This window comes from Mobula hypostoma, chromosome 1, assembly GCF_963921235.1.
Source record: "Mobula hypostoma chromosome 1, sMobHyp1.1, whole genome shotgun sequence".
NCBI lineage: Eukaryota > Metazoa > Chordata > Chondrichthyes > Myliobatiformes > Myliobatidae > Mobula > Mobula hypostoma.
In genome coordinates, this window is record NC_086097.1 from 76,585,795 (window position 1) to 77,739,227 (window position 1,153,433).

At 40.9% G+C, this 1,153,433-nt stretch overlaps 6 protein-coding genes and 3 long non-coding RNA genes across 20 annotated transcripts; 3 read left to right on the forward strand and 6 right to left on the reverse strand.

The window, feature by feature from the left end:
• The first annotated feature begins 45,085 nt into the window (after nt 1-45,085).
• Nucleotides 45,086-52,278, forward strand: LOC134357739 (uncharacterized). Its single transcript, XR_010020725.1, has 4 exons — nt 45,086-45,099; nt 47,871-48,066; nt 48,226-48,320; nt 52,241-52,278. It is a non-coding gene; the product is annotated as an uncharacterized LOC134357739 (long non-coding RNA).
• An 11,234-nt stretch (nt 52,279-63,512) lies between these two features.
• ryr3 (ryanodine receptor 3) lies at nt 63,513-444,352 on the forward strand. Of its 9 annotated transcripts, none has more exons than XM_063051027.1 (105): nt 63,513-63,616; nt 102,129-102,248; nt 119,273-119,380; nt 133,172-133,222; nt 142,457-142,531; nt 144,361-144,439; nt 144,741-144,853; nt 144,957-145,056; nt 145,303-145,396; nt 147,947-148,021; nt 151,615-151,771; nt 152,688-152,852; nt 154,758-154,879; nt 156,879-157,053; nt 163,896-164,031; nt 165,902-165,997; nt 168,000-168,118; nt 173,375-173,508; nt 174,347-174,588; nt 179,116-179,308; nt 180,444-180,660; nt 182,673-182,777; nt 188,198-188,301; nt 188,421-188,504; nt 195,380-195,539; nt 196,603-196,750; nt 210,623-210,828; nt 213,921-214,095; nt 215,350-215,558; nt 222,096-222,310; nt 223,326-223,395; nt 225,371-225,531; nt 228,530-228,695; nt 229,644-229,730; nt 232,851-233,077; nt 234,720-235,527; nt 240,793-240,993; nt 244,862-244,964; nt 254,257-254,394; nt 260,128-260,401; nt 267,471-267,585; nt 271,499-271,631; nt 272,357-272,460; nt 273,797-273,932; nt 276,908-277,088; nt 278,984-279,086; nt 279,261-279,381; nt 281,449-281,618; nt 282,168-282,388; nt 284,411-284,501; nt 285,264-285,404; nt 286,785-286,948; nt 287,800-287,878; nt 291,231-291,320; nt 294,542-294,679; nt 296,059-296,124; nt 300,665-300,740; nt 303,863-303,986; nt 304,924-305,039; nt 306,482-306,546; nt 312,756-312,877; nt 313,626-313,675; nt 314,777-314,837; nt 314,980-315,218; nt 323,346-323,427; nt 336,932-337,062; nt 342,006-342,320; nt 343,397-343,637; nt 344,581-344,668; nt 345,834-345,926; nt 350,595-350,678; nt 354,495-354,665; nt 355,056-355,115; nt 357,103-357,234; nt 359,079-359,191; nt 359,857-359,956; nt 370,768-370,874; nt 376,485-376,536; nt 377,098-377,148; nt 379,556-379,655; nt 379,860-379,939; nt 380,256-380,332; nt 382,458-382,531; nt 382,794-382,811; nt 383,559-383,639; nt 393,466-393,554; nt 394,218-394,346; nt 398,289-398,393; nt 405,937-406,018; nt 406,536-407,839; nt 407,946-407,995; nt 408,101-408,269; nt 413,976-414,062; nt 416,068-416,244; nt 418,931-419,061; nt 419,972-420,014; nt 421,046-421,173; nt 423,190-423,250; nt 424,170-424,316; nt 427,040-427,174; nt 430,859-431,015; nt 431,817-431,881; nt 432,299-432,399; nt 436,212-436,263; nt 444,218-444,352. In XM_063051027.1, exons 1-105 carry the CDS (start codon nt 63,569-63,571, stop codon nt 444,311-444,313), a joined length of 14,724 nt encoding a protein of 4,907 aa, XP_062907097.1. In that variant the 5' UTR covers nt 63,513-63,568; the 3' UTR covers nt 444,314-444,352. The 9 variants fall into 9 exon arrangements, with proteins under 9 accessions (XP_062907097.1, XP_062907106.1, XP_062907114.1 ...); XM_063051036.1 differs by lacking the exon at nt 359,857-359,956 and adding an exon at nt 361,377-361,473; XM_063051044.1 differs by having other exon boundaries at nt 285,288-285,404.
• A 56-nt stretch (nt 444,353-444,408) lies between these two features.
• aven (apoptosis, caspase activation inhibitor) lies at nt 444,409-540,262 on the reverse strand. Its single transcript, XM_063051140.1, has 6 exons — nt 539,627-540,262; nt 525,552-525,717; nt 464,052-464,122; nt 456,198-456,293; nt 446,375-446,699; nt 444,409-445,652 (listed from the first exon to the last, which is right to left on the reverse strand). Exons 1-6 carry the CDS (start codon nt 539,831-539,833, stop codon nt 445,540-445,542), a joined length of 978 nt encoding a protein of 325 aa, XP_062907210.1. The 5' UTR covers nt 539,834-540,262; the 3' UTR covers nt 444,409-445,539.
• chrm5b (cholinergic receptor, muscarinic 5b) lies at nt 518,167-580,292 on the forward strand. 3 transcript variants are annotated; one of them, XM_063051110.1, is made up of 10 exons: nt 518,167-518,698; nt 521,525-521,764; nt 535,412-535,535; nt 548,609-548,725; nt 566,075-566,196; nt 567,248-567,353; nt 570,422-570,701; nt 571,725-571,823; nt 572,249-572,363; nt 575,875-580,292. In XM_063051110.1, the coding sequence occupies exon 10, from the start codon at nt 576,269-576,271 to the stop codon at nt 577,802-577,804; it is 1,536 nt and encodes a 511-aa protein (XP_062907180.1). In that variant the 5' UTR covers nt 518,167-518,698; nt 521,525-521,764; nt 535,412-535,535; nt 548,609-548,725; nt 566,075-566,196; nt 567,248-567,353; nt 570,422-570,701; nt 571,725-571,823; nt 572,249-572,363; nt 575,875-576,268; the 3' UTR covers nt 577,805-580,292. The 3 variants fall into 3 exon arrangements, with proteins under 3 accessions (XP_062907180.1, XP_062907197.1, XP_062907189.1); XM_063051127.1 differs by lacking the exon at nt 521,525-521,764; XM_063051119.1 differs by lacking the exons at nt 521,525-521,764; nt 535,412-535,535.
• A 323-nt stretch (nt 580,293-580,615) lies between these two features.
• On the reverse strand, nt 580,616-583,979 carry zgc:194887 (uncharacterized protein LOC571819 homolog). Its single transcript, XM_063069484.1, has 3 exons — nt 583,845-583,979; nt 582,936-583,107; nt 580,616-582,588 (listed from the first exon to the last, which is right to left on the reverse strand). The coding sequence occupies exons 2-3, from the start codon at nt 583,093-583,095 to the stop codon at nt 581,894-581,896; spliced, it is 855 nt and encodes a 284-aa protein (XP_062925554.1). The 5' UTR covers nt 583,096-583,107; nt 583,845-583,979; the 3' UTR covers nt 580,616-581,893.
• A 14,549-nt stretch (nt 583,980-598,528) lies between these two features.
• emc7b (ER membrane protein complex subunit 7b) lies at nt 598,529-618,564 on the reverse strand. The gene is made up of 5 exons (XM_063051155.1): nt 618,330-618,564; nt 612,507-612,626; nt 612,035-612,173; nt 609,979-610,059; nt 598,529-599,125 (listed from the first exon to the last, which is right to left on the reverse strand). Exons 1-5 carry the CDS (start codon nt 618,539-618,541, stop codon nt 598,979-598,981), a joined length of 699 nt encoding a protein of 232 aa, XP_062907225.1. The 5' UTR covers nt 618,542-618,564; the 3' UTR covers nt 598,529-598,978.
• Nucleotides 618,565-631,767: 13,203 nt separating this feature from the next.
• Nucleotides 631,768-667,094, reverse strand: katnbl1 (katanin p80 subunit B-like 1). Its single transcript, XM_063051168.1, has 10 exons — nt 666,928-667,094; nt 658,846-658,979; nt 645,138-645,181; nt 642,175-642,454; nt 637,581-637,696; nt 637,307-637,357; nt 637,129-637,218; nt 636,089-636,193; nt 635,497-635,590; nt 631,768-633,689 (listed from the first exon to the last, which is right to left on the reverse strand). The coding sequence occupies exons 2-10, from the start codon at nt 658,963-658,965 to the stop codon at nt 633,657-633,659; spliced, it is 933 nt and encodes a 310-aa protein (XP_062907238.1). The 5' UTR covers nt 658,966-658,979; nt 666,928-667,094; the 3' UTR covers nt 631,768-633,656.
• Nucleotides 667,095-933,244: 266,150 nt separating this feature from the next.
• On the reverse strand, nt 933,245-944,217 carry LOC134357853 (uncharacterized). Its single transcript, XR_010020745.1, has 4 exons — nt 944,192-944,217; nt 943,941-943,994; nt 938,616-938,698; nt 933,245-933,353 (listed from the first exon to the last, which is right to left on the reverse strand). It is a non-coding gene; the product is annotated as an uncharacterized LOC134357853 (long non-coding RNA).
• A 5,669-nt stretch (nt 944,218-949,886) lies between these two features.
• Nucleotides 949,887-1,032,242, reverse strand: LOC134357894 (uncharacterized). 2 transcript variants are annotated; one of them, XR_010020760.1, is made up of 3 exons: nt 1,032,167-1,032,242; nt 967,312-967,753; nt 949,887-949,993 (listed from the first exon to the last, which is right to left on the reverse strand). It is a non-coding gene; the product is annotated as an uncharacterized LOC134357894 (long non-coding RNA). The 2 variants fall into 2 exon arrangements; XR_010020756.1 differs by lacking the exon at nt 1,032,167-1,032,242 and adding an exon at nt 979,583-979,707.
• Nucleotides 1,032,243-1,153,433: the final 121,191 nt, after the last annotated feature.

Here is a 1,153,433-nt window from a genome sequence, read left to right on the forward strand (position 1 = left end):
ATGTAGGGTTCTCAGTAATATTAACTGTAATGTTAACTGTTAACTGCTAATTATAAAATGGCTTCTCTAAAGTGTTATAATGAAATGGCTTCTTTGTAATGTTAACTATGAGGTAATGTTCTCTGTAGCTGGAATGTTTAGGTTATAGTTATAGATAACGGAGGAGCTAACCAATGGAAGCTATGTTATTCTATCTGTACGTGTGGGAACCTGGGTCAGTGCGTGGGCTTTTTGAGAGGAGAACTGAAGAGGAAGGATGTGTTCTGGTCGACCACCGTGGTTGGCCCCAGGCGACGAGTCGATGAGGTCGGAGGAGATCGGATGGTGGAAAGAAGACCCCATTAATTGAGCTCCAACGGTTGTGCACGAAGTGGTTGAACTCTGATAAGTTTGGCGCCTTTTACTTTCCGTTTATATTACATCTCTATTAATTACATAGTTCCAGTAAGATTTATAAAGTGTAATCTGTAAATCATACCTTGTGTGCTGTCTGATATTTTATGGGTGAGTTTGTACCAGGGTGTTTTACACAGCAACTACGCAAACGTGAGACACGGTTTGGCTGGCGGACGGGGTTTCCCCTAGACAAACACGAGCCAATAGCTCTGAGCCTTACATTTGTGGGTCGCTTGTCCGGGATTGAATTCTGTGGATGCTGTGTGACCACTCTGTTTAAAGTACAGTGGTGATGGCGACAGCTGCATTTCGGCGATGGTGTGCAGCTGCAAGCAATGCGTGTGTGTTGAGGGTGTTGGAGACTAGTGTACCGGATGATGTATTACTTCGAGGTTTGAGTACAGTTAAAGCTGTTGGCAAAGTGGAAAGTGTATCGCAAAACTTTGATTTTGAGGCAGGTACAGACAGTGTTGGTGCAGACAAGTGAGGACATAGGAGGGGCAGAGTTGCCAGAGGAGATTGGCGTCCCAGGGGAGGCGGGACCATGGCGTCTGCAAATTATCAGGGAGGGAGGGGTCGAAGCTCAGCGAGCTGAGTCGCCAGCAGAGTGGGGAGGAAATCTTAGGGAACGAATTCTTTCAGAACTGGAGGATGAAGGGAATGATTGGTCAGATTTGGGAAAATTGGCTAGTTCCCACCCCTTAGCGAAAGGCGAGGGTTCCGAGTTGGCATCTGCCATTACCTCCTTGGTGAGAAAGGCAGAGGGGTCCCGCCAAAGGATAAGAACTTTCTCTGGGATAACACCTGGAACGTCGTCTCCACACCCCACTGCCCACGGGAGGACTGCAGTGAGGAGGAGTCTGTGACCCACCTCTTTGCACACTGCCAGTTCGCAAAGAGGGTGTGGAGGAGGATGGACGGGCTAGTGTCACGTTTTATCTCCAGCAGCTGCGTAACAGAGGACTCTCTGATCTACGGGCTGTTCCCGGGGACGTACACGGAGACCAACATCCGGTGCTGCTGGCAGATCATCAACTCGGTGAAAGACGCTCTTTGGTCAGCCCGAAACTTGATGATCTACCAGCACATGGAGATGTCCGTGAGAGAATGCTGCCGACTGGCACATTCTCGGCTGCAGGAGTACGTGCTGAGGGACACACTGAAACTTGGTGCAGCCACCGCAAGGGCCCGGTGGGGAAGGACCACAGTATAGGTTTCTCCACCCGTGGGAGTGGGAGGGGTCGGTGGGCAGGGAGTATACCCCTCAACAATGATATGCTGAGCTGAACTACTGGAGTGCCACGTGGGTGGCTATAAATATGGATATGTACTGAGTATAATGGAAACGTATGTAAAGGATGAAAAGTTATTGAATGGTTTATTGTATATATTTATTTTTGAATAAAGTATATTTTGAAATAAAAAAAAACACCCACCCCTGAAGGGGAAGAAGATTATGAAATGTGGATAGAGTAAACGACACAATTGTTAAGTGACTAGCAGTGCTTGGATGAGGCAAAACGACAGCGATTAGTTGAAAGTTTGCGGGGAGTGGCAGCTGGGGTAGTGCGCGGGGTGAGGGATAACCAGCCTGCTGTCACTCTGAAGGATTATCTGGAGGCCTTGGAAAGTGCTTTTGGGTTGAACGGGAACTCCTGGGAGCTTCTCAGGGATTTTCAAAACATTCGTCAGGAGCAGGGTGAGAAGCTCTCCATGTACCTCTTTCGGCTAGAGAGACGGCTTAGTAGGCTGTGGTGCCAGGGGGTCATTCGGGTTGATGGGGTGGATCAGTTAAGGATGGATCAGGTAACTAGGGGTGCCCAGGCTGACGACAAGATTGCTTGGAGTGTCCGGCAGTCCTATAAAACTCACCTTTCTCCGACGTTCGTTCGGTTGATCAGAGATGTGAGGGGGGATGAAAACGTGTTGAAGCCGTGGGAGGACTCTGTCAGTGGGGTGAAATCCTCAGGTGTAGCCCCTGGTGGTGAAGTGAGCGGAACCGGCTCCACCCGGGAATTGATAAAGGAGGTGGTGGCCGAGCTGAGAACTGAGGGGTCGGTAGGGAGGGACCCCCACCCCTCCCCACCCCCAGGGGATGGACAGCACAGAGTGCTGTGAGTGGTGGGGGGTCTGCGAGAAGAGGGGTGACTGGTAGCGTGTGCTATAACTGCGGGAACGAGGGACATTTTTGGAGAGAATGTGAGTGGCAGGGGGTGTGCTATAACTGTGGGGAAGAGGGCCACTTCCAGCGGGAACGTGAGCAGCAGGAAGCCCCTCGGAGGGGGAGTCCCCGGACATCCAAGCAGGGAGAGGTGTCGGGAAACTTAGAGGATTCCCAGTGAGGGAACAGCCTTGTGTCTCTAGGGGAACACATTCCCAGCGATGTACCAAGGAACCCCTGAAAGTGGAAGGGCAGATTCCGAAAGGATTAGTGGGACCCAAGATAGAGGAAATCTATGCTAAGGCCGTACTCGACACTGGGTTGCAGGTCACGTTACTGTACTGTTCGGTTTACAACCAGTATTTAAAGCATTTGCCCATGACCCCATTCAGTGCACTGGAGACTTGGGGCGTCAGTGCTGGTGATTATCTGTATGACGGGTATTTGTCAGTGAGACTGGAGTTTTCAGAAGCCGATGTGGGAGTGTGCAAAGTTCTGGAGACAGGGGGGGGGGGGGGGGGGGGTGGGGGGGTTGGGGGGGGGGAGGGTGGGTGCTTCAATTCTGATGGGGACCAACACCCCCGTGGTGTTCATGGGGGCCTGCCAGGAGAGGGTGTGTGAGAACTTTCTGGAGACACGGGCTGTGCACCCAATGTTTCAAGCTGCTTTTGAGCAGTGCAGAGCCACCCTGGGCCGGATACTGAATGTAAGCGAGGGACTGTGTAGTGCACCCAGTCGAAGTCTAAGGTAGTAAGGCCCAGGTAAGTAGCGAGAGCGATGGGAACCTCCAGATTTCCCGGCATGCTTGGTGCCCTTTCAGTGGACGCCCCAGAAGATCTTGAGGGGGAGTCACGATTTCCGGCTGGGGTGCTGGTGAGGCCCGAAGTGCAGAGGCCCTCGGTGGTACAGGCGAACAGGATGGCGGTGGTTGTCAGGAACACCACGAAGAGAGATATTACCTTTAAGAGAGGGATGCCCCTGGCTCATTTGTTCCTGGTGACTGTAATGTTGCGGCTGCTGGGGGGGTGGGGGGGACACGATTGAAAAACAGAGGGAAGCTGACAGCTGAGGCCTTTAACTTTGGGGACTCGCCAGTGCTGCCCGGTTAGAAGAAGAGGCTGGTGGAGAAGATGTTGAAGCTGGAAGATGTTTTTCCCTTGGCGAGTTCCATGTGGGTTGCTCCAAGAGCACTCGCCACACCATCGGGGTGACTGAGGATACCCCGTTCAGACAGAGGTCGCGGCGACTGGTCCCTGCAGATGTGGAAGATGTGTGCCAGCACCTGCGCAAGTTAAAGGAGGCTGGGATCATCTCTGAATCCCGAAGCCCTTATGCGTCTCCAATAGTAGTGGCCCGGAAGAAGAACAGAAAGGTACGTATGTGTGTGGACTATGGGACTCTAAACCGGCGCGTTGTCCCTGACCAGGATACAGTCCCGAGGGTTGGAGACGTGCTGGCCTGTCTGAGTGGGGCAAAGTGGTTTAGTGTGCTGGACCTGAGGAGTGGGTACTACCAGATTCTGATGAGTGATGCCGATAGAGAGAAGATGGCATTTATATGCCCTCTGGGATTTTTCCAGTTCGAAAGGATGCGCCAGGGCATATCGGGAGCCCCTGCCATCTTCCAGAGGGCCATGGAGAAGACGGTGGGGGATATGAATTTGCTTGAAGTGTTGGTGTATTTGGATGACTTGATAGTATTTGGATCCACCTTGGAAGAGCACGAAGCGAGGCTACTGAAGGTGCTAAACAGACTGAAGGAGGAAGGGTTAAAACTCTCCCTGGACAAATGCCAGTTCTGCAAGATGTCTGTTAGCTATGTTGGGCACATAATTTCGTGGGATGGAGTAGTTACGACCCGGCTAAGATAGAAGTGGTGACCACGTGGCCGAGGCCCCAGACTGTGAGCGCTCTACACTCATTCTTGGGGTTCTGTGGTTATTAACGGCGATTCCTGAAGGGCTACGCCATAATGAGTCATCCCTTGAACCAGCTTCTGCGTGGTTACCCCCCCCACCAACCGAGGCAGAAAAGTAAAAGGGGACAGGAGACTGGAGACTATCTATACCCATCGAAGCCCTTTGGGCAGAGGTGGAATGCAAAATGTGAGGAGGCTTTTAAATCTCTGAAAGAGTTGCTGACCCAGGTACCGGTGTTGGCTTTTGTGGACCCCCAGTTACCCTATGTACTACACACCGATGCCAGCCGAGAGGGATTAGGGGCCGTCTTGTATCAAGATCAGGGTGCCGGGTTGAGACCTGTAGCGTTTGTCAGCCAGAGTTTGTCGCCCTCCCAGAGAAACTATACAACTATACCACCCACAAGTAGGAGTTCCTGGTGTTGAAATGGGCGGTGGTGGATAAATTAAGTGACCACCTCTACGGGGCCAAGTTTGAGGTGAGGACGGACAACAACCGGTTTACTTATATCGTGACATTGGCGAAACTGAATGTTACAGGCCATTGTTGGTTGGCGGCCTTGTCGTTGTATGATTTCAGCCTGAAGTACCGGCCGGGGAGCCGGAACATCGATGCGGACGCTTTGTCCCAACAGGCGCATGAGGAATTGGAGAGGGACCAGGAATGGGAGAGTGTTCCTGCCTCTGGGGTGAAGGCCTTGTGTCAGTTTGCTATCACTGTGAAGACTGAGGGAAAGGAGATGCCGTATGGTGCAGTGGACCCATTGAGGGCTTCTGACGACACCCTACCCCCAGTTTACTGTGACTTGACTGCTCTGAAGACAAACCAGCTGCTAGGATTGAGTCCAGGGTAAGTAGCAGCTGCTCAGCGAGATGACCCGAGCATTGGCACCATTTGGTACGCGGTGGAAAAGGGGGATATGGCGTGGGCAGAGAAGACAAAACATGCCGAGCATTGGCACCATTTGGTACGCGGTGGAAAAGGGGGATATGGCGTGGGCAGAGAAGACAAAACATAATTCGGTGCCTCCATTACTGAGGGAATGGCCTTGGTTGAAGTTGAGGAAACAAATTTTATACCGGGTCACGTCACCCCTGCACCGACCACGGTGTTGGCAGTTGGTCCTGCCTGAGAAGTATCGGAAGATTGCGCTGAAGTCACTGCACAATGAGTCTGGACATCTGGGGGTGGAGAAGACCGATGGATTGCTCAAAGACTGGTTTTACTGGCCTCGAATGAAGTCGGAGGTTGAAGAATACTGCAAGTCGTGCATTCGCTGCATACGGCGGAAGACACTGCCTGTGCAGGCCGCTCCTTTGTCACACCTTCAGAGTGCAGGGCCCCTGGACTTGGTGTGTATGGATTTTCTGTCCATAGAACCCGATGCCAGCAACATGGCAAATGTCTTTGCCATCAAGGACCACTACACTAGGTATGCTCAGGCTTTTCCAACCAAGGACCAGAGGGCGACTATGGTGCAAAAGTGTTATGGGAGAAGTATTTCATGCATTATGGCCTTCCCCGGCAGATACATAATGATCAGGGATGGGACTTTGAGAGTAAGCTCATCTATGAATTACTGGGCATTCTGGGAGTTGAGAAATCGAGGACACGCCCTATCATCCGCAGGGCGATCCCCAGCCAGAGAGGTTTAATCGGACCTTGTTAGGCATGCTCGGAACAATAGAGATCATCAAAAAGAGCAGATGGAGCCAACATACTGGGCATCTGGTTCACTGTTACAACTGTACACGAAATGAAGCTACTGGGTATTCACCCTATTACCTGATGTTTGGGCACGAGGCGAGTTTGCCCATTGACCTCTGTTTCGGTACTGACGAGGGTGACGTACAGCCGAAGCCTTATCTGAAGAATGTGTCTGATATGAGGAGAGAGCTGAAAAGGGCTTACGAATTGGTTGGGGTGGTGGCCACCAAGCAAAATCAGGGAAATAAGAGGAGGTATGACCAGAAAGTGAAGTTCTCCCAACTCCTGCTGGGAGACCGAGTCCTCATACGGAATTTGGGATTACCTGGAAAGCACAAGTTGGCTGATCGCTGGGCGGCCATACACTATGTGGTGGAAAGTCAGATGCCAAACCTGCCGGTTTTCCGGGTGAGGCCAGAGGACGGGACGGGGCCTGTCAAGATACTCCACTGGAACCACCTATTGACCCTGGGCCAAGAGGTGCAGGCAGACCAAGAGCCCGAATTGGAATTTACGCCTAGTACGAGGACTCTGCGGAGGCGCGGGGCGAGGGAAGAGCCCACCGCAAAAGAGACGGGGCCGGGCCCAGCCCCGGAAAGGGATACTGATTCGGAGGATGAGGATTCGGATTCGGATTCGGATTCGGATGTATGGTACATGCTGCCGTTCGCTAACTCCCCTGTGACGGAGGAAGAGACTCCAGGCTCTTCTCCCACTGCATCAGGGGAAGTGAGGGGAGCTATTGGTGTGCTACAGGGAGTGCAGCCGGACTCTGGAGGAGAGGGAGGGAGGCCCGAACCCGAGGCAGGGGGCCCCGAGTTGCAGAGGGGTTTGAGTGACAGATCGTGGGAGGTTTTGCCAGGTAGCCCCAAAGCGTTCCCAGTAGTGGCTGTGCTGGAGGAGCTAAAAGAGGGGGTACGGAGGTCTCAGAGGATTAGGACCCCCCCCTCCCGGGAGAGGTTAGCCTATGTAGCACCTGGGGAACAGGGTGTGATCTCTACTGTTTTGAGGAGTTATGTCACTGCTTTCTGCACTTGGATTGGGCTGTGGTGTTCTGCAGGAAAGGGTTGCCGAATTATCTGAATGTCATGAGGGTATGACTTAATTCGCTGGGGGGAGAATGTAGGGTTCTCAGTAATATTAACTGTAATGTTAACTGTTAACCGCTAATTATAAAATGGCTCCTCCGAAGTGTAATAATGAAATGGCTTCTTTGTAATGTTAACTATGAGGTAATGTTCTCTGTAGCTGAAATGTTTGGGTTATAGTTATAGATAACGGAGAAACTAACCAATGGAAGCTATGTTATTCTATCTGTATGTGTGGGAACCTGGGTCAGTGCGCGGACTTTTTGGGAGGAGAACCGAACAGAAAGGACGTGCTGCACGCGCTCTGGTCAACCACCGTGGTTGGCCCCGGGCGGCGGGTCGAGGAGGTTGGAGGAGATCGGATGGTAGAAAGAAGACCCTGTTAATTGAGCTCCAACGGTTGTGCACGAAGTGGTTGAACCCTGATAAGCTTGGCACCTTTTACTTTCCGTTTATATTGTATCTCTATTAATTACATAGTTCCAGTAAGATTTATGAAGTGTAATCTGTAAATCATACCTTGTGTGCTGTTTGATATTTTATGGGTGAGTTTGTACCAGGGTGTATTACACAGCAACTACGCAAACGTGAGACACGGTTTGGCGGGCGGATGGGGTTTCCCCTAGACAAACATGAGCCAATAGCTCTGAGCCTTACATTTGTAATTAAATGAAATACAGAACAAATTAGAACACTACTAATACTACTATATTACTATAAAACTGTATTAGTTTCCAATGGTTATCGACAGATATGCTGCCATGTTCTTTTGATTGAGCGTAAATGAACAAAATCAGCTCAGATATCTAGTGTAGATAGTGGACTGCCTTCATATGATGTTTTCAACAATTTCATCCTCCAAATCTTCATTTTCATTGTAACAATCAAGATTATTGTGGATACCTTCAAATTCTTCATAGTTTCTAAGTTGAAGTAGTGAAACTGTTTTATTTTCACTCCCGGCCATTTCTATCATCTCCAAGCCTGAATGCTTGAAACCACAGTGAGTAAAACAATTCTGAATTGTCTTACTGCTTATTTCTCACTAACTATCAGTGACAAAATTCACTGCTTCTTGAACACAGCTACTCACACTATTTGAAAACTGTTTGCTCAAAGCACAGTGTAGAACCTAATGGCCACACAAGTACATACAACCAGCTCTAGTTAGAAACTGTTTGGCAACAGTCTCCTGTCCCAGGTAAGTGGCATAATGTCCCAAATAAAGGAAGGGGATCCCAGTTATTTGCTTGATTAGTTTGTGTTCTTTAAAAGTTATCCAAAATAAGCTGCCCCAATTAACCGATGGCCCAATTAAACGGAATCCATTGTATTTTGTAAATGCTTCTATTTGATTTATTGGGCAATTAAATTTTTAAAACATTTTTCTTTTAGTAATTATTCACTTGTTTGAAAGAAAAGAGGTGAAGAGAAAGATACAGAAGAACTGCAAATGAATTTAACTTGAAGTCTTGAAGAGAAACAGAGGTCTGGAAGATGGGACAAAGGGAGGCCAGTGGGGGGTGTTGGTGTACAAGTCAATGCTCAGTTAGGCAGAGCTCAACAAAAGGGTTTAAACAGCAGAAGGATTAGCCAAAAGATTTAAAATGAAGGAATCAAATATTAAAAGCATCTGACAGATGAAGTGGACTCAAAAGAAATTTAATGAAACAATGAACAAAATGGGGCCCATTCAACATGCTTTGGTACTAATTAGGTAGGTTACAGTGGGATAGTTAAATATAATGATAAGAATATTTATTATGAAGGGACGTGCATTTACTTAAGGAAATTACATGAATTATTTTCTAATTGAATTACTATATTTGAGAAATGCATTGATAGGATTTCATCCATGAAAAATAAAGCCTGATAATTACTTAAAGAGGGAGGCAAATACTTAAGCATTAGTACATTGTCACATTTTCTACACATTTTTTCATGTGCCTTAACATGGTTATCCATAGACTCCAACTACAAATTTGTAACACTTGTCTCATCTCTCCCTCCCACCCTCCCCATCACCTCTGTTAAACTATCCACAACTTAAGTAATGTCACACTGCCACAGCCTTTTGGTGAGCGATAGCTGATCCCTAACTAAATAATGGGAAGACTCATGCATAATCAAGAATGTCAGATCCTATATCCCTTCATTCAAAGATAGCCTTAAAACCAATTCTGCAAAAATATCTTCCTTATCTCCTCAGATGATCTGAACTGACTCACAAATGCTGCTGCATCCTCTGCCACAATTATTCAACTCTATCAACAATGTAATTTCACCCAAAACTATTCACCTTATACCTTGTATTGAAAGATGTCCTTTTTCCATCTGTCCTGGTTTTTCTGACTTGCATTTGTTCTTAAGTTTCAAAAAGCCATTAAAGTTGAAGTTCACATCTGTGAGTTGACATTTTTCTAGGTCCCTCTCCAGCTATCCAATATTTTTCAGCTCAACAACCCTCAACAGCTACTTTAACTCCTCTGCCCCTAGCTGATTACCGTTTCCCTTCATTCTGCAGTCAATATGTATCCAAATAGTCAGTATTTCTGCCATATTGCTCTTATCATAAAAGCACTCCTTCTGCTAAACTTCTATTTATCCCATCTATTCTTTCTATCTTTTTATCAATCCCTGTGGTGACACCACAACCTTTTATTTTGAAATTCAGGCCAGATGTTTCTTGTTCAATTTGCTGGAGGAAGAGTTCTTGGACTTCCAGTGTGCACATCTGCATTTTTGTGATTGTGACCCTGTTCTTGAGAACCCCAACAGGGAAGCAACACCATTTATTCTTCTAAACGGTGAGACGTACAGGTCCTGCTTGCTAAATCTTTCCTCATACAAAACAAAACACGAGTCCTGGTGAACATTTGCTGCAATAGCAGGTGTGCATGAGCACACTTTGCGTGTTGAAATACATATATTTCAATACGCAAAGGAGATTGTTTACAATATTCTAGACTAGGGTTTCTCAACCGGGGTTCCGCGGAAGGTTGCTAGGGGTTTCGCGAGAGATGGTGATTTAAAAAAATAAACATAGTTATTTTAACTTTGCGCTCGCCGTGATGGGCACTGGCTGAGCAGATCTGTTAACAATCTTGTTAGAGATCGCTCAGCCCAGTATGGCAGTGCACAGCAGGGCTGTGTTTATATCCTAGAATCCATCCTCAGTTTTTAAATGCAAGATAGGGTAGTAGAATATTGGAAAGAAATTTTCATTCTAAAGACGGTCCAGTGTGGCGATTTTTGAAGAGGAAGTGTGAGATGGATGAGGAGGATTCTTAGGCCTACAGACAATTCTGATAGGGTTAATGATGAAAAATTACAATCTTCCAAGTCACTTCACAGAACTAGTGCAACAATGGACACTAGTGCATAAAAGAAGTCAATATTGTTTTTAAACAAAACTATAAAAGTTTATTTACTCAAAGTACAAACATAAAAGTATTTACAAGACAGTGAATAAAGTCAAATTATTATTATTTTCTATAAAACAGTCAATTCCCTGGGGGGCCTATCCCTCCCAGAAATCCCCCACTGTACCAATTGTGACCGCATGCTCCTTCTCCAAGGACAACCATGCACGAATGTACCCTCGGAAGAGGTGCAGGCAGTCGGCCCTGGCAGAGCCCTCGACTTTCTGCCACCTGGACCTGTGGGTAGCCATCTTGGCCAGACCCAAGAGCAATCCCACTGCTAGATCCTGCTCGCAACCTGTCCCTACCTATACTACCTGCCTGTATAAAAGGAGCACAGGGCTGAAGTGCAGCTAGAGCCTGAGCAGCAGCCCCTTCACATACTCAACATGGGCTGCAACTGCTCCCACTCCAGATAACTGTGGTGCACTGACCCCTCTCGGTCACAGAATGGACAGGTGGATAGGGGGTCAGTGAACCTGCTTAAAGACCTATTGTACGGTACTGCCCTATGTCACACCTTTCACCCCAGGTCCCTAAGGTACAGGGGAAAGACCCCTGCATAAAAGAGATTTGCACTGGGGACCTTCTCCGCTGCCAGATGGTAACACAGACCACCAAGGTGAGTCTGGTTGGCAAGGAAGTGAAAGGTGTGCAAGAGCAGCCTGTACAAAATAATGCTTTGGAGCATCATGGAAGGCACGGCGGGCATGTCCACAAGATGGCTCATGTTATGCAGGACTCTCTCTCTTGCATGGTATCCTGAGGCCTGGGTCCGGCGAACACTTCCGGTCCATCAGGTGGTGGTGCAATCAGAACCTCTCCACTTCCCCAAGCCCCCTCGACACTTACTGTGATAGGATGGGGACCAGTCCCCCTCTCAGCTGGAGCACCGGCCCCCATCAGCGCAGGAGCACCCTGTCTGGATGAGATTAGACTCCATACCCTTGAACAGCTCTCAGTAAAAGCGAACAAGTTCCCTCAATGTGGCACGGCTGATGCTGTCCGCTAGAAGCCTCATGCCCTCCCGCAGGCAGTGTCTTCAGCAGAGAAAATGTGTCACCAGCGCCTGAAAACTTGGAGGGTGGTTGCTATACAAGACCCTGTATAGCTGCAGGGTCCTGAGGCAGAGACCCGCCAGCCGACCGCCCTCCATGATCAGAAGGCTCAAGACTGCAGCAGAGACTCAATGCTTCCTGTTTTCCCAGAAGAAGTCCACCAGCCTCTCTGGGTCCTAAAGACAAAAGCAGTGGGTGGAACTAAAGTAATCAGCTGGTATCATATCTATACAATGAAAGCTATTTACCAATGGGTTTTACATGGACTGGTGATCCAAGTTGTCTTATTCCATTGTGCCCAGTCTGTGGCAAACAACTTACAAATGCAGCAATGGCTCCAACACAATTGAAATAACACAACTACAAATCACAGCCACACGACATACAGAAGTGCTGATTATTTTAGACGACTATTGGAATCTCAAAACAAACATTAAAACTTTTAAAATAAAGTCACAGTCGGTAAAAAGCTTCAGGAATCAAGTTATTTAGTATCTTTAATGCCAGTTCACTTGAGAATCTTTAAAAAGCTGTGAAAACCTGGACAAAGAATACACCAACTTCCTACTACATACAGAAACCCAGTGGCCTAGCAGAAGAAGAGTGCTCAACAGGGTGTTTGAACTGAAAAGTGATTTGCAGGAGTAGTTTCAAGAAAATAGTAGGCCAGATTTTGCTGAGTGCCTTGAAGATGAAGAATGGCTGTAGAAACTAGCCTACTGATCAGAGACTTTTCATCATATGAACCAGGTGAACAAGTCTTTGTAAGGCCCTGGAGAATATGTTTTGACTTCACTTGACAAGATTCTTGGATTTAAAAAGGAAACTGAATCTTTGGAAAAATCATGCTACAAAAAGAAATCTTGAAATGTTTCTACTGCTGCTTGGGCTTGAGAGTGAGGAAGGATATCAGAAAGTCTCGAGTCTTATTGAAAACTACCTGGAAGAACTGCAGAACAAAACTGAACAACAGTTTTCCTCCTTTTTAACGCAAGTATATGACTGGGTGAGGGACCCCTTCTCTGAATTTTCTGCTCAGCCTGAGAACTTGACTTTGAGAGAAGAGGAAGAACTTAGTGAGCTGCATTCTGATCATGTGCTCGAGATGAGATTTACTGACCTGCCCCTGGACAAGTTCTGGATTTCTGAAAAAGAGTATCCTGCCATTTGTTTTGCTTTCCTATGAATGGCGGTTTTCAACTTCTTACATGTGTGAACAAGCTTTTTCTTGTTTAACAATCATCAAGAGCAAGGATAGAAAGTTTCATTTTAGTTGAAGGTGAAATCCATGTGCAAGTTCAACCCAGAATTGAGAAATTTATTATGTTTGCCTTGAGTTTTTATAAATTTATCAAAGAGAAAGAAAGTAAGCTAAGCTTAACTATCTGTCCCTCCCCCCCAAGAAAGCTTGGCTAAAAATTTATTCTCTATTCAAAAGAGCATTGACAATTATTTTTGGATTATGAAATCTACAACTTACTGATCACGCTAACATACTGTGAACTATAGGTATAATACTATTTATGCATGGGTTCCCTGAGATCTGAAAAGGGTTCCTTCAAGGATGAAAAGATTAAGAACGGCTGTTCTAGACACACATTCATTCAGACTTTATATAATTGGCGCACAACATCTCCATTTTATATAGAATGCTAACATATGTTCAAATGATTGAAACTCTCAAAACTTCAATAAAGATGTCTTTACAAATTTTCAAGCACAATGCATGACATTGCATTTTTCTATATTCAATCTACATGCTATCACTCATTCACTTATATCATCTGTACCCTTCTGATACCTCTTTGCAATCCATTTGGTTAATACACAGCCCCACCTAGCTTTGATTCATGAGAGCATTGGCACAAAAGGATAGAAAATTCTGTTCTGCTTTCATAGAGCTTCAAGATTGAAATTTGTCCAAGATTACAGTTTCTGAATGCCTCAAAAATGAATCAGGAATCACAAGGCAGCACAATATGAATAAGTGCCTGTTGTGATTTAGTTTTTAAAAAATAGGTCTATTTGAACCATAATTCTAAATGTGGGATGACTGCTTATTGCTAGAGGCAAAACTCACTGAAAAAAAAAGAGATAAACACATTATTTAAAAAAATAAGCTGATACCTTCATTTCAATTTTGAAAGCAGTGGGTTAAAATCAGGGCCCAAATTATTAGAACATAATGCAGTCTAATATTTGGACATCATACTTTTTGCAATACACCACTGACAAACATGATAGATTTCAGAAGAGAAAACTAAGCCGCTGAAGAGCTTCTTTGGAGGGAAATATCCTCCTTTTACTAAAAGGCAACACAACAAAAAAAAAAGTGGGTTTGATCATTTATTTCGAAGTTATGTTTTGGACAAATTGCATTTGCAAATTGACTTCCATGCTCCTTACATAACAAAACTTCACTAAGTGCAATATTTGGGGAGTTCTCAAAGTCAAGTAGCTGCTGTTGAAATCTAAATGCATCTTTCTGAATAACCCAGAAAATAGCATTCAAATAAATGTGCATTATCATTAGATAGCAAATTAAAATGCATAAATTAGGTTCTTTTGCAATTAAAAGACTTCTCTTTGCAATCTGATTCTGACATCCAAATAGTTATAATGTCAAACCAGGTTCATGGAGGATCTGGTATTTCTGCTGCACCTTCCAGCCATTTTGAGTTGCCACACTGTGGGGTCTTTTCTGATTTCCCTTTGGAACATCTTTGACGTTTAAGGGAGATTTTCAAAGATTCAAAATACATTTAATATCAAAGTATGTATGCAGTATACAACCCCAAGATATGTCTTACCACAGGCAGCCACAAAACAAAGAAACACCATGGAACCCGTTTGAAGAAAACATCAAACACCCAATGCGCAAAAGATGAACAAATTGCACAAACAACAAAAAACAACCAAATAACACACATAATATTCAACATCAATCTGCAGAGTCCTTGAAATAGTCTAGGAATGTTCAGTGCAGCTCAGTTTAGTTCAGTTTAGCACTGTGTTATCCATTGACTGTAGAACCAGTCTGTGTCGAAGTTCCCCGATCAAAAAAACAATAAAAAGTACGTAACCAGAAACACTTATAACATGACCTGCAGAGTTCTCTAAAAATGAGTCCAATCCATAAACTACACCAATCAAACCTTACAATAGGGAGAATGCATCAAGAGGAGTGTCCTCTTTTGTAAATTTTTCAGATATTTCCTTTACCAAAGGTAAACAAGACAATCTATCAGCATTTCCATGATTAGTCATCCTCTTGAATTCAATCTTGTAATTGTGTCCGCCAAGAAACAGAGCCCATCTCTGCACTGGTGCTGCTGCTGTTAGTGGATTCAAAATGGACACCAGTGGCTGATGATCAGTAATGAGGGTGGACCCTCTCCATACTGTTTGAAACGTTTTACACCCAAACCAGAATTAAGACCACTCTGTCAATCTGTGCGTACTTTTTCTCTGCAGTGGCAAGGGAACGTGATGCAAAGGCTATGGGTCGTCCACTAACATCACTCATAACATGTGACGTGACTGTACCTATACCACAAGGTGAGGCGTCACAGGCAAGCTTCACTGGGTGATATAGGTCAAAATGGGCGAGTACAGTGTCTGATGTCACTATTTCCTTAACCTTTCTGAAAGCCACCTCACACTCCTTTGATCTTTGCAATTTCTTCCCAATCTGTAATAATGAGTTCAAAGGGTGCAGCCCAGTAGAAAGGTCTGGCAGAAATCTGTTACAATAATTGACAAATCCTACAAAGGACCACAACTGTGACATGTCCTTGGGCCTTGGGGTAGCTACCACTGTTTGAATTTTCTCAGCACACTAGCGTAATTCTGGTGCGTCAATGCTGTGCGTCAAGTAAGTGATGCTTGGTTTAAAGAATTCACATTTGTTGCATCATGCTCTGAGCCAATAATCTTCTAATCTTTTTAAAAACTGTCTTGAGATTTTTGGAGATGTTCCTTGTCATCTTCACCGGTAACAGTGATGTTATCCAGGTAACACTGAGCACCTGGGCAGGCTGGTAGCACCTGGTCCATAGCTTTCTGCGAGGATGCAGATGCTGCTCCAAAGGTAAGCATATTATAAAGATAAAGTCCCTTCAAAGATTCAAAACACATTTCTTATCAAAGAACGTATAAACTATACACCTTGAGATTTGTCTGCTTATAGGCAGCCACAAAGCAAGAAACTCAAATAACCCAATTTACAAAAAAAGAGCAAAAACCACTGCGCAAAGAGAGAAAAAGGAAAGAAAACAAATAGAAGCAAGCCAACAGCATTCTAAACCAGATTGAGTCCACATATCTGCTCCTGAAGCGGTTGGATTAGGCCCAAGCCTTGGTGTCAGATCATCACACCAGCTGGGAAAAAAAACAGATCAGTTCACAGCCTCGGCACCACAGAGAAAGGAAAGAAGATTCATGGGAGAACGAGCAAAATCAGCCCAACTCTCACCTCCATTCCCAACACTCAGGCTGCCAGTCTATCTGTGCCGACATTTAAATTGTCCAAGCACTGGATAGTGCCTCCCTCCAGGACCTGGACACCAGTGCCATGATACACTTGGGTCACCCAGCCCAAAGTTGTTCTCGATCTCACCGTATTGGCTTGGCATGTGGAGCAATCCGACCTTGCACCCAGGCTCAGTGGACTGTCATAGAAATTCTCCCGCATCGACTCCTCTCTAAATCATTCATTCCAACAGCAAAACGAACTCTGCTGGCAACCCCAGCTCAAACACGTTGTGTCTTGCAATGCCCCAGCACAGTTTAACTCCCAAACCAGCCTTGCCTCTGCCTGCCTCCTCACTGGCTGTAGTGATAGATCCCCATAATTTGTTTCAAAAAAAAGTATTACAAGTTATGTTTTTAGTCGAATCTTTTGCCTTCTGATCTACCAGTAGGCTGTCAAATGCCTTTGGTAGCATTACCTTAAACCGGAAACTTAGTGAGTGTTTATGGTGAGAAATACTTTGGACTCTTCTTCCATCTCCATCTGTACGTAGGCCTCAGCTAAGTTCACTTTGCTGAAGTGTTTACCTCCAGATTGGTCTAGCCAGGGCAGAGGGTATTGATCTACTTTCAGAACTGGGTTGTCAGTGGCATTAAAATCACTACACGTCCTGACAGATGCATCTTTCTTGGCTACTGTGATCACTGGCATTGCCTATAAGTTTCAATCAACCTTGCAAAAAAGTCTTTCAGCACCCATTCAATCTAACTAACTGGATAATTTAGCAAGGATGATACAAGGAACTAGTTGGGCTTTGTAAAAATAGGGTGTGACATCTGTATTTAACACTATTTTACCCTTGATATTCAAGTTTTCCAATGCCATCCTTGAACACTGCTGTGGCATCATCCAGTACCTTTCCTAATTCACTTTCAGTTGACTCTATTGCAGGGGATGTGGCATGCAAATGGTAGATGGATCTCCAATCAGCTTGCAGTTATCTCAGCCAATCATGGCCCCAGAATGCTGGCACTCCTGTTTTTAACCACATACAAGCCCAATGTGGCTTGTTGGTTGTTGTATTTCATTGTTACGAATGTCATTCCCATAGAAGTTGTATTTCTCCCATTGGATATTTGCAGGTGTCAGTTCAGTACAAGACCATAATATTTAGGAGCCGAAGTGGCCCCGAGTCTGCTCCGCCATTTCATTATGGTTGATCCATTTCCCTCTCTGCCCCAATCTCCTGCCTTCTCCCTGTATTACTTCATCAACCTCTGCTTTAAGTATACCCAATGACTTCGCCTCCACAGCTACCTGTAGCAATGAATTTTACAGATTCACCACTCTCTGGCTAAAGAAATTGCTCCTCATCTCCATTCTAAATCGATGTCCCTCTATTCTGAGATTGTTTCATCTGCTCTTAGATTATCCCACCATAGGAAACATCCTCTCCACATCCACTGGTTTGTTTGGAGCAGTTAAACTTCTAAGTAAACTGTATACTTTCCCACCCATTGCACACAGCAACACTAACACTCGTTTTTCATCGGCTATTTCATTTACTTCAAAATACTGTTCAATTAGTTCAGTACATATCATCCAATTATCTGTTGTGCAGTCTAACACTTTTATGTTTCTGATGTAGCTAGCTATATCAGCTTTCTCTTAAATTTATTATTATCACCCACTACTCACTGTTTATAAACCCTTGGCTGCACGTGTTGTTTGCTAATTTTGTCTGTATCCTGCCTTTTTTAAAAAAACTCAAATGTCTCTGTCCTCTTCCGAAGAAAAATGTGCTGCACTTCCACAGGTAGATAGTCATCTTGGGTTCATTTAAAAACTTCCTCATCACCATTATTATGTTGTGTAACTCTAGAAACTAATCGAAGGAAAAACTCAGGAGCTAAGATTTATTTAGTTTATTTTCTTTTTTTTTGGTGAGGCACACAGCTATGATGTGGTGGCATAATGACATATGCCATTCAAATTCATCTTTCATATAACCCATAATAAAGTATGTAAACTAAGAATGCTTAATCAAACAATATATTTAATATATTACTTGAATATTACTAAAATGTTGAATATACTACATGAAACTGTTTACACATTAATTGTCAAATACACAGATTCTCCACCATCTGGCTAACGAAAATTTTCCTCATCTCTGTTCTAAGTAGATATCCTTTTATTCCGAGACCATGCCCTCTGACCTTACACTCCCTCATCCTCTCCACATCCACTTTATCCAGACCTTTCAATATCTGATAGGTTGCAATGAGATTTCCCACCCCCTCCCTTCATTCTTCTAAACTCCAGCAAGTAAAGGCCCAGAACCATCATATATTAAACCTTGCATTCCTGGGATCATTCTTACGAACCTCCTCTGAACCCTCTTGAATGCCATCACATTCTTTCTCTGATAAGTGGCCCAAAACTGCTCACATTACTCCAAAGTACGGACTAACCAATGCCTTATAAGGCCTCAGCGTTACATCACAGCTTTTGTATACCAGTCCTCTTGAAATGAACGGTAACATTTCATTTGCCTTCCTTATCATTGAGTCAAACTATGAGTTAATCTTTAGGGAATCCTGCACTAGGACTCTCAAATCCCTCTACACTCCTGATTTTTAAATTTTGTATTGATGCAGAAATACAAGTTTTGTTATTACCAGTATAACTTTCTTCTCACAAAATTATAGTTGGTGATGACTAACAATCAGATTTCATTGCCAAGAAAGTAATTAAAAGTGAGGAATCTAAGGCTTTGGTGAGTGATGTGTTTTACACAATTTTTAAATATTACTTTTTTTTAAACTTTTCCTTGTTTCTTAAACTTTCTTTTCATTCGACTTTTTTTTTGAGTCCAACCACTTACTTTCCTCCTTATTCTAGTGCACTTGTTTCAAAAATTCCTCTGTTCAGATCATTTAAATTACCAGATTTCCAGTTCCCTCATGTTGCCATAATCAATTCACAATTCTAGGAACATATATGGACAAGTACATTTAAAACTAAATGTACTTTTGTGACTTTAGCAAACTACTAGGATACACAAAGTCCTGCTCCAGTAATGCCGACCCATTCTGTCTCAAAATTGTACAAATTCAATATTTGTGCAAAATACTAATATATTAAATATTAATTAATGTGTTCATTAGAAAATTCAAAATTTGTCATTTCTGAACAATTTAGCTTTAAGCATTTTCCACCATCTCCCCTTTTTAAGAGTGACCCCAAAATCAAAAACATGGAATCAATTTATACAGTCAATAATTAAACCTGTTCCAAAGATATCAAGAACAATTTTGCAATTCCTGAAGCTTTATTTTACTTAATAAGCCTTGGAAAAATATAGCCAGATAAACAAAACTACTATCTACCATATTCTAAAAATACCCAACCCTAAAACGCATAATTCATGGACAATTAATAGTCAGATTTTTAGATTCGAATCACTTACCCGATCAATGACCAATTCTTAAAATAAGGTTCAAATTAATAGCATAAGAAGCATTCATTTTAAACAGTGACAACCAACATATTAAAAAGATTCCACAGGAATCTGTACTAATTGCTTAACAGATATGTTTCCATAGAGTAATCAAATATACACTTCTTTCATTGCGTCAAATACATTAATCAGAGTTAATCCAGAATTTCCGCAGCAATATTGTAGGAAAATTGAAGCTCATTTATGTCACATAAAATGCCTGTTTATTGTGTCTTTTAAACATCTCCTCTTAACAAGTTATTATTGACAATCTATTTACCTGGCGTATAGTGGATGAGATGTGATAATCTGCAGAGGCTTACTTTGGATGGCGTGTGATGTTGTTGCCCGTCAACAGTGTTTCTTCCCCCTCGCAGTCAGTTTCGTAGAGGCAGCAGCTGAGCTGGGAACCGGGCGAATGATTGACACGACGCACAGCCACACGGACAGAACTTCGCAGTTGCATCAGACCTATCACGTTAGCAATCGGAGCTGAGACTCGGCGAGACGATCCCCGGCAAGCAGTCAACGCGCGTGAGTTGATCTCACTTGGTTATTTATAGATCAGGGAGCAGAGCCGAAGGGGAAAAAAACATTGCAATCAGGCGAAATATACCTTTGTGAAGTGGTTTCCTCAACCCATCTGTCAGTGTAGCTTCCAGTAGCGCATGCGTCAAAGTAGAGTTGATGGGGTTCTTCAAAAAATTTTTATTGGGACATAAACATTTTGCAGTCCTGAGGTAATTTCAAAATTTAGAGCGTCTTTGGTAATGAGGATAGTTTTAATTATTTTTCATCAACAAAATAAACGGGAATTCGTAATGTGATGTTCAGAGACTCGACAGTGAAGTATGCGTACATTTTTTTAAATTAGAGTTTAAATAGCGCCTCGGATAAAGTAAAGCAGCTTATTTCACTGACACAATATCGCAAGTTGTTAAACTGGATGCTCAAAGCTCTTTGTAATGAAACATAATCACGTGTGGTATAATCAACCTTCCCATCCTTTGTTAAATAATAATAATTTGGTTCTTATGCAAACGAGAAATCTTTACCAAACTAATCACCGATGAACCAGAAATATTTGCAGAGGTTATTAACCACTGATGTTTGACAACCGAATTTATTTATAGTAAATGAATTGATAGTTTTTATTGTTTTACTTATCTAAGTTATTTTATTGACCACGGAATTTGCTAGTTGCGGTTATTTCCATTGCTTGCCGACTCGGTAAAAGGTTCAAATTCTTGGTAATTGATGAGAGGTGAGGGTCAATAAAACTTTTACGTGGTGGAGAACGTCGCGACCAAGAGCTTACCTTTCCCATTCAATTGGGATGAAAGAAAATTAGGGAAATTATTTAATACAGTACACCAAATCAAGATACAGGAAAGCAAATATTTATTTTACCTGTAAAAAGTAATAATTTAATAACTATTTGCTATCTTTGAGTGTTCGTTTCCACCATTTGATTTGCGGGAAAATTGAGCTCCAATTCACAATAGTTAAATGGCCGCCCACACTTTCTACAGTTAAATAATGTGCAAGTTTATGGATCTGAGGTTATAGCTCAGCGTTAGCTGATTTAAATTGTTTGGGCATTGCTTTCTCAGAAACTTCTGAGCAATTTGTAAAATAATAATGTTGAGCACAATCAGGCATTCATATTTTAGCTGCTAGGAGAGGCCAGTAAAGCCATGGAGTGCAGGGCGTGAGATCTGTCATAAGGGTGGGGAGGGAAAGGTGAAGGGGTGACAGAAATAAGGGAAAACAAAAGGTGAGGGTTTTGGTTACCAGAAGCTAGAGAAGCCAATGTTAATTCTGTCAGGTTGGAAACTACCAAAGCAGGTGGTGTTCCTCTAATCAGTGTCCAGCCTCAATTTGGTGGTATAGGAGACTATGGACAGACATGTCAGTGTGGGAGTAAGAAGAGGAATTAAAATAACTGGCCTCTGGGAGATCCTGATTGCTATGGTGGGTGGAGTGAGGGTGCTTCAGGAAGTGATACCCCATCCTGCATCTTGTCTCCTTGATGGAGAGGAGACCACAGCAAGAGCACTGGATGCAATAAACAACATCAAATGATTCACATGTGAATTGCTGCCTCACCTGGAAGGTCTTGGGGGGAGGAGGTGTAGGGGCCAGTGTAACATTTAGCACAGTTACAGGGATAAATGGTGGCTTTGGTTGGTAGGGATGAGCAGACAAGGCAGTTGCAGAGAGAGTGATTGCTGTAGAAAGCTGAGAGGAAAAACTGTTTCATTGTTCTGGCTCAGCATGTAATTAAAGGTGTTGGATTTCCAATACTTGTTCTTAGGTAGGGAGAATGCTCAGAGATATAAGTATGCCATTTTGAATGTAAGTGTTAGTTTGGACAGGAAATTGAAAGTTATATTCCCCCTTTTGGACTAGATTATATTTACACTTTTACTTACATTTGGCTACTAAGAAGATGTACAGTGCCTTGAAAAATTATTCAGCCCCTAACCGTTCGTTCACATACAGTAAATACCACAACCAGGGATTTTGATCAATTTAGGTGAGAATTTTTATTTGTGAATCACATGCTTCTTTATTCACAGTTGAGCCCCAAAAAACAGGTAAACCATTAAAACCCAAAAATTCAAAAATTGAAATATCAATGTCCAATAGTATCCATTCCGCTTTACTCAGTAGTTAGTTGAACCAACTCTTGAAGCTATTACAGCCAGTAGTCTTTTTAGATAAGTCTCTTATTAGCTTTAAACAATGTGATGGAGCAAGATTTGCCCATTCCTCCTTGCAAAACTGCTCAAGTTGTGACAGGTTAGTTGGGGAGTGAAGGTGGACAGCAATCCTGAGGTCTTGCCAGACATGTTCGATCAGATAAGTTCAGGACTCTGACTGCACCACTCAAGGACATCAATTTTCTTCATTCGAAGGCCTTCCTTGGTTGCCCCGGCAGTGTGCTTTGGGTCATTGTCCTGCTGAAAGATAAACTTCCTCCCCAGTTTAAGTTTTCTGGCACAGGCCAACAGTTTTTATCCTGCTTCTCTCTGTATTTAGCAGCATTCACCTTCACATCAACCCTGACCAGATTTCCAATCCCTGCTGCTGAGAAGCATCCCCATAGCATGATGCTACCTCCAGCGTACTTTACAGTAAAGATAGTTCTACATGGCTGATGCACAGTATTAGATTTATGCCACATGTACTGCTTAGGGTTTGAGGTAAAAAAAAGTTCCACTTTAGGCTCATCTGACCATAAGACCTACTTCCACGTCTTTACATTATCGTCTAAGTGATGATTTTGGAAGTCTTTATGAGCGAAGATATATTTTTTTAACCAGGGCTTCTTCCTTGCTACTCTTTCATAAATACCCTTTTCTGTGCAAGGCCTGAGAGGTTGTAGAGCCAGAAGACCATAAGACATAGGAGCAGAATTAGGCCACCTGGCCCATCAAGTCTGCTCCACCAGTCAATCATGGCTGATCATTTTTTTCTATCTCCTCCTCAACCCCAGTTCCCAGCCTTCTCCCTGTAACCTTTGATGCCATGTCCAATCAAGAACCTATTAATCTCTACCTTAAATACACCAAATGACCTGGCTTCCACAGCTGCATGTGGCAATAAATTCCACAAATTCACCCCCCTTGGCTAAAGAAATTTCTCCGCACCTCTGTTTTGAAAGGGTGCCCCTCTATCCTGAGGCTGTGCCCTCTTGTCCTAGACTCTCCCACCATGGGAAAAATTCTTTCCACATCTACTTTGTCTAAGCATTTCAATATTCGAAAGGTTTCAATGAGATCCCCCCTCATCCTTCTGAATTCCAGCGAGTACAGACCCAGAGCTATCAAACGTTCCTTGCATGATAACCCTTTCATTCCTGGAATCATCTTTGTGAACCTCCTCTGGATCCTCTCCAATGCCAGCACACCTCTTCTAAGATGAGGGGCCCAAAACTGTTCACAATACTCAAATGAGGCCTCACCAGTACCTTATAAAGCTTCAGCATCACATCCTTGCTCTTGTATTCTAGACCTCTTGAAATGAATGCTAACATGGTATTTGCCTTCCTCACCACCGATTCAACCTGCAAGTTAACTTTCAGGGTGTCCTACACAAGGACACCCGAGTTCCTTTGCATCTCAGAGTTTTGGATTTTCTCCCCTTTCAGATAAGAGTCTACACATTTATTTCTACTACCAAAGTACATGACCTTGCACTTACCAACATTGTATTTCAATTGCCACTTTTTTTAACCCATTCTCCTAATCTACGTCCTTCTGCATCCTTCCTGTTTCCTCAACACAACCTGCCCCTCCACCAAACTTTGTATCATCTGCAAACTTGGCAACAAAGCCATGTATTCCATCATTTAAATCATTTATATACAGCATAAAAAGAAGTGGTCCTAACACCGACCCCTGTGGAACACCACTAGTCACTGGCAGCCAACTGGAAAAGGATCCTTTTATTGCCACTCACTGCCTCCTACCAATCAGCCATGTAGTAACTTTCCTGTAATACCATGGGCTCTTAACTCAGTTGACAGCTTTATGTGTGGCAGCTTGTCAAAGGCCTTCTGAAAGTCCAAATATACAACATCCACTGCATCCCCTTTATCTATCCTACTTGTAATCTCCTCAAAGAATTCCAACAGGCTTGTCAGGCAGGATTTTCCCTGAAGGAAACCATGCTGACTTTGTGCTATCTTGTTCATGAACTTCATCTCCAGTTGCAGTCACTGACTTCTGCAGTTCACTTAGTGACTGTTGGTGTCACAGTAACCTCTCTTACAAGTGCCATTCCTCTCCAGTGACTAAGTTTAGAGGGGCAGTCTGACCTAGGCGGTGTAGCTGTGGTTTCATACTTTTTCACGATGGACTGCATTGAGCTCCGCGGTATGTTCTCTGCCTTTGAGATGGTCTTGTACCTTTCCCCAGTTTTGTACTTCTCTATTATGATTTCCCTGATTTGTCTTGAATGTTCTTTTGTCTTTATTCTAATCAACAAGCTCCAAAACTCTGTACCTCCCTTTGACTTTCTCTTTGGGTAGCTGCAGTCAGTGCGGATCAGAAATAATATTTCCACCTTGCTGACGGTCAACACTAGCACAGCTCAGGAGTGCATGCTTTGCCCACTGCTTTACTCTGTCTATTCTCTCTACACCCACGACTATGTGGCTAGGCACAGCTTAAACAAAATCTATAAATTTACAATTGCTGTTGGCCGAATTTCTGATGGTGACAAGGAGATGTAAAATAGTGAGATAGATCAGCTGGTTGAGTAGTGTTGCCACAACAACCTTGCACACAATGCCACTCAATGAGGAATTGATTCTGGACTTCAGGAAGGGTAAGTCGAGAGAACACACACCATTCCTCATCGATGGATCAACAATGGAAAGGGTGAGTAGTTTCAAGTTCCTGGGTGTCAACATCTCTGTCTCTGAAGATCTATCATGGGCCCAACATATTGATGCAATTAAAAAGTAGGAGTTTCAGAAAACTTGGTATGTCACTAAAGACTCTCGCAAATTTCTACAGCTTGCAAAACTGTCTGGTACGGAAAAGCCATCGGGGGGGAAAAAGGCTGCATAAGGTTGTAAACTCAGCCTGATTCTGATTCTGATCCTCCTCATGTTGAAATTCCTTGTATTTTGTCAACTCCACATTTCATTTACATTGGGAAATAATGACATATAGCATACTGTCGGCATGCAAGACACTCACTCTTTATGCAGTATGTCACAAGATCTATACAGTTCGTTATTGAGCATTACCACTATTGTCCCTACACAATGATCTTTGGTTGATCCTCATATCCACTAGTACAGTTCAGTTCTCCTTTGTCGTTTAAAGAAAGGGGCTTCCCTTCCTCCACCGTCAACTCTGCTCTCAAATGCACCTCTCCCATTTCACACACATCTGCTCTCATCTCATCCTCCTGCCACCCCACTAGGAATAAGGTTCCCCTTATCCTCACCTACCACCCCACCAGCCTCCGGGTCCAACATATAATTCTCTGTAACTTCTGCCACCTCCAACAGGATCCCACCACTAAGCACATCTCTCCCCCCCCCCCCCACCGGCTTTCTGCAGGGATCGCTCCCTGCGCGACTCCCTTGTCCATTCGTCCCCCCCATCCCTCCCCACTGATCTTCCTCCTGGCACTTATCCTTGTAAGCGGAACAAGTGCTACACATGCCCTTACACTTCCTCCCTTAACACCATTCAGGGCCCCAGACAGTTCTTCCTGGTGAGGCAACACTTCACCTGTGAGTCAGCTGGGGTGATATACTGTGTCCGGTGCTTCCGATGCGGCCTTCTATATATTGGAGAGACCCGACGCAGACTGAGAGACCATTTCGCTGAACACCTACACTCTGTCTGCCAGAGAAAGCAGGATCGCCCAGTGGCCACACATTTTAATTCCACATCCCATTCCCATTCTGATATGTCTATCCACGGCCTCCTCTACTGTAAAGATGAAGCCACACTCAGGTTGGAGGAACAACACCTTATATTCTGTCTGGGTAGCCTCCAACCTGATAGCATGAACATTGACTTCTCTAACTTCCGTTAATGCCCCACCTCCCCCTCGTACCCCATCCATTATTGCCCATACTCTGGGCTTCCCTCCCCTTTCTTTCTCCCTAGTCCTCCAGTCCCATGATCCTCTCATATCCCTTTTGCCAATCAACTGTGCAACTCTTGGCTCCATCCCTCCCCCTCCTGTCTTCTCCTATCAGTTCGGATCTCCCCCTCCCCCTCTCACTTTCAAATCTCTTACTAGCTCTTCTGTCAGTTAGTCCTGACGAAAGGTCTCCGCCCGAAACGTTGACTGTATCTCTTCCTATAGATGCTGCCTGGCCTGCTGCGTTCACCAGCAACTTTTATGTGTGTTGCTTGAAATTCCAGCATCTGCAGATTTCCTCGTGTGAAGCTGAACTCATGGTTGTTATAGAACTATTGTCCTTTCCTACAGACACCAGGTTTACTACTTCTGCAGAGGAGGAAAGAGTGATTGGTGGACTTCTGCAAAATGCAAGATTGTTAGCAGGGCAGCATCCACAGAGCTATGTGGTGTGCTGCTAGTTACTCATGAAGGGTATGGGTTAGTTTAAGTCACCTTTGAAGGGTGTGCATGTGATCAATGATGAGAAATCATTAATCTATTCAAGCTCTAAAATAACTTATATTTGCTCTAGGTTGCTTATTGGAAAAAAATGATAAACTTGTTTTCTATGAAATAAACATGATGTGAGTCATTTCTTAATACACATAAATTGCAAACTAACTTGTATTATTAGTACACCTCAGACAGTCTGGAAGAAATCTGTATCTCAGCACCGGAATAGCCACACAATGTGTCAGACCTACCCATCAATAGATCAATGGGAGGCTGGTATGATTTTAACCTTAAGTTCACTTTCCTAATCAAACCTTAAGCAAAATTTGGGGAAAAGATTAGGGCAACACACATAAAATGCTGGAGGAACTCAGCAGACCAGGCAACATCTATGGGGAAAAAAGTACAATTGACATTTTGGCCCGAAACATTGACTGTACTTTTTTCCATAGTGTGTTGTGTGTTCTATTGTGTGTTGTGCTTGAATTTTCAGCATCAGCAGACTTTTGTCTGTGAAAAGATTAGGGAATGGTTTTAATGGTTTCCTCTGGCTGCTCCAATTTCCTCCCACAGTCTAAAGACATACCAGTCTGTAGGTTAGTTGGTCATTGTAAATTGTCCCGTGATTAGGCCATGGTTAAATTGGGAGATTGTTGAGTGGGGTGGCTCAAAGGATCTATTCTGCACTGTATCTAAATAAACACATGAATGAAGGAATGAATAAATAAATAAATAGTGGTAAAAGTCTCTGATGCCTTGTCTATGATTTAGAAAATATTCAGGAGGCCTCTTGCACATAAATCAAGTTCTCTTCAAAGGATCACTCCGTGAACAAGTCATGGTAAATTGTCATTTCTGTTCTCTATTTTAGTTGCTTCCCTGAATCATTCCGCATCCTAAGTTAAAAGGTAATGAGGTGAAAATTCCTCCTTGCTGAGATTAACATTGTATTTGACCAATGGCTACATCTGCACTTACCGAGGCAGAAACAAAATCTTTTGGAGCAGAACAGGGAGAAACAGAAAGATGAAAAATTAAATTATACAACTGTTATTTTTAAGATGGCAGTATATCATTCTTCTGTGTAACTCATGCTATCAATTATAAAACAAATGGGTTTTGTTCCTTCCAGAAAATTGTCAAAAATACATTAAAATTAAGTGCAGATAAAAATAGAAAATACGGGAAACACGCAGCATATAAAGCATAAGCAGAGCTAATGTTTCAGATCAAGGACCTTGCCAATCATTCAGAACATCATTCTTCAATCTGAAATGCTAATCCTGTTTTTCTTTCCATGGCTGCTGTCTGACCTGAGTGTTTCCAATATTTTGTTTGAGATATCCAGCAGTTATTTTCATTTTCAAGAACATGCTGCACAACGGGGATTGTAAACCACAAGAACATTATGTTAGCTTTATTTTTATTAAGTCAGCTGACGATGAATAATCCTTATATTCGGCTTCTTCAAATGCATCATTGTGATTTCATTTCTTCCAGTGATAGAAAATTGAAGCTGTAATGTTCCATAAATACCATTTTGTTTTTTTTTGTGGTGTCTGGAGTCTACAGTGCTGTCTCAACAGCAAAGCTTTTCCAATATTACCAATTTGTTCATAGTGACTAGAAATAGTGGAAAATTAGCAAAAATGAAAATTCTGTAGTTTCTGTTTGCCATGAATGTATTTGAATTTCTTTATACAGTATATTCTCATGGTTTAGGCAAAAATCTGACAAAATTATAGAAAAGATCACGCTGTCCCTTTTACAAACAAGAAAATCTGCAGATATTGAATATCCAAGCAACACACAAAATGCTGGAGGAACTCAGCAGGCCAGGCAGGATCTATAGAAAAGAGCAAACAATCAATGTTTCGGTCAGAAACTCTTCATCAGGACTGGACAGAAAAGATGAGAAGTCAGAGTAAGAATGTAGAGGAGGGGAGGAAGAAATACAAGGTGAAAGGTGAAACCAGGGAGGGATGAAGTAAAGAGCTGGGAAGTCGATTGGTGAATGAGATAAAGAGCTGGAGAAGGGGGAATCTGATAGGAGAGGATAGAGGGCCGTGGAAGAAAGGGAAGGTTGAGGAGCATCAGAGGGAGGTGACGGGTAGGTGAGAAAATAAGAGAGGGAAATGGGAATGGTGAAGGAATGGCGGTTGGCATTACCGGAAATTCACAAAATTTATGTTCGTGCCATCAGGTAGGAGGCTACCCAGATGGAATATAAGGCATTGTTCCTCCAACATGAGTGTGGTTTCCTCATGACAGTAGAGGAGACCATGGACTGACATCTCAGAATGGGAATGGTAAATGGAATTAAAATGAGTGGCCACTGGGAGATCCCACTTTTTCTGGTGGATGGAGCATGGGTGCTCGGTGAAGTGGTCTCCCAATCTACGTCAGATCTTACCAATATACAGGACACCGCACTGCGTACAGTAGATGACACTAATGGACTCACAGGTGAAGTGTCGCTTCACTTGGAAGGACTGTTTGAGGGTCTGAATGGTATTGAGGGAGGAGGTGTAGGGCCAGGTGTAGCACTTGTTCCGCTTGCTGGGTGCGAGATCAGTGGGGAGGGACGAATGGACAAGGGAGTTGTGTATGGGGTGATCCCTGTGGAAAGCAGAAAGTGAGGGGAGGGAAAGATGTGCTTGATGGTGGTACTCCATTGGAGATGGCGGAAGTTACAGAGTATTATGTGCTGGACGCGGAGGCTGGTGGGATGGTAGGCGAGGACAAGAGGTACCCTCTCCCTGGTGGGGTGCAGGGAGGATGGGGTAAGGGCAGACATGAAATAGGATAGATGTGGGTGACGGCAGCGTTGATGGTGGAGGTAGGAAAGCCTCTTTGAAGAAGGAGGACATCTCCACAGTTCTGAAATGAAAAGCCTCATCCTGAGAGCAGATGTGGCAGAGATGGAAGAATTGAGAGAAGGGGATGGCATTTTTACAAGTAACAGGGTGAGAAGAGGTATAGTCATTAACTTAATAAAGCTCATCTTCAAAAATCTAAAAAGGAAGGTGGTATGGCCTTGCCTAATTTTCATTTATATTATTGGGCAGCCAATATTTGTTGTGTTATTTTTTGGTCTTTCTTCCATGATAAGTCTGATTGCCCAAAATGGGTGGCAATGGAGTTGAACTCTACTAAGAATCTTTCAATTTCTACACTTCTTGGTTCCTCACTTCCTTGTCATTTGCCTAGACTTACTGTTAATCCTCTTATCAGGCATACTTTAAGAATATGGGTTCAGTTCAGAAAATGTAATGGTCTTCATGGTTTTTCTCTCTCTAGCCCTATTTTACACAATCATCTTTTCCTACCTTCTATGCGGGATTCAACATTTTACAATTGGTATAGAAAGGGTATTAGGGGCTTGAAGATCTTTTTATAGGTAATCATTTTGCAACTTTTCAACAACTGTCTGTAAAGTTTACCTAATACTCATTTCTTTAGATACCTTCAAATTAGACGTTTCATTAACCCTTTGATATCAAACTTCGCTGAGATGCCTGAGGAAAAATGTTCTGGACTTGTTTCTTTGTATCAATCCATTGGGTAAAGGTTTAATATCTGCTATTCGGGATAAGTTAGTGATTTTGAGGCATGCCCCTTTCGATAAATTCAGAACTGCCTGGGAACAAGATCTAAATATCTCCTTATCTGATGCAGTTTGGGATTTAATTTTTAAGTCAGCCAACTCAACCTTTCTGTGTGCTCACCACGGCCTTTTGCAGTTTAAGGTTGTACACAGGACTCACATGTCTAAAACTAAATTATCGCAGTTTTACCCTGACATTCGTCCTGTCTGTGATAAGTGTAAAGGGGCTGAGGCTTCCCTTATTCATATGTATTGGACCTGTCCTAGTCTAGAGAAATTCTAGAGAGGAGTTTTTTTCAACCCTATCTCATATTCTTAATTGCCATTTAGAACAGAACACTCTGGTTGCTCTTTTTGGCACCTTGGGTGAAGTAAATATGCACTTGAGTCCGACTAAATGCCGAACATTATCTTTTGCCTCTCTCTCGGCTAGACGGTTGGTTCTTCTTAGGTGGAAAGATGCTGCCCCACCTACCCACTCTCAATGGCTTAGTGATATTATGGTCTGTTTAGACCTCAAAGATTAATTATTCACTTCTTAATTCGGACATTCATAAGGTGTGGGGACCTTTTCTTGGATATTTTCATAATTCTTCTTTAGGGTAAGTTTATCCTTTTTTTGCATGCTACAATCCCTTACTTTCAGCTTTTTTTTGTAAGTTATACGTTTTTTTTGTTGTGAATTACATTATACTTTTGGTAGTCGGCATTATAATTTTTTCCTATATACATTTGCAGTTCTCTGGGGTTGAATGCTCTGATTAATTTTTTTCCCTTTTATATGCAGAAATGGTTGGCCTGGGATTTTTCTTTTTCAGTGGGAGGTTGGGGTGGATACTAATTTTACATAATTCTCTTTTGGGTGCTTTTTCTTATTGTTATGAATTGCCCATTGGATTTGTTTATTTTGCACTGTATAAATCTCCATTTTGTTGTTGGGTTTTCTCTCTGTAGTTTTCACTGTAGAAATGCATAAAAAATTAATTTTAAAAAATGGGAAAAAAAAGAGGTATAGTCCAGGTAGCTGTTACAAGTAACAGGATGGGAAGAGATATTGTTCAGGTAGCTGTTAAAAGTAACAGGTGGCAAGAGGTATGGCCCAGATAGATGTTACAAGTAACAACGTGGGAAGTGGGAGGTCTGTTGGAGTCATCTACGCTATCCAGCGCTCCCAGTGTGACTTCCTGTATATTGGTGAGACCTGATTTAGATTGGGAGACCACTCCGTAGAGTACCTATGCTCAATCTGCCAGAAAAAGCTGGATCTCCCAGTGGCCACCCATTTTAAGTCTACTTTCTATTCCCATTCTGACATCAGTCCATGGCTTCCCCTCGTGCTGCAATGAGGCCACACTCAGGCTAGCGGAATAACACTTTATATTCCATCTGGGTAACCTGTAACCTGCTGACATGAACATTGATTTCTCAAACTTCTGGTAATGGCTGGTACCCCCACTCTCTTCCACCATTCCCCATTCCCATTTTCTTCTCTCACCCTATCACCTTACTTGCCCATCACTTCCCCTTCCCTTTCTTCCATAGCCTTCTGTCCTCTCCTATCAGATTCCTCCTTCTACAGCCCTTTATCTCTTCCACCTATTCACTTCGCAGCTCTTTACTTCATCCCTCCCCCCTCCCTGTTTTACCTATCACCTACTATCTTGCAATACCTCCTCCTCTCTCCCCATCTTCTTACTCTGATGAATCATCTTTCTGTTCAGTCCTGATGAGGTGTCTTAGCTCTAAATGCTGACTGTACTCTTTTCCATAGATGCTGCCTGACCTGCTGAGCTCCTCCAGCATCTTGTGTGTGTTCCCTGTCCCTCTACTGTGTTTCTGTGACTATCACAAAAGGGGGAAGAAATCCCTCATGAATTAATTGAAACTTCACTGGCATTTAAAATTTTAAGTTTTGAGATGTGATATACAAGCGGTGATTGCTAAGTTCGTGGCCCAAGCTAGAAGGAGCCAATTTTAGAAAACCTAGCACATTTATTTTTCAACATAGTCCCCTCCTACATGTACACACTTAGTCCAGCGGTCGTGGAGCATACGGATCCCTTCTTTGTAGAAGTGGTCCACAGCAGGGGTGATGGATAAGTTTGTGGCCTAAGTCAGAAGGAGATGAGTTATTAACTTCAAATTTCCTGCAGTATCACTCAGAGTTGAACTGCACGTGCGTGTAATGAGAGCGTCTTGGACCTCCAGATGGTCCACAGCAGGAGTGATTGATAAGTTTGTGGCCTAAGGTAGAAGGAGGAGTTATACAGCTCTCGTTACATGCACGTGCAATTCAACTCTTTGAGTGAAAATGCAGAAAGTTTGAAGTTTCTCCTCATCTCCTTCAGGCCACAAACTTATCAATCACCCCTGCTGTGGACCACTTCTGGAGATCCAAGACACCGACCTCTACAAAGAAGGGATCCGTATGCTGTTTACAATATATTAATGATTTAGATGAGGGAATTAAAAGTAACATTAGCAAATTTGCCGATGACACAAAGCTGGGTGGCAGTGTGAAATGTGAGGAGGATGTTATGAGAATGCAGGGTGACTTGGACAGGCTGGGTGAGTGGGCAGATGCATGGCAGATGCAGTTTAATGTGGATAAATGTGAGGTTATCCACTTTGGTGGTAAGAACAGGAAGGCAGATTATTATCTAAATGGAGTCAAGTTAGGAAAAGAAGAAGTACAACAAGATCTAAGTGTTCTTGTACATCAGTCACTGAAAGCAAGCATGCAAGTACAGCAGGCTGTGAAGAAAGCTAATGGCATGCTGGCCTTCATAACAAGAGGAATTGAGTATAAGAGCAAAGACGTCCTTCTGCAGCTGTACAGGGCCCTGGTGAGACCACACCTGGAGTACTGTGTGCAATTTTAGTCTCCAAATTTGAGGAAGGGCATTCTTGCTATTGAGGGAGTGCAGCGTAGGTTCACAAGGTTAATTCCCGGGATGGCGAGACTGTCATATGTTGAAAGATTGGAGCGACTGGGCTTGTATACTCTGGAATTTAGAAGACTGAGAGGGGATCTTATTGAAACATGTAAGATTATTAAGGGATTGGACACGCTGGAGGCAGGAAGCATGTTTCCACTGATGGGTGAGTCCAGAACCAGAGGCTACAGTTTAAGAATAAGAGGTAGACCATTTAGAACGGAGTTGGGGAAAAACTTTTTCACCCAGAGAGTGGTGGATGTATGGAATGCTCTGCCCCAGAAGGCTGTGGAGGCCAAGTCTCTGGATGCTTTTAAGAAAGAGATGGATAGAGCTCTTAAAAATAGCGGAATCAAAGGTTATGTGGATAAGGCAGGAACTGGATACTGATTGTGGATGATCAGCCATGATCACAGTGAATGGTGGTGCTGGCTCGAAGGGCCGAATGGCCTACTCCTGCACCTATTGTCTATTGTCCACGACCACTGGACTAAATGTGTAAATATAGGAAAAATAAATGTGCTATGTTTTCTAAAATTGACTTCTTCTACCTTAGGCCATGAACTTATCAATCACCCCTCGTATTGCAAATACATGATTCTGATCAAACTTCAGATAAATTTAAATATAAGGAGCATCAAAAATGACAACCCCTATAAGGCAGTGGGGGGTGGGAAGCTAGCGTCAGAGGCAACGTAAAAGTTTGAACAGAAAATCTACTTCCCATTATCAAGATTTTTTTTACTCCTTGCCCATTATTCATGACACAGAGTTGCCATTGCTGAATTTACTAGTGAGAACATTTAGATAGAAGAGTATGGAAAGTGAAAGCAGCTGTGCCAGTTTGAACAATCAACCACTACATCAGGTGCTAATTCAGTTTTCTAAAAAATGAAACCTATTTCAGTGTGCTTCTAGAAAAACTTCAGCCACAATGTCCTTTATTGAACACTAGCATTTATGTTCATGTACTGAAATGATTAGTTCTGCTTGAACTGATTGAATGAGCTCTGTTCACATACACAGAAAATCTCCCAATGCAGGAGATCCAAAGCAATGCACACAAAATGCTGGATGAGCTCAGCAGGCCAGGCAGCATCTATGGAAAAGAGTAAACTGTGGACGTTTTGGGCCGAAACCCTTCATCAGACCATGATGAAAGCGGTTCAGCATTTCCGAATGAGCTCTGTTTGGTTCAGTGGTGAAGGAGGAGGTTATTGAAGTTCTCCAGCATTTATGTTGGGAATCTGCTTTCTAATCTGCTCTGTTGATCCTGCACCAGGTGACATCTGATGTAGGTGAAGCCTGAAACAGCTCTGCTTAGCTCTGTCACAGTCTCAGCCAGTTAGCCAACTTCCCTGAAAATGGACATGGTTAATGTGTGGCATCAAAGTATTTTAGTGATGAATGTAGCCAAAGCCTGTACTCAGCAAAATCTGAGACAGTGTGTTTCCTTTCCTAATTACCTGGATTTACAACATGTGAAGAAGTCAAACAGTGTGTACGTTATAATCAGCTGAAGTGTTGAGATACAACACAACCTTATCAGATCCACGAGAAAGTCACAAAATGCTTCACTTTATGATCTATGCTCAGAGCAAGCAAAACTTATTTCATTTTTAAATCTTTTTTATTAATTATTATTGAAGATCAACAAAAAATACGTAAAAGTAAGTCAACATGTCAATATGTACAATGAGAAATTAAATTATCACATAACTGATTAACAAAGTTAAACAATATATCAATAATAATAAGAAAAAATGAAATGTTAAAACTTTTTTTGGGGAAAAAAGAACCCCTACTAACTAAAACAAAAAAACCCTACTAACAAAAAAAAACACCATTGGGAGCACAACCCCGGAGCTATATGCCATACAAGCTTCCATAAAAGAAAAACATCAATCCACCAACTCAAATCCATTTAAACAAGAATCAGAAGAGAACCATCTTAATTAACTCAAATCAAATGATAGTAGCTGGCAAAAGAACCCCACCTTTTCTCAAAGTCAAATCGAGGATCAAAAGTTCGACTTCTGATTTTCTCCAAACTAAGACATAACATCACCTGAGAGAACCATTGTATCAAAGTGGGAGCAGAGGCATCTTTCCATTTCAATAAAATAGCCCTTCTGGCCAATAATGTAACAAATGCAATTACATGTTAGTCTGATATAGAAATACTGGGAATATATTGAGGGATTATACCGAACAAAACTATCAATTTATTAGGTTGTAAATTAATTTTTAAAGCTTTAGAAACTGTAGAGAAAATAGATTTCCAAAATTGTTTCAATACAGAACACGAACAAAACATATGTGTCAGTATAGCTGTCTCAGTTTTACATCTATCACACTGACTATCAACATTAGAAAATATTTTAGACAGTCTCTCTTTTGTCGAATGGTAACGATGTACAATTTTAAATTGAATTAAAGAGTGACTGGCACAAATCGAAGAAGAGTTAACCAACTTCAAAATTCGCAAACAATCCTTTGTTATCATGGTCATGTTAAGCTCTCTTTCTCAATCTTGCTTAATCTTAAGTAAAGGATAACTGTACTGTTGTAATAGTAAATTATAAATTTAAACTAAGAAGGTTAAATTTTTTGAGATTAAAAGAAATTATGAAACTGGTACCAGATTCGTAATGACTGCTTAATCATAGGATATAAATTTAAATTAGAAATTTTGGCTCGTTATACAAGTAAAGAAGCTTCTAAGAATGAAGTGAAGTTGTTTCACAGCTTTCACAGCTTTCAATTCTAAATCAACCCAAGGTGGTCGTTCATTTTTATCAGTCCAATATAACCAAGAACACACGTAACGTATATTAACAGCCCAATAATACATTCTTAAATTGGGCAGAGCAAGACCTCCATCCTTTTTTTTAATTTTTGTAAATGATATTTTCCAATTCTTGGTCTTTTATTATTCCAAACAAAAGATAAAATAATAGAATCAACCTGATCAAAAAACTTCTTAGTTTATAAAAAAAAGGAATATTTTGAAATACATATAAAAAAAATGTCGGTAAAATCACCATTTTAACTGCACGAATTCGGCCAGCTAACGAAAGTGTAAGTGGATTCCATTTACAAAATAATTGCTTCATAAAATCCACTAAAGGAACCAAATTAGTTCTATAAAGGTCTCTGTAATTTTTAGTGATGATAATACCCAAATATTTAAAAGAGTCCGTAACTTTAAATGGAATGTCATCATATATGGATTATTCATGGTGTGCCTTTTCAATTTTCACCCTTGGTTTCGTTGTTCAACTTCAAATACAACCTTCGATTGCAGGAACAAGGTCATTGCTGAGGAAGTTAGGGTAATAGATTGAAGTTGAAAATGTAAATGAAAGATGCATATGTTGTAGAGATGTGTGTTTTTAGTTATGCTCCACTTCTTGCAAGTTTCTTACCCATCAATATCAAGTCATGTTTGAAATTGAATTCATTGTTATTATTTAAGTAGCAACCAGAACAAAAATAAGGAAGGATGGGAGAGTATGTTCTGATCAGTGCTATTACTGAGTCTTTCCATAGGAAAATCTAGCTGGAAAAATAAATGGCAAGAGTTTAACAAAGCAAATGTCTATAGTCGTATTCCAAGGTGATAGGTTAAACCTTAAATAGTTAACCTTAAACTGCACCGTCATTTATCATTTAGCTTGCATTTACATATCATTCTCCTTGTTTTAGATGGGTGAAGACCCGTGCTCTAAAGGTAGTTGAATTTATTGTTATATGAACAAATACATTACATGTGTAGGCCAATGAAAAACTTACTTGCAGCAGCATCACAGGCTCAAACATGTAAGCAGCATTCACAAGAAAAACATAAATTAAACAATGTAGTTATACTCTGTTTTTGCAAGCACGAACAAGGTGATTCAGGAAGGGATACAACTCTTTGACTAATGTTATTAAGCACATGTACATAGTGGCATAAATTCTATCTATCTTTCCACAATTTTATTTCCACATCTGGAGACCTAAATTCAATAGAAGTGACCAACTCTGCAAAGCTTAATGGTTGCAATTGAAGTCAAATGCCAATAGGGAGCCAAAGCTTTTCAATTCAGTGTACCTTGAAATTTGGTAAGCCTGCCATATCTATAAATGTTTATTAGAGAACTACAGCACAGAAGCAGGCTCATCTTTCTAAGACCATCTATTATTCTACCTAGTCCCATTGACCTGCAGTAGGATCATAGCCCTCCAAATCTCTCCCACCCATGTACATACCTAAGCTTGTCTTAAACAATGAAATTGAACTTGCATTCACGGCTTCCAGTGGCAGTTTGCTCCACATTCTCAATGTCTTCTACGTGAAACATTTCACCTTTAAACCTTAACCCACAACCTCTAGTTCTAGTCTCACCCAACTTCAGTGAGGAAAAAGCCTGCTTGCATTAACCACAACCGTGATGTAGTGGTTGGAACAACATTATTACAGCTCAAGGCGGTGGTGTTCAGAGATTAATTCCGATGTCATCTGTAATGAATGTGTATGTCCACCCTGTGAACAGATGGATTTCCTCTGGGTGCTTCGGTTTCTTCCCACAGTCCAAAGATGTACTAGTTAGTAGATTAATAGGTCATTGTAAATTGTCCCATGATTAGGCTGGGGTTAAATCGGTGGGCTGCTGGTGGCATGGCTCGAAGAGCCAAAAATACCTATGTCGTGCTGTATCTCTAAATGAAATAAAATAAAAATAAAGTATACCCTTATCAAATCTACCCTCATTCTCCTACCTGTCAGGGAATTAAGTCCTAATATTTTCAACCATTTCCAATAATTCAGATCCTCAAGACCTGTTTAATGTTAGGCCCCCATTAGTATAACCCTTGATGTGTATTGTATCCAACAATGCCTACTTATCCAACTACTTTGCTGTCATTGAGGAAAATGAGGAAAATAATTTGCAAATTTAACTTTAGCACTGGGAAATTGGATACAGGTTCCCAAAAATTCAGTGATCTTACAGTCAAGATTGAGGTACAGCTGGCGAAATCTCTACATATACCTTTTATATTAGCATGGCTCCTCTATATGACTTCCTAAAATTGTTGTTCTCCAACTCTGTAGCGATTTATCACACACAATTATTATTTCTAGGTGGCATGCACTAGAAAATGCTACGGGAACTGAGCAGCATTCTAATGAACCTAGGACATGGACTATTTCAATTCCAGACAATATCTGGAGAGACCAGATATATTAGGGACATTATATAACAACCACCACTTTACTGGCACTGTAGAGCTAGAACCTTAGAAGGCTCTGTTTTGGTTTTCGGCAACCTCGCTTGCTGGGACTTACAGAATATCACATTACCCCTGAACTCTGTTGCAGTAGTCCAGTGCCAAAGGGAGGCTGGAGCACAGCCCTGAGGGAGTAGTCTGGACTTTAAGGGTGATGATATTTCATTCTTCATCACCCAGTCTCCAGTGCAAGTTGGATTGACCTGGCTCTGACTAATCTGCTGCAATTTGCAGCCAGGACCTCAAGGCACACAGCTCCATGAGCTTGGAAATAGAAATTGCTGCAAACGCTCAGCACGTTTTGCAACATCTGTGCAAAGAGAAACATTTCAAGTGGAAGGTCCTTCATCAGTAGCCTTTTGAAGTTGCTCACCATGGCCAACTAATGCAGGCACTTTCAATCTCAGAAAATGTAGCCACTGGAAATACAGCACATCGGAACAATAAGATAAGTAAATAAGCACAGAGATAAGGGCTTCCACGTTACGGGTTTAACTTTTGTATTGCAGTCATTTGAAAAACCTGTTTCTGTCCTGGATTTGGTGCTATGTTTATTTATATTTGTATTCATCACTGGAAAAGCCAACATTTAATTACCATAATTTATTGCCCTTGAGTTGGTGCTGGTAAGCCTCATTACACCACTGTGCTTCTTCCGGTAAAGGCATTCCCACAATTTTGGGGTAGGAGTTTCACAATTCAGACCCACTGATGATGAAGAACCAGTGACTTGTTTCTAGATCAGGTTAGTCTGCAATTATAATACGCATCTGAAATTTGGTGCTCCCTGTTACCTACACCCTTTAACAATGAGGTAGTAGACATTAACAATTTGTGAGATGCTGTTGGAGTAGTCTGTGGGAGTGACCATTGTGCATCTTAGAGGTCAATTGTTGTGTTGTTTTATTGTTGTCACAGGTACCAAGGCAATGTGATGAACGTTGTTTTGCATGCCATTCATACAAGTCATTTCGTTACAACGGTGCATTGAGTAGGATGAGGGAAAGCAATAACAGAATGCAGAATAAAGTGCCACAGTTACAGAGAAAGTGCAGCACGGGTAGACAATAAGATGCAAGGCCTTAACAAGATAGATTTTGAGGTCAAGAGTTGATCTTATTTTACTAGAGTACATTTCAATAATCTTATAACAACAGAATCTATCCTTGATAGTGTTGATAGATGTTTTCAGGCTTTTGTATCTTCTAGAAAGAAGAGAGAGAATGCCCAGGGTAGGTGGGGGGTCTTTGATTATGTTTGCTGCTTTATCAAGGCAATGAGAAGTATAGAAAGAATCAATAGGAGGAGGCTGGTTTCCATGATGTGCTGAGCTGTATTGGCAAAGGTTTTGCTTCAACTGCAAGAAACTGCAGAGAGTTGTTAATATAGCTCGCACATCACAGAAACCAACCTCCCCTCATGGACTCCCTCTTGTTTCTTGTGGTTGCAGTTAGAGAAAGTTGTAATGTATCTGGACTGGAAGCTTTCTGTGGTGCATCAATTAAAAATTGGTGAGATTCAAAGGCGGCATGCCAACATTCTTTAGCCGACTGAGAAAGTAGAGGTGCTGGCTATGTTGTCTATGTGGTAGGACCAGGTCAGACTGTATGTGGCACTCATTCCTGAGGACTTGAAGCTTTCAATCCTCTCAACCTCAGAATTGTTGATATAAACTGGAGCGTGTGTCAATGACCAGCTCTTTTGTTTGGCTGACATTGAGGGAAAGGTTGTTGTCATGCTGCCATGTCACTACATCTCCTTCCTGTACTCCAACTCATTGTTATTTGTGATTCTGCCCAGTATGGTGGTGTCATCTGCAAAACTGTATTTGGAGTTGAAACTGAAACTAGCCACACATTCATGGGTATATAGGGAGCAGAGAATGGGCCCGAGGTCACAGCTTTGTGAGACAGTGTTGAAAATAATTGTATGGAGGTGTTGCTGCTTACCCTTACTGATTGTGGTCTATAGATCAGGAAGTTAACACTCCTGCTGCAAAGGGAAGAGTGCCTGGTCTCAGTACTATAGCCTGACTCACTCTCTCTATACTCTTCCACACCCCACTGGTTCTACATGCACAGGAGACTGTGGTGGGTTCCAGTGCTGCAGGCAACTTTCTGGATAGACCCTGTATGTGCAGCTTTGACTTCCTGATGAGCCTATCTCTTATCCCTTCCTGCATCACGGCCATTGATGGATGTCCCTGGAGGTCTGCGATGGTCAATAGCGTGTATGTGGCCTGTGCACATAAGCATCAGAGAGCTCTGTGAATCCATCCAATTACTCCTGGTGCCTAACCCAACATTCTGCTCACCTTGGCTCTCCACTCACGATCCTCACTTTGCCTGCTCATCCGGTTCACTGCTGAGTTTGGGACTCACCTGCCATACCACGTGCCAGCAGCCTCGGTTGACTTAACCATGTAAATCTCTCTGAAGATGGAGGAAACCCTTGATCTGAAGATGGAGGAAACCCTTGACATCACCAAACTCCCACAGGAATACCACAACCTTGCCATCATACTGATGGCAAGAGGAACCTCTCTGACCACATGACTGGGTGATTGACCCCCTCCTGGACATCACCCCTCTCCGACATCATCTGTTCCCCCTCTTCCCTCATGAGACTAAAGCCATGAATGACTACATCATTGAAGCACTACAGCATAGCTTCATTTAACCGTTCCAGTCCCCAGCTAGTGCAGGATTCTTCCTTGATGTTCTTCGTCCCTGCATTGACACCATGGACTCAACAAGATCACTGTTAACAACCACTACCCCCTCCCCATTGATTGATTGATGCTGCATTTGGAGCACTCCGTGGGGCCCTGATCTGCATCTTCTGCGGGGGGGGGGCGGGGGGAGTGAGTGGAAGATGGCGTTTATAACACCCACTCTGCACTAAGAATGCCTGGTGATGCCATTCGGACGTTTCAACAGTCCAGCCATTTTCCAAGCCTTCATTAATGAAATACTCCAAGGCATATGTGCTTGTCTACTTCGTTGACATCCTCATCTTCTCTAAGGATCCCTAAAACCATGTCTGTCATGTCCATTCAGTCCTTCAGTGTCTCCTCAAAAACCATCTTTGCTCCAAATTAGAAAATTGCCAGTTCTACACCCCAGTTATTTCCAGAGATGTCCCCGACTGCGCTCCCTCAAACAGTTACAGTGTTTCTTGTGCTTCTCCAGCTTCTACTGCTGGTTCATCAGAAACTATAGCCAAATCACTGCTCCTCTTGCCTCCCTCTCCAAGCCACCTACTTCACAGATAATATGCTCTGATGACGTATACAGTGTTCTTGAGGAGCTCAAGAAATGCTTCACCACTGCTCCCATTCACCACTATCCAAAATGCTCTGTACCTTTTGTGATAGAGGCAGACACATCTGTCGTGGGCAACGGGGCCATCCTCTCTCAGCAAGGAGCGGATGGGAAGACACACCCTTGTGCCACTTTCTCATGCAAGTTCAACTCAACACAGCGGCATTAGGGAGTAGGAGGCAGGGAGTAGCTGGACTTTGGAGGAATGGAGACATTGGCTAAGGGGAAGCATTGAGCCCTTTATGATCTGGACTGACCAGCAGAACCTCATATCCATACAACAGAACCACCAAATCAACCCAAATCAGACTTGCTGCGCCCTCTTCTTTGACCAATTCAAATTCACCATCTCCTATTGGCCCAGCTCGAATAACACTAAAGCAGACACCTTTCTCAATCCAGCTGGAATGGAATTCGACCCTCAGCCATCATTCTATCCTCCCGGATCCTCATCCCAGTCACCTGGGACTTTGAGAACCAGATCTACCAGGCACTATAGTACAAGCCTGCTTTGGCTAATGCCCCTGACAACCGCTGGTGACCATACGCTCTGATGCACTCCAGTGAGCCACTTTGGCCATCCAGGTGCACAACAGACTCTGGATTTTCTATGATACCAGTTCTGGTGGCCCACCGTGATCGCAGATGTACGTCAGTTCATTGCTGTCTGTCCTCAATGTCCCCTGTCCAATTCCTCCAACGAATGGCTCTCTGGACTCCTGTGGCCCATACCAGTCCTTCGACCCCCCATAGTCATGCTTCATCATAGATTTTATCATGGGTTTGCTACCTTTCCAAGGGTGGGGGGGGGGGCACGATGATCATGACAGTGGTGGTCCGGTTGTCCAAGGTGACCTACTTCATTGCCCTCCTCAAACTTCCCTCAGCCGCTGAGATGGCAGGCCTAGTACTCCAACATGTAGTTTGCCAGCCCAGCTTTCTTCAAGGCATTGTATCAGACTAGAGCCCACAATCTGCCTCCTGCTTCTGGTGAGCCTCTGTTCCCTCCTGCATATTTTAGTGAGTTTATCCACTAGCTATCATCTGCAGACCGGTGGGCAGTCAGAAAGAGCCAATCAGCAAGTGGAGAAGTTTCTGTGATGTTTTGCTGCCTCTAACCCTTCCAAATGGAAGAAGTATCTGCTTTGGGTTGAGCTGAACCACAATTTACACACCTCCTCTGCCATGGGAATGTCACACTTTTGAAGTGCTTCATAGCTACCAACCCTCATTGTTCCCCTTGGAGAAGCCAACCGTGGAGGTCCTGTCTGCAAGAGCCCTGGTTTGCTGCTGCTGGAATGCTTGGAAGAGGGCATGGTGGGCCATCCTAGCTGGCAACTGTGCCTACTGCTGCCAGGCTAACCAGCTGCAGTGTCCACATAGACTAATCTAGTCTCAGAATCATGTTCAGCTGTCCACCCGAGATCTGCCCCTGAGCACTAACTCCCACAAGCTCTCACCCCAGTTCATCAGTCCCTTAAAAATTACCCATCGCAACAATCCAGTCACTTAGTCTCCAGTTGCCATTGTCCCTCAGGATCACACCTACCTTCTACATGTCCTGTTTCAAGGCCATTGGTCATGGACCACTTAACCTACAAGAGCCTGCACCTCTGAAACCTAGGATAATGGAAGGTGGTCCAGTGCACGCAATTCACCGGTTGATGGATTCATGCCATCGTAGATGGGGTGTGCAATACCTCCTCGATTGAGAAGGGTACAGCCCGAGAAGATTTCTTGGATCCATCACTCTTTGAAGAGTTCCACCAGACTCGTCCAGATTACCTGGGCGGATGGGTACCAGTTGTAAGTGGAGGGTGGGGAAGAGGGTTCCTGTCAGGCCTACACAGGCAGGCACTTCCCAGTCTCATGAAGCTAACAGGAATCACCTGCCACTCACTTTCAACTTATTACCTGCAGCCTATTTAAACCCAGCTCACACAGCAAACCAGCCGAACTCAAGCAGTTGCTCCTAGCTTTCAGTTACCTTGTTGCCTGCTGTGCTTTGTATCTGTTTTCTCTTGTTCTGTGGCCCTTTGTGGTTGTTATTCTGCAGTAAATTATTAATAATATCGTTTGTGGCTGAATCGTCTCCACTGCTCTGCTTTAGAGTCAACCATTCTCTACATTTTCTGACGTCCTGGTCCCATAAACCTTCAGTGCTGTCAGCCATTTCTTGACAACACATGAAATGAAGTGGCTTGAGACTGACCTCTGTGATGCTAAGGTTTTCAGGAGAAAACTGAGATGCATCAGCTGTTTGCTATTTTTAGCTGAACATGGTTTAGCCTTTTTCCTTAGTACTTGCATGCTGGGCTGTACCATTGTTGATTTGGCTCGTTGGGTGCAAAATAAGACCCCAAGGCCATAAGAGCAGAATGAGTTCCGCTGGTCCAAAATCCACTCTCACTTCTCTTTTACTCTTTATATATCTGAAAATCTTTTTGTATCCTCTTGTATATTACTGACTAGCTTACCTTCATTTTTCATCTTTTCTCTCCTTATGTTTTGTTTAGTTGCCTTCTATTGGTTTTCTAAAGCTTCCCAATCCTCTAACTTACCAATAATTTTTGCTATTTTTACATGCCCACTGTTTTCCTTTAAAGCTGTTTTTGGCTTCCCTTCTCAGCCACGGTTGCCTCATCCTCCCTGTTATGGGAAAGCAGATTTGTGGATTCGGTGAGTGGGACAGAAGACACTGATTGTGAGTAAGTATACTAACTATTTATTCACAAGACAAACAGTGAAGCACTCAGCCAAGCATCAAACAAGTACTTAGCTAAGCCACTAAATGTTCAAAAACCATTCAAGCTAAACTCTTTTACAGATCCTTAGCTAAACTGAGCACCCAAAGTGGCAGGACAAAACAGACACTAAACATGCACACAGTGGCAAGCACTTAACTAGAGCACACCCCCACTGTTTACTGTTTCCGCAGGACCCTCTTCTACCTGGTGCATGGTATCGGACAGGAAGAAAGAGACCGCATGGTTAATGCGCACTGGACTTGAACCCCACTGGAGCTGTGACATCATCAGCTAAGCAGAAGCCGCTGGGAGGGATTGCAATGCTCCTCACGCAAGTCAGTTCTTGCCTCCAATGGACAGGGCTTTTATTGAGCAGGTAAGTTAAGACAGTTACTATAATGTTCCACCCCTCAAAAGCTACAACACTGTGACACTCAACCCAAGGCTAGTATAACCCCTTGGATGCCTCACAATACTACACATAAAACATAACACAATAATACGCAGAATTATCAGCTCACCAGTTACTACGGTAGTCCGCCAACCTCCGAATGCCCCAAAAGACCAACCACTCCCTACTTATGGAGCTATCCCCCTATTTTCCTAATCTTGTATGGATATGATCACGCGGGTGAGTAATGTTCCCAGACAAGTTGGGGATGTAGGAGCAGCACTCTTGACCAGCACTCTCAGTACAGCTGCCACCTTTCTTCGGGAGCAGATAGACTGAGGCCATCTGATTGTGCTAGGCCACCATCCGAATTACCATCAACACTTGGATCAGCCCATCCTCCACGTGCTTGAAAACTCTGGCCATCTCATTAGCCAGTGCCGCCATCACAGAGGAAGGCATATCAGTTCCCGGGACAACCTAGATGTACCACACGGCTATCATACAGAATCTTTCTGCCCCTGTGATACGCCTCTTACTGCATGACCTTCATGGGCAGCATGCTCATTCAGGCTATTAGGGCTATTAATACTGTACCACGTACCCCAGATGGCAGCAGTCACACCATCCTGTGAAAGTCACAGGTAGGCCCGGGAGCTGCAAATCCAGTATGTATCACTTAGCATCCAGGGTGTGCCCACCTTCACAGCACCAATTGGTGTTGACACAGTTGTCCCAGGATACTGCTCCCATCCACGCTCGCTGTGTCCCACTGACTGATTGGACCTTTGCTCATCATATTGCCTGTACCAACGCCTTTTCCCCTTCCCTGTATTACTCTGCTGTTCAGGACCTTGAAATTAGATAAATTGTATGTGGGGAAGTACTGAGGGTTACTGAGGATCAAGGCATTTCCAATGGTATGGAGGGAGATTGGCTGGAATGGACTATTCTTTCCAGGCTTTCCCAAGACAGAATGCCAAAATATGATAAGCTGGACAAGTTCTTCCAGCGGTCCTGTTCTTTGTTATTAAAGGGGATTGGTGTCAGTTGCAACCCTTCTTTAACACGTGATGGCCCCTCATGCAGCCCAAACAGTCTGAAGCTTTGATGTGGTTCGCATACTCATATGCCATCCGCAGGAATGTATTGTTGGATCACACTCTCACACACTGTCACACAAACTTATGTGTGGCCACATGTTGTGCAACATTTTTCAAACTCACTATTCACACTTCACTATGAGACAGGGCAAATGACCTCCCTGCAGGGGTTGGGTAGGAAGGCACGACTCAACACCCAACCCCTGCTGCCACTGAAGGTCAGACAGTGTCTTTTGTACAGGCTCCAGCGAGGGCTATCAGAGGAATCCTGCCAAGGGCTTGGGGAATGACCTTCTTGTCTTAACGGCCTCCTGAACACTCTGCCCTGGCTGTACTCTGACCACATAATATAGAGGGTGGGAGTGCCCCAGCCCCGAGCACTGCTAAGAACACCTTACAGATCATGCGGGATCCCCAGCTCCCTGTTTGCTTAGCCAGCTTCTGAACATGGCTACACGTACCTTTTCCCAAATACTCCCACCCTTCCAGCAACTGAATGACTGCAACTGGGGCAGCACTGCAGCCTAGTCGCTAGCAGCATGCTTGACAGTACCAGCAACTCGGGTTCAATTCCAGCCGCTGTCTCCAAGGAGTTTGTACCTTCTCCCCATGACTGTGTGGGTTTCCTCTGGGTGCTCCAGTTTCCTTCCACGGTACAAAGATATACTGGTTGGTAGGTTAATTGGTCATTGTAAGTTACTGTGTGATTAGGCTAGAATTAAATTGGGGGTTGTTTGGCGGTGAAGCTGAAAGCCGAGAAGGGCTTAATCCATGCTGTATTTCAATAAATAAATTTTTTAAAATTCTGGTAACTCTGATTGCCAGTTCTATTAAAGGCAGCACCACCCCTTTCAAGTGGTGAACCACTGTCATAACCAAATGCCCTACCACTGCAGGGGTCAGTTCAGAATCCTCTGGTGGGCTATCACTATCACTGTATAAATCTGTAATTAGAGCACACTGGTGAGGAGCTCTGGTCCTTTCCTCTACTGTGCTCCACTCCGCCTGGGGCTTCAAATCCCACTCAAGGAGGGAAGGGTACCTGACCTTGACCACTGCTGCCCTCCGATCCCTTAAGGATTTATTACTCTCACGGGAAGTGAGCAGCATTGTCAAAGTGTTATTGACCACGTGTTGGGACATTAGCTGCCCCCTAAGGTATCCATCTCTCAATTAGATACTCACTCCAGCATGCACCCCACCCCACTATATCCTCAACAACCATGTGGCCAAAAGCTTTTCTGTCTTCTTCATCTGTACCTATCTCGCAATCTTGGTGGAGAACTCCCTGATTTCTGTTGTCACGGAGGGGCCTACTGCACTACTTCTCCCCCCCCCCCGCACGTTCTTGTCTTCCTGTCCAATGAAAGTCCAAGAAACACTGTCCAAAGCCCTTTATGCTGGGTATGGAACTGCGTGATCACTGGTCTGGCCTGTACTGTCTTGGCTCCACAAGGGGAAAGGGAGAACATCGTGAGGTAGAATATCCCCATCACCATCCCTTCAGATATCCCAATCCCCCATTCACATGTTGGAATCATCTCCCCGCGGCATCAAGGTTCAAACTTTAAAGGGACCTGGTTGACATTGGTCAACCTTGAATTGCTGCACCTTCACTAGCCAACAGGCTATCTGTGTACCATTGTCTTCTAGGTTTTTGGCCAGACTGTGTGCCAAACAGACAGCTTCTCCCGTTGTACAGTGCTGGCGCAGCTCCTCCACCTTGTTGTTGAGACTTACTAGCTCCTGCTCTCTCTCTACGATCTTCTCATGCTGGTACATTATGATGGCTGCCAGCAGTCAGAAAACATCCCTCTAGTTCCCCTTTTACTTGGGGAACCATGTCTTAGTAAGTATGAGCATGGTGTGATGTCCAATTTTTCACCCCGTGGGAGTCCGACTTGTCTGACCAGTTTACGGACTCCCAAGTCCTGCTCTGTTGTTGGTGCACCCCAGGTCTCAGCACTCCTCATACAGTGGGTTCTCTCTCTCATTTTTCCTTCTAAAGATACTCATCGTCTGTACAAACAGAATCCTGCTGACCACAACAAATGCCAAGGGAAAACATTTGCAGATTTGATGCATGGAACAGAAGACACTGCAGTAAGCATGTTAACTATTTATTTACAAGACAAACAGTGAAACACTCAACCAAATATCAAAGTCAAAAAAGTACTTATCCAAGTCCCTTATGTTACAAGACTATGATACTGGACCTTCATAGAACACAGAACATAGAATAGTACAGCACAGTACAGGCCCTTCAGCCCACAATGTTGTGCCGACTCTTAAACCCTGCCTCCTATATAACCCCCCCCCACCTTAAATTCCTCCATATACCTGTCTAGTAGTCTCTTAAATTTCACTGGTGTATCTGCCTCCACCACTGACTCAGGCAGTGCATTCCACGCACCAACCACTCTCTGAGTAAAAAAACCTTCCTCTAATATCCCCCTTGAACTTCCCACCCCTTACCTTAAAGCCATGTCCTCTTGTATTGAGCAGTGGTGCCCTGGGGAAGAGGCGCTGGCTGTCCACTCTATCTATTCCTCTTAATATCTTGTCTACCTCTATCATGTCTCCTCTCACTTCCTTCTCTTCAAAGAGTAAAGCCCGAGCTCCCGTAATCTCTGATTATAATGCATATTCTCTAAACTAGGTAGCATCATGGTAAATCTCCTCTGTACCCTTTCCAGTGCTTCCACACCCTTCCTATAGTGAGATGACCAGAACTGGACACAGTACTCCAAATGTGGCCTGACCAGAGTTTTATAGAGCTACATTATTACATCGCGACTCTTAAACTCTATCCCTCGACTTATGAAAGCTAACACCCCATAAGCTTTCTTAACTACCCTATCTACCTGTGAGGTAACTTTAGGGAATCTGTGGACATGTACCCCCTGATCCCTCTGCTCCTCCACACTACCAAGTATCCTGCCATTTACTTTGTACTCTGCCTTGGAGTTTTTCCTTCCAAGGTGTACCACCTCACACTTCTCTGGGTTGAACTCCATCTGCCACTTCTCAGCCCACTTCTGCATCCTATCAATGTCTCTCTGCAATCTTTGACATTCCTCTACACTATCTACAACACCACCAACCTTTGTGTCGTCTGCAAACTTGCCAACCCACCCTTCTACCCCCACATCCAGGTCGTTAATAAAAATCACGAAAAGTAGAGGTCCCAGAACAGATCTTTGTGGGACACCACTAGTCACAATCCTCCAATCTGAATGTACTCCCTCCACCACCACCCTCTGCCTTCTGCAGGCAAACCAATTCTGAATCCACCTGGCTAAATTTCCCTGGATCCCATGCCTTCTGACTTTCTGAACAATCCTACCATGTGGAACCTTGTCAAATGCCTTACTAAAATCCATGTAGATCACATCCACTGCACTACCCTCATCTATATGCCTGGTGACCTCCTCAAAGAACTCTATCAGGCTTGTTAGACATGATCTGCCCTTCACAAAGCTATACTGACTGTCCCTGATCAGACCATGATTCTCTAAATGCCCATAAATCCTATTTCTAAGAATCTTTTCCAACAGCTTTCCCACCACAGACGTAAGGCTCACTGGTCTATAATTACCCAGACTATCCCTACTACCTTTTCTGAACAAAGGGACAACATTTGCCTCCCTCCAATCCTCTGGTACCATTCCCATAGACAACGAGGACATAAAGATTCTAGCCAGAGGCTCAGCAGTCTCTTTCCTCGCCTCGTGGAGCAGCCTGGGGAATATTCCATCAGGCCCCGGGTACTTATCTGTCCTAATGTATTTTAACAAATCTAATACCTCCTCTCCCTTAATAACAACATGCTCCAGAACATCAACCTGACTCATATTGTCCTCACCATCATCAAGTTCCCTCTCATTGGTGAATACCAATGAGAAGTATTCATTGAGGACCTCGCTCACTTCCACAGCCTCCAGGCACATCTACCCACCTTTATCTCTAATCGGTCCTACCTTCACTCCTGTCATCCTTTTGTTCTTCATATAATTGAAGAATGCTTTGGGGTTTTCCTTTACCCTACTCGCCAAGGCCTTCTCATGCCTCCTTCTTGCTCTCCTCAGCCCCTTCTTAAGCTTCTTTCTTGCTACCCTATATTCCTCAATAGACCCATCTCATCCTTGCTTCCTAAACCTCATGTATGCTGCCTTCTTCCACCTGACTAGATTCTCCACCTCACTTGTCACCCATGGTTCCTTCACCCTACCATTCTTTATCTTCCTCACTGGGACAAATTTATCCCTAACACCCTGCAAGAGATCTCTAAACATCGACCACATGTCCATAGTACATTTCCCTGCAAAAACATCATCCCAATTCACACCTGCAAGTTCTAGCCTTATAACCTCATAATTTGCCCTTCCCCAATTAAAAATTTTCCTGTCCTCTCTGATTCTATCCTTTTCCATGATAATGCTAAAGGCCAGGGGGTGGTGGTCACTGTCCCCCAGTTGCTCACCCACTGAGAGATCTGTGACCTGACCCGATTTGTTACCTAATACTAGATCTAGTATGGCATTCCCCCTAGTCGGCCTGTCAACATACTGTGACAGGAATCCATCCCGGACACACTTAACAAACTCTGCCCTGTCCAAACCCTTGGAACTAATCAGGTGCCAATCAATATTAGGGAAGTTAAAGTCACCCATGATAACAACCCTGTTATTTTTGCACCTTTCCAAAATCTGCCTTCCAATCTGCTCCTTGGTATCTCTGCTGCTACCAGGGGGCCTATAGAATACTCCCAATAGAGTAACTGCTCCCTTCCTGTTCCTGACTTCTACCCATACTGACTGAAAAGAGGATCCTGCTACATTACCCACCCTATCTGTAGCTGTAATAGTATCCCTGACCAGTAATGCCACTCCTCCTCCTCATTAACCCTTAAAGCTAAACACTGTTGCAGATCCTTGGCTGAACTGAATGCCTGAAGTGGCAAGACAAAGCAGACACTAAACATACACATACTGTAGTGGCAAATACCTAAAGTGTGCTCCTGGGTCTACAGCATTGTTTACCATTTTGACAGTACCCTCATCTACTTGGTCCACAGTGACACAAAAGGAAAAAGAGACTGCATGGTTACTGCGTGCTGGATTTAAACCACATTGCTTCCAGCAACTCCAGACATTGCTGTCCTGCTGTCATCCCTGATAGGGTACCCCTTCCAATCAACTTTGGCTAGTTCCTCTCTCATACCTCAGTAATTCACTGCTCCACTGTATTATTAATACATCTGACTTTATCTTCGTCATATCAAACTGCAGGATAATTTCCTGCATATTTAGATCACTTCTTCCTAGGGGTTCCTTTACCTTAAGCTCCCTAATGAAAACTGGTTCATTACTCAACAGCCATCCAGCATTGTGTTGATCATTCATTAACAAAACTAGGTTAGGAAACTCACTACATAACTCTTAATTAATCAAAGTTTGCACTTTAATGTCTCTGCACAAACAACAATTTAACTTTGTTGACCTCAGGTCATCAACTTAAAACATAAATTCTACTGTCTCCTCTGTACCAATACTCACCCAGACCACTTTTCCCATTGATATCACTGAAATAGAGGATCGCCCATGGCTAGATGATCAACTTTCCTCTCCCAGCCCCTGGCATGGGGTTTCTTCCTTGTGATGGTGAATCTCTGAAGCCTCTGCTTTTATATTCATCCCCTACCAGTTCACATGTTGCATTTCAGTGTTATTGGCTATAGGGTCATCTGACTGATCTATAACACCTTCTTATTAGCTCTGGTCTAAGCCAGCATCCATTTAGTGCTCCCTTCTGAAAGTGACAACTGGTAATTTATGGCTTTTTGTTTTAAATCTGTTACCAAACCAGGACCAGGTTGAATCACTCAGGGCAGACGCAGACCCAACCATTTACAAGCCTGCATGTTATATCTAACAAAAAAAACACCTCACAAATAATTTCTTATTTGAAGATGATTCCTAGTTCAGCAGATTACCTGACATATCATTGTGTCTACTTTAAAGCACTGTCTGAGCCAGACAACGCCAGTTCAGAAAAAGAAGGATGCAGAGCAGATTCGCAAGATGGCAGCCTCCATTCCTTCGACCTTCTGGCAAGAACAAAGACAATCTGTTTTGTCTGCTTCCACTGTCCTTGACCCTTTCGAGTTTGACGTTTTCAACCATATTTTAATTCCTCCATGGCCAGCAATTATCTTTCCCTTAGCGGGCTCAACTACAAGCTGCTCTAAAAAGCCTTCACGTAGGCATTCTACAAAACCTCCCTCTTGGGATCTAGACCTGATTTTCCTAATCTACCTGTATATTGAAATCCTGCTTGACTATCATAATGTTTCCCTTTTTACATGCCTTTTCTATCTCCCAGTGTAATTTGTAGCTCACACCCTGGGGACCTGTATATTAATCGCATCAGGGTCTTTTTATACTTGCAGTTTCTTAACACTATGCACAAGGATTCTACATTTTCCAGTCCTATGTCACCTCTTTCTAAGGATATGGTTTCATTTTTTACTAACAGAGCCATCTTACCCTGGGATCAAGCAGCATCTGGGGAAGTGAATAGACAGTCGACATTTCATGCTGATACACTTCTTCAGGACTGAGAAGGAAGGGAGAAGATGCCAGAATAAAAAGCCAGGGGAGGGGAAGGAAGCTGCTAGGTGAAGCCAGGTGGATTGGAAAGGTAAAGGGCTGGAGAAGAAGGAATCGGATAGGAGAGGAGAGTGGACCATCGGAGAAAGGGAAGGAGGAGGGGACCCAAAGGGATATAATAGACAGAATAGACAGGTGAGAAGAGGTAAAATGTCAGAGTTGGGAATAGAGGAAGTGTGGGGGGGGGGGTGAAATTTGTTAACTGGAAGGAGAAACCGATATTCATGTCTTCAGGTTTGAGGCAACTTAGACAGAGTATAAGGTGTTGCTCCTCCACTCTGAGGATGGCTTCATCTTGGCACAAAAAGAGGCCATGGACCAACATTTTGGAATAGGAATGGGAAATGAAATGTTTGGCAACTGGAAGTCCCACTTGTGGCGGAAGGGGTGTGGGTGTTTGATAAAGTGGTTCCTCCAGTTTATGAAAGGTCTCACCAAGGTAGAGGAGGCTGCATTAGGAGCACCAGACACAATAGACGACCCCAGCAGATTTGCAGGTGGAGTGTTGCCTCACCAGGAAGAACTGCCTGGGGCCCTGAATGGAATTGAGGGTGGAGGTCTATGGACAGGCGTAGCACTTAGGCCACTCACAAGGCTGAGTCCTGGGAGGAAGGTTAGTGTGGAGGGATGAATAGACAAAGGAATTGCAGAGGGAGCAATCACTGCAGAAAGCAGAAGTGGGGAGGGTGGTGGAGATAAAGGTATGTTTCGTGGTAAGATTCCTTTGGAAATGGCATAGGTTGCAGAGGATAATGTGATGCAGAGGCTGATGGGTTGGTAGTTAAGGACAAGAGGAACTCTCTCACTGTTAAGACAGTGAGAAGGTTGGGGGAGCACAGATGCTAGGGAATGGAGTTTATGTGGGTGGGGGCAGCATCAATAGTGCAACCCCATTCTTTATAGAAGGAGAAAATCTCTGATGTCCTGGAAAGGAAAGCTGTGCCATGGAAACATGCAGTAGAGGTGAATAAACTGAGAAAAGGGAATAGCATTTTTACAGGAGGTAGTGTGAGTAGGGGTATAGTCGAGTTAACTGTGGGAATCAGTAGGCTTATAAAAGATGTTGCTTGACAGTTTGTCTCCAGAGATGGAAACAGAGAGATTGAGAAGGGGGAGGGATGTGTCAGGGATGGACCAAAGGAAGTTAAGGGGAGGGTGGAAGTTAGAGGCAATGTTGATAAAATTGATGAGCTCAGCATGGGTGCATGAAGCAGCACTGATGCAAAGGTCAATGTAGTGGAGGAAGATTTGGGGAGTATAACCGGGGAAGGCCTTGAGCACGGACTGTTCTACGTAGCCACTGAAGAGGCAGGCATAGCTGTGGCCCATGTGAGTCCCCATGGCAACCCCTCAAGTTTGGAGAATGTTGGAGGAGCAAAGGAAAAAAAAATTGGTCAGGGTGAGGACCAATTCTACCAGATGGAGGAGGATTTTGGTGGAGGGAAATTTGTTGGTTCTTTTGTCAAGAAAGAAATGTACAGCTTTGAGTCCTTCTTGATACAGAATAGAAGTGTATAGGGACTGAACAACAGGGTGAAAATGAGGTGGTCAGGGCCAAGGAATTGAAAGTTACTGAGGAGATCGAAGGCATGAAAAATGTTGGCGATATAGGTGGGAAGGTACTAAACCAAGGGGGACAGACTGGAATCGAGATATGAGGACACGAGTTCAGTGGGGCATGAGCAGGCAGAGACGAAAGGCCTAACTGGACAATTAGGATTGTAGGAGGTAGAAGCGAGCAGTGCGGGATAAGGAAACTATGAGTTTGGTGGCAGTGGAAGGGAGGGAGTTCTCCAGAGTAGATGAGGTCAGTGATGGTGTCAAAGACATTTTTCTGATGGTCTAGAGTGGGGCCCTCTTCGAGGGGTAAGTATGAAGCGGTGTCTGAGAGTTGCTGCCTGGCCTTGGCAAAGTAGAGGTCAGTGTGCCACTTTGCAACAACACCCTTTTTGTCTGTGGGCTTGATGGTAAGGTTGTGTATTGCAGGCTGTTTTCACTGTTTAGCATGCAAGCATTCCTGTTTTGCAGTTTTGTAGTTCAAGAGAAGTGAGAGGATTGCTACATGGCTGTACTGAAGGAAAGCAATAATAATTTTGTAAGGATGGTGATAAGGATTATGCAAATGTTAGTGCATTGGGAATGGGAAGAATGTGAAGCACCCTTCAATGAAATGTAATTAGAGAATACTGACAGCTAAGGACACTTATGATTGTTGTTACTTCCACTCTTCCCCTTTGTACTAGTTCTCTTCTTTGTGGGCTCCAATTCAGTAGTAATGCTAACTCTTCAGGTGGTTGATACGACCTAATGCAAAGTTACAAAGCATGAGACAGGTAACCAAATCCAAATTCCAGCTGAGGTGGGAACATGCAAAAGAATGTGAATTTAGCTCAAGTTATTTTCGAACAAGGGGAAGTTAGCAATGCATGCACAGCCTCATTCTCTCTTTGCCTTCTGCTCTTTTCATTTGTGAGAGAGATTTATCTATTTCTTCTAGTGTAGATAGCTCCATTGACATCCTTACACAAATGAAATCTATCAAACAAGAGGTGTTGATGTAACTTTCTACAGCTCTGGTAAGAGCCAATAGCATAAATGCTAATGCCCACGGTGACTTTGTGTTTAGCCAGACAGTGTAGGACTGTTGTGCAGATGATAGTGCTGTTTCTCAGCACTATCATTCAAAGATCTGGGTTCACTTCATTCATCTAGACTCCACTTTTTTGGAAGAAGAAACACACTACATAAAAACATCCAACAATATTGAACCCAGTTGTTACAGGATGTGCCCTTACTTTTATGCAAGCTCATTCATCATTGAAATTTTATTTAAATACTAATTAGTAACTCAAATGGCTTCGGACCCTAATCTGTGCAATAGCTTCTTTGAATGTGGTTAGTACATTCTTAGACTAAAATGAGCCCTTTGAATGACGAGACCCCTGTTTTGAAACTGTTTTGAAGCCATAGTACGACCAAATTTCAATGACATAGTTCCTGTTTTGGTTGTTGATTGCCAGTTTGAAAGCAAGTAAATAATCTGCTAATAATGATTGGGACATGTTCCAGAATTACATCAACTATCATTGAGTTTTGCCCAACTATCCTGCTTGTGAGCAAAATCATGAGTTAATAACACCATTAATTTGTACCATAAACAAAATTCTTTGACCTAGTTCATTTAAAAAGCGATATCAATTGGGGGCAAAAAAGCTTTGTGTTGGCTGCATTATGGGATAAAGTATCCTCAGTGTTTTTGAGGAAGCAGTTTACAGAGTAATACTTAAAGGAAATCTTAACCTAAAATATAGTAGCATGTAAGTATTGATTGCATGCATCATGGTTCCATAATTAAAACTTTGTTAATAGAAGCAGAATGCCGCTTTTTCTTCCTATTATTTTAATCCAAAACCCCTCATAAAAATTCAAGGAAAACATTACAGCAAACACAACTTCAAATGTTTTATCCCCAATAGATACAATATGTTCACAAAAAATCCATTATTTTACTTAGAACATAAGCTTCTTCTGAGACCCAGGTAGAAATATATCTTGGATTTTACTTTACTGTTCTATATAATCTTAAACTGAGCCCAAAAACAGATTAAAGTCTTTTTCCACTCTGTCCCATGAACTGTCTCCTCAACTTTAGCAATACAAATTGTGAAAGCTGGAAGCCTGATGGCTAAAGAGAAAGTAATTGAAACACTCTATATTGGTTAACATCATCCAGAGGACCACAACTTTGTCATAGTTTGAATGCTTGCATGCCTGAATGACCTGGAGAGCTATGTTGGCTGGAGTCAGGACTTTATGCTTTGGCTCTTAGTAGGGTCACCCTTGCCAAACAGGTCAAAGGATATAGGACAAGCTAAGAGTACCCCACTGGTCCTCCAGATTCTTGGGGTTCAGCTTGGGCTAACAATTCTGACTGGTAAAACAAAATTGTTATGGAAACGGCAATGAAGAATCCTTATACATCTGAGTGCAACAGTATTCCTGTGTCTCCACTCGGGACTTGTATGACTGACAGTAGTGAAAAATCGAGAGGAAGCTACCATCATGATGAGGAATCCCTGAACACCACCAGAGATGGAGGACCTTCATTGCTGCCCTAAATGCCAGTGATGTAACAGGCAGTAAGTATATTAGTTAATATGGAAAGAGCAGAAATTTTGTAATTCTGGTTGCAGAGGATGTCTGCGTGTCCTGTTAGTTTATCTATTTTCTCCACAGATGCTGTTTGACTGGGTGAGCCTTTCTCAAGGAAAATAAATCAGACGCCACAGTAATGAACTTCCTTTATCATTTATCAATAATGTGATGTTTATGGGAGAAGTTTAGTTTGTATTTTAAAGCATTTTGATATTCCTCCCCATTCTGACTTCACACCACCTTTGCAACACTGGAATCTTCTATATTTGGTCATAGGTATGTGAAGCAACTTTGCATGACACTGCAGCTATGCAACATATGCAGCACTATTAATTGGAGCTTACACATTTTTAAAGTAGTTTCTGATCTGAACAGAAAATTATCCTGACTACTTCCTTACCCTCAATGTTTTCACTTCTTAATAAATTTAGCCAACTTTCTGGTTGTAAACTTAATTTACATAAGAGTGAACTCTTTCCAATCAACAGAGAAGCACAAGCTTTAGTATTCCATGACCTCCCTTTTAAATTAGTTAACAATCAATTCACTTATCTTGGTATTACGGTAACAAGGAAATTTATAAATCTTTTCTGAGGAAATTTTACCAATCTTCTAAACTCTGCAAAACAGAGTTTGACACAGTGGTCACCCTTGTCTATGTCTCTTGTAGGTCGTATTAATGTTATTAAAATGTATATCCTTCCTAAATTTTTGTATCTGTTTCAGTCTTTACCAATTTTTATTTCTAAGGCTTTTTTCCAGGGGTTAGATTCTATTATTTCATCTTATCTATGGAAGGGTAAACGTCCTAGACTTAATAAAGCTCATCTTCAAAAATCTAAAAAGGAAGGTGGTATGGCCTTGCCTAATTTTCATTTATATTATTGGGCAGCCAATATTCATTGTCTTATTTTCTGGTCTTTCTTCCATCATAAGTCTGACTGCCCAAAATGGGCTGCAATGGAGTTGAACTCTACTAAGGATCTTTCAATTTCTGCACTTCTTGAATCCGCACTTCCTTGTCATTTGCCTAGACTTATTGTTAATCCTTTTATTAGTCATACTTTAAGAATATGGGCTCAGTTCAGAAAATGTAATGGTCTTCATGGTTTTTCCCTCTGTAGCCCTATTTTACACAATCATCTTTTCCTACTTTCTATGCGGGATTCAACATTTTATGACTGGCATAGAAAAGGTATTAGGCGCTTCGAAGATCTTTTCATAGATAATCGTTTTGCAACTCTTCAACAATTGTCTGTAAAGTTTAATCTACCTAATACTCATTTTTTTAGATATCTTCAAATTAGACATTTTATTAACCCTTTGATACCAAACTTTCCTGAGATGCCTGAGGAAAAATGTTCTGGATTTGTTTCTTTGTATCAATCCATTGGGTAAAGGTTTAATATCTGCTATTCAGGATAAGTTAGTGATTTTGAGGCATGCCCCTTTCGATAAATTCAGAACTGCCTGGGAACAAGATCTAAATATCTCCTTATCTGATGCGGTTTGGGATTTAATTTTTAAGTCAGTCAACTCAACCTCTCTATGTGCTCGCCACAGCCTTTTGCAGTTTAAGGTTGTACACAGGACTCACATGTCTAAAACTAAATTATCGCAGTTTTACCCTGACATTCGTCCTGTCTGTGATAAGTGTAAAGGGGCTGAGGCTTCCCTTATTCATATGTATTGGACCTGTCCTAGTCTAGAGAAATTCTGGAAAGAGGATTTTTCAACCCTATCTCCATATTCTTAATTGCCATTTAGAACCTAACTCCCTGGTTGCTCTTTTTGGCACCTTGGGTGATGTAAATTTGCACTTGAGTCCGACTAAATGCCGAACATTATCTTTTGTCTCTCTCTTGGCTAGACGGTTGGTTCTTCTTAGGTGGAAAGATGCTGCCCCACCTACCCACGCTCAATGGCTTAGTGATATTATGGTCTGTTTAGACCTCAAAGATTAATTATTCACTTTTCAATTTGGACATAAAGTTTCATAAGGTGTAGGTACCTTTTCTTGAATATTTTCATAATTCTTCTTTGGGTGGAGTTTATCATTTTTGTACGCTACAATCCCTTACTTTCCGCTTTTTTTTGTAAGTTATACATTTTTTTTTGTTGTGAATTACATTATACTTTTGGTAGTCGGCATTATACTTTCTTTTTTCCTATATATATTTACATTTCTCTGGGGTTGTATGCTCCAATTGATTATTCTTTCTTTTATATGCAAAATGGTTGGTCTGTTTTTTTTTCAGTGGGAGGTTGGGGTGGATACTAATTTTACATAATTCTCTTTTGGGTGCTTTTCTTATTGTTAAAAATTACATATTGGATTTGTTTGATTCGCACTGTATAAATCTCCATTTTGTTGTTGGGTTTTCTCTTTGTAGTTTCTTGTAAAAATGCATAAAAAATTATTTGCACTTCTTTGATTTTTAATTGAGTTTCAGCAGCTGACAGATCTAACAATATGCATCACTTATTGCCAATGTTACACATCAACGCAAAAAGCTTATGCTCAGTTTGTAAGATAACTTAAACTTCATTGGGGTTAAAGATAAAGCAGACACCATACTGAGACCCGTTTGTAGCAAGAGGTCTGCCTGACCCAATGCTACATGACATTTTGTGTGCTAAAGGTCAAAGGACAATTACATATTTACAATGAATCCGCAGTACTTTCTATAAACTACACACAAACTTCACAACTCCCACTTCGCACCCACACCACAGACATCTAAATGAATTTTAATCAGCATTTTCTGTGATACGTGGTTTTCAGGAACCCATTGTTCGGAGCTGCACTTTAATCTTAATCTAAAATCTATATTCAGATTTGAAAATTTGTGGCTGAAGTTATTTACTCTGTTCTAACCCCAAATATGCCCTAACAATACCTAAGATAGTAAGCTGTATTGCACAGTCTACAGCACAACAACTAGTTATTCAGTCCAGTTGGTCTTTACTGACATTGATGTTTCATATGATCCTTGTCCCACCCTACTACATTCAAGCACATAATTGTATTTTTTTTTAAAGTGTATAAGATAATAAGAGACATTGATCATGTGGATAGTCAGATGCTTTCCCCCAGGACCGAAATGGCTAGCACGAGAAGGCACAGTTTTAAAGTGCTTAGAAGTAGGTACAGAGGAGATGTCAGGGGTAAGCTTTTTTTATGCAGAGAGGGGTGAGTGCCTGGAATGGGCTGCCAGCAATGGTGGTGGAGGCAGATATAGTAGAATTTTTTAAGAGACTGCTGGATAGGTACATGGAGCTTAGAAAAATAGAGGGCTATGGGTAACCCTCAGTAATTTCTAAAATACATGTTTGACACAGCATTGTGGGCCAAAGGACCTGTATTCTGCTGTAGATTTTCTGTGTTTCTATTTTTCTAAACACAAGATTCTTTGGAGGCTGGAAATCCTTTGTAACACCTGAAAAGTGCTGGAGAAACTCAGCAGGTCAGGAAACTTCTATGGACATAAATAAAGATTTGACATTTTGGGCTGTAACCCTTCTTCAGGACTGAAAAGGAAAGGGGAAGATCCCAGAATATGAAGGTGGAGGGAGAGGAAGGAGGGCTAGCTAGAAGATGATAGGTGAAGCCAGCTGGGTGGAAAAAGTAAAAAACTGAAGAAGGAGGACTCTGATAGAGTGGAATAGGACATGGGAGAAAGGAGAGAAGGAGGGGCACCAGGAGCAGGTGATGGGCAAGTGAGGAGAAGAGGTAAGCCAGAGTGGAAAAATAAGAGGAGGAAATTGAGGGAAAAATTACTGGAAGGAGAAATCAATGTTCATGCCATCAGGTTAAAGTCTACCTTGACAGAATATGAGGAGTTGCTCCTTCACCCTCAGAGTGGCCTTGTCATATCAAAAGAGGAGGCCATAGACTGACATGTTGCAACAGGAATGCAGATTGGAATTAAAATATAAATTGGCCACCAGGAAATTCTGCTTTTGGCAGATAGAGGTACTTGACAAGGTGAACCCCCAATTTACGTCAGGTCTTACCAATGTAGAGGAGGTTGAATCTGGAGTATCGGATACAATAGATGACCACAACAGAATCACAGGTGAAGTGTTGCTGTTTGGAGTCCTGAATGGAGATGAGGAAGGAAGTGAATGGGCAGGTGTAACACTTCTATCGCTGGCAGCGATATGTGCGCTACTTTTTCTTTTGTGTATTTATCATGCAAGAGAAGGCCACTCGGCCTTTCTGCTCTGCACCAGCATAGAATTCAATCATGACTGAACTGATCACTAATCTCAATTCTACACTCCATTTTCTCTGTCCATATCTCGATGTTTTTGTGGCATGAAACATATCCATCTTCTTTAAATTATCCATCACAGGTTCATTACTGTCTGAGTGAAGAACTTTCTTCTCAGTCCTGTGTTTCTGGCCCTGCTCCTGAAACTGGAGACTGTGACACTTGGTTTTAGTCACCACGGGTAGGGGAAAACACCCTTCCCATGTTCAGTTCGACTTGCTTTGTCAGAATTCTCAAAGTTTCAATTAAGTTCCCTTTAATTCCTCTAAGTTCTAGTAAATATAGTCTACTCTCAGGCTGTGTTTCCACCATCCCAGGAATCAGGCTGTGCTAATCCCCTCAAATGCTTCATCGGGTAGCAAGTTCCATGTTCTTAGTACTGTAGTTTCTCCTGAATTACTTATTGGATTTTGGAGACCTGACTACGGTTATAGCTTTTGTCTGTGCAGGAAATAGTTAAAAGTTTAACTTTTCTGGAGTCTCAGTCTCTTCCGTATTTTCTAATGAGTGCTTCCTTTGAATTTTCAGTAATCTGGCCCCGAAGATTCAGGGAGAGGGCATGGAAGATATAAAAGTGCCACAGTGGTGGTATTGTAAGGAACGGGGTGAACCCAAACGCAGGACACTGTGATGGAGATAGGGTTAGGATGCAGATGAGGGCGTGAGTGTAGCTGGAACCTGACCCGAAGCATTGCTGGAGTTGAACGGCAAACAGAAAGGCAGGCGGCAGGCAACCCTTATCTTAACACGGAGCGTAGAAAGGCAAGCGGTAGACAATGCTTTTCTTGACACGGAGAGACACAGTTACCCAGGTAAACCTTGGTACTGAAGTAAAACTTAGAATACACAATCCTAAACGGCGTTTAAGAAACGTTAATTGCTACACCGGCTAAACAACGATCTGGCAATGAAGCCGGGGGTTTTATGCTGCAGGTCTTGATGAGAACCACGTGTGCTGCCATCAAAGGGAATTAGGAGAAAATGGGGAATTAACGGTCGGGACCGTGACAGGTGGAGTCCCGGGGGTATTTTGTTTAGGACGTCATTCAAATGCATTATTAGAACAAGACGACAACTTTTATTATGCTGTGTGTACAGTATATGTACACTGAATATGTTTGTATTCAGACCCTGCAATAGAACCGGTTGGTCATTTATAGGCACATACTTTTATGAGAACTATAACTCTATTCTTAAAAATAAACTATTTGCCCTAGTGTATTTTTTATTACTTCGGATGTTTTTAACCATAAAATTCAATTTGTCAACAGCCTGAGTTACGTAATTTTGAAAACGTAAACATAATTAAATTCTGACAAATGTTGAGTGAAGTGATTTCAGATCATATGTGAGTTAGAAGGGGTCCATTTCTGGGATTCCCGCATTTTAGAAGCACTGGAAAAACAATATTGCTGCCTGGCCCCGAAAGATGCCTGAAAAGATTCAGTTTTAGCAGAGATCCCCTTCACCGCAGCGCGCACTTTTCTAGAATACTAACCAAATTAGATTATGGAATGTTAACGCACACTGTGCATGGTTTGATTTCTGGTTATCTTGTATTAACATCTGGCAATTAAGCACATTCATCAAGGCGTTTCGCATATGATGAGAAATTTTAAAAATATCCTTCCAACTCATAATGCAGCGGTTGTTGAAGCCTCAATGCGGTGTTCTTATAAACGCAGAATTAAACTGGAGCGCAGAGCTGTGTGAGGATTCCCTACCATCTTTCACCTGAACGCAGCTGATTATTTCAATATGCGCAAGTGGAAAACTATTATGTCCACAGCTAACCTCGGTGAAATTGTTCTTGGCTCTGCGGTGGTTAAAACGCTCGTACGCGAATCAGGCAGGCTTCTGGATAGTTTCTTTTTCACCATTCAGTCCCACAAAGTGATCTACGCTGAGCAGATCGTGAAGAGAAACTAAGGGTTGCATTAATCACACTTTTATGTTTCTTGCTCAGTACATAAGGGAAACAAATGTGGGGTTTTGTTTGGATGGACGGCAAATTCCCCTTGATGAGAAAAAGCACAAAGACAAATGTTTTGCTGGTTTCGGAATTTCCCGTGGAAGGGCAGATGCAATGAAAGTGAGGGCTGATTGACAGTCGTCGCTTACGGCGTGCCCAAGCTCCCCTATATGGATGTATGGATCCGTCTTATGCTAATACCGAGAGATCAACGGTTTACTGACAGTAGAGGGACGAAGGGTCCAGCGGGTGAGCGCAGCCGGCTCTTCAACAACCATGGCTGAAGGGGGTGAAGGGGAAGATGAAATTCAGTTCCTCAGAACTGTGAGTATCGTTATAGAAATAACCCTTTTCTACACAAACAAGAGAACGCGACTCAACCTATATTTTAAGTCAGCAATTCTGTGCGATCACGTAGCGTGGGTCCCGAGTTCATGGCATTCACGGTGGTGTAGTTTGCACAGTGTGAAAATCAACTGGGAAAGTGATCGATACTAAACTAGATTATCTTTATTTTGCTATTCCCTTTGGTTAATGTGCCCTAGTGAATTATATTTGGAGTGCCATATACAATGCAACGACGCTTAATGTCACGCTGCAAGGATAAGAGACCAAAATTCCACGGTGGTAGTGATGATCTTGTATCTAGTTTAATGAGTGTACGTAGAACAGTATTTAAAAACATGCATCCCCCAACGATGGGTTTCTAAGAGATTATTTTAGCAACATTCCTCGGCTATCCGGGAACCGTGGTAACGCATTAACACCGGCTTGAAGTTTGCCGCTTATTTAATTAAAAAAAAGACGGTGCATTTTTAAAAGAATACAAGTTACAAGTACTATTACGTGCTTAATAGAGTAAGTAGTTGATGATAGCATGTGCGAAATGTAGATCTTTCCTAAAGCTGAGCTGTCAAGACTAATTCAAACTAACTCTTACACAAACTGGATTTCCTTGGACACTGGGCTTTCCCAAGAGAAGAGCGGCACGCAGCTCAACTTCATTACATGGTGGTTCTGCCTATTTTTAGTGGGATGACTGCGGTGTATGTAGGGAATGTGCTGCCCGGTATTGTACTGTAAACGATACGAGCTGGCGGCCCACACGCGCGCAACAGGTGCCTTGTGGCATGTTGCTCCCTCCGGGACCATCCGGCCGGCCACTGCCCAGGCAAGCGCTTGCAGTGGGGTTGGGGCTGGGGCTGGGGAGTGAGCCGAGACACGGCGTTAGTGTGAGATGAATGCTGAGGAGAGCAACTTCTAATTTCACCCAAGAGCAGAAGTAACTAGGAACAGATTATTATCACTTGACAAAGGAAAGGCGTTGGAGGAGGTGTTAACTGGATAACATTTTATCCTCCAGCCTTTTATTAAGTATTTGACACTTGAAGCTACATTACCACCACAGCGATAAACTTGGACACCTAAATCAAAGTTGTATTGTCCGAAAACCGATTAATCCAAGTCAATTCAAATCCACAAAATATTGGAAAGCAATTTCAAGAATCAGGCACCTATGTCCTGTGTAGTTGAGCAACTAGGAGGGAGTCTGGAGCCATACACATCAAAGTTGCTGGTGAACGCAGCAGGCCAGGCAGCATCTCTCGGCCCGAAACGTCGACTGCACCTCTTCCTAGAGATGCTGCCTGGCCTGCTGCGTTCACCAGCAAGTTTGTATGTGGCTTGAATTTCCAGCATCTGCAGATTTCCTCGTGAGGGAGTCTGGAGAGAGATTTTGTATCCTCGCCATTATATTCATAGCAAAATTTAACAGACTGGAATATTTTAGCTCATTCGGAGTTTATTCCCCGCCCCCGGTTGCAAGGACGTGGCTGGGGACGAACCCAAGAACAGGACACATGCACGGAGACAGGGTCGTGAGGCGTTAGCGTAGCCGTGAATCGTGGAACAGGTATTCAGGAGAATCTTTACACGGAGACAAGGTTTACCAGCTTAGAATTGACAGTCCTAAGGGATCAGGAAACGAGATTTACCCACCCTAGAATAGACCAACGGACTGGCGAGGTATGATAGTGACGCCAGGGTTCTTATCCTCAGTTCGCTGATGGAAAGTAGGTGTGCTGTAATTAATGAAAACTGGGAACAATTGGAAATCAGACGAGGAGGTTAAGACCTAATCAAGGAGATAATAGCAAGATGGTCATTGTGGAGTGGAGGGTAATGAAAAGGTGGATAGTACAGCTAAACAATGGCTCAAATCGTCTGTAATAGAGGTCCAGATCCCTCTTAGCAAAGCGGAAGTCAGGAGCATTATAAAAACACGTATTGAGACATGGCAGAAACATTGGGATGAGAGTGAAACAGGGAGACAACTGTACAAATACAGAGGCAAGTCAGATACAAAAGATTGTCAAGTGGATATAGAAAGACAGAAGTGATCATCAGTCGTTTGAGAATTGGACACACTAGTCTTAATTACACATTACACAAAATAGGGAAGCATCCAACTGGGTTGTGTGAATACTGTAATCAACCAGAAACAGTTGAACGTGTATTGATAAAATGTAAGAAATATCAAAAAGAAAGAGTGAAGATGATAGGAGTGCTTAAGATAAACAAAAAAAAACTGATGTGGGTATAGAAGACATTTTAAGTGGGAATTCAAGAGAAATACAGATCCATATCATGAAGTATCTGAAAGACTCAGGTTTATTATATAGAATTTAGGGAATGCAATTCTTTTCCCTTCTCTTTATCCAATGATCCACACTCCAGTCTAGTAGGTGGTGGTAATGCACCTTAAAGCTGGTTTGCCAACTGCCATAAAACAGCACAAGAAGAAGAAGTATAGCAAGATGGGGCATTGCCGGACTGGAACATGACACCCCCAAGTCATCCTCAAAGTGTAGACATTGCCTGCAGTACGTTGCTCATCTCCAGTTCTGCTAAGGTGGTAGTAATTGTCTAGCTTCTTCCTCCTATCTCATGTAGGACCATTTTGATGCAGAGTTTAAATTAAGTGAAAAAAATGCAACACATATGCCATCAGATTGGGTTTATCAATTCATTGTCAATTATCAGTTCAACGTGAATGCAGCCAACCTTTCTTTCCAGGTGAAAAAAACAACTTCAAGCTTGCATGATTCTGGTGATGCTTTTTCTGTGGTAATTATTCAGTACCATGATAAATATATAAAGAGCAATTACAGTAATTTCAGAGCCCACACTTATTATGATGGCAAAACTCTCAGTTACTGTATATTTATTATCTCGCTATAAAGCTGGCAGCAAATGTAGGGGTGGGTATGTTAAACCTGTACCACATAGTTGAAGTACTGCATGCATGCAGGGAGCACTAGGAGAGAAGATCTACAAGGATGATGGCAGAAATGCAAACACATCAGGAAAGGACTAATGGTCTGCATCCTTTTTCACAAGAAAGGAAAAGGGAGCTTGCTAAAATCATGAGGTGTTTTGGTTGAATCGTTATAGAAGAAAATGAGGCTTGAAAGGGGTGCACACACTGATGTGGACATGTTGAGCCAAATGGCCTTTTATGTCATACAGTATAGGCCTTAAAATCTCTTTGGAGCTTTTGTAGTTAGTGCGTACATTTAGGTCAATACAGAGATCTGGGAGTTTAAATTGACACTTCCTGGCTTCTTTGCAGGATGTGTTGCTAAATAGAAATTAAAATTTACAAATGCAAGTCTTCTTGTAGTCACTGAATTGATAACTCAAAGTCAATGGCCCTCTCTTTCAAGCCCTTGGAAATGGCGAACTCCCAACCGAATGAAGTGTATAAAAGTTTTTAATGGCACTTACAAAATTTTTGTTGAAAACCTTATTGGCTGTGAGAAATAGATGTTACTTGCACCAGTATAATTCATTCACAATAATTATTCCAAAGTTATTTGTTTTAATATTAAGATGTTTGAAACTTTATCTTTTACATGAATCATATGTTTATGCCACAGGCTTAATTTTTCTTCCTGTAAACAATAAAAAATAAGTTTGTTAAACATAACAGCAATTTTTTTTTGATTTAGTAACAAGTCCTTAGTGTGATTGGCTGATGTAAGTTTATTACTATTGGAGAACTCAATAAAGGGTAATATTTGAAATGGCCATGGATCTGCACATTTATACAGAAGGCAGTTCAAACTAAAGTGTGGATTATCATAATCCTGTGGTAGGTATTCATGACAGCACAACTGCTGTGTATTACTTTTTAGCAATCCAGTCATTATGTAGTGAGCTTTCATATTGTTTGTTGTTTCTTTTGTTATACTGGCATATACCGATAAGCTTTCAATCCATTTGTCAAATAAAATGTGTAATTGGTTCCAAAAATCATCAGCAACTTGTGAAAGGAAGGAAGGAGAAAGCCAGAGTAACCTCTTACTCCAAAAAACTGAAGCATTTTAATATGTAGCACGAAGTTGAAATGTAAAGTCTCAGGTTATCAAATTCAATACTGAATTGGCTACAGAAACTGAGATTAGGCATAGAGAAGAAAAAATGCATGAAGGAGAGGTACAGGAGACAGGGGAGGGGAAGCTTTTTTGAATGGCTGGCCAAAATAAGTTAAAGTACTAAAACAGTATAGTTGCCAATGTTATTTCTCAGTACCAGAGTGACAAGTTGGCAGTAATTAACATTTGACTGCTACAGAGAATATGATTTCACAAGATTTGGCAAACTGCCGCTTTTCTGGTGTGTTTAATACTTCTGTATCAGAGAAAGCTAGAAGTGCACACGCTTTAATGCATTAATGCACAGGTGAGTTTCTCAGAGTTACCATTATTACTTAGCTTCTGAAGAAGCAGGGCATCATCCTGATTTATAGATTTAATTATCCATGTGCAAACATTTGAAGTTGCTGATGATTAGTAACAATCAACAATGTGGTCTATTGTTATTGCTACAAAATACAGCCCAAAATATCAAGATAATGAAAAGATGTGATGTTGTGGTCAGGGAACTGCAAATACTGTATTGTGGAATATGTTACTTTGAAAAACAAAGCTTTAGAAAGGCACATGACCTTTTGCCTTATTTTCAAAGACCCACATGGGGAAATAGTAGCCACATCTCGGGGATTATTGGATGCTTCAATTAAAACTAGCTTGAGCTCACATTTACTGTACCATTCCACATTATATTAGCCTTTATGCAACCAGCCATGGTTTGATGGGATTTGTGCACAACAGAGTGAATAAGCTAATTTATTCTTGCCAAAACATTACCAGTCAGACAGCAAATAATAATTGGATATTTCCTCATTAGCCCAAATCATCTTAATTACTAGTATTTCAGTATTGTATGCTGAAATACACAAGATTATAATTAGACCCATGTAATTAAGTGATGCAACAAAGAGGCAGATTATAAGCTAGTTTATGCATATCACAGTAACCCCATATCAACAAGGTTTGACTAAGTCGAGTGTTAGCCTGGATTTTGTTCAGAAGAACAACTGAAAGCAATGTTTTTTTTAAACTTGTACTTGCCACAAGCATTGTGTATATTTCTATACATTGCTGTGAAGCAACTATCCAAATATCAGGGCAAACAAGCAAGTGACCATTAACCTAACTGAAGACTTGTTGAAGGGCAATACTGAGTGTGATCAAAGAAGTGTTAATGTCAAATCAAACCAGAAAGAAACAAAATGAAAGATAGAGCATGCTAGGAGAGATTAAAAAAAAAAGATTTTTTTAAAAAAAAACCTTGCTGAAGAATGGGTATAGCACTTGTACAAGTTAATTTCCAGAGCTATTGTGGTTGTTTGCTAATAATTAAAATATAATTTGTTGTTGAAGGGTGTACTTACTGAGTCAGAGCCTAATACAGTGAGGTAATCACAGCAGTGCAGCTTGACTCTGTCCAATGTACTTGAATGTGAGTTGATAGTATATGCCCATTTTGGGAAGAGCAGTGATTTTCCAAAGCTAAATCTAGCCAGATATTAAATATACTGTCCAAGATTGAAAAAAACTACAGAATACAATTTATGTTTGGACTCATTATACTGTTAATGTTACAAACTTTGAGTAACAGATTTATGAAATGTATTACTTTAATTATCTTTCTGGATTGGAATAGTACAATAGATTAAATTCTAGGGTATATCTTTTGGTCAATAGCACATTACTCCAGTAGATGGCTGCATATGAAGCATTTGCCTGAGCCTGCATAGCATTCTGCTAATTTTTCATTCAGTCAGTCTTTAATCCACTTTGCTCTTAGAGACATTTTCTAAGCCAAGTATCTCTAAAATGTGCCCAGGAAGCTTTTATTTTCTCAGTTCTGAATGCTAATTAACAGGTCTTTTGAATATTGCACACCCAATACTATTTCTTGTCAAACAGCAAAAAAAAACTCAGAAGCTAGAAATCTGAATTAAAACAAAAAAAAAATACTGTAAATTCTTAGCATGAAAAATATCTTCTGTGGAAGAAAAAATGGAATTAATGTTAATTCTATTTCTCCCTCCATAGATGAAACTAGAATTGCTGAATATTTCCATAATTTTCTATTTTATGTTTCTATTTACTATTTCCATTAAAATGTATGTAAGGTATAGTGTAAAGGTTCAATTTCTTTTGATATCAGTCTTCGTGAACATCGATTTCTCCTTCCAGTATTTTTTTTTCTTTTCTCCTCCCTTCCCTCTTCTATTCCCCACTCTGGCCTCTTACCTCTTCTCCTCACCTGCCAATTACACCCCCCACCCCCAGTGCCCCTCCTTCTTCCCTTTCTCCCATAGTTCACTCTCCTCTCCTATTGGATTAATTCTTTTCCAGCCCTTTACCTTTCCCACCCACCTGGCTTCACCTATCATCTTCTAGCTAGTCCTCCTTCCCCTCAACCCACCTTTTATTCTGGCATTTTACCCATTTCCTTTCCAGTCCTGAAGATGGGTCTCAGCCCAAAGTGTTTACTGTTTATTAATTTCCATAGATGCTGCCTGACCTGCTGAGTCCCTCCAGCATTTTGTGTGTGTTGCTCCAAAAGTGTGACTTTGTTAGGCCAGAGCAAGTCTTCTTCAGGAAACTCTTCTGGAACTCTTGACAGCTGGCAAGCCCCTGCCATCTAACTTTGCCATTTATGAAAACTGTCAGCATTTTCAAATGTTTCTAAACACATAAAATATTTAAAATGAAATAAATCATTAAGCAATCTGAAATGATTGAAGCATTTTTAAAAGTTAGTGAATAATATCAACAAATTCTTTTCAAAAATTACTGTAGTTATCAGTTGAGAGGCTACACAGAAGGATCAATCAGAGAGTCTGAGAGTGTTTTCTCTGAAGTAAAGCCTGGGGAGAGATGTGGTTCAGAATATAAAGTGATGAGTGATTGTGGCTGGCTGTTCCCTTTGGTGGATTAGACATCACAGGTATAAATTAACAAAAATGAAAATTAAGAGTGATAAGCAAAAAGATCTTTTCAATACAGCCTATGGATGTGTGGAGACAGGTTCTGTTGTGGCCTTCAGGAGGGAAGTGGACAAATACTGAATATTAACATATAATGTAGTTTGAATTCATACTGCAATTTGAAAGGGAGAAGCATAAGTCACATGTATCAATATTGCAATGGAATTAAAGGAAATTACAGAGGCATGAGAGAGGAGCTTGCCTAGGTGGATTGGAGGAGGATACTGGCAGGGATGACGGCAGAGCAGAGATGGTTGAAGTTTCTGAGAATAGTTCACAATGCGCAGGATAGACATGTCCCACAGAAAAAGAAGTTCTCAAATGGCAAGGGTGGACAACCGTGGCTGACTAGGGAAATTAAGGACAGCATAAAAGCCAAGGAAAGAGCATATAAGGTAGCAAAAGGGAGTGGGAAGTTGGATGATCGGGATGTTTTAAAATCAAACAAAAGGCAACTAAGAAAGCTCTAAGAAGGGAAAAGATGAAATATGAGGGCAAACTGGCTAATAATATAAAGCAGGATACCAAAAGATTATATAAAATGGAGGTGAAAGTTGATATTGTACCATTGGAAAATGATGCTGGTGAGGTAGTAATGGGGGACAAAAAATGGCAGATGACTTAATGGGTACATTGCATCAGTCTTCACTGTGGAAGGCACTAGCAGTATGCCAGAGGTTTGCGAGTGTCAGGGAGCGGCAGTGACTGCCATTGCTATTACAAAGGAAAAAGTGAGAGGCAAAGTCAAAGGTCTTAAGGTGGATAAGTCACCTGGACCAGATGAATTACATCCCAGAGTCCTGAGAGAGGTTGCAGAAGAGATAATGGATACATTGGTCATGATCTTTCAAGAATCACTCGATTCTGGTATGGTCCCATAGGAATGGAGGATTGAAAATGTCACTCCACTCTTTAAGAAAGAAGGAAGACAAAAGAAAGGAAACTGTAGGCCAGTTAGCCTAACCTCAGTAGTTGGGAAAGTGTTGGAATCTATTATTGATGATGATGTTTCCGGGTACTTGGAGACTAATGATAAAATAAGTCAAAGTCAGTATGGTTTCTGTGAAGGGAAATCTTGCCTGACAAATCTGTTAGAGTTCTTCCAGCAAGTAACAAGCAGAGTGGACAAAGGAGAGGCAGTGGATGTCATTTACTTGGATTTTTAGAAGGGATTTGATAGGTGCCTCATGTGAAGCTGCTTAACAAGATAAAATCCTCTGGCATTACAGGAAAGATATTGGCATGGATAGAAGAATGACTGACAGGCAGGAGACAGTGAGTGGGAATGAAAGGGGCCTTTTCTGGTTGGCTGCCAGTGACTAGAGGTGTTCCTCAGGGGTCTGTATTGGGACCGCTACTTTTCACATTGTCTGTCAATGATTTTGATATTGGAGTTGATGGCTTTGTGGTGAAGTTTGTAGATGATAAAAAGATAGGTGGAGAGGTAGGCAGTGCTGAGGAAGCAATGCGATTGCAGCAGGACTTAGACAAATTAGAAGAATGGGCAGGTGTATGGGGTTGAGCAGGATCCGGGATCAGCCATGATGGAATGGTGGAGCAGGCTCGATGGGCTGAATAGCCTAATTCTGCTCCCGTGTCTTATGGTCTTATATATAGTGAACTAAAAATTTGCAGAGCTACGGAGAAAAGTTTGCAATGTGAAAATAGCACGTAGCTGATCTAGATATTAAGGGCTGAATGGCTGACTCTAGTGCTGTAGCTATTCTGTATTTTTATGATATGACATGAAAGTAAACAAAAATGAATTTAGAAAAGGGTATGTCCTTCCTTTCAGCTCCAGAAGCTCAATTAAAATCCGTAGGTTTGTGGATCCAAGAATCTATTTCTCCACTACTTTTCCCATACTACACTCCCTGACACACACAATAATATCAGCTATCCCTGCTGCCCCCTTGCTAGGATTAGTTCTGTTTAGAACCACCAGTATATCCAGCAAAATCTAGGTCGTGAATTATTTCTTATGTTATGAACTTTTCAGTTGCATAAGTTGTTGAAATGTTCATCTTCAGCTCCTCTGTCTCAAGAAATCTTAAAAGATCTAAGATATAAAAGAAAGGAAAACCTGATTTTGAATGGTGCCTGCCTCAATCATAAAACACCTCATTGTATTTATAGTATTTTGATTTCTCTCACTACGGCAATATAGAAAACAACAACAGGCAAGCTTGCATTGAGAATATTCCACAAATAAAAACATTGCAAGTGACCAGATGTTTGTTTACATGATATTAGTTTGGGGATAAATGTCGGCATTGGGACTGTATAATTCAACTGCTTTCTTCAAGGAACCTATTGATAGCAAGTTAAAGCTCTTTGAAGAATCAGTCAGATGCACTGCGTTTTTTACATGATATAAACTATAGAACAGATTTTTGCTGGCAATGTATATGTGAAAACTGAAATGATTAATATAAATTATTTTCTATTAAGGTGATCCTTAAATTTATCTCGATCATTTTAATTGAAATGAGTTAGACAAAAAAGTGATCATTGGCAAATTTCCAATACTTCTTTAAAACTATGTTGCTTTGATTGCATTTGCAGTCCTTAACAGCAAAACTCCTGATCAGCAACAATCCACATTATAATTAATGGGCCATTACTTTGCCTAGTAAGAGATGCGTGAAAGAAAATAGGGTGCCGTATTTTTAAACGTTCAGAAGAAAAACATTGAGAAGATAACATGAATGCATCAGACATTTATGAATGCATTGTAATTTACATATTGATGCAATACTTTTGGTTCATCTCTGATATTGTGAATGTTATTTTATTTGTCGCCATTTCAGATTTTCTCGTGAGGTTCTTTAAACTGCTGATTTGCTTTGACTAAGTAATAATGTATGTCATTTTCTAAAATGAGAATTAATAATGTAGATAGGGAGCTTTTGTCAAGCGGATTGATGATGAAAGATGCAAAGTCCTGTGGATAGATTAGCTTTATCAATCAGCTGATTTATGGCTAGATTAATAGACCTTTGAGGCATGTTAATTAAATGAGTTGTTAGCTACCTCAGAAACACTGAAGAATATTTATTATTGAAACTTTGTAGTGGTCGCTTTCTCCGCTCTCACTAACAAAATTTGATACTAATAAGATTTAAAATATGGATCTGCAAGAAATTGAGAAAAATTACCTTTGTTACACTTTCCTAGACAGGAAACACACTGCCACACCTTATTTTACAGCAAGGGACCTCTAAGTAAGCTATCATATATATTTTTAAAAAACGGGAGCTATAAAAAGTCAGAATAAAAGTTGTATTTATTTGATTTATTTTTTGCCTGTAGTGCTTCATTCATTAAAATGTTGGGCTCAATTTACCAAATTAAAGTCAAACAACTTTAGAGCAGGCAATCAATACACAACTCTTCAGAATATTACATAATAATTAAATCATTAAATATCTAATTCCAGTAAAAACTACTAGCAATTCTCTTAGTAGTTTTTATGTGCCATAAATTTGTAAACATTGTTGAAAATTTTAAGGTATTTGTGGTTTTGACAGTTGACTATGAACATTTAAAAAAAATATTTGGAAGGAGAAATGGATCTGATATGATAGTTTGTCTTTCCTTGATGAGATCATTGTAGGAAATTGTTTACTGTTAAACTTGCAGGTATCTGAAAGATTAAGTGACAATCATAGTAAAAAAAAATGCTAAAATTTCTCAATAGGCAGGACAATATCCCTGAATAGAAAGAGAGAGAGAGTCTCACATTTCAGATTGAAGTCTCTATATCAGAATTGAAAAAGAATAATTTTCCCATCAGAATCCACTTTTCCTCACAGAGACATATTTGCTATTCTTTGTCGTCAGTATTTTTTCTTGCGTTCATTCCGCTCCACATATTTTCTTGTGCTTCACTTTCTATTGCCCCATCATTTGCTTCTGATGTGTGAAATTAGTAAAATATTTAATAACTGTAGCTTTTTCCTGTTCTTGTGAAAGGTCATCATCCTGGAACATTAACTAGTACACTTTCTACAGATGCTGCCTGACCTGCTGAATAATTCAAGCATTATCAATTTTTCATTTCAGATTTCCAGGATCTGTAATATTTTGCTTTTGTTTAATGAGTCAATTAGTTCAGCTTTCTCAGCTGTTCATGTAAGCAATATAATGAAATGAGATATCACCTATCTTTTAACATAACATAGAACATGCTGTGTGCTAAGGCAATAAGACATTTTAGATGTCAAATGATAAGTAGGACTTAACTAGTTGTTGACATAATTTCATATGTGAGATTCAACTGATTGTTTTTTTTAATGTGACTGCCTTAATGATCTGGAGAGCTATGTTGGCTGGAGTCAGGACTTCATGCTTTGGCTCTTGGTAGCATCACCCATATCAAACTGGTCAAAGAGTAGAGGCTACACTAAGAGTGGATGCTAGTCCACTGATCCTCTAGATTCAGGGGTTCAGCCCAGGGCTACTCCTTCCAATGACTTTGTCTCCTTCTTAATAAAATAGAGAAAAATAAAGATAACTTATAATTTTTAAACTTATTGATCTGTTAGGATTTCAGTTATTTGTTATTTTATTATTTTATGGACAGTATCTTAGAAAATAATCCCAATGCCATAGTCTGTTATGCCACTGGCATTTCGGGTACCAATGAAGATTCTCCATCCCTGGTGGTGTCCAGGGCTTCCTTCATCATGTCAGTAGCTTCCTCTCGGTTTTCACTACTGTCTGTCATGCAAGTCCTGGATGGAGACGTAGGAATACCATCGCACTCAGATGTGGAAGGATTCTTCATTGCTGTTTGCATAGCAATTTTGTTTTACCAGTCAGGATTGTTAACCCTGAACAAAGCCCTCGAACCTGGAGGACTAAAGGGCCAGTAGACCACTCTTAGACTGGCTTCTACCCTTTGACCTGCTTGACGTGGGTGACCCCACCAAGAGCCAAAGCATAAAGTCCTGACTCCAGCCAATATAGCTCTCCATTTCCTTGAGGTAGCCATGCCTCCAAACCATGACAAGGTTGTCGTCCTTTTGGAGGTTAGACAACATTGGCACCTACCTATATTTTGCCAGTTGAAAAATATTGCAAATTCTATCTGTTAACATAAATTGATGGTACATGTTCTTTATGTGATTGTGCACTAAAGGATAATGTCAAGAATTATCAAGAAATATGGAACTAAGTTTGCAAGCTGTTCTATCATGATCAAATGATGTTGTTGCAATACTAACTGTTTTCCAAATTTTTTGACTGTGTTTTGGAGGAAAATCTTAAATCAACTCACTGCACTGGCAGATAATGTACATGTAGATCTAATTATAGCTCTGGTAAACTAACTGCATTTTAGCAGTGTGTAACGCAGCTTAGTTCAATCTGAATTGAGGTCAATATTAACTCTACCTTATGAGCACTTGGCCCTTCACTCATCTGTGCTACATATATTTTAAAGACATAGTTAGAATTCCATTTTATTTTGGAGCACAATACAGGTAATAAGCAACGGAAGTGTGTTTGGTAGTGTAAAATGGGCTATTTAGTGTTTCACTGTGTTGTATTCAGGGGAATTCATTAAAAAGTCAATAGAGTATGAAGATTTTTGGTGCTGCTGACTTGGAATGAAATCTGGGGGAATTGATTTCCATGCTTGTTTATTTCTCAATAGAGTTCTTTGAAAGCAGCTGTGTTGATAAATGATACTGGGTCTGATATATCTGTAGCTATTGCATTAGTCAGTCTGTGAAATAACGATACAAAACTTGTGCATGAGAATGCATAGCTACAGTTTGTGAAGCAATTCCATGCAATTCTATGTAATGCATTATCCTGCAATGAAGTTTTTAAATATTTTTAATAAGCTATAGTTAAAAAAAGTTATTCAGAGACCACATATAAATATTACAATAGAAATGCTGAAATGACAACCAAAGTAAATACCATTTCATTTTCTTTTGAAAGGTGAAAGTTAAAGGTTAGTTCTGTGAGAACATGTTCTGCTGTCTCTTATTTGGAGAAAAAATTCTTCTGGAACCATACTGCCTTCTGGTTCAGTTCTCCCTGGTATAAATTTAGATGTAGAAAAGCTGATGTTGCCAAGATGAATGTGGTTGGTGCACTCGTCTGCCTTCTGAGACCATTGAACTAGCTCTACCACATTAGCAAAGTGATGACACATGCTAACTGCCTGCAGCATAGAATTTCTACAAAAGTAGCTATTTCAGAAATATAATTGGATCATGATACTGTTAATTTATTCTGTGTGAACTATCTTTAGGCCTATAGGATTATAACTCTCACATAGTAATAATTTGTCTAAAGGATTACAATGAAACTTTGCAAGATAAAGCATTGTACTGTTGATAATTTTCTTATAAATTATGAAATTGTATGCAGTAATCTGAAATGGCAGGTATGTTTTTATATATTTGCTGTCTGGAAGACTGAAATTTTACTGATAAGCCATATCTTGCTGCAAAAGGGTGGTGGTTCTAAACAGACAGAGTCTAGAATCTGAGTGTACAACTAGTGTAGGAATAAAGTGATGCACTTTTGGAACAGAGATGAGGATGAATTTATTCAGGCAAATCTGTGAAATTCATTATCAAGAAAGGCTGTGGAGGCCAAGTTATTGGGTGTAATTAAGGCAGAGATTGCTAGGTTTTTGATTGGTAAAGGGTTAAGCATTATAGCGGGAGGGTGGGCGAATATGGTTGAGGAAAATAAATCAGTCATGATTAATTGATGGAGTGGACTCGATGAGCCAAATAGCTTAATTTTGCCCCTAACTCCATTAGTCTTAATTAGCCTTTGAAAAGGTGGGAAGCTTTGTACTTCAGTGCATTCACTGTAACACTCCTGCCTTGATCTGTGTATGTGGCATATAGTTTGCTTCTATCAATGCACTCCACAGGGATTCCTGTGGCCATGTTACTGAAGTCCACAGCATTTATTTTGGGAGACTTTCACCAGGTTAGCTTGAGCCCAACCTCAAGCCCACTGATTTCAATGGGAATTTGGAGGACTGCACATACTACACAAAGGGGCAGTTAAGTTCCTTTTTATGTTGATTTTAATGTTTTTAGTTAAGTCGTTATTGAAGTTTTAACAGCTCATAAAAATCTGTTTAAAATTACATCTTGCGTTTTGCAGCTCTGTAAAACTGAGAACAGTGCCTGGCTCTTGTCTGCAACTCAGAGTGAGGTTATTATGTTGGAGATGGAAGACTGAATCAAAAAGTTCTGGAGGCTTAGTCCCTTCAGAATACTGCACGCAGAGGGCAGGGAAAGATGTGTTTGTGGTGGTTGGAATTGAAGGAAGTTGAATGTGGACACTAATGGTGTGAAACATGAGGAAAAGAGGTATCCTGTTCTTGTTCTGGATAGAGCAGAAGGGGAGAAAAAAAACAGGAAATCAATCAGAAAGAATTGAGAGCCCCAAGGTGAAAAGCATGGGTGAGGAAAAATGAAATTCAAAGTCCACCTCTCCACCTCCAATGAGGACTGGCTCATGGATCTCAATCTCCCTCCTATATGCTGATTGAGCACTATCTTTGATTTGGCTTAGTCAGCAAACTTCAACATGGCATTGGAGAATGAGTAGAGTACTTGGAGGAAGCACTGTGGAAAGGAATGAAGTCATGGTAGCTGTGTGTACCAGTGGACTTGTGGTTGAATACTGTCTATTAACCTATCTATGGAAATGGTGCAAAAGTTAAAGACTGGCCATTGAAAGTGAGAGCATTGTGGATATTGACAGTGAAGGTAATGAAACATTCTGGTTCCATATGAGAATAAAAAAGAGCACTGGACTATCATCATAGAACTGGGGAAACCCAAACAGGAAGTCCAACATTGTGTCCACTCAGACAAGTTCCCATGGTTACACCTCTGAAGTAAGTGAATGAAGTTAAAGAAAATTTTGCTCAATGGATGGACATTCAGTCAGTATTGGAGATAGAGGGGAATTGGTTAGGATTCTATTTAAAAAAAAAAGTGAAAGATGCAGGAGTGAGGAATTAGCCATCTGTGGTAAATTTGAGCCAGTTGGGCTCAGAAAATCATAAATTGGGCCAAATTGTCAGAAATGTCACATATGCAGGTAGAAATTAATTGAGCAAGAGGAGAACAAATAGACTCAAGCTAGGGAGAAATGAGTTCTGTGAAGTGGGAATAGTATGAAATTAAGTGTCTATCAGAAATCGTGTTTTGTGGTTTGTGGGAATGGTACAGAAGTGTGCTGTACATGGTTGGGGGTCTATAATGTTAGAGGCTATGGAGGAAAGATCTCTAGAGGAAGTGAGGTAAGTTACTGTCTCCCTGACCTCGTTCCATTGCGGACATTCCATTTTAATCTTTTATCCCATTCTGCTTTTTTTGCACTCAAAATTGTTTTGTCCTCTGACAGTTGCATGTTCATCTGAAAGTCACCATCCTAAATTCTGTTATTTTCACAGGTGTACTCTAAGTACATCCACCTTTTTTTATTTCACAAAGTTACTGTAGTTTTAAACATCTTGTATGATGTTCAGTTTTATGACAAAAGTTCAATTTGAACATTTTATGAGGTGAAACATATCATTTGAATTGTGAACATTACAGTTTGTAATCATGTGATTTGCTCATCAAACTTGTAATTCCATTTCTTCATCATATTGGAACAGATTTTTCTGGTCTGGAAAGATCTGCTCCAATATGATGCAGCAAATCTTCTTTCATCGACCACCCTGAAATAGAGGCAACTGTTCCATTATGTCCATATGGACTTTGTGGTGGACAGGGAAATTCCTTTTGGCCCAAAGTATCCCCGAATCCAGCAGTGACAGTGCTTCCATGGTAATATTGAGGAAGGCCAACTTCTGAAGCCTCCCTGTAAACTATGTCAGCAACAAAACCGTATTCTCATCTGCCAAGGTTGTTTATATCCCTTGTATGTGGAGACATTTTAATGTTGTTAAAATTGATGAAGCAGATTTTAAAAAAAAACAAAATATAAATAATTAAAGATATTAAAGTAATGTGAAATAATTTTTTTAAAAGTGATCTTTCCACACTTTTGTCTCCTAGTCTACAGCCTTCAAATCTCTTTTGAAATCAATAGGATCTTGTATCTTGCACCCTTGGACCTGGTGCCAGATCTAAGATACGGGACCCCAGTGTAAAAGAAGGACATCACAGCAAACTGAACTGCACAGCTAGGACTCTTGTATTTTACCGTGCCTGTACAGGCAACATTTTATTTAAACTGCAGAAGCCTTGTAGTTTGATTATCTAACATGCTCCATGCACAGATCAAGTTTACTTTTGACTTCCTTTGATACATTTTTATCTTTTTTGTGTGTCTGATTCTTCAGGTAAATACTTCTGTTCATGTTAATATACTCTCTGTTTTGTGTAATTTGACCAATAATTTTCTCAAAATGGGCATGGAACATTATCTCCCCCTTTTGCAGCCATACTTAAGATCAATGATGACATTTTAACTGAACAACAACTTACTAAAGCAGATCTGATTAAAAATATACATCAAAGTTGCTGGTGAACGCAGCAGGCCAAGCAGCATCTATAGGAAGAGGTGCAGTCGACGTTTCAGGCCGAGACCCTTCGTCAGGACTAACTGAAGGAAGAGTGAGTAAGGGATCCCTTACTCACTCTTCCTTCAGTTAGTCCTGATGAAGGGTCTCGGCCTGAAACGTCGACTGCACCTCTTCCTATAGATGCTGCTTGGCCTGCTGCGTTCACCAGCAACTTTGATGTATGTTGTTTGAATTTCCAGCAGCTGCAGAATTCCTGTTGTTTTCTGATTAAAAATATTTGAAGTCTTCAATAAGGTATTTGAAGCCTCAGGGGTTTAAGTTTGAAATGCTAGCGTAGTGGATTTTGGTTAATTGGGACACATCGAGACCAGTACACTTTGGCCCAATTAAACGGCTGCCCCAATTAGCCGATGTTTCATGGCAATAGTTTAACAAAGACGAACAACCATTTAACTGAGTAACAAGTTACCTGTATGTATTTAAATAAAATACAGAACAAATTATAACACTACCAATATTACTATAGTACTATAAAACTGTATTAGTTCCTAATAGTTTTGATGGAGGAATTCATCCAGTGTATGCTGCTATGGTCTTTTGATCGACTGTAAAAGAACAAAATCAGCGCTGACACCTAGTGCAGATAATGGGCTTCCTGCATGAAGTACTGTCAAATATCACTTTTTCAATTTAGCATTGATTGGCCCAAATAAATAACATAGCACAAGCATCTGTAACTGATGCTATTTAAAAACTGTTCACTCTAAACACGGTGTTGTGTCTAACCGCTACACAATTGCATGCGACTGGCACTAGTTAGAAACTATTGCATCCTTCAAATCTTCGTGTCTGACGGCCAGATAACTGCATGTAACTGGTGCTAGTTAGAAACCGTTTAGCTTCAACAGTTTCTTGTCCCTATTACTTAGAATAGTGTAACAAATAAACAAAGGAAATCCTGTTTATTTTCTCAATTAGTTTCTGTTTTTTTAAGAGTTGTCCCAAATAAGTGGCTGCCCAATTAACTGGAATCCACTGTGCTACCCTGAAATATGAATTAGGTTGTGTTCTCCAGCTTAAACAAGTGTAGGACATCAATGATTAAATAAATACATTTAAACTCTTTCCAATGTTCATCAAACATGTTTTATAACAAGATTATTGCACTCATTTATCTTCTGAAAATAATCGTAAACTTGCTGCATTGCAATTATACTTTCTTGTTGGAGAAGGTCACTGGTGCCACAATTGGATCTATGGTTTAACTGAAGAAGAACAATTTATATTTGTATTGAACTTCTTTCAACTGTAGAACATTCCAGACTACTGTACTGACGATTATTTTGAATTGCTGATGCAAGTTAGCTAATTTGAGCACATCAATCTTCTAGTGACGTTAACTGTAAGATAAAATTATGCTAATGTTCTTCGGATGACTCCCAATTCCTTCAAAAATTTGTGATGTAATCTTTCATGTCCACCTAGAGAGCAGCCAGAAACTCATTTTAAAGTTGCATCTAAAAGATGGATCACTACAAATAAACAAAACTCTCCCACTACAGAACTAGAGTGTCAAACTAGACTTTGTGCTAAGGAGTTGGATCTGCAACCTTCTGTCTTGGAGATGAATGTGGTATTATTGACATCTCTGAAATCTTGCATGGAAATGCCACATGTGCATAATTGCCAATAGGACCTCAAAACTTTGGATTTTTCATTCTGTATATACAAATGTGTAAGTTCTGAACTTGATAGCACTTATTAGCAAGTGTTTTCCCCGTACGTTCCATTGCTCCCTCCTCCTCATGCTCTGTCTCCCTTTTTATTATATATAACATAACTGTCTGTTACACCTGGCACTTAGGGCAGCAGTAAAGGTCCTCGATCCCTGGCAAGCACAAGGCTTCCTTCATCATACTTCTAGCTTCCTCTCAGTTTTCTCTCAGTCATGCAAGACCTGGGTGGAGACAGGACTACCATTGCACTCAGATGTCGAAGGATTCTTCATTGCTATTTCTGTAACAATTTTGTTTTACCAGACAGGGTTGCTAGAGCTGTTAAACCCATGAACCTGGAGGATCAGTAGACCATTCTTGGTCTGTCCTCTACCCTTTGACCTGTTAGGCATGGGTGACCCTACCAAGAGCGAAGGCATAAAGCCCTGATTCCAGACAACGTAGCTCTCCAGGTCATTGGGGCATGCAAACCTCCAAACCCAGTAACAAGGTTGTGGTCCTCTTGGAGGTTCCTACCACAGCATGGCATTTAAATTCAGGAATATGCTAATGAGGATACAATTGGCTTTGTATACAAGTCAATATTGGGAAATCTACACAAGGTAAATATGCCTTCTTTTGTAAGTCAGCAGCTGACCATGAAATCCAGGCTACTCATTTTACCAAAGCAGACTCTTATTAAAGTAAACAAGGTCATTTGTAATGGGCATATAAAAGTAAGGACAGAGTGTACAGATTTTTGCCATAAGTGCAAATACTGGTTGTGCATCCTAATATAGCTATTCCTCATACTTAATCCCCAATTCATCTTAAAGCCACATTTCATCTTGACTTCCCATGTATAATGCCATCGAAGATCAACTAATACATAATGTGTGTAAACATAAAGATCATATTTCCTGAACAATTTGTGCTATTCCAAAATGATTACTCGATTTACAAGTATGAATTTCTGGCTTGCAAACTATTTAGTTACTTGATTGCCCTTGAGCCATAGGCACAAAAATAATGTAGGCTTTAAAGAATGCTGGTATACCTCAACAACTACGGATATATGAAAAGGAAAGTATCTTTTCTCTGTCATCAGTGGGATCATCCTTGCTATATTACAATATTGAATACGTTGTTGAATTATATTTAACAATGCCAAAGTTGCACAAATACCTTCTCTTGCCAACAGTGATAAACAAGCACCTTAAGTGACTGAACAAAGTCAATTGGTGGGAAGTATAAGCCACTGCTAATATGGATGAATAATTATCCAGTAAGTTTGAAAGATGTAAGATTAAAGAATCATCAAAAGCCTCGCAGTGATGTTATTAAAAGTAAAATGAAATGGATAAAGGGAGGATAAAATTTGCTTTGTGTTGAAGTAGAAGGTAAATATAAGAGACAGCCAGTTAAAGTTTTAAGTAGTTAGATGAGGCAATGCTACTGAGATTTTGTAGCTAGAGATGGGAGCCAGATTTGCAATGCTTTGTCTTGTGATGGCTTGGATCAGAAAGAAAGGACTGTTACCAACATTGCCAAATCTAGATTTGGTCATCCACGAAAGAGATTTCATTATGAGCGGTCAAAACCATTTTGAGACTGAAGCAAATGCATGAGTTGCTATACACAAGGAGTTATTAAGCAAAAGTTTCTCTTCTTTTCTCCTAGTTCTGTGTTCTGATTATATGATTAACGATCAGTCTCATGATTACACTTTGTACTGCCTGCAAAGTTCACACCATTTCCTTTGCATCACATCATTGTTAATAAATATAGTGGCTTAGAGTTTGGACTAACTATAGTACAAGGCAGTTGATGCATTATTGCCTGAAATTGCACTCTACTGTTAGAAGCTCTGAACTCAATATTTTATTTGCTTTCGTGCTTGCTCCTCCATGGAGATTCTGCACGGTGAATTCTGTTTCAATAATTCGTTGATCACAGCATGCTGATTACTGGCTGCAGTGTCAACATCCTAACTGAAATCAAGTGTGAATAATCACAGGATTTTTGTAAATTTACAAAACAGGTGAAGATCCACTGTTATTTAGCCCTTTTCTCATCTTTAATTGCTGTAAAATGGACCTGACAGTTTTTACCCTTTATCATCTTTGTTATATCATCATTTTAGATTTAGTCTTAAATGATAACCTTTCCAGCTTCAAATTCGGCTTGGAAGTTTTAGCATAAAACACCACTGGAGTTTTCTTCCTGCAATGTGCTTAAATAGTATGTTAGATAAGCAACATTATTTCTTTTTTGAAAGAAAAGGATCAGGGGATGTTAGCATTGAACCTTCTTCCTTCTCTGGTTTCCAGTATCATATTTCAAGTTAGCTGAAGACATTTCACTATGAAGAAGATGGAATATTATATTGATGTACAGCAGAACGTTTTGCCTAAATGCAGAGTATGGGAGTATGACTTTTTGTTTCTGGTTCTTCACAGTTCTTTGAGAAAATTCACAGGACTATTTTCCTTCATGCATGTATATTACCTATAAAATGCAATCTTTCATGATACTTGCTTCCAGAACCTTTGAAGGCAAGCTGTTCATATGGTTGCTTTGAACAATGAGGTCTATTAAAGGCTACCTTCAATGTTATAGTTTACAAATCAGCTACCTATCATAAGTCAGCTTCATCATTCAAGCTCCAAAAGCTAGACTTTATGGCTGTCAGTATTCTGATCATTTTTTCCCCCACAAGCTCATTTCATAAAATAAACAATGCATTCCTTTTAAAATGCTTCCAAGCTATCCAGTTTATCTTAAAAAATCTATTGCTCCAAAATAAAGAAACATTCTATCCCTAACTTGCAAAATCTACCTCAAGAAAGCTGTTAGGGGATTGATTATTCCCCTAGTATGCCTAGACACACGGAGACTTGGACGAACCTTTGGAGGTTAATATGTACTTGGAGAGATCAGTTACTGGCTTCTGTATAACATTGTATGTTTGATTGTCAATCACTTTTGATAATATGACCAAACTTTTCAGAGAGGTCTTCTGTCTCATTTGACCAATGTATTCAAGGAAGTCAGAAGTGTTTGTCAGACGGGATTTGCCCCTGCCAAGTACAGGCTGAAATTCCCCATCTCATCTTGAGAAACAGTTCCTGTTAATCCACAGAGCTTTAGGTTTGTAGATTTGTGGCTAAACTAGTTCATAAATTTTAAAAGTCCACTTTCATGATGTAACATTGGTGTAAATTTTTATTAAATATCACTCATCCTTAGTTGTTGCAGGACGCATAGTGGAGGCCTTTCTACAATTGATATAATTTAAATTTCCACAGTTCTGTTATGTAGAAAATCTTCTACTTTTGCTTCAACGGCCAATTTCTGATTGATGCTTTTATTTCAAATATTTGCTGTTAATGTAGAAAACATGTTGAAAATGTGAGTGCTTTATTCAGTTATTGCTGTATTGGCAATGTATGACATATTATAGGCTGCAAGAAAAATGTTAACTTGGCCTGATTGCCTTTAAATTTTCAACGTGGTCCTATTTTGTCCAACATTGTCCTTATGACAGATGTTAAGAGAAAAAGTAAAGTAAGTTGAGAGGAAGATTGAAAGGAAAAATATAGATTGGTCAAGTGAGCCAGGTATCTCCTATGCTTAATAAAGTGGCCACTGAGTGTATGGTTGTGGTCTTCTGCTGCTGAAGCTCATCCACTTCAAAGTTTGATGTGTTGTCTGTTCAGAGATGTTCTTCTGCACACCACTGTTGTAATGCGTTACTGCTGCCATCCTGTCAGATTAAATCAGTCTGATCTCTCTCATTAACAAATAAAGGGAAACCACTTCCCTTTATTTACCCTGATCAATTCAGTTATCTCCTTCTACCCTTCCACTAAATTATCTTTGCACCACGAAGCTCCGGTTAACACTAAAAGACAATTTTTGATGACATTCAGAATTAAAATAGTTGGATAATCATTCAGCTTTTTCTGTGAAATGTTTTTGTAATCTTTTTGATCTTAAGCTGATAACTAATGACCTTGAAATTACCCTGTAGTGCAAAAAGACATATTTTTGAATTTCCCCTGTGCATTATTTTATTGGAAGCACTTACCCAGAAAAATACATTAAAGGTCATTCATACTACAATTTCACACCATATAACTTCAAAGCAAGTGCAATATAACATTGAATTATATAGATTCTCTCTCACATAAATAATCTGTTTGGACCAGCTGATTTCTACTCTACTAGAGCATTTCTCATCCTTCCTCATTTAATTCCATCTGTACAAACCTCCACTCAGTTCTTCATCACGTGTTTATTGAGTTTGTCATAGATTTTTCCATACTATTCCATACGATTTTGCTACAGCAACTTCATTCTTATTATTCACTGGCTATAGAAGCTTTCTAGGACCCATTTTGACTTCTTGATAACTTTTTTGCTCTTCCTCACAACTGGAAATACAGTCCATAAGACCAGAAGACATAGGAGTAGAATTGGGCCATTCGGCTCATTGATTCTGCTCTGCCATTCTATCATGGCTGATCCTGGATCTCACTCACCCCATACACCTGCTTCCTCACCATATTGTTTGATGCCCTGACCGATCAGGAAACAATTAACTTCTGCCTTAAATATACTCACAGACTTGGTCTCCACTGCAATCTGTAGCAGAGCATTCCACAGATTCACTACTATTTGGCTTGAAAAGTTCCTCCTTACCCCTGTTCCAAAAGGTGACTCCTCAATTTTGAGGTGGTGCCCTCTAGTTCTGGATACCCCCACCATAGGGAGCATCCTCTCCACATCGACACTATCTAGTCCTTTCAACATAGGGTAGGTTTCAATGAGATCCCCATGCATTCTTCTAAATTCCAGTGAGTACAGGCCCAAAGCTGCCAAATGCTCCTCATATGCCCTTTCATTCCTAGAATCATCCTTGTGAACCTCCTGTGGACTCTCTCCAATGACAACTTTCTCCTTTCTGAGGTACGGGGCCCAAAACTGTTGACAATACTCCAAGTGCGGGCCTGACTAGTGTCTTATAAAGGCTCAGTATTATCTTCTTGCTTTTATATTCGATTCTCCTTGAAATAAATGCCAACATTGCATTTGGTTTCTTTATCACAGAGTCAACCTGTAAATTAACCTTCTGGGAGTATTGCACGAGGACTCTCAAGTCCCTCTGCACCTCTCATGTTTGTACCTGCTCCCTGTTTAGATAATAGTCTGCAATATTGTTCCTTTTACCAAAATGCAAAATCATACATTTCCCAACACTATTCCATCTGTCACTTTTTTGCCCTTTCTTCCAATTTGTCTAAGTCCTACTGCAATTGCATTGCTTTCTCAGCACTACCTACCCCTCCACCTATCATCGTATCATTTACAAACTTTGCCTCAAAGCCATCAATTCCATTATCCAAATAATTGGCAAACAATGTGAAAACTAAGTTCCCTGAGGAACACCACTAGACACTGGCAGCCAACCAGAAAAGGCCCCTTATATTTGAACTCGCTGCATTCTGTTTTTCAGCCATCCATGGCAGTATCTTCCCTGTAACACCATAAGATTTTATCTTGTTTAGCAGCCTCGTGTGACACCTTACCAAACACCTTCTGAAAATCCAAATAAGTGACATCCACTGCTTCTCCTTTGTCCACCCTACTTCTTTTTACCCCAAAGAACTCTAACAGATTTGTCAGGCAAGATTTCCCTTCCCAGAAACCATGCTGACTTTGACTTATTTTATCATTAGTCTCCTAGTATCCTGAATCTTCATCTTTAATAATAGACTCCTGTGTTGGCACGTGGCCAAGTGATTAACTCGTTCATCTAGTGATTTGAAGGTTGCCAGTTCGAGCCTTAGCTGAGGCAGCATGTGTGTCCTTGAGCAAGGCACTTAACCACACATTGCTCTGCGACAACACCGGTGCCAAGCTGTATGTGCCCTAGTGCCCTTCCCTTTGACAACATCGGTGGCGTGGAGAGGGGAGACTTGCAGCATGGGCAACTGTTGGTCTTCCATACAACCTTGCCCAGGCCTGGGCCCTGGAAACCTTCCAAGGCACAAATCCATGGTCTCATGAGACTAACGGATGCCTAAGAAATAATAGACTCCAATGCTTTGCAATCTTCCAGTCCTCTAGGAATCAAGTGATTCTTGAAAGATCATGACCAATGTATCCGTTATCTCTTCAGCAACCTCTCACAGGACTTTGGGATGTAGTCGATCTGGTCCAGGTGACTATCCACCTTAAGATATTGGAGTTTGCCTAGCATTTTTTTCTTTTGTAATAGCAATGGTACTCACTCCTACTCCCTGACACTAACTAACCTGTGGCATAATGCTAGTCACTTCCATAGTGAAGGCTGATACAAAGTACCCATTAAGTTAATCTGCCATTTCTTTGTCCCCCGTTACTACTTCACCAGCAGCATCATTTTACCAGTGGTCCAATATCAACTCTCACTTCCCTCTTTACCCTTTCTATAACGGAAAAAATGTTTGGTTTCCTGCTTTGTATTATTGGCTATTCTGCCCTTATATTCAATCTATTCCCTTCTTGTAGCTGTTTTAGTTGCCTTTTGTTGGATTTTAAAAGCTTCCCAATCATTCAACTTCCCACTCACTTTTGTTACCTTATGTGCCCTTTCCTTGGCTTTTATGCAGTCCTTAACTTCCCTTGTCAGCCATGGTTGCCTACCCCTGCCATTTGAGAACTTCTTCCTCTGTAGGACATATCTAACTCTGCTTTGTGAACTATTCCCAGAAACTTCAGCCACCTCTGCTCTGCCATCATCCCCGCCAGTATCCTCCTCCAATCCACCTGGGCAAGCTCCTCTCTCATGCCTCTGTTATTCCCTTTATTCCATTGTGATACTGACATATGTGAGTTATGCTTCTCCCTCTCAAACTGCAGTATGAATTCAATCATATTATGGTCACTGCCTCCTAAGGGTTCCTTTATGTTAAGCTCCCTAATAAGGTCTAGGTTATTACACAACACTGAATCTTATATAGCCTTTCCCCGAATAGGCTCAAGCACTCTCTGCTCTAAAAAGCCATCTTGTAGGCACTCAACAAATTCCCTCTCTTGCAATCCAACACCAACCTGATTTTCTCAATCCCCTTGCATATTGAAGTCCTCTCTTACAACTGTGTCATTACCCTTATTTCATGCCTTTTCCAGCTCTCTTTGCAAACTCAAGCCCACATCTTGGCTACTACTTGGAGGCCTATATATTACTTTCATAATGGTTCTTTACCCTTGCAATTTCTTAACTCCACCCAAAAAGATTCAACATTCTCTGAACCTATGTCACCTCCTTCTAAAGATTTAATTCCATCTCTTACCAACAGAGCCACAGCACTGCCTATGCCTTCCTACCTGTCTTTGATGCAAAATATATCCTTTGATGTTAAGCTCCCAACTATGACCTTCGTTCAGTCATGACTCAGTGATGCCCACAACACCATACTGACCAATCTCTAATTGTGCCACGAGTTCGTCCACCTTATTCCGAATGCTACATGTATTTAAATACAGCACCTTCAATCCTGCATTCTTTGCCCTTTTGATTTTGGCCTCTGTGGTACAATTTAACTCTTTGCTCTGTCTGCATTTGTACCCAATCATTGGCTTCTCCTTCCTTACGTTCATGTTACACCCATCATCTACCAGTACTTGCAAACATGCTGGCTGATCCTCAGGTTCCCATTTTCTTGCCATATTAATTTAGACCAGTCTTTTTCTATTCTTTCATAACTTTAAAGACCTCTGTGATCACCCATTCGGATCCCTTTGAGAAAACTAATTCATATTTGAGGAAAATGACATGACCTCACAGTATCCTTGTAAATCTGTTTGCATGCTCTAACCTTGCTATGTTATGGTGATCAGAAGTGCAAAATTAAGATGCAATATTAGATTGGGCACTGCAGTCACTGGGTGTAAATGCAACAGCAATAACCTGTGCCTGAATAGTTTTGATATGTTAGAACATCCCTTGATATTTAACAGCAGCATATTGAAGGTGGAGAAATAATCTAGAACTGTGGAATGTAGAGAACAATCTTAAAGAGTGGTGTGTACAATTAAATTGTAAGCTTCAAATAAGAAATGGTGTGAAGTAACATTGGTGGGTAGGTTTGTAAAGCAATTAAACCACAGCGAGGGAAGGGAAGGATACGCCTGTGTTTTCAAAATCTTTGCTATCAGATGTAATAATCAAATAACATGAGAAAAATTATTAACTATGAGGATATAGTAGAGTAGAGCTACTAGGACTTGATGTTTCAATCCCTATGATAAGTTGGCACTCTCGATGTTGGCAGTGGGCTTGAAGTGGTGACAAGGAGGGTAGGTACCTCTCTGAGTTGTCAGGTGGGCACCCTCTTTCTTTGACATTTCATTGATAAGCCCACGACATCTCCAGAGGGCTCAACGGTGCTACCTGGCATTCCAGATACACCCCCCTCAGTTCTATACCCTCCTGTCTTCATCTTGCAGCCCAGTTGTCTTTCCTTTTAATCCAAATCCAATTGCTGCTTTCTTCTGCTGCATTTGACAAGGACTTGATTGCTTGTTGGAGGGAGTGACCCTCATCCGCATCTTCTTCAACAGACTGGTTGTAGATGTAGCAATGAATCCCCTGCATCCCACTTCTACAGGGAAAATCTTGGTCTTCCAGCCGTTCTGGGCAGCTTCATTCCTAAGAAACCATCTTTGTGAGTTGTAGTGAAATTTGTCCTCAATCCATCACAGAATTAGCATAAAGGAAGTGGTTTAACTTAGGACTGGAATCTCTATTTCTCATTTGGTACATAAGGGATTATTTCCCAGCTATATGTTCTACATATGGTAAAGTTAGGTTATAGTTATCTTTAGGTACAATTTTATCTTCAGGTATTCTATTGGATCATTACGTCTGTTGCATGTTGGACTGAATCATGATGACAGCTGACCCACATGGCCATGGAGAATGGATGGCACTTTGAGATGACTTCACTTGCGTACAGAAAAATATGGCTGTTGTCCTGCAAATCTCAAAAGAGTGCTGAAATTATAAGTTGAAGCAAGATCAATTCTGAAACCATTTTGGTAATGTAGAAACTTGATAACACTGAACAAACTCTCTCGTGTATTACATAGGAGCAGAAATAGGTGCATTGCTCCTTCCCTTTGAGACTAATCCACCATTATATATGATTTAACGCTTCCCTTAAGCCAGGCACTTCTGATATTTTATCTTAATTTAACTTGATGTTGCACAAAAACTATTTAAATCAACCATCTGAAACAGTGAAACAACTATAGTCACTAAAATACTATTAATAGTAATTGAGATTGTTGCGGTACAATTATACACTTCTCAAATATTGCAAAACTTCTACCTGGCTTCTGCTAGAAAGAAGTATCAACAATGCCTCAGCTTTTTTGATTATTTCCTCTACCCACCCATGATAGTTCATTGAATTCTGCATATGCTCACCCATGTCACTGTGGACCTTCACTGCTTCTGCCTTTCAATGGGAAAGTAATAGAAGAAACTGAATAGCTCCAAACAATTAGTAAATCAAAAGGTGCTAGTTTGGTTGGCATTACAGTTAGCTACTGTGGTGATCAGATTTGACACTTCCTAAAATTCTGGAGTAAATCCTGACTCTTACACAATTGTGATCCTTAAATCAATTATGGGTCCTTTTTATTTTCATTTTGATCTCTGCATTTTAATCATCTCTCACTGCATAGGACATGATTGTTTATATCAAAATATTCATATCTTTGAAAACGCGGTTGCTGGTTTGCTTACAAAGGTGGCACAGTGGTTAGTATGCTTGCTGTACAACTGCAGCAACTCAAGTTTGATCCTAGGTTCCAGCGCTGTCTGTGTGGAGTTTGCATGTTCTGTCAGTGACCATGTGGCTTCTTCCCAGATACTCTGGCTTTGACCATTGTACTGAATATCTGCTGGCAGATCAGTTGGCTCCTAACATAGAGGATGATGAGAGGATTAGGGTAGTTGATGATGTGATAGAGAATGGATCACTGGGAAATAAGTAAGGGAATGCTGGGATTGCTTTGAGAGCTGTCCTCATGAAGAGAACTGGCTGTTTCCTGCATTCCCCTTCCGGGGTGAACTTTTCTCTCACTGTGCAAGGGCATTGTACGGTAATCATTGCATTCCACAGCCATCTCATTGGAGCTACAGCCTGTAACTCTGATCCATCTTGTTTACTGTTTCATGACCTCTTGCTACCTATCTAGTACAGCGGTCTACTGATCTGTCTGAGCAGGGCCAGCTTTCCCCAATGTGTGAACACATTCTGATCTTTTGATCTCTCCATCTGATCTTTTCAAAAACATGGTTTCTCAATCTAAGTGGCTTGATCTGATCTATGACCATGTCCACTGGTGCATTCTCAAGACCCATAGTTATAATGGGCAAATGGGCCCAATTCTCTTCTAGGGAACCAGCAGTTCACTTCCCTCACACTCAAACAATTCTTTTTCTACATAAGGCCAACAGCATTTTCTTCTGGAGACATGAGCCACAGCAGATGCTGGAATCTAGAGCAACAAAAGACCTGCTGAAGGAACTCTGTGGGTCGAGTGAGGAAAGGAATTGTTGACATTTCAGGTCAAAAACTGATGCAGGGTTTTGAACCAAAATGTTGATAATTCCTTTCCTCCCACAGATGCTGATTAACCAGCAGAGTTCCTCCATCAAATCAATTGTTGCACTATTTTCTTCTGTCTTAATGGAAAATCATTGAGGTATTTCAGTTTCACCAACAGGCTTAGAACAGATTGACTTTGTCACTGTATCTCTGCATACATATACAGATACTTTCTCAATTCATAGGTAGCCTTAAATCTATTCAATAACCTCAGATATGTGATAGATGCCATTAAGCACTCCTGATTCTACTTCCTCCTGACCTTCTATACAGTACTCATAACCTCATGTCTCTGTTTTTGAGCTGTACAGGGGCCAACAACTTTATCGGCAGTTGCTTTCTTCAGGGACTTGCACCTCCGCATGCTGTATGCCCTACCCCCTGAAGACAGGTACACCGTGCCAGTTAGAATGGGTATTCTGAGACTGGTGGTTCCCACAACATACTTGCCAAAGCCTCTGGGATTTTGAATCCAAGTGATTCTCAATCTTCCCACTTGTGTTCATGTTTTTTTTTACCAGATCTATCTGGAGTACCATGTGACTTGTTGCACCGAAGAACACTATATTTCTGTTACCATCTTTGCCAGCTTGTTTCCTGCCTATACCTCACAAAAAGTATCCAGAAAAACTGTCCTCACATTTTTAAGTGTCATTTCCATCCTGGTGCCTGCATTATATGTTTTCTTAAAAGTGAAGTCCATCATATTAAGCTGTTTGCTTATATTCACCCATTCACCATTCTGCATGCCAAGTGATCCAGCAGTATCAATATTAACTATGAGGATTACACCTTTTTTCTGGTGCCTTTCCTCTGCCCATTTAATTCTTTTATTTTTCCGGATGCACGTTGTAAACAGAGCTCCTAGAAATCTCCAGCATTTGATTAAATTATTTTTGTCAAGGTTTCACTATTTTCTCCTGAGGCCTGATAGCTGGTTTGTGACACCACTTTGTTTCTGATCCTACTACCATCAACAATATTGCCTTTTATTTTCTCATACTTGTGTATTTGTTTCTATTATGTGTCCTCTCCAAGGACGTCGACAGAATAGTTCACCCACAGGATTGCTCGTCCACTGGCTCTCCCAGAAAGAGTGAATAGCTGAGCACGCATGTATCCTTTGAGCCTGCCATTATATCTGACATATTCACTGCTGCTGTTCTGCTATTATTACTGGCATAGTCCTGCCTGCTGTTCAGCTACTCTATCTGACACATCCACTGCCTGCTGTCATCACTGCTGCACCCTGCCTTCTACTTCCTGCACACTCAGTCACTCTTCTGTGATCTCTTCAAGCTGCAGCATCTTCTTGTGATGCTTGTTGGCTCTTTTATGTTGTCACTTGCATAATCAAATAAACAGGAAGATATATCAAAAGAACATGATTTTCAACGAGCATGACTTTCAAATAAGCAGCAAATTGTCATGCAATGACCAACATCATACCATGTGATGTACTAGCATTTTAAAGATACACGTCTGTTGAGATGAAATTATCTTGAAAGTGGAATTGCAAAAAGGCATCTTTTGTACATGATTATGCAGTGTAATGAACTTCAGGTCTGGGGACGGACTCTTTGTGGAATTCATCACTGAATGCTATTTGCCTGCATTTATTGTTTGCATGATTTTTTCGCTCTGCACTTTGAGTGTTTGATGGTCTTTTTTTAATGGGTTCTTTTGGGTTTCTTTGTTTTGTGGCTGCCTGTTAGGAGACAAATCTCAAGGCTGTATAATGTATACATACTTTGATTGTAAATATACTTCGAACTTTAATTACTTTAATAAGTTTCATTCAGGAATGCAACAGATTTATTTTCAATTTTCCAGATTGAAATAAAGATACTTTGAGGCGATATTCTGATCCAGAAGAAAGTTGGAATTATTTTCTGTGCCAAGATATAATCTTAACAGTTGAGATCATAACATATTTAGATCTCTCGAGTTACTGTCAAAGTAACTCTCAGATCACCAATGTATCACTGTCTCACTGCACCTGTTTTTAATAGCTAAAGTCATTTGTCAATGTAAGGAATGTTTACGGTAAAGGTGGCTAATTTCTAAGAATTCTGGGTTCTTAAAAGAGCATGGGTTTTAAAAAAAAACTTGCATTTTTTGCATAAAAATGAGGAATTTGTTGTTTTGCTTTGTGCCACATAAATGATAGATGGAGCATAACTTTAATTTTCCAGGAGACTGTTTAGGCCTGCAGTTTAGATTGGCTCAACATGTGAAAGCAAGTAAATGGATGCAGCAAACCCTTAGCTCTAAACATAGCCTGTATTAAGAATCGTCAACTGTTGGTGTTCATGTTTCAGTAAAAGAAAGTGCCAACGATTAACAAGATCAGCTTACAGCAAAATTTATGGCATCCAGAATTTGAACTTACTGTATCTCGGATCTGTTATTTTAATACATTTATGCAAATATACACCTTTGGAAATGTAGCCTTTTTCACCAGGGCTTGGGTGACTATTGGCTTTCTCTGCACATTGTTGGTGAGTAGAGTAGCACAGTGGCAGAGTCAGGAATGCAGCTGACTCTGGATTCCAGATTTGTAACTCGGCTAAATATTTTAGGCCATGTGTTATGGCCTAAACTGGAGAAAATCCACGCATTGATGAGTTATTAACTTCAAACTTTCTGCATGATCCTCAAAGAGTTGAACTGCATGTGCATGTAGCGAGAGCTGTATAACTCATCTCCTTCTACCTTAGGCCACAAACTTATCAATCACCCCTGCTGTGGACCACTTTCTGGAGGTCCAAGACGCTGACTTCTACAAAGAAGGGATCCGTATGCTCCACGACCGCTGGACTAATTGTGTAAATGTAGGAGGGGACTGTGTTGAAAAATAAATGTGCTAGGTTTTCTAAAACTGACTCATTCTACCTTAGGTCACAAACTTATCAATCACCCCTCGTATAATGTGGAGAAGTATAAAGTTTCCACCTTGGAAATGGAAAGGTGGTTATAATTTTTCTCTTCAAATATGATAACAGTGTAACAGTAGATAGAGAAATCTGGGTAAATCAAAGAAAATTGACATGCCTACATAAAAATATAACATCAATATGTTAGCTTTTATTGCGATGAGCTGGCTATTTCCCTTGAGTCCAGGACCTAGATCCAAGGGTCATGTCACAGGATATAAGATCAGCCACTTACAAATAAGAGGAGGAAGTATTTCTTAACTCAATGATTGGGAACTGTTGAAATTTTCTGACAATGATTTGGATGTTGGAATAATGTGCAATATAAGGACTGTGATTGACGTGCATTTGGCCATTAAGGGAAGGAGACAGTGTGGGATATCGGGATTATTCTGCAGTGATCTTATGAAATGATGAAGTAGCCTCAAGTGGCGTATTAATGCTCATATTTCTTATGCATCTGTCATTGGTAAGGTTATTAATTTAAAAATATTGCTTTAATGTGTGCTTTAGCTATGAGTTTTATGTTACTTTATAAAAACTTAAGTACTGTTGCTGCTTAGATTCTGAAATAGGAAACAAATAATAGTTGTTTGGAAATAGCTATTATACCTCGAGAGAAAAGAATTTAAGGTCAACAGCCTTTCATTGGAACTAGAAAGATTAGAGATATAATAGATTTTAAAGAAGTACAGTGGAGGAAAGAGGAAGCAAGTTGGAAAGAGTGAATCAGAAGATCTGTGGTAGGGTAATATCCAATGTCTGCCATCTGCAATTGCAAGATCCAGTACTCGAGCAGAACCTTTGTTTAAGTCATCAGTAAGTTTACTTGCTAAGAAGGTTAATGATGTTTGGCTTGTCACTGAACACTCCAGCAAACTTCTATAGATTGTACTGTTGAAAGTATACTGACTGGCTGTGTCATAATCTGGTATGGAAATTTGGATGCACAGGAACACAAGAAGCTGCAGAGAGTAATGGACTCTACCCAATACATCAAGGGCAAATCCCTTCCCACCATTGGCAGTATTTATAGGAGACACTTCTTCAAGAAGGCAATATTCATAATCAGAGATCCCAACCATTTGGGCCAAACCGTCTTTCTGCAGCTACCATCTGGAAGGAGGTACAGAATCCTGAAGTCCCACAAGTTTCAAGAACAGCTACTTCCCTTCAAACAATCAGTTCTTGAACAAGTGGCAAAACTAACAACACTATGGTCATGTTACACTAAAATGGCCTTTGTTTTTATTTGATATAATTGTGTCTTTTCTCAATAAAATTATGTATAATTTATGTTAATTATGCACCAGGGTACCATAATGGTTAGCATGACGCTATTTCAGGTCTGGGCGTTGGAGTTCAGAGTTCACTCTGACTGCCTCTGTAAGAAGTCTGTACATTCTCCCCATAGAATGCGTGGATTTTCGCTGGGTGCTCTGGTTTCCTCCCATAGTCCAAAGATGTACCGGCTCAATAGAATAACTGGTCATTGTAAGTTGTCCCATGATTAAGTCAGAGTTAAACTGGGGGTTGTTGAGAGCTGCTGTACTCTGTGACACGAGGGGCTGGACGGCCTATTCCATGCTGCATCTCTGAATCAATTATTTGTATTTCTCTTGTTAAAGCTGCTTATAAGAAGCTATGTGTTTGCACCTGTATGTACATGCACTTGTGCATTTAACATAAATTCAACTTTAACTTTGTAAAGAAATAATGAGAAATGTACTTGCACTGATAACTTTCTGAGATTAGCTGCTGTGGTGAAAACTGACTCAGAAGTCTTTCCGATCCTGATATATAGTTCAAAGTAAGTTTATTATGAAAGTACATATATATCACCATGTACAACTGAGAAATTCAGTTTCTTATAGGCACGCTCAGTAAATCCTAGAAACATACTAGAATCAGTGAAGGACTGCATCCAACAGGATGGACAAACAGCTAATGTGCAAAAGACAACAAACTGTGCAAATACAAAAAAAAGTAATAAATATCAAGAACATGAGACCAAGAGTCCTTGAATGTGAGTCCATAGGTTGTGGGAGCAGCTCAGTGATGCAGGGGAGGGGGCAGGGCGTGAGTGAAGTTGAATGAAATTATCCCCACAAGTTCAAGAGCCTGATGGTTGAGGGGTAATAACTGCTCCTGAACCTGGCAGTGTGGGTCCTGAGGCTCTTGTACCTTCTGAAGGCACCAGTGAGAAGAGGGTATGGTCTGGATGATGGGGGTCCCTGATGATCAGTGTTGCTTTCCTGCGACAGTGCTCCGTGTAGATGTGCTGAATGATGGAGAGGGCTTTACCCGTGACGGATTGGGCCAAATCCACACTTTTTGTAGGATTTTTCGTTCAAGGGCATTGGTGTTTCTAAACCAGGCTGTGATGCAACCAGTCAATACACTCTCCACCACACATCTATAGACATATGTCAAAGTTTTAGATGTCGTGCTGAACATTCAGAAACTTCTAAGGAAGTCGAGGTGGTGCCGTATTTATTATTATTGTGGCACTTACATGCTGGGCCCAGGATAGGTCCTCTGAAATGATAACACTGAGGAATTTAATGTTGCTGACCCTCTTCACCTCTGATCTCATGATGAGGACTGGCTACTGGTGACTTTCACTTCAACACTAAATGTGCTTTTGCTAGAGGTACTCCAATGCACATAGAGCATTGGAATTTATCAGTGTGCACTATCGTCTCCATATGAACCATAACGACATGCTGGGGGTTGCTTACAAAACTTCTAAGTGCATATACAGTATCTCTTTTGAATTACTCACTGCATTCTGCAGTATGTAATTTCCCTTTAAGTAATGCACTACTTTGGAACTGTCTTAATGAATTGGTGATTTCACAATAAGGTTAATTCCCAGGATGGCGGGACTGTCATATGTTGAAAGGTTGGAGTATACACTGTATACACTGGAATTTAGAAGGATGAGAGGGGATCTGATTGAAACATATAAGATTATTAAGGGATTGGACACGCTGGAGGCAGGAAGCATGTTCCCGCTAGTAGGTGAGTCCAGAACCAGAGGCTACAGTTTAAGAATAAGGGGTAGGCCATTTAGAACGGAGCTGAGGAAAAAATTTCACCCAGAGAGTGGTGGATATATGGAATGCTCTGCCCCAGAAGGCAGTGGAGGCCAAGTCTCTGGATGTTTTCAAGAAAGAGATGGACAGAGCTCTTAAAGATAGCGGAATCAAAGGTTATGGGGATAAGGCAGGAACTGGATACTGATTGTGGATGATCAGCCATGATCACAGTGAATGGTGGTGCTGGCTTGAAGGGCCGAATGGCCTATCCTGCACCTATTGTCTATTGTCTTCTGAAGGACTAGATGGAATTAACTCTCAGGCATGCAGGTATGGCACCTTTAAATGGATAAAGGGTCATTGCCATAGCCATAAGAGAGCGAAGGGGAGTGGACTCCAGGCCAGGCTGAAATGCAGAGGGATGAGCCAATCTCAACCCAGCATCTTGTTAGTAAATGTGCAGTGGCTGGAGAACAAGACTGTGGATCTAAGGGCAAGACTGCTGTATTGGAAGGAAATGAGGAATTGCTGCCTTCTGTGTACTTTGATAATAAATTTACTTTTTAGGTGTGATATTGACATATTCTTTAGTCTTTATTTTATTCAGTGCATTCAGCCATTGCTTGATGTCAACTTGAAGATTATCTTCTGTGATACTTGGTTTCCCTACTACTTGGTACTTCTGGCTCAAGATGGTTGTAAAACTTTCAGTTTGAATATTCTCATTTCTGTACTGGTCACTGCCAAAAAGTTGAAAATATGGATCTTCATGGAGCCTTTACCCCTTATGAATGCTTTAACTATCCATCCAAATTCATAACTGAATGAATGCCAAGTCTTGTGGTTGGGGGAGTGCTAACTTCTATTTATAGTTTATCATATCAACTGAGAATTATTTCCCCAGCTGTAGCAATAGCTTGTCTTGCTGCAGCCTTTGATCTTTACAGTCAGTTCCTATGCTGAGTAACCCAGCCTGAAAGAGTAAATTGACTTGGGAAAAACTGGTGTGAATAGGCAAGCCTGAGAAATTTGTGGACACTCCCTATCTGAAATATGCAAAAACTAATTTCTATGCAAGATGCACTGTTCAGCTGCAAGATCATAATTAAGATGATTTCAGTTATTAGTTATAAGACTAAGTTAAGCTAAGACATTTATCACTCTCTGATTTGAACATACTTGAAATACTATAATATTTTAATTGCCAAACTGCAAAGAAAATAAACATATTGAGGAAAACACGGAGAAGAAACATGATGTCAGGTGTAATGAGAAGCTAAGGTTTTAGGGAAAAATCACATGAACAATTCAAAATAGCATTAATAAAGTATATCAGAATATTATGAAAGGGATTTTGTTTAGAGGTATGCTTGAAGGCTATCTCGTCAAAATGAAGGCAGTATCACAAATGATACAATATTCACATTGACACAGAACAGGAGAAAGTAGCAAGACCAGCATTATTATCAATCCATAATTGCTCTTCAGAAAGTGGTAGTATGCAGCTGGTCTGAACTACCGTCATCCAATACATGAAAAAGCTCCCCCAGCTTTGCTGGCTGAGGAGTTTCAGGTTGTGAACTTGGCTACAATAAGATAGATTTCTAGTTCAAAATGGTGTGTAACTCAATTTGGAGGGGTCCTTGCAGCTGCTGTCCTTAATATTCCAGGTAGCAGAGCTAAGATCATAGAGTTGCATGTTATTGCAATAGACCTCAGCGACTGTATAAACTGAAGCCATGGTGCACTGGTGTGGAGGGGACATCAGATAGATTGGCTGCTCTGTCCTGGATAGTGTCCAACTTCTTGAAATTCGTAGGAGCTGGATAGACCTACACATTTTACACTCTGATGACATCCATCTGAGTGAGCCTTTTGTGTCACATGGCTGCCTGAGGAAAGTGGGGAGTATTTCATTACATCCCTAATTTGTGGCGCCTGGAATGATACTGAGGATGTTCTACGAGTCTGTGGTGACCAGTGCTATCATGTTTGCTGTTGTGTGCTGGGGCAGCAGGCTGAGGGTGGCAGACACCAACAGAATCAACAAACTCATTTGTAAGGCCAGTGATGTTGTGGGGATGGAACTGGACTCTCTGACGGTGGTGTCTGAAAAAAGGATGCTGTCTAAGTTGCATGCCATCTTGGTCAATGTCTCCCGTCCACTACATAATGTACTGGGTGGGCACAGGAGTACATTCAGCCAGAGACTCATTCCACCGAGGTGCAGCACTGAGCGTCATAGGAAGTCATTCCTGCCTGTGGCCATCAAACTTTACAACTCCTCCCTTGGAGGGTCAGACATCCTGAGCCAATAGGCTGGTCCTAGACTTATTTCATAATTTACTGGCATAATTTACATATTACTATTTAACTATTTATGGTTCTATTACTATTTATTATTTATGGAGCAACTGTAACGAAAACCAATTTCCCCCGGGATTAATAAAGTATGACTATGACTATGACTGTGACTATGTTGCAAAGGTTTTGGGAAGGGTTTGGAAAGTGAGCCGCTTGCCACAAAATATACGGGGTGAGAGAGGTCAATGTCATGAGGTTACAATTTGTTATGAAGTGTAATTCTGATTCTGGTCCACAGAGCCTCATGGATGGCCATTTTTCAGCAGGTAAAACTGCTGTCATCTGCCATACTTATAGTATATAATACAGAGGTCTTAGTGTGAAGAAGGAACTTTACACAACAAATACTGCACAGTGTGAATGCTGCTAATACATCAGCAATAAGTAGTTTGATAAACTTGAGGATAGAAAGTTAAAGCCATGGGTTGGTTGACACCACCTGTCACAAACTCAATCTTGACATCGATGTCCATCAGAAATGCAGCTGAGATAGTAGTAGTGATAATGCCAAATCAGTCTTGGTGCTGGACATTAAAATTCCACACCCAATGTGCATTCTGGGGTGGTGGTTGGTAGGTAGTAATCAGCAGAAGGTTTGCTTGCTGGCCTGATGCTATCAAACTCCATGCTATGCTTTGCCAATTCTGAGGACTCTGGGATCTATTTCCTTTCGATTGTGGATATGTTCTCCCAGTGTGACAGAACTTTATGATTAAATCAAGGCAATTGGACTTGCTGTGTTGTCTAGAAGCCATTTCATCACTCATCCAAGAGGTTTCTTCAGTCTGATCCATGGTGGGTAGTTTTCCAGTTGATAAACTCTGTGAGTTGTTTATAGGTATAGCAATCATATGAGGGTCGTTAAGAGTCATAGAGGTAATGAGAGCGTTATTAGTCTTATCTTTGCATGAATGGAGGCGTGAACTGTTGTGGAAACGCTGGGGTAGAGATGTTAGGACTGTATTCTAAATAGCTGATAGGTCATGTCGTACCCCAACCCCTCTATTCAGGGACAGAGGTGGCTTCTTTAACCATATATAATGACCTGGATGACTAAGAAACTTCATGGACATTATGATTAAAGTGTCTGGGACACTGTTGGTTGATATTTTCTGGTCAGTCATTAAGCATTTTAGAAGCATATAAACCTGTTCTCACCAGACCCATTTTTCTTTCTTATAGGATGATGAAGTTGTACTTCAGTCCGTTGCCACCATCAATAAAGAACAACGTAAATTTTGCCTGGCAGCTGAAGGATTTGGTAATCGTTTGTGCTTTCTCGAGCCTACTTCAGAAGCTAAGGTATTCAGGTCGTCTTTTTCATGTTTTTGGCGGAATATTTATCCTCACTGATGACATGGCCTTTAAAATCCAGTACTCGGGGGGAGGGGAGGGAATGTTAAATGTGTTCAAGTGCATTTGTGTACAATGAACAATTTAATCAGATGGAAATCAATTGATGAATTATTAAAATAAAATTCCAATCTAATTTTAAGTTTGAACCTTATTTTCTTTGTCTTGCCTTTTTTTTTATTGTGGAGCAGAGTTGATTGGCCAAGTGGCCTAATTCTGTTCCTACATATGTCTTGTGGTCTTCTATTCAGGAAAATGAACATTTAGACAACTTATTCCTCAGCAGTTGCTAGTGTCTAGTGAATGAATTGATCAGTGCTGCATGGAAATAAGATGAATAGATAAATTGTATTTTTCATTGCCGTGCCCAGTTTCAGTGTACTTTACTCTCTACATTTTTGTTTGCTTTGTAATTTTTTGCAACTTTTTCATATTTACTGTAACTTGATGTAATGATAGAGATTTGTCACATAACTCTTGATAAATTGCAGAGATGAACTTTTCAGGCAAGTCCTTCCATCCCCACCCTCTCAACACCATCCAGACCCTCAACTTTTCTCTTTGTATTCAGTGATCAGTTACTTCACCTCTACACAGAGAACATCTAGTTTTCAAATTTCCATGTCAACCTTAGGTTGTCACAAATTTTCAGACGCATGATGGTGCATGCACAACTATCCAATGTAGACACATGAGAATCTCCATGTGCTGGGAATCTTGAGCAGCAGAGATAAAATATTGAAAGAACTCAGCAGGTCAGGCAGCATCTATGGAGGGAAATGAGCTATTGATGTTTCGAGTTGAGATCTTTCAGTAGGGCTGGTCCTATCTACCTAGTAATGTAATACTGTATATCAAGACCTAGAAATTAGATTGAATAGCAAAATATTTTTGTGTACAATGTGATACAATTACTTTAAAAATACTTTGGAAAGTAATGCTATTGTGGCATCTGTGATAATAATTCCCTACCACACTATTAGTCAGATGCATGCTGTGGTACCTAGCACCATGCAGGTCCAGCATAGGCTTACTGTGGGCAACAATTTACTTCTGTGTGGCTTCCCAGCACACGCTCCGCCTAGCTTTGCTGATGTTTAAAAAGAACTTGAGTAAGAAGGAACTAATGTGTGGAATTCTGGTGCTTGGAATTTGCTTTGGACGGTCTTTAAGTTAGATCATTGCAACATCCTTGAGTGAGGACCATTTCCCCCAAAACAAAATGGTCGCTGAGTCCTCTCCTTAATCATGTTCCTCATGGACTCCTCACACAGTCATTGCTATTGTCCCTCCTGGGTCTCTCCTCTCCTCCCACCATTTCATCCACTCTACAACCTAATCTCCACCTTCCAATGCAAGCCTATAATCTACCTATTTGCTTTCATATTTTTTCACATGATCGAAACAACTGGAGGAAAGTTACTCATTTTAAGCTCATACAACTGACTTAAGATACAATATCAGTCACCAAAGAATTTCAGGATAAATTCTTTAAAACAGGAGTGCATTTAGTTCTTTCTTTTAGTTCTTACAGGATCAACCCAGGTAAAACTGCAGGGCCTAATAACATACCTGTTCAGGTGCTGAGAGACTGTGCAGCCTAGTTAACAGAGATTCTAGCAGATGTCTTCAACGTCTCTTGGGAACAGTCCAGCGTCCCCTCAGGCTTCAAGGTGACCACCATCATCCCAGTGCCCAAGAGGGCAACAGTAACCTGCCTCAATGACTACCATCCAGTAGCACTGACCTCAACAATAATGAAGTGCTTTGAGCAGCAGATAATGGATCATGTTAAGTCCAATCTTCCCACTATATTGAACCCTTTCCAGTTAATTTATTGCTGAAAGTGGTTCATTGATGATGCCATACTCTCTGCACTCCACTTTGTCCTGTCCCATCTGGAAAGTGGTGCCTCATATTCCAGGATTCTGTTTATCGATTTCATCTCGGCATTTAATATGATCATCCCTCAGAAGCTGGTGGGTAAATTGTCAGTGCCTCGCTCTGGAATAGATCCGAGACTTTTACACAGAAAGGCCGCAACCGGTCCATATTGGCAGAAACATCTCTGGCTCCAACATGTTGAGCACTGGTGCTCCAGAGGGCTGCATGCTCGGCCCACTGCTGCTCACATTGCTGACACATGACTGCACTGCTAGATCCAGTTCAAACTGAATCATCAAATTCATTGATGGCACAACAGTGGTTTGGCCTCAGCAACAACGACAGCGAGATGGCATGCAGTGAGGAAGTAGAACGGCTGATATAATGGTGTGACAACAAGTTGAGTCGAACACAGACAAGACCTAAGGGATGATTGTAGACTTTAGGAAGATGCAGCTAACAGTACATGCCCAGCTCCTTCATGGAGAAAATTAGGAGCACCAAGTCTCTAGGGTACACATAATGGACAATCTCACATGGTCCCTCAACAATACCTCTTTGGTCAACAAAGCACAGCAGCATCTCCACTTCCTGAGGAGATTGAGGTGAGTGAGGACTCCGCCACCTCCTGCCTCAGCCCCGTCCCCAATTCTAACCAATTTTTACAGGCACAAAGGTGTCTTGACCAGCTGCATCACCATCTGGTTCAGGAATCACAAGGCATGCACCTCAAGTCCCTATAAAGGATTGCAAAGATTTCTGAATGGATCATCTTCCACCCATCAGAGGTAGTTATCAGGAGCGCTGTGTACACAGGGAATTTAACATTGCCAGTGATCCCTCCCATCCATGCAACAATCTCTTTCATCCCCTACCATCAGTCAGGAGGTACTGTAACATTTGGATGTGACTATTGGGATGGGAAACTACTGTCTATTGTTTGCATTGACTTTGACTGGGTATTATGTTGATAACCCCAAGGACAGTAGTGCTAATGAACTGTTCTGCATCCTAGACAATTATGGACTGGCACAGCATGTGACAGGGCCCACACACAGCAAGGGCCACGTTCTTGACCTAGTCATTTCCAAAGGTCTAAACACTTCTGAGGTTGTGGTAATCGATATTGCTCTTTCTGATCATCTCAGTGTTTTCTTCCAACTAAAGAATTTTTAAAAATTATTACCCAGCTTCTTGAACACTTGTAATCCACAGCAACACACACAAAATGCTTGAGGAACTCAACAGGTCAGACAGCATCTATGGAAGAGTAAACAGTCAACATTTCGGGCCGAGACACTTGTGCTGGGTCCAGAACAGATTCTCTGAAGTTATAGGAATTTAAAGTAGGTGACACTCTCCACCTCTGATCACCCAATGAGAACTGGCTTTTCGACCTCTGGTTCCCTTTTTTTGAGTTTTGCCGGGATGATGATATTGAATGCTGAACTTTAGTCAATGAAGAACATCATGATGCATGTATCTATGTTGTCCAGATTTTGTGGAGTTGAACGAAGAGCCACTGAGATGTGGATCTGTGGACCATTCTGTCTTGGTCTCGTTCTTTGCTATCATCATGACTGCAGTCTACATCTCACCTGAGGCAGACATCAACTGCCGTGATCAACAAGAATGAAAATAATCTGTCCTGATTAAGAGTGTCAGCCCGAAGTATCAACTGTTTCCTCTTTTCCATAGATGCTGCCTGATCTGCTGAGTTCCTCTAGCATTTTGTGCACATTGCTTTGGTTTTCCAGCAACTTCAATTTTCTTGTGTTTGTGAGACTTCTAATCCATATCCAGCAATTAAATGATAGAAGCAAAGCAAAATTCAGATTAGTACTTTACTTTTGTTAGTTTCTCAATAAGTTGCACTAATGGCAATAAAACCAGAAAGTAAGCAACTCTCACAAGTAATTCAACTACCTAGGAGATCTTTTGTACCCAAGTTATTCCTTTTGATGTATCTTTCACAAAAGGTACCAATAATTCTTTCTCCCAACAGAGGGATTTTGTACAGTTGTCATGGGGGTCTAAGTAGAGTTATACCATAATAGCATTGAAGTTCAAGTTCAGTTTATTGTCAGTCAACCATGTACATGCGTACCACCAAACAAAATAAAATCCCTCCGGACCAAGGTACACAACACAGTACGTACAGCTCACGCACATAACAAATATAGTAATATTACCACAAATAAATTAACCATAGGAACTACAGCACAGAAACAGGCCTTTTGGCCCTTCTTGGCTGTGCCGAACCATTTTCTGCCTAGTCCCACTGACCTGCACACAGACCATATCCCTCCATACACCTCCCATCCATGTATCTGTCCAATTTATTCTTAAATATTAAAAAAGAACCCGCATTTACCACCTCGTCTGGCAGCTCATTCCATACTCCCACCACTCTCTGTGTGACTCCCACCACTCTCTGTGTGAAGAAGCCCCCCTAATGTTCCCTTTAAACTTTTCCCCCCTCACCCTTAACCCATGTCCTCTGGTTTTTTTCTCCCCTTGCCTCAGTGGAAAAAGCCTGCTTGCATTCACTCTATCGACACCCATCATAATTTTATATACCTCTATCAAATCTCCCCTTATTCTTCTACGCTTTAGGGAATAAAGTCCTAATCTATTCAACCTTTCTCTGTAACAGAGTTTCTCAAGTCCCGGCAACAACCTTGTAAACTTTCTCTGTACTCTTTCAACCTTATTTATATCCTTCCTGTATTTTGGTGACCAAAACTGAACACAATACTCCAGATTCGGCCTCACCAATGCCTTATACAACGTCATCATAACATTCCAGCTCTTATACTCAATACTTCGATTAATAAAGGCCAATGTACCAAAAGCTCTCTTTATGACCCTATCTACCTGTGACGCCACTTTTAGGGAATTTTGTATCTGTATTCCCAGATCCCTTTGTTCCACTGCACTCCTCAGTGCCTTACCATTAACCCTGTAAGTTCTACCATGGTTTGTCCTTCCAACATGCAATACCTCACACTTGTCTGCATTAAACTCCATCTGTCATTTTTCAGCCCATTTTTCCAGCTGGTCCAAGTCCCTCTGCAGGCTCTGAAAACCTTCCTCGCTGTCTACTACACCTCCAATCTTTGTATCATCAGCAAATTTGCTGATCCAATTTACCACATTATCATCCAGATCATTGATATAGATGACAAATAACAATGGACCCAGCACTGATCCCTGTGGCACACCACTAGTCACAGGCCTCCACTCGGAGAAGCAATTCTCTACTACCACTCTTTGGCTTCTTCCATTGAACCAATGCCTGATCCAATTTACCACCTCTCCATGTATACCTAGCAACTGAATTTTCCTAACTAACCTCTCATGCGGGACCTTGTCAAAGGCCTTACTGAAGTCCATGTAGACAATATCCACTGCCTTCCCTTCATCCACTTTCCTGGTAACCTCCTCGAAAAACTCCAATAGATTGGTCAAACATGACCTGCCACGCACAAAGCTATGTTGACTCTCCCTAATAAGTCCCTGTCTATCCAAATGTTTGTAGATTCTGTCTCTTAGTACTCCCTCCAATAACTTACCTATTACCGACGTTAAACTTACCGGCCTATAATTTCCCGGATTACTTTTCGATCCTTTTTTAAACAACGGAACAACATGAGCCACTCTCCAATCCTCCAGCACCTCACCTGTAGACAGCGACATTTTAAATATTTCTGCCAGGGCCCCTGCAATTTCAACACCAGTCTCCTTCAAGGTCCGAGGGAACACCCTGTCAGGTCCCAGGGATTTATGCACTTTAATTTTCCTCAAGACAACAAGGACCTCCTCCTTTTCGATCTGTACAGTTTCCATGATCTCACTACTTGTTTCCCGAATTCCATAGACTTCATGCCAGTTTCCTTAGTAAATACAGACGCAAAAAACCTATTTAAGATCTCTCCCATTTCCTTTGGTTCCACACATAGGTGACCACTCTGATCTTCAAGAGGACCAATTTTATTCCTTACAATCTTTTTGCTCTTAATATACCTGTAAAAGCTCTTTGGATTATCCTTCACTTTGACTGCCAATGCAACCTCATGTCTTCTTTTAGCAATCCTGATTTCTTTCTTAAGTATTTTCTTGCACTTCTTATACTCCTCAAGGACGTTATTTACTCCAGTGCTCAGGCAGGACAGATTAGAGGGCTTCCTATACATGTCATACAACCCCCTTTTCTTCTTTATCAGAATTGCAATATCCCTTGAGAACCAAGGTTCCTTATTCCTATTCACTTTGCCTTTAATCCTGACAGGAACATACAAATTCTGCACTCTCAAAATTTCTCCTTTGAAGGCTTCCCACCTACCGATCACATCCTTGCCTGAGAACAACCTGTCCCAATCCACGCTTTTTAGATCCTTCCTCATTTCTTCAAATTTGGCCTTCTTCCAGTTAAGAACCTCAACCCTAGGACCAGATCTATCCTTGTCCATGATCAAGTTGAAACTAATGGTGTTATGATCACTGGAACCAAAGTGCTCCCCTACACAGACTTCCATCACTTGTCCTAACTCGTTTCCTAACAGGCGATCCAATATTGCATCCCCTCTAGTTGGTCCCTCTATATATTGATTTAGAAAACTTTCCTGAACACATTTTACAAACTCTAAACCATCTAGACCCCTAACAGTATGGGAGTCCCAATCAATATATGGAAAATTAAAATCCCCTACCACCACAACTTTATGTTTCCTGCAGTTGCTTGCTATTTCCCTGCAGATTTGCTCTTCCAATTCTTGTTGACTACTGGGTGGTCTGTAATACAATCCCACTAATATGGCCATACCTTTCCTGTTTCTCAGTTCCACCCATAAGGACTCAGTAGACAAGCCCTCTAATCTGTCCTGCCTGAGCACTGCTGTAATATTTTCCCTAACAAGCAATGCTACTCCCCCACCTTTCATTCCTCTGCCTCGATCACATCTGAAACATCGGAACCCTGGAATATTAAGCTGCCAGTCCTGCCCCTCCTGTAGCCAAGTTTCACTAATTGCTATAACGTCATAATTCCACATGTCAATCTACGCCCTCAACTCATCTGCCTTCCCCGCAATACTCCTAGCATTGAAATATATACACCTCAGAAGATTTTTACCACCATTCACAACATTTCTATTAGCGGATTTGCTTGAACTTTTAACAACATTTATTTTCACCCCAGCCACACTGTCAGCTCTGGCACTCTGGTTCCCATCCCCCTGCAAATCTAGTTTAAAGCCTCCCCAATAGCACTAACAAACTTCCCTGAAAGGATATTGGTCCCCCTGTAGTTCAAGTGTAACCCGTCTCTCTTGTACAGGTCCCACCTGCCCCAGAAGAGGTCCCAATTATCCTGAAATCTGAAACCCTGCCCCCTACAGCAGTTCCTCAGCCACTTGTTCATCCTCCAGAGCATCCTATTCCTACCCTCACTGGCACCTAGCACAGGTAGCAATCCTGAGATTACCACCCTCATGGTCCTGCTTTTCAACTTCCTACCAAGCTCTCTATACTCACTGTCCAGGACCTCTTCACTCTTCCTTGCTATGTCATTGGTACGGATGTGCACCACAACATCTGGCTGGTCACCCTCCCACTTCAGAATGTCATGTAATCGATCAGAGACATCCTTGAACCTGGCACCCTGGAGGCAACAAACCATCCTGGATTCTCTGTCACGACCACAGAACCTCCTATCTGCACCTCTAACTATTGAGTCCCCTATCACTACCGCTCTCCTCTTTTCCCCCCTCCCTTCTGCACTGCAGAGCCAGACTCATTGCCAGAGATCCGGCTACTGCAGCTTGTCCCAGGTAAGTCATCCCCCACAACAGTATCCAATGCAGTATACTTGTTGTTGAGGGGAATGGCCACAGGGGATCCCTGCTCTGCCTGCCCTTTCCTCTTCCCTCGCCTGACAGTGACCCAATTTCCAGTGCTCTGCTCCTTTGGCGTAACTACCTCCCTGTAGCTACTATCTATAATCTCCTCATTCTCCCGAATGATCCGCAGGTCATCCAGCTCCTGCTCCAGTTCCCTAACGCGTTTTGTTAGGAGCTGCAGCTGGATGCACTTCTTGCAGGTGTCATTGTCAGGGACACCGGAGGGCTCCCTGACTTCCCACATCCTGCAAGAGGAGCATTCCAACATCCTGCCTGGCATCCTCTCTACTCTAAACTATCTGAACAAAAAAAAAGCTTACCGGAACCTACCCTGGCCTCTGCCTGTTCTCACCGAAGCCTGTTGAGCCAAAGCCGTCCCACTCTGACTCAGTCCACAAATTAACAAATAATAAGGTGCTTTTACATCACAAGTTAAAATGTAAGGAGTATAATGCTACTGGTACTTCTTCGGTGATGAGACCTGGGTTGTGCCAGGGTGTTCAGTAGTCCTACAGTCTCGGGGAACAATGCAAGGCAAGACAGGCAAGTTTATTTGTATAGCACTCTTCAAACACAAGGCAGTTCAAAGTGCTTTACATAGAACACGATAAAAATGAAACTTCAAATTTCAGACAATTTAAAGAGAGTAATATCACACATAAAAATAAAGAAATAAAAGTTACAATGAAGGAGATCCTAATTAAAGACAGTGAAAAGAGAAGTTTTAAGTGTCGATTTAAAAGAGCTTAAAGCTGGGGCAGACTTCAGATCCTCTAGAAGGTTATTCCAGATACATGGAGCATAGTAACTAAAAGCTGCTTCACCATGTTTAGTTTTGACCCTGGGGACGCTAAGCAGACCCACCCCAGATGACCTGAGAGCTCAGGAAGGTTCCTAATGCAGCAAGAGATCGGAGATGTATTTTGGCCCTAGACCATTCAGTGCTTTATAAACCAGTAGTAATACTTTAAAGTCAACCCTCTGATGGACAGGAAGCCAGTGTAGTGATCTGAGACTGGGGTGATGTGTTCTACTTTCTTGGTCTTATTGTGGACTCTAACAGCAGTGTTCTGAATGAGCTGCAGTTGTCTAAGGGATTTTTTTACAGAGACCTATGAAAACGCCATTACAGTAGTCAAGTCTATTAAAAATAAATGTATGGACAAGTTTTTCTAGACCTTGCTGAGACATAAGCCCTTTAACTCCCACTATATTTTTAAGATGGTTGTAGGCTGACTTTGTAATTGTTTTAATGTGGTAGTTGAAATTTAAGTTGGAGTCCAAGGTTTCTGGCTTGGTTTGTGGTCAGTAACAACTGGGATTCTAAGTGAGAACTGACTTTTAATCATTTTTTTTAACACCAAAAACAATTATTTCAGTTTCTCTTTGCTTAACTGGAAGAAATGTTGGCTCATCCATCAGTGATTTGTTCAGTACAGATTTTTAGTGATTGTAAAGTTAAAAGCTTATGTCAAAAAGCCAAAGAAAAATGGTTAAACCAGGAATGTGAGTAAGTAGAAAAAATCCCTATTACTGATCCAAAAAGGTTACATCAACAAATCAAGAATATCACTGGTAAAAAAAGCTCCTCTGTTCTTCAGGTGGATGTTTGAAAGCAAAGGACGGTACCATTATCATGGAAAAAGATGAGATTATGAACAGATAAACTGTGTATATTCAGGAATTGTTTGAAGACGATCGAGGTGAAAAACCAGAAATTAAGAACATTGAAGGTCCAAGTATTTTAAAATCTGAAGTTCGTAATGCAATGAAAAAAATGAAAAAGGAAAGGCAGCAGGTCCTGATGAATTAGTAATAGAACAAATTATTGCCCTTGAAGATTATGGAATTGAAAAACTTACTGATTTAATTAATGATATTTATGAGACTGGAATAATACCAGAAGAGATGAAAAAATCAGTATTTATCACTCTTCCTAAGAAACTGGAGCAATAGAATATGAACTACATAGGACCATAAGTTTAATGAGTCATTTCACCAAGATGCTTCTAAGAATTTTGATGACAAGAGCTAAAAGTAAGGTACAAGCTGAAATAGGTAAGGAACAATGTGGTTTTGTGAAAGACAAAGGTACAAAAAACACAATATTGATGTTAAGGATACTACCAGAACGAGCTATTCAAGTGCAAAAAGATTTGTTTGTTTTATCGACTACACAAAAGCATTTGATAAAGTGAAGCACAATAAGTTATTTGAAATATTACAGGAAACTCTAGATCTAGATTTGAAAGACCTCCACCTAATCAGAAATCTGTACTGGAAACAAACTGCTGCTGTAAGAATAGATGGAGAAGTGAGTCAGTTTATGAAAATCAAGAGTAGTGTTGGACAAGGGTATGTTTTCTCTCCTGATTTGTTTAATGTGTACAGTGGAACAATATTACAAAAAATAAGAGACATCTTGGGAATCAAAGTTGGGGGTGAAAACATCAAAAATTTCAGATATGCCGATGACACTATTAATTGCAAGTACGGAGGAAGAACTACAAAACTTAATTGATATAGTTGTTAAAGAAAGTGCAGAAATGGGTCTAGCTATTAGTTGCAAAAAGACAATGTATGGTGATATCCAAAAAGAAGGAGAATCCTATCTGAATAAACGGGGGAAGACATATAACAAGTACAGAAATTTTGCTACTTAGGAAGCTGGGTAACATCTGATGGCAGGTGCAACTTGGACATCAAAAGAAGAATAGGGATGGCAAAAGACACCCTTATGAGAATGAAGAGTATACTGACCAATACTAAACTAGACACGACAACCCGCGTCAGAGTACTGAAATGTTACATTTATCCAGTTATGTTATATGGATCAGAATATTGGACAATATCTAGTAATATGAGGAAACCAATTGAAGCAGCAGAGATGTGGTTTTTGAGGAGGATGCAAAGAATATCATGGATGAAATTAATATCTAACGAGGATGTCATGAACAGAGCAAGCACAAAAAGAGAAATAATATATGAGATCATGAAAAGGCAATGTAACTTCATTGGACGTGATTAGGAAAGGAGGAGTTAGAATGCACGGTAATTATGGGAAAAGCTGAAGGGAAGAAAGCAAGAGGAAGACAAAGACAAATGATGATGGAGACAGCAGCCAGAGAACTGGAAACGAATACCAATGAGTTGATCCACTTGACCCGAAACAGGAGTGTGTGGGCCATGGCAGTCAAGGCTCAAATTGGGCATGGCACCTGATGATGATGATGATGATGGCAACACAGTCACTTGAGGACACTGTTATATAAATCTGAGTGGTATCTGCATAACTAAGATAAGAAATTTTGTTGCATACCATGATTTGAGCTAGAGGGAGCACGTAGGTTAAACAAGAAGAGGCCCTTAGCATATCATTTTTGTTTGATCAGATATGTAGCTACAAATTGATACAGAATAGTTCCTACCCTGTAAATAAAATTTAAACCACTTTAGAACAGTACTGGAAAATCCCTCCCAGTTTTCCAGTCTGTCCATTAATGTGCCATGACCTACTGTGTCAAAAGCAGCACTAAGATCCAGTAAAACCAAAACTGAAATGTTATCCTCATCATCATCATGGGTTAAGCAGATACCATTTAAAGCCTTGACCAGAAGAGTCTCAGTGTTATGGTGTTGTCGAAATCTAGACTGGAAACGGTCCAGACAGTTGCTTAGTACCAAAAAGCTACTGAGTTGCAGATAAACAACATTTTCAATGGTTTTTCTTAAACATGGTAAGTTTGATATAGGCCTGTAGTCTTTAATTACTGAGGCATCCTGGTTGTTCCTTTTTAAAAGAGGCTGAATAACTGCTGTTTTCAGGGCTTTTGGGAAGCAGGGCGTTTGAGCACTAGTGAATAAAGACATAGATATTCATTATGGATTTTCATCCATCTTTCAGGACAGAAGTGTTAACTATTTGCAGAATGTCTGGCGCCATGCAGCTAAAAACATTTTTATACAAGGTTGTAGGTAAAATGTCAAGGGAACAGGAGGAGGATTTCAGGAGTAGTACAATTTCTTGTAGAGTTTTATAGTCAATGGGTTTTGAATTGTGTCACCTTAACTAAATTAGTTCTAAGTTAATGAAAGGATGACTGGCCTCTGCCTGATGCAGAGACAATAACAGTATGTCTAATCTTCTGAATTTTGACAGTAAAAAAGAATGCGAGGTCATTACATGATTTTATAGACAGAAATTTAGGTTCTCCTGATAAAGGAGAATGCGTGAGCCTCTCAGCTGTAGCAAATAAAGCACGCACGCTATTGCTGCTTTTGTTTATAATATCAGAGAAGAAGGACTGTCTTGCATGTCTCAACTCTAAATTATAGATGCGAAGAGTTTTTCTTTATACAAGTTTGTAAATGTTGCGATGGAGCTGGAGTTTTGTTTTCCGCCACCTGTGTTCAGCTTCTTGGCACTGTCTCTTTTGGAGTTTAACCAGCAAGGTGTTTCTCCATGGTGCATTTTTTCTTTCCAGAAACTATTTTTATTGTACCTCTCGCTTCGGCTAGCGACTTAATATAGGGGGTGATAGTCCCTGGTCTGGCCAAACTTAAGAAATCTCGTTTGGGTGGATGCTGCACGGTGTCCCCTGTTACAAATCAGTACCCCGAAATAACAAACAGTACACAATATGCGATTAGACGATTAAGCTTTATAATTCTTACTTTGAATTATAGTTTTCAGTTATGGTTAGTAAAGAAATAAAAAAAAGAAAAAAAGGGCCCAATCTTATTAAACAGTCTGTTGCGCAATGTCGGAGCTCACTGATAAGCCGATCGTCCACCATCGACTTCCTCCAATCGTCGTTGCCCTTCAGACCCTCGCTTCGAGTCCACCCTGTCTGGCGGTCTACCAACTCTCTCCATTCGTGTCTTCTCTCCTCATCTCTCCCCGGCAAAAATGTGAAAGCCTTTCTTCCAGACTCACAGGAAAGAACAGCAGCATTCCAAACCCCATTATCTCTAGTCATAACTCAAACATTGCTGCTACAGAGAAACCATTACATTATCAGTGAAACCTTACAGCATGTTACATTACTTTTGTGGGGGTGATTGTATCAGTGACATCTGTAACTTTAGAGCTGAGATCGTGTGCAAAGTTATTGACAGAGGCCGGAGAGATGGTAGGCATGAACAATACCTTCATGTTTTCCGTGATATACCGTTTTGTTATTGGCTCTGTTTGAGCACTAGTGAATAAAGACATGGATATTCACTATGGATTTTCATCCATCTTTCAGGTAGTGGGTGTCAGACTCCTTCCAACCTTTGGCTGAATTATTTTTCCTAAAATGCCTTTTAATTCTCCTAAAAATTACCTTAAATATACAGTATGCTGTTAGTTATAGAACATAGAATAGTACAGCACTGTACAGGCCCTTTGGCCCACAATGTTGTGCCGACCCTCAAACCCTGCCTCCCATATAAGCCCCCACCTTAGATTCCTCCATATACTTGTCTAGTAGTCTCTTAAAGAATAATATGTTGGACCCGGAGGCTGGTGGTTATTCTCCGTAACTTCCGCCACCTCCAACGGGATCCCACCACTAAGCACATCTTTCCCTCCCCCCCTCTCTCTGCATTCCGCAGGGATCGCTGCCTACGCGACTCCCTTGTCCATTCGTCCGCTCTATCCCCTCTGGTCTCCCTCCTGGCACTTATCCTTGTAAGCGGAACAAGTGCTACACATGCCCATACACTTCCTCCCTTACCACCATTCAGGGCCCCAGACAGTCCTTCCAGGTGAGGCGACACTTCGCCTGTGAGTCGGCTGGGGTGATATACTGCTTCTGGTGCTCCTGATGTGGCCTTCTATATATTGGCGAGACCCGACGCAGACTGGACACCTACGCTCTGTCCGCCAGAGAAAGCAGGATCTTCCAGTGGCCACACATTTTAATTCCACATCCTATTCCCATTCTGATATGTCTATCCACGGCCTCCTCTACTGTAAAGATGAAGCCACACTCAGGTTGGAGGAACAACACCTTATATTCCGTCTGGGTAGCCTCCAACCTGATGGCATGAACATTGTCTTTTCAAACTTCCGCTAATGCCCCACCTCCCCCTCATACCCCATCTGTTACTTATTCATATACACACATTCTTTCTCTCTCTCTCTCTCTCTCCTTTTTCTCCCTCTGTCCCTCTGACTATACCCTTTGCCCATCCTCTGGGTTTTTCCCCCCTCCCCCTTGTCTTTCTCCCTGGGCCTCCTGTCCCATGATCCTCTCATATCCCTTTGCCAATCACCTGTCCAGCTCTCGGCTCCATCCCTCCCCCTCCTGTCTTCTCCTATCATTTTGGATCTTCCCCTCCCCCTCCCACTTTCAAATCCCTTACTAGCTCTTCCTTCAGTTAGTCCTGACGAAGGGTCTTGGCCTGAAACGTCGACTGCACCTCTTCCTAGAGATGCTACCCGGCCTGCTGCGTTCACCAGCAACTTTGATGTGTGTTGCTTGAATTTCTAGCATCTGCAGAATTCCTCTTGTTTGATTCCAGTCTAATTCGGTTAGGCAGGTCAATGCTTGTGTTGCTGGGCATGCTCACGTGAAGTCTGTTTATTCCCATTCTTAGATGCTGCCTGACTTGCTGAGTTCCTCCAATATTTAGAGTGTGTTGTTCAAGATTTCCAGCATCTGTAGAATCTATTGTGTTTTTGAAGAGCCTTACTCCTTTTTGCTCTTACATTATTTAATTGATAACTGATTAACATAATATGTATTGCCCAGGTGCAGCTTGAAGCTGATAAGTCCTGGTCAGCCTGAGTCCTCAGTACACACTAAATTGTTTCATCCAATATTACAGCCCGTTTTTGTGTTGCTGTGAGTCCACTGCACAGTTTGAGTGGAATACAAGATATATTTAAGTTGGCAGCCTTCTTCAGAGAGCAAGATAGAGTAACAGGCACAGAAAATGAGCACATCATACACGTGCACAAAGGTACACTTCTTTAGCAAGTGTGCCGTGTGGTCGGCAACCTTCTAAACAGCCATGCAGTCTCGTCGTGGATTCTTTGTGTAGACCAAGTTGTGTAAATGTGGTTAAAATTCTGTGATAGTACCTTGAATTAGAATGAGAAATGAGGAAATCACATAAAATGTCTTGGTGGGTGAAAGGGTGAATAAAATGACCTGAGTAGTCCTGGTGGAACTGCACTGATCAATGACTCAAACTGAAGTCAGCCTTGGAGTTTGATCATGATTTATGAAATGTGGCTGCCCAGGGGAGCCAAACTGATCAGTTTGTCACATCACTGGACCATTCAAGCTGGGCTGCAACAATGGCAGACTTGCTGATAATCCACAGTATTACTTTATGATTTTGATGAGCTTTGTAGGCCAGGGACTCGGAAGACAAAGGGAAAATTAATTATTAAAGTTACTTTAATTTAGTTTAATTCCTCCAATATTTGTTTTTGTTTTTAATAGATTTTTTTCAATGTTTACATTCGTTTTTTAAATATTCATTTTAATTTTAATAGTTTTCAAATGTGCCCATGTCGGAGCCATTTCAGCAATGAAAATAACTTGCGTGATTTCAGGGCAGGTGAAGTTCTACTCCAACCTGCCATATCCCCCAAACATTTTCCAGAGGGAAGTCCTCTAGCCCATGCCAGCAATGGTAAACTCACCATCTGGACCATACCACAAGCATCACAGAAGTTCGCCACAATGGCCTAGGTAAGTCTGGGCATGCGAAGATCACGGCCAGATGTTCCATGAAACGAGCCTGCTCTTGCATGGTTCACCCATTGATATTTCTGGCCTAGTAGTGCTTAGTTTAATTTAAACCATGGAATGTGTGAAAAAAACATTTCATCAATATAAAAATAAATAGAAAAGCTAACCATGTTAAATAATATTCTGCACCAAATTTATATTTGCTTTCAGAATACTAGAATTATTTTAGAAATGGTATATAAGTTAATTTGAAAGAGTATACATACAGTGTGTTTTACATTACAGGTAAGATTTTAATTTCAGAAACTGAAGGGTCATCGCAGTGTATGAAAAGCTGCATTAACCATTCTAATGTTTTATGACCACAACACGCTGGCAGAGCAGTTACATAATATGTGGTTTTGTTACTAGTATCAGACCTCATGAAGTATTACTGTATATAAAGATTCAGTAACGACTGCAGTTATTGAATGTTAACATTTGTCTACGTATTTATTCAAAGGAAGGGAAAATTTAAGTACAAAGTGGAAGATTTCCCGTGTCTCGATGAATAATCCCATACGTTGCATTACTAATAACATCTTTATATTTGATAATTCCACTTCCTTAATGGTCAGCTAGTTCATCTTCATATTAACTTTCTTATGTACTGTCTGGTTCCTGACCAAACATACGCAATTGTACTTATCTGCAGTTACCTAATTGTGGTGGAGTTTTAAGAGTTCACTTGAAATTTAAATACAATTCAATGGAAAAGAATCTTTTAGGAAAATATGTTCTTCCTATATGGAAGACAGTTGAAGGTACAGTAATAATGATCTTAACTTGCAAGTTTACTTCCTGGTCAGAACTGATCTCAGTCAGAATATTAATTTTGTATTATTTGGAGGAAATCAGGGATATAAACCACTGCTGGGAGTGCATTTATATTTGTATTCAGGGTGGAGTTTGGCTGGGGTGTTCTCGTGTCTCTTTTATCTTTGTTAATCACTAAAGATCAACCCGGAACCCAGAGAAAGTGGGATAGAGAGAAAATTCAAGAAATTGCCATTTGGCCTTTAATTCTTTGTCAGAAGTATAAAATCCCCCATGGCACTCATCATTTGTGTTATATGTAAGGAGCCAGCATTCTCCTACTACAGTTTAGAGCAGTGGCATCACGAAGTGGCCAATTTGAACAGCATGAATAATCGAACAACACAGAAGCTGATCAAACGCCAATGTCCCAGAAAGGTGTATTAGCTTTTGCATAGTTCCATGGATTTTTACAAGTTGTACCATATTACCTATCCTGTTGTTACAAATTCAAGCACATGGTTGAGTAACTTGGCAACGGACTTGATACCAGATAAACAAAACAGACAAAAGTAAAAGATGGATCTTAATTCTTCACGTCATCTCTTTTCTTTTACTATCTAGTTTTGTCATTGTGCAATTCAAAGTACAGATGTCCATTACTGTGATGACTAACATGTTTTTTTTTGTTCTTTATTTGCAGTATGTTCCTCCAGACCTTTCCATCTGTGTTTTTGTGCTGGAGCAGTCATTGTCTGTCAGAGCCTTGCAGGAGATGTTAACCAGTACAAGTGAAATGAGCAATGAAGGGGTAACTATCAAACATTTAAGTATTTGATTTTTCCACTCCATTATGCTCTAGAGTGAATGCTATTTCCAGGCCATAGGATTTTTCTTTGTTTAAAGTATTTACACTAGTCTGCTCATCATTGCTGTTTAGAAAATACCTATTTACAGACTCGTATCAAGTTGATTTGAATAGAATTGGCACCACAAATCAACATCCAAATTGTACACTGTTGCAAAGACTATTACCCTAAAGCATGGTGGAACAAAGAATGTACTGTGTGTTAAAATTTATATACTGATTAGATCACACTGGAGTATATCAGTCAGGCCTCCTCGTTACAAAGCCAATGTGTGGGCACTAGAGAAAGAATATTCTTAAATATATATTGAGTACAGCACCAAAATTGAGAAAGTAGAGCTATTGGAGAAGTCTGAGTAGGCTGGGAGGTTTATCTCATTGCAAACAAAAGGATTGGTCTGATAGAGATCTTCATAATGATTCATGGGTTTGACAGAGTAGAATGCAAAGTGGCTTGGATTTTGCAGATATTGCATCAACAAAAAAAAGTGGTGCCTTCATTACACTGTAAAATGAACATCAACCAGGATTTCCACATAGAATAGGTTAACGCGAAATCCAGATATTGTGATCAGTGATTCAACATTTGCAGTCAGGGTGTAGGGCTCCTTAATCTTCTCTTAACAGGTGATGCACTATCAATTACTCCAAAAGACTGGAAGTAGAGTAAATACTGAAAGGCTTTAATTAGCAGTAAATGGTCCATGTCCCTGCTGAGTATCTGCCCCGGACTGAGGGAGGAGCAGTGGCACAATCGCCTTTATTCAGGGTTCTGTGGGAGGAGCCACAGGAGCAGTCAGCAGAGGGTCGTGTCCAGACAGGTAACCCAGTTACAACATTTATATATATATATGGTTTACCACCACAGGCTCATGGAGAATCAAATTTTGCTTTGTTTTGTGCAGTCTAGTCGATTTGAAGGAAATTTATAAGAAATCTTCAGAAGTATTCCATATCAAACTTACTGGCCCTAGAGAGAAATATATATGCGTAGATTTTATTTCCCTTCGATAAATTATTTCAAAACATAATTGATTTTAAATTTAAAATAAATGATTTATGGTATTTCAGCTTTTTCCTAAACTACTTCTGTAGCTATGATGGCTCATTTGTTATATTACTCAAAGTCTTAAAGTCTTATCAGTGGATATGAAGACATTACCATAACTGCTGGAGGAGGTGTTGATTCTGTTAAATAATTAGAAAATAAAAACATCAATTACATCGACTAACCTGCCAGATATCCATAATTGAAAACAAAAAGTAACCAAAATACTCAGCAGGTCCGCTTGAGTGTCTGGAGAGAGGGACAGGCTTGATGTAAATGCCCATCTGGTTCACTAATTTCTTCGAGGCAAGCAAATCTGTCGTCCTTATACTGCCTGTCCTATGTGGTTGACTTGTGACGGCCCCTTCCAACACAAAAGTGGCAGTCAGCCAGCTCTAGGATTATTGAGAAAGGATCATTAGAATGAACAAGCTGGCCCTGCTAATTGTGTACTTAACTTGTCAGTGATGAAAAAGAGATTCTTATCTGTAATGAGAGTTCTGTAAAATGTTTGAAACCTCATCAAAGAAACTCTTGGTTTCTAGTTCATGAGAATTCCTTCATGGGATTGTTCACTCAGTTAGCTTACCGACACCAAAGCATCAGAGATCCCTCCTTAAAGGGACATTGATAAAGGAGAAGTCCTCATCATGCAGAATGATAGATTTTTATTGACAGTTTTCTTGAGGGTCATGTTCATGGTTCACCCTGAATGTAAAATTAGTCCTAAGATGCTTTCATGTGTAAATGAAGTCAAAAGAACACATCATCACTATTAGATGCTGCATAATAAATCTAAATGATATGTTCCGTATTGAAGGAGTGGTGAGGATTTGGGACTTACTACCATGTGAGTTAGTTAAGGTGCACACCCATGGAGGCATTTAAGGGGAACCCAGATGACTGAAGGCATAAAGAAATGAAATATCATCTTTGTTGGGTTGAAATAAGGTCAGAAAAACCTTGTGCAAATCCTGGACCAGCAAATTCTATTTAAATTGGCTTCTTTGGTGTAGGTTCTCATTGTTTCAGAATCAAGAAGATTCAGTACATGTTCCCACCTGCAATGTTCTCTTTATTTAAAATAAAATCATCTCAGATCTTTTCTTTAATGGTGCATAATACTCCAGTTTCAGATTTTAAGTTCCACTCTATTTTTTGAGGTGCTTAAAACTCTCCTTACTCAGAATGGTACAGACTAATGTCGTGCTAAGATATATCATGTTATTTGAAAATCACTTATTTTGTTGAATTCATTATTAATAATAAATCATTGATATTATTTTGGCAAGTGTGTTGTCAAGTTCATGCATTTTCTTTGCTGAATTTTGCATATTTGTGTGACTTTGCAAATTAATTTAACTGTTGGATTTATTTGCAGCTCTTAAAATCTATTCCCCGTGTATGTTGATAGCTGGATTATTTGGTGTACTGTTCTCATCAGGAATGTACAGCTAACTGAAGAAGGTGATTCAGCCCACTACACAGCAGATGTTTTATGTCAATTTTTGTTTTCTGCAGCTGCAGTAAACTCCAATTGGTTCCTTCTGGGAAGAAAATTGGCAAAGTCCAAACTTTCCGGCCTAAACCAGACCCTGCAGTGTGGTGTTCTCTGAACAGCCTTCTTTGTTCAAATGTAATTAGGATGGGCAATCAGTTTGGCAACGTCCATATCCCATGAACAATAAATAAAAGAGTTTTCCAACGTGCAAAGTCAAAGGATTTATCTGGATAAGATAGAGAAATGTACTTGTAATTTATTCTCTCTTTGCTGTTTCTTTTTTAACATGCTAGCCAATTGATTTCACCAAATGGGTATGTTTATTTCATTGGTTTTTCACCCTTCTTCTTACAAGCATGCAGTCAAAGTGTTGAACTCTAAACTTGCTTTCATAGGGCAAATTCCTTAAATTTGTTGTGTAATTGTATAATTATTTTTTAAAATTTACTCCTTTTAGTGATGGGATGAAAAGCAGTTTATTCAACTGTTTTCACTTCAACTGAAAGGGAAATGCGATTTTTGTTTATTATTTTGTATCTCTTTATTGATTAATTTGTTCTTAGGGAAAATATTCAATCATAAATTAGTGATCAGGTATGGTGAATTTTGCAACAATATCTGGTAATGCCTAAAGTGAGATGGCAGCAGTATCCAAACTTTAGCTGAACTGCCTTTCAAAGTTCAAAATTTATTATCAAAGTAAATATATATTACCATATTCTACACTGAGATTTGTCTTCCTGCAGGCATTCATAGGAAAAAAGAAATACCATAGATTTTACAAAAAAAACTTTGCTGACAAAGTTTTTTTCTATTATAGGAAACATTTATTCAGTGACATGGGTAGGTAGTTTCTTTTCTCATCTTGCTTTGCTTATTGATGAATCAGATTCAGATTTAATATCATTGGCATATGTCATGAATTTTGTTCCTTTATGGCAGGAGTACAATATAATAAATATAGAGAAAAAAAACTGAGTTAGATTAATTAAGTATATATATGTATATCAAAATAACAGAAATAAAAATAAAAGTAGTGAGGTAGAGTTCATGGGTTCATGTTCATTTAGAAATCAGATGGCAGAGGGGAAGAATCTGTTCCTGAACCACTGAGTGTGTGCTTTCAGACTTCTGTACCTCCTTCCTGATGGTTTTATGATGCAATATTGTGGTGCTTCCTGACTGACAAACATAAGATTTAAGGACTCTGATGTAATAAGTAAACAGATTCATCCTATGAAAACTTATCAAAGTCAACCTTTGTTTCTAGTCTATGAGAACTCTTTCAGCTGATAAAATCATCATAAATATTTGCTGATTACATATACCGTGGTTGAAGAAATCATGGAACCAGATAGAGGTGGACATGGCCCAGCTCTCACATTCCGGAAACCCACAATCATACTGAGAGATTGTGAATGTGCAGATCCATACCCATTGCTATTGCTGTTGATTGAATTGGATTGGACCACAAGTCTGGACATAGAAACTGTCTTCATGCTTACAAATTGCCTGATAACAGTTTGAAAGCTCATGCCATCAAAGGACTTTTCCATAGCTTCCGAATCTCTCCGATAATCAGTCACTTCAGAGCTAAAAATTGTTTACAAAATTCAAAAACATTCTAAATTTACTTCAAATCACATTCATCTTAAAGTAACTGAACCATTAATATTAAAAGTAAAAATTTGGAAAATTTCATCGAAGATCTATTTGAATGAATAGGGGCAGCTGTGGCTAGTATAAAGCATGTTAGGCCAAATGCAAAGTATATTCAGCCCCTCAACTCCATAGATTATAGAACTGCTGCTGAATATGATGCCAAGTGCAGCAGTGAAGCAAAAGATTGAATCTGTTGCCAGGTGATGTTTCCACCTTTACATTCTTCTGCTCTGCTATCTATCCAAAGGCATAATTCAATGTTGTGAATAGGATTATGGAAATCGGTTGGATTTTTTTTGAGTGGTTAATCACAATTTTATGTCTATGAAGATGTAATATTAGCAGGAGATGAAAGGGTCCCCATTTTTCCCAGGGTTGGATTCTTCAGTAGTCTGATTCTCAGACTTCACCTTAACGCTAAGCTGTTTGCTGCCTTGAGCTTAATGAAGGTAAAGGGGAGGTGACCTTCACTGCCAAGTAGAAGGAAACTGACCATTTTGAAGAGGGCTATTTGCTGCAATGCCATTTAGGAGGCAGAGCAGTGGGTGGGCACACATCTTGCATTAAAACACCCAAACTAAACCAGCCTGTAACAGTTTCATGAGATGATGAGGTTAAAAAAAAACAGACATGGGAATTTTGTGAGATAATCCGGACTGACAATATTTTTACCCTGTAGCATTTGCAAACATTTTTTATGTGAAAAACCCCATTAAATGATTTTACTCAATTGATGCTGAATCTGCAGGTAATTGTGTCTTGACTATCAAAGGGAGAATATTTCCTGTGTTGCCTTGGATGATGGCCAAAAAGACATTAAATTAATAATACAATTTTACTCATCAGCAATTTAATTTGCTGACAATGACATGAAATTTTTTGAATATATTTTTATTTAAAGTGTTAATTGGAAAGTGCAAGCTCACAGAATATTTTTTAAATTTGATTTTTAAATATAGAAATGAACAGTTAAAATGAAATAAACTCAAAGGGTTCACAAAGTACTGAGGTTGTTGATTTATTTTCTTGAGAAATCTTAGTAAGCACATACTTAATAACATGCTTTACTTGTATTAGCTCAAAGAGAATAATCCTTCTCTTTTGAATCAGAAATATTAGTAGCTACTAAATGTGCCTCTTTAAAATTGAAGGCAAACCTTTACATCACCTTGACTAGTCCCATCCCCATCCTGAACTTGAACAAAAGAAATATAAGAAAATTAAAATAAAAAATCTGGAACTCTGAAATGAAAGGAAGTGCTATAAATGCTCAGTTAGACAGTGTCTGTGGAAAGAGAAACAGGGTTAACATTTCAAGTTGGAAATCCTTTGTTTAGACTTGAAGAGTGAGTAAACAAGTTTTACGTTGCAGCCAAGTTGGAGGAGGGGTGATTCAGACCAAGTAGTGTTTAGCTGTAGATGTAATCATGTGGTTAGTAGATTATGTGAAGGACAATTCATTGAGTGCAAAGGATGGTGACTTGGAAAGTGAGAGCAAAGAGAACTCTACTACTGCTGTGTTCTGCAGAAGAGGGAGTGAGAGCAGAGAAGTAGGACACAGATCATTAGAAAAGACATGTCAGGAGATATCAATCAAGAGACTCCACCAAAATCTTAACACTGCAGCAAGCCATGCCTCACCTGTCAGAGATAAACCCTTTGTTCCATGCAGCCTAATTCCAACCTCTCTGCAATATAAAGCTAATTATTATCCCCTTCCCAGAAAGTCTGCCTCACCCCAAGAACAGGCTCAAGTTGTCATTTAACCATATACTGCCAAAGGAAACAATGTTCCTCCAGACCAAGGTGCACAACACAGTGCATGCAACTCGCATACACAACACATAAAGTAAAATTACCATGAATAAATTAACAAATAAAAAGGTGCATTTATGACTCAAGTTAAAAAGTAAACATATGACACTACTGATGCTTCATATGTGATGAGACCTGGGTGGTGGAATCGAATTCAGTGATCTTATAGCCTGGGGGAAGCTGTTTTCCCATCTTAACAGTTCTTGTCTTAATGCTATGGTACCAGCTGCCACATGTGTGCCACAGCTCCTGAGGTGATGCTGGATTGTGTAGCAAGAGAGAGAGTTCAAAAGTAGCGAGCGGAGGCAGTCAGGACATTCTGTGTGCCTCGGTTCCCAAGGAGACATTGGATTGTGCATAATTAGGAACTTGGCAAGGGCCAATAAAAAGTAGTTTAAGTGGAGCAACCAATGCAGAAGTGGACATTGTCAGAGTGGAGAACTCTGGCTTTGGCTCATAGAGGCTTCAGTGAGGAGAGACAAAGACTGTAGGTAGATTTTTTACTGTTTAATTTTTATTTCTATCTTTCTTATTTCAAGTTAGAACACTGGAGATGCCAGGCAGGATAATGGAATTCTCCTCTTGCAGGATGTGGGAAGGCAGGGAGATCCCTAGTGTTCCTGATGACGACACCTGCAAGATGTGGTTGGGCAGAAAGAACTACAGTCTGCAGATCAGTGGATTCGAATGAAATAAGGACAGTGGAAGCAGGCAGGCTAATTGTCTTGGTAGTTACCATGTGTTTGAAGGAAATGGAGGTGGCCATTTTGAGAGGCTGTCCTTGCAGACCCCCATTTTGTGTACTCTGAACTGATTCTTGCTCTGGGACACTCTATTCAGAACAATTAAATGTGGGCACAAGGAGTTTCTGTTGTTGACTTGTTAAGCCTGAGAGAATTCTCAGATAAGCTGTGTATTGTGTAGAATGGCAGATTTGCAGAAGTAATCTTGTTAGATTTAGGGTCTGGGAGAACCATAAATTACCAGTAGCCAATAACACTGCAAGGTACAGCTATACAGCTTTGGATACTGTTGGGGGGAGGATCAAGCAGAAAAAAAAACACAGCAGTCAAGTCTCTGGAATTGAGCCTGATTCTGTGGCTCAGAAGGGAAGGGGTAAGAAGAGGAGTGCAGTAGTGATAGGGGATTCCGTAGTTAGCAGAGCAGACAGGAGATTCTGTGGACATGAAAGACACACTCAGATGGTATGTTGCCTCCCAATTGCCAGGATCAAGGATGTCTTGGATCAGGTCCACCATGTTCTAAAAGGGAAGAGTGAGCAGCTGTAAGTCATGGTACCTATTGGTACCGATGATATAGATAGGAAAAGGGAAGAGGTCATAAGAGAAAATATAGGGGGTTCGGTAGAAAGCTGAAAAGCAGGACCTCCAGGGAAGTAATTTCTGCATTGTTGCCTCTGCCGCGTGCCAGTGAGAGTAAGAATTGGATGATTTTGCAGCTGAATGCATGTCTGAATAATTGATGTAGGGGCCAAGGTTTATGAGTTCTGTAACATTCTGTAACTTCTGGGGAAAGAGGTGACATAGGATTGGAAGATGTAGAATCCTTAAAGAACTGCAAAAGTAAAAAGATCATGATGGGAGTTATATGCAGGCCTCTGAACAGTAGCCAGCATGTGGGGTACAAATTACAGCAGGGCATAAAAAAGGATTGTAAAAAGGTTAATGTTACGAAAGTCTTAGGAGTTTTCAATATGTAGGTAGGTTGGAAAAATCAGGTTGTTGCTGGATCCTAAGGGATGGAATTTATAGAATGCCTACAAGATGACTTTTTAGAGCAGTTTGTGGTTGAGCCCACTAGGGGAAAGGCAATTCTAGGATTAGGTGTTGTGTAATGAACCAGATTTGATTAGGAAGCTTCAGGTAAAGGAACCATTAGTAGACAGTGATCATAATATGATAGAATTCACCCTGCAGTTTGAGAGGGAGAAGCTAAAGTCAGCTATGTCAGTATTGCAGTAGAGTAAAGGGAATTGCAGATGCATGAGAGAAGAACTGGCCAAAGTTGATTGGAAGGGGACACTATCAGGAATGACAGCAGAACAGTATTGGCTGGAGTTTCTTGGAGCATTTTCAGAAGGTGCAGGATCCCAAAGAAGAAGTATTCTAAAGGGAGGATGAGGTAACCATGGCTGACAAGGGAAGTCAAAGATTGCATAAAAGGAAAAGAAAGAGCCTGTAATATAACAAAAATAAATGGGAAGTTAGATGATTGGGCAGCTTTTAAAAACAAACAGAAGACAACTAAAAAATCTATAAGGAGAGAAAAGATGAAATGTGAAGGTAAGCTAGCCAATAATATAAAAGAGGATTCCATTTTTTTTCAGATTTATAAAGAGTAAAAGAGGAGAGGGTGGTTATTGGACTGCTGGAAAATGACGCTGGAGGAGGGGTAGTAATGGAGGACAAAGAAATAGCAGATGAACTTAAGTTTTTATGTTAGTCTTCACTCTGGAAGACACTAGCAGTAGTATGCCCGAAATTTGAGCATGTCAGGCAGCAGAAATGAATGCAGTTGCCATTACTGAGGAGAAGGTGCTTGGGAAGCTGAAAGGTCTGAAGGTGGATAAGTAATCTGGACCAAATGAATTACACCCCAGGGCTTTGAAAGAGGTAGCTGAAGAGATGTGAGGGCATTAGTAATGAAGTAATTAGTAATCTTTTTAGAATCACTAGATTCCGAATGGTTCCAAAGGACTGGAAAATTACAAGTGTCACTCCACTCTTTAAAAAGGGAGGGAGGCTGAAGAAAGGAAATTAAAGACTAGTTAGCTTGGCTTCAATGGTTGGGAAGATATGGAGTCCATCATTAAGGATGAGGTTTTGGGGTTCTTAGAGGCGCATGATAAAGTAGGCCAATGTCAGTATGGTTTTCTTCAAAGGAAATCTTACCTGATAAATATCTTAGAATTCTTTGAGGAAATAACAAACAATATAGACAAAGAAGAGTCAGTGGATGTTGTTTGCTTGGATTTTCAGAAAACCTTTGACAAGTTGTTGCACATAGGACTGCTTAATAAGATAAGAGACCATGGTATCACAGGAAAGATATAGCATGGATAGAAGTTGCAGTTGCTTTACCAGCAGGAGAGAAAGAGGGAAATAAAGAGATCCTTTTCTGGTTGGCTGCCAGTGACTAGCTGTGTTCCACAGGGATCTGTGTTGGGACTGTTACTTCTCATGTTATATGTTAATGATTTGGATGGTAAAATTGATGGATTTGGGGCCAGTTTGCAGAGAATATGATGACAGATGGAGGAACCGGTATTGTTGAGGAAGTAGGGATAGTGCAGAAGGACGTAGACAGATTGAGAGAATTGGTAAGGAAGTAGCAGATAGAATACAGTGTTGGGAAGTGTATGGTCATGCACTTTGGTAGAAGGAACAAAGGTGTAGACTATTTTCTAAATGGGGAGAACATTCAAAAATCATAGGTGGAAAGTGACTTGGGAGTCCTTGTTCAGGATTCCCTAAAGGTTAATTTGCAGGTTGAGTGGTGACAGAGAAGGCAAATGCAATGTTAGCATTGCATGTCTCAGAGGACTAGAAAGTAAAATCACGGATGTAATGCTGAGACTTTATAAGGCATTGGTCAGACCACACTTGGAGTATTGTGAGCAGTTGTGGGCCCCTTATCTAAGAAAGGTGCTGGCATTGAAGAGGGTCCAGAGGAAGTTCACAAGAAAGATTCTGGGAACAAAAGGGTTAATATATGAAGAGTGTTTGATGGCTGTGGACCTGTACTCATTGGAGTTTAGAAGAATGTGTGGGATCTCATTGAAACCTGTTGAATATTGAAAGGCCTAGACAGAGTGGATGTGGTGAGGATGCTTCCTACAGTAGATGAGTCTAGGAGCAGAGGGCACAAACTCAGAATAGAGGAACGCCCTTTTAAAACCAATGAGAACTGTATTCAGCCAGAGGGTGGTAAATCCGTGGAGGCCAAGAAATTTGGTATATTTAAAGCAGAGGTTGATAGGTTCTTGATTATAGGTTATCAGGAGAAGGGGGTTGAGAGGGATTAACAAATTGGCCATGATAGAATGGCAGAGCCGGCTCAGTGGGCTGAAGGGTTTAATTCTGCACTGACGTGTTATGGTCTTATGGTAGGGGGTCAAAAAGATTGTTCAACGGATGGGAGGGATCTTTGTCAATTCTAAGAACGCTGTATATGCAGCGCTCCTGAACTATCAATAATGGGTGGAAGAGAGACTCTGAAGCAGTCGTCTCAATCCTTTGTGGGGACTTGCGGTCAGATGCGTTGCAATTCCCGTATCAGAGGACCTGTCCTGGGTCCAACGCATAAGTGCAATTATGAAGAGTGCACTGCAGGATCTCTACGTCCTTAGGAGTTTGTGGAGATTTGGCTTGACGTCAAAACTTGACAAACTTTTAGAGGTGTGTAATGAAGAGTATATTGATGGGCTGCATCACAGCGTTGTATGGAAGCACCAATGCCCTTGAATGGAAAATTCTATAAAACGTAACGGATACGGCCCAGTCCATCACGGATAAAGCCCTCCCGACCATTGAACATGTTTCCATGAAACGCTGTCGCAGGAAAGCAGTATCCATCATCGGGGATTCCCACCACCCAGGACACATTCATTTCTCATTTCTCAAGAGCCTTAGGACTTGTACCACCAGGTTTAGGAACAGTTATTGCCCCTCAGCCATCAGGCTCTTGAACAAACAGGATAAATTCACTCAACTTGACTTGCCCATCGTTGAAATGTTCCCACAACCAATGGACTCATTTTCAAAGACTTTTCATCTCATGTTTTCAATGTTTGTTGCTTATTTATTTATATTATTGTTTCTTCTTTTTGCATTTGCACAGTTTGCTGTTTTCTGCAATCTGGTTGAAAGCCATTTTGGCAGTCGTTCATTGATTCTGTTATAATTACTTTTCTATAGAAATGTTGAGTATGCCCACAAAAAAATGAATCTTAGGGTTGTATATGGTGACATATATATACTTTGATAATGAAATTTACTTTATATTTTGATGCAGCCAGTCAGGACTTTCTTGATGGTGCTCCTGTAAAAATTGGTTAGAATGATGGTGGGGTGGGGGGACTCCTCACTTGCTTCAAGCTCCTCAGGGAGTGGAGACACTGCTGTGCTCTCTTGACCAAAGAGGCCATTACGTGCACTTCTAGAAAGCTGGTACTCCTAACTCTCTCCATGGAGGAGCCACTTATGTGCATTGAGTGGTCAGCCTGCACCTTCCTAAGATACTCCTAAAGCACCTCCTGAGAATGTCCAGTCTTCACCTAAAACTAACCAACTCGTTCCAGTTTTGTGTGACACTAAGTTTTAAAAGTGATTTTGCGATCTAATGTGCGTAAGATATAGATTGCATTATCTGTTCCCACTTCCATACTGGATTGTGTAAATGTTTGCAAAAGTACAGAGCAGCCACTGGAGAAAATGTTGATTTACTTGTCTTCTGATCTCAGTTTATTTTACATCTAGGAGCTGCTGCAGCTGATTCAAGCCCCTTCTGCTTGCGGGCTGAAAATGCATTTCTGCTGATGCAGATATGGTCCTTGGTTCATTTTTGGTTGGTCAGATATGTTTAAAACAATCTATCCATAGCAGTAATTCTGTTCTAGGAACAAGACACTATCTAATTTGATTTTGGTTAGCGAATACATTTTTGGAAGCTTTTACTGTGGCGTAATGGAATTGATCTTCTAGCCAACTTACTTACTGAGCCTACTTATCATTACTTTAATTTAATTGAACCCAGCAGTGTGACTTTAGTAAATGATTTAAGAACTGCTTATCTTCAAGTCCAAAGGAAGTTGGTAAAAAGTTAATCATAAATTTTATCATGGAAGCCTTTTTGTCTGTTTGTAAGTGAACTAAAAATATTAGTTTTCCAAAATGTTTTTTATTTCATCTTGTTATTACAAAATACCTAAATTGTTAATCTTGTTATACTCCATTTTTAAAGATGCACTGTTTCAGATTAAGTGTATCAACTTTGCAATTTCTTACCTTTCTTGGGGATTTTAAGGTTACATGTCCTCTGTATGAAAATGAAAACTGGAAGTCCTGCTCTTGTGGCTCTACGTACAAGTGGTCACTTCCATCATAATCCACCTTGTATATATTTATTAAATATTGACAGTCCTGTTAATTTTCACTGGGATTATCCTGAGTTTATGTTTAACTGTGCATTATGGGAATGCAGTTTCTGATGTTGTCATTCATTGACTGCAAAGACAAATATGTAAATGTTTTATAAATAAGTATTTCTTGTTCACTGGTGGGTACAAATTATATGAAATGCAACCTTCTGCAGTGAGAGTTGCGGAACGTTAGCGGATTATTTCAAGGCAAACCCTCACAAGTTGCCTCTCTTAAATAGTTGATTTTTAAAATTTAAAGCCATTAATGGTACATAATCTAATGTGACATTTGCATTTGTCATTGGGACTTGGCAATGTGAATGGCAGTTAAAAATGTGCTTCAATAACTTCCAAGATCTAATGGTTTAGTTGAATTTTAAATGCGACATGACAAATGACTTTTATTGAGTAATTTCTCTGGAACATCATATACTTCCTTGACATTGTGTGGTATGGTAATTGAACTACAATGAATTCTGATACACTGCCCCTAAATAATAAAGCTTTTCTCAGAAGTTTGTGGACAAAAGCTATAGTTTATGGTTGGATTTTGCAACATTATGTTAGGTATATCGATCTCCTTTCAAGAAGTCTAAATTCTGAAGAATTTTGTGTTCAAGTCAGGTTATAACCAACCAGTACATCTGCACACCAACCTTTGTCTTTAACAAACACCTTCAATTATCATTTTTATATACTGAGTCAACCTAACCAAAATCATAATGCAAAGAGAAAACCTGTCTAATTACAGTACTTTAGATGCATAACTTTATTTATTTTATTGTGTGGAATAGTCACCATGAATTTGAAATGATGTGCATGGTAGTGGTAAAATGCTGTTGCAGAAAGTAAAATGTAGAATAAATGCCAACGGGATCCATGCATGGGAACATAAACATAAATCATATTGAACCCATCGCCTGGCTTCAGTAGAGCAATTAAGGTGGCACAGCCTTGGAAGCGTGTTAATTCTGCCTACATTCCTGACCAATACAGTATAGATAACCACATCTAGAAAGACCAGAGGGCTAGAATAAAGACTGTGAATGGTAGAAGTTCATCAGAATGTTAAAGAAGCACATTATGGGTCTAAGGCCAGATCTCAAAAAAGATAATTAGATCAAACTATATCATGATACAACAATCATATTTTTTTCCTTTTGATTTCTAGGGAGGGAGTAGTGCTTACAAGATCTGCTCATAATTTAGAATATCTTGTAGGGTTCTCCATTTTACATTTGCAGATTGATTTAATTTGTAGAGAGTAAGAATTCATTCTTAAAGAACAATATTGATTTTATTTTATTATTACACTATTACATAATACTATCATGTACTTGGCTTAGTTACAATTTACATCAGAAACAAAAATCACAATTTCTACTTACAACATATAAAAAGGACTCTTTTAATTACACAGTTTACACTAATTTTTTTTATACCTGGTACATAATGCCATCGTCGACTGTAGTTCCTTATGGTAAAAACATTGACCAGCAGGACATAGCTAAAGATTTCTTTGTTTTGTTTTGTTTTTATTGCATTAAGGGCTCTATCAAAAGAAGTTCCATCAGTGCCAAGAAGAAAAAATCTCTGAGGGTAACTATCGTTGCTCTGATATTTCTATAAAGAGGAAAAATACAGTTTAGGTTAAGTAGTACCATTAAGTGGTAATGGCTACTAACAAAAACCACTAAAATCGTTATTTATCATGTGCATTCAATAATTTTCCAATTGGGAGAAAAATTTGCTGAATTTAACAAAAAGAGCTGCAGGTAGTCACTATAGCCGTATCTGACTGAGCTGTGTACGACTCTCAATGAATAAACCAGACTGTTTTGTGCAACAGAGTCTACTAGTGATAAATAGGGGTAAGAAGATTTTGTTAGTTTACAGCAGCTACCAGATCAAATTAGTGAACAAATATAAATAATAGCTTTTAATATTATTGGATGTTTGTGACTTTATTAACATTCTACATTATTTTAACAGTTATCAGTATAGATAATTATTTCACATGGAATGATTAGACTTGTGTCATTCCTTGTCACGTGCTTGGTGCATCTCCAAGTACAAATCCATGACAAATTGCTTTCATGTTACTATGTAAGCAAAGACAGCAGACAATTTGAAGATGCCATTTAAAATAAATGACAAGGTACTAAGTTTGGTGATTATGGTTAGGTAAGCAAGTTGATTTGAAAAATCCTGATTTTTGAATGGACACTTGGATTTTTTACATCTGTCTCAGTAGGAATCTAGCTTGACTTTTTATTCAAAGCTTAATACATTTGGCCATTATCATGCTAAATTTGTGCCTCGCGTTTGTGTTTGCAAGTGAAAACACCATCTAAAAGATAGTTATACAGTTAACAGTTCATGAAAAACTACTTTACTAATGTATTGTAGAATATTCACCCATAATTTAAACATTAAAACTTACACATTAGCATTGTTCAGCAAGAAAATTAATGCAAAGTTTGAACTATATATAAAGCAATTCTTAAAAGTTTGATTTTGATGGCATCCCATTAAAATGATTGTAAATTGAAATAAAAAAGGTTACTTGTACTATTTTCCTAAACTGTGGTGTTATTTTTCCAAAATAGATATGGTAAATCGAGAAATTCCCTTTGTCATTCAATTACTCTTGGAATTTTATACTTTGTTCCTATACCTTAAAAAATCTCGGTTATATTTCACTTTAAAATTGCCTGTATAATCTTATCAGGCTGTATTTAAAATTACCCACCAGTGATGCTGCTATAGTGTCTTAGTTTTTTGTCATTTAGCTCTTCAACTTGTGATAGAGTAGTCCAATCATTCCAACCACACTTGGTTCCTAAATTTAACTACACAATAATGTAACATAAATATGTTCTGCTTTTCTAACTTTAAATCAGAGGATAATTTTAATTGCAGAACTATGAAGATTGATTATGGAACAAATGTATAAGGTTTGTTCTTAATAATTCTCAGTAAACTATTAGAAGATCAATGTGACACTATTATGTTCCCACTAGGATTTTCTGATGAAATCTCAATTCAATTTACATTTAGATTAAAATTTTGCTTTCAAGGAGATGACTATACTTATAAGACAAGGTGTACAAGTTTGACTCACAATATAAAATGATATATTGATATTTAATACAAGTTGGAAGGCAGAATCCAGATTCAAATGTACCTATAATAGCTATCTTGGCAATTTTTACACTTAAATAATCCATCTTGTTTTAAAATTACATACACTTCAATATTAAAGTCTCCATGTAATGGGTGAGCTATTTGAAATGCCTACACATCTTTCACACAGTTGATTTGATGCAGAATGCAAAAACAGGCATAATAATCTTAATCCATGTTATTTGCTTTCATCTTTTCTGCTTTCCAGAGATTTATGATAAAGGTAAGTTAATTTGCTTTTTCAGCTCATGGTCCATTGAAAAATAATACTAGTTACCTGACTGCTGTGTTAGCACTTAGTGCAAAATTCCTGTACTTTTGCCAAATGGTACTATCCTGATTGAAACCCATTTATAATGTTAGCAAACATCGGCAGTGATTATTGTTCTTAAAAACACAGAAGTTCTAAACCTTCCTCTATCTTTTCAGTAAACATGCTATGCATAACTTGCATAGATATAATCAATTATATAGATTGCAATTGGAAACAAAATAAAAACATCACTTCAAAACTGCAGTCAATATAGATTAATATTGAGGTAAAACAAATTTATCGTGCAGTACAAAGGACATGTAGACAGAAACCTAAATTTATTAGGGAGTAAAATGTTAAAAATAAGTGAGAACTAATAGTTCAATTTACTCAAATCTGATGTTGGGCTACAAATGAAAGGGGAACTATCAGGACCAGTGCCAATCTTACTCTGATATATCATCCACTTGTTTCTTAGTGCAAACTGTGGATGTTCCCATTTCTCCAATCATAGTGCCTGCTGTACTCAATATTCCACTTCCTTGAAATGCAGTAACATCCTTATTGATGCATTATACTCATTGATTACATAACATTATACTTCTCATCATTTCATTGAGAATTGGAAAAAGGTGTAATGCCAGAGAATTCATGGAAATCTAATAATTATTCACCATAATGAAATTAAAACACTCTCAAGGAATTATGGTCAACTAGGTTTTCTAATATAAAGTTAATGAAATCCCTACTAGCGTCATAGAACTATAGAACAGTACAGCACAGAAACAAGCCCTTTGACCCTGCTGGTAAAGAATGGCATCAAATCAGTAGAAAGATGTGGAAGGCTTAGAAGATGTAGAATCCTTGTGGGTTGAGTTAAGAAACTGCAAGAGTAAAAGGACCCTGATGGAAGTTATTTCCAGGCCTCCCAACAGTAGTTAGATGTGGAGAACAGATTACAATGGGAATTAGAAAAGGCATATCTAATGGGCAATGTTACGATAGTTATGGGAGATTTCAACATGCAGGTGAATTGGGGAAAATCAGGTTGGCAATGGATTTCAAGAGTGAGATTGTTGAATGTCTTTTGTGACGGCTTTTTGAGAGCGGTTTATTGTGGAGCCAACTAAAGGGATCAGTTATACTGGATTGGGTGTTATGAATGAACCAGAGGCGATTAGGGCGCTTAAGGTAAAAGAACCTTTAGGAGGCAGTGATCACGATATGATTGAGTTCAACTTGAAATCTGATAGGGAGAAAGTAAAGTCTTAAGTAGCAGTATTTCAGTGGAGTAGAGGAAATTACAGTGGGATGAGAGACGAGTAGGCCTAAGTAAATTGGAAGGAGATAGGGATGACAAGAGAGCAGCAAAGGCGTGAGTTTCTGGGAACAATGAGAAATGTACAGGATAGATGTATTCCAAAAATTAAGAAATACTCAAATGGCAAAATAGTACAACCGTGGCTGAGAAGAGAAGTCAAAGCTAATGTATAAGCAAAAGAGAGGGCATACAACAAAACAAAAATTAGTGGAAGGTAGAGGATTGGGAAGCTTTTAAAAACCTACAGAGAGCAACTAAAAGAATCATTAGGAGAGAAAAGATGAAATATGAAAGCAAGCTAGCAAACAATATTAACGTGGGTAGTTAAAGCTTTTTCAAGTATATATAAAAAAAAGAGAAATGAGAATGGATATAGAACCCCTAGAAACTGAGGCTGGAACAATAAATGGGGACAAGGAGATGGCAGATGAACTAAATGAGTATTTTGCATCGGTCTTCACTGTGGAAGACACCAGCAGTGTACCAGATGTTGAAGGGTGTGAGGGAGAGAAGTGAGTGCAGTTACTATTACAAGGGAGAAGGTGCTCAAAAAGCTGGAAGACCCAAGGGTACATAAGTCGTCCATCCAGATGAACTGCACCCTAGAGTTCTGAAAGAGGCAGCAGTAGAGATTGTGGCGGCATTAGTAGCAATCTTTCAAAAATCATTGGACTCTGGCATGGTACCAGGAGACTGGAAAATTGCAAATGTCACTCTACTCTTTAACAAAGGAGGAAAGCTGCAGAAAGGAAACTATAGACCAATTAGCCTGAACTTAGTGGTTGTGAAGTGGGTAGTGGCTCCATATGTCACTACTACAGGGCGTGACGACCCTGCCTTACATGAGTCCCGCTCAGCTGGCTCTGGTTGACAGTACCTGGTATGGTCCCCTATCCCAGGGTTGTGGATCCTACTGCCTTGTGGGTAACTTCAGGAGATGAGAAAGTTAAGGAGTAAACCCTACGCAAATCCAGAGTGGAGCCCCTAAGGTGGTTGGGTGACGTATCACATCACCTCCCGGCAGCTCCTGCAGCCAAGCTGATGCCAAATATACTGCTTTGCATTCCTTTGGACCACATCTGCAAGGCCGAGAGGGGGATCTTGATGTCTGGGCAGCCCAGGATCTCCATATTTATTGCCCAGGTCTGCGCCACGGAACGGGTGCATCATTGTCTACTTAGACGGAGCCATGAAGTGGTTGGGAAAATGTTGGAGTCAACTGCTAAGGATGAAGTTATGGAGTACTTGGTAACACAGGACAAGCTGGGACAAAATCAGCATGGTTTCCTTAAGGGGAAAATCTTGCTTGACAAATCTGTTGAGATTCTTTGAGGATAATGCAAGTAGAATAGATAAAAGGGGATGCAGTGGATGTTGTATATTTGGACTTTCAGAAGGCCTTTGACAGGGTGCCACATGTGGTGTTGTTTACCGAGTTAAGAGCCCATAGTATGACAGAAAAGTTACTGGCATGGTTAGAGCATTGGCTGCTTGGTAGGAGGCAGTAAGTAGGAATAAAAGGATCCTTTTCTGCTTGGCTGCCAATGACCAGTAGTGTTTTGCAAGGGTCAGTGTTGGGCTTACTTTTTATGATAAACTTCAATGATTTAGATGATGGAATAGATGTCTTTTGTTGCCAAGTTTGCAGATGATACGAAGATTGATGGAGGGACAGGTCATGTTGAGGAAACAGGTAGGCTGCAGAAGAACTTAGACAGATTAGGAGAATGGGCAAGAAAGTGGCAAATGAAATACAATGTTGTAAAATGCATGGTCATGCACTTTGGTAATAGATATAAATGTGCAGACTATTTTCTAAATGGGGAGAAAATCCAAAAGTCGGAGGTGCAAAGGCACTTGGGCGTCCTTGTGCAGAACACCCTAAAGGTTAACTTGCAGGTTCAATCAGTGGTGAAGAAGACAAATGCAATGTGAGTATTCGTTTCAAGAGGTCTATAATAAGAGAGCAGGGATGTGATGCTGAAGCTTTATAAGGTACTGGTGAGGCCTCGCCTTGAGTATTGTGAACAGTTTTGGTCCCCTCATCAAGGAAAGATGTGCTGGTATTGGAGAAGATTCAGAGGAAGTTCACAAGGATGATTCTGGGAATTAAAAGGTTATCATACAAGGAATGTATGATGGCACTGGGCCTGTTCTTGCTGGAATTTAGAAGGATGGGGGTGATCTCATTGAAACCTTTTGTTGAAGGACAGAATAGATATGAAAAGGACGTTTCCCATGGTAGGGGAGTCTAGGACAAGGGGGCACAGCCTAAGGATAGAGGGGCATCCATTTAAGACAGATGCAGAGTAATTTATCTAGCAAGAGGGTGATGAATTTGTGGAATGTGTACTACAGGAAGTTTGATTGGATACGGCATCAAAGATTACGGGGAGAAGGCCAGGGAATGGATCTGACGCGAAATAAGGATCAGCTATGATTGAATGGTGGAGCCGACATGCTGGGGCAAATGACCTAATTCTGCTCCTGTGCCTTATGGTCTTATGGACCCATCTAGTCCATGCCAAACCATTAATTTGCCTAGTCTCATCGATCTGTACCCGGAGCATGGCTTTCCATACCCCTTCCATCTATGTACCAATCCAAATTTATCTTGAAGCCTGAAATCGAACCCCCCTTCACCACTTATGCTGGCAGCTCCAGACTCTCTGCTCCCTCTGAGTGAAGAAAGTCTCCCTCATATTCCGCTTAAATATTTCACCCTTCATCCTTAACCCATGACTTCCAATTGTAGTCTCACGCAACCTCAATGGAAAAAGCCTGCTTGCGTTTACCTTATCTATACCCAACATAAATACGTACACCTCTATCAAATCTCCCCTCAATCTTCTGCATCCTAGAGAATAAATCATAACCCATTCGCAATAACTCAGGTCCTCAAGTCTCGGCAACACTCTTATAATATTTTTCTGCACTCTTTCAGATTACTTACATCTTTCCTATAGGTAGGTGACCAAAACTGCATACATACCTCAAATTATGCCTCACCAATGTTTTGTACACCTTATATTTGTCTGCATTAAATCCTATCTGCCATTTTTCAGCGCATTTTTCCCAGCTGATCCATATCCCACTGCAAGATTTAATAGTCTTCTTCGCTGTTTACTGCACCCCCAATCTTGGAGTCATTTGCTAACTTGCTGATCCAGTTTGTCACATTAGCAGTCAGATTGTTGATACAGTCAAGAAATAACAATGGTCCCAGCGCCGATCCCTGTGGCACTCCACTAGACACAGTCCTGCAGTCGAGAGGCGACCATCTACTATCACTCTCTGGCTTCTCCCACGAAGCCAATACCTCATCCATTTTACTGCCTCATCTTGAATGTCAAGCGAATAAACCTTCTTGACCAACCTCCCATGTGGGACCTTGTCAAAGGCCTTGCTAAAGTCCATGTAGACAACATCCACTGCATTGCCTTCATCAACTTTCCTGGTAACACTCTCAAAAATCTCTATAAGGTTGGTTAGACATGAGCTACCAAGTACAAAGCCATGTTGACGATCCCTAATCGGTCTCTTGTCTATCCAAATGCTTATATATCCATTTCAAAGAGTACCTTCCAATAACCTTCCCATTACTGACATCAGGTTCACTGGCCTCTAATTTCCTGGCTTACCCTTAGAGCATTTCTGAAACAGCGGAACAACATTAGTTAACCTCCAATTAAGATGTGGGCTACAAATTACAATGTGAGATGGAAAATACATGTTGAAAGGCCAATGTTACAATAGTCATGTGAGATTACAATTTGCAGGTAGATTGGGAAAATCAGGTTGGTCCTGGATGCCAAGAGGGGGAATTTGTAGAAAGCCCACAAAATGGCTTTTTATGGCAGTTCATGGTGGAGCCCACTAGGGGATCCGCTGTTCTGGATTGGGTGTTGTGCAATGAACTGGAATTAACTAGAAGAACTTAAGGGAAAGGCACTCTTAGGGGCCAGTGATCATAATGATGGAATTCAGCCTGCAATTTGAGAGGGAGAAGATAATGTCAGATGTATCGGTAATACAGTGGAGTAAAGGGAATTACAGTGGCATAAGAGAGGAGCTGGTGAAAGTTCATTGGAAAGAGACACTAGCAGGGATGATGGCTTGAGTTTCTGGGAGTAAATCAGAAGGCACAGCATAGAAACATCCCGAAGAAGAGGAAGTATTCTAAAGGCAGGATGATGCAACTGTGGCTGACAAGGGAAGTCAAAGCCGACATGAAAGCCAAACGGAGGGCATATAATAAAGCAAAAATGAGTGGAAAGTGGGAGGATTGGGAAGCTTTTAAAAACCAACAGAAGGCAACTAAAAGGCCATAAAGAAGGAAAAGATGAAGTATGAAGGTAAGCTAGCCAATTATATTAAAAAAAGATACTAAAAGTTTCTTAAAGTGGGGGGGGTTGGGTTCAAAATTAAGGAGTGTAGATTTAGCATGAGAGGGAAAAGGCTTAAAGAAGATTTGAAGAGCAGCTGTTTTCTTGCAGGGGGAGTGGAATACATGGAATGAGCTGCAAGAGAAAGTGGCTGAGGCAGATACAATAGTATCATTAAATATGCACTTGGGTAGGTACATGCAGGGGCAGGGTATAGATATGGACCAAATGCAGGAAATTGGGACGTTGAGCGGGTACATGGACTTGTTGGGCCATATTCATGCTGTATTGTTCCATGACTATTGCTCTAACAAGGTCAGTACATACAGAGATAGCGGCAGGTACCACAAAGGATCTTTAGAAAACAGAGAGCAGAGTTAAATAGGATCATGGAAAAATTATAAAGAGAAGGAGGCCATTTGGTTCATTTTGTTAGATGAGAAAGAGCTGCTGCTTGGAAGTGAAGGGTGCACGATCAGCAATCTGTTTGCTCCAACCTATTCCCACCTTCCAATACTTGGTTAATCACCTGCTGGCCATAGCTCAAACAAATCTAAACATTCGGCAGCTAATTAATTTGTGCCTTTCTAAATTAGGTTTATGTCATTCTCTTAAAATGGATTCAAGTAATTTGCCTACAATGGAAGTTATGCCAGTTGGCCTGAAATTGCTTGGTTCATACATTTTTAAGCACTTAGGCTTAACACTTATCTCATCAGTTGAAATTAATTTACTGAATGTGCCATAGGAATCCTCTGTGCATTATGCATTTACAATAACTCTAAGTTAAATTGGGTCAATTAATATCTCCTTCTGTTGCTGTCTCAGTGCTTTTGCACTTATCAGAAATGTTTATAAATTTGCCCTTCACTCTCCCATGAGGAGAAGGGTAACTTCCATCAATCTACTTGCCTGATTTTTGTTACTTATTTCAATTTATGCAGCCCCTCTTTATGATCCTCATGTAATATCGTTCCTTCACACATCACTTACATTTTTGATCAATATTGCTATTAACCTCTCTCTATTTTGATCAGCTTCTATATTTCATCTAAAAGCAAGGTTACCATAAATCCATCTATCAGTGCCTATCAATATCCTCTAGTCACCTTCCATATTTTCAAATCTAATACTGAAACATTAATAAAATCACAGAATACTGCCTTACAATAAATCATGACAGCCTCTAAGTCTGAGAAAACACATTACAAATACTATGCATTGGCAGAGAAATTACTCTTTTACTTGGTGTATTTGCACAAAAATTAAGTCTGAATTAGAAAAATGGTGTGGTTTTGCTCTATTATGATGAGCTTCCATTTTGGTAACTAGTATTGTTTTTGTTGGATTGTTAGTTGAAAATTAACAATTTTGAGCATTAATAGTTTGTGATTTTTAACGTTGATTTTTGTCACTGTTGTTTCATTCTACTGCAGTTCCTGAGGTTTTGTTTTTAACAACTGACTAAATTTGTTGAGTTCCTTTTAACACCATCATTTACAGCAGATTACCCTACTGTTTGCTGCACCTGGAATGGTTGTTCAAAATGTGAATTTATGACCTGACCTAATGTTTTCATGGAATTCAAAGCAGGTTTTTTTTTTAGCTGAGGTGGCTTACACTTAATGGTTTAAATCTCTGGCAACGTTAATATTTCTTGAAAAGTAATATTCGCTCATTATTTTTAGGCAGCTCAAGGGGGTGGACACCGAACCCTTCTTTATGGTCATGCTATTCTTCTCCGGCATGCATATAGTGGAATGGTGAGTATGGCGATTAAATGTCGTAGTTGGGGTTAAGAGGAATAATATTGTTGAATCAGAGCAATGCCTTGCAAGTTGGAATGGGTATGTGTCACCATCCCTGCAAATGAATTAGAGTCACATTCAAGTTCCTTTTCTGACTAATGAGAAAATAAAAATGAGATATGAGAAATAGAAGTCCAGATAGCATCTTATCAACTGTGAACTGAGACAGGAAGGGAAGGCGTACCAGAAGTTGGATTAAATTAAACAAGTTCAACGATGTTAAAATTCAGGACTGAGAATGTGAATCATTGGAGTAAAAGAATACAGCAAAGAAAATGAGACACTTTCCTTTGTGTACTTTGAAATTGCCTATTTCAAAATGGTTCTGAAACTTGTTAAAAATACAAGTGCATGTAATATGGAATGATTTAGTATATAAAATCACATATGCAAAATCTGAGCCATTGTGTGAGTTTATATACTGTCATGTCATATTGCATGCACTTGGTGAAATTACTGTGATGAAACTATCAGTGTTATCTGCCATTATGCTATTACACTATCAGGAATTTCTATCAGTGCTGCTTCATAAGGAATACTGTTTTACATACGTCTATACAATATTTTGAAGTAGCTAATACACTTACAGGAACCTTTTATAATTTTCCAATGTTCTCAATTTAAAATATCCTAAAAATTTCAATTTTGTGGCTGCATTTCACTCAGATAAATATTTTCAAACTACAGAAGATTTCTTAATAAAACTGTTTTAGATTTGTGATATTTCAGCTTTAAAGTTAATCTTGTCTATGCTGTTATGTTTATTTGAAGTTATATAGACTGTTTTAAAATGTTAAACTCAAAAATGTTTTTTTCCTAGTTTGCTGTCTGTGGAAAGTGATCAATAAAACCAACTTACTGAGATCACGGAAAGCTCTGAACCTTATCCCTGACAACACCCAAAAGTGTATGTCACATAGGTCATTTATTTTCTGTGAGGAATTTTCCTCAACATCAGCAATGTAAACTGCCATCCTGTCTCTGGATGAAATACACAACCATTAGATTTACAAAGGCCTTATAAGAATGGGTAACAAGAAGCATTCAATAGTATCTGGTTTGGTTCCTGTATCCAGGTCTGGAAAACTGCAACATATAACACTGTTTGTGGTATAACTGTCCATTTTCTTCATCCAATATTGTTTTCTCTATATCTGAAACTGCATCCTCAAGTGTTGGACTTAGCAAACAAGGATGAGTACCTTAATGTTATCCTACATTACTCATGAGGGAAGTTAGAAAGCATTTTTTTTCATGCAAAGGAAGGTCAAAATCTTCTCCCATGCCTCCCACAAATCTATCACCTTAAAAAGCCAGGTCCATAGAAGGTTTTAAATCCAGAAGAGAAGTGTTTTCCTGTGTAAGGATATTAAGGAACATGAAAGAAAAGATGGAGTGTAAGTGGGGTTAATTTTTAGAACAACAATATTCTCATTGAATACAAGGGATTAAATAGTCTGCTCTAATTCTCTCAGCATCTGCAAAGTATCTTGGTAATATTTCAATGCAAAGTATGCTTTCAACTGCATTATGTTGACTGGAATGTAAAACGCTTCAGAGTTTGAAAATCATGAAATATCAAAAATAATACAAGCATGAACCATTCCGGTTAGACTTTTCACAAGATTATTACTTTATGTTATATTTTAGGAACATAAGTAAATTAAATATTATATTTACAGCATAAAACCATCAGGCTGTGTCAGCCATTTATTCAGTTATTGTTAATGATGGCATGAAGGCACATGATTTTTTAAAACTTATTTTAAATTGTTTCTTCATAGTATTTGACTTGTTTGACAACAACAAGGTCGTTGACGGACAAATTAGCTTTTGATGTTGGTCTGCAGGAAGATTCATCTGGTAAGGGAACATGCTCTTTTATTTTTTCTGACAGTACATTTTTTTCCTTTCTCACTAATCTATGGTGAGTCATACATACTGAATTTTCACTTGTAATGATTTTGTGCAATGAAAAATTATATAAATTATTTCCTCTGTTACCAATTGCAAAAACAGGTAAGCCCTTTTTCCATTGCTTGATAAGACACCTGTTTCCCTGAAACTAATTTTTTCTGTTCAACTGGTATAAAGTTGAGTAAAACCTTTTTGGAATTTGTTTTAATAGTGAGAATCTTCCTAATCAAACACACCATTTGTTTAGGTGAAGCATGTTGGTGGACTATACATCCTGCTTCCAAACAGCGATCTGAAGGAGAGAAGGTACGAATTGGTGATGACCTTATTCTGGTCAGTGTTTCATCAGAGCGATATTTGGTGAGTATACAACACGTAAGTATGTTACTGACGATGCCACATTGCTGTGTACTTTTTTTGTTCTGGTAACTGTCCACTTGATTGTAGCTATGTTCTATTGTAGCATACTTCCATCTCCAATGGCAACATACAAGTAGACGCTTCCTTCATACAGACACTGTGGAATGTCCACCCTATATGTTCAAGCAGTGACGTAGTAGAAGGTGAGTCCTTTACCAGTTAGTTTGTAAAGTAAAGATTATGATTATGTTCCTTAATTTCAGTGTACCGAATTATTTTACATTTATTTTATCTCTCTAAGCTATGTATATTTGCATTCCATATTCTTATTTAAAAATTTATGTTTTATTTTTGATTTGCTCTAAAGAACCTACTGAGGGCTTAAAATGGCAGCAAATAAAGCACAAGGTAACGTTTGTTAACATGTACTCCATTTTCTTCTCCGTAAGGGTTTCTGAATGGTGGGCATGTGCTACGACTTTTCCACGGCCATGATGAATGTTTGACTGTCCCATCTACAAACCAGAGAGAGGACGAGTATGTGTAAGTGTCAGCACATCCGTTTCAAACACATTTTCAAAATGTTCCCGTTTGCATTCTTGCTGTTCATGTTACTTTGCTACATTTGTATTCATTTTTATTGTAAAACACCTGAATGAAAAGCAGTATTATGAAGAAAATGTTCATTCATATTGTTATTTTCCTGAGAGGTTAATTCTGAAATGCAATTATGTTAAATTAATTTTAAATATTTGAATAGAGCATCTGGTTCTAAGTTTTATACATCGAGAATAAACTTGATAAGCCGAGCTGAAGTACAAACATGCATAATGGTCTTCTATGCAGATATCTCTGTGGTGTCTTGAGCAGATACTGTATAGAAGGCATATAGTGTCGCCAGAAAGGAACAACCCTTTGTGTTCAGGTCCCAAGGCAATTATCAAATATTGCCATTTGCTCCAGTTTTCAACTACTACATCTGAAATTTTCAGCCACAGACACTGCAGAGAGTAACATCTTTTCAAACCATTTAAAATAGCTAGTGATCTTCAGTCCTGGCAGAGTTGGGCCTCCACACCACCCAGTGAGTGCGTGCAGCAGCTGGAAGCTCAGGGAGTGTTTCTGTTGTCTCAGGAAGCAGGGCTGCTTGGTAAGGCTGCAGGTAAAGCTGAAACGCAGGGTCCTAACAACACACACAAAATGCTGGAGGAACTCAGAGGGCCCACCAGCATTTTGTGTGTGTTGCTTGGATTTCCAGCATCTGTTGATTTTTCTCTTGTTTGTGATTGGTTACTATACAAGGCCCTAAGGCCACTCTTCCATACCATTCTCCTGACTTTTATACAGTGTCTGGAATATAAAATTGACAACCTCGGAGCAAGACTGCAATACTAGAGGGACATCAGGGACTGTTACGTACTGCACTTTACAGACTATCATTATAGGGGCACCTCAGGGAGGCATGCTTAGCCAATTGCTCTACTCTCTCCACCTTCATAATTGTATGGTTAGGCACAGCTCAAGCGCCATCTATAAAATTCACCCATGACACCACTGTTGTTGGCAAAATCTCAGGTGGTGACGAGGTGATTAGAAGAGCAATATAGATTGGCTGATTGAGCAATGCCTCAACTACAACCTTGCAGTCAGTGTCAGGAAGACTAAGGGACAGATTGTAGACTTTGGGAAGGGGAAGTTGGGAGGAGAGATTCCAATTCCCACTGATTGTGCAATGATGGAAATGGTGAGCAGCTTCAAGTTCCTGAGCGTCAATATCTCAGACATCTTTCCTGGACCCAACAGATTGACGTAATCATGAAAAAGGCAGTGGGCAGCTTGACTTAAATGAGAGTTTGAGGAGATTTGGTATACCTTGCAAATTTCTACTAATGTACGGTGGAAAGCATTCTGACTGGTTGCCCCACTGCCTGGTATGAAATAGGTTTCAGAGGGCTGTAGAGTCGGCCAGCTCCATCACAGGCCCAACTCTCCCCACCATTGAGGACACCTTCAGGAGGTGGTGCCTCATTAAAGACCCTCACCATCCGGGACATTCCCTCTTCTCATTATTCTCATTGAGGAGGGGATACAGGAGCCTGAAAATCCACACTCAACATTTCAGGAACAGCTCCTTTCCTTCCACCATCAGATTTCTGAACAGTCCATAAACCCAGAAACACAATCTCATTATTCCATTTGCACTATTTATTTATTGTAACTTATAATGATTTTTATGTTTTCCTCTACACTGCTGCCACAAAACAACAAATTTCACAACATATATAAGTGATAATAAACCTGATTCTAAAATTCTGGTCTTGATGTTGCCATACAACAGTATGCAATGCATATCAGTTCACCGTTTACATAGTTTTTAGTGGCAGATGCATGGAATTATCATTTGTGTGTGACACTTATGCAAATACAGGTTTTAATACACCTGCTTCTGCCTGCCTTAAAGAGCATCACCTTGAATAGGTCTATGGCTGGTACTGCAAACCCAACTCAGATAGGATCCTTTGAAGTAATTTAATCACACATCCTTTCTGGTTCTTTCCGTACTTCAGAGAGTGACCCTACCCTTCCTCCAGCTCTTAATTCACACTCAATTTTTGCCTTAATAATACTGTATGCTACATTTAATTTTATGTCATTACTATGTTAATAGAACAAGTAAAACAAATGAACTTTCTGTTTTTATTGGCATAAAATATTATAATTTGACAATATTAAGAGTTGTCGTCATTATCAATGTTGTTGTATTCATTAGGAGACTGGCACCAATTAGGCTGAACATATGAAGTTATATCTGTATCTGCAAATTTATTTCAATCTTCACAATAATCAATGAAATAATAAATTGCAAGCTAACTAGGCACTGCCACACTACAAAATGTTAGCTTTTATTTGGTAGGATTTTTAAGAACAAAAATGTTGTAAACTTGTGTGGAGTCTGTTGATTTCCTACCCATCTGCAGCAGAATGAGGCTATGATGCAGATTGCTGGTAGCCTTTGTTCAATCAGGAAAGGAGAAATCTTAATAAAAATTGCCTGATACCTTTGACAAACATTAGTTTGTAATCTGTTTGCAGAACAGTTAACTACGAAAGTGGGGAAGCAGGATCCTTTGCCAGATCATTATGGCGTGTAGAACCTCTTCGAATCAGGTAACATTAAGACATTTAAGCTTTAGAGCACAGTAAAAGTTTTAAGGTTTTCTGTCTAACACTGAGATTTGAGGTGTAAATATTCTTTTCAACTGTTGCTTACGCAAATAGCTCAGAAGTCCTTGCATAGTGTGGTAGAAATTCATTCTGCTCATTGTAGACCAAGCGTTGAGTAAGGAGATTGTTTTGAGGCCTTGTGATGAAATGAATCAATATATTGAGACCACAGCAAGATCTTCATTAACAGGAATAAAGGACGTACCTTCTTCCTTCTGCTCCTGAGGAAGGATGAGGTGTAAACATGCAGAAAAAAAATAGTTGGCCATTGGACTGCTCCACCTTTCATTTTCCTGCCTCATCCCTTAAAAATATTCTATTTTGACCTTGACAATACTTAATGATGCAGATGCCATAGCTCCCTAGGGTAGAGACTGTTGTGTATATTTAATATTTAAATATATTTGAGTAATTTTGTATATATATTTGTCAATTAAGCATTCTTGTCCATTTAAGTAATTCATTGCGAGTTATATCTATAAATATATGAAACGCATACGTCATCACGCTATACCACGTGGTACATGTGGATCTCACGTAAACTAAACACAAGGTTCGACTCACATTTTGGACTCCTGTATCTTCCTTTGAATTAGTTTGATATTTCAGAGTTATAAAACATAACAGAGACCCCTGAGATTCACAACATTTTGAACGAAGAAGTTGCTCTTGATTTCAGCTTCAGGATTCCCTTTGGAAGTCTCAGACTAAGCTGTTCAAATCAAGTAACCTGACCTTCACAAGAAATCAGGATATGACCTCTTTAAAGTCATCAGGGATGCCAAGACACAATACCAATCCCAAGGAGAGTACCAGATTAGCTCTCAGTTGTAGCAGGGCTAGCATGGGCTACAAACCAAAAGCAGGTGGCATTGCTGACAACAGCATGTCCCTTCCTGATGAGTTTTCAGCAGAGGGGGTTTAGAATATCACCACCTGTCCTGACAGCTTCCAAAACACCTGAACCCACAGTCACCACTGCGGATATAAAATTAGTCTGTCAAAGCCTGAACCCGCAGAGAGCAGCTAGTCCGGATGGTATCCTAGCCATATCCTTGGATCCTGTCCAGATCAGTTTGTGGGAATACTTACAGATATTTTAACCTCTCCCTGCTTCAATGTAAGCTTCCCACCCGCTTCAAGGAGACTATTATCATCCCGGTACCTAAGAAAAACAAGGTAACATGTCTAAATGACTAATGCCTGGTGGCTCTGATATTTCCCATTATTAAATGTTTCAAGCATCTGGTCATGGCACGCATTGACTGCAGCCTTTCTGACAACCTTAACCCACTGCGATTCAACTAGCACTGCAACGGATCCACGTCGGATGCCATCACCCTAGCCCTACACTCATCTCTGGAATATTTAATCAGTAAAGATATCTACTTTAGAATACTTATTGACCACAACTTTGCCTTCAGTACTAGAGTTCTGAGCAAACGCATCTACAAACTTCTAAGCCTGAAACTCAACAATTCTCTTTGCAACTGGATGTTTGACTTCCTGACCAACAGGCCACGTCCCACCAGGCTGTGTAATCAGCCCCCTGCTCTACTCTCTGTACACTCGACACTGCATGGCCAGGTTCTAATCTAACTCCATCCACAATTTTCCAGATACAGTCCATTGTAGTGGACTGTATCTCAAGTAATAATGAGTTGAAGTATAGGAAGGAGATGAGGAGCCTAGTAATATAGTGCCATGACAACAACCTTTCCCTTAATATCGGCAAATAAAAGAGCTGGTCATTGACATCAGATGGTGGGGGGTGGGGGTAATGGTGGAACGGTGAATGGTACACATCCTGTTTACAGTAATGGTGTGTTGCACGGAGCGACTGGGAGCAGACCCAAGGACAGGACACAGACACAGGGGTAGAATTAACAGAGGTGTATTTATTGATAGTTACTAAGAAGGCCAGGGAGCAAGGATAAAAAGCCAACATGGACATGAACGTTAGATAACAAACGGGTAAAACCTGGACTTGGACTCGGAGCCTTGGGACTTGGACTGGACCGGACTGCAACACCGAGCCTAGACTTAGACTTGGACTCGTACGTGGAACCTGGACTATGAGTTGGACTCGGACACGGAATGACAAAGCAACGATAGTCCATTCGAGTAGCGGCAAACGGCGTGCCTACTCAGCTGGATACGAGATGACGAAATCCGAACCACGACAGTCCATTCGAATCTCGTCTCGGAGAAGCGGCCACTGGCCAGCATATCTCAGCTGGCCATGGAAACGGCAGAATTCGTACCTTTGTCTCAGAGTGGCGACAAACGGCCGGCAACTCAGCTGGACACGAAAACAAACGAATCCACAAAGCAACCCCGGGCACTGGAGCCGCTTAGAGTTCACAATGAACGGGGATGTGAATCGGGCACAACTGCACTTGCTCAGGTGACAGTCCAGCACCAAGGAGCTGTAAGCCGGAGGTGTAAGCCATTAAGATCTCCTCCCATTCTTCCAAACTCCAGGGGCATAGATCCAGTCCATTTAATCTTTCCACATATTATAACCTCATCATAAGAGCAAAGTTCAATGGAAGAAGTAAAGGGGAAAAGGTAAAAATATAGGCATATGAGATTAAGAGTGCCTATTCAGTCCCTGGAGTTTCTCTGCCACATTGGGACGAGATGATAGCGTATTTATTATAGGGTCATAGAGAGAAACAGCATGGAAACAAACTTTTCAACCCATCAAGTCCACACTAACCGTTAACAGCTTATTTACACAAATGCCATATTATTCTTTTTCTCCCTATGTTCTCATAAACTCCCCCAGATTTTATCACTTACCTACATAGGAGGGGTAATTTACAGTGGCCAATTAACCTCTAAATTAATTAACCTGACACATGTTGCTGGGATGTGCAAAGAAACCAGATTACTCAGAGGAAACCCACATGATCCACAGAGAGAATGTGCAAACTCTACACAGACAGCACCGGAAGGCAGGTTTGAATTTGAGTCTCTGGCTTAATGTGGCAACTGTTCTACTAGCTGCACCACTGTATTCAACTCCTCCTCTCAGGCTGCATTCCATACCTGTGACATTAAAATTGGAACTAGCACAACACCCATTGTGCTTCAGGCTAAGAACTTCACATTCCCTGACCATTGTTTTGGGGGAAACATATTTCAGTTATCACTTGACCTTTGTATTCTAAAACTATGCTGTGTTGTTCCCAAATCCTTCACCAGAGAAAACGTATCAAAAAGACTGTCTGCAGAACTGAAAACAAACCAAGTTCAGAAAGCTAACTCTCAGAATTTAACATTTTATGCCAGGTATTATTCTAGTAAACTTGCACCATACTCAAGGCTAAGACATGCACCTCAAGTTAATCATACCAGCTTTCTGCCATTTGACCAAGTAAATTCCTTCATTTTTCCACAGCTTCTGTAACTGTGATAGGGATAAAAGGAAATTAATTCTCTCAAGGCACAATATTTCAAAATATTGTTGCTTATTAAAAGTGTGCTGCTATAACTATATTCCTGCCTGCTTTTCTCTTTCCCTCAATTAGTTGGAGTGGCAGTCATATTAAGTGGGGCCAGTCATTTCGCCTACGACACCTTACCACGGGCCTGTATCTGGGCTTAGTTCAAGACCAGGGCCTGGTGTTACTGGATCCCATTTATTCAGACACCAAAGCAACATCATTCTGTTTTAGATTGTCAAAGGTATGTTGATAGAAAAGACTTTCTGTTACATAGCATTGAATATAATCATTGAGAAGTAAAGAAACTGTTACTGGTTTTATTCTCATGGATTTTTCATTATTGTTTCTCATATTAGGTGCCAATTTTATCTCCAGGCCTTTTTTTTTTGGTGAATGGATGATTGAGATGAGATAGAAATCCACTCTTCATTCCCCAAGTCTAATGCAGGGTATTTTAATTCCTTTTTTAAAATGAACCTGCCCTGAAACCTGCAGAAAGTGGCCACTAACCTTACGCAAATCAGGTGGCCTGCAGCAAAGGGCAGGGAGTAGCTTGGATTGGGAAATTTATCCAAACTTTTCATTTGGAAGTACGGGGTACAGGACCTCCTCCATTCACTGCCTACCTCAGCTAAGCGGTGAATCTACAGTGGTTCCTGCTCAGGCTACAGTTAGTTTTGCATTTGAAGCCCTGCAATGTCATTGTGCTTGTTTAGAGTAATGAGAACCAAATGGCCTTTGGGTGAGTAGCTTAGCTTTTCATAAAGATGCTGAAGTAGAATTCAAGGCAGCATATCGAAATGTTTCTCCGTTATGCATGTCCCCCAACCCATCCAAATTCCATTTTCAGCCAAGTACACGAGGTTACAATATTCCCATTTTTTTACCATTATCTATGAAAAAGGTCAGGAAGAGTGAAGGTCTGAAGATGCAGCAGACTGACCTTGCTCAAATTTGTAGAGCTATTGTTTTTTCAGATAAGCAGAAATAATGAAAAGAAGCTTAAAATTAAGCTTTGTGAGGGTAAGTTTAATTGGCACTTAAGCTTAGTGCTTGCATAGTATATTTGTGACATCTTGGATTTCGTGCCATGCATTAAAAGAATTGCATAAAACAATATTGAATATCTTTCTTTTCATTCTATGTAAATATCAAAGGACAAGTTGGATTTGCACCCAAAGCGAGATATAGAAGGTATGGGAGTCCCAGAAATCAAGTACGGTGATTCAGTTTGTATTATTCAGCATGTAGCCACTGGCCTCTGGTTAACATATCATGCTCCAGATGCTAAATCAGCACGTCTGGGACCTCTGAAGCGAAAGGTGAGTACACAGCTAGTATGACAGTAGTAATTTATAATGTAGTTCTCGTGTAGTTCATAAGGAATAGCCTAATACATGATGCATAACTTGTTAAAGCAATAAACATGATTCAAAGATAAATATCCACTCTTTGCTAGTGCTGATGATAGAGATAAACAATAGTAGTGGTTCCACGTTTTCAGCAAAGCACTCTTCCATTGTTTAAATCTGAATTAGTAATACTCCAACTTTCACCCTGCCCTCAAGTTCACCTGGTCCATTTGAAACACTTCCCTTCCCTTTCTCGATCTCACTGTCTTTATCTCCAGTGTCAGCTTATCCGCCGATGTCTATTATAAATCAACGGACTCTCACAGCTACCTGGACTATACCTCATCCCACTCTGCTGCTTGTAAAAACACCATCCCCTTCTCACAATTCCTCCGTCTCTGCCGCATCTGCTCTCAGGATGAGGCTTTTCATTCTAAACCGAAGGAGATGTCCTCCTTTTTCAAAGAAAGGGGCTTCCCTTCCTCCACCATCAACGCCGCCCTGAATCGTATCTCTTCCATTTCATGTACGTCTGCTCTTACCCCATCCTCCCACCTCGCTACCAGGGATAGGGTTCCTCCAGTCCTCACCTACCACCCCACCAGCCTGCAGATCCAGCACATAATTCTCTGAAACTTCCACCACCTCCAACTGGATCCCACCACCATACACATCTTTCCCTCCCTTTCTCTTTCTGCTTCCCACAGGGATTGCTCCCTACATGACTCCCTTGTTCATTTGTCCTTCCCCACTGATCTCCATCAAGGCAGGTGGAGCAAGTGCTACGCCTGCCCCTACACCTCCTCCCTCACTACCATTCAGGGCTCCAAACAGTCCTTCAGGTGAGACAGCACTTCACCTGTGAGTCTGTTGGGGTCATATACTGTGGTTGGTGCTCCCGGTGTGGCCTCCTGTATATCGGCGAGACCCAACGTAGATTAGGAAACCGCTTCGCTGAGCATCTATGCTCCGTCTGCCAGAAGAAGTGGGATCTCCCAGTGGCCACACATTTTAATTCCACTTCCCATTCCCATTCCGATATGTCCATCCATGGCCTCCTCCACTGTTGTAATAAGGCCACACTTAGGTTGGAGGAACACACCTTGTATTCTGTTTAGGCAGACTCCAACCTGATGGCATGAACATCGATCTCTCAGACTAACAGTAATATCTCCCATCCCCCCTCTTCACCACTTCCCATCCCCTTTTCCCTCTCTTATGTTATCTCCCTGCCTGCCCATCGCCTCCCTCTGGTGCTCCTCCTGCCCCCCTTTTTTCTTTCTTCCATGGCCTTCTGTCTCTTTCACCAATCAACTTCCTAGCTCTTTGCTTCATTCCTCCCCCTCCCAGTTTCACCTATCGCCTGGTGGTTCTCTGTCCCTTCCCCCCACCTTTCAAATCTACTGCTCAGCTTTCTTTCTCCGGTCCTGCCGAGGGGTTTCGGCCCGAAATGTCAACTGTGCTTTTTTCTATAGATGCAGCCTGGCCTGTTAAGTTCTTCCAGCATTTTGTGTGTTGCTCAGATTTCCAGCATCTGCAGATTTTCTCTTGTTAGTAATACATTTTTCCACTAAGTGTACAATTCATTCATTGTCATTGGTATCTTCTTGCAAGCTGATTTAAAAAGAAATAAGTGTGCAGATGATGCTTTCTGACTTGATAGGGAGTTCTCTTTAAAATTATACCAATTATGTGGACCAGAGAAACTCAGGAAAAACACACTCCCTTTCTTCAGCTTGGCATGGATCTCAGTGCCAGTTGGTCTGTTAATTTCTGAGTTCGTTTCCAGGAATTTGTATTGTATTCATGTTTTCATTTACTCACATGGAAAAATGTTGGCCAAGCTTGTATTCAGAGAAAGTTTCTTGGTTTCAGGTAATACTACACCAAGAAGGACATATGGATGATGGTCTAATTTTGCAACGTTGTCAAAGTGAAGAGTCACGAGCAGCTCGAATTATCCGAAAAACAACCATCTTATTTAATCAATTTATCAGGTACTTCGGAGATAATATATCTTCTATGCTATATTTTCGCTTGCTGAAATAGATTATTTATTACTCTCCACCTTTCAAAATGCTTACATCTCAAAACTGAACTTATATTTCTATCCCTGAGTCATCAAGTTAGCAAGGTAACTCATATTCAATATCTTCTATTGTTGCCATGGTTTTCACATAACTATAAATGTCTGTGAAAGTGGGTGCCAATCAATGGTTTAAATGGACATTAACTACTACTTTTTGTCAACCAAAGCTGATTTTATTCTCCTCTACTTTGACTTGTTATCAGTTAGATACCAGTGCAGTTTGTTTTATTACAATTAAAGCAATGCGTCTTCATATGTTGCTCTGTTGGTTAAATATTTATGGTCAGCAGCAAAGGAGTGGTGTTTGTTTTTGTTGTCCCAGAGAAAAATGTTCTCTACAAACTTCCAGAGGACTATAGAATGGATGTTTCCTTTATTCTACACCAGTTTGATTTTGGTGAGTAACAGGCGGTCTTTGGCATCCAGCAACAGGCAATGGATTCTGCAAGGCAAATAGAAAAGCTTTGGATAAGGAAGAAATGTGAATATCACACCAAAAGATCTCAAAACAAAAACAACCAAGTTATGAATGTCCTTCTGAGGAAATGGAACCTTCATTTTTAAGATTGTTTATTTCAGGATCAGAGAGGTTATTCTGCAGTAATTAAAGTTTGGTATGTGGTTTAATTTCAGTCACTCCTGACTGAGCAAGACATAATTTCTTCATTGTTCCTTATCGTGCGAATTTACTTGAAGTTCTTGAAAAATTCATTTTTTGTTTTGATCGTCTGTGCAAGGAGGGACAGAATATCACCAACAGTAACTTTTTGCGTTTGCACATATAACTTTGCTGTTGCAGACATCAAGATTTCTATATAAAATGCTATCCTTCTTAGCTGCATGCAGCATCTTTTTGGGATAATTTGCAGAAATATGATCAGTTTCTGTGTATTCGCTGATGTTGACTGGCTCCATCTCTCCGAAGCTTTCCAACACCCATTCACTATAGACTTTTGGGCTGACTGATATTCTGCCATAAATTTGTGAAAATTTCCAGTTGATTATTAGGAAGACTAATCACAAACTACATTTGTTATTAATCGTTTCCATTTATCTTTTCAAGCTAATGATAAGAACACAATCAACTCATATTAAATCCATTTATTTCTTTTAACCTAACATACTGTAGCTCCATTGTCAGGATTAACTGTTCTACTTGCACGACATATTCCACCTCATTAGTATTCCCACCATAATACTGCTAGAATGCTTAGCCCTAATTTTTGCCGTTTCTAAGTATGTCTTCCATAGTTTTCTCCTGGTCTCTTTTCCCATAAACTTCAATCTGAAATGTGCAATTAAATATTATTTATTTGATTTATTTGTACTTCCTTTAAGGGTTCATCTTTCTTGTGATCTTTCCCTGTGGCATGTCCCTTTCCACATTTTGCAGTCTCCAACAGCCTTGTAATTTTTGTCAACCCTTCCTCTCTGATTCCCCCTCACTTGCTCCTTTCTTCCCCTTTGATGGCACAAATACTTTGCATTCTTTGACTCTCCTTTGATCCTCTGGACAGCCATTAAAGCCTCCATCTCACTCAAACCCTTCATTGCTCCTCACAACTGTCCATGCTAGCTGGACTTCATTTTTTCACTTTGCAGATGCTTTGTGATGTTTTAAGTTGCTTTGTTGAATGAAGTAAGTTATTTACACAAAAGTGAAAATGCTGGATATACTCATCAGGGAGCATCTATGGAAAGAGAATATGATGAAAAGTAATTAACTTGAGACAGTAATTGACTGTTTCTGTCTTCGTGCACTATCATGTTGAGTATTTCTGGCATTTTTATTTCAGATTTGCAGCAACTGCAGTATCTTGCTTTAGCATTTTATGTTATTTTATGTCATCCATTGGATGGACTGTGTTTTAAATCACTTAAGAAATGACTCACAGACATTTCTGCAGGGGTCTTGATTGTCTTGGAAAAAGTGGACCTGTCAAATTACCAATAAAAGAAGTTCAGGAAGCCTTGCAAGACCTTATCATTTACTTCCATCCGCCAGAGGAGGAATTAAAACACGAAGACAAACAGTACAAATTACGTTCTCTCAGAAACAGGCAGAACTTATTTAAAGAAGAGGTAAGAAATAGTAACAATGTTGTATTATTCTTCCACATTTTTGGTCTACATTTGCCATTCCAAATTTTTTTTAAAGTCAAAACATTGGCATCTAAATCTTTGTGCATCAGATATTACATAGTACAAATGTTAGCCAGCTTGGTCTGCCTAACAGAAGGTTGTTTGAATATGAGCCTGTTACAAACAGTGTTTCATTGGATAATTACAACAAGGTGGAATACTTCTCTATATAGACAGATGTATTTGAATGACAGTCAAATGATGTAACTGCACTGTATATAGTCAGACCAGTCTTTCATAGAAGCTGGAACTCTCCATTTATAGATAGTGTGAGTGCTTGGCCTTTGTAAGTGAACTTTTCCATTTTGATATTTGTCACTGAGCCCAAATGTTTTTGTTGCATCACCACAGATTGGTGACTTATTTAAGGTCCAAGGACCTATATGGGGAGCAAGAAAAATGTTTCACACTTTATACGCACGTCAGGAGGCAGGTCTGCATGAATTTCAGAAGAGAGATACCGATTGAGACTTCAGTAGACAGACGGAGGCAGTAGCCATCACCATATTTGTGAGCCTCTGTGAACAGCCACATGATAATGACAATGGTGTGACCTGTGGAGAGCACACCAGCAGCATTGCAGCAGGTAATCTTGCAGACATGAGCACAGAGTGAATTCTGACCAAACTCCAAACAAAGGATCTGAATAGAGGCTTCGCCGTTCTCAGAGAAGTAAAGGGCAACTATAATGGAAGTAATGAGATAAGAAAGCTTCAGACAATGGGAACTCTGCTTCAGACAAAGGAAACACACAAAATGCTGGAGGAATTCCACAGGTCAGGCAGAATCTATGGAAATGAATAAACAGTCAACATTTCGGGCTGAGACTGGAAATGAAGGGGGAAGGCACCAGAATAAAAAGGTGGGGTGAGGGGAAGGAGGAGGCTAGAAGGTGATAGATGAAGCCACGAGGGTAAGAAAAGTAAAGGGTTGGAGAGAAAGGAATCTGATAGAAGAGGAGAATGGACCAATGGAGAAAGGAAGGAGGAGGGGACTCAGGGGGAGCTGACAAACAGGTGAGAAGAGTGGGGAAAAGAAGAAAAAGGAAGAGGGGAGGAACTTTTTTTATCACAAGGAGAAATCGATATTCACGCCAGCAGGTTGGATGCTACCGAAATGGAATATGAGGTGTTGCTCCTCCACCCTGAGGGTGGCCTCATCATGGCACAAGAGGATGCCATGGATTGACATGACGAAAATGGGAATGGGAATTAAAATGTTTGGCCACCAGGAAATTCCACTTGTGGTGGATGAAGAAGAGGTGCCTGACAATTTATAACAGGTCTCACCAACGTAGAGGAGGCTGTGTTGAGAGCACCAGACATAATAGATGACCCCAGTAAATTTGCAGGTTAAGTGTTGCCTCATCTGGAAGGATTGTTTAGGGCCCTGAATGGAGGTGGGGGAGGAGGTGAATGGGCAGGTGTAGCACTTTAGCTGCTTGCAGGGATAAATGCCAGGAGGGAGATTAGTGGGGAGGGACAAAAAGAAAGATTAAGAAATGGGAAGGAAGTGTCTTAAATGAATCAGGTGAATTTAAGGACAGGGTGGAAACCGAAGACAAAGTTGATGAAATTGACGAGCTGAGCATGGGTGTATGGAGCAGCACCAATGCAATTGTCAATATAGTGGAGGAAGAGTTGGGGAGCATTACTAGGATAGGCTTGGAACATGGACTGTTCTTCATACTCAACAAAAAGGTTAGCATCGCTGGGGCAGATGCAAGTGGCCATGTCTACCCCTTGAGTCTGGAGAAAGTGGGCAGAGCCAGAGGAATAATTGTTGATCATGAGGGCCAGTTCTCCCAGATAGAGGAGGGTGGTGGTGGAGGAGAACTGCTTGGTTCTTTTATTTAGAAAGAAGTCGGGGGCGGGGTTTAAGAACTTCTTGATGGGGGAATGGAAGGGTATAGGGACAGGACATCCATGGAGAAAATGAGGCATTCAGGGTCAGGGATTTGAAACTTAGTGAGGAGATTGAGTCCGTGAGAAGTGTCATGGATGTAGGTGGAAAGGGACTGAACCAAGGGGGATAGAATGGAGTTGAGGTATGAGGTATGAGTTTAGTGGGCAGTAGCAGGCAGAGAGAATGGGCCTGAGTTGGAGACTGCAATCACTTAACTAAACAGGCACCTAAATGGAGGGCAAATATCTTAAAGGTGACATCATCAGTTTGGTGAGAATGGGATTTGGAGAAGGTGTCAAATTAGCTACTTCATCTCCTTGCACTGGATTTTCAACAGAGATTTTGTGTCCTAAGCTTCATACATGAAACAAATAGAGAAACTACTTCAGATCAATAGCATCATAGAAGCAGAAATAAATGAAGACAGCACAGAAAAACTCAAGATTATTCAAGAGAAAAGTGATCTTGTCAGTTGAACTTGACACAATACTATAATCTTGGGAAGTATACTCCATGTCCTTTGTCCTTTATAGAGATGCCAAAGAAAGAAGCACTTTAATCCTCCAATCTTAGAGATAATTAAAAGCTACCAACTTGGAATGTGATTTCAAATACTTAATACATCCTTAAGGATGAGATTGTAGCATTCAAGAACTTTAATTTCATTAGAAATCTGGAGGATTTCTTAACTGAGCTACTAAAGAAATTTTTGTATGAGGATTAGTTGATTACTCTGTGTGCCAGGGAAAGCCTGCCAAATACTGCCTTCAATGAGATGCCGGTGTTAAATACAACTGAGTTACAAATAATTCTATTTGAATGGAAATGGGTGAATTAGAAAAGGAAATCATCATGGTGCACAGACATGGCGGTTCCACCTCAGATCTGCTCCCCCAAGCTGGAACATCTAATAATTGATTGTCTTCTATTTTATCTGCCAAGGAAGATTTCCACCGTCATCATGGTAGTGGTGTATATTCCACCCCTGGTCAACATGATGCAAGCATTGGAGGAGCTGAGCACTGTGAACAGTAGTCAAAAAACAGTGCCCTCTGATGTCTTCCCTATCACTGTGAGGGATTTCAACCAGGCCAGATTGAAGAAGTCTCTGAGCAGCTGCCACCAGCATTTCACCCATGGAACCAGAGGAGCCTACACACTTGACCATTGCTGCATCACTATCAAGTATGTTTACCATGCCACCCCACACCCAAAGTCTGGCAAGTCTGATCACCTGTCTGTACTCCTCCTCCCAGCATATAGGCGGCGACTGAGGACCTCACCTCAGACCAATGGCGAGGACCGCGAAAGCATGGTCAAAGGAGGTGGAGTAGCACTTGCAGGACTGCTTTGAATCAGTACACTGGACACTATTCAGGGACTCATCTTCGAATCTGAATGAATATGCAACAATTGTCACTGACTTCAAGACCTAGGTATGTGCCTTCGAGAACGCACTGAACATACCCAAGCCAGAAGCCGTGGATGAACCAGCAGTCTTTGGAGGGCTAGATCCGTGGTATTCATGACCTTTCGAATGACGAAACAATTCTGATTGAAGTTAGAGATGGAATCAGATGCACAACCACATCTGTATGAATCCCTGCAGCATCTGGCAACACTGTGATCTGTCTCGGAGGCTGATGTCAAATATCTTTCAAGAGGGTAAGGCATCAAGTTACGATGTTGTACCTGGTAGGGTACTCAAAAGTTGTGCAAACCAACACATCTTCAAACTCTCACTGTTCTGGCTGGAGCTTAAAATACATTAAAACTTTATGTATCCTGAAGGAGATTATTGTTGCGAGCTTGCTTAGTCAGATATATATCCTTCGAAATACCAAATGTAAACATTGAGTATGAAAAAAATACAAGGTGTGCATTAAAATGTAATATTGCAAAATACAGATATGCAATGAAACCATATACTTATATATTTAAGGAGGAGTTGTAAAGTCTTATAGTCACAGCGCGAAAGTGATGTATCTTGGTGGAATCAGTCTATTACTTAAGGTGCCCCTCTGTTTGCCCAGTATGTCATGGAGGTGGTGAGAGGGATTGTCCATAATGCTTCGTAGCTTCCGTGGAATAGAATGCTAGCCTCCACTGAGTCAAAGAACATCTGCAGCTTAGTACTACAGACGTTGAATGACCTGAGCCTCCTCAGGAAGTACAGTCAGTTTTGTCTCTTCTTGTACAGAGCCTCTTTATTTTCAGTCCAGTCCAGTCCAGTCCAGGTGATTTCCCAGGTGTTTGTAGTCCTGGACAGCTTCCACATCCATTCCCTTGATGGTTCCCACTTGCTTCAAAAGGACAACAATCATACAGGTGCCCAAGAAAAGCAGAGTGAGTTTCCTCAAAGACCATCACCCAGCTGCACTCACATCTGCTGTGCTGAAGTGCTTTGAGAGATTGGTCATAGCTAGAATTAATTCCTGCCTAAGCAAGAACATGAACCCACTACAATTTGCCTATCGGTCTACAGAGGGTGCTATCTCAATGTCTCTCCACTTGCCCTTAGATCACGGGGTCAATAGTAATACCTATGTCAGGCTGCTGTTTATTGTTCAGTATTCAACACTACCATCCCTTTACTACTACTCAATAAGCTTCAAAACCTGGGCCTCTGTACCTCCCTTGGCAAATGGATCCTTAACTTCCTCACCAGGACACCACAGTCAGTGCACATCAGAAATACGTCTCCTCCTCCTCCTCCTCCTTGCTGACAGTCAACACCAGTTGTGTGCTTAGCTCACTGCTCAACTTTCTCTACAACCACTCCTGTGCAGCTAGGCACAGCTCAAACAGCATCCATAAATTTGCCGATGGCATAGCTGTTGTTGTCAGGATCTCAAATATTGATGAGGAGGTGTACGGGAGTAAGATAAATCAGTTGGTTGAGTGGTATTGCAACAACAACCTTGCACTCAACGTCAATAAGATTGTGAAACACGGGAAGGGGTTGTCAAGGAAACAATCACCAGTCCTCATTGAGGGATCAGCAGTGAAAAGATTGAGAAGTTTAAGGTCCTGTGTGTCAACATTGCTGAAGACCTATCCTCGGCCCAACATATTGATGCAATTACAAAGGGAGCGCAATGGTTATATTTCATCATGAGTTTGAGGAGACTTGGTAAGTCGCCAAAGGCTATAAAATTTCTATAGACGTACTGTGAAGAGCATTCCAATTGGTTGCATCACTGTCTGGAGTGAAGGCACCACTGCACAGTGTCAGAAAAAGTTGCAAAGCATTGCAGACTCAGCCAACTTCATCATCGATACTATTCTCCCCAGCATCGAGGACACCTTCAAACAAAAGCAGCTTCCATCATTAAAGGGCTGCCTTCATCCAGGACGTGCTCTCTTCTTATTACTACCATCAGAGAAAAGCTACTGGAACCTGAAACCACACGTTCAACATTTGAAGAACAGCTCCATCCCATTCTGAACCAAAAATGAACCAGCCCATGAAAGCTACCTCATTACTTTTGGTCTCTTTTGCATTACTTATTTAATATAATTTTTAAATGTTTTTACTATAATTTATTGTATTGTTATGTGTTGTACTATACTGCCACAAAACAACAAATTTCATGACATAGGTCAATGGTATTAACCTGACATACTGGTTCAGAGAATAGACGTTGTGGTCAAGAGGAATGAAAGGAATTGGACCACAGTGATTACGATACCAAAAGGAGATAAAAGAGTAATGATTACAAGATCATAGTAAATTAAGCTGTTCAGTACCAACATTGCAAGATCTAACTGGGACAAATATGTTCACACACTTGGAATGTTCTCATATATATGCTCACTCAAAATTAACCAGGATAGTCAAAACTATTAAGGGACTGTATTCTTACATTAAGCTCGTTTATGATCTGTCATCTCAAAGTTTTCCAAGGCACTATGAATCAAATTTTACTCAGAATAAACCATTGACCTATAATCAGTATGGCATTTTGATGGCTATGCTTACTAAAGAGGGAAATTGTCAATTTTTACGAGGTGTGCTGGAGTGATCACATCAAAGTTGAAATGAAGCCGAAGTACTTTTGTGTAACATGAAGAGGTATATGTGGGTTGAAGAGTGCAAGCACATGGTTTTATAGAGAAGTAACAAGACACTATTAAGGCTCCAAGAACTCAGAATGATGCAACATTGCACACATTTTCTAATAAAGGTGACAAAATAGTGTTACTACCACCTGCTCATTTATTGAAGAAAGACGTGTAGTAGATGTGATATAAAAAGCAACAACATTTCTATTATACATGAAAGACACAACTAGATGGTGGAATTCTGCTTGTTCAAAATTGTACTTTTAAGTTGGTCTGTAATGCTTCAGGCTATGACACAGAGGCAGGCAGGCAGGCAAATGTGTCCTTTGTTGATACAAAGGACACATTTTGCTCTATGTTTCAATATTTTGACGTACACGTGACAGATAAAGCTAATCATTCCATTTTTCTTTCTTTGTACATAGGCAAAGAGAGTCTTTTAGTGAGTGCATATAATTACTATGGAAAGGGAAATAACAATATTTCCCCTTATTGTAATCACTTCCAATGTGTAGAGTTTTCAAGATCAGTTGCACAACATACTTAAACTGCAGAAAATATCTGAAAAGATGCTCCCTCTACAATAGAATTATAATAGTCTTAAATATTGACATTAGTGGTATAATTATTCCCCTCTTGAGTGGCAATATGTTATTGATCAACTATTTTGCGGAAAGAATGTAATTATTATGCATAATGTCGTGTGGATTTTACTCAGATATTAGAAATAGCTTTCACAATGTGAGAAAAATAATCACACATTCACTTCTGTTATTTCTTGGTTGTCTTCTTCCATCTTTCAATTACATCAGACAATGCTGAAATTGGTCCTGAATTGCATTGACCGGCTAAACGCGTACCACAGTGCAGCACATTTTTCGGAGCTTGCTGGTGAAGAGGTTGGAGCAGCATGGAAAGATATTTTGAATTTGCTTTATGAACTACTAGGTAAAGTTTCATGATTGCATGTTTCTGGTATATGAGGCCTGTGGATGAAGGATGAATGGGAGTTGTGAATTTGTTTCATTAGTCTCAGAAGAAATGAAAACTTGCCTTTAATAGTCTTTCAGGAATGCCAACGGCCCTTAGTGGGGAGATAGGTTCCATTAATTTTGTACACCTTTTCTCAAAAATACTTAATATAACTGGGATTCAAAATTCATGAACTTAAATCTGCAAAAAAGGACAGTACTGTGCTTTTGAAGACTGGCTTAATCTGGAGTAGAACCATCTTGACCTATCTCCTTCAGAGTCTGTACCAGTTGGAAAATTCATTTCCTCATTTCTCAAGACAGACTTTCATTGCTGATGTAAAACTTCCCCCAAGTAGCATCTTGAGTAGTACAACACACAATATTTGTCTGCACTAAGGTTTTCAACCTTATGTTTTTCAATAGTTTTTTAAATATATATTCTCAGAGAAAAGACAAACTTTGTTTCTTCTGAAACCACTTAAAGTACCAACACTCAAGTTGCATTGCTTGTCTTCACTGAAATCTGTGATCAGCCTCAATCTCAAGTGCAGTTTGACCGATTTTTCTATACGGCTCAGGTTATGGGAGCTCTCAGCTTCCTGTTCTGAGGATTATTTCAGGCTTCTTCTCCTAAGGTCTGCTCACCTCTGCATTCAGGAGGTAATGCTAATTCCATACTCTTCAACGTGGGAGAGTTGGTAGCTTACAGTGTGGATTGCCTCTGCTGTAAGCTTTCCGAAGGAGTCAACGTTTATGTCCTTGCAACAACATCTTTTGAACCTCTTACTAGACATATGGCTGTAGGGTCTCTGCGACTTAGCAAATAAAGATCTTATTCCCTAAGGGCAGTGTTCCTTACAGACCTATCCAGATCCTACTGACTCCTTGGGAGGACTCACCATTTTTATCACCCATACCTGCAAATTATTGCAGTGTCTATGCACTCAATGGCAAAAAGCCTCTGTGTCTGAAGGAAAGCTGTTGGTATTGGTGTATGCCCCTTTAAGAACTGGCTGCAATAATTGAACCTGCTAAGCCACATGCTGACGACTGTAGGAATTTGAACACTTTCTTTTTCTCCCATGGAGTTTAGAATTGGGAACAACTTGGCACCCCAGAATAGCTTACTGAGAGCATTCAGGGTATCTAAATGCCTGGAAGAGGATGTTGGAAAATCCTTACAAGAGGTTGTACCCAGTGAGGGACTAAACATGTCGGGTCTAACTTTTCTAGAAGTCAAAAGGGCAAAGACCTGATATGTATGGCCGTAAATATAAACTGGAGAATGGAGATGCAGATATTAAGATATCCGATTGGGGACTTGTGTGAAATGTCTTTATGGAGCAGACAAACAAAATTTAGAACTCACTGCTTGAAATGTACTTCAGGTACAGAAGTCTAAATAGAAAAGGGAACATTGAGCAGAAGTTATGCTAGAAGAGGGCTAGATGAATTAGAATGAAAGAAAATGGGATGTGATCACCAGAATAAGTCAGGAGCAGCGACCTCTTTTTAAAGGGGGCAATGGTATAGGATGGTCAGTGGCAGTTGGGAAGCTACCAGCTGCAGGATGTTGCATCAGAACAAAAGGGACTAGTCCTTAGAAGAATATTGCTACTAAATAATTCTCAGTACAGCTATTACAAAAATTGTTGAAATGAAAGGTACCCATGCTATTATTTAAAATATAATTATAATACAATCATATTTTGCCTTGCAGTGCATGAAGCAAATGGGTGGAATGAATGTTTATCTCCTGTATAATTTATTGTTGTTGTTTAAGAGGAAGTTTCTTTTGAGGATTTGAAGCTTTTGGATCCAATTCTTTATCTTCCTCCCTCCAGCTGCTCTCATACGTGGTAACCGAAGTAACTGTGCCATGTTTTCGAAAAACTTAGACTGGTTGATCAGTAAATTAGACAGACTGGAATCTTCATCAGGTAATGAAGCTTTCTGTTTGGGTGTAAATTCAAAACCTATTGTATTCTGATAAAATGAATGAAAATGTTGGTAACTCTTTTAAAAAAATAGAAAAAAATTGGAATCTCACCAACCTTGTACCTTTATACACAACACCAAAAATATGAATAAATACATTTCATCTTAACCAAGACATACACTCACTTTGGTAGACACGTGCTTAACTTCCAAACACATTTAAGCTACACCCTGAAACGAGTTTTCATCGCTCATGCTATGTGAACAGAGATTAATACATTCTCATTCACATTCAGTCATGAAACAAAAAAGAAAGACAAAAATAAACTTTTACAATATATTGCCTTGTAGTTGAATTACTAATAAAAGACTAACCTAGTAGGCTGATAAGGAAATTTGCACATCCACGACATTCCAGAGTTGATCAATTTCAGCCAAGAAAATCTAAAGCATCCATGTGTAAAACATGTCAAATTACTGATACAGTATTCTAGATTTACGAACAAATATAAATGAATTTACATGGATATTATCAAATATTATTCACCTTTCCTCACCAAACCTGGGAAGGGCACTCGAACGTTGTTTCCGTAGAACATGGCAACTCTTTGCTCTGTTCTACCCGTGCATAATGACATCACCGGTTTCTCTTAAAGGCACAGGTAGCTATTTTGGCATTACCAGAGCATATACATAAGTGCACTTTAACAATAAAAAAAATGATATTCAATGGTCACCTGGTTACATCCAGAACAGTTATTTTAATGATAAATAAACTCTATTATCTTACTCCAGCTTTTTCCGGTAAGGTTGTGAGAAAAAGAGCCTTAACAGATCTTACTCCATCCCTGCTCCCCCCACCCCACTTCACCAGAGCACGTCGGTGGTTCAGGTATTGGCATTGCACTTTCATCCTCTACATCTTTCTCAGTGGAAGTTAGAAGAGGTTGCCAATTATAGTTGAAGGCATTCCCAGAATATTGATCATTTCATGTTCTGACCTTGTGATGCCTAATCACGTGGCCCCTGATTAGGCTTCCATTCCTTACTTCTTTTCTCCCCCAGTTATTTGCCTTGATAGCCCACAATCCTCATTATCCTTATTCACAAAGGTTCCAATTTACTTTTCTCCATTTTCTCTTTCCTATTTATGATTTCTGTCACATTCCTGGTAAAGTTCTGATGTGGAAAGTTTTCTTACACTCCCTAAGAATTCATTCTTTGCACCTAATTATCCCAGAGCTTTCATTCCATAGTCTCCAACTCTCCTCATCATTATTCATCAGTCTCTATCTCCCTTCAGCTTTGCATTTCCTCAGTTTACACCCCATTCTGACATTCCTCTGGTTCTCTAATGTTGTGGAAACTTGATCTGTTTGCCTTGAGCTTCATCATCATATGACACTGACATGGGAGCATGACAAGTGGGCTACAGGTTTGATTGAGTTGAGATTTGAGTCTTCCCAAGGTAATATGAACTTCTGTGCATCTCTATATCTGCACTGCTGGATCTAAACGTTCAAAGTCCCCACTTGGTAAACAGTGTACTCTAAAATGACTAGAGATACTTGTATTCCTAGCCCAATGCATGCCATATAAATGGTGATGAAATCATTCAAATACTGTGTGCATAGGATAAACTACTTGGGGTCCTGCAGATATTGTGTGGTTCCTGCAAGTGTAAAACTTGTTTCTCTGCATGTCAGATAGTCAGTCCTCTGGATCTTCAGGGGATGCAGTTATTTTGGAGATACCATCTGAAGTACAGCATCATCTGAGAAAAACCTGGTCTATTTCAGCTGATGGTTCAGTTGAATATTTGTAAATACATGAAAAAGCATTACAATTTGTTTGAACTTTTTTCCTCAGATAGCAAATCCCAATGAATAGACATTTAGCACTGTTATTTAATAAATAGCTTTCACAATTCAAAAATGGTATTTATTTAATTCAGATATTTGTATCTGATCATCTTGTACATTTTCAACTCAATACTTTGACCAGGTATCCTGGAAGTGCTGCATTGCATCTTGATTGAAAGCCCAGAAGCACTCAATGTAATCAAAGAATGCCACATCAAATCCATCATTTCATTACTGGATAAACATGGACGCAACCACAAGGTGTGTACAAATCAGTTCAATTAACAATGGATAAACGCAATTATTTTCTACTAGTTCGAGTTGATTGAAGATTGTGTCACTATTTCACTCAGAAACCTATATGGAATCTCAGTAGAAAATGGCAAATTACATTATAAATAATTAATTTAAAAAACTGAAGTAATTTGAAAATTAAATTGAAATGCAAGAGTCTGTGATGGAGTTGGCTTCATCTGCCAAGGACATAGAGTTATAGAACAATCAGGCACTCAGCCTAATAAATCCATGCTGAGGCATGGTGCACATCCATCTAGTCCCAATTTCCTGTGTTCAGCCTCTAATCCTCCAAGCCCAGCCTCTGCAAATACCTGTCCAAGTATTTCTTATATTATACTATTATAATACAACTTCCCTGGCAGCTTGTTCCATATACCCACCACCTTCTGTGTGAAAAACATACCCCTCAGATCCCTTTTAAATCTTACCCCATCACCCAGTTTTGATTTCCTCTACCCTGCAGAAAAGACAGCTAATATCTACTTTATCTATGGCCCACATGATTTTATAATCTATGAAACTATGAAAATGGACAAGGGAGAGCCAGTGGATGTAGTGTACCTGGACTTCCAGAAAGCCTTTGATAAAGTCCCACATAGGAGATTAGTGGGCAAAATTAGGGCACATAGTATTGGGGGCAGAGTACTGACAGGGATTGAAAATTGGCTGGCTGACAGGAAACAAAGAGTAGGGATTAATGGGTCCTTCTCGGAATGGCAGGCAGTGATTAGTGGGGTACTGCAAAGCTCGGTGCTGGGACCGCAGCTATTTAATGATTTAGATGAAGGGATTAAAAGTAACATTAGCAAATTTGCAGATGACACAAAGCTGGGTGGCAGTGTGAAATGTGAGGAGGATGTTATGAGAATGCAGGGTAACTTGGACAGGCTGGGTAAGTGGGCGGATGCATGACAGTTGCAGTTTAATGTGGATAAATGTGAGGTTATCCACTTTGGTGGTAAGAACAGGAAGGCAGATTATTATCTAAATGGAGTCACGTTAGGAAAAGGGGAAGCTCAACAAGATCAATCACTGAAAGCAAGCATGCAGGTACAGCAGGCAGCGAAGAAAGCTAATGGCATGCTGGCATTCATAACAAGGGGAATTGTGTATAAGAGCAAGGAGGTCCTTCTGCAGCTGTACAAGGCCCTGGTGAGACCACACCTGGAGTATTGTGTGCAGTTTTGGTCTCCAAATTTGAGGAAGGACATTCTTGCTATTGAAGGAGTGCAGCGTAGGTTCACAAGGTTAATTCCCGGGATGGCGGGACTGTCATATGTTGAAAGATTGGAATGACTGGGCTTGCATACACTGGAATTTAGAAGGATGAGAGGGGATCTGATTAAAACATATAAGATTATTAAGGGATTGGACACAGTGGAGGCAGGAAGCATGTTCCCGCTGATGGGTGAGTCCAGAACCAGAAGCCACAGTTTAAGAATAAGGGGTAGGCCATTTAGAATGGAGTTGAGGAAAAACTTTTTCATCCAGAGAGTGGTGGATATGTGGAATGCTCTGCCCCAGAAGGCAGTGGAGGCCAAGTCGCTGGATGTTTAAAAGAAAGAGATGGATAGAGCTCTTAAAGATAGCGGAATCAAAGGTTTTGGGGATAAGGCAGGAACTGGATACTGATTGTGGATGATCAGCCATGATCACAGTGAATGGCGGTGCTGGCTCAAAGGGCCAAATGGCCTACTCCTGCACCTATTTTCTATTGTCTATTATAATCCTCTGTAAAGTCATCTTTTGTTCTCCTGGTCAACCTCTCCCGGTATCTCGGGCTCCCTAGCCCTGGCAACAACCTCGTTGATCTTTTCTACAATTTCTTTCAATTTAACCATGTCTTTCCTATAACAGGATGGCCAAAGTGCCAATAAAACACCAAGTGTGGCCTCACCAATGACTTATGTGATTGCAACATCGTGTTCCAACTACTATACTCAGTGCCCTGTCTGATGAAGGCCGCATGTTAAATGTCTTTTATACTACCCTGTCTAACCTGTATTGATGCATTCAATGAACTATGTACTTGTACTCTTAAGTCCTTCTGTTCCATTATACTCCCCAGTGCCCTATCATTCATAGTCTATTCTTCAACGGATTGTCTCTCCAAAATGCATCATCACATACTGATCGTTAATGAAATACATTTTCCACTCTTTGGCTCACTTCCCAAAAGCATAAGATCTCTCTGTATTCTGTAATAATCTTCTCTGCAATCACAAGCTGCTGCCAGGAAATGATACCACAGCATTAAAGCCAGGACCAACAGACTCCAGGACAGCTTCTTCCACCAGGCCACCAGACTGATAAATTCACACGGACACAATTGTATTGCTAAGCTATATCGATTGTTCTGTTTTATATCTTACTGTACATACTATTTATTACAAATTATTATAATTTGCACATTGCACACTCAAATGGAGATGTAATGTAAAGATTTTTACTCCTTGTGTATGTGAAGGATGTAAGAAATAAAGTCAATTCAGTTCAATTCAAAAAGACCTGCTAATTTCACACCATCTGAAAATTTTCTGATCAAACCTTGTGGATTTGCAACCAAATTATTTATACAAATAATGAATAACAAGGGTCCCAACACTGACTCCTGTGGCACTCCACTATTCACTGGCCTTGATTCTATGAAAAACCTCCCACCACCACCCTCTATTTCCTGCCTCAGAGCCAATTTAGAATCCACATCACTAGTTCTCCCCAGGTTCCATGAAGCTCAACCACCAGATCAGTCTACCATGAGGGACCTTCTTGAAGTCCTTCTTGAAGTTATTTAGGAACTTCACTAGTAACTAACAATAATGCAAGTATCTTCTCAAGGGCATCTGCAATTTCTCCTCCAGCCTCCCATAAAGTCTGAAGATGCATTCGCTCAGGCCCTGAATATTTACCTACCTTAATGTGCTGTACGGTTTCAAATACTTCCTGCCTGGGAATACGAATGTTCTCCAAAACATTACCGCTTGTTTCCCTTTGAACATCCATGATTTTGCTCTGAGTAAATGTCAAAGAGAACTATTCATTAAAAAGTCCCAACCACCTCATGCAGCGCAAGACATACTGTAGGTAGCCCTGCTGATCTCCAACGAGACCTGCTCTCTCCCTATCCATCCTTTTATTCTTAACATAAATACACAACTTATCAGTATTTTGCTTAAACTTGCCCACCACTATCCTGATGAACGGTCTCACCCCGAAACATTGACTGTTTACTCTTTTCCACAGATGCTGCCCGGACTGCAGAGTTCCCCTAGCATTTTGTGTGTGTTGCTTGGATTTCCAGCATCTGCAGATCTTCTCATTTCTAAACTTAATGTATTCTTTCTTCTTTTCCTCAATATCTCGTGCAAGGTTCACTAAACCTACCAAGTTTACCCTTCACCTAACAGGAACGTGCTGCTCCTGGACACTTGGTATCACATTCTTGAAAGCCTCCCACCGGCTATTTATTCCTTTCTCTTCAAACAGGCTCATCCAATTGACCACAAATTTAGCCCCATTGCAGTTTAGGACCCTAACCTGTAGACCTGATCTATCCTTTTCCATCAATATCTTAAAAATAATGGAATTATGGTCACTAAGGCCAAAGTGCTCCCTAACCGTCACTTCAGTCACCTCATTCTCCAAGAGAAGGTTCAGTATTACACTGTCCCGACTGGTCCCTATATATATTGACACAGGAAACTTCCCTGAACATAAATTCCACTCCATTTGGGTCATTAATACTCTGGGTGGCCCAGTTAATATCGGGGAACTTAAAATATTCCAGTAGTACAACTTCATTCTTAAAACTACGAGCAATTTCTCTACACTCCTGCTCTTTAAGTTTCTGCTATTTATTAGGGGTATCTGTAATATAGCCCCACTTAGTTCTAGGTCTACCCATATGGCCTTACCCTAAGAATGTCATCTCTAAATACTGCTACAGGTCCACCTTCACTAATCCAACTACCTGTAATCCGGTTCCTTCGATAATCCGGCACTGATTACGCTTAATGTGATCCTTCTGTGATTCGGCATTTTCACTAATCCGGCACTCCTCAGGTCCCAGTGGTGCCGGATTAGTGAGGGTCCAGCACCATCGCGGTTTCCAGAGCCAGTCTATACTTTACCTGTTAAATCTTGTGCATTGAAATAAATGCAGTTTAATCAAGTATTCCTTTCCCTGTCTACACTGTGTTTCTGACTATCTTGGTTTTTAAACTATTCCCCGGATTTGTTTCTGCTCAAAATCCTCCCTCAGCCCAGCCAGTGTAAACTTTCCCATGTACACTAGCAAATTCCCTGCAAGGATATTGGTCCCTCTCTGGTTCAAGTGCAACCTGTCCCTCTTGTACAGGTTGCCTCTACCCCAGAAGTGATCACAGTGGTTCCAGAACTTGAATCTCAGCCCGCTACACCAGCTCCTCAGCCACCAATTTTCTGGCCTATCTTTCTATTTCTGACCCTACTAGCACATGACACTAGGATTAATATGAAGATCATTACCCTTGAGATCCTTCTTACCTAATACCCTATACTCACTCTGTAGAACTTGTACCACCAATGTTGTTCACCCCTTGTTATCAGGGAAAGTGAATCTTCCAGGCAGGCAATCGCTTTTCTGTAATTGTATAGAACAATCAACATGTCTGACTCTATAGAGATCCTGGGTTTTGATGTGATAGATGTAGCCACAGCTGTGAGTCTGACCTTGAATCCTAGACTGCACTCATAATGCAATCACTTTGAAACTACTGCATTTTTACTTGTAGCCTAAATTTTGACTATCCTAGCAAAGCATTGCAGTAGAATGAACAGTGTTTGAGGCAGATTCATTAAAGCAGATGATACAACTTGACGAAAATGCTCTGCTAGAACCATTAATTGGAAATATGCATGGCTCAAGGCCTTCTCTGCTTACTAAGGTAATGTAACCCAAATGCATTTCCCTAATGAAATGCAAGTCAAGCCCTTGATATTCAGCGCGGTGGAGTGGAGAGAAGTTAGATACAGAGGATGCTGATGCTGGTTGGTGCCTCACGTTACAAGAGAAACCCAAGGCATATTTGAATCTTAAACCTGAAAACCCACCACCTCACTTCCTGGGGCAAGTTGGAAATTGCTCATCCGGAACAATACGGTGATAGTTATTTGGAATGTGTAACTCTTCTACGTTCTATTCCATACTATTCAGATCATGTCATGCATTGCTCTGCCTAGGTGCTGGACGTGCTGTGCTCTCTTTGTGTGTGCAATGGTGTTGCTATACGAGCTAATCAGAATCTGATATGTGACAATCTGCTCCCTCATCGTGATTTACTTCTGCAAACTCGCATAGTTAACAGGGTAACAAGGTAATGTAGACATTTCTATTTTAAAAAAGGAAATAATGCATATAATTTTGTTTGTACTTTTCCACTTACCAGGAGCATTCAACTTCATAGATGAGTTTGAATAATAACAGACCTAGAATTTTTCACAATGTTGTTTTCACTCCATGGTGTGTACCAATGCAAAATAGACATTTTATGCATATTCAATCTGTTTGCCTTATGGCTTGGATATTTGGCTTTAGTGAGGACTAGTGAATCCTATCATGTTTGTGTCAATTTTTGCAACATCTTTCTGAATCTACCACTGGATTGCTTGTTTTCAATCTATATTTCTCTGCAGTAAGTGTCATATTTCAGTGATTTGAGCTAAGGAAAAAATGAAGAACCTAAATTTTAAATAAATGAAAAAAAGGTACAGTATTTTCCCAGAATTAATTCAGATGACATAACTGAGACAGATATTAACTTAGATCATACTAGTTTTTCTTCTGATTGGAGAATAGTCAGACTGTGAACAGATCTCCTTCCTTTCTGCATTAAAAGGGAAGATCAAGGTGAAATTCCAAGGTTGTACCATTTCCAGAACTCTGTGGAGCTCTTAGTTGCTGAGAGGAATATGTATCCAATCACCAGGCCACCCTATTTCCATTGGACATACTAGGTTAACATTTCCCCATGATAATTCAGAAATAAGTCAGAGATAAACGCTGGCCTTTTTGAAATGTGCCTTAAATAAAATCTTGGACAGAAGATCAAATTTGTAGTTTAAATTTGCATATTCTACATCAGATTGTAAAAATCCTTTAACCAAATGCAGTACTGTTTGTCATTCTAAAGTGCCTGTTTATATGTTTTGCAGCATAAGGCCCAACATATTCTTGGGAACGAGTGAAGGATCAGCACAGTACAAGAAATGGTATTATGAGCTGGTTGTCGATCAGATCAATCACTTTTTAACTCCAGATCCTATTCACCTGCGTGTTGGCTGGGCATCTGCGAAGGGTTACGCTCCCTATCCTGGAGGTGGAGAAGGATGGGGAGGAAATGGAGTGGGAGATGATCTTTATTCTTATGGATTTGACGGACTTCATTTATGGTCAGGTTGGTAGCTGCACAGTGATATCGAGCTAAATAATAATTTAATTATCATAATTTCTATTATTTCATTCTATTTTGCATTTTAGTAAAAATTATTAATTCATAATTCAGTTGTGATCATTGTATTCAGATTTTTTAATAAACATTAATGTCTTTGATACCTTTCTTCTGTACTTTGTGTTTGATAAATTCTTTGTACATAAGTGTAATTTGCAACATGTTTGGAAATTATGCAAAGGAATATTGGTCCCTTATTTACAAAGCCAGAGGGAATCACAAACTTCATCTTGTCCAGGAGGTGGCTGAAATCTAGAAAAGGAATGTCGTAGAATTCTTCCCTTTTCAAAATTGCCCATCACAGGGAATTTTATTATTTTGACTTTGGATGAGTCACATGGGGACCAGAGCTACACATGCAATTGGTTTTCATTTAGAACAAAAAGCAAACATGCAGAGGTGATATGGTAGGATAATCTCCCAGAACACGAAGTATATTGATGTTTTATGAATTTTAAGCACAAACGTAACGGCAGATGATTAAATACAGCGCAAAAGTTATACTAGAGTTAACTTCAGTAGTTTAGTTTGTAGAAAAGTGGTTCAATTGAATTACGTATTTTTGCAAGGGGACCACATCTTAAATGATAAGAGTATCACTAAATATTCAAATATCTGTATTAGACAACCAAAACAAACCCTCTTTAAACAATATACTGAGGCATGAATATTCTGAATATTGACTGACAGAAAAGTATGCCTTTGATCATGTTTGTTGTGCTAAATGGCAAACGAGCTAGTCCAGAACTTTCTGCTGTTGAGTGTTTCCATGTCGGCCAATTAACATGGTTCTGTTGTTCGTACAAATGACTAATGCATCCAAAAATGTTTCATGATAATCTAAACCACAAAGATTTTGCAGATGCTGGAAATCCACAGTAACACACACACAATACTGGAAGAACTCACCAAGTCAGGCTATAGGCAGCATCAGTGGAGGGGAATAAACTGTTGACATTTTGGCTAACATCCCTCACCAAGTCTGGAAATGCCAGAATAAGAAGGAGGAGGGAGTGTACAAGTACAAGCTGGCAGGTGATAGGTAAGACCAGGAGAGTGGGGTGCAAAGTAAGAAGCTTGGAGGTGATAGTTGGAAGAGGTAAAGGGGTGAAGAAGAAATCTAGTAGGAGGTGACATTTGACCATGAAAAAAGAGAAGGAGGTGGGTAATCAGAGGGAGATGATGGGCAGGTGAGGAGAAGGGGTGAAAGGGTAACCAGAATGGGGAATGGGGAGTGGGCAAAGAGAAGCATCAGTAATGGCTGAAAGTTAAGGGAATTGATGTTTATACCATAATTTTGGAGGCTACCCAGACAGATTATGAGGCAGTTAGTCCTGACGAAGGGTCTAGGCCTGAAACGTCGACTGCGCTTCTTCCTATAGATGCTGCCTGGCCTGCTGCGTTCACCAGCAACTTTGATGTATGTTGCCAGATTATGAAGTGTTCGTCCTCGGCTGGTTTTGGTTGGAGGAGCAACACCTCCTTCTTCTTTAGCCCTTTACCTTTTCTGCCTATCACCTCCCAGTTTCTTACTTTATACCCGTCCCCACCCACCATGCTCCTCACTTAGTGTCACCTATCATTTTCCAGCTTATACTGCTTCACCACCCCCCCCCCCCCACCACCTTACTCAGGCTATTGGCCCCCAATGAAGGGTCTTGGCTTGAAACATCGACTGTTTGTTCCCCTTCATACGATGCTGCCTGGCCTGCTGAGTTCCCCCAGCAATTTGTGTGTTTCATGTAATGTTTGTTTCCAAGTCTTATTCCTTAGAATGCTCCTTGCTGTAAGCATTTAGCCTGTGGTCTTTGCAGGTGATATTGTCTGTTTGATTACTGCTGGTAATTCCATATGAAATAGTTCATGAGGAGTGATTGTCACTTGTGTTAATAACTACTATATCTCACACTTTTATATTTACTTGATTACTGCTGTTTCTTCCAAATAATTATTATTGCTCTTCCTAAATCAGAGGGGCATACGCAGAAGAGGTTGTTGACTTGCACACTCTCCTTAGAATTCAGTGGAGTAAGTGCAAGATGAGAAACAAGTTTCAAATGGCCTGAGAGCTCTGCTAAGAAATGTTAATGGTTGCCAGAGAGCATTGGTTTGTTGCTCTCAAAAGACATGTGCAGTGAAACACTATTGGAAGTCTGGCTGACACATGAGCTGTATTATTCTGCTTTGACAACATGAAAACAATTTAGAACAACTGGCTTAAATAAAATTACAGATACTGGAAATCTGAGATAACAGAAAATGCTGGAAACACTCATCAGGCTGCACCTGTGGAAGGGAAAGACATTCAATATTTTATCCTCATGACTTTTCCTCAGAGCAGGTGTTCTTTGGGGGGGGGGAGAGAGAGAGACAGAGACTGACTCTGACTCTGACTCTTTGGCCCAGAGAGTCCATTTTGACAATAAGCACCCATTTAACTGATACTACACTAACTCTGTTTTATTTCTCACACATTCCCATCAGCTTTCCCCTACTCAACTGCCTTTCTGAGACAGCATCACTTGTAGATACTACTGATGGTGGGGAGGGATGTGGGCAGACTCCACTACTCTCTGAAGTCTTTTGCATTCCTGTGCTTCCAAATTGCCCTACCAAACCATGATGCAACCATTCAAGGTACTTCCAACAATACACTTATGGAAGTTTGTTAGAGTGTCCAGTGACAAGCCAAACCCCCTCAACCTCCTGAGAAACAAAGACGCTGGCATGCCATCCAGATTGCACCTATGTGTTAGGCCAAGGACAGGTTATCTGATAAGTTAACACCCATGAATTTAAAGGTGCTGACCCTCCCCATTGTTGGTCCCCAGTGTACACTGGCACACCGTCACCCTCTTAACCCTTGCTGAATTCAACAACCACCTCCTTAGTTGAATGAGAGGTTGTTGTTGAAGCACCACTTAGCCAGGTGTCCTACATGTAGACCCCTTGTCTAGGGGGAGCAGCCTTCGGCCCCGCCAAACTGGGTAATCAAGTTTGTGTGGATGCTGTGCGATGTACCCCACCCTGCCAAATCGCAGACAATACACCATATGCGATTAAATGATTACACTTTATAGATCTTACTGGAACTATGTAATTAATAGAGATAAAATATAAAAGGTGCCAAACTTATCAAAGTTCAACCATTTCGTGCACAACCGTTGGAGCTCAAGTGACGGGGTCCTCTTTCCACCATTCGATCCCCTCCGACCCCCTCGACCCGCCGCCTGGGACCAACTACGGTGGTCAACCAGACGCTCCACATGAGTCTGTCTTCGTCTCCTCTCCTCGACGAAGACCCTGGGCCTCGGGCTCCCGCTTGGTGTCCGTCCTATCACCCAGCTTAAGGCATTGCAACTCCTCACTCAGTCCCCATCCGCCTTCTGCACCAAAACCCCGTGAAACAATAGCTTACAGACACACAAGAAAGAATAACATCTATCCCAATTGATTCGTTTGCTCTCTTATCAATAATATAACCCAAACAAGCAGAGTGAGAGAGAGGACTCCTTACATCGCAGTTATTATTACAGAAAAACCATTTTAATTATAACATAACAAAGAAGCCATTTTGTTAGCCTTTGCAGTAACATAAAAGAAGAAACCCCTTACATATATATCTCGATAAGCTGACTCACAACCACCTGAGACTTATAGAACATAGAGGAGTACAACACAGCAACTGACCTTTCAACCCACAATGTTGTGCCGAACCAATTAAATGAGTAATCAAATTAACAACTAATCCCTTCTGCCTGCATAATGTACATATTCTTCCATTTCCCTCACATCCATTTGCCTATCTAAATGGCACTCAGAAATCACTAATGGATCCACTTCTACCACCAATCCAAGCAGTGCATTCCAGCACCCACCACTCTCTTGAGTTCTGCAGCCCCTTAGGGAAACAGTTCGATTAAGTTCACGTGGGGGAGGGCGAGAATCTGTTTGCCTTTCTAAATTGGAGTGGATCAGTTACAAGCAGCGGTTGGACAACTAACTTTGGAATGTTTTTTCCAGAGTTTAAATGAGATATGGGAGGGGGGATTTTTTACAGAGAGAGAGAGCGAGAGAGAGAGAGAGAGCGACAGATAGACAGACAGACAGAAAGGTGCCCAGAATGCACTGCCAGGGGAATTGGTCGAACAAGGTACAAAAGCAATGTTTAAGAAGCATTTAGACAGAACAGACTGGGAATGCCAGGATATACACCATGTGCAGGCAAATGGGATTTGTTAGAATGGCATTATGACTGGTGCAGAAATGAAAGACTGAAGGACCTATTCGTATGTTGTACTGTTCTTTGTCTTATAAATGTAAATAGTACAAGACTGCACTTAATCTTCCTTAATCCATTGCTCTCAGCCCAACTCTAATGAAAATTACATGTTCATGTCGACAAGATAAAAGTTGCTGATACTCCATTCTCAATACTTTGACATGAGCGTTGTTTATTTTCCCATCTGATAGGTCGAGTGGCCAGGGCTGTAGCATCACCAAATCAACACATACTGAACTCCGATGACGTAGTTAGTTGTTGCCTGGATTTAGGTGTACCTAGCATTTCCTTCCGCATCAATGGACAACCAGTACAAGGAATGTTTGAGAGTTTCAACACCGATGGCCTGTTCTTCCCGGTGGTCAGCTTTTCTGCAGGTGCCAAGTAAGTTTATTGTCTCTTCCACGCCATGATATTTCATTTTGACTCTGATATTGCTCTGTTTTAGTCAATCCTTTGAAACTTAAGGATATAAAGTAAATTGTTTGTAAGTAGATAAATTGTGCAATGTCCAGGCCCAGCAAATATCCACTTCAAAGTTTATACTTATACAATTTTCAAACTGAGTGTTATGTGGTAGAATTGGAGAAATGTTTAAGTTAGTACAGAGTATCCTGATTTCTTCATGTAGCACCACTAAAAATACATTCAAAAATCATTTATGTATCACATTCCTGATTCTCTCAGATTGAAGATGTTTATCTTCTTACTTTAAAATTAAGTGAACAATATGACTGCAGTTTTTAATAGTCTCTATGTACTGTAAAACAATGTCAGTGGATACACAATTTTAAAGGCAAGTTGCATTTGAACTGCTTACTGTCATGTATATATACAGGTATTTTCTTTTGGTGGCATGTGGGGAAGTATGCAGTTCAAGAGAAAGTAAGATGCTATCTTATTGCATCTCCTCTAATTTCCGTGGCACGTACAGATGGCACATGCAGTACTGAATTACTGTACAGACTGTCCCACTTTACTGGAGGAGAGGTTAAGGAAAATCATTGGGCATGAGCCCTAATCCAAAATGCCGTGTTGATTGCAAGGTCAATGAGAATCAGGGGATGGTCAAAAAGGCACCATGGCAGCAGTTGAAAAACTGATATTCTCTCAGTCCAGCAGTTCTACTCTTCACAAAGAGAAAGCAAAGAATCAATTTGTTATGTTCTGTCACTTTCACAACCTTCTTCAGGCCATAGCGATTACCCTGATTCTGCTTCAATCGCACGCAGTGCAGGGTTCTACCAGGAAGGGCCTGTGTTAGCTAGGTAGCCAGACCATGTATGTAGTTATGGAGGGAATAATGGCGCCAACAGCAAGCATACTGCACACTTATAGTGACTCTACGTACCTGTGACCAAAATGAGAGGGCAGAAAGGATGATGAGATGGGAAGAAGAAAGCATTGGGCCAGACCCCAGCATGATTTTTTTCTTTAGCACCGATGAAAGGAATTACATATGGCTGGTTAAATTTGAGAGACTGCATTGCAGTTTAACTTACTTTCTTTTTCTTTCAAGAGTACGTTTTTTGATTGGTGGTCAGCATGGAGATTTTAGATTTTTGCCTCCTCCTGGATATGCACCCTGCTATGAAGCACTACTGCCAAAGGAAAAGATGAGATTAGAGCCAATTAAAGAATACAAAAGAGATCATAATGGTGTTCGAGATTTAATAGGAACTCCAGGTCATCTTTCCCAGGCCTCCTTCATCCCCAAGCCAGTAGATACCAGCCAGGTACTTTTAAATCTCTTGAAATGCAATACGGTAAATAAATTTTTACAATGTTATGTAGTTCAGCAAGTGTGTGTGTGTGTGTTTGTGTGTGATTTATACAAACGTTTGTAAAATAATGATAACAATGTGACAGTTTTATTCATACTTGGGATGTAAATTTCAGTGGCAATAGCAGCATTAACTGTTCATTCCAAATTGCTCTTGATTTAAAGAGCCGTAAAAAGACAACCACACTGGTGAGCCTAGAATCCACACATACAGTAAGTTAATTAGAACAGAGACTGCCACTCCTGATAGCTGTACACAAACCAGATAGGGCTTTTTTTTACAATAAAGTATTTTCATGGCTATTATTACTGTTGAGCAATTTTATAACTATAGGTAAACTATATTCACATTCCAGATTTATCCTGCAGCAACAAGGATGCTCTGCAATTTTTCCCTAATGTGGAACATGTTTACAAAACAATTTTATTACCAAAGCTGCAGATTGCAGTATATCCAGATCTCCATAATGGATAACACATGATCCATTCATTGTTCACATAAAAAATAATTGCACAAATAAAGAACCAGAGTCTTTTCTGACTTCTTATGAAAAATCTGAACAACTTTTTGATAGGTAACAATAACAGAAATGATTTTTAATTATCTCTTCATCATTAACTTCCCTAAATGTTGGATAGGATTTGAATTAATAGGTAGAGATCAGTGATCTAGAACTCTAGAAATCAGTGCAGCAATAACTACTGTATTGTGATTCAGTTAAAAACGTAATGTGAACATGATAAAACTATGTAAACCTTTTCCATTTTAGTCTGCCACATATTTGTTTTGCGAATCTCTCAGCAAACATTTATGATGTATGTTGAATAATTTATTACTTCTTAAAGAATAATTTCTGGTGGTACAGCTTCAATTGTAACTTCTATTTTTTTTTATCATTTTTAAATCATAATTTAGTGATCCTACTGGAGTTTAGTAAACACTTAAGGTGAGAAGTTAATTTTGAAGCACTGACCATTAACCTTTATAAATTTATTTTAGCTGCACTTTTTTTTTCAGAACTCTTTAATTTCCACCTCCTCCTCAAATATTAATTAATGCTGAAGTTATATTCTTAAAGAAAAATTTGAATTAAATTGAATTGTGAAATTAAATTGACTTCTTACATCCTTCACATACATGAGAAGTAAAAAAATCTTTACGTTACATCTCCGTCTGAATGTGCAATGTGCAATTTATAGTAATTTGTAATAAATAGTATGGACAGCAGAACAGTCAATATAGCATAGAAATACAATTGTGTCAGTGTGAATTAATCAGTCTGATAGCCTGGTGGAAGAAGCTCTCCCGGAACCTGTTGGTCCTGGCTATTATGCTGCAGTACCGTTTCCCGGATGCTAGCAGCTGGAAGAGTATGTAGTTGGGGTGACTTGGGTCTCCAATGATCTTTCGGGCCCTTTTTACACACCTGTCACTGTAAGTATCCTGAATAGTGGGAATTTCACACCCACAGATGTGCTGGGCTGTCCGCACCACTCTCTGCAGAGTCCTATGATAAAGAGAAGTACAGTTTCCTTACCAGGCAGTGATACAGCCAGACAGGATGTTCTCAATTGTGCCCCTGTAAAAGTCCTTAAGATTTGGGGATTCATGCCAAACTTCTTCAACCATCTGGGGTGAAAAAGGCGCTGTTGTGCTGTTTTCACCACACAGCCAGTATGTACAGACCACCAGGTCCACGGTGATGTGTATACCGAGTAACTGAAAGCTATTCTTCTTCTCAACCCCAGATCCATTGATGCAATAGAGGTCAGCCTGTCTCCATTCCTCCTGTAGTGTAAACCAGCTCCTTTGTTTTTGCGACATTGAGGGAGAGGTTGTTTCCTTGACACCACTGTGTCAGGGTGATGACTTCTTCTCTGTAGGTTGCCTCGTTATTATTTGTTGTGATAGTTCATGTTTATTATTTTTAAATGACATTGCAATCAATTACTTCTTAAATTCAGATTGTTTTACCTTCACACCTTGAGAAAGTCCAGAACAAGCTAGCTGAAAACATTCATGAACTTTGGGCGACAAACAAAATTGAACTTGGTTGGACATATGGGAAGGTAAGGAAGTGACGCGACTGGGATAACTTGATGCATTAATCCTCCGACGAGATATCTGTCAGAATGATATGTTGCTGGATAGTAAAGGAATTAAGGAATATGGGGACGATGCTGGAAAATGGTGCTGAAGTAGAAGAACAAATAATAATTTTATTGAATTCCATTAGCCAGAAGGCTTTCTCTTACTTTTGTGTCCCATGTTGAATGTTCTAAATCATCCCTTTCCCTTCCCATAGTATCTAACAGTATTTATGATTAACTTTACTATTGCTTAAAATAAATAAATCAATTATTAGCTGCTGGGGAAATACAGTATCCCAAAATGTTTTCCTGGCCAACACAAGTAACAGAGGATGCTACCAATGTAATATTAGTGAGCTTTCTCAATCACAGGGACTTCACATGATCTGTTAATATAGTGAGTTAACTGCTTACTGTGTATGCCTGAGTTGCTGTCAGTGAAGTATATTGTAAACAATATGGAGAAATTGGCTTTTGAGAAGGTAGATTGCCAAAGGCATGTTTGTTTTTTTCTCTCTCTCTCTCTCTGGCACTACTTTCAGGAAAAAAAAAGGTGTTGTGAAAAGTTACTTTCAAAGTCAGTTTTAATGAAAATGCTGGAAATGTTTAGTAACTGACCCTGCAGCCAGAATTGAAGATTTTCACTATAAACTAGAGCAGAGGTGCTGCCTCACAACCCCTATGACTCTAGTTTCAGTGAACCATGTAGTTGTATCCAAGATTCCACTGTTATACAACACTTCCCAGGGCATTGCCATTTGCTCTGAAATTCCCACCTGGATTTGACATTGAAACATGCGTCATTTGCATCAGTTCAAATCAGCAAGGATTATGCTGCGTTGCTTGTAGGCGTTGTCACGCTTCCAGCACCAACATAGCATGCTAACCCTCTCTAACCTTAAACCGTATGCCTTTGAAATGTGGGAAGAAACCAGAGCATCCGGAGGAAATCCACGCGGTTTATAGGGGGAAACGTACAAACTCCTTACAGTGGTGGGAATCAAACCCCAATCTTACAGCTGACTGCTGTAAAGTGTTTCACTAGCTGCTACTTTACCATGTTGCCAAAATTGTTGACATGGATGACAAATAACGATGGCCTCAGTACCAACCTCTAGTCAGAAGCAGACCATTAGTCATGGGCCTCCACTCTCTTCACTCCAGTCCTTATTTATCATATTACAACCTTCACATTTCCTCACCACAATTGCAACATTTCAGCCTAGCTCCTGCCTCACATTTCCCATATTCAAGTTCCCCAGTGCATCTTCCATATCTTTGTTTTCTCCTTCAGACTGCCGCAATATGCCCGAATTTCTGACATTTAAAGCATCTTAAAGGTGGTGGTATATATATTCTGACCTCATAACACGTATACCCTAAGTAAACTTTAGTCGGCAATCTCTCTTCATCAAAGTTGATCATAACCGATAAACTATCACACTTTTTCCCATTTCTTGTAACTTTCAAACATTTGGCCTCAATAATTTTTGCTCCTTTTATGTTCTGTTTAATCTCATCCATAGTAACTTTTGTTGGCATTCCAAAATAACTCCTCTAGTCCACTTCCTATTGTTGGGTATTGAGCATTGTGCTTTTTTGCCATCTATTTTATTTAATCTAATCACTTTGCCTTGTTGAGCACTATCCCAACAAATCACTAATTGCGATCCATTTAGCAAAGTCTTTGCTCTTTTGACTTCGCCTATAAGTTTGTTGATTATCTTCGTCAAATGAATCAGGTTCCATTCACCAAAAGACACTACATCTTCGCACAGTGTTATAATTGCTTTAATCTCATCTTCTTTCCGTTGTTTTGCTATCCTGTTTTATTTGTCTCCTGACTCCTGAGAGTTTGACATCTCATACCTCTGTTTCCTTTCCTCACTCTCTTCACTCCATTCCTCCATCTCAAACTCACTTTCACTATCCGTCGACCTGTTCATCCTACAGGACATTTTCTTCATCATCTCAGCAGTTGCAACCTCCATGCTCTTTTCCAACTCCACATTTCTGTCCTAACCACCAGCCAGCCACTCAACTCAACCTCCCAGCCTGGCCCAGTTCAGCACAGCAGTTCGACTCACTCAGCCCACCAGTTCTGGCACATTCTTCCACAGCCCCTTTGGGGTTTGTTCCCAACAACCTACCTCAATCAATCTTTGAAAGCTCCTGAATACATTTAATTTCAGCACCATCTAAGTACTTAACAGTATTGTAGTGCTAATTTATGGTAAGAAAGTTAAAATCACCTACTATGGCAACTCAATTATTTTTGCAACTCTCCACAATCTTCTCGAATTCCTGTTGACTATTAGGGAACCTTTAGTTTCAGCTCAAAACCAATGTGATCGACCCCTTCTTATTTCTCTTTTCTATCCTTAAAGCCTCATTAGATGATCCTACAGTAATTTTATCTCTGTCTACTGTCTACTGTTCCTTTAATCAAACATGCATCTCTCCCTCCTCTCTTTCCTTTACCTCTATCCCACCTGGTGTTGTCAGTGTAGAGTTTGCACTTTCTCCCTGTGACCACATAGGTGCTCTAGTTCCAACCTATTGTACATCCTCTAGACATGCTGATTGGTCAGTTAATTGACCAGTGTAAACTCAGTCGAGTGAGATGGATGGTAGAATTTGGAGAGAGTTGCCGGGAATGTGGGGAGAATAAACGGAGATTGGCGTTGACTTGTGTTTGATGGTCTGTGTGGACTCTATACGCTGAAAGTCCTGTTTCTCTGCTTTACAATTCCATGACTGTGATATCTGCAATGGTGTATTCTGTCTCAAAATTATTTTGTAGTCTAATTTCTAACTGGGAAAGAGAAAACAAAAAGCTAATTTCTTTCCTGCTGTTTAAAAAAAGAACAAATCTGGGTTTAAAATTAATTCAATTCATCAGGGCCCATACATTTAGCAGCAATAGAAGAACACATCAATTAAAGCAACATAATCTACCTCCTATCATGTTGCATTAAATGACAACGTATTGTTTACTAGCCTTTAAGTGATAGTAAAAATAGGTGGACATTAAATATCATTGGCATATCATACCCAAGTCCAAAGTAACAGAGGTCAGCTACACCACAGCCATTTTATTTTATTTTCTAATCTAATATATGCAGTATTATTTCTGTCTGAAACTCAACCATAGCAAGATTAAGTATAAAGTAAGGCCTGTTCATTGAAATTGGAAAGGGGCTTGCTCTTGATCTATCCCAGCCATGAAGTTTCTAATGAAGCATACTCTTGTGAAAACCTTGTGGAGGAGTTTTATAATTGATGTGAAAAGCAGTCTGGTAATTCATTAATGCCAGAGGTTACAATTTGTGCATGACGCATTGGGGATTGAACCGATGTCGGAACTGATCCCCGTTTCATCACTCTGAACCATCTCATTTGTGGTATTTTAATGAAAATTAAATATTTTAATTACTCTTTTATATTTCATGGTAGCACTCACATGTAATAACATTGCCAAGTATACACAGTTATAAAAAAATAAATTATTGGCAGGGAAATATTTAAGGTTGGAAGCTACCCAGATAGAATATGAAGTGTTGTTCCTCCAACCTGAGCTTTGCCTCATGGTGGTAGCAGACATGTTGGTATGGGAATGTTCAGTCGAACTGAAGTAGGGGGCCACTGTGAGATCCTGCCTGACACTTATTGTTGTTTGTGTCCAAGTACATCAGCTTCAGGTGATGGCAAACACAGAACTAATTTTAAAAATTATCCACACCACTCAACCGTTGCCTTTGTGAGCATGATATCTCACTAGCTATCTATTTTTGATGTAAAGTTGTTGTACTACTTGCATGACTAGATTCAAACAAAATCTTCACAAAAATAGCATTAAGATGTGCAGCATCTATGTAAAAGAGTAAACAGTCAATGTTTCAGGCTAAGACCCTTCATTGGGACTGGAGAAAAACCATGAGAAGTCAGAGTAAGAAGGTGGGGGAGGGGAGGAAGAAATACAAGGTAGTAGGTGATAGGTGAAACTGGAAGGGAGGAGGGGTGAAATAAAGAGATGGCAAGTCGTTTGGTGAAAGAGATAAAGGGCTGGAGAAGGGGGAATCTGATACAGGAAGACAGAAAGCCATGGAGGAAATGAAAGGTGGAGGAGCTCCAGAGGGAGGTGATAGGTAGGTAGGGAGATGAGGTGAGAGAGAGAAGTGGGAATGTGGAACAGTGAAGGAGGAGGCTGGCACTACCGGAAGTTCAATAAATCAATGTTCATGCCATCAGGTTGGAGGCTACCCAAATAGAATATAAGGTGTTGCTCCTCCAACCTGAGTGTGACCTCATTGCAGCCGTAGAGGAGGTCATGGGCTGACATGTCGGAATGGGAATGGGAAGTAGAATTAAAATGAGTGGCCACTGGGAGATCCTGCTTTTTCTGGCGAGTGAAGCATAGGCTAAGTGGTCTCTAGATCTATGTTGGGTCTCACTGATATACAAGAGGCCATACCAGGAGCACTGGATACAGTAGATGACCCAACAGACACACAGGTGAAGTGTCGCCTCATTTGGAAGGACTGTCTGGAGCTTGAAACAAATGGACAAGGGAGTCGCATAGAGAGATTCTTGTGGAAAGCAGAAAGTTGGGGGTGGGGTGGGAATGATGTGCTTCATTGTGGGGTCCCATTGGAAACTTTTTCTCCAGTCCTGATGAAGGGTCTCGGCCCAAAACGTCGACTCTTTACTCTTTTCCATAGATGCTGCCTGGCCTGCTGAGTTCCTCCAGCATTTTATGTGTGTTGCTTGGATTTCCAGCATCTGCAGATTTTCTCTTGTTAATAAATTAACTAATCCCATTTTGAACTTTTTTTTACCTAATCTTCCCCTTAACCGATTCTAACTTTACCCTTGAACTAAGGGACAGCATGCTAACGTATTAGTTAGTATAACTCTATTACAGCACCAGTGATGCAGCTTCAGTTCCACTGCTGTCTGTAAGGAGTTTGTATCTTCTCCCTGTGACCGCTTCCTCTGAGTGTTCCAGTCTCCCCCTACCTTCCAAAGATGTATGGTTTGGTAGGTTAATTGTAATTGGGCAGTGGGGACTTGCTGGGCCAGAAGGGGCTGGTACTGTGCTGAGTCTCGAAATAAAATATCCCTTCTTTTCCTTACTTGATACCTGGCCTATACTGGCTTTGTTAGTGGTTGCACTATACATTGTGTGCATTTATCAGAATATGATTACTTAAGAAAGTACAAAGTTGATTTATCTATACATTCACATCCCAGATCCATTCACTCCATTGCTGCAAGCTTCTCACATTTCCAGCAACTTGCCAATCAAGAAAAATGTGACCATTATCAAAGAAGGATTCATTGGAACAACTAATAATTCATTAATTTATTCACCAATGACTGCCTTGTTTCTTCTTCAGGTACGTGATGACAATAAGAGACAGCACCCTTGTTTGGTGGATTTTGATAAGCTACCCGAACAAGAGAGAAACTATAATTTACAAATGTCCCTTGAAACCTTAAAGTAAGTTTAAAATGTTGTTCAATATGTAAGATAAAAAGCTATTAATTACTGTATATCAATTTGCCTTGTGTTTGCATTTAGTTGATGAATTTACAGTGTTTATTGCAATGCCTTTACAGGACCCTCCTGGCTTTAGGTTGTCATGTTGTTCATATTAAACCAAAAGCAGAAGAATATTTACAAAGAATGAAACTTCCCAAAAAGTAAGTTTATTACAGTCATGAGAATGTTACCGAGAGGTGTTTTGTTTTAAAGAGACTAGCACAGGTTTTTCAACATCTACTTTTTATTTTTCATAAAACTATTCATGTTTACCATCTGGACTAAAAAATGCATGTGAATTGTGCTAGCTTTCAGGATCACAGAAGTTTTGTTAAGGATTTCAAGTTAATCTGAATGAATGTTTTTGCAAAATATGACTAGGTGGAGATGTGTAAGACAAGTTGCAGGTTCTAATTATTTTTGAAGTCACGTGATCATAATTGTTTTCTGTTGAGTTTATAGTCTTTGCTGAGAAGTAAATAGATCTAGAGGTGCAATGCATTGAAGCTAATGTAGTCTTTTCCCATTGTATTTTCATGGAAATATCAGCTTTGGGTTATATAGCATGTATGCTTCTTTATCTCCACCTCAAATACCACGGAGGTTGAAATTCCTGAGCTCCAGCTGGGGTTGGGGATGCTGGGAGTTACTAGAAAACAAGATCACTGTAACCTTAGTCCTGGAATATTGGACAGAGCCTAATTGCATATTGCTCCTTAAACTGTCAGGCTTTGCATCCCAGTCAAAAAGGAGCTATCAAAGTTGTCAGCTCTCTTCCTCTTTCCCTTCGTCCTCAATGTAGCAGGTTGCCTTTCTCTGAGTGGTCTCTGCTCATTTTCCCAGCCGTGCTGTATTCCAGAAATAGTCTACTTGTGCACCCTTATCTAGCATCTACTGGTTTATGCAAAAACATTGCTTGAAATCAGCAAACCATTCATGAGCGTGTCACACCACTTGCTGTCAGCTTTTGCAAGTTAAAAATCATAGTGGAAAGCTAACAATAGAAATCATCCCATCAGCTGGAGCAAGTCATGCATTAGTTAGCATTGGTGAGGATTCTGTTGCTGTTACAATGTGTGTTTAGTATTGTAAAGTTAAAATTATCAGGTGGTTCAATGGAATCCACAGTGGCAGTGCTGGGATCAGATCAGTACCACAGACTAAGGATGCCTTGATCTGCTTGCTCTGCAATCACCCAGGCAACAATGTTCACTGTGTGTACACTGCTGTCTTTACTAACATAGCCTCCAGTGAAGTTTGCTGTGGAGGTGTGCACGTGTGTGGACATTTGCCACGGATGACACTTTGGTTTCTGGAATGCCTGAGTAATGATCACTGGTAAGCCCAATTCCAGGCACAGAAATTTTTCAGAGAATATTCTTTTTTAGATTTCCTTTAAGTCCAGAAGGGTCTGGTGAGTAACACTGAATCAGGGCCATTGAGGTGCTCTGGCAGTAGGACACTCCTGTCTCAGCCCAGCAAGTGACCAAATATTCTGCACTTTGGGACAGAGTCAGTGCTACTGTGAAAATGTGTACATGAGTCTGGTTTGTGCCCTGGTATTGTATCCTGTAAGAATTTCAGAGTCATTGTCTCCTTGAGATGATTACTTTTGGGAGAGATTACTCTGAAATGATATTGATGGTGAGATACATCCTAGGATGCGCTGGGACACATCATCAGTGATGTACCCTGGGGGTCATTAGGTGTTTCAGGTCTTCCAACGTCAGACACCCTCGCCCAGGTGACCCAACCAAGGTTGATCAGGCCCTGGCTTGAGTCCCAGCAGTATTGGTCCACAGGTGGCATCTCTTGATCCATAGTTATCTGGAGGCTCGCTCAGCACCCTCTGTAACGGTCCTGATGGCTCTTTTCTTTGCAGCCCCCAAAATGCCAGGGAGAGAGCAGGTTCTGCAGAATGAGTAGACAGAAAAACCTCTACACCTTACCTCCATAGGCTCACTTTGTACCCTCCACCCCTGTCTCTGGCACTGCCCTACCAGCTTCTGGTATTTGGCTTTCTTACATTCAATCACCTCCTCAATCTGGTCTTCCCAAGGCGCTGTCAGTTCTACCATGACCACCTGCTCGTTGAACTGATGATGATGGAATGAAGTCAGGGAACTTCAATGCTTGCCAAGATTGACTTTCAATTGCCAGTCAGATGCTGTGGCGAGCAAGCCTTCTGGTGGTGTGGGTTGAAGTGGTGTTTGGTCTCCAGCTTTGACAAAGGCAGTGGGCTTTCTTGGTTGGAGGAGGTGCCCCCTGTTGTTAATGGCTGAGGAGATACTTTCTGCCACTGCCTTCAGCTCCTGGTCATGGTGTCCTCCAAGCCACCTTATACTATATTGAATTGAAAAGCGGGCTCCATTTCATTATGCACCACAGTAAGACAGTACAGTATGGATACGGGCTCTTTATCCCCATGAATCCATGTCAAATATGATACCACCCACCTAGTCCAAATCGACCCATATCCCTCTGAACCCTGCCTCTGTGACTACCTAACTAAATGCTTCTTAAATTTGTATCTTCCTCAGTCATTCCTCTGGCAGCTCATTCCGTGCATTCACCATCCTCTGTGTGGAAAATCTTGCCCCTCAAATCCCTTTCAAACTTTTCCCTCTCATCCTGAAATGATGCCCCTAGATTTGGGCTCACCTACCATGGATAAAAGAATGTTTTCATCTGCCTTTTCCATGCCCCTGGATGATTTTATAAACCTCTATAACATCACCCCCCACTCTGCTGTGCTCCAAGCAATGCAGATCTGGCTTGGACAACCTCTCCCTATAATTCAGACCCTCTAATCCAGGTAGCATTCTCGTAAATCTTTTCTACACTCATTAAAATTTAACCACATATTTGTATAACAGGAAGAATAAAACTGCACACGGTTCTCTAAGTAGGGCCTCACCAATGATTTGTACAACCACAATATGCAGTAATATCCCAACTCTTCTCTGTGCCCTGATTGTTGAAAGCCAGCATGCTAAACACCTTTTTTAACCACTTTATCTATGTGATGCTACTTTCAATGAATTCTGCACCTGTACTTCCAAGGTCTCGTTATTCCATTACATTCCCTAGTGCCCTACCATTCACAGTATAATTCTGCCTATGGTTTGACTTCCCAAAATGCATTGTCTCCCACTTATAGAGTTATAGAATCATAGAAAAATACAGTACAGAAACATCAGACCATCTACTCCATGCCAAACCATTTAAATGGCCGACTCCTAATGACCTGCACCGGACCATAGCCCTCCATATCCCTACCATCTATGTACCTATCCAAACTTATTTTAGACTTTGAAATCGAGCTTGCGCACACCACCTGTGCTGGCAGCTCGTTTCACACTTTCACAACCCTCTGAGTGAAGAAGTTTCCCTTTGTGTTCCTCTTAATCTTTTCACCTTTCACCCTTAACCCATGACCTCCCACCCAACCTCAGTGGAAATACCTGCTCGCATTTATCATTAATGAATTCCATTTGCCACTCCTCGGCTCACTTCCTTAACTAAGCAAGATCCCGCTTTAATCTGCAATAACCTTCTTCACAAACAACACCTCTAACTTCATGTCATCCACAAACTTACTGATCAAGCCTTGTGCACCTGCATTCAAATAATTTATATAAGTAATGAATAACAAGGATCCCAAAATCATCCGCTATAGCACACCACCAGTTGTAGGCTTCTGTTCCAACAAACAACCTTCAACCACCATCTGCTGCTTTCTATCTCCAAGTCAGTTTTGAATCCACCTTACTAGCTCTCCCTGGACACCATGGGATCTAACCCTCTAGACAAGCCTACCATGTTGAAAGCCTTGCTGAAATTAAATAGACAGCATCCACAGCCTTACCCACATCTACTTCTTTGGTTACTTATCCATAATTCTCTATAAGATTTATCAGACACAACTTTCCACACACAAAGCCATGCTGATTTCTCCCCATCAGACCCTGGTTATCCTAATTCCCTTAGAATTCCTTCCAGTAACTTCCCCTCTACTGACGTCAGACTAGCAATTCTGTTGCTTGTTTTTGGTACCCTTCTTAAACAGTGGAACAACATTAGCTACCTTCCAGTGTTTGAGAACTTCACCAGTAATAATGATGAAGCAAGTATAGAGGGCAATGGAAAATAGAAAAATGAAGGGCTATGGGTAACCCTAGGTAATTTCTAGAGTAAGTATATGTTTGGCACAGCATTGTGGGCCGAAAGGCCTGTATTGTGCTGTAGGTTTTCTATGTTTCTACGCTCTATAACTCCACAAGGGTCTCTACAATTTCCTCTCTTGCCTCTAGTAAGGATGCAGCTGCTCAAGTCCAGAGAATGTATCCACTTTAATGCAGTGCAAGGCTGAAAATATCTCCCTGGGAATGTGATTGTTCTTCAAAACATCTCTACCTGTTTCCCTTATCCCTTGAGCGACCACGCTTTTCTCCTCAGTAAACAGCAAGGAGAAATATTTGTTATAAGTCCCACCCATCTCCAGCAGCTCAAGATATAGGCAGCACTGCTGATCTTAAGGGAATCTACTCTTCGCTTTGTCACTCTTTTACTCTTAATAAACTCGTGTTCTAGAACCGCCTGGGATTTTCCTTAAAACTACCTGCCAGATCTTCTCTTTGCCGTCTCTTTTTCCTCTTAAGAGTATTCTTTATTTTCATAGTTATCAAGGCATTCACTCATCCCAACCTCCTGCACCCAATGTATGCTTACTTCTTTTTCTTGATCAGAGCCTCAGTGTCTCATTTCAGCCAAGGTTCCCTAGACCTGCCAGGTTTACCCTTCCACCTAACAGGAAAAGCTATTCCTGGACTCTCGATATCACACTCGTAAAAGCCCCCAATTGTCATTCGTTCCTTTCACTTCAAACAGGCTCACCCAATTGATCTTGCTAGATGCTGACTAATTTCACCAAAATAAGCCCTGCTCCAGTTTAGTACTCTAAGCTTTGAACCTGTCCTACCATTTTCCATCACTATCTTAAAACTAATAGAATTGTGGTCACAAGAGCAAAAGTGCTCCCTGACTGTCTCATTTGTTATCTGGCCTGGCCTGTCTTATTGCTGTTTATTTACAGTATATTTGCATTTGCCCAGTTTGTTGTTCATCAGTTCTGTTTACAGTTACTGTTCCATAGATTTCCTAAGTATGCCCACAGGAAAAAAAATCTCAGAGTTGTATGTGGTGACGTATATGCATCTGATAATAAATTTTATTTGAACTTTGAACTTTTTGTTCCTTAAGAGAAGGTCCATCACTGCAGCCTCCAGTGTACGGCCCTCTGTATATTGACTCAGGAAACTTCCCCAAATACATTTCAGAGATTGTACCCCATCCTGATCCCTAACACTTTGGATAGTCCAGTCAAAACTGGGAAAATTATAATCTCCCATTAATACAACCCTATTATTGTTGCAACTATGAACAACTTTTCTTTACACCTGCAGGTTAAATTCCCACTGTCTATAATACAGACAAACTAGAGTGACTATCCCCTTGTTTCTAAGTTCTACCCATATGATCTCACTGATATGATATGATCCCATATGATATAATCCTCAAGAATGTCATGTCTAGGTACTGCTATTACTTCCTCCCTTATCAAAAAGGAAACACCCACTTCTCGGTTACCTGTACCTCTGTCATGCCTGTAGCATCTGTATCCTGGAATACTGAGTTGCCAGCCCTGCCCTTCTCTTAGCCATGCTTACATTATGTCTATAACATCAGTCATTTGAGCTAATCCGAGCTCTGAGTTCATCTGCCGTACCTGTTCAACCCCATGTATTGAAATAAATGCAGTTTGACTGTATATTCCTTTCCCTGCTTTCACTGTTCACTGGCTATCCTGATCACTAAACTTGCTTTCACTGGGTACTGCTTTATCTCATGATGTGTCCCTGTCCCTTTCTATGCTCTCTCCCACCAACTAGTTTAAATCCTCCCATGCAGACTAAAAAAATTCCCTACCAAGGTATTGGTCACTCTCTGGTTCAGTTGTAAGCTGTCCCTTTTGTACAGGTCGCTGCTACCCCAGAAGAAATGCTAATGGTCATAGAACCTGAATCACCACTCCCTGCACTGTTTTTTGAGCTGTGAATTCATCTGGCTTACATTTCCATTTCTGACCTCACTAGCTTGTGGCATTGAATAGAATCCAGAGATCACTATCTTTGAAGTATTGCTTCTTAACTTCTTTATCTAACTCCCTAAACTCATCCTGCAGAACCTCATCCCTTGATATCTGCCTATGTCATCTGTACGAAGACATATTGCCCTCCCATTCGAAAACTTTCTGCAGTCACTCAAAGATATCCTTAATCCTAGCACCCAGGGAACAACACTCTATCATGTCATCCCTTCTGCATCCACAGAATATCCTGTCTGTCCTCACTCACTATCAAGCCTCCTATCACTATTACTGTGAGCCACAGACCTGGTCTCAATGCCAGAGACTGAGCTATGCTATTAGCCTCTGAAAGAACAACCCCATCAACAATATTCAGAAAGGTAGTTTTGGATACCAAAGATGTGTCTTTTGAACGAAATCTTAGACTTAAACTGCCTTGGACTGAATCTGCCTGAGCTTAAAGGAATCTTTATGGAACAGCAAGTATATCTTTTCCACTTTGGGTAGGAGTTTGTGGACTTTTGACTGATTAAGATCAATTAGTTAGCTTCTGCTTGCTTATGATGTTGTTCATAGTAAGTATTCCTTGATGCTTAAAACTAGAGGAAACAGCAAAGGATTTGTATTGTCTTTTTAAAAAATAAATCAACATGTAATTAATTTGGAACTGTAATTACTCCAACATGTTTCAACTGTAAAATAGAGAGATTAACAAGTTTCCACTTTTCTTTTGACAATGAGTATGTTTACATTTATGGAAAATTTGACTTTTAAACTTCTATGTTTTTCTTTTAGAGACTAATTGATTCAACGCTGATGATTTTAAAGTATTGTATTTTGCATTTCAACCTGTGATCTTATTCATCATTTATTTTAATTGCATTTTAGTTACATGATGTCAAACGGCTACAAGCCTGCCCCACTGGACCTTTCGGATGTCAAACTACACACAGCCCAGGAAGTATTGGTTGACAAGCTGGCAGAAAATGCACATAATGTCTGGGCTAAAGACAGAATCAGGCAAGGGTGGACTTACGGCATCCAACAGGTGACTGAGATTTGTAATAATTGGAATTATGGACATATGTTCCATGGCCACATAATAGCAAACTATGCTATAAAATCATTTTGAAAAGCAGACAACTTTATTTCACATCAATTACTTATTCCCCTTGTGGAATATGTTTATGCTGGCAAATGCAAGGCGTAAAGCTGAACTGAGAACAGATAATACAGGGAGTGGTTTGGACCTAATATTCATCCTGTGCTTTTACTTTAAATTCTGGACAATATTTTAAACTTCTTTAAAGTATTCTGATATGTTGCAGGTTAGTTATATTGTGTATTTAGTGTATATTAGTGTAATACAATAAAGCTTCTTTGTTGTAACTTGTATTGCCTGAAAATGTTTTAAATGGCCATCTTGATGTTCAGCTAAGTTTACAGTTGATTAGCCCACCTGAAGTTCAGCTAACCTTTCATTTCATCAGCCTTTTGGAAGCTCTCCTGACCTTGCATTTGATTCAAAGCGAAAAACAAGAGCTGGAGAAATTCAGCAGGTCATTCAGCATCTGTGGAGGAAAATAGACAGTCAGCATTCATTTCGGATGGAGACCTTTCATTTGGATTGAAAGAGTAGAGAAAGATAGCAGTTTTGGTCTTGGCTAATTATTGTCACAGTTGTAACAAGATACAATGAAAAGATTATCTTACATTTTGTTTATACAGATCAAAATCATTACACAGTGCATTAAGGCAAAACAACAACAATACAGAATAAAATGTAAAAGCTACAGAGAAAGTATAGTGCTGGTAAACAATAAAGTGCAAGAACATAACGAGGTAGATTCTGAGGTCAGGGGTTCATTTAATTGTACAAGAGGTCCGTTTAAAAGTCTGCTAACAGTGGAATAGTAGCTGTCCTTGAGCCTGATGGTACATGCTTTCAGGCTTTCAAAAGTGTTTCCAGCACTTTCTGTTTTTATTGACTTCAGTCATTAGCTTTGTGTGAACACATGCATTCTCGTTGAATTTAAACTGCAAATGCAGGGCAAACACCTAAAATTAGAACCCAGAGCATATATGATGACATTAACTGTCACGTTCTACAGGATATCAAGAACAAAAGAAACCCTCGACTGGTGCCGTATAGTCTTCTTGATGAACGAACTAAAAAATCAAATAGAGACAGTTTACGTGAAGCAATTCGCACTTTAATTGGTTATGGTTACAACATTGAGCCGTCCGACCAGGAAGTTGGTGAGTACAGCAATTACTAATCAATTCATTCATTTGCTAAGATCAAATTAAAATACTGTGAAAGCATAAGGTATGACAGTCACGGAAAAAACAGCTAATAAAGTCGCTCCATTGATGTATGTGGTAAGGCATGCCTGGAGAAGGTAATTGTTGTCTCTGTTGGATAAAGTCTATCGAAATCAATACACAATGCATTGAGATAGATGCAAACACGAGGAAATCTGCAGATGCTGGAATTTCAAGCAACACACATACAAGTTGCTGGTGAACGCAGCAGGCCAGGCAGCATCTATAGGAAGAAATACAGTCGACGTTTCGGGCTGAGACCCTTCGTCAGGACTAACTGAAAGAAGAGCTAGTAAGAGATTTGAAAGTGGGAGGGGGAGGGGGAGATCCAAAATGATAGGAGAAGACAGGAGGGGGAGGGATGGAGCCAAGAGCTGGACAGTTGATTGGCAAAATAACGGATGAGGTACGAGGGGGAGGTGGGGCATTAGCAGAAGTTTGAGAAGTCAATGTTCATACCATCAGGTTGGAGGCTACCCAGACGGAATATAAGGTGTTGTTCCTCCAATCCTGTCTGCCAGAGTAAGCAGGATCTCCCAGTGGCCACACATTTTAATTCCACATCCCATTCCCGTTCTGATATGTCTATCCATGGCCTCCTCTACTGTAAAGATGAAGCCACATGATGAAAGATGAAAGGTTGGAGGAACAACACCTTATATTCCATCTGAGTAGCCTCCAACCTGATGGCATGAACGTTGACTTCTCAAACTTCCGCTAATGCCCCACCTCCCCCTCGTACCCCATCCGTTATTTCTTTATATACACACTTTCTTTTTCTCTCTCTCTCCTTCATCTCCCTCTGTCCCTCTCACTATATCCCTTGCCCGACCTCTGGGCTTCCCCCCTCCCCCTTTTCTTTCTCCCTAGGCCTCCTGTCCCATGATCCTCTCATCTCTTTTGCCAATCATCTGTCCAGCCCTTGGCTCCATCTCTCCCCCTCCTGTCTTCTCCTATCATTTCGGATCTCCCCCTCCCACTTTCAAATCTCTTACGAGCTCTTCTTTCAGTTAGTCCTGACAAAAGGTCTCGGCTGGAAACATTGACTCTACCTCTTCCTAGGGATGCTGCCTGGCCTGCTGCGTTCACCAGCAACTCTTATGTATGTTGCATTGAAATAGGACAAGGTAAAAGAAGAACAATGCGGAACACCATGTAAAAGCTACAGAGAAAGTTCCCTGGGATGTTGTGTTGAAGTTGTCTCAGACGCTGGTGAGGCCTAATTTGGAGTATCGTGTGCAGATTTGCTCACCTACCTATAGGAAAGATGTAAATAAGATTGGAAGAGTGCTGAGAAAATTTACAAGGATGTTGTCAGGACTGAAGGACGTGAGTTATAGGGAAAGATTGAATAAGGTTGGGACTTCATTCCTTGGAACATAGAAGATTGAATGGAGATTTGACAGAGGTATACAACATTATGAGGGGTATAGATAGGGCAAATACAAACAGGCTTCTTCCACTGAGGTTGGGTAGAGATCATGGGTTAAGGGTGAAAGGTGAAATGTTTAAGGGGAACATGAGGGGAAACTTCTTCTCTCAGAGTTTGTGAGAGTGTGGAACGAGCCGCCAGCACAGGTGTTGCATGTAAGCTCGATTTCAATGTTTAGGAGAAGTTTGGATAGGTACATGGATGCCTGGGGTACTGAGGGCTGTGGTCTGGGTGTAGGTTGATGAAACTAAGAAGGTTAATGATTCAGTATGGACTAGATGGGCTGAAGGACCTGTTTCTGTGCTGTGGTGTTTATTAATTATATGACTATGAAATCCATTTCTCTTGATGTTCCACTTTGCTCATTGTTTGGCAGAAGTCATGGTCAGTTGTTTCTTTGGGTAATTTTTTCTGTACCTGCAGCAGCAAATTTATACAGGAAGTTTGCCAGCCAACATGCACAACGGATTTTTCATTTTTCTCAAGTAAGTAGATGAATGGAAACATACAGAATAACATTCATTTCCAGAAAACAATCAAGTTAAATGTTATTTTGGGAGGTGCGAGTTGTAACTTCTTTTCTGTTTTATATTTGTTTTGATGTTTTTTTTTACTTATGATGCATTTTCTGCGGCTTTTTATTCAAGCTAAATATAAATAGCACATAATAACCATTATTCTGACAAGCCATGATGAAATGTACCATCTTAACTGTTGACATTGCAATTAAAACATCAGAAATGACCGAGAAAATTACTATCACTGATTTACTTGATGATAGTGTAAGACCTTGAACTAGTGCTGCATCTATAAAGATATTTTACAGATCCTGCTGGAAATCCAGAGCAACCCAAAATGCTGAAGGAACTCAGCAAATCAGGTAGCATCCATGGAAATGAATAAACAGTCGACGGTTCCGGCTGAGACTTTGCATTGGGACTAGAAAGGAAGGGAAAGAAGCCAGAATAAGAAAGTGGGGGAGAGGAACGAAGACAAGCTAGAAGGTGACAGGTGAAGCCAGGTGGTGTTGTGGGAAGGGGAATGAAATAAGAAGCCAGATGATAGGTGGAAAAGGTAAAGGACTGGAGAAGAAGGAATCCTACAGGAGAGGAGAGTAGACCATGGGAGAAAGGGAAGGAGGAGGGGCACCAGGAGGTGGTGATAGGCATTTGAGGAGAAGAGAAGATGTAGGAGGGGGGCTAAAGTGGGGAATTGAAGGAGAGGGAAGCAGGAGGTGGACAAGTTACTGGAATTTGGAGAAATTGATGTTTATGCCTTCAGGTTGGATGCTACCCAGATGGAATATGAAGTGTTGTTACTCCAACACCTGATGAGAGTGGCCTCATCGTGGCAGTAGATGAGGCCATGGGCTGACATGTCAGAATGCGAATGGGGATTGGGATTAAAATGATTGGCTACTGGGAAATCCTGCCTTTAGAAGACTGAGTGTAGATGTTCAACAAACGAACTTTCTCACACTCATTCTACCTCATAAATTAAAATGTGAATTAGAGTGCCCATTGTTTATTCAATTATTATTACTAAACAAAGGTGTCGGACTATTGAGTTTATGTACTATAGTTGTTATACAGAGCACAAACTCAACCTGGATTGCAAAAATCTGGCACTGCTTACTTATCTATGAATTCTCCAAAGGCCTATGTGACATGCTGCTCTCATAGTTGTGAAGTTGCTCGTACAGTCCATCACTGCTTCTCTGCCGGTCATACCGTTATGAATGTTATTGCAATAACCAGGCAGCTTTCCAAATCATAATATGTACAACTTGGCTGATACTTCACTGTCACTGAACTTTATTCCAATGCAACAATGAATTATAATCAATAAAATATAGTGTCAGTCATTATCAATTCTCAGTTCTATTTCTTTGAAGTTATGAGGATCAGAATCAGTTCTAGAATGTTAAACATACCAGCAATAAAGAGATTCTGATTTCACTAACAGATTTTATATTGTTTTATGATCATATTCCATGTATTCTTAAGAGGAGCTAACCAATTGGAAAGCCTGTCATCTTGATTGTTTGTGCTTGCTGTTGTACTACTTCTGATGTAAGGTAGCTAGATGTAAGTTACTGCTCAGATCTTGGTGACTTGATCTTCCCACTCAGAGATGCTCCTGGTAGTCTCCCTGTGCTCAGACTTGCATGGTCCAGATTGGATGGGCAGTCATGTGGGACTGAAATAACCCAGCCTCAAGTGGCACAAACTTGGCACTGGCAGCATAGTAAGAATGTGCTACTCTTGAAACTCCTTGAGAGTCTTTGACAATTAGATATGTGTTGGCCCTGTCTCTACCAGCTACCTGAATCACAATGAGTAAGATATAAGTAAAGATAAATAAAATTGAAGCTGTTTTCTTTTCATTTGTAATTATAAACAAATAATGTCTGCAATACTTGTAAATAAAAATATTAAATGAATACAAATATTATTATGGCAATTACAGAATGGTGGGCTGGAAGTACTCAATGAATATTTTACTTCAGTATTCAGTATGGAAAAGGGTCTTGGTGATTGCAGTGATAACTTGCAGCGGACTAAAAAGCTTGAGCATGTAGATATTAAGAAAGAGGATGTGCTGGAGATTTTGGAAAGCATCAAGTTGGATAAGTTGCTGGGACAGGATGAGATGTACCCCAGACTACTGTGGGAAGTGGGGAGGAGATTGCTGAGCCTCTAGTGATGATCTTTGCATCATCAATGGGGATGGGAGAGGTTCCGGAGGATTGGAGGGTTGAGGATGTTGTTCCCTTATTCAAGAAAGGGAGTAGAGATAGCCCAGGAAATTATAGACAAGTGAGTTTTCTTCAGTGGTTGGTAAGTTGATGGAGAAGATCCTGAGAGGCAGGATTTATGAATATTTGGAGAGGTATAATATGATTAGGAATAGTCAGCATGGCTTTGTTAAGGGCAGGTCATGCCTTACGAGCCTGATTGAATTTTTTGAGGATATGACTAAACACATTGATGAAGGAAGAGCAGTAGATGTAGTGTATATGGATTTCAGCAAGGCATTTGATAAGGTACCCCATGCAAGGCTTATTGAGTAAGTAAAAAGGTATGGGATCCAAGGAGACATTGCTTTGTCGATCCAGAACTGGCTTGCCCACAGAAGGCAAGGAGTGGTTGTAGATGGGTCATATTCTGCATGGATGTCGTTGACCAGTGGTGTGCCTCAGGGATCTGTTCTGAGACCCTTATTCTTTGCGATTTTTATAGATGACCTGGATGAGAAAGTGGAGGGATGGGTTAGTAAGTTTGCTGATGACATCAAGGTTGGGGGTGTTGTGGATAGTGTTGAGGGCTGTCAGAAGTTTACAGTGGGACATTGATAGGATGCAAAACTGGGATGAGAAGTGGCAGATGGAGTTCAACCAAGGGAAGTGTGAAGTGGTTCCTTTTGGTAGGTCAAATATGATGACAGAATGTAGTATTAATGGTAAGACTCTTGGCAGTGTGGAGGATCAGGGGGATCTTGGGGTCCAAGTCCATAGGACGCTCAAAGCAGCTGCACAGGTTGACTCTGTGGTTAAGAAGACCTACGGTGTATTGGCCTTCATCAATCGTGGAATTGTATTTAGGAGCCGAGAAGTAATATTGCAGCTATATAGGACCCTGGTCAGACCCCACCTGGAGTACTGTGTACAGTTCTGGTCGCCTCACTACAGAAAGGATATGGAAACCATAGAAAGGGTGCAGAGGAGATTTACGAGGATGTTGCCTGGATTGGGGAGCATGCCTTATGAAAACAGGTTGAGTGAACTCGGCCTTTTCTCCTTGGAACAACGGAGGATGAGAGGTGACCTGATAGAGATGTATAAGATGATGAGAGGCATTGATTGTGTGGATAGTCAGAGGCTTATTTCCAGGGCTGAAATGGCTGCCACAAGAGGGCACAGGTTCAAGGTGCTTGGGAGTAGGTACAGAGGAGATGTCAGGGGTAAGTTTTTTACTCAGACAGTGGTGAGTGCGTGGAATGGGCTGCCGGCAAAGGTAGTGGAGGTGGATACGATAGGGTCTTTTAAAAGACTTTTGGATAGGTACATGGAGCTTAGAAAAATAGAGGGCTCTAGGTAAGCCTAGTAATTTCCATGGTAAGGACATGTTTGGCACAACTTTGTGGGCCAAAGGTCCTATATTGTGCTGTAGGTTTTCTATGTTTCTATATCAATGGTCAAGAAATTATTGGAGAAATTTCTTAGCAATAAGATTTACTCACATTTAGAAAACCATCTCCTTTCAGGGATAGTTAATATGGCTAATAGTTAATAGTTAATATGAGAAAACACACCCTTGTCTAACGCCTCTCTTGATTTTTGTAAACTGACTCACTTCTCCATCTATTCTTACAAGGGCAGTTTGTTCCCAGTACAGATTTCTGATTAGGCGGAGGTCTTTCGAATCTAGATCTAGAATTTTCTGGAATATTTCAAATAACTTATTGTGCTTCACTTTATCAAATACTTTTGTGTAGTCGATAAAACAAACAAATCTTTTTGCACTTGAATAGCTCGTTCTGATAGTATCCTTAACATCAATATTGTGTTTCTTGTACCTTTGTCTTTCACAAAACCACATTGTTCTTTCCCTATTTCAGCTTGTATCTTACATTTAGCTCTTGTCATCAAAATTCTTAGAAGTACCTTGGTGATATGACTCATTAAACTTATGGTCCTATGTAATTCACATTCTATTGCTCCAGGTTTCTTAGGAAGAGTGATAAATACTGAATTTTTTTTTTCAACTCTTCTGGTATTATTCCAGTCTCATAAATGTCATTGATTAAATCAGTAAGTTTTTCAATTCCATAATCTTCAAGGGTGATAATTTGTTCTATTACTAATTCATCAGGACCTGCTGCCTTTCCTTTCTTCATCCTATTTATTGCATTATGAACTTCAGATTTTAAAATACTTGGACCTTCAACGTTTTTCTTCATTTCTAGTTTTTTGCCTCGATCGTCTTCAAACAATTCCTGAATAATCTCATCTTTTTCCATGATAATGGTACCGTCTCTTGCTTTCAAACATCCACCTGAAGAACAGAGGAGCTTTTTACTAGTGATATTCTTGATTTGTTGATGTAACCTTTTTGGATCAGAATGTATGGTGATATCCAAAAAGGAGGAGAATCCTAGCTGCAGGCTGAGAATAAACGGGGAAGACATAAAACAAGTACACAACTTTTGCTACTTCGGATTCATATATTGACTTCAATCATCATCGGGGTAAAAAGGCAGATTATCTTCCCTGGAGGTTATTAGTGAAGAAAGTTGTTTTATTATAGCAACCTGGTAATTTTACGCTTATTCTTACTGAGACTAGGTTACTGACTAAAATTCCAAGTTTACTTCATGACTTGAATTTAAGTTCACCAGCAGCTGCGGTAAGATTTGAGCTCATGTTTTCATCAAAGGTCCGGAACTTTGATTTTTAATCCGTTGACATTACCACCATTACCATTCTACCTCAATTTTCGAAGAACATCATTTTCCTTTGCCTTCTAATCTTTTGCCCGACAATCTGCTTGGAAATCATTGAGTATCAGATCATGTTCTGGATCTAGCTTCCACGAGAAGGTCAGCAGCCAAGCAACCTGGCCAAAACAGCCTTCTGAATTTATCAGTAAGCTTGGAGTTTTAACTCTAATGATATCAGCAGCTAAGTCTCTTGCCAACTGTGACTAAATGGCAAAGTACTGGCATTTCCAATCACTATCCAGCCTATTGTGCCTCTCTAAACCAAGACTCTGGCTACTTTGAAGCCCTAGGAAATCCAGGCCAGTGCAAATATCCCACTCTTCACTTCCTGTCTGCTGTATGTAAGCAGAAATATTCTTGGGATTTTAAGGCAGCAGAAAATGAAGATGATATGAGACTGTATAAAATGGTCAAAACAAGCACTGAAGCCAACTATTTTAGTCACTGTGAAAATCACTTCCCTGGCACTAATTCACAGCTGTTTGTAAAATTATCTTAAAATCACTTCTTCCACAAATAATTGGGACAAACAAAGAATGGTAAAGAATAGATTAAATTATTTGGAGGCTCTATTGCCATTTATCATTAAAGAGAAAAGAAGAATAGAAATAGCCAAATATAAACTTCAAAGTTCATACTAAATTTATTATCAAAAAACATATTGTATCTGTCACCATATACTACCCTGAGATCCATTTTCTTGTGGGCATTCACAGTAGATACAAAGAAACACAAATGAATCAATGAAAGACCACACACAAAATGGTCAAAACCAATGTGCAAAAGACAACAAACGGTGTAAATAAATAAATAAATAAATAAACAAGCAATAAATATTGAGAACGTGAGATGAGGAGCCCTTGAAAATGAGTCCATAGGTTGTGGTAACAGTTCAATGATGGGGTGAGTGAAGTTGAGAGAAGTTAGTCCCTTTGGATCAAGAGCCTGATGGTTAGGGGTAATAACTGTTCCTGAACCTGGTGGTGTGGTTCCTGAGGCTTCAGTACCTCCTTCATGATGGCAGCAGTGAGGATGGTGAGAGTCCTTGATGATGGATGCTGCTTTCCTGTGACAGAGCTCCATACAGATATGCTCATTGGTGGGGAGGAGTTTACCCATGATAGATTGGGCTGTACCTACTACTTTTGTAGGTTTTTCTGTTCAAGGATATTGGTATTTCCATACCAGGGTGTGATGCAACTAGTCAATAAATTCTTCACCACATATCTATAGAAGTATGTCAAAGTTTTAGATGACATGCTGAATCTACACAAACCACTAAGAAAGTAGGGGTGCTGCCATGTCGCCTTTGTAATGGCACTTACATGCTGGTCCCAGGATAGAACCCCTGAAATTATAACAGCAAAGAACTTAAAGTTGCTGACCCTCTCCACTTCTGATCCCCTGATAAGGACTGGCTCATGGGCCTCCAGTTTCCTCTCCTGTAGTCAATAATTAGCTCCTTGGTCTTTCTGAAATTGAGTGAGAGTTTATTGTTGTGGCACCACTCAGCCAGATTTTCGATCTCCCTCCTATAAGCTGTCTTGTCACCACCTTTGATTTAGCCAATGACAGTGATGTCACCGGCAACTTAAATATACAGCATTGGAGCTGTACTTAGCCTCACGGTCATGAGTATAAATCTATTAGGGCAGGGGGCTAGGCACCCAGCCTTGTGGTGCACCTGTGCTAATGCTGATTATGGAGGAGATGTCGTTGCCAATTTAAATTGACTGAGGCCTGCAAGTGAGGAAATCAAGGACTGAGTTGCACAAGGAGGTATTGAAGCCAGGTCTTGAAGCTTATTGATTAGTTTTGAGGGGATGATGGTATTGAATACTGAGCTGTAGTCAATGAAGAGCATCCTGATATATGTATCTTTGCTGTCCAGATGCCCAGAGTTGATTTAAGAGATGACACCTACTGTTGACCTGTTGTTCCAGTAGGCAAATTGGAGTGGATCCAAATTGCTTTATCAGGCAGGAGTTGATATGTTTCATTACCATCCTCTCAAAGCACTCCATCACAGTGGATGTAAGTGCCACTGGATGATAGTTATAGAAGTGGGATAACACATTCTTCTTGTGTACTGGTATAACTAAAGCCTGCTTGAAGCAGGTGGGTACCTCAGACTGTCAAAGTGAGAGGTTTAAGATTTCAATGAACACTTCAGCGAGTAGATCAGCACAGGATTTTAGTACTCGGCTAGCAACCTGTCTGGGCCAGATGCTTTCTGTGGGTTCACCCTCCTGATAGATGCTCCCACATCGGCCTCAGAGGCTGAAATCACAGGGTCCATGTGGCTGTGGAAGGTCATGAAGGTGCCTCCATGTTTTGACAGTCAAGCGAGCATAAAAGGCATTGAGCTCATCTAGGTGCGAAAACTTGTTGTCACCTACATATCTTGGTTTAACTTGATAACATTTAAGCCCTGCTACAGCTGACGAATATCCTTCAATGATTCAAATTTGGTCTGGGATTGCCACTTCGCATGTGAGATGACTTTCTGGATGTCATTCCTGGATCGCTTGTATTTTACTAGGTTGCTAGAGCTGAACTCTACTGATCTGGCCCTCAACGGATTGTGAATCTCATGGATCATCCAGGGCTCCTGGTTGGAGAAGACTGAATGATTTTGAGGGGAACACACTTACCTACAGCTATTTTATAAAGTCCGTGACAACTGTGGCAAATTTGTTTAGATCCTTTGAAGAGTCCTTGAACACAGCCTGGTCCACTGAATCGATACAATGCAATAGCTGCTTCTTGGGCTCTGCAATCACTTCTTTGTTGTCCTTACCTCTGGTGTCTTCCTCTTTAGCCTCCACCTGAATGCAGGTAGAAGGACAACCAGATGATTAGGTTTCCCACAATATAGTCTAGGGATGGAAAAGTAAGCACTTCTAATTGTAGTATAACAGTGGTCGAGTGTGTTGGGACCCCTGGTGCTGCAGGTGACATGTTGATGATTATCGGGGAGAGATTTCTTCAAGCAAGCCTGACTGAAGTTCCTGCCAATCATTTGGAAGGCATCTGGGTAGGCTGCTTCTTGTTTGCTGATCATGTTATTCAATACATCAAGTGCCTGCTTAACATCAGCCTTTGGTGGAATGTAAACTGTGGTTAGGATCATGGAGGAGAAATCTTTAGGTAGGTAGAATGATATGCACTTAATCATCAGATGTTTCAGGTTGGGGAAACAAGGGTCTGGCAAGCTCACTGTTCGAGCACTATGAAGAGTTTATCATGAAACACAGACCACCTCCTTTTGCCTTCTCCGAATCAGCAGTCAGGTCCATCCAGTGTATCAAGAAGCCCTTGGGTCTTACTGATGTATATGGTGTGTGTGGGGTGAGCTATGTGTCCGTAAATACAGCAATCCCTCATTTCCCTCCGATGAAGCAATCTTGCCCTAGGTCCTCAATCTTGTTCTCCAGCAACTGTACATGTGCTAACAAGGTACTCTGTAGAGGAAGTTTCATACCCTGGTGTTTTAGTTTGGCTGTGAATCCTCCCCTCCTCTCCTCTTCCAGCCATGGTGATGTACCTTTGTCTGCTTAAAGGTTCCATACCTGCATTTCTTAGAGTTAAATCCGTTGAGTCCTTCAGAAGATCGTGAAATTTCTAGTTCATTAAGACAGTTCAAAAGTACATTACTTAAAGGGAAATTACAGGCTTCAGATTGCAGTGAGAGTAGTTTAGAAGTTTTGTAAGCTGCCTGTAAAGCATCATAGTGTTTCATCAGTGCCATCTTGAAAAATAAATATTCTGTAAAAAAGAAAATGCAGCCCATCGTTAAAGTTTTTTAACATATTTGAAGAAAGTGAACCTGAAGTACAAAGAATAAAACTGTAAAATATTTTAAACCAATATAGTGAAGATGCTGGAAAATAAGTGACAAGAGCAGCAAAATGAGGTGAGGAAAAAGATTCTTTTTCATTGCAGTGAGTGGGTTTTGGATGCACTTTCAAAGGTGGTAGTGGAGGTAGATTCAAGTACAGTATTTGTATGGGAGTTGGATAAACATCCTAAAAGAAAGAATTTGCAGGTCTCTGAGGAACATATTAGATTAGATTAGATTAGATTAAATTAGGTTATGAGGACACTCAGTCCTCGCTTATTGTCATTTAGAAATGGATGCATTAAAAAATGATACAACATTCCTCCAGAATGATATCACAAGAAAACACAGGACAAACTAAGACTAAAACTTACAAAATCACATAATTATAACATATAGTTACAACAGTGCAAAGCAATACTATAATTTGATATAGAGCAGACCATGGGCATGGTAAAAAAATGTCTCAAAGTCTTGATAGCCTCATCATCTCATGCAGGCGGCAGAAGGGAGAAACTCTCCCTGCCATGAACCTCCAAGCGCCGCAAACTTGCTGATGCAGCACCATTGGAAGCACCCGACCGCAGCAGACTCTGAGTCCGTCCGAAAACTTCGAGCCTCCGACAAAGCCTCTCTGAGCACCATCCTCTGTCGAGCGCTTCGACCCCACCCCAGCCGCCGAGCAACAAGCAAAGCCGAGGACTTGGGGCTTTCCCCCTCCGGAGATTCTGAACCACACAGTAGCAGCAGCAGTGAAGCAGGCATTTCAGAAGTTTCACCAGATGTTCCTCCATGCTCTTACGTCCATCTCCATCAAATCAGGATTGTGCACAGCACCCTACTTGACAAATAACAGACATCCACCACAGGAGTGGCCGCTGCGAGCTGCGTCACGCTGCCATCTTCTCCTCCCTCCCATATGGGGGATGAAATGAGATGTACTCCTTATACTTGAACCCAATGTGGATTTGACATACTGAGTGGTGGCCCTGCCTGCTGTAAATGCTCTGATGTTGTGAAAAGAGAAATGCTGGAAACAATAAGCATCTAAATAACTAGTATGTCGCTCTAAACCAATATAATCCCTGAAGTCAGAAGAATGGCCCACCCACAGCAAAGAGCAGACATTAAATAGTAAGCAAGAGAAAATCTGCAGATGCTCGAAATTCAAGCAACACACACAAAATGCTGGAGGAACTCAGCAGGCCAGGCATTGCCTATGGGAAAGAGTACAGTCGATATGTTGGGCTGAGACCCTTCAGCAGGACTGGAGAAAATAAGATGAGTTATTAAATAGTATGTTTGTTTAAAGGAACAGGGTCATCAACAGAGAGTATTCTGGAGGACTGGGACAATTTCAGAGCCTTTTAAAATAGTGGAGAGTAAAGGCTGATTTATACTTGTGCGTCAATTTGACGCCGTAGGTACAGCATCGCTGCGAACCCTACGCAGATCCCTACGCCGTAGCCTGACGTGCACCTCTCCCAAAATGTAACTATGTGTCACAGCAACGCAGACCGCAACAACTGTGATTGGTCCGCTTGGTAGCATCGCATTTCCTCCTACGCTGCAATAGCTTCCCACTGGCCGACTTAAGGGCAAGGAAGGAACTCTGGCTGCAGTGCTTTCCATAAAGCTTTACAGACCTCCGAAATTATGGAGGACACATTTCGCTTTTATGAAAAAAGATGCTCACTTTAAACTTGTTTACCCTGAGAAAGACTACCATGACCATGAAGCCTTTCACGGGCAGGTGTGTGCACATACACGACATGCCCGAATTGCAGAGCGACGCAGACACACCAACGCGCAAGAATAAATGCTCGCAACTTGCATAGATTACTGCGTCGAGTTGACACACAAGTATAAATCAGCCTTAACAGTTTGTGAATCAGAGATGTCTTCAGATGTACAAAATGGTCTTCAATCTGAAATGTTAACATCTTTCCACTGAAGCTGTCTGAACCATTGAATTCTTCCAGCATTCTCTGTTTTTGTTTTTCCATCAATGGGAAGCTGAGAGAAATGAGCAAGAGTTAAAAATAGTGCCAGAGATACCAATGAGACTGAAAGCCAATTAATGCCAAGGATCTGATAACACGCTGTACAGCCAAAAGTTTTGAAAGAGCTATCTGTACTGATGGTGGATACATTTGTTATCAAATTACAGAATTCCATAGACTCTTGAATAGTTCTCATAGAATGGAAGTATCAAATATTATCCCAGTGTTTAAGAAAAGAGGGAGAGCAAATCATTGAACTGAAGACCAGTTAGAGGACGAATATTAGTATCAGGGAAAATGCTAGAATTTACTATTTGCCAACTGGATACAGGGCATGGTAAAAAATAATAATTGGGCAGACTCAACATAGGCTCTTGGCATTGTACCTGGCAGGATAAGTAGGTGGAGCCAGTGGATGTAGTGTAAGTACAGCAGCAATGAGGAAGGCAAAAGTCGCAAGAGGATTTGAGAGCAAGTGTAAAGACATCTTATTGCAATTTTATTGGTTTCTGATAAGACCCCCGGAAAATTGTGTGGCAGGTTTTATCTTGCTGCAGAAAAGATGAACATGAAATAGAGAGTGTACAACAATAGTTCACCATATTGCTTCACAGAAGCGGTTTTCCCCAATGTTGAGAAAGTAAGAAGGCTGAGCATAAACTGTAAATTCAAGGATTTGTGGATGTTGGAAATCTGAAGTAAGGACATAAACTGCCTGAAATACTCAACAGTCAGATAACATCTGTGGAAAGAAGTACAGAATTAAAGTTTGAGATTAATGATCTTTCAGCAGAATTCAGATATTTTCCTGAGTTTAGAAGAATGAAATGTGATCTCATTAATAATACACAGAATTCCTACAGGATCGACAGAGTGAAAGCATTGATGAAGTATGACTACTGGTTATACTTTGTCCCATTGGGTCTAAATACCCTTCACTGAATATTTCCTTAAAATGTTTATTTACTTGAAATTTTGTTCTTGCCAGCTACTTAATGTGAAATATTTTGGTATTTTTATATTTTAAGCTGGTGCAACTGTGGAAAAAGTTACCGTCGATAGACTCCGTTTCTTTCGAGTGGAGGAGACCTTTGCAGTCAAGACGGGAAAGTGGTACTTTGAATTTGAGGTGGTGACAGCAGGAGAAATGCGTGTTGGATGGGCAAGACCAGCATGCAGACCTGATGTAGAGCTGGGTGCTGACAGAAATGCCTTTGCTTTTAATGGCTGTAAGGTTGGTATATCTCCTGATATTACCTATGTTATATTACCTATCAACTTGTTTAAGATCTAAGTTTTGGTTTAGTTTTCAGATAAATAATGTTTGGAGCAGAATATTCTTCAGCTTAATTCATTTATTGAAGCAGGTTTAAGAATTATTCCCCAGGCATACCCATGCTCTCACAAACTATTTACTTACAGTTGTTAGGTTCCATTTTAGAGGCCCAAATTCCAATTCAAACTCTAGTTAAAGTGTTATCCTCCTATCTTCCTTACGGTATTATTGTTTTTATTAATGATTGTCGAGGAGTAAATATTCAATTTCCTATTAAAAGGCTTGGATATTAAAGCATAGGTATTTAGCAAGATAAAATTTTGACCTGAAGTACATCAAATATTGCCTGTTCAAAGGTTAGATATTGAATCCTAAGTTTTCAGCAAGATAAAATACAAAGACCTAAATTCTCATACAATAAAATAATCTGATGTTTTACGAGGGGTGATTGATAAGTTCGTGGCCTAAGGTAGAAGGAGATGAGATATTAACTTCAAACTTACTGCATAATCACTCAAAGAGTTGAACTGCATGAACATGTAACGAGAGCTGTATCACTCATCTCCTTCTACCTTAGGCCAGAAACATCAATCACCCCTGCTGTGGACCACTTCTAGAGGTCCAAGACGCCGACTTCTACAAAGAAGGGATCCGTATGCTCCACGACCGCTGGAATAAGTGTGTAAATGTAGGAGGGGACTATGTTGAAAAATAAATGTGCTAGGTTTTCTAAAATTGACTACTTTTACCTTAGGCCACGAACTTATCAATCACCCCACGTACTTTAGGGATTGACACTGATTGTCAAGAAGTAACTGTTCAGTTGGCAATTTAATGATATACAGATTAAAAAACAGGTTTTCAGCAAGATAAAATCCTGTACTGGAGTACACTGATCTGCAGTTGGCGCTTGCCTGATGAAAAACGTGCTAATGTTAGCATAATCAAGGGCAATTCCTAGATAGAATTTTAGCAGGCTACTGCTGAGTAATTTAAAATTCATCAGCAAATTTAAAGAGAAAACCTTTCACCAAAACTAATTTGCATCTAATCTGAAAAGCCTGGTTAGTAAGTGGTGGCTGAGAGATTTTCATAGAAAGCTTCCAAGAAAACGTTGGTATTTGTTGGGATTTACACAGCAAAATTAAGGTTTACTTGAGAAGTAAAAACTTTGCAGTCTGTCCCAGGCACGGCTGCATCATGAGGTGTATATCTATGCAGGTGAGCGCATGCAGCCAATAATTACAATTAATCATTCTTTAGATGTGGGGAATTACTGCCACTCTGCATGCTTTAAAGCCTTTTCATATTGCACCGTGTGCTCATGCCAGAGCTGACGCAATTGCTGTCAACTGTTGCACAGCTGACTAACAGATGTTAATAATATCATCAGTACAGACTGGAATGCCCTGTGACATAAAAGTTAAAGGTATTCATGCACAGAATACCCTTTGGCAGAGAAATGCTTCTAATTTAAATGAATTATAAATTATTTGGGCCAAATTCTACACTCTTCCTTTTTAAGAGAAGCTCCTCCTGAGTCATGTGTAAATCAGGTTCTCTGTGAGTATTGATAGATCGAAACTGTGTGCTTTGGTTTCTTCCTCATTAACACTGAATCCCTTCATTACCTTTTTGTCAAGAACGACAAGAAGAGTGGAACCTCCTTGGGGAAAAAAAAATTAGCAACATCCATGAGACGAAAAAGCACAAGAAAAATTCCTGAGAAAAATTATTTTATCTGTACTCTTTGACATTGTCCAAAGTCTCTCAGCATTCTACTCTTTATCATGGAACATAGCAACCATGGATATCGTATGCAATGATGGTGAATATTAAAGAATGTAGTTTTTATCATTTAGAAGAACAAGAGATCCCATTGAACATTACAAAATTCTTGCAGGGTTCAACAAGAAAAATATTTCCTTTGGTTGAATAGACCAGAGCCAGAGTTCACAGTGACAGAATAGAGAACAAACCACTTAGGACTGAGCTGAGGAGAGACTGCTTCACACAGGGTGGTGACTCTTTAGAACTGTCCACCTTGGAGAGCTGTTGGGCTCAATTATTTAGTTCTTTCAAAACGAGATTAATCTATTTTTGGAAATTGAGAGAAATGGTGCCCAGGTGGAGGATCTACCTTGAATTTGATCAATGGCAGAGCAAGTTTTAAAGGGCCAAATCGCCACCTCCTGCTCCTTTTCCTTCATCTCTAGCCTAAATGTATTTAAATGAATGTGGGTTCTACAATATTGGTACTGTTCTCCGAACCTGCGGCCAGAAAGACCTGGGTATTCCCACTGGCTGGGTGAAAACTTGTTTATCATTGGGGCAGCATTTGTCTACTTCTTCATCAAAATGATTATTGAACTATTACTATAATTGTTTTTCCTCCCTGTTGGCATAGTCATGTGCAACCTGTTCTGTGAGACTCTGGTGCAATTCTGATTTAATCCTCATTCTGCTTTTTTAATAATGCATCATCAAGTTTGCAATGACAAAAGATGTTGGCTAAAAATCCCAAAGTTAATCATTTTATTACATCAGACTTTTTATTTCCAACAGTAATTAATGAAATGTGGTGCATAAATTTTAAGGTATTATTCAATACACACGTTTTTCTTAGACTGTTGCCTGGGGTTGAGGGACAATCTGAGAAGAAGATGTTACAGTATGTTACCAGAGTTGATGATTTGCTTCTACTCCCATTTTATGGGTTCTGAGGAGGCAAATAAAGCAAGAGGGCACACACCAACACTTTTGTAGTTGAGGCAGGGGATGGTAATGGGCCAGGAGAGTGAATAATTTATGAGTGATCAGTTTCTTTTGCCGAGTACACAGGGCCTTGGTGTACATCCAACATTCCCAGCATTAATGCTCTCATTACACTTAGTTATCTGTATTGGGTAGGCTACATCATTTGCATAATAGGCCCCTCATTCCTGAAACAGATGTGCAAATCTGATTACCAGATTGATGGAAGAAGGGTGAGAGTCATGACTGTGCAGTGATAAACTAAAATTCTTGAGGGTACTGCTTATCTTTTCCAGGCTCAGTTCTGGCACCGAGGCAGTGTTTATTTTGGCCGTACTTGGCAGCCTGGTGATGTGGTCGGATGCATGATTGATATGAATGACAAATCAATGATATTCACTCTAAATGGAGAACTTCTCATCACTAACAGTGGCTCAGAACTCGCTTTCACAGATTTTGATGTTGAAGAGGGTAAGTTAACATTTACGCTTGGCAATTTCAATTACATGGTAATGAATTCTTCTGTAGCCAACAGGTTGATGGAAATACCTTATGGTTACATATGAGAGATTAAGCAGAATCAGATACAAAGAGACTTCAGAAGTACATACTGTATGTATGATCGTTGCTGCCATATGTGAAATATGTTATAAAAATAAAAATCATTATAATTAATGTTGAATTTCCATCGCACGTGGCCAAGTGGTTAAGGCATTCATCTAGTGATCTGAAGGTCGCTGGTTTGAGCCTCAGCTGCGGCAGCGTGTTTGTGTCCTTGAGCAAGGCACTTAACCACACACTGCTCTAGTGTCTGTGTGAGGAGTGGCGTCCCACACAAACTTCCAACCTGCGCCTTGTAAGGCATGAAAATGCCCGACGCAGGCCTTTCATGGTCTGAGTCAACGTTGCCTCCCTTGTATGCCTGCAAGGGTTTTATTTTAAACCAGAAGTATACCTGTTTCCTGTATTTTTGATAAAATTTGATTCTCATTGTTAGCAACTCAAATACACCAGAAAATTATTTTCTGGAAAATGACAGTAAGACAATTAAACAAGCCAGAAAATTGAGGCCATTTTTTCCCTGAATCCACATGACTGAGTGGCTTCATCCTCTTTCTATTCATTCCTCAAAAACCTTCCATAATTTATTAAAATTAATGGCTCTAATCACAGAATTTAAGTTTGCGAGCCTGCTCGTAGTTATCTCTGCTGAGTGCTCCAGTGAGAATTACTGAATATGTCCTCCTTGTGTGTCGGCTTGTCTCTGACTTCTGTGTTGGTGCTTCTAATCTCCTGGTCTAATACCAGTCTTGCCACTGAGTACAGCAATGGAGCACTGGTGTAATAGCCTAGGCCCTTATCTCGACACCAGCAGTGGCAGTGTATGTAGTGGAACCCCACTAATTCAAAAGGATTCGCCAGCCCTGAGTAAACATTATTGCTATGTAACTGCTTGTTTTTCTTTATCACTTTAAGTATATTACAATAAAAATAATAGTTCATACACTTCCAGCTATTTTTAAACATCACTGATGATTAGAGTCCATGTCCTGAGACCTGGCCTTCACTCATCTTACACTCTGCCTCAAAGAAGGCCCTTGGATAAGAAGGATCAGCTTGATTGATCCTCCATATCCAAATCAGTTAATGCAGGAGAATTAAGAATATTTTTAAAAACAAATGTAAAATAAGTATCATTCATTTTTCCCTTCCATCTTTTTCTAGGTTTAATCCCAATTTGTTGTCTGGGCTTGTCTCAGATAGGTCGAATGAATTTTGGAAAGGATGCAACCACTTTCAAGTATTATACAATGTGTGGTTTACAGGAGGGTTTTGAACCTTTCTCAGTGAACATGAACCGTGATGTAGCCATGTGGTTCAGTAAACGTCTACCTCAGTTTGTCCCTGTGCCAAAAGATCACAACCATATTGAGGTAAGGTACAGGGTATTGTTTCTCATGAAATCGTATTCTGATTATATTATCTATCTATATATATATATATTCCAAGATCCATCACAATAATCTTGTTTTAAATAAAAAAACATTGGTCACCATAAACAAATGCACAGTTCTAAATAAAAATTGCACAATCCTTCTGCATTATTCCAATAACCACCAAGGTTTCATGAATTTAAATTGCTCCTTTACCTCAATGCCTGACTATATGGCCTTCCTGTAACAACTGCAGTGGTAATTAATCGAACAGTATCTTTTGAAGTGAACAGAACATTATGGAGTCAATTGACTAGAATAATTCAAATATTGCAGATGTTTTGCTTTTCGTGTTTCAAAATGTTAATTTATGACTACAACTCTTTTTAAATTTCTGAAACCTGAACAGCCTGCAGTATGTTAAGTGGATTTAATGATAATAATAATAATAACTTTAGTGATCCCAAATGGGAAATTCTTTCATTACAGCATCAACATTTAAAAACACACTTAGCAGTGTGCAGATTTAACTATTAATAAAGTACAGAACAATAATACACCTCATAATAATGTACCAATGTGCAAGAATAATGTATAAAATAATAAAGCAGCGACTGTTGTACTGTGATGTGTTCTCCTGTTGCACAGAGATGAACTGTTGGATATGCTTATTGCATTTTGTAGGAAAGATTTTCTGTAATGGTCCTTGTAACAGTGGGGCTGAATGAGTCTGTTCGAAAAGGAGCTCTGCTGTTTATTCGGTAGGTCATGGAGAGGTTGTCCATAATGGATAACTGTTTAATGACCTCTCCATCACTAACTCAAAAGAGCCTGGGTTGTAGCCAAGGACGAATCTAGCCTTTTTGATGAGTTTATTTAGTTTTTTTTCATCACCAGCACCGATACTGCTCCCCCAACATAAAGCAGCAAAGAAGACTGCACTCGCTACAATATTTTCATAACATTTTTCAATTTTTTGGCTTTTAAGTGCAATTTTAAAAATAGGTAAAATGACATAAATGGTATTATCTATTTCCATTTGTGGTGCAGTGTTAAGTAATCTGGTAATTGAGAACTTTATAAAGGATTTTAGAATTACCGGTCTGCAGTTTTAATCTATTGTAATAAGGGCAATCAAATTCACAGGTGCATTATGAGGGGTTTTGTTGCTAGAAATCAGTCCTTATCATGGTTTTCCATTAAAAAATGCAAGTTGAAAAACATATATCTTGTACTTACACTATTTATGTAAATCCCATGAGAGCAAATTTTATTCCATAGCTTAAATTTTTGGCAAGTGATTTGTGAGCCCTGTAAAGGCAAATTTCTGTTACCTGAAAATCAGTCAGTGATGTGGGAATCACCTGTATTATGGGTAAAGGTCAATATAAGGAAATTATCATTTAAGAAAGGTGCAATTTCCTTGAACCTTTTACCTACTGTGGCATTGTTTACCTAAATATTAGCTCCTTCCAATTAAATTCCCTAAAAACACAAGAGAATGCTGTAAACTAAAGTAAAAAGAACAAACTGCAGGAGAAACTCATCAGGTCATACAGCACCTATGAAGGCAAGAAGAAGAAGAAAGCCCTTATCTCTGAGTGGAATCATCGGGACACCGTTGTGATGGCGTTTTTTTAGCAGGCTTTCTTATTTTTACGAGGCTGAGTTGCTAGCTCGACACTCAACCCAGCATGGGTGAAAAGCGTGCAAGGAACTCGGGAGCCTTCACTCCGAAGTCCGGCGCTGATGCCACTACTCCACCAGCCAGCCATGAAAGCAAAGGGACAATCAAAATTTCAATTTGAGAACCTGTACCTGCTGTTGGGTAGGAAGGTTAACAGGTGTACGCAGTAACAGTGGAGAATCTTTGGCCTTTAGGGAGAGCTGGGATATTTCATTAACATCCCCTCTTCCAAATTCTATGACTGACGCCACTTTCTCTTAAGCCCAGTGGTCCCTTCTCCATACTGCCCTCTAGCCACTTTCCACTTCAAAAACCAGCCGTTCTCCTCTGTCTTCCCTCCCACCAATTTGCTGGAACTTGTGTTTGTGTCTCAGGCTGCAACCACCCCACCACCCTTGAATTTTTTTTTGTCAAGCAGTCAGCGATGCTGGTTGCTGTCTGTGAATTGCAACAAAAGGGTCATGAGTCCAGCAGGACATCTGCTTTCAGGGTCCTGCTGAGCTGTTCACCTTTCTAGCCTGCCCATAATCTCTCCGCAACCTCTACTCCGGCAGCACATTGGTACCTCCAGAAAGCCAAGTTCAATTCTGTCCTTGGATGTTGTTGAGTGGCATTAGCACATTCTCCCTGTGACCACTTGGGTTTTCCCTGCGAGCTCTTATTTCTTCCCAAAGACATGCAGAATGGTAGATTAATAAGTGTGTCGGGAGGAATACAAGGTGGGGCAGCTGATGAGAATGTGGGGAGATTGAAATGGTGAGTGCATAATAGTTTCTACAGACTCACTGAGCCAAGGATCCTGTTTCTCTACATGATGCTGTCAGAACTCAGGAGATAATATATGGCTCGGTTTATATTTCCTGACGCCACTGGTATTTGTGTTAATGCAATTCCGAATCTCATTGCATGCCATAAAGTATACAATCTAGTTAATTTATATTAGACTCCTATTAGGTTCCTCCTCCTTCAGCCCCTTCCTTTTCTAAAGTTCAAAGTAAACTTATTTTTCAAAGGTCTAGCTTATGGACCTCTGGTTTCCTTCCCCTGAAGCTAATGATCAGCTCCTTGGTCTTGTTGACATAAAGTAAGAGTTTGTTGTTATGGCACCACTCAGCCAGATTTTCAATCTCCCTCCTATATGCTGATTCATCAACCGTGTCATCAGCAAACTTGAATATGGCATTGGAGCTGTGCTTAGCATCACAGTCATGAGAGTAAAGTGAGTAGAGCAGGGGGCTAAGCACACAGCCTTGTGGTGCCCCCGTGGCTGTTGGAGATTGTGGAGGAGACGTGGTTGCCAATTCGAACTGGCTGGGGTCTGCAAGTAAGGAAATCGAGGATCCAACTGCACAAGGATGTATTGAGGCCAAAGTCCTGAAGCTTATTAATTAGATTTAAGGGGATGATGGTATCAAATTCCAAGCTGTAGTCGATAAAGATCAATCTAATATATGTATTTTTGCTGTCCAGATGTTCCAGGGTTGAGTGAAGAGCCAGTGAGATGGCATCCACTATTGACCTGTTATTCCTATGGGCAAATTGGAGTCAATCCAAAAAATCACTTAGCTGGCAGGAGTTGATATGTTTCATCTCCAATCTCTGAAAACACTTCATCACTATGTATGTAAGTGCTACTGATGACGTCCTTTTTAGGCTCTGGTGTAGTTAAAGCCTGCTTAAAGCAGGTGGGTACCTCAGACTGCTGAAACAAGAGTTTAAAGAGTCATGGAGATTCCAGCTGGTTGATCGGCACAGATTTTAAGGACTCGGGCAGGTATCCCATCTGGGCCGGATGCTTTTCATGGATTCACTCTCCTGAAGGCTGCTCACACATTGGCCTCAGAGACTGAAATCACAGGGTCATCGGGGGCTGTGGGAGTTTGTAATGGCTCCTCCATGTTCTCATGGTCGAAGTGAGCCCAGAATGCATTTTGCTCATCTGGAAGTGAATCCCTGTAGTCGCCTATGTCTCTTGATTTAACTTTATAAGAAGAGGTGATGGTATTCAAGCCCTGCCACAGCTGGTGAGCATCCTTTGTTGATCCAGTTTTGCCACTTCACCGGTGATATGGCTTTCTGGAGATTGTACGTGGACCTCTTGTAACTGTTCTGGTCACTGGACCTGAATGCCTGTGATTTGGCCCTCACAGATTGGAGATCTCATGGTTCATCCGGGGCTTCTAATTGGGAAAGACCATGAATCATTTTGAAGGGACACAGTCATCCATAACAACCATGGTGTATTTATTCAGATCCACAGATGAAGCCTTGAACATGGCCCAGTCCACTATCTCGAAGCCATCCCTTAGCCGATTATCTGCCTCCTGTGACCACGTCTTTGTTGTCCTAACATCTGGAGCTTTGCTCTGTAGTATCTGCTTGTACGCAGGTAGAAGGACAGCCAAGAGATCTGATTTACTGAAATGTGGTCTGGGCATGGAACAATGGCATTCCTAATCTCAGTATAACAGTGGTCTAGTGTGTTCAGACCTCTGGTACTATAGGTTATATGCTAGTGGTACTTGGGCAGGGTTTTCTTCAAACAAGCCTGGTTGAAGTCCCCAACTAATATTTGAAATGTGTCCGGGTGAACTGTTTCTTGTTTGGAGACGGCATTATGCAGTATCTCAAGGGCTTGATTATAGTTGGCCTCTGGAGATATACAAACTGCAGTTGGATGATCGAGGAGAACTCCTTTGGGAAATAGAATGGCTGACATCTGGCCATTAGGTATTCAAGGTTGGAGGAATATGGATTCAACGAAATTGCCACAACAGAACACCACTGAGAGCTTATCACTAAACACAAACCTCCACCTTTTGCCTTTTCCAAATGAAGAGTTCAATGTATTCTGTAAACTGAGAAGCCCTCGGGTCTGACTGATGTGTCTGGTGTGCTAGGATAAAGCCATGTCTTGCTCAGACATAGAACACAACAATCTCTTATTTCTCTTTGATACAGCAATCTTGCCCTCAGGTCCTCAATTTTTGGCTCCAGCAACTGCACATTTGCTAACAAGATGCTGAGTACAGGGGGCTTCATCCCTTTGCTTTTCAGAGTCATCCCCTCCTGCCTCACTTCTGGACATTGAGATGAACTTTCATCCACCTAGTGGTGCCGTGCCTGCTTGGTTGATATCGAATTCTTCAGAAAATCGTGAAATCTGTTGATCATTATGTTGATTTAAAAGTACATTGCTTGAAGAAAAATTACATACTGCAGATTGCAGTGAGAGTAATCCAAAAGAGCTATATTTAGAAGTATTGTACATAGCCTGCAGAACGTCACTGTGGTTCACCACTGCCAGCTTCTTAAATCATCCATTTCCAGAATTTTAGTTCATCCTCCTCCCCCACCCACCCACCCACCCACAACCTTCCTCCTCATCTAGTCCTACCTATCACCTGCCAGCTTGTACTCCTTCCCCCCTTCCCTCCGCCCTCCATCTTATTCTGACCTGCCCAATTCCTTTCTAAACCTGAAAGGTCTCTACCAAAACATCGACTGTTTATTTCCCTCTATAGATGTTGTCTGACTTGCTGAGTTCCTTCAATATTTATGTGTGTTACCCAAGATTTTCAGCATCTACAGAATCTCTTCTGTTTATAATTTATATCAATGATCACATTCTGTGTTAGCGTTATAGCCATTATCTTTTAATTGTGAATATACTGACTATGCCCAGTGGATTCCGGTTAATTGGGACACATTGGGACCAGTACATTTTGGCCCAATTAAGCAGCTGCCCCAATTAGACAAAGTTTCATGGAAATAGTTTGAAAGATATAAAAATTACAAATTACAGCTCAACTGAGTAGCAAATTATGTTCTTAAATGAAATATAGAACAAATTAGAGCACTACCAATACTGTGGTGGTGGTTATCTGTCATATCAGATGATGGCAGTAAATCTGTGTGGGAACGGTTTAAAATGGAAAAGCCATTGCACTGGGACAGTTCCACTCTCTCAGCTTCAGTCGTCACACTGGGATCTTCCTTGGTTGCAGTGGATGACCATGACTACTTCAGTACCTCGTCATGCCTTTCACTCTCCATGGAGCATTGCAGAACCACCTTCCTGGCTGTTGGATCTCAGCATGGTATTTCATCTCCCCAATATGCCAGAGCCAACTTCGAAATACTACTACAGTACTTTAAAACTATCTACTAGTTCCAAATAGTTATCAATGGAGGAATTCATCCAGTGTATGCTGCTGTGTTCTTTTGATTGACTGTAAATTAGCAAAATAGGTGTTTTGATACAATGCTTTTGATGACTGCATCCTCCAAATCTTCATTTTCGATGTAATTTTCAAGATGATTGTCAATACCTCCAAATTCTTCATAATTTCCTCACATGTTGAAGTAGTGAAATATTTTCATTTTTAGACCCAGCAGTTTCTGGCATCTCCAAGACTGAATACTTGAAACCACTATGAGCAGGGCAGTTCTGAATTGTCTTCCTGCTTATTTGTTGCCAACTATCAGTGACAAAAATCACTGCTTTTTGAACACAAACACATGCAACTGACCACAGCATAGTATCTAATGGCTACATAAGTGCACATGACCGATGCTAGTTAGAAATTGTTCGACAACAGTCCCCTAACCCATTTAAGTGGCATAGTGTCCCAAATAAAGGAATCCCGGCTATTTTCTTGATCAGTTTTTGTTTTTTAAGAGTTGTCCCAAATAAGCAGCTGCCCCAATGAACTGATGGCCCAATTAACTGGAATTCAGTGCACTGTATTTTTATAAACTTCTGAAATGCTGAATACCAATAAAACTTGTGGAGCTTTACAAAGTGCGAAAAATAAATGTCCAACTAAAATTAGAATCTTATTTTCTAGGTAACAAGAATAGATGGAACTGTAGACAGTCCACCCTGTTTAAAAGTTACCCATAAAACGTTTGGCACTCAGAATTGCATAACTGAAATGACATACTACCGTTTGAGTATGCCTCTTGAGTTTTATTCAACGTTTAAACATGATAGTATTCCTCATACAACTGATGACAATGGACCTCATACTGCGGATACTTTGTTAGGAAAGACTAAATTAAGGTCAGTTTCCTTCATTTATTTGATTATGTTATTTGCTACATGAACAAGTAGGCTTTTGAGTGTATATAAAATGTGTATGCACAGATAATCACAATATAGAGCTTGATTGTCAGAGCTTTTAAAGGAAACTTAACTTGTAAAGAAAAGCATGTGTATTCATATTTCATCTTCAGCAGATTTCAAAATATCAACAGTCAGTGGACTACTTTTAACTCAGATAACCGAAGAGTCTATCAATTTTGCACACACAATAAAATTTCAAAACGCATGAATATATGATCAGATTAACTTCTTGAAAAAGAAATGTTGTCCAGATTCTTAGAAGGCACATTTATTCTTCTTTTATTAATCCTCCTTAACTTCTATTTAAGTCACTTGAGGAAATCTGCAGTGCATACTTTGCACACCAGCACTAAAATTGAATTTTATCTTAGTCTCCATTCATGCAAATCACCGTCAGGAAACACATTTCAAATTTCAGAAAATACACTTTAAAAATGCTATCCATGTTTTTGGACTTTCTGTAATGGGATTTGTGCCTGTCATTATCTGGCTTAGAAGCAAAATTCAAGCTGCTGAGTCAAGCTGGCAATCACAAATGACCAGTATTGCTCAGGATGCATTTACCTAGTTCTCAGTTTCACTGTAAAGGAATTCCTTAGAAATTAACGTTCAGACTTTCAAATGCATTTTAGAAGTTAAGGAGCTATTTTTGGGGAATTAAATCAATGGAAGTTTTAATCAAGAGTTTCAGTACACCCATGTTCTTAGATTAACAAATTTTCTGTTCTTTTTGTTTAGAATTATAATATTACCTCAATTTACTTAACATTGCTAATTTATTTATATTGAAGCACCAATTGTTGCATTTTCTTACAATTTTTTTTTAATTTATGCACAAATGATTAAGGTGTTCTTTTGAAATAGACACTTGTGCCTTTAATTCTCAGTGGGGAAAATTTTCTACTATTGAAGGACTACTCTCAATTAAAAATATTTACTTCTTTACACATAGGGGTGCAAGATTGAGCCGTGATGTATCTGGAGACAGAGCTGACCAAGAAATTATTAAAAAATCCTCAATGGTAATGTGCAATCAGCAATGACAAAACTCTGCTTATTCCCATACGTGATTAAAAGCCTCTTAACAAATGTTCAGATAGCGCTTACGGAGACATGAAGTATCTTATCTATGTATATATTATTACCTGTACTCAGGTCAAAATACGGTCCACTTTTTAATTTTAAGGTCCTGAGAAAGATATTTGGATCATGACTTTTTAAAAAGATAGACTTGCTTTTAGAATGAATCTTTTGTGACCTTGGCACTTCATAGAAAGGATGCAGCCTTTAAGCACTTTGTGCTGTTGACACTGTTGCCTTGAATGAAAGGCATTGCACACAACAGACATCCACAAAGAGAAATATGACACTAACCAAATCACCTGCTTCATGATGGTGAGGTGAGGGGCTGCAATACCTTTGTAGAAAACTGACATGGAATAATTTACATCACCTTGGAAGAAGATGGGGTCTCAGTTTATTCTCTTAAATAAAACAATAATGGCTCAATAATGTAGCTTAATTTCTGAGCCAAAGATTGGATGAAGTCACATGTGAATCAGAATCAGCTTTATTATCACGAGCATGTGACGTGAAATTTGTTAATTTGTTGACTAACTGGTGTTGAAAGAATACCCAAGCATCCAGTACGGGGATAGCCCATAAGACAATAAGATACAGGAGCAGAATTCTGCCATTCGGCTCATTGAGTCTGCTCTGCCTTTCTGATTTATTTCTCCCTCTTAACCCCATTCTCCAATCTTTTACACCCTTACCAATCAATAAATTATCAGCTTATGCTTTAAATATACCCAATGACTTGGCCTCCACAGACAAGTTTGTGGCAATAAATTCCCCCAGTTCACCATCCTCTGGCTAAAGAAATTACTCCTCATCTCTTTTGTAAAGAAGTGTTTTTTTTATACTGAGGCTGTGCCCTCTGGACCTAGACACTCCCATTACTGGAAACATCCTCTCCACATACATCCTATCCAGACTTTTCAATATTTGGTAGGTTTCAGTGAGATCCCCCTCATCCTTCTAACTCCAGTGAATATAGGCCAGAGTCATAAAATGCTCCTTATATTTTAACTCATACATCCCCAGGAGAATTCTTGCAAACCTCCTCTGGACCCTTTCCAATGGCAGCACATCCTTAGATTTGGGGCCTGAAACTGCTTACAATACTCTTAATGTGGTTTAATATTCTGGTCCTCTCAAATTAAAGCTAACATTGCATTTGCCATCTTTATTTCTGAGTCAATCTGGAAGTTAACCTTTAGGGAATCTTGCATAAAGACTCCTGTACCATACGTAAACTTGGCCATGTCATCCAAAATATTAACATAAACCTGAACAGTAGCAGACCCAACGCCGGCCCCTGAGGAACACCACTAGCCACTAGCTACCAACCAGAAAAGGCTCCCTTTATTCTCACTCTTTGCCTCCTGTCAGTTAGCAAACTTCTGACCATGCTAGTTAGTACCTATCCTGTCTTGTTTAGCAGTCCTATGTGTGGCACCTTGTCAAAGGCCTTCTTAAAAATCCAGGTAAACATTATCCACTGATTCTCCTTTGTCTATTCTGTTCGTCATTTTCTCGAGAAATTCCAGCAGATTTGTCAGTCAAGATCTCCCCTTAAAGCCCTATCCACAGCCCTGATTATGTGATTCTCCGGGATCCTGGACCCAGCATGGTTCAGGTGGAGACCGTGTTGTCAGAACAACTCTCTCTAGCTGTCAATGTCTTCCAAATTCAAACTATTTTGTTTTGATTAAGCATATGTATAAAAATTTTACAAACAATTCTATATTGAAAAAAATCTAGTGTTTTGCCATTGAGAATAATCACTTCATTGATAAAATCTGTAAGTAATTTTAGGCTATTGTAACCTCAGAAACAATGTTCACACATGCGGTATTACACAAAAAATGATTCTTACAATGACTGTTCTTTATAATCATAATAAGGTGTTGCTGTTATCTTTTTGCTGCACAGTATTATTATGCAGTGAGAATATTTGCAGGCCAAGATCCATCTTTGGTGTGGATTGGCTGGGTAACTCCTGACTACCATTACCACAGCAAGTCGTTTGACTTGAATAAACATCGGACTGTCACTGTTACTCTTGGAGATGAGAAAGGCAGAATTCATGAAAGGTATGCTCTATAGTTTGACAGCTTCATGCAATATATTATGATTATGTTCTTTAATGAAATAAATGATCTGTGATAACTTATAGCCTTATCTGCTGTATATGCTGGAAGGTAGAATCTTTAAAACAGAAAATATAAATCCTAAGAAACAGAAGATTTTTCTTTATACTTAAAAAGCAATGAAAGTGAATTGTACTGTGTTTAAGAAATATTAGATAGCATTGTTTTGGAGCTTTCAGCATCAAAATTGCCTTCCCTGGAGTGGCAATGTGACCGGTCCCCACCCATTTAAATTTGCTATTTTATTTGACCATGTATTCATCAATTTCTCTGGTCACTGACTGTCTGCTGAGGGAAATTCCCCTTTTTTTCTCTATTCCCTGTTGATCTCTTACAATTTTTATGCAACAATTTAACCACCCTTCAGCCAAAAATAAAAGCAATCTATCCCTTACCTGGACGTTCTTTCCTCATGGATACAGTTCTCTTCTCTCTGGTACAATCACATCATCAGTTGAGTAGAATTTTATGTAGGACTTCATCCTTGGTCAAACCTGTGCTTTACGTTCTGACATCAACCTTCCTGCTGCTGTATTCTGTTCCTCAGCTATTAAAATCAAGTTTCTTGTGTGTTTATAACCACTTTACTTCTTTGTTCTACAGCCTTCAGTGGTCTGTGCTGCTTGCCCTTTGTTCCTTCATTCAACAACATCCCAGAAGTTTGTGCATCTTGTCCAACATCAAATGGATTCACAGATTCAAAGAATAATCATGGAATAGTCAATTCAACCTGTCCATATGCACCAAGATGTCCATTTAAACTAAACCCATTTGTCTGCATTTGATCAATATCCATCCCCATCTAAACCTTGCCCATCCATCTACCTATCCCAGTGTCTTTTAAACATTGTAATTATATCTGCCTCTTCCACCTCCTCTGACAGCTCATTCCAAATATCCATACCTTCTTTCTGTGTGGAAAAACTTCCCCCTCAAATACCCATTCAGTCTTTCCCCTCACAGCTTAAACCTGTACTTTCTAGTTTTAGATTCTCCTTTCCTCAGAAAAGGATTATGACTTTCTACCCTAACTATGCCCTAATTTTAGAAACCTCTATAACGTCCTCAGCCTTCTTTGCTCCAAGGAAAACAGCCCCAGCCTGTTCAATGTCTCCATGTAACTCAAGCCCTCCACTCTAGGCAATACCATTGTGAATTGTTTTCTGCACCATTTCCGGCTTAATCCCATCCTTCCTATAATGCAATGACTAGAAGTGTGCGTGCTACTCTGAGTGCAGTCTGACCAAAGTTTTGTAGAACATGCCAACTCTTACTCAATGCCATAACCCATGAAGGCAAGCATAACAACCCTATGTTCATAACCCTATTTGTGTTACTATTTTGTTCAATCAGAATCTGTCACCTTGAAAATCTCCATTAGTCTGCATTCTTTCCTTAATTATCCATTTCCTTTGAATGTATTTGTAAAACAGCTTCAGGCTTTCCTTAATTTTACTTTGCCAATTTTATTTACACACTTTCTTTGCTACTGAAATGTACTTTTCCTTTGCTGAATCATTACTTGAATGTTTTTCTGCTTGTCAAATATTGTCTTTACAATTTCATTAGCTGTGAATAATAGGAGCAAGTACTTCCATTGTTTCCATCCCTTTCCAATATATCCCATTTGCTCCATTACTGGGACCTTCTCTTGAGCTAGGTATCATTTCTACTCATTTACCTACCTGGGAACAGATCATCAAGTGAAGCATAAAAGTTATCACTGTCATGCAAGTGAAGCCACAAACACTGAGTAACAATGTCACAATCTACATGGTATGTCCCTTAAAGCCATAGCAGCTCCCCAAACCTCAGGAAGCAATTGTGATAACTACACCAAAGAAATTCACCAAAACTGGAATGTTTTATTTACTTATTTGAGATACAATACAGAATATGCCCTTCTGGCCCAACCATCAACCTGACTTATACGCTGGATAATTTACAATGACTAGTTCACCGACTGGTAGGTCTTTGGACTGTGGGAGGAAACAAAAACTCCTGAAGAAAACCAAAGAAGCACCATGCGTTCCACAGGGAGGCTGTACAGACTCCTTACAGATGTCGTCAGAACTGAACTCTGAACATTACATAGCATTAACCAATGAGCTAACATCTGGTGACTGCAATTCCATATTGTGCAACATTAATAGTGAATAAGAATTGTAACAACCCATGAGCTATGTATGATGTATTCAAGGGTATTCATCTTTGAAATTCCAATGATTCCTGAGGCAAAAAAAATTAAAATAACTGAGAGATCATTCTTTTGTATCAACTTCATCCCAGCCTTTTCTACTGAAATACCTTCAGTGGAACTTTATTAGGTACGGGAGGTACCTAATAGGTGGCCACTTCGTGTATGTTCATGGTCTTCTGCTGCTGTAGCCCATCCACTTCAAGTTTTGATGTGTTGTACATTGAGAGATACTCTTCTGCACACCACTGTTGTAACACGTAGTTATTTGTGTTACTGTCGCCTTCCTGTCAGCTTGAACCGGTCTGGCCATTCTCCTCTGACCTCTCTCAATAACAAGGCATTTTTGCTCACAGAACTGCCCTTCTTCTCACACCATTCTCTGTAAACTCTATGGACTGGTGTGTGTGAAAATCCCAGGATATGAGCAGTTTCTGAGATGCTCAAACCAGCCCATCTGGCATCAACAATCTGTCCAGTCAAGTCACATTTCTTCCCCCATTTGGTCTGAACAGTGATTGACCATCTTGACCATGTCTGCATGCTTTTATGCATTGAGTTGCTGCCACAACTGATTAGATATTTGCATTAATGATTAGGTGCATCTAATAAAGTTTCCACTGAGTTTAATTGCATGAAAAGTGGCAGTTGCTTAGAGCTCTGTTACTTGACGTGCCTGCTTGCTGGATGATCTTTGTTTTGACTAAGTGCTAATTTTGCTTGGCTTGTTTGTTTCCTTTGCAGTGTCAAGCGCAGCAATTGTTATATGGTTTGGGGAGGAGATCTTCTCAGCAGCTCAAAGGGATCAAGCAGTAGCAGTGCTGACTTAGTAGTTGGTTGCTTGGTTGATCTCGCAAGCGGCTGGTTAACCTTCACAGCAAATGGAAAGGATCTTAGTATCCGTTACCAGGTAAATGACTTGTCCAATGCTGTTTTGGGTATGTTGGTTAGCTTACAAAGCTGCAAATGTGTACAGATCTCTATATTCTGCAAACTAAATATATCATACTTAAAGTTTTCTAAATGTATTTAGGCTTATTAAATTTAATCCCCATAGAAAAAATTATAGGTTGGCATTTAAGAGCAAGAAAGTTTTACTTTGCTCATTTGCATTTAAGCATATGAACATTCTGGCCACGTCAGCTTCATCTCTCTCTCCTAATAGGAGAGCCTGTTGAGAAGTAATGTCAATTTTAAATGCAATTTTAAAAATTGAAATGCACAATACTATATATATATATTCAGAAATACTGAACAGCTACAACACTCGAAGAGACCATGCAATCCACTGAGTCCCTGTGGTCCACATTACCTGTGGTCCTGCAGAGTATTCTCCTGCAATTCTATCCAATTCCCTTACAGAAGTTCAGTTTTTGCTCCCACTACTTAGGCAGAATGGGAGTATCAGGGCTGCATGGTTGGTGCTTGGTTCTGTTAAAATAACCTGTATCATAATAAAGGTTAAGAGGAAAGCCAAAGGTGTGAATGCCCATAATCACATTAATGCTGTCTATGAAGCACAAACCAGACGGTTGAAAAGCTGTTGCTAATTCTGTCCAAATTAATCCTGCTGTAACTCCTTGGTGCACTTCATCCAGTCAGTTTGAGGGTCTAATTATATTTCGATAGCCAGGCTGATTAACTATAATCAATCTGAAATGGAACTGGGCTGAGATTATCAAATTACTTTTCACTCCCTAAATTCCACAACTATTTGGTAAAAGACATTTGCTTACCCTGGGACAGATGAGATATCAGTCAAATGCCCTTGTTGTTTATTTTGAGGATTTCTTTTTGTAAGACCTGAGTGTTAAGAATTCCAAATAAAACTTTTAAATTGGATGTTTTTGTTTCCTAGGTTGAGCCAGGCACAAAGTTGTTTCCTGCTGTTTTCATGCAAGCCACAAGCCCAAATCTATTCCAGTTTGAACTTGGAAAATTGAAGGTGGGTGTTGTAATGTCAATTATTCTGCTTTATAAATAGGTTGTGAAAGATTGGCTGTTGCAATGCATATTGGAAGGAAAATCCTGAGAATGTTGGTATGGTAAAGTGACTGTTGGAACAATCACTGCCTTCAGCTCAGGGACAGTGCAGTGCCTACCCTTAAACTACAGAGCTCTGTACTGCTTCTCAATTCAACAGAGAAGTAATGTTGGGCCTACTTTTATTGAATGCATCCCGCTGGGTTTCAAAGGTTCAAAGTGCATTTCTTGTCAAGGTATGTATGCAGAATACCACTGGCTGAAGTGGTGTACAGTGAAAGTATACTTTGCCAGAGAGATATGCAAGTGCAAGTGCAGATTTGGCTGTATCGCCTTTCTTTGGCAAGTTCCAGTACATCTAACTTCGACAATGATTAAAAGCAGCTTCATTTTGGGCTTGGGAGGCATTTTACACAAATGCACCATCTGTTCCAAAGTGTTCTACAGTGAAACCCCCACCATAGGGCCAGGATGCTTTGTAATTTACCAGATACATACTGAGCACTTTTGTAAAGAGTCGCTATGTTCACCTTCTCCTGGGATACCGAGGAAGCCATGATGTCATGTTACAGATTCCCTGAGATGTTGGAAATCCCAAAGCATCAGGGGGCCCTAATAGCAGCCACACAGCTTCTGGAAGTTCTTGTGGCATAACTGCTTCTCTTCCCTTGCATCGTCTAACTCATCCAGTGGATCCTACTTAAAGACTTCGCTTCTATATATGTATTTGCACTTTTGCTTGCTCACAATGAAAGTGGCTTCTTCAGGCCAGCTAGTTAGCAACCATACATTGTAAAGAGAGGAACTTTTGTTGGAATGACAGATCCAAGAACTAACTCTAAAAGAGTCAAGCAACACACATAAAAAATGCTGGCGAACGCAGCAGGCCAGGCAGCATCTCTAGGAAGAGGTACAGTCGACGTTTCAGGCTGAGACCCTTTGTCAGGACTAACTGAAGGAAGAGCTAGTAAGAGACTTGAAAGTGGGAGGGGAAGGGGGAGATCCAAAATGATAGGAGAAGACAGGAGGGGGAGGGATGGAGCCAAGAGCTGGACAGTTGATTGGCAAAAGGGATATGAGAGGATCATGGGACAGGAGGCCTAGGGAGAAGGAAAGGGAGAGAGGAGCCCAGAGGATGGGCAAGGAGTATAGTGAGAGGGACAGAGGGAGAAAAAAAAGAGAGAGAAATAAATAAATACATACATACATACATAAATACATACATACATACATACATAAATAAGGGATGGGGTACGAAGGGGAGGTGGGGCATTAGCGGAATTTAGAGAAGACAAAATATGAGGTGTTGTTCCTCCAACCTGAGTGTGGCTTCATCTTGACAGTAGAGGAGGCCGTGGATAGACATATCAGAATGGGAATGGGACGTGGAATTAAAATCGTACATCTGAAAGAGTCATATGTGATAATGTTTCATGTCTTATCAAGCACACGAAGTAGTATTTCGTGTTTTGAGTTCACAGAATGCATGAATGACAACACAATTACATATCATGAAGATCCTTAAGTTTTGACTATCGATTACATGGTTATGTTCATACATTGATTTATTGTGAGAGGCCTATTCATACTTCAGTATCAGAGTCAATTCAGAGTCACTGACTTAAGTCATGACATTTGTCATTTTGGCAAAGTGTAAGCATAACAAGCTATTATAAATAAATAAATAATGCAGCAGAGGAATAGTGAGGGAGCATTCATGTACCATTCAGAAATCTGATAGCAGAGGGGAAGACATTGGTCCGAAAATGTAGAGTGGGTTTCAGGCCTGATGGGAGTAATGAGAAGATGGCATGTCTCTCAGATAGTGAGGGTCCTTCCTGATGGATGCTGCCTTCTTGGGGCACTGGGTTTTGAAAACGTGGTCAATGGTGGGGAAGCTCGTACCCATGATGGTGCTGGCTGAGTACACAGCCCTCTGAAGCCCCCTTATGATCCTGTGCATTGGCATCTCCATACCAGGCAGTGATGCAACCAGTCAGAATGCTCCCCACAGTATTTTCTAAATGCTTCCCACTATACTTTGTCACCAGATCGTTTGATGACGCTCTTGAGACAGGCAGTGGTTACTTGGTGAAATACTGTAAGTGCAGAACAAAGTCTGACCAAAGCCTGGTAAAAGTTTGGGTAATTCTGATTTATTTATGTGAGGTGGTCAAATTTATTTAAAATCCTGATGGTTCAGCATCTGGCTCACTTGTTAACCTAAAACATGCAATTGGAGATTTCCAAATTTTAGGAATACCAACTCTTCAACACGTGCCCAATTATCTGACAGCTGGAGCTGGAAGGTGTTTATTTGTTCAGTGTCAGACTACTGTTAAACTGATAATCCAGCATCCGACAGAAAGAGATTTCCAGTATCTGGCTCACTCATTCGTCCAGATTGTGAACAGAGGGTCTAAGTGTGTGAACTGGGTGTGCTGCTGGAGTGCAGCCAGAATTCAGGTCTGAACTGTGAGCTTGCTGTGCATCCTGAATCTGAGTTTGCAGTCTGGAATATCAGAATTCAGGTATGTCGATCGGTTTGCAGCCAGAGCCAGGGTCCAGAGTACATGTATATTTCCTGCTCTCTTTAAACTTACTGGGCTCACTGGAAAATTATTAGACTCTTGTTTAACATATTATAACTGGAATAGGATCAAATAGTTTGAAACCTCTCCTAATCCATCCCCAGCCAAGTCCCAAAGATGTTTTAGTATCAGAATTTTACTGTTTTATGAATCTTGCTAGTCCAAGTGAATCATATGCTGAGGTCCTTTTGGTGACTTAAAAATGTCTTGATTAGGAGAGAGACAAACACACTATTAACTTAAAAGCTGCGTGACCATGGTGTTTAAGAGACTTTTATAATTAGCACAAGAACTTCAGCTTAGAAATATACCAATTGTAATTAACATGTAAACATTTTAAATGTTGGAAGGTTTATTTAGAAATGTTCTGTTTCTGGGGCTAGTTCATTCTCCTACTTTTTACTTATGAAATGAAAATTAAATAATGGTGGCAGTTTAATTCCATTCGTATTGCTGTACATTAACAAAACCATTAATATCTTTTGCTAAAGAATGCAATGCCTCTGTCTGCGGCTATATTTAAAAGTGAAGAGAAGAATCCCATTCCACAGTGCCCTCCTCGACTTGACATACAGATGATCACTCCTGTTCTGTGGAGCAGAATGCCCATTGATTTTCTCACTGTGGAGACAGCAAGGATTAGTGATCACCATGGTTGGGTTGTGCAGTGTCTTCAACCGTTGCAGATGATGGTATTGCATATTCCAGAGGAGAATCGGTAGGTATACTTTAAACTGTTAAAGTCCCATCATACGTGCAGTGCAAATCACAGCTTATTTACATTAACCATTTGTTAGTACCTTGGGAAAGAAGTGCAAAATATTCTATTTGAATACTATTAAGCATTCTTACATACAGCTCAATTCCTACTGATTCAAAGATACCTTCTTTAAACAGCTACATCCGTTCAACATTCATTTTGCAATAGAAACAAGACAGCACAAATATAACCCAACACACACAAAATGCTGGTGGAATGCAGCAGGCCAGGCAGCGTCTATAGGAAGAAGTACAGTCGATGTCTCGGGTTGAGCCTGGCCTGCTGCATTCCACCAGCATTTTGTGTGTGTTGCTTGAATTTCCAGCATCTGCAGATTTTCTCGTGTTTGCACAAATATAATCCATTCACTTAATCTCTCTAATCTAATCTCTCTGAAATTCATCAGCTGATTGAAACTGCCCAAAGATCCTATTTTTTTTACTGTCCCATATTTGTTCACAATTAACTGTTTATCTTGGCTATTCACACTATTAACAGCAATCAGAGGCAGTCGGTAATCAATTTGATACACTTTTAATATGATATCAGGAGGTCCACGGCTGCAACATCTTGGTTTGTTCAGATCAATAAGGGAGTTATTTCTTAAAGTGGGCAAGTAGTTCTGTAGGGAGGGACTTCTGGATCTTTGTGCTGTGCACAATGGTTTTGACAGTGTTCACCAGCATCTTCTTTAAACCAAGATGAGAGCTGTAATAGTGTTTTCAGTTTGCTGCATCTTAACGTCCAATTGGATGCAATTTTTCAAAAATGCCACCTTTAAGTATATTTTGCTAAAAACACAATACATTTAACGCTGCACTCACTGATAAATTGAGAAATAGTTAAATATCCAAAGGTATTTCATGAAAAGGGTTTTAGATTTGGTCAATAATTATAAGATGTTTATAAAAACATCTTATAATTAAAAACATTTTATAAAGTGCAATTGAATTAAAAACATTTTATAAAGTGCAATTGAGCTGTGATTAGAAATGACTATTTTCAGAATTTGACATATAACATAACTGATTTATTTGTGGTCACAGTCTTATTTGCTAGTTACAGACAATGAATTGATAAGAGATGTTCATTGAATTGATTAAATAATATAGTTACTAATTTGAAGCATTCAAATGAGCTGTTTTGCAAGGAAATTCTTCTATTTTAATTGTTGAATATTTGGGTAATTTTCACATTTCATTACCTTTGTGCACTAGACGTCAAAGTGAAAATTAGTAAACTTTACAAAATTAAACTTTACTAAACATTGCATTGTTTAAATTCCAGTGACTTGGGTAATTCCTTGCTAATTTAATTAATATGATACACAGAGACCCCATAATACCTAGATTTTCATTTAATCCTCAATAGAAGAAGAAGGCCCAAAATCACATGTATGTAGGTTTATCCATCTGTAATATAATGTTATAATTATGTATGTTTAGATGTCGTGATTATCTATTGATTTGTAAACTAGGAAAGTCCTTTACAACCATCTGGAATATTGCACTATTGTCATATTTCTTTAACTCTCATTATTGCCATGCATTTTAGTTTTGCCTGATGAGCCATAATGAGGTATATTTATCATATTTTTCAGGTCAATAGACATTCTTGAGCTAATTGAAAATCAAGACCTCATGAAGTTCCATTACCATACACTGAAACTGTACTGTGCCTTGTGTGCCGTGGGCAACAACCGCGTAGCCCATGCACTTTGTAGCCACATCGATCAATCTCAACTATTGTATACAATTGATAATAAATATCTGCCAGGGCTTCTACGCAGTGGATTCTATGACCTCTTCTTAAGTATGCACCTTGAATCAGCTAAAGAAGCTAGATTAATTATGAACAACGAATTCATTATTCCTGTAACTGATGAAACCAGGAGTATAACACTGTTTCCAAAAAATAATCGGACTTATGGACTTCCCGGTGTTGGACTCAGCACCTGTTTGAGACCTCGATTAAACTTTTCATTGCCATGTTTTGTTAGCACCAGTGACGATAGACGTCAATACAGCCCGAAGTTGCCATTTAATATTCTTAAGGTCAAAGCAATCGAAATGCTCACAGAGGCTGTAACGGGTGGTGGACCACACATTCGAGACCCAGTGGGGGGAAGTGTGGAATTTCAGTTAGTTCCTATTCTCAAGCTGATTAAAACCATGCTGATCATAGGCATATTTGATGATAATGATGTCCAAAAAATTCTGCTACTGATTGATTCTGACTTGTTTGGCGAACACCAAGAGGAGAGAGTGGATGAAGATAAAACAGAGAAAGAGATTGTCACTAAAAATGAAGAGAAGGCTATAGAGGCTGGAGAAGCAGTAACGCAAGTGACTCAACCCGCTTTCAAAGGACTGCTGGAGAAAAGTTTGCCAGAGTCTGTTAAACTTCAGGTACAATACACCAGTACAATTTCTGCACTGTGTGGCAAACTAATGCATATTTTGTGCTTATTTTTGTTTTAGAGGACCTGAAAGATTAATGGAAAGCTTAGGGAACAGTGCATTACCCAGGAAATTATAGTGTATGGAGGAACTTACTGTAGAAGTTTGCCCAGAAAATTTGTTTTACAAATGGAAGAGCTAAATGAACAGATTGAAAACAAATTAATGGCTGTGATCTGCAGCAGTAATGCCAACAGCAACTGTGAAAGTTAGGGAAACACCAATGTGTGAGGGACTTCCACACTACTCATTCAGGCATCTGCTGGAAGCCTAAAGGTTTGCACATCTGGTCTTGGCACTCCTAATTTTGACTCCTTGTGATCTTCCTGTCAAGTCCAAAGCCAGAGTGCCCCTTTCTACAACATGCCCTGCATATTTGCTGGGAAATCCTTCAGTGTCACGTATGCACTTGTAGGAGGCTGGAAATTCAGAGGGTCACCTGATTGGAAAAGTTTCCACATAAAGGGTTAGGAAAACGAATAGTTGTGAGCAGAGAGCAGAATTTGAGAGGCTACACCAGCTAGACACTAAGGCAGCCAAAGAAGCAGGCAAAATCTAAATAAAGCTCTGAAGATGTTTGGTATGCATAGTGTCTATTAGCTGGACCTAATTACTGCTGGAAGAGCAATGACACCATAGTGCCACCTATTGGGCAAAACCCAAAACTGCAGTGCTGGCATTGATGTCATTTGCATAAACTTCAGGTTGCAGGAAGTGGGGATGGGAGTTTTTCCATTATAAGTATGGATATTGATGGGTGTCAAAGTTTATTCAGGTCACTACATATTAATATCATGCTGAACTTTAACAGTCAGTGATCTTTGAAATTGACTGCAATGCTCATCTGAGTGAATAACTTGCTGATAGCTGAAGAATAATCACTTGAAATTAGTTGGGGTTTTGCAGACATCCCACCCTGCAAAAACTCATTTCAGGGAGGTAGCACCACCACTCTGCCCCCTGCAACCCCATATCACTCCCCCCCCCACCCTCGGTCGACCTCCAAGGGTGTATGTATACACGACATTTGATTATGAAAGAACACAACAATTTGTTTGATCACATATTGAAACTATTTGCACAGAAATAGAGGGAGAGGAAATTATGAAACAAACAATGCCCTAAAGTAGATATATTTATCTAAAAGAAACATGCTGGTTTAACTTGGTGAGTTTTAAACTGGAAAGAAACTGATCAAACACAATCCCCAATAGAGCACAGTAAAATCATACTGATTTTGTTTATAGAGAAAAATATTTTCCAATGATTCAGCTGCTCAGGCCAGTGAACATTTACACAGGCCGTTCCCAACCCCAGCCCCTCTTCCCATTTATATTGCACTATTTGACTTTATTTTCAAATGTTTTCTCAAGATGCGGGTGTCAGTGACAAGCCGAGTGTTAATTGGCGACTACTTCATTGCTACATCTAAATTCTGGGCCTACTTAGCCAGTAGCATTATGTGAACACTTTTACCAGAAGATGGCTCACTGCTATGACCCGGAGGCAGCTGGGAGTGAGGAATAAATGCTGACAGTCCAGCACGGATCCTGAAAAATGAATAAATATCAACAAGGGACTCAACAATATATTTTGTACTTGAATATCTAGTCAGATTAATAGGATCCGTTTGGGTAAGATTATGGAACATGGTAATTTGAAGAGCCTCTTTACAAATATAATTTAAGCTATAATTACTCAGACTTTACACACTACAGAATGCTGACTGTCAGTTCATTGCTTAACTGTTCCTGCAGCAAACTGCATTTCATTTTACAAAACCAAAGTGTTGATCCTGACCAGTTTATGATTTGTTTAATTTTGAACTGGCATTTATTTCCATCTACAGTAGAGGGACAAACACTGAATAGGAGAGCAAAATGTCTAAACTATTGGATTAGATTTTAGATTTTGGACAATTGAATTGGGACAACCCCGTAATTTTGGTAAATAAGAATCTGGTATTTATGATGGCACTCAGATTGCCATGGAAACCAATTAGGAAGGAAATCTTCTGTTCTCTCCCGGTCAATACAGGACTTCTGATTCAAAGTAATGTGATTAAAATTGTTTAATAAGCCAATCAATTCAAGGAATATTTAGAGAAATAATAAGAAGAAGAATAACAATAATAGCTTATTTACAGAGGTGCTTTACTATGGGATAAAATGCAAACATGAAAATTAAGGACAGAAGGATATTAGTTAAAAGCAAAGTTAAATAAATATGTTTTGAGCTTGTGGAGTTCTGTATAGGTACGTTCCAATGAGACAGGGAAGTTATGGCAGGGTACAGGAACCGTGGTATACAAAGGCTGTAATAAATCTAGTCAAGAAGAAAAGAAAAGCTTACAACAGGTTCAGAGAGCTAGGTAATGTTAGAGATCTAGAAGATTATAAGGCTAATAGGAAGGAGCTTAAGAAGGAAATTAGGAGAGCCAGAAGGGGCCATGAGAAGGCCTTGGCGGGCAGGATTAAGGAAAACCCCAAGGCATTCTAGAAGTATGTGAAGAACAAGAGGATAAGACGTGAAAGAATAGGAACTATCAAGTGTCACAGTGGAAAAGTGTGTATGGAACTGGAGGAAACAACAGAGGTACTTAATGCAACTCACAAAAAAAGTGCTGGTGAACGCAGCAGGCCAGGCAGCATCTATAGGAAGAGGTACATTCGACGTTTCGGGCCGAGACTCTTTGTCAGGACTTAATGAATACTTTACTTCAGTATTCACTATGGAAAAGGATCTTGGTGATTATAGTGATGACTTGCAGCAGACTGAAAAGCTTGAGCATGTAGATATTAAGAAAGAGGATGTGCTGGATTTTTTGGAAAGCATCAAGTTGGATAGGTCACCTGGACCAGATGAGATGTACCCCAGGCTACTGTGGGAGGAGAGGGAGGAGATTGCTGAGCCTCTGGCGATGATCTTTGCATCATCAATGGGGATGGGAGAGGTTCTGGAGGACTGGAGGGTTGCGAATGTTGTTCAATTATTCAAGAAAGGGAGTAGAGATAGTCCAGGAAATTATAGACCAGTGAGTCTTACTTCAGTGGTTGGTAAGTTGATGGAGAAGATCCTGAGAGAAAGGATTTATGAACATTTAGAGAGGTATAATATGATTAGAAGTGATCAACATGGCTTTGTCAAGGGCAGGTCATGCCTTACCAGCCTGATTGAATTTTTTGAGGATGTTACTAAACACATTGATGAAGGAAGAGCAGTAGATGTATTGTATATGCAAGGTATTTGATAAGGCACCCCATATAAGGCTTATTGAGAAAGTAAAGAGACATGGGATCCAAGGGGACATTGTTTTGTGGATCCAGAACTGGCTTGCCCACAGAAGGCAAAGAGTGGTTGTAGATGAGTCATATTCTGCATGGAGGTCGGTCACCAGTGGGGTGCCTTAGGGATCTGTTCTGGGACCCTTGATCTTTGTGATTTTTATAAATGACCTGGATGAAGAATTGGAGGGATGGGTTAGTAAGTTTGCTGATGACACAAAGGTTGGAGGTGTTGTGGATAGTGTGGAGTGCTGTCAGAGGTTACAACGGGACATTGATAGGATGCAAAACTGACAGAATATAGTATTAATGGTAAGACGCTTGGCAGTGTGGAAGATCAGAGGGATCTTGGGGTCCGAGTTCATAGGACATTCAAAGCAGCTGCGCAGGTTGACTCTGTGGTTAAGAAGGTGTACGGTGGATTGGACTTCATCAATCATGGAATTGAATTTAGAAGCCAAGAGGTAATGTTACAGCTATATAGGACCCTGGTCAGACCCCACTTGGAGTATTGTGCTCAGTTCTGGTTGTCTCACTACAGGAAGAATGTGAAAGCCATAGAAAGGGTGCAGAGGAGATTTACAAGGATGTTGCCTGGATTGGGGAGCATGCCTTATGAGGATAGGTTGAGTGAACTCGGCCTTTTCTCCTTAGAGCGACGGAGGATGAGAGGTGAACTGATAGAGGTTTATAAAATGATGAGAGGCATTGATCGTGTGTATAGTCAGAGGCTTTATCCCAGGGCTGAAATGGTTGCCACAAGAAGACACAGGTTAAAGGTGCTGGGGAGTAGGTACAGAGGAGATGTCAGGGGTAAGTTTTTTACTTAGAGTGGTGAGTGCGTGTAATGGGCTGCTGGCGATGGTGGTGGAGGCGGATACGATAGGGTCTCTTAAGAGATATTTAGATAGGTACATGGAAAATAGAGGGCTATAGTTAAGCCTAGTAATTTATAAGGTAGGGACATGTTCGGCACAACTTTGTGGGCCGAAGGGCCTGTATTGTGCTGTAGATTTTCTATGTTTCTATGTTTCTAAAGATACAGGAAGCCAATGCAGAGTAGCTAGGACAAGAGTGATACCCTCTCTCATCCTGGTTTTCTTTCACATCTAGCAGTGCCGTTCTGAATGAGTTGAAGCCTGTCAATGGATTGCTTTGGAAGGCGATTAAAAAGTGCATTGCAGTAATATGATCTATTTTATATAAGGAGCGTGTCAGTTTTTCAGTATCATTACATGACAGAAATAGGTGTACCTTTGCAATGTTTCTTAAGTGTAGACATGCTGCTTTGGTCACTGTCTTTATAAGGGATTTAAAATTCAAATCAATATTTGCTGTATTGGGTACAGCTAATACTTGCCAGACTTAAAAGTGATGTTCACAAGACATGAATGAACTAAAAGGTGTAATTTTAGTTAAACAGATTGTTTGGAGACAATTGGGCACTGTGGTAGAAATGGTTAAAACTAGTGTCTGATGGGATATTTGACCATTCTGGAGCAGCTGATGTGTGTCGAGAATAACCTTGGATGATAAGTGCAGTACCAGGAACTCCAATAAACAAGATGCTAGGCCCTTGGAACCAGGAGGGAGGGTGCCTCTGGGGTAAAACATGAGTGCTGATAACAGGAAGCAGGAAGAACTGTTAGTCTGGTGCTGAGAGATAATTGACATGTCTTTTAAACAATTGATCATGTACTGACCATGGGATGCCAAACAAAGTTATATGAAGTCGTTTGTCTTGCTGTTTAAATATGAGCTCGGTATAACCTAAAAATCAGAGTTCTGGTGGTAGTGGAGACTGCTGCAGGCTCTCCATAATATCATGTTAATAAACTCTTAAAATGAAACTCAAAGTCACTCTGGTGTTCTTAGTTAGGTTTCCACGACAGTCACTTACGTATGAAAAGCAATTTGTTCTCTTTTCTAGATGTGCGAACTGCTTCACTACTTCTGTGACTGTGAACTCCGACATCGAGTGGAAGCCATTGCATCTTTTGCTGACAAGTTTGTTGTAAAGCTGCAAAGGAACCAAAAGTTCCGGTATGAAGAACTTATGCTGGCCTTCGATATGTCGGCAGCCTTGACGGCCAGGAAGTCAAAAGAATTCCGTTCACCTCCTCAGGAGCAGGTAATGTCCAACATTTCTGTGAATGGGTTAATTTCATATAATTAACAGCATACCTGTCTTTGCTTTTGGGTATTTTAGAGACTGCACTGTAAAGGAAAGCTGCTGCTTCCAAAGAATCTAAAGTGGATTTCTTCAGGTGGCATGAGATAGTTTTTCATTCTAATCTTTTTGAATGCAATTGTAATTCCACTTTTACATCAATGCAGAGTGGTTCTGAGTGGGCATTGTTGCAAATCCAGCAATTTATTCATTGCTCCTAGAAAATATAGTAAGCCATTTACTGGAAAGTTCCCCTCAGGAGATTACTATGTAATGATTTCAATATAGACCCTGTGTTTAGGATTTTCCTGCATAGGCAGTTTTCACAAGCAGTGTCCATGATGTCTACCAATGGTAACATCCTCCAGGGCAATATCTTCGGCATTCAAATTTCCCATTCAATTACATCTAAGCAGGTGCAAGTTTAGATGTGAGGTGGGGCCAGGACAGAGGGAGTCCAATTGCTGCCGGGATCATAACAAGGTAAGTGCAAATACTTCACAGATCATTGAAGTAAGGTTTTATTGGTAGTAGGGGAAAATTTTTATTTTGATAATTTTTGATGAGTAGTGGTAAGATTAAAATAAATGATTTTGTAAGGACAGTAGACAATTTAAGTGGTCACTGTTTACTCATGGCCTTCTGTTGTTGAGTCTGTAAATGTTCATGACTTCTCCAGATTGAGTAATCACTGATCAAGGATTCCCAGAAATTGTTAGGGACGTTACACTTTTTCACAGAGAAGTGCCTTACTTCTGTCTTCCAGTGAATCTGCCATTACTGAGCTCAGAGTGGGATGCTCCCTCCCAGAGCAAGCGGACAATGTGGTCTGCCCATCAGAACTGGTTGAGCATGACCACAGCTTCACTCTTGGGAATTGTGGTCAGGGAGAGGACACTGACATTGAGTGCCAATCCTGTCAAAGGATTTGTATTATTTTGTAGAGACTGTGATGGTGATATTTCTCCTGTGCTGTGAGGAGCTGCTCTAGGTTGTCTACAGTTAGTTGACCACAAGCTTGATACCAGAGCACTTGGAGTTTTCTACTTCCATGAATTTAGTGGAATTGTACAGAATTATTAACAATAAAAATTAGCACAGTGGTTTAAAGCGTTGAGTAAGTATACACATGACATTGTGATCAATGGGTTGAATCATTCATTTGAGCATCTGCCAGCAACTCACCAATAGTTTGAGATAACAACATGCATCACTTGCTGCTCTGGATGAATGGCCAACTCAATTTATCAGGAGTACCTTGGGGAGATCACATGATAGTGCATTGACCTTGGAGATTCAGCAGCTTGGAGCTTTTCCCATTGGTTACCTTCTTTTAGGCTGAAGAGGAGCTTGCTGGCCATACCACACCAAACAAGGGACCAACTGAGGAATATTAGGGTTTTGTGGGGCAATTATTTGGGAGGAAGGGCATACTTTGAAAATATGTTTTTTAATTAACCTAGAAGCTGACTTTAAAGTACATACTGTATGTCTTAAGTAGTCTCTCAGGATTGAGGGTGGTTTTCTTCCACTCTGGTGGTGTGGGTTCACTGAGACAAATGCAGGAACAACAGACTCTTCTATAGATGATGAGTGGATCCGAAGTTTCCAGTAACATCTCTGTTTTGAATGGCTACGTGCCTGGGATTGCAAGGTGTCAATTGAGATGTTGCACTTTTGTCGAGGAGGATTTGAATGCATCTTCGAATCTTTTCCTCCATCCGCTTCGTAACCTCTTGGTGACTATTTCAAAATAGAGTGTATCCAGACTGGAATATGAAGCAGTGAATAGCCCGACTTGCCCAATAGTCCAAAATGCATGCAAATGGCTCGGTGCTTGGAGATTGGCCTTGGGTGCTGGGTCACATATCCTTCCCGGAGATGTGAAGGAGTTTGTACACAAATGTTGCCCGTGAGATACTGAGTGGGAAGAAGTACCTTTGTGAGGCTGAGATGTTCGATCTTGATCTACCTGTAGCGACATTGTTGTTTTAGGGCCGTGTTGAAGGAACAAAGTGTTTGTTGACAGAACTGTTCTCCAAGCATTGTGTCAAGATAAGGACTCCACTGCAGTATGCCTTTTCTTCTCCCTCCTTGAAGATCACACCATGACACAGAACTGCATTCTTTTCCAGTCATGCAGTGAAGGTGTCCAGGAGGATCAGATTGTCCCTGGAATGTAGACCAGGATGTTTCTCAAGGACGAGTGGAAGTCCTCCATAACCTCATCCATGTTTTACAGGGTCAAGGTGTAGGCTCTGGTTCTGTGTCAGAGTGAGCCCATGGGCCACAAGGTGTACTAGTACCGCTGAAGGCATAGCTAAGATGCCAGGCTATTGTTGGTGGTGAAACCCATTCCCTGAAGACAATGCTGATCTTTCAGATTATGGCTGCAGATGAAGGCATACCTACTGCTTTAATCTTTAAACTAGCCATCTGCTGCCCATCAGATCTCACTTAGGAGAGCAATGTTATTGTCAAAATGTCCAGGTTCCCCATAGTAATAATAACAGAACATCATTCAAATTTTTCAGCACTAACTTTCCAGATTGCAACCTTCAGACTATGGAGCGGATGTTCTCTGTGTGTGATTTCCTATGCACACCAATTACCATGTGATCCCAGTTTCCCAGCTACACAACCTACCTGTGTAAAAAGTGTGAAGTGATACATTTAATGGAAATAATGAGGATAGACTGTATTAACAAATGACACATTTTAAAAGGCACAGAAACAACAGTATGTAGATATATATACAGAGATCTGTATGAAATTAATTAAAGTATAAAATTAAAGTTGGAAAGATAAATTTTTAGAATATCTTAAATGTGTTCTTGGGATGCCTGGAAGCTAAACAAATCCATTGAAAACATAAGTAAGAAAGTTTGGCTGGAACCTTTTCAAAACACTAGTTAGACCACAACTGGTTTATTGCAGCCATTTCTAGCTATTGCATGTTCACATTTTGGAGACAGTGCAGATGACATGGCTGAACCTGTAGTTATATGCACAAGCTGCAGTTATTCTTTATAAGGGTTGAACAGTCTGTTTGGCACTTCATTAAAGTGTTCAAAATCAGAACCTTTTGGCAGAGGTAAATATCCAGAAACTCTTTCCAGTAGGAGATAAGTCAGCAAACAAAATACGGATTTAGCAAAATTGATAATGTTAAGAAAGAAAAAGTCTTTACACGACAAGATTTTGTGGTCTGGAGAGTGACGTCTGAAAATGAAATAGGCTCATTAATTATCAATGTCCTTTTGAATATACAGTTGATTGGGAAAACAATCGCAGATATTTTAGAAAACAGCTGAAGATTAAGAGTTATCAGGTTACTGTATATAGCTTTGATTCTGAATCACGAGGATCCTATACTAGGTAAATTCTATCATAGCCAAATTATTTTCTGCATCCATCTTTGCATACAATAACTAAAATGGGATTATCTTCCCCAAACTGAACTGAGAATAAGACTGGACTAGCAGTTTCACATTACAAAAGTAAACAATCCTACAAACCACTATTGAATACAGGATGAAGAATTAAAGTAACTCAATATGTTTGAGAGTATACATGTTGTGCACAGGTGCACTTCATGTTCCCATTTCAGAGCCTTTTCGATACAATGAGAAAACTATAGTTTTCCATTCAAATGAAACCTGTGGCAACTAACTGAATTGTATCCTCATGGAAAAAGAAAAGCCAATGGTCTGCAAACCTGCTCAGTGAAACTGCATTTTAAAAAACAGTATCAACACTGGTAACAAGTTATATTTTAATAGCCTGTTCTTGCATACGTATCAGTTTGAGTTTTGATGTTTTCCTGCAGATTAATATGCTACTGAACTTCAGGAGTGATGACGATTCCACCTGCCCCGAAGACATGCGTGAAGAGCTGTGTGACTTCCATGATGACCTTCAAACACATTGCGGTGAGTAATGGGACTCTGAGGTCCCAGGGTATACCATTTCAGCTGTTCTGTTGAGCCAAGCTGCAGTGTTTATTTATAGTGATGGTAATGTTACCTTGTCCTCTTGCCAAATTAATAAATCAATGAATATGTCTAAGTAATGAAATTTAGGAAACAACTACTAAAGTATTAAAAGGCACAATGTACTAGTTTGGTGCTGGTGGCAATGTATCTGGTCAAGAGTACCGAAATTCAGATTCGATATCCACACAGGCATCTCTGAAGCTTGAGAAGTACACATATGATTCATCTCCAGTAGGCTGCTCAACTGATTCATCAAATAGAAGCTATCTTATTCCATTTGCTGATAGAGAAGAAATCGAATATAAACGAAGGTAATGCAGAAATAGTATATTGAGGCAACTTCGCCAAGCACTATTTGAGGTAGCTCGGGCTACTGGAAAACCTGCCATGTTGAAAATTCGTGCCTCCTCTTCAGCTGCTGTGGCCTTCCTCGAGGGAAAATTCTGTGGTTCCATATGCAAGCACAGACCCTATTATTTGCGCTTTGACTGTGGACAGTAAGCTGCCTGACGTAATCCTGTGACGCCATATGAGGAACCTGTAGCAACATGTGGGATGACCTTCATAACAAGCTAAGAGCTGTCTCAGAGGCTCTGGAGCAGCTGGCAATGAGGACACGTCTCATAATAGCTGGGAGTGATTTTTGTAGGCAGTTAATCCAGATCCTGTAGTATTAATGGTTCGCATGTGTCTTCGGAGGTGCCATTTATACCTGCATGTTAGGGTCTGAATCATGACACTGGAAAAATCTCTCTTACTCTATAAAGTCGTGAATGCATTTGCATGAAATTCTGGTCGCTTGTATTACATCAGCAGACCAGTTCAACCAAACCTGAAATGCTGCCCTATCTTTCCTCCTTGAAAGACTAAAGACCCAGCATTAATCTATTTCAAAGGCTGACAGTCCAGACAGCCGTCTTCCATTACAGGGTGTAATTATCTCTGATTGTCAGTTCTTTATTCAGATCAATAACCAACACTTACTATCCAATCCATGGCGAACTTTTGCAGAAGCTGAGTCACCGGTCTGTTCCCTCTTCTGCTTGTGCCTCGATAATGATGGTGAAGTGGAGAGGAATTGTAATGACAGAGAAAGCCTGTGAATGCCTGCTGGGTTTAGTGACAAGACTTCAATTCTGCTTCCCTTCCAGCGGTTGACCAGATTGAGAAGGCTGGCTACCTACTGCGTGGGAAAGTCAGGGCTTGTCAGCTGGATAGCGCAAAGCAAAAGGAAAGGATTATGGCATGGTGTGTGTGACCATAAATGATGCTGGGGGCACCACCACCTCATTTCCTGTCCTACATCCATTCGTTCATCTTCCGTGGGTCGAAATCCAGGAACTCTCTTTCCATCAGCATTGTGGAAGTATCTGCACCAGAAAGATGCAATAGTTGAAAGTCATGCACCACCACCATTCAGGATGGGCAATCAATCTTGCCATATCAGCAATGCCAAGATCCTTAAAAATGAATTAAACAGGAATTAATCCAATGTTGCAGCACTGCCAGGTGGCCGTCTAATTTTTAGGCATGCTTAATGTGGCTCCTAGCATGGCCTTTCCCACTGCTCATTGAAGCAATGAATTCGTCATAGAGTCATAGAACACTATAGTACAGAAACAGGCTTTTCAGCTCATCTCGTCCGTGATGATCTTGTAGCTCACTTTCCATTTAAATGCAAAGAATTTTCAATTGCTCTTTATTGTGAGAGTCAATCACCCTGTGGACCCCTTCAATAATCATCATTTAGATCATCATTTTATTTAAGCACATTGAAGGAAATCACCCAGATATGGATTTCTAGAACGTCTAAATCATAGCTCCTATATTATCATCATCATTATGTGCCTTGTCATATGATGTAGGTGATCATGGTGTTATGATCATGATTGTTTTTTGCAAATTTTTCTGCAGAGGAAGGAAATGCTAAACCACTTCTGGGCAGTGTCTTTACAAGACAAGTGACGCCAGCCATTATCGATTTTCTTCACAGATTGTCTGCCTGGCGTCAGTGGTCGCATAACCAGTTCTTGTGATATGCACCAGCTGCTCATATGACCACCTACCACCTGCTCCCATGACTTCATGTGACCCTGATCGGTTGGGGGGGGGGGCGGCTGGCTGAGCAGATCTTACACCTTGCCCAAGTGTGACCTGCAGGCTAGCGGAGGGAAGGAGTGTCTTACTCCTCCTTTGGCAGAGATATATCACCACCCCACCACCCAATAGCTTCTACAGTGATTATTATACTCATCATGATTATTACAAGTGACCAGTATGATCCATTCTTAAGGATATGCATTATATATGACCAGCTTCTTTATTAAACCTTCTATGATAGGTCATTCATCCCCAACAGGTAGCTTCTTAGTAGCCATGTTTTGTCACCAGACCATTTGTGCTCTTATAGTAATCAACTCTTCCTGCATTTCCACAGAGGCTAACTGCTTTAGGAACAAATCGGTGGATCTTCACATCAGGCTGTGTGTTTATTATGCCCAGTCTGTGAGCTCAATTACTGGGGTCAGGGAGGGTTTACTTAATAGGTCAGAGGCATTTATTCTGTTGCAACATACTTGTATCAGTTGCATCAACATCAGAGTGCCATAAAAATAACACCCTCACACTTTTAAGTTTCAAAGAAAGTCAAGGTCTTCATAGATTTCAGAAATGCTCACCCTCAGGAGTGGTTCTCCTATCACTACAACTATATTTCTAGACAAGAAATAACTTAAACATATAAAAGATTCCTGTTAATGTCACTCTCTCTCGCTATCTTTTTTGTTTACTCTCTATTGCTCACTAACTTTCTTTCTCACTGTCTCTGTCTGTCTTTCTCTCTCACTCTTCCCCTTCCCCCTTCTCCCCCACCCCCTTCACCATGCTCCCCCTTCTCCCCCTCCCCCTTCTCCCCTCCCCTTCTCCCCCTCCCCCTCACCCCCTCCCCCTTCTCACCCTCCCCTTCTCCCCGTCTCTCCTCCCTCTCCTCCCCTTACCCCCCCTTTTCCTCCCCTTCCTCCTCCCTCCCCCTCCTCTTCCCCTCCCCCTAACCCCCTCTCCCCCTCCTCCCTCTCCCCCTCTCCTCCCCCTCTCCCCCTCCCCCCCTCTCTCTCTCTCCCTCTTATCCTCACCCCGTCCCCCTCCTCTCACCAATCTGTCATCCCCTTGCCCTCCCCTCCTCACCCTGCCCACCTTTCCCTCTCTTTCAACTTCCTTCCTCTCCCTCTCTCCCTCTCTCCCTCTCTCCCTCTCTCCCTCTCTCCCTCTCTCCCTCTCTCCCTCTCTCCCTCTCTCCCTCTCTCCCTCTCTCCCTCTCTCCCTCTCTCCCTCTCTCCCTCTCTCCCTCTCTCCCTCTCTCCCTCTCCCCCCTCTCTCCCCTCTCAGGCAATTCTCATGATTTTAACACGTGAACATAATAGGTTTATGAAACTGAACTGACAGGCTATATATACCCTTGGATTTTAACCAGCCTTCCATCTGTTTGTCATTTTTAATGTAGCAGGCTTCGTTTGGAAGGCCACTTGTAAGTCAGTGTGTTACAGTAGACGTTTCAAAGTCTACAGGTATTTTATTTAGTGTTCAATGAAGTATCTCTATCAGTTTCACAACAAAAAAGGCAAAATTGGCACAATGTATGGATTAATGGCCTGTTCCTGAAACACTGTGGGCTATCAGGTGAAGTACGAGTATTTGTTGCCTCTACAGGTTAACAACAACCAATCAATTGTTCTTTTAAAGACCTCAGATACTGTTGAGGGAGACAACCTACCCGGGGCGAGCCACAGGCACTGAGTCTGGTGATGTAGCTCAGAAGAGCAGAGAGGTGAAGAGGACTGTGCAGTGTTGATAGGAGATTCCCTAGTCAGAGGAACAGAAACAGGGTTCTGTGGGCACGATGGAGACACCCAGATGGCATGTTGCCTCCTGGGTGCCAGAATTGGTTGCATGACATTCTCAAGGGCAGTGATGAGCAGCCATAAGTCTTGGAACATATTGGCACCAGTGATATAGGTAGACAAGGTGAGGAGGTCCTGAAGAGAGATTGTAGGGAACTAGGTAGAAAGCTGAGAACAGGACCTCCAGTGTAGTGATCTCTGGATTACTGCCTGTGCAATGTGCCAGTGAGAGTAAGAGTTGGATGATTTGGGAGTTAAATGTGTGAATGAGGAATTGGTGCAGGTGGCAGGTGTTCAGAATAATGGACCACTGGGATCTCTTATGGGGAAGGTATGATCTGTACAAGAGGGACTGGACCTGAGGGGGCCCAATATACTTGCAGGCAAGTCAGGCGGGGGGTGGGGGGTGGGAACCAGAGTGACAGTGTTAAAGATGAAGCAGTAGGTTTACAAGAGGCAATGTGTAGTAAGAAGAGGCTATCGATAGGACAATTTGCAGTCAATACGATGAGTTGGAACGTAAAAGGCAGACAAAATCGAAAAAGGTGAAAACGGACTGAAGATGTTATATTTGAATGTGTGCAGTGTACAGAATAAGGTAGATGAACTTGTAGTGCATTTGAAGATTGACATGTATGATGTCATAGGCATTGCTGCATCATGGCTGAAAGATGCCTATAAGGAGTTTAATGTCCAAGGACACACATTGTATCAAAAGGACAGGGAGGAAGGCAGAGGGTATGGTGTTGCTCTGTTGGGAAAAAAATGAAATCAAATCATTAAAAAGAGGTTGAAGGACCCAGGCTGTAAAAATAGGGGACAAGCTCTCCTCTACAATCACTCTGAGCACCGGTGCCCCACAAGGCTGTGTACTCAGCCCCCTGCTGTACTCACTGTACACCCATGATTGTGTAGCCAAGTTTCCATCAAACTCAATATATAAGTCTGCTGATGACACAACAATTGTAGGCCGTATCTTGGATAATGATGAGTTTGAGTACAGAGAGGAAATTAAGAACCTGGTGGCATGGTGCGAAGACAATAACCTATCCCTCAACGTCAGCAAGACGAAGGAATTGGTTGTTGATTTCAGAAGGAGTAGCGGACCACATGACCCAATTTACATCAGTGGTGCACAATTGGAACAGGTCAAAAGCTTTAAGTTCCTCGGGGTCAATATCACAAATGACCTGACTTGGTCCAACCAAGCAGAGTTCACTGCCAAGAAGGCCCACCAGCACCTTTACTTCCTGAGAAAACTAAAGAAATTTGGCTTGTCCCCTAAAGCCCTCACTAATTTTTATAGATGCACCATAGAAAGCATTCTTTTAGGGTGCATCACAACCTGGTATGGAAGTTGTCCTGTCCAAGACCTAAAGAAGCTGCAGAAGATCGTGAACACGGCGCAGCACATCACACAAACCAATCTTCCGTCCGTGGACTCACTTTATACCACACGCTGTCGGAGCAGTGCTGCCAGGATAATCAAGGACACGACCCACCCAACCAACAGACTTTTCGTCCCTCTTCCCTCTGGGAGAAGGTTCAGGAGCTTGAAGACTCGTACGGCCAGATTTGGGAACAGCTTCTTTCCAACTGTGGTAAGACTGCTGAACGGATCCTGACCCGGATCTGGGCCGTACCCTCCAAATATCTGGACCTGCCTCTCGGTTTTTTTGCAGTCCCCTACTTCCCATTTTTCTATTTTCTAATTATGATTTATAATTTATATTTTTAATATTTACTAATTTTAACTATTTTTAATATTTTTAATATTTATTATTTGTAATCCAGGCAGTGTGAAGCACAGAATCAAATATCGCTGTGATGATTGTACGTTCTAGTACCAATTGTTTGGTGACAATAAAGTATAAAGTATAAGTAAATAGGGTTGGAAGATGTTGAATTGTTGTGGATAGAGCTAAGGAACTGCAAGAGTGAAAAAACTTTGAATGGAGTTACGTACAGACCCCCAAATAGTAGTAAGGATGTGGTCTACAAATTACAAAGGAAGATAGAAAATACATGCCAAAAGAGCAATGTTATAATATTCATGGGGGATTTCAATATGCAGGCAGATTTGGAAAATGAGGTTGATGCTGGATTCCAAGAGGGGGAGTTTCTAGAATGCCTACGAGATAGCTTCTTAGAGCAGCTCATGGTTGAGCCCACTAGGGGATCAGCTTTTCTGGATTGAGTGTTATGTAATGAACTGTAATTGATCAGAGAGCTTAAGGTGAAAGAACCCTAAAGGGAAAGTGATCATAATATGATCAAATGCACCCTAAAATTTGTGAAAGAGAAGCTAATATCAGTTGTATCAATATTACAGTAGAGAAAAGGGAATTACAGAGGCATGAGAGAGGAGTTGACCAGAATTGATTGGAAAAGAACACTGGCAGGGATGTCGGCAGAGCAGCAGTGTCTGGAGTTTCTGGAAACAATTCAGAAGGCACGGGATATATACATCTCAAAGAAGCATTCTAAAAGCAAGATGACACAACCATGGCAAACAAGTATAATCGAGCAAGATACTGTGAAATACACAAAAAAATGCTAAAAAATAACCTAAATCCTGTGAACTGAGAAAAATAGAATGAGGAGCAAGGACTTAGGCAGATTAGGAGAATGGGCAAAGAAATGGCAGATGGAATACAGTGCTGGGAAGTATATGGTCATGCACTTTGGTAGGAGAAATGAAAGGGTTGAATATTTTCCAAATGAAGGGAAAATACAAAAAATCTGAGGCACAAGCAGACTTGGGAGTTCTTGTGCAAAATTCTGTAAAGGTTAATTTGCAGGTTGAGTTTGTAGTGAGGAAGGCAAATGTGACATTAGCATTCATTGTGAGAAGAATAGAATATAAAAGCAAGGATGTAACGTTGAGACTTTATAAAACACGGCTGAGGCCTCACTTGGAGAGTTGTGAGCAGTTTTGGTCCCCTTTATCTTGGAAAAAATGTGCTGAAACAGGAGAAGGAGGTTCACAAAAATAATTCCAGCATTGAATGGCTTGTTATATGAAGAGCATTTGATAGCTCTGAGCTTGTATTCACTAGAATTCAGAAGAATAAGGGGTGACTTATTCTTATTGAAGCTTATCAAATGGCGAAAGGCCTTGATAGAGTAGACGTGGAGGGGATGTTTCCTTTGGTAAGAGAACCTAAGACCAGAGATACAGCCTCAGAATAGATGGGCGTCCTTTTAGAGCAGAGATGAGGAAGATTTTCTTTAGCCAGAGAGTGGAGATTCTGTGGAATTTGTTGCCAAAGGGAGCTGTGGAGGCCAAGTCTGAATGTATATTTAATTCAGAGGCTGAGGATTCTTCATTGGTCGGGGGATGAAGTGATACAGAGGGAAGGCAGGAAATTGGGACTGAGTGGAAAAATGGATCAGCCACGATGAAATGGTGGAGCAGACTCGATGGGCCAAATGGTCTAATTCTGCTCATCTTATTTACTTACTGTGCACGGATTCCCTTTGCCACTTAGTAAAAATGACATATATGCCCTACTTAAATAAGACTAAATGTGTATAACATATGAACTTAATGCACCTGTTTATGGAGTGAACTCAGTTGCAAATATTCTTTCCAAGGAACCATACAAAATTTGGCAGTGCTATTGGAAACGACAAAAACTTGGTGCACAAAGATCAATCGCCCCTGATGGTTCTTTATAAGATTATGAGAAGCATAGATAGAGCAGACAGATAGGATCTTTTATCCCCAGAGTTGAAATGTCTAATACCAAAGAGCATGCATTTAAGGTGAGACGAGGTAAGTTCAAGTGAAATATGAGTGTAGTTATCCCCTTTCATTCAAGAACCTGATGGGTGACAGGTGGTAACTCTTCTTGAACCTGGTTGTACAAGTCCTGAGGCACTTGTACCTTCTACCTGATGGCAGCAGTGAGCAAAGAGCCTGGCCTGGGTGGTGAGGATATTTGAAGATGGATGCTGCTTTCTCATAGCAATGTTTCATGTAGAAGTGCTCAATGGTAGGGAGAGTTTTACCTGTGATGTAGTGGGTCGAATCCACTACCTTTTGTAGGATTTTCTGCTCAAAGCCATTGATGTTTCCATACCAGGCCATAATGTAGCCAGTCAGCACACTTTCCACCACACATGCCAAAGTCTTTGTTGACATGCTGAATCTCCGCAGACTCCTGAGGAAATAAAGGTGCTATCATGCTTTCTCCGCAGTTATACTTATATGTGTCTGAGAGAGGTTATATTTATAGGTTTCTGAGAATATGACACCCAGAGATTTAAAGTTACTGACCAACTCCACCTCTGATCCTCTGATGAGTATTGGCTCATGCACCTCTGGTTTCCCTCTCCTGGTCTACAATCAGTTCCTTGGCATTATTGACAATGAGTGAGAAGTTGTTGTTATTACACCACTCAGCCAAATTTTCAATCTCCCTCCTGTATGCTGATTCATCACCACCTTTGATACGGCCCACAATAATAATGCCATCAGCAACCTTGTATTTGGTGTTGGAGCTGTACTTAGCCACACTGTCATAGATATAAAGCAATTAGAGCAGGAGGCTGAGCACACATCCCTGTAGTGCTCCTGTGTTGATGGAGGTTGTGGAGGAGATATTTTTTGCCAATCTGAAATGACTGGGGTCTGCAGGTGAGGAAATCCAGGATCTAATTGCACAAGGAGGTATCGAGTCCTAGCTCTTCAAGTTTACTGACTAGTTTAGAGGAGATGATGGTATTAAAAGCTGAGCTATAATTGATAAACAGCATCCTGATGTATGTATTTTTGCTGTGCAGATTTTTGAAACATATTTTGTAATACTTAAGAAAATAGGCTAATCAAGATCTAGATAAAATGGAATGTGAAATACATGTGCAAATTAGCTTTGTTCTAAATTTCCCCTTTTTGGCTCCTCAATCGGTTCTGAAGACTTATACAGATAGGGTCATAATACAGTGTATGGCCCCTTTGGCTCTTGAAGTCCATGTCAAACATAAAGCACTCAGTTATAGAAATTCCATTTTATTCTCCCCACTTTTCTTTCCATCAACTCCGCCAATTCTACTGATCATCAACATGTCAAGGGCAATTTTCTGTAGCCAATTAACCTAACCAACTGCACTTCTGTGGCATGTAGAAGGAAATCAGAGATTTCACGTGGCCACGTGGTCACAGAGAGGACATGCATACTTTATACAGACAGATGAAGCCCAGGTCACTGGAGCTGTGAGGAACTAGTTACTCCCCATTGTCATAACACCATTGATCACAACTGACATTTTATCAATGCCAGTGATCATGAACTGAATGCCAGCATTCTGACAATATGCTTTATCTTTAGGTATTCCATTTGAAGAAGAAGATGATGAAGAAAAAGATGGATCTATGATGGGAAAGTTACTTTATTTAGTGCATAAAATCAAAGGGAAGCCAAAGAAAGTGGAAGAGCCACCACGTGAAGAAGAAGTGGAAGAACCTGGTGAGTGCTAAGATGTAGATGGAAATACTGCAAGCTTTCAATCTGGACTCTTCTGAAGATGAGTATCAGCTTCTTCGCATTGTTAGACCTTTTGGACCAGTAATTGCTAAAAGATACATACTGCCTGTGGTCATGCCTGAATGAAATACAGTACAGATTTGTAGATGGTACTGTGGTACAGCTGCCTCACAGCACCACAAACCTATGTTTAGGACTGACCACTGGACTGGTAGTCATGGAGCACAATCTCACACAAATAGCCACTTCGGCCCACCTAGTCTATGCCAACCTGTTATTCTCCCTTGTCCCATTGGCCTGAACGTGGACCATAGCCCTCCATACCCCTCCCTTCCATGTACGCATCCAAAACTCCTCTTGAATGTTGAAATAAAACCCACATCCACCACTTCCTTTGGCAGCTTGCTCCATGCTCGCACTACACTCTCAGTGAAGAAGATCCCCCTCAGTTTCCTCTTAAATATTTCACATTTCACCCTTAAACTTTGACCTTTAGCTCTAACTTCACCCAATTTCAGTAGAAAAAGCCCGCTTGCATTAACCCTGTCTATACCCTTAATAATTTGTATACTTCTTTCAAATTACCCCTCATTCTCTGATGCTTCATTGAATGAAGTCACAACCGTTCATCCTGCCTGTATAACTCAGATCTCAAGTCCCAGTAACATCTCTGTAAATTTACTCTGTACTTTCCAATCTTACTGATATCTTTCCTGTAGGTAGGTTACCAGAACTACATACAATACCCCATGTTCGGCCTCACCATATATCATACAACTTCAACATAGCATCTCAATATCTGTATCAATGCTTTGATTTACAAAGGCCAATGTGCCAAAAACTCTCTTTATCACCCTGTCTACCTATGTTGCCACATTCAAGGAATTATGGATCTGTTTTCCCAGATCCCTTTGTTCTCCTCAGAGCCCTATCATTTACTATTTAAGTCCTTCGCAGGTTTGTCCTCCCAATGAGGAACACCTCACACTTGCCTGCATTAAATTCCATCTGTCATTTCTCAGCTCATTTTTCCAGCTGATCCAGGTCACTCTGCAAGCTTTGATAGCCTTCTCTGCTGTCTTGTGAGCTGGCAACCTTGGTGTCAACTGCAGCTGCAAATTTGCACTCTATGTGCAGACTGCATATTCTCCCAGTGTCTGCTCAGTTTTCTTCCGGGTGCGCTGGTTTTTACCCATGTCCTATAAACGTGTGTTGGTAGGTTATAGACAGAAGAGATTCTGATGATGCTGGAAATCTCGAGCAACTACTGAAAACTTGAGCACTGTAATTGTCCCGAGTCTGTGAGGGGAATGGTAGAATTGTTCATAAGAATCCAGGGAAAATAAAAAAAAACCAAAGAAATGAATGTAGGAGCTGTGTAAATGGGTGGTTGATGATTATTGCAGGTTAATTGGGCTGAAGGGGCTACTTCTGTGTTGTGGCACTCTATTTTGCAGATCCTCTGACATGATCTTACTGCTAACAGACCATGGGTTATATAATGCTATCATGGGGATGACTAAGAAAATGCGAAAACAGGAACGGCCAGACACCAAGCTTTACAAATTAAGAAAAATAAGAATTAATTAAAATTACAAAAATTCTGTAGTATTTGAAAAAAGATTTTAAATCACTTTAAGTTCTGCTAAAACTAGTTCGAATAACACAAAAAATTGCAGTCATATATGTCTACCTTTGCAGTTATTCCTCCCCATTCAAGTGAATAGACCACGATTGTTGGAGACTCCAAACAGGTGGAAGTTGAGGAGGCAGATTCCCTTGCTTGACTGTTGGGCAAGACAACAATTCTGCGCTCTGCCACTTGTCTTCCTAACGGCACCTCAATGATATCGTCAAGCATACTTAAGTATTTCTACATCCACATTCTCATGAGGGACAGGATGATGCCAGTACTGTGCATTTACAACAAATTCTGTCTTTTCTTCAAGCACTCAAATAAGTACAGGTCCACAATCCCTTATCCGAAATCCTTGGGGCCAGTTGCATTTCGGAATTCAGAATCTTTTTGGATTTCAGAACCCCCCCCCCCCCCGATACCAAAAAACGCGTATGCTCAAGTCCCTTATTTAACCTGTTTCTGTGTGGTGGACTTCAGGACCCAGCGGCACACCAAATCTACGCACATCCTTCCGTATACTTTAAATCATCTCTATACTTATAATACCTAATACAATGTAAATACTATGTAAGTAATTGTTATACTGTATTGTTTAGGGAATAATGACTAGAAGAAATTTTATTTCCAACAAAAAGATTCAATAAAACATAAAAATATACAGCTTCAAACGAACCGAATCAACCACATGGTAAATGACTTATTGGAATAAATGTAGAACGTCACTGTCACTGTCACTATAAAACTTCAGTAACTTGTCTTTCTGATTATTTAAATCATATACAGTGGCAGTTCTGACACTATTTTCTTCAGTAAGATGCCGCACAGACACACCACAATCAAGGTTCTGCAATAACTCCACTTTCTGCGTTATTGGTAGAGAAGATTCCTTCTCTTTTTCTCATTGTTACCAATAGGGGTATCTGCAGCTCTTTTTGACATTTTCACAGTGAAATTAAACACAAGGTCAACAGTGAACACAAAATATCAGCAAACAGCAAATGCACGTGTAACCAGTATGAGCGCTGAGCCACAACTGACGTGTGGCGGCCTCCGCTAGTGCTGCCACGTCACACCTGAGTGACATCAGCTGCTGGCGAAAAAAACTTCGGTTTTCAGAGCTTTTTGGATTTCAGAATTTCGGATAAAGGAATGTGCAGCTGTATTTAAGTTTGTTCCCAGCCTAGCAATCTAAACCAATTATTTCACAATCCTGATTTCCAAATAGTTAGAAGCATGCTAAAATTTCTGCATATAGTAAATAAATAATAATGCTTATTGCATATGCAAGAAAAGGTGATTTCTCCCCTTTACCAGCAAAGCACTTTCCTTGAAGCAAGATATTTTTCGTTATATTACTTTGAATAATGATGAAGTCCCTGTATGAGGTAAGATTGGGGAAGTACTGTCATCTGCAGTTCCAGGTGTTTTGCTTCAGTAACTCCAGTGCGTTCTATTCTGAGATGGTTACAATCATTTACTGTTTACACCAAACATTAACCCCTCTGCACAATGGGATGTAATAGACCCCTTGAGACTGTATTTACTGCTGACACTTCAGGCAGTTGTGCTGATTAATTTTGCGGCTGAATCTTAAGCGATAGAGCTTTTAATTTTCTGCAAGGGTAGAGGAATATTTGTAGGGTCAACAGGTTGATAAGCAGGGACCTCTCCAGCCCATAGCAGCATATCATTACTAATGATTGGCTTCCTTGGTCCAATTCACCCAAGAGAAATTGCTGTAATTTCCCTAAGTATTGAAGAAGAGGCTGTCTGAATCAATGAAGGCATTGCCTATTTGTAACACGAGCTTATGACCTGTCTTATAGCTTTCATTTTTCTTTGGAAATATTCATATATAACATAAGAATATCTGTTTCTTCATTGGAGCAATCCAAATTAACTGGGCATAATCATAAAAGTGGATTAGGTCATTTGAGGATCACTTATTTTTACATGAAAGGTGGCTACTTGTTTACAATATAAAGACAATGGCTACCACATATTAACATCTCCAGATATATGCAAAGATAGATGAAGAGCTGCTGCACTGATCTGTCATAACTTGATAGTCAGGCTTCAGAAAAAAAGATAACTTTTATTATCTGCATTTATGACAATAAATCATTGAGAGAGAACACCACGAATTTCAGGAGTGACTGAGCAGATGTTAAAACTAAAAACCTCCATTTTGTCATTGATTTAAAAGGGATCATGAATCCCCATCCATACTAATAATCACATTAATATTACAGTTTACATTTATACTAATTCTAGTTGGTTGATTTTGAATGTCTTAAATGCATCTGAAGTTATAGGTAACTTTTTTGGCAAAGGGGGATGCTTCAGTTTTATAACTGAATGAATGAAATTTATTTCGGACAGTACAAACAAAAAGCATCATTTTCAACAATGATTTCATAATGATGACTTCATAAGACAAAATTACAACAAAAAAAACATAGATATTCTTTAAAACAGGCCAAAAGGGTGTAGGCTGAAGCTACAGCTTACTACGCCTACCTCTCTTACTTATACAGCAACATCAATCACCACATCAAAACAAAAAAATTCATAATCTTTTAACACAAAATCCAATTCCAAGTATCATTTATTTACATTACTTCCATTCATTTTAAATCATGTATTTTATATTTGTTCATTAAATTATTTTAAAATAATTTTTTAACTTGTTAAATGTGGTGCATGTTTTTAAATTCTCACTAAAACTGTTCCATGGATTCACCCCCTGACTGAAAATGTTCTCAAATTCTAAACAGTTACAGTTTATCTTTGCTGCATGGAGTAAATTTTAAGTTGCTTTTCATTGGAAGCTCTTCAAAAAGAAAAGCGTGGGAAAAGATGTTCAGTATAGCAGGTGGACATTCTCTCCTGTTGCGGCATCCTTGATTGCTTACCATTGAATTGTGCTTGGTATAAGATTAAAATATTTGGCCTAAGATAGAAGGAGATGAGTTATTAACTTCAAACTTTCTGCATAATCACTCAAAGAATTGAAGTGCACGTACATGTAACGAGAGATTTATAACTCATCTTCTACCTTAGGCCACAAACCTATCAGTCACCCCTGTTGTGGACACTTTCTGGAGGTTCAAGATCCGTACGCTCCACGACCATTGGACTAAGTGTGTAAATGTAGGAGGGGACTATGTTGAAAAATAAATGTGCTAGGTTTTCTAAAATTGACTCCTTCTACCTTAGGCCATGAACTAATCAATCACCCTGTGTGTGTGTGTGTAACACACACACACTTTGCCCAAATGGTACATGACCACAGCTGTAATAAGTTCAAGGTAAATATAATTGTTGCATATGGTTTTGGATCTGGATACTCACAAAATATAAAACTACATATGCCTATTCAGTAATTTAGAGCGTATAATTAATTCCAGGGTTGGCTTATCTGATTATATCTCTTCAAGTACATTTGTAAGTCCCTCTGAAAGTTAAGAGTGGAATTGGATCTGACTGTCACCTGGTAGTTAAGTCAGCGAGTGTACAGTTTGCTCCATTGCTCTCCCGCACACTGAATACAGGATCTTCCAAAATAATATACGCTGGCAAAATACATTCAAAGTGTCTTTTAAAAATAGATTGAAGTGTTATCTGATCACCGCACGAACAAGGAAATTACTGTTTAATGGATTTAAATAACAAGTTGACATATTTTTGCAGCCTTTTCACCTCTGTGTGACCTTTGTTCTGCTGCCAAGATCCTATCCCATTGAAGTCTCAGTCACTCATCCTCCTACCACACTTTCAGGTCGCACCTCTTGTGTATCTACTCTTCAGATTCACACATCTCAATCTGTAATAGCAGTTTCCACCATCAAACGATACATTTCTTCCCCTAATCCCTCCAATTATTTCTACCTCTTTTTATCTTTGCATAAAATCTCTTGCATTGTACAGCCGAAACATTGATCACTCCTTAAATAATAAATTTATTTTATTCTTGTCAAATTATCCACTATTTTTATGTAGCGTCAAGAATATCAATTTAATTAAGTAACTCACAAAGTGTGAATGATTTGTATTCTGAACCTTCTCTGTTTCAGCCAACCTGTCGCAACTAATCTTACGGACTATTACTCATTGGTCGCAAGAATCGTACATTCAGGATGCAGAACTGATTAAAACTATGTTTAGCCTTTTGCGCCGGCAATATGATGCAACTGGTGAGCTCCTGCAAGCGATGCGGAAAGCATACACCATCAGTGCTGCCTCCATACAGGAAACGGTCACTCTACTTGTTTCCCTTGGACAGATTCGATCACTCCTTAGTGTTAGAATGGGAAAGCAGGAAGAAACACTAATGATTCGCGGATTAGGGTATGGACCAGTAAGACCTTTTTAAAATGTCTCTGTTGTTTTGCTGCTTTCAGCAGGAAATATTTTGTAGAGTCATAAAATGCTATAGTAAAGAAACAGGTCCTTTGGCCATGCCGAACTATTAATCTGCCTCGCCCCACTGATCTGCACCTGGCCCATAGCCCTCCCATCCATGTACCCTTCCAAATTTCTCTTAAGTGTTAAAATTAAACTTGCAATTACCACTTTCACTGCCTGCTATTTCCACACTCTCACTACCTTCTGAGTGAAGAAGTTTCTCCTCATGTTCCCCTTAAACATTTTGCCTTTCACCCTTAACCCATGACCTCTAGTTGCACTCTCACCCGTGCTCAGTGGAAAAAAACCTGCTTGCATTTAATCTGTCTATACCTCTCATAATTTTGTATAAATCTATCAAACCTCTCCACGTTCTTCTATGCTCCGGAGTTCTAACCTATTCAAATTTTCCCTATAACTCAGGTCCTCAAGTCCTGGCATCATACTTGAAAATTTTTGCTTTCAATTTTATTGACATCTCTCCAGTAGGTGGATGACAAAAACAGTACTTCAAATTAGTCCTCATCAACGTCTCCTACAACTTCAACATAACATCCCAACTCTTGTACTCAGTTCTTTGATTTATGAAGGTCAATGAGCCAAGAGCATTCTTTATGATCCTATCTACCTGTAATTCCACTTTCAAAGAATTATGGATCTCTATTCTCAGATTTCTTGGTTCTACTGCACTCCTCAATGCCCTACCATTCACTGTGTAAGGCCTACCCTGTTTTTTACTCCCAAAATACAACACCACAAACTTTTGTCTGCATTACATTTCATCTTCCATTTTCCAGCCCATTTTTCCACTGGTCCACATCCTGCTGCAAGGGTTGATCATTTTCCACACTATCCACCACACCACCAATCTTGGTGTCAACCGCAAATTTGCTGATCCAGTTTACCACTTTATCATCCAGATCGTTGACATAGATGACAAACAATTTATGGACCCAACTTGGATCCATAAGACCGTTGATCATAAGACATAGGAACCGAATTAGGCCATCTGGCCGATGAAGTCTGCTCTGCCATTTCATCATGGCTGATCCATTTTCCTCTCAGCCCCAATCTCCTGACCTTTCCCCACATCCCTTCATACCCTGACCAATCAAGAATGTATCAACCTCTGACTTAAATATACATATAGACCCGACCTCCACGGCTGCCTGTGACGAAGAATTCCACAGACTCACCACTCTCTGGCTAAGGAAATTCCTCCTCATCTCTGTTCTAAAATGATGCTCCTCTATTCTAAGGATGAGTCCTCTGGTCTTAGACTCTCCCACCATTCAGAAACATTCTCTCCACATCCACTCTATCAAAGCCTTTCACCAATTGATAGGTTTCAATGAGGTCACCCAGCATCTTCTGAATTCCTGTGAACACAGGCCCAGAGCCATCAAACGCTGTTCGTATGACAAAGCTGTTTAATCCTGGAATCATTTTCACAAACTTCCTTTGAACTCTTTTCAGTTTCAGCACATACTTTCTAAGATAAAAGGCCCAAGATTGCTCACAATACTTCAAATGAGGCCTCACCAGTGCTTTATAAGTCTCAACATTACATCCTTGCTTTTATATTCTAGTCCACTTGAAATGAATGCTAACATTGCACTTGCCTTCCTCAACACAGACTCAACCTGCAAATTAACGTTCACAAGCACCTTCAAGGCCCTTTGCTCCTTATTTTTTGTATTTTCTCTGTTTAGAAAATAGTCAACCCTTTCATTTCTTCTACCAAAGTGCATGACCATACACTTCCCAACACTGTATTCCATCTGCCATTTCTTTGCCCATTCTTCTAATTTGTCCAAGTCCTTCTGTAACCTCTCTACTTCCCCAAAACTACCTGCCCCTCCACCTATCTTTGTATCGTCTGCAAACTTTGCAACAAAGCCATCAATTCCATGATTGTAATCATTAACAAAAATGTAAAAAGAATTAGTTCCAATTCAGTCTCTCCAATGACAGCACGTCCTTTCTGAGACATGGGGCCCAAAACTGTTGACAATACTCCAAGTGTGACCTGACTAGCGATGGTAGTAGAGATGGATACAATAGGGTGTTTTAACAGACTCTTAGATAGGTATATGGAGCTTAGGAAAAGAGAGGGCTATGCGCTAAGGAAATTCTAGGGAGTTTCTAGAGCAGGTTACATGGTCAGCGCAACATTGTGGGCCGAAGGGCCTGTAATGTGCTGTAGATTCCTATGTTCTATTTTCCTCACTGCTGCATTAGCTCGCACCTGTAGACTCTATGTCTATCTCTCCAACAAATGCAGATGTAAAACAAAAACCTATTTAAAATCTCCACCATCTCTTTTGGCTTTGATTACCACCCTGATCTTCCAGAGGGTCAGTTTTATCCCTTGCTATCCTTTTTCTCTTAACATAGCTGTAGAAGCCCTTAGGATTCTCATTCATCTTGATTGCTGGAGCAATCTCACGCCTTCTTTAGCCTTCCTGATTTCCTTCTCAAATGTTCTCTTATTTAGAAGCATAGAAACATAGATAACCTACAGCACAATACAGGCTCTTTGGCCCACAAAGCTGTGCCGAACATGTCCTTACCTTAGAAATTACCTAGGGTTACCCCCAGCCCTCTACTTTTCTGAGATCCATGTACCTGTCCAGGAGTTTCTTAAAAGACCATATCGTTTTTCCCTCCACCACCATCATCGGCAGCCCATACCACGCACTCACCACTCTCTGCGTAAAAAAACTTACCCCTGGTATCTCCTCTTTATCAACTTCCAAGTACTTTACAACTCTGCCCTCTTGTGTTAGCCACTTCAGCACTGGGAAGAAGCCTCTGACTATCCACATGATCAATCCCTCTCATTATCTTGTACATCTCTTACCAACCACTGAAGTAAGACACACTGGATTATAATTTCCTGAGCTATCTCTACTCCCTTTCTTGAATAATAGAACAACATCCGCCACCCTCCAATCCTCCGGAACCTCTCCCGTCCCCATTGATGATGCAAAGATCATTGCCAGAGGCTCAGCAATCTCTTCCCTCGCCTCCCACAGTAGCCTGGGGTACACCTTGTCCAGTCCCGGTGACTTATCCAACTTGATGCTCCAAAAGCTCCAGCACATCCTCTTTCTTAATATCTACATGCTCAAGCTTTTCAGTCTGCTGTAAGTCATCCCTGCAATTGCCAAGATCCTTTTCTGTAGTGAATACTGAAGTAAAGTACTCATTAAGTACCTCTGCTATCTCCTCCGGTTCCATACACACTTTTCCATTGTCACACTTGATTGGTTCTATTCTCTCATGTCTTATCCTCTTGCTTTTCACATACTTGTAGAATGCCTTGGGATTTTCCTTAATCCTGTCCACCAAGGCCTTCTCATGGCCCCTTCTGGCTCTCCTGATTTCTTTCTTAAGCTCCTTCCTGCTAACCTTTCCCGATCTCATTGGAATGTACCTATGCAGAACTCCACGCAAATATCCCCTGAACATTTGCCACGTTTCTTCCGTACATTTCCCTGAGAACATCTGTTCCCAATTTATGCTTCCAAGTTCTTTCCTGATAGCCTCATATTTCCCCTTACTCCAATTAAATGTTTTCCTAACTTATCTGTTCCTATCCCTCTCCAATGCTATGGTAAAGGGGATAGAATTGTGATCACCATCTCCAAACTGCTCTGCCACTGAGAGATCTGATACCTGACCAGGTTCATTTCCCAATACCAGATCAAGTATAGCCTCTCCTGTTGTAGGCTTATCTACATATTGTGTCAAGAAACTTTCTTGAACACACCTAACAAACTCCACCCAATCGAAACCCTTCGCTCTAGGGACATGCCAATCGATATTTGGGAAGTTAAAATCTCCCACCACAAAAACCCTGTTGTTATTACACCTTTCCAGAATCTGTCTCCCTATCTGCTCCTCAATGTCCCTGTTACTATTGGGTGGTCTGTAAAAAACACCCAGTAGAGTTATTGACCCCTTCCTGTTCCTAACTTCCACCCACACACACTCCGTAGACAATCCCTCCAAGCCTTCCTCCTTTTTCTGCAGCCGTGACACTATCTCTGATCAACAGTGCCATGCCCCTACCTCTTTTGCATCCCTCCCTGTCCTTTCTGAAACATCTAAAGCCCGGCACTTGAAGTAACCATTCCTGCCCCTGAGCCATCCCAGTCTCTGTAATGGCCGCAACATCATAACTCCAAGTACTGATCCACACTCTAAGCTCATCAGCTTTGTTCATAATACTCCTTGCATTAAAATAGACACATCTCAAACCATCGGTCTGAGCGTGTCCCCTCTCTATCACTTGCCTATCCTCCCTCTCGCACTGTCTCCAAGCTTGTCTTATAATTTCTTATGCTTCTCGAGTATCTCATTTGCTTCTTCCTGCCTACATCTGCTATGTACTTGTTTCTTTTTTTAACCAGGGCCTCAATATCTCAAAAACCAAGGTTCCCTAGACCTGTTATTCTGACAGGAACATACAAACTCTATTCTCTCAAAATTGCACTTGTGAAGGCATCCCACTTAGCAAGTATGCCTTTGCCAGAAAACAACCTGTCCCAGTCACAGTTGCCAGATCCTTTTTGATAATCATTAAAATCGGCCTTCCTCCAATTTAGAATCTCAACACTGAGGATCAGATCTATCCTTCTGCATATTTATCTTGAAAGAAATGGCATTATGATCACTAGATGCAAAGTGTTCCCCTACACAATCTTCTGTCACCTGCTGTGTCTCGTTCCCAAATCAGAGATCTAGTATTGCACTCTCTCTGGTTAATCCATCTTGCTTTATCATGACTAAAACAACGGAACCCTGGAACACTGAGCTGCCAGTCCTGCCCCTCCTGCAACTAAGTCTCACTAATGGCTACAACATCATAATTCCACATGCTGATCCATGCCTTAAGCTCATCTGCCTTTCCTACACTTCTCCTTGTAAAGATTCTTTCTTATTATTATAAGTATGTTCATAATTGTGGTGTAGCTTTGGATTCTGATTTACCTGTTAGAAGCAATATCAGGCTAAAAAGCAGAGTTGTAACTATATGACAGTCAAGACAAGTCATATTCCAGGGAGAGATGGTAGTGAGGTTACATGGTCAAAACCCAGTTTGTAATTTGGCCTTTGACTAAGTTATGAGGGCACCATAGCTAACCTTTAATGAGCATCATCTCTGAGCAGACAGTCACTCCTGGCCTGCATAATTCAAGAAACCATGCTGAGGATGCATAACTTTGAAGGCTGAGTAGGATTCTGGCTCTGACTGGGCTGAGCTTGTTCGTCCAATGGTCTGTGAATATTTACTGTCAGGACTCAGTTAGCCTAACCTCAATGGTTGGGTAAGTGTTGGAGTCTATTATTAAGGATGAGGTTTTGGGCTACTTGGAGACTAATAATAAACAAAGTCAAAGTCAGCATAGTCTCTGGAAAGGGAAATCTTGCCTGACAAATCTGTTAGAGTTCTTCGAGGAAGTAACAAGCAGGGCAGTCAAAGGAGAGGCAGTGGATGTTACTTACTTGAATTTTTGGAAGGTATTTGATAAGGTGCCACACATGAGGCTGCTTAACAAGATAAAATGCTATGGCATTACAAGAAAGATACTGGCATGGATAGAGGAATGGCTGACAGGCAGGAGGTAGTGAGTTGGAATAAAGGGGGGCTTTTTTGGTTGACTGTCAGTGACTAGGGTGTATATCAGGGTGTATACCACTACTTTTCACGTTGTTTGTCGATGATTTGGATAATGGAATTGATGGCTTTGTGGCAAAGTTTGCAGATGATATGAAGATTGGTGGAGGGTTAGGTAGTGCTGAGGAAGCAATGCTTAGACAAATTGGAAGAATGGACAAAAAAGTGGCAGATGGAATACAGTGTTGGGAAATGTATGATCATGCACTTTGGTAAAAGGAGTAATGGTGCGGGCTATTATCTAAATGAGAAGAAGGTTCAAACATCAGACTTAGGAGTCCTCGTGCAAGTCTCCCAGAAAGTTAATTTACAGGTTGAGTCTGTGGTAAAGAAGGCAAATGCAATGTTGGCATTTATTTCAAGGGGAATAGAATATCAAAGCAAGGAGATAATGCTGAGCCTTTATAAGTCACTAGTCAGGCCGCACTTGGAGTATTGCCAATAGTTTTACATAGAACATAGAAAATCTACAGCACATTACAAGCCCTTCGACCCACAATGTTGTGCCGACCATGTAACCTACTCTCAAAACTGCCTAGAATTAACCTACTGCATAGCCCTCTATTTCTCCAAGCTCTTTTGGGCGCCGTATGTCAGAAAGGGTGTGTTGTCTTTGGAGAGAGTCCAGAGGAGGTTCATGAGGATGATTCCGGGAATGAAGGGGTTAACATATGAGGAACGTTTGGCAGCTTTGGGCCTGTACTTACTGGAATTTAGAAGAATGCCTGGGGTTGGGTGGTGGGGGGTGGGGGGAATCTCTTTGAAACCTACCGAATGTTGAAAGGACTAGATAGGGTGGATGTGAAGAGAACTAGAGGGCACAGCCTCAAAACTGAGGGGCACACTTTTAGAATGGAGATAAGGAGGATTTTATTTTAGCCGAAGAGTAGTGAATCTGTGGAATGTTCTGCCACTGACTGCGGTGGAGTTCAATTCCGTGGGTATATTTAAGGTGGAAGTTGATCGTTTTCTGATAGTCAGGGCATCAAAGGATATGGCGAGAAAGCAGGTGTATGGGCTTGAATGGGATCTGGGATCAGCCATGATGGAATGGCGGAGCAGAATTTAAGGCTGAATGGCCTAATTCTGCTTCTATGTCTTATGGTCTTATGGAGTGACACTTCATTAATGGTTAATTGGTTAAGGTGACAGAAATCAGTCAGCGTTGGGGAAGCAGACTCAGCAAAATGCTAATATCTTCAGGGAGAAGTGAGAAAAATTGTTTCAACAAATAAATTGGAATCAGCATTAGCAGGTCATACTTAGGGTAAATGACATTTAAATTGTGTTCTCCTGTGCTAATGTCTGATGGGTTGTGTTCATCAGGGACATCATAAACAATAAAGTGTTCTATCAGCATCCAAACCTGATGAGAGTGTTGGGGATGCATGAGACCGTAATGGACGTCATGGTAAGCGTGCTTGGAGGAAACAAATCACAGGTAATTTGATGGAGAGAAGTATCCCCAGGTGGGATTTGCTATAAAATTTAAATGCTTGTCTAAGTTTTCATTCTTGATCTACTATTAATCCAATATGAATTGTGCAATCGCTTTTCATTGCCATTCAACGTATTGTAAATTTTTGCACCTTGGAGATGTGCCCAGTACCTCTGGTGCATTAACTATTGCCAAGAAACCCCTCAGGTCCCTTTCCTACAGACTGTTGTCAATTATTCTCTTCCTCTGTACAGGAAATGGGGATTGAATCCTCACTTCCATTCGTCAGAATCTATAAACAACTTACTGGCCTTGGGCAAAATTGTAAACAAGGTTCAACGTTATTTATTTTCCTACAACAAAGAATGGGGCTATTCAGCCCATTGAGCCGATGCCAACTTCCAGCACAAATTTGTCAATCTCATATCCTCATGTATTTCTCTCCTAATCTCTCTCATTGCCCATCAACTCCACCTTAGTTCAAAGTTCAAGGTAAATTTATTATCAAAGTTCATATATATCACCATATACAACCCTGAGATTCATTTTCTTGCAGGTAATCACAGTAAGTTCAAGAAACACAATAGAGTCAATGAAAGAACACACCCAAAAGGACAGGCAGCAACAAAAAAATAACAACAAACTGTACAAATTCAAAAAGAAAGAGAAAAAAAGAAATAATAATATTAATAAATTAACAATAAATAATGAGAACATGAGATGAAGAATCCTAGAAAGTGAGTCCATAAGTTGTGGGAAAATTTCAATGATGGGGCTAGCGAAGTTGAGTGAAGTTATCCCCTCTGGTCCAAGATCCTGATGTTTGAGGGGTAATAGCTGTTCCTGAACCTGGTGGTGTGGTTTCTGCAGCTCCCGTACCACCTTCCTGATAGCAGTAACAAGAAGAGAGCATGGTGTAGATGGTGAGGTTCCTTGGAGATAGATCCTGCTTTCCTGTGACAGTGACCAGTGAATATACTCTCCACCACACATATATAAAAGTTTGTCAAAGTTCTAGATGACGTGCCAAATCTTCGCAAACTTCTAAGAATGCAGAGATGCTACTGTGCTTTCTTCATAATGGCACTTGCATGCAGGGCCCAGGACAAATTCTCTGAATATATAACACCGAGGAATTTGAAGTTGCTGACTCTCTTCATTTGACACTAGCAGTAATTTACAGTAATCAATTAGGTTACTAGCCCTGACATCTTTGAAATGTGTAAGGAAACTAGGGCATTCGGGGAATCCTGTGCTGTCTGTGAAAGAATGTGCAAATTCCATATAGACATCATGAGAGGGCAGGATTGAGCCTCTGTTACCAAAGTAGTGGGACAGCAGAACCTTCTGCTGCAGTATTGCACTGCCCTTGTCTCTGCTCCTTGTCACCCTGCATGAACCATTGGAAATTTTCAAGCTATTGAAGAATGTTTAAGATGTTTCAAAAAATGGATGACATGTGAATGAATAGGCGTTTCCAGTTGGACTTCTGCAGGGCTCAGAACTATATACTAGATACTTGTGTGACACCTGTCAGTGTTTTAGAGGGTAGAGGCAGTTCATGAAGGCAGACATCCATATGCCTTCACCATCCTATCCACCCATGTTGCTACTTATATCATCAACATTCTTTAGGTCCCTACCGTCTATTGTATTGGTCCTAGTCTTAACTGACTTACCAAATATATCACCTTGCATTTGTTACGATTTACGTCCATCTGCTAATGCTCTGCCCAACTTCTGATCAGTATCCTGCTATAGCCTTAGACAGCCATCCCTACTATAAACACCACCATCAATGTTCATGTCATTTGCAAACTTATATTTATACCTTCACACCCAAGTCTTTAATATATATCAGAAGCTAGATTAATTATACTGATACGATCAAAGTACTTGAGCATTATTGAAGGTGTTCTCATTCAGGCAATTAAACATTGCTCTATGGCTTTCCCGACATGCTGTATAAAGTGTAGAAAAGCCAAATCCCAACTGAATATCAAGTTTCTGGCCTGTTCTAGTGGATACAATATTTATGTGGCTAATCCACTAAATTTTCTGTTCACTGGTAACTCCAGGACTGTAATGTTGTGAGGCTTGGCAGTCAAATAATAAAGGAGGTGTTAAGACCCATTTTGCTGGTGATAGTTATTTTCTGGCTCTTGTATTGATGGTTATTACACTCTTGTCAGTCTGTTTTTAAATCTTACTTGGATCTTGCTGGTGTTTGCATTGGTTGTATTATACCATAAGGCTCAAGTCTAGCAAATCCTTCCACATTTCTATTCAGCATTCCCATACTCACCACTATAATTTCTGACTGTTAGGAAGATGAGCTTGCTTAAATAACAAGGTCTGGCAGAAACAGAGGAGGTAATTAGATTGACTCATGAAACTAAGTGGGTACATTTTGATTATTTTAAAGGAAATAGAGTGTCCATGAACCTAGGTTCAAATCCCAGTTTCAGCAAATGTTTGTAATTAACTAATCATATGAAAAATAGTTAATTAAATGGAAGAGAGGAGAAATTTACAATAAGCCTCTGCCAATTTGTATTTTCAGTTTTACACTTGTGTACAATCAAAATCTATTACTTTGAGAGAGAGGACTTCCAACACCATTGAAGTACACCTTTAAAGTGTTCGTGCAAAAGATCAACTTAATGCTGTTTTCAGGACAATTCGTTTTCTCTCCTTAAATGAGAAAAATGGCTGTAGGTACTCCTCAGAAGAATCTCCCTACGAAATAGATATTCTAAACCAAAGTCAAAACTTTACAACCATCTTTCTTCTTCTAATTTGTTTTTGTGATAAAGGTGGATTTATTAATGAAGTCTGACTTCATTTCTAAATCCACCTTCATCTGCAAGCAGGGTGGATTTCAAACATATTCAAATCCTCAATCAAAATGATATTGAGTTCTGATGAAAGCTCATCAACTTTAAGAATTAATTCTGTTTCTCTCTCCACAGACCAAACCTAAACTGCATGGGTATTTATTGCATTCCGCTAAGTAATAAGACTTTATGTAGTGGCACCAGGAGTAGGCCATTTAGATCATCAAGCTTGTTCTGCCATTCAATAAGATTTAACATTCTTCAAGTTGACTTTCCTGATAAACCTTGATTCCCTTGCTAATTAGAATTTACCTACCTCAGCCTTAAATATACACAAAGACTGTACATGTAACTGGTAAGGAATTTCAAAGACTCTGAATCCTCATCCCAGTTCCATATCCTGAGGCCATGCTCAATTCAAGTCTCTCCCATAAGAGGAGGTATTTTTTTCAGCACTTACGTTGTCCTGTCCACTTAGAGACATACATGTTTCATTAAGATCACCTCTCATTCTTCTGAACTCTGTTGAGTAGAGCCCCATTGTGTTTAACTTTTCCTCGTACAACAATCCCTCCATATACAGGATCAAACTGGTGAAATTCCTCTGGGCCATCTCCAATAATATAATAGTTTTCATCATTTCGAGGCTCAGTACTCCAGTGCTTTATATCATTGCAATAACACTACTCTATGTTTATAAATTCAAATAAGTGCCAACATTTTATGGCCTTCCCTATAACTTGCTGCATTTGTCTGCTGGCTTTTTGTATTTCATGCACAAGCATCCCCAAGTCCCTTATGTTAGTGCGTTCGCAGTTTATTGCATCAATTCAAATAAAACTCGGTTCTTCTCCCTACAAAATGAGCAACATCACATTTTCCCCATATTATACTCCATTTGTCAATGTTTTGCCATTTCTCTTAACCTATCATTGTCTCCTCACATCTTGAACTTTTCACCATTTCTCCAGATTTTCAGCATCTGCAGTACTTTTGCCTTTGTGTTGGTATTTGAAGTTTTGTTTGCATTTTAGTTTCAGCAGGCATTTTCTAAAATCTTTTGTATTGCCTCTGCATAGGAGATTGCTTTCCCAGAGATGGTGGCAAGCTGCTGTCGATTCCTGTGTTACTTCTGCCGCATCAGCCGTCAGAACCAGAAGGCCATGTTTGATCATCTCAGTTACTTGTTGGAAAATAGCAGTGTTGGACTGGGTACCTTGTTTAATTTTAACTGATGAGATCGTTTCATGTGAACACGTGCACAAGTTCTCCAGTTTCTGCATTTATGTTTGCCAAAGATTCTTTTTTTTAAATTACATTGAAATATTTTGGAAGCTACTTTTAATACTTTCACAGTTTCAGATTAGAACATGCTCTGCAAAACAAAACATTCAAGTTTAGATGGTCCATTGTTTTACTGTTATGCTGGTTCATTTCTGAAGTGTTCATAAGGGTTCATAAGGCACAAGGCTATATAAATAACTCTTTTATCAAGTTTCTTTCTTTGGCATGTCATATTTAACACAGCTTTCAGTGCTGATTATATTTCTAAGAATATCTTAAACAGTAGCAGTAGTCAACAACAGGATCTTCTCCTATTATTATTGAATACTAGTGACATACTAGTGGTATTAAGTGGAAAAATAGCATTTGGGAGTGGCCCACAATGACAGGTGCCAAAGTTGATCTGTGAATTTGACGTTGGAATTTTATTCTAGTACTTTTGTTGAAAATGAAGATAACCCTTCTCCACATGCACATATAGGAGAGGCTGCCCTCTGCTGAATGAATGATTGAACTGCAAATGCAGTTCCTTGCGTGGATTAGGGCTTTGGAACAATCTCTAAACTGTGGTCGTATATTGTTAATGGTTATTTTGGTTTATCGACAGAAGTAAAAATTATATTATTGTAAATGCACTTATTCTTTCGAAACAGCATCCCCCAGTATGCGAGGTTCCACTCCTCTAGATGTAGCAGCTGCCTCTGTGATGGACAACAACGAGCTGTCACTTGACTTGCAGGAACCTGACTTGGAAAAGGTAACTCAACTAATATAGGGTCAATATCACCTTACACTGATTTTCTTATATCTGAAGCATTTCGGGAGGATCCTCGGTGCATTTCAATACTTTGAATCATCTTAGGGACTAATTCAACTAAAGAACATTTGCAAAAAGGCTTCAGAATGTTTGGATGCATTGTTTTTGCTTCGCGCCACACAGCAGTAAGCAGCAGAGTTTTAATACATGGTTTCTTGTTGGTGTGTTTTAATTCATTTTGTTTATTTTTGGGTGCTTTATTTCTTGTGGCACTGTTAATTTGAGTACTTATTTAACCTGCTCTTTGCTACTAACCTAAAATTCATGGTGATGTATGATGAGTGGGATTCCCAAAATGCCATTGGAAGAAGCTTGCAAGAGGGGAACACCATTTTCTCAAATAAAAGAACTTGGAAGATTGAAGGCACAGAGTGGTTTCATGGGTTTAGGATGAAGGTGTCATTTTGACATTGTGCTTTTTGTGCAAGGTGGTGCAAAGCAAAGCATCACACACAGAGTGCTGGAAGAACTCAGTGGGCCAGGCAGCATCTACGGGAAAGAGTAAACAGCTGACATTTCAAGCCGAGACCCTGATGAAGGTTTACTCTTTTTTTTGCTCTTTTCCATAGATGATGCCTGGCCCACTGAGCTCGTACAGCATTAAGTGTGTGTTGCTTTGGATCTCCAGGATCTGTAGATTTTCTTGTGTTTGGCATAAAACAAGTTCAGGTCTTCCCCAGCACATAGTTAGGTTCCATTGTTATGAGCTGTTCATAACCTGAGCAGTTTGTGAATCAGAAATGGGTCAGAAACTAATTTCCCACATGGCAGAAAATGCCTGCTGTCCTGCAGCAACTGGAAAATCTAACCCATCGATCTCCCAAGCACTTATTCACATGTATGGGCTGCACATAACTCTGATGTTTGTTAGCTGGGGACAAGCTGAATGCAATCATGGAAATGCAGGTGTCATAAATTGTGGTGGGGAAACAGTTTTCTTTAGCCTGGTATGAAATGCATTTGCTCGGTAATTAAATTTTACATATAGGACAACGCATCTTGTTAGCTTAGTGGATTAGTTACAACAGCGTAAGTTAAAATGTGAATAACCTGAACAAATGTGAGGATGAAACTAATGAAGGTTATGTTCACAAGGACGTCTCTCCAAGTATAACATCTAAAGAGTAATTACAGAATTTTTTTGGCTGAGATCATTAACTTGCAAGTGTTTTATTATGATGTCACAAGTTATAAATGTTAAGTAAGCTAATGACAATATATATTGTTTCAATTATAAAAGTGGTATAAATAACAGATGAATGCTTCCATTTGTCAGGTGGTGACCTATCTTGCTGCATGTGGCTTACAGAGCTGCCCAGTGCTAGTGGCCAAAGGTTATCCTGATATTGGCTGGAATCCTATTGAAGGAGAACGTTATCTGCTGTTCTTACGATTTGCAGTCTTTGTCAATGGTAAGCTTTATGCCAGATTTGCGATCATGGCAAATGTTGAGATACATTCAAAATTTAGGTCCGATCCCAATTAGCCTCAGTTTCTGCTACAGTAAGTCCAAACTAGGGTCTTTTCTGGAGTATTGGAACTGCTCTTGTGTTTACTGATGACATCATGTGAAGTTATTACTGATGGATGGTGGCAACTTGCAGATTTCTTGCCAGTGACTTGTCTTTTTAAGATGGCGTTCTGGGATTAGACTTAGAACATAGATGGCAAAATGAGGCTAAGGACCTAACTTGCTTACAGGTTGTAGCATTCCTGTGAAAAATATGATGTGGTTTATTAGAAGAAGTGATTTCTGTTTGACCTTTGTAAATACTTAGTTTCAGTTGTTTAACTTAAAAAATTGGCTGATGATTTAAGAATATAAGGTTCTAAGACAAAAGGAGCAGGAGCAGGCCACCAAGCCCCTCAGTTCTATCCCAGTATACTTTACAATCAGCCCAAGCCTCGCCTCCTGTTATGTGACGGTTCCCCATAGATTTCAAATCCGTGTCAAACTCACAGGTAAGAGTGGAAAGAGAATTTCAGAGATTCAGCAACCTGTTAATGAAAAGTTATTCTTTCAGAGCTCACTTCTCAACCTTGTCTGTTTTCTTATTTGAGATTCGTCCACTATTGGAAACATATCTCGACCTTGCAATCTACCTAGTTGTGACTTTGTACCTTACTGTCTGCCTGCAGTGTACTTTCTCTCCAACTACAATACTATTCTGCATTCTATTATCTTCCCTTATATTATCCCAATAAATTGATATGATGATCTGTATGGATGGTTTGCAAAACAAAGAATTTCACTGAACCTAGATACAAGTGACATTAATGAATCAATTTACCAAACTTGATACCCTGCCATGCCCAGTTAAGACCTTGACTATTTTAGTAAGTTCAGCCCTCCAAAGTAAACCAGTCTAGACAGCTGATGACTTTAGTTGGTAGTTGATGGTTTTAATTTTCAAAAATACTCTAGATTTGGGAGAGGTTCCTTTTTGCAGAATATCAAATGTATCTCCTTTATTCAAAAAGCAAGTTAGTCAGAAAGTAGGACATTTCAGGATAAGTAACATACTGTAAGTCATTGGAAAATTGTGAGAAAGTATTACTGAGGTTGACCGAAGAGGGCAATTAGAAAAAGACAAGCTAATCAAACATGACATGCAATTGTGAAAGGTAATCGTGTTTGAGCAAGTTCAATGTATTATGAATAAAGGGTAACTGAAAGTATTGTTCAAAATACTCAGTGTCCACTTTATTAGGTACTCATGTACTCCTGCTCATCAATGCAAATATCTAATCAGCCAATCCTATGGCCACAATTCAATGCATAAAAACATGCAGATATGGTCAAGAGGTTCAGTTGTTGTTCAGTCCAGACATTAGAATGGGGAAGAAATCTGGTCTAAGTGACTTTACTGTTTCATGATTGTTGATGCCAGAAAAGGTAGTTTGAGTATCTCAGAAACTGCTGATCATCGGGGATTTTCACGCACATGAGTCTCTAGAGTTTACAGAGAATGAGGTGAAAAACAAAAAAAAATCCAGTGAGTGGCAGTTCTGTGGGTGAAAACACCTTGTTAATGAGAGAAGTCAGTGGAGAATAGCCAGGCTTGTTCAAGCTGACAGGAAAGAAAATAACAAATAACCATGCAGTACAGCAGGGGTGTGCAGAAGTGCGCCTTTGAATGCACAACATGTTGAAGCTTGAAGTGGATGGGCTACAGCAGCAGAAGACCACAAATATACACTCAGTGGGCACTTTATTAGATACAGGAGGTACCTAATAAAATGGGCACTGAATGTAGATTTCATAAGAGCTTTAATAAGCTGTCATAACAAAGAATACTGGATAAAGTAAATATTCATGGTGCAGGAGATAGCATATTGGCATAAGATAAAATAAGAAAAAATGACAGATTTCGGAAATCTGCAAAATAAAACAAAGCAATTCTGAAAAACTCAGCAAGCCAGGCACATCTGTGGAAACAAAGAGTTAACTACCAATTTTAGCCATTTGGTCTACCCTATCAGAGATATTCCCTTTTTTCCACCAGACTTTCTTTATCGGCTCGTCCGCTTGAAACCAACTTGTTTTTTTTCTCTTCCCCAGTTCTGCTGAGAGTCCCGGACCTGAAATATTAACTGTTTCTCTTTCTACATATGCTACCTTACTTGCTGAGTATTTCCAGCATTTTCTGTGTTTATGGTATGACTAGAAGATTGATTGGATAACAAAAAAGAAACAGGCATAAATAGTCAGCGTCTGCTTGGCATACGTGCCAAGGGATCAGTGCTGGTGCCCCTACCTTTTACAATTTACATAAGTAATTTGGAAAGAAGCACTAATTTTTTTTGATGACACAAAGCTTGGTAGGAAAATAAATTGTGATACGAATATGGAGTATCACACAAAAGGATATAGATAGGTTAAATGAGCAGGACAAGATCTGATAAGCGTGACCCACACTACTTGTTTAAAAAAAAAAGTAAGAAAGGAAAATACTAGAATCCATATCAAAGGATGTAATAGTAGAGCATCTTATAAAGAAACATCAGACTGAGCATAGCGTACATGGATCTATGAAAGAAAAATCACGTATAACTAAATGGCTGGAGTTATTTGGGGAAGTAACAAATATAAAGGAAGATATGTAATAGATGGATAAGTAATAGACAAGGGCGATCAGTGGATTTGGTGTATTGGGATTTTTTAAGGCACTCTCCCAATAACCCTTGATTCCCTTGATATTCAGAAATCTGTCACGCTCTAAATATGGCTTTATATGTCAATCTCGGGTCAGCTCCTGCCATGTTATGCATGGCAAGATAGTAAGTGTTCATCTGAATTGGATATTTCTCCCACATATTTACCTCGCTAAAGAGGTGTGACCTGATGAAAACATGTTAGAAAACACGATTCTTCTTGTTGCTTAAGGTGAAAGTGTTGAGGAAAATGCGAGTGTTGTTGTGAAGTTGCTGATTCGTCGCCCAGAGTGCTTTGGGCCTGCTGTAAGAGGTGAAGGAGGAAGTGGCTTGTTAGCGGCAATGAAGGAGGCCATTGAAATCTCAGAAGATCCCTGCCGTGATCTCCCTCCTGTTGAAGCTGGGAAAAATGGGTGAGTCGCAGTTCTCTTTTTCAATCAAGTTGCTGTTCTGAAGTTAACAATCCAACAGAATTATGTATAGGTTGCCTACGTGAATAAAGATTTCCAAAGGATCTTGAATCAAGATTCAAGTTTATCCATCACATGTGCACCTAAACATACAGAGAAATGTGTTGTTTGCATTAACAACCAACACACCTGAGGGTGTGCTGGGGGCAGCCCACAAGTGTCGCCACACATTCCGGTGCCAACATAGTGTGCCGACAATGCTTGGCAGAACAGCACAGAAAACAACAAGCAACAAAACAAGCCCCATTCCTCCTACCCACCCACATACATACGCAGCCCTTTAATCTCAGGACAACCCTCCAATCTCCAGTCACTGGACTTCAACCTCATCAGCAGACTTGCAAAGATTTTTGTTTGTATTTAACATTTTAACAAATTAACATGACAATGACAAGTAAGTTAGTAAAATTAATTTCAATAGGTTTCAATGGGTACTTTTAATGTCAGAGAAATGTATACAATATACATCATGAAATTCTTTTTCTTCGCAAACATCCACAAAAACAGAGGAGTGCCCCAAAGAATGAATGACAGTTAAATGTTAGAACCGCAAAGCCCCCCCCCACCCACACGTAAGCAGCAGCAAAGCAACGTTCCCTCCTCCCCCGCCAGCAAAGAAAGCATCGGTGCCCCCCACAGAGCACTCAAGTGTGCAGCAAAGAATCAATAAAGACACAGACTTGCAGTACTCCGAAGACTACTCATTCACCCAGTATTTGTCATACCACAGTCTCTCTCTCGCTCTTGTCCCCATTTCACAGCGAGAGGGGAGACATAGCAAAAGAGCTCACTGATTTATGGTGTTAAAAATCTGCTGCATTGCTTCTTCCGAGCTCTGTGCCCAAAGAACTCGGGTCTCTGAGCACACAACCAGCAGCCAGCTCCCTGCTTTCGATCTTCCATCTCCCATGACACACCAGTTTTCAGCAACGGCACTGACCTCGAGTCTGCCCGCCTCCAGAGCCGCGAAATCCTGGAGCCCTGAAGGTGTGCTAGTCCTCTAGGCCGTGTCCTTGGCATATTGAATAGCTGCCAGTAGTGAGACCCCAAGGTCGGGGTCCCATTTCCGCAAAACCAAAGTCAGTGCATAACTCCAGGTCAGGATCTTCAAAAGTGCCCTGAAAGGGAAAAATAGAAATATTGAAGATAGAAATAGAACTGTTTCCAAAGATGCAGGCAAAGGAGTCGTACATCGTACTCCTAAGCTCTAGCTTTGAGGTAAAAAAAAATGGTTAACCAACAAAACTTGATATTACAATGGAATCAAGATCACTGGGAAGAAATGGAGGAAGTTAAAAAATGAGAAGACAAGGTAGAGCACTCCATGCACTTTACTGAAATTGGACTCCCATTGTGCCACTGCGAACCAGATTTACATTTTGCAAACACATGAGAAGTTTCCAAGGCATTTGCAATTACTGTAATCTGCAATCCATCATAAAATGCATTTAGAGCCTCTCCCAACATTTCTTATCGGATCACAAAAGACTTTTGGCACTTAAGCCAAAGAGTTTGTATACAAGGTTCTTTGAGTTAATAATTTAGAATTAATTCAAAATGAATAGCTGTACACCAGAATTGAACTGTATGTAAAGTAAGTATGTTGTCATAAGATAAAGTGTAATGAGACTCTAACATAATCTAGTTCTGATATAATCTCTCTCCACTTTGCTCTGGTACCTGAACCCAAATTCATTTTCATTATATTTGCTGCATCAACATGAAGAAGAAAACATTTTCACCAAAGTTATGTGACAGCACCCAAACTGCTGTACAGTTTTTTTTTGCTTCATTTATTTGAATAACTTAAACTGTTTAAATGGCTCCTTTTAAAACAGTGGTAAAGAAGAGGATGAAGAAGTTGTGCATATGGGTAATTCTATTATGTCCTTCTATTCGGCTCTGATTGATCTTCTTGGACGATGTGCTCCAGAGATGCATGTAAGAAAGCTTTTTAGAAGTTTATTTTAAAAAAATCATTCTACCCCTATATCAAATTAATGAAATATGTATTCTGAGATATTTAATGGGTTTACAATTTACTGAATGTGGAGATACATTATTATTAAAGTCTTCAGTCTGCCAACTACTGCCTTTTCATCACTATTCCCTCAGTTAATCCAAGCTGGCAAAGGCGAAGCTATCCGAATCCGAGCTATTCTTCGTTCTCTAGTGCCAACTGAGGACCTGGTGGGCATTATTAGTATACCACTGAAATTGCCTGTTGTCAATCCAGGTATGCCATTTCTATTGAAGTACGTTGTTAAACATATTGGCAGCTCTTCAATGCAGGTAATTTTTTCCCATAATTTTCCCCATGGTGAGTCAAATTATACATCATTTTATGATTAGCCATGACATATGTGGCACATAAGATATTTTTCCCTACATCTGTATCCCCTTAGTGTGTAATGAGCAGATTTTAACATTTGCTCTGCCCTTGCTGGGTGTAATGTGGCTGGAATTATTGGAAACAACAGATTTCAGGTCTTGAATGTGTACCACATTTCAGCTTGCTTGTTTTAGTTGTCGGGGATTTTCGTTAGCTCTGACACTAGGATGTGCCATCCCAGCAGGAGGACAGGAAGAAGGCATGTCCAATCCGGTTTTATCTGCTGCTATTTTTGTGGAATTGCTTCAGAACTACAGCTTGCAAGAAGGTTGTGGGGACATTTGTTCAGTAGGCTATAACCGTATTATTAAAATCACTTTATTGGGTGCTCAATGCCAGGGAATGTAGGTGAGGCACAATAGCTGGTTGCAGCAAATCCAATCAAGGAAGAGAAAATCAGGCAGACTTCCTACCTCTAGTCATTATGCCAACTGAAAGCTTGTGTATGTATTATGTGAGAACCAGATTGGGTTTTGCTATAATGCCAGACTGCTCCTTCTGTGTGACTGAATGCAGTTTTTAAATTTTCTCACCACCGAAGTTGGCAGATCAAGAGCTGTTGCGATGAAATGGGGATGTCTACAACAGCCAAGGCCTCTGATGCAGAAGAGGCAGTCTTGTATGACTTTATAGTCTTTCCACAACTTGAGGATGACTCCTGCATGGTACAAGATCTTGCAACAGTTAGCATGCATGGATCATAAAAGATCAGGTCTGAAGAGAAATTTGACTTTGATGGATGACACAAAGAAAGAATCAACAGCTTCCAATGTTAACACAGTTTATCCAAGCTCACTCTCAAGGAATTGATAATTGAGTTCAAAGTTCAAAGTAAATTTATTATCAAAGTACATAGATGTCACCATATACAACATTGAAATTCGTTTTTTTATGGGCATTCGCAGGAAATATAAAGAAACAAAAACATGCAAAATAATAATAACAATTAAACAAGCAATACATATCAGGAACATGAGATGAAGAGTCCATGAAAGAGTGTCCATAGGCTGTGGGAACAGTTCAGTGTTGGGGTGAGTGAAGGTATCCCTTCTGGTTCAAGAGCCTGATGGTTGAGGGGTAATAATTGTTTCTGAATTTGGTGGAGTGGGTCCTGAGGCTCCTGTACCAGCAGTGAGAAGAGAGCATGGCCTGGATGGTGAGGGTCTCTGATGATGGATGCCGGTTACCTGCGACAGCGTTCCATGTAGGTGTGCTCAATGGTGGGGAAGGCTTTATCTGCTGCTTTTTGTAGGCTTTTCCATTCAGGGGCATTGATATTTCCATACCAACCTGTGATGTAACCAGTCAATATACTCTCCGCCATACATCAAAGTTTTAGATGACATATCAAATCTTCGCAAACTCCTAAGGAAGTGGAGGTGATGCCATGCTTTCTTTGGAACAGACTTATCTACAGCACAGATCCTCCCAAGTGATAACACCAAGGAATTTAAAGTTGCTGATCCTCTCCTCCTCTGATACTCCAGTGAGGACTAGCTCATGAACCTCTGGTTTAGTCCTCCCAAAGTCAACAATTAACTTGTTCTTGCTGACATTGGGTCAGGGGCTGTTGTAGCACCACTCAAACAGATTTTCAAATCTCCCTCCTATACGCTGATTCATCACCACCCTTGAGAACAGGGGTGTCATCAGCAAACTTATGTATGTAATGGTGCTGTGCTTTGCCACCCAGTCATAAGTATAAATCGAGGTGTAAAGGGCTGCAGCCTCCTTAAACCCAAACTCAGTTACAGTGAATATCTTTGGGAGAGGAAGAAGGTGGGGAAAAGCATTTTGAATGTATGATTATTTCTTGGACTTTGTCAATAATAAGATCCGATTTAATGCGGCAACAGGAAAAAATATTTTGTCAAGCTGTACTTTATGAACTATATTTTGGTGGTTTGACAGATGGAACCATTTATGAGCCGACAATGTCTGCAAGTTTCTGTCCTGACCACAAAGCACCCATGGTACTGTTTCTGGATCGTGTTTATGGTATTGAGGACCAAAGTTTCCTGCTTCATTTGCTCAAAGTTGGGTTTTTACCTGATCTAAGAGCATCTGCCTCCCTTGAATCAGTGAGTAAAAGTGGTTTATTAACATCAGCAATGTTATGTAAATTTGGTTCACTGCTATTTGTGCTGTTTCCTCTGTTGAGTTAGTATGTCATAATGCATTCTTTCAGTTGTCTTTCTCTCCTTATGTGTTTATTAATTTGATCAATGACATGAAAATTAAGTTTTGGAGAGTTAATATGCATTAGGCTTCTCTCCATTCTGACAGCAAACCAACAAGAGATTTCAGATAGAAACTTTATCCAATACTTCTATTCTTCCATTAGAGGGATTAAATGGCATTGAATTACACCTGAAGGGCAATATTCTAATCGGCCAAAATTGAATTTGTAGAGCATGCCTAATCAGAGTAATTGACAATAATGTATTCTAATCACATGCTGAAGAAGAAAGTAACATTAAAGTTACAACTTAAGAAAAAATTGATAAATGAAATATTCATTGCAGTATTCTTTTTATCTTCCTTGTGTTATAATTATTAATTCAGATAAAAACAAATTTGCTGTCTTTAAAGTTTACCCATAAATAATTATTGTCTTTCCATTCCAACAGGCTGACTTAAATACAACGGAGGTAGCCCTTGCCCTTAACAGATATCTCTGTTCAGCAGTGCTTCCATTGCTCACAAGATGCTCACCTCTTTTTGCTGGGACAGAACACTTTGCCCCTTTGATAGATTCTACGTTGCATACAATATACAGATTATCCAAAGGACGTTGTCTTACCAAAGCACAGCGAGAGTCAATTGAAGAATGCTTGCTGTCAATATGCCGGTACAAATATTTTAATTCACAATTCCAAATCTTCAGAATTACATTTGGTGATATGTCTTTTCATATTCCATATGACTATGCTGATTATCTTTCAAGTACCTTGGGTAGAGCGAAGGAAACAAAATCTAAGTTGTGATTTTTTAAAAATTTGCTCACCTAATTCATCAAAAAATTTTCCGATTTTTGACCAGGAGCCAATGTTATCCTGTACGCCCACTCCAAGTACTTGTGGTAATTAGTTAAATACGTTTGATTAAGAAAAATATCTTTCAACATCAGATTGAAAGTTACCAATGAAGAAGAAGAAGAAGAAGAAGAAAGCCCTTAACTCTGAGTGGAGTCATCGGGACGCCGTCGTGATGGCGTTTTTTTAGTAGGCTTTCTTATTTTTATGAGGCCGAGTTGCTAGCTTGACGCTCAACCCAGCACTGATGGAAAGCGTGCAAGGGAGCCGGCTGTATTTGAACTCGACAGCCTTCGCTCCGAAGTCCGGCGCTGATGCCACTACGCCACCAGCCGGCCAAAAGCTACCAATAGCCTTATATAAAATTGCCACCTACTGGCAAAGTAATGAGCTCCTACCACACTTAACATGTAGATCTATTTCGTCGCAACAGGCCTTAATTTTTTGACTGTGTCCTCTTCCCTTGGATTTGACATACAGTACTCAGCAAAAGACTTAGGCAGATATATATTCCTAAGGTGCCGAAGTCTTTAGCACAGTACCGTATTTGTCAACATAGAGCGGAGAGTGAGTTTGTAAATCTGGTGAGAGCAAAGCATATTGGGAATGGTGAGAGTGGAGCACCACAGGAGGGCTGTGGGACAGGTGACACAGAAGGAGTCCTGGGGTGGGGGGCTTGTGGCGGTGTGTGTGTGTGTATGTGTGTGTGTATGTATATATATATGTGTGTGTGTGTGTGTATATGTATGTCTAAGGCTATTTGCACAGTACTGTAAAGGGGTGAATTCTGGATACACAGCAGGGGCAAAGGAGGCAAACATACCAAGAGATCGGGGGAGAGGGATGATTACTTTGGGAATTGTAGTTGTAACATAATAAAAATGTAGAGAAGTGATGACCAACAAGACCGGTAGGAATCTAAAAATGAGGGCAAGGGAGCACTAGGGGGCTGAGAACCAAACAGGTCAGCGAGTATCATCATGATAGTTGAGTAGGTATATTCACTTTGGCTAAAACATGTCTGTCAAAACATGAGGATATGAAACCAGTCAGGAGAACATAACATTAACTCTAGAGAATTAACTGTTTTAGCAGCAGGCAGAAGATGTAGATGTGCATCATAGGGGTGAAAGGAAACAGTTTTTGTAATTACAGGACATGGGAATGGAAGTTCAGTCTCAGTAATTCTGAAGGAGGATGGATGTACTACCATGGTACAGAGCCTGTGATGGGAACAAAGGTCATTCTAAGATATGGGTAATCATTATTCATTCAAGTCTGGATATCAGGGGAAATAAACAATCTTGCTGTGTAGAGATATTGAAGGGATTGTGAGAAGTGATGAACAGGTGGAGCTATGCCATGAATGTACATTGTGTGGAGGTTACAGTGTCTCTAGGTCATGTTGTCAAAGATCAGATATAGAAAGGAGCAAGTTCAGGATGCATTCTTGGGAAACCCAAGAGAACAATTCAGGATAGGAAAAGAAGCAATTACCTGAGTTTCTCCTTATGACTAAGAGCAACATTTAAGACATTTTCAGGAAGTTCTCATTTGTTCCTCTCTGGGTCTTTGGCTGCTACACATCAAAATGACCAAAATTATTGCCATTTCCTGCTAGATTTATGGTGTTCTGGATTTGTTTACAAAGAAATTGGGTGCAAATCCTCATCATCATATTCCTTATAGGATAATGAAGATGATGTCCATTACCTGTAAACCATGGTGCTATCCCACCCTTAGTGAACTTATTAAACTGAGCATGTTTTCAATGATAAATCTAAAGAACCTTTAATTTTCCCTACACTACACAATTTTTAATTGTTACTATTTTGCAGGTATCTTCAACCTTCTATGTTGCAACCACTTCTGCGCCGCTTTGTTTTTGATGTTCCCCTTCTGAACGAATACTGTAAAATGCCACTAAAGGTATATGCCTAACATAGTCTTTCACTGATTAAAAATTTATGTACTTTACAATTGTTGAACATTCGTTAAATTGCAATTGGAAGCCAAGTTTATGATTTCAACAAGTTTAAAGTTTGAGTTCCTGGATTTTATTAAAAATGTCCTGAAGTTGAGAAGTCTTTTAGTATAATATTTATGGAATACTGATTTCTCATATCACTGTTGTCATGACATTAATAAAGTCTGTGGAAAATACTGTATCTGGGTATGGATTTCCCAGTCAAGGAGAAATTGCAATGGATTCTGTGACAGTACCAGTCCTGCACCCAGACATTTGCTTACATCCAGCCTGTTCTTAAACTCAAGGGATCCTGCAGATGCTGGAAATCTTGAGCAACAAGCATAAAATGCAAGAGCAACTCAGCATGTCGAGCAGCATCTGTGAGGGGGAATAAACAGTTGACATTTTAGGCCTAGACTCTTAATCAGGACTGGAAAGGAAGGGGCAAGATGATGGAAGGGAGAGGAGTAGAAGCTTACAGGTGATAGGTGAAACCAGAGGTGTGTTGGTGGAGAAGGGGGATGAAGTAAGAAGCCGAGAGGTGATAGGTGGACAAGGTAAAAGGCTGAAGAAGAAAGTCTCTAATAGGAGAGGACAGTAAGCCATAGAGAAAGGGAAGGAGGAGGGGCTCAAGAAGGAGCAAATGGGCAGGTGAAGAAAGCAGAAGGGGTGTAAGGAGAACTTTTTATGCTCCTCATGTTAATTTCTTATTTCAATTATAGCTTTTAAGTAATCATTATACACAGTGCTGGAAGTACTATTGCCTGGCATCTGGATGGGGCAGTTATGGAAGTGCATCTGATGAAGAGTTGCACCTTACCAAGAAATTGTTCTGGGGAATTCTGGATGCACTCTCAATAAAAGTAAGATTAATCTTGTGTTCTTCAATTGCATTAAAGGTTTCCTAAAATTTGGGCTTGCATTGGTTATTGAAGGTTAGAGCTGTAAATGTGGAAATATGTCAAAAAAGGCAAGGAAATATCTGTATTTCACCAAGGTTAAAAAAAAGTAAATAAGCTACTGAAATGGTATATATGCCTCACATTATTTCAAACATTTTAATTATGCTTCCTCAGAGTTACATTCTTTATTGAAAATAAATCTCTGAGCCTTGAATAATTGGTGTTTTAAGAATAATGCAAAGCCTAAAAAGTGTTTTTGGTGTCCTCTTGAACATGGGTATCCAAAGCAGCACTGTTAATTCTCTTGAATTATATAAACGCATTTTGACATGCTCAGATAGATTTTGGAAATATAAAACCAGAGCGTCACAGAACAGTTGCAGTGCAGAAGGGGGTCATTTGGTCATTTGTGTGTGTGCTAGTTATTTATCAGAGCAATTTTCTAGTCCCATCTCCCAACCCCAGTCCTTTCTCTGTAACTTTGCTGCACTGTATTTTTATCCCGTTCCCTCCTGAAGACCATATTAGAAGGCAGTGCATTCAGCTGAAATTGAAAAAGGAAACTTAAGAAAGGCAGCAGCTATAAAAAAACACAAACTTAAGTTTTTTTGCTTAGTGACTTTCAGAAACAAGTGAACCTGTCAGACTGAAGACAAGTTTTAAGAAGCAGGCAACCAAGAAATGAGCAAAAGAGAAGAATAGTTCAGCACGAACTAGATGAGCTGAAGGATCTGTTTCTGTGTTTTATTTTTCTATGACTCTGTGATAAGTAAATGATTCCACTGAGCCAAAGAGGGTGGTAATGGAACAAATGAGAAAACAGAGATGTAAATGTGAGGAGCAGAGTCTCAGGGCTAAATGGTACTGAAGATGATCTGGCAGTAACTATAGTAAAAGTGAAGATGTTACTTTAACAGAACAGCAAGATATGTTGGACGATGGGCTTGCTCTGAGAACAACAAAAGCTTGCTGAGACAATGTCCTTGTTTATCTTAAGGAGGTTTGAGAAAGGGTTAGATAATGGACTTGAATAGTATGTATTTTTTTGTTAAACACCACCCTGAGTTTGAAAATCGCAGAGCAAGCGGTGTTATTATTTCAAACATCTTCAACATTATTGAAGGAGGTTAATAGGCAATCTATTGTGTTGCACAGTGTTTGCAAATGTATAAATGATTGATGCTATTTCCATGTATTGCTGGCAATGATACTGCTCCATCAGTTGGAAATGAAGGTCTGAATATATTGCTTACCGTTACATTTAGTGTTTTATCAGTAATCAGCTGTACTTCTCATTGACGTTAATGATCCTGCCATCTAATTGCCAAATCTCTCCAACAGAAATATCACCCTGATCTCTTTAAAATGGCTCTGCCGTGCCTAAGTGCAATTGGAGGGGCCCTCTCCCCTGACTATGTCGATTCCAGCTTTTCCAATGACTTGGACAGACAGGCATCAGTGGATGACAAAGGCAACTTTGACCCGAAACCCATCAACACTTCTAAGTATGATTTCAGAATAAAATAACAATGGCTTTCAATGAATATGGTCCCGATACGATATCATTGTTTATGATTTGAACCGGATATTAATATGAATCTGCAAAATAACTCTCAATGCTTAGGTCATTAGTAATGTTAAAAAAGAATTGTAAATTCACATCTGCTTCAAAAATAATGCAATTCTGAACTTCATTCTGAAGGTTTTACATTTCATTGAAGAAGTTTTACTCTTAATACCTCTTCACAGATGAAGCAATTTATTAGAATTTCTAACATTTTTTTATTTTGTCTGAATATTTGTAAAATTATTTCTTAAGTAATTTTTCTTTGAATAGCATGCATGAACTATTTCAGCATAACATCAGGTCCATGAATATTGCTTTTTAATCTGCATTTACTAAGAGATTTGCAGAATTAGACTGGAGATATTAGGAAAGGAAGTAACGGTAATTCAGATGGCATCAACACCACTGAATAATTTTATATAGTTTCTGTAAAACAACATAACCTCATTTTGCCTTTGTCTCATAATTGGCACAATTTTGTCAGAAAATATATAAAACCCAAACTTACCGGCAGAACAGCTGCTCACATTGATAAAGCACATTGTTGAACCTTTAAAACCCACTGGCAGTAAGGTAAAATAACAAACTTCGAACTTCATTCACAAACTATTTGGTGCAAGGAGATCTTGACCAAATTTGGTGGTTCTTTGACCAATTTGGCAATCCTCCATTAGTTTCATTATAAATAATTGCCTAACCTAGTTGCAGAGTAATTTTGTTTTGAAAATATAGCTTCTTAAAAACTTTTCATTTCAACTTGTTTATAGTGTCTTTAACTCTGTCTTTCAGTATTTCAATTCCGGAGAAGTTGGAGCATATTGTGAACAAATATGCAGAACATCTCCATGAGAAATGGGCTCTTGAGAAGGTAAAATAGTAAGGGCATATTTTGGACATTGGCAATATTTTCAGAGAAAGGAGTTGAAAAAAAGTTAATTTTAAGTTAGAGTAAAAATGATAATGCTGGAAATCCTCAGCAGCTCTAGCTCCTAATGATGGGTAAGTGACGAATAGATCTACTGAACCAGGTTAAATTCTGACCTTGGTGCCATCTGTGTGGAGAGTACAACTTCTCCCCTTGACTCTGTGGGTTTTCTCTGGAACCCTCTGTTTCCTTCCATGTCCCAAAGATGACGGGATGCTAGCGTAATAGGCCACTAGAAATTTCCTCTGGTTTGGAGATGAATGGTAAAATATGGGCAGATTTGATGGGACTGTGTGGACAATTGAATGAAATGAATATGCAAATGCTGAATGATGTGCTGTACTTTCACGCTCTGTAACTCAATGATTTCCATCCAGAATTAAACCTAATCTCCATTTCTTGTCTTCAGCGCACTCTGCACAGCCCCCTGTTCTTACATGAAACAAGCTCCTGGGTGCCTTCTTCCAATGGGAAGCAGGCTCTCTGCTGGTCAGCCTAGTGCAATCAGTACTTGCAATCAATGTTAACAAGATGTGACAAGAAAATACTTTAAAATCCAGAGAAGCCTCAGCTCCAGCTTCGCTGAAATTGAAACTCACTGACACAGAGTAACAATAATTCAGAAACAATTCTATTAAATGTATTATTAAATAATAAGATCAAATAAGATACAAATAGAAAACTTAATCCATATAAACACTAGGAAACAACTAAATACATTTAAATCAACTTGATTAAATAAAGAAGGCTCATACTTGCACTTTACTCCTTAGCTGATGTTTCTCCATTAAAACCAAAGGGACTGCTGAATTTAAGCCAAGTCTGACAGGCAGAATTCCCAACCGAAGTGCTATGAAATCTGCTGTAATTTTTGCTCTCCAGCTGGACTCCATGTAGAGTACAGTTGATCCATCATCTGTTAAGAAGTTTAAGGCTTGTGCTTTCATTCAGAGTAATCCACACAAAAGCATGTATACAAGCCAACAGCCTTGAATTGGAACTGGTGGATTTTAAGTATAAGACATTTCATTAACTTGCATTTAGTACTGAATTGGACAAAAATTTAAATACTGCTTCAAGGTTCAGCAGGCATCTGAAAGATACAATGCCTTTACATCAAGTTACCACACTTATTAAGTTGAAGGCGTAACTCCCTGTAAATGTTCTATAGTCATAACAGCTGTTTGCCTTGGTATATAATTGATTTTAATTGCATCTTAGAGTGACATTCAATTGCAGAATACTCAGCAACATTGAAATTCTGAATATTGCCTTCTGTTTACATTTGACAATCCAACTACACAGAAAACCTATGGAGAATTTTTTTTGGAGTTGTGGGCCTGCTTGCTCTGGTAGTGCAAGTAACATGCCAAAAGCATAAAATAAAAGTGGTAGCTAATTCTACATAGTACAGATTAGGGAGTAAAGGAATACTCTCTGCTTTCCTGGAGGAGTGCTGCTCCAATATTACTCACAAAGCACTAGAAACTTCCGGAACACTATAGCCCACTTGACACGCCAATGACCATCTGTGTCCTGTTGCTGCAGTATGTATTATGTACAAAATGCACTACAACTACTTGCCTGTGCTGTTTCAACAGCATCTGCCATATCATAGACCACGACCACTAACTAGGACAAGAGCAACGAAAACTTGGGCACCTATAAGTTTCCTTTTCACTGGCCCATCATCCCAACATGGAACTGCAAAGTAATTCCTTTACCGTTGCTGGATCTAAACCCTGGAATCCCCAGCCCAACAGTATTATGGGGTAACACACATCAAATTTGCTGGTGAACGCAGCAAGCCAGGCAGCATCTCTAGGAAGAGGTACAGTCGACATTTTGGGCCGAGACACTTCATCAGGACTAACTGAAGGAAGAGTTAGTAAGAGATTTAAAAGTGGGAGGGGGAGGAGGAGATCCAAAATGATAGGAGAAGACAGGAGGGGGAGGGATGGAGCCAAGAGCTGGACAGGTGATAGGCAAAAGGGGATATGAGAGGATCATGGGACAGGAGGCCCAGGGAGAAAGAAAAGGGGGAGGAGGGGAAAAACCCAGAGGATGGGCAAGGGGTATAGTCAGAGGGACAGAGGGAGAAAAAGGAGAGAGAGAGAAAGAATGTGTGTATATAAATAAACAACGGATGGAGTACGAGGGGGAGGTGGGACATTAGCGGAAGTTAGAGAAGTCGATGTTCATGCCATCAGGTTGGAGGCTACCCAGACGGAATATAAGGTGTTGTTCCTTCAACCTGTGTGTGGCTTCATCTTTACAGTAGATACGTCTATCCATGGCCTCCTCTACTGTAAATTCTGATATGTCTATCCATGGCCTCCTCTACTGTAATTTGCTGAACACTTACGCTCTGTCCGCCAGAGAAAGCAGGATCTCCCAGTGGCCACACATTTTAATTCCACATCCCATTCCCATTCTGATATGTCTATCCACGGCCTCCTCTACTGTAAAGATGAAGCCACACTCAGGTTGGAGGAACAACACCTTATATTCCGTCTGGGTAGCCTCCAACCTGATGGCATGAACATTGACTTCTCTAACTTCCGCTAATGTCCCACCTCCCCCTCGTACTCCATCCGTTGTTTATTTATATACACACATTCTTTCTCTCTCTCTCCTTTTTCTCCCTCTGTCCCTCTGCCTATACCCCTATCCCATCCTCTGGGTTTTTTCCTCCCTCCCCCTTTTCCTTCTTCCTGGCCTCCTGTCCCATGATCCTCTCATATCCCTTTTGCCAATCAACTGTCCAGCTCTTGGCTCCATCCCTCCCCCTCCTGTCTTCTCCTATCATTTTGGATCTCCCCCTCCCCCTCCCACTTTCAAATCTCTTACTAACTCTTCCTTCAGTTAGTCCTGACAAAGGGTCTCGGCCCGAAACGTCGACTGTACCTCTTCCTAGAGATGCTGCCTGGCCTGCTGCATTCACCAGCAAATTTGATGAGTGTTGCTTGAATTTCCAGCATCTGCAGAATTCCTCGTGTTTAAGTATTATGGGGTACCTTCACCAGGAGGTCTGCAGCAGTTCAAGAGATGGCTCACTGCCACTTTCTCCTGGACATTTAGAGAGAGTTAAAAAATGCCAGCCTGGCCAGCAGTGTCCAGTCTTGAAAACTGAGTTACTATCTACCCAAGTTAAATGTTGAATGTTTATATTGTAAAGCGAAAAAGATAATATTAGAGAAAAATGTAATGAAGTCATTATGAAAAAGAATTGTGAAAAATGCATAATTGTCGTACATTTCAGCAAATGAGATTTAGTTTTGCTACTTACTTGCAGATACAAAATGGGTGGACGTATAGTGATACAATCAATGAGAATATGAAGACTCATCCATTATTGAGACCGATTAAAACATTAACCGAAAGGGTAAGGGACTTCAGTGTATGTTTTGTGTCTAAATTGGGTTGTTACTACTGGTTGCTGCATTATTTTCATTAAATTATAGGAGTATTTACAATGAAGCTTTGGCTCCAACTACACTCTTGAATTTCTATTCATGGGTATAACTGTTAGGGAAGTGTTTGTTTCATATCAGGGCTTAAGGATAGTGTTTCATGGGAGAAAGCTGTTGTAGGAGGAGTGCAGGTGGGTGAGGAGTTAAAATATGTTGATACAGTAGCAGAACTGGAGTAGAGGATGAGGGATTACTTTAAGGGGTCAGTGTAAGAGCTGGACACGACTGTTGCAGCTCTCCACAGTGCAGTGCAATTAGAAGAGGCCTCACAGATTAAGAGCACAGTACTATTTTGTAAATCCCCTTTAAACTTACCTCCTCACCTTAAACACCTCCAGTATTTGACATTTTAAACCTGGGAAAAGACTTCTTCTTCTATCTATAACAAAAGACCATAAGATAAAGGAGCAGAAGTCGGCCATTCGGCCCATCGAGTCTGCTCCACCATTTTATCATGAGCTGATCCACTCCCCCGCCTTCTCACCATAACCTTTGATGCCCTGGCTACTCAGATACCTTTCAATCTCTGCCTTAAATACACCCAATGACTTGGCATCCACTGCCGCCCGTGGCAACAAATTCCATAGATTCACCACCCTCTGGCTAAAAAAATTTCTTTGCATTTCTGTTCTGAATGGGCGCCCTTCAATCCTTAAGTCATGCCCTCTCGTACTAGACTCCCCCATTATAGGAAACAACTTTGCCACATCCACTCCGTCCATACCTTTCAACATTCGAAATGTTTCTATGAGGTCCCCCCTTCATTCTTCTAAACTCCAAGGAATACAGTCCAAGAGCAGACAAACGTTCCTCATATGTTATCCCTCTCATTCCCGGAATCATTCTAGTCAATCTTCTCTGTACCTTCTCCAACATCAGCACATCCTTTCTTAAATAAGGAGACCAAAACTGCCCACAGTACTCCAAGTGAGGTCTTACCAGTGCCTTACAGAGCCTCAGCATCACATCCCTGCTCCTATACTCTATTCCTCTAGAAATGAATGCCAACATTGCATTCGCCTTCTTCACTACCGACTCAACCTGGAGGTTAACCTTAAGGGTATCCTGCACGAGGACTCCCAAGTCCCGTTGCATCTCAGAACTTTGAACTCTCTCCCCAGTTAAATACTAGTCTATCCGTTTATTTTATTAACATTGAGTTAATAAAAATAAAAATCAACAAAGTAGGTTGCTTTTTACCCATTTTGTGTTTTTTATCTATATTGTTTCCCACATAAATTCCAAAAGAGCAGATTTTATTCCATATATCAATGTTTTGGTTGTGAATTGTGCGTCTCCTAAGGATGAATTTCCACCACTTGGACTGCTCTAATGCAAGGGTCCCATAATTTAATTTGATGCTGAACACCTGTATGTTGACCTGGTAACATTTTCCCTCCTACACCTAATAATGTCATAGCTGATATTAGAACACTTCTGTGGTTGAAGAATGCAGGTGCTTTAGACCATGACACTATTTAAATATGTGTGCCAGTTGGCTGAAATTGATTTCCTTGCTAAGATTAACTTTTATCTGTTTGATGGCAATATCAAACAAATGCAAAGATACATTTTGCTTCCGACAAATGTCTGACTATCTTTAGTCTGTTGGTGGTAATGTTAAAGTAGATATAATGATAGTAGGTTTAAACCCCATATTCTTAATCTATATTTTAGGCTATATTTTGTCATGTTTTGTTTCCAATGCTAACAAGCAATTTTGTATCCAGTACATAGAAATTCTCTCTCCTTTGAAAGTATTTATTGTTTTCCAATAATTGTATATTGATTACTTTGAAATATCTTTAAAGTATTGGAGCTGAGTATTACCACACTATAAATGTTGTAGAGCAATCTTTGCCGAATAATTTTGTCAAATTTTTAAGCAGATTAAATAAATCTCTTTAAACTTCTTGCATTTTTATACTGGGTTACCATGAAAGGTTTTATAAAATATGTCCTTTCTTTGCAATTTACATGTTGTGATGTATTTATTACATCACATAACATATTGCATGATTCAATATTGCAATGTTATAATGATCGTTGGAGTAAAGATCACTTCTGTAAATTCAGTCAATCAGAGATACCTTGCTTCAGTTGAAACCATGTTGGACATTGTCTATTTCAGATGGGCTTTAACCAAGATCTTGTAACCTTCATTTCAAAAAGGTTATTTGAACAAAATAATGGAAATAGTAGCCTTTATCAAATGCTCTATACTGATCTCCACTTCAAGCTACAGTCACATTGCACTGATGGGTTATGGTGCTCTAAATAGTTCCAGTTAAATATTGCTTGTACTTTTTAAAAACAAAGACATCACTCAGGATGCACTCGGGCTGGCAGACTGAATGTGTGCCATTGCCGGGGACTGGCAGCACCTGCTTCAAGTGTTGACAGACTGCCCAGATCATATGGTATCTTTCATCACCTCCTGTTAAATGTGAAATCTGCCTTCTCCACAGCTCTTTTTCTTTGTCAGCACAGCTCTCCCAAGCCTTGAGATTTCTCTATAGTAAAGAAAGCTCAACAGTTTGTAACCACCCTTGCCATGGCAGAGTGTACCCCTGAATATCACATCTCAGTGCTTACCAACAGCACTGTTTGCCCCAACTCGCCAAACATCAGACTCTTGGACATCACTTTTATGCTGAACCTTGGTGATTCATAGTGTTGAGGAGGACATAGTGTCAGATTCTTGCTGCAGCAGCAATGAGACGGTTTGAGGTTTATGCCCAGTTCCCAGAATGCAACAGCAGAGGGCAAAGGGTTGCACACAGTTTCTCAGCACAGCAGGAATCAGCAAGGAGGTACCAGTGTACAGTAGAAATGTGAAACAGGCCACCACGTGAGATGACACATTGGAGTCATTATTTAAAGCATATATACACGACCCTCAAGACTATGTAACTGGGGGTCTGACTTTGTATCTATAGGTTTATCCACAATAAAAGAACAATATAAACCTCATAATGCTTTAATTCTAATTTCATTTTTTATGTATATGCATCACTCCAGCAAAGTCTATAAATATCAGGTAGTCATGGAAATTTGCAGAGTCCTTAAAACTGCTTTGTGTACTTCCAATATAGTTTTAAAATTATTGAATTGAACTACTCTTGCTACACAGGAAAAGGAATTGTATCGCTGGCCATCCAAGGAATCTTTCCGGATCATGTTGGCTTTAAATTGGAACATCGAAAGGACAAAAGAAAGTGAAGCCATGATGCAGCACATTGAAAATGAGAAACTACGCAAGTCTTCTCAGGTACAGCAACTTCTCTTCGGTCTACCAAAGCGGCTCCTGTTACTTTCTCAAGTATGTTTTATGAAGAGATTGGAGAAATAGTCATTTTAGATTTCACTTATTCATGTGGCTTTTTGGTGTATGTTCAGCTTTGATCAGACCCTGTAAGCCAGTTATCTCTGTAGCATTGATTTGAATTAAGTTGTTAGCACCTGCAAGATCTTGATGTGAGGAGATTTCATTTAGTGTACATGTTATCTTTCTAAATTAATAAGTAATTGGACCAATGGATTTTCCCAAATTATTCTGACTTAATAGTCTTGATGTTAACACGACAAGATGGGAAAATAACAAGCGGTATGATGAAACATAAAGAATGCTGAATATGACCCAATGGGTCAAATATACACCTGCTGGCATATCTCCAGTAGCAGACTTAGTTCCATGTAAGTGTCCCACTGTGTGAGCAAACAGCTGGTTTAAACCCTACAGGTTCTTTGTATGTCCATGTGAAGTGAAGGAAAGATGAGAAATGAACTCCACATTAAGTTGGCCAGAAGGAGCGGATGTTCTACCCTAGTCACTTGATGAAAGGCCACCCATAAAAATGTTGACATTTCTTTCCTTGTTTCCTTTATCACTAACTCCTTTGCTATTTTTGACCTCCCCTCTCACTGCAGCCCTGATATCTTTCACTAATCATGCCAAGATCACAGCTAGTACATTTTTCCTTCTGCCAAATTCCCTTTTGTGGACTTCCTCTGTGATTCTCCACACAACACCTGACCATCATGTCAATTTGGCCACTTGCCTTGTTGGGAATCAAGGAACAAATGATCATTTGTATTGATCAAGTCCTCCTCATTCCCAGCTTTACTGAGTCTTCATCTGCTTCACAGCCCCTTGGATCTTCCTGCTTACCTGCAAATCCAGAGGCAAATGTAACTCACTGCATGAAAAAAATGTTCATTTCATGCAACTGATGGCAAGTATAGTAAATGAAGCTAATGTGTCATAGATCCAGGGGAAGGGATGTTGTCAATGTGGAGTTCACATGTTCTCTCCATGACTCTCCGTACTCCAGTCACTCTAGTTTCTTCCCACTTCCCAAGATGGTTCAAGTTAATGACACAAAAGTTAAATGACTTAGTGGGTTTGTGTGAGAAATTAAGTTGTATGGGAACAGGGGAAATAACATGGGGGGAATGGAATGAATGGGATTGTCCCGCTAGGACCTAGCATGAACCCAATGGGCTGAATAGCAGCCTCCCAAGCCTTTACTAGTACTGTACAAATATTTTTACTAGGTAGTCCAGGATAAAGGCATTTAATTTGTTTCAAATTGAGAGCAAAACTGCGACTTAATCTGTGGTGATAACTTCTTGAATTGTCTCTTGCAGAGTTCAGGGGGATACACTCCAGTTCCTGTTGACTTGTCAAATGCTCTGCTCTCCAGAGAGAATCAGGTCAGTGGCACCATCTGCTGCCTGCCTTCTCATATAAATTGCAGTTCAAACTAGACATCCTGCAATGTGATCAAATTTCATCCACTTTTGTTTACAGATAAAGGTGCTTGATGGGAAATTTTCCAAAGTAGTCACTCTTCATTTGCAAATATTTTACTCTCAAGCAGCGAAGCCCAAACTTTAATCTTGATAAATTAACAAAAGCAGTAAATGGCTTATTAGGGTTTGTGCTGAATATTTGATACAATTCAGAAGAGACAGTTTCACTGTGTGAAGTCAAACTGAGATGGGTATTAATATTGATTAATTTATTTTGCTTTGGTCTGCTGGTCTTCCATGTGACATGCAGAAGTATGTTATGAGGTTTGCACACGAAAACTAACTTTCCCTAACTAAACTATTCTAATATTGATGTGAGTATCTAACTGTGTAGGATGTCGTTCAGTGTATGGTCTTCACAATAAACATAATATATCCAAACCTTTATCTACCACTGTATTAATCTCTTCCCCACTTATCAGTAAAAGAATGGGAGGGATGGGAGAACTCGACACTGGTAATGTCATTTGTTCCCTACTTAACAGCTTTTATTCCAGGCCTCTGTACCACCCTCTGCAATTGGATCCGCATCTTCCTAACCGGAAGACCACAATCTGTGCGGATTGGTGATAACATATCCTCCTCGCTGATGATCAACACTGGCACACCTCAGGGGTGTGTGCTTAGCCCACTGCTCTACTCTCTATATCCACATGACTGTGTGGCTAGGAATAGCTCAAATACCATCTATAAATTTGCTGATGATACAACCATTGTTGGTAGAATCTCAGGTGGTGACAAGAGGGCATACAGGAGTGAGATATGCCAACTAGCAGAGTGGTGCTGCAGCAACAACCTGGACCTCAATGTCAGTAAGATGAAAGAGCTGATAGTGGACTTCAGGAAGGATAAGACGAAGGAATGCAGACCAATCCTCATAGAGGGATCAGAAGTAGAGAGAGTGAGAAGTTTCAAGTTCCTGGGTGTCAAGATCTCTGAGGAGATCTTGCCTGATTTTAGAAATTGGCTTAAGAACTCAATGCCCAAAACCATGTAACCTCCCCTTTCAAAATTGGGGGAGTTTTAACAAACTGAGCTCAATTCAGCAGGGAAAATACCGAAGTGATTGAAGTCATTCCTGATGTACAAATAATTTTGCATCTTGGAGATAAATTATCACAATCCAAGGATACTATTGCTTAGATCATTGTATTCACACATCTCCAGCTGTTTCATCAACAATCAAGGGTGAAGTTGATTATCCTACTACTTAGTTGCATTTCCAGCATTGATGGAGGGTCAGCCCAGGCTAATGTCCAAATGGATTCAGGGTGCTGCATACATTCTCACCTCTGCATGGTAAAGATTAAGGTCAACCCCATTGTGTTTTCTTTCCTTTTGAAATTGAAAACATCTTCTTTGAAGATTGCACTTCACGGCCAGATTTTAATTGTCCTATAATTCCTTGATCAGTGAGATGATTATCAAGAAACTTCATCTCATCTTTTTAAAATATCCACTCATCTTTTGGACATATAAGTTAACTTTTAACATAAGACCATAAGATGCAGGAGCAGAATTAGGACATTTCGCCCATCAAGTCTGCTCTACCATTTCTTCATGGCTGACCCATTTTCCCTCTCAGCCCCAGTCTCCAGCCTTCTCCCCATATCCCTTCATGCGCTGACCAATCAAGAATCTATTAACCTCTGCCTTAAATATACATAAAGACTCGGCCTACACAGCTGCCCGTGGCAACGAATTCCACAGATTCATTACTCTCTGGCAAAAGAAATTCCTACTCATCTCTGTTCCAAAAGGACGCCCCTCTATTCTGAGGCTGTGTCCTCTGGTCTTGGGCTCTCTCACCATAGGAAATATCCTTTCCACATCCACTCTATCAAGGCCTTTCATATAAGTCATCTTTTAACATATAAGACACAAGAGTAGAATCAGGCCATTCACCCCATCTAGTCTGCTCTGTCATTTGACCATGGCTGATTTATTTTCCCCTTTCAGTCCCATTCTCCTGCCTTCTCCCCATAACCTTTGACACCTTTATTAGTCAAGACCCCATTAACTTCTGCTTTAAATATACCCAGTGACTTAGCCTCCCAGCCATCTGTGGCAATCAGTTCCAAAGATTCACTGCCTCATCTCGGTTCTAAAGGAATATCCTTTTATTCTGAGGTTGTGCCCTCTGATCCAAAATTCGCTCACTAATGGAAACATCACTCCATGTCCACTCTGTCTAAGCTTTTCAGCATTTGGTGGGTATTAATGAAGTGCCCCCACATCCTTCTGAACTCAGAGCCATCAAATACTCCTCACATGTTAACTCTTTCTTCCCTGGGATCAGTCTCATGAACCTCCTCTGGATCCTTTCCAATACCAGCACATCCTTCCTTAGATATGGGGCCTAAAACTGCTCACAATACGCCAAATGTGGCCTGACCAATACTTTAAAAATCCCCAGCATTATATCCTTGTTTTTATATTCTTGTCCTCTTGAAATGAATACTAACAATACATTTGCGTATCTTACCACTGACTCAACCCTCGAGTTCACCTTTAGGGAATCCCGCACTAGGACGACTTCCAAATCCCTTTGCACCTCCAATTTCTCAATTCTTTCCCCGTTAGAGAAAGGTCTATGCCTTTATTCCTTTTACTGAAGTGCATTATCATTCACTTCCCAAAGCTGCATTCTATCTATCACCCCTTTGCCCATTCTCCTAATCTATCTTAGTCCTCTGCAGACTTCCTGCTTCCTCAACACTACCTGCCCCTCCACCTATCTTTGTATCATCAACAAACAAAGACATCAATTCTGTCATGCAGATCATTGATATATACAGTAATGCAGAAAGCTGGAGAATGCTCAAGCTGACTGTCCAATGCACTAGACAGGGGTGGGGGGGTGCTCTGCAGGAGGATCTATTTCTTGTCTGAGAAGGTAGTCTGAGCCCTTTCTACTCTGATGGGTGATGCAAAAGATGCAATAGCATTGTTGTAGATAAGAGCAGGTTTAATTTTCTGCCAATTCCTTGCATAATTCTTTGGTCAAGACTTATTTGTACTCACTATATTTAATGTCAACAGGCTTTCACCAAAAAATGGGGAGTAATAGAGATGAACAGGTTTTAAGATGCAGAGAGAGGAGGGGATATAGAACTCAAAACTAAATTAAGATACAGGGGCTTATTTGTTACCGGTGCCAAAATAAATCTGACAACTCTCATTATTACTTCCTCTTGTTCGTGATACAGGATTTACAGTGTACTGCCCTCCACAGACCAAACCTGCCCTGCCTACTCATCACGCACATTGGCCCACATTTTGTTCCTCAAATTCGATGACAACCGCCTCTCCAAATGCTCACCAAGAACCCTTCCCCACCTCCACAATCATGAGCTTGACATTAGCTACCCCTGTCCTTGCGACAGACCCTTCCCCACACATCCACAATATGGTCACCCCAGGCTTCCCACTTCCATTGTGCCAATGCGCATTGTGCTTATCTCTCTCACCTCATACTAACAACTGACATGTTCTTCTCCCCCGCCCCCAAAAAATGCTTGTGTTCAGTACATAGAGTGCCCCACCCACCCCTTGCTTACGATCTCCATCCTCACCTCAGATCACCCTAGGGCTCACCAAGGACACTCTTACCATGTTCATCACTATATTTCCCTCAGACTCCACTCCTCCCTTCCCTGCCTCATGCTCAATGCAGGCCTACACATCCCTGGTTTATCTCGTACCCACAATAATAGATTGCACTGTCCTCATGTTGTTTGCACAGGAAGAATTAAACGTCAAAAACCAACCTTAGCTCCTGGTAAACGCATTGTGTGTAGTGGAGGTTTCTGCATTTTATGTCTTATCACCCAGGGTCCATAGCAAGCTGATGAAAAAATGTTGTCTTTTCACTAAGCCAGAATTCTTATTACGGTTGTCAAAACACTGTGGCTGTTTCTGATATTCAAAAATATTTCAATATTAATCAAGCATTTTAAATATCGAGGAATGTAAATGTTACACAATGTAAGTACACTGGAAATGGCTTCAACATATATGAACACTTGTTTTTTTTTAAACCCCCACCCCAAGAATACAAACATATAACTTAATCCCTCTCTTCTGATGAATCATGTGCTGAGTCAAGCATCAGAACACAGAAGCTATGCAGGTTTGCACTCTAGTTGTAACATTGAGTCAGGCACATAATAGTAAGAACACCCTGGATCTTTCTGCAGTTTCTCCACAGTTAAATGATGTCTGATTTGCATATATGTTTTATTGATGTTGTTACTTCATAAGCAAGCAATGAACTGTTAGAGCATACTTCTGGTGGTAGCTTTAATTTATCAGTTTTTAAAATGTTGTGTCACTTTAAGCACATGTAATAAAGAGAGTTGTAAATTGTCAGTATGCCCCTATATCAACATTAATAAATAATGCCATGAGAAACTTATGTTGCTCTTGGTTTCTTACCCAGGCAATGGCCGAGCTCATGGCCGAAAACTATTATAATATCTGGGCCAAGAAAAGGAAAACTGAATTAGAAAGCAAAGGTAAGTCTGTGAATTTTGCAAGACAAGTATTTGAAGATGCTGGAAATGTGAAGTAACAACATAAAATTTTCAAAACAACAGGTCAGACAGCATCTGTGAAGAGAAAAACAGAATTAAAGTTTCAGGAAGATGAGCTTGCAACAATTGTTTTTGAACTGTATTATACTGACTGATCATTATATGTATTGATTCTTTTAGTGTAATAAAGGCAGTGGTGGAGGTAGGAATGGTTAGGGTGGGGTATAGAAATTTGCCTTCAGTCATCCATCCCCAAAATGTGCAATTATGACTGTAATTAAAACTCTATGTTCAATGTTTTTTTGCCCTTGACTTAAACGAAGCTGGTTTTTGGAAGCAGATTCCACTGTGCAGGTGTTCCTACTTTGTGTTTCTCATGTTAGTGACGGTGAATGACATTCTACCCAAAACATTTAAGAAATCTAAAGTCTAAATCTCTAGCCATATATTTTTGAGTGGTGACCAAACTGCATTTGTTTTTCAATACCTGAAATGTTCAATTGTATGTGTGAGTTTATTACGAAAACACCTTGCATAATTCATGCACATCTGCTCTTACCCCATCCTCCCGCCACCCCACTAGGAATAGGGTTCCCCTTGTCTTCACCTCCCACCCCACCAGCCTCTGGGTCCAACATATACTCCATAACTTCCGCCACCTCCAACGGGATCCCACCACTAAGCACATCTTTCCTCCCCCCCCCGCCTTTTGCTTTCCACAGGGATCGCTCCCTATGTGACTCCCTTGTCCATTCGTCCCCCCCCCCCATCCCTCCCCACTGATCTCCCTCCTGGCACTTATTCTTGTAAGCGGAACAAGTGCTACACATGCCCTTACACTTCCTCCCTCACCACCATTCAGGGCCCCAGACAGTCCTTCCAGGTGAGGCGACACTTCACCTGTGAGTCGGCTGGGGTGATATACTGTGTCCGGTGCTCCCTATGCAGCCTTCTATATATTGGCGAGACCCGACCCAGACTGGGAGACCGTTTCACTGAATACCTATGCTCTGTCCGCCAGAGAAAGCAGGATCTCCCAGTGGCCACACATGTAATTCCACGTCCCATTCCCATTCTGATATGTCTATCCATGGCCTTCTCTACTGTCAAGATGAAGCCACACTGAGGTTGGAGGAACAACACCTTATATTCCGTCTGGGTAGCCTCCAACCTGGTGGCATGAACATTGACTTCTCTAACTTTCGTTAATGCCCCACTTCCCCTTCTTACCCCATCCCTTATTTATATATTTATGATTATTATTATTTTTTTCTCTATCTCTTTTTTCTCCCTCTGACCCTCTCACTATAACACCTTGCCCATCCTCTGGGCTCCCCTCCCCCTTTCCTTCTCCCTAGGCCTCCCATCCCATGATCCTCTCCCTTCTCCAGCCTCGTATCCCTTTTGCCAATCAACTTTCCAGCTCTTAGCGCCATCCCTCCCCCTCCTGTCTTCTCCTATCATTTCAGATCTCCCCCTCCCCCTCCCACTTTCAAATCTCTTACTATCTCTTCTTTCAGTTAGTCCTGACGAAGGGTCTCAGCCCGAAATGTCGACTGTACCTCTTCCTATAGATGCTGCTTGGCCTGCTGCGTTCACCAGCATTTTTTGTGTGTATTGCTTGCATAATCATCGTCATTCTTTGGACCAAATATATGTAATAAAAATTTACTTCTGAAATTACATAGCACAGTTCTCAATGTGAAGTTCCTTGCTGCAGCAAGCTGAAATAGATTGGTTATGGGATTTATTGGGAGTACCAAAAATTACCCAGAAGCACAGAAAATGATCTGAGATATCTCAACTATTTCACAACTCCCAAGTTTCACAACATGTTTGACTGCAGTGTTGTTGGAGGTATCATCATTCAAGTGTAACTTTTAACCTCTTTGGCAGACACTGAAGATCCCACAACTCCCTTTTGATCATATAATTTATTGCTGTCTGTGGCTACTCCATTTTCTCTGGCAGAATAGGACTACCCTGCAAAATTCCTCATTGTAAAGCTTGTTACAACATCTTGGAATTGTGGAAGGTGCTATGTAATGAATATTCTTTGAAAGCCCATTGGATTTGCTTTCTGACTGTAATTTCACTGTAATTTGTCAGGAAGAAGGTTGCATTGCTTGCTTTCTGATAAATAAGTCATGATCAGTACACCAAATCAGCATCTAGAAGGGAGATAGAAAATCTGGCTGAGTGATGCCATAACAACAGCCAGCAAGACCAAGGAACTGATTATTGATTTCAGGAGGAGGAAACCAGAGGTCCATGAGCCAGTCCTCATCAGAGGATCAGAGGTGGAGAGGGTCAGCAACTTTAAATTCCTAAGTGTTATCATTTCGCAGGACCTATCTTGGGCCCAGCACGTAAGTGCAATTACGAAGAAAGCACAGCAGTGCCGCTTTTTCCTTGGGAGTTTGTGAAGATTCAGAATGACATCTAAAACTTTGACAAACTTCTATAGATGTGTGGTGGAGAGTATATTGTCTGGTTGCACCATGGTCTGGTAAGGAAGCACCAATCCCCTTGAATGAAAATCCTACAAGAAGTATTGGATATGACCCTCCACTCCACGGAGCACATCTACATGAAATGTTGTCACAGAAAAGCAGCATCTGTCATCAAGAACTTCTGCCACCAATCACCTCTTCTCACTTCAGCCATCAGGAAGAAGGTACAGGAGCCTCAGCATTCACACCACTAGGTTCAGGAACATTTGCTACCCTCTCAACCATCAGGCTCTTGAACCAGTGTAGATAACTTCGCTCAACTTCACTCGCCCCATCTCCGAACTATTCCCACAACCGCTGGACTCGCTCTCAACGATTCTTCATCTCATGTTCTCAATATTTATTGCTTATTATTATTAATTTTTTTCTTTTGTATTTGAACAGTTTGTTGTCTTTTGTACACCAAAGCTGAACGCCCAAGCTGATGCAGTCTCTCATTGATTCTATTATGGTTATTATTTTATTATGGATTTATTGAGCATGCCCATAAGAAAATGAATCTCAGGGTTGCATATGGTGACATTTATATACTCTGATAATAAGTATTCTTTGAACTTTGTCATTGACTAACTTGTTTCTAACCTGAACTAGGTGGAGGCAGCCAAATCTCTCTTATGCCTTATGATACCTTGACTGCCAAGGAGAAGGCCCGTGATCGTGATAAGGCTCATGAGCTGCTCAAGTTCCTCCAAGTGAATGGCTATGCAGTATCTAGGTAATGGATGAGCTTGATGGAACTTAGCAAGTGGGAGAATGGTATGCTCACTCATGACACTCAAAAAGTTAGGAAGTAGGTACAAGGAAAGTAACTAAGAAAGAAAGAGTGTTTTCCTTTTATTTCATTGGATAGTGAGCATGAAAGTGAGAAAGCCTCTTTATAACTGGACTATTGTGAGATTTAGGCTCCTGACTTAAAGAGTAATATATTTGCATTGGAGGCAGTTTAGAGACTGATCAACAGGTTGATTCCTGGTACAGAAGGATTGTCCTGTGAGGAAACATTTGTGAGCAATTTGTATGGATATGCATTTGAATCAAAAGTAATAAGAGGTAATCTTCATGAAATACAAAAAGTCTTGAGGGTGATTGACGGATACTGAGATGTTGGATTCACTCAGGAATTTATAGCACATTTAAAGATCTACAACAAGATTGTTCAATTTGCAAGTTAGAAATTCACAAAGACTTAAATTGGTTCCTAGAACTAAATTACAGCTTTGAGATACTGAATTTAGACATGGGACACAATCTCAGAATAAAGAAAGTTTATTTTTTGAGATTTGTGAATATTTGGAATTCTCCACCATTGAAAGCTGTAGAAGCTGAATCATTGAATATATTCAAGACTGCAATTGATTTTTGATCTATAGAGAATTCAAGTGCTATGAGGAATGTGGATCTGAGGTCAAGTTCAGATCTTATGATTTTATTGAAAGGTATATGTGGCTGATTTCAGCTCCTATTTCTGAAGTCCTCATTATTACAGTCTCTAACCATGATGCAGGATGACACAGAAATTGCTAAGCCAATGTGAGAAGCTTCATGTTATGTATAGAATCAGAGTGGTGTTGAACAGTAATAATACATTGTTGAAGTTATCAGTATTAAACATTGTATGTCACAACACTTTGATCATTATGCTATATTTTCAGAGGCTTGAAAGATATGGAATTGGATTCTTCTTCTTTTGAGAAACGATTTGCTTATAAATTCCTGGTAAGGGTGTTAAAATGTGTCGACACAGCTCAGGAATTTATAGCGCATTTAGGTAAGTGATTCTTCCTTCCCACTCACATTCAAACAGTTACTGCTTCTTTGTCTTTATTGTTACAGACTACAACAGAAATACTCATTATTAAATTATTAATACACAAAGATTTATACCAGTTTAAACAACTGATTTACAACTCTGGGTCAATACTGTGTATGTAATGTTATGCAGGTCTGGGTCTTGTGGTGATCATGCCAGGCCCATACTTAAACCACATTGGCCAAATTCTCAGCTGTTCCAAAGGAGTTTTAAGTCTTCATCATGGATCCAGAGGAATACTCCTGTCCCTAAATCCACAAACAGATTGTATTTTTTAAAAAAAGGCAAATTAATGATTATTGAGAAAAATCAACCCTCTTAATTTCTTAAGAGGAAACTGAAAAGTCAGATTTTTCTCTGGCAATTCAATTTAAAACTGTAGTGTCTGATCTTGATGCTGAGAAAGGGTTCAGACTTGTACTTACAGAAGGATCTGCTTACCACTTGTTACCTGGTTGTGGCAGTTGGTCACATTGGAAATCAGGCAGCTCGGGCAGATTTCAATTGCTTACCTATATTTTCCTGTGAGAACGTGGGTTAAGATTGTAGTCTCTCACCCCCCCCCCCACCCCCATCTTTACTTGGAAACTGTATGATCTGTGTCTCTAAACCAATTTCTGCATGTTGGCTTGTGTGCTTATTTCGAAATACTGAGTTTATGAAACATTGTTGAAGTTGAATTGCTGAGGCTATACTTTGGTATCAAATGATGTGCTATTACTGTATTGCATGATTAGTGTTTGGAAAGTACCCCCCCCCCACCATGCTGGATTTTCCTCCATCTTCCTCCATCAACCGAAGGATCCAAATTCTATTTCATAATTAATTTTTCACCAATTAAGTTACAGTTTGCATGAAAAATTAGTACATTTAAAAATATCAATGTTTGAGTAAGAAAATCACTCCTAAGAAAGATTTGATATCTAGATTTTTACCACGGCAGGATTACAATACACTCTGAGTTGAACAATTGTACTCGGGCGGTGGGTGCTATTCAAGCATAATCCACTTTGAAGTGATCCACTTTGAAGTGATCCACAGGAGCAAACCCAATCTCCCTTTCAATTAACATTTCACTTGTAGATGTAGCTAGTATACATAATGCCAAAACATGAACTGAGAAACTCATCTGCTATTAAAAAAAAACTTTTTGAAGCATTTGACCTGATTCCTAAAAGGAGAAGCCCTCCTTCCTCCTTTCTTTGATAGATTCACAAATTGCCTATTTGTTGGGAGCATATCCTTTTGAACTAATAGATGTCATTTATTTTATTTTTGAAGAGTTGGATCTCTATTTTATACATTTCAAAAGTTGTCTTAATCTGATTTACTTGACTGTAACTGTTTAATTTCAGATTAATACCTTGCTGTGAGTGAACCATTTATTTTTGTATTGACAGAGGCCATTGTCAGTAGTGGTAAAGCAGACAAATCTCATGAGCAAGAGATAAAGTTTTTTGCCAAGGTACGTTATATTACAGGGGGTCGCTAAAGAAATTTCTGATTTCCCAAAAGAAATGTTGAATTTATGGTGTTGGCAAAGCCTAGCAACTTGGCATGAATTCCTATTAATAAGTAGTATTCAATTACTCGAAAGGGAACATTAAACAAATATTTTAGTTTAAATCTATTGACAGCAATTTATATCCATTCATTATTTCATAAAGTTTTATTTTAATATGAACAAATAGAGACACAAGTGCATCAACCATTGAGTCGCTTTACCACATCTTACTGAAGTGTGCTGATCAAAACAGTACGTATTACTCCAAATATAATCATATTCCATGATACAATAGAAAAGGTGAAATGGATTGCTGGAGAACTTGTAAAATAAATTAGACTATAAGACCTAGGAGCAGAATTTGGCCATTTGGCCCATTGAATATGCTTCACCATTCCATCATGGTTGATTTATTATCTCTCTCAATCCCATACTGAATAATTGCTATTATTAAGAAAGTCAAAAGGCATGGGATCCAGGGAAGTTTGGCCAGGTGGATTCAGTACTGGCTTGCCTGCAGAAAGCAGAGGGTAGTGGTGGAGGGAGTACATTCAGATTGGAGGATTGTGACTAGTGTTGTCCCACAAGGATCGGTTCTGGGACCTCTACTTTTCGTGATTTTTATTAACAACCTGGATGTGGGGGTAGAAGGGTGGGTTGGCAAGTTTGCAGACGACACAAAGGTTGGTGGTGTTGTGGATAGTGTAGAGGATTGTCGAAGGTTGCAGAGAGACATTGATAGGATGCAGAAGTGGGCTGAGAAGTGGCAGATGGAGTTCAACCCAGAGAAGTGTGAGGTGGTACACTTTGGAGGACAAACTCCAAGGCAGAGTACAAAGTAAATGACAGGATACTTAGTCGTGTGGAGGAGCAGAGGGATCTGGGGGTACATGTCCACAGATCCCTGAAAGTTGCCTCACAGGTAGATAGGGTAGTTAAGAAAACTTATGGGCCATTAGCTTTCATAAGTAGAGGGATAGAGTTTAAAAGTCATGAGGTAATGATGCAGCTCTATAAAACTCTGGTTAGGCCACACTTGGAGTACTGTGTCCAGTTCTGGTCGCCTCACTATGGGAAGGATGTGGAAGCACTGGAAAGGGTACAGAGGAGATTTACCAGGATGCTGCCTGGTTTAGAAAGTATGCATTATGATCAGAGATTAAGGGAGCTGGGCTTTACTCTTTGGAGAGAAGGAGGATGAGAGGAGACATGATAGAGGTATACAAGATACCTCCTGGCATAATTTACATATTACTATTTAACTTCCTGGCATAATTTACATATTACTATTTAACTATTTATGATTTTATTACTACTTATTATTTATGGTGCAACTGTAATGAAAACCAATTTCCCCCGGGATCAATAAAGTATGACTAAGATATTAAGAGGAATAGATAGAGTGGACAGCCAGCGCCTCTTCCCCAGGGCACCACTGTTCAATACAAGAGGACATGGCTTTAAGGTAAGGGGTGGGAAGTTCAAGGGGGATATTAGAGGAAGGTTTTTTACTCAGAAAGTGATTGCTGTGTGGAATGCACTGCCTGAGACAGTGGTGGAGGCAGATATACTAGTGAAATTTAAGAGACAGGTATATGGAGGAATTTAAGGTGGGGGTTTATATGGAAGGCAGGGTTTAAGGGCCGGCACAACATTGTGGGCTGAAGGGCCTGTAATGTGCTATACTATTCTATGTTCCATGGTCTATTTTCCTGCCTTCTCCCCATAACCTTTGAATCCCTGACTAATCACACACAAAATGCTGGAGGAACTCAGCAGGCCAGGCAGCATCTATGGAAAAGAGTAAACAGTTGATGTTTCAGGCTGAGACTCTTCATCAGGATCCCAAATGAGTTGCATTGAATTGAATTGAATTGACTTTATTTCTTACATCCTTCACATACGTGAGGAGTAAAAATCTTTACGTTACGTCTCCGTCTAAATGTGCAATGTGCAATTATAGTGATTTATAATAAATAGAACAGTCAATGTAACATAGAATACGCTCAAGTCAGCGTGAGTTAATCAGTCTGATGGCCTGGTGGAAGAAGCTGTCCCGGAGCCTGTTGGTCCTGGCTTTTGTGCTGCGATACCGTTTCCTGGATGGTAGCAGCTGGAATAGATTGTGGTTGGGGTGACTCGGGTTCTCAATGATCTTATGGGCCCTTTTTACACATCTGTATTTGCAAATGTCCTGAATCATGGGAAGTTCACAACTACAGATGTGCTGGGCTGTCTGCACCACTCTCTGCAGAGTCCTGCGATTAAGGGAGATACAGTTCCCAAACCAGGTAGTGATGCAGCCAGTCAGGATGCTCTCAATTGTGCCCCTGTAGAAAGTTCTTAGGATTTGGGGGCCCATACCAAACTTCCTCGACTGTCTGAGGTGGAAAAAGCACTGTTGTGCCTTTTTCACCACACAGCTGGTGTGTACAGGCCACGTGAGGTCCTCAGTGACGTGGATGCCGAGGAACTTAAAGCTGTTTACCCTCTCAACCCCAGATCCACTGATGTCAATAAGGGTTAGCCCATCTCCGTTCCTCCTGTAATCCACAACCAGCTCCTTTGTTTTTGTGATATTGAGGGAGAGGTTGTTTTCTTGACACCACTGTGTCAGAGAGATGACTTCTTCCCTGTTATTGTTTGAGATAAGGCCAATCAATGTAGTGTCACCAGCAAATTTAATTAGCAGGTTAGAGCTGTGGGGGGGCGACACAGTCACGGGCATACATGGAGTAAAGGGGAGGACTTAGTACACAGCCCTGAGGGGCTCCTGTATTGAGAGTCAGAGGAGTGGAGGTGAGGGAGCCCACTTTTAGCACCTGCCAGCGATCTGACAGAAAGTCCAGGAAAGGCAGGGTGAAGGCCAAGGTCTCTGAGCTTCCTATCGAGCCTGGATGGAATTATGGTATTGAATGCTGAACTGTAGTCCAAGAACAGCATTCTCACATAAACATCCTTCTTCTCCAAATGTGTGAGGGTGGTATGTCAAAAAGTGGCTATTGTGTCATCTGTCAATCAGTTGTGTCAGTAGGTAAATTGTAGGGAGTCCAGTGTGGGTGATAGCAAGCTGCAGATGTAGTCCTTGACCAGCCTCTCAAAACATCTACTTTTTATTGAGGTGAGTTCGACAGCACGCCAGTTGTTCAGACATGTTACCTTGGTCTTTTTTGGGTACAGGGATAATGGTGGATGTTTTGAAGCAGAAGGGCACTCTACACTGGGAGAGGGAGAGATTAAAAATGTCAGTAAACACACCTGCCAGTTGTGCTGCACGCATCCTGAGTACTCGCTCTGGGATGCCGTCCAGTCCCGCAGCCTTGTGACTGTCCACTCATGAGAAACATCTGCGTACCTCAGCCTCAGAGATGACCAGGTTGCAGGTTGTAGCGGTGGCTTTCCTCGGAGGCTCAGAGTTAGCGACGTCGAACCGAGAATAAAAGCGATTGAGCTCATCAGGGAGAGAGGCCGTGATGTTGGCGGCACCACAACGTTTGGCTTTGAAGTCTGCGTTGGTATGCAGCCCTCGCCTGACGTCACGTGTGCTATTTGTTGTGAATGTTGACTCAATCTTGTCCCTGTATTGTTGTTTCACAGCCTTGATAGCTTTGCGCAGATGATAGCTGCTTTTCTTGAGCTCTAGTTGATCTCCAGCAATGTAAGGTCTATATCACGCGGTAAGTGCTGCTCGCACGGAACTATTGATCCAGGGTTTCTGGTTCGGGAAGACCCTGACCAACTTCTGGGTGGACAATATCGTCAATGCACTTCCGGATGAAGCATGTGAATCCATCAGTGAACTCGGAGACATCCTCATCATGGAAGACATTCCAGTCAACATCATTGAAGCAGTCCTGCAGCCTGGAGGCCAATTGGTTGGACCAACAGTGGACGGTTTTAACTATGGCCTCCTCTTGTTTCAGCTTCTGCCTGTACATCGGCAAAAGCAGGATCGAAGAGTGGTCTGATTTTCCTAAAGCTGGGCAAAGAAGAGCTTTGTAAGCATCGCAGAAGGGAATGTAGCAGCTCCCCCCATCTCACACGCGGAACACACCACTAACCCTGGATCCATTCTTATTGCACCAGCTATGTACTAATAGACAAAGAAAGAGGGGAAAAATTTTAATCTTAAATATCATAAATAATCTTATTAGAAACTTACTTAGAATTTTCACTTGTGCTTGTCCAAACCTGTTGTGCTCTAGCCTTGGCCCGCTCCAACAATGGTCACCCACTTACATGTTCCTTTTTATTGGCTCAAAAAAACTCACTCTGGGTGAGACTTTTTACTTTCAAATGGCTCCCACCTTGCAATTATGTCTCTCTCTCTCTCTCTCTCTTATTCGCTACTTCAAATTGACAGATATTGTGGATTGACAGGATATTTTATCCGATGAGAACCATAATTTATGAAGCTTGTGGTTTCACTGTGGCACCTCCTTGGGCAACTCATTCCAGCAGTGAGAGGTAATAAAATAAAATTTTGGAAGAGTGCTCCTAAGGAGCAGACCTAAGCAGTTAGAGTTCAAATATAAACATGCATCAAACTGCAATCTTGGAAACACTGCACTGATAAAATGACAATGCAACTCGAGCAGGATTCAAAGAAATGATGCAAATGTAGATAATATTGTGTTGTCTGAGTTTGATAATCCATGGAGTGTATGTCCTGTGAAATGGCCATCCAGGCCATAAGAATGTTTGTGGATTGAGTGTGAAGACCGGTTTGCACGTGCATAAATGTGTTGGAGAATTGTTATTCCAGCCACTATAAATGAGTTGCCAAATGAGAACTCATCCTGCACCAGCCATTACTCTAAAGTAGATGCATCAGAGGATCCATATGGCAGATATAACATGGTACACATCAAGGAAAACTGTTAAATTCAGTGTTAGCTGCAACTGAATTTATTGAGTCCCACCTTTGAGAAATAAGGTTGTGTTCCCTAAAGGAAAAGGAACTGTATTTTCAGAGAAGCCGTCTTTTGGGTGAGATGTAAAAAAGATTCAGTTTGCCTCTCAAATGAAAACAGAAGCTTATGAAATAAACAGGAACATTATCTGTGGTGCCCCTCAGTTTATACCACCAGAGAAGTTGGCTGCATCGGAGAGCTCATTGTGCACACTTAAGGCTCATCTTTACTTGTGCGTCAACTCTACGCTGTAGGTACGGCGTCGCCACGAACCCTACGCAGAGCCTACGCGGATCCCTACGCCGTAGCCTGACGTGCACCTCTCCCAAAATGTAACTACGCGTCGCAGCAACACAGACCGCAACAACTGTGATTGGTCCGCCTGGTAGCATCGCATTTCCTCCTACGCTGTAATAGCTTCCCACTGGCCGACTGAAGGGCAGGGAAGGAACTCTGGCTGCAATGCTTTCCATAAAGCTTTACAGACCTCCAAAATTATGGAGGACACATTTCGCCTTTACGAAAAAAGACGCTCGCTTTAAACTTGTTTACCCTGAGAAAGACTACCATAACCATGAAGCCTCATGTGGGCAGGTGTGTGCACATGCGCGACATGCCCGAATTGCAGAGCGACGCAGACACACCAACGCATAAGTATAAATGCTCACAACGCGCGTAGGCCACTTGCATAGGTTACGGCGTCAAGTTGACGCACAAGTATAAATCAGCCTTTACTGTCCACAAATCAGCTGCCTTGTTTCTTATGTTACAATGGAAGCTGTATTTCCTAGAGTGCTCTGCTGGCTGTAAAATTGTGAAATATATTGAGACTCTGAGCAGTGCAACTTTTCTTTCGAAGGCTTTGCACTGAGCATTGTAAAGTATTCTTTTCTCATTTTGTTATCATGATACGCTTCAATCTCAGAATGTAATCCATTTCAACTACACCATGTGGAACAGGTTCCTAACAAACTCCTTCATGTTGCACCCCAATAAAGCAAAACTTGGTTAAATTGTTTTCATGTGGAAGTCACTGATATTCTTTACCAATACTTTTTCAATTCATTCAGTCCATGTCAGAACATTGTATCAGTTGAAATGTGTTGCCAAGAATTTGTAATTGTTGAGGCATTTTTATCCATGTTATATTTCATCAAGAGTTAATGGACATTCATTGTGCAATAAAGTTTGAACAAACTGCAAGGAATTAAGAAACAGTGCTTGGTAGAAATAATCGTTCATATATTTCTTTCCCAGATTCTGCTTCCTCTGATTGATGAATACTTCAAGAATCACTGTATGTACTTCCTGTCCTCTCCAACCAAAAGCCTCAGCAGCAGTGGATATGCATCCAATAAAGAAAAGGAAATGTTGGCAAGGTTGGCAAAGCTGTTTTTCTACATCTTGTCATACTTTACAGAAATTTTACATGACAATTCATTTGAAAGGAATAATTTTCAAGTGCAGAAAATTGTGATTATGTTTAAAATTATGTTCTAATAAGAGGAAGCCACTGTTTGTCAAATAATTATCAAATCCAAATTTAAAACATTGGAAACAACAGGAATTCTGCAGATGCTGGAAATTCAAGCAACATACATCAAAGTTGCTGGTGAACGCAGCAGGCCAAGCAGCATCTATAGGAAGAGGCGCAGTCGACGTTTCAGGCCGAGACCCTTCGTCACGAGCTACTGTACTGAGCTACAGTGAAAAGCTTGTCTTGCACACTGTTCATACGGATCAGATCATTACACAGAGCATTGAGGTAGAACAAGGTAACACAAGAACAATGCAAAATAAAGTGTAACAGCGACAAAGAAAGTGCAGTGCAGGTAAACAGTAAGGTGGAAGATCAAAATCAGGTAGACTGGGTGGTGAAGAGTCCAACTTACTCTACTAGGGAACTAGAGAATCTTAATATAAATGATATTAAGCCTTTTCCCAACTTTATTGCTTTGATCTTGAGTCATGAAAGTAGGAGCTTTTTAGATAGCTTATGTTAGAACCTTTAATCTGTGAAAATGCTTTTTTTATTGTTCTTGTTCTTAATAGTTCAATCACAGAGGATAATTCTGTAACTATGTATTTCTATCATCTTTTCTTCTTTTCTGCTTTTTCCTGATCTAGTATTTTCTGCAAACTTGCAGCCCTAGTCAGACATAGGATCTCACTCTTTGGTAAGCAGCCTAAAATCTTGATTATTTGAATATTATCCAATTGCACCAAGGCTGGGATAGCTAAAGATCATCCTGTGAATATAATAATGGGGCTGGGACTTGGGTGAATTGGTTACAATCCATCTTATTTTTTAATGTTTTTTCTACAACCAAATCCTTTAGATGATCTGAAAATATTTTTCGTAGTCCTCTTTTTTCTGAAGGCTGCCTCTAACAGATCTCCAGGAAAAAGGGAATAAAAGCTAATGTGTTTCTTCTATATGAAGGAAAACATGTTTGAAGAAAATCTGTGCTTTTGAGTGGCGATCCATCCCAGCATCATTTATACTTTTGCTGTGTTATTTATTGCATTTTTGCATAAATATGTTGACCAAACTGAACCCAGCTCTGTTCTTTTACAAAATTGATCTGAAGGATAAATTTCTTAAGATAGTCAGAGAAAAATGTATTCTCTGATATCCAAAGTAATCTGGTGTCTGTGCCCCTAGGACCAAACTATCTTGAAATTTTGGGCACAACATCTCAATAAGCATATAGTTGTGAGAATAATAGTTGTTAATTTCCAAAAATACAAAGATGTTTAAAACTAATTAGGCCTCAGAAATGTATTGCTGCAGTCAGAAAGAGGGCCACCTAATTATTCTTGACTAACAACACCACAATGTTCTGTTTGTGCATAAATATAGTATTAAATATGCTGCATAGCTTGTAGACTATGCCATCACCATCCAAAAGCTGTTTGCTTGGGGAAGCAAGAGTGAACTTTGGAGATGTACAAATAAGGTACACAGCCATCTTTGCCAAGCAGCACACCTCGCCTGCTGAAGAGTTATATGAAAGCCAGCAGATTTCTTTCTTATGCCCACCCAGTAACAGAGCAGCTCTTCGACTCCTGCTATTCACTAAGGGTTTTTTCAAGATGTAGCATTAACCAGCTGATCCCACCTTAGGATTACAGCTTCAAATTCTACACACTTGCCTATTTGTAGATAAAAGTAACCTAATATGTAAAAATCCTGATTGGGGTATTGACATTTAAAATATTAACAGTATTTGTGTAAATAAATAAGATAATATTCAGTTGTTTGATTACTTCTATAGGCACTGATTCTGGAACAATGGTGAACTGTTTACATATCTTGGCACGTACTCTAGACCCCAGGTATCTGAAGCAATTTTTTCATATTTCATTAAATTTTTCACCTACTTCGAGATTTTTAAGCAGAACTTGTCTCCACTCCCCCCCCCCCCACTGGAAATGTGGAAATGTGTAGATTGTGCATTTTATCCTTTGTGTATTCCAGGACTGTTATGAAGTCTGGCTTAGAGTTGGTAAAAGCTGGTCTGCGTACATTCTTTGAAAATGCAGCTGAAGATCTGGAAAAGACACTGGAAAATCTGAAACTTGGAAAATTCACACATTCACGATCTCAACTGAAGGGAGTTACACAGAATATCAATTACACAACTGTAGTTCTGCTACCTGTGCTAACATCATTCTTTGGCCATATCAGTCAACATCAGTTTGGAACTGACTTGATCTGTGAGTAGCCCGGTTCCTCAACATAGTGCAAAGATATAATCGTCACTTGTAGACTTCAATTTGACTTTTATTTGCAACCATTTGTTTGTTTGCATTGACTGAAAACAGAAAAATGAGTCAAGTTTATTGTCATATGCATATGTATACTGTACATAAATGCAGATGCAATAAAAAAAACTTCTTTGCAGCAGCAACCCTGGAACTTAGCATCATATAAGAAGCATTTACAAGAAAAGTATAAATTAAAAATGAATTAGACACAATTTTTACAAGAGAAAAAGTTAGTACAAAAAATGTGGATTTTAGGGCAACGTGATCAGAGTGATCATAGCGTTGCTAAACTGTAGAGGTGATTAGGTTTTTCCGATTGGATCAAGAACCAAACGATCAAAGAGGAGGAACTGTTCCTGAACCTGGCGGTGTGGGACTTCAGGCTTTTGCGCCTACTGCCCAATGTTAGCTGCGAAAAGATGGGATGGCTCGAATGGTAGGGATCTTCTTACTTGTTACCTTCTTGAGGCAGAGACCTTTGCAGACACGTCTGATGGTGGTGGGGATAGTGGGGGGGAGGGGTGGGGTGCATCTTTGATTGTATTGTGCAGAGTACACTACTCTCTGCAGCTTTCTGTGTACTTACTGAACCAGACCTTGATGCAACCAGTTAGGATACATTCAACAGTACATCTGTAGAAGTTTGATAGAGTGTTTCGGAACAAGCTGACCCTCCACCACCTCATAAGAAAATAAAGGCACTGGCACATTTTCCTTGTGATTGCACCTATGTTCTAGACCCAGGATAGGTCATCCGATATGTTAATGTCCAGGAACCGAGCCTCTCCACTACCGATCCCCCAGTGTAGTGTTTGTGCGGTAGTGCTGTATGAAGAGAAGGGAGTTTGGATAATAGATTGGCCTTTTCTGCTTCACTGGACTTTCCCACACCATTCAGCTCAAAAATGCTGTAAATTACTGGAAAAGTAAGCTGACATAGCAAAGAGAGAGAAGTGGGACAGGAGGTAATTTGGAAGATGTTTTGATAGGCCTGTGAATAGTTACAGTGACTATACCTCTTTCCCACCCAGTCACTTGTAAAAATGCCATTCTCTTTTTTCAGTTCCTCCGTCTCCACTGCATCTGCTCTCAGGGTGAGGCTTTTCATTCTAGAACAACTGAGATGTCCTCCTTCTTCAAGGAAAAGAGCTGGCCTCACCTACACCTCTTCCATTTTGCATCCTCCCACCGCCACACGAGGGATACTGTTGCTCATGTCCTCATCTACCTCCCCACAAACCTCCACATCCAGCACACAATTCTCAGTAACTTCCACCATCTCCTACGAGATCCCACCGCCAAGCATAACTTTCCCTCCCCTCAGTTTCTACTTTCCGCAGGGATCGATCCCTACATGATTCCCTTGTCCATTCATCCCTCCCCACTGATCTCCCTCCTGGTACTTACCCTTGCAAGCTGAACAAGTGCCAGAATTGCCCCTACGCCTCCTCCCTCACTACCATTCAGGGCCACAGACTGTCCTTTCAGGTGAGGCGACACTTCCCCTGTGAGTGTGTTGAGGTCATTTACTGTATCTGGTGCTCCTGGTATGGCCTCCTGTATATTGTTGAGACACAAGATAGATTGGGAGACCACTTCACCGAGCACCTATGCTCTGTCCACCTCAAAACGCAGGAATTCCCATTGGCCACCCATTTCAATTCTACTTCCCATTCCCATTCTAACATGTCAGTCCATGTCTCCTCTACTGCCACGATGAGGCCACACTCAGGTTGGAGGAGCAACACTTTATATTCCGTCTGGGTAGCCTCCAATCTGATGGCATGAACATCGATTTTGCAAACTTCTGGTAATTATCCCCCTCCTATCCTTCACCATTCACCATTCTTATTTCCCTCTCACACCTCTTCCTACCTGCCCATTACCTCCCTCTGGTGCTCCGTCCCCTTCCCTTTCTTCCATGGTCTTCTGTCCTCTCCTATCAGATTTCCCCTTCTCCAGCCCTCATCTCCTCACCAATTCCCAGCTCTTTACTTTACTCCTCTCCCTCTCCCGGTCTCACCTATCACCTGCCACCTTACATTTCTTCCTCCCCTCCCCTCACCTTATATTTCTGACTTCTTCTCCCTTCCTTTACAGTCCTGATGAAGGGTTTCTGCTCAAAACATTAACTGTTCATTCATTTCCATAGACCCTGCCTGGCCTGCTGGGTTGCTCCAGTATTTTGTGTTTGTTACTTGGATTTCCAGCATCTGCAGAATTTCTCGTTTGTAGCTGCAGGACTGTGCAAAAGTCATAAGCATATATATAAGTATATAGCTAGGATCTCTAAGACTTTTGAACAGTACTATATATTGATTAAAATAAAATGGTTGAGAAACAGAAATAACAGGACTTAGCTTTGTATTAGTTCAGTAGTATTAAGTGTTATTTGATAACTGGAAGACATAATATGTTTTCGTGGATTTTGCAAAGAAAAAGAATTTCAGGATGTGTATTGCATTCATTTCTCTGACATTAAATGTACATATTGAACCTATACAAAAGACTTGGGCAGCCAAGCTATATACTGTATATGTGCCTATGACTTTTGCACAGTATTGTTTATATCACTGATATTAAAAATCTGAGGTTAAAAAAATGCAAATACCAAGCCCTTTAGGCAGCATTATGTAGGGAGAAATAGAGCTAATGTTGAAGGATGCTGACATTTAATCAGAATACAATAAAGTGTCTCTTGACCATTGAGAATTAAGAACCAATAGAAAAGGCAATAAACAAATGTGAATTAGAGTCATAGAAGGTGCAGATAGATTACAGAGGGGAAAATTAAGTTTGAGTTAAAAGAGAATATGAAAAATGGAGGAATTAAAAGTGAGATCAATAATCACAACCATTTAGAATGACGTGTTTAGCTGCTCACTTTCTGGATTAGAGTGATTGATCGACACTGGTTGGTTGGCATCCGTCTGTCTCGAAGGAACAATGGGTGATCATCATAATCACAACAAGCCTTGGCAGAAAATATGGAGATCTTGAAATGACACACATAAAAAATGCTGGTGAGTGCAGCAGGCCAGGCAGCATCTATAGGAGGAGGTGCAGTCAACGTTTTGGGCCGAGACCCTTCGTCAGGACTAACTGAAAGAAGAGATAGTAAGAGATTTGAAAGTGGGATGCGGAGGGAGAGATCCGAAGTGATAGGAGAAGACAGGAGGGGGAGGGATGGAGCCAAGAGCTGGAAAGTTGATTGGCAAAAGGGATACGAGGCTGGAGAAGGGAGAGGATCATGGGACAGGAGGCCTAGGAGAAAGAAAGAGGGAGGGGAACCCAGAGGATGGAGAGCAGGCATGAAGTTATAGTGAGAGAGACAGAGGGAGAAAAAAGGGAGAGAAAAAAAGCAGTATCCCTTTTGCCAATCAACTTTCCAGTTCTTAGCTCCATCCCGCCACTTCCTGCCTTCTCCTGTCATTTCGGATCTCCCTCTCACCCTCCCACTTTCAAATCTCTTACTATCTCTTCTTTCAGTTAGTCCTGATGAAGGGTCTCGGCCCGAAACGACTGTACCACTTCCTATAGATGCTGCCTGGCCTGCTGCATTCACCAGCATTTTTTATGTGTGTTGCTTGAATTTCCAGCATCTGCAGATTTCCTCGTGTTTGAGATCCTGAAATGCGTAGTCATCAAGATACCCCTCTCAGCCTCACCAGTGTAGTCCAAAGGAAAGCTTATGAAGCAATAGTTTGGCACCAGCTTGGCTGGAGGAGGTATTGGAAGGATATTCAATGACGTCCAGCCGCCTTAGGGGCTCCACTCTGCCTTTGCTGCCTGGGACTCGGCAAGGACTCTTCCACCCCCACCGATGACCCCTTCTCCCGTCTTCAACCCTCCTCTTCTTCATGGACACCCCGCTCTGGTCTTCTGCCTGCTCTGGATCTCTTTATTGCCAACTGCCGACGGGACATCAACCGTCTCGACTTCACCGCACCTTGTCCCCATTCCAACCTCACTCCTTCGGAACGCTCTGCTCTCCACTCCCTCCGCACTAATCCTAACCTTATTATTAAACCCGCTGATAAAGGGGGTGCTGTTGTAGTCTGGCGTACTGACCTCTACCTTGCCGAGGCACAGCGACAACTCGCGGATACCTCCTCTTATTTACCCCTCGATCGTGACCCCACCAAGGAGCACCAGGCCATTGTCTCCCACACTATCAACGACTTTATCCGCTCAGGGGATCTCCCATCCATTGCTACCAACCTTATAGTTCCCACACCCCGCACTTCCCGTTTCTACCTCCTACCCAAGATCCACAAACCTGCCTGTCCTGGCCGACCTATTGTCTCAGCTTGCTCCTGCCCCACCGAACTCGTTTCTGCATACCTCGACACTGTTTTATCACCCCTTGTTCAATCCCTTCCGACCTATGTTCGTGACACTTCTCACGCTCTTAAACTTTTCGATGATTTTAAGTTCCCTGGCCCCCACCGCTTTATTTTCACCATGGATGTCCAGTCCTTATATACTTCCATCCCCCATCAGGAAGGTCTCAAAGCTCTACGCTTCTTTTTGGATTCCAGACCTAATCAGTTCCCCTCTACCACCACTCTGCTTCGTCTAGCGGAATTAGTCCTTACTCTTAATAATTTCTCCTTTTGCTCCTCCCATTTCCTCCAAACTAAAGGTGTAGCTATGGGCACCCGTATGGGTCCTAGCTATGCCTGCCTTTTTGTTGGGTTTGTGGAACAATCTATGTTCCGTGCCTATTCTGGTATCTGTCCCCCACTTTTCCTTCGCTATATCGACGACTGCATTGGCGCTGCTTCCTGCACGCATGCAGAACTCGTTGACTTTATTAACTTTGCCTCCAACTTTCACCCTGCCCTCAAGTTTACCTGGTCTATTTCCGACACCTCCCTCCCCTTTCTAGATCTTTCTGTCTCTGTCTCTGGAGACAGCTTATCCACTGATATCTACTATAAGCCTACTGACTCTCACAGCTATCTGGACTATTCCTCTTCTCACCCTGTCTCTTGCAAAAACGCCATCCCCTTCTCGCAATTCCTCCGTCTCCGCCGCATCTGCTCTCAGGATGAGGCTTTCCATTCTAGGACGAGGGAGATGTCTTCATTTTTTAAAGAAAGGGGCTTCCCTTCCTCCACTATCAACTCTGCTCTTAAACGCATCTCCTCCATTTCACGTACATCTGCTCTCACTCCATCCTCCCACCACCCCACTAGGAATAGGGTTCCCCTGGTCCTCACCTACCACCCCACCAGCCTCCGGGTCCAACATATTATTCTCCGTAACTTCCGCCACCTCCAACGGGATCCCACCACTAAGCACATCTTTCCCTCCCCCCCTCTCTCTGCATTCCGCAGGGATCGCTCCCTACACAACTCCCTTGTCCATTCGTCCCCCCCATCCCTCCCCACTGATCTCCCTCCTGGCACTTATCCGTGTAAACGGAACAAGTGCTACACATGCCCTTACACTTCCTCCCTTACCACCATTCAGGGCCCCAAACAGTCCTTCCAGGTGAGGCATCACTTCACCTGTGAGTCGACTGGGGTGATATACTGCGTCCGGTGCTCCCGATGTGGCCTTTTATATATTGGTGAGACCCGACGCAGACTGGGAGACCGCTTTGCTGAACATCTACGCTCTGTCCGCCAGAGAAAGCAGGATCTCCCAGTGGCCACACATTTTAATTCCACATCCCATTCCCATTCTGACATGTCTATCCACGGCCTCCTCTACTGTAAAGATGAAGCCACACTCAGGTTGGAGGAACAACACCTTATATTCCGTCTGGGTAGCCTCCAACCTGATGGCATGAACATTGACTTCTCTAACTTCCGCTAGGCCCCACCTCCCCCTCGTACCCCAGCTGTTACTCATTTTTATGCACACATTCTTTCTCTCACTCTCCTTTTTCTCCCTCTGTCCCTCTGAATATACCTCTTGCCCATCCTCTGGGTCACCCCCCCCCCGTCTTTCTCCCTAGGCCTCCTGTCCCATGATCCTCTCGTATCCCCTTTTGCCTATCACCTGTCCAGCTCTCGGCTCTATCCCTCCCCCTCCTGTCTTCTCCTATCATTTTGCATCTCCCCCTCCCCCTCCAGCTTTCAAATCCCTTACTCACTCTTCCTTCAGTTAGTCCTGACGAAGGGTCTCGGCCTGAAACGTCGACTGCGCCTCTTCCTGTAGATGCTGCTTGGCCTGCTGCGTTCACCAGCAACTTTGATGTATGTTGCGTGGGTTTACTCCTGTAGCCTTTGTCTCACCCGAAACTGCCCACAAGGCAGTGGGGATATTTACCCATAGCTGGGAATCTGATTCACGAGCACCACAGCGTGTCCACATGCCAATAGGCCTGTGTACTGCGTGTGCAGGGGCTAGACCTCCTACCCGTCTTCTGTAGTTCAGCCTGAGTCTGAAAGGAGCTCAGTTTCCATGTGTTGCCAATTAGTAGCAATTAAAAAAAACTTTTATTGGACCATAAGACAAGACAAAACTGACTGATATTTACTGATCAGTTGTGATATGGATACATCAATTGTATGAAACGTGAACAGAAGTTAATGTTTTTGCTAAGCTCACACTGAATTATTCAGAGATTACTGATGCACTATTCACTAAATATCCCATCCGAGCTGCAGGATGCTTATCAACTTGCACGTTAACAAGACTGTGTATCCTACCATTATTTTTAGAGCTTGAAAGGGGATTTGAGAGCTAGTTTTTTTACCCTGAATGTGATTGATATCTGGAACTTGCTGCTGGAGGAGATGGTGGAATCAGATACAAATCACGAGACAATGAAAAGGTTATGTTTGCATGCCATCTTGACAAATTATTCCATATATAAGTTCAACAAATAGAAAACAAAATGCAAAATATGGTCTCGCAGTTACAGAGAAAGTGCAGTGTAAGTAGATGAATAAGTAAAATGCAAAGGCCATGACAAGGTAGATTAAGAGATCAAGATCATCTTGATCATATAAGAAGATTATTCACGGGTCTTGTAACAGGAGGATAGAAATTATCCTTGAGCCTGGTGGTATGTGTTTTCAAACTGTTCCATTATCTGCCTGATGGAAGGGGGAAGAAGAGAGAAGAGAACTAATGCAGGCAAATGTTATTCGTGCAGATAGGCAAAAATTTGGTGTGAATGTGATGAACTGAAGGGCAAGTTTTCACACTGTGCAACTCCATGATTCTTTACATTAACTTCTTAAACATGGATTACCATTTCAGAAAGGATAGTGAAGACAGAATCCTATGGAACTTGTAAGAGGTGTGAATATGTATCTGCAAGTTACACTGAGAAAGAATGTGTACAAACATCAGTCAAATAGGAACGTTGAAAGAAAAGCCCTTTCAGAATGGCAATACAGCAGTCACTTGCCATACCGTCTTTTGCTTTGACATTGGTAGTTCATGAATAAATGGGACTGATATTCATATCATCTGTCTCAGGATTGAAATCAAGGCACATACAGGAAATTCTGCAAGAACCTTGATATTGTAAATACGATTCATTGAGTTGATGGTGGTGGGGATACAGCCTGGTACTGGGAAAGTCAGATTTTCCTGTCTGTAGTATCAAGTCAGTAAAGATAAGTAAACATGTTGGTGCATAGTATAATGCAACAGAATAAATGAGAAAGTATTTTTGTACAGGAATGTAATACTGGCAAAATCAGTTGAAAGGATATCAAGGAGAAATAATGTTCAAAGTATATGTGTGTTTTCAGCTGCTGCCTTTACTAGTGTTTTACTACTGGTCTCTTGCTGCATTTTGTTGTCAATGGACAGAAAACAAAAAAAAAATCTGTCAACTGAGCTATTTTATTTGTTGTTTCCTGGTATAATAAGTGTGCCATATTACTCCAAAAAAACAGGAAAAGGACTCATATTTGAGTCCTGAAATGTTTTCCTTCCAGTTTTTCCATCCTATCGTAATGTTTGAAAATTAAGAAGACTGAATTGGTAAAGAATGAAAAGGGTTTTAATTTCATATTTGGTAAATATTTGCTTCAATTAGAACTGTTGTAGGAGATTGCTTAATGAGAGCTTTAAACTCACAGAAATATGGTTTTGTGTTTACAGTGGATGATGTCCAAGTGTCATGCTATAGGATCCTGTGCAGCCTGTATGCTTTGGGGACAGGGAAGAATGTCTATGTGGAAAGGTAACTCCATCATTTTGAGTTTTAATTGGATTTGTTTGTTTGTTTGTTTGTTTATTTATTTATTAATTATTGAGATACAGCACGGAATAGGGCCTTCCGACCCTACGCACCACGGTGCCCAGCAACCCCCAATTTAACAATAGCCTAATCACAGGACAATTTACAATGACCAATTAACCTACCAATCAGTACATCTTTGGACTGTGGGAGGAAACTGGAGCACCTGAGGAAATCTGTGTAGTCACAGTGAGAACTCCTTACTGGCAGCAAAGATCCTATAATACTGAGATTTTTTTTTTGACACAAGCTCTCTAATAAGTATATACTGTTCTAAAATAATCAGACATGCTGTCACCATGGTTACCTTAGCATTGAAGCTAGATTCATTTTTAATAGCGGGGTAATTCCAGAATTTACAGAGGTGACATGCTGAAAGGCTAGACCGAGAAAATAAAATATCTCAATCTCAGCAATATGCTGATATCCGCTAAGGTTCTCTAATGATCTCCCTGATAGGCGTTCAACAGCAATGGTAAGTTCTCCGGTTTAACTGCTAGTACATTCCTATGGCACCGGAAGTCAATTCAGGGTAGGATGGCCAAACAGTTGAAGACAGTTGTGTCTGTCTTACCCTTGCAACACTGCTCATCTTTAGCTTGGAATACAGACACCATTTCCAAACAGAGTATAGAATGGATAGGGAGTAGATGTCTCTGGGCGGTTTGGGGAGGCGATATGACTTGTTGTAGTCAGGCCACAGATTTGTTTCCAGTTGTTTCAACCGATTTCGACTCCAACTGTGAACATTGGGCTTTATCAGGACCATGGTGTAACTCTCAGTAGTAATGACCAGTAGCCATGTAATTGTCTGCTGCTGTAGAAGCAAAACTTTCAGCCTGGGTGAGCTGAAGTACAAGAGTGCTTATATCATTATGGACAACGTAGAACAGTCGAGCACAGAAGCAGGCCCTTCAGCCCACAGTGTTGTGCTGATCCAGCTAAAAAAGCAGATCAAAAACACTCAAACACTTATCCCTTCTACCTACTCAGTATCCGTATTCCTCCATCTTCCTTACATCCATGTGTCCATCTAAACATCTCTTAAAAGCCTCTAATGTATTTCCCTCTACCACCATACTGGGCAGCACATGCCAGGCATCCACGACACTCAGAGTAAAAAGCTTGCCCTTCACATCCCCTTTGAACCTACCCCCTCTCACCTTCAATACATGCCCTCTGGGGTTAGATATTTCAGCCCTGGGAAACATACACTTCCTGTCTACTCTGTCTGTGCCTCTCATAATCTTATAAACCTCTGTCAGATCTCCCCTCAGCCTCTGCTGGTCCAAACAAAACAGCCCAAGTTTATCCAGCCTCTCATGATAGCACATGCCCTCTAAACCAGGCAGCGTCCCAGTGAGTCTCTTCTGAATTCTCTTCAAAGCCTCAACATCCTCCCTATATTGGGGCAACCAAAAGCATATGCAATACTCCAGATGTGGCTGAATTGGAGTTTTATAAAGTTGCAACATAACCTCTTGACTTTTAAACTCAGTGCCTCGCCTAATAAAAGGAAGTATTCTAAAGCCACCTTAGTCACTTTATCCACCTGTGTAGCCACTTTCAAGGAGCTATGAACTTGGATCCCAAGATCTCTCTGCCCAGCAGCACTGTTAAGGATCTTGTCCTTAGTGTACTGTCTCCTTGCATTTGCCCTACCAAGGTGCAACAAAATAATCTTAATCTTGCCCTAAATTGTTCATATTCCACCCATGTAGCAGCTTTGCAGTAAACATGGTTTAAAACAATGACGTGTGTGCCGTCAAACATGTACAGTTATTTAAATATTATCTATCCAGAAAGATACCCATCCTATGCCAGTAGTGCAATTTCTACTGCACCAGGGTGCAGGTAGCATTAATGGAGAATGAAATTTCTTTCTTTCTTCCCGACTTTGCCTTTATCTTGTATGTGTCACAGAATAGTGGTGCCTCTATATTAGACACCCACACATCTTGTATCTTTTCCTTTTGCTCTTCTTATCTATCTCTTCCTTAAGCTTCATACTTTGGCTGATCACCAAATGCATCCATCACCTTCCATTCAACCACTCCCAGTGGCACTCTCGTCAGTGGACAAAGACTTTAGTTCTGCATTCTTCTTTTAACTTACGATTGCCGTCCTTTGCATTTCTTCTCTTCGATTCAATCTCTGTAGGAAATAACAAAGAATTTTATTTTAATGCTTTATTAGCTTATATCACAAGATGTAGTGATTTGCTTATTCTTACTCAATTTATATTATTCTTCTACCTCTTCAAAATGTTTTATTTGTAATATATAACCTCCTATTTTGCTTAATCAAACTGTGATATCCAACAGTTATCTACATTGAAACTTGCTGAACCATTATATGTCTATTATAGAAATGTATTGTTCACATCTTGTTATTTGTTGCACTCCTCTTTAATATTAGTCACGAAAGCAGCTGATTGTTTTAAGAATTCCTAAAGCTAATTTTTATCTTTATCTTTAACCATCTCCTGTCATTAAAAGGACACAGTTGCAAAGGCCATTTTCAGCAGAATGCAATCTATTTTTTGCAGTATTTTAATGACATTCTCACATTGACTATTTAACCAAACAGAGGTATGGCATGTGTTATTGTGCCAGATTTTGATAGCATGTTCTGCCTCATTTAATGCCAAGTTATGATGACTGGAAAGTCAAAAGAACAGTCATTGCTAGAAATGTGAAACATGTTCAGAAAATGCTGGAAACACTCAGCAGGTCAGGCAACATCTGTTAAAAGTAAAAAAAAAACATTTAAGGTCCAGACTTAATATTGAATTCTCTAGAGTCATAGAGCAAAACAATGTGGAAACAGTCCTTTCAGCCAATGACTCCATGCTGACCAAGATGCCCGCTTAGCTGGTCCCAATCCCTCCATGATACCATTGTACCTAGCTCAACTACTTCTGGCAGCTCATTCCCTGTGCTCACCATAGTCTTCATGAAAAGTTTGCCCCTCAGGTCTGCTATAAAGCTTCTCCCTCTCACCCTAAATTTACTATATGCTCCCTAGTTTTGCTCTTCCCTACCCTGTGGAAAAGACTGTTATCATGGCCTCTCGTAGTTTTAAATTTTGTCTAAGTTTACCCCTTGTTCTCCTTCATTCCAAGGAATAAAAACCTTGCCAAGCCTACCATTCCCTTTGATTTAAGCACTCCAGTCTTGACAACATCTTTTCTGCCTTCTTTTCAGTTTTAGAATCTGATTTATTGTCACTATCTTAAATGGCATGAAATTAATTGTTTTACAGCAGCAGTACAGTGTAAAGACATAAGATTACTACGAATTACAAAATAAATAAATAGTGTCAAAAAAATGGAATATTGAGGTGGTGTTCATGGACCATTCAGAAATCTAATGACAGTGGAGAGGAAAATTGTTTTCCTGAATCTTTGAGTGTGGGTCTTCAGGCTCCTGTTTCTCCCCAGATGGTAGTAAGGAGAAGAGGGTGTGTCCTCAGTCCATAATGATGGATGTTGTCTTCTTGAGGCACCACTTCTTCAAAATGTCCTCAATGGTTGTCATCGTAGTTCAGACATGGTAGAGTGGGTTGTGGCCATTATGAAGCTGGCTGACTCTACAACCCTCTTGTGATCCATTGATTGGACCCTCCATACCAGGCTGTAATACAATCACTAAGAGTGCTCTCCACTGTACATCTGCAAAAATACGCAAGAGTCCTTGGTGACATATCAAATCTCTTCAAACACTTAAAGAAGTAGGGCCATTGGCATGCCTTATCTGTGATTTCATTAATGTGTTGGCCCCAGGATAGATCCATTGAGATGTTGGCACCCAGGAATTTAAGGGTGCTTGCCCTTTCCACCTTCTGATCGCTCAATGAGGACCTTTCTATGTTTTCTTTACATCTCATTCCTGAAGTCCACAATCAATTCCTGGTCTTGCTAACAGGGAGTTCAAGGTTGTTGCTGTGACACCATTCAATCAGAATCAGAATCAGAATCAGGTTTAATATCATTGGCACATGTCGTGAAATTTGTTGTTTTGCAGCAGCAGTGTAGTGAAAGATGTAATAACCAAAGCTATAAATTACAATAAAAATGTATGTAAATTTAAATTAAATAAACAGTGCATCCATTATTAAAGATTCACATCTCCCAGTCCTTGTCCACTTCTCATTGCTACCATCAAGGAGAAGGTACAGGAGACTGAAGACACACACTCAACATTCTTTCCCTCCACTATCAGATTTCTGAACAGATATGGCCTGGGAGATAGGATTCCTTAATAATACATGCTGCCTTTTTGAGGCATCACCTTTTGAAGATGTCCTCGATGCCGGGGTGGCTAGTGCCTATGATGGAGCTGGCTGAGTTTGCAACTTTCTGCAGCTATTTTTCATTCTATGCAGTAGCCCCTCCATATCAGACTGTGATGTAACCAGTTAGAATGCCCTCCACAGTACATCTGTAGAAATTTGCGAGAGTGATTGGTGACATACTAAATCTCCTCAAACACCTAATGAAATATAGAGACTATTGTGCCTTCTTTGGCATCAATATGTTGGGCCAGGATAGATCCTCAGTGATGTTGACACCCAGAAGCTTGAATCTGCTCACCATTTCCACTGCTGATCCCTGAATAAGGATTGGTATCTGTTCCCTCGACTTCTCATTCCTGAAGTTCACCATCAATTCCTTGGGCTTACTGATGTTGAGTGCAATACCATTCAGCCAGCTGATTGATCTCACTCCTGTATGCCTTCTCCTCACCATCTGAAATTCTGCCTACAATTAGCAGCTTTGGGCCTGTACTCACTGGAATTTAGAAGAATGCGGGCGCATCTCATTGAAACTTACCGAATGTTGAAAGGACTAGATAGGGTGGTTGTGGAGAGGATGTTTCCTACGGTGGGGTATCCAGAACTAGAGGGCACAGCTTCAAAATTGAGGGGCGACCTTTTAGAACAGAGGGAAGGAGGAATTCTTTTAGCCAGAGAGTAGTAAATCTGTGGATGCTTTGTCACTGACTGCGGTGGAGGCCAAGTCCAATGGTATATTTAAGGTGGAAGTTGATCATTTCCTGATCAGTCAGGGCATCAAAGGATATGGTGGGAAGGCAGGTGTATGGGGTTGAATGGGATCTGAGATCAGCCATGATGGAACAGCACAGCAGACTTGATGGGCTGAAAGGCCAAATTCTGCTCCTTTGCCTTATGGTTTTATACAATTGCAACATAATGTTTCATTTCCTATACTCAATGCTCTGACTGATAAAGACCAGCATGCTATATTCTTTTTTCACCATTCTGTCTATCTGAGATGCCACTTTAAAAAAAATGCACCTATACTCTGAAGTTCCTCAGTTCCATTACATTCCCTTAGTATCCTACCAGTCGTAGTACAAGTTCTATATTAGTTTGACTTTCCAAAATGTATCACCCCACACTTAACTGTATTGAAATGCATTTGCCTTTCTTCAGCCCACTTCCTAACCAATCATGATCCCCTTGTAAACTGTGATAATCTTCTTCACTATCAACACACCTGCTAATTTTGTGTCACCCTCAAACTTATTGATCAAGTTTTGTTCATTAACATCCAAATAAAATATATATAATATACACACACATAAAGCAAGTAACAAAGGTCTCAACACCGACTTCTGTGGCACAACACTAGATACCAGTCTGCGTTCCAAGAAATAACTTTCAATCATCACTCTCCGCTTCCTACCTCCTATTTTGAATCCACCTAACTAGATCTCTCTGGATTCCGTGGGACTTAACCCTCCTGATCTGCCTACATATGGGACATCGTCAAAGGCCTTCCTAAATCTAAATACAAAATATCCACTTCCCTATCTTCATCTATACTTGAGGTTACCTTTTTCAATAAAAAATCTCAAAATCTCATCAAGCATGATTTTCCACACACAAAACCGTGACGACTGGTCCTAATCAGACTCTGTCTACCCAAGTGCTGGTAGATCCTGTTCTCCAGAATTTCTTCCAGAAACTTCCCCACTATCGATATCAGGCTGGCTGGCATGTAGTTCCCTCGTTTATCCTTGCCAAACTTCTTAAAACATTAACTATCTTCCAGTCTTCAGGAACTTCATCAGTGGTTAAGGATGAAGTAAATATCTCTGCAATTTATTCTCCAGCCTCCAACAAAGTCTGAAGATGCACTGTCAGGCCCTGGGGAATTATTCACTTTAAATCTATCAAGCTTGGAGTAATGTGCTCGCTCTTCCTGACGTAAGAGTAACTTAACTGACCACCTTTCTCTTTTCATCTTTGTTTAGAGCTTGGCTTGCTGAATACACCCCAGTAAGCCAAGACTACGTCAAACCATTGGGTGCAACCATTGCAGCCCATCCTATCTGCCACATACTGACTCTATCAAAGAAATTCCCTTAGTTTCATTCATTTTACCACTGCACAGACTACATTATTTTTCTCTTCCTCAGGTTTGATGTAGGTTTCTTCACTGAAAAATGAACTGTCTCACTGTTCTGATTCTACCTGCTTAGTTTTCTCCCCCCACTTTTTTGTGCTTGTTTCATGCTGGCTTAGTTTTTCTTATCCTAAATGCTTAAATCTAGCCTGCTGTGAATGTAACTGTAACAACTCGTTATGTAGACTTAGAAGCTTAATGTGCCGGTAATTGTATTATTAAAACATTTTGACTCATCCTAATAGAGACACTGTCTTTGTTCTACATACCCCTTCCCACTGAAAACAAACTTGCATGTTCTCTTTTCCAGTCCTGATGAAGGGTCACAGACCCGAAACGTGGGCTGTTTCTCTTTCCACAAATGCAGAAAGGTGATGAGCATTTCCAGCATTTCTATTTTTATCTCTTCTTTCTTTTGATCCTTCCTTTTGTGATTCTTTTCTCTATGTCAATACACATCAGAGCTATATAGTCATAGCCATAGTCATACTTTATTAATCCTGGGGAAAATTGGTTTTTGTTACAGTTGCACCATAAATAATAGTAATAAAACCATAAATAGTTAAATAGTAATATGTAAATTGTGCCAGTAAATTATGAAATAAGTCCAGGACCAGCCTATTGGCTCAGGGTGTCTGACCCTCCAAGGGGAGGAATTGTAAAGTTTGATGGCCACAGGCAGGAATGACTTCCTAGGACACTCTGTGTTACATCCTGGTGGAATGAGTCTCTGGCTGAATGTACTCCTGTGCCCACTCAGTACATTATGTACTGGATGGGAGACATTGTCCAAGATGGCATGCAACTTAGACAGCATCCTCTTTTCAGACACCACCGTGAGAGAGTCCAGTTTCATCCCCACAACATCACTGGCCTTACGAATGAGTTTGTTGATTCTGTTGGTGTCTGCTACCCTCAGCCTGCTGCCCCAGCACACAACAGCAAACATGATAACACTGGCCACCACCGGCTCGTAGAACATCCTCAGCATCGTCCGGCAGATGTTAAAGGACCTCAGTCTCCTCAGGAAATAGAGACGGCTCTGACCCTTCTTGTAGACAGCCTCAGTGTACTTTGACCAGTCCAGTTTATTGTCAATTCGTATCCCCAGGTATTTGTAATCCTCCACCATGTCCACACTGACCCCCTGGGTGGAAACAGGGGTCACCGGTACCTTAGCTCTCCTCAGGTCTACCACCAGCTCCTTAGTCTTTTTCACATTAAGTTGCAGATAATTCTGCTCACACCATGTGACAAAGTTTCCTATCGTAGCCCTGTACTCAGCCTCATCTCCCCTGCTGATGCATCCAACTATGGCAGAGTCATCTGAAAACTTCTGAAGATGACAAGACTCTGTGCAGTAGTTGAAGTCTGAGGTGTAAATGGTGAAGAGAAAGGGAGACAAGACAGTCCCCTGTGGAGCTCATTATCAACAATTAAGATTGAACCAGATAAATGGTTTGGTGATGCTAGTTCAGAGAAGGGAGTTAGTCAATATGTCAAGTGAAGGCCTTACTCCTCTTTAAGGGATCTTTTACATATACTAGAATAAGCAGAAGATTTTTAAATAATTTTATTTTACATCTCCTGATAGATGGAAACTCTAGCAATGTTCCAGTAAATCTTTCATACACAGTTTACTGCAATCTTAAGTCATGATAGAGATAGTGTGCCTAAGTAAATAAAACTGAGGGCACAGTCAGGGTGGAGGAGCAACACCTCATGTTCTGTCTAGATAGCCTTCAACCTGATGGTATGAACAATGATTTCTCCAACTTTCTCCCTCCCCCTTCCCTCTTCATTTCCCCACTCTGGTCTCTTACTTCTTCTCCTCACCTGCCTATCACCTCCCCCGGTGCCCCTCCTCCTTCCCTTTCTCCCATGATCCACTCTCCTCTCCTATCAGATTCCCTCTTCTCCAGCCCTTTACCTTTTCCTAGTATCACCTCCCAAGTTCTTACTTCTGAACCCCTTTTCCACCCGCCTGGCTTTACCTATCACCTTCTTGCTTGTCCTCCTTCCCGTCTCCCCAATCATTTTATTCTGGCATCTTCCCCCTTCTTTTCCAGTCCAGATGCAGGGTCCCGGCCTGAAATGTTGACTGTTTATTCATTTCTGTAGATGCTGCTTGGCCTGCTGGGATCTTTCAGCATTTTGTGTGTGTTGCTCTGGATTTCCAGCATCAGCAGGACCTTGTGATATATGCTATAGGAATATCAGCTAACATAACAGTGTTATAAAATCATATTTATAAGCTATGGCTAATGCTTGCTGTCTGCTGCAGACTCTGAGTTTGCCTCGGGTGCTGTACATGGATCAGCAAGTAAAAAAGAAAGCTTCGGGGAAAATGGAACAATATCCTGTAATTCTTCTTTATTGTTAAATGGGCTGCCATCTGCAACCATTCATTTTTCAACACGTTTGCAGAGGATAAAAAGTGTTCTGAAGTGGGTTGCTCTTCCTCATTTCATGGACTTCCACTGAAAGCTTCATCAATGATTCTGAAAAAATACTGTTTCAAACACTATTTAATGATACCCTTTACCTTCATTTCCTTAACAATCAGAGTTTGAAGCTTGAAATAACTGTTAATATAACAGAACCATTAAAGTCCAAGCAGGTGTAGATGACAGAAAATGTTAAGAGAGCTAAATCGCTCCGTTCATTAGGAAATTAGGTCGATCATGAATAGACAGGAACAGCTGTGCAAGAAAAATCTGTGGGATTAACCATAATGCATTCTTCCTCTGCAAATTGTGTTTCCATACGCATTCACAAAACCAAGAGCAATTTGAAAGCTGTTAATGAAAGTCTTTGCTGTAAGGTCTGTTTTGCTGCGAATACAATCACTTAGGCTGGAGAGCAGAAACAGCAGAGTATCCTATACTGAAAGCAGCTATTCTCAAATTAAAAAGCGTGTAATATGCAAAGGTGTATAAAGGCCACACTATGACATATTGACTCTTTAAAGGTATGTACACAGTCAACACTGGTTTCCCTTTCCAAATGAGAGTTGTACAACCATGTCAACAACTGCCTAAATATATTAATATATGCCATCAAATAAATATTTTACATATGAAATTATGCAATTAGCTAATTATAATTAGTTTCTTAATTTTCCGTCTATAAACCCTATATCACAATTTACTTCAGCTATTGTTACATACAGTATACATCTGGTCCCTTCTCCTCATCTCCAGTTGTACATAAATATTCCCAAGAGTTTAAAGATACTCCATGTGGTACACAGTGTACAAAAACTTCAACATAATCTGATAACCAAATGAAATTCTGCAATCTATTTAGCACACTACTAAATACAATGAATTCAATGGCAACAATCTTTTCTTTGGTTGCCCTGTAAGCTTATCAGTGTGTACAGGTTGACCTGCAATAAGTATTGTCACATCTTTTGTCTTGACAATGCTATCTGCAGCACAGATAACTGTGGACTGGTCATAGTTCCGTTGTGAGGCAGACACCACATCTATATCACTTTAAAATATGACCATTATGAAATGCCACATGGAATTTAAAATACTCTGTAAAATACCCCATGTAACTATGTCACACTAAGTCCTTTCTCTGTAACATGGGAAAAATACTATTGACTATGACTGTTCCCACCTCCTTGCATGCATTGCATTTTCCATTTCTAATGAGATTGGGGTCTGCATTCTCTATTAGCTACTCAACTTCTTCAAGAATGTGAATGGACATTGTAAGGCTGAGAGTCATTGCCAAGAGACAAGTGGAGATTGGTTAGGGTCAACAACATCACTGAGATCTCAGGAAAGGCTGAAGAACAGAGAGGCATGGTGACGCACCAGAAGATGAAAGATTGTTGCTTACAGAAGACTAGAGACATGTAACAAATGACACCAAGCCATTGGCACTCACGTATCTGCCAATTTTCAATCTACATGACTTGCCATTAGTGTTGAAATTGTGCCCCACTATTATCATCATTGTGGGCCTGTGGCCTGCTTGCACCCCAGAATCATGCCCTGAGCAAAACTGTCTCTCATTTTACCACACAATCTCACTTCCGGTTGCTGTCCTGTTTGCTCCCTCGAGCAGTTGGTCCACTGCAAATAAACAACTTCCAACATTTTTGAATTATAATAGCCCTTCAGGAGTTTTATAATGTTCTCATTAGTGACTTGTCTGTCATCCATGGTACCTATAAACTCACTGATGTCACATGCCTCTAGCCCTCCTGCCCAGTATCATTCCTTGCCTCACATCTATCCTGCTGTGCTCTTCTCTGGTCTTTCCTGGAACCTCAGCAATGCTTGATCACCTCAGAAACAACACAGTCACACAGTCCATATAAAGAGTGAATGGCAGAGTCCACTCATGCTCATTGAGCTTTCTGACAAATCTCACTCTCACGTCCTCTTTCTGACAAATTCACAGTGCCTCTTCTTACTCGGAGAACTTGGTTTTCCTGTTTCTGCAACCACAACCTCCATCTCCTGTTAGTCTCACAGGCAGCAATGCCCCAACCTTGTCAATTCAGTCAATGTTTTCCCTTGGTCAAGTACTGTCAATCATAGCAGACAGAGCTAACAATATGACATTTCAGAATCAGAATCAGGTTTATTATCACCATCATGTGTCGGGAAATTTGTTAACTTAGCAGCAGCAGTTCAATGCAATACATAATATAGAAGAAGAAAACAATAATAATAAATAAGTAAATCAATTACAGTATACGTATATTGAATAGATTAAAGATTGTGCAAAAACGGAAATAATATATATTTAAAAAGTGAGGTAGTGTTCACAGTTTCGAAGTCCATTTAGGAATCGGACGACAGAGAGGAAGAAGCTGTTCCTGAATCGCTGAGTGTGTGCCTTCAGGCTTCTGTACCTCCTACCTGATGGTAACGGTGAGAGAAGGGCATGCCCTGGGTGCTGGAGGTCCTCAATAATTGATGCTGCCTTTCTGCTCCTTGAAGATACTTTGTAGGCTAGTACCCAAGATGGAGCCTAGTAAATTTACAACCCTCTGCAGCTTCTTTCGGTCCTGTGCAGTCAGCAACCCATACCAGACAGTGATGCAGCCTGTCAGAATGCTCTCCACGGTACATCTATAGAAATTTCTCAGTGTATTTGTTGACATACCAAATTAAACTCCGAATGAAGTATAGTTGCTGTCTTGCCTTCTTTATACCTGCATTGATATGTTGGGACCAGGTTAGGTCCTCAGCGATCTTGACACCCAGGGACTTGAAACTGCTCATTCTTTCCACTTCTGATCCCTCTATGAGGATTGGTATGTGTTCCTTCGTCTTACCCTTCCTGAAGTCCACAACCAGCTCTTTCTCCTTACTGACATTGAGGGCCAGATTGTTGCTGCAGCACCACTCCACTAATTGGCATATCTCAGTCCTGTACACCCTCTCATCTCCATCTGAGATTCTATCAACAATGGTTGTATCATCAGCAAATTTATAGATGGTGTTTGAGCTATGCCTAGCCACACAGTCATGGGTATAGAGAGAGTAGAGTAGTGGGCTAAGCACACACCCCTGAGGTGCGCCTCTTTGAATGCTGTGCAGAAGTATATTGAGGCAGTAAGAGACATCGTTAACCAGTGTCAAAATTCAGTATTAGTTCTCACTACACATCAGATCTAATTTCTCAATCAAGAGAAAATCTGCAGATGCCAGAGATCCAAACAACACACACAAAATGCTGGAGGAACTCAGCACGCCAGGCAGCATCCATGGAAAGAGTACAGTCGACATTTTTGGCCTGAGACCCTTCCACAGGACTGAAGAAAAAAAGATGAGGAGTAGATTTAAAAAGTGGGGGTAGGGGAAGTAGAAACACAAGGTGATAGATGAAACCAGGAGTGGGAGAGATGTAGTAAAGAGCTGGGAAGTTGATTGGTGAAAGAAATACAGGGATGGAGAAGGGGGAATCTAATAAGAGAGGACAGAAGGCCATGGAAGAAAGAAAAAGGGGGAGGAGCACCAAAGGGAGGTGATGGGTAGGCAAAGAGATGAGGTGAGAGAGGGAAAAGGGGATGGGGAATGGTGAAGTGGGGGAGGAATTCCCAGAAGTTCGAGAAATCCATGTTCATGGCATCAGGTTGGAGGCTACCCAAGTGGAATGTAAGGTGTTGTTCCTTCAACCTGAGTGTGGCCTCATCACGACAGTGAAGGAGGGCATGGATAGACATACTGGGATGAGATTGGGATGTGGAACTAAAATGGGTGGCCACTGGAAGATCCTGATTTTTCAGGCAGACGGAAAGTAGATGCTCAGCGAAGTGGTCTCCTAATCTACATTGAGTCTCCCTGATATACAGCAGGCCACACACCAAGAGCACCAGACGCAGTATATGACCCCAAAAGATGTACAGGTGAAGTGTTGTCTCACCTGGAAGGACTGTTTGGGGCCCTGAATGGTAGTGAGGGAGGAGGTGTAGGGGCAGGTGTTTCACATTTACTTTTCTTTAAACATGGGATCATTAAACTTCACTCACACTAAGTTTGTGTCTATGGACCTATGTCATTAGGCATTCTACTATTTTAACACCCATCACATTTTACTATAAGTGAGTCAATGGATTCTGCTTTAACAGAGTAATGGAATTCCTCATGTGTTGAGAATTGCAATTGTAACTTTTTTATTATTTCTCTTTAGAATTAGCAGGAGTTACTAACCAGTGGTGGAGAATTACATTTTCATAACACTTCATATTTTTGCTGACCTCTGTGAAATTTAGTGTAATTGAGAAAAGGAACTTGTGGGATCTTATCTCTAATGATCTCCTGGATAACTTTTTTTTATTGCTTGTATAATTCTTAAACATGTTTGAGTTACGATACCACATGCTCCTTCAATCAATGTATTGTACATAAAATATGTAGCATGTTCTCAGCTATGGCAAACATAGCTTCTCGAATATTGGTACAGTTCAATATTTTACAGGAGATAATTGCCCTTTATTTGACGAGAAAATGGCTTTATACTTTTCCTTCTGCCTTTGTTTAGACAACGACCTGTCCTTGGAGAAAGTCTTGCCACACTTGCAGCTGCCATGCCAGTCGCTTTTCTTGAGCCTTCTATCAACATACACAATACGCATTCAGTTTTCAACACAAAATCACCCCGAGAACGTATCAGTAAGTGACGTGGTCTTTCTATGGGGATAAAACACTTGCTTTCAGGGTGAACTAACACTATGCAGCATCTAATCTGGCAAATAGTTGTGTTTATTTAGTGGTGAATTCATAACATTAAGTACAAAACTGAATGGTTTGTCACAATTACAACATTTGATATTTATTATGTGGAATAATAGAGGCCCGAATCTGTCTATTAATGGAATGGGATCCAGAGAACTGGCCTTGCTGAATTGAAGCTCCTGGACTCCAATAGCTAGCCTAGGCGGTTACAATACCTCTATTGGTAGCCCAACAAAGCTCTGTCATTGAAACATCCCTGAAGGTTTTGACAGCTAGAAAACCTTTGCCCCACCCCCCAACTCCAGCTTCATCAGCTCTCGAAGCTACAGAAGTCATATCGTAGTTCAGCCAATCTAAAGCACTTCAAAATGATTCAAAATAAAATGAAGCATTTTTATGTTAAAACAGCTAAAATACTGACAATCAAAAATATGAAACAGAAATCATTTTGAATAAAGCCTTCCAGTATTATTGTCAATCACAAGCTTTATCACGATCATATCCAAGAGGCCATTTTTCAGGAAATGCAGCAGTATTTGGAATGCTGAATCTGTCAATAATTTAGCAATAATTTACCAGTAAAAACATATTAGATCTAAGATGGCAAATTTCTAACAAAATTTGCTTCGTTTCACAAGCTTTCTCTGGCTGCGCAAAATGTTCAGATTGTTGCTGGCTGTTCTCTTCTGTCTTTTGCATTTATGGGAGTCCAAAGTACCAAGCAGATCTTTTTTTGCATTCACCCTTAATTACACTGCAGTCCCAGTTTGCTTTCAAGAAGGTCCTTTGAAGGCTGATATCCCTTCCTGGGGACAGTAGCTCCATAGGCTCACTGTGCCAAGTTACTGAGATCCTTGTAGAGTTTTTCTTGAGTCAGCCAATTTGAAATGTCTCTGACTGTAATATAATGTCTCCATCATTCTCATCTGTACCTTTAACTAAAAACACCTGCTTCTTCGAATTGTCCTTTAAATTTGGTCCTTTGACGTTGGTCATCAGAACTATATTTGTAACTTAGTATTCAAATTTCCTTCCATTTGGTGCTGCTCCTGTATACAGCTTGTTATGTTATTGTCCTTTTGTAAATATAAGTTGTTCTGTTTATAATGTTGCCATTGAAAGTGGATCTTGTATGTCCCTAGAGCTTCTGGCCTAGATTTTCCAGTTGGTTGGCAAGCAAAAGCACTTGTAAATTGTGTCACTGATAGATCCCCAAAATCTAATCTGGTTTCTGACCAAGTGAGGTTCCACCTACTGGGCATCTTTAGCACGTTCAAGGAGTGCAAGAAATGCTGAGGCTCGTCCACCCATCTAATTGACGAATCCTCATTAAGAAATGCTGAATCTAAATAATGAAGTTGAAATTCTATCTAAATGATGAACAGTAAAATAAAGATGTTGAAGTCAAGATGGTTTAAGAGAAAGAATATACTGAAAAGGTTAGAAGAGTTTGTTTTTAAATCTCCAACATTAATATCTGAGAGAATGAGATGCTTCACCTGTAAAATTAATTGTTCAGAGCTGGATAAGTTAATCAGTAAACACGAGGAAATCTGCAGATCCTGGAAATTCAAGCAACACACACAAATGCTAGTGGAATGCAGCAGGCCAGGCAGCATCTATAGGGAGAAGTACAGTCGACGTTTCGGGCCGAGACCCTTCGTCAGGACTAACTGAAAGAAGAGATAGTAAAAGATTTGAAAGTGGGAGGAGGAGATCCGAAATGATAGGTGAAGACAGGAAAGGGAGGGATAGAGCTAAGAGCTGGAAAGTTGATTGGAAAGAGGGATACAGAGCTGGAGGAGGGGGAGGATCATGGTACGGGAGGCCTCGGGAGAAAGAAAGGGGGAGGGGAGCCCAGAGGAAGATGGAGAGTAGACAAGGAGTGATTGGGAGAGGGACAGAGAGAGAAAAAAAGGGGGGAATAATAAATAAGGGATGAGGTAAGAAGGGGAGGAGGGACATTAACAAAAGTTAGAGAAATCGATGTTCATGCCATCAGGTTGGAGGCTACCCAGACAGAATATAAGGTGTTGTTTCTCCAACCTGAGTGTGGCTTTTTTTCTCTCTCTGCCCCTCTCACAATAACTCCTTGCCAGCTCTCCATGTTCCTCTGGGCTCCCCTCCACCTTTCTTTTGCCCTGGGTCTCCCGTACCATGATTCCCTGCCCCCCCCCAACTCTGTATCCCTTTTGCCAATCAGCCTTCCAGCTTTTAGCTTCATCTCTCCCCTCCTGTCTTCTCCTATCATTTCGGATCTCCCACTTCCCCTCCCACTTTCAAATCTCTTACTATCTCTTCTTTCAGTTAGTCATGACGAAGGGTCTTGGCCTGAAACTTCGACTGTACTTCTTTCTATAGATGCTGCTTGGCCTGCTGCGTTCCACCAGCATTTTGTGTGTGTTACTTGAAGTTAATTAGTAGCTAGTTACTTTGATTTTATTTTGAAATCACAATTATGCTGAGCTTAATGTACTGCCATCTTTTGTTGCGAGCTAATGGATAGGCCGAATGCAGATCATCTCAGTCCATATTCCATCAGTCAGAAGTGCAGCAATGCACTCTGTCAGAGGAGGGAGCTAACTCTGACAACAGCCCAATGTATATGTGTACAGTATAACTATGTACAATGGCCTAACCCAGTAATGAATGAATCTAAAAATCTAAATGTAAACCTTGAGAAAAGCAAGTACGAAGTAAAGGTTTTCTTCATCTTTTATTTTAAATATTTTTACATTGTTCCAATACAAATTCTAATTGTCACATGAAGTGTCATCCTCTTGCTACCCACAGCCCTCTCTTTAAGACCCATAAATGTGTTGACAATGTAATGGTCAAAGACCCAGAATAATGATCCTTTGCCTCTTTCTCTTAATTTTTGTATTTGGGAAAATGGTCTTTACAATGATAACAAAGTTGCCGCTGCAGTGGTCAGTATCATAGTCATAGTCATAGTGATAATTTATTGATCCCGAGGGAAATTGGTTTTCATTGCAGTTGCACCAACCAAGAATAGAGTATAAATAAAGCAATATAAAACCATAAATAATTAAATAGTAATATGTAAATGCCAGGAAATAAGTCCAGGACCAGCCTATTGGCTCAGGGTGTCTGACCCTACAAGGGAGGAGTTGTAAAGTTTGATGGCCACAGGCAGGAATGACTTCCTATGATGCTCTGTGTTGCATATTGGTGGAATGATTCTCTGGCTGAATGTACTCCTGCGCCCACCCAGTACATTATGTAGTGGGTGGGAGACATTGTCCAAGATGGCATGCAACCTGGACAGCATCCTCTTTTCAGACACCACAGTCAGAGAGTCCAGTTCCATCCCCACAACATCACTGGCCTTACGAATGAGTTTGTTGATTCTGTTGGTGTCTGCTACCCTCAGCCTGCTGCCCCAGCACACAACAGCAAACATGATAGCACTGGCCACCACAGACTCGTAGAGCATCCTCAGCATTGTCCGGCAGATGTTAAAGGACCTCAAGTCTCCTCAGGAAATAGAGACGGCTCTGACCCTTCTTGTAGACAGCCTCAGTGTTCTTTGACCAGTCCAGTTTATTGTCAATTCGTATCCCCAGGTATTTGTAATCCTCCACCATGTCCATACCAATGTGAAAAAGCACAAGTACCCAAAGTTAGAAATTACTAGACTATTAGATTAACAGCCTTTTTTTTACATAAACTTGCATTTTTGAATGATGCAACAAAAATTGCTCCCAAATTACTGATCAAGGAAATTGAGCTGGATTACAGATGGTCCTGGGACTTGCAAACACCATCCTCTTGCTCTTTGTTTGTCACCAGCACAGCCTTGAACTTTAAATAGCTCATGGTCAATCAGGTACAGAAAATTAAACTAAGAAAAATACATGAAACAAAGAAATAGTATTGAAGTCTCGGTGTCAGCTACTGAGCTCCACTCTGTCGACCCAATGAACTAGGGTATGATTTAGCAAGATTTACAGGAGCTTTATGTTAATTATGTCTAGTCATTCAGTAGGGAAAACATAAGTAGTTGAATCAATAAACAATGGGCTGGATCTTATTTGACCCAACCCCTGCTTTGCATTTGCTCTCACATGGTGCCCTTAGCTTTTCACTTCCAAACCAAAGTTTCAGCACAAACTCAGATTACAAAGGGCATGACAAAGCACAGCAACCACATCTCAAGACAGCAAAGTATTTCATTAGAAGTAGTGGGTTTCTCTAGTAAAATGCAGTGAGCAAAGGGAGGTCACATCATAAAAATTTGAAGTATTAAACCCATCCCAGTTGGTCACAGCAACAGTATCTGCTGCTGTGGTTGACTCAGAAATTTTTCAGTCATCTCCCTTCGAACAAAGACAATGAATGACATGACATAGAAAACAATGGTTTATGTCAAGTTTAGAGATTTTATCATATTATCATAATTCTTTTTGAAAGGATTTTTTACTATGAGAATGTTAACTAATCGTGCCTTAATTCACATGCCCAAATCTCCTGGTTGATTCAACCATGGACTGATGTTAGATGTCCCTTCTGATGCTCAAAGCATTCCATTTGCTTGGTCTATCTGAAGGTTACCTGTTGCAGTGCTCATCCTTGCCCAAAACTGACTCATGCGTTTCTCTCTTAGGCTGTTGCAGCTTACATGTTCTAGAACACAATTCATCCAAATGTTTGCCATCCAAACCCATTTGCCTTCACTGAGTTCTTGGCTCCAAGCCTCCATGATGAAGGGTCTCTGGCCGAAACATCGACTGTTTATTCCCCTCCGCAGACGCTACCTGACTTAGAGTTCCTCCAGATTTTTTTGTGTTTGCTTATGATTTCCATCTTCTGCAGAATCTCTTGTGTTTCTGATATTGACACTTAATTTGCTTTGTTAGTTCTAGGTTTGCCAGATACTGTGGAGGAAGTGTGCCCAGAGGTACCTCAACTAGATGCACTAATAAAAGAGATCAGTGAAACAGCTGAGTCTGGAGCTCGATACACAGAAATGCCTCACATCATTGAGGTGGTTTTGCCCATGCTGTGTAATTATCTGTCATATTGGTGGGAACGGGGCCCTGAGAACAACCCCAGTGGGGACTGCTGTACTGTCGTCACCTCGGAGCATCTTAGTGCAATCTTGGGCAACATCTTGAAGATCTTGAACAATAACCTGGGCATTGATGATGCTTCGTGGATGAAGAGGCTAGCAGGTAAAAATGCAATATATTTTAATGGCCCCTAAAGGGACCTGTGTTTTGTTGATAAAATCCTGCTTCATACTTGCAGAAGCAAAAGACCTGTTTTGCCTTCATGAACTTATTAAATGTACGGCATGAAATTTGATTAATATTACATAAAACCCCAGTCAATTTTATGGTGAAAGTAATTATATGCCATTTGTAAACTGAAGCACAGCAAAGTGTTGTTCGGAATGGACTAGAAGGGTCAAGACGGCCTTTTTCTGTGCTGTAATTGTTACATGGTAAAGTGCAATGACTTTTGAATACTTAGCACACTCTAAATGCCTTTGCAGTCACTTAATTGTGTGCATTTAATGGAAATGGCCATACATTCCATTGAGCTGGTTTCACATTTAATTGTCTCATAGCTAATTTGTGCGTTGACTTTATACTTCCAGCTTTGCTCTACAAACTTTGGTAGCCCCTTTTAGCAACAAGCCTTCTTAACCCTATACAGACAAACTAGTAATTTTTCAGTTGATGTAACTGATGTTATATGAGGAAGATAATTCCACATTTTCATTCTCCCTTCTAAGGAAAGCACCTTATTGATATCATTCTTGAATGAACTGGCAGAGGAAATGCCTAGGTGAAGGGAACAACAGTGTGCTATCAGGGCTCAATGAAAACTGCGTACAGGATATGGTAATATCCGCTGCATGGGGTTCCCTTTACTGACCAGTTCGACAAGACCTCTGGTGTACAGCAGTCCCAGCAATTAGAGAAAATTTAGCAGAATATTGGGATCCTTAAAATAAATGGCAACTTCTCCGAAGATTCTTAATGGGCAGTACCATTGCTGAATTATTACTTTGAGTAGGTTGTTGTCAAGCTGGGAGCTGACCACAATAAGAAAAAAGTGCATAATACATGAACCAGCAATATACACTTTGTCTACTTAGTCTCAATGCAGTATGTGTTAGATGATTTCCTTGAACTACGTGGGGTATTTTCATGCATGATGCATACAGTTAGTAGAAAAGACTAACCATGTTAAAATTCCACCATGTTAGACTTCCATTTCTATTTCTCTTTGAATTCTCCAGTGTATGCTCAGCCAATCATCAGCAAAGCCAAACCTGAATTGCTGAAAAACCAATTCATTCCAACGCTGGAGAAACTGAAAAAGAAAGCAATAAAAGTTGTTTTAGAAGAAGAACAACTGAAAGCAGAGTATAAAGTAGATTTTCAGGAGACAGAACTGCTAATCCTAGATGAATTTGCTGTTCTCTGCCGAGATCTCTACTCCTTCTACCCAATTTTGATCCGCTATGTGGATTATAACAGGTAAGATTACTAACATGATTGTTAAGCATCAAGGTCTATGTTATTTTTAGTGATATTCTGAGTAATTGCAGACTCAAAGCAAAGAGTTCACTGCTTGCAGCTGCACTGGAATGGACATTAGGTTCAATACTTTCTGATTAGGATAGAGATTCCAACATCTGATCACTACCCATGCACTCATGCTGTAGAGTCATAAAAAAGTACAGCACAGCATGGGCCCTTTGACCCATCGAGTCCATTCCAAACCCTGCGTACCTTTAGATAAACAGACAAATAGACATTCTACTGAAAATAACTAAAGACCACAGCATAGTGCTTTAATGAAATTTAATGTGAATCATATTAGAAATTCACTATGACAAACTTCACTTGGTTGTTAAATATTTCTCATCTTATTATTGAAAACAGTTGATGGTCATATAAACCCAGTAATAGCAGAGCCTTAAACAAGTAAGTATCCATTACAAAGTGAAGGACAATTTGGAAAGCAAAATACTTCCAAAGAAAAAGCAATTTACTGTTATCATACTTTCTATATTTGAATTCATGTAATGATAGGAATTTAATAAAACCCATTTTTTGAATCAAACCTACAAAGCAGTTTCAGATTATCTGTTGTCTGGGTACATCACAGACAATATTTGCCCCATCATTGAAATGTCCCACAACTTACAGGCTCACTTTCAAGGACTCTTCATCTTATTTTCTCGATATTTATTGATAATTATTATTATTATTATTATTATTATTATTTGTATTTACACAGTGGTCTTTCATTGATTCTGTTATGGTTATCCTATTATGTATTGAGTATGAAAATGAATCTCATGGTTGTTTATGGTGACTTATATGTACCTTGATAATGAGTTTACGTTGTACTTTCAACATGATGAAGACTACACTTGTTTCTCTGTAATTCTACAATTGAGCTTTATTTTTCTAGAGCAAGATGGCTCAAGGAGCCAAATGCAGATGCTGATGAACTCTTCCGTATGGTGGCTGAGATCTTCATCTTGTGGTGTAAATCACATGTAAGGAATGAATTTACGAGCTGGTGTAAAAGCTAACTTTAATGATGCCTCACTTTAGAACAGAGCTCTTAATTCTGAACGTTGCAAAAAAGCATCATTTTTACTGAGCTACTTGTTGTAGCAGCAAGTTGGTGCTCTTAGTTCCTGTGTGATGCTGTCAGCTGACGACTTTTCAGGACTTTGCTGTACTCTGCCAAGGTTTGCTACCCGCCTTTAATGCATACTTCATGCAATCTCTTGAACTGTGAGAATTAAAGCTGATGAAAATTAAACAGATACCTTTACACCTAGTGTAATTAGATAACTGAATTGAGATGACCCTCGTGCCTTCAGATAGATATTCTGCTGTTAAAGATTATAAAGCAAGATTATTAAAACTGTAAGTAGTAGAATATTAAAATAAAAATATTTTATTCAATTATAAAATAGTTTCTTGCTACCCTTGCAGCTTTGACAGGCTATTTCAACTGTTTCTAAAAATCTCTGATGATTAGAGGCAATTAAAAATGGTTGAAGTAGGAAAAAATAAAAATTTAAAAATGAAAAAAAATTTAATTAAGAAATTAATTTACTTAACACATTTAATTGTTAAAAAATTAAAACATTAATGCAGTAAAATAAAAAACACAACATTCCACTTAGCTTCTACATTCAGGTCAGAGATCTCATTGAAGTGAGTGGGGTTGTGCTACATATGCCAGCCATGGGTGGTGTAAGGTTGAAGGACCAGATGTAAGTTACACCTGATTCAGCTGAAGACCAAGTCATGCTGATGGCCAGAGATCAGACATGTCCATAGAATCACCTGCATTCAAAATATTTCATACTGTCAGTCCATCCTATGTCTTGATTTTAAAAGAGACATGTTTTCCTCATGACCTTTTGCTGAGGTCACAAATAGTAGAAGAAATTATCAGATGAGAATAATTTAAGCAATCCCTGAAAATAAGAACTGGAGCTTGGATATTAGTTGCTAAGAAGTGCTTTTAGAGGAAAACAATCCATAGAGATTTTCATTCCAATATGTAAATGGGCCTGTCGGAGAGAATACTGTAAGCATTTTGACGAGACTATCATTTCAGAAACTTTGCTAATTGTTGGAGTATTGTGGACTAAGAACAAAACTCAAACAACCTTTGTATTTTTTTTGCTCACCATTCGATAGAATTTCAGACGGGAAGAGCAGAATTTTGTGATTCAGAATGAAATCAACAACATGGCTTTCCTGATTGCAGACAATAAGAGCAAAATGTCCAAGGTAAATATCAATTACAGATTCCTTGAATTGCTACATATGTACCAGGATTAAATTTACTTATTTTCGAGCTAAGTTGTGTTAGGGTCTTGATAATGTTGATAAATGTACAGAACAGCAGAACTGAGGTAATTACAGATGCACGTTTGAAACTGTATTTCACACTGTAAGTATTTTTAAAAATAATTCCACTTCATGTATCAAAAACTTAGAAGATAAAATATTTTTTTCACTTTATAACAATTGGTGAATTATTGATCTGGCAATGTTTCTGATCAAGGATCATGGAGAAATGCCAACAAAGGAAATGGAATAGAAGATAAGTATTTGCTTTCCAAAACAGCTAAGCCAATGTAATTAATGTATTTAAATAAAAACAAGAGGATGCTGGAAGAACTTAGCTAGTCAGGCAGTATTTTTGGAGAAAGGAAAACAGAGTAACAACATTTCCTGTCAATAACCTTTCATCAGAACTGAAAATGTGAGAAAACAAGAGTGTTTTATTTTGCAGAAAACGTTTGAGTGTGGTGGGGTGCAGGATAGAGAGAATGGACAGAATGTCTGCAAAAGAGTAGGGACCAAAGTCGTTAAAGTAGCAATAACTTTAAATACTGGCGATTAGAGGCAGAAAAGAAAAGGAAGAAAGGAACAAATTGAAACTGAAACATTCAGCAATATCTGAATGAAGAAATAAAAAGCTGGTTACTTCAAGTTCAGAATTGACTCCCGAGGGTTCCAGAAATACCCAAGGAAATTCCTGACTGATGTGTGGGATTTGTAGTTATGAAGACATTGTCATCTCTGTTTGATAACTGGAGACATTGTCACCACTGTTTGATCATAGAAACATATTTCCTGAAGCATTACTCTTTTTTTATAGGGACTGAATATTAAAGATATGAATCTGTATATTCATTGAATCAATATAGGAATATGCTCATAGAAAACAAAAGAGTTTGAAAAATAAACTAAGTTTAATTATTGGTAATTATTATTAATCAGGTCATCTTAAAAGAGAGAAACTCATTTTTTTTAAATTAACCACTATTTGGGTTTTAATAAAAGTCAGTTCCTTTCACATTTTCCCCCGGGATCAATGAAGTATGACTATGATTTTGACCCCAAGGAGAAATGAATCTGAAATTGAAGCTCTGCCTATCTGTACATTGGTCAGACTCTTCCACAGAACAACAGAGCACAGGAACAGGCCCTTCAGCACACAACGTTTTGTGCAATTAATTGAACATGTGATTAAATGCCTACCTACAGAAAAATGAATCCCTTCTGCCTACACAATGTTCATGTCTCTCCACTTCCTTCACATTAATGTGCCTATCTAACAGCCTCTTCAATGTCTCTGTCATTATTTTCCTCTACTATTAACTGTGACAGTGAATTCCAGGCACCCACAATTCTCTGTGGAAAGAAAATTCTAGCCCCACACGTCTCCTTTCAACTTACTCCCTCTTTACTTAAATGAAAGCACTCCATTTTAGACACTTCTCTCCTGGAATAAAGATGCTGACAGTTGACTTCATGTATGCCTCTCATAATCTTATAAACTTCTACCAGATCTCCCTTCTGCCTCCAGAAAAAAAAACAACCCAAATTTTTCTAACCTCTACTTATAGCTAAAGCCTTCTAACTCAGGCAGCATCCTGGTAAATCCCTTCTGCATCCTCTGCAAAGTCTCCACATCCTTTCGATAATAGAGCAACCAGAATTGAATGTACTACTCTAGATATCAATTGCTGGCTCCCGAACCTGATGCCTCAGCTAATAAACACTAGCATGCCATCTTTACCACCCTGTCAACATGTGGAGCCATTTTCAGGGAACAATGGATTTGTATCCCCAAATCCCTCTTTACATCAACACTGTTAAGACCCTTGCCTTTTTTGTGCCCTTACAAACAAGGGAATATCTGCAGATGCTGGAAATCAAAATAATGAACACAAAATGCGAGAGGAACTCAGCAGGTCAGGCAGCGTCTTTGGAAGAGTAAACAGTCAATGTTTCAGGCCCAGCCCGAAACTTCGACTGATTACCATTTTTCACAGACGCTTCCTGGCCTATGGAGTTCCTCCAGCATTTTGTGTGTATCACTGTGCCTTTACAATTGGTTACCTAAAGAGCAACACCTCACACTTGGCTCCATTAAACTCCATCTGCCATCCCTCCTCCCATATCTGCAACTGATTTACATTCCGCTGTACCACTTGGCAATCATACATACTACCCACAATGCCACGACTCTTTGTATTATCTGTGAACTTACTAACCCACCATCCATGTTTTCATCCAAGCCATTTCTATATACATTAAACAACAGAGATTCCAGTAGGGATCCCCTTGGAACACCACTGGTCACAGAACTCTGGCCAGGATAAGTCTCATCAAATACCCGTCTCTGTCTTCCATGGGCAAGCCAATTCTGAATCCAAACAGCCAATTCACCATGGATTGCATACATTTCAGTCTTCTGGATGAGCCTACATGTGGGACCTTATCAAACACCTTAGTAAAATCTATGTAGACAATATCCATTGCTCCACCCTCATCACCTTCACAATTTTCTAAAATACAGTTCCTCAATCAAGTCGGTAGGACATCACTTACCCACACAAAGCCATGCTGACTGTCCCTAATTTGATTTTTCAAATGCTCATAATTACTATCCCAAAGAATCCTCTCCAATACTGACCATGAGATTCATCAGTTACAACATTAGATACTTTCCAGCCCTCCATGACCTCACCTGTAGCTAGAGAGGACACACACCAAGGCCTCTCTCAGAAATCTGGGGTATATTTAATCAGTAATAATGTTCTTCAAGAGACTCAGCCCTTTCTCTTCCTTAATCTCAAATACACTATCATATTATCAGAGCCTATTATACTGATTCCACTGTCCGCCACTTCCTTCCTCGTGGTAAGTACCAACACAGACTACTCATTTAGGACCTTGCACATTTCCTTTGCTCTCATGTATATGTTTTCTCCTTTATCCTTGAGTCCGACCCTTTGCCTAGTTCTTGCTCTTAATAACTATAGAGTGCCTCGGGATTTGCTAAGAATTTTTCATGGCCCTTCTTGTCTCGCTTAATTCCCTTCTTAATTTCTTTGCAGGCTTCTTTATAAACTTCAAGGGCCCTGATAACTTTAGCTTTCTAATCCTTACACACACTTTTTTTCCTTCTTGATTAAATTCACCATCTATCTTGTAATCCAAAGATTCCTTACATTGTTGTCCTTGTTCCTCCTTCTGATTGGAGTGTAACACTCAGTTATATTGGCTGGTATATGTCTAGGGGAAATCCCACCCAGCACCTGCCTCAACGCCTCCCACGGAGTTGGTTGCCGCCCGAATCAAGCCCAAACATCAATCATCAGCCAGCACACCCAGTAAATTTTAACTAATTCTATGATGTTAATATAAATTCGATACAGAAAGGGAAGTAATGAAAAAAAAAAGGTGCCAACACTTATCAAAGTCCAAGTACCCTTCAACTTGTCTGTCTTCTCTATCATCTTGCTCCTGCTGAAGTTCCCTTAAGGTCTTGCTGTAGTTACCTTCCTTTCAATCCCTCCACTTACTGACCTGGTGATCTGGTTCCCATCCCCCTGTCAAACTAGTTTAAACTCCCCCAAGCAGCACCTGCAAACCTCCTCACCAGGATATTGGTTCCCCTCCAGTTAAGGAACAACCAGTCCCTCTTGTGCAGGTTGCTCCTTCCTCAGAAGAAATTCCAATGGTCCAAAAAACTGAAACTTTACCCCTTGCACCAGTTCTTCAGCTGTATAATCATTTGTTCTATTGTTCTATTCCTGCCCCAATAATAATTAGAGACTGGGACTAATCAATAGATTACTACCTTTTGGGCTCCTCCTTTTCTCTTTTTCTTTCCTTAGTCCCCATATTTACTGCACAGAACTTTGTCCCCTTTACTACCTATGTTCTTGATGACAATGTGTACCACAACCTCTGGTTGCTCACCCTCCACTTGGGAATGTTCTACAGTCGCTCTGAGACAGCTTGACCTTGGCATCTGGGATGTAACACACCATCCTGATATCTCTTTTACACCTGTAGAATCTCCTGTCTGTTCCCCTTAACGATCGTCTCTCCTTTCACAGATAGCCTTCCTGACTTCGCTTTTCCCTACTGGTCCTCAGAACCAACTACAAAAGTCTCCCAAGTTAACACAAAATTGGATTTCTTACTGACAATGTTTTTTATAAATTGGAAAAAAGAAGAGTGGTAATTTAAACCAATGTTTTGTTGAGGTTGTTTAACATGTTAAAGCATGTTACTGTCTTTAACATGTTAAAGCATGTTACTGTCAGTTCTTTCTTTATTCTACAAATGGTAATGGTGCAAAGAGAAAAAGTTTCATTTCCAAGTGTTTACATCTCACCTTTTGGGCAAAAAAATCAAATCACTGAAATGGTAAATGTGCATTTAGAATCCCACAGTTTAATATTTTATATTAATTAACAGCACTAAAATGGAAACCTACGTAAAGCACTTTGATCTTTTTTTGCTTTTGACAGATCAACACTAATGGTTAAAACATATGAAATCTATTCATTTTTGAATTATCTGATGTTTTAACATATTACTAATGTTTTTTGTATTTATTTTCTCCCTTGCCGTTCCTCCCTTTCAAAGCGATGTAAGCAAGTTGGCCTTAAGGTCAGATTGCATGATAGCATCATCATGCAAAAGGCTGCACAACAGACCTGGCGACTTAAGGTTTTTTTTAAAATGACCACACTCATAGCATATGCAGTTGTCTGGAAGCTGTACTGTGCTCATTGTCTGAAACCTCTGTAGAAGACTAACTGTGCTTTCCATAAATTGTCCAGCTTCTGAAAAGTATGTGTAAAAATCAGCTCTCAAAGCATAGCTTTTGCATAGGGTAAATCGAGGCTAATGAGCAACAAGTGACAAAGCCCACAGTCCAAAGATATACTGGGTAGGCTAATTGGTCATGGTAAATTGTTCCGTGATTAGGTTAGGATTGATCAGGGTCGTGGGGTTGCTGGGGTTGCTGGGGCAGTGTGGCTTGAAAGGCTGCAAGGGCCTACGCTGCACTGCGTCGCTAAATAAGTAAATTCATTTATATGGTTCATTGAACTTTAGCAGAATTGGGAGATTGGATTTCTCTCCTAAACTCAACAGTTCTTTTTCATTGCTCTGTGGTAAATGTGAGGGTAATATTTTAGTCAGGATTTAGATTCACTGGACTGAAGGTATAGATCCTTATTTCTCTAGAAATTATGTTGTATACTACATGTTTTAGACCCTTAGCTATAAAACAGGGCAATGTCATTAAAGGATATTGGATTAAAGGTTTAAGCACTTTTCCATCTAACATAATATATCCATTATTGAAATGTTCTCAAGTGTAAAGATTAGCATGATTTTAATGGATTATCAGATCATCATCAGATTAAGACAGGACAAAGTTTAACATTTCATGTAATGTTCAAATGCTTTAAAAAGAGACTAATTTCCTCTTTGTTAATCTGAAGTGATTTATTATTCAATTTGACTGTGGCAGCTATCATTGCCAGCTTGGATCCCCCGGGCTGCCAAGAGAGCTGAAGTTCAGCATCTGAATGGTGGAAAGAATTGACCCAACTTGCCTGATGGGAATAGGGTGAACATCCAATGAAAGTGATCATGCAAATTATTAATCACACTACAGCATCTTGTTTTCCAAACTAGCCCTCACTTTAAACGGCCACTTGGTTAGATTTAAAAAGTGGGTTTTCAGCTCATTATTCCTGTACTGACTGTATATTGAGGCCTACTTATCTCCCACTTCTCAAAGATCTGGATTCTTTACCCTCTTCTCACTTGAAAGCCACCATTGAATCTGCTTCCATACCTCTTATCAATGTACAGTATTCCATATCCCAACAAAAGAAGTGAGTGTTCATAGTTCACTTGCCAATCACTTGCCTAGTTCAAGTCACTACCTCATTAATACGAGCAGTGTGGGGTACACTAGTGACTCAGTAAGTGCTTCAACTTTGTACACTCGCTTTCTGTCATCTACAATGAGGAAGATAGTAACAGAATACAGAATCAGAATTGGAAAGACACCAACGCAAGGAATTCAGGGAAATGGCAATATGGAAAATTAGGCCTGTAACTGAATTTGATGATCGACCACAATCCTATCAAATAGTGTTGCCAGCTCGAGGGGTAGATAATTTCCTTCTGCTGCTACTTATTATGTTCTTTCTTGGGCTGGTGAAATGAACAAACATATAGCATGAATTTTACTGCAGGGAAATGAGAAATTGTAGCTTGGTAAGAAGAAGGATGCAATATGAACCCAGAGTGGTTATTTTATAGACAAAGGAAGGAGAAACTCTTGCTGTAACAAGACCATCAGCAATCAGAGACCACATGAGCCAGAAACACCAAAGGACATTGTATAATAACCTAAGCTGCTCTAGAATGCATTGTCTAAAAGTCTGGTAGAAATTAATTCAATAGTAATAATTGAAAAAGAAATTGCATGAATATAAGAAAAAAGTGAGGACTGTTGGGGGAAAAATTGGACTGAACAGTCTTCTAAACATTAATATAATAGAAGAGAAATAATCTAAACGACTGTCCTGAATGAGGTGTCAATCTGTGGTTTATAATACAATACATTGCAGCCCTGAAGCACTTCTTTAAGAAAATAGTTTGTAACAGCAAATTTGACTGTAGAAAGAGCAACATAATACATTTTATTGGATGGTTGATTTGTTTCTTTATCAAAGTGTAGTAAAGCTTAAAGCTGCAACAAGATTCAAGATTCTTTAATGTAAGGAGCCTTAATGTAATTGCACAGCTTTAATGTAATTCTTTAATGTAATTGCACAGCTACACTTATATTAAGCTAAGAGAGGCTGAGAGTTGATATCATTGAAATCAAAGCCAGTGTGCATCTAACCCATCATAAGCACAGCTTAGCAAAACATTCCATTTGCATCATCATCTTTGTGTTACTTGTACTGGCAATGCATTTTCTTGTATCATATTCAATTTACCTTTGTGTGCGTGCGTAAATATGTGTTGGGGCAGTATTATTAATTAAATACTTTCCTTTTGTATTAGCTGACATGAAAATTAAATGATTGAGTGAAAATATGGTTGGTTACCTTATAATTTGTACAAAACCACATTGTTTTTCTTCAATGATCATTCTGTGCGGTACTGTGTTTGTCTCACAGCCTGCACAGTTAATACTGCAAGCAGTTCCAGTTTATTATATTAAAGAGGTGTGGTGTCAAATTATCCTGAACTACAAGAGCTAACTGTTCACAAAGCATTCAATGGCCATCAGCACTTTGTAACGTAGTAAAGAAGTGATATTCTAGCCTCTCAGTGGTACAGTGGTTCTCAGCATTTTCTAACAATTACTCTGGAGCATGTGCATAAAAGCTTTCAGCTTCAGAATGATTTAAAATCTGCCAAGAACACTGGTGTGCTAAATAAGGTTTCATTTTTAAATCTCACAGTTGAATGATATACACATTGAGAGAGGAATGAGGCATTATATTATTGAAATGAATAGGATTTGACAGGATATATAGTGTGAAGATCTTTCCCTCATATAGGGATATAGAAACAGGGCATAAAATTTCATAAGGGTTGCCTATTTAAGACAGTAATGATGAGGAATCTTTTGGAATTGCCTCTTCCAAATAATTGCAAACATTAATTCATTAATATATTTAAAGCTGAGTAGATGGATAATTCAACCCGGTGAGTTGGAGATCCTGCAGAACAGGCAGGAGAGTGGATTTGGGGCCAAGATCAGATCAACTTTTATCTGTTGAAGCAGACTTGAGAGGACTCCTTCATTATGTGCTTGTTCTTGATCCATAGTTGCTGCGATGTGAAGCAAACCAACATGATAGCTTACATTCGCAAACACGAGGAAATCTGCAGATGCTGGAATTTCCAGCAAGATAGCTAATATTACTGTATATAAAAAAAATCTTCTGGTAAATTGCATAATATAGAACTGATACACAGTATGTATGATAAGAGCAATGTTTAGATCCTTGGCTTATAATGAATTAGTTAATATTGTAAATAAACAATTACATGTAAACGAACAGGGCCAGTTTCAGGGACCAATAGTTTGGAGTGTATGTTGTATAGTAGATAACAAGTAAGAGAGATCTTACTTTTAAACGCCCCTTGAGTCAAATAGCTTACCAGTATTCCATTTCGAAACTTGCTTAGAAAGAACGGCTCATCAGTTGAGCAAACACCACATTTCATACTTTTAGATCCAAATGCTAGCTTTATAACACCTTCAGGGATGAAAAGGAAGCTTTTGAGCAGGTGGAAAGATGTGCTGGATTTGAAATTCTGTGTCAGCTTTGTATGTAATTGGAGTTCAGAACATGGGATATCCCATGGAACATGGGATATGTTACCATATCATATGTCAGTACTACACAACATTCATTAAACAGCATAACCTATTTAAATACTTGAAATAAGCATTCATACAAAATACTGCATTGTCATAAACAATTTAATTTATTTCAGGCAGAGGGAGATAACCAGGAACGGAAAAAAATTAAGCGCAGAGGTGACTATTACTCGATACATACATCACTGATTGTGGCAGCTGTTAAAAAGTTACTTCCTATTGGTTTAAATATGTGCACAGCAGGAGACCAGGAATTAATCTCATTGGCCAAGCAGAGGTACAGTCTGGTAAGTTTCCAGTATTTTTCTTAAGTATTGTCTCTCGTAAATTTTTAAAATATAAACAGCAAATCAACAAACTTGACATTGTTAAATCTACATCTAAGTATTCCTAAATTCATGACAGAATTTGACTAATGCATTTAAAACAAAACGTGCCTTCATCTTAAATTCACATAATCTTAATATTTTCTGGTATCTCCAAGGAAAAAAGGAAGCAAAATTTGTTTTGACTAATTTACAGTCTGATGTCTCCGGATGTGGTGGTAGAGCTTTACCTATAAATAAACATATAATGAAAATAATTTATAAATGTATGTTACTGCCTTTTCACAAACACAAAAACTTAATTTAATCCAGCCAAATGTTTTGCTTAAAGCTGTACTGTTTCATCAACAGAAAGACACCGATGAAGAAGTGAAAGAGTTCCTTGCAAATAACTTGCATTTGCAGGATAAGGTAGGATTTAAGAAAAACATTACTCGAAGGATGTGATCGCATGTTACATTCAACCTTGTTTTCTGCTTCATTCTACTGAAAGGACTAACTTCAAAATTCAAAGTGAATTGTATTATCAAAGAATGTATTTGTCATAGTCATAGTCATACTTTATTGATCCCGGGGGAAATTGGTTTTCGTTACAGTTGATCCATAAATAGTTAAATAGTAATATGTAAATTATGAAATAAGTCCAGGACCAGCCTATTGGCTCAGGGTGTCTGACCCTCCAAGGGAGGAGTTGTAAAGTTTGATGGCCACAGGCAGGAATGACTTCCTATGACGCTCTGTGTTGCATCTCGGTAGAATGAGTCTCTGGCTGAATGTACTCCTGTGCCCACCCAGTACATTATGTAGTGGATGGGAGACATTGACCAAGATGGCATGCAACTTAGACAGCGTCCTCTTTTCAGACACCACCGTCAGAGAGTCCAGTTCCATCCCCACAACATCACTGACCTTACGAAATAGTTTGTTGATTCTGTTGGTGTCTGCTACCCTCAGCCTGCTGCCCCAGCCCACAACAGCAAACATGATAGCACTGGCCACCACAGACTCGTAGAACATCCTCAGCATCGTCCGGCAGATGTTAAAGGACTCAGTCTCCTCAGGAAATAGAGACAGCTCTGACCCTTCTTGTAGACAGCCTCAGTGTTCTTTGACCAGTCCAGTTTAGTTTAGTCACCAATACCACCCTGAGATTCACAAACAAAGGACAAAGAAGTACAATAGAATCAATGAAAAACTACACACAAAGACTGACAAATTATACAAATACTATACGAAACAGGTCATGATAAATAAATAAATAGTACTGAGAACATGAGTTCTCATGTCTGAACTGTTAGTCAGGCGTTGAATTTCACATTCTGTATGTTTTGTGATATCCTACCATCTAATACTTTTTAGTCAAGTCTTCTTTAACCATCTTATTACTTAAACTGCATTTTATTTTGAACATGTGTTCCTGATATGTCATCTAAGCATAATTCCTATACTTGTAAATGAAGCCTTCTTTAAGTAGTGCACCAAGGGCATTGACAAATTAGGATTTCCACCCGATACCTGCATTACAATGTTCACAGCATAAAGACAAGCCAGCGTTTGAATGAGCTGAGACCCACACCCTTGCTTTTGGAAACTTAGTCGTCCTTACCAGTAACAGTAAACAAAAATGGACTCAGGCTAATCTGATTGTACAATTATTTCAAAGAACTAGATTCTCGTTAGCAAACTTGAAAGTGAGTCGCATTTGTGAAGGAGCAGGATTGGGTGCATATTATACTCTGCAGCCATAATCTGAATCGTGCACTCTGGGAAAAGCTTTTCCCTAGATCATGGGACTGCAAATATGCAGGAAGATTTGGAACAAACTTGGCAGAGAGAAAGACTTGCCATCTCTAATCAGCAGCTAACATGAGCATTGTACAGTCACAGCGGAGCATTTCCGTCACGGTACTGGTTGTCTCATCCGGAGAAAGAGTCAATTCAGTCACATTCCCGACCTGATATATCAATCATTCATTATCACTAAGGCAAAAACCTGAAACTCCCTCACTCACTATCTGAGCCACTCAGCTCGGCTGTGATCTTCCCTGTGGCAGCCAGGGAAGGACAAAAACTCATGGTCTCAGCCAATGATGCCCCACATTTTAGATTGGCTTTTAGGAAATAGTTTGAAGGTCATAACTTAACACAGAATCTGTTTAAAACATTAATGTAATTAACACCAGAGGTAACGCCTGTGTCTTGATTAATTTACAAGTCAGATTGCTGGGTTGTGGCCAGCATTTCTGAAACTTGATCAGAGAAGGCAACTTCTGTTGTCGCCCAATTTATATTTGGAGTTCTGTGAAATAACAGGACAATTCATTATTTGCTGTCGAATGCAAATCTTGCCTGTGGTTGCCTTCTACTTGTTTTAATAATCCTTCAATTTCCCATTCAGACTGACGACCCAGCAGTTCGATGGCAGTTAGATTTGTATAAGGATATTGTTAAACCTGAAGAGAGAATGGATCCTCAGAAGATTGTGGAACGTGTGCAAAAGATTTCAGCTGCTGTTTTCCACTTGGAACAGGTAACCAGAGCAAACATATAAAAAAATAATGTAAGGAAGTGTTAAAGACTATATTCCCTTATAATAAAATAAACAATCATCTTGTGGACATATTAAAAATCCCACTATCTGATGTGTCAGGATGACCAAGGGCAAATGGAACACTTGAAGATGTTTCCTACTAATAGACGTCACAAGTCTGACTGCATTTCTTAATGATAGCGATAATTTCTTCATGATTGAATAATGATAGATTTATTCAGTATGTTGTTGTAAATTGATGGCTTGTTAATTTTCCAGTTATTTCGTAAAAGGATAAAATGTTTTGTGTCTTATTGTAGAGGTTGTATTTTTGCATTTTCAGAAATTTTTCATCACTGTGTAGAAATATGCAAGGCTCCCAGATAGCAGAGAACAAGTCTGTCACATTCTCCAAATATATACAGCAGTTGCTTGATACTGATCTTCTATATGCCTCTGAGCACTTTGGTAATTGGTGCATCAATGGTATGTGAGCTTTATCCACTGTATGTAATAACGGTACAGAACTAAATTTGAGAGCATTTTACTGCATCCCTGGGCAAATAAGTCTGTAAGTTATTTATGGATAGATTTGCACAAAAATTGACATTTTGTGAGTTTTTATTAGGATTCATTCCCTTCAGACCAAAATCTAATGGAAAGGTTTAATGTGTGTGAAGAAATTACACTTAGTTCTTTTTCCAATTATATTCAGCTGCTTTAAGAAACCGTTAACATAATAAATGTTGATAACAAAAAAAGTCCTGAGCATAATAATCAATTCTCCAATGACACAGATTCTGGAGAAAACAACGCAACTGATTGAATAAAGTTTTTGACCATTTACATTGGTAATAGTCATATTGTAGTTGGAATCTATCGTACTATTTGTTTTTTGTAACTTCATAAATTAATCAAAAGAAAAACGCGGGCCCAGGAGAATGTGTATGCTTCATTTTTTTTACATAGTGAGGGATGCAATATATGATGTGGTGATGTGATGACGTACACCACTCACGTACTTCTTACATAAAACCCACAATGAATTATGTTATCAGCAAGGAATGCTTAATCAAACAATATACAATATTTACAATATTACTCAAATTTTACTGAAATATTAAATACACTTTGTTATCTAGTTCATTAGCTTGTATCTTCATTGAGAGTACCAGGAAGAAGTGCTTGTAAAGCTTTAAAGTGACAAGAACCTCTTGCATGTGAACCAATATTAACCTCAGTGTAATATAAATAGAGGTAACATTTAAAAGAACCATCCTGCTCTGCACCAACAGAATGACATTGATCACTCCTTTCATTGGCAGTTGCTTGCCGTGTTTTTGAGGGTTCCATGGGGTACCTGTGAATGCTGTGAGCACCATTGAGCTTCTTAAATAAAATTCAACAGTCATTAGATAGCAGAGAACATAAATAAAATTCAAACAAGCTTCAGAAATCAAAATGTGGACTTTAAAGCAGTAATTATCATTAATGTATCTTTTAAAATTCAATTTGCTCTCGAATGCAGTAGTCATACGTTCTGAGTTCTTTTAGTGGAAGACTTGAGATGAAATATCCCAAGCACCTTCCTTAACACAATGCATTCTTGTAGAAGAGCAAGGTTTTTCTGAGAACCCTTGAAATTCCCACATGGGGCTGTATATATGTATAAGCCAAGGATTGCTGTCAGACTCCATTGCAATGAGCACATTCTGAAAGCTTGTACATTAGGATGTGTTCCTTTATCCCAGAATTTTCTAGTCAATCCACATTTTATTAATGGCATGCATTGTTTTTCCAGTAAATCGGAACCAATATTAAGGAAGTAAATATGTTTTTTTAAGGTGGAGCAGCCATTGCGGTCAAAGAAGACAGGGTGGCATAAACTTATGTCCAAACAACGCAAACGAGCTGTGGTTGCCTGCTTCCGGATGGCACCACTTTATAACCTTCCCAGGTAGAAGTAATGCTGTGTTTTGCATGTAAAGAAGAAAATTATATTTAAACAATCATTTCTATTTATTCTTTATCTCACTTAGCTACTTTCTTGAATTTTATTTTCCAGTTCAAAGTTGTTTTTTGATAAAGCTGTTGATATATTAACAATCACTCCCAAACTTCATTTCCAAGCTTCAGCTTCCAAGCTGCATGCACTGTTCCAGAAGAATACTGGAACTCTCTACCATTTGGACTAGAACATCTACAGTAATTTTCCCTGTTAGCATTTCTTCTTCCTTTCTTGTAAGAGAGTACCTCATTTCAATTTGGAGCCCCAGTTCTGCTTAGGGTTGGGGCAAGAATGTCAAGTCAGAAATCACAGTGCAAACCTATACCTTTTAAGTTCCCTAACTTCACTTGACAAGCTACATTTATATTTAATTAACGAAGTTTATGAAGCCAGTCAAAAATCATGTCTGTTGATCACGCTTTACAGAATATATATGCAGTTTTGTCTTTGGCAATCAATAATGTACATGCTTAAGAAAAACCATTTTAATGCAATGAACTAGTTGCAGAAACCATGCTTTAATTCACACTACATGGAGAATTATCCCACAGATAATTTAGAAAAATCTGTGCTTTTAAATTGATCAATGCAAAACATGTATCCCTTTTCTTTAGACACAAAATTAACATTTACTTCCTGAACGCCTATCAACATCTGTGGCTGGAAAAACTATATAAGAAAACTGACTTTGAGAATCTTATCGTCTGTTTGGCGGTAAAGTAACATTTGATTGATAGACACTGCTTCCTACCCTGTGCAATCATTTCTCTTGCCACACCAACCATCTTCAATTTGTACAGTAAACCTTACAGAATCTGATTGGTCAATCCATCAACCAAAACTTTCAGCAATCTTGCATGAAGAAAGATACACACAGTGGCTATTTTATTAGGTACACCTGTACACCTTGTTAATGCAAATATCCAATCAGACAATCAAATGGCAGCAATGCAATGCACAAAAGCATGCAGACATGGTCAAGACGGTTTAGCTATTGTTCAGAACAAACATCAGAACAGGGAAGTAAAGTGACCTAAGTGACTTTGACTGTGGAATGAATGTTGGTACCAGACAGGGTGGTTTGAGTATCTCAGAGACTAGCTGTCTCCTGGGATTTTCACGTACAACAGTCTCTAGAGTTTACAGAGAACAGTGTGGAAAAACAAAAGTCATCCAGTGAGCGGCTGTCCTATGGGTGAAAATGCCTTATTAATCAGAGAGGTTGGAGGAGAATGGCTAGTTTCATTCAGGATGATAGGAAGGCAATGGTAACTCAAATAACCTTGCGTTGCAACAGTCAAGTGCAGCAGAGCGTCTCTGAACGAACATCACATCAAACCTGGAAATGGGGGGACTGAAGATCACACTGAGTTCCACTTCGGTGACCACTTTAATAGGTACATTTGTGTACCTACTAAAATGGCCACTGAACATATAAAAAATAGCATATTAATCTTTAAAGGCATCATAAATGCACATTATGTTTTTCTCTTGTAAAGTTAATACACTTCAAGAGGCGCTGCATTTCTGTGTTACAGCACATGAGGACAAAGGATTCTAACCAATTATAACCAGTGGAGTGTTAACTTCCATTGTCATCTGAAATTTTATGCTATTACTTTCACAGAGAAGTTGAGGATGCATCAGCAATATTTCTTGTGAGATACTGGAAGAAGGATGGAGGGTGGGGAGGAACAAATTTAAGCAGACCTTCAAGATTCAAGAATCCTTTTGCTAGCTGTTACCAATACTTGGGCTAACTACAGTGTAGTCCAAAATTGTACTTAAAACAAGTGAACCCGATGACATGTGTAACTAACCATAACAGCGAATGCCTGTTACGATGAAACAGCGTTCATCCTATTTCTGTCTCCTTGTTTTTTTCTTTCATTTCAGTTGCACACGAACATTAAAACTCTTGAGAACCATTTTATACGCCATTCATACTTTAGTTAGCACTGTCATGATATATAATCTTGGTACACCATTGACCAATCAGAGAGCTGAAGTTGTACAAATCTCTACTAATAGACTTATACTGTTATTTCAATTAATAAGAGTCTCCCTTAATCTACTAAAAGATGTCTCTCACCTCCCACTCCTCCCAATCTTACTATACCCTCCCGCTTCCTAGGCATCGTGCTGTTAATCTCTTCCTTCAGAGTTATCTGAAATCATGGATAGAGACAGAGGAGTACTCTTTTGAGGAGAAACTAATTGAGGATTTAGCTGTAAGTACTGGCCCCTGTGCAACTGGTTTCTACCTTTAGCACAAGTGGCCATGCTGCATTCTGCAAGTAGTGCTGTTGCCAAGCTGTCTACAACCTGTGCACCTTTCTCTGTCAATTCTAAAAGGTTGGTTTGGGGGTAGTTGTTTTCCCTTGATGCTTTGCATTGGAAATTGGAATGAAAACTTGGCTACTGTGAATGGTAGGTACTTTTTGAGCTGAGTAAGATGGACTGGCTTTTGCATTCATCAGCTTGAACTTGGCACTGAATCTGAAATAACACATTGTGGAAGTAATAATTTGGTGATAGTTGTCTGCAAGAATTGATTATTCTGGAGTAACAATACTTTAAATAAATTGAAAGGATTTTTTTTTTGTGAGTGAGATTTGATCTGTATTCCTAAACTAGAAACTGAATGCTATTTATAATTTAGTTTCTACTCAGAATATTTTTTTTATATTTTAAGTATTACTTTCACCTCTTTCTCCATTAAAAATGATCTAGCCCAGCAGATGGCAACTGACCTACTTCTATACCAAGGCCAATGTTCACTGCAACTGGTTCCCATTACATACTGAAGAGTTGCAGACAGTAATTGTGAACAAGTCTTCTGCCCTTCCCAGGGTAGAAGTATGTCAGTTTCCTTTTGAAAGAATGGACAATTGACAGAGCTCCAAACCCTCAATGTCTGGGTGGTGGAGCAGTGTCATTAGCCACTAACCTTTGTTTCTCATTGGATGAGAGAGGATCCATGGCTACAATGTTGATATGCACTGGAGAGCTATTGCTGCATGCTTAATTATGAAATGATACATTGCTGAGTGTGTTACAAGGCTTCAAAGTAACCCAGAACATGAAGACGGCGGGGGGGGGGGGGGCAGGAGTTAACCTATTTGGCCCCTTGCTTCACCTCCATTGTGCAATAATGTGATGGCTAATATTCCACCTCAAGGACATTTTCCTGCCCCATCCTCTTATCTCCTGCCTTCCCAACTGTCCAACAATCTATCCCTCATAGTTTTGTGAAGTTATTTTTTGAGCTACGTATCCCCACAGTGTAGAGAATTCCAAAGATTCACCATTCAGTCAGTGAAAACTTCACCTTATTTCAAATGTAGTGTAATTGGTTTACCTTGAATCTTGAAAGAATTCTGGATTCCATACCCAGGAGAAAGATCCTCCCTGCATCTAATCTTGATCCCTTGAGGTATTTTGTGTGTTCCAATGAGGTCATGCCTCGTTCTTCTAATAGTCTGAGCCTATTTAATCATTCTTCTTATGATACACTCACCATATCAGCAACCAGCCTAGTGTTTTTTTTTGCTGTACTCCTTATTTAGCACATACTTTCTTATGATAAGGAGACCAAAATTGTCCAGATGCAGTTTCCTTAAGGTCCTGTGTAGAACGAGTTAAACATCTTGTCCCTATCACCTATCGTAAAACCTGGCAGTGCAGTATAGAATTTATAAAATCATCATTAACAGAGGTTATATAAGAGCCTTGTAACAAACTAATGGATACTAATTTTATTTTATATATAACTATGAAAACGTTAAATTGCATTGAATGTGAATGTGTTACTAGGTTATGCTTGCCTACGAACTTTAGTATGCTGATTATGAAAGGTATTAGGACACCGCTTTTGATAGCTAAAATTTTCAGTGTTGCATTTATTAAGTCCTACCATTATAATATATCTGACATTGATCAGTGTTTTTGATGCCTGGAATACGAAATAACGCAAGAAAGATAGAACACTGACATACACTAAAATGAAAGATAAATTGAAACAGAAACAAAAAATGTTAAGGTAGTGACAGTTTATCCATAGTAGAGATATTACAGTATTCCCCTGTAGTGATGGTCTTCAGTGATAATTTAAGCCTTCTCTGCATTTCTGTGGTGAAAATAAGTGAACTTTTTATGGATGGAGTTGCATTATTAATATTGCTGATTTAAGTTGGTTTTATTGTCTTTTATGGCTTAGTTTCACTTCATCTGCTATTTGTATTTCAGCAGATAAGTAGTTCAAAGCCATGGTTCCTGGACAATGCTTAGTCTTTTATTAATACATGGCAGGATTGTTACTTGCCACTTAATGGCCAAATATTGACCATTCTAACTACTTCCTCTTGAAATACAATGACACCATTTTCACAGATCTTCATCCACATGTAGAAAGGCATCTTGATCAGCCACATAAATGCTATGGCTGCCAAAGGTATCTAATTATTCATTAATGAGTTTTTCACTTCCTGACTCTCAATAGCGTTGACAGCACCAGCTAACTAAAAGCTGTTCATCAGTTTAGCATCTCGTACTCTGGTGCTTGCCACCAAACCTGCAGTATATGCCTCTACTTAATGCAGATGGAGTTTTAACAGAATCTGGACAGACAGCATGAGTGTACAGGGAGTAGAGGAAGGGGGCTGAGGAAGTGACCGTGTGGAGTACCAATCTTTCGAATAATCATGATGGAGCTGTTGCTGCCTATCCTAATTGTGGTCTGTTGGTCAAAAAGTCAAGGATCTAGTTGCAGAGTGAGGCATTGACCCCCCCCCCCCAGGGACTGGAGTTTGGTGATAAGTTTCCTTTGAATAATAGTATTGAAGGCAGAACTAGAGAAAAATAAACAGTAGTCTGATGTAGCTGTCTTTACTGTCCAGATGCTCCAGAGTTGAGTGTAAGGAAATTGCAGTGGGTATAGTTGTCTGGAAAGTTGGAACTGGTGCTTGTCATGGCCACTAAAAAAACTTCATAATGGTAGGTGTTAGAGCCACTGGGCATCAGTCATTAAAGCACCTTATCTTATTTTTCTTTGCTACCAATAGTAAAGTAGACGTCTTAAAATAGAGGGGACCACAGTCTGAAGCAGGGAGAAGTTAAAAATGTTTGTAATTGGCTACCCAGTTTGATAAGTCAGTTAAGAAGTCTTATGGCATGCTCGTCTCTATTAGTTGAGGCACCGAGTTCAAAAGTCAGAAAGTTATGTTGCAGTTTTATAAAACTCTAGTTAAGCCTCATCTGGAGTATCGTATACGGTTCTTGTTGCCCCATTAAAGGGAGGATGTCGAGGTTTTGGAGAGGGTGCAGAACAGGTTTACCAGGATGCTGCCTGGATTAGAGGGCATGTGCTGTCATGAGAGGCTGGACAAACTTGGATTTTTTTTCTCTGGAGCAACGGAGGCTGAGGGGAGATCTGATAGAGATTGAGAAGATTATGAGAGGCATAGATAGAGTAAACAGACAGTTTTTTTTTCCCAGGAGCCTCGGGACCCACACCTATCAGGCTCTTGATTCAGAGAGGATACTTCACTCTCCCAACATGTCTAGGGACTCTTTATCTCATGTTCTTGATTTTTTTTTGGTTTTTTTTCTTTTTGTATTTGCGCAGTTTATTGTCTTTTGTACATTGGTTATTCATCTGTGTGCAGTTATTCATTGATTCTATTGTGGTTCTTTGAATTTACTGTGAATGTCTACAAGAAAACGAATCTTAGAGTAGTGTATAGTGACATACATATACTTTGATAAAAAAATCTGCTCTGAACTTTGAAATGTCTAATAGTAGAGGGAATGCATTTAAGGTGAGAGGGGGTCATTTCAAATAAGATATGAGGAACAAGCTTTTTACAGAGTGGTGTGTATCTGGAATGCAGAGTCTGGGTAGTGGTAGGGGCAGATACATTAGAAACTTTCAGGAGACTTTCAGATAGGCACATAAGTGTGAGAAAAATGAAAGTATATGGGCATTCTGTAGACGGAAGGGACTAGGTTACTAATTTAATTGGTTTGACACAATATTGTGGGCCCTTTGGCTAGGACCCACTGCTTTCCATGGGTTCACCCTCTGGAAAATGGATCTGACCCCCATGACAGTGTCTATAACTTCAGGTGTACTGGAAACTGTTGCCTCTGACCCTTCTCTGCCCATATCTATAACTGATCTATACCCTGCTGTATTTTTGATAGTCCTTTACACTGTTCACAATTCTACCTATCTTGGTGTCATCTAGAAGCTTGCTAAACCACCCATCTACATTTTCATAAGAATGTAGGGTTGCATATTTGGGAGAAATGCATATAATTCACAATGTACAAACCTCATCTGAGGACTGGCTGACAGGGTTTCCAATCCCACCATGGCAGTAAGTTAAATTCAAATGAATAAATAAATCTAGAATTAATAAGTTAGTTTTAAAAATGGTAATTAGAAATTTTTCGGATTGTTTAAGAACATTGTTAGTTCAAAATGGCCTTTAGGGAAGGAGATTTGCCATTGTAACTCCTCTGATCTTTCTCTCATCTGTGACACACATTTATATTAACAGCACACACAAAAAACGCTGGTGAACGCAACAGGCCAGGCAGTATCTATAGGAAGAGGTACAGTCAACGTTTCGGGCCAAGACCCTTCGTCAGGATTAACTGAAAGAAGAGATAGTAAGAGATTTGAAAGTGGGAGGAGGAGGGGGAGATCCAAAATGATAGGAGAAGACAGGAGGGGGAAGTATGGAGCTAAGAGAGGATCATCGGACAGGAGGCTTAGGGAGAACGATGATCCTCTCCCTTCTCCAGCCTTGTATCCCTTTTGCCAATCAACTTTCCTGCTCTTAGCTCCATCCCTCCTGCTCCTGTCTTCTCCTATCATTTCGGATCTCCCCCTCCCCCTCCCACTTTCAAATCTCTTGCTATCTCTTCTTTCAGTTAGTCCTGACGAAGGGTCTTGGCCCAAAACGTCGACTGTACCTCTTCCTATAGATGCTGCTTGGCCTGCTGCGTTCACCAGCGTTTTTTGCATGCATTGCTTGAATTTCCAGCATCTGCAGATTTCCTCGTGCTTGCGCACAGTTTATATCGCTTGTTTCTCAACTGAAATGATAGACCTAACCATTCACTTCAAAGGCATGGACAAATGACCATTAGTACTGAGTTGTCAACAATATCCTGATCTCAAAAATGAATTTAAAACAAACATTCAAGACAGAGTAATTCATATGATGACAATAGAAAATTGAATGAACACTGGTCCACATTTGTTTACATCAGTATTAATAATCTGGATAACAGTGTTCTTAACATAGTTAGTGAGCCTGTGGATGATGCCAAACTTGGTGGTGTAGTATTCAGTTAAGAAGGTTAGCTAAGCTTACAACAGTATAGGTAGAAAAATCCCTGAAAATGGCAACACATGGTAGATGGAGAGTAAGGCGCTTGGCACACTTACCTTCATCAGTCAGGGCTTGAGTACAGGGGTTAGGATGGATTGATCCAACTGTACATGTCGTTCATGATTCACATTGTGTTAGCCAACTATAGGAAGGATGTAATTAAGACCAGAAGACAGGAGCAGAATTAGGCCTCTCAGTCCATCAAGTTTGCTCTGCCATTCTATTATGGTTTGATTTATTATCCCTCTTAATCCTGTTCTCCTGCCTTCTCCCCATAACCTTTGATGCTCTGCTTAACTAAGAACCTATCTGCCTCACTTTACCTTGCCATTCACAACCAAATGTGGCAATGAACTCACCACCGTCTGGCTAAATAAATTCCTTCTCATCTCTGTTCTAAATGTATATCCCTCTATTCCGCGACTATGCTCTTTAGTTCTAGTCTCGCCCACAGTACGGAACATTCTGTCCACTCCCACTCTATCTAGGCTTTTCAATATCTGATAGGTTTCATAAGATCCTCCCTCATTCGTCTAAACTCTAGAGAGTACAGGCCGAGAGCCTCATATGTTAACCCTTTCATTCCCAGAATCCTTCAAATGAATCTGCTCTGGACCCTCCAGTGCCAGTGCACCTTTTCTTAGATAAGGGGTGCAAATTTGCTTTCAATACTCCAAGTGCAGTCTGAACAATGCATTATAAAGCATCACATCACTTATATTCTAGTCCTCTCGAAATGAATAATAATATTGCATTTGCCTTCCTCACCATTGACTTAACCTGCAAGTTAACCTTTTGGGAATCCTGTGCAAAGACTCCCAAGTCCCCTTGCACCTCTGATTTCTGAATTTTCCTACCATTTACAAAATAGTCTATACCTTTATTCCTTCTACTAAAGTGTATGACCATACACTTTGCTACACTTTATTCCATCTGCTACTTCTTTGACCATTCTCCTAATCTGTCCAAGTTCTTCTGCAGACTCCCTGCTTCCTCAAAGCTACCTGCCACTCTACCTATCTTCATATCATCTGCAAACTTGGAAACAAAGCCATCAATTCTGTCATTCAAATCGTTGGCATATAAGGTGAAAAGAAACGGTCCCAATACTGATCCTTGTGGAACACCACATCTCACTGGCAGCCAACCGGAAAAGATCACCTTCTTTCCATCTCTCTGCCTCCTGCCAATCAGCTAAGCTATCTATGCTAGTACCTTTCCTGTAATACCATGGGCTCTCATCTTGTTAAGTAGTTTCACGTGCAGCACCTTGTCAAATGCCTTCTGAAAATCCAAGTAAACAACATCCACTGACTCTCCTTTGTCTATCCTGCCAGTTTTTCTTACCCTTAAAGAACTCCAACAGGCTTGTCAGGCAAGATTTCCCCTGAAACCATGATAACTTTGGCCTACTTTATCATTCGCCTCCAATTATCCCAAAACCTTATCCTTAGTAATGTACTCCAACATCTTCCCAGCCACTGAAGTCAGGCTTACTGGCCTGTAAGTTCTTTTTTTCCTGTTCCCTCCTTTCTTGAAGAGTGGAGTGACATTTGCAATTTTCCAGTCCTCTGGAACCATTCCAGAATCTAGGGTTTCTTGAAAGATCATTACTAGTGCCTCCACAATCTCTTCAGCAACCTCTTTCAGAACCGGAGGAATAGTTCATCTGGTCCAAGTTATTTATCTGCCTTCAGACCTTCCAGCTTCCCAGGCACTGTCTTTGTAACAACAGCTACACTCAGTTCTGCTTTCTGACAGTCTTGAATTTCTCGCATACTGCTAGTGAAGACTGATGCAAAATACTTATTAAGTTTGTCCAGCCATTTATTTGTCCCCCATTACTACCTCTCCAGCGTCATTTTCCAGCAGCCCAATATCCACTCTTGCCTCTCTTTTACTCTTTATATATCTGAAAAATCTTTTGATATCCTCTTTGATATTATTGGCTAGCTTACCTTTATACTTTTCTTATGTTTTTTTTAGTTGCCTCCTGTTGGTTTTTGAAGGTTCCCAATCTAACTTCCTACTAATTTTTGCTATATTATATGCCCTCTCTGTTGCTTTTATTTTGGCTTTGACTTCCCTTTGTCAGCCACAGTTGCATCATCTTACCTTTAGCACATTACTACTTCTTTGGGATGTTTCTATCCAGCACCTTCTGAATTACTCCCAGAAACTCTGGCCATTGCTGTTCTGACATCATATCCCTGCTAGTGTTCCCTTTCAATTAACTTCAGCCAGCTCCTCTCTCATGCCTCTGTAATTCCCTTTACTCCACTGACTTTATCTCCTCCCTCAAACTGCAGGGTGAATTCAATCTTATTATGATCACTGCCTCCCAAGGGTTCCTTTACCGTAAGCTTGCCAATTAAATCTGATTCATTGCACAACATCCAATCCAGAATTAAGTTGAAAAGGGTGCAGAAATCTCCAATTGACCAAAAAAACAGGTGCGGAAAAGATTCATGGGAATGTTAGCAGGACTGGAGACTTAAATTATAAGAAGAGGCTGTATAGGCTGGGAGTTTTGTCCCTGAAGTATTGGGGCTTGACCTTATAGAGGCATCATAGGGCATAGATAAGGCTAGTGGTCACAGTCTGTTCCCCAGGTAAGGGAGTCTAAAATTACCTGTGAGAAGGGAGAAATTTAAAAGGATCTGAGATGCAACTTTTTCACAGAGAGTGCTTGGTATGTGGAATGAGCTATCTGAAGAAGCTATGGAGCCAGGTGCAATTACAATGTTTAACAGACTTTCGGGCAGGTACAAGGATAGAAAAGGGTAAGCAGGATATGTGCCATACCCAAGCAAATGATACTAGCTCAGATAAACCTCTTGATCAGTATGAACACGTTGGGCCAAAGGGCCTTTTTCCCTGTTGTATGATTCTATGATTCGATTACATTCAATGTTTTATCATAAGGAGAGAAGGGTACTCGGCAAAAAAGTTAATGAATATATATTGAGCATATAAAGGAGAAGATAATGAGGCAAAGTCCAATTTATCAATGCATATCAATAATTGGGCCTCTTGCATCAACGTGACTTAAATGTCAAGTAGAAATGCAGCATAGTTGGTTCGATTGCTGAACATAATTGCAAGACAGCATGACACTACTGCAGGAAGCCACACACAACAGACCCGAACATGTCACGTTACTCATGGCAATAGTAGGGTGACGAAACTGGGGGGTGGGGGAGGTGAGAATAGAATCTGTCACAGGAATTAAAGGGAGAAAAACGTGAGAGCAAAAGAATCCTCGGCTTCCTTGGAGAACCCAGATTCCTGTGACTCAAGGGAAGGTTAAAGAGAAGATACGATTGATTATGAAGTTGGAGCCTGATCTGTCTGTTTAAAACGGAATGCTCCTGATGGAGTCTGGTGTCCCATTACTGAGATAAATATGCAGTCATGCAGAGTGGTGTGAGAAGCCAGTGTGCTGAGCTGTTCCTAATAACCCAAGCCTGATTCCCAGCAGGGGGAAAAATTAAATATCTGACCTGAATAATATAAATACATTTCACCCCAGTGTTAGAGGGCTTGGCAACTACACACACAAGGATTTATTTCACGCCTTTTCCTGGCCTTTTGCCACAGGTCCAATGTTGACTGGACTCTGTAGGTGAAAATTTCTCAAGTTTTATCATAAACTATATGCAATAATGTTCTTTCCGCAACACTTCTCTGTTTCGTCAGCACTGTCAAAGTAATCTGTTTTTACTTTAACTAAACTACATTCATACCGTCTAATATACTGTATGAGCATGCATTGTAGGTGACCTTTTCAAAATACCTTTCAAACTATTGAGATTTTATTTTACTCACTTTGAACCTCATGATAATCCTCTAATGTGCTTAATGTATACACTAAAACACAGTAGATAGAAAGCCTATGATTGAAATCCTTTCTCTTTGTTTTTAGATGAAAAGCTAATACAAAACATTATGCTGTTTTGGCTTTCTTTTACTTACTTTGTTTTCATATTTCAAGTTAACACCATTGCTTAATAATTTTAAATAGATGCCAAACATGAGTGTTCTTGTAACAATATACACTAGCTTTAGTTTTTGAAGTTGTTGCAACGACTTAGACAAAAACAAACCTTTAAATGTGCTTAGAAATCCACAACTGCATCAGAAGAGGAGGAGGAAGAGTCCGAGAAGACACCTGACCCACTTCATCAGCTTATACTACACTTCAGTCGTACTGCCCTCACTGAACGAAGGTACAATAAGGAACTTGCTCTACTTTTGTAAAGTAATCTATATTGATGTTATAAAAGGTAGCTGAATTGGAAATTAGGGGGAAATACTTCTGTGTTCAGGGAATTTATAAATGTGTCTTCTGTTATGTTGCCCACTGTTCTTTGAGCTTGTAATAAGATAATCTCTCATGCAGTGTATTCAGCAATGTAAGAAATAAGAAATAGAAGCATAAATAGATGATTAGTTCCATTGAACCTGCCTCATCTTCCAAAACGTTATGCTGGATCCTTTGCCTCAATTCAAATTTCTTATTCGTTCCCATTTTCCTAATTCATCAAAATATTGATCTCAACAGCTGAGGTAAAAAAATATATATGGTGCACTACCTATTTAGTAAAGAGATTTCTCCTAGTATGATCCTAAGTGATCGATAGTTTGTCCTGATAATGTGGTCAATAAATTCTGGACCTTACAGTTGGAGGGCACAGCTGCTTAGCATTCAGTCTTGCCACTCCCTCTCAGCATCGTTTGTGCTTCAGTGAGGTTACGGCTTATTCCTCTAAAACTGCCAAGAGGGTGGGTACATTCTGTACTATCTCTCTCCACTGGACCGGCCTTTCTTCCCTGCAATCAAAATATCAGGAACTCAATGACCAGACCTATACTTGCTGATCCAGGTGTGGCCCTGGAGACTTCTTCACTCTTCTCCTACAACCTTGTCACCATGAAGCCCAACATAGTAGGTCAACTGATGTAGCTGCCTGTTAATTTTGTGTTCATCCATCCTATTGTTTTAAAATATTCCACTTTTTTACTCCTGCCAAAGTGACTAACCTTGTGCTTCCCCTACATTGTACTCCTCCTGCAACCTCAGCCCACGTACTTTATCATTCTGTGTTTCTCTGCATCTCCACTGCAAACTCACTTTCTCACTCTCCTGTTTTACAATATCTTGTGATGCTAGCAAACCGGAATACATTTCAACCGTTACTAATAAATAGTTGAGGGTTCAGTACTCATCTTTGAAGCATTCCATTGCCATTATGCTCATATGCAGCCCATAAACTCCTGAGTTATTATTTTATACAATAAGCTTTTGTCTGTTACTAGATCAAATGTCTTTAACAAATCTATGTATACCACAGCTACTAGTTTTTCCCTTTGTATCTTAGCTCATTACAAACACAAAGATCCAGGTTATATTTGCCAAACATTAGTTCCATTTATACAATCACGTTAACCCCATTTTAATGTATTATGATTTTCAAAGTGTCCAGTTTTCAAATATTTGAATATGTCTAGCAAGATGTTCCATGTTATACTTCTCCTTTGTAGAAGAGATATCCCATTGGCATCCTTCAAGTCAATTGGCACAGTTTCCAAGTCTAAATAACTTTGGAAAATTGCACAAATGAATCCATTGTCTTTGCAGCCACTTCTGTTAGAACCATAGGATGTAAGCAATTTGGGTCTGGGGAGCTGTGGTCTTTTTACCCTAATAATGTAACCAGTGCTTTCTCAGATTACAGAAAATTCTTCACACTCATTGAAGCCTAATTCTTCTCAATATTGTTGTATATTGTTTATATAATGTTCTATGAAGACAAGCTAAGTATGTTCAGTAGTCATCCACTTTATTTCTGCAGTTTAATTTAGTCTTGCCTTTGCTTCAAGTGACTCCAGGTTGCATTTTTCATTGGCTTTTTCTGGGATATTAACCATATAGCCATATAACAATTACAGCACAGAAACAGACCATCTCGGCCCTTCTAGTCCATGCCAAACTCTTACCCTATCCTAGTCCCACCAACCTGCACTCAGCCCATAACCCTCCATTCCTTTCCTGCCCATATATCTATCCAATTTAACCTTAAACGACAACATAGAATCTGCCTCAACCACTTCTGCTGGAAGCTCATTCCACACAGCTACCACTCTCTGAATAAAGAAGTTCCCCCTCATGTTACCCCTAAAATTTTGTCCTCTATTTCTCAACCCATGTCCTCTTGTTTGAATCTTCCCCACTCTCAATGGAAAAAGTCTAACCACGTCAACTCTATCAAACCCCCTCATAATTTTAAACACCTCTATCAAGTCCCCCCTCAACCTTCTACAATCCAAAGAATAAAGACCTAACTTGTTCAACCTTTCTCTGTAACTTAGGAGATGAAACCCAGGCAACATTTTAGTAAACCTCCTCTGTACTCCCTCAATTTTATCGACATCTTTCCTATAATTCGGTGACCAGAACTGTACACAATACTCCCGAATTGGCCTTACCAATGCCTTATACAAATTCAACATTACATCCCAATTCCTATACTCAATGCTCTGATTAATAAAGGCCAGCAAAGCAAAAGCTTTCTTCACCACCCTATCCACATGAGATTCCATCTTCAGGGAACTATGCACCATCATTCCTAGATCCCTCTGTTCTAAAGCATTCTTTAATGCCCTACCATTTACCATGTATGTCCTATTTTGATTAGTCCTACCGAAATGTAGCACCTCACATTTATCAGCATTAAACTCCATCTGCCATCTTTCAGCCCACTCTTCTAACTGGCCTAAATCTCTCTGCAAGTTTTGAAAACCTACCTCATCATCCACAACACCACCTATCTTAGTGTCATCTGCATACTTTCTAATCCAATTTACCACCCCATCATCCAGATCATTAATATGTATTACAAACAACATTGGACCCAATACAGATCCCTGAGGCACGCCACTACACACCATCCTCTAATCTGACACACAGTTGTCCACCACTACTCTCTAGCATCTCCCATCCAGCCACTGCTGAATCCATTTTAATACTTCCATATTAATGCCTTATGATTGAACCTTCCTAACTAACCTTCCGTGTGGAACCTTGTTAAAGGCCTTACTGAAGTCCATATAGACAACATCCACCGTTTTACCCTCATCAACTTTCTTAGTAACCTCTTCAAAAAATTCAATAAGATTTGTCAAACATGACCTTCTACGCACAAATCCATGTTGACTGTTCCTAATCAGACCCTGTCTATCCAGAAAATTATATATACCATCTCTAAGAATACTTTCCATCAATTTACCCACCACTGACGTCAAACTCACAGGCCAATAATTGTGAGGTTTACTCTTAGAACCCTTTTTAAACAATGGAACCACATGAGCAATACGCCAATCCTCCGGCACCATTTCCGTTTCTAATGACATTTGAAATATTTCTGTCAGAGCCCCTGCTATTTCTACGCTAACTTCCCTCAAAGTGCTAGGGAATATCTTGTCTGGACCCAGAGACTTATCCACTTTTATATTCCTTAAAAGTGCCAGTAATTCCTCTTCTTTAATTGTCATACTTTCCGTAACTATCCTAATTGCTTCCTTTACCTTATACAATTCAATATCTTTCTCCTTAGTGAATACTGAAGAAAAGAAATTGTTCAAAATCTGCCCCATCTCTTTTGGCTCCGCACATAGCCGTCCACTCTGATTCTCCAAGGGACCAATTTTATTCCTCACTATCCTTTTGCCACTAACATAACTGTAGAAACCCTTTGGATTTATTTTCACCTTACTTGCCAAAGCAGCCTTGTATCTTCTTTTAGCTCTTCTAATTTCTTTCTCAAGATTCTTTTTACATTCTTTATATTCCTCGAGTACTTCATTAACTCCAAGCTGCCTATATTTATTGAAGATCCCTCTCTTTTTCTGAACCAAGTTTCTAATATCTCTTGAACCCATGGCTCTCTCAAACTTTTAACCTTTCCTTTCAACCTAACAGGAACATAAAGATTCTGAACCCTCAAAATTTCACCTTTAAATGACCTCCATTTCTCTGTTACATCCTTCCCATAAAACAAACTTTCCCAATCCACTCCTAAGTCCTTTCGCATCTCCTCAAAGTTAGCCTTTCTACAATCAAAGATCTCCATCATAGGTCCAGTCCTATCCCTCTCCATAATTACACTGAAACTAATTGTATTGTGATCACTGGACCCGAAGTGCTCCCCAACAAATACCTCCATCACCTGCCCTGTCTCATTCCCTAACAGGAGATCCAACATTGCCCCTTCTCTAGTTGGTACCTCTATGTATTGCTTCAAAAAACTATCCTGCGCACATTTTACAAACTCCAAACTATCCAGCCCTTTTACAGAATGGGCTTTCCAGTCTATGTGTGGAAAATTAAAATCTCCCACAATCACAACCTTGTGCTTACTACAAATATCTGCTGTCTCCTTACAAATTTGCTCCTCCAGTTCTCGGTCCCCATTAGGTGGTCTATAATACACCCCTATAAGCGTCACAACACCTTTCCTATTCCTCAATTCCACCCAAATAGCCTCCCTAGATGAGTCCACTAATCTATCCTGCCAGAGCACCGCTGTTATATAATCTCTGACAAGCAATGCAACACCTCCCCCTCTTGCCCCTCCTATTCTATCACACCTGAAGCAACGAAATCCTGGAATATTTAGTTGCCAGTCACACCCCTCCTGCAACCATGTTTCACTAATAGCTACAACGTCATATTTCCATGTATCAATCTATGCTCAAGTTCATCCACCTTTCTTACAATGCTCCTGGCATTAAAACTGATGCATTTAAGAAACTCTCCACCTCCCACTCTCTGTTTATCCTTAATTGAGCAAACAACTTTGTTATCTTCTTCGTCTTTTTCCCCTACATCAACCTCCCTTCTCCTAGTCTCCTTAATTTGATTCCCTCCCCCTAACCATTCTAGTCTAAAGTCACCTCAGTAGCCCTCGCAAATCTCCCCACCAGGATATTGGTCCCCCTATGATTCAAGTGTAACCCGTCCCCTTTGTACAGGTCATGCCTGCGCCAATAGTGGTCCCAATGATCCAAAAACCTGAATCTCTGCCCCTTGCTCCAATCTCTCAGCCACGCATTTATCCTACATCTCATTGCATTCCTACTCTCACTGTCGCGTAGCACAGGCAGTAATCCCAAGATTACTACCTTTGTTGTCAGAACAACTAAATTCCTTTGATAATATTTGATTTGAGACTGAGAGCCTACCTCAACATTATACTGAAATTTTCAAATTATAGTCATTTTCTTCCCCAATTATTTGTGCTGCTCAGTCATGAACCCAAACTGTGGTTCAATAAGCTGTTCCAAGGTGAGGAAGGAAGTGATGCCAATAGCCAACAAGTATGAACTCAATTTCAGAAAAGAGGCTTGTAACTGCCATTCCCATTTCTTCTCGTTTCATGAGATTGTGCTGAAAGTGATGAATACTTTGTTCTTCACATCGTAAACTTTTGCTTCTTTTCCTGACCTAAAATCTGAGATATCAGTGTCGCTGAATGTTTGCAAAATGTCATCACAAAGTGCTGGAGGAACTCAGCAGGCCGGGCAGGTTCTGATCAAGGGACTCAGACTCTTTTTCCATAAGTTCGACCTGGACTGCTGAGTTCCTCCAGCACTTTGTGTGTGTTTCTTGGGCTTCCAGCATCAGCAGATTTTCTCTTGTTTGTGAATCTTCTACTGTTTATAAGATTCTATTTATATGATTATGTTAACCAAAAGTATCCAGTTTTTATCAGAAGTTGTATGCAATAAAATATGACTACAATGCAGAATTAATTAATCCCTATTTCACCTGTTTGCAGTGCAATTGGAGAGGACCCTTTATACCTTGCATATGCTGACATGATGGCAAAGGTAAGCTCTCTGGAGTGTTGGAGAAGTAAAGTGTTTCTTTGGCTAAAGCCATACTGTTCAAACTATTCCTACGTCCCGTTTTGTTCACCATTATACAGATGACAGGGTGCAAAGGAAAGTCACCAATAGTCATCCTCTAGCTTCTATTAGATGAAGAAAAGGGGCGGAAATGAACAGACACTTGGATTATGGTGGAAACAAAATTAAATATCAATTGTGAAAAGGTGCACACTATCCTAATGATGACAATTTAGAGCCAAGCCACAACAAGGAGACTAACAAAGGCTTTACTCAGCTTTAGTCAATGGAGCTGAGTGTAATGATTAAAATATGAATAGCAAAAGCCCTGAATAGGAATGAATTCTGAAGGGAAATGTAAATAAAATGATTTGTTTTTTGTAAATCTACTAAGTATTTTGGAATCTACTAAGGTTAGAAATGATAATGCTAATGAAACCAATGCTTTTTTTTTTGCAAACTTTCTTTAACAAAGACATCACAATGCTTGACTGGTTTGCTGAGCAAAAATACCTAATTTTAATCTTTTGGTTCAATGCTTAGAGCTGCCATGTTACTGAGGAAGAAGATGAAGAAAAAGAAAAAAGTTTTGAAGTAAGTTGATAAAAGCAAGTTGTCAAAAATTGAGCTTGTTCATTCTGCAAAATTGCCTAATTCTTTAAAATAATATGCTTTTGTTGTGCTAAAAATAGACAATAATGTCAGTGATATTGGAGTATGAAAAGGTTTGTAGTAATGTACAATGGACTCTGCTATTGTGGGCATCAAAATCCTGAGTCTTTGAGTTCCCAAGACATTTCTCCACGACGTGTTAATCAACAGTAGTGGTTGCCAACCGGTTAAAAGTGATCGACCGGTCGATCTTTGAGACTTTCCCAGTAGATCCCAAAAAAAATGAAAAATAAATAAATACACAAATACCGTTGTAATGTGAACATTATAAAAATAAGTAATACTAATTAGGATAAAGGTAATATAACAATACTCCAGCTACGGAAAGCTGTTTGTAAAGAGAGGTTATTTCCGGGTTGCGGGGTTTTAGTTCCGTTCTTTCTGCCCTGTGCGCTTGTGTGTATAGCTCCCCCACCATGCACCATGGTAGAAAAGACCGGAAGTAAAACCCTGCAACCCGGAAGCAACCTCTCTTTACAAACAGCTTTCCATAGCCGCGTAGCAGGAGTATTGCTATATTACCATTATCCTAATTTGTATTAACTTATCTTTATAATGTTCACATTACAACACTTCTCTCCCTTTAAATTCCAACATTCCCCAAATGTAAGTAACTAGGAAACAAAAAAACAGTGGTGTCATTATCTTGCGTACCTCTGAAACTTATACTAGTGTCTCAATAACAGCTTACCTATTCAAAACACCCGAAAAACATGGCAGATTCAACATTCAGTCTAACAAAGGAAACTGTCCATTCAAATATTAGTCTGTCAGGAGGTTTGCGAGGGCGCTGTGCTGCAGCAGATGAAAATTATGAAATCTAAGTACAGGAGCTGCCTTACTGACAGACACCTCACAGACTGTCTCAGACTGGCTGCCTGTAGTTATGAGCCAAATTTCAGGGAACTAGCAGAAAGTATTCGGCTCCAGTCATCACACTGAGTACAACAGTCCATTTTTATTCATTTATTTTTTGTGTTGAAATAAAATTAAATAATGAAACACAGAACTAAAGGTGTTGTAATGTGAGCATTATAAAAATCAGTAATACTAATTAAGATAATGGTAATATAGCAATACTCCCGCTATGGAAAGCCGTTTGTAAAGAGAGGTTGTTTCCGGGTTGCGGGGTTTTACTTCCAGTCTTTTCTGCCCAGTATGCATGCGTGTGACTAATTGATTTAATAGGTCGATCTTGCCTTTCAATAAGGTCGAGGTAGGGAATCTTAGGCTTAAAATGGTTGGAGACCACTAATATACAGTTTATGCAAAACAAAACTGAAGCAATTATCCCAGTGTAGTGACAGAAAACCAACCCATTCAATTAAATGCTGTGATGAATATCACTCAATTGTTTAGAAAATGCATTGCACCTTTATAATTCTAAACAGATGCTACAGTTGGCGCTATTAACTAGTCAGATGTCCTGCAAAAAAAAATACTCATGAACGTGGTATTTCAAAAAAATTTTAGATTGGTTTTCAGCAAAAATGGTGCCGATGTGGACCCCACTAACAGTTGCAAGAGGGTTCCGGACTGATTGAAAATCACTGATTTGCTGAACCCTGGGGAGAGCAATTCATTGTGATGGCCACTGTAGAACAGGAAAACATGGGAGAGCATAAAACAGCAACCTGCACTGTGTGGCCACCCTTAGCATGATAGTCTGGCTGAAATATCTGAAGGCATGTTTGGCCTCATGACACTTACGGATGTGTGTGTATTGGTCTACTTAAATCATCAGTAATATGGTAGTTAAAGCCCACACTTCTTTACATTTGGTCTGTGTACCTCACAGTCAAAATGGGAGAAGGCTTTAATGGAATACCAAATGTTATCATTTTATTTACATTACATTGATCACAGTAAGTTCTTTATGAGAAAATAAGGTTTATGTCACAGGTTTGTTAAACTATAGTCCATTAGTTTGATTGCCCAAGGGAAGCTAATCAAACAGGATATATTAGGGGTGATTATGCAAAGTGACGATAGCATTGTACATCTGCCCCTTACTGTCAAATCAGTTCATGGAACACAACCTCAACAGTTCTCTCCAATTCATTTTGTTCTGGAAGCTTTGGGGATTGAGAGCTGACATTTTGAGAACACATTTTGAAGCCCCTTGTGAAAATTTAGAAGTTATTTTAAAATGAGTAAGTTTTAAAAATATATCCTGAATTTTGTTTGCAATGGTACAGATAAAAATATTTTGTGTTATATTTCCCTTTCATTAGGAATTATTACAAACTGTATTCTCAAATATCCCCTTTAAAAGCTGCATATTTCCTGGCAATGTACATTAAAATTGATTGTATTTGTGTTCCACAAGGAAAAGGAATTGGAGAAACAAATGACACTTTACCAGCAAGCAAGGCTTCACCAACGTGCCGCAGCCGAGATGGTTCTGCAGATGATTAGTGCAAGCAAAGGTAGAATATAACCATGGTAACATGACACCAAGCCAGATTATTTACCAACTGGCTGTACTTTTCCATATTGCTAAAGCACTTATGAATATAGATTGTGTTTTGTGGTTGAAGTACAAGGAATGGATGGACACAATTTTGTATTAATTTAACTATTCTATCTTTGTCTTTGCCATTGTCCTTCATAACTTTATATTATTTTAACAGGTGTATTAAGCCCCATGGTGACCACAAGCTTGAAGCTAGGTATTGCCATTCTCAATGGTGGTAACCCTGATGTCCAGCGGGTAAATCAATATTTGCAATTAAAGCCTCTGTGCTAGTTTGAATAAAATTTGGGAAAAAAAACTATCTTGTTTATAAGTAGGCTGACTTATTTATCTGTGCACAAAAACTATTATTTTTAAGACATTAATTAAGGTATAAAATATAAAGCAAATTAGCTGTGAAGTTGGCTCTAACCCTATCACTGCACTGGTAGGAATGATAAAATACGGAAGGAAACTACTAATTGCATTTATTTAGCATAGGCTATGGAGATGAATAAAAAAACACACCATATTTGCGAATTACTTAACACATAGCCAAATACTTTTTCTTTAGAAAATGTTGGACTATTTGAAAGAGAAGAAGGAAAGTGGCTTTTTCAGGAGTCTGTCTGGATTAATGCGATCCTGCAGGTAAACGAACAAAGTTAGCTAAATATTCATGGGGTTGTGTTGAATTTGCAATCACCTTTCTGTAGGTTTATTAGTTTGTATATATTCCTGCTTATTCACGCAATTCTGAAGATTTTGTTCTCTGAGTAAAGGTAGGATTGCACCTGGATGGTTTTAGCATATCTATTATTCATTGTCTATTTTTTTCCTGAAAATATTGCTGTGGAACTTTTAGTACCACAGTGCAGTAATTTGACACATTTTAAGTGTTCTGTAGAACCTTACAGGGTATTAAAAGTCATTTATATTGGTGAAGTGTGTAGCACGCCTTTGGACCACTCGCCCATTTGTTATCAGTTCTGGTGGTACTTTGCAGTAGTAGTTTAAAACATTCCAAACTGCTGAGATTTGTAATTATATGCTGTAGATTAATGGTGCCAGAGCATGAAAGCGACATTGTAATTCATAATCATGACAGTTTCACAATAGATAGAGTATCAACAGATGTGCAACCATGTTCAGAATTTCCCTGAAATGCAGAGGTTCTGAAAGTGATGTTTCATAATTTAAAAATACTCCACAGATTAATATTTCCTTGGAATTTACATATCATCACATCACAAATTGTAGCATTTGTTTTGCATAACCAGGCCAAAAATCACAAGGTATTCTATTTGAGTAACAATATCAATCACCATCAATATAGCTCCTTTAAAATATAAAATTTTGTGCTGGCTGATAATCTATACAAGCCCCCTGTTTAAGAATGTGAATGTGATTTATTTGCATAAGGAAACATGATAAAAATGTTTCTAAAGTAAAAGTGTTTAAAAGCAGTTGGCATGCTGGTTTTAGTAACAAGCGGGTTTATTAATTTTCAGCTGGTGTGTGAGACAGAGTTAATATTTTAGGTCAGAACCAGGTAATGTTAGAAAATAGAAGATACTTTAAATTGCATAGAAAGGGGAAGAGTGAAAAGAACAAATGGAATGACTTTGATACAGTAGCAACATAGAGACAGCAGGTAACTTAATTCTATGTCAGTTCTGAAAAGGTGAACAAGGCTTGATAATGGCAGCTAATCTATCTGGAAAAGATGTAAATAGAGTGAGCTGAACAGGAAGAGTGGACAGGAGAAACATATGCAGGAAATGCCAAGTACTGGATGCAGAAGTTGTCAGAAACCTGGAGTAAATGGGAATGTCAGAAAAGACCAGGAGATTAGTTGGTAGGTGTGGAGGGAAAATAAAGCTGAGCTGATGTTACCTCTAAGCTGACCTGCTCTGATGCAAGAAAGGCTGATGATCCGAAATTGTCCCATTCAATGCTGAATTCCAACAGAAGGCCTAGTTGGAAAATGAACCACTACAATTCCTTGAGCCTAGATTGGAGTTTATTGAAAAACTATCACAGGCCAATCACAAAAGACCCAGAATGGTAGTAATAGAGCAATAAAGTGACAGGCAACTGCAAGCTTAGGGTCAGGCTTCTATATTTAATAGCAAAGATATCCTGCAAACCTGTCACTCAATCCACATTTGTTTTTTCCAATGCAGAGCAGAGATGACCTCTGTTTCTTTCTCCACAGATGCTTCCTGGCCTGCAGAGTATTTTAAAAAAATCTTATCTTTCTATCTCATATTCTTAGCATATGTAGTTTTACTTTTCAGTTTATTAATATCCTTTGGTTTTGAGGGAAGACAGCGTGCCTACAGAAAATAATGTATGTGTTACCATCTTGATATGTTTGTGTGACCAAATTTCTCCCATAGTGACCATTTAGCTTCAGCAGATGAAGAGGGCATCCCAACACAATTTCAGGCTAATGAGAGATGTGCAATAAAATTGTTGTGACCTTCAAAAACTAAATAATACAAATATCTCAGCCAACCAAGTATAATCTTGGACAAAGAAGACCTATGAAATATGAATTGGGATGAAGCAGATACACTAGAGGGTTTTTTTGAAAATCCCATCTCTGTGCTATCTACTGTTAACTTAGTTATATTTTATTTCAATGTGATCTTTAATGTGGTGATATATTGAATATCATTTAACGAACAGTCCAGTCTAATAATTACTCAATCTCCCCATAAGAGAAGCAACTCTTGCACTTGGTTCATTGTTTTCATTTATGCAATTTTAGCATCCTTGACTTGAATGCCTTTGAGAGACAAAACAAAGCAGAAGGTTTGGGAATGGTATCTGAAGATGGAACACGTAAGAACTATGTACTTCATCATGTCATTAGAACAGTAACAAGTTTATACAGCAGAAATACAAAAATGTATTCAAATTAAGTTTTGTAATTGTACCTTCATTATTTTATAACTATGACATTCTCATTGTTGAATGTAACTTGTCTTTCAAGTTCATATTGTTATGACTAATGTTTTGTTATTTTATTTGGGATAATTTAATAATAAATCATTTACTCAGATTCTTTTCTCCTCCCTCGAACCTTTAAACCATTGATCCACAGTCGTTGTTCGTGAACATGGTAAATACATGGTTTGGATATTTTTGAATGCAAACTGACTAAATGTGCACCAGAAAAAGTACTAATACAATATTAATATTTTTTAAAATTTGGAATTATCACCCTTTAATAGCCAATGGATGTTAATAGAGAGTTTTTTTCTGGTCTATTGAAAATGCTTATTTTGTGACTTGCATTGAATATAATTTGAAAATGCTTGTTTGTTAGAATTCTTACAGACAACAACTGATGTTTGTCAATGAGGAATGCATTTTAAAATAAATCAAATAGAAAGGTTATGATTTTCTTAACATGGTTTGATTTAATTTTAAATCCTTGTGGATGCTGTTCGGATGCACTTTAGAACTTTGTGTGTGTGTGTTTTTAACAGCATCAATTTTCAAAGTGTGTATTTGCATTAGATTTGCACTTGTTTTTATTGTTGTTTATTGATACACATAAGAAAGTCAATAATTTAAGTCTGTGTGGGAATATACATGAAAATGTTTAAAATTGACTATATAATCTAAGATGTGCTCGTTCACCCAATGTTCTAACACAAAAAAAAGCTTGAAAATAAAAATGAGAACACAACTTAAAATAATGTGATGTATAGTAATTTTATCTTTATTTTTATTAATTTTATCATGTGAGGTTGTGAATATTCAACATTTATTAAGCCCTGATTACAAATGGGTTCTATACTGGTGTGCTAAGCGTAAATATATGTTTAACAGTACGCTTCTCATTTTTCTTCAACCTTGCCAGCTGACAAGGTGTTGCAGAATGATGAATTTACTCGGGATTTGTTTCGGTTTTTGCAACTGCTGTGTGAGGGACATAATGATGGTAAGTTCAGTTCATCTGTGAGCTGGCATGCATCAAAATGAGCTCAAGTACTTGAAAGTAGTGGAGATACAAAAGTAAGCCGTGATTACAAATGGGTTCTTATAGGAAAGAAACTTATTAAGAACAAACTTATTTGTAATATTCTCAGAACTGTGTTGCTTTCAAAAAGTTAATTTTTTTTGCATCGTTTGATTAAGTAAAAGTAATAATGTATGTACACCAATTATTCATGCAATGATGTGGTTTTAAATGCTTCATTCAGTTTTATAATTCTGCATTAGTTGGTTTCATCTGATTTCCCCTCTGTGAAGCACTGAGTGGGATCTGTTTTGCCTCACTGACTATATTAATTAGCAACTTGAAGAAAGGTAATGCTTGGTGCGTTTTGAAGTTTGTAAATGATAGTTCTCCTTGTGACAAGGTGATAAATGTAGAAAAGAGCTCATTAAGTAAATTTGCACCTGATTTTAATATGCATAATAAACAAGAGGTTGGTTTCTCTGTTGATTTAGTGAGTTTAATTGTCCAGTGTCTGAATCACTTTGATCAAAGGTTTATTCCAAATTCTGAAAGCACAACCTTATGTCAGGATCGTATTATTGCCTCAGAGGGCTGGCAGCTTGCCAGTACTCCCAGTTGATGCATATGCATGAACAACTTGTATTTGGGCAAAATACCAATAGCATCTTGAGAAATGTACTCAACAACAAAAAATAAAATCAATGTCCAATAGCAAATATAGAAGGAGAAAACCTTTAAAGTCCTTACCTGAAATAGGAAATGTGTAAACATAAAAAAGTATTTATTTTGGGGAAAAAGAAATAATTGGGCTTAATTGATAACTCACCAAAGGCTTCTATGCGGAGCTGTTACCAAAATGGCTACCTAAATATTACCATAATACCATAAGACAGAAGAGCAGAATTAGGCCACTTGGCCCATCAGGTCTACTCCGCCATTTGAGCATAGCTGATTTATTTTCCCTCTCAGCTCCATTCTCCTGCCTTCTCCTCATAATCTTTGATGCCCTCATTAATCAAGATCGTATCAATCTCCATTTTAAATATACCCAATGACTTGGTGTCCAGAACCATTTGTGGCAAAGAACTTCACAGATTCCTCCTAATCTCTTTTTTTAAAGGGATATCCTTGTATTCCGAGGCTGTCCCCTCTGGTCCTTGGGTCTCGAACTATGGGAAACATCCTTGCCATATCCACCATATCTAGGACTTCCAATATTTGATAATTTTCAATAAGATTCCCCTTTTTCAGATTAGAATCCATCAAATGCTTCTCATATGTTAACCCTTTCATTCCCAGGATCATTCTCATGAATCTCCTTTGGAACCTCTACAATGCCAGCACATCCTTTCTTAGATAAGGGGCCCAAAGCCACTCACAATGCTCCCAATGTGGTTGAACCAATTCTTTAGAACCCCTCAGCCTTACATCATTGCTTCTATATTCTAGTCATCTTGAAATTAATCCTAATGTTGCATTTGCTGCCTTTCTACTGACTCAAACTGCAAGTTAACCGTTAGAGAATTCTGCTTTCGGGCTTCCAAATGCCTCTGTATCTCTGATTTCTGAATGTGCTCTCTGTTTAGAAAATAGTCTATGCATTTATACCTTTAACCAAAGTGCATGAGCATACACTTTGTTATACTGTTAACCATTCCTCCTCTTTGCCCGTCTCTTAATCTGTCCAAGTCCTTCTGCAGAATCCCTGCTTCCTCAACACTATCTGCTCCTCTGCCTAACTTTGTATCATCTACAAACTTGGCCACAAAGCCACCAATTCCAGAATCAGAATCAAAATCAGGTTTAGTATAACTGGCATATGTTGTGAAATATGTTGTTTTGTGGCAGGAGTACATTGTAATAAATAATAAAAAAAAGTTGTAAATTACAATAAGAAATATACATATGTAGCCCACCTGGCCAGCCTCAGGGTCGCTCAGCTCACTGTTGTCTAGGGAAACAGCCCTTGGCCCCGCCAAACTGGGTAATTAGTTTGTGTGGATGCTGTGTGATGTACCCCACCCTGCCCAAATAACAGACAATACACCAGATACGATTAAATGAATTACAGTTTATAGATATTACTGGAACTATATAATTAATAGAGAATAAAATATAAAAGGAAAATAAGAGGTGCCACACTTATCAAAGTTCAATCTCTTCATGCACAAACAGTTGAAGCTCAGGAGCCTCCTTCTTCACTCTGCGATCCCCTCGGACCACCTCGACCAGCCGCCTGGGACCAACAACGGTGGTCGACCAGACGCTCCACACGAGTCCATCTCCATCTCCTCTCCTCGCCTCGGCCAACACCCTGGACCTTGGACTCCTGCTCGGGGTCCAACCCTGTTAGCAGACTCACAGCACCCTGTCCATCCTCTGTCTCTCTCTCCTGCCTTCTGCCCAAAAACCCGCGCATCACAATATCTTCCAGACACACAGAAAGCGTAACATCTATCCCAATTGGTTCGTAACACCCTCTTATCAGTAACATAAAAGAAGAAACCCCTTACACATATATTAAGTTAAATTAAATTAGTGCAAAAAGAGAGCAAGAAATAAAACAAAATAGTGAGGTTGTGTTCATGGGTTCATTACCATTCAGAAATCTGATGGCAGTGGGGAAGAAGCTGTTCCTAAAACCTTGAGTGTGAGTCTTCAGCCTCTTGTACTTCCTCCTTAATGGTAGCAATGAGAAATGGGCATGTCCTGGGTAAATGGGGTCCTTAATGATGGATGCCACCTTTATGAGGCATTGCCTTTTGAAGATGTCCTCGATGCTCGGGGGGTTTGTGCCCATGATTAACCCAGCTGAGTTTGCCAATTTCTGCAGCTTTTTCCTATTCTGTTCAGTGTCCCCTCCGTACCAGATGAGGAAACAACCAGTTCGAATGCTTCTCACAGTATCCCTATAGAGATTTTCAAGAGTCTTTAGTGACATGCCATGTATCCTCAAACTCGGTCATCCAGATCATTAACATACAATATGAAAAGTAGCGGACCCAGCACCAATAACTACAAAACACCACTAGCCTCTGGCAGCTAACCAGAAAAGGTCCCCTTTATTCCCACTCCTTGCCTTCTACCAGTCAGCCAATTTTCTGTCCATGCTGGTATCTTTTCTGAAATACCACGGGCTCTTGTTTTGTTAAGCAGCCTCATTTGTGCACTTTGTCAAAGGCCTTCTGAGAATGTAAGTAAGCAACATTCACTGAGTCTCCTTTGTCTATTCTGCCTGTTATTTCCTCAAAGATTTCCAACAGATTTGTCAGGCAAGATTTTCCCTTAAGGAAGCCTTACAGACTTCAACCTATTTTATGTGTGCTTCCAAATGCCCCAAAACTACATCCTTAGTAATGGACTCTAATATCTTCCCAACAACTCAAGGCAGTCTAATGGACATATAATTTATCTTTTGCCTCCCTCCCTTCTCAAAGAATGGATTGACTTTTGCAATTTTACAGTCCTCGAGAACCATTCTAGAATCTAGTAATCCTTGAAATATCACTGCTAATGCCTTCACATTGTCTTCAGCTACCTCTTTCAGAACCCAAGGGTGTAGTCCCTCTGGTACAGGTGGCTTCACTATGTTCCCAGGTTTCAGCTTCCCAAGCACCTCTTGTTAGTAACAGTGACTACACTCAACTCTGCCCCCTGACACTCTTAAATGTCTGGCATGCTGCTGCTGCCTTCACTATGAAGGCTGATGCAAAATATTTATTGAGTTCATTTGCCATTTCTTTGTCCCCCATTACTACTGCTCTAGCATCATTCTCAAGTGCTCTTGCTCCTACTTTACACTTTATATATCTGTAAAAACATTTGGAATACTCGTTTATGTTATTGGCTCGCCAAATGTCATCTTTCCTTTTTTACTGATTTTCCATTGCCTACCTTTGCTTTTTAAATGTTTCTCAATCCTCTAGTTACCAACTAGTTTTTGCTATATTGTATGACCTCTGTTTTGCTTTTATGCTGTCTTTGACTTCCTTATCCATCCAAAATTTGCACCCCATCCAAAATTGTCTTTTCCCTAGTGGGCTTGACCACAAGCTACTCTAAAATGTCACTTCATAGGCATCCTACAAATTCCTTCCTTTGGTACTCAGCACCAACCGGATTTTCCCAATTTACCAGGGTATTGAAATTCCACATGATCTTCATAATACTGCGCTATTCCTTTTCTTTCTCCCATTCTAATGTATTCCTTACATCCTGGTCACTGTTCGGAGGCTTGTATGTGACTTCCATCAGGGTCTTTTTACCCTTGTAATTTCTTAACTCTACCCAAAAAGATTCTATATCTACATGGCACTTCTTTCTGAGGATTTGATTTCATTTTTTATGAACAAAGCAACCCCATCCCTTCTGTCCACCTGCCTATCCTTTCAATAAGATGTGTACCCTTGGATGTTAAGCTCCCAGCTGTGATCTTTTTTGAACCATTATTCTATGATTCCCATATCATCATATCTAACTGAAATCAATTTTCAAAAGCTTTAAGTTGGTTAAGCAAATCCAACAATGTATCATTATTCAATTATTAATCAAAATACTATAATCAGTAGTGTTATTGGCAATTTTTGAAACTGAATTTTCAGGGTGACATTGTTTTATTAGAGACAGAAGACCATAATGAAACTGAAACATTTAATGTATTGTTCAAAAGAAGGATTTATGGCACTGAGCTTATTTTAATTAACAACAAAAGATAGAAGGGAACATGATACAAATCTAGAAAATGTAGTTGCATATAAATGTTTTAGCTGTAAGCAGTTTGCCTAATGTCAGAAGGATATGTGCTTGTCAGTAATAAGCAAAAAATAAGAACAAATTGCTTAAATTTCTCACCCCATGACCTTTTTTTTAATGTATAAAACACTTTTCCTATTAAAATTATTAAACAATTCGTTGATTATCTTTCTGTAAAGGAAGTTATTTTAATGTTCATAAAGTTATAAGTTTAAGAATGCACTCTTTGTGAGCACATTGCAATGTGCTGGTTTCTTATCGCGTACCGCTGGGCCGGGGTACGAAATCAACTTAAGAAGCCTGATTTACTGGACCCCTTTAGTCTATGATTTTACTTGATCCAAGTTAACCCTGCATGCTATTTCCTCATGTTCACAACAGTGACTTCTGCTCTATCATAAGTGACTCAGCTATCAGCCATGAAGTCCTTTCACTGCACTTCAGTTCTCAGCCACTCTCAGCCAGAAAAGAGATTGGGTTCCCTTTCTCCTTACTCTCTACCAAACCAACCTACACACCGAGTAGACCAAGCTCCAGAGCCACCTTCAATGAATTCCACCACCCAATACGTATTCCTCTTCCCTTCTCCTTACCACTCTGAGCAAGCTGTTCCCTCTGTGGTACCTTGGATTCTTCCTGAGTGTCTACTAACCACTCCCTTTCTCATAATGCTCCTCCATGCAGCCAACACTTGCTTTTTTACTTCTTACCCCTTTCCAACCACCTCCGCTGACGGAGCAGTCATTAACTTGCATTTGTATCAGTTTAGTCTGATGCTTTTGTAGTTCTGAATGTATTGACTTCTATGTTATAGAAATCAAATGAAGACTGAGCAGTTGCTTTCAGAACACCTATGTTCAGTCTGCCAGGGCAGCCCTAAGATGCCAAGTCATTAATGCTCAGTCCCATTCCTGCTTCGACCCTTGCCTTTGACTTCCTACACTGTTCCAGAGATGTCTAACTAAAAGCAGCATCTCTCTTTTCCTACATGGATATGTTACAGGGCCTGGGATATTGAACTTAAATATTTCTGAAAACTATCCTTTTTTTTCTTCTCCCTGTTGATTTACTTATCCCTTGTTTGAATTGGTTTATTTCTTTGTCTTCTGCCTCTGACAGCTAGGTTTTAAAGTCAAAAGCCAATCACATACAGCCCTTCTGTTTCCATCACTTCTTTTCTTCTACAACTTAAAACCTTTTTTCACTTTTCCCATTCTGATGAAGGGTCCTTGATCTAAAATATTAACTCTGTTTCTTTCCCCATTGATGCAGCCTTACCTGCTGAGTATTTTTAGCACTTCTGCTACCGATTTGAATTTCCAAGATCTGCAATTTGTTGTTCCAATTTATACTTATGAAATCCTTCTTTAAAAAAAATTAAAAAGAAGTTGTAGCAAGATTGCTCAAGTCAACACGATAACATCTGCAGATGCTGTAAATCCAAAACAGTACAGAAAAAATGCTGGAGGAACTCAGCAGGTCAGGCAGCATCTATGGAAAAGAGTAAACAGTTGAAGTTTCAGGCTGAGACCTTTCTTCAGGAATGGAAAAAAAAGGTAAGGAGTCAGAGTAAGGAAAAAAAAGATGAGAAGTCATAGTGAGAAAAAACTTGCCCCTACCCTTCTCCCTCACTACTATTCAGAGCCCCTAAAAGTCCTTCCAGCCGAGGCAACACTTCACCTGTGAGTCTGTTGGGATCATTTGCTATATCCAGTGCTTCCAATGTGGCCTCCTATATATCAGTGAGACCCGACATAGATTGGGAGACCGCTATGCCAAGCACCTCTGCTCCATCCACCAGAAACAGTGGGATCTCCCTATAGCTACCCATTTCAGTTCTACTTCCCCTTCCTATTCCAACATGTCAGTCCATGGCTTCCTCTACTGATGCAATGAGGCCACACTCAGGTTGGAGGAGCAACACTTTATATTCCATCTGGGTAGCCTCCAACATGATAGCATAACATCAATTTCTTGAACTTCTGGGAATTGCTGCCCCTTCAACATTACCCATTCCCATTTCACTCTTTCACCTTATCTCCTTACCTGCCCATCACTTCCTTCTGGTTCTCCTCCCCCTTCCCTTTCTCCATGATCTTCTTCCTTCTCCTATCAGATTCCCCTTCATCCAGCCCTTTATCTCTTTCACCAATCAACTTCCCAGCTCTTTACTTCAACACCTCTCATTCTCCAGGTTTCACCTATCACCTTCCACCTTGTACTTCTTCCTCCCCTCCCCCACCTTCTTACTCTGACTTCTCATCTTTTTTCCCCAGTCCTGATGAAGGGTTTCAGTCCGAAATGTCAACTGCTCATTTTCCCCATAGATGCTGGCTGGCCTGCTGAGTTCCTCCAGCATTTTGTGTGCATTGCTTTGCTTCCATCAATATATTTTTTTCTAGTATGTATCATATCCTGTGGTGTTAATATTGTTTAAAGGGTAGTTTTATACAGAATTCCTTCATTTATTCTAGAGATGAAAACATATGCAATATGTATATTACTGTATTTGGCATAGGCCCAGAAAGAATATGTGGAATAAAAGTTCAACAGATTAATTTTAAGAGTATCAACTGCAAGAGAGTCTCATTAAGAATGGTTCAAAGTATTGATAAGAAACAATGCAGAAGATTATAATGATTATTATAAAGATTATTCTCCCATCTCAAAATCCCTTGTTAATTCTGCAATAACACTGAACATAGCCCAAAACAAACATGCAGAATTCCTTCATGGGAATCAGGGATAAGTGCAGTGATGAATGGGTAGGGGTTGGTGTGGTGGACAGCTTTGCATTGTGGAAGTTTACCTCAGGGATTGCTGAAGGAAAGCCAAGAAACTTGTCTGGTTGCAGAAAGGTAAGTATATGCAAGGAAAGTATTAGAGAGGCGAGGACTGGATTATTCAGAAATGGATAAAGCTGAAAGAGTTGTGACAATCTGAGCACCCGTGGAGGTCATTACAAGATGGCGATGAGGGTTAAATGCACTCTGAGGGACACCAGATTCAGCACAGGTCATGGAAAGATCCAATCCTTAATCAGGTTGAGTAGAACTGTTCTAGTTCTTCCTGGCTCATGGGCAATCATGAAAAGGAACTCCTTGTTCCTTGCAGCATAATATTTTTTGTTTTGGCAGGCTGAGGTACAAGAAACATGGAAGGCCAATGCTAATGTTGAAATAGAAATAAGAACTTTGAGTACACAGATGAGTGTGTTGCTCCTGCCACCCCTCTAGAACTGGAAGAGTTTCAGTTTCAGTTTGGAGATTTTAGTACAGTGCATTCCGGTTAATTGGAACACATCGGGACCAGTACATCTTGGCACTATTAAGCGATGGCCCCAATTGGCCGAAGTTTCATGGAAATACCGAAAAGATATTAAAAAGCTACCATTTATCTGAGTAACAATTTATGTACTAAATGAAATACATAAATTAGGGCACTACCAATGTCTCTACAGTACTGGTATCAGTTCTGATTAGTTATCAACAGAGGAATTCATCTCCCGTGTCCTTTTGACTGACTGTAAGTGAACAAAATCAGTGCAGCCACCTAGTGCTGATATTGGACTACCTTCATACAATACTTTAGACGATTGCATCCTCCAAATTTTCATTTTCCTTGTAACATTCAAGATGATTGTCAATACCTTCAAATTTTGGCATTATTATTAACTTGTTGAAGTAGTGAAATAGTTTCATTTTCACTCCTGGCCATTTCCGGCATCTCCAAGCCTGAATGCTTGAAACCACAGTGAGGAAAACAGTTCTGAATTGGCTTGCTGCTCATTTCTCTCCAACTATCAGTGACAAAGATCAGAATGTTTTGAACACAAACACACACAACTAACACTATTTAAATATTGGTCACTCTAAGCACAGTGTAGTGTCTAACGGTTGCACAAGTGCATGTGACTGATGCCAGTTAGAAACTGGCAACAGGCTCCTGCCCTATTTAAGCAGCATAGTGACCCAAATAAATGAAGGAAATCCTGGTTATTGTCTCAATTTAGCTTTTTTTCTTCAAGAGTTGTTCCAAATAAACAGCTGTCCCGATTAAATGATGGCCCAATTAACCAGAATCCACTGTATTTTATTTTCCCATTTAACATCAGACTTGTTTGTTTCAATGCACTGAACCAATCTCTTATCAACTCTAAAGCTTTCAACTCAAGGCCTGACAGGGCCATCCAATATGTTTTTGCTCACATTTTCTGACACATCAACAACAATTTGCTTTTGTAAAGTCCGAGAAATCTATCACTCCCACTAAGAGACAAAACCAAAGAGACTCTAAGGATTATACTCTGACGTGTCTATAGTTCCCACTGGTAACTAACATTTTGAACCAATTGGACTTGATAGTGTGTGCAAAAAATACTGAAACAGCAAGTTTTTAAATGATTTTTCAAAGGGAAATGTGAAACTATACTGGACTGTTACATTATCGTAACGAACAATGAAGAAATTAATTCATGTAAGAAGTTTAACTTGGTTGGTTGCAGCCAAATTCTAGTTTCTCCTTAGGCAATCCCTTAGGATAACCTACTTGTTTTGTTGGTTCTGAGGAGACAGATATGGAAAATGTAGGAATCACTGATTCTCCCATATTCAGGTATTAGGTGCCTGATCAGGTGATTTGTGAGGTGGTGCCCCCCTTCCATCATTAACACTTCTCTTTCATGGTTCTTGCTGCATGGATTTGAAGTTCTCATTGAAATCTCTTTCTCCACCTTGAACAGTCCAGACCAGGGAACCCCAAGGGTCATGGAGAAGGTTACATTTCTTTAGGGGGTCTTTGAATCTTTTCCTCTATCCGCCTGGTAATCTCTTAGAGCTTGGAACAGTGTTTCTGCTTCAGGACTTTAGTGCTGGACAAATTCCTACCATTTTGCCAAAGAACATGTTGTATCTTCTTTTAAGCCTCAATTATTAGTAACCATCCTGTTGTTAGATTTTGATGCTGATTGTGATTCAAAATTTATATTGAATATAAACTCTGAAGTTATACACATAACATCTAATTGTATAATCTCCAATATTTTAATCCATAGACTTCCAGAATTACCTAAGAACTCAAACAGGAAACACAACTACAGTGAATATCATCATCAGCACTGTAGACTATCTGCTGCGTCTTCAGGTATTCCAAAACTCTGCAGTGATTTTTGTAACAAAGTGGTGGATATTTTTGATTCCCTATTTGTGACCAGTGCAGGTAGAAAAAAATTAAAGCTTCTGCTGCAATTCTTCAGTCTCTGCATGCAAAGATCTTTTAGAATGGCTGCTATAGACTGGGAGTCTTGATTGTATTTCTAGTCAAGGCCACTCTCCATAGAACAATATTGTTGATCCCTACTGTATGTAATGCCAATAATTTCTCAAGGATGGGCTTGAAAGAAAACATAGAACTCATTCTAAATGCTTTTTAAAATATGTCTCAGTAATTTATTGAGTAGCATATTGTTACAACTTGGTACCATAAATACTAAAACTTTCTATAAAATGTTCTCCTGTTTTCCTGACTTGTAGAGAAAGCATTTGTGCAAAACTCTTAACTTTGGGATATAATTTTATTTTGCAATAAAAAAGGGAAGCTTGATTACTTTCAGGGTAAATTGTGTTAATCTAATACCACAGGTATTGGAATTTTATGACAAATGAAGAGAGGGACAGAAGAGGAATGCACACAAAGCAGAGTATGCCAACTTCCTCAAATCCAGATTTAGTGAAGGCAGAAGTGTCAGATATAATCTTCTGTTAACCAAAATAAATCATTAATATAATTTGTCTCATTAAATTCCAGGAGTCTATCAGTGACTTCTATTGGTATTACTCAGGAAAAGATGTTATGGATGGACAAGGTCAGCGCAAGTTCTCTAAAGCATTATCAGTGGCCAAACAAATCTTCAACTCGCTGACTGAGTATATCCAGGTAACATGGCTCCTCTATAGAAATGTAGATTCAGTATATATCAGATCAGTTCTGTACTTTAAATTAAAGGATTGTAAAGTACCTTAACTTTTAATATGTTACAATTCATGACTTCATGTCATGGCGAATCCCTTTAAGAAATATAGATTAACTAGAATTTTGGTGAATTTTACATTTTAGACCTTGGCTGTATTTCAGTCCATTATAGATTTCACATGTTGAAGCACAATGTCCACTCTTGTTGAGAAAAATTTGAGAATAGCCTGAACATGTGATTTGAATTAGCATTTCTCTTTCTTTAACTCAAGTACAAGAATTACATCTAAATGTATTTATTCTCCAGAAATTAAAGTTTATTTCTGTGTCAGGGGTGAAGGAGTAAACAGGGGGAGTCAAATGACAGGAGTATTTGTACTCTAATAGGAACAGATTCTGTTTTGCAGTACAGCAAAGAGATCTGGTGGAAAAGATTAACGGAACATTAAAAGGGATATGCATACCGTGTATGTAGGGGAGGGGAAGTTAATGCTCTTCCATACGTATCATAAGGAACACAATTAAAAGGGACGAATGAAGCCAAAACCTTAATGTAGCCATCATTAGAATACACAGTTCTGCATTACCCTCTATATAAAAGAAGAAATTTAGCTGAGTATTTGAAGGCAGCAGCAAAGCAACCATGCTCAGGACTGACCTTGAAGAAAGCTCCCTGCAACAATTTGTCTCTGCAGTGTGAAATTCTCCTTGTTTGACATTTGGTACTGTTCGTCATCAGTTCATAAGGATCCCTGGTGTCTAGCATTACTGAACTAATTAAGCAGGCAATCACATTAAAGAATTAATCGCAAACAGCAAAGAAGGACAAAAATTGTTTTCCTAATCAATTGTTTGGTGCGCTAAATAAAGGTAGAACAATATATAATTAAGCTAGCACCTGAAAATTCATTATTCATAATAATATTAAAATTCTGCAAATTTTAATATATTATGAAACATTTATCTGAGGAAAAACATACACAAAATTAATTATTTTCAGGACAGATTGCTGAGGAGTCATTATGGTTCTGTACAACTGATAACAGTTATGCATCACACAACTTTTCATGAGATTTTACTAATACTTAGAAATAAGATTAGTTCATGCATCACTTTAGTTCCATCAGTTCACTTATTTCCTTTCATTGTTTCAAAAAAAGGTCAAAAATGAACCCGCGTATGGGGAAGAATTGATAGCAACTTCAGGATTTCCTATGGAAATGAATAAACAGTCAACATTTTGGGCAAAGACCCTTCTTCAGGACTGGAAAGGAAGGGGGAAGATGCCAGAATCAAAAGGCGGGGGAAGGGAAAGGGCAATAGTATGAAGGTGATAGGTGAAGCCAGGTGGTTGGGAAAGGTAAGGGGCTGGAGAAGAAGTAACCTGATGGGAAAAGGACGGAGGAGGGGCGGCAGGTGAGGAAAAGAGGTCCACTCTAGATTTCCAGCATCTACAGAATCTCTTGTGTTCAGGATTTCCTTGTAAAATCACATGCGGAAACCTCACAACTGCTGCCTAATGCTGATGGTAAACACTAGTATTAGCAACATAATTATGTAGAGCAGACAACAGTATGGCACAGGAATGGGTTCTGTGGCCCATAATATTGTGACAAACTTCATATGACTATAAAATTCAATCTACTGAAGTTTTGGAGAATGTAGAAGGCAAAAACAAGACTTATTTATATAGCCCCTCTGATATACTTCTCAGAGCAGATATAGGGATATTTGTTTACAAGATCACCAGGTAGCACTCTCTTACCTACTAATAAAATACTGCAATAAAATCTTTTATATCCTCAGAGGCCAGGTAGATCACAATTTAAATCTTCATCCAAAATTCGATACCAGTGGCAGTACTGCACTAAAGTCATGCAGTGAATGTATTGCCTTTTTCTTTTGGTGTGAGGCTGCATCTTTAATGATCTGATTCCCAGGCAAATTTTCAACTATTGAGGCCGGTACAACTTAGAGTACACAACCGAACTTTGATTTCTGAAGAAGGGTTATGATAAGATTCATTCCCTATGTTTGAATCATAATTTAACAAAAAATTAAAAAGAATAGATATAAAGTGCTTATCATATCTTCAGGGGACCTTGTTATATTTTGCAGTCAATACTTTACATTTGAAGTCTAACAATGTGAGAGTATTGTGTTTGGGAGGAACAGATGGACTTGAACCTATTGTTCACAAAACGTTTCACCACTGAGGTTTTCTTCAGCAATATGGATCTAGGTCTGTTGTTGTCTAAAAGATAGAAAATGATTAGTCAATACCTTCATTACTGTTCTATCATGCAGAGACCAGAAAGGGAGAAAGTGAGCTGGTTTTAGATCCTTAGTTTCTGTGAAAAGCATGAAACTATATTGGGGGTTAAGGAAAAGATATTGATTAAATTGAATAGAGTATTTGTTGACAATAGTGTAATAGTCTGTGAGTTGGAATCAAAGCAGTATATACACCTTGTCCAGAGAGATCTTGCAATGGTACAACAAAGAAAGGCAGTTTCATCAGAATACGGGGTGGTGGAAACAAAATTCACGATAGAAATTGCAGCACAATCTTTCAACAGGAAGGAGACTTTTGTCAAAATATTCTGGGAGTCAAGGACAGTTATATAGAAATCATATAATTGAATTTAAGCTCAGTCGCTTGCAGCGTCACAGCTGATAGGAATGACTGACAGTGAGATCAGCTATCCACCCACATAATGTCTCTGAATAACACCATCATTAAAGGCAGCATTGCGTGAATAGACAGGTGATGAAGAGATTGGAAAAGACGATGGTCAGATATAATTAAAACTAACTACTGTAGATTCCGTTTAATTGGGCCATTGGTTAATCAGGGCAGTGGCTTATTTGGGACAACTCTTACAGAACAAAAACTAATTGAGAAAGTAGCTGGGATTTCCTTTGTTTATTTAAGGCACTATGCTGCTTAATTCGGACAGGAGACTGTTGCCAAACAGTTTCTAACTAGCATCAGTCGCAGGCACTTCTGTGGCCATCAGACACTACATCGTGCTTTAAGCGAACAGTTTTTAAATAGACTCAGTTGCTTGTGCTTGTGTTCAAAAATCAGTGATTTCTGTCACTGATGGTTGGCAAAAAGTAAGCACTAAGGCAATTCAGAACTCTTTTGCTCACTGCAGTTTCAAGCATTCAGGTCTAGAGATGACAGAAACAGCCAGGAGTGAAAACAAAGTGATTTCACTACTTCAACAAGCTAGGAACTACAAAGAATTTTAAGGTATTCACAATCATCTTGAATGTTACAAAGAAAATAAAGATTTGGAGGATCCAGTTGCTGATAGCATTATATGAAGGCAGTCCAATATCTCTACTTGGTGACTGCGCTGATGTTGTTTACTTACAGTCAATTAAAAGAGCTAATACACTGGATGAATTCTTCTGCCCATATCTATTAGAAACTATTCCACAGTGTTATTGTACTGTAGTGATATCGTTAGTTCTCTGATTTGTTCTGTGTTTCATTTAAATACATAATTTGTTACTCAGTTAAACAGTAGTTTGTCTTTTTTTTATACCTTTTTAAACTATTTTCAAGAAACATCAGCTAATTGGGGCAGCCAGTTAATGTACTGGTCCCGATGTGTCCCAATTAACTGGAAACCACTGTACTCTGAAGAATTATTTATGGTCAGCAGTAACTTATTGGGAAGAATATCCTTGCTGTTACAGTGTAACTACAGTGCATTCAATAACTTTGAAAAATTGGATGTTTACTATGCTATCAACAGAAATCTAAATTCACACTATGAGAACTGTACTGAATGATCAATTATCCAATCCAATTAACTAACACATAAGAATCCTTCAGTGTTTGTCAGTGGCATACTGTTCTAAACGAGATCTCATCTGCTTTTATTCCTGCAGGGCCCTTGCATTGGTAACCAGCAGAGTCTTGCCCACAGCAGGCTCTGGGATGCAGTGATTGGTTTCCTGCATGTCTTTGCGAATATGCAAATGAAACTTTCACAGGTATTATCTACCACTCGAGTACAGGTTTTTGCATCCATAATACTGTTTGAGGAAATAAATTTCACAGAGGCTCTAAATATCCTAGATTTGCTACTGAATGGCCTACTTTGTCCAGGACCATCTATCTGCCATTTTAAATATGAAACTGAGAGGTCCAGAATTGAACTGCATGTCCTACATTTAAAAGAAAAGGATATTGAAAAATACAACAAAGAGTGATGAAAATTGTTCTATGGTAAATGGCTTTGACATCAATATAAATTAAGGTATGCAGCTTGATGAAGAGGAATATATTCCACTTGTTGGAATTATACTGAGCATTAAGTTGTTGGAGGTCAAACATTCCTGCAGCAATTACAGGAGAATCTTGTCTGTCCAACCATTTTCAGCAACTTATTAATGACTTTCTTTCCAACACAAAGAACATAGAGTTAAATAAAGGTATATTTGATGATGATTGCTCAGTGTTCATTTCCATAAACTGCTTTGAAAAGCAACTGGAATAATGGAAATCGAGGACATGCAGGCATGGGTTCCTAAGTGGAAAGAAAGACTTGTGCCATACAAACCACAGAAAACAGCCTCCTCTTGTTCAGTATCAGAATCAGATTTATTATCACTACAACAACACACATCAAAGTTGCTGGTGAACGCAGCAGGCCAAGCAGCATCTGTAGGAAGAGGTGCAGTCGACGTTTCAGGCCGAGACCCTTTGTCAGGACTAACTGAAGGAAGAGTGAGTAAGGGACTTGAAAGTTGGAGGGGGAGGGGGAGATCCAAAATGATAGGAGAAGACAGGAGGGGGAGGGATAGAGCCGAGAGCTGGACAGGTGATAGGCAAAAGGGGATACGAGAGGATCATGGGACAGGAGGTCCGGGAAGAAAGACAAGGGGGGGGGGACCCAGAGGATGGGCAAGAGGTATATTCAGAGGGACAGAGGGAGAAAAGGGAGAGTGAGAGAAAGAATGTGTGCATAAAAATAAGTAACAGATGGGGTACGAGGGGGAGGTGGGGCCTAGCGGAAGTTAGAGAAGTCGATGTTCATGCCATCAGGTTGGAGGCTACCCAGACGGAATATAAGGTGTTGTTCCTCCAACCTGAGTGTGGCTTCATCTTTACAGTAGAGGAGGCCGTGGATAGACATGTCAGAATGGGAATGGGATGTGGAATTAAAATGTGTGGCCACTGGGAGATCCTGCTTTCTCTGGCGGACAGAGCGTAGATGTTCAGCAAAGCGGTCTCCCAGTCTGCGTCGGGTCTCGCCAATATATAAAAGGCCACATCGGGAGCACCGGACGCAGTATATCACCCCAGTCGACTCACAGGTGAAGTGTTGCCTCACCCGGAAGGACTGTTTGGGGCCCTGAATGGTGGTAAGGGAGGAAGTGTAAGGGCATGTGTAGCACTTGTTCCGCTTACACGGATAAGTGCCAGGAGGGAGATCAGTGGGGAGGGATGGGGGGGGATGAATGGACAAGGGATGCGTAGGGAGCGATCCCTGCGGAATGCAGAGAGAGGGGGGAGGGAAAGATGTGCTTAGTGGTGGGATCCCGTTGGAGGTGGCGGAAGTTACGGAGAATAATACGTTGGACCCGGAGGCTGGTGGGGTGGTAGGTGAGGACCAGGGGAACCCTATTCCTAGTGGGGTGGCGGGAGGATGGAGTGACAGCAGATGTACATGAAATGGGGGAGATGCGTTTAAGAACAGAGTTGATAGTGGAGGAAGGGAAGCCCCTTTCTTTAAAAAAGGAAGACATCTTCCTCGTCCTAGAATGAAAAGCCTCATCCTGAGAGCAGATGCGGCGGAGACGGAGGAATTGCGAGAAGGGGATGGCGTTTTTGCAAGAGACAGGGTGAGAAGAGGAATAGTCCAGATAGCTGTGAGAGTCAGTAGGCTTATAGTAGACATCAGTGGATAAGCTGTCTCCAGAGACAGAGACAGAAAGATCTAGAAAGGGGAGGGAGATGTCGGAAATGGACCAGGTAAACTTGAGGGCAGGGTGAAAGTTGGAGGCAAAGTTAATAAAGTGAACGAGTTCTGCATGCGTGCAGGAAGCAGCGCCAATGCAGTCGTCGATGGAGTTTGGAGGAAGTGGGAGGAGCCAAAGGAGAAATTACTAAGAGTAAGGACTAATTCCGCTAGACGGAGCAGAGTGGTGGTAGAGGGGAACTGATTAGGTCTGTATTCCACTTCCTCCAAACTCAAGGTGTAGCTATGGGCACCCGTATGGGTCCTAGCTATGCCTGCCTTTTTGTTGGGTTTGTGGAACAATCTATGTTCTGTGCCTATTCTGGTATCTGTCCCCCACTTTTCCTTCGCTACATCGACGGTTGCATTGGCGCTGCTTCCTGCATGCATGCAGAACTCGTTGACTTTATTAACTTTGCCTCCAACTTTCACCCTGCCCTCAAGTTTACCTAGTCCATTTCCGACATCTTCCTCCCCTTTCCAGATCTTTCTGTCTCTGTCTCTGGAGACAGCTTATCCACTGATGTCTACTATAAGCCTACTGACTCTCACAGCTATCTGGAATATTCCTCTTCTCACCCTGTCTCTTGCAAAAACGCCATCCCCTTCTCGCAATTCCTCCGTCTCCGCCGCATCTGCTCTCAGGATGAGGCTTTTCATTCTAGGACGAGGGAGATGTCTTCCTTTTTTAAAGAAAGGGGCTTCCCTTTCTCCACTATCAACTCTGCTCTTAAACGCATCTCCCCCATTTCACGTACATCTGCTCTCACTGCATCCTCCCGCCACCCCACTAGGAATAGGGTTCCCCTGGTCCTCACCTACCACCCCACCAGCCTCCAGGTCCAACATATTATTCTCCGTAACTTCCGCCACCTCCAACGGGATCCCACCACTAAGCACATCTTTCCCTCCCCCCCTCTCTCTGCATTCCGCAGGGATCACTCCCTACACAAAACCCTTGTCCATTCGTCCCCCCCATCCCTCCCCACTGATCTCCCTCCTGGCACTTATCCGTGTAAGCGGAACAAGTGCCACACATGCCCTTACACTTCCTCCCCTACCACCATTCAGGGTCCCAAACAGTCCTTCCAGCTGAGGCATCACTTCACCTGTGAGTCGACTGGGGTGATATACTGCGTCCGGTGCTCCCGATGTGTCCTTTTATATATTGGCGAGACCCGACGCAGACTGGGAGACCACTTTGCTGAACATCTATGCTCTGTCCGCCAGAGAAAGCAGGATCTCCCAGTGGCCACACATTTTAATTCCACATCCCATTCCCATTCTGACATGTCTAACCACGGCCTCCTCTACTGTAAAGGTGAAGCCACACTCAGGTTGGAGGAACAACACCTTATATTCCGTCTGGGTAGCCTCCAACCTGATGGCATGAACATCGACTTCTCTAACTTCCGCTAGGCTCCACCTCCCCCCATACCCCATCTGTTACTTATTTTTATGCACACATTCTTCCTCTCACTCTCCTTTTTCTCCCTCTGTCCCTCTGAATATACCTCTTGCCCATCCTCTGGGTCCCCCCCCACCTTGTCTTTCTTCTCGGACCTCCTGTCCCATGATCCTCTCGTATCCCCTTTTGCCTATCACCTGTCCAGCTCTTGGCTCCATCCCTCCCCCTCCTGTCTTCTCCTATCATTTTGGATCTCCCCCTCCCCCTCCATCTTTCAAATCCCTTACTCACTCTTCCTTCAGTTAGTCCTGACAAAGGGTCTCGGCCTGAAACGTCGACTGCACCTCTTCCTACAGATGCTGCTTGGCCTGCTGCGTTCACCAGCAACTTTGATGTGTGTTGCTTGAATTTCCAGCATCTGCAGAATTCCTGTTGTTATTATCACTAATTTACGTGATGTGAAATTCTGTTGTTCTGCAGCAGCAATACAGTTCAGAGACATAAAAAATAGTGTAACAAAAGGAGTAACAACCTAATGTTCATAGATTCATAGATCATTCAAAAATCTGATGTTAGAGGGGAAGAGTTTGTTTCTAGATCATTGATGTGGGTCACCAGGATTCTGATGGTGGTAGTAAGAATAAGGCATGTCCTTGATGGAGAGGGTCTTTAGTGACAGATGCAGCCTTTTTAGGGCACCATGACTGGACAATGTCCTTGTGATGGACGTTGGGTAAGCACTGCTCTATACTTTAAACCATATAGCTCTTTACATAGCTTGGCATTATATTTTATTTGATATTTCTCCTGTGAAAGACCCTCAGGTGTATTGCTATAATAAATGTGCCATTACAGTATAAGTTTTTATAAATGCAGCTCCGCAAGTTGCACTAGTCCACAATCACTTCTGTAAAAATTCCAGTCTCATTTCCTACCTCTTAAATGTACTTAATATGCATCTTTAGTAACTACAAACTAAACTCACAGGAGTAAAATGTCTTTTTTCTTTCTAGATCTGCTTGCTCAGATCCAAGATACTCCATTTTTCTCAGTTAAAATATCATCATCATCACCACACGATTTTAGTAACTTGCTTTGCAAAATTTTAAAAAACCCAATCATGCAAAGATATATCTAATAAATGGCAAATGCCCTAAATGAAGTCAGTTATTCTAACCATAATGCTATACAGTATTTAGATATTCTAATTTCATAAATGCAAACAATGTAGAGGTGCAGTTGTTGAATGAAACACAATATAATTTGAGCTTAAACTTGTTTTTATTTTTGGAACATTTCAGAGGTATGTCACCAGTTCTTATTTGCACTTATCAAAATAGGTTTTTTTAATTAACACAGGTTAAGAGATACATCTACTTCTGATCTCTGAACCCAAGTCAATAATAAAAATGAAGTCTGCATATCCAAAAATGTACTGACATTTGTTACTAACTTTTTACTCACCACTATCTTACTGTGGACCAGTGAACAGAAGGGCTTGGTTAGTAGTTTTTGTAGTTTCAATCAGTTAAAACCAAAATATTCAAGCTCCAGGAAAGTAGACCATAACACCATAAGACATAGGAGCGGAATTTGGCTAGGTGTCTTATCTACCTTCAGACCTTTCCACTCCCAAGCTCCTTTTCCTAGTAACAGCAACTGCACATCAGTCCCTCGTCAGTCTTGACTTCAGGCATACTGCTAGCATCTTCCAGAGTGAACAATGATGCAAATTACTTATTCAGTTCATCCACCATTTCCATGTCCGCCATTACTACCTCTGCAGCATTATTTTCTGGTGGTCCGAAATCCATTCTCGCCTCTCTTTTACTCATTATCCTCTTTGATATTATTGGCCAGCTTATCTTCATATTTCATCTTCTTCCTTCATTATGGCTTTATTTGTTGATTTTTGAACGCTTCCCAATCCTTTAATTTCTCACCAATTTTTTTGCTCTATTATATGTCCTCTCTTTTGCTTTTATGTTGGCTTTGACTTGCCTTGCCAGCCACAGTTGTGTCATCCAGTCTTTAGAATACTACTTTTTTCTTTGGGATGTATCTATCCTGTGCCCTCCAAATTGCTCCCACAAATTCCAGCAGTTGTTGCTCTGCTGGTGTCCCCTTCCAATTAACTTTGGCCAGCTTCTCTCTCATACCTCTGTAATTCCCTAATTCATTATGCTTTAGTTTCTCCATCTCAAATTGCAGGGTGAATTCTATCATATTATGATCACTAACTCCTAAGGGTTCTCCTACCTTAAGTTCCCTAATCAAATCCAGTTCATTACACAACAGCCAATCTAGAATAATAGCTAACCCCCCCAGTGGGCTCATCCACAAACTGCTCTAGAAGTCCATTTTGTTGGCATTGTATAAATTTTCTCTTTTGGAATCTAAAATCAGGACTAACCTGATTTTCCTAATTTACCTGCAAATTTAAATTCCCATGACTATTATATCATTGCCCCTTTGACAAGTATTTTCAATCTCTCATTGTAATTTGTACCCCATATCCTGGCTGCTGTCTGGAGGCCAATGTATAATTCCAATCTGAGTCTTTTTACCCTTGAAATTCCAGAACTCTGCCCACAATGACTCTGCATCTTCTGATCCTATGTCACCTCTTTCTAAGGATTTGATTTCATCTTTTACCAATAGAGCCATGCCATCCCCCCCCCCCCACCCCCACCAACCTGCCTATCCTTTCAACACAATGTTTATTCTTGGTTGTTAAGCTCCTGACTATAATTTTCTTTCACAATGATAATGCCCACAGTGTCATACCTGTAAATCTCTAACTGTGCTACAAGATCATCTACCTTTTTCCATCTACTGCGGGCATTCAGATGTAACATCTTCATCACCCTTTTCAAATTTGTCCCCCTGCTACACTGCAACTCATCCAATTGACCGCAATTTTGCCCTATCATCTACCTGTCCTTCCTGGCAGTCTCACTACACACTGTCTCTGCTTGTAAACCGACAGCTCTATTCACAGCCCTATCACTCCAGTTCCCACCCCTCTGCCAAAGTAGTTTAAACCCTCCCCAAAAGTTCTATCAAACCTGCCCACAAGGATATTGATCTCCCTCAGGTTCAGCTGTAACATATCCATTTTGTATAAGTGATACTTTCCATGTAAGAGAGTTCAATGATCTAGAAATCTGAAATGCTGCCTCCTGCACCAGTTCTTCAGCCATGCATTCTTCAGCCAAATCATCCTATTCTTGCCCTCACTGGTGCACAGCACAGGCAGCAGTCTAGAGAATACTATCCTGGAGGTCCTGATTTTCAACTTTCTACCTAACTCCTGAACTTCTCTCTGCAGAACCTCCTCCCATTCTCTATCTATGTCATTAGTGCTAATATGAACCCAAGACTTCTGGCTGGTCCTCACCTCCTTTAGAATGTTGTGGACCCAGTTGGAGATATCCCTGACACTTAGGTGTCTCTTCCACATCCACAGAGTCTGCTTTCTGCTCCTCTGATTATGGGGTCCCCTGTCACTACTACTCTTCTCTCCCTTCCCTTCTGAGCCACAGCATCAGACCCAGTGCCAGCGACGTGGTCACTGTGGCTTCCCCTTGCTAGTACTCTAGAAACAGTTTATCATTTCTGATTGAAAAAGGCAGAGTGGTTGAGACTGGTAAGTCTGTCCTTTGGGGAAACGGGAATTTTAAGTCTTCCTCTCATCTCTTCTCTCCATTTAATCTTTGAAGCCCTTGGGTTGACAGAGCCATGGATTTGAACAAAATTCAATTACTTAAGAATAGCAAGTTAAGAGAAGCTTCCAGTTTAGCACCGAGATTAATTCCTACTTAAAATGGTAGTTTAAAAGGAGAAGTTTACACATCTATATATATTTCTTTTCCAAAATAGCAACTGTCAAGATTGGTTTGACTTCTCTTGCTGAAAATATTTACAATGACAGTTTTTAACATAATCTTCATCAAGGGCTTCAGTATTTGTATATGTTAAATTACAATAATACTGAAATACTTTGATAGATTTTGGATCCCAAGCTATTCTTGGGATCCCTCACTTGGCCTCTATAAGTGACAATTCAAATTACTAAATATAACAAAATAGCTGAAGGCTTATATCTTTTCTATTATATAAAAATCAACTAACAGAAACTTCAAATGTATTCTTTTGTTTTCAGGATTCAAGTCAGATTGAGTTGCTCAAGGAGTTATTGGATTTGCAGAAAGATATGGTGGTGATGCTGTTGTCATTGTTGGAAGGTTAATATTTTTTACATGCTGAGAAGCTTTAGAAGATTAATCGGAATCTGGTCTAAAAATGGCAACATGTTTAGCTAATGATGTAAACATTTCCATCTATCAAAGTAAATTTTTTCAGACATTTTTATCAGATTTTTTTTACCAGTAATAAAAGTTTTGTTCCATTAGTAAAGAACTGTTCTGCAAGATTTCAAATGCTACATTGGATTTAATGGTTAATAATATTGCTTTGATGGTTTATCCTGATTGCATCTTACTTCCTGCTCACTCACTTTAAGTGAGTGTCATCTTTGCTTTTGCAACATAAGCTGAGGCAAATTGTTTACTACTTTTTTGTCATTGTTTGAAGATATCAAACATCTTTTGTTAAGTAAATCAGTTAGGAAAATTGGATTGTTTTTGTTGAAATAAGTTGCATCATTATTATGGAAATTATTTTATATCATTGCTTAGGAAATTGTATTTTTGAATACATTCTTTGTGTTTAATTAGAATTAATATTCTCTTTTAATCTTAGGGAATGTCGTAAATGGAACTATAGGTAAACAAATGGTAGACACATTGGTTGAGTCTTCCAGCAATGTGGAGATGATACTCAAGTTCTTCGATATGTTTCTTAAATTAAAGGATATAACCACTTCTGATACCTTCAAAGATTTTGATCCAGATGGTAAAGGAATGATTTCAAAGAAAGAATTCCAAAAGGCTTTGGAAAGTCAGAAGAAATATGCACAGTCAGAAATAGAATTCTTACTATCTTGTGTTGAAGCAGATGAAAATGATTTGTTTAATTATATGGAATTTATTGACCGCTTTCATGAACCAGCCAAGGATATCGGGTTCAATGTTGCTGTATTACTGACCAATCTATCGGAACACATGCCTAATGATATCCGTCTGAAGACATTCTTGCTACCAGCACAAAGTGTCCTCACATACTTTGAGCCCTATTTAGGACGCATTGAAATCATGGGTGCAGCAAAACGCATAGAAAGAGTCTACTTTGAAATCAGCGAATCAAGTCGGACACAGTGGGAGAAACCTCAGGTCAAGGAATCCAAAAGGCAGTTCATCTTTGATGTTGTGAATGAAGGCGGAGAATCTGAAAAAATGGAACTCTTTGTGAATTTTTGTGAGGACACCATATTTGAAATGCAGTTAGCATCTGAAATCTCTGAGCCAGATGCAGCTGAAAGAGCTGATGATGATGAAGAAGAGCCTCCTCCAATTGAAGAGGAGGAGGAAGTGGCTCAGCCCTCAAATGCATTTGCGTCAGCTTGTCATGATTTCAAAGGTGCTCTCCTGAAGTTTTTTGGGATATTCACATTTAGAAATATCAGAAGGCAGTTTAAGAAAATTAAGAGGATGACAACCAAGGAGTTATTGATGGCATTTTTCTCCTTCTTCTGGATGTTGTTTATTGGCCTTGTTTTCTTCATCTTCAACATAGTACAAGGATTTTTCCAGATCGTGTGGAATGCCATGTTTGGGGGTGGACTAGTAGAAGGTGCTAAGAGCATCACGGTCACAGACCTTTTAGCTAGCATGCCGGATCCAACACAACTTGAAATTCATGGAGATGTGAGTGAGTCAAAAAGGGCAGAAACTCCAGAGACGGGAGTTGTTACAGAGCTTCAGTCTACAGCGCAAGATGAAAAAAGTGAAACTGAGATGATGCCTGATATATTTGGCATAAATGTGAAAAAAGTAGGCAAGGCAGGAGGTGACACACATGGAGGTCTTGGTGATGTCTCAGAAATTATGGGAACAGAAAGCCCCCCTAGTTTTGAAAAGGCAGTATCTCAAAAAAAGAAAGCAGAGGTTAGTTTTAAGCACATATTCTGTTTTTAAAAACATCACTTTAATGTTTTGATTTTCATGAAGCTCATGGTCTTTTTTTTAATTGTCCATTGAACCAAATCTCAAGATTGAACAGAAGAATAAAGCTGAGAGTAAAACTGAGTCTGAGAAGGCCGAGTAAGTATTTTTACCCACCATGTTGTTGAGAAGAACTTACATTAAAATTGTGAGTCAGTGCTCTGTAAATAATTTCTGTTTTCTGGCGTGTTGCTGCCTTGGTAGCGTGGAGGATGGCGAGAAGAAGGACAAAGCCAAAGAAGAACAACTAGTTGAAAGTGAAGAAAAAGAACAGAAGATAAAGAAGAGGCGACGTGGGCAGGCTAAGAAAGAACCAGAGGCATTCTTGGCTAACTTCTGGGAGGGACTGGAAATTTACCAAACCAAGATTCTGGTAAGTGGCTTGGTTTCCAAGTTACATTTTGCATTTGGTGTTCAAATTATAAATTGCATTAAGTTTGTTTTGGGGTTCATTCTTAACCTCCTCTCTACTTCAGTTACAAAGCCATGATATGAAAGGATTGGATGGTCTGATATTCCTCAAATTATTTTGGTATGTGTTGATTTGTAGTTTAATGTCTTGTAGGATGAAGAAGTCTGTAATATCATCGTAATGACCCAAACACCACTATACCAATTACCTCTTCATCTCCCATCATAAACTTGACCTCGTTCCCAGTCTCTGCTATCTATATAGCAGGACTTGTAAAGTCCCATTGATCCATCAGACTGTGCTTTCTGTATTACATCCGCGTCCAGTTTCTTAACACCTTCAATGGCAATTTGCTTATTCATGTAATTAAATTTCTTCATGATCTTACCTTTTTACCCTCTCTTTTTGGAGTCCTACAACCTTTGGACATCCAGATCTTTGTTTAGCTCCAATGGTCTTTTATCCATTATACAGGGTATTTGTTCCACTGTCAGCAAGCTAATCCTTATCTCTTTGAGCTCTGCACTCTGAAATTCCCTTCCCCAACTGCTGTTTTTCATATTCTTTCTCCCTGGGGTACTCCCAACTAAGCATTTTCCTCACTCCTCAAAATATTTCCTCTTTTGTCTCAGAATGTGGAACATGGACCAAAAACTGCTGGAAAAAACTCAACATATCAGGCTGGATCAGTGGAGGGAGAAACACAGTTAGTTTCTTGGTCTGTGATTTTTGTCAGAGTGGTGTCGCAATAATATGCTACAACATGGAGTCACAGAGTCATAGAGCGATAGAGCATAGATGTAGGCTACTCACCCCAGCGAATCCATGCCAGTGATGGTACCCACCCATTTCCCTTTGTTTGACCCAAATCTCTCTAAGCCCCTCCCCTCCAAGTACCTATCCAAGTGTTTCTTAAACAATACTGTTGTACTGTCACAAACACTTCTTCTGGCAATCTCTTCCATATATTCACCATCCTCTGTATGTAAAAGATGTCTCTCAGGTCCTTTTTATATCTGTCCTCTTTCACTCTAAATTTATGCCCCCAGCTTTGATCTCCCCTATCATGAGGGAAAGACTATTACCATCCACCTTAACTGTGCCTCTCATAATTTTAAACATTCCTCTAGGTCATCCCTCATTCCTACACTGGATTGACTTTCAGAAATGCATCACTTCACACTTGTCTATATTGAAATCTATTTGCCATTCTTTGATCCATCTTTTTAATTGAATGAGATCCCTCTGTAATCTACAATAACCCTACTCATTATCAACAATACCTCCTAATTTCATGTCATCCACAAACCTACAGATCAAACCTTGTGCATTCACATCCAGATTATTTACATACTGTATGGCACTAGTTTCAGGCCTTCGTTCCAAGAAACAATCTTAACCACCATCTTTTCTTCTTACCTCTGAACCAATTTTGAATCCACCTAACTAGATGTCCCTGGTTTCTGTGGAACATAGCCTTCCAGACCAGCTACCATGCAGGACCTTGTCAAAGGCCTTGCTAAAGTCCATATAGTCAACACCCACTGTCCTACTCTCATCTATCTTTCTTGGTCATCTCTTTTAAAAACTCTGAAAGGCTCAACAAGCATGACTTTCCACACATAAAGCTTTGCTGCCTCCTAATCAGACCATCTATCCAAATTGTTGCTAGATCCTGTCCTTCAGAATTTCCTGCAGTAACTTCCTCACTAATGATGTCAGGCTGACTGGCCTATAGTTCGATGTTTGTCCTTGATATATTTCTTAAACAACAGAACACCATTACCACCTTCCAGTCTTTGGGAACCTCATCAGTAGGCTTAGTGATGAAACGCGTATCTCCACATGGGTCTCTGTAAATTCCTCTTTGACCTCCCATCAATTCCAAGGACACACACAGTCATGCTCTTGAGGTTTATTCACCTTAATGTGCTGTAAGGCTGCAAATAACTCCTCACTGATAATATGAATGCCCTTCATAATATATCTACTTCTTTCCAAATCTTTTGAACAACAATATGTATCCTCAGAAAACACCAAGGAGATACATTCATTAAAGGTTCCATCCATCTCCTGTGCTCAAGACATGAGCGGTTCTGCTAATCTCCAAGGGGACCTATTCTCTCCATAGCCACCCTTTTGCTTTAATATAGCTGTAGGACCTCTTGAGATGGTCTTTAACTTTATCTGCTAGATCCATCTCATACCATCTCTCTGCCCTCCTGATTTCCCTCTTAAGAGTACTTGTAATCTTTTTATAGACATCAGGAGGTTCACTTGGTCCAACCTTATAGAACATAGAACATAGAAATCTACAGCACATTACAGGCCCTTTGGCCCACAATGTTATACTGACCATGTAACCTATTCTGGAAGCTGCCTAGGATTACCCTACTGCATAGCCCTCTATTTTTCTAAGCTCCATGTACCTATCTAAGAGTCTCTTAAAAGACACAATTGTATCCGCTTCCACCACTGTCGCCGGCAGTGCATTCCACACACCCACTACTGTTTGGTGAAAAACTTACCTCTAACATCCTTCTGTACCTACTTTCAAGCACTTTAAAACAATGCCCCCTCATGTTAGTTATTTCAACCCGGGAGAAAGCCTCTGGCTATCCACATGATCAATGCCTCTCATCATTTTATACACCTATAAACCCATCATCTTATAAACCCAATATATGCTTCACAAACAAAAGAAAATCTGCAGATGCTGGAAATCAAAGTAGTACACACAAAATGCTGAAGGAACTCAGCAGGCCAGGCAGCATCTATGGAAAACAGTACTGTCAATGTTTCAGGGCAAGATGCTTCATCAGAACTGCAGTCTCGGGCCAAAACATTGACTGTTTACTCTTTTCCATAAATGCCGCCTGGCCTGCTGAGTTCCTCCAGCATTTTGCGTGTACTACAATATATGATTCCTCCTTTTACTTGACCAGAGCCGCAATATCTCTCATCAGTCTGTGTTCCTTAAAGTTGCCAGTTTTATCGTTCACCCTAACAGGATCATGCTGCTCCTGTAAACTTGCTATCACACTCTTAAAAGCCTCCTGCTTACCATTCATTCCTTTCCCTTCAAAGAGGTTCACTTTCTAATTGCCCCAAATTAGCCCTGGTTCACTTTAGGATGCCATCCTCTGGAACTGTCCCATCCTTTCCATCACTATCTTAAAACTAATGGAATTATGATCATGAGAGCCCAAGTGTTTCAAGACTTCCAGTTCAGTTATTCTCCCTGCTCTGTTCCCTAGGTGACGGCCCAAGCAGGACCCTTTATATATTGACTCAGCAAACTTTCCTGGATGTATTTCTCAAATTCCACTTCATCCAGGCCCTTAACAATCTGGGTGACCCAGTCAGTACTGGGGAAATTAAAATCTCGCAAAAACAATTCTATTATTTTTACAACTATGAGCAATTTCTCTGCACACTTGAAGTTCCTGCTGTCTATTAGGGGATCTATAATGCAGTCACACTAGAGTGTCCCTCTGCTTTTTTGTTTCTAAGTTCTACCCATATCACCTCATGGACGATCCCCCAAGAATGTCACCTCTGGGTACTACTGTTATGTCCTCCCTATTCAAAAAGGCAACTGCTACTCCTCATTCATCCGTACCTCCATCACATCTGCAACATCGGTATCCTGGGATATTGAGCTGCCAGTCCTGCCCTTCTCTCAACTAAATTTTTGCATAGCACAGCTGAGACACAGTATTCCAGATGCTTAATTGTTGAAGAATACACATGATGTTTAAAAGTACTTCCCTTCCAACATTCCATCTTTGAGTTAAAGTACAAAATTAGGTCAAGCTTGACCAGGCTGGAAAATCTCAGTCTCTTACTCAACAGAGATGGCTCAGTTACTGTAATGTGAATTGGAGTGAAAGAATAACACAATGTCACTCCAGATCTCAAACAAAGGCAGGGGTTTCTAAAACCTGTGAAGATCATGTAGGTAAGGTGGTATCAGAAGCCAACCATCACATCTTCTCATCTTGGCTTGGTCAAGGAATGATAACTGAACACTGGTGAAAATGCTATAGCTTATTTCAGTAGTTGTTGAAGTTCTGTGCCTTGTGCAGGAGAGAGGGCATATAGACCACACTATTAAGTTACACAAGACTTTCCTTTCATGAGGTGAAAGATTGATTGAATCAATACATTTCTGCATGAGCAATTCTCTTGCTTGCCATCAAATAGACTGTTTAAAAACTACTGAAGTGACTTCATCATGGAACATTATGTAATGCAGTAGATAAGGCAACCAAAACTTGCTGGTATATTCATTCTTCATGCTCTGCTGATTACAATATATCCTGGTTCTGTGAATGTTGAATATTCAACAGATCACCAGATGGCTTTGATGTCTTCAAAGCCAACATTACTCATGCTATGAAAGATGGAAGATGGGCTTGTGTAAATTTGCATATTGTTCTTCATCCATTGATTAATAAATTGAAAAATTTGTATTAAAATAACCTTGTCCTGTTTGACTTGTGGAAAAATTGTGAAGTGAGCAAAAAGATGCTGATATGTTAACTTCACAAATTATTACATATACGTAAATGCAAAACTACCATTATTTTAACTCCCACTACCTAAAACCCCACAATGTCTGTACATCTGCTTGATGCATTCACTGAAATATTCATTCTTCCCAATATCTGCAGGGCACATATAATTATAACTACATATCAGGATACTGAACAGAATTTTGAACTTATTGACAGAAATAAAAATACACATTTAAGTGTGCAAAGTTGACACCATTTGTGCGCTCTACATTGCACAACATCAGAACAATCAATGGTGTAAAATCCTCCAGCAATCATAATTTGTCATTTTCTAATGCCTCATTTGTCGACATGAGTGATCATTTAATCAGATCCAAGTGACGAGAAGAAATACAATGAACATCCAGCAAAGCCCAAGGTTACTCGACCACCCTTTTAACGTGAATATTTATAACGGATTGTTGCCTCAATGAATATGAACCAACCAAGGGTTGAAATTAAACTTTGATGTTATTGCTACACAACTATCTTGCTAGGTGATTATTAGGCTTGGACGCGCTTGCAATTCTTTTGTCACTTGCCAGCCTGTCCATGCATGGTTAAGTGGAAGGATATTAAAATAGTGGCATTTATTTGAAAGTTATTTTGTATAAGTATTACATAGGTTCACTATTAGCTGTCACATTTCAATTTAATGTAATTCAACAATTCTTAACTTATTTCCTGAGTCAATGGAAGATGAACCAAGTTCCAACTTTAGCTGAAATTTCCACTGAGCCCATCTGTTTAAAGCCATATCGATCAAAGCCGTATTTCCCTTTGAAAATCAAATTGTCTGTTCTTTTTCCATCAGTTATTTTATATTTTCACAGCAATAGGCATTTTGGATGTGAGTTTATCCACCTTTAACTGCTCTTCATTCTGCAAACGTGAATTCAGAGGCAGTATGTGTCATGATTTTAAATCAGAATAGTTGCTATAGTAGCTCTCTTCAATAGAAATGTCTCTGTGGTAGCGGGGAGAAATTATTCAATGTAAACATTCAGATGTGGCAAGACAAAAATTGTCTGTAAGTGATCAAATTAAAAGTTACCTGTGGCTCTGATTAACTGTTATTATATCACAAAATCATTACTTTTTGTTGCAGAATTATCTAGCCAGGAATTTCTACAATCTGAGGCTACTTGCTCTATTTGTGGCATTTGCGATCAATTTCATTCTGCTTTTCTACAAGGTATTGAAAATAGTGTTAGCTCTTGTTATAATGTTACTGCTGCTTTGCATTATATTTCTCGAGCAACATTGCAAAAATAAGACAAAGTCTATTTCAATAGAACAGCAAGGTTGCGATATTAATATGTTCCTAACCATCAAACACCAGTGAAGATTAAATGAATCAGATCATACAGAGTAATCTAAATGGTAATTTTGCTGTGAGTATCCAATGAAAATTAAAGCAGAGGGTGCCATTTGGGCCTCAGTGATACCAAGATGATTGGGACAGGTCTAGAGAGAGTTCATGCTGGGAAAGATTTTTATGTCATAAGCTTTATGCTTGCAAAAAATCAGCTAAAAAAAACAGGAGATCAGTAGTTGGAATTCCCACAGAATTAGGCAGCTAACATGCTGGATGGAGAGCGAGGTGTCTCCCAGTGGAGGTTGGTTGTAGGGGATTCATAGCCTGTTCTTTAGTTAGAGCCTTCAGCATTTTGGGCATCAAGGGAGAGAGGAAGAGGAGAGCCATCCGCAGTACCACCGATGCAGCAGAGAGGTCAAGATGGCTGTTGCTCAAAAGAGGGGAGCCATGGAGTCATAAGTAGCTAGCCATCTGGACACAAGCTGGGGTCTGATCAGCCCCGGCTGGGTCACCTGGAGGAGGTTGTATGATGTTGAAAGACCCGAAACACCCGATGATTCCAGGAACATCACTGAAGGTGTGTCCAGAAGCATCAATAGCTGTATGTACACAGGACTAAAAGGGAATGGACCTTATTGTGATATTAGAGGTAAAGCTACAGCTGAACTGCAAATATTAACTGCATTCAATGACTGTCAATGCTTTAAACAAAGATGGCATTAGTGTATGCCTTGTATTTCCAGACATTTGAAGAGAATACAAATTATTCTTAAATATCACCAGTGTCACTTTATATTTTATACATACTCAAATATCTTACTGCAGAAATTACTAATTAGTAGTTTTTGTTTGTCAAAGCAATATATTCTCTGACATAGAAGAAAGAATTTTTAAAAGAGCATGTTGTAATTAATTACATTTTGTTATGCATCTGAATAATCTGAGAACTGGCATGTTAAGCCTTGCCACATTGGAAACAACAGGTGGTTTTGGACCCAGGTTTCACATCACATCCAGATTTGTTGACAGATCAATTGAGATTGATTGCTTTAATTAGTGATTACCACCATTATTATATTTTGAGATTGGAAGAGGCTTGCTAGGAAAACTTTTTTTTTTACAAATAGCATTTATTTTCCTTATGGATCAAGTAGGGGGTAGATCTTACATCTGACATTTCTGCTGTTCATGAATTTTATTAATGATTTTAAAATTCAATCTAATGGGGAAAAAAATCCAAGTTGCCTAATGATATTGTTGGCAGTGTAGGTTCAAGACAGAGTAGCTTCAGGAGAAAATGGACAGCCTATGTGAAGGTAAGTATATGGCAAGTAAAATATGGTGTAGAAAAATGCAGGGGTGTCCAGTTTTAACCAGCTGGACTGAGGTATTTTGGTTTCTATTTCTCATGTTGTTATGCTGCTCATCTGGATGGTAGTCAGTAGAAACATTAGTAAGTTATATTCCATAATTGGACTTCAAATTGATCTTAATCAATATGCAGAATCTTTGATTCCATCTCTGCAACAACGGTATAATATTTTATCCTGAAAATCATAGTTCTAAATCCATGTTCGATATTAAAATCAGAAGGCAGTAAATATGAAAAGTTATACTAAATATATTTATATACACGGAAATGAATTTCAGTAGTAGTGAAAAAAGCTTTATATTTTAAATTTAAAACATTTCAGTTCATAGAAAATCTGCTTTTTTATTATTTTCAGAATACAGACAAAACTTATGTTCATTTATTATATTCTGAGCCAGGCACTATCTGGAATAACTTATTTTGATTAGAAACAGAAATTTTGCTCAGGTTTCATACAATAAGTGTTTGGCCATGAAATCTTTACATTTCAAATCGTTTGCCTATTTCAAGGTGACTGAGCCTCCAGATGATGAAGATGTAGAGGATTTCAGTTTCTGGAATGACGATAATGTGGATTACTACGTGTTACAGGAGACTACAGGATACATGGCCCCAATGCTGACATTTCTTGCAATTATTCACACTATCATCTCAATGCTTTGTATCATTGGCTACTACATATTGAAGGTATAGTGCAACAATTTCAAGCTCTCTCACTTTCAAAAACATTGTACAGAGATTTATCTCTATTAGACTATTTCAGAAAGAAGTTCCAGAAGCCAAACTTTAACCTTTTTTGTCACAAACTGATTCTCAAGATTTGAAAAGCCTAATGGATGCTGGAAAATAGTATCTGCATGATTCATAATAAAAAAAATCCTGACAAACATAAACACAACAGGAACAAAGAGTTTAATCATATGCAACAAATAAATTGGTAGAGTCCCACCTCCATAGCTTCTAACCTGACAGTGCCTCAATTCTTCTTTTATTTTGTCTTGGTGGGCCCATTGTTTCTGCCTTTGCTTCCATAACGTCAACTGCCTTGATTTCTTTACTCCCCCAGTCAGCCCCAATGTCATCTCCCCCAGTTATTCACTTCACACTAATCGCAACGTAGTCATCAATCCCACAAACAAGGGCAGTGCCATTTTAGTCTGGCAGATAGACCTCTATCTTGCAGGTACCAGACAGCAGCTCTCAATACTTCCTCATGCCAATCCCTGGACCATGGCACCACCAATGAACTCATCAAATCACTAGAGTTCCCCTCCATTAGGTCAGCCTCTAACCTGATAAGTGTTTCAACCATGTACTGCCCGTTGCCCAAAATCCACAGATTGGACTGTCCTAGCTCCCCCACTGTTTGTGACACTCTGGCCTCATCTATCCTATTTCTTTATTATGCTGCAATGCGCAAGTTTCAACTTTCAGAATATTAGCACCACCAGTTCCTGCAATTTTGTGGTTCACTCGTTTTGTATATTATTATTCTCATCACTTTGTATATATCCTTTAAGGTTGTCAGAGAAATTTTTGGTTGTAAACCATAATTTCAACTGCATGTTACAGAGGTTATCTAATAAAAATACACTTTAGGCAGAGTGTTGTATTAAATTCCTAGTCATAGCCAAAAATTGATGGCTTCTCCTTTCGATTGTCCATTGTTATCTCTGGACCCCCCCCCACCCCAAAATTCTATTCTTGACCCCCCAATCTGCTTCTTTTGACATCCTATCACATGGCAATATAATCTTAAAACCACAGTGACAGGATTACCTGAAAGCTAACTACACAACATTCTTCTACCTCTAACCAGTTCATTGTCTTTCATCTAATTCCACATTTGACCGAGATGGGAGAATATTTCCTCCAGTTAAAAATTGGGTAGACTGAAGCTTCTGCCTTTCATCGCTGTCATAACACGCCAGTCCCTAACCATCAGTTCAATAACCCTCACTTGCTATTTTTTCAGTCAGTTTGCAACCATGGCAACCCACTTGAACTGAGCTTCTGACCCTTTATTCTCTTCAGTGAAACGATAGCAATTTCAGCCCAAGTAATATTACTTGTCTCCATACCTGCCTCATTCCTCCTGCTCCTGAAACCCTCACTTGCATTTTGTTACCACATGCTTTCTTGGTTCTGTTTTCATTTCTCAATTCGCGAAAACTTGATGTGATGCAAAACGTGCACTATTGTGCACCATTGCTTCACATCTCAGTCTTGCTTGAGGTTGGTTACATCTGTTTCCAGTAGGGAAATACATCTCGATTTTAATACTCCTTTCATCATGTTCAAATCTCTCAATGGCTTTCGGATGTGTCAGGGGTGCCAATCAAACCCGTGTACTACTTGTATAGTGAATGGTCGGTTCCTGGGGAGGGTTGTGGGGCAGAGGATCTCAGAGTACAAGTACATAGTTTGCTGAAAGTGGCATCACAGGTAGAGTGGTGGCCTTGCTGGATCCTCATCAGTCAGGGCACTGAGTACAGATGTTGTGACGTTATGTTGCAGCTGTACATGCCATAATTGAGATTGTGTTTTGCTTTGTGTAGATAAATACATAGATAGGAGGGGTTTAGAGGGACATTGGCCAAAAGCGAGCAGCTGGGACTACCTTGGTGGGCACCATACACAAGCTGGGCCCCTTTCCATGCAATAATACTCTATGACTCTTATTGCTATAATCCTCATCAACCCTCTGAGTTCCCCCAGTTTGGCTGGTTTATGCATCTTTTTTCACTGTCACAATACTGTCTGGCCCATGTCTCACACTTCTGGACCTTACATTCAAAAACAAATTTGCCTTTCCATCACTCTGCTGACCTTCAGGCTGCACCATAAAATTTACTTTCCTTTATGTTCTTTATTTTGTCTGGACCAATTCTGTTTTTAGTTTACAGTAGTATGGTTACAAAGAGGGCATTTTTAAATGGAAGTTGTTATTGCAATAACATCAATTCTAAATGAAAGCTAATAATGCCTTCCACTATCTCAAGGGTTGAAAGCAAAGGTTATTTGGTCAGTAAGTAATACCTGAAGCATACACTGAAACATTCATTTTTCTTGATGACAATAATCTTTGTGCAACTGAATATGGAAACCGGTTTTATTAGTTTAACACACACAAAATGCAGGAAGAACTCAGCAAGTCAAGCAGCATCCATGAAAATGAACAAGCCGTTGACATTTCAGGCTGAGACTCTTCTTCGGTTCTGTCCTAAAGAAAAGTCTCAGCCTCAAACATGGACTGTTTATATGTTTCCATAGATGCTGCCTGACTTGCTGAGTTCTTCCAACATGTGTATGTTGCTTTGGATTTCCAGAATCTGCAAAATTTCTCATTTTTATTAACTTAATATCTTCAAAGGTTCCTCTTGTAGTTTTCAAGCGTGAAAAGGAGATTGCCAGAAAGCTGGAATTTGATGGGCTGTACATAACAGAGCAACCATCTGATGATGATATTAAAGGACAGTGGGATCGCCTTGTCATCAACACACCGTATGTAAAGAGCTCCATTCAAGTTATGCAGTTTGCAGGTCCACACAAAACCAGGAGCCATGTCCATTTTGATTAATCGGTATTATGGAAAAACAAGCTGTGCTTCTTAAGAGCTTGTTTTGTTGTCAAATGCTGCCTTACTTTGGATTCCTTAGTTTGTACAATGACTTGTGGATTGGTAGCTCACTGTTGTCCATTAAGACCACAATGAACAGATGTAAAAGAGCAGAGACTGATGTTCTTTTTCCTTTTTGTCATCTCCCCACAGCAGTACAGACCAGAAAGAACCATTCACATCCCATAACTTCATTTCTGGTTGAAAATGCTTTTGCATTCAATTAAAATGAACTTGCCTTCCCTGTGCAATGCCAATTACACTCAGCCCTTATTATTCACTCATTTACTATTCTCATGGCTACATACTAGTGAGACCCTATCACAATTTTTCAAATAACAACATCTATGTACATATTGAGGAAATGATTATTTTCTGTATTAATTCAGTGCTGAGGTTCTAGACTATTTGTGTCAGTTGGTTCCCCACTGTGCTCTACTATAATATAGCATAGTCTTTGTTTTGCACAGTTGCTTCTTCTGATTTCAAAACCCATCACTGCTTGTAAGTTTTAATGAAAGTTGTTTGTTATTTAATATCAATTTACACTTAAGTATTTAAATGTTTGAATGTGTTTATTGATCTAATTCTGACAAACTTCATGCACATTATTGACTTCAGTGGGTATAAAAGAGATCAATCTGAAGACACTTCTCTTTTTGCCATCACCTAAAGAGAAAATTACTTTTGATGGATAGAAAAGGGTGTGCATTGAACTTAAATAGCCAAGAGGAACTAGCCTTCAATTGAATTACACACCCCACAATTTCTTAAACATTTCTTATACTGTTGCAGATCCTTCCCCAACAATTATTGGGACAAGTTCGTCAAAAGAAAGGTAAGCAACATTGACTAGGGTCACTAATAATAGCAAACTATTGGTGTAGTATTAATCATAGCTTCAAATATGCTAAAGTACTTAGAGTGAGTTAGGTTGTACTATCATCCTTATTATCAGAAAAAATATTTGTAACTCATTTTGCATGCTGTTTCATAAACAGCAAGAACAGAAACTGAAGTTACTCTACTTTTGATGGTGTTTGTTGAGGGAGCATTGATGGTCAGGATACTGCAGAAACATCTTGCACCTCCAGACAGTTTCAAAATACCCTGATGTGTCCGAGAAAAATGTCTCAATTTCACACCTCATATGAAGCAGCATTCACTTTGTATCACAGTAAAATGTAAATTAAGAACATAACAACCAATTTCTCTGACCCTCCACTCCCTCTGTACCACCACCTTCTTGTATCTGAGCAGTGAATGGACACTAAGTTTAAAGTTTAGTTTCAAAGGAATGTTCATTTTCCTTAGCATAAGTGCTCCCACCCACCCTCCAGCAGAGAGAAACGTGATAATGACCAGGAGACAAGTCTATAAAAACTGGCCAAAGATCTCTCATCAGTCGGTATTGCAACATGTCTAAAAGCAGAAATGAGGCTTAGCTCTAAATGAGTGCATCTCAGTCAAAGAAAAACAAAATGAGAAATGCACGACTGATGCCATACTATAAATGACTAAACACACCATTTTGCTCCTACGGCAGGCAGAAATATGAACTTTGTTTAAATGCCTGGAAATCTCAAGACATCATGAAGTTGTTGGGAACCCATTCTTATAGTGCCTTAAGCTATTCTTCTGGTTAATATGCTTTCATACGTTGACCAACTCCATCTCTGTTATCCCATGGCTGTACATGCTATTCAGTAACATTATGCATCTCCTGTTTTGCATTGTAGTCAAAAATAATTGCTCTTTCCCCATTATGAAGTCTCATGGACCATTTTGACATCATATTAATTCATTTGTGTTTGTTGAAATTACCTACGTTTGTTTACATACAATTCTGTGACCATTGATGTCTCTCAGGTTATTAATAAGTATGGAGACCTTTATGGAGTTGAACGGATTGCAGAGCTCCTGGGTGTGGACAGAAGTTCTTTAGATTTTAGTCCCATTGAAAAAGCCCCAGATCAAGAAGCAACACTGTTATCCTGGTGAGTGAACTTTGAATCCATATTCTTTAACATCTTATAGAGAAGAAATCAAAATATAGCTTTAAAATATTTTGATCAAGCTTACAAATTTATGCTGAATTTGATTAGAGCAATATAACTGACTTTCAGCTGAGCATATTAGTTTCTCATGTGTTCAAACATATTTGTGCAAAGGGGAACTTTGTCTAGAACTATTCAATAATTCGATTTTAAATTAATGTTGGCACTGCCTACCCTCTGTTAGTATTTGCTGAAGACTTTAAGTTGATCTTCTATATAGCCTTTGAAAAATTAATTTTATAAGCAGGACATCTGATCAGGTCAAGCCATTGTGTGTCTGACTAACTGTAAGAATGAAGGAAGAACTATTTATGGACTCTTATTTTGAGGCAGTGACACCCTGTTCTAGACAACCCAGCAGGGTAAACATCACTTCATATCCACCCTTCTGGGGAATTTTAACTCATGAACCTTTTTTTGTGCTCCCTTTATTGAAGTTACATCCTCCCCTCATTAGGGAGGCATGACCTGTACATAATATTTCCAGATCCAGTTTCACTAGAGTCTGATATAACTAATGTCTTCTTTTAGACTCAAACTGTTAGTAATTAACACCTCCCCAGTTGTTTGTTGAATTTATATAACTTTCAATGTTTCAGGTTCTTCTGAACATCAAAACCTTTTAATCAATGATTTAATCAGTTTTCCACCTTATTTTTCTTTTCCACTCAAAGAGGTTGACTTCATGTTTTTCCATATACATTCCACCATCTACATCTTTGCCATTCACTCAGACAGTTCATTTACCAAAAACCACTATATCCCCCTAACAGCCCATGTGGCCTCTTTAGTATCAACAGCAAAGTTGGATATGCTTCAATTAATCTTATCACTCAACTCATCATTGTGGACTGAATCAGAATAAGTATACTGTATTTTCACTGACATGTTGTGAGATTTGTTAATTTATGGCAGCAGTACTGTGCAAGGCATAAAATATTACAAAGTCAAAAAATAAATAAATAGTGTGAAAGAGGAATAGTGAATAGTGTTCATGGACCATTCAGAAGTCTGAAGTTATTCAAAAAACATCGGGTGTAGGTCTTCAGCCTCCTGTACCCTCTCCCGGGGCTAAGACTCCAACATGGATATCTGTGGCACCCCAAATGGTCATACCCTCAGAATCCTAAAATAGCCTGTGCGTTTTGACTCAATTTTTGTCTATCAGCTAATATTCAACTTATGCCAGCAGCCTTTCAAGTTGTAGTTGGTCAAGGGTTTTATGGACGTACAAATGCACCCCACATGAACTGGTTCGTCTTTATCCATTCTGCTAGTTATAACTTGCAAAACAAAATTGCAGAAAATTTGTCAACATGAATTATAATGGACAAAAAGATTTATTTAACTGTATTATTGAATCATAGTGCCATACAATATGAACTCATCAGTTCACCTTATCCATACTAACCATAAAGTACTCATCCATACTAACCCTGTTTATCAGCACTTGACCCATGGCGATTCAGTAATTATCCAGAGCTTCTGTGAGTACCTGTCTCCACCATCCACTCAGGCAGTGTGTTTAAAATTCCAGCCTCCCTCTGTCTTGTATACCCCAACTAATGAAGGGCAGTATCCTGTCCAGCTCTTCTGCTTTCTTATCTACCTATGCAATCATTTATATACTGAGGTCTCTCAATTTCCTCAATACTCCCAAGGGACTTACCATTTGTGAATGTCCTACCCTTGGCAGATCTTCCAAAATGATCTTTTTTTTTCTGATATCCACATACATTGCATGAAATGTTGAGCTAGATATCCTGCATCATAAATTTGTTCCATAAACAATTCAAACAATGGACAGGTTATCTGTGAGATATCAGGCCAGCACTCTGAAGTCCAACAGCAGCTTTCACTTGTTGGAAAGACCTCCTTTGGCAGAAAGAAAACTGAGGAAAAAAATCAAGTAGAAACTTCTGATCATTTCAACATTTCATTTTGGTTTAATTGCAGGTTGAGTTCCATTGATTTAAAATATCATATTTGGAAACTTGGAGTTGTGTTCACTGATAATGTAAGTACAATCAAAAGCAAGTACTAATTTTATTTAATCTGCTCTCATTTCTATATTTAGAGTGTGCATCTTCTCTACCTGAAAATATCAGATTTGTTTGTGCAAATCGTATTGTGATTTCTTTTCATCATATAAAAATGTTCAATGTCAGTATTACTGATATGTTCAATCATCCAACAATTTTCTACTTAAATAAGTAATGTATAGTAAGAAACTAAACCTTGCAGCCTGAGTTGGTCGGCTATGTTTCAAAAAAGTCAGTTTAGAGGAAAGTCCTGAAAGTACACTTAAGTCCTTTACCCTGCATTGATAAATGTACAGGTAGCTTAATTTATGTAATGAAGTAATTCAAGTCGAATGACACTTTGAAATTTAACTTATGAAGTGCTGCTCAGCCAACCTGCTATTTCTCATCCTTACTCTATTTTCTTACCTCATGCTTTTTCTTCTGTTCCTTGAACTGTACTTAACAATTTATCCCAATTTGTCTTATTTTGCAAATTCTTTTTCCTAATTTTGTAAGGATTCAACAATGTAGCTCTTGTATCTCATAATTCTCGAACTGTGGTTCTCAAGCTAGACATCTGCCCGAAACACACAGCTAATGCTGGTGTTTTATCTCTGCCACAGTTTACAGCATTGTAGTGACTTGGACAAAATGCTTACCATTTTGGATGTGACATTTAGTGTTCAATACATTTGACAAGATATTACAACTATTACCCAGAAAACTAATAAATTAACAGTAAACTAAAGGTTCTAAAACAATATCACATCAATGATATAATGATTTCTTTAAATGGCTTTTGTCTTAGTTCCAAGAGATTTTCTGCTTCAAATTAAGTTGTTTCAAATGTAATAACTAACTGTTTCCTAAGGACTTGTAATGCAAATTCTCTATTATAATTTCTATTTGCAGTCATTTTTGTATCTGGCTTGGTACACAACCATGTCCATTTTGGGTCACTACAACAACTTCTTCTTTGCTGCCCACTTGCTAGATATTGCTATGGGTTTTAAGACATTGCGTACGATATTGTCATCTGTAACGCACAATGGGAAACAGGTGAGAATTATAAAACAAAAGCCAAGTTTAATGTCTTAGCATTTTTAATCTTGAATGATCTGAAAAATTATTGTAAAGATTTATGTGAAATTAGTAATAGCTTGAAAAAGTAGATCCAAACATTTTGTTTTTTATCATATATTGTAAATAGGATTATAGACTTTGGATAAAATCCACTTTGTCAAACATGACATAACTTCAAACGCAAACAGGAATTCTGCAGATGCTGGAAATTCAAGCAACACACATCAAAGTTGCTGGTGAACGCAGCAGGCCAGGCAGCATCTGTAGGAAGAGGTGCAGTCGACATTTCAGGCCGAGACCCTTCGTCAGGACGAAGAGTCTCGGCCTGAAATGTCGACTGCACCTCTTCCTAGAAATGCTGCCTGGCCTGCTGCGTTCACCAGCAACTTTGATGTGTGTTGCATGACATAACTTCAGTTGCGTTGAATCAACTATCAATTCTAGATTGATTGACATATGCTTGTTGGTTTATTCCTCCAGTTTTTTACGAGTGTTATATCCTCCAACTCTCTATTTGATTTATATTTAAGAAAGTTCAAAAGATGATAGTGGTATTTGGCCCATTTTAGTGTATTGATCTGTAGAGATACTGGTCTCACACCAACCACATCCAACGTTCTGGTAAATTATTCATCTTCCATGCTTAATTAACTGAAACTTTCATCCATATTTTCATTGTTCTTCCTGTGAACAAAGTTTCCTGAAACAAAACTTAAGTTTACCAAAATATGATTGCATCCTCAAAAATAAAGAAAATGGGAACCTGGAGGGAATCCATTTGAATCATCATGCTTATGCTAGGTCACTAGGTATCTTATTATAGCTCTGAAAGTATTTCTCTTTCCAGTGTCTATTTTTTTATTATCACAGAATCTACTTCCACCACCGTTTTAAGTTAATGGATAACTGATAAATACTGGCATTGCAGTTGATGTCCATATCCTGTGAACAACTCATTGAAAACCCAAGCCACTTGTCCTGACATCCCTACCCTCTCACTAATATACTGCACTCACTCAAAAAAAATTATATTGCTCTTTTTGTTTTTCCTGACAATTGTAAAGTAATATTTAGTATTTTGTCTATTATTATTTCACTTTCTAAATTTACCTGTATGTCTACCTTCCTGAGGTGTGTTGTTGCATTTCTCATTATTAACTAACTTTAGTACTCTTGATAAATATTAAAAATATTGAAATTATGCCCTGTATATTCAACCCTTATCATTAATATGTACCATGAAGTGCAAGATTCAATTTTCAGCCTGGGAGACAGTAGTGCTTATTTAAAGACAAAATTGCTGGAAACTCAGCAGATCAGGCAACATCTGTGGAGAAAGAAACAAAGTTATTTTTTCAGTTTGAAGTCCTTCATCAGAGCATTAACTGTTTCCACAGAAGCTGTAAGTCTTCTTTATTTTCCTCCAGTTTTAAAAGCTTCTTATCACTACTACCTGCATTTTCATTTAGTCAGTTTTGTATACAGACTTCTATGGTGTCTACTTCCCACAGCTTAAATTTTCCTAATGCCTTTAAATAAGGATTTCATCAAAATGTCTTCTGTAAATTGAATGGTGCAGTATCAACAGCATAATGTTCAACTGCCTATTACCCTGCTTAATCACTCAATCAATGTATCAAGCACAATATGCTTTCAACAAACCTGTATTGACAGGCCTGAGAAAAATACCTGCCAGATTTATCACACTTCCTTTCATTCAGAAGTGCTGGATTATTTGCAATCTTCTTGACCTACAGCAATTTCTAGAGAGAATTGCATGATTGAAGAGATTTAATTTATCCTTTCACGAGGAAATCTGCAGATGCTGGAAATTCAAGCAACACACGTAAAAGTTGCTGGTGAACGCAGCAGGCCAGGCAGCATCTCTAGGAAGAGGTACAGTCGATGTTTTGGCCCGAGACCTGACGAAGGGTCTCGGCCCGAAATGTCGACTGTACCTCTTCCTAGAGATGTTGCCTGCCCTGCTACAGTCATAAGCAATTTTAATTTATCCTTTCCATAGTTTTACTTAATTGGTTGTGACCATATTAGATCATCTTATTTCAAGTCTGAACGGGGGTAAGAATCTGGTGGTGTGGAGTCCACAAAATAGGATATAAAATACATGAGCTGGAGGAATTCCAACTGCCACATTATTGAAACCAGAACAAGAGGTATTCAGATCTTGAATCTGAAAGAGGCACTAGGTGTGGCTTGATACTCACATAACAAAATCAAGCAGTTCTGATCGCAGCTCAAACATCAAGAAAATCAATCTTTCTACATCCTACCCACCTGATTTGAATATAACTGCTAAGGTTAATACCAAGTTATTTCTGATGAATTAAATTTACCCAAGTGTAGGTTAATCTAACAAAATTACTTATACTCCTGCTGGTTTTATGAAGAGCGTAAGTAAGATACTATCTGCAATTTCTGAGTTACATGTCCTCCCCTATCACAGTCTGTTTTCTTCAGATCTTTGTCACTTCCATCTATTGTTCCCAGTTTCTTCCATCATTCCTCCACCACCTTTGTGAACAGCTATATAACTTGCATTTGTAATGTAGACCTTATTCTGGCTCATCAATTAGTGCATTTCCTTTGGTTTGTATAGTACCTGGACAGAATTTGAAAGGTCAGAACTCTTTATTTGGCATTGCACTATGTTAAAACTGTTTTTCATTTCTTTCATGTAGCTTGTGCTGACTGTTGGTCTCCTAGCAGTTGTCGTGTATCTCTACACAGTGGTTGCTTTCAACTTCTTCCGCAAATTCTACAACAAAAGCGAAGATGAAGATGAACCAGATATGAAGTGTGATGACATGATGACGGTAGGTATTTAATGTACATACCATCACCTTTATTTTGCATAATTATACACCTTAATTTTTTTTATTCACAAAAGGAAGGTACTGTCACTACGGCTACTCTGCAGTTGGGAGTTTCTGGATTTTGAACGAGTGATGAGAAAGGGCTGACTCCTTATGACCCAAGTAGCACTTTTGGCGTACAGGCTAGGGGGTTGTAACTCACTGTTAGCTCTGTCTTGGTGAATTGCTGCAGTGAATTTTATCAGTGCTTTAGAATGCACCCATGCTGTGTAGATAATGAGAGTGTGTCAACGTGGGAACTCTGTTTAACATGATGTTTCAAGCTTTGTGTGTTGTTGAAAAGTACGCTCATCCAGACATGAGTTTTCCAAGACACTCCTGATGTAACATGAAGATGTTGGTAAAGCGTTGGGAAGTGCAGAACTGACCTGCTGTTAAAGTTGTATATTCACATTGCTGATAGTTATATTTCTGATTTCTGGGATATTAATGAACTGCCTTATCATTTTAACAGTGGTAATGCCTAGAATGTCAAGAAGTGGGATTGAAGGCACATGTATCGTATCTTTGCTTACACCTGCCTGAGTCTGATCTTAGCTCAGGCCTTGCCACACATTTGTGCAGTTGCTTTTTTACCTTGGGAATTGTGAATGCAAGTGGTTATCCTGCAATTATCAGCGAGAGCTCACTTTTTGGCATAATTGTGCTGAAATTGCTGTAGAAATGCATTTCCAGAATCGTGCAAAGCCCAGAAAAGTAAAGTGGGTAATTTAACTGAACACCACAGCAATATCTCACTCAGTTTTGATCCTTAGATCAGCTTAATGTACTTCGTGCTGCTGAGGCAGAATTCACATTATATAAGTTTGCTTCAAACAGTCACCAGTTTGTTCCTGAGTTATAATAAATATAATTACATACAGTACTGTGCAAAAATCTTAGGCACATACTGTACCTACAGCAAGCGTGCCTAAGACTTTTGCGCAGTACTGTCTTTGCCAACGTGGAGAAGAACGAGTTTGTAAGTCTGGCGGGAGCAAAGGATGTTGGGAATAGTGAGGGTGCAGTGCTGGGTGAGGGGTGTGGGACAGGTGGCAGAAGAGGAGTGCTGGGGCAGGGGGTGGTGCGGGTGCAGACACACCCACCCTTGAGACACCAGGCAAGGTTATTTGATTTCAAACAATTGGTTCATTGATCATTACAGAATGTCCCTCTGGTGTTTCCTGCTCTCTCCCCTCTCCCTATCCTCTTTCCCACTCTCAGCCCATAATAGAGACCGATATCAGAATCATGCTTATCATCACTCATATATGTCATGAAATGTTTTTTTTGGGCAGTACAATGCAATACATTAAATTACTACAGTATTGTGTAAAAGTCTTATGCATCATAGAGACATAGAAATCTACAGCACATTGCAGGCTCTTTTGCCCACAATGTTGTGCCGACCATGTAACCTACTCTAGAAAGTACCTAGAATTATACAGTGGCATGCAGAAGTTTGGGCACCCCTGGTCAAAATTTCTGTTACTGTGAATAGTTAAGTGAGAAGAAGATGAACCGATCTCCAAAAGTCATAAGTTAAAGATGAAACTTTTTTTTCAACATTTTAAGCAAGATTAGTGTATTATTTTCGTTTTGTACAAGTTCTGAGTGGAAAAAAAAAAGGAAAGGAGCACTATGCAAAAGTTTGGGCACCCCAAGAGATTTGAGCTCTCAAATAACAAGGTCTCAGACCTTAAATAGCTTGTTAGGGCTATGGCTTGTTCACAATCATGGTTAGGAAAGGCCAGGTGATGCAAATTTCAAAGCTTTATAAATACCCTGACTCCTCAAACCTTGTCCCAACAATCAGCAGCCATGGGCTCCTCTAAGCAGCTGCCTAGCACTCTGAAAATTAAAATAAATGATGCCCACAAAGCAGGAGAAGGCCATAAGAAGATAGCAAAGCGTTTTCAGGTAGCCGTTTCCTCAGTTCGTAATGTAATTAAGAAGTGGCAGTTAACAGGAACGGTGGAGGTCAAGTTAAGGTCTAGAAGACCAAGAAAACTTTCCGAGAGAACTGCTCGTAGGATTGCTAGAAAGGCAAATCAAAATCCCCGTTTGACTACAAAAGACCTTCAGGAAGATTTAGCAGAATCTGGAGTGGTGGTGCACTGTTCTACTGTGCAGCAACACCTGCATAAATATGACCTTCATGGAAGAGTCATCAGAAGAAAACCTTTCCTGCATCCTCACCACAAAATTCAGCATCAGAAGTTTGCAAAGGAACATCTAAACAAGCCTGATGCATTTTGGAAACAAGTCCTGTGGACTGATGAAGTTAAAATAGACCTTTTTGGCTGCAATGAGCAAAGGTATGTTTGGAGAAAAAAGGGTGCAGAATTTCATGAAAAGAACACCTCTCCAACTGTTAAGCACGGGGGTGGATCAATCATGTTTTGGGCTTGTGTTGCAGCCAGTGGCACGGGGAACATTTCACTGGTAGAGGGAAGAATGAATTCAATTAAATACCAGAAAATTCTGGAAGCAAACATCACACGGTCTGTAAAAAAAAAAAGCTGAAGATGAAAAGAGGATGGCTTCTACAACAGGATAATGCTCCCAAACCCGCCTCAAAATCCACAATGGACTACCTCAAGAGGCGCAAGCTGAAGGTTTTGCCATGGCCCTCACAGTCCCCCGACCGAAAGATCATCAGAAATCTGTGGATAGACCTCAAAAGAGCAGTGCATGCAAGATGGCCCAAGAATCTCACAGAACCAGAAGCCTTTTGCACGGAAGAATGGGCAAAAATCCCCCAAACAAGAATTGAAAGACTCTTAGCTGGCTACAGAAACCGTTTACAAGCTGTGATACTTGCCAAAGGGGGTGTTACTAGGTACTGACCATGCAGGGTGCCCAACCTTTTGCTTTGGGCCCTTTACCTTTTTTGTTATTTTGAAACTGTAAAAGACGGAATCAAGAAAGTAATCTTGCTTAAAATATTAAAGAAATGTGTAATCTTTAACTTTATGCCTTTTGGAAATCAAGTCATCTTTTACTCGCTTAGCTATTCACAGTAACAGAAATTTTGACCGGGGTGCCCAAACGTTTGCACACCACTGTATATGCCTCACACTTTTGCACAGTACTGTATTTCATATACAGATCCTGTATGTAACATAGTTTATTGTCCAGATGTTATCCCCAATCATGTTAAATTTTGTTTTGTTTCTGATGCCACTATTGTACCATCCACTTTCAGTATCATATTATTTAGTTATAATTCTCTTTTATTAGCACTTAGTATCATTAAGTATATATTTTCAATTTCCTCTCCCTCCATTTCCACATGGAGTTTTAGATGGGATATAATTCAAAACCTACAAGCAACCTTGCGTTATCTTCCATCTCTGCGATCATCTGCAAACCATGAATTAATCACATGGGGATATTCAAACACATGCTCATATCTCATAATGTAGGAACACTTGCTGACTTCCACATATCCAACCCAGGAATGGTAAAACAGGCAACAGAATACTTAATGGACCTTGAAACTGCAGCACTGATTCAAAGAATGACTCACTTTTTGCCATTCTGACTTAATTCAATGCTCCCTACCTTTACAACACATTTAAGTCTTTGTCAATGCAGACAAACACCAACAAGATTATGGCAATGTTCTTTTTTTCATTTCAGTGCTATTTGTTCCACATGTATGTGGGTGTAAGAGCTGGAGGTGGCATTGGAGATGAAATTGAAGACCCTGCTGGTGATCCTTCAGAAATGTACCGAATCATCTTTGACATCACATTCTTCTTCTTTGTCATTGTCATCCTACTAGCCATTATTCAGGGTATGTTTTCTTATTACAAGGAAAACTTGAGAAAGAATTTGTTTTCAATAATCACTTCATGGAAGAGTTGTCTGATCAGTTTTATTCACTCTTCACCTTTGCACAGAGTTGCATCAAATTTCTACCATGGTTCCTTATTTTTAAATATCCAGCATATAATGTAACATTCCCAGCATACACTTGGACTCCTTTGGCGGTGCTGGTCTACTTGTCATAGAGGAAACAGGAACACTGAGAAAAGTTCAAAAATATATGTGAAAATGACAGTAGAAATGGGGGATGGGGGTGGGATGATTGGGCTTTGCTCTTCTCTCTGGAAAAGACTGGGATTTCCTGTTAGTTGTTTTAAAGAGTATTCCAGTTCAAAGGTTTCTAAATTACAAAGATACAAAAGTGACTGCAGGTTCTGGAAATCTGGAGAAACACAAAATGCTTGAGCAGGTCAGGCAGCATCTATGGACAGAAATATTATAATCAGTCAAAGTTTTGGATCAAGACCCATCATCGAGGCTGAAATTACAAAGAGATTTTGTACAGATTGTGCCCATCAAAATGGGTCCAACATGTTAATGAAGATATTATCTCAATTAATTGTGACAGTTAATTCTGTGCTTTGAGCAAACCACTTGGTATCAGACAATGTCTATTAACGTTAAGTCAAATTTCATTTGATTTTGGTGACAAAATGTTGCCTCTTCTCACGAACATGTAATTTCTGCATTTGAATGAGTGTATGGTATTAGTGCCATGTAATCCATAAACAGCCAGTAAATTGCTTATGCTATGACTTTCTGTGATTAGGTTTGATTATTGATGCTTTTGGGGAGCTGAGAGACCAACAGGAGCAAGTGCGAGAAGACATGGAGGTGTGTATGCTACAATTAATACTCAAATCGCCTTCTGGCATTAAGTGATGTTTATTTCCTTCTCCCATTCTTCCACTCATTTCCCTGTACCTATTGTCTCTCAACAAATCTCTGCACTTCTCCTATGATTAATTTATCCTTTACTCAGGGTAAATTAAGTGTGTAAACTGACCAAGCCTTTGGGATGTGGAAGAAAGCCAGAGCAGGTGACGGAAACTGGAAGAATGCACAACCAAACAGTACCAGAGGGCAAGATTAATTCTGGGTTAATTATACAAATATGCTATCAACCAAAAAGTAAAAAAAAAGTCCTCAGAAAGTGAAGAAATGGTACATATTAATAATGATGTAAAGGAGATAAGACAATCATTGTCAATAATGACTTGAATCAATGATTGCTTTTTCATTCTGTCCCAGACCAAATGCTTTATTTGCGGGATTGGCAATGACTACTTTGACACAACACCGCATGGTTTTGAGAAACATACTTTGCAAGAGCACAACCTTGCAAACTATCTGTGAGTATGAATGCTGTGTTTGTATTATATTAAATATTTCTGTAAAGATAACAAAGTCACATGAAGGAGAGATAGCCAGTCTTCCTCTGAGGAAGGGAAACCTGTCAGAAAAAATCCAATAACTCAAGTTTCAAGTATAAACTATTTAAAGAAAACTAAATAAATAACTGCTTGGGGAATAATAGCCCAAATTTTGATGGGTTTTGCTTGCAGTCCCAAACTAAATCTAGTATTTTTCTTGGTTGTTCACCTCCAACTGACTCCAAAAACAGGATATGAACTTTATACAATCTAAATAAAATACAGCCATACTGATTGTATAAATTCAGTTCAGGCCATTCAACTGAATGTTTGGCTATGAGGGGAAAAAAAAAAGCATAGTTTTTTTTAATGGGTCTGCCATCATATCATTCTTTCTAGTGATTATTAAAATAGATTGAAACTAAGTAAAAATAATTTCATAAATGTCTTTGTATGTCAGGAATGGAGTCTTTCTATGATTTGAATTTTTCAGAGAAAATTCAGTAGAATAAAGATCACATAAATACAAAAGCTCCCAAAGCCTGTATCAGGCAAAGTTCAAAGTAATTTTTATTATCAAAGTACATATATTTCACCATATACATCAAGAACATGAGATGAAGAGTCTTGAGAGTGAGTCCATTGGTTGTGAGAACATTTCAATAATGGGGCAAGTGAAGTTATCCACTTCTGTCCAAGAGGCTGATGTGTTGAGGGATAGCATCTGTTCCTGAACCTGGTGGTGGTGTGAGTCCTGATGCTCTTATACCACCTTTCTGATGGCAACAGTGAGAAGGGATCATGTCCTGGGTGGTGGGGGACCCTAATGATAGATGCTGCTTTCCTGCAACAACACTTCACGGCGATGTGCTCAATGGCGGGAGGGCTTTGCCTGTCATAGACTGGGCTGTATACACTACTTTTTGTAGGTTTTTCCATTCAAGGGCATTGGTGTTTCTATACCAGGCTGTGATGCAGTCAGTCAATATACTCTCCACCATACATCCACAGAAGTTTGTCAAAGCTTTAAATGTCATGTCAAATCTCCGCAAACTCCTAAGGAAGTAGAGGCTGTGCTTTCTTCATAACTGCTGGGACCAGGACGGGTCCTCAGAAATAATAGTGCCTAAGAATTTAAATTTGCTAACCCTCTCCATCCCGATGAGGACCGGTTCATGGACATCCGGTGTCCTCCTGAGATCAATAATCAGCTCCTCAGTTTTGCTGACATTAAGGAAGTGGTTACTGTTATGACAACACTCATCCAGATATTCAACCTATAACAGTGGTGTCATCAGCAAACTTGAATACAGCTTTGGAATTGTGCTTAGCCACATAGTCATACGTGTAAAGCAAGTAGAGCAGGGGCCTAAGCACAGGGCTTTGTGGTGCACCTGTGCTGATGGAGATCGTGGAGATGTTGCTGCCGATCTGAACTGACAGGGGTCTCTAAGTGATCCAGGATCCAATTGCACAAGGAGGTATTGAGACCAACGTCTTGTAGCTTATTGATTAGTTTTGAGGGGATGATGGGTATTGAATGTTGAGGTGTAGCCGATAAAGAGCATTCTGATGTAAGTATCTTTGCTGTCCAGATGCTCCAGGGTTGAGCCAATGAGAATATCTCGTGAAGGGAACTACTCATTACTGACATTGGGATGATCAGCCTAAAGTGGAGAGACAATGGCATGCTCTGATAAATTACTGTTGGAAATATATTTAGTCTGATTCCAAGTCACAGCTATCAGAAGCTTTGATCTGCATTTTTCTAAGTGAACTAAATTTGACTTCTGAAATTAATGCTATAAATGAGCTGCCACATCAATTTAGGACATTTCATATTTGTGCACTTTTGAGTGCTGTTACCATCAAAACAGAAGTGGAAAACTGGCTATTGTGAGGAAAGTAGCTGCCTGGCAAACAGCAGGCATTATTAGTATCAACAGAGATGGGTTTCAAAATAAAAAGGCAAATGAGAGAGATTAGCATGACAATTGTGGCCATTTCACTGCTCTTGCCAGCAAAGTGATGCACATAAAAAGTGCTCAGTGTCATACAGTGTCATATAATCAGGACAGAAATGCATCATCATCCCATTGCACCCCATATGTTCACAATGTATTAAAGCACCAAGCATAGTAATTTTTTTCAATTGTTGGTCAAGTTCTAGCAGATAGAATACTGTTATTTCAAACATTAAATTCATATTGCCAGGTTATATCAATTCATTTTTTTTACCTCCTTGACTTAAATTGACCTCTAAGCATCTGATCCCAAGGGACGCTTTTTAGGCAATTTAACGGCTCGCTGCTGTTAAAGGCCTTCAATGGCACAACAGGTTCTGCAGATGCTAGAAATCTTCAGCAACACACACAAAATGCTTGAGGAACTCGGCAAGTCAGGTAGCATCTATGGAGGAGAATAAATAGTCAAAGTTTGGGGGCGAGACCCTTCATAGATACTGTCTGACTTGTTGAGTTCTTCTAGCATTTTGTGTTTGTTACTAAAGGCCATCAAACTGCTTTTCAAGAAAAACTGAACAGGTAATAAGGGGGCTCTAGCCAGAGGGAGTCGTGGAAGCAGGTACAAAAGGGAGCTGAGTAAATATCTTCAAGAACCTCCAAGACGATGAAAGGAGAGGTGAATTGCATATATTGCTCTTGAACAGCACTGGTATTGATTTAAAAGGAGGCCATTTGACCTGTTGACATGTTACTTTTCTGAGATGCTCGCTGCAGCCACAATTTTCTTCATTTTTATCTCTTTGAACCTGCATTTTGAAACCATATAACTGACGTATCTTTTTAAGTAGCCAAGCTCCACCTCATGAATTGAGCAACACCAAATCGTACAGGCCAGTGCATTTAACATCAGTAGTGGGAAAGTTACTGCAAAGGATTCTGACAGGCAGGGTCTGACAACATTTGGAATGACAAAGATTGATTAAGGATAGTCAGCATAGCTTTGTATGTGGGAAATTGTCTCAGAATTTGAATGAATCTTTTTGAAGAAATGTCCGAAGATTAACAAGGGCAGGGTGTTAGTTGTTGCAAATATGGACTTTGTCATAGCAAGGCCTTTGATAGGGTCTATCATGGTAGGCTGGTCCATAAGGTTAGAGCACATGGGATCCAAGCAACTGGGCACAATTGGCATAATGATAGGAAGTAGAGCGTGGTATTGAAGGGTGTTGTACAGATTAGCGGCCTGTGGTTAGTTGTGGGGCACAGAGACCTGTGCTGGACACCTTCCCTTCACCTCTCCCTCCCCCCCTGCCGCCCCCCGTTCATATTCTAAGTTAATGATTTGGATGAGAATGTTGATGACACAGTAAGATTACAGATAACATCAATATTGTTGGTAATGGGCCAAGGAATGGAAGATGAAATTAAAATTTAACTTGGACAAGGGTGAAATGTTGCATTTTGGGAAGTCACACCAGGACAGAACTTAGAATAGAAAATACTAGGGTCCTGGAGAGTGGTTCTAGAAAAGGAAAAGCACGGGATAGCTATGTAATTCTTTGAAAGTAATGAAGAGGACAGTACATACAAGAGCTGATGTCACATTATAGCTGTGAGACTGCACTGGGAGTACTGTGTGCAGTTCTGAATGCCCAGCTACAGCAAGATGTCATCAAGAAGGAAAGGGTGCATGGATGAGTTGGACCAAAGGGCTTATTTCCATGCCATGTGAATAAGTATTAAGCACCATGTCATGAGCAGAAAGGAGCTACGGGATGCAGTTTGTGCAAACTGACTGGAATTAAAAACATTTTTATTATCTTTCAGGTTCTTCATGATGTACCTCATTAATAAGGATGAAACTGAACACACTGGTCAGGTAGGAAGAGGAATGGGGGTGGATGGGGAGGGAAAGAACTATGGGTGAGGTGAAGTGAACAAACTGAGGTTGAATAAATTGCCTTTGTTTTAGCCACTTGTGCTTTATTTGAAATCTGACAAAGAGCAAAATTCTTTGCATTCTTTTTCAATGACTTCTCCTCTTTAATTAATTGTGTCCACATGGAATATACATTTTGTTTTAAGTGTTTAGGAGAATATTGATTATATAAGGGAGGAAGGAAGTGAGACTGAACAAGCCTCTCCAGACTGATGGTGCTAACTCACGATGAGAGATTTTTTTTTTCTTTGATTAAATTTAAGATCAAGAACAAGATGAAGAATTGAAGTTGCATAGTGAGTCACAAATGCTGCAAGGAATAACATCCTTGAAGCATACAATACAAGAAGTTAGGAATGCAGAGCAGTTTGCCTTGTAGAACTGTTGGAAGGTACAGAACTTGGCAAACCCACAAACTAATTTTAAATGTCAATACTTTTAAAATTTTGCCCATGATCAAATTACAGGTATTCTATTGGACCACTGGATTCTATTGTAACATTACAAATAAAGCTGTGGTGAGGGGAAGAGAAAGCTGCACATGGCGCCCATTGTATTGAGGAGCATTTGACAGGCTGAACAGAACAGGAAAATGGAGGAATAGGAAGGACTACGGCAAATGAAGTTCTAAAACCAGAGTTCACACAGGATTGTTGAACGTGAAAGCAAGTCTATTAAAAAACTACTAAACTAGTGAAATATAGTCATACAGCATAGAGCCAGACCTTCAGCCCAGCAAGCGCAATATGCACATACATTAGAGAAATGATCAGTAATAGGGAATTTCAACTACATTAGCATTGTAAGTATTATTAATTGGCCAGGAAAAAAGCAACTCTAATAATATGCAAGACTTATTTCTAACTCATTATGTAAACATCCCAATTAAGGACCGTTCGATATTGGATTCAGATCTCAGTAGAAACCCAGAGAAGGAAGAGCGGTACAGTAGCGTAGAGATTAGTGTAAACACTCTTAAGTGCCAGTAAGCCAGGTTCAATTCCACTCCTGTCCGTTTGCATGCTGCCCCCGTGACCACTGGGTTTCCTCCGGGTGCTGTGATTCCTTCACACGTTCCAAAGACATACGTATGAGTAGGTTAATTGGTCACATGGGTATCATTGGGCAACACAGACTTATTGGGTTGGAAGAGTCTATTACCATGCTGTACTTTTTTAACTAAAAATGAAGAGGGGAACAGCAAGGCAAGGGTGGCCATAACAAATTGGCACAGAATTAAGATGATTGAAGAGTTAAATGCGTGGCTCAAGGATTGGTGTGAGAGAAGTGGGTTTGAATTCATGGGAAACTGGCACAAGTATTGGGGAAGGAAGGAGCTCTTCCATTGGGACAGGCTCCACCTGAACCATGATGAGACCTGGATCCTGGCAAATCACATAACTAGGGTTGTGGTTAGGGCATCAAACTAAATAGCAGGGGGGTGGGTTCAACAGATTGAAGAAGTATGGATAAAATAAGAGTGAAAAGTGTGAATAGATAAAGTAAAAGGTAAAAGAAAAGAAAAGTAAGGGTGGAATGCAGAAAAGTCATGTGCATAAGAGACTAAAGCACAATGAGTGAAAGGGCACTTTATCTGAATGCCCGTAATACTTGTAACAAGGTCAGTGAACTTGCGGCACAAATCAGTATAAAGGGGTATGATTTGGTGGCCATTACAGAAACGTGGTTGCAGGGTGGAAAGGATTGGGAATTAACTATCCAAGGATATTAGGTAATACAGAAGGATAGGCAGGAAGGTACGGGAAGTGGGGTAGCACTCATTAAGGATGAAATCAGGGCGATAATGACAGACAATATAAGATCTAAGGAGCAGAATGTTGAATCCATCTGGGTAGAGATTAGGAATAGTCAAGGGGAAAAAAATCACTGGTGGGAGTTGTCTATCGGCTACTGAATAGTAACATTACAGTGGCACAGGCAATAACCTGCACAGGCAGGTTACAGTTGAGGTTTTGGTGATAATTTACCAAAATTTTCTAGACTTTGGGCGGGTCTCAATGGATTGGAAGAAGGCAAATGTCACGCCACTGTTCAAAAAATGATGTAGGCAAAAGGCAGATAACTATAGTCCGGTTAGTTTAACACCTATAGTTGGGAAAATGCTTGAAGCTATCATTAAAGAAATAGTGAGGCAACTGGAAAGAAATGGATCCATTAGGCAGACGCAGTATGGATTCAGAAAAGGTAGGTCCTGTTTGACAAACTTACTGGAGTTATTTGAGGATATAAAAAGCACAATGGATAAAGGGAAACAGGTGGATGTTATTTACTTGGATTTCCAGAAGGCGTTCAATAAGGTGCCATATAAAAGACCATTCCATAAGATAAGTTGTGGGTGAATTATTAGCATGGATAGAGGAATGGTTAACCAACAGAAAGCAGAGAGCTGGGTTACATAGGTGTTTCTCTGGTTGGCAATCAGTAGTGAGCCATGTGCCACAGGGGTCAGTGCTGGGCCTGCAACTGTTCACAATATACATTAACAGTCTGGAAGAGGGGACTAAGTGTAGTGTATCTAAGTTTGCTGATGACATTAAATTGAGTGGAAAAGCAAATTATGCAGAGGATATGGAGAGTCTGCAGAGAGATATAGATAGGTTAAGTGAGTGGGCAAGGGTCTGGAAGATGGAGTACAATGTTGGTAAATGCGAGGTCATCCACTTTGGAAGGTAAAATGGAAGAGCAGGTTATTACTTAAATGGTAAAAGATTGCAGTGTGATACCGTGCAAAAGGACTTGAGGGTGCTTGTGCATGAATTGCAACAGGTTGGTTTGCAGGTGCAGCAGGCTATCAAGACAAATGAAATGTTGGCCGTTATTGCTAGAGGGATTGAATTTAAGAGCAGGAAAGTTATGCTGCAACTGTATAGGGTACTGGTGTGGCCGCATCTGGAGTACTGCGAACAGTTCTGGTCTCCTTACTTGAGGAAGGATATACTGGCTTTAGAGGCGCTGCAGAGGAGGTTCACCAGGTTGATTCCGGAGATGAGGGGGTTAGACTATGAGGAGAGATTGAGTCGCCTTGGACCCTACTTGCTGGAATTCAGGAGAATGAGAGGAGATCTTACAGAAACATATGAAATTATGAAAAGGATAGATAAAATAGAGGCAGGAAGTTGTTTCCACTGGTAGGTAAGACTAGAACTAGAGGACATAGCCTCAAGATTTGGTGGAGTAAGTTTAGAATGGAGATGAGGACAAACTGCTTTTCCCAAAGAATGGTGAATCTATGGAATTCTCTGCCCAAAGAAGCGGCGGAGGCTACCTCAGTAAATATATTTAAGACTAGGTTAGATAGATTTTTGCAAAATAGGGGAGATAAGGGTTTTGGGGAAAAGGCAGGTAGGTGGAAATGAGTCCATGGTCAGATCAGCTATGATCTTGCTGAATGGCAGAGAAGGCTCGATGAGCCAGATGGCCTACCTCCTACTCCTATTTCTTATGTTCTTATATTCTTATGATATAAGCATGTTCAAGGCCAGGTTTGTAGACAGGAGAAAGCCTGAAATTGAGAGGTGTGTTTGGAATTAGTAAGATAAAATGGACAAAGCTGAGGGCAATCAACGTTCAAAATAGGGTTCATCATATTGCAGGAAGAATATATTTTGATACGTAACAAATTAAATGTACATGAGACTTAATGGATGAAGAAAAAATAATGTAACATCTGAAGATATAAAAAGTATGCATCAAGTATATAACGAGAGATGAAAGGATTGGGAAAACCAAAACAATTCTGTAGTGAAAGAGTACTTATGAAGAAACATTATTGAGGAATAACAAGCAGGATAGACAAAGGAGAAATGGTTAATGCTGTGTACTTGGATTTGCAGAAGGCCTTTGACAAGGTGTCATACACGAGGCTGCTTAACAAGTTAAGAGTCCCTCGTATTACAAGAAAGATACTAGCATGAATAGAGCATTGGCTGATCAGCATGAGGCAAAGGGTGGGAATAGAGGGAGTTTTTTCTGGTTGACTGCCAGTGATTAGTGGTGTTCCCCAGGGGTCTGTGTAGGGACCGCTTCATTTAATGTTATGTCAATGATTTGGATGACAGAATTGATGGACTTCTGGCCAAGTTTGCAGATGATACAAAGACAAGTGGAAGGGGAGATAGTTTTGAGGAGATAGAGAGGCTACAGAAGGACTTGGATAGATTAAGAGAACGGACGAAGAAGTGACAGATAGAATAGTGTTGGGAAATGTATGGTCATGTACTTTGGTAAAAGAAATAAAAGAATAAACTATTTTCTAAATGGAGTGAAAATTCAAAATTTGAGGGGCAAAGGGATTTGAGAGTCCTTGTTCAGAATTCCCTAAAGGTTAATTTGCAGGTTAAGTCAAGACAAATGCGATGTTCGCATGCATTTCAAGAGGACTAGAAAAAATACAAAAGCAAGGATGTAATGTTCTGACTTGATAAAGCACTGTGAGGCCTCATTTGGAGTATTGAGAACAATTTTGGTTCCCTTTAATCTAAGAAAGGATGTGCTGACGTTGGAGAGGGTTCAAAGGAGGTTCATGAAAATGATTCTGGGATTGAAAAGCTTGTCTTATGAGGAGCATTTGGTGGCTCTAGGCTTTATTCACTGGAATTCAGAAGACTGAGGGGTGACCTCATTGAAACCTATTGAAGGTTGAAAGGCCTTGATAGAGTGGATGTGGAGAAGATGTTTCCTATGGTGGGAGAATGTAAAACCAGAGAACACAGCCCCAGAATAGAGGGATGTCTTTTTAGAACAGAGGTGAGAAGGAATTTCTTTAACCAGAGTGATCAATCTCTGGAATTTGTTGCCACAGGCGGCTGTAGAGGCTAAGTCATTAGGTATATTTGAAGCATAGGTTCTTGATAAGTCACGGTATGAAGGAATACGGAGAGAAGGCAGGAGCTTGGGGCCGAGAGGGAAAATAGATCAGCCATGTTGAAATGGTGGAGCACAGTCTATGGGCCAAATGGCCTAACTCTGTTCCTATATATTATGGTAATCTATCAAAATATCTTCCAGAAAAATCAAGAGGAGGATGGTTTGGATGAGAATTGGAAAAGAAATATAATATCATTAACAATACAAGATGGCACAAATACGAAATTACTACTTTGCTTCAGGGTTTAGCAGATGGAATTATACCAGATAATGAAATCAGTGCACTTAAAACAGCAAAAGGAGATAAATAAGCAAATGAAACATGTTAGGATCACTGCTGTTCACTATCTACATTTCTGTTTTACATTCTGAAATGAACAACAAAATTTATGAATGTGCATGACATGCTAAATGGAGGATGTATACTTAATACTGCGGAGGAGTATAACAAACTAGAGGTGAACACTATTAAATGGAAAAAAAAGGGAATAAAGGTTTAGATAAGCAAACACAAGAGGCAGGAGGTTGAAGTGGAGCGTAAATGGTGATTGTGGACTGGTTGAGCTGTATACATATATAGTGCCTTGAATTACAAGCAGGGATTTTGAACAAATTAACTGAGAATATTTATTTGTGAACCACATGCTCCTTTTTTTCACAGTAAAACCAAAAATGGAGAATTATAAAGCATGAAAAACAAAAAAATTCAAAAAGTGAAATGTCAGCAGTTCAAAAGTATTCATTTCCCCCTTTGCTCAGTACTTAGTTGAGGCACATCTCACAGCTGTTGCAGCCAGTAGTCTTTTTGGACAAGTCTCCATTAGATTTGCACAATGTGATGGAGTGAGATTTGCCCTTTCCTCCTTGCAAAATAGCTCAAGCTGTGGAACATTGGTTGGGGAGAGGTGGTGGAAAGCAATCTTGAGGTCTTGCCTGAGATGCTCGATTCCGTTAAGTTCAGGACTGGGCCACACAAAGATATCACTTTCTTCAGTTGAAGATATTCCATGGTTGTTTGTGGTTGGGTTGAATCTGATCTTTGCAATCCACTTGCAAATGTTCCATCTCCATACGAGGAGACATCATCAGTGCGCTGATCACTTGTGGTGTGTCCTCCGAATGCTTGGCCTTTATGTACTCATCAATCAGCTGATTGGCCATCATTACAGAAACTCAATTGTGACACTAAAGAGGGGGTCTCATCACTCTGTGTGTCATGGTCTGGAATTTTGCCCGTATTAGCTTATAAGTAGGATCGAGGTCTACATGTCTGTTTACAGGATTGCTTGCGGAAAACCATGCTTCTAAGAATTCTCTTGCATGCCGTGTTTTCGCTTGCGCCATGACTTTCACTGCTACCCAGTTGAATTTTTGCCCCTCTCGATCTTCATGGGTAGAGACTAGGGAGAGTTAGTCATGTCGCTTAACAGCCGGTTGATGTTCATGGATCCTTGTGCATAGTTTTCTCCTAGTTCAGTCGATGTAATATTTGTTGCAGTCCCTGCATTGGATTTTGTAGGCAACATTGGTCTTGTCCAATAGCCTGGTTTTTTCTTTAGGTCTGCAGAATACTCTCCTCAGTGTTGCTGTTGGCTTATGCATGTCCAAAATTCTATGTATTCTATGTTCTTGGAGCAGTCGGACCAATCAAATGATTGATAAGTATATAAAAGCCAAGCATTTGGAGGACCCACCTTAAATGAACAGCAAACTGATGATGTCTCCTCATATGATGACAAAACATTTGCAAATGGATTGACAAGATCAGGGAACAACTCAACCTGATCATCAACCACCCGAGCTACACATTTTCCGAGTTATTTCCATTGCATGGTTGTTCTGGTGGTGTGCCAATGGATCATTGTCTTGCTGAAAGATGAGCTTCCTCCCCAGTTTAAGCTTTCTGGCAGAGGCTAACAGGTTATTATCCAGGATCTCTCTGTATTTAACAGCAAACATCTTCCCATCAATGCTGACCAGATTTCCCATCCCTGCTGCTGAAAAGCATCCCTACAGCATGGTACTACCTCCAGCATACATAACAGTAGGGATGCTGTTACCTGGCTGATGCTCAGTATTAGATTTATGCCACACATACCATTTAGTGTTGAGGCCAAAAAGTTCCACTTTAGTCTTATCTGACCACAAGACATTCTTCCACATATTTACAATATCTTCTAGGCAGGGTTTCTTCCCTGCTACTCTTCCATAAATATTCTCTTTAGTGCAAGGCCTTTGAGATTGTGGGGCCAAGGACCTCATCTCCAGTTGCAGCTCACTCAGTGATTGTTGTCATCACAGTAGCCCTCTTATAAGTGCCATTCTTCTCCGACGACTGAGTTCAGAGGGGCAGCCTGATCTAGCAGTGTGGCTGTGGCTTCATATTTTTTCCACTCCTTTTTTTTAAAACAATGGACTGCACTGAGCTTGTTCAATGCCTTTGAGATGGTCTTGTATCCTTCCACAGATTTGTGCGACTCTAGTATCATTTGCCTAACTTGCCTTAAATGCTCTTTTGTCTTCATTTTGGTTTGGTCTGTTGAAAATCTACTATACTGTTAGACCTTACAAAGGCAGAGGGAGTACTTATTCTTATGAATTCATTGAAAACAGATGATCTTTCAGTTTTCTACATCAACAAATTGGGTGAGTTGCTAAGATAATATACGGTACTGCACCTGAGGAAAGTTAGCATAGTAATTACAAAGGGGATGAATACTGCTTAAACCTCACAATGTTGGTTTTTACTTCTTAGTAAACTGTTGACAGGTTTTGGAATTTTTCTTTTGATTTGACATGATGCACAGTATTTAGCTAAAAAAACCTACTTCAATATATATTTTAAATTTTAAAAATGATACAGAAAAAGGTGAAAATATTTGTGGGGGTTGAATACTTTTTCAAGGCACTGTATAATAATGTAAAGTTAATTTTAAAAGTAAACATGAAATTATCCATGCATTATACACAAAATATAATTTTAATCATTATTTTCAATCAATTTAAGGAGTCTTTTGTATGGAAGATGTATCAAGAACGCTGCTGGGACTTCTTCCCTGCTGGAGACTGTTTCCGTAAACAGTATGAGGATCAGCTTGGATAAATGATAACGCTGCTTGAACTAATCTACTGATTAAACACATGGAACTTGACATGAGTGTAATATAGAAAATAGAGCAAATGGATATTTACTATTCCAAGTCAAAATAAAAATAAATGTGAAAAGTGTTGAAAATACAACCGTCTTAAACACAATTACATTCAACTTTAAAGTATACAAAGTGTAATATTTAACAGAATTGGAAGTGTTATGAAGATATTGAAGTTAAACTCTTCTGTGGCTTTTGGCTAACTAATTAAACAGAACCACATCGTCATAAATTCCAAGAAATTACCAAAAGAAATTGTGCCTTACCTGTGGCCAATGCTAAGCAACAATTTGTATGTCTGTTTTCTAGCTTGTGCTTCTCAAAACAAAAAACTAAGTTAGAATTTGTTCAGTTTGTTCACATTGTTGAGTCTTACTGTATGCTGTACAAACCTGTAGACTGATATCTGTTTGCCGAAGCAGCAGCTGAGCTGTTAATTTATAATGTTTTTTCTGGATATGGCATTTAATTTCATGAAATTCTATAACCCTTCAAATCTTTCTTGTGCATCTGGCTGTATGCTTTATTATACATTTTCAAATTAACACCATTTACAATCTAAAGCTTCAATTTTAAATCATTCAAATGTGCTAACTGCAATTTAATGCATAGTTTTGAAATAAAGCAATGAAATTCAGTAAAGTATCTTTTTTAGAATATGCTTTTGTTTAATCTGAGAATAATGACAGTGTATCATTCTGTTACAACCTATACTGGAGCACACTGAAGGCACAGAATAAATATTCCTTTGGCCATGAATGTGACATCTCTTTGTTTGAATCAATCTGTGAAAGGATCTTTTTTTAAACCTAATGTAATCCATTAATGTGAAAAGCACCAGAGCTGATATACGCATAGACAATCAAATCTCTTAAAATTAATCTCTTTGCTTAATGGCACTTTATTAATGTGTAACTTAACCCTTCACTGAGAAAATAACGAAGTACACTCGTGAATTTTACCTTTTCCATTACTGCTTGGATGGTCTCCTTTTACATATAATTCTAAGCCATTCATTGGGTAAAACTCCTAAACTCTGCTTTGATGTCATACTGTTAAAATATATGCTTTTGAAGCAATTACCCAACTGCTTTGTGCAGGAAATGCAATGCTACTGTTGTGTTTGGAGTCAAGTACTGTTCGTCAGGATTCACGCACTTGCAAGTCTGTCATGGTAACATTATGATATCATGCTATCTAACCAATCTTCAAGCTCCTCCTCAGGGTCAACCTTCTTAGCTGTTACCTTTGGTTGTGAATTTGTATCGTCTATCACCTCTGCACCACAGGAGTCTGTTCAAAAGGCAAAGAAATCATATTGTAACAACAACAATAATAGATATAAAAAAAACAAACCAGTTTGCATGCTTACTATACCACAAAATCAACTTCAAGTCAAAGCATGCATCCAACAGAAGAAAATGCTATCTCATTTACAATCATCCATTCATATGTATAGCTGCGATAATTAAATTATAATGTGTGTTCTTACTTTGTTCCCCCAATCTCAAATAAAATAAAATAGGGTGGCACAATGCTTTACAGTACAAGAGACCCGGGTTCAATTGCCGCCGCTGCCTAGGAGGAGTTTGCATGTTCTCCTTGTGATCATGTGGGTTTCTCCGGGTGCTCTGGTTTCCTCCCACAGTCTAAAGACGTACCAGTTGGTAGGTTAACTGGTCATTGTAAATTATCCCGTGATTAGGCTAGGATTAAATCGAGGGTACTGCTGGGCGGCGCAGCTCAAAGGGCCAGAAGGGCCTATTCCGCACTGTATTTCAAAAAATTAAAAAAAATAAAACAGCAAGTTCATAAACTACAACTTGGATTTATCATGTATTACATTGTAACTTACTGTTTTCACCTGCAATTTGGAAAATATGTTGCATTAGATCAAATATATTATTCATCCACATTCAAGCAGAGGAAATTAATGCTATTTTACTGAAACTTCAAAATAAGGTCATCTGTACCATTTAAAAATAAAGTACGCTTTTAGTGGCTAAATGTCTCACCAGTTAGAATATTAACTGTTTCCGGATCATGGAGAACTTCTACATTCTTCGCTCCTTTTAAAGAAATATCATTCTTGTTGACAGGCGTTTCCAACTGAAGTAAAAATTCTAGCTCCTCATCCAGATGGTCTGCTGGCTCCTGCAATGCACATGCAGGGGTAATACTCTCAGCTATTTGTGTTAGAGGGTCAGGCATGCGGTTGACCGGAATGGTGTCCACATTCGTTGAGGAAGCCGGAGTAGGTACTCTAAATTTACCAAATTTACTATGCTCTTCATCCAAACTCTTCAGTCTGATCTGCGGTAGCTCCGCAGGAGGATTTACCTAAATATGAAAGAAACTCAAAATGTAACACTGACATTCACTTTGCCCTTTTCATTAAAAATGTGAACTATTGAAGATTAAAATGTTATTGTTCTACATTGCTTTTACTCCTGCCTTTTCAGCTACCGAGAAGTTCACTGAGAAATAGGATAAAATAGTAAAATGGTGGCACATATTTATGATCTTACGGTTTTTGAAGTTGAAGAATGAGACAGCCTGCAACAGAGGCAAATTAGGTTACTAGGAGAAGTGAGGGTGGACATTGCAGAGCCTCTAGCTACAGTCTTTAATGCTTATAAATGGTGAAAAAGAACTGCAAAACTAAATGTTTAACAATAAAGTAAACCTAACATCTACAGGGCAGTCAGCCTGTTATCAATACAGGGGTGACTGGCATTTATGTAAAATAAAGCTAACAAAATTTGGATTAATAAAAGAAAAGCAGCATGGATATGTTAAAGGTAAATCTAGATAATCAAAGAAATGAATATAGTAAGCTAAAGTAACAGAAAGCTGCTATGGAGATTTACTTCCTTAGTACTACTTCAATCATATTCTCCATGGAATATTAAAAGGTTACGAGAACACAACTGTTTAAAAATTATGGAGAGATGAATGTAGTATATTTAATACTTCAAAATATTTGAGTAATATTGTAAATATATGATTTGATTAAGCATTCTTGTTTTTGCCTAATTCATTATGGGTTATATGTCAGAAGTATGTGAATGGCATACATTAGTATGTCACTACATCATATGTGTACACCACACTAATGAAGAAAGTAAATAGACAACACCCTGGCTCCTGTATTTTTCTTTTGATTAGTTTCTGGAGTTACACAACATAACTCTGGTGACGAGAAAGTTTTAAAATGAACCCAAGATGACTACCTGCCTGTTGAGATGCAGCAAGATGTTCAAGATAAAAAAGTGCAGCACATTATTTCTTCAGAAGGGGGAGAGAGATGTGAGAGTTTTTAATAAAAAAGTGCATAACATTGTTTCTTCAGAAAGGAGAAAGACGGTTGAGTTTTTTTTAAAGGAAGGCAGAAAATAGATGAAATTCACGGTTTCATAAACAGTGAGTACTGGGAGATAATAATAATAAATATGAAAAAAGCAGAAATGGCTGGCTACAATGGAAAGATAGACATGTTCGACTGCACAACAGATAACTGGATGATGTATACTGAACAAATTCAGCAGTATTTTGAAGCAAATGAAAAGCAAGTTCCAGCGTTACTAGGTGCAATAAGTGGAAAAACATACAGCTTGTTCAGAAGTTTAACTACCTCAACCAATCCAGCCAAAATGAGCTTTGCTGATACCATAAACATAATGCAGGAACATTTAGAACAGAAAACATTGTTGCTTGTAGAACACTTTACATTTCATAAGCGGAATCAAAAGGAAGTGGAATCCATGTTAGCTTATCGTGGCTGAATTGAAGAAATTGAGCATAGTCAGTTCAGTGATGGGCTTAATGATGCAATGAGAAATCGTTTAGTTTGTGAAATCTCACAAGAAAGCATTCAAAAACGGCTCTTAACTGAAGCCACACAAGAGCAGTTGAAATTGCTGTATCAATGAAAAAGCAGCCAGAGATGCATTTAAGTTACGGTCAGGAAGGAAACTGTGCGTGAACAAAATTGCAAAGTCTAAACAGAAACCTGCTAGGCTGAACAAATTGTATTATGTTGTGGCAGGGTCTCGCATACGCCGCACCACTGCAAGTTTAAAATGCAACAAAATAGGACTCATACAAATAGTATGTCCGGCAGACAAAAATAAATGTACTGCACAGGGGAGAGAGGAATATAAAAAGCCAAGTTGCAGTTTCAAGAACAGCACTAATCTGCATTCTGATGATCAAGAATCTGATAATGATGAGAATGACACAGGATTGGATAGCCTTAAGATTTACAATGTGAAAACTAATAAAACAAGCTATATGGCTTACACTAGAAGTGAACAACAAATTAATCAAGCTGGCTCGGCTGTTTCAGTCATTCCACAAAATGAATTTGAACGACATTTCAAAGATATTGCACTGAAGCCTGCAGATATCTGACTAAGAACTTGTACTGTGTGAATGACATTTGTAGCAGTGAAATACAACAATCAACAAGCCACAATGGGCTTATATGTAGTAAAAACAGGAGGACCAGCATTGTGAGGCCATGATTGGCCGAGACAACTGAAACTTAATTGGTGATCCACCCTTGTATTTGCATGTCACATTCCCTGCAATAGAGTCAACTGAAAGTGAATTCAGAAAGGTACTGGATGATGCCACAGCAGTGCCCAAGGATAGCATTGGAAAACTCAAACATATCAAGGTTAAAATGATGTGAAAATGCAACACCAGTTCTTGCAAAGCCTGTCCAGTTCCTTGTACCATTTGTGATAAAGTAGCCAGTGAGCTAGATCACAAAGATGCTAAGGGAATTCTTTCCAACACTGAATGGAGCCCATGGGCAATTAATGGTCCAATAGCTAGGCAGCGTGGGTTTGTCAGGATCTGTGGTGATTTTAATGCCACCATCAACCCAGTATTGAAAGTAGATCAAAACCCTCTACCCAGGATACAGGATATTTTTGCAAACCTTTCTGGAGGGAAACAATTCAGCAAGGTGGACTTAGTGGAAGCCTAACTCCAGATGTGTTGGAAGTAGAGTTCAAAGCATTTCTCACCATAAGCACCCATAAAGGGCTTTATCTTTATAATAGGCTTTATTTTATGAGCAGCATCCGCACCTGCACTTGGCAGAAAGTCCGCACCTGCACTTGGCAGAAAGCTATGGACCAGGTGCTGCAAGGCTGCCCAGGCACTCAGTGTTACCTGGATGACATCATTGTTACCAGTGAGGATGACAAGGAACATCTCCAAAATCTTAAGACAGTGTTAAAAAGATAAATAGATTATGGGCTCAAAGCATGGTACAACAAGTGTGAATTCTTTAAACCAAGCATCACTTACGGTGGTCACACCATTGAAGCACAAGATTACACAAGTGTGCTGAGAAAATCCAAGTAGTGGTGGATGCCCCAAGGCCAAAAGATGTGTCACAGTTGCGGTCCTTTTTAGGGTTTGTCAACTACTATAACAGGTTCCTGGTAAACTTGGCTACTGTGCTCCACCCCTTTAACTCGTTATTACAGATCAGGAAGAAATGGCCATGGACAAAGCAGTGTGAGGTAGCTTTCCCCAAAGACAAAGGAAGTGGTGATATCAGACACTGTACTCACACATTATGATCCACATTATCCAGTGAAGCTTGCCTGTGAAGCCTCAGCTTATGGTGAGGTGCAGTCATGTCACATATTCTGAGTGATGGAAGTGAATGCCCCACAGCCTTTGCATCACGTTCCCTTACCACTAAAAAGAAAAATTATGCAAAGGTAGACAGAGAGCCCTTGGTCTGGTTTGGACTATAAATGTTTCAAACAGTACTTGTATGGTAGAGAGTTTACCCTCATTACTAATCATCAACCACTTTAAATCCATTTTCAATCCACAGAAGAGTGTTCCATTAACAGCAGCAGCATAAATGCAGAGATGGGCTCTGTTTCTTGGAGGACATAATTACAAGATCAAATTCAAGAGGACAACTAATCATAGAAATGCTAATAGATTGTCCTGTTTACACTTGGAAAAGGAAATACCTGAAAAACTTACAAAAGAAGACACTCCTCTTTATGTATTTTCCCTAATGCAAATTGAAGATCCATAAGACTAGGAGCAGGATTAGGCCATTTGGCCCATCAAGTTTGCTCTGCAATTCAATCATGACTGATCCTTTCTATTCTCCTCCTCAGCCCCACTCTCTGGCCTTTTCCCTGAAACCTTTGATGTTGTGGCCAATCAAGAACCTATCAATCTCCACCTTCAATATACCCATCGACCTGGCCTCCACAACTGTCTGTGGTAACAAATTCCACAAATTCACCACCCTCTGGCCAAAGAAATTTCTCCACATCTCTATTTCAAATGCATGCTCCTCTATCCTGAGGCTGTGCCCTCTTGCCCTAGACTTCCCCACCGTGGGAAACATCCTTTCTACATCTACTCAGTCTAGGCCTTTCAACATTCGAAAGGTGTCAATGAGATTCCCCCTCATCCTTCTAAATTCCAGCGAATACAGGCCCAGAGCCATCAAACGTTCCTCATATTATAAACAACATACATAAAAGTTGCTGGTGAACGCAGCAGGCCAGGCAGCATCTCGAGGAAGAGGTGCAGCCGACGTTTCAGGCCGAGACCCTTCGTCAGGACTAACTGAAGGAAGAGTGAGTAAGGGATTTCATATTATAAACCTTTGTTTCCCGGAATCATTCTTGTGAACCTCCTCTCAACCCTCTCCAATGCCAGCACAGCTCTTCATAGATAAGAGCCCAAAACTGTTCACAATATTCAAGATGAGGCCTCACTAGTGCCTTATAAAGCCTCAGTATCACACCCCTGTACTTATATTCTAGTCCTTTTGAAATGAATGATAACATTGCATTGGCCTTCCTTACCATCGACTCAATCTGCAAGTTAACCTTTAGGGTGTTCTGCACAAGGACTACCAAGTCTCTTTGCGTTTCAGATTTTTGGATTTTCTCCCTATTTAGAAAATAGTCTGCACATTTATTTCTTCTACCAAAGAGCATGACCATGCATTTTCTAACATTGTATTTCATTTGCCACTTTCTTGCCCATTCTCCTAATCTGTCTAAGTCCTTCTGCAGCCTTTAAGTCTCCCTATTACAGCAGAGATGATCCAAAGGCAAACCAGAAAAGACCCCACACTGTCTCAGGTCTACATGGCGACCCAAAATGGCTGGAATGTGCTGCAGAAATTCCAGGTCGCCCATTTTCACCAGCACGGGAAGGAATCTGCTCTTGACAGGTGTTGCCTTGTGTGGGGATTGAGAGTTGTTCTACCATCCAAGCTGAGAGCTAAAGTGCTGGAGGGACTATACGCCGATCATATAGGTGTGGTCAAAATGAAAGTGTTGGCTTGACCCTTTGTCTGGTGGCCTGGTATGGATCAGCATATCCAGCAGCTTGCCGTGCATTGTCCGAGATGGCAACTTGTCCAGAAGATGCCAACAGTAGTGCCTCTCCATCTCTGGGAATGGCCTGCATTGCCCTGGCGGAGGAATCATGTCGGTTTACTGGATCTTCCGTTAAGATGGCGGCACATTTGGGTCCTGTTGCAGCAGCTTCTAGGGGGTCAACAAAAGGTGCCACTGTCCTATTTAAATGTATTTTTAATGATCGCAAGATCCTGCTACACATTAAGAACTTAAAGGACTGCAGGTCTACCACATCAGTGAATTGCTCGCTACCAGAGAAAATGAAGGAGCTGTGTGATGTGCTGCTGCCTGAGTCAATGGAGGTTTACAGTCTAACAGCAAATGGCCGCCATGGTTGCTTTTCTTGTGATTGCAAGACCCTTTTGGACATTGTTAATGTGGTATGCTGCAAGTTTGATTTACTGATTTACTGGCAGACAGCAGTGGCAGATGGCGGGGGAGCTGTGGGGCCCCAGCCATAGCGAGGCCAGAAGTGTTCCCAATAGCCCCCACTAGGGCCTCACGCCACTGATAATGTTGAGAAGCCTCTCCTCAGGGACTGGTTGTCAGTAACAATGGACCACAGATAGCTGCAAAACAGTTTCAGCCATTCCCGAAAATGACTGGAATAAGACCTATTACATCTGCACCATACTACCCAGCTACAAATGGCCTGGCAGAAAATTTTGTTTAGAGTCTAAAGAATGCTCTGCGATCAATGTCAGCAGAACACCCTACACTGACACTGAATCAGAAGCTCGTCAATTTCCTATTTGCATATCTCAGTGCAGTACACTCCACAACCAATAACTCACCAGCTCTGCTGCTCCTGGGTCGTCACTTGTGCTCACACTTGTATCTCCTCAAACCTGATCTCAGAAGGAGTATGCAGGACCAACAGCTGAGACAAATTGAGAGCTCCTCAAACAAGGAGTTTCGATGTTTCACTCCTGGCAAGGGACTACCTAGGTGATCAAAAGCAGGTACTTGGAAAGATTTAAGTTCAGAACTTGACCACTCTCACCACTCTCCTGCACAGTGGAGAATGTGTCTGATGTCATCTGGAGACAACACATCGTTCAGTAGAGGAGAGCAGAGTCAACTGTTAGAGAAGAAAGAGGTCCAGAGCTGTCAGAACCACTGCCTATAGTCCCAGAGTTTACTCCTACAATCACCATGGAGGAGGCCCCAGAACCTGAGATTGTTTCACAGCCACAAATCTTACCTGCCAAGCAGAGTTACCCTCCACCCCCTTGTCAGTAAGGACATTATCCCACAAGAGTAAAAAATCTTGCACTGCGATGAAATCTTCATGCCTGAATGGGACAATTTAAAACTTACTATAAAAGTTGCTTGAATTTCCAGCATCTGCAGAATTCCTGTTGTTTAAGACTTACTATGCTGTGTTTGTCTATATAGTCATGGTATTATATAGTATACAGTGTATACAGAGAGCAATATGTTATATATTTGAGCTGAGATGCATTCCATATCGAGATGATAGCTAGGCAGGAAATGTGTAAGCGCATATTTGAGTAATATTTTAGGTATGTTGTTTGATTAAGCATCCTTTGTTGTTTACATAATTCATTTTGAGTTATATATAAGTATGTGAATGGCATATGTTATTATACCACCTTGTCACATGTCTGCACCTCACCAAAGAAGAAACTAAGTAGACACCATCACAGCTCCTGTGTTTTCCTTTTGATATAGTTTCTGGGGTTACAAAACATAAGTTCAAAGTAATTTTATTATCAAAGTACACATACAGTATGTCACCATACAGAACCCTGAGAAGCCAGACGATGCTGAGGATGTTCTATGAGTCTGTGGTGGCCAGTGCAATCATATTTGCTGTTGTGTGCTGGGACAGCAGGCTGAGGGTAGCAGACATCAACAGAATCAACAAACTCTTTCGTAAGGCCAGTGATGTTGTGGGGATGGAACTGGACTCTTTGACGGTGGTGTCTGAAAAGAGGGTGCTGTCCAAGTTGCATGCCATCTTGAACAACGTCTCCCATCCACTACATAATGTACTGGGTGGGCACAGGAGTACATTCAGCCAGAGACTCATTCCACCGAGATGCAACACAGAGCATCATAGGAAGTCATTCCTGCCTGTTGCCATCAAACTTTACAACTCCTCCCTTGGAGAGTCAGACACGCTGAGCCAATAGGCTGGTCCTGGATTTATTTCCTGGCATAATTTACATATTGCTATTTAACTATTTATGGTTTTATTACTATTTATTATTTATGGTGCAACTGTAACGAAAACCAATTTCCCCCGGGATCAATAAAGTATGACTATGACTATGACTATGATTCATTTTCTTGCAAGCAAATTCAGTAAATCCATAATAGAATAATAACTATAAAACAATCGACACACATCAAAGTTGCTGGTGAACGCAGCAGGCCAGGCAGCATCTGTAGGAAGAGGTGCAGTCAACGTTTCAGGCCGAGACCCAGTCTGACGAAGGGTCTCGGCCTGAAACGTCGACTGCACCTCTTCCTACAGATGCTGCCTGGCCTGCTGCGTTCACCAGCAACTTTGATGTGTGTTGCTTGAATTTCCAGCATCTGCAGAATTCCTGTTGTTTGCGTATAAAACAATCGATGTAAGATTGCACCAACTTGGGCGTTCAGTGTACAAAAGACAACAAACTATGCAAATACAAAAAGAAAAAAAATAAGCAATAAATACTGAGAACAAGTGAGTCCATTGGTTGTGGGAATATTGTGACGATGGAGCAGGTGAAGTTATTGTCTTTGGGTCAAAAGCAAAACGTTGGATACTTGCGAATGCTGGTAACTGACAGCAGAAAGGTGCAGTATTTAGTGCTGCTGTTTCACAAAACCAGAGACTGGGATTCAGTCCTAAACTTTGGGCACTGTCTGTGTGTAGTTTGCATGTTCCCGACAACGACATTATGAGTATTCCTAGATACACCAAGTTCCTCCCACATGCCAAAGACATCATGTTTAGTTGGGTGAATGGCTACTGTAAACTGCCCATAATATATAGGATTAGTGTAGGTGAGTATTTCTGGCTGGCTTGGATGTAGTAGATAAGATCCTATTTCCATGTTGTAGGAATCAGAGGTTATCGGACAGTGGAGGAATTACACTGCCCGGAAGGTTGGTGAACGCATGTTTCAGAGTAGCTTTCAAAAGGAATAAATACTTTAAGAGGGAAACAAGCAAGGATCATGATTAACGAGCAGAAAACGAGACTTAATACTTCCTCTATGTTTCATGCTTTGCCATCAATCATTTGAATTACAGGTCACAATATCAGAAATAAATAAAGCAACACGCAACCAGATCCAATGAAAATTTCTAATTCAACATTAGAAAAAGCATTAATATTTTGGACTGAATACACTTGATCAGAACTGGGTAATAAACAGGAAGGGGAAGGACTGTGAAAGGATAGTGACAAGAAAAGGTTGCCAGGGACTGGATGGTTGGCTGTTTTGCTGATCACCCCCATACAATATGCAAAGGTGATCCTGCGCTTTCAATTTCCAGTCACTTTAATTCTCTAACCCCTCTCACACTACATCTGTCATTGGCTCCTCACCCAGTTCCAGCAAAGCTTAATGTTATCTTGAGGAAGAGCATCTCATCTTCAAGTGAAGAACACTGCACATCAGTATTCAACATCAAATTTAACAACTTTAGATAAATATTGCACCTCATTTCCAGCTCTTGGTTATTTTTACCCCATTTCTCCTGTTCTTGTTTGTCAGATTCGATCTGTTGTCCCCATTTAAGCCTCATTTTAACGTATATTTGTTGTTTGTTTTCAGTCACCACTGGCACCATCACCACTGTATCTTGTGACCTCCACTATATAGCAAGTGTTCCCTTCTGCTCCACCCTTCACCTTCTCCGCATATTCTTTTCTAACTTTTCTCAACCTGAAACATAAATTCTGTTTCTCTTTTCACAGATACTGCTGAGTACCTCCAGATTATTTTATTTCAGATTTCATGTATTTTGTAAAGCACCATGGAGAAATAAAACTAAATTGTTCAATTAAACAAAATCTAACTCCTTCTGAAGTCATGGCACCAATGGCCACTGGAATGTTCCTGCTTGCTCTTACTTTGTGGAAAGGAATAACTATAACGATACCACCGTCCTTACTGCATCCCCTAGCAACTGATCTAAGTGCGTGAAAACAAAGAGCTACAAACAGATCTACTCTGCTTCAGCAGACATTACTCTTGAAGGGAAGCCAATGGAACAAATTACGTCCTTAACATACATTCTAATATCAAAACCCAAGGAAGAACCGCTACTGTTACTTATTTTCATCTACCAAATCAATGAAAAATAAACTGTCCACAGAAATGCTTGAAAAGTGCTGAAGTAAATCGACATTTCCGTGTTGTGTGAAGACATAATAAATAAGTCCTACCTGTACCAATTCAGGTTCCAAATTTAGTCGAAGGTGAAGTGGCAGTTCTTGAAGAGACTGTGCCAGAGAGTGACAGTCTATAAACAGGGGTGATACCTGAAATACAGAACCAATTGATAGTACATAATTAAGTAGGAAGTACATATGAATTACAGTACACGAACAGAAATTCAACTCTCTGGAAGCAGGTCAATATTGGTTTCCAGTTGTAACTATTAAATACTATGTTGTTTAACTCTGAACATTAACTTCTAATTTTTTTCAGTTGTGTCCTAACCAAATACAAACTGACTTAAATATCAGGCCAAAAAGGAAAATATTACTTTCCTTAAATGAGATGTGTGGGTAAATATATGTTGCAGCATTGAGTTTTCCAGTAAAGAAAAAGTTTAGTCATATGTTTAATAGGCTGCAGGTCAGGAGCAGTGATCAGAGAATCACAGAAAAATAAGGCACAGAAAGGGATCATTCAGCTCATTGAGTTGCTGGGAGAGAAATCCCATTAGTCCCACACCTCTCTTTTATCCATAAATGAGACGTGGGAGAAGAAGGGAAAGGGAGAGAGAAAATTACAGAATCAGGTTTATTATCACCAGCATGAGTCGTGAAATTTGTTAACTTAGCAGCAGCAGTACAATGCACACAAAGAAAATAATAAGTAATCAATTACAGTTAGTATCTATATGTAGATTCAAAATAATGCAAAACAGAAATTATATATTAAAAAAAAAGTGAGGTAGTGTTCAAGGGTTCAATGTCCATTTAGGAACCGGATGGCAGAGGGAAGAAGCTATTCCTGAATCGCTGAGTGTGTGCCTTCAGGCTTCTGTACCTCCTACCTGATGGTAACAATAAGAAGAGAGCACGTCCTGCGTGATGGAGGCCCTTAATAATGGACACCACCTTTCTAAGGTACTGCTCTGTGAAGATGTCTTGGATATTTCGGAGGGTAGTACCCATGATGGAACTGACCAAGTTTACAACTTCCTGTAGCTTCTTTTAGTCCAGTGGAGCAGCCCTCCTCCCCCACTCTGATACCAGTCAGTGATGCAGCCTGTCAGAATGCTCTCCATTGTACATCTATAGGTTTTAGATGACAAACCAAATTTCTTCAAACTCCTAATGAAATATAGCTGTTGTCTTGCCTTCTTTATAGCAGAATCGTTACGATTCTCAGAGATCTTGACACCCAGAAACTTGAAATTGTTCACTCTCTCCACCTTTGATCCCTCTTTGAGAATTGGTTTGTGTTCCCTCGTCTTACCCTTCCTGATCAGCTCTTTTGTCTTACTGACATTGAGTGCAAGGTTGTTGAAAGAAAGGGATACCTAGATAGGCATACAGCGATCGAAAGAAGGAGTTTTAAATCTTAATCTGTTACTAATGGTTTATGTGTTCATCTGAAGTTTTCAACAATATGGCACAAAAGGAGTTTTTCACTACATTCGACCATGTTCCAGCTGCCCTAGGTTCATTTAAAGGGACAATATTAAGAGAAGCAGAAGAAACGGTATAAAGACAGTAAGGTAGAAGGGCTGAAATGTGTGTACCTCAATGCAAGAAGCATCAGGAACAAAGGTGATGAACTGAGAGCTTGGATACATACATGGAAATATGATGTAGTGGCCATTACAGAGACTTGGCTGGCACCAGGGCAGGAATGGATTCTCAATCTTCCGGGATTTCAGTGCTTTAAAAGGGATAGAGAGGTGGGGGGAAAGGAGAGGAGGGGTGGCATTACTCGTCAAGGATACTATTACAGCTACAGAAAGGGTGGGTAATGAAGCAGGATCCTCTTTTGAGTCAGTATGGGTGGAAGTCAGGAACAGGAAGGGAGCAGTTACTCTACTGGGGGTATTCTATAGGCCCTCTGGTAGCAGCAGAGATATAGAGGAGCAGATTGGGAGGCAGATTTTGGAAAGGTGCAAAAATAACAGGGTTGTTATCATGGGTGACTTTAACTTTCCTAATATTGATTGGCACCTGATTAGTTCCAAGGGTTTAGATGGGGCAGAGTTTGTTAAGTGTGACCAGGATGGATTCCTGTCACAGTATGTGGACAGGTTGACTGGGGGAATGCCATACTAGATCTAGTACTAGGTAATGAACCGGGTCAGGTCACAGTGGGTGAGCATCTGGGGGAAAGTGACCACCGCTCCCTGGCCTTTATCATGGAAAAGGATAGAATCAGAGAGGACAGGAAAATTTTTAATTGGGGAAGGGCAAATTATGAGGCTATAAGGCTAGAACTTGCGGGTGTGAATTGGGACGATGTTTTTGCACGGAAATGTACTATGGACATGTGGTCGATGTTTGGAGATCTCTTGCAGGATGTTAGGGATAAATTTGTCCTGGTGAGGAAGATAAAGAATGGTAGGGTGAAGGAACCATGGGTGAAGGAACCATGGGTGACAAGTGAGGTGGAAAATCTAGTCAGGTGGAAGAAGGCAGCATACATGAGGTTTAGGAAGCAAGGATCAGATGGGTCTATTGAGGAATATAGGGAAGCAAGAAAAGAGCTTAAGAAGGGGCTGAGAAGAGCAAGAACGGGGCATGAGAAGGCCTTGGCGAGTAGGGTAAAGGAAAACACCAAGGCATTCTTCAATTATGTGAAGTAAAAAAGGATGACAGGAGTGAAGGTAGGACCAATTAGAGATAAAGGTGGGAAGATGTGCCTGGAGGCTGTGGAAGTGAGTGAGGTCCTCAATAAATACTTCTGTTCGGTATTCACCAATGAGAGGGAAATTGATGATGGTGAGGACAATATGAGTGAGGTTGATGTTCTGCAGCATGTTGATATTAAGGGAGAGGAGGTGTTGGAGTTGTTAAAATACATTAGGACGGATAAGTCCCCGGGGCCTGATGGAATATTCCCCAGGCTGTTCCACGAGGTGAGGGAAGAGATTGCTGAGCCTCTGGCTAGGATCTTTCTGTCCTTGTTGTCCACAGGAATGGTACTGGAGGATTGGAGGGAGGCGAATGTTGTCCCCTTGTTCAAAAAAGGTAGTAGGGATAGTCTGGGTAATTATAGACCAGTGAGCTTACGTCTGTGGTGGGAAAGCTGTTGGAAAAGATTCTTAGAGATAGGATCTCTGGGCATTTAGAGAATCATGGTCTGATCAGGGAAGTCAGCACGGCTTTGTGAAGGACAGATCGTGTCTAACAAGCCTGACAGAGTTCTTTGTGGAGGTGACCAGGCATAAAGATGAGGGTAGTGCAGTGGATGTGATCTATATGGATTTTAGTAAAGCATTTGACAAGGTTCCACACGGTAGGCTTATTCAGAAAGTCAGAAGGCATGGGATCCAGGGAAGTTTGGCCAGGTGGATTCGGAATTGGCTTGTCTGCAGAAGGCAGAGGGTCGTGGTGGAGGGAGTACATTCGGATTGGAGGGTTGTGACTAGTGGTGTCCCACAAGGATCTGTTCTGGGACCTCTACTTTTCATGATTTTTATTAACGACCTGGATGTGGGGGTAGAAGGGTAGGTTGGCAAGTTTGCAGATGACACAAAGGTTGGTGGTGTTGTAGATAGTGTAGAGGATTGTCAAAGATTGCAGAGAGACATTGATAGGATGCAGAAGTGGGCTGAGAAGTGGCAGATGGAGTTCCACCTGGAGAAGTGTGAGGTGGTACACTTTGGAAGGGCAAACTCCAAGGCAGAGTACAAAGTAAATGGCAGGATACTTGGTAGTGTGGAGGAGCAGAAGGATCTGGGGGTACATGTCTACAGATCCCTGAAAGTTGCCTCACAGGTGGATAGGGTAGTTAAGAAAGCTTATGGGGTATAAGCTTGCATAAGTCGAGGGATAGAGTTTACAGGCGCGGGGTAATGATGCAGCTCTATAAAACTCTGGTTAGGCCACACTTGGAGTACTGTGTCCAGTTCCGGTTGCCTCACTATAGGAAGGATGTGGAAGCACTGGAAAGGGTACAGAGGAGATTTACCAGGATGCTGCCTGGTTTAGAAAGTATGCATTATGATCAGAGATTAAGGGAGCTTGGGTTTTACTCTTTGGAGAGAAGGAGGATGAGAGGAGACATGATAGAGGTGTACAAGGTAATAAGAGGAATAGATAGAGTGGATAGCCAGCGCCTCTTCCCCAGGGCACCACTGCTCAATACAAGAGGACATGGCTTTAAGGTAAGGGGTGGGAAGTTCAAGGGGGATATTAGAGGAAGGTTTTTTACTCAGAGAGTGGTTGGTGCGTGGAATGCACTGCTTGAGTCAGTGGTGGAGGCAGATATACTAGTGAAGTTGAAGAGACTACTAGACAGGTATATGGAGGAATTTAAGGTGGAGGCTTATATGGGAGGCAGGGTTTGAGGGTCGGCACAATATTGTGGGCCGAAGGGCCTGTACTGTGCTGTACTATTCTATGTTCTATGTTCTATAATAGCCTTAGGACTATTTTAAGTTCCTGTGCAGAAGGAGCCATAATCTGTATCAAAATGAGCTGGTCTGGATTCTGGGAACAAAAGAGTGAGTGAGAACAACAGAGGGTGAAGTGCAGAGGAAGGGAAACAAGAAAGAAAAAGAGTGAGTGAGAAAAAGAGCAAAAATGAGAAAATAAAGTGACAGTGAGGACAATGACCAGAACACAGTGAGAGAGAAAGGTTAAGCCGATGGTCTCTAAACCAGGAGATTATACAGGGAACTTTAATCAATGTATAAATTTTGTTGCACCTGCCTCAGTGTGTTTGGTGGAATATTATAGAAGGAAATTATCATCATCATGTGGCGGGTTGTATGAAGCGGCCGATTGTGGTCTTTGACCATGATTATTATTGGCAAATTTTTCTACAGAAGTGGTTTGCCATTGCTTCTTCTGGGCAGTGTCTTTACAAGACTGGTGACCCCAGCTATTATCAATACTGTTCAGGGATTGTCTGCTTGGCATCAGTGGTCGTGTAATCAGGACTTGTAATATCCACCACTTGCTCCCATGACTTCATGTGACCCTGATCAGAGGGCTAAGCAGCTGCTATATCTTGCCTAAGGGTGACCTATAGGCTAGCAGAGTGAAACTGTGCATTACACCTCCTTTGGTAGAGACATAGCCAATGTTCCCTCTAAGGTGTGCATGTATGCACGCACACACATCTTTTGCTACTTGCGCACAAAAGGTTGTCACCCTCTACCTCATTGGTGTGTTAAGTATATTTCACAATCATACACAATCACATTTCCTTTTCCAGTTTCTGATGCGGATGGTGTTGACAACGTGGAGTTTGCAATGATTTGTCTGCAGATTTTAGAACTGGCTTACTTATACTGCTTTTACTGAAGAAATTATACAGTGCGCACATGTTGCCACTGGGCAAAAAATTGCACAGCATAAGATTTTGCACACACTGGTCATTACAAATTAACTTTGGACTTAGCTCCACCCTGCCAACATTTAGAAGGGAATACAGTCTGCATTTACCCTACTCAAGGAGGGCAAGAGAACCAGACATGTAGTAATAAACCATTGCTTCAAAGTTCCCCTCCAAGTGATCTACTGCCCAGACCTGAAAATACATTGTTCTCCCTTCATTGGTACCAAGTGTAGTTTACCAGCAAACTGCACTATTTCCTCACTGTAGCTGTCCAAGATGGTGGATCATCTCAAGGGCAGTTAGGGATAGGTAATAAATATGAGGCTTTTCAGCAATGCCCACTCACTGAAAATTGTACTGAAACAAAATCCCAGTGTGAGTCATTATCCTTCATGAAAAGCAGAAACAAACTGGACCGGCGAGGGACAGGACGTTAAATGATGATCGATGAGTCACCCAATTATAGAATTTATTTCTCTAATGACCTTCCTTTTCCTACAAGTACCTTAACTGTTATCTGTTCAAGAGTAAATCACGACATTTTCTGAATTTCAGTTACTCTAATTAATTTTGCTTTTATGGTTACAACTGCCCATTGGAATGCATTGGCTTAAACACAAATAAGGGTGACAGAAGAAAATTCAAACAATGGCTTCAGAAAGGAATTAGCTATGAGTCAAAGAGAAAGAGCTCAAGAATGGTACTAATAACATTAAAGCCAGCATTCACTCAATAGGCTAGATGGCTTCCCCTGGGCTATACCATTGTGAATAGGCTGTATGTCTAATTGTATGTCAACGTGACCTAGTCAGGTCACTCGTCTGAGTGCTACTGGTACCATGTAACCCAGTACGACCTGTCGCATGGTCGGGTGGTTGGCGACTAAACCGGCTCCTCCATCAGGCTTGCCTGGTGAGGAGAGTGGCTAGACACCCTGCAGGACAAAAAACAAGATCTGTCAAAGGGCAGATGAACCCTCTTGTAGGGTCAATGGCCATCCTTTGCATCGAAGCTTGGTCTGGCCATTCACTGCAACAGAACTTCCCCCAGCCGTCTTGGCCCCACCATGCCACTGGATCCGGGAGGGGATGTCGAGAGGGTGGGTCTGGACCTGTGCAACCCCCTACTCACCTAAAATCCACTCACGCACACACTGTTCCCTTCTGAGGAGTGGGGTACCATCCCACTAAACAACTGAATGGAACCATCATCATCCTATCGGAGGGATAGCCAAACAGAGAAATGTCAAAGTTTGACAGGAAATTATATGTCTGTCTTGGAGCAAGAAGTGAGTTCCTCAAAGAATTCAGAAGGTCAGGCAGCATATGCAGAGGGAAATGCATGTTTTAGGTTTCAATACCCATCATTTGTATTGAAAGAGTAGAAAGAAGATTGGTAGTATAAACAGGTAAGAGGGAGAGGTAAGGCAAGAACTGACATGTGATAGCTGGATCTAGGTAGAATGGATGTTTGGCAGATAGAAACATAGAAAACCTACAGCACAATACAGGCCCTTTGGCCCACAAAGTTGGGTCAAACATGTCCCTACCTTAGAAATTACTAGGCTTACCCATAGCCCTCTATTTTTCTAAACTCGATATACCTATCCAAAAGTCTCTTAAAAGACCCTATTGTATCTGCCTCCACCACCGTTGCCGGCAGCCTATTCCACGTATTCACCACTCTCTCCGTAAAAAACTTACCCGACATCTCCTCTGTACCTACTCCCAAGCACCTTAAACCTGTGCCCTCTTGTAGCAGCCATTTCAGCCCTGGGAAAAAACCTCTGACTATCCACACGATCAATGCATCTCATCATCTTATACACCTCTATCAGGTCACTTCTCATCCTCTGTCGCTCCAAGGAGAAAAGGCCGAGTTCACTCAACCTGTTTTCATAAGATAGAATCAAGTCGGGCAGGGGAAATGTAGATATAGTAATGGAGGTTGAGAGGAGACAAGTGAAAGCAACAAAGGGCAGTAGATTATATCTATTTCCTTCCATAGATGCTGCCTGACCTGTTGAGCTCCCTCAGAAACTCATATTTTGCTCCAAATTCCAGCATTTGCAGGTTCTTGCATTTCCTGTCTGTCTTCTGAAATGGCTATTCTCCAGACTCAAATACCAAAGAAGTCAGGGAATCAAATAAGAGAGTCATAAGTTGCACATGGACCCTGAATTGGATTGGGCTTCAACTGAGGCAAGATCCCAGTGCAAACAATACAGCAAAGGACTTATAAATCCAATCCAATTTCACTGCCAGCCTTACTACGATAAAATTGATGAACTGGGGGCAAAATAAGCTGTAGGAAGTTGTAAACTCAGTCAGTTCCATTGTGGGCACTAGCCTCTCCAGCATCCAGGACACCTTCAAGGAACAATGCCTTTAAAAGGCAACTTCCATCATTAAAGAGCCCCTTCACAGGACACGCCCTCTTCTCATTGCTACCATCAGGGAGGTGGTGTGTGTGTGTGTATATATAAATATATACACCTGATTCTGATACAATTTGAAATGTTTGCACAGTCTTACCTGTTTACATGTGGAGACTTCTATTTCCCACTCCTTTTCTTCAGCAAAACGGAATTGCGCAAATGAATCACCTGTAATAAAACAAAGGCATAATTAAGCCTGACAAATACTAGTTACATTTCAATTCACAGAAATCTTTTTCTATCAATCATACATGTCAAACAGTAATCACATTCTAAACACAAGAGATTCTGCAGATACTGGAAATACAGAGTAACACACACAGAATGCTGGTGGAACTCAGCAGGTCGACTTTACGGGCTGAGACCCTTCAGCAGAAATCACATTCTTACTATCTCACATAAATGGGGAATAGAATCATTGATCTTACATAAAATTATATTAAAAAATAATGATTTTAAAATATCAGTTGATTATTTTACAAATGTACATAATTATCCTACAATGTTGAAATGTTACCTAAAGCATACAGTACTTTTATATTGAAATTTAATTTCAATTTCCAAATTGAAACATTATTTTAAAATTTGAATTCTAAAAGGCACATTAGTACAATCTGGCAAAAAGGTTTTGAAATATTATCTCCTATGAGAAAGTACTTGCATTTTGTACAGCACCTTTCACAGCCACTAAAGTACTTTTGAAATTTAATCATTGCCGCTAATGTGGTCAATCATATATCAAACTCCAATGAGAGATGATGATATAAACAACCAGATAATCTGTTAATTAATGTTGGTTGAATGTTGGAAAAGTGCCCCATTTGTTACAATATTACCTTGGACTTTTGTTTTACATATCCACGGAAGATCCCAGACTAAAATATCATCCAAAATCCAGCACTTTCTAGCAATGCCATATTCTTTCAGTAATATAATTACAGCCAGGATAATGCATTCATATCTATGGCACAAGGCTTGAATTTTATCAGCATATTCACCAGTGAAAATATTCATATTAAGCTATAGTATTTAAAATCATAATGATTATCACTCAATTTGCCTGCCTAATTTTTGAAATATAAACAGAATTCTAAATTATCATAAAGTATACAACCATCTTCAAATTTAAATGTTGTAGTTATTGCTTGAATGTTCAGAATAGCTATTAATGAAGGCAGTCCCAAGTTTTCAACAGCATCGATTTACACCTAGATACTTGGGGACAAATTTAATTCCCAATGATTTTTGTTCATCAGATTTATGCTATACTGATTACTAAAGCCTATATCACCACAGCCCAGTGGCTTTACACTCAATTGCACAGCTTGTCTTTGGCATAGCTTTAATCGGATTCTCACGGACTAGTTTTTGTGCCCCAGCTTTCAGGATTTACAATGCGAAGTCTAGCCTTCTTATCTCAGAAGCAGCTTCGCAGACCTGTGATAAGCTAGTTCAACAACTATATAGCCAGGGAAGACAGCCAGATTTAATAATTTAAATGCCAGAAGCTGGCCTACAGATACGAGTATCCAAGCAGCACAAACATAAAATATCAATTACTTTTAACAGCATATGAAATATCTGTGTACTTACACAAAGGCGAATTTTTTCTTCAGTACCCATTGCTCTGAGCAATAATTCAACAAATAATGTGACACTTTGAATAAGCTAGGACTTTATTTCTTGGAACGTAGAAGATTGAGAGGAGATTTGATAGAGGTATACAAAATTATGAGGGGTGTAGATAGGGTAAATGCAAACAGGCTCTTTCCACCGAGGTTGGGTGGAACTACAAGCACAGGTCATGGGTTAAGGGTGCAAGGTGAAAAGTTTAAGGGGACATGAAGGGAAACTTCTTCACTCAGAGGGTTGCGATAATGTGGAACGAGCTGTCAGCATAAGCAGTGTCAGTGAGCTTGATTTCAGCATTTAAGAGAAATCTGGATAGGTACATGGATGGTAGGGGCATGGAGGACTATGGTCCCGGAGCAAGTCGATGGGAGTAGGTAGTTTAAATGGTTTTGAATAGACTAGATGGGCTGAAGGGCCTATTTCTGTGCCATACTTTTCTAAACCTGCCCACAATGCTAAATTCATTCAAATCATCAAGGTGTCCATTCTAGATAGTGCTGCTTACTTTCCACCTGCTTTGTTAAGGTAGAGTGACCTTTCTAAGTCCACCCAGGAAATAGCACTGTAACACGTTCAGTTCCAGTTCACACACAAAAGTGTTCCGCTTTAGTGTGGCAGTGGTGTGTTACCAAAACTAACAAAATCTTAACAGTCATACAATTGATTGTCATCAGGTCTGGAACTGTTCACCTGTTTTTGACATCAAGATGAAGAGAAGCAAAGATCAGAGGGAAAGGAGAGATAGAAGGACAGACTGGGGCGGGGGAAGAGGAAGATTTGCAAAGGGTGAGGCAGCACAAAAAGAAAGGGTAGCAAATGTCTGAAAGTTTCTGACAACTCCCCCACTCTTAGCTGTGTGGAGGCCATTTAATTAGAGAAATTTAAGGTGGAAATAAATATTTGAAAAAATATCGCCTACACACACAGTTGGAGAAAATAAGGTAAACAGCGGGCCGTCATCATACTATTCTCAACAATTCCTTCTTTCCCTTCAGCGTATGTTACCATTACGCAAAAAAAAAAGCTGAGACTAATTATTCCAGCAGCAAATTGTAGAGAGGAGACTCCAAGAACAAACGGTGGCCTGCAGAATTATAGTCATAGAGTCATAAAACACTACAGCATACAAACAGGCCCTTCAGGCCATCTAGTTCATCCCATCGACCTGCACCCAGACCACGGCCCTCCGTACCCTTCCCATCCATGGAATTGAATAGAAATCCAAATTTCTCTTCTATGTTGATATCAAACTCACACCCACCACTCTCACCACTCTGAGTGAAGACTTCCTCCTCATATCTTATTTACATCTTTCCTGTAGGTAGGTGACCAAAACTGCACACAGCATTCCAATCTAGGCCTCACCAACATCTTGTACAATTTTAACATAACATTCCAACTCCTGTATTCAATACATTGATTTATGAAGGCCAATGTGCTAAAAGCTTTCTTTATGAACCTATCTATCCGTGGAATTAGGGATCTGCATGCACAGATTTCTCTGTTCTACTGCACTCTTCAGTGCCCCATCGCTCACCGTATAAGACCTGTCCTAGCTTGACCTCCCAAAGCACAAGATCTCACACTTGCCTGCATTAAGTTCCCATTTTTCTGCCCATATTTCCAGCTGGTCCAGATTCTGCTGTGTGCTTTAATAGTCTTCCTCACTACACCCCCCATCTTGGTGCCATCCACAAATTTGTTGATCCAGTTTACCACCTTATCACCCAGACGATCGATATAGATGACAAACAACAACGGAACCAGCAACAATTCCTGCAGCACACCACTATTCATTCACAGGTCTCCAGTTAGAGAGGCAACCATCTACAACCACTCTCTGGCTTCTTCTGCAAAGCCAATGTCTAATCACATTTACTACCTCCTCTTCAATGCCAAACAACTGAGCCTGCTTGACTAACCCCATGTGGGACCTTGTCCATGTAAACAATACCTACTGTCTTGTCTTCGTCAACTTTCCAGGTAACTTCTTTGAAAAACTCTCTAAAATTGGTTAGATATGATTTACCACACACAAAGCCATGTTGACTAACCCGAATCAGTCCCATATTCTAATGGAGGTATTCTAAGGGACTGGAGGTATAAGTTTTAAATACTTATATATCCGGTCCCTTAGAATACCTTCCAATAACTTTCCCACTACTGATGTCAGGCTCACCGATCTATATCTTCCTGGGTTCTTCTTAAAAGCCTTTCTTAAACAATGGAACAACTATCCTCCAATCCTCCGGCACCTCACACATGGCTTAAGATGTGCAATTTCTGCACTAATCTTCCACGGGGTCCAAGGGAACACCTTGTCAGGTCCTGGAGATTTATCCACCCTAATTTGTTAAAAGACAGCAAACACCTTCTCCTCTGTAATCTGTATGGTGTCAACTACTTCACTGCTGCATTGCTTCACATCTATAGACTGTGTCTATTTCCCAAGTAAATACAATGCAAAAGATCTCCCCATCTCTTTTGGCTTCATGCATAGGTTACTAGTCTTATCTTCCAGAGGACCAACTGTGTCCCTTGATATCCTTTTGACCTAATGTATCTGAAGAAGCCCTTAGCATTCTCCTTCACATTGTCTGCTAGAGCAACCCCATGTCTCCTTTTATCTCTCCTGATTTTCTTAAGTGTTCTCTTGCATTTCTTATACTCAAGTACCTCACTTGTTCCTACCTGCCTTTACCTGCTTTCCACCTCCTTCTTTTCCTTAACCACGGCTTCAATATCTCTCGAAAACCAAGGTTCCCTACACCTATTCTCCTTGCCTTTTATTCTGACAGGATCATATAAACTCTGTACCCTCAAAATTTCACTTTTGAAGGTCTCCCACTTACCAAGTACACCTTCGCCTGAAAACAGTCTGTCCCAATCCTTCTCCATAATTATCTTGAAATTAATGGCGTTATGATCACTAGATGCAAGGTGATTCCCCTTCATGACACAATGGTGACACAAACTTCCATCACCTGCCCTGTCTCATTCCCTAATAGGAGATCAAGTATCCCCCCTCTCTCTAGTTGGGACTTCTATGTACTGATTAAGGAAGCTTTCCTGAACACATTTGACAAACTCCTTCCCATATAGCCCTTTTACAGTATGGGACTTTCAGTCAATATGTGGAAAGTTAAAATCACCAACCATCACAACTTTATGTTTCTTGCAACAGTCTGTGATCTCTCTACAAATTTGTTCCTCTAAATCTCGCGGACTGTTGGGTGGTCTTTAATATAATCTCATAAACATGGTCATACCATTTTTATTCCTCAGTTCTACAAATGAGGCCTTACTAGACAAGTTTGCCAGTCTGTCATGACATTTTCCCCGACTAGTAAGATCACTCCTCTTGCTCTACCATGTCTAAAACAACAGAACTCTGAAGCATTGAGCTGCCAGTGCTGCCCTTCCTGCAACCCTCACTAATGGCTACAATGTCATAATTCCACGTGCTGATCCATGCCCCAAATGCATCGTCTTTCCTACAATACCCCTTCTGTTGAAATATATGCAGCTGTGAACGTTAGTCCCACTGTGCTCAACGCTTTGATTCCTGACCTTGTATGTAGGCTTATCAACCACTCCACTAGTTCTGGTGCTCTGTTTCCCATCCCTTTGCAATTCTAGTTCTATAAACGCCCTGCAGGTCAGGCCATGTTGAGGGGGAGAGGGAGGGGGAGAGGGAGAGGTTAATACTGAGATGAGGAACTATGCCACTCCTCATCCCATTCCCACTCTGGTCTCTCGGTTTTTGATTTCCTGTACTGTTACAATGAAGCCCAACGCAAGGCTTGAGGAACACCTCTGGGTACTTTGCTGCCTTGTAGCCTCAATAATGAATTCATTTACTTCAGGTAACTTGATTTCCCTGTCTGCATCAGTCATGCAGCTGGAATAATATCTCAGCTTTTTTCCCCCTTTCTTCCTCTCTCTGGGAGTGGAGAACATCCCCAGCCTGACCTGCTGGGCTCCTGCTCTGCATTTCACTTTTGGAAAATGTTCTCACACTCTAACCTCCCATCCACTCATTGCGCAGCTAACCTTATTTACAGCTGATCACGTTGTCAGTGACATTCTTTCTCCCCAACCCTCCCTGTAGCTCTAAAAGCTATTTTGTCTCCTTCCCAGTTCTGACGGACACCGCTTCAAGGGTCTAAAACGTTGACCCTGTTTCTCTATCCATATTTGTGGCCTGACCTGCTGGGTATTTCTGGCATTTTATGCTTTTGATTTAGATTTCCAGCAACTGGAGTTATTTGATTTTCTTACAAATTATGTTTGCTTTTGAGATTTGTAGAATATTCTTGCATTTTCTATACTGGCAAGTCATCAATTTCAAGAAAAGTTTCTTGACTCATATTACAAGGAAAGGTCAAGAGCCAGGAAAGGTCAACACCACTATGTTCCTACTTAATCATTTTCATATTTTTGATAATATATATAGAACACAGATTAGATATATTGAACATAGCAACCTCACAACATTGGTTGGCGGATTGGTGTCTTCTTTTTATGGAAGCTTGTATGGCATATAGCTCCAGGTTTACATTCCAAATGGGTTTTTTTTCCCTTTTTTTTGTTATCAGGGTTTTTTTTTCTATTCTAGTTAGTAGGAGTTCTTTTTTTTTCTTTCTTTCCTTTCTTCCATTAAAAAAAAGCTTTAACTGTTTTTTATTATTATTGATATACTGTTCAGCTTGGTTGATAGTTTAACTCTTATTCTACATTTAGATATGTCTTGATTATTTTGATGCATTTTTCTCTGTTGTTGATTTTCAATAGTAATTAATAAAATGATTTAAAAAGAAAAAGAAATGCCTCTTAAACCCTGCTATCATATCTGCTTTCACCACCTTTCCAAGCAGCATGTTAGAGACACCTACCACTTACTGCACTAAAAAAAATTGCTTCAGAAAACACTCTAAAATTTCCCCCTCTCATCTAAAAGTGATGCCCTCTAGTAATATACATCAAAGTTGCTGGTGAACGCAGCAGGCCAAGCAGCATCTATAGGAAGAGGCGCAGTCGACGTTTCAGGCCGAGACCCTTCGTCAGGACTAACTGAAGGAAGAGTGAGTAAGGGATTTGAAAGCTGGAGGGGGAGGGGGAGATGCAAAATGATAGGAGAAGACAGGAGGGGGAGGGATAGAGCCGAGAGCTGGACAGGTGATAGGCAAAAGGGGATACGAGAGGATCATGGGACAGGAGGCCTAGGGAGAAAGACGGGGGGGGGGTGACCCAGAGGATGGGTAAGAGGTATATTCAGAGGGACAGAGGGAGAAAAAGGAGAGTGAGAGAAAGAATGTGTGCATAAAAATGAGTAACAGCTGGGGTACGAGGGGGAGGTGGGGCCTAGCGGAAGTTAGAGAAGTCAATGTTCATGCCATCAGGTTGGAGGCTACCCAGATGGAATATAAGGTGTTGTTCCTCCAACCTGAGTGTGGCTTCATCTTTACAGTAGAGGAGGCCGTGGATAGACATGTCAGAATGGGAATGGGATGTGGAATTAAAATGTGTGGCCACTGGGAGATCCTGCTTTCTCTGGCGGACAGAGCGTAGATGTTCAGCAAAGCGGTCTCCCAGTCTGCGTCGGGTCTCACCAATATATAAAAGGCCACATCGGGAGCACCGGACGCAGTATATCACCCCAGTCGACTCACAGGTGAAGTGATGCCTCACCTGGAAGGACTGTTTGGGGCCCTGAATGGTGGTAAGGGAGGAAGTGTAAGGGCATGTGTAGCACTTGTTCCACTTACACGGATAAGTGCCAGGAGGGAGATCAGTGGGGAGGGATGGGGGGGACGAATGGACAAGGGAGTTGTGTAGGGAGCGATCCCTGCGGAATGCAGAGAGAGGGGGGGGAGGGAAAGATGTGCTTAGTGGTGGGATCCCGTTGGAGGTGGCGGAAGTTACGGAGAATAATATGTTGGACCCGGAGGCTGGTGGGGTGGTAGGTGAGGACCAGGGGAACCCTATTCCTAGTGGGGTGGTGGGAGGATGGAGTGAGAGCAGATGTACGTGAAATGGAGGAGATGCGTTTAAGAGCAGAGTTGATAGTGGAGGAAGGGAAGCCCCTTTCTTTAAAAAATGAAGACATCTCCCTCGTCCTAGAATGAAAAGCCTCATCCTGAGAGCAGATGCGGCGGAGACGGAGGAATTGCGAGAAGGGGATGGCGTTTTTGCAAGAGACAGGGTGAGAAGAGGAATAGTCCAGATAGCTGTGAGAGTCAGTAGGCTTATAGTAGATATCAGTGGATAAGTGCTTCCTTTCTGTAACATGACAAGAGGACTGCACACAATATTCCACACGCAGCCTAAGTTTTATACAAGCAACACACATAAAAATTACTGGTGAATGCAGCAGGCCAGGCAGCATCTATAGGAAGAGATACAGTCGACGTTTTGGGCCGAGACCCTTCGTCAGGACTAACTTATACATTTGCATTAGATTATATACGGCAAATGAAAGATTCTTGGAGTACATAGAAGCCTAGATAATCCAAAAGGCACAGTTAATCACACCTCATAAAGGATATAATGTTGAGAAATCTTATCCAAACAGAATATGATCGAACCACCCTCAGATTTCAAATGAACTGAAGTGTTTCAGACCTCCACGAGGACCACAACCTTGTCGCGGTTTGGAGGCTTGCATACCTCAGTGAACTATGCTGGGTGGAGTCAGGGTCTTATGCTTTGGCTCTTGCTAGAATCACCCATGCCAAACAGGTCAAAGGGTACAGGCCAGACTGAGAGGTCCACCAGACCTTCAGGGGTGGGAGTTCAGCTTGGGGTTAACAACCCTGACCAGTAAAACAACACTGTTATGGAAACAGCAATGAAGGATGCTCCTACATCTGAGTGCGACCGTATTCCTGAGTCTCCGCCTGGAATTTGCACGACTAACAGTAGTGAAAACCGAGAGGAAGCTACTGACACGATAAAGGAAATCCTGAACACCACCAGAGATGGGAGAACCTTCATTGTTACCCTAAACACCAGTGGCATAATGGGCAGTAAGTAGGAAGTGTTTCAGAGGGCATTTCTCTAAACAATTCCTGCTGTACCAATGACATAGCAAGGAAGAGTGAGGAGGTCCTGGACAGTGAGTATAGAGAGCTTGGTAGGAAGTTGAAAAGCAGGACCTCGAGGGTGGTAATCTCAGGATTGCTACCTGTGCTAGGTGCCAGTGAGGGTAGGAATAGGATGCTCTGGAGGAGGAACAAGTGGCTGAGGAACTGGTGTAGGGGGCAGGGTTTCAGATTTCAGGATAATTGGGACCTCTTCTGGGGCAGGTGGGACCTGTACAAGAGAGACAGGTTACACTTGAACTACAGGGGGACCAATATCCTTTCAGGGAGGTTTGTTAATGCTATTAGGGGGGCTTTAAACTAGATTTGCAGGGGGATGGGAACCACAGTACCAGAGCTGACAGTGTGGCTGGGGTGAAAATAAATGATGTTAAAAGTTCAAGCAAATCCGCTAATAGAAAGGTTGTGAGTGGTGGTAAAAACCTTCTGAGGTGTATATATTTCAATGCTAGGAGTATTGCGGGGAAGGCGGATGAGTTGAGGGCGTGGATTGTCACGTGGAATTATGACGTTGTAGCAATTAGTGAAACTTGGCTACAGGAGGGGCAGGACTGGCAGCTTAATATTCCAGGGTTCCGATGTTTCAGATGTGATCGAGGCAGAGGAATGAAAGGTGGGGGAGTGGCATTGCTTGTTAGGGAAAATATTACAGCAGTGCTTAGGCAGGACAGATTAGAGGGCTTGTTTACTGAGTCCTTGTGGGTGGAGCTGAGAAACAGGAAAGGTATGGCCACATTAGTGGGATTGTATTACAGACCACCCAATAGTCAAAGAGAATTGGAAGTGCAAACCTGCAGAGAGATAGCAGGCAACTGCAGGAAACATAAAGTTGTGGTGGTAGGGGATTTTAATTTTCCATATATTGATTGGGTCTCCCATACTGTTAGGGGTCTAGATGGTTTAGAGTTTGTAAAATGTGTTCAGGAAAGTTTTCTAAATCAATATACAGAGGGACCAACTAGAGGGGATGCAATATTGGATCTCCTGTTAGGAAACGAGTTAAGACAAGTGACAGAAGTCTATGTAGGGGAGCACTTTGGTTCCAGTGATCATAACACCATTAGTTTCAACTTGATCATGGACAAGGATAGATCTGGTCCTAGGGTTGAGGTTCTTAACTGGAAGAAGGCCAAATTTGAAGAAATGAGAAAGGATCTAAAAAGCGTGGATTGGGACAAGTTGTTCTCTGGCATGGATGTGATCGGTAGGTGGGAAGCCTTCAAAGCAGAAATTTTGAGAGTGCAGAATTTGTATGTTCCTGTCAGGATTAAAGGCAAGCTGAATAGGAATAAGGAACCTTGGTTCTCAAGGGATATTGCAACTCTGATAAAGAAGAAGAGGGAGTTGTATGACGTGTATAGGAAGCAGGGAGTAAATAAGGTGCTTGAGGAGTATAAGAGGTGCAAGAAAATACTTAAGAAAGAAATCAGGAGGGCTAAAAGAAGACATGAGGTTGCCTTGGCAGTCAAAGTGAAGGATAATCCAAAGAGCTTTTACAGGTATATTAAGAGCAAAAGGATTGTAAGGGATAAAATTGGTCCTCTTGAAGATCAGAGTGGTCGGCTATGTGCGGAACCAAAGGAAATGGGGGAGATCTTAAATAGGTTTTTTGCGTCTGTGTTTACTAAGGAAACTGGCATGAAGTCTATGGAATTAAGGGAAACAAGTAGTGAGATCATGGAAACTGTACAGATCGAAAAGGAGGAGGTCCTTGCTGTCTTGAGGAAAATTAAAGTGGATAAATCTCCGGGACCTGACAGAGTGTTCCCTCGGACCTTGACGGAGACTAGTGTTGAAATTGCAGGGGCCCTGGCTGAAATATTTAAAATGTCACTGTCTACAGGTGAGGTGCCAGAGGATTGGAGAGTGGCTCATGTTGTTCCGTTGTTTAAAAAAGGATCGAAAAGTAATCCGGGAAATTATAGGCCAGTAAGTTTAACGTCGGTAGTAGGTAAGTTATTGGAGGGAGTACTAAGAGACAGAATCTACAAGCATTTGGATAGACTGGGACTTATTAGGGAGAGTCAACATGGCTTTGTGCGTGGTAGGTCATGTTTGACCAATCTATTGAAGTTTTTCGAGGAGGTTACCAGGAAAGTGGATGAAGGGAAGGCAGTGGATATTGTCTACATGGACTTCAGTAAGGCCTTTGACAAGGTCCCGCATGGGAGGTTAGTTAGGAAAATTCAGTTGTTAGGTATACATGGAGAGGTGGTAAATTGGATTAGACATTGGCTCGATGGAAGAAGCCAGAGAGTGGTGGTAGAGAATTGCTTCTCTGAGTGGAGGCCTGTGACTAGTGGTGTGCCACAGGGATCAGTGCTGGGTCCATTGTTATTTGTCATCTATATCAATGATCTGGATGATAATGTGGTAAATTGGATCAGCAAGTTTGCTGATGAAACAAAGATTAGAGGTGTAGTAGACAGTGAGGAAGGTTTTCAGAGCCTGCAGAGGGACTTGGACCAGCTAGAAAAATGGGCTAAAAAATGGCAGATGGAGTTTAATACTGACAAGTGTGAGGTATTACACGTTGGAAGGACAAACCAACGTAGAACATACAGTTAGTCCTGACGAAGGGTCTCGGCCTGAAACGTCGACTGTACCTCTTCCTAGAGATGCTGCCTGGCCTGCTGCGTTCACCAGCAACTTTTATGTGTGTTGCTTGAATTTCCAGCATCTGCAGAATTCCTGTTGTTTGCGTAGGACATACAGGGTTAATGGTAAGGCACTGAGGAGTGCAGTGGAACAGAGGGATCTGGGAATACAGATACAAAATTCCCTAAAAGTGGCATCACAGGTAGATAGGGTCGTAAAGAGAGCTTTTGGTACATTGGCCTTTATTAATCAAAGTATTGAGTGGAAGAGCTGGAATGTTATGATGAGGTTGTATAAGGCATTGGTGAGGCCGAATCTGGAGTATTGTGTTCAGTTTTGGTCACCAAATTACAGGAAGGATATAAATAAGGTTGAAAGAGTGCAGAGAAGGTTTACAAGGATGTTGCCGGGACTTGAGAAACTCAGTTACAGAGAAAGGTTGAATAGGTTGGGACTTTATTCCCTGGAGCATAGAAGAATGAGGGGAGATTTGAGAGGTATATATAATTATGATGGGTATAGATAGAGTGAATGCAAGCAGGCTTTTTCCACTGAGGCAAGGGGAGAAAAAAACCAGAGGACATGGGTTTAGGGTGAGGGGGGAGAAGTTTAAAGGGAACATTGGGGGGGCTTCTTCACACAGAGAGTGGTGGGAGTATGGAATGAGCTGCCAGACGAGGTGGTAAATGCGAGTTCTTTTTTAATATTTAGGAATAAGTTGGACAGATACATGGATGGGAGGTGTATGGAGGGATATAGTCCGTGTGCAGGTCAGTGGGACTAGGCAGAAAATGGTTCGGCACAGCCAAGAAGGGCCAAAAGGCCTGTTTCTGTGCTGTAGTTTCTATGGTTTCTATGGTCTATGTTCCATCTATTCATTTAAGGAGTTTCTCAAATACATGCAGCACACAGGATATAAATATCTAACCACCTCTGATTTTACTGGAACTGGCCCCATTAGTTAGACTCACCCTTCTTTTGAAAATTGGTTTGAAGTAGATTAAAGGGGCACCTAGGGACTTGGTGAATGATGGTACCAGTATTTCATCACCTTAACCATTAAGACTGAAGGATAGTGAAAGAAACAAATAAAGAAGAGTAAATTATACTGAAACTAGATACAGAGCGAAATAAAGAGGGGGGAAAGAAGGAGTGGATTAAAATGCTAAGAGACAAAAAAACACTTGAAAACTTTACAGAGACAAAAATAACCCTGAAAACTTTACAGTTAAGATTTTTCAAAAACAGAGTCATAAAGAGACATAACATGCAGAAACAAGCTTTTTGGCCCACTGGTCCATGCTGTCCGTCAAGCAGTCAATACACTAAAACTATGTTAATCACATACTTTATTCTGGCTAGCTCACCCACATCCTATCACTCACCGATACAATAGAGAGAATTTTCGGTGGCCCATTAACCTACCAAAATGCACATTTTTGGGATGCGATAATAATGCAGAACATTCGGAGGACCTACATGGTGATATGGAGAAGGTATAAACCCTAAACAGGCAGCATCTGAGGTCAGGGTCCAATCTGGGTCTCTGGGGCCAAGAGCAGCAATTTTACAGCACCACTACTGCGCCGGTCTTAATTTTAAGTTGTGGTCATTAGTTATCGCATTAATTAGTCATTAATGCATACATTTATCAAATTTTTGTCATTCACAAAAATGCAAATAGCTCAGTAAATAGTGACTCATAATTTAGTTATATCTTTGTTACCACAAGCTAATGAATAATTTGCACAATAATAACAAAAGTATCATCAAATTTAATTTTACTTTGACAGCAAATAGAGAAAAAAAATCACGTTTAATTGTTAATATACAGAGAAAGATATTTTGTTTAATCACTGAAGTGTACAAAGTATCTTAAGTTTGCTTTATATATTAACCTGTATATTGAAAAAGGATCTAGTGCTTTCTTGGAGTATATGATGAATAAATTCTTCTCTGGCTTCCAGCCGGGAGCAGGTATTGATTATATGTTTCAATGACAAACTCTGCCATCTTCATCAGGGATGATGCCTATTGAAGATGGCAGAGTTTGCCATTGAAGTGTTGGTTAAAATCGATACTTGTACCCAGCTGGAAGCCTAAGAAGAGCCTGGATATTATTTATTGAATTTTTCAGGAGAGCATTAATTACTACCATCCCACTGTAAATTCAGAGATGGGACTGTGCAATGGGCTGGATTAATCAGATCCAAGCTATCCGAGCGTTCAGGAGATGTGGTAAAAGTGTGCAACCACACCAAAGTAACTTCAACCTAATTTATCATTTAAAAAAAAGGCACAAATAAACCATGCAAAATGCTACATAGCAAGTCACAAAGATTTCAGGGCTCAAGATTCTTGGTCATCCCTGTTGTCGGGGGAATTCCAACTCACTCATAAAACCACCATGATCGCAATTTCCAATCCTTGGTTGAAGTCCACACAGACATACAGAGAAAGACGAACTCATTGATCATTTGTCTCAACACAGCCTGCTTTTTTTTAAAACACATCCTGTGTCCATTAACACAGTTTTCAGCGTACCCTCATAAATCAAATAGACACTTTGATGATCACTCTCCGTAATCTTGTAGCACACAACATTCCTTGGACTTACAAAAGGACATTAATGTCTATATACATAAACAATAAGCTCGAATGTAGACACTAAGAAAGAATCCACCAACCCCGCCCTCAAAGTGACCAACAGACATTTAGTCACTCACAGACAATAACAGACCATAAGACTATAAAACTTAGAAGCAGAATTAGGCCATTCAGCCCATCAAGTCTTTTCCAGTGTTTACAGACCTACAGTATTTGCTCTGAACAGACACTTCACAAACATTACCCACTATCAGACCACACATGCAAGACGATCAGAAAGAGCTAAGTTGTCACTTTGAGTTTCCAGGCACTCATCCAATGTTCTACGAAATCTAATTTCACATTTCACCCCTTGAATGTCTGGCAGTATAAAGTCGCACAGAACTCTTCCTTCTGCTTAAAATGAAGAATACCTATTAATAGCCCTTGGATGGCTAGAACTAATATTATCACCATAATTAAAATTTGAGAAATTATACAGATCCAAGTATAAACCTCAATATTCACATTAAAGGTCCTCATCTGTAAAAGGGGGGCGGGGTGGAATTAACAACGTCTCATTGACCATTCAAACAATGAGTAAGATTTACAAATTCTACATTGTGATCAGGGATGCAAGAGTCAGATTACAATCAATTTATCACTTGTTTCACAAAAAAAAACTATATGAGGCCAGTCACTCTAGGTTTACAACATTCCCTCACAGTTAAAGGCCCCCAGCATATCATATAATGTACATCTTTTCCCCAAAGAATAATATCACTTTTACAAATTACAAAGTTATCAGTGGCTTGTTAGGTTAACAGAAATCCAACATCCAACAAAACACAAGACAAGCACTGAAGTAGAACAAAACAACATTCTGACAGGAACACTTAAAAACAAAAGTGGATAGATAGTTAGAAATGTTTTCATTCCCTGTTACCCGTGTCCACACAGAGAGGATGAGACCCATCCTCCTACCATCACCCAGTATGTATTTCCTTGTCCTTTGGCTCCATTGGAGGGGAGGTAGGGTATGTCACTCATAATATAGCCCCCTTGCAGAACTGAATTGTCTCTTTATCAGCACGTTCAGTTGTGCTATCACGTACAAAAGGAATAGATCATCCTGTCATTAACAAAAAGGGAGTGCCTCCCTTCAAAATGAGATTGTTCAAATTTTACAAAGCACGGGGAAGGACAGGTAATCAACCAAACAAAGTCATGGCAGGAGTAAGTAAATACATTTGCTGTTTTAATAGGCCATTCATTTGTTCAACCTGAAAGTGAAAACAATTATTGGATTGAATTTCAAGTAGATCGCCATATGCATAAGCAAGATGTTCTAATCCCCAAAGTGTCCACCGTAAGTACTGGAATCACTTCTGTAAAGGAAGGGGACTGAATAGTCTGTTGCCAAATCTGAGCAGAGGCACACCCATGGTGTAAGGCAGCCAAGGGTCATTTTACAAGCTATCAGTCCTTGGTTTTTAAAATTAGCTACAATTCCCTACTGCTGTACAAGTACATCGGTGGGAAGGAATAATCCACACAGCCTAGACTACTCCACAGTACTCTGTACCAACAAATGACCAGAAGGCTCATGGAACTACCAGACGAGTGGCCATTATGGTATTTGAGGCTGAGGGCCGCATCAACACAAGCAAGTTTGTCAGCATCATTGTTACATCAAATCATGTTTCAAATGGGTGTCGAATTGGTAACGTGCTGATTGCCTCCAAGTGTCCTTCCGTAACTCTACTCTCCAGAAGGTACACCCCATAAAAGTACAAGTCTGCTGGTTCCACTGGGACAACCAGACAGCAAGTCCATTAGCAACAGCCCAAAAATCGGAATAAATATGGGCTTCTTCGGGTTCATGCATAATGACAGTACGCACTGCTAAAAACTCTGCATATTTACTCGGCCCATCAGAGCCTCCCTTTTTCAAAACTTGCTGTGTGAGAGGATTAACAACAACAGCCTTCCAAACACAATGAGCATTCTTCCACATCACAGAGCCATCGGTGAACCAGGCATGCTGCCGTTGAGCAGGAGTAAGAAGATCAAAGTCAAGACTTCAACCAGAGTAGTTTCAGGTGAAGGTGTCAAAGCTTGAGGGGATTCAGCGACCAGTTCATGTACTTTATTAATTCTGTCTGGTCCCTTTGATGCTCATTCTGAAATACATCATTTCCACTTAACAACTGAACTCTGTTGTGCACCCCCCTACCTTATGAGTGAGTGTGTCAGAGAGTACCCACCCCATGATGGGAAGGTCAGGGCGTACTCCGTGGTGGTCACCTCCATGCTGCTGACACTATGAAGACTGCCCCAGCTGCTGTGCTCCTTGCCTGCTAATATAATGAACTGATAAGGCTTTGGCTACTCTGGGCTGCTCCAGGGTTTGGATCTGAGGACTCAATTTTGGTTGGGAATGCTGTTGTTTGCTTCAAATATTTTCATGATTTTGTTTTCTCTTCTGCATTGAATGTTGTTGGTCTTTATTTTTTGTTTTTATTCTTTGTTTTCTTTAATTGGGTACTTTCAGATTTCTCGTTTTGTGGCTACCAGTGAGCATGCAAATCTCAAGGTTGTATCGTTTATACTTGGATAATAAATGGATCTCGAATCTTTAGAGAGATGAGAGAATGTCCCATCTGTGTTTCAGTCTCTGTCAAAGCCCAGCAGCAGGCAAGAAGTTATTTCTCAAATGCAGTGTATCTAAAGACAGCATCAGGAAGCTTTTGGAACCACAAACCCAGAGGCATGTTCCTTCCTCCATACTTCTACCATAGGCTCTGGACAGCCACATCAACGTTAACAGAAACTTGCAATTCAAAGGGGAGGCCCTCTCAATGAGGAGATTGAGGTAATGCAGAGGCGACAGCCTCAAAAACTGATGTTGTTTGGGGCCCCAATACAAAACTACATTTCTTTCTGGTCACAGCATACAAGGGTTGGTGGAGCATAGTCAAATGCAGTATGTAGTGCCGACAGTATCCCAAAAGGCCAACAAAGCCAAAATAAGGTCCATGACATAGCGTTACCAACAAAACAGGAAGCCCTTTCATCCTGGAGGGAGGAGTGCTATGCCTAGGATCTTATTTCCAACCTTATCAGGAATGATCCTATCGTTTTTAGTCCATTGTATTCATAGAAAATGAACAATCGCAGCTGGGTCCTGTACTTTATCCGGGGTTAATTTCCCATCCCCTCGATCGCAGGTGATCAAAGTATTAAGGCTTTGGAAACCTCCTCTTCAGAGGATCCCTGCAATAGCACATCATCTATATAATCAGCTACTTTAATGCTGGGGTACAGGACATAGTCAATAAATCCTGCGCTACGATGTTACGGCAAATAGTAGGACTATGGACATATGCCTGTGGAAGACATGAAAAGGTGTACTGAGGGCCATTCCACATAAAAGCAAACTGATCTTGGGACTGCTCAGCAATAAGGATGGAGAAGAAAGCACTAGCCAAATCAGTAACAGCATAATAACTGTCAGCCCCACTACAGAAGTCCTCAATCAGGATCACAACATCTGGAACAGCTGTGGCCTGCAGAGGGGCAAACCGATTTGACTGGTGATAATCAATGGTCATACACCATGAAGCGTCAGGTTTCTGAACTAGCCAGACAGAGTTATTAAAAGGGGATGTGGCAGGATTAAGAACCCCCAATTTAGAAGGGATTTGACTGTCTCATCGATTTCCTTATGCCCTCCCGGGAGCCAATGTTGCTTGGCAATCACTATGTGCAATGGCAAGGGTATAAAGACAGGTTCCCATTTTGACTTTCCAACCAGAATAGACACCTTCCCAATACCAAAAGCAAATTTGCCAAAGGGTGTCGTGATCGAAGTTCCCCTTAACAAATCAATTCCCAAAATGGTTTCAGGTACCTGGGAGAGGAGCATGGGACAGACCAAGGAGATACAGCGAGGTGGGCCTTTTGTTTGTACAGCATCCATAACCGATCCTCCATATCCCTGGATACAGATTCAGAGTTCCATGCAATAAGTAACCTCAGCCTCCACCAGGCTGATTCGCTGCCTCGTATTTACTGTGTGAACACCAAAGGGTAATAGCTATGTATGGCTTCAGGTTTCCCCCGGGACACCGGAAATGAGTTTCCATAGCAAATTGGTAGTCCCAGAGCTTTAACCATACCCCTAGGTGACGGGTTGAGTAACACGCCTTCCAAGGTTCAATTCACAGGTCTGAATATAACTAGGGAACATTCCACTTTTTGGGATTAATGTTACATTTTGGTGTGGGGCAGAGAAGCAACCAATCCCTTTGACTGAGCAATAGAATGCAACCCACCTGGGTCACAACGGTCATGGTATAACGCAAAAAGAACACCAGCTGGTACACTATTAATTCTTTCCTTATCCAGCCATGTCTTCAGCAGGGACAGAACATTTCCTATGGCAGGAAGAGGGGCTCTTTGATACTGACTGCTAGGGCACGGTCATTGGCTGCTTTAGGGCATTCCTAGTTCCATTCACCATGCACCCAGAATGCCCCTACTGCTGCCGGGATTCAAAAGCAGCCCCATTCCCATTGCTCCCATTCCCAATCTACATCCGACCCTTCCAGATAGGCCAATAGACTACTAGTCTCTTGCAATTAGCCCAAATAGAGCCACAAGATGCCTCACCACCATGAATGTCCCCATCCCATCAATCGGATGTGCATACCAAGGGAAGAGGAGACAGCCAATGGTAAGACTGTGATGCCATATCACAGAGGCGTGAATTAGCCTCCAAAGGTGGGGTTCCAAGTATGAGGACACTCATCCCAATCCAAAGGAGCAGGGTAGCAAGCACGGACAGCTTGTATGGTCAGTGCCCACAGGAATCATTCGAACTCAGCAGCCTCACTGGCCCGCAATTCAGTCGGGACCAATGGTTCCGCCGTTAATGACCCTAACTGAATCAATTCATGCACATTAAAAAACATTTAGCCTTTGGGCTAAATCCTCTAACTAGGTAATGTAGTTAAGGATACTGGTCTCAGTGGTGGTAGGGACAGTCACCACAGCTTGATTTTATTCATCAGCATTCCAGCGATCCTCTCTAAAGTTTGCATATCTGATTCTATTGTTTTCGTCCCCATCTGAATTGTCATCGTACAATATCTTCCCGACAGCCACGGCAGTCTATTTAGGCTTGGAGCATTTAGTGTGCTCCTGCCCCACTTGTGGCATGTCACTTAAAATAGTGATCTGAGAACTCAAAGAGGCCAACTCATACTACAGTCACCTGTTTTCTTCAGAAAGCTTAGCTGGTTCAATACTCAGCAGCCACAATGCAGTCATAAAATTTATCCCTACAGAGGCAGAGAATCCCTTTTAGAGGGAAAAACTATATGCTTAAGGCACTGTGATACTATAAATTGTAGTTTAACACCAGACAATTTAGCAAATACCTTCTCCTTACATTCAGGAGGACCCATTTATTCAGAACATTAGTCAGCGATCCAAAATCCTCACAGTTATTTGTCCATCCATGGATCTGATAAGTCTTCGGGACCTGTACACTCAACTTGCTTCTCAACCTTCACATTTTCCTAGATCCTGCTCGCAGCACTGAAGTTCAATGGGCTGGAATGATCAGACTCAAACTATTCAAGTGTCTGGGAGCCATAGGAATAAGCGTACAAGCATAACAAAGTAAGTTAAACCTAATTTATCATAGAAGAGAAAGCACAAATAAGTCACACACAATACTACATAACTCACAAAGATCGTTGCAAACCACAAAGACTTCAGGGCTCACGACTCTCAGTCACCATTTGATTGTCGTTGTCATTGAGAGAACTCCAAACTATGACTTGCACATGAAGCTACCCCCGGGTCCCAGGCATAAATCGTGATTTCCAATCCTTGGTTGAAGTTCAACGAAGCTGAGAAAGGTAGCCCAATATAATCACAAGCTTCACAAGGCAGAGACACACAGAGACCATCTCTTTGATCTTTTGTCTCAACATAGCCTGCTTTTTTTTCCAAACACATCCTATGTCCTTTAACACAGTGTTCAGCTTCAGCGTACCCTCATAAATCAAATAAACGTTTTGATGGTCACTCTCCATTATCTCGTAGCACACAACATTTCTTGGACTTACAGAAGGACATTAATGTCTACACACATAAACAATAAGCTCGAATGCAGATACTAAGAAAGAATCTATCAACTCAGCCCTCAAAGTGACCAACAGACTTTTGTCTAGTCACTAATGTGTAGTCTAGTCACTTTTGTGTAGTCACTAATAGACCTACAGTGTTTACTCTGTAAAGGCACTTCGCAAACATTACCCACTAACAGACCACACATACAAGAAGATCAGAAAGAGCTAAATTGTCATTTTTACCTTCCAGACATTCACCCAATGTTTTAAAAAATCTAATATAACACAGACTGTTCAATGACTGCATTCTATGCAATTGCTTTTGCATTTTAAGTTTTTTTTTAAACAGTCCATGCATAAAACTTGGATAATTCTCAGACTTGGCCTGGTAAGAGACAAGTAACATTCATAGTAACAATCATGTAATAATCTCCAACAACTGGAAAGCAAAAAGAATCACCATTACCCTATCAATAACTGAGCAAGTCAGATGTTCCTCTTTCTACAAGTATGGTTCAGCTCATTCCCAAAATCACTCACCCCATTAAGGGGCAAACCATAAATGTGATAGAATATTGCCCAGTAGTTGGAAAAAACCACATGAGCAGCTCTAAACCATGCATGGCAAAAACAGTTCCTACACACAATATACTTAACATTCACCTATGGTAGTGGAGCAGCACAGTAGTTAAGTGGTTAACACAATGCTTTACAGCAGGGGTCGCCAACCATTTTTTGCACCGCGGACCAGTTTAATATTGACAATATTCTTGCGGACCAGCCGACCGGAGGGCAATTGCCTCTGATCGGGGCTGACATTCACGTGCCAGGCGGCACCTAATCAATTAGCTTGTTTATTTTGGCTTTTTTCTTAAAGGTGTGCTGGGTGCGTTCCGGCTACCCTGTATTCTTCGCGGCCAGAAGGTTGAGGACCACTGAATTATAAGTCACTTATAAGTCAATAGCATCATAACATTTTAAGTATTGTTTCGATATTAAACACATAGCACATATTTTCCTCATATGAACATATAAAATCACTGCAACACACCAATATCCCTGAATCAGTGGGAACTCTGGGCTTGTTTTCTTGCAACAAGACGGTCCCATTGAGGGGTGATGGGAGACAGTGATACTCGAAGGGGGTTCCTTATGTCCAGTCTATTCCACAATTTAGTTTTCGTTGCATTCATTGCAGCTAACTCCGCTTCACAGCGATATGATGTTGGAAATGGAAGCAATGTTTTCATGCTTTCGTGGCTATGTCAGGATATTCAGCCTTGACTTTGATCCAGAATGCCGGCAGAGATGTTACATCAAACATACTTTTCAGCCCGCCGTCATTTGCAAGCTTGAGGAGTTGATCTTTCTCCCGCGCTGACATGGATGATTCACTGGGGACCCATTCCTTTGCAGGTCTTGGGTCACTGATGACCTCGCGTGCATTAAAGTTCAACAATGGGCACCACAGGGAATGAGGAAAGGTGCAGCTGACTCATATTGTTTCATATTGCCAAATCATATTGTTTCCTCGCGGCCCGGTAGCACATGCTTTGCGGCCCGGTGGTTGGGGACCACTGCTTTACAGTACCAGCAACCCGGGTTCATTTCCTACCACTGTGTTTGTATGTTCTCTTTGTGACTGCATGGGTTTCCTCTGGGTGCTCCAGTTTCCTCCCACAGTCCAAAGACATACCAGTTGGTAGGATAATTGGTCATTGTAAATCGTAATTAGCTAGGATTAAATCAGGGAACTGCTAGGTGGTGCAGCACGAAGAGCCGATAGGGCCTATTCTGTGCTCTAACTCAAAAAATAAACAAGCTTTATAGCGCACAAAGAAACCAGTCAATCAGGATCAAATCTAGGTGCTGGGACACATAAACCAGCAGCACTGACAACTGTGCCATCTTCTTTCTAATCATAGTAAATCTGTCCATTTTAAATCAGACCATTCACCATTATAATCTCTTAATTATGTTCAGGTAATGACTGCCCACGCCCCAACTTACATTTTGGTTTGGTTATGCTGCTGGTATTTCATCCTTTTCCTTTGCTCTGAAATGGATGGATTGCAGTAATTTCATGTCTGTCATTTTATTATATGTCATAGTATCATCTTTATAGTCATTGAGCACAGCAACAGGCCTCTTCCAACCCAACAGGTTCCTGCCAACCACAGCATCCTCTCTGTTTAGGCCCAATTACCCACATCTGGCCCCTAATACTCCAATCCCTTCCAAGTACCTATGCCTCGGGTTTCAATAGTATCCGCCTCGTCCAGGTGATCTGGCAGCACATTCCAGATACAGTACTCACTACACACTGTGTAAAGAAGTTCCCTCCCATAATGTCTTGTGTATGTGCCCTCTAATTATGGACTCCCCAACCCTGGGGAAAAGAATATGTCTGTTTCTGATTCTGAATGCCCACATTTTCCCTCAAGAGCCCATTTGGTTTGAATCCACTGCAATGTTTGAAGCTCCTAATAGTTTCTGATTGCTTTGAATATTTAACTGCTAAGCATGTACCTGCTCTCTGTAATGACTGCTACATCATAGCTGATTAGCTCAATTGGTGCTTCTGACTCATTTGTTTTATTTTTTATCCGATGTGCATTCATTGGCAGAACTCTCATCTGTCGAGAGTTTTCACCTTGAATATAGCCCTAATGATATATTTCTCACTTGTGTGACGTTTCACAACAACTGCAGCTAATACAATACACCGCTATACAGGCAATTTAATACTTTAGTTTTTCAATGCACATAGCCCTAAATATCATGCCCTCATGTACAAAAAAAAACTCGAGCGAAAGGAAGGTGAACAATGAACAGGATAGCAAAGCAGGAGAGAAATGGGATCATAAATACAGTGAAAGATATTTTCTGAGATCCATTAACGTAAAGAGGAAGGGTGTTGAAAGGTCTCTGGCTCTGTGGCTCAGAAGGGAAGGAGGGGGTGAGGAGGTGAGCTGCAGTGTTAGGGGATTCATTGGTTCGGGGAACAGACAGGAGATTCTGTGGATGGGAATGAGATTCCTGGATGATATGTTGCCTCCCGGGTGCCAGGGTCTGGAACATCTCATATGGAGTCTGCAGCATTTTTAAGTGGGAGGACGAGCAGCAAGCCATCATGGTCCATGTCAGTACCAATGACAGGGGTAAGATAGGTGATGAGTCCCTGCAGCGTTCAGGGAATTAGGTGCTAAGTTAAAGGACAGGACTTCCAAGGTTGTGTTCTCAGGTTTGCAACCACTGCCATGTGCTAGTGTGGCCAGAAATAAGAAGATCATGCAGTTTAACATGTGGTTAAGGAGATCATTTGGATCATTGGGGTTGCACCTGTACTGAAGGAAGACTAATACCTTTGTGGGAAGGTTTGCCAGTCCTGCTATGGAGAGTTTAAACTAGAGTCGCAGGGGGGTGGGAACCAAAGTACCAGAGCAGATAGTGCAGTAGTTGTGGAGAAAGATGTTGTTAAGCTTTCCATATAACCATATAACTATATAACAATTACAGCACGGAAACAGGCCATCTCGGCCCTTCTAGTCCATGCCGAACTCTTACCCTCACCTAGTCCCACCGACCTGCACTCAGCCCATAACCCTTCATTCCTTTCCTGTCCATATATCTGTCCAATTTAACTTTAAACGACAACATCGTACCTGCCTCAACTACTTCTGCTGGAAGCTCATTCCACACAGCTACCACTCTCTGAGTAAAGAAGTAGTTATGTGTTATGTGGTTATAATTGATTGCAGGAGGGGGAGGACTGGCAGCTCAAAGTTCCAGATTTCTGTTGTTTTAGACATGTAAGTGCAGGAGGGATGGCATTGGTAGTTAGGAGACATTTCAGGGCAGAGCTCAGACGGGACAGACGGGAGAGCTTGTTCAGTGAGGCTATAAGGTGGAAGGGAGGGAGGAGGATGAGGGGGAGGGGAGAGGGGATGTAAGATGAGGGGTTGGGGAGAAGGATGGTGAGGGGAAGGATAGCAATTGGGGAGGATGGCGAGGAGGCGGTCGGAGGACAGCGGAGGGGGTTCGGAGAACAGCGAAGGGGGGTTTGGAGGACGGCGAGGGGCGGACAAGTGGGGAATGGAAAAGAGGAGAAGGTGTAAGGTCATGTACCATATACAAATTACAGAGGAGGAGGCTCTTGCTTCCTTGAGGAAAATTAGGGTGGATAAATCCCCACTGCCTGACAAGGTAGTCCCTTGGACTATGTGGAAGGCTCGTGCAGAAATTGCAGAGCCCCTGGCAGAGGTGGGGTGCTGCAGGATTTGAGGATAGCTAAAGTTGTTCCATTATTTAAGAAAGGCTCTGAAGCTTTGTGGCTACCAGTGAACAACCATATCTCAAGGTTGTACGATTTATATATTCTATGATGATAAATGAATCTCGAAGCTTAAGGAAGCTTTGTGGCTACCAGTGAGCAACCATATCTCAAGGTTGTATAATTTATATATTCTATGATGATAAATGAATCTCGAAGCTTAAGGAAGCTTCAATGAGTGCATGATAAAGTCGGCATGCAGATGTAAAGGATGAAAGAACCACAGGTGTCAACCACAAATTTAGACCTTACATCGAGATAAGCTGCATTATCACAGTAATATTCTTGAGACTTTATTGGAAAAGGCAGAGTTTCAGGTAAGGAGTAAGAGATTTAGAGGGGATTGGAGGATGACATGTTTTTCACCAAGTGGGTAGCTGGAATCTGAAATGGCCTGCCTGAAAAGATAATGGAGGCAGAATCTCTCACATTTAAGAAGCAGCTGGACAAACACTTAAATAGTGACAGCAAACTCAGCGATGGACGAAGTGCTGGTAAATGGGACTACTGTGAGTCTACTTCTACACCTCCAGGACAGGTTAACTGCATGTTTCCTACAGCAGTGACAACACACCATTAGCTAAAAGCCAGCTTGAGATGCCTTGAGGTCCTGAGGGAAACAAAATTCCCAATTCCCCCAAACCATCAGGGGAATGTGTCGACTCACAGAAAGCAGTGATATGATCGTGAAGTACTGTTCACAGTAAATGCACTTTCTTCATCGCTCACACCATGGGTAGATGAAGAGCGACATCTTGCCTCTTCCACTATTACATATTTGAACTGACAATCAACTTTTTTAAAGACCAGGGGTTATGTTTCTGTACAATGACATAATCTTTGATTTGAATGCTGCCACCAAATGCCCATATAAATCTCCAATGAATACATGTTGACTTTATTGGAAACATCTTGAAGCTGAATTTACCGAGCTCTGTTATACTGCTACAATAACCGCATTTCATCAGTACTGTACAGCACATTGAAAACTTCATTGGTAGTTCATACTTTAGAATTGTCATGCAGAAAGCAGAAGCAAATAAAAGACTGATCAGAACAGAATGGGGAATGAAACATAGAAACATAGAAAATAGGTGCAGGAGTAGGCCATTCGGCCCTTCGAGCCTGCACCGCCATTTATTATGATCATGGCTGATCCTCCAACTCAGAACCCCGCCCCAGCCTTCCCTCCATACCCCCTGACCCCCGTAGCCACAAGGGCCATATCTAACTCCCTCTTAAATATAGCCAATGAACTGGCCTCAACTGTTTCCTGTGACAGGGAATTCCACAGATTCACCACTCTCTGTGTGAAGAAGTTTTTCCTAATCTCGGTCCTAAAAGGCTTCCCCTCTATCCTCAAACTGTGGCCCCTCGTTCTGGACTTCCCCAACATCGGGAACAATCTTCCTGCATCTAGCCTGTCCAATCCCTTTAGGATCTTATACGTTTCAATCAGATCCCCCCTCAATCTTCTAAGTTCCAACGAGTACAAGCCCAGTTCATCCAGTCTTTCTTCATATGAAAGTCCTGCCATCCCAGGAATCAATCTGGTGAACCTTCTTTGTACTCCCTCTATGGCAAGGATGTCTTTCCTCAGATTAGGGGACCAAAACTGCACACAATACTCCAGATGTGGTCTCACCAAGGCCTTGTACAACTGCAGTAGTACCTCCCTGCTCCTGTACTCGAATCCTCTTGCTATAAATGCCAGCATACCATTCGCCTTTTTCACCGCCTGCTGTACCTGCATGCCCACTTTCAATGACTGGTGTATAATGACACCCAGGTCTCGTTGCACCTCCCCTTTTCCTAATCAGCCACCATTCAGATAATAATCTGTTTTCTTATTTTTGCCACCAAAGTGGATAACTTCACATTTATCCACATTAAATTGCATCTGCCATGAATTTGCCCACTCACCCAACCTATCCAAGTCACCCTGCATCCTCTTAGCATCCTCCTCACAGCTAACACTGCCACCCAGCTTCGTGTCATCCGCAAACTTGGAGATGCTGCATTTAATTCCCTCATCCAAGTCATTATATATATTGTAAACAACTGGGGTCCCAGCACTGAGCCTTGCGGTACCCCACTAGTCACCGCCTGCCATTCTGAAAAGGTCCCGTTTATTCCCACTCTTTGCTTCCTGTCTGCTAACCAATTCTCCACCCACACCAATACCTTACCCCCAATACCGTGTGCTTTAAGTTTGCACACTAATCTCCTGTGTGGGACCTTGTCAAAAGCCTTTTGAAAATCCAAATATACCACATCCACTGGTTCTCCCCTATCCACTCTACTAGTTACATCCTCAAAAAATTCTATGAGATTCGTCAGACATGATTTTCCTTTCACAAATCCATGCTGACTTTGTCCGATCATTTCACCGCTTTCCAAATGTGCTGTTATCACATCCTTGATAACTGACTCCAGCAGTTTCCCCACCCCGTAATGAAGTAAGCCTTCAATTGAACTTTAAGTGTATGGAGGGAACTACATATCCTGAGGTAGATGACAACTTTGGCTTCTATTAACTGCTTCTGATTTTGCACCAGAACAGTACAGCCCCTCCTCTAATTAAACACACTTAGTTCACCTTCTGCACCAAATTTCTCTTTCCTATATTATTTATTTTTCAGTCACTATCTTGGAACCTCCATCCCATACGAGAAGAGTCTGAATCCTGAACAGAAGCAGTAACTCAAAATCAAGTGGAAGTGCATGCTCCAGACCACCAGAAAGACGGCCCATGTACAATCTGCTTCTAAAGCTACAATCATAGCAATGGAATAACGTTGACAGGTCAGGTCAATGGACAGTCATCAAACCGAAACGTTAACTTTTTCTCTCTTTGTGGATGCTGCTTGGGTTACTGAGTCTTTCAAGCAAATTTGTCACGGTTGCCACATGGTCACATAAATGCAGTGCATGAGTTGAATGCGCCAGGTACAGGAACAAACAATTTTCCACAATTTCTGTGTGCAGCAGCTCACAATTAAAATATGCATAATGGATCAAGCTTAACACCTGCTTTCTTATGAAGTGGAAGACTCAGCTGTCATAAGAACTGTCTAAAGCAGGATGTGTAATCAGCCTGTGAAACACTAGAATAGTCAGTATTATTGAAAAGCCCTTCCAGCTATTGCTTGTCATATCATTACTTCAGTATTTTCAATGGGGCCAGAAATAATGAATGATCTACAAAGTTCTTAAGAATCACTTTTCAACCACGACTCTGTGATTTAAAATAAGTGCTTCTAATTTTGCATCAAAACTGTACAGCCTCTCCTCGAAATAAAAGCATTTAGTTCAAATGATGCACCAAATTTCTTTTTCCTGCATTGTGTAATGTTGAACAACTCAAATTATACAACAATATGGCACAGGAACAAGCCCTTCGGCCTACAAAACCCACGCCTACCATGATGCAAAATTAAACAAAACCTATCTGCCTGTATATTCACATATCTGTCTAAATGTACTTTCATATATGCTTGTCACCACCCTGGCAGTGTATTTCAGACACCCAACACTCCCTGCACATTTTCTTTATTATGTTATTTTATCTAGTATTTAATGTTCCTATCCTGGGAAAAAGACTCTGACCAGCTACTCTATCTATGCTTCTCTTAGCTTCATGAACCTTTAGATAGATAGATAGATATACTTTATCGATCCCGAGGGAAACTGGGTTCCGTTACAGCCGCTCCGACCAAGAATAGAGCATAAATATAGCAATACAAAAACCACAAACAATCAAACAACAAAATGCAAACTATGCCAGATGGAGAATAAGTCCAGGACCAGCCTATTGGCTCAGGGTGTCTGACCCTCCACAGGAGGAGCTGCAAAGTTCGATGGCCACAGGCAGGAACGACCTCCCGTGCCACCCAGTGTTGTATCTCGGTGGAATATGGCTGAAGTCCAAAAGCAAGAAGTTCAATATCCGGTCTACAAACACGTTCCTCGATTGTAATATGACCCGGATTGCACCATCCGTTGTTAACCAGAACAGTAAGCACCCAACTCCTTTACGCTGACCGCTCTCAGTGCACTTCGGTCAGCCCGAATGGTCTGGAAGCCATCCATGGAGAAGTTTTGAGCGGGTATGTCTTTGTGCAGCCCCGTCCCAGTATAACACATAACACTGCACTCCCGAAATGTTCTCTGACGCCTGGCTAGCGCCATGAACTCATCCATTTTATTACCCACCGAATTCCTCTTCTCCATAAGTCTCTGTTGTCTCGACCCGGTCCTTTTTTCTCGACCTAGTGATCCCCCTCTGCATCCTCTGTGTGTTTTCCTCCAGATTTCAGCAGAGGTGTCCGCCGCTCTGCTCGCTAAACCGGCCAGCATAAGCTCCATCAGCTGGTCCCTGGAATACACAATGCTACCATGCTTCTGTCCCGCTAATGAGGCGTGTCGGAATGTAACTATTTCCAGTGCTAAAAACCCAAATAAAACTCTCTCTACCAGCATGTTAGAGAGGGTGCAGCTTCGACGCATTACCATGCAAAAAAAAATACAAAGCATAACGTAAGTTAAAGAGTAAGAAGAAAAGAGTAAGAATACTGGTCTGGAACGGCTGTAACAGGTTGCATGCATGACCGGCGCATGCGCACAGAATCAGCTTGGCCGTAGCCTCCAACACTTCAGAGAAAACAATCCAAGGTTGTCTGACTTCTCTTTATAGCAGGGTTCACAACTTGGGGTCCACAGAGCCCTTGCTTAATGGTATTGGTCCATGGCATAAAAAGGGTGGGATCTCCTGCTTTATAGCCAACACTCTAATCCAGACAACATCCTGGTGAACCTTCTCCAAAGTTTCCACATCCTTTGTGTAACTAAACACAATACTTATAAATCTGTCAATTGATCAATTTTTAAAAATTAAATCAGCTCTTGAATTGGAATGATTTGCTCAGAGTCACATTTCAAGAAGCCCACACTGTGCCATCCTTCTACCTAAGCTTTGAAGGAATTTTTTAACAAGCTTTTATTAAATCAAGTCTTCTTAATAATTTTGAAGCAAGTTCCCTCACTGAACTGCAAATTGCCTAGTGTCACACACAACATAATTTATTTATTTATTTTATTATCATTATTGGGAACTCAAGATGAGGGTCTGAAAAGATCAAAGGAGTAAATCAACAATGGTAACAGTAAAGTTTACTGCATGAGAAAGGAAAGAACGAGGACAATAAAGCCCTGATGGTAATGGAAATCTTTCTTCCTCAAGAGGTAGACAATTGAAATTGTAAGACTGAGATTGACTGATTATTATCAGGCAAAATTACTAAAGGACAGGCAAGTAGACAGGTGAACCTATGATCAGCCAGGTAACTTCAGGTTTGAGAGGCTATACATTTTACATTAATTTTTTTATAAAAAGGATTCAGAGTAAAAGATGACAAACTGAGTCTTTGTTTTGCAATAGTTAAGATGGAGAAAGATGAATGTATACAACTAGATCATTTAGTGCGAGAATAACCAGAGCCAATTAAGGACCAGTTGGGATATCTACACAAGAAGGCAGAAGACTTTGGAGAGGATGTTAAAGAAAACTTTATACCTGCCTTTTCCAAGGAGGAAGAATCTGACAGTCACAGAGAAAGAGAGAAAAAAAAGAGGAAAAACAAGGCTAAACATTGAGAAAAAGAAAGAACACAAAAGACTGGTTGTACCTAAATCTGGATGAACACTTTTGTCAACAATTGAGGGAAAAGAAATAGAAGTAAAAAATACTGAGCTCCTAGTCATAAAAATGGAAATACAATAGAGAAGAAAGGGACATAGGGAAGCTAGTAGAATGATTGGACTGTGTCAGATTCAATGTAATTTAGACTGCTACAGTAATAATACGGAGAACCTGAGAAAGCTCTCCTTACTTGTCAGAATGGAGAAGCTGGGAAGTTTCCCTTAGCTGATTGAACTGGGGACAACTCTTTAAAAACATAGAAGATTAGATGAGTTCACAAAATTATCCAGAATCAGGCAACAAATAAAAGGAAGTTCAAGGATTAAGAAGTAGAGAACATTGCCAAGAGGAACAGTTTTCATAGTAATCTCTTATAATCTGGAATGCGCTGCTAAAATGGTACAGAAAGCACCTTTCAAAACAGTAGAGAGGAATGTGAAGGATAAAATTGGACAGAGGGAAAGGACCATTCATGTTGCTCTAGTTTAGCACAAAGTTCACACTGGCTCATGAAAGCTAAAGGCCCCTCTTCAGCGACATAAGAATTCTATGGTTCCATGAATTGGTATCATGCAAATTAACAGTAAACTATTAAACCAGAAAGGTAAGTAATGCAGATGCTGGAAATCTGAATTAGAAACAAGGTGCTTGAAATGCTCATCAGCTCTGGCAGCATCTGTAGAGAGAGGGGAAAAATGAAGCAAACTTTAGGTCAATGACCTTGCATTATGTTATTCTCTCCATACATGCTGTTTGGCCTATAGAGTATTTCTAGCATTTTCTGCTTGTGAAAAATAATTATCACTTTAACTTTTAATTTTTCCCAAAGACCAATTAACTGTGTAGAATACAGCTCATAGGCAACATATCCAGACAGACACTGAAATGTTGCAGCCACAAAATGATTTGTGCAAAGCAGAATTAATTCACATCATATTTTTAAACAATTAAACAATTTACATAGATCGGTCAGTTGCCCTTACTGCCAGTGCCTGTGTAGCTTGTCAACTGAGAAAATGTTTGTTTGTTGTAGGTGACCAGATTAATTTATTTTCCATTCCTAGCCACCATGAGAATTCTGCCTATTTAAATGAAAGCTAAGACTTTCGGAAACTTTTATTAAACATGTATCACCAAAATCAATCTACACTGAAGCAACAATAATATTGACTTTACTGCATCGCTATTTAAAGATAGACAGTCCACATGGTCAATAGATTATAAAAACAAATTCTTTCAGCAAATATTATTTACTACTGTTCAAAAACTCATTTCCATTAACAGATAAGAAATGTAATTGTGGTCATAGACAAAGTTTTATTCCATGTAGAAGTATTTTAAATGTGCAAAAAACTAATTCAGTTAGTCATCGAATAAGGCTTACCAAAAATGTAATGCAGTAATATTAAAAACACTTCATATAAATGATATTAAGATGAAGTCTGGTCAAGTCACTCGTCTGAGTGCTACTGGTACCATGTAACCCAGTACTACCTGTCGCATGGTTGGGTGGTCAGCAACTAAACCGGCTCTCCCACCAGGCTTGCCTGATGCGGAGAGTGGCTAGACACCCTGCAGGACAAAAAACAAGACCTGTCAAAGGGCGGATGAACCCTCTCATAGGGTCAATGGCCATCTAGCAAACACGTGCCGTGAAGCACGGAAAGGACATCCCTTGCTTTGAAGCTTGGTCTGGCCATTCACTGCAACAGAACATCCCCCAGCTGTCTTGAACCCCACCATGCCACAGGATCCGGGAGGGGATGTCGAGAGGGTGGGTCTGGACCTGTGCAACCTCCTACTCACCGAAAATCCACTCACGCACACGTAGTTCCTTTCTGAGGAGTGGGGTACCACCCCACTAACTGACTGAAAGGAACCATCATCATCCTATGGGATGGATAGCCAGAGAGAGATTAAGATGAATATACCTTTGTTTCAGACTATCCCAAGAACGTGGATTATCTAACACATTTATAAAACATCAGTGCTTCAGCCTTATAGAAGGTGACCCATGATAAGTTCAAAAAGCCAAGTTTTGGTATACAGAGTGAAACTGGGGGTGGCACACGACCCACTAAAGTTGCTTGCACATCTTTTAAGGGACTTGAAGAACTGACTGGGACTAAAACACACCACACTGCGCAGTGCAGCACCTGGTTGCAGCTGAGATTTCACTGCCCAATCAAGAGTGCACAGGGCTAGCAAGAACAGCCTTCTGCATCCCATTCGGCATGTGAGGAGACTGGATCCAGCAAGATATAGTCCAATATCTCCTGGAAAACTGCATATGTCTGACAATACAATAATCCACCAAAAATATACTTAAGCGATAGCAGAAATGATGTACTCAAACCAGAATTCAACCCATCAGCTTCTGGCTACTACATCGGAGTGCAGCCACGACAGAGTGAATAGCCGTTCCTTTTCTGAATGATGAGTTACGATGGATGGAATGACCTCCTTGACCTTGCTGAACAAGTGCTTCTTAGACCTGCTGCTAAACTAAAAAAATGGTGAGTACAATTTTCAAGGGGCCTGCTCTCAAAGTTTGTTACATTACAAACTGAGCACCAATTAGATTTAAAATTGAAAAAGGCTAGTTAACTTGAGAGCCCATTATCATCAACCAGTTGATAAAAATATTTTCAAAAAAAAATTATCTTGTGACATATTTTGTAGCTTCTCAGGAATGTGAGTCTAACTCCGTGTTTACTGTAAGTGAGGTATGCACATATCACGTGGTAGCGTGATATATGCATTTCATGTATTTATACCTAAAACCCCTAATGAATTAGTTAAATAAACAAGAATGTTTAGTCAACCAATACACAAGATTACTAAAATATTATTGAAATATTAAATACACAACACCCTACATATCTTAACTTTTTGGACTACAATCATAATTAACTGAAAAATAAAAAAAATTATAATTTCAACAGACCCTATTGACTAATATCCACAGTCTTTGTAAAAATGACAGCTCAAGGTTAGGGTTTTGATCTATAACAAAACACTCAGTTGCAATTTATAACAAGACTGACAAGAGCTGAAGACCTGCCTGTGTCCTTGAAAGTCCTTCATCTTCCTGTGCCCTTTAGACCATAAGATCATAAGACATAGGAGTTGAATTAGCCCATTCAGTCCATTAAGTCCACTCTGCCATTCCATCATGGCTGATTTATTGTCCCTCTCAGTCCCATTCTTCTGCTTTCTCTGTGTAACCTTTGACACCCTTACTAATCAAGACCTATCAATCTCCACTTTAAGTATGTCAGCCATCTGAGAATTATTGACTACTAGAGGGAAATTGAACTGAAGTAAGATAATAATGGGAACTTAACAACTGCCGATTAACAGGAAGGTTGGTGGAGTTGTGGATAGCGTAGAAGTTTGTTGTATGTTACAACGGGACAGCGACAGGAGGCTGAGCTGAGCTGAGGGGTAGCAGAAAAACCAGAAAAGTGTGAAGTGATTTACGTTGTAAACTCCAATTTGAAGACAGAATACAGGACTAATGACAGGATTCTTAGCAATGTGGAGGAACAGAGGGATCTTAGAGTTCACATCCGTAGATCCTTCAAAGTTGCCAAGAAAGTTGAGAGTGTGGTTAAGAAAGTGTATGGTGATTTGGCCTTCATTAGTCAGGGAATTGAGTTCAAAAGCCATGAGATGAGGTTGCAGCTTTATAAAACCCTGGTTATACAACATTTGGAATATTATGTTCAGTTCTGATCATCTCATTGTAGGAAGGATGTGGAAGCTTCTAAGAGGGCCCAGAGGAGATTTATCAGGATGCTGCCTGGATTAGACAGCATGTCATATGAGGACAGGGCTTTTCTCTTTGGATCAAAGCAGGATGAGAGGCAACTTGATAGAGGTGGACAATCAGTGGCCCACTTTTTGTTTGTGTCCAGCTGTACACCCACTTGTTAATGCAAATATCTAATCAGCTAATCATGTGACAAGCAAATAACTCTTCCTTAATGTCAACAAGACAAGGAGATGGTTATCGACTTCAGGACAACTTGCACCACTCACACCCCTCTTTACATTTTGCAGCACAGCAATGAAACTGTAAGCAGTTTCAAACTCCTGGGTGTGCATACCCGTCATACAACCTCTCATGGTCCCAGTACATTTCTACACAATCAAGAAAGCTCACCAACACCTCTACTTTTGGAGGAGGCTGAAGAGAGCTGGAATATGCACATCAATACTTACATCCTTCTAAATATGTGCGGTAGAGAATCTTAACACGTTGCACCTCCACGTGGTACAGAAACTGTACTGTGGTGGGTAGGCTGCCTAATGCTTTACCAGCACCAGACTACCCACCATCAAAGGCATGTATACAGAATGGTGCTGGGAAAAGGCCAGCAACATCATGAAGGATCTCACCCACCCTGCTCATGGACTGTTTGTCTCACTCCTATCAGGGAGGAGCTACATGGTCTCCACGCCAGGACCACCAGACTCAAAAACAGTTACTTTCTCCAAGCAGTAAAACTGATCAACATCTCTATTCCCCCCCCAACTCACCTTGCCCCACCACACTACTTTATCATTTCCTGTCAGAATCACCTTATGTACAGACACTCCTGTAACTAGCGTCACGTTATATACATATAAATAATTTAAGTATGTATTTATCATGTTTCTTTTATTATTGTGTTCTTTATCTTAGCGTGTCTTTTATCTGCTGCATCAGATCCAGAGTAACAATTAGTTTGTTCTCTTTTACACTTATGTATTGGAAACAACATTGAACTCAATACATAAAAGCATGCAGACAGGGTCAAGAGATTCAGTTGCTGTTCAGACCAAACATCAGAATGTGGAAGAAATGGACTTTGATTGTGGAACAATTGTTGGTGCCTGACAGGGTGATTTGAGTATCTCAGATACGGCTGATCTCCTGGGATTTTCACACACAGCAGTCTCTAGACTTTACAGAGAAAGGTGCAAAAAACAAAACACATCCAGTGAGCAGCAGTTCTGTGGGTGAAAACTCCTTGTTAATAAGAGAGATCAGAGGAGAAAAGTCAGAATGGTTCAACATGACAGGAAGGCAACTGTAATTCAAATACCCACATATTACAACAGTGATGTGCAGAAGAGCATCTCTGATCAACACACCAAACTTTGAAGTGGATGGATAGGCTACAACAGCAGAAGACCACAAACATACAACCAGTGGCCATGTTATTAGGTACAGGAAACACCAAGTAAAGTGGCCACTGAACGTAGATCGAGTTGATAGCCAGAGATTTTTCCCAGGGTGGAAATGGCTAATACCAGGGAACATAATTTTAAGGTGAGTGGGACTCCATTTCGCCAATTAAAGCTTCCACAGTTTGCCAATCAAGGAGGGAGACTGAAACATAGAGGTAAATGTGGAGGTGAGCGCCAGCTGCCTGCCTTTAGACTGCTGGGCAGCGCTCTGTGACCTGAGAGAGGAGAGCCAGCCACTGTGCCCGGAAAGTGTTACCCAGGTTTTCTGCGTTTTAGATGTGGACTTGAACTACAGACTTTTCTTTTCAGTCTTACAGTTCTTTATATTATGTGATATGTGTTTTTTACCCAATCTTTCTCGTTTTTTTGTGTGCAGGGGTGGGGGATTTGGGGGCTGATGTGCCTTTCTGATTTTTATTCATTTTTTTGTGTGGGGAGGGAAGATTTGGGGGTTGATGATCATGCTGCCGTTCTTTTTCTTTCTTAGTTTCGCGGCTATCCGGAGAAGAAGAATTTCAGAGTTGTACACTTTGATAATAAATAAACGTTTGAACCTTTGAAAGTATGGGGGAGATTTCGGAGAAAAGTTTATTCTTATACGGAGATTCGTGGGTGCATGGAATATCCAGCCATGTGCAGTGGTAAAGCTAGATACATTAGTGACATTTAAAATAATCTTAAACAGGCACATGGATGATAGAAAAATACAGGGCTATGGAGGGAAGGGTTAAATTGATCATTGAGTTGGTTAAAAAGTCAGTACAACATCGTGGGCCAAAGGACCTGTACTATCCTGTAGTGTTCTAAGTTCTTAACACTGCATACTAATCCAAAGAGTATTAACTAACCTAGCACTGGGTCAATTAAATTAGGTTCAGTATTAAATCTATTTAAAATCATTAACCAGATCAAACTGCAATTCACAAGAATAATGCTAACACAACACAATGTAATCGGTTGTGTCAAAATTCAAATAAGCCATATTTTTCGGAGCAAAAAAATAGTAAGATCTTCCATCTCCAGTTAGCTACTCATTTATTATAATCTTCACACCTGTTTTCTAAGCCAGAGACAATTTTCCTCAAGTTAAGATTTTGCACCTGTCCACAAACTGACACAGTAGATAATCCTTCAACATCTGCAACATACCAGCCATGGGCACCCACATCGCTATGACAGTCCATGCCAAAAGCAGAAAGTAATCTGTGGCAACAGCCAAACTAAGCACACACATGGAAGTGCACTGAGCCAGGGCACGAGATTGCAGAGTGCCTTGCAGGTTCACATCTCATGAGAAAGTACCACTTGGAGACATACATGGATGCTGTGCCCAAGAGAAATGCTCCACACTGTGAATGCTCTGATGCACTTTATGATCATGGCCTGAAGTTTAACAACTCATGAAACAGATCTTGAACTCATCTCCTCAAAAGGAATACAGCATTGTTCCTAAACTGAGTATTTTCCTATAGATAAAAATAAATCATGTCTTTTGGTGTATAATGCAATGGCTTGAGAATGCTACAAATATTCTATTCAATTTTGTAGATTGATGGCACAAGATAATCCTTTTCATCTCACAATCTTTCCACAACTGTTGGTGTGCAAAATACCATCCAAAGAAGCAATTAAAGACCAAATGTGAATTTGGTTTAGTCCCAGAAATGCTGGCTATCTTTCTGTAATTTAACACATTAAATATTACAGAAAATCCTTCAAATTCAGTTTGTGGCAAAAAAAATTACCTGAATATAATAGTAATACTTGATTTATACTTATGCCATGGCTAGAGGCTGTGTCATTAAAAGTCTGGGATCCATGTCTGATCCTTCGTGAGAGTACTTCTGTTTCAGTGGTGTTCTCATAATTACTGCACGTGTCATGAAAGCCATGGTAACAGCTTCCTTTCGCTGGAATAGTATCTTGGGATGGACTATCCCATTTGAAGCCTGTTTTACAAGCATACAACTAAGATGCTGGATGCATTGCTTTCTGGTAGGAAAAAAGTGATGGTAACAACATATTGAATAGCAGCTTTTGCTTCATTAATTGTGCTACAAATACACTTGCTTCTCACTCTTCAGCTCTGGAGGATACAAATTAATTGTGTATTAAATGGAGCAGAGTAACTTCCAAAATGAGCTGATAACTTGCACAATTTCAAGCTTAAGGTTGAGAAATTATGCCATCTCTGAGCTGAGTATTCCAGAGCTCAGTACTGAGTTCCCAACTGTTATTACTATAAACCAGCTGAGATTCAGAAATTCACACAAGCTGGCCAAGTCAACAGATGGTATGAAGCTGATAGGAAAGAAACGTCTTACATACATAGAACTTCAGCATCAATAAAGTTGAATATTTTACTCTACAGGACAAGAGTAAAATATTGACGTTTGGAGATTTGTAGTCAAATAGAAAATCATAAGAAGGGTGACAAAAGCAAGTATATAAAAGACTTCAAGGTTATTCCTGACAATAAGGCAAAATATAGATTCAAATTGGTGAAGGCTGAAAATGCTTATCACATGCTTAAAATGGATATGTGGAATATAGCAAAGATGAAAACTAAATCATTCAAGCACAACTGTAATTTTTTTTCTCTTTTTAACCAGATGAACTAATATTGATGAAAGTATGTTTGCCGGCCATATTTATTTTGGAAATATTTGATGTTTCAGAAGCCACTTTAGATGGTCAATCAGGCAGTGCCCAAAGCAGAATATTTGTTTATTATTATCATTGAATTGCTTCATCAAAGACTCCTGCAGCTGAAATTGAGAAAATTACTTTATCTTGTCAGTGCAGTGACCTGAAGAGTTTAATCCAGAACATCCTTTGTTATGGTGCTACAGACCTCAGGAAAAATTTTCAATTCATATATTTCAATACCAATCAATGAAGAATATCAAATAAAACTTGTATTATCAGCAAAGAACTTGAATCTCCAATTCAAACTCATTTTTTAAAATAGGTATTAATGACATTTTGCTCTGTGGCCATTCCACACTGAAATTCCTAATAAACTATAGTTTGCATATACAGTATGCTGCCTTTGACCAAGATAAATGACATCTGCCTGACAGTGATCAACACTACTGCAGGTTCAGGTTAACAATTTTTTTTTGACAAAAGGCAGGACAGTGGAGTCTTTTTCCCTGTGCAGTGGATTTTGACAAATATCTTTTCAGATTTAACCTTCGGAGTGTATCCTTCGAAACTGTTCAGAAAATCGATTTACATTATATTCCTGTAGGTGAGTTTTCTTGGCACTGTTTTCATGGAAGCTACCTTAATAACAGAAAGCAAGATCTTGAAGTGGTTGTGGGGAGAAAAAGGTACATTAAAAATGAAAGAACATATCATGAGAAGCCACCCTAACCCTAAAGACAACCATGATCAAAAGAGGAGGCTAACAATGGGCATAGTCTATGCAGAATCATGGATTTTTGAGGCCAATCAACTCACAGACAAAATGTTCCTGGTTTTTGAAAGAGCATATTGCCAGATGCTATTCGACAGGAACAGAGATGATTTGCTAATATTATAACTGTCTTGTCACATTTTAGATGTCCTTCAGACATTCCTTAATGTAAATTTGTGATACATTTGAGTAAAAAGTACAAAGATACAAAGCATGTGCTAAAAATAAGACCTTGTAATTTTTTAATAAAATGTCAAATGTAACAATTACAATATTTATAATTCTATGGACTTCATCAAAGAAAACAGATGGGGATGATGAAGACAACAATGATATAAAATATAAGATACTGATACAACTGAAGGGAAGGTTCATTAAGACCCCCTGGAAAACAAGCCTGCACATAAAATATTTTGTTCTTTTAAAGATTTGAGAATATTATGCCCTAAACAACATTTCTATTTTATACTACTTCAGTTTGCCTTTAATAGCAGTAATTTGACTTAATTTCTTCTACGAAATAATAAAACACATATTCTCAATAAAGTAACTTAAAAAAATTGTGAAATCTTCCATAATCAACATAATTGGCAATATGGAAGTGATAACCAGGGAACAAACGAACAGCACTGATCACAGGTATCCGGTATGTTGAGTATCGACACATGACAAATTTCAAGACCAGACCACAAAGCTCTTCCTTACTTATCTTACTTCTCCACAACATCTGCTTAATTATGCAGACAGATGTCAAGTAGCTTGCAAAGAATCTTGTTTCAATTTAGTTCTTTTCCATAAACTTTAATTGCAATGTTCATAAATCACTTTTTACCAATCATAACACTTCATGACCTATTTTGATACCAAGTTTTAATCAAAACGGTAGATGACATTTAGCATTGTTTCAGTGAATACACAGCAACCTTCAATTTAAATTAGAAAACTTATCATTGTTCAATAAAATTGAAATCAATGTATTCATTGGAATTTACTTTTTTTCCTCTATTTGAGATGACTTGTCGATGGATATTAGCTATATATCAAGGTATCACCATATTTAACGACAGAGGTCAGTGCTTAAAAAGATTCACGGATACTTACAGGCAAAAAATCCTTCACTTTGACATAAAGACCTTCCACTCTGTCTCTAACATAAACTTAAAGAAAAAGATTAAATTAATGTTTCATTATTTAGCAGCAATTTACCATTTGTTCTTGTACGCAATCACAGAAGAAATAGGTCAAGTGAACTTGCACATAGCAAGAAATCAAATATTGTAAAATAAATAAAGTTATTGCAATTAAATGTTTAGCTTTCTATTAACTAGATAATCGGGTTAAATGATATGAAACACTTACAGCCAAATGAGCCAACATACCTGAATGTAAGTACTTTTTGAGTTCTGCAGAAAATAACAGCTTAATCTGGAGTCTATTAAATATTAAACAAAGCTTAAACATGAAAAAGTCAACTATAAATGCTACTTAGACTTATAGTATAAATCAGCTGACTAGTTTTGGATTATGAATGAAGAAAAAAGTGCCAGTTGATGTTTTTCGAAAATAGCTGTGCAAAATGCATGTGCTGCAGCAAGTTTTAATGGATTACTGCTGTTGTTTCAGGCTGTTATATTCAGATGTTTTAGAAGGAATAGCTGATGGAAGTAGAAATATTAGATGGCAGACCATATGCTAAGAGCTCAAACAAAAAAGTTATTGGCCAAAACTACATGGGTAGGGCGAACAAAAAACAGAAAGCAAAAGTTCAGCGGCAACCATTGTTCAAAATAACTGAAATAACTGGTGCTATGTCTCAAGTCAAAATGGATCACAAATTTTTCCAACTGTGATCCTTTATACATTTACCAAAAAGTATAAACCATCTTTACCATGCCATATAGTTCTAATGTGAACTAGCTCATATGCTCTTGTGGGGAAAAAAGTGAGTAAAGTGCACTGCAATATATATATGAGGCTATAAAGACTGCCCCGGCTGCTGTGTTTCGTGGCCGCTAATATGACAAACTAATAAACAGGGCTCCAGGCTGCTCTGGGGCTCAGGTCTCAGATCAGAGGATTCAGTTTTGATTTGGAATGCTGTTGTTGTTCGCTTCAATTGTTTATTTTTTTCTTGTGTAATTTATAAATTATTTGATAGTAAATGTATTTGAATCTTGAAATGTGCACCTGAAAAGTAGTTATCCTATTTTTTCTTAAAAATTTCCTTAAGGCAGTGACTATCCCGATACTTTTGAGGCCAAATAGAACTGCACAATGCATGCGTGCCAAGCATTATCATAAGTGTGAATTTAAGAAAAGTCCAAATCTTCTTCTTGGAAAAGGAAGCCAAACAAAAAATCAAATGTGAAATACTGCGTGGTCTTCCAATGGAATTATCCGACGTACACTACCTTTTGCCCCAGATCTTTCTCATATTCTTTTCTTTGTGAATGCTTATTCAATTTTCTTTTGGACAATAAAGTTTGCAGACAATATGGAGATTGGTGGAGGGGCATGTAGTTTTGAGGAAGTAGCAAGGCTACAGAAGGACTTAGATTAGGAGATTGGGCCAAGAAATGGCAGATGGAATGTAGTGTCAGGAAGTGCATAGTCACGCACTTTGGTAGGAGAAATGAAAGGGTAGACCATTTTATAAATGGAGAGAAAATACAAAAAAAACTGATGTGCAACAGGACTTGAGGGTCCTTGTCCAGGATTCCCTAAAGTTTAATTTGCAGGTTGAGTTTGTGGTGAGGAAGGCAAATGCAAATGAGTATTCATTTCAAGAGGACTAGAATATAGAAGCAATGATGTAACTTTGAGACTTTATAAAGCACTGGTGAGGCCTCACTTGGAGCACTGTGAGCAGTTTTGGGCCCCTTATCTTAGATAGGATGTGCTGAAACTGGACAGGGTTCAAAAGAGTTTTGCGAAATTATTCCAGGATTGAATGGGCTTGTCATATGAAGAGTGTTTGATGGCTCTGAGCCTGTATTCACTGGAATTTAGAAGAATGAGGAGTTACCTAAATGAAACCTATCAAATGGTGAAAGGCCTTGATAGAGTGAATGTGGAAAGAATGTTTCCTACATTGGGAGTGTCCAAACCCAGAGGGCACAGCCTCAGAATAGAGGGGTATCCTTTTAGAACAGAGATTAGGAGGAATATTTTTCACCAGAGAGTACTGAATCTGTGGAATTTGTTGCCACAGGCAGCTGTGGAGGCCAAGTCATACTTATACTTAAAGAAGAGGTTGATATATTCTTGATTGGTCAGAGCCTGAAGGGATACAGGGATAAGGCAGGAGTTTGGGGCTGAGAGGAAAATTGGATCAGCCATGATGAAATGGCGGAGCAGACTCAATGGGCCAAATGGCCTAATTCTGCTCCTATATCTTATACAGCACTTTATTTATTTATTGCAATGCAACACTTCCGGCCCTTCGACCTGTGCTACCAGCAACCCCAACTGTGCAAAAGTCTTAGCACATCTATTTAGCTAGAGTGCCTAGACTTTTGCACAGTACTGTAGTAATTTTATACATTGCACCATACTGCTGCAAAAAAAAAACCTAATTTGATGACATATGTGAGTGATGATAAACCTCATTCTGATATTGGTGTCTATTGTGGATTGAGAGTGGGAAGGGGGCAGGGAGAGGGGAATCATGATTGGGAAAAGGGGAAGGGAGAGGGGAGGGAGCAGGAAGCACCAGAGAGACATTATGTAATGATCAATAACCCAATTGTTTGGAATCAAATGACCTTGCCTGGTGTCTCAGGGCTGGGTGTGTCTGCACCCGTGCTGCCCTCCACCCCTGGCACTCCTTCTCTGGCACCTGTCCCACACCCCTCCCTCAGCTCTCCACCCTCACCATTTCTAACACGCTTTGCTCCCACCAGATTTACAAACTCACTCTCCACTCCACATTGACAAATACAGTACTGTACAAAAGCCTTAGCCACCCTAGGTATATATATGTGTGCCTAAGGCTTTTGTACAATACTGTAGTTATACCATACTTCCATGTATTTATATCCTATGCCCCAGTGAATGGGAAAAGTAACACCTCAGGATCAGGAACAGCTTCTTCCCCTCTGTCATCCAATTCCCAAATAGACATTGAACCTTTGGATACTACCTCACTTTTAAAAAAAAAAATACAGTATTTCTGTTTCTGCGCGTTTTTAAAAAATCTATTCAATATACATAATTGACTTTCTTGTTTATTATTATTTTATTTATTATTTTTTCTCTCTGCTAGATTATGTATTATGTTGAACTGCTGCTGCTAAGTTAACAAATTTCATGTCACATGTCAGTGATAATAAACCTGATTCTGATTATATCTCCTTAATCACTTCATCTACAGTATCTGTGTTGTTGCTTTCAGGAATCCTTAAACACTTGTGCCCAGGTCCTTCTGTTTCTCACCACTTTATAAGTTCATACCATTCATTATGTTCACTGAGTTCTCCCTAAACACACTACCTTACATTATTCAGGATTTCATTCCATCTGCCACTTCTCTGCCCATTTCACTAACTGATCAATATTATTCCATAGTTGAAGACAGTCCTCACTATTAACAGCACCAACTCTTGTGTCATCTGAAAGCTCACACATCACCTTCTAATTCTGATCACCATACCAATGTTGGATTCAATCTGCAAAATTGCACTGGATCTATGTGTCTTACCTCACTTTGTTAAAGACCTTCCTGAAGTCCATATGGACTACATCTTCTTGAAAAATTTCCTCATAAGATATCCCCTGAACAAAGCCATGCTGACCATCCTGGTTAATTCCTGTCTCTCCAAGTGTAGATTAATTCTGTCGCCTGGAATTTTTAAAAATAATTTCCCTACCCCTATGGTTACCAGTTTGCACCAGTTACCTGGCTGAGACCTGCTGCCCTTCTTGAATAAAAGTCATAGAGAAGTACAGCACAGAAAAAAGGCTCTTCAGCCCATCTAGTCCATGACAATATTTAAACTGCCTGCTCCCACCAACTTGCACTGGGACCATTGCCCTTCATGTCCCTATTATCCACGTACCTACCCAAACACCTCTTAAACATTGAAATGGAGCTTACAAGCAGCACTTGTGCTGGCAGCTCGTTCCACACTCTCACAACCTCTGAGTGAAGTAGTGTCCCCTCATTTTCCTATTAAACTTCTCACCTTTCCCCCTTAACCTATGACCTCTGGTTGTAGTCCCACCCTACCTTTTATTGCAAAAAGGTATTACATTTGATGTACTCTGGTCATCCAGCACCTCTTCCATGGCTGTAAAAGATTTGAAAATTTCTGTTCAGAGCCTCAGCAATCCCATCTCGTGTCTTCCAGAGCATCCTGGGATATATTCTATCTGCCCCCAGATGATTATCAACCTTTAAGCCTATCATAGCAGCTACTATCTCTTTGTGTTCCATTGCATTTTGTACTAGAATTCTCCAACTCCAATGTTCTTCTCCACAGTGAATGCATATGAGAAGATGCTTCACTGAGTACGTACGCTCCATCCGCTAGACCGCTTTGCTGAGCATCTATGCTCCATCTGCCAGAACAAGCGGGATCTCCCAGTGGCCACCCATTTTAATTCCACTTCCCATTCCCATTCTGATATGTCCATCATGGCCTCCTCCACTGTCGTGATGAGGCTACATTCAGGTTGGAGGAACAACATCTTATATTCCGTTTGGGTAGCCTTCAACCTGATAGCATGAACACCGATATTTCAAACCTCCGGTAATGCTGCCCACCCCATGCCCCACCTCCCCTTCACCATTTTTTCATCCCCCTTTTCCTCTCTCACCTTATCTACTTGCCTGCCCATCATCTCCCTCTGATGCTCCTTCCCCCTTTTTTCTTTCTCCCATGACCTCTGTCTTTCACCAATCAACTTCTCAGCTCTTTACTTCGTTCCTCCCCCTCCAAGTTTTACCTGTTATTATCTATTACCTGGTGTTTCGCTCTCTCCTCACCCCACCTTTTAAATCTACTCAGTTATTTTTCTCCAGTCTTACTGAAGGGTTTCGACCCCAAACATTGACTGTACTTTTTTCCATAGAAAACTGCCTGGCCTGCTGAGTTCCTCCAGCATTTTGTGTGTGTTGCTCGGACTTCCAGCATCTGCAGATTTTCTCTTGTTTGTGAGAGGTATTTGTTTAAGTTTTCGCTCACATCTGGCCTCCACTCACAATTGCCACTTAAGTTCCTAATGGGACAGTCTCTTTTTGAGGGCCATTCCATTAGGAACTAAAGTCCTATGCTATAGATTACAAAAAAAATTCTATTTGCATGCTTGTGATTTAAGAATTTTTTTCTGGCCAACTAATATTTCAAACTAGTTTATATGATATATGGGAAAGAAAACCACTTGAATTCCTTTTTTGTAGCCCTAAAAACAGTCTTCTTTAAAATGTTACTAAGGGTCAGGTTAGGGCCAAGGGGAACATAATTTCTGGTGCCCATCTATGCAGTAAATTTGACCAAATGACTGTCAGGGAATTGACTGTGCACTGATGCCTATCTATGATCTGAAGAACAATTAGGCATTTAATACACCTCTTTGGATGTACTGTGTTGAGAATATTCTGTGGCACTCTGCCTGTATGAAAGTTAATGAAAGATAATTAGGAGAAATTGACAATTATGTAGTGCTTCTGCTTGGATGTTTTATTATATATTTGTCAATATTCCTAATTCATTTTGCAATGTTTGATTTCATGAAATAAAATACCAAAATAAATGGAATGCTTGTAATATAAATTGCACCTCTGGGGATTTTTTCAAACTGGTTAGGAAATTTTACAAGTTAAATTTAAACAAGATGCTTATTCCATTAGAACTTGTTTACACAACTGTGCGATGTCAGGATATATCAAGTTCTATTTACTTAAGAAATGTAAATTATTTCCAGTGTGAAGACACCAATAAATCTCTTATAATGCCAGCTTGATATTCGTTATCACTCTGGCAATGAACAGAATTTCTTCTCAGACAAACAAAAGACAATTTAAAAACGAACAATGAAAAACTGTCAAGTTGTAATAACAGTGATTAGTTACTAAATTCATGTGAAACAAATACAGAGTGCACATTAGAGGATATATTAAGAGCACAGGTGCTCAAATAAAAAGCTTTCATTACCAAATTTAGGTATTTACTATAGATTCATATACACTCAGTGAGACCTCTTTATTAGATACATATGTTAACACAAATATCTAATCAGCCAATCATTGGTCAGCAATTCAATGCATAAAAGCTTGCAGACATGGTCAAGAGGTTCAGTTGTTATTCAAACCAAACATCAGAATGGGGAAGAAATGTGATCTGAATAACTTTGACTGTGGAATAATCGGTGCCAGGCTGAGTGGTTTGAGGATCTCAGAAACTGCTGATCTCCTGGGATTTTCAAGCACAACAGTCTCTAGACTTCATGGAGAATGGTGTGAAAAACAAAAAAAAGTCCGGTGAGCGACAGTTCTGTGGGTGAAAACGCCTTATTAGTGAGAGATGTTAAAGGAGAATGGCAGGACTGGTTCAAACTGAAAAGAAAGTGACAGCATGTCGAGCAGCATGTCTTCAAACACAACAGATCTTGAAGTGGATGGGCTACAGCAGCTGAGAACCACAAACACACACTCAGTGGCCACATTATTAGTTACAGGAGGTTCCAAATAAAGTGGCCACTGAGTTTTATGATTAACTTTAAGTGAACCCTATTTAGAATGACCAGTAAATGGTACAGTGTTTCACCAGTTGTGATCCCATTAGACAGAACATCCCTAATGTACAGTTTAAGGATAAAGGGGAAGCCTTTTAGGACCAAGATGAGGAAAAACTTCTTCACAAAGAGAGTGGTGAATCTGTGGAATTCTCTGCCACAGGAAACAGTTGAGGCCAGTTCATTAGCTATATTTAAGAGGGAGTTAGATATGGCCCTTGTGGCTAAAGGGATCAGGGGGTATGGAGAGAAGGCAGGTACAGGGTTCTGAGTTGGATCAGCCATGATCATACTGAATGGCGGTGCAGGCTCGAAGGGCCGAATGGCCTACTCCTGCCCCTATTTTCTATGTTTCTAAAGGATACAGAAACTACTACTCTTGCGCTCCTTGGTTCAGTTTGAGGAAAGGTTAAAAGGAAATTTAGTTTATCTGGGAAAATCTATTTGAGGCAGAATTTAAAAAATGGACAGGAATACTTCATTTTCATTAGTAATGAAGCAAAGAAGCAAGAATCATTGATTCAAAATAATATGCAGAAGGATTATTAAGAAGTTGAGAAGAAAAGTCTTTAACCCAGATGTCTATGAGCATATGGAGCAGGGTGGTAAGAAGTGGAAAACGCAAATGTTTTTAAAAATTACCTGGATAAGTATTTGCTATGCCATTACCTACAAGGCTATGAATCTGGAAGTGGGATTAAGTTGCATAGCTCTTTAAAGCCTAGGACAGACAAGATGGGCTGAAAAACCTTGTTGGAATATTAATTTCTGTAATTTGTGTAGTATCAATTTAGTTCAATATTTAAGAACTGCTACATTTTTGTTTGAACTATAATATAAATGTATCTCTAGCCCCACTTTGCTATTGCCCACTTGCATGAAAAGCTGGGACAATTCTCTGTACTACAGTACATTTTTATCTGTCTTTCAGAAGATATTAAATCACATTCTTTCTCAGTCCAATCAAACTCACTTTCTAGCACCCTTCCAACAAACCCAGATGTACTCAAGTGTACTGCAAATGTTTATCAACAATGTGCCAGTGCCAGTGATGCTTGAAACTGACAGGACTCTGCAATCCTGCAAAGTGTCATATTAAGAAAAAGAAAAGCAGCAGGCAAATGGAAAGCAGGTGGCAGTACTGCCATCAGTACATTCATTTCCAAGTACTGCACCATCCTGACTTGGAACCAGTCCTTCCAAGTCACTGGTCCTTCATTACTACTGGATCTAAATCCTGAAGCTCCCTGCCTACCCGACAGCACTCTGAAAATACCTTAACCAGAAGAAGAACAAAGGTTCCCTCACCACAGACCTTTTAAGGGCAAATAAATATAGATAATAAATCAAAGTTCAAGGTAAATTTATTCTCTAAGTACGCAAGTCAACTTATACTACCCTGAGATGCATTTTCTTGCAGGCATTCATAGAACAACAAAGAAATACAATAGAATCAATGAAAACTACACACAAAGATTAATATGCAAAATAAATACAAACTGTGCAAATACAAAAAAAAGACAAATAAGTAAATAAATAATGAGAACATAAGTGGTAGATTCCTTGAAAATGCTGGCCTTGCCAATGATTCCAGATCCCAAAAAAATATCTTTTCAAAAATCAGTATTTTCAGCCTCTGTCAGTGTCAGCTTGCTGCCTGAAACCATTCTTGTCCAACATGGCAACAGCCTGCATTAGGTCAGTTCTTTCACAGGAGCGGGAATTATCCAGAACAAGCCCCTCTGAGAACCAGGTGAAAAAAGGGCTTGAAAGCCAGCAAAGCCTCGTACCCAGGCTTAAACAGCAATCACACCAATCAAGTTCTTTGCATGCTTAATATTCTAAAACAAATTAAAAACTATTAAAAAAAAACAGTTCTACAGGTCATCAAGTCATAAAATATTTCAATCAACTAAAGATACATTTTTAGAACTGCAGTTATTCTGATCTTTCTTTTAAAATGTTAATTAGAATGTCTTAAGAACCCCTTCACTAGTTCTTCAAACTCCATCAAATTACAGTTTCAGATATTTAGATTTCTTTTTACCTTTATACTTAAAGTTATAAGAAAAGAATGAAAGACTAACTCCTCTATGACATAATAATGGTTATAAGATATGCTTTGGCAATATGCAGATGAATACATTTTTGGTGTTCTTTTGAATCGTAAGAGGTGTTGTACACAGACTGAAGTGGTAAGTATGGGAGGAATTTATTCTAAAACATTGTCATAACATAGACAAGAACTTACACATTAAACAAAGAAATCTACTTAAGGTTTACCTTTAGGGTTACCTTAAGAAGAAGAAAATAATAATTTTTGCTGTTCCTGAAAAGCAATACCAATTAGTCTTCTATCAATCAGCAGCAACCTGACAGAAGGTGTTATCAATATTATCAAGCAGTATTTCTTCCATAACAAGCTGCTCATCGATGCTTAGCTTGCATCCTGCCAGGACCACTTGGCTCCAACCATTACAAAAGCCTTGGTGCAAATACCAAAGAGTTGAACTCCACAGATGATGCAAGAGTGACTGCTCCTTGACATCCTGAAAGCACGTTACTAAATATGGTATCAAGAAGCCCCACTAAAACTGAAGTCAATTGCAAAACACTGCCATAGCTGGAGATTCATCTTTCACAAACAAAGACAGTTGTAACTGTTGGAGGTCAATTGTCCCATAAGCAAGATATGGGAGGTCCTCAGGACAATGGCTGAAGCCTAACCATCTTTAGCTGGTTTCTGAATGATCTTCCTTTCATCATGAATTCAGTTAAGGGGTGTTTACTATAAATGTTTAACTCCATTCCCAAGTCTCCAACCAATGAAGCAGTCCCTGCCTGCACGCAGCAAAACGCAGAGACCAGGCAAGCAAGGGAGGATTTATGGAAAGTAACGCTCAAACTACAGAAGTGCAGGTACAGTGACCATCTTCAACAAGAGATGACCTAACTATTCGCACTGGATACTTAATGGCATCATCCACCAACAACATTCTGGAAATCACATTAACCAGAAACAACTGGACCTCCCATAAAAATCAAATGGCTACAACAACTGATCAGAATTTCACAAATGACCCAGTTTCAGACACCTCAAAGACTTTCTAAAGTCTGCAATGCACGGGACAGGAGCATAAGGGAATAATCTTCATTCACCTCCATGAATGCATCTCCAATGGTTCAGCACAATCTACAACAAAGCATCCTACTGACTGGTACTATCCACTGCCCTAGATATATACTTTCTCCTCAGTTAGCACACTACCCACAAAGTAAATCATATTTATTCATCTAGGCAACTGCAAGAAGAAGAAGAAGAAGAAGAAGAAGAAGAAAGCCCTTAACTCCGGGTGGAGTCATCAGGACGCCGTCATGACGGCGTTTTTTTTTAGCAGGCTTTCTTATTTTTACGAGGCCAAGTTGCAAGCTCGACGCTCAATCCAGCACAGATGGAAAGCGTGCAAGGGAGCCAGGTGAACTCGGGAGCCTTCGCTCCCAAGTCCGGCGCTGATGCCACTATGCCACCAGCCGGCTAGGCTACTGCAATGGTACCTTGTAAACCTGCAAACTCTGCCACCAAAAAAAAGGAGAAAGACAGCAGGCACATGATAACACCACCATCTGCAGGTTCCCCTGTATATCACATACCAACCCGATTTGAACATTTATCCCTGGTCCTTCTATTGTTGCTGGGTCTAAATCATGCAATTTGCAATCCAGCAGCATGGGGAAGTAACTTTAGCAGAAGGACAACACTGTCACTACCATCTTCTCAAGGGCAGTTAAGGATGGGTAATAAGTACTGATTCAAAAAAAAACTTATGTCCAGTGTGTTTATACAAAAGCCAGCAACAGCCAACATAGAGGAACTTAAAAGAATTCAGTTAGCTAAAACCATGTGGAACATCGCTTTGGTAAATTTCCTCCCTTGTGATTAGCTAGAATTAAATTGAAGATTTGACTTTTAGACTTGCCTGGAACAAAGGAACAACAATTCATTTCTGAAATTAACAATTCACTACTGCACTTCTCTAATTACCTCGAGAAGCCCAGTGGTTTTATTCAAAGGAATATTACAGATCTCTTTGGTTACTGATGAGATTATTGAGCTTCAAAAACCAAATCTCCCAACAATACCTTGCAGCTATTTAAGGCAAGAGTGACCATTCTTACAGTCACTACCAGTACCACCCCCTACCCATCACTCAGTCCCCATTATAATGTGGCAAATTGTTTGTTATTAGACTGTTGTGCTTTTCATTTCTCACCAGCTGCGTCACGCAAGCCAAAGACTGTCCATAGTGGCATGTGACACAGCACCACTTACCTAAACTAATTGTATTGGTGCTCTGAGCATTCTACTGAACAAACACCATTGATAAAAGTATCAGCAATTAGGCACATGAAGTTTCATCAGCAATTGTTTGCCTCTTTTCTATTCTAATCCAAAGGGAACATATTTACATCCAAAACCTCAATTTCGAGTCAAATGTTTTTTCACTAGTCATATGATAATATTCAACCTCAGGACAGTTTTTGATGTCTAAAAGATATCCACCATGTCACCACATACACGGCTTATTCACCACCAATGGCAGAAACAAAATCCATGCACTAAAGTCTCGAGCATAAAGAGCCTGGGTAATAGATGTTAGCAATGAAAATGAAAGTGGGTTAAAAACTAGCAGGGCGTGTTGCCCCCAGTAAACTTAAGTAAATGGATTTTGGACTGTGTTTAATTACTGTATCCGGTATATATAACCTGCTATTCCAGCTATCCCTAAAACATATTGTAAAGAGCCTGAGTCAGATTTATTACCAGTCAAGTCATGAAAAACCACAACAGCCAGCAGATTGAAATGGAAGGTACTGACAAACAAATGAAAACAATATTATCACAAAGGCAAGACTAATGCTTAATCACGGGAGAATAAATTTGTTTTGTCAGTTCTATTTCAGCATTGCACCAAGCAAATGTCAAGTCACAATCCACACAATGGAGAAAAGGCAAGTTAGTCAAACCGTGCCCTCGGATACAGAATGAAATAGATCGTCTATCATCAAAATTATGATGTGATACATTGGGGTGACGAATACTTAATACCTTAATGACTATCAAAGTTAAAGCTGTAAAAATCATTGTCCCACAAATATCAGAAAATTGTCATTAAAAGCTCTATTTTGGTCTCATAACCTGATGGCTATTTACAGCTGTCCCGAATATGCTCCTTTATAACTGTTGCCAAGCATTTAGCATTGTCCTTAAAGATAAAGAAATTTCAAAGTTCATTTTCTAAATATACTGCACAAACCACAAGGGAAGAGGAGCTGCTTATTCAACACTTCGAAGAATAACAGTATCATGCCATTTAACCAAAAAAATTATTGTGTGAAACTGAGTGCTTGATGACCAGCAGGGTCCAGTTTAGCTAAAGGGTTTGTTTCTGTGCTGTATGACTCTACGGCCCTCTATCACAATGTCCCCTTATTTTTTAAACACTACAGGAATCAAATAGTTTACAAATGAAACTCCTTCAAATCTAGGATTTTTTGTAAATGTTCTATTTTATTTTAAACTATATTCGTATTCTAATTCTGGAAGTTAGTTATCTATCAAATCAATTTAAACAGACAGTATTTTTAGTGAATATAAAGTTTCTGAAAACACAACTGAAACACAAAAGTACCAGGTATCAAACTGTTCAAGCACTGAACTCTGCAATACTCCACTATTCACAATCTGCCAATCTGAGAACTAATCGTTTATTCCCACTCATTGCTTTATGTTCAATCTACATCAGTACATCACTTGTAGTTCCACGCATTTTACCCTTGCTTCCGTGTGGAATTTAGTGAAAGTCTTCCAGATATCCATATACATCACATCCACTGGTCCCCCTTATCTATTGTACTAGTCACATCCCCAAAGAACTCCAGAAGCTAAGTCAAACAATGATGCTTCTGCTAAGTCCTCATATCCTTTCCAAGTTGTTATGATATTTCATCTTTTCATAAGGATTCCAACACTTACTTTACTATTGACAGTGTCTGTAGAATTTTGGAAACAACTCTAAACTATCTCGAAAGCACATCATTTCAAAACCTTGGGCTATAGAGCATCAGGTCCTTTGGATTTATCAGCCTTTCAGTTCACTAACTTCAAAAATGCTATATTTTGGTATATTTATTCCTTCAGCTCCCCATGAAGATAGAAGCAAGGTAATTATTTTAACCCTCTTCCATATCCTCATTCCTCATGATAATTCTTCTGATTCTGTTTGTAAAGAGCCTGCGATGCCCTTGCCAGTCATCCCTTTTTCAAATCACCTATCCCAAAATCCATGCTTATGTTCCTTGGAAGTTATTTTTCATATTCTATCTTGTCGCTGTCAATTTCCTTGGGTGGGGTTGAAGGACTATACAGTCCGTGATAAGCTGGAAGGCAGGACTGATTGAATTCTAGAGGAGGTGATGGCAAAAAGTAATTGAAAATCCCGTGCAAAATAATAAAAGGTGAATCTAGAAAATAATACACAATGAAATGTACATGGCATCTACAGTCCACCAAAGTAAGTTTACTGGTCTGGTTCGCGGTGCCTAGAAAATTGCAATGTACCTCAATGAATGATGATGTGCTGATCTTCCATTAGCTTCACTGGGGCAGTGCAGAACACTGAAGACAGATCACCTAGGGCAGTCAATTTAAAGCCCACCTTCAACTGTCAGTTTTCTGTCACTACTAGTTTTGCAGTAGAACATTCTGACAATGTGTATGTATGGAGCCAGCTGTCTAAGCTTAATTTCTTGAAACTGCTTCTTCTGTGCACTTGTAATACCACATTTTCATGGCTCAAAGGGCTTGTTGTTTTCTTGAGTATAAGGAAAATCACATTGCTGGATGCAGTGAACAGAAAATGATTTGTGCACAGCCAATCAAGTACATACTTATTCTGTAAAATCAACATAAAGCCACAAACTCAACACAGCTCAAGCATAAAAGTGGCTTCATTAATTCACTGTTGCGCAGTTATCCAATGCAGAATCAGGCAACGGAACCTATTAATTCTAAGCTGTAGATGGCATAAAAATGGTACCACACCTGTGGTGCTAACAAAAACCACCTTCCTTATATCTTTGTTTTAAAAATATTTGTCATAAAAAAATGTTTGTCACACTTGCACAATTCATATCAAGCAGTGGCCAAGGATCAAATATGGCATGCTTTTTATCCAGTTCAAAAATCATATTACATGATGGCTCACTGGGTCAATGTTAAACTGTACTCAATATTTCACTTCCCCACCTTGATTAGTATAACTTATAACAGAAATGAACATTTTGTACCTATAACAAAACACAAGGGAGTAACAGAGATTATCGTGTTGTAAAAAATAAAATTTAACAAAAGCATTAAGTCAGATCTACTAATCATTATTTAAATTAATCCTTTATGAAAAGGCTTTACAAATGCAAACAAGGAGCAATAATCAGCAGTTACCATATCATTTGCTGCCCCAATTTGCAAACACTGCTTTCCTTCAAATACATCAATTAATTAGTTTACTATGTATGAAAGCATGTCATTGCATAAACTGAACAGCTCAATCAGCAGGGTTTTGATGCCGTACATGCTCATTCTCCTGAGAGATTATGACACATCTTGCCCTTTAAGTTTTTTTTAAATCTCTTCGCGTGTACAATGTAGTTCCAAGAAGCTGAAATAGAGGACACGATGAACATACATCTCCACCCTGATCCGTCTCTTCAAACTGAAAATGCAAACCTGAAAACTTCCAGCAAAGCCCCCTGGTATCAGCTCGTATGCCAATGAGCAGCAGACTTTAATTAGCAAAGACAATAGTGACCATCAGAACAACCAGAGCATGTTACAGAGGCTTCAGCAGTTGTTGAATTTTTAAAAGATCGTTGTGAACCCTGGAATTATTTCAGATCAGTTGATTTGGCCACACTGTGTAAACAGAAGTGACAGCTTTTAATGTTTTATAGCTGTCAATGTTATTTCCTCATGTAAAATGTGAGGGAAAGTCTGAAACAGCTTCGTACAGTGACGATGACAAAAGGGGACTAAAAGCTTCTAAAAGACATCATCTTTACGAAGAGAAATGTGCTAATATTTGGAATTCACATTTTTGAAGAGAAGAAAAACAGATGGGATACGGCTGTATCTGCATGCTTAACCTTCTGCCTTCAGACTCTTATTAGATCTGCATTCCGTGCTTTGAAGAATACTGGTCAGTGAAAATGAAGCTATATACGTGCATATTGTTATTTTGTTAGCAGATTGTTTGTTGTGCATGTTTTTTCATCAGTTGTGTGGATCATGTTCTCTGAGTATATGTTTAATAAGTAATATGTTATTTATTGATATTTTAGCCATTTTATGACACAGTATATAAATAATCTTTATGTGTGGTGTTATATTATGCAGCCCTGCCTTACTGGCATATAGGTTCTTTGCAAATTTTGCCCTTTTCAATTCCTATGACTAAGCCCCATGTGCTTTTTGGAAAAGGAAGTCAATAGACTATAAAAGATCTTTGATTAAATTGGAATTGAGTCAAAAGGAACTCATTTATCTTTAACCGGTCATACGCCTAAATTAATCTGTAGAGTAATTATTATGCATAACCAGTTTAGGCAATAAAATTTCTTGTTCTGCAAATAACTACATCTCAATACAAACAAAACTGGCTCTGGTCTTCAAGTCACAAGCAAAATTTGGCATTTAAGAACCTGCAGATCCATTTTTGTTTGCCATCTCAATTCAGCATTAAATATTTGTTCAAGTTCAAAAAGAGAAATGCAGAAGTGTCAAATAAGTAAAGTCAGAACAGCAGCTATTATCTGAATGTGCTGCTCTCATGAAAAATAATACATGCAAAGACATAAACATAAGATTCTGAAATAACTAATTTATAAGTGACAACAATTTTACCTCTAATTTTACACCATTTAGGGCTCAACAATTTTACCCTTTCTATTCCAACACTGCCATAAAACACCTTACTTTGTAGGAGCTGCATACTTTTATTCCCAGTGCTAGGGGAGAAAGGTGCTTGGGGATGCAAAACTGTTGGTCCAAGACTGGACAAAAATTGTTTTATGATACTGCACACCTATTAGAAAGTAAAACAGTCCCCATCTTCAGGGTGCTATCCCAGCATATTTAACTATGCTAACAACTCCCAATTTTATTTCAGATTTTATCTGAATTTCTAATATTTAGCATGCTTCCATATAACTAAGCTTATCTTCCTTCCTTTCATCCAGTGCTAAAGTGAACCATCAACACAAATGGTGAAAAATTAAAGGCAAAAGGAAACCCACCATTATTGCAAAAGGACACCCGGGCTTTTGAGAGTACTTTTCGGGTGAGGGAGGTTGGACTTCCTTTCAATGTACTGTTTCTCTAAATAATATACAAAATTTTCTGGATCAGTAACTCCAAAGAAAGTCAATTGAGCATTAATGCTTTCATTCTCAAGGTAAAGTTTGCACTGAGGCTTGGTATTGGAATGTACAACACAAAAAAAAACTTAAGCATGTTCTGCTAACAGATTTAGGGAACCAGGAACACCTCAAGTTCAAAACCAATCAATTATTAGCCAAATCACTGATGAAAATGTTGTAAGGAATAATTGGTCAGAGGTCCTCGATTTACAGTTTAATTCTTTCAATGAAACTCTTGTGCATGCCTAGGAAAGCCCACTGTTAAAGTCAGCTCCGATGCATCCTGTAGCCAAATACCTTATTGAAATTACTGCTCACATATAACAACAGCTAATCAGTTGTGGCTTCCAAGGATTACCAACAACACTGAGGCAGGGTACATATAACAGGAATATGAGGGGGAAAAAAACCAGCCAAATATATTGAATAGTGTAAATGTATGAATAAAACCCCAACAATGCTGATTTTAAAAGTTAATATTCATTGCAAAAGCAAGTATGAAAGATCAATACAGTATTTATGCTTTAAAAATTATCTTCAACACTGTATATATTTTCAATTAGCATAAATCAATGGTGCAAAGTCTGAATACAGTTAAAGATAAGCATTTCTCCATTTATTTTAAAGCACCATTTTGCTATTTCTGTCCTAGCTACATGTCCCAGCAACAATGGATAACCAACCTTTGTCTATCACTTCAAATGAAGCAGCATCTGTCACGTTCCACACCAAAGTATCACAATCATACTGGTTGATGTTCCATGACCGAAAAATCAATTACAAAACTTCCATCCTGATGGTTAAATCACTCCATTGCTTTACTGTCCCTCATCACCTTCATTTATACTTGCCTCCTCATATTTTTCACCCCCTGACACAAAATTATTCTTCACTCCTTCAGCTGCTATGCTCCTGCCTTCTGGAATCACTTAAAATCCATCATCTTTGTTACTATAATGCTTTCAAAAGCATCCTTAATATTATTCGCATTAACTCTGCTCGTGCAACCCTCCCAACTACTTGGCTTTCCCCAAACCTCAGAGAGCTGCCTCATGTTTTTGGCTTTTTCTAAACTGCTTAGAGTCATGTTTTTGCAGCATGCACTAAAACACTGTGAAAGAGCACGATAGAAATGGAAGTTGCTGCCTACAAACCTCATGATGTTTGCAAACAATTAGTGAAGCATGAGATACTGTACAAGCTTTACTTGTAACACTACAAATGGCCACATCCCACAAATCACTGACAATTTTAAACAACCTTACTGCTGATTTAATTAGTATACAATTGTTCTATGCTTGCCAAGTAACACTTTACATAGGGTGTCTGTACTTAAATAAAGTTATAATTTCTCAAGTGGAATGTAAATTTTCCAGAGGATATGTGGAGTACCCATTGTGGTGTGAGACATTGCCAGTAAATATATTCAGGTAATGCTCATAATATGCCTACACGTAAAATTTCTAAAAAGTATCTATGTCACGATGTTATGCTTTCAATTCAATGTGCAAAAAAATAAAGAATCAGTATGGGAAAAGGAATTAAGCAGATAGATTGAGTAGGAAAAATAGAAGATTAACCTGTAATCACATGTGGAACACACACAGAGCAGCAGAGAAGAATCAATGGCATCACCGGGCGAACCTAAGGACACAACAGACATCCCTGCAATCTTCATCGCTCCTTCCACAACAAACTAATCTTCCTAAATCAGCAGTGAAAACTGAGTAAAACATAAATACCGAAGCTACCAGCACACTACCATTGTGGGAGTCAGTGAAGCATAACTGAATAAACTCTAAAATTCCACCCGCCATCTATTTCAGTTTCAGTTATTACCTAGTAAGGTGAGTAAACTTAAAATTCAATCTGGAAACCTAAACTGTAAATATCTGATCATAGACATGAGATAAACATTAATTTTGACCAAAAACATGGCAATATCCACAAAGGCAGCAATGTGTTAGATCACTTTTACTAGTCCAAAAGGAATCTCGAATATACCAGCCACATATCTCTCAGAATATCAAACAATAATTTTAGAATATCCTAAAATAAAAACAGAAAAAAAAAACTGGAAATACTCAGGAGGTCAGGCTATGTGTGTGAAACTTGAAACAGCTGATGCTTCAGGATGAAGCTCCTTTGTCAAAACTGGGAAAGAGACAAAAAAAATGCTGACAAAGCTACAGAAAGGGTGGGTGTAATGAGGATATCCTTGATGATCCTGGAGATAAACTGGTAAACTGGTTATCTTGTAAATGAATGAATGGAAACAGTTGGAGCAAACATATGGGAGTTGTGAAATGCAAAGCAGGAAGACTGTGCTGGCAGAACAAAGTCAGCAGGTCACTTACTCCCAGAGGAAGATACAGATCAAAGATGGGGGTGGGGGTGTGGAGTGATGACAGTGGCAGAACCAAGCTAAATCATTGTCATGCATGGCAACTGATACAGAGTTATGTTAAAGCTGTAGTTTTCAATATTAAACACAAGGCTGCAACACCATGATCAGGTTTTATTGCTCAAGCTTGTGTTGGGTCTCATTGTAACGGTTCAAGAAACCACACATCAATAATTCAAAGTAGGAATGGGGTGGAGAATGGGAATGCAGCAGGGCAATGGGAAGCTCAGGACAACCACTGAATACTGGTGTGCCACAAAGTGGTCACCAAATCTGTGCTTACTTCTGCAGCTCAGAAGAGCCCCACACTGTGAGCAGCGAATGCAGTACGTGACACTGGGAGAAGTGATTTGACCAGATAACCTTGATTACAGTTTATTCCCGTGGTCATCCCAGCCTTACCCTATCAGAGTCATCCTCTTGCCCCTCCCCATCATCTCTGCAGCATGAGTTCTGTTTCTGTACCCACAGATGCAGGTTCACCTGCTGAGTATTTTCAACATTTTATGTTTTATATTAGATGTCCTACATCTGGAAGTCTTTTTTTAAGAAACTGAACTAGAGTGTTAGAATTGAAAACAGTTTGTTGATTCACTCTGTGTTGCTCTGCCACCCTGATGGAGGCAGTGGATGAGAGTTCTCCAAAGCTGATGAGGTGTCGGAGACATGGTAGTCCACGGCCTCCCTTTGTGGCACAATAATGCCACCCTCAGGGTGGAGGAGCAACACCTTATATTCCACCTGGACAGCCTCCAACCTGATGCATAAATATCAATTTCTCCTTCTGATATATAAAAAAATCACTTCCCCTCCCCTCTTCTTCTATTCCTGACTCTGGCCCCTTACCTCTTCTCACCTGCCTATCATCTCCTCATGGGTCCTCTCCTCCTTCCCTTTCTCCTCTAGTCCACTCTCCTCTCCTATCAGATTCCTTTCTCTCCAGCACTTTGCCTTTCCTACCCACCTGGCTTCACCTCACACCTTCTAGCAATCCTCCTTCCCCTCTCCCCAACTTTTTATTCTGTCATCTTCCACCTTCCTTTCCAGTCCCGATGAAGGCCCTCAGCCAGAAACATCCACTGTTTATCATTTTCATAGATGCCACCTGACATGCTGAGTTCCTCCAGCATTTTGTGTGTGTTTTTGGTTTTCATTGCAAGAGATCTTGAGTACAAGAATAGCAATATCTTGCTCCAATAGTACAGAGTGCTGGCAAGATAAATCTAAAATACTCTCCACTGATCTAGTCTCCTTAGTCAAGGAAGAATATGTTTACAGTAGAGAGACTGCAGCAAATTGATTGTTGTGAATGAAAGATTTATCATACAAGGTGAGGTTAAACAAACTGGGCCTGTTCCCAGAATAAGAGGTAATCTCATAGAAGGTTACAAAATCCTTATAGGGCTTAAGAAAATAGATAGAGAGATGATGTTTCCCCTGAGACTCTTCATCGGGACTGGAAAGGAAGGTGGAGATGATATATCCACAACCAGGGGTCACAATCACAAAATTAGGTGTTGACCATTTAGAGAAGAAAAGTAATTTTTCATTCAGAGGATTTTGAATCGATATAATCCTCAAGCCAAGGAGACAGCAGAAGTTCATTCACCACATACATTTCAGAATTTTAGATATTAAGAGATTTAGAGGAAACAAGGTTTCCATGGAAAAGTGATTAAAGATCAGCCGTGATCCTGATGATCACATAGATGGGGCAAATGGACCTCTCCTGTTTCTATTTCTTAAGTTGTAACAATTAATCTTTTATAAAATTCGTCAGTACAATCTGACCCTTATTTTGATGCTTTATTTGTCTCATACTTCAGTATGTTTGAATACTTCTATTTTTTAGTTCCATTGTCTCTTTTTATAGCATCCCTTTTTACAGAAGTATAACGAAGTAGTATCATATCATCATGATAACTTGAGGTAGTGTAAACTATATAAATAGTTCAATATCAGCCTAGGTTCAAGGATTTGGAACAGTAACATTGATATGCAGGTTCAACAGAAACACTTATGCAGGCTTTCAACTTTTCTGCTGCAAAAAGAGCTTGTATGTAATATAATGCTAGATGGGCTTTTGTCAGGGTTAGCTATGTTCTACCTCTACTTCAGTAAGTGAGCTGATCTATGCTAGGGTACCATCTGGATCACTGCTGTACCTAGAATAGTAACATGACAAATGCAGTAGGAGGAAATTAGAATATGCATATTCCTAATGAATAATAAGCATTATTGGTCACAAGTGAAAACGAAATCAGCCATTATGTGGCTTTCTGTAAAACTGAAATGTTATTCTCAATGAGATTCTTCATTTATGTCAGATTTTTTTGCAGGTCATGAAACCTGATTAGTTCTATACCGTATTAGGAAAGTTGGGTAAAGACATGTTTGAATATTCTCCGCAGGCAAACTGAGCATTAAAAAAAAGACCAGTTCATCAGGCAGGCCTACTCCCATCTTCAGAACTTGCAACGTAGTGCAACACTTTTCTGAAGTATTGATAATCTTTACCCCTAAGAATAGCAAAATTACATTCAATTTTAAGAAGTTCTCCCCAAAATATCAAACACAGATCAAAAATTATGATATATAGACCAAAATGGAACACAATACTCCAAATGCTAAAATAACAAATTTAAATGTTACTTGAACTTTGTTCTTTAGGACCTGAACTTCAGATTGCTAAACCTCCAGCCCTCTTTTCCTACAGTTATCTCAAAACATTAACAAATCTTTGATGTACTCTAAAAACTTTCTTCTTGCACTCATTTTAAGGTCAAAACATGCCTTCCATTGCTATGAGCAACATAGCAATCACTTTTCCACATAAAATAGCATTTATTCTATGTGTAAACTTGTATTTTAATTTGACTTGACTATATTAAAGTTTATAAATCAAATGAAGAGGCCCATAATATTGATCATGCAATGGCACATTCCCAACAGAAAGTCTCCCCAGAAAGCTAGTGAGAAAGGAAATTAGGGAGGTCATTGCTACTCCAAAAGAGAAAATGATGGTGAACAAAAAAAATGCACCTGCAACAACAGAGACTGATTTCTTTCTCAAGTTATCTTCCACCTCTGCTGCACCATACTTATTTTCAGCATTAGCATAACACACTAAAAACTGCAACTCATAAATGTCATAAGAATCTTCATTTGTAAAAACTTATTACGCACCAATCTACAGTATTTCATATAATTGAAGGCCAATGATTTCCTACCTGCAAAACTTAACAGCACATTAAAATCTGCACCTCGCAAAGTCTCTCCAACATCATCGCCTTCTTTCTCTTCAGTTTTATATCTGTCCCAGTTTGAAACTATTTGTCTTCTCGAAAATTCATTAGGCTGATTGTACTCTTCCTTTGTTTCCGCGTCCTCTTCAACCTTTCAAAATTAAAAAAAAAGCTAAAGCAAAACGTGTATCAGCACTGAAGAAGCAGTCAATTTGAGTGAGTAAAGCTCATAATCCTTATAGTATACCATATTCAACATGAAATGCACCTTTGTACTTCACCATGGGTTGCCTGAACACTTTGATCCATCAAATAAAGGGACAATCTTGTCAAGTTCATAATCAATGCTCTGTGCAATAATGAAATCTACACAGGCTTTTTTAATCCCTTACTGGCAGTAACATGTTGCTACTCTAGACCGTTTTGAAAGATTGCGTATGATTAATCTGCAGACAGCAAACTTGAACATTTATGTAATGACCACATACAACTCATGCACAGCCTTTAGGGCAAAATCAGTTACGAGAAAAAACAAACCACACAAGACATGAAACATACAAATCAGGTCTCTATGCCATGACTTTTGAGCTTCATAACTTATTCCATTCTTGCAATCAACATCCGTTGAAATTATTTCTTCATTTTATTTAGTTAGCAAGGTAGAGCACAGTAGGCTCTTCTGGCTCTTCAAGCCATACCACCCCAGTAACCTCCCCCCCCACCGCAACTCTGATTAACCCTAACTTAATCACGGGACAATTTACAATGACCAGTTAACCCATCTGGTACAACTCTGGTCTGTGGGACGAAACCAGAGCACGTGGGGAAAACCTACAGTAAGGACTTAAAGAGACTCCTTACTGATGGCACTGGAATTGAACTTCAAACTCAGATTCCCTGAGATGAATAGCATCGTGCTGACCACGACGTTACCATGGCTTTATCCACTTTTTATTACGGCTACTGTTCATACTTCCAAAAATAATTGCATTTTACACATTACCTTGCGTAAGTCCACAAAGTCCCTTAAAATATTTTGCAGACTTCCTTTAAACTCTTGTAGCTCCCTCCTCTATAGGTAGGGATAAATTTATGATCCATTAATTTCAAGTTCATATTTAATTGTCATTCAACCAACATGAATACCCATGAATACAGCCAAACGAAACAGTGTTACTGCACTCATTAGAAATTTAGAACAGGCCATAAACTCAGAACTTTGTAACCTGGTTGGCTATCTTATGCAGAACAATGGGATGTTATATTTTACAAATACTTATCCTGGAGACATTAAGGGGTACAAGCAGCAAATGTGAGCCCACCATGATTATTGCTTTACCAGGGCTAGGGCAACTATAGGATTTGGCATAACCACCCAATAGGTTAGAGCAGGTCAGCTGGAGGTGGCCTTTGGCAGTTTTACATAGCCACACATGCATGCTTCCCATCTTGAAGAGGCTGAAAAGGCCTAAATTTCACTGCTGCAAGCTGGCATTCCTTGACGCAGGTAGGACTTACAATGCTTTGCAAATATCTACACAAAAGAGGGGTATGATTAAGGCAAAAGATATGAAATATTAGATGAGACAAATACAGTATAATAAAATAATCTGCTATCCAGTTCTTTGGAAATCCTAATGGTTCAGCATCTGGCTCATTAGGGTCTTGGTTCCCATATACCCTTTAGACACAGACATAGAGCAAGAAAACAGGCCCTTCAGGCCAAACAAGATTCCCGTCAACACTAGTCCCATATTCCTTAAACCAATCCTTTCCATGTACCAGTCCAAGTGTCTTTTAAACATTGTTAATATACTTGACTCAATTACTTTCTCAAGCATCTTATTCCAAATGCGGATCACCCTCGGTGTGATAAAGTTGCCTCTTGGGTTCCTATTAAATCTCTTCCCTCTCCCAAACCTATGTCCTCTAGATTTTGATTCACAATTTTTGACAAAGACTGTGTGCATTCACCCAACTACTGCCCCTCATGGTTTTACACACACATCGGGATTCTATTCCAACAATGCCTTTAGAGGCCCTGTTTCCACTCTCTTTTCAAACTCGCTGGGGCCCCGTTTCCCATGCTCCTATTAAACTCACTTTGTTTTCTCTTCCACATTCCCTTTAAGCTCATCTGGTTCACCAGGAAGTTTTTTTTTAATCGGGAAGAAGATCTAAAAAAGCATGAATTAAATGGGTGCTGGTGTACTAATTGGTTTGATATCCAAGAGACTGGAAAAGCTGCCAAACCAGCTCCACCAAAGACCCAAGGTTAATGAATTATCAGAGTCTTACTGTAAAAGGGAAAGTATTACGGAGGTTTATCATCTTAGTCATCAGATTATTTACTTATTGACTTACAGTGTGGAAAAGGCCCTTCCAGCTGTACCGCCCAGCAATCCCCCAATTTAGTCTGAACCTAATCGTGGGACAATTTACAATGACCAATTAATCTACCACCAGGTACGGCGTTGGGCTATGGGAGGAAACAAGAGCACCCAGAGGAAACCTATGCAGTCGTGGGGAGAATGTACACACTCCTTACAGGCAGTAGTGGGAATTAAACCTGGGTCGCTTGCACTGTGAAGGGTTGTGCTAACCACTAGACTGCTGTACTGCCCTGCATGAAATATATCCAAGGCCATTAATAAAAACGAGGGAAAAATGCCAGATCCCCAACAATAATTTTTCAATCGGCCTGGCTAAAAAGTGGAGATGGAAGATTGGAGGGCTATTGTGTCATGCTACTGTTTAAAAAAGATTAACCAAATAATTACAGGAAAGTTAGCTAAACTTCCATGATGGGCAAATCCAAGGAAGAGGACAAAGCAATTTTTGAAAAAAAATAGAGAAATCAGAAATAGCACAAATATTGTAAGGCAAGATTACGTCTAAATAATGGAATCTTTGGAGGGAGGGTAACAAGGAAGGACAATGAGGGAAGTGTATTTGATGTGGCCTAATTGGATTTTAGCTAAGCTTTTGACAAGATTCCAATATGGCAGTCTAGTCAAAAAGAAAAGCCAGGGAGGGATCAAAGGCAGATTGGATCCAAACCTAGTCTAGTAATGAGAAGCAAAGGGTTATGGTTGGCGGGTGATTTTGTGACTGCAAGATTGTTACCAGTGGTTCCTTACCGCCTGCTTTTGGTAATATCAATTAGGCCTAAATGTGGTGGACGTGATAAAGGACTTTGCACATGATGCAAAATTACCTGTGTGGTTGACCTTGAGCAGGTAAGCTTTAAATAGCTAGAGAATACAGAAGATCTGTTCAGTTGGGCAGAAAAGTGGAAAACTGAATTTAATCCAGAGTTTGGGGAAGGTGCAACAGGGCAGGGGAATATATAATATAGGTTAGACCATCTCTTAAGTTACAGCTGACAGTTCTGATCATGGCATTACATGAAAAAAGTGAACTGGAGAGGTGCAGAAAACTTCTATAAGAACATTGCCAGGGGTGAAGGACAGTAGCTATGGGGAAAACTGTTTTCCTTTGAAATTTAATTGAAGGTATATAAAATTAGCTGGGCCGTAGATAGCAGAAAGATCACACTTCCTTTGGCAGAGGAGTAAAGAATGGAACATGGATTTGAAGTAAATATAGAATCTAAGTGTAAACGAGGAAATGCTATTTCTACCCAGTGAGTGGTAGTGATCTGGATCTCACTGCTTGAAGGATGGTAGAAGCAGGAAACTTCATCACAATTAAAACAGACGAGTGCTGGAAGGTAGGATTAGATCAGGCCCTTCTCTGCTGACAAAATGTACCAAATTGCCTACCACCATGTCATAAGTTTTCTTTGATTTGTGTGATTCAAACACCCATTTGAAAATATGTGGCCACCTTCACTGCAGAAACTCAGTGCAATTTCCTCTGTAACGCCCTTAGTAATTAAGTTGCAGGATTTGAGCTTTGATTCAGAAAGTTTCAACAGATCAAGGCTGAGTTTTGTAATTTAACAATTGCTAACTGTTTGCCCAGAGATACAGTGGCATGCTAAGATTTGGGCACCCCGGTGAAAATTTCTGTTACTGCAACTAGTTAAGTGAGTAGAAGATGAACTGATCTCCAAAAGTCATAAAGTTAAAGATGAAACATTCTTTTCAACATTTTAAGCAAGATTAGTGTATTATTTTTGTTTTGCACAATTTTAGAGTGAAAAAAGAAAAGGAACACCATTCAAAAGTTTGGGCACCCCAAGAGATTTGAGCTCTCAGATAACTTTTACCAAGGTCTCAAACCTTAATTAGCTTGTTAGGGCTATGGCTTGTTCACAGTCATCGTTAGGAAAGGCCAGGTGATGCAAATTTTTTGCATGCCACTGTATATACAACAGACTTGGCAGTTTTGGTAGACTTTCATAATAATCTGTCACACTGTATGTGGAATCTAAATAATGGATTTCTATCTAATGTGACGATGGATCTGTGGTTATATTAACATAGAACAGTACAGGACTGTATGGGCCAGTTGACCCATTATGTCATGCTGATGTGTAACCTGGTTCACATTCAACCTGACCCTTCCTTCCTGTATAGCCCATAACCCTCATTTTTCTTGCATCCATGTGCCTATCTAAGAGTCTCTTAAATGTCCCTGATGTACCACGCTCAACCACCACTCCCCTTAATTCTCCTCCACTGACTTTAAAGAAGGCCCTCTGGTGTCAGTCACTGTTCCCTAGGAAAAAGGCAATGGCTATTAACTCTATCTTTGCCTCTTATAATCTTGCACACCTCTATCAAGTCACCTCTCATCCTCCATCACTCCAAAGATATAAGCCCTAGCTCGCTTAACCTATCCTCATCAGACATTTTCTCCTGGTAAATTTCTCTGCACCTTATTTAAAGGTTCTGTATCCTTCCTATAATGGAGCGACTAGAACAGAACACAATACTCCAAGTGTGCATTGACCAAAATAGAGCTACAAATTATCTCACAGCTTTTGAACTCAATCCCTGATTAATGAAGGCCAACACACCATACGCCTTCTTAACCAACCTATCAACTTGAGTTGCAACTTTGAGGGATGTATGGACTTGGGGCCCCAAGATCCCTCTGTTCCTCCATACTACTAAGAACCCTGCCATTAACCCTGTATTCTACCTTCAAATTCAACCTTCCAAAGTGTATCACTTCACACTTTTCTGGATTGAACTCCATCTGCCTCTTATCAGTCCAGCTCTACATTCTGTCTATGTCCCTTTGTCACCTACAACCTTCTAGAGTAACCCCAAAACCACCAACCTCTGTCGTCTGCAAACTTACTAACCCATCCTTCTACTAACTCATCCAAGTCATGCATAAAAATCACAAAGAGCAGAGGCCCCAGAACAGATCCTTACGGAACACCACCATTCAATGACCTCCAGGCAGATATGCTCTATCTACTACCACCTTCTGCATTCTGTGGGCAAGCCAATTCCAAATACACATAGCCAGGTTTCCTTGGATCTCATGCTCATGATTTTCTGCATGAGTCTTGTTAAATGGCTTGCTAAAATCCATATACACTGAGTGTATATTTGTATTTTTTGTTGTTAAAGCCCACTACAGTTCGACATGCTGTGCTTTGAGAGATGCTGTTCTGTACACCACTGCTGTAATGTGTGGTTATTTGTGTTACTGTCACTTTCCTATCAGTTTAAACCAGTTTGGCCATTTTCCTCTGACCTCTCATTAACAAGGCGTTTTCGGCCACAGAACTGCCACTCACTATATTTTTTTTCGCTTCTCACACCATTCTCTGTAAACTCTAGAGAATGTTATGTGTGAAAATCCCAGAAGATCAGCAGTATCTGAGATATTCAAATCACCCCATCTGGCACCAACTCCATGGTAAAGCCATTCAGATCACTTTTCTTCCCCATTCTGATGTACGGTCTGAACAACAACTGAACCTCTTGACCATGTCTGAATGCTTTTATACATTGAGATGCCACATGACTGGTTGATTAGATATTTGCATTAGCGAGGTGTACCTAAAAAAATGGCCACTAAGTGTAGACAATGTCCACAGTTCTACCTACATCAATTTGTTTTGGTACTTCCTCGAAAAAGTCAATCTGGTTTGTGAGGTACAACCTACCCTTCACAGTGCCATGCTGACTATCCCTAATCAGACTGTGTTCTTCTAAATGCTCATAAATCCTGTTCCTAAGAATCCTCTCTATTGGTTCTCCCAGTACTGACACAAGACTCACTAGTCTAAAGTTCCTAGGATTTATCCCTATTTCCTTCCTTAAACAACATGTGCCATCTTCCACCATCCTCTAGTACTACTCCTGTGGACAGTGAGGACACAAAGATCATTGTCAGCACTGTAGCAATCTCTTCTCTCACTTCAAGATTCAAAGATTCAAGATTCAAAAAACTTTATTGTCATTCTAACCGTACATCAGCTCTGCAGGGCAGAATGAGACAGTTTTTCTCAGGGGCAGTGCAATCATAACATAACAAACGCAACACTAAATAATAAACATAACAATAAATAGTAAAACACAACAGCCACATGTCAGTTAAAATCAGTTACAAGTGTCCAGTGGAAGTTAAAAGTGTCCAAAGCAGAATCAGGTAGGGTAGCTATTTAGCAGTCTGACTGCCTGTGGGAGGAAGCTGTTTAGTAGCCTTGTGGTTTTAGTTTTGATGCTCCTGTAATGTTTGCCTGATGGCAGAAGAACAAACAGTTCATGGAGAGGGTGTGAGGGGTCTTTAATTATGTACCGTGTCTTCTGGAGGCATCGACTCCGAAAGAGGTCTTGGACAGAAGGTAGGGAGACCCCAATAACCACCCTCTGCAAGGCTTTTTTGTCGACAGCACTGCAGCTGGAGTACCAGGTTGTGATGCAAAAGGTCAGCACACTCTCAACCACGCCTCCGTAGAATGTAGTTAAGATGTTAGTGGGGAGTGATGCTTGTTTAAGCTTCCTCAAAAAGTGCAATCTCTGCTGGGCCCGTTTCACAATCCCAGTGGTGTTCCTGGACCAGGTGAGATTGTCCGAGATCTGCACCCCAAGGAACTTGATGTTTTCCACTCTCTCCACTGTGGAGCCGCTGATGCTGAGGGGTGTGTGCTCAGGCTGAGACCATCTGAAATCGACAATCATCTCCTTGGTTTTGTTGACATTAAGCATCAAGTTGTTATCCCTGCACCAGCTCTCTAGGTGTTTGACCTCCTCCCTGTACATAGTTTCATCATTTTTGCTGATGAGCCCCACCACTGTAGTATCATCTGCAAATTTAATGATCAGGTTCTCCTTGAATCTGGCTGCACAGTCATGTGTTAGCAGTGTAAACAGCAATGGGCTAAGCACACAGCCTTGTGGGGATCCAGTGCTCAGTGTGATGGAGTCAGAGATGTTCCTGCCAACACGGACTGACTGTGGTCTCTCTGTCAAGAAATCCAGAATCCAGCGACACATGGCAGTGCTAAGGCCAAGCAGCGACAGTTTCTCCATTAGTCTCTGCGGGATGATGGTATTGAACGCTGAACTGAAATCAATGTACAGGATTCTGGCGTAAGTGTCTTTGTTGTCCAAGTGAGAGAGAACTGTGTGCAGTGTAGTGGATATTACCTCCTCCAGAGAGCGATTTGGACGATAAGCAAACTGTAGAGGATCCGGCAATGAGGGGAGGCTGGCTGTGATATGAGGCTTGACAAGCCGTTCAAAACATTTCATCACTATGGGGGTCAGGGCAATGGGACGGTAATCATTCAGACAGGCTACAACTGATTTCTTTGCTACAGGGATGATTGTGGAGGTTTTGAAGCATCTGGGGACAATAGCTTGACTAAGGGAGATGATGAAAATGTCTGTCAGGACATCTGCTAATACATCAGCACATTCCTTGAGCACATGTCCAAGGATGTTGTCAGGACCTCCCGCTTTTCGTGGGTTGACCCTGGCAAGGGTCCTCCGTGTTTGCTCTGGATCAATGATTGGAGCCGGTTGGTCAGATGGTAAAAAGGGACTGGCTCTCCCCCTTGCTGTAGTGTTTGATGCTTTGAAGCAGGCAAAGAAATTGTTAAGCCTGTCTGGAAGAGAAGTGTAACCTAAGGTAGATCAAGCCTGGCACGGAGAACTTATCTGTCCTGATATTAAGCTACATTGTCAGTATAATCTAGTGTATATTAGATTATCAAGTTTTTCAAAACTAATAAAAATCTTTTCATGATTGGCGTAGTTTTCCATGGCAGTGTTCTGCCAGATTACATGGTGGCACCCTAGACCATTTCCACAGCACACTCAATATAAAACAGCTTGCTGTTCAATCATTGGCCAACAATCATGAACTCCAGAGTTTCCGTTACTGGAACCACTGTGTTGCCCAAGGAACCTGCCATATCTATAAAACTCCAAACACTGTGAAGTTCACTGAATTGTAAGAATGATGGTAAATCATTAAATCATTAGAACCAGGAATTAACAGACAAAAAAATAAATCACATCTATAATTCAAGCGAATTGCAATTAAGCTAACACTTGAATTATTGGGGGATATGAGTAAATATTGATGGAAAACTCATTTGTGAAATTAATAAAAATTGGTCATTTTTTAAAATATTAATGATAAAAAGAATATTTCTTCCATAAGCAACAGCTCCCAGAAATATCAGTCCATTTTCTTAAAAGCACTATGCATTGGATTTCTGGGCATCAATTAAATCATGTATTTCAAAATTAATTTCAAACAAATATAATAATATGAATATTACATTCTACATTAATTTCAACCTTTCTAAACATCTTCTTTCTCATCCCTCACACAATTTAAAGATTTATATTGACCCACGAGTTTGTAATTTGCAAACTATCTGAAGAGTAAATTAATGGATAGCTTCTGTAGTTAATGATGAAAGGAAAATTAACTACTACATAGGAATAAGATTTATATCCAATATCAACACAAAAAGTTTCATTTTCAGGTAGCATCTGAAGAAAGAGAAACATAGTTAACATTTGAGGTTGAAGACTACCACAGCCTGATAAACGCAGAGCATTTCATGGGATGTCTTAAGAATAGTGGAAATGTCTAGGGGGAATCAGAAACTAAATCACTCACTGCAGGATATCTAAGCTTTGACCTGCTCATGTAGCCCCAACATTTATTCAGCTAGTCCAGTTAAGCTTCAGATCAATGATGACCCAGTGCACCAGACATCCCACCTCTCCTGGAAGTTCCAGGAGTCTCCCACATATTAATATTGGCTCCCTGATGCCTGCAAATTATATACAATATCATGGAAATCAATTTTTTTGAGAGCGAGCGAGCAAGAGAAAGCAAGAGAGAGCGTGAGAGAGTGTGTGAGCGACAAGAGATAGCGAGCGACAGACAGTGCGCCATGGCAGAGTGTTCCAAAAAAAGAAAATATAAAATGTACGTCACCCCAGACTACACTAAAGTGTACCCCTGCCTAATAGGGGTCGAAATAACGACAGTGTTGCTCGCTGCACTGCTTGCAACAGTGACTTTTCTATTGCCCATGGTGGGTTAAGACTGTAAAAGACATGTTGAGGTAAGTTTAACAGGTGTCATTCGTTCATTAGCATAACTAACATTATTTAAACTAGCTGGCTAGCTGCTAAGGAGCTACTGTATTGCAGACATTCCACCTCTCCCGGAAGTTCCAGGAGTCTCCCGCAAATTGATGGTGCTATCTCCCTGAAATTAGTTTTTGCAGGGTGGGATGTCTGCTGCACCCACTGCCCAGATTACTAATAAAGACAGGACATGCATGCCTAAGGTAGATGGTTCATCTCTCTTAATGGAAATGATCATTGTCTAGCACTTTTGTGGCAGTCCATTGCTAAATATTATCCAGGTCTTGGTTCATGCAGGAATTGACCATTGTGACCTTACAAGGTCATCGATGAAGCAGATGACAATCACTGGGCCAAGGACACAGTCCTCCGGAAGCGCTGATGACTCGTGATGAACCATGTGCCTGTGATGCTGCTGCAAGTAAGTTTGTCACTGCATGTATTTACATATATGACAATAAACTCAACTGAATATGACAATAAACTCATTGTCTCCGGCAATGATATTCTGGGCTGGGATGATTGACATCCAACAACCACAACCATTTTCCTTTGTGCCAGTTTGTATAACAACTGCAGCTTTATCAGGCTGCCTTGATGCCACACTCCGTCAAATACCTGCCCTGAAACTGCTGAGTGAAAAGCAATTGGGATTTCCTCAGGCCATAAATCTACTTCCTAAATATATTTTGTATTACATAGAATAATGTGAAATGGTCTGTTTCTTGACCAGATATATACAGTAAATGTATTCCTTTATCAGAATGAAAATAAAGAGCATTTGAATTGTACTGAGCTGGGAGATACAGATGAACATTGTAGCCTGAACAAAAACTACCATTGATGTAATGCCTTTAAATAGCAAAAAATATCCCAAGACACTCCTGAAGAACATTATCAAACAAAATAGTAATTAAGCTGATAAAAAAACAAAGTTCTGAAGTTTGGTACGAGGGAAGAATTCAGGATCTAAGGACTGAAAACACAGCTGTTAAAGATAGTGCAATTAAGTTTGAAATGCATTCAAATTTAGGATTAGCACAGAGAAAGCAAATCAGAAGATTAGAGTGCTCAGAAAGATGGACAGATGAAGCCACTGATAGACATGAACAAGTGCTGAGGCATTGCTTAACCAAGAGCATGTGGATAAACAGGCACAAGGTGATGGATAAATGGAATTTGCTGAGCATTTGAACATAGGCACTGTGCTTTGCATGATCTGAAGTTAATGAAGCAAAAAGAAAAACAGGCCAAATAGAATTCCTATTGAGAGTGCCACAAGAAGGCAATGGCATGATTAAGTAGCTCAGCAGCAGAAACCAGTCTTTTCCTGTACATCCTTCAGAAATGTGTCTTTTAATCCACTGTACCAAGCTCAACACCACTCTGCAGAGCACTAAGTTTGTAAGGCACAATAGCTACTTATTACCATGATGTTGGTACCATACAAAATTTTCTGAACTGGAGAGATCTGATGACAGAGACATTTGAATCCACATGGTGCCAACTTGTGGAGCAGGTGTTTGTGTCCCCATGTCCCGCAGTCCCAACACTCAAAGCTAGGTACCCCACTGGCTTTAAACTTGATGCTATGCTGTGAACTTGGAATGAATCCCTGCATTTCGTCGTATCTGAGCTTGGTGAAGAAAGGCTCCACCAAACAGATCAAAATGAGTGATCTGGTTACTCATCACTGAGATGTAGGGGCAGTCTAGATGTTGGACGGCAAGGACATTAATGAGGACCAAAAACACCCACTAATCATTGTTCCTTATTCTTTCCATTTCCCTGTATTAAATTTTATCTACCACACCTGGAAATTTTACCTTGCTCATCCAGGTGCCGGGGTAGAGATACAATGCCCCCAAATGAGGTGTAAGGTGCTCCTTCCCTCCACTAGCCCGCAGGTCACCCTTGGGCAATGTGACCCACCCCCTATCAGGGTCACATGAAGCCATGGGAGCAGATGATGGATAGTCATATGAGCAGCTGAAGCATATCACAAGTCCTGGTTATGCAACCACTGACATAGGCAGACAAACTCTGAAGAGTATTGATAATAGTTGGGATGACCTGTCATGTAAAGACACTGCCCCAGGAGAAGGTAGTGGTAAACCACTTCTTTCATGAAAAGACCACGATTCCGCTTATGTCATATAACACAGCAATATAACGAATGAGTGAACATCACACTGCTTATGTTTGATGCAGCCTAACACCCATTGCTCCCACACACTCTGATTTTAGCACTATACATGTCTATCCTTGAAATCTAGCTGCATTTGTTCTCTCAGAGAATTCCACAACATGGTAAAAGGCCCTTTGGCCCAAATAGTCCATGCCAACTGAGATCCCTATCTAAGTTCATCCCACTTGCCCATATCCCTCTATCCTATCCGTATGCCTCTCCAAGTACCTTTTAAATTAGTGGTGGAGAAGATGGTGGCGCGACGGCAGTGTGCACGGCCTCTCCGGTGAATGATATCTTTAATCTGTCAAGTAGGGGACCGTGCACAATTCTGATTTGATGGAGATGGACATGAGAGTACGGAGGAACATCTGGAAAACTTCTGAAATGCCCGCTTCGCTGCCGCTGCTACTGTGTGGTAACCGGACTTTCCGGAGGAGAAGGCCCCGAATCCTCGGCTTTGCTTGTTTCAGCGGCCATGGCTAGGTCGAAGGCGCTCTGCAGAGGATGGCGCTCGGGAGGCTGTATCGGAAGGGCTGGTCAGAGGCTCAAAATTATCGGACGGACGGACTCAGTGTCGGCTGTGGTCGGCTGCTTCCAAGGCATCGACAAGTTGACGGCGCCTGGAGGTTTATGGCAGGGAGTTTCTCCCTTTTGCCGCCTGCTATCGGGAACTCGGGAGTCGATCGACTCGGGGACTTTGAGACTTTTTTTTTACCGTGCCCATGGTTTGTTCTTCATCAAATTATGGTATTGGTTTGCACTGCTGTAACTATATGTTATAATTATGTGGTTCTGTCAGTGTTAATCTTTGGTTTGTCCTGTTTTCTGTGATATCACTCCGCAGAAACATTGTATCATTTCTTAATGCATGTATGCATTTCTAAATGACAATAAAAGAGGACTGAGTGTTCTCATAAACTAATCTAATAATCTAAATGTTAATGTACCCCCCCCAAAAAAATTCCTTAAGCAGCTCATTCCATATACTGGCCACTCTCTATGTGAACAACTTGCCTCCCAGGTTCCTATTAAATCTCTCTGCTTCACCTTAAACCCATGACCTCTAGCTCTCAGTTCCCAACCCTGGGGGAAAAAATCTCATACAAAGGCCTGTTTCTGTGCTGTAGTTTCTATGGTTTCTATTGCAGCATATGCAACACGCCTCAGTATCTTATTCAAACTATTTTTTAGTTGTAGTCAGACAAAAAGTGGCAAAAGGAAATTAATGTGTAAACTCAAACAACAGGAATTCTGCAGATGCTGGAAATTCAAGCAACACACATAAAAGTTGCTGGTGAACACAGCAGGCCAGGCAGCATCCTGACGAAGGGTCTCGGCCTGAAACGTCGACTGCACCTCTTCCTAGAGATGCTGCCTGGCCTGCTGCGTTCACCAGCAACTTTTATGTGTGTTGCTTTAATGTGTAAACTAGTAGATTTGGGGAGGTACAAAAAGGCAAAACAATGAACTGCAACACTTTGAGTGGTGTGCTGGAACAACAGGACCATAGCATGTGCCTTAAATTCTTGAAGCTCAGTCAGGTGGTTAAAAAGGCAAAGGGATTCCTTTCTTCATTACCAAAATCTTCTCTGGGGCAAATATAAGTAGGTTTTAAAAGGTAGCCTTGCCAATGAAGCTTTATTCCCTCAAAAAATCAATAAAAGGTTCAGACAAGGATATAAAATCAGGGAACCATATACAAAGTTGCTGGTGAACGCACCTGGCCTGCTGCATTCACCAGCAACTTTGATGTGTGTTGCTTGAATTTCCAGCATCTGCAGAATTCCTGTTATTTGTTGTTTGAACCATATACAAAACAGGTTAACCCACATATTGAGCACGGCACACCATTCAATTACAGGAAACATGTGATTGCATTGTAGAGATATTGATAAGGGCCGAAAAATCGTTGTTGAATTCCTTTCCACGAGGACGAAATATAAACCATACGGGTCAGATCAGGTCATTCACAGCATAATGGATGACAGTTGGTGCAACGAGTTAGCGTTTATGCAATACTAGCAGCAGAACCAGTTATAGATGTGTGCACCACGAGCGGGAAATTGAATGCACTCGGAAGGAAGGGGAAGGTGCGGAGAGATGGTGATTGTTTCGGGGGCAACTTGTACATCCAGCCAACCTCCTCCAGCAGCCGGGTGCAAAGTCCGGAGGAAAGTGGCGGCAGCTCCGCCGTCCTGGATGCAGGGCCCGGCCCGGCCCGGCCCTTGGCGGATGGGGTTAGAGACCGAGCACTTGAGTCGAAAGCCACTCACATTCAACCTGACACCTGCACCCACCCCTCGAGTGGGCGCTCCTCCTACCTGCTGCTCCGGCGGCCGGGAGGCGAGGCCTCGGCCTCGGGGTGGCCGTGCCTCCCGGAAGTCGCGGCCCTGCGTCCGCCGCTCGGGCTCCGCTGGTTGCTGCGGTCGGTCCCCGGACCCACGCGAACCTCGGCCGCGGCCTCTCCCTCCTCCCCGGCGACCGCGGCCTCGGCCTCGGCTCCATGTCCGTTGCGGCGCCTCCTCCATAGCCGAAGCGGGCGGCGTATTCCGCGGAGAGAGAGATAATACGTGTGCAGGCAGTGAATAAAGCGGAGAGAAAGTCACGGAAGAGAGAGGACCCGGACCGGCGAAGGAGAGGGGTGCAGGCAACGAGAGAGGAGACACAGCAAGGGGGCGGGCAAAGTGAGGGAAAAGAAGTCACAGTGGAGCAAAAAGTCACAGCCACAAAGTTACGGGCAGTGACTGGAAAATGGAGAGGTAAAGAGAGTCATAGAGAATGGAACAGAGAGGGGCGCAGGCAGTGAAAAGGAAAAAACAAAGAGTCACAGGCTGTGAGAGGGGAGCGCAGAGAGAGACACAGGCTGTGAGAGGGGAGCGCAGAGAGAGACACAGGCTGTGAGGGGGAGCGCAGAGAGAGTCACAGGCTGTGACAGGGGAGTGCAGAGGAGAGTCACAGGCTGTGACAGGGGAGTGCAGAGGAGAGTCACAGGCTGTGACAGGAGAGCACAGAGAGAGACACAGGCTGTGACAGGAGATGCACAGAGAGAGAGACACAGGCTGTGAGAGGGGAGTGCGGAGGAGAGTCTCAGGCTGTGACAGGAGAGCGCAAAGAGAGAGACAGGCTGTGAGAGGGGAGTGCAGAAAGAGTCACAGGCTGTGAGAGGGGAGCACGGAGAGAGTCACAGGCTGTGAGAGGGGAGCGCAGAGGAGAGTCACAGGCTGTGAGAGGGGAGCGCAGAGGAGAGTCAGGCTGTGAGAGGGGAGTGCAGAGGAGAGTCACAGGCTGTGACAGGAGAGCACAGAGAGAGACACAGGCTGTGAGAGGAGAGCACAGAGAGAGACACAGGCTGTGAGAGGGGAGTGCGGAGGAGAGTCTCAGGCTGTGACAGGAGAGCGCAAAGAGAGACAGGCTGTGACAGGAGAGCACGGAGAGAGTCAGGCTGTGACAGGAGAGCACAGAGAGAGACACAGGCTGTGAGAGGGGAGCGCAGAGAGAGAGTCACAGGCTGTGACGGGAGTACGGAGAGAGTCACAGGCTGTTTCAGGAGCACAGAGAGAGACATAGGCTGTGATAGGGGAGCACGGAGAGAGTTACAGGCTGTGACAGGAGAGCACAGAGAGAGACAGGCTGTGAGAGGGGAGCACGGAGAGGGTCGCGGGCTGTGACGGGAGTGCAGAGGAGAGTCACAGGCTGTGACGGGAGCACGGAGAGAGTCACAGGCTGTGAGAGGGGAGCGCAGAGGAGGGTCACAAGCTATGATAGGGGAGTGTAGAGGAGAGTCACAGGCTGTGAGAGGGGAGTATGGAGAGAGTCACGGGCTGTGAGAGGGGAGCACGGAGAGAGTCACAGGCTGTGACGGGAGTGCAGAGGAGTCACAGGCTGTGAGAGGGAAGCGCACAGGAGAGTCACAGGCTGTGACAGGAGAGCACGGAGAGAGTCAGGCTGTGACGGGAGCACGGAGAGAGTCACAGGCTGTGAGAGGGGAGCGCAGGGGAGAATCAAGGGCTGTGACGGGAGCACGGAGAGAGTCACAGGCTGTGAGAGGGGAGCGCAGAGGAGGGTCACAAGCTATGATAGGGGAGTGCAGAGGAAAGTCACAGGCTGTGAGAGGGGAGCGCAGAGGAGGGTCACAAGCTATGATAGGGGAGTGCAGAAGAGAGTCACAGGCTGTGAGAGGGGAGTATGGAGAGAGTCATGGGCTGTGAGAGGGGAGCACGGAGAGAGTCACAGGCTGTGACGGGAGTGCAGAGGAGTCACAGGCTGTGAGAGGGAAGCGCACAGGAGAGTCACAGGCTGTGACAGGAGAGCACGGAGAGAGTCACAGGCTGTGAGAGGGGAGCGCAGGGGAGAATCAAGGGCTGTGACGGGAACACGGAGGGAGTCACGGGCTGTGAGAGGAGAATACAGAAAGAATCACAGGCCGTGGGGAGACCAGAAAGAAAGAGCCAGACACCATTCCTAGTACCTGTGCCCAAAAACACTGGCAGTTCGCCAAGTCTGTGTGCCTGCAGTATCAGGTTGATTAACAACAGACTGCATTTGTGATCTTAGAACTCAAATAATATAACCACAGAGATAAAACTGGCATGTCTAAACGTGCAGTGTGAAGAACACTGTACAATGTGTTAACGTCTTCCAATACTTTTCCAAAGTCAAGACAGATGTAATTTTTTTTTACAAGAGTGCAGGCTGTCACACTCCACAACTATCAAAGGTCGTTGCAGTGTGGTCAAAGAGATGAAGGAAGTGGGATGATTCCTTGTGGTTGAAATAAAGTACCATAACACTCCAGTCCGGCTAATCAATGTGTATGGCTCGCCCATGCTAAATGAATGACAAGCTATCCTCCAGCAGGTCCCACCACTGCTGGCAAGGTCCCTATCTGTTGTTCTGGCCGCAGCCTTCAATCTCATCATTGATGCAGTTGAAAAATCTGGTAGCGCCAACAGAAAACTGGAGCAACTCTGAACTCCCGATGGAAATGGTTAAGGCTACAAAATTGTGCAATGCCTTTAGCACCCTGCAGGTGGAGCACACTTGGACCGATTCAGACAGCTCAGTATGGCCTCACATGATTTCCTCTTCACATCAAAGACAGTCACAGACCGTACCACCGACATTAGTCTAATATTCTCTGACCACAGTGTCCTTCATGCCGCTTGTCACCTACAGGAGGGCAAGAAGGCAGGTAGGGGGCATGAGTGTTGAATGTCATGCTGCTGACCCTAGATTGGAGAACTGTGAAGTCTCTCTTTGAAATCCCAATTTACTGGTGAGAAGCAACCAAGAGGTTCTTCATCCTCAGAGATGTTCAGAAAAAGTCATGAGAATTGCACCATCTCCACATAAGATTTGCAACAACCTCTCCATATGCAGTCAAGAGGGGTGGATGTGAGAGAGGAACTCAAGAGGCAAAGAGCCAGCAAGCTGTGGCCTTTACCTCTGAATCCTCCAACATCATCTAACGGTCCAAGATCCACTTTGTGGAGTAGGATGAGGCATGCTAATGCTTCTGACAGGTTCACGGGGGAGCCCTGTGATCCACATCCTTAAGGGAGAGGACAATTTAGTTACAGCTTCACAGACAGACATACTAAGGACCTGCAGATCTCTTTTTTTTTAACCAGTAAGACCACAGACAGCACAGTGTATCAGCACAGAACTTCCTGTAGTCTGTTACAGAGGTGCTTGACAGTAAGTGGGAGATCCAGTATCAGCCATTGTCCTTAGAGGAGGTGACAAGCCCTTGGCACAAATAAAACTCCAGGAAGTGATAGCTTACTGTCCGAATTGTGGGACTGGACGCCCCAGATCTCCAGGAAGTGTACAACATTATGCTTCTAGCAGGGGCATGTCAGACTCCATGAGGAAGAGCATAAACCACCCTCATCAACAAGCAGAAGTGGGGTGGGAGAGGAAGAACATCAGGAATTAGAAACCAACTTCACTGTGGAGTGTGGATTACAAGATTCTGTAAAAGATCACCAACCAGGTCACATCTACTCTGGGACCGATTATCCACCTAGACCAAATCTGTGGCTGCTCTAGAAAATCTCTTGACAGCCATGTACTACTCAGGGATACCAGTGCCTATGCGAAGGACAGAGGGACAGATGCCTGCCTGGACCTGGAGAAGGCCTTTGACAGGATACCATACACAAAATGGGTTTTGTGGAGGGAATTATAAATTAGATCCAACTGCTGTAAACAGATATTCATAGAGCAGTCCAAATAAATGGATAGGAGACAGATAGCTTCCTCATCATCTAGAATCAGGCAGAGTTGTCCACTCTCCCCACTTGTTTGTGTGCTACATAGAAACTTTTGCTGAACCCATCAGGAAGGACAAGAGCATAAGAAAAGACATTGCCAGGAAGAGGTGACACAAGTAGAAATCGCTCTGTAACTGGATGATCTAGCCATCTCCAGCTCGGTTCCATGGTCAGTTTTCAGAGTGATCAACATCAATGACCGGTTTGAGTGGCATTGGGAGCCAGAATCGACCTCAGGACTGTTGGCAACTGTCCATTTCAATGTCCCCTTCACTGTCAGGCCTGACAACTTGAATGTGCTGGAGATCTGGTTTGGACGAACTGAAATGTGTAACAAGAACTGGCTGGAGCAAATTAGGGAAGATCAAACATAGCTTTGTAGAAATGGTGTTCTCTGGGAATAATTTGGTAAAAGATGTGATATGCTCTAAGGATGCTGTTAAGCACAAGTGTAGCCTGTTCCCCATTCCTCTGTTTGTTTCAGTACTAACTGGAGACATCTTCCAGTTTATCTGGGATCCACCAAGTCATGATGCACAAGTCCCTTGAGAATGGGGGCAAAAATGTACCCAATGTTGTTTTCATCCTGATGACCTTCTTTGTGTGTGGCTGTATCTGATGGTGTATGGACCCAAAGTTATGTTGGCGCTAGGTCACTTGCGTAATGAGGTTCTAAATGATGTGGAAGATTGGACTGGTCCCTCTACCATGCAATACCCCAGTCAGCTGAACATTGCTGTACTGTCTGTCTATGTGGAAGAGTTCTTCCAAGTTAACACCTTTGACCACAAGTCCATCAGGTAGTGGTTAGCACTGAATGGATTGCAGACGCTGTGAGACAGAAGCAGTTTGGATTCTGCGGGCTTGTTTCCGAAACAAATGGTCAAAGCCTTCCACTACAGATGGTCACCCCCAATATGCACAGCCCACAGGATGGCTGTGGTGGGGAAGGGACAGTCAACCACCTCTTTGCTTAATGTAGATTTGCTAAAAGGATATGGAGATGGAGACAGGGGTCCATGTCCTGGTTTATTCTCAGTAGTTGTGTAACAGAGGAAGCCCTGATTTATGGTCCATTCCTGGAGATATTTGCTCTAATGTGGTGTGTGCTCTTTGGTCGGCCCAAAACCTATTGGTCATCCTGGATAGGGAGATGTTTGTGAGAGAATGCTGCAAACTGGCTCACTATAGTTGTTGGTGAATGCACTGAAGCTTTGTATAACCAATGCTAAGGTTTTGTAGGGATGGACCACAGTATAGCTCCTTCTGCTACTGCACATGCAGGGGCAGAAAAGCCCCTTGAAAAGTGAAAGGGGTATCACCTCAGGGAGCCTGTTCACAGTCAACAAATCATCCTATCCTTCTCTTTCTTCTTCTTTGGAATATGTCAGTCCTGACTTTGGACAGTTGGCTCATAAAAAAACACTCCCATGTCAGATGACACTCAGAGACAGCTGCTCCCCATTTATTACCAGTTCCTACCTTATTATGTTGTCGTTTTCCTAACACCAAACTTTCCTCTGAGTTCTGGATTTATCCTTAACTATCTTAAAATTCCGTAGTTGTGACCATTATTCTCAAAATGCTCTCCCAAGGAAACCCCAATTACCTGGCTGAGCTCATTTCCCAATAAAAGGTCTATTATGGCCAATTTCCTGGTTGGACTATCTATATACTGTTCCAAGAAACCCTCCTGGATGCAACCAACAAATTCTACCCAGACTAAGCTTCTTGTTTGGTTACTTTTTACTTTATTTTTCTTTTGAGATACAGCATGGAACAGACCTTTCCAGTCCAATAAGCCTTGTCACCCAGCAACTCACCTATTTATCACTAGTCTAATCACAAGACAATTTACAGTGACGAATTAACCTACTAACTGGTATGTCTTTGGGCTATGGGAAGAAACCTACATGGTCACAGGGAAAACATTCTGGTCCAGTCAAGATTGCGCCTGCATACAACACTCCTTCAGTTAACATCTTCTGGATAGATCATGAAACCATATATAACACTTCTTTTATATCATTTACATTTGTTTTTCATCTTGGATGTGATTCTGGAAATGTTGGAGCTGTGATTTGCAGTTTGAAGATCGTTTGGATGATCCAGTGCTCTGAAGTCTCCAAGAGGATTCTGGGAGGCAGAGGCAGCATGCACAAACCTCAATAAGGCAGGCCGCAGGATAGCTGTGAGGCTGATGTATGACTCCATTTTGCTGATTAAAGCATTGAAGGAGATTGAAACATTGAGGTGATTGCAGAAGCTTGTTTGGGAGCTTCAGCACTCTGCAGTCTCTGAAGCAATTCCAGGAGACTGAAGCAATGTGCACGAATTTCAGTGGGTGTAAACCGATGTTTGACTCTTTCGCTGATCAAAGCTATTATTTGCTGATTAAAGCAGTGAGGGAGATTGAAGCATCAAGCCGAGTGCAGATGGGGTAGCAATATCTGTCTGTCTTTTGATAGCTCTGCTACAGAGAGGGAAAGGCCTGCCGGAGAATGTTGCCCTGGTTTTCTGCATTTTGGTTGTGGACTTGGACTGTAGACTTTCTTCAAGTCTCATAGTTATTGATATTCTGTGTGTTTCGCCCGATCTCTTTTGTTTTTTTTTTGTACGTGGAGAGGGATTTGGGGGCCCATGTGCCAGTTCCCTTTTGTTCCTTTATTTTTGTGCGGAAGGAGGGATTTGGGGGTTGATATGCTGATTCCTTTCTTTGTTCATTTTTTTGTGCGGGGAGCGGGGATATAGCAAATATCTAGCAAATATAGACTAGACGTCCAGATCACAGGAATAGACAAGTAGCGATTATGAATTCTTAGGTATAAATTTTGGAGAATAACTTGCTTCTGTTCCATATTGCTGGCCAGTAAAATAGAAAACCTGATTTTAGGCCTCCACAGTACTGGAAGTTCAGGCCAAGTTCAGCAGTGATCTGCAAACCAAAACTGAATTTAACCCTTCGGCTAATTGAATATCTTTTGAAATAAAAATTTGTGGGCAAACAGAAAAGTACTACCAAAGACTGTGGATGACTACCTAAGAAAATTAACATATATTATGACTTAATCTATGCGTGCACAGCAATATACCATGACTGGGGTGTAAAACTAAATGGCCTCAAAAAGCATTTGGTGCAACCAAACACATCACCATTGTTTTGAATTTACCTCCAATTATAAGAGACACACATAAAAAATAACCATCATTCACCATAATGTTCCATACTTAAATACCTAAAAGAAATAAATGAAATCAACAGCACCCCCAGAACAGACTGAGATCATAAGCACAGGAAAATCAACACAGTACATCAACTCTGAACATTATATAAAAAGAATACATAGGAACTGGTTAAGAACAGAACACTGACTTATTTACAACAAAAGAGTCACCAGCAATCACCAGATGCAGGCAAAGCGTTTACAATACAGATGGTGAGATGAAGTTAAGGGCAAACTGTGAATAGAAATTACCAAATAAAATAGATTCACTCGGCTTTTGTGATACACTAGATACTAGCAGAAATGTCCAGATACAGTACTAGCAACCCTTAGGTCTCCCAGAGGGTGGAGCAAAATGTTACCCACAAGGAGCAACACAGAGGTATCCATATACACAGCCAGAGTCGCCAGTGATCCAGAAACAGCGGGAGTTATAATAACTATTGGAAAGATGACAGCAGTGATAATTTTAGATCAAATAAACGGCATGGCTTATGATTATCACCTGGAGCTAGAAACATCAATAGGCCAGATGGTCAGGGGGCAATATTAACTTTAAAATAAAGTCTGAGCAGGACTCAAATAAGATTTAACAGACTCTTTCTATATGAATTTTTTGTCAGGACTTAACATTTAAAGAATATGGAATTATTTAAGTATTTGAATTTTAGTCATTATTTCAAATAAAAACCTTTTTGAAGTTACTACTTTCACCTTTATTATTAAAATTAAGATAAAGTCTGAACTAATCTTTGTATGCTTATTTTGGTTCAGGAAGTACAGCTGACTGAGAACTCTGCAGCAAGTCCCCTGACTTGACTGTGGAGGCCAATGCACTGGGTATATTTGAAGTGGAGTTTGGTAGGTTCTTGCTTAGTAATCGTGTTAAGGATTACGGGGAGAAGGTAGGAGAATGGGTTGAGGGGAAAAAAAAAATAAATCAGTCATGTGACCATGACTGGAACAAACTCAATGGACTGAATGGCCATATTCTGCTCCTGTGTTTTTGGTCTTATGACTTGACAGAAATAAAAGAACAAAGAACATGCTAGGGCATCAGAACAGTAATTAATTTAAATTGGTAGCTTCTTGAGCTCAAGGCATTAAAGGCAAAGGCAGTTTTTATGCCCATCCCTAAATGAATCAGTGCAGGCCTTCTGGTGCATTAGCCATGGCATAGGAGTTCCTGAATATATACTTGAGAAACAATCAGGGAACGGCCATATATTTACCAGTCAGGGTGGTGTGTAAATTAGAGGAGAAGTTCATGTGGTGCTTTTCCCATATACCTGAAGCCTTTGTCCTTCTTGGTGAAAGAGGTCACTGGTTTTGGACATCCCGCTGGAGAAGCCTAGGTGAGTAACAGCTGTTTATTTTGTAGACAATATACATTGCATCCTATAGGTGTCTGAAAAGTTTTGGATGTTAAGTGATAGATCACTAACTCCAGCATACACAGCCCCTAACCTTCCTCTTGAAGCCAGAGTATTTTTGTAGATGCTCCAGATGTTTCTGGCCAGTGAAGCACCCCAGAATGGTGATGGTAGTTGGATTTGACAATGGTAATCCTATTTAATGTTAAGAGAAGGTGATTAGATCTTTTTCTTGTTGCAAACAGACATTGTTTGATATGAATATTCCATGGCACTTATCAGGCCATGCCTAAATGTTATCCACATCTTGCTGTGTGTGGGCATGGTCTGTTTCATTCACTAAGTGGTTGTGAATCGAACTAAATATCGTGAAATCATCACTGGTAGTCTCATGTGTCTCCAACCCTTAATTCTGACCTTGTGTTATAAAGGTCACTGATGAAGCAGCCAGCTGGGCTTTGGATGCTGCCTTGTGGAACTCCATCAAAGATGTCCTGGGGATTGGATGATTGATGTCCAATAACTACAATCATCGACCTTTCTATGAGGTATGGTTCCAATCACTGGAATGTTTTCATCTTTGTTTGCATACTTTTTATGTTACGAAAGGTCCTTGACATTACACTCAGGTTAATGTCAAGGGCAGTCACTCCCACCTTACCTATTAATCTCAGTGCGCTGCATACTTTTGGACCATGAGGTTAAAGCCATGTGGTCTTGGCAAAATTCAATTTGGTCATTGATGAGCAGGTTAATGCTAAGTGACACTTGATTGTACTGTCCAGCACACTGTTGAAAACAATTATTCTGCTACTGATATTTTCACTGAAGAAATGTTACAGAAATAGACATAATTAAGATGAGTTTAGATAAATGGAAGTTATCTTCCCCTGAGCAAATGGTTCAGGCATTTGGGAACATCATTTTAAGATGCTATAACAATCTGCAAGAGAGATCATTTTGTTTCAAAGAGATTGGTTTAATCAGGGACTTGAAGGGGTCGAAACAATGTTAAAAGGAACTTGAATAGCCAATGATGGAAAATTGTTTGCCGAGCTATGGGGAAGAGGTGTGGGAATGGAACTGAAAGATGCACCCTTCTACGCCACGACCTTTCTTTCCCATGACTCTTTGTGTCCAGTTATTGCTAGAGACCGGCAACAAGCAAATTGGCGAGATCAAAGTCAAGTTCACTTGTTCCCCGTATGATTCTCCCACCAGCTGCTGCAAGCCCAATAAGGCTGCTATTTCCTTGAGCTGACAAGCCCTTCCTTGTGATTACTGTTGAAACTTTGCACCCAGACTACATTCCCTGCTCTTGCTTCCTTCTTACATTCTTTCAAGTGCAATAGGAAGTATGCCAGCCGAGCAGCTTGTGGCAGAAGAGGCTGATCCACTTCCAACCTACTCCATTTCCTAGGCTGCCTCTCATCTGTTGACATATAACATCTTGTTAATCACTCCTGCTGATCTGGAGAGGCACAAGGCCCTCAGTGAGCCAAGTACAGAATTTTCAATGCCATGCTGTATTCTGCAGGATCTTTGAGTGATAGAGACAGATGTCATAGAAGCAGGCTCTTCAACCCAACTTGCCTGTGCCACCCAAGTTGCCTAACTGAGCCAGTCCCATTTTCCCACACTTGGCCCATATGCCTGAAACCTTCCTTATCCCTGTAATAAACGTGTTTAAAAAGTCTTAACTGCAACGGTCTCCACCTCTTCCCCTAGCAGCACATTCTACATATGTACCAGTTGCTGCTTGGAAAAAGTTACCCCACAGTTCCCTTTTAATTGTTTTTCTTCTCACTTTAAACCTATGACTTTTCAATGTAGTGCCCCCCCCCCCGCCCTGGAGAAAACACAATGGCTATTTACCTTATTTCTTCTCATTATTTTATAATATTCTAATTCACCTCTCACCCACCAACATTCCAGCGGAGAAAGACCATAAGATCAAAAAACACAGGAGCAGAATTAGGCCGTTTGGTTCATTGAGTGTGCTATGCCATTTCATCATAGCTGATTCATTTCTCACTAAGCCCCAATCTGCTGCCTGTTTTTCTTGACTAAATGAGAGCTTATCAACCTCTGCATTAAATATACCCAATGACTTGGCCTCCACAGCTGTCCTTGGCAATGAATTCCACAGATTCACCACTCTCTTGCTAAAAAAATTCCTCCTGGACTTCCATTCGAAATGGACATCCCTCTATTATGAGGTTGTGTCCCCTGGTCTTAGATCCCCCACCATAGGAAACATCATCTCCAGATCCACTCTTTTGAGGCCTTTCAACATTCAATAGTTTTCAATGAGGTCCCCCTCATTTTTTTGAATTCCAGTGAGTACAGGCCCAGAGCCTCAATCACTCCTCATATGAAAAGCCTTTCAATCCCAGAATCATTTTCATGAAACTCTTTGAACCCTCTTCAATGTCAGTACATCCTTTCTTAGATAAGGGGCGCAAAACTGCTTACAATATTCCAAGTTATGCCTCACCAGTGTCTTATAAAGCCTCAACATAACATCCTTGCTTTTATATTCTAGTCTTCTTGAAATGAAGGTTAATATTGCATTTGTCTTTCTCACCACTGACTCAACCTTTAGGTATTCCAGCACAAGGACTCACGAGTCCCTTTGTGCCTCAGATTTTTGAATTTTCTCTTCATTTAGAAGATAGACTATACTTTTATTTCTTCTACCAAAGTGCATGATCATTCTCCTAATCTTTCTGTCCTTCTGTAGCCTCTCTACATTCTCAACACTACCTGCCCCTGCACCTATCTTTGTTTCATCCGCTAACTTGGCCACAAAGCTATCAATTCTGTCACCCAGATCATTAACATGAAACATAAAAAGAATCAGTCCCAACACAGACCCCTGTGGAACACCATTAGTCACCAGCAGCCAACCAGAAAAGGCTGCCTTTATCCCCACACTTTTCCTCCTGCCAATCAGTTAATTCTTTATCCCACTTCAACTCTACTTCCCATTCTCATTCTGACATGTCAATCCATGGCTTCCTCTACTGCCATGATGAGTCTACACTCTGGTTGGAGGACCAACACTTTATATTCCATCTGTGTAGCCTCCAACCTGATGGCATGAATATCAATTTCTCGAACTTCTGCTAAATGCCCACCCCACCTTCACCATTCCCATTCCTGTTTCCATTTCTCAAATATCATCTACTTACCTGCCCATCACCTCCCTCTGATGCTCCTTCCCCTTCCCTTTCTTCCATGGTCTTCTACTCTCTCCTATCTGATTCCCCCTTCTCCAGCCCTTTATCTCTTTCACCAGCTTCCCAGCTCTTTACTTCACCCCTCCCCCTCTCCTGGTTTCACCTATTACCTACTACTTTATACTTCTTCCTCCTCTCCCCCTACCTTCTTGCTCTAACTTAGTGTTTCCCAACCTTTTTGAGCCCAACGTCCCCCTAAAGCACTTCCATTCTTGCCAATTCCCTCTTAGGCACAATGTACTTTCCGGTGCCCACATAGTGTAAAAACATGTCTACCATATGCCAACATGAGAAAAATTATTCTGATTTAAATTTTTATTTGTCTTTAAACCTCACTTACACAGCACCTGTGATCAATGTGATCCTTGAACTTGATGGTTTTTAGAAAGAGTTGAAATATCTGGTTCAAGTTGTGACAGCAAAAGCCTTAAGTCCCCATGCGTAACAATGTCCAAGCAGTTTCTGTTTCTTTGTGAGTATGTGCTTCACTGCACCAAAGCCTCTTTCAACAAGGTAGGAGTATGGAAATGCAGTGAAGAACAGGTTGGCCCTTCCCCAAAGACCAGTAAACTTCAAATGACAGTGTAGCCACATACCTCAAAAGCCAAAATTTTTGAAAAACATTTTTGCTGCTTCATCATTCTGAATTTTGTAAATTTCTTCTTGTAAGCTCTCTTCCCATTCTTCCACTTACAAAGAAATGGTTTAATTACCCAGTCTGGAATATCCAGTTCTTTTAAATGCTTGAATTGGTTCTGAAAATCCTTCTTCAGTGACTGCAAGTGTAAGTAGTACTCTTGCAAATCACTGTCTGTGAAAGAGAGTGCCATACTTTCCACGCAAGGAAACTGAAAACATTCTTCTCCCATTCTTCTCCCAATGTTTTGCTTACATATTTCCAATTTTCTGATAAAAGTGGGCACTGCACATTTTACTCCAGGTACTTAACATTGTATTGATGCACTTTCTGTGGCTTCTGTTTCTTCGCAGTATTAGAATTCAAGGCTTCACTGCCTTCCGACTCAAAGAGATTGTGACGTCTATATTTATCCATCATTAATGGGCCTAAATTAAAATTAAGAATTAACACTAACTGGGAATGCTTATCAGATGTTGATGACAGAAACGAGTTGACACGGTCGGTCAGGTCTTTTGCCTCAAGTTAGAATGCCGCCTACCACCTCACCTCCACCCACCCTCCAAGAATCTTGAATGCCACCCAATGACTTCTATTTCTCCTAACACCCCTGTAGGGCACATTACCGCCCCCGTTGGTTACCAGTGCTCTAACTTCTCTTCTTTTTTTCCAGTTCTAATGAAGGGTCTCAGCCCGAAATGTCGACTGTTTACTCTTTTCCACAGTTACTGCCTGGCCTGCTTAATCCCTCCAGCATTTCGTGTGTATTGCTTTGTCTATGCTAGTATCTTTTCTGTAATATTATGAGCTCTTCACTTGTTAAACAGCCTTCTGTGTGGCAACTTGTCAAAAGCCTTCTGAAAATCCCAAGTATACAACATCCACCAATTTTTCTTTGTCTAACCTACTTGTCATTTCTTCAAAGAATTCTAACAGATTTGTCAGGCAAGGTTTCCCTTAAGGAACTATGCTGATGTTGGCCTACTTTATCAAGTGCCTCCAAGTATCCTGAAACCACATTGTTAACAATTATCTCCAACATCTTCTTAACCACAAAAGTTGGACTAACTGGCCTATAATCTATTTTCCTCTGTCTTGCTCCCTTCTTGAAGAGTGGAGTGACATTTGAAATTTTCCAGTCCTCTGGATCCAGGCTAGACTCTGTTAACTTTGAAAGATCTTTACTAATGCATCCAAAAGCCCTGGAGTATAGACCATCTGTTCCAGGTGACTTATCTACTTTCAGACCAACTAGTTTCCCAAGCACCTTTGCCCTAGTAATAGCAACTTCACTCACTTCTGCCCCCTGACACTCTCGAACTTCCAGCTTATTGCTGGTGTCTTCCACAGTGAAGACTGATGCAAAATACTTATTCTGTTCATCTGCCATTTCCTTGTCCATGTTACTACCGCTCCAGCATCATTTTCCAGTGATCCTATATCTACACTTCCCTCTCTTTCACACTTTATATATCTGAAGAAACTTTTGGTATCCTCTTTAATATTATTGCCTAGCTTACCTTCGTATTCCATCTTTTCCTTCTTTATGACTTTTTTTAGTTGCCTTCTTTTGGTATTTAAAGGCTTCCCACTAATTTTTGCGCTATTATACGCCCACTCTTTATGTTGGCTTTGACTTCTTGTCAGCCATGATTGCCTTTAGGATATTACCTCTTCTTTGGGATGTATCTATTCTGTCCCTTCTGAATTGCTCCCAAAAACTCCAGCCATTGCAGTGCTTCCATCATCCCTGCTAGTGTTCCCTTCCAATCAATTTTGGCCAGCTCCTCTTTCATGCCACTGTAATTCCCTTTACTCCACTGTAATACTGATACATCTGACTTTAGCTTCTCCTTCTCAAATTGCTGGGTGAATTCTAACATATTATGATCAGTGCTAGGATATATTATGATACAGTCCTAGCCCCTCCATCCTCTCCTTATTATTCATATCCTTTAGTCCTGGTTAATACCCTCCTAAATCATTCTTGCAGTTTTTCCAATTAAATGGACATCCTTCCCACAGCACAGCAACAAAACTATATGCAATACCCCAAATATGGTCATACATGTGGTCTTGTACAGCTATAACATGGCATCCCTCCTCCTATACTCAGTATCCTGACTGAAGAAGGCAAGCATGCCTAATGTTGTCTTTACCATTTGTATATGTGTCATCACTTTCAGGAAACTATGCACCTGCACCAATAAATCTCTCCTTTCTATATATTAGATATTTATAGAAACATGGAAACATAGAAAACCTACAGCACAATCCAGGCCCTTTGGCCCACAAAGCTGTGCCAAACATGTCCTTACCCTAGAAATTACCTAGGGTTACCCCTAGCCCTCTATTTTTCTAAGCTCCATGTACCTATCCAGGAGTCTCTTAAAGGACCCTATCGTATCCGCCTCCACCACCATCGCCGGCAGCCCACTCCACGCACTCACCACTCTCTGCATAAAAAACTTACCCCTGATGTCTCCTCTGTACTTACTTCCAAGCACCTTAAAACTGTGCTCTCTCATGCTAGCTATCTCAGCCCTGGGAAAAAGCCTCTGACTATCCACACAATCAATGCCTCTCATATTCTTGTACACTTATTCAGTGCTCCCAGTGTGGCTTCCTGTATATTGGTGAGACCTGACGTAAGCTGGAAGACTGCTTCGCCGAGCACCTATGTTCTGTCCAGCAGAAAATGTGGGATCTCCCTGTGGCCATCTGTTTCAATTCTACTTCCCATTTCCATTCTGATATGTCAGTCCATGGCCTCCTCTACCAATCGGTTTGGATTTAATTCTTTCTTGCACGGAAAATTTGAAATCATTAAGCTGTCTAACTATTACAATATTTTCAACTAGAAAATCATGATATTTTAGACACAAGGCATTAACTTGTTCATCGCCAAATGTGAAGTCACAATCTACAATTGCGGAGAAATCAAAAGCTGACCATTTTTGTACCTCAACTTTGATCTCCTCTGGGTTTGATCATTTTCGTTCTCACTCATCTGCACTCTACCGTAACATGCGTAGCACTCCTGTAACGGGTAATGATGGGTTCTGTTGCCTGAGCTTTTGGACACCGTCCAAATGCACTTTACTTGCCAAATGACGCTTCAAAAAGAAAATTTTCCAATTATCATCCCACTTCTTTCCACTAGCAAATTCCCCAGCAACTTTCGCATCACGACAAAACAAACAGATAACTCCAGTTTCCGAATCATACATAAATATTTCTCATAGCTGAACGTTCATGACCTCAGGAGCTTTCGGTGTAACAGTTTCTACTATTTTGTTAAGCCATTCAACTTTAAACAAATTTGCAGTTCTTTTGCGCTTCACGTCCTTTGCTTCTTTTGAATTCGACATAGTTAATCAATATTTTTTCCATTAAAAACTTAGTAAGCTATCTACAGGATTTGAAACAGATCTTTGTAAACTTTACGATATGAACACTGTCCACCAAACATGGCTGCCGCCGTGATGCAGCTGTACAAACCGGAACAGGACGGTGAGATGACGTAAATTAGTGATGTGCATTGTGGTATTTGAAAAACCGACTAACTAGTTAACAGAAACAGTTAGCTAAAAGATTATTTTCAATAAGTATAATTATTAACTACTCCATTATCTTAGGTAACTAACCTTTTGTGCACACATTAATTTTCTTTGTGCGCTGGTTGAAAAACGTGTGTGCGCGCGCACACACGCACAGCTTAGAGGGAACTATGCTCACAAGTATACATTACAAGTCAAGGCACGACTGTGCAGGCACGTGGATGTCAGCGAAATAGACCGGTGGGAAGAATTTTAAAAGAAGACAGCTTTATAGAGTGGGCATTGGAGGAGCGGGCGACAGAGTAGAGGGAGTCAGAGTAGGAAGGCTTTGGCAATAATGGGTCGAGGCGAGATAAGTTACTTGTGAAGAATATGAATAGGAAGTATGTCTATGAGGCCGGTATTCTGTACTGGGTGTCCGATGTGGGATGTCCGGGAGAGCTGCAGCTCCTTAGGGACTGGGGTTAGGGAACTGGAGATGCAACTCGATGACCTACATCTGATCAGGGGAAGTGAGGGGGTGATAGAGAGGAGCTGCAGGCAAGTAGTCACACTGGGGCCTCGGGAGACAAATAAGTGGGAACCAGTCAGGAGAGGGAAGGGCAAGAGTCAGACACTAGAGATTATCCCTGCAGCTGTCCCCCTTAACAATAAGTACTCCTGTTTGAGTATTGTTGGGGGGGGTACCTACCTGGGGGAAGCAACAGTGGTCACGCCTCTGGCACAGAATCTGGCCCTGTGGTTCAGAAGGGTAGGGAAAGGAAGAGGATGGCAGCAGTGATAGGGTACTCTATAGTTAGGGGGGAAGACAGGCGATTCTGTGGATGCAGGAAAAAAACATGGATAGTAGTTTGCCTCCCAGGTGCCAGGGTCTAGGATGTTTCTGATCATGTCCACAATATCCTGAAGTGGGAAGGAGAACAGGCAGAAGTTGTGGTACATCTTGGTACCAATGACATAGGCAAGAAAAGGAAGGAGGTCCTGAAAACAGACCACATGGAGTTAGGAAAGAAGCTGAGAAGCAGGACCTCAAAGATAATGACGCAAACACGAGGAATTCTGCAGATGCTGGAAATTCAAGAAACACACATCAAAGTTGCTGGTGAACGCAGCAGGCCAGGCAACATCTCTAGGAAGAGGTACAGTCAACGTTTCGGGCCGAGACCCTTCATCAGGACTAACTGAAGGAAGAGCTAGTAAGAGATTTCAAATCCTGACGAAGGGTCTCGGCCCAAAACGTCGGCTGTACCTCTTCCTAGAGATGCTGCCTGGCCTGCTGCGTTCACCAGCAACTTTGATGTGTGTTCCTCAAAGGTAATGATATCGAGATTACTGCCTGTGCCACGCGACGGTGAGTATAGGAATAGAGTGAGATGGAGGATAAATGCATGGCTGAGGAATTGGAGCAAGAGGCAGGGGTTCAGATTTCTGGATCATTGGGACTTCTTTTGGGGCAGGCGTGACCTGTACAAGAAGGACAGGTTGCACTTGAATCCAAGGGGTACCAATATCCTGGCAGGGAGGTTTGCTAAGGCTCTTGGGGAGAGTTTAAACTAGAATTGCTGGGGGTGGTGGGAACCAAACTAAAGAGACAGAGGAAGGGGCAGTTGGCTCACAAATAGAGACAGCTTGTAAGCAGTATGAGAGGGAAGATAGGCAGGTGATAGAGAAAGGAAGCACTCAGACTGATTATTTGAGATGTGTTTATTTCAATGCAAGGAGTACCATGAACAAAGCAGATGAGCTAAGAGTGTGGATCAGTACTTGGAGCTATGATGTTGTAGCCATTACAGAGACTTGGATGGCTCAGGGGCAGGAACGGCTACTTAGAGTGCCAGGCTTTAGATGTTTCAGAAAGGATAAGGAGAGAGGCAAAACAGGTGGGGGCGTGGCACTGTTGATCATAGTGTCACAGCTGCAGAAAAGGAGGAAGACATGGAGGGATTGTCTACAGAGTCTCTGTGGGTGGAAGTTAGAAACAGGAAGGCATAAATAACTCTACTGGGTGTTTCTTATAGACCACCCAATTGTAACAGGGACATCAAGGAGCAGATAGGGAGACAGATTCCGGAATGGTGCAGTAATAACAGGGTTGTCGTGATGGGAGATTTTAATTTCCCCAATATTGACTGGCATCTCCCTAGAGCAAAGGGTTTAGATGGAGTGGAGTTTGTTAGGTGTGTTCAGGAAGGTTTCCTGACGCAGTATGTAAATAAGCCTAGAAGAGGAGAGGCTGTACTTGATCTGGTATTGTGAAATTAACCAGGTCAGATTCAGGTCTCTCAGTGGGAGAGCACTTTGGAGATGGTTCTATCTCCTTTACCACGGCATTGGAGAGGAATAGGAACAAACAAGTTAGGAAAACATTTAATTGGAGTAAGGGGAAATATGAAGCTATCAAGCAGGAACTTGGAATTATAAATTGGGAACAGATGTTCTCAGGGAAATATATGGCAGAGATGTGGCAAATGTTCAGGGGATATTTGTGCGGCGTTCTACATAGGTACGTTCCAATGAGACGGGAAAAGTTTGATGGTAGGGTACAGGAACCGTGGTGGACAAAGGTTGTTGAAAATCTAGTCAAGAAGAAAAGAAAGTCTTACGCAAGGTTCAAAAAGCTAGGTAATGATAGAGATCTGGAAAATTATAAGGCTAGTAGGAAGGAGTTTAAGAATGAAATTAGGAGAGCCGGAAGGGGTTATGAGAAGGCCTTGCCGAGCAGGATTAAGGAAAACCCCAAGGCATTCTTCAAGTATGTGAAGAGCAAGAGGATGAGACGCAAGAGAATAGGACCAATCAAGTGTGACAGTGGAAAAGTGTGTATGGAACCAGAGGAGATAGTGGAGGTATTTAATGACTACTTTGCTTCAGTATTCATTATGGAAAAGGACCTTGGCCATTGTAGGGATGACTTACAGCAGACTGAAAAGCTTGAGCATATAGACCTTAAGAAAGAGGATGTGCTGGAGCTTTTGGAAAGCATCAAGTTGGATAAGTCGCTGGGACCGGACGAGATGTACCCCAGGCTTCTGTGGGAGGTGGGGGAAGAGATTGCTGAGCCTCTGGCAATGATGTTTGCATCATCAATGGGGATGGGAGAGGTTCCGGAGGACTGAAGGGTTGCAGATGTTGTTCCCTTATTCAAGAAGGTGAGTAGAGATAGCCCAGAAACTCATAGACCAGTGAGTTTTACTTCAGTGGTTGGTAAGTTGATGACGAGGATCCTGAGAGGCAGGATTGATGAACATTTGGAGAGGCATAATATGATTACAAATAGTCAGCATGGCTTTGTCAAAGGCAGGTCGTGCCTTACGAGCCTGATTGAATTTTTTGAGGATGCGACTAAACACATTGATGAAGGTAGAGCAGTAGATGTAGTGTATATGGATTTCACCAAGGCATTTGACAAGGTACCCCTTGCAAGGCTTATTGAGAAAATAAGGAGGCATGGGATTCAAGGGGACCTTGCTTTGTGGATCCAGGACTGGCTTGCACATAGAAGGCAAAGAGTTGTTGCAGACAGGTCATATTCTGCAGGGAGGTTGGTGACCAGTGGTGTGCTTCAGGGATCTGTTCTGGGACCCCTGCTCTTCGTGATTTTTATAAATGACCTGGATGAGGAAGCGGAGGAATGGGTTAGTAAATTTGCTGATGACACAAAGGTTGGGGGTGTTGTGGATAGTGTGGAGAGCTGTCAGAAGTTGCAGCGGGACATCGATAGGATGCAAAACTGGACAGAGAAATGGCAGATGGAGTTCAACCCAGATAAGTGTGAGGTGGTTCATTTTGGTAGGTCAAATATGATGGCGGAATTTAGCATTAATGGTGAGACTCTTGACAGAGTGGAGGATCAGAGGGATCTTGGGGTCCGAGTCCATTGAACTTTCAAAGCTGCTGCATGGATTGACTATGTGTTAAGAAGGCATACGATGTATTGGTATTCATCGACCATGGGATTGAGTCCAAGAGTCGAGAGGTAATGTTTCAGCTATATAGGACCTTGGTCAGACCCCATTTGGAGTATTGTGCTCAGTTCTGGTCACCTCACTACAGGAAGGATGTGGAAACTATAGAAAGGGTGCAGAGGAGATTTACAAGGATGTTGCCCGGAGTGGGGAGCCTTATGAGAATAGATTGAGTGAACTCGGCCTTTTCTCCATGGAGTGACAGAGGATAAGAGGTGACCTGATAAAGGTGTATAAGATGATGAGAGGTATTGATCGTGTGGATAGTGAGAGGCCTTTTCCCTGTGCTGAAATGGTTAATACGAGAGAGCACAGTTTTAAGATGCTTGGAAGTAGGTACAGAGGAGATGTCATGGGTAAGTTTTTTATGCAGCAAGTGGTTAGTGCGTGGAACGGGCTGCCAGCTACGGTGGTGGAGGTGGATACAATACAGTCTTTTAAGAGACTCCTGGATAGGTACATGGAGCTCAGGAAAACATAGGGCTATGGGTAACCCAAGGTAAGTTCTAAAGTAAGTACATGTTTAGCACAACATTGTGGGCCAAAGGGCCTGTATTGTGCTGTAGGTTTTCTATGCTTCAATGTTTCTATGAGTCATCTCAACTGGCACATTGCAAGTGAGAAAATTGTTAAAAATATAACAACAATGAAGAATATTAGGATAAACGGCATAATGTCTAGCAGTTATCAACTCTATTTGATGTTTCTGGCTGGTTCGTGATTTTCTCACTATGGTCCAGCAGTATAGGCACTGAGCTGGATGTTACTAGCACATTAACCACGGCACTTGTTGTCCTCGTTGGGCACCACTTTCGTTTACTTGCAGTGGCTAGCGTTTATCTACTTACTTTTACCTTCTAGTTTCACTGCAGATTTAGTAAATAACAGTACTTGATAATGACCTTCCCATTGAGCTCCTAGTGGTTCCTTATGCAGTTTTTTAAATCAGGACCCATACACCAGGAGTCAGATGTGTCCTCCTTCTGTTGGCTCACTCCAAGTGGCAGAAACCTGTTGAGAAACAAGTTGTAGAGCTTGGGTTAATTTCACACAATAGTTAACTAAACTACGCAAACACAAGAAAATCTGCAGCTGCTGGAAATTCAAGCAACACACACAAAATACTGATGGAACGCAACAGGCCAGGCAGCATACCTGCTGCATTCCACCAGCATTTTGTGTGTGTTGCTTGAGTTAACTAAACTAAATAGGTAAGTAAATATGTATATCAGCCTCGCTGAGATCAAGATCTCCCAGCAGTGACATAGGATGCCCTGTTATTACCTTAAATGAACAGTATAGTTTTCTTGTTTGGGGTTGTTCTGATGCTACATAAGACCAAAGGAAGAGCTGTAGGCCATAACATGATACTTAGTCAGCTGTTTGATGACATTCAACTTGTCCTGATGATTCTGGGTGATGTGGACAATGAAACAACCATTCAATGTTCATCAGTCTGCAGAGTTCCTGACAAACACTTCCAGGGAAATGTATTCCTTAGTCAGAGTCGATGTGACATGGCAATCTCCATCTAGGAATATAATCCTTGATCAAAATTTTTGCTGTGAGTGTGGAATGACTTCTTTTGTTGGAATAACTTCCATCCATCAGTATGTCTAAATTCCCTTGACACTTTGGCAAAGATATGTAGTCCACTTGTAAATGTACGTTTGTAAAAATGGACCAGGTAAGGCAGGAGCGCTTAATTGTGCTAGCTTTTCCACTGCTTCAGGATTTGTTTTCTAGCACACCATGCATCTTTCAAATGTTTGTCGAGCTTTGGATTCCACCACCATTGGGAGAATCTGTTCATCATCTTTTTCACTCCAGTGTCTCCTTGGGTGTGTATCTGCTGTGCCAGATTAGGAAGACAGATGGAGCTACTAGTCTATGACTAGTGCCATATCTCCATGTTCCATCACTGTTGAATATCCTACCATTCTCCATCAAGAACCACTTTTCCTGGTTAGAACATTGAACTTGCACCTCTCGAATATCTCATCTGTTCATCTGTGATACAGAGTTCAACTTTGATCCATAACATTTTTGAATTGACTTTATTTCTTACACCTTTCACATACATGAGGGGTAAAAATCTTTATGTTACGTCTCCATCTAAATGTGCAATCTGCAATCATAGTAAATATAATAATTTATAATAAATTGAATGGTCAATGTAATATAGAACACACTCAAATCAGTGTGAGTTCATCAGTCTGATGCCCTGGTGGAAGAATATGTCCTGGAGCCTGTTGTTCCTGGCTTTTATGCTGTGGTACCATTCCCCAGATGGTAGCAGCTGAAATAGACTGTGGTTGGGGTGACTCAGGTCCCCATTGATCCTACGGGCCCTTTTTACACACCTATCTTTGCAAATGTCCTGAATCATGGGAAGTTCACATCTACAGATGCTCTGGGCTGTCTGCACCACTCTCTGCAGAGTTCTGCGATTAAGGGAGGTACAGTTCCCATACCAGGCAGTGAAGCAGCCAGTCAGGATGCTCTCAATTGTGCCCCTGTATGAAGTTCATAGAATCTGGGGGCCCTTACCAAACTTCCTCAACTGTCTGAGGTGAAAGAGGCACTTTTGTGCCTTTTTCACCACACAGCTGGTGTGTACAGACCACCTGAGGTCCTCGGTGATGTGGATGCCGAGGAACTTGAAGCAGTTTACCCTCTCAACCCCAGATCCATTGATATCAATAGGGGTTAGCCCATCTCCATTCCTCCTATAATCTACAACCAGCTCCTTTGTTTTTGCTGCATTGAGGGGAAGGTTGTTTTCTTGACACCACTGTGTCAGAGAGATGCCTTCTTCCCTGTAGGCCACCTCGTTATTGTTTGAGATAAGGCCAATCAATGTAGTGTTGTTGGCAAATTTTAATTAGCAGATTGGAGCTGTGGGTGGTGATACAGTCATGGGTATACAGGGAGTAAAGGAGGGGACTCAGTACATGGTCCTGAGGGGCTCCTGTATTGAGAGTCAGAGGGTTGGAGGTGAGGGAGCCCACTCTTACCACCTGCTGGCATCCTGACAGGAAGTCCAGGATCCAGCTGCACAAGGCAGGGTTAAGGCCGAGGTCTCTGAGCTTCTTGTCGAGCCTGGGTGAAACTATGGTATATAGTCCAAGGTCAGCATTCTCACTAAGCATCCTTCTTTTCCAGATGTGTAAGGACTGGGAACATATACAATGAACCCAACAACTTGGGTTGTTAGGTTCATTGCATATGTAAGGGGGTTTAGTCTCTTATGTTACTGCGTAGGCGAATTAAAATTTGTTATGTTATACTTGGGAATGCTTCTTTGTTATGTTAAACGCTGAGAAAGTTTTTGCGCTAGCAGCTTGTTTTGGGTTAGGAGTGTGATAAGAATATGTTACGAACCAATTGGGATAGTTGTTATGTTTTTGGTGTATTTGAAGATACTGTATGCGTGGGGTTTTAGAGGCAGAAGGCAGGAGAAAGAGATAGAGGATGGACCAGGTGCTGTGATGTCCGCTAACGGGGTCGGACCCCGAGCAGGGCGTTTGGCGAGGAGAGGAGACGGAGACGGACTCGTGTGGAGCGTCTGGTCGACCACCGTAGTTGGTCCCAGGTGGCCGGTCAAGGTGGTCCGAGGGGTCGCAGGGTGAAGAAGAAGGGTCCTGAGCTCCAACTGTTTGTGCACGCAGAGGCTGAACTTTGATAAGTGTGGTGCCTTTTATTTTCTTTTTATATTTTATTCTCTATTAATTATATAGTTCCAGTAATATCTATAAATTGTAAATCATTTAATCATATCTGGTGTATTGTCTGTTATTTGGGCAGCATGGGGTACGTCACACAGCATCCACATAAACTAATTACCCAGTTTGGCAGGGCCGAGGGCTGTTTCCCTAGACGACAGCGAGCCAAGCGACCCTGAGGTTGGCCGGGGGGGGGGGCTACACATATGTTCCCAGTTCCTCTTTTAATTCTTTGACATTTTTTACTTCTTTTATTTCTATTTCTTTTATCCCTTTCCATGCTGCCTTTTTCAAAATGTCATCCACAAATGCATTTCCACAGCTGTCCATTGTAGTCATTATGGAGTGGCATTTACATTTTAATACAGCCACTTCTGACAGAAGTTGTATGACATACATGAGTTCTTGTACGAGTTGGCCATTCTTGATTGGGGTTTTTATAGCCATAAGAAATCCTCTTTGCCTCCATAAATTTCCAAAATCATGAACAACTCAAAAAGCATATTGAAAATCAGTGTAGACATTAGCTGATTTTCCTTTTGTCATTTTATAAGCTTCAATCAAAGCTTTCATTTCTGCCAGTTGCACAGAGCCATGCTTCCTGATGCCAGTACTTAAGTTTCAAAAATAAAGATCCATCCATTCAAATTCCTCCTTCAATCCATTGCATCAGTCTTCACTGTGGAAGACACTAGCAACATGCCAGAAGTTGAATGGTGCAAGGGAAGAGAAGTGAGTGCAGTTACTGTTACAAGGGAGAAGGTGCTCAAAAAGCTGAAAAACCTAAGGGTACATAAGTGACCCAGACCAGATGAACTGCACCCTAGGGTTCTGAAAGAGGTAGCGGTAGAGATTGTGGAGGCATTAGTAATGATCTTTCAAAAGTCATTGGACTCTGGCATGGTGCCAGATGACCGGAAAATTGCAAATGTCACTCTACCTTTAAGAAAGGAGGAAGGCAGCAGAACGGAAATTATAGACCAGTTAGCCTGACCTCAGTGATTGGGAAGATGTTGGAGGCAATTGTTAGGATGATGTTATGGAGTTCCTTGTTGCACAGGACAAGATAGAACAAAGTCAGCATGGTTTCCTTAAGGGAAAATCCTGTCTATTGAACCTGTTGAATTTTTTTGTGGCGATTAAATGGGGGATAGATAAAGGGGATGTAGTGGATGTTGTATATTTGGACTTTCAGAAAGCCTTTGACAAGGTGCCACACATGATGCTGCTTACCAACTTAAAAGCCAATGGTATGACAGGGAAGTTACTGGCATGGTTAGAGCATTGGCTGATTGGTAGGAGGCAGCGAGTGGAAATAAAAGGATCTTTTTCTGGTTGGCTGCCAGTGACTAGTGGTGTTCCACAGGAGTCAGTGTTGGGACCACTTCTTTTTATGTTGTATATAAATGATTTAGATGATGGAGTTGATGACTTTGTTGCCAAGTTTTCAGCTAATACAAATATTGATGGAGGGGCAGGTAGTGTTAAGGAAACAGGTAGGCTGCTGAAGGACTTAGGTAGATTAGGAGAATGGGCAAAAGAGAGGCAAATGAAATACAATTTGGGAAAATACATGGTCATGCACTTTTGTAGTAGAAATAAATATATGCAGACTATTTTCTAAATGTGGAGAAAAATCCAAAAATCTGAGATATTAAGGGACTTGGCAGTCCTTTGCAGAACACCTTAAAGGTTAACTTGCAGGTAGAGTCGGTGGTGAGGAAGACAAATGCACTGTTAGCATTCATTTCAAGAGATCTAGAGTATAAGCACAGGGACACGATGCTGAGGCTTTATGAGGCACTGGTGAGGCCTCACCTTGAGTGTCATGAACAGTTTTGAGCTCCTCATCTAAGAAAAGATGTACTGGCATTAGAGAGGGTTCAGAGGAGGTTCACAAGGATGATTCCAGGAATGAAAGGGTTATCATACAAGGAACGTTTGATAGCTCTCGGTCTGTACTTGATGAATTTTAGAAGGATGAGGAGGAGTCTCATTGAAACTTTTCGAATGTTGAAAGGCCTAAACAGAGAGATGTGGAAAGTGTGTTTCCCATGATGGGGGAGTCTAGGACAAGAAGGCATAGCATCAGAATATAGGGGCATCCATTTAAAACACAGATGAGGAGAAATTTGTGGAATTTATTACCATAGACAGCTGTGGAGACCAGCCAGGTTGTTGGGTGTATTTAAGCCAGAGCTTGATAGATTCTTGATTCGACATGGTATCAAAGGTTACGGGGCGAAGGCTGGGGAGTGGGGCGCAGGAGGGGAAAAAAAGACCAGCCATAAAAAAGGAGAAGCAGACTTGATGTGCCAAATGGCCTAATTCTGCTCCTATGTCTTATGGTCTTATGGTTAGTTGTTGAGAAGTCATCAGAGCACAGAATCAGATCTGGATTCAAAGAGGCATTTATTTGTAATAATTTACAACTTCATGGCACATTATTGCCCTTGCACAGTCATAGTTATCAGTCTAACAAGAATTCAGCATGTTCATTTCCATTTAGTAGGTTAACACATAAGCTGTCTGGTTTCTGCTCTGTGAAGGTAAGAAAGGGCTGCAGGGAAGGGCTTAGTCATTTTTGAATTCAACAATTCATCCATTACATCTGAAAATTGTTTGTTGACACCATAATATCAGATCAGAATCTCCTGACATTTGTGAGGCAGAGGACTGAACTTGTTAATGACCTTCTTTCTGTTGTCCACCTTGTATCCTCTACCAGCAACTTCTATCCCTATGTCCTCTCTTACATTTTGTTTTAGGGGATTGGTCTCAGACTGGGTTGGCTGTGGTGCACAGGGTGAATTCCAGTTCAGCTTCTTCTGTTGACTTATGGGTGTTGGCTATTGACTCATCTGCAGCAGCTACGGCTGTTGATGAAAAGGTAACTGATCCACCTGTAATGATCTTATTCGATTTTGACAATTCGTTCCACGTTTGGTAGCTTGCACTAGCTCACTGTATGGAACATCAACCTCAATACACTTCAGTTTTGTCAACTAAACCATCTTAACAATATCTGGTTTCAACTCATCCATAAAAGTTGACTTCAAGGGCCCATATGTAGAGTCCTCTGACTTATCTTCATTTATTCCCAGAACTGCTGAATAACTTAAACATGCTGGCCTGTAGTGTTCCTCATATTCAGAAACATCCTCAGAAATCTTTTGCTTGCAATCAGCCAATTCCCCCTAATCAGTCTGCATTGGTGCCTGTTCTTCGAACCACCTTGTATAATTTGTTTATCATCTCCTATGCCACTATCAACTCTATTACTCAACTGTCAGGTTTGCAGAGAAGATAAAATGGTAGCCAAGATTTGTATATGTTCTTAATATGTTGAAGCTAAACCTAGAACTTCAAACTTCCTTTTTTTTAGGATGTGGAATTTCTTTGGATCATTTATCAATCTTTTCCAATTTAGGTGTTTGACGAAAAACCATCTGTCTCCTTTCATAGGTTCCATCTTAGTGACATAGCTGCCCGTCCCACTGTTTCATCACTGTCATCCTCACTTGAGTTGTGAGAGGCTGCTGTAGAGTGCATGTCATGTCCATCCTGAAATTCTTCAGAGATCGGATAGTGCTGCTTTCTCAGAAGACTGCCCAATGTACGGGGTGTTTCCTAAAGAGAAACATCACAGGCAGGACTGCTCATTGGAGGTCCTTGCTGGACTTTCTGATACTGCTTCAGTTTATTTCTTAGCTCCATACAATACCCTTAGATTCAATTACACTAACGTTATTTTTTCACTAGTTCAGTTAATGCAAATATTTGCTCTTTAGACTTTTTACTGTTTTTGTAGTTTACCACATGTTTCACATTACTCTCCCAATTGATCAGCAAACTTTTTCACTTGTTCAGACTGACCACGTGTTGTATCTTTAACTGTGATAAAATAGTTAAACTCTATCCAAGTTTGTCCTTTTTCTCAGGCATTCTCAAGGTCTTATCACATGCCTTCTTTATCAACTCTACATTGATGGTATACTTCATTCAGACTTTTGCATTAATCTTATCAAATTGAAATATTTTCTTCAGGTAAGAACTCAAACCATCAGTCATCTGTTCATACATTACTGGAGATTCAGCTCCCCCCTTTTCATGTCGTAGGTTTCACAACTTTGGCATTGTCTTAGTTTAATCTCATGTAAAACTTAATTTGCATGTACTTTTTATCACTAGGACTGCAATCAAAATATTATTGGATTGCATCAAAATATAATTAAATTGCAATCGAAATATCATTTTAGGACCAGGATTTTGCTTTAGGATTTCAGTCGAAATATTGTAGGATTGCAATCAAAATATCATAGGGTTGCACTCTGAACATTTTGTAAGATTGCAATTGGAATTTCTTATAGGATTGCAATTGATATATTATTGATTTGCAAGTGGCAATATTTCCCTCACTGGATTACAGTCTCAATGTTTTTTAAGCATTAGATTACAATCGGATGATTTCATAGGTACTGCACAATATTAATATTAGTGCTGGTTTGATTTTTTTTCAGAATATCAATGTACAATAGAACATAGAACAGTACAGCACAGAAACAAGCCATTTGGCCCACAATGTTGTGCTGTATTAGCTAAAAAACAAATCGAAAACACCCAAACACTAATCTCTCCTACCTACACCATGTCCATATCCCACCCTCTTCCTCTCATTTATGTGCCTATACAAATGTCTCTTAAAAGCCTCTGATGTACTTGCTCCACCACCATACCAGGCAGAGCATTCTGGGCATCCACAACTATTTGAGTAAAAAACTTACCCCTCATGTCCCCATTGAACCTATCCTCTCTTACCTTAATACCCACTCTGGTATTAGACATTTCAGCCCTGGGAAATCAATACCCTCTGTCCACTCTATCTATGCCTCTCAGAATCTTGTAAACCTTTATCAGATCTCCCCTCAGCCTCTGACGCTCCAAGAGAAAACAACCCAAGTTTATCCAGCCTTTCGTGATAGCACATGCCCTCTAAACCAGGCAGCATCTTGGTAAACCTCTTCTGCATTCTCTCCAAAACCTCAATGTATTTCCTGTAGTGGGGTGACCAGAACTGTACACAATACTCCAGATGTGGCCTAACCAGAGTTTTATAAAGTTGCAACATAACCTCCTGACTTTTGAACTCAAAGCCTCGACTAATAAAAGCAAGCATTCCATAGCCTCTTAACCACCTCATGGACCTGTGTAGCCAGTTTCAAGGAGCTATGAACTTGGATCCCAAGATCTCTCTGTTTAGCAAAACTATTAAGGGCTGACAGTAGTGAAAACCAAAGGGAAGTTACTGGCAAGATGAGGGAAACACTGAACAATGCCAAGACCAAGGGGAACCATCAATGCTGCCCTAAGTGCCAGCTGTGTGACGGCAACAATTAAGTAAGCCTATTGGTCTAAGGAGGTGCCAGTCAATATGAGGGAAGTTAAAGTCATCCATAACAACAGCCCTGTTATTTTTCACCTTTCCAAAATCTGCTTCCCAATCTGCTCCTCAGTATCTCTGTTGCAATTGAGTCCATAGAATAGCCCAATAGAGTGACTGCTCCCTTCTTGTTTCTGACTTCTACCCGTACTGACTCAGTTGATGATCGATCCATGATGTCCTCCCTTTCTGCAGCTGTCTTACTATCCATGATTAGCAATGCAACTCCCCCATCTCTTTTCCCTCCCTGTTCCTTTTGAAACATCTAAACCCTGAAATGTCCAGCAGCCATTTATTATGTTTTTATTATTTATTTATTATCATTCTCTCTTCTCCTGTGGATAATTATCATGTCAAATATACTACTAATAGGATGGAAAGTGTAGGTCAGTAGAAGAGAACACCCCTCCAAACATTCCATAATGATCATTCAGAACATGCATGTATATCAGGATAGAAAAAAGTCTTTAGACTCAGCCAGCTCCACCACGAGCATGAGCTTCCCCATTGAAGAGGACATATTCAAAAGGTATTGCAAGAAGGTGACATCCATCATGAAGGACCCCCACTATTCAGGACATGACCTCTTCTCAATACAGGAACCCGAAGACACACACTCAATATTTTAAGAACAGCTTCTTCCCCTCTGGCATCAGATTCCTGAGTGGTCCATGAACACTATCTTGCTATGTATTAATGCCCAATCAACATGGGCAAGTTTTTCTTTTGTTTAAGGAACTTTACTTTCAACGTCTCCATTCAATACCTGAAGGCTGCCACCTTTACATTCCACAATTCCCTCTCCTCCTCTGAAGTGCACATGCGCAAAACGGGGAGAGCGCACATATGTAATACTTACACAGTTCAAGTGAACAGGACTCAACAATCTCCCATCTTTTTTATGTATATATTAAAAACATTAAATTTGAAAATAAATTTAAAGACAAATTAAATGTCCAAACAATTTGTATGTCCATTAGGATATGAGAAATAGTTCTAACTCTTGATGTTAATACAATTCTTAAGGTACCAAGTGCCTTTAACAGCACAAGAGCTAGAACTCCCTTCTTTGTGAGACAGTCAGCTAGTTGTTTCTTTGTAGTTGACCATAGCACATGATGAATTTTCAGTGCTTGGACAAGTTCTTCGATGCTGCTTATCTCTAGACGAAGCCTCTTCTCTATAACTGATTTGGTGGATTTGATGGCATCAACCAAAAAGTAATTTTGTCTGTGACACAAGTTATTTGTAGACTGTTCTTCTTTGGGTCACATGGAAAAGCTCAGAACAGAGTGTGACCAGAAAAACAGCATTGTCAATACCTTCAGACATTGCCAGGGTTTCTCCTGCCAGCATACTACTTACAACTCGGATCCTTTTTGATTCCCAATAGAGAGATGAAAATCTTCCCTCTTCTCCCATCAGTACAATAAAATGTCCCCCTTGAGTTCCTCCATCAGAAGGATTTCAGAGTGAGGCATCACTGAAGACAACAAGCCTCAGTAAGTTATCTTTTCCAAGCTGTTGAAACTTCTAGACTATTTTTTCAGATTGAATTCATGTACACTATCTTGTTTGCCTCATGTAAAGTATATACTGTGGTATTTTTTGTGCTGGATGCCAAGTTGAAGGCTTCAAACATAATGTCAGGTGTGCTCTATCTTTCCACCCATAGAATCTGACCCATCTTTCACCTACATTGCTCAGCTTCAGCTTTACTGAGGGGTGCATCCCATTGTGTGGCACGGTCGGATTCCATGCGGATTGTCTGAAGATTCCTTATGTAGCTTTCCTCGTGCAGTTGTACTGTTCTGTCAACAGCAAGGATGTCTATCCCTGCATAGCAGAATCTGTCACGTTCATCCTGTCCAACCTGAAAGACTGACTTTAGCTGAGGGATAACTGTCGTAGCAAAGTTTTGTGAGCCTCCCGATATGAAGTCATCTACAAGACAGGTAAGTATTCCAATCACATGAAATCCTGAATCTTCCAGTAAGAAACAGCTGGATCCACTTGTGACATCTTTCCATCTGTTTTTAACATTATTTCCTTCACCTTTTTATACCAGTAGAGTGATGCATTTGTTAGACCATACACACACTTTTTGAGTTTCCACAGTGTTCCTTCACTTCTGGCTTCAGGCGGTGTTGAATAAAAATGTCTTGTGACAAGTCCATTCCCTGTAAGAATGCGGATTTTATATCCACACAGTGGGGTTGTCAATGCTTTTGACATATTACCGAGAGAAGTAGTGGGAGAGACGGATGCATATGTTGGTGAATCTTTCCGGAGTTCTTCTAATTTCAGTTCCTCAAAACCTCTAACCACCCAGTGTGCTTTTGATATAATTCCTGAAGGGGTTTCTTTCGGGGTGCATACCCATCTTGTAGACACTGTCTTTTGGCCAATATCTCTGACTTCCTCGAACACACCATTATTTCTCCAACTACTGATTTTATCCTGTTTTGCGATTCAAAAGACACCTCCTTAGTTACTAGGACATCTTCAACTTGACATTTCTCAGATGGTCCAGCCTGATCTCTACTTGATTCAATATGAAGTCTGTCAACATGTGACATGTCAACTGACTCTGCAGTGCCAGTGACCGTGACTGATTCTAGGGAATTCAAGTTGTACCAACTTTTGCTTCTCCCAGTGTCTTTGCCTGCTTAACTTAAGACTTCAGCATTGTCTGAGGTACCAGTGTCTACAAATCTCACAGTTTGTCCTGTTTTAAGACTGAAACTTACATGTTGTCTTTGCACTTGTGATAATTTCTGTTCGGGCAAGTCTGTTAAGTTCCCATCTGCACTCTCTTTTACACTGTCTGTGCCACCACTGAGCAACTCTATTGAATCCCCAACTGAACTCTCTTCATCCCTGTCTGTGCTATGTGACCGTGTGCCAGGTAAATGCTTTTCATTTTTTATGTCATTCTCCATGGCATTCTGATGGTCTTCATTTTGTGCTTTATCTAGTCTAGAATGATGCACCCCCACATTTGTACCTCCGTGTCTCACGAATACCACAACTCCAACCCGACCAGTGACAACTCCTGGACCTTTCCATTCTGTACGGTATGCTGTTTTGTAATAGACTTTGTCCCCTGTGTCATATTTGTCATTTGTAGGACGGACCTGTGCCCTCAGTGCTCTTCGAATTCTCTCTGAACACTCTGCTTCAGTGAAAGTTTTCCTTGATGCATGCAGTTTTGAAATATGTTTCCTAACCCATTTACTCCTTGAAGGGCCACCTAGAGCAGGTGGTCTGTCAACCAGTATAGAGGGAAGATTTGGATTCTGACCGAACACCAATCGATATGGTCTATAGCCATATACATTGTACAAGGTGTTCTTCACCATAAGGGCCCAGTCCAGGGCTGTATTCCAATCATAGCCCTTGCTTTCCTTTACCTTCAGCATTGTTTCTGTAAGCGTTTGATTATGTCACTCCACAAGTCAGTTACTCCAAGTACTATATGCCGCTGTTGTCTTTGTTTCAGTGTTAAAGTTCTCTGCCGTATCTCTGAGGGTCTCTTTGTATTTACAATGCTACCAGCACTGAAAGGTGTGAACTATCAATGATGTGGAGGTACCATACTCCTTGCTGCAGTTCATGTAAGTCTATGGCTACTGTTTCATTGTATTCAAATGCTGGTGGCAGACCAACTGCAGGATTGGGTTTGGGTTTTCCAAACTTTTGGCATGTCTCACAGCTGTCAATTATCTGCTTTAGAATGGAAAAATAATCCGTGTTTTTGTTTCCTGAACTCCTGAGCAGCTTCTGAAGTCTACCAATTGAAGCGTGTCCAAACTTCTTGTTAAGTTCGAACAACACTTTGTATTTCTCATTCTATGGGTCATGTTTTGTGTGACAGTTAGTACTTCACTCTCACATTGGTTCTCCCTAATTCCTTCATCTGGAATGTTCACAATGTAATGTCCAGAGCTGGTGAGCTGAAGAGAGAGTGGTTGTTGAAACATTGTTATCCAGTAACTGCTCCTGCTTTCTTTAGGGAAGATTTACTCAAGAGTAATGGAATGTTCACTGGTCCCACCTCTGTTTTAATGTAACAATTTGTCTGCCCTATGTTTGTGGGTACTTTCACTTTTTTGTGGAATATACAGTATTTCCATCACCAAATTTGAATGCTTCGAAACTGGGTGTATCTGTGTTCACATCTTGTTCCAGTTTAGTTCACTTACATAGCTTTCAAGCCATTTTTCTCCACACAGTGTGTGTGTTCATGCTGTATCAATAACAGCAGATCTTAGAGATTCGATCATGAAAATCTCTGCCTGAGAAATCTCTGCATTAGTAAGTGATTACTTCACAAACAATGTGATATGGCACTCTTCTACATCTTCAGATTTGTTATATTCTTCAGTTGGACTAACTTGTTTGGTTCTGTGTCAACAATTTCTTGCCCAGTGGTAAATATTTTGATATACCAATTCCGACTACATTTCGATCTCCTACCGTACGTGTTTATTGGATTTGTGCCAGGTAATGGTACCCTTGTCTGGTCCCTCTGGGACCTACGCTTGCTATACTCTTGTTTCTTCTCAGTGAAGTATGCTGTTTTCTGACTCAAACTAATTCCGACTGTTGTCTTAGCGACCTTTTTTCCAAAAGTCCTCTTCAGTGCTGATTTCATAAATGCAAATATAAGTTTTCTGCATGCAGTTAACACTAGCTGTCTGACCTGTATGTCTAGACATGCAGTATCCAACAATTTAAAAGCTAATAGTGTCAGAAAGTTCCATTTTATATTCAATGCATGTGACTGTACTTCTGGTCAAAATCAGTACAGTACTATAATTAGCCATATTTTTAGAATTGTCTATAAATTTTGTCAAAGTCTGAATATGCCTCATAAATCCAATCCTTTTCTTCCTTAAAAACAGAGTCAACTGTATTTATTAGTATATTCATACTATCATCTTTGTTCAAGTCTTCCACCGAAATTCCCATCGCTGACTCTCTTGCTCTTCCCAAAAATGACAACACAACAGCCAAGGCTTGCTTCATCCTCTCCAGTTCCGCAACACGAGTCCATATTCCCGTTTTCATAAGGCTTGCTGTCATCAAATGCTGGCGGCATCCTATAATTGAAAACTATCCTCTGTTACCACTGTTAACACCCAAACAACAATGACACATTTTTCATTTGTTTAAGCAACTTTACTATCAACATCTCCATTCAATACCTGAAGGCTGCCACCTTTATATCCCACAATTCCCCTTCCTCCTCCCACGCACACACGCATAACAGGGGGAGTGCGCTTGCTTACTAAATACGGGGTACTTACATATTCCAAATGAACAGAACACAACGCTATGTTGCTCTCTTTTTGCACAATTTTTATACTTCTTTTTGTAACTTATAGAAATATTTTACGTACTACACTGTACTGCTGCCATAAAACAAGAGATTTCACAGTATACGTCAGTGATAATAAACCTGATTCTTATATGTACTTATTGGTATAACATATAGGTTTAAAAAGCCACTCCAAAAGCTATGAAATATAAGCTTCTCTGCACACCCAAACAATACCTATCTATCACCAAGGGGTAATAACTGTTCCTGAACCTGGAGGTGGGGATCCCAAAACTCCTGTACCTCCTTCCTGATGGCAGCAGCAAAATGAGAGCATCTGGACAGTGAAGATATAAACATCAGGATGCTCTTCATTGACTACAGGTCTGTATTCAATACTATGATCCCCACAAAACTGATCAATAGCCCCAAGACCTAAGCCTCAATACCTCCGTGTGCAACTAGTTTCTTCAATTTCCTCACTTGCAGACCCCAGTCAGTTCAGATTGGCAACAACATCTCCTCCACAATCACCATCAGTACTGATGCACCACAAGACTGTCTGCTTTTAATATAATTATTAATTTTTTTTGTATTTGCACAGTTTATTGTCTTTTGCATATTGGTTGTTTGTCGTGTTGTGGGTGGTTTTTCTTTTTTTTGTAATTTATTTTTTATTGAAGTTCATCATTAAGTCTATTGTGTTTCTTTGTATTTACTGTGAATGCCCACAAGAAAATGAATCTCGAGGTTGCAGATGGTTACATACATGTATTTTGAACTTTGAACTGATATGCCACTCACAGAATTGGTTAAAGAACAGGAAGTGACAGGAACAGTTACACTCCAGTGCAGTCTCCAGGATCAGAATCTGGTGTGTCACTGACATGCCATGAAACATGTTGCTTTGTGTCAGCAGCACAGGGCACAACATTTAAAAAAATCACGAGGTTACAATAAAAATATAAGTAAATGGTTCAACAGAGGAATGGTGATGTAGTGTCCATGGGTTCATGGACCACATAGAAATGAAATGGCAGAGGGGAAGAAGGTTTTCCTAAAACATTTTCAATGTGAGTCTTTAGGCTCCTGTGCCTCTTTCCTGATGTTAGTGATGAGAAGAGGTTTGTCCCCTATGATGAGGGACATTCAATTGCATCTAATACAAGAATTAGAAGCTAGAATAGGCCATTTGCCTGCTTCGATCTACTTGTATCCCTTAATACTTACAGTGTCCAGACATCTATAGGTCTTTGTTTTGAACACAATGAGTCCACAGCTCTCAAGTCAGATGATTCCAAAGATTCGCTACCCTCTGTGTGAAGAAATGTCTCCTTGCTTCAGCAATAAATGGTGTACCCTTTATTTTGAAACTGTGACCCCCCTTGTCCAAAATCTCTCATTGAAGGAAAACATCCTCCTTACTTTCAAAGGCCTCTAAGAATTATGAGCGTTTCACAGCCCACTCAGTCTCTTCTCATAATGACTAGTTGTCATCCCAGAAATCTGTCTGGTGAATCTTTGCTGCACTTCTATGGTGAATATATCCAATTCTAGATTACAGAATAATCATTGGGTGGACTCACCATAACCTTACTATCACATTTCTGAATGCATTTGGTTTCAATTTCTTGATTCTGCTTTCAGCAGGAAATCAGATTCATAAAGCTTGCTTTAATTAAAGGTAATGGGTATAGACCTCTTTCCACTCATGAGAAGAACTTGCTTACTTATGTTACTTCTATGGCACAATATTATTTCAGAAACAAGTTCTGCTATAAATAATTGTTATTTTTTTTTTACAGGGGCTGCACTGTATTTTATTTCACCGATGTTACAGTCATTCTGTAGTAAGTTACTACTGGCTGACCAAGGACTACTTCAAGAAAAGGAACTCAAGTTTTCATCTTAGGAAGAATCAGAAATTTGCAATTGAGATGTACTTGAAATTATATGAGTTACCCTGGTTGCTTTTCGTCAATCAGCCAAATCATTTAGAATAATTAAATCAGGTTAACTATTGGAGGTCAAGAAGCAAGTTACTTCATGAGATAAAATTAGTAACTACATGTTCTTTTCCTCAGAAGAATCAGAGGAGCAAAGGAGGAGAATGCTTGCAAAAGCAACTCTTTAGTTTTTGTCATCAGAATAGCAAGCATTGCTCTTTGCTTATTCTGGGTTTTGCGACAGTTTCAAAAAATGATGGAATCAGATCTCTTAAGGAATGGATCCATGACTGGTAACAGCTCCAATCAAGAGGAGGGTCAGAGCCTTTTGAAAGTAGTATCAATTTCCATTATTACTGCTATTGTGAGCCTTGTAACAATAGTAGGTAATATTTTAGTCATTGTTTCATTCAAAGTGAACAGCCAGCTAAAGACAGTCAATAACTATTTCCTGTTAAGTCTAGCCTGTGCTGACCTCATCATTGGAATTTTTTCAATGAATCTCTACGCCTCTTATATATTAATCGGCTCCTGGTCGCTAGGAAATTTGACGTGTGATTTGTGGCTTGCGTTGGATTACGTAGCCAGTAATGCCTCTGTCATGAATTTGCTCCTTATAAGCTTCGACCGGTATTTCTCAATCACACGGCCATTAACGTACAGGGCTAAGCGTACTCCCAGAAGGGCTGGTATCATGATTGGACTTGCATGGTTAATATCCTTTATATTGTGGGCCCCTGCAATTTTATGTTGGCAATACTTAGTTGGAAAAAGAACGGTTCCTTCGAATGAATGTCAGATACAATTTTTATCTGTACCTACTATTACCTTTGGCACGGCCATTGCTGCTTTCTACATCCCTGTGTCAGTGATGACGATATTGTATTGTCGCATCTATAAAGAGACCGAAAGACGCACTAAGGACCTGGCAGAATTGCAAGCATCAAACCTTGCCCCTGAAGATGAAGTAGTTGTTTCCAAAAGGACTCTGTTAGCATCCTGCTTTGGATGTGTAGGCCACAAGCTCACACACAGGGAAAGATCCCAAGTATCGTGGTCTTCAAACAGAAGCACAACAGTGACTCTAAGATCCACAAACATACAGAATGCCACAGATGAATGGTTAAAACGTGACAACCAAGATTCTTTTGCAAACTACCCCATGTCAGAAGATGATGAAAGGCTCACCCCAAAATCTGCCTCCTTGGCATCACAAGGACAGAATCAGAATGATGAATACCCTGGAGAGGATGACACAACTGTGTCCTTGGAAGAGCCTCCTGCGATAAATAATTATGAAAATCAAAATTATTTGGTGACCCCTGTGAAAAAACAGAAGGATAAAAAGTACATCCCTTACAAAGGTAATAAAGTAGCTGTCAAAAATAGCAGCTCCTCATCCACCTCAGACACAAGTAATGGCTGCACTGAAATAAAAGTAACACCCCGCTCAACTGCTGAACCAGAAGTTCCATATATTAGAAATATGGATCCAAATCTCAGACTGCAGATCACCAAGAGAAAACGGTTGGTTTTGATTAAAGAAAAAAAGGCAGCACAAACACTTAGCGCGATTCTACTGGCTTTCATTATCACATGGACACCGTACAATATCATGGTATTAGTCTCAACGTTCTGCTCATACTGTATCCCAACGTCACTGTGGCATCTGGGGTACTGGCTCTGTTACGTTAACAGCACAGTTAACCCCATGTGCTACGCTCTGTGTAACAAAACCTTCCGTACGACTTTCAAAATGCTGTTACTATTTCAATGGAAGCGGAAGTGAACTGTCTAGCCAGCAGCAAGTTACATCTTTAAAATATGAGATTAAAGCAGATATTGTATAGTTCTTCCAATGTTCCACCTGTAATTATTGACTACTCTTCAATAACTTTATTTGCAAAATATCGAACAGCCTCGACAGAACTTCTTCCTTATGATTAAAGAAACTGAACAGACCAAGCACTAACTGTAACCACATGGAATGAAGTCTAAGAACTGGCACTGAATTTTTTGTGGAAAATCACATGACACTGGTCACCATACCCTTGTTACTTCTCAAGCTACCTTGTCGCAATGATAAACACTTCAACATTCAAAAAGTCTATTACACCAAGCGCAAATCAGAGTGCTTAAAATTCTGAATTATAGGTCAAATAATGCCATAATGCATACCTTGTGCAGAGAAAGGATTGTTTCATTTACACTAAGGTGTCTGGTTTTTTTTGGTAACTTTTTTTTACTGCTCTTCCCTTCCTTCCTTAAAAGCAGTACCGACTGACAGGTGGGGCTTCACAGCAGTTGATATCCTACAGCTGTAAATGTGACTGAGGATCAGCAGGCCATTGCAATACTGGAAGGGGCAAAAGATGTGAACACAAGGCCAATTTAAACCACCTCACCACGTGCGCACGTGAAGTCTCTATCCAACAGAGTTGCTGGATGGTGATCAGGAAATGAAGCTCCGAGTGAATTTTCACTCCCTGCAATGTTGTAATATGAATTATAATAAACAAACGCATTTCTCAGATGTGGAGACCTCTTCCGAAAAATAGAGGGGTTCCATGTGGCAGTACTGGACCAGGTGGTTAACACAAAAACAAAATCAAAAATGCATAACAAGAGACCAACAAATTCAGTATGATAAATACAGAAAACGCCAAGAGAAACCAGAAACAGTCCAACACATTGCAGGACCCTGCAGCAGTTTAACTCAATCTGATTACTTACACAGGCACAATCAAGTGGCAAACATAATTCAGCAAAATCTTGCTTTAAACTACAAACTCATAAAATAAACCATACCTTTATTTCATAAAGTGAGACCACAGAACAACACAGCATGGAAATAGGGCCTTCGGCCCATCATATCTGCACTGACCATCAAGCACACGTTTACACTAACACTTCACTGATCCCATATTATTCTCCCATATTACCACTAACCCCCTCCAGGTTCCACCACTTACCGACCCCAGTGACAATTTAGTTTCCAATTAACCTAGGAACCTGGGTATCAGAAGTACATGCAGATACAAGGAGAATGTTGGAACTGAACCCTGGTCACTGGTCCTGCAAGGCCGTGGCACCACTATGCCACCTGTTCCACAAGGAACTCAATTACTTTGAAAGTGCTAGCTAAATGAGATATTTAAAATTTCACTTCGTCCCAAATTTGAGTTTAGTGTGCAGAATTGTATGTATTATACTAACTGGCACTGTCTGTCGAGGAAGATGCAAGGACGGGTGATACAGAATATGTAAAAGGTTGCATGGACACTAATAGAATGGTTTCCCATGTCGGGGCTGTTGTGATGCATGAACATTTTATATTTTAAACCTGGTCTGGTCTATACAAGTGTTCTGTCATATAGATAAAGATTACATCCAAAACTACAATATATTCCATTTTCCACTTCCATGAGCACAAATCAACTCAGTCAATAGTAATTACAAATGGAAATGTGCCTATAGTATATTTAGATATTGACTGACCGTCCTGCCTGTAATTTTGTCAAAATAGTTTTTTCAAACCAAAATAAAAATTAAATGCAGAAAACCTTGTTTTTTTTAATTTTGAGTTTTGTTTTGTTCAAAACAACGTTGTTAGAACCAAGATCATTGCTAAAGTAATGAATGTTTCAGTGCTTTTTGTTACCGTTAAAATACATTTGCATTGACAATGCCATTATCTTCAAAAGTATTTTATCAATTCTAGTGAACTGTAGAAAGCTTTGGCATTCATTCACATTACTTGCAAAAAGCTTTATCAAATATACTTTCTTGATGTTAGGTTCCGGAACTGTTTTCTGAAATTCCAGAGCAAATGTCCAATGCAAAATTTAATAATTTTTACTCATTAAGAGGTATGGTATATACATGCATAAAAATAATCAGATTTTGGGTTCTTGTGACTACCTGACCTTAGCAGTGGTGTCAGTAGTAAAACTGTATCTTTCTAATTTAAACAATTCTTTCTTTGTCAATCTTAAAACGCTCCATGAGGGCACTTGTTGCCTATGATCTGCTTACATGCTAACTATTGACATGGCTGTTGACAAATCCTGTATGCTGATTGCTGAACTTCTAAACACCTGTTTCATAATTTACATCTAATACTGTTATATTTATTTGGCAAACTGAATGGAAAGCCTTTGTTACAAAAGCGTCAGTATTGCAGATGTGCAGGTTTGTATATGTTTGTACAATTGTTGTATTGTTTCAATTTAATATTTTACCACAAATGTATCATATATCTTGTCAATAAAGTCAAGTTTAACATTCTCCTAATTCACAGCCATATGTGCAAAACCTACAAATAGACCTGTTTAAGATTCATTGATTTCTTCTTCATTTAAGTTTCGAAGAACAATTCTGTAAGATACTTTTTCTTTCAGTGGAAACAACTCGCCAAGAAAAAAATACAGAATTTTTTTTGCCCTGACAGTCAATCTTCTGAACCAAACATTCGTACAGTTAAACATCCACTGGAATTATCACAGCTGGGTCTCGCATCTTCAATCACTTCCAAGAAAGATATTAATAAGAATCAGGAGCTGAATAAAATCTATTTTATTCTTTTGTATAGCTTGGAAACTTAATAAAACTTATAAAATTGCATCCACTGAAAATTAGATGTTAAAATTAAATTAATTAGGGAGTCTTTCATATTCATGATTAACATTTAAAGTCTATTAAAGTGGAATAAAGATTCAGGAAATTATATACATAGTATATTTGGACTAAAACCAAACAACATATATAAAATATTTTAAATAATTACAAATATTGAACAAACCACAAATAGTTAAATAAAAGGAAACTTTCTCTTTTCTATTTTTCCATGTAGTCCTCCAATGGTCACTGGCATCAGTGGGTGATGGAGCTAACCTGGAGAGGCAGAACGTGTTGGTATTTTAAGATACACAAGTTGAGACATCCACATTTGACAATTCATGCATATAGGTTTTGGACTTACTGATGTTTAAACAGGCAAATGCTGGCGGTTCCATTCATAACTGCTGGTATTTAACGACAATCAAGCCGATGAAACAGAGAGTGTCATACATCTTAGCCAAATCATCACACACATGTATTATAACCAAATTATTTTATTCACAGAGTAAAATAAACAAATAGATTTTTAAATATTTACTTAATATCTAAATGCATATAAGAAAATTTGCCCTGGAAATAATTAAATTAATAGCACAGTTTATAGATCTGAGGAGAATTAATTTGTGCAGAGGACAAAGAATTGTTGTAATCATACATAGGTCATCTTGAAACTGTTGCTTGTTTTAATTTGCATTTTCTATACCTCTCACTGTCAGTGGGGATCTTAAGTTTGATTTTTCAATTGGGTTTCACAACTTTTTGTTGATGAGAGATATGCTCTCTTTCAAAACATTATCAATATTGCATTATATTCATCTACAGGTAATGTTTATTTATTCAGCAGATACCCTCACCCAAAGTCATTTTCCCAGATATTTCAATATTGGATACAAAATGACACTACGGCAACTTTGAATATGACACCATTTAATTTAATTTCAAGCTCTTCATTATTTTCATGCAAACAATTTCATTCTTCCATCTGAAGAGATTTGAGCTCCCACCACAAACAGAAACAATCATATTTCAAAACAACTATATTAATCACATCTTTTCCACATAAAAATTTACTCATGCAGGCAGTACGATGCTGTAGAGCGAATTACTAATCCAATTTGCTCAATTACATTGGACATGTTCTTTTACCAATCTTTCTGGTAAATAAGCCCAACGTGCACTTATTCAAAAAAAAATCAATGAATTGTTGAACTTACAAATGAGTTATTAGATTTATTTTCACTTAATTTTTGCACCATAGTTACAGCTCATCACGCGAGGTACTGCTGCATTTGACTTCCCTGTTTTTAGGCTTTACCATCATCCATGCATACTTGCACAGGTTATCTTTATTACAATCATTCTGCCAGTAAATAACATTTTTTCTGTTGAGATTGGCTCCAGCACAGGCATTATACCACCATCCTCCACCTGGTATCCCATTGAGTTCCAGTTTGGCACAATTTCGATAATAGTTGTCATTATCACTATCTTTTGTGGTGAATTTTTGGTTGTCGTGAATATAAGCTTCTGTATCTTTCGTCAAAGCATCAGTTGCAGTTCCACGATAAAGACCAAGTCTAATTTTATATCTGGATTCTTCGTCTTCAATGAAAAATGGGTCATATTCTCCCCACTTCACCTCTCCATTCATGTTGACTAATTTGATTCCCAAACTATATTCATTTGACCTGCTAGTGATTCTATGCATTAACTCATTGCCCAACCAATGATCACCATTAATAAAGCCAAATCCTTGCTTGTAGTCCTGCCACGTTCTGTCAAAGTCCAATGAGCTATTAACAGTGATGTGCTGGATTACAGTCCACCCACCATCTGCACTGTGCATGTCACAGTAAACAACAATATGATCCTTCATTAACTGAATGACATAGAGGCCATCTTCAGCTTTGCTTTCTGACTGCTGAAAAATCTCATAACAGTCACTTGGAAAACCTGCACAACACAAAATGATTAGTACAACAATCAGTTGAGAAATTTTACATTTTTCATCTAGCAAAAATTCATTGGAAGAAAAGGAAAATGGACAATTTGTGAAACAAGTAGTCAGACATGTAACCGCATTAAACAAGGCCTTTTTTTGCAGGTGCTGATTTCTGTGGTTTATTCTGTGTTAATATAACATTAATACTAATTCTTACATCCCAATAGCTCTACTCTCTTGCTGCATTGTATTTTACTGCGGTAAAAGTACAAAAAAGGTATATATTGATCCACACAACTATAATTATTGCCTCACAAGGACATATACAACATCCACCCTGAAGCTAATTCAGACTTACCGCCTTGCTGTCTCAAATTGATGATATGAGCATAATCTTTAGAAGTTAAAAGATGTGCATTTCTGAGTTCCAATGATGATTCAGTGCTTATCAAGGTGGTACACTTCAGCAACATCAAAAGAGTAATGGTGAAAAGGCTCCTCAAATTCATCACTAACATTGCGCTTGAATTCTTGGGAAAAAAAAGTAAGGTTAAAAAAAAGATTACATGAACCTTGTGTCAAAAATATGAATTAAACAATTTCCTATCCATACATTGTTGCCCCAGTGTACATGATCACTTTAAACTGGAGCACACTGGTTGGCAACATAAAGGTAACAGCTTTGGCCTCACCACCAGATGGTTTCAAACAGAGACTAGAAGCTATTTGTCAGTCCAGATTAATTGCTATAATTCTGATGAGATTCTTTTGTTCTGGCAAGAGTTCCTATGTAAAAGGCTTCATGGATCACCACATCAACTTTGGACGATAGGTACAAATTGATGTCTCACTTTGAGACTCTATCCAAGCAACTGGCTGGTAATAATCAATTTTTTTGGCATTGATTGTACAGAAACTGGCAGTGAATATAGAGAAATCATTACAGTGAAATAATCTATCAATTTAATGGAAATATGCAAAGAGTAAAAATTATTAAACTGTATAATTATTAACTCATTTATTCTAAGGTTTCAACTGGTACACTAATAATTGGTTCAGTTGTGTGAATTTAATCACTCAGATACAAATACTTCTACATACCATGCTTTTGTACGCATTCTGTGTGTAAATATCTACAGTATACAGTTTAGTTATCTATTGTTAAAGTGCCAATTACTTTAAGATCCTACTTTTTTAAACTGGTCCTCCAATCTAGTTCTAACAACCTAGATATTAACAGGAAACATATGAATGTATCAGAACCTACCTTTCAATGTGAAGTAAATTCAGTTATACACACATGGCAAATCTCATCACAGCAGAAAGAATATATGTGAAGGAACTTGTCAGTACCTATTCATACCTTATTGTACTCTGGGAAGTGCTGACATTTCAGTTCAATGTACAATTAATTCTCATTAGCTAGGGTGCGTTCAGTAACCAAAGTCTAACATGACAAGTTTACAGGATTTCAATTGCTATCTGTGCACTTTGAACTAGATTTGTGAAGAAAAGAATGTGTATAATAAAATACAATAGCTTTCTTGACCTCTGAGTATTCCGCAGTCAATGCCATTTTTCAAGGGAGGGCCACCGCCATAGTAAGGGAGATGGATTGGTCTCTATCAGCTTTGGACATCTGGACACTGCAATTTTTTCCCATTCTCCTTTACAAAACTACTCAAGCTCTGTCAGATTGCATGGGGATCATGAGTGAACAGCTCTTTTCAAGCCCAGCCACAAATTCTCAATTGGATTGAGGTCTGGGATCTGACTTGGCCACTCCAGGACATTAGCTTTCATGTTTTTAAGCCATTCCTGTGTAGCTTTGGCTTTAGGCTTGGGGTCATTGTCTCGCTGGAAAACAAATCTTCTCCCAAGTCACTGTTCTCTTGCAGACTGCATCGGGTTTTCCTCCAGGATTTCCCTGTATTTGCTGCATTCACTTTGCCCTCTACGTTCACAAGCCTTCCAAATTATTCTTATGTCTTATGGTCCTACCTTGTTTAGCAGCCTCATGTGAGGCACATCAAAGGCCTTCAGAAAATCCAAGTAAACAACTTCCACTGATTTCTCCCTACATTCCCAATTTCGCTCTAGATTCTAATTTATCTATATGGTGGGGGGGGGGGGACTTAGAACCAAGTGATGTTCCAGCCTGGTCGAAGAAAAAGAAATAGCTTTGGCTTAATGGACCACTCAAAAAACAAAGAGCATCTCTGAAAGGACAGCATAACCGCAATACCGCCATGAAATATTCAATTCAGTGTTGGGCATTAGTGCCTGCAGTACACATTCCTCTTGAGAAAAAGTTTCAAATGTCACATTTAATCATTTTAAAGAGGAAAGTGGAGTTTTCCTCCTCTGCATTTAGATATTCTAGGCTTTATAAAGGACGGACCAAAGGATGCCTCATGTTAAGACTTATTAGTTAGCACATCTGTGAGCATGACAATTCTACTTGCTTGCTAATGGGAATGCTGCTCCTGAGGCCAAAGTGCAATAAGGACTTGTCAGAACACAACATAGCACCACTGGGTTTATAAGTAAAGTAAAGATATAATACTTGGCCTGCATCATGACTTTCCTGTTAGTGGGAGATGTCAGTCGCTAAACTTTTAAACTATAAGATCATGACAGCTAGCAATAATACATATCTCTGCTAGAGGATATAGGGCTCACGTGCAAGGGTTAAGTTCGAAGTAAATTTATTGTCAAAGTACATATTTGTTGCCATATACTACCCTGAGATTCATTTTCAAAGAAACACAACAGAATCAATGAAAAACTGCACACAAGGACACACAAACAACCAATGTGCAAAAGAATTGTGCAAGTACAAAAAAGGAGACAAAAACAAAATAATAATAAATAAATAATAAATATTGAGAACATGAGTTGAAAAGTCCTTGAAAGTGAGTCCACAGGTTGTGGAACTAGTTCAGTGTTCGGGTGAGTGAAGTTAGCCATTCTAGTTCAACAGCATGGTAGTTGAATGGTAATACAGTAACTGTTCCTGAGCCTGGTATCGTGGGACCTAGGGATCCTGTACCTCAGCAAGTGGCCATCAGCAAAAACAAAGCATGGACTGGTTGGTGGGGATTCTCAATGATGGATTCTGCTTTTCTACTACAGCGCTCCAGTGCAAGGAACTTAACCAATTTTGGTTGGAGAATCTGGACACTGGGACAGAACCTCAAACAGGAAGCACCAGTCAAAATATCTAATGCCAAATAAAGTCTAGAATGTGAAATAAACAAAAGTTGGTTTAAGAGAGATGGATAACCAGCATGACGGAACATTAGCTGGTCCTCCTCCCTCACAGATCCAGTGACTGGAATTTGATCCTGATCTTTGTGCTGTCTGGGTAGAGTTTGTAAATTTCTCCTTGCACCCATACAGAATCCTGTCAGGTACTCCAGTTTATTTCCAAGTTCAAGGAGGTGGTACTAAATTGACTTGGCTACTGTAAATTACTCCTTAATGCAGGTTGAAGCAAACTATATAATTGGAACTGATGGGCAGGTGACAAAAAATAAATTGGAGGCTAAAGGGAAATAAGAGGGAGAATGTGTCTAATACAACTCTTTTGCTGGGAGCTCACATTGATTGATTGCTCAAATGTCCTTCAGTATTGTCATAGAGTAGGTTACATTAAGGAAGACAGTACAATTAAAATCTGAAGGGGCAATCTAACAGATGGGGAAGTTAATTTTCAGTACTGCAGAAGATGCTTGGTATGTCCAAAGCTTACCATGTCCAAAGGTCACTGCAACAATGAACCTGCTATTTCACCTTTGAACGTGATGCTTCAGGGTGAGCATACCATTTTGAACAGCAACTTCTGGATTCCTTTGTTAAAGTAAGCATGTATTGTCACCATCCATGTCTAAGTTATACTTTATTAATAGCAAACCTTCAATCACAGCATCGCCTATGATGTGATTGTCATAGAAAATACATGCCACAGTGCCACATAAAGGCAAAAATGATACAATTACAGATATGAATATCATGGCGCATCGCCTCCACCTACTGATATAACATGAGATAAATGAAGGGTAGAATATAAGGAAAAATAATTACAAAGCACAATGAAGATATCAAGTAAACAAAATCACTGCACAATCTTTTCTTCACATTGTCCCACTTAGGCAAATAAGCAATGACATAGGTCGAGGATGTCAATCTATAAAGTAGTTTTAATAAATCATAATGCAATAATTTACTTGCAAAGAAACAGTCTCACCCAAAAATTTAGTTTGGTAAAATAATTAACCTGCAGTTAATTTCCTAAAAATTGCATTCATTGAATTTTTCTGTTGTTTGAAGAGGTAAAAACTTTGTGTTTTCCTGGAAAATAATCTAAAGTTTCACAAATTTACAACTGATTTCTTCAGGAATATTTAGTAATGATTGTAATTATAAGATATTTTAAAATAATTTTCATTCCCTTCTATGCTTCAGCTAATACCATCACTCAATATGGCACATAACAATATAGGTCAATAAAGTTCTTTACCTCAGCTGAGTTAACCAATAATAATAGTTCAGAGGGAAAGCCTATTAGTTATCCATTGATTTTGTATAAGGTCATATCAAGCTAAAGAATCCATACCCTCTCTGGATATGCTAAGTTACTAACCAGCCTGGCGGTGGGAAGAGAAAATTATTTAATAAAGTAGATAAAGCCATAGAAAACCATTTGTACAATGACAAAATTGTTCAAAGGTTAAAGCCTACAAACAGAAATTCAAGAAAAGACTAAAATATTATAGCCTATAAAAAATGAAATTATAAAATTTGCCTGGTGGCCGCTGATGGAGTAACAGCTCTCTGCTGGTGCTCCCAACTTACTTACTTTTGTCTCCAACATTTTGAAATCCTACTGCTAGACAGGTTATTATATTACTATGACTACCAAAGAAGCTTTGGAAGCTATTACAGGCTCAATTCAAAAGCTTACTGAGGAGTTTCAACAGCTCAGAAAAGAAGCGTCGGCTGACTCGCAACAAATCAGCACTGAAATTAAACAAATAGGGACGAAATTAGACGATATTCAAGCGACTCTAACCAAGCATGACAAGAAAATAAAGGAAAATGAGGATGGATGAGAAAATGGATGATTTGCAAAAGCTGTATGACAAACAATCCAAGTCCAACGAAATACTGAGAGAGAAGATTATTGATTTGGAAAACAGAAGTAGGAGAGACAACTTACGAAACTTGGGACTTAAAGAGCAAACTGAAGGAGATAATCCTAAAGAATTCTTTGCAAACCTTTTGATGGAATTATTCCCTGATATAATAAAGTTTCTGTCTTTGATTGATCGTGCTCACAGATCACCTATCTATGGATCAAGTTCAAAATCAAAACCAAGATCTAGAGCGCTCTAGGTTACTCCAAGGGGAACTGACCAGACAAACCAGCAGCCCACACTCAACCCCAAGGCTACTTATATTCCAAGCCCCAAGATGGAAATCAGGTGCCTATGATTAACTCAAACAAGGGACAGCTGGAAGACCCGGAGTCCTGAGTCCACAGACCGGACCGTGAACTGGAATGCGGACTTCACGGACCGGACCATGACAGTCTAAGCTTTTTTTTATCTGTATATTATTTAGTCTTGGTTGGAACAGTAAATAATCTTGAGTTCTCTGAAGCTGTTCGAACAGGCTTTCTAAGGGGATGTTTTCAGTGGGGGTAAATAGCGGTTGTTCTTTGACCAATTTTCTTTCTTTGGGAGGAGGGAGAGGTATGGGGAGTTCTTTATTCTTGAAGCTGATTTGGGAATCTAATCAATTCTGTTGTTTAGCTAATATATCTCAAGATTTATTAAAGTTGCTGGTGAACGCAGCAGGCCAAGCAGCATCTATAGGAAGAGGCACAGTCGACGACGTCGACTGCGCCTCTTCCTATAGATGCTGCTTGGCCTGCTGCGTTCACCAGCAACTTTGATGTATGTTGCTTGAATTTCCAGCATCTGCAGAATTCCTGTTGTTCAAGATTTATTATTTAGGTTTAGTACACATTTCTCTGATTGCTACTTTAAACTTTCTTATAAATAGTTTTTAAATGGATCAAAGTATTAATTTACTTAGTTTTAACGTGAAAGGGCTAAATCACCCCATGAAAAGAAATAAGATTTCTGCCTGTATTAAAAAACTTAAGGTACCAATTGTTTTTGTTCAAGAAACCCATGTACGTAAGTGTGACAATTCACGCCTTTTTATCGATGAAGATGGTCTCATCTCCATTCATTGTTTCAGGTCAAAGCCAGAGCAGTTTCGATCTTTATAGATAATAAAGTTCCCTTTGTTCAACATAAAGTAATTTCTGATACTAATGGGCATATTGTTATAGTATCAGGGAAGCTAAGGAACAAACTAATGATATTTGCCAATGTGTATGCTCCGAATATAGATGATCCAGGTCTTTCTGAGCGTTTTTTTCCCCATTTTTGCTAGATCTAAGACTGCTCATTGGTGATGGGTGGAGACTTTAATTGTTGCTTAAATCCAGCTTTAGATCGTTCATCTTCTAAACTAATGATACCAAGTAAATCAGATGTGTTTATTAAATCTTTTTTAATGAAATGTGGTATTGTTGATGCTTGGTGTTTTTTTTTCATCCAATAGACAAGGATTATTTGTTTTTCTCTCATGTCCATTATACATATTCCAGGATTGATTATTTTTTATTGATAGCAAAATGATTCCATCAGTTCAATCCTGTGAATATAAAGAGATTGCTGTCTCAGTTCACGCTCCTGTGCTCCTATCTTTAAGTATCCCTGGTCTTCTTCAAACAAAGAGGTTTTGGCGATTTAATTTAACTTTATTATCTGATAAAGATTTTTTAAGGTTTATGGAGAGACAAATTACTCTTTTTTTTAAGAGAATACATTAGAGGAGACATCTAATCTTATCAGATGGGATGCCATTAAGGCATATATTACAGGACAAATTATTTCTTATTCAAAAAGATTCAAAAGATTCAAAGATTCAAAAAACGTTATTGTCATTCTAACTGTACATCAGCTCTGCAGGGCAGAATGAGAGCATTTCTCAGGAGCAGTGCAATCATAACATAACAAACACAATGCTAAATAATAAACATAACAATAAATAGTAAAACACAACAGCCACATGTCAGTTAAAATCAAGTTATAAGTGTCCAGTGCAAGTTAAAAGTGTCCAAAGCAGAGTCAGGTAGAGCAGCTATTTAGCAGTCTGACTGCCTGTGGGAGGAAGCTGTTTAGTAACCTTGTGGTTTTAGTATATTATACTGCAAGTATTAAGAAAAAAGCTAATAAAGAGAGAAGTGATTTAGCTAATCAGCTGAAACAATTAAACCAAGAGTATGCCTTGGCTCCAGAACCTGCCTTATATAAAAGACATGTTGAAACTAAAACTAAATATGATCTCCTTTTAACCTATCCAATTGAAACGCAACTCCTAAAAGATAAAAGTCAATTTTATATTCATGGAGATAATTCAGGTAAATTATTGGCTGATCAAATTAAAACCTTTATAGCTGAACAGCAGATTAAAGAAATATGCAAAGCTAATTGTGATAGGACAACTGATTATTTAGAAATAAATGATACTTTTAGAGAATTTTATTCTAAACTCTATAGTTCTGAATCTTCTAAAGATAACACTGTAATGAACAATTCTTTAGACCAACTAAACATTCCTACAATTTCTGCCGACAACAGAAAGTTGTTGGAACAACCTATTTCTTTTGAGGAAATTGTTGAGGCTGTGCCCTCATTACATTTGAGGAAAGCTCCGGGTCCAGATAGGTTTTCTGGAGAGTTTTACAAGATCTTTTCCTCACTGCTTATACCTCATTTACGTTCAATATTTTTCGGATTCGTTCAAGTCGGGCAGACTCCCTCAATCTTCTTATGAGGCTTCTATTTCGCGTATCCTTAAAAAGAATAAGGATCCAACTGAATGCTCTTCTTATAGACCAATTTCTTTACTTAATGTTGATACTAAGATCCTATCTAAAGTTTTGGCCCATAGTATTGAAAATATTTTACCATCTTTCATTTCCGATAACCAAACTGGATTTGTCAAAAATCAATATTCTCACTTTAATATTTGTTGGTTATTAAATATTATTTATTCTCCTTCTAACATGATATCGGAACGTGTGGTATCCCGAGATGCTGAGAAAGCTTTCGCCAGAGTTGAATGGAATTATTTATTTAAAACTTTAGAAAAATTCAATCTTGGACCCGTTTTCATTCAATGGATTAAATTACCTTATTTAGCTCATTCTGCTAATTCTCATAATTCCAAAACATTTAAACTTCAGTGTGGCACTAGACAAGGCTGTCTGTTGAGCCTTTGGCTTTTTGATCTGGCCTTAGAACCTTTAGCCATTTCCTTTTGAGAATCTAATTATATCACCGGTATTTTAAGGAGCGATACTATTCACAAAGTCTTGCTGTACGCTGATGATCTGCTGCTATTTATTTCCAATGTTCAGACTTCGTTATCCCATGCGCTTCCTTTACTCTTCTGTTTTAGCCAGTTCTCAGGTTATAAATTAAACCTACATGAAAGAGAACTTTTCCCTTTGAATAATTTGATACCAACAAATTCTAACCTTCCTTTTCAAATTGTAAGAAACCAATTTACCTGCTTAGGTGTAACAATTACTAAAAACTATAAGCGCCTATTTAAAGAAAATTTTCTTATCCTATTGAATCACGTAAAAAGGATACTATCAAATTGGTCGCCTCTTTCGTTATCGCTGATTGGCTGAATTAACTCTATATGAATATATTTCCTAAATTTATATACCTTTTTTAGGCATTTCATGTTTTTATTCCTAAATCTTTCTTTCATTCTCTTGACTCTATTATAGCCTTTTATATATGAAAGAATAAGTGTTCTAGATTAAATAAAATTCATCTTCAGAAAGATAAAAAATATGGAGGATCAGCCTTACCAAACTTTAGATTTTATTATTGGGCAGTTAATATAAGAAATCTTACATTTTGGTTATATTATATTAGTCGTGAGGATTGCCTGATGTGGGTTTTTTTAGAAGCTAACTCTGTTAATAAATTTTCTATTATTTCTCTTCTTGGATCCTCACTTCCTTTGTCTCTGAGTAAATTAATTGATAATCTGGTAGTTAAACACACTATGAGAATTTGGATACAATTCTGAAAATACTTTGGCTTACTAAGGTTCTCTCTTTTAAGTCCCATTTTTTCTAATTAATTTTTTAAACCCTTTATGATTGATGTGGCTTTTAAAGAATGGAATAGATAAGGTATTAAAGTGCTTTCAGGACTTGTTTGTAGAGGGAAGTCTCTTTTTGCTTGAACACCTATCAACTAAATATAGTTTACCCAAAACTCAGTTTTTTCGATACTTACAAATAAGAGATTTTTTACGGTCTCAAGTAAGTACATTTCCTAAAAGTCCTGATAAGAATCTACTAGATGTAATTTTTAATTTGAAACCTATTTATAATGGATCTATATCTAATATTTATAATATGCTGTTGGGAATAAGAAGTGTTCCTTTAGATAAAATTAAAAATCTTTGGGAACAAGATTTACAGACTTCAATTTCTGAGGAAATTTGGAATTAAATTTTTAAATTGGTTAACACTTCATCATTATGTGCCCGCCACTCTCTGCTACAATTTAAAGTGGCCCATAAGGCCGATATGACCAAAGATAAGTTGTCTCGTTTTTATTTAGATATATCTCTGTATTGTGATAAATGTAATAATGGAGAAGCTTCACTCATTCATATGTTTTGAGTCTTGTAAAATATTGGAAAGAAGTATTTCAAACTTCCTCGATACTTTTCAAAGTAAACTTTAAGCCTAATCCTTTGACCGCTTTATTTGGTATTGTTGGAGGAAAGGATATTATTTTGGAGTCATCTGACTTGCACATTTTGGCTTTTATTTCTCTTATGGCCAGAAGGACGCTCTTGCTTAAATGGAAAGATGCAGCTCCTCCTATTCACGCTCAATGGTTACGTGATGTGATGTCATGTTTAAATTTAGAGAAGATTCGATGTTCAATCCCTGAATCTAGCCAAGACTTTCAAACATTGTGGGGACCTTTTTTTGACTTATTTTCAAAACCTTTGATTTGCTGTTAAAGCACAGATGATGACTAATAATATTTTTTTCCTTTTTTTCTTTACTAATCAGCTTTGGCCTTGGTAGTGGGTTAGATTTTTTTAATATAATAAAATTACTATATTTCAATGTTATGAATTAATTAATCTGTATGAATATAGGGTAAGGAGTCTTTATATGTGATTTAATATAATGTATTGATATATTTTTTCTTGTACTCCATATTCTTACGTGTAAAATTAATAATAAGAATATTGGAAAGAAAAACAATATTGTATAAAGTTGGTGCCAGCAGGCCAATTTTAATGTCCATTGACTCTAATCAGCTTAAATCTTACCAAATAGTAATGATACCTTAAAATTGACAAATAAGCCATAAATGTGATACAGCAAAACTTGAATACGTGAGATACAAGACTTTAAAGTATTAAATATAAATATGTAAATGAATTAATGACACTACTCTTTTTGCACCATCACACAAAGTTAAGATTTGTCTAAACTCATGTAATACTCTATAAAACATTATTGCAATATTATTTTTGGTATTGCATTCTTTCTTTTGAGATGTTGCAGCGTTTTTCCTAATTTGTTCTTGTTCATCCAGCATTTTTTCTGAATTATGCTCTTAAATTAGGATTTAATTTAATTCAGCCTCAAGTGACCAAAGTCATGTGGAACCTTAGATGCATGCATCAGTATTGTGAGCAAAATCTGCAAGAAATTTACTTTAAACTGATTAGCAGGGGAGAAGGGGAGAAGGGCAAATGGAATTCAATCCATTGATGAATGAGCTAATTTATTTAGAGAGGACAATCGAGGTAAGAGAAAACTATAGAGGACCAAAGGAACTTTCAAATAGCCTCCCTACAGATCCCTGAAGATATGCAGAAGTGTTTTGATACTTACAAGGATATTATAAAATTCCAACTAAGCCAGGGGATTGCTGGTACAGGAGATTTAGCATATAGGAAAGATTTAACAGCTTCAGTTTGTTCTTTTAATAGACACTGAGATTTAATTGAAATTGCATTGTACGTGCTTTAGAGAAAGTGGGTTGGAATTACAGTGTCAGTAAATCGGGCATTTAGATTTAAAAGTATTTGAGGAGAACCACCTTCAGCCAGATGGTGGTGCAGGGTCCCAAATTAGTAAGTCAGTCACTCTTGCATAAGATTTGAAGCTGTGTTACGAGTACAACAGACTCAATTACAACAGATTCAGAACAAAACAAAAACCAAAAAGTACTGAAAACCTTTTTAAATGCTATCACTGAACCAAGCATATTAGCAGGTTTAAAATCTAACAAGCTGTTCAAAATCTTACAAGATAATTAATCTGCAGAAACAATTTCAACACATGGTGTAGCAGCAATCTCCTTTGAAGGCCTTGATATACTTGACAAGTCTAAATCTTAGTTTGTGCATATTCATATACTGAACATCCAGTGGAACGAGCTAAAATAGGTTAGCATCCTCGTACAACAATTTGGAAATGACTGTTTTTCAAGTACAAGGCATAACTTTGCTCCTCTCCCATTCCAACATGCTTAACAGAACACTGTGAAGATTGTTTGGAGACTCCCCGGTATCCATGTAGTTAAAATAACAATCAACATTACAAAATGCAAAAAAAAAACACTTCTGGGTAACTTAAGAGCAATAATTGTGCACTATGAAATACCCAGACTTCTGCAGAATTAGTCGGCAAGAGTCAGTGTATCAGCTGGCTGGTGGTGCAGTGGCATCTGCACTGGACTTCGAGGCGAATGGTCACAGGTTCGAATTCAGCCGGGTCCTTGCACGCTTCCCATCCAGCTGCATTAAGTGAGCAACTCGGCCTGGTAAAAAACAGGCACATGCTAAAGTAGCAGCAAGGTTGCTGTCCAAAGTGCCACAGGGCACAGAGAGGAACAACAGACACAAAACAAGTCAGTGTATCACAATGAACAGATCATAATCCTCAATGTATTCTAAATGCAAATAATTGCCTAATAACAGCATTTTTTTTTGGAAGGGACTCAAAATCATTGATCAACCATGCACAACTACAGGTTAAACTGAGGAAGACAGGCACTGAAATGAAGCCTTACACTAACTTCTCTTTGCGTTAGTAGAACATTCTGCTACCATGAACTGCATTTCTTGAGGTATTTAGTAAAAGAACAAAGAAAATCCTTCAATTTATTGCCACTAGTGCACTCTATAAAAGCCAAAAGTTGCAGAAGGCCTGCGAAGGTAAAATGCTGCTCTCCCCGGTGCTCTCTCCTTCCACATGTAAACTTATGAGGGATGACTGAAAAGAATACTCAAGGTGCCAATGGAAGACCTCAGGAATATACAGGATACGAAGTGGAATTGTGAAATAAAATAATCTAAGACATTGCAACACCCACAAAATGCTGGTGGAACGCAGCTGGTCTGGCAGCTTCTATAGGAAGTACAGTTGACGTTTTGGGCCAAGACCCTTCATCAGGACTAACTGAAAGAAGAGATAGTAGAGATTTAAAAGTGGGAGGGGGAGGGGAGATCCGAAATGATAGGAGAAGACAGGAGGGGGGAGGGAGGAAGATAAGAGCTGGAAAGCATTGTTTTATAGTAGATCACAAAGACAGGACAAGAGGAAAAGGTTGAATATGGAAAAATTAGAATAATAGTTCTCTATTATTTGAAAAATATTAGGAAAATTAATGTCACCCACTACAACAATTCTGTTGCTTTTCTATCTATCCATAATTTGTCTACATATCTGTACCTCCATCTTCCACTGGCTATTGAGAGGCCTACAATTGAAATCCTCCCTGTGTGGCCTCAGTGGATGAATCTGCTGGATGCCTTCTCTGAGTGTCGCTGTGACATTCTCCCTCTTTAGGAATGCAGCTCTCCCACCTCCCTTCCCCACCCGTCTAAAATATCAAAACCCAAGTATGGTGAGCTACCAGTCCTGTTCCTCTCGTAAGCAAGGATCAGAATTCAAAGTAAATTTATTATCAAAGTACATATGCCACCATATACAACCCTGAGATTTGTTTTCTTGTGGGCGGGGCATACTAGGTAAATCCAAGAAATATAACAGAATCAGTGAAAGACCGCACGCAAAAGGACTAACTACCAATGTGTAAAAGACAAAAGAAAAATAAATACAAATAATAACATATTGAGAACATGAGATCAAGAGTCCTTGCAAGTGACACTGATCATTGATGGGGTGAGTGAAGTTATCCCCACTAATTCAAGAGTCTGATGTTTGAGGGGTAATAACTGTTCCTGAACCTGGTGGTGTGAGTCTTGAGGCTCCGGTACCTTCTTCCTGATGGCAGTAGCAAGAAGAGAGCATGGCCTGTGTGGTGGTGGATGTCCTTGTTGGATGCTGTTTTCCTGCTACAGCATTCTGTGTAGATGTGCTCAATGGTGGGGAGGGCTTTGCCCATAATGGACTGGGTTGTATCCACAACATTTTGTAGGACTTTCCGTTCAAAGGCATTGGTATTTCCATACCAGGCCATGATGCAACCAGTCAATATACTCTCCACCACACAATATACTGCACTTTGCAACCACCTGTGATTCGGTCTGTAACAGTGGTGTTGTCAGCAAACGTAAATATGGCATTGGAGCTGTGCTTAGCCTCACAGTCATAAGCATAAAGCAAGTAGAGCAGGTGGCTAAGCACACAGCCTTGTGGTGCGCCTATGCTGATGGAGATTGTGGAGCTGTTGTCAACTTGAACTGACTTGGGCCTACAAGTGAGGAACGAGGATCCAATTGTACAAAGAGATATTGAGGCCAAGGTATTGAAGCTTATTGCTTAGTTTTGAGAGGATGATCGTACTGAATGCTGAGCTGCAGTCAATAGAGCATTCTAGTGTTCCAGGGTTGAGTGAAAAGCCAATGAAATGGCATTTGCTGTGGAACTTTGGTGCTGGAAGGCAAATTGGAGCTGATCCAAGTCACTTCTCAGGCAAGAGTTGATAAGTTTCATCACCAACCTCTCAAAACACTTCTTCACAGTGGTTATAAGTGTTACTGTACAATAGTAGGCAGGCTACCACTTTCTTCCCGTGTAATTGAATCCTGCTTGAAGTCGGTGAGTACCTTAGACTGCCAAACTAAGAAGTTAAAGATATCGGTAAACACTCCGCCAGATGATCAGCACAGATCTTTAGTACTCAGCCAGGTACCTATCTAAGCCAGTTGCTTTCTGTGGATTCACCCTCCTGAAGGATAATCTCATGTCAACCTCACAGACTGACATCACAGGGTCATCAGGGGCTATGGGAGCTCATGAAGGTTCCTCCATGTTTTAGCAAGTCTTAGTGATGGCCATAACATCTTGGCATGGTGTACTTACTGGAAAACCATAGGACATATGAGCAGAATTAAGCCACTTGGTCCATTGAGTCTGCTCTGCTACTCCATCATACTGATCTTTCCCTCTGAACCCCATTCTCCACCCACATAACCTTTGACACCTTTACTTATCAACAGCTGAGACAGATGGGGGAATGGACAAAGAAGTAGCAGATGGAATATAACGTAGGAAGTTCATTGTCATGCACTTTGGCAGAAGGAATAAAAGTGCGGACTGTTTTCTATATGGGGAGAAAATTCAAAAATCAGAGATGCAAAGGGACTTGGGAGTCCTCGTGCAGGATTTCCTAAAGGTTAACTTGAAGGTTGAGTCAGTGGTAAGGACTGCAAATGTAATGTTAACATTCATTTTTAAAGGACTAGAATACAAAAAGCAAAGATGTAATGCTGAAGCTTTATAAGGCAGTCGTCAGATGACACTTGCAGTATTGTGAATAGTTTTGGGCTCCTTATCTAAGATGATGTAATGGCATTGGAGAGAGAAGATCCCAGAAGTGAAAGGGTTAACATATGAAGAGTATTTGATAACTCTTTCCCTACACTCACCGAAGCTTAGACGGTGGGGGGGGGGGGGGCCCAGGAATCTCATTGCAACCTATCGAATACTTAAAAGTCTGGATAAAGTGGATGCAGAGAGAATGTTTCCTATAGTGGGCGAGTCCAGGTCCAGAGGGTACAGCCTCAGAATAAAAGGCACTGTCTATTTAGAGCACAGATGAAGAACAATTTCTTTAGCCAGAAGGTGATGAATCTGTGGCATTCATTGTCTCAGACAGCTGTACAGGCCAAGTCATTGGGTATATTTAAGGCAGAGGTTGATAGGTTCTTGATTAATCAGTGTCAAAAGTTACGGGGAGAAGTCAGTACAGAGTTGAGACGGATAATGAATCAGAAATGATGGAATGGCATAGCACACTGGATGTGCCGAATGGCCTAATTCTGCTCCAATATTTTATGGTCTTCTCAACCTCCACTTTAAATATATCCAATGACTTGGTTGCCACAGTTGTTTGTGGCAATGAATTCAACTGATTGACCAACTTCTTGCTACAAAAATTCCTCATCTTGTTCACTGTAATACTCATACCTCCGATTTTAGTTTCTCCCTCTCAAATTGCAAAGTCAATTCTATTACACTGATCCAGGCTCCATGTCCATGCTATTATCTACTTTACCATAGTGATAACAGCCACAAAAGTCATCAAGTTAGAAGTCAAAACAAAAACATACTCAAAATGTTTAGATGCTATGAACAGAAAATGCAATTTCTCGGGAGGATTGTCATATATGAGACAAGAGGTTTCTGTCATCTGCAATTAAATTTGTGAAATGTTGTACCTCTATTAAATGGGAGCAAAACAGAACCTTGTTATCAGGAGAACAAATTCCAAATCATTCAAAGTGGCTATTAATAATACTATAATGATCATACCAAAAGTCAGAGCCTTATGTCGATCTTGTATTATTTTATTTTGTGCACTTGGAAATATACTGTACATAGCTCAGAAACAGTTATCTTCAATATACTTTCATGAATTTTTGACCTTCTTGTACAACAGAAAATGAACAAGGATCTGAAATATTTTTATATTACTTTCATTTCTTGCACAAACTTTATATGTATTAAAAATACTTACCAAAAGTTGCAGTAAATAAACTAGGATATTAATGTTGCATTACATTTTAATTTAATTATAATAAATCTTCCAAATGTACTAGTCACTGCAAGCACACAGAATTTTTGATGTTTCAAAATATACATAAACACCAAACCCTTGTCTTCAAGAAGTCATATGTTATTTCTCAGATTTTATTTTGCCTTGTGAACAGTTGAGTGTTCTACCAGTGATTTCTCTTCAGAGCACAGATAGACAGTGTATTAACCTCGAATTATGTTCCAAAGGACTACCTCCTCTTTACTGCACCACTCTTCCCAGCCTTATTGCCACTTCCAGACTTAGATGATTTAGAAGAGAAGAGGCGAGTCATAAACTCTGAAACATCTGGTAACTCGTGATTTGGGTTCAGCATGTTCATGGACTGCTCCATCTCCTAGGACAGAAAACAACCACATGCTGTTACAATGCTTCATAAAGTACATGCAAATAAATTCAATGACACTAAATAAAGCTTTTAGGAACACTGAATACAGAAGTCATTTGAGTTTGACCCAGCAACACGCACACACCCGTCTCAGTGTATCAACGTAAACACTGACCTCTGGCAACAAACAGAAGCCAGAACCCCACCATACAATATAGTGCAAGACCCCACAGAAATGTTGCCAGACGGGGCACTGCTTGACAGACAGAAGTGGTGCACTCTCAACAGAGCGAGAGTGGGAGTTTGTAGGACGGGAGACAATATGGTGAAGTGGAGTTTAAAGACCAGCGAATCCTGTGAGTGTGGTGAAAGGGTGCAAAACATGTTCTTCGCAACTGCCCACTCTCACCTGATTTAGCTGACATTGACCTGCTCAACATCAACCAAACAACACTAGAGTGGTTGGCTGTCTGATGCGACAAGCTATGATGATGAACATAAACATTGTGAAATACTGAGACACTTTCAGAGACAAATCCGAAATTAACAAAAAAGATTCCAAACACTACCATGCAGTTTAGAGAAACAAATATTCTTTTACTTTTATTTGTTCTTATAAAATAATGCCTCATTTTTGACATTACATAGAACAGCAACCATTCTGATTTAACAAGGAAAGACAGGCTGGATTAAACAAAACAATACAGATTAAGTTACAGTCACAGGAAATAAAATACTTATTCATGCTTCAAGTAATAGTTGGTGGTTCAAAACATTTGAAATCGATAAAATTGAATATACAAATTAAAGCCAATTAAGCAATCTTAAACACTCAGCATTTAACAACCAAATTCCAGAAAGCTGAAGGTGGCTAATGTTGTGCTTTTATTTAAGAAAGGCTGCAGACCTTTGAACTACAGACCAGTAACCTAATATTGCTGGTGGGCAAGTTATTTGAGGGCATTCTGAGAGACAAGATCTACATGCACCATGAAAGAAAAAGGACTGATTAATAACGATCAGCATTGTTTTTTGTGGGAAATTTGACACATTGACACATGAATTTGACTGAATTGTTTTGAAGAGGTGACCATATCGACAGATGACAACAGTAATGCATTAGACAACGTCTGCATGGACCTTAGCAAAGCTTTTGACAAGGTTCCACATGGTAGACTGGTCTATAAGGTTAGATCACATGGACTTGAAGGCAACCTGGCCAATTGCTTACAAAATTGACTTGATGCTGGGAGACAGAGGATGGTGGTTGAGGGCTATTTTCCAGACTGGAGGTCTGTGACCATTTGTGTACTTGCAAACAGCATCAGATCTAATATCACTGGCATACATCATGAAATTTATTTTGTGGCAGCAATGCATACTTTAAAAAACTATAAAGTACAGTATCTATATTAAAAAATTAAAGTAGTGCAAAAAGGGAGGGAAAAAATGTGGTGTTCATGGGCTTACCGTCCATTCAGAAATCTGATGGCAAAGGGGAAGAAGCTGTTCCTGAAATGTTGAGTGTGTGGTTTCAGGCTCCTGTACCTCTTCCATGATAGTAGCAATGAGAAAAGGGCATATCCTGGGTGATGGATGCCCTTAATGACAGATGCTGCCTTATTGAGGCTTCACCATTTGAAGGTGCCTTCATTTGAAGCTGGCTAAGTTTACAACTTTCCTTGGCTTGATCCTATGCAGAGGCCAATCCATACCAGTTAGAAGGCTCTCCACATTACATCAATAGAAAATTGCCAGTGTCAATGGTGACATACGAAGTCTCCTCAAATTCATAATGAAATATAGCCACTGTTGTCATCAATATACTGGGACCAAGATAGATCATCAGAGTTGTTAACGCCCCCGTCAACTTACCCTTCCTGAAGTTCACAATCAATTCTTTGGTCTTACTAATGTTAAGTGCAAAGTTGTTACACCACCACTCAATCAACTGATCTCTCACTCATATATGCCTCCTTATCACCATCTGAAATTTTGCCAACAATAGTGTTATTGGCAAATTTATTGATGGCATTGGAGCTGTGCCTGGCCAGAGTCATGAGTGTAGAGTGAGTAGAGCAGTGAGCAAAGTACACATCCTTGAGGTGCAACAGTGTTGATTGTCAGCAAGATGTTATTTCCAATTCGCACTGACGATGGTCTTCCAGTAAGGAAGTCAAGGATCCAGATGCAGAGGGAGGTACAGAGGCCCAAGTTTTGGAGCTTGTCAACTTGAGCTGAGGATATGATTGTGTTGAATGCTGAGCTGTAATCAGTAAACAGCAGCATGACATAGGTATTACTGTTGTCCAGGTGATCCAAAGCAAAGTGGAAGGCAGTGACAATGCATCTGCTGTAGACCTATTGTGGCGATAGGCAAACTGGAGGTCCAGGCTGCTTTTTTTAGGCAGGAGTTGATTCTTGCTATGACCAACCTCTCAAAACATTTCATCACAGTAGATAGGAGTGCCACCGGGTGATAGTCAATAAGGCAGCACACCCTGCTCTTCTTGGGCACTGGTATGATTGTCACTGTTTTGAATTGGGTGGGAACCTCCCAATGCAGCAGTGATAAGATTGAAGATGTCCTTGAACACTCCTGCCAGTTGGTTGGCACAGGGGTTGAAGGTGTACAGGGCCAAGGTTCACCCTCATGAAAAATGATCTGATATTGGCTTCTGCGACAGTGATAGCAGGGTCACCACATGAGCAGGGATTTGCACAGGTGTAATTTTATTCTCTTTCAAAGTGTGCATTAAAGGCATTGAGCTCATCTGGGAGTGAAGCATCACAGGCATTCATGATGTTCGGTCTCGTTTTGTATGAAGTAATGGCCTGCAAACCCTGCCAGAGCTGATGTTCATCCGATTCCATCTCTAACCTCTAGCAAAATTGTTTTTTTTGCTCATAAAATAGCCTTCTGTAAGCCATACATGCACTTCTTGTATATCTCTGGATCACCTAGCTTGAATGCCACAGATCTAGGCCTCAGAAGACTATGAATCCCTGGCTCGTCCACGGCTTTTGGTTTGGGCATGTCTGGCATGTTCTTGACGGCGCACACACACATCCACACAGGTCTTAATGAAGTCAGTGACAACTGTGGCATATTCATTTAGATTCAAACATGAATCCTTGTCTCAAAGCAGTCCTGTAAGCTTTCCTGTCTCCCTTGACCATACTTTCTTGGTCCTCATCGTTGGCGCGGCAGTCTTTTGTTTCTGCATATACGCTGCGAGTAGAAGTCCAGCCAGGTGATCGGACTTTCCAAAGTGTGGGTTTGGGATGGCATGATAAGTGCTCTTGATTGTGGTATAACAGGGTCAAGTGTATTGGCTCCTCTGGTTCCACAGGTGATATGTTGGTGGCATTTGTTCAGAGACTTCTTCAAGCTGACCTGGTTGAAATCCCCCACATTGATAGGGAAGGCATCCGGGTGCATTATTTCATGCCTGCTGGTTACGGGGCTTAGCTCCTCCAGTGCTTGCCTGACGCTTACCTGAGGTGGAATGTACACCGCTACCAGGATGATGGTAGAAAATTCCCTTGACAGATGAAAAGGACATTTGACTACAGGATGTTCCTGGGTGGGTGAGCAGGACCAAGACAGAACCGCCACATCTGTGCACCATGATGAGTTAATCATAAAGCATACTCCACCTCCTCTGCCTTTGCAGAAAATGGTGAAGCCATCGATCTGCAGTACTGCATCTGACATGGCGGGGGATAGCCATGCTTCCATCAAGCAAAGTACACAGGCGTCCCTGACGTTTGCAATCTTGCTCTGAGGTTTTCAATTTTTTTCCCCAGAAGCCTGTAGGATCTCCAAATAGGATAGTTGGGACTGGGGGGGGGGGGGGGTCTAAAGTCTCTGTATTTCAATCGTACCTGTAGACTAGCTTGGCTTCCGCACTTCCATTTTCTTAAATGGGAACTGCAGTCTGCCATCTATTGATCTTGAGTACTGATAGATTTTTTGTTAATATTTTAAAACAATGTTGCCTACTGAAATACCCATGAGTGTGGTTATAGGCTCAGCTGTGGTAGACCTGATTGGGGATTCTTGATGATTCCCATGAAAGTTGCAAATGAAAAGAGTGGCCGATTATCAGCGCGATCTTGATGTGCTGTGTCCATTGTTGTCATTTTTATTAATGATTGGGATGAGACTTCAGGTTGTGGGATCAGTAAGTTTGCAGAGGATACTAAAATTGGTGTATAGAAGACATTTCATTAAAAATGAGGATACAGCCAGATAAAGTAGTGAAGAATGTATTCATTGATCGGAATATTGAAGTTGGGATGTAGTGCTAAGCTGTACAAAATATTAGTAAGACATTTGCAGAACTGTGTACAGTTCTGGTCACCTATTACTGGAAGATGCCATTAGACTGAAAGGATGGAAAAAAGACAAGAATGCTACTGGGACTGGAGGGTTTGAGTTACAAGGACAGGCTGGAAAGGTTCTTACTTTTTCTTCCTGGAGCATAGGAGCCCAAGTGGAGACTTTATATAACTTTGTAAAATTATCAGGGGCATAGATATTATGCATAGTCACAGGGAAAGGGAGTCCATAGCTAGATGTTTTAGGCTCAAAGTGAGCAGAAGACTGAAAAGGGACCCGAGGGGCAACTTTTTTCACAGAGAGTGACCTATACATAGAACTAGCTGCCAGAGGAAGTAACAGGGAGAGGTTTAGAAGGATGTGGCCTGGATGAAGAAGTGGTGGGATGGGTTATTCCTTCAGCGGTTTGATTGGGGCACGACTGCGCAAGCGCATGGATGTCAGCCAGTTAGAACAGCGAGAAGAGTTTAAAAGGAGACAGTTTTATAAAGTGGGCAACAGAGTAGAGGGAAACAGAGTAGGAGGGCTTTGGCTTAATGGGGCTTCAGCGATAACGAGTTGAAGCAAAGTAGGTTGCCTGTGTAGAATACATACAGGAAGAATGTGTGTGAGGCCGGTGTTCTGTGCTTGGGTGTGAGATGTGGAAAGTCTTGGAGACTCCCAGCCTCCCGGATGGCCACATCTGCGCCAGGTGCATCGAGCTGCAGCTCCTTAAGGACCATGTTAGGGAACTGGAGATACAGCTCGATGACCTTTGTCTGGTCAGGGAAAAATGAGGTGACAGATCAGAGCTATAGGCAGGTAGTCACACCGGGGCCTGGGGAGACAGATAAGTGGGTAACAGCAAGGAGAGGGAAGGGCAGGAGTCAGAGGCTAGAGAGCACCCCTGTGGCTGTACCCCTTGACAATAAGTACTCCTGTTTGAGTACTGTTGGGGGAATGGCCTACCAGGGGGAAGCAATTGTGGCCGTGCCTCTGACACAGAGTCTGGCCCTGTGGCTCAGAAGGGTAGGGAAAGGAAGAGGATGGCAGCAGTGATAGGGGACTCTACAGTAAGGGGGTCAGACAGGCGATTCTGTGGATGCAGGAAAGAAGCATGGATGGTAGTTTGCCTCCTAGGTGCCAGGGTCCAGGATGTTTCTGATCACGTCCATGATATCCTGAAGTGAGAAAGAGAACAGCCAGAGGTCGTGGTACATATTGGTACCAATGACATAGGCAGGTAAAGGGAGGAGGTCCTGAAAGTAGACTAAAGGGAGTTAGGAAGGAAGTTGAGAAGCAGGACCACAAAGGTAATCATCTTGGGATTACTGCCTGTGCCATGTGACAGTGAGTATAAGAATAGAATGAGGTGGAGGATAAATGCCTGGCTGAGGGATTGGAGCGGGGGCAGGGATTCAGATTTCTGGATCATTAGGACATCTTTTGGGCAAGGAGTGACCTGTACAAAAAGGATGGGTTGCACATGAATCCCAGGGGGACCAATATACTGGCGGGAAGGTTTGCTAAGGTTATTCATCATCATCAGGTGCCGTGCCCAGTTTGAGCTTTGACTGCCATAGCCCACACACTCCTGTTTCAAGTCAAGTGGATCAATTCATTGGTATTCATTTCCAGTTCTCTGGCTGCTGTCTCCATCATCATTTGTCTTTGTCTTCCTCTTGCTTTCTTCCCTTCAACCTATCCCATAATTACCGTGCATTCTAACGCCTCTTTCCTAATCACATGTCCAATGAAGATACGTTGCCTTTTCATGATCTCATACATTATTTCTCTTTTTGTGTTTGCTCTGTTCATGACATCCTCGTTAGATATTCGTTTCGTCCATGATATTCTTTGCACCCTCCTCAAGAACCACATCTCTGCTGCTTCAATTCGTTTCCTCATGTTACTAGATATTGTCCAGCATTCTGAGCCATATAACATAACTGGATAAACGTAACATTTCAGTACTCTGAGGTGGGTTGTCATGCCTAGTTTAGTATTGGTCAGTATACTCTTCATTCTTGTAAAGGTGTCTTTTGCCATCCCTATTCTTCTTTTGATGTCCATGTCGCACCTGCCATCTGATCTCACTCAGCTTCCTAAGTAGCAAAAGTTCTGAACTTGTTTTATGTCTTCCCCATTTATTCTCAGCCTGTAGACAGGATTCACCTTCTTTTTGGTATCACCATACATTCTGTCTTTTTGCAATTGATAGATAGACCCATTTTTTCACTTTCTTCAAGAGCTATAACAATTCAGTTTTGTAGTTCTTCCTTCGTACTTGCAGTTGACAGTGTCATCTGCATATCAGAAATTATTGATGTTTTCACTGCCAACTTTGATTCCCAAGATGTCTCTTATTTTTTGTATTGTTTCACTGTACACTTAAATAAATCAGGGAGAAAACACACCCTTGTCTAACGCCTCTCTTGATTTTCGTAAACTGACTCACTTCTCCATCTATTCTTACAGCGGCAGTACAGATTTCTGATTTGGTGGAGGTCTTTCAAATCTAGATCCAGTTTTCTGTAATATTTCAAATAACTTATTGTGCTTCACTTTATCAAATGCTTGTGTAGTCAATTAAACAAACAAATCTTTTTGCACTTGAATAGCTCATTCTGATAGTATCCTTAACATCAATATTGCGTTTCTTATACTTTTGTCTTTACAAAACCACATTGTTCTTTACCCATTTCAGCTTGTATCTTACTTTTAGCTCTTGTTACCAAAATTCTTAGAAGTATCTTGATGATATGACTCATTAAACATATGGTCTTATATAATTCACATTCTATCGCTCCAGGTTTCTTAGGAAGAGTGATAAATACTGATTTTTTTGTCTCTTCTGGTATTATTCCAGTCTCATAAATGTCACTGATTAAATAAGTTTTTCTTCAAGGGTGATAATTTGTTCTACTACTAATTCAATAGCTAAGGCTATTGGGAGAGTTTAAACTAGGATTGCTGGGGGGTGGGAACCAAACTGATGAGACAGACGAAGAGGTAGTTGGCTCACAAATAGAGAAAGATTGGAGACAGTGCGAGAGGAAGGATAGGCAGGTGATAGAGAAGGGACTCGCTCAAACTGATGGTTTGAAATATGTCTATTTTAATGCAAGGAGTATTATGAACAAAGCAGATGAGCTTAGAACGTGGATCAGTACTTGGAGCTATGATGTTGTGGTCATTACAGAGACTTGGATGGCTCAGGGGAAGAAATGGTTACTTAGAGTGCCAGGCTTTATATGTATCAAAAAGGACAGGGAGAGAGGCAAAAGAGGTGGGGACATGGCACTGTTTATCAGAGATAGTGTCACAGCTGCAGAAAAGGAGGAAGATATGGAGGGATTGTCCACGGAGTCTCTGTGGGTGGAAGTTAGGAAAAGGAAGGGGTCAATAACTCTACTGGGTGTTTTTTTTATAGACCACCCAATAGTAACAGGGACATCAAGGAGCAGATGAGACAGATTCTGGAAAGGTGTAATAACAGGGTTGTCATGGTGGGAGACTTTAATTTCCCAGATATCGATTGGCATGTCACTAGAGCAAGGGGTTTGGATAGGGTGGAGTTTGTCAGGTGCGTTCAAGAAGGTTTCTTGACACAATATATAGATAAGCCTACAAGAGGAGAGGCTGTACTTGATACGGTATTGGGAAATAAACCTGGTCAGGTGTCAGGTCTCTCAGTGGGAGAGCATTTTGGAGATAGTGATCACAATTCTATCTTCTTTACCATAGCATTGGAGAGGAATAAGAACAGACAAGTGAAGAAAGTGTTTAATTGGAGCAAGGGGAAATATGAGGCTCAGGCAGGAACTTGGAAGCGTAAATTGAGAACAGATGCTCTCAGGGAAATGTAAGGAAGAAATGCGGTAAAAGTTCAGGGGATATTTGCGTGGAGTTCTGCAAAGGTACGTTCCAATGAGACAGGGAAAGGATGGTAGGGTACAGGAACTGTGGTGTAAAAGGGCTGTTGTAAAAAGAAGAAGAGCTTACGAAAGGCTCAAAAAACTAGGTAATGATAGAGACCTAGGAGATTATAAGGCTAGCAGGAAGAAGCTTAAGAAAGAAATTAGGACGGCCAGAAGGGGCCATGAGAAGACCTTGGCGGACAGGATTAAGGAAAACCCCAACGCATTCTACAAGTATGTGAAGAGCAAGAGGATAAGGCGCAAGAGAATAGGACCAATCAAGTATGACAGTGGAAAAGTGTGTATGGAACCGGAGGAGACAGCAGAAGTACTTAATGAATACCTTGCTTCTGTATTCACTACAGAAAAGGATCTTGGTGACTGTCGCGATGACTTACAGCGGACTGAAAAGCTTGAGCATGTAGATATTAAGAAAGAGGATGCGCTTGAGCTTTTGGAAAGCATCAATTTGGATAAGTCACCGGGACAGGACGAGATGTACCCGAGGTTACTGTGGGAGGCGAGGGAAGAGGTTGCTGAGCCTCTGGCGATGATCTTTGCACCCTCAATGGGGACAGGAGAGGTTCCGGAGGATTGGAGGGTTGCAGATGTTGTTCCATTATTCAAGAAAAGGAGTAGAGACAGCCCACAAAATTATAGACCAGTGAGTCTTACTTCAGTGGTTGGTAAGTTGATGAAGCAGATTGCGAGAGGCAGGATTTATGAACATCTGGAGAGGTATAATATGATTAGGAATAGTCAACATGGCTTTGTCAAGGGCAGGTCGTGGCTTACGAGCCTGATTGAATTTTTTGAGGATGTGACTAAACACATTGATGAAGGTAGAGCAGTAGATGTAGTGTGTATAGATTTCACCAAGGTATTTGACAAGGTACCCCATGTAAGGCTTATTGAGAAAATAAGGAGGCATGGGATCTAAGGGGACATTGCTTTGTGGATTCAGAACTGGCTTGCCCACAGAAGGCAAAGAGTGGTAGTAGACGGGTCATATTCTGCATGGAGGTCAGTCACCAGTAGTGTGTTTCAGGGATCTGTTCTGGACCCCTACTCTTCGAGATTTCTTTCAATGACCTGGATAAAGAAGTGGAGGGATGGGTTAGTAAATTTGCTGATGACACAAAGGCTGAAGGCATTGTGGATAGCGTGGAGGGCTGTCAAAGTTTACAGCAGGACGTTGATGGGTTGTAAAACCGAGCTGAGAAGTGGCAGATGGAGTTCAACCCAAATAAGCGTGAAGTGGTTCGTTTTGGTAGGTCAAATATGATGGCAGAATATAGTATTAATGGTAAGACTCTTGGCAGTGTGGATGATCAGACGGGATCTTGGGGTCCGAGTCCATAGGACACTCAAAGCTGCTGCGCAGGTTAACTCTGTGGTTAGGAAAGCATACGGTGCATTGGCCTTTATCAATCGTGGGATTGAGTTTAGGAGCCGAGAAGTAATGTTACAGCTATATAGGACCCTGGTCAGAACCCTCTTGGAGTACTATGCTCAGTTCTGGTCGCCTCACTACAGGAAGGATGTGAAACCATAGAAAGGGTGCAGAGGAGATTTACAAGGATGTTGCCTGGATTGGGGAGCATGCCTAACGAGAATAGGTTGAGTGAACTCGGCCTTTTCTCCTTGAAGCGACGGAGGATGAGAGGTGACATGATAAGAGGTGTACAAGATGATCAGAGGCACTGATTGTGTGGATAGTCAGAGGCTTTTCCCAGGGCTGAAATGGCTAGCATGAGAGGGCACAGTTTTATGGCACTTGGAAGTAGTTACAGAGGAGATGTCAAAAGCAAGTTTTTTTTAATGCAGAGAGCGGTGAGTGCATGGAACGGGTTGTCGGCGGTGGTGGTGGAGGTGGATATGATAGGGTCTTTTAAGACTCTTGGACACATACATGGATCTCAGAAAAATAGAGGGCCATAGGTAACCCTAGGTAATTTCTCAGGTAAGGATATGTTCGGTACAGCTTTGTGGGTTGAAGGGTCTGTACGGTGCTATAGGCTTTCTATGTTTCTAAATACAGGCCAATGAGATTAGCTCAGTTAGGCAACTTGAAGGACATGAACAAGTTGGAGTGACAGGCCTGTTCTCTGTACTATACGAGTCTAACTCTATGATCTTATAAACGTCTCCATTTTAACAATATTTGTAAAATCAACTATCACCCAAGTTTAAAGTTAGAACTTTGAGAATCTCATAGCTAAAGATATCTGGGCATCAATGGGTATACTAGTCAAGCCTTACAACACATTATGAAATGACCAGATTCGGAAACATATTCAACTATTTTATTTATACTTCTGCCGAGTATCACAAAATTATATTACCTCATTATACAAAGAGGTACAACTAGTTCTTGGAAACTATAAGTGAATTGATCAACCAAGTTAGTTAATGTAAGGTTATCAGGTGAAGGTTGCCATGAATCCAATATTTCAAATCCTGTTCTGTACTTCCCTCAAATTGCATCCCAGTTGCTTAACAGCATACCAGAAGCATTCTTTTGAAATTGATAATACACGGTCCATTTTGAAATCTAGATGAAATTTCTCTTCACTAACTTTGTCACACAGTATTTGAATTTAACGCTGATTACTCACCCTTCTCATCTCAGGATCATTAGTGTTGACCACTTTAGGCAACAAGAGGATGATCAGCAGGGGAAGAACCATCATCATTACCTGTGAAGTTGCAACAAATACAAATCTTATTAAGTTATTATTATTATTTAAGCGTGTCGTACCGGACATACTGCCATTCTTGTCTGGCATGTGGTGTCAGGATTAACCGGGTCATGTTATGAACGTTCCTGACTTGACCCTTGTATTTTTTATGAGGCCGAGTGGCTAGCTTGACACTCAATCCAGCACGGATGGTAACTGTGCTCGGGAGTGGCCCGACCTGGATTCGAACTCGGGAACCTTCGCTCTGGAGTCTGGCGCTGATCTCACTGTGCCACCAGCCAGCCTATTAAGTTATTATAAATGAAGTTTTCACTGACTTTCAGCACATCTGAGGAAAACTATGTGATACAACGCCAAACTTTTATCATTAAAAATAATTATGTATAACGTTGCAACCAAAGCAAGCACAACGCTACAGAAAGATGAAAAAGAAAACTGTCAAACAATGTTAAGTATGTAATTTTCCCTTAGCCTATTTCTTGAAATTGACAGTACATTTGTATAAACTAAGCCAGCCAATTAATTCTAATTTATAATGGTAAATCATACCAGTAACTGCTTGAAGTGTTTATATTTCAGTACAGACTACTCAAAAGATTGCAAAAATTCCTGGCTGAATCAAACTTACCTCAATCATTACCCTGACTCCACCCAAACCCATGACTGAAAATTCTTTTGAGCAACTGAGGAATTGCTTCATGACTGCTGCTAACCTCTGAGCCTGACCTACAGCATAAAGAAGAATTAGGAAGGCAAGGGTGGTTGAATGCAGAATGGGCTTGTTCCATAAAAAGTGTACTGTGCAGCTGCTTTCGCTAAAAAAAGTTCTGCAATATAGATGAACATTAAGATGGCTTATACATTGATTACCTTCCCATTCTTCCTCAATTAGAATACAAGAATGAATAATAATTTCTTCCTTAACTACACAACTTAAGACAGTTACTGTCTGTTACTTAAGAAATATCTTAAAATGCTCAATGTAAATTACTTTTTTTAAATAGTCATTGTCATTGGAGACAAACATTAATTATCAGATTAAAGTAACAATTTCCCACAAATAGCAATTGTAATACCCTGGTTCACATTTTTATTGTTATGCTGTAGGTATTTCATTTAGCAGTTCTGTAAGAGCAGTCTGTTCTGCTTTCAGACTGTTTGGGTTACTGTTGAAGATAAGGGATGATGAGGAACGTGTACCATTCAATTAGGATGGTGGAACTGGGGGAGATTTTTTTTGGTGAGGGACTCCAAGGTTGGTCTTGGGACGTTTGTCTGGCGGGAGATGAAGAGAGAAGGTGCTGGAGAGAACAGTTCGCAGGATTCGACCCGGTGCGGGACCGTTATTTGATGAAGCCAGGTGCTGAAATCGATTGAGGATGAGTGAATACAGTGAAACGTTGAGCTCTAACTTGTGCACATTTGACTGCTTAATTACAATGGGCCCTTTTCTTTTTGTTTTTCTTACTAACCTTTTAGTTAAGATTCAAAAATACGATTCTTTTAACCGTATGCAGTGTACTGTCTGTTATTTTGCGGCACTAATTTGTAACAAGGTAGCAAATTACACAGCATTCACACAAACCAAGGTTTGGGGTGGGAGAGCCGTCTCAATCTCACAGGTATGGCGGGACCTGAGAGTCTCTTCCCTAGACTTGTGCAACCAAGGAAACCAGGGGGTTTCACAAATAAGTTTAAATTATTAGTTGGTTTGCTCCAACAATGTAGAATAAAGGCCAATTAATTATTGGGAAGCTTTCCCTTCTTTTGTTTTTGGGAAGTATTACAGGGCTGTTAGTACCTAGCTGGCAAAGTGAGAAAGTCATAATAACACATCCACCACTATTTAATGACAAGTAATAAAATTCCAAATAAAATTTTTTGAATATATTGTGCAGAACCATCTTTTAGCCTCCAGTTGCATAAGAACAATGTAAAGAGACTTAGCAATGTATCTTTGACAAACACGTACCATAGGATTCATGAGGAAATCTGTCCAACCCCATGTTTCTCGCTTCATGAAGTATGGAGGAGGACCAGAAGATTTGATTTGTATCGGATATGGTAGCCTAATGACTTCAGATGCCTTTAAATAATTCACCTGCCTTGCCCTGGTAAGAAAGCAAATAATGAGGAAGTATTTTCTTGTCCAAAATGCAGCAACTATTTTCTACCCTTTTGTTTCATTTAGAAATTGCCCTAATTTGTTAAGGTGTTGAGTTTAATTTATTCACATATGATCCTAAACAAAGGCAAAGGCTGGGAACTATTTAAAATTTGAAAGCAAATATAAGCTTTACTAAAGTAGTTATGGTTTGTTTTTAATCTTACTGACTAAAACCAACATGATATACATTTAAAAAATGTGTTTCTAAACCTATCAAGATACATGATGTCATGTTGCAGTACAAGAAAATCAACTCCAAATGTTGGAACACTCTTACCTGATTTTACCTTTGGAGGTGATGTCAACTCTCACAGGCTCAAAGCGGTATGCTGGTGAAACAATTTCCACTACATATGATCCAGAAGGGACATCATTTACAGTGAAAGTTCCATCTGTCCTATAAAGTAAGTTATATTGTATGAAATACTTAGCCATTCAATAAAGAAATATAATTTTAAGTTCCCACACACTGTGTCACTGTAATGCAATATTAAGTACTGCAAGAAGACAAAGGACAAAATTTCTCAGTTGCACTCAATGCCTAACATACCTAATCACTGTGGAAAATAGAACCATAGTTCTGAAGGTGACGAAAACGATGAAGACATTCTTGTGTAGAAATCTAAAATGGTTCTTGAAGACTGTGTTTTGAATGAAGATTGGGTTTTCACCCATGAAAGAACGCAACAATAAAGGCACCAAAGCACTGTGTGCTAAGTGCTTTTTTTCCAAACTGAACAATGATGACAAAACAAATTCTAACTATATAAAGGCAAGTTCTTATGCAAAGTATGAACATCACACAGAAGTACCCCTGAAATCGGGCAGTGGAGGCAAAAAACCAGAATTAAGGAGCAGCTGGACACTGCTAGGATTGACCAATCAAATTCTTCTGGGTTGATGGATTAGGAGTGAATATATTCTTTCATATTTGCAAGAAATTTAAAAAACAATACTTGTTTTTATATACCTTTCAAATTTGTCAATGATTCTTTCTGACTGTAGAACAATAATCTTGTTATTACTTGCTAATGCTTCAAGAATATCCCGAACATATACAGATCACTCTGAGATCCAACTAATCCTCTTTGTTGATCATCAAAGGCCTTAGTGAGCTTAAATTAAAATACATCAAATCAAATTATTAATAAATTAAGTTCGCCATTTCCCCATAAGAGTTATTTGCTACATTGCATCCCAGTAATAAACATCATGAAAAGTACACAAGGGACTTCCGAACTGCACACAATCTGCAAATCAACAAGCCACTTGTAGCCATGTTGACAGAGCAACTGAGGACAAAATTTACTTCCTCAAGACACGCGTGGAGGAGTTCAAAGTAAATTTATTATCAAAGTATAATGTCACCATATACTACCCTGAGATTCATTTTCAAATAAACACAACAGAATCAATGAAAAACTGCACACAAGGACACACAAACAACCAATGTGCTGAAGCCAACAAACTGTGCAAATAGAAAAAAAAAGCAAATAATAATAAATAAATATTGAGAACATGATTTTTAGAGTCCTTGAAAGTGAGTCTATAGGTTGTGGAATCAGTTCACTGTTGGGGTGAGTGAAATTATCTACTCTGGTTCAAGAGCCTGATGGTTGAGGGTAATAACTGTTCTTAAAACTGGTGATATGGGACTCAAGGCTCCTGTATCTCCTTCCTGATGGTGACAGTGAGAAGACAGCATGACCTGGATGTTGGAGTCCTTGATGATGGATGCTGTACTCCTGCAGTGTGTTTTCAAGAAGACATTCAAACCAGAGTTCCTGGATAAACCTGGAGATCTGCAATGTACTAAAGGCAAGATCTGGAGTGCTTACAACCAGTGATCCAGAACTCTGCAAGAAGTCCATGTATATCCTACAGAAGGCCATCATAAAAGCAAAAAAGCAATTCAGCGTGAAGTTAATCGGATGCATGACAGTTATGGTAGAGTTTACATGCCATTACTTTCGAAAAGATGAAACCCAACAGGACAAATGGCAGTGACGCTTCACTCCCTGAGGAGTTCAACATCTTTTATGCATTGAAAGGGAAAACAACACTACATCACTGCAAATCCCCATAGACTCTGATGACCTTGTGATCTTTGTCTCAAAGGCTGACGTCAGAACATCCTTCAAGAGAAAATCCTTGAAAAGGCATTAGACTCCAAGCATACCAGTCAGGGTACTGAAAACCTGTGCCAAACAACTGTCCTTGAAAACTCCAGCAATCTTTAACCTCCCACTGCTGCAGTCAGAGGATCCCAGCTATTTCAAAAGGGTATCAATCATACCGCAGAGCAAGGTGAGCTGCCTCAATTATTAATTCCAGTAGATGTGAGTGCTACTGGGGATAAGTGGTTTAAAACGCTGGTCGTGGCCTGAATTAACTACTGCCTGAACAATAATGTGGACCTTCTGCAATTTGCCTACCGCCACAACAGCTCCATAACAGACATGGTGTCCCTGATACTTCACTTGGCTTTGGTGCACCTGCACAATCATAAGACATACACAAGGCTATTGTTTATTGATTATAGGTTAGCATCCAACACCATCAATCAACAAGCTTCAAAACCTGGGCACCTGTACTTCTCTCTGCAACCAGATCCTTAACTTCCTTACTGGGAGACCACAGACAGTGCAGATTGGTAACAACATCCCCTCTTTACAGACAATGAGCACTGGTGCACCTCAAGGATGTGCGCTTAAGGCTGATTTATACTTCTGCGTAGTAGCCTACACCATTGTGAGCATTTATACTTGTGTGTTGGTGTGTCTGCGTCGCTTTGCAATTCACCACCAAATCGCTAGTTAGCAGTGGGGTCTCTATGCCACTGTGTTGAGTTTCTTCGTGTTAAAACTCAACATGAAGAAACTCAAACTTCAAACAATGGCGACTGAAACTGAAGGAGGGTGAATTTTCTGTGCTTGTCCGGCCACTGAGAGACATGGACAAGGAAGTGCATTTCAAATATTTTCTGATGTCGGCAGGTAGATTTGACGATTTGGTTCATCATCTCCAACCATTTATTTCACATCAGTGTACGCACAGTATACTCAGAGACTGGCAATCACCATTCGAATTTTAGCTTCAGGTGGAAGTCAACAGGCTGTAGCAGCTAGCTACAACTGGCATCAAGCACAGGGTCCTCCATAATTTCGGATGTCTGTAAATTTTATGGAAAGCATTGCAGTCACAGTTCCTTCCCTGCTCTTCAGTCGCCCAATGGGAAGCTATTGCAGTGTAGGAGGAAATGCAATGCCACCAAACGGACCAATCACAGTTGTTGCGGTCTGCATCGCTGCGACGTGTAGTTACATTTTTGGGGAGGTATGCGTCAGGCTACAGTGTAGGGTATGCAGCTACGCCGTACCTACGGCATCGATTTGACGCAGACGTATAAATTGGCCTTTAGCCCATTGCTCTAAGCTCTCTACACCTGTGACTGTGTGGCTAGGCACAGCTCAAATGCCATCTGTAAATTTGCTGATGACACAACTACTGATGGCAGAATTTCAGATGGCAATGGGGAGTAGGGAGTGAGAGAAAATGGCTGCTTGAATGGCATCTCAACTACTTGGCACTCGACATCAGCAAAAGCAAGGAATTTACTGCGAACTTCAAGGTGAAATAGGGAGAGCACACAGCCTCATCAACAAAAGGGTGAGAGCAGCTTCATGGTCCTGGATGTCAGCATCTCAGAGGATCTACCCTGGGCCCAACATATTGATACAATTACAAAGATATGCCAAGGCTATACATCACTAGGAGTTTGAGGTGATTGGGCAGAGACTTCAGCAAGTTTCTACAATGCACTGTGGAGAGCATTCTGACTGGTTGAATCAGCCCTCCCCAGCATTGCGGACATCTTCAAAAGGTGATGGCTCAAGAAGGCGGCATCCATTTTAAGGATCCTCACTATTGGGGACCTGCCCTCTTCTCATTACAGCCATCTGGGAGGAGGTACAGAAGCCTGAAGATCCACACTCAGTTTTTTAAGAATAGTTTTTTCCCTCCACCATCCAATTTCTGAATGGCCCAGGAACACTACCGCTCTATCCCTCCTTTGCACTACTTATTTGTAACTTATAGCAATTTTTATGTCTTAAACTACACTGCTGCCACAAAGCACAAATTTCACAACATATGTCAGTCATAATAAACCTGATTCTGGACACATCCGAGCCCTGGTTCCAGCGGAGGAGGAGACCTAGTGAGCGGAAAGGGAGCATAGCAACTGGGGCCCTGGCTTCCACATTTCCTTTCCATTGAACCAGGCCCTGGTTCTCATGCTAATTTTTCCCTGGTACTAATGTTTCCTTTCAGTTCTCTGGGATGATTGGAATGTGAGGTGTGGTCAGAAATAATATCAATTGTCGTAAAAATCTGTTAGTCTGGCACCACCAAATTCCTGATTGTGCTAAATTTATAATTTTCAGTGGGAGGCCAGTTAAGAGTGTATTGGAAAAATGTAGAAGAACACAACAGTATCAATTTAGTTGCTAGCACAAGACAACAATTCTACTCATATCAATTCATAACAATATAACCATATAACAATTACAGCACGGAAACAGGCCATCTCGGCCCTTCTAGTCCGTGCTGAACTCTTACCCTATCCTAGTCCCACCAACCTGCACTCAGCCCATAACCCTCTATTCCTTTCCTGTCCATATATCTATCTAATTTAACTTTAAATGACAACATAGAACCTGCCTCAACCACTTCTGCTGGAAGCTCATTCCACACAGCTACCGCTCTCTGAGTAAAGAAGTTCCCCCTCATGTTACCCCTAAGCTTTTGTCCTCTAACTCTCAACCTATGTCCTCTTGTTTGAATCTTCCCCACTCTCAATGGAAAAAAGTCTAACCACGCCAACTCTATCAATTCCCCTCATAACTTTAAACACCTCTATCAAGTCCCCCCTCAGCCTTCTACACTCCAAAGAATAAAGACCTAACTTGTTCAACCTTTCTCTGTAACTTAGATGAAACCCAAGCAACATTTTAGTAAACCTCTTCTGTACTCTCTCAATTTTATTGACATCTTTCCTATAATTCGGTGACCAGAACTGTACACAATACTCCAGATTTGGCCTTACCAATGCCTTATACAAATTCAACATTACATCCCAACTCAATGCTCTGATTAATAAAGGCCAGCAAACCAAAAGCTTTCTTCACCACCCTATCCACTTGAGAGTCCATCTTCAGAGAACTATGCACCATTATTCACCAAATTATGAATCACTTTTCCTAATTTTGGGCTTTCAAGATCTACTGGAGTTACACCAGCAGGAGTGATATCCTGTTGAATCCTACAAAGCAAGTCCAAAATCCAATCTTTGGCCTGTATTGAGAGGCTAATTGCACCTAAGTTTATAGCTGGGAAGCAATAATTAGAATCTTGGTTTCCATTCCCACTCTAGAGTAGCATAATCCAGGCACACAACAGGCTGTCACGAGGTATATTGTCAGAAATCAGACATCTTGGGTTGGTATTAAACTGAGACTTTACAATCTCAGGTGGAAGCAAGAAGTCTGATGGCAGAGCTGACATTTCATCCCAATCTCCTGTCCATACTTATACCTCAAAAAAATCACTAAATCAGATTATGAGGACATTACATTGCTGTTTGTGGGAGCAAATTGGCAGCTGAGTTTTCAACATTATACCATAAAAAGAAAACTGAAAGATCATTAAGGATTTTTAAAGCAACTTGTTTTTAGGTTCTGAAAAATTGAGGAATAAATACACCTTTTTTGATTCAATGAACCAGTCTAAGCAATTCCAAATAGAAATCCTAAACTGTTCCTCCACCACCACCACTTTCCACACCCTTGTATAAACGGGCTATTTCTCCTTTGCACCAAATTTAGAGAGTTTTAGTCATAGCTAGCACCATTGTTTATACAATTAAAGAAAACACCTTGAGACTGGCATCTTGCGCCTACTGGCAGCCGTAGGTTAACAGATGACCCAGCGAGCCCTCCGCCCTGGGCCTACAGCCACCTCTTCTCCCCACTCCACACCCTCTCTGCGCCCTCCCCCAACTTCTGTTCCCCCCCCCACCTCCCTTCTCCACGGCCGTTACTTGAAGAAGCCGACGTGCTCCTCTCCCTCAACCAGCACCCGCGCCGTGTAAATCCAGTCCTGCGGCTTGACTCCTGGCACCACTGCTCTGCCCTCGATCTTAAACCTTTCCCCACTGATGCCTTCGGCCTCCGAGCCAGCGCATAGCCACCAGTGAGCTGTCAGCAGCAAATACGGGAGGAACCGAGAACAGCAGCACACCGGCGCCATCATTCTGCCTCCACCAAGGAGGTGCGCAGCCGCACTGTCACCGTCACCTCTGACCCCAGAGGAGCCTTGGGCCCTGGTCGCACCGATTATTCTAACGTGGAAGTTTCGCAGTCTGGTTGCGATATGTGTTGGAGATGCAAGTTTCTTAAGAAGTAATTCTAACTTTATGAAAAAAAAACCTGAGATCAAACTGCGTAGAGCCGGGACTATAAAAATGGGATACCCGGAGAGAAAAAGTTAATCCACGTCTTGCATTTCAAATATCATTTTATTTTACAATTCAACATGACTTTACTATACCATTGTGCTTTTATTTCAACGATCGACCAAGTGGCCCTTTTTAAAATGATATCATATTTAAGAATGCCTTTGTTCGTGTGAAAGAAAAGATGTTCAGTTTTCAGGTCATCGTTATGGGAGCATTATGTAACCGGAGTCATTGAAAATAGGTTGTAGGAGTAGACGATTCGGCTGTATCAACACACACAAAAATGCTGGAGGAACTCATAAGGTCAGGAAGCATCTATTGAAATGAATAAGCAGTCGACGTTTCAAACCGAGACGCTTCCTCAGGACTGAGAAGTAAGGGGGAACACACCAGAATAAAAAGGTGGGGGAGGGGAAGGAGACTAGCTGGAAGCTGATAGGTGAGGCCACGTGGGTGGAAGAGGTAAAGGGCTGGAGAATAATTAATCTGATAGGAGCCGAGAGTGAACTATAGAAGAAAGGGAAGGGCGAGGGAACTCGGGGAAGTGATAGGCCTCTGAGAAGAGGTAAAAGATTAGAGTGAGAAATGGGGGGGGCTGTTTACAGGATGGAAAAATCGATATTCATGCCATCAGATTGGAGGCCACCAGATGGGAATGTAAGGTGTTGCTCACCACCCTGAGGGTGGCCTCATCTTGGCACAAGAGGAGGTGATAGACTGACATGTTGGAACAGGAATGGGAATCGGAATTAAAATGTTTGGCCACCAGGAAGCTCTGCATGTGGCAAATGGAGCAGAGGTGTTCGACAAAGCAGCCCCCCAATTTATGACGGGTTTCACCGATGTAGAGGCCATATGCCATCCTAAGAAAGACCCAATTATTCCTCAACACAATGTTGGAAATCCAGAGCAATGCACACAATGCTGGAGGAACACAGCAGGTCAGGCAGCATCTATGGAAATGAATAAACGTAGTTGGTCAGCTATTCAGAATTGACAAGAAATTTTTTACACACAAGACTGAATGCTTGGAATTGTGTACCTTAGAGAATTGTGGAAGTTTTGTTAGTGAGTATTTCAGGACAGCAAATGATTTATTTTTGATATTAAAGAAATCAAGAGCTATGGTGTTAGTACAGGAAAGTGACTGAGAGATAAAACATGATCTTTCGGAATGGCAAAGCAGGAACAAAGGACATTATTGCATATTCTTGGATTGATTTTTCATGCTATTATTTCATATCTTGATTCACTGAGGATTTATTAAAGATACAGCAAGTTAGAGGGATAGAGCAAAGATCATTCTGTAACCACAATACGACTGGTGGTAAAAAAAATCTCCCTGAACTTTTTGATAATTTTTAGAGAGAACTTGGTTAACAATTTTCAAAGTTGTAATCAAAGTTGCACACAATTGCCAAGGTGAAATCAACAACCAATCAGCAATTCTGATGAACTGTCATCCATCTTCCTATATGGTATGTTAAAGCAGATACCTGATGCAGACAAGTACATATTGGAGCAGATAGCTACTTGTGCATGGTAATTGCTTCATGATTAGCTCCCAACTAAGGTATAATAAACGTTTAGCGGTCCCCAGTATTTGACTGCCAGGAAATAGTAAAACCCTGTAAACCTGTACTTCTACAAGCCATGTGCATCATTTAATCAATTTCCTATCTAATTATGGAGGTGCAGATAGTTAATCAGAATTTTGATGTTCATGCTCAGCCACATAACAGCTCATTGTAGTTTTGTCTTACTTGTAGCATCTATTGGCCTTACATTTTAACGCAGATTGCAAAATTTCCATTACTCTTACATTGCAAGGAGCATGATTTTTTTTGGCAGGAACAAACTACACCATGGAAATCATAAACCCGACTGCACAGGATCTGCAGGTAAAACTGAAATGTAGGGTCCTGAGGCCTCCACTCCCTACCACCCTCCTGTCTAATATACAGTCTCTAGAAACTAAAACTGAGGATCCCAGAAAAGACTGCAGTACCACAGGGACATCAGGGACTGATGTGTACTTGTTTCCCAGAGACATGGCTCATCTATAGTACTTCAGCTTAAGGGCTTTACCTCTCTCAGTCCTGTTTGCCCAACCTGGAATATCTGGCGGCCAAGTGTCGTCCATTCTAGCTGCTCAGGGAGTTTTCTGCCATCATCCTGGTTGCAGTGTACATTCCATCCCTGGCCAACGTCGGGCTGGTACTGGAGGAGCTGAGTACTGTGATCCATGATCAGCAGTTACAAGACAGCACACCTTTAAGCCTTCCTGATCATTGTGGGAGACTTTAACCACACCAGCTTAAAGAAATCTTTGACTAACTACTGCCAGCATATCACCTGTGGAAGCAGAAGAGCCAATATACTTGACCACCGTTAACCACCATCAGGTACGCTTACTGAGTTATCCTACACCTGTATCTTGGCAAGTTTGATCACCAGGATGTACTTCTACTCCTGGCATGCAGGCAGAGACTGAGGACTGCAGCACTTGTGGAGAGGACCACTGAGGTATGATCAAGGAAGTTGGAGGAATGCTTACAGGACTTGAGAATATACCAGATATACCCAAGACAAAAGCTGTGGATGAACCAGGAGATTTGCAGTCAGTTAATGCTGTGTCGCTTGTGACCGGTGTTATAAGGATCTATCTCTTAGTAACAATGATCTGAGAGGCACAGAGAAAATCTGTATTTACTAACAAGTAACCTTTATTGTCTCAACTAAAAAGCATGTGGGTTCACAAACTATGAAATAATCGTTGAAAGTGATGCTTTTTGTCATGTTTGTACTGACCAAAATAAATTTCATTCATTCATTCATTCATTCACTCATTCACAAACTATCTGTGTGCACACTCACAGAATTCCCTGACCCTCCATGAGCAGTCGATGAAGAGAAAAGCTATTACCCGGGAAAGGAGTCTGTGCTGGCCACGCGTTCCTCGTGCTCCAGATCTCCACGTGTTCATGGGGTCGTCCTCATCCATACTGGTTGCTGAAGAATTATTGTCTTTACGTACTTGGAGCTGACTCTTATAGTGTTCCTCTTTGGGTACACTATTGGCTCCAGGTCACCTGACCTACCTGGGTCATCTTCTTACTGGCTCTAGTCCAGGGCTTGGAATTGTGTACCTTAGAGAATTGTGGAAGTTTTGTTAGTGAGTATTTCAGGACAGCAAATGATTTATTTTTGGATATTAAAGAAATCAAGAGCTCTGGTGTTAGTACAGGAAAGTGACTGAGATAAAACATGACCTTGTGGAATGGCAAAGCAGGAACAAAGGACATTATTGCATATTCTTGGATTGATTTTTCATGCTATTATTTCATATCTTGATTCACTGAGGATTTATTAAAGATACAGCCAATATTCTTCTATGTTTTCTGCCCCCCCCCCGCCCTATTCCTTTCAGCTCTGACTGGTTCAAACAGTCAAAACCAGGTGACCTAAACACTGAGTCTAATCAGATTACAGATCATGTTTGCCACTTTACAGAATAAATAGCTACTCATCTGAGAGCAGTCTCCGGTTTAGCAGCTGAACCTTGTGTCCACATTCAATTGCTCTAATTAGATTATCCCAGAGCAAGAATCAGTTTAGAGTTCACAAAATGGAGGTGGGGACAGACAATTGGTTCGTCTGCTCTCCCTCTCCTTGATTCATCAAAATCCACTGATTTGTATGCTGTAGTTCCTTCTGGCCAACAACTACCTCTTCTTGATCCAAAGATACTGGTTTTAGGATCATTATCCTCCTCTCATTCTGTTGACTGCCCACAGGACTGCCATGGAACCCTAGTAGGTGTGCAACACTTATTCTATAAATAATACTAACATTTACTTACTAAATTCAAATTCAACTTTATACCAACAACTGTCTCTGCTGTTTCACAAAAGCATTATCCTCTAATTTTTGCATTATTTCAGCCTTCCACCTTCTCAGTTGATATGCATTAAGCATTATAATTATCAGTGTATATAAAATTAGTGTTATAGCAGCAGACGATACTATTCTCTCCCACAGATGTATTTGAACATTTGTTCCCCAATTCCAAAACTTACTCCAAAAGCCTGGGTCTCACTCAATATTTCATTTGCCTTGCCAGCGCGTGTTTTAATTACTTTAGTGTGTTTAGTCCACTGATGGATTATGTCCTTTGCCTCCTCCATAACACGTGTCCAATCTGAAGTCAAGTGAGAAATTGGTGGCAACTCAGCAGCAACATAGTCCCACAGGTATCTATCTGTATCAGTGTGTTGGTTCTTGAAGTTCTCCTTCATTGCTGTGTCGTGCTGGCTGAGGCAAAGTTTGTCCTCCAATGGCCAGATCAAAACCAAAGTCTGTATGGCGACATTGTGACTTTCCAAAGGGTATTGTTTCCATCCCTTGGTATAACTTGTGGTGACTGTTACTACGTAATACGTCTGTCCCACCAATGCATATTGTAAGAAAAACTGATTATTCACAGGCAACATAGACAATGAACAATTTTCATGAGTGCCACAATTTGTAAGTTTCTGTTTTGTTGTTTCTTCTAGACAAGACCAATGGTCTCCCCCTTGATAACATCTTGAAAAATCTATCCCTTTTCTAGTACCATTCATAACAATAGCATGTGTTGGTGGGTTATTTAGGGATTTATAAGAGTATTCTCGTGTTATTTACCAACATTGTGAACTCTTTTCACTCTGCATCCCCCCCCCACCTGCCCCCGCCCCCATACAATGTTATCTTGTGTACAGTTAATAATCAAAGCATCCTTTGGAAAATACTTGGCTATAACCACCTCAATAGGTATTTCGAGTGAATCACTGCTCCAACTCACATTCACTTGAGTGTGATCCCACAGAACTGTAAACTTACCATGGACATCATTAACTAAGGGCTGTTCAGTAAATGGACCTAAAAACGCTATTGTTCCCTACTGGGATATTTGATATGAACTTTCACCTTTGTAAATGTATTCTTTTACCCTCAGATATATCCCACATTTGGCTGTCTTCTCACCATCCTGTACAGGTGAGCAATCATCTACAAAGCATAAATAATTTTTCCTTTGTTTGTCTTGGTTCTCCGATATTGCTTTCTGATCATGTTCCACCACCTCCCATTATTATTCGATACAAATGGTCCCTTAGGATCATTTGTTATCGTATCCTGATGCCCATGTGGTTCTCCAGTACAATAAAAATATCTGCAAGGAAGGTAGAAACATTAATACCCTTTTACATAGAGCATAGACCATAGAAATCTACAGCACATTACAGGCCTTGTAACCTGTCGACTATGTAACCTACTCTAGAAACTGCCTCGAATTACCCTACTGCATAGCCCTCTATTTTTCTAAGCACCATGTACCTCTAAGTCTCTCAAAAGACCCTATTGTATCCGCCTCCACCACCGTCGCTGGCAGTGCATTCCAGTGCACCACTCTGTGCGAAAAACTTGCTCCTGACATCTCCTCTGTACCTGCTTACAAGCACCTTAAAACTATGCCCCCTCCTGTTAGCCATTTCAGCCCTGGGAAAGAACCTCTGGCTATCCACATGATCAATGCCCCTCATCATCTTGTACACCTCCATCAGGTCACTTCTATCCTGTCGCTCCCAGGAAAAAAGGCCAAGTTCACTCAACCTATTCTCATAAGGCACACTCTCCAATCCAGGCAAAATCCTTGTAAATCTCCTCTGCACTCTTTCTATAGTATCCATTTCCTTCCTGTAGTGAAGTGACCAGAACTGAACACAGTACTCCAAGTGGGTCTGACCAACATCTTATATGAACCACTTCACACTTATCTGGGTTGAAATCCATCTGCCACTTCTCAGCCCAGTTCTGCATCCTACTGATGACCTGCTGTAACCTCTGACAACCCTCCAGACTATCCACAACACCCCCAACCTTTGTGTCATTAGTGAACTTACTAACCCACCCTTCTACTTCCTCATCCGGGTTATTTATAATAATCACAAAGAGGAGGGGTCCCAGAACTGATCCCTGTGGAACACCACTGGTCACCGTCCTCCATGCAGAATACGAACCATCTACCACTACCCTTGCCTTCTGTGGGCAAGCCAGTTCTGGATCCACAAACAAGGTCTCCTTGGATCCCATGCCTCCTTACTTTCTGAATGAGATTGTATTGGGAACCTTATCAAATGCCTTACTGAAATCCATATACACTACATTCACCGCTTTACCTTCATCAATTTGTTTTGTTACATCCTCAAAGAATTCAATCAGGCTGATAAGGCACGTCCTGCCCTTGAGAAAGTCATACAACTATACCTCAACCTTGCAATGTCGGGGCTGACTAACCAAGTCACTTTAATTTAAACATCCAGCAGCAGCTTAATAAACATGTTCTATATAAAAATATGATCAGGATATAGATTATGGTGCCACAGAGATCATTCTGACCGGTTGCATCATCTGGTATGGAGGCACCAATGCTCAGGCTTAGGAAAAGCTGCAGAAGGTTGTAAACTCAGCCAGCTCCATCATGGGCACCAGCTTCTCCACCATTGACGACATCTTCGAAAAGTGATGCCTCAAGAAGATGCCATCCAAGACATGCCCTCTTTCATTACTACCATCAATGAGGAGACACAGGAGCTAGCAGATGCATTTTCAATGTTTTAGGATAACTTCTTTCTCTTTGCCATCAGATTTCTCAGCAGTCCATGAACACTACATTACTTTGCTCTCTGTTGGTACAATATATTTATTTTTTTATATACTATCATAATTTATACTAATTTTATGTATTGCACTGTCACAAAAATCAAATTTCATGACATATGCCAGTGATAATAAGGCTGAAAATTTAATTCTGATTCTGAAATATGGATTTGGGAGCATTGGAGGCTGTCGGGGTGGGTGGTGATGTTTCAATCCCTTGTAGAATGCATTAAGCTCATAAGGAAAAGATGCTCTGTTGTTGGTGATGCTTCTTGACTTCATTTTGTAGCCTGTTATAACTTGTAGACCTGCCAATACAGACAGCTGGTTGGTACTCAATCTTAGACTAGATTTTTTAAAAAAAAGATTAGGTTTAGCTGTATTTGTCTCATGTACATCAAATAACAGTGAAATGCATCATTTGCATTAACGACCAACACAGTCTGAGGATTGTGCTGGGGGTGGCCCACAGTGTTGCCATGCTAATGATTCGGATAACAAAATTGATGGTTTAGTGGCCAAGTTTGCAGATGATACTAAGATAGATGGAGGGGCAGGTAGTGCTGAGGGAATCTGCATTACTTAAACAGATTAGGAAAATGGGCAAAGAAGTGGCAGATGGAATATAATGTAGGGAAGTGTATGGTCAGGCACTTTGGTAAAAGGAATAAAGGCATAGGCTATTTTCTAAATGGGAAGAAAATGCAGAAATCAGAGATTCAAAGAGACTTGGGTGTCCTTGTGCAGTATTCCCTAAAGATTAACTTGTAAATTGAGTCGGTGGTAAGGAAGAGAAATGCAATGTTAGCATTCGTTGTTTCCAGAGGTTTCAGTATTGGATTTACATTAGCTGCCTTGACCCCAGATCTTAAATTCCTCCCTTAACACCTCCGTTTTAATTATAGGGAGCAAACTATTCAGCCCACTGCATTCATCCTGACCAGTGGGTACTCATCTACATTAATCACACATGGCTTGTAGCTTTCTATCCCTAGGTGATTCAATTGTTAATATGGACACTTCTTAAATGGTGACAGCAAATCTGCTTCCACCACTATCTCCGGCAGCACATTCCAGGTATTCACCACTCCAAGTGAAGCAAGTTTCTCTCACATCTCCTTTCAGTATCTTATCCCTAAGCTTAAAACTATATCTTCAACTTTTATGCTCCTTAATCTTCCTCCATCCTTCCTGACACTTCTTTCTGTAGGTTAGTGTCAATAATGGAGGTAGCAAATAAACAAAATGGTTTTGACAAGGTACCTTCAACAATAATGTGAGTGCTTTACAGCACTTTTTAAAATGTATTTTATTTGTTTTTGCACTATTTTAATCTATTCAATATACACACATATATATACTTAATATAATCAATTTACTTATTTTTTGCCCTTTCTATATTTTCATGCATTGCATTGAACTGCTGCTGCTGCTGCGTTAGTAAATTTCATGACACATGCTGCTGATAATAAACCTGATGCTGATTACAGAGTTATGATGTGGATGTGGTGAGGACCTGCAAGTACCTGGGGATGCTCCTGGAAGACAGACTTGAGTGGAGCACCAACACAGAGACCGTGTACAAGAAGGGCCAGAGCCACTTCTACTTCCTGAGGAGACTGAGGTCCTTTGGAGTACACAGGCCTCTCCTTCACATGATCTACCAGTCTGTTGCCACCAGTACAATCTTCTATATGGTGGTGTGGTGGGGTAATGGCATCACCCACGGTGATGCCAAAAGGCTCAATAAACTGATTAGAAAGGCTGTTATAGGAGTCAAACTCGACACACTGTAGGCTGAGCCTACAAAAAATCCTGGCAATTCTGGGCAACGTTTCTCACCCTCTGCATGCCACCTTGGCTGAACAGAGAAGCACTTTTAGTCATAGACTGAGGCAACTGTGCTGCTCCAAAAAGCACTATGAGGTCATTCTCACTCTCAGCCATTAGGCTCTAATATCAGTCAACCTATAGTTGGGGAAGTGATGAACCCCTCCTGTTGGGCTGTTTGAGTTAACTTATTTTTTAATTCTTTCTTACTTCTCTTCTAATATTTGTGCTCTTGTGATGCTACTATGACACTGTAGTTTCCTTTGTGATCAATAAAGTATCTATCTATCCATGATAATTTAAGAAGTCCACTTAATACTTCATTAAACCCAAGCCCTCAACACAAATTGATCTACGTCAATTATAGAGAAAGAGAACTTTTGGTAGAGAGACACACAGAGGCAAGGGTTGAGGAACAATGGCATCTCATTGGGTTGTCAACCTGGAGATTACAGAAATAGACAAGGAATAAATAGAGATTTTAACACAAGGATTGGAATTGTAATGCCAAGACAGTTGTGTACTGGGCGTCAATGTTGGCTGTTGTCTGTATGTTGGCAGACACAAATTCATATATGGGCAGCAGTGTTTGGATTGTGCACAACGTTATCCTAAAAAGGTGATGACAATCGGGATTTGAGACAAGCAACAGACACAAAGGTTAGGACTTCAGTAGCAAATGAGCTGAGGAAGGGGTGGAAACCATTTAAAAAAAAAAGGTGGAATGAATGATCATAAACCACTACAGCACAGAAACAGGCCCTTTGGTCCTTCTAGTCTGTGCCAAGCCATTAATCTGACTAATCTCATCAACCCTCACCTGGTACATGGCCTTTCCTATCCATGTACCTACTCAAATTTCTCTTACATGTTGAAATCAATCCCACATGTTCCCCATTCACCCTTAACCCATGACCTCTAGTTGCAGACTCATTCTCCACTACACCGCAAAGCCAATCTAATCCAATTTACTATGGCATCTTGAATGCCAAGTGACTAAACCTATTAAATTAATTTCCCACATGGGAACTTGACAAAGGCCTTGCTAAAGTCCACGTGGACAACATCCACTGGCTTACCTTCATTAACAGTCCTGGAAATTTCCTCAGAAACCTTGGTTGCTAGAGAAACCTCACGTTTTCTTTTTGCCCTCTTGCATTTGTTATTCTCAAGTACCTCATTTGTTCCTTCCTTCCTATACCTGCTATGCACCCCCTTTTTCTTAACCAGGGCCTCAATCTCTCAAAAACATATTTCCTAAAACTGTTATTCTTGTCTTTTATTCTGACAGGAACATACAAACACTATACTCTCAAAATGTCACTTTTGAAGGCCTCCTATTTACCAAGTACTGTAAACCTTTGTCAGAAAACAACCTGTCCCAATCCACACCTATCAGATCCTTTCAAATACCATTAAAATAAGCCTTTCTTCAATTTAGGATCTCAATCCTAGGACCAGACTGATCCTTCCAACTAACAACTTAAATGCACAAGGGAGATGCATGTGTTCATCAGAATTTCACTCATTTCAGGGTGCTGGAGTGACAAGATCATGTTAGTTTGGAGGCAGGAGGCTGCAGAGGAATAGTGGGATGTGGAAAATGCTTCTGAAGAGGAGTTGAGGCCAACATAGGTCACTGCAATCATATTGAACGTTGGTACAAACTTCAGAGGCCTGTTGGCCCATTTCTGCTCCTGTTTTGTGTTCTTGTTGACAGGAGTACATAATCCAGACCAATCCACTGAGTGCAAAACCACGTAGGTCCACCTACATATTCCATGTTCTTTAGTGTAGAACCATGTGGGCCCACTTATATATTCCATATTCTTTAGTGCAGAGCCGTGTGGGTCCACCTACGTATTCCATATTCCTTAGTGCAGAACCATGTGGGTTCAGCTGCATATTCCATATTCCTTAGTGCAGAATTGTGTTAGTCCACCTACATACTCCATATTCTCTAGTGCAGAACCATGTGGGTTTATCTACATATTCCATATTCCTTCATGCAAAACCATGTGGGTCCATCTGCATATTCTATGTTTCTTAGGAGACCATTTGGCCCATTAAATTGATAGTGTCCTATGGAGCCATCATTTTCTCCCTATAATTGATGATTACTCTCCTTATATTCCCACCCAGCTTCTAACACTTACTTATATTTTTGGACCAATTTGTGGTGGCCAGAAGGAGAACGTGCAAACTCCACACAGTCAGCACTGGGAGATCAGGATGCAATCCCGATGGCTTGTGAAGCAGCAACTCTACGAGCTGCACCCGCTGCCACTGTGCGATCGAGAATCTCCGGAGGGGAAGGCCTCAAATCCTCGGCTTTGCCTACCTTGAAACTAATGGCATTATGATCACTAGATGTACAGTAACATGTTCCCCTATATAATAAACTTCAGTCACATGCCCTGTCTCATTCTCTAATAAGAGATCTGGTATCACACTCTCTAGCTGAGACTTCTATGTAGCGAATAAGGAAATTTTCCTGAACAAATTTGACAAACACTTTTCCATACAGCATTTTACAATATTGAGAGTCTCAGTCATTGTGACAGAGAAGATAATAGGGCTGCAAGTCAAGTTTGGGGTAAGTAGAATACCATTATTTGTTTGTACATCTTTATGGCAAACATAGTTAATTTCTAATGAAGAATAATTGACCAGGGACATGTTTCTCCACTAGATGCTGCCTTGACCTGAGTTTCTCTCCAGCATTTATTTCAGATTTCCAGCATCTAGTTTTCGCTTTAAAATTCAATATATGCATCTTTATGCACATTAGCAGCTATTTCTTGAGCCAAGTCAAAATCCAGTTTACTGTTATATACACAGTGCATATATGCATCTATGTGATGAACAACTTACTTGCAGCAGAATCACAGGCACATAGGATCATAATCAATATTCACAATAAGATAAACATAAATTATACTCATTCATAAAATACAATTAGAAGAAATAAAGCCCATTTTAGTGCCAAGTGGCCAAAGTGTTGCTTATCTGTACTGATTAGGGTTTTGCCATTTGGTTCAAAAACAGAATGGTTGAAGAGAAGTTGCCATTCCAAGCTGGCGGTGTGGGACTTCAGGCTTCTGTGCTGGGATCTTTGATGACAGATGTTGCTTTGAGGAAGCACCTCTTGCAGATACAACCAGAGATTGAGAGGGATGCGCCTATTATGTATTGGGCAGAGTCCACTAATCTCGGCAGCTTGTTATGTTCCTGTGCATTATGATTACTATACCAGATCATGATGCCACCTCTAAAATTCGTTCCCTAAATCTATACTAAATTCTCCTTTCCATTAAAAGTAAACATTATTAACTATCCCCGTATCTAATCAGTTTGAATTACTGCTAAGTGAATTCTTAAAGGACAAAGTCCACTTAAACAGTATCAGTCAACACAATAATTATTTTGGTAGTTTCAAAAATCAGTTATTTTAAAAAGGAAACTTACATGGTTTGGCAAACAATATAAAGTAAATGCACTCTGTTGGGTATTAGATCATACTTTATGATCATTAGGAAAATGGGAGAAAAAAGAAATAGAGTATGTTCAGGTTTTAGCTGGACATGAGATCTCCAAATTATTCCATGAAGATACCCTTTTCTTCCAGTTTGCCTGTGCAGTAAACATGAGATTTGGTGTTATGCCAAAGTCCATTGCTTTTTGTCATGGTCTACTATAACAAACAGAATAGCTAAAACCTTTTCAAAAAACCCTTCAAATTGTACTGACTACATTCCAAATGCTTTGCTTTTTTAAATTTAAGATACTGTGCTACTATCTGCACAAAATGGCTTGGCATTGTCATGAAGTTCAGTTTCTGCTCATATACTGAAATATGGGATAATAGATTGTACTTGTATACTACACTGGCAGGTCAGGAATCCTCAATTTCTTACATACATCTTTTTCAGACTGTTATGCGGGTGGGGAGAAGACATTTTGTAGAGTTGCCTTAGGTTAGCTTGGTGTACTGCAATAGCTTCATGTATTTTGAATGTACTTGTGAGGATACATCAGCATATTTGTTTTGCCCTTATACGATATACAAAATATGCAAATATCCAGGCTGAACCCATAACTTTTGGTCTTATGATTAAAATCTCAACGAACATTATCAGACTTCATATTACCAGGATGTGAAATGAAGTCTACACATTTTACAGATCCTCTGAATTAATGTACAGCCACTTTACCCTCTTCGTCTACCACTTCTCATAAATTAGACTGCTCCAACAGAAATAATTTTTCATTATAACACCTCCTCACTTTTTTACCACTTAATATGCGGTGATTTTGAGAGTGCTCCTATTGCAAAACAGTGGCATTTGGTTTTTGAATAATCCCAGGCTTTTCACCTGCACCATTCTTCCAGGAATCAATTCCACATGTTAATCAGCAAGTTGGAAGGTTATGGATTTCAGTTCCATTCTAGAGAGGAGCACAAAATGTACAAAGAGCTTTTATTGCTGTATCTTGAGTGCTGTATCACTGGAAAATCTTAAGTTCTATGTACAAGAGTCATTCTAAAATAATTCCAATGCATCGAGGTCAAATTTATTGTCATTATGAACAAGCTTACTTGCAGCAGACCATGAGTTTCAAACCAATCACTGATGGCCATGGACTAGAGATGCAGAGAATGTTAAATATCTAGGTGATACTGTGTGTGGCTTGCACATTCTCACTAGTATTGAATCTCACAAAGCAATCTCATCCCATTCCCCAGACATGCTTATTTCTCCTCTTATCCTAAAGATCTGTTTTTTTAAAAATGGTTAATTGATGACTAAATTGCCACACTGTGAAGGTGAAGGGGTGTTGATGGCAATATGGGACAACAAATTATTGGGAAAATTTAATGGGGGAATAGTTCTGTAAGTCAGCACAGACTCAACAGACTGAAATGGGCCACCTTGGTAATACAATGTCAAATATGCAAATAATGACTGATTTATGTTTCCAATATTAATGAAGTAGTCTATGTAACATTATAATCTTTACCAACATTATCTAGAAGAACAATTGTTGTTACATAAACACAGGAGATTCTGCAGATGCTGGAAATCTGGCATTTTGTGTATATTACTCTGCAGGAAGTCAGTAGGTCAAACAGTTCATCAGGGCAGTTGTTACATCTAGATTTGATTAATGTGCAAATTGAGTGTCTAGTTTACAGATACAATCTTGTGATTCTTTCAAAAGGTTGCCCTGCACAGTTTATCAGGAGGGTGCAAGTCTATTGAAAGATTATAGAAACCTCAACAAGCAAAAGTGAATCCAAATAGATTGCCTAAGTTTGATATCAGCACTGTAACAATAGTAATTTTCCATGATTTAAAAAAACACAATTATATCTTGGTTCTAAGCTTTGAATTTTTAAATCTAAAATGTGTTTGCTTCAGTCAGCAATTCCTACAACTGAGATTACAGTCATAAGTACTTGAACCAACCCAGTTTGTTATTCTTTATAATCTCAGTCAATTTAGCGAGTGGTAAGCTATGTCACAGAGAAGACGTTAATTGTCTGCACTGATATACTTCTGAAAAGCTACTTTATCTATGATTCAAAGATATGTGGACAGGTAGGTTGATAGGAAAGATTCAATGGGATATGGGCACCTTGCTTCACGACGGCTGGGTCAAAGGACCCATTCCACACAGCAGTACTCGATGACCAAGTAGAATGCAAATGCAAAAGGTTCACAAAATAACCTTTCACATGAAAGCTATGCACATGTTGTGAATGAATACTATGTAAAGTCAGAACATTTATTTAAGTGCAAACTCACATGAAATGTCTATTTTAATGGTACAATAAAAAGAATACAGTACTATGCACATTTTGTTAAGGTCACCTTGCTACATGATTAGTAAACAACTGCATGCTCAACTATGGAACTTTAGTGAAATGATAACTTACTGCTCTACTGTCATTTGCAAATTTTACAAAGTTGAATCAAATATACAGAAAATACATTCATAGTGTCCAATTGCACTGAAGCAGCATTTCAGTGGCAGCTGATTGGCACTGGTGTGACAATATTGAAGAACACAGATCTCCTGTCCAAGTTAGGCTGTATAAATCTGGAAAGCAGAATAGTGTCACTTTGTCAGCTCATGGAGTCGAGTTAAATGCTGCTTGGCTAATAAACCACTTCAATATGAAGTAGCCTCGCATGGTTCAATAGTGGTTTTTAGAACATTGTCAGCAATGAATGTAGTGCTGAGCTACTGTTGATTACTCCCTGCAGTGCTGGTCTCCCAAACATTTCAACAAACACGGTGATTTATGTGGAGTCGTGAAGCAGATGCTACTGCTGATAGTCTTGGAAAATAAAGTCCCCTGGATGCTGCATATACTTAGTATAACTGCTCCAGGTATGTTCCCACATTCTGCAGAAACAAAAACATTTTAAATCATTAAATTTTTCCTTGCATGAGCCTTAGAAGCTCATTTTAGAAACAAATCTGACATACAAGGGATGATTGATAAGTTCATGGCCTAAGGTAGAAGGAGTCAATTTTAGAAAACCTAGCACATTTATTTTTCAACATAGTCCCCTCCTACATTTACACACTTAGTCCAGCGGTCGTGGAGAGAAGTTGGCGTTCTGGACCTCCAGCAGTGGTGATTGATAAGTTCATGGCCTAAGGTAGAAGGAGATGAGTTCTACAGCTCTTGTTACATGCACGGGCCATTCAGCTCCTTGAGTGATTATGCAGAAAGTTTGAAGTTAATAACTCATCTCCTTCTACCTTAGGCCACAAACTTATCAATCACCCCTGCTGTAGACCACTTCTGGAGGTCCAAGACACTGACTTTGACAAAGAAGGGATCCGTATGCTCCACAACCACTGGACTAAGTGTGTAAATGTAGGAGGGGACTATGTTGAAAAATAAATGTGCTAGGTTTTCTAAAATTGACTCCTTCTACCGTAGGCCATGAACTTATCAATCACCCCTTGTATAATTAAAACTAAATGGATGTGAGACAACTGTGCATCACCATCTTATCGAGGTGACCTAGTTAGTACTTGCACAATTGGCAATTTACATGTGTATTCCAGATTCTATAGGGGGAACTGCAAAATATATATTTTGTCTATTTGCAATATTGGTAGCTTAAATAAAGATATGTTTACCCATCTTGAGATATGTTTCAAGACAAATTCTAAATGATGTACCTGTCTGGTACAAATCATATTGAACTGAAAACTGACATGCAAGGGGACAGAAATAATGAACAAATCAATTACACAAGATAAAACAGCAATACTTAACTATTAAAATCATTAGAAAAGCCTATGCTATGTAAATAAATTGACACCTGGAAGGCAGGTTATCGCTACTATGAAATGTGACAGTTCTGGGCATAAAGTTTAGGACTCCTGAACAAGTTCTGAACTTCTGCTCAACTGATCACCAGTCCTAGGCTAACTGCTTTCTGCAGTAGACAGTGAAAATCTGCAGGAAAATGTACATTTTTAAAGATTATCTAACACAATAATTGGAAAGTCAGATTTATTTTTTTTATTCAATTAATTCAAATATTAAGTAGCTTTTGAGGATCTTTGAATGTTTGTGAATGTGGGTGGGACTTTATTAGTTCTCAGAGCAATTCTTAGGGCAGGATTTCTACAGATTTGGTGTGATAAATGCAGTACCTCAACAATATGGTGCAGTCTGCTTTACTTCAGATGCCACAACAGTGGGTGCAGGTTCCAAAAGCAAATGAGCAACTAACTTGAAAGGTCCAATGGTCAGTGGAAGATCAGTGCCAATTTGTCTACTTTGGAATTCTTAATTTTATGTGCATACAAGACTAATTATGTCAAAATTAAATAATTTAAAAACCTTTTTGATTCATTTCTAAAGTAAAAGTGCTGTTTCACAACCTTATCTTTCTTTCTCAACCTTTATTTGGCTTTCCCTACACAGAGTTAAACCCAATTTATTATTCCTGCTTCAATTTACTCCATTTACATTCTGTCCATCTCAGAGCGGATTCTTCAATTTGATTGGCTGGAGATTGATCTTGACATGTTCACATGTTCCAGAAATATAGAGAGCACTCTCTAAGTAATTGCAAATTCAAAATCTCAGAAAAGGTTTGTGATGAATGGTTAAGGGCAGTGCCTCACCAGTGACCAGTAGTTAAAACTGAATAAAGCAAAGATACCATAAGCAAACATTTCTTACCTTAGCCACTTTTCCAGTATATCCTGGAAATGAAGATAAATGATAGCCCTGTTCTCGTAGCCGTCGTAACTGATCTTTCATAATCACAATGTTTCTAGAAGAAACATTTAATTTTAAATTTCAAATTGCCCTGATTAACATTGTCAATGAATAATATTTTTAAAAGAAAAATTACACTTTTACATAGTATTTAATATAGCAATCTGGGGAGAAGCCTCTAAACAATATATTCTAATAGGCATCATACAGAAAGAGGCTGAAGAGCCACTGATGAATTCCCCACAGAGGCTAGCCGTAAATGATCAATTAGTACAATAACTTCCTTTCAAGCCTTTGCTACTGTGGAATAAATTCAGTGCAATATAAACTCAATGCCAACAGTAGCTAACTGAGGGCCTGCAAGAGTTTTATGCACTGGTGATTGCTATCTACAATTCAATAGGAACTTAGTAAAATCAGTAAGCATGTTTTCTTTAAAATCTGACAGGAAGACATTTTCTACAAAGAAAAGATTTTTTTTGGGTTTGATTGGGACAGGATATTTAAAGAAATGTTTCTATGTTTATTTAAAAAGGCAAAAGTTTTTGCTTACCGGTCTTCTACATTGGTTGCATCACTATTTTTTGCATTTGCGGATAGCTCTGGCCACCATCGCTTAAGGACAGCCCATAGCCAGTTCAAACCAACAATCAAGTATCTGCGAAACATTTTGATTTATTGTTTGAAATATATTGGCAAAGATATTTACTATTATACATTTTAACAGATCATGAACCAATAAAGACCTTTTTCATAAAATTTGTGTGTTGTAATGATAGTCAAAAATACAGCTGCGTCTGAGCTTTACATTAGTCTGATACATGCAAACCAGATGAAGTTTGCTTCTGTGATCAATTGATTTGATATACTGTGGGTGTTGTATTATTCATTTCCCATGGCAAGAATGCACTTTGAGCTGATGTGGTTCAGGTACAAATATAGTTATAAACCCTACTGGATGATCTGGATAAGGAGATCAAAGATAGTCTGCATTATACATCTTTAATGCAGACTACCACCTACTGATCAAGCCCCACAAAGTAAATCTTCCTCACTACCTAACTCTTCAACAATGTGGAATTTCTACTGATTCTTGAACTCATTATCCCTACAGACATTAGTCTGAACTTGATCCAGCCCATGAAATTCCTGGTGCACTATTTAACTAGACAGAAACTGACTGGAGTTGCCATAACGTATTCAAGAGCCTCAATACAAACTCAGATCCAGGTATTTCACCAGCCCAACAGATATCATGCAGCTGCTGTGCACACCATATTAGGTTCATGTACATTTCGTGAATAGAGGCAAGTGATTCAGTCTGGATTTATTAAAATAAGCAACTTAATTTGTAAAGAGTTACAATTAAAAATAAAATGGTTACAATTTAGCTACTGATGAGTAAACAGAAATGTCAGATCTAATTTCTTTCCAAAAACCCTTCCATTTGGGTACTGAAAAATATTGCCAAATAAATCAGTCAGCTTTGCAAACTATCTTTACAATGAATGTGAATTCTCCTCCTTGGTTTTCCAATCCCCAACTCAGAGACACAACACAAAAGCTGTTTTCTACAATTTTAAATATACTTACTCTTCAAACCTGCTTCTTAATAATTCTTGCACCAACGGTAATAGATCAACACAACAACCTATGGAGATGCTTTCTTTCTCTTCTTCCAAACTATAACCAAAAACAAGATTAAAAATCACTTGACTAAACCACAAGCATCTTGATGGTAAAAAATTAATTAAAGTATGTCAAATATTACCTCTTTGTAAGTACAGGCAGACAATCTGCAACAACAGCAGTGTCCTGTATTCTACAGGTAACAGAAAGATTCAATGTCAAATACAAAAGGATTGAAACACTAACTAAAATAGTATCAATATAAAAGGTGCACTATTTCCTACAGTTCTGATATGCTAATTGTATACTGCATTCAGGCATTACAATGAAGATTTCTTGTGTTATTGTACATTTGTAATGGAGGGGAAACAGAACTCAATGTTAAAGATGAATAAGACATGGTGAATGACAATTACCTGACCAAATAAGCTACTAGCTCACTTGCACTTTTTTGCCAGAAAGTCAGAGCCACACTAAGTCTTAGGTTTCTACCAAATAGCACTTGTGTCATAGTAGCATGATCCTTGGAAATCTGTAATAGAGAATCAAACAGCAAGATTGACAATTTGACAGAAAAAAAATTAACTTGTGCACAGAATCTATGTCCTGTGGAAATGACAATTTACATTAACCTTGAAGAAAGCCCCTCAGAAAGATTTAGCAATCCCTGTGTTCTCTTGTCTAACAACTTGCTAGAAATTGATTGAAGGGTATTAGATCAAGGGTAATTCCTGCTGACTTCCACTAGCCAATCAGATTGAAATACTCACACAGACAGCAAATCAAAAACATAACTTTAATTAACAATTCACAGAGCCTAAATATTAAAATAAATGCTTGAAAACAAATAAATATCACAAACCTTTAAAATAATGAATTATTTTAAAATTCTGGTTTGCCCAAAACGTCGACTGTTTACTTTTTTCCATAGATGCTGCCTGGCCTACTGAGTTCCTCCAGCTTTTTGACTGCACGGATTGTAAATATTTTAAATTCATATCAATTCAAAATGATTTCTCACTGTTCCACTGAAAACTCTGCAGTCCAGGATTAGGATAAAATCCCAAACCTTCAATTTCACAGATTAATGAAAATAAGGTTGAATTTCGCCCATTTGTACCATGACAGCTATTTGCTTATAGCTTACACTGCTTAGTTTACTTCATCCTTGTCTCTGTTCCATCTTTTAAAAATCTGAAAACAGGTTGAAATTAGAGGAATGCTTGAGAATATTTTGAAGACCATTTTACTATTTCAATGGATTAATGTTTACTAATTTAATAAGGAACAGTAAATAACTAAATACTACTTAAGTCATTTATGTTTTGTTTGCCCACAGATCCCTGAAGTTGCCTCACAGGTAGATAGGGTAGTTAAGAAAGCTTATGGGGTGTTAGCTTTCATAAGTCGAGGGATAGAGTTTAAGAGTCGCGATGTAATGATGCAGCTCTATAAAACTCTGGTTAGGCCACACTTGGAGTACTGTGTTCAATTCTGGTTGCCTCACTATAGGAAGGATGTGGAAGCATTGGAAAGGGTACAGAGATTTACCAGGATGTTGCCTGGTTTAGAGAGCATGCATTATGATCAGAGATTAAGGGAGCTAGGGCTTTACTCTTTGGAGAGAAGGAGGATGAGAGGAAACATGACAGAGGTATACAAGATATTAAGAGAAATAGATAGAGTGGACAGCCAGCGCCTCTTCCCCAGGGCACCACTGCTCAATACAAGAGGACATGGCTTTAAGGTAAGGGGTGGGAAGTTCAAGGGGGATATTCAAGGAAGGTTTTTTACTCAGAGAGTGGCTGGGGCGTGGAATGCATTGCCTGAGTCAGTGGTGGAGGCAGATACACTAGTGAAACTTAAGAGACTACTAGACAGGTATATGGAGGAATTTAAGGTGGGGGGTTATATGGGAGGCAGGGTTTAAGGGTTGGTACAACATTGTGGGCCGAAGGGCCTGTACTGTGCAGTACTATTCTATGTTCTTTACTTTGATCCATCCAATAACTTCCTCTGTTAATTAGCTCAGATTTAAAATAATTACTTATGCAATGCATATTGAATAGGGATTAACAAAAAACTCAAATTTAAAGGTAATACATGGAATAACTTTGGAATATTCTCCATACTATCACGTTGAACCACGACAGACCATACCATACGGATTTAGAAATAGGCATTTATAACAATTTAATGGACTGTTTCTAGGAAGTATTAAGCCCGAAGGCTGTAAAGTAAATAATGCTGACTTTACATGTAGGTGAAGCCAGTCAAAAGACACAAAGCCAATTCCAGAGTTGTCTGTCATTTCATCATGCTCCTAAGGTAATTAGAAGAAACACTAGTTAAGTAAATTAAATGAAGTTGTTATTGACAGCTGAAATTCAATGATAGCAAACGTGCTACTTGCTATTTCCTTGAATGCAAATAGGTATCAGGAAATAACAATATATGCAAAAATAGTCTGAAACCCAAATTTGCTGCTCCTGAAGATTTGCTCTGTAAGTGCAATGCACGATGTGACAAACAAGAAACAGCTAGGTCTGAACACTAGTTGATTTCAAGGTAGCTCACCTGAACACAAGACTAAGGTTTGATTAGTGCAATGTTCTGTGTGGTGTTGGTTTTGAGCAAGAATGAATAACTGATCATTGCCAGTGATCAGAGTTTAGAAATAATTGTGTGGATAATGACAAGAACAGACCAAGACTGGTTGCAATCATTACCACAACATTCTTGCCAACACCAATAACACTCAGTTCTCCCTCACTATCTTTTTTCAACTCCTTCAAAGAATGGTTTAACTATTCATTAAAAGGTGTTCTCTTTTAAAGCAAGTTCTCAATCACCTATACCAAAACCTAGTCATGTCTTAATATGAATTGTGTTAGACAAGATTACCCATTTCAAGTTGTTTATAATAAAGATGATGTACACATACTAAACCCTGTATGTGAGGAGTATGCCACTTAGTCCCTCAAGCCAGATGTACACATACTAAACCCTGTATGTGAGGAGTATGCCACTTAGTCCCTCAAGCCAGCTTCACTACTCAAAAAGAGAATAGATGATTTGACTGCAACTTTTAATTCTGCATTCCCATCAAACCCATGGAAATATTACAGCTTGGTTCTCATCAAGAATCTATTCCACTCTGCCTTCAAAGTATTCAAAGTCTCTGCTTACACCATCCTTTGATGAATGGAGTTCCAAATATTCTCAAACAGGGGTTAAAACATCTGCTTCACCTCCATCTTAACAGGGTGGACCCTCATTTTTAACTAGTGATCCTTACTCCTAACTTCTCCAACAGGAAACATGCTCTACACATATTGTAAAAAGCCTCTTGATCTTGTGTTTCAATCAAATCACAACTTGTTTTACCTTTCCTTGTAAGATAACCCACCCATTCCAGCTATCAAGCAAATCAACCTCCCCTGGCTTCCAGTGCATCCTGCCTAAATAAGGAATTACAGATGTAGTCCCAATAACACCCTAAATTTCTGCAGTGTAATTTCAATAATGCCGTAATCACTTTGACTAGCAAAACACAATGATATCTTTAACTTCCCTTATTAGTTGCTTACTTATATAGTAGTGTTGTGAAAATTGGACACCCAGGTCCATCTGCATCTCAAAATTACAGAAACTCACCTTTATATAATACAAGACCATAGACTATGATAAAGTAGCAGAATTATGCCAATTGAGTGTGCCTCAGCATACAATTGTGGCTGAGTTTTTCCAGCCCCATTCTCCCATCTTTGCTCCATAACCATTAACACCCTCACCAATCAACATACTTACAATTTCTTTCCGCCATATCAATTTCTAATTTTCCCACATTATATTCCAGTTGATAGATTTTTCAATATCAACATCCATTTATGTAAACTGTGAAAGCTTAAGGCCTTGAGCATTGATACCGTCGTGTAATCACTTACAATTTAATTTATATTTGCTATGTAAATTAGCCAGCCAATCTTCACTGGACAGTATGGATTATAATATTCACTGTTGTGGGTCTCCAGTGGTGTTTGAACACACACCAGTGCAGATGGAATCATAATAGTTCACTTCATAATAACTGATGAGAAACCTATAAAACTAAAACTAAGTTGTACTATTAACTTTATAAACAAAGGTTTATACCAAACCTTTATAAATCATTGAAAGGGCCAAGGTAGCAATAATTCTCCTGAAAGCAGGGCACACATCAGAAAGGATGTCAAGAATTTAGAGGGGGTGCAGTGGGGCTACACTAGAGTGGACCTGGAATAAGGAACTTTATTTGAGTGGGGCAAAAGTAAGGAAGAAAATGCCTATTAAAGTCCTAGGGCTTTACAGCATGAAAAGCAGATCCTTTGGCCCAAATCCTTCATGCCGACAAAGTTGTCTAACGGAGCTAGTCCATTTGCTTGCTTTTGGCCCATTGCTTTTAACCTTGCTTATCCATTGTCCTGTTCCATTTAGTGCAGATTCAGTTGAAGTTCAAACTAAGTTTAACTTGTTAAAGCAAATCCACTACTAGTGGCGGAATGGTCAGTAACCAGAGACCACAGACAAATGACTCAGAAAACCAGAAGAGGAATTGGGGGGGGGGGGGGGGCGGGGGGTTGGTAAAGAGAACATTTTATTCTCTTTATACACAATGTATTGCTTAAAAGATAGTGAAAGTAGATTCAGCAATAATTCTGTAAAAAATGCTCGATAAGTGTACCTGAAAAGGAAACATTTATATGGGTTTCCCAGAAAGTGGGACACAGAACTAAACAAAAACAAATGATTTTGTATAAGCTTAGACTGATGACAAGTCTCCAAAGCTGCATTGTTCAAACATTCTGTGATTGTAAACCATTTCACAACTGATGGAATGTTTGATACCCAAAAGAGAACTTTTTTGCTTTACTTTAATAAAAGGGTTCTCCACGAAAAACCATTTGCTCAATTCCAGAAAGAGGCATAAATAAAAACTTTGTAATGTGATAACAGAAATAGATATCCCACCTGTGCAAAATAATCAGCATATGTCACAGAAGTACCGTCAGTCTGTGAAGCAGGAAATTCACCAGAGTTCAGCTGTGAGTTGCGATTGTCATTACATACTTTAGGTACAGTTCCTGAACATAAAACTTCATTTTCTTTATTTGCCATGTCACAGCTCCAAAAGCTTGGTCGCTGCTTTTTGATGTCCACGTTTCTTTGGACTCGATGTCTAGTTTTCTTTTTAGAGCACACTGCTTTGACTGTTTTAGGTAAGGTTTCCTCGACTTCTTCAGTAGAGGATCTGTGGAGACAAACCCAGCAACTCTCAAGATTACGGTTTGTAAATTCCAGGAAATAATATTCAATAAAACACATGAAGTGGAAGTATTTCTATTGTGGCCCTTCTTTATTTAGAACTACAAAAATAACAAAATCTTCTCTCTCATTTCATTGAGTTGGAGCAGAGCCACATAATCTTATAGTGGTACTATACCGGTCATTGCAGAAACACTTCAGGTGCACGGGAATTTCTCTATTCGGAAATGTATCAATTCAAATCATTGATTTTTTCCATTGAGTTCTAAATTAGATAAATCAAATGCAAACTATACAGTGGCATTAATGGTTCATTTGGTTTATTTCTATTATGGAGTTCTAATGACAACGTTGGTATTTAAGTGTTTACTGTGTATTTTTTTATATTTCTCACCATCATCCAAGTACACTTCCAGTTGAGAGGTTGAGTAAAAACAGCTGGTAATTTTTAATCAAGTGGAAAAAGAATGCATTAGGATACCTTCATATTTTAAATAAAACCAAGAACTACTGGAAAAACTCAGGAGGTCATGCAGCATTTATAGAAAGAAACTTATTTTTGGTTCTGGGACGCTATGTCAGAATTGAACTTAGAAAGGGAAAGAAAGAGTCTGAGATGGACCATGTAAAGAGAAGAGCAGATGGAAGTTGGCTGCAAGGACATTTGAGTTCTTCTTAAGTGCACGAAACAGCAGCAATTCAGTTGAGAAGAGTTTGGGGATGAGTCCCAAAAGGTATGACTGAAACAGAGACTGTTCCATTTGATCCACAAAATGACAGGTATAGCTTGAAACCAGGTGACTGCCTAGTTACATCTTAGACTGGAAAAACGAGTGGAGTTGAAGTACAAGTTACATGTGAGAAGAATTTCATAACTGTAGACATTGGAGCAGAATTAGACCATTCAGCCCATCAAGACAGTGTGCCATTTGATCACAGCCCCAATTTTTCAAGCCCAATTTTTCTGCTTTCTCCCTGTAACCTCTGATGCCCTTATTAGTTCAGACAAGCAAATAATATGTTTTGGTGGATGGAAACTGCTTGGGCCTCCATTCAAGGAAGAAACAGAAGGCCCCAGACCCCCTAAATGTGGAACAGAGGTGTAGTGAGTGTACATCCCTGATGAAGGTGAACCAGTTAGGACTAGTGAACTGGAAACTGTTGAGGTAGCAGAGGACATCCAAAATGTCATGGATGAAAGCAGGAATAAATAAGAAAACACAGAAGAGAAAGAATGGAGTCAAATTAGGAAGAAATAAGTTGAGTAGATCAAAAGCAGGAGTGGGCAGGCTCTGGCTATAAACGAGATAGTGACCTGATGTCCAATGGTGGTGTCTTGGTCTACAGGGAGGTATGAAGGTGTGTGAGAGCTGAAAGTTGGCTGCTGCAATTAGGGTCAACAGACTGTAATAGTGCCACTCGTCAGGTTTGATACTGACCTGATAATAATCGGGTTTGGTTCTTAGTGTGCCTAATTCTTCAAATCCTAGGGAGATAACCAGAATGAGTGGGTGGAGTGGAAAAATTAAGGCTTGCAATATTCTATTGGCCAGATCCAGGAAGTACAAGGCAGAGGTGAGGGGCGTTCAGCTGACTGAGAATTCTGGAGTGGGGAGAAAAGGTCTAACATCTGGGATAAGGACATATGAGTAAAAAGATAGACAAGGCAGAGGTGACACCTGAAGAATTCAATTTCACATTATTTGCTCAAAGAGTTGTAGGCCAGAAACATTTATAGTTTCTTTTTCCATAAATGTTGCCTGACTTGTTGAGTTTTCCCAGCATTTTGTTTTCATTTCAGATTTCCAGCATGTGCTTTTGTTGATTTTCATTTTGGATTTCAAGCTTGGCTTCATAAGTGACATTGCAATGTTGTGGGTGTCTAAGAAAAACTTGCTGCAGTTATCATGCAGTACTCTTAACAGCAATGACAAGGAATTCTTTGCCAGTACATTCCCCTTAACAACTTTTCATGTGCGTATGGCTTTCACTTCAACACCTTACTTCACAGCAGAGAAAGTAGTTTCCGTACTGAGATAAAAGGTACACCTTAAAACCTGCATCAGAGTACCCAAAGGAGCTCTAGAGACAATGGAGAGATTTGAAGAGACTTCAATATCTATCTCTTTTTCTGCTGTTTGTTGCAAATTCAGTAGCAGGTTAATTATTGAAAATGATCTTAATGAGACTTACTTGGAGTGGGGGGTTTGAAAGGGTGGAAGGATACGTTAGCTTGTACTTCATGCTATAAAGGGGGAGATGAGGAGTAAGAGTTTACCTGTACAACAAAAGACCTCTTCCCAGCTGTCAATTCTTTCATTGCTGCTCTTGACCCCCCCACCCCCCCAGGATTTCGTCACCTAACAAACCGATTCTAACTTGTTTCTCCAGATTACCAAGCTACTTCTTAGTACTTGTTTAGCTCTGGAAGCTGTGTGCTAGCAAAGATGAGTCTTGGCAGCAAACTATGGATCTGCTTTCTTATATCCGATGAACTTAAGTGAAATCTGTCCAACTAATATTGTACTTTAGTATATATTGTATATTTCTATGCAAGTGATATAGCTGAAAATCATGTATAAAGTTAAATTCAATCAACATTTTAATGAAATTTACAGGTGGTTACATTGTAGCCGAAAGGCCATCAAGCAAAAGTTAGGTATTCTTACCGAAGAATCTTAGGAGTCGCCTCTTTACATTCCGAAAGTTTAACCTGACAGGAAAAAAAGACATTATGAATTTACAAATTTGAGAAAGTAGCTTCCTTGGTTGCTTTTCTATCCTCATGTTTTAAATGTGTTACATTACAAAGAAAATAAACAACCTGACAGACATGCAAAATTGGGAAACTAAAAATAATTTTGCAAATATGTGGTTTTCATAAATGGAGCATACTAAGTCAGTTGAATTCACTGTCTGCAGCTTGACTTTTTTTTATTATTAGAGCCATAAATAACCATTTAATATTTGAATACTTTGAATGAATGACACTGTTCTTTCAATGAAGTTTCCAGCTAAAGTACTGAAATACAGATATGCTAACAGCACAGTAGCCTTGTGTTTCTATTTTGCTTGTACATCTTAAATTGAACCTAAAATTCATAGGACTTTATTTGAAAATGATCCACATGAATGCTCTCATATTATATCTTTAGACATTAAGTTGGTTTATGTATTGAGGAACAGTGGAAAACTGTTTTGCATGGCATCCATACAGAACATTTCATATTATCTGTGCATTGAAATAGAACATGAAAAAAACAATGCAGAATAAAGTTAAAGGAAGTTTTGTCCCCTTCCCCACTGCAACCACATGGTTTCTATGGATCCTCTAGTATCTTCCCACATCCCAACGGCATGTAGGTTGACACCTCAGTTCACCAATGTAAACTGCTCTTAGGATGTGGAACAGCATTAGAATCTGGGGTTTAGTTGAGAGAAAATGGGAAAAGTTAAATGGGTTAGGGTACAGTTTGTAGGTAAATAGTTCTTGATGGTCGCAAAGTACACGTTTCCAGACTATTGTTATGACAACCTTGGTTTTAACCTAAATAGGTTTAATTCTATGAACAAGGAAATTCTGAATTATAAGCCAATCAAAATTCAAAACACCACACACTTGAAGCAAGGTAGGATACAGGTGTCCCCCACTTTTCAAACGTGCGCTTTATGACACCTCGCTGTTACGAAAGACCTACATTAGTTACCTGTTTTCACTAACAGAAGGTGCTTTCACTGTTACGAAAAAAGGCAGTGCACGCCCTGAGCAGCCAAGCTCCTCCCCTAGAACTGCATTCCAGCTGGCATTGCTTAAATACGTGCCTGTGAGCATCTTTGAGCATCCGTTAGCAAGATGAGTTCTAAGGTATCGGAAAAGCCTAAAAGAGCTTGTAAGGGTGTTACACTTAGTGTAAAACTAGACATAATTAAGCGTTTCGATCGTGGTGAACGAAGTAAAGATGAAGCGAGTTTGGCTTGTGGAAGCTGACGAACATAATGTTGAAGAAGTTTTGGCATCCCATGACCAAGAACTGATAGATGAAGAGCTGGTGCAATTGGAAGAGGAAAGGATATCAATTGAAACCGAATGCAGTAGTGAACAGACCAAAAGAGAAGTCGTCCAGGAACTGAACGTGAAGCAACTGCGTGAGATTTTTGCTGCAAATGACAACAATGATTGCAGAAAAATATGACTTTAATTTTGACAGGGTACATAGGGTACAGGGCATATTTGCAGGATGGTTTGAGTGCTTATAAAGAACTGTATGATAGAAAAATGCGCAAGGCTAAGCAGTCAAGCATACCGTCGTTTTTCAAGCCTTCCACATCAGACAACGAACCTTGACCTTTGACATCGAGGCAGGCAGACATAGAAGAAGATGACCTGCCTACCCTGATGGAAACAAGACAACGATGAGATGACACCCCAGTGTCCCACCACCCCAACCTCCGATGACTCAGCCTAATACATCATCAGCGCGCTGTCTTCCCGATTCCGTTAAGTGATACTACACTGTACATACATTATTTCTACTTTATATAGGCTGTGTATTTTTATGTGTTATTTGGTATGATTTGGCAGCTTCATAGCTTAAAGGTTACTGGAGAGAATGTTTCTGCCGAGAGCGCTTGCATGAGATTTTCACTACGGTGTACAGTGCAGCAATGATGGAGAAAAGAATTTCTACTTTATATAGGCTGTGTATTTATCATATCATTCTTGCTTTTACTATATGTTACTGTTATTTTAGATTTTGTGTGTTAGTTGGCATGATTTGGTAGGTTATTTTTTGGGTTTGCGAACGCTCACAAATTTTTTCCCATATGGTAATTGCTTCTTCACTTTACAACATTCCAGCTTACAAACCATTTCATGGGAACGCTCTACCTTCGGAGGACTGGAAAAACCTATTTAAAAGTTGGAAGTTAATCAAGGGGTTTCAGATTTCAAAGAAGATGGTGCCAGCAAACAATCCAAGGGTGACATCCTCCAGATGGTTCACAAAACTACTACTTTCACTTCTTTTAGGTCTTATTTTTCTTTCAAATGTGGTTCTGCTACTGTTGGAGCATGCGATCTACATTTTGGTGTTTTGCTTTTGGGCTGATTGAGTGATCTGGAGCTCTGCTGTCACTGAGGGTTTTCCATGAGGCTTCGAGCAAATGGTGTGGCTGAGGGCAAGAAGCCTGGAGATTGGGCACAAGCCCATGATAAACTCCAATTCTCGCCTATTAAAGCGCTGAAGAAGATTGAAATCATTAAGGCGAGTGCGGAGGTCGAGCGGGTGTCCAGCTCCCTCTACCAGCCCCTTGCTCGCTGCTGCTGGAGGAAGGTATCTGCACGCGACTGTCTCTCACCGTTCCCAAAGGAAGGTCTCTGTGTTCAAATTGATTCTCTCTTCCTCAATGCTGTCAGAGGATGGTGCCAGAGTTTGGGTCTTCGGCAAGATTTAATCAATATGGTTTGTGGATTGGATCTGCAGTTCACATTGTGATGTGTTTCTGGTCACTCCTTTTTTTGTTATTTTGGGCAATTTTAAATCGGGGCGGCCTACAGATAATGAACATAGCTGAACTGAATATACTGGACTCTTTCGATTTTGGGTTTTATATTTTTTTTTTGCTTACTTTTTGGTTGCCATTTGTACAATTTTTTTTGCATGTGGGGGGGTGGTTTGATGTTTTTCTTTGAACGTTTTCTATGGCTTTTTCGTAGCTGTCCATGGGGAAGACTTATCTCAGGGTTGTATACTGCTTTCACACTTTGATAATAAGTAAACTTTGAATCTTTGAAAAAAAATCTGAGACAGTAAACATATCGTTATATACTTCTGTAGGTGTTTTTTTTAAAACAGTATTTGCTTCTGCCCACTGTGCTGTTAATATCACTGTCTCATGAAGGTCTCTTAACAGAACTATCCATCATTAACAATCCCCATCACCTTTTTTTCATTGCTACCATCAAGGTGGTGGTTCAGGAGCCTGAAGACACACACAATGTTTTAGGAACAGCTTCTTCCCCACTGCCATGAGATTTCTGAATGGACGTCGAACCCATATACATTACCTCACTATTTTCTTTTATTTTTTTGCTCTCTTTTTGCACTACTTATTTAATTTGTGTATGTATAAATACAGTTTAAAATTTGTTATTGCAATGTACATCTGCCGCAAAACAACATACTTCACGACATCTGCCAGTGATTTTAAACCTGATTCTGATATTGCTCCTTGATAACAAGAAAATGAGTTATGCAAAATAGTGCCAAAACATAATTAACCTTCGCATGTTAGGTTGTTCTTTCAATACAGAGATGTCAATTCAATACTGAAGGACCCAAATTTCAGAGAAGGATTAAGGTACAGATTCTGTCACTATCCAAAGTGATCTTGTCTTGTGTGTGCCCTATGTGTTATTCCGGGAGCTAGCCATAGATAAGAAGACAGTATTTACCGAATGTTTAAAAATTTAGTTTCCCTGCAAAAGGTGGTGACAGTTCACTTTCAACAGCTACAGTCCAAACATGGTAGTTGGTTATGATATAACAAATGGCTTGCTTGGCTATCTTAAAAGGGCAATTAAGATCGGGAAGGCCTACAAATAACAAAGGCCAGACCAAGGAGACATGGAAGCTTTGTTCCCTTAAATGACATTAATGGCTAGCAGCAACCAACTGATTTAAGTAACCAGCCTGGATTTATGCCCAAACTGGTGTTATTGACAGACAAGGTTTTTCATGATTTAGCAACATTATGAACACCTTAAAGCGGAGTGAATAAAAATAAACAAAAACAAGGAGTGGATAGATGATTACATTGTAGTTTTTAATTACTTTTCATAAAGAATGGCTTACTAATCTTTGATTGCACTAGCCTCCCTGGCATTATCAGATCTACTGGACAAGGTTTATGTTAATAGATCAATCTTGTGGTCATTACTACTAATAACCATTTTTGAAAAAAGTTTCACATTATTAACTGCATTTAAATTCCACACCTATAGAAAGATTGGTAAAAACAAGAAAGAGTGGAAATACTCAGCAGGTCAGGCAGCATCTGCAAGAGGGTGACTCAATGATAGACTGAGAGTCTTATTGGAAATGGCAGGGAAAGAGAGAGAGCAAGATGCCTCTATATTGGGAAAATAAAATGTAGATTACTTTGCAGAGCACTTGATTTCAATCTGCAGCAGTCGCCCTAACCTTCCATTTACCTGCTGTTCCATTTTCTACCCCACTCTGACCTATCTGTCCATGGCCTCCTGCACTGTTACAATGAAACTCAATGCTAGCCTGAAAAATAACACCTCATTATCCAGCTGGGCACAGTGCAACCTTCTGGATGCAGTATCAAATCTTCCAGCATTAAATACTCACTTTGTTTCTGTCTGTTATAGAACTGGGCTTTCATTTTTTAAAAAAAAGTCATCATTTGAGATTTTGACTGTTTTTCTCTTTTAGGATCCTTTTGTCTGCTGGCTATGCCCCATAACCCTGCCATTAGCTGTACATAATTGTAATTGCTATATGTACAAGAGACAGAAAAAAATCTTATTCTTTGCATGGCTTCCAAACTGATTATTTCACATCAGTACTTCGAGCTAATACAAGGGAAAAGCAATAACAGAATGCAGAAAGAAGCATGATGTGCTTCCAGTGCCAATTAACCCATCAAATTGCACTATAATACACAAACTCATCCTATCCTAATCTACAAGTCACAGAGCAATACAGCATGGATACCGACCCTTCAGCCAAACTGGTCCATACCAATGACATTACCCACCCAATTAGTCCCAATTCCCTGTGTCCGGCCCACATCCCTCTAAACCCCAACTCTCCATGTACTTATCCAAGTTCTTCTTAAATGATACTATCATACCTGCATCAAACACTTCTGGCAGCCCATTCCATATACTCACCAGCCTGTGCATGAAAAATTTGTTCCTCAGGTTCCTTTTAAATCTTTCCCCCTCACCTGAAATCTATGCTCCCTAGTTTTGGACTCCCCATCCTGGGCAAAAAGACACTGTCCACCTTATCTAGGTCTCTCATAATTTTAGACATTTCTACACAGTTACCACTCATTTTCCACATTACAAGAAAAAAAGATGTAACCTGGACAATCTCCCCCTATAATTTTTTAGTCCTGGTAACATGCTTGTAAATCTTTCTGCAGTCTTTCCAGATTACACATCTTTCTTACAAAAGGGTGACCTAAACTGTACACAGTACTTCAAGTGTGGCCTCATCAATGACTTCTACAATTGCAACATAATGTCCCAACTCCTATACAGGTTTCCTCCGCCATCCAAAGGTACAGCGTTCCTATGAAACGGTTCGTAAGCTGAAATGTTGTAAAGCGAAGAAGCAATTACCATTTATTTATATGGGAAAATTTAGTGAGCGTTCGCAGACCCAAAAATACCAAATCATGCCAAATAACACATAAAACCTAAAATAAATAACAGTAAAATATAGTAAAAGCAGGAATGATATGATTAATACACAGTCTATATAAAGTAGAAATACTTTTCCATAATCATTGCCGGCACTGTTCGCCGAAGCGAAAATCTCACGCAAGTGCTCTCGGCAGAAACACGGCGCAAGCGCTCTCCAGCAACCTTTAAGCTATGAAGCTGCCAAATCATACCAAATAACATGTAAAAATACACAGCCTATATAAAGTAGAAATAATGTATCTACAGTGTAGTATCACTTATGGGAATCGGGAAGACACTGACGATGTTGTGTTAGGCTGAGTCGTCACAGGTTGGGTGGTGCAGTGGCCCCCACCCTCTAGGCCGCCGAGTGATACATTGCCGCGAGGCACGCAGGGGTCCAGTGGTAGCCGGGAGGCACACAGCACATATTTAAGAAAAAAGCCGAAATAAACATGCTAATTAATTAGATGCCGCTTGACACATAATTATCGGCTCAGATCAGTGCCGATTGCATCGCCTCTGATCCGGGCCGACATTTACATGTGGGGCGGCACCTAATTAATTAGAATGTTTATTTTGGCTTTTTTCTTAAAGATGTGCTGTGTGTCTCCTGGCTACTGCTGCATTCTCCGCGAATTGGTACTGTATCTGTCCGCGGCCTGGGTGTTGGGATGGTGGGACACTGGGGTGTCATCTCATTGTCTGTTTCCATTAGAGCAGGCCGCTCATCTTCTCCTATGACTGCCTGCCTCGATGTCGGAAGGTCGAGGTTCATCTGCTATGGCTGATGTGGAAGGCTTGCTTGACTGCTGAGCCTCACGCATTTTTCTATCATACAGTTCTTTGTAAGGACTGAAACCATCTTGCAAATATCCTCTAAACCGATGTACCCTTGCAAAATTAAAGTCGTACCTTACCATTGCAGCAAAAATCTCACGCAGTGGCTTCACGTTCATTTCGCTACAGCATTAGGTTTTGATTGTTATCCTTTCCTTTTCCAATTGCATCAGCTCTTCATCTATCAGTTCTTGGTCATGGGATAGCAAAACCTCTTCAACATTATCTTCATCAGCTTCCACAAGTCAAACTCACTTTGTCCTTACATCGGTCACCACGATCAAAACGTTTAATTATGTCTAGTTTTACGCTAAATGTAACACCCTTACGAGCTCTTTCAGGCTTTTCCAATACCTCAGAACTCATCTTGCAAACGGCTGCTCAATGCAACGTGTTAAAGCAATGCCGTTCCGAATCCAGGGGACAGCGGCTGCTCGCGGCTTTTTATCGCGCAATTTTTTTCGTAACAGTGAAAACACCTTCTGAAAGCGAAAACAGGGTACTAATGCAGGTCTTTCGTAACAGTGAGGTTTCGTAAAGCGAATGTTCAAAAAGCGGGGGACACCTGTACTCAATGCCCTGACTGATGAGGTCATTGTGTTAAATACCCTGTATACCACCCAGTCTACCTGCAATGTCCCATTTACTGGAAACTAACCTATTTTTGTTTTTTTCCAGTTCTGATGATCTCACACCTGAAACGTTAGCCACTTTTCCTTCCTCAGATGCTACCTCATCTGCTCAGTGTTTCCAGCATTTTCCGTTTTCAATCCAGATTTCCAGCATCTGTAGTTTTTTGATTTCCATGGCAGGATTTGAACTGTTTTCTTGATTGGTAGACCAGTGTTCTGGATTAGTGGTTGAAAATCAAAAAACTTCAGGCAGTAAAATCTGAAATAGAAACAGAAGTGCTGGAAATGTTCAATCAGTGGGGCAGCACTCTGCGGAGAAAAGAAACAGAATTGCATTTCTAAGAATGATCATCAGAACTGGAGAAGTGATCTGAAAAATAAGAGTTAAAATTTCAAAGTAAATTTATTATCAAAGTACATATATGCCACCATATACTAATGAGATTCATTTTCTTACAGGCATTCACAGTAAGTGCAAAGAAACAAAACAGGATCAATGACAATCAATGTGCAAATGATAACAAACTGCAAATACAAAGACAAAAGAGCAAAATAATAATAATAAATAAACAATATCAAGAACGCATATTGTAGAGTGCTTGAAAGTGAGTATATAGGTTGTAGAATCAGTTTAGCATTGGGTGAGTGAAGTTGAGAGAGCCATCCTTTCTGGTTCACGAGCATGATGGTTGTGGGCAAATAACTCTTCCTAAACCTGGTGGTGTGGGACCCGAGGCTCCTGCACCTTCTCCTCAACGGCAGCAGTGAGAAGAGAGTATTACCTGGATGGTGGGGGGCCTTGGTGAACAGATGCTGTTTTCCTGCAACAGCACTCCTCATAGATGTGCTCAATAGTGGGCGGAGAGGGGGTGGCTTAACCCACGGACTGAACTGTATCCACGGCCTCCTCTACTGTAAAGATGAAGCCACACTCAGGTTGGAGGAACAACACCTTATATTCTGTCTGGGTAGCTTCCAACCTGATGGCATGAACACTGACTTCTCAAACTTCCGCTAATGTCCCACCCCCCCCTCGTACCCCATCCGCTATTTATTTATAAACACATTCTTTTTCTCTCTCTCCCTCTGTCCCCCTCACTATACCCTTGCCCATCCTTGGGGCTCCCCCCGCCCCCGCTTTTCTTTCTCCCTAGGCCTCCTGTCCCATGATCCTCTCATATCCCTTTTGCCAATCAACTGTCCAGCTCTTGGCTCCATCCCTCCCCTTTTCAAATCTCTTACTAGCTCCTCTTTCAGTTAGTCCTGATGAAGGGTCTCGGCCCGAAAAGTCAACTGTACCTCTTCCTAGAGGTGCTGCCTGGCCTGCTGTGTTCACCAGCAACTTTTATGTGCGTTGCACGACTACTTTTTGCTGGCTTTTCCTCTCGAGGACAGTAGGCTGAGACGCAACCAGTCAGAATATTCTCCACCATGCATCTATAAAAGTTTGTCAAAGTTTTGGATGACATGCCAAATCTTTGCAAACCTCTAAGAGAGGAGCTGCTGCGCTTTCTTTGGCAGTTACATGCTAGACCCAGGACAGACGCTATCCTCTGAAATGATAACACAGAGAAATTTAAAGTTCCTGCCTCTCTCCGCCTCTGGTCTCCTGATGAGGGCTGGCTCATGGACCTCTGGTTGCTTCTTCTGTACAGAATTCACCTCTTTGGTTTTCCTCACATTAACTGGGAGGTGGTTGCTGTGGCACCATTCAGCCAGAATTTCAATCTCTCTCCTATATGCTGACTCATTGCCACCTTTGATTCAACTAACGATAAAGATATCTTTAACAGACTTAAAATTGACATTGGAGCTGCACTTAGCCTCAGTCATAAATATACAGTAAGTAGAGCAGGGGGCTAAGCATAAGCGTCTGTGCTGATGGAGATTGTGGAGGAAAGGTTGTTGCCAATTTGAACTGACTGGGGTCTGCAAGTTATGGAAATCGTGGGTCTGGTTGCAAAAGGAGATACAGAGGCCTGGATCTTAGAGCAGAGGGTGCCAACCTGGGGTTCATAGAGCCCTTGCTTAATGGTATTGGTCCATGGCATAAAACAGCTTAGGAACCCCCGTCATTGAGCTTATTGATTGGATAATAGTGTTGAATGCAGAGCTATAGTCAATGAAAAGCACCCTGATGTATGCACCTTCATTGTCCTGATGTGCCAGGGTTGAGTGAAGAGCTTATGGGTTGTAAATTTAGTTGGCTCCATCTTGTATACTAGCCTACAAAGTACCCAGGACATCTTCAAGGAGTGGTGTCTCAGAAAGACAGTGTCCATTATTAACGACCTCCAGCACCCAGGGCATGTCCTTTTCTTACTGTTACCATCAGGTAGGAGGGCTGAAGGCACACACTCAGCAATTCAGGAACAGCTTCTTCCCCTCTGTCATGTGATTCCTAAATGGACATTAAACCCTTGGACACTACCTCACTTTAATATATATTATCTGTTTTTTGCAGGATTTTAAAAATTTACAGTAATTGACTATTTATAATTATTTTACTTGTTTTCTTTCTTCTATATGTTGCATTGAACTGCTGCGCTAAGTTAACAAATTTCACGACATATACCAGTGATAATAAACCTGATTCTGATTCTAATGAAATGGCATTTGCTGTGACCTGTTGTGATGGTAGGCAAATTGGAGTGGATCTAAGTCGTTCCTCAGGCAGGTGTAGATTTGCTTCATCACCAATGTGTCAGAGCCACAGAAAAGTACAGCACAGAAACAGGCCTTTCAACCCATCTAGTCCATGCAGAACCATTTAAACTGCCCACTGTTATTGATCTTCACCGGTACCATAGCCCTCCATACCCCTACCATACGTATATCTATCCAAACTTCTCTTAAACGCTGAAATAGTTTAAGCAAAGCATTTCATCACAGTGGACGTAAGTGCTACTGGACGATAGTCAGTGAGGCAGGTTCATGTTCTCCTTGGGCCTGCTTGAAGCAGATGGGTACCACAGACTGCCCAAGTGAGAGGTTAAAAATATCAGTGAACACTCCAGCTAGTTGTTTAGCACATGGCAAGGTACCCCATCTGGGCCAAATGCTTTCTGTGGGTTTACTCTCCTGAAGGATGATCTCACAGTGGCTTCAGAGACTGAAATCACAAGGTTGTTGGGGGCTAATACAGTTCATGAAGGTGCCTCCATGTTTTGTCCGTCAAAGCAGGCATAAAAAGGCAATGAGCTCATCTGGGAGCAAAACCTTGTTGTCATATATGTCACTGTTTTACATTTACAGGAGGTGATAGCATTCAATCCCTGCCACAGCTTACAACTATCCTTCTGTGATTCGTTTGATCAGGAATTATCACTTCGCACGTTAGATGGCTTTCTGGAGGTTGTACCGGGACCTCGTATTTTATTTGGTCACCAGACCTGAACACCACTGATCAGGCCTTCAGCATATAACAGATCTCTTAGCTCAGGCAGGTTTCTGGTTGGGGAAGACGCTGAATGATTTTGTGGGGACATAGTTGTCCATGACTGACTATAAAGTCCTTGACAACCATTGCACATTTATTTAGATCTTCTGATGAGACCTTGAACATGGCCCAGTCCACTAACTCGAAGCAATCCTGTACCTGTTCCTCTGCCTCCCTCAACCTCCTCTGTTGATCTTAGCTCTGGAACTTTGCTCTTTAGCTTCTGCCTGTATGCAGGTAGGACAGGCAGATGAACAGATATCCCAAAATGCATTGCAGCTATGGAACAGGAGGCATTCTTAATTCTTATTAATAGTGTCGAATGTATTGGGACGCCTGGTGCTACATTTTGTTGATAATTGGGCAGAGATTTCTTCCAGCAAGCCTGATTGAAGTCCCTGGCAATGATTTGAAAGGCACTGGGGTAGGCTGTTTCTTATTTGCCTATCGTAGCATTCAACACAGAGTGCTTGCTTAACATCAGCCTTTGGTGGTATTTGAACTGTGGTGAGGATCACAGAAGAACTCACACGGTAAGTGGAATGGACGGCATCTTGTCATTAGATGTTCCAGGTCGCAAGAACAAGACTGCTACATCCAAGAACCACAAAGAGTTTACCATGAAACATAGAACTCCCCACTTCTTGTACTTTAGGCTCATATTCTAATGAAGATTCTCAGTTTTGAAGTTTTCAAATAACCTAGCTTCAACAGGCATAGAAAGAAAGTTTCAAGTTTTCATCATTATTGTCTTTGTGTAAATTACTCCACCTATAATTTCTGAAGTTTTTGACTTTTGGGTTGCAAATTGGCATCAAAATAAACAATTTTGATCCACTCTAATGAATCAATTAAATAATTTTAACCCTTCATAAATCTCCACAATACAATTATCAGACGCGTTCATGATTTTATTCTTGAATTATTCTGGCAAATACACCCAGTGGTCACTTTATAAGATACACTTGCTCATTAATGCAAATATCTAATCAGCCTAGTCATATGGCAGCAACTCAATGCATGAAAGCATGCTAACATGGTCAAGAGACACACTTGTTCAGACCAAACAACAGAATAGTGAAGAGGCTTTGACTGAGGTGGTTTGAGCATCTCAGAAACTGCTAATCTCCTGAGATCTTCACATAAGACAATCTCTAGAATGTATAGAGAATGGTGTAAAAAAACAAAAGTACATCCAGCAAGCGGCAGTTCTGTGGGTGAAAACACCTTGTTAATTAGAGTGATCAGCAGACAATGGCCAGACTGGTTCAAGCTGACAGGAAGGTGACAACAACTTAAATAAGCACATGTTAAACAGTGGCGAACAGCAGAGCATCTCTGAACGCACATGTTGAACCCTGAAGTAGATAGGCTACAGCAGCAGAACATGAACATAAACCCATTGTCCACTTTATTATCTATAGGAGATACCCAATAAAGTGGCCACTGAGTGTATATGCTGTACATGTTGGCATTTTAAGGACAGAAATGACGTGTTTAGATTTGAATTCCATATTTTTAAATTTAGTCCCACAAAGAATTGTTTGCCTCTAAAATAACTCCTCTCTTCTTACTTGAACCCATTTCATAAAGCTAAAAATCCATTCGCCTCTCAATAATTTTTGTATTTCTCTCTTAGCCTTAAGTGATGTCTATGGACTTGTAAATTTCTCAGATTCTTTTCAGGTCTTTATTTTTACAATTCTGACAACATCCTCATTCAGCTTATCAAGCTCTGAGTCTTTGGACTAAGATTGAACTCCTTCAGCTATTTTTTAACCATTAATATATCACTGTTCCTTTCCAAATGTCTGACTCATTCTTCATTACTTGATCTACAACCCAAATCAGTGAATTCCATCTTTCACATCAGTAATAAATATAGTAACGGAAGCCCCAGTTCAGAGGACTGCAGGCCAACATTAATCTCAGTCATCAAACTGTATAGACATTATGTATTTCTTACCTCCAAGTTAAAAAGTCATCAGTAATTCCATTCTTGTTAGTATTTGCAATTAGAAGCTTCCAATGCATTCTGGAACTTCATAATTAGCACCCATAATTTCTCATCGAAATTATGTTATTAGAAACTTTAAAATACACAACTTAATTAGTTGTACAAGTCCTTTCTAGTTTACTAATGCCCAACTTATGTCTTGCGTTGGAAGGAGCGCAACAGGATTCATCCTTTAAATCAAACTTTAAATCTACTTAGTTTTGATTTGTCTAACTATTTCATTGTGTTGCAGGTTGTAGTAACTAGTTCCAAGGGTCTATCATCATCAGCTTCTTCCTCTTCTATCCTTCTGAACAATACAAGTATTTGCCAACTTTACAGCCTAAAGAAAATTTTGAGATCAAGAGTCATTCCAAGATCGTTAACTAAAGCATTTAGTTTTCTTTTTGTCTGCTGAATATAATATATAATTTGTTTAACCTCACTTCTAATTCACTTTTCATATCTCATATGGTGCTATTTTATCAAAATGCATCTAAATCAGTTCACTAAAGAAACAATGCTATAAATATTATCATTCAAATGCACCTGTTATAGATATTTTGTCACAGTTGCAAGGAAAATGTTAAAGATTATGCTTCAATCAGAAATGAAGAAGTGATTAAAGATGATGACAAATATGATTGAGGCACCATACACTGCTAGTCCATACACATAGACAAGCAATTTATGGTTCTCACTTGTAATCTCTACAGACTGGGAGCCCATTATTGCCTGTAAAGTGGTTAGTACAACATCTGAAGCAACTGAAGATCTGGACATCATATTACCTGGAAGTTACAGCACAAGGACCGAAGAAAAACAATGATAAAACTCAATGTAGAATGAAGAACCTGTAGGTTACATCATAGCACTGGCTGCAGAAGAAACTGGTGAGAAAGCAAGCTTGGTGTACTGCACATACTGACCATATTGGAAAAAGGAAAATCATAACCATTGATCAAATGAGTTTTCTCACAATACAGTATGTGTAATATCATGCAGTCTTTTAAATATACATTTTCCTCACCTTTTTCATAGTCTCATCGCAATCAGAATGCATTCTTTTACCAAGTTGCTTATCTTCAATAAGTTCATCCTCCACGGCAAATAACACACCTTGCCTGACATTTTGAGTTCTAGATGCCATAATCACTTGCAATCCTAGGTTGGAAACACATGAGAATATTTAATATATACTCATCCCTTCAGCTGATTCCCAGAAAACTCAACGAATGTTTCTTATGAGCAATGCAATTCTTGATTTGCTTCTCTGTGTGGTCCTTGATCCTGGGATATTCAGCTTTCTTACAAATGGCACAACACTACTGAGTTGGTCCTTTTGGCTTAATATTATCATTCATTAGAAGTGCCTACTATTTATAAACTCAAATCTTCTTAAGGCGTATTAAGTGTCACAGAAATAAAAAAAAAAGAAACAGCTGGTATTAGCTTCAGCCAGATGAGCAAAGATAGATCAGCAAGCGCAGAAGTAAGCAGGGTTAAGATCCCCTGCTTAGCTGTAGGTACAGTTGGTGAACGTTGGGCCAGGGATTTGCAACAAGGTAATTTAAGTTAAGGCATAATATTCTAATGGAATGAATGACTATACACTCAGGGATAAATGGGATGCTGATGATACCCAACCAGACATCTTCTAAATGCCCGCAAACCAGTTATACCAACCAGATTCCATTCCATTCTGATATGAAGCTCATATGCTCCACTCCCTTCAGTCCTCACTAGCCATTAACATCAGAATATTTAAAACATATTAAAGGAAAAAACATGCTAACTGTTCCAAAATATATACCTTAAACATGGGTTTGAAAGAACAAATAACTGTCCCTCAATTCAGTGCCATCAGATACATCAAAAATTAAGCATCATCATCTGGGGTTTTCTCCCTAATTAACCTCATTTTATTCTTTGGAGAAAATTAAGGCAGCAAGAAATATTAGATCTATTTTTTTTTGCTCAGATCAACTTTACCACCAGGCTCATCATCTGGCAACCTATTTTCTTTTACATGCCTATCAATTTCACCACGGTGGTGTTGCTGATGATTCTTCCATTGTAGTAATGCCTTGCTCATATGAATACATACACAGACATGGAATGACAATTTTGGAAGATCAATTAAATAATTAACATTCACAAGAACTCAGCTAAGTGTGGGGGAAAAAGACAAAATATTGTGCAGATACTAGAAATCTGGAGAAACACATACAAAATGCTGGAAGAGTTCATCAATGGAAGGAGATGAATAATTGGATGTTTGGGCCAAATCCTTTCATCAGGACTGGAAAAGGGCATAAAAGCCAAAACAAAAGGGTGGGGGGGGGGTGGGGAGGAGCACAAGCTGACAGGTGAAAGAAGCAAAGGAATGAACAAGATAAAAGCTGATAGGAGGGGACAGTAACCGTTGCACTAAAAGGAAGGAGGTGGCGAACAAGAGGGTGGAAGGTGTGGGTGATGGAAAGGTCTTGAGAGTGAGGGGGTTGAAAGAGAAAGTGTGAAAAGGCCTGAGATACAAGGGAAAACAAAGAGAGCAGTAGTTACTGGAAGTTAAAGAAATCAATGTCGTACTGCAGGTTGGAGACTACCAAGATGAATATGAGGTGAGACGATAAGTTGGGTAATGAGGTTGATCTCAGCAACAAAAAAACTCAATGGGCTAAGTTACCTTCATCTGCATTCTCAGAAAATATGAGATTTGATCCACTGTTTAGTTCTGAGCATTAATAACTGTAATATTTCTTTCCTCGTATATGGACTACTTTCCTATCAGATTCAATCTTCATCTGCTCTTCACTCTTTTACCAATTACCTTCCTGTTTCTCACACCATTTACACTTCCCCTCCCTCCTCCACCTACCCATCTTTCCCTCTCAACTGGATCTGCCAGCCAGCCTGTTCTCCTACCCAACCCCTCACCGTTTTATTCTGGTTTCTGCCTTTGTTCTTCCTAGTCTTAATAGAAACATAGAAAATAGGTGCAGGAGTAGGCCATTCGGCCCTTCGAGCCTGCACCGCCATTTATTATGATCATGGCTGATCATCCAACTCAGAACCCAGCCTTCCCTCCATACCCCCTGACCCCTGTAGCCACAAGGGCCATATCTAACTTCCTTTTAAACATAGCTAATGAACTGGCCTCAACAGTTTGCTGTGGCAGAGAATTCCACAGATTCACCACTCTCTGTGTGAAGAAGTTTTTCCTAATCTCGGTCCTAAAAGGCTTTCCCTCTATCCTCAAACTGTGACCCCTCGTTCTGGACCTCCCCAACATCGGGAACAATCTTCCCGCATCTAGCCTGTCCAATCCCTTTAGGATCTTATACGTTTCAATCAGATCCCCCCTCAATCTTCTAAATTCCAACGAGTACAAGCCCAGTTCATCCAGTCTTTCTTCATATGAAAGACCTGAAAGACCTGCCATCCCAGGAATCAATCTGGTGAACCTTCTTTGTACTCCCTCTATGGCAAAGATGTCTTTCCTCAGATTAGGGGACCAAAACTGCACACAATACTCCAGGTGTGGTCTCACCAAGGCCTTGTACAACTGCAGTAGTACCTCCCTGCTCCTGTACTCGAATCCTCTTGCTATAAATGCCAGCATACCGTTCGCCTTTTTCACCGCCTGCTGTACCTGCATGCCCACTTTCAATGACTGGTGTATAATGACACCCAGGTCTCGTTGCACCTCCCCTTTTCCTAATCGGCCACCATTCAGATAATAATCTGTTTTCCTATTTTTGCCACCAAAGTGGATAACTTCACATTTATCCACATTAAATTGCATCTGCCATGAGTTTGCCCACTCACCCAACCTATCCAAGTCACCCTGCATCCTCTTAGCATCCTCCTCACTGCTAACACTGCCACCCAGCTTCGTGTCATCCGCAAACTTGGAGATGCTGCATTTAATTCCCTCATCCAAGTCATTAATATATATTGTAAACAACTGGGGTCCCAGCACTGAGCCTTGCGGTACCCCACTAGTCACCGCCTGCCATTCTGAAAAGGTCCCGTTTATTCCCACTCTTTGCTTCCTGTCTGCTAACCAATTCTCCACCCACACCAATACCTTACCCCCAATACCGTGTGCTTTAAGTTTGCACACTAATCTCCTGTGTGGGACCTTGTCAAAAGCCTTTTGAAAATCCAAATATAGCACATCCACTGGTTCTCCCCTATCCACTCTACTAGTTACATCCTCAAAAAATTCTATGAGATTCGTCAGACATGATTTTCCTTTCACTTTAATGAAGGGGCTCAGCCAGAAATGACAACTATTCATTTCTCTTCATGACGCTGCTTGACATGCTAAGTTCCTCCAGAATTTTGTGTGTGGAAGTAAAAAGAGGTCACTTTAAAGGGAAAAAAAATTATTAAATACTTTTATGGGCAACTATAGGCCAGTTAGCTTAACATTTGTAGTCAGGAAAATGCTTGAAGCTGTCATTAAGGAAGAAACAGCGAAACATTTAGAAAGGAGTGGTTCCATAAGACAGACGCAGCATGGATTCAGAAAGGGCAGGTCCTGTTTGACAAACTTACTGGAGTTCTTTGAGGACATAATGAGTGCAGTGGATAGAGGGGAACAGGTGGATGTCATATACTTGGATTTCCAGAAGGCGTTCGATAAGGTGCCACACAAGAGACTTATAAATAAGATATGGATGCATGGAGTCAGAGGAAGTGTATCAGCATGGATAGTGGATTGGTTAACCAATAGAAGGCAGAGAGTTGGTATAAATGGGTGTTTCTCTGGTTGGCAGTCTGTGGTGAGTGGGGTGCTGCAGGGGTAGGGGCTGGGCCCGCAGTTGTTTACCATTTACATTGATGATTTGGAAGAGGGGACTGAGCGTATCCTAGCAATATTTGCTGATGACACTAAACCGAGTGGAAAAGCAAATTGTACAGATGATGTGGAGAGTCTGCAGAGGGATATAGATAGGTTAAGTGAGTGGGCCAAGGTCTGGCAGATGGAATGCAACATTGGTAAATGCGAGATCATGCACTTTGGAAGGAATAATAGAAGAGCAGACTATTATTTAAATGATGAAAGATTGCAGCATGCTGTTCTGCAGAGGGACTTGGGAGTGCTTGTGCATGAATCGCAAGAGGTTGGCTTGCAGGTACAACAGGTTATTAAGAAGGCAAACAGAATGTTGGCCTTCATTGCTGAGGGATTGAATTCAAGAGCATGGAGGTTATGCTGCAACCATACAGGGTACTGGCGAGGCTGCATCTGGAGTACTGTGTGCAGTTCTGGTCTCAATGCTTGAGGAAGGATATACTGGCTTTGGAGGCAGTGCAGAGGAGGTTCACCAGGTTGGTTCCAGGGATGAAGGAGAGATTGAGTTGCCTGGGACTATACTCTCTGGAGTTCAGAAGAATGACAGGGGATCTTATAGAAACATACAAAATTTTGAAAGGGAGAGGTAAGATAGAAGTAGTTAAGTTGTTTCCATTGATAGGTGAGACTAGAACCAGAGGACATTGCCTCAAGATTCAGGGGAGAAGATTTAAGACGGAGATGAGGAGAAACTGTTTTTCCCAGAGAGTGGTGAATCCGTGGAATTCTCTGCCTGGGGAAGCACTTGAGGCTTCCTCACTAAATATATTTAAGAAACAGTTTGATAGGTTTTTACATAGTAAGGGAATTAAGGGTTATGGGAAAAAGGCAGGTAGATGGAGCTGAGTTTACGGACAGATCAGCCATGATCTTATTGAACGGCGGGGCAGACTCAATGGGCCGTATGGCCTACTCCTGCTCCTGTTTCTTATGTTCTTATTCTTATGTAAATAATGCCAGTCAGCTAAATTTACACAATTTTTGACCCCAAGTTGAAGATTCCAATCCCACTCAATTTTCATTCAGCTGCAATAGCACTACAGGAAGTATGAGAAGACACTCTTTTGTTTGATACAAGAGATCTTATACCACTACTTAAAAAAAAAAATTATCCCCCCCCACCACCCCATAACCTTCACTAATATTCATCCTTTAACCCAGGATATTTGGACATTAAAACTACGCTGTACTCAAATTGGTTCTATGCTTCCTGCAAAAACAACTACTACTTAATTCCAGTTGGGCTCTTTGGGCCATATTCAAAATGCAAAGTGTGCAAATAAATAGCACTTTTTCTTTTTCATTGCCATGGTAAATGGCAGATCTATTTAAGCTTAAGCAGACACGACAGTAATCCTGCGATGCTACATAAAGTGTGAAATGTTTTCAAAACTACATAATGGAACCTGAACCCATAAAATTCTGAAACTTTTAATGACCTTTTGAATAGCTGACAATTGAACCCGTTTCTGAAGATTGAACAAGTTATCATATTAATCAGTAATGCAAATTTAGAATATACAGTTATTCTTCCTTTTTTGTCTAGCATTTTTAGTAATCGAATAAAATGCATAATTACTTCTAATATTTTAAAAAGGCAGAACACAAATAAGGTTAATGTTCATCTGCCTTCAGATGAAATTCATATTCCACATGTACATGGACAATGCGAAATTGAAGAGAGAATTCCACATTAACTGAATGATTGTCCATCACTTTGCAGCATGGACTGGAGAAACTAAAAGGCAAGAGGTTAAAAGCACCCAAACAATGCTGCAGGGCGCCCTACTAATAATTATTGAAGCTATGTACAGTCACAAGCAATTATGTTTACAGCTCTACTCTCTCTGAAACTTTTCTTTCATCAAGTGACATTGTCTGCTTTTTCACATTATAAATTATTGAACAGTAATCAAAAGCTAAGTATTTTATCTGAGATGAAAGGAGGAAATAAATGTCACAAGCAACATACCTCTGAAGATAGAGTTAAAATTAAATTGCTTTTTCTCTTCTCCACTAAGTTGCTTCTACTCATGACTACCTCGAATAAAAACACAATATGTTGCAAACATTCCGCATATCTGGAAGCATCCATAGAAAGTAAAACTATTGTTTCAGGTCCAGGATCCTTCATCGAAACTGCCTTTCTACAGACTGCAGATTTGATGAGTGTTTCCAGAATTTTCTATTTTTATTTCATATTTATAGAATTTACAGTTCTTTTTGATTTTCATCAACTAATACATAACTAGACAATCTTCCACTCTCTAAGTTTTGTAAACTTGAGTGGCATCCAGAAGGCTGTTGTAACAAAACATTTACCATCATGTTTTTATCTAATGTGCTAGCTAAGCAACACCTTAACAGTGAGAGTCAGCAAAGCCCGGGTAATACGCTTCTTATTCTAGATTTCTAAACCCACCACAACTTTGCCTTTCCCAATCTATGCAAACGCCTTCAGCCCTAAACATTGAGGTTTTCACACTTCCTCTAACCCTGATCTAGAAAATCATTACATTCAGGTCTTCCAGTACTGGTGGCTTCAGGCACCAAGGGCCACTCAGAAATTTTTTTAAAACCATCCCATTTCCGTAACTGTTTCCTGGTGTTTTTATCTTCACTGGAAATCAAAGTGTAAAGAGAGCAGGGTGTGAAATGGGATTGAAACCAAAGATTTGATCAGCCTCCCTTATTGAATGAAACACTATGATTGAAGGGCCATAAAGTTCACTTTGACTGTACATGTCATGTCTGCAGCTTTTAGTGTCCTTATATCTTCATACAGAATAATGTCAAATTCTGCTGATGACAATGCTCCTGTGAAGTATGTTTACTTGTTGTCTTACATTAAAAGGGTACCATAGCAAGCTGGTATTGAGACACAGATGACTTCTGAACTCTACTCCCTAACCCCAGCCCAAAATTAAGGCGAGAGAAAACTCCAGGATGAATGTAACTGTTACATTATGTTCAACTCAATTTATTTAATGGAGATATTTCAGCATTCAGATAGTGACAGAGCACTGCACACTTCAAGTTAATGATCCATTAGAACCAGCAATGGAAATCACCCACAATGCTGAAAAATATCAACATTCATCACCTGGAGTTTATGAAATTACATTGTATTCTAACTGAATTTATCATTAAAGGTGGTTTTAATTAAATGTGCGAATTTAAAGTTGTCTTATAATACAAACTTTTGTAAGTGATAAGATATTGTTAAAATCAAATTAATTCACTGTAGCATAATGTGCATTTATAGTCTCCCTTTGTACGAATGGAAGGACAAATATTGGAATTGGTGCAGTTTAAATATGCAGGTTTAGTGCAATAATGGTTCACTAAATAGATTTCTGGATGAGGTGTTTATTGCATGAAGAGTGATGAGTGTAGATAAACTGCACTGAATTTTGAAAAATTGAAGTAGTATATCATTAAGACAAGGTTCTGAGAGAGACTGGACAAAGCAGTCATCACTGGTATTTGAACGCAAACAACAGGACTGGTATTTGGGCAGTTTCAGGCAAGGGATCAGCTATTTTAAAAAGAAGTCAAATTTTCCTTTGTGCAAAGGGTTCTAAACCTTTGGAAGGCTGTGAACGCAGGGAAATGAAAAAGTCATAGTACTGCTATAACAATGATAGTACAGGCAGCTCCTTGACACCTATAGCTCATTCATATTTCGAAGTCTTTAGAACTTCAATTCACTATTAACTTACAAATGCAAAGCCACTTTCAAATACTCAGCTTAGTTTTGTGAAACTTATATGCACATATAGGATGCATACAGTGATTAGCTTTGTAAAGAATAGATTTTTCTATCTCAGCAGTACCAAATAAATTAACAACTGTCAAATAATGGAATAACTACCCGATAACGCACAATATCTCTATGACAACTTCATTTTTTTCATAAATTCTCTCACGGCCACTCCCATGAAAACAAAATGGATCCAAATGAATGCAGATTCGCCGTTGATAGGGCGGGTCCTTCAATATCATTTGAGATTTGTCTCCAACTTTAAAAATCAGTAACGTCGTGATGCTTTATAAAGCAGTTGAGGCACGCCAGATGTGGGTATCAAAAACGTTTTATACTGACAATAAGGATTTCTCCCAGTACAAAGGGTTTAAACAGCTCACCAAAGAAATTCCAATGGAAATTAACCGGCTCATTCCCCACAGCTGAGGTGTCAGTGCGGGGCCTCAGGCTCGGCACCAGCTACAAGGAACACGGCCACTCACCCTAACATTTTACAGCATTTCACCGGGGTCTGCCAGTTGCCAGAAACTGGGCCAGGCGTCCTTCAGACCCCGTCGCTCTTCACTCATCCAACCCTTAATGATGGGCGTCAGTCACCGCCAACCTAACCCTGCGCCATTGAAAAGAACCCAGAGGCTCACGGGATCGCTCTGCTCTTCCAGCCAGGAGGACCATGGCCCTTGGTGCAAACGACTGACAGCCGGCAGCACGCATGCCCAGAGGCGCGGCCTGGCGATCAATCTTCAGCTCTGTGAGCAATTCATCTCTCCTGAGAATTATCAAAATGCACACGAAATGCGTCAGCTTTTAGTTCCCTATTGACAGAGGCAAATGTTCAGGATCTGAATTTTCTATAAATGGAAATCTGAAATTCTGAGACATCGCATAACTGAAACTGTGAGGAGAAATTGCACGGAATAAGTCCTAACTCCTTTGAATATAAAATGAAATGCAAGGGTTTATATTAAGAGTTGATTGATGACCTAAAGAAGGGAAGATGGATGTAACCAATCCTCATTAACAGAGTTGCTGTAGAGATGGTGGCAGCTTCAAGTTCCTTTGCATTTGTATTACACCAGCAGTCTCACTTGATCCCTCCATACTGATGTGGTGATCAGTAAGTGCATCAGTGTAGGCACCTTCTTAGGTTTCTGAGAAGATTCAGAATGTCCGCGAGGATTCTCTCAAACATTTCCAGGTGAGCTATAGAAAGTGTCCTGGCTTGGTTCTAGTCTGACAAGACTGTCATGAAGTGTTAAACACTGCCCAGTCCATCACAGGCTCATGAATTCCTTCCAACACACCTTCTTAACCACCCTGTAAACTTGATCAGCAACTTTGAAAGATCTATGTACATGGAACCCCAGAGCCCTCTGCTCCTCCATACTGCTAAGAATCCTGCAGTAAACCTTGTACATGGTCTTCAAGTTTGACCTTCTAAAGTGCATCACTTCACACATGTCCTGATTGAACTCCATCTGCCACTTCTCAGCCCAGTCCTGCATCCTGTTAATGTCCCGCTGTAACCTACAACATTCCACATTAACCACAACACCACCAACCTTCATGTCATCTGCAACCTTAATAATCCACCCCTCCACTTCTTCATCCAAGTCGTTTATAAAACATCACAATGAGCAGGGGTTCCAGAGCAGATCCTTGCGGAGCACCACCAGCCATGAACCTCCAGGCAGAATACGCTCCATCTATTACCACCCTTCGCCTACTGTGAACAAGCCGATTTTGAATCTATGTAGCTAGGCTCCTGACTTTATGAATGAGCATACCACAAGGAACCTTGTCAAATATCTTAGTGAACCACATCCACCGCTCTGCCTTCATTAAGTAGTTTTGGCACTTCCTCATAAAAGTCAATAAGCATGTGAGATACGACCTGCCCCTCAAAATACCATGCTGACTATCTCTAATCAGACTATGCTTCTACAAATGCTTACAAATCTTGTTTCTAAGAATTTTCTCCAGTAGCTTGCCCACCACTGATGTAAGATGCACTGGTCTATAATTCCTAGGGTTACTCTTATTACCTTTTTTTAAACAAAGGAATAACATTTGCCATCCTCCAGTCTTCTGGAGTTATATTGCAGATATGAATTCAACCAAGAGCCAGTTTTCAGTTGTTAATGTAAATTGCAAGTGGAAATCAATTTGTTGTTAAAAGGACAGCTTTGTAAACATGACTGCCTTCAGTGCATAGGCTGCAGGTAAACAGCAGGAGGCTGGCTGTTCAAGAGATACGGCTTGCAAAGTGATGTGACCAAGAGACTTTCTCATATACTTCACCCAAATGTAAGACAATGAGATTAACGGGTCTATAACAAATCAGGCAACAATGGCTAAGTTATATGCACCATTGTGAATGAGCTCATGAAAGCTTGAAGATCGTACTGATTTAGTTACAGGTAGATTGATATATTTTATCAATCAACAGTAGTGTTGCAATGAGTGAATGAAGCGAACGCAAGTGCAGGACACAGGCACGGAGATTGAGTTCGGATGCTTATGCGGACGTGAACGCTGAACAGCAAACAGGAGGGATTTGAACTTGGAGCCTTGACACAGAGAGATGGAGTTTCATAGGTAAACCTTGAAACTGGAGCAAAACTTAGAACATATGGTCCTAAGCAGCTGGGAAACATTAATTACCACACCAGCAAGACCAACGATCTGACAACTAGTGGTTGTAATGCCAGGGTTCTTATGCTGCAGGTCTTGATGGAAACCAGGTGTGCCATCATCAAAGAGAATTAGAAGCAAATGGGAATTTAACGGTCGGAACCGTGGCACAATCAAAGGAAATTAGGAGAAAGATAGGGAATTAATGATCGGGACCGTGACAGAACCCCCTCCCCCCTCAACGGGAGCCTCCAGGTGAACCACCAGGCTTGTCTGGATTGTGTCGACGGAAATCACGGATGAGGGAAGGGTCCAGGATGAAGGAGTGGGTAATCTAGGTGCGTTCCTCTGGGCCATATACCTCCCAATCGACCAGGTACTGGAGACCCTGTCTCGGCAGTGCACATCCAGTATTCGCCGGACAGTGTAAGCTGGGTAGTCGTCAATGATCTGGGCAGGTGGAGGGGGTTCAGCAGGAGGGCACAAGGGGCTGACAGATACAGGTTTCAATTGGGAGACGTGGAATGTGGGACGAATGTGCATGGATCTGGGCAGTTTGAGTCTGATCACCGAGGTGTTGATGACACTCTCAATCTCGAATGGTCCCAGGTAGCGAGGAGCGAGGAGCGAGTTTCTTGGGTTCATTCTTGAGGGGGATGTCTCTTGAAGAGAGCCAAACCTTCTGCCCAGGCTGATAATTTGGTGCAGGAATTTGATGGCGATCGGCAATCCTCGGTTGCGGTCAGCTGAGCGGAGCAGGGTCGCGCATGCATCCTTCCTGACCTTGCGTCACTGACGGAGATGGGTCTGAACAGAAGGCACAGCAATGTCGTCTTCATGTGCGGGAAACAGAGGGGGTTGGTAACTGAGGGAGCATTCGAAGGGAGACAATCCGGTGGTGGTGCTGATCAGGGAGTTGTGGGCATACTCCACCCAAACAAGATGGGTGCTCCAGGATGATGGGTTGTTGGCGGTTATGCAGCACAGTTCTGCTTCAAAATCCTGGTTTGCTCGTTCTGTTTGACCATTAGTCTGCGGATGGAAGCCGGAAGACAGGTTTGCTGAGACTCTGAGTGCTTGAAAAATGGATCTTCAGATTTGAGAGATGAATTGGGGACCCTAGTCAGAAATAATGTCAGAGGGAATACCATGAAGGTGGAAGACATGATGAACAAGGAGGTCGGCTGTCTCATGGGCTGTAGGGAGTTTGGGAAGGGCTACGAAGTGCACAGCTTTGGGGAAGCGATCCACCACGGTGAGTACGGCTGTGTTCCCACGTGAAGGGGATAGTCTAGTCACAAAATCCAGCACAATGTGAGACCGGGACGGCTAGGGACAGGTAGGGGTCGAAGCAGCCCAGCAGGTGGTCGGTGAGAGGCTTTTCCACAGAACAGGCTGAGACGAAGGAACGGATGTCCGGGTCCATGGAGGGCCACCAGAAATGCCTCTTTAGAAGGGACAGAGTTCGATCGATTCCGGGATGGCAGGCGAAATGAGAAGTATGCCCCCACTGGAGAACCTGAGATGGAACCGAGTCAGGCACGAAGAGATGATTGGAGTCAGGTTGAGTCCGTTGGGCCTCTTTGACTATGGATTCGATCTCCCAGGTGAGGGTAGCCACTACACAGGATGGTGGAAGGATGGTCTTGGGGTTGGGAAGGCCCTCCTTGGAGACATATTGATGGGAGAGAGTATCGGACTTCCGGTTCTTGGAACCAGGACAAGAGGTGAGTGTGAATCTGAAACGGCCAAAAAATAATGCCCAACGGGCTTGGCGGGAATTCAGTCATTTCGTGGTTTGGATGTATGCAAGATTCTTGTGATCTGTCCAGACGATGAATGGATGTTCATCTCCCTCCAGCCAGTGCCTCCACTCCTCCAAAGCGAGTTTGACAGTCAGTAACTTCCAGTTCCCTATGTCGTAGTTCAGTTCGGCGGGGGATTGCTGGTGAGAAAAGAAGGCGCAGAGATGGAGTTTCTGGTCTGGGCCGCAGTGTTGGGAGAGGACCGCTCCCACCCAGAGTCGGAGGCGTTGACTTCCTTAATGAATTGGTGAGAGGGGTCAGGTTGGACCAGGATGGGAGCGGAGGTGAAACGCCTCTTCAGCTCCGAGAAGGCTGAGACCGCTTCGGGGTCCCAGTGAAAAGGGGTCATAAGAGAGGTGAGTCGAGTAAGGGGCACTGCCACCCGGCTGTAATCCCTGATGAAGCAATGATAGAAGTTTGCGAACCCCAGAAATCGCTGGAGTTGCTTGAATGTCATGGGTTTTGGCCACTCTGCCACCTCCTGGATCTTTTTGCCCGCTCTCGATGATGTACCCTAAGAAACTGACAGAAGGGACATGAAACTTGCACTTCTCAGCCTTCACAAATAGTTTGATTTCCCAAAGCCTCTGCAGAATCTGACGGACATGGTGGGTGTGTTCCTGAAGACTGTGGGAGAAGATTAAGATGTCGTCCAAATAAAAAATAATGAAGCAGTTAATAAAGTCCCTAGGGACATCGTTTATCAGGGCTTAGTGGACAGCGGGGGCATTGGTGAGACCGAATGTCATGACCAAGTATTCGAAGTGACTAAGAGGGGTGTTAAAAGCTGTTTTCCACTCATCTCCCTCCCTTATCCTGACCAGGTGGTAGGCACTTCGTAGGTCCAACTTAGAGAAGAAGGTGGCTTCGTGAAGGGGTTCGAAAGCAGAGTTGATAAGGGGCAGTGGATACTTTTTCTTTACGGTTATGCTATTCAGGCCCCGGTAGTCAATGCAGGGGCGCAGTGAGCCATCTTTCTTCCCCACAAAGAAGAAAGCTGCACCTACAGGGGAAGGTGAGGGTCAGATAATGCCCGACGCGAGAGAGTCATTTAAGTAAGCCTCCATTGCTTCCCTTTCTGGTCGGGGCAGGTTATACAGCCGACTGGTGGGTAGAGGGGCTCCAGGGAGAAGGTCAATTGCACAATCATAAGGGCAGTGTGGAGGCAGGGAAAGAACCCGTTGTTTGCTAAACACTTCTCCCAGATGGTGATACTCTGCTGGAACCTTGGATAAGTTGGGGGTTTCAGCAGCAGACGAGGTGGTGGTGACTTTCACAGGGGAAAAGGCCGATTGTAGACAGGTGGAGTGACAGAACGGACTTCAGCTGACTATCTTCCCGGTGGACCAGTCAATGTGGGGATTATGGCGGCTTAACCAGGAGTACCCAAGAACTATAGGAGCTTGAGGAGAGGAAATTAGGTTAAATCGTACCTGTTCCCGATGGTTCCCGGAAAGAATAAGAGGCAGGTGTGGTGTGCAGTGTGTGACTCAGGCCAGGAGTCTACCATCCAGTGCCGGGCTTCCAGAGGGGTACTCAACGGCTCCCGAGGAATTCTGGCCTGGGAAGCTATGTTTTCATCCAAAAAGTTTCCCTCAGCGCTGGAGTCCACTGGAGCTGACAGAGGCAGGGACTGTTGGTTGTAACGTAAAGTAGCTTGGATCTGCATCCGGGTTCGGGGGACGGAAGGGAATGTCGTCTGGCTCACCAGGGCCCCCTTTTCATTGGTGAGCCTTCTCCTTTGGTCGAAGGGGAACAGGTAGCACAGAAGTGGCTGAACTGGCCGCAGTAGAGACACTCCCCCGCTGTCAATCTCTGGAGTTGCTCTGTGGGAGAAAGACCGTTCCATCCCAGCTGCATGGGTTCGCCTCCTGGGGTGGTGGAGACAGCTGGGCTGGGAGCTATTCTAGGAGCAGGGAGAAGAGAGGCTTGTGCTGGTGGGAGACGGTAATGAGTGCCGTTGAGTGGCCAAAGGTGGTGGATGACTAATTCTTTCCCTATGGTGGTCTCAAAGACGATTGTCCAATCTGGTGGCTAGGGAGATCAAGGAATTCAGGCTATCGGTGTAGTCTCTTGCCGCCAACTCGTCTTTCACCATGTCGCTAAGACCATTCCGAAATACCCCTTGAAGTGCCTCATCGTTCCACCCCGAGTCAGCCGTTAATGTACGGAACTCCACGGAATATTGGGCAACACTGTGTGAGCCCTAACAGGGAGTGAGTAGATACTTAGCGGCATCTTTACCATGGATGGAGTGTCAAAGATCTTTCTCATTTCCGCGATAAAGGTGGGGAAAGAAGAGCAGATATCCGGTTGGTTTTCCCAAACAGCTGTAGCCCACGCTAAGGCACTTCCCTACAACAACCCCATGATATAAGCTATCATTGATATCCGTGGAGTATGTAGATAACTGCTGTTGGAACATCAAGGAGCATTGCAGAAGGAAGGCCCGGCACTTCCCCAAATCCCCAGCGTAGTGTTCTGGTTCTGGTACGTGCAGCTCTCTTGGTGGGGGTGTTGCTGACATGTAGGGGGTTGCCACTACAGGCTGTCTCGGCTGGTTAGACAGAGTTCCAGGAGTGGATGGGGTAAAATGAGTGGATACATGGTCCACCTGGCCACCGATCTTTATTACATTAGCAGATGGGGAACGGAGGTTCTCCATAACCTGGAGAAGCTGATCGTGCAGACCCAGTAGGGAGCCCTGACTGGTGAGGGCTTGTTGCAGGGTATTCGTGTCCGCTGGGTCCATTGTGGCCAGATCGTTCTGTTGCAATGAGCAGATGAAGCGAACCCAAGTGCAGGACACAGGCACGGAGATTGAGTTCGGATGCATACGCGGATGTGAATGTTGAACAGAAAACAGGAGGAATCTGGTCACGAAGCCTTGACACAGAGAGATGGCATTTCATAGGTAAACCTTGAAACTGGAGCAAAACTTAAAACACACGGTCCTAAGCAGCCGGGAAACATTAATTACACGATTGGGACTGTGACAAGTTGGAATATCTGTACAGTCATAGAATCAGTTCACACAACATTAATGTTGGGTTGTAGCGTGGAAACAGACTCATGGATTTGGTGAGTGAGACAGAAAACACTGAATACAAATAAGCATATGAATCATTTATTTACAAACAGTAAAAGGTTTGAACAAACATCTAAGCTCCACCAAGTTATACAAACTATAAAACTAGATATTCAACAAATAGACACTTAGTGGCATCTTTACCATGGATAGGGTGTCAAAGATCTTTCTAAAAGATACTAAAAGTGCACATGGAGCATAACATAAGACACAGGAGCAGAATTAGGCCATTTGGCCCATTGAGTCTGCTCCACCATACAATTATAGCTGATCCTTTTTTCCCCTCCTCAGCCCCTTCTCCAATCAAGCTCTGGCTTAAGTACACCAAACAACCTACCCTCCACAGATGCCAGTGGTAGGTAATAAATTCCACAAATTAACCACCCTCTGGCTAAAGAAATTTCTCCGCATCTCTGTTTTAAAATGACGCCCCTTTATTCTGAGGCTGTACCTTCTTTTTCTAGGCTGTGCAACCATGAGAAACATCCATTCCACATTTACACTGTCTAGGCCTTTCAACGTTTGAAAGATTTCAATGAGATCCCCCCTCATCCTTCTAAATTCCAGCGAGTACAGACCTAGAGCTGTCAAATGTTCCTCTTATGATAACCCTTTCATTCCTGGAATCATCCTCATGAACCTCCTCTGAACCCTCTCCAATGCCAACATATCTTTTCTTAGATGAGGAGCTTAAAACTGTTCACAATACTCAAGGTGAGGCCTCACCAATGCCTTACATCCTCAGCATTACATCCCTGCTGTTGTATTCTGGACCTCTTGAAATGAATGATAACATTGCAGTTGCCTTCCTTACCACCAGCTCTACCTGCAAGTTAATCTTTAGGTTGTTCTGCACAAAGATTCCCAAGTCCCTTTGCGTCTCAGATTTTTGGATTTTCTCCTCATTTCGAAAATAGTCTGCACATTTATTTCTACTACCATAGTGTGTGACCATGCATTTTCTAAAATTGTATTTCATTTTCCACTCTCTTGCCTATTCCCCTAATCTGTCTAAGTTTGCAGCCTACCTGTTTCCTCAACACTACCCACCCCTCTATCAATCTTCATATCATCTGAAAACTTGGCAACAAAGCCATCTATTCCATCATCTAAGTCATTGATATGCAGCATAAAAAGAAGTGGTCCCAACACCAGGAGCTGTAGAACACCATTGGTCACTGGCAGTCAACCAGAAAAGGATCCTTTTATTCCCATTCGGTATCTTCTACCAATCAGCGAATGCTCTAACCATGCCAGTAAGTTTCCTGTAATACCATGGGCTCAACTTGGTAAGCACCCTCATGTATGACACCTTGTCAAAGGCCTTCTGAAAGTCCAAATATACAACATCCACTGCATCACCGTTATCTATCCAACTTGTAATCTCCTCAAAGAATTCCAACAGATTTGTCAGGCAGGATTTTCCCTGAAGGAGACCATACTGACTTTGTTCTATCTTGTCATGTGTCACCAAGTACTCCATCACCTCGTCCTTAACAATTGACTCTAACATCTTCCCAACCACTGAGGTCAGGCTAACTGGTCCATAATTTCCTTTCTGCTGCCTTCCTCCTTTCTTCAAGAGTGGAGTGACATTTGCAATGTTCCAGTCCTCTGGCATCATGCCAGACTCTAATGATTTTTGAAAGTTCATTACTAATGCCTCCACATTCTCTACCGCTACCTCTTTCAGAACCTAGGATGCAGTTCACCTGGTCCGGGTGACTAATGTACGCTTTGGTCTTTCAGCTTTTAGAGCACCTTCTCACTTGTAGTAGTAACTGCATTCACTTCTCCTTCACACCCTTCAACATCTGGAACACTGTTAGTGTCTTCCACAGTGAAGACTGATGCAAAATCATCATTTAGCTCATCTGCCATCTCCTTGTCCCCCGTTAGTATTTCTCTGACCTCATTTCTAGCAGTCCTATATCCACTCTCATCTCTCTTTTATTTTTCACATATTTGAAAATGTTTTTACTATTCACTTTGATATTGTTTGCTAGCTTGCTTTCATTTTTCATCTTTTCCCTCCTAGTGATTCTTTTAGTTGCTCTCTGTCGGGTTTTAAAAGCTTCCCAATCATCTCTCTTCCCGCCAATTTTTGCTTTGCTGTATACCATCTCTTTTGCTTTTGCATTTGCTTTGACTTCCCTTGTCAGCCACAGTTGTACTATTTCGCCATTTGAGTATTTCTTTGTTTTTGGAATATATCTATTCTGCACCTTCCTCATTTTCCCCAAAAATTCACACCATTGCTGCTCTGCTGTTAGCCATGTCAACATCTTCCAGTTAGCTTTGGCCAACTCCTCTCTCATAGCACTGTAATTTCTTTTACTCCTCTGAAATACTGCTACGTCAGACTTTATTTTCCCCCTATCAAATTTCAAGTTGAACTCAATCATATTGTGAACACTGCCTGCTAAGGTTTCTTTTACCTTAAGCTCCCTCATCACCTCTGGTTCATTACAAGACACCCGATCCAGTATAACTGATCTCCTAGTAGGTTTAACGGCAGACTGCTCTAAAAAGCCATCTCATAGGCATTCAACAAACTCACTCTCTTGAGATCCATTTCTAACCTCATTTTCCCAATGGACATGCATGTTGATATTTCCCATGACTTTCATAACATTGCCCTTTTAACATGCCTTTTCTATTTCCTGTTGTAATCTGTGGCCCATATCCCAGCTACTGTTGGGAGGCCTGTATATAATTGCCACCAGTTTCCTTCCCAATGGTTCTGTGAAGTATGCCCTGCAGACAAAAGGATAGAAAGAGAGCAAGTCTCCCACACATGCTATTTTATAACCCTCCCCCCACAAGGCGCCTGGAACTAGAAGTTGCTATTGTGGCTCACAAGGTAATCAATGGGAAGAGCTGCTAAAGTTTGTAAACGGACCAATCAATGTTCGACATGGCAGCGGCTTTCGACTGGCAAATAAGCCACATTCCCACACGATGAAGATGTCTGGAATCTCTGTCTTCAGGAGATTTTAGATCATCCATGTGAATTACTTCGTCCCAGCAAAGGCGTCACCCATTGCAGATATATAACTCAAAGGAAGTAATGTCAGTCTCAAAATTTTGAAGTAAACAATGTCATTGTAACAATTGAAACTTTATTGCATCACTTGCTATTAGCTTTGATCTTAAGAGTATAAAACCTTATGTCATTTGAGTTTTTCGGTCTCCACTGAGATGGTTTCCAGGAGAATGCTTGTATGTCGTCATTTTCAATGTCTGTTGAGTGACTGAGATCTCAGGTATGACTGTGGATGCCGGTGACACTGGCAAATGCAGCATTTCAGCCCTTTCAGAATATTCTTGATGTGTCAATTGCATGAATCACAAATCTGTTGGATCAAAGTACTCCATGAGGCAGTTAGAAAATTCAGCGAGTACAACAGAGGGGCAGCAACTGCTGAGCTTCTACTTCCCAATTCCAACAGTCTGGGTTCAATCCTAGTTTCTGGTGCTGTCTGTGTGGAGAATGCAAGTTCTCCCTGTGACTGTCTGGGTCTCCTCTGGATGTGAGAGGTTCCTCCCACATCCCAAAGATGTACAGTTTGGTAGACTAATTGTCTGTTGTAAATCCACTGCCCACCATGTGCAGAATCTTGTGGGGGTGAATCTTGTTAAAATGGGTTAGCATAGGATCAGTGTGAAAATGGATACTCAATGGCCAGTGTGGATTTGATGGACAGAAGGCCAATATCTCTCTATGACTCTATTGGCTGGTGCTTTTCATTACACACGTTATTTTGGAGGTAGATGTCACAGGCAATGTAGAACACATACATGTATAATGTTATATGGCATATTGTGATGACACAGTGCTAATGGAAGTGAATGTTTACAGTGATGGGCATTGTGTCCACAAAGCAGGCAATATTTATTTTGAACTGCAATGAGCATTTTGAATATTGTTGAGGCTCCACTAACCTATACATTCTGTTACATTCCTAATATACCTTTAGATGGTGAAAAGAAGGGAGTAACACCCCCAAAATACTTATTTTTTTTCTTGATCTTACAGTCAGAGTAGTTATGTGACTCGGCCAATAAATCAGTGATGCATTGTGATAGAATTGGCAATAGCCCATGAAAGTTTGAAATAATGAAATAGCTTGATTGTTCTGATGAAAGGTCCTTGACCTGAAACATCAACTCCAATTCTTTCTCCCCAGATTCTGCTGAATGTTCATATTGAGCACATATACTGTAAATCACGAAATTTGTAGTGCTTGTAACAGAGAGACTTTAACCTACATGTAGATTAGACAAGTCAAATAATGGGGCAACAAGTGGAAAAAGAATTTGTGACATGTGTACAGAAGATATTGAGAAACCAAACGGGAGAAAGATTATTTTGGATCTGGTACTATATAATCTTGTTGTAGAGATCTTACCTGAAGATTGACTATAATATGACAGAGTTTTACAGTGAATCTGGAAAAGATGTACACTTTAATTCAAAACCATTGTTTTCAATCTAAGGAGGAAACTAAAAAGTATGAGAGTTGAATTGGCTGTGATTGGTTAAGAGCATTGAAGAATATTCCTGTAGACAGACAATGATAGGAATTCAAAAATATAACATATGACTGCAAAAAAAAAATCCTTTGAAGTACGTGATCCCAACTGGAAATGCGAGGCATCCATAGATGGCAGGAAGAATTGAACATAGTATTAAAGGAAGATAAGGCAGGTGCAGGAGCTCAGCTCAGCGTTAAACTTATTATCAACATGCGTGTATGTTACTACATTCTACATTGAGATTCCTTTTTTTGCAGTCATTTACAGGTAAAAAGAAATATAATAATATTTTATGAAAAACTATACATAAATAGACAAAGACTGACAAACAACTAATGTTCAAAAGAAGACAAACTGTGCAAAGAAAAATAGTACTGAGAACATAAGCTGCAGTGTTTTTGAAAATGAATCTGTAGGTCATTGAATCAATTTAGAGTAGTAATGAATGAAGTTATCCATGCTGCTTTGAGAGCCTGATGAATGTAGGGTATTAACTGTTCCTGAACCTGGTGCTGTGGGACCTAAGACCTGTGTACTTATTGCCCAACGGTAGCAATGAGAAGAGGGCTTGGCCTGGATAGTGGGAGTCCTTGATGATGAATGGTGCTTTGTTGTGGCAGCGCTCCATGTAAGTGTACTCAATGGTGGTGTGGCCTGTGGTGGATTGGGTTATCCATCACTTTTGGTAGTATTTTCCATTCTTGATATTGATGTTTACATACCAAAGGTTCAAAGTACATTTATTATCAAAGTATGTGTGAGGTATGCTACCCTGAGATTCGTATTCCCCACAGAAAACCATGGAGCAAAGAAAACTATGGAACCTGTTCAAAGAGAAACTGCAACTACCCTCCCCAATGCGCAAAAAAAAAGCCAAAAAACACAGAATATAAAAACACAAAATCGAAAAGAGTCAAGGCATGTTCGGTTCAGCTCAGTGTTCGTTAACTGCAAGGCGCCCAAATTCAAAGTCACCCAAATTAGAAACATAAAAAAGATTGACCAGAAAAAAGAAGAACAACATAACATGAACTATAGAGTTCAATCCACAAACTGCATTGATTAATCCTTGTCCAAGAACTCCAGCACCATCCTACGACAGAAATAAGGGAGGGAGAGAGAGAGAGGGACCATTCGAACACAGGGACCTCCCTTTGGGAGCAGTGAGTGAGAGGGAGAGAGATACCATCACACACAGGCACCTTCCTCTGGGAGCAGCAAGCAAGAGGCAGGTAGACAGTGCAGAACACCCCCTTGCCTTCTGCACTCGCCTTGATGATTTCAATCTTCCTCAGCACTTTAACTGGTGAGATTGGTGAGAAATGGAGTTGATCATGGGCTTGCACCCCATCTCCAGGCTTCTTGGCCTTCATTCAAAGCCCCCTGGAACACCCTTGGAGCCAGCAAAGCACCAGATCACACAATCAGTCCAATAACATAGCAACAACATGTAGTTCACAGGCTTCAACTGTAGCAGAACCACATTTGAAAGAAAAAGAAGACATAAAAGAAGTGAAAGATACACTCACAACACGCTGGAGGAACTCAGCAGGTTGGGCAGCATCCGTGGAAAAGATCGGTCGATGTTTCGGGCCGGAACCCTTCGTCAGGACTTCCGGCCGGAAACGTCGATCGATCTTTTCCACAGATGCTGCCGACCTGCTGAGTTCCTCTAGCGCGTTGTGAATGTTGTTTTGACCCCAGCATCTGCAGATTATTTTGTGTAAAGAAGTGAAAGAAGTAGTTTCCCGAACTGTCTGGGGGGATGTTGACCCTGGTCTTGTTGTTCACTAGTGCCATCCTGTACCGTGATGGATCTGATTAGGATACTCCCTACAATGCATCGATAGAAGTTTGTCAAAGTTTTTGGTGACATGCCGTATTTATGCAAACTTGTAAGAAAGTAGAGGGACTGACATGCCTTTTTTGTGATGACACTTATGTGCTGGTCCTAGGACAGATCCTCTGATATGTTAACACCAAGGAGTTTAAAGTTACTGACTCTCCCCACCTCTGAAATCCCTAATGAGGACTGGCTCATAGACCTTGGTCTTCTTCCTCCTGTAGTCAATAATCAGCTCCTTGGTCTTGCTGACATTGCGCGACAGGTTGTTGTTGTGGTTTTCAATCTTTCTCCTATATGTCACCACTTTTGATTTGGCCAATAACAGTTGTGAAGTCAACAAACTCAGATAAGGGACAATCATTAGTATAAAATGAATAGAGCAGGGGGCTAAGCACAGAGCCTTGTGGTGCATCCCCTGTGCTGATGGTGAGTGTGGAGGAGATATTATTGCCAATCCAAACTAACTGGCACCTGCCAGTGAGGAAATTGAGGGTCTAGCTGCACAGGGATGTACCGAGGCTCAGGTCTTGGAGTTTCGAGGAGATGATTGTGTTGAATGCTGAACTGTAGTCAGTGAAGAGGATCCTGAAGTAGGCATCTCAGGTGTTCCAGAGCTGAGTGAAGAGCCAATGAAATGACATCTGAAGAGGCAGTAAAACAGAACTTAACAAAGGAGAACTGAGATACTAGACTCATAGGGTAATGCAGTGCAGATGCAACCCTACCAGTCCATGCCAGTCAAAGAGCCACTCAGCTTGCGCAAATTTCCTGCGTTCAGCCCATAATCTTCTAAATCCTGTCCATCCATGTACCTACTCAACTGCTTTTTAAATGATACTATTGTGTCTGTTACAACCACTTCCCCGGCTGCTCATTCCATACACTCACCATCCCCTGTGTGAAAAGGTACCCCTCAGGCTCCTTTTTAATCTTTCCCCTCTTACCATAAACTTACATCCCTAGATTTGGACTCCCTTATCCTGGGGGGAAAAAATATTACCTTTTCTATGCCTCTCATATTTTAAATACTTCTATGAGGTCACTCCTCATTCTCCTTTGTTCCAAGGAATAAAGAGCCAGTCTGGCCAACCTCTCACTGTAACTCTGGTCATCTGGTCCTGGAAACGTTCTCAAAGACCTTTTCTGCACTTCTTCCAGTTTAACCCCATCATTCCTATAACATGGTGACCAAAGCTGTAAATAGCAGTCGGAGTGTAGCCTCACCAATGAATTATATTAGAAATATTTTATATAGTTTTGTTGATAAAGCAATGGAGCATAGAGTATGAAAGTAAATTGTTGGGAAACAGAAACATGCGCTATAAGAGTTGCTATTATAGGTAAAGTGAAAACAATTAGCGAGTGAGGACAATGAGCCACTCACTGACTGAGACAGAAAAAGTTATAATGGGAAATAAGGAAATGGAAGAAGAATTACTTTTTGCTTGACTTCACTGAAGAAGTACCAAAAAAATCTGCTGGAATTCTGGAGTATCAAAGGCCACAGAACAATGATGAACTGAAGGAAATTACTGTTGGATGAGAGATCGCATTGTTTAACATCCCCCTACATTCTAAAGATTGCAGAATGATTCCTAAACACAAGAGATTCTGCAGATGCTGGAAATCCAGAGGAACACACACAAAATGCTGGAGGAATTCAGCAGGCCAGGCAGCATCTGTGGAGAGACCTTTTGGGCTGAGACTCTTCATCAGGACTGTAAAGGAAGGGAGAGAGGGGAAAATTTCCTGGTGGGTTGTGATAAGAAAATATAAAGGACTGCAACACTGCAAAAGGATGAACAAGGCAGACAAAGGACTAACTTAACTTAAGGAAATTAATATTGCAGGAGCTGCAATTTGCTTTAAATTCAGCCTCATACTTTGGCAAGTCTCTTAATGTTCTTTCTGAACATGATGCGCTTTTCATTTGTTCAGATGGCACTGCCGATATATGGTGACGTTTTGCGGAGAGCTCGCAAAACTGCTAGCTATTCTACTAAATATATTTCTTCTGGACTACGATCACTGCAATCTGCAATCTGTAATTTCACTTTGGGTGATGTGTATTTGGACTTCAGGCGGGATTGAAACGGTGGGAACTGTGCCTGAAAGTGAAAAGTAAACTGATGTTTAAGCAATTTAAACTCCAAGTCAGATTAAAAGATAAAGGCATTGAGGCCTGCTGAGGGTGGGGGATGAAATGGTGTTCAACTCACTTCTCAGTGTCAGCCAAGATTTCCCATCTGCCTGGGTTTGACCTGTCTCCCTCTCTTGTTGCTGCTATCATCACGTGGATGGTGCAGAAGTCTTGGTTCTACGCCGTCAGATTCGAGAGTAGTTGCTGCCCTACAGCCATCAGGCTCCTGGACCGGCTTCACTCGTTTCAGTACTGAACTGACTCTGCAGGTTCCTTGGTCGGTTTCTCTTGCCTCAGTGCTGAACTGGCTCTGTGGCTGTGAACTTACTTTTGGGGACTCTGCAGTTCAGGGTTTGTGTGTTATTTGTTACTTTTTTATTGTTTGCATGATTTTTCTTCTTTTTGCAATTCCATTGTGTTTCTTGTTTTTGTGTAGCTGCCTGAAAGAAGATGAATCTCAAGGTTGTATATGGTGTACATACTTCGCTAATGAATTTACTTTGAACTTTGAACTTTACTGATAGAATACAGCAGTACATGATTGGACAACTTTGATGGCTTCTATTTTTACCCTCCAGTTTGTATCCGAGCATTCCCAGCAATGATTTCTCTACTCTGCCAGCACTGTTTCCTCTAAAGGCCCTCAGGGACACCTGCTGTTCACTATCCTCATCGACATGACCTTATCCACGGATGTGTGGTCTGATTTGGTAAATAAGGTAACTTGTCATTTGATCCCGTCACTGCCTCATTGTCACATTATAGTAATTGTCATTATCAAAGTCACATTATCAGAGGCCTCAATTTCTGCCATTGCTTCTGATTTTCTAACATGGGCTTTCTAACTAGTGAAGATTCGTATCTTATAGCCTTGGAACTGAACTTTAGCCCTCAAGAGAAATGAACTCCCAAGTAAAACTAATTTCAGAATCAGAATCAGGTTTATTATCACGGGCATGTGTCGTGAAATTTGTTAACTTAGCAGCAGCAGCAGTTCAATGCAATACATAAAGTAGAAGGAAAAAAACAGAATAAAATATTAATAATAATAAATAAATAACTCAATTACAATATAGAAACCATAGAAACCATAGAAAATCTACAGCACAGAAACAGGCCCTTTGGCCCTTCTTGGCTGTGCCGAACTATTTTCTGCCTAGTCCCACTGACCTGCACACGGACCATATCCCTCCATACACCTCCCATCCATGTATCTGTCCAATTTATTCTTAAATGTTAGAAAAGAACCTGCATTTACCACCTCGCCTGGCAGCTCATTCCATACTCCCACCACTCTCTGTGTGAAGAAGCCCTCCCTAATGTTCCCTTTAAATTTTTCCCCCGTCACCCTTAACCCATGTCCTCTGGTTTTTTTCTCCCCTTGCCTCAGTGGAAAAAACCTGCTTACATTCACTCTATCTATACCCATCATAATTTTCTATGCTTTATCAAATCTCCCCTCATTCTTCTACGCTCCAGGGAATAAAGTCCTAACCTATTCAACCTTTCTCTGTAACTGAGTTTCTCAAGTCCCAGCATCATCCTTGTAAACCTTCTGTGCACTCTTTCAACCTTATTAATATCCTTCCTGTAATTTGGTGACCAAAACCAAACACAATACTCCAGATTCGGCCTCACCAGTGCCTTATACAACCTCATCATAACATTCCAGCTCTTATACTCAATACTTTGATTAATAAAGACCAATGTACCGAAAGCTCTCTTTATGACCCTATCTACCTGTGACGCCACTTTTAGGGAATTTTGTATCTGTATTGCCAGATCCCTCTGTTCTACTGCACTCCTCAGTGCCTTACCATTTACCCTGTATGTTCTACCTTGGTTTGTCCTTCCAAAGTGCAATACCTCACACTTGTCTGTATTAAACTCCATCTGCCATTTTTCAGCCCATTTTTCCAACTGGTCCAAGTCCCTCTGCAGGCTCTGAAAACCTTCCTCACTGTCCACTACACCTCCAATCTTTGTATCGTCAGCAAATTTGCTGATCCAATTTACCACATTATCATCCAGATCATTGATATAGATGACAAATAACAATGGACCCAGCAGTGATCCCTGTGGCACACCACTAGTCACAGGCCTCCACTCTGAGAAGCAATTCTCTACTACCACTCTTTGGCTTCTTGCATTGAGCCAATGTCTAATCCAAATTACCACCTCTCCATGTATACCTAGCAACTGAATTTTCCTAACTAGCCTCTCATGCGGGACCTTGTCAAAGGCCTTACTGAAGTCCATGTAGACAACATCTACTGCCTTCCCTTCATCCATTTTCCTGGTAACCTCCTCAAAAAACTCCAATAGATTGGTCAAACATGACCTACCACGCACAAAGCCATGTTGACTCTCCCTAATAAGTCCCTGTCTATCCAAATGCTTGTCGATTCTGTCTCTTAGTACTCCCTCCAATAATTTACCCACTACCGACATCAAACTTACCGGCCTATAATTTCCTGGATTACTTTTCGATCCTTTTTTAAACAACGGAACAACATGAGCTATTCTCCAATCCTCCGGCACCTCACCCGTAGACACTGTTACGTACGCCGTAACTGAGTTGCCAAACCAGCAGAAATGGATCACTCAGTTGGAGTCTGGATTACTGGAACTAAGAAAGTTTTATTAAAGAAATAAGCAACACAGTACTCTAATAGTAAGGATATAAATGCGACAGATTAGCAATGAATAAACACACATGTACACAGAACTAGGATAATAGGATCAATCAAGCTCTATCGTCGTCTAGGGGTAAATGACCAGTTTCAAAGTGACGCAAAGTTCAGTTCAATTGAGTTCAGTTCAGTTCACAGTAATCACTGTCGTGCCGGTGGACAGTGGGGGGGAAGGAGAGAGAGGGCGAAAGCGAATGAATATTCAAAACGGCTTCCACACAGACCTTCGATATTCCTCGCAGTCAGCTTTCGGGCGAGCCCTTTGTAATGTCTTCTGAGGTCACCGACTGTGACCCCTCCATTTCAGATACGATCGTTCCTCAGCGGTGAACCCGGCACCCAGGCAAGGGTGGACACACACACCAGGTTCCCGCCGATCGTACCTTTCCACCCTGTGCGTCTCTGGCTTGGTCCTGCGAACAGCCCTCCAAAAACTCCCACTGACTTGTGGGAGGCACACTGCTTCCACGGTCTATTTACCTCGTGGTGTCGTGTGTGTCCTGCCTCAGCGAACCTATCCCTTTTTATCCCCCTGCTGGGGTATCGCACTTCAAACAGTTCAGGGTTCAAAAAGGAGCCGATCTTGACGGTTCTCAGACCGGTGTCTCCTTCCGTTAAACTCTCTCGTTCTTCATTAAGATTTCCAAATGCTGCTTCGTTGTCTTCCTTATCTCTCTTTCTCCTGAAGACAGGTGGCAGATCACTGCTGAACCCACTGGTGCCAGCACAGGACAGTTAACATCTTAGTCTATGTGTACTTTTTGTAACCCTCTTTTGTCACAACACCGACATTTTAAATATATCTGCGAGGGCCTCTGCAATTTCAACACTAGTCTCCTTCAAGGTCTGTGGGAATACCCTGTCAGGTCCTAGGGATTTATCCACTTTAACTTGCCTCAAGATAGCAAGCACCTCCTCCTTTTCAATCTGTACAGATTCCATGATCTCACTACTTGTTTCCCTTAATTCCATAGACTTCACGCCAGTTTCCTTAGTAAATACAGATGCAAAAACCCATTTAAGGTCTCCCCCATTTCTTTTGGTTCCGCACATAGCCGACCACTCTGATCTTCAAGAGGACCAATTTTATCCCTTACAATCCTTTTACTCTTAATATACATATATTAGATAGATTAAAAATTGTGCATAAACAGAAATAATATACTGTATATTGAAAAAGTGAGGTAGTGTCCAAGGGTTTAATGTCCATTTAAGAATTGGATGACAGTGGGGAAGAAGCTGTTCCTGAATCGCTGAATGTGTGCCTTCAGGCTTCTGTACCTCCTACCTGATGGTAACAGTGAGAAAAGGGCATGCCCTGGGTGCTGGAGGTCGTTAATAATGGACGCTGCCTTTCTGAGACACTGCTCCTTGAAGATGTCCTGGGTACTCTGTAGGCTAGTACCCAAGATGGAGCTGACTAAATTTAACCCTCTGCAGCTTCTTTTGGTCCTGTGCAGTAGCTGCCCCCTGCCCCTGCCCCCCATACCAGACAGTGATGCACCCTGTCTGAATGCTCTCCACGGTACATCTATAGAAGTTTTTCAGCGTATTTGTTGACATACCAAATCTCTTCAAACTCCCAATGAAGTATAGCTGCTGCCTTGCCTTCTTTATAACTGCATCAATATGTTCGGACTAGGTTAGATCTTCAGAGATCTTGACACCGAGGAACTTGAAACTGCTCACTCTCTCCACTTCTGATCCCTCTATAAGGATTGCTATGTGTCCCTTCGTCTGACCCTTCTGGAAGTCCACAATCAGCTCTTTTGTTTTACTGAAGTTGAGTGCCAGGTTGGTGCTGTGACACCATTCCACTATTTGGCATATCTCACTCCTGTATGCCCTCTTGTCACCATCTGAGATTCTACCAACAATGGTTGTATCATCAGCAAATTTATAGATGGTATTTGAGCTATGCCCAGCCACACAGGCATCGGTATATAGAGAGTAGAGCAGTGGACTAAGCACGCACCCTGAGGTACCCAGTGTTGATCGTCAGCGAGGAGGAGATGTTATCACCAATCCACACAGATTGTGGTCTGGTTAGAAAGTCGAGGATCCAATTGCAGAGGGAGGTACAGAGGCCCAGGTTCTCCAACTTCTCAATCAGGATTGTGGGAATGATAGTATTAAATGCTGAGCTATAGCTGATGAACAGCATCCTGACATAGGTGTTGTCCTGGTGGTCTAAAGCCGTGTGAAGAACCATTGAGATTGCATCTGCCATTGACCTATTGTGGTGACAGGCAAATTGCAATGGGTCCAGGTCCTTGCTGAGGCAGGAATTCAGTCTAGTCATGACCAACCTTTTAAAGCATTTCATCACTGTAGATGCGAGTGCTACCGGGTGATAGTCATTAAGGCAGCTCACATTATTCTTCTTAGGCACTGGTATAATTGTTGCCTTTTTGAAGCAAGTGGGAACTTCCGCCTATAGCAGTGAGAGGTTGAAAATGTCCTAGAATACTCCTGCCAGTTGGCACAGGTTTTCAGAGCTTTACAAGTAACTCCATCGGGTCCTTCTGCCTTGCAAGGATTCACTCTCTTTAAAAACAGCCTAACATTGGCCTCTGAGACAGAGATCACAGGGTCATCAGGTGCAACAGGGATCTTCACAGCTGTAGTTATATTCTCCCTTTCAAAGTGTGCATAGAAGGCGTTGAGTTCATCTGGTAGTGAAGCATCACTGCCATTCATGCTATTGGGTTTTGGTTTCTAGGAAGTAATGTCTTGCAACCCCTGCCAGAGTTGTTGTACATCTGATGTCGCCTCCACCCTCATTCGAAATTTTCTCTTTGCCCTTGAAATAGCCCTCCACAAATCATACCTGGTTTTCTGATACAGGCCTGGGTCGCCAGACTTGAATGCCACAGATCTAGCCTTCAGCAGATGACATACCTCCTGGTTCATCCATGGTTTTGGTTTGGGAATGTACAGTAAGTCTTTGTAGGCACATGCTCATCCACCCAGGTTTTAATGAAGTTGGTAACAGCTGCAGCATACTCATCCAGGTTCGAAGATGAATCCTTGAATACAGTCCAGTCCACCGACTCAAAACAGTCCTGTAGGCGCTCCTGTGCTTCCCTTGTCCATACCTTCTTGGTCCTTACTACTGATGCTGCAGTCTTCAGTCTCTGCCTATACTCAGGGAGTAGAAGTACAGCCAGGTGATCAGACTTCCCGAAGTGAGAGCATGGAATAGCCCGGTAGGCATTCTTGATGGTGGTGTAGCAATGGTCCAGTGTATTTTTTCCTCTAGAATTGCAAGTGATATGTTGATGGTAATTGCTTAGTGATTATTTTTCAGACTGGCCTGGTTAAAATCTCCTAAAACGATGGTGAAAGCACGGTTTCGTGCATGTTGATCCCATTGCTCAGATCATCTAAAGCCTGATTGATTGGCCTGAAGTGGAATGTGTACTGCTACCAAAATGACCCTGGAGAACTCTTGTGGTAGGTAAAAAGGATGGCACTTTAATTGCTAGATATTCTGGGTCTGGTGAGCAGAATTGGGACAGCACTGATATATTTGTGCACCAAAAAGAGTTGATCATGAGGCATACTCCTCCATCTCTGCTTTTGAGAGACTCTATAGATCTATCCTGACAGTGTATAGTAAGCCCATCGATCCGAATCACTGCATCCGGTACGGAAGGAGTTAACCAGGATTCTGTGAAACAAAGGACACACTCGGTTCTAATGTCCTTCTGATTCAGCACCCTAGCTCTGAGATCATCGATTTTATTCACCAGAGACTGCACATTTGCCAGCAAGATAGTCAGTATTGGGAGTTTAAAGCCCTGCTTCCTTAAACACACTTGTATCCCTGATCTCCAGCCACGCTTGCTCCGTGGAATCCTACGTGGACTCTTCCATCCACAATCAGTGTTGTTTCCACCAGTTTTAGGCAGTGACAGTTAAATGCATTAAGATATCTTTGTTGAGACTGTACTGACCTTGGAAGCAGTTGTGCTTTTTAGCTGTATCAGGCTGAAATGAGAATATTTAATCATATCCATTGAGAATACTGCTGCTACTAATTTGTGGATAAAATAATATTTGAAACTGGGCAAATTTGCATTGCCCTCAGATTCAGCCATGTTATTTTAAAATGACTAGTTTACTTGACAACAACAAAGATCTACCTCTTTTATTCAAGGCTGGCTGGGAGTCAGTGCTGCCCATCATATATGAAATAGAAAGGCATGAAGGCAACGCTAATGAATTTCAGCCATTACAAAGTTAATTCCATTGTAGGCAGTATTTGAAGTGTTCATTTGGATAGATTTTTACAGGTCTTGACATCAACTGGATTTCCTTTATAAAACAGCCTGCCTGCATTCTGAAAGCATCTAAGCACATTGCAGTCATTGAAATACTCTTTGAATCACTGAGGCGTGTTAAATTGCAGCAGATTTACATACTTCAGCAATGAGACAAATGATAAGATATTCTGTATTTGTTGAATGTAGGATAAGAATGTTCAGAACATAAAGAACTCCCTGCTGTCTGTTACAGTAGCATTGCAATATCATCTGTTTCACCTGAAGGGGCAGGCAAGTCCTTGATTTTGCATTTTATCTGAAAGAGCTCACTTTTAGCAGCACTCCCTCAGTCCAGGACTGATTTGACAGCATGTATTGTGTGCTCAGGTCAGTGGAGTAGGAGTTAAAACCACAGTTACTGGACTCTTTGTGTAAGTGCTGCCTGCTAACCACAGTACTGCTTTTTAGATCACTCATCTAGCAAAGGAAACTTAAAGAAACTTCATGCCTTTTCATGATGATCCTTTAGCACCCAGGTTGCATCTGTGATTATTTGCTCAAGTGTCAAGTCTTCACAGTGAGGCTTGAATCTACAGCTTTCTCACTCAAAGTTGATTGCCATAGAGACCAGTTGCACTTTACATGGCAGCTATTAAACAATAGATTAAATGTGATGCAACTTCATTTGCCCAAACTTTTTGCCAAATCAAGTAACCAGAAACTTCCACAAGGTGGCGATAAGTGACCACCGGAAAAAAAACAGCCTCTTCCCCAAGGCTCAGCAGTCTGGCCCTGAAAAGGTGGACTCCACAAAGCTGCTTTCATTTCTGCAGGATAAACCAGAAACAAAATCTCAGTACATGCAACTTCCTGTCCCCAAATCCATAGCTCCGAAGGGAAGAACCACACTTAATAAATCAGTGCATTGGAAAAGACCACACTATTTCAATGTGTTTACTTCATGGTGGGAAATTGAGTAAAGACCCTGGGGGCAGTGAGCTGGTCAGGTGAGACATACAAGTTTAATGTTCCTGGCCTTGGAATGGCTAAAATGTACATTTGTGGTTTTGCTTCTCCAGACAGTGCCAGTCCCGGTGAAGTGTTCAACAGAGCTGAAGTCTCCTCAGAATAAGTGCGAGAGAGAGAGAATAAGTTACAGAGTACCAGGAAACAGAGAGAAAGAGAGAATTTGGGCTTGATGGGATTGCTCTGCGGAGAGCTACATTGATTAAATGGACCAAATGGCTTCCTGCTGTGTTGTAAGAAGCAATTCTAGTTTCACAAGCCAGATAATTATTAAGAAAGGTTTCGTCTGTTACAGACGACTATGTTTTCTGTGTGATTGTATTTTAATGACATCTTATGTGTGCTTACTTTCTTAGTGCCTTGTGCTGTGTGTGACTGTTGGTGCTGTGTTTTGCACCTTGGCCCTGGAGTAACACTGTTTAATTTGCCTTTACTCATGTATGGTTGAATGACAATTATACTTGAACTTGAAGGTTTAGCTTGGGCAGTGATGCAGAGACATGCAGTGATTTGATGAGCTGCCTGTTTTGTATCCCACAGAGCCTCCTTTTCCATTGATCTTAATCTTGATTGTGAAGCTGCTCACCCAAAGTAAATACATTACCTTTGGAACAGAATAATTCAGTGCTGACAAGTGTAGATTTAAAAAAAAATCTGAACTGTTCTTTATGTTGCTTCCGTGACTTTCATGAAGCAGGGATGTTTGCACATTAGGTTTTAGATATAAAAGGCACATTCAGGAATACCTTTATTCATTCTTCTTTGTGAAAATATTTCTTGGCTTTTGTTTTTCTTCTTTTTACATCCAATTCAACAATTCATCAGCACCCTGCCTTAATGCTACGTATCAGTTTCTATCTTTGAAGATCAAATTTACATAATGTAAAACCAGTTAGTGTTTGGACTAGCTAGGATCCGTGAAGACAATTATGTTTGCCAGAAAAGCCCGTGTTGCCTCTGCATATAATAAAAGCAGACAACTTAAACACAAGAAGATCAGCAGACACTGGAAATCCAAAGCAACGCACACAAAATGCAGGTGGAACTCAATAGGTCAGTCGGCATCTATGGAAGTGAACAAACAGTCCATATTTCAGGCTGGGGCCTTTCTTCAGGACTAAAATGGAAGGGGAAGATATCAGAATAAAAAGGTTGGAGGGAGGGTAAAGAGGCTATCTAGAAGTTGATAGGTGAAGCTAGGTGGGTAGGAAAGGTAAAGGGCTGAAGTTGACGGAATCTGATAGGAGAGGAGAGTGGACCACAGGAGAAAGGGGAGGAGAAGGGGTCCCAGGTGAGAAGAGGGAAAAGGCCAGAGTGGGCAGTAGAAGAAGGTGGAAGTGGGATGGTAAAAATCAATCACCAGAAGGAGAAATTGATATTCATGCCGTAAGGTAGGAGGCTGCCAAGACAGAATATAAGGTGTTGCTCCTCTCACTCTGAGGGTGGCCTTGTCTTGGCATAAGAGGAGGCCGTAGACCGACATGTTGGAACAGGGATGGGAAAGGGAATTAAAATGTTTGGCCACTGGGAAGTTTTGCCTTATAGATACCTTTTTTGATCTTTATAGATCACCTTTGTGAAACTATAAAGCCAGATTAAGGCTAAAGATAACCACGATGTCTGGTACTATTAGAGAGCCAGACTAAAGCCAAGAAACTCCAACTTCGTTAATCAACAACTCTGGCGTTGTTATATACTGTATCTGATGAGTTACCATTAAGTCACAGATTTTGAATGTCTGCCTATAACCAATTGCTGAAACTGAAATACAAAAACCTTTTCACTGTTAATTTTCTGTCAGATAAAAGGCTAAAGATAATAGGGGTGGCAGGCATTATTATAAGTGATGGTAACGTGGGCCTTGCTGGCACATGTTACGACCTTCATGGGTCCTGTCTATTTCAAACTGTAAATATTTTAAAGACACACAAATTTGATTTTCATAAGGTGTAATTGACATGCAGTATTGAGGGAGCTTGCTGCTGCCTTTCACGTGGATTTTGCTACTAGTAAGGTTGAGGTAAGGTGTTATGCAGCTTATGTTGCTTATTGCATTCTCCTTAGTCATAAATCCAAACATTTTCCTGATTTACACCCCGTTTCTACTCACATCTTCTGGGCCTTACTGTTATTCAGGTGCCCACCTCTTGTTCCAGTGATCCCGTCTCAAATAGACTGGAACTACCCATCTTCTCTTCTGGATTTTTATATTAAATCTTCAGAGCCTGGGTGCGACCAGCGAGCTCAGCATTTATTGTCTGTCCCCAGTGGTCCTTGAGAGGGTGGTGGTGCATTTTCTGCATTCCTGCTACACTGCTGTTGAGGAGCAAGTTTAAGATATTAAACCCAGCGATGAAGAAGTCTGGCTTAAGATGGCACTGGTGGAGCACAGCGGTGACTTGTTGGCTGCAGGAAAAACTATTAACTACTTTATTAACCACACTTTTTCTGGAAAACGATCGCTGCAATCAATAGCCTATAACTTCCTTATTGGAATCGAGTTTTTGAACCGTCTGTACCACCTGGCATTTTTGTGGTGTGAATTGAAGTCTTAAAGGTGGAGGTTGATTGTGGTGTGATGTGTACGGGCCAAGTTGAGATGGTGAGGCCTGGACCTGAGAGTGGGGAGCAAATCAGTGTTTGACTGCTGGAGTGGACTTGGGGGCAATTTGAAGCAGCAGAATCGAGGTGAGGCAGAGAGCAAGGAACAAGCTGGGTTTGACCAATTTGAGCACGGTGCAGAATCGAGGCAGGGCCCAGGTTCAAGAGCTCGGAATGACCCACTATTTGGCTGATTTAAACACCGGGCCAGATTGAAAAGGTCAGGGTATTGGAGACAGAGCCGAGATGCGGGCCAGTTTGCTCGCAAAGTTTACTCATGTCTGCACTGAACTGAGGCCGTAGCCTGTGACTGGCTTTGAAGCTGTGGTCTCAATTTTGAATTTCAGTCCTGAATGTTATTTGCTTACTTTTATTGTTTACAGAATTTGTTTTTTTTTCCCCTGCACAACGGTTGTTTTGATGGGCTTTTTAAAAATGGGTTCTATTGTTTCTTTGTTTTGAGGCTGCCTATAAGGAGGTGGGTCTGAAGGTTGTATATAGTATATGTACTTTGATAATAAATGTACTTTAAACTTTAATATATTTCCAAGTCAGGATAGTATGTGACCTGGAGGGGAACCTGAAGCTGGTGGCGATCTTATATGTCTGTTCCCCTCATCCTTCTTCCATATTTCCTGATGACTTAGGAGGAGGCCACTCAGCCCATCAGTTACTGCTGAGTTACAGAGCAGCTCCATTCTGTCACTCATTTTGTCCCATTACTGATTCTTCTCACATTCTATCAGCTCCCCATCCCAGATTGTGCTCCCAACCAGAGCAGCAGGGGCAGCCTGCTGTGGCCAATGAGCCTACCAGTGTACACATATTTGGCCACCAGAAGAAACCCATGTGATCACAGGGAGAGCATGCAAGCTCCACATAGACAGCACTGGAGCTCTGGATAACACCCAGTTCTCTGAAGCTGTGAGGCATCAGCTCACTCTGCACCACTCTGCTGCTCCTGGTGGTAGAGGTGATGTGTTCAAGACGTGCAGTGGAAAAACCTGAACAAAGAACTGCAGTGTAGCTTGTAGACTGCAGCCACCATTCATGGATGGTAGAGGCGAGGGTTAGTTGATGGCATGCCAAACAAGTGAGTTGCTTTGTCCTGGATGGCACTGGGGTTCGTGAGAGTTATTGGTGCTTCACTCATCTGGGCAGGTAGAGCAGATTCAGTCACACTGCTGACTCTGTGCGCTGTAGGTGGTGGGAAGGCCTCGGAGTATCACGATGTGAATTGGATGTCACAGGGCTCAGCCTCTAACCTGTTGCAGTGGCCACAGCAAAGCTGGATGAAATTCTAAATGTCACTGGAGACACAACAGCTGCAGATGTGGGAATATGGTGCAAAACAGCTGACAAAGGAGGCTCCTGATGAAAGATAGGGAACCTAACCGTCAACTGTGCACTTCCCTTCACATATGCTGCCTGACCTGCTGAGTTCCTCTAGCAGTTTGTTTGTTTTTGTAAACATCACTCCCTGTCATGTATCCTAAGGTAGCAACATGGTTACAGCACAGAAAACTGCTGGAAGGTTACTTATAGTAACATTTACAGAATTCAACAAACTTGCAATTCTTTACCTTTTATTCTGACAGGCACATTCGAGCTTTGTCCTCTCAGAATTTCATTTTTGAAGGCCTCCCACTTACCAAGTACATATTTGCCTGAAAACAGCCTGTCCCAATCCACACGCCCGATCCTTTATGATACCATCAAAATTGGCTCCAACAGTCCTTCTTCCCCCCACTCATATGTTTTGTGTTTTACATACAGTATATGAATGCTTGATGATGTCCTTATATTCTCCATCACATGATTTAGTTACATGTTAGAACACAGAGAATGCCACGTGTGACCTGCATCACAAACTCCAGCCACTGAAACCCATCTCCACTGTTTAATCTGCCCAATAATTAATTACTTAAAAGCTCTTGTGCTCGACTTATAAAATACTCTTATACTGTGAAAGGACTAGATGGAATAAAGTTTGTCAAATGTGTTCAGGGGAAAGTTTCCTTAATCAGTACATAGAAGTCCCAGCGAGAGAGTGTGCAGTACTTGCTCTGCTATTAGGGAATGAGACAGGGCAGGTGATAGACATTCGTGTAGGGAAACACTTTGCCTCTAGTAATCGTAATGCCATTAGTTTCAAGTAAATATGGAAAAAGATAGACAAGAGAAATTCTGTGGATGCTGGAAATCCAAGCAACACATACAAAATGCTGGAAGAACTCAGCAGGCCAGGCAACATCTATGGAAAAAAATACAGTCAACGTTTCGAACCGAGAACCTTCGGCAGGACTGGAGAAAAAAAATGATGAGTATATTTGAAGAGTGTGGAGGGGAGAGAGAAACACAAAGTGATAGGTGAAAGCAGGAGGGGAGGGATGAAGTAAAGAGCTGAGAGTTGATTTGTAAAAGAGATGTAGGTCTGGAGAAGGGGGAGTCTGATAGGAGAGGGCAGAAGGCCATGGAAGAAAGAAGAGGGGAGAGGAGCACCAGAGTGAGGCAATGGGCAGGCAGGGAGATAAGGTGAGAGAGGGAAAAGAAGAATGGGGAATGGTGGAGTGAGGCATTACTGGAAGATTGAGAAATCGATGCCATCAGTCTGGAGGCTACCCAGATGGAATATAGGGTATTATTCCTCCAACCTGACTGTGGCCTCATCGTGACAGTAGAAGAGGCCATGGATGGACATATTGAAATGGAAATTGGTAGTGAGGGAGGAGGTGTAGGGGCAGGTATAGCACTTGTTCTGCTTGCAAGAGTAAGTGCCAGGAGGGAGATCAGTGGGGAGGGATGAATGGATAAGGGAGTCGCGTAGGGAGCGATCCCTGCAGAAAGCAGAAAGTGGGTGTGAGGGAAAGATGTGCTTGATGGTGGGATCCTGTTAGAGATGGCATAAATTCCAGAGAATTATATGCTGGACGTGGAGGCTGGGTGGGTGGTAGGTAAGAACGAGAGTAACCCTATCCCTGGTAGGGTGGCGGGAGGATGGAGTAAGAGCAGATGTGCGTGAAATGGAAGAGATAAGATTGAGGGCAGCGTTGATGGTGGAGGAAAGGAAGTCCCTTTCTTTGAAAAAGGAGGACATCTCCTTCATTCTAGACTGAAGAGCCTCATCCTGAGAGCAGATGTAGTGCACTGGAGGAATTGAGAAAAAGGGATGGCATTTAGAAGTATTTTGTTAAAATATTTATGACTAAGGAGGACATAGGCAAACAGTTCTTGATTAGGTGATGGCATGGCATCAGGTCTGGAAGGTCAGCTTGTTTGGCCCTCTCTGTCCAGATGACCAGACCCAAGACAATTTTCGACTTGATTTTGTTCCATTACAGAATTTATTTCAGAGCTAGTTGCACAAAAAAATCACTTGCCTCAGAAGCTGTTTGTTTCCTATTGTTCCTAGTGGAGATTTGCTTTAACAGTTCATCATGCAGCAGGGTTATGGCAGAATACAAAGGCCATGTTAAGCTTCACTGCCTGGTAGCAATGGGTGGCCATGTAGTTCAAATTGCTTCCAAAGACATACCAACTTTTATTTCTCAGTGCCCCCAGACCTCTTACTTTAGCAGAGCCCTCTGATAAGTTCCAAGGGTCCCAATTATTGATATGAAGCAGAAGTCAGACCTGTTGGCCCCTTGGGCTTACTCCACCATTCTGGCTGATGTGATTGTGGTCTTAGCTCCATTCCACTGCTTATTCCCCATCATGCCTGTCACCCTGACTGAGTCCAGCTCTGCAGAATAAAGAGGCCCTGCTTGGAAATGGTTCAAAGTTGTGAGACTAGGAGAAGGATCATCTCAGGTGCCTCCCACTCTCCTACTCATCCACAAGGCCCTGCCCAAACTCCGCATCTCCCACTGTCCAAATCAAAGAGGCGGCTAGCTGGAGAGATGCAAATGGGGCCCTGACTATTTTAGCACAGCTAACCTAATTATATTGACTTTGCTATACAATAGGTTATGTGATGTGTGTGACTCATCTGGCTCCTCCTCCAACTCAGTGGCTGACAAGGCTTGGTTAATAAATATGCCACTTAAAACAAAATTATGAAGTTGAGCTGTGATTTAACCGTTTCTGATTGCCTATGATCCAAAGACCCATCCTCCCACATCAGCTCCGAGATATCTACAATGTTTTGATCAAATTTTAAGGAAAGTTAAGTCCTTTCCTTTTCAAAAACAGAACACAAGTCAATGCTAAAAATGTCAAGTGGTTTTGCTGCATCAATTTAAAAGCTAATCCAACACAATTAAGGTCAGTTTTTATCGGCCGTGTAATACTCTGGAATTTTATGTTTTATTTTTCAAATAAGATTTGGAGAAAACCATTGGAGATAAAACTGGATCCTGGGAACATTTGGAGCAACATTTAAATGAATGTGTTTCTTTCAGCAACATATTACCATACATGGGTATGGTAAGTTTATCCAAAAATAATAAACTTACCATACCCATGTCGCTTTCTAGATTCTAATCTGTACTTCTTTTGCCTTTCTTCTATCTTGCATTATGTTCCATCCTAATCTTTATTTTAAATGTTTGTGCCCTCACACTACTTGCTTTTATACTTCTGTTGATGTCTATTTATAAGTGGCTAATGCCCTGTAATCTCTGCCATTTTGAACTTTTCTGCTTCTGATTTCTTCAGACTTTTGATGTTCATGCCTTCCTTATTGTTTTTGCTCTTAGCCCAAAATTCAAGTACCCACTCTTCACCCAACCTATCAGCCAATAATTGTGACATGACCGTTTCAAACCCACTTTCAGTCTTGAAAAATGCCTCATTCATTGCCAATCCTCCTCACTTCTATTAGTTGTTGAGAAATTTAACCTTAAATTAATCTGGAATCTTCTTAAACTCATTGTCCCTACTGGAGCCTAGGCTGCTAACAGCAACTTGCCGGAGTCCTCTGTCCTAGGTCAGTCATTAGATGAGGAGCTTTTCTCTACCAGGAATGAGATGTTTGGAATTTCTGTTGCACTGCTTTTTTACAGAGTGAAGTTTCTAGCTCAATGCTCAACCCTCCTCTTTTCATAGCTGGGCTTTTGGTCTATCTATGGGTCAGGTAGCATCTGTGGAAGAAAAGGAACAGTCAATGTTTTGGGCCAATATCCTTCATTTGGACTGAAAGATATAGGGGAGATGGTCAGTATAAAGAGGTGAAGGGAAGAGCTAGGTAGTGATAGTGAGGAGGTGTAATAGACAAATGGAGGAGGGAAGAGTGGAAATTGTGACAAACCCTCCTTTAACCTACTTAATGAAGCCTGATGCGGGGTCCCAACTCAGAGCATCAACCATCCCTCTGTCTTCACAGATGCTTCCTGACTGATTAAGTTCCTCAGGCAGTTTATTGTTGGTTCAGATTCTAGTATCTACAGTCTCTTATGCCTCCATGTTGTTGCTTTCATCCATTCTAGTACGACTATCAATCTGCAACCTGCGGTTAGGAAAATGAAATGGAAATGTTGACAGAATTCAGTACAGTTCAGTGGACTTTATTAGAGGTTTAGCTTTATTAGTTTGGAGAACAGACCGGGAGAAACCTCCTTCCCCTTCATTTAAAACTAACTTCTACCTGATTCCAACACTGGTGCTTTATTTTTCCCATGAACAGTGTTTGGAAGGTACTTACACAGGGAACAAAATGCCAGGAGATTCATTCATAACATAATTCCATTTTCCCCTTAGATGCTGCTCAGCCTGCTAAATTCCCCCAGCAGATTGTTTGTTAGTTTATACGCTATTATTCCTTGACAGACCAGTGCAGTACTGAAGCTGTGCTGTACTGTCAGAATCACCAGCCATTGAAGGATGCTTCACACTCATCCTCTCAGTGGGACCCTTTGACATTATTTCACATTGGAAATATAAAGTCCGAATACTGACGAAGTCCTGGAAATGAGATTTAGTGGACATCATGGGCCTGATGGACGGAAGCTTCTGTTTCTATGCTGTATGACTCTGTAACTCTGGGAGTTCTCTGTGTCACATAGTCAATATCACAAAAATAGATTAGCAGGTCATTATCACGTTTTTCTTTGGGTGATCTAGATTTGGCACAAATTGCTTCTTTTTTCACGTCATTTGTAATTGGTTGCAATTTTCATTAGTTGTAGGAAATGTGTTATGGAGACCACCCTCAAGTTCCCCACTTTCTCGCCCATACCTATTGTAGTTCTCTAAGAACACAGCATGGAGACCAATTACCTCCCAGACATCTGTCTGTGTTGATCACAAAACAGATGTTCACAGTGAAAGAAAATGGAACCTGTTCTGACTTGCATTCTGATTCTCTGAATCTTTCTAATTTCTTATTCACTCCATGCTATGAATGTCGTATGTTTAAGGACTGAGACAAACATGAATCTTTTCAATATCTTATGGTCCATCTATTTAGCAAAGTATTCCAGTTTGATAAAACTATCTCAGCTGTCTTTGAGAATATCACAATTTTCAGTCAATGATTAAAATAGGCTCAGTGTCATATGATAAATATCCTTCAAGAGATATGCTGATTGCCGTGATCATATGCCTGTTGGGTATTTACCATATGTAACACCAAAATGATTATTTTCTGTCATTTCATCTTGTTATTTAAGTAATCTACAATCATGGAATGGAGATGTCGGCTACACCTTAGTGGCTGTACTTCCACCTCCAAAAGATTGTGCCTTCACATTTCATGCCAAAGATGGAGCACAAAATCTAATGCAGTAACAAGGGAAAGAAAGCTTTGGTGTTGGAGGTTCTCCTTTTCATTATGTGACAAATCAATGATTCATTCATCTTCTCTGATGGACAGAAAAGATCATATTGCACTATTTTACAAAAAGAGCAGGGAGTGCTCCCCCCTGTGGTCTGGTGAAATGTAGACTTCAACCAACACTTACTCAGTCATTAGTAGATTACTGTTCACTCTGTGCAAGTCAGCCTTTAATAGCCTAGGTAGATGCGCTGAGTGGCTTTCTAACTTTCAAACAATGACAGCAGCAACATGTCAAAGGCTTTTCAGGGCATCCTGAGGTTGGGATGGCCCAAGACTTGCTGGCTTTATTTGATAAACGTTTATTCGAATATTGTAAATAATTCACTGCTATCTTTAAACCAAATGTATATGGATGAAGAAGTGAGCCCAAGAATTCTTTCTCAGATCTGTAGCATTAAATATATTTTATAGTAGCAGTTGTAAGCTGCTTTGGAAATTCATTTAGGGTTAGGATGACATCAGTTAACATATTACCTCTTGTATCTCAATGTTAACTTCCTGTAATCTGATACAACACACAAGTCCTTTGAAAATCAACGTTTTGCAATTTCTTATCATAGAGAAAATATTTTGTCCTTCTTCTATTGCTGGATGAGAGGAATGGCTTGCTGTTGATGTGGCTGATAGCTCTGGTGTGCCTGAAGAGCATGCACAACATGGACAAATGAAATTCACACTACAGTACTATTCAATGTGTGTTACCACACACCATTGTGTTGATGCTGCTTCTGCCAGGCTACACCATGGGGAACGGCAATCGTTGGCAGAATGGATGTGGAGACATTAGCCGGCCAAGGTCAGTACCAAGATGGGTCAGCTTTTGTTTTTTTTATATACTACAAGGATAAAGAGAGTTGGGGAAGGAGGAAGCAATGGAGGAGAGGAAGTAGAGATGATGTTGAAAGGGGGAGAGGGCATATTTGACAATTCATTTTCTATCAGTGGTTTGTGACCATCTCACTTTCACCTGATGGTGACTCCAGCAAATATTATCCCAAATCCCCAGATAAAATTCCCACGGTTTACCTAACCTCTGTTGCTGATCGCATCACACTGTGGATTTGCTAATAGGGTGTGGAAAATGCAAGAGTCCTTGTCCTGGTTCATCCCCAGCAGTTGTACTGTAAAAGACCTATAGGTTGTTCCCGGGGACATACATCAAGTTCCGCTGGAGGTCCTTTGGACTTTTGGAGGATACTTGTTGGTCCTCCAGCACCGCAAAAGTCTGTGCTGTAATGCTGCAGGTATATGTACTGAGGATACACTGAAGCTCACTGCAGACAATGCTAATACTCAGTGGAGAAGGACCACAGTATACTGCAGGTTCCTTCCGCTACCACACGCAGAAGGGTGGGGAAGGCCCCTCAAACAATGGAAAGGGTAACACCTCAGGAAGTTAAGTGATGACAATGGTGCAATGTTTTGTTTGCACTTTTTTCTCCCTTTAAGTTTTCACACTACATAATGTACTGACAAAAATGTAAAGTTTTTTTCCCTTTACTGTTTCTTCCTTTATATATATATGAATAAAGCCGATTCTGAGGAAAAAAAAAGGATGTACACAGGGAGTATTTCAGTGTTTTTAAAAAATCAAAATACACAGTATTGTACAAAGGTGTAAATAATCCCTCCCTTCCTCCCCAACATCCTTTACTGCTTGCTCTCATGTGCCTATGTCTACACATCCACATTGCTGGCCTAGAGGTTACTGGCTGCCTGATTGATGGCTACTGTCTCTCAGTAGAGGAGCTGGCAGATGGCCATCAAAAGTAATCTGCAAAGAAAATAGATTTTTTTTTTGATTTATAGAAAGTCAAAGCAATATTTTGAAGGCAAGTCATGACAAGACAACTCCGTCATGTGGAATGTTCCTTCCGTGCAAGGCGAGAAATCAGGGAATCTTCCAGTGTTGGGGTGAACACACATGCAGGAAGTGTGTCAGGCTTTGGGTCTGACACACTGCAAGTCCGGGTTTTGGAGCAGGAGCTAGGACAGGAGTTTCTGTAGGGCATCCATCAGGCTGTGATACTTGTGGATAGCATGCCTTTAGAGATAGTCACACCTCAAACTAAGTCAGCAGAGGTTGAAACTTAATGGATAGTGTTAAAAAAGAAGGCAGAGAGTGCAGGAGTCCCTAAAGTTATCACCTCTCTTAAAGAAATATCGTGTACACTGAAGAGGCAATGGTTTCTCAGCAGACGCAGTAACAACCAAGTACTTTGCATTACAGGTGACTTCACTGTACTGAAAGGGAGGAGAGCCATGGTGAAAAGCAACTCAATTGCACAGGAACAAAGTGGAGTATCTGTGATTGCAAACCTGATTCCAGTTTGTCATGGAGTGGCTGCAGAACATTCTGGACGTTGAGGGTAAGGGTGAACAGCCTCGGGGTACATGTCAGTATCAATGAGATATTCTTAAGCTAAAGGGAAAAGGTTCTGCAAATTGAATATAGACAGTAATCTCAGGATTACTCCCTTTTTGCACAATAGCAGGAGCAGAATACAATGTGGGTGAGAAAAGGCATGGGTGACGAATGGCGGGGAGAGCATGAGATATAAATTCCTGATGTTTTGCAAGGTGTTTTAGCAAAGCTGAGGCCTTGACAAGATGGTTAGATTGCACCTAGGCACAATTGAGGATGATATCTTTCATGGAGATGTTTGCTAGTGCTGTGAGGGAAGTGTTAAACTAATACGGCAAAGGGAGAGGCATCTGAGAGGGAGCCAGAGGAGAGGGAACAAAAGATAAAACTGAAACTCAGAAAAATAGAAAGTAAAAGAGGAAGAGAGGGAAAAGAAGGGTGAGAAGCAAATCAGGCAAAATAAAGCCAACGGATGAGTAAAAAGTGGTAAAGGAACAACATTTAGAGCTACATATCTGAATGCACACAGCATCAGGAACAATGAACTAATGAAACAAACGGGTTAATCTGTCTTATCTGATAGCCAGTATGGAAACCTGCTTATAGGAAGATCAAAGATGACAACTTGATATATAGGATAGTTGACTTGTGGTAAAGGTTGACAGACAGGTGGAAAAATTTGGTGGAGTAGGTTTGGAGATAATGTGAAGTAAGTACAAATGTGAGAGTTGATTCAGGCTCAAAAGATCCATGGTCCTTTCCTCAAAAACAGAAAGGGAAAGAGAAAGAAACTTGGGGTAGCGGCAGTGTGTAGGAAATGCCACACCCCACCCATTCAAAACAGTAGACACAGAGTAGCAAATGGTACATGAGTGTGTAAAAAGAGTAGCACATTAGTCATTGGTGACAAATACTCGATTGTGTTAATCAAATTTGAAATGAGAGTCACAGGAATCAATTTGTGCAGCACATTCGGGATATTTGCTTCGAATTATGGAGCCAAATGAGGAAAGCTATTTCAGATCTGGTAAATTGTAATGTGACAGGTCTAATAAATGATCTCAGAGTAAAAGATCTCATGGCAAATAATGGTTAAAGCATGATTGATTTAGACTTTCAGCTTGAGATTGTAAAATGTAGGCCTAAAATAAGAAAGATAATTACAATGCAATGAAGATAGAGTTGGCCCAAGTGGAATGGACAAATAGATTAGCAGTCAGAACAATAGGCAAGCAGAGGTGGATGTTTATGGAGATAACTCTTGACTCCCAGCAAAAACGTATTCCAGTCAGGAAGGAAGTTCTAATTTGGAAGGGGTGCAGTAAATGAATCAACCAAGTCTAACTAAAGAAATGAAGTAGGAATTAAATTGCAGAGATGAACAAAGTGAAAGTAAAATGCCTGAAAATTGGGATACATTCAGAATCTGGCAAAGGAGAAGTAACAATAATCATAAAGAAAAGAAAATAAACTGCAGAAAATAAACTATAAAAAATAAATAACAATACAAATTAGTGAAAATATAAGAACTGACAGTGTGATCATATTTTTTTGAGAACAGAAAAGTCCAAGAGAGCATAGGCTGATGATGGGGAAATAGTTATTGGAAACAAGAAAATGGCAGAGGATTAAATGCAAACTTCACTTCAGTCTTTACAGTAGAGGATATTATAGATATAATTGAAATACTAAAAAAAACTGGCAACACACACAAAATGCTGGAGGAACTCAGCAGGCTAGGCGTCATCTATGGAAAAGAGTAAACAGTCAACATTTCGGGTGGAAAGAGGGGAGCTGGGTCATGTAATATACTTGAATTTTGAAAAGCCAAGGTGTCATCTGAAAGGTTACTTGCAATACTTGAGGCCATGGCATCAGTGATAATATATCAGCAGCAATAGAAGAATAGCTAACCAGCAGGAAAAAGTGAATAGAGGTAAGGGAAATAAAAATAAAAACTGCAGGTGCTGGGAATCTGAATAAAAACAGTAAATGCTGGAAACAGGCAGCATTTGTGGAAAGAGAAACAGAGTTAACATCAAGCACAAGTAAGAAATACCCTACTCCAGTTCCAAAATCTAACACGAGATAAAGTGAAGTGTACAGACAGAACTGGATTTCCTGGGCTGTAGCCCCACCTAGCAGTGTCATTGATGAAAGAATGGGTTTCTTAGAAAGCCCTAAGGCTGTGTATGAAGTGAAACACTTGGGCTGGGTGAAACAATAGCAGATCCACTTCCTCTGCAATTACAGGTTAGATTAAAGATTAACTTAATTTGTCACATTTTCATCAAAACATATATTGAACTGTATTGTTTGCATCAATGTCAGACAAAGTCTGAAATGTGCTGGGGGCATGTGCCATCGTGCTTCTGGTGCCAGCATAGCATGCTCCCGATTTACTAACACTAACTTGTACGTCTTTGGAATGTGGAAGGAAACCGAAGCGCCCAGAGGAAGTCCACCCGGTCATGGGGATAACGTACAAACATCGGCAGGAAATGAACCATGGTCTTACAGTTCGCACTGCAGAGATTCACACTAACTGCTAAACTACCATGCCACCCATTTCAGTTCAAGCCACATAGTGCCCAGACATCAGTTTGCAGATCTAAATATACTTTGATTCAGGATTTTTAGGAATGACTCACAAATGAGTGCATAATACATTAGTCATTTACTTAACAAATTAGCTTTTATTCATTCTGTATGTTCACATAGTAAAGAAAATATTAGTCATCCTCCATTATCTGTCTCTGTTCCACTCTTAGTTTTTTAACTCTCAATATCATCTACTATGTCAAGTGCAATGCCTTAGATTAGAATCTATTTTCAAATTTGTTGCTTTAATCTTTTTTCCATAAAACCTCGCTGTTTGGCTAACTCAGCCCCAGGATAAGCATTGGGTATCTGAAGATGTTCAGCTTTCATTGATAATGGTGAAGGCTTGTGTTTTTTCACATTTTGCCTATATTTCTCTGATCATAGCTCTTTTGAACTTTTGTGTTCTTCTTATTGAGCTTGAAATCCACTGTTCTTCATGCCTGTATCCTACAACCTTATGTTATTGCAGGTAGGATCAATTTCCTGTGTCCTAAGTTGCATTCTTTCTTGGACGTCAAGTGATGCCACCTTTGCATTCTTCACCTATTTCTGCCACTTGATCTATAGATGATGAAATATTTATCTTTCATATATTTATTGAAATTTGGTACCATTCTATTACATTTAGTAAATTTATTACATTTACAATAAATTTATTACATTTATTACATTTGGTGCATCCACCCACTCTGCATGATCCCACCAGTCTCTTCATCCATCTCATTTAGAATACAAATCCATGAAAACATGAGCCTTTGTTCACTTTTTGTTTATCATACTAAAACGAAAGCTTTGCTAGCTTTCTGCACATTCCTAAATATCTATCTCTAATTTGTAACTGATTGAGCTCTCAATTCATAGCTTGCATCATTGCAACTATTCTGTACATAAATTATTCAATAATTTATTGAGCATCTTGAACTATTAAAATACTAACTTCATTTTAACAATTATTTTTGTTTCCTGGTATGTATCATCACCCAGAGGACCTATTATTATATCAGCTGTCCTTGCAGTGTTTCTAAATTGGAATGCCTATAGATTAGTTAACTAGAAAAAAACACACATTTCCACAAAGGTCACTGTCATTTTAACAGGTGTCTTGGAGATCTTACTTACTTGTTCTAACACTTTCCAGGCAGTTTACTTCACATTTTCCATGTGAAAAAATATGCCCGTTTCATTATTTGGTCTTGGTCATTATTTAGATGTAAACTCTATGGACAAATGCAGTCCTATCCCACCCCAAGGATATTACAATATAAAAAGCATATTGATCAAAAAGGAATAAGGGATAGATTTTGGTTTGGTTCCCATTTAATTTTGTAGTCATTAATGAAAATATTGTAATTAAAGACAGTAATTGACCCTAAATAACTGTCTATTGCATTCTGTAATATCCACAAAAATTTAATGTTCCTTTCATCAGGTATCTGGCTTCATAATAAATGCACTACTGAAACTTTTATTTACTGGCAGCCAATACATAACAACAGTTCTACAAAGGTGGAATGCGCAAAACTAAGTGGAACATAAGCTGCAGGTTCTGACTTAATTAAAGATTAGAAGGACATAATTTTCTAACATTGTAGAAAAGAAAGTTTTACAGAAAATTACAATTGCATAGGATACATAATAAACATTAACATCATATACAGTGGCAATGCTATAGTTACAAACTGTGAATCTCTGTATCCACAGGTGGGAAGGTTGGTGCCAAAGTTTGTTAAGGACACTGTGGACTGAATTACATCACTTTAGTGCATTCACTTAACATAGTGTGCTTCTGTGGTAATTTTTTAATGTATGTTAAGTGTTCAGTTATTCCATAGATTCATCACTTGAGATCAATAGATTTTTGGACAGTCGACAATTGAATAGACATGGAAATCTGGCAGGATAGAGGACAAGGAGAGACAAGGTTACTCATGATTATACCGAATGATACAACAAGTACAACGGCCCCTTTTGCTCACACCTGCTTCCAATTCTTGTGCTCACAGTAAATTACACTCCTTTGTATTCAAGTGCAAATCTGTGCAGGAGCCAAGGGTATAAATTCACTATCATCTTCATTCATTGTGATCACACTAGCACTCTCATGCAGTTGTTGGTGAATGCAATTAAAATCAATTTAACAAAAACCAAACAGAAAACAAAAATCCCAATAAATTGGTATGTGTAACTCCAGTAATCATCACTTGGTATATGTAACTGCAGTGGTTTATTTGCAGGTCTGTGGTAGTATTGGCAAGGAACAGCCTTTGAGGTTTATGGTACCACCTCAATTTATCATTTGAGAATTTTCTCCTTAACCAGTAATGATCGGCTGCCCACTAAGCAAATGGAATTTAAAAAATGTTATTTCTAAATTTCTGCAATGGTATTTTGTTGAAATGTATTTGATCTGAACCTGTTGAGAAAAAAGAAATGGATGGTCAACATGTTTAGACTATGGTCAGAGTCCGGCTGGAATAAAATCTTAAGCTGTATCTTGGAACTGAGCAAGGTTTATCGAGAAACATTAAAAAAAATGTTTTTTGTGTGTGTAGGGGAGCACTTTGGTTCCAGTGATCATAACACCATTAGTTTCAACTTGATCATGGACAAGGATAGATCTGGTCTCAGGGTTGAGGTTCTGAACTGGAAGAAGGCCAAATTTGAAGAAATGGGAAAGGATCTAAAAAGCGTGGATTGGGACAGGTTGTTCTCTGGCAAGGATATGATCGGTAAGTGGGAAGCCTTCAAAGGAGAAATTTTGAGAGTGCAGAGCTTGTATGTTCCTGTCAGGATTAAAGGCAAAGTGAATAGGAATAAGGAACCTTGGTTCTCAAGGGATATTGCAACTCTAAAGAAGAAGAGAGAGTTGTATGACATGTATAGGAAACAAGGAGTAAATAAGGTGCTTGAGGAGTATAAAAAGTGCAAGAAAATACTTAAGAAAGAAATCAGGAGGGCTAAAAGAAAGATGAGGTTGCCTTGGCAGTCAAAGTGAAGGATAATCCAAAAAGCTTTTACAGGTATAGTAAGAGTAAAAGGATTGTAAGGGATAAAATTGGTCCTCTTGAAGATCAGAGTGGTCGGCTATGTGCGAAACCAAAAGAAATGGGGGAGATCTTAAATGGGTTTTTTGCATCTGTGTTTACTAAGGAAGCTGGAATGAAATCTATGGAATTAAGGGAAACAAGTAGTGAGATCATGGAGACTGTACAGATTGAAAAGGCAGAGGTACTTGCTATCTTGAGGCAAATTAAAGTGGATAAATCCCCAGGACCTGACAGGGTATTCCCTCGGACCTTGAAGGAGACTAGTGTTGAAATTGCAGGGGCCCTCTCAGATATATTTAAAATGTCGGTGTCTACGGGTGAGGTGCCGGAGGATTGGAGAATAGCTCATGTTGTTCCGTTGTTTAAAAAAGGATCAAAAAGTAATCCAGGAAATTATAGGCTGGTAAGTTTGACGTCGGTAGTGGGTAAGTTATTGGAGGGAGTACTAAGAGACAGAATCGACAAGCATTTGGATAGACAGGGACTTATTAGGGAGAGTCAACATGGCTTTGTGCGTGGTAGGTCATGTTTGACCAATCTATTGGAGTTTTTTGAGGAGGTTACCAGGAAAGTGGATGAAGGGAAGGCAATGGATGTTGTCTACATGGACTTCAGTAAGGCCTTTGACAAGGTCCCGCATGGGAGGTTAGTTAGGAAAATTCAGTCACTAGGTATACATGGAGAGGTGGTAAATTGCATCAGGTATTGGCTCAATGGAAAAAGCCAAAGAGTGGTAGTAGAGAATTGCTTCTCAGAGTGGAGGCCTGTGACTAGTGGTGTGCCACAGGGATCAGTGCTGGGTCCATTGTTTTTTGTCATCTATATCAATGATCTGGATGATAATGTGGTAAATTGGATCAGCAAATTTGCTGATGATACAAAGATTGGAGGTGTAGTGGACAGTGAAGAAGGTTTTCAGAGCCTGCAGAGGGACTTAGACCAGCTGGAAAAATGGGCTGAAAAATGGCAGATGGAGTTTAATACAGACAAGTGTGAGGTATTGCACTTTGGAAGGACAAACCAAGGTAGAACATACAGGGTAAATGGTAAGGCACTGAGGAGTGCAGTAGAACAGAGGGATCTGGCAATACAGATACAAAATTCCCTAAAAGTGGCATCACAGGTAGATTGGGTCATAAAGAGAGCTTTTGGTACATTGGTCTTTATTAATCGAAGTATTGAGTATAAGAGCTGGAATTTTCTGATGAGGTTGTATAAGGCATTGGTGAGGCCGAATCTGGAGTATTGTGTTCAGTTTTGGTCACCAAATTACAGGAAGGATATTAATAAGGTTGAAAGAGTGCAGAGAAGGTTAACAAGGACATTGCCGGGACTTGAGAAGCTCCATTACAGAGAAAGGTTGAATAGGTTAGGACTTTATTCCCTGGAGCGTAGAAGAATGAGGGGAGATTTGATAGAGGTATATAAAATTATGATGGGTATAGATAGAATGAATGCAAGCAGGCTTTTTCCACTGAGGCAAGGGGAGAAAAAAACCAGAGGACATGGGTTAAGGGTGAGAGGGGAAAAGTTTAAAGGGAACATTAGTGGGGGCTTCTTCACACAGAGAGTGGTGGGAGTGTGGAATGAGCTGCCAGACGAGGTGGTAAATGCGGGTTCTTTTTTAACATTTAAGAATAAATTGGACAGATACATGGATGGGAGGTGTATGGAGGGATATGGTCCGTGTGCAGGTCAGTGGGACTAGGCAGAAAATAGTTCGACACAGCCAAGAAGGGTCAAAAGGCCTGTTTCTGTGCTGTAGTTTTTCTATGGTTTTTCTATGGTTTTTCTAAAATCTGCTTCAATCACGTGTTTGCTGGAATATTCTGGGGAAATACATTTTTTTATAGAAGAGAATGGAGGCAATGTGAAAAAATCAGAATAAGTGCTGTCTTTCTCGGGAAAAAAATCCATCATGCTATATTTTATAAGGGTACAAATTTCCTGTAACCAACATTCTCTTAATCCAACATTGTGCTTTATCAACAATTTAACCTGAACCTCAATTGGTTAAACTACCAGATTAGACTAATTTTCAGGTGTGCTATGTGCCAACAGCATATAAAACATTTTTTTTTATCGGTTTCCCTCTTGCATTGTACGTTCTAACTCTGGCTAAGAACACAGGTACTGTATGTGACTTGCTTCAGGACATCAGGAAATAAAATTATTGCTTTTCCAACATTTCCAAACTAGCCAGTCACACCAGCTGTCAGGAAATAGAGGAGGCTTGACCCTAAAGCAGTGCAGTGGAGACAATTGAGCAGTGAACAATAACTTTATTAATAGATTATAAAATAACAAACCAAAATTGGTCACAAAATTTAGAGAGAACAGAAACTAAACACAACAGACAATAAGGTAGACTTTAGTCAGGGAGTGTAAAAGTTAGGAGCAACTAGTTGAGGCTGGCTGCTTCGATGAGCAAACAAAAACTGTTCTTCTTCATCTTGTAATATTTACTGGCTGTTGACAGACCAACATAAGGTGCATTCCACCACCTACTGAGTTGGAGTTGTTACTACCCCGTAACTGGGTTGCCAAACTAGCAGAAATGGAACACTCGTTGGAGTCTGTGATTACTAGGAACTAATAAAGTTTTATTAAAGAAATAAGTAATACAGTACACTAATCGTAAGGATATAAATGTAACAGGTTAGCAATGATAATACACACATATACACAGCACTAGGGTAGTAGGAATCAACCAAGCTCTATCGCAGTCTAGGGGTAAAATGATCAGTCTTAAGTGAAGCAGAGTTCAGTTCAGTTTAGTGCAGTTCAAAGTAGTCGCTGTTGTTGTACCATTGGAGAGAGAGAGGGAGAGAGAGAGTGGGAGATGCAATTGGTTTTAGGCAGACCTTTTGATGTCTTCGCAGTTGGTTTCGGGCAGACCTTTTGATGTCTTCTAATCCTGCTGTGGTCACCGACTGTGACCCCTCCATTCCGGATACGATTGTTCTTCCGTGGTGAACCCGGCACCCAGGCAAGGGCGGACACACACCCCAGGTTCCCACTGATCGTACCTTTACACCCTGTGAGCCTCTGATTGGTTCCCGTGAAACGGTCCTCCAAACTCCCACCATTTGTGGGGGCACACTGCTCTTTCCAGGGTCTTGTGGCATGTCCCGTGCCTTAGCAAACCTGCTCCTTTTATCCCCCTGCTGGGGTATTACCTGTCCATCAAACTTCAAGCAGTTCAGGTTCAAAGCAACTGGTCTGTCAATATCTGAATTGTGTTTCTTTCCCACCAATCCCTCTCTTCTCTCTTATTAGCATTTTGAATGTTTCTCCATTGTCTTTCGTTATCTCTCTCATTAGCATCATCCGTCCGGTAGCTCTGCTTGGTGTAACACATGACAGAGTGTAGAGCAAAGAGACAGGAAGTATACCCACTAAGTTCACCCCCCAAAAAAACCCCTCAAATAATATCAAAAAGCCTAGTGCTTTTCAGGAAGTCAAATACACACTTAAATACATTACAATGGCAGTGATATCCTAATAAGCTTTCCATGTTAAACTCTGTCTGACTCAAAGATCCTAATTTAGTAATTAGATACGGTATTTCCTTTGAACCTCATAGGAAATGCATTCAAACAATATATGCTGCACCAGTTCTAGACAAGTACACTCCCTGCAAATACTGGTATCATGCATATTAATTTTGAACAGAGAATTATTAAACCTACTATGTCTAATATGTAAATATAACTTCTTCTCTCCTTTTATATCCATTTCCAGTTGAGTTCCTACCATTCCCTGAATTATAATAAATACCATCCACTCTTTTCCTTATTCCGACTCTGTTGCCACAGTGATTGAATAGACTTTTTAATTAGGGTTTTCTCCTTATGCAAAAGCACCACTACATTTATACGCTTAATTTTATGTGATTGCTTGGCAGGAATGTCTGCCACCTTGTTTCCTTCAACCCAAACGTGGGCAAGAACCCATATGAAATGTATACATAGGCCTAGACCCTGCAGCCTCTACAGATGTTGTCCAATCTCAAGAAGAACAACTGACCTACAGTTGGAAGTACCTGTTTAATAGATGCCAAGACCAAGAACAAGTCAGAACACAGAAGTACATAGTCAGGGCGTACCTTCAACCCATTCCAAGGCTAAAATGATAGCAACCATCTCAGATGTGAATGCTGATACTTTGATAAACTTTTCTTAATAGTCACTTGAAACTTTGGAAGATAAATAGAAACACCTGGTCACCGGATCTTTTGAACCATCTATGTAGATATGCAAGAATCCATAATATCTGCCTTGTATATATTGCTGAACTTCCTGTGCCACTGGTAAACAATCACTCCTCATCTTGATGTTTTGCTGGAGGCCCAAATCAACTGTAGGCAAAGGGAAAAACTATGGAGGAGAGACAGAAAGGGGTACACTGGGACCATAATCCACATTAAACAACCCAAGACTCTGTGCCCATTCATTTCCCATCCACCCAAAACTGAGGACCTTACAAATACAGTGCTCCCAACACTGTACTAATATTGCCAATATTAGATGATCAACTTTTTTCCTCTTACGTTAACCCAATAAACAAATGCTAACTGTAAACTGCAAAGTTGTAAAGGTACTTCACCCATTTCTGCCAGTAATACTGAAATTAGGGATGATTTAATAGCACCAGAACATAATCTCAATGCTCACGCTTGAACCTTATCTAGGTTGACCCACAAGCAACACATTCATAATTAAAGACATATCTGATTAAAGCAATATACATTTATCTAAGTGGCCTTCTCCTACCCCAATCACACCCAACTAAGCACCTGAGCACATTAAGGTCTTTTTTCACTCTTCCATCTACGTAACTAGACTCTTTACCACTGACTCTTGTTTAAGAGATTTACCATATAACTTCAGATCAATTGTGAGTATAATGTTCCTTTTAGAAAAATAATTATCTTTAGTCTTTGTGACCGAAAATTTAAACATCACTGGCATTTCCATTCCTCTACTTCATTAATAGCTGCCTGTATTTTCCTAACTATAATTTATATTCTTGCCTCTTTTCCACTCTGCACTATCATCAGTATATAAAAACTTGGAAATGTCTGAACCAACATTTAAGAAAATATTATTAATCATAATATTAAAAAGTAGTGGGCTAACACACTCCCTTGTGGAGTCCCATTGTCATTCTCATACTCCTTAGAGAATATTGTTCCCAACCCAACTTGTATCTTCTTATCACATAAAAAGTCTTGAATCCAATTGAACATTCTGCCACCTATTCCTATTGTTTCCAGTTTAAGCAGCAATCCTTGTGTCCATAACATATCATAAGCTTTCTTTACATAAAAGAAAACTGCTAACACAGATTCTTTATTAACTTGGGCCTTACAAATATTATATTTCAAACTTAACACTGAGTCCATGGTCATTCTCCCTTTATAAAATCCAGATTGGTATATAGCTAATTTTCCACTACTTTCCACAAAATAAGAAAGCTTTGCTATACTATCCATTCCATTGTTTTACATACATGTGAAGTTAGTGAAATTGGTCTATAACTGGAAGGATCTGATTGATCCTTACCAGTTGCACTTCAACCCATATTGTATTAAAGAATTTCAAAGCCAACATAAGTTTCAAATCTGATAACTGTGTGAGCATATTATAACAAATATCATCTTTCCCAGATGATGTCTGACCAGCACCATTAATAGCTCTTTTAAGTTCAGACAATGTAAATTCAACTTCCAAGCAGGAACTGGAACATTTTTTTTTCCTTGGCAATCTGAGGATTGTTTGCCAGAACTCTTTCTCTACAAGACTCCTCTTTACTTAAGTTGGCCGAACTACGTACTCTGACATATGTTTTTGCTAATAACTCTGCTTTTTCAGAGTCAGTAACTGCAACCTTCTCCCCACTATACAAAACTAGTAATGTATCAAATTTTCTAGCTACCCCTATTTTCTGTATCATATCCAACTTCTCCTACCTGAATCTCTTTCCTAATGCTATCACAGTACATTTTCCAATCTATCTTCTTGGCCTTTCTCACTGCTTTTCTAACGATAGCTTGAGGTTTTTTATATTGTTTGGAAGATGATGGGAGTAACACTGCCTAACTTTCCTAAAAGCTTTATTCTGCTCCTTCACAGCTCTTTTACATTCATCCATCCACCGGGAAACAGTTTTCCTTTTATTATCTTCCAATAATCTGAGATTTTATTCCCTAGTTAGTGAGTTGAATACAGAAAAAGGTATTATTACTCAACTTGATATCCTCCAAAACCAAATGATCAGGATATCTACTTCCACATAAATCATCAAGTACATCCCAATTTTCCTTTTTAAAATTCCATCTGGGGATATGAGAACCTTTCCTCAGATACACATCAATTCACGATCACTCCCCACTGTTTTATCATTATACACTTCCCAGACACACACCTCAGATGCCAGTGTAAGATCTATAGCAGAAACAGTATTGTTAAATAGATTTATCTTTGTGCTCCTACCATCATTCAAGCATACCAAACACTTTTCTTCCAGAAAGTCTTCCACCACTGTCCCATTCACCTTTATGCCACTACAACCCCACGTAGTAATATGAACATTAAAATCCCCACACCATGTCACCCTATTTTTCTCATTTCCACCCGCACTTTCCAATATATCAGGGTTAACCTTTCATAAAGGTTATAAGAATTAATTATCTATACTTTACTATTCTACCTCAAAATTTCAACCACAACTGACTCGTAAGCAACCTCAATCTCCAAAACTCTGTGTGATATCTCATTTTGATAGAGATAGCCACTCCTTCTCCATTGCTCATTTTCTGATTATATCAACGTAATGCTGTATTTTAAAGTGACAAGATTTCAACCAGGTTTCCTGTACACTTATAACATCAGCTTTATTTGGTAAATCATCAATGAAGTTCTTAAACACTTGACCATTAGCTAACAGGCTTCCAGCATTTCATTGTAAGATGAGATAAAACATTAAAAATCTTCCTTTGAAGTATGAATATTATTTACTACTCGTTGTAAGGCTTCATTAATTACTTCTAGATCTTTAGATGTTTATTTGCAGCTTTTAATATAATTTTATTAGTTTACTGTCCTACTTATAGTTTCTGCTGTACAATTTACCACATCTGCCATGAAAGTGACAAACTTTAGTTTATCAACAATCAGAGAATCATTTGTTATACACTCATGCACTCTACTCACTGTCTTTAAACTATCTGTATTCTGGATATTAATAGATCTCATTGACAATGTCTTCTGCATTTTCTGCAGAGCCCCTGCATATGGTATGCTCATTTCCACCCGAATATCCTGCACTTTCAGAGCTTTCTCATATACAGGACACCCTGTATAAGCAGAGCTATGTTCTCCTTCACAGTTGCTACAATTTAGTCTAACACCTTCTCCACATTTGCCATAAACATGTTCTCCACCACACCACTTTTTACCCTTACACTCTGGTGCTACATGACCAAACTTCTGGGATTTGAAACATCTCAGAGGGGGTGGCACATAGCCTTGAACCATATAACTAAGATAACCTAAATTAACCCTATCCAGCAACTATTTTTCATCAAATTTAAACAACATCAATTAGCTGTTTATCTTCACCACAAAACCCTTTTAAACATTTAGTGTCCACAACTTTTCCCTTAACTAAATTATTTTTAACTTAGTCCCTAGATACATCTAGAGCCACTCCAGAGATTACTCCCCAAAATCACTGTCATTCAGTAGAATTTCTTGGTGTTACTTTCCTTCCTCCCACAGCATTAAACCCCAAAGTTTTCTCACATTGCTTACTATCTTTACAAAATACTAGGATTGCCCCATTTCTTAAAGGTTTTGCACAGACAAATCTCCTAATGCGTATTTCAAACCCTTAGTTAATCTAACTGTATCGATATCAGAAACAGGTCCACATTCAAAACTCAACAAAACTTTCAGCTCTTCCGTCCTTTTTGAATTAAATTCTGTCTACTGCTTTCATCACTGAATGATAAGCCACTACAATCTTCCGTTGGGTGCTTATTTTTCCGTTTCCCAGAAACCTGCCATTCGCCTTCCACCATTCAACTCCTATCACCTAATATCACTTTCTATTTGTTACTTCCATCTTCTCTGTCCCTTCTTGTCATCTCCACCCCTCTTCCTGTCTGAGAGAAAACTCTTTAGTGATGTAGTCATTCGAGGCTTCGGTCTTAGGAGGAAAGAGGGAGAATAGACAGTCTTGGGGAGGGGTAGTGCCTAGATGGAGGTCGTGTGGGGTCTGTGAGTTGGCGGGGTGCTAGCTTCCCTTTAACTGAAGGCAATGGTTAAGTCAGAGTTTATTTGCAGGAGTTTGGTGAGGTCAAGAGTTTCCTCCATCTCCACAGATTTACAGGGTGAATTCAACTGAGGTTGCAGGTGGTCGTTTTAGCAGGCGGGTCCCCAACTCAGCTGCAAACAAGATGAGCAGGTGAAGTGAGAATTGTGAGTGGAGAGCCAGGGGTAACCCAAGATGAGAGGAGTGTCGAGTGAGTTAATAAGAAGGAATTGGATAAACTCACGGTGCTGTCTGAGGCTCATATGCACAGGCCAGGTGTGAGCTTTGACTATCCCAGACTCCAAGGGACATCTGTCAATAGTCGTGATGTTGTTGCAGAGGTGAGAGATAGTTACAGTAGGGAGTCCAAGCTGTATACACAGAGTTTGATTCAGAAAGTTGTCTGCTATGCCAGAAACCACCTGAGCCTCCTGTGTGTGTAGAGCCGACGGAGTGGAGGAGGACAGCGAGAGTGAGATGGGCTATGCTGCTGGAATGAGGGGCTGGTGAGAGCTTGCCAGGTAGAAAGACCTTGTTTCTACTTGGAGGAACCATTTCATGGACAGAGTGGGCATTTGATACATGGGGGATCAGCTGTTCTGCAGTAGGTGCACAAGTTGTTCCTCCACTGATGCTTGTGTTCAAGGGGGTTAAGGGAGCTCCTGCTAAATACATGGGTTCTGTAGGTGTTGGTGATGAGGGTCCTGCAGCCTGAAATGGTTCTGGGAATGGAACTGGGGATCTTGCTGAATATCTGGAGGGTTGTTTCATAAGACACATCAATACTAAGAGCCAGAATGATGAGGCTTTCAAGTTCGGTGGGCATTTCCCTGGTATGACCTTCCAAGTACTCTGAGAGGCTGTAATGGAAATGGGCTGGCAGAGCTTCTGCAGTCAAGCTGCACTTCACCATGAGAGTTTCATGGTGTAATCCAGCACAGGGCATGAGCATTGATGCAGGTTAAGTATCTGATCTTCTGCCTCCCTTATACTCCCTGGATGGTTGAAAACTTGATGCATCTCAGTGGAGAAATCTTCATATTATTTGCAAATAGTGGCTTTGTTGTCCCATCTGGCAGTGATTCAGGTCAGAACTTACCCAGTCAAGAGAGATATGATGAAGGTGATCTTTGCCCAGTCAGTAGAATACTGGGATGGCTGCTCCTTGAATCGCAAGACACACTGGCACGGGAAGTTGTGGCATTGGACTGGAGATCCATCAAAACATTTGGACATGGGAATCCGGGGCCCGGAGGGAGGAGGTTGACTGGTGTAGAGTTGCTGCACCGAGGCTCAGAGTTGGATGAGGATGGTGGCCAGATGGCCAATGGTTGCCTTCTGCTTCTGGATCGTGTGTTCATGTTGGTGGATAGCTTCTTTTAAGTGAGCATACTCTACTGGGTCAATTGATGGTTCACTTATCTTGTCAGGAAACGTAGAGGAGGCTTGACCCAAAAGCTTGACCAATAAAGTTAATTATAGTTCGCAAAATAACAATTGATGAGGAGCCACAAAACAAGAGGGAACAGAAGGTAAACACCACAAGCAACAAGGTAAACTTTAGGCAGGGAGAGTGAAAGCTGGGAGAAACTGGTTGAGACTGACTACTTCAATGAGTGAAGGAGGACTGTGGATGAGAACTGGGGTTAAATAAACTGCAGGTGATGAGTCTGGAATGGGTGGCAAGTTAATCCTATTAGCTGGATGGAGACTGGGAGGAGCCTGTATATGCAGACTAGGAGGTGTCAGTGGAAGCAGGACTGACACCACAGTGGGAATTCCACCTGCAGCACACAGGTAGAGATTGAGAAATGGAGAATTAGGAGAACTTGGGCAGCAGCATTTATAATTTAATCTGTTTTCCTTCAATTTATCTTTTCTCAACTCTTGCTGAGAACCTCGCAATGCCTGTGCACCTTATTTCTGATACTGTCCCTTCTCCTTCCACCTCTTCTTCTTCTCTGGTGGTAGCAGTGAAGGAGACTATCATCCAGCAAGTCACCTTTTTTTTATTCATACCTCATCAATCCAAGATAGCTTATATGAGGGTGGGGTTCAGTCCATGAGATAGCAGCACTGGCAGTGATGAAAAGGACATCTAGTGACAGGAATCAAAGAGCCAAAATATGAAGAACTCAACTCGAATCACTGTCCATCCCTTTGCCTTTAAGGGAAAGACCTTGAAAATCGGTAGTGGTGGCACTATGGAAGCTAACTATGGAGAAGAACATCTCTAGAAGGCTTGGTTGTTCTACTACAACATATGAGTTGACACCAGTCCTCTTGGTGCAGTGAGGTCTTCAATGCAAGAGTCATATCTTGTCGTTTTGCTATTTTGAACTCTATGATCGCATTTTACTTAAATTCACTGACTCAAAAATAAGCATTGGCAGGTTTCCTTTCTCTTCCCCTGTCCAAGAAAAACAAATTCAGGACATCCCACTGGTGTCTAATTTTGTCTTTTTCACTTGATAGGAAGCCAGGAACATAATGTTAAACCAATATATTCCCACTTGAGGCTCTTCGTGATCTGAAACTGAGCTACTGTTATTTCAAATTCCACGGCCTTTGTCTTTCCAAACAAAATAAGGGAGAATGCATATCATTCCTTGACAGGAGTTGTGTACTTTTCCAATAAGCTTGTCACTCATACTCCAGGTTTGGTCCATTCCATAGCAGTGAATTAACTATCTATTTTTCCATTGCAATCAAATGGCCATCAGATTTCCTTAAAATTCAGGGTTTAAAAGTAACTTTGTACTTGATTCTAGTTTGCATTTCTCAGTTAGAGAAATGCACAATTCAGGTTGGAGAGATTGGTTAAGGGAATGAATACTTCAATATCCTTGGAGCATGACATTAAAAGGATTTAATGGAAAATAGATACACTCAATGGCTACTTTATTAGGCACATCTGTTTGTTAATGCAATTATCTAATCGTTCAATCACGTGGCAGCAATTTGAGGCGTAAAAGCACGCAGACATGGTCAAGAGGTTCATTTGTTGTTCAGCCCAAGCATCAGAATGGGGAAGAAATGTGATTGAAGTGACTTTGACCGTGGAATGATTGTTGCTGTCAGAGAGTATCAGATATTAGAAATCCTGGGATTTTCACAAACAACAGTCTCTAGAACAGGGATTCCCAACCTGGAATCCATAGACCCCTTGCTTAATGATATTGGTCCATGGCATAAAGAGTGTTGGGAGCACCTGCTCTAGAGTTTACAGAGATTGGTACTTGCTGTTATGTTTATATCCCTCTATCCAGCATTGCTGTACAGAAGTCAACTATTGTCTTACCTCATCATTTCAGAGAACCTCAAAGAAAGTTACTAAAGTAGTTTGGCAAGAATTCATGTCAATCTCTTTCTGCTCTCCTCATGCCTCCTTTTCATGATGCTGTTTTCATCCCTCAGTACGACTTTAACTCAAATTAACGTTCAAGGACTTGGAGTTTCAGTGTCATTTCTGTACTATTCTTTTTAACACCCAAGTATATTAAAACCGAGTGTAATAATGAGAATTAATGATAGGGTTCTGAGATAGATAATCTACCCAGGCAAATAGAAGTAGGTATCTGGGTTCTGTAGCTCCTGTATTTGGGAGACTATGGATGAGAATTTAATTCAAAACTAAGGTTCTTTGAACACATACTAATTTATAGCATGAGTGCCACTGGCTGTGTGAATGAGTAATTATGTGTTCTCAGTTAATATGCTCTGTGAGAATACAGAATAGTCAGATTATGATGTCAGTGCAATAATACCTTGTGAGTAGGACCAGCATTTCAGAACTCAATCTGCTAGCAATGCTCTGAATTAATTACACAGCTGAACAGGTGCTTTGGTGATGGAAGACCTGTTGAAGGGACCATCATCTACATTCTGGGTAGTTACGAGATGATTAATGCATGGCATGGTTGTTTGAATGGTCTGTGCTTCTTTGAATTTGCTAAGGGTTGCTTGGAGAGATGTGCCAGATGCTGAGGGAGTTTGGGTTTTTGCAAAAGCCGGTTTGTCACAGTCATGAGTGGATTAGTATGCCTTGCTTTGGATCACAGAATGACTGGGAGAATGAGGAGGGCATCAAGAATAAAACAATACCATAAGACAGTGAGTGGAGGTAGAGGAGAAGGCAAGATTTCTATAATATGAATATCAACAAGGAGTATGGAATGTTTGAAAAAGATGCCCTCACTGAAATCTGCCAGGCTGAACCAGGTGCACCATCCCAGCTAGTCCCATTCACCAGTATTTTATAGACTGACTTGTAGATATAGACTCATTTTAAATTATGTGGGTGTGCTTATCCTTTCAGAGAAAGCTTTCTTTAAAATGTTGTGATTCTATTGTTATTAACTTCCTCTGGTAGCTGGATGACAATGAAAGTAAAATGCAGTGGAACTCAGACAATTTGTTATCTGGCTATTCGGTAATCCTGATGGTTTGGCATCGGGCTCACTAGGTAATTATTGTGTCCATTTCTCTAGGTCTGGGATCCTTAGGCTCCCTTTCCAATCAGTGGGCTTCTGGTATGCACACTCCCTTTCAAAGGAAACTTTATGATCATACTACGTAACATCCAAGAACAATAGTGAGGTAGAGGAGTGTTGTGGTATGGATAGAAATAGAAAGAACATCCAACAGAGTCCGGAACACCATCCAGGACGTGTCCTCTTCTCAGTACTGCCATCAGGAAGGAGGTTTTGTAGGGCCTGAAAACCCAGGCTTGATGACTTAGGAACAGCTTCTGGTTCTCTGCCATCAGGTTTCTGTCTGAACGGCCCATGATCACTACCCCGGTCTTCCTCTTTTGCACTATTTATTTATTTATGGTAATAATGGTAATTTTTAATATCTTGCGCTGTGCCCTGCTGCAAAAGAACAAATTTCATGACGTACGTCAGTAATAACAAACTTGATTCTAATTCTTAGAATCTGTTGGTCTAGCTCCAGTTTTGCACACTGAAGCAAAAGCTATTCATCCATTAATGTTGGTTTTTCAATGCTGACACACATTGGCTGGTGTCATCGTGAATAAAAGATTGCTGTAATTGATACAATTCACAATTTGGGGTACCCTGCTGCAATGTTTCATCACATAACACACTGATTGCATTCTGCTTTCATCTCAGTTAGCTAGCTCTTGAACTTTACATGATACTTGCAACAAAGCTGGAGAGCACAGGGGAACTTGATACCCAGCCGATTTACCGTCCATTTATCACTCATGCATTCAGGATTTTCATGGGTTAATTTCTAGAATTCAACTTCCAAAGCACTGATGAAAACCTCGGAATCTTGAATATCCCTGGGGTACCTGGTGCAGGGATAGCTGCTGGACAGTGATGATGCTTGATTTATTGTGTCTGCTAGGTATTTCAAATTGTTTGTGAAGAAATTGGAGCAAATTTTCCAAGAATTAGCAGAGCACTCAAAAGCAGTTTTTATAGACAACCAATAGATATCAGTAGAGAGTGGGTTTTCAGAGCACAGGCAAGGAATGAGTTGGGTTTAAAGGGGCAACATACAAGAAGCAAAGTTCTAACCACCATCTTCTCAATGCTCACCAATGTGGAAATTGTATCAGAATAGTGCATGCTGCCAATTTGTTTGAAAAAGATTGAAGAGTTATGTTTGTTAACTTCTCAGAGCCCTTATTCTGAATAGGTGATGGTCATCTGCCATTGGCCAATGCCATTCATGCATGGTTGTTGGACAAACAGCTAGAATTTTGAATTCAAATCCCACAATTATACCTAAGGAATTTAAATCCAAGTAAGTAAACACACTTGGGATTCTACTAGGTGACCATGAAACTACTAGACTGCTGTAAAAATCTATCTCGTTCACTAAAGTAATTAATTAAAGGAAATCTGGTTCACTCAAGCAATTAATGAAAGGAAATTTACCTTCCTTAACCAGTCTAGCTGAAATGTGATCCTGGACCCACCAACACGGTTGTGTTTTAACTGGCTGCCCAGTTTAGAAATAATTAGGGACTGTCAATAAATACCAGCGTTGTCAATGTTGTCCAGTGGAAGACCAATGTTGATGTATTGATGAGGCTGCAGCACAGTGTACAGCAGACCTCCGCTCAGTAAAGGTAGCTGACTTCACTGACCGAAAGTCTGTGACACTTGGTGAGACCCTGCCCTAGGTCTCACAGTCCAAGAATGTTATTAAAAAACATTATTATTAAAAATCCCACTGCAAACTATTAAAAAATGTACAGAACATTAAAATACACCTAAACAAAATAATAGTCCAACTACCTACTAGTCTCTGGACAACCATTTCTTCCCATTCATAGGTTACTGTACTTATTGTCCTAATGAAGGTTCTTGGCCCAAAACATCAACTTGCTTATTTCTGTCCATGGATGCTGCCTGACCTGCTGAGTCCCCCACCATCTTGTGTGGGTGCTGTACTCACTATTTATTTGAACAGCTCAGAATCACTGATACAGATTTCCACCCTTGGGAGTCAGGATGTGGGATTGCTTGGGAATCTGCTGGTTCTGTAGAAGGCATTGGCATGTGTAGCAGATTAGAAAAACAACAGATTTCACAACATATGCCAGTGATATCAAACCTAATTCTGATTCAGATTTAATTTAGGACAGCCAACACTGAAATGACAATGGCACATCTGACAGAATTAATGGTGTCCTGAGGTCATAACACATGCAATGATAAAGCTGTGTGAAGTGATATGGAAGTAAGTCGAAGGAAGGGAAGTGTAAACACAATCATAAAGCCTTGGTTTAATAGAATAGAAGCACAGCACAACCTAGGAGTTCAATGTGCTGAAAAGGTTAATAAACTCATGAAAACTGCAAGTGATATCACAGATTAGGTGCACCAAACAATTCATAAAGATCTTTAGGTTTGGTAGCTTCCACTGTGCACTAAGCAGCAGTGACTGTGTTTCCAAAATCAGTTCCAGATGAATCAATAGAAATGAATTCCAGGAGTGGGGTGCACATGCTGGCTCAATTAGATATGAGACAAATGCAGATGAACTTCTACCTGCTGCAACAGTTTTCACGGGAGTTTAGAAGGTGAATATGAATCTTGACAAAGTTGTTTGAAAGCAGGATATATATGGAAATAAGGAAAAGCTATTTTCTCCTGTTTTTTACATCAGAGGGTTTTTATAGCATAAAGGTGAATGTGGATAACTCTTTCAAGAAGGTGTAACTGGCTGATTGGAACCATATTTTTGGGGTTCCAAGGCAATATTCCTTCAATATTGCCTTGGAGCAGTAGCTTGGATTCTGGTGAGAATGTTCATGATACGTGTCTAGAATCTGTTTGTTCAGTAGCTAAATTGTAATTGATTAGATTAAACCATCATATATGAAATAGGTACCAAGATGCAAGAAAACAGACCAAATGAAGTGTCAGAATCAAATTTATGTGCAATCAATTTATGGTTATCAAGATTTTATTTTACCAAACTAACCATATAAAACAAATAAAATTACATATATATTTTTAAGTTCAAGTATACAACATCTTGAAGAGCATTAAACAACCAGCATTTAATTTTCTCATTATTATTAGACATGTTATTCTATGATTCTGTCGGATGCAGCTAGGATTAGAATGGATACAATTTGAGCTGGCACTGCTGTAAGTGTGATGGCTGTGCTGTATCATTTATGGATTTTTATGACTTAAGATGTTTAAATGGATACGATATGCTCTGTAATACAGGATGTGCACTCAGTACCTCTGCAGTGAATCACCTGCCTCTAACAATTTGCAGGAAAGCAAAGTGCGAACATGCACAGAAGTGTCTTTGTACAACTAAACCTGTGGCCCACTGACAAAATACAAATGCTTCTGGGGGCTGACTTTCTGATGGAGTTCTTAGAATTAAATTATTTTTAAGCGAGAGCAATTCAAGTAAAAACTTAACAACAGCAGTAGCTTGAAGATTTTCGGATTGATTCTTGAATTGTTGACCTGTGCCTAATTTTATTATGACTAGAGTAAAAACATTCACCTCAGTCTGACTGTCCTAACTATTGAAATTAATTTTTTTGTATGGAAACGCTAAAACTTTAGAGTTAGGATAATGAAACATTAGCTGCAAAACCACCTGTAGCTGGTTCATCATAGGTTTTTGTTTTGACTTTAAGCACTTAAATTATGCATGAAGAGATTTAGTTTTTAATTATGCTGTCTGCCCTTGAGGTAAGAATACTAGTGCTTACAAGTCCCTGTATAAGTTATGGGAAATTATGGCACTGCAAAGTGGCAACTCTTTGCATTCAGCACATCAAATACAGTGGATCCTGGTTAATTGGGATACATAGGGACCAATACATTTAGGTTCAATTAAGCAGGAATCTTAATTAGCCAAAATACATGGAAATAGTTAAAAAGGAAAAAAACTACTGTTCTTTTGATTGACTGTAAATGACTAAAATCAGCGCAGACACCTAGTGCAGGTAATGAACTGCCTTCATACAAAGCAATCAGTGATTGCATTCTCCAAATCTTCATTTCCAAGGTATTATGGATACTTTTGTAATTCCAAACTTGTTGAAGTAGTGAAATCATTTCACTTTCACACTTGGCCATTTCTGCCATCTTCAAGCCTGAATGCTTGAAACTGTAGTGAGTGAAACAGTTTCATAGAACATAGAAAGCCTACAGCACAATACAAGCCCTTTGGCCCACAAATCTGTGCCGAACATGTACTTATTTTAGAAATTACCAAGCGTTACCCGTAGCCCTCTATTTTTCTAAGCTCCATGTACCTATCCAGGAACATCTTAAAAGACCCTATTGTATCCACCTCCACCACAGTCGCCGCCAGCCCAGTCCATGCACTCACCACTCTCTGCGTAATAAACTTACAACTAACATCCCCTCTGTACCTACTTCCAAGCACCTTAAAACTGTGCCCTCTTGTGTTATCCATTTCAGCCCTAGGAAATAGCCTCTGACTATCCACACGACCAATGCCTCTCATCATCTTATACACCTCTATCAGGTCACCTCTCATCCTCCATCGCTCCAAGGAGAAAAGGCCAAGTTCACTCAACCTATCCTTGTAAGGCATGCTCCTCAATCCAGGCAACATCCTTGTAAATCTTCTCCGCATCCTTTCTATAGTTTCCACATTCTTCCTGTAGTGAGGTGACCAGAATTGAGCACAGTACTCCAAGTGGGGTTTGAACACAGTCCTATACAGCTGCAACATTACTCCTTGGCTCTTGAACTCAATTCCCACGGTTGATGAAGGCCAATGCACCATATGCCTTCTTAACTACACAGTCAACCTGCGTAGCAGCTTTGAGTGTCTTATGGACATGGACCCCAAGATCCCTCTGACCCTTCACACTGCCAAGAGTCTGACCATTAATACTATATTCTGCCATCATACTTGACCTACCAGAATGAACCAACTCACACTTATCTGGGTTGAACTCCATCTACTACTTCTCAGCCCAGTTTTGCATCCTATTGATGCCCCGCTGTAACCTCTGACAGCCCTCCACACAATCCACAACATCAGCAAATTTACTAACCCATCCCTCCACTTCCTCATTCAGGTCATTTATAAAAATCACGAAGAGAAGAGGGCCCAGAACAGATCCCTGAGGCACACCACTGATCACCAACCTCCATGCACAATATGACGCACCTACAACCACTCTTTGCCTTCTGTGGGCAAGCCATTTCTGGATCCACAAAGCAAAGTCCCTTTGGATCCCATGCTTCCTTACTTTCTCAATAAGCCTTGCATGGGGTACCTTATCAAATGGCTTGCTGAAATCCATATACACTACCTCTACTGTATTGCCTTCATCAACGTGTTTAGTCACATCCTCAAAAAATTCTATCAGGCTTTTAAGGAATGACCTGCCTTTGGCAAAGATCATTGCCAGAGGCTCGGCAATCTCCTTCTTCAGATCCCATAGTAACCTGGGGTATATCTCGTCCGGTCCTGGTGAGTTATCCAACTTGATGCTTTCCAAAAGCTCTAGCACATCCTCTTTCTTAATGTCTATATGCTCAAGCTTTTCAGTCTGCTGTAATTCTTCCCTACAATCGCCAAGGTCCTTTTCCTTAGTGAATGCTGAAGCAAAGTATTCAATAAGTAACTTTGCTATCTCCTCCGGTTCCATACACACTTTTTCACTGTCACACTTGATTGGTCCTATTCTCTCATGTCTTAGACTCTTGCTCTTCACATACTTGAAGAATGCCTTGGGGTTTTCCTTATTCCTGCTCGCCAAGGCCTTCTCACGGCCCTTTCTGGCTCTCCTAATTTCATTCTTAAGCTCCTTCTTGCTTGCCTTATAATTTTCTAGATCTTTATCATTATCTATTTTTTTGAACCTTTTGTAAGCTTTTCTTTTCTTCTTGACTAGATTTTCAACCTCCTTTGTACACCATAGTTTCTGTACCCAACTATCCTTTCCGTCTCATTGGAACGTACCTATGCAGAACACCGTGCAAATATCCTCTGAACATTTGCCACATTTCTGCCGTACGTTTCCCTGAGAATATCTGTTCACAATTTATGTTTCCAAGTTCCTGCCTGATAGCTTCATATTTCCCCTTACTCCATTTAAATGCTTTCCTAACTTGTCTGTACCTATTCCTCTCCAATGCTATGGTAAAGGAGATAGAATTGTGATCATTATCTCCAAAATGCTCTCCCACTGAGAGACCTGACACCTAACCAGGTTCATTTCCCAATACCAGATTATGTACAGCCTCTCCTCTTGTAGGCTTATCTACATATTGTGTCAAGAAACCTTCCTGAACACCCCTAACAAACTCCACCCCATCTAAACCCTTTGCTCTAGGGAGAAGCCAATCAATATTGGGGAAGTTAAAATTCCCTACCACGACAACCCTGTTATTTTTGCCTCTTTTCAGAATCTGCCTCCCTATCTGCTCCCCGATGTCCCTGTCACTATTGAGTGGTCCATAAAAAACACCCAGTAGAGTTATTGACCCCTTCCTGTTCCTAACTTCCACCCACAGAGACTCAGTAGACATCTTCTCATCACTAACAGTCAGCACTATGCACCTCAAAGATGTGTGTTTAGCCAACTGTTGTACTGTCTCCATACCCATGACTGTGTAGCTAGGCACAGTTGAAATGTCATCTATAAATTTGCCAGTTACAGTACAATTTTTGGCAAAATTTCAGATGGTTATGAGGAGGCATACAGGAGTGAGATAGATCAGCTGATTGAGTGGTGTCGCAACAACAGTCTTATGCTCACGATCAGTAAGTCCAAGGAATTGATTATAGACTTCAGGAAGGCGAAGTTGAGGGAACACATATCAGTCCTTATCGATTATGAGCAGTGGAAGGGGTGAACAGTTTCAAGTTCCAGGGTGTCAACATCTCTGAAGATCTATCCTGTGCCCAACCTATTGGTGCAATCACAAAGAAGGCATGACAGTCACTATATTTCATTTGGAATTTGAGAAGATTTGTTACGTCACCAATGACACTTGCAGATTTCTATTGATGTACCGTGGAAAGCATTCTAACTGTCTGGTTTCGAGGGGCACTGCACAGGATCGGAAAAAGCTGCAGAAAATTGCAAGCTCAGCCATCTCCATCACGGATATTAGCCTCGCCAGCATCGAGGACATCTTCAAAAGGCAGCACCCATCATTAAGGACTCCCACCACCCAGACAGTGGTCTCTCGAGGATGAGGTACTGAAGCTTGAAGACACACACTCAACATTTTAGGAACAGCTTCTTCCCCTCCACCATCAGATTTCTGAATAGACAATGAATCCATGTACACTACCTCACTATTTTTCTCTGTCTTTTTGCACTACTTATTTAATTTAGTTTAACTTACTATATATATTTAATGTGACTTATAGGTTTAAAAATACAGTCAGCACTACATGCTGCCTGAAACAAATTTGATTATACAGGGATTATACACCGGATTCTGATTCTGGAAACAAGAAATGCACAGATTATGGCACCAATGGCACCTCCCTTCAAGCAACAATGGGTTAATGCTAGCAGTGTTAAATTGGACACATCTAACCAGCTAAACACATGTATAAATCTTGTGTCGAGAACTTGTCAATGAATAACCACCAACTCATGCGATGACTAGAATGTTTACCGGAGAGATAGTTGTACCTCTTTGCTCGAATTTGACTGTTGGATAGCTTGCAAAGGAGCGATAGAGAGATGTGACTTGAGGTGGAATTTAACAAAAACCTTTAATAGCTACTGGTAGATATAGTGGTTTTAACTGGTGTGTTTCTCATGCTGCTGAGCAGGAGAAATGTGACTACAGAACAATGCTCTCTGTCATAAAAGGAGGGGGTAGGGGAGTGAAAGAAAGTTTGTGAACAGGAGATCCTATCCTTAGCCAGTTCTTCCAGAAAATTTCTCTTTTATTAATAAATGGGGGAACAATGCTGGGCCAGAAATACTTTGCAGTTTAATCAGGTTTGGGTGGTTAGTTTTTTGGAATGCAAAGAAATGAAGTGATATGGAGGTCTGGCAGGAGGATGGAGTTGAGACTAAATATCACATAAGCCAATGTTTGGCCAGGCTCAAGGAACTGTTTTGGCTATTTCAGCTTCTTTCAACCGCAGGCAGATATAGAACAGGCAACACACTCAAAATACTGGAGGAACTCAGCAGGTCAGAAAGCATTTATGGAGAGGAATAAGGAGCTGATGTTTCAGGCTGAGACCCTTCAACATTGGATTTCCAGCATCTTGTGTAGAGATAGAGTGGGTAATTTTAAGCCGGATAGTTTAAGATTTAAAGCACCATTGGCTGCAATCACACTAACTTAACAACTCGACACCAAATTCCTGAGATGTATGTGAATTAAAAGGGATAGCATTCCTTTAATGGCCATGACATCACCCTTGGAAAGAGTGGACTTGGGCTCTGTGTAAAGCCACATGCAAGCCTGGAGCTGGAGTTCACCCTTACATTCCTTGTATTGGTTCTCAGGTCAATTTGTCAATGCTCCAAGTTTTTGTTTTTGTCCACATCTATACATTACGTTCATAGACTGCTTGATAGCCCCCATTTACTGAAGTAGGGTTGTAATTCTGAAGTTGGGTGCTTGTGGCTGGATTATTATGTCACATTACCTGCCTGCAGTTCACTTGTGGCAATTAAATAATCACAAGCCAGTTTTGCCTCCCAGTCGCCTTCCTCTTTATGCAAGATGAAAGTACCTGGGCTGGTTGTGACCAAAAGGGGTGAGAAGTAGCTGTTAGCACAAATTTTTACAACGCCATCTGTAAGATTGATGTTTGATTCCCATCACTCCGTATGTTTTCCCCCTGACTGCATGGGTGTCCTCTGTGTGCTTGGTTTCCTCCCACATTCCAAAGACGTATGGTTAGGGTTAGTGAACTATTGGTATACAACATTGGTGCCATAAGTGGCACTTGCAGGCTGTTAAGCACAATCCTCACTCTATGTTTTGATGTATATGTGACAAATAAAGCTAATATTTCTTTATTCTTGTTCTCTAAGTGACCATGTGTCTTCTGTACAGCTGTCCAAAAGCTCAATCATTTCCATTTGGTCAGATAGCTGACTGAAAGGAGAGAACTACTAGGGTGCCAATGATCGAACAGTAGGGAAGCCTACTCTACCCAAAGAGTAGGGGAGTCAAGATATGGAGTTTGTACGTCTACTCAAATGGTGGCTATGGGTTAATGAGATGTGAGAGGAAGATTAAGTATGAATATGCCATCATCTCATGAGCTATTGCTGGGTCTGGGCATAATAAATACTAGCACCCCATCCTTGAAGACACAACACAAGTTTTGATTGGTCTTTGTATTGGGTCCAAACAACAGCAAGTTAATCACACATCACAATCTCAGTGCATGCTGTCATGCACCCTCTCCTCCCAGTAGTTTATTCACATTCTAACATTAGTTTAGAGGAATCTGTTTAAGCAATTACTCAACCAATTGGAGTGGAAAAGAATTTGCTGTAAAGATGATGTTTTCACCATCCTTTATAAATAAATTATTCTACAGCGCATAATATGTTAAACATTGTAAAAATATTATTGCATCCGCTTTAACACCCTGTTCATAAATCCTTGCTTCATGTAATATTTTTGTTACAATGCTGTGTCAAGGCTTTATCATTATAAAATCCAATGTATATATTGGTAATTAAAACTGCCTACATAAACTTGTCATATTGTGGTTACATTTTTCCACTTGTGGTATTATTGGAGCCCATTAATATTATGTTCCTTAGCTCTTTAGCTATTCTACAGAAAAAAGTTAATTATGCCACAACTTCTGTGGTTTTCAAATTTCTGCAAGTTTTGTTACTTGATCATAAGAGATACCAATTTGCGGCATAGGAACAAAGTATTACAGAGCACTACAGCACACAAACAGGCCATTCTGCCCATTTAGTCCTTGCCAACCTGTTATTCTGCATAGACCCATTGACCCACACCTGGACCATTCCCCTTCCCTGCCAGCAGGCATTGGAGCAGCTCGTCACTCATAAACGAGGACCCTCTGTCACTGTGGATCTAGCATGGGTGTCCAAACAGAGTGAAGGGCTTGCACAGGGCTTTTATAACTGGCGTGGTAGTGGTGTCTGGGCAGGGGATGGCGAAGGGGAACCATGAGTACTCGTCAATAACATTAAGAAAGTACACATCGCGGTCGGTGGAGGGAAGGGGGCCCTTAAAGTCAACGGTCAGTTGCTTAAAGGGGCGGGTGGCCTTGATTAGTTGTGCCTTTTCAGGTCGGTAGAAGTGCGGTTTGCACTCTGCGCAGACTTGACAGTCCCTGGTCATCGTCCTGATCTCCTCAAGAGAGTAAGGCAGGTTCTGGGCTTTCACGAAGTGGAAAAGCCGGGTGACCCCCGGGTGGCAAAGATCTACATGTAGGGCATATAGCCGGTGGATCTGCGTGTTGGCGCACGTTCCCCGGGATAGAGCATCGGAGGGCTCATTGAGCTTCCCAGGCCTGTACATGGTGTCATAGTTGTAGGTGGAGAGTTCGATTCTCCACCTCAGAATTTTATCATTTTTGATTTTGCCCCACTGTTGGTTATTAAACATGAATGCGACTGAGCGCTGGTCAGTCAGCAGGGTGAACTCTTTGCCGGCGAGATAGTGCCACCAGTGCCTAATAGCTTCCACTATGGCCTGGGCCTCTTTCTCCACCGTAGACTGCCGAATTTCAGGGCTTTGAAAGGTATGGGAGAAGAACGCCACCGGTCTTCCCGCCTAATTGAGGGTAGCAGCCAGTGCGAAGTCAGAGGCGTCACTCTCTACTTGGAAGGGAATGGCCTCACCGCATGCATTGTTGCTTTGGCAATGTCCCCTTTTATGCGGCTGAAGGCCACGCGGGCCTCGGCAGAGAGGGGGAATGTGGTGGACTTGACCAGGGGGCGGGCCTTGTCTGCATAGCTAGAGACCCATTGGGTGTAATATGAAAAGAAGCCTAGGCACCTTTTGAGGGCTCTGAGGATGTTGGGAAGAGAGAGTTCCAACAGGGGGCACATACGGTCGGGGTCAGGGCCAATGACTCCGTTCTCCACGACACACCCAAGGATAGCAAGTCGGGTGGTTCCGAACACACACTTGTCCTTGTTATAGGTGAGATTGAAAGCTTTGGCCACTTGGAAAAATTTTTGGAGGTTGTTCTCGTGATCCTGCCGGTCGTGACCGCAGATGGTGATGTTATCCAGATATGGGAACGTGGCCTTCAGTTGGCACTGGTCCACCATCCGGTCCATTGCCCTCTGGAAGACAGATACACCATTCGTGACACCGAAGGGGACGCGCAGGAAGTGGTAAAGCCTGCCGTCCGCCTCGAAGGCAGTGTAAGGGCGGTCCTCCCGGCGGATGGGGAGCTGATGGTAAGCGGATTTTAGGTCTATGGTCGAGTACACCTTGTACTGTGCTATCGGATTGACCATATCTGCGATGCGGGGTAGAGGGTACGTGTCGAGCTGCGTGAACCTATTGATGGTCTGGCTATAGTCCACGACCATCCTATTCTTCTCCCCGTTCTGAACAATGACTACCTGCTACCTCAATGACCCCCTCCCTAAGCAGCCGCTGCACCTCCGACTTAATGAAGGCTCTGTCCCCCGTGCTGTACCTCCTGCTTTTAGTTGCCACAGGTTTACAGTCGGGGGTCAGGTTGGCGAACAGCGGTGGGGGAGGGATCCTGAGGGTGGAGAAGCCGCAAGTGGCATTGGTAGTGTGGCAGTTGGCATGGTGTTGGGTGGGATGTGCGGGTCGGTGTGTGTGGGTGGTCAGTAGCAGGGTATGTGAAGTATTCCTACAAACTGGGGATTTACGACAGTGATTGGTGGGAGGGGCCCATCATACTCCATTGTCACGCTTTTCAGGTGGCTCTGGAAGTCGAGCCCCAATACCACAGGGGCACACAGTTGAGGCATGACCAGTAACGTAAAGTCTCGATATTCTGTGCCCTGCACCACTAGCGTCGCTACACAGCCCTCCCGGATGTTTGTTGTATGTGACCCAGAAGCCATGGTGACCCTCTGACTTACCGGGCGTATTGCGAGTCCACAATGCTGCACCGTGTCCAGGTGGATAAAACTCTCCGTGCTGTCCGTGTCAAACAGGCAGCTTGTCCTGCGCCCTTCCACCAAGATGTCCATCACTGACCTTGCTAGCTGGTGGGGAGCGCTTTGGTCGAGGGTCACGGATGCCAGGGTTGAGTCGCTGTTTTGGGCCAGCGTGGTGGGGTGCCCCGTGAGCATCCGTTGGTCATAGGCGGTGGGAGGTGGTGCCGACCAAGATGGCCACCCCCATGTCTCGCATATGGTGGCGGCATGCAGGCAAGATGGCGACCCCCATGTCTCACATGCGGCGCTGCTCGATCCCGCTTGCGGTTTGGACTTACAGACCTTGGCAAAGTGGCCCTTGTTTCCGCAGCTAGAGCAGGTAGCTTCTCAGGCTGAGCAGCGTTTCTGGGGGTGCTTCTCGAGTCCGCGGAAGTAGCACTTCGCAGACTTGCGACTGGCAGCAGCCGAGGTTGATTTGTCAGCGAGTTGTGGGGTCTGCGGTGCCCATGGGACCATCGGGGGATCGCGTGCCTGGAGAGCCTCAGAGTTGTGCAGAGCGGCCTCCAGCATGTCGGCCAGCTCAATCGCCGAACGTAAGGTAAAATTAGCTTTTTCCAGCAGCCGCTGGCGCACATACACTGACCTGGTCCCCGTGGTGAAGGCCTCTCTCACTAGGAGCTCTGCATGCTGTTGTGCCATCAGCCCCTGGCAGCCGCAGGTCCCCTTGAGCATCTGTAGTGCCCGGACAAACTCAGCACTTGATTCCCCGGGCCGCTGGTGCCATGTAGCTAAATGATGCCGCGCATAGGCGGTGTTTACCAGCTGCAGGTATTGTCCTTTGAGTGCGCTCATTGCGCCGTCATCGCTCGGCTGGTCTCTGATCATCGAGTAGACCCGTGGACTGACCCTGGAAAGGAGAACTCTGTGCTTCGCTGTGGAGTTGGTCACTTCAATCGCCTCTAGGTATAATTCGAAGCAGGCCAGCCAGAGTTCGAAAGCGTTTTCAGCTTCAGGTGTTTGCGGGTCGAGGTCTAACTTGTCGGGTCTCAGAACGCGTTCCATGCTTTAAAATTACTGCGAATAAAATTCACATCAATAACTCCAAAAGAGTGGAAGTAGAGCAAATATAAAATGTGACCTCCAGCATGCTGAGTGTCTGCCCCTGGACTGAGAGGAGGAGCCAAGGCCCAATCACCTTTATTCAGTGGTCTGTGGGAGGAGCCACAGGGGCAGTCAGCAGAGGGGCGTGTCCAGACAGGTAACCCAGTTACAACATATATATATATGGTTTACCACAGGTAAGGGATATCAAAAGGTTGAAATAGAGAAGACTGCAGATGAGTGAACCTCTGAGGGATTTAGATGTTTGAATGTATGAATCACTGAAAGCTAGCAGCCAGTTCCAACATTAGTGAAGAAAGAAAATGGCATTCTGGTCTTCATTGAAAAGGGGCTGAAATGGTATAAAGTTTTGGTAAGGCCTATCTGGAATACTGCTTACAGTATTTATCCCATGACCTAAAAAAATGATATAGTAACGTTGGAGGTAGTACGAAGGAGATTCACCAGGCTCATTCATAGTGTGTGAGGGTTGTCCTTTTAAGTGAGACTAAATCGGGTGGGCCAATATTGCTTGGGGTTTAGAAGAAAAAAGGGTTACCTTATTCATGCCACAACCACGGATTCAGCAGCACAGCAGATACGGCAAATGTGCTCGTGAATATGCATGTAAGCGCTAATTATTATTTCATTGTGATAGTATTTAATTCCATTCATTCCATCGTAGTGCTTGTTGAGATGAACACAGCACAACAATGCTTCACTGACTGTTTTTTCATTCAGCCTTGCCTGAGAAATTGTTTCAACTGACTCTGAAGATAACGGTATTATTTTTATATTTAGTTATTCCTTTCAGCCACAGTGTAGACTTTGTTTTCCATTTGAGAGTTTTAGTTAATGGCCCTGTTGGGCCTAACGTTTATTGTTTTCTTTTTCCTTTGACACTCTTCGCATTAAAGTCTGTGAACTATCGACCCGCTTCAGTGTCTCTCACTCCGCACTTGGGCCATATCCGAACCTGGTGACAATTCAAGTACATAAGATCCCAAGGGAGCTTGACAGTGTAAATGTTGAGTTGTTTTCACTACTGGGAGAATCTCTAACAAAATATAATAATACAAGATAAGGGCCAATATTTTAAAATTGAGATATACAGACATTTCTTCTCACAGAGGGTGATGAATCTCTGGAATCCTCTGCCCTGGCAGGTGGTAGAAACTGAAGCATTAGAAATATTGAAAATGGAGGTGGATGAATGTTTAGTGGATTGAGGAATGGATGGAATCGGAGAACTAGCACAGAAGAGAAGTTGAGGCCTGCATAAATCAGGCATGATCATGTTAAATACTGGTACAAGTTTAAGTGGCAACGTGGCTTATTCTTGCTCCTATTTTCTACTGTTATTGTTTTCTACTTCATCAGAAGGTCATGGTTGTAGGAAATTAAGTGTTTATGAAATTACTTTGAGCTTTAATTTTGGGGTAGCACAGTAGTGTAGTGGTTTGTGTAACACTGTTACAATAGCAGCTATCTAGGTTTCACTCTGCTGCTGTCTGTCAGGAATTTGTATGTTCTCCCTCTGATCATGTGACTTTCCTTCGGGTGCTCCATTTTAAAATAGTCACCAAGAAATCCTATATGAAATTCCCAAGAAATTTCTTTACCAGAAGTGGGAGTGAATGTGAAACTCACCATCAAGGGAAATAGTTGCATTATGGCCTGTATGGGAGCACCAATGTCTTTAAGCAGAAAATCCTGCAAAAGATACTGGATTCGGCCCAGTACATAATGGGTAATGCTCTTCCAACCATTGAGCACATCTACATGAAATACTGTTGTAGGAAAGCAGCATCTATCATCAAAGATCTTCACCACCCAGTCCATGCTCTTCTCTCGCTGCCGCCATCAAGCAGAAACTACAAGTGCTTCAGGACTCATATCACCAGGTTCAAGAACAGTTACTACCCCTCAACCAGCTGGTTCTTGAACAAAAGAGGATAATTACACTCATTTACTGAGATGTTTCCACATCCAATGATCTCACTTTAAGGACTCTTTATCGTGTTATTTCATGCTTTTGTTATTTCTAGCTATTTACTTATATTGTCTTCTATGCGCTTGCTCTTTTATTGATCCTGTTTGCAGTTACTATTCTATAGATTTGCTGAGTATGCCTGAAGGAAAAAGAATCTCAGGGTTGTATCTGGTGACATGTATGTGCTCTGATAGTAAATTTTACTTTAACTTTGAACTTCAAAATGGTTGAAGTGAATTGTATTTATGGGGAGACTGAACAAATATTTACAGGAGATGGGAAAAGAGGGTTATGCTGATATATTTACATATGAGAATACAAATTCTAACATTGACTAATTGGGCTGAATGGCCCTTTCCTGTCCATATATCCTATCCCATTGTTCTATTCAAATTCAGTTTTCATGTTTGCAAGTAAGTGTTTTGGTTTTAATTCTGTCTCCATTCCACAAGTTCAATCAGTAGGTACAATCAACATCACTTTGCATCAAAAGAACAACAATTCCTGCCTGCTGAGTCACAAAGAAGCAAGGAAAATGCAATAGAATTAAGGTTTAAACACTGAAGCTTTTTCTCTTTGTTTTGACCTTCTATCCACACTGAAACGGCGTTTTCATCCCCCGAAAACAGAGATTTTCAGAAACAATCTCCAGAGTGAATAAATCTGAAAACGCCTAATATCCGTTGTAGTGTGTATGGGGTAACCGGAGAGATTTAAGAACGCTGTCATGACAACGCCACAACAACTATGTTTTTTCTGTTTCTGCTTGGTACTGCGCAAGCTGTTATAATGCGCAGTCGGTGTGAACGACGTGAGAGTTAAATTGTAAAGTGAACTTTTTTGACTATTTAAAAACGCTGTCATGACGTACCAGAACAGATAGCCGTGTTGTTTTCTTGAACGCAACCACCTAACAATTTCAGAACAGACGGCAACGAGACTGAAGCCAGAAGAGTTAGAAATGTACTCACCAAATACTTTGACCCATAACTTACTGAATAAATAAGTATCACACATCAAAGTTGCTGGTGAACGCAGCAGGCCAGGCAGCATCTATAGGAAGAGGCGCAGTCGACGTTTCAGGCCGAGACCCTTCGTCAGGACTAACTGAAGGAAGAGTGAGTAAGGGATTAGAAAGCTGGAGGGGGAGGGGGAGATGCAAAATGATAGGAGAAGACAGGAGGGGGAGGGATAGAGCCGAGAGCTGGACAGGTGATAGGCAAAAGGGGATACGAGAGGATCATGGGACAGGAGGTCTGGGAAGAAAGACGGGGGGGGGTGACCCAGAGGATGGGCAAGAGGTATGTTCAGAGGGACAGAGGGAGAAAAAGGAGAGTGAGAGAAAGAATGTGTGCATAAAAATGAGTAACAGATGGGGTACGAGGGGGAGGTGGGGCCTAGCGGAAGTTAGAGAAGTCAATGTTCATGCCATCAGGTTGGAGGCTACCCAGACGGAATATAAGGTGTTGTTCCTCCAACCTGAGTGTGGCTTCATCTTTACAGTAGAGGAGGCCGTGGATAGACATGTCAGAATGGGAATGGGATGTGGAATTAAAATGTGTGGCCACTGGGAGATCCTGCTTTCTCTGGCGGACAGAGCGTAGATGTTCAGCAAAGCGGTCTCCCAGTCTGTGTCGGGTCTCACCAATATATAAAAGGCCACATCGGGAGCACCGGACGCAGTATATCACCCCAGTCGACTCACAGGTGAAGTGATGCCTCACCTGGAAGGACTGTTTGGGGCCCTGAATGGTGGTAAGGGAGGAAGTGTAAGGGCATGTGTAGCACTTGTTCCGCTTACACGGATAAGTGCCAGGAAGGAGATCAGTGGGGAGGGATGGGGGGGACGAATGGACAAGGGAGTTGTGTAGGGAGCGATCCCTGATGGAGCCATTTTCTTTGTCTAATTCTGAAAGTGGGAGCAAATTGAATCACTTGTCAAGGGGAAGTTTACAGCACCTTGAGAGGATGTTTGCGAAATTGTTAGCTGTTGCTCTCTTGTTAATGGGACATCATTGCAGAATAAAATGGTTGACATTATTCAGGCAGGAGAAGCAGTCAGGGAAGTATAAGGAGCTTTAGTAATGAGGTTGAAAGCTTTACAGTGATGCATTTGAACATAGCAAACCAGAATTATTACTCTCCTTTAGAAAAGCTTTCTCCACATAACCTTCTAAACATTGGAACATAATAGTGAGAAGCAGGCATAGGTTACCTAGTTCTTTCATACATCAAAATCAACACTGCTGTTTTCCCTTAGCCTTATGATCCTGCACAACCTCATATCCCTCGATTCCCTTTCCAAAAATTTAGCCATCTTTGCTTTGAATGAGCTTCATGACTGGGCCTCCACACACCTGTGTTGTAGAGAATTCACCCTAAGCATGAAGGAGTTTCTCCCCAACTCACCCATAATTGGCATACTCCTTAGGCTGCCACTTCTGGTGCTAAGACTGTCAGTCAGGTGGTACATCCTACGCAGCACACACAAAATGCTGGAGGAGCTCAGCAGGTCAGGCAGTATCTATGGAAATGAATAGATAGTCGGCATTTCATGGTGAGACCCTTCTTCAGGACTGAGAAAGGAAGGGGAAGATGCCAGAATAAAAAGGTGGTGGGAGGGGAAGGAGGCTAGTGGAAGGTGACAGGTGAACAGGTATGGGTGAGTACATGGTTGAAGAGCTGGAGGGCAGCAGAAATCACAGAGGGGGAGCAGTGAGAAAGGGTTGCACTGAACTCCCATCCAAGAGAAGATTTAAACTTCTTCTTAAAGAGACTTCACAGTGGAGCAGCAAATCATAAGCACAAGGAAGTCTGCAAATGCTAGAAATCCAAAGTAACACCGACAAAATGCTGGAGGAACTCATCAGGTCAGGCAGCATCTGTGGAAATGAATAGATAGTCGATGTTTCGGTCATAGACCTCTTCTTCAGGACTGAGAAGGAAGAGGGAAGATGCCAGAATAAAAAGGTGAGGGGAGGGGAAGGAGGCTTTCCCCTTGCTTTCACCCTGTTAAGCTCTATCAGGACTTCTGTAAGTTTCAGTGAGATGGCTCTTGTTGTTCCAAATCTTAGAGAATATAAAATTAGTTCAATCAGTCTGTCCTCATATGCCCCAGACGACAGAGGAAGTAGGAAGATCATGCCAGACAATGTCAATCACAATTTAGTAAATTCTAAAGATATTCCAAAAGGTATTTTTTATAAAGTAATTCTAGTCATTTTTCATTTCTATAGTTGACTCAGAGTTTCACTAAATATGCAGGGCAAAATTTTTATCTGAATTAATACAATTCAGCCATCAACTCCAGTGGAATCGATTTATGATCTTTTGGGAGGAAAGGATGAATGATCCAATGACTTTTTCATGATTAATTCTGCTTATTCAAATGTAGAAGTCAATTTCACATTTATCGTCATCTTACTTAACTACTTTACAAATGCCTTCTCCTTCTGCATTGGAAATCTGATCAGTGTGTCTAGAACTGTCTTTAACAATTCTGCAAGAACTGAATAAAAGTGGGAGAGGCAGAAAGCATTCAATATTCAATGGATCATCATTCAAAATATTCAAAAATGCAAAACTGAGATCTTTCACTGATTTGTCTCATTCTTATTAAAATAAAATAAATACATCTCAGCAATAAATTTACTGGTGTAGGTTGAAAACTTCAATTTAAATATATGTTGTGCCACTGCTCTGTTCTTCCATCTTCCTATAAATTTGATTCAGCATGGATGTGGATAAATCTAACATTTTCTTTAACTATTAAGTGCAAGCAATATAAAACTTCTTTCTTGTTCAGCAAAGGCACTGCATGTTGAAAGTTACCATCCACCTTTAAGTTACATCTGGAAGTTTTGGCAAGTATCCGCTTAAGGTAACCACAGAAATGCATCCAGGCTTCATCTATACAACAGGCCCATTTTCACCAAATGTTTAGTCTACAGTACTTCTATGCTCATTGAGAAGGGGAGCTGCATACAAAAAAAATTAATTAAAATGTAGATTATTCAGGGCAGAAGTTGTAGAGCAATGATTATTATCGTGTAGAGCAATGCGAGAGCAAAGCAAGTTTGCAATCATGCAAAATAAGTAGGCAGCCAAATGAAACACAGTAGGGAGGATATTGCTGAAAAGCATTTTTTGAAAGTATGCTGCACATATGGATTTCATTAACACGATCTTTTTAACACACCATTTGGGAAATCTTTGGAATAATTTAGGACTCTACAGTCTTTTACTCACTTCACTGAAAATAATACTATGTATTCCACTGTTCACTCCTTATCATGATTTGTCATTCCTCTGTAGAAATCATGTCTGATTGGTGCCAAATATTTTTTTCTAGGCTTTGGGACAAAACTGCCCCAGTCTGAAAGATATATTTTAGCAAAGACTTTTGGCTCTGATTACAGAAACAGAATATTTTCGGCTGTTTTACCAGTTTGGCATCACTTGTTCTGAGACAGTAGCCCTTCAATGCTCAGGCATTTGCAAAAGCTGGCAAATGCTATAACAATTGTTCTCTTAAATTAAGCAGATTTCTTGCCAGTATAATTCAAAACAAGTGTGTTTATGTATCAATTAAAACTCATGAAGCAATGCTATAAGTTCAGATTTGTACTTTGATTTCTCTACCATGATTTTACCTTAGTGTAGGAGTCTCTTGGGATAGTAGGCCATTTTAACTCCTTTGCCTCATTTGTTTGCTGATTACTCGTGCTCTAACCTGTGGAAAAACAAGGGAGACAGTGGGAGATGAGTCTTAGAAATATCACCCAGAATTCAGCTGAGAAGTTTGCAGAAGTGGAGAAAATGGGGTCTGGAATTAATCAGGATCTTGAGGTGAGAGAATGCGTGAAAAGGGACAGGTTTTCTTATTCAGCATGGAAGGATTAATTGTAGGTGGGACAATACCTGAAATGGGGCAGGTTTTCTCATTCAGCATGGAAGGAACACTTACAGGTGGGACAATTCTTGGTAGGAAATACAGAAAGTTTTGTGGACTCAAAGTTTTGTGCCACTCAAAATCCCCAGGAGTCCTTTATGTGTCTGATGTGAGGGTGATGAGGAGCTGCTGAATTGGGCTCTGTTACTCTCTAACTTTCCTCACAACGTGTCCTGATGTTCTTGTGCATACAGGGGTAAGATCAGTTGCTGCATTTCCCACTAGCAAATGTATTTACTCCACTGATGCTCCTTCTTAGTTTTGAAAGATCTTTCCAGGAAAAAAGGAGAACTATTAGAAATCTTGTTGAAAAAATAATAGATATATTGCCTGAGGAACAATGCGCGCTCCATTGTGATGGGCTGTAAAGTTCTAGCTGGAAGCAGCACACAGTAAAGGCCTCTGAGAATATTTTTGTGTCTTGCTTATTTCAGTGGAGCATCTCACAGTGTTACACTTGGTTGGATGTCTTTGTCCATTTACATTCTCCAATTGCTTTTGTATTGTATGGAGAATATTACAGTGTAGGCAAAGGATATTTAGGAACTGGGAACAAACTATTAGCAAATCATACTGAAGAACTGTGAAATAAGCAATGAAATCATTATGAAGGAAAGGAGTTAAATAGTACAAAGTTAATGTCAAATTAGGTACAGAACTTAAAGAGAGATGGAAAATTAGAATGGAGGAAAAGCAATAGAAAAATGATTGTGTTTAAAATTCTTGCATGTTTACAAGTCGCTAACTGAAGTTAGCTGGGACTGAGTGAACCAAAAGCTGTTGTTGTTCTGCAGCCATTAGAAGCTTTCTGAATCACATGGCTGACCTTGGCTGAGATTGGGCACCCTGTTGTTTTGAGAAGAGGTGGCCAAAGAGGCTGATGCTGGGAATGAAGCTGCAAGAACGATAGATGAAATGCTCCGAGAGTTTAGTGATCAAATTCTGTTTCCCATCAATGGCACTGCTGTTCAGTTGAATGCACCCACCATCGTCAACAAATATTCATATTGATACAGCTACCATTGTCTTAAATCTTATATCAAAATCTCATAGCTCCCACACACAGTTACTATCACCTACTCACTAACACTTGTCTCTGTTGCAGGAAGAGAAGGCATATAACTAATGGCAGTAGCAGAAGACCATCAGCAGAGAAACCTTACACTGGTCTTCTAGTTAATTGGTTCACAGGAATTCAGGAAAGAGCGCTGGTACTGGAGCAGATGCCTTAAGTACATGACTGGGGTAGGCTGAGACACTTGAATTGTTACACCATGAAAATGTTATACTTTTGGTGAAAAAATAGTTTTTTTGGACCAAGGAATAAACTGATTGCAAACCTGTCAGTTTAACCCTGGTGGTGGTGCAAGTTCTAGAAATAACAATCATTAATAGAATTAACAATGTGGATTGCTGACAGAGAACCAGCAGGAGTTTGATAAAAATAAGTCAACTTTTTGATGAACTAAGAAAGAGCTCTGAACAGAATGGCATTTAAGAGGTTTTTCACGAGACACATGGATATGCAGGGAACGGTAGGTGTAATGAATTCTTCAGGCCTTTGCAGAGTTTCAAAGAATGTTGGGCTTCAAGGCCTTTGGAGCACCGGAATTGGTTAATTTTTGTTTAACGGGAGTTGTTAATCCCTGGCATCTTCCGTTTAACCTTGTTAAGTTTATTTTTACAGACTTGGGGATTCCGCATTACTAGTATTATTTAAGTGGATGCTCTATTAGCACTATCACGTGGTTCTAATTTTGAGTATGTTACATTTCATGGTGTCACTTGGCTGAGCCACCGATGTTCTGTTGGAATTCTTATGTATAAATCCTGGTCACAAGAATCCACATGGGAATCTGTCCTTCCTCCACACATAGAGTCCCATCATTGCCAGCACACATTGTGACAGGAAGGATATGGATCTTGAGGAGTCTGAAGAGACTTGTTTGATTTGGCATAGTGATCAGCATAGACACTGTGTGCAGACATCTTGTGCTGTACTGTTCTATATTCTGTGCTCTTGTTCTCAGACAAAACCTCATACCCTCCAACTTTGGAACATGACCCCACAATCAAACGTCAAGCCATGAGCTCCCAGACAGTCATGACCTTGCTTCTATGTGAAATCTTCTCTCCACATCTTCCAGTATTATAATGTCCCAGCCTTGCACAGCCCACTTCTAACTCCTGTCCAAAATCCATAGGCAGAACCAAAGTTACAGCCTGCTCTTGCTCCGACCTTGACTCCATCCTTTCTCCTCTGTTCTTGTCTTTTCCCACGTATATCCATGACACCTGTGACACATATGATGCTCTCTGCCCCTTTGACCATTTCAATTCCCTGGTCCCAAACTGGCTCAACTTCACCGTGGTGTACAGTTCCTTTATACATCAGAATGGTCTAAGGGTCCTCCGCCTCCTCCTTGGAACACCTCCCCTCCACCAACATACTTAACTTGCTTGCTAACCTTACTCTCATTCTGAATGTCTTCTCCTTCAATTCAACTCTGTGGTTAAGAAGGTATACGGTGCCTTGGCCTTCATCAACCGTGGGATTGAGATTAAGAGCCAACAGGTAATGTTGTAGCTATATAGGACCCTGGTCAGACCCCACTTGGTGAACTGTGCTCAGTTCTGGTTGCCTCACTACAGTAAGGACGTGGAAATCATAGAAAGGGTGCAGAGGAGGTTTACAAGGATGTTGCCTGGATTGGGGAGCATGCCTTATGAGAATAGGTTGAGTGAACTCGGCCTTTTCTACTTGAAGCGACGGAGGATGAGAGGTGACCTGATAGAGGTGTACGAGATAATGAGAGGCATTGATCATGTAGTTAGTCAGAGGCTTTTTCCCAGGACTGAAATGGCTTGCACGAGAGGGCATAGTTTTAAGGTGCTTGGAAGTAGCTACAGAGGAGATGTCAGGTGTAAGTTTTTTACGCAGAGAGTGGTGAGCACATGGACTGGGCTGCTGGCGGTGGTGGTGGAGGTGGAAACAATAGGGTCTTTTAAGAGACTTTTGGGTAGGTACATGGAGCTTAGAAAAATAGAGGGCTATGGGTAAGCCTAGGTAGTTCTAAGGTAAGGACATGTTCGGCACAGGTTTGTGGGCCGAACGGCCAGTATTGTGCTGTAGGTTTTCTATGTTTCTACGTAAAATGGCAGTGTGAAATTTGAGGAGGATGTCATGAGAATGCAGGGTGACTTGGATAGGTTGGGTGAGTGGGCAGATGCATGGCAGATGCAGTTTACTGTGGATAAATGTGAGGTTATCCACTTTGGTGGCAAGAACAGGAAGGCAGATTACTATCTAAATGGTGTCAAGTTCGGAAAAGGAGAAGTACAACGAGATCTAGGTGTCCTTGTTCATCAGTCACTGAAAGTAAGCATGCAGGTATAGCAGGCAGTGAAGAAAGCTAATGGCATGCTGGCCTTCATAACAAAGGGAATTGAGTATAGGAGTAAAGAGGTCCTTCTGCAGTTGTACAGGGCCCTGGTGAGACTACACCTGGAATATTGTGTGCAGCTTTGGTCTCCAAATTTGAGAAAAGATATTCTAGCTATTGAGGGAGAGCAGCGTAGGTTCACGAGGTTAATTCCCGGGATGGAGGGACTGTCATATGTTGAAAGATTGGAGCGACTGGGGTTGTATACACTGGAATTTAGAAGGATAACAGGGGATCTGATTGAAACATATAAGATTATTAAGGGATTGGACATGCTAGAGGCAAGAAACATGTTCCCGATGTTGGGGGTGTCCAGAAGCAGAGGCCACAGTTTAAGAATAAGGGGTAGGCAATTTAGAACAGAGTTGAGGAAAAACTTTTTCACACAGAGGGTTGTGGTTCTGTGGACTGCTCTGTCTCAGAAGGCAGTGGAGGCCAATTCTCTGGATTCTTTCAAAAAAGAGTTAGATAGAGCTCTTAAAGATAGCGGAGTGAAAGGATATGGGGAGAAGGCAGGAGAAGGGTACTGATTGTGGATGATCAGCCATGATCACAGTGAATGGTGGTGCTGGCTGGAAGGGCTGAATGGCCTACTCCTGCACTTATTGTCTATTGTCTATTGTATATTGTAACTCAGTTCCTTCAGATCAAAGGTATAGTGATGAGACTCTCATAACTGTCATTTTGTTGGATTATTTCAGTCTGACTCACTTACACTCCCTCAACACTTTTTCCAGTACATTGTTGACTGCTGACCTCCACAACTAACTAAGCTATTCTTCATCCTGCCCTGTCTCCTGTTAGGATGCTATTATATTCTGCCAGTTCCTCCATCTCTCTTGCAGTTGCTCCAATGATGAGACTTACTGTACAGATGCCTTGCGATGTTTTGTTTCATTCCACTATCTAGGAACATCTAATAGTAGTATGGTCACCCTCTTGTCCTGTATTTCAGTCACCATGTATCACAACAGCAACAAGGCCCTCTATTTCGGCATAATGAAAAACTTGGTTGTTGACCTAAATGGAGAGTGGGGGTGGGGAAACACAACACTGTCCTCATCAACAAAGCTGTTGTAGAGGTGGTCAACAGCTTCAAATTCATTGGCATCCATATGTATAAAGATTGAAGGAGAAACCGGGCAATGGAGTATCAACAAACGGTTTTGTTGTGGAGTATGTCACAACAAGTTGCTGACAGGCCAACTCTCCACTTCCTTGCTTTCAACTATTGCAGGATATCTTACTGTAGTGGGATGACAGATCTCCATGTTCATTCTCTATCCATGTCTGTTTCAAATCCAATCACATAGATAACTTTTATGTGCCATTCCCTGCACACTTAGGTCACACTTCCACACATCGTACTCAACATACTGAGGAGGGATGAGTTTGGTTGAAAGGGGTTTTAGATTTGGCTGGTAACTGTAACATGAGATTCATTTTGACTGTTGCCATTTTAAGCACATTTCTTCACTGCCAGGTTCGTGTCTCTGATGCCTGGGAATAATTTCTCAGACTTTTTTTATTAAAAACTCTGGAGCAAAAGGAGCTATAAAAATCTTTAATATAGGCAAGATTATAAAGACTCTGGAGTGCAGTAGTGTATATTGAACTGCTGGAATTGTTTCCAAGTATGATAAAGTGTGACGCACTTTCAGCCATGAATATCAAGTTGTGCTGTATCATATGTGGTGGCAGATGTGAACTGAGTTTGTCCCTTACTATATGCTGCTTTAAAATGCAGGATCCATGAATCAGCTGAAAAACTAGTTTCTCTTTTGGAATTCAGTATTGACAAAATTTAATTTCTGAACTGATTTCTAATGCTATAATGAAGTTTTTCCTGCAAAGGTTTGAGCTTTCCAAGTCTCTGCTACTGAATTAAAACTAGAGGTTAAAAGTCCTCTGTGATTAACCTCACCACCTCCCACTTCTGAATTGTGTGCAAATATGATCGAATGGAGAAAACTGCTCCAATGGGACAACATGCTGTTCCATGATTGATGGCTTTGATGTAATGCTACATAGCTTGCGTGCAGCAGCCTAGAACGTTACCGATCACACCCTCTTAAAAGCCGTGGAAAAGGCCTTTAATCACTGGGTATCGTGTAGGCTGATTGAGGTCAATGCTGGCAATAATTATAATGCATCAAGTGAAAATATTCCAGAAATGATAATATTCACAATTTTCTAAAGTGGTTTGAAAAATCAGGCTAGTTATACACATTATATGGAATGTTCTACTGTGAGGCTGTGTTTTAATTATTTCAATATCTTTTACTGCTTTATGTACCTGGATTCCTTAATATAATGTCATGTTGCAGTTAATTCTGTGTTAAAGCTATGCATAGCCTTACAGATAAATGTTCCAGTGTAAATCAAAATCGACCAGTATAACTAGATTTTAATCTGCTGGTAAACTATTTACTCGAATCTTGCTGTGAAAAATAATGATACTTACTACAACTAAGTGTAAAAATATCTAATATCTTGAGGTGAGGAAGAGATACGCCCTAAAATGTGTATCAGTATAAGCAGCTGGATGGTTTGTGCCATTGACTTTCATGGAATTGGTGCAATTGCTCATAAATGACAAATAAATTAATTGCAAAAATTAAGAGAATGTTAATTTATGTTCATACATTCCATGTTTCTGGGGTGCTCTTCAATCTCCCTGTTCTAGAAAAGGAACGATTTATACTGCAGAATCTTACTTCTGTCGATAGTAAACTGTTGTGAGTTATATATCAATTTCTGCTACTTCTTTTTCAGTCCCTGATGTGACCATAGTTCAGATTCCTTCTCGGTTACTCTTCTGTTTCCTAGCCCCACCTTAAACTTCATTGAGAAGTAATATAGACTCCATTGTTCACTTATATCCCATAGGTATTAATGCTCTCATTAAGCTGTTGTCAGCTTCCACTCCTAATGTCTTATTGGTTTAAAAATGTTAAGCAGAAAGCTAAGGAAATAAGAGCAACCAACATGCCCCAAGATCTCTCTGCACATCAAAGCCAGTAATGGTCCTGCCATTAACTGTATACATTCCCTTTACAAGTGACATCCCAAAGTGCAATACCTCACAGGTGCCTACATTTCTCCACGCAGATCAATGTCCTGTTACATCCGTTGACAACCTTCTCCACTTTATCAACTCTAATAATTTTTGTGTCATCTGTAAACTTACCAACAAACTCATTTGAAATTTTCTCCAAATCATTTACATACATTGAAAACCTGTTCCCTGCAGAACACCACTGGTCACAGACTTCAACCCAGAATAACACACTTACACCACTGTTTTCCATGTGCAAGCCCATATTAAATCCAAAACACCAAGTCACCATGAATCCCTTGCATCTTCTGGGAACTTGTCAAATGCCTTACCACATCAATTACTTTTGTCATCTCCTCAAAAGTCTCAATCAAATTAATAAAACATGACCTGTGCTGCACAAAGCCATGCTGAATATCCTTAATTTGCCCATGCATTTCCAAATGAGAGAAATCATGCCCTAAGAATCTTCTCCAATAGCTTTCCTACCACTGATGTGAAACTTATCAGTCTGTTGTTCCCTGGATTATCCCTCTTTCCCTTCTTAATCAAAGGAATGACATTGATTACTCTCTAGTCCTCTGGGACCTCAACTGTGATTAGAGAGGATACAAAGAATTTTGTCCAGGGCCCAGTGACCTTCTTTCTTGTCTTTCTCAAAAACCTGGAAGGCGCAGAAGCCTATAAGAACCATAAGACCCTAAGACATTGGAGCAAAATTAGGCCATTCAGTCCATCAAGACTGCTCTGCCACTTGATCATGGCTGATCCATTTTCCTCTCAACCCTATTACCATGCCTTCTACCTGTAACCTTTCATGTCCTGACTTATCAAGAATCTTTCAACCTTTACCTTAAATACACTGAATGACCCTGCTGCCTGTGGCAATGAATTCCACAGATTCACCACCCTCTGGCTAAAGAAATTCTTCCTCATCTCTGTTCTAAGTGTACATCCCTCTATTTTGAGGTTATGCCCTCTGGTCCTAGACTCCCCCAAAATAGGAAACATCCTCTCTACATCCACTTTATCTAGGCCTTTGAACATTCGATAGGTTTCAGTGTGATCCCGCTCCATTCTTCTAAATTCCTGTGAGTACAGACCGAAAGTGATCAAACACTCCTCATATGATAAGCCTTTCATTCCCAGACTAATTATCATGAACCTCCGTTGAATCATCTCCAATGTCAACAAATTCTTTCCTAGATAAGAGGCCAGAACTGCTGACAATACTCCACGTGAGGCCTCACCAGTGTTTTATAAAGCCTCAGCATTACATCCTTGTTTTATATTCTGACCACCTTATCCACCTTAATGCTCTTCAAGGAACCCAAAACCATCACCTAAAGTGCCCTAGCATGTTAGTATATTCCACACCGTTTTCACTTTCCTCCATGTCCTTATCCTTGGTGAATACTGATGCAATGTACCTTGCCCACATCTTCTCATTCTAAGCGTAAACTCCCTCCTTTATTTGTGAGTGATAAGTTCCCTGTCTTCATTGTTCTAATGGTTCTAATATAAACACTATACAATCCATTTGCACCCCATTAATCTACTATAACTAAAACATGCACTGTGCTATCTTAAAGGCATAGAATTCTTCACCAGAGCATAGCGCAGGTAAAGCTCGATCTCTGAGTAGTATTTATTGACAAGACATGTGGTCTATCATCGAACATCAGATACATGTTTATGAGAGCTAAATAGCTGTGTGCAATCTTTAACTTGTATGCATTTACGTACCCATACTTTCTTATAGCAATTAGAAACTTGAACCCTGTTCAGTTTTCCCCTTTTCAATACCTCAGTCTAGCAGGCAGCTATCACTGCTACACTGGTTATGAATAAGGATGGACAACTATTTCAAACAATATTAATGGTAGGAACTTATGAATAGCAGTGTACAGGAGAAAAAAATATTCTGTGTTTGTGGAGTGCCTTTTTTGAGTATGGGAGATGGAAAATAGAATCAGTTGATCAAGTATAGTCCAGAAAGAAAACTTCCAAACTTGTCATTTTCAGAATCACCCTGAAGAGTTAAAGGTCTGAAGAAATGATTCTTCATCCTAATACAAACTTATTTTTGGTGTCAAAGAGGTTAATTTGTAGCCATGATCATGTATTACATCATTATGTAGCAATTTTCTTTGTAATGATGAGAATTAACTTCCTTAAACTGAACTTAATCAGCAATTAATGGGAAAAAAACCAAGACCCTAAAGAAAATAAGACTATTAAATGTGAGATTTTCTTCCCACAAAGCTAGCATTGAAGTGGCACAATTCAGACAGCATTTAAAGTTTTAAATTATATTTATGTAGCCAAACCTCTTATTTGCTTTTTAGCAGCATTACCATCTTGTCTTGCCAGCGTCAATGATTTGCGTATGTGAATATCTCCAGGACTTACTGTTCCTGCTTCACCGTTAAATTCAAACAGGCTTTCTCCAGCAATGAACAGCTAGAGCAGTGTTCTGAGAGAGAACAGATGCAGCTTTCCGCCCACATTCTCCCAAGAAGAGAGGGAATTTTGGAAGTTTACCATGTCCATGTCTGTTCCTTTAAATCTAAGTGCACTTTATATACCGTTCTCCTAAGCATCAACTATCCACTCTTGGGTGCGTACTGAGTGCACTGCTGAGAGAGCTAAGGGGAAGGGGGCGTGGAAGGAGTAACATATCAGGTTAGATATGTCAAATAGTTTAACTTAACTTCTTTCCGGGTCAGTCAACTTATCCAATTTATCATTATCAGACATTTCCCATTTCCACAGGAGACCTGAATCCATACAGTGACTATTCATGTATATTAATGTCCTATCCCTGCTGATTCATCCATTCAGTGTGGACTCTGCAGTTGTCCAGATGTCCATTTCATCACAGGTTCAGTTTTTAACATGACCTTTCTCATAATTCTTTTTTTGTGCCATATCATTTGTAGAGATAAAATTAAATATAAGCTCCCACATACATTGTCTTTCATTACAGTAGAAATAGATGGGTGTAGAAGGTAATCTGTTTTGAGAATGGTCAGTCTCCAACCAGATAGCAAAAGAGGAAGATTCCTGGTTTCCGGCTGTATGGGTAAGTGTTAACCTCAGCTGTCTGCAGCATGCTGGGTGCATTCATTCCAGAAATGGCTGGATTGGATCTGTTTCATGCAGGTCAGTCTTCTGAAAGGCAACCATCAGTCACCAGTGAGTGTGAGGTCCATTTGCTCTGCTTGCTTCTTTAATGGCAATAAGAATTTTAAAAAAATAGGAAAAGGGAAAAACAATAGTTAATAATAATAATCATCATCATCATCATATCCATGTACCTCACGTCTGGCCACTTTTTTCTAAAGATTAGCTTTATTTGTTATATTTACAGTAAAATATACAAGTAAATGCATCATTTTTCATCAAATCAAAACAGTGCCTAAGTCATGCAGTCCCTCAGCACTCCACTGAAATATCAGGTTTGATAACTTGCTTAAGTACAAATGAAAGTATTTGCTTTCAGCTTTGTTATTAGAAAGAACTTTTGCTTGGATTTAATACACAACAGAAAGACAGGTGTGTAGCTTCAGAACAAGAGCACTTTGCACAGTGGTGGTGTAAATGCACCAGAAATATATCAAGTAAAAGACAGATTGCCGTTTGTCTGTTTCATTTCCTTTAAAAGGAAATTGGTATGAAGGTGAACCCTGTCAAAGAGTTGGCAAATGGGAATCGTTTCTGTGCATTGGTAGTTTTTGTGAAGGAGGTGAGATGTTAATGTGTGCCCTGAGTATTTAGATCTCATAGAGCTCTCCAAAACCATTCGACAGATCCAGACTGTGCAAACCAACACAGATCAGCAATTGTACAGCCAGGAAATTCTTGTTCTAAATTTACAGCTGCTTGACATCCTGTGTCAAGTAACTTTCAAACAATATTCCTGGTAAAGTTATGCTACTGCATTTACACTGACATTTCAGTGAGATTCCAGAATGAAGTCTGTTCCTTTAAACCTCTGCTCACCCACTGATTGCAATCCTAGATTAACTGCTCTTAGAATAATATAGAAATGGATAAATGATTAACCTGGCTAAATTAATTAACATGGTGACTCTCCCCTTTATACAGCTTGTGTTTCCAGTTTGCTCTGCTTCTATCATTGGGGGATAATTGTGTAAAGCTTCAATGTAATTAGTACTGTTATTCAGTCATCAGTAATAATGAGAAATCCACTGCAGCTTAACGAGACAATATTTTAGTGCACACTACAACTGGGGAATATTTTACAGCACTAAAGTGGAAAGTAGACTTGTTCTCACTGTATAATACTTAAACTCTATAACAGTTAAATGAATTCCAAATAAACCTTTGTGTAAATTTTCAACATTCCCTTACAGGAATTACACATTAACTTTCATATGCAGTTCAATATTATTATCTTTCTTTGACTCTTATCAAACAAGAAGCAACAAGACTACAATTAAATAAAATTGCAATTAAAAGTTTGGTCTGTCATTTTCATGCCATTGTTTTGCTCTCCTCCTAAACATCATCTGAACCATCTTTGAGGACATTCTTTCCTGTTGTGAGAATATTTTACAAAAATAATGCTTGCAAGTATCTTTAATTTTATTGGAATAGTTATTATATATTGAGCTTAATTCTGATGTACTTGCTCCACTATGTGCAGAGTCCTAGTGACTACACTCACCCGAGTCAGCTGGGCAGGAATCACTGAACCTCCTCATCCAGTGTGACTGAACCTCAAGCACTTCAGAGGTTCACTCCCAGCACACACTGACTGGTTTTTACAGTAGAGTTGTCAAGGATTATGAATGTTCAGAGTTCTTTAAAATGTTAAAACTGGGACAAAAAAATTATAAAAAAAGCTAAGTAAAAGCATAAAACTTGGAAATAATGAAAATCTATTAATGTCTTATTTTCCTCTTTGTCTCCTAATACATTGCTATGGGTATTCTCTGAAATCAGTGGGTTGTGAGATGGGTTTTCAGTGAGGAGTCCCAGTGTACTGCTGGAGAGTTTCAGTAATACTTCACTCCCTTCTGGACTGCAATTTTTTGAATTGATTTAGTTCCTACACTAGACTCTGATGGTGCTTTCATAATGCTAAGCGTTCTTCCCGCTTCAGATGTGGTACCATCCATCACTAGGGAAACATCAGCATGCGCAAGGAAATCTGAGACTCACTGTAGTTTCAGCAGCTGAGAGCCACCAGTTACAATCGGAACTGCTGACTCCAGCTAGCAAGACTCTCCCCATTGGTTAACTCTTCATTGTGGAGGCTGCTGAATCACATTATGTCACACAAAGGGCTGGACCCAGCTATTTTCAGATCTAATCCCACTCACTGGGCCTGAACAGGGCCACATTTGTATGGTATCACAAAGCTGATGGCATTGCTTTCACTGCTGTTCTCTCAAGAACAAATAAAACTTTTAAGTTGTTAAGATCGGTCAATGTAAGGAAGTACTTTAAGCAGCAGAACTTCCTTTGTAGATAATTAGAGAGCAAGATGCCCGATAAACACATTTTTATTATATGTTGTTATTAGATTGTTATTATATGTTGTATTTTTGGCATATGTTTCAATAGCTATTTAAGCAGCTCCCTATTGCTTTTTCCCTTCTGGCAATGAGAAGGATGGCTTTGGCAAGCAGAAACCTTTGGTACAATTTGGAAAGTGCCCCACAGCTACCCTTTTATTTGTATTGCAGAGGGCTGACTTTCATAGCACTGAATACATAAGATGCAGATTGAAACAGCAGAAAACATTTTACATCAATGGTAGATAGAAGAATACAGCTGGGATATTTTTAGATGTTTGCATTATTGCAACCTTATTTGCTCTGCATCGACCACAGTACCAAAGCATACAACATGTGCATAAATCAATGTCTACCAACATTTTGGAGCCGGGCTTTGAAACTACATGTGAAACAAAACAGGTGAAATGTACTTGGTTTGTTTTCTGTCATTGTTTGATATGAGCATTCCACAATTAGGAATATGGAAATAGGAAATAAAAAGTTACCACACTGATACTAAGCAGTTCATAATCTAAGCACTCTGCTTTAGTCAAAGGCCTGGCAGAGGACTTCAAGTTATTAATCTTTTATCTTTTAGTAAAATTACATATCACAAATTTATATCAGTTTTTGAAAATCTTAATCTCTAAGAACATTCTTTTGACTTGTGACTATGTGGTACCCGATTCACAATAAGCAAAGACATATTCATATGGAGCATCATCACGCCTCATAGTAACATTCCAAGGCATTTCATGGAGGTGGTGCTGCTCTGATATTGTAGTCATGGTAGATTGTGCAGTAGCTATTTTATACACAGTAACATCCCACAAACAGTTAGATAGTCCTGTTGATCGATGAACGAATATTGGGCTGGTCACCAACAACACTTGTTGGTTTTTTCATTGACTACATCATCCACCCAAGCTCTCAGAGCAGGCAGCTGAAGGCTGTTAAATGGATTTACAGAGAATCTTCTATATCTTGAATGGTCTGCTCCGAGGTCACAGTAGATAGCATTTGTAAAATACGACCTGTGAAACATTCTTGCTATACTCTCAGTCTAAACAGAAGTACCTTTGCGGGCTGGATATTTGCAAGGAAAGTTGGAAATATTTTCCATAAAGTAAAGAATATTGAAAATATTTCTGGGCTTCTGGGCTCACTCAGTAATGTTCGTTCGCCATATCAACCTTTACCGAATGTACTCAGCCGTCAAAGCACGGTGCTCAACTGGGACTTAAGTAAAACATGTTTCAAATGCCCTTCTGTCCATTGGGTCCACCTCCACCAACAGTGAACCATCTCCTAACCCTGCCTCTGTTGTCCCGGTTGACTCAGTGGCTGGCTCAGGCCGTGATGTCTCCATCTAAACTACCTTCTGATTTTGAAGCATATCTGCCTAATCTTCCACCTTGACCCTCTGATCTCCTGAATTTGTGACTTTACCCAACAGCCCCTGAGGAGAGCCCAGTGGAAGTTCCAACATTTCCATGAATACACTCCTCCCAGAACACGGACCTGATCTCACCACCAGGGGCATTCCCTTTTTTGCAGCACTCCGTTCGGCTATATCACTCAAACCAATGACACGTTACTCGGCCCCGTTCTGACTCACCTCCATTGTTTCTCCTATTCTAACTATTTACTTGCACACTGGCCCATCACCAGGTTCCGATATCACTCATGACTACCTCTCCTCTTCCCCATTAGTGAATCTGACTACGGCAGCGCCTTGAAAGAGAAAGTGTAGCCATCAATGGCTACCAGCATCTGGCACATCCCTTAGGATGTAGCCATATTTCTGGACCATTGAGTTTATGAGCTCTGGGGCTAACTACAGACATTAAAGTATTTTATAATTTAAGACAAATGGGATATATGCAGTATCAACTAAATCACATACAACCCACATCCACAGTACAAACTGCCCTAGGCTAAGTAATGACTGATTAAGCTATCTTTGTGCAGATCGACTTGTGTGCAGTTGATAAATACCTTGAACTGTAGTTACATTTCGGCTAAGTTGTTAGGAGAGTGTAGAAGGTGGTCCATGCACCTTGGTTTTATGACGCACACAGCTGCTAGCTGTAAAAGTGAAAAATACCACTCTAATTTGATGAATACAATGTTCTCAATCCTCAAACAATAATTTCAAAATATCCTGCAGCTGTGGAATCTTAGGAATTTTAAATGTGCCTTTTCTTTGAGTAAATTATTCCCACACTTTCTGTCTGTTTAGTCCTGACAACCAGCTGTTGAAAGGATGGGATCTGAGTGAACAATTTGTTCCCAGATTTTTGCCAGAATGCTAGCTATCTGCAGCTACCTGCCCAAGTCTCCTGCTCCAGCCATCAGCAAATCTCTTGACCGCAGGGAAGCAAAAGACATTGATCAAATGAAAATAATATGAAACTGCAGATGCTGAAAATCATAGAGACCTTATTTCAAACTTCAATCTAAGTTTGTTGACTTTAACTCAGCATAGGGAAATTCACCACTTTTTAAGCAGCAAATCCTCACTTCATAAAGAAGTCCTTGCTGGTGTTCTTCACAAATGCATGGAGCATATTTCAAGCAACTTATGATGAATTAGTTAAAAATATCAATATAAAAACCATTTTTATTTTATAACATATATCTGTGCCTCCACAGTTTTGGCCAACAAGTGAAAATATCTAGGATGAGTGCTTATTGGTAAGATCAAAAATTAATTGAAATGTATTTCTAAAATTTCAAAATATTAAAGCTGAATGTATGAGTAAAATTAGTAATGTTTTATATGAATTCAGTTACAAAATTCACAAGAAAATCACTTGAAATATTATTTAAAACGGTTTTAATTCTAACTGGAGAGACCTTAGTCATTTGCTATGGGTAGATGTTACTGAATAGCTAGCATGTTGCTACTATCTTGTATGAGCCTGCAGAATATATAGTACAGGAACTGGATGAAGTCATCATTTTGTTTTTGCTCTCAAAGCTTTGGAAATAACCTGAAACCCCAAATTACTATTTTATTAATTTATCAAATGAAATGTCGGAGATGGTATTAAACAGGAAATTAGAAATGTATGCAATAAAGGAACAGCAGTTATAATGGGTGACTTCAATCTTCATGTAGATTGGGTGAACCAAATTGGTAAAGGTGCTGAGGAAGAGGATTTCTTGGAATGTATGCGGGATGGTTTTTTGAACCAACATGTCGAGGAACCAACTAGAGAGCAGGCTATTCTGGACTGGGTTTTGAGCAATGAGGAAGGGTTAATTAGCAATCTTGTCGTGAGAGGCCCCTTGGGTAAGTGTGACCATAATATGGTGGAATTCTTCATTAAGGTGGAGAGTGACATAGTTAATTCAGAAACAAAGGTTCTGAACTTAAAGAGGGGTAACTTTGAAGGTATGAGACGTGAATTAGCTAAGATAGACTGGCAAATGACACTTAAAGGATTGACGTTGGATATGCAATGGCAAGCATTTAAAGGTTGCATGGATGAACTACAACAATTGTTCATCCCAGTTTGGCAAAAGAATAAATCAAGGAAGGTAGTGCACCCGTGGCTGACAAGAGAAATTAGGGATAGTATCAATTCCAAAGAAGAAGCATACAAATTAGCCAGAGAAAGTGGCTCACCTGAGGACTGGGAGAAATTCAGAGTTCAGCAGAGGAGGACAAAGGGCTTAATTGGGAAGGGAAAAAAAGATTATGAGAGAAAACTGGCAGGGAACATAAAAACAGACTGTAAAAGCTTTTATAGATATGTAAAAAGGAAAAGACTGGTAAAGACAAATGTAGGTCCCCTGCAAACAGAAACAGGTGAATTGATTATGGGGAGCAAGGACATGGCAGACCAATTGAATAATTACTTTGGTTCTGTCTTCACTAAGGAGGACATAAATAATCTTCCAGAAATAGTAGGGGACAGAGGGTCCAGTGAGATGGAGGAACTGAGCGAAATACATGTTAGTAGGGAAGTGGTGTTAGGTAAATTGAAGGGATTGAAGGCAGATAAATCCCCAGGGCCAGATGGTCTGCATCCCAGAGTGCTTAAGGAAGTAGCCCAAGAAATAGTGGATGCATTTGTGATAATTTTTCAAAACTCGTTAGATTCTGGACTAGTTCCTGAGGATTGGAGGGCAGCTAATGTAACTCCACTTTTTAAAAAAGGAGGGAGAGAGAAACCGGGGAATTATAGACCGGTTAGCCTAACGTCGATGGTGGGGAAACTGCTGGAGTCAGTTATCAAGGATGTGATAACAGCACATTTAGAAAGCGGTGAAATGATCGGACAAAGTCAGCATGGATTTGTGAAAGGAAAATCATGTCTGACGAATCTCATAGAATTTTTTGAGGATGTAACTAGTAGAGTGGATAGGGGAGAACCAGTGGATGTGGTATATTTGGATTTTCAAAAGGCTTTTGACAAGGTCCCACACAGGAGATTAGTGTGCAAACTTAAAGCACACGGTATTGGGGGTAAGGTATTGGTGTGGGTGGAGAATTGGTTAGCAGACAGGAAGCAAAGAGTGGGAATAAACGGGACCTTTTCAGAATGGCAGGCGGTGACTAGTGGGGTACCGCAAGGCTCAGTGCTGGGACCCCAGTTGTTTACAGTATATATTAATGACTCGGATGAGGGAATTGAATGCAGCATCTCCAAGTTTGCGGATGACACGAAGCTGGGTGACAGTGTTAGCTGTGAGGAGGATGCTAAGAGGATGCAGGGTGACTTGGATAGGTTGGGTGAGTGGGCAAATTCATGGCAGATGCAATTTAATGTGGATAAATGTGAAGTTATCCACTTTGGTGGCAAAAATAGGAAAACAGATTATTATCTGAGTGGTGGCCGATTAGGAAAAGGGGAGGTGCAACGAGACCTGGGTGTCATTATACACCAGTCATTGAAAGTGGGCATGCAGGTACAGCAGGCGGTGAAAAAGGCGAATGGTATGCTGGCATTTATAGCAAGAGGATTCGAGTACAGGAGCAGGGAGGTACTACTGCAGTTGTACAAGGCCTTGGTGAAACCACACCTGGAGTATTGTGTGCAGTTTTGGTCCCGTAATCTGAGGAAAGACATCCTTGCCATAGAGGGAGTACAAAGAAGGTTCACCAGATTGATTCCTGGGATGGCAGGACTTTCATATGAAGAAAGACTGGATGAACTGGGCTTGTACTCGTTGGAATTTAGAAGATTGAGGGGGGATCTGATTGAAACGTATAAGATCCTAAAAGGATTGGACAGGCTAGATGCAGGAAGATTGTTCCCGATGTTGGGGAAGTCCAGAACGAGGGGCCACAGTTTGAGGATAGAGGGGAAGCCTTTTAGGACCGAGATTAGAAAAACTTCTTCACACAGAGAGTGGTGAATCTGTGGAATTCTCTGCCGCAGGAAACAGTTGAGGCCAGTTCATTGGCTATATTTAAGAGGGAGTTAGATATGGCCCTTGTGGCTACGGGGGTCAGGGGGTATGGAGGGAAGGCTGGGGCGGGGTTCTGAGTTGGAGGATCAGCCATGATCATAATAAATGGCAGTGCAGGCTCGAAGGGCTGAATGGCCTACTCCTGCACCTATTTTCTATGTTTCTATGTTTCTATGAAACATAATTCTTTGATTTTTATACCTGTTTATGGTTATGCACAGAAATTATTTTGCACTATGCCAAAAGTTACCTGAATTTAGCCACTGTGCAAAATAATGAAGAATAGTGTTGATCACAAATGGTAAAAGAAATGTAAACTGGGATTTTAACTGAGCTCAAGGATATAGTTACTGTTTGGTCTGTGACTACTTAACAGAATATTTTGATGTGCTTAAATACTTTTGCATTATTTCTCCACTAATAGTTGTCAAGGGAGAAATAATGCAACTGAGAACATGACTGGCTTGTGCTAATTCTTTTTTTGAATATATAGAATGTGTGATATTGGTTCTTTTATTTGTTACAGCTTAATGATTTCAGAAACTGGGCATGAAATATACTTACCTGTGAGGTCCTCCATACAGGTCAGTGTAAGCAGTGATGTGCACTTCACCCTGACACGTCATGCGAAGACAAAAAATTTCTTTCTACGTTGCCCTGTCATTTGGAGATTGCCATTCTTGGAGGAGACTACTGTAGCCACTTCCTGCCTAAAGTATCTCTTGACCCACTGGTTGGACAGAGTGTCCCTCTCGACATTATTGGTTGTTGTAGTAAGGCAGCAGTACGGAATGCTCATTTAGGAGTGGATTCCCATCTCCAGTTGCTGTACTGCAAAGTGTCAGGAGAGGAACGAGAATAAGGTGAGGTCCTGTCAGGAATTGTGTTACCTTACGACAGGTAAGGAGGTCATCGGGTCTATGCTAGCTCGCAGTATGATCTCATTGCAGAGATGCTGCTTTAGCACACGTTTCTGGGTGTAAAATATTTTTAATGCCGTTTCAAATTGGTCTTTGGATAGTTTTGCCATTCTTTGCAAGTGATCTGAACCCAAGTTAGCACAACATATTCATGTTTTAGCCTGCTAAAAGTAGGTGAAACATAATTTCTGAGCAATACAGCATCTTAAAGTATCTGGATTAAAGTCACAATAGTTCACCAATTCCCACAATGTTGCCTTTGATTACGTAAAGCAAAAAATGCCAATGTAAACTGGTTTCTGTGGTGGCACAAATAGGATATATACTTGGTTAACCAATCTTTGCATCCTTTAAATTTGTTTATTGTAGCCAGTTACACATGCTGCCTTGCCAAAATATTCTTGAAAGAAATAGAATAATTTGCCTTCATAGATTACAAACAACATTTTCTTCATCCCAGTGCAGTTTATTAACAACATGTAGACAGTTGCAGAGAATAGAAAAAGGAGGGAACTGAGTTTCTCTCCTTTTACTATCGATGCTGCCCTCACCCACATGGCCTCCACTTCCAGTACATCTGTGCTCACCCCACCTTCCTGCCGCCTTAATAATGACAGAGTCCCTCTTGTCCTTACCTACCACCTCATCAGCCTCCACATCCAACACATTATCCTTTGCAACTTCCACCATGTCCAAAGGGATCCTACCACTAAGCATATCTTTAGCTAAAACCCCACCCCGCTTTCTGCAGGGATCGCTCCTTCCGTGATTCCCGGGTCCATTTGTCCTTCCCAGCACTTATCCCTGCAAGCAGCCAAAATGCTACACCTGCCCATGCACCTCTTCCCTTATCTTCATTCAGAGTCCCAAATGATCTTTTCAGATAATGCAACACTTCACCTGCGAATCTGCTGGGGTCATCTATTGTGTCTGGTTCTTCTGATGCAGCCTCCTCCATATGTGAGACCCATCTTAAATTGGGGGACCACTTCGTCGAGCACCTCCCCACCAACTGCCACAATTGGGATTTCCCGGCGACTGAACATTTTAATTCTGATTCCTATTCCTGTTCTGACATGTCGATCCATGGTCTCCTCTTGTGTCACGATGAAACCACCCTCATGGTGGAGGAGCAACACATTACATTCCATCTAGGTAGCCTCCAACCTGATGGAATGAATGTTGGCTTCTCCATCTGGTGAACAAAATTCCCCCCCGCCTCCACTATTCCCCACTCTGACATTTCACTTCTTCTCACCTGCCTATATTACTTCCCCCGGTTCCCCTCCTCCTTCCCTTTCTCCTACTGTCCACTCTCCTTTCCTGTCAGATTCTTTCTTCTCCATCCCCTGACCTTTCCCACCTGCCTGGCTTTACATATCACCTTCCAGATAGCATGTTTTCCCTCCTCCCACCTTTTTAATCTGGCATCTTACCCTCAATCCTGGAGAAGGCTTTCAGCCTGAAACATCGACTGTTTACTCTTTTCCATAGATGCTGCCTGACCTTCTGACTTCCTCTAGCTTTTTGTGTTAGGTGCTTTGGATTTCCAGTATTGCTGACTTTCTTGTGTTTGTGACCTTCAACATATTTACTTTTTAATTTATTATTTGCAATATTTGTTCTCTTTTGCACATTTTTGTCAGTATTTGTAATGTACAGTTTTCATAAATTCGATTGCATTTCTTCGTTTTCCTGTAAATGGTTGCTTGGCATCATCTGTCTAGAAAGACAACGGGTGATGTCAGCATAAGGAGCTAGTCTACTGTCCTCTGTGAGTGAACACTAATACTGCCTGTGACTGCAAGGAAAGTATTTCAAAGATAATGATACTTGTAAAGTTATAGAGTGAAGTGGGCAAAACAATTATTTTTGATTACATCCAGCCACCTTCACATGGTTGACTCAAGACTGCCATTGTGACTGTCTGCTCTTTCTAATGGGAATGCCGATGTAATTATAGGGATTGAAATAGGGCAGAAAAAGTAATTGAAAGGTTGGGAACTCAAAGTAATTCAATGCAACCTGTATTTGACTGATAATGTAGTCATAAAGTGTTGGAATAATGCAGGTCATTCATCCCACCACATCCACATCAACTGTTTTGTTTGTGTTACTCTGGATTTCCAGCATCTGCAGAATCTCTTGTCTTTATGAACTACTATCTTGCCCTTTTCACCAATATTTGTTGGTTATCCTCATTGTTTAGACATCTGCAAAAATTTTTAGGGTCCTCTACAGCTTTCAGTGTGAAGAGATTTCTTTTCATCTCTTTCCTGAATGGCAGATCCCTTATTCTAAGACTGTGATCCTTGGCTCTGGGCACCCCAGCTGAGGGAAACATCAAGTCTGCACCAACCTGTCAAGCCCTGTCAGAGTTTTCATAGGGTTCAACATACTCTCCTACTCATTCTTCCAAACTCTAGAGAGGACAAATCTGATTAATTCCTCCTCATATGACAAACCTGCCATCCTAGAACTTAAATATATGAACTTTGTTGTACTTCCTTTATCACAAAATAAATCCTTCATTAGGAATGGAGTCATGACTTTTATGCAATATTTCATATAAGATCTTACCAGCACTCTTTATAATTGGAACAAGACACCTCTGGTATTCAAATTCACTTGCAATAAAATCCAACACATTTGTCATGCTAATTGCTTGTTGCACCTGAATGCTAACTATCATTCGTGTGCATGAACAAATAGGTCTCTTTGAACACCAACACTTTTCTACCTCTTTCCTTTTAAAAATGTTCTACCCTACTATTTTTCTTTCCCAAAATGTATAACCTCACTTGTTTCTATGTTATATTTCATTTGATGTTCTCCTGTCATTCTTTTAACATTTCTATATTGCACTGAGGTCTCCCTACATCCACATTACTGCCTACACTGACAGCCAGTTTTGTATCATCAACAACTTGGACAGTTTCATCCTAATGACTGGAGGTTACTTATGGCATCTTGGAGAGAGTCAGTAGGCAGTCAGATCTGTAAATCCTACTGACTTTCTACTGCCGTGTGGGTCATTAACAGTGTGCATGTGACCATCAAGACACAAGGAAAATGCTGTTCTAAACTTTCGAAGAAATATGTTGATCTAAAGCCGAATTGTGGTGTTGTATGTTCTTAAATGACTCTGCTAATATAAGATCACAACATCATGCCCTGATGTGGGGGTGGGGGTGGGGGAGGGGTGATCTAAGCTCCTACATCACTTTTACCAAGATTCAGATCTAGTTAAGAAACCAGCAGAATGTTCACTTCAACACACATATGCCTGAAAGTGAATGTTTGCAAAATAGTCGATTCTTTAATTAAATTTACAACTTAACTCAAGTACAGGGAATAGAGCTTGATTCACCATCACATAGATAGTTTTAACACATACTAGGGAAGGTCAGAAATAAAATCTCATGACTAGGTGTCTGACAAGGACTTCTGTTGAATATTTTGGAAATATGATTAACATTTGTTGAACAAATGTTAAGCAAAGATTCTACTAGAGAAGAAGCGGCACCTCGCTAACTAAAATGTTTCCCCAGGACTAATCCTGCTGCTTGTTGCTGTTTTTGTGGTCTTTGTGGACTGTTACAATTCATTGCATCTCAATGTTTTCCCAATTCTTTTCCAACATTTACAAGACACAGCCAAATTCTTTTCTTTTGGCTGTCCAAACGAAGAAACATGAGGTTATATAAGATGAATTATTGCATTTACTGCCAATTAAATTAGAATCAAGTTTTCTATGTGTGTCCTGTAGTCCAAGAAAAATTAATCCCATCTGTTGTGTATTTAGTATTTCAATAATATTTGAGTAATCTTGTATATGTATTGTCTGATTAATCATTCTTGTTTAATCAATTAATTACAGCTTATATGTAAAAATACATTAATTGCATATGTCATCATGTTACCACGTGATACGTGTGTACCTCGCTTAAAGTAAGACAGAATTACACGTGCATTCCTGGACTGCCATGTCTTTCTTTGAATCCGTTCAATGTTTTGAAGTTATAAAACATAACATAGTTCAGTATACCAGATCTATGTGCTGAATGAGATCAGTTGTGTATCCTCAGTGATGGCTGTGAACTTGGCAATTAGTCTTGTCACCACAGACACCTAAAAATTCAGTGACCCCTTCCTTTTAATTGATGGCATGGTATCTGACGGAACACACACAAAGAAATGGCTCTTTGCTATGTACAGAATTTGCTGCAAATTATTCAGCCAGTCAGACAGCACCTGATGACCTTTGATTTGGTTTATGGTTAAAGCTCCTGACTTAATTTTATTCATCAAAAAATAAAACAATTACAGAATCAATCTCTTTTTGATGACCAGTCTACCAGGTTCAAAGGATTTAAGTGAAGAGGCACTAGTGATGTTGGTCTTAGAAGGACTGAACTGATAAAGGCAATCAAGGAAGGCAAGAGTGGGTTGAGTGAGGGTACGTCCTTCTCATCTTCACTGGAAAATGAGTTAACCTCAGAATGATGTCAAATTGTTATTTATTGTTATTTAGAGATACAGCACAGTAACAAACCTTCTGGCTCAATCAATCCATGCCACACATATGATTAATTAACCATCTAACCTGTACGTATTTGGAAAGTGGGAGGAAACCAGAGCACCCGGAGGGAACCAGAGCACCTGGAGGGAACCAGAGCACCCAGAGGAAACCAGAGCACCTAGAGGAAACTGGAGCACATGGAGGAAACCAGAGCACCCAGAGGAAACCAGAGCACCTGGAGGGAACCAGAGCACCCAGAGAAAACCAGAGCACCTGGAGGGAACCAGAGCACCCAGAGGAAACCAGAGCACCTGGAGGGAATCAGAACACCCAGAGGAAACCAGAGCACCTAGAGGAAACTGGAGCACCTGGAGGGAACCAGAGCACCCAGAGGAAACCAGAGCACCTGGAGGGAACCAGAGCACCCAGAGGAAACCAGAGCACCTGGAGGGAACCAGAGCACCCAGAGGAAACCAGAGCACCTGGAGGGAACCAGAGCACCCAGAGGAAACCAGAGCACCTGGAGGGAACCAGAGCACCCAGAGGAAACCAGAGCACCTAGAGGAAACTGGAGCACATGGAGGAAATTAAAGCATCCAGAAGAAACCTACACAGTGACAGGGAGAAAGTACAAATTTCTTACAGATAGTGACAGAATTGAACCCAGGTCTTTGGTGTTATGTTTTATAACTCTAAAACATAAAAAGTATCTGAAATAAAAACAAGGTCATCTGGAAGAACTTACCTAACTCTGTGTTTACTTTAAGTGAGGTGCACATTTATCACGTGGTAGTGTCATGTCGTGCGAAATTCACTTAGTTTTACATATAACCCATAATGCATTATTTAAATAAACAAGAATGCCTAGTCAAACAATGTATTTGCAATATTACTTAAATATTACCAAAATATCAAACAAAAAACACTCCTCCCTGCTTAGCTATAAATTCCAACCTATTATAGAATGTATCTCAGCTATATACACAGTGTACTATATAATACAAATACTATATAGACATCCACAGCATAGTAAACTTTTAAATTGTCCAATTCAGGCCTAAAGATTTAAATGCTGTGGAGGCTTTCTTACTCTAGTGGAATAACATCTTTCCTAACAAGGGGGATCACTCTGCTTGGCAGTTGAGACTTGTGCCTGTGAAACAATCTCAGATTCTGGGGCCTCCTTTGTGGTGTTTGTCGGAGTTGACTCCAAGGTGGCAGGAAGAGGTTCTAACTGCTCTGGACACCTTTCTTCTCCTTTCCTTAGTTGTTTTCTCTCTTGCTCACATTCTTTCTCTCTATCTCTTCTCTCCTTTTTAACTTCTTGACTTTCTTTTTTGCACCTTCCTTTTTCTTTCTAGGATGGGCATTTTGATCTTGGAAAGGTGCATTTAGTTCACTGGAGTAATCCTTCTATTGGTTCCTTTACAATCTGATCTCTCCTCTTGGTTTCCTCATCCACAACATCAATCCTCTCTTTTTGTTTCTTCATTGACTCCTTTGTTTTTGCCTTTCCATTCATCCACCTGGGTCTTGGTCTTTACAAGCATCTTTTTGTCTTCCTCTTGAAGTCTGTGCAATAACCTTAATGGATGCAGAGTAAATTCTGGCTGCTTATACTCACATTATAAGAAGGCTTCCAATTTTCCTGAAGCTCCTTGAACTCTCTTCCAGCTTAAAACCAAGCCACATTTCACAAGTAACTGCTTGAACACATATCAGAAGCTTTCTCAGATATGTTGCCTACAAAAACTGTTCTAGTCAGGCTACTGCTTTAGTCACTTTCATGATTTCTCTGAGTAGCATAGCCCTTCCTTGGTCCAATATGCTTTTCAACCAGAGACACAGAGGTTGGCACCAGCACCTATTTGCTCTCTGTTGGCCGACAGTTCAGCATGGAGACAGTTGTACCATCATCCACTATGTTTCTTAATTTGCTTTTGGCTCACTCTAATACAGAGGATGTCACAACCAAATGGTAGATGGATCTCCAATCAAGTTGTAGTTGCCTCAGCCACTCACATCACGACAATACTGGCACTCCTGTTTAAACCATATACAGGCTCAATGTGGCTTATTGGTTGCTGTATATCACTGTCACAAATGTCATTCAAGCAGGCATTATCTCTTCTCCAGTATAAGTTTTAAATTGGATATCTGTAGGTTTGAGTTCACTATCTTCAAAATGCCATTCAAACTCATTTTGTGTAATGGCTGAAACGGCTGAGCTATTGTCCAATTCCAATTTAATTAATTTGCCATTCACTTCTGATGTAAGCCATATTGCTTGTCTATTGTTTTCACATTGTAAATCTCAAGGCTATGCAGTCCTGTGTCAGTCTCAACGCTATCAGATTTTTCATCAGCAGCATGCAGTTTAGTTTTCATTTTGGAACTGCAACTGGATGTTTTATCTTTTTCTCTACACTGTGCAGTCCACTTATTTTTTTCTGCTCGACATGCTCTTCATATGTATCCTACTTTGTTGCATTTTCTGCAAGATTTGTCTTAAAATCTGCAGTGATCTGGTGTATGTGAGTCCCTACCACAATGGTAACACTATTTGTTCGGCCAGGCTGGTTTCTATTTAGACCTTGCAATTTTGTTCACTCTCACTTTCATTCCTGACTAAATTGTGTCTCCATCTGCTCTTTCCATTGATATGGTTATTTCTACGGCTCTTTTAAATGTAAGTTGTGTTTCAGTTAGGAGTCATTTTTCAAGCTTTCTTGTAAGATTCCAAGAACTAAATGATCTCTTAATGCATCATTAACCCCATTACCAAATAGACAACTTCTTCAATTCAGCCATGTATGCTGAAATTGACCCCCTACCTTTTGATTCCATTTATGAAACCTATAGTGTTTTGCAATTAACAATGATTTCAATTCTAAATGTTACTGCATTACTTTCATAATATTAGCAAAACTCATTTCGGCTGGTTTGGTTGGAGCAACTGAACTTCAAAGCAAACGGTATGCCTTTAAACTCAATGCACTCAGAAGAACTGCTACTTGTTTTTCATTGGCTATTTCATTTGCTTTAAAATACTGCTGAATTAGCTCAGAAAAGAATTCTTAAGTTTGGGCAAAAGTCGTAGTAACAACAACATTTTCTTGAAAATCCTGTCCATTAAATGGCACTGGATTCTCTTTAATGTACCAAACTGGGAGAAGATTGGTTGCTTTATCAAAAGGATACTCCAAAATTACACAATCATACCTTCTAACTTTTAACTCAACCTTAAGAATGATATCAACTGAGTTAAACTAATGCACCTGACACTGACTAAATAAGGCAACAAAATAATGAACTGTATTCTTATGTACTCAGAGAAAATGTATATTCAATAGTGAAAGAAAATGTGGTCTGACATATTGTAGCCTGTTTTATAAAGTCAGTATATCAGATTTTATGTAAATAGTTCTGCAACAAAATAATAAAATAAAAACATTGTGCTGTAATATAAAAACAGCTTTTGTTGTACTGTGAATTATAGAATTGTTTGATCAAATGCAAAGGAGAGAATTTAAATGATTTGTTTATGGCAGTGAAGTTGTGATTGTTCATTTTGCTAATGGCACAAAGAGAGTGGAAAAGCATATTATGAAGAGGACACAGAGGGACGCAGATAGGTTAAGTGGGTAGGGAGAGATCAGGCAAATAGAATATAATTTGGAAAAACAGGAGGTTTTCCATTATGGGAAGGAAAATAACAAAGAACCATATTATCTAAATAATGAGAACTTAAGGGGGTATGAGCTGCAGCGAGGTATAGGATCTGTGCATGGCTCACTAAAAGCTAGAATGCAGGGAAAGTGAACAAAGAGTTACTATTTATTGTTTAGAGGTAGGGAAGTTTTGCTTTAGTTATGTAGGACACTGGTTAATTTGAAGTTCTGGTCTCTTTATTTAAGGAAGACTGCACTGCATTGGAAAATAGATCAGAAAAGGTTGTTTAGACTCATACCTGAAAAGAATGGATTGTCTTCAGAGGCAATGAAAGGCAAGCAAAGTCTCCTCACATTAAGACTGAGAGGTGATTTAATTGAAACTTATGAGATTTTGAAAAGGCTTCACAGATTTGGAGAGGGTGTCTGTTCTTGCAGGAAAATCTAGAAATAGGGGTTTCACAAATAAAGAGTCTCCCATTTAAGAAAGAGAGAGATGAGGTGCATTTGTTTCTGAGTATTGTAAGCCTTTGCAACTCTCTTCAGCAAGGTGTGATGAAAGCAGAGGCTGGGCATTTTTAAGTCAGTTAATACTTGGTGTGTTTGATAAGTGGGATTGTGAAAGGTTGCTCTAGATAGACAATGATGAGGGCCACTATTAGATTTTATTCAATGACAGAGCACTTTCAAGGGGCTGATTGGCTTGCTTCAGCTTCTGATTGATGACTGGAAAATTACTCCGCTATTTAAGAAGGGTGGGAGGCAGCAGAAAGAAAACTATAGACCTGTTAGCCTGACATCAGTGGTTGGAAAGTTGGTGGAATCAATAATTAAGGATGAGATTACGAGTACCTAGAGGCACATGGCAAGATAGGCCAAAGTCAGCATGGTTTCCTGAAAGAAAAGTCCTGCCTGACTAACCTACTGCAATTTTTTGAGGAAATTACAAGCAGTGAAGACAAAGGAGATGCAGTGGATGTGGTGACTTTGATTTTCAGAAGGCCTTTGACAAGGTGCCGCATAGGAGGCTGCTTAGCAAGATAAGAGCCCATGGAATTTCAGGGAAGTTACCAGCGTGGGTGGAGCATTGGTTGATCAGCAGAAAGCAGAGAGTGGGAATAAAGGGATCCTATTCTGGCTGGCTGCTGGTTACCAGTGGAATCCACAGGGGTCGATATTGGGACCGTTGCTTTTTATGATGTATGTCAATGATTTGGACTATGGGATTAATCGATTTGTGGCTAAATTTGTCAATGGTACAAAGATAGGTGGAGAAGCAGGTAATGTTGAGGAAACAGACAGCCTGCAGAGAGACTTAGATAGTTTAGGGGATTGGGCAAAAAAGTGGCAAATGAAATACAATGTTGGAAAGTGTAAGGTCATGCATTTTTGTGGAAGAAATGAACGGGCAGACTATTATTTAGTTGGAGAGAGATTTCAAAAAGCAGATATGCAAAGTGACTTGGAAGTCCTTGTGCAGGATACCCTAAAGGTTAATCTCCAGGTTGAGTCGATGGTGAAGAAGGCGAATGCAATGTTGGCATTCGTTTCTAGAGGTATGGAATATAAGAGCAGGGATGTGATGTTGAGACTCTATAAGGCACTTGTGAGACCACACTTGGAGTATTGTGTGCAGTTTTGAGCCCCTTATTTTAGAAAGGATATATTAACATTGGAGAGGGTTGAGAGAAGATTCACGAGAATGGTTCCAGGAAGGAAAGGGTTACCAATATGAGGAACGTCTGGCAGTTCTTGGGCTATATTCCCTAGAGTTCAGGAGAATGGGTGGGGGGGAATCTCATGAAACATTCCGAATGTTAAAAGGCCTGAACAGATTAGAGATGGCACTTATTTCCCGTACTAGGGGAGTCTATGACAAGAGGGCAGGACTTCAGGATTGAAGGACGTCCATTTAGAACAGAGATGCAGAGAAATTACTTGAGTCAGAGGGTGGTAAATCTGTGAAATTTGTTGCCACAAGTGGCTGTGGAGGCCAAGTCATTGGATGCATTTAAGGCAGAGATAGATAGGTTCTTAATTAGCCACGGCATCAAAGGGTATGGGGAGAAGGCAGGGAAGCTGAGATGACTGGAAGAATTGGGTCAGCCATGATTGAATGGTGGCGGAGGCTTGATGGGCCAAGTGGCCTATTTCTGCTCCTATATCTTATGGTTTTATGATACATTTGTATAAGATAGTCAAGGGGGTGGAGTGAGAAATTTTTTTGTACAATAGAATTAAAACAAAAAAAAATTAGAAAAGAAGTGAAAGTTAAAGAACTAAACATGGTGAAGAAAAGAAAATTTGAAGCTTAATATTGGCATGAAACACAAGAAATATGGAATCACAATTGAGAGGTGCATGACCTTAAATCACCCATCAGAGTGACGATGTAAGATATTATTTTCAAAGAGAAGGAACTATTTAACATTTGATGGGATGCAGCAAACTTTTTTTTTGGTTTCTTGTCTATGTGGAGAAGTGATTGCAGACTGTTTCATATTAAAGATCAGCATGGTGTGTCAGCATGGTTTTAAGCCTTTGTCCCATTGTGCTGCAATCTTTGGGTCAGAATGATTGAATCAACATCTGTATTCAACGAAAATAAACAGTTTTAACCTGGGTGGGGAACTGCAGTTTGGAAACTAAAGTAATGAAAGATTTCTGAATTGGCTAAAAGTGCAATATGCACAGTTCCCCAGACAGTTTGTGTCTTTTGATGACAGTGTAAAATGGACGAATGCAAATCCCCAACCTATTATACATATCATTGCAAGTAATGGAAGCAATCTACAGATGTGTGCCAATTCAATCACCTGTTTGGAATTATTTAACTGAGTCAGAATCTACCCCAGCAGGTGTCGCTTGGATATATGCGTTCTAGGTTCTCGTTATAGCATGTAAACCATTTGCCCCTTATTTAATGAGATACAGCAGCTCTAAAGCTGCTGGTGCTTTACATCCAATAGTCATCCTTGACATGAAGAAGGGAATCAGTGCTGCCTTTTGACATAATACCACTTGCTTGAAATTCATCCCTTAATATTTTCCTGGAGAGATCTAGGTCTTGGTCACTGGTGAAATCAATGGAAATGGAATTTCTAAGCAGAGAAAATGTCCTCCAGCCAACTTAAACATTTATCACAAATTACCATAACAAAGTAATTTGAGCTCTACATCTTTAAGACATTCCTTAAAATCCACTCCTTTAATTGAATCTTTAAAAATCAATGTCAAATATATCATCAGTATTTTATTGATCATCATCATTAGTATGTGCTGTGTCTTATGGCATGGATGATCACAGTCTTATGACCATGATTGTTCAGGGCAAATTTTTCTACAGAAGCAGTTTGCCATTGCCTTTTTCTGGACAGAGTCTTTACAAGATGGGTGATCCCATCCATTATCATAAGCAGGTGCTACACCTTGTCAAAGGGTGACCTGCAGACTAGTAGAGGGAATGAGCACCCTACACCTCTTTTGGTAAAGAGGTATCTCCACTCTGACACCCAATCGTGTTGATAATACTGTCTTATTAAACATTTTGAGTCAGAAGGGCACTGTATGTTGTTGATTATTTTTCTCCAACTATGAAACAATGAACTGGATTCTCCAGCACTTGGGGCCATTCAAACACAGTATAGAACCACCTGCCCAAATTTACATTTCCCAATATGGTGGCATGTATGAGCTGCCCCTCTGCATCTGAAAGACATTCTATGTAGCAGAGCAGGATCGAAGTATTATAGGGACTTCTGAGGCTATGTCTCAATGCACCTCGGCACCCTTTGACAGCTTGCTATTGCCACTGGTGTTTGAATAGGTTTTTAGATTTCTCTACCAGGGACTTTTAAAAGCTATACAAATAGTTATAAAATAAAACGTAAGAGTGCATTCTTTAATAAGTCTCTAAAGTATCTTAAATATCATCAAATTACTAAAAACAGTGAAAACTGTACAATGAAATAAAATTATTCAAATATTAATTTTTGGTAAAGTACATATGGACGTTTTGGGGTTTCGGGTTCTAATATTTTTCTGTCATTCATTCATTCTTTAAAGTTTTTTTCTCTCTGTTTCATGGATATCTGTGAAGAATAAGGATTTCAGATTGTATACTGTATACATTCTCCAATACTAAACTGAATTGAACCATTGAAGTTCAAAGTAAGCTGAATAATCTGTGACTGATAATTTGCCTTTATTTACAAAACCATTTAGCAGAGTGTCAGTGCAGTCTGCTAAATGCCTTCTGTAGTGCAGTATGTCAGTTAAATTATTTTGGTTGATTACATTCAGAAACCAAACAGCAATAGTTTGATATAAATATATGGGAAAACTATTTTACAGATAAACTTTCAGGTAAGTAGGTTAGGCCTACTAATTTTTCACTTACTAATTTTACAGATAAACTTTCAGGTAAGTAAATTAGGCCTACTAATGTTTCACCTACTAATGTGTCTTGGAAAGTAATGAAGATTAGAGCTACATGGAGTGACTAGCAGATAGCAGATACTTAATTAGTTGTTGTTTCTCTTTGATGTTCCCTGAAATGAAAGCTTATAACAAACTGTTCTCATTTTGCTTTTACAGTTTTTTGAAGAAAATTGTTAAACTTGTTTTCCACCAAGCTCCGAACTTCATAGTATGAGAAAGGAAAATAAGCCATAATTTAAATTAGCAGAAATTATTTCAAGTGGTACTTTGAAGTGGTGCAATACAAGCATTATATTATATTTCCAGTAATGGTCAGTGTAATAGTCAATAATAACAAGATCTTGAGATTTGCATCATTCTTTGCTTGTTCAAGCTCTTCATAGAATTTATCTATATCCTCATTTGTTCCATCTGTTGTTATACCTGTATAATTGATAAATCAAATGGTTGTCCTCTGAATCTAACAAGGAGCACCATTTCTGATATTTCCCAATGTCCTAAAGCACTTTTTGCCATGTTTTCATCCATAAGAATTCCTACTCCATTAGTATGGGATGTTCCAAAAGAATAAATTAGTGTTTTATTTCTATTCTGACATGTTCCAGCACCTGTCCAACGAACTTCGCTAATTCCCATGATGTTAATCTTTAGTCTTTCCATTTCATTTATCACATTGTCCAATCTTCCTGCTTGATATAGGGTTCTTACATTCCAAATGGCAATAATTTTCTTTTGTGTTACTTGAATTTTATGAGCAGTAGCTTGATGACTTCAGGGATCCCCTGCTGCCCCGAATCAACCCTACCGAGCGAAGCATCTTCAAAATTGTCTTGAAGATCCTCTTGACGCTGTTGTTGTGTGATACATTTTGTGAGTTTGACCATGGTTTTCTTAGCAAGTTGATTCTAGGAAACCTAGTATCTAGCAACGGTGGTTTGCTATTGCTTTCCGTTGGGCGAACCAAAGAAATCGCCATTTCTCTTCCCAAATGTTTATCCGCGGATGACACTGTGATAGTTGCAAGTACGGAGGAAGAACTACAAAACTTAATTGATATAGTTGCTGAAGAAAGTGCAAAAATGGGTCTATCTATCAATTACAAAAAGACAGAATGTATGGTGATATCCAAAAAGAAGGAGAATCCTATCTGCAGGCTGAGAATAAATGGGGAAGACATAATACAAGTACAGAACTTTTGCTACTTAGGATGCTGGGTGACATTAGATGGCAGGTGCGACATGGACATCAAAAGAAGAATAGGGATGGCAAAAGACACCTTTACAAGAATGAAGAGTATACTGACCAACATTAAACTAGGCATGACAACCCACCTCAGAGTACTGAAACGTTACGTTTATCCAGTTATGTTATACGGCTCAGAATATTGGACAATATCTAGTTACATGAAGAAATGAATTGAAGCAGCAGAGATGTAGTTTTTGAGGAGGATACAAAGAATATCATGGACGAAACAAATATCTAATGAGAATGTCATGAACAGAGCAAGTACAAAAAGAGAAATAATGTATGAGATCATGAAGAGGCAATGGGACTTCATTTCACATGTGATTAGGAAAGAGGAGTTAGAATGCACGGTAATTACGGGAAAGATTGAAGGGAAGAAAGCAAGAGGAAGGCAAAGACAAACGATGATGGAGACAGCAGCCAAAGAACTGGAAGTGAATACCAACGAATTGATCCACTTGACCCAAAACAGGAGTGTGTGGGCCATTGCAGTCAAAGCTCAAACTGGGCATGGTACCAGATGATGATAATGAATGGTCAATGGACAAAGTAGCCCAATTGGCTAGCACCCCACTTATTGTTGTATATATTTCCACTCCCTCCACCACTGATGACAGACAATGTACTGGTGCAGTATGTACTGGTTACAGAATACACTGCATTACTCGAAACAGCTACAATAAGGCATCTCTTAAACCCGCAACCTCTATCTGCATGTAGGTTGAAGGAAGCAAATGCATGGGGCCACCACAATCTGTATATTCCTCTTCAAGTTGCGCACTGTCCAGATTTGCAAAAGTACGACTAATCCTTTTTCATCACTTTGTCTAGGTCCTGGAACGTACTATGTAACAGCAACAGGATCTTCATCATAAGAACAGTTGTGCTTCAAGGAGGCAGCTCACTACCATTTTCTCTAGGGCAATAAATTCTGGCCTTCAAGCGATGGCAGAAAATGAATTCAACAAAACATCAAATATTTCTTTAATATTGAAGGAACTATGAGAATGTTCTGCTGGAAGGACAAACAGTGGAAGATTAAGGTTGCCTTACATGACACCAGCCAGAATAAGAATACTGATCTAGTTGTGTACCTTGGAAAAACGAGGCCAGTCAGAGCATCACTCTTGATACTAATCACTGCAACAGATGTCTTTAAGGTAAAATAGAAGAAATATTGTGCACAATTTTACTCCTAAGAGGAAAAGAATCCCTTTACATTGGACCATTCACTACATAGTCAATCCAAACATAGATTTATCAAGCTGCACATTTGTGCTTTGTGGTTCGTGCTCAAGATGTGCAACATGGACTATGACAGAATCACTTTTTAATGCCTTGCTGCATTTTTAACATGCGTGCCTGATTAGAGGAGACTTGGGCTCTGACCGTATCTATAAGCTGAAATTAAATTTGAATTCTTTTGTTTAAGATGGGGTTGGTTGTTCCTGGCAAGTAAGGGCAATCAGTGAATACTGTCTCTACATTGTTATCCACATTCCAAAAAGCAACTATAACAGTGAGAGCATTGCCCAGTTTTCAGAATCTATTTAAGAAGTTTTTGTATTGAATGTAAACCACCAAAGGTAACTCTACACCCATGCACAATACTAGGCTTCTACTGCGTTGCAGCCACAAAATACAGAAAGCAGTTTTGGATCTGGTAGTCAAAATTACAGCTCTGATAAACAAGCATGATCAAGATATCCCAGTGTTGGAATAATGAACTGAGGAAAACTTCTTTTTGCACTTTCATTCTGATCGGAATAGATTTCACATTAGACAAGATATAGTGACAAACTGATCTTCCCTATTTTTCCAAATGTTTTTCTTCAATATTTCCTACACCTCATGTAAATCCTTCGCAAAATCTCAATATGAAAGCCATTGCTAGAATTTAGGGCAGATTGGCCTTGAAATGGCCATAGAGTGCTCCACCAGAGGTAATTGTACTTACTTTTTTGATCATTTTCCTTGAATATCATATTGGATCCTCACCATGACTACCCTGAGGCTCACATGTAAATGTCTTGGCAGCAACGTGAGACCATTTTGTGAAGAAATCATAGAGAGAAGCTGAATGCTAATTTCTTGATAGTTTATTTGTCATATTGACACTTAGAAAGATATCATCATCAAGATAATGTTAGTATTTGCATGCAAGTTAATCAAAATGAATTGAATGTGGCTATATATTAACATTATGAACTGGTTCCAGAGAGAGATGTCTTCACAGGGCTCATGGAAGGTGAGTTTAGAACTGCAATAAGAAGGCAGAGGTGCTCTCAGTTCTTGCAGGAGCTCAGATGGTAGGTGGGGAGACAAGTATGTGGGAAAGTCAGTCCACGGGCAGGGTTTGTGAGGGGCTCAGTTTGTGGAGTGCCCATTGTCAGAGATAAGCTCAGACCAGTGGGCAGGCTTCTCTTTGCACAGGCCTCAGCATGTAGATGGCTCAAGTGATGAGGCGGGATGGGACTTCAGGTTGTCAGGCATTGACGGGGCTTATGTTGTGAGCGTTTCAGGCTGTTCAGGGCTCACACTATGAGGGGCTGACATTGACAGGGCTCACCCTAACAGTGGCTCATGTTGTCAGAGGCATCGGTTTCTGTGTTAGGGGCTCAGTTTCTGGATACCTTTCTCAGCAGAGGGGGTGCTTAGTTTCAGGAGGCAGTCTCTTTGTATTATTGGTGGGGTTGGGATTATAGGATGTCTGTGGATGTTGATGCTTTTGGTGTATTGGGGCTGGAATTTGCAGGGACTTAGATTCAGAGAGTGGGTGACCCATATGTGGGGCCCAGTTTCTGTTGGGGAATGAGTTCACAAGAAACTCTGTTTGTGCGGGGCTCAGTTTATGAGGGGATTATAGATTCCCAGAGAGAAGGAACACGCAAGCAGGCACTTGGACCCAATGAATCCATGCCAGCCTTCAATCAACCATTTACACTGATCTGGCACTAATCCCATTTGTTACTCTTTCCATCTTCTCCGCCCCCCCCCCCCACCAGCCCCTAGATCCTACCATTCACCTACATACTGGGGCAACTTAATGTGGACAATCACCTACCAACTTGCACATCTACAAAATATGGGAAGAAACTGGAGTGCCTGGTGGAAATCGATACAGTTGGAGGGAGAACGTGGGAACTCCATGCAGACAACCCCCAAGGTGGGGTATAAACCTGGGAATCTACCTCTGCAAGTCAGTGGCTCCACTAACTACAGCACATGGCTCCTAGCATAGGTTCGCTCTGTGGGGAGCTCCATTTGCTGAGGGTCCATTTGTAGGGAAGGCTCAGTCTGAGTGTTCAGTTTGTGAAATAAGACCGTATTCTTTTTGGGGTGTGTGCACAATCTGTGAGACATCAGTTTGTAGTCTGCTCAGATTGCTGGGGCAGTTTGTGGGGACCTGTGATTGTATGAGGGGTGCCAGTCTATGGGACTTCCCATTGGTGGGATTACAGCCTGTGCGTGGCTCATTTAGTGAGGTGCTTACTTAGGGGAGAGGGAAAGGGTTAGTCAGTTTATGGGTCATTTTTTTGTGGAGTTTTATTTTCTGGTGAGGGGGTCAGTGTTTGAGGACTCAAGTAGTGTGGATATGTTTGATGGGGCTCTGATTCAATTTGTGGGGCTTTTAGAGGGCTCAGGCTAAGTAAACATTGAAAGGAATTAGTCATTACTTCCAAGAACAACAGGAATTCTGCAGATGCTGGAAATTCAGGCAACACACATAAAAGTTGCTGGTGAACGCAGCAGGCCAGGCAGCATCTGTAGGAAGAGGTGCAGTCGACGTTTCAGGCCGAGACCCTTCGTCAGGACTAACTGAAGGAAAAGTGAGTAAGAGATTTGAAATTACTTCCAAGAAGTGCTTTTAACTTATGATCGTATCACAGGACCCTGGTGCAGAATAACATAATCCTTCCTGTCAGCTGTCTATACACAAGCATTATACTGCTTCAAGGTGAGAGCCATTGGAGACTGCACGGTGCTGTTGGGCGCTGATATCATGGTGAAGTGAAACATTTCCTTTTTAAAGTTGTCAGGCATTGAAAATCAGCTCCAACTTTGTGGCAGGCTCTTTTTAAAGGCTCCTGGAGAGCAGAAAACAGGCTTTAGCTGAAGAGCTACTTTTATACTTACGGGATCAGAGAGACTCAAAAATGCCCAAATGGCACTGAACTATAATTTATTAAGCTTCTCTTTTTGGTAATTATACAAGGTTAGGGGGAAATGGCATGAAATGAATTGCATCATGGTATTAGCTTTAACTAATAAGTCTATCACTGCACATCTTTCCTCTTCTGCAGAAAATTCATCAACTTAAGGGTTAACTCTTTTCTTCATCACAAATGCTACCAGACCTATCCAATGTTGCTGGCAATATCTGCTTTACATCTAGATTAGATTAGATTATGAGGACAGGCAGTCCTCTTTTATTGTCATTTAGTAATACATGCATTGAGAAATGATACGATGTTTTTCCAGAATGGTATCACAGAAACACATGACAAACTGACTTAAAAACTAACAAAAACCACATAATTATAACATATAGTTACAACAGTGCAAAGCAATACCGTAATTTGATAAGAACAGACCATGGCGCAGTAAAAGTCTCAAAGTCTCTTGAAAGTCCCATCATCTCACGCAGACGGTGAACCTCCAGCGCCGCCAACTTGCCAATGCAGCATCCTGGAAGCATCCGACCACAGTCCGACTTCGAGTCCGTCCGAAAACTCCAAGCCTCCGACCAGCTCTCCGACACCAAGCACCGAGCACCATCTCTGCCGAGTGCTTCGACCCTGGCCCCGGCAACAGGCAATAGGCAAAGCAAAGGATTTGGGGCCTTCCCCTCCGGAGATTCTCGATTGCACAGTAGGAGCGGCAGCGAAGCGGGCATTTCAGAAGTCACTCCAGGTGTTCCTCCGTGCTTCTCACGGCTGTCTCCATCAAATCCAGATTGTGCATGGCCCCTTAGATAACATATATGATATTCATTCGGAACGGCCATGTGCGCTGTGATGCGCCGCCATCTTCTCCTCCCTCTAGGAGACAGAGACAGACACAGTGAGGCAAAGCAACAACGAGGTCATGGACCCTATGCTCATTACAAAGGAGAAGATGCTTGCTGTCTTGAAGCAAATTAGGGTGGATAATTTCCCAGGGTCTGACAAGGTGTTCCCTCCGATCCTGTAGGAGGTAAGTGCAGAAATTGCAGGGGCCCTAGCAGAGATATTTAAACCATCATTAACAACAGGTGAGGTACTGGAAGATTGAAGGATAGCTAATGTTGTTCTGTTGTTTAAGAAAGGCTCTTAAAAATAAGCTGTGAAACTATAGGCCAGTGTGCCTGGCACCAGTAATTGGTAAGTTATTGGAAGTTATTGTAAGGGACCAGTTATATAAGGATTTGGATATACAGGGACAGATTAGGAATTGTCAACATGCTGTGGTAGTTTATATCTAAGCAATCTTATAGAATTTTCCAGGGAAATTATGAGGAAAGTTGATGAAGGCAAGGCAGTGGATGTTGTCTGCATGGACTTTGGAAGGCTTTGACAAAGTCCTGCATGAGTGGTTGGTCAAGAAGGTTCAATTGCTTAGCATTCAAGATAAGGTAGTAAATTGGATTAGACATTGGCTTCATGGGAGAAGTCAGAGTGTGATGGTAGATGGTTGCCTCTTTGACAGGAGGCCTGTGACTAGTGGTGTGTCACTGGAATCTGTGCTGGATCCATTGTTTGTCATCTATACTAATGATCTAGATTATAATGTGGCAAACTGGATCAGCAAATTTGCAGATAACATCAATATTGGTGGTGTAGTGGACAGTGAGAAAGAATATCAAAGTTTGCAGCATAAGCTAAACCACTGGAAAAAATGGGCGGAAAAATGACAGATGGAATTTAATGCAGGCGTGTATGAGGTGTTGTGTTTTGGGAGGACAGACAGGGTAGAACATACATTGGTGAGCAGTAGGGCACTGAGCGGTGTGGTAGACCAGAGGGATCTAGGAATACTGATTCATAATTCCTTGAAAGTGGTATCACGGGTGGAGAAGGTCATAAAGAAAGTTTTTGACATATTGGCCTTCGTAAATCAAAGTATTGAGTACAGGAGTTGAGAAATTACGTTGAAGTTGTATAAGATGTTGGTGAGGCCTAATTTAGAGTACTGTGTGCAGCATTAGTCACCTAGCTACATGAAAGATGAAAATAAGATTGAAAGAATGCAGAGAAAATTTACAAGGATGTTCCTAGGACTTCAGAACCTGAGTTATAAGGTAAGGTTGAATGAGTGAGGACTTTATTCCCTGGAGCATAGGCAAATGAGGGGAGATTTGATAGAGGTATGCAAAATTATGAAGGGCAGAGATAGGGTAAATGCAAGCAGGCTTTTTTCCACAGAGTTTGGGTGAGTCTGGAATGAGAGGTCATGGGTTAAGGGTGAAAGGTGAATGTTTATGGGGACATGGGGGGGTATTCTTCACACAGAGAATGGTAAGAGTATGGAATGAGCTGACAGTGGAAGTGATGGATGCAGGTTTGATTTTAACATTTAAGAGAAATTTGGATAGGTAGATGGATGGGAGGGTATATAGAACCTAGAACATAGCACAGTACAGGCCCTTCGACCCACAATGTTGTGCCGACCCTCAAACCCTCCCTCCCATATAACCCCCCAACTTAAATTCCTCCATATAGATGTCTAGTAGTCTCTTAAATTTCACTAGTGTATCTGCCTCCACCACTGACTCAGGCAGTGCATTCCACGCACCAACCACTCTCTGAGTTAAAAACCTTCCTCTAATATCCCCCTTGAGCTTCCCACCCCTTAATTTAAAGCCATGTCTCCTTGTACTGAGCAGTGGTGCCCTGGGGAAGAGGCGCTGGCTGTCCACTCTATCTATTCCTCTTATTATCTTGTATACCTCTATCATGTCTCCTCTCATCGTCCTTCTCTCCAAAGAGTAAAGCCCTAGCTCCCTTAATCTCTCATCATAATGCATACTCTCTAAGTCAGGCAGCATCCTGGTAAATCTCCTCTGTACCCTTTCCAGTGTTTCCACATCCTTCCTATAGTGAGGTGACCAGAACTCGACACAGTAGTCCAAGTGTGGCCTGACCAGAGTTTTATAGAGCTGCATCATTACCTCACGACTCTTAAACTCTATCCCTCGACTTATGAAAGCTAACACCCCATAAGCTTTCTTATCTACCCTCTCTACCTGTGAGGCAACTTTCAGGAATCTGTGGACATGTACCTCCAGATCTCTCTGCTCCACCACATTACCAAGTATCCTGCCATTTACTTTGTACTCTGCCTTGGAGTTTGTCCTTCCAAAGTGTACCACCTTACACTTCTCCGGGTTGAACTCCATCTACCACTTCTCAGCCCACTTCTGCATCCTATCAATGTCTCTCTGCAACCTTCGACAATCTTCTACACTATCCACAACACCACCAACCTTTATGTCGTCTGCAAACTTGCCAACCCACCCTTCTACCCCCACATCCAGGTCGTTAATAAAAATCACGAGAAGTAGAGGTCCCAGAATTGATCCTTTTGTGACACTACTAGTCACAACCCTCCAATCCGAGTATACTCCCTCCACCATGACTCCTCATTCTGTAGCTGCCAGTGTTAAGCCCAATGGCCTATAATTACATGTGAAGGGAACTGAAGTCAGACCTACCCTGTCCTTTTTATTGGTCATCTATACAAGCCTACTTTGCTGCAGAAATCACAGCGTGTGTGCCTCCATTATGCTCTTACAGCCTGTGACTGAGTTTCACTTGTGATTTGTTTTGACTGTTGAAAAGTTGGAGATATAGCAGCTAACCTGTACACAGAAAAGTTCTTGGAAATAACTTCATGATAATCAGACATTCGTTTATTTTTAGTTGGTGAAGTTGTTTAAGGGTTAAATGTTGGCCACAATATCTGGAAGAACTTATCAGCTCATCAATGAATAACAAAGATACTGGCTGTCAGCTTACAAAATGGGTTATGGAAAGAGTTCTTCAGATAACAGACTGGCAATCAAAAATTTTCCTGTCCTCTCTGATTCTATCCTTGTCCATGATAATGCTAAAGGCCAGGGAGCGGTGGTCACTGTCCCCCAGATTCTCACCCACTGAGAGATCTGTTACCTGACCCAGTTCGTTACCCAATACTAGAACTAGTAAGGGATTCCCCCTAGTCGGCCTATCAACATACTGTGACAGGAATCTCTCCTGGACACATTTAACAACCTCCACCCCGTCTAAATCATTGGAACTAATCAGGTGCCAATCAATATTAGGGAAGTTAAAGTCACCCATGATAACAACCCTGTTATTTTTGCACCTTTCCAAAATCTGCCTCCCTGGAGGTCTATGAAGTTTTATATAAAGATGGGAACAGGGAAATAAAGAAGGAGGATGCCATTCATCCCTTTGTGCCTGTTCTATAATTCGATAAAAGGCTGATCTTTTCCTCACTGCCCCTTCATTGCCCTTATATTGTATTTGTCCATTCCCTTTTGTCTAAATATTTTTTGATCCCTGGATTGACTTTCTGCAGGCAAGCCAATTCTGAATCCACTCGGCTAAACTTCCCTGGATCCCATGCCTTCTGACTTTCTAAATAAGCCTACCGTGTGGAACCTTGTCAAATGCCTTACTAAAATCCACGTAGATCACATCCTCATCTATATGCCTGGTCACCTCCTCAAAGAACTCTGTCAGGCTTGTCAGACATGATCTGTCCTTCACAAAGCCATGTCCCTGATCAGACCATGATTCTCTAAATGCCTGTAGATCCTATCTCTAAGAATCTTTTCCAACGGCCTTCCCACCACAGACGTAAGGCTCACTGGTCTATAATTACCTGGACCATCCCTACTACCTGTTTTGAACAAGGGGTCAACATTCGCCTCCCTCCAATCCTCCGGTACCATTCCCGTGGACAACAGGGACATAAAGATCCTAGCCAGAGGCTCAGCAATCTCTTCCGTCACCTCGTGGAGCAGCCTGGGGAATATTCCATTAGGCCCTGGGGACTTATCCGTCCTAATGTACTTTAACAACTCCGATACCTCCTCTCCCTTAATATCAACATGCTCCAGAACATCAACCTTACTCATATTGTCCTCATCATCATCAAGTTCCCTCTCGTTGGTGAATATCAAAGAGAAGTATTCATTGAGGAACTCACTCACTTCCACAGCCTCTAGGCACATCTTCCCACCTTTATCTCTAATCGGTCCTACCTTCACTCCTGTCATCCTTTTGTTCATCATATAATTGAAGAATGCCTTGGGGTTTTCCTTCTCATGCCCCCTTCTTGCTCTCTTCAGCCCCTTCTTAAGCTCCTTTCTTGCTACCCGATATTCCTCAATGGACCCATCTGATCCTTGCTTCCTAAACCTCATGTATGTTGCCTTCTTCCACCTGACTAGATTTTCCACCTCACTTGTCGTCCATGGTTCCTTCACCCTACCATTCTTTATCTTCCTCACCGGGACAAATTTATCCCTAACATTCTGCAAGAGATCCTACACAGTAGGATCCATAGTAGATTGCAGGGAAATCCATAGTAGATTTCCCTGCAAAAACATCATCCCAATTCACACCCGCAAGTTCTAGCCTTATAGCCTCATAAATTGCCCTTCCCCAATCAAAAATTTTCCTGTCCTCTCTGATTCTATCCTTGTCCATGATAATGCTAAAGGCCAGGGAGCGGTGGTCACTGTCCCCCAGATTCTCACCCACTGAGAGATCTGTTACCTGACCCAGTTCGTTACCCAATACTAGAACTAGTAAGGGATTCCCCCTAGTCGGCCTATCAACATACTGTGACAGGAATCTCTCCTGGACACATTTAACAACCTCCACCCCGTCTAAATCATTGGAACTAATCAGGTGCCAATCAATATTAGGGAAGTTAAAGTCACCCATGATAACAACCCTGTTATTTTTGCACCTTTCCAAAATCTGCCTCCCTGGAGGTCTATGAAGTTTTATATAAAGATGGGAACAGGGAAATAAAGAAGGAGGATGCCATTCATCCCTTTGTGCCTGTTCTATAATTCGATAAAAGGCTGATCTTTTCCTCACTGCCCCTTCATTGCCCTTATATTGTATTTGTCCATTCCCTTTTGTCTAAATATTTTTTGATCCCTGGATTGAGTACAAATGTAATGCACTGTAAGGCTTCACTGCTAATGTAATAGCCTCTCTGTAATGCTTCACTGCTAAGGTAATGATTTCTCTGTAGCAGCAATGTTTGGGTTACGACTAAAGATAACGGGGGCTATGGAATTTGTGTTGTCCAAAGAGACGTTGTTGTTCTTTCTTGTGGGGCTGGGAGCAGGAATTCCGTGGTCTTTTGTCGGTGAGAGATGAAGAGAGAAGATGCGAATGGAAAGAGTTGGTAAACCGCCGGATGGAGTGGACTTGGAGCGAGGGTCCAATGGTCAGCGGCACCGGGGGTTGATGGGGAATGAATAGATGAGTCTTTGAGCTCCAACGTGTGCATTAGACTGTGTTGCGGATAAGGTATTACTCAGACACGAAGGGAGATCGCCTTTGAAAGTCTTTATTATAACATGATACGCATCATGGAGAGCTCAACCTCTTAAAGCAGAGTTCTTGAGACTCTGCCTAAGTACACAGACTTTTCTCATTATGTACACGTAGTGTATGTTATCAAAAGCTTCCAAGCATGTTTGTGAAATACAGCATGCAAGCAGATAATTCCTTTGCTCAATAATCTTGTCTTAGCACAGTACAGAAAAAGGTATAATTAGGTTACTATTTTCTTATCTATTCGAAGGCTACGTCTGCCTGCAGCCTTGAAGCAAGGACAATTACACAGTACAACTAAAGAAAAACAGAACGTCACGTAATTATGCTTTGATTACTCCTTCTCAGGCTAGTTAGCCATTTAGCAGCCTTCCAGGAGCAGTTTAAGGCTGCTGTATAAAAAACTCTTTAACCCCTCAGTATCTAGCTAGTAACAAAATTTCTTCCACAGACTGTTTCATTAAATTGGACTCTTTTTATTTTTATTTTCTTTACTAACCCTATAGTCAGATTAAGATTTATAAAATTCAATCGTATAATTGCATACGGTGTACTGCCTGATATCTTGCGGTTCAGACTTGTAACTAGGCAACACATCACATTGCATCCACACAAACGAGATTTCTCAGTTTGGCTGGACCAGAGGCTGTCTTCCCCTGGACAAACGCATGCCGGCCAAACCTGAGGGTTACATAAACAACAATTGAGTCACCAAATTTGACTCAAAATTTTGTGGAGAAATTTGGTTTCATCTCCTTAATGGCTATTCCTTTATTTAAAGTCTTTGATCCCTTGTTCCGGACAGCCCAACTATGAGAAACACCAGCTCCACATGTACTTTGTAAGTAGATGTGAAATCCTCCATGAGTTGCAGCCCTGAGTCTCCCATGCTGCCACATTTCCTTCTGAAATGAGGCTCCACTTATGACCAGATTCTCCATTATCCCATTACTTACACCGTATGATCCAGATTGAAATAAAGACAGCCGATCTTGGACAAGTTGCTTTAATGATATTTTCATTTTTGTTCAATGCTGGCAAACATCATGGAATGCGTTCTGCCAGTTGTCATCTGGTTTGCCAGACAGCTCCCTGTGAAATGGCAGAACACTCCACATTGGGCCAAATGAGGGAAGAAGGAAAGACTGACATTTAATTCCGTAGCACTAATAACATCTGCCAAGCAACTTCTGGCTTGGATTTCTCAATTATTAGTACTGAAGCACCTTGATAGCAAGGAGGTACAGACTAGTACAAACAAGACCAGTGCCTCGAAAATCAGTGCACGTTGATAGAACTAAACCAATTATTTAACTGCATCATTGTAAGGTAGTTTGTCTCCAGAATTCACTCCATTGCAGTCAACTGTGGAGACAAAGCACAAGTCACTGGACCAATGTTTGGCACTATCCATCATTAAATGATTTCTTAAGCAAAAGACTTTGTCTCAGGCCAATGTCAGGCAGGCATTGGAGGAGCTGAGGACTGTGATCAGCAGGCACAAAGCAGTGCACCCTGATGCCTTCCCTATCACTGTGGAGGATTTCAACCAGGCCAGCTTGAAGAAGCCTCTAAACAACTACTACCGGCACATCACCTACGGAACCAGTGGAGCCAACACACTAGACCACTGTTAGACCACCATCATGAATACTTACCGTGCCATCCCATGCCTGCACTTTGGAAAGCCCGATCACCTGGCTGTACTTCTACTCCCAGCATGTAGGCAGAGACTAAAGACTGAAACACTGGTGGTGAGGACAAAGAAGGTATGGTCAAGGGAAGCGGAGTAGAATCTACAGGACGGCTTTGAGTCAGTCAACTGGACAATATTCAGAGATTCATCTTTGAATCTGAATGAATACGCCTCAGTTGTCATCGACTTCATCAAGTGTTGTGTGGATAAGTGTGCTTTCTGGAACATACTGGGCATGATCAAACCAAAGCCCATGGATGAACCATGAGATTAGTAGTCTGATGAAGGCTAGATCTGCGGCATTCAAGACTAGTAATCCAGAATTATACAAGAAATCCAGGTATGACCTATGGAAGGCTATTCTAAGAGTAAGAAAACAATTCCGATTGAGGTTAAAGACGGAATAGGTTGTACGTCAGCTCTGGCTGCGTTGGCAGGCCAATACTTCCTACAAGGCAAAGCCTAACATCATGAATAGCTGTGATGCTTCAATCCCAAATGAGCTCAATGCCTTTTTTGCACCCTTTGAAAGGGACAGTAAAACTACATCGTTGCGAATCCCTGTGGCCCTACAGTCTCAGTCTCAGAGGCCGACGACAGAACATCTTTCAAGAGGGTGATGTCATGGTCCGGTCCGTGAAGTCCGCAGTCTTGTTCACAGTCCAGTCCGTGAACTCTGGACTCCGGGTCTTCCGGCTGTCCCTTGTTTCAGTTGGGCTTAATCATAGGCATCTGATGCTGGTCTTAGGGCTGGGAATATAAGTGGCCCTGGGATCACATGTGGGTGCTGGTGTGTCTTGTCAGTATCCCCTTGGAGCAACCTGCTGGTGGAAGGCTAGAGCAGCCATTTGTGAACTCTAGGCCTGGTTGGAGGACCAGTGCTTCATAGAGCCTTGTTGTCTCTAGTTGGAGCAGTCATCATGGTATGGATTTGGCTGTTCCAGGGCCAGCTGAGTGGCTGTCTGCCACTCTGAGCTGTATATGGATTTGGCTGTTTCTGTAGCCAGCCAAGGTTGCTGGCCACTCTGAGACTTGGGGCCACCCTGGATTGAGCTCCCTTCCTGTCCTTGCCTCTGAGGGTAAGTCAGGCTGTCTTTGATGTTACCCTGTGGCTGGTTTGTCCCTTCCCCTCTCTATCTGAATCCCTGACAGTTTCCCTTGGCAGTCATCCCGGTCCCGCATTCTAGTAAGCATCCTGGCCCGGCGTCCTAGAAAGGGTCCTGGCCCTGCATTCCAAGAAGGAGTGCCACGCACTGCCCCGGAAAGCCTTGAAGAATCCAAGCCCCGTCCAGTCCTGTAGCCACGTCATATCTTCACCTAGTACTGGAGTTCGAGCCGGACTCAAGACCTAGGTTCTGGGTCCTTGCCCAGTCTCTGGCTCGGCGCCATACCCAAGCCTCGAAGAACCCGAGCCTCGCCTCGCCCTGCAGCCTTGCCTTGAAGAACCCGAACTGGTGGGAGTGTTTGAGGACCTCCTCAATCTCACTGCTGCAGTTGGAGCTGCTCACCTGCTTCAGAAGGGTAATAATCAGACCAGTGCCCAAGAAGTGCAGGGTGAGCTGCCTCAATGACTATCACCCAGTGACACTCACATCTACTGTGATGAAGTTCTTTGAGAGGTTCATCATGTCTAGAATTAACTCAAGGACTTGGACTTGCTGCAGTTTTTCTATCACTACAATGGCTCTACAGCAGATGCAATCTCACTGGCTCTCCACTCAGTCTGGACAAGAGTAATACTCACGTCAGGTTGCGGTTTATTGGTTACAGCTCAGTGTTCAACACAATCATACCCTCATTTCCAATCAACAAGCTCCAAAACCTGGGCCTCTGTACCTGCCTCAGTATCTAGATTCTTGTCTTCCTCACAGAGAGACCACAGTCTGTGCAGATTGGAAATATTTCCTCCTTGCTGACAATCAACACTGATGCAGCTCAGGGGTGTGTGCTTAGCCCACTGCTCTACTCTCTCTACACCCATGACTGTGTGGCTAGGCACCACAAAAAACGCATGTATAAATTTGCTGATGCCACAGCTATTGTTGGCAGAGTTTCAGATGGTGATGCGTACAGGAGTGAGATCAATCCCCTGGTTGAGTGGTGTGGCAACAACAATCTTGCACTCATTGTGAGTAAGGCCAAGGAATTGCTTGTGGACTTCAGGAAGGGGAAGTCAAGGGAAAACACACCAGTCCTCATCAAGGAATCAGCAGTGGAAAGGGTGAGCAGTTTCAAGTTCCTGGGTGTCAATATCTCTGAAGAGTCCAACATATTGATGCAATTACAAAGAAGGCACAACAGCAGGTATATTACGTTAGGTGTCTGGGGAGACTTTTGGTATGTCACCCAAGACACTTGCAAATTTCTACAGGTATACAAAGGAGAGCATTCTAACTGGTTGCATCACCATCTGGTATGGAGGGGCCACTGCACAGGATCAGAAAAAGCTGCAGAAAGCTGTAAGCTCAGTCAGCTAAATCACGGGCATTAGCCTCCCCAGTATCAAGGTCACCTTCCAACGGCGATGCCTCAAAAAGGCAGCATCCATCACTAAGGAAGCCCATCACCCAGGACATACCCTCTTTTCATCAAGGAGGAGGTACAGGAGCCCAAAGAGCCACACTCAATGTTTCAGGAATCGCTTCTTTTCCTTTGCCATCAAATTTCTGAATATACAATTAATCCATGAACACTAGCTCACTTTTTTTCTTCTCGTTTTGCAATACTTATTTAATTTAATATTCCTATATAGTTCTTATTGTAATTTATAGTTTTTATTATTATATATAATGTTCTGCAGATGCAAAACAACAAATTTCACAATATTTGCCAGTGATATTAAACTCCATTCTGATTCTTCTAATTCTTCTAACCCAACAACTTGTGTTCAGATTCCAAATTTAATGTACCCTGGGATTTGCAATGACTTTTTAGAAGCATAATCATACAAACAGACCACATCATATCTGTTAGCATTGCAAATATTTGATCTGCTGCATCAATCATATGAAAATCTGGCTGTATAATATATTCTCTAATTACTTTATTAACTGCTATTACAGACGTACAACACGGGAATACTAAGGAAGCGAAAATTTTGCAGAGGAAGACATTTTTCAGTGGCTAACCTCACAGTGCTGGCTTACCATGCTGACTTATAAATTAGCATAATGTTTATTCTGTCTTCAGAGTTTTTTTTCACAGAGGTATGTAGTTTCCTTTGGTAGTATGAAGGTCAGAGTGTCCCAAAGATGAGTGGTGGCCAGCTAAAAAATTTGTGGAGAAAAGCTGGCTGTTGGCTCCTGTTGGGACAGACTATGTGTTTATTTAATCTTTGAGGTTACAAAGTAGACAGTTACTGCATTCCACACTGAAACCAGGGCTGAAAATAAGTATCTTTAATCTACTTTTCCTGAAACTACTACATGGAACAAAACATGCATTTTATTAATCAGTTAGAATCAGAACATTTAAGTGATTAAAATGTTGAGAACAAATACTTTTCAATATGATGTAATTGGCTGAAATGCTGGTGTAGCCCAATTGACTCAAAGACCATGATCAGCTCAGGGCGTCGGAGTTTAGAGTTCAATTCTGGCGTCCACTGCAAGAAGTTTGTATGTACTTTCCATGAGTACGTGGGTTTCTTCTGGGTGTCCCGGTTTCCTCCCACAGTGCACAGTTCCCACAGTTTTTAAGCAGTGGCAATCAGATATCCAAAGCATGAGAAGATGTAGCTCACTTAGGTTTGCTGATTTGCAATTTGCCTATCACCACAATAGGTCAACGGCAGACACAATCTCAATGGCTCTCCACATGGCTTCAGACCACCTGGACAGCACAAACACCTACATCAGGTTGCTGTTCATCGACTATAGCTCAGCATTTAATACTATCATTCCCACAATCCTGATTGAGAAGTTGCAGAACCTGGGCCTCTGCACCTATCTCTGTAATTTTATCCGCGACTTCCTAACCAGAAGACTGCAATTTGTGTGGATTGGTGATAACATATCCTCCTTGCTGCCAATCAACACTGGCGCACTTCAGGGGTGTGTGCTTAGCCCACTGCCCTTCTCTCTATATACACATGACTGTGTGACTAGGCATAGCTAAAATACCACCTATCAATTTGCTGATGATACAACTATTGTTGGTAGAATCTTAGGTGATGATGAGAGGGCATACAGGAGTGAAATATGCCAACTAGTGGAGTGGTGTCACAGCAACAACCTGACACTCAACAGTCAGTAAGATGAAAAAGCTGATTGTGGACTTCAGGAAGGGTAAGACGAAAGAACACATGCCAATCCTCATAGAGGGATCAGAATTGGAGAGAGTGAGCAGCTTCAAGTTCCTGGATGTCAAGATCTCTGAGGATCTAACCTGGTTCCAACATTATCGATGTAGTTGTAAAGAAGGAAAGACAGCGGCTTTACTTTATTAGGAGTTTGAAGAGATTTTGCATGTTAACAAATACACTCAAAAACTTATATAGTTGTACTGTGGAGAGCATTCTGACAGGCTGCATCACTGTCTGGTATGGGGTGGGGGGGGGGGCATACTGCACAGGACCGAAAGAAGCTGCAGAAGGTTGTAAATCTAGTCAGCTCTGTCTTGGGTACTAGCCTACAAAGTACCCAGGACATCTTCAGGGAGCAGTGTCTCAGAAATGCAGCGTCCATTATTAAGGACCTCCAGCACCCAGGGCCTGCCCTTTTCTCACTGTTACCATCAGGTAGGAGGTACAGAAACCTGAAGGCACACGCTCAGCGATTCAGGAACAGCTTCTTCCTCTCTGCCATCCAATTCCTAAATGGACATTGAATCTTTGGACACTACCTCACTTTTTTTTAATATACAGTATTTCTTTTCTTGCACAGTTTTAATAATCTATTCAATATATATAATTGATTTACTTGTTTATTATTATTATTTTTATTTTATTTATTCTTTTCTCTGCTAGATTTTCTATTGCATGGAATTGCTGCTGTTAAGTTAACAAATTTCTCGTCACATCATGGTGATAATAAACCTGATTCTGATTCTGAGTACAAAAGTCATTGGCTTGCGGTAGTTTGGTGTTTTGAGCAGCAGCCAATCGGTGATTGGGATTGATTGACAAGAACAGACTAAAGTAAGGTCGGGACAAGCAGAGTGGCCATTGTTGAAGTTGACAGTGTTAGAGTGGACATTCTGAGACTTTAGGTCTACGAGGCTTCAGTGAGGAGAGGCTTGAGTGAGAAAAATTTAAAAAGCTGTAGGTAGATTTTTTTTTCCCAATTTATATATAGTTTTTCCTTCTTTATATTTGCTCAGTTACAACTGTAGGGATGCCAGGCAGGATAGTTGAATGCTTCTCTTGCAGGATGTGGGAAGGTAGGGAGACTGCCAGTGTCCCTAACTACTACATCTGTGAGGAGTGCATCCAGCTGCAGCTTCTAACACTTCACATTAAGCAGCTGGAGCTGGAACTGGATGAACTTTGGGAGGCTTGAGGGGGTGATATAGAGAGTACACCCAAGGTGCAGGACACAGGAAATTAGGAGAGAGGAAGGGTAATGTGTTAAACAGCCAGTGCAGAGTACACTTGTGGCCTTCTCCCTCAACAATATGTATGCAACTTTGGATACTGTTGAGGGGATAACTGAGAAGAGGAAAGTCATAGTAGGCAGGTCTCTGTCACTGGGTCTGGCACTGTGACTCAGAAGGGAAGGGGGGTGGGGGGAAGAGAGGCAAGCTGTGCAGATAGGAGATTTGTTAGGGGAACAAAAAGAAGGTTCCATGGATGAGAACGAGATTAATGGATGGTAAGTTGCCTCCTGGTTGCTAGGGTCCAGGACATCTTGAATCAAGTCCTCAGCATTCTTAATTGGGAGGGTGAACAGCCCAGAGGTCATGGTCTATGTAGGTACCAATGACATGGGTAGGAAGAGTGACTAGGTTCTGCAAAGTGAGTTCAGGGAGTTAGGTGGTAAGTTAAAGTCAGGGGGTTGTGATCTCAGGATTGCTACCCGTGCCACGTGCCAGTGAGGCCAGAAAGAGGAAGATTATACAGTTTAACACGTAGTTAAGGAGTTGCTGTAGGAGGGAGGGGATCAGATTTTTTGATTATTGGGCTTTCTTGCAGGGAAGGGGAATCTGTACAGAAGAGACTGTTTACATCTGAACTGGAAAGTGACTAATATCTTAGTGGGATGGTTTACGAGTGCTGCACAGGGTGGTTTAAACTAGAGTTGCAGGGGGCATAGGAACCAGAGTATCAGAATAGTTAGTGGAGAGGTTGTGGAGGCAGATGTTGTTAAGACCTCAGACAAAGTCAGAAATCAAAAGGTTGAGTATGGTGCAATTAATGTCCTAATCTGTGTATATTTTCATGCAGCAAATATTAATATGAAAGGGATGAGCTCAGAGCGTGGATCAACACCTGGAATTATGACGTTGTGGTCATTAGTGAGACTTGGTTGACGAAGGGGCAGGACTGGCAGTTGAATATTCTGGGCTTCCGTTGTTTTAGACGTGACAGAGTGGGAAGGCTTAAAGGAGGAGGGGTGGTGTTAATAGTCAGGGGAAGTGTCACGGCAGTGCTCAGTCAGGACAGACTGGAGAACTTATCTACTAAGGTGTTATCGGTGCAATTTGGTATAAGAAAGGTGCGACCACATTAATGGGACCCATCAGTCTGCGAGATTTAGAGGAACAAATTTGGAGAGTGATCGCAGACTATTGCAAGAAACATAAGATTGTTATAGCAGGTGATTTTTAACATTCCACATATTGACTTGGATTCCCATAGTGTAAAAGGATTGGATGGGATTTGTCAAATGTGTTCTGGAAAGCTTTCTGAATCAGTATGCGGATGTCCCAATGAGAGAATGTGCGATACATGATATGCTATGAGGGAATGAAACAGGGCAGGTCACAGAAGTTTGTGTAGGTGAACACTTTGCATCTAGTGATCACAATGTTGTTAGTTTCAAAGCAAATATGCAAAAAGATAGGTCTGGTCCCTGGTTTCAGATTCCAAATTGAAGAAAGGCCAATTTTGATGGTATCAGAAAATATCTGGCAAATGTGGACTGGGACAGGATGTTTTCTGGTAAAGGTGCACTTGGTGAGTGGGAGACCTTCAAAAGTGATGGCCAGCATGGCTTTGTGTTTTGTAGGTTGTGTCTTCCCAATCTTACAGGGTTTTTTGAGGAGGTTACCAGGAAAGTTAATGAAGACTAGGCAGTGGATGTCGTCTATGCAGACTTTAGTAAAGCATTTGACAAGGTCCAACATGGGAGGTTGGTCAAGAAAGTTTAGTCACTCGACATTCAAGATGAAAAATTAAATTGGATTAGAGGGAGAAGCCAGAGAGTGGTAGTAGATAGTTGCCTGGAGGCCTCACTGGAGTCCTGTGACTAGTGGTGTGCTGCAGGAATCAGTGCTGGGTCCACTGTGGTTTGTCATCTATATCAGTGATCTGGATGATATCATGGTTAACTGGATCAGCAAGATTGGGGGTGTAGTGGACAGCGAAGAAGACTACCTGAGCTTGCAGAGGGATCTAGACCAGCTGGAAAAATGGGCTGAAAAATGGAAGATGGAATTTAATGCAGACAAGTGCGAGGTGTTGCACGATGGTAGGACAACCAAGGTAGGTCTTACACAGTGAACGGTAGGATGCTGAGGAGTGTAGTAGAACAAAGGGATCTGGAATACAGGTCCAGAATTCATTAAAAGTGGTGCCACAGTTAGATAGGTTCATAAAATAAGCTTTTGATACATCGGTATTCATAAATCAAAGTACTGAGTACAGGAGATGAATGCTGTGTTGAAGTTGTATAAGAGATTGGTGAGACCTAACTTGGAGAACTGTGGGCAGTTTTGGTCACCCATCTACTAAAAAAATCTAAATGAAGTTGAAAGAGTACAGAGAAAATTCACAAAGATGTTGCCAGGTCTGGAGGACCTGGGTTCTGAGGATAGATTGAATAGATTAGGACTTCATACCTTAGAACGTAGAAGATGGAGGGGAGATTTGATTGATGTACACAAAACTATGCGGGGTATAGATAGTGTAAATGCAAGCAGGTTTTACCACTAATGTTGGGTGCAACTACAATCAGAGGTCATGGGTTAAGGGTGAAAGGTGAGAAGTTTAAGGGGAACATGAGGGGAAACCTCTGTGGATAGGTATGTGGCTGGTTGGGGTATGGAGAGCTATGGTGCCGGTACAAGTCGATAGGAGGAGGCTGTTTAAATGTTTCAGCATGGGCTAGGTGAGCCAAGGGGCCAGATTTTGTGCTGTACTTTTGTATGACTTTTGTACTATATGACAAAGATGCACCAGTTAGTCGGTTAATTAATCATTATAACTTGTCCTGTGATTAGGCTAGGCTTAAATACGTGGGTTGCTGGGTGGTGCCACTAGTTGGGCCGGAAAACTCTGTATCACGCTGTATCTCTAAGTAAATAAAATAAAATCTGCCCCTTCTTTCACAGACATGGCCTTTAATGTAAATGGTTACAACTATGTGATATTAATCTACACTTTGTACTAGAGAATTCCCATTTTAAATGGAGATGGTCTCTGGTTGACAAGAGAAGCTATAGCCCCATATATAGATTAATCCAAGCAACACAGTTCTTTTGCTTTTTGCAGGGACTCAGGTATCTCAGCTTTCAAAGACCCAATAGTAATGTGAATTCAAAGAAATCAATGCATCAGTAACACACAATGTGAAAATGAAGGACTGGCCTTGTTTGTTCTCTAACAGAGCAATACCTGGCTTGCAGTGCACTCCCACCTATAAATCAGCTTACTGTAAGTATTCAGATCAGGAGTGAAGTTGGAGAGGTATATTCACTCTGTGATATCCTCCAAACATCCCTTTCACTACTGTGCTATCTCTTAGACCTTTTTGTGTGGGGTCAGCCTTGCTTATTTTGCTTTCGTCTATGCAAGTTGGCAAGTTACTTTTATTTGCCATAGATATCAATAATATATATCCCAGAGGTTATAAACTACATGACAGGAGGAAATGATGAGGTTGATGCTCTGTGCTCAGGAAATGTTCAGAATCACTTTCCCACTGCACTCAGAATGAACATGATACAAAATGGTGTGCATTTGATATCACCAAACAATGCAATTAAGAATTCAGATTTTTTTGTGCCTTGACCATTAACTCATTGCACTTTTTACTGCCATGAAATACAGTATATGATTTAGAATTGTTAACAAAAAAAGTCATGAACAAAATCATTCAATTTTTTAAAACTATGAAGTAAATATATTTATTAACAGGTGTTGAGGTAATATTTAAAATTCAGTTCTTTTAAGTGTAATTTGAAGTCTAAGAAGTCTGAATTAACAATAAATTAACTAGCTTTCAAATGCTCTGAATCTCTACATTCCCCATTCAATCTGAATAGAGTTCTTTTAGTCAGAGTTGCCATAGCTCTTTGTACAATGCCTCACTGTATGAAAGTCTGTTAACAGCTATATGATACTCCCAGATATACTTTTCCTGACCACAAGGTCCATTTTGATGCCAAATATTGAAAGATTGTATATTTCTTCTGCATGTTTTTGCAAATTCCTCACAGCCAAATATGCATTCAGGTAATTATATCCGCATTTCACATTTGGGTCTTTAAAAAACCTTTCTACTTGCAAACCTTTTTAAAGCTAGTTACTTGAATGAATTATCATGTGAAAATATTATACACAATATTTGTTAATCTCAGAAATAATACAACATTGAGAATATGAGTAACAATTTGACATTTCAGCCAAGGTTTGGGAAACATTTTGCAATTCTAGATGTACATGTATGTCCAGCACATAAGATGGTGATTACTTATCCCAGTTCTGTCATGTTATCTGTTAATAAAGACATGAGTCTGTCGAGTGAAGTGGCAGAGTTAAACGTTTTTTTCATTTCATAGAAAGGTTGAGGGATCTCATTGACTTTCTCATGAGTACTAATGCTATGGTATGCCAATAGCATGCTTTTGTACATTTGGCATCTTGCATATTTCTACTTTGATTTGGGGCATTAGATGAGAACTCGCAACCCGATTTTATTTCGTCCTTTATCCATTTTGTTACCAAGAGAATCCCTGCCATTCTTAAAATCTGAAACCCTTACAGAAGCAGCAGCTTACACTTTTCTGCATTGATTATTATTCATGGCTATATAGTTTGGATTCTGGGTACGGACCAACCCACTCTGCAGATCTCCAGCATTGCTCCATCTCTACTTGTCAATGGAAAGTTTATTGGGAGGTCGGCATTGGTTTCCTTCCTCTCTTTCTCTCTCTCTCATACTCTGTGGTCTTCTCACCTTCAGGGAAGAGTAGAAAAGGACATGTAAGTGAGTATAATGGCATGGGTTCAGGGAGCTTTGCCGAACAAACCTCTGAAACCTCGAATGGATTTCCTGCTGTCAATCTTTCTCTTGAGCTAACTATCAAAAAGTGAGTAATTTACAAGCAACGGTCAGGGCTTTTAAAGCCAGGCATGGGAAGGTTGAGAATAAGTCTTCAGCAAGTTATTTTCTGGAAGGTCTCTGAACACATTCAATTATATGCAGTATATGCCTCCCGCTTTACCTCCTTGCAGGCGTAAAGAAAACACAACACACTGGAAAGTGAGAAAGTTGAGGAGGCCTCCCAAAGAATTCTCAGTTGGTGAACAGAGATAGGGATGTATCCGGGGTTTGGCAGAACAGAAGAATGCCTGCCTATTAGGAGATAGGGTACTTGTACCCACATGATGTCACAATTAAATGAAGACCTCCTGTGTCGCTCAACACTCAGGTTAAAAGAAAACAAAATCATGTAAGGATTTGTAAGTTCTCCCAGTAACTGTGTGGGTTTCCCTCACACATTCCAAAGATCAGTGGTCCCCAACCACCGGGCCGCAGAGCATGCGCTCCCGGGCCGCGAGGAAACGATATGATTTGGTGATATGAGTCAGCTGCACCTTTCCTCATTCCCTGTCAAGCCCACTGTTGAGCTTGAACACACGCGAGGTCATTACCCGGGCGTCATCCATGTCAGCCTGGGAAGGAGATCAACTCCTAGAGCTTGCAAATGACGGTGGGCTGAAAAGTATGTTTGATGTAACATCTCTGCCGGCATTCTGGATCAAAGTCAAGGCTAAATATCCTGAGGTAGCCACGAAAGCACTGAAAACGTTTCTTCCATTTCCAACGTATCTCTGCAATGAATGCAACGAAAACTAAATTGCAGAATAGACTGGACATAAGGAACCCTCTTCGAGTATCGCTGTCTCCCATCACTCTTCGATAGGACCGTCTTGTTGCAGGGAACAAGTATGCAGCCCAGGGCTCCCACTGATTCAGCGATATTGGTGTGTTGCAATTATTTTATATGTTCATACGGGGAAAATATGTGCGGTGTGTTTAATATCCAAACATCACTTAAAATGTTATGAAGCTATTGACTTATTTAACCATTTTACAATTACAGCACGGAAACAGGCGATCTTGGCCCTTCTAGTTCATGCCGAATGTTACTCTCACCTAGTCCCACCGACCTGCACTCAGCCCATAACCCTCCATTCCTTTCCTGTTCATATAGCTGTCTAATTTTTCTTTAAATGATAATATCGAACCTGCCTCTACCACTTCTACTGGAAGTTCGTTCAATACTTACTTCAAGCTCCCCTGTCCTCCCCTGATAATTGACTTATCACTATATTCATGCGAGGAAAATATGCGCTGTGTGTTTAATGTTAAATTCGTTAGATAAACCCTTTTAGAAACGAAATTGAGTGTATTAGCCACTTTATCACCTAAATTCCGGTTGTGATTAACACCCTCACCTCTGAACAGAATTGCCAAAAACGATTTGTGGAAAAAAAGCGGCAGGCACACACATGCGCACTGGTGCCGCGCAAGGCTTCATGGGTCATGGTAGTCTTTCTTGGGGTCAACACAATGTATTTAACAGCTACTCTTGTCCGTAGTCAACCCTACCCGCCCCCCCCCCGCCCCGGTCGGCCGGTCTGCAAGAATCTTGTCAATATTAAACCGGTCCGCAGTGCAAAAAAGGTTGGGGACCCCTGCCAAAGATGTACGGTTGGGGTTTGTGAGCTGTGGGCATGCTATGTTGGCACCAGAGATGCAGTGACATTTGTGGGCTGCCTGCACAATTCCTCACTGATTTAGCTTGATGCAAACAATGCATTTCACTGTATGCTTTGATGTTTCCACGTGCATGTGATAATTAAAGCTATTCTGAGATATTAGTGAGCTTAGACTGCCTGCCATAGGACATAATGTTATGGTAACCCAGCACATCAAGCTTCACAGATACTTGCAGAAACATCTCCCTATAATTGTACACCAGCTGCACTCTGGAGTGGGAGGTCTAACATTGATGGACTGATTGATTTGTTGGTGCTAAGATTGGTGGTGGTGCACTGTTCCTGTGAGGCATCAACCAGAGGTACAATGTTGAGCAATCACTCATTCTGACTGATCTTCTCAGAGTTGACATGGTGGGAGGCAGTCTTCTATCCGAAGCAATGAAAACAGAAGATGGTGTAAACACTCAGCATGTCAAGCAGCGTCTGAAGGAAGAGGAACAATGTTAACGTTTCAGGTCAAAGACCATTCATCAGAACTGCCACTCATTGATATATCCTTCACTCCAAAGGCACCTATCTTAAACACTTGTGGACTGCTAAATGGGAGAAAAAAACCAGTAAGAGGAGTAACCACTTGACCCTTCAAGCCTGTCCTGCTATTTAAAATGTTCATGGCTGATCTGCCCCACTGCCAGTTCCTCAACACCCTCAATTCCCAGATCTTTTAAAACATTATTCACTTTCTCTCTAAATGCCACAAATTATCTCAGGAGATCATGAACACAAGAGATTCTGCAGATGCTGGAAATCCAAAGCAACACATACAAAATCTGGGGGAACTCAGCAGGTCAGACAGCATTGATGGAGAGGAATAAGTGTGGTAAACCATATATAGAGGTTGTAACTGGGTTACCTGTTTGGGCATGCCTGGAGACACCCCTCTGCTGACTGCTCCTGTGGCTCCTCCTACAGACCCCTGAATAAAAGCGATTGTGTCACTGCTCCTCCCTCAGTCCAGGACAGATATTCAGCATGGACATTGGTCCATTTACTGTCCATTTCCAGTCTTTTGGAGTAATTGATAGTGCATCAATAAGCAGTAGACATTTCAAGCCGAGACACTTCAGCCTGATGAAGAGTATTGGTCAGAAGCATCGACTGCTTATTCCCCTCCAAATATGCCACCTGATCTGCTGAGTTCTTCCAGCATTTTGTATATGTTGATTTAGGGGGCTGTTGGATGTATCAATAGTGAAGGAGTGAAAGGAAAAGATGTGGGCCCTTGGCAAAGCATATGCTTCCTTCAATCCACAATTCTTTGCTGGCCATCTCTGCGCTTCCCCCCGTCTAATAGTCTATGAGAGCAGGCTACTGTAGGTATTGTTCATGGATCTAAATAGTCCAAGTGATGTGCACCCCAAAAACCCAATCTCTCGAGTGTACCTGCACAAATCAACAACTTAGAAAAAAAGAGCAATTTTTTACCCCACTACTGGGAAGATAGGGGCTGTGAATAGAGAGTGCATGGACTGAGACTGATTTGGCTAACGCTACAAAGTCACCTCTGATTCACTGGCCATGGCTACTGGTGGATCACGGAACCATGGATCTGCCATCAAACTAAACAGAGAGTGTAAATGTTGCACCACATGTGCAACCTGTAGATGAAAATTGACAGCCCACCTTCCCCGAGGGGGAGTGCGTGCAGGCAGTATAATGCGTGGAGCCAGATGCAGAACACAACAGGTTGGGATCGACTTACTGACAAGCTGATGACTGTGTCTGTTCTAGCCCCTAGCCTAGCCACCACAAGTTCCCAAACGTACAGTAAAGTCCAGACATGGAGTGAAAGAGAGAAGACTACTGGGTGCATCTCAGCTTGACATTTGGGTAAGGAGACTTGCCTTTAAAGTTATTATATTTTGTTCAAAAATATATTAGTTTGATAAAAATATTGTTAAGATATTTAGCAACCAATTTAAAATGTAAGCTATTTTTTACTTACGTTGAAAAGCATTCACCAGGCAGATTGAAGCAATTTGATGTTAAGCTTTGGCAGGTATTAAGATGGTGCTTTAAGATTATTCTTGGAAAGTATTTAAGTTCAGGAACTAATGCACACTACTCTTGGACAATATGAATCACTGGGTGGAGTTTCTCCCACTTGTCTCTTTCCAATACAGAATCAGAAAGTTTCAGCCCAAAATCTTTGTTGTGGAGCAACAGGCCATCTGTGACAATTGCACACCTGTACCTCTGTAGGAGATTGAAACAGGACCATTGGGATTACATTTGGTAGTGATATTTTACCATGATAACCTAGGTCACACACAAAATTTATGAAATTAATTTATCTCTTCATCAAAATTTCATTCAATTTAATTTTGTGAGGAAATGAGCCTTGAAGCCGGAGGCTATAACTGGAGTATTAAAACATATCCATTCGAATGACACCATTGACTCTTACATAAAGACTATTCTGCAAATTTATGATCATACACAATTCTCATATTGACAAATGTTATTGATTTCAGTTCACTTAAAATGTACACTTGGGACTATGGATAACTTGGCAATCATGGTTAGTGTATGGAGCTCGAATAATGGCAGATACTTGGAATGGGGTTAAGAGAGCATCACTTTCAGTTATTTATTTAGGCAAGATCAGAAACAGTTAACAGACATTAGAAGCATTATTTTTAATCTTGGATTGCTAAATCTCTATCATGCCAGGCTGCATTTTTGATAGAAAATAGCTCACTTCTGTTAAAAGTTGTACCAATTCTTAAGCATCCTGAAACATCTTTTTCAATATACTTTAAATTGTTGCTTTGGACTCCATTCTTGGAAACATTTCTGGATCTGTCTATAACTTAATTAAGTGTGAGTTATTAAATGTGACCTTGACAGTTTATTATAGTGTACAGGAGTTACAGCAAAACCATCTCTTATCCATTTCACTGCCAGAAGGACTCAACAAGCAGGGCAAAGTTCTTTGTTTCAGCCTGACATGAAGGGAGAAAATGAAACAGCCAATAGGAAGAGCAGGTTCCCTGAATGCCTTCATTATCAGTGAAGATTAGCCTTATTTGTCGCATGTACATCAAAACATACAGTAAAATGTGTCACTTGCGTCAGATGAAATCAGTGAAGATTGTGCTCGGCAGCTGCAAGTGTCGCTGTGCTTCCAGTACCAACATGCCCTCAAATCTCTGACCCTGAGAGAAAACTGAAGAATCTAGAGGAAACCCTCACGGTCAAGGGGAGAATGTATAAACTCCTTACAGACAGTGGCCGGAATTGAACTCGCATCTTACAGTTAGTGCTGAAAAGCTTATCCCAATTATCCCAATAATAGTGATCCTGAACATCACTATTCACTATTGTAAGATAATCACCAATTCTCAACATCCGTTCTGCCAGGATCTTTGGCTTCAAAACTCATTAAATCTGTGGTCCATGTATTTCAGAGGAAAAGTGAGAATGGCTCCTTAGCAAGCAGATGACCAGGTGAGGCACCAAAAAAATTCACAGAGAGTTAGGAGAAACTTTACATGGTTAGGAACACACCTGGAGCAGAGGAATGTGGTTGCGTTAGTTGGATACCATTCCCAGGAGAATGCTGCAGAGGTTTTCGGGGAGGTGTTTTAGAAGATTGAGTATAGAACATAGAACAGTACTGCACAGTACAGACCCTTTGATCCATGATGTTGTGCTGACAGTTTAACCTTCTCTAAGGTCAATCTAACCCTTCCCTTTCACATGGCCCTCGGATTGTTTTTTAAATCAGTTATGTGCCTATCTAAGTGTCTCTTAAATAACCCCAATTTATTTGCCTCTACCATCTTCTCTGGCAGTGCGTTCCACACACCCACCACTCTATGCAAAAAACTTAACTCTGGCATCCAATTTAAGTGTGACTGTTTTCATTTGTTTCACTGAGGGCGTTTCCCATCTTAACCATAAGTAGGAATGCTCACTGATAAATGAGCAGTTCTCAGTTCTGTTTACAATACATCTAAAGATTAAGCAGCCTGTGCCCACACACAGCATCAGCTAAAAAGAATCCACACTTGCAGTGTAAGTGGAAAGATCTATCTAAGATCAATCTAGATTTCTCTCTCACTTAGCCTTCCATTTAGAGTCTCTTAAATGGCCCAAGTGTATCTACATCAAGAGGGAGAAATAGGTATTTGGGAGGGTGTCAGGATTTTGACAGAGCTTGTCACAATAGACCAGAACTTATCATAATGGACACTTCGGGAGCGAACTCTGATAACAACTTAGATGAACAACCAGATAAATACAGTGGTTATAAGAACATTGGTGAGGTTTAGCATTCTATAGTAAATTATTCCTGTCTTGACTTCTCAGCACCTTTCTACTATTTACAAGAACAAGTCCGGAGAATGATGAAATGCCCTTGAGCTTCCTGGATGAGTCCATCACCTCCAACATTCAAGATGTCCGACCATATCCAGGATAAAGCTGTTTACTAAATCAGCCTCACATCTCACCAATGTTATTGCACACTTTACCCACTTTACAGATTTGCTGCAGCAACTTCAAAAAGTTTATTCCCCATCACCTACAGTAAAGAGCATGCCATTTTAATTTTTGGAAGAGCAGGTGCAAAAGGTGCAGAGAAATAATATCACTTCCAAATCCAAATTTTCCAACAAGTCATATAGCATTCAGAACTGGGCTGTAAACTGCCAAAACTACCTTTGCTTTAGAAAGCTGGTACTCTGGCAGAGGATTCTTCACTCCACTAACTGCAGCAGCTCTAGAAACTGGTAAAAACTGATCTGGAATCTTGGCCTCCTTTCCACATCATATTTTATCGAGTTGAGTAAGATGTTCTCCTCAGAGTTGTCTGCACTGCTGTAGAGGTCAAACTGGAATCTACATATTCTGGTGCAGTGTGGGCAAGAGTGTGATTAGGGCGGTGGCTGTGGTTAGTGGCTGGGGCTTTTGGTTGCAGAATCACTCATTTCACAGCTGCTACTTGTTCTCTGTGGCACAGTGGAGATTATTGTCATGTAGCACAGCTCCCTCTTGAACACATTTCCTGCAGGTGTATCCATTGAGTGCAATGTCTTCTTAGTTTTTAGATGTAATGTGGAATTTCTTCAGACTGATTTTGATGTTATCTTTGAAGTGTTTCCTTTGCCCACCAGGGGCTTGTCGACCTTCCTTCAACTGAAAGTAAAGGATCTGTTTGGGAAGACGTGAGTTAAGCATCTGGATGCCATCATAACCTGAGGCACTGAAGACGCCTTTTATCCCTGTTCTTGACCAGGAAACTCAACAGATCTTGCCACTTGTTCGCCAAAGACAACTACTACTACTACTTGTTCTTTATGCCAATGAAAAATATTTTTCCTTTTAAAGGACATTGTATATAACCTCAGAATGTTTGTTGAAAGTTTTAGGTATTTTGAAATATTTCACTCCCAAAGCATATTTTTAAACAAAATACACAAAATTCTTTTTTCTGCTGATTCCTGAACACTATAACATATTTGAGATGACCGTCTCCATTTGCTTCATCAATAACTTTTCAGCCTTTAAACAGAAGTAGGACTATTCACTGATGTGCTCAGCTCTGTTTATAATATCTTGGATGATTAAGCAGCCCATGCCCACACACAGCATCAGCAGCTGAGAATTCAGGCTTGCATTATTAAGTAGGCAATAATATCTGAGGTACACATTTGTAAGGTTATAATCTCCTGCACCAGGAGAGGGCCTGATACCTTGCCTTAGTAATTTGATAAAGCTTGCCACGATACACATGCAAATGTGCTTCCTTTTCTCTTTGCCCTAATCCTTTAACAAGGGAGACGCACGCTAAAGCAGTAACCACTTGGCTGCGCTACTGACATGCAGAGTGAAGTTTATAACAATACCAGCAGAAAATTCACAGTGAAAGCTGTGTGGCAGAACAACTCAGTCAGCTAAGCATAAGCATTACCAACTAGGTAAAAAATGAAAATATTTACTTAAATACTTTGCTTATTGAAACTGGTGCCATGAAGATCCCAGCTGCTGAAACCACTCTCAGTTTCAGCAAGGCAAATCAAGAAAATATAAAGACATAAATCCACACTTCTGCTAACAAGGGCATTAGGATAATTAAAATAGAGCAATAAGGACAACTTTTCTAATTTAGTAGTTGCAAATCCAGGCACTCCCTGGGTAATGAACTGGTTCTGTTTTTAAAGGTATCCATACGCTGATTGTGTCAAAAACACACAAAGATCACTTGATTTGGTAACCATGTCTCCACAATATTCAAATAAGCATCAAAATCATGATGGACTTATAACAAAGAATAGTTGCTAAAAAATTAGAGAAAGAGAGTCCTGTCATTCATAAAAACAAACCTATGTATATATAGTACGTTGCACTCTTGAGCTCAATGATATTAGGAGAGCTCATTCAAATCTAGGTGTTGTCCATACATTGAGCATTTGTAAACTGGGGATGGCCTGCTGTACTGATTCTGAATGTAGTAAGTCACGTTCTCTTCTTCCCCACACTGAAATGTTCCTGGGAATGTGAATAGAAGTCCACCTTAGTTCTTCAGGCTATTTCAGTCCACCAGAACATGCTTTGAGTCTGTTCACTTGAGAACATAGATGGCACACAAATGAAGATGGTGAACTTGCAAACTAGGAGAAATCCTCCTGAAATTATTTGCTTTACATTACATCAAGTAGGTGGTGAGTAGCTTCAGTGATCTATTTAGATACCAAACTTGAGATGCAAGCAACCTCAAGTTGTGCTTTAGACTGTATCTCACCCTTTGGGAAGGAGGAAAAGCAGTTTGGGTGGAGGACAGTTACCACATTATTTGAACATGTGTCTTCACAGCCAACTGCTGACGTACCCATAATAGCATCTGCCAGCTGGACTGTCTGAACAACCCACAACATGATGAATGGTGAATAGTACCCATATTAAATAGTAAATTACTCTTGTTAAATGAACATTTTCTTTACTTAAAGGAGATATTTCTGTGCAATATGATGAAATTCATTGGTGACAGAGTTACAAATGTTGGGATGCACTGTGGATTAAATTTTCACTCCCATGAGCTAGTAACACAACGTGTTGCTTATTGAAAATCTTAAATTGTAATTTCTTACTGAACAGATGTGATCCAAGTGAGCAGAATTAAATCATATAATAAGGTAACTATGGTAAAATAGTAACTTCTGGCTTTGAGTTAATGTAATTTGAAATAACATGGACAATTCAACTCTTAAGTTGAAGCATTTCCTCATTATATTCATATGAATGTCCTAAAATGACTGCACGACATGCAAGCCTCTGCTCTCAATAGCTATTCTATAAATGTGGATTGAACTTGTAAGGAGAAAAATCATTTATGAAAGCCATGATATTCTGCCCATAATCATTTGAAAGACAATACATCCTGTTCAAATCACTGACCTTTTAAACATGACATCTGATGGTCTTTCATTGAGTGAACTACAGTTTGTACAACTTGACAGTTCGTGTCAAGGTGATGCAGATTCACTAGATGACTAGCATTTAATCAGTTTTTGCAATGAGAGGTGAAGCAACAATGCACACCTCTGAACACAGCAAAGGCAACAGAGGAATATCTACTCATTTCTGTTCCAATGTCATTTACCATTTGGATTCACTTTAACGAGATCCCTATGAAGGTTCAGACAGTCAATCAGGGAGCTAAAGGAACAACTGTAAACACAAAATAAAGATGGGAACATATGTTTCTGGTAGGGACTGAAATATCTTTTGTTTTTGGAAAGTAGCTGAACGTATACTTTAAAATCTAGAGATTTTCTGAAATATCTTCCTCATGACATACCAAGGTAAGTTTTGTAAGGCTGTTGAGTTTACTAAGTAGTAACTTTAGCTTAGTGCACCCTTAAATCTCACCTACATCTTACCCATGTACATTTGGCACTCGAAGATTTTCATTTTCAGGGTATATTGAAACAAAAACACTTTTATAAATACATGGCCCTGATGGAGAATCATTGATAACAACTTACAGTGTTTTGCTAGCATTGTGGAAGGATTTGTTTTCACTTTAAAGATTGTCAGTCAGATGGAAGCTCCTTCAATGCAGAAAATTTATATTGCATTTAAGTAGAACACAGGGTAATACACACAAGAAAGATGAATAAAGATGAATAAAGACCCATATCATAAAAGGCAATGGAACTGGAGCATTATTTTTAGTATGAATTAGATGGTGCTACTTTCCTCCCAAACTGCTCACTATTCCAGATGTATGCTGCTCCTTAACACAATGATCCAGCTTTTCAAACATTGTCCACTTTCACCTTTTTAAAAATGATGCCACTGATTCCAACACAGGAAATGGGTAGCATTAAGCAGACATTGCTCATCCCCAGATGCCCATAAAAAGTGACAGTGAACCATCCTTTTGAACTGCAGTGTGATCACTCCCCACAACCTCTCTGTTGAGGATGGTCAGTAAGTGTAAATTCAGCCAGCACTATCAGCATGCCATTAATAAATAAAAATCATCTTCTGTTTAAAACTCTGCATGACTGAGAGGGAAATTAGGAAACAGATGCATTTGCTGCCTGTGTCCCTTTCCAAGTGGTAGAGATGGTAGATTTGATATTGCTGAAGAAACTTTTCATTGTCTTACTGCTGACTAAAAATAGATTTGGGGATAATAACTGACCAGATTAAATCAAAAGCACGAGATAGTTTGCAGATGCTGGAAATCCAAAGCAACACACACAAAATGCTGGAGGAACTCAGCAGGTCAGGCAGCATCATCCTGTTTCTTGTGGACAGGATATGTATAGGCAATTTTGCACCTGGTTTGTGAGATGCAGTACTGTGGATGTACTGCGAATGCGTATTTAGTTCAAAACCTTACTGACTATGGAACACAGTTCTCCAGGTCTACAGGTGCACACTATTGGAGTCCATATTCTTTGCTGTTTTCAGTGTGCTCAGTAATGTCTAGGTATCATGTGGAATGAAATGAATTGCCTCAGCCCTGTTTGTGTGACAGCGGAATATCAGGGTGAAATTGGTCATCCATTTCTTCGGCAACTTTGGCTGAAATTAATTTCAAATACTTCAACCTTGACTTGTGGAGAAATGTGCCTGGTTTCAATGTCTTTTAGAATTGTCATGTAGCTGAGCTCACACTCCCCATCAGCTATTCAATTGTCCACTAACTATCAATATTTATGTTGCATAGAATCCCTGATGCATGGAAATTCATTGTGCTGAAGGAAGACCATTGTCCTTCATGTCCATGCAAAGTACAAAAGGATAATTGAATTCACCCCGTTTTTCAGTTCTTCATCTGTCCTACAATTTACAACTTTTTAAAACTATATTTGCAGGTAACAACTGAACTTTTGGCTAAAAAAAAAGCTTCCTCCTCTTCACTCTTATCCTTCTCCCAATACCTTAGATCTACTGTATGTTCACAATTACTTAATAAGTGGAATTTGAGAGACTTTGATATTAGATGCACTGGATTCAAATAAATTTTATGATTTTTACAAACTAAATCTATGGTCATTGATCACATGACAAAAATTGTGCATGGGATTGGCAAACTGGGAAATCTTCAAAGCTGTGGGTTAATAAAGATTGCCAGCATTGGCAGACTTGCATGAGTCTAGTTATTCCTTAGCCACAGTTTCCACTTTGAAACCAGCAGTATGACATTTTATCAAACAAACTGATCACCATAAAATCTTTTGGACCAAACTTGGTGTTGTGTAATGTTCTAGTATTTCCTTTGGTATTTGAGATATTTAGTTCTTCCAGGGTTAACTTCCAGATCACTAAGATCTGAAGGTATGGTTTATCCCATATTAAAGAAATAAAATGATGCCTGCATATGGATATGAAATCACCTGAAACTTTCAGGGAGACTTCACTTGAAGTGGAAGCCAATAAGTTCTGTGGCCCCAGACAGTAGGAATCAAAGTAAATTGAAACAATTCATTGAAATAAACTACGCAATTTTCTGATTCTAATAAGAGTGCTACTTTCTGTTTAGGTTATTTCAGACCTGTTCCCTTTAAAGGTCAGGATGACATGTGCAGACACTTAACACATTGTCAGTGAATGGCTGGTAATAATTTGCCACATCCAGTTCCCCTGATGCTCATATGTTGGAGATGCAAGGATACATTTTTGTCGTTGAGCAGCAAATTAAATAAATTATTGCTTGTCTGCAAGACATTCATATATTTGGAAACAGATGATTGCAGAGCAGCATTGAACTTTCAACTTCTGCTGCCAGAGTTTCTTGCCTTAGAGTTTAAATATACAGATAGTTTCCTGCATTCAATTAAATACAGGTGAATATGTATTTTAATCTGCAGAGCTTCATAGCATTGGCAGTTACTGAACCTGCACAACAGATAAGTCACCGTGAACTACAAGATATAGAAACTATCTGGTCTTTATGTCTATTTAAGTATCTAGAAGATTAAAACAAAGGTTACAGTCTGAACATGTAAACTTACATGTACAATGTTATTCATGAAAAAAAGGTGGAAAACAGTATTTTAAAACTCAAGTTTTGATATTAACGTTTGGAGGCTGAAATTTCTGCATCTCCTGCCCCTCAGTATGAAGTCGGTTTCAAGCAAGTATGGTGAATTCTTAGCCAGAATATAATACTACAAGAGTCTAATCACAGCAAATCTAATAGGTGGGGAAGATTTATTATGACTTTTTCTTTCAGCATATTAAGGTAACTTCCATGTAAAACATTAGAAAGCATGCACAAAGTAACTTTCTGTATGTCAGCCAGTGACACCAATAATCCCTAAGGACGAAAGAATGTCTGTTTTATATTTCCAACACACATGCTAACTCATTTACTATACCTTCTGGATTAATCTGTAATGCTAACTCTTTTTGCAGAAGCAAGCTTGAGCAAGGCATTTGATCAAATTCTAAGAGAATAATCACCTAATCTCTTGAGGATAACATTATTTCGACACTTAACTCCACTCAATCTCTTGTCTGTCTAGGTTTTCAACAATGATGACACCACACAACCCACCTCCCCCCAACCCCTCAACCACCTCCACCCACTCCTTGGATATCATCTTTCAAACTGTTGAGAAGCTGATGTGCCCAAAGCCAGGGCCTTTGGCAGAGGAAACAAAATAGCTGCCTAGTCTCAATAGGCTTAATTTGATCTTTGGTTCTAAAGAAATGAATTCTTTCTGCATAGTTGCATTATATCACAGACTTAACAAAAAATGTCACTCTGCAGCTTTGAAGCTATTTTTAGAACTAATTCCTGAAATTTTTATGATTTCACAAGATAATTATCCAGGAATGATGAAATGAGTATTTGTAATCTTAAAAGAGTCAATGGATGGATGCCCAATACCATGCATATCAGAAGAATTTTGTCAAAATGCCAATGAAGTCATCAGAATGTCATTTCAAAGTGCTAAACTACAATGAAATGGAAAATTAGAATTTCAAACTGCTGATTTTGATGGGGTTATTATCATAAACTCCCAATATTCCTCATTCTTGATTAACTTGAAGTCTCATTAATGACTGTTACATCAAATTATTGATGTGGACAGCAGTGGCCTCAATGTTAACCTTTAGAGCAACATTACAGCCCCTTTGCTCTACTCTTCCACAGCTGCCCACAAAAAGCTAATGTGACCTGACCTGGTGAGTTAATAATACATTAGTTATTACGGAGTTTCCTTCTTCAAAATGGCCCCTAATATTTTATTCATGGCTAAAGCGAAGGTCGCTGATTGCTATCTCACTAAAGAATCGTGGATTGAAGAGAGCAGAACACTCTCTTTGTACAAAACACATGCAGCATGTCCCTATCTTCAATCCTTTAGAAAATCATTGTAACTTGTATGTGCACCAAAGTATGGATCAAAAGTACTATGTGCATGTCCAGGTTCATGTCATTTACACATTTTCAATCTTTCTCATTGGTATTTATAACTGTTTGCAAAATAAAATCCTAATTTCCCAGGAAATAAACTTCAGCTTTCAGGAGATATTTAGGATTTTCTTCCATGATCACAATACCAAAGAAAGTGCAGAATAAAAAAGAGTGCTGGATGCCCTCAGCCAGGCAAGAGAGACAAAGCTAAGTTAATATTACAAGTTGGTGACATCGCATCAGAAATGGCCAGTTCTGATGCAAACTGAAAAGGTTGGTTATCTGACCTTGTTGAATTCTGTGTTGAGTTCTGAAGCTGGAACCTACCTAGATCGAAGATCAGATGCAGAAGGCAAAAGATCTCCACTCTGATCTCTGTCATTAACCTCCTGCACTAGCCTGATCTGATTAAAAGTCATCAACCTGTAATATTAATTCATCTTATCTCTCCCTACAGATGTTGTCTGACCAGCTGAGAGTATTCAGCATTCTCTTTTATTTCAAACTTCCAGAAAATTCAATGTAATTTGCACCTCAAAGTTCCAACTTTCTTTTGATCTCCTTCCTCTAACCTTATATCTATTTCAATTAACATATCATTAGTATGCTTTCACTAGCTCCTCTTGACCCTCCCCTAAACATACTAGTACCAGCATCATTTGCACCATAATCTCTTTCTTGGTTTCCACCCTGCCGCAGACAATCCTTTAGTTCTGTGCTCTCCATCAGCTTTTAATGAAAGTTTCAATTTTTGGGGGAAATGGTCAGAAAATTGAGGACTTCATACACTCTGGAGAAACTTCTAGAAACACAGAAACATAGGAACATAGAAGACAATGCTGTACCAAACATGTACTTACTTTAGAAATTACCTAGGGTTACCCATAGCCCTCTATTTTTCTAAGCTCCATGTACCTATCCAGGAGTCTCTTAAAAGACCCTATCCTATCCATCTCCACCACCGTTGCCGGCAGCCCATTCCATGCACTCACCACTCTCTGAGTAAAAAAAAAACTTACCCTTGATATCTTCTCTGTACCTACCTCCAAGCACCTTAAAACTGTTCTGCTCTCAATTAAGAGAAATTAGATCCTCTGAACTCAGACCATATAAGTTCAGGTGGATGATGCAAATTGGAAACTATTGCAAGTCTTGAACTTGTTCTAGCAAAATCATGGCCATTGAAATACCTACTTTTAAAGGCACAGACAGATACACAGGATTTCTTTCTGAGTTTTCATTGTAATATCAGACATCTACTCCCATTGAATCTCCAGGTAAATACTGAAACCAACACTATGGAGAATTGTTTATTTCTGGGCTTACTGTACATTATTATTTGCAGTAGTTATATTTTGCTGAAAATTAATTTGAGATAAAGTGAATGAATATGTAAGGAATTCTGACAGCTTTTATTCAGGTTGTCTGTTCAGTTTTTCTGATGGTGTAAACTTGGCTGTGGACAGAACAAACTTTCATCATAGCAAGACAAAGTGATCTTGAGGCATAATGGCTTTCATTGATCACATAAGCTAAACTTCAGGTTTCTGGCTGCTCAATGGAAGCAATCCATTGGTGTCTAAAAGAAGTATAACAAATGCTAACATCAAAGAGTCTGCTCATTTATATTTTGACTCTCATGTCAAGGATCTTTGAGTAACCCTCATACAAATGATGGACCTACGGTACTAGGCCTGTATATAACTGTCTGTTTATAGATTACCTTTCAGTGAACTTGGCAAGTTGCTTCAGTAGTTTATTACCCAGGGTAAATCTTGAGAGCAAGTATGACAGTTACTCCTGTGTAAAAGTGAAAGAGGATATCAAATCATTTATCAAGCTAAACTGATAAAATCCACAGAAAGAAAAATAAGTATCAATAATAAACATGCACATGGACAACAGAAAGATCATTTCCCTTTTAATTTATGTTATTTTAGTCACTAAATATAAATGTTTGCATAAATATTACTGAAGTTGAATTTCTTTTATCTAGCAAAGTCCTTCAAGTAAATATTTTATATTATCTTTCTGTTTTTAATTTAAGTTTCTACCCCAGAGGGCTGTCGATGTTCAATAGACAATAGACAATAGGTGCAGGAGTATGCCATTCGGCCCTTCAAGCCAGCACCACCATTCACTGTGATCATGGCTGATCATCCACAATCAGTATCCAGTTCCTGTCTTATCCCCATAACCTTGATTCCACTATCTTTAAGAGCTCTATCCATCTCTTTCTTGAAAGCATCCAGAGACTTGGCCTCCACAGCCTTCTGGGGCAGAGCATTCCATATATCCACCACTCTCTGGGTGAAAAAGTTTTTCCTCAACTCTGTTCTAAATGGCCTACTCCTTATTCTTAAACTGTGGCCTCTAGTTCTGGACTCACCCATCAGCGGGAACATGCTTACTGCCTCCAGCGTGTCCAATCACTTAATAATCTTATATGTTTCAATAAGATCCCCTCTCAGCCTTCTAAATTCCAGAGTATACAAGCCCAGTCACTCCAATCTTTCAACATATGACAGTCCCGCCATCCCGGGAATTAACCTTGTGAACCTACGCTGCACTCCCTCAATAGCAAGAATGTCCTTCCTCAAATTTGGAGACCAAAACTGCACACAGTACTCCAGGTGTGGTCTCACCAGGGCCCTGTACAGCTGCAGAAGGACCTCTTTGCTCTTATACTCAATTCCCCTTGTTATGAAGGCCAGCATGCCATTAGCTTTCTTCACTGCCTGCTGTACTTGCATGCTTGCTTTCAGTGACTGATGTACAAGAACACCTAGATCTCATTGTACTTCCCCTTTTCCTAACTTGACTCCATTTAGATAATAATCTGCCTTCCTGTTCTTACCACCAAAGTGGATAACCTCACATTTATCTACATTAAACTGCATCTGCCATGCATCTACCCACTCACCCAGCCTGTCCAAGTCACCCTGCATTGTCATAACATCCTCCTCACATTTCACACTGACACCCAGCTTTGTGTCATGGGCAAATTTGCTAATGTTACTTTTAATTCCCTCATCTAAATCATTAATATATATTGTAAACAGCTGCTGTCCCAGCACTGAACCCTGCGGTACCCCACTGGTCACCGCCTGCCATTCCGAAAGGGACCCATTAATTGCTACTCTTTGTTTTCTGTCAGCAGCCAACTTTCAATCCATGTCAGTACTCTGCCCCCAATACCATGTGGCCTAATTTTGCCCACTAATCTCCAATGTGGGACTTTATCAAAGGCTTTCGGAAAGTCGAGGTGCACTGCATCCACTGGCTCTCCCTTGTCCATTTTCATAGTTACATCCTCAAAAAATTCCAGGGAGATTAGTCAAACACGATTTCTCCTTCGTAAATCCATGCTGACTTGGACCGATCCTGTTACTGCTATCCAGATGTGTCATAATTTCATCTTTTATAATTGTCTCCAGCATCTTTCCCACCACCGACGTCAGGCTAACCGGTCTAACCCTGTTTTCCCTCTTCCTCTCTTCTTGAAGAGAGGGACAACAGTAGCCACCCTCCAATCCACAGGAACTGATCCTGAATCTATAGAACATTGGAAAATGAATACCAATGCGTACACGATTTCTAAAGCTACCTCTTTAAGTACTCTGGGATGCAGACCATCAGGTCCCAGGGACTTAACAGCCTTCAGACCCAACAGTCTATCCAACACCACTTCCTGCCTAATATAAATTTCCTTCAGTTCATTCATTACCCTGCGTCCTTTGGCCACTATTAGATCTGGGAGATTGTTTGTGTCTTCCCTAGTGAAGACAGATCCAAAGTACCTGTTCAACTCATCTGACATTTCCTTGTTCCCCATAATAAATTCACCCGTTTCTGTCTTCAAGGGCCCAATTTTGGTCTTAACTATTTTTTTCCTTTTCACATACCTAAAGAAGCTTTTACTATCCTCCTTTATATTCTTGGCTAGTCTACCTTCGTACCTCATTTTTTCTCCGCGTATTGCCTTTTTAGTTACCTTCTGTTGCTCTTTAAAAGTTTCCCAATCCTCTGGCTTCCCACTTGTCTTTGCTATGTTATACTTCTCTTTTATTTTTATACTGTCCTTTACTTCCCTTGTCAGCCACGGCCTCCCCTTACTCCCCTTAGGATCTTTCTTCCTGTTTGGAATGAACTGATCCTGAACTTTCTGCATTATTCCCAGAAACACTTGCCATTGCTGTTCCACTGTCACCCCTGCTAGGGTATTGTTCCATTGAACTTTGGCCAGCAACTCCCTCATAGCACCATAGTTCCCTTTGTTCAACTGTAATACTGACACTTCTGAGTTTCCCTTCTGCCTCTCAAATTGTAGATTAAAACTTATCATATTATGGTCACTACCTCCTAATGGCTCCTTTACCTCGAGGTCCCTGATTAAATCCGGTTCATTGCACAACACTATATGTAGAATTGCGTTCTCTCTGGTAGGCTCCAGTACAAGCTGCTCTAAGAATCCATCTCGGAGGGCCTCCACAAACTCCCTTTCTTGGGGCCCAGTACCAACCTGATTCCTCCAGTCTACCTGCATGTTGAAAGCCCCTATAACAACTGTAGCATAACCTTTACGACATGCCAATTTTAACTCTTGATTCAACTTACACCCTACATCCAGACTACTGTTTGGGGGCCTGTAGATAACTCCCATTAGGGTCTTTCTACCCTTAGAATTTCTCAGTTCTATCCTACTGACTCTACGTCTCCTGATTCTATGTCCCCCCTCGCAAGGGACTAAGTATCATTCCTCACCAACAGAGCCACCCCACCCCTCTGCCCATCAGTCTGTCCTTTCGATAGGATGTATACCCTTGAATATTCATTTCCCAGGCCCTGTCTGCTTGAAGCCATGTCTCTGTTATTTCCACAACATCATACTTACCAATTTCCAACTGTGCCTCAAGCTCATCCACTTTATTTCTTATACTCCGTGCATCCATATACAATACTTTTAATTCATTACTCCCCTCACTTTTCACATCAATTCCTATTTCACATGGCCATACTGTACGATCCCTTCTTGAGTTTTCTGCTCTGTTGATTCTGCTGTCTTTCTTAACTTTTCTTATTCTCACTTTCCCTTTATCTCCATCCTTATATTTCCAGTTCGTTCCCGCACCCCCCACTGCTTAGTTTAAACACACCTGTGTCAGTCAGTGAGTACATGCAGAATGGAGATGGATTTTTAGTTACTAAGAGAATCCGAGGATGTGTAGAATGGGGATCTTCAGACACAGGACCAGTTGCAATCGAACTGAAAGGCAGAGCGTCCTTTCTTAGACTTCAGCAAGCCAGCAACCTTTTCTTTCATAACTCTCAAATGTCCTGAAATTGCTTTGGGTGAATTACTATCTAATTTTCTACCCAGTTATCATGTAAAAAATTCCCTCAGTATTTTTGCCTTCTGCGAGTTTAACTGAGCTTGCGTGTGTATCAAAGAGTGATAATGGGCATGTCATTAATCCACCCTGCTCCATGCCTTAGAGTTCTTATTCATGGGAATGCTGCAATATTGCAAATGCATCTTGAAGATTTTGGAATTCACATTCCACTTTCAACTCAAGTATCCAAATAACCTGGGCTAATATTAAATCTAGAATTATTACCACTAGAGAAAAATGTTTGCACACTGATTTCAAAGTTGCTGGTGAACGCAGCAGGCCAAGCAGCATCTGTAGGAAGAGGTGCAGTCGACGTTTCAGGCCGAGACCCTTCGTCAGGACTAACTGAAGGAAGTTCAGTTAGTCCTGACGAAGGGTCTCGGCCTGAAACGTCGACTGCACCTCTTCCTACAGATGCTGCCTGGCCTGCTGCGTTCACCAGCAACTTTGATGTGTGTTGCTTGAATTTCCAGCATCTGCAGAATTCCTGTTGCACACTGATTTCACTCTTTTTGTTGAACTACCTGCAGTTTTCCTTCAGCTCAAATCCCATACTATTCCTTACATCTGTAAGCCCATTATTTGTCTGCAGAAAATAAAGGTTAATATCAGTATAGCCACAAAAAAAGAAGCTAGGCTGTAAGTATAGATGACAAATTTATTATTCTAGTCATTGTTAATTAACTTATAGGGCAAATATGTAATAACATTTTAATCAAACCCTAAAATTCTTCATGCTACCCTGCTCAGCTTTATTGCCAGTTATAGCTTGTGATGACAAGCTAAATTTTGACCTTATAACTGTCTACCGAACTAGGCACTGAACTTCTCCATTGATCCTGCTGGTACCAGGATAAACATTCGTTTCATCATTGAGCTTCTTATAGTGAATGGAGAAACAAAATAAAACAGTGTAGATTTAGATGGGAGGAGTTAATTTCCTAAGCTATTCACAGAACAACTCCCAGGGCAATTTTGCTTATTGAATAAATATGCTCTCAAAATTGCTTCTTATTTTGAACTGAAGGAAATCCATTTGTAATACACCTGCACTTTTTCCATGAAGATCGTAAAACTAAGAGACTGCAGAAAAGATTCCCTACTAATGTGGAGTTACAGAATATCCCTTTGACAGTCTTCTCATTACTTCTGCAAGGCTGTGGTTGGAGTTCACTCTGCACAATATTTAATGATACAACAGTTTGAAGCTACTTCAAACATTGCCACCAAGTATAGAATGCTTTGCAGTCTGAATCGATGATCTTCGATAGACATATATCTATTTTTCAAGAATTTCGGTATTCTGCAATGAGACACATTTAGGAGGCAGCCAAAAACTGTTGGAGTTCTAAGTATATCATGATTGAACATAGAACATAGAAAATTTACACCACATTACAGGCCCTTTGACCCACAATGTTGTGCTGACCATGTAACCTACTCTAGAAGACGCCTAGAATTTCCCTACTGCATAGCCCGCTATTTTTCTAATCATGTACCTATCTAAGACCCTTTGTATCCGCCTCTACCACCTTTTCTGGCAGTGCATTCCACGCACCCACCACTCTCTGTGTGAAAAACTTACCTCTGACATCCCCGTTGTACCTACTTCCAAGCACCTTAAAACTATGCCCCCTCGTGTTAGCCATTTCAGCCCTGGGAGAAAGCCTCTGGCTATCCACATAATCAATGCCATAAAGTATGGAAGTGAAGAATTTAGACCAACACTTAATTAGACAAGGTATAGAATTATATGGGTTTAATGTGAGAAAAATAAGATTTGTGTAGGTGGGCATGGACGTGATAGGACAATGGGTTACTTCTGTGCTCTACAGATCTATAATTTAATAAATTACAATGATTTATTGGAGTCCTGCATGGTTCATGTGGATGCTTCAAATGTCTTAGAGAAAAGTGATAATAAATTTGCTATGAAGAATATTTGCAACATCTGGATTTTACCTTTCATTCCAACTAACTATCTTGCACTGGGTGGAAGGAGTTAAAAATGTTACTTATATCTTTCAAATCTAGTTTAGACTGAAAGGAGGTACAGCATTTATTTTCATGATTCACTTGCGTGAATGTTTTTAACCAGAGTTATCCATTCGTTTAGATATGATCAAGATAAATGTGCCTGTGATAGCCCAGACAAGTTACAAGATGATCAGATACAAAGGTAAAGGTTCAGAAAATGAGTCAACGTTTTTATTTAAAGTAATTCACATTAAACATACATGTTATACTAAACATAATACTGCATATATTTCTGCATTTTCTTAAGGGGAGTTTAGCAAAGTGCTCAGATTAATTCCCTTGTGTCTGACTTGACACTCAGCTGAAAAATCAGATCTAACCGAAAGCTGAGTTTGTTAACTGCATGATAACACATATAACTTGAAAAACCTCCTTCACACTCAGAAGAAGTGCACTTGTAAGAAGGTGCCTGTGTAATTCAGTACACGGTATATATTTGGTAAGTTTAATCAGTTTTGCAAAGATTGGGTGTTGATGTTGGAAACTGTTTCAGTGCTGACTGATGGTTTCATTCAAGGACAGAAAAGAAAAAAGTTGATTTTAGACTACTTTTTAAGTAAATATAAATGTGTCTAAAGTTATTTTGATTCCAAAGATCTACATAGCCCCATTTATACTGGGGCCTGCAGCTGTTCCATTCCAAACTGTGCCAAATCATATCCAGTGCCACTTCTAGCTGACCTATGAGCACTGCAATATACAGCACCAGGATAGGCTGCACTGTGGGGTGGGCAGGGAATTCAAACAAGTTCATGTCTTTATTCATTTATATAGGGTATCAATCATGGCTTACTTCACAGTACACTTGCCTCCAGCTCACGCAGGCTGTAGGTTTGAATCTCACTGCAGCAACTTGAACATAAACAACAAGAATGATGTTCAGTCTTGTTTTGAGGAAAGGATGGGCTATTGGAACTTTCATTTGGCAAAAAATTAAAAGGAAGGCTCCATCATCCCTGTCAGGTGGAAGTTCTGGAAGAGCTGCTGTTCTTTTGCTCTAGGATATTAGTGATTCAATTGGATTTTCATGATCAACATAGTTGCTACTTTTGGATCCAGAGTTCATTTAATTTAAATAAAATTATTTTTTGTGAAATTTATTAGGAGGTTCATAAAGAGGTAAACAATAGGCGGAGTCTTTAGACAATAGGGTCTGCAAAGATCCTTGAAAGGAAAATAAATAACAATGTGGGTGCACAACAGCAACCAGATCTTCTTGTAAATGAACACAGAGCGAAGTAGAGAGATCCAGGTCCCAGGCATCAGCCAAGTGGAGAAATAAGAAGAAGGTTTTACATGTTTTAATGTATGCATTGTCTTCTTTATCAATTCATTGAGTATGGTTAAGTGGAAATGAAAACAAACAATTTGGGAAGAGAGCTGAACTCTAGACATTTTAATTCTGTTTTTGTTTTTGTCAGTTTTAGCCTTCTGATGGAATGTTGCTGATTCAGGAAGTATGATCCCAGCAATAAATGTAGAAGAAAAAATCTGTAAGCCTTGTCCTTAGAGGGCTAGTTGAAATGTATGTATGAAGTGATGTGATTTCACCATAAATTGATTCATTTGTGCTGTGATTTTAATTGGGTTTTGATTCGATAGCCACCAAAGTGAGATACGTCAAACTGTCTTTGGGAATCTAGGCATTGGACTGCTTATTTGGCATGGAGCTATCGTGGTAATAGAGATGACAAATGTGGACTTTATATTTCCATAGTGGCTAATCTGAATTCCTATAGTAGCTTTCACAGGAGAACAAAAACCCAAGAAGATTGACTGAAACTTGTCATTTCCTGCTGAAATTACGGTGCGTTCTTTTGCTCCCTTTGCAAGCCTAGAACCATGGACTTTATTTCCAACCAAATGTCAGGGAAGTGTTAAAACTGGAAGGTTTATGTACTTATCACAAGAGCAAAACTGTTCAATAATCTGCCATCTCATCTTACTGTATTCTTTCTCCTGCTTTAAGAGGGTTGAAAATGAAATCTTAGAATATCTACACATCAACATCTTTTTCTTTTTCTGTCATGTGTTTCTAATAGACACTTAATTACATTACTTGCTTTTTAAATTGATCAGAAATCATTACAGAGTCATGACAGATAATTTCATACAAAGCTGGGTGAATGTAACTTTCATGGCAAAGGACTGAAACAGCAGGAAAGCAACTATCAAAACTGTGAAACACTTGTCCTGGGACCCATTTGTTCATGAATGGAACACGTACTGAACTTAACACCTCCGCTTCTCTTTTGCTCCTCTGGAGCTTGCAAATAGGTAAATGTTTCAGTTTAAGTTATTAACACAGCTGTTTTAGTGGGTTCATTTAAAAAATATGCATGCTGTTCTCCTTTGGCAGTTTCGATTTTCTCTATCAGAAGAAAACAGTCCACTCCTAATGAATGCTATTGAATACTTGTGCTTAATCTATAATGTGCTTTCATACAGGGCATGCCAGAATAAATATGCCAGGCACTAATTCAATTTAGACACAAAACTCATCTGTAATTTGGGAACTTTAGTCCATTTAACCCTGAGGCAAAGTTGCAGCACAAACTGTTTTCCAGGAATTTGCTGTGAAGAACTTAATCCAAAGGAATAATTCTTCATTTGGAAGAGTTTATCGGTGAAGGAAAGGCAGTTTACTCAGCGATAAATGATGGACAATTTTTTTTTTTCGTTTCCCACAAGGGATGTACAGATTATGCTTGGATTTAAATGTATTTTTACTTGAGACTGGAAGTGTCTGCTTTTCACTGTGGATTTTTGTTCCACCTACGAGGTTCCTTCTAGTCTGACCAAGCATTAAATATCCCTAAATGAAGTCACAGAGAATATATCAACAGTGCTATTTTCTAAAGAAATTAATATCCTACCTCAAGGATAACGAAGTGGTTTTGGCACATATTTTAATGTCTCTATCTTTCAATGCTCAATGCCTTTTCAAAGTATTGATCAATGTGAACGAGTCCAGATTCATCGGCTGAAAGCAAACAGTGGCTGGTAATCATATCTGGGCTTCCTTGCCCTGACGCCATGGGACTACAAGGGGTGTCAATCCAGTGGTGAGGGCTCCTGGGGCTACTCTTCCTTGCTTGTACTGCACTGCCATCGCTTACTGCTTGAGTGAACTTAGTTGTGGAATGGCGTTTACTTCTATTGTCCCATCTGTCCCATGGTTTGGTTTGAGTCCAGCAAGAGGTGAGCTGAGGTGCAGCATTGCAATGAGAGAAACTGAAAAGAATATGGGGTAACGACATAGCCTTGCTGAATGTGGAATCTGACGTGGATCATTGCTTGCTTACCATCATGAAATAGCCAAAGTTGAGAAGAACACTTTACAATCCCTCTCAACCACCAGTCATATGTTTTGTAAGGTCAAAAAAAGGTCATGGTTGATGCTACTCTGTGTACTTCTCTGAACAGTGTCATGCAGTGCAGATCATATCTACCCTACCCCTGGGGGGCAGGGGGAGGGGAATATAATTCATAGTGATCCAGGGAATAGCTCTTCAGATATTGGCACAAGGCAGTTGAGGAGGAGCCTAGTGATAACTTTCTTTGTGGTAGATGGTAGTGAGGCCCCTCAGGATAAACAAAAAGGTAAGGGTGTACAAGGTGAGTTAATAATAATGAGGAAAGGAACATCCTAGGCTGGATCTCCCTCTGTGGATTTTATACTAGACCTGCTTCCCACAGACTGCCAGAGCACTCTGACTAGGTCAAAGCCCGTTGCTGAGAAAATACTGCGATGAGAGGGTGGCACTTTCCCAGGTGTAGAGATCAAGGGAGTGTCTGTGGATAGCTGGTGGTTGTGGGGGCAGTGTTGTAGAATGGAAGAGAGGTGCAGAGAGAGAGCAGAGCCAGAGGGAGAAGAGGGACAGGTGTGGAGGAGGAAAGAAGGGACCAAACATCAGATCAGAGTACATCAAGACTGGCTGTTGTAAGGGTTGGAGGAGTCAGAAGGTAAACGGGAAAAGGTCAGAGAGACACGAAGTACAGATTCAGGGACAGGGAGAGCTAAGGATGAGAGAGATCCAAGAGGAGACAAGGGAGGATTGCAAAGAGGAGACAATGTACAAGCGCATCAGTTGGGTTGAGTTGTTCTTCGATCTTGGCAATTTACTTGCAAATGTTACGCCACCATGTGAGGAGACATTGTCAGCGCATTGTTGATTGTGGTGTGTTCTCTGTATGCTTGGCCTCTATATACTTTTCAATCAGCTGTTTGGATGTCATTTTGGAAACTCAGTTGTGAATAGGGGAAGAAATCTCATCACTGATTGGCTATGTGGTGAACCTCATGTGTTGTGGTCTGGAATTTCGACTGCATCAGCTCATAAATATGATTGTGGTCTACGTGTTTGTATACAGAATTGTTTGTGGAAAACCACGCTTCAGAGAACTCTCTTGCATACCTTGTGTTCACTTGCGCCATGACTTTCACTGATGACCAGCCAATTTGTGTCCCTCTCAATCTTCATGGGCAGATGGTGCCAAATGGAGGTCTTTTCAAGCTCATCTGTGAAAACAGCTTAAATTCCTCTCTTTAATGTCTCTTTTTTCCCTTTTCAAGGTGGCTGAGGTTCTATTGAAGTCCCTGATCTGCAACAGCACTCAAACTGGTGTAGCCCCCCCGGCCACCCTCAGGGTCGCTCGGCTCGCTGTCGTCTAGGGAAACAGCCTCGGCCCCGGCAAATTGGATAATTCATTTATGTGGATGCTGTGTGAGGTACCCCACCCCGCCCAAATAACAGACAATACACCAGATGCAATTAAATGATTTACAGTTTATAGATATTGCTGGAACTATATAATTAAGAGAGAATAAAATATAAAAGGAAAATAAAAGGCGCCACACTTATCAAAGTTCAATCTCTTCGTGCACAACGCCTGGGACCAACAATGGTGGTCGACCAGACGCTCCACACGAGTCCGTCTCCGTCTCCTCGCCGAACGCCCTCCTCAGGGTCCGACCCCGTTAGTGGACATCACAGCACATTGTCCATCCTCTGCATTGCTCTCCCGCCTTCTGCCCCAAAACCCCGCGCATACAGTATCTTCAATTACACCAAAGCCATAACAATTATCCCAATTGGTTAATAGCACCCTCTTATCACCCTCTAAACCAAAACAAGCTGCTAGCACAAACTTTCTCAGCATTTAACACAACAAAGCCACATTCCCCACATTAACATAACAGAGACGCCATTTTAATTAGCCTCCACAGTAATATAAAAGTCAAAACCCCTTACATTGGCAAGGAGCTTCATGGAGCTCATCTGCTTACTGGCCATTCTCCGATACTCCGCAGGCACAGCATGGAAAACAGCGGTGTGTGGCCATGTGGATGACTGATTCCAGGCTGGTCCACCGACTGAGGCATCACAGGAGAAGGAACGTCAGTATTTTATGGCAGCAAATGCTGCATACGGATGTTTTTGTACTCGAGCAATCACTCCCTTCCTCTCTTTCTCTCGATGAGAGGGAGAGTTTGCTGCTGATTCTTGAACTGAAGAATCTCAGAATAAAAAGCAACGCAGCAGACTCTGACGTCATAACAGCGACTGTTTGTTAGTCTCCCCTTTCGCTGTGAAATGAGTCCCTTGTTAGTGGGAGAGAGAGCCTGTGGCATGCTGCACTTTTTGTTGACTGCAGTTCCTGGTCTCTGTTTGGAGGCTTTGCTGTTGCTTGGTGGGCGGTGAGTGCTGACGCTTTCTGCTGCACTGAGTGGAGGAGGGTGAGGACATTGACGCTTTCTGATGCACTGAGTGGAGGAGGGTGAGGACATTGACGCTTTCTGATGAAATGGGTGGAATGGGAGGGAGGACATTGACGCTTTCTGCTGCACTGAGTGGAGGAGGGTGAGGACATTGACGCTTTCTGATGCACTGAGTGGAGGAGGGTTCGGACATTGACGCTTTCTGCTGCATTGAGTGGAGGAGGGTGAGGACATTGACGCTTTCTGCTGCATTGAGTGGAGGAGGGTGAGGACATTGACGCTTTCTGCTGAAATGGGTGGAGCAGGAGGGAGGACGTTTGATGCTTTTTGATAAAATGGGTGGAGCGGGAGTGAGGATGTTGACGTTTTTTGGAAATGGGTGGACGGGAAGGGAGGATGTTAATGCTTTGCTCCTGCTTGTGCTTGGGAGAGGGGGCTTTGGGTTCTAATATTTTTCTGTCATTTATTCTTTTGGGGTTCTTCTGGTTTTGTGGATGTCTGCAAAGAGCAAGAATTTCAGGTTGTATGTATACATTCTCTGATAATAAATGGAACTATATGAACCACTTGGACTATTTGAATGAGAAGAGTTGGTCATGCTGCTTTACAGCCAGTTGATGTTCATGGATTGTTGTTGTTGGTTTTCTCCCAGTCTGGCTAATTGCAATATTTGCTGCAGTCCCTGCATCGGATTTTTCTTGTCTAATAAAATCATGGAATGATGTACTGTTGAGGAAGTCTCCCATTCCCCCCTGAAGAGCAGATACTCTAAATGGCTGTAGCTGTTGTGATGAAAACTCTAACCAGGGTCAACCCTTGTAAAGTCGCGGGGCCTGATAACATACTTGGTCAGGTGCTGAGGGACTGTGCGGCCCACTTAACTGAGGTTCTAACAGATATCTTCAATATTTCTCTGGAACAGTCCTCTGTCCCCTCAGACTTCAAGGAGACCACCATCATCCCAATGTGACAGTAACCTACCTCAACAACTACTGTCCAGTGGCACTGACCTCAACAATAATGAAGTGCTTTGAGAGACTGGATTACATCCCTCCTTCCTGCTGGATTAGAGCCTTTCCAGTTTGCTTATTGCTCAAATGGGTCCAGTTGATGATGACTTAACCGCTACACTCCATTCTTTGTCCCACCTAAAAATGGTGGCTAATATAGTCTATTGACTTCAGTTTGTCCTTCACTATGACCATATCTCAATTTGAACTGTATAAGCTGTCTTCATTGGGTCTCAACACCTCTCTCTGTAAATGGATCCAGGACCCGTTGACAGAAAGGTCATAGTCAGTCTGTGTTTACAGAAACATCTCTAGCTCCATCACGCCAAGATCTGGTGCTCCCCAGGGCTGTTCATGCTGCTGACGCATGACTGCACTGCTGGATTCAGTTCAAACCGAATTATCAAGTTTGGGGACACAACAGTGGTTGGTCTCATCAACCCTGATGCTGAGGTGGTGTATAGGGAGGAGGTCGAGCAGCTGGTAGAATGGTGTGAGGACAACAATTTGAGTCTCGCTGTGGACAAGACCACAGAGATGATTGTGGACTTTAGGAAGGTGCAGACTGACCACTCCACTCGGCACATATATAGTTCCTCCATGAAGTGTCATAAGATGGTGGCTGGGAACGGACCCAAGTGCAAGACACAGACACTGAAGGACTAGGGACAACACTAGAATACAGGGTGAGAGCAAGGACATGGACACGAAAACCGGGAACCCAGAACAGGATTGGACAAGAGAGCTAGGAGCCCTGGCTTGGACTCCGAGCCAGAGACTGGACAAGGACCCAGTACCTGGGTCTTGCCTCTGACTCGGACCCCAGAACTAGGCAAGGACAAGGCTTGGCAGGCAGGCAGGACGAGACTGGAGTCTTCAGGCTTGAGGCTAGAGGCGAAGCTTGGCAGGAGGCAGGAGGCTGGAGTCTTCAGGCTTGAGGCTAGAGGCTAGAGACTTGAGGTGAGGCTTGGCAGGAGGCTAGAGGTTAGAGACGAGGCGAGGCTTGGCAGGAGGTAGGAGGCTGGAGTTCAGGCTTGAGGCTAGGCAGGAGGCTGGAGTCTTCAGGTTTGAGGCTAGGCAGGAGGCTGGAGTCTTCAGGTTTGAGGCTAGGCAGGAGGCTGGAGTCTTCAGGCTTGAGTCTAGGCAGGAGGCTGGAGTCTTCAGGCTTGAGGCTAGGCAGGAGGCTGGAGTCTTCAGGCTTGAGGCTAGGCAAGCTCCTCCTGGGCAGGGCATGGATCACCACCCGATGGAGGCACGGAACAGGAAGGGACAGAACCAACCGCAGGTAACGGCAAGACGGCCTGGCTTACCCGACAGAGGCAAGGGACAGGAAGGGACAGAACCAACCGCAGGTAACAGCAAGATGGCCTGACTTACCTGGGCAGAGGCAAGGGACAGGAAGGGAGCTAGGTACAGGGTGGCTCCAGGACAAGACTGCAGGTGAGACGAGGCGAGAGTTACCAGCAAGACAAAGCAAGGCTTCAGGCAATGCAAGGCGAGACGAGAACTTCTGGCGAGGCGAGAGTTACCGGCAAGACAAGGCAGGGCTTCAGGTAAGAAAACAGAAGGGAGAGGAAGGGATACAAGGAGTAAGGACAAGAACAATCCAGCAGCCATGCCTGGGTCTCTGGAGGTATTTATGCAGCCAGCCCCAATGAGATTCAGTTGACTCAGTTAGAGTTCAACAAGAACAGAAACAGGATAGACAGGAAAACCTGGAGCAAGGGTCGATGGACCAGACCGTGAACCAGAATACGGACTTCACGGACCGGACCATGACATGGAGAGAGTTAGGAGCACCAATTCCTGAGGAGATTGAGATGAGTGAGGCTTCTCTTCACCCCCTATTTTAACCAATTTTTACAGCAGCATTCCTGAGAGTGTCCTGATCAGCTGCCTCACCATCTGGTATGGGAATTGCAAGGTATCCGTATCAGAATCAGAATTAGAATCAGGTTTATTGTCACCAGCATGTGCTGTGAAATGTGTTAACTTAGCAGCAGCATTCAATGCAATACATAATATTAAAGAAGGAAATAGATAAATAAATAAATAATCAGTTACAGTATATGTATATTGGAGATTACAAATCGTGCAAAAAGATAAATAATATACATTGAAAAAGTGAGGTAGTGTTCACGGGTTCAATGACCATTTAGGAATCAGATGGCAGAGGGGAAGAAGCTGTTCCTGGATTGCTGAGTGTGTGCCTTCAGGCTTCTGTACCTCCTGCCTGATGGTGACAGTGAGGAAAGGACATGCCCTGCGTGCTGGAGGTCCTTGATAATGGACGCTGCCTTCCTGAGACACTGTTCCTTGAAGATGTTCTGGGTACTTTGTAGGCTAGTACCCAAGATGGAGCCATATAACATATAACAATTACAGCACGGAAACAGGCCATCTTGGCCCTTCTAGTTCGTGCCGAACTCTTACTCTCACCTAGTCCCACCGACCTGCACTCAGCCCATAACCCTCCATTCCTTTCCTGTCCATATAGCTGTCCAGTTTAACTTTAAACGACAACATCGAACCTGCCTCAACCACTTCTGCTGGAAGCTCGTTCCACACAGCCACCACTCTCTGAGGCTAAAAAAGTTCCCCCTCATGTTACCCCTAAACTTTTAGCCTTTAACTCTCAACTCATGTCCTCTTGTTTGAATCTCTCCTACTCTCAATGGAACAAGCCTATCCACGTCAACTCTATCTATCCCTCTCATAATCATAAATACCTCTATCAAGTCCTCCCCCAACCTTCTACGTTCCAAAGAATAAAGATCCAACTTGTTCAACCTTTCTCTGTAACTTAGGTGATGAAACCCAGGTAACATTCTAGTAAACCTTCTCTGTACTCTCTCTATTTTGTTGACATCTTTCCTATAATTCGGTGATCAAAACTGTACACAATACTCCAAATTTGGCCTCACCAATGCCTTGTACAATTTCAATATTACATCCCAACTCCTATACTCAATGCTCTGATTTATGAAGGCCAGCATACCAAAAGCTTTCTTCACCATCCTGTCCACATGAGATTCCACCTTCAGAGAACTATGCACCATTATTCCTAGATCCCTCTGTTCTACTACATTCTTCAATGCCCTACCATATACTATGTAGGTCCTATTTTGATTAGTCCTACCAAAGTGTAGCACCTCACATTTTTCAGCATTAAACTCCATCTGCCATCTTTCAGCCCACTCTTCTAACTGGCCTAAATCTCTCTGCAAGCTTTGAAAACCTACCTCATTATCCACAACTCCACCTATCTTAGTATCATCTGCATACTTACTCATCCAATTTACCACCCCATCATCCAGATCATTAATGTATATGACAAATAACATTGGACCCAGTACAGATTCCTGAGGCACACCACTAGTCACTGGCCTCCAATCTGACACCACTACTCTCTGGCATCTCCCATCCAGCCACTGCTGAATCCATTTTACTACTTCAATATTGATACCTAACGATTGAACCTTCCTAACCAACCTTCTGTGTGGGACCTTGTCAAAGGCCTTACTGAAGTCCACATAGACAACATCCACCACTTTACCCTCGTCAAAAAATTCCTAGTAACCTTTTCAAAAAATTCAATAAGATTAGTCAAACATGACCTTCCACGCACAAATCCATGTTGACTGTTCCTGATCAGACCCTGTCTATCCAGATAATTATATATACCATCTCTAAGAATACTTTCCATCAATTTACCCACCACTGACGTCAAACCCACGGGCCGATAATTGCTAGGTTTCCTCTTAGAACCCCTTTTAAACAATGGAACCACATGAGCAATACACCAATCCTCCGGCACCATCCCCATTTCTAATAACATTTGAAATATTTCTGTCAGAGCCCCTGCTATTTCCACACTAACTTCCCTCAGTGTCCTACGGAATATCCTGTCAGGACCCAGAGACTTATCCAATTTTATATTCCTTAAAAGCACCAGTACTTCCTCTTCTTTATTCATCATAGTTTCCATAACTTTCCTACCTGTTTCCCTTATCTTACACAATTCAATATCCTTCTCCTTAGTGAATACCGAAGAAAAGAAATTGTTAAGGATCTCCCCCATCTCTTTTGGCTCCACACATAGCCGTCCTCTCTGATTCTCTAAGGGACCAATATTATCCCTCACTATCCTTTTGCGATTTATATAACGGTAGAAACCCTTTGGATTTATTTTCACCTTACTTGCCAAAGCAACCTCATATCTTCTTTTAGCTTTACTAATTTCTTTCTTAAGGCTCTTTTTACATCCTTTATATTCCTCGAGCACCTCATTCACCCCATGCTGTCTATATTTCGTTCTTCAGAGATCTCTCTGTTTTTCCGAACAAAGTTTCCAATATCCCTTGAAAACCATGGCTCTCTCAAACTTTTAACCTTTCCTTTCAACCTAACAGGAACATAAAGATTCTGTACTCTCAAAATTTCACCTTTAAATGACCTCCATTTCTCTATTATATCTTTCCCATAAAACAAATTATCCCAATCCACTCCTTCTAAATCCTTTCGCATTTCCTCATAGTTAGCCTTTCTCCAATCAAAAATCTCAACCCTGGGTCCAGATCTATCCTTCTCCATAATTATATTGAAACTAATAGCATTGTGATCACTGGACCCGAAGTGCTCCCCAACACAAATCTCTGTCACCTGACCTATCCCATTCCCTAACAGGGGATCCAACACTGCCCCTTCTCTCATTGGTACCTCTATGTATTTCTGCAAAAAACTATCTTGCACACATTTTACATACTCCAAACCATCCAGCCCTTTTACAGTATGGGCTTCCCAGTCTATGTGTGGAAAATTAAAATCTCCCACAATCACAACCTTGTGCCTACTACTAATATCTGCTATCTCCTTACAAATTTGCTCCTCCAATTCTCGCTCCCCATTTGGTGGTCTATAATACACCCCAATAAGAGTTACTGCACCTCTCCCATTCCTCAGTTCCACTCAAATAGCCTCCCTAGATGAGCCCTCTAATCTATCCTGCCAGAGCACCGCTGTTATATTTTCTCTGACAAGCAATGCAACACCTCCCCCTCTTGTCCCTCCAATTCTATCACACCTGAAGCAATTAAATCCAGAATATTTAGTTGCCAATCACACCCCTCCTGTAACCATGTTTCACTAATAGCTACCAGATCATACTTCCAGGTATCAATCCATGCTTTAAGCTCATCCACCTTTCTTACAATGCTCCCAGCATTAAAATAAATGCATTTAAGAAATTTTCCACCTCTTACTCTCTGTTTATCACTAACTGTGCAAACAATTTTAGTATTTTCTTTTTCTTCCTTCTTCCCTACATCTGTTCCTACACTCTGGTTCACCTCCCCCCTCGTATCTAGTTTAAATCCACCGGAGCCTCTCTAGCAAATCTACCCGCAAGAATATTTGTCCCCCTCCAGTTCAGATGTAGACCGTCCTGCCAGAACAGGTCCCACCTTCTCTGGAAAATTGCCCAATTATCTACTTTGTATAAATCTGAAGCCCTCCCTCCTGCACCATGCCTTCAGCCAAGTGTTGATCTGCACTATCTTGCTATTTCTAAACCCGCCTGCACGTGGCACTGGTAGCAATCCTGAGATTGCTATCCTGGAGGTCCTGTCCTTTAACTTGGCGCCTATCTCCCTAAACTCACCTTTCAGGATCTCCACACTCTTCCTACCCACGTCATTGGTCCTTACATGGACCACGACATCCGGCTGCTCACCCTCCCTCTTGAGAATACCGAGAACTCGATCCGAGATATCCGGACCTTGGCACCAGGGAGGCAACAGACCATGCTGGATTCTGGATCTCTTCCACAAAACCTCTTATCTGTTCCCCTAACTATCAAATCCCCTATCACTACTGCTCTCCTCTTTTCCCTCCTTCCCTTCTGAGCTGAGGGTCCCATCTCGGTGCCAGAGACGCAACCACTGCAACTTGTCCCTGATAGATCGTCCCCATCAACAGTATCCAAAGCGATATACTTATTATTGGTGGGAACGGCCACAGGGGTGCTCTGCTCATTCTGTCTATTCCCCTTCCCTCTCCTGACAGTCACCCAGCTGCCTGTCTCCTGACTCTTAGGGGTGACTATCTCCCTGTAACTCCTGTTTATTTCTGCCTCTGCCTCCCGAATGATCTGAAGTTCATCCAGCTCCAGCTCCAGTTCCCTAACTCGGTTTGTCAGGAGCTGCAGCTGGATGCACCTTTCGCAGGTGTAGTCATCAGGGACAATTGTGCTCGCCCTGACTTCCCACATACTGCAAACAGAGCACTCAACTGCCCTAACTGCTGCCTCCATTACCTACTCTTAAGGTAATTAGATTTATTAAAGGAAATTACCCAGCCTTGCCTCACTTGGAATGAAGCTCCTCCTCAGCCTCTGCTCACCGAAGCCGCTCAAGCCAAGCCTTCTTACTCCGTCTCTCGCTACTCCATCACCTACTACAACGTTGCCTGTTCTGATAATCTGCTCTCTTTTAAATACTCCCGCTGCCTCACGGTCGACTTACACGCACTTGTGCAGTTGTGCCCCGTTCATCTGCTGAAGAAAAATCAACACTAAATTTACATAAGGTGTTTCTGCCAACTAAACTTACAACCCTCTGCAGCTTCTTTTGGTCCTGTGCAGTAGCCCCTCCATACCAGACAGTGATGCAGCCTGTCAGAATGCTCTTCATGGTGTATCTGTAGAAGTTTTTGAGTGTTTTAGTTGTCATACTAAATCTCTTCAAACTCCTAATGAAGTATAGTCGCTGTCTTGCCTTCTTTATAACTGCATCGATATGTTGGGACCTTGTTAGGCCCTTAGAGATCTTGGCACCCAGGAACTTGAAACTGCTCACACTCTCCACTTCTGATCCCTCTATGAGGATTAGTATGTGTTCCTGTGTCTTACCCTTCCTGAAGTCCTCAATCAGCTGTTTTGTCTTGCTGACATTGAGTACATGGTTGTGGCTGCAACACCACTCCACTAGTTGGCATATCTCACTCCTGTACACCCTCTCGTCTCCATCTGAGAGTCTACCAACCATGGTTGTATCATCAGTAAATTTATAGATGGTATTTGAGCTGTGCCTAGGCACACAGTCATGGATATAGAGAGAGTAAAGCAGTGGGCTAAGCACACACCCCTGAGGTGCACCAGTGTTGATTGTCAGCAAGGAGGAGATATCTGACAGTATATCCCTATAAAGGATTGTGAGGACTGCTAAAAGGATCATCGGGGTCTCTCTTCCACCTATTAGAGATAATTATCAGGAGCGCTGTGTATGCAGAGCCCTTAGCATTGTCAATGATCCCTCACATCCATCCAATAATCTCTTTAACCTACTACCATCAAGCAGGAGGTACCATAGCATTAAGACAAGAACTACGAGGGGTGATTGATAAGGTCATGGTCTAAGACAGATGGAGATGAGGAGAAACTTCAAACTTTCTGCATTTTCACTCAAAGAGTTGACCTGCATGTGCATGTAACGACAGCTGTATAACTGATCTCCTTCTACCTTAGGCCCCGAACTTATCAATCACCCCTGCTGTGGACCACCTGGAGGTCCAAGATGCTCTTGTTACATGCACATGCAGTTCAACTCTGAGTGATACTGCAGAAAGTTTGACGTTAATAACCTATCTCCTTCTACGTGAGGCCACGAACTTATCAATCACCCCTGCTGTGGACCACTTCTACAAAGAAGGGATCAGTATGCTCTACGACCGCTGGACTGTGTGTGTACATGTAGGAGGGGACTATGTTGAAAAATAAATGTGCAAGGTTTTCTAAAACTGACTCCTTCTACCTTAGGCCATGAACTTATCAATCACCCCTCGTATTAGAATGGGAAACAGCTTCTTCTCTCAGATTGTAAGACGACTGAACTCCATGCCACCACCCAAGTCTCATTATGTATGAAGTGCCAGTAACATTATACTGTTTACTTTTTAACTTGTATCGTATATGCACCTTAATATTATTTTTTGTGGTAATATTACTTCATGTGTTATGTGTGTGAGTATATGTACTGTGTCATGCTCATTGATGCAGGGGATCATTGTCTTGTTTGGTGGTATACATGTGTACGGTTGAATGACAATAAACTGAATTTGAAATGTATTTCTATCAAAAGAGATCTCAGAAATCTGCTGGTGTTCCAACAGAGATGAAATTTGACAGTTTTAAAATACAGGACCTTTGTAAGTCCGAATGGGCAGAGAAATATGCTGTGTATAATTTGGCAGGGTGTTCCATAGAAGCAGGTCCTAAGTACAATATTATGTTAAAGCACTTTGTGTAAATGTTTTCAATGACAGTGGAACTATTTATTTATGGAGTTCCCACCTAAAGTGATGATCATCTGATGTAATTTCCACCTTTCCCTCTACATAATAAAGGTTCTGTATTTCAAAATACTCTGTAATATTTATTTCTATGCTATGCCAATATGATATACTGTATGTGAAAAAATTAGTCCCTGTGTGCAATATATTTTTAAAGGCAATCCTCCCCATACTTTTATTTTCCTGTGATTGAGTGTTTGAAAGGCGAGGAATGTGCCTTTTCCTGGCTGCTGGTAATCTCAATATGTCAACACAAACATGACCTTGTCCGAGAGAACACTGACAATCACAGCAACTGTCTCTTCCCATGACCTGACTGAGATTCCAAACAATGTGGGTAACTGTAAGGTTCAATCCCTTGCCTAATGTTCGGGGTAGCTCATTCTTTCTGCAAACATTTCCCATTTAATTTCTGTTCTTGTTTTACATTTTGTACATTAACAAATATTGATTTGGTTGCTAGAAGATGTCCAGTGAGGTTTTTCATTCACCTTTGACCTTGTATCTGATAAATTAAAAGCCATCTCCCAGATCAAGATATACCTGTTGCCGCTTGAAGTAAACTGAAAAAATGTGAACTAGTTCAACTTTAATTACTCTTAAAGACCTGAACGTGCTTTAGGATGTTCGTTCTTTATGCCAAGAACAAAATGGATGAGATTCAATTTCTGCTTCCTAACCGTGAAACTTAAAGTATGTCAACATGTGGTTAGTTTCTGCAAATGAACAGCAAAAAAAAGAACCCAATGCCTGAGAGTATATCTTAGAACCCAAGTTTTGTACCTAAACACTGTAATAAATTGAAAAAAGTCATTGTAAAACTAAAAACGTTGGAGATTTGAAATAAAAATAGATAGTGCTGAAAACGTTGTTAGTGTTATCTCCTTTGCCCCACTCCCCTCACTCTGCAACTCATCGCCAATTTACTCTCTCAGCTTCCTAGTTCTGAAAAAATGTCTTAGACATGAAAGATTGACTTTTTTTTCCTCTTCCACAGATGCTGCCTAACTACCCCTAAGGGTTTCCAGCACTTTTTGAAAAAAAATTATCCTGATATGCAGAGGGAGAGAGAGAAAGGGCCAAAGCTGATACATAGTTTATCGTGCTTGTGACGACTACTGCAAAATTTTTTAACTTCACATCATTGTGATATACTTGCCCAGATTTAACATGATAATGCAGGGGCTTGGTTGCATTTTTCCATGCTTTATAGTCTCCAGATGTCTGGCCAATGATTTTTGTAATCCCTTTCTCCTAAGGGAATTCTGTTCATGAATTTTTATGCAGTTTTATTTCCTCGTGGTAGTTTGAACTGATTGGTGTGTGTTCCCAGACAGAGGCAGTGAGGGTTGGTTTAATATCATTGAAAAAGACTTCAGCTATCACCAATACTTGGGAGAATCAGCTTCCTGAATGATCAGGCAGACCACGTAAGCTAAATCATTTAAAGATAACATTTTTGAGAGTTTGGATCTCACGTTTCAAATTAATAATAAGACCGTAAGACAATGGAGAAGAATTAGGCCAATTGGCTGCTTTGCCATTTGAAATGGTTGATTTATTTTTCTGCTCAACCCCATTTTCCTCCCTTATCTCCATAACCTTTGACATCCTTACAAGACAAGAATTTGTTAACCTCCGCTTTAAATGTACCCAATAGCTTGGCCACCACCGCTGACTGTGGCAATGAATTCATAGATTTACCACCTTCTGACTAATGAAATTCCTCTTCATCTCTATTTTAAATTCCTCTTCATCTCTATATATCCCTGTATTCTGAGGCACAGCCCTCTGGTCTGAGACTCTTCCACTACCGAAAAGATCCACTTTATGTCCTTGAAAGGAATAGACCTTTCAATTCTCGGTAGGTTTCAGTGGAATGATTCAATTTTACCAAACAGGATTACTAAGAAATATACAGTATCTGATGCTGCACAATGATGCAGCACAAGTATAATGGGTTGGATAGTTTGAAGTGTGTATATTTTAATGCGAGGAGTATTATCAGTAAAGGTAATGAACATGGATCAGTGCATGGAACTACATTTGTATGATGTTGTAGCCAATACTGAAGCTTGGTTGAGACAGGGGCAGGAATGGTGATTAATGTATCAGGTTTTTGAAGTTTTAGAAAAGCTAGAGGAGGAAGTAAAAGAGATGGTGGAGTTACACTATTAATCAGGATAATATCACAGCTGCATTCATAATGGAGGGGTCAGACTCTGAGTCCATTTGGGTGGAACTCAGGAATAGGATGGGTGCAATCACACTGATGAGGTTGTATTACAGACCCCCTAATAGCCACTGGGACATTGAGAAACAGATATGTAATCAGATTAAGGAAACGTGTAAAAATAATAAGGTTGTTGTCATGGGAGATTTCGACTTCCTGGGACCTTCTTAGTGTAAGAGGTTTAGATGGGGCTGAATCTGTTAAGAGTATTCAGGAAGGTTTTTTAAATCAATACGTAGAGGGACCAATGAGAGGAAGGAGCGCACTGGATCTCGTGTTGGGTCATGAGCCTGGCCAGGTGACTGACCTTTCAGTAAGTGAACAGCGACCACAACTCCTTATCTTTTAAGATAGCTATAGATAAGGTTAGGTACGGTCCTTGTGGGACAGTTTTAAATGGGAGTAGGCAAAATTACAGGGGCGTTAGGCAGGAACTAAGAAGAGTTAATTGGGAACAACAGGAATTCTGCAGATGCCGGAAATTCAAGCAACACACATCAAAGTTGCTGGTGAACGCAGCAGGCCAGGCAGCATCTGTAGGAAGAGGTGCAGTCGACGTTTCAGGCCGAGACCCTTCGTCAGGACTAACTGAAGGAAGAGTGAGTAAGGGATTTGAAAGTTGGAGGGGGAGGGGGAGATCCAAAATGATAGGAGAAGACAGGAGGGGGAGGGATAGAGCCAAGAGCTGGACAGGTGATAGGCAAAAGGGGATACGAGAGGATCATGGGACAGGAGGTCCGGGAAAAAAGACAAGGAGGGGGGGGGACCCAGAGGATGGGTAAGAGGTATATTCAGAGGGACAGAGGGAGAAAAAGCAGAGTGAGAGAAAGAATGTGTGCATAAAAATAAGTAACAGATGGGGTACAAGGGGGAGGTGGGGCCTTAGCGGAAGTTAGAGAAGTCAATGTTCAACTCCCTTGTCCATTCGTCCCCCCCATCCCTCCCCACTGATCTCCCTCCTGGCACATCCGTGTAAGCGGAACAAGTGCTACACATGCCCTTACACTTCCTCCGTTACCACCATTCAGGGCCCCAAACAGTCCTTCCAGCTGAGGCAACACTTCACCTGTGAGTCGACTGGGGTGATATACTGCGTCTGGTGCTCCCGATGTGGCCTTTTATATATTGGCGAGACCCGACGCAGACTGGGAGACCGCTTTGCTGAACATCTACGCTCTGTCCGCCAGAGAAAGCAGGATCTCCCAGTGGCCACACATTTTAATTCCACATCCCATTCCCATTCTGACATGTCTATCCACGGCCTCCTCTACTGTAAAGATGAAACCACACTCAGGTTGGAGGAACAACACCTTATATTCCGTCTGGGTAGCCTCCAACCTGATGGCATGAACATCGACTTCTCTAACTTCCGCTAATGCCCCACCTCCCCCTCGTACCCCATCTGTTACTTATTTTTATGCACACATTCTTTCTCTCACTCTCCTTTTTCTCCCTCTGTCCCTCTGAATATACCTCTTGCCCATCCTCTGGGTCCCCCTCCCTTGTCTTTCTTCCTGGACCTCCTGTCCCATGATCCTCTCGTATCCCCTTTTGCCTATCACCTGTCCAGCTCTTGGCTCTATCCCTACCCCTCCTGTCTTCTCCTATCATTTTGGATCTCCCCCTCCCCCTCCAACTTTCAAATCCCTTACTCACTCTTCCTTCAGTTAGTCCTGACGAAGGGTCTCGGCCTGAAACATTGACTGCACCTCTTCCTACAGATGCTGCCTGGCCTGCTGTGTTCACCAGCAACTTTGATGAGTTAATTGGGAACACCTTTTATCTGGCAAATCCACATTAGATGTGGAGGGTGTTTAAAGATCAATTCAACAGAGTATAGGAAAAGTATGTTTCTGTTCGAAGGAAGGAAACCAATGGAAAGATAAGAAAACCTTGGATGTCCAGAGAGGTAATGAATTTATGAATTTAGTCAAGAAGAAAAAAGAAAAGTATGTAAAGCTTTGGAAGTCAGGATCAAATGATGGACATGAGGAGTATAAAGAAGCCAGAAAAGAAATAACAAAGGGAATTAGGGAAGTCAAGAGGGGCCATGAAAAGTCCTTGGCAAGTAGAGGTAAGGTGAATCACATGACATTTTATATATACTTCAAGAATAAAAGGATAACTAGGGGGAGGGTGGGACCACTCAAGGTTAAAGGGGGGAGGGACATTTGCTTGGATGCAGAGAATGTAAATGAGGTACTTAATGAGTACTTTGCTTTACTACCTACCAAGAAAAAGGACATGGAGGACCAGGAGATCAGTGTCAAGTGTATAAATATGTTAGGGCATTTGGAAGTCAAAGAGGAGGAAGTGTTGGGCCTCCTAATGAGTATTAAGATGGATAAATTCCCAGGACTTCATGGGATTTACTGCAGATTATTGAAGGAGGCAAGAGACAAGTTTTCTGGGCCTTGATCAGTATATTTGTATCCTCTCTAGCCACAGGTAGTGGGTAGTGGCTCCTTATGTCACTACTACAGGGCATGACGACCCTGCCTTACACGAGTCCTGGGCTCAGCTGGCTTTGGCTGACAGTACCCCGTATGGGACCCTATCCAGGGTTACGGATCCCACTGCCTTATGGGTTTCTTCAAGAGAAGAGAAGGTTAAGGAGTAAACCCTACACAAATCTGGAGTGGAGCCCCTAAGGCAGTTGGATGATGTATCACGTCACCTCCTGGCAGCTCCTGCATCCAAGCTGATGCCAAATATACTGCTTTGCATTCCTTTGGACCACATCCATGAGACCGAGGGGGGATCTTGATGTCTGGGCAGCCCAGGATCTCCATATTCATCACCCAGGTCTGTGCCCTGGAAAACCGGACGCATCCATTGTCTACTTAGACAGACAAGGCCATTAGGTATTAGGTTAGCCACAGGTAAGGTCCCAAAGGACTGGTGAGAGGCTAATGTTGTACCTCTATTTAAGAAGGGAACAAGGAAAACCCTGGGAACTATATACTAATGAGTCTCATGTCAGTTGTAGGGAAATTGCTGGAGAATATTCTTAGTGATAGGATATATGAGCACTTGGAAACCCATGGCCTAATGAGGGAAACCCAGCATGGCTCTGTGCGTGGCAGGTTGTGCCTTACCAACTTGAGCTTTTTGACGAGGTGACTCCAGAGATTGATGAGGGTAGGACATTGGATGTTGTCGATATGGATTTGAGTAAGACATGTGACAAAGTCCCTCATGGGAGGCTAATCCAGAAGATTAAGATGCATGGGATTCGCGATGAATTGACTGTTTGGATTCAGAACTTGGTTGCGCACAGAGGACAGGGTACTGGTTGAAGACACTTCTTTGAGCTGAAAGTCTGTAAATAGTGGTTCTGCAAAGATCTGTACTGGGACAACTGCTGTTTGTAATGTATATAAATTACCTGGATGAAAATGTAGATGGGTGGCTTAGCAAATATGGAGATGATACCAAGATTGGTGGAGTTGTGGATTGTGCGGAAGACTGTCAAGGAATACAGCACAATATAGACCAGTTGCAGATATGGGCTGAGGAATGGCAAATGGAGTTTAACCCAGATAAATGTGAGGTGCTGCACCTTGGTAGGGCAAATGCAAGGAGACAGTACAGGGCAAGGTCCTTAACAGTGCTGCTGAGCAGAGGGGTCTTGGGATCCAAGTTCATAGCTGCTTCAAAGTGGCTACACAGGTCAAAAAGGTGGTTAAGAGGGCTTATGGAATGCTTTCTTTTATTAGTTGAGGCTTTGAGTTAAAAATCAGGAGGTTATGTTGTAACTTTATAGAACTCTGGTTAGGCTCCATCTGGCTACATAGCATGCAGTTTTGCTTGGTCGACTTTTGGAAAGATGTTGAAGTTTTCGAGAGGGTACAGCAAAGGTTTACTGGGATGCTGCCAGGATTATGCTATCACGAGAATCCAGATAAACTTGGATTACTTCCTGTGGAGCACTGGAAGCTGAGGGGAGATATGATAGGAGCTTACAAGATTATGAGAGGCATAGATAGAGTGGACAGAGAGTACCTTTCTCCCAGGGTTGAAATGTCTAATACCAGAGGGGGTATTAAGTTGAGAAGGGGTCGGTCAAGGAAGATGTGAGGGATAAATTTTTTACTAAGAGTTGTGGATGCCTGAAATTCACTACTTCGTATGGTGGTAGAGGCCAATACATTAGAGGTTTTTGAGAAATATTTGGATCGGCACAGGGACGTCAAGAAGATGGAGGGATATGGACATAGTGTAAGTGGGAGGGATTAGTGTTTAGGTGTTTTTGATTTGCTTTTTAGCTAGTACAGCACAACAATGTGGGCCGAATGGCTATACAGCTCCAGTGAACTGGTTCCAATACTGTCTGAATGTGGTACACAGTGCTGTCGGGTGGCTTTCCTCTCAACGCTGGATTTCCTTGCAGCTAGAAGAAAACATGATAGTCTAGTTAGCAACTGTAGTTTACTGTTAATTTATCTGAATGGCAGGAGAATCAGTGGGGAGCTGAGAAACACATGAGAAAGAATAGATTACAGGGTGATAATTGTGGAGGGTGGGGGTTTGGGGATTGATGTGAGTTGGCATTGACTTTAAGCCTAAATTATGTCCTTCTATGTTGAAATGGAATATGAAAACACATGCCATGCCTAACTAACCTGACTGAAAATCCTTCTGACAGAATAAGCCTTTTGGAAGAGCAGAAGACCATAAAATATATGGTAGGAGCAGAATTAGGCCATTTGGTCCATCGAGTCTGCTCCACCATTTCATCATGGTTGATCCAGTTTTCTTCTCAGCCCAAATCTCCTGCCTTCTTCCTGTATCCCTTCATACCCTGACCAATCAAAATCTATCAACCTCTGCCTTAAATATACATAAAGTCTTGGCCTCCACAGCTGCCTGTGGAGAAGAATTCCACAGATTCACCACTCTCTGGCTAAAGAAATTCCTCTTCATCTCCGTTCTAAAAGGACACCCCTCTATTTTGAGGCTGTGTCCTCTGGTCTTAGACTTTCCTATCTTAGGAAACATCTTCTCCACATCCACTCTATCAAAGCCTTTCACCATTTGATAGGTTTCAATGAGGTCACCCCTCAATCTTCTGAATTCCAGCAAATACAGGCCGAGAGCCATCAGATGCTATTGCCTTCATATGACAAGCCATTCAACCCTGGAATCATTTTTGTGATCCTCCTTTGAACCCTCTCCAGTTTCAGCACATCATATCTAAGACAAGGGCCCCAAAACTGCTCACAATACTCCAATTAGGGAGTCACCAGTGCTTTATAAAGTCTCAACATTACATCCTTGCTTTTATATTCTAGTCCTCTTGAAATGAATGCTAACACTGCATTTGCCTTCCTCACCACAGACTCACCCTGTAAATTAGCCATTATGGAATCCTGCACGAACGCTCCCAAGTCCCTTTGCATCTCAGTTTTTTTCGTATTTTCTCTCTACTTAGGACACAGTCAACACTTTCATTTCTTTAACCAAAGTTCATGATCATACACTTCCGGACAGTGTATTCCATCTGCCATTTCTTTGCCTATTTACCCAATCTGTCTAATTCCCTCTGTAGCCTCCCTACTTCCTCAAAACTACCTGCCCCTCCATCTATCTTCATATCATCTGCAAACTTTGCAATAAAACCATCAATTCCATTATAGAAACATAGAAAATAGGTGCAGGAGTAGGCCATTTGGCCCTTCGAGCCTGCACCGCCATTCAGTATGATCACGGCTGATCATCCAACTCAGAACCCTGTACCAGCCTTCCCTTCATACCCCCGATCCCTTTAGCCACAAGGGCCATATCTAACTCCCTCTTAAATATAGAGAATGAACTGGCCTCAACTGTTTCCTGTGGCAGAGGATTCCACAGGTTCACCACTCTCTGTGTAAAGAAGTTTTTCCTAATCTCGGTCCTAAAAGGCTTCCCCTTTATCCTCAAACTGTGACCCCTCGTTCTGGACTTCCCCAACATCGGGAACAATCTTCCTGCATCTAGCCTGTCCAATCCCTTTAGAATTTTATACGTTTCAATCAGATCCCCCCTCGATCTTCTAAATTCCAACGAGTATAAGCCTAGTTGATCCAGTCTTTCATCATATGAAAGTCCTGCCATCCCAGGAATCAATCTGGTGAACCTTCTTTGTACTCCCTCTATGGCAAGGTTGTCTTTCCTCAGATTAGGGGACCAAAACTGCACACAATACTCCAGGTGTGGTCTCACCAAGGCCTTGTACAACTGCAGTAGTACCTCCCTGCTCCTGTACTAGAATCCTCTTGCTATGAATGCCAGCATACCATTCGCCTTTTTCACTGCCTGCTGTACCTGCATGCCCACTTTCAATGACTGGTGTATAATGACACCCAGGTCTCGTTGCACCTCCCCTTTTCCTAATTGGCCACCACTCAGATAATAATCTGTTTTCCTGTTTTTGCCACCAAAGTGGATAACCTCACATTTACCCACATTAGGTTGCATCTGCCATGAATTTGCCCACTCACCCAACCTATCCAAGTCACCCTGCATCCTCTTAGCATCCTCCTCACAGCTAACACTGCCACCCAGCTTCCTGTCATCTTCAGACTTGGAGATGCTGCATTTAATTCCCTCATCTAAGTCATTAATATATATTGTAAACAACTGGGGTCCCAGCACTGAGCCTTGCGGTACCCCACTAGTCACTGCCTGCCATTCTGAAACGGTCCCATTTATTCCCACTCTTTGCTTCCTGTCTGCCAACCAATTCTCTATCCACATCAATACCTTACCCCCAATACTGTGTGCTTTAAGTTTGCACACTAATTTCCTGTGTGGGACCTTGTCAAAAGCCTTTTGAAAGTCCAAATATACCCCATCCACTGGTTCTCCCCTATCCACTCTACTAGTTACATCCTCAAAAAATTTTATGAGATTCGTCATACATGATTTTCCTTTCACAAATCCATGCTGACTTTGTCGATGATTTCACTGCTTTCCAAATGTGCTGTTATCACATCTTTGATAACCGACTCTAGCATTTTCCCCACCACCGATGTCAGGCTAACCGGTTATAATTCCCCAGTTTTTCTCTCCCTCCTTTTTTAAAAAGTGGGATTACATTAGCCACCCTGCAATCCTCAGGAACTAGTCCAGAATCTAAAGAGTTTTGAAAAATTATCACTAATGCATCCACTATTTCTTGGGCTACTTCCTTAAGCACTCTGGGATGCAGACCATCTGGCCCTGGGGATTTATCTGCCTTTAATCCCTTCAATTTACCAAACACCACTTCCCTACTAACATGTATTTCCCTCAGTTCCTCCATCTCACTGGACCCTCTGCCCCCTACTATTTCCGGAAGATTATTTATGTCCTCCTTGGTGAAGACAGAACCAAAGTAGTTATTCAATTGGTCTGCCATGTCCTTGCTCCCCATAATCAATTCACCTGTTTCTGTCTGTAGGGGACCTACATTTGTCTTAACCAATCTTTTTCTTTTCACATATCTATAAAAGCTTTTACAGTCAGTTTTTATGTTCCCTGCCAGTTTTCTCTCATAACCTTTTTTCCCCTTCCTAATTAAGCCCTTTGTCCTCCTCTGCTGGACTCTGAATTTCTCCCAGTCCTCAGGTGAGCCACTTTTTCTGGCTAATTTGTATGCTTCTTCTTTGGAATTGATACTATCCCTAATTTCCCTTGTCAGCCACAGGTGCACTACCTTCCATGATTTAATCTTTTGCCAAACTAGGATGAACAATTGTTGTAGTTCATCCATGCGATCTTTAAATGCTTGCCATTGCATATCCACCGTCAACCCTTTAACTGTCATTTGCCAGTCTATCTTAGCTAATTCACGTCTCATACCTTCAAAGTTACCCTTCTTTAAGTTCAGAACCTTTGTTTCTGAATTAACTATGTCACTCTCCATCTTAATAAAGAATTCCACCATATTATGGTCACTCTTACTCAAGGGGCCTCTCACGACAAGATTGCTAATTAACCCTTCCTCATTGCTCAATACCCAGTCTAGAATAGCCTGCTCTCTAGTTGGTTCCTCTACATGTTGGCTCAAAAAACCATCCCGCATACATTCCAAGAAATCCTTCTTCCTCAGCACCCTTACCAATTTGGTTCACCCAATCTATATGTAGATTGAAGTCACCCATTATAACTGCTGTTCCTTTATTGCACACATTTCTAATTTCCTGTTTAATACCATCCCCAACCTCACTACTACTGTTAGGTGGCTTGTACGCAACTCCCACCAGCGTTTTCTGCCCCTTAGTGTTATGCAGCTCTACCCATATCGATTCCACATCCTCCCGGCTTATGTCCTTCCTTTCTATTGCGTTAATCTCCTCTCTAACCAGCAATGCTACCCCACCTCCTTTTCTTTCATATCTATCCCTCCTGAATATTGAATATCCCTGAATGTTGAGCTCCCATCCTTGATCACCCTGGAGCCATGTCTCTGTGATCCCAACTATATCATATTCATTAATAACAATCTGCACTTTTAATTCATCCACCTTGTTACGAATGCTCCTTGCATTGACACACAAAACCTTCAGGTTTGCTTTTACAACACTCTTAGCCCTTATACAATTATGTTGAAAAGTGGCCCTTTTTGATTTTTGCCCTGGATTTGCCAGTCTGCCACTTTTACTTTTCACCTTACTACTTTTTGCTTCTACCCTCATTTTACACCCCTCTGTCTCTCTGCACTGGTTCCCATCCCCCTGTTGTGAACTAACCTCCTCTCTCCTAGTCTCTTTAATTTGATTCCCACCCTCCCCCCCCCAACCATTCTCGTTTAAAGTCACCTCAGTAGCCCTCGCAAATCTCCCCGCCAGGATATTGGTTCCCCTAGGATTCAAGTGTAGCCTGTCCTTTTTGTACAGGTCACACCTGCACCAAAAGAGGTCCCGATGATCCAAAAACTTGAATCCCTGCCCCCTGCTCCAATCCCTCAGCCACGCATTTATCCTCCACTTCATTGTATTCCTACTCTCACTGTCGCTTGGCACAGGCAGCAATCCTGAGATTACTACCTTTGTGGTCCTTTTTCTCAACTCCCATCCTAACTCCCTATATTCTCCTTTCAGGACCTCTTCCCTTTTCCTACCTATGTCATTGGTACCTATATGTACCATGACCTCTGGCTCCCCACCCTCCCACTTCAGGATATCTTGGACATGATCAGAAATATCCTGGACCCTGGCACCAGGGAGGCAAACTACCATCTGGGTCTCTGGACTGCGTCCACAGAATCACCTATCTGACCCCCTTACTATCGAGTCCCCTATCACAACTGCCCTCCTCTTCCTTTCCCTACCCTTCTGAGCTACAGGACCAGACTCTTTGCTGGAGGCGTGGCTACTGTCGCTTCCCCCAGGTAAGCTGTCGCCCCCAACAGTACTCAAACAGGAGTACCTATTGTCAAGGGGCACAGCCACCGGGGTACTCTCTATTACCTGACTCTTCCTCTTCCCCCTCCTAACCGTGACCCACTTGTCTGCCTCCCGTGGCCCTGGTGTGACCACCTGCCTGTAACTCCTCTCTATCAACTCCTCACTCCCCCTGACCAGACGAAGGTCATCGAGCTGCAGCTCCAGTTCCCTAACGCGGTCCCTTAGGAGCTGCATCTCGGCGCAGCTGGCGCAGATGTGGACGTCCGGGAGGCTTGGAGACTCCAGGGCCTCCCACATCCGGCACCGAGAACAACAAATTGCCCTCACACTCATACTGTCCCTCTCCTCAAATAACAAAAAAAATGAATACCAAACCTTCCTCGCGTCGCCCGTTTCTGCCTAAGCCTGTTGAGCCGAAGCCCTTAAGCCTTCACTCTGCTCCTGGCTCACTCCACAGCCCGCAAACTCCACTGCCCTCTGTATGAGGCTCTGTTCCTTTTAAATCTTCCACGCTTCACTGCCCGATGTCACACGCCTGCGCAGTCCCGCCTCTCTGAACATCGATGGAAAAAAACCCGAAAAATACAAAAACGGCTTCCTCCGCACTCCCGCTCCGACTCTCAGACTTCCTTCTTCAAATTAAACCTGAAGCAGGATTTCTGTCCTTTTAAATCTTCCGCGCTTCACTGCCCGACGTCACACGCCTGCGCAGTCCAGCCTCTCTGAACGCCGATGGAAAAAAACCCGAAAAATTCAAAAATGGCTTCCTCCGCACTTTCGCTCCGATTCTCAGACTTCCTTCTTCGAATCATTGACATATAATGTAAAACAATTGGCCCCAACACAGACTCTTGTGGAATACCACTAGTCACCAGCAGCCAGAAACTAAAGGCTCCCTTTATTCCAACTCTTTGCCTCCTGCCAATCAGCCACTGCTTTATCCATGCTTGAATCTTTCTTGTAATACCATGGTCCTGTACCTTGTTAAGCAGCCTTATGTGTGATATCTTGTTAAAGGCCTTCTGAAAATCTAAGTACACAACATCAACTGATTCTCCTTTGTATATCCTGCTTGTTATTTCTTCAAAGAATTCCAACAGATTTGTCAGGCAAGATTTTCCCTTGCTTACTATGGCCTATTTTATCATGTGCTTACAAAGACAAGATCTCGTCTTAATAATTGACTCCAATATCTTCCCAACCACTGAGGTCAGACTAACTGACCTATAATTTCCGTTCTTCTGCCTCTCTCCCTTCTTGAAGAGTGAAGTGACATTTGCAATTTTCCAGCCTTCCAGAACGGTTCCGGAATCTAGTGAATCTTGTAAGATCATTACTAATGCTTCCTTGATCTCTTCAACCACATCTTTCAGAACCCTGGTGTGTACACCATCTGGTCCTGGTGATTTATCTACCTTCAGACCTTTCAGTTTCTCAATAGCCTTCTCTCTAGTTATGGTAACGTCACATTCTTCATTACTCCTGGCATCTGGAACTTCCACCATACAACTAGTGTCCTTCACCACGAAGGCTGCTACAAAATACGTATTCAGTTCATCCACCATTTCATTGTCCACCATTACTACCTCTCCAGCATCATTTTCTAGCAGTCTGATATCCACTCTCACCTTTCATTCACACTTTATGTATCTGAAGACACTTTTGGTATCCTCTTTAATATTATTGGCCGGTTTACTTTTGTATTCCATCTCAACCTTCTTAATGACTTTTTTAGTTGCCTTCTGTTGGTTTTTAAAAGCTTCCCAATCCTCTAACATCCCACTAGTTTTTGCTCTATTAATCAGCCTATCTTTGGCTTTTAACATCCAGACATAACCAGTGTTGTTCAAACCAGTCTGTGAAGTCCTTAAGCAGCAGGAACTTAGAGAGAATCTGACGTGGCCCTCCAGAATCACCCACAGAGGAGGCAGCTCTGCATATATCCAGCATCTTGGAATGTTTGCCATTGGAGAGAGGGACCAGAGGAGTCCAGCGCGCAACTACCGTGAGAGAGGATCCTTGCAGGAGGCCCTTCCCTCTGAGGTTGCACTATTGTGTGTGTGTGTTGTCATGAAGCAGACACACTGACTCACAATGATTTCTATAGGTCTCAGCTGCAAGATTCTTCTTTCTAGACACTCTACAAAGAAGGACTGGATTTGTCCAGAGCACACAGGTAGACTTCACCACCCTCTCTGCAAAAATGCACACTTAGGCTGAATTGCACCTCACGCTTTTTTCCCTCCTGATGCAATGGGCGATTTGATGTCTCAGCACACACTGTGGTCACCCCTCTCAATCTGATGAGCTTACTAAACTGCAGGTGACACTGTATGGGGGAGGAGGATATCACACTCCTCACGTGGATTGTGTAGCTGTCCCAAGCTATGAACTCTTGGGGTCAGTTGCAAGCTTAATCCACCTGTTACTGCGGAAGGCACTTGCCCCACGTTCCACTGCAACCACTTACTGTACATTAGGTGAGGAAATGATGAATATAGCAACAGCCATAGCCATTCCATAGTCCGGTCTACCCCTTTGCTCGCAGTGCAGAAAAGCACAGAAGGCATCTAACCTCATGATATCAAAGTTCCTTTCAATGATGCATGCCTAATGACATAGACTATGGCTTCCCTTACAGGTGGGAAGCACAGAACAATTATCCTAATAGAGTGGTTTAATTAATCCCATGCTAGCAAATGCATAACAAAAAAATGTATCAGAACTCCTGCCCATTGGCAAGACCCCCAGACAGCTCTCAGAGCTATAGGAAATTAAAATAGCACAATCCTCCCCCAGTGGGTTCCGGCACTGTTAGACTGGAATCTGTCTGATGGCAGAACAAACAAAAGTAATGAGACCCACTTCAAACTTTAGGTTGAAATCATGATATGACTAACTAACATAATGCAATTTGTTTCAAACCCTGCTATGCAGATCTGCCTTACTTTCAGAGATATCCTGTATTAGAGTCAAAAAGACGTCATAATAACGTTTCTGAAATCTTTTCTGAGATGAAAATGGCAAACTATTCCACTTTTAGACAATATATTCAGATATATCCCTGAGGGTTGACTGGTGAAGACAGCAATATGCCGGGTAGGAACATAACTAATTTCAGCTTTAAGTCTCCTTGATAGTAAAATGTTAACCAAGTACTAACATATGTTAACACTGCAAGCTTCAGTTCAAAGTCAACAAGGCTAGAGATTAAAGTAAGCAACAACTAAAATCAAAGCCTAATATATTTGCCAATAACTAAAATGGACTCAAAGCCTAAATTTTCTATCACTGAAAATGGTAGAGACCAAAGAATTGAATTCTTGGAGTCTGGCTAACGTATGAGAACTCTTAGACAGTTCACATTAAAACAAAACATCTGATCTAAAGCCAAGTGGGTGGCAACAAGGATGTATTCTTAATTCAATTTGCTGTTCAATCTTCTGAAATTGTAGCGGGGAGCACATCAATCTCTCTGGTAATGAGCAGAAAGCTGTGATGTTGAAATATATTAGCATATATCAATATTTATAATACCTCAAACCTGGAAATTTAAATCAGATCATTGACAGATTAACCAAACTGCTATGCTCACAGAGCGCTGCATTTTTCCTCTCATTTGTTACTTCCTATGTTGGAATTTCGAACACCATCACCAAGCATTTCCTAAAATAGCTGCAAGCTGCCTTAGTCAAATGGGAAGTGCACTTCAGAAACTCTAAAGGGCCAGAAGTTCATCGACATGGGGAAAAGCACTGTAAATTGTTGGGCACAGTGGGACAAGACATGATCTTTCCTTAACTCATGACGCCACTGCTTCAGAATTTGATTGCACACAAACACAAGGCATAAGGTGGAACAAATGAGCCTTATATGCTGAACTTGGCCAACTTGCTCAGTCACTGAAGGAACAGGGAAGGGAAACTGGGACATCAAGGAAGAGCTTGTCATATTATGAGGCAGAGCAAATGGCTGCTGGGGTTGGATCAGAATGGGCACGGGGGTCATCAATAGCTATGAGCCGATTGCATCAAATGAATCCTTGTATATAAAGGGTAATATTTTAGCTTAAAGCTGTCCTACCAGAGGTCAGTTCCTATTGTGGAGTTCCATTGGTTGAGTTCTTATCTGGGAACTTGTTTTAAGATACACCAGGCCTCATGTGTCCAGTAAACCTAGTTCTGCATTAAGGGTTACATCTACACTGGAGAGTGAAAATCGCTTGAGGTGTCCAGATGTGTATGGAATGATGTCGGATGCCATTGACCGGGGCTGGTTCTTTGGTGTGTTGGGCATTGGCTGCATCGGGTACTGGCAGGAAAATCACGCAGTCAGTCCCTGATTTTTCTACTATAATTATTTTCTTGTTAAAAGAAATCAGCCATGTTGTCTTCAAAATATTGCTGCATGTGTTAGAATTCCTCACACTCCCTCTCTGTTAAAATTTGATATACTTTTAAAAGAGGAAGCTCAGTGTAGCCTGACAATCCACACATCTCATTAAGTGGGTGAACTGAAGCAGAGGACATACTGCAAGGGAACAGATTCTTTGGACCAACTGGTTCACAACAACGAAGGCTGACATCTAAGATAGACCCGTTTGCCTGCATTTGGCCCACATCCCTTTCAATCTTTCCTGTCCAAGTATCCTTTTAAAGATTGTTAATATACCTGTCTGAATCACTTCCCCTGGCAGCTCATTCCATTGTTACGTACCCTGTAACTGGGTTGCCAAACCAGCAGAAATGGAATGCTCATTGGAGTCTGGATTACTAGGAACTAATGAAGTTTTATTAAAGAAATAAGTAATACAGTACACTAATCGTAAGGCTATAAATGTAACAGGTTAGCAATGATAATACACACATATACACAGAACTAGAGTAATAGGAATCAACCAAGCTCTATTGCAGTCTAGGGGTAAAATGATCAGTCTTAAGTGAAGCAGAGTTCAGTTCAGTTTAGTGCAGTTCGAAGTAGTCGCTGTTGTTGTACCATTGGAGAGAGAGAGAGAGAGAGTGAGAGAGAGAGAGAGAGAGAGAGAGTGAGAGATGCAGTTGGTTTCAGGCAGACCTTCTGATGTCTTCTAATCCCGCTGTGGTCACCGACTGTGACCCTTCCGTTCCGGATACAATCGTTCTTCCGCGGTGAACCCGGTACCCAGGCAAGGGCAGACACACACCCCAGGTTCCCACCGATTGTACCTTTACACCCTGTGAGCCTCTGATCGGTTTCCGTGAACCGGTCCTCCAAACTCCTACCAACTTGTGGGGGCACACTGCTCTTTCCAGGGTCTCATGGCGTGTCGTGCCTTAGCAAACCTGTTCTTTTTATCCCCATGCTGGGGTATCACCTGTCCACCAAACTTCAAACAGTTCAGGTTCAAAGCAACCGGTCTGTCAATATCTGAATTGTGTTTCTTTCTTGTTAATCTCTCTCTTCTCTCTTATTAGCATTTTGAATGTTTCTCCATTGTCTTCCGTTATCTCTCTCATTAGCATCATCCATCTGGTAGCTCTGCTTGGCGTCACACATGACACCATATACTGAGTGAAAAAGTTGGCTCTCAGGTCTCTTGCCCCTTTTCCCTCTCACCTAAAAGCTATACCCTCAGGTTCTTGATTCCTATCCCAGGAAAAGACTGTGCACATGCTTTATATCTATGCCCCTCCTGATTTTATACACCTCTGCAAAAATAACCTCTCATTTCCCTATGCTCCAATGAAGAAGTTCCAACCTATTCATTCTCTCTTTCTGTAACTCAGCCCCTTGAGAACCAGCAACACCCAATCGTCTCTGCACTTATTCCAGCTAAAAAGCATATTTCTTATTACAGGGTGACCAAAACTGAATATAGTATTTCAAACACAGCTTTTCACATTGAAACTTGATTTATAAGCAAAAGTATCTTTGGAGCTCTTTGGCTCTTCTTCAACCTACAACAGTGACAGGAGCAGAATAGTTAACAAGGACATCAGCAGGTCACATTAAAAATGATGTCGATGCAAATCACAAACTCCCATGCATAGTCTAATGAAGGGAAGTATTTGGCGAGTGAGGTCTTTACTCTTTTCCAATTTGGATGCCCTTCACTGGCTCATAAACAGGGGTCTTTTCACCCTAGCATTAGTTAGTCTGGAAGGGAAATGAGCCACCATTCACACAAGGGCCAAATAAGCTTGCAAAATGCAAATGGTGAATGGAACATTTATATATTACATAGGGAGAAAACGGTTTACTTTTCTGGCAGTTACAAATGAGCATATATTTGCAATGTTTATATAAATTGGATCCATTAATCTATCATGATATTTTCCTTGTTTTAATATATTTGCTTTAGAAGCCATGTGGAACTTTGTGAAACAAAACTTATGATTGAAGAATACATAATTGCTTCTGAACAAGCTCACTGAAACGATGGTTAGGGTTATTTTGGGGAGAGGATAAAATAGGCGTTAATAGAAACAGTGCAAATGTTTGCAAGTCTGCTTTAACACACCCTTTGAACATAATTGCAGATTAATATAATTTCAACACCATTTTTTCAATGAGTCATATCGTCCTGGACCAAGCCCACTTCTCAAGCTCCTACCTCCAGTTCCTGCCCACCAGTTTGCTTTTCCTGAAGGCAGAGAGGCCAGTGACTTGATTCTTCATACACAGCAGATGAGGTAGCGTGGGCACCAAGTGGTGAAAGGTCTCAGATACTGTAAAACTGTGACCGCCCCCCGCCCCCGAGCAATAGATCTCCCATCCCTCCTGTCCAAATAGCCTGATAATTCCAAGCAGCTGCCAGGAAGGAAGAATAACTAGTTTCCCTTATGAACTAAAGAACCAAATTAAAACATGTTTAAAGACTGACAATTGGTTAAAACATTAATAAAAATGTGATGTCACGAGGACTTGCCTTTTTTCACAAGCTAAGTTCTAACAATGGAGTTGCTATTTATACACTGGCCCTTCCCTAGTGAAAACTGAGGACTAGATATCTGCTGCACCCTGACCTCTGTCCAGTGCATCGCTGTACTCAGATCTGAGTCCACTGGTAGAATGGACAGTCCAGTACGCTGACATTTAACCTCCAGCTCATCTCATATCTACTCAGGCACCCAAGACCTACTGAAGTACAAATGACTGACAGAAGAAAATTCCTTCTGGAACCCCTGACCATCTTTTAGCATGATTCCAGCGATGTGCATGTGGCCAGCGAGCACTGCTATCAAGGCCAGTGTTTGCTGCCCAACCCTCTTTGCTCCTCACAAGATGTTACCGAGTGTCACATTCCATGCAGTGAAGGAGTTTTCAGGGACAGTGATTGTCGCTTTGAATACTGCAAAAACAAGTGAAGTAATTTCATTTCAGAGAATATTGTGACTTGGAAGTTACTTGCAAGTGGAGGTGTTCATATGTCCTTCTCGTTGGTGGTGGAAGTGTAATAAGTGCAGTATATCTTGTAGATGCAACACTGAGCGCCATAGAAAGTCATTCCTGCCTGTGGCCATCAAACTTTACAACTCCTCCCTTGGAGGGTCAGACACCCTGAGCCAATAGGCTGGTCCTGGACTTATTTCCCGGCACAATTTACATATTACTATTTAATTATTTATGGTGCAACTGTAAGGAAAACCAATTTCCCTCGGGATCAATAAAGTATGACTGTGACTATGACTATGACTTGATAATACATGCACCAGTCATAAGGTTTCTGTGGTGGACAGAGTGAATTTTCAAGGTGTGGTGGGGCTGCCATCGAAGCAGATCTTTTTCACCCTACATTGTATTGAGTTCCTATTCTTTCAATGAGGCAAGTGCAGAGTGTTCCACTATGTGATGGAAGAGATTGGGGGTGTCTCTGGCCACAGTATTAAAATGGCAAACAAGTTAAGTTTTGAGTCGATGAAGATGACAGATTGTTGAAATGGTGTGGTAGGCAGAGTAACGCTGGCCAGTTTCAAGAAGTGGTAATTAATTTTTCTTGAGCTAGATTCTCAAATGGAAACAGAACACACTTGAAAGAGTTGAAAGAGAAACCATTAAATGGTTTTCAAGCTGAATTGACAAGAATTCCAGATCTGAAACAAATCCGAATCTGTTTCTTTCTGCACAAACGCTGTTGCAGCAATTTCCAATTTCTGTTTTTATTTCTTGTGTCAAAGAAAATGCTTATTGCTTGGATATATTTGTTCCATGTCACAAATATTACTTGTCACTTACCAACTAAACCTGGACATTGCCTGAATCTTTCTGCATGTTGTCAGGGACTGCATCATTTTTCTGAGGGGATGCAAATAGAGTTGCCCTTGCAAATAATTAATGGATATCCCCACCTCTCACCTTATGGTAGAAGGGATGATGAGGAAGGAACGGCTGAAAATGCCTCTCCATCTAGCACATGGTACTCTACCCTCTTCACCATCATGAGATGCTGCCTCAAGAAGGTGGCATCCATCTTTAAAGACCCTCACTATCTGGGACACATAATACTATCATTCGGGGGGAAGTACAGTGTCTGAAGACCCACACTCAGTGCTTTAGCAATACCTTCTTTGGTATTGTTATTGATATTGGTTTATTATTTTCACATGTACTGAGATACAGTGTAAAATTTGCCTTGCATATTGTTTATACAGATAAAGTCATTCCACAATGCATTGAGCTAGAATAAGGTAAAACAATGACAATACAGAATAAAGTGTAAAAGCTACCCAAAGAGTGCAGTGCAGGCAAATGATAAAGTGCAAGGGTATAACAAGGTAGATTGTGAGGCCAAGAGTCCATCCTATTGCACAAGAATCATTTTCAGGAGTCTGATAAAGAGTGCCATAGAAGGTGTCCTTCAGCTTAGTGGTAGGTGCTTTCAGGCGTTTGTATCTTTTGCCTGATGGGAGGGGGGAAAGAGGGAACGCCCAGGGTGGGTGGTCTCTTTGATTATGCTAACTGCTTTACTAAGGCAGCAAGAAGTATAGACAGAGTCCATACAGAACAAAGTGGTTCCTGCGATGAGCTGAGCTGTGTCCACAACTCTCTGCAGTTTCTGACAGTCATGTGCAAAGTAGTTGCTATACCAAGCCATTATGCATCCAGACAGAATGCTTTCTATGGTACATTGGTAAAAATTGGTAAGAGTCAAGTGGAACATACCAAATTTCCTTATACTCCTGACAAAGTGGAGGCATTGGTGAACTTTCTTGGCCATGATATCAATGCGTTTGGACCATCACCCTGCCGTCAGATTTCTGAACGGTTCATGAACACTATCTCCTTATCTGACTTTTGAACTATTTATTTACTTTTGCAACTCCTAGTAATTGTTATGCCTCACACTGATCTGCTGCTGCAAAACAACAAAATTCACAATTTACGTCAGTGATAATAAACTTGATTCTGAAGTAATAATAATGCGCAGTTGAAGGAGAGTTTCCTAAGGTGTAGGAGAAGATTTGTCTTTTGGAGGGTGATGTCATGGTTTCTGATATGGATCAATACAGACAGACTGTTGATGAGATCATTTACATTTTCCCTTCTGTTCTTTCCCTTACTGCAGCTTTGGACAGTTCAATATTCAAACAATTTTCATAGTCTCTCTCCACCCAGACTTAGTGAGATTACATGGTTTGTTGGCTAACACACAGTGGCTATTTCACACGATTGCGGTCGATGGCAATAGGATAGTTTCATGTATATAGCACCAGAGGTCCTTATGAATGGGCTCCAGAAGAGGTGAGCTGTCACAGAGACATACAATAGCGGATCAGGCCCTTCAGCTCAAGATCCACCAAGAGACAAAATATCATCTAATACCTTAGGAAACCCCTCCTTGAACTGCATGATATTACTATGTCAGAATCAGGTTTTTTTGTACTGACATATTGTTTTTATTTTCAGTTCAATTCAAGACACCCATCTGCAGTATTCCTACATTAACAAACAAGAGAAAATCTGCAGATGCTGGAAACCCAAGCAACACACACAGAATGCTGGAGGATCTCAGTAGGCCAGGCAGTATCTATGAAAAAGAGTACAGTCGACATTTTGGGTACTCTGGAGGTCATGATTTAATCCCAATCCTACATTAACCCCACTGAGTCTCCCCATTTTCTCATCACCTCCTCTCAGATCTGCATACATACTAGAGGTAAATTATTGTAGTCAATTAAGCATGAATCTGGACTATCTTTGGCATTCAGGAGGAAACGAGATTCCCTGGGAGGAACCGATGTGCTCACAGAATATTTGCAAACTTGAACCAGATGGTTCTGCAAGTCAGGATTGACACTGCTGTAAGACAGCAGTTCTACCAGCAGAATTACTGTGCCACCACAAATTGCTTTCTGCCCTTTACGACGCATCTGGTTAGTAGTAACAGGATTGGTCCGAGTCAGCATGGATTTACGAAGGAGAAATCGTGCTTGACTAATCTTCTGGAATTTTTTGAGGATGTAACTATGAAAATGGACAAGGCAGAGCCAGTGGATGTAGTGTACCTGGGCTTTCAGAAAGCCTTTGATGAAGTCCCACATAGGAGATTAGTGGGCAAAATTAGGCCACATGGTATTGGGGGCAGAGTACTGACATGGATTGAAAATTGGCTGGCTGACAGAAAACAAAGAGTAGCGATTAACGAGTCCCTTTCGGAATGGCAGGCGGTGACCAGTGGGGTACCGCAGGGTTCAGTGCTGGGACCGCAGCTGATTACAATATATATTAATGATTTAGATGAGGGAATTAATAGTAACATTAGCAAATTTGCCGATGACACAAAGCTGGGAGGCAGTGTGAAATGTAAGGAGGATGTTATGAGAACACAGGGTGACTTGGACAGGCTGGGTGAGTGGGCAGATGCAGTTTAATGTGGATAAATGTGAGGTTATCCACTTTGGTGGTAAGAATGGGAAGGCAGATTATTATCTAAATGGAGTCAAGTTAGGAAAAGGGGAAGCACAACGAGATCTAGGTGTTCTTGTGCATCAGTCACTGAAAGCAAGCATGCAAGTACAGCAGGCAGTGAAAAAAGCTAATGGCATGCTGGCCTTCATAACAAGGGGAATTGAGTATAAGAGCAAAGAGGTCCTTCTGCAGCTGTACAGGGCCCTGGTGAGACCACACCTGGAGTACTGTGTGCAGTTTTGGTCTCCAAATTTGAGGAAGGACATTCTTGCTATTGAGGGAGTGCAGCGTAGGTTCACAAGGTTAATTCCCGGGATGGCAGGACTGTCATATGTCGAAAAATTGGAGCGGCTGGGCATGTATACTTTGGAATTTAGAAGGCTGAGAGGGGATCTTATTGAAACATGTAAGATTATTAAGGGATTGGACTCACTGGAGGCAGGAAACATGTTCCCACTGATGGGTGAGTCCAGAACCAGAGGCCATAGTTTAAGAATTAGGGGTAGACCATCTAGAATGGAGTTGAGGAAAAACTTTTTCACCCAGAGAGTGGCGGATATATGGAATGCTCTGCCCCAGAAGGGTGTGGAGGCCAAGTCTGTGGATGCTTTCAAGAAAGAGATGGATAGAGCTCTTAAAGATAGCGGAATCAAAGGTTATGGGGATAAGGCAGGAACTGGATACCGATAGTGGATGATCAGCCATGATCACAGTGAATGGTGGTGCTGGCTTGAAGGGCTGAATAGCCTACTCCTGCACCTATTGTCTATTGTGCATCGTTGCTTCTCTGATCCCACTTCCAACTTCACCCCTCGAAGCATCTAATTCCGCCTTATTAGTCTGCAGAAAAAATGGGAAGTTTACATGAGATTCATGAAATAAACACCCTGTTTCTTCTTGTTCAGATCCAGAACATTTACTCACACTTTTTAAGTGAAATGTGCAGATGACTTCCTGGATAATTATCAGTGTTGGTTAAGCCTAAAGTTCCCCAGAAGTCCTCTAACATGGTTTAAAATCGTCATCAAATCTGGAGCATAGAGTGCTAAAGGATAACCATTCTCTAAACAGGCCTCAAAATGTCAACAATGACCTGTTCAGTCTTAATCAGTGATTAAGAACAGGTATTAGGACAAGCACAAACAATCAAAATGCCATGAAGCATGATGAATGAATCAGCAGGCAAGCAGCCACTGCGTGAATGGGTATCCTACATTGAACATGAGCTACATTTTTGCAATTAGTTGCCTCATTGTCTCAGCTACTTCAGAGGACAGCAGCCAAAATACCTGTAGAAATGTGCCACAACATGCAATTTCTCCAAGTGCAAGCCTTGAGGAAATTGAATTCTCTAATTAATTGGGAGAAATAAAAAACTTACTTGCAAGCCGACAAGCCTTTAAAGTAGTTTTATTTGGTTCCGTATGCTTCTTTCACTATGAGTGATCTCCATATGTTGCAATTTACTATCAATATCTGTTTAGAAGTTTAAGAGTTGGGGGCGGAGGGAGAAACATTTGGTCATTTGGTTCATGATGGAAGCTTCTCCAAGGATCGTCATCTTGTTGTGTTGGAGAGTCTTTTGAGTTCCTGAGATCCTTAGAGCGATGCCCTCTTGAGCTTAGCTCCTGGTAGGGTCAACCATGGTGGTAAGATCAAGAGGGAAGTCCCAGAAAAAGTGTTCCAACCAAGTCCTCAACGGTGGAACTGGTGGGAGAAGATGACACATCATAATGGTAGTAAGGCAGAGGAAGGCTACAGCAGTGAAGAGTCCTCAGTTGTCTTGCATTCCATTCCACTGGACCCTGACTCGGATCCGTCAAGGATCTTGTGGTGACCGCCCATGCATCAGCCTCCCCTGGTTAAACAAAGTCATGCACAGGCATTCTCCATTAAGGGAATAACTCCTCTGAAGAACATAATACTCGACTTGAGTGATTACACCACCAGATGATGGAAGATACTGCTGGAGAAGGAAAGCAGATTTGAAGTTTCTTTTTAATAAGGACATTTTGTTAGCTCATCCTTGTTAAGCTGTTCTAGAAGCTTTCTCTAAGAGTTATGTATTATGGTTGTTCACTCCCGTTCTGGCAAAATCAAAGTGTTACTACATGAAATAATTTCTTGTAGAGCCACTCTGCTTTTGAAAAATTGACACAAAAGCACCCAGTTTCATTGTTTGGATGCAAGTGATTATTAATTTGTGTGGATAGAGCATAAAAATAAATATTAATAATACAACATGTTAACTTCTGTTGCAGTGAGCTATGTTTGACTAAGGTATAACTTGAGGTGAAGTTATATCTGAATTTATCTATATTCTATCATTGTAAAATGATGGTGACAGCATATATAAACCTTGACTTTTTATCCCAATTTTATTTATTCAAATTCACTTGGGGGTCTTCCAAAGATCACACACTTTTGTGAAGTTGCCATTAAGTGGGAGGTCCAGCACTTTTTCAGAGAAGAAATGTTTGGAGGTTCTTTGCTTCCCATTCCTTCAATGATCAGCAGTTTCAATGGTGCAGGGCATGCAGACTGCCAAGAATCTATTGAGCTCCAACCAAATGAATCATTTATCTAATATGCAAGAAGCCTACATATAGCAGATTAGAAATGATTAAAAATCATATTTTCATTTTTTAAAAAAATCAAATGCAAACATCCTGAAAGAACTTACATATAAATATATACATATATATATACAACGAAGTCTACACATAAGAAAATGTATATTTTCCAGGCCTCTGCGAAGACCCAAGAGAACGATGGCAGTGAGGTAATTTTCCTATTCTGACAGAATGTAAGTACAGTCTCCTGCTGATCTCTTACTGAGACAGGCTATTTTTGTTCAGGGAAAAATGAACCATTTCAAAAGAAAAAACAACATTAAAAGCCGGGGTGACATTAAATAAGAGAACTTGGTGGAAATATCAGGAAAGTGAAAGGGGCGAAGTGGGTGCATTTGCAAAATCGTCCTTGGAGAGTGATCCAGCCTCACACATAACTTGAATGAGGTGACAGTGGGTAAAATAATTCCTATTTGCTTGTTTCTCATAAAATCCCTGACTCACAAGTTGCCAGAGTCATTGAGTAGAGGCTGCAGAGACTGCAATACTTGTTCTTATATGGTGTGCTGACCATGGCTGTGACATTGCTATCCTCTTGTGTTTCATCGGAAATTGCACAAAAGCTGGATAAATGCCAAATTCCCAGATGCCATACATGAACACTACCAGTGGGGTGTTTGTTGACTTTGGTTTGCATGACTGCTCAGCAAGCTCAGTGAAGTTTGGCTTCAGCTTTCTGGAAAAATAATCAATTTCTGACCCCATCAACCCATAGGACGTGAGAGGACCACTGGCAGACAGTGATCTCACTACTTCTGCAGATCCCTGCATTGTCTTTGCTCAGAGCAGTGAGGAGCTGAGGTCATCCATCCTCTCTGGGCTGTTATTATGCTTTGCTTGCCTATCAGCCTAAGGCACAGCTTACGGGGAGCTGGGACCAGCTGCCATTCTGTGCCGGGGCTGGGGGTACTGATTACCTGGGTCAAAAATAAAAGAATGAGATGGAGGAGGCCGTCGAAGATAGTGAACATTCTCATAATGAAGCCCATATGACAAAGGGGAAGTAGTCAACCTATTCTCCAGACCAATTGTCTGATCAGAAGCACAAAGCTAGCAGTATCCTCTGACCTGGTGCTTTCTTTTAAAACAATGCCTTTAGGCCACATGAGAGCTGTACTAATGACATACAAAGACCTATGTCGAATGAAGTTAAACAACCCTTTTTCCACTTCCCTTTATTCTAACCACCACCACTGCAACACCCCCACCAACACTCCTCTTCCTCTCCTCACATATTCAAGGAGTCAGATGAAAACCATATCTAACGCAGCTGGGAAGAACACCAAACAATGGTCTGGAAGACCCTTTGAAAAATTATTCCTCCTGAAAGAATGTGTCATGAGCCTAGACAACCTCACCTTTGATCAACAGCCATGCTTTTGGGAATGAACAGTGGGAGAAAGTTTTGTGCAATACAAGATGATTTTGAAAACTAACCGGATGGTGCATATCATTTACTGGTTATTCCACAACATAACAAAGATATACCTCAAGAATAAGTAACAAGAGCCTGTAAAAAAACAATGAATTCTGTGGAATTACAAAGGCTGATACTGACACTAGTATCTTCCTCTGATGCCAGCTGCTCACATCCTAGTAGCATATTCTAACCTGCCTCTCCCAAGCCATCCCATTCTCCAACCCACTGGCAAGATTCTTCTCACCATACAACTGACCAGCCCATTCACATGAACAGGTTCTTGGGCCCTCAACATGCACTGTCTATGAAAATCTCAAATCAAATTAAATCAGGTTTAAATATCATTAAAACTATACATAGATACAGTAAACGATACAACATTCATCTGGGGCCAAGGTGCAAAACATTCAAAATAGCAAGCAAACATTCAAAAATAGCAAGTAACATAATTCAAAATAGCGAGCAAAGAAGCATATTCACTCGAACAAATAAAGATCTACTCTCTGATGCTAATGCCACATGATTCCAATGGACCTTAACAGCAGTTGGTCTCATTGACATTTGTTGCTTTTCTGTGTGATGATTAAATGTTTCTATAAGCAGAGAGCCAAATAAAATTTTGTCTGGACAATTTTGAATCAATACAATAAGTTCCCCCATTCAATTGGGATCAATATTCTATAATTCTGTATGCAAATTGATAAAGACCAAATTTAAGATATCCTTAAACCAAGTATCATCACTTTGCTGGGAAATAATTTTTGGGTTCATCCTGATCAGATTGCAGATTATTGATTTAACTCGGGCATAAGAGTTGAAATTGTAATTTCTTTAATTGGTTTATTATTGTCGCATGCATTGAGGTACAGTGAAAAACTAATCTTGCATACTGTCCATAGAAATCAATTCATTACATCAGTGCATTGATGTAATTACAAGGTAAAGTCAGAATCAAAATCAGGTTTAAGATCACTGACAGACTGTATGTCATGAAAATTGTTTGCAGCAGCAGTAACAATGCAATATGTAAAAATTACTATAATTTTCAACAATAAATAATAAATAAACAAATAAATAAAGGGATGAATACATAAATAAATAAATATAGTGCCTGTAAAAAGTATTCACCCTCCTTGGAAGTTTTCATGTTTTTTTTCACAATATTGAATCACAGTGGATTTAATTTGGCATTTTTGGCACTGTTCAACAGAAAAAGGCTTTGTGTCAAAGTGAAACAGATCTCTACAAAGTAATCTGAGTTAATTACAAATATAAAGCACAAAATAACTGATCGCTTAAGTATTAAACCCCTTTAATATAACACAACAAAATCATCACTGGTGCAGCCAATTGGTTTTAGAAGTCACATAATTAGTTACTTGGAGATCTGCTTTTGCAGACCTGTGTGCAGTCAAGGTATTTCAATTGATTGTAGTAAAAGTTCACCTGTATCTGGAAGGTCCAACTGCTGCTGAGTCAGGATCCTGGCAAAAACATGAACTCCAAGCAACTCTGTGATAAGGTTACTGAGAAGCAAAAGTCAGGAGATGGATACAAGAAAGTTTCCAAGTCATTAAATATCCTTGGAGTACAGTTAAGTCAATCATTCAGAAAGGGAAAGAATATGGCATGGCTGTAGATCTGCCTAGTACAGGCCATCCTTAAAAATACTGAGTGACTGTGCAAGAAGAGGACTAGTGAGGGATGCCACCAAGAGACCTATGACAATTCTGGGGAGTTACAAGCTTCAGTGGCTGAGATGGGAGAGACTGCATATACAACAACTGTTGCCCAAGTTGTTCACCAGTCACTGCTTTATGAGAGAATAGCAAAGAGAAAGTCACTGTTGAAAAAAACTCACACGAAATCTCAGCTAGAGTTTGCCATGAGGTATGTGGGAGACTCTGAAGTCAGCCGGAAGAAGGTTCTATGGTCAGATGAAACCAATTGAGCTTTTTGGCCATCAGACTAAACGCAATGTTTGAGCCAAACAGTGCACCTCATCAAAAACATACCATCCGTTCTGTGAAGCATGGTGGTGGCTGCATCATGCTGTAGGGATGCTTCACTGCAGCAGGCCCTGAAAATCTTGTGAAGGTAGAGGGTAAAATGAATGCAGCAAAATACAGGCAAGTCCTGGAGGAAAACCTGATGCAGTCTGCAAGTGAACTGTGACTTGGGAGAAAATCTGTTTTCCAGCAAGACAATAACCCCAAGCATAAAGCCAAAGCCTCACAGGAATGACTTAAACCCCTTAGTGTCCTGGAGTGGCCAAGTCAGAGTCCAGACCTCAATCCACTTAAGAATTTGTGGCTGGACTTGAAAAGGGCTGTTCACTCACGATCCCCATGCAATCTGACAGAGCTTGAACAGTTTTGTAAAGAAGAATGGGGAAAAATTGCAGTGTCCAGATGTGCAAAGCTGATAGAGACCTATCCACACAGACACAAGGCTGTAATTACTGCCAAAGGTGCATCTACTAGTTACTGACTTGAAAGGGGTGAATACTTGTGCAATCAATTATTGTGTGGTTTATATCTGTAATTAATTTAGATCACTTTGTAGAGATCTGTTTTCACTTTGACGCAAAGAGTCTTTTTCCATTGATCCATGTAAAGAAAAAGTCAAATTAAATCCATAGTGATTCAATGTGGTAAAACAATAAAACATGAAAACTTGCAAAGGGGATGAATACTTTTGAATACTTTTTATAGGCACTGTAAATAGTGTAAAAAGACATAGCATCAGGGAGAATGGCTGCACTAACTCAGTCCTTCTGTGAAGAGCGACCGCTAAGCTGGGCCAAATGCCATCAACCTGGCGACGAACTGTTGTCGACTCTGTGAAGAGTGACCGCTGGCCTCCTCTACATTTGTCTCATTGCTTCAGTCTTCCTTGACGCTTCGAATTGGAGTTGTTCATGATCCCACGTCCCATCCCTGGTCTTCTCCACAAGGCAGCTCATGCTCACGGTCCTCACTGATGGGGTTCCAAATTGCATGTCACAGGCTCCAACAGTTTCTGAAACACAATCAAGACAAAAAGACCTAGCAGAAGATGTAGAGAAAGTAAAATAATTGGAGAGATTGGCTATCAGAAAGATGTCACCCAAGGAATCATTGTTCACTAGTGTCATCTTGACCAGAAGGTGTAGATGGACAAACAGAGGAAGACATTATTCTACAGACTCTCATTGGCTACTGAAGGAACTGGAGTGAATTGCATAGTGGAACTTTATGGATTGACATGCTAACAGCCTTAGAACAGGTACTTGTCCCGAATGAAACATCAGTATCCATGGACATCACGAAGAGGGGTTCTCTTGGGTACCTAGACACGGAATTAGCAACCCGCTGTTTGTTCGAGAATCAGACTGTTAATTCGAGTTTGACGTTAGCTAAAACATGGTTGTTTTCATCATAATTAGTCCTAATTTCATATTACATGTCTCAGCCTGGGCTTTCGCATGCCAACAAACTCCACAGAGGCTGATTGGCATAGTGCATAAACACAGGATGCAGTCTTATCAAGCACTAGTGTAGATCTTCAGACAGCTGGGACCCTTTGGTCAGAAAGATTACTTTAAAACTGAAGATGAATGTTGGAAGGGATAGGAGGCATGGATCAAAGTGGAGAGCACTGCCTGAAGGATACAGCTCTTTCCACCTTCTGTAGAGTTTGACATGGATGTTGCTCCCAGGGACCCATGGCTAACAATAAAAATGATTAAGGAGCAACAGATAGGAACGCCAATCATGATTATAGAAAAGCAAGGACGTACAAGGACGTAACGCTGAGGCTTTATAAAACATCGGTGAGGCCTCAGTTGCAGTATTGTGAGCAGTTTTGGGTCCCTTATCTAAGAAAGGATATGCTGAAACTGGAGGAGATTCAAAAGAGGTTCACAAAAATGATTCCGGGATTGAAAGGCTTGTCATTTGATGGCTCTGGGCCTCTACTCACTGGAATTCAGAAGAATGAGGCGTGAAACCTATTGAATGCTGAAAGGCCTTGGTAGAACGGATGTGGAGTGGATGTTTCCTATGGTGGGGGAGTCTAAGACTAGAGGACACTGCCCTAGAGTAGAGGAATATCCTTTTTGAATGGAAATGAGGAGAAATTTCTTTAGCCAGATGGTGGTGAATCTGTGGAATTCATTGCCACAGGTGGCTGTGAAGGCCAAGTCATTGGGTATATTTAAGACAGAGGTTGATAGATTCTTGATTGGTCAGGGCATGAAAAGGGATAATTAGGGCTGAGAGGGAAAATGGAGCAGCCATGATGAAATGGTGGAGCAGACTCAATGAGCCAAATGGCCTAATTCTTCTCCTACATCTTATGGTCTAAAAGTGAGAGAATTTTACCTTCAGCCATTTCCTACAATGTTGCACTTGCCCTCTTTCCTCCTGGAGAAAACAATAACCGGATTCCCCTACTCCATGCCTTCCACTTCACCAACCTCTTCAATTCCTCCAAGACTTTCCAGCAAGACACATATTCCCCTCCTCTTTTAGCATTTCATGGCATTTTGCAGTATTTTTTCCCCATTTTATGAAAACATCTGGCTTGGTTAGCTCTTTGAATGAACTGACTAAATGAGCTGCCTTGTACTCTCCTATTGGCATTTTCCATCACTCTTCATATTTAAATTTATGTACAATTTCAGGCTTTTTGTTTTACCATTGGTAGACGTCTAGTCATTTTTAATATTGAAACTACACACACTGCCATCATGTTAAACAGGAAAACCGGGACTGATGGAAAAGGGAAAGTCAATGAAAATGTTAGTGCATGAAATGGCAAATAAGGTGGCAACAGAATTGTTTTAGTACATTCCTCTGCTCTAAAATGATCAGTAGAAATGGTGCACCATTTCTTCAAAACATTTGCGCCATGTTGGAATGACCAATCTTATTAGCTTTTACAGATCTTCTTGTTTCCATTGCATGTTTGAGCATGTTCCCCATTTCTGAGAATCTTACAGCATCTGAGCATGATCAGTGGTCTGGATCTCCAGGTGCACTAGTCTGGCCTGGCACTGGCTGCAATAAACTGGCACATGCAGAGCAAAACTATTCAGCAGCATCCAACAGGAATGTCAAAATGCATCACTGCTCGGTGCTGAGGTAAACAGTAAGGTGATATAGATCATTTGTAGAAAAGAACTGTCAGTAAGAGTAAGTACCTGATTGGTTATGAATAAGAGCAGACTGCTGTTTAGCCTGTCACGGGAGATTTAAGATTGTGAGCTCTGAAAGATGCTTGTTTTGTGGTTTTTGTCGCCTCCTTCCATGAGGTGTGGAATGTGCAAGAAGCTGTTTGACTAACATGCATGCAGGAGAACAACAGCTTGCCCACCTGAGAAAGACAGAACAACCCACAACTCCCTGCAGCAATTCCAAAGGACTTTTCATCGCAAACATTTTTTTAAACCTCAGTTTACAGCATATTACATGCATTTCACAAGAGAAGTAGCAGAATGATTCTCTTATTTTCATTTGTCTAAATCCTATAAGATGTCTTCAAGGAACAGTGTCTGAAAAAAGTGGTGTCCATCATTAAGGACCCCCACCACCCAGGACATGCCTTCTTCTCATTGTTACCATCAGCAAGGACATACAGAAGCCTGAAGGCACACACGGTGACATGTGCCAGTGATATTAAATTTGGATCTTGGAAATGAAGAAAGAAATATGAAGCAAGTAATATCTGGAAGGTAAATTAGTGTTCGGGTTTACTTTAAGTCCAAGGAACTTACAAATTTCAAGTGCGCTCGGGAAGAAATATGTTAGAACTGCTTGGGAATTCTTCATCTTCTAAAGGAAACAACAGTCAGTGCTGCTATATATACACAACTTTTAATTTGTTCCTCCTTCAGGCAAAATCTAAGTACATAAGGCAAAGCAAGATGACAAGTAGCAGATTTGTATTATTGCAAATAGGAAATACATGCGCAATCACCATCAGTGGTTTCACACTATCATGTTCTAGCATTGTGATCCAACATGTGTTGTCCCAATGCTCCTAAAGGATTTTTTAATTTCATCCTGTTTAAAATGAGTACCATATCATTGTCATAAGGCAGCTATTATGAAAACTTTCACAGGCCATTTCTATCTTTCCTTCCAAAGGTGTTGGGTTTTAAAGAAACATTTACAAATGCAACCTATAAACCACGTGCATTAAATCAGACCCAGTGAAAGACATTGGCTCCAGTAGTTCGGTCCTCACCTTCTATGGTTCATTTGAAAAGTAAATTATATACTTCTGTTTTCATTGGTAGAGGGTTGCATGGATTTGAATTTTTGACCTAGGACAAATTTTTGGAATAACATAAAATGCTGGAGGAACTCAGCAGCTAAGGCAGAAGAATAAAGAGTTGATGTTTCAGGCCAAGACACTTCATCAGGACTGGAAAGTAAGTGGGGGAGAAGCCAGAAGGTGTGGGGAGAGGAAGGAGTATAAGCTGGAAGGTGATAGATGAAAACAGGAGAAGAAGGAATTGATAGAGTTGACGTGGTTAGACTTATTCCATTGAGAGTGGGGAAGATTCAAACAAGAGGACATGAGTTGAGAGTTAGAGGACTAAAGTGTAGGGGTAATATGAGGGGGAACTTCTTTACTCAGAGAGTGGTGGCTGTGTGGAACGAACTTCCAGCAGAAGTGGTTGAGGCAGGTTCGATGTTGTCGTTTAAAGTTAAATTGGATAGATATATGGACAGGAAAGGAATGGAGGGTTATGGGCTGAGTGCAGGTCGGTGGGACTAGGATAGGGTAAGAGTTCGGCACGGACTAGAAGAGCCGAGATGGCCTGTTTCTGTACTGTAATTGTTATATGGTTATATGGTTATATTTGCATCGCATTGCAAAAAAAAAAGACGGCTCAATGCAAACAGTTCAGCTCTGATTCCTAATAAGGAAGGACAAATATCTCAAAAGAGCCTGGCATGCCAAGCTAGCTGAGGTTCAGAGCTTTAACCCAAGAATTTTTGAAGAACGCATTTAATAGCGCTGTTATTGGATAGTTGCCTGTTTTAGATTTATTTAACATACGAAGATATCACACTGAAACACAAACGATTCACTGTCAAGAATCACCTCAGAGGTACAGTTTGTTTAAGAGGATCGACTTTTTCACAGCTAGAGTTTAAGAGGGTTGCCTAAATAACTAGTGTGAAAGGGCAAATGTTAAAAATGAGGCAATTAGAAGCATAAAGGAAAATTAAGCAAAATTGTTTTGTGCATGAATTTTTTTTGTGAAGTACTTACTGGGGAAGAGTAACAACGCAAATTAGTTCTGACAGAGTTCTCAATCTGAAATATTCACTCTATTTCTCTCATCAAATGCCGTCTGATATTTTGAGTGTTTCCAGTATTTTCTGTTATACGAGGGTGATTGATAAGTTTGTGGCCTAAGGTAGAAGGGATCAATTTTAGAAAACCTAGCACATTTATTTTCCAACATAGTCCCCTCCTCCATTTACACACTTAATCCAGAGGTCATGGAACATACGGATCCCTTCTTTGTAGTAGTTGGTGTCTTGGACCTCCAAAAAGTGGTCCACAGCAGGGGTGATTGATAAGTTCATGGCCTAAGGTAAAAGGAGATGAGTTATTAACTTCAAACTCTCTGCATAATCACTAAAAGAGTTGAACTGCGCGTGCATGTAACGAGAGCTGTGTAACTCATCTCCTTCTACCTTAGGAGGAGAGGAAGATGGCGGTGCGATGCAGCATGCGCAGCCTCTCCTGTGAATGATATCTGTAATCTATCAAGCAGGGTATCGTGCACAATTCTGATTTGATGGAGACAGACGTGAGAGTGCAGAGGAACATCTGGGGAAACTTCTGAAATGCCCGCTTCACTGCCGCTGCTACTGTGTGGTAACTGGAATCTCCGGAGCAGAAGGCCCCGAATCCTCGGCTTTGCTTGTTTCGGCGGCCGGGGCTAGGTCGAAGGCGCTCGGCAGAGGATGGTGCTCGGGAGGCTGTATCGGAGGGGCTGGTCAGAGGCTCAAAGTTTTCGGATGGACGGACTCAGTGTCGGCTGTGGTCGGCTGCTTCCAATGCATCGGCAGTTGTCGGTGCCTGGAGGTTTATGGCAGGGAGTTTCTCCCTTTTGCCGCCTGCTATCGGGGACTCGGGAGTTGATCGGGACTTCGAGACTTTTTTTGCCCATGGTCTGCTTTTCATCAAATTATGGTATTGCTTTGCACTGCTGTAACTATATGTTATAATTATGTGGTTCTGTCAGTGTTAGTCTTTGGTTTGTCCTGTTTTTCTGTGATATCACTCTGGAGGAATATTGTATCATTTCTTAATGCATGTATGCATTTCTAAGTGACAATAAAAGAGGACTGAGTGTTCTCATAATCTAAATATTGATTATATTCACATGGGGCCCGGAGCTTAAGTATTCTAGATTCTGTGCTGCTTTTATGCTGGTGCGAAATTAATTGGATGTACAGAGCTAGTTGGAGTGAATGGCCTTTCAACAAATCCTTATATTAGACCATAATAATAAGACCATAATACATAGGAGCACAATTAGGCAATTTGGCCCATGAGTCTGAACTGCTATTCCATCATGGCTGATATATTATCTCTCTCAACCCCATTCTCCTGCTTTCTCCCCATACTCTTTAACACACTTACTAATCAAGAACTATCAATCTCCACTGTAAATAACCCAGTGACTTGGCCTTCACAGCAGTCTGTGGCAATGAATTGACAGATCCATCTCCCTCTAGCTAAAGAAATTCCTCCTCATCTCCATTCTAAGCTAATGCCCTTTTATTCTGATGTTGTGTACTTTGGTCTCAGATTCCCTCACTATAGCAACTATCCTCTCCATGTCCATTCTATTTAGGTCTTTCAGTATTCGATAGGTTTCAATGAGATCCCCCTCATTCTTCAAAATTCCAGTGAGAAAAAGCCCAGAACCATTGATGGTTCCTCAAACGTGTACTCTTTCATTCCTTGTGAACCTCCTCTGGACCCTCTCCATTGCCAGCAGATCCTTTCCAAGATAGGGAGCCCAAACTGTTCACCATACTCCATCTTCTGAATGACTTGGCAGACCAAGTAGGTATGGCACTTTCAAGCAGAGGAAGGTTCAACATCATGGCCAGAAGCGAGGCAGCAGTGGGGGTGGTTACTTCAAGCCAGGCTGAAACACAGACAAGGCTCCCTCTATCCAGCACAGTGTTAGCAAATATGCAGTTGTTGGAGATCAAAATTGAGGACCTGAGGGAAAGATTGCTGTTTTAGAGGGAAGTGAGAGGTTGTTCTCTTCTATGTTTGAGTGAGACATAGCTTTCTCCAAGCACACCAGATACAGTGATCAGATCTGAAGATTTCTCGATTTACAGAATGGACCAAGCTGCTGATTCAGAAAGCGCAAATGGTGGAGGTGTATGTGTGGTAAACCATATATATATGTTGTAACAGGGTTAACTGTCTGGACACGCCCCTCTGCTGTCTGAACACGCCCCTCTGCTGACTGCCCCTCCCACAGAGCCTGTATAAAGATGTTTTGCCTTGCCCCTCCCCCTCAGTCCGGGGGCAGACACTCACTGTGGAGGTCGTATTGTACAGCGAATAAAAGCCTTTCAGTATTTTACCAGACCTCAGTCTTTTGGAGTTATTGAAGGTGCTTCAATTTTATTCGCTGTACATTTTAAAGCATGGAACATGCACTGAGACCAGACAAATTAGACCTCGATCCGCAAACACCTGAAGCTGGAAACGCTTTCGAACTCTGGCTGGCCTGCTTCGAAGTGCACCTAGAGGAGATTAAAGCGACCGACCCCGTAGCGAAGTGCAGAGTTCTACTCTCCAGGGTCAGTCCGCAGGTCTATTCGCTGATCAGAGACCAGCTGAGCTATGATGGCGCGATGCGCACACTCAAAGGACAATACCTGTGGCCAATAAACAGCGTCTATGCTCGGCACCGCTTAGCGAATGGGCAACAACGGCCCGGGGAATCAAGTGCTGAGTTCGTCCAGGCCCTACAGACGCTCGTGCGAGCCTGCAATTGCCAGGAGCTGACTGCGGTGCAGCATGCAGAGCTCTTAGTGAGAGACGCCTTCATCACGGGGACCAGGTCAGTGTACGTGCGCCAGCGGCTACTGGAAAAAGCCGATCTTACCCTAAGTTTGGCGATTGAGCTGGCCGATACGCTGGACCCAACAGGAGGCGCATACGGTCGCTCTACTCCCTCTTCCCAACACCCTCAGAGCCCTCAAATGGTGCCTGGGCTTCTTTTCATATTACACCCAATGGGTCTCTAACTATGCAGACAAGGCCCGCCCCCTGGTCAAGTCCGCCACATTCCCCCCTCTGCCGAGGCCCGCGCGGCCTTCAACCGCATAAAAGGGGACATTGCCAAAGCAGCAATGCATGCAGTGGATGAGGCCATTCCCTCCCAAGTAGAGAGTGACGCCTCCGACTTCGCACTGGCTGCTACCCTCAACCAGGCAGGAAGACCAGTGGCGTTCTTCTCCCGTACCCTTCAAGGCCCTGAAATTCAGCACTTCGCGGTAGAGAAAGAGGCCCAGGCCATAGTGGAAGCTATTAGGCACTGGTGGCACTATCTTGCCGGCAGAAGGTTCACCCTGCTAGCTGACCAGCGCTCAGTCGCATTCATGTTTAATAATCAGCAGCAGAGCAAAATCAAAAATGATAAAATTCTGAGGTGGAGAATCGAACTCTCCACCTACAACTATGACACCATGTACAGGCCTGGGAAGCTCAAAGAGCCCTCCGATGCCCTATCCCGGGGAACATGCGCCAGCGCGCAGATCGACCGGCTATACGCCCTACATGTAGACCTTTGCCACCCGGGGGTCACCCGGCTTTTCCACTTCGTGAAAGCCCGGAACCTGCCTTACTCCCTTGAGGAGATCAGGATGATGACCAGGGACTGCCAAGTCAGCGCAGAGTGCAAACCGCACTTCTACCGACCCGAAAAGGCACCACTCATCAAGGCCACCCGCCCCTTTGAGCGACTGAGTGTTGACTTTAAGGGTCTCCTTCCCTCCACCGACCGCAATGTGTACTTTCTTAACGTTATCGACGAGTACTTGCGGTTCCCCTTCGGCATCCACTGCCCCGACACCACTACCACGTCAGTTATAAAAGCCCTGCGCAAGCTCTTCACTCTGTTCGGATACCCATGCTATATCCACAGTGACAGAGGGTCCTCGTTTATGAGTGACGAGCTGCGCCAATATCTACTGGCTAGGGGAATTGCAACTAGTAGGACCACGAGCTATAATCCCTGGAGGAATGGACAGGTAGAGAAGGAGAATAGCACAGTGTGGAAAGCCACACTCTTAGCCCTCAGGTCAAAGGGACTGCCGGTCTCCCGCTGGCAGGAGGTCCTTCCCGAGGCACTCCACTCCATCTGCTCCCTGTTATGCATAGCCACCAATGCCACCCCTCATGACCGGCTCTTTTCTTTTCCCAGAAAATCGACCACTGGAACCACCCTACCAACTTGGCTGACGTCCCCAGGGCCAGTGCTGCTCCGGAAACATGTGAGGAGCAATAAATACTCCCTGATGGTCGAGAGGGTTCACTTACTTCATGCGAATCCCCGGTAAGCCTATGCGGTTTTACCTGATGGGCGGGAGGACACGGTCTCCATCCGCGACCTGGCGTCCGCAGGAGCACTGGGCCCCTACCCTGAACGCTCCGTGGTGACTATTAACCCCGTACCCACCGATATATATACTCACCAGATACCGCGCACTCCAAACCCTACACAGACACCACATGACACTCCCATACTGGGCGCGACGCACACGCACGAGGGATTACCACCACCTCACGTGCTGACACCTCAAGTTAGGCCGGAGCCAGCACAACCGCCATCGCCGGTGCAATCACCACTGGTGCTACGTAGATCACAGCGACAGACTCAACCGCCTGATAGACTTAACCTGTAAATATACTTCTTGTAAATATTGTCAGTCACTTCACCCCACGGGACTCTTTTTTAAAAAAAAGGAGGGGTGAATGTGGTAAACCATATATGTTGTAACTGGGTTAACTGTCTGGACACACCCCTCTGCTCACTGTCCCTGTGGCTCCTCCCACAGAGTCCTGTATAAAGGTGTTCGCCTTGTCCCTCCCCCTCAGTCCAGGGGCAGACACTTGCCGTGGAGGTTGTATTGTACAGCGAATAAAAGCCTTTCAGTATTTTACCAAACCTCAGTCTTTTGGAGTTATTGAAGGTGCTTCAGTATGTTTCATGATAAACTCTCAGTGGTGCTCCAGTATCACATTTCTGTTGAACTCATGTTCCCCTGACCTTGAACACTTCACAGCCAAATGTCATCCACTCTATTTACCTAGGGAGTTCTCCTCCATAATCCTGACCACAGTTTACAAACCACCAGGGGCCGGCTAAAATCAAGTGTTTGAGGTTCAGCATGATGCTGTCTCCAAACAAGAAATAGTCCATCCTGACGCATTTCAAAGCATAGTCAGGGTCTTCAATGAGGCCTATTTGAAGAAAGCCCTGCCCAGTTGCCCTCAGCATATAACCTGTAGCATCAGAGGCCTGAACACTCTAGAATACTGTTATACTAAGGGATGCCTACCATTTTACGCCCAGACCACATTTTGGTAAATTGGGTCACTTCGATGTCCTTCTCCTACCTGCATAGAGGCAGAGGCTAAAGAGCAAAGCTCCAGAGATTAGGGCAACAAAGAAGTGTTTGCGGGAGACAGAGGAGTGGCTACGAGATTGCTTTGATCGGAGGACCAGGTTCACGGTCTCTTCTGAGGACCTGAATGAATACACCAGGTTGTCATGCACTTTATTAAGACAGTTGTAGATGAATATGTCCCCACAAAATCATTTATAGTATTCTCCAACCTGAAGCACTAGATGAACCATTAGATCCACAATCTGCTGAGGGCCAGATCACAGGCATTTAAGTCTGATGACAAAAAAAAGTTACAAGATATCCTGGAATGATCTCAGGAAAGCCATCTCATGGGCAAAGTGGCCATGAAGGATCAATGAAGGATGCTTGACAGTTGTTGGAGGGCTTGAATACTACCTCCTCTTATAAAGTTAAATCAAGCGACATAGGTGACAACAGAGTTTCATTTCCAGATGAGCTCAATGCCTTCTATGCTTGCTTTGATTGTCAAAACATGGAGGAGCCACCATAAACTCCCACAGCCCCTGACGACCCTGTCATTTCAGTCTCTGAGGCTAGCATGCAAACTCCTAAGGAAGTCTCTGACAACCTTCAAAGGTTCAAAGGTTCAAAGGTCCAATTTAATGTCAGAGAAATGTATACAATATACTTCCTGAAATGCTTTTTCTTTTCAAACATCCACGAAAACAGAGAAGTGCCCCAAAGAATGAACAACAGTTAAACGTGAGAACCCCAAAGTGCCCCCCAGCTCCCCTTCCCGGGCAAAAGTGGCAGCAAGCAACAATACCCCCCCAGCAAAAAAAAAGTGCACCCACCACTGAGCACAAGCATGAGCTAGGCAATAGCAAAGACACAGACCTTGCAGTTACCCCAAAGATTATCGCATTTCACCCAGCATTCGACAAACCACAGCTTCTCTCTCTCCCTAATAATCTCGTCCTGACAAAGGGTCTCGGCCTGAAACGTCGACTGCACCTCTTCCTACAGATGCTGCCTGGCCTGCTGCATTCACCAGCAACTTTGATGTGTGTTGCTTGAATTTCCAGCATCTGCAGAATTCCTATTGAGAGGGAGGTATCCCCCATTTTCATAGCAAGCCGGTTTACGATGTTAAAAAGTCAATTTTCTTGCTTTTTACAAGCTCTGTGCCTGAAGATCGCAAAGATCTCAGGTCTCTAAGCCCAGAGCGAAAGATTTTACAGCCTCCCTGACTACACACAAGTCTCCTGCCGTTACACCGACCCTTGATCTGCCTGACTCCAGAGCATCGAGATCATAGGCTTTCGAATTTGGGCTGGACTCTCAGGCCGAGCCCTTGGCATGCTGAACAACAATGGCTGGTCCCGAAACGCCGAGAACTGGGCCCATTCTGCAAAGAACCGAAGTCTGTGTGTAACTCCAGGTCAGGGTCTTCAAAATAACCTTGAAAGAGAAAAATAAAGATATTAAAGATAGAAATAGAGCAGTCTCCGAAGATGCAAGCAAAGGAGTCACCGTTTAGCGCCATCTTAACTGCGCCTCCAACCAGGAGGGTGAACCCACAAAAAGCATCCAGCTCAGATGGGGTACCTGGCCAAGTACCAAAAACCTGTGCTGGCTGGAGTGCTCGCTGAGATCTTTGATCTCTTGCTTTGGCAGTCTGAGGTATGCATCTGCATCAAGCAGGCTTCAATTATACTGGTGCCTAAGAAGAACGTCGTAACCTTCCTTAATGATATTGTCTGGTAGAACTCACATCACAGTGATGAAGTGTTTTGAGAGGTTATTCATGAAACATTTCGACTCCTGCCTGAGAAGTGACTTGGATCTGCTCCAATTTGCCTAACAGAGCGACAGGTCCACAGTAGATGCTGTTTTATTGGCTCTTCATTCAACCCTGGAACATCTGACAGGAAAGATACTTTATACTTTATTACTTTATTGTCAACAAACAATTGATACTAGAACATACAATCATCACAGTGATATTTGATTCTGCGCTTCCCACTCCCTGGATTACAAATATTAAATATTAAAAATAGTAAAAATTAGTAAATATTAAACATTTAAATTATAAATCATAAATAGAAAATAGAAAAATGGAAAGGAAAGTAGTACAAAAAAAAAACCGAGAGGCAGGTCCGTATATTTGGAGGGTACGGCCCAGATCTGGGTCAGGATCCATTCAACAGTCTTATCACAGTTGGAAAGAAGCTGTTCTCAAATCTGGCCATACAAATCTTCAAGCTCCTGAGCCTTCTCCCAGAGGGAAGAGGGATGAAAAGTGTGCTGGCTGGGTGGATTGTGTTCTTGATTATCCTGGCAGCACTGCTCCAGCAGCGTGCGGTGTAAAGTGAGTCCACGGATGGAAGACTGATTTGTGTGATGTGCTGTGCATGTATACATTAGGATGCTCTTTATCGACTACAGTTTATCATTCAATACCATCATCCCCTCAAAGCTAATCAATAAGCTTCAAGACCTTGGCCTCAATACCTCCTCAGTGGGACTAGGCAAATTAAAGGTTCCGCACAGACTAGATGGGCCAAAGAGCCTGTTTCTGTGCTGTAGTGTTTTCTGACTCTGTGACACTGTATCATTGGTGTAAAGAAAAAGAATGAGGTAAGATTACATCCATATTACAGCCTAAGGATCACTTTAATGTGAAACTAGCCAATTTGAATACCAGCAGTAGGAGCAACACAACATTAAATTGTTTAATTTGATTTTGAATCCTGAAAGCTAGAAATAGAGTGCCACTCAAAAAATAAGCTACTGTCCTTGGACTTCCATTGACCTTTGATCCTCGTGCTTCCACTCAGCTTCATTAGAACACTGTCGATGACTACAGACTGGGACAGTGAGCAAGTAATGAGGAATCAAAGTAGCTCCTATCTTGTTGGATGTGCTGCACTATGACTCAAAACTTTCTGAACGCACACTCAAGGAATTCAGTTTAGGAATTTCTTAAACCTACACCTTTCACACTAAGTGCATCTGAGTTAATCTTAGAGTAACTGAAATCTTCTATCAATATTCGTGCCGTTGTCAGAAAAGCGTGTCTTCATTTCAAATGCTGGTGCCATTTCTATCATACCTGCTTCTTACTTTATAAGGTGTCGTCACCGAACTATAAATGGCTAACATAAAGGACTTCCATGCTTCACCGAATAGACCTTCAGTTGGAAAAGAGTGCCTAAGTATGCTTCAAACCTATTTGCATTTATCACCATTTTTTCCACGTGGAATGTTGATTCCTTTCACGCAGCCAACAATAAGTTCGTGTAATTTCCACGAGAGTACCTGCACCCTGCTATTAACACATTCTGCGCTATGATCGTCAAAAAACCCACAAATGCTGGAAATCTAAAATAAGAACTGGAATGTCGAAGATTCTTCAACCTGAACCTTTCACTCCATTTCTTTTCACACAATCTGTACTGTGGAAATCTGAGGATAAGAAAGAGAAATAGGACCAATCACAACTCTTTGATGATGATCAAATCGAGTCAGTGCCCATGACCAGATCTTGGATGTTGCCATGGCACCTTATGCTGCAGAAAAACATGTTGGTGACACAGAGATCACGTTCCCTAATCTTAACTCATGTCTATCCTTATCCATAACTCTGCTAATTCTAACTGATTTATTTATTTATTTATTGAAATACAGCACGGGGCAGACTTACTCACTACCATCAACAGAATTTCCCTTTATATTCTTTCCAGCCATTGAGCTTCATTGCCTCAAACTAAATCTAGATTTGACAACTCTCAGTTGTGCTTGCTACATGCACAGAGCCAAAACCATCGACTATAATTATATATCTTTCCAACACTATGAAAGCTGAATCATGTTAGTTCTCATTCATTTATTTAACCAATGCACTAAGATGCCCAAGGGAAATAACTTATGATCTATACTCCCTGATAAGTAGAACACGAGTCTGTATTCTGCCACAATGCATGCTTCTCATTTGGTGTCAGTAAAATCTACTGCCTCTGTTCGTTCACTGAAAAGGGAGGGCTGATTGCAGGAATCTCTCCTGCCAATACTCTAGTAATAATCTTTCTTGGTGACACATGGTAACTAGGGAGCCTTAAAACCCTAGGTTGAATCACAGCTAACAGGGTCCCAGAGGTCCATCTGCATATGGAAAAAAATGGTTATTGAGGAAATCGGGAGAGAGTGGGTGAGCACAACCTTGAGCTCACCCACTCTCAGTTGAGCTGCTGTAGAGATGGCTGACAGTTCCAAGGCATCCCTATCACCAGCAAATTCATCTGGTTCCACCATGTAGATGTGATGATCAAGGAAACACATCAGTGTATGCAACTTTTTAGGCATCTGAGAAGATTCACTTTGTCCATGGTGATTCTCTGGAACATCTGAAGATGCAGGACAGAGGTATTCGATGGGTTGCATCTCAGCCTGGTATAGCAACTGCTCTGTTCTTGAATAACAGAATCTGCAGAGAGTGGTAAATACTGTATGTCCATCACAGTCTCATTACTTCCTTCTATCTGGTCCAACATCACAGCCTCTTGCAACAGGAAGGCTAGTATTATCGTCAGAGATGTCTGCCACCTCCGCTTTTCCCTTTTCTCACTTTGACTTTATAGGAGAAGATACAGGAGCTTGATAGTCCAACCTGACTCAAGAACATCTTCTTCCACACTGCTATCAGACTTCTGAACCAATAATCTCTTCACACCACCTTCCCAGTGGTGCTGCCTTATTCTCAAACTCGATATTCTCAATGCATTCACTTCTGCTCAAGTCACTTGAGCTCTTATTTCAAGTCGTCACATCAAGTCAAGTTTTTTGTCATTTAACTATGTGCATGTATATAACATATACAACTATATAATGTCTATAGAAGCAAGATAATGTTTCTTCAAGCCAGGGTGTAAAGCACATAGTACATATACAGTAACACATGATAACTTGTGGATGTAAAGATAAAATCTACAGATGAATCACATATAAATAACAAACACGAATATTAATTTTTTTAAGGCACAGAACAGATTAACCAGTGACACTTCGAATACGCTGTGGCAGGGAGTTCAGAAGCCTGATGGCCTGGGGTAAGAAACTGTTTCTCATCCTGACCAATTTTGTTTTTATACATCATAGTCTCCTGCCTGATGGTAAAAAGTCAGAAAGGATGCTGGATGGATGGGTGGGATCTTTAATAATACTAAGGGCCCTGCGTACGCAGCGATCCTGATAGATGTCCCCAGAGGATGGTAGGGAGACTCCCATGATCCTCTCAGCTGTACTCCCAGGTCCGATGCTCGACTGCTCCCATACCAGATGGAGATGCAACTTGTCAGGACACCCTCAATGCTGCTCCTGTAAAACGCAGTTAAGGTGGGGTGGGTGGAAGCCTTGTTTTCCTCAATCTTCTTAGGAAGTGGAGGCACTGCCGTGCCTTCTTGTTCAGGGAGGTGAGATTAAGGGACCAGGTGAGGTCATCTGTGATGTGAACTCCCAGGAACTAGGTACACTTAACTCTTTCTATGGAGGAGACATGTATTTGCAGAGGGGGTTGGTTCGTCTGCTCCTTCCTGAAGTCCACAATGGTTTCCTTTATCTTCTCCATTTTCCGGCTTAGGTTGCTCCACTTCCTCTCTATACTCCGTCTTGTCATCTTTCTTGATAAGGCCAACCACTGTTGTGTCATCCGCAAATTTGGTGACATGGTTTGAGCTGAATCTGCGACACAGTCATGTGTTCAGCAGTGTGAACATCAGCGGACCGAGCACACAGCCTTGGGAGCGCCAGTGCTCAGTGTAGTGGGCTGAGAGATGTTGCTGCTCACGTGGACTGACTGTAACCTTACTGTTAAGAAGTCTAGTATCCAGTTGCAGAGGAAGATGTTGAGACCCAGCGAGGACAGTTTCCCCACCAGTTTCTGGGGTAAGATAGTGTTGAACATCGAACTGCTGTTTGACATATGAGACCTCATTTTTCAGCTGGGACAAAACAGAGTGGAGGGCAGAGGCTGTTGCATCATCAGTGGATTGATTTGTGCGTTAAGCAAACCGGAAAAGGTCCAATGTAGCCAGGAGAAAGGCTTTTTGCACTAATTCAGCTTGCACTACCATACTTTGTACCGTTCCAGTTTTGGGTTTCCTGTTTTTATTACTACTGGGTATACTGTTCACTCTGTGAGCTTCACACGAGAAAAGAATTTCATTGCACACTGGTCTTGATGACAGTAAACTAATCCCAACCTGACACTGATATCACAGCCATTAGGTCCAAACATAGCACTCACAGGAGTGTTTGTCTTTCTCAGGAGAGTCAAAGATACACAAACAGCTGGCAGACTCTGTTTCGTTTTCTAACTCCGAAACCTAACCAAAATAAAAAACACAGAAGCCGGGATATGTGCCTACTATCTTGTCCCTTTTTTTTAGTGAGGTGCTCACATATGACGTGGTGGTGTAATGATATATGCCATTCAGATACTTCTTACATACAACTCACAATGAATTATGTATTAAATACACCACACTCAAATGGCTTCAAATGGTATGGCCTCCACAGAGCCTTGATCTCAACATTATCGAGGCTGTCTGGGATTATCTGTAGAGACAAAAGCAAGTGAGACAGCCAAACTCTGCTGATAAACTGTGGTAAGTTCTCCAAGATACTTGGAACAACCTGCCAACCAATTTTCTTATAAATTACGCAGCATACTATATAATACAACTACAGTATTACATAGATATTCACAGCATAATAAAACTATAAATTGTCTTACTCAGGCCTCAAAATTTAATTGCAATTCTGGCATTTCTGCTTCTTTTTTACTCATTATTATTATCACCTGATATTCACTGCATATGAACCCGTGGCCATAGTCATTGCTTGTTAATTCCCTCCGTCTTCTGCCTTTATAAAAAAAACTTGAAGGTCTCCCTCCCCTTCTGAAGTAAAATGTGCTGCACTTCAACAGGGATGTAGTTGTGTCAGGTTCATTTTAAAACTTCCTTGTTGCCACTGTTATGTTTTTAACTTCAGAAACTAACTGAAAGAAAAACACAGGAACCAGGATAATGGTCTGCTTAGATTTCTCTTCCATTTTTTTAGTGAAGTGCTCACATATGACATAGTGGCATTATGACATATGCCATTCAAGTACTTGCTACATATAACCCATAATGAATTATGTAAACAAACAAAGAATGCTTAATCAAAAAATATATTTACAGTATTACTCAAATATTGGTGGTGGCTTTCCGTCATGTCTGACAATGGCAGTGTTGTGTATGTGGCCTGGTTACACAACAATGCCATTAATAAAAACGTTGGACACAGGAGCTAAGGTTCATGATTCTTTACTGGCAGAAACCAAACTCAGCACACATGTACAGATCAATACGAGCTTAATAGCGCATGCTCAATACGTGCCTAATAGCGCATGCAACGACGTGTCCCTTATTATACCGTAGGCCATGCAGTACAGGCAGGAAACCTGTGCAGGAGAGTTTTTAAAGTAGAAGAGTTGTTGCACTGTGGCAGTTCCACTCCCTCTACCTTATAAGTCCAGGTCCCATGGTATGACAAAGTGGGGTTATCCATCGTTGCAGTGGATGACCATGACATCTTCTGTGCCCTTGTCATCCACAGAACAGCCTTCACGGTCACTGGATCTCACTGTAGATCTCATTCACCTACACCACCGAGCTGATCTCACATGTTAGGACAGGCATGTGGCTATCTCACCGAGACCACCGGCTACCCCCACCTGGTTTAACCTGCCTGTTGAAGCAGTGTACCGGTGTATGGCTGCTGTCGCATGCAAAAAGCCAATTGAAGCCACAGGTGAGAACTGAGTGTCCAGTAGAGACCAAAGGTGAGTGAGGTGTCCTGGAATGGTGTCATTGGACACCCTATATTCCCCCCTCAAATATTACTGAAATATAAAATATACACTATAGTCTCATTTATACAAACATCTTCCAACAATTCTTGAAATGGCAGGGAATTCATATGTAGATCTGACAGACCTTCTAAATTCAGTATATAATGTTGAGAGGAGAATAAATATTCTCAGCAGGTCTGTGTCTCGCACTCTGCTCAGGCTATGCAGCCAACAATGGAGAGGAACGTTTGTCCTTACTTTCACCAGTCTATTAGTCAACACAGTTTATATATTCTAAGTCTGACTCAACTGCAATGCAGCCAAATGTGCCATGAGTAATATGTGATATTGAGAAGGATTCTTGTAAACTTTTGGAGAGCCCTCACCTGCCAGTAAGGTAGGCAGCCTCCTGCCAGTAAGGTGCCCAGCAAACAATGTCTGCCTTCTTTTCTTGCAGTAGGGGGATTAAGGATTTTAGCTTGCTAGGTAAGTGAGTGCCCATGAAATAAAAAGTGAACACTTTCTGGCTCAGATGTAGAGTGACTTGACATGAATGGTAGTTAATAAACAAGGGCACTCTTTGGCAACAAATTATATGTGTATGTAACTATATTATATGGAACTCTTCAGTAGTCCAGATGGGCCAGTAACAGTTCTGAGCATGAGACAATGTCAAAAGTGCAGATGACACTTCATGTAGTCAATAAACGCTTTGCTGTCAGCAATATCAGTGCAGATAATTGGTACAATCCTGATACCATTCAGAAATTGTATTCAGTTTCTCATTGTACAATATTATATTGATTTTTTATCACCGTCGCTAGTGCTTATGCATCAGTATTGTATAATGCATGCTAAAAACAAAGGTCAGTTTAAGAGCCTCTACATATATCTTCCATCAAGGATGTAGGGCAGATTTTAATAGAATTATGAAGTAATGAATTAATTCATGGATCATGGCTTTCTGATTATGCTAGTTCCAAGGAACTAAGATTTGTTGAAAGCATTCAAGGACTGAGTGACCACACAGATTGTCAATTGATAAAATATCTATCAAACTTGACAATGGTTTTTGGGATGAGGCAGGAGCAGTGAGTGTCAGGTTTACATTTTGTAAGACTTTCTCACAGGATATTAAATGAATTACATGAAGTCTGCTGTGCAGCAGATTGTGCATGTGACCTAAGGGGCAACCGACAGCTGGATTTTCCACTGCAAATCTGTCTAGATTCAAAGAAAGCTCTGCATTGTGCCTCTGGGCTGAATTTATTGCTTTCCTATAAGCCCACTGGCATACCCTTCTTCCATAAGCCCATAAGACCATAAAGTACAGGAGCAGAATTAAGGCATTTTGCCCATTGAGTCTGCTCCACCATTTCATCACGGCTGATCCATTTTCCCTCCCATTCTCCTGACTTCTCCCCATAACCTTTCCTGGCCTGTCTAATTAAGAACCTATCAACCTCCGCCTTAAATACACCCAATATCCTGGCCTCTACAGCCGCCTGTGGCAGCGAATTCCACAGATTCACCACTCTCTGGCTAAAGAAATTCCTCCTTATCTTCTGTTCTAAATGGGTGTCCCTCTATCCTGAGGCTGTGTCCTCTGGTCCTAGACTCCCCTACTTCCCTTTGCTATGTGAACGTGAAGAGGTACGAGGGTCAGTAAAATTTTAAAACACAACTGCCTAGAAATTGGGTTTCGGGAATTGTTGAACAGAAATGGGCATTGTATGAATGACGATGTCATTAAGTGCACACTTTATGTCAGGTAAAGGTCAACTATGGTGAATCACATCTGGTATCACTGGTCCAATCTCCTGGTGGATGTTTTTTCACCTGTAAGTGATCTCTTGTGTCACCCTGGCTAAACTGTATGAGTAACACTTATGCTATGTCTGCTAATCAATCCATTTATCACTGAAGTTGTCTCAAAAAAAGTCAAGCCTCAAGATAACACTTGTGAAAACAAATAATTAGTTGTAGAAAAGATCTTAAAACATCTAATAGCTAAACTATCTGCCTTAAAGGAGCAATACGAAGGGTGATTGATATGTTTGTGGCCTAAGGTAGAAGGAGTCAATTTTAGAAAACCTAGCACATTTATTTTTCAACATAGTCCCCTCCTACATTTACACACTTAGTCCAGCGGTTGTGGAACATATGGATTTTGGACCTCCAGAAAGTGTCCACAGCAGGAGTGATTGATAAGTTCGTGGCCTAAGGTAGAGGAGATGAGTTACACAGCTCTCGTTACATACACGTGCAGTTCAACTCTTTTAGTGATAATACAGAAAGTTTGAAGTTAATAACTCATCTCCTTCTACCTTAGGCCACGGACTTATCAATCACCCCTGGTATAAAATTACCTGAATTAAATTGAAAGAAATTACAATAAACTTCAAAATGAACAATAACTGCTTCATTGATGAATACATATTAAGGTTTCACTGGGCAAAAATTTGAAATTTTCGTATCAGGACTGAAATTTAACAAAACAAAGCTGAGGGTCGAAGACTGAAGGTGGAGACCCGAAGGAGTCACGAGGGCCGAAGAAGGAGTTAGGAAAACCTGGCATCCTGGGGTGGTCCAAGGTAGGGGCCCCGATGTGAAATTGGGAATCTGCAGACAAAGATGGGAGGCCTGAAAGTGGCCTGACCATGGTTGGAGGCCAGTCTGGGTTTGTGAGTGGGATGGATGGGAAAGAAGTTTGATTTGCTCTTGGTGGATTGTTTAGTTTTTGCTACTTGTGTTGTTCTGTGAAACAGTGTGGCCATGTTACCTGTGGGCTGCCCTCAGCACATCCTTAGGTATGCCAGTTGTTAGCATAAATGATGACTTCACTGTATATCTCAATGTAAATGAGATAAATAAATCTGAATCTAAGGTGAATGTGAATCTGAATCTTCAAATAACTTGGAGCTTTCCTCTACTAACAATCTTTGTATAATCATGAAAGGCCTTGATAGAGTAGATTTGGAGAGGATGTTTCCTATGGTGGGTGAATCTAAGATCAGAAGATCACAGCCTCAGAACAGAGAGATGCCCACTTAGAACGGAAAAGAGGAGGAATTTTTTTAACCAGAGTGTGGTGAATGTGAGGATGTGACTAAACACATTGTTGAAGGTAAATAAGTAGATGTAGTGTATATGTAGTGTAGTGCAAGGCATTTGACAAGGTACCCCATGCAAGGCTTATTGAGAAAGTAAGGAGGCATGGGATCCAAGGGGGCATTGCTTTGTGGATCCATAACTGGCTTGCCCACAGAAGGCAAAGAGTGGTTGTAGACGGGTCATATTCATATTCATGGAGGTTGGACCAGTGTTGCGCCTCAGGGATCTGTTCTGGGACCCCTACTCTTCGTGATTTTTATAAATGACCTGGATGAGGAAGTGGAGAGGTGGGTTAGTAAATTTGCTGATGACACAAAGGTTGGAGCTATTGTGGTTAGTGTGGAGGGCTGTCAGAGGTTTATTTTTTATATAGGCATCCGTTAGTCTCATGAGACCATGGATTTGCACCTTGGAAAGTATCCAGGGCGCAGGCCTGGGCAAGGTTGCATGGAGGACCAGCAGTTGCCCATGCTGCAAGTCTCCCCTCTCCACGACTCCAATGTTGTCCAAGGGAAGGGCATTAGGACCCATACAGCTTGGCACCAGTGTCGTCGCAGAGCAATGTGTGGTTAAGTGCCTTGCTCAAGGACACACACGCTGCCTCAGCTAAGGCTCAAACTAGCGACCTTCAAATCACTAGATGAATGCCTTAACCACATGGCCACGCGCCAACAGATGTTACAGCGGGACATTGATAGGATGCAAAACTGGGCTGAGAGGTGGCAGATGGAATTCAACCCAGATAAGTGTGAGGTGGTTCATTTTGGTAGGTCAAATATGATGTCAGAATATAGTATTAATGCTAAGACTCTTGGCAGTGTGGAGGATCAGAGGGATCTTGGGGTTTGAGTCCAAAAGACACTCAAAGCTGCTACACAGGTTGACTCTGCGATTAAGAAAGCAGACGGTGCATTGGCCTTCATCAATTGTGGGATTGAGTTTAAGAGCTGAGAAGTAATGTTGCAGCTATATAGGACCCTGGTCAGACCCCACTTGGAGTACTGTGCTCATTTCTGGTCACCACACTACAGGAAGGATGTGGAAATCATAGAAGGGTGCAGAGGAGATTTACAAGGATGTTGCCTGGATTAGGAAGCATGTCTTATGAGAATAGGTTGAGTGAACTCGGCCTTTTTTTCCTTGGAGTGATGGAGGATGAGAGGTGACCTGATAGAGGTATATAAGATGACGAGAGGCATTGATCATGTGGATAGTCAGCGGCTTTTTCCCAGGGCTGAAATGGCTAGCACGAGAAGGCACAGTTTTAAAGTGCTTGGAAGTAGGTACAGAGGAAGTGTCAGGGTAAGGTTTTTACGCAGAGAGTGGTGAGTGCATTGAATGGGCTGCCGGCGACAGTGGTGGAGGCGGATATGGTAGAGTCTTTTAAGAGACTCCTGGACAGGTACATGGAGCTTAGGAAAATAGAGGGCTATGTGTAAGCCTAGGTAATTTCTAAGGTAGGTACATATTCGTCGCAGCTTTGTGGGCCGAAGGGTCTGTATTGTGCTGTAGTTTTTCTATGTTTCTATGAATCTGTAGAATTCATTGCCACAGGTGGCTGTGTCATTGGGTATATTTAAGGTGGAGATTGATAGAGTCTTGATTAGTCAATTCATGAAGGGAAATGGGGAGAAGGCAGGAGTTTGGGGCTGAGAAAGAAATGGATTTGCCATGATGAAATGGAGGAGCAGACTTTTGGGCTAAATGGCCTAATTTTGCTCCTATATCTTGGAGTCTAATGAGCCAGCTTATAAACAATACAAAATGGATATCTAAATCTCTCATTATTTAAATATGGACTTTGTCTGCCTTGTTTTTATCTTTTCCCTCTGATACAAAGAAAGAAAAGATTGAACTATTTGCTCCTGCTTCTCAGAGCATATTATCTTGGGTTCTGTGGTTAGTTGCAAAGTGATGTTGTCCGCCGATGACCTCTGAGGAGCTTTCTCACAAGGATTCTCTGATCTTCTGCATGGGTTTCAACATTTCGGATGTCAGTTACTGTCAGGCATCAGTTCCAGAAGGTTCTGATTTTGAAAATCATTGATATCATGAAGCAGACAGAGTAGACTGATTTTCACAATGAACCAACAAGGAAGTAGCAAGCAAAGATGCAGCAAATGGTGACAGCTTTGGTGTCAGTATAACCATGAAATCCAAGATTTTATGAAGTCCTATAGTGCAACTATGACAAAACTTCAAAAGAACTTAACTAGTTACAATTTGTTGCTGTTAAACCCTAAGCAGATATATAAGTACTTTTAAAGTAATCAATACAAAATTTCAAATGCAGGGTTCAGCTTTGTCCAATATGGTTTGTGAAAGGAACAGGTTTTCTTAACTCCTTATTTTATGAATTAAATATTTTTATGCTTCTTATTAAAGATATAACTGACTGACAGAATTTTATGCATATCCACATAATTGAAAAAGTTATTTGTCTTTGAGTTTTGAGCATGGTTATATTTCTTTATTACTGTTTGCAGCCTCTATCTATTGTACACGAGGACAATGTTCAAATGCAATGCCATTCTGTGGCCTGTCAGCAGGGGGAACTGAAGTAAAACACAAATGAATCATGGACCATATCTAATCATCAAAGCCGCCTGCGCTCAACAATGTAATTGACAACTTGGTTTTGATTGGCATTTTGCCATTCTGAAGGAAGTTAAGGTCAGACATCAGTTGAGACGACTAATTAAACATGGAACACCAACTCTTTAAGCAAATACTATATATTCACGATGCATTTGAGAAAGTGGAGATCAAATAGGATATTCACTTTGTAGTATAACTAACAAATATAAATGTTTTCATCAAGCAGTGATAACTATTTTTGCTGTTACCATGTCATGACTGTTGCAAATGAAGGTTTCTGTACGAGACACCTTGGCTTAATCTACCTAATCATGCTATTGGAAAGTCTGAACGTTTTACGTATGGAATAGGTAACAAAGGAAGTTTGGCACATTCCACTTCCATCTGATGTCTAATCTGTGGTTTATAATTTTCTTATGATGTGGCACAGAGTCCAGCTGAAAGCTATCTGCGACTGAGTTCAGTTCTGATTTTATCAGCATTGCTGAAATTCCACAAACATTTCACTTCTATTCTTCCAAAACAGTGAGGAGAATCGTAAGGAGCCTAAGTAACCACTGGAATGTACCAGGCCCTGTACACTGAGTAACCAGATTTGCTTTTGGCAGGACAAAGTTTCCAGGAAGGACTAATCTGTTGCCTAGCTGTATATCATTTCTAGAGGAATTCACCATCAAAATAAATTGGATAAGTGCATCAGTTTTTCAATGTACTTGCATATCTCAATATACAATTCATTCTTGTTTATAAACTTTTGCTTTTTCTCTTATCATTCCAATTACATTTAATTTGATAATTTATAAACAATAATAGACAAAAAAAGATCACGTGGTCTATACAAAACTGATCCAGACAGTGGTGGTGCCCATGTCACACCCAAGCAAGATATGCAAGGGGCAAAATATCAGATAAAAACCCAAGTTGGAACTGACATGGATAACTTTATTCACCGTTACTCTGAGCCAATCCTATGATCTACAGACTCATTTTCAGGACTCTTTACAACTCGTTCTCAGTACTATTTTTATTTACATATTGGTGTTTGTCAGTCATGTGTGTTTCTCCTTTTACCTGTAGATGCCTGGAAGAAAGTGAATCAGAAGTTAGTGACTATGTGGTAACATACTATATACAGACATGGATAATAAATTTACTTTATACTGATATATGGTTTTATATCCTTGCTTCAGCAATAACTGTCTGCTTTCATGGCCAAACAGGTTTCAGGGGCTCAGTAGTCTAATTCTGTTCTTGTGCAGTGAACAATGGAAAATAATTATATGCTGCTATTAGCCATTGTACAAGAGGCAATTGCTTTTATGTCTGTATTGCTCGCTGTGTAACCACTTCATTCCACTCTCTGCCATTGCCTTACCTTTTACTATCTCACTGCACTGTTGTAATGAATTTAGCTGTATGAATGGTATGCAAGACATTTTTCACTGTGTCTCGGTACATGTAACAATAATAGACTAACGTTACCAATTAAAGACATCTCACACTGCTTATTCATGGGAACTTCATGGCAGAACCAGCGGGAACCAGAGAAAGAACCTGAAAAAGACTCAGAGTCTCAACTGTCCATTCCCTTTTCTGGTCCTTCCTCTGCATGCCTGATAATGAGATATGCTTCATGCATGCACGGCTCTCAGCAGCTTATCACCTCAAAACAGAGCCAAGGGTAGAAGAGAGGGCCAAGGGTAGAATCGGAAGAGTAAGGGTTTCATAGACAGGAGCCACAGGAAAACAGTCAGACCTAAGCTGCAGGAGGCAGGTAGCTGGGTGAGGGTCAGGAGAGAGCAAGGAACAGTGCAGAGTACCCATGTGGTGTTCTACTCAATAACAAATATACCTCTTTGGATACTGTTGGTGTAGGATGAAACCTACCAGGGGAAAGCTATTGTGACCAAGTCTCTAGCACTGAGTCTGTCTCTGTGGCTCAGAAGGGAAGATGGGAGAAGAGGAGGGTGGTAGGATAAGGAATTTAATAGTTAGGGGAACAGACAGCAGGTTCTGTGGATGTGAAAGGGACTCTCTACGTTCAGGGATGTCTCAGATCAGTTCCACAGCTTTCTTAAGGGGGAGGGTGAGCAGCCAGAAGTTGTGGTACATACTGTTACCAACAACAGTAGTATGAAAAGGGATCAGGAAACAAAGAGAATATATAAGGAGCTGGGTAGGAAGCTGAATAGCAGGGCCTCAAGGATAGCAATCTCTAGATTGTTGTCTGTGCCAAACACCAGTGAGGGCAAGAATAGGATGATATGGCAAATTAATGCAGGGTTGATAATTGATGTAGGGGACCAAGTTTCAAATTTGTTGATCATTTGGATGTCTTCTGAGGAAGGTATGACCTGAACAAAAAGGACAGGTTACACCTGAACTCAAGGGGGACCAGAATCCTCGAGGGCAGGTTTCTAAGAGCTGTTGGGGAGGGTTTAAACTAGGTTGGCAGAGGGATGGGAACCAGAGTGGTAGGTCAAAGGATGAAGCAGTTGGTGTAACAGTAGATGCAATGTGTAGAGAGACTGTGAGGAAGGGTAGGCAGTGGATAGGGCATAAATGCAGTCAGTTGGATGGGTTGAAATATGTCTATTTAATGCAAGAAGTATCAGGAACAAGGGCGAATGACTTAAAGCATGGATCAGTGCGTGAAATTTCAATGGGGCCATTATAGAGACTTGGCTGTCACAAGGCAGGAATGACTAATGCATGTTCCATGGTTTAGATTTTTCAAAAGGGACAAAGAGGGAGGTAAAAGAGGTGGTATTGCTAATCAGGGATAGTGTCATAACTGCAGAAAGGGAAAATGTCCTGAGTCAAAGAAGGTGGAAGTCAAAATCAGGAAGGGAACAATCTCTCTTTTGTGAACTTTCTATAGACCATCGCCTCCCAGTAGCATCACAGACTGAGGAGCAGATCAGAAGGCAGTTATTGGAAAGGTGAAAAAATAATAAGGCTATTGTCGTGGGTGACTTCAACTTCCCTAATATTGATTGGCAGCTCCTTAGTGCAAAAGGTTTAGATGGTGGGGGGTTAAGAGGAAGAAATCAGCATACTTAAGGCTTAGGAAGCAAGGATCAGACAGGGCTCTAAGGAGTTACAAAGCAGACAAAATGGAGCTGAAGAAGCAACTTAGGAGAGCTAGAAGTGGACAGGAGAAGTCCTTGGTGAGTAGGATTAAGGAAAATTCCAAGGCATTCTGCACATACGTGAAGAACAGGAGAATGACTAGAGTGAGGGTAGGATCAATCAGGGATGAAAGAAGAAAATGTGACTGGAATTAGAGGAGGTACATTGGATCCTTAATGAATACTTTACTTCAGTATTCACCAGTGAGAGAGACCTTCATGAGTATGAGGGCAGTGTAGAACCGGCCAACATGCTGGAATATGTTGACATTACGAAAGAGGATGTACTGGAACATTTGAAAAACATTAGGATGGATAAGTTTCCGGGGCTGGAAAAGATATAGCCCAGGTTATAATGGGAAGTGAGGGAAGAGCTTGCTGTGTCTTTGGTGATGATCTTTGCATTATCCCTGTCCTCAGGAGTAGTATCAGAAGACAGGGGGATTAAAAATGTTACTGCTTTGTTCAAGAAAGGTAATAAGGATAATCCTGGAAATTATAGACCATTGACTCTTATGAACCATGACACCTACTTGTTAATATCATACCCATACATGCATTTCTGAGATTAAATGGAAAGAAGTTATCATAATGGTTCCAAGAATAAGAAATTTCAGCTAGACTATTTGACTGAGGTCGCTCTTCTCGGAGCAAAGTAGACTGAGAAAAGATCTAATATAGAAATACAACCTTGTGCTGTGTTTTCAGAGCAGCTATTCTCTTTACAAAATTGCTCAGAAGCAGGAGGCACAGATTAACTTTTTATTTTAGTTTAGTTTAATTTAAAGTAAATGTCATGGACGGAAGTTATGGTGTGGTGGGAGTATGGGTGGAGGGGGGCAGGAAAACTGGGAAAATATTTGCACTGAGAATGGCATCATTTCAATTTTACTGCTTTGAAGAACAGTTAAGTGGTGTCAATCAGAGCTTTTGGAAGGGAATTGGATAGGCATGATGGAAAATAATTTTCAGATCAGAGGGGAAATTGGGGTGATTGTATTGACCGTTAGGGATTACAAAGAGCTATCACTGACTGGAGAGACCAAAGGGACTCCTTCTATGTGGTTTTGATTCTATGATTCTGAGTAATTCATAGAATCAAAGACTGAGTAATTACAGTCCTTAAATGTTATCAAAAATTGCCAGGAGACCTTGAAAGTTTAACAAAATGTACAACACATGCAAAATGCCAGAGGAACTCGGGAACCTTAATTTAGTCATCTCATCCTGATGAAGGTTCTTGGCCTGAATCATCGACTGCTTGCTCCTTTCCATAGATGCTTTCTAACCTGCTGAGTTCTGTATGGATTTCCGGCATCTGCAGAAACTCTTCTGTTTAAGGGAATCTTGATCATTTATGCAAGTGGGCTAAGAAATGGCAAATGATGTTCGGTCCAGATAAAGACGAGGTGTTACATTTTGGTAGGACTTTCACAGTGAACAGTAGGGCCCTGGGGGAGTGTTGTAGAACAGAGGAACTCCAGAGCCCGAGCACATAGTTCCCTGAAAATGTCACCACAGGTAGACTTTGTAGTGAAAAAGAAACTTGGCATGCTGGCCTTTATCAGTCAGGGCTCTGAATATAGGAGATGGAACATTGTGAGCCATTGTTTAAGATCTTGGCGATGTTGTATCTGGAATATAGTGTCCAGTTTTGGTTAATCAGTCATAGAAAACACATTATTAAGCAGAGATAAGTTGAAATAACATTTGCCAGAATGTTGTTAGGACTTGATAGTCTAAGTTACTGGGAGAACTCAGACTTTATTCTTTGGAATATAGTAGACAGAGGGATGAACCTATAGAGGTGTTCAAAGGTTAAAAAGATAGGTACACGGATTGGAAAGGTTCAGATCATGAGTTCCCAATCTGGGATCCACAGACCCCTCTGTTAGTTGTTGGGGTCCAAGGCATAAAAAGGCTTGGGAACCCTGCTTTAGGTGGATATGGGCCAAATGCAAGCAAAATAGGGCTACCTTAGATTGGCATCTTAGTCAGCATCGATGAGGTGAGTCACAGGACCTATTATTGTGCTGATCCCACTAAACTAAAAGGGGAAGTAATACTGAAACTCCTGGGATGTGTAATCAAATGGAAGATACTTGAAGAACGTCGTCGTATGATGGCATCTAAAAGAAAGGAAAAGAAAATAATGTGAACAGTCAAGCGTAACTAAAAACATATAGAAGATGACATAAGAGACTGCAGGTACTGGAATCTGGAGCAACGTACAATCTGCTGGAAGAACACAGCCAGTCAAACAGTAATTATTGATGTTTTGGGTCAAAATCTTGCATTAAGACTGGACTCCATATTAACAGAGGACTCTGAGCTGATTAAACAGAAACCAAAATGCATCCGAAGAATTCTGGTTGAAGCCTCATGAAGAAACATCTTTTCAAGTTGATGCATTCGTTAGATTAGAGAGTTGTGGTAAGCAACCTCTTTCATCATTACCTTGATGAGGGAGTGCTTGTAGCCCATTCCAACTGTAAAGCACATTTCTCATATAAAGAAAATATGGTGAAGGAACGGACCAAGGAAATAAATCCAATTGTAAACAATGTTCCAGTCTTTTATATTTATATTAATCACTTCACTGTGGAAAACTTGTTTCTCTTCAGAGTCTCTGAACAAAATACTTATTCATGGGAACAAACTTTGAAGTTACACTTGTTTCATTTGAAGTAGTTCACAAGGATTTCAGGTTATTGGGTTAGATTACACAGAACACAACTGCGAGTCTCTCACAAACTAGGCAACTACTTCCACAAATTGCACATCAAAGTTGAGAGTCGCTTTTTATGGTTTGACTGGAAGAATTTAAATTTACTGGGTTAGCCAAAGGATACCTTTATGAATAGACATACAAAACTATGACATGAACACTGAGATACTTGGCCAGTAAATCTAGTCTGTTCCTTTCAGATGGTGAAGATTAGATTTTATGACTTAGTGATACTGTCAAATAGTGACACTACCTAGACAAAATTTCAACGGATATTTTATTTTGGAATTACATATTTTATGATCTATTATACTGCCCTCAGTTCAGAAGCCTATATAATATAGATCATGAGTTATGCCAAAGTCCAAGTAAACTTATTATCGAGAGAGAGAGATCATGGGCTCGTGCCCCGTCTCTAGGCTTCTTGGCCTTGAGGCCACACACTTCATTTGAAGCCTCCCAGAACACCCTCGGAAACAGTAAAGTGCCAGATCGCTCAATCAGCCCAGTAACACACCACCAAAATGTGGATCACTTGCACCAACTGTAGCAGAACCACATTTGAAAGAAGACATAAAAGAAGAGAAAGAAGTAGTTTCATAAAAAATCTGGAGGTTAACAATCCCCGTTTACTTTTCAAATTGGACATCTATCCTCTGCCTGGTGTGGCCTAGATAACTTTTCAACCTCTTGCTCTGTATCTGTAATGTTCCTTTCGAAGAGGTCTTCCTTCATTTTCCCTTTGTGATGAGAACTCTTGATGAGGATGATTTGGACCCCAGTGCTGGAGTATCCATGGCTAGGATCGAGACACGGAATAAAACTGGATCGAGACTGAGCACAGAACAAAACACTAGACGGTATCTCTGGCCGGCCTTACGATTGAACACTGAGGCTCCATTCAGGTGCTCTTTAAATACTCAATTCTTGGCGCCCAAAACCTGACTGCGAATTAGCAGGACGATCCTGAATCTTTAAAGGGGCTGTGCCAGCTATCCGTCTTCTGGAGAGTCAGAGCGTGGAAACATCTAGGGCTCAGTGGAGTGCATGTTGTAACACCTTTTGCTTTCACTGTACTGTATAACATGGAATGTTCTCTGTGGATTGCCTCTGCTTCTGTTAACAGAATGAGTCAGATGACTACAGTATGTAGAGGTAGCCTCTGAAGTCAGGAAGAACATGGAACAGACCTGACAAGCCCGAATAGAGGCACTTGATAAGGGAATAAAACCAGAGGAGCCTCCTTCTGTGATATCTTTGTTAACAACTATTCTGAGGCCAGGATAAGTATCAATGTGTGGCAGAGCAAGCTATGCCCATGGCCACAGTAGGCTCCCTCTTATTATCCAAGCACAAAATCATCTTAACCAGCTCTATAGTTTGCTGATTTTGTGGTGTATGGGATCTGACATTGTTGCAGACACTTAGTCTTGTGGAGCCAGCTGATAGTTTGTGCTCATCTGTCCCATCTCTTCTTGATTGATCCCTGGAGTTAAAGTTCTGCCTAATGTTCAGAAAGTAAATTTATATTTTTGCCTTCCAGATATAAGTAGATGATTCTCTTCACTGGTTCTTAAGAAGCATTTTTGTTTTCATTAAATGTCAACACATTTTCTCTGCATCTCTGCCCACACAACAAGGAAAATTTAAATGCAACATTTACCACTATATTCGCATAATCAGGTAGAATAACACAAAATCCCTGAGTATCATTCCATCAAAATAACACCACTCGAAATTTCCTGACTAAAGCAAGGACATTTTTAGCAAAATTCTCAGGGAAAGTTAATCCCAATGAGAATTTCAGTTATTTCAACTCTAGCTGTCATGATGCCAATTTGTTTTCCTTATCAAATCCAGTTTAGAAAAAGAAATCTACTGAATTCAAGGTACAGGTCTCATAACAACCGGTCAGCTGCATGAGTAGATTTCCCTTTTATTTCCACACATGAGTCACTTGCCGTTTTTGTAATTCATTCTCTGAGATTTATGTATTCAAGCATGACCACGCTGCAAGATGCTCATCACATAGACCATTTGATCAGCAAATAGTCTTCACCCATTATGCTGTAAAAAAACTAGTAAATGATGAACAGATAAATAATTAAATCACTGACTTTCAAAATGCTGATACAAACAATTCTGTGTTTGAAGTGAAATGTTGTTTATTTAGTCACAGTTAAATAGGGATTCTGTTTAATTTTTTTAAACTTTTAAATGATAAATTTGCCAACTAGCCATGTATAAATGATCATATCCAACCAAACCCAACCATAGGTGACTTGAAATAATTCTTAGTTTGTTGTCTTTAGGTGGAATAAATATACATGATGACAAATGCTGGATGTGGAAGAAGAATACTTTAACAGAAGTGGAAGTATGTAGGTGACCTGTATAATGAAGTTAGACCTTAGAAAACAAGCAAGTCATTTATCAAATATGTTTATTTTTGGCAGAAACCTTGTGTGAATAATCCTCGGGGGACTTGGACCGGCATAATACAAAAAGCTACCATATTGCAAGAATTCCACAGGGCATCAAAGGTTCCATAACCACACCAAACGCTTCGAGGGCATGCCAGAAATGAAAAGAGAATATAATAAATAGCAGCTCAGATCAAACAAAAAAGGCCACAAAGAGCATACACAGGATTGAGAAATATTTCCACTTAACTGCCAAAGGAGACAAGAAATTAGATTGTTTAGATTGCATAAATGCATCTGAAGTGGGTGTACATCTGTGGGACAAAATGTGGTGAGTACCATATTGGTGTAGTTTGTCAGCCATATGTAATGTCTCAGTAAGAATGCAGTACTCAATGTTCTAGCCAGTCCTCTCCTGAAGGACAAGTTAGACATACAGGAGGTGAGAGGTCCTGCAAAAAACATCCAGGGTAGACTCTGCAGTCCTATTGACATTAAGACACTAACTGATATTACCACTCTGAATTCTCAAGCCTTTAGAGAAGGCCCCTAATTTACAGTCTAAAACCAAAACCCCTCTACCCAGCAAAATATTGTGATAAACAGAAAGCTAACAAATTTCATGGCACATGCCAGTGATAAAAAACCTGATTCTGATTCTGGGTATCAACTTTACGGTTAAAAATTCTTGGATTTCTAAAGCACCTTTAAAAGGATAGAGATAATTTTCAGGTTGTTTTCAGAAACATTATCAGACAGATTAGATAGAGAACCACATAATATTATATTAGCCCAAGCTATCCAAACCTTGGTCAGAGGCCGTCACTTAGGGGGAACACAAAGGATGAGAGAGAGGTTTGAGGCTTAGAGTTTTGATGAAAGGTATAGCAGTACAGTGAGCTTCATCTGTCAAAGGCCAGTGTCCAAATGGCAGCTCTTGAGGAACTAAACTTATCCTGAGTGATGAAGGAATGTCAGAGAAAACAGAAACTTTCTATTAACCCTTTTGGATATCATAATATTCTCGGCTCTTTTCTGCAATTTCTGCCTTTCCATTTCTGGAACATCCAAAATATTTTTTGCTTCATTATTTTAATCACTGAACAATGATTCTAATTTTCATTTGAAAGATTAATTTCTTCTGACATATTCCACTGTATGAGGTGGGGTAATGAAGAGAAAAAGAGAGGAAGATGGGGAGAGGGAGGAGAGAGGGGGAGATGGGGCAGGGGGAAAGAGAGAGAGAAGGAGAGGGGAAAGAAAGAGGGAATAGAGTGGCGTAAGGGAGGGGAAGAGAGAGGAAGAGTGGAGAAGAAAGGGGAAATAGGGGTGAAGATAGTAGGGAGAAGTGAAAAGTGGGAGAAAGTGGGGAAAGAGGAAGAGAGAAGGGGAGGGAAGGAGGGAGAGCAGGAGAAAGGGTGAGAGGAACTCTGGCCTTTGAGTGTCAGTTGTCAGTACATGAAATTGTCACTCTTCCAGGCATTTAGTGATAGGGAGTATTGGAATATGGAAATGACGAAAGGCTGCGAATGGAGTGGTTGTATTCATCAGAGTGAGCATTTGGGCAGCCCTTTCTTTCTGATTCGTGCAGCTATGAACCCTACTTTTAATAACCCTTATAAGTACCTGAGACTGCAAGAAAGTGCACTGAGTTGTGGATTCAACTCAGCACATTACAGAAATCAGTCTTTCTTCTGCAGACTCTACCTACACTTCTTGCCGATTCATTAATGCAGAAAACCAAATGTAAGACCCCACCCACCCTAGACATTTTGTTTTTCCTTCCCCTTCCCCACAACCAGACAGGAGACACAAAACCCTGAAATCATGATAGCAATTTACCTCAGCATGGCCTTGCACATTTTTGTCTGTCTGAAATGCACTTTCTCTATAACTGTAACATTTTATTCTTCACTCTGTTATTGCTTTTCCATTGTTCTACCTCAATGCACTGATGTAATGAAATGGTTTGCAGAACACTGTACCTCAGTACATGTGCCAGTAATAAACCACTTTACCAGTTTCGCCCATAATTACCTATGCAACAGACTGAAGAACCTACTGCATCACTTTGAGGAACAGATTATAGGTCATTCAACACACAATGTTATACAAACCTACCTCATGATCAATCTAACCTCCTGTACAGCCCACTACCCTACATTCATGTGCCAATCTAAGAGGGTCTGAAATGCCCCTTTTCTATCAGCCTCTACCACCACCCTTGGCACTACATTCCAGGAACCCATTACTCTCTTTCTACAAAAATCTACCTCTGTCATCTCCCCTAAACTTTCCTCCACTCACCTTAAATAGATGTCCTCTGGTATTGGCTATTGACTTCCTGGGGGGGAGGGGGAGTGTTGGGTAGCTTTTATTTTTATAAGTAAAACATTTATTTTGCTCTTTATTCCATCTTGTGCAATATTGAATATTTCTGTTATTTTCCACAACAGATAATATGGTATAGAAGATGGAAGAGGGAGGGAAAATAAAAAGATCAAACTTGCTATGATGTTAATGCCTGGACTGTGTTCATTCGGTCAACTCAATTGCTGAATTACAGTTTTCTTATGGAAATAGCATGTAATTATCTGCAATTTACTTTAATTGTATTTCAATTTTCAGAGTTTCACACTTCCTGTGCACCCTTGAATGCCACCATGTTCCAACTAAATAACCGTTTGATGCTTATTTGAATTAATTAACTGTACAATGCACAACTAAGAATTGTGGAATTCTGCAAGAAGTTATGATAAACTACTCCTCCTTTAACGATTATGTGGAATCACGGTTATTTTTCTGTGATGGTTAGGGCTGGTTAGGTGAGTCACCAAATGGGAAAACAGTTATGTATTGTGGAAAAGATAATAAATCTCGTTCTGGCTCCACTCCTTAGTTTAATTTATCCATGGTCTTGTCAAAGTAATTATATCAGAAAATGTATTAATAATTCTATAATAAAAACAAAGAAGTTATTATCCTTATGATTAAACACCATTTCATTTCAAAGAATAGTATTGACTTTAACTCCAGCTAATGACCTGGTTGTGAGGAACATAGCCTAGAAAAAGCCTATTGAAATCAATCTTGGACAATCTAAGTATTGTTTGCCATGCAGGTTGTAATTTAATATCCATCTCCCATGCTGCAATTCTAAGAATTAGTTTTCCGTCATCCATGAAGCCTCTTTGCAAGTCAGGAATAAATGTAATGCCCTCTGAATGACATAGAATGGGGTCACCCTTTAAAGCTTGTAAACCTAGAAAATTGCAGGTTGTAAACATCAGGAATTCTGCAGATGCTGGAAATTCAAGCAACACACATCAAAGTTGGTGGTGAACGCAGCAGGCCAGGCAGCATATCTAGGAAGAGGTACAGTCGACGTTTCAGGCCGAGACCCTTCGTCAGGACTAACTGAAGGAAGAAATTGTAGGTTGTATCAGTACAATCTAAATAACAATCTTCCTTTGGAATGGAATATGACTTTTGCTTCTGGTGTGCATAGGATAACACCAGTTAAGGTATTATGTCTCTTTTGGAGAATTGTAGGCCTAAAGCAGAATTATCATTGTTCAATCCAGGGTTAACCAGGTCTTCCCAGTGTAATGTTGGAGAGGAGATCTATGTTTGTCTTCCATTCCTTGTCTCCCTACCTCACATGACACTCCCCCTCCACCCTATGATTGGCCAAAACTTCCAGGCCCTGAGTTCCAGGTGAGCAGCTGCATTTGCCACTTCCTCCCCCCCCAGCCTACTCACCTACCTGCTAACTAACTCCCATCTCCTGTGAGCCTGACACTGCTCACAAGCACCACAACTCTCAGCCACATACCTGATCACCAAGTTGACCTCTGGCACTGGTTAAATTGGTGGCTGCCAACCTTCTCTCCAAAGACACCTTGGACTTGGGAAGCATAGGCTTATTCATGAAATTCCCAGCACCCATCTAGCAGTACCCCGGGCTTAGATCTGAAACACTTATGTAATAATTGTGGGCCTGAAAGAAACAGTGCTGTCCCACCACTGCTGTGACCATCTTAGTCATGAATTCCTAGGCCATTATGTTTGTGAATGTGAGTAGGATCAGCTTATTAATTATTAACAAATTATTGTTCACCAACCCATGAACTTGTGGTGATCGAATGCAATGACTACAATGGTCTCAAACCAGGAAGCGTCCCATGATAACTACCCAACACATCATGAGTGTACATATTGGACACTCTTGACTCTGAATGAGTTGAACACAAGAACCTCAGGTGCTGAACTGTCACAGATTTGTTCCTGATCTAAGGCACTGTGCTCTCAAGCTATAGAACTAATTCCATAAAATACTTCTAAACTTGGCTTAGCCAACATCGCCAAAGCAGTTTGTCTGGCCACAATTCCTTACATCAGCCATTACAGTCTGGTTTGGTATAACGTCCTTTCACAATATACTAAAACTACGGCAAACTTTCAGTTCAGCAGAAAAGGGTCATTAGCTGCCATCTGCTATCGTTGCAGGACGTGTAAGTGTCTAAGACAAAGAAGCAGGCAGGAAAAATCATTGTGGGTACTACCTAATCCGTAAAGTGCCTTTTCCAAAACCTCATTTCTGGAAAGCGCTATAGAGCTATTAAAACAAAATCTTCACATCTTCTTAAAAGGTTCTTCCCCATGGTAGTTAATCTGATCAACCATCCAAGTTAGCCCTCCCTGCCTTCTGTCACTGCAGTGCATGTATACACTTAAAACACTTTTCATAATGCAGTTTACATTGTAATTCCATGTATGCAGGCATTTATGCATTCATGCACATTTTATTCCATATCTGTCCTTTAAGTTCTAACTTTGTTTTCATATAATTCTTTATTCTTTATAATTGTTGAATATTGTTGCTTTTTGTACATGTCAAGCCCTGATCAACATACCACAACAAATTCTTAAAAAATGTATATGTACTGTATATGACAAATAAAATTGATCCTCCTTGATTACACTGCTGGCCTTGAAAGCTACTGCTTTCACATATTGTGCCTTAAGCTAGCTGCCTCATTCGCTTGAGATGTTCTGACAGTGGAATAGAAGGTTCCATGCGGTGACACATCTCTCTTTAACATCAATCATTTCTACACCCTTCACCTGCAAATCTGATGCCAAAAACCCACAGTTTCTCCTTCCACAGCCATCTTTCAACTTTACTACCATTTCTTTCCTTTCCAACCATTGTGAAAGAGAAAGACAACAAGCTCACAAATGAAGTATAGTTTTCCATATTTGTCCATAAGCTGGGAGTAGAGGATTTAAATGAAGGCAAGAGGAAAGACAACAGCGAACGTTGATAAGTGCTTTGACATAAAGATGAGCATTTAGATTAAAATCTTTAAATTATCCATTAAAACCCTTGATATCCTTTCCCACGAAATGCAGTTTTATAGCGTTGATACTGTTTCAAAGAGGGTGAGATTTTCTGATCAAGCTGCCTTCGACTGTTCCAGCTGTTACATTTAGAGCCTCGCTCATCCATGCCAGTGTTGTTCTCTTCAGAAATTGAATGAGATGGACTGGTTTCTCATTCAGCACCACAATGTGCAGATTATCTGTCAGAACTGCGGCTGGTAGTTAGCCTGTTCCAGGCCTTCTGGATTTTTGTTTATTTTTGCTCATTTGGCCGAGTTTCACTATTGCCATTTTATCTGAAAGCTCTTGCTCTGCTTGAAAACATTTTGCGAAGATGTCACTGATGTAAATCTATGAGTGACACTGGTGTATCCCATTGAAATACTGAGAGCTCCCCTAAAACTGAGAAACTGAGGGTGGATTTAGACTGACACCAAAGCAAGCTACACTGATGCCAATGAATAGTAAGTACTCCACAAACACAATGAATAACTTCACCCCGGCTGCTGGCAAATGCACATCTCTGAGGATCTAACTTGGTCCCAACATACTGATCCAGTTATAAAGAAGGAAAGACAGCGGCCAAACTCCATCAGGAGTGTGAGGAGACTTGGTATGTCAACAAAAACACTGAAACAAATACGCTTGAGTGCTTGGTGCTGGTGCTTGTTTTTTTTGCCGATGGGGGAGTATTGTTGCTTGCTGCCGCTTATGCACAGGAAGGAGGGAAGCTGGGGGGACTTTGGGGTTCTTACCTTTATCTGTTGTTCATTCTTTGGGGAACTTCTCTGTTTTCATGGATGTTTGTGAAGAAAAAGTATTTCAGGATGTATATTGTATACATTTCTCTGACATTAAGTTGGACCTTTGAACCTTTGAACCTTTGAAAAACTTCTATAGTTGTAGCGTGGAGAGCATTCTGACAGGCTGTATCACCGTCTGGTATGGTGGGGCTACTGCACAGGACCGAAAGAAGCTACAGAGGATTGTAAGTCTTGTCAGCTCCATCTTGGGTTCTAGTCTACAAAGTACCCAGGATATCTTCAAGGAGCAGTGTCTCAGAAAGGCAGTGTCCATTATTAAGGACCTCCAGCACCCAGGGCATGCCCTTTTCTCACTGATACCATCAGGTAGGAGATACAGAAGCCTGAAGGCACACACTCAGTGATTCAGGAACAGCTTCTTCCCCTCTGCCATCCGATTCCTAAATGGTCATTGAACCCTTGAACACTACCTCAGTACCACAGCACCTGGCCACGTGGTGTGCCGACAACAACCTAGCCCTTAACACCCAGAAGACCAAGGAGATCATTGTGGACTTCAGGCATGCTAGGAGCCACACTCACATCCCTATCTACATCAACAGAGCTGTAGTGGAATGTCTATCAAGCTTCAAATTCCTTGGTGTCCTCATTTCCAAGGATCTCACCTGGTCCCTGAACTCCTCCATTCTGATCAAACAACAGCACCTTTATTTTCTGCGGAGCACCAAGAAAACTCACCTCTGTCCAGGATACTGATGGACTTTTACCGCGGTACCATTGAGAGCATACTCACCAACTGCATCTCAGTGTGGTATGGTAATTGTCCCGTATCAGACCGCAAAGCACTCTGGTGAAAACTGCCCAGCGGATTATCCGCACCCAATTGCCCACCATTGAGAACATCTACTATAAACGCTGCCTGAGCAGGGTGAAAAGCATTATCAAGGATGCATCTCACCCTAACCATGGACTTTTTACTCTCTTCCCATCTGGTAGGTGCTACAGGAGCCTCCATTCCTGCACCAGCAGGCACAGGAAGAGCTTCTTCCCTGAGGCTGTGACCCTGCTGAACCTCGCATCACAGCGCTAAGCAGTATTGCATCCATATTGTACTGTCTCAGTACTTTTACATTTGTGTGCTGTAGCTCTTACTTTTTATTCACAGTTATTTTGTAAATAACACTATTCTTTGCATTTCTGGTTAGATGCTAACTGCATTTCATTGGCTTTGTATCTGTACTCGGCACAATGACAATAAAGTTGAATCTAATCTAATCTAATCTTTTTAATATACAGTATTTCTGTTTTTTGCATGATTTTTAAAATCTATTCAATATACGTATTCTGTAATTGATTGATTTATCATTATTATTTTCTTCTAGATTATGTATTGCATTGAACTGCTGCTGCTGAGTTAACAAATTTCACATCACATGCTGTTGATTCTGAAATGAACACCCTCATGAGCATGAAGGGCGCTACAATATTCATCACATTTGGAGCAGTTTGGATGATATTGTAGTTTCAATAATGTGTGATCTATAACTCCTGCTGAAGAGCACAGCTTCTAGAGATTTGTAGCTGACAGGTGCCTGCAAGCCCAGGGATGCAGAAAAATCCTTCCTTCCCCAGCTCTCCTCTCCAGTTTCATTTGGCTTCTTCAGTCTCACAATAAGTATTCTTCAACACATGGAAGATTTATAAAGGGTCTTTAAGGACAGACATTGCCTCAGCCTAATTTCCTCTGGAGAAAGATTTAATACCTTAAATCTCTTGTCACGTTGTGATTTGTGACAGAGCTGAGGTAGATTGGGTGCATGTACAGAAGTGAACTTGACCCGGAAGTAGTTATTGAATTTCAGACAATTGTCCATGATACCTTTCTTAACTGCAAAATTAAGTAGCCATTGAAACAGATTTTTTAAAATTTAAGTTGCAACAATAGAACCTAACATTTTTGTATTACACTTTCCTTTGGCACGATTTAACTGAGTAGCCAAACTATTGCAAAGGGTAAAAAAAAATGAGTCAGAGTGAATATTATTTTGTCTTTAAATTTCAGAGATTATGCTGAATAGTTTCTAAAGAAGGTTATTAGTTGTAAAGGACCACAACAAGATTCCACTGTGCAATGGTGATTAATTAGTTCATGAGTGTGGCCAGTATCATGAGCATGGCTGGATTCCAGCAGTCTGTGGAAAAAGGAGCCACAATAAGTCTAATTTGTGCTTACAGTTTATTATTAAGGTATATTGAGCTGAGTTAGTAATCTCATTTGTTTTCTGAGCTCAAGCTGAAAAGGAGAACAATCTATAATAACATTTCATTCCTATGATCTGTCAAATGTTCAGAGAGGTGCTTGATGGTTTTCCTCCCATTTCTCTTCAGTGAATTCATTATTCAAACACATCCATCTTTCCCTCTTTTCATTTTTCCATCCTATATGTGTTGACTTTAATTCACTCCCCATTCTTTTGAGGCTGTGCTGAGTCCCGTCACTCAGAAAGATCTTGTTAGATCCGTTGTCCTTGCCCAACATTATCAGCTCATCATTCCCTCAAGTTTCAATGCACAACTTTTGATGAATGTTAGAAACTCCACCAAAATCTGGAATGTTAGATCTATTTTGTTTAGTTAGCTGGAATACTGGTTAAGCAATAACTATGTAACACAACAAATCCAGTCTCTGGAAATAGGGTCAAATAATATTCTGGGACAAGGTCTTTAGAACGTGGATGAAGCTGCTCTTAGTGCTAGTGGGAATACTGTTAGCGATGTTAGCCAGCAGCCTGAGGAAGGACCCTGTTGGCCAGCATTGAAAAAGTACCCTTCGCTGCTCGCAACAGTTTGGCAATCAGCAAAGGAGTTTTATTCGTGGCTGGTTTGACTGGCTGGAATATTCGATTACGAAAGATACTACGTTTTGCTTCGCATACAGGCATTTCCTGTGTGGAGGACATGGTTTCCATTCTGAGTCTACCTTCACTATCACCGGTTACCGCAACTGGCGGAAAGCTACAACGGCTTTCAAAACCCACCGTGTAAGTGCAGCTCAGAAGTTTGCTATGGAGGCACGGGCTGAATTCAGATTGAGAAAACAAGACGGTTCAAGATTGGGAAATATGCCTGACAAAGGACATGCAAAGATTGTCCAAGAAAATCATGAGTTTATGAGAGCGGTGGTTGACTCTCTACACTATACTGCGTGCCAAGGCATTGCCCAGCGAGGACACCGGGAGGATGATGGATCTGGCAATAGGGGAAACTTTGTTGAGTTGCTCAGTGTAATTGGACAGTTTGATAAGACTGTAGCTAAAAAAATAGACGACAATCCTGGAAATGCAAAAAACACCCATCACGATATCCAGAATGAAATTGTGGGTATTATGGCAGATATGGTCAGACGTGAAATAAGTGCAGAAATCAAGGAGGCTGGGCATTTTGCCATCATGGTGGATGAAAGTGAAGACTCGAGTAAAAAGGAGCAAATATCAGTGGTGGTGCGGAATTTGAATAACGAAACAGTGCTTGAAGAATTCTTGCACTTTACTCCAGCAGAAGGGTTGGATGCAGAGTCGCTTCTTAAAAGCATTGAACAGCCATTCGCCCAGTATGTTATTGATAAGAATGCGTGTATAGGTCAGTGTTATGACGGGGTGGCAGTGATGTCCCGGTGCAATAATGGGGTACAAGAGAGGTTCAGGAAAGAGGTCCCGCAGGCATTATATATACACTGCCATGCTCACAGACTTAACCTTGTTTTAGTGGATGTTGTGAGCAATGTACAACAAGCAGGCAGGTGAGTTTTTTGAAACTGTGCAGCTGCCTTACAACAACTTTTCAAACTCTGTTGACCATGATCTTTTCATGAAGAAACTGAGAGAACTGGAATCAACTGCACAGCCTGTGGAGTTGAAGAAATTGTCAGATACACGCTGGGCATGGCTTTGTGGGCTATAAGGAAATCACTCCCTACCATTCTAGCTACACTACAGGATATTATGGGTCAACCAAATGCACAGAGGAAAACGGAGGCCAGAGCTGTAAATGGACTGATTGACGAGCAGTTTGCTTTACTTCTCACTCTGTTTGAGGATTTATTCCGAGTCACCAAGTTCATGTCAGACCAGCTACAATCTCCCAGTTTGGAGCTTTCATCCCCTGTGGACTTGGCTCAGTCTGTTATCGACGCACTCTCAGCAAAATGGGGAGAGGAATCATGGAGTGAAATTCAGGCAAGAGCTAGGGACCTGTGTGTCAAGGCCGGTATACAGAGCAGACCACATGAAAGGAGATAGGCCCAGCCACCCTGCTGCCTACATGATTTTGTTGTTGAGGCCCAAACTGAACACACCTGCGACATTCTCTGATGACCTTCGCAAGCACTGTTTCTATCCGGTTATAGACAGACTTCTGACTGAAATAAAAAGATGGTTCTCAATTGAGACTGAGGGTGTTCTGACTGGAGTCTCATTGAGTCCCAAACACAAGTTCTTCCTAGTCAAGAATTGTCTTTGGCCAATGGCCCAATACTATGGAGTGACTGAAGTGAACCTGACTGTAGGGCTATATCAGGTTCGGCATCTGCTGGAAACGAAACAAAAGCAAGGGCAGACAGGGAATGACACAGTGGAATTTCTAGCTCTAATGAGACCCTACGCGATGCATTTATAAATTTATACAAACTAATCTGCATATCACTGACTCTACCTGTGACATCTGCCTCAGGCAAACGGAGTTTCTCTTGCCTCCGACGCCTCAAAAACTACCTAAGGAATAGCAGCGGCGATGCTCAGAGCAGCAACTTGGCCCTGTTGGCCATAAACAGCCGGAGGACCAAAGCACTTGACATCCAGAAAATCAATGATGCTTTTGCCACCAATCACGACAACAGACGGACTGTGCTTGTCTGAAAACATCAATGGTGAGTGCAGTTGATTTTTTAAAAATTTGGTCCAAGACTAATGCTGATTATTATTATTAATTTGTGGTGGATACCCCATAGTCTTTAATGTTTCCTACAAATCTTAAAATATTATATTTACTGCTATTAAGCCTACTGGTTTTGCTTAGACTTCCAAGCAGTGATTCTATTGATTTTCGTTTTAATTTCAGTAGCCGAATTAATTGAGGTATTGAATGGTCAGAATACGATTTGTCCAACTCCTGGTAAAACCCTGCATCTGTTGTTTGCCTTATTTGACTTTAATAACGATGTATCTTTTGGCGTTGTCTGTCTATGTAATGTGAATAGCAGTGGACATTGTGGGTCAGTGTTGACGTTTGACGTTGTGTGCGATTCACGTTGTGCGCTGTGGGTCAGATGCTCTGTTGGTTTGTTTGTTTGTGCTCTGTGTAGCCCGGGTTGTTTCCAGTGCTGTTGACACTGTCACAGTTCACTTCTATATTATATCTATCAATTGCTGTTGCTTGTGAATCAACATTTATACTAGGCACAAATGCTTGAAACTGACTTTTGAACGCCAGGTGTCTGGCCTTGCGAATACATATTACCATACAGTACATCCCTCAGCTCCATCACTGAATAATTCAGCCCCACTGTAGCACCAGCAAGAAAAAATATGGCGCCGCCACTGAGTAAAAATCTTTATATTACATCTCCGTCTAAATGTGCAATGTGCAATCATAGTAATTTATAATAATTTATAATAAATAGAACAGTCAATGTAACATAGAATATACGCACATCAGCGTGAGTTAATCAGTCTGATGGCCTAGTGGAAGAAACTATCCCGGCGCCTGTTGGTCCTGGCTTTTATGCTGCAGCACCATTTCCCGGATGGCAGCAGCTGGAGTAGTTCGTGGTTGGGATGACTTGGGTCCCCAGTGATCCTTCGAGCCCTTTTTGCACACCTGTCCTTGTAAATGTCCTGAATTATGGTAAGTTCACAACTACAGATGCACTGGGCTGTCCGCACCACTCTCTGCAGAATCCTGCAGTTAGGGGAGGTACAGTTCCCATACCAGACAGTGATGCAGCCAGTCAGGATGCTCTCAATTGTACCCCTGTAGAAAGTTCTTTGGATTTGGGGGTCCGTACCAAACTTCCTCAACCATCTGCCTCCTGCCAGATGGCAAAAATAAGAGGAGGCATTGCCTGGAGGGTGAGGTACTTAATGATGCATGTCAGCTTCCTGAGACATCAACACTTGTAGATATCCCTGATGGTGGGGAGAGCTGTACCTGTGATGGAACTGGCTGAGTACACCTCTCTCCAGAGCTTCTTGTGTTCCTGTGCATTGGAATCTCAATACAAGGCCTTGATACAACCAGGCAAAATGCTTTCCACTGTACATCTGCAGAAGTTAGCCAAAGTCTTCAATGACACGCTGAACCTCCTTAAACTTCTAAGAAAGGAGAGCTGTTGCTGGTGTAGCTTCATCTTTGCATCTATATGCCAGGGTCAGGATAGATCCTCTGACACCCAGGAGCATGAAGCTGCTTACCCTTTCCACCAAGGACTGGTGGTAGTTTGCCTGACTTCTCTTCTGGAAGTCAATTATCAGTTCCTTGCTTTTGCTGATGTTGAGTGGAGTTTGTTGATACGACACCACTCAACCAGCTGACCTATTTCATTCCTCTCTGCCTCTTTGTCACCATCCACTATTGCACCAATAACAATGGTACCATCATTGAATTTGTGCAACGTGTTGAACCAATGATTAGGTGCAGAGAGAACGATGCAGGGGCTAAGCCCTCAGCTCTACGATGCGCCCATGTTAATGGCCAGTGAGGCAGTGATGAGGTTTCTGATCTACATTGTAGCCTCCCACTGAGGAGGTCTAGGATCCAGTTGTAAAGTGGGGGTACAGAGGCACCAGTTTTGGAGCTTGATAAGTTTCTGAGGGGATGATTCTGCTCAAGCTGTAATCAATGAGCAACAACCTGACACATGTGTTCAAATTGTCCAGGTAGTCAGTGAGATAGTACCTGCTGATGGCACTCAACCAGCTATGCCAACAGGGCCTGACATCTTGCAAGAGTTCACCCTCCTGAGGGACTTTACCTCTTACCAGAAACCAACATTCTCTAGTTTTAGAATCTTCTGCTGTGGTGAAAGATATCCTAATACCTACTCTATCTATGCCACCCAAAATTTTGTAGATTTCTGTCAGATTTCTACCCCCATCCCTTCCACGTGCAACTGCAACTCAGCTTATTCCACTCCAGAGAATCCAGTCTTCCCTCCATACTCTAACCAGGCAACATCAAGGTGCATCTCCTCTGTATCTTCTCCAGAGACATCACGTCCTTCTGATAGTGCAGTGCCTAGAAATGCATAGCATACCCTAGCAAATGACGCACTTACTGATGCACTTTAAAGCAATGCATCAGTAGCCAATCGCTCACATTCTAAATTTGGCAGTCAAAATGTCACACGCACTATTGCACTGCTGGAGTACGACACACAGTTCTGGGTACTGCATATACTTGGGAACTGAACAAATGCAGGTCCCAAAAACCTTTCAACGTGTTTTCCCGGGGCTGACAGTGCCAGAACACAATCACTGTCTACCTACATTAATCTGGGTTGGATACGGGGGATAAACTTGCTGGGGTCCCCCTGGCCCTTCAGATGATAATAGGGCCCTGGATGGTATGGTGCAGAAGCTCTTCCTCTGCTAGCATAGGGCAGCTTTTCCCAGCTGCTAAAGCTGTAATAGGTTTTAGTAATTGTTAAAAATTCCTGACTTGCAGAGACATTTAATGATTATTAATTCTAATCTAAGGGAAAGATACCCCCAAGGGTGCCCGAGAGGTGGGGGGGGGGGAGGATGAGCACCCCAGTCGGATGGACACAACGACATCAGACCCAAACAATGAACAAACGATGATGAGGAAGCAGTGTGCATGTAGCAAAATCTGCAAGAACGATCGCGGCTTGAAGATTCACCAAGCGAGGATGAAGTGTTTGGTGGGAGCAGGAGCAGCACAACGCGCAGGTGTCCAACCTGGTGAGACGAAGAAGGGGCCAGGCCCAGAGTCATCCCATACTGCCCGGAACCTCCAAGTGTTGCAAACTAATCCCTCTAACATGAAGTCTAACAGGAGGCGGATCAAATGGCCTGCAGCTAACATGACTTCACTGTGGAAGCAGTTTGATGAAGATGTTAACCAGATTCTGGAGGCAATGGCAAAGGGAGGGGTTGATAGGAAGCTGCAAGCCATGACAACAATTATTGTCAGTATCGCAGCTGAACAGTTATTCGTATCCCGTTCCTTAGAGCCTTCAGCATTTTGGGCATTGAGGGAGAGAGGAAGAGGAGAGCCATCCACAGTACCACCGATGCGGCAGAGAGGGTCTCAAGATGGCTGTGGCTCAAAAGAGGGGAGCCATGGAGTCATAAGTAGCTAGCCATCTGGACACAAGCTGGGGTCTGATCAGCCCCGGCTGGGTCACCTGGAGGAGGTTGTATGATGTTGAAAGACCTGAAACACCCGATGATTCCAGGAACATCACTGAAGATGTGTCCAGAAGCATCAATAGATGTATGTACACAGCAAACTAAATATTTCAATAAGGAAAATTAACATGATTTAAAAAACCACAGCAAAAAAAAATTGAAAACATTAATTTAATGCAAAGTAAAAGACCATCTCCTTTAGCTCCTAATCTTTTCCTATATCATGTCTAAGTATAGAATGCAATGGCAATAATCCAGCTGGAGTTCAGCAGCACAAGCAAATTGACATCTTTGACATCCCAAATCTGTCAGCAATTCTTGCTTATCCATGTCTTAAAGAGCATCTTTGAAACTTTGAGACCCACAACCATTGGAACAATGAGCAGTTCCAGACAGAACTGCCAGCAAATTCAACACAATCCAGACCATTAAGTTTTGTAAGGAAACATTTGCCTTACACCATTCCAGACACAACATGAGTTAATTGAGATACCATGGTGTTTTGGAACATGGATGCAATTTACATATTTGCACCAGATCGCTCTTCTCAGCAGCAGCAGAGACTTGAAGTGATATAAGCTACAAGCAGGAGAAATTCTGCAGATGCTAGAAATCCAAAGCAATGCACACAAAATGCTAGAGGAACTCAGCAGGGCAGCAGCTGTGGGAATGATTAAACAGTGGATGTTTCCGGCCAAGGCCCTGCATCAGGACTGGAAAGGAAGGGGTAAGGAGTCAGAATAAGAGGTGTGGGGGAGGGGAAGGGAGGAAGATGTACAAGGTAAAAGGGGAGGAAGAAGTATATGGTAGCTCAACATAGATTTGCAGAACATTTCATCAAGACCAGATATAGATTGGGAGACCTCTTTGTTGAGCAACCTAGCTCTGTCTGCCACAAAAAGCGAGTTTTCCGGTAGCCATCCATTTCAATTTTACTTCTCATTCCCATTCCCAGTCCATAGCCTCCTCTACTGCCGTGATGAGGCCACATTCAGGTTGGAGGAACAACACCTGATATTCTGTCTTGGTTGCCTCCAACAGATGGCATGAATATTGATTTCTCAAACTTCCAGTAGTTGCCACACCTCCACTCCTTCACTATTCCCCATTCTTGTTTCCCTTTCACCTCCTTCTCCTCTTACCTGCCCATCACCTCCCTTTCTTCCATAATCTTCTGTCCTCTCCTATCAGGTTTCCCCCATCACCAGCCCTTTATCACTTTCACCAACTAACTACCCAGCTCTTTGCTTCGTCCCCTCCCCCTCTTCTGGTTTCACCTATCACCTGCCATTTTGTACTTCTTCCTGCCCTCCCCCACCTTCTTATTCTGATCCCTTCACCCTTCCTTTCCAGTCCTGATGAAGGGTGTGATGCAAGATAGGTATTATATGCACACCAGAAATCCACAGCAAATCCAAAAGGTATAATAGTTAATTTACATCGTAATCTAGTTATAAGGTGGTTCTTGAGGATGATTGATAAGATTACACTCTTCTATTCAATTCCATTGTAAATCTAACTGTGGGACACTAACTCATGAATAGTTTTGAATAACCTCACATCTGAGAGGGTAGAGATCACAGATCAGTTTAGTACTTCCATCAATAAAAAGGCACAGGCACCACTGAAGCACTTACACTCAACTGCACTGAGCTTGACTCAAATTCTGCCCAATAATCCTGTCTGAGGCTTGAATGTATTACTTTCTTGCTAAGTCCAGACTGACACTCAAACATGTTCTCAGATGCCATTTTTACACAGTTTAAGGGGTGATAAACAAAAAAATCAAAACCACAAATAATTCCAAATAAACAAAATCAGAAGGCTGATGCTAATGAACCAAACTAATTCAAAAGCATCACAACTATTATAAAGGATTAACTTTTCATTTCGATGTTGGGCTTGAATTAAACAGCAGGAGTTTGTATACATTTTTTGAAGTAAAAATAGTTGAAAACAGACAACCGTGTTCTCAATGATGTCAATTATAATTTTAATTTATGATTAAGTGGAAATTTGGCAAGAATACTTTTCATCAATTACTCAGAACTTTTGGGTGACTTAACGCTTTAAAGTTTGAGTTTCTTCCTAATCGACCAAAGATTCAAAGGCTCATTTTATTGCCGAAGTATGCATGTACAATACAACTCTGATATTTGTCTTCTTCAGATAGCCATGAAATACAGAAAAACCACGGAGGTTGATGAAAGAAAAGACAACAACCCTCTCCCCACTTGGAAAAACTCACAAACCCTCTCATGCACAAAAAAACCTACAGATCACCCACATGGAAAATGACAGCTGGAACACCAAGCCCTAAATGCCCCAATCTCTCCTTTGCACAAAAATCAACAGATCACCCACACAGAAGATGGCAACCAGACCTTCAAAAACCCCAAACCACAAATCCCTCCCCGACAAAAAACAGCACCAACCGCACTAAACCCATAGCCCCTCTCTCACATACAAAAACCAACAGATTGCTCACACAGAAAAACCAACAAGAACATCAGATCCCAAACCTCCAACCCCTCCATCACTCAAAAACCAACACATTGCCCACCCAGAACCCCCACCAATGTGAAGGAAAGCATTATAAACCACTGTCCAAAAATCAAATATCTCAGAATTTTGAAAACATCCTTCCACTAGAACTGAGGAGATCAGCACTCGTACTCAGTCCTTCTGCGAAGAATGACCACTATGTTACCGACCTGCAGCCTCCTGACCACTGTACAGCTGACCTGCGGCCTTCTAACCACTGTCAATCCAGCTACCAACCACTGTCGATCCTTGGAGAGTGGCCACGGACCTCCTCCACATTCACCTTGATGCTTCCATCTTCCTCAATGCTTCGAAATGGTGTCAATCATGTCTCCAGTCTTCTGCATGAGGCAGCCCATGATCGCAGTCCTTTCCAGAGACAGCAGGGCCAGATCACCCAATCAAACTCCAAACTGCACATCAAAGGCTCCAGAGATCTCTGAACCACGATCAAGACAAAAAGAACAAGCAGAAGGCATAGAAAATGTGAAATAATTGAAGAGATCATCTATCTGGAAGATATCACCCAAGGAATGCCATTGTTGATGGAGGGGTTATTTTTGACTGTGCTCGTGTGCAGACCTTAGGTGGGGCAACTGGGTGAACGTGGCAATAGGGTATTCAAGAATATGTATATTTTGCTCTCCTCATTGATCTTTGACCCTGACTTAGCTGGGACAACCATGGTCAGCATGGGAATCATCCCTTTTTTTGTCTGCAGTAACAGATATTTTACTGCTGTAGCCACCACTCCTCCCCAAAGCCCAGCTCTGACACCCATATCACTTGTGCCAGAACGCAAACCGTCTGGCACATTGTGTTACTTTGCATCTGAGGAGATGCATCATCACCATCTTGTGAGCACTTTAGACCTATTCTCAGGGCAGGGCACAAAGATAAAATCAATGGGTTTCAGAAGCTCAATAACCCTTCTGTCTTTCATGAATTGCGTGCTTAGATAAATGTTTGTCACAGTTCTTGAATGGTAACAATCATTGTTTAGTGCGAAAGATATAAACAGCAGGTGCAGTGTGTTTAATGATTAGTTTTTAAATTACAGATATAAATAACTACAAGCTTACAACCTGTAAGTCAGATCATTTGGAGGTGTGATCATTGCAATGTATCAACTCCTCATACTGAGCGTCTGGAATTCATCATGATTAACAGTAGATAACTTTTTGGGATACACATCATATAATTAAAATTTTTTAAATCATACATTAAATATGTGCCTTTAGCCTGTTTCATAGGTCTTCTGGACATTTTCTGTTCTTGGGTTGGGTAAGTTGCACCAGTAATTCTATTTTGTTTGGTCCAAGTAGTGAATCACTTAGGTCTGTTGGGCAAAGTGACTGCTTTGCTGACTATTTTATTCAAGTTTATGGAATCTAATTTCACAAGGTCTCAGGATAGGATAGGAACTTGTGATTTTTCGATTGCAAGCCAGGCATAATCGGCATTCCATGTCCTTGTATAAAATGTGTTTCTTGACTTCTAATTAGTTGTTCATTATGGATGAATAATACTGGTTTCATGGTCCTGATTCACAGGAATCTCATTACATGTTGAGGCAATCTGAATTGTTATCCACTGTTCAATAATCTGCAAACAGCCACATTGGCGCTGAGGGAGGTTTACCTCTCTTTAATGTTTTCTACTTTCTTCTGAATACTTAAATGAAAGCCACATGGGAGTTAGCACTCATTAAATTGTGAATCACCATCAAAATTCGCAGCTGAGACACGGGAGAAAGGACATCTAACCTTTACGCATGTTCATTATCTTCCCAAAGACAAACCTGTAAGTGAGCCAAAGTAAATTAGTGATGGCTACTTATCCAACCCAACCATCTATCTGCAGAACTAACTTGCCCTTCTCAAGCTTAGAAAAGCAATCAACCCCATGAATTGAGAGGAGTTATGGAGAATGCTGTTTACCTCTCCTCAGATTGCGTTACCATTCCATGGCTGCTGCAAGACGACCTTCCAGATGCAATCAGAACCGATGGATCCAACACCATCTGTAGGTACACCTACTTGAAGCGTGGCTGATTGAATCTACCTGAACACATCTAGGTGACTACATGTTCATGATCAACCAATGTAGACATTGATCAAATGTTAAACATCTTGATAAGCAAAGCTCTGTGAAGTGTACAGGTATAACCTTGTGAGAATAGAATGACAAAGAAGAAGGGGATCTGTGTCTGATTCCCTTTGGGTTTTGGCTGTCTATAGGTGCTGGCAAGTTTTCGAAAGTGCTTATTGATCCTGGAATAGACCTCATTTTGAATCTGTGATTCTACGGCAACTTCACTGCACTTGGAAGTGCAATCACATCTTAACAAATGAGAATGTGTTTGACCACTTGGTAATTTATAAATTATGATTTTAAAACATTAGAAATTGAATCAAATAACTAACACAGATACTGTACCATTCAGGGGAGGGGAAAGGACTGGTGCTCTGGTCACTCAGATTAGGTGGGAGAAAACAAGTCTCCGATAAAATGGGGCACTGCTATTTCAATTGTTCAGACTAAAGGAGTTTTACCTTATATGTAAGAAGAGATTAGTGGTGATCTGTAGGGATCTGAACTGTGACTGCTGCTGTTTGTGATGTATGGAAACGAGCTGGATAAAAAATGGTAGATGTGTGGGTTAGTAAGTTTGCAGATGATACAAAGATTGGTGGTGTTGTGCATAGTGGAGAAGACTGGCAAAGAATAGTTCAATAGTTCAATAGTTTCATTTTAATATGAATACAACGGGATATAGATCTGTTACAGATATGGACACAGAAATGGCAGATGGGGTTTAACCTGGTCAAGCGTGAAGTGTTGCACCTTTGTAGGTCAAATATAAAGAGACAGTACATTGTTAAGGGCAAGAACCAGAGGGATCTTGGGTTTGAAGCTCGTAACTCCCTGAAAGTGGCTACACAGGTTGTAGGGTGGTTAGCAAGACATATAACATGTTTGGCTTTATTAGCCGAGACATTGAGTTCAAAAGTTAGGAAGTTATGTTACAGCTTTATAAAATCCTAGTTAGGCAAGATCTGGAGTATTGCATAGAGTTGTGGTTGCCCCACTATAGGAAGGATGTTGTGGCTTCGGAGAGGGTGCAGAAGAGGTTTACCAGGGTGTTGCTGTACTAGAGGGTACTGTATGTGCTATAGTGAGAGGCTGGACAAATTTGGGCTGTTTTCTCTAGAATGACAGAGGATGAGGGGAGATCGGATAGGGATTTATAAGATTATGAGAGGTATAGATAGAATAGACAGAGACTCTCTTTTTCCTAGTGTTGAAATGTCTAATAGCAAAGATCATGCATTTAAGATGAGAAGGGGTCATATTAAAGGAGATGTGAGGGGCACGATCTGTTACACAGAGTGCTGGGTGCCTGAATGTGCTGCCTGGGGTGGTGCTAGAAGCAGACACATTAGGGACTTATAAGAGACATTTAGATAGACATATGAATGTGAGCCATTTGATTACTAATTTGTGGTGGAAGGTGCTATGGTGCTCCTCTAAGTGGTCCCAGAATTTGCATCAAGCCGCAGCGGGGACACTGGATGTAATAAATAACTCCAACAGACTCACAGATGAAACACTGCCTCACCCGAAAAGACTGTTCAGGGTGGTGAGGGAGGATGTGTCAGGGCAGGTGTAACACTTGGCACAGCTTCAGCGATAAGCACCAAATTCTCTAACTCCCCTCTCTTTCCTCCTCCACACCCTCATCTTTATTTTTCCTCATTCGTATGGCCCTCTATCCCCTTTTCTTCCCCCCCCACCTTTATGACCTGCCCATTAGCTTCTTCTAGTTCCTCACATCCTTCTTCTTCACACAGAGAGTGGTGAATCTGTGGAACTCTCTGCCACAGGAAACAGTTGAGGCCAGTTCATTGGCTATATTTAAGAGGGAGTTAGATATGGCCCTTGTGGCTAAAGGGATCAGGGGGTATGGAGGGAAGGCGGGTACAGGGTTCTGAGTTGGATGATCAGCCATGATCATACTGAATGGCAGTGCAGGCTCGAAGGGCCGAATGGCCTACTCCTGCACCTATTTTCTATGTTTCTATGTTTCCCTTTATTCCAATGTCTTTTGATTTCTCCCATCAGATTCCTTCCACATCAACTCTTTACCTTTTCCATCTATTACCTCCTAGTTTCTCATATTATCGCATTTCATTCCCATCTCCCTCAACCACATACCTCCCCCCCCTCAATGCATCTCGCCTATCAATTGCCAGCTTGTAAAGCTCTCCCTTCCCCAACCTTTTTATTCTGGCTTCTGACTCCTTTGTTTACAATCCTGATGAAGGGTCTTGGCTCAAAATGTCGACTGTTTATATCCCTCCATAGCTGTAGCCTGATTTGAGTTCCCTCAGCACTTTGTGTGAGTTGCTCAAGATTTCCATCATCTGCAGAATCTCTTATATCCCAGTGTCAGGTGATATATCAAGTTAATTATAATCTCTTAATCACAAGTATAGGTATTTCATCACAAAATAGGAAATTCGTGTCATTGACTAACTAAAAATCCCTGCTGGTTGCTTACCTAATGACTGGTCCATTATAAATGTAGGAGAGCATTTCTACAAAGTTAGATCCCACAGGACACCAAAGCAAAGCCGGTTTAATCACTCCAAGTGCCTTTCTCAATCTTTCTTGCCAAATCACTGCACCTCATCTCCCACAACCTGCCAGCCAGAGCAGAGAGTCTGTCGAATAAGTGCAAAACTTTATCTTCTCATCACTTCCACTCCAGAAGTTAAATCACCCCAGCCCCTGTCATCAAATAACAATGCACAGATAACATTTACAAATGTACATCACTGAAGACTGAGCTCCAGGTCTCAGCTGATTCTTTCATTGTAGCATATGAAAGAATGGGCCTCCCAGTGAACAAGCTGCTGTTGCACAGCTCCAGGAAGCTGCATTCAGTCCTTCTCCTTGGAGATGTCTGTATGCACTTCCTATTTTTTCTCCACCACAATGTGGTTTCTTCCAGTTGTTTCATTTTCTTCTCATTTCCTGTATTCTTCGGTTACTTTAAATTGCCTTGGGTGCCGGGGAATTGGGGTTGCACATGTGACAGAGAAGAGGTTACAGAGAAATTAGTAGGAATAAGCCCACACTACATATTAAATGCTCCCAACGGTTAGCCTCTCAAATAGCCTCTGACAACCAAGTCCAGCTCATGGCCTTCATGTGTGGTTTAGCTACTAAGCCTGGCAGAACCATTTTTACTGTCAGGAGAAGGGGAAAAGGTGAGTTACTTGCACCTTAAAACCAGTAACTTTGGGCATATGGGACTTTTCAGCCATGGTTGGTGTGGTAAACCATATATATATATGTTGTAACTGAGTTACCTGTCTGGACACGCCCCTCTGCTGACTGCCCCTGTGGCTCCTCCCACAGAGCCCTGAATAAAGGTGATTTCGCCTTGCTCCTCCTCCTCAGTCCAGGGGCAGACACTCAGCATGGTGGAAGTCACATTTTACTGCGAATACAAGCCTTTCAGTATTTACCCTACTTCAGTCTTTTGGAGTAATTGAAGATGCATCAGTTGGCAGCTCATTTGGAAAAGGAAAACTCTGATCTCAAGCCTCTGCTGCCATAAGACTATACCCACTTATGGGGAAGTCTTCGGGAGTAAACCCTGAGGAAAAAAATCTGTAACGGGAGTCCCTAAGGGTGTCCAACATAGAGGTCAATGCCGAGTGGCAACATTGTTGCCAAATTGTATCGTTTTCTGCAGTTCCTTTGGATTCATCAGCTGCATTGAGGGAAGGAGGCTGCTGCATAGGAACCAGCCTGCTCTCCATCTCGTACTGCCCTGGCTTGTGTGCTAGCTCGCATATCATGTAGACAGCTAGGATGCAATATCCATGGTCGAGACCAACCAACGGAGGACCTCAAGTAGGATATAGAACTGATGGAAGTGCTTTGGGGACTGATATATATTTAATGTATGAAATGGCTACCTTCTATATCAGGAGTGGGAAACCTACGGCCTGCGAGCAAATATTGGGATACTATGCTTATCTGGCCCACCAGTGATTTTTCCTTATTCTGAGTGCTTCACGCGACCACACTGATGGACATGCATGGCGTCTTGTTACACTGACCTCAGGTTCCATTTTGTTCCAAACCAAACACTGGTATATGAGAATGACGGGAAGGCAGACTACCTTATTAATATGTACTAGATACTCTCCGTGCACACATAGGTTTTCAGATGGGATCGTTCAAATTTGTAAACAGAAACAGCATCACTGTGTTTTAACAAGAAATCCACGCTAAATATCCAGATATTTACATGTGATGGCATCATTGTTTGGCAGCTCTGATCTGTATGAGCAATTATTTTCAAAAATGAAGCACACCAAGAACTATTTGAGAACACGATTGACTGTTGCCCATCTGGATAATGTCTTGCTCTTGGCATCAACATATCTGACACCCAATATTGAGAAGCTTTCAAGCACCAAACAGCAGCAAGTTTCACATTGATTTATTGACTGTTTGCATTAAATTTTTCTTTTTTATTATACTTAATTTACCACCATTCAATGCATCATGTTCATACGTTTTACGTTTAAAGATTCTTTGTGTCCTTTTAATAGATTCAAAAGATGCCTTGATTGAAATAAATTGCAACTAAACTGAGTTCTTTGATTACTAATTGGCATCCTTGGTTAAGCACAAATGATTTTCTAGCATATGTTATTCATTAATTTGAGGCAAAACATAACTAGATGTATTTAAATGGATAATTCCCATATTTCAAGTTTTTTTTGGCATTTATCTGGCCCACTGTCCGCTCATTAATACGCAATCTGGCCCACAGAGGCAATAAGGTTGCCGACCCCTGTTCTATATTATAAGACAAGGCAAGTTCATTTGGATGGCATTCAAACACAAGGCAGCTCAAAGTGTTTTACATAAAACAAGATATAAAAATCAAACCGCAAATTTCAGACATTATAAAGAGAATAAAATCACACGTAAAAATAAAGAAATAAAAGTTATAATGATGGAGATTCTAATTAAAAGCTGCAGCGAAAAGAGAAGTTTTAAGCGTCGATTTAAAAGAGCTTAAAGTTGGGGCAGACTTCAGATCCTCTGGAAGGTTATTCCAGATACATGGAGCACAGTAACTAAAAGCTGCTTCACCATGTTTAGTTTTGACCCTGGGGACGCTAAGCAGATCTGCTCCAGATGATCTGAGAGCTCAGGAAGGTTCATAATGCAGCAAGAGATCGGAGATGTATTTTGGCCCTAGACCATTCAGTGCTTTATAAACCAGTAGCAATATTTTAAAGTCAACCCTCTGATGGACAGGAAGCCAGTGTAGTGATCTGAGACTGGGGTGATGTGTTCTACTTTCTAGGTCTTATTGTGGACTCTAACAGCAGTGTTCTGAATGAGCTGCAGTTGTCTAAGGGATTTTTTACAGAGATCTGTTAAAACGCCATTACAGTAGTCAAGCCTACTAAAAATAAATGCAGGGATGAGTTTTTCTAGATCTTGCTGAGACATAAGCCCTTTAACTCTCGCTGTATTTTTAAGATGGTAGTAGGCTGAGCTTGTAATTGTCTTAATGTGGCGGTTTAAATTTAAATCAGAGACCGTCACAACACCAAGGTTTCTGGCTTGGTCTGTGGTCTGTAACAACAGAAATTCTAAGTGAGCACTGACTTCTTGGCACCAAAAACAATTATTTCAGTTTCTCTTTATTTAACTGGAGGAAATTTTAGCTCATTCAATCAGTGATTTGTTCAATACAGTTTTTTAGTGATTGTATGGGACCATAGTCACTTGATGACACTGTTAAATAAACTTGAGTGGCATCCCCATAACTAAGGTAAGATATTTTGTTGCTTACCATGATTTGAGCTAAAGGGAGCAGGTATATTAAACAGAAGAGGCTTAGTATGCACCCTTGAGGCACTCTGCTTATAATTTTTATTCGGTCAGATATGTAGCTACAAATCAACACAAAATAGTCCCTGTGTTTTAAACCAATTTAAAGAAAATACAGATATTATTAAAATTATAAATAAGAAATGAAAAATAAGAAAATATAAAAAATTATGGAAGACCTACATACTGTCCCTGTTGCCCAACACTTAACTCCCCCACAATCAGGATCCCTAACAAGTCTTTGGGAAATGTGGTTCACTCTTCTCATCATTGGTAACAGCTCTCACTGAAGGCAGTGCTAATGTTGAAATTGATCAGAATTCAAGTGGGTAGAAGAACCTTTTGCCAGCTGAAGGCAGGAGTATTCAAACAGCAAGATCTCAAACTTGCCAGAAATGATTTGGAGTCGTGGATGATCAACGGACAGCTCAAATGAATGGAATTGCTACCAATATTGGCTCAGCATTATCCTACAAGTTGATTGACAGGACAAGAGGATCAATGAGAGTGATGCATAACAGCGAGGCTCAGATCATGGCCAATCATCTCTAGTAGGTGGGCCATGTTCGAACATGCCCGATAAGACTCTAGAATAGTCATTCTGGTCCAAGCTATGCCATGGAAATAAGTTACCAAGATGACGATTAATGATGTATTAGGTGGTTCTGATAGTAGGTGATTTTATCTTTCACTGAGACCCTCACAGAGTAAAAGGACTAGATGAAATTTGTATGTTCCTGTCAGGATTAAAGGCAAGGTGAATAGGAATAAGGAACCTTGGTTCTCAAGGGATATTGCAACTCTGATAAAGAAGAAGAGTGAGTTGTATGACGTGTATAGGAAGCAGGGAGTAAATAAGGTGCTTGAGGAGTATAAGAAGTGCAAGAAAATACTTAAGAAAGAAATCAGGAGGGCTAAAAGAAGACATGAGGTTGCCTTGGCAGTCAAAGTGAAGGATAATCCAAAGAGCTTTTACAGGTATATTAAGAGCAAAAGGATTGTAAGGGATAAAATTGGACCTCTTGAAGATCAGAGTGGTCGGCTATGTGCGGAACCAAAGGAAATGGGGGAGATCTTAAATAGGTTTTTTGCGTCTGTGTTTACTAAGGAAACTGGCATGAAGTCTATGGAATTAAGGGAAACAAGTAGTGAGATCATGGAAACTGTACAGATCGAAAAGGAGGAGGTGCTTGCTGTCTTGAGGAAAATTAAAGTGGATAAATCCCCGGGACCTGACAGGGTGTTCCCTCGGACCTTGAAGGAGACTAGTGTTGAAATTGCAGGGGCCCTGGCTGAAATATTTAAAATGTCACTGTCTACAGGTGAGGTGCTGGAGGATTGGAGAGTGGCTCATGTTGTTCCGTTGTTTAAAAAAGGATCGAAAAGTAATCCGGGAAATTATAGGCCAGTAAGTTTAACGTCGGTAGTAGGTAAGTTATTGGAGGGAGTACTAAGAGACAGAATCTACAAGCATTTGGATAGACAGGGACTTATTAGGGAGAGTCAACATGGCTTTGTGCGTGGTAGGTCATGTTTGACCAATCTATTGGAGTTTTTCGAGGAGGTTACCAGGAAAGTGGATGAAGGAAAGGCAGTGGATATTGTCTACATGGACTTCAGTAAGGCCTTTAACAAGGTCCCGCATGGGAGGTTAGTTAGGAAAATTCAGTCGCTAGGTATACATGGAGAGGTGGTAAATTGGATTAGACATTGGCTCGATGGAAAAAGCCAGAGAGTGGTAGTAGAGAATTGCTTCTCTGAGTGGAGGCCTGTGACTAGTGGTGTGCCACAGGGATCATTGCTGGGTCCATTGTTATTTGTCATCTATATCAATGATCTGGATGATTGGATCAGCAAATTTGATGATGATACAAAGATTGGAGGTGTAGTAGACAGTGAGGAAGGTTTTCAGAGCCTGCAGAGGGACTTGGACCAGCTGGAAAAATGGGCTAAAAAATGGCAGATGGAGTTTAATACTGACAAGTGTGAGGTATTGCACGTTGGAAGGACAAACCAATGTAGAACATACAGGGTTAATGGTAAGGCACTGAGGAGTGCAGCGGAACAGAGGGATCTGGGAATACAGATACAAAATTCCCTAAAAGTGGCATCACAGGTAGGTAGGGTCGTAAAGAGAGCTTTTGGTACATTGGCCTTTATTAATCAAAGTATTGAGTATAAGAGCTGGAATGTTATGATGAGGTTGTATAAGGCATTGGTGAGGCCGAATCTGGAGTATTGTGTTCAGATTTGGTCACCAAATTACAGGAAGGATATAAATAAGGTTGAAAGAGTGCAGAGAAGGTTTACAAGGATGTTGCCGGGACTTGAGAAACTCAGTTACAGAGAAAGGTTGAATAGGTTAGGACTTTATTCCCTGGAGCGTAGAAGAATGAGGGGAGGTTTGATAGAGGTATATAAAATTATGATGGGTATAGATAGAGTGGATGCAAGCAGGCTTTTTCCACTGAGGCAAGGGGAGAAAAAAACCAGAGGACATGGGTTTAGGGTGAGGGGGGAAAAGTTTAAAGGGAACATTAGTGGGGGCTTCTTCACACAGAGAGTGGTGGGAGTATGGAATGAGCTGCCAGACGAGATGGTAATTGCGGGTTCTTTTTTAACATTTAAGAATAAATTGGACAGATACATGGACTGGGAGGTGTATGGAGGGATATGGTCCGTGTGCAGGTCAGTGGGACTAGGCAGAAAATGGTTTGGCACAGCCAAGAAGGGCCAAAAGGCCTGTTTCTGTGCTGTAGTTTCTATGGTTTCTATGGTTTCTATGGATAGATGTTGTCAAATGTGCCCAGGAAAGTTTCATCAGTCAATATGTAAAGGTCTCAACCAGAGAGAGGGCAAAACTGGATCTCCTCTTAGGGAACAAGGCAGGGCAGGTGACAGAAGTGTGTGAAGGGGAACACCTCAGATCTAGTGATCATAAATCCATCATTTTCAATATAATTGTGGAAAAATATAGGGCCGGCCCTAGGGTTAAGATTATAAATTGGAGAAAGACCAATTTTGAAGGTATCAGAAGGGATCTGGCAGGTGTGGATTTGGATAGATTGCTTTACGGCAAAGAAATGTTTGGTAAGTGGGAGGCCCTCAAAAGTGAAATATTAAGAGTCCAGACCTCTATATTCCTGTTAGAATAAAAGGCACGGATAATGCAATCCTGATTATAATGGGATATTGAGGCCCTGGTAAAGCAAAAAGAATGGATGTGCCTATCAGGTACAGGCAGTTAGGATCAAAGGAATCACAAAGGTGAAGAGCATAAGAAATGCAAGAGAAGACTTAAGAGAGAAATCAGAAGAGCTAACAGAGAACACAAGGCTGCTCTGGCAAAAAAGGCAAAAGAGAATTCCGAGGGCTTCTATAACTATATTAACAGCAAAAGAACAGCAAGGGCCAAAATTTGTCTACTGGAAAATCAACATGGTCATTAATGCATGGAGTCAAAAGAGATGGAGAGATCTTAAATCTATACTAACTCATAAGACAGACACAGAATATATAGAACAGAGGCAAATGCGGTCATGGGCTTTATCCGGATTACGAAAAGGGTGGTGGTTGCTGTCTTGAGGCAAATTAGAATGGATAAAACGCCAGGCCCCTCCGACCTTGTGTGAGGTATTGTAGCGGTCCCCTCTCAAAGATATTTAAAACATCCTTAGCCACGTATTGTCATGGTCCGGTCCATGAAGTCCGCATTCCGGTTCACGGTCCAGTCCGTGGAATCAGGACTCTGGGTCTTCCAGCTGTCCTTTGTTTTGGTTGGGTTAATCATTGACACCTGATTCCCATCTTGGGGCTTAGAATATAGGTAGCCTTGGGGTCGAGTGTGGGCTCTGGTTTGTCTTGTCAAGATCTCCTGGGAGCAACTTGACTGTGGAAGGCTAGAGCGGCCACTTGCCATCTTTAGGCCACGTTGGAGAACCATCGCTTCATGGAGCCTTGCTGTCGGTAGTTGGAGCTGTCTTTGTGGTATGGATCTGGCCGTTTCCCAGGCCAGCTGAGTGGCCGTCAGCCACTCCAAGCTAGGTAGGGACCTGACTGTTTCCATAGCGAGCTGAGGTTGCTGGCCATAACTGCGACTTGGAGCAACCCCGATGCAGAGATGGAACTGTTTGTTGTTCATCGGTGTTTGTCTCTTTTTGTCCTCGCCTCCATGGGGTAAGTCAGGCCATTCTGCTGTTGCCCTGCGGGGGGAATCTGTCTTGTTTTTCCCTTGCCTCTGTGGGGTAAGTCAGGCCACTCTGCTGTTGCCCTGCAGGAGGGGGTGGGGTCATGCCTTGTCTTGTCTTTGCCTCTGTTGGGTAAGTCCGGCTGTTCTGCCATTACCCGACGGATGGACCTGTCCCACCTTGGTGTGGAGATAAAGATGAGTCCCGCTTTTCAAAGGATAAGTCCCGGCTCTATGTTGATGTTCATTTCCCAGTCTGTCTCTGAGCTCCAGCCTCCGAGTTATCAGCCTCTGCATTTCAAGACCCCAGCGCGCAGCCTCAAGCCTCAAGACCCCAGCCACATCCTGTCCTGTAGCCATGTCATGTCCTTGCCTGGTTCTGGGGTCCGAGCCCGAGGCAAGACCCAGGTTCTGGGTCCTTGTCCAGTCTCTGGCTCGGACTCCAATCACAGGCTCCTAGTTGATGGTTCCTAGTCCTGGTCCCACTTTTCCAAGCCCAGGCTCCTAGTTCATGGTTCCTAGTCCTGGTCCCACTTTTCCAAGCCCAGGCTCCTAGTTCCTGGTTCCTAGTCCTGGTCCCGCTTTTCTAAGCCCAGGATCCTAGTTCATGGTTCCTAGTCCGGATTCCCTGTCTAGTCCTCTGTATTCTTGTCCCTGCTCCTTGTCTATATCCTGTCACGTCCCTACTCTAGTCAAGTCCTGTTCCTGGTACTTCCGTGTCTGTGTCTTGCATTTGGGTTCGCCACCAGTGCCCCCTTTTATGACAGTATAAGGTGCCAGAGGTCTGGGGCGTAGCTAATGCTGTTCCACTGTTTAAGGAAGATTCTAAGAATAAGCGTGCTGAGCCTGACATCAGTTGTGGGTAAATTATTGCAAGGTATTCTAAGGAACAGGATATATAAGTATTCGGTTAGACAGGCCTTGATGAGGGATAATCAACATAGATGTGTGAGGCAGGTCACGTCTGACATATATTATGGAATGTTTCAAGGAAGTTACAAAGAAAGTTGATGAAGGCAAGGCAGTAGATGTTGTCTACATGGACTTCAGCAAAGCCTTTGACAAGGTTCCTCATGGGAGGTTGGTCAAGAAGGTTCAGTCGCTGGCATTCAAGATGAGGTAGTAAACTGGATTAGACGTTGGCTTCATGGGAGATGCCAGAGAGTGATTGTAGATCGTTACCTTTCTGACGGGAGGCCTGTTACTATTGGTGTGCCACAGGGATCGGTTCTGGGTCCACTGTTGTTTGTCATCTATGTATCAATAATCTGGATGATAATGTGATAAACTGGATCAGCAAATTAGTAGATTACATCAAGATTGAATTGAATTGACTTTATTTCTTACATCCTTCACATACATGAGGAGTAAAAATCTTTATGTAATGTCTCCATCTAAATGTGCCATGTACAGTCATAGTAATTTATAATAATTTATAATAAATAGAACAGTCAATGTAACATAGAAATACACTCAAATCAGCGTGAGTTAATCAGTCTGATGGCCTGGTGGAAGAAGCTGTCCTGGAGCCTGTTGGTCCTGGCTTTTACGCTGCAGTATCATTTCCTGGATGGTAGCAGCTGGAATAGATTGTAGTTGGGATGACTTGGGTCCCCAATGATCCTACGGGCCCTTTTTACACACCTGTCCTTGTAAATGTTCTGAATCATGGGAAGTTCACGACTACAGATGTGCTGCGCTTGACAGAGGTATACAAAATTATGAGATGTATGGATGGGTAAATGCAAGCAGGCTTTTTCCACTGAGGTTGGGTGAGCCTAGAACTAGAAATCATCTGTTAAGGATGAAAGGTGAAATGCTTATGGGAATCATGAGGGAGAACTTCATTCAGAGAGAGGTGATCGTGTGAAATAAGCTGCCAACACAGGTGGTGGATGCGGGTTCGAGAAATTTGGATAGGTACATGGATAGGATGGGTATCAAGGTCTGAAGTTCAGGTGCAGGTCGACGGGACTAGGCAGATTCGTAGTTCAGATGAACTAGATGGGCTGAAGGGCTGTAATGTTCTATGACCCTAAGGTTGTGAATATTTTCAACATGGACTGTAGCAAGGCCTTTGACAAGATGCAGAATTTTTGGGTGCTTGGCACTTAGGATGAAGTAGTAAATTGGATTCAGCATTGGCTTAGTGGGAGAACACAGAGTGGTAGTAGTTGGTTATCTCTCTGACTGGAGGCCTGTGACTAGTGGTGTGCTGCAGGGATCAGAGTTGGGTCTGTTGTTGCTCATCATCCATACAATGGATTAATGTGATAAACTGGATCAGCAGCTTTGTAGGTGGCATCAAAATTGGGGTGCAGTGGGCAGTGGAGAAGGCTATCAAAGCTTGCAAAATGATCTGGACCAGCTGGTAAAATGGGCTGAAAAATGGTAGATGGAATTTGATGTAGGCAAGAGTGAAGTGTTGACTTTGGGAGGACAAGCCAGAAGAAGACACAGCGAATGATGCGGCACTGAGGAGTGTGGTAGAACAAAAGAACTTGGGAGTCCAGATCCATACTTCCCTGAAAGTGGCGTTGCATGTAAGTAGGATCATAAAAAGAGCCTTTGGCACATTGACCTTCATCAACTGGAGCATGAATGTTGAAGTTACTTCAGATGTTGGTGATGCCAAATTTGAAGTACTGTGTGCAGTTCTGGTCACCTGCCTACAGAAAAGGTATCAATAAGATTGAGAAAGTGCTGAGTGAAAATTTACAAGGATGTTGCTAGGACTTGAGGACAAAAGTTATATGGAAAGTTGAATACTTCATGACTTTATTTCCTAGAGTGCAGGAGGATGAGGAGAGATTTGATAGAGGCATGCAAAATGATGAGGGGTATAGATAGGGGGAATGTTTGCAGGCTGGGCTCTCTCCAGCTGCTCCAATTTCTTCACACAGTCCAAAGACGTACAGTACCAGTTGGTAGGTTAATTGGAAATAGTCCCATGATTAAGCTAGGGTTAAATCAAGGAATGCTGGGCAGCACAGCTCAAATGGCCAGAAGGGCCTATTCCATGCTGTATCCCAATAAATAAATAGACAAACAAACAAACAAATAAATAAAAAGACTAGACCAGGAGGTCATAGGTTTAGGGTGAAAAGTGAAACATTTAAAGGGAATTTGAGGGGAAATCGCTTCACTCAGAGGGTGGTGCTAGTGTGGAATGAGCTACCTTAGGAAGTGTTAAATGTGAGTTAAATAGTAATATTTAAGAGAAGTTTAGATAGGTAAATGGATAAGGGGTATGGAAGGCTAAGGTCCAGTTGCAGGTAGATGGGACTAGGCAGAAGACCAGGCTGGCACAGACAAGATGGGTGAAGGGTCTGCTTCTGTGCTGTAGGGCTTTATGACTCTATGTTTTAAATGTCTCCTTGAGAAAAAAGGACATATTGAGCGTCCCATGACAATGTAGAATGGTGGCGCATTTGCAAAGGCACTGAGCATCTTAAGGCGTTACAATGTGAAAATGTAGTGATCACATGCAATAATGGAAGGAGAGTTCAGTGCATAATATTAACACCCATCTTTCCATGAAGTATCTCCAGCTCCAGACAGCAAGTCTCTCATCAGTCCCCTGAGAAAATACCAAAGCAAGTCATCCTTAATCACAGGAACTGAACCATAGGAGGAGGAGGCTGATTCCTAGCTCCCCATGTGCAATGAAGCATGCCAACATATATTCCCTTGTCAATGTTGCGAATATCTCCATTGAAAAAACTTTTTATTTTTCATGCATTGTCAGAGTCACAGATTCATCCAGTTTGAAAGGACCTCAGAATGAAATATTTCCTGGCAGTTCTCACTTGTACTGAAATAGTTCAGCAGTATGACTCACTGAAACAGAGCCTGTAGTCTGCCACAGTCAATGGACGTGTTACTGAGCTGGCCTTCCTACTTGGTCCAAACATTCTCACCCACTACTCTACAGAGACCAACAAAACTGATGTGTAATCTAGGGTGCTTGTGTATATACGTCACCTCCTTTACCACTGTTCATTAACCTAATGCATCTTCCTAAGGAACAAAATGTCCTGTGTTCACTCTGTATTATGGTGCACTTTAAATATATTCATGAAGAAAATCTTCTCCCAATCAGGCAGCGGACACAGAGCATATGAAAAGATTACAACACTTAGAATGCTAATAAAAATGGTAAAATATATGTTCATGATATGCACTTGGCTGTCTTAAATATACTATAATCACTTAATTAGTTTTGCATTGTAGGTGAAACCGTAGAAGAATCAGGAGTCAACTTGCACTCAGCAAGGGTCCATAAATGCTAATGAAACAATTAAAGTGTGGAATTGTTAATAGGGATCCTACCATTAAATATATCTTTAGCTCCCCCCTCCCTCTGCTTTCCGCAGGGATTGCTTCTTCCATGATTCCCCTATCCATTCGTCCCTCCCTACTGATCTCCCTCTCGGCACTTAACCCAGCAAGCAGCTTAAGTGCTACACCTGCCCATTCACCACCTCCCTCATGTCCGTTCAGGGCCCCAGGCAGTCCTTCCAGGTGAGCCACTTCACCTGTGAATCTGCTAGGGATGTCTATATGTCTGGTGCTCTAAATGCAGTCACCTCTGCCTTGTTGATACCTGTTGTAAATTGGGGACTGCTTTGTCGAGCACCTCTGCACTATCTGCCACAAGCGGGACTTCCTGGTGGCAGAACGTCTTAATTCCAATTCCCATTTCTGTTCCAATGTGTCAGTCCATGGCCTCCTTTTGTGCCAAAATGAGGCCACCCTCAGGGGGGGTACCTCTGGGTACCCTCCAACCTGATGGCATGAATATTGATTCTTCCTTCCAGTAAGCACATTTCCCCGACTCCGTATATTCCCCATTCTTACCTTTTGCTTCTGCTCATCGGTCTACTACTTTCCCCTTTCTCCTATCATTTACTCTCCTCTCATATCAGATCCCCTCCTCTCTAGCCCTTGACCTTTCCCACCTGCCTGGCTTCACCTGTCACTTTTCAGATAGCCTTTTTCCAAGTGGCCTAATTCTGCTCCTGTATCTTATGGTCTTATTTTGAGAGTGTTGCTTTGGATTTCCAGCATCTGCAGACTTTCTTGCATTGATAATTAAAGTGCTTTAGTGTCATTAGTTGTTGTACACTCATAATTGGGGCATCATTTGCATCTACCCAAAGAGGGTAAAGAGAATTTCAGTTTAAAGTCCCATCTAATACATACCACTTACAATGTTATAGCGCCATTCAATACTGTAGGAGATTGTTGGCTGAAATTATGCAGATCAATCCTGGTGAAGGACATGCTGGTCTGAATCAGTGGGGATAGCACAACTGCTGAGGCAGGAATAGCAGTCAAAATTTCCCCAGAACAAATTGTTAAGCAAAAAAGAAACCATAATCATACGTAACTCAGTATATGCAAAAATGACAAGATCTGACACTAATCAATCAATCAATCCAGTTTTACGAATTTTACAGCCATTTTAGCAAGAACTACCATTTAATTCAATTGTTTCTCTGCTACATTCCTTTGGACATCAGACACTTCGAAAACATTTTCAATTGAAATTGCGACTGATATCCCAACAGTTGGTTTTATATCCACAATCAGTAGCAGAGCTCCCGAAAAATTTGCTTAATTATTATGGAACAGGGGATCATAAATCTGCAACCTGGAATCTGGCTCCAGAGAGTAAATTGCATGGAATAAGGCCAATTCTACAGCTGTCTGCTTGGTCCCAGAGCCAATGAAAATTTTAGGTCTGGCCAAAATTATCTCGTTGGCTCCAGTTTTCTCACCTTGAGTTACGTTCTGGAAGGTATCTGAAACATTGGCTCTGATTGCAAAAGAAGGTAAGATATGCAGACAACCTTTTGATTCAATGCATTAACATGGGCAAAAGTAAGAATTAATAATGACCTTGAAGGTAAAAGGAGCAATGCATAAAATGTTATTTTCAGCCTCTCCTATATGATTTATAACAACTAGTTAATATAATGCCAAACTCCTAAAAATAGAAGTTACTGTGGAAAAGATTATCTTTTGGCATCTTAATAAAGTCATGATTATATTTAACCATAATCGCATGTTTTGAAATTAAGCCACAAGACCTTATTTTATCCTGTCAGATTTGTCAAAAGTAATGAAGATCCTGCAGAGACTGTATGAAAAAAAGACACAGGCAAATTCTGAAAACACTTTCTAAGCTATAAATGATTAAAATCTGATCTTTTAATGGATGAATATTGCAATTTATCATTTCCCTTTCAAAAATGTTGGTTTTAATTTATGTTACCTTGGTTACCTTAGAACATATGAATGAAAAGCAGAAGCAGACTTTTTGGAGCCCCAACTCACTTCAACCATTTAACAAATCAATAGCTTATTTGATGGTAATTTCAACTCCACATTTCCATCCACCTGTGGTAACTTTTCACTCCTTTACTTATCAATAATAGGTCCACCATAAGAATGTTCAAAGACTTTACTTCCACCAGCTTTAGAGGAAGGAGTTTCCAAAGACTTATAAACTTCTGAGAGAAAACATTTTGCCTCATCTCTGTTTTAAATGGTGTTTGCTTTATTTTAAAGTAGATACACCTAGCTTCAGATTCTCTCTCAAGAGGAATATCCACTTTACATCTGCATCTTCAGGATGCTGTATCCTTCAATCAAGTCATCTTTTACTTTTCTGAACTTTTGTCAGCACAGCTTGGATCTGCAAAACCTCATCTCATAAAACAATCTGTCCATCCCAGGTATTAGTCCGGCAAATCTTCTCTGAACTATTTCTATTGCAATTACATCTGTCCTTAAATTAGAAGATGATATTGTACGTAGTGCTCCAGATATGGCCCCACCAATGCTTATATAACCAGTGTAGATATTCAATATTCACAATAATCATTATATTGGTTTCCCTATTGGTTGTGCTTGTGCACTGATCTTACATGAATAAGCACTTGGACACCAGATCACTTTGCATCTCAAACCCCTGGAATGGATGGTTTTACCTCCTGCTTTATCTCATGCCTGCTGCGTTCACCAGCAACTTTGATTTGTGTTGCTTATCTCATGCTGTTTTCTTTTCTGCACCTTTCTGATCAATACTTCTTTCAAACTTAGTCTCACTTGTTCAGCTGAGAAGGCGGTCAACACGTGAACTGGGCTTCTGGGTAAGGTAGACATGTTGGCCTACTGAGTTCCTTCAGCATTTTGAGTGTGTTATTTTGGATTTCTGGCATCTGCAGATTTTCTGTATCTGGGTAAAGTGGTAGAAGATGGAATAAACTGAAAACACTTTAGAAGTAGCAGAGATAGGAGTTATTCCAGATGGACGAGGGGCTAAAAGATAACTTTTATTCAGCAGGACATTCTGATTATTTGATTTATTGTCACTGATAATCTGGTGCAAAGAATATTTTACATTCTAGTGACACCTCCAAAGGTACAACGTTTTTCAGGAAATCACTTCCTGTTCTTTTTCAGAATATCTTTTATTTCTGTTCCTCTCATCACTTCACTGATATATGGAAACAATTCCTGATAGTTTAATGAATGGGATTACCAATGCTGCTCTCTACCACAAACAATCCAACCATTGTCAGCAGTGTGTTCTGAAAGTCTATCATTAGTTAATTCTCATGATGTTAGAAGTATCTTTTACATGTCCTTTCTTGTACACTTTCCCCTAATTTTCTCTGGTAACCGGCTATCAAGCTAAACATTAACTCTGATTTTCTCTCCATAGATTCTGTCTAACACACTGAATACTTCCCGTATCTTCTTTTTTTCATTACTCTTTATGCTAAAGTGGCTTGCCTCCTTGTCTTTTGTGAATATGTACCTGGACACCAAATCCTTTTGCATCTCAGATTTCTAGAAAATAGCTTAAACTGAACTTTAAGTGTCCAGCCATGAACAAATGGATACTTCGCCTTAGGTTCTAAGGGACAGCTTGCAGGACTCAATATAGTATTCACCACGTTTATTCTTTATATCTGTCTATATCAGAACTGTCTGTTTCTGTCTGTCACCATTTTAGCTCAATGATTGTGGAATTCTACGGCAGACCACAAATTAAACTCAAAACCTCCTCAGTGTGATCTGGGTCACAGGTCAATCGTCCACTCCATCAGTCTACATGCATTCTTAGTGTTCCAAGGGCCTCACGTGTGAGATGCAAACTGAAGTTAGGAACTGTATGATGAAAATGGAGCCTTTGCTGTCTGGTAGATCCTGGGCTGAGTTAACATATGGTGCACTGCAGAAGAAATTGGAATCACATTCTCCAAGTACTGTCTCACAACAGATATGTTTTGCAGTAGATCTTGGGGTTCATTTTCAATGTCTGCAGTGTGATGTGGGTGTAATTGTGAAATCTTATACCAGTGGAAACTTACACTGTCTGTGAAACTCTCTCCTCTACAATCACTCTGAGCACCGGTGCCCCACAAGGCTGTGTACTCAGCCCCCTGCTGTACTCACTGTACACCCATGATTGTGTAGCCAAGTTTCCATCAAACTCAACATATAAGTTTGCTGATGACACCACAATTGTACGCCGTATCTCAGGTAATGATGAGTTTGAGTACAGAGAGGAAATTAAGAACTTGGTGGCATGGTGCAAAGAAAATAACCTATCCCTCAACATCAGCAAGACGAAGGAATTGGTTGTTCACTTCAGAAGGAGTAGCGGACCACACGACCCAATTTACATCGGTGATGCGCAAGTGGAACAGGTCAAAAGCTTTAAGTTCCTCAGGGTCAGTATCACAAATGACCTGACTTAGTCCATCCAAGCAGAGTCCACTTCCAAAAAGGCCCACCAGCACCTTTACTTCCTGAGAAAGCTAAAGAAACTTGGCCTGTCCCCTAAAACCCGCACTAATTTTTATAGATGCACCGTAGAAAGCATTCTTCTAGGGTACATCACAACCTGGTATGGAAGTTGTCCTGTCCAAGACCAGAAGAAGCTACAGAAGATCGTGAACACAGCCTAGCACATCACACAAACCAATCTTCCATCCTTGGGCTCACTTTACACCGCACGCTGTCGGAGCAGTGCTGCCAGGATAATCAAGGACATGACCCACCCAGCCAACATACTTTTTGTCCCTCTTCCCTCCAGGAGAAGGCTCAGGAGCTTGAAGACTCGTGTGGCCAGATTTGGGAACAGCTTCTTTCCAACTGTGATAAGACTGCTGAACGGATCCTGACCCGGATCTGGGATGTACCCTCCAAATATCTGGACCTGCTTCTCGGTTTTTTTGCGTTACCTTACGTTCCTTTTTCTATTTTCTATTTATGATTTATAATTTAAACTTTTAGTATTTACTATCAGTTTGTACTCCAGGGAGCGTGAAACGCAGAATCAAATATCGCTGTGATGACTGTATGGTCTAGTATCAATTCTTTGGTGACAATAAAGTAAAGTGAAGTAAAGTAAAGTAAAAAAACTGCATGCCAACACTGCCTGACAGTTTGTGTTGTAGAAGCCTCTGATAATATACACGGCTGGTACCATACCCACCTGCAATCACCCACCCCTGTCTGCCATCTTATGATTGTTTGAACTTGTTTTGAGAGTTTAAGAAAGAAGGAGATGGATAAAGGAAGAAACTTGAAGCTATTTATTTAAATTTGCTCACTGGCCTCTCCCAGCAATAATGTGAAAGGCTTTTTGGATCGTTGTTGCAGGAACAGAAAATACTGAAATACCCAATCTCCCTGACCTCCTGAGTAGCCCTAGGGTTGTCATTTTTCCTTCTGGATTTTCAGTATCTACATTTCCTTTACTTTCTGTTTGTTGTGTTCACTGTTCACTGGAAGAATGGAGCATGTTACAGGAAGAAGTGGAAATGTGGAGGCAAATGTCAGAGGATATAGCTTTGCTGTTTACAAATGTGGAAAAATAACTTGAAGATTTTTTTTGGTAACTCAAGGTCTGGACTTGTTATTGTCTGGACTGCAACCTTTCAGATTTCACTGTGTGCAACTTTTGATAGTGATCAATTCACTGTTATGAAATTGGAGTGTGCCTGTAACGACATGAAGGAGATCGTGTGATTTGAGCTGCATCCATCATCCTCATTGTTTCCTGTCCTGGGATGAATTTGCTATGAAATATTTCTATTTATCTGGTCTAGAATCCAGTTTTTCAATTTTTGGTTTGTGGCAAACAGTAAATCACTGCATTCTTCCGAGCTATGTTCTTTCCGAAGGAACGAGAGTTTGACCACACTCGCCACAGTTATCAGGTTCTGTGTTCTTTGTGTTCAGAATTGGAACATTTTTATGAATCTCTATTCCTTCATAAAAACTCTCCACATTTCAGCACAGTCACTACTGCAAAGCCAAATGTGGTGGGCTGCTGTCCTTCCGTTTTCAGCCCTCTCTGTGTTTTCTATCCATAATTATTACTCTCACAAACTTTGACACATCTTGTTATCCCCAACTCCACCTCCATAAGTATGTAAATATAAACCAAATTCCAATAACCCAAATTTAATGAGTTTCAAATCATTGAAATCTGATGATGTACAGTCAATTACGTTTAAGGATTACTACTCTGTAAACTACTGACACAGTTCGACAAAGAAAGGAACTAGACTGAGAATATTACATAATGGAGAAGATTTGAAGTTGATTTGAGTGACATGAATCTTAATGAGCACCTACTACAGTGTTTTCCTAGGTGGTATCTATTACAAGGCAGAATAATGACAGGGCAATGACAATTACAATAATATATTTCATAAACAGTGGTAATGCACTAAATGAGCTCTCTTACTACATACAACTGGATTATTCTTGCTTTTATTAAGCATATAATGATAAATATTATTGTCTGTAATTAAGCACACACTTAATAACTTCAATTTGGAGCTTTAACCCCAAAGGCTATGCACATTAACAGGGAGACGTTGACTTATTTTACTGATATATTGTTACCAATGGCCATATGTCAGCAATTAAGGTTCCCTTTTTTGTGCTTATGCACAAATAACTACCCTTTGTAGATACAAACTATCACAAAACTGTGGCCAAGATGTCCAAGTTATAACTTTCAAGATGGTGTTTCATCTTCTTGCCTGGATATTTCTTGATTCTGTCTCTGTTGCAGGGATGAACACACCACTGCTGGGATCAGTCCCAATTGTGAAGTTGCTGCTTAAATGAATATAAAGATAAAGCAATGACCATGCGGTTTGATTAAGTCTTTACAAACACCACAGCATGCCATGAAGCCTAATAACTCCAGACACTGTGTAATTAAGCACAATGGAAGTGCAGCTTATTAATAAACATCTTCTGATTTCATTTATGCTAATTTTTAAACTGTTATTTAAGTACATCCTATCAAAATATGTCAACGTTTGTTTTTGATGGTCAGTTGATGAATTTCACAGAGCTGTTAATTTTTGATACAATCCTAGTAGGTGTGCAGTAGAAGAGATAAATCCTATATTCCCATTCACTAAATGCAAGCCACAACAAAGCCATTCTCACATTCCACACTCATTCTTTATGATCTACTTAAAATCGTTCTCTACTTAAGCACTATTAAGACACTTTATGGATTTGGTCAAATGGAAACCTGTATTCCATGGCATTTATGTAATGGATAAATGTTACATGATGTGAACTAGGACCTGTGGACAGCTGGGTGGCAGAGCTAGTAGAGCCAGTACCTTGCAGTGCTGGACACCTAGGTTCAATTCCAGCCCAGGGAGCTGTCTGAGTGGAGTATGAATATTTCTGCTGTGTTCATGTGGGTTTCTTCCAAGTGCTCCAGTTTCCTTAACGTCACAAGGATACCAGGTCATTGTAAATTGCCTCTAACATGTAACTGAGTGATACGATCAGAGCAGAGTTGATAACATTGTGTTAGAATAAAATGGAAATAATGTTGCAATTGGTTGGTGATAGTTGGTGTGGATTTGATGGACTGAAGAGCCTGCTTTGATTCTCTATTTCTCCAAAACTCGATGTCATAACACGACTAATTGTCTGATTCACATGTGGTTCTGACTGGAGGCCATTTAAAGCATGAACTCGGTTTTCTGGTACACAAATGCTGCCTGACCCATAGTGAAGTTCAAATGCTTTTGGGTTGAACACTCACAGTGTGTAAACTGACAAACTCATTTCATAGTGTGAACATGATAAAAGTTAGCATTTCAAATGCTACGATGCTGCAGACACTCACTGTATTAACACGTGGCTTTGTTTTCTTTTATTGAGCAGACCATTATCTTAGCAATAAACCATCAGTGTATAATATTGGTAAAAAAATTAAAACATTTTGGACATTCTTTGTGAATATTAAACCATGATTTAAGAGTTAACAAGAGTGACAATGAATTTGCAGTGCCTGTATCCTGATCAGTATTTTAATTTCTATTGGAGAAGAACTCCACTGCAGTTGGTTTCCTCTCAATGTTGCAGGGTCATGTTTTACTGTAAACATTTAGTAACAGAGGAGGAGAGTTGGTCAAGGAAACGTTTTGCCATGATTTATATAGGGAGGGGGTCTCCAAAATGGAAGGCACACAGCACACATTAAAAACTAAGATAGAGACACATTTATAAGAAGCGAAGTCATTAGAGCCAGCATAAGGCAATAATTCAATGCCCAGGTTCAGTGATGTTCATGAAATGCTCAAGTTACACTCAAGTAGTCTATGATGTCTGAAGTTAAAATGAATAATTGCCTTGTAATGTACTAAAGCTTTTACTTGTATTGATATATTATGTGATAAAATCAAAGCATTTTGGGCAAGAATCAACGATGGCATCAAACACCACTTCATTGAGGTTAACAATTAGAATAGGAGCGATTTTAATGCTATCGTTGAACACCTGGACCCATCAACCTGACAGCTTTGGCACGAGCACATGGCAAACAATCTGCGAACATAGGCTTCACTATTAATTTTGTTTTAGTAACGCAGCAGAGTTATATTTCATTTTATTGCTCTTCTTGAGTGGAAGTTTGGAACCCTTTTGATTTAGCTAAATTACTGTCAAGGAACTTGTTGTTGAAGAAGGTCTTTTGTTAAGGTTCTGGCCCAGCTGCAGTGACAACATTTCATGAGTTCCAGCACCAGCCTCAGGGACAGTTATATTCCCTTAACTGTCAGGTTCTTGAACCAAAGGGGATAACGTCACTCAACATCACTTGGCCCCATTACTGAAATGTTTCCACAACCTATGCACTCACTTTCAAGGACTCTTCATTTCACGTTCTCTATATTTATTACTCTATTTATTTATTCTTTCCTTTTGTATTTGTACAGCTTGTTATCACTTGCACACTGGTCGAACACCCAGGTTGGTATGGTCGTTCATTGATTCTATTATAGATTTATTGAGTATGTTTGCAAGAAAATGAGTCTCAGAGTTGTGTACGGTGAGTCTGTGCATTTTGATAATAAATTTACTTAGAACTTTTGAGCATCACCAAGAGAGGCTCTACAGCTGCAAGGTGAGTGTGTCAGCAGTATCTTGGAAGACATGACAACTAAGTCCTCTGCCAGCCTCCTCCTATTTGCATTTTCACCTGGACTGATGGAATGGTTTTCAGAGTCAGGGGAAAATACAGCACAGAAAAAGGCCATTTGGCCCATCTAATCTGTGCCAAACTATTTAAACATCCTACTCCCATTCATTCGCACTGGAATCAAAGCCTTACATACCCCTACCATCTCTGTAAGTATCTAAACTTCTTTTAAACGTTGAAATCAAGCTCACATGCACCACTTGCACTGGCAGCTTGTTCCACACTCTCGTGACCCTCTAAGTGAAGAAGTTTCCCCTCATATTCCCTTAAACTTTTTACCTCTCACCCTTAACCCATGACCCCTCATTGTAGTTCTACTCAACCTCAGTGGAACAAGTCTACTTGTATTTACCCTATCAATGCTCCTCATATTTTTATATACCTCTGTCAAATCACCCCTCAATCTTCTATGTTCCAAGGTATAAAGTCCTAACCTATTTAATCTTTCTTTATAACTCAGGTCCTCCAGTCTCAGCAATATCCTTGTAAACTTTCTCTGTACTCTTTCAAACTTATTTACATCTATCCTGTAGTGAAAACCTGGCAGCTTTCTCCTGACTACACCGCAATTCCAAAAGTTAGCTATTAGGCTCCAAGTTCAGCTGAGGTTAACCAAGAAACCGATAGTTCAGATCCAGGGTATTGCTAGAATTTCATGGACTCCAATTAGTGCAGGAAAAGCTGAAAATTACTTGTTTATAGTTTACACTTTTACTTTTTCATATCACTTTCCAAATCAATGGTTAATACATAACTTTCACTAGAATTGTTCAATCATCTTGTCTGGTACATTGTAAAATGTCCTTCTGAAACCTTCCTCAGAGCTTTGCATAACAGATTTACTCAGCATGGCCTCTTATCCCAAGCTTCAACTGAATGTGAAGCTGTTGAGTTAGACTGCTGGGGGAAAATAAGTCAAGTTAAGCCAATTGACAGAAGTACACTCACATTTCACCGAAAACCTAACCTGAACTCCAATGCTGGCACATTTTTATAACAAAGCTTCTCCAGCTTGGCTACCAACGTTGGTGATTGAGAACAAGGCTATATACTTAACCACAACAACATTTCATCTATTATGCTGTCAGCTTGGATACTAAATATTAATTGCAGGGCTAACTCCTACCACTGCCTAAATGGGATTCAATTTCTCACCTCTGATGGTGATAGTTCAGTTTAATTACTCACAGATGTTCACATTAGCAATTCTGAAGTAATTCATACAGCTCTTAAAGGAACAGTTGACTTAAACCTTATTTTGAGTGGCAGAGTTGACAAAACTGGATATTGATACCTTTGCAGTTTCAGAGCAATTAAACTTCTTTTAGCAATGCAAAATAGTTCTGCAAAATTTCTGAGTTATAAGGAAAGATTAAATAGATTAGGACTATACCTTGGAACATAGAAGATTGAGGGATGATTTGACAGAGGTATACAAAAATATGAGGGGCATTGATAGGGTAAACACAAGTAGGGTAAATACAAATAATATCCCATTAATAAACTGAAGAAATGCTGGACTTTGAAATGAATTCTCTTCAGTTTAATGTATATAAAATGTGAGACGATTCATCCAATCTGGTCAATCCCAATAATGATGCTCAAATGACACAAGCAGGTTAAATGAGCCTGCCTTCAGTTGACTACTATTTTTCCCCTTGAGATAAATTTGGGAGATGTGTGTCAAGGTTGTGGATCCTTTGAAAGGTTTTATGTGAAGGATGTGGATAGATGCTGTGGGTTTGCTGAAGGATTGTTTAGGGTAACAGTTCTCAATGTGAAGCATGGTGGATGGTACGGCTGCAATTCAGCTGGGACTTGACTTTTCTCTTTTTTTTCGCTTTGTGGTATGAGTTAGAGGCCACATATTTTCCGGCTCATTCTCAAATGGTTCAAGGTAGACCAAGTTTTCCAAGGAAAGCTATTACCTGGATTTTCCGCACTTGGATGTATTCACAAGAGGGTCAGTCAAGAGCAAGGAGATGCAACTACAAAATAAAGGGTGCTCATTTAAAACTGAAGTGTGCAGAAATGTTTCCTCCAAGGGTGGCAGAGGCCAGATCATTGGATATATTTAAAGACAGGGATAGATAGATATTCAAAAGGTCAAGGCATTGAGAGTTATGGGAATTGGCACAGAAGAAAAGCTGAGGCTTGCATAGGTTAACTATAAACACATTGAATAGAAGGCACAGTTAAAGAGGTTGAGTAGTCCATGCTTGCTTCTATTTTCTTGTGGATACCATACTTAATCACAATTTGTAATCTTGACTTTTATTGAAGAGTTGTGATTTTTTTACAGGGGCACAGGAGTTCAGAGGATATTGACTGTGTTCCAAAGCAGTCTATAGGATTTAGGTTACTTTTATTGGGGATCTGTAGCCCTCTGTTGCTGGGAGTGCTGCAGTTGCTGCTCACTGATTGAAGTTTTCAGGAAAGGTTTATTTTTGGTGGCTGCTAGAGGATCACGGATCCAGGATCAGCTTTATTCGCCGTATATATTTGCTTGCATGAGGAATTTGCTGTGGTGTGTTGGTCAGGGCACAACATGCAACAAGAAACAATAATATTCAGCAATTGTAAAGAATAAATAACTATATACAAATACAGTTAAATGTTCAGATACAGTTATGGAATAAAATATGCATAAATACATAAATACCAGCATGTAAGCAACAGGATAGAAAGTAGTTTAAAGTGTTTACAGTGCAGTGATGGGTAATAGACAGAGGGGATGGGGATGGGGATGGGGGTGGGGGTAACTAGAATAGAATCACAGGGTACTGGGATGGTTTTCACAACACATGATACCGCAAATGAAAATGGTAGCATCCATGCCAGCCTGTTCAGTGTTCCCTGTTTCACACCTGAACTAGTTAATCCTCTTCTTCTGGTGAATAATAACTATGATCAGAAGTTCACTGATGTCATTGCGATGTGCCCTGCTCTTCTGAAATGGAGCAAAATTAGATTAAATAAAATTGAATTTAAAGTAATTTCTGCCAAAACACACCAGGATCACTTGTCAACTAGAGACAGTTCCTCACACCAATCATAGTTCTGTGCAACACAGCTGATTAACCCTGGGTTTGTGTGATCACCCTTACCTTATCTACTGAGAATTCTGAGAAGAATGTGCCTATGGTGGAATCAAAGCTGGAGACATGTTCAACCTAGGGGTGGAGGTGGAATATGGGAATGTGGTTGGTTTTGTAGGTAGAAAAGGAGTTTTAAACTGGGGTAAAAGATCATAGAATCTCAGATATATGGGCACATTTCACAATAAGACATCTGGGCTCTTTAGCGTCATTTTGATTGATTCTGCTGGAAATGTTTAGGTTTGTTGGGTGTAAATCATGCAGAAATGTCAAGGCAAAATGTTTTAAATGCACTTATGTGAAACATTAGGATGAAGGCCTGCTTCCTTGATTCCACACATGGAGAACTATTCATGGTGATTCCTTAGGGACTGAGAAAGTGTTTCAGACACTGAGGAATGAAGACTATGGCTGAGTCACTTTGGGTCTTTGTCCACATTTCTCAGTCACTGAATCAAGAGTGATGAGGTTGCTAGGCAGTCTGTCCTTAAATCCAGGGATTACTGAAACAGTGACAGAATATACAATATACTTATGAGCCAGATAGAACAGTGGCACAGAGACATGACTAATCTCTTGCATACTTCTTCTTTATTTGGCTCTGTGGGTTCTGAGTTGCGTAAAGCAAAGCAACCCAGTCTCATATTCCAATTATTATTGCTCATTTCCGGCTTGAATTGTGCCAATCCAGAAATTTGACCCCGGTGCACCTGACCTAATTTTTCTGCCACTCATTCATAAGATAGCGTTATTCCCTGTGCCCGCTGGACTCCCCACCCCCATCCCTCCATACCTAGTGACTTCACTCTGAACCCACCCTGATTCTTCCAATCAAGCTCCCAATCTCTCAGATTAAGCACTCAAATCACCAATTGTTCTCCTATCCTCCCGATCTGACTTCCTAAACCCAAATCCCAATCAAGCTACTGATCTCCACATCAAACACGGAAACCAACAATTTCCACCCCACCCCCTATATTCAATTTATCAAGGGTGATGATGGAGGCCCTGACTTCCATGCTACACCCTCGCCACGTACCCAATTTTTGCCTTCACTATTAATCACCATCTAACAGCTCCACCTTAACATGGAAACTTATTTAATGCTCAATAGTTTCAAACCCATCAAACCTCCTGGATCAGGGTACCATATTCTTAAGTGTAAAATCATGGACTGGCCTATTAGGAGAGGCCTCACGTCCTGTGGAAGTTTGCAGAAGTTTTCCATTCAAATTTCTAGGCCATGATTTTGAAACATAATGCGTTATTCAGATTTCAATTTCATTAATTTTGAGGAATGCAATTTGCAAAGTATTGACTCTTACTTATGTAGCAAGACACTGTCTTTAGTCCTTCAAACACATCTATTCTCAGCATTCCCAAAATGCATTTCTAATAATACAGATTCTGATTAAATGACTCCAGATTGTTCCCAAAAAAGATGCAATGATTAGTATCTGCACCCAATATATCCAATCCCACTATATAATTAATAACACAAAATCTTTTTGATTGAATGCCAGTCATTAATCATTATGTTGGAGATATGGATTGCTGTTATTCAACTTTCCAGACAGATCCACAGCTGCAGCTCCTTCAGTTAATACCAATAAAAATCCACGGCCAAATTTAACATCCACACTTTTCAAATACAGTTAGTCACTGTAAAAAGGTTAGAAGTATTGTGCCTCCCGTGACTATAAATCATGAAGTCTTCAGTTTAACAGTCTGGAACCAATCATCATCAGATATAAATTCCAAAAAGTGTTTGCACTTGGTCCTTTGAAAGCCAAGAATCTCCACACTCAGCATTGGGCACCACAATGAGTGATGCGACGTGAGATATTCATTTTTTAAATTGTGAATTGTAAGTCAGTCCATTTTATTGACTCTTTTTCCCCTCAATACAAGCAAGAGATGTAGGCTGAAGCATCAATGGTATTGGGGAAAGAGCACCAGATTATCGAGTTCACTGCTTAGCTTTTTGCTGACTATTAAATGCCGCGATTGGTGGAAATGTGTTTTCCTGGTATCCTGACCAACAAGACCAACAGCTTATTTATTTTGTTGTTCTTTGTGGGGATTTTATATACATAATATTAATGTAATTTAATATTAAATATTAATTAAACACTATGTGATGGATAGTCACTGTGCATGGTCAGGAGGATAAACTCAGCTTTTTAGCCCAGCAGAAGCAACTGTAATGCTCTGAGAGGTGGTTTCAATAAGTGCTGAGCAAAGGGGTTTAAATACTTTTGAACTGCTGACATATCAGTCTTTGAATTGCTAGTTTTTCATGCTTTATAATTTCCTCTGGTTTTTGGGTTCGACCCTTTTGTGGAAAAGGAGCATGTGATGTACAAACAAAAATTCTCAGTTAAATTGATCAAAATCTCTGGTTGTAATACTCATTTACAGTATGTGAACAAAGGGCTAGGGGCTGAATACTTTTTAAAGGCCCTGTAATATTAAATTGTCACATGCAAGTAAGGTTGGCACTAGATGACTGGCAAAAAAAAAACATGAATATTAGACGGCCGTAAGGTTGAAGAGGGGTTACAGAGATGAAGATGTAGAGTCTACTCCTCAGTCTTTACTTGAGAGGGATCTCCTCCCAAAGCTTTCATTTTTGTGCCAAATGACATAGTCATCTGCAACACATGGATATGGTTTTGGAACTGGAAATTGGAATTCCAGTTCCAAAATTCGTCAGAATTGTGCTTGTGGTTGGAAATTCTTTGTAGAATTATAATCCTTGTTAGAATTATTCCTCAAAATAAATGAGTGCCATTTAAAGTAATGTGTTTAATCTGTTTCATTAATTGGAAGTATCTCCTTGGTTGGGAGGGGGTCCCACCATTCAAAATAGTGATTATTGACAGCTAAACTCCTTCAGAAAAGAGATTAAAGTGGTTAAGTAAATTCATCTTTGCATTATAGTGATATAATATAATCTCGCTAAAGTAAGGGTATCAAGGGACACCTACAAAACTTTAAATCTTGGCTTAAATTTAGGACTCTAACATGGTTATATTCAAGATCATCACAACCAATATACATGTTTTCCTTTACTCTCTATCCAACACATTTAGTTTGCGTGCCAGAGCAAGTTTTAATATCAGCAGTTGCATCTGTGAGTCAGAACATATAGGACTTATACCCTGCCCCAGGCAATACTGGCAAGAGTTGATAGGAGCTGTGGCTGATACTGAGCAAGTACTTCATGCCCAGTTGATGTAGGTAGCCTCATACTCATCAGATGGATAATGGGATCCCTTAAAACCCTCCCACAAAGCCGGACTATGAACCCATCAAGCAGGACTACTAATCCTTACTGGGTTAGGAAGTTTGCAAATGACACAAAGGGTGCTGATGTTGTAGATAGTGTAGAAGGTTGTCGAGTGTTACTACAGGACATTGATAGGGTGCAGACCTGGGCTGAGAAGTGGCAGATGGAGTTTAACCTGGAAAAGTGTGAAGTGCTTCACTTTGGAAGGTCAAATTTGAAGGCAGAATACAGGGTTAAGAGCAGGATTCTTAGCCATGTGGAGGAACAGAGGGATCTTGAGGTCCACATTCACAGATCCCTCAAAGTTGCCGTGTACATCTTCCTTCAGTTAGTCCTGATGAAGGGTCTCGGCCTGAAACGTCGACTGCACCTCTTCCTATAGATGCTGCTTGGCCTGCTGCGTTCACCAGCAACTTTGATGTATGTTGCTTGAATTTCCAGCATCTGCAGAATTCCTGTTGTTTGTGTACATTGATATGGTTGTTAAGGAGGCATAAGGTGTATTGGCCTTCATTAGTCAGGGGATTGAGTTCAAAAGTCTTGAGGTAATATTGTAGCTTTATAAAACTCTGATTAGACCACACTTGAAATATTGTGTTTAGTTCTGGTCACCTCATTGTAGAGGGTGCAAAGGAGATTTATCAGGATGCTGCCTGGATTGGAGAGCATTCCTTATGAGGAATGATTGAGTCAGCTATAGCTTTTCTCTCTGGAGCAAAGGAGGATGTGAGGTGATTTGATAGATGTGTACAAGATGATAAGATGCATAGTGGATAGCCAGAGAGTTTTTCCCAGGGCCAGGGCAGAAATGGCTAATACAAAGGGACCATGATTTTAAGGTATGGTAACTGGAGGGATGATGTCAGGGGTATTTTTTTTAATGCAGAGAGTTGGGGTGTGGGATGCACTGCCAGGGGTAATGGTAGAGGAAGATACATTACGGACATTTAAGAGACTCTTAGGTACGTGGATGATAGAAAAATGGAGGGCTATGTGGAAGGGAAGGGTTAAGCCTGATTTATACTTCTGCATCAACTCAATGCCATAAGGACTGCATTGCTGGAATCCCTATGCAGAGCCGACGTGGATCCCTGCGCCAGAGTCTGACGCGCACCTCTCCCAAAATGTCACTGCGCGTCGCAGCAACGCAGACCGCAACAACTGTGATTGGTCCGCTTGGTAGCATCGCATTTCCTCCTACGCTGCAATAGCTTCCCATTGGGCGACTGAAGGGCAGGGAAGGAACTCTGGCTGCAATGCTTTCCATAAAGCTTTACAGACCTCCGACATTATGGAGGACACATTTTGCTTTTACGAAAAAAGTCGCTCGCTTTAAACTTGTTCATCCCGAGAAAGACTACCATGACCATGAAGCCTTGCGCGGGCAGGTGTGTGCGCATGCGCGACGTGCCCGAATTGCAGAGCAACGCAGACACACCAACGTACAAGTATAAATGCTCACAACGTGCGTTGGTCACTTGCGTAGGTTACGGCGTCGAGTTGACGCACAAGTATAAATCAGGCTTTAGATGGATCTTAGAGTAAGTTAAAGGTACGCATAACATTGTGGGCCGAAGGGTCTGTATTGCGCTATAATGTTCTATGTTCCATCATCCGTTGCAATGGAAGTCACAGCTGTGGAAGGAATTTGCATGCTGCAAGTAAACTGCTAGATGACCCTGCAAATCCTCTCACTATTTCACATGAATCACAAAGGGTTGAGTGTTAAGTACCAGCCACTCCTTGACTACCCAGCAAGCAAGGCAGCTCACCTTAAAGACATACACAGACATTACCATTACCTGCCTAAGGCTCCTGTCTGGCATCGGTTTTCTTCATGGATGGACTGTCCCATTCTAAGGAAGGAAACAGCATTGTAAACATTAGCTTACGGCTCAGGTTTAATCTTGTAAGAGAAATCCAAGATGAACACATTGTGCTTAGTGGTTCCTGAACAGACTGAGCTCTCAAAAAGCTGCTGAATAGATGCAGGTAGTAGGCAGATTATGAACTTTGCCAAATGTCAGATTTTGACATGTAAATTGTTGCTCACCACACAGAAGATCCTGTTCAACCAAGGACTGGTTTAAACCTGTACCTGAATATTTAACGTAAAAGCAACAGAAGCATATCAGCAGTAAATGAACCTGTCTCACCAAGGGCTTGATTTATAAGAACAACTCCTACATTGAGGAGATTGTGAGACCAGACGTGCACATAAATATTGCTCCACTACTTCAAAAGGTTGTGGGCATTGGGTTTCTTGTACATAACAGAATCGCTATGAAACTCTTTCCCAGAACTTGGACAGTGGTTTATTTTTCTTGGTGTATGACCCTAGGGATAAACATTCCAGGAACATGCTTTCTGACCACATGACATTGTGACCTGCATGCAGCTTTTTGCAGAAGAACTCCTGCCTGTGAGAGCCGCTGCTTCGATCCATGAAAGCAAATAGTTCTAAGGTGAGACAGATGGTTGCTACATAACTGATATGTACAATTGGTCTTTAAATTGAAAAGAGGTGGAAGGAATGTACAGGCAAATCCTTTGAACACTATTTTAAGAAACAAATCAAAGGAAATTGCACAGTAAGTAATATATACAGTATATTTAAATCACTAGGGGTGAGAGTGAACTCAGATAGGGCAAATTCAACATGTTTTCAAGGACAATAAAATTATGTACTGGATTCCAGTTAATTGGGACACATCAGGAGTAATGCAATTTCACCCAATTAAGCGGCTGCCCCAATTAGCTGAAGTTTCATGGAAATAATTAAAAAGGTATAAAACAAAACATAATACCAACTATGTAACAAGTTATGCATTTAAGTGAAACTCAGAACAAATTAGAACACTATCAATACTACTGCAGTACTACAACTCGGTATTAGTTCCTAATAGTTATTAAAGGAGGAATTCATCCAGTGTACCCTGCAGTTCTCTTGATTGAATGTAAATAAACAAAATCAGCACAGACACCCAGTGCAGATAATGAACTACAATGCTTTTGATGATAGCATCTTCCAAATCTTCACTTACATTGCAACATTCAAGATGATTGTCGATACCTTCAAATTTTTCGTAGCTCCTATGTAGTGAAATTGTTTTATCTCCACTCCCAACCGTTTCTGCATCTCCAAGCCAGAATGCTTGAAACTGTAGTGAGTAAAACAGTTTTGAATTTTGAATTGTCTCACTGTTTATTTTTCACCAATCAGTGACACAGCTTTTTGAACACAGACACACACAATTGACACTATTTAAAAGATTCTCCAACCCTTTACCTTTCCCATCCATCTGGCTTCACTATTATCTTCTAGCTAGTCCTCCTTCACCTCCCCCCACCTGCTTATTCTGGTGTCTCCTCTCTTTCTTTCCAGTCCTGAAGAAGATTCTTGGTCTGAAATGTCAACTGTTTATTCATTTCCACAGATGCTGCCAGACCTGCTGAGTTCCTTCAGCATTTTGTGTGTGTTGCTCTGGATTTCCAGCATCTGCAGAATCTCTTGTGTTTTCTATTTAAAAACTATTCACTGTCAGTACAGTGTAGTGTCTAACGGCCACACAAATATATGTGACTGATGCTTTGGCAAAAGTCTCCAATTATGTGGCATAGTGTCCCAAATAAGTGAAAGAATTCCTGGCTATTTTCCTGATTAGTTTTTGTTTTTTTTAAAGAGTTGTCCCAAATAAGCAGCTGCCCCAATTAACCAGTTCCCCAATAACCAGATTCTACTGTACATTAGAATGGAAAATTTTGCAATGAGAAGGACAAATATAGTAATTGGTTACAATGGCCTTATTTGTACATTATTAGGTTATTGGGAGGGAGCAAAGCACACATTGGGAATTAGAGTTTAGACGGTCAGTTAAAAATGATGAACAATATCATTATTGGTAGTACACAATCATATTAGGAACACCTGACTTTTAGAATAGAAAGCCTGTATGGGATGAAGGAAAGAGCATAAATTCCTAGTCTCCCTTTGCTCCTTCCCTGAAGGTACAAATCCACAATGGTGAAAGTTTTGGCAAACTTCGGCAAAATTTCCTAGTGCCATATCTAGGTCTGTGGCCATTGTTCAAGAGCAAACCTGCAAGGCTGGTAGATGGCAGACCAGCTTGCAATGAAAAACTGATCTGCATCGCACAGTAATATGTCAATGTTTACTCTTTGCTCTTTGAGGAGGGATGATAGTTGCTTCCATTTTAACAATTTAATTTTATAATTTAATATGACAAAACATTTCAAAATTGAAGTTATAAAGCCCAGCACAATGTATTCCAATGTCGTACTTCCAGGAATTAGGTTCTTTATTCACATTTAGTCATGCCAAGAGGGTTGGTTGGGAAAATTTTATTTTAGTGGAAAGTTTATGTTGTAAAACATGATCACACATAATTAACTCTACAGCAAATACTATTCTAATTACAGAGTTCTAATTTCCACTCGAACAAGGTTTTCCAAATGAAGTCCTCTGATCTGGCTGATTATATATAACAAAACCTAATGATTACTGGAAGAATTGCATTGGAATAAACTGACAGGGAGGGATGAGTATTTGAATAACTGAGGTATTTAGCTAATAAGACTTTTATTTCACATTAGCAGAGTCACTCATTTGAACCCCAGGTACTTTTAAATTCTCAGAGATATACAGCAGAGTTAAAGAGTGAAATGTTCCTCCTGTGTTGCTGATGTCAGTGTTAGGCTAGGGCATGAAGGGTAGCGAAATCTACTTTATTTGCCTTGGCCCACAGTACAATTTCCAGTTTGCTGCATTCTGTGGCAGAAACTCCAGATTTGAAGGAGGCCATCACTAATTTGGTGTAATTTTAATTTACTCTATTGAACGCAGTACTCTAAATGTGATCTAACTAGAACTGTTGAGCTACAACATTATCACGTGGCTCTTGAATTCAGTTCCATGACTAACGAAGGCCAACATGTAATACATTTTTTTAACTATCACTTTGAGGGATCTATTGACATACACCCCAAGATCCCTCTGTTCCTCCACACTGCTCACAATCCTGCTGATCATTCCATACTCTGCCCTTAAATTCAACCTTCCAAAGTGAAACACTTCACTTTTCTGGATTGAACTGCATCTGTCACCTTTCAGCCCATCTCTGCATCCTATCAAAGTCCTGTTGTAACTTACGACAACATTGTACACCTTCCAAAACATCACAACCCTTCATGTCATCTGCACACTTACTAACCTACCCTTCTGCTTCCTCATCCAAGTTATTTATAAAAATCACAAAGAGCAAATCCCAGATGTCTGCAGAACACCACAGGTCACTAGTCTCCAGGCAGAACATGCTCCATCTGCTACCACCCTCTGCCTTCTCTGGGCAAGCCAATTCTGAATCCATGCAGCCAAGTTTCCCAGGATCCCATGCCTCCTGACTTTCTGAATGATCCTATACTTGTCAAACTCCTTCCTGAAATCCATACACACCATATCCAAATATAAGGGGTTTCATTTTTTATGTTACTGCGAAGGCTAACAAAATGGCTTCTTTGTTATGTTATAATTAAAATGACCTTTCTGTTATAACAACTGCTGAGAAAGCACTCTCTCTAGTAGCTTGTTTGGGTTATAAAGAGAATTATATTCATTTGCTAACCAATTGGGATAGATGTTATTCTTTCTTGTGTGTCTGTAAGCTATTGTTCACGGGCTTTGAGGGAGAAGGCGCGATGGGGACAGAGAGAGGAGACGCGATGCTATAAGCTGGCCAATGGGACGGCCCCCGAGCAGAAGTCCGAGGACCAGGGTCTTTGGTGAGGAGAGGAGATGAGGACGGACTGGTGTGGAGCGTCTGGTTGACCACCGTGGTTGGTCCCAGGTGGTCGGAGGGGATTGAATTATGGAAAGAAGATTCCGTTAATTGAGCTCCAACTGTTGTGCTTAAAGTGGTTGAACATTAATAAGTTTGGCGCCTTTTATTTTCCTTTTATATTTTATCTCTATTAATCACATAGTTCCAGTAAGATCTATGAGGTGTAATCATTTAATCGCATATGGTGTTTTGTCTGTTATTTGGTGGGGTGGGGTACATCACACAGCATCCACGCAAACTTGGTTACCCAGTTTGGCGGGGCCAAATGCTGCTCCCTCTAGTCGAAAGCAAGTTGAGCGAGCCTGAGGCTTACCAGGGGCTACACAAATTTAAACCTTGTTACCATGGTTTGCGCTTTTTATTTTGAATTAACTAAAAGTGGCCTTAATCTATTGGCTAGAATTAATCAGTTATGAATACTTCAAACATACATAAGGAGAGCACTTAATGGAGCAGTAAGTGGGTATATTACTTTTCACCTAGTGCATAATAATATGTTTGGCTTTCCCCTCAAAGGCTGAAGAAATTTGGATAGCAAATCCTCCACATGTATTTTTTGGGAATGAATGTAGAGCACAGAACAATACTGTTATTGGCTTTACAATAGAATATGATTCTAAGCAATCTTAAGTACACTTGTTATGGGAAATAGAATATTTCCCATTGGCATAAGGAATCTACTTCAGAAAGCATATATTCTGGGTCAGGACAGAAGTCAATATTTTTTTCACTTTACCTTCCTCTGAGTTGATGTAAGGCATAAAATATGCAAAGACCCAGCCAGGATGATTATAAAATTTGTGTTTTTGAGTCCTACAAATGTTTTATGTCCATCTGATCACTGAGATTCAAAAAAAAGCTATCCATTCAGGGGCTAATCAGGACACTAATAAGGAGGAAAAGCCAGGGTAAGATTTACACACTGAATGGCAGGGCTCTGAGGAGTCTAGTGGCACAAAGGGACCTGGTATTACAGATCTATAATTCCTTGAAAGTGGTGTCACAGGTAAACAGGGTACCAACGAGGGCTTTTGGCACATTGGCCTTCATAAATCAGTGCACTGACTACAGGAGATTGGATGTTATGTTGAAGTTGTACAAGATGTTGATGAGGCTGAATTAAGAGTATTTTTGGCATTTTGGTAATCTACCTTTAGGAAAGATGTTAATAAGATTGAAAGAGTGCAGAAAAAAATTACAAAGATAACTCCAGGATTTGAAGACTTTTTACTTTTACATTTACTTTATACTTTATTGTCACCAAACAATTGATACTAGAACGTACAGTCATCACAACGATATTTGATTCTGCGCTTCCCACTCCCTGGATCACAAATATTAAATATTAAAAATAGTAAAAATTAGTAAATATTAAAAATTTAAATTATAAATCATAAATAGAAAATAGAAAAATGGAAAGTAAGGTAGTGCAAAAAATGGAGAGGCAGGTCCGGATATTTGGAGGGTACGGCCCAGATCCGGGTTAGGATCCGTTCAGCAGTCTTATCATAGTTGGAAAGAAGCTGTTCCCAAATCTGGCCGTACGAGTCTTCAAGTTCCTGAGCCTTCTCCCGGAGGGAAGAGAGACAATAAGTGTGTTGGCTGGGTGGGTTGTGTCCTTGATTATCCTGGCAGCACTGCTCCAACAGCGTGGGGTGTAAAATGAGTCCAAGGACGGAAGATTGGTTTGTGTGATGTGCTGCGCCGTGTTCACGATCTTCTGCAGCTTCTTTCGGTCTTGGACAGGACAACTTCCATACCAGGTTGTTATGCACCCTAGAAGAATGCTCTCTACGGTGCATCTATAAAAATTAGTGAGGGTTTTAGGGGACAGGCCAAATTTCTTTAGTTTTCTCAGGAAGTAAGGCGCTGGTGGGTCTTCTTGGCAGTGAACTCTGCTTGGTTGGACCAAGTCAGGTCATTTGTGATATTGACCCCGAGGAACTTAAAGCTTTTGACCTGTTCCACTTGCGCATCACCGAGGTACAGTGTAAATCCTGGGTTAAAAGGAAAGATTAAACAGATTAGGAATTCATTCTTTGGACTGCAGGAGAATGAAGGGAGATCTTAAAGAGACATCAGAATCAGAATCAGGTTTATTATAACCGGCATGTGGCATGAAATTGGTTAACATAGCAGCAGCAGTTCAATGCAAGACATAATCTAGCAGAGAGAGAAAAAGAATAATAATAATAAATAAAATAAAACATAATAAATAAACAAGTAAATCAATTACGTACATTGAATAGATATAAAAATGTGCAAAAACAGAAGTATTGTATATTAAAAACATGCGATAGTGTTCATGACTTCAATGTTCATTTAGGAATCGAATGGTAGAGGGGAAGAAGCTGTTCCTGAATCGCTGAGTGTGTGCCTTTAGGCTTCTGTACTTCCTCCCTGATGGTAACAGTGAGAAAAGGACATGCCCTGGGTGCTGGAGGTCCTTAATAACGGACGCTGTCTTTCTGAGACACCGCTCCCTAAAGATGTCCTGGGTATTTTGTAGGCTGGTGCCCAAGATGGAGCTGACTATATTTACAACCCTCTGCAGCTATTTTTCGGTCCTGTGCTGTAGCCCCTCCATACCAGACAGTTAAGCAGCCTGTCAGAATGCTCTCCACGGTACAACTATAAAAGTTCTTGAGTGTATTTGTTGACATGCCAAATCTCTTCAAACTCCTAATAAAGTACAGCCGCTGTTTTGCCTTCTTTATAACTACATCGATATGTTGGGACCAGGTTAGATCCTCAGAGATCTTGACACCGAGGAACTTGAAGCTGCTCACTCTCTCTACTTCTGATCCCTCTATGAGGATTGGTATGTGTTCCTTCATCTTACCCTTCCTGAAGTCCACAATCAGCTCTTTCATCTTACTGACGTTGAATGCCAGGTTGTTTCTGTGGCACCACTCCACTAGTTGGCATATCTCACTCCTGTATGCCCTCTCCTCACCACCTGAGATTCTACCAACAATGGTTGTATCATCAGCAAATTTATTGATGGTATTTGAACTATGCCTAGCCACACAGTCATGTGTATACTCAGTAGAGCAGTGTGCTAAGCACACACCCCTGAGGTATGCCAGTGTTGATCGCCAGTGAGGAGGATATGTTATCACCAATCCACACAGACTGTGGTCTTCTGGTTAGGAATTCGAGGATCCAATTGCAGAGGGAGGTACAGAGGTCCAGGTTCTGCAACTTCTCAATCAGGATTGTGGTAATGATGGTATTAAATGCTGAGCTATAGTCGATGAACAGCATCCTGACGTAGGTGTTTGTGTTGTCTAGGTGGTCTAAAGCCGTGTGGAGAGCTATTGAGATTGTGTCTGCCGTTGACCTATTGTGGCGATAGGCAAATTGCAATGGGTTCAGGTCCTTGTTGAGGCAGGAGTTCAGTCTAGTCATGACCATCCTCTCAAAGCATTTCATCACTCTCGATGTGAGTGCTACCAGGTGATAGTCATTAAGGCAGCCCACATTATTCTTCTTAGGCACTGGTATAATTGTTGCCTTCTTGAAGCAATATATGCATGTATAGGGTGAATACATGCAGGAATTTCCCCCTTAAGTTGGGTGAGTCTACAACTGGAAGTCATAGATTCAGAGTGAAAGCTCACATCAATGGTTCTGGGTTTGAGAGGGTGAACAGCTTCAAGTTCCTCGGCATCCACCTCACCGAAGACCTCACACGGTCTATACACACCAGCTGTGTGGTGAAAAAGGCACAACAGCGTCTCTTTCACCTCAGACGGTTGAGGAAGTTTGGTATGGGCCCCCAGATCCTAAGAACTTTCTACAGGGGCACAACTGAGAGCATCCTGACTGGCTGCATCACTGCCTGGTATGGGAACTGTACCTCCCTTATTCACAGGACTCTGCAGAGAGTGGTGCGGACAGCCCAGAGCATCTGTAGTTGTGAACTTCGCATGATTTGGGACATTTACAAATACAGCTGTGTAAAAAGGGCCCGTAGGATCACTGGGAACCCAAGTCATCCTGACCACAATCTATTCCAGCTGCTACCATCCAGGAAACGGTACCGCAGCATAAAAGCCAGGACCAGCAGGCTCCGGGACAGCTTCTTCCACCAGGCCATCAGACTGATTAACTCATGCTGATTTGAGTGTATTCTATATTAGATTGACTGTTCTATTTATTATAAATTATTATAAATTACTATGATTGGACATGGCACATTTAGATAGAGACGTAACATAAAGATTTTTACTCCTCATATATGTGAAGGATGTAAGAAATAAAGTCAATTCAGTATTCAAGGGGAATCTGAAGGGAAACTTCTCACTCAGAGGGTGGTGTGTGTGGAATGAACTTCCAGTGGAATTTGTAGATGAGAGTTCAGTTGTAAAAAGTACAGAAATTTGGATAGGTACATGAGAAAAGGGGTTTGGAGGAATATGGTCCAGGTGCAGATAGATAAGACTAGGCAAGAGATCTGGTTGGTATGAACTAGATGGGCCAAAGGGCCTGTTTCTGTTCAGTGATATTCTATGACTCTATCTTCCAATGCTTTGGCAGAAGTGACCAAGAGTCATAGAGTCGTAGAAAAATACAGCACAGAAACAGGCCCTTCAGCCCATCTAGTCCATGCTGAACTATTTAAATTGCCTACTCCCATTGCCCTGCACTGTGACCATAGCTCTCCATATCCCTACCACCCATGTGCCTATCCAAAGTTCTTTTAAATGTTGTTCTAGTTGTTTTCTTACACAACCTCAGTGGAAAAGTCCTGCTTGCATTTACCCTATCTATATACTTAAGAAGATAAGAAATAGGAGCAGGAGTAGGCTATATGAACCATCGACCCTGTCCCATCATTTAATAAGATGATGGCTGATTTGTCTGTAAACTCAGTTCCATCCACCTGCTTTTCCCCCATAATCCTTAATTCCCCTACTTACGTAAAAATCTATCTAACTGCATCTTAAATATATTTAGTGAAGAAGCCTCAACTGCTTCCCTGGGCAGAGAGTTCCACAGATTCACCATTCTCTGGGAAAAACAGTTTCTCCTCATCTCCGTCCTAAATCTTCTCCCCTGAATCGTGAGGCAATATCCCCTAGTTCTAGTCTCACCTACCAAAGGAAACAACTTTCCTGCCTCTATCTTATCTATCCCTTCCAAAATTTTGTTTATTTCTATAAGATCCTCTCTCATTCTTCTGAACTCCAGAGAGTATAATCCCTGGCGACTCAATCTCTCCCCATAGGTTAACCCCTTCATCCTTGGAATCAACCTGGTGAACCTCCTCTGTACTGACTATTAAATCTCTCAGTCTTCTACGATCCAAGGAATAAAGTTCTAATCTATTCAATATTTCTTTATAACTCAGGTCCTTCTGACCCAGCAACATCCTTGTAAATTTACTTGTACTCTTTTAGCCTTATTTACATCTTTCCCGTAGGTAGGTGACTAAAACTGCATACAATACTCCAAATTAGGCTTCACCAATGTCTTATACAATTTCGACATAACATCCCAACTTCTGTACTCAGTACTTTGATTAATGAAGGCCAGTGAGCCAATAGCTTCCATAACGACCCCATCTACCTGTGACACCACTTTCAATGAATTAGGAACCTATAATCCCAGGTTCCCTTCTTCTATTATACTCCTAAGTACCTTAGCGTTCATCGTATCCTGATTGGACCTTCTGCAGTGCAACAGCTCGCACATGTCAGTATTAATTCCATCTGCCATTTCTCAGTCCATTTTTCCAGCCGGTGCAGATCCCTCTGCAAGCCAGGACAGCCTTCCTCATCATCCACATGCCTAAATTCAGGCTGAAATAATTTGCCCAATTATTGTGATGGTTATGTAATATAAGTGACTGAAAGTATCAAGTGCTACACAACAGGAACAAATCTTGTTGCCTAAACACATGTGCACATTAGCTTTTAAAATAAGGCGGTATTACAGTCTTTACATTGCTCAGAATTTGTAGCAAACTAGGCTCTTAGTTTTGGGTGCTTGGTCTTTTCCCATACTTATAAACTATAGAGCACAAAGGAAATTGTTCAGCCTATCATGGTTGTGTTGACCAATTAGAATTGTCATCTGATTAGTTCCACATTCCTTTATTTCTTTCCCCTTCGTCTCACATGTTTTTTTCCAAATATTTATCCATCATGGAAATATCTGACTGAACCTTCTTTCACCACACATTCCAGGTCATGACAGCTCACAATAAAAAAAGATTCTTAATTCATTCTGCTTCTTTTCATGATTTCCTTTAAACCTGTGTCCTCTGGATATTAATCTTGATGTCAGGGAAAGCAGTCCATCAAAACATTTAACAATTCCAAACATGTTTATTAAATTTCTCCTGAATATCCCCTTAAGAATCCACCATTTCTAGTCTGACCATGTAACTGAACTCCCTCATCTTCACTACATACTAGGAAATCTTTTCTGTACCTCTTCCAAGGCCTTGACATTGTTCCGGAAATGTGATGAATAGAATTGGCACAATATTCTATCTAACCAGTGAATTCAATCAAGGTTCAGTATAACAATCTTCCTTTTGTAATTGATGTTTTTATTTATAAAATTGTGGATCCTTTACGAGACTTGTTACACATGTCTGGGCAACACCGAAGCTCTGTTGAGCTAAGCTCGCCAGGTCATTCTGTTTAAATGTTTCCATTTCTTTTAAAGCAAATTTTATCTAAAAGTCTTGGTAAAAATGTGAATTACATCAGTAAGTGATGCAAGCAAGCCCACTGAATAGATTAAGGAAAGGATGTTAATTCTACATCTTTTACAAATTCCAAACTAGTCATAAAGTATATTCTCCACCTTGTCCTTTGTTTCACTTACTTAACCAAGCACCTTCCTCTTATGTCAAGGACTTCACACCAGAATTTACCTTTCTTGGACACTCCTTCTAGCCCCTTCAATTAACTTTCTAATTTGGAAATGATTTTGTAACATTGACTATGCCCTTTTCATTCTTTCCCACATTAAGTCCAACCTATCTTCCTCTCTCTCCTGTTGCTATCATAGTTATACGACCTTCCAATTCAGTTTTGTAAGCTTTCAAATGCCTTTCCCCGTTTTCTTCATTCTAATTGCATCTACTCTGACGACATCACTTCCACATCAGGTTCTCATTCCGGTTCCGACATGTTGATCCAGGCCTCCTTTTGTGTCAAGATGAGGGCAATCTTAGGGTGGAGGAGGAACCTGATGTTGTGAGCACTGATTTCTCCTTCTGCTGAACAAAGTTCTCCCTCCACCCCACCTTCCTCTATTTTCCACTCTATCCTTTTACTTCTTTTCATCTGCCAATTCCTTTCCCCCTGGGTCCCCTCCTTTGTCCTATTGTCCTCTCTCCTCTCCTATCAGATTCTTTCTTCTCATGCCCATGACCTTTCCCATCCACCCGGCTTCTCCAATCACCTTCCAGCCAGCCTCTTTCCCTCCCCGCCACTGGTTCTAAAGATGGGTCTCGGCGCGAAACATCGACTGTTTACTCTTTTCCATAGATTGCTGGGCCAAAATCTAGGAACCTTCTACCCAGGGGAACTGTGGGGAAGCCTTCACTCTTCAAACTGCAATGTTCCACGAAGCAGGCAAGTCAACATCATCTTCTGAAATTAAGGATAAAGAAGGTTGGCTCTGCTGTGACATGGGTATCCTGAGAATGGATTGTAGGTGATTCAGTATCTATCAAAAATTATTTCAACATGAGAAAATGTGCTGATGCTGGAAATCAAAGCAAAACACACAAAATACTGGAAGGACTCAGCAGGCCAGGAAGCATCTCTGGAAAAGAGTAAACAGCTGGTGCTTTGGGCTGAGACCATATCCTGATGAAGGGTCTCGACCCGAAATGTTGACTGTTTACTCTTTTCCATAGATGCTGCCTGGCTTGCAGAGTTCCTCCTGCACTTTGGGTATGTTGCTGAAAAATGAACTATTTTTTATTCCTCCTTTCCTCTTCCCCCTCTTAATAATGTCAAGATCTTGCTGCATACTGGTATGGACTGTTTCATTTGTTAAGGAGTTGCGTATGGAATTGAATGTAGCACAATAATCAGTAAAATCCTCACTTCTGGTGAGTAATGAAGATTTTTGGGCCAAGGACATTTCTCTTTGAAACTTCTGCAGTGATGATATGCAGCCCAGAATACTGATCTTTAGCATTCACTTTCAACTCCTTTGTCAGTCACAATTCCAACAGCCAGAATGCTTTTCCATTGATACTTTAATTCTATGGGAGTCCTTAATGTCAATCATAGCCAAATCCTGCCTTGGTGCCATGGGCAGTCACTCTTCGCTCACCTCTGTAAAACAACCTTTTGGTTCATGTTTGGACCAAGGCTGTGATGAAGTTTGGAACTACAACATCCTAATGAAGCCCAAACTGGGTAGTGCTGCAAAGTTTATTGATCAGTGCCACAGAAAGCAATGTCAATGGCACCTTTCACCATAATGTGATTGACTATGAGGAGACTGATTTGATTTGTCTAGCGTGTTGTAAACAGGACATAACTGGGCAATTCCACACATTGTCAGATCGATGACAGATTTGAAACTATACTGGAACAGCTGTTACAATATGAAAGGATTAGATTCAATGGGTTGAACGGCCTTATTCTGCTCCTATATCTTATATCTTACTTATAGTTCTGGAGGACAGATCTTTAATACTAGAGGTGAGGTGTTCTCTGCACTCTGCCATTTCATGAAATTACACAATATTGTGGAAGTCAATCTCCATATAATAAACTGATTAGAAAGGCTGGCTCTGGAAAAGAGGAAACAGCCGATACACTGGAGGCTGTGGTAGAACATAGGACCCCAAAGAAAATCCTGGCAATCCTGGACAATGTCTCTCACCCTCTGCACGCTGCTTTGGCTGAACAGAGGAGCACTTTTAGTTATAGACTAAGACAACTGCACTTCTCCAAAGAACGTTATATGAGGCCATTCTTTCCATATATATTATATATATATAACCATATATCATATATTTCCCTCAGTTAAAATGAGTCAACCTATAGCCGGAGAAGTGATGACCTCCTCCTGTTAGACTGTTTGAGGCAACTTATTTTTTTCTTTTCAAATCTTTTTATTGTTATATTATACAGGAAAAATAACATGAGTACATTGAAGTAACAACACTTACAATGCCTCAAAAAAACATTATCTTAAAGATTGAAAAAAAGATTTTGTGATAACAAAAAAAAACCTGCTAAGCAGAAAAGTGAGAGAAAAAAAAGAACCCATTAGGTGTACAACCCCGGAGTCATGTGTCATACAAAAAGCTTCTAAAAATAAACATCAAACCGCCAGCAAAAAAAGAAAATATACTAAAAAATTTACAATTAGATTGTTTTTTGATAGGATTGATTCTATTATTTTACCTTTTATTTGGAATAATAAAAGACCAAGAATTAGTAAATGTCCTTTACAAAAATTGAAAAATGATGGAGGTCTTGCTTTGCCTCATCTAAGAATGTATTATTGGGCTGTTAATGTGCGATATATGACTTTTTGGTTATACTGGGTTAATAAGAGTGATCGGCCAATTTGGGTAGACCTGGAACTGAAAGTTGTAAAACAGTTTTATTTAACCTTGTTATTGGGAGCTCCTTTACCTATGCAATTAGTTAAAGTTGTTAATTTAAACCTATATCCTGTGATTAAGTATTCTTTACAAATTTGGCTCCAATTCCGCAATATTTTTAATCTTAAAAAATTTAAACTTTGTAGTTTAATTTACTGAAATTACTTTTTTAAGCCTTCTTTGAGTGATCCAATTTTTTTACTTTGGAAAAATAAAGGTATTAATTCTTTTTTGGATTTATTTAAAGAAGATAGATTGATGTCTTTTGAACAATTAATTGGCAACTTATTTTTTATTCTTTTAATATTTGTATCTTTGTACATCTGTGAATTGGTAATGCTACAGTGACACTGTAATTTCCTTTGGGATCTAATTATCTATCTATTATATTATATGGTCTATATGGTATATAATCTATCTATTATATTCATGGTCAGGTCACTCGTCTGAGTACTACTGGTACTGTGTAACTCAGTGCTACCTGTCGCATGGTCGGGTGGTCAGCGACTAAACCAGCTCTTCCATCAGGCTTGCTTGGTGAGGAGGGTGGCTAGACACTCTGCAGGATGAAAAACAAGACCTGTCAAAGGGTGGATAAACCCTCTCTTAGGGTCAACGGATCATCAAATGGTGTGGTCGGATCTATGTCTATCAATCAATCCTCCATGCAGACTGAATGCTGCCAAATCACCCAAAAAGCTGAACACCACCAAACTGAAACATCATGAGTGTGCTGATGCTCTGAAATCCTCTGTGGAAACTGCTGTAAGCAGACTGGTTGAGAATCCACCAGACGATATGACTGAGCACTGGAATGCCTTCAAAGAAATGGTCTACAGCGCTGCCCAGGACACCTTGGTGAAAGTCTAGCACCAGCATTGGGACTGGTTTGATGAGAGAACCAATCTGTGCAAGAGCTTCTAGGAGCTAAGGCAGCTGCACACCAGGCTCTTCCACACCCAAACTCAAGTTCCAAAAAACGTGCCTTTTTGAGTGCAAAATCAACATTGCAGAGGCAGCTCAGAGCTATGAAAAACCAGTGGTGGGCAAACAAGGCCAAAGAGCTGCAAGTCTTCGCTGACTGTAATGACTCAAGAAGCTTCTATGAAGCAATCGAGGTTGTTTATGGTCCATCAAAACAAGGCACCTCACAACTCCTGAGCAAGGACAGTTCATCCATCTTCACTGAGAAGTCAGAGCACATGAAAAGATGGCAAGAACACTTCCACGAGCTACTGAACAGACCAGGAACCATCACCGATGAAGCACTGGGCAGAGTACACCCTCGACCCATACTGTTCGAGCTAGATGCTCCCCTTACTCTTCACGAGGTCATCAAAGCCATCAAACAGCTAAAACCCAACAAAGCACCGGGGCCTGACAGTATTGCAGCCAAGATCTACCAGTATAGTGGTCACAAACTGACATCATGCCTGCACCAGCTGTTCACAAAGTTGTGGGGAGCTGCAGAACTACTACAAGATTTCAAAGACGCAATCATGACCATTTACAAGAACAAGGGAGACAAGAGAGACTGCAACAATTACTGTGGCATCTCTCTTCTGTCAGTTGTAGGAAAATGCCTCGGGAAGATCATCCTTAGACACTTGATGTCCAACATTAGTGACAACATCCTTCTAGAAAGCCAGTGTGGCTTTCCAACAGGCCGTAATACGGTGGACATGATCTTTTCACTGAGGCAGCTCCAAGAGAAATGTGTTGAGCAGCAGAGAAGTCTCTATGTCACATTTGTTGATCTAACCAAAGCGTTTGATACTGTTGGTAGAGATTGCCTGTGGATGTCATGGTCCGGATTGGGGTCCCTTTAAATTTAGCTTGTTTATGTTACGATCTGGACCGTTGATTCCCTGTTTTCCCGTGTCCCTTGACTTTGGTGATTAGAGGCAATTAACACTCAGCTGAACCGGTAGTTTATAGTCTCTGGCTTTCAGCCGTTCAGGGCGGGAGCGTCTGCAAAGGTACGGCGTGCCAATGACATCTGGCCGGAGCAAGCCTAGTCTCTGCCGAAGCGAGTGTCGGTAATTCGCCTCTCCTCACTGGAGCAACCCTGTCCAGTTACCTCGCCAAAGCAAGCCTGCAAAGTTTCCTCACCGAGGTGGGTCCGTCAGTTAACCCGCCGGAGAGAATCAAGAGCCGCTGTCTACTGTTCCCGGGCCGAGTCCAGAGCTTGCCACTACCCGGAGGCTCCAAGTCAAGTCCTGGCCCTGGCGGCATTCAAGTACCAAGGTCAAGTCCTGACCCTGGCGGCGTTCTAGCACCAGGTCAAGTCCTGGCCCTGGCGGCATTCAAGTACCAAAGTCAAGTCCTGACCCTGGCGGTGTTCTAGCACCAAGTCAAGTCCTGGCCCTGGTGGCATTTTAGCACCAAGTCAAGTCCTGGCCCTGGCGGTCTGTGATTCCTGTCCTACGCCCTTGTCTGAATCCCTTCTCTGCCCCTCTCGCCTCTAGCCTGCCTGCACTTTAGTCTAGTTCCATCACCGGAGCTAGATAGGTACTGTCTGGTGTTCATTCGTGTTGGTCTTGTCTTGTCTGGTCCTCGCCTCTGTGGGGTAGGTCAGGCCGTCTTGCCATTGCCCTGCGGGGGTGTCATGTTCTGTCTTGTCTTCTCCTCGCCTCCGTGGGGTAAGTCAGGCCGTCTTGCCGTTGCCCCATAGAGGGTCAAGGGTCCCAGCCCTATGTCCTGTACCCAAGGAGGGGTCCCGGCTCTCTGTTCTGTGTGTGAGTCCCGGCCCTATGTCCTGTACCCAAGGAGGGTTTCCCGACTCTGTGTTCTGTGTATGTGTCCATGGTTCCATGTACCTGCTGCCCAAGACCGAGGCTTTGTGTCCCCATGTTCCTCCTCTCCTTAGACCATGTCATGTCCTTGCCTGGTTCTGGGGTCCGAACCCGAGGCAAGACCCAGGTACTGGGTCCTTGCCCAGTCACTGGCTCGGAGTCCATACCCTAGCCTCTTCATGTCTCCTCTAGTTCTGGGAGCTGATTCCGAGCCCAAACCCAGACCCTTGGTCCCAGCCTAGTCGTAGTCCTGAGTCCTTGTCCAGTTGGCTATTTCCTGCTCCTGCCTTGCTCTCCTGGTATCGAACAATAACCTAAATCTAAGTAACCTCACAAGATGTGTCTTGCATTTGGGTCCACCCTTGCTCCCAGTGCCCCCCCCCCCCAGTGTGACAGTGGAAGGTCCTACCAAAATTTGGTTGCCCCCACACCTAACCAACATCATCCATCAGTTCCACAAAGGCATGGAAGGCCGCATCAATATGTGTGGTGAGTTGTCAGACCCGTTTTCCATCAGCAACAATGCAAAACAGGGTTGTGTTCTGGCTCCTACTCTACTTGGACTATTCTTCGCTGCTGTTCTTCAAGATGCCACATCAGACCTGAAGTTAGCGGTCTTCCTACAAACGAGGGCTGATGGTGGGCTCCTCAACCTCGCAAGATTGAGAGCAAAACCAGAAGTCAGGGACATTGTGACACATGAGCTACAGTTTGCTGATGACTGTGCACTGGTTGCCCGCTCTCTCGAAGACTTACAGGAGATCACCAGTCGCTTTACCAGTGCAGCCAAAAGCTTTGGACTGACAATCAGCCTGAAAAAGACGGAAGTTTTGTACCAAGCAGCTCCTGGCTCAAGCTACGAAGAACCAACTGTCCTCATTGATGACACTCGTCTCAATGCTGTTAACAAGTTTTGCTACCTGGGCAGCATAATAACATCCTCAGCTTCTCTGGATGTAGAGATTGAGTCAAGAACCAGAAAAAGCCTGCTTTGCCTTTGGTCAGCTGAAAGATCAAGTTTGGTCACAGAACATCAGGTTGGCCACCAAGTGCAAGGAATACAGGGCCGTTGTCATATCAACCTTGTTATATGGATGGGAGACATGGTGCCCTTATCAGAGACACTTACGCCAGCTTGACCAACTGCAGCAGAGTCACCTACGTTCTCTGAAGAAGATCACCTTGCGAGACAAGCTCTCCAATACTGAGGTCCTCTCTCAAGAGGAATGCCAGCAGTTTCAACCTTGGTAATGTCAGCCCAACTGCGCTGGGCAGGACATGTTGTTGGAATGCCTGACGGAAGACTGCCCAAGGACATCTTGTACAGCCAACTGTCCAGAGGTACCCGAAAACAAGGAGGCCAGCGACTATGGTACAAGGATGTTCTGCACAGGAGGCTCAAGAAAGCTGATATTGCCCCATCAACATGGGAGGATCTGGCTCAAGATCACTCACAGGGGATGGATCATCCATCAGAAAAGGTGTGGATGCTGCTGAGAACAAGCTCAACGAGGCAACAGAGGAAAGGCACAGGAAGCGCCACAACAGGGCTTCTGCCCCTGCTGCCCCTCCAGGCCTCACCTGTCAAGTATGTGGCAAGCAGTGCCCATCAAGGATCGGCCTGTACTGCCACTACAGGCCGCACATACTAAACCCCACTAACTGACTGAAAGGAACCATCATCATCCTATGGGATGGATACCCAGAGAGAGAGAGAAAGAGAGAGAGAGAGAGAGAGAGAGAGAGAGAGAGGGAGATTATATCAGATTAACTTCCACAAAAATCTCAAGTGAAAGCTGGGGTCAATCATCTTCTAGAACATAGTATAGCACTGCACAGTACAGGCCCTTCGGCCCACAATGTTGTGCCGACCCTTAAACCCTGCCTCCCATATAACCCCCCACCTTAAATTCCTCCATATACTAAATTTGGCTGAACAAATTTATGAATGCTGTGCAGATTACCTTTGAACATGCTTATTACAACACAGAACTTATCCTAATAACCTATTAGTTAATTTAGTACACACCATCTCTGAGCAAAGGAAACCAACAAGTCCCATTCTCCCTTGTCTTATTCCTCTAACATCTTGCATTCTGTACCCCTCAGATACTGATCACCTTATTCCTTCTGCTTCTTTTTACCATTTATCACAGAGGCAAATTAGAGCAGCCTGTTACCTCAACAGCACAGTTTTGGGACATGGGAGGAAACCTAGAGCCCCCGAGGAAATTGGTGCAAATTGCACGCAGAGAGCACGTGACGTCATACCTCAACCCGGGTTTCTGCAGCTGACAGGCAGCAGGTCAAACCACTGCACTACCTTGACAGAGTGCAAGGTCCTCAAATTACAACACTAAGCTAAAGATAGAGCAGTATATAAATTCATGAAGATGGCGCCATGACGCAGCTCGCAGAGACCTCTCCGGTGGTGATGTCTGTTATTTGTCAAGTGGGGTGCCGTGCACAGTCCTGATTTAATGGAGACGGATGTGAGAGCACGGAGGAACATCTGGTGAAACTTCGGAAATGCCTGCTTCGCTGCTGCTGCTGCTGTGTGGTCCGGAATCTCTGGAGGAGAAGGCTCCGAGTCCTCAGCTTTGCTTGTTGCTCGGCGGCCAGGGTGGGGTCAAAGCGCTTGGCAGAGGATGGTGCTCGGAGAGGCTGTGTTGGAGGGGCTGATCGAAGGCTCGAAGTTTTCGGACGGACTCTGAGTCCGCTGCGGTCGGGTGCTTCCAATGGTGCTGCATCGGCGAGTTGGTGGCGTTTGGAAGTTCATGGCGGGGAGAGTTTCTCCCTTCTGCCGCCTGCATGAGATGATGAGGCTATCGGGACTTTGAGACTTTTTTTAACCATGCCTATGGTCTGCTCTTTATCAAATTATGGTATTGCTTTGCACTGTTGTAACTATACGTTATAATTATGTGGTTTTGTCAGTTTTAGTCTTTGTTTGTCCTGTGTTTTCTTGTGATATCATTTTGGAGGAACGTTGTATCATTTTTTAATGCATGCATTTCTAAATGACAATAAACAGAAACGGAACTGAACTGAACTGAAAGAACATGGAGTAAGTACTAATATTCTCAGAAAAATTCAGAAAATATGCTTGTTCAGGATTACAGCTGACTGCCAACAGATCTAAAACTACAAAAAACGAAACTTTTCAGATTATGAGAAGCAATGAGATGCAGATGAATTATCTGTAAAAGATATATAAAATGAATTGACAAAAGCAAGGTGCACGCACTCACCCTGAACAATAAATCAAACTTGCAATAACAACAGCAGCAGCAATGTTTCAATGTATATAAATGCTAATGGACAAACGAGAGTAAGCCACCACAGCAGTCCCACACTTACAAATCTCACAGACTGCTGGCAGCCACAAGGAGCCTTATGGTAATGATTTTGTACATTACAGTGTATGCATTCCATAGCAGAATAGGCAGCCAAAAGGTCTGACACAAGAAAAAAAACACAACTGGTAAATATTTTCTAAATGACCCCAGACTTCGAGCAATACAAGCTCATCTCTTCTTCTTGCTGCCTGGAGAAATAAGATGGTGCTGCAAAGATGAAAATATATTTGCATCCCCTTTACCTTCCAAATGGATAAGAATGTACAAATCATGTCTCCTGCAGCAACCATTTGGATTTAGCTGGATGTTCCAATCTTCAAAATAAACACGGTATAAACAAGAGGAAATGGACTGGAAAAAAACACATTGTGAGAGTTGCTTGTTCACATATCCATTTCTCAGGATGCGGGCACTGCTGGTAAGGCTGGCAGTTATTTAGCGCGCATGCGCCAGTCGTGCATGCAGCCTGGTACAGCCGTTCCGATCTATTCTTACTTTCTTCTTCTTACTTTTTAATTTACGTTATTTTTTTGTATTTTTTTCTCACGGTTAACACGTCGAAGCTGCACCCTCTCTAACATGCTGGTAGAGAGAGTTTGATTTGGGTTTTCTTTAGCGCTGGAAATGGTTACATCCCGACATGCGGGACAGAAGCAAGGTCACATTTTGTATTCCACGGACCAGCAAGTGCTGGCCAGTTTAGCGAGCAGAGCGGCGGACACTTCTGCTGAAATCCGGAGGAAAACACACAGAGGATGCAGAGGGGGATCACAAAGCCGAGGAAAGAAGACTGGGTCGAGACAACAGAGACTTTTGGAGAAGAGGAGTTCGGTGGGTAATACCGTTCCGGCTGACCGGAAGTGCACTGAGAGCAGTAAGCGTAAAGGAGTTGGGTGTTTACTGATCTGGCTAACAACAGATGGTGCAATCCGGGGCATATTACGATCGAGGAACGTGTTTGCAGATTGGATATTGAACTTTTTACTGTTGGACTTCGGCCACATTCCACCGTGATACGACACTTGGCGGCACGAGAGGTCGAACGTGCAGTTCCTCCCGTGGAGGGTCAGACACCCTGAGCCAGATAGACTGGTCCTGGACTTATTTTCCATCTGGCATAGTTTGCATTTTAGTGTTTGATTGTTGGGGTTTTATGTATTGCTATATTTACGCTCTATTCTTGGTTGGTGCGGCTGTAATGAAACCAAATTTCCCTCGGGATTAATAAAGTATATCTATCTATCTATTTATCTATTTCCTATCATTCAGTGTCCTGAAGAGAGTGATTTGCTAGGCCACTTGAAATAACAGTTGTATCACTGTTGGTTAGCAGACGCTTGCAGACTAGAATAGGTGAGGCTGGCAGGTGGGTATTTACAACTCTGCAGTCGCTTCATTGCTCTCTTACAAAGACCAGCTGTTTATATTTAAATTCCAGATTATTAAATTAATTTTACAGCTGCCATCGTGGAATTTGAACTCAGGTCTCCGAGTTGTCAGTACAACCTCTGGTAACTCGGTAACTTAATCACTGCATCTTCACAACACCATCTTTTGATGCGATTACATCATTTCATCACTGTTTAATAAAAATCACCTGCCGCAAAAAAAAAATAACCACAACAACCTAAAAGCTTTCCAACTTCTGTCACAGCAAGAGATTACCAGGTGTTCAGAGGAAAGGATTCAAGATTTCTGTCAAAACCGCCATGAAAAAATGCAGCATGCCCACTGCTTGTCAGGAATTCCATGCCCACAATTATTCCGCGTGAAAAAGAAGCTTTCAGAATGGTATTGAGAATATACAATTCATGTGTCAGGATCAAACAGATGTAAATGGTGGAAGGAATGGATAACTTCCCAAACTGCCCCATTTGTGGAAAATCCATGCTCCTACATTTATTGCAGGAACCACTTCAGAAGCAAGTCACACTCAATCCCAAAAGATTGACAAAGACACAGAAGCAACTATTTGTACGTTGCTGTCTTGCGAATGTTGCAGAATGACTTACCGCAAAATTCACACAGTACTGAAAGTGGTATTTATTACCGGCACAACTTAGCCTCACCTAGTGAATTATTGATCATGGATAACCATCTCTAGTATCTGAGCTCAAGAGTTCAGAAAGCAGCAACGCTTGGCACTAATTAACACCTTTAACATGGAATTACCTCCAAGGGTTTTGCAATGACCTTTGAATTTAGTTTTGTTTACACTTAGGCATCAGCCTTGCTACTGGGCCACAGGGTCTTGGGTTCAGGCACTGTTGTAGGGCTGTGCACAATCCAGACTGTCACCTCGACGTCAGCAGTTCCGTACTGTTGAAGGTGTCAGGTAGCCTGACCTGGGTGAGCCTCTGAACTGAAGTTCCCAGGCCAGGTACTTGTTGAATACAGGGTGAGCTCTCTCAATGTACTGGGCAATATTTCCCTCTAAACAAAATCATTACAAAATAGAGATTAATTGGTTATATTTTTCTCATGGACGTGTGTGGGCTTGTGCAATACACAGAACTATGCATCTGATCCATTTTTATGGCCTTTTTGTTTAGGAATCAGCTCCACCTGCTTGTATTTATTCTGAGCAAATCATATATAAAAGCGGTTTTAACCAGCAATCACATCTGGATGAAATGTGTGTTCATCAGGAGCTTGCCAGAATTCTTACACATTGCATTCTCTTGACACTTGTGCAATGTCTGTTGAGTGCCTTGTGTAGATACAAGTCATGCACCGAACATTTCCCTTGGCTGCAGGTAGACACTGATTGTTAATTGCTCATCCACAGAAAATCTGGAGGCCCTCACAGAGGGATCAGTAATGAGATGCCAATTAAAGGGTATGCATTATGATACTGATGATTTACACACAGCATCTCCCAGCCTTCGGTCAGCATTAGGGTAAATGATTCAACCATCCTCCCTTCACTGACCGAAGCCCCTTTATGTATCTCATTTCCGAAGTATGTTCTATGGTCTCTGGCCCCTTGATAAGCTCACACCCCTCACTGATTTGGCACAGACCAGATGCAAAGGTAAGTACTGGGTCCCCTCCCCTATATACAGCTTTTTCTGTAGCTGTTCTCTGGCTGCCATAGATTGAGTTCTTTCAACACTAACTGAAAGCATGTAGGACAGTTTCTACACTGCTTTTATAAGACTATTAAATAGTCTCCCAGTACAGTAAGTAGCACTTTTAATCTCACTATCTACCTTGTTATGATTTTGCACCTTATTGCTTAACTGCACTACACATTCTTTGTAGCTGTACACTTTATTCTGTGTTGCTATTGTTTTACCTCAATGCATTGTGCAATGATCTGATCTGTATAAACAGTATGCAAGACAAGCAATTCCATGTACCTTAGTGCATGTGACACAAAACCAATTCCAATTCTCATTCAAAGATGGCAATGAACAGCAGCTGTAAGTTTCCTCACAGAAAACATTCAGTGCATGATTCCATTCTAGCATAGATTTTAACCATGTTTTGCACAATTTTGAAACAGTTCTCGGGGATCATTAGCACTATGCTCACCAGAGGATTCAAAAAGGACAGCTCACCTTGACTTTTCAGGAGCATTAAGCGATCAACAATAAACTCTGGTCTTGCTAATGGACCCAGATTCTTCTTCTTATCATGTCCACGGACAGTCTATACATGGCCCAGCCAGAACTGGACACATTTTTGTGCCCTGTTATTGAATTCAGCAAGATCTGCAACAGTACAGGGTTCCTCTAGTGATGGTCATTGCAGGAGATGTTGCATAGTTTGTGGCTCAGTTCCACATTCACAAGTTGTCGGGCTGGTTGTATATCCCCATTTGCTTAGTGACACCTTTGAACGACCTACACCAATCCTAAGTCTGTTAAAGCACTTCCAGGTTGCCCAGTTGCAATTACCTCCTGGGGGAAGGCTTTCATCCGGTGGAATTTCCATCATTGGGGGTTGTTTGAGACTGGTGAGCTGGTCTTTCCACAAGGCGATGCGGGATGGACCCAGATCCTAAAAATGAATAGATAAAATATATTTAGCTCAGCAAAAGAACACAAAATCCAATTTCTAGGCAAGTTTTGGTTTTCACCATTTCTCTGTAATCGTGTAATGCCCTGGTTCATATTTTTGCTGTTATGCTGTATGTATTTCATTTTTGGCAGTTCTGTAAGAGCAGTCTGTTCTGTTTTCATGCTTGTTTGGCTTACTGTTGAAGATCAGAGATGGGAAAAATGCATGCCATCCAATTAGGATGGTCGGATTAAGGAGAGGTTTCTCGGGTGAGAGACACTAAGGTTGGGCTTGAAGCTTTTGTTCGACAGGAGATGAAGAGAGAAGACGTTGGGGAAAACTGGTCATAGCGTACGATCCAGTGGAGGACCCGTTTGTTCGAGGTGGGTTGCGAGCGACATTCGGAAGGTGGTGTGTGCTTTCGCGTTGACCATGGGCCCGGCACATAGGTGACAGAGAAGTTCAAGAGGAGTTCCAACTTGTGCACATTTGATTGGTTAATTAAAATGGGCCCCTTTCTTTTTGTTATTCTTTACTAACCCTTCAGTTAAGATTCATGAATACAATTCCTTTAATCATATACAGTGTATGGTCTGTTATTTCAAGGCATTAACTGATAACAGGGTAGCAAATTACACAGCATCCACACAAATCGGTATTTGGGGTGGGATTGGGTGTGCCTCAATCTCATGAGTTTGGAGGTTGTCTTACCTGGACTTACGCAGCCGAGGAAACCAGGGTGTTTCAATGGTGACACGGTTTCAAAAATACCTCAGTGATTATGATGCACATTTCAATATGATAATTATTTTAAATGCATTTTGTTCTTCTGGCATTCCTTTTATATTTAAGGAAAATGTTGCATGTACGTGCCACGGAAAACAAGGTAGATCAGTCATGTTTCTTTGGGTGGTGTTGCCTGGAAGAGGAACATTACACTCTGATGTTAATCTGCATACTTCCATTGGATGACATGAATCTCAACATCATGCCAACTTTGAAAGGTTATAGCCTTGGTAATTGTTCAGTACCATCCTAATGAAAAGGATAAGAAGATGAATAAGCTTACGGCTGGAGGAATGATCTCAGTCTTCATCATAGCCAACTAGGTGAATATAGCTCTTTCCACATCAAAGAATGAAAGATGACATTATGTTTGTGAGTATGCTCCTGTAGGAGAGGCAAAGATGGTATGATAACCAAATCTCAGTTTATGAAAGAAGTGGAAAGTTGAGCAGAAATAGGAAAGAAATATATACTCTGTGGCCACTTTATTAGGTGCACCTATACATATCTAATCAGCCAATCATGTGGCAGCAACTCAATACACATGAACATGCCAACTTGGTCAAGAGGTTCAGTTGTTGTTCAGGCCAAACATCAGGATGGGGAAGAAACATGATCTAAGTGATTCTGTTGGTGGAATGATTGTTGGTGCCAGACGGGGTGATTTGAGTATCTCAGATCTATTGGGATTTTCGTGCATGTCAGTCTTTAGAGTTTACAGAGACTGGTGCAAGAAACAAAAACACCAGTGAGCACCAGCTCTGTGGGCAAAAATGCCTGAGAGGTCAGAGGAGAATGGGCAAGCTGACAGGAAGGTGACAGTAACTCAAATAACCATGCATTACAAATGTGGTGTGCAGAGGAGCGGCTCTGGAAACACAACACATTGAACCTTGAAGTGGATGGGCTACAACAGCAGAAGACCACACCAGCTTGCAATCTTGTACCTAATAAAGTGGCCACTGAGAGTATATCGGGCATAGGCACTTGGTTCCGAAAGAGTCAAAGAATCACAGAAACATACAGCACAGAAACAGGTCCTTAAGATTCATTTCATTTATTCCAATTGTGATGCCTCCCACCCTTGCTCTGGGAAAAAGTGTCTGCCTTTCCTGTCTATTTCTGTCATAGTTTTGTAGCCTCTATAACATCACCCCTCAGCCTTCTACACTCCAGGCTAGGGTGGAAGTAAGGAAGACAAATACGCTGTGCATGCATATTGTATTTTGAGAAGACTAGAGCATAAAAGCAAAGATGTAATGCTGAGGCTTTATAAGGTGTTGGTTAGACCACATCTGGAGTATTAAGCAATTTTGTTCCCATATCTATGGAAGGATGCACAGGGTCTAGAGGAAGTTTCTGAGAATGAGCCCAGGGATGAAAGGATTAACATATGAGAAATGTTTGATGGCTATGGACCTGGGAGTTTAGGTTGAGTGGGGTGGTGGGGGGGATTTCAATGAAATCTACTGAATATTGATGGAGTGGACATGGAGAGGGTGTTTCCAGTGGAGGGTCCAGGACCAGAGAGTACAGTAACGATGTCCTTTTAGAATAGAACTTGTGGAATTCATTGCCACAGATAGCTGTGGAGCTTAAGTCATTAGGTTATTTAAAGTAGAGTTTGATAGGTTCTTGATTAGGTAGAGTGCAAAAATTATGGGAAATGGGGTTGTGAGGGAAAATAAATCAGCCATAATTGAATTATGGAGCAGACATGAAGGGTCGAATGGCCTAATTCTGCTCCTATGTCTTATGTTCCTGCAGAAAAAGACTGGCCTATTCAAATACTCCTTGTAACGACAGCCCTCCATCCCAGACAGCATCACATTCCTCCTGACATGTGACGACCAAAACTGTACCCAATATCCTAAATGCAGTCTAACCAATGCTTTGTACAACTGCAACATGATGACCTAATTTACTCATTGTGCCTCAGCATGTGAAGGAAAACCTATCAAATGCTTTTATAATTACACTACCCACCTACCACATGTCACCATTTTCAGAGAGTGATGGATTTCTCAACATTTCTCTGTACATCAGCACTTCTAATATCTTTGCTATGTGTCTCCCTAAAGTCCATTTCCTCTCTCTGTTTATGATTACATTTCAGCTGCTATCACTTCACCCAACCTTTCAGCTGATTCATGTCCAGCTGTATAACTGAACAAACTTCTTTGCTCATTGTGACTCTACCAATTTTTATGTCTTTAGCAAAGTTACTGTTTTCACCTTTTACTGTTTTCACCTCCTCATCATTTATATATGTATATATATATATATATATATATATATGTATATTACAAATAACAATTGCCCCACCCTACCATGTGAAATCTTGTCAAAAGATTTGCTGAAGATGATAGAGACAGCTTCTACCAGCCTTTCTTTATCTATCTCCTTGTTAATCTCCTAAAACAACTCATTTGTGAGAGATCAGCACAAAACTGTGTTTCCAAGTGAACATCACTCTACGCCTTAGAATCTTTTCCAACAGGTTCCCTACCACTGTCATATCACTCACAGGCCTATACTTTTCAAGCTTATCTATGCTCTCTTTTTCTGGGCAGGGAGACACAGGAGCTGTCCTCCAGTCTTCCGGTACCTCACCTGTGAAAAAGCAAGGTATGAAAATCTTTGTCAGAGCTCCAACAATCTCCTCCCTTGATTTCCTCAGCATTCTGGGATGGACCCCTCAGGCCATAATAAGCAACAATGTTAATCATGCATCCACCTTCCTGACACAAATAAGCTCCAGCCTATCAGCACACCCCTCCCTTAACTTTCCAGCCTCCATATCCTTCTGCTTTGTGAATACCGATGACTAGTAATCATTTTGAATCTTGCTCATATCCTCTGGCTCTTTGCATAGATTATCACTCTGGTCCTGAGACAATCCATTCCTCCCTCACCTACCATCTTGTTTCAAATGTACTTTCTTTATGAAAGGTTATAGAATTCTTCTTAATACAATTTCATGGCACCTTTCTGACCTCCTAATTTCTTAAATCTCTTCTATCCCAATTAACCTCAAATGATTCATTAGATAGTAACTTTTTATACCTGACATGTGCTTCCCACCTTTCCTTGATAAGACCTTTCATATCCATATGAGATATATGGGGGATGTAGGAGTGAGAATATAAAAAAAATATTATTACATGATTGGCAAATGGGATTGAAGATAGTCCCAAATAATTTTTTAAATACTATATATGAAAAACAAAGGGGTAAATAGACAGAGAGCAGATCCCTTCAGGGTCCAGGGGATATTCCAGTTGAGAAGCAATGGGATACAACCAAAACCCTGAATGAGTACTTCTTATTGGTAAAACCTCTCTATATCCACCCAGTCAAGACCTCTCAGTATTGTATACATTTTGATCAAGTCACCTTTCAATAGATGTCACCTGTGATTTAGAAAAAGGTTAACTATCTGACTCCAGACTTCTCAACCTACAGCATGATAAGTCTGCCTTTCTAAGTACAATTTACTTTGCACCACTCCCCTGGTGATGGTAATTCCCCCGTGTTCCTCTCACTCCCTTTCAGTTAGAGTCATAGAGAAATACAGCACAGAAACAGGCTTTTCAACCCATCTAGCCCATGCTGAAAACATTTAAATTGCCTACTCCCATCCTGCATCAGGACCATAGCCCTCCGTATCCCTACTATCCATGTACTTATCTAGACTTCTCTTAAACATTGAAATCAAGCATTGTGCTGGCAGCTCATTTCATATTCTTATGACCGTCTGAGTGAAGAAGTTTCCCCTCATGTTCCACTTAAATTTTTCACCTTTCACCCTTAACCCATGACCTCTGGTTGTAGTCCCGCACTACCTCAGTGGAAAAAGCATGCTTGCATTTATCTATCAATACCTCCTCATTATTTTACATACTTCTATCAAATCTCCTCTCGATCCCAATTCTGGATTTCCAGCTATTTCTGGGATGTTTCTTACACTTTCAAGTGAAGATTAATGCAAAATATTTGTGAAATACCCTGGTTTCCTTGGCTATGTAAATTTAGAGACGACAACCACTGGCCCCGCCAAACTTGTGAAATTGAGGCACACTCAATCCCACCTTAAACCCCGGTTTGTGTGGATGCTGTGTCATTTGCTACCCTGTTACAACTTAATGCTGCAAAATAACAGACAGTACATTGCATACGATTAAAGGAATTATATTTATAAACCCCAACTAAAAGGTTAGTAAAGAATAACAAAAAGAAAAGGGCCCATTCTAATTAAACAGTCAAACGCGCACAAGTTGGAGTCATCTTGAACTTCTCTGTCACTCACTCACTGGGCCCTCGGTCAACATGAAAGACCACACCACCTTCTGAACGTCACTCACCAGCCATCTCGAGCAAACGGATCTCCCACTGGATCTTACGCTACGACCAGTTTTCCCCAACGTCTCCTCTCTTCATCTCCTCTTGAACAAAAGCTTCAAGCCCAACCTTAGTGCCTCTCACCCGAGAAGCCTCCCCTTAATCCGACCCTCCTAAATGGATGGCACACATTTCTCCCATCTCTCATCTTCAACAGTAACCCAAACAAGCATGAAAACAGAACAGGCTGCTCTTACAGAACTGCCAAAATGAAATACATTCAGCGTAACAGTAAAAATATGAACCAGGGATTACACTCTTCCCCCACCAAAATAGCCATGTCCTCATGACTTTGAAATAATTTGTCCATAGTGTCATTAATAACACTGTTTTCAAAGGAAGTTTGTGATGTCAGAACGTCCAATCCATTTGTAAATAGTAGTGACATATCTCACTGGGGGATAGTCACAGTCTTCTGTTCCCCCAGTGTTACATAGGGGGTCTGCTGACTCTTTGAATCCTCCATATCCCATCATCTACGTCTTCAGTTTCAGACATTCCTTGGGATACTTCTGATCCACATGGCGAGGTCTCCCCCCTGTCTATTGCTCGTGCCTTCCGGCAACTCAGGTCCCTCAGCCATGGGGCTGAGCTCAGCTTCATTCCCAGTTACTTAAGAGCCCAGCCCCCTTCGTGGTCCAGCTTCAAGCCTGCCTGCGCACAGATAGTCCCCCCGATTTCACCTGTCTCAGCATGAGAAGGCTTGGGAATTACTTCCTCAATTAATGGAGAGTTAGCAAAAGGGGGCATATACCACACCCCCAATTCCCCATCCTGCTCTTCCCCTTTTGGGTGGGTTTCATTCCTAAGAACAGGCTGAGCCTACAATAGCTGGGACTAAAACTGGGCATTTTACTATTTATTTGCCAGGGAGGCAAGGGCTGCTACCAACTGAGAATGCTCAAGCTTTACTGGAGGACTCATTAGACCTGCTACATCAGACCACTCCTTCCCCTCGCTCCGCAGATATGAGAGTAACTTGTCTTTAAAGTCTCTGGCCCCAGCTACAGGAAGCTCGGCTTCCAATTTTCACACTCGCCTTCACTCCCCTCCTCCCGGAAAGTATGGACAGCCCACAGCCCCCTCTCCCGGAGCCCCCAGAGTACCAGGCCATTATGTCAGTGCCAGTCTGAACTAGAACAAAGTCTTTGCCCGCCACCACCTGCAGCATTCATAACCACGTATCGCAATCATTTACAGAACAATAGTTTAAAACAGACTTAAACACACAACCCACTGGATCAGTGCTCAGGGCATTCACACAGCATCCAATGAAATCGATCCCGGACAATACTCCCAGAATGAAACCCTCTGGTTTCCTCCGCTGCATAAGTTCAGGGAAGACAAACTCTGGCCTCGCCAAACTCGTGAGATTGAGACGCGCTCGAGCCTACCCCAAACCCGGGTTTGTGTGAATGCGGTGTCATTTGCTACCTTGTTACAATTTAATACTGCGAAACAACAGACAGTACACTGCATACGATTAAAGGAATTATACTTATGAACCTTAGCTAAAGGATTAGTAAAGAATAACAAAAAGAAAAGGGCCCATTCTAATTAAACAATCAAATGTGCACAAGTTGGACCTCGTCTTGAACTTCGCTGTCACTCATGCGCTGGGCCCTCGGTCAACGTGAAAGCTTACAGCACCTTCTAAATGTCACTCACAATCCATCTTGAATCAACGGGTCTCCCACTGGATCGTAGGCTACAACCGGTTCTCCCCAGCGTCTTCTCTCTTCATCTCCTCTTGAACAAAAGTCCCAAGTCCAACCTTAGTGTCTCTCACCAGAGAAACCTCTCCTTCAGTTCGCCCATCCTAGTGAGTGGCACACATTTCTCCTATCTCTTATCTTCAACAGTAACCCAAACAAGCATGAAAACAGAACAGACTGCTCTTACAGAACTGCCAAAATGAAATACATACAGCATAACAGTAAAAATATGAACCAGGGCATTACATCTGTTTTGCTCATTTGTCATCTCTTTTTCTTTCCATTATTAATTCTCTAGATTCATTTACTGAATGATTTGTTCATTTTCTTAAATTTGCAGTAATCCATTGCTGTTTTAAACAATTTCCTAACCTGCTGCATCTTTGGGCAATTATAAACATGTTCTGATGCTACCCGTAACAGTTTCAGTTAACTATGAATGGTCAGTTCTGTCTCTGGATTTAATTTTTCACACTGGAATGTATTTATTCTGTGTATTTTGAATGAACAGCTGTATTGCCTGCTAATGCATCTCAACTGATTAATACTTTAACCTAATTTGTCAGTCATTTTATCTTTCATTCCCTTATAACTCCCTGTATTTAATTTTAAAATATTAGTCTGAGACCCATTTCTCTCTCACCTAAATGAGAGTAAAGTTCCATCACACAAAGCCTGCTACACAGAAGTGCTGTGGCAATGAGGACATTAATTTTCTTGTATTACTTCACAATACCAAATCCAGTGTAACTTGCTCTCTGGTTGTTTCCAGGACACGTTTTTCTTAGGAACTGTTCTGAAAGCACGTTATAAACCTTTGCACTTGGTTACATTTGCCCACATGATTTTATTTAGGTCTTGGTGCATTTTAAATGTGCTTCTTGATATTGCTGTATCTTTATCAACAAGCTCCTTTATTTCTCCACTTACATTCTGTTTCACACATTAGGGGGTTTATATTATTTTCCACAAGTGATTTCTTGCCTTTCTTAAGAATTCAAATCCTAAATACATGATGACCAAAAACTTGACTACTAATTTGATGTTTCAGAACGAAGATAATTTCCCATACCTTCCTTTCATCAATGAAAGAAGTCATTAAGCCTAAGAAGGATTTGCTAACTTTCAGAGAAATCCCTTCAGTCTCATTTCCACTCACTCCTCGCCAATGATTCTTCTGTGATCTATTTTTGCTCACATCCATCAACTCCCCACCCATTAGAACTAGAGGCAATTTACAGTGGTCAATTAAGCTACCAATCAATTTATCTGTCCAATTCTGCAGCATAATTTCAAGAGCCAAGGTCCTTGGTCTCAACCGCTTTTATCCCATTCTTTAATACTAGGGATCCTTCACCTCCTATTTGTCTCCTTCTAAAAGTTAACCATCCTGAAACTGTCACTTCACAGCCATGTCATTGAAATGATTATGAGATAGAGCCAATTTATTTTATTTGCTATTAGTTCATCTTCATTGTTAAGAGAACTGCATGTAGTTCATGATAATTCACTTGGAATATGTTGGAAATTTGGGCAAATGGAATTTAAGCAGATAAATGTGAGGTAATGCACTTTAGGACAGCAGATATTAACATATTGTGGGAATTGCAGGTTTCTGAAACTGAAGTTGTTACCTTGTCGTCTGTGACATTCACATCATCTCCTGTCTGCTCCTTTAATCATTGAGTCTATCATCATGGCATTCCTTTCTCCCTCCTCCCAAGATACACAGCTGAACTGTTTGGTTACATTCTTGCCAGCAAAACCTGTATGAATGTAACCATGCTATGAACCTGTGTGCCAATTTCCCTTGATGTGTTGATATATCAAGGGAAATTGGCATACTGGTTCATCGTTTTCTGAAAATGGTGACATAGATGGGTGAGCAAGCATTCAGCATGCTTGCCTGCATAAGCCAATGCACTGAGTACAAGAGTTATCATGTCATGTTGCAGTTGGACTAAATATTAGTTAGGTTGCACTTGGAGTGTTTTGTACAGGAAGGATACAATAGCGGTAGAAAGAGTACAGAAGAGATTCATCAAGATGTTGCATAGGATAGAGATCTATAGATTTAAGGAGAAATTGTTTAGGCTGCATTTATTCTCAATGGAATGTAAGAGATTGAAGGATGACCTTATGAAAATCATGACAGCAGAATTTGGTAGATTGTGAGAATGTTTGTCCTAAGGTGTAGAAGTCTAAACTAAAGGTTTAAAATGAGGGGGAGAAATTTAAAGGTGATCCAATAAAAAGGTTTTTCATACAGAGGGTGGTGGTTATATGGAGTGAACTTCCAGAGGAAGTGGTGGAAGAAAATACAATTGTAACATTGAAAAGAAATTAGGACAAGTTCATGAAGAGGAATCACCAAATATGGTCCGGGAATACCAACAGGGATTAAGCTTTCAGAATCCTGGATGTAACTTCTGTTTGGGTCTGTGTCAGATGGCCAGAGAACCAAAACTAGGAGTAAATATACTTGACCTCATCCATACGCATATACTCTGTGTGATGTCAAGATGAGGAAGATGACCAAATATACTAAAGACTACGGGAGCTTCTGGAGTCTCTAAAACTAGTTGTACTTCAAGCCAAGTTGTTCTAGTACAGTTACAGCATTGCCTCCCATCCAGAAATACAATATCTGCCCAGATATGTCATGTCTACAAGTAAAATAAATCAATTCAACTCACTCTACTCTCTACCACCGATAGAATTATCAAGTTTGACTCAACAGTAATGCCTAGTCTGGGTTTGGTTTCTAATCATGTTACATTTTTGCCAGAAAAAACATCAAAGGGTCTGTCTCTGTTGCTCAGAAGGGAAGGGGGAAGAAAGTGGGGGCAGTGATGAATAAATTCAATCGTTAGAGGAGCAGACAGGAGATTCTGTGGATGTGAAAGAGATAACTGGATGCTGTGTTGTCTCACAGATGCCAGAGTCAGGGATTGCATCTACAGTATTCTAAAGGGGGAAGGTGAACAGCCAGAAATCATGGTACATATTGGTACCAATGATATAGGTAGGAAAAGGCATGAGGTCCTGAAGAGTGAACATAGCAAACTATTTCTGGATCACTGGGATCTCTTCAGGAGAAAGTATGTCCTGTACAGAAAGATGGTATACACCTGCACTTCAGTGTGATCAATATCCTTGTGGGCAGGTTTGCTAGTGCTGTAGGGGAGGGTTTAAACTAAGTTGGCAGAGGAATGGGAGTTGGACTGATCAGACAGAGAATGGAGCAGTTGGTATACATGTAGAATTAGTGTGTAGTTAGACTGTGAGGAAAGATAGGCAGCTGATATGGTAAAATTACTGTTAGTGGGATATCGAAGTGTGTCTTTAAACTAAATAGTAGGTTCAACAGATCAATAGTTTGGTTAAGTGAAGAAGGAGTAAAATGGAAGGAGTGCAGAAGAGAGATTGCAAAAGGCTCCAGAATAAATAAAAAAGACAGAATGTTCAGAAAGTGGTAAGAATTTAACTTCCAATAACATGGGGGCAAAATTGAAAAGGATGATGAATATAGGACTGAGGATGTTATATTTGAATGCACGCTGTATATGGAATAAGGCAGATGATCTTGTAGCGCAGTTAGAAGTTGACAGGTAAGACATAGTGGGCATCACTGAGTCGTGGCTGAAAGATCATAATTGGGAGCTTAACAATACACACATTATATCGAAAGGACAGGCAGGTAGGCTGAGGGGTTAGGTGGCTCTGATGGTAAAAAGTGAATTCAAATTCTTAGAAAGAAGTGACATGGGATTGGAAAATGTAGAATCTTTGTGGGTAGAGTTAAGAAACTGGAAGTTAAATAATCCTATGGCCTCTGAGCAGTAGCCAGGATATGGGGTACAACTTACAATAGGAAATAGAAAATGCATGCTAAAAGAGCAATGTTGCATTAGTTATTGGGGATTTCAATATAGTGGTAGAATGGGAAAATTAGATTGGTGCTGGATCCCAAGTGAAGAAACTTGTAGAATGCCTACAAAATGGCTTTTAGAGCATCTTGTGGTTGATCCCAATAGAGAAAAGGCAATTCTGGACTGGGTGTTGTGTATTGAACCAGATTTGATTAGTGAGTTTTAGGTAAAGGAACCCTGAGGACACAGTGATCATAATATGAAAGAATTCACATATTATATGATATTATGAGAGAGAAGCTAGAATTAGATGTATCAGTTCTCATACAGGATACCATAAAGGTTAATGCAGGTTGAGCGAATGTAAGGAAAGCAAATACAACGTTCGCTTCATTCAAGAGAACTAAAAGAAAGGATATAATACTAAGGTTTACAATGCAGTGTTCGTACCACCCTTTTGAGTATTTGAGCAGTTTTGAGCCCCTTATCAAAGAGAGGATGTGCTGGCATTGGAGAGGGGCCAGAGGTTGACCTGGAATGAAAGGGTTAACATATAACGCGTGTTTGATAGCTCTGGGCCTGTACTCGCTGGATTTTAGGAGAATGAGAGGGAATCTCATTAAAACCTATTGAACATTGAATGGTCTAGACAGAGTGAACATGGAATGGATATTTTCTATAGTGGGGGAGTTTAGACCAGGGAGCTCAGCCCCAGAACAGAAGGACATCCCTTTAGAACAGAGATGGGGAAGAACTTCTTTAGCCAGAGGCTGGTGAATTTGTGGAGTTTATTGCCAAAGACTGCTGTGAGGCCAAGACATTGGTTACATTTAAAGTGGATGTTAATAGGTTCTTGATTGGTAAGGATGTCAAAGGTTATGGGGTGGGGGAGTCAGGAAAAGTGGGGTTTTGAGAGATAATAAATCAGTCATTATGGAATGGCGGAGCAGACTCAGAGGGCTGAAAAGCCTAATTCTGCTCCCATGGTCTTACAGTCTTATAGCACAAACCATTGCAATGGGAGCTTATTACGGTGCTATCCTAGGCCCAGTTACCTTGAACCCAAAGCAATCTGTTAGAAAATCTCAGCGGAACAAACAGCATTTGTGAGAGAAAAGGAATTGTTGACTTTTCGTGTCAAAACCCTGCATCTGGATGGTTCTCCAAATCCTGTCCTCCATCTAGAGGGCATAAGTGAGAAGCATGATGAGTATGGCTCCAGCAACATTTAAAAAGCAAATTAAAGCTGTCCAGCAAAAATCATCCTGATTGATTTCTGGTTTTCTATCTTAAAACACTCACCCTTTCCACCACCATTATACTGAGAATATTCAAAATGCTTTGAAGCAGCTGGTAAAATGGCAGCACCTTCCATTACAGGCGGATTAAAAAGGGCAGCACTACATGAGGACACCGTTGTTTTCTAGTAGCCCTTCAATTTAAAAACCATACTGCCACAGAAATATCTCACCCATTGGGTCAAACCCTTGAAATGACTGATTCAACAGCTTGGGATGCATCATCTCATAAAATTGCACACCGCAAACTTCTCAAAGATAGTTGGAATTGAGAAGTAATTTCAGTTCCTGCCAGTAGTGCTTATGGTCTTTAAATAAATGTCAAAAATAACTGTGTCCCTTTTCATGGAATTGATCTTCACAGAGAAGTATTGTAAACCATGACAGCTGTAGTAATTCTAACCACAATTGAAACTTTGTAATAAGTGTCATCTTGATGCATGTAGTGCATTTTGAGCAATTCGTCAAGCATATCATGTCTCAGGAGCATGTTTTTGTGGTATAAAAGTTGATGATAGTGATGTCTCATATACTATAGCATAGACAATCTGTGTTCTGCACCTTAGTTCGGAGTCAGAATTGTAAGGAGTCTCTGTATGTCCTCCTTGTGGAATGTGTGGGTTTTCTCCGAGTCCTTCAGTTTCCTCCCTCAGTCTGGGTAAGTTAACTGGCATTGTAAATTGTCCTGTGATCAGTTTAGGTTTAACTGGGTTTGCCAGTTGCTGGGCGGCATAGTTCAAAGAGTTGGAAGGGCCTACTCCACACTCTATCACTAAATAAATAACTTGGAAGTCTGGCTGCAGCTGCACGTGATGCTCCCCCTTAACTGGATAACTGAGCACAGGAAGATGAAAAATAGAATCAGGTGCAAAACACATGGCTCCTTAAGTGTGCTAAGCCAATTTATAGAGTCATAATGGGCAGCTTCCAGAGGAATTGTCTGGCAAAGATCCCAGAAATTGCACCTGGATCCATGGATTTTGCTAGACATTTAGTTCTATCATGGTCTGACTAACCTCTGGTGTTGTATGATGTCTCTTGCATTCTGCAGCTAACTGATCACATGAAGTAACTTTCCCATTGGTTGATATATCTCTCTTGTGGTATGTTGCCAAAACTGCTTAGAGTGCTCAAAAGTTTGCACCCAATGAGAACTTGGTGTTGCAATAGCGACTTAACCTCTCACACTTTAGTCCTCCAGATTTAAGGACTGACATTCTGTTAAAACTTGATTGTTTTCTGTGCTTCTATGTCATTTTAATGTTCCTGGATCCACTCTTTATGGACCTCCAGTGCTTCTAACATGTTGCTCTGAAGAACATACCCTTCCATCCAGGTTTGAAATGGATGACTCTAACCAAACTAGCACAGAAATCCATTTTACATCACATTAATCTATATCATATTTTTGTTATGTAGTGATCTCTTCTACACTGCTTACACTATTACCAATATTTATGTCATTGGTGAAATTTGATATGTGACTTCCAGCCCCTTCATCCAAAAGGAATGTATAAAATGTGAACACTTGTGATGCAAATACAAATTCTTGCAGGGCAGCATGTGTTACATCCTGCCAATTGGGTACCTTCCTATAACCATCAAAGTTGCTGGTGAATGCAGCAGGCCAGGCAGCATCTGTAGGAAGAGGTGCAGTCGACGTTTCAGGCTGAGACCCTTCGTCAGGACTAACTGAAGGAAGAGTGAGTAAAGGATTTGAAAGTTGGAGGGGGAGGGGGAGATCCAAAATGATAGGAGAAGACAGGAGGGGGAGGGATCGAGCCAAGAGCTGGACAAGTGATAGGCAAAAGGGGATATGAGAGGATCATGGGACAGGAGGTCCGGGAAGAAAGACAAGGAGGGGGGGTGACCCAGAGGATGGGCAAGAGGTATATTCAGAGGGACAGAGGAAGAAAAAGGAGAGTGAGAGAAAGAATGTGTGCATAAAAATAAGTAACAGGTGGGGTACGAGGGGGAGGTGGTGCCTTAGCGGAAGTTAGAGAAGTCAGTGTTCATACCATCAGGTTGGAGGCTACCCAGATGGAATATAAGGTGTTGTTCCTCCAACCTGAGTGTGGCTTCATCTTTACAGTAGAGGAGGCCGTAGATAGACATGTCAGAATGGGAATGGGATGTGGAATTAAAATGTGTGGCCACTGGGAGATCCTGCTTTCTCTGGCGGACAGAGCGTAGATGTTCAGCAAAGCGGTCTCCCAGTCTGCGTCGGGTCTCGCCAATATATAAAAGGCCACATCGGGAGCACCGGACGCAGTTAGTCGACTCACAGGTGAAGTGTTGCCTCACCTGGAAGGACTGTTTGGGGCCCTGAATGGTGGTAAGGGAGGAAGTGTAAGGGCATGTGTAGCACTTGTTCCGCTTACACGGATAAGTGCCAGGAGGGAGATCAGTGGGGAGGGATGGGGGGGACGAATGGACAAGGGAGTTGCGTAGGGAGCGATTCCTGCGGAATGCAGAGAGAGGTGGGGAGGGAAAGATGTGCTTAGTGGTGGGATCCCGTTGGAGGTGGCGGAAGTTACGGAGAATAATATGTTGGACCCGGAGGCTGGTGGGGTGGTAGGTGAGGACCAGGGGAACCCTATTCCTAGTGGGGTGGCGGGTTGTTTGGGGCCCTGAACGGTGGTAAGGGAGGAAGTGTAAGGGCATGTGTAGCACTTGTTCCGCTTACTCGGATAAGTGCCAGGAGGGAGATCAGTGGGGAGTCCTTCCAGGTGAGGCAACACTTCACCTGTGAGTCGACTGGGGTGATAAACTGCGTCCGGTGCTCCCGATGTGGCCTTTTATATATTGGCGAGACCCGACGCAGACTGGGAGACCACTTTGCTGAACATCTACACTCTGTCCGCCAGAGAAAGCAGGATCTCCCAGTGGCCACACATTTTAATTCCACATCCCATTCCCATTCTGACATGTCTATCCACGGCCTCCTCTACTGTAAAGATAAAGCCACACTCAGGTTGGAGGAACAACACCTTATATTCCGTCTGGGTAGCCTCCAACCTGATGGTATGAACATCGACTTCTCTAACTTCCGCTAAGGCCCCACCTCCCCCTCGTACCCCATCTGTTACTTATTTTTATGCACACATTCTTTCTCTCACTCTCCTTTTTCTCCCTCTGTCCCTCTGAATATACCTCTTGCCCATCCTCTGGGTGTCCCCCCCCCCCACCCCGTCTTTCTTCCCGGACCTCCTGTCCCATGATCCTCTCGTATCCCCTTTTGCCTATCACCTGTCCAGCTCTTGGCTCTATCCCTCCCCCTCCTGTCTTCTCCTATCATTTTGGATCTCCCCCTCCCCCTCCAACTTTCAAATCCCTTACTCACTCTTCCTTCAGTTAGTCCTGACGAAGGGTCTCAGCCTGAAACGTCGACTGCACCTCTTCCTACAGATGCTGCCTGGCCTGCTGCGTTCACCAGCAACTTTGATGTGTGTTGCTTGAATTTCTAGCATCTGCAGAATTCCTGTTTACCTTCCTATAACCCCTCTCTTTGCCTCTTGACCCAGGAAAATAACTTCCCTTCAACTCCATGGGCTTCAACTTTAGCTACAAGTGTTTCTGAGGGACTATCAAATGCTAACTGCAGGACAACATAAATGGCGTTCAGAATCAGAATCAGGTTTAATATCACAGGCATATTTCATGAAATTTGTTGTCTTTGTGGCAGCAGTACATTGCAATGCATTTTAACTGATAAAGAAGTGTAAATCACTGTAAGTATATATACATCTGGGGGTCCTTGATAATGGATGTTGCCTTTTTGAGGCATCGCTCCTTGTAGATGTCCTGGATACTATAGAGGCTAGTACCCATGATGGAGCTGACTAAGGTTTTGACTCTCTGCAGCTTATTTCGATCCTGTGCAGTAGCGCACACTCCCATACCAGACAGTGATACAGCCAGTTAGAATGCTCTCCATGGTACACCTGTAGAAATTGTGGGTGTCTTTGGCAATATAATAAATCGCCTCGAATTCCTAATCTAGCCACTGTCATGCCTTCTTTGTAGCTGCATTGATACGCTGGGCCCAGAATACTCAGTGATGTTGACACCCAGAAAGTTGACATTTCTCACTCTTTCCATTTCTGATCCCTCTATGAGGACTGCTGTGTGTTCCCTCATCTTACCCTTTTTGAAGTCCACAATCAGTTCTTTGATCTTACTGACGTTGAGGGTAAGGTTGTTGCTGCGACACCACTCAACTAGCTGATATATCCCGCTCCTGTATGCCTTTTTATCACCATCTGTATGTAACATGCTGTAGGGTTTCACTGCTGTGTAACATGCTGTAAGGATTCACTGATAATGTAATGGTTTCTCTGCAGCAGCAATGTCTGGGTTACGACTAGAGATAACGTGGGTTTGGAATGCTGTTGTTCTTTCTTGTGAGCTGGAAGAGAGATTTTCGTGGTCATTTGCCATGGAGAGATGAGGAGAGAAGATGCGAATGGAGAGAGTTGGTAGACCACTAGACAGGGTGGACTTGGAGCAAGGGTCCGAAGGGCAGCGACATTCTGAAGAGGTCGATGGTGGACAATTAACTTATCAGTAGGCTCCAACATTGTGCAACAGACTGTTTAATAATATTGGGTCCTTTATTTCTTTTTTTCTGTTTCTTTACTAACCATATAGTCAAAGTAAGAGTTATAAAGCTTAACCATTTAATTGCATATTGTGTACTGTTTGTTATTTCAGGGTACTGATTTGTAACAGAGGACACATCGCACAGCATCCACTCAAACTAGGTTTCTTCAGTTTGGCCGGGACGGGAGCTATCACCCCCTATATTAAGCCACTAGCTGAAGCGAAAGCTACAATTGTGGGGGCTCGTCCAGGATTGATTCCGTTGGATGCTGTGTGATTACCCTGAGCAATGAACCAGTGGGGCAGATATTTGTACTCTGGATGAATTGTTAATTCACCTGTTAAGTGCCGTTGAAGTTGTGATTGTGGGCGGAAGTTTGATAAAATGGCTCGCGCAGCTCTCGTTCTAATGCAGGCCGGTGCTGAGGTAGTGGTAGCTGGGGGTGGAGATTTCAAAGACAGGGTTCTCTCATTTCTGAGGAGTGAGGGGAAAGAGTGGTTAGATTTGGAATGTCTAATTAGTCCACGTCCCCTGGTGAAGAGTGAGAATTCTGAGTTAGTATCCGCCTTTACTTCTCTGGTGAATAAATGGAAAAATCAGATTCAAAGTCCCAGCTATGGCAGGCTCTGCCTATTCTCTGGAATAACACCCACCCCTAAAGGGGAGGAGGAGTATGAGACTTGGGTGGAGCGGACCTCCCAGTTGTTAGATGAGTGACAGTGCTCTGATGATGAAAAGTGACAGAGATTGATTGAAGGTTTGAATGGGCGGGCCGCTGACGTTGTGAGAGCCGTCAGGCTGCGGTATCCCCTAGCAACCGTGAGTGATTACCTGGAAGCACTGGAAAGCTCTTTTAGCACAACAGGAATCCCAATGGAGCTCCTGGTGGGGTTTCAGAACATGTGTCAGGAGAAGGGGGGGAAACTTTCTGCTTTTATTTTTCTGCTAGAGAGGCGGCTAAATTGCTTGTGGCACAGAGGGGTCATTCAGGCGGCTGAGGTGGATCAGTTAAGAATGGACCAGATAGCCAGGGGCGCCCAGTCCCAGGACCTGATTGCTTGGGGTCTCCGACAGTCTCGTAAGATGTGCCCCCCTCCATCTTTTGTTGAGCTGATCAGAGAGGTACGGGAAGAGGAGAACCACATCGGAGGCGCAAGAGGACTCAGTCAGCAGGGTACAGTCCTCGGGAGCAGTCCCCGGCGGTGAAGTGACCACAGATAGCCTACCCCAGGGAGTGGTAGAGGAGGTTGTGGCAGAGTTGAGAATGGAGGTATGTCAGCTGTTATCAGCAGGTGTGACCCCCCCCAATATGATGGAGCTGATGGGGGGGTGTGGGCGCATACCCCAAGGGGACGGACAATGCGGAGGGCTGCTGGCAGCAGGTGTCACGTCAGAAAGAGAGCGAGCCCCTGGGTACCTCAGCAAGGAGAGTCGCTGGGAAAACCTAGAGGAGACCCAGTGAGGGAACGGTCTGGTGTCTCTGTGTTCCCGACAATTACCAAGGAACCCCCGAAAGCAAAAAGGCCCTATTCCTGAAGGCTTAGTGGGTCCACGCTCCAGTGTGTCGCTATGAATAGAAGGCATTTATGCTAAAGTCATGTTCGACACCGGGTCGCAGGTCACGTTGTTGTACCGTTCGTTTTACAACCAGTATCTGATGCATTTACCACTGACACCATTCAGGGCATTGGAGATCTGGGGGCTTAGTGCTAGTGATTATCCATATGACAGTTATTTGTCAGTGAAGTTGGAGTTCTCGGAGACCGATGTGGGAGTGTCTGAGGTCTTTGATACAGTGATGCTGGTTTGTCCGGACCCTGTTGAGGAGGGGCGGCATTTCAATTCTGGTGGGGACCAACACCCCTCTCGTGAGGAGGCTCATGGGGGCCTTGCAAGGAGAAGGCTGGTGAGAGCTTTCTGGGAACATTGTCCGTGCACCCGGGGATTTGAGCTGCTTTTGAGGAAGCACGTGGCAGCATTGGGCTGGATACTGAATTTAGACGAGGGACTGTGTGGTTCACCCAGTCGAAGCCAATGGTGATACGGCCCGGGGAAGTAGCGAGAGTGATGGGGACCCCCAAATTTCCCGGAGTGCCTGAGGACAAAGTCCTCTTAGTGGACACTCTGGAAAACCACGAGGGGGAGTCGGGATTTCCTGCTGGGGTACTGGTGAGGCCAGAATTGCAGAAGCCCTCGGTTGTACAGGAACACAGGATGGCAGTGATTGTCAGGAACACTACGAAGAGGGAGGTCACCTTCAAGCGGGGGATGCCCCGGCGCATTTGTTCCCGGTGATGGTAATGTCTAGTGCCCCTGTGAAACACGTCGTGGAGAAGCAATTGGAAAAGGGGGGAGAGTTGACCGCTGAGTCATTCAACTTCGGAGACTCCCCGGTTCCTGCGGGTTGAAAGAGGAGGTTGGTAGAGAGGATGTTGAAGCTGGAAGGTGTCTTTTCCACTGACGAGTTTGATGTGGGTTGTTCCAAAAGCACGCGTCACACTATCTGGGTGACTGAGGACACCTCGTTCTGAGAAAGGTCCTGGTGGCTGGCCCCTGCAGAGGTGGAGGATGTTCGGCAGCATTTGTGAAGGAAGCTGGGATCATTACCGAATCCGGAAGCCCCTATGTGTCCCCAGTAGTAGTGGCCCAAAAGAAGAATGGGAAGGTACAGATGTGTGTGGACTATAGGACTCTGAACAGGCACACCATCCCTCCCCAACCAGTGTACTATCCCGAGGATTGAAGATGCGCTGGCCTGCCTGGATGATGTGAAGTGGTTCAGTGTGCTGGACTTGAGCAGTGGCTACTAACAGATCCCTATGAGTGAGGCCGACAAAGAGAAAATGGCTTTTATATATCCCCTGGGATCTTTCCAGTATGCCCCAGGGCATATCGGGAGCCCCTGCAACCTTCCAGCAGGTCATGGAGAAGACGGTGGGGGATATGAATTTGCTTGAGGTGTTGGTGTATCTGTCATAAGGCGGTGGTGGCTGGGACGGACCCAAGTGCAAGACACAGACACTGAAGTACTAGGGGCAGGACTAGGATTCAGACTGATGGCAAGGACATGGACAGGAAAACCAGGAACCTGGAGCAGGACTGGACAAGAGAGCTAGGAGACCAGGTTTGGACTCCAAGCCAGAGACTGGACAAGGACCCAGTACCTGGGTCTTGCCTCTAGCTTGGACCCCAGAACCAGGCAAGGATGAGGCTTGGCAGGCAGGCAGGACGAGGCTGAAGTCTTCAGGCTTGAGGCTAGAGGTGAGGCTTGTCAGGAGGCACGAGGCTGGAGTCTTCAGGCTTGGGGTTAGGCAGGCTTCTCCGGGGCAGGGTGCAGTTCACAACCCGACGGAGGCATGGGACAGGAAGGGACAGAACCAACTGCAGGTGACGGCAAGACGGCCTGGCTTACCCAACAGAGGCAAGGGACAGGAAGGGAGCTAGGTACAGGATGGCTCCAGCACAAGACTGCAGGCGAGACGAGGCGAGAGTTACCAGCAAGACAGGCAAGGCTTCTGGCAAAACAAGGCGAGACGAGAACTTCAGGTGAAGCGAGAGTTACCGGCAAGACAAGGCAGGGCTTCAGGCGAGGAAACAGAAAGCAGAGGAAGAGATACAAGGAGTAAGGACAAGAACAATCCAGCAGCCATGCCCTGGTCTCTGAAGGTATTTATGCAGCCAGTCCCAACTAGCATCAGCTGACTCAATTAGAACTCAGCAAGAACAGAAATAGGGTAGACAGGAAAACCTGGAGCAAGGGTCATTGTACCAGACCATGAACTGGAATACAGACTTCACGGACCGGACCATGACAGTATCTGGATGGCCTCATAGTATTTGGATCCACCTTGGAAGAACATGAAGTGAGGCTGCTGAAGGCGCTCAGCCGCCTGAAAGCTGAAGGATTTAAACTTTCCCTGGTCAAGTGTCAGTTCTGCCAAACGCCTGTTAGCTATGTTGAGCATGTACCAGGTGTCCCCCGCTTTTCGAACGTTCGCTTTACGAAACCTCACTGTTTCGAAAGACCTACATTAGTACCCTGTTTTTGCTTTCAGAAGGTGTTTTCACTGTTACAAAAAAAAATTCTGCGCGCGATAAAAGGCAGCGCGCCCCGAGCAGCCGCTCTCCCCTGGATTGGGAACTGCTTTGCTTTAACACGTGCCTGTGAGCAGCCGTTTGCAAGATGAGTTCTATGGTATCGGAAAAGCCTGAAAGAGCTCATAAGGGTGTTACACTTACGGTAAAACTAGACATAATTAAGCGTTTTGATCATGGTGAACGAAGTAAGGACAACATGAGTTTGGCTTGTGGAAGCTGATGAACATGATGTTGAAGAGGTTTTGGCATCCACCAAGAACTGACAGATGAAGAGCTGATGCAATTGGAAGAAGAAAAGGATAACAATTGAAACCGAATAAGTAATGATAAAGTACAACTTTAATTTTGAAGGGGTACGTCGGTTTAGGAGATATTTGCAGGATGGTTTGAGTCCTTATTAAAGAACTGTGTGATAGAAAAATGCGCGAGGCTCAGCAGTCAAGCAAGCCTTCCACATCAGCCACAGCAGACAACGAACCTCGACCTTCGACATCGAGGCGGGCAGAGATAGAAGAAGATGAGCTGCCTGCTCTAACGGAAATAGGCGACGAAATGACACCCCAGTGTCCCACCACCCCAACCCCCAGGCCACGGACAGATACCGATTCACGGAGAATGCAAAGGTAGCCAGGAGGCACACAGCACATCTTTAAGGAAAAAGCCGAAATAAACATGCTAATTAATTAGGTGCCGCCGACACCTAATTGTTGGCCCAGATCAGAGACGATGCAATCGGAAATCGGCACTGATCTGGGCCGACAATTATGGGTGGCACCTAATTAATTAGCATGTTTGTTTCAGCTTTTTTCTTAAAGATGTACTGTGTACCTCCCGGCTACCGCTGGACCCCTGCATTCTTCGCGGCAATGTATTGCTCAGTGGCCTGGAGGGTGGGGGCCACTGCACCACTCAAACTCCGACAAGTCTAACACACCATCATCAGTGTGCTCTGCGCTGTCTTCCCGATTCCCGTAAGTGATACTACACTGTACATACATTATTTCTACTTTATATAGGCTGTGTATTTTTACGTGTTATTTGGTATGATTTGGCAGCTTCATAGCTTAAAGGTTACTGGAGAGAGTGTTCTTGCCAACAGCGCTTGTGTGAGATTTTTTGCTGATGGCGCTTGCGTGAGATTTTCGCTATGGAGAACAGTTCAGTAATGATTGTGGAAAAGTATTTCTACTTTATATAGGCTGTATATTTATCATATCATTCCTGCTTTTACTATATGTTACTGTTATTTTAGGTTTTATGTGTTATTTGGCATGATTTGGTAGGTTATTTTTGGGTCTGCAAACGCTCACAAAATTTTCCCATATAAATAAATGGTAATTGCTTCTTTGCTTTACGACATTTCGGCTTACGAAGTGTTTCATAGGAACGCTCTACCTTCGTATGAGCACTCTGCGCTCATTCCTCGGGTTCTGTGGTTACTATTGGAGGTTTGTGAAAGGCTACGTGAAAGTGAGTCACCCTTTGAATCAGCTTCTGTGCAGTTACCCTCCTTGGGGAAGAAAGGGAGGGGGACAAAAGGACAGGAGGGTGAAGAGTGTCTTATCCCGTCGGAGCCCTTTGGACCAAGGTGGGATGCAAAATGTGAGGAGGCCTTTCAGTCACTGAATGAAATGCTGACCCAGGCGCCAGTGCTGGCTTTTGCGGGCCCCCGATTACCATATGTACTGCACACGGATGCCAGCGGAGAGGGTTTAGGGGGCGTCCTGTATCAGGATCAGGGCTCTGGGTTAAGGCCCGTTGCGTTTGTCAGCCGGAGTCTGTCGCCCCTCCCAAAAAAATTATCCCACTCACAAGTTGGAATTTCTGGCGTTGAAATGGCCGGTGGTGGATAAGCTGAGTGACTACCTCTACAGGGCCAAGTTTGAGGTGAGGACGGACAACAACTCCCTAACTTATATCCTGACCTCAGCGAAACTGGACGCCACAGGCCATCGATGGTTGGCAGCGTTGTCTGCCTATGATTTTAGTCTGAGGTACCAGCCAGGAAGCAGGAACATTGATGAGGATGCTTTGTCCCAACGGGTGCATGAGGGACTGGACAGGGACGAGGAGCGGGAGATCGTTCCTGCCCTGGGGGTGAAGGCCATATGTCAGTTTGCCATCACCGTGAAGGCAGAGGGAAAGGAGAGGCAGGATCGGGCAGTGGATCACTTGGGGGCTTCTGATGACACTATTCCCCAAGTTTACTGTAACCTGACTGCTCTGAAGACAAATCAGCTGCCGGAATTGAGGTCTGGGGAAGTGGCAGCTACTCAGTGAGATGATCTGGGCATTGGCACCATTTGGGCTGTGCTTGAAAAGGAAGGCATGGATCAGGCGGAGAAGATGAAACACTCGTCGATGCCTCCATTACTACAAGAATGGCCTCAGTTGGAGTTGAAGAACCAGATCTTATACCGGGTCACGTCACCCCCAGACCTACCCCGGCGTTGCCAGCTGGTTCTGCCTGAGAAGTATCGGAGGATGGCGTTGAAATTACTTCATGATGATTCTGGACACTTGGGGGTGGAAAAGACCTATGGATTGCTCAGAGACCGGTTTTACGGGTCCTGAATGAAGTCAGAGGTCGAAGAATACTGTAAGTCGTGCATTCGCTGCATACGGCGGAAGACACTGCCTACACAGGCAGCTCCCTTGTCCCACCCACAGAGCGCAGAGCCTCTGGACCTGGTGTGTATGGATTTCCTGTCAATAGAACCCGATGCCAGCAAGACGGCAAATGTCTTAGACATCACGGACCACTACACCAGATATGCTCAGGCTTTTCCTACCAAGGACCAGAGGGTGTCTATGGAGGCAAAGGTGTTATGTGTTGCACACTTGGACACAGAAGGGACTTCCAGGCGTGCAGAAGTTTAAAATAAACGTCTTTATTTTCCTTTCTAGAAATACAGGAACACAAGCGCATCGGCTTACCATTCATGCTGCCGGGCCATCTCAGTCTACTCCATCACGTGTGCACTCCCGTGTCCCCAGGACCCCTCAGCTGCCCCAAGTGCTTGTATAAGCTTTGCCCCTTGTAACCATCAATTAACCTCCTAAAATATTACCATTGCTAGTGCAACTGACCATTAATCAAATTGTGAATGAGCAAACTAACAAACCAAAGCAATATAAATAATATGAACATAATGTAAGAAAATTAGTGGGGTATCCAGTGTCCATTAATATGCTCCACATTACTATGGGTCCCACATATGGAAGAAGTATTTCATTTATTATGGCCTTCCCAGTCGAATACATAGTGATCAGGAGTGGAATTTCGAAAGCAGACTCACCCGTGAGTTGCTGGGCATGCTTGGAGTCGAGAAGTCGAGGACCAGGCCCAATCACCCACAGGGTGATCCTAGCCAAAGGGGTTTAATCAGACCCTGCTAGAAATGCTCAGGACCCTTGAGATCAGGTGGAGTCAACATATTGGGCATCTGGTTCACAGTTACAACTGTACACAAAGTGAAGCTACTGGGTACACGCCATATTATCTGATGTTTGGACGCGAGGCAAGTTTGCCCATTGACCTTTGTTTTGGGACTGACAAGGGTGACTTACCACCAAAGACTTAGCTGAAGTATGTGTCTGACATGAGAAGAGAGTTGAAAAGGGCTTATGAATTAGCTGGGGTCACGACTGCCCAGAAAAATCAAGGGAATAAGAGGAGGTACGATCAAAAGGTGAGGTTCTCCCAACTCCTGCCTGGAGACCGAGTCCTCATAAGGAACTTGGAGTGACTTGGAAAGCATAAGTTCGCTGACCGCTGGGTGGCTATGCCCTATGTGGTGGAGAGTCAGATGCCAAACCTACCAGTTTTCCTGGTGAAACTAGAGGATGGGAATGGGCCTGTCAAGATTCTCCATCGGAACCACCTGTTGCCCCTGGGACAAGAGGTGCAGGTAGACCCAGAGCCCGACTTGGAACCTACACCTAGTAAGAGGACTCTGCGGAAATGTGGGACGACTATCGGGCCGCCAACAGGCAAGGTTACTCCGGTCCCACCCCCAAGAGGGATACTGATTCGGAGGATGAGAACCTGGATGTATGGTATATGCTGCCTTTCGCTAACTCCCTAGTGATTGAGGAAGAGACTCCCGGTCCTTCTCCGATTGAGACAGGTGAAGTATGGGGGGGCTCTCTGTGGGCAGCCTGGTTGCAGCGGGACTCTGCAGGGGAGGAAGCAGGGTTTGATCATGGAACAGAGGGCTGCGAGTTTCCGGTGGGCACAAGTGATAGATCGGGGAAGCCTCACCAGGTAGACCGGAAGTATCCCCAGTAGTGTCGGAACCTGAAGAGTTAGATGATGGGGTGCGGAGGTCTCAGCGAATTAAGAGACCACCGGATAGGTTAGCCTACATAGCACCAGGGGAACAGAGTGTGACCCCTACTGTGTTGAGGAGCTACGTCACTGCCTTTTACACCTGGATTGTGCTTTGTGTTTTGCAGGAAGGGTTGGTGAATTTGCTCAATGTCATGAGGACATGAATAAATTTGGTGGGGGGAGAGTGTAACACGCTGTAGGGTTTCACTCCTGTGTAACGTGCCATAAGGTTTCACTGATAATGTAATGGTTTCTCTGCAGCAGCAATGTTTGGGTTATGACTAGAGATAACGCGGTTTGGAATGCTGTTGTTCTTTCTTGTGAGCTGGAAGAGAGGCTTTCGCGGTCTTTTGCCGGGGAGAGATAAGGAGAGAAGACGCGAATGGAGAGAGTCGATAGACCACCGGACAGGGTGGACTTGGAGTGAGGGTCTGAAGGGCAGCGACGATCAGAGCAGGTCGATGGTGGACGATCGGCTTATCAGTGAGCTCCAACATTGAGCAACAGGCTGTTTAATAAGATTGGGTCCTGTTTTTCTTCTTTTGTTTCTTTACTAATCATATAGTCAAAGTAAGAATTATAAAGCTTAATCATTTAATTGCATATTGTGTACTGTTTGTTATTTCAGGGTACTGATTTGTAACAGGGGACATATCGTGCAGCATTCACCCAAACGAGATTTCTTAAGTTTGGCCGGGACGGGGAGTATCACCCCATATATTAAGCTGCTAGCCGAAGCCAGAGTTACATGCAATTCAGCCAACAATAGTTGTGTCATCGAGGAAATTCAGGTCCATGTTGGTTCCCTTACAAGGCCCAAGTCTTGTAAAGGTGAAGATTAAATAGGCATTCCATTCTACTACAATCCCAAAATACTGGAGCTAGCCTTGCTTTATTCATCAACTTAAGATAATTGTTTGTCCACAAACAAGAATCAAAGTGAAAGAACCATTTAAAGATTATGGTCCCTCAAATTATATGAAAAAATATTAATTGCCGTTATCTATTCTTCTGCAGCTTTTCCAGAACTAAAAAAATATTCTGGGAAAGGAGATGATCTCAATCCATAAGCTTGCAGATATTAAATGGAACTGCAATTGTTAATGTAATAATTGGTCTCCCAAACACTTATCATAACTTGTTTTCCTTTACATGGGAAGTTGGATAATGGTGCCTTGTTTGGGAATCAGCAAATGGGAATGCATTAATCATTACTTTCTGGATGCTGTGGTTTGGCATGGTGTTGTGGGTTACTGTTTTTCTCTTCTGAGACTGTTAATCAAAGTAAAATGGCTATGTCTTGAGAGTATGTTTGTCCTTTGGAGATACAGGTGGATTCATTTGATAACCTTTCAATGACATACAACTTCTGAAGCTACCTATATATTATTTGGGCATCATATTTTTCAAGTTTTTGGAATACTTGACATCTGTATGTGCCTTATTGTGTGGGGCATAAGGCCACAGTTGCATTAAAAGTGATTGAGATGGATTTTTTAAAAAAGAACGGAACAGCTGCTGTGAATTAGTTTTCAAATAGTAATGCAAAGCAAATGAAAATTTAGAAGCCATTTTAAATGGGTGTCAACTCACCTAGTCATGACTTTAAAATATGAAATAAGCAACATTTACAATAGAAAATATGTACCATTGTTCTTAAGTACAAAGTTGTTGAAGCCTAGATTATGGAGCACCTCAAGAATTTAGAATGGATTGCCTATCCAAGAGTTCAGAGCTACAATATTTCCAAATACAGATTCAACTATGTTTGTGTCAATGTATCCAGACTGATTTTTAGTACTTTACACACACATTTTTGACCCAATCCTCTTTCCAATATTAACATTTTCTTTCACAAGATCTTCCCTGTGTTTCCTGCTTCAAGGGTGGGGGTGTTTGTTGGCATGGGGAGCAGAAAACATCTTACTGCTGGACCCAGTGGCAGAAGCCACAACTGCTGCAATCACTTCTGGAAAGAGGGAGTGCCACATGGCCCCGACATCTGTCAGTTTCCTCTCCCTCCTTTCATGTGGGTTGCAAGCAGGCATGGCTGCAGCTTTAAATCCATGTGGAGCATCAGTCAAAACAACTCTGGCATGCTGCGGGATGGCTGACCAACCAAACTTAACCACAGAATTTCGAAATGTTGCTTTATTTATAGGCATCAATCTTTCAATTGATTTTAAGGCATATAGCATTATTCAAATATTAAACAGAATATTGGTATTTGTAGAAGATGTTCAAATTATTGTTGGTACATCATGATTGAGCATAGCATAAGACCAGGCACATATAAAGGTGATTACATGGACCAGATTAAAAAGGCTAGATTTTGTTATGTGTCGGTTGGAGACCTCTCTCTGAAAGTAGTGGAAAATTACTTGTCACGATCCCTGTGGACATTTTTCTTTCTGACATGTGGGAGGCTTGAGTTCTTTCAGGAATCCACTCATTGTTTCAAAATGTAATTAACCCTAGATTTTACTTTCTTCTTCTAGTCATTTTATAATTGTAGGAGATTTTTAACCCCTGATATTTAAGCTCAACTCCAATTTTATATTTCAAAGCCGGTACTGACCAACTCTGATGAAAGGTCACAAACCTGAAATGTGACCCCTTTCTCTTTCGACAAATACTTCCTGACCCAACGAGTATTTCTGACAGTCTTTGTTTTTAATTTCAGCTTTACAGTTTTTGGTTTCCTATTTTTAACTCAAACATTTAATTTATGTAAACCATAGAATGAATTTCTGATGTATTGAAATCTACACATTTTATTCTTTGCTGCTTTTAGGTTAAGAATCGCCCAGGTCTAAGAATCAACTCTGACTTCATCAAAATAAAGGATCTTCAGGACAAACTATCACAATTTCCTAAAATACATTTGTCTCTTCACATAGACAACAATATCCTGACTCAATTAGATACAGGGATAAAATTAAGGAGAAAAGACAGTTAAATATAATCAGATTTTTTCCCCCAGGGTGGCAATGTCAAATAGTAGAGGATGTAGTTTTAAGATGAGAGAAGGAAAGTTTAAAGGAGATTGATGAGGCAAGTTGCTTTTTTTTGCACAGGATACATACCTAGAACGGGCTGCCAGGTGAGTTGATGGAAGCAGATATAATCACACATTTAGGTTTTAAGACAGCTACATCAACAGGCAGAGAATGGAGAGATATGGACGAAGTACAGGCAGAAGGGATTAGTTTAGTCTAGTGCAGACCTGATAGGCCGAATGGCCTGTTCCAGTGCTGTATTGTTTTATGTTATTAACCTTTTGCACAATAGTGTAATGAAATATTAAGTTGGCATGAAGAAAACTGGATTAAAAACATAAAATGCTTTGGGACATTTAGCAGCCCAGGTAGCATCTGCAGAGGGACAAAATATATTTAGATGTCGATCCATTGCCAAAGCTGGAATTATTTTCCAACAGCTTAAATTAAAGCAAGAATATAAGTGAGACATAACTCATAAAAAGACCCGGCAAGAGAAAAAGATAACATGTTATACTTATCTTGGCTTTAAGATGTGTCAGAATGCTTTCAAACCAGTGAATCAATTTAGCAGTTTAATCATTGTTGTAATTAATATTAAGTCTGATAGAAGGATTTGAAATGACAGGAGCATGTAGTGGTTGGTCAGTGCCATTCAAAGAATGATAGAGTGTTGTTGCAAAGAAAGCTGATTTCATTGTGTCTTCCACTGCAAGATTCAGCAATGCCCCAGTCCTAGGTGGGATATTTTCCTGCTTGTTTCAGATATTATAATGAGCCAAAATCAAAGCCAGGTCTAAAGGGAGAAAGAGTCAAAAGTCAGGGTCCTGATCCTGCACTGCACAGGGATAGGAGAGGGATCCTGAGATCAGAGCCTGGCTGAGTAGTGGGTTGTCTAGAGATCAAAGCCTGAGACTGAGGGCAGGATGAGAGATAACAGGTGGCTAAGTAACAGGGACAAGGGAAGGGTGTAAGGGGCAGGGGTGAGGGGGTAAATGTTTGCCATATATTGGAACAAAGGAGAAATGCCCAAAGATCAGAGCCTGGGAGGTAAGGATGGAGCAGAAATCAGATAACGGGTGGGCTGTGCCCAGGCACCAGACTCTGCCGATGGGGTGGTGGCTAGAGATTGTGACTGGCTAGCAGTTTTTGGGAGCTGTGGGGATGTGGATAGACAGCTCAAATGGAGTAGGCAGAGCAAAGCTGCTGATGTGAGAAAGTAATTACAAAGGACAAGGGTAAGGTTGGTTCCCGGCACTAAGCTGGGTCATGCCCATTACAAGAGGCCCTGTGCTGTACTGTTTCTACAGTTCAATGAGAACATGCGATTGGCCACTCAACAATGTTTCATCTGCCGATCTACTTTTCCAGACAACACTCCAACTGAGCTAGCAGAAGAATTACCTGAGGAACGATGCCATTACAAGCTCAAATGATGTATAAATCACAATAGGTGCACCCAAAGTGACTTGCAGGTAAAGACGTTGCTATGGCAAAAGTAAGTGGTTTTCAGGCATTTAGACACAGGGAAAAAAAACATGTGCCATGTTCAAATTTCTAGTCCAAGTAGCCTTTGGGCTCTGTGGTTTCTTCAGATCTTAGTTCTATGTGTTTGGATTAAATGAGAGCACTCAACATCTACTCGCCATCTACAATATGTTCTACAATATTCATCCTCAGTGCATTAGTGAGATCGACTGAATTCAGAGATACAGCACAGAACAGGCCCATCTGGCCCACCCATCAACTTACTGAGATAACTTAGCCTAATCACAGAACAATTTACAATGACCGATTAACCTACTAACTCGTACCCCTTTGGAGTGTCAGAGAAAACTGGCGCACCCAGAGGAAGTACACGCGATTCATGGGTAGGACAAACAAACTCATTATAGACATCAACGGAAATGAACTCTGAACTCCAACACTTGTAATAGTGTCGCACTAACCACTACACTACCGTCGCACAGAATTATTTGTATAAAATGATAACTTGTGCCAAATTGATTGATTTTCAAATTGAAATAGCTTCAAAGATCAGATATAGGCTTTGATAAACTCAGAATAAGTAAACCCTGTTACTTAAAGAGCAGTAATTCTAGATTCCAGCAGCCCTCTTCCAAGCTATAAAAACTATTTATCTGACTTTAGGAACTTCAATCAAAAAATTTTTGGGAGTGCAGATTTCCACTAACTTTTGTCTGATAGTGTCTCCTGACTTCAATCCTAAATCATGAAGCTCTGATTTTGTATTAAAAGTAGAAGAAACGACCCTTAATTTAATTATGTCCAACCCATCATTTCCAGTTTAAGAGTTTCAGCTCCTTTTATGGGCTTGAGTAATCGAAGAAATACACCGGAATTAAAAGTTTTTATAATAACTGTTTCAACCCACACTGTGCTTTTCTGTCTCTCATCTGTAAGCTTAGACCACAAGATGGAAAACGCCTGATGCGTTGTATTGATTTTCTTGAATTCTTGTTTCTTTATTTATATGTCATCCAAGTATATGAGTCATTCAGTTAAAAAAAAATTAACTTACGTCATTTGACATATTTTCTAGCTTATTAGTCATTTGGAAGATTTCTATTAACTGCGTTATTGTATCAAACTTTATTTCAGTTACGTAAAAATTTTTGGCTCCACTGAATGTACTGAACAATGGTACTGAGGTCATCTGACAATGCTTCACAACCTGTGCAAGATATGGATGTTAAAATAAGAATGAGAGAGCATTTACTAAACGTAGAGTTATTGGGACAGTTTTCATTTAATTATAGATCACTACTGAGACAAATTCTGTGCTCAATTTTGAATTTTTATTTTATATGTGTTTTCAGGGTATTACTGACAAGGTTAAAATCTTTTAACCATCATTAATTACTCTTGAAATGAGTGTCTGGCCAGTCGTTTTCAGAGGGTATTTACTTATCAATCACATTGGTGTGTCTAGTAGTTCCTTAAGGTTGTCATAGCCAGGGGGTGAGGGTAGTGGGGAAAAGCTCCCATTACCTATTAAATGCTCCCAAGATCGTGCATCTGGAATAGGCTCTGACAACCAAGTCCAGCACTTGGCCTTCATGTGAGGCTTAGCTATTAAGTTCAGTGGAACCATTTCTACTGACAGAAGGAGCAAAGGCAAGTTACTGATGTCGTAAAACCAGTCTTTTCAGACAGATGGGGCTCGTCAGCTGTGGTTAGCAGTTCACTTCTCAAATAGGGTTGCCAACTGTCCCGTATTAGCCGGGACATCCCGTATATTGGGCTAAATTAGTTTGTCCCATACTGGACCGCCCTTGTCCTGTATTTCCCCTGCTAAGGTAGAGCGTTCCTATGAAACCGTTAGTAAGCCGAAATGACGTAAAGCGCAGAAGCAATTACCATTAATTTATATGGGAAAAATTTCTGAGCGTTCCCAGACCCAAAAAATAACCTACCATATCATACCAAATAACATATAAAACCTAAAATAACACTAACACACAGTAAAAGCAGGAATCATATGATAAATACACAGCCTATATAAAGTAGAAATAATGTATGTACAGTGAATCAGAATCGAGAAAATTAAGCCAAAACCGATTTGTAGAGAAAAATTGGCACGTACACCATGCGCACACAAGTGCCCGCGCAAGGCTTCCTGATCATGGTAGTCTTTCTCGGGGTAAACACAAGTGTCCCGTATTTGACTGCTACTTTTGTCCCTTATTTGGGAGTGAGAAAGTTGGCAACTCTACTCTCAAACCTCCCCTCATATACCCACTCATGGGGAAGGCTTCAGGATTAAACCCCATGGAAAAATCCTGAGCTCGAGTCTCTAAGGCAGTCCTACACTGAGTCCAATGCTTACTGGTAATGCCTGCAGCACTGCTGGTGCCTAACTGTATCGGTGTGTGTCGCTCCTTTCGATTCATCAGCTGTGTGGAGTGGAGGGAGCCATCTACATGGGAATCAGCTTTCTCTCTTTATCGTACTGCCCTGGCTTGCGTACCACATTGAGAGCGATACACAATGTCCATGGTTGATCCCGAACAACAGAGGGCCACAAATGTGTCTGGAGTCACATATAGACCAGACCTGGAAATGAAGGGAGATTTCCTTCTCTAAAGGCCTTTAGTGAGCAATATAATCAGTTGTGACAATCCATTAGTTTTGCACTGATCAATGACTAGACTAATTTGATTTTCAACTTCAGGTGGTGGAATTAAATTGAAATCTCTAGACCATCATTCCAGACCTGGGGATTCGAAGGCCAGCCATCATTGTACATGAGAAAGTGGGAAATGACAAAGCAATGGGCCCTTCGAGGAAAGTCAGAATTACTATTTTATTAAATTTGTTGCAATTTATTAAATGCAAGTCACTCTTGACACCAGAATGTCAAGTCTATTTTTTATCTTCATTGATAATAAACACCATGTTTTTGTTTGCTGACCAAATGTTTACGGATCTGCAAAGGCTCACCCAAGGCTCCATTCAAATCTCTTCAGAGGCATCAAAAGAGTATGAAAGCTCTTTAATTGATCAGATTAAACATTTGTTTACTAAATGGTCACCAATCTCTTTGTCTTTGATTGGTCGGATTAATGCTATTAAGATGATCATTTTGCCCAAAGTTCTGTATGTATTTCAATCGGTTCCAATTTTTATCCCAAAATCTTTTTTTGATAACATAGACTCAAAAATTTCCTCATATATATGGCAGAACAAAAATCCTAGGTTAGGTAAAAGGTATTTACAGAAACCAAAAAGGAGGGGGGGGGCTTGCCCTCCCGAATCTTAGATTCTATTATTGGGCAATTAATATTTGATATTTAAAATTTTGGTTATGAGATTTGGATGTATCTTTAAATCCACATTGGGTAAATCTTGAATGTAATTCATTACAAGGGTTTTCCTTGGGTTCGGTTTTAGGAACTTCGCTTCCTTTTACTTCTTCTAAATTGTATAAACAAATGAATAATCCAATAGTTAAGCATACTTTACGTATATGGTTTCAATTTCGAAGATTTTTTGGGTCTAATCAATTTATTTTAGCAATCCTATTATATCTAATTTCCTTTTTCAACCTTCCACTATGGATCAAGCTTACTTTGACTGGAAAACCAAAGGTATAATACGTTTTCGTGATTTATTTCTAGATAATTGTTTTATGTCTTTTGATCAACTTTCTAATAAATATAACTTACCCAGATCTCACTTTTTTAGACATCTACAGATTAGAAACTTTTTAATTACTGTTTCTCCTAATTTTCCACACCCATATCCAATGGACACTTTGGAAAATATTTTAGATTTAAATCTTTCTCAGAAAAGTGTTGTAGCAATTATATATAATATAATTATGAATTTATGCCTTGATGTTTCCAATAAAATTAAAGCTGACTGGGAAAGAGAATTTAAGATTATTATACCGATTGAAAAATGGGAAAAAATTCTTCAATTGGTTAATTCATCCTCTATATGTGCTAAACATGTGTTGATACAGTTTAAAGTAGTGCACAGGGCTCACATGTCCAAAGATAAACTATCTCGTTATTATTCTTATATTAATCCAATATGTGATAGATGTCATTGTGAGATAGCTTCTTTAACTCACATGTTTTGGTCATGTCCTTTGTTGGAAAAATATTGGAAAGATATTTTTGACATTATTTCAATGGTTTTGAATATAGACTTACAACCTCATCCAATTACTGCTATCTTTGGACTACCAATGATAGATTCAAATTATTTAACCTCTCCAGCATGTAGGATGATTGCATTTCTTACTCTAATGGCTAGAAGATCCATTTTGCTGAATTGGAAAGGGATTAGCCCTCCTACTGTATTTCATTGGTTTTCACAAACTATGGTGAGTTTGAATTTGGGAAAAATTAGCAGTGCGGTTTATGACCCTTCCATTAAATTTGAAAAAACTTGGAGGCCATTCATTCAGCATTTTCATTTGATGTAATTTGACCATTTCCAAACTTGTTTTATTTCTCTGTACTGTTGGTTGAGAGGAATGGAGTCATCGACACTAAGGTTTTCTTCCTTCCCATTTTTAAGTTGTTAGTATTGCCCAAGTCTTTTAGTTTAGTTGACTAATTCTGTTTAGTTTAGTTTTTTTGGGGGGATGGGATTTTTTTTTTCTTTTCTCTTTTTTTCTTTTTCATGATTTTTCTTCAGTTTTTTTTGCTTTGTATTATTCATTGTTATTCTACATGATTGGGAGCTTTGTCAATTTATACTATTTGGTCTTACAATTACTCATTTTAAGTGTAACAATGTATCTCCTACTATTTGTATTATTGCTATGTTATGTTTTCATTCTATGAAATTAATAAAAAGATTGAAAAAGAAAAGAGTATGAAAGCGTACTTGTCCTCACAGAGTCAGGCAGGGATGTGCGCTAGATGTGTGCATGGAGCCAGGGCTGGAGTGCTTGTGCTTCAGTTTGTTAATTAATTTCAGATAATTGACACTGTAATGAAAGTTCAGTACTTGTGATACATTGAACCCTCATTGCCATTGAGGATCTGAGCACAGACTTCTCACAAGTAACAAAAACAAACATGGATACCACCAAGGCCACATGGATATAACAACTTGTCTGTGAGGAAGTTTCAGTTGGTTGCATATTATTTGTTATCTTTGGGTTGAGTTGTTCTCCAATTCTGGCAATCCATTTGCAAACATTTCATCACCATATGAGAAGACGTCATCATATGCTATTCACTTGTTATCTGCAGGAAACTCATGCCCTCACATATGGATAAGGTACAATTACCTACGGGAAGTAAGAGGAATTGAAACCTATAAATAAAATAATGGTAGGGCATTTCTAGTTTGCATTGAGTTCTCCATTATGTTTTGCCACTGATTCTGAATCTCATGTACTGTATTTATTGCTTTACAGCAGCAGGAAATGTTTGTTTTGGGTTGGAGAGAAAATTCTGTTGGCAGACTTGGTGATATACTAATTAATTGTGGGCCTGTCAGTGCCACGTGCATTACTCAATCAAAGCTATGGGGACGGTGTCCCTTTTTCCAGTGCTCAGCATGAAAATTATATATTTTGACCTTTAAGAAGTCAAAGTCATTATCACAGTTGACATCTCCTCTCTCCCGTCTAATTGTAAGGCCAGATAAAGAGATCTCAGATGCAATAGAAAACTGAAGATAAAGAACGCAAGTTTATGCTCTTGTAACAAGCAATTCCTTTAGTCTGCAAGTTAATGCATGATTGTGATTGAGAGAATGAAATAATCCCTGCGAGTGAATTGAAAACGTTCAAGTCTATATTGGAAGATTTCAAACCTGCAATAAGCATTCAAAGGTCACAATATGTGGTGGAGTGTTAAAGAAGGCAATAGACATATTTGAGTCTATAACATTTCAAAATTCAATAAATTGTAACTTCATTAAGAAATAACATTTGGAAATATATTCTATCTGACACTTCATGATTTGTGAAACTTGTTCCAAGTTTCTTTAGGAAGGCTATGCCAGAAATCAGTACTGCAGACAAATCTACTTTATCCATTTTACAGCTGCATTGGACATTGACCAAATAATGACATAAACCATGACAGAACTCCTTATAAGAACTTCCACAACTCTAATTGACAGAGTAGGTGGATTGGAGTAGGATTATCCCAGAGGTTACACCCCTCTTATGTTCAGCACCATCTGAGCTATCTCCTGCCTCCCCCGGGATGAATCACGGAACCCAATAATCAGACTTCTCTTAGGAAATTACAGGGTACCCGAGAGAGCGTTTCACAATGATTGTATCGGAAAGTTGCGTAAAACTTGAAGAACGTGGCTACTTGCTCTTTTAGCCTCAAGTATTATTAGCCAAACTGCAGTTAGAGCATACACTTTTTGCATGATAATACAGCCAGATCTTCAGTCCTGATGAGGTTACAGTGGTAATTATCATGAATATTAATTATGGACCAATAACATGCAGCATACTGGATATTAACAGGATATACTTCAAACTTTATTCTGAAATAAAAGAACTAAGGTTAAATATAAATGAAATGAAATAGTACAATAGAAAATGACAAAAAACAAAAATTTTAAAAATTAAGCAGAATAAATGAAAGATTTGTTTCATTAAACGACACTAAAGACAGAAATGATCATTGATCATCATGTGGACACCATTGTCTCTAGTTCCTCAAGAGGCTAAAGAAATTCGGCATGTCCCTTTGACCCTCACCAATTTTTATCCATGAACCATAGATAGCATTCTATCTAGATACATAATGGCTTGGTCTAGCAACAGCTCTGCCCCGAAACCTTAAGAAACTACAGGGAGTTGTGGACACAGCTGAACACATCATATTTTTGGTGGGCTCACAACTTATTGCCGCTTGCACTGCACTTTTTCTATTATAGTACCGTTTTATTCTGCACTCTATTGTTGATATTCCTTATATTACCTTAACAAACTGATGTGATGAAAGTGAACTCTCTACATGGCATGCAAAATAAAGTTCTTCCTGTACATCAGTCATCATCATCATCAGGTTCCATGCCCAGATTGAGCTTTGACGGCCATGGCCCACACACTCCTGTTTCGGGTCAAGTGGATCAATTCATTGGTATTCATTTCCAGTTCTCTGGCTGCTGTCTCCATCGTCATTTGTCTTTGCCTTCCTCTTGCTTTCTTCTCTTCAATCTTTCCCATAATAACCTTGCATTCTAACTCCTCTTTCCTAATCATATGTCCAATGAAGTTATGTTGCCTTTTCATGATCTCATACATTATTTCTCTTTTTGTGCTTGCTCTGTTCATGACATCCTCGTTAGACATTCATCTCGTCCATGATATTCTTTACATCCTCCTCAAAAACCACATCTCTGCTGCTTCAATTCGTTTCCTCATGTTACTAGATATTGTCCAACATTCTGAGCCATATAACATAACTGGATAAACGTAACATTTCAATACTCTGAGGTGGGTTGTCATGCCTAGTTTAGTATTGGTCAGTATACTCTTCATTCTCGTAAAGGTGTCTTTTGTCATCTCTATTCTTCTTTTGATGTCCACGTCGCACCTTCCATCTGATGTCAACCAGCTTCCTAAGCAGCAAAAGTTCTGTTCTTGTTTTATGTCTTCCCCATTTATTCTCAGCCTGCAGATAGGATTATCCATCTTTTTGGATATCACCATATATTCTGTCTTTTTGTAATTGATAGATAGACCCATTTTTGCACTTTCTTCAACAATTATATCAATTAACTTTTGCAGTTCTTCCTCTGTACTTGCAAATAGCACGGTGTCATCCGCATATCTGAAATTATTGATGTTTTCACCGCCAACTTTGATTTCCAAGATGTCTCTTATTTTTTGTAATATTGTTTCACTGTACACATTGAACAAATCAGGGGAGAAAACAAACCCTTGTCTAATGCCTCTCTTGATTTTCATAAACTGACTCACTTCTCCATCTATTCTTACAGCGGCAGTTTGTTCCCAGTACAGATTTCTGATTAGGCGGAGGTCTTTTGAATCTAGCTCTAGAGTTTCCTGTAGTATTTCAAATAATTTATTGTGCCTCACTTTACCAAATGTTTTTGTGTAGTCGATAAAACAAACAAACAAATCTCTTTGCACTTGAATAGCTCGTTCTGGTAGTATCCTGAACATCAATATTGTGTTTCTTGTACCTTTGTCTTTCACAAAAGCACATTGTTCTTTACCTATTTCAGCTTGTATCTTACTTTTAGCTCTTGTCATCAAAATTCTTTGAAGTATCTTAGTGATATGACTCATTAAACTTATAGTCCTATGTAATTCACATTCTATTGCTCCAGGTTTCTTAGGAAGAGTGATAAATACTGATTTTTTCATCTCTTCTGGTATTATTCTTGTCTCATAAATGTCATTGATTAAATCAGTAAGTTTTTCAATTCCATAATCTTCAAGGGCAATAGTTTGTTCTATTACCAATTCATCAGGACCTGCTGCCTTTCCTTTCTTCATCTTATTTATAGCATTACGAACCTCAGATTTTAAAATGTTTGGACCTTCAATATCCTTCTTAATTTCTGGTTTTTCACCTCGATTGTCTTTAAACAATTCCTGAATATACTCAGTCCATCTGTTCATAATTTCATCTTTTTCCATGATGATGGTACCATCCTTTGCTTTCAAACATCCACCTGAAGAACAGAGGAGCTTTTTACCAGTGATATTCTTGATTTGTTGATGTAACCTATTTGGATCAGTAATAGGGATTCTTTCTATTTGCTCACATTCCTGGTTTAACCATTCTTCTTTGGCTTTATAACATAGGCTTTTAACTTTTTTATCTATGGACTTATATTCTATATGATTTTCTTTCTTCAGTCTCCTTTCTTCCATTAGATTTTTGATTTCATCGGTCATCCATTTATTCTTTGTGCTTTTTTTCTTTTTTAGGAATCACTGACTTTGCTGATTCTACCAAGGCAACTTTCAGAGAGTTAAACTTCATTTCTACATGATTGCTAACATCTTCAACAGATTCTATTTCTGGACTTTGAAATCTATTCCTTACTTCAATTGTAAATTTTTGTCTTAAGTTTTCTTTTTCAATTAATTGCAAGTAGTCAAGGGATTGTTCAGGTTTTTGCTCCTTTAGTTTTTAAAGTTTTACTTTTACATGACATACTACTGGTCACGATTACAGTCTGCACCTGGATATGTTTTGCATTGAGTCACTGAGTTTCTAAATCTTTGGTTTATAGTAATAAAGTCAATTTGATTTCTAGTGTTATCACCTGGAGTTTTCCAGGTCCACAAGTGTCTTGGATGGCTTTTAAAGTAGGTATTCATAAAGACCTGATTATTCATCTTGCATCATTCTACCCATTTCTCGCCTCTTTCATTTCTTTCCCCTAGTCCAAATTTTCTTATGGTATTTCCATCAGCACCTTGTCCTACTTTAGCATTTAGATCTCCCATGACAATAACCATATCTTGAGATTTGCATCCATTCTTTGCTTGTTCAAGCTTTTCATAGAATTTATCTATATCCTCATTTTTTCCATCTGTTGTTGGTGCATATGCCTGTATAATTGCTAAATCAAATGGTTATCCTCTGAACTAACAAGAAGCACTCTTTCTGATATTGCCCTATATCCTAAAACACTTTTTGCCATGTTTTCATCCATAAGAATTCCTACTCCGTTAGTATGGGATGTTCCACAAGAATAAATTAGTGTTTTATTTCTATTCTGACATGTTCCAGCACCTGTCCAACGAACTTCGCTAATTCCCATGATGTTAATTTTTAGTCTTTCCATTTCATTTAGCACATTGTCCAATTTTTCTGCTTGATATAGGGTTCTTACATTCCAAGTGGCAATAATTTTCTTTTGTGTTACTTGATTTTTATGAGCTGTAGCTTGATGACGGTCAGGGATCCCCTGCTGCCCAGAATCAACGCTACCGAGCGAAGCATCTTCAGAATTGTCTTGAAGATCCTCTTGATGCTGTTGTTGTGTGATACATTTTGTGAGTTTGACCATGGTTTTCTTAGCAAACAGAATCTAGGAAACCTAGTATCTAGCAACGGTGGTTTCTATTGGTGCCTTCTGTTGGCGAACTGAAGAAATCGCCATTTCTCTTCCCAAATGTTCATCTGCCTGTACAATAGCCATTGTCAATTGAGGTTGTAGCTCATCTGCCTTCTCCGTCACAAGTTCAGTTACTGGACCTACCAGACTTGCTGTTGGCCTTCGCTCATATCCTGAGCAGGAACCCTTGCAGGTGCTACCGTTCCGGGTCAGAGCTGCCCTGGGAGCAATGAATGACTAAGGGGTAACTCCACTTTCTCCAAAGCTCTGATAGTCCCCAGTCAGAGCCTCATCACCGGTTGCAGTTTAGAGTCATGCCCAGGACAATGTACATCAGTACATGTAACAATAAAAAAACCAGCTTACCATTGCCACCACCCATGAAATCTCTCTGTAAAATTATTTGACAAATAATTGCATACAACATCCAAAAATATCACTTAGTAGTGTAGCAAAGAAGTTAGTAAGTTGTTAAGGTTGATAATTTTGAATAAAATCTTTTGCAGAATTTTCCAGATTATTTTTGATCTTATTTCTTTACAGAAAATTAATTTCAGATTGGCGAACTTGCTGCAAAATTATGACCATTTTGTACACACTGTTACAAATTAACATGTTGTACTGATAATATGTCTGATTGTAACTGTTAGTTGCTGCAAGAATGTCAATTTTACTGATCTGTCCAATTCAATCTGGTTAATCTTTGAAGAAACAAGTGGAAAAACACACTGGCCCATTTACCCCAAGTGAAACTATCTCCATGGTACCTCCATGGCCATACATAACTGGACCAAATACCAGTTTTGCAGGCTTCAGCTTGCTGGATATCAGCAGCATGGTCTGAATGGCATCAGGATCTCTGGTGGTGCACTGAGTAGATTTCTCCAACAATCCCATTCCAAAACTGCCCCGGCAAGATATGCGACCCCAACTTTGCTGGCTGTAAAAGCAGAAATTGATTTTTTTTTCTAAACTGCTAGTCAATGTGATTTTCTGACATACAATTTAAAGTGAAATATAGAACTAAATTTAAATTTAATATCACTTTAAGTGAATTGGTTAAACATCTAGAAAGGTGAGGAGGGTAAAGGTAAAATTTCTATAAATGTGTGTCAGGCAGCGTGATGAATCAAATGCAGTGGAGAGGTTATGCTTAAATTCAAGTTCAATTGTTCAGTTGTCATTCAGCCATTCATGTGTATTAGATTAGATTAGATTATGAGGAGACGCAATCCTCTTTTAATGTCATTTAGTAATGCATGCATTAAGAAATGATACAATATTCCTCTGGTGTGATATCACAGAAACACAGGACAGACCAAGACTGAAAAACTGACAAAAACCACATAATTATAACATATAGTTACAACAGTGCAAGCAATACTGTAACTTGATGAAGAACAGGCCATGGGCACAGTAAAAAAATTCAAAGTCTCTCGAAAGTCCCACATCTCACACAGATGGGAGAAGGAAGAAAACTCTCCCTGCCATGCCCGACCACAGTCCGACTCTGAGTCGTCCAAAAACTTCGAGCCTCCAGCCAGCCCTCCGACACCGAGCACCGAGCACCATCTCTGCCGAACACTTTGACCCCAGCCCCGGCCGCCAGCAGCAGGCAAAGCCGAGAATTTGGGGCCTTCCCTCCGGAGATTCTAGATTGCACAGTAGCAGCGGTAGCGAACCGGGCATTTCAGAAGTTTCTCGAGATGTTCCTCCGCGCTTCTCATGGCTGTCTCCATCAACTATACAACTAAACAAAACCGTGTTCATCCGGGATTATGCAACACAAACAAAATGCTGGAGGGTCTGTGTAAGGAAAAGAACCGCCAACATTTGGATCAAAACCTCGCCTGACTTCCACAGCCGCTTATACTACAGATGTTCTCCACTGTCTCTTATGAAGATGTCATTTATTTCTCTAAGGTTCTCCGTCTCCTCTGTATCTGCTCTCAGAAAGAAGCTTTCTGTTCCAGAACATCTGAAATTCCTCCTTTTTCAGAAAGAGTTGTTTCTCTTCTGATGTAGTTGATGGGAGCCTGAACTCACATCTCCTCTGTTTCTTATATCACTACTGTTACACCACCTCCTCCGTATGGTTTTGTCGCGAATCATTGACAATTCCTTTCCTCCCACATCTATTGCTCTACATATTGAGCTCTTCCAGAAGATTGGCTGTCGTTCCTACTCCATAATCAATCTAATCCTTTCCTCCAACACAGCCCATAACCCATAGCCCATCTGCAGACTTTTGTATCTCCATTTGACTGACTTGATGTAGGGAAGACCTCTAGGTATAGAGCAAGGTCACACTGTAAGATATTTAGGAGAAACTATGACGCTATAACAAAATGAAAACCATAAAAAAGTAGCAAATGCTGGAAATCTGAAATACAAAGAGAAATATGAGAAACATTCAGCAGGAAGCAACATCTGTAAGAAGAAAATCAGTTAATGTTTCAATTCTGGGGTCCTTCATCAGAACTAGGGGAGAAAACAAGTTAGTTATGGTCATCTGGTCTTACTTTTAGAATATAGAAGATAAGGCAGTACACCACAACGTGACACACGATATTGAGTTCACCTAATAAACCTACTCCACAATCAATCTAATCCTTTCCTTCAACACAGTCCATAACCCTCAATTTTTCTGTCCATACGTGTGTTTATCTAGGGCTCTCTTAAATATTCCTATTGTATTCGCCTCTGTCACCAACTCCAGCAGTGTGTTCCAGGCATCCACCACTCTCTGTGTAAAAAAAACCTACCCTGACATCTCCCCTAAACTTTCCTCCAAAACTGATGCTTTGGTTAGCAGAGAGAGGAAGTCAAGTCAAGTCAATTCAAATTTATTTATATAGCATATTTAAAAACAACCCACGTTGACCAAGGTGCTGTACAGATCAGAGCAAATAGCTAAAATCACAAATACAAGAAACACAGACACAACCAACAAGGCAAACAGCTTATAGGCACAAAAGAAACAGCACAAAGGCCCAGGCACAAGCCAAAAATCAACCACATCAGAAGGATTCAAAGGCTAGTGAATAAAAGTTAGTTTTGAGCCTGGATTTAAAAGAGTCGATGGAGGAGGCAGATCTGATAGGGAGGGGAATGCTGTTCCACAGTCTAGGGGCTACAACAGCAAAGGTGCGGTCACCCCTGAGCTTAAGTTTAGATCGCGGGACAGCCAGGAAACCCAAGTCAGCCGACCTGAGGGACCTGGAAGTAGAATAAGGGGTTAGAAGGTCTGTGATATAAGCGGGGGTGGGGGGGGGAGCCCATTTAGGGCTTTATAAACAAACAGGAGAATCTTAAAATTAATTCTGAACCGTACTGGCAGCTAGAGGAGGGAGGCCAGGATAGGAGTAATATGGTCCCTCTTCCAGGCACCTGTCAGGAGCCTGGCTGCGGCATTCTGGACCAGTTGCAGGCGGGACAGGGACGACTGACTAATCCCAGTGTACAGGGAGTTGGAGTAGTCCAAGCAGGAGGATATAAGGGCATGGATGACTTTCTCAAGATCTTTGAAGCAGACAAACTGCTTGATTTTGGCAATAGTACAAAGCTGGAAAAAACTGGCTTTTACTACTGTATTAACTTGCTTGTCAAACTTAAAGGTGGAATCAAATATCACACGAAGGAATTTAACATGGGGTTTGACAAGGGTGGACAAGTTACCAAGACTGTTGGTAATCACTTTGATGGAGTCAGGGGGGCCAAATAGGACAACTTCAGACTTGTCTTCATTCAGCTGTAAGAAGTTTTGTGCCATCCAACACTTCATGTCCTCAAGGCAATTCAAGAGGTTGGCTAGTTTTGACTGGTCGTTTGGTTTCAGGGGGAGATAAAGCTGTGTGTCTTCAGCATAACAGTGGAAAGAAATGTCACATTTTTGAATGATTTGGCTGAGGGGAAGCATATATATATAAAGAAAAGAATGGGACCTAGGATGGAACCTTGTGGGACCCCGCAGGAGAGATTAGCTGGGGGAGAAGAGAATTTTCCTACGTTGACAGGGAAGCTTCTATTTTTGAGGTAGGATATAAACCAGTTCAAGGCAGTGCCATCAACACCAACCCTGTACTGGAGACGGTCTATTAAAGTGGAAGGGGAGGGGTGGGTAGGACTGAGGGAGTATCTCTGGTAGTGTGAGACCAGATCACCTAATATGCCATTTAAGGAGCAATTAAATTCAGTTTAAGTAACTTTTATCTGTATAATGTATTGATAATGGCAAAAAAAAACTTTGCTAACATCATGGCAGATATAAATGATTAAATCTAATACAGACAGAAAGGAAGAATGAGTTACATAAAGCTTGAAAGTTGAATATTGAGTTTTTCAGGCTGCCATGTGCCCTGACAGAGATGGGGTTCTGTTCCTCCAGCTTGTATTAAGCCTCATTGTTGAAATGTGCAGCAGCATAGAGCAGAGTCAAAGCAGAAAGATGATGGGAATTCATGAAAGATCAAGCCTTGCACCTCTTAAGATTGTAGGGGACAGAAGAAGAGACCCAGAAGTCGTGAAAGGTATAGACCCTTTGAAATGCTGGAAGGTTGGAGGGTGAAAGAGTGGAGAGGGATGGAATCTTGTTGGAGAAGATGGAAGTTGTTACAGATGATCAGTGAATGCAGAGTGTTGGGATTGAAGACCAATGAATCTCTATTCTACTTCTAGAGAAGGGGTGAGAGCAGAGACGTTGGAAATAGATGTCCAGAGAATGCTTAAACAGAGAGTAGTGAACTTATGGAATTCATGAGCCCAAAGCTTTTAGAGACCAAGGCACTGAATACTTTAAAGAAGGAGATGATTGTGTTTTTAGATGCATCAAATGTCAAAGTGTAATGAGAGAGATGAATAGCCATGTCATGTTAAATGGCCAAGCAGGATTGCAGAGTCTGTTCTTATTCCTGATTTCTAATTATTTGTGTAAGTACTGTATGGTATGAACTATCAAGAACTGAGGATGGAAATAATCCAGAAAGAGGAGAAAGACTGGGGAGGGTATGATGAAGAGGGGAAGATACTAAGGAACTTATTAGGGAACTGTTCTTGGAACTCATGAACTCCATGACATGTCCCACTGCAGACTGCAGCTCACTCTGAAATTTGTTAGTCCTTGCACTGAGAGATGCCAACAATTGAATGCGGAACCACAGGCAAAGCCCTGCATCATTTCCAATAGTCTGGTAAGAGCATTGAGGTTTACAGAGAACACTCTTGAGATACCCTGTAATGTGAATGCATTAAAGAAACCCATCAGACTTGATGCCAAGGTAAGCATCTATGATTGACTGCTGAGATGTCTGACCTTCACTTAATGAATGATGTAACCTTAATCAAACAACACTGGTATTTGAATTATGTTATGCTCATCACAAGCAACTCTCTTCAATAATTCTGGAAGTGCATTTGCTATTCATTTTGAAGTCTTTCTGGCATGAAATGAGAACTTTTAATTGACTCCCATATCATCAGAAGACTGCTTAGTACGAACTTGTTATTTAGATTGAAATATTTTTCACTTTGCTGCCCTCAGGTACACTGAGAATAAGTCAATAACTGCACATGCATCTGCCAGAAACCCCTGTACTGAGACCATTAATCAGAAAGCTTTGCTAATTGGAAAATGTTGATTTCTGAGCTATTAAACTGCCTATGCCTGATGTTTATTCATAGAAAGAATAAATGAAACTACACAAGAGCACTAAGAAAACAAACACCTTTCTGAACCAGAGCAAACATGGTAGGTCACAGTTTCACCCTCGGGGCAATGGGCAACTTTACAGGTAGTGTTAGATTTTGGTAACATTCTTCTTGAACTCTAATTAAATATCAGAAAGAGCATGGGAGTGGGCATTTTTTTGCAAGTTTCTTACATTTGAACTCCTGTCTGTTACATTAAGTGTGAAGTACAGAAATTGATCACACAAGAACTCCTGCAGATAATGGAAATCCAGATCAACGCACATTTTTAGAGGAACTCAGTAGGCCAGGCAGCATCTATGGAGGGAAATGTACAGTCACCAGTTTGGGCTGAAACCCAGCTGATCTTTACCAGGGTTTATTTTCCAGCAGAACTTCCCCTGACTCTTCTTCATCCAAATTTAACAACAGTTCCTTTCAGTTATTTTCTCTCATGAAATAATACAAATTTCCCTTTAAACCATTTATTCTTTGCAACAACTCCTTGTATTAATGCTTTTTCTACTTTATCCTGTGTTCGAATAAGGACTATCTCCTAAATTTCCTTTTAGATTTATGAGTATATGATTATGCAACATATATGACCATTGCAAGTAAAAACATTTTCTCAACTTTATCCTATGATGCTCTTCCATAATCATATAATTCCCCACTCAAGCCTTTTTGTTATCCTTGGAGACTAGGTGACTGCAGTTCACCCTTTCATCACTGAGGGATGTTTCTCAATTCTGCCCTGGTGCCTCTTTCTCCTCTTTGTAATGGGCTGACTAGAACCATGTTTGCACAGCCCACCAAGTATGGTCCTTCCAAGGTCCTATATAAATTAAACATAACTTCTTTACTAGGTTAGTTTACTTGGATTCAGTTGATTTAAGTACTTAGCATTAATACAAATACTGTACATTGTATTTACCCAACACTCCACAGCTTCCTTACAACACCATTATCTCATTATTTTTGTGCAACTCATGATTGTATACAAGACTGGTTCAAACTGATTGTACACCAGTAATGCATGAGGAACCTATTTCTGTAACAAGCTAAAACAAGGTGCCCTCTCTTCAGCTGTATTAGTATTGGTATGTTCTCTGTTTTTTCTGGGGAAAAAATAAAGGCAAAGGCAAAAAGCCATCTGAAATTAATTTACAGACAAAACACTACAGATACTGGAAATCTGAAAAAAAATCAGAAAATACTGGAAGTGGTCACTAAATCAGGCAATTATGCACAGAAAAAGGAACAGTGTAACCATTTCAAGCCCATGAAGAACTGTTGACCTGATATGTTAACTCTGTTTCTCTCTCCTTAGGTCTGTTTGTTCTAGCTTACTTTGGCTCTGGATTAAATTTTTTCAGAGCGTCACTGTTAATACTACATGCTTTGTAAACTATGCTCTTAAATAACTTGATCAACAATTTACTTTTGATGATCCTTTTTCTTTTTCTTGAGATTGGGATGAACACTGATTGGTCTAACTTCAGAATTCATCATCTGTTATTTACCGACTGAGTGTATTACAAGATTAAAAAAAATGTAGCCTCACAAGCACCAAAGGAAGGTCTGAACTTTGGCAAGAGCCATTATTATATTCCCAGAAAACCTATAAATCAGCGTGATGCGGTCTTATCATTGCTATGCTTTTGAAAAACAAAACAGTGCAGTCTTAACTCAGCTTCTATCAGTCCTTGGGACCACAGCACCTGGATTTTCCTAGTTTATTGTTAATTGACACTCTCATTCTGAGAGCCCCAAGTTTTTAGTTCATGTAGGAAACTGAGTGATGTGTCACTGATGGAGTAGCTGATAGAAATCTGATGTTGGAAGTGATATACACTTGAGTCACACACGATCGAGCCTTATTCTGCAGTTGGCCATACAATACCTGAAGTGTTCCTCATCACCCACAAGTTTTATTTTGAGGAGCTCAAAAAACAACGTGGCAAAAACATGCCAAATCTGGCAATATTTCTTTTAATTTTGTACTCAGTCCTTTGTCTCGAACAGTGTTGTCATCAGGAGAGTTGAACTTGAACAGGAGAAAGAAACCCAATATGAAATGAGTTGGCTCATCAGACTGACACCTAGAACGTGTCACTGTTGGCTCTGCACACTTCAACATTCTGAGAGAAGCAAACAACCACAAGTTATCATAGTCTAAATTTTGCAGTGATGGCTAAAAATACTGCTGCCATTTTAAGCTGGAGTTACCCTTTGCACATTTAATGTCAGTGATATTTCACAATGCAAATTGCACTACTCTGGAGATGAAAAGACAGTGCTACTGTGGGCCGTTAGACAATAGGACAACTTTCATAGATTTTCTTAAAGAACTATACTAAAAGATTCTGCCAGTTCTGTTCAAATTAGATTTTTTAAAAATCATTTATTGATGTCACTGGCAAGATCATTGTTTATTATCCCTGAGAAAGTGGTAGAAACTCACGTTCTTTAAATGATGTAATTTGTGCAGTGAAGGTGTAAATCTACAGCAGCAGTCCCCAACCACCGGGCCGTGAACCGGTACCGGGCCACAGAGAATGGGCTACCGGGTCGCGAGGAAACGATATGATTTGGCGATATGAGTCAGCTGCACCTTTCCTCATTCCCTGTCCCGCCCACTGTTGAGCTTGAGCACACGCGAGGTCATTAACAGCGCGTCATCCATGTCAGGGCGGGAAGGAGATCAACTCCTCGAGCTTGCAAATGACGGCGGGCTGAAAAGTGTGTTTGACATAACATTTCTGCCGGCTTTCTGGATCAAAGTCAAGGCTGAATATCCTGAGACAGCCACGAAAGCACTGAAAATGTTGCTTCCATTTCCAACATATCTCTGCAATGAATGTAATGAAAACTAAATTGCGGAATAGACTGGACATAAGGAACCCCCTTCGAGTATCGCTGTCTCCCATCACCCCTCGATGGGACCATCTTGTTGCAGGAAAACAAGCCCAGGGCTCCCACTGATTCAGCGATATTGGTGTGTTGCAATGATTTTATATTTCCATACGGGGAAAATATGTGCTGTGTGTTTAATATCCAAACATTACTTAAAACGTTATGATGCTATTGACTGATAAGTGACTTATACAACCGTATAACAATTACAGCACTGAAATAGGCGATCTCGGCCCTTCTAGTCCGTGCCAAAAACTATTCTCACCTAGTCCCACCAACCTGCACTCAGCCCATAACCCTCCATTCCTTTCCTGTCCATATACCTATCCAATTTTTCTTTAAATAATATCGAACCTGCCTCTACCACTTCTACTGGAAGTTCTTTCAACACTTACTTCAAGCACCCCCTCCTCCCCGATGATTGACTTAGCATTATATTCATGCGAGGCAAATATGCGCTGTGTGTTTAATATTAAATTCGTTAGATAAACCCTTTTAGAAACGAAATTGAGTGTATTAGCCCCTTGTTACCAATATTCCGGTCGTGATTACCCCCCCCGAACAGAATCGCCAAAAAAGATTTGCAGAGAATATCATCGGCAGGTACACACATGCGCAGGTCATGCATGCGCACTGGTGTCCGCGCAAGGCTTCATGGTCATTGTAGTCTTTCTCGGGGTAAACACAACGTATTTTTTGACTGCTACTCTTGTCCGTTGGCAACCCTACCCTCCAGCACCCCCCCCCGCCCCCGGGTCGGCTGGTCCGCAAGGATATTGTCAATATTAAACCGGTCCGCAGCGCAAAAAAGTTTGGGGACCCCTGATATACAGGACCATCAGATTTTGATTTTCATGATTTTGGCCTAGTAAAAATAAAAACAAGATACTTCTACATTTTCTCATGAGGATGGCGTAGAATCTGGAAGGAACAAACAATTGACGGTGTTCCGATTCACTAGCTAGTACAGGCTGCAAGCTATGGACCTGGTATTGTGGCACATGATAAAATAGGCTGAAGCCAGCATGGTTTCCTGAAGGGGAAATCTTGCTTGACGAATCTGTTAGAATTCTTTGAGGAAATAACAGGCAAGATAGACAAAGGAGAATCAGTGGGTGATGATTCCCTGGGTTTTCAGAAGACCTTTTGACAATGTACTGCACATGAGACTGCTTAATAAGCTTTCAGACCATGGTATTACACAAAAGATACTAGCATGAATAGAAGATTGGTTGACTGGCAGAAAGCAAAGAATGGGATAAACAGGGACTCTTCTGGTTGGATGCCAGAGATTAGTGGTGTTCTGCAGAGGCTGGCATTGGGACCACTTCTTTTCATGTTATATGTCGATGATTTGGATGACAGATTTGATGGCTTTGTGGCCACATTTGTAGATGATACAAAGATAGGAGGAGACACAAGTAGTGCTGATGAAGCAGGGAGCCTGCACAAAGACTTAGACAGATTAGGAAAATGGGCAAAGAAGTGTCAGATGGAATATAGGGCAGGGAATTGCCTGATCATGCACTTCGGTAGACTATTTTCTAATTGGAGGAAACATTCAAAATTAGAGGTGCAAAAGGACTTGGGGGTCCTTGTGCATGATTCCCTGAAAGATAACTTGTAGGTTGACTCTGTGATAAGGAAGTTAAATGCAGTGTTAGCATTCATTTCAAAAGGAAAAGAAGCAAGGATGTAATGCTGAAGCTTTATACAAAATTGGTCAACAGTTATGGGCCCATTATCTTAAAAAAAGATGTGTTGGCATTGGACAGAGTCCAGATGAGGTTCATGAGACTGATTCCAGGAATGAAAGATTTAATATTATGAGGAGCATTTGATGGCTCTGGGCCTGTACTCAATAGAGTTTAGGAGAATGAGGGGCAATCTTCAAACCTATTGAATATTGAGATACTTAGAGAGGATGTGGAGAAGATGTTTCCTGTAATGGGGAAGTCTAGGACCAGAGGGCACAACCTCAGAGTAGAGGGATGTCCATTTAGAACAAATGTGAGGAGAAATTTATTTAGCCAGCAGGTGGTAAATCTGAGGAATTCTTTGCCACAGACAGCTGTGGAGGCCAAGTCATTTGGCATATTTATGGCAGAGGCTGATAGGTCCTTGATTAGTCATGGTGTCAAGGGTTATGGGGAGAAGGCAGGAGAACGGGGTTGAAAAGGCTATTAAATCAGCCATGATGGAAGGTCAGAGCAGTCTCGATGGGCTGAATGGCCTAATCTGCTCCTATGTCTTCTGGTCTTTGAATGTGATCATTTATTTGAATGGAATGTTATTAGACAATTATTAGACAAGGGTCAACAATATGCAAGATGTACAAACTGCATCATAGTCCAAGATATTGCAATTTCAGTTTTGTGGAATCAGTCATGAACATTACCACTTTTAGCCTTATAATGCAAAAAATAATTGCCTGCTGAAGCAGCTGATGACAGCCGATCCTTAGTCTCTGCCCTAAGAAAGTCATGCTATAACGTCTTATGCTCAGGACCACATAAGATGGTGTTGCGTTCAACTCTAGCTAATGTATATTTTTCCCCATTACTGATCATTTTGATTTTATTAGTGTTTGTTGAGGCAGAAATAACTCAGGTGCCTACCTGATGTCAAGAAGGGTCAATCTTGCATCTTCTCAGCAATGCCAAGGTTGGACTAATATTTGGCAAAATATATACAAGGCTTCCATGAGTAGGTGAATAAGGGAAGAATGACAGCATTCCCAGCAACTCCTACTCCCAATATCATTCTCTTTTAACAGTGAAACCTTGTTGTCCAGAACTGACTGGGGCTGTAGCCAAGATATTCCAGAACAAATATAACTCAAAGTGGAAAACTGCCCAGGCATGTTATGTGCGTAAAAGTCAGAACAATTTCAATTCCGTCAACTGTTGTTCAGTGAATCCACTCTCTGATATTATCGGAAGAGTCCCACACCCTGGGTGTGCATTGGAGGAAGATCAGAGCGACGATTTCACAAATCTTATGAGGGACGACTGCAAAAGTGTTGGTGTTGGATGGTAATGGCCAATAATTGGCTAGTTGGGATAATGATGGATAGAGGCATTTGAGGGAAGTGAAGGCAGGTATGATCAGAAGTGAGGAAAGTTTATGTAAGTATCTCCAGTAGGAACCTGCTGAACTGGGACTTTATAGCAGTAGTTCAGGAAGAATAAACTCCTTAACCTTACCTGAGACAGGCCGAGTCATGTGATATCTAAGAGCATCTGCAGCACAGAGACAAGCAAATCAGTCCAACTGGTGCATACTGATGCCTATGCTCCACAGAAGACTCTTCCCATTTTCCTGTATTTAAATCTATCAATGATACATTCTATTTCCATCTCCCTCTTTTGTTAGTCCGTCTCTGAAATTGATCCATAGCATTGACTCTGATCACTCTCTGTGAAGTCCATATTCCCTCTGGTCTATGGGTAAAGAGGATTCTTAGTTGGATATCACATGTTGAAGGCTTCTGGTCACACCCCTTTCCTATATCTGCTCTATCCAAACTCATAATTTCAATGATGTTTATTGGGCCACCGCTTGGTATTTTCTCAAGAACAAGACCTACCTTAGAGTCATTAGGAGTCTAGTGCTTGGACTTTAAATAATGAAAGACATCAGGCAAGTGTTGTATGTGGTGTGAAGTCAGTACACTTCCCTGGTGGCTTTGTGAATGGGTACCTTATATGCACCAACATGCCAGCAACAATTGTAATCATTGCTCTTCTAAATGAATGATGCCTTTCTAAACTAAGTATCTGGATCTTTTGGTTTATAGTTTGCTACTCACAGTTTAGTTTGAATGCTGTTTATTTGGTGCTATTCAAGTGTGATGCAATGGTGGTAATTCATAACAGAAGGAAAAATAAGATGAGAGACAGAAGGATTGGTTTTTGAAAGAAAAGAGCTCCGAAGAAATATCAAATAACCGCAATTCAAAACAAAAACAAAGAGGGTGGTAGCCAAAGGATAAAATCCGATGTGTGTATAAATATTGTTGAATTAATAAATTTGACTGGGGACTGAAAATTGCTAGGAAATTACTTGAAAAGACCTTGTAAATTCACCTGTGATGATGCTGGGCCTTCAGTTCAGTGACTCACTCTGATTAGATCATCCAGCACTTCTATCTGCATGGCCCTGAAGTGCCATCCTGGATTCCAGGAACAGTCCAGGAACAGCTCCTCAACACAAGACCTTCTGGCAGTGAAGCGAGGCCGGCACTAAGTGTCAACTAGATTAAATTAAAAGATCAGTGAAGAACCCTTGGAGGAAATTCATTATGAAAAGTGCTCATTAGTTCCAAATACTACTACTGCTACTCTGAACCATAAACTCACATGTTGATATTTGCATTAGACTAAATTGTATGAGATTATAACTAATATTTTCAGCAATGCATTATGTTATAGAAAATATATTTGCAGATTAGCTTGGAAGAGGCCTTTGAAAGGAAGCTCTCCAAGTACGCAGGACTGGTCAGCAACTGTCAGCAGGCTGGGTGGAGAGCGAGGTGTTTCCCAGTGGAGGTTGGTTGCAGGGGATTCATAACCTGTTCTTTAGTTAGAGCCTTCAGCATTTTGGGCATCGAGGGAGAGAGGAAGAGGAGAGCCATCCACAGTACCACCGATGTGGCAGAGAGGGCCTCAAGATGGCTGTGGCTCAAAAGAGGGGAGCCATGGAGTCAGAAGTAGCTAGCCATCTGAACACAAGCTGGGGTCTGATCAGCCCCGGTTGGGTCACCTGGAGGAGGTTGTATGATGTTGAAAGACCTGAAACACCCGATGATTTCAGGAACATCACTGAAGATGTGTCCAGAAGCATCAATAGATGTATGTACACAGAGTGTACAAACAGCACCTTTGCTATCTGGCTTGATTCCATCAACTCTATTCTCCCAGGTTTAGAATGTGCTGGCTATTATTTCAAAACAGGAAGGCTGCTTGACTGATTTACAGATGGAGGTCACTTTCTGACACTTCCAGTATAGTGTTATTTAAGAGAGCATACTGTATATAAAAATGTCAATATGTTTCAGTAATGTACTGAAATGTGCTTAAATACTTGGCAGACACTGGAGTTCACAAAATGATGAACTATTTGTTGCTAGGGGTGAATGCAACAAAACTGTTTTTCTGGGTAGATGGTGCTGTGTCCATTTAATTTTTTAAAATTTGTTCGGCATTGCTGGAACAGGCGGTCTGATAAACCTGAAGTGAAGTGAAGAAACAGGCATTTGTGACCCAATGAAAAGGACAAGCAGCTCAGAGATATCTGCATGTATTGTTTAATATGGAACTCACAAAGTGACAGTGATACAGCGCTCCTTCAGAGGCTATATCACCTTGAACTCATGCAAATTTAAGGTATTTACAAATTAGTCACACTTTAAAATGCACAAAAATATTAGCACTGCTGCAAGGAGTTTGTGTGAGGTTTAATGGCATACTAATCCATGTTTACTGCCCAGAAATTTCTCTGTGCCTCAAAAAGTATTCTAATGCAGTGAGGTTTTTCCAATTGATTACAGAAGTACTTCAAAATTCGAACAACTGTAATATGTTACCACTATTTGATGTTTCAGTTTCTACTTGAATCATATTTTTCTCCAATATTTGTCTAGAAATACAAAAGTACTTATAATATTAAATGACATCTGTTCATTTTACTTATGATTTGCTGTCTGTGAGAAATTTTAATGTGACTAGCCAGCTTGATGACATCATTGCTCTGCTGAATGCCAAGGATCACCTTGAAACGACTGCAACCAATAGCTCAATCCATGCCAGCAGCTTTCCTTGAGATCAGTGGTGAGGACTGCTGCCACTGACCACAAAATCCATCCCATTCATTTACTAAGACATGAAATGCTGTCAAACCAATTATCTGAACCCACTTGTTTATGTATCAGAAAGGTCCCTGGTTTGCCAAAGGAATTCAACATTAATCATAAGGAGATCATTATTCCCTTACTTCTGCCTCTGATTGGAACAAGTAGTGTATAAATCCTAGGTAAATTTATAGTAACATAGTAATATAAGATTATAACATATTAACATAAGATTGTTGTCATGTTTCTAATGTAAGAGTCACATTTAAATGTAGATTACATCTATGAGAGGTCAGTAATTATACTTTCAAGGAGTAATTGGATAAATTTTACAATACTGTTTGTAGATAATTAAGATGTGATGCAGCCAAGGCATAAGCATAACTGATATGTCCAAAGATAATGAATCATAGATTTGAATCTAATTGAGTAAAATTCTGATTCACAAAGGATGCAATACTTTGGAAGCTACTGACATATTGCAATGTTCTTGCTAATTACAGCATACATTAACCTTAAACAGGAGGATTAAAATTGTTCACTTGCTCATTTCAATGAATCAAATTAGTTAAGTTCTAAAAGTGGATACTGAGTCACAAGTATTTAGGGCTTTTACTCACTGCAGCAGTTCATCAAAGTAAAGAACAGTGTTAAAGGATATACCCAGTAATTGAATTTGTGGACTCTGAGTACTTTGTTACAACATGTTGCTTGAGTCTTCTCTTATCGATGAACAGATTGGTGAATGTGTGGAAACTGTCAGTGAATACCTCTGTTAACATAGAAACATAGAAACATAGAAAATAGGTGCAGGAGTAGGCCATTCGGCCCTTCGAGCCTGCACCGCCATTTATTATGATCATGGCTGATCATCCAACTCAGAACCCTGCCCCAGCCTTCCCTCCATACCCACTGATCCCTGTAGCCACAAGGGCCATATCTAACTCCCTCTTAAATATAGTCAATGAACTGGCCTCAACAGTTTCCTGTGGCAGAGAATTCCACAGATTCACCACTCTCTGTGTGAAGAAGTTTTTCCTAATCTCGGTCCTAAAAGGCTTCCCCTCTATCCTCAAACTGTGACCCCTCGTTCTGGACTTCCCCAACATCGGGAACAATCTTCCTGCATCTAGCCTGTCCAATCCCTTTAGGATCTTATACGTTTCAATCAGATCCCCCCTCAATCTTCTAAATTCCAACGAGTACAAGCCCAATTCATCCAGTCTTTCTTCATATGAAAGTCCCGCCATCCCAGGAATCAATCTGGTGAACCTTCTTTGTACTCCCTCTATGGCAAAGATGTCTTTCCTCAGATTAGGGGACCAAAACTGCACACAATACTCCAGGTGTGGTCTCACCAAGGCCTTGTACAACTGCAGTAGTACCTCCCTGCTCCTGTACTCGAATCCTCTCGCTATAAATGCCAGCATACCATTCGCCTTTTTCACCGCCTGCTGTACCTGCATGCCCACTTTCAATGACTGGTGTATAATGACACCCAGGTCTCGTTGCACCTCCCCTTTTCCTAATCGGCCACCATTCAGATAATAATCTGTTAAAACAGTGACGAATGGCCTATGAGTGAAGGGCTCGGGCTGCAGTGTTGAGGTTCTGCTGTGTGAACTAGTGCTCAGCCACACTTTGCCCAGCTTAGTCAAGACATGTGTGAACGGGGAGGTAAAGCAAAATGGCTTTTCACCTGGGAAATTGCCATCTCATGTCTCCCTCCCTCCACAGATAATGACCTTGAGCCTTTCCAGCATTTTCTGATTTAATTTGAAACTTCCAACATCTTAACTTTGAAAGAAGATTATTTTATTTGTAAGTGCACTAATTTACAAAGCTTATATTAAAAGCAATATTCTTCCATTATGAAGAGTACCTCGATTACCGTGAAGGTTATTGAATGGACTGACTTTTTGCAGTCAGAATGGACTGCAAACAGTCACATGGTTACACAATCAGCAGAGAAGTTATTTTGCTCCAGGCCACTTGATATCCAATTGGTAGGTGCTGGAAACCAAGAAGAACCCAAGCAGACAGTCCTTTATGCACCTTCTGTTCTTGATATAGACATCCACCTCCATCTCACCAACCTCACCTACAACAAATGTGCCACTCTTATTCACATGATAGAAAGGCAGCGATAAACAGTTTAAAATTAGGGGTGTGGAGTTAATAGAGCTACTGCTTCATATCCCCAGCAACCTTGGTTAAATCCTCACCTGCGGTGTTATCTGTGCGGAGTTTGTACATACTCACTTTTGCTGGATGAGTTGCTTCTAGGTGCTCTCATTTCCTCCCATGACCTAAAGACATGCAAATTGGTAGATCACCCGGTCACTGTAAATTACCTTTGTGTAAGTGGATGACAGAATCTGGGAACACACATCAAAGTTGCTGGTGAACGCAGCAGGCCAGGCAGCATCTCTAGGAAGAATTTGAAAGTGGGAGGGGGAGGGGGAGATCCAAAATGATAGGAGAAGACAGGAGGGGGAGGGATGAAGCCAAGAGCTGGACAGGTGATTGGCAAAGGGGATATGAGAGGATCATGGGACAGGAGGCCCAGGGAGAAAGACAAGGGGGGGAGAAAACCCAGAGGATGGGCAAGGGGTATAGTGAGAGGGACAGGGGGAGAAAAAGGAGAGTGAGAGAAAGAATGTGTGTATAAAAATAAATAACGGATGGGATACGAGGGGGAGGTGGGGCATTAGCGGAAGTTAGAGAAGTCAATGTTTATGCCATCAGGTTGGAGGCTACCCAGACGGAATATAAGGTGTTGTTCCTTCAACCTGAGTGTGGCTTCATCTTTACAGCAGAGGAGGCCGTGGATAGACATGTCAGAATGGGAATGGGATGTGGAATTAAAATGTGTGGCCACTGGGAGATCCTGCTTTCTCCAGCGGAGAGAGTGTAGGTGTTCAGCAAAGCGGTTTCCCAGTCTGCGTCAGGTCTCGCCAATATATAGAAGGCCACATCGGGAGCACCGGATGCAGTACATCACCCCAGCCGACTCACAGGTGAAGTGTCACCTCACCTGGAAGGACTGTCTGGGGCCCTGTATGGTGGTAAGGGAGGAAGTGTAAGGGCACGTGTAGCACCTGTTCCGCTTACAAGGATAAGTGCCAGGAGGGAGATCAGTGGGGAGGGATGGGGGGGACGAATGGACAAGGGAGTCGCGTAGGGAGCAATCCCTGCGGAAAGCAGAGGGCGCAGGGGAAGGGAAAGATGTGCTTAGTGGTTGGATTCCATTGGAGGTGGCAGAAGTTACAGAGAATAATATGTTGGACCCGGAGGCTGGTGGGGTGGTAGGTCATAGTCATAGTCATAGTCTTAGTCATACTTTATTGATCCCGGGGGAAATTGATTTTCATTACAGTTGCACCATAAATAATAAATAGTAATAGTAATAGTAATAGTAATACTACTATTAGTAAATAGTAAATAGTAATCGCCATGGAAATAATAAATAGTAATAGAATAGTAATAGAAAAATAGTAATAACTAGTTAAATAGTAATATGTAAATTATGAAATAAGTCCAGGACCAGCCTATCGACTCAGGGTGTCTGACCCTCCAAGGGAGGAGTTGTAAAGTTTGATGGCCACAGGCAGGAATGACTTCCTATGACGCTCTGTGTTGCATCTCAGTGGAATGAGTCTCTGGTTGAATGTACTCCTGTGCCCACCCAGAACTTTATGTAGTGGATGGGAGACATTGACCAAGATGGTATGCAACTTAGACAGCACCCTCTTTTCAGACACCACCGTGAGAGAGTCCAATTCCATCCCCACAACATGACTGGCCTTACGAATGAGTTTGCTGATTCTGTTGGTGTCTGCTACCCTCAGCCTGCTGCCCCAGCACACAACAGCAAACATGATAGCACTGGCCACCACAGACTCATAGAACATCCTCAGCATCGTCCAGCAGATGTTAAAGGACCTCAGTCTCCTCAGGAAATAGAGATGGCTCTGACCCTTCTTGTAGACAGCCTCAGTGTTCTTAAACCAGTCCAGTTTATTGTCAATTCGTATCCCCAGGTATTTGTAATCCTCCACCATGTCCACACTGACCCCCTGGATGGAAACAGGGGTCACCGGTACCTTAGCTCTCGTCAGGTCTACCACCAGCTCCTTAGTCTTTTTCACATTAAGCTGCAGGTAATTCTGCTCACACCATGTCACAAAGTTTCCTACCGTAGCCCTGTACTCAACCTCATCTCCTTTGCTGATGCATCCAATTATGGCAGAGTCATCCGAAAACTTCTGAGTGAGGACCGGGGAACCCTATTCCTAGTGGGGTGGCGGGAGGATGGAGTGAGAGCAGATGTACGTGAAATGGGGGAGATGTGTTTGAGAGCAAAGTTGATGGTGGAGGAAGGAAAGCACCTTTCTTTAAAAAATGAAGACATCTCCCTCGTCCTAGAATGAAAAGCCTCATCCTGAGAGTAGATGCGGCGGAGACAGAGGAATTGCGAGAAGGGGATGTCATTTTTCCAAGAGACAGGGTGAGAAGAGGAATAGTCCAGATAGCTGTGAGAGTCAGTAGGCTTATAGTAGACATCAGTAGATAAGCTGTCTCCAGAGACAGAGACAGAAAGATCTAGAAAGGGGAGGGAGGTGTCGGAAATGGACCAGGGTGAAAGTTGGAGGCAAAGTTAATAAAGTCAACGAGCTCAGCATGCGTGCAGGAATCAACGCCAATGCAGTCGTCGATATAGCGAAGGAAAAGTGGGGGACAGATACCAGAATAGGTACGGAACATAGATTGTTTCACGAAGCCAACAAAAAGGCAGGCATAGCTAGGACCCATACGGGTGCCCATAGCTACAGCTTTAGTTTGGAGGAAGTGGGAGGAACCAAAGGAGAAATTATTAATAATAAGGACTAATTCCGCTAGACGGAGCAGAGTGGTGGTAGAGGGGAACTGATTAGGTCTGGAATCCAAAAAGAAGCAGAGAGCTTTGAGACCTTCCTGATGGAGGATGGAAGTATATAGGGACTGGACATCCATGGTGAAAATAAAGCGGTGGGGGCCAGGGAACTTAAAATCATCGAAAAGAAATACACACATTCTTTCTCTCACTCTCCTTTTTCTCCCTCTGTCCCTCTGACTATATCCTCTGGTTCCCCCCCTCCCCCCTTTTCCTTCTCCCTGGGCCTCCTGTCCCATGATCCTCTCATATCCCTTTTGCCAATCACCCGTCCAGCTCTTGGCTCCACATCTCCACCTCCTGTCTTCTCCTATCATTTTGGATCTCCCCCTCCCCCGCCCACTTTCAAATCTCTTACTAGCTCTTCCTTCAGTTAGTCCTGACAAAGGGTCTCGGCCTGAAACGTCGACCGTACCTCTTCCTAGAGATGCTGCCTGGCCTGCTGCGTTCACCAGCAACTTTGATGTGTTTTGCTTGAATTTCCAGCATCTGCAGAACTCCTGTTGTTTGCGACAGAATCTAGGACTAGTTGATAAAAGTGTAGGGAGATGCAGGATGTTGGGAGGTGCAAGGTTAATGTAGGATTGGTATAAATGGTCATTGGAAGTCAGCACAGATCCAATGAGCTAAATGGACTGATTCAGTGTTGAGTGAGCTCTGGTAATCAAAAATTGAAGGCTAAGTAACGTGATGAGTAACTGAGACAGACCCTGTGCATTTCCAGCATTTCCGCTGAGACAGGCCAATGAGTGCAGAGCCTCTAGATAGCACGGCTGCAGAGTGAAGAGTGTTCCAAAACCATGGCTGCTCTATCAGTGAACAAAAGGAATAAAGTTGAAATTTTCATTGTGGCTTGAATTTTGTGCATGACACTACTGGCAATCTCCTTTGGGGAAGTTTTACATCGAAAGAGAGGTGTTGAAGCAAATGAAAATCGCTTTGAAAAGTCCAAGATCCAAATTTCCCTGTGGGTTAGAAAAGCATGAAGAAGCAGGTGCAATGTCACTGTACTCTGGGCTCATTTGATTTTCATCTGCAGAGCACCGTAACGTTAGGAGATGTGTAGAGATCTCCAGCTCTCCTCCTCTATTTGAGGATAAGATGGCAAACGTCAGAGGCAGCTGAATACAGAATAGACTGTCGATGTTTGCAAGAAAGCCATATTGAGAGAACAATGAACTAGACTGTGGCCAACGCTTGTGCAGCCACCACTGTGTTCTCACGACCCTCCTTGTACACAGTTCCACTCACTTCTTCATACATGAACATCGGCCTGACACCGAGGACATAAAAATATGCTTCAGAGACTCAGCCGCTCAAGCAGTATCCATTGAAGGAGAAAAGAAGTTCTTCGTCAGAACTCCTGAAATATTTTTGACCTGAAACACTAACTGTTGTTGATGGACTGAGAGTTTCTGGTATTTTGTGTTTTGATTTCAGATGTTCAGCATCTACGATTTTTTGATGGTCATTTTTGTTGTGATTTTCACACCAGTACATGGTTGTAAGTAATCTATACCCAGCGATCTCACATATTTTTGTTCACAAGTGTTTATGCAATTATATCATCCCCAGAAGTTCCAAGTAGAAAGCAAGTGTCGGAGGGGGGGGGGAGGTGACTGAAACTGAGGAACTTCAGAGGACAGTGGTTCTTATCCTAAGGTAGACTGCATCTAAAAGCATGCTTTGATAGCACAGTTATTCTTTAGAATAAAAATTAACTGGACAAAAACATCTGATAGGATCTGATAATAGCTAGCATGAGGGTAGGAGGTATGTCTCTTCAGTCAACCAGAATGATTTAAAGATACCACCACTTGCAGCTTTAAAGGTATCTACATTGGAATTGGTTCTAAGCACAGTGTGAATACTGGGATTATTTTTCCAAAGGTTTGGATTCTGCGCTATAAGAGAACTGTGGCTGGGCCTGTGACGCAACAGTTAGAGCTGCTGTGTCATAGTTCCAGGGACCCATGTTTGATCCTGACCTCAGGTGCTGTCTTTGTGCATGTCTCCCCTGTGACCTTGAGCAGCACATGTAAAACGTTCGAGAAACTCAACAGGTTCAACAGGATCTACTGAAGGAAATAAACAGTTGATATTTTGGCCCAGGACCCTAAACCAGGTCTCTTCATGAAGGGCCTCGGCCTGAAATACTAATTGTTTATTTCTCCCCCGTAGATGCTGCTTGACTTGCTGAGATCGTCCAGCATTTTATGTGTGTTGCTCAAGATTTCCAGCATCTACAGAATCTCTTGTCTCCCTATAACTTGGTAGGTTTCCTCTGAGTGTCTGGACCCTTGGCAAAGACATACTGTTTGTAGATTAATTAGCTTCAGTGCATGAGCCTTAGAGTAGGTGTATTACATGAGAATTGGTGTGCTGCTGAAGTTGATGGTGATGCATGAGAATTAAAATAGGATTAACATAGGACACGATGGGCTGAGTGGCTTGTTTCCTCACTTGATCACTATGACGTTAAAAGTCACCTCTCTACTTGAGCACGCTGGGTGGGTGGGGGGTGGTGTTGAGTGTATAAAGTTATCACTGGCTAGACATCTCTTTCTGTGCAAAAAACTTGCTGAAAGGCAGTTCTCAACAACAGGGATCAGGGTAAAAGGAGGGACAGGTAGGATAGCTTCAGCCTGTCAAACCCTACTGTCTCAGCTATACTGTCCATCAGTAGGGGATCTAAAACAACTGGCTAACACAGCAGTGCACATGATCAAATCAATGGCAGGGAACAGGAACACTACTGCATCTCAATTGCATGGCACTTACGTACCTGGTCATAGAAGTCAGGGACTTTAACTGTTTCTTCCAAAGGAGAAACACATATGGGTTATGGGTAAGCCTAGTAATTTCAAAGGTAGAGACATGTTCGGCACAACTTTGTGGGCCGAAGGGCCTGTATTGTGCTGTAGGTTTTCAATGTTTCTAAAACAAATATGCATGGATTAGATCAACAGGGGGAGTTACTAGGCATAGAGAACACTGATTAAAATGATATACATTAATTACCTAGGGGATATCTTGAAGTTAGTGAAAATTCAAATTAGCAGAGACGGGGATGAGTTTCCTTGGTAATTTATAGAACCATAATGGAGATTGTAAATTGGTTCAAGAACTCACAAATATATCAGGATACCATAGAATCAGAGTCCCTTGGGAGGGAGTTTGTAAGCTCCATTAAGTTGGAAGGGAGTGTGTAATTATATAGATATTGGTTCAAAGTTTAAATTGAGTGAAGAATGTAGAGAATGGGATCACAAGCATGAAAATATCTGCAGATGCTGGAAATCCAAGCAATACACACGAAATACTGGAGGAACTCAGCAGGCCAGGCAGCATCTAGGCTTCCTCTACTGCCACAATGAGGCCACACTCAGGTTGGAGGAGAAACACCTTATATTCTGTCTGGATCGCTCCAACCTGATGGCATGAACATCAATTTCTCCAACCTTCAGTAATTGTCCCTCCCCTCCCCTTCATCATTCTCCAGCCCTTTATATCTTCCACCAATCAACTTCCCAGCTCTTACTTCACCCCTTTCCCTCTCCTAGTTTCACCTATCACCTGCCAGCTTGTACTTTGTCCTTCCTTCCCCCACCTCCTTCTTGCTGGGACTTCTCCGCTTCCTTTCCAGTCGTGACAAAGGGTCTTGGCCAAACATGTCATCTGTTTACTCTTTTCCATAGATGCTGCCTGGCCTCCTGAGATTCTCCAGCATTTTGTGCATGTTGCTGAGGAAGGGAATGGGGTTGGGGTGGGATAGGGTGGAGAGAAAATTAACCTCGTAAAGTGTTTGTTTACCTTTCACGTTGGTGTCCCATTTCCAATGGTGTATGACATTGATGTTAAAAAAACAAGTTACTACTTCTTGATGAAAGTGTAAAAGCTATTTGAGACAATGAGCCAAACATCCCTGATGTCACTGATGAATGGCCTTAAATAACATTGGCACTGGCAGGGCACTTGCAAAAATTTTTCCACTTTTCTTTGAATTATCCAAAAGGACAGTCCTTGGATAATTCAAAGTCCTTTAAAAGATGGCACCAATGATAATGCTCATTCAAGTGCTCTCCAGTCTCTGTAGCTGGCTTGAATCCATGACCTTGTGACACAAAAGAGCCAAGGATGACAACAGTAGGTAAAGTATGGAACCAATCTTTCAGAAAGCAGAAAATGATAATGGGTTAGAAAATAAACTGTTTGGCTTCCCATCTTGATCACTATTTTAAGTAATAGCCCATGTTTGTGAACTTAAGCCAAGGAAAAACATGCTAAGTGGCTTCACAACTCTTGAAGCCCGAGGTACAGTCATTCATTTTGGAATAATGAGTAAGGAATATTTCAGCAGAACTGAATGTACTGGCAGCTGTGAGACACTTCCTGCAACAAGTAAAACAGACATTGAAATCCATTTGCACGACTGGCTTCTGTAAACCTACAACCACAGTGCACCAAGATCTGAATGCTCTATAAACCACAGCAAGAATTTATTTTCAAAACATTAAATAAATTGCATTCTTATTCCTTTGTTTTTCATTTTTCTTGCTGCAGAACAAGAAAGAACAGAAGCTTTTCTTTTCCAATTCTGCTACCCATCTTTACTTTCTGAATCTTGCCCATGTTTTTCCTTAGACAGTTTCCAATAAACAATTTTAATGCAAAATAAAATTGAATTCAAAGTAATAATCCAGCTTTTACATTCTCATGATTTAAACTAAAAAAAATGGATGCATCAATATTTTATGTCAGTAAAAGCACTTATCCAATATTTAAAGAATTAGAGCAATTTTTATGCGTAGATATGCTAAAAAGAGAGTAACAATTCAGTTTGGAAAATTTTTGACCAATCCATTGATTATTAAGTCTTTCGAACAGATTAAAAGTATGCTAATTATTTAAAGCAAGAGAGGGAAGAAGTAGGGGATAAAGAGATTGTATTGATTGCAACAGATAGGGATATCTGCTTAGCATTCCACCATATATAAATCACTCAGTGAAAAGAATCAAGACTTGTCTGTCCAAATCGACAGAAAGAATTCAGAATTATCAATCCAAACCTATAGATGACACTAAGTTAACAAATGGAGTGACCTACGTAGTAAGTTACAGAAGGGTCAAAGACAGAGCAAAATTGGGGCAAGTGGTGTGCATTGTGGGAGAATTACGAGGTCATCCACTTTGCAACATTGAAAGATAATTTATAATACTTTTTTCTTGCCAAAAGATTAGGAGCTCTGGGGGGGGATAAAGTAATTTATGAATGCAGAAAACACTAGCTGATCAGTATTAAATAAACATAATGTATATTATATTACAAAAGTATTAAATAAACATAATCAAACAACATACATCAAAGTTGCTGGTGAACGCAGCAGGCCAAGCAGCATCTATAGGAAGAGGCGCAGTCGACGTTTCAGGCCGAGACCCTTCGTCAGGACTAACTGAAGGAAGAGTGAGTAAGGGATTCATGAAAGTTTATTGTTTATCTCACGATGATTAGCTGTGAAAGCTGGAACTGATGCTTTGGCTGCTTAAGGCCTTAGTTAGATCAACTCTGGATAACTTTCAGTTTTTGGCACTAAAGATGCTGGAGGATTTGGGTTTGGGCCAGCACAAATTTCTAGAGCAGTATCAGAGCTTACAGAGTTAAAATTTGGGAATGGGCTGGAGACACTTGGCCGATGTTTGGCTGAGTTTATTAAGTAGCGTGGAAATTTAACTGAAGTCGCCAAAATGGTAAATGAATTCAAAAAGGGGATGTGAAAAAGCTATTTCCTGTGGTGAATGAATCCAAAACATGAAGATCATTCTCATTAAAGTTAGGATTGACCAAAGAAGGCACTTTTCCACAGAAATGAGAGTGAAAATAGTGTGCTATACATATGGGGTAAATGGATTGTTTTTCAAGAGTAGAATTGGCCCTGCTTTATAAGCTGAGGGTTTTAAGGGAAGCACGTCAAAAATAAGTAAGCACAATTGAGACTTAGATCAGATTAATTAATCTGATTATGGAATAGGCTCAAGGCATTGAATAAGCTACTTCTGTTCCAAATAGGCTTTCAAAAGGAAGGCTTCAATAATAAAATCTAAGAATATGATCATGATAGATTTGAGAGTGCTTTCTCACTGACACTTAATTCCATTTCACAATGGGCCACTTGCATGCTGAAATTCACATTTTATTTCACTCTCTATAGTCCAGTGGCACCAAATTATTTTCACAGCCTCATAATCTTTGGCCCTTGGAAGAAAAATCATTTAACTATCACATTGTCTGATTGGTGGATGGTATTATAATATGGTATAATCATTTCTCAAAGAAACAAGACCATGTATGCTGCATTTTCCTGGTTATGAGCTATTTGGTAAAAGAGAGGATAGCCATGGGTATAGAAGTATATCAGAGATATATCATGCTTCACCTACCTTGCGATCAAACTGGCCCCACTGCCTCTGTTTCCTTGTGGCAGCCCCAAATCCAATTTAATCTTTTTTTGGCCTTGTGACTGCCAACCACTGAGGTGGTATTGGCAAAGGTTTCAATGTTATTGATAATCTGAGAATCCTGAAAATTGTTTTATTTGATGAAAATAACTAAAAGCAAATTAAATGTAATGCAATAAATATTGTTTATCTTTCATTGTTTCAATACACAAAAGGGCTTTAAAATAATGAAAATTAAAGAATAAACAGCTAAATCTATGCTCTGGTCAGGACAGTATTGACTCCACACATGTAGCACTTCAAAGACCTACAGTTCAGCTGATGGGATGTATTCTGCTGCATCAACATGTTGTTGGTATACAGCTATAAAAGGATCCTCATAGAAAGGTTTGCATGATACATTGATCCTGTAGCAGTCCATGCTCTCAAACTCTCTTTGTAACTGGAAGCAGAGTTGGTTGTTTGGAGACAAAGCTTGGCCTCCAACCCTGGCTGACGTAAACATTCCAGAAGCTTAAGTAATCAGGTTGAAAGTGAGAAGAAGGTTTTCTCTGTGAGTCACTGGCATCCTGAAGAGGCATTGACAGATCCAGCTCACTAAGTAGAGGCTCCAGAAGGTTAGTGATACACTGCATTTGCAAATCACAACCAACAGTGAGACTTGGGCCTGCAGAGGAACAAGGTTCGGAGCTCAGAGCTTCCAAGGATCTCCAACCAAGAACAGTAGGACAAAGAACAGGAGGAGGTGGAAGGCGGTTTAAATGATGAGCCCAAAACGTTGACTGTACCCTTTTTCATAAGTGCTGCCTGGCCTGCTGAGTTCCTCCAGCATTTTGTGTGTATTGCTTGGATTTCCAACAACTGCAGATTTTCTCTTGTTTGAAGAAGGTAACTGAAGTGGTTGGAGTGAAATGCACCTCAGGATGCACACATTTTTCCCTCTCCACTTTGGTCTCAAAGCTTTTTGCTATGGCCATACAGGGGTTAAACCTGCGAAGTTGGTTAACTTTGAGGACCCCACTCCACCAGTCTCATTATTGTACATAAGTGGCCAAGTAAGGTAGTGGGATCTGTGATTACTTGCCCAATTGTGGGCAGAAAAATTGGCCAAGATTTCACAACCCAGACCACCCACTTTTTGAAGGTTAATTCCCACCACTCCTCGTCTTGAATAAAATATTTCTCTTTAAGTAATACATAACAGCAAACACAGTATGGTATAAATAGCCAACTTTACTGAGGAAGTGGTGGTATCAAAAGTATATTATTTTGAAATTTTCTATGAAAACACCGGGGAAGAGTAATGCATGGGCACAGGATGAACTACTGTGATCCAAACTAAGGGGACAGTGGAAGACTATTGCAATGGCTGAAATATCAGGTTCACAGAGCCAACCTCAACATATTAGTTACTGCCACCCCTTGAATTTTCTGCTTACAGAACAAGCAAAGGATAATTTTTCTTTCAGTGGACAGGAAACTAATTCAAGCCAACAGATGCTGGTTTAGCAGTGGAGGAGAATCTGGGGGTACACAAGGTTACATGAACCTCAGTCTGAACAGTCAGTATAGAAGGGATATGGTTATATACCAATAAATTTCTGCTGTATAGGTTTCATGCATACTAAAAGAACATATCAGAATCAGAATTAGGTTTATTATCACTGGCATGTGTCGAGAAATTTGTTAACTTAGCAGCAGCAGTTCAATGCAATACATAATTTAGAAGAGGAGGGAAATAATAATAATAATAAAGAAATTACAGTGTATGTATATTGAACAGATTAAAAATTGTGCAAAAACACAGAAATAATATATATTAAAAAAATGAGGTAGCGTTCTTAGGAATCCAATGACAGAGGGTAAGAAGCTGTTCCTGAATCGCTGAGTGTGTGCCCTCAGGCTTCTGTACCTCCTACCTGATGGTAACAGTGAGAAAAGGGCACGCACTGGGTGCTAGAGGTCCTTAATAATGGACACTGCCCTTCTGAGACACCGCTTCTTGAAGATGTCCTGAGTACTTTGTAAGCTAGTACTCAAGATGGAGCCGACTAAATTTACAACCCTCTGCAGCTTCTTTTGGTCCTGTGCAGTAACCCCCCACCCCATACCAGACAGTGATGGAGCCTGTCAGAATGCTCTCCATGGTCCATCTACAGAAGTTTTTCAGTGCATTTGTTGACATAACAAATCGCTTCAAACTCCTAATGAAGTATAGACGCTGTCTTGCTTTCTTTATAACTGCCTCGATATGTTGGGACCAGGTTAAGTCCTCACAGATCTTGACACCTGGGAACTTGAAACTGCTGATCCCTCTATGAGGATCGGTATAGTAAGTAACTGTAGCCTGAACAGATATCAAAAGCATGTAGGAAGGACCACTGCGGTCCAGTAGATCCTGTGTAAATTCTGAGATCACGACCTTTGAACATTCTTTTACTTAACTGATCAAAAGTTATGCTGGCAGAATAAAAACGAATGCAAATTTCATCAGCAATTTCTGGCTTCACAAAGGGATGAAGCCTGATGTGTAAGAAGTGGTCTGTGTTCTTCCTGAAAAATGAACCTTTTTCCTCAAAGGACCATCTGATAATAGACAGGGGGTCTTTGTTAAGCAGAGGTTGAATATAAGGCTCATTCTCTCTCTTATCCTTCAGTAGTCAAGTTGACGATGACTTGGAGCTCAATGACCGAGCATGTGCAAGTGCTTTATCTGCGAGTGATCGACTTCTGAGCTGGTGTTAGTTCTGGCGTGTATCTTGAAAGGATCATGCTTTGAGATAAACTCAAAATATGGGGTATCTTTGCTTACTTATTTTTTCTCAAACAGTGCACCAGGATTGGAGATGACTTATTTCTACTCCAGTTTTCTGAGTTCCAAGGTCAATGTGGGAAACACAGTGTCTTCCATAATGAGATGAGAAGTATCTTGCAGGGCAGTCAATTGCTCCAAGCAGAATAATTTGTCATTAGTTCTACAAGAAACATTGTGATGAGAAAAATTGAAACAAGGTTGTGACAATGATGCATCCTTGATACTGGTCTTCACTGAGGTTCGGTTTGTTGTTCCATTGCTTAGGAACATGCTATCAGGTCGTAAACCCATAATAGATAAAAATTTTAGTGGACAACCAAATTCAATGAGGTTGCCCCACACTCCCTCCCAGCTGATGGAGTCAAAGACTTCAGAAAAGGTGAGAAAGGCCATGTAAGATGATTTGTACTGCACCCCATATTGTGCTTGAAGTTGCGCATGGCAAAGATCATATACAGCTCTAAATTACCTGGAGGGACAGGCAACGAGATCAGTATTCCTTCACAGACTAACTTCCACACCAGTGAAGCCATACTCACATTCTGAATAAGTGAGTAACTGAGTATCTGAGTATTGAGCCACAATAGGTCGATGGCAGATGCAATTTCAATGGCTCTCCACACGGCTTTAGACCACCTGGACAACACAAACACCTATGTCAGGATGCTGTTCATCGACTATAGCTCATACCATCATTCCCACATCCTGTTTGAGAAGTTACAGAACCTGGGCTTCTGTATCTCCCTCTGCAATTCGATCCTCGACTTCCTGACCAGAAGACCACAATCTGTGTGGATTGGTGATAACATCTCCTCCTCACTGATGATCAACACTGGTGCACCTCAGGGGTGTGTGCTTAGCCCACTGCTCTACTCTTTCTATAACCATGACTGTGTGGCTGGGCATAGATCAAATACCATCTATAAATTTGCTGATGATATAACCATTGTTGGTAGAATCTCAGGTGGTAACGAGAGGGCGTACAGGAGTGAGATATGCCAACTAGTGGAATGGTGCCACAGCAACAACCTGGCACTCAATGTCATTAAGATGAAAGAGCTGATTGTGGACTTCCAGAAGTGTGAGATGAAGGAAGACATACCAATCCTCATAGAGGGATCAGAAGTGGAGAGAGTGAGCGGTTTCAAGTTTCTGGGTGTCAAGATTTCTGAGGATCTATGGTCCCAACATATTGATGCAGTCATAAAGAAGGCAAGACAGTGGCTATATTTCATTAGGAGTTTGAAGAGAGTTGGTATGTCAACAAATACATTCAAATACTTCTATAGATGTACTGTGGACAGCATTCTGACAGGCTGCATCACTGTCTGGTATGGAGGGGCTACTGCACAGGACTGAATGAAGCTGCAGAGGGTTGTAAATTTAGTCGGCTCCAGCTTGGGTTCTAGCCTACAAAGTACCCAGGATATCTTCAAGGAGTGGTGTCTCAGAAAGGCAGCATCCATTATTAAGGACTTCCAGCACCCAGGGCATGTCCTTTCCTCACTGTTACCATCAGGTAGGAGGTACAGACGCCTGAAAGCACACACTCAGTGATTTAGGAACAGCTTCTTCCCCTCTGCCATCCGATTCCTAAATGGACACCGATCCCTTGGACACTATCTCACCTTTTTTAAAATATATATTATTTCTATTTTTTGCATGATTTTTAATCTATTCAATATACATATACTGTATAAAGTATACTGAATAAGATTTATTTATTTATTTATATCTATATTATGTATTGCATTGAACTGCTGCTACTAAGTTAACAAATTTCATGTCACATGCCGGTGAGAATAAACCTGATTCTGATTCTGACATTCAGCTGACTCCATTGCGCATGCCACCTCATAGCCAACTCTTAAAATAGATACTCTATTTAGAACTGTGTCACACAAAGAGAATATCAGTAGGAAGGGGGGAAGTATTCAAGAATGCACACAAAACCTTCAAAATAAACAAAACACAGTGTACCCACTGACTCTAAAAAAATATCTGGTCCATGACTGCCTAAAGTGGCGAAGGAGCATTTGGGATGCTACTGAATCCATGCATCAGAAGCACAGGTTATATAAATTGTTGGAAGGAGGACACAAAACTTAAATACAGCATCTGGCCACCCATTATGGCTCATCCCATTATAGAAGAGCCTGTTTTCCCACATTGGCTTTATCTTTCACCTTGGAATTCAGAAAACTGGAATATAAACAAATCATCTTCAATCCCAATGCACTGTTTGAGAAGAAGCAAGTGTGCAGAGATACCCCATAGTTTGAGTTTAGTTCAAAGCATGATTCTTCTAAGATACCCATTTAATGTAAGGATTACATTGCTTATTTCATCTTTAAGCATGTTTGAAGTTCTTGGAGAATCTCCACGCTCCCATTGGTCATGTTTTTTTGATTTATGTTAATCATTTCAATACAAACAGCTTTTCAGAAGAGGTTGAATGCTCCTAAGGAGAAAAAAAGCACTTCATTCAAGCAGCTCCCTTCAAACAGTGGATAGCCTTTCACCGGCTCTGCCCAGTGTCATGAAGAGTTCACCACGCACATCTTGCCTCAAAATCCTTGCGCTTCTCTTTGTGTACTTCAAATGTTATTTTAACATTATTTATGAACCAGGGTATTTCATTGGAGTGTATTGTACTCATTTGAAGCCAATATTTCTATTGCAGCAGTCTTGATGATGATGTATCAAATTAAATCCGCATGATAAATTTCCATTCAAGTGTATATCTTGGCAATAACTGCTTGCCCACTCCATTTTCTTCATTCTCTGCTTCTGATCACTGTTAGTTTCCCTTTGCCAATTAAGAAGCAGGCTTAATGCTTAATGAATATAGCATCAAGAGTTCAGAAGGAGGAGTCATAGTCTCAGGACTTGCATCATATCTCCTTGTTAAAAACAAATCTATACTAGACAAACATACATAAAATGCAGGAGAATCTCAACAGGTCAGGCAGCATCCATGGAAATGAACAAATAGCCAAGACCCTTCTTCAAGACTTACAAACGTAGAAGGAAGGGGAAAAATGCTAGAATATAAAGGTGGGGTTAGGGAAGAAGGTGATAGGTGAAGCCATGTGGGTGGGAAAGGTAAAGGGCTGGAGGTGAAGGTGTTGGAATGATAGGAGAGGAGACTGGACCATAAAATAAATGGAAGGGGGAGGTGATAGGCAGCTGAGCAGGAGTAAGAGATCATCTATAGTGAGGAATAGAAGTGGGAGGTTGGAGGGAAAATGTTTTGCCAGAAGGAGTAGTTGATACTCATGCCAACAGGTTGGAGGCAGCAATCTCATTCATTGCAAGCCTCTAATAAGGACATGTGGATGAAAGACATATCTTCAGTATTCATTGACCTTAATTTCCATTTTTTTCAACAATAAAAATAGCAGTTAAAGAAAAATTAATGGATTTGAGTTTTGGAAACATGCAGGCAGTTAAAAAAAAAATTGAACCCATGGTTAATAGTTTCATTTGCATTTCCTGTAAAGGGGCTGAGGTTTTGCATCTGAACATTAAGACTGGGAAGTTTCCATTCTATCTCTTGGGAGTATAAAGTTTATTGTAGATTCTGCAGAATGTGGTTTCTCCATTCCATTTCTGACTTGATCTCACATTGAACAGTTGATTCCTTTGTGATTGCAAACTGGGACGTGTCCCTTGGTGGAGAGGAAAGTATTCCTTTCTGTGGCTACCTCGCCCTCTATTGTACAAAAGCTTGTGGATTGCATTATTTGTTCAGAAATCTCTGGAATGTAGAAAGAAATATTCTCTACTTCAAAACGTTACAAAACCCTGAATGATAAAGCGCATTCCTTGTCTGAAGCCATTAGCAAGTATCGACATTGGCAACTGACCACTTATTTTGGCAAAGGAGATGAAAGAATGAATCATGAAGATATAGCTCAACAACTAAGTACAGACGCACAAAAAAGCACAATCTGCCTTACACAATTACATTGCCATATGAATCATGAAGTATACCATTTCCAACCCACCTGAAGAAATGTAACTTCCTGCAAAAGATCATTTGTTTTGAAGTTCGAACCAATTTGGGAAAAAAAGGAGAATTTTCTTGCTGATTCCCTGAAACAATCAGAATCAGAAATCACTCTGGTGTTGATAATTCTCAGCAGTTCAAAAGTTTTCATGTGATAAATTTTGGCCAAACCAATGAGAGGAATCAACTAACCTATTTAGTCTCATGTCTTATTTTATGAGCTATTTAAAATCAATAATTAATTGTCTACTTGACAGACCTTTACTGTTAACCGTATGCTTTTGAAATTTTTGCTGCATCATTAACTGGACAAATGTGGCTTCAGAAAGCAATGTTTTTATTCATCAGCTGCAGAAAGCAGTCAGACTAGCTTCAACCATATTATTTCCATAACAAGAGAAACAGTTGATTTTATCCAAAGAAGACACAGCCTGTACAGAGTTTATATCAGTGATTCCCGAAGGGGCGGTCATGTGTCCTAAGTCAGCGTTAGGAGAACTAGAAGTCACTGGGGCGCATTCAAGATTTCTGGGGGGGGGCATTAAGTGACACCCTAACTTGAGGCACAAAACCTGACCGACCGTGTCATCAACATCTGACAGGCATTCCCAGGTTGTGTTAATTTCTTATTTTAATTTAGTCCCACTAATGATGGATAAATACATATGGCACAATCTCTATGAGCCTGAAGGCAGTAAAGTCTTGAATTTTTAATCTTGCTAAGAAACAGAAACTACAGAAAGTGCGTCAATACAATTGTAATATTGTATTACACACCTGAAGTATGGTTTTACTCTGCTCCTGTCAGATCAACGCCATCCCATGTGTCTTGTTTGTAATACTGTACTGTCTAATGAAGCCATGAATCCATCAAGATTGCAGAAACGCTTTTATAAAAGACACTCTGAAAAAGCTAATTATGGTATTACTCAGTTCCAGAAGATGAAAGAACCTTTTGAAAAGAGTTGCACACTCGTCATTTGCCAAGAAAGCTAAAAATGACCTTGATAATGGTCTCATTGCTTTTATAACATTTCCAAACTGATGGCAAAATGTGGAAAATCTCACAGAAATGGTGAAAGATTAATAATGTTTGCTGTATCAGAAGTACTCACCACTCTTCCCAAAATGGATACCAGTATTTTTAAAATAATTTCCTCTGAGTAATAACTCTATGGCTCGTTGTGTTGATGAAATGAGTGAGGGCATTGACTATCAACTATGCACAGAGCTACAAAAAACAGAATTTAGGATACAACTTTTTTCAAGCATGACTCTTGTAATATCTGCTATCAACAAAATGAAAGCCCATCCATTAAATAACAGAATATTTCACCAATTATGCCAAGATAACAATGAAGAATTTGAATACTTGCTGCTTCACACTGAAGTGCGTTCGCTGTCAAAAGGCTGCTGCTTAAAATGTTTCCTTGATCTTTTTGACGCTGTGGTTGAAGCTTTGCTGAAAGTTGTCAAGAGCTTAGGAAACAAGATTGAGCTTTTACGTGGAGGTGTGGCATACCTAGCCAATCTGTATGACAAAATGAATATTCTAAATGTGAAACCGCAGGGCAAGAATTTCAATTAAATCCAGGCAAAAAGTACAGCATCCACGTTTATCAGAAGATTGGAAATATATAAGCAAAACATTGGGAGAAGTATGTTCTCACAGTTTCCCTGCATGGAAAGTGTGGCTCCTTTTTAGAGATGGTGATTTGCAAGAGTACTGCTTACACCTGCAGTCACTGAAAAAGGATTTTCAGAATCGATTCAGGAGTTGAACAATCTCGAAATTCTGAAATGGGAAATAAACCCATTTCTTTGCAAGGTGGAAGAACAGGAAGAGAGCTTGCATAAAGAAATTATTGAAATTCAGAATGATGATGAAGCAAAAATGCTTCTCAAAATTTTGGCTTTTGTGATATGTGGCTACACTGTCATATGAAGTTTCCTGGTCTTTAGAGAAGAGTCAAACTGTTGTTCATTGCATTTCCATCCTCCTACCTTGTTGAAAGAGATTTCTGAGCAGTGAACCTCATACTCACAAAAAAACAGAAACCACTTGGAATTGTTACATGTGGGAACTTAAGGCTTTTGCTGTCTCAATTTGAACCAGATATTTCAACTCTTACTAAAAACCATCAAGGTTAAGGATCACACTGATATTGAAGCTGCTGCATACTGCACAGTTACTGTGTAAGCTAGGTTTAAAGACAAACAAAAATTTAAAGCAGAATGATTTTTCTCATGCTAGCATATGGTAGACATGTTTTTAAACTTTGGGGGTGTTGGAAAGTACCTTGTGCGTAAGAGGGGCATTGGTGAATATGAAGGTGCTTTAGCGGGGTGTTGGGCTAAAAATGGTTGGAACACACTGCTTTACACTATCAGGGCACCAGGAAGTATATTGTCCCTCAGAGGGGCGTTGGCAACTATGAGGATACTTTAGGGTGGTGTTGGCAAATATGAAAATGCTTTGGGGGGGGTGCATTGGGCTAAAAAGATTCGTAAGCACTGGTTTACATCTTTTTTCATTTCTGGAGATGCTCCTATGCTATCTTGTCCACTATTTCCAGCTGCAAATGTAATATCTGGTTCAACAATGAGTTGATCATTGGATGTCAAAGCATTGTTCCTTTGTTATGTGCCATGTCATATGACATGGGTGATCATGGTCTTTTCATGACCATGATTGTTCTTGGCAATTTTTTTTTACGCAAGTGGTTTACCATTGCCTTTTTCTTGGCAGTGTTTTTACAAGACCAGTGAATGACCCCACCCATTATCAATGTTCCTTAGAGATTGCCCACCTGGCGTCAGTGGTCGCATAACCAGGACTTGAGATATGCTTCAGCTGCACATATGACCATCCACCATCTTTTCCCATGGCTCCATGTGACCCTGATCAATGGGCTAAGCATGTGTTCCACTCTGCCCTGGTGTGATTTGCAAGCCAGCAGAGTGAAGGAGCACCTTACACCTCCTTTGGTACAGACATAACTCCACCCCACTAGCCATATCTCCACCCTGCTATCCTATCAAAGCATACCCCACCTCTGCAAAGATCATATGATTTTTCTTTACCTCCTTACCCCAACTACTCGATGATGAAATTCTCATTGTGCTTTTGACCAAATTGTTGGCTGTCTCACTTAATAGTTCCTACGTGGCTTTTTATGTCAGGTTCTGTATGACGAAGCTTCAGTAAAGAGCTTCAGGCAGTTTTACCATATTTCAAGATCTTTGGAAGCTCACTATTCTTGCTGTAAATAATCTTTTCAAAGCAATCAAAATTAGGTTATGTTACTCTGTATAAAATGTACTTTTTCATATTCATGTCATCTGAAGTAAATTCTAGTTGGAACATACACACCGATAATAATTTATTCTTTTCAGAGCTCAACATGTGCGGCACAGAACATGTAATCCACATTCTCAAAAATAAAACAAACTTTTGGTTCCTTGCTTGAAATTAAATTATGTCCTATTTCTGAAAAAAAGAGGAGTCTCCATCCAAAAGATTAATGGATGAATGCCAAATTTAACATGTTTCTACAATCAATAAAAAGCTGATTTGAGTGGAAAATAAATCAGAAATTGAAGGAAAAATATGTCCATAAGCCCACCTTGGGAATTCTGCGACTGTACATCTGGCCAGACTGGATCCGGGAAGTGTGGGACTAAATAAATCAGGTCACATCCCTTGTCCTGTGATCATACACCCTTCCTTTGGGCGAGAAACAGTGGGAGAAGGACGTCTGACTTGCAGCAATTCTATGCATAATGGGTAACTCAACACGGCGGTGTGGTTCCACAGACTCATTCTGCAAGGCAGATGTTACTAAGTATTTGGTCTTGTGCATCTGGGCTTCTCACTTCAGTGAATAAGCAGCCTCCAGAATGCAAGGCAAAATTTCACAAAACTTCATGTTGAAGACAGTGTTTTTAGCATTGCATTTAGAAGTAATTTGAACTTGCTTGCAATTACAGCTGATTTTCATAATTGTCAATATCGGGCTATTGCTTGCAAAAGGGTGCGACGAGAAAGGAAAAGTCTTCAAAGGTACTGATTTGAATTAAGTTGGTTATTAACCTTGAGTGGGGGCTCACCATTTAATAAAGAAAGGGGAAGGATTGACCTTTTTCTGAATAATTTGAGACTTTGCAACCAAAAACTTCAGGCACTGGAGATCATGCATTTCACAGCCACGCGATACCATTTACGTGTCATTAAAATGCTGATACAACTGAGCAGCTTTTCTATCTCCAGGTGGTTTCGCCTCTCCATTCTCCTAGGAGATTAGTAAATCAGTGAGGCTTGTGAATGCTGAGACCTCAGTGGCAGCTGCTGCCTGATAAACATGGCTCAAGAATTTTCCTGCAGTTTATCTCTGTATGGAATGCAGGCCTGAATAGTTCAATTATCATTTACCTACTGTTATTCAAAACACCTCTTAGAATGAAGGCTTGAACTCGAGACAGAGGCTGGAAACATTTGACTCTACTTAAGGATGTAGTTATGACCTCAGCTATAGACCTGAGTGGTCTGCAGATTTGCAAATTTATACATGATCTTTTTGCTCTGGATCAGATTGTGCAGCTGTAAAAAGAATGACTTACCATTTGGTGTCAGTTTGTTTCACTCAGAGAACTTGGGCCTCTTATCCGATTCCTGGGATGGCAGGACTGATGTATGAGGAGAGACTGGATATGAGAGTTAAGCTTATTATTACCAGATTACAGAAGGAAGGGATCTGACTTAAGCCTGTAACATTTTAACAGGAAAGGGCAGAGCAGATACAGGCAGGATGCTGCCAATAGCTGGAGAATCCAATACCAGGACACAGCCTCGAGAAATGGGTATTCATTTAGAAGTGAGATCAGAACATCCTTAAATCAGAGAATAGAGAACTTGAAGAATCTTCTACTACAGAAAGCAGAATAAAACAAATTGTAAATATTTTACATCCAAAATATAGACTATATATTTTCTTTGATGCCAAAGGGATGAAGGGACATGGAAAGAAGAAAGGAATGGGGTACTGAAGAGGAATTGAATTGAATGGTGGAGCAGCCCCAAAGGATCAAATGTCCTACTTACGCTCCAACCTTTCTCAGTGTCCAAATGCTATGTCCTGCAATTTAGCCTAATCTAGGGTAATAAACTTCCAGCAGCATTCCAGTTGTTGAAAATTGATCTTCACAGCCTTTGAGAAAATGTTAAGCACAATAAAGAGTTTGAATTTTCACCAAATTTCTTTGAACACACCCATTTATAAGTTCTAAAGTTTTATGTATACAGCTACTCTGTATACAGTGACATCAGGGACGTGCAGTGCATGTTACAAGACCATCCCGCATGTCAGTGACGGTGATGCCTCATGATTCCTAAATGCTGGATTCTTTCTAAGCTCAATTTGATGCAATGAATGATGTGACATTGAGGAAAACCTCTTCTCCCCCTGGGAAACAGACACCTTGTTGTGGCCACAGTCAAGGTGAGGTGGATCCTAGCTGTGGGGCCAGATGATATACTTGGTCAGGTGCTGAAGGATTGTGCAGCCCAGCCATGAGGGGTCTTAACGGACATCTTGTAGGCTTTCTATACCATAATGATTTTCCTAATCTACCTACTTATTGAAATCCCCTACGACTGTTGTAACGTTGCTGTTTTGACATGCATTTCTATCTCTCATTGTAATTTGTAGCCCACATCTTTGCTATTATTCGAGCCCTCTATATAACTCCCACAAGAGTCTTTTTACCCTAGCTCTACCCACAATGATTCTGCATCTTCCGATCCTATGTCACACCCTTCCAAGGATTTGATTTCATTTTTTACCAACAGAGCCAACCCATGCCCTTTGCCTACCCACGTCTCCTTGCAATACAATGTGTTTCCTTGAATGTTAAGCTCCCGACTATAAACTTTTAGTTACAATCCAGTGATGCCCACAATGTCATACCCGCCAATCTGTAATTGTGCTACAAGCTCATCTACGTTATTCCGTATACTGCATGCGTTCTAATTCAACACGCCCAGTCATGTATTCATCCTCCTTTTCGAATTTGTCCCCCTTTTAAATTGCAACTCATCCTCTTGATGGCAATTTTGCCCTAACATCAGCCTGTGCTTGCCAGCATTCTTACAACACATTCCCTCAATTTGTAAAGGAACCTCAGCCTATCTGATTCCCATCCTCCTGCCAAAAAAGAAGCTGGAGAAGATCGCAGCACATCACACAAACCAATCTTCCGTCCTTGCACTCACTTTACACCGCACGCTGTCGGAGCAGTGCTGCCAGGATAATCAAGGACACGACCCACCCAGCTAACACACTTTTCGTCCCTCTTCCCTCCGGGAGAAGGCTCAGGAGCTTGAAGACTCGTACGGCCAGATTTGGGAACAGCTTCTTTTCAACTGTGATAAGACTGCTGAACGGATCCTGACCTGGATCTGGGTCGTACCCTCCAAATATCCGGACCTGTCTCTTGGTTTTTTTGCACTTCCTTACTTTCCATTTTTCTCTTTTCTATTTATGATTTATAATTTCAATTTTTAATATTTACTATCGACTTGTAATCCAGGGAGCGGGAAGCACAGAATCAAATATCGCTGTGATGATTGTACGTTTTAGTATCAATTGTTTGGCGACAATAAAGTATAAAGTATAAGGTATAAATTAGTTTAAACCCTCCCGAACAGCTCAAGCAAAGCTGCCATCAAGGATATTGGTCCCTCTCAGGTTCAGGTGTAACCTGTCCCTTTGGTACAGGTTGTACCTTCCCCAGCAGAGATCTCACTGATCCAGAAATCTGAATCCCTGCCCCTGCACTAGTTCCTCAGCCATGCATTTATCTGCCAAATGCTCCTGCAGGACAGACTGCATCCAACAGGACAGACAAACAGCCAACGTACAAAAGACAGCAAACCGCAAATACAAAAGAAGAAAAAATAAATAATAATAATAATAATAATAATAAATATATATATTGAGAACATGAGATGAAGAGTAGTTGAAAATGAGTCCATAGGTTGTAGGAACCATGGCTCACAAAAGAAGTCAAAGCCAACACAAAAGCCAAAGAGAGGCCATATAAAAGAACAAAGATTCATGCGAAGTTAGAAGATTAGGAAGCTTTTAAAAACCAATAGAAGACAACTAGTCATTAAGAAGGTAAAAATGGAATATGAAAGTAAGCTAGCCAATAATATTAAAGGTAAACCAAAAGTTTCTTCAGATACATAAAGTGTAAAAGAGAGAAGAGAGTGGATATTGCACTGCAAGAAAATGGTGATGGGGTGAGTGAAGTTGAAGGAAGTTGTTCCCACTGGTTCAAGGGCTTTATGGTTGAGGGGTAATAAGAGCTCCTGAACCTTGTGTTACGTGTCCTGATGCCCCTATACCTTCTTCCTGATGGCAACAGCAGGAAGAGACCATGGTTCATGTGGTTGGGGTTCTTTATGATGGATGTTGCTTTTCTCCAATAACCCTCCATGTAGATATACTCAATTAGGGAGAGGACTTTACCCATAATGGACTGGAACATATCCACTCAGCCTTGTAGTGCACCTGTGCTAATGGAGATTGTAGAAGAGATGTTGTGCCAATCCAAACTGACTGTAGTCTGAAAGTGAGAAAATCAAGGATCCAATTGCACAAGGAACTATTGAAGCCAAGGTCTTGAAGCTTATTGATTAGTTTTGAGGGGATGATAGTATTTAATGACAGGCAGTAGCAGTAGGAAGATATCCTGATGTATGTGTCTTTGCTGTCCAGATGTTCCACGGCTGAGTGAAGAACGATTGAGATGGCCTCTGTTGTGGACCTGTTGTGCCAGAAGGCCAGATGGAGCAGATCCAAGTCGCTTCTCAGGCAGGAGTCGATACACTTTATCACCAAGCTCTCAAAGCACTTCATCACAGTCGATGTAGGTGCTACTGAGTGATAGTCATTGAGGCAGGCCACCATGTTCTTCTGAGGTACTGATATAATTGAAGCCTGTTTGAAGTGGATGGGTACCTCAGACTGCCAAAGTGAGAGAATAAAGTTTTCAGCACAAGTCTTTAACGATTGATCAGGTACCTCATCTGGGTCCAATGCTCCCATGGCTTCATCCTCCAAAAAGATGCTCTTGCATCAGCCTCAGAGACCAAAATCACAGAGTGGGAGTTTGTGAAGCTCCTTCTGTATTTTAATGATCAAAGTGACCATAGAAGGCATTGAGCCAATCTGGAAGCAAAGACTTGTTGTCACTATATCAAACAAGAGGAATTCTGCAGATGCTGGAAATTCAAGCAACACACTTTATCAAAGTTGCTGGTGAATGCAGCAGGCCAGGCAGCATCTCTAGGAAAAGGTACAGTCGACGTTTCAGGCCGAGACCCTTCGTCAGCCCTTACACTTCCTCCCTTACCACCATTCAGGGCCCCAGACAGTCCTCCCAGGTGAGGCGACACTTCACCTGTGAGTCGGCTGGGGTGATGTACTGCGTCCGGTGCTCCCGATGTGGCCTTCTATATATTGGTGAGACCCGATGCAGACTGGGAGAGCATTTTGCTGAACACCTACACTCTGTCCACCAGAGAAAGCAGGATCTCCCAGTGGCCACACATTTTAATTCCACATCCCATTCCCATTCTGACATGTCTATCTACGGCCTCCTCTACTGTAAAGATGAAGCCACACTCAGGTTGGAGGAACAACACCTTATATTCTGTCTGGGTAGCCTCCAACCTGATGGCATGAACATTGACTTCTCTAACTTCTGCTAATGCCCCACCTCCCCCTCATACCCCATCCATTATTTATATGCACACATTCTTTCTCTCACGGTCCTTTTTCTCCCTCTGTCCCTCTGACTATACCCCTTGCTCATCCTCTGGGTTCCTCCCCCCTTTTCCTTCTCCCTGGGCCTCCTGTCCCATGATCCTCTCATATCCCTTTTGCCTATCACCTGTCCAGCTCTTGGCTCCATCCCTCCCCCTCCTGTCTTCTCCTATCATTTCGGATCTCCCCCTCCCCCTCCCACTTTCAAATCTCTTGCTAACTCTTCCTTCAGTTAGTCCTGACGAAGGGTCTCGGCCTGAAATGTCGACTGTACCTCTTCCTAGAGATGCTGCCTGGCCTGCTGCGTTCACCAGCAACTTTGATAAAGTGCGTTGCTTGTCACTATGTCACTGGGTTTCACTTTGTAAGAGGTAATAGCATTCAAGCCCTGCCACAGCTGTCAAGCATCCTTCAGTGAATCAAATTTAGTCTGGAATTGCCACTTCACCCGTGAGATAGTTTTCTGGAGATTGTACCTAAATCTTTTGTATCTTACCTGGTCACTGCCACTGATCTAACCCTCAGCAGATTGTGAATCTCATTGTCCATCCAGGCTTTCTGGTTGGGGAATATTCTGAATGATTTTATAGGGACACTCTCATCTGTGAAGCCCATGACAACAGCTTCAGAATAGAGCGACGTCCATTTAGAACAGAAATGTGGAGGAATTTCTTTAGCCGGAATGGCCTACATTGCCACAGATGGTGTTTAATTATTGATATATTTAAGGTGGAGGCTGCTAGCTTTTTGACTATTCAGAGCATCAGTGGTTTCAAGAAGACGTTAGGAGAATGGAGTTGAGTGGCAGGGTTAAGCACAGTAGATATTGTTGGAGTGGGCTAGTGTTAGAGTGGAAATGTGGGAATTTTGGCAGACCTCCAGCTTCCCAGGTTAACCACATCTGCACCAAACGCACTGAGCTGTGGCTCCTCAGAGACCATGTTAAGTCATGGTCAATGACCTTCAGCTCATACAGGAGACCGAGTAAGTGATAGATAGGAGCTACAGGGAGGTAGTCACCCCTAAGTTACAGGAGACAGGTAATTGAACGACTGTCAGGAGAAGAAAGGGAAATTGGCAGCCAGTACAGAGTACTCCGTGGCCATTCACCTCAATAATAAGTATACTACTTTGGATACTGTTAAGGAGGACAGCCTACCAAGAAGGAGGTTGTATAAGGTAAATTGATAATAAATTTACTCTGTATTTTGAGTTAAAGTACATGGTGAGTTTGAACACCTGAAAATATTTGCTGATCAATTGGGAAAGGGAAGGGAAATGTGATCATCTACAAAAACAGTATGATACAGACAGTGAAAAGGCTAAAGAGCAAATTTTTGTTTGACTGAATGAATGAGTGAATAAGTAATGTGATAAATGTAATCGAATCAAAACACATTGTATGCTGCTTCATAGTAAACTGAAGCAGTATCAGAAAACCTCAAGCAGGCAATCTTGCCAGTGCGGCTTCTCCTTGGGAAACACCCCCGACACTGGAGAGGCATCAGAGACAGTGCCACCGTCTGAACTCCTGGGAATTACAGGATGGACATGACATGCACTCTACAGTGCCCTCTAGTGACTCCAGTGAGGATGACAATAGAATTGGCAGCTATGTCACGGTTTGCTCCAATGAAGACCAAGTAAGTGAAGACATGCATACAAAGTGGCTGGAATGCTATTATTTTATTTTATTATTATTGAAATACAGCGCAGAGTAGGTCCTTCTGACTCTAGGAACCACGTCGCTCAGAAACCCCCGATTTATCCCTGGCCTATCATGGGCCAATTTATAATGACCAATTAACATGCCAACCGGTGTATCTTTGGACTGTGGAAAGAATCTGGAGCAACCAAAGGAACCCCACACAGTCACAGGGAGAATGGGTAAACTCCTTACAGACAGTGGCGGGAATTGAACACGGGTCACTGGTACTATAAAGTGCTATCAGAATCAGGTTTAATACCACTGGCATATGTCATGAAATTTGTTATCTTAGCAGCAGCAGTACAATGCAATACATGATAATGTAGCAGTAAATCAATTGCTGTAAGTATATGTGTATATTAAATAGTTAAATTAAAATATAGTGCAGAAACAGAAATAATATAAGAAAAAAAAGTGAGGGAGTGTTTGTGGGTTCAGTGTCCATTTAGGAATCGGTTGACAGGGAAAGAAACTGTTCCTGAATCACTAAATGTGTGTCTTTAGGCTTCTGTACCTCCTTCCTGATGGTAACAATGAGAAGTGGGCATGTCCTGGGTGGTGAGGCTCCTTAATGATGGATACCGACTTTTTGAAGCACCACTACTTGAAGATGTCATGGATACTACAGAGGCTAATACCCAAGATGGAGCTGACTAATGTTACAACTTGCTGTAGCTTTTTTCAATCCTGTGCAATAGCACCACCACCCCCACACCCCCCCATACCAGACAGTGATACAGCCAGTCAGAATGCTCTCCATTGATACATCTATAGAAGTTTCGATGACAAATCAAATCTCCTCAATCTCCTAATGAAATATATCCATAAGGGGTGATTGAACGAACAGGCTCCAATACAGATTGATCGGAGGAAGGTGGCTGATTGCAAGCAAAAGATTTCTGAGGATGCTTCTGATTATGAGGACCACTAGAGGACAAAATAATTAAATTATTCAGGAATTCCAGGAAGAAATAAAGATAACATAGAGGGCTCTATATATGATCCCTTCAAGCCAACTTTTATGGACGGCTTAAAACTAGCTATTACCAAAATGGTGAAGCTGTGTGTGATATGTACTGTATTGTTAATGCACTCTGGTTCCTGTTTTGATTGGTTGTATATATGAACATCAGATGGCTAAAATCTGGAACTTGAACTTGTACTCTTCGATTGATGCTCTATCACCATCCACTGAATGGAAAACCTTTATACTATCCAATTGAAATGTAACATCTCAGAAATCTGGTCTATTGGTAAAAATTCTATCACCATCTTTCATGCTGTACTTGAGGTGGCACAGTAGCACGGCAGTTAGCGGAACACTTTACAGTGCCAGCGACCCAGGTTCACTTCCCACTGCTGTCTGTAAGGAGTTTGTATATCCTCCACAAGTCCATGTGGGTTTCCTCCGTGTGCTCCGATTTTCTCCCATATTCCAAAGATATCCATGTTAGTCAATGGATTGGTCACATTGGTCTCCTAAGAAGGGGTTTAGGAGGAATAATGGCGCATAATGGCGATTCCTTTGCTTGCATCTTTGGAAACAGCTCTATTTCCATCTTTGATATCTCTATTTTTCCCTTTCAGGGTACCTTTGAAGACCCTGACCTGGAGTTACACACTGACTACAGTTCTTTGCGGGAATGGGACCCACTATCGTGGTTTCACAAATGGCCATTATTCGGCACGCCAAGGGCTTGGCCTAAGAGCTTCGCTCACCTTTGGAAGACCACGATCTTGTTGCTGTGGAGACTGGCGGATCGGAGGTTGGTGTCAGTGGAGATCAGTGTGTCAGAGGAGTCGGGAGATCTATGACTGAGTGCCCAGAGACCCGAGATCTTTGAGCACAGAGCTCAGAAAAAGTGATACAAAGGACTTCTAACATTGTAAACCAGTGAGTTGTTTGTTGTGTCTCCCCTCTCGCTGTGAAATGGAGACACCTCTTTCTCCCTTATAAGGGAGAGAGAGAGCCTGTGGTATGTCGAATACCGGGTGAACAATGTAGTCTTTGGGGTAACTGCAAGTCTGTGTCTTTGCTGTTGCTTTGCTCATGCTTGAGTGCTCAGTGGCGGGTGCCGATGATTTTTTTGCCGGTTGGGTGGGGGGGGGATTATTGCTTGCTGCCACTTACGCGTGTGTTGGGGGGAGCTGGGAGGGACTTTGGGGTTCTAACATTTAACTGTCATTCGTTCTTTGGGGACAGTCCTCAGTTTTCATGGATGGTTACAAAGAGAAAAACATTTCAGGATGTATATTATATACATTTCTCTGACATTAAGTGTACCTTTGGTGTAACTGGGTGGCACAGACCCGTTGGGCTGGGAGTGCTGTATCTCTAAAGAAAGCTGCTTTGATTGATGATCCAGTTCCCCCATACCATTAAGGCCTTATTTTACCATGAAAGCCAACGTGCCCCTTACAGCACTTCAGTACTCAGTAGCATCAACAAACTGGTCAGTCAACTGGACAATGTGGACAGGGATACAATTTCCCAGTGCAAGTGCTCCCCAAAGCATGCACCAGAAAATCTGCAGATGCTGGAAATCCAAGCAACACACACAAAATGTTGGTAGAACACAGCAGGCCGGGCAGCATCTATAGGAAGAGGTACAGTCAACGTTTCAGGCCGAGATCCTTCGTCAGGATGAACTGAAAGAAGAAATAGTAAGAGATTTGAAAGAGGGAGGGGGAGGCGGAGATCTGAAATGATAGAAGACAGGAGGGGGAGGGATGAAGCTAAGAGCTGGGAAGTAGATTGGTGAAAGGGAAACAAAGCTGGAGACATGGGAGAAAGAAAGGGGGAGGGGAGCACCAGAGGAAGATGGAGATTGTGACAGTGATTGTGAGAGGAAAAGAGAGAGAGAAAAAGGAGGGGAATAATAAATGAATAAATAAATAAAATAACGGATGGGGTACGAGGGGGAGGTGGGGCATTAGCGGAAGTTAGAGAAGTCAATGTTCATGCCATCAGGTTGGAGGCTACCCAGGCGAAATATAAGGTGTTGTTCCTCCAACCTGAGTGTGGCTTCATCTTGACAGTAGAGGAGGCTGTGGATAGACATGTCAGAATGGGAATGGGACGTGGAATTAAAATGTGTGGCCACTGGGAGATCTGGCGGACAGAGCATAGGTATAGAGCGAAACGGTCCCCCAGTCCAAAGCACTCATTACTTTTCATAGTCAGTTTCCCACTTCAAGACCATTGCTTGGCATTTCAAGCTGAGAGAATTTTTACCTTATCATCTTTCCCTGAGACCTTAAACCAAAGACCTGTTAACGTTCTCAAGATTCTATGGCACTAATTAAAGAAGAGCAGGCACCTTAGACCTTAATCGCCATCTAACACCATTAAATTGCTTTATAATATCACTCACAATAATACGTGCAGTTAGACTGCTGCATTTGCCTATAGTATCATTTGCTTTTGGCAGTAGGTCATTCTGAGGTCATCAACTACAGCTATTTCCTTTTCTCTTACTAACAAAGAAGTTTTAAGTGTCAACAGCTGGACATTTTAATTTTATTTATTTAAATGGTTATTTTGTCATTCCAATACCAAATTGGCATTTCCGCTGGATGAACTTATTGAAATAGCTATTGATGGACAGGTTTCCATGCTTGGAAAAATATACTCTCAAAATGGTGCTAAATATTAAAACCTACATTATTGTTTTCCATCAATGAGCTTAGAAATAATGCATGGGGCACCACTTACGAGTTAGAGAAGCAAAGAAAGAGTACAATGTATAAGCTAAATGAAGCAACAAGTGAATATGTTACGTCAAATTTATTATGCTATATATTTTTAAAAACGGGTCTGCATAGTGAGAAAGTATCTGCGTTAGGAAGGAAATTGCTGCTCATACTCATAGTAAGTTCTCTAGTAATAAATTAGTGTCAACAAAATTGTCCATTGGAGGGCTCCAAGACAAAATCTGGAACTGCTTAGCAAAATTCTTATTTCAGCCAATAGTTCAAAGTTATACACTCATCAAAAAATAGTCAAAATAACAAATGTTTAGAGAAAAGTTACACCCTTTTTTAATTGCTACATTGAGCAGACCATCTCTTGCAACAATTGTGTAAGATTTGCATTCAAACTCGGTATCATTAAAGAAGTGATGTATCTTTCAGATTCAGGCTCTGTATCAGATCAGCATTAGCATTGTCAAATTGGAGCCAATAATGAAGAACCTGAATCAATATATTGCCAAGAATGAAACACATGTCATCTCCTGAGCAAGAACATGGATTTGCTGGAGTATTTTGCTTTTGTAATGGAAGCACATCATGACTGCAAATTGGCATAAGGATAGATTGCCAAACTGGACTTCACTTTTCTAATTCTTTTCTGCAGTTTGTTTTAATTTTGCAGTTTTCAAGTTAATTCTTACAAAGCTACTTAAAAGAAATGACTATGAAAGTAAAAGAGATTTCTATTCAAGCACCTTGCCAAGTTTTATTCATTTTTAAGATTAAAAGATGGCATTTCAGGGAAAATCAAAACTTTCAAGTTATTTTTGATGACACTTAGTTAAACATTTTTCAATCATTGCCTTGGGTGGAGCATAGTCTCTTCACTAATTAAATAAAAATGTTAATTAATCCCAGATTTTCTCTAACATTAACGGTGCCAGGCATTTTATGCCTTTTGACAGTTTTGCATGGTTGTTCGGTTTGGGGTCTACTAATCTTGAAGTGGATGGATGTAAAAGTGGGGTGGGATTAAACCTTTCCTTAAATAAGGAGCATGGTAATTGAGCAGTAATGATTCTGGATTCATTATCCAGAGATCAGGACTGATGATCTGCAAGTTCAAAGCCCTGGCAGATGGATAACAAACTGAATTTCAAAATTTCTTTGGGAACATTAGAGACTGCAGATGCTGGACTATGTTGCTTTACAATTTGATTGCATTCATGATAATCATGTAATTCTGGATGTAAACACAAAATATCTGTTACAATCATGGATATCTGCTTTTCTTACCTAATTTAGCCTATATGTGACTCCATACACAAATGATATGGTTGACTCTGAACTTTTCTCTAAAATGGCCAAGTAAGCCAGACAGTAAAGGCAATTAAGATAGATAAGAGAAACACTGATGCTCTCAGTAATACCCAGTGAATAAATGATAAGAAAAATTAAATTGTGGCATTCTGTGTCAGCATCATCAACCCTGCGCTGCATCCTGGCACCAGAAATTGCTTTCTTATTAATATTTCTCACAGGCAAGGTCATTTGATTCCAAACAATTGGTTTATTGGTCATTACAGAATGCCTCTCTGGTATTTCCCTCTCCTTCCCCTCTTCCTTCCCCTTTTTCGAACCATGATTCCCCTCTTCCTGCGCCTTCCCACCCTTAGCCCATGTCAGAATCAGGTATGTCATCACTCACGTATGAACATAGAACATAGAACATAGAATAGTACAGCACAGTACAGGCCCTTGTACTATTGTTGTGCCGACCCTCAAACTCTGCCTCCCATATAAGCCCCCACCTTAAATTCCTCCACATACCTGTCTAGAAGTCTCTTAAAATTCACTAGTGTATCTGCCTCCACCACTGACTCAGGCAGTGCATTCCATGCACCAACCACTCTCTGAGTAAAAAAACCTTCCTCTAATATCCCCCTTGAACTTCCCACCCCTTACCTTAAAGCCATGTCCTCTTGTATTGAGCAGTGGTGTCCTGGGGAAGAGGCGCTGGCTATCCACTCTATCTATTCCTCTTAATATCTTGTACACCTCTATCATGTCTCCTCTCATCCTCCTTCTCTCCAAAGAGTAAAGCCCTAGCTCCCTTAATCTCTGATCATAATCCATACTCTCTAAACTAGGCAGCATCCTGGTAAATCTTCTCTGTACCCATTCCAATGCTTCTACATCCTTCCTATACTGAGGCAACCAGAACTGGACACAGTACTCCAAGTGTGAGCTAACCAGAGTTTTATAGAGCTGCATCATTACCCTGCGCCTGTAAACTCTATCCCTCGACTTATGCAAGCTAACACCCCATAAGCTTTCTTAACTACCCGATCTACCTGTGAGGCAACTTTCAGGGATTTGTGGACATGTGCCCCCCAGATCCCTCTGCTCCTCCACACTACCAAGTATCCTGCCATATCATGAGTTTTTTTTGTGGCAGCAGTACAGAGCAATATCTACAATAACTACAGTACTGTGCAAAAGTATTAGGGACTCCAGCTACAGAATATATATGTGCCTTAGACTTTTGCACACTACTGTAGGTGCATGGTAGGAGAAACAAAGGAGAGATAATGGGCATCTGAGAAAAAAGAGGTTCCATGGGAGGCATAGTTTTAAGGTGCTTGGAAAAAGGTACAAGGGGGATGTCAGAAGTCAGTTTTTCACACAGAGAGTGGTGAGTGTGTGGAATGCACTGCCAGTGAAAGTGACGGAGGTGGATACAAAAGGGTCTTTTAAGACACTCTTAGATAGGTACATGAGCTTTGAGAAATAGAGGGCTATGCGATAAGGAAATTCTAGGCAGCTTCTGGAGTACATTACATGGTCGGCACAACAATTTGGGCTGAAGGGCCTGTAATGTGCTGTAGATTTCTATGTTTTTATGAATGGTACTGGTGGAAAGCCAGCATTAACACGATAGGCTGAATGGCCTCATTTGATGTGTAAAGAAAAGATACATGAATGTAAGTATATTTGTGTAAGTTGCCTTTTTATGCAAGTTATGATTTAGTAGAAAATACATAGATAGCATGCATAGAGCTCAGCCAGATCCTTCTGCAATGAGATAGTTCTCATCTGAAAGAACATTTCCAAAAGGAAAACAGTCACAGATTGCTATTTACTTTTGCACAACATTGTAACATTTCTGAAACAAGAATTTCCTGGCACTCATTAATTAACATTCACTAGCAACCATTTGTCATTCTTGATGTTGAACAATGGTCAAGTCCATAAGATTTGAAAGGGTGATGTCTTAGTGTACAAAACCAGCTATTTTCTTTCAGGCATTATGAAGTTTTGTGTTGCTGCCACAAGATTACTCATTACATTGAGTGTGTTTATAAAATCATATGGTTGATACTGCCAGTTCCCTTTACCTAAACTCTGGTTGACTGGATGATTCACAAGGGGTGGACCTAGGACTTCAACATACTCACAGAGCCATCTTCATCTGTTACAGCCAACTATCATTTCAACATCAGCCTAATGCTTGCAGATTCAGTCCTCCCCAAAGCACAGGGACAACTGAAATAGCCACCAGTGTTCAGAGGTGAAAGTGTTGCACAAGTGAGCTGGGATGAGCGTGTCTGATGTCTGCGGGTCATGAATTGGTGATGGGTTGACCGGTGAGTCAGGGGTTTGCTATTAACAGTGACGTACCGAGGGCCTGTGGGTGCAAATTTAAGGAGGAGGTGAATGATGATTCGAGGATTTGTATTTAGCATTCAGAGAGTGGATGGGGTGACCTATAATTGACAGTCTATAGGGTGAGTGGCAAGTTAGAAAGAAACCTGCTGTCAGATGTTCAAGGTATGGAGTCAACTTGGGTGATGTGGGGCTTTGGTTAAGTTGCCCTTCTGTTATCATTTTTCCTTGATCTATCTCAACGCACAGTGCGATGAATTGACCTATATGGACAGTATGCTAGATACTAGACAGTCTTTTCACGGTTTCTTGGTGCATGTGGCAATAACAAACCAGTCTTAGTCTCAATTCTAAACATGGTCTGAGGCCCCGAAAGTGGAATGTGATGGGTCAGATGAAGTTCATGTGCCTGGCTACTAGGTGGGGTTTGCTGTCGTGTTGTATGGTAGGAGTGAGAATGGGGAGAGCAGGCTAAAGAATTACTAAGTGAATAATCGAAAGGAAGCTACCTAGCTAAAATGGTTCAATGAAATTACCAGGGTTTAACACCTGCAGAAGGATGTTAGAAAAATTCCTTACCTTATGCCCTACCTCCACATCTCTATTTTGCAAAGTCACACTAGTGAAATGTATCATCTGATTCAATGGGTTACTTCACAGAAATTTAACGTACAGGTAGCACACAATTGAAATAAATTCACATTTTACTTTAAGTAGTGAAAGATTTTGATTTTTATATAGACAAACATATAAAATACAACTTAATAGGTCAACTGTGATGGTATTGGATTTTCTGACCACAAAGTTCTAAACTTAAATGAAGACCTTAAATAGCTACGAGAACTCTGAACTACCCAATCTTCAAAGACTACTTCCCTGTTTATTTCCCACAGCAAGTTTAGCTACCAAGACCCAGTATTCGAGCAGTGCCACTTTCTCTCTACCAAGGCATTGACACCTTCTCCCTTCCAGCTAGCAAAGTAGTTTAAAAAAACAGTTCATTATTCTCAGTGATACACACTTAAATCCAAACAACATGCTTTGAACACATTTAGAACCACAGATGATTTCTGTCTTAAACAATTCCAAAGTACAAACTATTTCCAAAGCATTCTTAAAACACGAAGTTCAAGAATAAAGCATTTCAAATACAGAAAGGACAAAGGTTTTCATAAGCTCAAAGGATTTTCAAAACACAGGTACAATTCCTATAAACTAAAAAGACGTACCAACAAATTGCAGTTGAACAAGTCATCTATCATAGAAGCCGAAGTTGGAGGAATGAATTCTCATTCAACCGGTTTTTCTTTCATGTTTCTTGATATTCTTTACCCCATTCTTAATAAGCCTAAACTTCTATCTACAATTAAACAATTTCTCTCCCACTTGGGTAATTTCGTAAGCATATGATATTTCCTCAGATATCCTTTTACACAAATGCTCCAAAAACATCTTTAGGAGACACAGAGCTCAACTAAGGCTGTAAATTCTGTAAAGCTAACTTCCCTCCCCCAACTATAAACACATCAGTTATTAAATGCTAAATGATATTATCCATGTGTTCTAAAGCATCCTTGAACTAAACAACTTAAGAGTCAGCTTGTCAGTTTGAAACAATCCAAATTAAACAACCCATTTTACTATACTATATCTCTTGAGTTGTAAAGTAAGTGTAATGACTACCATCTGCTTCTACACAGAAAGGCTGTCCACTTAGATTTTAATTTCTGAAGATGGACTTCCATTTAGGACCGTGAGTTAAACAAAGCAATATTAGTTTACTTATAACTCTTTTTGATTGCTTTGACTACTAGAACATGGAGGAACCATTGCGAACCCCACATTTCTTGATGATCTTTTGACCTTAGTATCTGAAGCTGATGCATGGGGTGTCATCTAGAGGGTGAATCTAAGGAAAGCATTCAGACAGGACGGGGTACTGGGCCACGTACTAAAGACCTGTGCTGACCAACTGCCTGGTGTATTCAAAGATTTCTTTAACCTCTCACTTCATCAAGGAGTGGTACCCACATGCTTCAAGCAGGCTTCAATTGTACCCAAGAAGAGTGTGGTGACCTACCTCAATGACTATTGCCCAGTTGCACTTACATCCACAATGCTGAAGAATTTTGAGAGGCTGGTGTTAAAACATATCAGCTCCTGCCTGAGAGGTGAGTTGGATCCACTCCTATTTGTCTACCAGAGCAATGGGTCCACAGCAGATGCCATGCCATTGGTTCTTCACTCAACCCTGGAGTATCTGGACAGCAAAGATGCATATTTCAGGATTCTCTTTATCAATTACAGCTCAGCATCATCCTCTCAAAACTAATCTGTAAGCTCCAAGACCTTGGCCTCTGCATCTCCTTGTGCAATTGGATCCTGGATTTCCTCACTTGTACACTCCAGTCAGTTCGGATTGACAACAACATCTCTTACATGATCTCCATCAGCACAGGTGCACCACAGGTCCATATGCTTAGCCCCCTGCACTACTCGCTTTACACCTATGACTATACAGCTAAGCACAGCTGCAATAACACATTCAGGTTTGCTGTTGACACCACTATTGGGCGGATCAAAGGTAGTGATGAATTAGCATACAGGAGAGAGATTGAAAATTTGACTGGGTGGTGTCATAACAGCAGCTTCTCATTCAATGTCAGCAAAATCAAGGAACTGAATGTAGCCTTTGGGAGGGGGAAACCAGAGATCTATGAGCCAGTCTGCATCAGAGGATGAAAGGTGGAGAGGGTCAGCAACTTTAAATTCCTATTTTTGTTACTATTTCAGGGGACCTGTCCTGGACCCAGCACATAAGTTCAATTGCAAAGAAAGCATGGCAGCGCCTTTACTTCCTCAGGAGCCTGAGGAGATTCAGCATGACATCTAAAACTTTGACAAACTTCTATAGATATGTAGTGGAGAGTGTATTGACTGGCTGCATCGTGGCCTGGTATGGAAATACCGATGCCTTTGAATAGAAAATCCTACAAAAGCTAATAGATTCAGCCCAGAACAGCACGGGTAAAGCCCACCCAAACTTTGAGCACAAATACATGAAACGTTGCTGTAGGAAAGCAGCATCCATCATCAAAGATCCTCACCAACCAGGTCATGCTCTTTTCTCTTTGCTGCCATCAGGCAGAAAGCACAGGAACCTCAGGCTCACGAATAGTTACTACCCCTCAACCATCAGGCTCTTGAACAAACGGGTTAACTACACTCACTTGCCCATCCATTAAGACATTCCCACATCCAATGATTTTACCTTAAGGACTATTTATCTTGTTATTTCATGTTGTTGTTATTTATTGCTATTCATTTATATTTGCATTTGCACGGTTTGTTTTCTACACTCTAGCTGATCTTTCATTGATCATGTGATACTCACTATTCTATAGATTAACTGAGTATGCCCACAGGAAAATGAATCTCAGAGGTTTAGATGGTCACATATTTGTACTTTGATAATAACATTTACTTTGAATTTTGAACTTCGAACTTTGGACTTACAAGTGGCAAAAGCTGCTGTTTAGAAAGCAAGCTTAGCAAACATGAAACATTAAGCAAATATTTATCACAAGGCAACAACATTGGAAGGAAATGGACAGTCGACATTCCGGGTCAAGACCCTTCATTAAATTTACATGGAGATGTATTTTTGGATAGGCAATAAATGACCAACTAGTACAAACCTGGGTGGCAATAAAGAAATAACTTTTATTTTCAGCTAGATACCAGAATCATTGAACGTGGAAAACTTTCATGAAAAATGTATTTAAATCTTGAGTAGAACAATCCCTGAAGGTAATTCTAACCTATTGCGGTAATTATCACCAACTGGCTTTTTTATGACTTTGACTCTTGATCCACAATGTCAACCTATGAAGCCAACTGCAATCAGGCAGGAAAACTAATACTCCAAAATGCTTTCTAAATTCTGTATCGGTATTTCAAGAATAGAAAACTGGAAAAACATCACTCAACATTGCAACATTGGAGAATGCTTAGTTTTAAAATATCACTATCATAACTGGCTTCCTATAAGAAATTCACTCCACAGGCAACACTTTCACTATCAATTCAAAGTCTGATAAAGCACGTACAATTTTCCTTTGTTTCAATAAGTAAAATGCAGATTTAGCAATATCTTAATGTTTTACTAGCCAAGTTAGATTAGTCATTAGATATGACTCAGACACAGCAGTCACCTGTCAGTGGGGCCTTTTTATTGATCAGCTCTGTTTATTTTAAGTTTGGCTAATGATTTACCAACATGATTGAAAGGTCTCCATGCTTTTGATGCTTTTCTTAAAGTGAGTGACAGGGTGAATATAGTTATTCCAATTTTCAAATTGTTTTATTAATAAAGCAGTAACTGGACATTTGATGTGGTTTAGTACAAGATTGTGTTCATGATAAGGAGTGTATATTTAAGATGTCCACAAAGAACATTGCATTGCATAAAGTGATAGGCAAAGTGGTTTCAATGATTCATTTTCTGAGATTCAATTTTTGATGGTCACGTACTTCACAGCCCTTTCTGTCCTTCTCCCCATTTCTGTCCACCTTCTCCAGCTCCTCATCCATCCAAGAATTCTGTGTTCTTTTGGCTTCAGTCTCTTGTGCAATCCAACTTCCTTTGCCCCAGTGTTTGTCTCATCCTGTATGAATACAACTGCCTTTTTGAGTGCTTAGCGCGGTCTCTTAGCTCCGATCAAAATTCACCTGGCATTATCCTTCACAATGGGGATGAACACGATGACTCATCTTGGATTTCTGGTGTGAATTCAAGCAAAACAAATGATGAAGGTACCTTTGTGATGAGTGATGTATGGTATTAGCAGATGGGAAAATGGGAGAAAATCTTTACAGCTATAATGTGGCCTTTGCTTGGTCAACAGGAAATTCCAAGTCATGGCCATTAATAAAATGAGATATTCTGAGAATGGGCAATTTTGATTCCACACATTCCATTCTTCTTTGAAATGGCAAGGAATAGCAAATGATTTACTGGAAATAGTGGAAGCTACCGTATATAGCAACCATGTCAATGAGTCAGCGCCATCCAATACCGTATCTGAATGAGGGTCACAAGGAGATGACATCACCTCTGAGACTGCTAATCACTTTTGAAGCAAGTTGCCATCAGCAGCCGCCTTTGTCAGCATTTGCCAGAATTCAGAGAATTTACCAGCACTTATACAAGGAGGTAAAAGAGTTACAAAGAAATATTTGTTCCTCCGTGGAGGTCAAGTGACTAATCCACTACCTTTGCATATTTCACAGCTTATTCCACAGCTGCAGCTTCCCCCAGTGAGAAGGAACTATTTAAAAAAAAGTTTTTCTGTGCTAAAATGTGCACTGAGATGGCACTGTTTGCTTTGTTGTACTGTAAATAATGGACAAACTCATATGGAACTCAACCTCAATAAGGGCTGGTCCTAATAAACAATAGATTCAAAACATAAAAAGTATCAGTGAACAATAATTAAGTATTTGCAACAACCAGTATTCTCCCCACCTCACTGAATGGAAAAAGCTCTGAAACTCTGAAAGTGACAGAGGCTTAACTTTTGGTTTGAGTCATGGTACAGTGACCAAACACTCATGAAGTCATTATTGATTTTGAGCCTAGTAACAAATTAGCTCTTATTCAATTTCACACATACTTTAGGAATTAACAGGAATCTTGTCAGAGATGATTTGCGATTATAACAAAAAAAATCACAATTTTCATACCTTAGAGGCTCTTTAATGCATTTGGGAACTCCCTGGATTTATTCTGGAGTCTGAATAACAACAACCTTCATTTATATCACTTCTTTTTCATAGCAAACTGATGAAGTGTTTTACATCAACATCAGTGACCAATAACAGACACCAAGCCATACCAGTAGGTAATAGGGCTGATGTCTAAAAACTTGATCCAAGAGGTAACCTTTAGAGAACCTTGAAGAAAGAAAGTAAGGTGGAGAGGTTTTATGGAGGAATTCTAGAGCCTAGTGTTACGTACCCCGTAACTGGGTTGCCAAACCAGCAGAAATGGATCACTCAGTTGGAGTCTGGAGTACTAGAACTAAGAAAGTTTTATTAAAGAAACAAGCAACACAGTAATCGAAAGGATAATAAATGCAACAGTTCAGCAATGATAACCACACATGTGCACAGAATTAAGATAACAGCATCAATCAAGCTCTATCGTTGTCTAGGGGTAAATGACCAAATTTAAAAGTGACTCAAAGTTCAGTCCAGTTTAGTAGTTCAGTTCGCAGTAATCGTTGCCATGGATGGACAACGTGGGGGAAGAGAGACAGAGAGAACAGGAACAACTGATCATTCAGCACAGCTTCACTCACAGACCGGCGAGATGGCTCACAAGCAGCTTTTGGGCGGGTCCTTGGTGATGTCACCTGAGGTCACCGACTGTGACCCCTCCTCCAGATGCGGTCGATCCTCTGCAGTGAACCCGGCACCCAGGCAAGGGCGGACACACACCGCTGATTGTACCTTTCCACCCTGGTCGTTGTCTGATACTTCTCACCCACTCGTGAGAGGCGCACCGCTTCCAGGGTCTCGTTACCTCGGGTGGCGTGTGTCCTGCCTTAGCGAACCGGTCCCTTTTTATCCCCCTGCTGGGGTATCGCCTGTCCATCACTTCAAACAGTTCAAGGTTCAAAGGGGGGAGCCGCTCCAGACAGCTCTCTCTCTCCCACGTCCCTTCAGTACACATCTCCAGACGCTGCTCCATTGTTCCTTATCTCTCCTTCCCCTAAGGGCAGGTGGCAGACCAACTGCTGATGCCACTGATGCTAGCCCAGGCCAGCAAACATCTTAATTTTATGTGTATTCTCGTCACACTAGTGATTACAGCTAAAGATATGGCTTCTACTGGTGGAGCAATTAAATTTGAAAATTGTCGAGAGAAGAAAATATGAGCACTGCAGTTATCTCAAGGGCTGATTACAGAGGGACAGCTGGAATGTGGATATCGGGATGGTGCTTTCAGATGACAGTACTAATAGGTAGCATTTTGAAGTTGTCAGGGGCCTCTGATGTTATTCTCAATGGCAAAGAACTGTGGCTATCTCTCTGGCGTACAGATCCACCTATTAAATGCAAATAAGATTGAGGTATCAAGGACATCATTTTAGTCCCGGAAAAAGCAGCTAGCCTGTTTCAAAGCCAGAGCATTTGGCCCAGAGAGTGTCCATTTTTAATCAAAGCATATAGAAGCTCCAGAACTACAAGAAATCTGTGAGTTTGCAGTAAATACTATGCAGCTATAATTTTGAATGGGTGGATCTGTCAACAAGTCTGATGTGATAGATGAGGTGGTTTCTAAGCTTGGGTTAGCCATGTGTGGGGAACGTAAATCATTGAAAACAAATTAAAATGTGCAACACTGGTGATGCTGATTAGGCCCATCATGTTTCTGTTGTCAAAAAAGTGCTCCCCAACCTAGTTACGCCTTCCAACTCCCCAGCAGACAGCTCTTGAAACTTTTATCGTCCTACTTTAAAATGTGGATCAGAATCAGGCTGATTTTCACTGACATGTGTTGTGAAATTTGCTATCTTGTGCTGGCAGTAGAGTGCAAGACAAAACAAGGTATTATTATTTAACATAAAATAAATAAATTGAGCGAAAGGAGAATAATGAGGTAATGCTCATGCGGTCATTGGCCACTCAGAAATCTGGTGGCAGATAAGAAGCTGTTCTTAAAACATTAAATGCGGGTCTTCATGCTCCTGTACTTCCTTCCTGATGCTAATGAGAAAAGGGCACGTCACAGACTGGTCGATGGCATCTTCCGGAGGCACTGCCTTTTGAAGATTCCTTGGTGATACGGAGGATTGCGCCCATGATGGACCGGGCTGAATCTACAACCTTCTGCAAGCTCTTTCAATCCTGTGCATTGGAGATGCCATTGCTGCAAACAGCCAGAACACTTTCCACTGTATATCCGTAGAAATTTCCAAGAGTAGTAACTTACCAAATGTCCTCAAACTCCTAATGCAGTAGAGCCACTGGAGAACTCTTCTGTTTGCATCAATGTGTTGGGCCCAGGACAGATCCTCTGAGATGTTGACAGCCAAGAACTTGAAGCTGCTCAACCTCTCCACCACTGACCCCCTCAAGAGGACTGATGTACCTTCTCCTGACTTCCCCTTCCTGAGGCCCACAGTCAGTTCCTTGGTTTTGCTGACATCAAGTGCAAGGTTATTGTTTCAACACTTCTCAACCAGGCGATCTACCTTGACTGGTTCTGCCTCCATTACACATTTAGACAGTGAGCTCCAGGTCCACTGGGTAAACATAAATTCCCTTGTGAGCCCCTCATCCTACAATCAATAGTTTAAACTTATGGACTTTGGTATTTGATCCATCATCTGAGGGATATATATTTGTTCCTATTGCTTTCTTTAGGCCCTTCATAATTTTTCATATTTCAATTGAATCTCTCATCAATTTCCTCTGCTGCAAAAACAACAAGCCTAGCTTATGCAATCTGTCACAGTTAATATTTTCATATTTGTCTGACAGCCAGGACGAGATGAGAAATTTCCTCCAAGCCAACATTGGAAAAATTGAGCATTCAGTGGAGGGAATAAGTAGGGATGGTTTGTGAACAATTTTCAGCAGAATAGCTCAAGGAATTGTAGGAAATTATACAACCACAGACTACAGGCCAAGAATCCAGACTGTATCGTATTCTTTGTGTCTAGGTGTCCAAGTTCAGTTTTCCTCATTCAGGTTTTGAGCCCATGAAGTTAATGTGAATTCTTTAGACTACACATGATCACAGATCTGCACTAGCAGAATGATAAGACATATGCATCTCTGACCCAAGAGATGGATGATGCCAATTCTCATTCACTGGCTCAGCCCAAGAACTTTCTGCCTCTTCTGTTCAATTATTTTTCTTCTGTACAGGTGTGGTTTCTGGGTGGTGGGGTGGAGATATGTCTCCACCAAAGGAGGTGTAATATGCTCCTTCCCTCTGCTAACCTGCAGCTCATCCCAGGGCAAGCTGTAGCATCTGCTTAGCCCCCGATCAGGGTCACACAAAGCCATGCGAGCAGGTGATGGATGATCGTATGAGCACCTGATACATATCACAAGTCCTGCTTATGCGATCACTGACGCCAGGCAGACAATCTATGAAGAGTACTTATAATGGCTGGGGTCACCCATCTTGTGAAGACTCTGCCCAGAAGAAGTCAATGGCAAACTACTTCTGTTGAAAAATTTGCCAAGAACAATCATGGTCAAGATCATGTCATACGACACGACACGTAATGATGATGATCATATGTGAGGATTGATCAGTCATTGACAGGGGCCTGAAAGAATAGTTTAGTTACTGTCAGGGCAAGGGACCTGGACAGCTTACCATGACCACTGCTAAGGCAACACAAAATGCTAAAGTGTTTGCAATTTGTTCAGGGGACAAACACAATTACATTTCTTTGTACCATCCAATAAGATGTATTGCTTAGGACCACTTGCATGAAGAATGTCACTTTAAGGCAGAAGCCACTGTGAAACAGTAGAGAGGAGGCCAGCGGTAATACAGGGTAGACCCTCACCTAACAGGGATTCCAGTCTGTTGAAGCTCTGACAGGAGGTGTTGCATCTCATAATGACAGCTCCTCAGCTAGTCTCTTGTCCCTTACAGCGAGTGTCATACAGTGGTTCATAACTTGAGTGAGCACTACTCTGAGATGGGAGGGTAGGGTGTTGGGAAACAAATTTTACAGGGAGATTATGAGTCTTTCATAGTATTATGAACCATACCCCAGAGAAACAGACCCTTCAGCCCATCATAACAATACTAACCACCAAGAGCCCATCTAACCTAAACCCATAGCAACTATACTCTACTGGAGGCAATATAGTTAGAAGTAAGGTAAAAGTACATACTTAGTAGCCCAGCCATCCCAGGGGCAAGGCTATCAGTAGCTTTATGAAGGTTCAAAACCACCAGAACTCCTTAAAAGGAATGGCTTGTGACATGGCAGGTGTTTTTCAGGAAGGTTTGCTATGAAGGAGGGAGCTGTGTGTTGACCATAGTCTTGGGAGGGTGTCCTGGATTCATCCTCCCGTGCTTGTGCTCCCATATGATGACTAGGCTGGCAGGTAGCTCAGGGCGGCGTAGACAGTGCCCCGCTAGTTGCAGTCTTCTCACCTCGATTTCAGTGGTGAGCATCGGTAGGTTGTCATAGAGCTCGTCATAGATAAACCCTGGGCGCCCTCCTAAGACTGAGGTCAACACGCTCCTAGAAGACAGCAGTGCGGCTAATGGAGATGAACTGAACACACTGATGAGGGAGAGGGAGAAGTGGAGTCCGTCATCGTGCCCGACGCCGGCCCCCTAGGCCTGAGTTGACGTAGTAGTAGTAGTAGTAGTGGGAGCTGCATATTCTACTGCTTGTAAACAAGTAGAAATTTCAGTTGAAAAAAATTGGAAGCTTCTGGTGTAAAAGATATTTCTTACACCTGAGCCACACCTGCAACATGCTTGTGTTATGGTAGTCACATAAGGAGGCACAGGTATTTTGCTTTAGAAGGGTCATTCCCAGGTGGTACAAAGCAGTATTGGATGGGTGTTTCCTCAGTTCATATCGGTCTAAGAGCCACCCTTAAGACCTTGTCCCTGAATGCAGAGTTTGTCCGCAACAGTATGAATGCATCATGGCGTCAGGTGGGCTACCACTCAGAATATGAATGACAGCCTGGTTGAGATGGAAAGTCACGTGATCATCGTGGAATAAGATCTTTAATTGGGGACTGCAGCATCCAGCACTGTCTTAGTAGCCCTTGGATTTTTAAATATGTTTCATATGTAGCACTTTGTATCTCTTGGAATCCAGCTGGAAAGGCAAATGCTATTCGCCATTTATTCTGATTATTGGAGTTGTCGGGGGAGGTTAGCTCTGCAAACAATCACCTCTTAGCTGACACCTGTGCAATTAAGTCAGTGGTGCCCTGGAAGGGACCAGAGGCAAAAGTATTGAAGGGAGAGGTGACTTTTACAACCATTGGCCCAGAAGGAAGTCCGTTTCCTGCCCCAGCCTAAAGTGACAACACAGCCCTCAGAAGCTCTGTTCCTCTGGCATGTGAGGGAAGCCAATCCTTTCTGTGCTGGGTGGGTAATGTACCCAGCTGCCTCAGCTCCTGATTCTCTTTCTGCTGAACACCAGGCACCTCCAGCTCTGCTGATCCTAACACAGCACTGTGGATTATTCCCATCTCGTCCTTCTACTAACACACATCAAAGTTGCTGGTTGACACAGCAGGCCAGGCAGCATCTGTAGGAAGAGGCACAGTCGACGTTTCGGGCCGAGACCCTCGTCAGGACTAACTGAAAGAAGAGCTAGTAAGAGATTTGAAAGTGGGAGGGGGAGGGGGAGATCCAAACTGATAGGAGAAGACAGGAGGGGGAGGGATGAAGTTAAGAGCTGGACAGGTGATTGGCAAAAGGGATATGAGAGGATCATGGGACAGGTGGCCTAGGGAGAAAGAAAAGGGGGAGGGGGGAAAAACCCAGAGGATGGGCAGGGGGTATAGTGAGAGGGACAGAGGGAGAAAAAGGAGAGAGAGAAAAAGAATGTGTGTATATAAAGAAATAACGGATGGGGTACGAGGGGGAGGTGGGGCATTACGTTATTTCTTTATATACACACATTCTTTTTCTCTTTCTCCTTTTTCTCCCTCTGTCCCTCTCACTATACCCCCTGCCCATCCTCTGGGTTTTCCACCCTCCCCCTTTTCTTTCTCCCTAGGCCTCCTGTCCCACGATCCTCTCATATCCCTTTTGCCTATCACCTGTCCAGCTCTTGGCTTCATCCCTCCCCCTCCTGTCTTCTCCTATCATTTTGGATCTCCCCCTCCCCCTCCCACTTTCAAATCTCTTACTAGCTCTTCTTTCAGTTAGTCCTGAAGAAGGGTCTCGGCCCGAAACGTCGACTGTACCTCTTCCTACAGATGCTGCTTGGCATGCTGCGTTCACCAGCAACTTTGATGTGTGTTGCTTGAATTTCCAGCATCTGCAGAATTCCTCGTGTTTTTATCCTTCTACTGTTGTTTTTAAAAATAGCAATGGTACCTGCCATCCTGCTTGTGCCCCTTGGCAAAGCTTCACAAACGCCTCCGTGCAGAGAAAATGCTTGCCTCGGGGAAATGACAAAGCTGCTGCAAATGCTGAGACTTTATCGAAGCAGAGCAATCTTAACTTTAAGCCACCAGAAAGACAGTAGAGTATTGGTTAGAGTAATGTTATTGCAGCGCCTGTGACCCTGACCCAGGTTCAATTCCAGTCACTGTCTCCAAGGAGTTTGTAAGTTATCCCCATGTGGGTGCTCTGCTTTTCTCCCATATTCCAAAGGCATACGGGATAACATGATAATGGGTCTCATGGGTGTAGCTGGGTGCTGCTGGCTGACTGGGCCAGAAGGGTCTGTTGCCATGTAGTATCGCTAAATAAATAAAAATAAACTTGAAATGTTCCTGCTGCTTTTCACTTTTCTCTTATCCGAGCCTATCCGGCGTACCCAACCCTGCCTACGAAGATTCGCCTCAGCATGTCCTGCTGTCTCGACAAATTTATCCAGCAAATAGCTGAGGCACAATGGGGAATATCTTGTTTTTTTTAATCCGCACTGATTTTGATTTACTATGGCAGGCTGTGTTTTTTGATCACAATGATAAGTACTCATTCTTAGAACAGCTTTTCAAATGGCTCAGATTTGGTAAATTCCGCATCATCATTGAAATAAGTTAGATTCAGAATGGTCAAGCACATGAAGATCAAAAACAAACTCTCAGGAAAACTCAATGGGTCAGGCAGCATTTGGGTCCACCCACAGGGTTCCTACAGTGTTTTGATTTTTGGTCGAGATTCCAACATCTGCAGTCTCTTATGTCTCCAATGCAAAGAGACTATTAACAAATTCTCCTTTTTTTGATTGACTAAGTTAAGAATTTAAAACAAAACTAAATAAAATTAGTTCCATAATCCTTAAATTTGGGAAGAAAAGACAAGCTCCTTCTGAGTTGCTTCTTACTTGTTGTTGTGCTTGTGTTATAAGAGAAAAATACATTGTGAACTCTTCATGTCAGTCTGTAATTTTATTTAGTAGCCAGATGTGTCCGAGGACATGTTTACAGTTTTTTCCACTGAACTGTAAACTAACAATTTAATTTGCAATATAACCATGTGGTCCAATCTTGTTTCCTACTTCCCATGCTCTTAACAACTTACAGAAATAGGTCCATTGCTTAATGAGAAGTTGTCTTTCAAGTGAAGCTTTGACCACAGGGAATGTTGTTGACCTATCAATGGCTTCAGTCTACGTGGCAGTTTTTCTGCAGACTCCTATGATTATATCACAATTGCTTACTTCTACCCAACTTGATACTGTTTAACAGCCATGGGTACCACAATGTGAAAGATGACAAGTTTTGGGGATTGCAGTTATAACTACCATCTTTGATCATGCTGTCCATTGAGTTCACTCCAGAACATAACATGGCCAGTCAGCCATGGCATCTATGTTAGCACATAGAAATATTATTTCAAACCTTCTCATAGTCATTGAGTTGGACATCATAGAAAAGTTCCTTCAACCTAACTTGTCCGTGCTGACTGTGTTCCCCACACTTGGCCCATGGCCCTTGAAACCACTCATCTATTCTCTTTCCCATGCCCATAAACTTCACCATAAATTATTCTGCCACCCTCTTACACTAGGGGTAATTTACAATATCTAATTAGCCTACCAACCAGTATGTGAAGGGATGTGGGAGGAAAGTGGAGCACCAGGAGAAACCCAGGAGGCCACAGGGAGAACATAAAAACACCACACAGATGTCACTAGAGGACAGGACTGAAACCAATCTCTGGCATTGTGAGGGAGTAACACTACCTGATGAGGCAAATGCGTCTCTTTGACTGTTACTGTCCTGTTTACACAGAGTTCTTAGTGCTGAGCTGCTCACTGATTTGCTGACATTTCTGCACAGTTATTTTGGCCTGTCCCCTTTTTATCATTTATTATTTTGTTCCGATTTAGCACCTTTATTTTTGGACCATCTTTAACTTTTCAAGTAATTGCAACAAGCTGGCTTACTCTCCAACACTTCCATTGATGAAGCATTGTACTACAATTAGATTTAAAAAAAAACAAACAAGTTAAGAGGAATTTCTTTACATAGAAAATGTAAAAGTCTATGATGCATGAAGTGACTGAAATGAAGAACATTGGCGCACTTAAAGTTGGCATGAGAAGAGTGGAAAGATTTGGCTCAGGATGAGCTGCAATTATTAGAAAGGGTGGTGGTGTCTGCAGCATAAACAAATTACTTGGACAAGTTGAACCAAAGGGCCGGCTGATGTGCTGTGAACTCAGTGTAGTTCAACAGCCAACTTAATTTCCCAGAACTAATGTCTATGCTTCATCGACCAGATGCACAGTAAACGAGGGAGATATTTGAGTGCACTGTAAAAACTGTCCTCTCCTGCTGTGGCCACGTGCTTGAGTTTGACTCCAGGACAGTTCCGGTTCTGCTTTTCTAACCATCTCTATGATCCATCTGCAGATCTCTTCTTCCACCAGTAATATGATGCAGCCGTACAAAAATAGAAACTTGTTTTTAAAGTATGACTTTTGTACATGAACAATAATTTCTTGCATGCAGACGTAAAATATAGAATTTACAACATGAACAAGAATGACATTTATACTACAAAGTAATTAAATATTTTGAGAGCTTGTGGCAGCATGTAATACGAAAGTCAAAAGGAGTGTTTAGTTTTATTAAAAAAGAGATACAGTACAAAGTTAAGAAAATTTTGATCCATTTGTATCGGATTTCAGTGAGAATGCAATAGGAGTTCTCTGCATAACTTTGTTTTCTGATTGAAAAAAAACATACTCTTGCCTTCGAGGCACTGCAGAGAAGATTGGTTGCAGGTATGGGATTATTTTATGAGTTTATGACGAAAGATAAAGCAGATTGAGCTCAGTCTCACTGGGATTTAGAAGAACAAGAAGGTACCTTATTGAAATGCAGAAGATTGTGAGGGGTCTGACAGGGCATATGTTGAGAGAATGTTTCATTTGGTGGGGGAATTTAGCAGTGGTAGTTGAATAGTTAAGCACTTTCAAAGATGAGATAGATGGATTATCACACTTTAAAGGCAAATAAGGATTATAGTGTGCAGACAGGAAAGAAGAGTTGATCTTATTGAATTGTAGAGCAGGTTTGAGGGGGTCAAATGGCCTACACCTGCTCTTACTTCATATGTTCTCATCAATCAGCAGGTCAAAAAAGGTCTACACATGATGGCTGTTCAATGAATCTCCTCACATTTATGTAACTGGCTCCCATTTTTTCCTAAATGATAATCAATGTCTATGTACATGCTTAGGTGCTCATATATGAATGCATGTGTGCGTGTTTAATTGAGATCTTTTAGCCTTAGTGAATTCTCTCATTGTGGCCATAGCTCTGTAATATCCACTCCTAACTCCAAGAGTTAAGACAAAGCCAGCTGTTGATTCAGAAATGTGACACAGCACAAGGTCAGAGGGTGGACATGCGAGTTGGAGCTCTCAGGATCGGCTCATGTTATAACACTAGTTAAACCCTTACTGAAGTCTGAGTGCCAACATTTGACCAAAGGAAATGCAAGAATTAATCTTCAACTTTACTGGTAATAATGATAAAACATACACCAGCTTGGAGGAAAAGTTAAATACTAATAATGGCCCGGAATGATTAACTTTAAATCAGTACACTTAATATTAAGAGTTCTAGATAATTCACATGTCAAGTGAAATGCAATGCTGATTAAGTCTTAATTCTTAATTACTCCACTAGTCCACATATTAATGGACAACTTTATAATTTTACTATGTTTGTCTTCATGTTTAGCAGAAATTGTTACTTAACCCATCCAAATTTAGAATTAATATTTTGCTAGGACTTTTGCATGAATTTTTTTTTCCCATTGGTAATTTCTTTATTCAGTTGTTGGCTGAAAAGGTACGGTAATTTTTTATTCAAACATTTAACACATTTTGGTGGTAGTGCCAGGCTGGAGCAAGGTACAGATTTTACATAGCCTACTGCCCACAATCCTGGTTTGAAATGTGCATAATCCTCCACATGAAGATTGGCACACAGAGGTTAGACTCTAAAACAGTGATGTGCTCTCGACAAGCGTTCCACACACAAGGGTAAACTCCGGGTGTAGCTTGGTCATCTGCACTGAGTGTGTGCATTTTCATTCGTTTGGAAACACTGTAGCTGTAAAGAACCGGGCTGAGGGAGTCAGGAGGCAGAAGTGAGCGTATTTATTATTACCAAGTAGAAGGTGTTTGGGAAGCTGGCAAGTCTGAAGGTAGGTAAATCACCTGGACCTGATGGACTACACACTAGGGTTATGAAAGAGGTAGCTGAAGAGATTATGAAAGCATTAGTAGTGATCTTTCAAGAATCACTAGATTCACTGAATGGTTCCAGAGCACTGGAAAATCACAAATGTCACTCCATTTTATAAGAAGAGAGGGAGGCAGAAGGCAGGAAAATATAGGCCAGTTGGCCTAACTTCAGTGATGAGATGTTAGCATTTATTATTAAGGATGAGGTTTCGGGATACATGGAGGCACATGATAAAATGGAACAAAGTCTGCATGGTTTCCTTGGAGAGAAAGTTTGCCTGACAAATCTGTTGGATTTCTTTGCGAAGATAACAGGCAGGATAGGCAACAGAAAGTCAGTGGGGTGTTGCTTACTTGGATTCTCAGAAGGCCTTTGACAAGGTGCTGCACATGATGCTGCTGAACAGGTTAGGAGCCCATGGTAGCACTAGCATGGATAGAAGACTGGCTGACCATCAGAAGGCAAGGAGAGGGAATAAAAGGGGCCTTTTCTGGTTACTGCCGGTGACTAGTGTTGTTCTGCAGGGGTCGCTGTTGGATCTGCTATGCTTCACATTATATGTCAAGGATCTGGATGGCTGAACTGATGCCTTTATGGGCAGTTTTCAGTTGATACAAAGATAGGCAGAGTAGCAGATTATGTTGAGAAAGCAAGAAGTCCTCAGAAGGATTTGGTCAGGTTAGGAGAATGGGCAAAATAGCAGCAGGAGGAAGTGTATGGTCATGCATTTTGGTAGAAGGAATAAAGGAATAGACTATTTTGGGAGCAAATTCAGAAATCAGAAGTGCAATGGGACCTGTGAGTCCTAGTGCAGAATTCCTTAAAGGTTAATTTTGTCGGTTGAAATGGTAGTTAGGAGAGCATATTCAGAGGACCAGGATATAAAAACTAAGATGTAATGCTAGGTTTTCTAAGGAGTTGGTCAGACCACATTTGGAATATTGTTTGCAGTTTTGTCTGCATATCTAAGGAAGGATATACTGGCATCGGCGAGGAGGTTTATGAGAATGATCCTCAGACTGGAAGGGTTAGTATATGAGGAGTGTTTGACGGCTCTGGTTCTGTGCTCATTTAGAAGAATGATGGGGGATTCTCATTGAAACCTACCAAATACTGAAAGGTCTGGATAGAGTGGATATGGAGAGCATGTTTGCTATAGTCAAACAGTTTAGGACAAGAGAGCACAGCCTCAGATTAGAAGGATGTCCCTTTAGAACAGGGATGCCATAGGGTAGTGAATGTATGGAGGCAAAGTCAGTGGGCAAATTTAAAATGGAGTTTGATAGATTCCTGATTAGTAACTGTGTCAAGGGCTACAGAGGGAAGGCAGGAGAATAGGGTTGAGAAGGAAAAGAAATCAAGCGTGATTAAATGGTGGAGCAGACTTGATGGCTGAATGGCCTAATTCTGCTCCTATGTTTCCGGTCTAAGAGCCAGACAGTGGAGCCCGGTAATGCTTACAGAGCAACACCAATTGTAACTTCTCAAGGGACAAACCGTTCCATCAAGCATGCTCTGTTCCCTGCTAGAAAGATTAAATTTAGCACCTAAAGTAAATTAAAAATATAATCGTGTAAACTCTGAATAACCCAGCTTCCCAAGGAACGTTGCCAAGCAGGAATACAGGGACTGTGGAAGGTAATTTAGCAATTGGGTTTTCACTCAAGCAGTAAATAAAAACAATTTTAATTTCTTGTTTATTCACATCAGCACTGAATGGATGAGCTCTAGTTTTACAGCTTTCTACCTTCTCAATTCCCATTGGATAGGCTTTGGCTCCTTCGATGTTAACCATGTGAGTAGCATTGATGCAGGGTTTCAGCATGGTAAACTGTCAAAATCCATGTAAGAAAAGCTCCTTTGTACAGTATAAATTGTTTAACAAATAAATTTCCTTGATTTGTTAGTTTAAATTATCAAATATCCTTCAGTTTCCTAGAGAATTAATGAGAGTAGCTACTGAGGCAGAATATAAGGATTGGAATAGTTGACAAAACTATTAAATATGGGTGTTGTTACTGAAATGGGACCCAGACTGTGAGCATGCTTATACCTGAGATAACATTGTGGATATTTGCCAAGAGACAGCAAGCCACATGAGTCAACTGAGATAGCTGATGCTAGAACAAATAAAGGGTTGAGTCATTAGATATCCAGGTGAGTAATCTGTCAAAAGAATGAAGGGAATGGAGGGAAGAGTTTACATAGCGCTAGCAACAGAGGAGTAAAGGTAAAGGCAATATTGTACCTGAATGTGTCATAAATGGAAAGATTTCTACCACACCATAAAATCCCTCAAGAGACTTAAGAACATATTGTTTTCATTCTCAGTGCAGTGCAACCAGAAATACAACATTGGCTGTTATCAATTCTTTACATACAGCCAGGAACAGGAGAAACTTTTGATACTTTCTTAATGGATCGTAGATTGTGAGTGGATGACTGCAATTTTAGAAATTCGAAGGACTTGCTCATAAGAATCATATCCTTGGAAGAAGAGTTGCATAAGCGCATGGAAAGCTGAGGAACTATCAAAAATCACTGTGTAAATATTAGAGGACCAACAGAAGCCAGTGTTACAGGGTAAGAGACACAACAGGAAAATATAGCTTAGGTATTTCAAGCATTGTGGTCAACAGTATGAGCTGTGGAAAAACAAATAGCCAACTTTGGAAGGAAATGTGAATGTGATATGCATCATAAAATTATTTCAAAAAAGGCGCAATGAAATTAAATCAGAAACTTCAGAGTGCGTGAAGTGAGTTATTTAGAAGTCAAGTCAAGTCAAGTCACTTTTTATTGTCATTTCGACCATAACTGCTGGTACAGTACACAGTAAAAATGAGACAACATTTTTCAGGACCATGATGCTACATGAAACAACATAAAAACTACCCTGAACTACGTAAAACGACACAAAAACTAACTAGACTACAGACCTACCCGGGACTGCATAAAGTGCACAAAACAGTGCAGGCATTACAATAAATAATAAACAAGACAATAGGCACAGTAGAGGGCAGTAGGTTGGTGTCAGTCCAGGCTCTGGGTATTGAGAAGTCTGATGGCTTGGGGGAAGAAACTGTTACATAGTCTGGTCGTGAGAGCCCGAATGCTTTGGTACCTTTTGCCAGGTGGCAGGAGGGAGAAGAGTTTGTATGAGGGGTGCGTGAGGTCCTTCATAATGCTATTTGCTTTATGGATGCAGCGTGTGGTGTAAATGTCTCTAATGGCGGGAAGAGACACCCCGATGATCTTCTCAGCTGACCTCACTATCCACTGCAGGGTCTTGCAATCGGAGACGGTGCAATTTCTGAACCAGGCAGTGATGCAGCTGCTCAGGATGCTCTCAATACAACCTCTGTAGAATGTGATGAGGATGAGGGGGTGGGAGATGGACTTTTCTCAGCCTTCACAGAAAGTACAGATGCTGCCGGGCTTTCTTTGCTATGGAGCTGGTGTTGAGATGTCTGATTCAGACTATCAGTTGAACACAGCATACCTGGTGCCCATCAAGGTCAGTTCTATGCAAGGAACACACTGTTGTATGGATCTACATCAAGTTGTTAGTACAAAGACAGCAGAGATTTTAACTTGAGAGCAATGCCCTTTTGAAGCAAGCCATGAATCTCGAAATAATGTAATTCAAATGAATCAGATGTTGTTGATGTTCAAAGTTAATTAATTATCAAAGTTGTATATGTTGCCATATGCTACCTTGAAATCCATTTTCTTGCAGGCATCTTACAGGAAAGATAAAGAAGTACAATAACATTTCACAAAAAAACTTACATATAAACAAAAGTGAATAAACAACCAATATGCAAATAAAAAAATACTGAGTAAAAGAGTTGTAAATTTGAGTCAGTAACTCATAGAATCAGTTCAGTGTAGTAATGATTGAAGTTATTTACAGTGGTTCAGTAGCCTTATGGCTGTTGGAGGTATAAAATTACAATAAAGATCATAATAAAATCTACTGGGAGATTGGTCATTGGCAGATCATGGCAGATGTACATTTGTACACCATGCTGATGTTAACATTTAGCATCAGCTTGAAATTTAATGACGTTATCATTATTGATCCCAGATGAAGAGTCTTGAGCCTAAGCATCACTAATCATTTTGGAAATGAATGATTGCGGTCACTCCTGGATATATATCTCAGTTTCATTCATGTGAAAGTTCTCAACCCAAAGAAGCAACTGTCCATTTCCCCTTACAGATGCTGCCTGACCTGTTGGGTTCTTCTAGTATCTTGTTTATTACTCCTCATTCCAGCATCTGCAGTCACTTGTGTTTCTAAAAGGAAGAGGGTTTGAGAAATTGTAATGTTTTGGAACTCCAGAAACTAATCAAAAGAAAAATACAGGAGATGGAATAATGTGTCCACAGTGTTCCTTTTAGTGAGGTGCTCACCATTTCCTTTCCCGTTTGGAAAGCCACCTCGTACTGCTTTGTCAATTGCCATTTCTTCCCAATCTGTGGCATCATTTCAAAGCGTGGAAAACATTAGCCAGGTTTGGCAGTGACCTGTTATAGTAATTGACAAATCCTAAATCAGGCCACAACTGTGACATGTCCTTTGGCCTTTGGCATTGACCACTGCTTGAATTTTCTCAGCACACATGTAAACTCGTGCGTCAATGGTGTGACTGCAGTAAGTGATGCTTAGGTTAAAGAATTCGCACTTGTCATGTTGTGCCCTGAGCCTACAATCTTCTAACCTTTTTATCACTGCCTTAATATTTTGGAGATGTTCCTTGTCATCCAGGTAACACTGAGTGCCTGGGCAGCCTTGCATCACCCGGTCAATAGCTTACTGCCAGATTGCAGGTGTAGATGTTGCTCCAAAAATAAGCCTGTTATAGTGATAAAACCCTTGGTGAGTGTTTGTGGTGAGAAACACTTTGGACTCTTTTTCCATTTCCATCTGTATGTAGGCCTCCGCTAAGTCCATTTTGCTGAAGTGTTTTCCTCTGGAAAGGTTTGCAAATATATCCTCTATCCTAGTCAGAGGATATTGATCTACTTTCAGTACTGGGTTGATGATGACTTTAAAATTTTGTTAGATCCTGACAGACCCATCCTTCTTGGCTGCTGGGACCATTGGTGTTGCCCATGGACTCCATGCAACATTGAAAAGCATTCCTTCAGCCTCCATGTGATTTAGCTCACTGACTACATTATTATGGATGGTATAAGGAACTGGATGGGCTTTGTAAAACTTGGGTGTAGCATTTTACATTATTTTACCCTTGATATGTTTGAGTTTTCCAGTGCTACCTTGAACACTGCTGTGGCATCATTCTGTATCTTTCTTAACTTGTTGTCAGTTGACCCAATTGCAGGGGATGTAACATGCAAATGGTGGATGGATCTCCAATGAAGATGCAGCTGTCTCAGCCAATCACGGCACCACAATGCTGGCCCTTCTGTTTTTACCACTTACAAGCCTAATGGCTTGTTAGCTGTTGTATTTCACTGTTACAAATGTCATTCCCACAGGAGTTACCTTCTCTCCAGTATAAATTCTTAGTTGCATATCTGCAGGCTTCGGATCAGTTTCTTTGAAATGCCATTCAAATTTATTTTGAAGAATGGCTGAAACAGCTGAGCTAAGTGTCCAATTCCATTTTAATTAATTTGCTGTTCACTTCTGGTATAAGCCATATTGTTTGTCTCATGGCTATACAGTCCCATATCTCTCTCATCATTATCAGATTTTTCATCAACATCATGCAGATTAGTGCTCTTTTTGAAACCACAACTTGACTTTTTATCATTTTTTCTTTCCTATGTAGCCCATTTATTTCTGTCTGTTCTTTGTATGTGTTCTACTCTGTTGCATTTTCTGTAAGTTTCACCCTTAAACCTGCATCGGTCCTATGTGTGTGAGTCCCAGCCACAATGGTAACATAATTTGTTTGGCGAACAAGATTCTGCTTTGATGTTGCAATTTTGTCCATGCTCACTTTCATTCCTGTCTGCAACTCAATTGCGTCTCTGTCTGCTGCTTCCATTGATACAGTGATTTCAACTGCTCTTTTAAATGCAAATTATGCTTCAGTTAGGAGCAGGTTTTGAATGCTTTCTTGTAGGATTCCACAAAGTAAATCATCGTTCAGTGCATCATTAAGCCAACATTGAATTGACAATGCTCAGACAATTTCTTCAATTCACCCAGATAAGCTGAAATGAACTCCCCTTCTTTTTGATTCCACTTATGAAACCTAAAGCGTTCTGCAATTAACAATGGCTTTGGTTCTAAATTTTTCTCTGTTACATTCACAATATCAGCAATGCGTATTTTGGTTGGAACAATTAAACTTCTAAGCAAACTGCATGCTTTTCCACCTATGGTAGTCGGTAACATTGATACTCGTTTTTAATCAGCTTTTTCATTTGCTTCAAAATACTGCTCAATTTGTTCAGTATACACCATCCAGTTATCTGTTGCACAATTAGACACGTCTATCTTTCTGATGTCATCATCATCATCATCAGGTGCAATGCCCAGTTTGAGCTTTGACTGCCATGACCCACACACTCCTGTTTTGGGTCAAGTGTATCAATTCATTGGTATTCATTTCAAGTTCTCTGGCTGCTGTCTCCATCATCATTTGTCTTTGTTTTCCTCTTGCTTTCTGATGTAGCCAGCCATTTCTGCTTTTTAAAATTTATCATTATTATCACCTGGATTTGTTAGGGTTGTTATAGCTGGGGATGTTAGTGGGGTTAAGCGCTGCTGCGTATTAAGTGCTCCCAATGGCATGCATCTCAAATAGCCTCTGACAACCAAATCCAGCTCCTAGCCTTTACATGTGGTTTAGCTACTAAGCCTGGTGGAACCATTTCCACTGAGATGTTATTGGTGCCCTAAAACAAATTGTTTCAAGCAGATGTCACTTGTCAACCTTGGTTGGCAACTCACCTAGGGGAAGGAAAACTCTGATCTCAAGACTCTGCTGCCTTGTAGCTATACCCACTTATGGGGCAGGCTTTGGGAGTAAACCCCAAGGAGCAATCCAGAGCTGGAGTCCCGAAGACAGTCCTACATTGAGTTCAGTGCTGACTGGCAACTCTTGTGATGCTGTTGGTACCAAACTGTATCGGTCTCTGCCATTCCTTTGGATTCATCAGATGTTTAGAATGGGAGAGGCTGCTGCGTGTGAAACAGCTTGCTCTGCATATCGTACTTCCCTGGCTTGCGTATTATGAAATTAGCTGGGAAACAACATCTATGATTGACCCCTTCCATTATCACCTGGTACTCACTGCTTATGAACCCATGGCCATACTTGTTGTTTGTTATTTTAATCATTTTCTGCCTTTTTTAAAAACTGAAACGTCTCTCTCCCCTTCTGATGAAAAGACGTGCTGTGTTTTAACGTGCTAGGTTGTTGTCTCAGGTTCATTTTAAAACTTCCTAATCACCACTGTTACGTTTTGTAACTCCTGCAACTGAAAGAGAAGCTAAGGGGATAACTATCCCGTCTCCTGAGTTTTTTGTTTGATTAGTTTGTGGAGTTACAAAACATAACAGGAATTCATAGCATTTCTGATGCAGGACTTGTATAGGACAAGACAGCTTGAGTCACACTAGGGAGGGCCTGACCAAATTTCCAGAAAAAGCCCAAACTTCCTGGAACTGCTTGTTAAAGCTTCTCACCCTGTTGCAAATATAATTTCAACTATGCGATGCTGAAGTGAACTGTACTGTGCCTTTCAAGTAGATTACAGAGATTCTGTCATTCACATATGTTAGTCGGGTTCAATAATGTCAAACTCCATTGTGTACCTCAAACAAGATGGCCGATTGACAGATTCAGAAATTCATATTTGTAAATGGATCCCTGTAGAAATTTTTCTTTATCTGTTTTGGACTTTTGGAAATCCTTTCACTCAGATTTTCAATATAAGTAGATATTCACAACAGAGCACATAAATATATGAAGAAACATAACATAGTGCCAGATTTTTTTTTTACAAAGTAAGAATCCTATGTCTTTCTTTTGAGGCTTTTGACATTTATACATGTGGTTGTTTAGATTGTTTATTAATTAACATAATTTAATGATGTTAAAATGGAAGCCACTAATCTATGCAAAAGTTGAAGCTCCATGTAAATGACACAACAAAAGAAATTATTTGAAATATTGAGAAAGTGAAATATCTCTGATAAGTTTTGGGCGTATCTAGTTGAGGACATTCAACAAGCATTACAAATAATGAAACAAATTATAAATTTGACTTCCTCTGACAATGTACATCAATATTAATTCCAATTACACTTCTCAGCTTCTTCTTTCTTTCTGTCCTTTACTTAATCCTTTTATCCTCTTTTTCTAAACTCTTACCCCCTTCTGTCTCTCTTGACTCTCTTCCAGTAATGGTTGTGCCTTTAAACATCTTGGTATCTCTGGAATTCCTTCTCTAAAGTTTTCAGTCTCCCCTGTTCTCTGGTTTCCTTTGCAATCTTTTCCACCTGTGGTGGAATCCGTGCTGGACAGGTTGAGGTACAGTAGATTGATGACACAGAATTTTGCTGAAAGAAATGCCATATATGCTGTTTCATTTGCTCGCAATGTTGGTGCAGTTAGGGCTGGAATTTAATGAGTGCACTGAACAAATTTACATGGCAACTCTCCTGTGTTCTCTTAATATTGCTCTGTCATTACTGAACCACACATCTCCTGTTTGTTCTTCTGTGCATTTGGTCTTGCAGCAGCACAGAACGCAGTGAACCATAATTGGCTTGGTTTCCTTCATACTGCCATATAGCAGCAGAAGGCTATTTTTCCTCCGTAGCGTTGCTGGTTGAAGCAAGCCCTCTTACAAGCATGTTTTACTGTAAATAATGGGATACTGGAAACAACTAGGGAGAAACTAGACAACAGGTTACTCTGCTTCCTCTCAGCTCCAGGTACCCAGATTCCATCCTGATCTCTGCTGCTGTCCACGTGGAGTTTGAACATTCTTCATGTGACCACATGGGTTTCCCTGGGTGCTCCAGTTTTCTTTCACATCCCAAAGACATGTCGCTTGATAGGCCAATTGGCCACTGCAAATTGCTGCTCATGTGGGAGGGCGCAGGAGTTGATTGGCCTGTGTGAGAGAGGAATCACATGGAAGTAAGTACTGGAATTGTATTGATGAGGTTGTTTTGAGAACAGACACTAACTTGTAAGGAAAAAATGAAAACATGAGAATTGAGATAAAAGCAATTATGGTGAAATGTCAGATAAAGGGAAATGGGAATTATGGTGAAAGTCTGAGTTACACAGGAAAATTGTAGTGGGTCAAAACATTGAACTCCTCAGAGGAAATAATTACAGATCAAAGATAACAGCATAATATTTTTGTTTTTGTAATAAATGCTTTGTTTTTATTTTCTTTAGTTGACAGGATATGGACATCATTGGCATAGCCAGCATTTATTATCCTTTGACTGCTAAATCATAAACAATTTGCTAGAGTTAGAGTGTCTGGTAGAGAAAGGAGCAGCATTCAATAGTTCAAGCAATAGAACTAGCTACTGTGATGATGATGCACTATGTTCTAGTGCTTATTGCACAATTAGATTTGATATACTCAAGTGTAAGAGCTAATTTATAGTGTTTAGGAACTATGATATTCAAGTTTTTGAGCTGAAAAAGAAGGCTTCAAGTTCAGAAATTAAATGATTCAGATCAATGGAAAAATGGCTGCCAGATATGCCGACAGCCACAAGAAGGGAGCCAAAGGAATTTTTTTGAAATAAATGGCAGCCATTTCACCATCTGATCAAATCCCAAGAACACTTTTGAGGAACAATTTTGTTGAAATGTTATTTAAAATAGTTTAAATGACTAGTTTGTCAGATTTCACAATATGCACTCAACAAATTCCAGATCCAACCTAGGAATCATTTAATATTTGTAAACATTGGTGAATCACACGAGAAGAAAGAGCAGCATTCTGAACTATAAGGAAAAGAACGGCTTCTGGCTCACCTCTCTATGCCTTCTTTTTCATATAGTTATGAAATGTAAACATTGCTGGCAAGTGAAAAAAGGTCCTAATTACTCTTGAGAAAGTTATGCTGAAACATGTGGGAACCGCTTTGCTGTGGAAGGCATTGAGCTGTGCAGACTTTCAAAATGATGGAGGAACTCTGCAGGTCATATGACATCTGTAGAGAGAAATGGACAGTTGATGCTTTGGGTTGAGACCTTTCATACGAATGAAACTGAGACACATATCCCAGCAGTGACTGCAATCAAACATTTCCAATATGACAAGGTACTAATGCAAAGTTTTATATTGAAAATTCCCTTAAAGAACTCCTATATTTACAAGTCTTCCTTTGGGCGCCTCCCTGCCCCATGGTCCCAAAAGCTTTTCTTCCCACTTAACCCAGCAATTGGCTCAGGCTCACACATCCCCCATCCACTCTTATCCAACCCATTGATTTGGCAATGCACCAAGTGCCCTCAACCGGCAAACTCCACACACCACAACCTTTTGCATGCTCACCTAATCAGCGAACTTCACACACTTTGACAGTCAACAATGCCTCAGGTCTGTCAGCATTCTCTCTCTAGCATACCCAGACCAGTGTTCAGTGCATGAAATCGTAATCCCTTTAAACTAGGGAACTTCATATACATTCATTTTATAAATTGTAATCAATAAAATTAAATACGCAAAAATCTGGATGATAGAAAATTCTCTTCCTCAAGTGTTGCTATCTCCTGATTTGAATCTCCCAGGATGTGGTTCTCGACGGAATGTGCAAAACAGGCACACCCCAAGATTGTACGTTGTTGCTATTTGCATTGTGTGTAAGGTGCACACAGCAATCCAAATATTTCTTCAAAAATCATCTTGTGACAGCTGGTATGTATTTGGTATCTCCTAATTACAATTGTCTGGAAATTGATTTGCTTCAAATTACTTTCAGTACCATGTACATGAAAATTCTTTTCCATTTTTCAATAAAGCAAGATAATGAGCATTTCTGAGTCATTTTTCAGCACTGGGAAGATTTGATGGGGCATCTCCTGCTGTGACTGATATGAGAGACCTGTTGCATGTGCAAGAGACAACACCATCTCAGCTGAATTAAACCATATTGCTGTGGGGATAACCATCACCAGGTCCGCCTATGATGACATGATCTTCAGCCACAATGCCAGCCTGGGAGAGCTACAAATAAATTACAAGTGTACAGTGGATCCTTTATCCTACCCAATCTGGGCATTGCACTAACTTCTTCACTGTAATATTCAGCCAGATCTTTGATCTGCTAATCTGAAAGGCACTCAGTCCAATGTCCTTCAAACACAGTACCTCCCAAAAAATCTAGAACTACAGCTTCTCCTCTCCAATTTCTGACCACACCTCCTCTTGTTTAACGCTCAGACACAGTGCCACCCTTCTAATACTCACCCACTGTGTCTCCCCTCCCCTCCGGTCTCCACTTTTAGTGCTTGATGCACACTTGTAGGTGAGGTACTTCCTTCTCACACCTTCCAGATGCAGCCCATGTCATTAAACATGTGCCCATCATTCCTATGCCTCCATGGAGAACTGGGCAGCAAATTTGAAAATACAACACTTGTCTTTGTGGTCAGATCCTTGAGTTCCTAAGTTAGACAGAAGTATAAATGAGGGAAGCATCCTCTGGTGTTTCACAGGGTCAGGTAAGAAAAATAATGTAAAGAAGAACTTAAGCTGGTACACATCCTGTCGTATCCTCAAAATATCCCAATGCACCTCAGAAGGTAGCAACTGGCTCTCTGAAGTGCAGGTTCCATAAGTAACGAAAAGCCACTTGAATCAATGAGATGTGGCAGATTTCTATATTAAAAAAATGAATGAAATGATAGAAACATAGAAAACCTACAGCATAATACAGGGCTTTCGGCTCACAAATTTGTGCCGAACATGTCCCTACCTTAGAAATTACTAGGGTTACCTATAGCCCTCTATTTTTCTAAACTCCATGTACCTATCCAAAAGTCTCTTAAAAGACCCTATTGTATCCACCTCCACCACCGTTGCCGGCAGCCCATTCCACACACTCACCACTCTCTGAGTAAAAAACTTACCCCTGACATCTCCTCTGTACCTACTCCCCAGCACCTTAAACCTGTGCCCTCTTGTGGCAGCCATTTCAGCCCTGGGAAAAAGCCTCTGACTATCCACATGATCAATGCCTCTCATCATCTTATACACCTCTATCAGATCATCTCTCATCCTCCGTTGCTCCAAGGAGAAAAGGCTGAATTCACTCAACCTGTTTTCATAAGGCATGCTCCCCAATCCAGGCAATATCCTTGTAAATCTCCTCTGCACCCTTTCTATGGTTGGTACTGCAAGAGGGGTCTGACCAGGATCCTATATAGCTGCAACATTACCTCTCGGCTCCTAAATTCAATACCACGATTGATGAAGACCAATACACCGTATGCCTTCTTAACCACAGAGTCAACCTGCGCAGCTGCTTTGAGCGTCCTATGGACTTGGACCCCAAGATCTCTCTGATCCTCCACACTGCCAAGAGTCTTACCATTAATACTATATTCTGCCATCATATTTGACCTACCAAAATGAACCACCTCAGACTTATCTGGGTGAAGTGATATTAGTGATTTAACCCAGATTTTAGTAATATTCATCAATAAATGGACTTTGGCTTATAACTGGCAATATTTTTGATGTGTCGAGGGAAACCCTCTGCCACACCCACAGGGGTGTCAAAGTACTGGCCCATGGGATGATTTGGGGGAAAAGAGTATATTCACGACTGTTTATTATGTATCTGTACGGCAGCCGCGCTCTCTCCCACCGCTGTCTGGGCCGCCTGCTGTGCCGGCAGCCTGTTGTGTGTACTTAGAAAACAATAGGCGGCAGTTAACCACCCGCTGTGCATAAGCACCTACCACCCCGCACTGAAGACCACTAGGGTCCCACTTACGCCGTCAGACACAGTATAAACACACGGAGTACTCAGGTCAGTAACACCTGTAGCAAGGCTGAGACTGTTTGCTGCTGTGGTTCAAAATGCGTTCCGAGAAAAGTTGACATCGAAAGTCGGATATTCAACGATAATTGGAAAGATTGTTTTTTCTTCTGTGAGGTCAACGGCAAACCTGTGTGTCTGATATGCTCGCAACAAGTGGCTGTGGCAAAAGAGTACAATATCAAACGACAATATGAGACGCCACACGGAGAAAAATATGTCAAGTACGCAGGACGACTCAGAACGCAAAGGGTAAACAAGCTTGAAGCAGCTCTGAAAAAACAGCAATCAGTGTTCACCAAAAGTCGAGAGACTCATGATGGAGCTGTCAAGGCCAGCTATATCATTGCCAATAAAATAGCTGCTGCGTCGAAGCCATACTTAGAGGGGGAATTCATCAAAGCATGCATGCTGACGGCGGCTGAGCTGGTGTGCCCTGAGAAGAAACAGGCTTTTGGTAATATCAGCTTGTCAAGAAATACTGTGGCAGAGAGAATCAGGGACCTTGCAGGAGATTTGAACAGTCAACTAAAAGACAAAGTGAAGTCATTTATTGCCTTCTCTATTGCAATTGATGAGAGCACCCACGTGACTGATGTAGCTCAATTGGGAATATTTATTCGTGGTGTTGATGCATCTTTGACCGTCACCAAGGAGATTGTGGAGATGGTGCCCATGACAAACACCACAATGGCGAAGGACGATTTCTGCAGCCTCGTCGAGGCCTTGGACAGACTGGGGGATGACTAGAGTCACGCTGTCAGCGTGGCAACAGATGGCGCACCGTCCATGGTCAGGAAGAAGGCAGGTGTTCTTGCGAAACTCAGAGAGAAAATTCAGACAGAGACTCCAGAGCAGGAATTCTGGAATTTTCATTGTATTATACACCAAGAGGTGTTATGTAGCAGGAGCCTGAAAATGGACAATGTTATGGATGTAGTAATCAAAACGGTTAATTTTATTAGAGCCAAGGGACTCAACTATCGTCAGTTTGATACTCTCTTGTCCGAAAGTAATATTGGACACGGCCTACCCTACCACACTGAAGTCCATTGGTTGAGCAGAGGGGTTGTGCTCAAACGTTTTTCTCAATTACATGCGGAAATTGGACTATTCATGAACGAGAAAGGGAAGCCAGCGACAGAGTTGGATGACCCAGACTGGCTTCCTGATCTTGCATTTTTGGTGGATATAACAGAGCACTTAAATGTGCTTAATATTAATATGCAAGGCTGCAACAAACTTGTTATGGAATACTACGACAGCATTTGTGCCTTTCAAATTAAATTAGGCCTGTGGGAGATGCAACTATTCCGGAACAACCCAGCTGATTTCCCCTCCTTGCAGTCTGTGCGTGTTGCTCATGGGAATAATGATAACATGGACAGATACAAGGACAAAATATCACGGCTCAAAAGTGAGTTTCAGAATTGTTTCCAAGCCTTCACTCAGCTCGAGAAGGAATTCTCACTATTTTGCTCGCCATTTGCTGTCAACGCAGCATCAGATGTGCTGGAGGAACTCCAAATGGAACTAATTGAAATTCAGTGTAACTCGGCTTTGAAATATAAATTTGAGACTGTGGGTCTGGACTCATTCTATCAATACCAGGGACTGATGTACCCCAAGATGACAGACTTTGCCTCAAAGATCCTTTGCATGTTCGGAACAACATATCTCTGTGAGCAGGCGTTCTCCATCATGAACATTAACAAATCCAAACTGCGCTCACAGCTGACAAACAAACACCTAAATGACATTATGAAAATCACAACTGCCCAGAAACTGGTCCCTGATGTTGACAGGCTGGTTAAAGCCTAGAGATGACAGGAGTCTGGAAGCAGCAAGTGAAAAATGAGTGACACTGTTCGATGCACTGTGACATGTAAGCAAAATGCATTATGAAATATTGAGTGTCATAATATTGGGATTCATTAATTTTCTGACTATTCCATTATTGTAAATGTGATCACTTCAATAAAAATTAGAGGCTAACTGTGTTCACTGTCTGAGTTTGATTGCTGGAAGCAGGCTAATAAAAATTAGGTACAGTTCCACTTACAAGGATAAGTGCTACACATGCCCTTATACTTCCTCCCTTACCACCATTCAGGGCCCCAGACAGTCCTTCCAGGTGAGGCGACACTTCACCTGTGAGTCGGCTGAGGTGATATACTGTGTCCGGTGCTCCCGATGTGGCCTTTTATATATTGGCGAGACCCGACGCAGACTGGGAGATCGTTTTGCTGAACACCTACGCTCTGTCTGCCAGAGAAAGCAGGATCTCCCAGTGGCCACACATTTTAATTCCACATCCCATTCCCGTTCTGACATGTCTATCCACAGCCTCCTCTACTGTAAAGATGAAGCTACACTCAGGTTGGAGGAACAACACCTTATATTTCGAAGAAGGAGTCTGAGAGTCTGAGTGGGAGTGCCGAGAAAGAGATTTTTGAAATTTTCGTTATTTTTTTTCTCCAACGGCTTTCTGAGAGGCGGGACTGCGCAGGCGTGTGACGTCGGGCAGTGCAGCGCGGCAGATTTAAAAGGGCAGACATCCTGCTTCGGGTTTGATTCGAAGAAGGAGTCTGAGAGTCTGAGTGGGAATGCCGAGAAAGAGATTTTTGAAATTTTCGTTATTTTTTTACTCCAACGGCTTTCTGAGAGGCGGGACTGCCAAGGCGTGTGACGTCGGGCAGTGCAGCGCGGCAGATTTAAAAGGGACAAAGCCTCATAGAGCGGGCAGCGTAGTTTGCGGGCGGCGGAGTGAGCCGGGAGCAGAGTGAAGACTTAAGGGCTTCGGCTCACTGGGCTTAGGCGGAAGCGGGTGAGGCGAGGAAGGTTTGACATTCATTTTCTGTTGCTATTTGAGGAAAGGGGCATTATGACTGTGAGGGCAGTTTGCTGTTCTCGGTGTCGGATGTGGGAGGCCCTGGAGTCTCCAAGCCTCCCGGACGTCTACATCTGCGCCAAGTGCATCGAGATGCAGCTCCTAAGGGACCGCGTTACGGAACTGGAGCTGCAGCTCGATGACCTTCGTCTGGTCAGGGAGAGCGAGGAGGTGATAGAGAGGAGTGGAAGGCAGGTGGTCACGCCAGGGCCATGGGAGGCAGACAAGTGGGTCACGGTTAGGAGGGGGAAGGGGAAAAGTCAGGTGATGGGGAGTACCCCAGTGGCTGTGCCCCTTAACAACAGGTACTCCTTTTTGAGTACTGTTGGGGGGAACAGCTTACCCGGGGGAAGCGACAGTGGCCGTGCCTCCGGCACAGAGTCTGGTCCTGTAGCTCAGAAGGGTAGGGCAAGGAAGAGGAGGGCAGTTGTGATAGGGGACTCGATAGTAAGGGGGTCAGATAGGCGATTCTGTGGATGCAGTCCAGAGACCCGGATGGTAGTTTGCCTCCCTGGTGCCAGGGTCCGGGATATTTCTGATCGTGTCCAAGATATCCTGAAGTGGGAGGGTGAGGAGCCAGAGGTCGTGGTACATATAGGTACCAATGACATAGGTAGGAAAAGGGATGAGGTCCTGAAAGGAGAATATAGGGAGCTAGGAAGGGAGTTGAGAAGAAGGACCGCAAAGGTAGTAATCTCGGGATTACTGCCTGTGCCACGCGACAGTGAGAGTAGGAATGCGATGAGGTGGAGGATAAATGCGTGGCTGAGGGATTGGAGCAGGGGGCAGGGATTCAAGTTTTTGGATCATTGGGACCTCTTTTGGCGCAGGCGTGACCTGTACAAAAAGGACGGGTTACACTTGAATCCTAGGGGGACCAATATCCTGGTGGGGAGATTAGCGGGGGCTACTGAGGTGACTTTAAACTAGAATGGTTGGGGGGTGGGAATCAAATTAAAGAGGCTAGGCGTGAGGAGGTTAGTTCACAACAGGGGGATGGGAATCAGTACAGAGAGACAGAGGGGTGTAAAGTGAGGGTAGAAGCAAAAAGTACTAAGGAGAAAAGTAAAAGTGGCAGGCCGACACATCCAGGGCAAGCATTAAAAAGGGCCACTTTTCAACATAATTGTACAAGGGCTAAAAGAGTTGTAAAAGAGCGCCTGAAGGCTTTGTGTGTCAATGCAAGGAGCATTCGTAATAAGGTGGATGAATTGAAAGTGCAGATTGTTATTAATGATTATGATATAGTTGGGATCACAGAGACATGGCTTCAGGGTGACCAGGGATGGGAGCTCAACGTTCAGGGATATTCAATATTCAGGAGGGATAGACATGAAGGAAGGGGAGGTGGGGTGGCGTTGCTGGTTAAAGAAGAGATTAACGCAATAGAAAGGAAGGACATAAGCCGGGAAGATGTGGAATCGATATGGGTAGAGCTGCGTAACACTAAGGGGCAGAAGACGCTGGTGGGAGTTGTGTACAGGCCACCTAACAGTAGTAGTGAGGTCGGAGATGGTATTAAACAGGAAATTAGAAATGTGTGCAATAAAGGAACAGCAGTTATGATGGGTGACTTCAATCTACATGTAGACTGGGTGAACCAAATTGGTAAAGGTGCTGAGGAAGAGGATTTCTTGGAATGTATGCGGGATGGTTTTTTGAACCAACATGTCGAGGAACCAACTAGAGAGCAGGCTATTCTGGACTGGGTATTGAGCAATGAGGAAGGGTTAATTAGCAATCTTGTCGTGAGAGGCCCCTTGAGTAACAGTGACCATAATATGGTGGAATTCTTTATTAAGATGGAGAGTGACACAGTTAATTCAGAAACAAAGGTTCTGAACTTGAAGAAGGGGAACTTTGAAGGTATGAGACGTGAATTAGCTAAGATAGACTGGCAAATGACACTTAAAGGATGACGGTGGATATGCAATGGCAAGCATTTATAGGTTGCATGGATGAACTACAACAATTGTTCATCCCAGTTTGGCAAAAGAATAAATCAAGGAAGGTAGTGCACCCGTGGCTGACAAGAGAAATTAGGGATAGTATCAATTCCAAAGAAGAAGCATACAAATTAGCCAGAAAAAGTGGCTCACCTGAGGACTGGGAGAAATTCAGAGTTCAGCAGAGGAGGACAAAGGGCTTAATTAGGAAGGGGAAAAAAGATTATGAGAGAAAACTGGCAGAGAACATAAAAATGGACTGTAAAAGCTTTTATAGATATGTAAGAAGGAAAAGACTGGTAAAGACAAATGTAGGTCCCCTGCAGACAGAAACAGGTGAATTGATTATGGGGAGCAAAGACATGGCAGACCAATTGAATAATTACTTTGGTTCTGTCTTCACTAAGGAGGACAAAAATAATCTTCCAGATATAGTAAGGGACAGAGGGTCCAGTGAGATGGAGAAACTGAGTGAAATACATGTTAGTAGGGAAGTGGTGTTAGGTAAATTGAAGGGATTGAAGGCAGATAAATCCCCAGGGCCAGATGGTCTGCATCCTAGAGTGCTTAAGGAAGTAGCCCAAGAAATAGTGGATGCATTAGTGATAATTTTTCAAAACTCGTTAGATTCTGGACTAGTTCCTGAGGATTGGAGGGTGGCTAATGTAACCCCAATTTTTAAAAAAGGAGGGAGAGAGAAACCGGGGAATTATAGACCGGTTAGCCTAACGTCGGTGGTGGGGAAACTGCTGGAGTCAGTTATCAAGGATGTGATAACAGCACATTTGGAAAGCGGAGAAATGATCGGACAAAGTCAGCATGGATTTGTGAAAGGAAAATCATGTCTGACGAATCTCATAGAATTTTTTGAGGATGTAACTAGTAGAGTGGATAGGGGAGAACCAGTGGATGTGGTATATTTGGATTTTCAAAAGGCTTTTGACAAGGTCCCACACAGGAGATTAGTGTGCAAACTTAAAGCACATGGTATTGGGGGTAAGGTATTGGTGTGGGTGGAGAATTGGCTAGCAGACAGGAAGCAAAGAGTGGGAATAAACGGGACCTTTTCAGAATGGCAGGCGGTGACTAGTGGGGTACCGCAAGGCTCAGTGCTGGGACCCCAGTTGTTTACAATATATATTAATGACTTGGATGAGGGAATTAAATGCAGCATCTCCAAGTTTGCGGATGACACGAAGCTGGGCGGCAGTGTTAGCAGTGAGGAGGATGCTAAGAGGATGCAGGGTGACTTGGATAGGTTGGGTGAGTGGGCAAACTCATGGCAGATGCAATTTAATGTGGATAAATGTGAAGTTATCCACTTTGGTGGCAAAAATAGGAAAACAGATTATTATCTGAATGGTGGCCGATTAGGAAAAGGGGAGGTGCAACGAGACCTGGGTGTCATTATACACCAGTCATTGAAAGTGGGCATGCAGGTACAGCAGGCGGTGAAAAAGGCGAATGGTATGCTGGCATTTATAGCGAGAGGATTCGAGTACAGGAGCAGGGAGGTACTACTGCAGTTGTACAAGGCCTTGGTGAGACCACACCTGGAGTATTGTGTGCAGTTTTGGTCCCCTAATCTGAGGAAAGACATCTTTGCCATAGAGGGAGTACAAAGAAGGTTCACCAGATTGATTCCTGGGATGGCAGGACTTTCATATGAAGAAAGACTGGATGAACTGGGCTTGTACTCGTTGGAATTTAGAAGATTGAGGGGGGATCTGATTGAAACGTATAAGATCCTAAAGGGATTGGACAGGCTAGATGCAGGAAGATTGTTTCTGATGTTGGGGAAGTCCAGAACGAGGGGTCACAGTTTGAGGATAGAGGGGAAGCCTTTTAGGACCGAGATTAGGAAAAACTTCTTCACACAGAGAGTGGTGAATCTGTGGAATTCTCTGCCACAGCAAACTGTTGAGGCCAGTTCATTGGCTATGTTTAAGAGGGAGTTAGATATGGCCCTTGTGGCTACAGGGGTCAGGGGGTATGGAGGGAAGGCTGGGGCGGGGTTCTGAGTTGGATGATCAGCCATGATCATAATAAATGGCGGTGCAGGCTCGAAGGGCCGAATGGCCTACTCCTGCACCTATTTTCTATGTTTCTATGTTTCTATGTTTCTATATTCTGTCTGGGTAGCCTCCAACCTGATGGCATGAACATTGAATTCTCTAACTTCCACTAATGCCCCACCTCCCCCTCGTACCCTATCCGTTATTTATATACACACATTCTTTCTCTCACTCTCCTTTTTCTCCCTCTGTCCCTCTGACTATACCCCTTGCCCATCCTCTGGGTTTCCCCCCCCTCCCCCTTTTCCTTCTTCCTGGGCCTCCTGTCCCATGATTCTCTCATATCCCCTTTTGCCAATCACCTGTGCAGCTCTTGGCTCCATCCTCCCCCTCCTGTCTTCTCCTATCATTTTGGATCTCCCCCTCCCCCTCCCACCTTTAAATCTCTTACTAGCTCTTTCTTTAGTTAGGCCTGACCAAGGGTCTCGGCCTGAAACGTTGACTGTACCTCTTCCTAGAGATGCTGCCTGACCTGCTGCGTTCACCAGCAACTTTGATGTGTGTTGCTTGAATTTCCAGCATCTGCAGAATTCCTCGTGTTTTCGATTTCAAGTGGTTTATTAATGGAAAGGGTGTGGCTCCCAAAACAATCTTAGCCAAAATAGCATCGTTTTTTCTCTCTCTCATCACAACTTTCTTGTAGCCTACGACTATAAGTTAATACCAATCATAAAAATAATGATTGCTGGGCAATCTTCTTCATAAGAAACAAAATTCGTAAAGTGAAACACTTTGTAGTTATAGCAGAGACTGAGACACATGAGAGCAGGTTGAAAAAACGAAGGCAACGAAAGCTGAGAGAGCGTGCACAACTGATCCAGCCCGCCTGAAGTTGCATTTTGCCCAATCTGGCCCGTGACATAAAATGAGTTTGACACCCCTGGTTTAACAGATTTGAAAGAGCTCCCACTGACCTTGAAACCTTAGCCCATAGTGTGAACCAGAGGTGAGAATTGTGAGCCAAACTTACATTTATCACTGATGTCTGGGCTGATGAAGCTCTTCTGATTGCTGTGAACAAATACAGTTATACCTCTTACTGTGCCCATAGATTCCCTTCAAATTTTATCAGCCAGTTTTTAAAATAAATACTACATTTTTGAATCATAAAATAAAATCCGAAACATTTTGTTTTGCAACGAACTAAACAGACAGGCCAATGTATTTTTCCATTGATATAAAAGTCTGAGAAAATGACCATGCTGAGCAACATACTTAACAAATCATAAGTACAAGAGATTTTGCAGATGCTGGAAATTCAGAGCAATGCACGCACAATGCTGTAGGAATTCAGCATCTGCACACTCAATAACAGTGTGCAGAGACTGATTAGATGTGGATGTCGGAGGAACACTGGAGGGTAGATAAATTTAATGCCAAAATAATTTTGCATTGGAATGTTACTCCCAAGTCTCCTCCCCTCTCACCTATCATCTGTAAGCTTCCTTCCCCTCTTCCCACCTTAGTGTTCGAGTTTCTTCCCCTTCCTTTCCAGTCCTGATAAAGGGTCTCTGCCCAAAATGTCTATTGGTTATTTGTCTCCATAGATGCTGCTTGAGCTGCTGTGTTGCTCCAGCAGTTTGTATATGATTTTTTACAAATACCTTATGATTAAGTCTTTTATTTTTGGGTAGGGAAAGTTGCTTGAAAACTTGGAGGTGATATTCCAAAATAAAATTATTTCGGCATGAAGCTTGTCTGCCACTCAGTGTTTCACCAACATCCACATCCAATCGGTCTTTGCACGCTGTTATTCAGTGTACTGACCAGGCAGCTGGTGATATGGATTATTAGCTTTGGTACAATCGAAACAAAACAATAATTAATCAGAAACACAAACAACAGGAATTCTGCAGATGCTGGAAATTCAAGCAACACACATAAAAGTTGCTGGTGAACACAGCAGGCCAGGCAGCATCTGTAGGAAGAGGTACAGTCGACGTTTCAGGCCGAGACCCTTCGACAGGACTAACTGAAGGAAGAGTGAGTAAGGGATTTGAAAGTTGGAGGGGGAGGGGGAGATCCAAAGTGATAGGAGAAGACAGGAGAGGGAGGGATGGAGCCAAGAGCTGGACAGGTGATAGGCAAAAGGGATAAGAGAGGATCATGGGACAGGAGGTCCGGGAAGAAAGACAAGGTGGGGGGGAACCCAGAGGTCGGGCAAGGGGTATATTCAGAGGGACAGAGGGAGAAAAAGGAGAGTGAGAGAAAGAATGTGTGTATAAAAATAAGTAACAGATGGGGTACGAGGGGGAGGTGGGGCATTAGCGGAATAATTAATCAGCCTGTTTTCCTACAATTGTCACAGGAGGAAATATTTCATTGTATTTAGTGTCATTGACATATGAATACTGCATCACTAAAAAAATGCAGTTGTTTACTGTTTTAAGCCAAACATATGATTCAAGTGTTTAGCAATATACTTATGTGGAAAACTGATTAATTTTAGACTGATTAATTGTTACAAACCATTAAAAGAACAGAATCTAGGTATTTCTGTTGATAAAGTTACTTGGAGGAAATGTTTAACTCTACCGACACAATCTGTCATGCCGTATTTGTTGTAACCCCTTTTGCATTAGTTTTAATCAAAAAGCAAAGAATGAACAGTCTATGCAAGAAGTTTAAAATGAAAACAGGAAATGCTGAAATTACCCAGCAAGCCAGTCAGCATCTATAGCGACTATCACAAACAAGAGAAAACTTGCAGATGCTGGAAATCCAAAGTAACACACACAAAATGCTGGAGGAACTCAGTAGGCCAGGCAGCATCTATGGAAAAGAATAAACAGTTGACGGTTCATGCTAAGACCCTTCATCAGGCCATATCTTCTGTAGATACTATGTTAGTGTTTCAGATCAATCATAACACCAGGTTCAAGAACAGCCACTTTCCTTCAACTATTCATTTCCTGGACCAACCAGCAAATGTCTAGTCAGAACACTTAGCAACAGTATGATGACTCTGACCACTTTACACTAAAATAGACTTTGTTTCTATTTGTCTAATTCTGTTCTTTCTTGTAAAAAATATATAATATATGTTTAGTTCATGTTTTTCTGGTGAGTGTTGTGTCTCTGATGCTATGTGCCTGTGATGTCACTGCACGTTTTTGTGCATACACAAATTTGTGGGCCAGTGGGACTAAATGGGAGAATGGATCAGCTCATGATAAAAATGGCGGCGCAGACTTGATGGGCCGAATGGCCGGCCTGCTCTTTTGTCTTATGGTCTAATGTTGGAACGTAGAGTTGTACAGTGAAGAGGACTGTAGAGTTGCGCACTTTCCAGTTGAGAATGTTGGATTCATTCTTCAGGTAACAAGTTGATGAAAACTGAGGTTGGTCTCATAATGCCTGTATGCTTAAACCATCTGTGTACTGCAGTTTGACCACTGTGATTATAGTATCCCATGTTCTGGAGGAAAGAGTTGAAAGTTGAACTGGATTAGCTCAATTCCAGTGGGAAGCTGGAGGGTCTGCACAACACTGGGGTGAGACCGATTAAAGAAAATATGGGGGGGGGGTGGTGATGACACAGGCTTGCTGGATGACAGTCTGCACTGAGATTGGATCCACATGGGGCTGCAGACTACAGATGCTGGGATATGGAGCAACAAGCAATCTGCTGATGGAACCTAGTGATTCAAGCAGCATCTGCAGGGGTGAAAGTATTTGTCAACATTTCAGGTTGAAACCATGCATCAGAGCGCTTCCTCCAACAGATTACCTGTGCTCCTGAAATTTGATCCATTGTGAACCCATTGGTTAAGATCATAGCTTGAAGCAAACATTAGACAGAGCCAAATTTCTGTGGGCAACCAAATATGGGTATGATTCTCCGCTGTCCCTCTTGATTTCTAGTGGAGGGCACATAATAGATAGAAAAAGTACAAGTCCAGGAACACTTGTGGATTCAGAAACCAAGGGCCCTACTCCGCTGAGAGATGAGAAGAAGGTAAAATTATAATGACAGACAGGCACTTTGTGCCTCCTGATAGGAACATCGAGGATATTCCTTCCAGCAAACACTATGGCTCTGACTTTGACATAAGTGCCCTTGATTCCATCTAACAACAAAATGGCGAGTCAAATCTTGTCCCTATCTTTGCCTGATAAGAATATGCCAAGTGCCAATCGAAAAGCAACAAGATGTCCAAAGAAAATAGTAATCTGGTTGAAGTTCTAAAATTTGGCAGAAAAGAAGTTCAAAGAAGTTCACGTCTGGGAGAAGGAGGCTTCTCCAGTCTATCAGAGGTCCCCCTCACCCAAAAACACTCAGATTTCAGAGAGCTATTTCCCATATCATAGTATAGGCCCTGTTCATCCGGAGAAAGTGTGGTCACGATTTTTCAACATTAAATAAATACAAGAGCAGCACTAAGCATGGCTCTTATCAACCACACTAAAAGTCTTTAAGGAGTCTGGTATTGATTGCAATACTGGGAGGGTGCTGCCATGACCAATATGCTTTATTTCAAATGCCGTCATAAACATAGCTCCAGGATCACTGAGTGGTTAAAAGTTCAAGATCCTATGACCATTCAAACAGGAGTAGAGAATACTGTCATGTTGACCAATATTTATTCTCCACCTACAATACAAATTTCTTTTCCGAAATGAAGGTCCATGCAGATTGCAAGTTGACATTCAGTTTCTTCTAATTAAGTATGTATAATGTAATTCAAAGACTATTTATTGAATAGTCCACCATTTTGAAATGTTCTGTGGGTGTGAAAGATACGATATACTATAGGTCCTATAACACTACTTTTTAAAAAAAGGTTCAGGGTTATAAACAAGGCTTAGTATAACTGCATGACATTTCTCTTCTGATTTAATATAAAATTAGAAACCTTTGGTAAAATGTATGTCAAAGTCTGTGAGCCTTTGTGGCCCATCAGGCTGGTGCTTATGCCGGTTTCTGTGGTGTGAAGCGACTGAAAGTATGAGACTCCTCCCCCCCCACCCCCCGGATAGGATGCCAGTCTATCGTGAGGTTAACCCCCAGAATTTTGCCGGTACCCATTTACAGCTGGGTGGACTGGAGCAGTGTGTGGTTAAGTGCCTTGCTCAAAGACACAACATGCTGCCTTGGCTGAGACTCGAACCCACGACCTTCAGATCGTGAGCCCAATGTCCTAACCACTTGGCCACGCACCACACTTATATATATATATATAAGAATCCTCTAGAAATATCACAGAATTTTATTGATAGTGACTAAGTCAACGAGTAATACCTTCACTTAGGATTTATTCTTATGTTTAAAGGTGTTTGAATGCTGCGTCTACAAAACCAATGTAAAGTACTTGTTTTCTGATCTAACTTGGGAAAGAAATACTAATGGTTAATTGTTGAATATAAAGACTCCCACTTTAAATGAATGGATAGGAATCCTAGAAAGAGAGCAAAATGAAACGGATTTTCTAATTTCTTCATTCTTCCTTAGTATCACACTTCCTCTGATTTGCACAATAGACTTGAAATAGTTTTGGATCATAACAGATGATAAAAGAGGGGATATATTAAATCCTTTGGAACATTTAACTGTCAATCATTGTGGTGTTGTGCCAGCATTGTATGTAAGAATGGATACATAAAGTTTCTCTGTCAGGCAGAAGAATTGTGATTGGTGATAAAATTACTTCAGAAGTTTGGTTCTGCAGGTCAGTAATGAAAGACAAAGGCCATCAATGGACAAACTGCCAAATGACATTTTTATAAACCTATCTCTACTATATCTCTCCCCACCCTATCTCCGTAAAAATGTTATTCCTGTTTTCCAGTTCCTTCACCTTCACTGCATTGTTCCTAGGATGTGGTTTTCCAATCCAGGACATCAGGGACGTCCTCCTTCTTCAAAAAACAGGGTTTCCAGCCCTCCAATATTGATGCTGCCCTCACTCGCGTCTTCTTCATTTCCTGAACATCCACATTCACCCCACCTTCCCATCGTCCTAACAGTGATAGATTTCCTCGTGTTCTTACCTAGCGCTGCAACAGCCTCTACATTCAATACATCATCCCCCGCAACTTCTGCCATCTCCAAAGGGATCGCGCCAGTAAGCATATCTTTACCCCCCCACACACACACACACACACACACATTTTCTACAGGGATTGCTCCATCTGTGATGCCCTCGTCCATTCATCCCTCCTCATTAATCTCCCTCCCAGCACTTACCTCTGCAATGGCCAAAGTGCTACACCAGACCACACACTTCTCCCTCACCATTCAGTGCCCCAAATAGTCCTTTCAACACTTTACCTGTGAATCTGCTGAGGTAATCTATAGTTGACCGATGCTCTCGATGCAGACTCCTCTACGTTGGTGAGACTGTTGTAAATTGGGAGACCATTTTATCGAGCTCCTCTGCACTATCTACCACAAATGGAATTTCCTAGTGGCGAAACATTTTAATTCTTATTCCCATTCCCATTTGGTCCATGGCCTCCTCTTCTGCCAAGATGGGGTTACCCTCAGGGTGGAGGAGCAACATCTTATATTCCATCTATGTAGCCTTCTACCTGATGGCATGAATATTGATTTCTCCTTCCAGTAAAAAGATTCCCCCTCCCTTCTTCATCTATTCCCCACTCTGACCTTTTACCTCTTCTCACCTCCTTATTACTTCTTTTTGGGTCTCTTCCTTTTTCCATTTTTCCTATGGTCCACTCTCCTCTCTTATCAGATTCCTTTCTCTCCAGCCCTTTATCTCTCCCACCTACCTGGCTTCACCTATCACCTTCCAAATAGGCTTCTTCCCCTCCCCACAACCTTTTTATTCTGGCATCTTCCCCCTTCCTTCTCAGTCTTGAAGAAAGAGTTTGGCCCAAAATGTCAACTGCTTATTCATTTCCGTAGATGCTACCTGACCTGTTGAGTTCCTCCAGCATTGTGCATTGTGTGTGTGTGTTGCGATAGACAGTTTTTAGTTTTTCCTCATCAATAAACGATAATGCAAACATTGGCTGATAGTTCAAAATGAACTCCAACAAACTAGCCATTATTTACCGCACCAGATCACTTGACGAAACTGGAGGAGAAGATCAGTCAAAGTTGTCACTGTATTATTACTCATTTTAAGCCATCTCCAAAGTTCAAACACAATTCCCCCACATCCCTCACTTCTCATAACTCGTATGTCACGTAGGGACATGAAATAAGATCCAACCTATTTGAATGTGTTTTGTCCTGGTAAGAATTTATAATGTATTTATTGAGCAACCCACTGAGCAATTAAAAAATGTCAGGATAATTTCAAACAAAAAAATCTAAATTTAAATTGAAATGAAAAATTGCCATAGTTACAAGAAATCCAATCACAATTTCCCAACATCAGGCTCCGTAATGATTCAAGAGAGAAACATAATGTACGAACAGACAGTTTCAGTCCATACACAGCCAACAGAAAAAACATTATCAAATTCCTGACCTTTACAATAATGGTGAATTCAGTTTTCTTCCAGTGATTCATCACTTCTCCTCAATTTGCTAAACAGTTTTGATATGACAACTTACCGAAATGTCGTTATCTGATCCAGAAAAAAAACTTTTCACATTGCTTTGTAAAATTTGGCAGACTTTCATGTTCCCCAGTGAAGATTCAATATTAATTAAGGTGAACATTAGCAGTCCTAGAAAGAAATTGAATCAACTTCATTTCAACAGAGAACAGATACCTGATATAACACATTTGGTCATGCGATATAACTTCCTCATGATTGTTGAACTGCACACTTGATATTTGTAAACATGCAGACAGTCAGCAGCAGTTAATGATGATCAATGGCCACCACTTTGTCAAAGCTAGTTTGGAATGGGCAACAGACACCAGCCTTTTTCAGTGATTTTTATATCCTGAAAAATTAATTGAAACATAGCTCCATCTTTGAATTACTGCAAATCACTCTTCCGGACTTCTGAAATGATGGCATTTAATATTTTATATGAGAGTTGAATGCATTTCCAAAAGTATTTCTGGCTAATATCAACTACTAATCTGGGCTGACATTCAGAGGAGCAGCAAGCAAATGCTGCAATAGGATGGAAAAATGTAGCCAAGACTGATCCTTCTTGGTTGAAAGCAAATGATCACATAGCACAATTCAAAGATTCAAAAGCTCATTTATTATCAAAGTATACAACTCTGAAATCCTTTTTCTCCAGATAGCCACAAAACTAATAAAGAAAAGAATAATAGTATGCTCATTAACCTCCAAATCCCTTCTTCCTGCACAAAAAAGTAAACAAGAACAGAACAGGCACATTGATCCCCAAATCCTCCTCCCCTGCACACAAAAAAAATGAGAAAGATCGGGTGAAAAACACAGAATACAAAAAAACCCCATAAGACTGAAAAAAAATTCCACAGTCCAAGTCCACATCCAAAACGTAGAAAACCTGAGCAACGTTCTCCCTGTCCGTAGCAGAGTGATCTCACCAGCGGTAAAAAAGCAGTCTGCCAAACCTGTAGGAAAGCAATCTCACCAGCGATAAAAAGACAGACAGGTGACATTTCAATCTCCCTCGTCACTTTAATCAGTGAAAAATGGAAAGCTTTAATCAGCAAAATGGAGTCAAGCATCGGCTCACAGCTTTCTCACCACAAGGTTTCCACACACTGCCTTTGCCTCCTGGAATCTACTCAGAGACTGCAGAACACTGAAACAACTAAATATTCTCCAAACTGCAAATCACGGGCTCCAACCATTCCAGGATCACATTCAAGATTTTAAAAAATGTAAAAGACATAAAGGAAGTGAAACATATGGTTTCATGATCTATCCAAAAGATGTCAATTCAAAAAGTTTGGAAGTTCTTCTGATGTCTCATATTGATTCTGCAAATGGAATCACAAAAAAAAACACTAATGGCAATTTTTCTCACTGGTCCTATGAACATTGCCAATGCATTTCCTATGATAGTACAAGATGAATTTATGCCTCAATTCGGCTATCCTAAAGTCGTGAAATTCAGTATAAGAGTGCAAGTTGGTGCTTTACTTATCATTCCATGGAGGCATCAGTCTTATAATTACATATATGATTATAATATAATTACATAGTTAACATAATTACATACTTGTTAAAATATGTCACAATAAAAATTCTAAATATTTCAATATTTAACAGTTCCACATTAATTAGTAGGAAAGTTGCACAATGGCTTCACTGATTTGCATTGCAGTGATCATCATGGCATTTACAATATTTGAGCACTGCAAGTATATTGTTATATTAAGAGAACAAACACCTTTGTTCTTTTAAAAACATTGATAAGATTATTAATTTTCCAGATATGCATGTGCACATTAACCATTTGGAAGCATGGATCAGGATGAGCTTCTGCAAAAAGGATTTTCAAACTTGTTTTCACAACACTGAATAAATTCCCCATCTGCCATTCGGCATAGCAAATGATACAGATCTGTATGTAAAAAGATACGTTGGCCTTTAGGAGGGAATAGATTTACCAAACTGATGCCTTGACTAAAGACTGAATTGCAAAGTGATATTGCAGATTAGGACTGTATTCTCTGGTTTTTATATAGAAGTTTAACAAGTAATTTGAATACAGTTTTCATTTTCTAGAGGGTATAGTTTCAAAACTAAACTCTGAGGAGTGAAATGAGAAAATCAACACATAGGAAATGGTGATCATTAGGAACTATTTTATGCAAATAATAGCAGATAATAGGTCAACTGTTAATTTTAAATCTGGCAGCTGATAGATTCATGAAATGAGGAAAAGTTGGTGAGTAGGATTCATGGCTATTTATCCTATATTATTTAACCTTTATTATGCATATAGTTCTTGCTACTAACTAAATGACCATTTAGAAAATAGAACTCTGAACCCACCAATAAAACTGTCTAAAACAGTGGTTCCCAAACACTTTTGGATTACTGTCCCTTGGTTCCTAGATCACATCCTCTGTGCCCCCTCTCCCTTTCCAGCCATTACATTAGAACTATAAAGAATTTTGATTTACAATGCACAGCGAAAGAAAATAGGAACTGCTAACTCAAAGCAGTGGCAAATATTTTCCAAAATTTTAAAATCTATTTAAAATACAAATAAAATGATTTCTTTATTTAATTTCAGTTAAAAAATCATCAACAATTTTAGAGTGTATATTGGTAGTCCAACTATTCACTGCTTCATTGCTTTTTCACTTTTCAATGAGATAGATGGACTTGGTGCAGTGATATCAGTTTCTCAACATCAGGCTGAACATCACTCAGAAGGAGTCTCAGATCCCCACGTTCGGTAATTTGCTCTTTGTTTAGTTGCTTTGAAAAAAGTTGGGCGACTGCACCGAAACAATGCACCACTACATATGATATTGGATAGGCAAAAAAGAACACCTTGACTTTTTTCCACATTACAGGACAGCATTTAGAGATTTCTTTCTGTTGTTAATAATTTTGATATGATTTTTTGAACTTCATCTACAACTCAAAGTCATTTTGCAGCGAGATCAATTCTTCCCCCATCCTTCCTGTTAATTCCTCATTTCAAGTGTTCAGGAATGGATTTATTACCCAATCTGGAATTTGCATCGAGAGGAGGTCCTGAAATCTCTCTGACACATCTTTATGCAGCTCACGCAGCATATCTGAAGATCATCATCTGGTTTTCTTTCTTTCTCTTCTGACTCTCTGAACTTGGAAATTGGAAAATTGGAAAAGGTCATGACAACTAATCTTGCATTTAAATAGGGTTAACTTAGACAAGTTTAGACAAACTGATTTTGGTAAGATTCACATCATTTTCTTGCAATTGAAGATTCATTTAATAAATCTTTGTGAATAATTCTGACAATAAGCAATGTCATTCCCTATATTTTCAACACACACAAAATGCTGGAGGAACTCAGCAGGCCAAGCGCCATCTATGGAAAAGAGTGAACAGTCGACATTTCCGACCAAGACCCTTAAATTCCTAATTTTCTTGAATTGATTACTGAATGAAGCATTCAAATCTTCACAGAATTTTATCACAATTTCAAAAAGTGCATGAAGCATCTCAGGCAGTTTCCTTTTGACCCATCTGACTTTCATGTGCAACAGCAAGCGTTCAAACTGTTCATCATTCTCAATACAAAGTTCTCGAAATAGTCAAGAATTGAGAGCATGGGACTTGATTTTATTTACTGCTGCGATAACAGTATTTAAAGATTTGTACAGCTGATCACTTAGGCTTTTTTTGTGACAAGGTGTTGTCTGTGAATTGCACAGTGAATGGTAAATAGGCTGGACACATGTTTTTCCAAAAAAGTAATAATCCACGAGGGTGTCCTGTCCATGAGCTAGTCCTCATCAGAGGATCAGAGGTGGAGAAGGTCAGCAAATTTAAATTCCTCAGTATCATCATTTCAGAGGACTTGTCCTGGGCCCAGCATGTAAGTCCAATTACAAAGAAATCCTGCCAAGCGCACCTACCTCATTAGGAATTTTCAAAGACTCGGCATGACAGCTAAAACTTTGAAAAACTTCTACAGATGTGTGGTGGAGAGCATATAGACTGGCTGCATCACAGCCTGGTATGGAAACATCAATGGATTTGAACGGAAAATCCAACAAAAAGTAGTGGATGCAGCCCAGTCCATCACAGGTGAGCATACCATTGAGCATATCTACGTGGAGCATTGTTGCAGGAAAGCAGCATCCATCATCAGAGACCCCCACCACCAAATCCATGCTGTCTTCTCACTTCTGACATCAGGGACAAGGTGCAGGAGCCTCAGGACTCACACCATGAAGTTCAGGAAGAGGTATTACCCCTCAACCATCAGGCTCTTGAACCGAAGGGGGAAACTTCACTCAACTTCACTTGCCCCATCACTGAAATGTTCCCACAACCTATGGACTCACTTTCAAGGAATCTTCATCTCATGTTCTCAATAATTATTGCTTATTTATTTATTATTGTTTCTTTCTTTTTGTATTCCCGCAATTTGTTGCCTTTTGCATACTGGTTGAACACCCAATTTGTTGGGTCTTTCATTGATTATATTATCAATTGATAGAGTATTCCCACTAGAAAATGAATCTCAGGGTTGTATATGGTGACATATTTGTACTTTGATAACAAATTTACTTTTAACTTTGAACTTTTGATGGTGCACAAACTATTGCACAAGTAAGAATGTTGTAAGTGGAATGTCCTTCTCTTTGAAAATTTTGCTCAGCGACCTGAAATATTGACTCCCCCCATATCTATTTCTAGTCCTTTTGCAAATTATAACCCTTGAACCATACTTTCATCATTTATCAAGTGAACATAACCATGAAGCAAAGATTCGTTGCCTGGCAAAATTGCAGAGCAATTTATGCCATCACAAGTATATTGCACAATGTGTCTTCCACATTCTTAGACAGTTCATCTATTCATCCTTGAATGGAATCATTTTCATTATTTGGTTTGGTGACTTACGCAAATCCATACTCAGAACCTCCCTTTTATTGCGTGCAAAGTTATCTCTTCCCTAATTGTATGTGGCTTTCCAGATTTGCAGACACACTTCTCAGACGTGTTTTCTTTTTCTGAAATTTTATACAAAGTGACTGAAAATAAGCCAAGTTCTTGTTTACTTTATCAGGGTGTATTCTCTTCAAATGTTCAAACAGCCTGGACGGTTTTTTTGCCCCATTTGGAAAAACTTTTTCACACCACAGGCACACTGGCACTGCTGGTTACTTGATCTTAATATAAATTCATTTTCAGATACACCATATACTCTATACTTCTTTTGGTTTGCTTCTGCCATTTTTGTAATAGATTAATGAACATAGTCAATCATCCGTTGTTTAAGTCTGACCTCAAGTTCTGTGATCAATAAAGGGGAAAATTATGAAGTCATCATAGCTCAGGCAAATCCTGACTCTCTGCCTGAAGGTACAGAAATGAGGGCAGCGATATCTTGGTTGGGCTGTGGGCTGGAGTGGTCAAAACCATTCGAAAGGGCAGATTCTGACCTTTACCTCACAGAACGTCATACCCTATTTCACAGGAACTGTGTCACTGTGTGACTAGATTATATGAATCATATTAGCTAACACTATACTACCGTGCAGAATGGCAATAATGTGCAGGCAAGGCCCAAAAATATCATGATGTCTTCAGTCCAGGTCTCTCAGGATGTGCCAAATACAGAGGTTTCACATTGCTTTTCAACAACTATAATGAGCTTCCAGCAAAATGTAACAGAACGGTGAGTTAGCAAGTGATGAGGTGATTATGTGATCATTGTAATCAATTATGAAGCACTGAGGACCAAATGCTTATAATAAAGAATTCATTTCTTAAATTAAGCCTGTAATCCCTCAGCTGTTTCCCTCGCTACTGAGCACTGCTTCCCCCCCCCCCACCTCTATTTAACTTTATCACCCTGTTAGCAACTCCCACCATCCCCGGGGAGGTGATATTGCCCACTTTGGGAACGACTGATCTAAAATTTGCAAAAGGCTGCATTGATGAATACGGCATTGTTCCCTTTCTGCTCTTTCCTGTAGTCTGATATCCGCAATCTTGCATATATGACAATATTTAAGCCATTCCTCGTGAATTTTTCATCTCTTGGCAAACAACAGCATTATTGTCTTACTGTAGACCACAGGGGAAAGTACACTGCTTAATAATTGCAACAAATACCAACCACCAGTTCAACCTCAACTAAAAATGCATCTAAATTCACGTTGTTCGATTGATCTGTGAATCACAATTGTTAGCAGTGTAGGAAAATACCCTTTTGAAGCACACATTTGTTATTCGATCATGTAGCTTGTTTAAAAGAGTTAGAAAGGGAAAGATGTAGTAAACCTATAATATCACTCCAGCCTCTTATTGCTGCAAGAAAGAAATACCAAGTAAAGGTCATTCAGAGGCCTGAAAAAAAATCTAATCCTAACCCAAATGATTTATTACTGGGAGTAGTGACCTAGTCACCTGTAATACAAATGGAAAGTAGGTAGCAATTCATCTCCTCCATCCCTCCCCAATGATCTCTTTCCTGGCACTTATCCTTGTAAACGGAACAAGTGCTACACATGCCCTTACACTTCCTCCCTTACCACCATTCAGGGCCCCAAACAGTCCTTCCAGGTGAGGCGACACTTCACCTGTGAATCAGCTGGGATGATATACTGCGTCCGGTGCTCCCAATGTGGCCTTCTATATATTGGCGAGATCCAACGCAGACTGGGAGATTGTTTTGCTGAACACCTACACTCTGTCTGCCAGAGAAAACAGGATCTCCCAGTGGCCACACATTTTAATTCCACATCCCATTCCCATTCTGATATGTCTAACCACTGCCTCCTCTACTGTAAAGATGAAGCCACACTCAGGTTGAAGGAACAACACCTTATATTCCGTCTGGGTAGCCTCCAACCTGATGGCATGAACATTGACTTCTCTAACTTCTGCTAATGCCCCACCTCCCCCTCGTACCCCATCCGTTATTTATTTATATACACACATTCTTTCTCTCTCTCCTTTTTCTCCCTCTGTCCCTCTGACTATACCCCTTGCCCACCCTCTGGATTTTCTCCCCCCTCCCCCTTTTCCTTCTCCCTGGGCCTCCTGTCCCATGATTCTCTCATATCCTTTTTGTCTATCACCTGTCCAGCTCTTGGCTCCATCCCTCCCCCTCCTATCTTCTCCTATCGTTCCGGATCTCCCCCTCCCCCTCCCACTTTCAAATCTCTTACTAGCTCTTCCTTCAGTTAGTCCTGACGAAGGGTCTCAGCCCGAAACGTCGACTGTACCTCTTCCTAGAGATGCTGCCTGGCCTGCTGCGTTCACCAGCAACTTTGATGTGTGTTGCTTGAATTTCCAGCATCTGCAGAATTCCTCGTGTTAGCAATTCACTACAATACTTACTTAACACCAATTATGCCACTAGTGTTTAGGGCAGCAATGTAGGTCCTCCATCTCTGAGTTCACAATGGTGCCTTGGATCAATTCAACAATGATTCTGGTCAAGCTAACAAACTCCACTGATAAACATTATTTTTTTCAGGTTATTGAGTCTGATCAGCTCATCGGGCAGTGGGAGGAATGATTCGAGTATCTCAAGTATTTTTGTAAGGAAGTATGCTGTCTATCTGATTAAAGTATATCTTGATTTATAACTGGTGACAGACTACAAGCTGTTCTGGAGATCACTTTGAGGAGAAGCTCAGCAATATTTCACAGACTAAATGGATACAGGGAAATAGAGAAGAAAAACAAACTGCTGGTAGTAAGTCTAGTTCAAAAAAGAGAGATGGATGGCAGAGGGGTGAGACTGGACAAATGTAAAAAAAGAAACAGAGGAGATATTCAATTTTATATTAAAATTAAATTGGCTATAATCTCAAATTTCAGGGTTATCTATTAGAATAAGAACAGCTGGCAGCTGTTACTTTTAATTTGGCTATAGCTCACTCAGACTGGGACAGAATCAGGCATTCTTTTTTAAAATGTTTACAACCATTCTGGAAAAAATACCAAATGTGAGTTTCTTTTTTCTATGACTTCAACGGACTTCTTCAAAAAAAGTAATTTACAACGGCAACAGAAGACAAAATGTAATGCTGCTGACTCCATTATATTGTCATTACTTGCCACAATATCTGAAAATATCTTTTGTTGGTGCATGGAATTCCATATCTAACAAAGGTGAATGTTTTGGCAGTTTTAATTGACTTTGTCAATGGATCTTTGGATTACATTCTGAGGCCGGTGTAAGTGGTGGTGGAGAAGTTCAATTGTCACCTAATATCAGGCAAGCAAAACTACAAGCTTCCTGGAGATTAAAAAAAAACTTAATATGATGTCCTAAGGAAATTGAAAAAAAATTGCTAATAGGCCTTCAGTTTTTCTTAAACATATTTTAATCTCCCAAGAGACTGCTACTGATGGATAGAGATGTCAAACCTTAATGTTTGTGCTATGATGATTGAGTGGGGCACATGCGTTAAATGACATGGATTTTTCCGATATGTCACTTTCATATGTTGTATGAGAGCTACTTTCATTATGAAAGTTACGTAGGGAATGGACTGGAAAATATTGAAATGGTATTATTATGGTAACATTCATCGTCATAAATATTTTGTCATATTTCATTTAGATCCTTTCTACCAGCTCAATTACATCTGTTGGTTAAGCTCAGTTCAGGTTGGTATGGTGATGAACAAATTCTGCCAATGCAGACAGACGGTAAGGGACAAAGCTGGATTATCAACACAAGAGGAATCTTGAGCAACTCAAAAGGTCAGGCTGCGTCTATGGAAATGAATAAACGGGTGACGTTTCAGGCTGAGAGCCTTCATCAGGATTGGCAAGAGCTGGATTATCATCATTATTATGCATAAACCAATTCCAGAATGAACGCCCAGCTTGAAAATAAAAAAAAACTGCAAATGTCTTAAATAAGGAATGAAGAAGCAAAGAGAGAGAGAGAGAGAGAGACAGAGGGACAAAAGGGGAGAGACTGACAATGTCAAAGGCAGTAACAGTGACTGAAAGACACATGCAGAGAGGCAGAAAGAGAGGGACAGTGGGCAGGGGGAAGAGAGAGAGCATGAGAGGAACATGACTGTCAATTTATGTTAGAGAGAAAAGGGAGGAGGAAAGGTGGTGGCAGGTATGTAGAGAGATAAAGGTGTAGGTGGAAATTTCTTCTCAGAAAGGGTAATAAATCTCTGGCATTCACTATGTTGGAAGTTCGTAGAGGCTGGATGATGGTTAAAGTATCTAAAGTGAAGTTAGAATTCTTTTTGAAAAATCAGGGTATTGAGGGCTATGCCGGGCTGGTTTAAAAGAGCAATTGAGGCTGAGAAATGATCAATCAAGATCATATGGAATGGCAGGACAGACCTAAAGGCCCACACCTACTCCCATTTACTTGCGTTTTTGGGAAACAAATAATCCGTTTAGGTCAAGCCATACGTTCGGCAAAGGTTATTGCATTGTAATTTGAAATGTTGTATAAGTCTAGCACTAGAGGCAAATGGAATCTGGAGCCGAATGGTGAGATATCTGCTGGAAGAAAGAATATCACATTGCTCTTGGATAAAGTATCTCAGAATTAATTTAGTCATAGATTTAGTTATATAGCATGGACATGGGACCTTCAGCCAAACTTGTCCATTGCCAACACAGGTGCCTTGTTAAACTAATCCCATCTGTTTACATTTAGCCCATAATCCCTTTTACCTTTCCATGAATCTGTCCAAGTATTTTGCAAACGCTGTATTTGTACTTGCCTCTACCACTTCCTCTGGCAACTCGTAAACCCACCACTCTCCAGAACTCAGAACAGTACAGCACAGGAACATGCCTTCAACCCATGATGTTCTGCCAACTAGTTAAACTAGCAATTATATGTCTAACAAAATGAATCCTTTCTGGGTACACTATGTCCATATCCTTCCATTCTCTGCACATGTACTGTATACTTCTCAGAAAGTCTTAAATGACTCTGTTGTATATACGCCTCCACTGCCACCCGCAGTGGTGCAACAACACTGTCTATGCAAAAGATCTGTCCTGCACATTATCTTTAAACTTATCCCTTCTCACCTCAAATGCATGCCCTCCGATATTAGATATTTCAACTCTGGGAAAAAAAGATGCCAGCTGTCTGCTCAGTCTATGCCTCTCATTATTTTGATAACTTCTCTCAGGTCCAGTTGTTCTCTTAGCGCTGCTCTGGAGAAAACAACTACATTTGTTCAAACCTCTCCTTATATATCCTGGGGGATTTCAATGTGTTGGTGCTGGAGCCAAGAGAAGGAATTTGCTGAATGCCTACAAGATGTTTCTTTTAGAGCAGCTTGTGGATGAACTCATTAGGGTAAACGTAATTCTGGATTGGGCGTTGCATAATGAACCAGATTTGATTTGGGAGCTTAAGGTAAAGGAACCCTTAGGAGACAGTAATCATAATATGATAGAATTCAACCTGCAGTTTGAGATGGAGAAGCTAAAACTGAATGTATAGGTTTTGCACTTGAGTAAAGGTTACCTAGAAATACGAGAAAGGAGATTGGCAAACTTGATTGGAAGGGGACTGTAGCAGGGATGATGATACAGCAGCAATGACTGAAGTTTCTAGGAATAATTTGGAAGATGCAGGATCAGTTCATCCCAAATAAAAAGAAACATTCTAAAAGGAGGATGAGGCAACCATGGCTGACAAGGAAAGTTAAAGACAGAACTACAGCAAAAGAGATGGTATACGATATTGCAAAAATTAGTGGGAAGCTAGAGGATGGGGAGCTTTTAAAAACCAACAAATGGCAACTAAAAAGCAAAAAGGAGACAAAAGATGAGATATGAAGGTAAGCTAGCAAATAATATATAAGTAGATACCAAGAGCGTTTTCAGACATATAAAGAGTAAAAGAAAGGCAAGATTGGACATCGGACCAGTGGAAAATGATGCTGGAGAGGTGGTAAGGGGGAACAAATATGGTGGAAGAATTGAATGAGTACTTTGCGTTCATCTTTACTGTGGAAGGCACCAAAAGCATGCCAGAAATTTGAGAACGTCAGGGGTCAGGAGTGAGTGTGTCGTTATTACTAAGGAGACTCTGCTTGGGAAGCTGAAAGGTGCGAAGGTAAATAAGTCACCTGGACCAGATGAACCACGCGCCAGGTTATGAAGGAGGCCGACGAAGAGATTATGGAGGCATTAGTCATGATCTTTCATGAATCAGTAGAACCTGGAGTGGCTCAGGAGGACTGGAAAATCACATGTGTCACTCCAATCTTTCAGAAGGGAGGGAGGCAAAAAGAAAATTATGGGGCAGTAGCCTGAATTCAGTAGTTGACAAGATGCTAGAGTCCATTATTAAGGACGAGGTTTTGGGATACGTGGAGGTTCATCATAAAATAGGTCAACATCAGCATTGCTTCCTTCAGGGGAGATCTTCCCTGACAACTCTTTGAGAAAATATCAGGCAGGATAGAGAAAGGAGAGTTAGTAAATGTTGCTTATTTGGATTTTCACAAGGCCTTTGATAAGATGCTAACATGAGACTTCTAAACAAGATAAGAGCCCAGGGTATTACAGGAAATATACTAGCATGGATAGTAGATTGGCTGACTAGCAAAGAGTGGAAATAAAGGGAGCCTTGTCTGGTTGATTGTCAGTGACTAGTGATGTTCTGCAGGGGTCAATGTTGGGACTGCTTCTTTTCATGTTATAGGTTAATAACCCAGATGATGGATTTGCTGTCTTTGTAGCTAAATTTGCAGATGATACAAAGATAGGTTGAGAGATAGCTAGTGTTGAGGGAGTTGAGAATCTGAATAATTGAGGAGCTGAATAATTGGGAGAATGGAAAAAGATGTGACACTTTGAATACAGTGTAGGGAGGCTTATGGTCATGCACTTTGGTAGAAGGAATAAAAGCATTGACTATTTTCTAAGTGGGGAGAGAATTCAGAAATCAGAAGTGCAAAGGGACTTGGAAGGCCTAGAGCAGGATTTCCTAAAAGCTAACTTGCATTTTGAGTCGGTAGTAAGGAAGGGAAGTGCAATGTTTATATTCATTTCAAAATAACTAATATATAAAAGCAGATATATTCTGACACTTCTTAAGGTATTGAACAGACTGCATTTGGAGTACTGCAAGCAGTTTTGGGCCCCATGGCATTGGAACAAATTCAGAGGAACCGGTTCAGAGGATGTTTATGAAAATAATCTCGGGATTGAATGGATTAACATATGAGGAGCATTGGATGGCTCTGTGTCTGTGTTTTCTGGAAGTTAATTCAATTCTCTCTGCACCATCTTCTGTGACAGAGGGTATTTCACCAGACCCTTTGCAAAACGCATGAGATCCCATGGGTAAACTATATCCGGTATAGTGATCAATTTTAGCAATGTTTTTCTTGTGTGAATTTGAAGCGTCAATTCAGTAAACTGAGTGTGTAATGTGAATGTATTATGTATCGAATACTTTTTCAGAGTTTGCTGGATGGCTGATGGATGTGACCTCTTATGTGGCAATACAGTTTAAGAATTTTGCTTAAATGAAGATTGAAGGTACTTAACTTGAGATATGGAGTCAAAAAATAATCATTTAAATGAAAAATGCAATGGAAACCTGCCTTATCCTTATCCCATTTCAACAGAAACAAAAATTCTGATGTTTATAGTCTAAAGATAATGAAATTCTGTCTGTTCCCATTTCCTTTCCATATATTAAGACCACAGAAGCAGGTTAGGTGTCAGACATTTTTGACAGGCAATCACCTTTGACATAAAACTAATTATGCTTCTGAACTTCTCTGGCAGAGGACCTCCTGACTTCAACAGAACTTTGTCAAGCATTTTTAATGGAAAACAGCAACTACCAAAGGCTTTATTCAGAAGGTTTGCTGCATTCAAGATGCAGCACAATACTAAAGTCCACCATATTCAAGCAAAATACTTTACAAATGGCCATACATAAAATTAGACAGAAGTTCTCAGACATAACTTTGCATGCAAACCAGCACACACACTATGCTCAATTACCAGAAGTGTTGTGATGTCTTGACCGTTAAAAGCTTCTGGCTGATTCTAGTCCCAAGAGGAGGGGTGAAGACCCTATCACTCTTAATTCTCACAATGAAATGCACTCTTAACTTCTCTATTTCATGTCACTGAGCACAAGGTCAGACCATAATGAGTCTGGAACTTAGTGCACAGAAATATGCTTTTTGAAAAGCAAAAAGAAGCCACATTATCGGTAAAGCAACAGAGATGCTTGGCACTGCTTAGAGTACATACTGCATCTGGTGCTCTAGGGAGAAAAAACACATTGAAACAGAAATGAGATGGAAGATTCTCAATGGGAATGAATCTTCTTATTTATCCAAAAAATGCTATGTTTCATAGAGAAGGAGACATTATTAGTCTGGGGCAAAGAAGTAAGACCCGAACCTCGTTGTCCATTTCCCTCCACAGGTGCTGCCTGACTCATTGAGTTCCTCCAGAAGTTTGTGTTTTTGCTTCAGATTCCAGCATTCGTAGACTCTGATGTCTCCATTTATTAGTTTAGGTATCATGCTCAATGTATTTTGTGGATTTTAGAGTAAACCTTGTACATTTCTTTTCCCTTGTTATGACGGATGGCATTGGACTATTGCACATTGCAAGTGCACTGTTATGCATGATGATTCATTGACTTTGTAAACATCTACAAGAAGTTCTAAAATCATTTGACATGAATACCTAATCCAAAGTACACGTGCAAGCCAGTAAATGCTGAATACTCTGTTTCCAAGGAACAGTGTGGTATTTTAGATTACTCAGTAAAATCACTACACAGGAAGTTGAAGAAATCATACGAACATGGCTGTAACAATGAGCCTATAGAGTAAAGCTCACAATACAATAATAGAGTGGTTCCTGGAAAAAGTCATGAACTTTCGTGTGATTGGTGTGTCTGATGTAGGCAAACACATTAAATTAAATGAGACAAGCATTAATTAATTTGTTTGGAGATACAACATGGATTAGGCCATTCTGGTTCTTTGAGTCACACCGCCTAGTACTTCCTGACAAGCAACACACATCAAAGTTGCTGGTGAACACAGCAGGCCAAGCAGCATCTATAGGAAGCGGTACAGTCGACGTTTCGGGTTCTTACCAGATCACGAGATTTCAAATCTCTTACTAGCTCTTCTTTCAGTTATTCCGGACGAGGGTCTCGGCCGAAACGTCGACTGTACCTCTTCCTATAGATGCTGCCTGGCCTGCTGCGTTCACCAGCAACTTTGATGTGTATTGCTTGAATTTCCAGCATCTGCAGAATTCCTGGTGTTTGCACTTCCTGACAACCCCATTTTATCTCTAATCTAGTCATGGGGCACTTTACAATGACCAATGAACCTACCTGGTACATTTTTGGACTGTGGGAGGAAACCAGAGGACCTGGAGAAACCTTGAACATTCCACAGGGGGAACGTACAGAGTGTCCACACAGAGGATGCTGTGATGGATCTCCGAACTCCAAAGCCCCAAGCTGTAATAGTGTCATGCTAACCGTTATGAGAAATAACTCTTCTATTTATTAAGCTTCTATTATTAAAATTATTATACAATAATAATCAGGTTATAACTGATTCATTTGGGCTTCATTATTGATTCATATTAACTTGGCACCAAAGACTGCTCCAATTTGATCAAGTTCTCTGAATCCAGCATGATTTTGTTATACAGCTATAAGCATCAACTCATACATTCACCAAAGTCATCTGCCTGTATCACATTATCCTGATGTTTTCTTGCTGTAGTGGAGATGAGCCAAGGCACATTTGTTTCCAGATCAGTCTCTATTCTCTGAGGAGACTGAGGTCCTTTAACATCTGCCAGACGATGCTGAGGATGTTCTACGAGTCTGTGGTGGCCAGTGCTATCATGTTTGCTGTTGTGTGCTGGGGCAGCAGGCTGAGGGTAGCAGACACCAACAGAATCAACATATTCATTTGTAAGGCCAGTGATGTTGTGGGGATGGAACTGGACTCTCTGACGGTGGTGTCTGAAAAGGGGATGCTGTCCAAGTTGCATGCCATTTTGGACAATGTCTCCCATCCACTACATAATGTACTGGTTGGGCGCAGGAGTACATTCAGCCAGAGACTCATTCCACCGAGATGCAACACAAAGCGTCATAGGAAGTCATTCCTGCCTGTGGCCATCAAACTTTACAACTCCTCCCTCGGAGGGTCAGACACCCTCAGACACCCTGAGCCAATAGGCTGGTCCTGGACTTATTTGCTAGCATAATTTACATATTACTATTTAACTATTTATGGTTTTATTACTATTTAATTATTTATGGTGCAACTGTAACGAAAACCAGTTTCCCCCGGGATCAATAAAGTATGACTATGACTATGTAACTATCAAGGAAACAACATCTTGAGAGGCATTGATCATGTGGATAGTCAGAGGCTTTTTCCCAGGGCTAGAATGGCTAACACGAAAGGGCACAGTTTTAAGATGCCTGGAAGTTGGTACAGATGAGATGTCAAGGGTGAAGTTTTTTATGCAGAGAGTGGTGAGTGTGTGGAACGGGCTTCCGGCGATGGTGGTGGAGGCAGATACGATAGGGTCTTTTAAGAGACTCCTGCACAGGTACTTGGAGGTCAGAAAAATAGAGGGCTGTGGGTAACCCTAGGTAATTTCTAAGGTAAGGACTGGTTCGGCACAGCTTTGTGGGCCGAAGGGCCTGTATTGTGCTGCAGGTTTTCTATGTCTCTATGCTTCTATCTGATTCTATACATTCAAGTAGGATTTCACACACAACCATTCTGGATCAACTAAACTTGTTATTCATACAAAAGATTTATAAAAGGGACTTGCCATCAAACTCAGAGGAAATCAGGAATCTCTGTAGCATACACTTGATAACTTCCCATTTCTGTGTAACATCTGAAAATCTGAAATCTATACCAGTGATCAATTTAGTGTTATCCCAGTTATTCCAGTTTTTCAAAACTAGCATTTTTTTCAGCCTTGTTGTTGGGTTCAGCATGAAGGCAATTTTATTGAAAATAGTTAATATAGACATAGGTTTGGCTGAAGTGAAGGAAGTTAGCAATCCAGTTGGAATTCTGAATAATTTTCTCTTCAATTGAAGCAGAACATGGGCACTCCCAGGGTCATTAGGATGCACAGTATGTGTATTATATAAATGTGATGCATTTGTTAAATAACAGTGCATTCTCCTACACAGAAATAATTTACCAGGAGTTCCTACAACCTATTGATAATATATAAAAAGTCCAGAAATGTTAAAGCTGGTAATCCATATATTCAAACAAACTCAGATTGGGCTCAATGGGCAATTTGAACCATGGTTTCTGTACCATTTATTAATCTTTGAGTACATCATAATAAAGTTCTCTGAAAATGAATTTCAGCTATTCCTTGACAATTAACTGTTCTGATAAAATTAAAATAGCAGCACAAAGTGCAGCAGTCTGTAGTAAATGGTTACCTCCCTGACTGGTGGCTTGTGAACAGTGGAGTGCCACAGCGATTGTGCTGGGTCCATTGTCGTTTGTCATGACTTGGATAATAATGTGATAAACCAGAATAGCAAATTTGCACATGACACCAAGTTCCGCGGCGTAGTGGACAGCGAGGGAGGCTATCAAAACTTGCAGTGGGATCTGGACCTGCTGGAAAAATGGGCGAAAAATAGTAGATGGAATTTAATACAGACAAGTGTGAGGCATTGCAGTTTGGGAGGACAAACCAGGGTTTAATACATTGTGTGGTAGATGCCGAGAAGTGCGCTAGAACAGAGGGATCTGGGAATACAGATCCATAATTCCTTGAAAGTGTGTCACAGGTAGACAGAGTCGTAAAGAGAACTTAAGGCACATTGACCTTCATAAATCAGAGTATTGACTGCAGGAGCTGAGAGATTCTGTTGAAGTAGTATGAGACAACTAGTTGTAGGACAGTTAACAATAAGGTTGAATGAGTACAGAGAAAATTTACAAGGATGTTGCCAGGACTTGGGAACCTGAGTTGTAGGGAAACTTGAATAGATTTGGTCTTTTTTATCTACTGGAGCATTGAAGAACGAGGGGAGAATTGATAGAAGAATAAAAATTATTAGGGGTGTAGCTAGAGTAATTGCAAGCATGCTTTTACCACTGAAGTTGGGTGAGACTATAGAACTTGAGGTCATAGGCTAAGAGTGAAAGGTGAAATATTAAAGGGGAATCCGAGACAACTATCTGACTCTTGGAGCGCAGGGAGACATACAAGTTTTTGAAAAGCACGATACATTTTCTTTGCAAGAGAAGATGTTTTGAGTTTTTTTTAAAAAGCAGGTAATGGACAAAATTCATGGATTTATAAACAGTGTGTACTGAGAGATAATAAAAAAATTTAAAAATTCAGAAATGGCTTGCTACATTGGAACTATAGAAGCGTTTGATTACCCAAGAGATAACTGAGTGAATTAAGGAATATTTTGAAGCAAATGAAATAGCCAATGAGAAGTGACTACCAGTTTTGTTGAATGTAGTAGGTGGGAAAGTATACAGTTTTCTTAGAGGTTTGACTGCTCCAACTAAACCAGCCAAATGAGGTTGTGGATATCATGAAAATATGCAGGAACATTTGGAACTGAAACCTTTGTTGATTGTAGAACGCTTTAAGTTTCATAAGAGGAATCAAAAAGAAGGGGAGTCCATTGCAGGGTACATGGCTGAATTGAAGAGATTGTCTGAGCATTGTTATTTCAGTAATGGGCTTAATGATGCACTGAGAGATTGTTTAGTTTGTGGAATCTTAAAAGAAAACATTCAAAAACAGCTCCTAACTGAAGTACAACTTACTTTTAAAAGAACAATTTAAATAGCTGTTGACTTGCAGTCAGGAATGAAAGTGAATGTGAATAAAACAGCAGAATCCAGAACAGGGGTTCCCAAACTAAGTCCACAGACCGCTCGGTTAATGGTAAGGATCAGTGGCATAAAATAGGTTGGGAAACCCTGGTCTAAAAGGAGGTCTGCCTGACCGATCAAATTGTGTTACTATTGTGGCAGGGGCTCACAAACACCAAACCAATGCACATTTAAAGATGAAACTTGCAGAAAATGCAATAAAATAGGACATACAAAGAGCACATGGGGCAGACAAAACTAAAGGGACTGCACAAGGAAGTGAAAAAGATAAAAAGTCGAATTGTATTTTTGAAAAGAACACTAATCTGCATGCTTTTCATAAAAAATCTGATAATAATGAGACTGACATAAGACTGAGTGGCCTTGAGATTTACAATGTGAAAACTAACAAGAAACAAGAAATATGGCTCATACCAGATGTAAACAACAACTTAATTAAAATGGAATTTGACACTGGCTTGGCTGTTTCAGTCATTCCACAACATGAGACTGAATGACAGTTCAAAGATACTGAACTGAAGTCGCAAATATCCAACTAAGAACTTATACTGGAGAAAATATCACTCATGTGGGAATGACACTCATTACAGTGCAATACAATAACCAACAAGCCACATTGGACTTTGATGTAATAAAAAACAGGAGGGCCAGCATTGTGGGTGTATGAGTGGCTGAGCCAACTACAGCTTGATGGGAGATCCATCCACCATTTGGATGCCACATCCCGTACAACAGAGTTAACTGAAAGTGAATTAATAAAGGTATTGGATGATGCCACAGCGGTGTTCAAATTTAAAACAACTGAACCTCGGAATATTAAGCTGCCAGTCTTTCCCCTCCTGCAACCAAGTCTCACTAACGGCTACAGTATCATTATTCCAGGTGTTGATCCATGCCCTGAGCTCATCCTCCTTTCCTATGATACCTCTTGCATTGAAATATACGCAGGTCAGGGCACTAGTTGCACTATGCTCAACCTTGATTCCTGACTTTGTCTGAGGTTTTAACAACAACTGTCTCCACAACCTCTCCTCTATCTGTTCTGGCACTCTGGTTCCCATCCCTCTGCAACTCTAGTTTAAACCTCACTGTGCAGCACAAGCAAACCTTCCCACTAGGATATTAGCTCCCTCCAGTTCAGATGCAAATCATCCCTTCTGTACAGGTCCCACCTTCCCTAGAAGAGAGCCCAATGTTACAAAAGTCTTATGCCTTCCCTCTTACACCAACTCCTTAGCCACATATTAAACTGGATAATCTTCCTATTTCTGGCCTCACTAGCATGTGGCACAGGTAGCAATCCTGAGATCACAACCTTGGAGGTCCTTCCCTCTAATATAGCCCCTAACTCTCTAAACTCCCTTTGCAGGATCTCATCACTCTTCCTACAGAAGTCATTGGTACCTAGCTGGACCATGACCTCTGGCTTTTCACCCTCCCACTTAAGAAGGCTGAGGACTCAATCTGAGATATTCCGGACCCTGGCATCAGGGAGGCAACATACCTTCCAGGAATCTCGTTCTCGTCCACAGAACCTCCTTTCTGTTCTTCTAACTAACAGATCACCTATCACCACAGCTCCCGCTTCTCTCCCCTTTCCTTCTGAGTCACAGGGCCTAACACAGTGCCAGAGACATGACTGCTTTGACTTTCATCTGCTCGGTCATCCCCCAACTGTATCCAAAGTGATGTATGCGTTGTTGGGGGGAAGGCCACAGGGGTACTCTGCACTGGCTGTTTAACACCTTTCCCTTTCCTGACTGTCTCCTAACTTCCTGTGTCCTGCACTTTGGGTGCAACTACCTCTCTATATCACCCCCTCAAGTCTCCCAAATGATCAGGAGTTCATCCATTTCTAGCCCCAACTCCTTGACGCGGAGTGGTAGAAGCTGCAGCTGGATGCACCTCACGGGTGTGGTCATCAGGAGCACTGGAGGTCACCCTGCTTTCCTATATCCCACAAGAGGAACATTCCACTATTCTGCCTGGCATCTCAACTGTTCTCACTGAGCAAATGTAAAGAAAGAAGAACAAAAACTGTTGGGGGGGGGGAGAAATTCTACCTACACCTTTTTTGCCTTCTCTTGCTGAAGCCTCGAAGACCTAAAGCCTCCCCACTCTAACTCTGTCCACTGCTACAATGATGGCTGCTCTGCTTGCCCCTGCCTTACTTTAATTTGTTCTTGCCAATCAATCCCAAACACTGATTGGGCACTGCTCAAAGCTCGAAACTGCTGCGAGTCGCTGCCTTTTCTACTCAATTGGCGAACCTGAGTGAACTACGTCTTACACCATAGACCATTAAATATAGGAGCAGAATTAGGCCATTTGGCCCATCGGGTCTGTCTACCCCAATAATCTGCCTTCTCCCAGTATCCCTTCATGCCCTGACCAGTCAAGAATCTATCGACATCTGCCTTGAATATATAGAAAGACTTGGGCTCCACAGTTGCCTGTGGCAAAGAATTCCACAGATTCACCACTCTCTTACAAAAGAAATTCCTCTTCATCTCCATTCTAAAAGGACTCCCCTCTATTTTGAGGCTGTGTCCTTGGTCTTAGATTCTCCCACCTTAGGAAATAAAGGCATCCGTTAGTCTTGTGAGACCATGGATCTGCGCCTGGAAAATCTTCACTCTCCAGGGCGCTGGCCTGCGCAAGGTTGTATGGAAGACCAGCAGTTGCCCATGCTGCAAGTCTCCCCTCTCCACGACTCCAATGTTGTCCAAGGGAAGGGCATTAGGACCCATACAGCTTGGCACCAGTGTCGTTGCAGAGCAATGTGTGATTAAGTGCCTTGCTCAAGGACACAACACAGGTTGCCTCGGCTGGGACTCGAACTCACGACCTTCAGGTCGCTAGTCCAATGCCTTAACCACTTGGCAATATGCCCACAACCTTAGGAAATATTCTCTCCACATCAACTCTATCAAGGCCTTTCACCTTAGGTTTCAATGAGGGTACCCCTGATTCTTCTGAATTCCAGCGAGTGCAGGCCCAAAGCCATCAAATGCTCTTCGAATGACAAGCCTTTCAATCCCGGAATCTTTTTGTAATCCTCCTTTGAACCTTCTCCAGTTTCAGCAAATCCTTTCCAAGATAAGAGCCCCAAAACCATTCACAATACTCCATGAGGCCTCACTAGTGCTTTATAAAGTCTCAACATTACATCCTTGTTTTTATATTCTAGTCCTCTTGAAACGAATGCTAACATTGCATTTGCCTTCCTCACCACAATTCAACCAGCAAATTTTCCTTTAGGGAATCCTGCACAAGGACTCCCAAGTCCCTTTGCACCTCAGATTTGTGCATTTAGGGAATAGTCAACCTTTTCATTGCTTTTACCAAAGTGCATAACTATACACTTCCCAACACTGTATTCCATCTGTCACTTCTTTGGCCAATCTCCTAATCTGTCTAAGTCCTTCTGTAGCCTTTCAAATTCCTCAAAACTACCTGCCCTGCACCTATCTTCATGATCTCCCAGATTGATAGTTGTTATTTAAGATTCCTGTAATGAGATTGCTAGTGGATTGACTCATTTGACCTGACTTCTCCATCTACTTCTCTATGGTCAGCAATACTGAACACTCATTTGTATTTTATGAGACACACACTGTGACCATGTCTCAACTTTGTAAAGATCGTTCCAAAAGTGCATTGATAATACTCAGTATATACAGTTAATTGGGCCATCAGTTAACCAGGGCAGCTGCTTTTTTTGGGACAACTCTTAACAAGCAAAAACTAACTGAGAAAATAGCTGAGATGCTCTTTGTTTATTTGGGACATGATGCCACTTAATTGGAACAGGAGACTGTTGCCAAAGTTTCTCACCAGCGTCAGTCACATGTACTTGTGTGGCTGTTAAACATTGTCCTGTGCTTTGAGTGAACAGTTTTTAAATACCATCAGTTGCCTGTGCTTGTGTTCAAAGAGCAGTAATTTTTGTCACTGATACTTGGTGAGAAATAAGCAGAGAAACACTTCTGACCTATTTTGCTCAATGTGGTTTCAAGCATTCAAGCTTTGAGATGCCTGAAATGGTCAGGAGTAAAAATGAAATGTTGTTACTATTTCAACAAGTCAGGAACTACAATGAATTTGAAAGTATTGACAATCACCTTGACTTTTACTCAATTTGCCTGTTTACTAGTTTGTCTGTTTTCTACATTTTTATCTATTTTCATGAAACTTTGGCAAATTGAGGCAGCCACTAAATTGGGCCAAAATATATTGGTCCCAATACGTCCCATAAAACTGGAATCAACTGTACATATTTTAAGATTATGAACATTCTTATTGAGAAAAACAATGCTTCAGTTAACTCCCCAAGTGTTCCAATTTCTCTCCAACAACATAAATTTCAAATTCCCAAATTGAGTATACACAAATCACCAATTTCCCAAAATGCCAATTTCCTTCTAGAATGAGGGAATCTCATATCTGGAATAGAGACATTCACACATTCACATTCATCATCTTAACCTGGAATTCACATGGCCAGTGTGGAACCTGGGTCTCTGTCTTTCCAATACCTATTCCAAAGAAAACAAATAAATGGACAGAAACTAAAAACACAGATAAGACAGAACAAAAATCCATGCTTGGACTTTTCCTATTTCTGAAGCTATACAAATAAACTGAAAATAGATGGAACAAACAATTTATTACATAATAAACATATTCCAAAGAACAGAGGAAATGAAAAGACAAATGGATGGACCTGCCTCACATGCACATTCACACAATTTCTCAGAGACTTCTCCTTAAGTCAAGAAGCCTGCCTTACTAAGTGCATCTATCCCCAGGACAGTACCTTCATTGTTCAGATATACACTGAAATCCACTGGAAAGCACATTCCCTCCTCTCATGTATCTGCACCTCATTTTTTTCTACCCTCATAGTTTTCCCAACTGTAAGAGAAATAGCCTCCCCAGTCATGGACAAGGGCATGTCAGTTATGGATACTGAAGTTCCTGTGTTCCCTGACACATCACATTGCTGGTCTCTTGTATACATTCATGGGTGACTAGTACTGACAATGGATGCTACCGGTGGTTGTTTGTCTGATTAGGATGCTGTTTTTACTAGTTCTATCACTACTCACTACCTTAGACTGCTGAAGCCACTAGCCAGACAGTGGGTCACGGGCATCTCCCAGGCAAGCCCTGAAATGTGACTGTGATCAGAATCACCAGAGAGATACTGGAGTTGTGAATATGAAAGTCTTTATTCACCATAGCAAGCAGACATTGTCTGGAGGCACCCTGTTAGAGGGTCTCTAATTCAAAAGTACATCACATTCTTTACACCCTTAAGATCTATGATAACAGTTGATGATTCAGTACATTATAAGAGAAAAGCTGTAGATGCTGGAAATCCGAGCAACACATACAAAATGCTGGAGGAACTCAGCAGGCCAGGTAGAGTCCATGGAAAAGAGTACAGTCGATGTTTCAGGCTGAGACCCTTCACCAGAACCGGAGAAAAAGATAAGGGGTCAGAGTAAGAACATGGGGGGAAGGGAGGAAGGAACACAAGGTGATAGGTGAAACTAGGGGGGAGGGGTGAAGTAAAGAGCTGGGAAGTCAATTGATGAAAGAGATACAGGGCTGGCAAAAGAGGACTCTGATAGGAGAGGACAGCAGGCCATGGAAGGAAGAAAAATGGGAGGAGCTCCAAAGGGAGGTGATAGGCAGGTAAGGAGATAAGGTGAGAGAGGGAAATGGGAATGGGGAATGGAGAAGTGGGGGACATTACCGGAAGTTTGAGAAATTGATGCTCATGCCTTCAAGCTGGGGGCTACCCGGATGGAATATAAGGTGTTGCTCCTCCAATATGAATGTGGCCACATTGTGATAGTAGAGGAGGCCAAAGACTGACATGTCAGAATGGGAAGTGGAATTAAAATGGGTGGCCACTGGGAGATTCCGCTTTTTCCGGCGGATTGAATGTAGGTCCTTAGCGAAGCAGTCTTCCAATCTGTGTTGGGTCTCACAGACATACAGGAGGCCACACCAGGAGCACCAGGAACAGTAGATGACACAAACAGATTCACAGGTGAAGTGTCGCCTCACCTGGAAGGACTGTTTGAAGCCCTGAATAGTAGTGAGGGAGGAGATGTAGGGGCAGGTGTAATACTTGTTCCGCTTACAAGGTTAAGTGCCAGGAGGGAGATCAACGGGGAGGGAAGAATGGGCACGGGAGTCGCGTAGGGAGCGATCCCTGCGGAAAGCAGAAAGTGAGGGGAGGGAAAGATTTGCTTGGTGGTGGGATCCTGTTGGTGATCGTAGAAGTTACGGAGAATTATGTGCTGGACGTGGAGGTTGGTGAGATGGTAGCGGAGGACAAGAGTAACCTCTTTCAGGTGGGGTGGCGTAAGGATGGGGTGAGGGCAGACGTGCATGAAATGGAAGAGACGTGTTTGAGGGTAGCATTGATATTGGAGAGAGTGAAGCCCCTTTCATTGAAGAAGGAGGATATCTCCTTTGTTCTAGAATGAGAAGCCTCAACCTGAGAGCAGGTGCAGTGGAGAAGGAGGAATTGAGAGAAGGGGATGGAATGTTTACAAGTACTAAGGTGGGAAGAGGTATAGTCCAGGTAGCTGTAAGAATCAGTGGGTTTATAATAGGTATCAGCAGATAAGCTGTATCCAGAGATACCAGTGTAGGTTTGCAACATAGACTGTCCCACATAGCTGACAAACAGGCAGGCATAGCTGGGACCCATGCAAGTGCCCATGACTACATCTTTTGTTTGAAGGAAGTGAAGGAAGGAGAAATTATTAAGCCTGAGGGCAAGTTCTGACAGACGGAGGAGAGTGGTGGTGGAGGGGAACTGGTTAGGTCTTGTGTTCAGAAAGAAATAGAGACCGTTGAGGCCTTCCTGGTAGGGATGGAGGTGTAGAAGGACTGGACATCCACAGTGAAAATAAGATTATCAGGGCCAGAGAACTTGAAACCTTTGAAAAGATCAAGAGCGTATGAAGTGTTATGGATGTAGGTAGTGTAGCCCCCCCCCCCCCCGGCCACTCTCAGGGTCGCTCGGCTCGCTGTCGTCTAGGGAAATAGTCCTCAGCCCCGCCAAACTGGGTAATTAGTTCATGTGGATGCTGTGTGATGTACCCCACCCCGCCCAAATAACAGACAATACACCAGATACGATTAAATGATTTACAGTTTATAGATATTACTGGAACTATATAATTAATAGAGAATAAAACATAAAAGGAAAATAAAAGGCGCCACACTTACCAAAGTTCAATCTCTTCGTGCACAAACAGTTGGAGCTCAGGACCCTTCTTCTTCACCCTGCGACCTTTTGGACCACCTCGACTGGCCATCTGGGACCAACAACAGTGGTCGACCAGACGCTCCACACGAGTCTCTCTCCGTCTCCTCACCGAATGCCCTCCGCGGGGTCCGATCCCATTAGCGGACATCAGAGCACCTGGTCCATCCTCTGTCTATCTCTCCCGCCTTCTGCCCCCAAAACCTCGCGCATACAGTATCTTCAAATACACCAAAAACATAACAACTATCCCAATTGGTTCATAACATATCTTATCACACTCTAAACAAAAACAAGCTGCTAGCGCAAAAACTTCCTCAGCGTTTAACATAACAAAGAAGCATTCCCAAGTATAACATAACAAAGAAGCCATTTTAATGAGCCTACGCAGTAACATAAAAGACGAAACCCCCTTACACTCAACCAGGAGGATAAAACTGAGTTCAGATATGCAGATATAAGTTCAATGGGGTAGGAGCAAGCAAAAACAATGGGTCTACCTGGACAGGCAAGTGTGTCGATCTTGGGTAGGAGGTAGAAACAGGAAGTGCAGTGTAAGGGAACTATGAGGTTGATGGCAGTGGATGGGAGATCCTCAGAGTTAATAAGGTCTGTGATGGTGTGGGAGACAATGGCCTGGTGCTCCTTCGTAGGGTCCTCTTCAAGGGGTAAGTAAGAGAAGGTGTCTGACAGCTGTCGCTGGGTCTCAGAAAGATAGAAGTCAGTCTGCCAAACTGCTACAGCACCCCCTTATCTGTGGGTTTGATGGTGAGTTTAGGATTAGTGCAGAGAGTGTGGAGAGCAGCACGTTTGGAAGGAGTGAGGTTGGAATTGGATTCAGGAGTGGTGAAGTCGAGATAGTTGATGTCCCATCAGCAGCTAGCAATGAAAAGATCCAGAACAGGTGAAAGACCAGAGCGGGGTGTCGAGGAAGAAGAGGAGGGTTGAAGACGGAAGAAGAGCTCATCGGAGCAGGGTGGAGAGTCCTTGCTGAAGGAGTAGGCCTGGAGACAGAGGCAGAGGAAGAAGAGTTCAGCGTCATGTGGGCACAAAACTCACAGAGGTGAGGGCGCAGGGGAACAAAGGTGAGGCCCTTACTGGGGACAGAACACTCTGCCTCAGAGAGGGGAAGGTCGAAGGGGATGAGAGCTGGTATCAGAGAAGGGAAGGGGGTTGGTAGTGTTAGAAGAGAGGGGAGGGTTGAGATGATTCAATACAATTTCAACAGTTACAATGACATTGTTTACTACTATACTTTGTAGTTCTTTTGAAGTATATATTTATAATGAAAATACATTGTAGTTGATAGGACGCCTCTGAAGGTTCAAATACCTTTGCTGATTGAAAGCATCCCTGACTTTATTTACAATGGTGCTCACAGTTGCCTGCATTACTGCAGGGCAATTAATGTTGTCTTAACGTTTGCTCATGCATATGCAAACCATTTTGCAAACCGTATCTATTCGTCTTTGGGCCAGTTTAAGTTCAATTTACTGCTTACAACTTACAATAAAAACTGAGGGCTGGTTCTTGTTTGAATTAATGTCGTCTATATTCAAATAATGCTAGGGTACTCCCTAATGGATATGCCAATAAATTCAACTTTGACTTTGGTTTGGTTTTTTGCATCTGGGATAGCTCTTGAAGGTCCTCAACATCCCACTCACCCTCCTCTGAACTCTGAACTCTGAACTCTTCCTGGCACGTTCACCTCCTTCCTTTGGAGCAGCAGTTACAAATGCATGCAGTTACTGCTGTCAACTATATTTGTTACAAACTTAAAAACAATTCAGACTCTCCTTTTCACGGATCATTTCCAAGTCTGCTTTCCTTCTAAGTAATCCCTTTTGCAAAAAGGCAAATTTTTCTCACATAAAATTCCTGCACTGCTCTCCGAAAGACTCATTCAGAGAAACAAATTCAGGTTTTCCAATGGCCTTTTTAAGAATAATGCTGATTTCATAACAACATTTCTTTGACTAATTTGTTGCATATTTTCTTAACCATTTCCTGTACAGACAAAATCAGCATTCCTTAATCTAATATGGAGGCTAAGTGAAGAGCAGTTTTAGTATATGCTTCAATCACAAACAGGAGAAAATCTACAGAGGCTGGAAATCAAAGCAACACACACAACATGTTGGAGGAACTTAGGAGTCAACCCAAAACGTCGACTCCACTCTTTTCGATAGATGCTGCCTGGCTTGCTCAGTTCCTCCAGCATTTTGTGTGTGTTGTTTAGTATGTGCTTGAACATCTTTTCTGTGAAAGGCAATGCACATTAAGCTGAGTATCGATTACAATTTAGCCCAAGTGTGGTTTCACCTTGAGCCTTTCCAGTCTTTCTTGTTTAAAGACATTGATAAGGGAGTTTAACTCATAGGCCTGCAATTTTTCTGATTTCTTAACCAAGTGACTATCCTTTAAACATGAGCTCATATACTGAGGCTTCTAAATTGCTTGGCCTTTCACATCGTAGCTTGGTTGGCTAGGGGAATAGTAATTTAACATTTCCATGTGTAATAGCAGTGATCACCAAAATATTTGTTGTCGTACCGTACTTGGTTCTCATGTATAACAAAAGGACTGGTCAAGTAAAGTTATACCTTCTATGATTGCCCAGAGAACAGGCTGCTCCTGTCCTCTATATGTTGGTCCACATTATCGTCTGTTTCTTTGGCTTCTACTGTAATAAGTAATATTAGCCTACTCTTCATTGCAAAATTATGAAGAAAACAACATGCTGGTCTAATTCAGAGACAATGATAGGCTCTTCCAAAAAGGCACAAAGAGACTGGTGGTCCAGAGAGCGGGAATAAAGGGATCCCATTCTGACTGGCTGCCAGTTACCAGTGGTGTTCCACAGGGGTCCGTGTTGGGGCCACTTCTTTTTACGTTGTACATCAACGATTTGAATTATGGAATAGATGGCTTTGTGGCTAAGTTTGCTGATGATACAAAGATAAGTGGAGAGGCCGGTAGTGCTAAGGAAACAGAGAGTCTGCAGAGAGACTTGGATAGAGTGGGAGAATGGCAAAGAAGTGGAAAATGAAATACAATGTTGGAAAGTATATGGTTATGCACTTTGATAGAAGAAATAAACGGGCAGACTATTATTTAAATGGGGAGAAAATTCAAGGTTCTGAGATGCAATGGCATTTGAGAGTCCTCATGCAGCAGTGGAGGTCAGGTCATTGGGTGTATTTAAGGCAGAGATTGATAGGTATCTGAGTAGCCAGGGCATCAAAGGTTATGGTGAGAAGGCGGGGGAGTGGGACTAAATGGGAGAATGGATCAGCTCATGATAAAATGGCGGAGCAGACTCAATGGGCCGAATGGCCGACTTCTTCTTCTGCTCCTTTGTCTTATGGTCTTACGGTCTAACAAGCAGAACAGAGGCACGGAATTGGCAGCACCCAGCATCCCATCAATTTCTGTAAAAGCAGATGCACTTATTATTGCAAATGAATTGTGCTTTTTGGAAGTGGAAGTGTTTTTTTTTAAGCCATTTAGTGAGAGCTTTTGAAAAATCACAAGAGTGCAATAAGCAGTTCCCCATAACTGGGAAATCCAATAATCTTTTATTGATGGAAGTTGCAATCATCTGTACAACATATTAAGACTACGAACTGGGCTAACTTGGCCAAGTCAGCTCTGTTAACCCTTCTCACTGAAAATCATCAGACTAGCTCAAAGAAACTAATTGGAATGATTTTTCATGTGAAAGTGCTAAGAAGTTTGTTTGCAAATCTGACTGAACCACTTCAAAAGTTGCAAGGCCAAAACAGATCCTCTGGAAACATCAGTTGATCAACCATTATAGGATGGTTTAGATCTCCTTGGGTTCTAAACTCCCAAACATCCTTCTTTCCTTTTTCTAGTGGACACATTGTATTGAATGAGCAATCTTCAGTATAACTGCACTGTGGACTCTCTTTAAATGCATTTAAATGTGTTCCAAAGGTAATGCAGCGGTTATGTGAAGGATTTCAAGAGATGGCAGTGAAAATTAATCTCAAAGAAAGCCAGAATATAACCAGAAATCTCACAACTAATATCATTTCAGCAATTTCTTTTAATTTTGAGATTATGACAAACAACCCTTTCTTTTAACCAACAGAAGTTATTCTCAAGGATATCACAAAATTTGCAAGTCAGATCATCCAGGTCAGACGTATGCATGGGTGGATGTTTATTTATACCTGTTCTTGAGAACATGGGCAATATCTGTAAGGGTGTGCCTATTTCCCTAGGATGGAAGTGGAGGAGAATACTCCAGACTTTGGTAGATTTACAGAGGTGTGATACTCCCACAATAGCAAATGTTAACGATTCAGATCCGGTGATGACAATGGAATGGCAATAGGTGTCCAAGTCAGGATGATATAGAACTTGATGATGATGCTCCTTCCACTAATATTAAGTCTTATCAAGACTGCTGATATAGCTATGATTACATGTTAATCCTCAGAGTCTTGAATGATGAATCTGTCAAGGGAAGAAATTCTAACCAATAGCTGGTTCAATCCAGATTGTAAGATCCACAAGGAAGCAAAATTAGCCCCAAAATTTGGAAGTCAAGATGTCAGCAAGTATATGCACACTCAGGACATCTGTGTATAATCTAGAACCAAATCCAAGAATCCAAACAATTTTCATTAGCTTCCCCTCACTGAGAATAAGTAACAATGGTTTTATTGCCCTTGCTATAATAACAATCCAGAGCAAGTAACTGAGAAACTGGGAATCAGAATAAGTACCTTCCTGATGTTCATGCATCTGAAAGTATACTCACCACTGGATAAGTTATTCATTTACAATTTCTTCTGTCTTTTATATAAATGTTAACTGTCATGTTGAAAACGCCCTTCTATAAATCACGTTGGAACATAAGAATGAGGAGAAGTATTCAGTCAAAGTCCCCTCAAACCACCTTAGCTGATCTTCTGCCTCAGTTCAGTTTCCCCTTTAAACTTACATCAAAAGGTTACTCGTCTGAGTGCTACTGGTACCGTGTAACCCAGTGCTACCTGTCGCATGGTCGGGTGGTCGGCGACTAAACCAGCTCCCCCACCAGGCTTGCCTGGAGAGGAGAGTGGCTAGACACCCTGCAGGATGAAAAACAAGACCTGTCAAAGGGCGGGTGAGCCCTCTCATAGGGTCAACGGCCATCTAGCACAGGGGTCCCCAACTTTTTTTGCACCGCGGACTGGTTTATTATTGACAATATTCTTGCACACCGGCCAACCGGGGGGTGGGTAGGATTGCCAATGGACAAGAGTAGCAGTCAAATACGTTGTGTTTACCCCGAGAGAGACTACCATGACCATGAAGCCTTGCGTGGGCACCAGTGCACATGCGTGACTTGCACATGCGTGTACGTGCCGATTTTTTTCTACAAATTGTTTTTGGTGATTCTGTTCGGAGGGGGGTGTTAATCACGACCGGAATATCGGTGATAAGTGGCTAATATACTCAATTTCATTTCTAAAAGGGTTTATCTAACGAGTTTAATATTAAACACACAGCGCATATTTTCCTCGCATGAATATCGTGATAAGTCAATTATAAGTCACTTATAAGTCAATAGCATCATAACATTTTAAGTAATGTTTGGATATTAAACACACAGTGCATATTTTCCCCGTATGAACATATAAAATCATTACACACACCAATATCGCTGAATCAGTGTGAGCCCTGGGCTTGTTTCCCTGCAACAAGATGGTGCCATTGAGAGGTGATGGGAGACAGCAATACTCGAAGGGGGTTCCTAATGTCCAGTCTATTCCACAATTTAGTTTTCGTTGCATTCATCGCAGAGATATGTTGGAAATGGAAGCAACGTTTTCAGTGCTTTCATGGCTAACTCAGGATATTCAGCCTTGACTTTGATCCAGAATGTCGGCAGAGATGTTATGTCAAACATACTTTTCAGCCCGCCGTCATTTGCAAGCTTGAGGAGTTGATCTTCTTCCTGCGCTGACATGGATGACGCGCGGGTAATGACCTCGCATGCGTTCAAGTTCAACAGTGCGTGACAGGGAATGAGGAAAGGTGCAGCTGACTCATATCATTTCCTCGCAGCCTGGTAGCACATGCTTTGTGGCCCGGTACCGGTCCACAGCCCAGTGGTTGGGACCGCTGATCTAGCAAACACGTGCCGTGAAGCGCGGAAAGGGCATCCCTTGCATCGAAGATTGGTCTGGACATTCACTGCAACAGAACTTCCCCCAGCCGTCTTGGACCCCACCATGTTGCTGGATCCGGGAGGGGATGTCGAGAGGGTGGGTCTAGACTTGTGCAACCCCCTACTCACCTAAAATCCACTCACACACATGCTGTTCCTTTCTGAGGAGTGGGGTACCACCCCACTAACTGACTGAAAGGATTCATCATCATCCTATGGGATGGATAGCCAGAGAGACAGACGTCAAAAGGAAGATCTGTGTTTTCCATCAGATGAGCACAGAAGAGTTGTTATTCATGACCAATATAAAGCAATTTGAAAAGAAAATACCAGCATCATATTAAAATAAAGTCATGCTGTAAAATTTCTCTTAAATGGCTTATTTTTCACATTATTTCTTTCACGTTTTCATCTGTGACCATTTCAGGATATAAAAAATACTTTTTAAAAGATCAATCTCTTCAGTTTCCCAATGGGATTAGTTAAAAAGAGTAAAGAGATGAGTATTTAGAATATTTTGGCTGGAATTGAATTTCAGCATTAGTTGCATACCTATGCATTACTACCACTTCCTGAGGTAAGTCCTTTTTAAAGCACTCAAAATATGAATGATCACAATCAGTGCACTTATGTTACTGTAATTATATATATTTTTATTAAACTATTTGGACAGCTATGTATTTACTGATGGAAAATAGAATGCATGCAGTGTATACCTTTGCACATTGTGGTGATGCAAATGATATAAAATGTGGGCTTGAAAGCAGAACCAAGGAAACGAGAGACCAATTGTAAAAGCAGACTAGGGCTGTGTTGTTTTCAATATCAGTCTGCCCTAGGCTAGTGATGTACTTGAATAAATTCAGCACTAACAAATTTCTCATGCAGAACTGTGGTTTCTCAATGGAGTAGAGAGACTATTAACTCTATAGACAGGGACAAACAATGTACTTGAAATTCTTGGGATTTTTAGAAAAACAGAAGGCTAATAATATTTCACATGTGGAAAATTCTTCCCATGTCCCGAATACAAAGATCAGAGGCTTCAAACCACATACTGAATGATGTTTAGTCATTTCCACTAAGTAACATAAGAACATGTGGAAAATAACAGTAAGTGCAGATCCTGGAAATCTGAAAATAAAACAGAAGCCATAGAAACATTGGTATTTATTCTCCCTCCACTGAAGCCGCCTGGCCTATCGATTGTTCGCAGTAATTACTGTTTTTTATTTCAGAATGCTTTTATTTCTCCTGCTGCAGCAAATACTCAGCTATGTATTTACTTTGGAATTTAGAACATAGAGCATGGAACATAGAGCACTACATAAAAGTATGGGCCCTTCGGCCCACAATATTGTGCTGACCTTTTAACCTACTACATAATTAATCTAACTCTTCCTTCCTTCATAGCCCACAACCCTCCATTTTTCTTTCACCCGTATGTCTATCTATGAGTCTCTTAAATATTCTTCATTCTTAGGCAGTCCCATGGAATCGAGGACAATTTGTTTCTGCTCTAGCTGGTGTTGAAGTGATCTGTCTGCAGTTTCCTGGGCAAGCCATTGCACAACAACTACTACATGGGTTGCTTTAAATATCAAATTGGTTAAATTACATCACACCTAGGCCTCTGTTATAAACCTTTTGAAAACAGATAAACAGCATGCATCTGATATGCACTGCTCATCCTTGAAACATGTAATGCTGCAAGGTTAGTATGAATTGCCATCCCTAATTACCCGGGATGACTTGTAAGCTGCCTCTTTGAATGGCTGCAGTCCAAGTGGTGGAAGACGACCAATGTCCTAATAGATATGGAGCTTCGGAATCTTGACCAATGATGACAAAGGAACAGTGATATATGGGTTGGTGGTATAGAAGGGAACCTCAGAGATGTGAGTGTTCTCATGTGCCTTCTTCCCTTGTCTTGATGAGAGAGGCCACAGGTTTTGGTGCTGCTGGCTGTGTTGTCTCCTTGAGGAAATGTGTACACCACAAATAGTTCACAATGCAGCCACTATTCACTGGAAGTGTAGGAAATGAATGCTTACAGAAAGTGGACAGAGTGCCAGTCAAAAGACTTCAGATGTTACTGGAACTTCACTCGCTCAAGAAAAGGGAAGCTATTTCATCACACTCCTGACTTGTACCACCCGGACAATGAAAGATCTTTTGTTTTTTTTTTCTATTGTGTTTAATATGCTTATTGTGTTTTTTCATGCTGCATCAAATCTAGAGTTACAATCAGTTTGTTCGCCTTTACACTCATGTACTGAAGAATAACAATAAACAACCTTGAATCTTGAATCTTTGGGATGTTAGGGGTGAGTCAATTGTCACAGGGTACCAAGCCTCTGAACTTACCTTATAGCCACAATATTTATATAATTGGCACAGTTAAGTTTTTCTGTCAAGGGTGATCCCAGGATGTTAATGGTGAAGGACATGACATAAAAATGCCAATGGACATATTCCAATGACCATAATTAGACTGTCCCTTGTCAAAGGTGGTGACTGACTAGTATTTGTATGGATGGGGTGGAGATACGTCTCCACCAAAGGAGGTATAGGCGCTTCTTCTCTCCGCTAGCTTGCAGGTCACCATTGGGCAAGGTGTAGCACCTGCTTAGTCCTCCGATCAGGGTCAGGTGGGATCAGGTGGTGGATAGTTGTATGAGCAGCTGGTGCACATCTCAAATCCTGGTTATGAAATCACGGATGCCTGGCAGACAATCTTTGAAGAGTATTGATATGTCTGGACTCACCCATCTTGTTGATACTGCCCAGAAGAAGGCAATAATAAACCACTTCAGCAGAAGATTTGCCAAGAGTAATCATGGTCATGTCATTCCATATTGCACATAACGACAAACAAATTATAATTGCCACTTTACGAGTCTGGGTCTGAACATCTGAACGTTGCCCAGGTTTTGTTGCATGTGCACCTGGATTGTTTTATTAATGGAATCAATCATTGGCCCAGTTATGATCTTATGATGGAGCAGCTGATTGTGGCTGGGTCTAATGAAATGCCTTCATACTTCCAACAACTGTGCTCTGGGCTGAGATGATTGAACTATAGCTGCTGTCCCTTTTAACTCCAGCTAATCAACAATTCCCCTTGAACCCCATTGATTCAAGGGTTCTTTGATTGATTCATTGATTCTATTATGGTTATTATTCTATTATGGATTTATTGAGTATGCCCACGAGAAAATGAATCTCAGGGTTGTATATGGTGACATCTATGTACTTTGATAATAAATTTAATGTGAACTGAGACACCACACACAGTTAAGCACTGCCTTGATATAATATGGCGTTACCGTGTGATGGCGATGAATCTCTAATAATTTTACTGGATGTTGATAATACGTAAATAATTCTTTCCAAACAGGTTTCAACAGGCATGTGCTAGCTCCATGCTGTAACAAAGGCTGGCAGCCTCTTCCTATAAGATAAAACTTGGAATTTAGCTTTAACATTTCCTGTGCTGTGCTCTCCGAGTCCAACAAATGGAGACTAGGAAGAATATTCCAGTTTCAATGCCAAATTATATGTTTTATAACATGGTTAATGATCAAAGAAATTGTTCTCCATTTTCTCAGAGGCTTCTACTGGCTTAAGAAACATGTTTCCATTCTGTAAGAGACACATCCAAGACAAATTTGCAGCATTCTCATTCATCAAGATAATTATATTTTTTTATGAAGTACTATCAAGATCATTATGAGAGGTAGCAATATTTTCTTACTAATTTTGTTCAATATTCCATAACTCTATCACCTCATTATAGGAAGGGTGTGGAAACAATGGAGAGGGTGCAGAGGAGATTTACCAGGATGTTGCCTGGATTGGAAAACAAGTCTTATGAGGCAAGGTTTAGCAAAGCTGGGACTTTTCTCTTTGGAGCGTAGAAGGATGAGAGGGGACTTGATAGAGATCTACAAGATTATGAGAGGCATAGGTAAGGTTGGTAGCCAGCACCTGTTTCCCAGGGCACAAATAGCAAACACCAGAGGGCATATGTACAAAGTTAAGGGAGGAAAGTTTAGGGGAGACATCAGGGGTAAGTTTTTTACACAGAGGGTTGTGGGTGCCTGGAATGTCTTACCAGGGATGGTGGTGGAGGCTAAAACATTAGGGATATTTAAGAACCTCTTGGACAAGCACATGGATGGAAGAAAAATAGAGGGTTATGGGGGTAGTGTGGGTTTAGTACTTTTTCTTAGGAATAAATGGGTTGGCACAACATCGAGGGCCGAAGCGCCTGTCCTGTGCTGTAGTATTCTAGTGTCTAGTGTCCAGCAACTCTCTAAGTGGGAGGGAAAGACCTAGTTTTGTTTTGTTTATTATCTCATTTTGGATTTAAACATGGATAATGAAAATACTTAGATACACAGAGTGAAATAAAATTATTTACAAAACATTTATTTGGGTCATGTAACCAAACTGAAATGGCTAAATCATAAACAGTGCTACAAGTAATTTATAATAAATATCTGAACACTTACACTGAGTCTATATGCCAAAAGGTTTTACAAGTATGGTTTACAATTGGATCTCACTTCAGTTCTCCTGCTAAGCCCATAAAACCCCAAAATTATAAGACACAGCAGCAGAATTGGGCCATTTGGCCCCTTGAGTCTGCTCCACTATTTCATCATAACTGATTTATTTTCTCCCTCAGCCCCAATCTCCTGCCTTCTCCCTGTATCCCTTCATGCTCTGATGAATCAAGAATCTATCAACCTCAATCTCTACCTTAAATGATTTGGCCTCCACAGCCTTCTGTGCCAAAGAATTTCACTGATTCACCATTCTCTGGCTAAAGAAATTCCTTTTCACCTCTGTTCTAGAAGGAAACCTCTCTTTTATGAGGCCGTGTCCTTTGGTCTTAGACTTTCCCGCCAAAGGCAACATCCTCTCCACATTCACTCTTTTAACGTTTGATAGGTTTCAGTGAGTTCACCCCTCATTCTTCTGAATTCCAGTGAGTAGTCAAACACTCCTCATATGACAAGCTTTTCAATCCTAAAATCATTTTCCTGAACCTCTTTTAAACCCTTTCCAATGTCAGCTCATATTTTCTTAGATAAGGACTCAAAACTGCTCACATAACTCTAAGTGAGGCCTCATTAGTGCTTTATAAAGCCTCAACATTACATTCTTGCTTTTATATTCTAGTCCTCTCAAAATGAATGCTAACTTGCCTTCCTCACTATTGACTCAACTTGCAAATATACCCTGAGGGAATCCTGCACTAGGACTCCCAAGTCTCTTTGCACCTCAGATTTCTACATTTTCTCTCCAGTTAGAAAATAGTCTGTGCTTCTTTTCCTTCTACCAAAGAAGTAGAATGCCCATGGTGAATTACTGAATCAGAATCAAACAGTGATTTGATTCTGTGGCCCACTGACTCTACACCAGCCAAGAAGCACCAATATAACATACCCTACACTAATTCCATCTTATTCTCCCACATTCCCATCGACTCCTCCCACATTCTCATTGCCTGCAGATTCCAGCATTTGCCTACAATGCGAAGGTCAATTTACAAAGACCAATCAACTTACAGTACGGAACATGCATGGATGCAGGAGGAAGCTAGAGCACTAGGAGGAAATAGATGGTTCCATGCAAACAGCACCTGAACCCAGAATACTGGGGCTGTGAGACAGCAGCATTACCCACTGCACCACTCCATCACACTGCTTCCCGGTGCTTCACAGCGGGTCTCCTAACCTGGGAGAGGGAATTGACTGATACCAGACAGAAATCAGCTTATGCTGTTTTTACATGAGGGCTTGCTTGTTGTATTAGCTGCTGACAATTAGTATTTGGCTTGGAATATACTCATTATGTTTTCCTCCTTTCCCCATGACCTCACTTTCGTTCCCTCCTATCTTGCCTCATTTTGGAGATGGGATCGATATTCAAAAACTGTTCAAGGTTTGTGGATCAAGCAGTGCAGACTGAGCAATCCCATCTCCAGCATTGGCAATGAAGATTCCTGGCCGAAAGGCAGAGCAGGGATGTATCAGAACCGGGAACTTCTTCAGCTCACCAGCGTAAAATATATGGGGAATTTATTTTCTCGTCTACTTGAGGACAGAGATGACACTGAAGATGAATGGATTATTGACTTTACAATTTTAGGCTCTAATGCAAACAGATAAAATGTTGAATATTTTTGTTTCACGAAAGCAGCATCCTTTGGTATGTCAGAAGCTCACCAGGAGTTGAAAGAACGAAGTCGGCCCACTCTTGATGAACATGGGATGGGAGGGCAATGGACTATATTGGTTTCTGCAGGTTACACCAGGAGCCTCAATGTCTCGAGCTTTATATTTTAGATTGGCTCTATATTTATACCCAATTGCCTCTGTACAGAGGAGAGGCACAGTAGCACAGTTCATAGTGCTAACACTGCCTCACAGCGTCAGAGACCCAGGTTCGACCCTGACTTTATATACAGTCTACGTGGAGCTTGCACATTCTCCTTCTGACTCTGTGGGTTTCCCCTGGGTGCTTAGGTTGCATTCCACATACCAACGTTGTGCAGGTAGATTAACTGGCCACCATAAATTGCCCCCGGTGTGCAGTTTAAATAGTTAAAATGTGGAGAGAATAAAAGAATAACAAAGGATTAGTATAAATGAATAGTTGATGGTCAGCATCAACTTAATGGGCCAAAGGGCCTGTTTGCACGCTGCATAACTCTGTGACTTTGTAACTCTTTAGTCAGACTTACAATGAAGGACAGTTAAGCTTTTCCTTGAAGGCTCTCTCAAATAAGTCAGTTACATCCAGCAGAGAGCAGTCTGCATTATGTCTGCGACTGCAAACCACTAGACCATAACCCCAAGCCAACAAAGCAGGCTTGGACACTCAGATGAGCACATACAATAATCTCTATGTGCAGCAAATCTACAAAAAAAAGCTGTATTATGTTCAATATAATTATGTGGATTAGGTGGGAATTTCAGTAGTAAAGAGGTTAAAGATCACTTTTCACATGAATCTCCACAGTACATTTCACACTTATCAACAGATTCATACCGAAGCTTCAGTTTCCTAACATTCACAAATTCGTACAGGTCTCTTTCAAATACAGGTTGTAGTTCTTACAGCAGCCTTATGAAAAAGGAAGAACAGAGCTATTTTGTTGAAGCAAGTATGTAAAGCTAACAAAAACAAATTAGCATATCCTGTCCAGGATAAAGTTATACTTCAATAGACAACACTAAAATCAAGCAACACACATCAAAGTTGCTGGTAAACGCAGCAGGCCAAGCAGCATCTGTAGGAAGAGGTGCAGTCGACGTTTCAGGCCGAGACCCTTCGTCAGGACTAACTGAAGGAAGAGTGATCAACATCACATTATCTTTTGTGGAGATCTGATTTGGATAAAAATATTTCTGTACTTCCTACGCTATCACAGTGACCAGATTCAGAAAGTAATTTATTTGCTATCAAGAGCTTTATGATATTGTGAAGTTTTTATTTCCATTGATTTCAGTCTTTCTGCTACCACTCATATTATGCTGGTACAAGTCAAAATTAATACAAACATATGTTTGGTTCAGAGACCTTTAATGGAATGGCTCACCACTCTTTTCAAACTTTCTAATCATTACAAAGATCCGTGACTTTAATAACATGACTGTCTTTATCTCAAAAACATCTTACAAAGGGTTCACATCGAAGGGTTCACACTTATTCTCCTTGCACAAATTAAATGTTTAACCCATTACAATTTTATTCGTATTTTCAGTAGCTACAATTTTTTAAAAATTTGCTTTATACTGTATCTTCCAAAATCAATTTTTTTTGAATAATTGTATTGCTTGTAAATGTATGATGTTTCTGTGTGTGCATATGTATGTATATATACACATATGCACAAGTAGTTGTAGAGATTGGAATAAACAAGTGTTAACTACTTTGAACATTTATTTCTGATTTATTGCACTATACAGTATTTTTTTTAGAATAGGATCACACAAATGCATTACAATTGGTTTAAAGGATGGAAAGAATACTTCTTCAATGGAAGGGAAAACATAATCAGCATTGTGACCATTACAGCAGTTTGAAACAGCATTGCAGAGCAGAGCTGTGAGTAACCCTGAGTGAATATGACAAGTGTGGGTATGGGCGAGAGTATCAGTCAAAATTCTGTAGAATAAAGGAGGAACATACTGGTTTGTGAAATTCTGGGATACATAAATTTGCCAAGGGGCATCACAACTTTTGCAGAGAAGAATGAGACTAACCAGAAGTTGTGTGGGCAGTGGAGTCAATGTGGGTAAATGGTCAGTCCAGGATACATACGAAAACTCTTGAGATGTCCCACAGTGTGTGAGTCATATTAAGAAAATCACACCCTTTTAGGTAAATTAAAACATTAGTGTTATTAAAACACAGGGGGAAAAAACACCTACTGTATGTGAAACTGAATTCCAAATGGCCATATGAGATTATTCTGACCCACAATGTTGGTCGTAGTTTGGATCTGAGAACTGAAACCAGAATGGAAATAAGCATCTAGCATGAATGCTTCAAAATCATACTGAGACTTAGTATTGGAAGAGTAAGAAGAAATATTAAATGACATCGTGACAGATAAAGTAGGACATAATGCCCCTATTCATATTCAGCCAGTCTTCTATATCCAACAGCCTGCCCTGTTTGCATTGAGGGACTAGGTGGAGAATGAGTTACAGCTCCTACTTAAGGTATGTACGGCTGAATTATGTGCGGCCTGTACATACAAACAAGCATTTAGAAGACCAGTTGGATGGATTTGCTGGCTGCTCTGGAGCTGCAGATATCTTCTGCCACCTGGAGCTCGATTCACAGCTACGTTTCCAGGTTACAAAAAGATCACAGAGGACTGACACCCTGCTATGTCCTGGGAAGGACCTGTAGATAAATCAGAATGAAATGGGAAGCTAGTAAAGATGATTCAGAGTGATAGGGCAACACCAGTTGCAGAACTGTGAACAGATAGAACTATGATGGACAGTGCCCATGTCTCACCTTGCATAATTCACGTGCAAAATCGGCAGCAGCCAAAGTTTAACCCAAACCAGATGTGTCACCTGCAGATGCTCAGATGAATGTGGATATTTCATAATTAATATGCTTAAGGGCATGTGTCCTTGCACAAAACTGCCTCATAGTGAGAAATCATCAACAAAAATTGGTAAGGCTCCCATGGGAAAAATACTACAAGGTATAGACAAGTGTCAGGCAATCAGAGTTAAGTCGTAACAGCCATAAATCCAGGAGAAGAAAAAAGTTTGAAGATTAGATGTGGTCTGATGGTACAAGGGATGATTGATAAGTTTGTGTCCTAAGATAGAAGGAGTCAATTTTAGAAAACCTAGCACATTTATTTTTCCTACATTTACACACTTAGTCCAGCAGTTGTGGAGCATACGTATCCCTTCTTTGTAGAAGTCGGCATCTTGGACCTCCAGAGGTGGTCCACAGCAGGAGTGATTAATAAATTCATGGCCTAAGGTAGATGGAGATGAGGAGAAACTTCAAACTTTCTGCATTTTCACTCAAAGGGTTGAACAGCACGTGCATGTAACGAGAGCTGTATAATTCATCTCCTTCTCCCTTAGGCCATGAACTTATCAATCACCCCTGCTGTGGACCACTTCTACAAAGAAGGGATCCGTATGCTCCACAACGCTGGACTAAGTGTGTACATGTAGCGGGGGGAGGGGGGGACTATGTTGAAAAATAGATGTGCTAAGTTTTCTAAAATTGACTCCTTCTACCTTAGGCCACGAACTTATCATTCACCCCTCGTTTATAAACCAGTGTGCTTTTATAAGAAAGTTTATCTTGGGTTGAAGCAGCATCAAGTGACTTGCAACCATCAAAGGAAAAGTTGAAGCAAGTGTGAAGGTAAAGGAAGCTGAAGTTATTCAATTACAGAGATCAACTAGGGATGACCACTTTACAGATTCGGAAATGGCTGTAAGATCTTTATAAACGAAAGATATTGTTATAATGAAAAAGGGACCGGTAACTCCTTACACAAAATGGATCAAGACGCTTACAACATGATGCACTATTGAAGAATCAAAATCCATTTTCCTAAATTATGTCTTACTGGACGTTGTAGTTGGAGCTAAAATAGTCATACAGTTGCATAGCATAGAAACAGGCCCTGTGCTCCACCACATCTATGCTGCTCATCATGTCAGTCTATGCATATCCCATTTGTCTTCATTAATTCCATATCCTGTTATGTTTTGCTCATTCGAATACTTGTCCAGATGCCTCTTACCTGTTGTTGCTATTTCTGCCTCAACTATCTTCTCCAGCAGTTCATTCCAGATTTTAACTACCCTTTCTGTGAAAAAAAATCTCCTTTAAATGTCCCCCCTCTCATCTTAAACTTATGCTATTTAGTTTTGGACACCTCTTTTATGAGAAACAGATGCTGGCTATTTATCCTGTCTCTGTCTCTCATGATTTTATATACTTCCATCTTGTCACCTCTTATCCTCCTTTGCTCCAGGGACAACAGAAACAGATTAACCAGTATCTCCTTACAACTCAAGCCCTTCTAACCAGGCAACATCCTTGTAAATCTTTTCTGCATCCTTAATCACATCTTTCCTGTGACGCAGAAACTGGAACTGCACAGTGCAGGCCAGCCAATGTTTTGTACAATTGTACAACAATTAATTTTTTAAAATTTGTATTTGAACACTATGAAGGAAGACAGCTTTTGGCACATATCACATTGACTACAACATCCAACGTCAAAATGTGTGGCAGAGACACTGGAGAAAATTAGCAAAGTGGTACTGAAGATGCCAGTAAAGCATAAATGCAATTGAGTTTAAGAATTAAACAATAATTCACAATCTTCTTGCTAAAACATGAATGACATCGTATTCTACAATGGGTTAATCTTGTTGAGTTACGAATGTGCGTAAGACACAGAACGAAGCTGAGCTCAGTTCAGCTAAGTTTTCAAGGGACCATAGAGAGAGGTATTCAAGACAGGAACAAAGAATGAACTCAGACCTAGAAAGATTTGACAAAGCTTTTGTGTCAGTATCACTTCCACTGCTAAATTCTCTTTTCTTTTTTTTTTGGGGAATTTATTTTTTATTGCAGTTCATTATCAAACAAACAATTCCAGAAGATATAAGCGCAGAATTAGGCCATTTGGCTCATCATTTCCTCCTGCATTCCGTCATGGTTGATTTATTATTCCTTTCAACCCCATTCTCCTGCCTTCTCCTATAACTTTTGTTACCATTAATAATCAAGAACCTATTAATCTCCATTTTAAATATACCAAATGGCTTGGCCATTTCTGACGATGAATTTCACAAATTCACTACTCTGTGGCTAAAGAAATTCCTGCTCTTCTCTCTTCTTAAGGAGCATCCTTCTTCCTGAGACTGCTCTCTGGTCCTAGACTCCTCTACTCTATCTATCTGGGCCTTTCAATATTTGATAAGTTTCATTTTTATATCCCAAATGTCAATTCAACTGAAAAAGACAACTATATTATTCATTTCAAAACTATGCCAATTTACTGTATACTCTGGCATACAAGCTTTGCAATCAAACTTTAATTCTGTCCTGACAGAAGACTGCCGTTCCTTAGTATTCAAATTTTGCCTGTGCCTTAAGGGAATGGTAAATATTTCAATTGCTAACAAAAAGAAGTGCTGCTTGATTTTCTTTAGCTAAAGCCAAGCATTTATTTATTATTTCAAACATACTTTGAAAGTAGTTTTCTCTTTTATTCAAATTTTTACAATGGAGCGGCCAAATATTTGCTGTGATCTCATCAGGAAACTGCCATCCAAAGCAGAGATCATTAACTGAATAGACATATAAACCAGATTGCAAGCAGTTCAGTTTTGCTGAATGTCTGTCACTCATGTGAGTGATGGCAAGGATGAGGAATATTTCATTGAGCATCTGACAAGCAATTCCATTTTGAATGCGACCTTGACATCTAAGCATCAGCCTCACTTCCCCTACAGAGCAGAGCAGAAATGCAAAAGCATTAGTACGTTGGAAAATAGTTGAGGTCCCACTGACTTTAACAGAAGGGAGCCAGTAATTCTGCATGAAAGAGATATTCAGTTCCAGTGATGCGTGGTGAAAAATATGCAGACAATCAGTGTCTCACCATGAAAGAAATGCAGATATCTCATGGCCAACTATGAAAGCGATGCAGGTAAACATTGACTCACCGTGGTGGAGGCACACACTCCAATGCGGAAGCCTGGAAGAGACATTTCAACCACTGCTTCAGGGAAGAAATGCAGAGAAAGAACTTCTTTATGTACGGTACAGCTAAAGGCCAACATTTCCACACCTGTTTGGTTGTAGTGGGTAGCTGGACAAATCATGAAAGTGTAATTTATTCGAGTGGTTGTCACCAGCTACTGGTAAACCCCAATTTCCCCAAGAGCATCTAGAGGGAAAAAAGCTGCTGTGTGTTTAATTTAATATAAAATATGATCTTATCGTCAGCAACAACAAAGTGCAGCCAAGTTTCTACATTCCAGTATGATTTTATTGCTGCAAATGAACTTTGCTGAATAAATCAACTGAGACAAGGAGAAATTAATACTTTAGAAGCAGAACATGTCTAATTGAACAGCTGTTTGCAATATTAGCATGTTTATTCAGAACAACTAGAATACTGTATGCAAATTACCAATGAAATACATGAAACTGAAGACTTCTGTCTCACATTATCGCTGTGTACGTGTCCTCAGAAGTCTGCCGAAATTCGGCATACCATCAAAAACCTTCTATAGATGTGTGGTGGAAGTATACTGACCGAGGCATTACAGCCTGGTACGGGAACACCAATGCCTTGAACAGAAAATTCTACAAAAGTTGGTGGATTCAACCCAGTACATCACCGGTAAAACCCACCCAACCACTGAGGCAGCATCCATCATCAAAGATCTTCACCATCCAGGCCATGCTCTTTTCTCCCTGCTGCCATCAAGTAGAAGGTACAATGTGCCTCAGGACTTGCACCACCAGGTCCAAGAACAGTTACTACCCCTGAACCATCAGGCTCGAACAAAAGGGGATAATAACATTCATTCTATTTCTGGTGTTCCCACAGCCAATGGTCTCACTTTAAGGACTCTTTATCTTGTTATTTCATACTCATTATTTATTGCTATTTATTTATATTTACACTTGGATGGTTTGTTGTTCATTGATTCTGTTTAACAATTGCCGTTCTATAGATTTGCTGAGCATGCTCACAGGAAACAAAATCTCAGGGTTATATGTGGTGACATGTATGTACTCTGATAATAAATTTTACTTCCACTTTAATTAAGTATTTGGAAATATTCCTCCCAACTACAGAGTAAAAAAAAAATCTATGCTTTTAACTAACAAATGGTCGGCTGATGGTGCAGTGACATCAATGCCAGACCCCAGTGTGAAGGTTCCCGAGTTCAAACCCAGTCGGACCGCTCCCGGGCACGCTTTCCATCCGTGCCGGGTTGAGTACCGAACTCGCAACTTGGCCTCGTAAAAAAAATCTGTGCTGTGAGAAGGACGTGGGGGACAACTCACAGAATCTTTCCTCCAAGACAACCGCCTGAAAAGTGGTCGCCGAGGCTCTGGCAGAGTATGGCACACAAAAAAACTAACAAATAATTGCAAATGCGTCATACTCTTCTGCTCATTTATTGTTTTACTCTTTGATGATTTGACAAAACCAGCATTTAATGTCCATCCCTAACTTCCCCCAAACTAAAAGTCAAAAAAAAAGCTGCAGATACTGGAAAGTTGAAATAAAAATAGAAGATACTGGAAACATTCAGGAGGTCAGGAAGTACTTATGGAACCAGAAACACAATTAATGCTTCAGGTAGAAGACATTGATTCAGAATCAGGAAGGAAAGGTAACAAAAACAACAGGAATTCTGCAGATGCTGGAAATTCAAGCAACATACATCAAAGTTGCTGGTGAACGCAGCAGGCCAAGCAGCATCTATAGGAAGAGGCGCAGTCGACGTTTCAGGCCGAGACCCTTCGTCAGGACTAACGTCAGGAAAGCTAACAATTTCATTTTAAGTTGCAACAGGACAGAGGAAGAGATGCTTAGGACAAGGGAAAAGGAAAGAAGTGTTTCAGAGTGGCAACACAGGAACAAGATCAACATATCTACTATTCATTAAGCAGACAATCAGTTTGTAATGGCCCATGTGACATCACCATAACCCACTAGGTAGTGAAAGGGTAATCAGGTGCTCTTTTCTGGAGATGATACTTAGAGTAAAATAATATGTCTTTTGGGACCTGTGTTTAAAATCAGTGCAGACTGAGTAGTGAAACAAGTCTTTCCCCAAAGAAGAACCAATGGTCTCTAAGCTCAGACCCTGAGCTTAAACTGAGCTAACCAGATGGTGTGCACATCTGGTGTCCAAGGTCCACAAGCTCACGAGAGACACTAAACACCTAACAGCTTGTAAATGATGCCTAACAATTAACTTGCTTTTTTTCTTTTCCATTTCTGATGATCTGCAATGTTAGGTCTGTTTCTCTTGCCATGGAAACTGACTCAACAGAACAGTGTTTCCATCACGTTCTGTTTTTATTTTCCCTAAAGTGATCAATTTGTTAGACAGTAACTGAGGGAAGTTAAGAGTCAGGGACATTGGTGGGTCTGAAATCAAACATGGGCTAGTCAGGAAAGAACAGTTTTCCTACCCCTTAAAGATATTGATGATTCAAATCGGTCTTTGCAATAATTTGAGAGTTTCATAGGCAAAAATGTTAAATATATTTACATATAAGGGCAGAGAAAAAATTGAAGAGAACAGTAAAAATGATTATTTACAATAAAAAGATCAATCCAGTTTATGTCCCCTGAGAGAAAACATATATATACATTAGGAAATTGAGAAAAAAAATGCTCCAATACAATATAAATAGAAACCAATTTAAATATAAAATAAGTTAACAAATTCAAAACGATAATGATTCTGCAAAACACAATAGAATAGAATCTTTTCAGAACCTGAACTTATATGATAATAAATTATTACTTGCACTAACCTCTCATTTCTTCTACTTAATATGAAGTTGTTCACTAGGTGTATAAGATGATGAGAGGCATTGATCCTGTGGATAGTCAGAGGCTTTTTCCCAGGGCTGAAATGGCTAACACAAGACGGCACAGTTTTAGGGTGCTTGGAAGTAGGTACAGAGGAGATATCAGGGGACGGTCTTTACGCAGAGAATGGGCTGCCGGCAATGGTGGTGGAGGCAGATACAATAGGGTTTTTTAAGAGACTCTTGGAACTTAGAAAAATAGAGGGCTATGTGTATCCCTAGGTAATTTCTAAAGTATGTATATGTTCGGCACAGCATTGTAGGCCGAAGGGCCTTTATTGTGCTGTAGGTTTTCTATGTTTCTGATGTTCTGTGTAACTTGGTGAGTTGTCTTTACTGAACCATTGCGTCTCTTCATTGCTGTTGGGAAGGAAATTCCAGGATTCAGATGTAGCAAAGATCAGTGATGTACTTCCAAGACAGGACGCTGTACAACTTTGAGGAGAAACTTGTGTGTTCACATTCATCAGTTGCTCTTGTGCCTCTTAGTGGCAGAGTTAGCGGATTCAGGGCCCTGGTGAGCAAAAGCAGTAAGTTCTGTAGATTGCAGTAAGCGTGTGCTGGTAGTGAAGGAAATAAATGTTTCAGGTGGTAATGGGGTACTAATCTAGCAGGCCATTGTATCACTGATGGAGTGATACTGTACAGATCCCAGCCCTTTGGCCCAACAAGTCCGTACTGATCATGTTGTCTACCTGCATTGGACCCATATCTCTTCAGGCCTCCCTGCTCCATGCATCAATTCAAATGCTTTTTAACTAATATTTTTGTACCTCTCCAAAGCATTTCCTTGACAGCTCATTTCACTTTCTCAAAACTTCCACAGGCTGCATGTTTATCTTTCTCCTCTCACATTAAATCTTTGGCCCCCGGTTTTGGACATCCTTACATTAGGGAAAAGATTGTTACTACCCATCTTACCTATGCTTTTCATTATTTCAAACACATCTATAAGGCTACCTCTTATTCGTCGACTTTCCAAGGAATAAAGACCCAGCCTGGTCAACCTCTCCCTATAACTCTATCCCGTTCAACACCTTCATAAATGCTTTCTGCACTCTTTCCAGTTTAACCACAGCTTTCCCATAAGATGATGACCAAAACTCCAAGTGCAGCCTCACCAGTGACTTAAAACATAATGTCCCAACTGCTATAGTCAATGCTCTGACTGATGAATGCCATTTTCACCACCCTGTCTACCTGTGATGCTGCTTTCAATGAACTATGCACCTCTATTCCTATGTCCTTCTGTTCCATTATGCTATCAGTAACACCTGCTACTTTTGTTTATTCTCCAAACTTGCTGATCAAGCCTTATGCGTTCACATCCAAATCATTTATATGAATAACAAATAAAAAGAATCCCAACACTGAACCCTACAGGCCTACCACTAGTCACTGGTCTCTATTCTGAGAAAGAACCTTCAACTACCATCTTCTGCTTTCTAATTTGAGATCAGTTTTCATTCTACCTAATTAACTCTTGCTGGATATTGTGGGATCTAACTTTTCAGACCTTGTCAAAGGAACTGTTAAAATCCAAATAGATAACCTCCACTACTGTACCCTCATCTACCCTTCTGATTACTTCTTCAAAAACTTTAGAAGTTATGTGTGACTTCCCACACACAAAGCTATGCTGATTCCTCCTAATCAGGTGTTGTCTATCCAAATGCCGATAGATCCAAGCCGACAGAGTTCCCTCCAGTAACTTCCCCACTACTGATTTCAGGCTGACCGGCCTGTTGTTCCTTGGCTTGTTCTTTCTACCCTTCTTAAGCAACCAATTGAAATTAGCACCTTCCAGTCTTCAGAAATTTCAACAGCGATGCAAATATCTCGACAAGAAATTTCACAAATTCATCTACAGCCTCCCACAAAGTCGAAAGATGTACTCGTTCAGGGCCTTGGAATTTATCCATCTTGATGCACTGTAATGTTGCAAATTCCTCCACTTTGGGAATATGAATGTTCTCTAAAACATCTCCACTTGTTTCCAATATTTCTTGAGCAACTACGATTTGCTCATCAGTAAACACTGAGGAGAAACATTTGTTAAAGTTCCCACCCATCTCCTGAGGCTTGAATTACAGGAAGCCTTGACGATCTCTAATGACCTATTCTCTTCCTAGCCACCCTCTTACTCTTAATATACAGTAGCTGTAGAACATCTTGGGGTTTTCCTTATCCTTATTTGCCAGATTGATCTCATAGCCTGTCTTTTCCCTCCTGATTTCTCTCTTAAATATATTCTTAACCTTTTTTTTATTTAATAAGGGATTCTGGTGTCTCCACCATTGTACTGCTGCTGTAAAGTTAACAAATTTCACTACATATGCCGGTGATACTAAACCTCATTCTGATTCAGATTTTGATTTCCTAAACCCAATATGTGTTTCTTACATTTTCTTGACCAGAGCTTCAATACTTTTCATTAGCCAAGGTTCTCTAAACTTGCCAGGTTTATTCTTCACACTATCAGAGTCAGGTTTAATATCACTGACATAAAGTATGTCATAAAATTAAATAAGTAGTTCAAAAAGAGAGGAATAAAAATGCTGAGCTGGTGTTCATAGGTTCATTGTCCATTCAGAAATCTGACGGATGAGAAAAAGAAACTGTTCCTGAACCATTAAGTGTGTATCTTCACGCCTCTGTGCATCTTCCTTGATGGTAGCAATGAGAAGAGGGCAAGAGATGCGGATCATTAATGATGGATGCTTTCTTTTGAGGCATCACCTTCTGAAAGTGCCCTTGATGCTGGCGAGGCTAGGGCTCCTGATGAAACTGGCTGAGTTTACAACCTCCTGCAGTTTTTTTCCATTCCTGTGCAGTGGCCCCTACATATCAAACTGTACTGCAATCAGTTAGAGTGCTCTCCATGGTACACCGGCGGAAATTTGCAAGTGTCTTTGGTGACGTACCAATTCTCCTCAAACTCCTAATGAAATATAGCTGCTGATATGCTTTCTTTCTAATTGCTCACCCTTTACCCTTCTGATCCCTGGATGAGGACTGGGGTGTGTTCCCTCAGCTTCCTTTTCCTGATGTCCTTTATCAATTCTTTGGTCCTACTGATGTTGAGTGCATGGTTGTTGCTGCATCACCATTCAACCCGATGATCTATCTCACTCCTTTCCACCTCCTCATCACCATTTAAAGTCTGCCAACAATAGTTGTGTCATCAGCAAACGTATGAGCTGTGCCTAGCCACACAGTCATGGGTATGGAGAGTGTAGAGCAGTGGGCTAAGCATACATCCTTGAGGTGTACCAGTGTAGATTGTCAGCGACAAAGACTGCGGACCTCTGATGAGGAAGTCAAGGATCCATTTCAGAGGGAGGTACACAGACCCAGGATTTGGAGCTTGCTACCGCTCAGTATTCAGGGATTCATCTTCAACTCTGAATGACTCAACTTAGTTGTCACTGACTTCATTAAAACCTGTGTGGATGAGAATATACCATACATACAGGAATCAAAAGCCATGGCTGAACCAGGACTAGTCTATTGAGGACTAGAACAGTGGCATTCAAGTCTGGTAACCCAGGACTAAAGAAAAAGGGCAGTTACAACACACGAAGGGCTGTCTCAAGAGCAAAAGAACAATTCCAATTGACGTTAGAGGCGGACTCTGATGAATGCCGACTCTGGCAGGGTTTACAGGCCATTACTTCCCACAAAGCGAAGCCTAACATCATGAATGGCAGTGATGCTTCCCTCCCAGATGAGGTCAATGCCTTTTATGGACACTTTGAAAGGAAGAATAAGACTACAGCTATGAGGATCCCTGCAGTACCCGCTGATCCTGTGATCTCTGTCTCGGAGGCTGATGGCAGTATGTCTTTCAAGAGGGTCAACCCTTGCAAGGCAACAGGCCCTGATGGTACACATGGTAGGGCTTTTGAAAGCCTGTGCCAACCAAGTGGCGGGTGTGTTCACAGACATTTTGAATCTCTCAATGCCACAGTCAAAAGTTCCCACCTGCAGCAAAAGGGCAACATTCATATCAGTGCCCAAAAGGAGCACAATGAGCTGCCTTAATGACCATCGTCCAGTGCCACTCATATCTATGGTAACAAAGTGCTTTTAGATGTTGGTAATGGCTAGTTTCAACTCCCGCCAAAGCAAGGACCTGGACCCACTGCAATTTGCCTATCAAAACAACAGGTCTACAGTGGGTGCTATCTCAATGGCTCACCGGGACAATGGTAATACTTAAATCAGGCTGCTGGATACTGTCTACAGCTTAGTGTTTAACACAATCATTCCCACAGTTCTCATCAAGCTCCAAAACCTGGACCCCTGTACCTTCCTCTGCAACTGGATCCTTGACTTCCTCACCAGAAGACCACAGTATGTGCGAATCAGAAATAAGATCTCAGCCCAGCTGATAATTAACACTGGTGCACCTCAGGTTTGAGAACTTTGCCCCTTGCTCTACTCTCTCTACACCCATGACTGTGTGGCTAGACACAGCTCAAATGCCATCTATAAATTTGCTGATGACACAACTATTGTAGGCAGAATTTCAGGTGGTGTTGAGGAGGCGTACAGGGAGTGAGATAGATCAGCTGGCTGAGTGGTGTCACAGCAACAACCTTGCACTTGATGCCACTAAGAATGTCGGAAAGGGTTAGATGAGGCAACACACACCAGTCCATATCGAGGGACCAGAGGTGGAAATGGTGAGCAATTTCAAGTTCCTGGGTGTTAACATCCCTGAGAATCTATCCTGGGTCCAGAATATCGACACAGTTACAAAGAAGGCACAGCAGTGGCTATATTTCATTAGGAAGTTGAGGAGATTTGGTATGTCATCGAAGACATTCACAAATGTCTACAGATGTACCATGGAGAGGATTCTAATGGGCTGCATCATCGTCTGGTATGGTGGTGGGCACTGCTCAGGATCGAAATATGTTGCAGAAAGTTGTAAACTCAGTTAGCTCCACCACGGGTACCAGCCTCCCCAGCATCCAGGAGATCTTCAAGGAGCAATGCCTC

Excerpts from the sequence above, each read along its gene's own strand:
- ryr3 (XM_063051027.1), top strand. The coding sequence starts at position 63,569 with ATGGCTGAAGGGGGTGAAGGGGAAGATGAAATTCAGTTCCTCAGAACT. Across the intron at positions 235,528-240,792 it reads CAGAGTCTGTTAAACTTCAG|ATGTGCGAACTGCTTCACTA; the intron begins GTACAATACACC and ends TCTCTTTTCTAG. Across the intron at positions 277,089-278,983 it reads GTTGAAGCTGGGAAAAATGG|TGGTAAAGAAGAGGATGAAG; the intron begins GTGAGTCGCAGT and ends CTTTTAAAACAG.
- aven (XM_063051140.1), bottom strand. The coding sequence starts at position 539,833 with ATGGAGGAGGCGCCGCAACGGACATGGAGCCGAGGCCGAGGCCGCGGT. Across the intron at positions 446,700-456,197 it reads TGGAACCTGAATTGGTACAG|GTAAATCCTCCTGCGGAGCT; the intron begins GTAGGACTTATT and ends TTTCATATTTAG. Across the intron at positions 445,653-446,374 it reads AACAGTTAATATTCTAACTG|ACTCCTGTGGTGCAGAGGTG; the intron begins GTGAGACATTTA and ends CCTTTTGAACAG.
- chrm5b (XM_063051110.1), top strand. The coding sequence starts at position 576,269 with ATGATGGAATCAGATCTCTTAAGGAATGGATCCATGACTGGTAACAGC.
- zgc:194887 (XM_063069484.1), bottom strand. The coding sequence starts at position 583,095 with ATGTTAGTGATGAATTTGAGGAGCCTTTTCACCATTACTCTTTTGATG. Across the intron at positions 582,589-582,935 it reads CAATTTGAGACAGCAAGGCG|GTTTTCCAAGTGACTGTTAT; the intron begins GTAAGTCTGAAT and ends TGTGTTGTGCAG.
- emc7b (XM_063051155.1), bottom strand. The coding sequence starts at position 618,541 with ATGATGGCGCCGGTGTGCTGCTGTTCTCGGTTCCTCCCGTATTTGCTG. Across the intron at positions 612,627-618,329 it reads GAGCACGTCGGCTTCTTCAA|GACAGATGGAACTTTCACTG; the intron begins GTAACGGCCGTG and ends CTTACTTTATAG. Across the intron at positions 610,060-612,034 it reads ATTTCCTCATGAATCCTATG|GTAATGATGATGGTTCTTCC; the intron begins GTACGTGTTTGT and ends GCAACTTCACAG.
- katnbl1 (XM_063051168.1), bottom strand. The coding sequence starts at position 658,965 with ATGGCATCTAGAACTCAAAATGTCAGGCAAGGTGTGTTATTTGCCGTG. Across the intron at positions 642,455-645,137 it reads GCGACTCCTAAGATTCTTCG|ATCCTCTACTGAAGAAGTCG; the intron begins GTAAGAATACCT and ends TTGTCTCCACAG. Across the intron at positions 635,591-636,088 it reads GCAACCAATGTAGAAGACCG|AAACATTGTGATTATGAAAG; the intron begins GTAAGCAAAAAC and ends TGTTTCTTCTAG.